This window comes from Heptranchias perlo, chromosome 12 (genome assembly GCF_035084215.1).
Source record: "Heptranchias perlo isolate sHepPer1 chromosome 12, sHepPer1.hap1, whole genome shotgun sequence".
NCBI classification, from domain to species: Eukaryota; Metazoa; Chordata; class Chondrichthyes; order Hexanchiformes; family Hexanchidae; genus Heptranchias; species Heptranchias perlo.
Genome location: NC_090336.1, coordinates 42,610,276 through 43,664,897, shown reverse-complemented (window position 1 = coordinate 43,664,897; position 1,054,622 = coordinate 42,610,276). Strand labels below are relative to the sequence as shown.

Genomic DNA, 1,054,622 nt, shown 5'->3' with positions numbered 1-1,054,622 from the left:
TTGAAGGTGGTGAATGGAGTTAGGTGGTGAAGGGAGTGAATGGAGTGAGGTGGTGAAGGGAGTGAATGGAGTGAGGTGGTGAAGGGAGTGAATGGAGTTAGGTGGTGAAGGGAGTGAATGGAGTGAATGGAGTGAGGTGGTGAAGGGGGTGAATGGAGTTAGGTGGTGAAGGTGGTGAATGGAGTTCGGTGGTGAAGGGAGTGAATGGAGTTAGGTGGTGAAGGGAGTGAATGGAGTTAGGTGGTGAAGGGAGTGAATGGAGTGAGGTGGTGAAGGGAGTGAATGGAGTGAGGTGGTGAAGGGAGTGAATGGAGTTAGGTGGTGAAGGGGGTGATTGGAGTTAGGTGGTGAAGGGAGTGAATGGAGTTAGGTGGTGAAGGGAGTGAATGGAGTTAGGTGGTGAAGGGAGTGAATGGAGTGAATGGAGTTAGGTGGTGAAGGGGGTGAATGGAGTTAGGTGGTGAAGGGGGTGAATGGAGTTAGGTGGTGAAGGGGGTGAATGGAGTTAGGTGGTGAAGGGGGTGAATGGAGTTAGGTGGTGAAGGGGGTGAATGGAGTTAGGTGGTGAAGGGAGTGAATGGAGTTCGGTGGTGAAGGTGGTGAATGGAGTTAGGTGGTGAAGGGAGTGAATGGAGTTAGGTGGTGAAGGGAGTGAATGGAGTGAGGTGGTGAAGGGGGTGAATGGAGTTAGGTGGTGAAGGTGGTGAATGGAGTTAGGTGGTGAAGGGAGTGAATGGAGTTAGGTGGTGAAGGGGGTGAATGGAGTTAGGTGGTGAAGGGAGTGAATGGAGTTAGGTGGTGAAGGGGGTGAATGGAGTTAGGTGGTGAAGGGAGTGAATGGAGTTAGGTGGTGAAGGGAGTGAATGGAGTTAGGTGGTGAAGGGGGTGAATGGAGTTCGGTGGTGAAGGGGGTGAATGGAGTTAGGTGGTGAAGGGGGTGAATGGAGTTAGGTGGTGAAGGGGGTGAATGGAGTTAGGTGGTGAAGGGGAGAATGGAGTTAGGTGGTGAAGGGGGTGAATGGAGTTATGTGGTGAAGGGGGTGAATGGAGTTAGGTGGTGAAGGGAGTGAATGGAGTGAGGTGGTGAAGGGGGTGAATGGAGTTAGGTGGTGAAGGTGGTGAATGGAGTTAGGTGGTGAAGGGAGTGAATGGAGTTAGGTGGTGAAGGAGTGAATGGAGTTAGGTGGTGAAGGGGGTGAATGGAGTTAGGTGGTGAAGGGGGTGAATGGAGTGAGGTGGTGAAGGGGGTGAATGGAGTTAGGTGGTGAAGGGGGTGAATGGAGTTAGGTGGTGAAGGGAGTGAATGGAGTTAGGTGGTGAAGGAGTGAATGGAGTTAGGTGGTGAAGGGGGTGAATGGAGTTAGGTGGTGAAGGGAGTGAATGGAGTTAGGTGGTGAAGGGAGTGAATGGAGTTAGGTGGTGAAGGGAGTGAATGGAGTTAGGTGGTGAAGGAGGTGAATGGAGTGAGGTGGTGAAGGGGGTGAATGGAGTTAGGTGGTGAAGGAGTGAATGGAGTTAGGTGGTGAAGGAGGTGAATGGAGTGAGGTGGTGAAGGGGGTGAATGGAGTTAGGTGGTGAAGGAGTGAATGGAGTTAGGTGGTGAAGGGAGTGAATGGAGTTAGGTGGTGAAGGGGGTGAATGGATGAATGGAGTTAGGTGGTGAAGGGGTGAATGGAGTTAGGAGGTGAAGGGAGTGAATGGAGTTAGGTGGTGAAGGGAGTGAATGGAGTTAGGTGGTGAAGGAGGTGAATGGAGTGAGGTGGTGAAGGGAGTGAATGGAGTTAGGTGGTGAAGGAGTGAATGGAGTTAGGTGGTGAAGGGGGTGAATGGAGTGAGGTGGTGAAGGGGGTGAATGGAGTTAGGTGGTGAAGGAGTGAATGGAGTTAGGTGGTGAAGGGGGTGAATGGAGTGAGGTGGTGAAGGGGGTGAATGGAGTTAGGTGGTGAAGGGAGATAATGGAGTTAGGTGGTGAAGGGAGTGAATGGAGTTAGGTGGTGAAGGGGGTGAATGGAGTTAGGTGGTGAAGGGGGTGAATGGAGTTAGGTGGTGAAGGGGGTGAATGGAGTTAGGTGGTGAAGGGGGTGAATGGAGTTAGGTGGTGAAGGGGGTGAATGGATGAATGGAGTTAGGTGGTGAAGGGGGTGAATGGAGTTAGGTGGTGAAGGGAGTGAATGGAGTTAGGTGGTGAAGGGGGTGAATGGAGTTAGGTGGTGAAGGGAGTGAATGGAGTTAGGTGGTGAAGGGGGTGAATGGAGTTAGGTGGTGAAGGGGGTGAATGGAGTTAGGTGGTGAAGGGGGTGAATGGAGTTAGGTGGTGAAGGGAGTGAATGGAGTTAGGTGGTGAAGGGGGTGAATGGAGTTAGGTGGTGAATGGAGTGAATGGAGTTAGGTGGTGAAGGGGGTGAATGGAGTTAGGTGGTGAAGGGAGTGAATGGAGTTAGGTGGTGAAGGGGGTGAATGGAGTTAGGTGGTGAAGGAGTGAATGGAGTTAGGTGGTGAAGGGAGTGAATGGAGTTAGGTGGTGAAGGGGGTGAATGGAGTTAGGTGGTGAAGGGGGTGAATGGAGTTAGGTGGTGAAGGGGGTGAATGGAGTTAGGTGGTGAAGGGAGTGAATGGAGTTATGTGGTGAAGGGGGTGATTGGAGTTAGGTGGTGAAGGAGTGAATGGAGTTAGGTGGTGAAGGGGGTGAATGGAGTGAGGTGGTGAAGGGGGTGAATGGAGTTAGGTGGTGAAGGGGGTGAATGGAGTTAGGTGGTGAAGGGGGTGAATGGAGTTAGGTGGTGAAGGGGGTGAATGGAGTTAGGTGGTGAAGGAGTGAATGGAGTTAGGTGGTGAAGGGGGTGAATGGAGTGAGGTGGTGAAGGGGGTGATTGGAGTTAGGTGGTGAAGGAGTGAATGGAGTTAGGTGGTGAAGGGGGTGAATGGAGTGAGGTGGTGAAGGGGGTGAATGGAGTTAGGTGGTGAAGGGGGTGAATGGAGTTAGGTGGTGAAGGGGGTGAATGGAGTTAGGTGGTGAAGGGAGTGAATGGAGTTAGGTGGTGAAGGGGGTGAATGGAGTGAGGTGGTGAAGGGAGTGAATGGAGTTAGGTGGTGAAGGGGGTGAATGGAGTTAGGTGGTGAAGGAGTGAATGGAGTTAGATGGTGAAGGGGGTGAATGGAGTGAGGTGGTGAAGGGGGTGAATGGAGTTAGGTGGTGAAGGGGGTGAATGGAGTGAGGTGGTGAAGGGGGTGAATGGAGTTAGGTGGTGAAGGGGGTGAATGGAGTGAGGTGGTGAAGGGGGTGAATGGAGTTAGGTGGTGAAGGGGGTGAATGGAGTTAGGTGGTGAAGGGGGTGAATGGAGTTAGGTGGTGAAGGGGGTGAATGGAGTTAGGTGGTGAAGGGGGTGAATGGAGTTAGGTGGTGAAGGGGGTGAATGGAGTTAGGTGGTGAAGGGAGTGAATGGAGTGAGGTGGTGAAGGGGGTGAATGGAGTGAGGTGGTGAAGGGGGTGAATGGAGTTAGGTGGTGAAGGGGGTGAATGGAGTTAGGTGGTGAAGGGGGTGAATGGAGTTAGGTGGTGAAGGGAGTGAATGGAGTGAGGTGATGAAGGGAGTGAATGGAGTGAGGTGGTGAAGGGGGTGAATGGAGTTAGGTGGTGAAGGGGGTGAATGGAGTTCGGTGGTGAAGGGGGTGAATGGAGTTAGGTGGTGAAGGGAGTGAATGGAGTTAGGTGGTGAAGGGGGTGAATGGAGTGAGGTGGTGAAGGGGGTGAATGGAGTTAGGTGGTGAAGGGGGTGAATGGAGTTAGGTGGTGAAGGGGGTGAATGGAGTTAGGTGGTGAAGGGGGTGAATGGAGTGAGGTGGTGAAGGGGGTGAATGGAGTTAGGTGGTGAAGGGAGTGAATGGAGTTCGGTGGTGAAGGGGTGAATGGAGTTAGGTGGTGAAGGGGGTGAATGGAGTGAGGTGGTGAAGGGGGTGAATGGAGTTCGGTGGTGAAGGGGGTGAATGGAGTTAGGTGGTGAAGGGAGTGAATGGAGTTAGGTGGTGAAGGGAGTGAATGGAGTTAGGTGGTGAAGGGGGTGAATGGAGTTAGGTGGTGAAGGGAGTGAATGGAGTTAGGTGGTGAAGGGAGTGAATGGAGTTAGGTGGTGAAGGGGGTGAATGGAGTTAGGTGGTGAAGGGAGTGAATGGAGTTAGGTGGTGAAGGGAGTGAATGGAGTTAGGTGGTGAAGGGGGTGAATGGAGTTAGGTGGTGAAGGGAGTGAATGGAGTTAGGTGGTGAAGGGGGTGAATGGAGTTAGGTGGTGAAGGGGGTGAATGGTGTTAGGTGGTGAAGGGGGTGAATGGAGTTTGGTGGTGAAGGGGGTGAATGGAGTTAGGTGGTGAAGGGGGTGAATGGAGTTAGGTGGTGAAGGGGGTGAATGGAGTTAGGTGGTGAAGGGGGTGAATGGTGTTAGGTGGTGAAGGGGGTGAATGGAGTTAGGTGGTGAAGGGGGTGAATGGAGTTAGATGGTGAAGGGGTGAATGGAGTTAGGTGGTGAAGGGGGTGAATGGAGTTAGGTGGTGAAGGGGGTGAATGGAGTTAGGTGGTGAAGGGGGTGAATGGAGTTAGGTGGTGAAGGGAGTGAATGGAGTTAGGTGGTGAAGGGAGTGAATGGAGTTAGGTGGTGAAGGGGGTGAATGGAGTTAGGTGGTGAAGGGGGTGAATGGAGTTAGGTGGTGAAGGGGGTGAATGGAGTTAGGTGGTGAAGGGGGTGAATGGAGTTAGGTGGTGAAGGGGTGAATGGAGTGAATGGAGTTAGGTGGTGAAGGGGTGAATGGAGTTAGGTGGTGAAGGGGGTGAATGGAGTTAGGTGGTGAAGGGAGTGAATGGAGTTAGGTGGTGAAGGGGGTGAATGGAGTTAGGTGGTGAAGGGGGTGAATGGAGTTAGGTGGTGAAGGGGGTGAATGGAGTTAGGTGGTGAAGGGAGTGAATGGAGTTAGGTGGTGAAGGGGGTGAATGAGTTAGGTGGTGAAGGGAGTGAATGGAGTTAGATGGTGAAGGGAGTGAATGGAGTTAGGTGGTGAAGGGGGTGAATGGAGTTAGGTGGTGAAGGGGGTGAATGGAGTTAGGTGGTGAAGGAGTGAATGGAGTTAGGTGGTGAAGGGAGTAAATGGAGTTAGGTGGTGAAGGGGGTGAATGGAGTTAGGTGGTGAAGGGGGTGAATGGAGTTAGGTGGTGAAGGGAGTGAATGGAGTTAGGTGGTGAAGGGAGTGAATGGAGTTAGGTGGTGAAGGGGGTGAATGGAGTTAGGTGGTGAAGGGAGTGAATGGAGTTAGGTGGTGAAGGGAGTGAATGGAGTTAGGTGGTGAAGGGGGTGAATGGAGTTAGGTGGTGAAGGGGGTGAATGGAGTTAGGTGGTGAAGGGGGTGAATGGAGTTAGGTGGTGAAGGGAGTGAATGGAGTTAGGTGGTGAAGGGAGTGAATGGAGTGAATGGAGTTCGGTGGTGAAGGGGGTGAATGGAGTTAGGTGGTGAAGGGGGTGAATGGAGTTAGGTGGTGAAGGGAGTGAATGGAGTTAGATGGTGAAGGGAGTGAATGGAGTTAGGTGGTGAAGGGGGTGAATGGAGTTAGGTGGTGAAGGGGGTGAATGGAGTTAGGTGGTGAAGGGGGTGAATGGAGTTAGGTGGTGAAGGGGGTGAATGGAGTGAGGTGGTGAAGGAGTGAATGGAGTTAGGTGGTGAAGGGAGTGAATGGAGTTAGGTGGTGAAGGGGGTGAATGGAGTTAGGTGGTGAAGGGAGTGAATGGAGTTAGGTGGTGAAGGGAGTGAATGGAGTTAGGTGGTGAAGGGGGTGAATGGAGTTAGGTGGTGAAGGGGGTGAATGGAGTTAGGTGGTGAAGGGGGTGAATGGAGTTAGGTGGTGAAGGGGGTGAATGGAGTTAGGTGGTGAAGGGAGTGAATGGAGTTAGATGGTGAAGGGAGTGAATGGAGTTAGGTGGTGAAGGGGGTGAATGGAGTTAGGTGGTGAAGGGGGTGAATGGAGTTAGGTGGTGAAGGGAGTGAATGGAGTTAGGTGGTGAAGGAGTGAATGGAGTTAGGTGGTGAAGGGGGTGAATGGAGTTAGGTGGTGAAGGGAGTGAATGGAGTTAGGTGGTGAAGGAGTGAATGGAGTTAGGTGGTGAAGGGGGTGAATGGAGTTAGGTGGTGAAGGGAGTGAATGGAGTTAGGTGGTGAAGGGGGTGAATGGAGTGAGGTGGTGAAGGGGGTGAATGGAGTTAGGTGGTGAAGGGAGTGAATGGAGTTAGGTGGTGAAGGGGGTGAATGGAGTGAGGTGGTGAAGGGGGTGAATGGAGTTCGGTGGTGAAGGGGGTGAATGGAGTTAGGTGGTGAAGGGGGTGAATGGAGTTAGGTGGTGAAGGGGGTGAATGGAGTTAGGTGGTGAAGGAGTGAATGGAGTTAGGTGGTGAAGGGGGTGAATGGAGTTAGGTGGTGAAGGGGGTGAATGGAGTTAGGTGGTGAAGGGGGTGAATGGAGTTAGGTGGTGAAGGGAGTGAATGGAGTTAGGTGGTGAAGGGAGTGAATGGAGTTAGGTGGTGAAGGGAGTGAATGGAGTTAGGTGGTGAAGGGGGTGAATGGAGTTAGGTGGTGAAGGGAGTGAATGGAGTTAGGTGGTGAAGGGGGTGAATGGAGTTAGGTGGTGAAGGGGGTGAATGGAGTTCGGTGGTGAAGGGGGTGAATGGAGTTAGGTGGTGAAGGGGGTGAATGGAGTTAGGTGGTGAAGGGGGTGAATGGAGTTAGGTGGTGAAGGGAGTGAATGGAGTTAGGTGGTGAAGGGAGTGAATGGAGTGAATGGAGTTAGGTGGTGAAGGGGGTGAATGGAGTTAGGTGGTGAAGGGGGTGAATGGAGTTAGGTGGTGAAGGGAGTGAATGGAGTTAGGTGGTGAAGGGAGTGAATGGAGTTAGGTGGTGAAGGGGGTGAATGGAGTTAGGTGGTGAAGGGAGTGAATGGAGTTAGGTGGTGAAGGGGGTGAATGGAGTTAGGTGGTGAAGGGGGTGAATGGAGTTAGGTGGTGAAGGGGGTGAATGGAGTTAGGTGGTGAAGGGAGTGAATGGAGTTAGGTGGTGAAGGGAGTGAATGGAGTTAGGTGGTGAAGGGGGTGAATGGAGTTAGGTGGTGAAGGGGGTGAATGGAGTTCGGTGGTGAAGGGAGTGAATGGAGTTAGGTGGTGAAGGGGGTGAATGGAGTTAGGTGGTGAAGGGGGTGAATGGAGTTAGGTGGTGAAGGGGGTGAATGGAGTTAGGTGGTGAAGGGGGTGAATGGAGTTAGGTGGTGAAGGGGGTGAATGGAGTTAGGTGGTGAAGGGGGTGAATGGAGTTAGGTGGTGAAGGGGGTGAATGGAGTTAGGTGGTGAAGGGGGTGAATGGAGTTAGGTGGTGAAGGGAGTGAATGGAGTTAGGTGGTGAAGGGGGTGAATGGAGTTAGGTGGTGAAGGGGGTGAATGGAGTTAGGTGGTGAAGGGAGTGAATGGAGTTAGGTGGTGAAGGGAGTGAATGGAGTGAATGGAGTTAGGTGGTGAAGGGGGTGAATGGAGTTAGGTGGTGAAGGGGGTGAATGGAGTTAGGTGGTGAAGGGAGTGAATGGAGTTAGATGGTGAAGGGAGTGAATGGAGTTAGGTGGTGAAGGGGGTGAATGGAGTTAGGTGGTGAAGGGGGTGAATGGAGTTAGGTGGTGAAGGGGGTGAATGGAGTTAGGTGGTGAAGGGGGTGAATGGAGTTAGGTGGTGAAGGGTGTGAATGGAGTTAGGTGGTGAAGGAGTGAATGGAGTTAGGTGGTGAAGGGAGTGAATGGAGTTAGGTGGTGAAGGGGGTGAATGGAGTTAGGTGGTGAAGGGAGTGAATGGAGTTAGGTGGTGAAGGGGGTGAATGGAGTTAGGTGGTGAAGGGGGTGAATGGAGTTAGGTGGTGAAGGGGGTGAATGGAGTTAGGTGGTGAAGGGGGTGAATGGAGTTAGGTGGTGAAGGGGGTGAATGGAGTTAGGTGGTGAAGGGGGTGAATGGAGTTAGGTGGTGAAGGGGGTGAATGGAGTTAGGTGGTGAAGGGGGTGAATGGAGTTAGGTGGTGAAGGGGGTGAATGGAGTTAGGTGGTGAAGGGGGTGAATGGAGTTAGGTGGTGAAGGGGGTGAATGGAGTTAGGTGGTGAAGGGGGTGAATGGAGTTAGGTGGTGAAGGAGTGAATGGAGTTAGGTGGTGAAGGGAGTGAATGGAGTTAGGTGGTGAAGGGAGTGAATGGAGTTAGGTGGTGAAGGGGGTGAATGGAGTTAGGTGGTGAAGGGAGTGAATGGAGTTAGGTGGTGAAGGGGGTGAATGGAGTGAGGTGGTGAAGGGGGTGAATGGAGTTAGGTGGTGAAGGGAGTGAATGGAGTTAGGTGGTGAAGGGGGTGAATGGAGTTAGGTGGTGAAGGGGGTGAATGGAGTTAGATGGTGAAGGGAGTGAATGGAGTTAGGTGGTGAAGGGGGTGAATGGAGTTCGGTGGTGAAGGGGGTGAATGGAGTTAGGTGGTGAAGGGGGTGAATGGAGTTAGGTGGTGAAGGGGGTGAATGGAGTTAGGTGGTGAAGGGGGTGAATGGAGTTAGGTGGTGAAGGGAGTGAATGGAGTTAGGTGGTGAAGGGGGTGAATGGAGTTAGGTGGTGAAGGGAGTGAATGGAGTTAGGTGGTGAAGGGGGTGAATGGAGTTAGGTGGTGAAGGGGGTGAATGGAGTTAGGTGGTGAAGGGGGTGAATGGAGTTAGGTGGTGAAGGGGGTGAATGGAGTTAGGTGGTGAAGGGAGTGAATGGAGTTAGGTGGTGAAGGGGGTGAATGGAGTTAGGTGGTGAAGGTGATGAAGTGAGTTAGGAGCAAAAAGAACTGATGTGAGGTGAGATTCCAAGATGTGATTTAAATGGAATGATTTGGACTTTATCTGATGGCAGTGATAACAAAGTAAGACACTTAAATAGATGAGAATACTTCATTAATTATTTGAGTTCTAATGCCCTTTACATCCATAATTAAGGAATCCTCTAAAAGCCGGTCCTCCTGATGCTTCCAGCCATGATCATCTGGCTTCAAAGCAACTGGGGCCACCTGCCCAGGAACCCTCATGTCCAAGCCTTTTTGGACTGCAAAGCTGCGCAGCATGCAGCAAGTTATCACTATGCAGGATACATGTGAAGAAGCATATTGCAGAGCCTTTGTTGATCTATCAAGACAGTGATCTATCAAGGCAATTACAGCTCTGTAGAAGCATGCGCATCATTGCTCAGTTGCTGTTCTTGCAATGCACAGAGGGGTCATGATCCATAGTAGCAGGGGGTTATGCTTTGCTGTCTACAAGCCATCTAGTTCCTTCAGATTTTTTCCTTGAAGAGATCAGGGTGGGCAGAATTCCTATGAACAGATATGTCATGACAACTTCCAGCAAGTCTGGCATTTGCATGCAAAATTCTTTGATTCTGGTCACACACAATCTTTACATTCAGCGAGTGGAAGCCTTTCCTATTCAGAAAATTTAGGGGATTTACTGTGGAACTCATAATGCAAATGAGTACCATTTATTGTACCCTGCACCTTGGGGAACCCAACAAGCTGAGAAAACCGTATGGCTCTCTCATGCTGCTTTCCTAAAACTCGTGTCCATGGCCTAATAAAAGAATGTCTGGTCAGTACCCTGGGTGATAATACACAGGACACCTGTGGCTGTTTAAAATGTGCCAGTGGCATAAAGGTTGTGTGCCATGATTACTTTTACTGCCACAGGCATAACTGTCCAGGTCAATTATCTAAGGTGCAGGTCTTCATGCAGAAGGTGGCACAGCTCTCCTATAGCCTCTTTGGTGAACTACACTCTTCTCACACAGAGCTTCTTGCTTCATACAAAAGAAGAATAAAAGAACTTCCAATTATATAGCTCCTTTCACAACCTCAGGTCATTCCAAATCGCTTCACAGCCAATGAAGTACTTTTGAAATGTCGTCACTGTTGTAATCTGTATGGAATGTAAATTATTTGGGGAAGTAATATTTTGTGTCGCCCATCCTCCTCAAATGCTGCCACACCCTCCTTTTAGTGATTCGCAGCTTAGTGAGAATGGGGTAAAAGCTGCAGGAGGTGAGTCTCACGGATGAGATGAGCAAAGAGAGGACATGAGGAGAGATGGGAGAAAAGTAGAGACATGGGTTCAGGTCAAAGGCAGGGGGGAACCCACGGTTGGGGAGGGGTGGGGAGGTTTGCCTTGGTCTAAAAAGTGATGGGGGAGAAAAGTGAGGGAGCTGAATGGATGGTCTCAACCTTCGTGACAAAGAAATCCATGAGCTCCTACCACTTCTTGTTGGAAGTGAGAGTGGAGGGGGCAGAGGAAAGGAGGTGGTTGGTCATGGAAAAGAAAAGCTGGGTGTTATCTTTGTTCTCCAGGATGATTTTAGTGGAATTGGTGGTTTTAGCAGAGGAGAGTGAGGCCAGATAGTGTTTGATTTGGTCCAACCAGATAGTGATGGATGGCTAAACCAATTGTGCGTCAGATACTTCTGTTTGATATGTTAATGCTTGAACTACTGGATTTTATAATTGACAAAGATCTTTAACCATTTAGCCATTGTTGATGAAGTGTTATCAAAGTTGATTATAGGTTTGTTTTGAGGCGACGTATTGATATTGTGTAAATACGTATCCATGATCAAGTACAGCAAGCTCCTTGACTGTTCCCTGTGTTGGTACGATTGGCAAATTCAGGTAAAAGAAAACTTTCTTTTTTCTAACTTCAGGTACAGTCCCCTGCACTTAAATCGCCCACATTTAAATCAGGCAATTGTTTAAATCGGCCAAAAAGCACTAACCATTTCCATTTCCATTATAGTCAATTACAAAGTTGCCACTTACAGCGTGTTAAGCGCTTCATGTGTGTCAGGCAGAAACAGGTGTTTAGTCAGTAACTCGCACCTTGTTAAAGTGCAATTATTTTTTTATTCATTCATGGGATGTGGGGGTCGCTACCAAGGCCAGCATTTATTGCCCATCCCTAATTGCCCTTGAGAAGGTGGTGGTGAGCTGCCTTCTTGAACCACTGCAGTCTGTGTGGTGAAGATTCTCCCACAGTGCAGTTAGGTAGGGAGTTCCAGGATTTTGACCCAGCAAAGGTGAAGGAACAGCGATATATTTCCGAGTTGGGATGGTGTGTGACTTGGAGGGAAACGTGCAGGTGGTGTTGCTCCCATGTGTCTGCTGCCAATGTCCTTCGAGGTGGTAGAGGTCACGGGTTTGGGAGGTGCTGTCGAAGAAGCCTTGGCGAGTTGCTGCAGTGCATCCTGTGGATGATACACACTGAAGCCACAGTGCGCCGGTGGTGAAGGGAGTGAATGTTTAGGGTGGTGGATGGGGAGCAAATCAAGTAGGCTGCTTTGTCCTGGATGGTGTTGAGCTTCTTGAGTGTTGTTGGAGCTGCACTCATCCAGGCAAGTGGAGAGTATTCTATCACACTCCTGACTTGTGCCTTGTAGATGGTGGAAAGGCTTTGGGGAGTCAGGAGGTGAGTCACTCACCGCAGAATACCCAGCCTCTGACCTGCTCTTGTAGCCACAGTATTTATATGGCTGGTCCAGTTAAGTTTCTGGTCAATGGTGACCCCCAGGATATTGATGGTGGGGGATTTGGCAATGGTAATGCCGTTGAATGTCAAGGGGAGGTGGTTAGATACTCTCTTGTTGGAGATGGTTATTGGCTGGCACTTGTCTGGCACAAATGTTACTTGCCACTTATCAGCCCAAGCCTGGATGTTGTCCAGGTCTTGCTGCATGCGGGCACGGACTGCTTCATTATCTGAGCGGTTGCGACTGGAACTGAACACCGTGCAATCATCAGCGAACATCCCCATTTCTGACCTTATGATGGAGGGAAGGTCATTGATGAAGCAGCTGAAGATGGTTGGGCCTAGGACACTGCCCTGAGGAACTCCTGCAGCATTGTCCTGGGGCTGAGATGATTCTTGTGTATACTTAATTACCTCTAACTGATGTCTGGCTACACCTGGCACTATTGCTCCGACTGCAATACAAAAATGTTCAATAAGTAAATAGCACTTCATTAAGATCCCGTTACCTTGTGTACTTAATCCCCTCTAAGTGATATGGGGTTATAGAGCTTCAATAGTGATTTGCTACGGTCTTGTTCAATAGTAATAACATCGCCCCGTTAATCCGTCCAACGTGTAAAGTGGGCAAATCGTGTTAGCACCAATGCTCCCCCTGTAAGCAATGGGGACTGTACTTGGTTGAAAATGAGTACACCTATTTAAGCTCTGGAATCGTTTCTTCTTTGTTACTATCTTACCAGTTATAACTGGACCATGCTTGTGAGCAAATCCAATGCTCTGCAAAAGAACTGTCCCATTTGGAAAAATTAAATGATTCATTTGAAAGGATATTCTCTGTTTTGCCCACAATAAAAATGTAAGTGTGCTTGCTATCTTCCAAATTTTGAAAAAATTGATCTGTAGACTTTCCTTATTTTATTACAAAATAAATAATGCAGCGTTAATTCATTGTTTGTTCTTTAACAATTGAAAATAAAGTTAAACATAATTTAGGGAAGCAATTTTTTTCCTTGTGGCAGATGGATGGTAGCATTTTTTTCAGCAGACCCAAAGCCAGCAGTAATCTCAGGTTTAGTATAATGCGAACGCCCCTTTCACTCCTAATAAGCTAAAGATAATAGAGTAGAATTTCTGCAGTTGGTTCTCCCGATCTCTCACCTTAACATCAACAGAAAATTGGTAGAAACCCCGGCAAACCAGAGTAAACAGCCCCGGAGTACCCCAGGGAAATGAGTGTCAATGGGTTTGGAAAGGCAACGCCTCAAACTGGAAATGATGAGAAATGCCAAAGAAAAAAAACTTTGCATCCAAATAACATCACATAACCACAGCGAAGTTTGGGCCAATAATTGGATGATTCTGCAAAATGTCTTCCATCCGATTTTTAAAAAGCGCATCCATTCCTTATGGAAATGAAGTAGGATTAAATATTTGTAGATGTTATGCTGAGACATGTTGCATACCTTACAGATATATCCTGGTAGAGATTTACAGTTTGTGACACTTCTAGCCTCTGTGTTGTTGAGAAAATCAGGGCTGGCATTAGGACTGTGCAATCCATGCAATGGCACGGGGCTCCGTGTCAATCAGGGGTCCCGAGTGGATCCAGTGGAAGGACACCCATGCATTAGAAATAGCTGATGCTTGGTCATTTTGTCAGCTATTTTTACATGACCTATTGCAAACATGCCTTTTCATGTTCGTACATGTATGGATTTGACACCAGATTAAGTAGATAGAGTTTAGTATCATTGTCTAGTGTTAAAGGTAGGGGCCCAAACTGAATCCTGCAAGGCAGGCACCACTCCTGGACAAAATACATGTGACTTATCCTTGTTTCTTTGGTCCTATGGCACACGGGGGAGGGGGAGGGGTCAATTGCCACAAAGCTTTTCCCCCTCATCCGCCGTAACTTTGGTGGAATAGCCGCGGAAACCCAGGAAAAAGGGCGAGCAAGTGGAAAGATTCAATACAAATTCACCCTGTAGACCTAAATGAATCTTTCCCAGTAATTTCATTTTACAGGCTCCCCACTACCATGCAGTTTTCCTTCTGTTCACTTGTTTGGAGTTCCCATCAGTACTGCTCAGCAATTAATAAACTGGAGATGTTCTCTAATCTGTGATAAAGCCCCCTGGCTGGTCCTTTCTGTGCCCTGAATGGGAATAGTCCACTCTGGCAAAGTGCCCCATCTACTGGTCAGATTGAGAATTAGCGAAAATCACCTGTTGTCAAATGCCAGTTGAGGTTTGGACTCAAACTTGGTCACTCAATGAAATTTCACAGAAGTCAACTTAATCACTGTAGCTAGAAGAGCAGATTAATTGTCCAGAAAAAACACATTTTACAGCTACAGGAAGAGATCTAGCAAGTTTAAGTCCAAATGCCTAGAGTAAATAGGTTTTGTAAATGTATTTTTATACAATTGTCATACTGCTTGCCTACTTATATTCCCTTTAAATTAAACAATCTCATAATTGTAACTTAGTCTATATTGACTCCATTGAACAGTAAATGGAACTGAAATCCAGGATTATATTGACTACAAATATAGGAAGGATGAAATTTGACACTGAATTGACACTTGCTCGATCTTGGGCAGGAAAGGGACAACTCGCTCTGTGTTACATTTCAAGGGGATTTGGAATAATTTAGTGTTTTACTGATACAGTGACTTAAAACAGAAGGATGCAGAGTGAAAACAATGACTTCAGGGCATACTGCAGTGTGTGAAGATGAGATGTATAATATAGATGGAAAATAAGATTAGAACCTCAATCGACATGGACAGGAAAGTAAGAATAAAGGGGAAAAAAGCATTAAAATGATTGAAGGAAATTAAAAAATAAAAATATTTGCAAATATCTTTCCCTTTGTTCATAACCATTTCAGGTGTTATCACAAAACTAGTTTTCCTTTCAGAGTTGGTTTGTCTGCATTTGACGACTCTTGTATTTTTATTGTAGTTCTGCTCAGGCGACACTTGTCCAAAGCTTTATCTATTTGTTAAGGCTTATCCTCCCCCAACTACATATGATCATATGCTCGCCCATGCACAAGGCACACTGACTTGGATTCTCCTCCACGAACCTGCCCAAAATTGAGCCTCACCGCCTGACCTGCATTTCCCTCCCCCGCCCCCTCCCCGCCCCCGACAGGACTGGTTGCTCCTTCGTTGCCCGCCGCATGCAAATTTAAACTGGGGTGCGGGGCCTGGGTTCCTGGCAGATATACATCCTGTCCATCCTGTCCATCCCATTTACTGCTGCTTCCCAGACCCACTGTGGGGAAGGTGGTGATAGCCCCTGGTAACAATCCTGAGGTCTCTTCAAGGAAGGGAACAGTCTCTTGTTTACGGCAGGATCACAGCAGTGGTTGGATGTCCTGACCCGCTGGAACATTGCAATTAAGACCAGAATTCCAACCATTAAGTTTAAACAATGGCGGGGGTGGGGTGGGGAGGGTGCGGAGCAGAGTGGGGGGGAAATGCCTCTGTTTGTTATTTATATAAGTCTTCTTTTGAACATACATTGACGATTTTGCTATGGATAGCAAACAGAGGAAATCTTCCTTTCTAACCCCATAAGTAAGTATTTCAGACAGGTAATAGAGTAATTTTAAACAAACATTACAAGGATAATTTAGCATTGTAATAACAGCTGCCACACAAACATTGGCAACAGAGTGGTTGCTTTTTCAAATACAGCAAATGATTTATTTTTACAATATCATTTTAAAATAGCTCCAAAACCATGGATCCGAGTTCATGCATGAGGTCAGGTATATGTTATTGTTTCCAGTTATTTGACCAATCATCTGGCAGATTTGGATCTATTAATTTTGTGACATAATTACATAATTATTAAAATTCATTCCCACTGTTACAGCTCTGTGTTTCAGTTATTTTCTCAAGATGCAAATGAAATTTTAAAAATCCCATAGGATGTGAGCTATTTGTGAAAAGATTATCTGGCATAATCCTATTTATTCAGTGTTATTTAACTCTCTACATACTGAATTCCCAATGACAAATAGCAGAACAAGAATCAGATTTCTATCCCTTATGAATATACAGAATGATATCTAAATTAAAATGCTGAATATGTTCTACTCTGCAGAAATATTAATTCTTTGAAGATATACAAAAAGAGAAAAGCTGAGATCTCCCATTTATAACTATGAAAGAAATATTAATGAAGTGTAATTGTTCCAGTTAAACACATTTTTGAAGATTTATCTTGAACAGCTGAACACAGTACCTTTACAAAACAAACACAGCTTTCAAAACATATTTCACCACTCACCTACTGCATACTTAATAACTACAATAGAAAATAAGGTTTTCATCCCAAGTATTCACAGGGAATGGAAAGATGGTACTGGATCCCCCATATAACCAAGTCTTGTACTAACACATCCTATGTGAGGAATACGTGTCAGGCATTCATATATACATCGGGCAAGCTGCCAAGCAACACACAAGTGATAGCCATAAATGTGTTATGATGTAGGGCCAGTCAATTGAGTAAATAAAATATCAAGTGACATATTTGACATAACCATAAACTCTAACCAGAGTGCAGAGGCTGAAGCTCAGTGGAGAGAAGGCAAACAGGTGAATGCATAAAACAGACTGCCCAAGGAGACAGTGGGGGTAAATTCAAGAGCTGAATGAAGTGATTGAGGGGTATAAGGCCTACAGACAATAGTATGGGATTTTTTTTAACTTTGGGACCAGCCAGATAGATCACAGCGATCCTCTCCATTCCTGTATATTCCTATGTTCTTAAGTGAGTTTCCAATGTTTCTGTCTGTACCATGTGTATAAATTCAAAAAACAACAGTAGTTACAGATGGTTAAAAAAATAAAATTACGTTGAGATAATTTCTATAGATTGTGTGTGTGTATATTTATTCCTCACATGGGGATACAGGTCATTGATCAGAATCCTCTATCCCATTTAGACTCTCATTATCCAAGGTAGCCACATACTGCTTGGAAATTAAGAGTCTAAATGGGATAGAGAAGCAAAGGGATCTAGAGATACAGATACTCAAATCATGAAAAGTAGCAATGCAGGTTAATAAGGCCATTAAAAAGGCAAATCAAGTACTAGGGTTAATTTCTAGAGGGATAGAATTGGTATGCTGTTGCCATTTACAGCTGTTCTGGACCCACCTCTTGTTTCTTAACCTGTCCCATTACCACCCTCCTTGCATTGCACCATCATCCCTTTTGTCATTTAATCATTCTTGCCCTCTACCCTATCATAGACCTTCCCTTTTGTTTTTCCTCCCCTTTCTCCAGCTCTGTACTTGCTTAAAAACTTTAACTCTTTTAACATCTTCCAGTTCTGACGAAAGGTCTTCGACCTGAAATTAACTCTGCTTCTTTCTCCACAGATGCTGCTGAACTTTTCCAGCATTTACTGTTTTTAGGCATAAATATAAGACAGTCACTAATAAATCCAATAGGGAATTTAGGAGAAAGGTCTTTATCCAAAGAGTGGTAAGAAGGAGTAGTTGAGGCAATTAGCATAGATGCATTTAAGGGGAAGCTGGATAAACACATGAAGGAGAAAAGACTAGGAGGGTATCTTGATAGGGTTAGATGAAGTAGGGAGGGAGGAGGCTGGTGTGGAGCATAAATGTCGGCATAGACTAGTTGGGCCGAATGGCCTGTTTCTGTGCTTAAGTTTCGATGTAACTCAATAAATATATTTTTGCTGTTCAACTCAATTCCATAATTTATTCAGGTTCTAAATCTGGGACTAATTTCAGACTTCACTCAGTTAATACTCGATAACTTTTTTCCAGTACGAATCTAAATTTCTATCTGACAGATTGGTATTGTGAACATAAAATCGTCAGTGAGGGAGATGATATTGGTGACTGATGATTAGTGGGAATGAACTGTACTGATATGTTATTTTTTTTTAAACTTTAAACAGTACCAAAAATAGGGATCTGCAAAAGATCAGTTGGCAACTGATTGGTGTAATATAGAGCACATTATCCCTCCATATCTGACAATTCATCTCAGACTGATGGGATGACCCTCTCCTGTCTCTGTGAGCTGTGAGTGTTCGAAGTGCAATGCTCTGTGGAAGCCTCAATCTTGTATCCAATGAACATAGGTTCACAGCACAAAACTGCCCATTGTACAGTACAAATTGCCACCATATTTGGCAAGTAGTTTGGAATATTTTTTAGGATGGAGTGAATGACTCAGCCAGCTGATCTGGGAATGCTTGACCGCGGTACTGGGCGCCCAAAAATGGGAAGATGTTTCATTTTCTAGCATTGGGAAATATAAATGTAAAGAGTGATGGGGTTGTATCTGCTCATAATATTGAGCTTATATTTGTGACAACTGGTTGTTCCTGATGGTGTGCAAAACCACTTTATTAGTGCTACTTCACATTGAATATGGAAGAAATGAAAATCTGAACCACACTTAAAATAAAATTGGTACAATCATAAAATTAATTGTTTTTGTTATTACCACGTCACATATCACAAATTGTTACATACAGAGCACTGAAAAGTAAATGTTGAATACAGGATTTATTGCACTTGTGAGTAAAAGCCACAAACTCATTTTTACCTTTCATATTCATGAATAAACATTCATAGGATGTGGGAGGGGGATTCTGTTCATTCGAGGCAAACACAACTCTCTTGTGCTCAAGCACATCATTAGCCAGGATTCCTAAATCACTGCAGCTTCTTAGTTTTCCTCTACATATTGCTGATAGAATACCTACTATCTTGTTTTAAAGGAGTCACCTACTTTTCACCTACTTATCATTAACAGCTTTGTTTTTCTTAAAGCTGTCGTTGGGATTGGAATGGATATTTTCTCTGGTAAAATTTCTACCACCTTGCATGGGGAGAAATGCTACACATTCACACAGGCAGTAACTTGATGGATTTATTACATATCTACCATTTCTACCTATCAGTACACAAATCCAGCCAATTGTGTCATATTGTAATGGTGGAATTACTAAATCTCACAGCATTTTCAAATATATTGTCAATTGTTGCTGCATGGTATTTTAATGCAATATATTGCAACATATTTGCTTTCAAAATATATTGCATAAATATATTACAATATGTCAATTAAAAATAGAATATAAAGTTTAGAATTAATGCTTTGCATATACTTTGAGTCTCCTTCACGTTGTATAGTTGCTTGTCATTGCCGACTTCAGGGAAATAAAAGCTCTCATACGAGCTATTTGCGCGACATTGGTAAATGTTTATAGTTTTCCTGTCAAAAAATTTGTTGAATTATTATTATGATCTGGTGAAAAATAAACATCATTTTTACATTTTAGGGAATGGGGTAGATTATAAATTATCGTAATTATCATAATGCGTAGTAAAAATGTTCTGATGGATGTTACAAGACTTTCATCTGTACAGGTATTACACTTCCTGCATAACAAATGAATTTTGTGTAACAGAAAGGAGGGCTAGAGCCTGGAATTCTGTATGGGTCCAGAGATTGTATAAAAGAAATGATTGAAAGTGTCCTGGCTAACATTTATCGCTCAACCATGATCACCAAAAACAGATTATCTGGTCATTATCTCATTGCTGTTTGTGTGACCTTGTGGGTAACGCGCCCAGTGAAATCGGTGTGCTCCGCATGCGGTCGCACCCTAATTGAAGTTACTTACGATTGCTTCCGGGTTTCCCGTTGCAGACCTGCGCACCCGCATCACAGGCTGTCAGCAGGAGGAGCCCTATTTAAAGGGGCAGTCCTCCAATGCTCCTCCTGCAGCAAAGAACCAAATTGGCAGCATGGAGCAGCCCAGAGGCAAGGCTGCTCCAAGGCTCTCAGACTCCTCACTCCAGGTGCTGCTTGAGGGGGACAGGAGGAGGAAGAAAATGTTTTTCCCAGCGGACGGGAGGAAGTGGCCTGCCTCTGCCATCAAGAAGTTCTGGCTCGAGGTGGCAGAGGAGGTCAGCAGCACCAGTAACATCTCCCGAACCTGGGTCCAGTGCAGGAAGCGCTTTAATGACCTAACCGGGTCAGCCAAAGTGATTATACTTACGCATTCTCCCACACTCCGTCTTCCACATCACCTCCACCACCACACGACTCCTTCTGCACTGCCACCACAATGCTCTCGCATCACTCCTCACATCCACTCAACCATCATCCTCACCTTGCCTGCACTTACTCACCGCCCCAGTTCCCATTCGAACACTACCACGCAACCCAATCCTCATACAATCTCATGGTTATGTCTCACATGCACCCTCCCATACGTCTCCCTCACGGTCACCCCCACCCACACCAAAGCATGCAGCGGGTCACTATGCAACCATCACTCAATCACGTCTCTCTGTGTTTTGCCTTGATAGGAGAAGAGATGCTAGAAGGCCGAGGAGAGGGATGATGGCGAAAGGGGACATGGAAGTGGGGACGCCACTCAAAACGCTTCCACGTCTCACCCATTGCCCCCCTCTCAACCAGTACCTGCAGTGCTGCCTCCTCTCCAGGTGGTCAAGTCTGCCCCTGCACAGGTGCAGGTGGAGCAGTCTTTGGAGGGGTCCTTATGGGCACCGAAACCCAGAGGGCGTCAGCTCAAAGCATCTAATCGATCAGGGCATGACCAAGAGCAACCTGCCACTACCTCTGCTCCAGCCACAGGAGGAAGCACCATGTAGGAGTAGTAGGAAGCGTAAGCCAAAGGTTTTGTGAGCACAAGGGGGATATACAAGGGTGTTTGACGATTTGTCATGTTTTTTATTTATATTTGTTTTCTTCCACATTCACAGTAATCTTATTATTATCACCACTACTGCCACATCTCGCCCATTCTTGACTGGCTTACGGAACAGGTCCCTTTCATGGGGTTCACCATGAACACGCACACTTGATGCCACCCATTGGGTCATTCTACAGTGGGTGTAGGTGTAGTTGCACCACTGTTTTGTGCAGGGGGAGGGGGAGGGGGCTGGTGTGGCCGCTCCTCTGTCCAGGTGATGAAGACTGGACTCTGATGTTAGGAGAACCGTTCACATATCAGTGACTCCCTGGCCTCACGAGCAGCCAGGTGAGCTGCTGTTGTGCCCGTGGGTTGCTCGTCCTCCTCCTCCTCGGTCTCCTCAATATGGGTGGCGGATGTGGATGCGCCCCTCTCTGTTGTGCCATGTTGAGCAGGGCACAACAGACGACGATAATGCGTCACACTCTGTCTGGCGCATATTGAAGCGCTCCCCCAGAACGATCAAGGCACCTGAAGCGCATCTTGAGTAGCCCTATAGCATGCTCAATTGTAGACTTAGTAGCGATGTGGCTGTCGTTATATCGACGCTGTGGCTTGGTGATGGGGTTCCTCAGAGGTGCCTTGAGCCACGTGTGCAGGGGGTATCCCTTGTCCCCGAGGAGCCAGCTCTTGCAGGTATTGGGTGCGTGGAAGATTAATTCAACAGTTTCAGGGATTTGCTCCCCACAACAAAACATGGGAAACACGGGCTCAGCAAATGTGGTTTGAAATGTGTGCTAATGTTTCAGTGAGTCAGTGACCTGGTAAAATGACAGAGTCCCGGCCTCGTAGTCTAACTGAACTCAGATCCTGCTGATAGATGGGATCAATGGGAGGGCAGTGAACTGGGAATTGAGATAGGTTCTGAGAGAATCAGCATAAAAATCCAAACACCGGGATTTACTACTGAGCCTAAGATTAGACTTGTCCCTCTCTCCATTGGACTCCCTGAGGATGAAGGAATCATGGCAGCTGCCAGGGTATCTGGTGCACACATGAAGGAATCTCTTGCGGTGGTCACAGATGAGCTGAGTGTTGATGGAGTGATCGCCCTTCCTGTTGATGAACAGTCCTAGTTCGTGTGGAGATGCCCGTATTGTTATATGGGTGCAATCGATTACACCCTGCACCCGTGGGAAGCCAGCCACAGCGTGGAATCCCACTGCCCTCTTCGTCTGGCTGAGGTCATCCATGGGAAAGTTGATATAGGGCAAGTCCCTGCAGAACAAGCCGTCGGTGACCTGCCTTATGCACTTGTGTGCAGATGACTGAGAGATCCCAGTGATGTCCCCGGTAGAGCCCTGGAAGGATCCGGAGGCGAAGAAGTTGAGGGCAGTGGTGACTTTGACAGCAACAGGTAAGAAGATGCTGCTCGGCCCAGCCGGGAGCAGCTCGTCATTAAGGAGGCTGCAGATGTCCACGACTACCTGGCGACTGACTCTGAGCCTCCGTATGCACTGCTCCTCAGAGAGGTCCAGGATGCTGAGCCTCGGTCTGTAGACCCTGTGGCGAGGGTAGTGCCTTCTGCGATGCATCTCTCTCTGTGGTTGCCCTCCATCTTGCTGTGCAGGTGGATGTGTCACAGCACTGTGTTGTGGAGCTCCACGTGTATGAGGTGGACGGCGTGGACGGATAGGCTGGTGATGCTGTTCGTCCTCTGATGAGATCATGACTGCAGCTACGGCGGCCCCCATCCGGAAGATGTACGTTTGAGGGGGTCCACGAGGTAGGTAAATGTGTCTGGACACTGAGGTTGAGGTTCCGAGTTGGTGAATTTTATTGTTAGGAGGAGGGTGGTGGAGGCCAAACTTTGTCCAAATTGACAGAGTGGCCTCCTGCAATGAGTGAGGGTCTCCCCCCTACCTGTCAAATGGACCTTTGCAGCTCCCACAAGCTGGAGGCTGCAACATGTCTGTTTCAATGGGAGTATTTCCCCCAGTACGGGAAACACGGTCTGTTGAGATGAAAATCCCACCCTTCCTAAAATATCCTCCCAATCAGGTCTGCAAACGACTTTAATTGCCAGTGGGAGTCCAGCATGCGGGGGCTGCGCCGCATCTAAGCACGTCATTAGGGAACCCGGAAGTGGACGGGTTGGAGCCGGGCTCCGGACCCGCTCTGGGAATCCCTGATTTTAGGAGCCCCCCCAACCCCCACCACGAGCGCACCCGCTCAGCCATCTGAAAATTGACCCCTATGCCTCACAGGTACTTCATTGGCTGTGAAGTGCTTCAGGATGTCCTGAGGCCGGGAAAGACAGTATACAAAAGCAAGTTCTTTCTTCTCACAGTTAATACAGTGACAGCCTGAGAATGTAAACAGGTATTTAGTGTCTTGGTACTAGTGTATATTTTATTTAACAGGAGGTAGTTTAGTTTTTTTTTCAGAAATATCATTGAAATCAGCACAGGTAGAATGATGTGTTTGTTTGCTGACTTTGTTGCTGAAATAAAGGTCAATATATTGAAAATAAAAACAGAAAATGCTGGAAATATGCAACAGGTGATTTGTAAAGAGAAAAGACAATTTATGACATTTTGGGAAAATATACCATCAGAACACTGAAAGATAATCAAGCCAAGGATGATGTATTCATAGTTTTAAAAGAAATTGCAAAACATTTTCTTCCTACATGCTGCAGAACTCTGAGTTAGAAATTATTCCAGGGATTCTGGCAGTTTTATCATTTTTGGATATGTAATAATGATATTGTAGATTTTTAAAAAATATAATAAAAGCATATTCCATTTGGTACAACCTGTTACTTTTTATTTATCGCTATACAACTGTGTTTCTCTGAAAGAAAATAAAGATTGTGAAGTTGAACTGATACTCTCCTGTGATTTCTTATGCCCTACAGGTACATCTGAACTCGCTGCCTTAGTCACAAGTCAAAAAATTACTGCCTTCTTCACGAACTCAGGTTACAAACGCCAGCACAGCTATAATTGAACCCCATCACAAACACTATTATTTTTTTTTATTCGTTCATGGGATGTGGGTGTCGCTGGTGAGGCCGGCATTTATTGCCCATCCCTAATTGCCCTCGAGAAGGTGGTGGTGAGCCGCCTTCTTGAACCACTGCAGTGCTGTTAGGAAGGAAGTTCCAGGATTTTGACCCAGCGACGATGAAGGAATGGCGATATATTTCCAAGTCGGGATGGTGTGTGACTTGGAGGGGAACGTGCAGGTGGTGGTATTCCCATGTGCCTGCTGCCCTTGTCCTTCTAGGTGGTAGAGGTCGCGGGTTTGGGAGGTGCTGTCGAAGAAGCATTGGCGAGTTGCTGCAGTGCATCCTGTGGATGGTACACACTGCAGCCACTGTGCGCCGGTGGTGAAGGGAGTGAATGTTTAGGGTGGTGGATGGGGTGCCAATCAAGCGGGCTGCTTTGACCTGGATGGTGTCGAGCTTCTTGAGTGTTGTTGGAGCTGCACTCGTCCAGGCAAGTGGAGAGTATTCCATCACACTCCTGACTTGTGCCTTGTAGATGGTGGAAAGGCTTAAAACTTAATCAAATGAGAATGGGGATGGAACAATGAGTTTGGAGCTGGGACATTGAATGAAGGCATGCAGACCAGTTTCTGCCTTTGCCAACTGCAAACCATGATGATGCAGTCAGCTTGGATGTTAGAAAAAGGAGGATAACATTGAATTGTCTTTGGGAATGCTGAGCTCAAATATTTCATCCACAGAAGAGTATGAAGTAGAAATCTGGCCTTTTATGTAAGATGGTCCTGAAGTCCTGATGCATAGATATCAGCCAGTGCATTAGTTATCTAGACCTCTTAAAATGAGTGTGCACTTCTTGTTATAACACCTTCTTCAACTAGCACTGCTGCATCAGCAATTGAACCAGAATCAGTCCTTTACTCGTGAATGTTTAGAGAGAAGAAGTTCTCAGGTTACAAGGGGAGAAAGGCACCAATACACAGATTAGGTACATCATCTCACAAATTTGTAAATAAATAAAGATACAACCGATTTCTCACATTTACTTCCTTCATTTCTAAGGTTGCTGAAACATCAAAATGTACACAATTTATATTCTGCATGAAATGCATTTCGCTTTCATACAGGTTATTAGGACACGGAATCATGGATGTTTACAGCACAGAAAGAGGCCATTCAGCCCATCATGTCTATGCCAGAGCATAAGCCTCATATTCATGAAATTGCCAAATTATATGGTTATGGCACAAGATTTTTTATGTTACTATAAACCACATTTAATAAACATTATCATGAGTAATGTCCGATAACAGTAAACTAGACAAAAAAAGGAGAGTACCTGCCAAATAAATATTGGACAGGAAATTCAAATTGGCAGAAAAATCAGCCAAGAAACAAATATTTGTCCATAATCCAACCATCTGGCAGAGGCTGGGCAGAGAATTGTTCCATTGATGGCAGCAAGTGGCATCATTGATTTAAATGAATGAGTTCACACTTGAACATTTACAGTGTGCGGCCAATCCATAAAGAGCTCCCCACCCCACAGTAAACAAAGCTAAATATTTAGCTTGTTGCTGATGGAGTGATAGCCATATCTCCATCAGACTACTACATGAGCTACAGATGTGCAGGTTCACTAATTGCATTATGTTTTTCAATCGCACAATATTTTAGAACATAATCAGCATATCACAAATAGTATCTCACGACAATAATATGAAAAGTCTAGCAATATTAAATGAGAATTTAAACAAAAGGATCTGCACTGTATTCTGGTTGAATGAATTGTTTGAAAATAATAAAGTTTGAGATTTTGGTTAAAATTCTCCATTTGTAGAATCCTGCATGTTCTTTTTCTAAGCAATCCAGTTAATTTAAGATTGAATTTATTTGGTTAGAAATTAACCAACTCATTATTTTAATTCTCAGTCCCACTCCCAGTCTGACCTCTCTGCCCTCGGCCTCTTACACTATTCCAATGAAGCCCAGTGGAAGCTCAAGGAACAGCACTTCATCTTTCGATTAGACACTTTACATCTTCCGGACTCAACATTGATGTCAATAACTTCAGATCATAACCACTGCTCCCATTTTTTCGGATGGCAGATGCTGGTAATGGTTCTGCTGTTGCCATTTATAGCTCCTATAGACCCATCTTTTGTTTCTTCACTTGTCCCATTACACCCTCCTTGCCTTGCGCCATCATCCCTTTTATGATTGAATCACTCCTACCCTCCACCTTATCACAGACCTTCCCTTTTGTTCTTTCCTCCCCTCCCCTCCCCTTTCTCCCCCTTTCCCTGGCTCTGCACTTGCTTAAAAACTGTTAAATCTTTAACTTTTTCCAGTTCTAACAAAAGGTTTCTTTCTCCACAGATGCTGCCTGACTTGCTGAGTAATTCTAGTATCTTCTGTTTTTATTGCATTATTTCTTTTAGTTGAAATATGAACAGGATCAATGTACTGTTGTGCGATATATTTCTGTCCAAAACTAGGGCCTTATGTGATGACTATGGTTTTCCTAATATGTATAAATATTGTGAATATAGCTAGATTACCAAATTTCTCATCATTTATTCCAGTTGAGGGACTCATTGGCTGCTTGAGAAGTGTTAAAGAACCATTATTAGGTCATTATTTTTGTCCTTTGCACTAAGATTATCACATTGTACAAAACTGTCTGTTTAAAATCCATGTGCATCCAACAATTTTGTTAGCTGGTTGTGAATAACAATACAAAATGGATAACTAACCTTTTTTGGAACTAAGGAAAACATAGCCCAAAAATAGTCCAAGAGCTACAGTGCATTCAAGGCTGAGATTCATTCTCAATGTTCATATGACATCCAGAAACTTCGTAGTGCTGGTTCTTATGCCATGTCCAAAGTTTTTGTGTGTTACAGGCCTGGAACCTTATTCCAGCCATACATGCTACATCTGATTAGAACCTCACTATAATAGTCACTTCCACATTAATCATTATGAACATGCACACTTGCCAGTTTTGACATTGCAACAGAATATTAGATTTGTTCTGAACAAACTGAAGTACTTTAACATTGTAGGCTCAATGTCTTTTTTACATGAGATTTAACCAACCATTAATAAAAGCTACACAAATGTCTTCCCTTGGTCTCAGATCCCAGATAGATCTAGATACTTATGCTATGGTTACAGTGGACTATGGGTAATGCGGTAGTGCAAAAATTGCAATATTCATCATATGTACAATTGTATCAGCTATACCTGAAATCTATCTGTACCTCTTCTTCATGTTAAATACTTGCGTTAGCTAAAGTCGCCTTGTGCACTTTTGTTCTGTACCCTATGTAATTATGAAGTGCAGTTTCCAAAAGATTTCATGCTGGAGGAAGGAGAAAAGAAATTAAATAAAGCATCAAGTAACAATATGCTGATAGTGTTAGATGAAGTAGAGTGGGAGGAGACTCATGTGGAGCATAAACACCGGCATAGACCAGTTGGGCTGAATGGCTTGTTTCTGTGCTGTAAATTCTATGTGATGTAATTCTATGTAATATGTAATGTGACAACATGGTACTTTAGTCACCACAGTGCCAGAAAAACTGGAACTTCTCTTGACCACTAATTAAACACAAAGATTTGTTAGACTGTCAGGAAAGTTGGACACCATAGACCTACTTGACTTAAGAAAATTGGACACTGCAGACTCAAAGCCAGAGCACTGTTAGTGTGGTTAGACACCACAGACACTAGAGCACTGAGGAAACAGATGCACTGAACCATTACATTGTTGGCCAATTCAGACACCGTGGAGCTAACAGAAGAAAAGCTAACACATATAACTGCTAGGTTGTTGGGGAAATCAAACACACTGGTGTGGAGAAAAGCCAACATATATACCTACTAAACTGTCTGGGAAAGAAACTATATACTCCCACGAGGCTGTTGAGGAAATCACACACTACAGATCTACATTGGACACTTCTACCAATAATGGGATGAATTACAAACAGTGTTACTAATGACTAACTAATAGTGTGGAAATCATATAAAAGCAATTCAGACCAGAGTATGTTTTTATTTCAAAGTCTTGTTTGTGGTAAAGAAAAATTACATATATACTCTTAAGTTTATTCCATAGTTCATTTTAGGTATCTTCAATATTGTAAGCATATTTAAAATCATATTTACAATGTAGTTTTTATATGTAAACAGAATATTACAGAACATGTAAACGCCTACCTTTTCTAAAGTACTTTTAAATCTGAATATATTTTCTAAGGCATATGTAACTTTAATTGGAACCTTAGGCATAAACTAGTTCATTAAAGTATTAACTCTTGACATTGGCATGCAACTGTATATAGAGTCATAGAGTCATAGAGTTATACAGCACGGATAGAGGCCCTTCGGCCCATCGTGTCCGCGCCAGCCATCAGCCCTGTCTACTCTAATCCCATATTCCAGCATTTGGTCCGTAGCCTTGTATGCTATGGCATTTCAAGTGCTCATCCAAATGCTTCTTGAATGTTGTGAGGGTTCCTGCCTCCACAACCCTTTCAGGCAGTGAGTTCCAGACTCCAACCACCCTCTGGGTGAAAAAGTTCTTTCTCAAATCCCCTCTAAACCTCCCGCCTTTTACCTTGAATCTATGTCCCCTTGTTATAGAACCCTCAACGAAGGGAAAAAGCTCCTTAGTATCCATCCTATCTGTGTCCCTCATAATTTTGTACACTTAAAAAAAACTTTTAATGACAATTTTGGAAGTATGACACTTGTTTAAAAGAAATATAATTTATATCAAATTGAGAAAAAACAAAGGTAAAATATGGTTAGAACAAAGAATAACTTGGCAATGATGGACAAAAGTATCATGACAGCAAAATTTAGGTGCCATCAGTATGCCCTGTTGTCCCATTGCAATTAATATGAAAATAAGACTCTGATAAAAGTAGCAAAAGCATTATGGAGACAAGTTGCCAAATTACTAGTTCAATTACTTAGATTGCAGGGAAACAAAATTAATAGTTCTAAATATAAATATAGGAAGATTAGGAATGAGAACAGACCACTTAACATGTTGAGCTTGCTCTGGTTATGTTAAGTCCATGACCTGGACATTTATTTATGTCAGACAGACTACATTAACATGCAAGATACAAGAAGCCTTGTGATCAGGAATGGTGTGGCTCAGGTGTTTAGAACATGTTCCTTTCACTTCTGTGATCTGACTAATGCAATGAACATTTCTTCTCTCAATTGCCTGCAAATATTTTTAAAGGAGCAACCTGAACATAGTTCCTAACAGGTTCACAGTGTAAAGCAATTCATAATTCAACTGAAATTGGTACTCGGGAGCTAGGATGGTAATGCAGGAAAAGGACAAGTTCATGCTAGTTTATGGGGTATTCTTTGAGTCAATGTTTGTTCAGAATAAGAGACACTTTATTTTGTACTTAGTATGTGTTGTATCTGAGTATTGAGTATTTGATGTGAACACTGGATATTAAAATGAAGAAATGTTCCATTTTCCTTGCATTACAATTCATGTCCTTGATGAAAATAAAAATGCATCAAAAATATAAAGAATCTGCAGCACAATTTGTGCTAAACTATAGAATGTTAAAATTATTTATTGATTGCACTCTTCTGTGATCAGTGGTGGTGCAATGTAACAGAGGAATGGGGAAAGTGCATTGCTAATCTTAAGAGAAAAAGGTAAGAAGGCGCAAGTGAAAGTAATGAGATGCAGAAAGGGGTCAGCAAGAGGAGTAATTGAAAAAGCTGAAAGTCATTAGAAATGTCAAGATATTGTGAGATCAGCAAATTATAGACAGCAGGATTTAAGCCTTGTTGCACAGCGTTGAAATTGAGCTCTCATGAAAATAAGAGACTAACTTGAGAAATAAGTGAGGGAAAGAAAGCAAATGGTATTGAAGTAGTCATTTCCAACTGAAAGACAATGGCCTACTGAAAGAGAATATTGTGCAAAAGTCTGATACAGGCAAACTTATGAGAGTTACAAAAGTTAAAAGTAAAATGACTTGGATTAGAGGTTGAAATTTTTCCAATCTTGGTTTAAATGAGATTTAAAAGAGATATAAGTGTATTCTGTGTTGAAGATGAGCCAACCTGCAGAGCCAACCAAACTTCTTTACCCAAAGAGTGGTAACCCCAAGGAGTGGATACCACAAGGAATAGTTGAAGCAAGTAGCATAGATACATTTAAGGGGAAGCTGATAAGCACATGGGGGAGAAAGGAATAGAAGAGTATCCTGACAGGGTTAGATAAGGTAGGGAGGGAGGAGGCTCGTGTGGAGCATAAATGCCGGCATAGGCCAGTAGGGCCGAATGGCCTGTTTCTGTGCTGTAGTTTTGATGTAACTCAATGTAAATGTGATTTAAAAGAGACACAATTGTATTCTGTGCAGAAGATGTGCCAACCTGCAGCATTTATTATTCAGTCACAGTATAGCAATGAACAAAGAATGCTATTGTGCCATGGCAAGAAATAGAGACTGCATTCAAGAAGATGACAGGCAAACAATCAGAACCAACAGAAAAGATTGGTAAACATAAACGTTGTGGCTGAGGGGAGAAACTAATGCCAGAAGTCAATGGTATCATAATAGGAGCACTGGAGATAATCAAAGATATGGAGATGATAGTGGACCTGGGGACGCAGCTGGCTTTCCCAAAGGATAAACATGAGATCAGTAATTTGGTCCTCACAAACCAAACAAGTAATGACAGTACAGCTGACAGTCCCCTGGGAGGGCAGAATAGAATACGTCAATCACTTACAGAGCAAAACGTCCAAGATGTTTCACAGTGATTGTTATGTCAGAAGATTCAGATAAGCAGGCACATTTGAAGCAGATCTACTAGTTAAACAAATTTGATGGACTGTATAAGCGCTCACATTTATTCCAATAAATGAATATAAATATATATTTAAAGATAAATAATTCATTTTTCTTCAAGGCAAATGCACCCTTTGTAGTCTATCTACAGCACCTGTACATTTTTCCTACATTCCAACAGTGACTTCACTTAAATTGACGAAGTAGTTCATAGGCTGTAAAGCGTTTTGGGACGTCCTGACCTTGTGAAAAGTGCTAAAAAATGCAAGTCTCCCTTTCTTTAACCCACACACATCATACTTTCTTTAATGTATTCAAAATTTACATCACACATATTGCAGTAGAAAGTATTATTCACAACACTGTTACCCTCTGGCTGTTATTATCTTGATGTGGAGATGCCGGTGATGGACTGGGGTTGACAATTGTAAACAATTTTACAACACCAAGTTATAGTCCAGCAATTTTATTTTAAATTCACAAGCTTTCGGAGATTTTCTCCTTCCTCAGGCAAATGTTTCAAGAGCTCCTTGAAGCCTACGCATTTATACATATAGAACAATACATGGTGTTTACAGACTGCCCCTGCAACTGCCCATTGCCAAGGCAATCACCGTGTTCAGACAGAGAGGTGTCACCTGCAGAACCCCCGAATACACATTCAACAAAAAAACAAACAGGGAAAAAAAACAGAGAAAAAAAACACAGAGAGAGGCAGAAACATCCGGAAGGCAGAGAGAGCCAGCAAATGACCCATTATATTAAAAACAGATAACATTTGTTCGATGGTGGGGTAACGTGTAGCGTGACATGAACCCAAGATCCCGGTTGAGGCCGTCCTCATGGGTGCGGAACTTGGCTATCAATTTCTGCTCGTCGATTTTGCGTTGTCGTGTGTCTCGAAGGCCGCCTTGGAGTACGCTTACCCGAAGGTCGGTGGATGAATGTCCATGACTGCTGAAGTGTTCCCCGACTGGGAGGGAACCCTCCTGTTTGGCGATTGTTGCGCGGTGTCCGTTCATCCGTTGTCGCAGCGTCTGCATGGTCTCGCCAATGTACCATGCTCTGGGGCATCCTTTCCTGCAACGTATGAGGTAGACAACGTTGGCCGAGTCACAGGAGTATGAACCATGCACCTGGTGGGTGGTGTCCTCTCGTGTGATGGTGGTATCTGTGTCGATGATCTGGCATGTCTTGCAGAGGTTACCGTGGCAGGGTTGTGTGGCGTCGTGGACGCTGTTCTCTTGAAAGCTAGGTAGTTTGCTGCGAACGATGGTCTGTTTGAGGTTGGGTGGCTGTTTAAAGGCGAGTAGTGGAGGTGTGGGGATGGCCATAGCGAGGTGTTTGTCCTCATTGATGACATGTTGAAGGCTGCGGAGAACATGGCGTAGTTTCTCCGCTCCGGGGAAGTACTGGACGACAAAGGGTACTCTGTTGGTTGCGTCCCGTGTTAGTCTCCTGAGGAGGTCTATGCGATTTTTTGCTGTGGCCCGTCGGAACTGTCGATCGATGAGTCGAGCGTCATATCCCGTTCTTACTAGGGCGTCTTTCAGCGTCTGTAGGTGTCCATCGCGTTCCTCCTCGTCTGAGCAGACCCTGTGTATTCGCAGGGCCTGTCCATAGGGGATGGCCTCTTTGACGTGGTTAGGGTGGAAGCTGGAAAAGTGGAGCATCGTGAGGTTGTCCGTGGGCTTGCGGTAGAGTGAGGTGCTGAGGTGCCCGTCTTTGATGGAGATTCGTGTGTCCAAGAAAGAAACTGATTCTGAGGAGTAGTCCATGGTGAGCTTGATGGTGGGATGGAACTTGTTGATGTTATCGTGTAGTCTCTTTAGTGATTCCTTGCCGTGGGTCCATAGAAAGAAAATGTCGTCGATGTATCTGGTGTATAGTGTTGGTTGGAGGTCTTGTGCAGTGAAGAAGTCCTGCTCGAACTTGTGCATGAAAATGTTGGCGTATTGGGGTGCGAATTTGGTCCCCATGGCTGTTCCGTGTGTTTGGGTAAAGAACTGGTTATCGAAGGTGAAGACAATGTGATCCAGGATGAAGCGGATGAGTTGTAGGATGGCTTCCGGAGATTGGCTGTTGTTGGTGTTGAGTATTGATGCTGTCGCAGCGATGCCGTCATCGTGGGGGATACTGGTGTATAGTGCCGAGACGTCCATCGTGGTGAGAAGTGTTCCTGGTTCAACTGGTCCGTGGGTACTGAGTTTTTGTAGGAAGTCTGTAGTGTCACGACAGAAGCTGGGGGTTCCCTGTACGATGGGTTTCAGGATGCCCTCGATGTATCCAGAGAGGTTCTCACACAGGGTTCCGTTGCCTGATACGATGGGACGTCCGGGTGTGTTGGCTTTGTGTATCTTTGGGAGGCAGTAGAAGTCTCCCACGCGGGGATTACGTGGGATGAGAATGCGTAGGATGCTTTGAAGGTCTGGATCGAAGGTCTTGATCAGTTTGTTGAGCTGGTGGGTGTGTTCTTTGGTCGGATCTGCGGGTAACCGTCTGTAGTGTTCCTGGTTGTCCAGTTGTCGGTATGCTTCTTTGCAATAGTCTGTTCTGTTCTGTATGACTATGGCTCCTCCTTTGTCCGCTGGTTTGATGACGATGTTGCGGTTGGTCTTGAGAGCTTTGATGGCGTTGCGTTGTGCTCGGGTGAAATTCTGGACTGTCTTCTGAGTGCGGCTGATGAATCTGGCATTGACGCATTTCCTGACAGCTTGAGCATACATGTCCAGCTGAGGGCAGCGACCCTCCGGAGGAGTCCAGTTTGACTCTTTCCTCTTCGGTTGCTGTACCGCGGATCCCTCTGTCTGCTGTTCCGGATCGTCGATTGTCTCATTGGGTTCGCTGCTGAAATCTTGGGGTTTGTGGTAGAATTCCCGGAGCCTCATTCTCCTGATGAATTCCTCTGTGTCCGCCGCGAGACTAGTGGGGTCCATTTTGGTAGTGGGGCAGAAATTGAGCCCTCGGCTGAGAACTTCGATTTCGTCTGGTTGAAGGGTGTGGTCGGATAAATTGACAATAGACTTCCCTGTGGTTGCAACCGTGGTACCAGGGGAAGCTTGGTCGTTGCTGGTGGTGATGCCGAGTTTCTCAAGCTTCCTGCTCTTGGTTTTCATGTAGGCAGCGTAGTTCCGTTGCCTCGTCTGTTTGGCGGTATAACGTAGCTGGTCTGCTGTGTCCTGAGTACAGGTTGAGAGTATGGACTCTATCTTGGTTTCGAGGTTGTGGCGTCTGCTGTAGAGTTGGTGTATGAGATGGTTGCGGAGTGTGCGAGAGGTACGGCGGCAGAGCTGCAAGAAAGCAGACAAGATCCCGAAAGGACTCCAGATCACGAACCCACTCAAGTCCACATACAACTCGGATTACGCTGAGAGACTCTGCCGCCGTACCTCTCGCACACTCCGCAACCATCTCATACACCAACTCTACAGCAGACGCCACAACCTCGAGACAATCGACGATCCGGAACAGCAGACAGAGGGATCCGCGGTACAGCAACCGAAGAGGAAAGAGTCAAACTGGACTCCTCCGGAGGGTCGCTGCCCTCAGCTGGACATGTATGCTCAAGCTGTCAGGAAATGCGTCAATGCCAGATTCATCAGCCGCACTCAGAAGACAGTCCAGAATGTCACCCGAGCACAACGCAACGCCATCAACGCTCTCAAGACCAACCGCAACATCGTCATCAAACCAGCGGACAAAGGAGGAGCCATAGTCATACAGAACAGAACAGACTATTGCAAAGAAGCACACCGACAACTGGACAACCAGGAACACTACAGACGGTTACCCGCAGATCCGACCAAAGAACACACCCATCAGCTCAACAAACTGATCAAGACCTTCGATCCAGACCTTCAAAGCATCCTACGCATTCTCATCCCACGTAATCCCCGCGTGGGAGACTTCTACTGCCTCCCAAAGATACACAAAGCCAACACACCCGGACGTCCCATCGTATCAGGCAACGGAACCCTGTGTGAGAACCTCTCTGGATACATCGAGGGCATCCTGAAACCCATCGTACAGGGAACCCCCAGCTTCTGTCGTGACACTACAGACTTCCTACAAAAACTCAGTACCCACGGACCAGTTGAACCAGGAACACTTCTCACCACGATGGACGTCTCGGCACTATACACCAGTATCCCCCACGATGACGGCATCGCTGCGACAGCATCAATACTCAACACCAACAACAGCCAATCTCCGGAAGCCATCCTACAACTCATCCGCTTCATCCTGGATCACAATGTCTTCACCTTCGATAACCAGTTCTTTACCCAAACACACGGAACAGCCATGGGGACCAAATTCGCACCCCAATACGCCAACATTTTCATGCACAAGTTCGAGCAGGACTTCTTCACTGCACAAGACCTCCAACCAACACTATACACCAGATACATCGACGACATTTTCTTTCTATGGACCCACGGCAAGGAATCACTAAAGAGACTACACGATAACATCAACAAGTTCCATCCCACCATCAAGCTCACCATGGACTACTCCTCAGAATCAGTTTCTTTCTTGGACACACGAATCTCCATCAAAGACGGGCACCTCAGCACCTCACTCTACCGCAAGCCCACGGACAACCTCACGATGCTCCACTTTTCCAGCTTCCACCCTAACCACATCAAAGAGGCCATCCCCTATGGACAGGCCCTGCGAATACACAGGGTCTGCTCAGACGAGGAGGAACGCGATGGACACCTACAGACGCTGAAAGACGCCCTAGTAAGAACGGGATATGACGCTCGACTCATCGATCGACAGTTCCGACGGGCCACAGCAAAAAATCGCATAGACCTCCTCAGGAGACTAACACGGGACGCAACCAACAGAGTACCCTTTGTCGTCCAGTACTTCCCCGGAGCGGAGAAACTACGCCATGTTCTCCGCAGCCTTCAACATGTCATCAATGAGGACAAACACCTCGCTATGGCCATCCCCACACCTCCACTACTCGCCTTTAAACAGCCACCCAACCTCAAACAGACCATCGTTCGCAGCAAACTACCTAGCTTTCAAGAGAACAGCGTCCACGACGCCACACAACCCTGCCACGGTAACCTCTGCAAGACATGCCAGATCATCGACACAGATACCACCATCACACGAGAGGACACCACCCACCAGGTGCATGGTTCATACTCCTGTGACTCGGCCAACGTTGTCTACCTCATACGTTGCAGGAAAGGATGCCCCAGAGCATGGTACATTGGCGAGACCATGCAGACGCTGCGACAACGGATGAACGGACACCGCGCAACAATCGCCAAACAGGAGGGTTCCCTCCCAGTCGGGGAACACTTCAGCAGTCATGGACATTCATCCACCGACCTTCGGGTAAGCGTACTCCAAGGCGGCCTTCGAGACACACGACAACGCAAAATCGTCGAGCAGAAATTGATAGCCAAGTTCCGCACCCATGAGGACGGCCTCAACCGGGATCTTGGGTTCATGTCACGCTACACGTTACCCCACCATCGAACAAATGTTATCTGTTTTTAATATAATGGGTCATTTGCTGGCTCTCTCTGCCTTCCGGATGTTTCTGCCTCTCTCTGTGTTTTTTTTCTCTGTTTTTTTTCCCTGTTTGTTTTTTTGTTGAATGTGTATTCGGGGGTTCTGCAGGTGACACCTCTCTGTCTGAACACGGTGATTGCCTTGGCAACGGGCAGTTGCAGGGGCAGTCTGTAAACACCATGTATTGTTCTATATGTATAAATGCGTAGGCTTCAAGGAGCTCTTGAAACATTTGCCTGAGGAAGGAGAAAATCTCCGAAAGCTTGTGAATTTAAAATAAAATTGCTGGACTATAACTTGGTGTTGTAAAATTGTTTACAATTGTTATTATCTTGACCACTCCACTTTTCACCAAAGTACTCGGTCAGTCATGTTCCAATGAATGTACCTTCATGTTATATTCCATGCATTGGAAATGGAATTCTAAGAATCATTGAATAGAATTAAACATTTCTATGCAAGAATCCATGTGATGGTTTGGTTATAATAAAATGTGACAGGACAAAGTACAATAAAAATTTTGCTCCCATTAATAGTGAACCAGGAAGCTTTCAAATAAGGTACATTGCTGCTGTACAGAGAATTCATTAGCAGTGTTACAAGGACTAATTAAGCTGTGTTCAATTTCTAAACTGCCTACAGTGAATATATATTTAATTTCATCCCTTCCTCTCATGAAGGTGTTGACTCTTGTAGAATGCGGTACTATGAGCGCTATGGCAAGCTATTTGACTGTAGCAAGAATCACATCTGAGCCTGATCCTCTCCTTATCCAGCATTAACTGACATGTATTTTTTAGCAGGATTCATTTGAGTCTGCTCAGAACCAGCACTTTCACTGCCTCCAGCACTTTCTGTGCATAATTATGGTACCTAGACAGCAAACTCTATAACACGTAGTAAGCGTAGAAACTGAAAGGATTTCTTCCAAGTTGTCACACCACGCCAAATCACATGATGCTACAATTAATTTTCCCCTCCCTAACCCAGGAACATTTAAGTCAATAATAACACAGCTGCTGTCCAGGCTCAAGTCAGTTGACTCTGCTTAGACCAGGAATCAAACGTAAGACCACTTTTTAAACAAGTGGGGATTTTATAGCACAGATTACATCGGGGCCACCATCATTCAACAACAAGAACAACAACTTACATTTATATAGCGCCTTTAACGTAGTAAAACGTCCCAAGGTGCTTCACAGCAGCGTTGTCAAATAAAATTATACCAATGTTCCCATGATTTCAGTGATGTCATACACGCAGAGTTGTTGGTGGGAGCAACAAAAAGGAAATGTAGGTTTTTTGTTTCCGTTTCAGGCAAAACCAGAGTAAGTTGTGTTAATTTTTTAACATTCAGAGCAAATCTTACAGAATAAGATGTAAATCCTTTAAATGTTTTAATTTGTTTTAAAATATGATTGAATGGAAAACTTTTAAAATCTGTAGATACATATACCCAGTATCTCAAGTAGATAATAAATAATCTCCGAGATTGTATGTACGAGCTTTTGTTCCAGGGTTGCTTGTTACTCGAACCCTGCCTCCTCATTTGAGTGAATTTCATCAGTTCTCAGCTGAAGTGAGCCCATGTTTGCCTGCTGTAGTCATGGTTACTGTTTGAGGGTTGTGATTGGTATTGACAACTAAGAATAAGCGACAAGATCAGAATTTTCACTCTTTCTCACCTCAGAATTTTTGAAGTAAAATTTTTTTTACGCTTAATGGAAAACTTGAAGAATTTAATGATTTAAGTGACCCAGATCTTTCTGCCTTTTGGGGGATTAATGGTGACGAGGGTTGTGAAAGAAAGTGAGAAGAGTGCACGTACAAATCCTGTAGAAATGAACCCAGGAGGATACTCTGTCAAAGGTTGCTATTATTGAAAGGTTATTTTTTCAGATAATGTGAAAACTACTTTTAGAACAACAGCAATGTTCCATGCAATTGTTGAACATCCAGCCGGTTTGACCTTATGGTGCCCATACAATGGGCCAGAATTTGCTGGAGTGGGGCATCTCGCGTTATGCCCCGTGAGTTGGATTTTTTTCCTCACCCTTCAGCTGGAAATCTTTTTGCACCACAAATTGCTGGAAGTGTGAGCTGATAATGTGTGAGGTCAACAGGGCATCTGGGACCTTGGTGAATGACGGGACCAAAGGTTAGAGAAAGAAACAGAGCGAATGACATAAAAGGAAATAGGGTGAATTAAAGTCAATTAGACATAGAAAGATTGGATTAAGAGTGAGAGAAGAAAGAGACAGAAAGGAAAAGTAAGAAAAAGCATTTTAAAATTTAAAATTAAAAATTTTAAAAACCTCTAGGAACAATTTATTACCTGCAGGAGTGAAACTCCACAGTTTCAACTGTTCCCTTTCTGGGTCTCCAAAGTTGATTGGCATCGTTCAAAGAGTCCTTACGTTGTGAAGTGCCAGCCCTAACTCTCTGCAGTGAGTTTAATTTGTATTACGGTGCAAATCCAGCAATTTCTTGAATCTCATGGGGAGATAGATAGCGAGATCCTGTTTGGTTTCTTTCGGTCTCACACCACGTATAATCTCTATGGAAATATTGGTTATCAAGGTAAGAGATATAAGTGCTTTGTAATAGAACACTTTTCCAAATTTTGCATCCTGTGTCCATATCTACCAACCTAAGACTCCACATGTAGTACAATGTAAGGTAAAATTACCTCAGCAATATATTTTAACTCTTAGTCTCAGAAGACCACTCCCAACTTACACCAAAGTGGCATTTCAGTTTTCCATGCCAGGGCCTGGATTTTTACTCTGAGCTGTGGAGAGCCGGTGGGGGGGTGGGGGTGGTAATGAGGGAGGAGCATTTGCAGATGGGAAATCCGGAAGTATGGGTTTCCCGGATATCCTAACGATTTTGACGTCAGGATGTCGTTTAAATTTTTTCAGCAGGTTTCCCGCCCGACAGCCAGCCAGATTGACAGGCTGGCTGTCTATTGGATGGGAAAGCAACTGAGGAGCAGACGCCAGGTAAGTCTGATATCAGGGGGCTTGGGGCCGAACATTGAGGGAGGGGTGGTCGGAGACATTGGGAGGGTCAGAGATATAGGGGGGTCAGCCGATCACGTGTGTCGGATCGCGGCAGGTAAGCTTGTAAGATTGCCAATTTAGTGTTGACTAATGACAATTTATGGGCGGTTTTGTGCTGTCACTCCTTCCCCATTAGTAACTGGATTGAATTCATCAATCTTAAAAGCCAGTAATCTTTGATAGAAAACTTTAATCCCTTCAGTTTGAATTGAATACAACCAAGATTCCAGGCGTGAAAGAACATTGTTGTATCTCACTATTCTATCCATTCGCATTCTAAAATTCTGCAAATTGGAAATATAATTAGTACAAGTTAATGGATATTTTGTAAAGGGAATGTGATAATATTTTAATAGAAAATGAAAATAGGGATGTCTGCTCTTGGTTAAGGCACTGAAAGACTCACCTTGAGGTTGGCCTTCTCTACAAGGCTAGCTTTGATAAGAAACCTCCTGTAATATCAAATGGTTATGTTCAAATATTTGACTAAAGCAACTAATCATTGTTCAGCACTGATCAGGCTGCAAAATCCTTTGCATTCTTTATCAAAGCTGAACATATTTCTTATTCCTTGTTAACAACGTGAAGCTCAGATCTCATTATGTAAATTTCTAACCAGCCTGATTAGCTCATATCACCTGTCACTCTGAATTCCCTGCAGACAATAAACAATTCTTCCTGGGCTCCATCAGCTGTTCAGAGCCTACATCGAGCGGCATAAAATCTCGTGCTATGTTGAATAGGTGTCAGAGCTAATTATATATCAACCACCAATCCTGAAGTACTCCTCTATTCCGAAACTATACTGATATTCCATTAAACCTTCCAAAAATTTTATAATATACCTTTTTATTGGAGACTTAAAATGGGATATTATCATAATTATTTGATTCTGGCATTTATAATGAAGCACTGAACATTTTGCTGCATTAAACTACTTTATTTCGCTTTGCAAATTCACTGCATCATTGCTAACTAATTGTGAATTTTTTGAGGCTGGACCAAAGAGCTTGACTTTCCAAAGACTGGTGACACACCAAGGGCATTGGTGGTTTCCCATTTCTCTGCAACTGATCCTTGCTCTTTTTTTACACTAGCAGCAGATTTGCAATCTGCCACGTGCATCTTTTTGCTGCTCTTGTAAAAAAGAAAACAATAATTTCTGAGAATTGAGTTTTGCCACAAATCTCATCAGGTCTAATTTTCTGAAATACTTTATGATAAAATGACTTCTTCTAAATTCTCCAAAACAGCCACTGAGGGCGTTTAAGGTTGGGAGATCAGAAATTGTAGTATCACTGGATGGCTGCTGGTTTTGTTGGTACTTCTGTTTCAGTGGCATTGTGCCCATGATACCAACTATCGCCTCCTCCTGCAGAGTGTGTGAAATTCTGTTCTGCTACTTGACTTTTTTCAGTGTTCACCTCTCAACCTGGTATTTCTGACTAATGTTTGCGCAGCTTTGATTTTGAATTCATAACATCTGCTTTTCTCGAAGGGCAGTGGGGCAGATCCACGATGACCATATGTAACAAAGTCAGACTGAGATGTTAGCTTTAGATCAGGCCAAACAATGTCTACTGATAAGCCATATGCAGCATTGTGTAACAATAAAATTCCCTGCAGAGTAGTACATAGAATTACATAGAATGTACAGCACAGAAACAGGCCATTCAGCCCAGCTGGTCCATGCCGGTGTTTATGCTCCACATGAGCCTCCTCCCACCCCTCTTTATCAAACCCTAATAGCACAACGTTGCTTCATGCCTCATGTGTTTATCTAGCTTCCCCCTAAATGCATCTATACTATTTGCTTCAACTACTCCTTGTGGTAGCGAGTTCCACATTCTAACCATTTTCTGGGTAAAGAAGTTTCTCATGATTTCCTATTGGATTTCTGTATGTACATTTGATATATTCTGTAAGAAAAGGGAATTATCTCCGATCATGTATTTTTGTTATAAAATAAATAAATTGTGATATCTACACAACTTACTTTTATGGTTGAGGAGGCAGATACTCCATGGTGATAATTTTAGAATCGGCACGGCCAGTCCAAACTGCTGAACAGTGTTTTTTTTAGGGTGAGATGGCGACAGTGCCTTCGTTTGAAACAAAATGGACTAACCTAACAGCTTGACTGGGAAATGATCCTGAAATTGTGTTGTTATATCTTTAGTACCCTTTTCCCATATCATTTTTTTAAAAATTGTTTCCCAAACTATTTTTTTCATTATTTTGTCTATTCTTTTAAGTTGTTCCCTCCATCAGTGCAATGTACATTCCTCAATGAAAAGAGCAAGCAAGAAACATGCTCCAAAGCCCCTGTCAATGCTAATCTGTAACCAACCACCAGGAGGTGTACCAGAGCAGGCTGTAATTATATTTTCTCCCTCTTGCTAGTGGAAAGATCCATGCTCCAGCTTGATATTTCTCTTTGACAACCCAGCAGAGGTTGAGGACTTGCCATATGCAGAATCGCAGATGTGAAATTGCATCCTACAACTCTGCGACATTCCGAGTATTAATAAACCAGCAATAACACAGAGTATTCTTTCCTAGTTCAGAATATTTCATACAGTTATTAGGTGATCATAAAAGTCCTAAAGAAAGGAAATGACCTACAGTTGTAAAGAATGTTAATTCAACATTACTTTATGAACATTTGGGAATCCTCTCACTGTTCTTAAGCAGCTGGCATGGACAGTATTTCAGATTATTTTAAATCTGATAGGTTGTGTGCCCATAAACATGTTTTCTAAATTGATGCAATCTGGCATCTTCAAGTTAATTCTGTATTTGCACCACAACATTTACCAGCATTTCTTGAACCTGAAAAAGTCCCACAGTTCTGATGTTTGATGATGAAAAATGATATCTCAGTACTGCTGCTTGTCAGAAGCCGCTAATGAAATTTTAACTTGTAGGTGGCTTAAGTTGAATATTTTGCCAACTTTTCCTGTTATATTGCCATTTTCCTTTTATTGTGTCTATGGGGCCTTCATTAACTTCTTTATGTATTTTCAATATGAGGAGGTATAGTTGGCAAGCAAGATGAAGGATGTCATATTTTGTTCTTACCCATTATCTCTCTGTGTACTAGATTACTGCAAACTTTCTCCTCCTATTGGGATCCTATTTATATATCTTATTCACTGCTGTTCCTGTTAGTGCTTTTGTATGAACAACTGGAATAAATTGAAGCTTCTCATTACAGGTCCATGCAAGTTCCAAAGCTTATCCTCTATATTCTAAATTTTTCAACCTGGTTTGGATGGCTATAAATTCAAATAAAAGAGTACAGCTGAAACAGAGTCCAAATTATGAGCTTGTTTAAGCAAGAGTGTAGCCAATTGTCAGTCCACAGGAATTCAAGCATCATTGATTTTTTATATCTGGCAAAGCTCAAATAATAATAGATGCCATGTGAGCTATATTCTAAAGAGAATCAGCCAGTTGACCTAAGCATGACCAGAATATTCCATTTATAAAAATACGTATGCAGAGAATTTCTATATGATTCATTTTTCTCTTCAAATGCATGTTTTCTATTCACAACACACCATCCTACTTTAATGGTGCTGATAGGGGGTGAGCGAAGGTTTAATGTCCTCCTAGTAGGAAGGAAAATCAGTAGGGTAGACACTTCGGGCTCGATATTAGGAGGGAGGCAGGTTGGCAGCGGGGGGTCGACTGGGCATATGGGTAACGCGCCCAGTGAATTCGGGGTGCTCCGCACACGATCGCAGCCTGATTGAAGGCACTTACCTTGGCTTCCGGGTTTCGCGCTGGAAAACTGCGCAGAGGGTGGACTGTGCACCCGCATCATAGGCTGTCAGTTGGAGGAGACCTATTTAAAGGGGCAGTTCTCCACTGACTGATGCTGCAGAAAGGATCCAATTTTACAGCATGGAGCAGCCCTGTGGGAAGGCTGCTTCCAGGTTTAATGATGCCTCAATCCAGGTCCTACTGGATGGGGTGAGGAGGAGGAGGAGGACAGAGATCTTCTCCCCGGCGGACGGGAGGAAGTGGCCTGCCTCAACCACCACGAAGGCCTGGCTCAAGGTGGCAGAGGAGGTCACCAGCACCACCAACATATCACGCATCTGCTTACAGTGCAGAAGACGCTTCAATGATCTAAGTAGGTCAGCCGAAGTGAGTACACTTACTCATTCCCCTACACTCCGTCTGCCACATCACCGCCCTCACCCCACATCTCCTTCTGCACTGCCAACACTACTCTTCACATCAATCCTCACACCCACTCAAAGCTCATCATCATCTTACCTGCACTTACTCACCTCGCCAGTACTCATCCCACCACTACCACTCAACCCAATCCTCATACAATCTCATGGCTCCGTCTCATACTAACCCTCTCTTGCATCTCTTTCACAGTCAGCCTCACCCAACGTGCCACTACCTGTGCTGCAGCCACAGGGCATGCATCACATATGTGCAGTCGGAAGCGTAAGGCAAATGTGTCGTGAGCATGAAGGGGATGCACAAGGTGTTTGAGGGTTTGTCATGGCTTTTACTTATATTTGATTTCTGATCAACTCACGTTACATATTATATTGTCACCACTACTGCCACGTCTTTGCAAATCTTGTCTGGTTTCTGCAATAATGCCCTTTCCTGAGGATCACCATGAAGACCCACAACTGATGCCACCCATTGTCTCACTGCAGAGTGGCTGTAGGTGTATTTGCAGGGCTCTTTTGTGCAGACGACTGAGAGACGTCGGCGATGTCCCCGGTGGCACCCTGGAAGGATGCGGGGAGAAGTTGTTGAGGGCAGTGGTGACTTTGACAGCGACAGGTAAGAAGATGGTGCTTGGGCCAGCCGGGAGCAGCTCGGCATGAAGGAGGCTGCAGATGTCCACGACTACATGTCGAGTAACTCTGAGCCTCCGTGTGCACTGCTGCTCAGAGAGGTCCAGGAAGCTGAGCCTCGGCCTGTAGATCCTGTGGCGAGGGTAGTGCCCTCTGTGACGCATCTCTCTCTGCGGTAGCCCTCCCTCCTGCTGTGCAGGTGGATGTGTCACAGCACTGTGTTGTGGAGCTCCATGTGTCAGAGGTGGATGGTGTGGCGACGAGGCTGGTGATGCTGTTCGTCCTCCAAGGAGGTCACGACTGCAGATTTGACGGCCCCCATCCGGAAGATGTACGTTTGAGGGGGTCCGCAAGGTAGGTAAATGTGCCTGCACGCCGGGGTTGAGGTTCCAAGTTGGTGAATTTTATTGTTCGGAGGAGGGTGATGGAGGCCAAACTTTCTCCAAAGTGACAGAGAGACACACTCAGTTGAGATGAAAATCCCACCTCTCCTAAAATATCCCACAAATCAGGTCTGCTAACGACCTGAACTATATAATTAATTGCCTTAAGTTGGATCCCGCCGGCTTTAATTGCTGGCGAAAGTCCCGCATGCGGGGGCTGCGCGCACATCTAAGCGCGTCACTGGGGAACCCGGAAGTGGGCGGGTTGGAGCCGGGCTCCGGACCCGCCCCGGGAATCCCCGATTTTCGGAGGCCCCCCGCCACAAACCCGCCGGCTCGGAGGTCCAAAAATCGAGCCCTTCATGTCACATTCGCATATAACCAACAGCTGGATCAGGAATGGCATCACCAAATGTCTGGCATTATCTCCCATCCCTTCAAATGGGAAATGATGCAAGGGATTGAAAGGGAAAGATAAAAATCCTCATAGAACCTGAGGTGCATAACCATTATGATGCCAGACAGCCTACTTCAACCATAAAAAGGTTGTTTTTTCTTTTATACAATAATACAAAATAGAAAAACTAAAAACAGAAAGTACTTACAAGGTATTTTATATAATTTCAATCTGAGGACAAGCAGTTAAGTACATTACTTAAGATCAACATGTAGCACTTTCTATTTTCCATACTGGCTACAAGAATAACGAACATAGGAAATGGAGGATATAGAATGATATATAGGACTGCCACTTAGCCCGTGGAATGTGAACTTGGTTGAAGCATGTAAAGAAAGGAATTAACTGATTCCAATACAATAAAAAGAGTGGAAACTATATCCTTAGTGAGATGATGGTAGTCAGATGAAAAACAGTCCATTTGGGCCTTTAATGATCAAGACAGCCTTTGGTGAGTAGCCTAGCCTCATTCTTATATTCTTCCTGCGTGACACTGCCTCATAAATGTTAAGTACAGTTTTATGCTCTGGACTGGAGATTGTTAACAGCTATCAGAGAAAGAAAATATTCACCTCAACTATTTGGAATGGATTCAAACTCAGATTCCGGAAGTACGACCGAAAAGATGGTGCTCCATCTCACCCACATGCAATCCCATTGCAAAAAAATAAAACATTTTTTCATCAGAGAGAGGGAAAATAAGGTTATCAATAGGATCAAGGGTACTTTTCCAGAGAAAAATATTTTTAGTAGAGATTTTGTTCTAATTGTGGAAAAAATTAATTCCAAAAGACAGATTACAATATCTAACAGGGATTTGAAATGATCAAAGTCAACCTCAATGGGCATCAGTGATTAACTGTATCTTTTTTCAGCTCTTTCTATGCTGGAGATTTTTTTAGCAGTATTTTTTTCAACAGAAAAGTATATTTGTATTGTTTGCAAACACAAAATATTTGCTGCTTTGGTTTTTTATTGGCACTCTTAACTGTGATATATAATAATGGAAAGCATGAATCCAGTTACTTATTTGTCATAAGTAACAAAGGTCACTTAAAGCACTCAGGGTCTCCTTACATTGCCCTAGTAATGTCTTTCCTTCAGCATTCAGATGATCCTATTCTTCTCAACGTCTACCCTGGAGCTTCTCAAAGGGAGGCTGTCGGATTAGTGCTGGATTCAGGGCAATTTTGTGCCATTGGCTTTATGTCCACTGGGAGCAAGTTTGAGACAGATGGAATTATTCTCTCTTGTGGCCATTAACTGCAATTGAAGAAAAGAGACTTTTGTCTCCTTTAGCTGTGTAGAAATTGAACTTGGGTTCATATTTGGAAACCCTCATACATATATAGTATGCATTCCTCAATGGAATTTTCAGTTAGGCTTGCCTGTATCTTTTCAAAATAGGATGCCCTGTAGAAAAGATGTGTCCTTCAGAGCTGTGTCACCCTATTAATGACTGATATTTTATCTAGTGGCCCTGCTATAATACACATTCCATATAGTTGAGTAAAGTAGTAGTCGCCAGACCACATTATTAGCATTGCCTATCAGAGCAGACAGATTTACACTACAAGCAATAGTCCCGGCCAATTGCTAGGCATAGATTTAGACACTCAGTCAACTCTGATTAAGGGCTGCATCTCTCCTGATTTGATTGTACTCTTTTTGATTGTACTCTTGGAGAAAAATGGTGAGAGCACATATGATCAATACTTTTGCTTTGAAAGATCAACTCAGTTTTGCAAAAGAGAGGTTTATATTGTGGGCAGAATGTAATTGAATTTGTAAAAGTAAAAATAACAATATATCATGGCATAAAAGCAAATTGGTCTTATTGACAGAACAATCGCTTCAGAATTTAGAAGTTACAGGTTAAAGTTGTATGGTGCTTGTCTTTCTAACTTCAATATATCTAACCTTGTGTGGGGGGCGGGGGCAGAACAGCTCTCCTCATAACAAAGTACAGCTCAGTAACATCAGGACATTGCTGGTCATCCTGGTGCACTCGGCTTTCCAGGATGAGGGAGAATATATGGATTAAAAACCGAAAACTAAAGAAAAACTGGAAAAATGGACCTAAAAATGTTAAAGTGTCAGGATTTCATACCTGCGAAAGTTATTGGGCTGGAAATTGCTTTCAAAATAATGGTGAGCCTAACAGCGCTCACCGTTAATAACAGGCAAATTGAAGAGCAAGTTCCAGCAACTGCACAGGAATCTCCTTACTCCTGATTTTAATAGTTTTGGACATTTAAAAAAAAAATTTAAAATTAAAAAATGTAAAATATTTTTTGGAAAGTTTTTCTTTCTGACTGTTTTATCTCAGTCTTTTAATCTTGGCTTCTCTTTATTCTGCTTTTTCTCTCTCATTGGTTTTTACTCTGCGCGGTTTGTCAATCGAGTTTCACTTGCTGGTTCTCGCTTACTTCAAGCTGATTGGTTGAGGGAGAGAGATCGATCCTTTCACTCCTCACACACGTCCTGCTTTCCCGGGAGTTAACGCTGGACTGTTTTTGGCTCACCATTCAAAGAAGTTGCTGCACAAAATCCTTTGTGGGTGAGTATGAATCGATGGAGCGGTGAGCACGTTCATTTGCCACTCGGAGCAATTTACAGGCCAATATAGTTTAATTTTTTTGTTATTGTGTGATTTAAAATAAAATCTTTGTAAGAAAAAATATTCTATCCATCTACCACTACATTAAATCGCAATACTGATGCATCAAATATTTCACACCCTTCTGAGACTGTCAGTGATTAGATACTCACTCAGCAGTAGGCTCTAAAGAAATGCAGAGTTATTTTCTCTTATAAAACCACAGGTTAGAAGCATGTACATCCTTCCACTGTCCTGACATATACTTTTCTCCACAATCACCTGCGACAAGACCAGAGACTTGATGTACTGTCACAATCGATGGCATAACAGCCAGAGGAACTGTGGCAAGGATATACGTCTCACTAACTTGATTCACTTCCAAGGAAACAGAAAGAGTGGATAAACTGTTCTGAGGTCTAATAAAATTCTTAACACAAAAAAAAATGCAGTTCTGTAAATGTTAATCATTAATAGCCATGGGATGCAACTTTAGTTTCTTTGAGACTTCCTAAAATTCAAGAATTTGCAAAGCTCCAGGTGGGATTGCATGAATTATTTTCCAAACTTCCCTAATCTTTCAATGCAAAGTAAATAGCCTCAGCTATGCTTGCATGTTTTCACTATGAAAAGCAAACACGTAATATACCAACAGTTTCAGTCAGGAGAAGACCTTTGGTCCATTTAGCCCACCTATCCACAGTATTCCCTTGGTGTATTTCTAATAACCTTGAATCCTATTTGTTGATAAGAAGCTGTCTAGTTCCTTCTTGAAATCCATTAAGGTTTCTTGTTCCACCACCCTTATACTTACCACTCTTGTAGTAAAAAAAACTTCCTCCATTTTCTATTTTTCTTTGTTGTTCTTAATTTGTAAATATGACCCTTTATGCTTAAATTCTGTACATAGTAGAGAAGCTTGCTTAGATCCAATTGGTATAAACCTTTAATAATTTTCAAAACTTTCATATCCTCTCTCAGTCTTCTCTTTTTAACGAGAAAGATCCCAGGTAGTCTAGATTTCCTTGTATATCATTCTGGGATCAACCATGTAGCCCCCCTCCAATAACTGAATGTCCTTTTTGAAATAGGGAGACCGAAAATGCATAGAGTACTCCAGATGTATTCTCACTAGGGTCAAATATAGGTTCAAAAAGATCGCTCTGCGTTTATATGTTACACCCCTTGTTTTGCATCCCGACATTCTGTTTGTTTTTTAACATGATGTGGAGATGCCGGTGATGGACTGGGGTGGACAAATGTAAGGAATCTTACAACACCAGGTTATAGTCCAACAAAATTTATTTTTAAATCACAAGCTTTCGGAGATTATCCCCTTCGTCAGGTGAATGAGTGAAAAGGTTCTCAAATCGCATATCTTATACTAGGCTGGGACAGCATCACACCAATCAAAAGGTGTCGTTGTTATTCAAACAGGCCAGTCACGGAGAACAGCACGTCTCAGTACGCTGGATATACATTGTGTCAATTACACAGACAGGCAGAAAGAAACCCAAATGGCAGAGAGAGAGGGAGAATATTAAAAACATAATTTTTTTTTTTCCCTTTTTTGCTGGTGGGGTTACGTGTAGCGTGACATGAACCCAAGATCCCGGTTGAGGCCGTCCTCATGGGTGCGGAACTTGGCTATCAACTTCTGCTCGACGATTTTGCGTTGTCGTGTGTCTCGAAGGCCGCCTTGGAGAACGCTTACCCGAAGATCGGTGGCTGAATGTCCTTGACTGCTAAAGTGTTCCCCGACTGGGAGGGTACCCTCCTGTCAGGCGATTGTTGCGCGGTGTCCGTTCATCCGTTGTCACAGTGTCTGCATGGTCTCGCCAATGTACCATGCTCCGGGGCATCCTTTCCTGCAAAGTATGAGGTAGACAACGTTGGCCGAGTCACAGGAGTATGAACCATGTACCTGGTGGGTGGTGTCCTCTCGTGTGATGGTGGTATCTGTGTCGATGATCTGGCATGTCTTGCAGAGGTTGCTGTGGCAGGGTTGTGTGGTGTCGTGGACGCTGTTCTCCTGAAAACTGGGTAACTTGCTGCGAACGATGGTCTGCTTGAGGTTGGGTGGCTGTTTAAAGGCGAGTAGTGGAGGCGTGGGGATGGCCTTAGCGAGGTGTTCGTCGTCATCGATGACATGTTGAAGGCTGCGGAGAACATGGTGTAGTTTCTCCGCTCCGGGGAAGTACTGGACGACGAATGGTACTCTGTTTGTTGCGTCCCTTGTTTGTCTTCTGAGGAGGTCTATGCGATTCTTCGCTGTAGCCCGTCGGAACTGTCGATCGACAAGTCGAGCGTCATATCCCGTTCTTACGAGGGCGTCTTTCAGCGTCTGTAGGTGTCCATAGCGTTCCTCCTCGTCTGAGCAGATCCTGTGTATTCGTAGGGCCTGTCTATAGGGGATGGCCTCTTTGACGTGGTTGGGGTGGAAGCTGGAAAAGTGGAGCATCGTGAGGTTGTCCGTGGGCTTGCGGTAGAGTGAGGTGCTGAGGTGCCCGTCTTTGATGGAGATTTGTGTGTCCAAGAAAGAAACCGATTCTGAGGAGTAGTCCATGGTGAGTTTGATGGTGGGTTGGAACTTGTTGATGTTATCGTGTAGACTCTTCAGTGATTCTTCGCCGTGGGTCCATAGGAAGAAAATGTCGTCGATGTATCTGGTGTATAGCGTTGGTTGGAGGTCCTGTGCAGTGAAGAAGTCGCGCTCGAACTTGTGCATGAAAATGTTGGCGTATTGGGGTGCGAATTTGGTCCCCATGGCTGTTCCGTGTGTTTGGGTAAAGAACTGGTTATCAAAGGTGAAGAACCGGGGAACTACAGGCCAGTGAGCCTAACATCAGTGGTAGGAAAATTATTGGAAAAAATTCTGAAGGACAAAATTCGTCTCCACTTGGAGAAGCAAGGATTAATCAGGAGTAGTCAACATGGCTTTGTCAAGGGAAGATCATGTCTGACTAATTTGATTGAATTTTTTGAGGGGGTGACTAGGCGTGTGGATGAGGGTAACGCAGTGGATGTGGTATACATGGATTTCAGTAAGGCCTTCGATAAAGTCCCCCACAGGAGACTGGTCAAGAAGGTATGAGCCCATGGAATCCAGGGTGCCTTGGCACTTTGGATACAAAACTGGCTTAGTGGCAGAAGGCAGAGGGTGATGGTCGAAGGTTGTTTTTGTGACTGGAAGCCTGTGGCCAGTGGGGTACCACAGGGATCGGTGCTGGGTCCCTTGCTGTTTGTGGTCTACATTAATGACTTGGATATGAATGTAAAAGGCATGATCAGTAAGTTCGCTGATGATACAAAAATTGGTAGGGTGGTAAATAGCGAGGAGGATAGCCTCAGTCTGCAGGACGATATAGATGGGTTGGTCAGATGGGCGGAACAGTGGAAAATGGAATTTAACCCGGAAAAGTGCGAGGTGATGCACTTTGGAGGGACTAACAAGGCAAGGGAATACACAATGAATGGGAGGACCCTAGGCAAGACAAAGGGTCAGAGGGATCTTTGTGTGCAAGTTCACAGATCCCTGAAGGCGGCGGAACAGGTAGATAAGGTGGTAAAGAAGGCATATGGGATACTTGCCTTTATTAGCCGAGGCATAGAATATAAGAGCAAGGAGGTTATGATGGAGCTGTATAAAACACTGGTTAGGCCACAGCTGGAGTACTATGTGCAGTTCTGGTCGCCACACTACAGGAAGGATGTGATCGCTTTTGAGAGGGTGCAGAGGAGATTCACCAGGATGTTAACAGGGCTGGAGCGCTTCAGCTATGAAGAGAGACTGGGAAGATTGGGTTTGTTTTCCTTGGAGCAGAGGAGGCTGAGGGGGGACATGATTGAGGTGTACAAAATTATGAGGGGCACAGATAGGATGGATACTAAGGAGCTTTTTCCCTTCGTTGAGGGTTCTATAACAAGGGGACATAGATTCAAGGTAAAAGGCGGGAGGTTTAGAGGGGATTTGAGAAAGAACTTTTTCACCCAGAGGGTGGTTGGAGTCTGGAACTCACTGCCTGAAAGGGTTGTGGAGGCAGGAACCCTCACAACATTCAAGAAGCATTTGGATGAGCACTTGAAATGCCATAGCATACAAGGCTATGGACCAAATGCTGGAATATGGGATTAGAGTAGACAGGGCTTGATGGTCGGCGCGGACACGATGGGCCAAAGGGCCTCTATCCGTGCTGTATAACTCTATGACTCTATGACTCTATATGCATCTCACAATCCTTTGCTCTACTCACAATAAAATAAGTGGCATCACTCTCTATAGCCCCTGCAAGTGGTGCACATTTTGCCTTTTGCACATCAAGCATCATATTGGGTGTTAGATTACTCTGCAAACTTTGTGTTACAGAAAAAATAATTAAGAAAAATTTAAAGAAAAAGAAAGATTTTTAGGGATGACTCCCACTATTTGGAATTTTCTTTATTTCTTGTGTTCATCATTATGAGTCTAGTCTACTAATAATTTGAAGTTTTATTTTGTGTTAAAAAATGGGATAATCCAGTAATTCCATTTAAGCAACATAAAAAAGAAGGAACTTGTGGTTATACAGTGCCTTTCATGGCCCAAAGAACTTCACAGCTAATTAAGTTATATTAATGACTTGGACTTGGGAGTACAGGGCACAATTTCAAAATTTGCGGATGACACAAAACTTGGAAGGGTAGTGAACAGTGAGAAGGATAGTGATAGACTTCAAGAAGATATAGACACTCTGGTGGCATGGGCGGACACGTGGCAGATGAAGTTTAACATGGAAAAATGCGAGGTGATGCATTTCAGTAGGAAAAATTAGGAGAGGCAATATAAACTAGAGGGCACAATTCTAAAACGGGTGGAGGAACAGAGGGATCTGGGGGTGTATGTGCATAAATCGTTGAAGGTGGCAGAGCAGGTTGAGAAAGTGGTTAAAAAAGCACACGGGATTCTGGGCTTTATAAATAGAGGCATAGAGTACAACAGCAAGGAAGTCACGATGAACGTTTATATAACACTGGTTCGGCCTCAACTGGAGTTTTGTGTCCAGTTCTGGGCACCGCACTTTAGGAAAGATGTGAAGGCCTTAGAGAGGGTGCAGAGGAGATTTACTAGAATGATTCCAGGGATGAGGGACTTAAATTACATGGATAGACTGGAGAAGCTGGGATTGTTCTCCTTGGAACAGAGGAGATTTTGTTTGAGAGGAGATTTGATGGATGTGTTCAAAATCATGAAGGGTCTTGACAGAGTGGATAGAGAGAAACTGTTCCCATTGGCAGAAGGGTCAAGAACCAGAGGGCATAGGTTTGAGGTGATTGGCAAAAGAACCAAAGGTGACATGAGGAAAAACTTTTTTACACAGCGAGTGATTAGGATCTGGAATGCACAGCCCGAGGGAATGATGGAGGCAGATTCAATCATGGCCTTCAAAAGGGAACTGGATAGGTACTTGAAATGAAAAAATGTGCAGGGCTACGGGGATAGGGTAGGGCAGTGGGACTAGCTGGATTGCTCATGCATAGAGCCGGCGCGGACTCAATGGGCTGAATGGCCTCCTTCCAAGCTGTAACCTTCTATGATTCTATGATTCTTAGTGCTTTTTAAGTGTAGTTGCTGTTGTAATGTAGGGAAATGCAGCAGTCAATTTTTCCACAGCAAGGAATAGCAATGAGATAAATGACCAGATAATCTGCTTTTGGCTGTATTGATTGAGTGATAAATGTTGACCAAGACATCTGTTCTTCTTCAAAAAGTGCCATGGGATCTTTTACATCCACCTGAGAGGTCAAACGTTTCATTTGAAAGATGGCATCTCCGACAGTGCAGCACTGTACAATCTCCTACAGAGAAACTTCCCCAGGAACATAAAATACCATATTGACCGAGCAGTCAGAATGTCTTTCACTTTTACCTGACCTTCGGAGTGACACTAAAAAAAGAGAAAGAGAGCCTCACCTTTATTTGACCCGATAATCTGCTAATAGCAGTCAGAATGTCATTGGTTTCAACAATGTAAGGCAATTGCAGCTTTTAGACATAAAGGGACACACATCTGCACTTTAGCAGCATAATAATACATTATGCATCATATGATGTAATGCTCTTTTCCTTATAAAACAACATTTCCAATGGCTGAAAATGAGCAGTGCCACAGAATATTTGCTAGTATATTATCTCTTTACATCTTTAGCAAGACATTTTATATTCTTTTGAGAAATCAACCTACTATGTTTGTCCAGATCAAATAAAAGAAAGTTCAACCTTGCACTAGGACTTAAGGATCAGGAATTATTTTATTTTAAAAGAACATATTTCAACTTTATATATCCTTTCTTCAATCCGCTTTTCTATCAATGCACTTGACATATAAATAAGATGTAATAATAGATTATTATTTTAGAGTTGTGACTTCTAAGTAAAAGCAAATGAGATCGTAATTGAGGAATTATTGTACTGAACACTTCTAACATAAAAACTGAAAGTGGTTCTAATTGTAACAAAATTGAAATTGATCTAACTGCAAAAACTTCTGAGCTGTTGAGCAGGAGGAAGACCTAGATGTTATAATACATAAATCTCTGAAGGATCATGACCAGTGCCACGAGGCGATAGCAAATGAAAATAGAGTGTTAGGATGTATTACCAGGACGATCAAATACAAAACAAAAAACACTATGCTGTCCTTGTATAAGATCTTGATTCGGCCTCATCCAGAATACTGTGTCCCTCACATAGTGGGTGATATAGGGGTCAATTTTCGGATGGCCAAGCGGGTGCGTTCGTGGCCGGGGTGGGGTGGGGGGGCTCCTAATATTGGGGATTGCCGGAGAGGGTCCGGAGCCCGGCTCCAACCCACCCACTTCCGGGTTCCCCAAAGACGTGAATCGGTGTGCGCGCAGCCCCCGCATGCGGGACTCCCACCTGCAATCAAAGCCGGCGGGATCCCACTTAAGATCATTATCTGGGTACTTGAGGTCGTTTACAGACCTCATTAGTTGGAGATTTTAGGAGGATTCGGATTTTGGACTACCCAGAGTGTGTTTCCCATGCTGGGGGAAACACTCCCTGTTTAAACAGATGTGTTGCAGCCAGCAGCCAGTGGCAGCTGCAAAGGTCCATTTAACAGGTGCGGGGTAAACCCTCATTCATTGCAGCAGGGCACTCTGTCACCTCAGACAAAGTTTTGCCTGCCACACTGTTGTCTCCACACTCCAAATTATTAAATCATACCCTAAACTCTGCTGTCCAAACACATTTACCTACTTTGTGGACCCCCCTCACACTCACACCGTCAGGATGGGTGGGAGTGTGGGGTTCCATCGCTGCATTCACTACTCCATTGGAGGACGAGCAACATCACCAGCCTCGCCAGGCATGCCGTCCACCTCTGCCACGTGGAGCTACACAACACAGTGCTGCGCCACAGGCACCTACACAAAGTAGTCGTGCAACTACACATGCACCCACTGTAGGGTGACCCAATGGGTGGCATCAAGGGTGTTCATGGAGAACCTCATGAAAGGGCCTTATTGCACAAGCCAGTCAAGAATGGCCAAGATGTGGCAGTAGTGGTGACAATATAATATGTAATGTGAGTTGATCAGAAATCAAATATAAGTAAAAACCATGACAAACCCTCAAACACCCTTGTGCATCCCCTTCATGCTCACGACACGTTTGCCTTACGCTTCCAACTGCACATATGTGATGCATGCCCTGTGGCTGCAGCACAGGTAGTGACAGCTTGGGTGAGACTGACCGTGAAAGAGATGCATCAAAGGGTGAGTATGAGACAGAGCCATGAGATTGTACGAGGATTGGGTTTGAGTGGTAGTGGTGGGATGAGTACTGGCGAGGTGAGTAAGTGCAGGTAAGATGAGGATGAGCTTTGAGTGGGTGTGAGGATTGATGTGACAGAGTAGTGTTGGCAGTGCAGAAGGAGATGTGGGGTGGGGGCGGTGATGTGGCAGACGGAGTGTAGGGGAATAAGTAAGAGTACTCACTTCAGCTGACCTACTTAGGTCATTGAAGCATCTCCTACACTGTATGTAGGTGCGTGATATGTTGGTGGTGCTGGTGACCTCCTCTGCCACCTTGAGCCAGGCCTTCGTGGTGGCAGAGGCAGGCCACTTCCTCCCGTCCGCCGGCGAGAAGTTCTCTGTCCTTCCCCTCCTCCTCTCCCCACGCAGTAGGACCTGGAGTGAGGCATCATTAAACCTGGGAGCAGCCTTCCACCTGGGCTGCTCCATGCTGTAATTTTGACTCCTTTCTGCAGCATCAGTCAGTGGAGGACTGCCCCTTTAAAGAGGGCTCCTCCAGTTGACAGCCTGTGATGCCCGCTGCGCAGCTTTCCAGCGCGAAACCCGGAAGCCAAGATAAATGGCTTCAATTTACTTACGATCGCGTGGGGAACCCACCGATTTTACTGGGCAGGTTACCCACGCGCCCAGTCGACCTGCCTCTCTCCTAATATCGGGCCCATAGAGTCCTTGCAAAAGGTTCAGAGGAGAGGCACTAGATTGTTTAAAAGCCTTTAGTTATCACAATAGGCTTGGACAGCTGCAGCTTTTTACTCTAGAAAAGCATAGACTTCAAGGAGATTTGATTGAGGTCTTTAAAATAATTGAAAGATTGGATTCCGTCCATATGAATAAGCTATCTGAGTTAGATAGGTTAGGGCCAAACAAGCAAGACATGTGTAAGTTACATAAGTATTGAACTAGGTTAGGTGTCAGGATGTTTTTCTTTTCACAGAGGGTCATCGATCTTTGGAACAAGTTGATGGTTTGTAAAATGAGTGCAGATTTGCTGCAAACATTCAAAAGCTCCTAATGGTGGCTGACATCAAAGTGTACAATAGGTAGGTAGGCTATTGGGTGATGTGTCTCCAGGTCATTCTGGTCTCCTGGAACTTGTTCAATGGCCTTTGGAAATCAGAGAGGAATTTTCAGCTTTTTCCCCCAAATTGCCTATGGTTTTTCTCTGTTTTTTCTACCTCTCTCAGGGGATTGCATGGCAGTCTGAGGAGAGGGGGGATTACTTTCAGCATGAGAGTATGGGAAAGGCTTGATACACTAGCTGGGCTTTTCCGGTCCATTGTTTCTGTATGTTTATAGTCTGCTAAGATACAGTTCTCATTGCATCTCAAACATGTTTATTGTAAACATGCCGTATTGGAAACAGTTCCAAAAGTATTAAATCTATGGTATCACTTAAGTGACAGAAGGAAATAATTTGGCCCTATAATTGAGGAAAATATATCCCGAATTACCCATAAAAACCAATCAGAACATTATGTATAGCCTTATTCAGTTTGGGCTTAGCAGAGTATTTTACGTTTTATCTTCCTCCGCACAGACTAACCTAAAACCCATCACATATTCGGGTATAGAAAGGTTTCTAGTAACCTCATTAACAATATTCCCCAATGTTCTTAGCCAGCTATATTGCAGAATTCATCACACAACTATGCAGTAACAATATTAAATGTTACGAATTAAATTTTTATGCCCTCTGTACGAGTTATCACTATAGCGTAGAACTCTTCTGGGGTTTTTCACCACTGTTAGCAGTCAGTTGCTGGAGCGCCAATCACAAAAGTAAGTGTTTTGTGTTAAATTGATTTTTAAATTTTGTCTGCTAGGTTACTTGAGTAGGGTTAGTAATTCAAAAGCTGGGCTGAGCTCCACTAAATCGTCTGAAAATGATGGGAATTTATATTGAAAAGTCACACGGTTATATACAGAGTATGAAGAAAGTTATTGAGCTGTGTGAGAGCCTTTTATTTCGGTTCCTGATTTCTCAAGGGATAAAAAAAATACGTGTGACAGCGAGCACTGCACGTTATGTGTTAGCTGTTATTTGGGAGCTGTAAGTCACATGTACAGGAAAGTGTACCATTTACATGGCTGCTTTACATATTTGTAAAGCAATAAAAGTCAATTTGTTCATCAACACAGTTTGTCCAGCTCTCAGTTATCAGTGGCCTTTGATGGGGGGCATCCAATCTCTTCACAGCAAATATGTGAAGGATTTGCATTGAGACACGCACTCAAGAAATAAAGTATTAAGTATAAGCCAATTGTCAGTTTTTAGCTATGGTGTACTGCAGTTTAAGTTTCCATTTATTATTATTGCCAAAACCACTGTGGTGGCAGTGTGGCCCTTAGTACTGAATCACAGCTTGATTTCTGTCCCTACTCCTCTGGCACCTTCTGCTCCTTTGAGCGGCCTTACCTTGTTCCATCCTCTCACCTCGCTTTAAAAATCGTTGTTTTCTACTACCTCACCACCACCCCCATCCCCCCAACCCCTCCAGTCCCATCCTGATTTTCTCCCCGAGATATCCACCCTCATTTCCTCCCTCAGCCTCTGCACTGAGCAACTCCTTATCCTCGGTAATTTTAATTTCCTTTTCAACTCACCTTGCCCTCTCTCCTCAGAGTTCGCTGCCCTCCTAACCTCCCTAAACCTCTCCCTCCATAGAAACGCTCCTACCTTTTTTTTTTATTCGTTCACGGGATGTGGGCGTCGCTGGCGAGGCCAGCATTGATTGCCCATCCCTAATTGCCCTCAAGAAGGTGGTGGTGAGCCGCCTTCTTGAACCGCTGCAGTCCGTGTGGTGACGGTTCTCCCACAGTGATGTTAGGAAGGGAGTTCCAGGATTTTGACCCAGCGATAATGAAGGAACGGCGATATATTTCCAAGTCGGGATGGTGTGTGACTTGGAGGGGAACGTGCAGGTGGTGTTGTTCCCATGTGCCTGCTGCTCTTGTCCTTCTAGATGGTAGAGGTCGCGGGTTTGGGAGGTGCTGTTGAAGAAGCCTTGGCGAGTTGCTGCAGTGCATCCTGTGGATGGTACACACTGCAGCCACAGTGCGCCAGTGGTGAAGGGAGTGAATGTTTAGGGTGGTGGATGGGGTGCCAATCAAGCGGGCTGCTTTATCTTGGATGGTGTCGAGCTTCTTGAGTGTTGTTGGAGCTGCACTCATGAATACCTGTATTCATGAACACCCTCTTGACCTTTCTATCTCAAGTGACCTCTCTACTGTCATGGTCTCGATCACAGACAAGGCAATCTCTGACCATTTCCTTGTATCTCTCACCACCCACATTCCCCTTCCCCTTCCAACCCCACTTCCTTCTGCATCCATTGCTGGAGAAAACTCTCTCCTAAGTTACTTATAATGGCAATTTCAAGCTGCAACTGTCTAGCCTTTGACCCTCCATTTGCCACGATACTTCTGCAGATGTCAATCTGCTCAACCAACCACTCACCTCCACCTTTGATGCCCATTCTAGTGGTTGCCCTGGTATGCCCTCATCTTCACTCCCTCAGGTACAAGGAACGCAGATTTAAGTGTATCTGGGCATCATTCTCCTCAGCCAACAACAACCCAATCCAGGCTCGTCCTGGAGAGCAAAGATAACCCCTAGTTTCTTTGTTCCACTACCAACCATCTCCTTAAATCCATCTCTCTCCATCCTTACCTCCAGCAACAAGTACGAGGAGCTCACGGAATTTGTCACTGAGATTGAGACCATCCATTGAGCTGCCTCTGCTGCAACCCTTGTCCAATAAGCCAAACCTCACCCCTTCCTTCGCCCGAATCCTGTGTCCTCCTTTGGTTTCTCTCCTATGCCCTCTCTGAACTCATCTTGTCCATGAAACCCACCATCTGCGCCCTTGACCCATAAGCCAAACCTCCCCCAAACACAACTATTCCCATGTTCTCCTGATTGGCTTCCCATCCTTCATGCTCTGTAAACTTCAGCTCATCGAAAACTGCTTCCCATAGTGTCTCCCCCTCCAAGTCTCGTTCAGCCAACACTCCTGCTGTTACCAACCTACATTGGCTACCAGTTCTCCAATGTCTCGAATTTAAAATTCTCATTGTTGTGTTTAAATCCCTTCATGCCTTTGCCCCTTTCTATTTATGTAACCTTTTCCAACTGTACAAACCCCGCAGAACTCTGTGTTCCTCTGACTCTGGCCTTTTGTGCACCCTTTTCCTTTGCCCACCATTGCACAGCATTGGTGGCTGTGCCTTTAGCCACTTAGGCACTGTGCTCTGTAATTCTCTCCCTAAATCCGTTTGCATCGCCACCTCCCTCTCTTTCTTTAACACCATCCTCAAAACTCACCTCTTTGACCAAGCATTTGATCCCCTCCTAATAGTCCTTCTTTTGTTCATCATCCATTTTTGTCTGATTATGCCTCTGCAAAGCATCTTGGGTCATTTTTCTACATTAAAATTACTATATTAATGGAAGTTGTTGCTGTTGTTGTAGGCCCTCTGCATGGATCATTTAATGGATATTTTTTGTTTGAGGACAACACTTCTCCAGTCAGACAGATGTTTAGCTTTATTGAAGCCTTGAATAAGCCCCACAGTGCCTGTTTACATGCAGAAAAGTGCATTCCCAGTTTCTCCACACCATGATGCCAATTCTGTGCCTCATTGGCATACGTAGGTCCCAACTATTGTGCCAACTAATGAAATGCCTCCTGAATCCATGACTGATTTGGTTACTATCAACTCCATGGCATCAGTTAAGGAATCTAGCTACCATTCTGTGACTACAAGCCCACAGGAACTATCAGACCCAAAACCTTACACTACTGCCTTAATAGGGACTAGCTGATTAAATTAGTCACAATATTTTTGTAATGACATGGTAAATGTAGCTAATGGAATAAATTACATCACTTCCCCAGAAGCAACAACAATTCTTTAAGTGACTGTATTATGCAGCACTGCGAAATGTTACATGTGAAACACAGGCATAAATACCAACAGGAGTATGTAAATCAGTAAAGCTTACGCATGCTTTTTGTTAATTTTTTCTTGTTTCACTTTGCTAATCTTCTAATCAATTAGCAGGGTACATTTTTGGATTTTGATCTTTTTGTGAAAATGTATTGCTGTAGCTTTAATCTTCATAATTAATTAGGAACTGAAATGTTTCATCCCTTCTTCTTGGAAACAATCCAGCCTCCGGTTGACAGTAATGTATTCCTTGCTTAACAATATGTAAATCCACTCTTTGTCTTTGGCTGTTCTCACCAAAGTTCAGAGTGGTTTGCGTTACTAGTTGGATTCTATTTTTTCCCTTCTTTTTGTGGAACAACAATTCATTTTCGTATAAGGGAACTCTTTTACAACACTAACCACTTGCAAAAACACTTCAGCCCCAAGAGTTTATAATCTAAATATTTGAATAATGTGGACCCACAGTGATTCAAGCTTTTAGCTTTAATATATCCAGTAAGTGGTGATAATAGTAACATTTTTACAAAAGTACAGTATCAAATCTTTACAATAGAACAGAGAAAAACAAATTAAACATCAGCCTTGGATACATTGATGTCATGATATAGTGTCTACTTTTTTAAAAATTCTCTGTTTCTCTTGCTTTCCTGTTGTAATTCCATGTTGTTACTTTTTCCCTTTTATTAGATATAATTTGTCAATTTTTTCCCTGATTTTTTTTTATGTATTAAATTTTCTCTATTCCAAAAATCCACCAAAAGCAGGGAGAGCCCACCCCGTACCTGTTTATGAAGTGACACAATACATGAGGATCACCAATACATTGTGCCACCATCCTCCTCATTGCAAAGATTGATTTTCATCTTATGTCTCTATTTGATTTTCTCCTCTTACTCTTTATCAACTCCCCTCTTTAATTGTCATCTCATTCTTTATGCGCAGTCATTCAGTTATTTTTCATGCCTTTTTCTTTCCAGCTTGATTTCTTTCTATTCATTTTACAAATATGCAGTAACTGCACAACTACACAACTGTACAAAAAAAGGAAGACTTTCATTTATATAGTGCCTTTCACGACCTCGGGATGTACCAAAGCCCTTTACAGCCAATTAAATACTTTTAAAGTGTATTCACTGTTGTAATGTAGGAAAGGCAGCAGCCAATATGCACACAGCAAGCTCCCACAAATAGCAATGAAATAAATCATTTGATTTAGGTGTTGATTGAGGGAAAAATGTTAGCCCGGACACTGGGAGAACTCCCCCAAACTTCTTCAAATAGTGCCATGGTATCTTTTACGTCTACCTGAGAGGGCACACGGGGCCTCGGTTTAACATCTCATGTGAAAGATGGCACCTCCAGCAGTCCAGAACTCCCTCAATACTATACAAATGTGCCAGCCTAGATTATGTGCTCAAGTCTCTAGACTCTGGCTTGAACCCACAATCTTCTGTCTCAGAGGTGAGCGTACTGTCACTGAGTCAAGGCTGACATCAAAAAAAAAGCAGGAGGCAACTTGTCAAATAATTATTCATACAGGCTGCTTTAAAGGGAAATACAAAATGATTCCCCACAGATATTATTGAAAATGAAGAATGTATCTTCTATGCTGATGCAAATATCTTCAATTTAGTGAATCATTTCTTTCTCATGAGGAACAGCCATTTGTGTCTGCAGCCAGACACATGTGGCTGTTCTTGTTTGTTAAAGGGGAACCTGTGCAACTTGGAGTGACATAATTCTCTTGCACTGAAGTGAACACTTAGGTCTACATAAAATAGATTTCAGGCAAAATTTTCTATAAGAAATCTGTACCTAGAATAACCAATAACATTGAACTGAGCCTAGTTTTCAGTTATATAATTTCTGGGTCTAGGCTCAAATGTGATTGTCTGATAAACTTAACAAAGATATGAGAAGAACTGAGATCTGAGCTGTGGATGTACTAATTTTGCATGAGTGATGGTCTGATTGAGCAAATGACTGTGAAGTAGTTTGTGAGAGAATATATATTATATGAAATACACGTACAGGTATATATAGTGTAATAAATAAATGAGACAGAATTGAGGTGGATAGCGTGCAGATGACTTAAAAGATATATGCTTTACCATAATTGGTAATTGATAAACACATGCATTTAAAGCAAATGCAAATAGTGTACAAAATAAATCAATTAACATTGTTTCTGGATGAGTTAGATGTATTAAGTTGTAATGTATGTAAGGGGGATGCACTGACTTTCAGTTTGTAGTTGGAGTGAGCACTGAGCCAGGAATAAAAATTTTTACTTTCATGAAAATGGCACCAATTCTTGTCCACCGGGAGGGCCAATTGGAAAATCACATGCATGAAGTGCCTGATTTTCCGTCTATCCATTTTAACAGATGGAAATTCAGGGGCTTTGCAAGCATGGTTTCCTAACATGCATTCCTAACGAGCGCAGCGTATTTGCATCAAGATCAGAAAAGTAGAAAATGTAACTTTTATATCCATATTGGACGAGAATGGGTTTCTTTTCAATATATGCTAGGGAGAAGCTTCAAAGTCAAATTCCCATTTGAATTGGGTCAATACAGTCTCTTAAAAATCTCCTGAATACATCACCTCAGAAGAATTTACATCACAGATGATGTTAATCCATATTTTAGAATCTTTTAGATTTGAAATTTCAATTCAGGGATGCATAATTCAAACTCAGAACGATAAGAATTTGACTTAGCTATTCTTAAATTCCTTAGATGAGAGCACCTCTCATATAATGTAAAATTTGCTGATCATACCAAGTTATGTGGCCAGGTAACAAATATAGAGAAGACAAAAAAAACAATCAAAAAGCTTTGCACCAATTAAACAGGTGGGCTGGAGAATAGCAGATGGATTTTAATGAAGGGAAATGTAAGGTCATGATTATTGGAACAGGAAATCACAAACATATGTACATGTTGTCAGGGTGTCCTTTAGCAAAGATGGTAAAGGGAAAACATCTGGATGTAATTATTGATCATTCACCAAACGTTTCTCATCAATGTGAAGCTGCTACCGACAAAGTTAATCCAATATTAGGATACAATTTACTGTAAGTCAAGAGAAATTATTCTAACCTTGCAAAGATGCTGCTAACGGCACAATTAGAATATTTGGAGTAATTCAGTAATACAGTGCTCAATGTAGGGACCCAACCTTGCAGAAATCACAGGTCAGAGAAGCAGGGCTATTTCTGACCTGCATTCTCTGCAGTCCTGCTGGGAGCATGGGATCACTGAATCACCCCTACTGTGTGCAATTTTAGGTAGACTATTTTCAACAGGCCATTAATATATTGGAGAAGGGACAGGGAAAAGCGACAAGCATGATTCAAGGAGTTGGGGCTCCAAGTAACGAGGAGAGACTCGGAGAATTGAAGAAAATAAATTTGAGGGGAGACACGATACAGATCTCTCAAGTTTTGACAAGCATAGATGATGCAGGCTGTGGGCACAGAACTAGAGATCAGTAATTAAATATTAGTGTTTTAAGTACTAGAAATTAGCAGAAATTATTTTCCCACAGAACAATGGATGTATGAAGCAGACTTGTTGAAAAGGAGGCTATATTGCTTAACTCCTCCAAAAAGGAGCTGGATAAGTATCTGTTTGGGAATGGGTTTGGGAATGGGTCAAAATAGTCCTCTTACAATGGGTTTGGAGGGAGTTGGGGGAATGAAGCAGGGAATATTATCTGTGAATGGCAATAGGCCAAGGTTCAACAGATTGGGATAAATCAATGGGTCCAAAAATAGGCAGGCCTTCCAGTGCACTCCTGCCGTAAGTCAGGTGGGAGTGTGGCAGAAGCTGCGGCCCAGAAATGCCGAAATTCAGTACAGGCCTCCCAACTGGTGGCAGTAGGGTCCACTTGGACCCACGCCTGGATCCTCAAAGACGGTAATAAGCTGACTTGATGGTAACAAGAGGCCATAGATTTAAGATAATTGACAAAAGAACCAGAAGGGAGATAATGAGAAATTGTTTTACGCAGTGAACTGTTATGATCTGGAATGCACTATCTGAAAGGGAGATGGTAGCAGATTCTACAGTAACTTTTAAAAGGGAATTGTATAGATACTTGAAAAGGAAAAATTTGCAGGGTTATGGAGAAAGAGCAGGGGAGTGGGACTAATTGGATAGCATTTTCAAGGAGTCAGCACAGGCAAGATGGGCTGAATGGCCTCCTTCAGTGCTGTAAGATTCTATTAACTTTGCACTTGTTTCCGATAAGACAAAAGTCTTAAATACAAATCTTAATATTCCCAAAGCTCCACAGTTTAGGGTTGGATAAAAGTCACCTGAGTTCACGATATAGGTCAAGTCAGAATCAGCCCCTTTTAGAAGTGGACTGATAGGCTCCGACCAAAATGCCGGCACCACTGTCTGCATGAGCAGCTGGCTACCACTGCTATACCCCCTTTACCCCCTTATGGACACATTATGTGGTGCCAGCTGTTGAACATGTTGGAGAGTTAAGTATTAATAACCGAACTGAACTGTATAACCATAACTGGTCGATGGAGCAACAAGTTGCCTCGGGACAAAAGGAGAGATGGAACAGTAGGCTGAGCGAAGGAGGGATGAGTTCTGTTCCACTCAAGATGTCTTCTTAGCATAGAATCATGGAATCATAGAAAGTTACAGAACAGAAGGAGGCCATTCGGCCCATTGTGTCCATGCCGGCTGAAAAAGAGCGATCCAGGTTAATCCCACTTTCCAGCACTTGGTCCGTAGCACTGTAGGTTATGGCACTTCAAGTGCACTTTTTAAATGAGTTGAGGGTTTCTGCCTCTACCTGCCTTTCAGGAGCGAGTTCCAGACCCCCACCACCCTCTCGGTGAAAACATTTCTCCTTAGCTCCCGTCTAATCCTTCTACCAATTACTTTAAATCTATGCCCCCTTGGTCACTGATCCCTCTGCTAAGGGAAATAGGTCCTCCCTATCCACACTATCTAGACCCATCATAATTTTATATACATCAATTAAATCTCCCCTCAGCCTCCTTTCTACTAAAGAAAACAACACCAGCCTATCCAATCTTTTCTCATAACTAAAATCTTCAAGCACTAGCAACATCCTCGTAAATCTCCTCTGTACCCTTTCTAGTGCAATCACATCTTTCCTGTAATGTGTTGACCAGAACTGTATGCAGTACTCAGGCTGTGGCCTAACCAATGTTTTATACAGTTCTAGCATAACCTCCCTGCTCTTATATTCTATGCCTCGGCTAATAAAGGAAAGTATCCCGTATGCCTTTTTAACCACCTCATCTACCTGTCCTGCTACCTTCAGGGATCTGTGGACATGCACTCCAAGGTGCCTTTGTTCCTCGACACCTTTCAGTATCCTCCCATTTATTGTGTATTCCCTTGTCTTGTTAGCCCTCCCCAAATGCATTACCTCACACTTTTGGACACATTTGTCACTTTTCTGCCCACCTGACCAGTCCATTGGTATCTTCCTGCAGTCTACTGCTTTCCTCCTCACAATCAACCACACGGCCAATTTTTGTATCATCTGCAACTTCTTGATCAAGCTCCCCACATTCAAGTCCAAATCATTAATACATACCACAAAAAGCAAGAGACCCAGTACTGAGCCTTGCAGGACCCCACTGAAAACAGCCTTCCAGTTGCAAAAACACCTGTCAACTTTACCCTTTGCTTCCTGCCATTGAGCCAATTTTGGATCCATCTAGCCACTTTCCCTTGGATCCCCTGGACTTTTACTTTTTTGACCAATCTGCCACATGGGACCTTGTCAAAAGCCTTGCTAAAATCCATGTACACTACATCAAACACATTACTCTCATCGACTCGCCTTGTTACCTCCTCAAAAAATTCAATCAAGTTAATCAGACACGATCTTCCCTTAACAAATCCATGCTGACTGTCCTTGATTACTCCGTGCCTTTCTAAATGATGATTTATGCTGTCCTTCAGAATGGATTCCAATAATTTGCCCACCACCGAAGTTAGACTGATTGGCCTATAATTACTCGGTCTATCTCTTTCTCCCTTTTTAAACAACAGTATAACATTAGCAGTTCTCCAATCCTCCTGCACTATGCCTGCAGCTGAGGAAGATTGGAAAATGATGGTCAGAGCCTCCATTATTTCCTCCCGTGCTTTTCTTATTGGCCTGGGATACATTTCATCTGGACCTGGCAATTTATCTACTTTCAAAGATGCTAAACTCCTTTAATGTTTCCTCTCTCACTGTTTATCCCATCCAATATTTGACACTCCTCCTCCTTAACTAAAATCTCTGCTTTGTCCCCCTCTTTTGTCCCCCTCATTAAGAACCATACCCACATCTTCCACCTCCACACATAAGTTACTTTTTGGTCTCTAATGGGCCCTACTCTTTCCTTAGTTATCGTCTTGCTCTTTATGTATTTATAAAACATTTTGGGGTTTTCCTTAATTTTCCTTGCCAATATTTTTTCATGCCCTCTCTTTGCTTTCCTAATTTCCTTTTTAATTTCACCCCTGCACTTTCTATACTCCACTAGCCTGTCTGCAGTATTGAGCTCTTGGGGCTCAATTTTAAAATTGAGCAGGGAAGGGGGCAGGGAGGTCAAATTGAGGGTGGGAAACCCATTAGTATGGGTTTCCCGGACATCCTTACGATTTTGATGTAAGGACATCTTTTTTTTGTCGGTTTCCTATCCGACTGACTGGCTTGATTGACAGGCTGGTCTCAGTCAGGCGGGAGACCACCCAGGGAGAGGACGTGTTCAGGTAAGTCTGCAAGTAAGTCTTTGTTTGTATGGATGGGGAGGGCACCAGGAGGGGGGGGATGGGTGGGCATAGGTTGGCATGGGTGGATATAGGCTGGCACGGGGTCGTGAGTCATGGGGGATGGGATCAGGGATCAGTCACCAGGTGGGAGTCCGGATCGGGGGTCATCATGGGGGTTCGCGATCAATGAGGCGGAGGATCGGGGGTTGGAGGATCGGAGTGGGGGGAAGGATCGGGGGTCAGAGGATCGGAGTCAGGGGGGAGGATTGGGGGTCAGAGGATCGGAGTGGGGGGAGGATCGGGTTCGGGGGTCGGCGATCGGGGGCAGGGGTGTCTGTGATCGAGGGCCGGGGGTCCGCGATCGGGGGGGAGGGGGGTCCGCGATCGGGGGGGAGGGGGGTCCACGATCGGGGGTCGGTGTTCAGTGTAGGTAGGCTTGTTGGACCTGGGGGAAGCACTCCTGCTCCTCCCGGCCCACAAGCTGTGCCTTTCTAGGCACCGACCTGTTAGTCTCGGGCCTTCTCGATTCCTTTCACAAGGCATAAAACAGAAGACCAGGGAATCCCGGCCCCCCAGGGTTGAAATTTGGAAGTCCAGAAAAATGGAGGCCCGAAGCCTCCTTGAAAGGTTTTAAGGCCAGACCCGGCTCCTGGGAGCGGGTTGGTCACCCGCCCCTCTTCCCGTCCCGGTGAAAACCGGAAATGATCGGGTTGGAGGCGGGTTGAGGGCAGGTCTTAAATGGTGGCAATTTTCAACGCCCGCCCTGCCCCCAACTCAACCGTTTTTCAATGTTAAAATTGAGCCCTTGGTGTCTGACATAAGCTTCCCTTTTTTGCCTTATCTTACCCCGTGCGTTCCTTCTCATCCAGGGCCTCTAGATTTGGCAGTCCCACCCTTTTTTTTTGTGGGAATATGTTTAATCTGACCCCCTTGAATCTCCCCCTTGAATGCCTCCCTCTGCTCTGACACTGATTTACCTTCAAGTAGCTGTTTCCAGTCCACTTTTGCTGAATCACTTCTCAGCATAGTAAAATTTGCCTTTCCCCAATTTAGAACTTTTACTCCTGTTCTATCTCCGTCCTTTTCCATAACTATGCTAAATCTAACGAAATTATGATCACTACCACCAAAATGCTCTCCCACTGAGACTCCTTCCACCTGCCCAGCTTCATTCCCTAAAACTGAAAGCAGAACTGCCCCTCCACCCCCACTTCTTGTTGGGCCTGTTAAGTACTAGCTAAAAAAATTCTCTTGAATGCAATTTAAGAATTCTGCGCCCTCAATACCTCTTGCACTGATTGTTTCCCTGTTAATATTAGGGATATTTTATCATCTGCAAGGAATGCCTGTGACTGGAACGAACGTCGACCATGAATGATTAATGTATAACTTCAGTGATTAGTATAACAAATATAAATGTAAGGAATCTTACAACACCAGGTTATAGTCCAACAAATTTATTTTAAAATCACAAGCTTTCGGAGATTATCCCCTTGGTCAGGTGAACGAGTGAAAGGTTCTCAAATCACATATCTTATATTAGGCTGGGACACCATCACACCAATCAAAAGGTGTCGTTGGTGTTCAGACAGATTAGCCACGGAGAACAGTACGTCCCAGTACACTGAATATACATTGTTTCAGATTACACAGACAGAGAGAAAGAGACCCAAATGGCAAAGAGAGAGAGAATATTAAAAACAGATAACTTTTTTTTTCCCTTGCTGGTGGGGTTACGTGTAGCGTGACATGAACCCAAGATCCCGGTTGAGGTCGTCCTCATGGGTGCGGAACTTGGCTATCAGTTTCTGCTCGACGATTTTCCGTTGTCGTGTGTCTCGAAGACCGCCTTGGAGAACGCTTACCCGAAGATCGGTGGCTGAATGTCCTTGACTGCTAAAGTGTTCCCCGACTGGGAGGGAACCCTCCTGTCTGGCGATTGTTGCGCAGTGTCCGTTCATCCATTGTCGCAGTGTCTGCATGGTCTCGCCAATGTACCATGCTCCGGGGCATCCTTTCCTGCAACGTATGAGGTAGACAACGTTGGCTGAGTCACAGGAGTATGAACCATGTACCTGGTGGGTGGTGTCCTCTCGTGTGATGGTGGTATCCGTGTCGATGATCTGGCATGTCTTGCAGAGGTTGCCGTGGCAGGGTTGTGTGGTGTCGTGGACGCTGTTCTCCTGAAAGCTGGGTAATTTGCTGCGAACGATGGTCTGTTTGAGGTTGGGTGGCCGTTTGAAGGCGAGTAGTGGAGGCGTGGGGATGGCCTTAGCGAGGTGTTCGTCGTCATCGATGACATGTTGAAGGCTGCGGAGAACATGGCGCAGTTTCTCCGCTCCGGGGAAGTACTGGACGACGAAGGGTGCTCTGTTGGTTGCGTCCCGTGTTTAATCTCCAACCAACGCTATACACCAGATACATCGACGACATTTTCTTCCTATGGACCCACGACGAAGAATCACTGAAGAGACTACACGATAACATCAACAAGTTCCATCCCACCATCAAACTCACCATGGACTACTCCTCAGAATCGGTTTCTTTCTTGGACACACAAATCTCCATCAAAGATGGGCACCTCAGCACCTCACTCTACCGCAAGCCCACGGACAACCTCACGATGCTCCACTTTTCCAGCTCCCACCCCAACCACGTCAAAGAGGCCATCCCCTATGGACAGGCCCTACGAATACACAGGATCTGCTCAGACGAGGAGGAACGCGATGGACCCCTACAGACACTGAAAGACGCCCTCGTAAGAACGGGATATGACGCTCGACTTGTCGATCGACAGTTCCGACGGGCCACAGCGAAGAATCGCATAGACCTCCTCAGAAGACAAACACGGGACGCAACCAACAGAGCACCCTTCGACGTCCAGTACTTCCCCGGAGCGGAGAAACTACGCCATGTTCTCCGCAACCTTCAACATGTCATCGATGATGACGAACACCTCGCTAAGGCCATCCCCACGCCTCCACTACTCGCCTTCAAACGGCCACCCAACCTCAAAGAGACTATCATTTGCAGCAAATTACCCAGCTTTCAGGAGAACAGCGTCCACGACACCACACAACCCTGCCACGGCAACCTCTGCAAGACATGCCAGATCATCGACACGGATACCACCATCACACGAGAGGACACCACCCACCAGGTACATGGTTCATACTCCTGTGACTCGGCCAATGTTGTCTACCTCATACATTGCAGGAAAGGATGCCCCAGAGCATGGTACATTGGCGAGACCATGCAGACACTGCGACAACGGATGAATGGACACCGCGCAACAATCGCCAGACAGGAGGGTTCCCTCCCAGTCGGGGAACACTTTAGCAGTCAAGGACATTCAACCACCGATCTTCGGGTAAGCATTCTCCAAGGCGGCCTTCGAGACACACGACAACGCAAAATCGTCGAGCAGAAACTGATAGCCAAGTTCCGCACCCATGAGGACAGCCTCAACCGGGATCTTGGGTTCATGTCACGCTACACGTAACCCCACCAGCAAGGGAAAAAAAAAGTTATCTGTTTTTAATATTCTCTCTCTCTCTCTCTCTCTTTGCCATTTGGGTCTCTTTCTCTCTGTCTGTTAATCTGAAACAATGTATATTCAGTGTACTGGGACGTACTGTTCTCCGTGGCTAATCTGTCTGAACACCAACGACACCTTTTGATTGGTGTGATGGTGTCCCAGCCTAATATAAGATATGCGATTTGAGAACCTTTCACTCATTCACCTGACGAAGGGGATAATCTCCGAAAGCTTGTGATTTTAAAATAAATTTGTTGGACTATAACCTGGTGTTGTAAGATTCCTTACATTTATCCACCCCAGTCCATCACCGGCATCTCCACATCATAAGAAATATAAGCAGAGGGTTTAATTAACCATGGTATAGAATGGATGCTGGTTACAATTTGGAATAAAAACAAGCTGTCCTTGGGAATGTCCGGAGACAGCTAATCATGAAGTCTGGAGGTAGTTAATCATGAATGAGTTAGAAGGAGTTAGAAGTCCGAAGATCTACTAATCTATGAAATGTACTTTTGTAGCGAACAGCTAGGATATATAAAGAGGAGGGGTTCCAGGGTTAATTAGGTAGCTGCGGAATGAGGAACCCGATGCTACCCTTGTACTGTACAGACTGATCACCTATGCTGTATAAATAAAGTCTGTTCCGTATACTCAAGTGGCTCGTAAACGTCTTCCTCAAAGCATGTTGCCAGAGCCATAGGGGGAAGGAGGTTGAGAAGCATTTTCTGTTTTAATTTCAGATGTGATCTGCAGGCTTTGTGCATTCTCAGTCTCTCCCATTTTCTTGCCTTTTTCCATGAGCATGCCTCTCACTGACTTAGCTATTCACACATTCTTTGTTTCTTCAATGCCTTTAATTTCTTTTACGTTTCTTTCCATTGCCTGACTGAGGTGATCTCTTACATCATCCAACAATCAATGCACTGATACTTCCTCTCTGTGTTTGTTTCTGTTTTATTCCTCCCCCTTTTCCCCAGTTCTGTTAAAATGCTAGTCCGTCCTCCACTTTTCAGTTCTGAAAAAAAGTCCAGCCTGAAATGTTGCCTTGTTTATTCTCTCCACAAATGTTAACTGATCTTCAATGTGTTTCCAATATTTCTTGCCTCAGATTTCCAGCACTTTCAGTTTTTTGCTTTTTACTTTCAGTCTTGCTTGATTAACTTTGGGGATCAGGGATTATTAATGTGGAACTTTCCCATAGAAGATTAAATTGGTGTGGTAGAGTTCGGATAGGATTGTATATAGTTGGAGGAAGGAATTGCCTTGATGCGTTGAATGACTTGTTCATGTTTTTCAAAAAATTTGAACTTCCTATGAAACTAAGTCTAAGCCAGAATATATGTGAATCCCTAATGCAACTATTCATAAAGAAGGCAACTGACAGCCTCAAAAACAGCTCAACACGAATAACACACAACAGCAGCCAAGCTTTCAGACGTTCATTTCTATCTTCTAACTTGACCACTCAGCCCGACACCAACTGAGACACCTGATCATGATCAGGTGGAATTTATTTGCTGGAGTTTATGGGGTCGATTTTGGAATGAAGTAGCGGGTGTGTTGGGTGCGTTGAGGGCGGGGGGGGGGGGCTCCGAAAATCGCAGAAATCCCGAGCGGGTTAGGAACCCGGCTCCAACCCGCCGACTTCCGGGTTCCCCCATTGACGCGTCTGGAAGCGCGCGTGCTTCCCGAATGCGGAATTCCCACCGGCGGGATAATAGTTAAGAGACTTATGTACACACTTGAAGTACTTAATTCTGTCCACATTAAGGCAGGGGTCTGATTTTGAAACATCCCCAGTGTGTTTCCCGTGCTGTGGGAAACACTCCATGTTCTATCAGACCTGTTTCAGCCGGCAGCCAGTTGCACATTCAAATGCTTGTTTGACAGATGGGGAGAAAAGGTGAGTTCTTGCTGCAGGGCACTCAGTTCTCTCACACAAAATTTTGGCTGGGAGATCTTTATGTTTTCACTGAAAATTCTTACTTTCCACTCACAATTCTTCTGTTCACACATATTTAACAGCTTTTCGGACCCCCTCGCACTCACACCATCAGGATGGGGGACGCCATGGCTGCATTCATCACTTCATCCGAGGACGAGCAACATCACCAGCCTCGCCAGGCACGGTGTGCACCTCCGCCACTTGCAGCTCCACAACACAGGGCTGCGCCACAGGCACCTGCACAAGAGCACAGAGGGCAACAACAGAGAGAGCAACGTCGCAGGAGGCACTACCCTCGCCACAGGGTCAACAAACCAAGGCTCAGCTTCCTGGACCTCTCTGAGGAGCAGTGCATACGGAGGCTTAGTCAGTCACCAGGTAGTCGCGGACATCTGCAGCCCCCTTCATGCCAAGCTGCTCCCGGCTGGGCCGAGCAGCATCTCATCACCCGTCGCTGTCAAAGTCACCACTGCCCTCAACTTCTTTGCCTCTGGATCATTCCAGGGTGCCACCGGGGACATCGCCGGGGTCTCTCAGTCAACTGCACACAAGTGCATAAGGCAGGTCACCGACGGCTTGTTTTGCAGGACCTCACACTACGTCAACTTCCCCACTGACAACCTCAGCCAGACGGAGAGGGCAGTGGGATTCCACGCTGTGGCTGGCTTCCCACAGGTACAGGGTGCAATTGATTGCACCTATATAGCAACACGAGCACCTCCACATGAGCCAGGACTGTTCAACAACAGAAAGGGGAATCACTCCATCAACACTCAGCTCGTTTGTGACCACCGCAAAAGATTTCTTCACGTGTACGCCAGATTCCCTGGCAGCTGCCACGATTCCTTCATCCTGAGGGAATCCCACCCCTCTTTCCTACACCGAATACCCCTAAGGGCTGGCTCCTCGGGGATAAGGGATGCCCCCTGCACACGTGGCTCTTGACACCTCTGAGGAACCCCATCACCGAGCAACAGCATCGATATAACGACAGCCACATCACCATCAGGTCTACAATTGAGCATGCTGTAGGGCTGATCAAGCTGCGATTTAGGTGCCTTGATAGTTCTAGGGGAGCGCTTCAATACACACCAGACAGAGTGGGACACATCATTGTAGTGTGTTGTGTCGTACACAATATGGTGCAACAGAGAGGGGTGCCGCTTGAGGAGGCCCCATCTACATCTGCTACCCACATTGAGGAGGAGGAGGAAGAGGGACCCATGGGCAGAGCAGCGGCTCACCTGACTGCTCATGAGGCCAGGGAGTCACTGATATGTGAATGATTTTCCTAACATCAGAAAGTGTGAAGAGTCCAGTCATCTCATCACCTGGAAAGAGCAGCACCCACACCAGGACGCCCACCCCTCCCTGCACAAAACAGTCCTGCAACTATACATATGCCCACTGTAGAGTGATCCAATGGGTGGCATCAAGTGTCGCCGTTCATGGTGAACCTCATGAAAGGGCCCTATCACAAAAGCCAGTCAAGAATGGGCAAGACGTGGCAGCAGTGGTGACAATCATAACATTTAATGTCACTTTAACAAAAAAACAAATATAAATTAAAACATGACAGTCTGTCAGACACCCTTGAGCATGCCCTTAGTACTAACAAAACCTTAGCCTTTCTCTTCCGACTACTTCTACGTGGTGCATCCCCTGTGGCTGCAGCAGAGGTAGTGGCAGGTTGCTCATGTTCATGACCTGACTGCTTAGATGCTTTCGGCCTACACCCTCTGAGTTTTAGAGCCCGTGAGGGCCCCGTCAAAGACTGCTCCATCTGCACCTGTGCGGGGGCAGACTCGGCTACCTGGAGAGGAGGCAGCAGTGTGGGTACTTGTTGAAAGGGGGCAACGGGTGAGACGTGGGAGCACTTTGAGTGGCGTCCCCACTTCCATGTCCCCTTTCGCCATCATCCCTCTCCTGGGCCAGGCCCACATCACTCCTACCACCCTGCTGAAGAACAGTACGGTAGACATGTGTGATGCGTTGGAAGGCCACTTCTAAAGTATCTGTCAGCCAAATTAAGGCGGCAGAATGTTGCTCACCCTGAGTCCGAAGGACCGTTGTTAAGGCCTGAATGGACTCATTGGTGAGCCATGCTTGAAGCTCGATGGAGGCTTGCTTTCTCTCCATCGCAGACATTCCTGCACTCACCTATGACACTATCACAGAGAGTTGCTCAGATACTGTGACACTATCTCAGAGATCCCCTCCTGTACCTGTGCCACCATTCCACTCATGCAGGAGTTGGATTCCTCCATCCTCTGGGCTATTGTGGAGAGTGCGCATCACACCTGTTCCAGTACCTCGCAAATGTGCTGCTGTCCCTCGATCATTCTCCTTATAAAGGATGGCCTTTGGGGTTCAGCATCTGTGTCCAGCTGAGCAGAGCCTGGAGAGGAGTGCTCCCACCATCGCGGACTCTCCACAGCTGCCCCTGCCACCAGTGTCTGCTCATGCTCACTTGTCATAGAGTCATAGAGTCATAGAGTCATAGAGTTATACAGCACGGATAGAGGCCCTTCGGCCCATCGTGTCCGCGCCGGCCATCAGCCCTGTCTACTCTAATCCCATATTCCAGCATTTGGTCCGTAGCCTTGTATGCTATGGCATTTCAAGTGCTCATCCAAATGCTTCTTGAATGTTGTGAGGGTTCCTGCCTCCACAACCCTTTCAGGCAGTGAGTTCCAGACTCCAACCACCCTCTGGGTGAAAAAGTTCTTTCTCAAATCCCCTCTAAACCTCCCGCCTTTTACCTTGAATCTATGTCCCCTTGTTATAGAACCCTCAACGAAGGGAAAAAGCTCCTTAGTATCTATCCTATCTGTGCCCCTCATAATTTTGTACACCTCAATCATGTCCCCCCTCAGCCTCCTCTGCTCCAAGGAAAACAAACCCAATCTTCCCAGTCTCTCTTCATAGCTGAAGCGCTCCAGCCCTGTTAACATCCTGGTGAATCTCCTCTGCACCCTCTCCAAAGCGATCACATCCTTCCTGTAGTGTGGCGACCAGAACTGCACACAGTACTCCAGCTGTGGCCTAACCAGTGTTTTATACAGCTCCATCATAACCTCCTTGCTCTTATATTCTATGCCTCGGCTAATAAAGGCAAGTATCCCATATGCCTTCTTTACCACCTTATCTACCTGTTCCGCCGCCTTCAGGGATCTGTGAACTTGCACACCAAGATCCCTCTGACCCTCTGTCTTGCCTTGTGTGTTGTGACTCACCAGGTGCCAACCCAACTAATTCAGAACTAGGACCCACCGAGGTGTGAGTATCTGTGCTGGTGGATGACTCACTAAGATGTGACAGTGCGCCCTCAGAGACCAGCAGATCCTCTGAGGAATCGCCCTCTGCCGTTACTGCGGTCACTGATGGCCCTGTAAGAGAACAGAAGGCAATATTAAGCATCATCACAGCAGTGTCATGTTTCAATGAGCATACTGAGGTGTTGAGGATGGCAAGGCATGTTCACATCAATTCATATTGTGTGTGATGAATGTTAAAGTTCTGTCACCAGACCTTTGTCAGGTGCCAGTCTCGCCGTCCCCGACGGACAGGCACTCGAGGGTGTGGCTCAGCTCCAGCACCTCCTGCTCTGTGTCTGCGAGGACCTGTGTTTATTGCGGCCCCTCCCTCCAGTCCTTTCCCTCACGCGTGCATTTTGCGCTCTCTTCTCCTAGAAGAACAGACGTGTGAGTGAGTGATGGTGAAGTGGCCAACCGATGAATGCATTGGTTTTGGTGAGGCTGGCCATGAAATAGATTCACCAGAGGGTGAGTATGAGACAGAGACATCACATTGGATGAGGATTGGGGTGAGTGGTAGTGGTGGGGTGAGTAATGGGGAGGTGAGGAAGTGCTGAGGAAGTGCAGGTAAGTTGAGAATGAGCCTTAAGTGGGAGTGGGGATTGATGTGATGGAGTAGACTTGACAGTGCAGAATGAGTTGGGGGTGGGGCCGGTGATGTGCAGCACGGAATGTAGGTGAATCAGTAAGTGTACTCACTTTTGCTGACCTAGTTAGGTCATTGAAACTCTTCCTGCACTGGACCCAGGTGCTGGAGATGTTGCTGCTGCTGGTGACCTCCTCTGCCACCTCGAGCCAGGCATTCTTGGTGGCAGAGGCGGGCCACTTCCTCTCATCCGCCGGGTAAAACACATTCCTCCCCCTCCTCACCCCATCCAGTAGCTGCTGCAGTGAGGCATCGTTAAACCTTGGAGCAGCCTTGTCCCTGTGCTGCTCCATTGTGGTCTGTGGGTGTTTGCTCCAGCAAAAGCCTTTGGAGCAATGCCCCTTTAAATAGAGCTCCTCCAGCTGACAGCCTGTGATGCGGGTGCGCAGTCCGCCCGCTGCGCAGCTTTCGGACGGCAAACCCGGACACCACGTTAAGTGACACCAATTGAATTGCGATTGTATGGGAAACGGACATTTTCTATTGGTCGGGTTACCCACGTGCCCAATCACCTCCACCTGCTGCCACCCCGCTTCCATTCTAATATCGGGGCCTATATGTGTGTGTACGCATGTGTATTTAAATGTTTCAAATAGATGTTTCATGGGAAGTAAAGACTCAGTACAACCCAAGGTCATATTTGTATACCACAGGGACTGGAGTCCTTGTTGATTGATACACAACATAGTTTCTGTCTTTGTTGTTTTCTACTTAACTAAGGCATTAATAAAAAACCTTGTTCTGGAAGATTCAGGTCCAAGCTACAGCGCAAAACTGAATCGATAAAAAGTAAATGTTTTATAGCGCAAATGTAGAGAGTGGGGGGAAAAATCAGGTCTTTATCTTCAGCAGCAGCTTGCAGCAGAGTGTCAAGAATCAATCTGATACATAAGCCAGTTTTAAAAGGATAAACGTTTCATGCCCACATTTTTTCTTATCAAAGTCTCGCGTTGGGTGGTACGTTAATTGCGCTTTGTCAACCAAAGTGTCACATGTGAAACGGAGAATAAAGGAGAGATATGAGCGAGCTATAAAACTACTGTCCAGAGAGGGGGAGAGATTCAAATAACAGCATTAAACCATAGTGGCATTTTATATTCTCAAGCTTGTTTTCCTGTTTTTGATTCCCCATCTATCAGCTATTGTTTAACAATGTATACCAGATGGAAAGTTACTCTATAAACCATGCAGATGATTTCTCTATAATGCTGCGGTAATGATATCACATAAATCTGTAATACACTTTTGTGAGCATCATACCATTCTACTGGGGGGGCAGGGGGTCAATTTTGACTTTTAGGCAGCCGACTGGCTAAGTGCACCGGCTGACTGGCCGTACGAGCAGTGAAGAGGCAGTCGCGGTTTGGTCTCCCCGATCTAATTTGAATTTGACCCGCGCGCTGCGGACGCCAAATGGGTGTCCCAATGTGGCTGACGGGTCCCTGGCCTCAGGAATATCAGCCAGCTGGGATAGAGGTGGAGGCTCGCAGGTAGGTCCTCAGAGGTTGAGGGCAGGCCGGCCGCAGCTCGCAGGATATCTGTGGAGCCAGGAGGAGCGCTCCTGTGCCACAAAAATAAATTTTAATTTTTCTGGCCGTTTCCTGGTCGGAACGCCAGCACACATGGGCGGAGCATGAGTATTGCCCATGTGTCTCTTAAAATTGCAATCGGGGTGCGAGCTATGTCATTAGGACCCTAATTTGCATGGGAAAGAGGCCGACCACATGCGCTTTGGCCACCCAGCGGTAGGCCCCTGTGAAAGTTTCAGCTGGCCGATCACCAGCGTTAACGGGGCAGCAAGGCCTTCGACCCCATTTTTACCCTAATCATCCCGTTAAAATCAGCCTCCAGGTGTCGATTGACATTATAGTCCCTGTAACTCACATAGCATTGCCGACAACAACAGAATAAAATAGCCACAACTTCTGCCAACCCTCTTTCTATCTCCATTGTAAATATCAGCAATTTTTCCAAGAAGTATGACAACTATATTCAAATATCTAAGTAGATTTTGTTGCTGATTCCTGGCATGAAACATGTTCAGCGCTTTCAGGAACAACTTAATGAGTTAAAGAATAACGTTCAGGTTACATCTATCTATATAGAATATTAAAACTGTTTGCACGCACTTCTTGTCTACAAAACCTTGCTTTCTCTTGTCAGCTTTTCTTATTATAAATTCCAATGTCCACATTTATAATGGGAACTGCCAATGTAAACTTGTCATGCTGTAATTACACCCTCTACTTCCTCCGGTTGGGGAGTCAGTGACGAGGGGTAATCAATTTGAAATTGTCTCTAAGAGATTGTGGAGAGAGATTAAGAGGGTTATTGAAGCATGGAATGCTTTGCCACAGGGAATAGTTGAGGCAGAGACCATTGCGTCTTTTAAGAGAAAATTGGATAAATATTTGAGGCAGAGGAAGATGCAAGGCTTTGAGGAAAGCAGAACAATGGGTTTAGATTTAGATTGCTCTAGCCAAAAGCCAGCACAGACACGATGGGCTGAATGACCTCCTTCTGGGCTGTCAACTTCTATTGCTCTATGGTTCTATGGTTGCCACCATTGGCACCACTATAGTGCCTCATTTTTGGGTCTCCCACTTGCTTAGCCTTCACTGCAGAGAAATCACCATGCTCCAGCCCCCACTTCTCTGCCATCTACTGCTAAAACCCTATTCTGATATTTTCCGAGCCAGCCTTCCACCTTCCACCCTTCATAAACTTTAGCTCATCCAAAACAGCTGCCTGTATCCTAACTCGCACCCAAGGCCATGAAGGGATTTAAAAACAAGGATGAGAATTTTAAATTGGAGACGTTGAGGGATTGACAGCCAATGTAGGTCAGCAAGGACAGGATTGATGAGTGAGCAGGACTTCGTCCAGGGTAGGATATGGGCAGTAGAGTTTTGAATGAGTTGAAGCTCACTGATGATGGAGGATAGGTGGCCAGCCAGGAAAGCATTGGAATAATTGGGCTCGATATCAGGAGGGAGGCGGGTTGGCAACGGGGGGTCGACTGGGCGCGTGGGTAACACGCCCAGTGAATTCGGGGTGCTCCGCACGCGATCGCAGCCTGATTGAAGGCACTTACCTTGGCTTCCGGGTTTCCCATTCTCGACCAGAGCAGCGGGCGCACTGGACACCCGCATCACAGGCTGACAGCAGGAGGATCCCTATTTAAAGGAGCAGTCCTCCAATGCTCCTCCTGCAGCAAACAACCAATTTAGGATCATGAAGCAGGCCAGAGGCAAGGCTGCTCCAAGGTTCTCTGACTCCTCACTCCAGGTGCTGCTCGATGGGGTGAGGAGGAGGAGGGAAATTTTTTTCCCATCGGATAGGAGGAAGTGTCCTCCCTCCACCACCAAGAAGGCCTGGCTGGAGGTGGCCGAGGAGGTCACCAGCAGCGGCAATGTGTCCAGAACCTTGGTGCAGTGCAGAAAGAGATTTAATGACCTAACCAGGTCAGCCAAAGAGAGTATACTTATGCATTCTCCCACACTCCGTCTTCCACATCACCTCCACCACCACACAACTCCTTCTGCACTGCCACCACAACGCTCTCGCATCACTCCTCACATCCACTCAACTATCATCCTCACCTTGCCTACACTTACTCACAGCCCCAGTTCCCATTCGAACACTACCACGCAACCCAATCCTCATACAATCTCATGGCTATGTCTCACACGCACCCTCCCATGGATCTCCCTCACGCTCGCCCCCACCCACACCAATGCATGTAGCGGGTCACCATCACTCAATCACGCCTCTGTGTTTTGCCTTGATAGGAGAAGAGATGCCAGAATGCCCGGGAGAGGGCAAGGACCGGAGGGGGCCCACCACACCAGGTGGTCTTAACAGATGCGGAGCAGCAGGCACTCGAAATAAGCCAGACGCTGGAGTGCCTGTCCGTGGCAGACGCCGAGACTGGGAGCGCACAAACGGCTGGTGACAGAAATCTAACACTCAGCATTCATGATAGCGAATGATCTTAGCATCACTTGGCATCTGCAGCACCTCAACATCTGTCCACACGCTTAATATTGCTTTCTGTTCTTTTGCAGGGCCATCTGCGACCGCCATGACTGCGGAGGGCAATTCCTCAGAGGACCTGCCTGTCACATCTGAGCAAACCATCCACCAGCACAGATACACACACCTCGGTAGGTCCCCATCCTCACTTGGTTGGGCTTGCACATGGTGAGTCACCACGCACATGTGAGCACGAGCAGACTCTGTTGGCAGGGGCAGCCATGGAGAGTCCGCATCAGTGGGAGCACTCTTCTCCAGGCTCTGCTCAGCTGGACTCAGATGCTGAACCCTGGGGGCCAGCCATGAAAAGGAGAATCGTCGAGGGCCAGCAGCACATTGCCGACACGCTGGAACAGGTGCCACGCGCACTCTCCATAATCGCGCAGAGGATGGAGGAGTCCAACTCCTGCACGAGTGGACTACTGTCACAGGGACGTGAAGGCATCTCTGAGATAGTGTCGCGGGTTGGTGCGGGATTGTCTGCGATGGAGGAAAGGCTAGCCTCCATCGAGCGTCAAGCATGGCTCAACAATGAGTCCATTCAGGCTCTGACAACGGCCGTTCGGATTCAGGGTGAGCAACATTCTGCCGCCATAAGCAGGCTGACAGATACCTTACAACTGGCCTTCCAAGGCTTCACACAAGTCCCCCAAACTGTCGTCCAGCAGGGTGGAAGGAGTGATGTGGGCCTGGGCCAGGAGAGGGATGAAGGTGAAAGGGGACATTGAAGTGGCCACTCAAAGCGCTCCAACGTCTCACCTGTTGCCCCCCTCTCAACCAGTACCCGCAATGCTGCCCCCTTTACAGGTGGCCAAGTCTGCCCCTGCACAGGTGCAGGTGGAGTAGTCTTTGGCCCTCATGGGCACCGAAACCCAGAGGGCATCCACGCAAAGCATCTCATCGGTCAGGACATGGACAAGAGCAACCTGCCACTACCTCTGCTGAAACCACAGGGGTAGCACCACGTAGGGGTTCCCGTAAACATAAGGAGAAGGTTTTATGAGCAAAAAGGGGATGCACAAGGGTGTAAGATGAAATGTCATGTTTTTGATTTATTTTCCTTTGTTTTGCTAAAAATCATAAAAAATTGTTATCACCACTACTGCTGCGTCTTTGAAAATCTTGTCTGGTTAGTGCAATAATGCCCTTTCCTGAGGATCACCATGAAGACCCACAACTGATGCCACCCATTGTCTCACTGCAGAGTGGCTGTAGGTGTATTTGCAGGGCTCTTTTGAGCAGACGACTGAGAGACGTCGGCGATGTCCCCAGTGGCACACTGGAAGGATGCGGAGGAGAAGTTGTTGAGGGCAGTGGTGACTTTAACAGCGACAGGTAAGAAGATGGTGCTCGGACCAGCCGGGAGCAGCTCGGCATGAAGGAGGCTGCAGATGTCCACGACTACATGTCGAGTGATTCTGAGCCTCCGTGTGCACTGCTCCTCAGAGAGGTCCAGGAAGCTGAGCCTCGGTCTGTAGACCCTGTGGCGAGGGTAGTGCCCTCTGCGACGCATCTCTCTCTGCCGTTGCCCTCCCTCCTGCTGTGCAGATGGATGTGTCACAGCAATGTGTTGTGGAGCTCCACGTGTCAGAGGTGGATGGCGTGGCCGGCGAGGCTGGTGATGCTGTTCGTCCTCCAAGGAGGTTATGACTGTAGCTATGGCGGCCCTCATCCGGAAGATGTACATCTGAGGGGGTCCGCAAGGTAGGTAAATGTGTCTGCAAACCGGGGTTGAGGTTGCAAGTTTGAGAATTTTAGTGTTAGGAGGACGGTAGTGGAGGCCAAACTTTGTCCAATGTGACAGAGTGGCCTCCTGCAATGAGTGAAGATCTCCCCCCCCCCGACCTGTCAAATGGACCTTTGCAGCTGCCACAGGTTGGTGGCTGCAACACCTGCATTTCAACTGGGAGTGTTTCCCCCAGTAGGGGAATCACTCTCAGTTTGGTTGAAAATCCCACCCCTCCTAAAATATCCTACTAATCAGGTCTGCTAACGAACTGAACTATCAAATTAATTGGTTTAAGTGGGATCCCGTCAGCTTTAATTGCCGGCGGGAGTCCAGCATGCGGGGGCTGCGCGCGCATCTCAACGCGTCACTGGGGAACCCGGAAGTGGGCGGGTTGGAGTCGGGCTCCGGACCCGCCCCGGGAATCCCCAATTGTCGGAGCCCCCCGCCACGAACCCACCCACTCGGAGGTCCAAAAATCGAGCCCATTGAGTCTGGAGGTTGCAAAGGCATGGATGAGGATCTCAGCAGAAGATGGGTTGAGGCTAGGGCAGAGGTGGGTGACATAATAGAGATGGAAGTAGGCAGTCTTTATGATCAAGAGGACTTGAGGTCAGAAACTCACCTCAGAATCGAATAGGCTCCTAATGTTGTGAACAGCTTGAGACAGTGGCCAAGGAAGTGGTTGAAATCAATGGCAAAAGTACCCGTATGTGATGGAGACTGAAGATAAGCATTGGTCTTCCAATTCTTGGCTGGAGGAAATTGTGGCTCATCCAAGACTGGATGTCGGACAAGGCGGCTGGAACATCATGTACTGTATGAGTTGGATGTGAATCCCATGAAGAGGATCCCGTTCCTGATTTCACACAGGAAAATACTCCCTAAAATTGGAAAAAAAGGCATAAATCACGAATTGTCACTGGCTATCTAAAGTGGAAATGTGGGCCATTCCACAACACTGACTATCTCATCTTGATGAAAAAAAAAATCACCATCAACAAACTGAATTAAAAAGTCCTGAATAAGCCTTACTTGTCTACATGTCCAATGGCAACACACAACACTAAGAGAAGTGCTTAGGATATTTTGTGATACAAAATGATAACATAACCGCCACATTAACTGCTTATTGTATCTTAATAAGATGCCTTCAACAGGAGACTGAAATAGGCCCTTTTGTCAGTGAAGTCACGAAGAGAAAGAAAGGAAATCTAAAACATCCAATTTCTAACCTGGTTGCTCTAGTCGGGTTGTAAATGGGCCATTGCAGTGCAAGTAGTTTTTCTTGTATTGTTTCACTGACAAATAATTCTGTGATACACTGATATAGTGAAGTGAAGTTTAACAGGCTATAAAAACTGAGTTCATGTTCGTGCAGCCACACATTACGTCAGGGAATGCTCTCTACATAGCTGTCCACTATTGTTTTCTGGAAAGTTTGTTGGAATCATGGCAAATCTATAATGAAGACTAAAGCGAATGGGAGAGACAGGCTAGGTACAAAGCAAGGGAAGGAGAGGGAGAATTGCAGAGTGAGAAGTGCAGAATAAGCAAACACTTGCCTCTCTGCTTGTGCTCCATTTTATTTAAAGGGACAAGCACTTTCAAATTGAGTCAGATTTTGACTTTTCTGAATTGGTCGACCAAAGCCAAAATTTACCAGTTCAGAAACTCTGCTACTAGCTGAAAGTTAGTCCTTCTACCATTTTATTCATTGTATATTTGTGCGCAGGTTGAACTGAAATAGGCTTCAACATTCAGCATTTCATTCCTTAACCATTGTCTCCTGCCTCGCGTCAATCAAGTACAAAGTAAAGGGTGGGCACTGGATGGGCTAGATGTGGCTTTATCCTGAGAGGCAGCAGTCTATTCCAGCCATGTCTCAGCTGCTTCATATTCTGTCAGAACACCCACTGATTTGTGTGGGAGCAGGCCTCTGGGCAGAATGAAGCCATGCATAATAGTTCTCTCCATCCAATCCCCAACATGCTCAGGTGAGATGATAGAGTCTATTTTACATTAAAGCTCAAAGTGCTTCTAGCAATAGTCTCAGCTCGTGGGGCCACCTCATTGGAGTACATAAAGTTTTAACCCCCACTGATTTTAATATGGAAACATGGATAAGAGGATACTGGGTCTTAAATGCTGAAAATCTGCATAAAACATGGATGGATTGTGTGCTCAATTTTGCAGAGAGAAGCAGAGGCTGCACAACAGTGTGTATATTGCTAATTGTAATATATTTAAATGTTAAATATCTTACTACTAGATGAGTGAAAAGTAATAAGCGTATCCCATGCAGCCAGGTTGACCTGTGTAAATGGATAGTTAGTGAACAATTTTTTTGCTGGTAAATATGTCTACCTTTTGGATCTTGTTGTAATACTTCTGAAATGTCCACATTATAGCAACAATTCAATGACCCTATGCTCCCAAAGGGAAACTGTGCTTAAAGGGAAGGAGTGGTCAGAAAGTTGGTGCTAACCAGTTGCTGGATTTAATCTGACTTCTTTTTGTGATTCACCAACAGTAAGGCACTGGCAAAATGTAGGTGAACAATATTGTTTCATGAAACTATTCTGGAAAACAGGCATACGATAGGCATTTCTGCCAATAAAAAAATAGCTGACACTTGTGACTAGATTTTGCAAAATAAGAAAATGATCCTTTATGTGAAATAGCAATCCTTATTGCTTGCTTTGGTGCTTTTCCTTAAACTGGAGACATTCTTCCACACATTGACGCTGAGAAGCTGTTTCCCATGGCTGGAGAGTCCAGAACGAGGGGTCATCGTCTCAAGATAAGGAGTTGGCCATTTAGGACCGAGATGAGGAAAAATTTCTTCACTCAGAGGGTTGTGAATCTTTGGAATTCTCTACCGCAGAGGGCTGTGGCTGCTGAGTCGTTGAGTAGATTCAAGATTGAGATCGATAGATTTTTGGACCCTGAAGGAATCAAGGGATATGGGGATAGGGCGGGAAAGTGGAGTTGAGGTAGAAGATCAGCCATGATCTTATTGAATGGAGGAGTAGGTTCAAGGGGCAGTATGGCCTACTCCTGCTCCTATTTCTTATGTTCTTACATTGGTCCAGAAATTGCTCAAAGAGGCGAACCAACTGTGCCATAGATTTATATTAGCCCACTAACTTACTGGGTGCAATTCCTCTAATAGAAAGCGGAGAAAAGGCCAGTGTTAGTTCAAGCGAAGCTAGGACACATGGGAGAAGTGAAAGGATTACACTCTCCCCTCGACCAATCAGATTGCAGGGTAAAGAGGGTAAAAAATAATCAAATTAAATGTTTCTAATGACTAAAAACTATTAAAATAAGGATTAATGAGACTCCACATTTTTAAAAAGTTAATTTTTAGTTGCTGGGCAATGATTAAAACTTAGTTTAAACCCGATATTTTTAAGTGTACCTGTCTTGTGGCGATATTAGTTACTTTCCAGCTGGGCAGATGAGCAAGTTGGCGCTTTTTCAGTGATTTCACTGGTTGCAGCCTACATTATATCTTTGATTTGAAGCTGTCATATCAGCAGCGAACCAATAGGAGCAGGTTCCGAATTTCCGCGTTTCAATGGGTATGTCCAAACGCTGGAACTTGCTCTTCGATTTCACCACGAACAATGGAGAGCGCTGTTGAGCTCACCATTGTTTTCCAAGCAATTTCTGCCTCATTGTTTCAGGTAGGCCAAGTTGTTGACACTGCATTCAACTGCAGTGTAGTTGACTAATATGTACGCTAAACTCTCTGCTTTATTGTGGTAGAAGGTTGGTAGAGGACCTTCTTCCATTTCCTTATACCATCCATTTTTATTTGCACGGTCTCATGTGTGAAGTGAGCCTTTAATGCCCTCCATCAGGGTTCTAAACTGCACATTCCAATGTGTGCATTCCACACTGGATTGATGCTCTGAATGTTATTTGTAGCACTTAAGAGCCTATTAAGGTAGTTCATGGTTGATTCGGGATCATTACTGCAGCTTTTCTCTGTCTGCTCAGTTGTGCATCAATTGTAACGCACCCCAGCTGCAAGAATGCAAAATGAATTGCAATTCTGTGAGTTCACTTCAAAAAGGGAAACAAAAATGTAATGCTCATTTAACACATAGTGTGAATGCACTAAAAGCAAATGAAATCCCACTGTGAGCAATTACAAGAGATAATCCCTGGCCCAGCACTCAGTAATGCAACAGGTCAGTAAAATAACATGCTGCATCACCAGCTAACATCTTCATCATTTAAGTAGATTCTCTTTCAACAGACATATCATTAATGATATTTTTCAATTGGGAATTTAAAGCTGGACATGTCTAATGACATGATACCTTTAAATCGCAATACTTGTAACTTTCATCAATTTTATACTTTGCAGACCAAGGTTTCAGTAATCTAATGACTTACTATTTTTTTCCGTCACCATACTCCATTAACTTTGCAGTGTTTTCACTTTTTTGATTTTGTCAATTTTTCATACTTATAACTCTATTGATTTCAAGTAGGCAGTACTAAATCTTAACACTGACAATGATGAATATTATGGAAAAAGCCCAACAGCATAAAAAGCTGAATACAAATGGTGAATGAAAATGAAGGAATGGTCACTAAAGGCTAAGCAATTAATTTTTTTTTATTCGTTCATAGGATGTGGGTGTCGCTGGCGAGGCCGGCATTTATTGCCCATCCCTAACTGCCCTTGAGAAGGTGGTGGTGAGCCGCCTTCTTGAACCTCTGCAGTCCATGTGGTGAAGGTTCTCCCACAGTACTGTTAGGAAGGGAGTTCCAGGATTTTGACCCAACGACGATGAAGGAACGGCGATATATTTCCAAGTCGGGATGGTGTGTGACTTGAAGGGGAACGTGCAGGTCGTGTTGTTCCCATGTGCCTGCTGCCCATGTCCTTCTAGGTGGTAGAGGTCACGGTTTGGGAGGTGCTGTCAAATAGGCCTTGGCGAGTTGCTGCAGTGCATCCTGTGGATGGTACACACTGCAGCCACCGTGCGCTGGTGGTGAAGGGAGTGAATGTTTAGGGTGGTGGATGGGGTGCCAATCAAGCGGGCTGCTTTGTCCTGGATGGTGTCAAGCTTCTTGAGTGTTGTTGGAGCTGCACTCATCCAGGCAAGTGGAGAGTATTCCATCACACTCCTGACTTGTGCCTTGTAGATGGTGGAAAGGCTCTGGGGAGTCAGGAGGTGAGTCACTCGCCGAACAATACCCAGCCTCTGACCTGCTCTTGTAGCCATAGTATTTATATGGCCGATCCAGTTAAGTTTCTGGTCAATGGTGACCCCCAGGATGTTGATGGTGGGCGATTCGGCGATGGTAATGCTGTTGAATGTCAAGGGGAAGTGGTTAGACTCTCTTTTGTTGGAGATGGTCATTGCCTGGCACTTGTCTGGCGCGAATGTTACTTGCCACTTATGAGCCCAAGCCTGGATGTTGTCCAGGTCTTGCTGCATGCGGGCTCGGACTGCTTCATTATCTGAGGGATTGCGAATGGAACTGAACACTGTGCAATCATCAGCGAACATTCCCATTTCTGACCTTATGATGGAGGGAAGTTCATTGATGAAGCAGCTGAAGATGGTTGGGCCGAGGACACTGCACTGAGGAACTCCTGCAGCAATGCCCTGGGGCTGAGATGATTGGCCTCCAACAACCACTACCATCTTCCTTTGTGCTAGGTATGACTCCAGCCACTGGAGAGTTTTCCCCCTGATTCCCATGGACTTCAATTTTACTAGGGCTCCTTGGTGCCACACTCGGTCAAATGCTGCCTTGAAATCCAGGGCAGTCACTCTCACCTCACCTCTGGAATTCAGCTCTTTTGTCCATGTTTGGACCAAGGCTGTAATGAGGTCTGGAGCCGAGTAGTCCTGGCGGAACCAAAACTGAGCATCGGTGAGCAGGTTATTGGTGAGTAAGTGCAGCTTGAAAGCACTGTCAACTACACCTTCCATCAATTTGCTGATGATTGAGAGTAGACTGATGGGGCGGTATTTGGCCGGATTGGATTTGTCCTACTTTTTGTGGACAGGACATACCTGGGCAATTTTCCACATTGTCGGATGGATGCCAGTGTTGCAGCTGTACTGGAACAGTTTGGCTAGAGGCACAGCTAGTTCTGGAGCACAAGACTTCAGCACTCCAGCCGGGATGTTGTCAGGGCTCATAGCCTTTGCTGTATCCAGTGCACTCAGCCGTTTCATGATATCACATGGAGTGAATTGAACTGGCTGAAGACTGGCTTCTGTGACGGTGGGGATATCGGGAGGAGGCCGAGATGGAGCATACACTTGGCACTTCTGGTTGAAGATGGTTGCAAACGCTTCAGCCTTGTCTTTTGCACTCACGTGCTGGACTCCGCCATCATTGAGGATGGGGATGGTTATCGAGCCTCCTCCTCCCGTTAGTTGTTTAATTGTCCACCACCATTCACGACTGGATGTGACAGGACTGCAGAGTTTTGATCTGATCGATTGGTTGTGGAATAGCTTAGCTCTGTCTATAGCATGTTGCGTCCACATAGCATGCATGTAGTCCTGAGTGTTAGCTTCACCAGGTTGGCACCTCATTTTTAAGTACGCCTGGTGCTGCCCCTGGCATGCTCTTCTACACTCCTCATTGAACCAGGGTTGATCCCCTGGCTTGTTGGTAATGGTAGAGTGAAGAATATGCCGGGCCATGAGGTTACAGATTGTGCTGGAATACAATTTTGCTGCTGCGGATGGCCCACAGCGCCTCATGGATGCCCAGTTTTGAGCTGCTAAATCTGTTCTGAATCTATCCCATTTAGCACATTGATTGTGCCACACAACACGTTGGATGGTGTCCTCAGTGTGAAGACGGGACTTCATCTCTACGAGGACTGTGCGGTGGTCACTCCTACCAGTACTGTCGTGGGCAGATGCATCTGCGACAGGTAGATTTGTGAGGACGAGGTCAAGTAGGTTTTTCCCTCGTGTTGGTTCGCTCACCACCGGCCACAGGCCCGGTGTGGCAGCTATGTCGTTCAGGACTCGGCCAGCTCGGTCAGTAGTGGTGCTACCGAGCCACTCTTGGTGATGGACATTGAAGTCCCCCACCCAGAGTACATTCTGTGCCCTTGCTACCCTCAGTGCTTCCTCCAAGTGGTGCTCAACACCGAGGAGGACTGATTCGTCAGCTGAGGGAGGACGGTAGGTGGTAATCAGCAGGAGGTTTCCTTGCCTATGTTTGACCTGATGCCATGAGATTTCATGGGATCCAGAGTCAATGTTGAGGACTCCCAGGGCCACTCCCTCCTGACTGTATATCACTGTACCGCCACCTCTGGTGGGTCTGTCCTGCCGGTGGGACAGGACATACCCAGGAATGGTGATGGAAGAGTCTGGGACGTTGGCTGAAAGGTATGATTCTGTGAGTATGGCTATGTCAGGCTGTTGCTTGGCTCGTCTGTGGGACAGCTCTCCCAATTTTGGCACAAGTGCCCAGATGTTCGTGAGGAGGATTTTGCAGGGTCGACTGGGCTTGGTTTGCCTTTGTCGTGTCCAGTGCCTCGTGGTCCGTCTGGTTTTATTGTTATTATGACTTTTTTTTTAGCGAGGTTGTACAACTGAGTGGCTTGCTGGGCCATTCCAACAGAGGGCAATTAAGAATCAACCACATTGCTGTGGGTCTGGAATCACATATAGGCCAGACCAGGTAAGGACGGCAGGTTTCCTCATTAGTGAAATAGATGGGTTTTTACAACAATCCGGTAGTTTCATGGCCACCATTACTGATACTAGTTTTTTTAATTCCAGATTTTTATTTAATTAAATGAATTTAAATTCTCCAGCTGCTGTGGAAGGGATTGTGAACTCATGACCCTGGATTATTAGCCTGGGCTTTTGGATTACTAGTCCAGTAACATAACCACTATGCTACCGTACCCATATAAGTGTTATAGCAGATCATTTTCTAGCACGTGTGTTATTGTAATTTGTCTCTTTCTCAAATTGTTTTATAAAGTAGATTGCATTATCTTGAAGCAGTTATGAAAGAAAAATATTTATTTCTGAATGAAAGGAAAATTTAATAATTCACAGTTAGTTAAAACGATGACTGAATTATACGGCCTTCTAACATTAACTTGGCAATTTTGTGTGTGGTTGAGGGTTCAATTTTGTGTTGCTGTTGGATCATTTTTCTTTTGGTGGAAACAACCATAACTTTTGGTGATTACAGGACAAGTTGGACATGTTTATCCCCCCAGCCCCCCACCCCCGCAGGCCACCATCTTCAAAACTACACTGACACTTAGCTTTCCAACCAGTGACCGAGCCGAGAACTGCCTAAACTCATGCAAACTTTTGATTGGGGGTTCATGTGCAGAATAGCTTTAAATGTGATGCTACTTAGTGACCTTGCAATGTTTCTGATACCAACTGGCAACCTGTTTCTCTTTAATTAAATAAATGTCCGTTTCATGGCCTTAATTGTTAAAATTTCCATGTACTTACAAAGCAGATTCATCTGCATGGTTCTAATAACTAAACTCTGGACTTGTCACAACGATGTCACAGGTATGTGGCATTTCATAAAATAACGGTGTGCATTGTAAATTGTAATAATAGAATTGCAATTATTAATTGTGTCATTGCATTACCATCTTTGATAAGCACATGGAAAAAGGTTTACCAAACATTTTTCAATAAAGACAATCCTGTTTTATTTTGAAAACTTTTCAGGAGTACATATTAAAATGATTCTCTACAAACCGACTGCCAATTACCATGACATGCACAAATTTGTGGTTGACTCTTTCAGTCGCTGGTTACGTATTAACATGATTAGAATTTTATCTCCAATGTCAGTGTCCTGCAGGTGATGTTTTTAAACTCAAATTCTTTAAAATCAGGATCAAGAATACATGATTTCCCAGGGAGATAAATTATTAAGTGTGCAAATTTGAATGGTAAAATTAAAATGATAGAGCTGAGTAACTTTAAGCCTGTAGAACCACAGAACCCTAGAAGATTACAGCACAGAAGGAGGCCATTCAGCCCATTGTGTCTGTGCTGGCCTTTTTGCTAGAGCAATCAAAAACTAATCCCACTGTCCTTTTCTCTTCTTATTGCCTAATATCTTCCTTTGCTTCAAATGTTTATCTACTCTTCAAAAGGTGCAGTAGTCATCACTTCTACTATTTCCTATGGCAAAGCATTAACAACCCTCTGAGTAAAGAATTTTGTTTAATTTGCCTCCTCACACTCAGTGACAATTTTAAATTAATTACTACTCATTACTGACTCTCCAACCAGAGGAAATAGTCTTTCCCTTTACGTACTATTAAAATCCTTCTTAATTTTAAAAACCTCTATTAAATCTCATCTCATCTTAGCTTTTCTGCCCCAACAGAGATAGGCCCAATATCTCAAGTCTCTTCTCATAACTATAGTTTCCCATCCCTGCTAGCATTCTGATCAATCTGCACAGTATGCTTTCTATGGTTTTAATGTCCTTTCCATAATGAGGCACCAAAAAGTGCACACAATTCTCTAACTGGGGCTTAACCATTGTCTTGTATGTATTTATCATTACCTCATTGCTCTTGCACCCTACGCCCATATTTATAAAACCCAAAATGCTATTTATATATTATATATTATATATTTGCACCTTAAGCTCCTCTGCAGACAGGTTCAAACTGGTGGAAGGCAAATTTAGGATTGGCGTCAGGAAGTTCTTTTTCAGTAAAGAATGATTTGAAATGGACATCAAGGCAATGTAGCATAGAGACAAACCTAGGAATCATTTGTGAAATTGTTGGATGAGAAGTTATAATTGTGACAATCTAGGGTCAATTTTAATTTGCTGAAACCAGCTTTAGCGGGACAGTAACGGCCTCAAAATGAGGTTGGTTGGTTTACTGCCCCATTAACGCCAACGCTGCACTTGCTGCCAATTTTACAGAGGCCTACTGCTGGTCAAAGCCTTTTTCAGGTGGGAAGCCACTTTTAATATGCAAATCGGACCCTAATTGCCATATTAGGACACTGAGTTGGAGTGCGGACCGTGCACTCTCTGACCAGTTTCACTGGCGATGTTGCCGATGCGGCCCGGAAGAGGTAGCTTTTAAATTATTTTTGTGGGGTCCGGAGGAGCAAGAGTGTTCCTCCGAGCCCCACAGAAATCATTTGCCCAAGCTTCCCTCCCTCTGCGTTCTCAGCACTCTCTCCTCCCCCCCCCCCCCCCCCCTCCGGTACTTAACTTGCTGCTGGTCCGGCTGCCTCAGAGCCACCCAATATTGGGCTGGCCTGAATCTAGCGAGCTGCATCGGGTGGCCCTTTCAGGCTGGGCAGGTCGCCGGGGTCATTTAAATGAGGCATAGGCCTCACAATGGCTCAGGTCTCGATCAGCCGCCAAAATGTTAAAATCAACCCCACTGGGACTATTTCAACTGGAGCAGCAAAGACTAATGGAGCATCCATTTAAAATCGTTACTAAAAGTGTCATGACAGAGATTAGAAATGTCTTTACACAGAGAGCTGTTACAGTATGAAATACTTTGCCATAGGGAATAGTTGAGGCAGAAACTACTGCATTTTTTAAAGGAAAATTGGATAAATATTTGAACCAAAGGAGAATACAGAATAATGGAGATTGAGCTGGAGAGTGAGATGAGTTCTGAATTGATCTAGCAAAAGAGCTGGCAGAATGGCCTCCTTATGTGCTATAAACACTTAGGGTTCTATGGATTCTGTCATAGAGGGATTTTAAGTTTGTCTAAATGGGTGAGCTAAGATGGCTGAATGATTTTCCTCTCCATATTTATCTTGCGATTTTTTTTTGCAATCATTATGATAAGCAATATCAGTGCTGAAAATGGAACATTTTCCAGTAATTTGCAGTCAGCGCCAGCATCAATTAGCTTCAGATCAAAGGTCAGAATGCTTCAGGGTGTTATCCTTAATTCTTGCACAAACATATCATCGGTGATAAATAATTTTCATGTGTGAATTAATGCCGCATTGGAGTGCTTGTGGTGATTCCCAGAAAAGTGATCTATGGCTTTCTTGGCTACAATTCAATTAACATATTTTCCATGCACAAGTCTACTTCAGCTTGTTCGGTTCTTGCTAGAAGGCACCTATGTAAAGCTGTGCAGTCTTTTACATCCCTGGCATTCAGGATATCACACTTGATAAAAGCTGGCATTAGGACAGGAGTGCAGTGGTTATGTTTCAGAACTAGTAATCTGGGAGCCTGAACTAATAATTTCAGAGAATATGAGTTCAAATCCCACCATAGCAATTTGAGAATTTGGAATTATTAAGAAATCTGGAAATAAAAAGTGATTGACATTAAAACTCAACTAATGTTGTTTCAGGAAGTTGTAATCTTGTCTGGCCCATATGTGACTGCAGTCCCACACCAACATGGTTGCCTCTTAATAATATAATATTGCAATGGTCAAAGGTTTAACTGTGGAATTGGCTGAGGGAGAACAAGAAGCCATGGAGAAGGAGGAAGATGATGAGCCACAGAAGCCACCAACAGGAGAGAAGTTCTTGCAGGATAGGAGACTGGTAAATCAGCGATGAACTATTTGTTTTTACACAATGTACCCCTACAAGGGAAATGAGGCACTTACCACAACAGGTTGGACTTTATGTTTGATATGACAATGCTGTTTAGCCCTCTTATTTCAATTTGTTCCAATTCTTTGTATGGTACAGGTATGTGTCTCGGTGATGCATATAGTGCCTGCAGAAAGTGTGGTTGATAGGATGTGCCGCAGTGCACTGGTGTGCCATTCTCCAACATTTAAACATTTAACATCTAATTGAAGGAAATATGGTGGGAAGTTGCGAGGTAACATGAAAACATAGAAAATAGGAGCAGGAGTAGGCCATTCGGCCCTTCGAGCCTGCTCCGCCATTCAATATGATCATGGCTGATCCTCTATCTCAATACCATATTCCTGCTCTCTCCCCATACCCCTTGATGCCTTTTGTTTCTAGAAATCTATCTAGCTCCATCTTAAATATATTCAGTGACTTGGCCTCCACAGCCTTCTGTGGTAGTGAATTCCACAGGTTCACCACCCTCTGAGTGAAGAAATTTCTCCTCATCTCAGTCCTAAATGTCCTACCCCGTATCCTGAGACTGTGACCCCTCGTTCTGGACCCCTCAGCCAGGGGAAACATCCTCCCTGCATCTAGTCTGTCTAGCCCTGTCAGAATTTTATATGTTTCAATGAGATCCCCTCTCATTCTTGTAAACTCAAGTGAACCCAATCTCTCCTCTTACGACAGTCCTGCCATCCCAGGAATCAGTCTGGTGGACCTTCGCTGCACTCCCTCTACGGCAAGTATATCCTTTCTTAGGTAAGGAGACCAAAACTGCACACAATACTCCAGGTGCGGTCTCACCAAGGCCCTGTATAACTGCAGTAAGACATCCTTGCTCCTATACTTAAATCCTCTTGCAATGAAGGCCAACATACCAGTTGCCTTCCTAACTGCTTGCTGCACCTGCATATTTGCTTTCAGTGACTGGTGTACAAGGACATCCAGGTACCTTTTAACATCAACATTCCCCAATCTATCACCATTTAAATAATACTCTGCCTTTCTGTTTTTCCTTCCGAAGTGGATAACTTTATATTTATCCACATTATTCTGCATCTGCCATGTATTTGCCCATTCACTCAACTTGTCTAAATCACCTTGAAGCCTCTTTGCATCCTCCTCACAGCTCACAATCTCACCTAGTTTTGTGTCATTAGCAAACTTGGAAATATTACATTTGGTTCCCTCATCCAAATCATTGATATATATTGTGAATAGCTGGGGACCAAGCACTGATCCCTGCGGTACCCCACTGGTCACCGCCTGCCACCCTGAAAAAGACCCATTTATTTCTACTCTTTGTTTCCTGTCTATTAACCAATTTTCAATCCATGCCAGTATATTACCCCCAATCCCATGTGCTTTAATTTTGCACACTAACCTCTTATGTGGGACTTTATCAAAGGCCTTCTGAAAATCCAAATAAACGATATCCACTGGTTCTCCCTTATCTATTTTACCAGTTACATCCTCAAAAAACTCCAGTAAATTTGTCTAACATGATTTCCCTTTAATAAATCCATGTTGACTTTGTCTAATCCCATTGATATTTTCTAAATGTCCTGTAACCACACCCTTTATAATAGTCTCTAGCATTTTCCCTACTACTGATGTTAGGCTAACCGGTCTGTGGTTCCCTGTTATCCCTCCTTCCTTTTTTAAATAGTGGGATTATATTTGCCAGCCTCCAATCTGCAGGAACTGTTCCATAATCTATAGAATTTTGGAAGATGACAACTAATGCATCCACTATTTCCATGGCTACCTCTTTTAGTATTCTGGGATGCAGATTATCAGGTCCTGGGGATTTATCGGCTTTCAGTCCCATTAATTTCTCCAGCACTATTGTTTTACTAATACTAATTTCCTTTAATTCCTCCTTCTCACTAGTCTCTTGGTTCCTTAGCATTTCTGGGAAGTTATTTGTGTCCTCTTCCGTGAAGACAGAACCAAAGTATTTGTTTAATTGCTCTGCCATTTCCTTGTTCCCCATTATAAATTCTCCCATTTCTGACTGTAAGGGACCTACATTTGTCTTCACTAATCTTTTTCTTTTTACATACTTGTAGAAGCTTTTATAAAGTCCACTTTTATGTTCCTTGCAAGTTTACTCTCATACTCTATTTTTCCCCTCTTAATCAATCTCTTGGTCCTTTTTTGCTGAATTCTAAACTTTTTCCAAACCTCGGGCTTGCTACTTTTTCTGGCAACTTTATATGACTCCTCTTTGGATCTAATACTATCCTTAATTTCTTTTTTGTTAGCCATGGTTGGGCCACTTTTCCTTTTGTGTTTTTGCGCCAGAAAGGAATGTATAATTGTTGCAATTCATGAATTTGTTCATTAAATGTTAGCCATTGCCTATCCACCGTCATGCCTTTTAATGAAGCTTCCCAATCTATCATAGCCAACTCACTCCTCATACCTTCGTAGTTTCCTTTGTTTAGATTTAGGACCCTAGTTTCGGATTGGACTACTTCACTTTCCATCTTAATGAAGAATTCTATCATGTTATGGTCACTCTTCCCTAAAGGACCCCGCACAACAAGATTATTAATTAACCCCGTCTCATTGCACAAAGGTAACTTCACCAGTTTCTTAAGATTCCAATGACCTGCCATCTCCTGGTATGAATGGCCCTGTATTGACCCTCCAATTATGTAATCGTTATGTGGTGGGGGTGGGGGGAGCTCTATCTTTCTGGGACTGTCTCCTGTGATTTGTGCAGAGGCTGAGGGCTAATACGGACATGACAGTCAGCAACCTGGGTCTGTGCTACAACATGTTGGAAGCCGTTTTTTTGCATAGATCCACTGAACGAGTCAAGCAGAGAATATTGCACTGCAAAACAGATCCTCGTTTAAGTTCACTGAAGCTGCCCATTTTCTCATCATGGAGTGTTAGTCTTATGCCTTACAACATCATTCATGGAAACATTCATGAGAGATGCTCCGACTGTGCCTTCTGTCAGCATCATTAGGGACTCTGCTGCATTTGCCGAATGGTGAATCAAAGAGTGTAAGACAGACTGCTGCTTCATAAGGCCACTAGTCATGTTGGTGATGGATGCAACTTGCCAGGTGGTGAAATCCTGAATTTAACCACATTACCTTCCACTATATGGCGTACTTATTCATGCAGTTTTTGAAAGCTACCCCCATGAGGCTTGAATCTTGTAGTAATATAGCAGGATCAGTGGTCATGCATGGTCTCTACTTACTCCAAGTCCACCCATCTCTGTACATCAACAATGCTCCTAGTTCACATCTACTCCATATCTCAACCCTGTAATTTCTCTACATTAACAGCCTCTGGAGTACATATTTCTGGTCTGGTGTTTGCTTCAGATGTAGATGTTAACACAAAGTATTCTGATGCTATTTTTTGGCTGCAAGGGGGGAGCCTCCTGGTGTAACTGTGCGGCCTCCTTTTCTATAGTCTGTCTTTGTGCTAAGAGAAAACTTGGCACATTGTTACCGTTGTGCTTCTGTTACCTTTAATGCTGTAACTCTGCCAAAAATTACTGTGTTACCTGAGGCAGCTCAGTAACTGTGGGGTGGAATTTGTCTTGGGCATTAGCGCAAAGTGGGCAATAGCGAATCGGCAGCCCATTTTACACTCCGCCCATTGACATGGATAGATAAGAAAATTAGGCAGTGTAAAAGGGGCAGCCAATTTGCCTGTTTTACACTACCGCCCAGGACAAATTTCATTCACCTCCTGTGTGTCCACAGATGATTGCAAACACTTTTGACACTGACAAGCTATATTGACATGACATTACAGGAGTAATTTTCTGAATACCTCGTCTGTTGGCAGCATATATCGGAAAACCATTGAAATCAATGGACAGAAAATCACAGGCCATGCACTCACAATTGTCCAACATGCCTTGCCAGCAGGAATGTTTCCCCGCTGCTGGCACGTACTTCATAAAATTATCTCCTTCAAACTTGCAGCGGGCACCCCTCTGGTTTCGCTTGTCTCCCCATTGGTAATATCCAGCATTGCCTCCTCCTAGGAGTAAGACTTTGGAATTGACATGCATCACCATCACCATTACAGTTATTAAATGCTACAAGATGCCACCTGCAAAAATAACAAAAGCATGCATTAATTGTGATTGCATTGGACAGTGACAATGTAAGTGTGTTGAACATGGCTTGCTATCATTATAGTGCACGACTCTTTCCATGAATTTGTTCATTGAATTAATCGCACTTTGATGCCTGTCCTCTTTTTGCCAATTATACCACCGCCTACAGTTATGAGGATAAACATATCTCTTTTAGGTGTTTTATCCAAGCACCACTCTAGTTAATTCCACATTAATCTTCCCTGCTTGCTTTATGTTCCCCTTGTAGCATTCAATCATACAAAGGGATGTTAACTACAGTATAGCTATCTAAAGTACATTAGAATTTGGAACCAGTCCTTATATAGATTCCATTTAAACTTCTCATTAATCTTCTTTGTTTCCCTTTAATGTGTATATATAATAGTTCAATTTGAACAATGTTGGAACAGAAGGACTGTGGTAGAAATCAATGTCACATTTCGCTTTTAGTCTTATCTACATAGGACATAACAAAGACAGCCACAGTAAATTTCCTTGCTTATCTTTCTCATTTCTCCCAAGGTCGGACACCTTCTGACTGACTTCATCCCAAGTGTGAGGCACACATGATATAATGTTGCTTCTCTGCTATTTCCTGCTATGTCTGACATATGCTCTGTGTGCTGGTTGTCTGCCTTTCATTGTTGCAGAGATTTTGGGGGAAAAATTAATTTGCACCCAAAAACGGGCGCGCAAGGGATAGGCCCGAGACACACCTAATATTGGGCCTCGGGCCTCATTATCATCAAGCTGCCGAGCTGCAGACATGGCCATTCCCAAGCAGTTCACCAGAGAAGAGGCCTCAAAGATTGGGTAAGTCCTTAAAAGGACTGGTGAGGTGGGGTGGGGGGGGGCGACCAGGACAGGGGCGATTGGGAGAGAGAAGATCGGGAGGTAGGGTAGCGCTGGCCGAGATTGGGGAGGGTAGCGGTGGCCAAGATTGAGGACGGCGACAGCAATGATTGGGTTCCGGGGAGCGGGTCGTGAGTGGCGACCAGCTGTAAGTAAATAATTTTAACAAACTTACCTTTTTGGTGGCGGCCTGCAGTGGCCCCTTCAAGCACCTGGTTTCTCTGAATGCAGATGGTGCTGGCACTGGCTGTCTCAGGGCAAACCAATATTTCACAGGGGGCCTCAACAGACGTTAAACTCCTTATTTGCATATGCACCTGTTTCAGGCACAGGCCTTGGACACATTTTTTTTGCCTATACCAATATGGCGGACGGTGCACTTCCAGCTTGTAATGAGCGTGCATTTCCTGTCCAACATATTGGACGCTTAGGTGCCCACTTTAGCGCCTGAAAAAGGGGTGCGGCACTATTGACTTTCTAGGTCTAAGGCACTGTTCTGATCCAGGGTTGGGCAGAGACCAGACAATTTGCCTGCAACCAGCTGTAATTTGGGGTAGAACCCAGCAGGATTCTATCCCATTTCTTCCATCTACGTACTTTCCTGTGAGGCGGGAGGAATGTGTGCATAGCTTCCGGCCACCTCCCCCCCACATTTGGTCAAAGGGCTTGTCTTACGGAATTCCTGACCTACCCAGGAATTCCTCCCATTCTGTTACTGAGAACTGGTGTGAATTCTATTGAGGACCTTACAAAGGCCCCAAACCTGGATCCCTGATCACCTTCCCCAAGACGTCCGTTTGTTCCATTGGAAGCAAAAGGTTTAAAAACAAAGATTTTCTTAGGCGCCTTCCGGGGCCTCCTTTCTGCCATAGAAGGGACATAATGTTGCTCCAACATTCTGGCCAGACACATTGAAAGCACAGGCCTGCTCCCTGACAGGGCCTGACATTGGGATTGAAAACAGAGCTACTGACCTGTCTACTGCAGGCACAAACCCAGTCACGCTTAATTGTGAAAGCTAGTAAAATGGTCTTCTCAGGAGAGTGTCATATACCCCCATTTCAATGATGCAAAAGACCCACTTCAGTCCTTTTAGAAACTCTCTGGGTTCTGGTAATGTTCCCACGGACTGGTAAGGGCCTATGTGGGACCAATATTTAAAGAGGGCAATAGGTCAAAACCAGTAAACTACAGATCAGATTAATTTGACATCGATATGTAGGCAAGTTGATAGAAGGTATCATCAGAGATAGACAACAACAACAGCAACTGCAACCTGCATTTATATAAGGCCTTTAACATAGTAAAACATCCCAAGGCGCTTCACAGAAACATAATCAAACAAAATTTGACACTGAGCCACATAAGGTGACCAAAAGCTTGGTCAAAGAGGTAGGTTATAAGGAGCGCCTTAAAGGAGAGAGAAGTAGGGAGGCAGAGAGGTTTAGGGAGGGAATTCCAGAGCTTAAGGCCTAGACAGCTGAAGGCACAGCCGACAATGGTGGAGCGATTAAAATTGGGGATGCGCAAGAGACAAGAGTTGGAGGAGCACAGAGATCTCGGAGGGTTGTAGGGCTGGAGGAGGTTATAGAGAGAGGGAGGGGTGAGGCCATGGAGGGATTTGTAAACAAGGATGAGAATTTTAAAATCGAGGCGTTTCTGGACCAGGAGCCAATGTAGGTCAGCGAGCACAGGGGTGATGGGAGAACGGGACTTGGTGCGAGGTAGGATACAGGCAGCAGAAGTTTGGATGAGCTCAGGTTTATGGAGGGTGGAAGATGGGAGGCCGGCCAGGAGAGCGTTGGAATAGTCCAGTCTGGAGGTACCAAAGGCATGGATGAGGGTTTCAGCATCAGATGAGCTGAGGCAGGGGCAGAGACAGGCAATGTTATGGAGGTGGAAGTAGGCGGTCTTGGTGATGGAGCGGATATGTGGTCGGAAGTTCATCTCAGGGTCAAATAGGACACCAAGGTTGGGAACGGTCTGTTTCAGCCTCAGACAGTGGCCAGGGAAAGGGATGGAGTCGGTGGCTAGGGGATGGAGTTTGCGGCGGGGACCAAAGACAATGGCTTCGGTCTTCCCAATATTTAGTTGGAGGAAATTTTTGCTCATTTTGGACAAGATAAATGAGAGGCAGAGGAGAGGTCAAGGGAGGTAGTTGTGAGGTAGAGCTGGGTATCATCAGCGTACATGTGGAATCTGCTGTTGTGTTTTCGGATGATGTTGCCAAGGGGCAGCATGTAGAAATAGGAGGGGGCCAAAGATAGATCCTTGGGGGTACTCCAGAGGCAAAAGTGCGGGAACGAGAAGAGAAGCCATTGCAGGTGATAGACTTTTTTTTTATTTGTTCATGGGATGTGGGCATTGTTGGCAAGGCAGCATTTATTGCCCATCCCTAATTGCCCTTGAGAAGATGGTGGTGAGCCGCCTTCTTGAATCACTGTAGTCTGTGTGGTGAAGGTTTTCCCAAAGTGCTGTTAGGTAGGGAGTTCCAGGATTTTGACCCAGCGACGATGAAGGAACGGCGATATATTTCTAAGTCGGGATGGTGTGTGACTTGGAGGCGAACGAGCAGGTGGTGTTGTTCCCATGCGCCTGCTGCCCTTGTCCTTCTATGTGGTAGAGGTCGCGGGTTTGGGAGGTGCTGTCGAAGAAGCCTTGGCGAGTTGCTGCAGTGCATCCTGTGGATGGTACATACTGCAGCCACAATGCGCCGGTGGTGGAGGGAGTGAATGTTTAGGGTGGTGGATGGGGTGCCAATCAAGCTGGCTGCTTTGTCCTGGATGGTGTCGAGCTTCTTGAGTGTTGTTGGAGCTTCACTCATAGAGGCAAGTGGAGAGTATTCCATCACACTCCTGACTTGTGCCTTGTAGATGGTGGAAAGGCTTTGGGGAGTCAGGAGGTGAGTCACTCACTGAAGAATACCCAGCCTCTGATCTGCTCTTGTAGCCACAGTATTTATGTGGCCGATCCAGTTAAGTTTCTGGTCAATGGTGACCCCCAGGATGTTGATGGTGGGGGATTCAGCGATGGTAATGCCGTTGAATGTCAAGGGGAGGTGGTTAGAGTCTCTCTTGATGGAGATGGGCATTGCCTGGCACTTGCCTGGCGCGAATGTTACTTGCCACTTATCAGCCCAAGCCTGGATGTTGTCCAGGTCTTGCTGCATGCGGGCATGGACTGCTTCATTATCTGAGGGGTTGCAAATGGAACTGAACACTGTGCAATCATCAGCGAACATCCCCACTTCTGACCTTATGGTGGAAGGAAGGTCATTGATGAAGCAGCTGAAGATGGTTGGGCCTAGGACACTGCCCTGAGGAACTCCTGCAGCGATGTCCTGGGGCTGAGATGATTGGCCTCCAACAACGACTACCATCTTACTTTGTGCTAGGTATGACTCCAGCTTATTCCCATTGATTTTAATTTTAGGAGGGCTCCTTGCCACACTCGATCAATTGCTGACTTGATATCAAGTGCAGTCACTCTCACCTCACCTCTGGAATTCAGCTCTTTTGTCCCTGTTTGGACCAAGGCTGTAATGAGGTCTGGAGCCGATTGACGGTCAACTGATAGGGCGGTAATTGGCCGGATTGGATTTGTCCTTTTTATGGACAGGACATACCTGGGTAATTTTCCACTTTGTCGGGTAGATGCCAGTGTTGTAGCTGTACTGGAACAGTTTGGCTAGAGGCGCGGCTAGTTCTGGAGCACAAGTTTTCAGCACTACAGCTGGGATGTTGTCGGGGCCCATAGCCTGTGCTGTATCCAGTGCACTCAACCGTTTCTTGATATCACGTGGAGTGAATTGAATTGGCTGAAGACTGGCTTCTGTGATGTTGGGGATATCGGGAGGAGGCCGAGGTGGATCATCCACTTGGCACTTCTGGCTGAAGATGGTTCCTAACGCATCAGCCTTGTCTTTTGCACTCACATGCTGGGCTCTGCCATCATTGAGGATGGGGATGTTCTTGGAGCCTCCTCCTCCCATTGGTTGTTTAACTGTCCACCACTATTCACGACTGCAGAGGTTTGATCTGATCTGTTGGTTGTGGGATTGCTTAGCTCTGTCTATAGCATGTTGCTTCCGCTGTTTAGCATGCATGTCATCCTGTGTTGTAGCTTCACCAGGTTGGCACCTCATTTTTAGGTACGCCTGGTGCTGCTCCTGGCATGCTCTTCTGCACACCTCGTTGAACCAGGGTTGATGCCCTGGCTTGTTGGTTATGGTAGAGTGAGGAATATGCCGGGCCATGAGGTTACAGATTGTGCTGGAATACAATTCTGCTGCTGCTGATGACCCACAGTACCTCATGAATGCCCAGTTTTGAGCTGCTAGATCTGTTCTGAATCTATCCTATTTAGCACGGTGGTAGTGCCACACAACACGTTGGATGGTGTCTTCAGTGTGAAGACAGGACTACATCTGCACAAGGACTGTGCAGTGGTCACTCCTACCAATACTGTCATGGACAGATGCATCTGCGACAGGTAGATTGGTGAGGACGAGTTCAAGTAGTTTTTTCCCTCATCTTGGTTTTCTCACCACATACCGCAGGCCCAGCCTGGCAATTATGTCCTGTACAACTATCTTGAAAGAGAAGGATTTATTCGGTGGTCCAAATTTTCCAGAATGTTTTCCTAAATTTGCTTTAAGTTCTTTCTTTATTTTTCGCTTCTTCTAAGAGATTGCATCTCCACTTACCAGTTCAACAGCCATTCACTACTTCACACCCTTCTTTCTGCAGAAAAAGACAGCGAACAATATGAAGGAGAGAGTCAAGACCGGGGGAGGAGCACCTAACATCATTGCCAAGCAGAGCAGCAGCCCTCGAGATTTGTGACAGATTGGTGGCCCAGGCAGAGCTAGCAGCATACCAGATCAGGTTGTCTGCATATTACGTTCAACCCTTTCTTCACCTCAGCAAAGACGGAGCAAGCTGCACAACTTCAAGCTGTATTCTCAAGACTACCTCAAGAAAATGTTTCTATTTCCCAACTTAACTGTCATCTGTTTTTTTCCTTCCTGTAGATCCTTCTCAGCAGCAAGAGCCTCCTGCGTAAGAAGACACCTCAGAGGAGGACAATCCTCCCAAGGATGCACTATCAAGCACGCCATCCCCCCCAGGCACCAGCTCAGGCGTTGGCACTCCATGTGGGTTAGGTAGTGAATTCGAGGGGTCTGCACGTGGTGAGTCACAGAGCACCAGTAAGTAGCATCAGGTATTGGTGGCAGGAACAGGACAGAAGAGAACTCACTGAAGAGTGAGGTCCTCTCTCAGCTCTGTTCAGGAGGACACAAATGATGACTACAGAGGCCCAACTATGAAATGACAACGTGTGGCATCTCACAGACAGCTGTATGAGTATTGGAAAGCCTGCCAAGAATTTCAGCACGATGGGTGATAGTTTGGAGGAATCTGCTTCCAGACTCTGTGGTGTCATCTCGAATGGTATTAGTACTCTGCATGTTACCCAGGGATGTATGATCACCACCAGGAACACTGCAGCCCTGCTCTCACAACAGGAGTCCATGCTCACACGCTTTGACGCTTTGGTGGAAGTTCAAATGGCTGCCTTGCAGACAGTGGGCTCCCAGCAGGAATGTGTGAGATTGGGAAGGCTGAGGTTTCTTCGTGTTTGGAGGCTGAAGGCATTTAAGATGTGCAACATTGGATTCTTGCCTGCTCACAAGAATTTAGTATGCGCTTGCCAAGGTCTTGGAATTGCTGAACTACCCGAGTGGCAACATTCGAAACATGTGGAGGAGGTACAGTGCACTCATTGTTATCATACTTGCCCTTCCAATGAGGAATATGGGTATGTGGTTGTAGTAGTCCTTATCAGTATTGTCCAAGATGATGGGATGAGTGTACAGGTTAAAGATTTTGAGGGTTATTACCCTGAAGTATTTGAAGCCAGTTACTAACCAAGAAAACGCATAGAACTTCCAAATATGTGTTGAGATGTCCTGGATGAAGGATATTCTTCAGTGTTCGAACAGTTAGGCTTGTATCCTAAGAGCTGGTCAAAATTTTTTTTAAAAATACCTACACTAAAAGATACAGAATAATTCAGAGGTCAGGTAACATTTGCAACTCATTTAAGTTCTTGTCCAACATAATGTTAATGGCCTCGATATTAGTGGGGAGGCGGGATGGCAGCGGGGGGGGCGATTGGGTGCGTGGGTAACCTGCCCAATAAAATCTGTCCATTTCCCACGGGATCACGGGTCAATTGGAGCCACTTAACGTGGCTTCCGGGTTTGCCATCCGAAAGCTGCTCAGCGGGCGGACTGCGCACCCGCATCACAGGCTGTCAGCTGGAGGAACTCTATCTAAAGGGGCAGTCCTCCAATGGCTGATCCTGGAGCAAACACCCACACAGCACAATGGAGCAGCCCAGGGGAAAGGCTGCTCCCAGATTTAACAATGCCTCACTCCAGGTGCTACTGGATGGGGTGAGGAGGAGGAGGGATGTCTACTACCCATCGAACGGGAGGAAGTGGCCTGCCTCTGCCACCAAGAAGGCCTGGCTTGAGGTGGCGGAGGAGGTTACCAGCAGCAGGAACATCTCCCGCACCTGGATCCAGTGCAGGAAGCGCTTTAATAACCTAACTAGGTCAGCAAAAGTGAGTACACTTACTCATTCTCCGACATTCTGTCTTCCACATCACCGCCCCCACCCCCCAACTCATTCTGCATTGCCAACACTATTCTACCACATCACTCCTCACACCCACTTAAGGCTCATCCTCAACTTACGTGCACTCAACTTACGTGGGGTGCACTCACCCCACCACTACCACTCACCCCAATCCTCAAACAATGTCATGGCTCAGTCTCACACTCACCCTCTGAGGCATCTCTTTCACGGTCAGCCTCACCCAAAGCAAGTAGTCAGAAGCGAAAAGCGAAGATTTTGTAAGCACGATGGGGATGTGCAAACGTGTTTGACAGTTGGTCATGTTTTTTATTTATATTTGCTTCTTGTTAAACTCACATTAAATATTATTATTGTCACTAGTACTGCCACATCTTGGTCATTCTTGACTGGCTTCTGTAATAAGGCCCTTTCATGAGGTTCACCATGAACACCCACACTTGATGCCACCCATTGGGTCACCCTACAGTGGGTGTATGTGTAGTTGCCAGGACTGTTTTGTGCAGGGAGGAGTGTGGGGGGTGGGGGGGCGGTGGGTCTGGTGTGGGTGCTGCTCTGTCCAGGTGGTGTGAGGACTGGGCTCTTCACACTGTCTGATGTTAGGAGAACCGTTCACATATCAGTGACTCCCTGGCCTCACGAGCAGCTAGGTGAGCTGTTGTTCTGCCCATGAGCTGCTCCTGCTCCTCCTATTGCACCTCCTACTCCTCCTCCTCCTCCTCCGCCACCTCTGCCTCCACCTCCTCAATGTGGGTGGTAGATGTGGATGGGGCTTCCTCAAGCAGTACCCCTCTCTGTAGTACCATGTTGTGCAGGGCAAAACACACGACTATAATGCATCCCACTCTGTCTGGTGCATATTGAAGCGCTCCCCCAGAACGATCAAGGCACCTGAAGCATCTTGAGCAGTCCTATAGCCTGCTCAATTATAGACCTGGTAGCGATGTGGCTGTCGTTATATTGATGCTTTTGCTCGGTGATAGATTTCCTCAGAGGTGTTATAAGCCACGTGTGCAGGGGGTATCCCTTGTCCCCGAGGAGCCAGCCCTTACAGGTGTTCAGTGTGTGGAAGAGGGGCGGGATGTTAGATTCCCGGAGGATGAAGGAATCGTGGCAGCTGCCAGGGTATTTGGCGTACACGTGAAGGAATCTCTTGCAGTGGTCACAATCGAGTTGAGTGTTGATGGAGTGATAGCCCTTCCTGTTGATGAACAGTCCTGGCTCGTGTGGAGGTGCTCGTATTGCTATATGGGCGCAATCGATTACACCCTGCATCCGTGGGAAGCCAGCCACTGCGTGGATACTCCCTGCACATGTGGCTCATGACACCTCTGAGGAATCCCATCACCAAGCAACAGCGTCGATAAAACGACAGCCACATCGCCACCAGGTCTACAATTGAGCATGCTCTAGGGCTGCTCAAGATGCGCTTCAGGTGCCTTGAGGTCGTCCATGGGGAAGTTGACGTAGTGCAAGGCCGTCGATGACCTGCCTTAGGCACTTGTGTGCAGACGACTGAGAGACCCCAGCGATGTCCCCGTTGGCACCCTGGGATAATCCGGATGTGAAGAAGTTGAGGGCAGTGGTGAATTTGACAGCGACAGGTAAGGAGATGCTGCTCGGCCCAGCCGGGAGCAGCTTGGCATGAAGGAGGCTGCAGATGTCTGCGACTACCTGGCGACTGACTCTGAGCCTCCATATGCACTGCTCCTCACAGAGCTCCAGGAAGCTGAGCCTCGGTTTGTAGGCCCTGTTGTGAGGGTAGTGCCTCCTGCGCCTTCGCTCTCTCTGTTTTTGCCCTCCGTGCTCTTGTGCAGGTGCCATTGGTGCAGCACTGTGTTGTGGAGCTCCACATTAGGGAGGTGGACGTCGTGCCTGGCGAAGCTGGTGATTTTGCTTGTCCTTGGATGTAATGGTGAATGCAGCCATGGTGCCCCCTATCCTGACGGTGTAAGTGTGAGGGAGTCCGCAAAGTAGTTAAAAATGTTTGAACAGCAGAGTTTTGGGCGGAAAGTGAGAATTTTGAGTGAAAACACAAAGGTCTTGCAGCCAAAACTTTATCTGAAGTGTCAGAGTGCCCTGCTGCAATAAATGACGTTTTCTCCCCACCTGTCAAATTAGCATTTGCATCTCCCACTGACTGCTGGCTAAAACACATCTGTTGCAACAGGGAGTGTTTCCCACAGCAGGAGATACGCTGAAGATGCTTCAAAATCACACCCCTGCCAAAATGTCTAGTCAATCAAGTAATTCAAGTACTTTAACTATCTGACAAACTGCAAATTATCATCCCGCCGGCTTTAATTGCCGGTGGGACTTCCGCATTCGGGAGGCCCGAGCGCACCCGGACGTGTCACTGGGGAAGTCGGCGGGTTGGAGCCGGGCTCTGAACCCGGTCGGGATTTAAGCGATTTTTGGAGCATCCCAACCCCAACGCACCCGATCCTTCACCTGAAAACCGAGCCCAGTGTCACCTGAAACCTTTGATTAGATCATGGCTTTGACACTTTCACTGATCCTTTATTCTATGGACAAGGAAATATTGGTCTAATGGAAAATATCATAATATCATCCCTATTTAAGATTAAGAATGATCTCGTTAGCACACTTTTCATTTCCAATTGACACCAAACCATCCCTACAATGTATATAATATTGCACAATGTTTTGATCAAACTTATTCAAACTGAAGGCACTCTGCAATAAAAGCTGTAACATTTTTTTTCAACAGTTTTTCTTTTAAAGTCAGGTTCTATTTCCAGTCTTCATGTTCACACAAAGATGTTACACCAGTGACCTTTCAGCTGATTTTTAATACATCCGATAGACTTGTAATTTAATTTGTCTCAGTCTTCCTGCAAAGAGTCTAATTGTACTGCCATCCATTTGAAGGCTGTGTCAAACTGTGAACAATGAAGTTCTAGCAGAGCTCAGCACAATGGTGCACAGAGATGCATCAGAAAGCACAGTGGGTGTTCCATTCGCATACCACAGCTGTGGAAGCTGTTTGAGCAGAAATGTTGCTGCAGCATTTATGATCCGACTGTGCACCAAGGATTATTAAAGTCTGCATATAAGGAGAAGGAGAACGGACATCCAGTTGATTAAAACACACTTACATGCTTTCTCGTGGAAAATTAATGGCGTGTTTATTGAGCAGCAAAAATGTCGCAGTCTTTTCCCCTGCAGCAAACTCAATTCATCTTCTTACAAATCCCTTTAGTTCTGACTTCTAAGCACGACACTTTTCATGGATTTCTCGCTTAATCCTTTCAGTATGAGCAACAAACAGCAAGAGATTGCTCTAACAGCAAGTGCCCATTACCAGCAAACTTGATTTCAGGATGCATTTTCTTCTAAAATAACATTTCCGAGGGACTAAAATTGTGGTAAAGAAGTGGTGTCTTCATGGAAAGGATTTCTTTGGAAAGCACTTTATTCCAAAAGGCAACTATGGAGAACCGTAACGGGCGACAAATTCTGCATCAAATTCATATTGCGAAGCAGATGCTGTATCTAGAAACTTCCCTGATGTGCTTGATCAATTTTACTTATGTTTAACGAAACTATTTGAGGCATGAGACATAAGCCTAGTCATTAATATAGCGAACATTAGCTTAGGAACACTTAGGGGTAAATTGTGCTCATTTGTGCTCCCAGCGCAAAGTCTCACCCACTGGGAGCGTTTCTCAGTGAAAGACATGCACAAAACTTCACGTTTTCTGTCCATTCATTGTAATGGATGGACAATCGTAACACCTGAACTCCTGATGTAACACCTTAGCGTGCAAGATTTAGTGCAGCATAACAGTGGAAAATATACCCTTTAATGTGGTCATATGACATTCATTTTACAACTATTTTATCAGAGTTTAAAATAAACAGAGTAACAACTGCATTAAAGTAGCATGCAAACGAAAGCCATATAAACATGTTTATTTGCTAATACTACTAACAGTAATTTCTAGGCTATAATTGGCAAGGCAACGATACATTCTTCACTTGTCTCCCTTTCAGTAAAGAGCATCTTACAAGGCACTTTATAGCTGATAAACATTAGTTTAGCTTACTTGGTAGCACTCTGGCCATAATTCAAAAGGTTTTTTTTGTTTCAAGCCTCGCTCCAGCAAACTGGCACATACACTAGCACACAATCACTCAATGCAGTACTGGAGGTAAGACATTAAATCAGACTCCTGTCTGCCCATTTGGTTCAGGTGGACATTAAAGATCCCATGGTACTATTCGAAGATGAGTAGAAGGTTTCCTGGTGTCCTGGCCAACGTTCCACTCTCACCCAACAGCAGCTTGCTTTTTGTAGCATTTTGCTGTTCACAAAGTGGCTGCATTGTTTGCCTGAATAACATTTCACTACACTCCAAAGAAAAGTAATTCACTGTATGTGATGCACTTTGAGATGTTTCTAAGAGACGTGAAAAGGTGCCACACCAACAAGACATTTTTCTCGTCTTTTCGATACAGTGGTGACATTGCCCGCTTAAGCCTAAACTGTTTTGCTTATGAGCAGTTTTTTTTTAATTATTAGCTACAGTTCATCGCTGTGATTAAAGGTAGCCTTAAACCTTTTTGTCCTGCACTCCACACCATTAATCATCCATTACCAACTCATCATCAGATAATAAAAGATTCAAAATGTTAATGGCCTGTCCATAAAATGTGAGCTGATAATTTAATTTTAGTAGCATTTATTGTTATGGTTAGGTTATTGCAAATGTGATGTTAACTCACAGTGGGGGTAATTTCGACTTTGTACGATAATGTAAAACAGGCAATAGTGAATCGGCAGCCCGTTTTACATCTCCTGATCTTTATTATTGAAGTCAATGAAAATAAGAACCAGGAGAGATGTGAAATTAGCTGCTGATTCGCTATCACCTGTTTTACATTATTGCACAAAGTCAGAATTCCCCCAGGTGACTCAATAATGTTTGCTTTGATTTCAAAAGAAGTTGTCATACTATTTATATTTCACAGCTTAATCAATTTAAGCAAATGTCTTAAAGAGTACAGTATTATTACATAGTAACAATGTTGATGTTGGGAAATTCAAAGTCTCTGCAGTGGAATTGATTGTCTTACATTAAATTAAATATAATTCAAACACAGACAATAACCTGGAATCTCATCTTCATGTGATTATTATTGTATTTTCTTATGTCACAAAAGCTTATAACGCATACTTGCTGATATCACTCTACAATCATCTAAGGCATCTTAAATAAAAGCATGGCCATCGAAATCTACAACTTCCACAAGTATAAGAATTCTCAATAATTTTGAAATGATGCAAAGAAATTCATGATTCACAAATATGTCATGAATCAGCCTTGTAGTATATTTCTGTTTTAGTTAAGGAGATGTGAAACTGCAAAGGGCTTGTGAAATTTTGGGATTCGGAGTAAAATGAAATAATTTCTGCTATTTTCAAATACCCTGCTGGTGCCATCGATTCTCGTACATGAATATTTATATTTCTGTTTGAATGTAAATCGCCTGCCTTTTTACTTAAACAAACATAAATAGGCAACAATGCAAAACGTATTCTTACACCGTATGCTAGCTAACCAATATTGAGGCTACACTGTAAACTTTAGCTTTAAGTATAATTACTCATCACATCATGTATTACTAAATACCGGCAAAGTTGCTGGTTAAATTTAATCACAACAGGATGACAGCATGCCTGCTCACCCGCCACCAACTCCGTTAGAGCCAACTGGCCCAGACTGCCCCGGCATGCTGCAGTCTGCAGCCGGAACCTCAAGGCCCACAGCTGCTTGAGGTCACCCACCACGGTCATCTGAAGTGTCCTCTGCAGCTTTTACCTCCCAAGCTGTAGCCACTGGGAAAACATTCAAAAGGAACACTAGGATAAATAAACAAGCACAGAAGACAGACACTAAAGGCTTGCCGAGGGTGATTCTCAATTATTTCTATGAGATACAAATAGAATTGAGTTGTTGGATAAATTTGTTTTTTGTTCTGGATTTGGTGTTTATATTTGTAGTGAAGTGAGGGCAAGACCCATAAGGTTGGACTGAAGGAAGGCAATCGGTTGATGCTAGTAAGGACAGTGGTGATAAGGATTAAGGAACTACTGATGAATTGAGGATGGGAGGGATGGTTCACGTGAAGCACTCTTGGATGAGCTGCTCTCTGCAAGTTCTGACAGCTGGGGCACAACTTCTGCTCTTCCTCCTCTTCATTCTGCTGCTCCTCCTCCTCCCGCTGCACTTCTTGCTGCCAGGTGACGTCAATGGCTGCCCCCCCCCCCCCCCCCCCCATGATAGCAAAGATATGGACCATGCAATGACGACCACAAATCTGGATACCTGCTCAGGGCTGCAAAGCTCCTCCCAAACGGTCCAGGCAGTGGAAGTGTTGCTTTGGCACTCCGACTGTCTGTTCAATGACGTTTCTGGTGGCAGCATGGTTCTTGTTGTAGGCCAGTTCTGCAGGTGTGCCCAGATTCCTAAAAGGTATCATGAACAAAGTCTGTAGGGGATAGTCCTGTCACCCAGTAGCCAGCCTGTAACCCAACAGCCTCGTTGGAATAAAGGCGGCACAGAGAACTGGCAGAGGATGAATGCATCATGACTGCTGCCAGCAAAGGGGGCACAGACTTGTGTGATGCACTGCCTGTGGTCACAGGCAAGTTGGACATTGAGGAGGTGGAACCCCTTTCTATTCAGAAAGATGTCAAGCTGGTTATAGGCAGCAGGCAAGGCTTCACTCTCATTGCAGACATCCTGAGGGTCCAAGTTATGGCATCTTGGACCCTCAGGATGTCTGCAATGAGGGTGAAGCCTAGTGCTTTCTCGTCCTGCTTCGCTCTGTTGTGGATGAGCCCTTTCAATAGAACTGCTGAAAAGTCCTTGCTGCCTGTGAGTGGCACGCATTGCTGAGCAAGTTTATCATGTAGCGAGTCAACCCCGGGGAAGCCCAATTTCAGAAAATGGTCCTATAACAAGCTCCAGTGTAAATAATCCCATTTTCTCATATTCTCTCTTCATAACTATAGTTTCCCAACCCTTGCCACATCCTGATGTATCTATGTTGAATGCTCTGTATGACTTTAATGTCCTTTCTATAATGAGACAACCAAAACTGCACACAATACCCCGATCAATGGCCTAACCAATGTTTTGTACAAAGGTACCTTCCTTACATTTGTACTTCATGCCATTATTTATAAAGCACAAAATGCTGTTGGCCTCTAACGTGGCTTGATCCACCTGCACTCACACTTTCAAGGATTATGTATTTGAACCCCTACATTTCTTGTTTTGTGTACACCCTTAAGTGTCTTCCATTAAATATATACTCCCACTCCTTTTTTACCTCCCAAACCGTATTAACTTACACTTATCCACATTATATTGCATTTTGCACCTGTCTGCCCATTTTGCTAATCTGTGTATGCCTTCCTTAAATTTTTTGCCACCTTCCTCAATATTTGCCATGTCTCCTACTTTTGTGTCGTCAGCAAATTTGATGCAGGTGCAACCCCTATTTCACAGGCGAAAACGTGGTGCAACTCACCACATGGAATTTGAAGACCAATAAAACTGCTGACAACATCAGGCAGTATTTGCACATGTCTACTACTCTTCTCAAACTTCCTTGCCCTCTTTCAGTTCAGACACACATTGTAAATATTTCGAACATCACAGTATAAAAGATATAGTTAGAAGCAAGTTGTCCGAAGTCGTCTTTGACTTCACAATGTTCACACATTCCTGTTGTTATCATGGGTATGAAGAGCTGTTTATCATCATCAGAACAAGACACAAGTGAAAGCAGATTACAAAACTATAGTTTAAAATATGACCAGCTGTGTTTTTTTTCTGTTGCAATACATTGTGAAGATGCATAAATTTATGGTTGCACAGATTACTGTCCATTTTTTTGCCACTATTATAAAACACAAAATATGCATAATTTGAAAGCTGGTGGATGCTGTGTAATCAATCATGTTTTCTACACATCCCATTCCAAAGGTGGGTAGCAATGGCTGCTTAACGATCTCTGAAAGGTTACGCCAAACCATGCAAAATGGAGCGAGTACCCAGTGCCAGGCTTGACAATGAGGGCCCTAAATGCACGTTAAGATCAAAATTCTGTGTTGCATTCTGAATATCTGGAGCCCAAGATGCTTTTTCTATCAAGCTGGACTTGATGAAGTATAATTGTTGCATTTGTAAATATTCCAGACATGTGCAATTTGATTGAAGAGGATATCTTATTTCAGTGGGTCTCACTTCATCTCTCATCGGCCTGCAGTTATTTGCCACCATTTGGGGATCCATTCTGCTGGAGCAACAGTTAGAAAGAAAAAGCTGGAAAAGACAAAGTGAGAGAAAACAAAGAAAAATAAAAGAAATAAAAGGCAGGGAATAAACCATGTTAAAAGGGGAAAAAACAAATGGGAAACTTCCATTCCTTCAGTCTGGGCTCGATTTAAATCCAGCTGCTAAAAAGTTAAATTAAAGGTTAGTACATAACCCTCTGCACCAGGTATGTCTTTGTAGAATAGTCAACAGGATGGCTAGTGGGATAGAACAGAGCAACTGTGAGGATGAGATGTGACAAAAAGAGAAGGGTTTACCTGTCTAAAAAGCACCCATATCTGAATTCTCATATGGATACTAGTGAGGGGATTAATGAAGATGTTATGAACACATCTGTCTTCTCTAAAGAAGAGGATGCTGCTAATGTCACAGTAAAGGAGGAGGTGGTCGAGAAATTCGATAAGATAAAAATAGATAAAGAGGAGGTACTAAAAGGGTTGGTAGAGGTCAAAGTAGAAAAGTCACCCGGTCTGGATGGGATGCTGAGGGAAGAAAGGGTGGAAATTGCAGAGACTCTGGCCACAATCTTCCAATCCTCCTTAGATATGGGAGGGGTGCCTGAGGACTGGAGGTTTGCAAATGTTACACCCTTGTTCAATAAAGTGGAGAGGGATAAACCCGGCAACTACAGGCTAGTCAGCCTAACGTCGGTTGTGGGGAAACTTTTAGAGACATTAATCCGAGATAAAATTAATTGGCACTTGGAAAAATATGGGTTAATAAATGAAAGCCAGTATGGATTTGTTAAAGGCAAATCATGTTTGACTAACTTGATTGAGTTCTTTGATGAAGTAACAGAGAGGGTTTATGAGGGTAATACGGTTGATACTGTGTATATGGACTTTTAAAAGCCATTTGATAAAGTCCACAGAATAGACTTGTTAGCAAAATTGAAGCCCATGGGATTAAAGGGGCAATTGCTGCGTGGATACAAAATTGGCTAACGGACAGAAATCAGAAAATAATGGTGAACGGTTCTTTTTCAGACTGGAGGAAAGTGTGCAGTGGTGTCCGCAGGAGACGGTGCTGAGACCACTGCTCTTTTTTATATATATTAATGATGTGGACTTGTGTATATAGGGCATAATTTCAAAATTTGCAGAAGACACGAAACTCAGAAATGCAGTAAACAGAGAGGAGGATAGTAACAGACTTCAGAAGGACACAAACAGACTGGCAAAATGGGCAGACACATGGCAGATGAAATTTAACACAGAAAATTGTGAAGTGATTGATTTTGGTAGGAAGAATGAGGAGAGGCCATATAAACTAAATGGTATAATTTTAAAGGGGGTGCAGGAACGGAGAGACCTGGGTGTGTACATACACAAGTCTTTGAAGGTGGCAGGACAAGTTGAGAAGGCTGTTAAAAGGCCATACGGAATCCTTGGCTTTATAAATAGAAGCATAGAGAACAAAAGCAAGGAAGTTATGCTAAATCTTTATAAAACACTGGTTAGGCCCCAGCTGGAGTATTGTGTTCATTTCTGGGAACTACACTTTAGGAAGCATGTCAAGGCCTTAGAGAAGATTTACTAGAATGGTACCAGGGATGAAAGACTTCAGTTACGTGAAGAGACTGGAGTAACTGGGGTTGTTCTCCTTAGAGCAGAGATGATTAAGGGGAGATTTGATAGAGGTGTTCAAAATCATGAAGGGTTTTGACAGAGTAAATAAGGAGAAACTGTTTCCAGTGGCAGATGGGTTGGTAACCAAAGGATACGGATTTAAGGTAATTGGCAAAAAGAGCCAGAGGTGACATGAGGAAAAAAAAAATTATGCAGCGAGTTGTTATGATCTGGAATGCACTGCCTGAAGGGTGGTGGAAGCAGATTCAATAATAACTTTCAAAAGGGAATTGGATAAATACTTGAAGTGAAAACATTGCTGGGCCACGAGGAAAGAGCAGGGGAGTGGACTAATTGGCATAGCTCCATCAAAGAGCCGGCATAGGCAAGATGCGCCAAATGGCCTCCTTCTGTGCTGTATCATTCTATGATTCTATACTTTCCACAATTTCAATGGGACAATTGTTTTAAAAAATACATTTCATTCTGACCGGACTTTACAAACTCTAAGGAGATGCGGTGTCCTCTATTGAGCAGATTGATTGGAAAACATTTCATTCACCAAGGTCGGTCCATTGTCTCATTGTTTGTAGTCCTCCACTTCAGTAAACTTCAGCTCATCCAAAACTTTGCTGAGTGTTTCCTACCATGTACAAAGTCCTGCTCATTGGCTTCCAGTCCCCACAATATCTGAAATTTAAAATTCCCATCCTTGTGTCTAGATTCCTTCATAGCCTGTTCCCTCCCTAATTTTGTCATCTCCTTCAGCCCTCCAACCCCCCTCCTCCTTCAACTCTCCATTCTACTGACTGGCCTCTTGTGCATCCCCCTGCCTTCACCCCACAATTGGCAGGCATGCCTTTAGTCACCAAGGCCTTACACTCTGGAATTACCTTTATAAACCCTCCTGTCTCTTCACCTAACTCTCCTTCTTTAAGGACCTCCTTAAAAATCACCTCTTGAATCATGCTTTGGATCACCTCTCTTACTTTGGCTTGGCATCCATTTTTTTGATTATGCCTCTGCAAAGCAATTTAAGACTCTAAGTTAAAGCCAAAATGTGTTGTTTGTTTGTTGTGATGTGGGCTATTATTTATTTCATTCAGTTTCAATCTTTGACACTGTTTTGAGGTCATTGATATATTTATTTCAATCATGCATATTTTATAGGATTTTAGAAATTTATGGAGCTTGTGGGGAACAGTAATCCAAATCTTACGGCTGATAAAGAAGATTTTATGCCAAAAACATCTCTAGATTTAGAGATAATTTGCAAATAATAAAAAGTTCAATTTCAGAAGGTGTCTTTGTCATTTTACCTTGGTGTCCATGACAACACTTGTCACATAGCACTGATCAACTACCTCATTCTAATTAATTGAGGCACTAAATTTACATAATTTCATCTAATACATCATTGAATGTATTAACTTAGTGCTACCAATAATTAAAAACTCTGTGTATTAAAATACAAAGGACCTGAAATACGGGTGGCACAATGGCACCATTGGAACGAGGAGTGGGACTTCCAGCTGGCTTCAGGTAGTGGCACTGATCCTGGCGTAAATTGTGGGATCAGCCAATTTATATAGGCGGGGGGTGCAGGCTGTGTAAATACAGCCTGCAATGCCTTAAATATGCTGGGGGTGGGGGCTGAAACTAGCACAAGGATGGGAGTTAAGCCCCAAAGAGGCCATGAAGAGCGAGGGGCCAGAAAATACCTGAAGAAGAGGCAGAGACCTGGTGCAGATGCATGATGTAAATCTGCTGCTGCTTAAAGGAGCAGTGGCGGCATTGGAGGAAACAGGCTACCTGGGTGACTAGGATGACAAACAGATCGAAGGAATGAGTAGCAAACGACACAGAGGGAATCTGCATGTCCTCATAATGGAGATATGGGGCAGGAGGGATTGTCTGTTTGGGGGTGAGAGCTAGAGACCCATCAAAAATTTGTGGAGGGAGGCGGTTGTGGCAGTGAGTGCCATCTTCTTGAACTCTAGAACCCTTTTGCAGTGCAGAAAGAAAATTAGCTGCCTTAGCAGAGTAGCCAAGGTAAGCTGCCTGCTCCCCTGACCTATCCCTGCAGTCTCTTTATATGTGTGGCACTCTTTCATTCATTACCCTGATAGTTCTAGAGGAGTCAGAGGTGAAAGTGAGATCGGAGAGTGGGGAGCAGAGGCAATGGGTTCTGAGACGGCAGACTCAGATCTCTGGGATCCTACTCCACAAAAGGATGCTGGATAAGCACCACACATCACACTGAAGTCCTGAGACAGATAGCAGGGGTCACGGTGAAGTTCAATGTTATTATCATGGCCAATATCTGAGAGGGATTCAACACAAAGCAGCACTATCTGGAACAGGTGGTGGCAACATTAATATCTGCATCCATGCCCTTCTCACAGAGAGGTCTCCAGATCAGTCAGTGCATCCAGAGTGGATTCTTTGACCACTGGCTTCAGGCTTTGCGAGACTGTTTAGAGAGAACGATGAAAGCGGCTTTCGAGAGCTTCTTTTCATGACCTCTGTTCTTTTCGTGGGCTTGCAAGATCTAATTAATACCATCAGGTTGGCCCGCCCACTGATCAGTGAGCACTACAATCAAGAACCCAATGGCTACAGTCTGTCATAATGATGCCTTCGTCTCTTCTGATGAACTTTTTAGCCAACCCCCTCAGATGCCTGCTATTTTGAGTGTCAGGTGCAGGACCAATTAGCCCCACACACCTGTAGAGGCAATGCAGCCTTCTGAAAAGTCCTTCTGAGATTCAGAAACCCTGAGAAAAGAGTCACCTCAGTCTCTAGAGGCTCATGATACCACAGATGTCCCTCAAGGAAGTTCCTGGAGGGAGTTCTTCTATACCTTGTTACTTAACTGTCATCCCCTTAGATAAACCTCTTCTGACACACCATCAAGAGTTTCTGTAGACTCCGGTGGAAGGGTATCTCCTGATCTATTTCTCCTTGGTGTAGTCTTATTTTGGATGCCTCACTCATTTCTTCTTCCTTCTGCTCCTGACCTGCCTCCTAAGGATGCATATGAGAATGGCCATAGGGAACCTTATGGAATGGGCTCCATCACAGACAGATGGGAAGCATTTATCCCTGCCTGAAACTGCTGAAAGGAAGCTTGCAGAATCCTGTCTTAGTTGCTCAGCTGAGAAAAGGATTTTTCTAATCCCTTTAGTCAGAGATGAATTTTTAGGTAAAATTTGTGGACATTTATAGACTGTGAACTTAACCACTTCCCGATCTGACAACTCATGCAAGTAATTTAACCCCCTTTTCTACAGTCATAACTTAAGTCAGGTACATTTCTGGTGTAAATGGTGGAATTTCTGGGGCAGTAGCTTTGGCCCTCATTATCCTGTCATTTATATACATGTACTGCTTTAAAGTCCTGTACATCATCTGCCAGCAGCCAATTCTCCGAGAATTTAGCAAATATTTTAGAACGGCTGCAACTCAAGCATATCTGACTCAGCCCCAAACTTACAGTCCTCTATGCAAGAACTACAACACGTTTGCACCAAAGAAAATAATTGGAATTTCGGGCCTGAAGTATCTACATGTACCTTAACTCCCAACAGTCCAAAATATTGTCCATTAGGAATTTTGAGCATAAACTCAAATATCCTGGGACACTGACCTTCTGGTTAACAGAAGCTCCAATGTCAAGAGATTTTTTTTACAAAAAAGTATCATATTGAAGTACAAATTGAGTCTAATTAAATTGACTCTGTTCGGAGCAAAACATTTCTGTCTTAGATCTATAGTATTAACATGCAATTTGTATGTTAACTAAAATTAATTGTTCATTTGTTGTAGTCTCAGGTGACTGCAATAGATATATCTCAGTTACCTGGATGTAAGAACTTCAAATTTGTTTACCTCAGTTAATGGGCAGCATGTCTGGTTCCACTGTTATCTATTAGAGAACAATTAATCTCTGTTCCAATATTGTCCAGTGACAGTTCCATCACAAAGTATCTCAAGATTAACATTTTGGATGTCATGCACACAGCCAGAAATTGAGCACTATTATCTTGCATATGTCCCATACAAATGATGGGGAAATAATTAACTACAATACCGCAGTTTAATTATTGTTCACTGATTCGGAGTGAGAAGTTCCAATATTCGTATATCTTTAAATATATGTTTTAAATAAACTGTGATTGACAAAATTGACTTTTATATCCCACTCCAGATGTGTTAAAATGTACCATTTAGTTGTAGAATAGTAGGTTTCTTAAAGATGAAGTCTGAACTAAAAAAGAAATCAATTACAAAGAAATTAGGAATAATGTTAATGCCGTTTAGATTTTATGATTATTTGCCTTTTTGTTTGTTTGTAATACCTCAATTTACTTAGGAAGTGCCAGTGAACTCTTCACAGGATTAGCCTTACAGGGAGTAATATATTATTAATGCTTAGCATATTGAGGTAATTCTATTATTTTTGCTTGAGTTTATGCAGCTGTGATTCATGCAGCATTTACTGGAGCTCTGTATTAACTAACATCTTCCAACCCCTTTCCCACCCAACTTAGTGAGAAAAATAGTCATAACATGCTGCTATAAGGAAAATGCCGCGCATCAGCAGAATTTGCATAATTTGAGGCTTTCATACACAGCTACAGTAAGAACACAGGATCTTGTAACACTGAGTTTTGAGGTTAAAACTTGGAAATAAATTTATACAGGGTCAAATGTAAATTGGCTTTTTTAAAAAAAAATTCTAGACCTTAAAAGTCCACTCTAAAAAGTACGCATGTTTACATAAAAATTATGGTCAGGCTGCCCAAATTTTTGCAGGGCTCTCTAAATTAATTATTGTTGCACATTTTTCTAATCAAGCAGAGTTGTACTTGATCAGTCAGGCATGTTTTATAAATCATATTATATTGTCAGACTTAGTTCAGTTGCCAATGCATAATGATAAGGGAAATTAGTATATTTTAATCTTGATGATAATGGAAATAACACAGTATTCAATCAATATGCCTCAATAACATTAAAAGCCTCATAATATCACACTTTTAAACCTACTTCCAGAAAAATATCCACATGTCCTAAATTTGTAAAAACGTAACATTTTGTTTTTTTAAATTTTAAAGCTGGAATAAAACTGGTACAACTTGGTATAAACAAAACAGCATATATTGTTAGCCAGTGATTATGCAACAGTTTTAAAAATATGCCGATGAGGTATATTTTCACTGAAATGCATCCTTATTAGGACTGATTTGTGGTACTCACTGCCACTAACAGACTGAGCTTCGGGATAGGGTAGTAGATGAGAAAACCCGAGAATCATTTAAGACATAATAAATGCCATGATGGGGAGGGGGCTGTACAGCTTTTCTGGAAGAATGAGCTAAAATGGGCCAATTGACCTTATTAATCCATATTTACCTTGTGTAACCCACTCTTGTAACTGTACCACTCTTGCAAAGACATTTCTAGCGATATTGCTATAAATCAGTAAATCATTTCTTCAAAAAGGGGTAAATATTTAAATATTATCATTTAACCTCACATCGATTAAACTGTATTTTAATTGAGGGGGATGAGATTGCTAAGATTTGACTTATCCTTTTGAGGGCCATTCACTGAAGTTTCTTTGTATTTTCCTTTTTGTTCTCTTTCTTTTCATGAAGGTGAATTGCTTTCATATGCAGAAATGAATTGATGTGGAAAATATGACTGATCAATTGGAAAAATCTGTACATTGCAACTTAACTATAAGAAGCTTCTGAAAAGATCTCAAGTGGTTATTAAAGATAAATGGAGCTCCGAAAACAGATTTCAATCATCTTTCTATTATCCCTGACAGCTCCCCACCCGACTGTATGCCCAACAGTCCGCAGAACAGAATGCAATAAAAGATTTAAAAAATACACAAAAGAATACACAAAAGCCCAGTGTGCCCAAGACATGTACTTTTAGAGAAGCAAATTTACAACCCCCTCCCTATACTTATACCACCACACACACAGCCCAGCATATTTCGATAAACTTCAACCAGGATTCAAGCTGGACCTTAGCCCAAAGCATAATATCCAATCAACACCCAGGAACTCTGATCCAGTTGGAGTAAAAGATGATCAATTATAAAATAAGAGAATTTTAATAAACCTACAATATTGTTTATTCCTGTGGTAGTTTGTTCCCCAATTGCAAATCAACTGTTTCTGCTGATCGGTTTACTGGAGGTGACCACGTTTCAATAATAGCATTGACCTCGCTTATTTGTGACTCTGCTGTGAGCGGGAGCCAACATTGCAGTCAGCACTTCATCAGCCAATGATATAAAACAGCATATCCTCAGACTCACTAAACAATACTATGGGAGATCCACTTGTAGTTTTAAATGTTACTGAATTAGGGAAAACTTGAAGACAAAAAAGGAAAGCTAACACTCAGAGTTCAACACAAACAAAATCTTGCACAGTGTTCTTTTCAATCAAATCATCTATTAATCCAATAGAATATAAACCAAAAAAAAGTCATAAATTGTAGTCTGGGTCAGAAAGACTGCATCAGATCACAAAATATACTAATTCTTAATTCCTTTTAGGATTCAGAAGGCATAAGGAATTAAGTTTCAATTTTAAAGTTCAGTAACAAATCTTTAACATTGAATCAGAAGTGCTTCTTCTCCCAAATATAATTTGTTTGAAAGTTACTAGTAATTAAATAATATGAATATGGTGGAGAATATTGAGAGAAGACTAAGGACAAGCAACTAAACATGAGGTGAAGACCACAGTTTGGTTTCTACGTAACTCATGCCCTTAGTCATAATAAAAGTTATGACTACAGGTTCACCATTGAAGTTAAATGCAACAACTTATTTTTGAAATCTTGGTAATCTGTGTGGTGTGGCATGCAGTGGCTCTGGGGTGTGGTGTAAAATTGCATCCTTGTTAATATTGTTGACAATATTGCTGTAGCATTTTTTTTAATGTATGCAGCGTGTAACAGAGTGAGAGAGGGACATTATGTGAGCCATAGGCTTTTGAGAGCTCTGTATCTGCAATAGGGATACAACTTTAAGAGGTTGTATAAAATGTCATAATCACCAAGGCAAGGCTGTATGGCTTTAAGGAATTGTTGATCTTAATTGCCTTTAATCAGGAATGACTCCCAGCCTGGGAGGATAAAAGGTAGGGAAATAGCTCAGTTGAGGAGAGGAGGTTGGAACTGAGAGTGAGAGAGCTGGAAAGTAATCCTGGTCATTGTTTTGTTCATTGCTGCACTTAAAGACACAACTGCTGTGGGTGAATAAACCTCACTTGTTTTAACCATTAAGTTCTGGTCTGTGTGTCTAATTGATCACTGGGCCTGCTTCAATTTGTTACAAGTGATATAATACAAATACTTTAAAAAAAACACTAGCAGAAGATTACCTGCAGAAATGGTAACCTTGCCATTTCAAGAGAAAAAGATTGGTGAAGACAAATGTAGCTCCCTTACAGTCAGAAATGGGGGAAATTATAATGGGGAACAAAGAAATGGCAGAGCAATTAAACACATACTTTGGTTCTGACTTCACAGAGGAGGACATGAATAAACTCCCAGAAATGTTAGGGAACCAAGAGTCTAGTGAGAGGGAGGAACTGAAAGAAACCAGTATTAGTAAAAAAATAGTGCTAGGGAAATTAATGGGGCTAAAGGCTGACAAATCCCCAGGGCCTGATAATCTACATCCCAGAGTACTAAAGGAAGTGGCCCTGGAAATAGTGGATGCATTGGTGGTCATCTTCCAACATTCTATAGACTCTGAAACAGTTCCTACAGATTGGAGGGTGGAAAATGTAACCCCACTATTTAAAAAAGGAGGGAGAGAAAAAACAGGGAATTACAGACCAGTTAACCTAACATCAGTAGTGGGGAAAATGCTGGAGTCTATTATAAAAGATGTGATAACAGAACACTTGGAGGGCATTAACGGGATTGGACAAAGTCAGCATGGGTTTATGAAAGGGAAATCATGCTTAACAAATCTACTGGAGTTTTTTGAGGAGGTAACTAGTGGAATAGATAGAGGAGAACCAGTGGATGTGGTGTACTTGGATTTTCAGAAGGCTTTTGATAAGGTCCCACACAAGAGGTTAGTGTGCAAAATCAAAGCACATGGGATTGGGGGGAATATACTGGCATGGATTGAGAATTGGTTGACAGACAGGAAACAGAGTAGGAATAAACGGGTCTTTTTCCAGATGGCAGGCAGTGACTAATGAGTTACCGCAGGGACCAGTGCTTGGGCCCCAGCAATTCACAATATATATCAATGATTTGGATGAGGGAACTAAATGTAACATTTCCAAGTTTGCAGACGACACAAAGCTGGGGTGGAATGTGAGCTGTGAGGAGGATGCAAAGAGGCTCCAATGTGATTTAGACAAGTTGGGTGAGTGGGCAAGAACATGGCAGATACAGTATAACGTGGATAAACGTGAGGTTATCCACTTTGGTTGTAAAAACAGAAAGGCAGATTATTATCTGAATGGTGATAGATTGGGAAAAGGGGAGGTGCAACGAGACCTGGGTGTCCTTGTACACCAGTCGCTGAAAGCGAGCATTCAGGTGCAGCAAGCAGTTAGGAAGACGAATGGTAGGTTGGCCTTCATTGCAAGAGGATTTGAGTAGAGGAGCAGGGATGTCTTACTGCAGTTTTACAGGGCCTTGGTGAGACCACATCTGGAGTATTGTGTGCAGTTTTGGTCTCCTTATCTGAGGAAGGATGTCCTTGCCATGGATGGAGTGCAACAAAGGTTTATCAGACTGATTCCTGGGATGGCAGGACTGACATATGAGGAGAGATTGGGTCAACTAGGCCTATATTCACTAAAGTTTAGAAGAATGAGAGGTGATCTCATCGAAACATATAAAATTGTAACAGGACTAGACAGACTAGATGCAGGGAGGATGTTCCCGATGGCTGGGGAGTCCAGAACCAGAGGTCACAGTCTCAGGATACGGGGTATGCCATTTAGAACCGAGATGAGGAGAAATTTCTTCACTCAGAGGGTGGTGAACCTGTGGAATTCTCTACCACAGAAGGCTGTGGAGGCCAAGTCATTAGATGTATTCAAGAAGGAGAGAGATATATTTCTTAATGCTAAATTGATCAAGGGATATGGGGAAAAAGCGGGAACAGGGTACTGAGTTAGACAATCAGCCATGATCATTTTGAATGGCGGAGCAGGCCCGAAGGGCCGAATGGCCTACTCTTGCTCCTATTTTCTATGTTTCTATGTTTCTATTTGATTTTGTTTTGCCTCACTTTAGCTTTTATATTACATAATGCAAGGTTTGTGTTCCATTTGCTGTGTGTCTCTAATAGAACTTGATAGCACCCCTGCATGAGCAGTCAGAAAATTATTCAAGCTTAATGAAATATAATTTTATATGATGGATATTATTTTTATTATTTATTATTCATTGTAGGGGTGACCATCAACCAGTACTATTTATATGATATTTGTAAGGTAGATCTGAAAGCTATAGAAGTGCTTGATTCACCTCAATACTTCAAACAATGTTATTCATAGGACTGGTTGAAACTAATATATGACTACCCTGCAATACACAAAATAATTAACAATTATAAGGCCTCTCTAGTTGTGCTTAAGAGGTTCACAATGGCATTTGGATTTTATGATTGTGTTACTCTGTATATGTTAGTCTATATATAATTTATTGCAGATAGAAAAATGTCAAATTCAGCTTCAAGAACTTACTGATCTCCACCGTCTGCATTCTTGTATTTGAAGTCAATAAGTGAGTATTCTAAATATTTCTGGCACAAGCAAATACAAGACATGATCTACAGAAAAAGAAATTGCCAACTAATTTTTGGCTTGCAAAAATGCCTACATGTAAGTCTCTTGTTGCTTGTATAGCATTGTGTTTAGTCGTACAATGGGGTATGAGGATTAGGTCCATCCTCAATTGATAGCAGAAATCATTTTGCATGAACCAATTAGTAGGATCACCACCTAAATAGATTGCTGGATCTGGAATTCCCAATGGTCTGTCTTTTCTTCCTTCCTTTTCCTCATCTATCTGTTGCCTATTGCTAACATAATCTTCAGGTACAGCTTTCAGATGTATGCTGATGAGAACCAGTTGATTTCTTTACCACTGCCCTTAACCCCACAACCATCTCAGTGCTGTCAAACTGTCTTACTGATCATTAAGGCAGGGATGAGTCAAAATTTTCTCCAACAGAACATTGGGAAGAAAAAGAGAACTTGAATTATTATCACACCTTTCTCATCCTCAGGACCACCCAAAGTGCTTCTCAGCCAATGAAATACTTTTGAAGTGTAGCTGCTGCAAACAAAGCAGAAATTTTCCACACAAATCCCACAAACAGCAAAGAGGTAAATGACCAGTTAACCTGTTTCAGTGGAGTTGTTGAGGGATAAATGTTGGCCAGGACACCAGGAGAACACCCCTACTCATCTTTGAATAGTGCCATGGGATCTTTTACATCCACCTGAGCAGGCAGATAGTATAACATAGACAGCCTTGGTACAACACCGCACCTGAAAGACAGCCCTTCCACCTGTGCAACATTGCCTCAGTAGTGCACTGAAACGTCGGCCTAGATTATAAGGCCAATTCTTGGAGTGAAGCTTGAATCAACGACCTTCTAACTCAGAGCTGAAAGTATTACCATTGAGCCAAGGAAAGACAGTGACCATTATTTTCAACCTCTGCAATAAACTCCACTTCCTTGCCGTTGATTCCATTCTCCTCCCCTGCTGCTCGCTCAGGCTGAATCAGGCCTTACAAAATATGTGTCCTGTTCGAGCCACAGTTGATTTGCGACAGGAGCTTGTATTCATACATACAGCTCCTTTAATGTAGAAAAATATCCCAAGGTGCTGCACAGGTGTAAAGAAAAATGGACACAAGCCACAGAAGGAAAGTGTATGAGGGGGGAGAGGTTTAGGGAGGAAATTCTACAGCGTGGGGCATAAGCAGCTGAAGGCATAGCTGCCAATGGTGCGGCAAAGGAGGGAATGCATAAGTGGTTGGGGTCAGAGGGCTGAAGGAGGTCACAGAGATAGGGAGGGGCAAGGTAATGAAAGGACTTAAATACAAGGATGAGGATTTAAATTTGAAGCATTGGATGATCAGGGACAGGAGAATCATGCGAGGGCAATCACATTGAGCTGGATAATTGAGTAAAGCTGTTGGTGGAGAATGGTGTTTGACTGTGTCAGAGGTTAACGAGAGATAACGCAATATAGTCAAAGTCACAGAGGATGTCAATTTGCAACTTTGGTTAGGGCCATTCCAGTGCTGTGGCAGGAACAGAAACCTGATTGGGGAGATTCAAATATGGAAAGATGGACACATCATAGGAGGCCAATTTGCATAGTTAAGAAGCCTACCGCCTGAAACAGATGGGTGCTCCAGCCGTCCGAGGAAAGGTTCCTTTCACAATGGCAGGAGCCGGAACATAGGTGTTAGCAGGGTTGTCGGTATACCAACCCCATTTTGAGGCTATTACTGCCTTGTTAACATCAATTTTGGCCAGAAAAAATCAGACCTTATATGACGACAGAATATCTTGATTCAGTATGTGAAAGGTTATTCAGCAGTGGACCCCTAAAATTCAAATAAGAACATTTTGTGTCAATTGGCAAACTACTTGGTATGGATTGGGTCAGCACACCTGTAGGTCATAGGCAGCTTATTGGCTCATTGACTCATAAATGTTGAACCGATCTCTTTATAAAGCATGACCTTGAGATGACAGCTCCGCTCAGTTTTCCTTAAGGGATATCACATTTGTCAGCAGTGGCTATAGTAACAGAACTCTTCTAACCATAAAAGCGGAACAAAATCTGACACTGTACTGTTTCCATTGCAATCACTTTGATGGCTTTCATGATGTCACTGAATTGCTTCTGCATTCCTTGATGGTTTTTCCTGCTTTTCAGCACATCACTGACACACTGCCTGACTTCCTGCCATACACCAAGTCAGTGGGCATTAGCTCTGTAAGCTGCCAACATGATTATTTGCTGCATGTGAGTTAGCACTTCTTCCACAAGTGTAGTTATAGTGTGCCCAGCAAAGATTTGCTTTCCTAGTATGGGCAGCTACCATAATGTGTACTGTTTCTCTGCTTTGTTTCAGTGGGCACAGCTGCTTTTATCACAATAATTAGGCCCCTAATAGATGCATAATAGACTCATGCTGATTTTGGTTGCTAATCTGAGCATCATGGTGAGGTAAATTAACACCAAATAGAGGGTTTGGGCTAAATCCAAAATGTGCCGGCAGCTGCTAATTAAATTAGCCCCCTATGTCCACAGAGGGATGTTGCCTAAATGCCTTGCCCCACACGCCCACCCCCCCACCCCCGCTCAGTCCAAAAGCTCTGAGGCAAATTGTAGTGCTCCAAATGAGATGGGTTCAGTCAGCAACGACTGAAGTTCAAAACTCGGATTATTCATCACTTTATGGCGAAATGAATCACTGGATAAATTCAATAAACCTTTGGAAAAGGATGTAAATATTGGTATTTTTAAAGGAAAAAGGCTGTTTCTGATTATTTAAACAGATGAATAGGCTTTGCTGAACCACCAGGGAACATCAGGAAATACAAACATTTCTCCCAGACTGCTATGGATTATGGATCCGTCTTCTTTGACGACCAGCAGCACAGATATATTTTCTGTTTTTCATTGGACTGTTCAGGATCAAACACAAAACTATGGACAACCAAATATAGTCTTTCTCTCCTCCCAAGTTCAGCAAGATCATCAGAGAGTTGGATGTGTAACTTCAGTTGTTTAGACATTCCACAGTAGACTATCAAATCTTTATTTTTATAAGGTATTTAGATGCATCTGAATTTATACAACTTGGTTCAACTATTCTCTAATATGCCTGTAATTATCCGATCAGAATTGTTGCAATTATATGGAATTTCAGAATTAGTTAACCTTGTTGGAAGAACGTACGAGAATATAATGTATGGAGTCCAACTTATTTATTTTGTTGCTTTTTTTCGTCTTGCCATTTACTGACTGCCAGACACCTTCCTTCATCAAAAAAAGATGTAATAGTTTGGATCAAGAACTTGTTGACGATGACCTGCATTTTAATACCATGAACAATCAGCAGGATGCGCAATACAGGATGAATTAGATGATACCAAGTTTTCTTCCCAACAAGATGTGATATTTCAATTCCATATGCCACTCCATTTACTGGGCTACTTAAGAATTAAGGAAAGTCACCCAACAGCATGAAGTAACTTCAAGGTCCAAAGCTCTTGGAAATGATAACTTTTGCCATTGAACTCCTGGGAATCAGTTGGATGAATGCCAACCATGTATGTGTATGTATCACATATATAAGTCTTAACAGAAGTAAGCATTCACCTGGCAACAGATGTGATGATAGCGGAATTCATATAGTAAAATGACAAAAAGGAAATGTTGTCCTTCTGCACATATTTTGTAAATGGTACAGGCACTGCTGAATTCAAAAGGATCAATTTACACAAATATTATGCATCAGAAGAAATAAGCTCAAACATCCTAAATTGGCTTACTCAGTGAACCTCTTGTACACCTCTTATTGTCTTTCTATCTATCTATCTAATCTATCACTACATGGAATACTAGGTGAATGTAACAAATTTGTGGTCCTCTGAATAAGGCATCTTAAATGCAACTGCTGATCTTCAATGTCATTAATTACTTCTGTTAGGATTCATTTGTGTTTAACTTTACAATGCTGTCAATACTAGAAATCATACATTGATTAAATCATTGTGTTTTAAGATGTAATAAAATTCTAGAGAGGAATTTCACTTTGATAACATTGGGTGGTGGACTTTGGGACAGGAAATACTTCCAATAGAAATATCTATGTAAACATAAATCACCAGTACGAAGAGGAAAATTATATTGTGGTACGCTACTCTTGCAAAACCCAGTTCCATCTCCTTCGCAAAAAACCCCACAATGTAACTTTTCATTTTGGATACGATTATGAAGGTAGTGTTTCACTTTAAATCACTTTACCTCACTGTGCTGAACAATAACATTGTTGCATGAGTTTGCATACAACGCTGCTGAGAGATAGTGACTGATCAATGATAACTCATGTAAAGGGAGTCATTGATGATTTAGAGCCGTAGGCCGTACACCATAGAAGTCAGATTGCAGCAGACAGCTTCATTACAGCAGGACCATCTTTCATGCACTTCAAACGGAACTGTCCCATCGGGGGAAGATGGATGCAGGGGAAAGTCCAATTCCTATTTTTTATCAAAAGCAAAATACCGCGGATGCTGGAAATCTGAAATAAAAACAGAAAATGCTGGAGAAGCTCAGCAAGTCAGGCAGCATCTGTGGAGAAAGAATCAGAGTTAACGTTTCAGGTTGAAGGCCTTTCGTCAGAAGTGGAAGATGTTAAAAGAGTTAAAGTTTTTGAGCAAGTCCAGAGCCAGGGAAAGGTGGGGGGGAGGGAGAGGGGGAGGAAAGAAAGGGGAAGGTCTGTGATAGGGTAGAGGGCACAAGTGATTAAATGACAAAAGGGATGATGGTGCATGGCAAGGAGGGTGGTAATGGGACAGGTTAAGAAACAAAAGATTGATCAGAAGTAGCTGTAAATGGCAACAGCAGAACCATTACCAGCACTAACTGACCGAAAAAATGGGAGCAGTGGTTATGATCTAAAGTTATTGAAATCAGTGTTGAGTCCGGAAGGTTGTAAAGTGTCTAAACGAAAGATGAGGTGCTGTTCCTCGAGCTTCCATTGAACTTCATTGGAACAGTGTAAGAGGCCGAGGACAGAGAGGTCAGAGTGGGAGTGGGACGGGGAATCAAAATGGCAAGCGACCGGCAGTTCAGGGTCACGCTTGCGGACAGAGTGGAGGTGTTCAGCAAAGCAATCACCCAGTCTGCATTTGGTCTCCACAATGTAGAGGAGACCGCATTGAGCAGCGAATACAATATACTACATTGAAAGAAGTACAAGTAAACCGCTGTTTCACCTGGAAGGAGTGTTTGGGGCCCTGGACGGTGGGAAGGGAGGAGGTGAAGGGGCAGGTGTTGCATCTCCTGCGCTTGCATGGGAAGGTGCCGTGGGGAGGAGAGCGGGTGTTGGGGTGATGGATGAACGGACTAGAGTGTCGTGGAGGGAGCGGTCCCTTCGGAATGCTGAAAGGGGAGGGGAGGGGAAAATGTGTTTGGTGGTGGGATTGCGCTGGAGGTGGTGGAAATGGCAGATGATGATACGTTGAATGTGGAGGCTGGTGGGGTGAAAGGTGAGGACAAGGGGGAACCTATCATGGTTCTGGGAGGGAAGGGAAGGGGTGAGGGCAGAAGTACGGGAAATAGGACGGACACGGTCGAGGGTCCTGTCAATTACAGTGGAGGGGAATTCTCGGTTGAGGAAAAAGGAAAACACATCTGAAGGGGTTTTAATCAGAACAGATGCGACAGAGATGGAGAAACTGGGAGAAGGGAATAGAGTCCTTACAGGAAGCGGGATGGGAGGAAATGTAATCAAGGTAGCTGTGGGAGTCGGTGGGCTTATAATAGATATTGGTTGACAGCCTATCCCCAGAAATGGAGATAGAGAAGCCGAGGAAGGAAAGGGAAGAGTTGGAGATGGATCATGTGAAGGCGAGGGAAGGGTGGAAATTGGAAGCAAAGTTGATGAAAATTTCCAGTTCGGGGTGGGAGCAGGAAACGGCAAAGATGTGCTGGAAAAAGAGGTGAGGGAGGGGTCCTGAGTAGGACTGGACCAAGGAATGTTCCATGTATCCCACAAAAAGGCAGGCATAGCTGGGACCCATACAGGTTCTCATAGTTACACCTTTTATTTGGAGGAAGTGAGTGGAGTCAAAGGAGAAGTTGTTGAACATAAGAACAAGTTCAGCCAGAGGGAGGAGGGTGGTGGTGGATGGGGACTGGTTGGGCCTCCGTTCAAGAAAGAAGCGGAGGGCCCGCAGGCTGTCCTGGTGGGGGATGGAGGTGTAAAGGACTGGAAGTCCGTGGTGAAAAGAAGACGGTTAGGGCCGGGGAACTGGAAACCGTTAAAGTGGTGGAGGGTGTCAGAAGAGTAGGCTGGAAGAGACTGGAGAAGGGGAGAAAAAATAGAATCAAGATAGGAGGAAATATGTTCAGTGGGGTAAGAACAGGCTGAAATGATGGGTCTCCCAGGGTAGTCCTGTTTGTGGATCTTGGGAAGGAGGTAGAAGTAGGCTGTGTGGGGTTGAGGCACAATGAAGTTGGAGGCTGTGGAGGAAAGATCTCCATGGACATCCATTCCCTCTACACCTCCATCCCGCTCCAGGGTGGCCTGGGGGCCTTCCGCTTCTTCCTTGAATGGAAGCCCAACCAGTCATCCACCACCACCCTCCTCCGTCTGGCTGAACTTGTTCTTACGTTGAACAACTTCTCCTTTGACTCCAGTCACTTCCTCCAAATAAAAGGTGTCACTATGGGAACCTGTATAGGTCCCAGATATGCCTGCCTTTTTGTGGGATACGTAGAATATTCCTTGTTCCAGTCCTAGTCAGGTCCCCTCCCTCACCTCTTTTTCCAGTACTTTGATGACTGTATTGGTGCCATTTCCTGCTCTCGCCTCGAAATGGAAAATTTTATCAACTTTGCTTCCAATTTCCACCCTTCCTTTGCCTTCACATGGTCCATCTTCAACTCTTTCCTTCCCTTCCTCGACTTCTCTATCTCCATTCCTGAGTCTAAACTTTCACCCAATACCTATTATAAACCCACCGACTCCCACAGTTACCTTGATTACACTTCCTCCTACCCTGTTTCCTGCAAGGATTCTATTCCCTTCTCCCAACTTCTCCGTCTCCGTTGCATCTGTTCTGATGATACCACCTTCTGCACCAATGCTTTCGATATGTCTTCCATTTTCCTCAACCGTGGATTCCCCTCCACTGTAGTTGACAGGGCCCTTGACCATGTCCGTCCTATTTCCTGCACTTCTGCCCTCAGCCCTTCCCTTCCCTCCCAGAATCATGATGGGGTCCCCCCTTGTCCTCACCTTCCACCCCATCAGCCTCCACATTCAATGTATCATCCTCCGCCATTTCCGCCACCTCCAGCGCAATCCCACCACCAAATACATCGTTACCTCTCCTCCCCTTTCAGCATTCCAAAGGGACCATTCCCTCCGCGACACCCTGGTCCACTCTTCCATCACCTCCAACACCCGCTCTCCTCCCCACGGCATCTTCCCGTGCGAGCACAGGAGATGCAATACCTGCCCCTTCACCTCCTCCCTCCCCACCGTCCATGGTCCCAAACATTCCTTCCAGGTGAAACAGTGGCTTACTTGCACTGCTTTCAAATTTCTATATTGTATACGCTGCACACAATGTGGTCTCTACAATGGGGAGGCCAAACACAGACTGGGTGATCACTTTGCTGAACACCTCCACTCTGTCCACAAGCATGACCCTGACCTGCCGGTCGCTTGCCATTTTACTTCCCCGTCCCATTCCCACTCTGACCTGCCTGTCTTCGGCCTCTTACACTGTTCTAATGAAGTTCAACGTAAGCTCAAGGAACAGCACCTCATCTTTTATTTTTGCACTTTACGACTTTCTGGACTCAACATTTATTTCAATAACTTCAGATCATAACCACTGCTCCCATTTTTTCGGTCAGCTAGTGCTGGTAATGGTTCTGCTGTTGCCATTTACAGCTACTCCTGATCAATCTTTTGTTTCTTACCTGTCCAATTACCACCCTTCTTGCCTTGCACCATCATCCCTTTTCTCATTTAATCACTCGTGCCCTCTACCCTATCACAGACCTTTCCCTTTGTTCTTTCCTCCACCACCCCGCCTTCCTTGACTCTGCACTTGTCAAAATCTTTAACTGTTTTAACATCTTCCACTTCTGATGAAAGGTCTTCGACCTGAAACATTAACTCTGTTTCTTTCTCCACAGATGCCGCCCGACTTGCTGAGCTTCTCCGGCATTTTCTGTTTTTATTTCCTATTTGTTATTTTGCAATATGATTCTCTTCCCAGTAATGATGGCCTGCAGCTTGCTCTTATATATAATTGATTTAATTTGTAAATATTCATGAACAATATGATTTGATGGCACTAAACTGCAATACTTCCTACCCCCTGTACCTTCAGATTCAGTGTTTTTAATGTGAATGCTCTCTTTATTCTCCTCATTGTATGACTAATTAAAGTTCAATCCTAGTCAAGTATATAATTTTTTAAAATTTACGTATTGATATTTTCCTGTTTTTTCTCATCAGGATTCAACAATGGAAGATTTGAAGTGACACCTTTCTTCAGCCTGCAGAATACAGCAAGCTTCTTTATGGCCATTATTTTTAGTATGACCAATTGGGAACATAAATACATTAAGTTGTTTTTCTTTTTCCACCAAACAGCAGTAGCTGAGAACTAATAGAATGTGCTTGTTTTGTATGATAATGTTTATTTTGAGCCAATTGAAAGCCTATGATTGGAACATTGACTCGGTCACATCATAAATGTGACTGAGTCAACCTTTGACACCATTTTTATGCATCAAGCCAGGAAGAGCCTACTACATGAGTATACTCATCAACAGCCTATAAGACAAACAGCACTGGGTGAATAAACTTGTCTGTGGTCCTAGAAGAGTAAAACGGAAGAACAACAGGATGCAATCAAATAACAAGATCAGAAAGCTCACCAACAGGGGTATGGTCCAGGGTATGATTAGACACACTGAGTATACACACTTTTATTTTAGAGGCAAGAACCACCTTAAAATATAACGATTTAGTCGACTGAAGAACATACATGCTTTTACATTTTCAGACTGGAGTATGAATGAGGATTAAATAAAAAGGGTGATTCCATGATCCCAACAGGGAAGCCATGTTCGCAGGGAGCATGGCTCAGTGATCAAGCAGAGAAATTGTAGCCCTGGTCCTCCGAGCTGCAGTTCTCTCAAGCATAGCTTCCCACTGGTAGCAGGGATCTTGTAATCATCCCTGTAGTGTGTTCTACTTTGTTCTCTTGAACACATCTTCCTCACGCATTTGCACAGTGTTTAATCCTCATTCATATCTGATCTTCATTATCATTTACACTATGCGTAATCCACATTCATATGCAGTTCCTATTAACATTCCACACTATGCTTAATCTTCATTCATAAGTATTCAACATTTTTGTGATGTATAGAGGCCAATTTTCTTCTTGTAAAGGCCCTATCTGTTACTCTATATGCAGGGATGTTACCCCTCATGGAATCTAAAACTAGGGGGCATAGTCTCAGAATAAGGGGTCGCCCGTTTAAGACGGAAATGAGGAGGAATTTCTTCTCCCAGAGGGTTGTGAGTCTTTGGAATTCTTTACCCCAAAAAGCTGTGGAGGCTGAGTCATTGAATACATTCAAGGCTGAGTTAGACAAATTTTTGATCAGCAGGGGAGTAAAAGGATATGGGTAAAAGGCGGGAAAGTGGAGTTAAGGTAAAAATCAGATCAGCCATGATCTCATTAAATGGTGGAGCAGGCTCGAGGGGCCAAATAGCCTGCTCCTGCTCCTATCTCTTATGGCTCTTATGGTCTTATATACACTAGTTTATGGGGTATTACAACACAGAAAAAGGAGCAGAGACATAGTCACTGAATCTCCATACTTTTTGCGCATGAAGCACATTTTCAACTTGTCTGGTGCTGATAGGAGGAAGCTCCCACCTGAAACAGGCAAGTGATGCAGAAGTGACCGAATAACAGCTCCCATGTTTTTTTCCAGCCTTTGCACTAGGTTTTGGTCACTTCCCAATCACACCATATAAATGTGCAACCAGGGTTGCTAAGTGTGGATTTACATACCATCTGTAAGTTTAAAGAACCAGCAAGAAGATTCATTCAACAGTTTTGAGGTCATTTCTGGCCTGTTTTCCTTTTTCTTTTCTGGCACGTAAGGTGTCACGATGTTTTATGCCTTTTAAAAAAATTACTTTTGTTTTTGTTCCCAGCCTCCAATGGGTTCCTAATGGGAGGTGTTTGGAAAAAGAGGAGAACCATTGTAGAGATACCACTCAGGTCAGACTACATGAGCCATTTACTGGTATCCACATACCTGCATCTGTGGATGGGGATAAATATGCCTCATTTTGCCAAATGATTAGTGCCTGCAGAAGCTTCAACTCTAGGTAGGTTGTGACCCAGCAGGCTTGATGGCATTGGTATATGTGAAGGCCTGACTACCCATTATGATGGATGGGTTTTCAGAAGCATCCTGATCACAATATACTTCACGTGGTACTGCATGTAAAGGCATGCCAGGGTGATCATCAGTCACTAAGCCTGATTTGCTACATTCACCAAAATTCCACCAATCATATTTACTGGCACTGTCAAACGTATTGATTAGGTAACGATTGCAGGGAACTGCCTTCACAGAGAGCCAGATGCAGAGCTGTGCTAAAGCTGTAAGATACCTCCTGCCACAATGCACTAAAGGGCTGCGCAACCAGTAACGGTACCAGTAAACTGCAGCATCAAGCTTGTTTCCACCTTCTTCCAGGCATGTTACAATGTAGACTTGTGTGATGGTGCCATTGAATAGCATAAAGAACAACCCACCTCATAACCACTTCATGCAGTATCACCTCCACCTCAACAGCCATCAAATGGGTAGTCAGGTGATGGGCCGCTATGACAGTTGCCTGCAGACTTATGCCTTCGCCTTGGGTTTTCTTCCCTTAATTTATTGCTGTCACTTCTCCACCCCCTGCCCTTCACCCTTGGCAAAAGCTGCTAATAGGTTGTGATACCTTTTGACCCTTTCTAATGGCTTTCAGAATTTTTGATAGTCTATTGTGACTGTGACAAAAATTTATTTTTGTCAGTATTACATTATTGATGTGAATACCTCATTACTATAACAGTACGCACAAGGTTAATTGTGGTTTCTATGGGCTGTTACTGCAAGGTACAGAAAATTAATATTTCATTCAGGCAGGTGAAGGTCAATTAATATGCATCTGGATCTTGGTTTCTGTCAAACTAAGATGGTTTTAATATGCTTATGTCAACTGAATGCAGATACAGTGGGTTGTTCCTGCCTTACAGTGCTTTTGATGGCTGGTTGGATGAAGCATTAAGTTCCAACTATCACTGAGATTTCAAACTGGGGGACAGATATTTCATATAATTGACAATGAATAGCTAACCATCCAATATAATTAGGGGAACATAAGTGTTTTTATGTGAATGATACTTCTGTGGGTGAGTTTACCTCAGAAGTTAGCCTACAGTCTGCAGCCAGCAGAGAAATTATTCTAATTTGACTTTGTGACAGTGGTTCATCCTGTAAGAGATAAACATCCATGTTCAGGTTTTAATATATATTGAGAGATAGTTCAGGGAAAGCATCTTTATTATTTTGATATATTGTGGAGGATAGGAAAGTTTGTAAATTATGGTAAGTATAATATTTTGCACTGATGCTATTTTCTTATCTGTTTTAAGTTAAATAATTTGTTGCTTTATAGCTGAGTTTCAGTTTGTATATTCAATCTATCTGTCGAAGATGAATTGGATCACATTGCAGTATATGGTACTTTCTAGTAAGCTACTGTACTGTGGTAAGTATTCTTTGTTTGATCCTTGGGTCTTGCTATCATTTACCTACATATTTTGCAGATAAAGATATACTCCAGATCATAAGGAATGTGAGGTCTGCTGATGGGACATTGAACCCTTAAAATATTTAGTGTAAAAGCCAAAAATCTACCACTTGGTGGGATCTGAATGACATTCTTTGACGAAAAAGGCTATTCAGATGTTTTAAATTACAAACAAATTGAGCAGTAGCAAACAGTAATATTAAACAAAAAGAGCTTAGAAAAGCTTTTAAAAAGAAATAGAGTTGGCCCATTTAACCTCAGAGGAAAAAGACAAGGAGCGGCCTCTATTGTGACACCCCCTTTTATTTGTCCCCATCCCTTTAAATCTCACTTATGCACTTTATTTTGCGCTGCTAGGTCTTCCTGCAACCCCCCCCCCCAAATCTGCAATTGGATCTGTGACTTGTTATATAAATATTCTGTCGCTAAATTTGAATGCCATTAGGACTTTACCATTCTGGCAAAATTAGGACTAGTTATTAACCATTTAGAATTGGTTTACATTAGCAGACAATAATTGGCCCCATAATCCTTTTCCCTCATAAATGTTATTAAGTATTATTAATGTTGGTGCATATGAAATCTCCATCCCTATTAAATGGAAAATTATGAATGGATTGTGGAGCATAAATTGATTTATGCCCTCCATTGCTCAAATTTGGCATCTGATTAATGATTTAGGTATACCTCATCCCTAACTGGATCAACATCCTTGGAAGGCAAGACAATTCAGACAAAAAAAATTGCTCAGCAAACTCCTCAATCCACATTTAACTCTGATCGAACCCTCCATGACATTTGTTTTGTCATATTACATTAATTCAGGTAATACAATTTTTAAGAGCTACATATTAATGAAAGGGAAGAGGAATTATGATATGTAAGATGAAGAGAACATAAATTTAATAAATAATATTCTTAATATTCGTTCACTGAAGGGATATAATATGAGGAAGTTATCAGGAAATTCATTACTAACCAACTTCTGACTCAGCTGGAAGTCAGTTTTATATTCACCATGAATTTGTGAAGTCAAAACTAATACGTAGAAATACATTGAAGTTGTAACACAAAAGGAGGCCATTTAGCCCAACCAGTTTGTGTTGGTGCTTACTCGTCACAAAATCAAATAGTTTTAATCACGTTTACCCAACCTATTCCCATATCCCTTCAACCCCCTTTCCTCTTTCCACCTATTCATTCTAATCTTGAATGTTGACATTGTTTATGCCTCAACCATTACTCTAGGAAGTGAATTCCACAGCCTCACAACTCTCTGCATAAAGGAGTTTCTCTTGCTCCCTATTCTCAATCTCTTGCATTCAATCTTGTATCTATGGCCCCTCATTCTAGACCCCTCAACTACTGTAAGAAGTCTGCTTATATCTTCCCTGTCCCATCCTTTCATTACTTTACACTCTTGTATCATATTGGCCCATAATCAGCATTGTTCTAAATGAAAGAAAACCCAGCTTTACAACTGAAACAACCAATGCCATGATTCGTGGCCTGTGAGAGGAGGTCTACAGGGCATTTGGTCATATCTTGATGTCTTCTGCCTGAAGTTCAAATTTCTTACCATCCACAGGAATAAACTGCTGCTGCATGGGAAACCTTGCTTCAGCAAATGATGGTTAGTGGTCCAATTTATCCTATTTTCTGGAAAATATATATAGACAGTAGAAGCAGTAGTAATGTGTGACAGTTATGAAGAAGCATTCTCTTGATGTACACTAGAATGCATTTTGCATGCCAATATTGTCACTACAATACTTAAGATGATGCATGAATAGAGTTGATGGTAGATCAAAGTGATCCCTGGACCACACTGTGTAACCCCACCATCTGGTGGCGTCAGACCCAAACTGCAAATCATAGACCCTAATGTAAATCCAGGCTTCTGCAGTTGGAGCCCCAGAGGGCAACGTTTAGTGGTGCCCAGAAGAAAAATTAAATAAACAATCATTCACCACTCATTATCTTTCCTGGGAATGAAGTTTGAATGCATTTTAAAGATTTGGGGGGCAATTTTGGTATGTGGTGCAGAGTGGGCAGTTAATGGGCAGGGCATCCACAACACCAGACATTAGCCCCAGCACTAGATATCATTCCCTCCCCTACTTCACAAGCCTCTCCTACAATCATAACAGGACACTTCATTACACTTGCACTTGCACACTCAACATCTGCTACAGCCCTCACAAGTATTTCCCCCTCTTGCCCACACTTGCTGCTTCTTCCTGTCAGCGTGCGCATTATGCTAAGCTGCCACACACATCTTCACAACCCTTTCACAGGGCACACACTAACCCACTCCAACTCTTCTTGCTGGAAAATCTGGCATACAAAGGGAAACTTCAAGTCCAAGTTGATTGGAATTGCCAGAAAGATCATCATGTAAAAGAAAGTGCAATGCCAGAAGCCCCTTAAGATTTCAGAAGGTTGTACAGCCATTACAAGCACTTCTGAATTGTCTAAAAGCCAAACACCACAATAAATTACCAGCAAAATGTCTCCCGGACCTTTGCAGCATTTTAAATGAGATCAGGTGAGTATCGCTTTAAATATTGCTATAACAGCTGCCTCCCAATCTATACCACCCATGGTTTGTGGACTGGTTGAGAAAATATCAGTGGCAGGATTACTGACACCAAAATGGCATTGGATGGCCTAACAACATCAGTGAAATAGTTGGGCCAAATGGTCTTCCTCGTCTGTACTTATCTCATCTTTGTGATCTATTTTTCTGTTTTTACAGCACTGTTTTTATGATGATCTGCATTTTCAATGCTTTCTTATTTGGTCAGAAGTTTCTTTAAATGTATCTGCACTGTGTCATAGTAACCCATCTAGAAGGCAAAATGTTACGAAAAAGTGTAAGCCTGGATTTTCCTCCTCTTACTGCCCAATTGTCAAGCAGTTCTCCTACAGACGGGGGCAGGGAATAGTGGGGATCCATTACATTGGGCTTCCGAATATTTTTGCGCCTATCCAATTTTCCGCTGTTATTTCCTGCCAACAGCAGAAGTACCTGTCCAAGGCGCATATTTACATGAGGTGGTAATGACATGGTGACTTCATACATCCGATATGCAATCATTACTGTCTCATTCATGCCATATAAAATCAGCATGCAGTATGGCTAGGCACCACAGAAAAAGTGAAAGGAATAACTTTGTGTAAAATGTTATTGACAGAGACTCTAATTGTAAAAAAAGTACATGGCAACATAGACATTCAGGTACTGAAAACAGGTACTGCATCTTGAATTCCATGAAACAGAAACATGCTGTGAGTCAATTTTGCACAGCGCTGCAAGAATGAACGATGTTTAGACTAGCACAGAGTTGATATGAAATCTCAACAGATTAGGAATTTGAAGAAACAGCTTCAAGAGAGAGAAATTTTCTGTCTGTGATTCAGAAAAGTGAACCTCTGCAAAATACCATTGAATATTATCACTGAATTTTCCTTTAGAGGGAAAGGCCTTTCAAAACCCAGAAAACATTTTAAAAGAGCCAGAGGCCTTCTATATATGTTTTTTATACTCATTTTCAGTACCTTTTTTACTATTGATTTTTGGGGGGATTATTGAGTTAAAGGAATGGAAAGAACTTGCATTTTCATAGTACCTTTCATGGCTCAAAAATGTCCCAAAGCACTGTACAGCTAATGAAGTGTAGTCACTGTTGTAAAGTAGGAAAATGCAGCAGCCAATTTGCATACAACACAAACATCAATTACATACATGACCAGATAATCTTTTTTAGCGATGTTTGGTTGAGGGATAAATATTGGCCAGGACAACCTCCCTGCTCTTCTTCAGATAGGCCGTGGGATCTTTTACAGAGAGAAGAGACAGGGCCTCGGTTTAATATCTCATGTGAGAAACAGCACTTTCTGACAGTGCAGCACTTCCTCAGTATTGCACTGAAGTGTCAAAAGGTTGTAAAAAAAGAAAGGCAGATTATTATCTGAATGGTGATAGATTGGGAAAAGGGGAGGTGCAACGAGATCTGGGTGTCTTTGTACACCAGTCGCTGAAAGCGAGCATTCAGGTGCAGCAAACAGTTAGGAAGGTGAATGGTAGGTTGGCCTTCATTGCAAGAGGATTTGAGTACAGGAGCAGGGATGTCTTACTGCAGTTGTACGGGGCCTTGGTGAGACCACATCTGGAGTATTGTGTGAAGTTTTGGTCTCCTTATCTGAGGAAGGATGTCCTAGCCATGGAGGGAGTGCAACGAAGGTTTATCAGACTCATTGCTGGGATGGCAGGACTGACATATGAGGAAAGATTGGGTCGACTAGGCCTATATTCACTAGAGTTTAGAGGAATGAGAGGTGATCTCATCGAAACATATAAAATTCTAACAGGACTAGACGCAGGAAGGATGTTCCCGATGGCTGGGAAGTCCAGAACCAGGGATCACAGTCTCAGGATACAGGGTATGTTATTTAGAACCGAGATGAGGAGAAATTTCTTCACTCAGAGGGTGGTGAACCTGTGGAATTCTCTACAGTGGAGGCCAAGTCATTAGATGTATTCAAGAAGGAGATAGATATATTTCTTCGTGCTAAAGGGATCAAGGGATATGGGGAGAAAGCAGGAACAGGGTACTGAGTTAGATGATCAGCCATGATCATTTTGGATTGCAGAGCAGGCCCAAAGGGCCGAATGGTCCACACTTGCTCCTATTTTCTATATTTCTAAGTCAGCCTGGATTATGTGTTCAAGTCTCTGGAGTGGGTCTTGAACCCACAACCTTTTGATTCAAAGATGAAAGTGCTACCACTGAGCCAAGGCTGATGTAGGAGAATTTTCTGCTGTAGTTGGGTCAGGGTGGGACTTGCAACCGCTGGTTTGGGATCAACAAAGTTAATGGGAAAACTCCCAGCAGTATGTCATCCTTCAATTGGAGTCTGCCACTGCGAGCAAATAAAAAGTCATGGTGCTGCAGCAGGGGACTCGCTGAAATGGATAGGGCCAATGTTAAAAGGAACAGGATATCCAGGTCTACAAGTGCTGCAATCCAATTTTTAAAAATTGGCTTTCAATAATCCCAGTGCAAGGGAACAGGTGGTTTAAGGAGTTGGAAGAGGGAGATGAGGCATAAAAATCAATCAATCTGCCTCCCACTGCTACAACCTTCACCTCCCCCACCCCAACCCCCCCACCATCTTTTTTACTTCTGACTTTTCACTCCAACTCTGCTGCAAAAGTGAGATGGAGGGAAATTGGCCAAAATCCCAAGCCCCGCCCCTCATTGTCATTTACATGTGGTGGGACACGCAAGCAGCAACCAACAAAGTCCACTCTCACTGGGGGTGGAGGAAATAGAGGATGACATATTTTGGGTCAGGTGTTAGATGGTAGGCCTCCCTGCTCCACTTTCCTCTGAACAACACCTGAAAGCAGAGGGGGGCACAAATCGGTCCCAAAATAATGGAGGAGCTCAACAGCGCTCTCCGTTCTTAGTGGAGAATTGAAGCAGCAAGTTCTGGCGTTTGCACATGCTCAGTGAAACGAGGAAATCCGGAACTTGCTCCTCATTGTTCGCCGGCGATATGACAGCTTTGAGTTAAAGGGCCATCGCACTCTGCAATCAGAAAATCATTGAAAAAGCACCAACTTGCTTATCTGCCTAGCTGGAAAGTAATTAATTCTGCCACCAAACAGGTACCTTAAAAATACCAGGAAATAACTAAGTTTTACCAGTGCGGTAAGTCTTAATGACTGCCAAACAACTAAAAATTAACTTTGAAAAATGTGGAGTCTCAGATTACTCCTTATTTTAATCGTTTTTGGTCATTAAAATTATTTTTTTTTAATTATTTTTTTTTACTTTTCCCTTCTGTCTCTTTAATTTAATTCAATTATTTCTTTGGCTTTTTATATTAAAAAATTATTTATAATGACTTCCAGAATACTAACTTTAAATGAATGAAGTCTGCTTGTCTGCTTGAGCAATGCAGCCTGAATCTGTGGGCGTGACTTATGTTCCTGACAGATTTTGTGGGGGTGTCTTCTCCTCTCACAGACCTTTCCAGCTGCGCAGCAACTCACGCTGCTCAGAGGCTGGATTGATAGCACACATTTTTTTTAAAGTTCAGTTTCAAGCAATTCGACGCCGTAGAGCCCACAGTAAGCAAATTTGTTCATTTAATGCACAGGAGCAGCGGTACCGCTCAAAACGATTTCTAGCCCATTGATATTTGGAGGAAAATCTAAACATTTGTGTTTTTCTACTTTATTTTTATTTTTTCTGTTATCAGCACAGATAGGGAATATTTAGGTTCAAATGAAAATAGATAAATATTGTCTCAGAATTCCCTGGAAAGCCAACCGTAAATTAAATATTTACAACACTTCACAGAATAGGGAGAAATGAATAAAACAGGTGGGTTTACTATATAAACTTTCACTGAAGTTCAGAGATCAAGTGTAAGCTACAGCGTTCCGTGAGAGTTGGCAAGTCAAGTTAAAATCAGTGATGGGGGTTGGTCTAAAAGTGCTCCAAATGCAGTATTCCATGGTTGAAGTGATACAAGATGAAAAAAGGCTTGCCAGGAAGATCATCTAGGGCCAGAACTGGACTGTCTGCCAGTGGCCGAGGGGAATTGTCTACACAGCCTTTGGATCAGCACACAGCCATTTGTGAGCTGTGCCATCTGCTGAAAAGATACCTGCAGCCAACCTGCACCACAGGGACTCCATGGTGAATGACAGTCAAGTTCGTAACTGCCCTCAATGTTCTGACTTACCCCTCCGCCAGGCTGCCATAGGGATCACCTACAGTATCATCTAAAGTGCAACCACGCATGTATCAAACAGCAGACTGTTTGCGGGGTACATCGTGGTCAACACTTCAATCCCCTTTCTTGTTCAACAGCAACAATAGCCTAATGTCCAATGCAGTGTTACATTTCCCAAAGTAATGGAGGTCATTGATGGCATCCATCTGGCTGACCCTTCACTTGCTTCTCTTCAACTGTTCATTGAGTGCTAACTCCTCAAGCTCACTAACTGCATCTGCCAGCCTGTGTATAACTGTGCTGGTGCTCACAAATGTGGATGAGAGAGACGCAGGGCGTTGTATCAAGCTGTCTTGTGCTAGGCTTCTGGTAGGTTGCTCTTTGAGGCCTACAATGACAGAAATTAACAAACGTTAGAATGCTGTCTCCAAGTGACACCTTCAGACAGTGGTTATGTGACTATATGTATGTCTTTGTGGAAGTGAGTGAGAAGGGAGACAAACATTAGAGCTGGATGGTACTAGCTCTAAGCATAAGGGAGGTCTATAGTTTCACCTTCCCTATTGCCTGTTATTTGCGAGTAGACTCCTCATAATGGCTTGTAATTTCTGAAATCCCCTGCAACTTGGGTCTGATACCTTGTATTATGTGGGAATGGTAGTTTAATGTTTGTTACCAGACTAATAATCCAGAGGCCTGGACTACTAATCCAGAGAACATGGGTTAAAACCCACCATGACCGTTTGAGAATTTGAATTCAGTTTTTAAAAAAATCAGGAAATTTTTAAAAAATGTATCAGTAAAAGTGACCATGAAGCTGTTGGAATATCGTAAAAACACAATTGATTCACTGAAGTCCTTTAGGGAAGGAAACCTGCCGTCCTTACCCGGTCTGGTCTATATGTGACTCCAGTCCCACACCTAGAAAGCCACTCAGTTATATCAAACCGCTGCAATGAATACTTCCTGCAATGGTTTAAGAAGAAAGCCCACTGCCACCTTCTTAGGTCAACTCGAGGTGGGCAATAAATGCAGGCGACGCCCAAATCCCAAGAACAAATAAAAACAAATACCATTTTCTTTTGCAATCAGAGAGTGGTCTTCAGATTTTGTAAGTTGAAGAAACACATACTAGATCACTTGAATTTTTTAATGCAAAAAACAACTTTGAATTATCAAGAGAGAACTATTCCAACACTAAAATTTGAATTTATAAAATAAATATAAGGGTGATTTTTTTCATATAATAAAGGTTCCCTGTACATTTCCTTGTACTTTCACTGCATAAATAATGTATTCCATATGACGATTTGTGGACCCAATCGGACACAAAACATAAGAGAAAAAGTTGTTCATATTATATAATGATATCCACTTTTAATATAAATATTGTATCATGCCAGTCCCCTTGAGTATTCTTTATATCTCTCATATGCCTTTTGGGGGCAATTAAAGGGTTTAGTTCAAACAAGAATTACTCACTTGAATGTTCATGTACCCGAATATTTTTGGGTCCATTTGTGACTTTGTGTACCTGGTGCTAGAAACCAATCCCACAATGATAATGGCAAATGTCTCCTCAAGAAAACTTTACATAGGATTGTCTTAGAAATGCATCTCTCTTATTATTAGGGGATCTAAAATGACATGATTTTTTTAGAAGAAAGTTCATCTTCTATGCCATTGCTTACAGTAAGTGAGAAGATCTGTTGTATGGGAGAGGAGGTGCTGTTTGCAGTGATTTAGGGGGAGAAGTGGATGCAGTTAAGGGGGCTGGGGAAATATTCTGGGAACAGTCTGGAGAAATAAGTAATCTGGGGATAGTAAGTTACAAGCTGCAAAATTTGTTATTGACATAATATTGACAGAAAAATGACAAAAATCACAATAATATGATTAAACTTGCCCATTAAAATGTATCCTATTATTCATGGTTGGAAATTTTGCATACTTAGACTGCCACGTCTTTTTTCAGCTGGCCGAATGATTCTGTGGGGACAAATATGAACTCCACGATAAAGCTTTTGAGCCCTTCAGATATAAACCTAATGAAGGTACTCAGAGACTTGAAAGATTACATTTAAGTGTTGCGGTTCAGGATTTTTTGATGCCTTTTCAACAAAAAGGATTTTGAGTTACTTTAAATGCTGTTTTTATAAGTAATGTATATTCTCATGAGTTTTTAAAAAGGCACCCAATTAATGGGCGGTTAAAATGCTAAATGGAAGTTGTTTTTCCCAGAGACAGAACAATAACTGATTTGTCTGGATAATTAGAAAACCTCTCTCACCAGTTGTGTTGGAAAACCCCTTGATCTCTGTCGTCTGTTTTGCATGGGATAAGAAGATAGAAACAGACACAAAAAAACGAAGCCGAGCCTTTACAACAGATGATGCAACTGAGGCGGAAAGGCCCAGAAAAGGTTGGCTCAAAAAGTCAAGCAAGACAACCCACTGAAGTGAGGTAGAATATCATGTTTTGTTATTTTTATGTTAATACATGGAAATAAATTGTATTGATTGAACTAAATAAATCTGATCATGACTATTGTTCTGTACATTCACCTAACTGTGGAATAAAGCAATGTAATGATTCAAAGCAGCCCACTTGATTGTCACCCCATCCACCACCCTAAACATTCACTCCCTTCACCATCGGCACACTGTGGCTGCAGTGTGTACCATCCATAGGATGCACTACAACAACTCGCCAAGGCTTCTTCGACAGCACCTCCCAAATCCGCAACCTCTACCACCTAGAAGGACAAGAGCAGCAGGCACATGGGAACAACACCACCTGCACGTTCCCCTCCAAGTCACGGCTTGGAAATATATCGCCATTCCTTCATCGTCACTGGGTCAAAATCCTGGAACTCCCTTCCTAACAGCACTGTGGGAGAACCTTCACCACACGGACTGCAGCGGTTCAAGAAGGCGGCTCACCACCACCTTCTCTAGGGCAATTAGGGATGGGCAATAAATGCTGGCCTTGCCAGCGACGCCCACATCCCATGAACGAATAAAAAAAAACCTCCCCTCATCTGCTGTTAACTTGGTGCTCTGTCAGACAGAGAGATTGAAGAAATAAATGTGCTAAGGACATGGATATGCAATTCAGGTCACAGGCAGTTTACATTGTTACATTCAGATCTTGCTATTGTACAAGTAGATATAGAGTAGTGTGAGTCAACTCCTATAAAAGTAAGATATTCAGATTGCTTAAAGGGGTGACTGATGCCATTAAACTTGAGTCTGGATGCATTGGAGCATAGGGTCCTCGGAGATAGCATTGCTCGGGAGAGTTCCTGGGTCTGAAACATTTGAGGGAGGTCTTATGATGTATTGGCATTGGGGGACTTTTGGGGTAATACTGGGAGGAGGGTGGAATTGGCAACATAGGGGCAAGTATTGGGTTCTGGGAGAACTGAGGAGGTGGTCCTTGAGCCTGAGTGCACTGAGGAGCAGTAGAAGGGGTCCCAGGGCATGGCAGCAGTGTGGAGCATGCTGGGCCCAGGAAAACTTGGCCCAACTGGCCCCTATCTTATTCATATCCATTAGATGCCCTCCAGCTTGATGTATTCCTGCACCCTCATCTCCATTCCCATCCTGAAGCTGCTTTTAGCAAGAAATGCTTATAAGCACTGAAGCTGCTCGGCAAAAAACAGTATCAAAGTGTATTTCTTGCCAAAAAAATTAGCTTCAAGCTGGGAACGGGGTTGAAGGCTTTGGGCTGTAGTAGAGAGAGCCTCATGGTCAGGACCAGGCCTTGGGTGGGTTGCAGAGGATCGACAGGCCAGCAGGGAGTTGGCAGTGTGGCAGATAACGATGAGCTGACATATATTATGGGGGCCAAAACTTGAGCCTCAGGCCCCTGACGGCTTTGTCCTCAGGGGGGAAATCTTAGTACCTGCATTGCTGACAGGAGTTGGCCAGTTTTATAGATAAATTCAGGTTATTTTGCCTTTGTTTATAATTTTGCAAGTAAGTTATGTTGTACATTGTATTTTTTACCTAGATGTAGGCAGGAGGTTGTGAGAAAAAGGCAGTTACCATAAAAACTTCGAGAAGTGTGCTTTCAGTAATTTGGTTAGTTTATCTTCTATTTACTAATACACGTGCGTATCAGTCAGAGGTGAAATAAATTTGCTTTGGGCCGGAGTAACTTTGAATATTAGCAGCTCAGCGGCAAGAACTTTAGATGTAAGAAATTTGCGTATAATTTTCCTTTGATGAATATGATGCCGGACTGTGACACCTGAATGTGACACACACGACAATGTGTTAAAACACACATATTAATAGATAGAAATGGTCAAATTCTGCCGGGCACAAATGTGTCTGAGAGGGCCTTTTAATCCATGATCATGCGCCTTGAATGGACAACTGTGTATCTGTTCCATAACAAATGATAACTTCAGACATTTATAGTTTAGCGTTTTGGCCCAGGGACATCATAACGTGGATAATAAAACATTTTATAAATTATGTAACTAAAATTTGCGTTTCCACAGATGTTGAGATGGTAATGTAAGTTATGCAACGTGCGTTAGCATTATTGCATCAGCTCCTTGGCATCCCAAGCATAGCACTTTCACATAGAGGTAAGATGATACAACAGAGACCGTCACGAAAGGGCGCTTCCGCACAATTGGACATGTGGACATATCTCTGGACAGCATAGGTGAACTGCGTCTTTAATAGAGTGGCGTGCCGCACACAAGTCAGTGCACTTCAGGATTTAAAATAACGGATTCAAATGAGGAGACCACTCTCGTTGGTCTGCGGAAAGAGCAAAATTCAGGTTCAAGGGTCGTTAAAATCTGACTCAAATTCTGGGCGATCTCGAATTTACAGAGTATGTGCGCACACACAAGGGTCTTGCAGCACTCGGTGCATTTGCCAATAGCAATACGTGAACGCTGTTTGTTTTCGAGCAGCACCTCAGCGCGGCGCAACATTCAACCAGATCCTGCAACAAAAATGCCCCACAGTAGATTTTGACATTCAAATTCGGATGTAACAAGAAAGGTTCTCTATCGGGGTATGAGAAAGTAAACATAACAATAAACATATCTGGCTGGTCAGGGGTTTCTTGCCCGTGGATGTTAAGAACAACAGAGGTGTGCGAATCACTGGGAAACATTTACCCGATGAAGTAAATGGCAGTTCGCCTTTAATCAGTCCACAATTTTACACAGTGGAATTAGAATGAGGCGAACTCTGACTCATTCTCTGTTTACTGTGTGATATAAAATAAATCTGCGGGCTCTTCTCCCGATGTTTTAAAATACTTGTTATTAAACATTAAGATAAAACATTTTCTGAATATATTTACAAAGCAAAAGCAGCCTGGTGTAAAACAACAACTAAATAGATTGCAACTGCCAGGATTTACAATGGAGCGAAATAGTCTTCAATTCACATTTAAAAAAAAACCAGAAATGGCACAAGTCTAATTGGACTCTTCACTTTCCCATCACTTTGCATTTTTTAAGGTTAGAAATGCTACTTATAGAAACGTAGCCAGTTATGCTCTAGATTGCGTTGCTGTTGAATTATTGAAATTGGGGGAAAAAAATCACGATGTTTGTAATTGCCCAGTAATTTCACCCGTAGTGCGCACGCGTCCAAAATATAACGCTAGCAACTGAAGTGCCGGCGCCGGCACCTCACAGCGAAAAAGGGGCTAGTTTAACGGAACCGGCACGGTGTGTGTGGGGGGATTGGCGAGACTTGCATTAGTATTCCTCCCTCCCTTTACCCACATGAAGTTGGACGAGGACTGAGCTGAATGCAGCGCTGCAGCACCTAGTTCCAGCGCTTCGATCCGGGCTGAATGTGTGTGGGAGGGTGGACGCAGCACCAGCAAGATCCAGGCTTACCGCAGCGGTCCCAGGGCAGAGTGGAGAGAGGCAAAGGGAGAGAGAGAGAGAGAGAGGCAGCCTGCGCGATCATTCCTTCTCCTGCTCCTTCCCTTCTTTTCCAGCACTTCCTTATGCAATGGAATAAGACTGATGGCAGGGAGCGTGGGATGAGCTTCGATTGGGATGCAAAGATTGTGACCATCGTCTGATTTTGAAGCCCCTTCCCTTCCTTTCCCTGTGAGTGAGTCTGGCCATCTGCAGTACCGAACGGGCAACTGGAGGCTACTGTTGACAGTTTACTCGCCAGCAAGCAAGCCACATCAGTCACTTAACTGCACACATTTGGTGTCTGGTTCCTGGCAAATCCTCAACTGCTTTCTGATTTAATCCAACATAAAAATGTGAAGTGGCAGAGAGAAGAAAGCTATCATTTTTGGGTTTTTTTGTGGGAGGGTGAAAAATCAGGATTATTCACTCGATGGTAAGTTGGCGACTTTTCCTTTCTTTCGCTCTGCTGTAAGCGGAACCGATTTTAATAAGTGTAAATTTAATCACCATTTGCACCAGGCATTAAAAGGAGAATTCATTGCTGGGCCCTCTACATTTTGTTTTAGGGAAATGCTATTCTGCTAAGCTGACTAAAACCTGTCGTCAGATGTCCTTCTTACTTCCCAAATGAAATCTGGCTGATTGTACCGCTGCCAACTCATAGAAGAGGGGTCGGTGCTGCACACAAGTAAACTTTTTTTCCCCCTTTTTCTAAAAGCACAGGTTTTACATTAAACGGCTGTCAAATAAATCATTCACTCTCGGCTTTCTGAAATCGGCCGTGGATCAATTCTGATTTGCACAGAGTACTTTTGCATCTGTTGGCAAAGTCAGACTATGGTCAGACCTGGGAGAAATATTGGAGCGAGAGGAGAGGGGGGAAAAAGAAATAACTTGGGAATCTGGCTTCTACGCTCTCCATTCTTTCACTGGGTGCTAGCTTAGCAGCTTCTGATCTGCCGCTTCATTGCATTAACCGTGCCGCTTTTCGCCTGGTACAGTACCAATTCAGTCAAAATAATAGTCAGTTTAACCCTGGGCAATTCCAGCTAGAGCCAGCACATTCTATTTCGTCACACGAAGACTGCTTGCAAAAAAACAAACGGTTGATAGGGCAGGTCTGTAGTGTCATTCAATGCGGTTAATATTGGATGGGGACTGGAGGAACGCATATAACGAACCTTGCTTTATGTTGTGATTGCAGCAAGTTAAAATTTCTGCGTTGTGTTGTGAGCTGTTGCTGCCAGTTAGGTGAACAGTCGCCCCACTGTGCTGCTGTCTGCCTCGATGTTGCTGAAGTCTTTCAAAGAGCTTGGCAGTCCCTAGCGGTGAACGTGCATGAAACAAGCAGCGCTTGTCTTAGTATTTCTTCTAACTGGTTAGTCTGGAGGGAGACAGTTAAGTAGTGCATTGCATTCTAACTGTTGACTTAACCACTTGACTGTTAGCTTCATATTTGAAGTTGTGTTTTCAGAATTGCCTTCTCAGTAAAGCAGTTTGTGTAATCTTATCTAGGCAGCATATATCTGTATACGAGTGCTTACTCTGTACAGAGATCCCGAGGCATTGCATCGCAATGGAATTGTGATCTAAAGCAATATCTTGTTTCCGGTTAGCTGTATGCTGAATCTGATAACATTAAATATATCCCATTTTCTTTTTTTTGTTGTTGTACTAAATGAACTGAGATTAAAATGGAAGTGACTGCATGTACCTTCTGCACTGATTTGTAATATTGACTAATAGGGTCTAACCAGATTTTGATTAGATCTATTTTTTTAACCCGACAATGTTGTGTTCAGTAGAACATATTTTCTAATTTGTACTTTATGGTTTGTAACTATTCTGTGAAAATGTGTACATTGGAAAGGAGATATATCATAATGTTATTGTGAAGAATCAACAAACTTAACAAGAAATGTTTGTGACTGTTTTTGAAATTGGAGGAATATGTTAGGTTGTGATGGGCAATCAAAGTGAGCTTTGGATTCAGTGGGTCAAGCATTGCTTTTGTTACTGCCGATGACACGGGGGTTAACATCAGGTGCTACTTATTTAACGGTCTCTGCACTCCAAAAGTCATTCATTGCGTGAAGCCCTCAGACATTTTGACATGACGAGGCACAATATAAACATATGTTTTCTTTTATTATGGTGATGTTGGAAAATCCTGCCACTGTTAAATTACATTAATCTATACAAAAATAGTGCAGCCCATTAGTTCTGTGCCATTCCACTTTATTTCTCATTTCCATTAAAAATACAGTTTTGTATTAAATTTTTTTGTATTTTTATAATAGGATAAATTATGTGCAGGTAATTGCCTTAAACAGCTCTAAATCAAAACTTGAACTTACATGGGATATGAGATGTTGTTCTTTATGTTCTGAATGTAGTGCCTACCCATAATTTCTGTCCCACTTAGGTATCAAATAACTTATCAAATTCAAAACATCCAGTCAAAGACTATATAAAATGAAACATTAAATGAGACAATTAAATGTCTGTTCAAGTCCAGCCTAGTTAAAATACTTTGCTCCTAAAGGTATCGACAGCTACTGTTGATGCACAATATTAAAATGATCAATTTGCTTTAGCAGAGCTTTTTTTTTCCTTTTTTAAAAGTTTTCTGAAAATTCTTGGCATTACCTCACAGGGAATGTAACACTTTTAATCCAAAATGCTGATAACACAGCCAGTGAACAACATCAACAATAGATTTAGGTGTAGTTCAGCCACCTTTCCAGCAAACTGCCAGCAGGTTAATAAGCAATAATGTAATGATCTTGTGATACACTGATACAAATGCATCATGATATGTAAAAGTTGTGGTAAACATGTCACTAGCATGGTGATTTTGAGTCCTAATAACTGTGATAGTGTCAAGCCTGGCAGTAGCAAAGCATTTCTAAGCAGTGGTGACTCAGAGTGCCAAAAATACCACCAACATTGCAATCAAAAGCCCTGCTAACTGATAATTATGATAGGCAACTACGTTTTACATTTACTGCTGGGTATGTGGACCATTTACCCATACCCTAATTGTTAAACACATATAGTAGACTCTTAATTCCCTTATAACTAGACGTTAGGACTGCATATAATTCCCCTTTTATACCCTCCTTCGAATCGTCCTGACAGTACTCTCCTGCAGTGATGACATCACAATAGCTTCTCTGTCTTCAATCAGTGTATTTTCAGCTCTACTTTTAACTGAGGTTGACATTCTTCTTCTTTTATTGTGACTGTAGAATATATTATGTTTAATATGTGACAGCGAGTATAAGGCTGTCATTTAATCTCTAGATTCAGATGAGATAAATCGCTTGAGCTTTGCTTTGTGATATATGCCATTTGAAACTTAAGAATAAATTTCAGCTTATTCACGCTATCCATCCATGATTCAATATACAATTGCATACTGAGTGCGTACATCAGCTCAAAAATAATAATATGGTTTATTTAAATATGACTACGCTCTACTGTATTGGTAGTAATTTGTATGTGTCATCTTATATGAGTCTATTGTGTGTCAGCACAATTATCTTTGAACAATTGTCAATAGAATATTATAAATAACTAAGTTCAGATAATGCTGGTACAGAATTCAAAACATTTCAGAAGCTGAAGTAGTTCTTTTTTCTTCTAGAGGTTTAATTACATTGACTATATTCACCTTTTGTGCTTAATGAATCTAATAGTTATGTGGTTGTAAGGGAAAGATTGCGGATCAGTTTTTCATTTTAGAACGAATGGGATATTTGCGTTTTATATTTCATTTTATGCATCCCATTATTTCTAAAGTATCTATTTCTAGTTTCCCTAGCTCTATGGAATTGTAACTAATTCTTATTTAACAAAATAGCCTTGGATCACGAGAACAGATGTACAACATAGATGAAATAACAAAACTAAGTTTATCTCAACCATAAAGGTACATCTGTGCGTACACACACACACACACACACACACACACAAACACACAAACCCTCTCGTATGGGGCACTTCATATTGCTTAGTCTCACTATTAGAAGAAGTCTGAAAATAAATTGGTCTGCACACTTTCTGACTCTTTGTGATACCACACATATACTGAGCAATAGCTTGTGTGCAAAATTCCTGACCCAGCTGTATGCAAATTGTCCAGGAGTGGTTTTGAAGTATGTCGCTACAGAGCCCCAGAATTGAAAAAAGAGGAATGGACTGTACGTGTTAGTAGGTTATCCAATTAAAACCTACAGTTAAATAATTGTTTAACATATAGTCAGTGTAAATTAATTAGTCTGAAAATTCCTGAGGCATTTACTGGTTATGCAGATCAGTGAGGACAACAGTAATGGAAGCAAATGAAATAGTCTAACAGCATATGAATTATAGATAACATTTTTGGAAAACCTATATTGTACATTCTTATTTTTGCACATTAGTGTTTAGTTATTAAAATAAATGCACAAGTTACTGCTGCATTTAGAAAGGAGTGACATGGAGGTCAGATGGATTGCCACTAGTACCTCCTTGACTACAGAATTACCGATAACCTGGACACTTCAGTCACGTAAGCTCTAATCACAGCATTTGTGATGCATCACATCATCCAGTAATGCTGCAAGAAAGCCCTGTTGAGGGAGGTAGAATATTGCTTGTCAGTAGCAGACATGTTACATAATGTGATGCAGCTGGTGGGGCAGAGATGCCTGCCATATCCATGTTCTTATCCATTGTGTTTCTGTACATAACTCATTAAAATTAAATATTGGCTCTGTACTGGAATTACTGTGACTGTTTTGGAACATATGTGTATGATATTTAAATGCAGCACAATTGACAGGCGATCTGAAAAATGGCTTGATACTGGTAATGCCAAATGCTGATTGGGCGAGGTAGGAACAGAAATCTGAACATAACAATTCAGCCAGAAGCTTGGTGAAGATTTCATATTCTACCTCTCTGTTGTCAAAAGAACCAAAGGTGACATGAGGAAAAACTTTTTTACACAGCAAGTGGTTAGGATCTGGAATGCACTGCCCGAGGGGGTGGTGGAGGCAGATTCAATCATGGCCTTCAAAAGGGTACTGGATAAGTACTTGAAACAAAAAAAATTGCAGGGCTACGGGGATAGGGTGGGGGAGTGGGACTAGCTGAATTGCTGTTGCACAGAGCCGGTGTGGACTCGATGGGCCAAATGGCTTCCTTCCGTGCTGTAACCTTTCTATGATTCTATGATTCTATGGATGATTGTATTTCTGTGTGTGTTTGAGAGTTTTTAAAACATCTTTACTTGTATCTCACCCTGAAATCTCTTTGCATTCTTCAGCTGAAAGGGCAGAACAGTGTGGGCCATAGACATCCGCCCTTTTCACTACTTTGTGATTGGCTAGTTAGCAAGGGCCGCTTGGGGGTAAGTCGGATAATCACAATTTTTATCCCCTCTGCCTTCAAGATAGGATCCTCACCTTTGTCTAGTGTTGGAACTCCACCTAGTGGAGAATTGACAGAGTTCACCAACTGAACGAGAAGGTTGAGTAACAAAGAGGCATGGGACTTGAGGTTGGAGCCATCTGGTTAGGAATCAACAACTCAACAGCTTGAACTGATTTGCTGCTTTGGGTGATTGCAATTTCTAAAGCATAATTTTAAGGATCCAAGAAGAGTTTGGCAAGTGAGGACAATATTCCTGATTCAATGAGACATGTTCACGAGAGGAAGACAAAAGATAGAATGAATATACCCAGTGCACAATGTGTATCAAATATTGCTGGAGCTATGTGCGCTGTTTAAACATTTAAACATGATCAAATATTTTTTCATCATATTGAGATCTTTTCCACTCCACATGTGTCAGTCGTACTTGAGTCTGTATAAGTGCTACATCAGCTTTTAGCTTATCGTTTAGGGCTATTTTGGGATTGGAGTTTAAGATAGTGAGCAGCTTATGTATGAATGACATGGGAATTTGTCAGTCATGCAATCCTCCTCCCTTACCCTTGCTTTCCTTTTAAAAAGGCTTAATTAATGATCTATATGGCAAGTTCTTTGATCTTGAAATGTTTATGCTGCACTTGTTCAAGATATCTGAAAGTTCAGCTTGCTTGCAGCACAGATTTTCTGTTTACAGAGTTCTCTAACCCTTAATAGCTACCTATCCTAAGGACTGGCACAAAACTTCACTTAAATATTTCAAAAATTGTAATGTTCAATACTTTGGGATAAGTAACCAATATTACTGGGCATGAAGATGTATGCATGCTGACATTTATAATTTCTGTGTCTGCAACCACATTTTATGAATTTTGTTATTCGTATCCATACACAACATATATTAGACAAATGCCATGTTCTATAATCAGACACAAAATAATTTATTATCTGTGAATTGTAGAAATAACATGCAAATATTCACTCTCTGTACCTAATTTTTCCATTAAGTATGGACATTGTGCATACACACTCATGCATACAATGAAACAGGGAGGATATATCAGGGTTGTGAATCATGAAAACATTCATAAGAACATAAGAACATAAGAAATTGGAGCAGGAGTAGGCCAATCGGTCCCTCGAGCCTGCTCCGCCATTCAATAAGATCATGGCTGATCTGATCCCAACCACAAATCTAAAGAACACAAGAAGTCGGAGCAGGACCCGGCCACATAGCCCCTGGGCCCTCTCCGCCACCCACAGGGCATTGACCGATCCGAACTCAGCTTCATGTCCAATTTCCTGCCCGCTCCCCATAACCCCTAATTCCCTTTACTTCTAGGAAACTGTCTATTTCTGTTTTAAATTTATCTAATGATGTAGCTTCCACAGCTTCCTGGGGCAGCAAATTCCACAGACCGACCACCCTCTGAGTGAAGAAGTTTCTCCTCATCTCAGTTTTGAAAGAGCAGCCCCTTATTCTAAGATTATGCCCCCTAGTTCTAGTTTCACCCATCTTTGGGAACATCCTTACTGCATCCACCCGATCAAGACCCTTCACAATCTTATATGTTTCAATAAGATCGCCTCTCATTCTTCTGAACTCCAATGAGTAGAGTCCCAATCTACTCAACCTCTCCTCATATGTCCGCCCCTTCATCCCCGGGATTAACCGAGTGAACCTTCTTTGTACTGCCTCGAGAGCAAGTATGTCTTTTCTTAAGTATGGAGACCAAAACTGTATGCAGTATTCCAGGTGCGGTCTCACCAATACCTTATATAACTGCAGCAATACCTCCTTGTTTTTATATTCTATCCCCCTAGCAATAAAAGCCAACATTCCGTTGGCTTTCTTGATCACCTGCTGCACCTGCATACCAACTTTTTGATTTTCTTGCACTAGGACCCCCAGATCCCTTTGTACTGCAGTACTTTCCAGTCTCTCGCCATTAAGAAAATAACTTGCTCTCTGATTTTTCCTGCCAAAGTGCATAACCTCACATTTTCCAATATTATATTGCATCTGCCAAATCTCCGCCCACTCATCCAGCCTGTCTATATCCCCTTGCAGGTTTTTTATGTCCTCCTCACTCTCTACTTTCCCTCCCATCTTTGTATCATCTGCAAATTTTGATATGTTGCACTCGGTCCCCTCCTCCAAATCGTTAATATAGATTGTAAAGAGTTGGGGACCCAGCACCGACCCCTGTGGAACACCACTGGTTACTGTTTGCCAGTCCGAAAATGAACTATTTATCCCAACTCTCTGCTTCCTGTTTGATAACCAATCCTCCACCCATGCCAGAATATTACCCCCAATCCCGTGATTTTTTATCTTAAGTAATAATCTTTTATGTGGCACCTTGTCGAATGCCTTCTGGAAGTCTAAATACACTACGTCCACTGGTTCCCCTTTATCCACCCTATACGTTATATCCTCGAAGAACTCAAGCAAATTTGTCAGACATGACTTCCCCTTCATAAAGCCATGCTGACTTTGTCCTATTAAATTATGCTTATCTAAATGTTCCGTTACTGTCTCCTTAATAATAGACTCCAAAATTTTACCCACCACAGATGTTAAGCTAACTGGCCTATAATTTCCAGCCTTCTGCCTACTACCCTTTTTAAATAACGGTGTTACATTAGCAGTTTTCCAATCTGCCGGGACCTCTCCTGAGTCCAGGGAATTTTGGAAAACTATCACCAAAGCATCCACAATCCCTACTGCCACTTCCCTCAAGACCCTAGGATGGAAGCCATCAGGTCCAGGGGATTTATCCGCCTTGAGTCCCATTATTTTACTGAGTACCATCTCTTGAGTGATTTTAATCGTATTTAGCTCCTCCCCCCCGAGAGTCCCCTGTTTGTCCAGTGTTGGGATATTCTTAGTGTCCTCTACTGTAAAGACTGAAACAAAATATTTGTTCAGCATTTTTGCCATCTCCATGTTTCCCACCATTAATTTCCCGGTCTCATCCTCTAAGGGACCTATGTTTGCCTTAGCCACCCTTTTTCTTTTTATATAACTATAGAAACTCTTGCTATCTGTTTTTATATTTTTTGCTAATTTCTTTTCATAATCTAACTTCCCTTTCTTAATCAATCCTTTAGTTACTTTTTGCTGTCTTTTGAAGAATTCCCAATCTTCTATCCTCCCACTAAGTTTGGCTACCTTATATGTCCTTGTTTTTAGTCGGATACTATCCTTGATTTCTTTACTTAGCCACGGGTGGCTGTCATTTCTTTTACACCCTTTTTTCCTCAGTGGAATATATTTATTTTGAAAGTTGTAAAATAACTCCCTAAATGAACACCACTGCTCATGTACTGTCTTACCCTTTAATCTATTTTCCCAGTCCACTTTAATCAATTCCGCTCTCATACCATCATAGTCTCCTTTATTCAAGCTCAGTACGCTTGTTTGAGAATCAACCTTCTCACCCTCTAATTGGATATGGAATTCAACCATGTTGTGGTCGCTCGTTCCAAGGGGATCCTTAACTAGGACATTATTAATTAATCCTGACTCATTACACAGGACCAGGTCCAAGGTTGCTTGCCCCCTTGTAGGATCAGTTACATACTGCTCAAGAAATCCATCCCTGATGCACTCAATGAACTCGTCCTCAAGGCTGCTCTGCCCAATTTGATTTGTCCAGTTAATATGATAATTAAAATCCCCCATAATTATGGCTGTTCCCTTATTACATGCCCCGACTATCTCCTGATTAATACTTCTTCCAGCAGAGTTGCAACTATTAGGAGGCCTATATACTACGCCCACTAATGTTTTTTTTCCCTTATTATTCCTTATCTCCACCCAAACTGTTTCATTATCTTGATGCTTTGTCCCAATATCATTTCTCTGTATTACAGTGATTCCTTCCTTTATTAACATAGCCACCCCACCTCCCCTTCCTTCCTGCCTGTCCTTCCTGATTGTTAAATACCCTGGCATATTTAATTCCCAGTCGTTCCCCCTTTCCCCTTTCTCAGATTATCAAAAGCTATATACCATCTCTGCCGAAGAAGGTGAACAGCTACAAAAGCTGCAGTAATATCTAGACAACTCATTCCAAATTTTCTCTCCTGTCCCTCCTTGTGGCTGATGATCTAGCCTCCATTCTGTGTCAACAGTATGACGGTTGAGGTTGGCGATTCAGCATGGCTTGTTATATGGCTGCCTAGCTGTATTCTACCCATCCACTGTACATTTTATGGGTGGCTTGCACCATGCCACTAAGCGACATTGAAAAGGTAATATTCTTGGAAAAGGGACTTCAATGTATTTCTATAGATTTATAATATAGAGTGTACACATGTTTAAGCAGAGTGTTTTTTTTATTTCTGAAGGAAAGTCAGGTAATTTTGTCTTGTTTAAGTGGGACAGATATGAGGAAAGCTATATTGATGGTACAGTTCTTTCCTCTTCCCTCTAACCAATCGACAGGATGACTGGGGTTCCAGTTTTGAAAGGATGAGTAAGGACCAACTTCTTCCTTTTTATTAAGTAGAAAAACAGCAGGAATGATTCCTTGTTAGATGCGAGTGGAAAAATATACCTGACTTTTCCCTTAAAGTAATCTTTATTCATCTAAATTTAGAAGGGTAGGTGGGGGGGGGGTGGAGGTTGTGAAGGGGGAACTGCACAACAAGATGCTAATTGGATTTTGTTTATCATGACCATCTTTTGGAACTATTGTGAGATGGAAAGTACAAAATGATCTTTCTAATGCCTGGATGGTGTTGATTAGAATCCAGTATTTTCACATCAGCTTGTCTTTTTCTTGCACAGTGGTGGTCAGATCATGAGTATGGGACTAAAGTGAGGCAGCAATCGTTCGTCCAAGAGGAAGACTTGAAGACTTGGATTTATTTAACGTCTTTCACAACCTCAGGCCATCCCAAAGCGCTTTACAGCCAATTTAGTACTTTTTGAAATGTAGTCACTGTTGTAATGCAGGAAACATGGCAGCCAATTTGCGCACAGCAAGGTCCCATAAACAGCGACGAGATAAAGACCAGATAATCTGTTGGTTGAGAGATAAATAATGGGCAGGATGCCAGAGATAACTGCCCTGCACTTCTTCCAAATAGTGACATGTGATCTTTTACATCCAGCTGAGAGAGCAGGCAGGGTCTCAGTTTAACGTCTCATCCGAAAGACGGCCCTTCCGACAGTCAGCACTCCTTCAGTACTGCACTGGAGTCTCAGCCTAGAGTTGGTGCTCAAGTTCTTGATGTGGGACTTAAACCAACAACCTTCTAACTCAGAGGCGAGTGTGCTACCAACTGAGTCACAGCTGACACATAATATGGGGCAACTGCTGGTAGAATGCAAAATCATAGAAACTCGGGTTCATGGTTGATGTGTAGCCACAGAAATAGCCAAGCACTTGGACTAAGGTTTACAAAATGATTTCAAGAGCTACCCCTGGAGCATTCCTTTAGTCACTGAAAACATACAGTGGTACATTTTAGTAAAACAACCTTTTTGACCTTTTCGAATAAATATTTGAATCAAACCCAATGGATGAAAGTCTGGCTGTTAAATTAATTGGATTTAGGAACTGTCAACCCAGTAACCAGGGTATGAGAGCCTTCAGCAGCTCCTTTAGCTGCCTAGACATTTGTACGATTTGACTCAGGTTCCAAAAGTATGGGAAAGTCATACTTTGGAGGCAGTGGGTGTTCAATTGAGACTTGGGGCATCATTTTGACCTGGTGGAGCCAGGAACTCAGCGGGTGGGTAGTTATTCACATGGAAAACCAAGAAGTGAGTTGAGTGCATCAGAATCTGCGATCGCATCTCAGTTGAAGATAATTAATTTTGCTTCCGGTTTTCCCGCGCGACAGCTGCCAGATTGACAGGCTGTCAGGAGGGAACGCAGCTGGGAATCGGAGAAGAGCGAGGGAGAGATCCTAGGCCATGGAGGACATCAGGAGAAGACTCGGAGGTAGCAAGGGGCCTCCCATTGGGGTGGGGCTTTCCATCATGAGGGGTTGAACATTGGAGAGGTCGGATATGGGGGGTGGGGGTCAGACATCGTGGGAGTCCAACATCATGGGAGTCCAATTGCGGCAGGCAAGCTTGTTGGGCCTGGAGGGAACACTCCTGCTACTCCTGGCCCACAAGCAGCACTATAAAGGCACTTACCTCATGGATCCAGTCCTTCTTGCCTCCTATTCACTGGCGAGATTGAGAAGCCTTGGGAAACCCATGCAGGTGAAGTAAAATTCGTTTTAGGTTCAGAATCAACAAAAAATTACTTCCCTCAAATTTTGTAAGTATGTAAATAGGCACTTTGATGATCCGCCTGCTGGCATTGATTGGGGACGCAACTTCCGGGTTTCGGCTGGACTTGTGCATTCAAGCTCGCCCACGTTAAACCCGGAAGTGGGCCCATTGTAGCCGGAAATCGGTTGCCCTTGGGAAAAATTATTATTTTTACCTCCCACCCACCCCTAACCCACCCGTTCTTGAGGGTTAAAATTATCCCCTTGGTTTAAGGTTGTGAGAGTAATGGGGAAGGAGATCTGCTGCATATCTTGTCAATGCTGTGGTTGGTTTGGAAATTATATCATACTGTTACCAGCAATGTTAGGGTGGAGGATGGGTGGGGGGAGGGGGATGGGGGAAGTGAAAGAGTTCCATTATCCAACTGCCTTTATCTTCAACCTAGCTGAGTGCCAATATACAGCAGGAGATTCTGCAAGTGAAAAACGATAAGTACATTCACTGTTAACTTTTGCAAACAAAAAATAGGAAAACTTATTTGTTAAACTTTATCAAGGAGGGAAAAGAACCAAAGGATTTTATGTCATTTTTATCGTATCATTATAGCGTAATTATACAAAATTGGGAGCTTTGCCCTCAGCAGCATATATATATATATATATATCAGTAACTCAGGAGTGCATGCTGCACATGATCTTTCGACCAGTTAAATGGTCAGAAAATCATTTGAAGTGCACGTTAAATTTCTGATATGTGTTTCCCTACTGGCAGTGCAAGGCCAGAAAACCATCCCTATTGGGAATTCAGCCTTGGACACCTTACAGTTTTGTACCAAGTGGGCAGATGGAAAATCATAGAATTATAGAAAGGTTACAGCACGGAAGGAGGCCATTTGGCCCATTGAGTCTGCGCCGGCTCTATGCAAGAGCAATCCAGCTCGTCCCACTCCTCCGCCCTATCCCTGTAGCCCTGTAATTTTTTTCCTTTCAAGTACTTATCCAGTTCCCTTTTGAAGGCCATGATTGAATCTGCCTCCACCACCCCCTCGGGCAGTGCATTCCAGATCCTAACCACTCGCTGAGCAAAAAAGTTTTTCCTCATGTCACCTTTGCTTCTTTTGCCAATCACCTTAAATCTAAGTCCACTGGTTCTTGATCCTTCCGCCAATGGGAACAGTTTCTCTCTATCTACTCTGCCTAGACCCTACATGATTTTGAATACCTCTATCAAATCTCCTCGCAACCGTCTCTGTTCCAAGGAGAACAATCCCAGCTTCTCCAGTCTATTGACGTAATTTAAGTCCCTCATCCCTGGAATCATTCTAATAAATCTCCTCTGCATCCTCTCTAAGGCCTTCACATCTTTCCTAAAGTGCAGTGCCCAGAACTGGACACAATACTCCAGTTGTGGCCAAACCAGTGTTTTATAAAGGTTCATCGTGACTTCCATACTTTTGTACTCTATGCCTCTATAAAGCCCAGGATCCCGTATGCTTTTTTAACCACTTTCTTGCCCTGCCACCTACAATGATTTGTGCACATATACCCCCAGATCTCTCTGTTCCTGCACCCCTTTTAGAGATGTGCCCTCTAGTTTATATTGCCTCTCCTCGTTCTTCCTACCGAAATGTATCACTTCGCATTTTTCTGGGTTCAATTTCATCTGTCACGTGTCCGCCCATGCCACCAGCCTGTCTATATCCTCTTGAAGTCTATCACTATCCTCCTCACTGTTTACTACCCTTCCAAGCTTTTGTGTCATCTGCAAACTTTGAAATTGTGCCCTGTACACCCAAGTCCAAGTCATTAATATATATCAAGAAAAGCAGTGGTCCCAGCACCGATGCCTGGGCAACACCACTGTACACCTCCCCCAATCCGAAAAACAAGCATTCACCACTACTCTCTGTTTCCTTTCCCTTAGCCAATTCTGTATCCATGTTGCTACTGCCCCCTTTATTCTATGGGCCGCAATCTTGATGATAAGCCTACCATGCGGCGCTTTATCAAACGCCTTTTGAAAGTCCATATACACCACATCAACTGCATTGCCCTCATCTACCCTCTCTGTTACCTCATCAAAAAACTCTATCAGGTTAGTTAAACACAATTTGCCTTTAACAAATCTGTGCTGGCTTTTCGTGGCCGGTTTACGTTGGAATTCCTGATACGCATCCCTGGCTGGCAAGGCTGCACACCAGAAGCACTATTTTATAAAATTATCCCCTATGAGTCTGGCCATTTGTTAATTTTAGTGAAAAATTAAATCAGTATAAACCCAGGGAAGTTAGCAGAGAGGAGACAATATACTGCATAATGATGCATTTATTTATTGGTTACGATTCTTTGATCAAATTATACTGTATGCTTTATAAACAACTGGAAGGCCTGCTAAACAGTTTAATGTCCTTTTAAATATTCAATTAATTTTCCTTTGAAGCTATGAATATTTTGTTGCAATAGATTTTCAGTTTACTGACCATTTCACTTTAAATTATCATTTGTAGAGAGGGTATTCGTGGGCCAATCTTCACAAACACTAAATTTGACCTGAAAGTTTTTTTTTATTCATTCATCTGATGTGGCGTCACTGGCAAGACCAGCATTTATTGCCCATCTCTAATTGCCCTTGAGAAGGTGGTGGTGAGCCGCCTTCTTGAACCGCTGCAGTCCATGTGGTGAAGGTTCTCCCACAGTGCTGTTAGGAAGGGAGTTCCAGGATTTTGACCCAGCAACGATGAAGGAACAGCGATATATTTCCAAGTCAGGATGGTGTGTGACTTGGAGGGGAACGTGCAGGTGGTGTTGTTCCCATGTGCCTGCTGCCCTTGTCCTTCTAGGTGGTAGAGGTCATGGGTTTGGGAGGTGCTGTCGAAGAAGCCTTGGTGAGTTGCTGCAGTGCATCCTGTGGATGGTACACACTGCAGCCACAGTGCGCCGGTGATGAAGGCAATAAATGTTTAGGGTGGTGGGTGGGGTGCCAATCAAGTGGGCTGCTTTGTCCTGGATGGTGTTGAGCTTCTTGAGTGTTGTTGGAGCTGCACTCATCCAGGCAAGTGGAGAGTATTCCATCACACTCCTGACTTGTGCCTTGTAGATGGTGGATAGTCTTTGGGGAGTCAGTAGGTGAGTCACTCGCCGCAGAATACCCAGCCTCTGACCTGCTCTTGTAGCCACAGTATTTATATGGCTGGTCCAGTTAAGTTTCTGGTCAATGGTGACCCCCAGGATGTTGATGGTGGGGGATTCGGCGATGGTAATGCCGTTGAATGTCAATGGGAGGTGGTTAGACTCTCTCTTGTTGGAGATGGTCATTGCCTGGCACTTGTCTGGCGCGAATGTTACTTGCCACTTATCAGCCCAAGCCTGGATGTTGTCCAGGTCTTGCTGCATGCGGGCTCGGACTGCTTCATTATCTGAGGGGTTGTGAATGGAACTGAACACCGTGCAATCATCAGCAAACATCCCCATTTCTGACCTTATTATGGAGGGAAGGTCATTGATAAAGCAGCTGCAGATGGTTGGGCCTAGGACACTGCCCTGAGGAACTCCTGCAGCAATGTGACTTGGAGATCCTGCAGTTTAACATTAGGTACCTCTAACTGTTCTCATTGATTACACTGGTAGTTAAGCTTCTGATTTCAAGAACCTCCACAACAACAGTCTGTTTATACATTCCATTAAATGCTTGAAACATTCCATCTCTGGCATTACAGCTAAATCGCTTCAGATAACTTAAAAAAAAATACTATTCCAAATATCTAAGAGGGGATCGACTTGATGATTGATATAGGTAAGGTGGAACAAATTGCACTTAAGCAAGGATGCCAACCAGGATCTTGGGGGAAGGTCTATGGATGAATTTAGGTAAAAGTGCAACAAATGGTTGATTTAAACTATGAATTGTGGGCATTTGAATGATTTTGACCCCCTCAAGCTAAGAGGATAAAACATAAATTAATAACTGGATTGGTAAAAAGAATTGGTTGTTTCACTTTGTTGTTATCATCTCTGTATCTCTGCAGGCGATATTCATCTGTTATCGTCCTATTCATGCTTAAATGAAGCAGCAGGCAGATGAAATGTTTTTCAAAAGCTACCGTCCAGTGGCCACCCGACTCAACTTTTGAGCAGGCCTTGAAATGGGTGGCCAGCATTTTTGCCCGAAACAGGTGGGAAGCAAATTAAGATATTTAAATTAGCGGTTGTAGGACCCTGATGCAATTTTCAGGTACCATTTGTTACTGGACTTAGAGTGGCCTAACCAGCGGTCCTTAAAAAGGGTGTGACCGCTTCGCCAAACGCTCGCCCAATGTGCACTCTGTATGAAAATTAGCACCTGTCGCTTGTTCTGTTGTCCTATTTATAAGTCTCAAACTTTCCCTGTCTTCCTTCTTTTATGCCTGTCACATGTTACTTATCTGATTTATTAAATTTGTATCTTTTAGAACCCAGGAAAATGGCAACCATCATGTTGGGAGTGGGTGTTGAGACTGGGTGGGGAGAGGATGTGGCTTCAGGGCATCAGCCAGGAGCAAAGAGGCTGTTCGGTACGGTAGCATAGTGGTTATGTTACTGGGCTAGTAATCCAGAGGCCTGGACTAAAAAATCCAGAGTCATGAGTTCAAATCCCGCCACGGCAGCTGGCGAATTTAAATTCAATTAATTAATTAAATTCAATTAATTAAATTTTAAAAATCTGGAATTAAAATACTAGTATCAGTAATGATGGCCATGAAACTCCCGGATTGTCGTAAAAACCCATCTGGTTCACTAATGTCCTTTAGGGAAGGAAGCCTGCCGCCCTTACCCGGTCGAGCCTAAATGTGACTCCAGACCCACAGCAATGTGGTTGATTCTTAATTGCCCTCTGAAATGGCCCAGCAAGCCACTCAGTTGTAAAATCTCGCTACGAAAAGTCATAATAAGAATAAAACCGGACGGACAACCCGGCATCGGACCACTAGGCACCGGACACGACAACGGCAAAACACCAAGCCCAGTCGGCCCTGCAAGGTCCTCCTTACTAACATCTGGGGACTTGTGCCAAAATTGGGAGAGCTGTCCCACAGACTAGTCAAGCAACAGCCTGACATAGCCATACTCACAGAATCATATCTTTCAGCCAACGTCCCAGACTCTTCCATCACCATCCCTGGGTATGTCCTGTCCCACCGGCAGGACAGACCCACCAGAGGTGGCGGTACAGTGATATACAGTCAGGAGGGAGTGGCCCTGGGAGTCCTCAACATTGACTCTGGACCCCATGAAATCTCATGGCATCAGGTCAAACATGGGCAAGGAAACCTCCTGCTGATTACCACCTACCGTCCTCCCTCAGCTGATGAATCAGTCCTCCTCCATGTTGAACACCACTTGGAGGAAGCACTGAGGGTAGCAAGGGCACAAAATGTACTCTGGGTGGGGGACTTCAATGTCCATCACCAAGAGTGGCTCGGTAGCACCACTACTGACCGAGCTGGCCGAGTCCTGAAGGACATAGCTGCCAGACTGGGCCTGCGGCAGGTGGTGAGCGAACCAACACGAGGGAAAAACTTACTTGACCTCATCCTCACCAATCTACCTGTCGCAAATGCATCTGTCCATGACAGTATTGGTAGGAGTGACCACCGCACAGTCCTCGTGGAGATGAAATCCCGTCTTCGCACTGAGGACACCATCCAACGTGTTGTGTGGCACGACCACCGTGCTAAATGGGATAGATTCAGAACAGATCTAGCAGCTCCAAACTGGGCATCCATGAGGCGCTGTGGGCCATCAGCAGCAGCAGAATTGTATTCCAGCACAATCTGTAACCTCATGGCCCGGCATATTCCTCACTCTACCATTACCAACAAGCCAGGGGATCAACCCTGGTTCAATGAGGAGTGTAGAAGAGCATGCCAGGAGCAGCACCAGGCGTACCTAAAAATGAGGTGCCAACCTGGTGAAGCTACAACTCAGGACTACATGCATGCTAAACAGCGGAAGCAACATGCTATAGACAGAGCGAAGCGATTCCACAACCAACGGATCAGGTCAAAGCTCTGCAGTCCTGCCACATCCAGTCGTGAATGGTGGTGGACAATTAAACAACTAACGGCAGGAGGAGGCTCTGCAAACATCCCCATTCTCAATGATGGCAGAGTCCAGCACGTGAGTGTAAAAGACAAGGCTGAAGCGTTTGCAACCATCTTCAGCCAGAAGTGCCGAGTGGATAATCCATCTCAGCCTCCTCCCAATATCCCCACCATCACGGAAGCCAGTCTTCGGCCAATTCGATTCACTCCACGTGATATCAAGAAACGGCTGAGTGCACTGGATACAGCAAAGGCTATGGGCCCTGACAACATCCCAGCTGTAGTGCTGAAGACTTGTGCTCCACAACTAGCTGCACCTCTAGCCAAGCTGTTCCAGTACAGCTACAACACTGGCATCCACCCGACAATGTGGAAAATTGCCCAGGTATGTCCTGTCCACAAAAAGCAGGACAAATCCAATCCGGCCAATTACCGCCCCATCAGTCTACTCTCAATCATCAGCAAAGTGATGGAAGGTGTCGTCGACAGTGCTATCAAGCGGCACTTACTCACCAATAACCTGCTCACCGATGCTCAGTTTGGGTTCCGCCAGGACCACTCGGCTCCAGACCTCATTACAGCCTTGGTCCAAACATGGACAAAAGAGCTGAATTCCAGAGGTGAGGTGAGAGTGACTGCCCTTGACATCAAGGCAGCATTTGACCGAGTGTGGCACCAAGGAGCACTAGTAAAATTGAAGTCAATGGGAATCAGGGGGAAAACTCTCCAGTGGCTGGAGTCATACCTAGCACAAAGGAAGATGGTAGTGGTTGTTGGAGGCCAAGCATCTCAGCCCCAGGGCATTGCTGCAGGAGTTCCTCAGGGCAGTGTCCTAGGCCCAACCATCTTCAGCTGCTTCATCAATGACCTTCCCTCCATCATAAGGTCAGAAATGGGGATGTTCGCTGATGACTGCACAGTGTTCAGTTCCATTCGCAACCCCTCAGATAATGAAGCAGTCCGAGCCCGCATGCAGCAAGACCTGGACAACATCCAGGCTTGGGCTGATAAGTGGCAAGTAACATTCGCACCAGATAAGTGCCAGGCAATGACCATCTCCAATAAGAGAGAGTCTAACCACCTCCCCATGACATTCAACGGCATTACCATCGCCGAATCCCCCACCATCAACATCCTGGGGGTCACCATTGACCAGAAACTTAACTGGACCAGCCATATAAATACTGTGGCTACGAGAGCAGGTCAGAGGCTGGGTATTCTGCGGCGAGTGACTCACCTCCTGACTCCCCAAAGCCTTTCCACCATCTACAAGGCACAAGTCAGGAGTGTGATGGAATACTCTCCACTTGCCTGGATGAGTGCAGCTCCAACAACACTCAAGAAGCTCGACACCATCCAAGATAAAGCAGCCCGCTTGATTGGCACCCCATCCACCACCCTAAACATTCACTCCCTTCACCACCGGCGCACTGTGGCTGCAGTGTGCACCATCCACAGGATGCACTGCAGCAACTCGCCAAGGCTTCTTCGACAGCACCTCCCAAACCCGCGACCTCTACCACCTAGAAGGACAAGGGCAGCAGGCGCATGGGAACAACACCACCTGCACGTTCCCCTCCAAGTCACACACCATCCCGACTTGGAAATATATCGCCGTTCCTTCATTGTCGCTGGGTCAAAATCCTGGAACTCCCTTCCTAACATCACTGTGGGAGAACCGTCACCACACGGACTGCAGCGGTTCAAGAAGGCGGCTCACCACCACCTTCTCAAGGGCAGTTAGGGATGGGCAATAAATGCCGGCCTTGCCAGCGACGCCCACATCCCGTGAACGAATAAAAAAAAAAGTTCAAGAGCCGTTGTAACACACATGTGAGAGTGAAACTTGAGCTTGTGCAGGAAAGGAGCAGGGTTCGGGTCTAGGATGCACATCTACTACGGGCGAATGGTCTTCATTTTGTCGTTGTGATAGATCTGAAGTGCAATCCTTGGCCTGTAATGATGCATTCAAAAATCGCTGCAGCATGTGTAGATCAGAAATAAATTGTGATTTGACTTGGGAGGGATCGGGGGGGCGTCAGGCTTAGAGGGGCTGGGGGTGAAGTGGAAATTAGGACTTGGGCTGGAAGGTTATCGGACTGATTGGAGGAGTGGTGTATTAGGGGTTAGGGTTAGTAGGCTTTGCGTCACAGGTGCTGAGCAGAGATACACCAGTCTCAGTGGGAAGGCAGCGGTGCTGCTATAGGAGTGGATAGGGCCAAGTGTGAAGTAACATGATGTCAGTGAGAGGGGAGGCAACCCAGAGAGCACAGCTTGGAAGCATGATGTGGAGTATGGGGATGATGAAAGGAGTGGGAGCTGGGCATAAAGCTGGGAAAAATAGAGTAAGGCTTGACACCCCAGGCTCCAGGGTACTGCTGTGGGTATTCAAAGTGGACCCTGGTGGGAAGGAAGAAGAGAGCAGAACTGTAGTTTTCAAGGAGAACTCTCAAAGGGCAGGCAGGAGCAGAACTGGAGTATTAAAGATGAGCCTTGATGGGAGAGAGGGAGCAGAGCCAAAGCTGGAACAACCAGGACAGGCCTGGAAAGGTAACAGAGCTGGAGGGAGTGAAGCAGAAGACTTGATCGTGCCTGGGAACAGAGTGAGACTAGGCAGATTGGGTAAATGCTTCAGATAGTGAATTAACAAGGGGCGAGGGTGGGACACTATTACGGTGGTCGCAAACAGGTTGACCATTTTTCTAATGACTTGATTAGTTGGATGTCGATAACATGAACCAATATTGGATCACGTTGGGCTGTGATGTCACATTATTGGTATGGGCCAATCAGCAACGTTAGACACTCACTATTACAATTATAAAATTACAGATACAAGATTTGTAATGATACAGAATTTTAAAATGAAACATCTACTCAAAAAACACAACTTTAAAATAATTGCTGGTCAAATTGATTTGGACACTATAAATTGTCCCACTGATGCCGATGCCAGATGCATAAGCAGTAAAGTGGCCTTTAGCTAATGAAAAACATTTGTTTGCATTTTCTATTATATTGACGAATATAACTGTGCTTTCATATTAATTTTTTTCTGGAAATGCGGTAATTTGCCATTGGTAGTTAGACCTCTTGGAAGAGGAGGTCTTACATGGCCAATGCTACACATTGGCTGTTAGCCAGACCCCCTAGAAGGGGTGCTACACATTGGCTGTGTAAAGTTTGAAAGGTTCTCATGTGATTGAGTCAGACGTCTATGAGGAGAGCTGGAGGCACACATTGAAGTATGGATGTGCAAAACACTGGTTTCTCAGATTCAATAACCAAAAGGGACAGTATAACCATAGCTGTCCACTTGCAGTGCATTCGGAAATGCTCCCCATGCTTCACCACTTGATACAGTACGTCTGATGCATTAAAAAGTAGAAATAAAGTTGACGCCATTAAGAATGGAATGCTGGTATATCAAACCACTGCACATTCAATACAACTCCATATCCAGGCATTACTGGCCAGGAGTACAATTTTTCGTATGGTAATTTACTTGTCAAAGCACAACCTGTGAAACATTGTTCAATAGTAAATATCACCTGAAGAAATTTTTATTTCAGAACAAACTTGATCCAAGCATTCCCAGTCTTTGTTTAGTTTGAATTACTGAATTATTAAATGGGCTGCAATACAAAGATTTGCAAACTGGCAGTTTTGATCTGTAGTTTATAGAAATGCTGAGATGAGTAACTTTAATCACCCAAAGCAGTTAAGAGGTTAACACAAAAACTGATGCTCTTGCAGAATGTTCCACCTTTTTCATTGTCTGTTTAAATTTAAACTAGCTACTGTAAGTAAGTTGGTACAGCAGGGGGCAGAGATCGCAGTGTCAATTGTTTGTGTGCAGAGCAAGTTATGGATATGATCTTGAGGAAACTGGTGTTTTTGGTGGCATTTTTAAATTAGCTGGTGAAACGTTGTGATTAAAGCCTTATGCAGTGTGCGCTGAAGGAGCTGTATAGGCTGTCAATGGTAGTGTCATCAGTGCCATCCATCATCTGCTATCTCCTTTAGGTTCCTGTCGCATCCTCACTTTCTGTGCGGCCCAGTGTAGTTGTACCAATGTGCAGGGACAATGTTGTCCTTTTGTCCTAGTTTTTAGGCTTCTATTGTTGAAGGGCATATTTTCAGATTCACTATTGGAACAGGGCATTTCAGCATTGTGTTACACTGTGTCATGGCCAATCTGCGAGTTGGGGATTTTCATTTTAGGATGCTACGCTTTGTTGTTATTTCTGCTGTTTGCATTTTCAAAGCATGCTGCCTGATGGAGTCTCACAGACGCAGGCTCGTGCATGATACTGTGAACATGGTGGAACAGATTCTGGTGCAGGCCTTTCAATCACATCCCAACATGAATTTTTGTTGAGCTCCATTGTTGTCGCAGGTGAAAACCTAACTGGTATAAGATTCTTTGCAGCCTTTTTATCACCTGAGATTTCACTGATTAAACAGAACCAGGTGATGACCAAGCACACTTCTCTTTACTCCCACTGATTGGACTTACCACATCTATCGGGTGCAGTTTCCTAGAATAGCCAAGGAACCCATTTTCCTCATGCCGCCTATGGGACCACGTATCATATTAAGCACCTGCGTAAAGGATATTTGGTGGACATTTTTACTTTTAGTAAGCGTCTTTTGTCTCCCATGGTGACCCTGTGGGTAGAAGCACCGCCTGGTATGGTACGGAGCTGATGAGATCAGGAAAATCCCAAATTTGATGCCTAATTTGTGCTGCGTTGGCTGGGGTGGTTGTGGGGATATTACACTTGGCTACAGTGTCCCTGGGTTAAGAAGGAAGGGAAAAAAAATATTCAGGGTTCCTACTTCTGATTGTTGTCCAGTGGTTCATGCTAGAAAGTGTGTGTCTGTGGATGCTGAGTAGGCCAGGATTTGGTACTGCTGCAATGGCTCCCATGGTTAAATAACTTGCAAACACTGACTGTTTAAGTTTGTGTCCTGCTGGAAAGCATTACACAGGATGTAATTTATGATCACTCAGGGAGCTCAGCAGTTATTAGGAATTCCTAGCATGGCTTCAGGAAACATAGGTCCTGTCTCAATATCCTGATTAAATTCTTTAAGGAAGTGACTAGAATTGTGGATGATGGCCGTCCTGTTGATGTTGTGCACCTTGATGCTTGTAAGCATCGGCGCAGGCCCCAGGGATTTACAAACAGACATTTTGTGGACTTTTGTATTTTAAGATTTTTCGACTGAAAAGAAACAGCAGCCCGTTTGAAAAGTGGGTGTGGCCCAGGTGTGTGTAATGGACAAGGCATTCCGACCAGACCCCAAGCCAATTAAGGGAAATGTCTGAGCGGACAGAGTTTCTCTGGGAACACAAGGAGCCAGGAAGGGCAATGCATACGGTAATTGGCAGGAGATGGAGACACCATTGTTAATTAATGTTAAATCACTTAACCCAGGACCGGATGCGAAGTGAAACCCACTATCAGCCATTACCACCATTGCGTAGATGAGGAGGGCCATCAAAATCCCAGACTGGTTGGAAGCAAAAGGACATCACTGTAAGATTACTGACTATATAAAAACAGCAGGCTGCGAAAACAGCACCGCAGGAAAAGGAACGTTCCATTTTTTTTGGCGCGAAGAAGTTTGGAACTTTGGGGGCATAAGAGGAGGCAGTTTTGGGACTTTTCGCTCTCTTGCTTCCTCGCTTTCTCTTGTCTTCGCTTGTCCTCACCTTCACAACAAGAACTGACCACTCCGCCTGGGGCGGAGAAGAAACCACCACGAGAAGCAGAGCCTCGCTCTTCAAATGTATGGATGAACCTCAAACTGAGTCTTGAATACTGCGCGGCAGTACAGAACCAGGAGACATGTTTTCTACAAGGGGAAGCAGCGAGAAAGTCAAGGGACAATCGGGGTGAGCATTGTCCAAGTCCACATCCTTAAGACCACCGGTATTGTGTGAAGGGGTGTTGTGTGTTCCCAACCAAGCCATAGGGGTTTAGTGGGAAGGTTCTGTGTAGTGACGCAGTGCATTGTATTGTCTTACACCACCGTTTGTTTTTGATATATTGAAGACGGCGGTGTGTGTTAACCTTAATAAATACTGTACGATTGAGTCCGAAAAACTTGTCCGTGAGTCAATTCTGTTCACCATAATTCCCGTCGTCTAGAACTGTGTAAGGGGGAGGTGATTCGAACCACCTAGGCAAACCACTTACAGCTCCATAAATCACGTAGAAGGGGAAAACTTGGAAAGGCCATGGGGGAGAGAGGCCATTGCTGGATGGTGGGAGCGAGAGATCGGGGCTAGAGGAGGGGAGGTCAGTGATCACGGCAGGGGGTGAGAGAGGCCGTAATCACCAGAGGGTAGGTCGAAGGCTTCCTTGAGGGGCTGGGGAAAGCACTCCTGCTCCTCCTGGCCCACAAGGAGTGCTGTAAGAGGCTCTTACCTTCTTGAGCCGGCAGCTCCCGCCTCCCTTTTACTGCCGGGTTTCCTGAGCCCTGGGAAACCTGTCCGGCAACTGTTAAATTTAAATCAGACTCCCAATTGCGCTGTCAGAGCCTGATTTAAATATGTCAATGAAGTGTCCCGCCTCTCGATGGCAGGACACTCGCCCGCCACGAAACCCTCCGCCGTAAAAATGGTGGCAAGCGCGTACACGTCATGTTGGGGACGTCTTAAAAAATTTTAATCCCCCCCGCCCACCATGACCCTCTCCTGCCTGTCGTGGGGGGCTTAATGTTGAGGCCAATAGGTTGCTGGCCAATTTAGATTAGTTAGGGTAATGGGCCCACAAGTGTCAGATGTGCTTCAATCTATACAACTGCATTTGGGGTGGGAAACTACAAGCCTGTTTATACCTAAAATTATACCTAGCCTTAGGGTTCTTAGTTATAAGAATGGGCTCCAACATTTCATGCTATCTACTTTAGAGAAATATAGGCTTAAAGAGGATATGGTTGAGGATTTTAATTGATAAAGGGATTTGATGCAGTCAGCTGTATAGGTCATTTGAGATTGATAGGGATGACAGCCTGAAATGCATAGAAAGAGTATAGACAGTCACTGCCCCTGGAACAGACTACTAAACCATTCAGCGAGTATGGATTTGTTACAGGCATTTAAGGTGAACTTGATAAGTTTCTGAGAAAAGAGGACATTTCCATTCAAAGTGTAAGTTGCGAGTTACTTGGGATTGTGAGGATTTATGAGCTATTGTGGCCTCTCAAACTGTCGCTTGACTGCCTTAGTGAGTTGCAGAGGGGTTTCCCAGAGTTCATTCTTGAATTCACCACAGGTTTGCTTTCTGTTTTTTATTATCTTTCCCAGGAGATTGAATGGTTGGGAGGTGAGTCAGTAGTGTACATGATAGTGCAGTGGCTGGATGGGATGGGCTGGATGAGTCTGATGGTCATTTCCCACCCTTGTTATATATTTCTATGTATGTTCATGTGAGGAATGGCCACTTAGACGTGGTTCAAGAGCTGATGAACCTTATTGCTTCATGAATTAGCACCTTCAGCGTAGGAGGAGAGAAATATGAAATAAATGTCTATGTTATTTGAATAGGTGTGACTATTCATTGCACCTCCATTAAACCCCAAAGGCTAGAACATTAGCTGTGTCTTGGTGGATAGTGATGTTGATCCATGCGAATAAGATTACATCAGCAGGATTGTTAACTGATTCTCTGTGCATAGGATTTGCCTATTTCATTTGTGTTTTAGTCAAACCAAGTGATATTTTCAATAACATAACATTAGCAGAGGTGACAATTGAATTATATCCACACGCGATGCCTGTTATATCCTGGCATTTGGTCATATGCAAAAATGCTTTTACATCGCAGCACTGTTTTTTGGGAGAACAACGCTATCCAGGGGCCACACTGGCCTGCTTACATTTTCACCTGGTGCCAGTTTCCATCAGGCACCAAACAAAAATGGAGGGGAGCGATCAGATGGCAGCTCATAACAAAGCGTATCTCCATTGCTGCCGGATCGAAGTAAATTGCTCAATTCATATTGCTAAATTCAGCTGTTAGCGAGAGAACTGCAAGTTTGTCATAGGCTACAGTTTTTTAAACATCACACCTCCTTTCAATTTACCATGCAGCTTAGGGAACTTGTGGCATCATGAGTTTATCTAAATCTTGTCTGCAGTATTAAATTGTACCATAAATAGAATAAGTTATGGTGTGGTGAGCGTTATGTGAATTATAGAAACATTTACCATCAAAAACAGCCTCATAATAATGCATGGCACAGGTCCTAAAACTGGCAACCCATGAGGTCCTACATCACACAGCCTGTCGACAGTATTAGGACCACTGACAATTTAGATATTGCACAGATCCACGGTTGTAAGGGAAAGAATGCACACTGCAAAGGGATGGTATGTCTCAGAAGAAAATTCCTAACAGCAATCGATTCTTGAGGTCCAGATGCAAATATAAAGCTTTATTTTTGTGGTCCATGATGCCATTTGAACCTTGCAATTGGATTACTGTTTTGTAATCCACCAAGTGATATTATTCAGTATTAGTTGCATTTTCATTTGTAGCGATGCTCAGCAGTGCCTAATAAAAGAGACTAATCGTTTTTATACATAGATGAGCAAATGATTGTTGCTAGCCGAGGAGTACAGAGAAACATGCCTAACTGTAACAAAATGATCAGTAGGCATAAAAACATGTTGAAAGATTAGATTACTGCTTTATACAAATACAAGAATCATAAGGTATAATCTATTGAAATTGTAAGTATATAGACAACCAGTGACAATATTGATATTGATGTCACAGAAAAGTAGTTAGAAGCAGATGATAAGCAAGAGATAGCACTCGTCGGGTATAGAATGTTTTATAAAGATCAATTTCTTATACAAGACAGAGGAATATAAATCCAGTATAAGTTTGATTGTAAAATTCAAAGAATCAAATGCATACAGAGCATTTGGACCAGTTAAGATTCGCTCCAGGATCCTCAAAAAATTGAGAGGAAATAGGAAGGAATCTGCTTATTATTTTCAGGATCTTCATATTGTGCTTATGGTCTGGAAGACAGCTAATGAAGTCCTGACACTCAAACAGGAGTAAGTCATCAATCCATGAATTAAACACAAGCTGGTTTAACATTAGTGGTGGGGCAAATACTTAACTGATGGGACATTCAGTGCACTTTAGATGAGCACAGAGCCATAAGGTGTAGTTAGCATGATTTTAGAAGTATAGGTCATGCTTCACAAATGTAACGTTATTTTTTGGGAAGGTAGCTAAATTAGCCATGAGCACAATCTAGTGGTTGCAGCTTTATTTATTTTCAGAAGGCAATTATTCAAGTTCTGCTTTTGAAGCTTTCAAATAAAAAAAGACTCAAAGAATTGATGGCAAATTACCTTGGAAATGGGATATTCAATATAAAGCAGAATGTGGGAGCAGTGACTAATGGAGATCCACGAAAGTTTGTTATGGGCCCATAAACTTCAATTGATCCAACACTCTCCTGTGCTATACCCCGCACCAGGTCCCACTCGCTATTACCTCTATCCTTGCTGATCTACATTGGCTCCCAGTTCCCTAGTGCCTCAAATTTAAAATTCTCATCCTTGTGTTTAAATCCCTCTGAGGCCTCCCTCCTTTCTAACTTCTTCCAGCATTACAACTTCCTACCTCCCCGAACATTATGTTCTCTGACTCCAACCACTGTGTATCCCCCCTTCTTCGCCCCACCATTGGTGTCTGTGCTTTCAGCCACCTATGTCCCATTCTCTGGAGTACCTCCATCAACCTCTCCATCTCTCTACCTCCCTCTCCCTTTATAAGGCCCTGAATAAACCTATCTCTTTGACTAAGCTTTTTGTCATCCTTCCTCCTCTCTCCTTTTGACTCAGTGTTCATTTTTTTTCACCTGCCTTCGTGAAGCATCATGGAACATATTTCTGTGGCGAAGGCACTATATAAATATAAGTTAATATGAACATATGTACGAGCATACGAATTAAGAGCAGGAGTAGGCCATTTGGCCCCTCGAGCCTGCTCTGCCATTTGATAAGATCATGGCTGATCTGATTGTGACCTCAACCCTACTTTCTCGTCTACCTACTATAACCTTTGACTCCCTTGTTGATCAGGAATCTATCTAACTCCGCCTTAAAAATATTCAATGACCCTGCCTCCACCGCTCTCTGGGGAAGGGAGTTCCACAGATTCATGACCCTCTGAGAGAAAAAAATTCTCCTCATCTCTGTCTTAAATGAGAGACCCCTTATTTTTAAACTGTGGCCCCTAGTTCTAGTCTCTCCCACAAGGGGAAACATCCTCTCAGCATTTACCCCTTCAAGTCTCCTCAGGATCTTATATGTTTCAATAAGATCGCCTCTCATTCTTCTAAACTCCAATGTATACAGGCCCAACTTGTCCAACCTTTCCTCATAAGATAACCTCCTCATCCCAGGAATCAGTCGAGTCTCAGGCCTGTAAATTGCTCTGAGTGGAGAACCAACTGCGCTCACCACTCCATAGATTTATACTAACCCACTAACTTACTGGGTTCACTTCCTCTAATAGGAAGCGGAGAAGAGCCCAGCGTTAGTTCCAGCGAAGCTAGGACCCATGGGAGAAGCAAAAGGATCATGCTCTTCCCTCGACCAATCAGATTGCAGCATTTTTGACAAGCTGCGAACAGTTTCTGCAAACTAGAATATAAAATCCAAGAAGTGAAAGGTACAACACTAAAATCATTTGTTAAAACAGTTATAGACAGCAAAAAAAGGTAAGAAATAATCAAATTAAATAAAAGAGATAGAAGAAAAAAGTTTTTAAAAATTTATTAATTTAAAAAAAAAGTTTTTTAGTGACCAAATACTTGTAAAATAAGGAGTAATGAGACGCCACATTTTTAAAAGTTAATTTTTAGTTGTTTGGCAGTCATTATGAATGACTGTGCTGTTAAAACTTAGTTGAGACCTGGTATTTTTAAGTGTACTTGTTTTATAGCAATATTAGTTTGTTTCCAGCTCGGCAAAAGAGCAAGTTGGCGCTGGTCCGGTGATTCTGTTAATTGCAGCCAGTGATATCCCTTTTAGGCGAAGCTGACAGGTCGTCGACGAACCAGGAAGAGCAAGTTCCAGATTTCCGCGTTGTCTGCACATGTGCGAAGGCCGGAACTTACTCCTTGATTTGGCCACTAACGCGCTCACCGTTCTTTTCTAAGCAATTTCTGGCTCATTGTTGTTGGATCCACTAAACTTTACAGTATCCATAAATAATATGGAGGAAGGTACTTTTGGTAATGCTGTAAACTTGTGAATGATATCAATTATATAGCTTGGTGTCAAAAGTTGGAAATATTGATAACATTCAGAGGGCTATAGCTCAATTAAATTGTTTGGCAATCTAATCACAGATCAATTTTAATGGGGATAACTGTAAAGTAGTGCACATTGTACGCATGCTTTATGTGTATTGCAACAGTAAATGGTTGGCTCTTTTCAAAACAGGTAAAAATTTGGATCATTGACCATTTAATCAAAATATCTGTCAACAACAACAACAAAAGTAACTTGCATTTATATAGCGTCTTTGACGTAGTAAAACATCCCAAGATGCTTCACAGGAGCGTTATCATACACCAACCCACATAACAAGATACTAAGACAGGCTTGGTCAATGAGGTAGGTTTTAAAGAGCGTCTTAAAGGAGGAGAGAGTGGTAGAGAGGCGGAGAGGGTTCGGGAGGGAATTCCAGAGCTTAGGACCTAGGCAGCTGAAGGCACAGTCGCCAATGGTGGAGCAGTTAAAATTGGGGATGCACAAGAGGCCGGAATTGGAATGGAACAGAGATCTCGGAGGGTTGTAGGGATGGAGGAGTTTACAGAGATAGGGAGGGGCGAGGCCATGGAGGGATTTGAAAACAAGAATGAGAATTTTAAAATTGAGGCATTGCCAGATTGGGAGCCAATGTAGGTCAGTGAGCACAGGGGTGATGGGTGAAAAGGACATGGTGCAAGTTAGGATACTGACAGCAGAGCTTTGGATGAGTTCAAGTTTATAGACGGTGCAAGTTGGGAGGCCGGCCAGGAGAGCATTGGAATATTCTATTTTGCAGTGCTATGGGGAAAAAGGGGGGAAATGGGACTAACTGGATTGCTCTTACAAAGAGCCGGCATGTGGTCAATGGACCGAATCGCCTGCTTCTGTGCTGTGACCATTCTATGATTCTATGATTCTAGTCGAGTCTGGAGGTAACAAAGGCATGGACGACGGTTTCAACAACATTAAGGAACCACTGATGAACAAGGGCATTTGATTTTAAGTTGGAAGAGGGTTTGTAGCCCTGTAACAATACTTTGGCAAGGTCACGTTTGGACCATATGGGTGCAGTTTTGAGCCACTTGACTTTGAAGGGACTTTGATTCATTGAAGAGGGTTCAATGGAGAGTGACGAGAAACATTCCAAGACTTAAATTTAAACGTTTTGAAAAAATACTCATAGAATGTAACTTGGTTTCATTGGATAAAAGACTGAGAAGGGTTTTGAAATGGTGATAGGCACATATATTGAAGATTGAAGTAGACTATTTCATTCAAAGGACATGAGTATAATGCTAACCTACCTGAACTTGTACTAGAAATTAGACGAATATTTGTCACCACAGGGCAATAGGTACACAGAATTAACTCTAATCAAAAGCAAGTTGCACTATATTGAGGAATATCGTTAAAGATCTAGATAAGAGGTCTGCAAAAATGTTCTATATATTATCCAGACTCACTGGGATTGACATGGATTTGGATATAAAGAAAAAGGTAGAGGAGGTTTTCCAATTCCCTGTGCCTGGGCAATACTCTGTTCCCAGGTGCGGAGAAGAGGAAAAAGGGTCAGAGTCTCATTACATCAGGTCTCCACTCCCACTAAGCTATTCTATAATTTTCTCAGCATCTCTAGATGGGCAGAACTTAGCTTACATCTAAGATTGTGGGGTGCCCTGGCGGAGGGTTGCCTGAAGAAACCAGGTGTTGAGTCTTGGGCTGGGACCCCAAGGACCAGAGAGTCTGCGAGGGTCCTGGGAGAGCTGAAGATAAATGAAGGCTAGTAAGTGTTTCATTTTAGATATCTTCCCTTCCCCCACCGGGACAACCTAAAGCCTCAGGGCTTTGTGACTGCTGCTCTTGGGCACGCAGCTACACTCCTGTGTCCAGTCCCCACTTCCTGGCACAAGATCTTGCAAAGGGGCAGGTTTGCGTCGGGATTGCACCTGGGCCATGCAAGTAGCCCAGGACAGGAAATTTAAGCCTACTTCGTTTCTGACAGGTTCAGCACACCTCGGGTACATTGTACTTGTAGGGAGTCCAGCAAGGGGCTTAGGAGGAAAATCCATCTTGATATCTTTGCTGTTTAGGCCAATTGGTGACTATGAGTTACTAAATATAAAACTGGCAGATAGCTCTATTACATGATCACCACAATTTCCAGCTGCATTGCCGCAAATGAATCTTTTATTATTTAAAGTGGCATCCAAAATGAGATTGTCCTGAAAATTTTCTGTCTTTTACTTTTGAAGATGTGTTGAAACTAATCCTTTATTTCCAAGCCCACCACACAAATGAGAGAAAAATGAACTTATCTTTGATACTTCTAAAGGCACAGCTCTCTTTCTGTGTGAAGGAGTATTCAATCTACGAGTTGTAAGGAATGTAGCGAAATTGGATTGGTTGGGTTGTGATATTACCTCCCATTGTATTTCATGTTCATCCTGGAAAACCTCATTGACTTGGGAAAATTCCTATCACCATTCAGCAGCAACCAGTCTAATTTATTTATATCCGCCACGTCTGAAAGATAAATCTCTTTCTACAGGAAGAGGTTCTTACCTTTTTGGAGTATTTGTATTGCAATATGTTATGTTGCTAGTGCTGATGTCCATGAAGAAGCCTGAGTAAGGTGAGGTGAACAGAAAACTGGACTGCTAGATTTGTGAAATAAACAGAAAATGCTGGAAAGTTGATCAGCACCTGAAAAAGAAATGCAGGTAATATTTGGGATACAACACATCATTAGAACTGGTAATGGCCAGGCCTCTTTAAAAGGATTAATGAGGTCAAGTCAGGATATTCCCAAGAAGAAGCGAAAGAAAGGAAAAAAATAAGAGCAGGTGGAAAGCAAAGAAATGAGCTGTGATTTGGAGGTAAACATCATTAATCAAGGCTACATATATTTGAAAAGTCTCTTTTAAAAACATCAGTCCAATTTATCAGGACAAATCTTTTATAGGAAAAATGGAGGGCCGTGCAATTACATGATCTATGGATACAATCAGCCAAGTACAATAGAGTTTGACCTGTGTTAAATTTATAGTTACATAAGAAATTAAATGGTATAGGATAGGTAAATCTGAAATACTACTAATTAAACCGTAAGTTCCAACTTATGAAAGCTAAATTTAGGACTGATTTAAGGAAATTCCTTCTCACACAAATGGTGATTATCATATGGATTGAGTAATGGAGGGTAAAACACTAGAATCATTTAAGCAATAGGTTGATGCTTTGACGGGGGAGCTATAGGTTCTCCATGACCAAATGGGCCTCCTCATCCAAATTGTGAGGCTGTAGAGATTGTGCAAAAGTTGGTCAGAGTCAAATAGTGACCATTTTTGTGAGGGTGTTATAGCTAAATGAACAGTAGCAGGGAGCAGTGTGTGGTAGTTGAATGAATTGTGGTAACTGCATAATGTGTGTGATGTTATGGATGGAAAGAGAGGAGCAATATGACGGTAGTATCTATTGTGTGATAAAAAGATGGGAGATTTATACGGATGGCATTTTCTGCTTGAGTGTTCAATTGAAGGATTTGCTTCATCCATTCAATGAATTTGGAAAATGTACTATTAAAGATCTAATGAAACAATATATTTGGGTTTCCAACAGAGAAGGAAAGCTTTAGCCTCAGGTATATCCTGCAATTTAATATTCCAGCTTAAGGAAAGTAGTTCCTGAACATTTGACAGATGCTATTAGCTTATCTGGAATATTGAAATGTGCTGTTTCACCTTATTGAGATAGTGTACCTGTCCTTTTTAAATGTAAATATATTACTAGTACTGTACTTTGTGACCGAGTGAAGAAAGAGTGAGGGTAATTTTAACTTTGAAAACAATGGAAAGGAATATCAGGCGAGGTGCATTATATAGAATTACAGAGAATTTAGAGCTCATTTGGCCCAATCTATGTCGGTGTTTATGCTCCACACGAGCCTTCTCCAACTCTACTTACTTCATCTCACCCTCTCAACATATCCTTCTTCGATTCCTTTCACCCTCATGTACTTATCTAGCTTCCCCTTAACTGGTGGCTGATCTGATATCATCCGTTTTACACTATCGCCAAAATTTAAAATTACCCCCAATGAATTTTAATGTCTATTGTGTCTGTTGATGTATCTATCTTAAACCAAGTTGCATTACAGTGAAAAAATATTGAATTTGAGCTACTGTGAATTTCATTTCATGGACCAAGTTCATGGTAACTGTTGGAAGAAGAAATATTCAGAGCTCGATTTTGACCATATTTGAAGTGGTGAAAATGGAATACCATCGTTTTAAGGGTCTGTTTTACAAGATTCTAAAATAATTCCAATAGTGCATTGGTGACTTCATCAGAAATGGTAATGTATGACAGGGTTGTCAAATGTTCATAAGAGATAGAGCAATGTTTATACCCCTGAGGGGCAAGAACTCTACTTGCCAAAAAAAAACAGCCATGGACAACTAAAGAGGTAAGGGACAGTATAAGACATAAGGAAAGGGCATACAAAAAGGCAAAAAATGGCACAGATCCTGGCGAATGGGAAAGAAACAAAGATCAACAAAGGGTCACAAAACAGACAGTAAGGGCTACAAAAAGAGAGTATGAAAAGAAACTCGCAAGGGATAACAAAACCAATACAAAGAACTTTTACAGTTATATTAGGAAAAAGAGGGTGGTCAGGAGCAGTGTTGGCCCCTTAAAAACTGAAAGTGGGGATATTGTCATTGACAATGGGGAAATGGCGGACATGTTGAACAATTACTTTGCGTCAGTATTTACAGTCGAAAAAGAGGATAGCATGCCGGAAATCCCAAGAAAACTTATATTGAATCAGGGACAAGGACTCGATAAAATTAACATAAGTAAAGCAACAGTAATGAAGAAAATAATAGCACTAAAGAATGACAAATCCCCAGGACTAGATGGTTTCCATCCCAGGGTTTTAAAGGAAGTAGGTGAGCACATTGCGGATGCCCTAACTATAATCTGTCAAAGTTCTCTAGATTCAGGAACTGTCCCTCTAGATTGGAAAATTGCACATGTCACTCCACTTTTTAAGAAAGGAGAGAGAGGGAAACCGGGGAATTATACACCAGTTAGCCTAACATCTGTTGTGGGGAAATTGCTGGAGTCTATAATTAAGGATAGGGTGACTGAACACATCGAGAATTTTCAGTTAATCAGAGAGAGCCAGCATGGATTTGTGAAAGGTAGGTCTTGCCTGACAAACCTGATGGAATTTTTTGAAGAGGTGACTAAAGTAGTGGACAGGGGAATGTCAATGGATGTTATTTATATGGACTTCCAGAAGGCATTTGATAAGGTCCCACATAAGAGACTGTTAGCTAAGATAGAAGCCCATGGAATCGAGGGAAAAGTATGGACTTGGTTAGGAAGTTGGCTGAGCGAAAGACGACAGAGAGTAGGGATAATGGGAAGGTACTCACACTGGCAGGATGTGACTAGTGGAGTCCCGCAGGGATCTGTCTTGGGGCCTCAATTATTCACAATTTGTATGAACGACTTAGATGAAGGCATAGAAAGTCTCATATCTAAGTTTGCCGATGACACAAAGATTGGTGGCATTGTAAGCAGTGTAGATGAAAACATAAAATTACAAAGCGATATTGATAGATTAGGTGAATGGGCAAAACTGTGGCAAATGGAATTCAATGTAGACAAATGTGAGGTCATCCACTTTGGATCAAAAAAGGATTGAACAGGGTACTTTCAAAATGGTAAAAAGTTAAAAACAGTGGATGTCCAAAGGGACTTAGGCGTTCAGGTACATCGATCATTGAAGTGTCATGAACAGGTGCAGAAAATAATCAAGAAGGCTAATGGAATGCTGGCCTTTATATCTAGAGGACTCGAGTACAAGGAGGCAGAAGTTATGCTGCAGCTATACAAAACCCTGGTTAGACCGCACCTGGAGTACTGTGAGCAGTTCTGGGCACCGCACCTTCGGAAGGACATATTGGCCTTGGAGGGAGTGCAGCGTAGTTTTACTAGAATGATACCCGGACTTCAAGGATTAAATTACGAGGCGAGATTCCACAAATTGGGGTTGTATTCTCAAAAGTTTCGAAGGTTAAGGGGTGATCTGATCAAAGTTTATAAGATATTAAGGGGAACAGATAGGGTGGATAGAGAGAAACTATTTCCGCTGGTTGGGGATTTTAGGAGTGGGGGCACAGTCTAAAAATTAGAGCCAGACCTTTCAGGAGCGAGATTAGAAAACATTTCTACACACAAAAGGTTGTTGAAGTTTGGAACTCTCTTCCACAAACTGCAATTGATACTAGCTCAATTGCTAAATTTAAATCTGAGATAGATAGCTTTTTGTCAACCAAAGGTATTAAGGGATATGGGCCAAAGGCAGGTATATGAAGTTAGATCACAGATCAGCCATGAGGGGCTGAATGGCCTACTCCTGTTCCGATGTTCCTATGTTCCTAATGTTAGACAAACATCTTTCTCTGTCAAGCTTTAAACAATGTAAAAAATATTTTCTACATGTAGAAAAGGGAAAAAGTGCAAACAAGTGCAAACAATTTAGAACAGCAAGGGGGTGAGGGCAACTGTTCTTTTATATCTCATCACGTACATTATACCTCTTTTTCAAAGGGAGAGTCTCTGCTAAAATCCTGTGACATGGGTTAGGCATTAAATTCATGGGGATATGTTAGTCTCCAGTGCAACATAATTTAGCAGCAAGTCACACAGTTAGTATGAATTATTCAGTCCATGACTTAACATAAATAACCAAAATCACATGTTTAAATTTCGGCTGTGGTGCAACCCAACAACCTCTCCTCCCTTCAATGAGCACGTGGACAAAACATTTGTCAATCAAAGTAAGTGATGCACCGGCTGCGGCTGAAACTGGGAAGCATCAAGAGGAACAGGGGATACCTCTTACCTCTCTGCCACAAACCTTTGCAGGTACACACCATCAATCTCCTGCCTACCAAAATCTCCATAGGTATCATGCACTGCCCAAACCTAGTGCTGCCCATGAGCCCCATTGCCAGCACTTCCCAATCCTTTTGTCAAGAATTACCTACCATTGTTGATAAGTAATACTTTCCAGATGTACACAAGATCACAAGATAAAGCCATCCATCACAGCATCTAACTCTTTCGTAAATAATCTCAGGACTTTCCTCTCTGCAACTCTTCCCAAATTACTATTCCATGTATTGATTGCATTTCTGTGAAGGGGCACTTCCTGAAATCAATCAGAAATGTTGCTTTTGAATTGTTGTGCCCATGTCCTTTCACAGTTTAGTTTGAAGTACTGTCTGTCTTCACAGTAGAAGACACTATTAACATACCAATAATAGTAGAAAATCAAGGGGCAAAGGGGATGGAGGAATTAAAAACAATCACTATCACTAGAGAGAAAGTACCAGGTAAACTAATGGGTCTAAAGGCTGACAAGTCCCCTGGACCTGATGGCTTGCATCCGAGGATCTTAAAGGAAGTGGCTACAGAGATAGTGGATGCATTGGTTGTAATCTTCCAGAATTCACTAGATTCTGGAAAGGTCCCAGCGGATTGGAAAACCGCAAACGTAACACCCCTATTCAAGAATGGAGTGAGACAGAAAGCAGGTAACTATAGACCAGTTAGCCTAACATCTGTCATTGGGAAAATGCTAGAATCCATTATTAAGGAAGTAGTAGCAGGACATTTGGAGACACATAATACAATCAAGGAGTGGAGATGCCGGTGATGGACTGGGGTTAACAATTGTAAACAATTTTACAACACCAAGTTATAGTCCAACAATTTTATTTTTAATCCCACAAGCTTTCGGGGGCTTTCCCCTTCCTCAGGCGGTGTGGAAATGACAATTTCGAAACCTTTGCATTTTAAGATCACAAAACAAAGCCTGGTGATTACTGCCCGTTGCCAAGGCAATCACAGTGAGCAGACAGAAAGGTGTCATCTAAAAGGCCACTGAATATACAACCCCACAAAAAAAAAGAGAGAGAGAGAGATAAGGAAGACAGTCAATGACCCGTTATATTAAAAACAGATAACATTTGTTCGCTGGTGGGGTTACGTGTAGTGTGACATGAACCCAAGATCCCGGTTGAGGCCGTCCTCATGGGTGCGGAACTTGGCTATTAATTTCTGCTCGACGATTTTGCGTTGTCGTGTGTCTCGAAGGCCGCCTTGGAGTATGCTTACCCGAAGGTCGGTGGCTGAATGTCCATGACTGCTGAAGTGTTCCCCGACAGGGAGAGAACCCTCCTGTTTGGCGATTGTTGCGCGGTGTCCGTTCATCCGTTGTCGCAGCGTCTGCATGGTCTCGCCAATGTACCATGCTCTGGGGCATCCTTTCCTGCAACGTATGAGGTAGACAACGTTGGCCGAGTCACAGGAGTATGAACCGTGCACCTGGTGGGTGGTGTCCTCTCGTGTGATGGTGGTATCTGTGTTGATGATCTGGCATGTCTGGCAGAGGTTACCGTGGCAGGGTTGTGTGGTGTCGTGGACGCTGTTCTCCTGAAGGCTGGGTAATTTGCTGCGAACGATGGTTTGTTTGAGGTTGGGTGGCTGTTTAAAGGCGAGTAGTGGAGGTGTGGGGATGGCCATAGCGAGGTGTTCGTCATCATTGATGACATGTTGAAGGCTGCGGAGAACATGGCGTAGTTTCTCCGCTCCGGGGAAGTACTGGACGACGAAGGGTACTCTGTTGGTTGCGTCATCGATCGACAGTTCCGACGGGCCACAGCGAAAAATCGCGTAGACCTCCTCAGAAGACTAACACGGGACGCACCCATGAGGATGGCCTCAACCGGGATCTTGGGTTCATGTCACACTACACGTAACTTCATGGTTTTATGAAGGGGAAATCATGTCTGACAAATTTATTAGAGTTCTTTGAGGAAGTAATGGGCAGGGTGGATAAAGGGGAACTAATGGATGCAGTATATTTGGATTTCCAAAAGGCATTCGATAAGGTGCCACATAAAAGATTACTGCACAAGATAAGAGCTCATGGTATTGAGGGTAATATACTGGCATGGATAGAGGATTGGCTAACTAGCAGAAAACAAAGAGTCGGGACAAAAGGCTCATTTTCAGGATGGCAATCTGTAACTAGTGGGGTGCCGCAGGGATCAGTGCTGGGGCCTCAACTATTTACAATATATATAATGACTTGGATGAAGGAACAGAGTGTCTTGTGGCCAAATTTGCTGATGATATAAAGATAGTTGGAAAAGCTTGCTGCGATGAGGACACAAGGGGCCCGATTTTAGCAGGGCTGCGGGTTCTTGGCGGATGCGGTGAAATTAGTGGGTTTCCCGCGCGATAGTAGCAGGCAACCCACTAATTGGATTCACTTACCTGCTCCTCCGGGTTCCCCGCTGCTGATCTGCGCGTCGGGCGGGCTGCGCATGCGCAGTACGATCTGTCAGCTGGAGGCGCTCTATTTAAAGGGGCAGTCCTCCACTGACAGATGCTGCAACCAATGGAACAAATTACAGCATGGAGCAGCCCAGGGGGAAGGCTGCTCCCAGTTTAATGATGCCTCACCCCAGGTATCAATACATGGGGTGAGGAGGAGGGGGAGGACAGAGATCTTCCACCCGGCGGGCGGGAGGAAGCGGCCCGCCTCCGCCACCAGGAAGGCCTGGCTCGAGGTGGCAGAGGGGGTCAGCTGCGCCACCAACATATCGCCCACCTGCACACAGTGCAGGAGGCGGTCCAATGACCTCAGTAGTTCAGCCAAAGTGAGTACACGTAGTCTTTCCCCTACACTCCGTCTGCCACATCACTGCCCCCACCCCACATCTCCTTCGGCACTGCCAACACTACTCTGTCACATCACCCCTCATACCCATTCAAACCCCATCCTCATCTTACCTGCACCTACTCACCTCGCCAGTACTCATCCCGCCACTACCACGCAACCCAATCCTCATACAATCTCATGGCTCTATCCCATATTCACCCTCTCGTGCATCTCTCTCACGGCCAGCCTCACTCAACCTGCCACCACCTGTGCTGCAGCCACAGGGCATGCATCACATATGTGCAGTAGGCAGCGTAAGGCAAACGTGTCGTGAGCATGAAGGGGATGCACAAGGGTGTTTGAGGGTTTGTCATGGTTGTTACTTATATTGAATTTCAGAACAACTCACATCACACATTATATTGGCACCACTACTGCCATGTCTTCGCGAATCATGTCCGGTTTGTGCAATAATGCCCGCTCCTGGGTATCACTATGAGGACCCACCACTGATGCCACCCATTGTGTCACTGCAGAGTGGGTGTAGGTGAATTTGCAGGGCTCTTTTGCGCAGATGACTGAGAGACATCGGCGATGTCCCCGGTTGCACCCTGGAAGGATGCGGAGGAGAAGTTGTTCAGGGCAGTGGTGACTTTGACAGCGACAGGTAAGAAGATGGTGCTCGGGCCAGCCAGGAGCAGCTCAGCATGAAAGAGGCTGCAGATGTCCACGACTACATGTCGAGTGACTCTGAGCCTCTGTGTGCACTGCTGCTCAGAGAGGTCCAGGAGGCTGAGCCTCGATCTGTGGAACCTGTGGCGAGGGTAGTGCCCTCTGCGACGCATCTCTCTCTGCGGTAGCCCTCCCTCCTGCTGTACAGGTGGATGTGTCACAGCACTCTGTTGTGGAGCTCCACGAGTCTGAGGTGGACGGCATGGATGGCGAGGCTGGTGAGGCTGGTGATACTGTTCGCCCTCCGAGGAGGTCATGACTGCAGCTGCGGCGGTCCCCATCCGCAAGATGTACATCTGAGGGTGTCCGCAAGGTAGGTACATGTCTCCGGACCCCGGGGTAAGTGTGCAGGTTGGTGACTTTGACCGTCAGGAGGAGGGTGGTGGAGGCTAAACTTTGTCCCAAGTGACAGAGTGGCCTCCTGCAATGGGTGAGGGTTTACCCCCCCACCTGTCAAATGGACCTTTGCAGCTGCCACAGGCTGACAGCTGCAACACGTCCATTCGAGCTGGGAGTGTTTCCCCCAGTGTGGGAAACAGTCCCATGTTGATCAAAAATCACACACAGTCCCTTAATCAGGTCAGTTAATGACCTGAAATACCAAACTAAATATTGTCAAGTGGCATTCCGCTGGCTTTAATTGCCTGCGGGATTCCCACCAGCGGGGGCTGCGCGCGCACACCGGCGCGTCAGCGGGGAACCCGGAAGTGGGCGGGATCGAGGCGCGATCCGGTCCCGCTCCTGGATTTCGCAATTTTCGGGGCCCCCCCGCCGAGAACGTACCCGATAGCGGGTGCTAAAATCGAGCCCAAAGTGTCTGCAAAGGGATATTGACAGGTTAAGTGAGTGGGCAAATATTTGGCAGATGGAATATAATGTGGGAAAATGTGAAGTCATCCACTTTGGGAAGAAAAATAAAAAAGCAAAATATTATTTGAATGGAGACATACTACAAAATGCTGCGGTACAGAGATATCTGGGTATCCTCGTACATGAAACACAAAAAGTCAACTTACAGGTGCATCAGGTAATCCGGAAGGCACACGGAATATTGGCCTTTATTTCTAGGAGGATGGAGTATAAAAGCAGGGAAGTCATGTTATAACTGTACAGGGTACTATTGAGACCACACCTGGAGTACCGCGTACAGTTCTGGTACCCTTATTTAAGGAAGGACATACTTGCATTGGAGGCAGTTCAGAGAAGGTTCACGATATTGATTCCGGTTATGGAAGGGTTGTTTCATGAGGAAAGATTGAACAGGTTGGGTCTATACTCATTGGAGTTTAGAAGAATGAGAGGAGATCTTATTGAAACATACAAGATTCTGAAGGGACTTGATAGGGTAGATGCTGAGAGGATGTTACCCCTCATGGGTGAATCTAAAACTAGGGGGCATGGTCTCAGAATAAGGGGTCCCCGTTTAAGACAGAAATGAGGAGGAATTTCTTCTTCCAGAGGGTCGTGAATCTTTGGAATTCTTTACCCCAAAAAGCTGTGGAGGCTGAGTCATTGAATACATTCAAGGCTGAGTTAGACAAATTTTTGATCAGCAAGGGAGTCAAAGGATATGGGGAAAGAACGGGAAAGTGGAGTTGAGGTAAAAATCAGATCAGCCATGATCTCATTAAATGGCGGAGTAGGCTCGAGGGGCCGAATGGTCTACTCCTGCTCCTATCTGTTATGGTCTTATGCTTTTATGGTCTAAGTAAGTTTTGGAATTTACCTTTTCCATGTTTAATACTATTTTATATGCCTCTATAAGGTCACATCTCTTTTCAAAGCTATGTTTCTCTATTGTTTCTCGTACCTCAGTCCTCTAAAGGATCAGCTTTGTGGCTGAACTCCAAACTGCTGTCAGGCTTGAATGTCTCCCTTGTGTCTTGTGACCAAAATTGGACACAGTATTCAAGGTTCTGACTGGAGGACGATAGAGTTTAAGCACAACTTCCTCTGGCCTGTACTGTTTTGACTAGATAGTTCAGTGTTCATTTAATGTATTGATTGCTGTATTGTAATAATTGGATGTGTTGAGCACTGAGTCTACTAAGACTCCTAGATCTCCTTAGCTATTCCGATACCATTCATGGAGTATTTATGTTGCTCATTTTTTCTACCTATGTGCAGTACTTTGCACTTGTCTATTAAATTGTAAATTTAATCTGCTATTGTTCTGCCTACTTGCCTCCTCAAATTCAATTGCCCCTCTGAACATAAGAACATAAGAAATAGGAGCAGGAGTAGGCCATACTGCCCCTCAATCCTGCTTCGCCATTCAATAAGATCATGGCTGATCTTTGACCTCAACTCCACTTTCTCGCCCAATCCCCATTCCCTTAGAGTCCAAAAATCTATCGATCTCAGTCTTGAATATACCCAGTGACTGAGCATCCACAGCCCTCTGGGGTAGAGAATTCCAAAGATTCATAACCCTCTGAGTGAAGAAATTTCTCCTCATCTCGGTCCTAAATGGCCGACCCCTTATCCTGAGACCATGCCCCTTAGTTCTAGACTCTCCAGCTAGGGGGAGCAGCCTCTCAGCATCTACCCTGTCAAGCCTTCTCACAACCTTATATGTTTCAATGAGATCACCTCTCATTCTTCTAAATTCCAGAGAATATAGGCCCATTCTACTCAATCTCCCCTCATAGGACAAACCTCTCATCCCAGGAATTAATCTAGCAAACCTTTGTTGCACTGCCTCTAAGGCAAGTCTATCCTTCCTTAGCTAAGGAGACCAAAACTGTACACAGGACTCCAGGTGTTGTCTCACAAAAGCCCTGTACAATTACAGCAAGACTTCCTTACTCTTGTACGTCAACCCCCTTGCAATAAAGGCAACATGCCATTTGCCTTCCTAATTGCTTGCTATACCTGCTTGTGAACTTTCTGTATTTCGTGTACAAGGACACCCAAATCCCTCTGAACACCAACATTTAATAGTTTCTCACCATTTAAAAAATATTCTGTTTTTCTATTCTTCCTACCAAAGTGAATAACCTCACATTTCCCCACATCATACTCTGAGTTTAGTATCATCTACAAATTTGAACAATTTGCACTGAGTTCCTTAATCCAAGACACTGATGTAAATCAGAAATAGAGGTGGTCCCAACACCAATCCCCGGAGTGACTACTCTGCACCTCCCTACCCCTGACATGCCTCCTCTAACGAGTGTGCATTGGTTTCTATCTTTCAGCCAATTCCTTACCTATTCCCAAAATTTACTCTGAAACACCGCCACGTTGACCTTCAATACTGATCTTTCATATGGAACTTTGTCACATGATTTTTGGAAGTCTAGGTGCACCACATTCTAAGGCGTTCTACAGTCCACTTGGGATGTCACTGCCTCAAAAAGTCAAGGAGTTTGGTCAGAAAGAATCTTCCTGTTCTAAATCCAGATTGGCAGCTGTTTACTTGGATGTTATCATGCAAGTCATCCTCAAATTTATTCCATTAAGTTTGCAGGTATTGAACTAACAGATTGTATAAGATCCTCAAATGTTTTTACAAGCAAGCACCTTGTAATCTGTAATGTAGCACACACTCTGTATTGCACCATGACCTGAAAAAGTATGCAAAATATTCTAGAACTCAATTTTTTTAAATTACATTGCGCGGAATGCTAAAATAAAACCTGTACTTGATACTCTCATCCAATACAGAAGGAGACTTGGTGCGTAGGGGAGAGGGCAAGTCGGAGAACCTTCTCAAGTCTCTGCTCCTGGGCCTAACTAAAGTGGCCATCTACAGGTCCAGGTTGGACGTGGGTCGTGGAGTCGGTTGCTCTGGCTGTCTGCCTCTCTTCTGCGGTCTTGCCCGTGCCCAGATGGCCATGGAGAAGGAGCCTGTGGTGTCCGCCTGTACGCTTCAGGCCTTCCGCGCCCTGTGGGCACCGCAGGGACCAGAGTGTACACTGGACACTAGCAACAACATTATTAATTAAGTTATAAATTTTATTTATTTTTTATAGTTTAGTTCTTTATTAGTTGTGCCCATCTAAAAGGAGGGCACTTTTATTTGTTTTTTGTTTGATGACAATGGGGAAACCCAGTGTCTCCTTATTGATTTATTTTAAAAAGGCATACAGAAGGGGGTAAATTAGGTATTGTCACAAATCTGCCACATTCTGGATCTTACAACAGTAGTAACATCTTTAAAATCAGACTGGAACTTATTTCTGTGCAGCTGAATTTAAGCATTCTATTTTACAGAGTACAGAGCAAAATAGCAATAGCACAGAGGAAATGTTTACATAGTATCATAGTATGCTACAGCACAGAGGAAGCCATTTGGCCCATCATGTCTGTGCCGGCTCTTTGAAAGAGCTATCCAATTAGACCCATTCCCCTGCTCTTTCCCCATAGCCCAGTACTTTTTCCCCTTCAAGTATTTATCCAATTCCCTTTTGAAAGTTATTTTTGAATCTGCCTCCACCACCCTCAGGTAGTGCATTCCAGATCATAACAACTCTCTGCATGACAAAATGTTGCCTCAGGTCGGCTCTGGTTCTTTTGCCAAGCACCTTAAATGTGTGTCCTCTGGTTACCGACCCTTCTGCCACTGGAGACAGTTTCTCGTTATTTACTCTATCAAAACCGTTCATGATTTTGAACACCTCTATCAAATCTCCAATTAACCTTCTTGGCTCTAAGGAGAACAACCCCAGCTTCTCCAGTCTCTCCATATAACTGAAGTCCCTCATCCCTGGTACCATTCTAGTAAATCTCTTCTGCACCTTCACTAAAGCCTTGACATCCTTTCTAAAGTGTTGTGCCCAGAAATTTAACAGCCGCAGGTTTCCTGGGGCTTGGGAAACCCGGCAGCTTAAGAGAGGTGAGAACGGCCGGATTCAGCAGGTACGTGGTTTTCCAGCACTGCTCGTGGCCAGGAGGAGCAGGAGTGCTTCCCCCCAGCCCCTCAAGCAAACTTGCTTCCCTTCCTGCGATTGGACCCCACAAATGTAGCATGTTGTTGATCAAATAATTTATGTGCTTAACTGGTGGAACCCAACCCCCTCTCTAGATAAATATATTAATGACAGCAGGATACAGTGAATGAAAGGGCACCCCATGTACTAGTGGATGCCAGCAAATAAGACGTCTGCCATGGAGGGTGAAGGGGCTGCAGATCTGTTTATGAAATCTGACAGCAACATGGTAGTGCCGATTCACTCACACAAACTTTATTTTTACAACTGAAAAGATGCACAAGAATTGACTTGAAACTCTGAACAAGCTTGGCTAGCACTCCATCTAGTGGATAAACTATTATTACAGTATTGTTGTAAACCTGATGTTACCACACCTTGTCACAATTTTATGATAATGTCAATCTGCAGGGCTCTGCATTTCTGTGGACTTTGGAGATTGTGTTTTTTTATAATTCTTTAGGATGTGGGCAATGCTAGCAAGGTCAGGATTTATTGTCCATTCCTAGTTGCCCTTGAAGTTGGTGGTGGGCCTTCTCCTTGGACCACTGCAATCCATGTGTTGAAGGTCCTCCCACAGTGCTGTTCGGTAGGGAGTTCCAGGATTTTAACGCAGTGAAGATGAAGGAACGGTGATATACATCCAAGTCAGGATTGTATGTTACTTGGAGGGGAACTTGGAGGTGATGGTGTTCCCATGCACCTACTGCCCTTGCACTTCTAATGGTGCTGCTGAAGAAGCCTTGTGATGAGTTGCTGCAGTGCATCCTGTAGATAGTATACGCTGCAGCCATGGTATGCCAGTGGTGGAAGAAGTGGCTGCTTAAGCTAAGATGGGGTGCTGATCAACCGACTGCTTTGTCCTGGATGGTGTTGAGTTTCTTGAGTGTTGTTGCAGCTGGACCCATCCAGACAAGTGGAAAGTATTCCATCGCAATCCTGACTTATGCCCTGTAGGTGGTGGAGGGTCAGGAAATGAGCCACTCGCCACAGAATAAACAGCCTCTGATCTGGTCTAGTAGCAATGGTATTTATGTAGTTATTCCAGTTGAGTTTCTGGTCAATAGTGACCCCCAGGATGATGATGGTGGGGGACTTGGCAATGGTAATGGTTTCTCTCTCTCAATAACAGACCAAAGCTATTTGCAATTGACCACTTAGATTTACCTCCCAGAAAAAACATACTTTTTCTGTACTGATTAACTAATACAATAATTTGACTAAGATGAGTTGTGTGTGTTCATTTTCTGCCAATAGTGTAATAAGTCATGCATTTTGCAGAGGTCAAGTGGCTCATTTCCAGTTGCTGGGATGGTAAACATGAATAATTTCTGATTGGACATCTTAACTTACTGCTGACAACTGCTGCCAGAAGCTGTCTAAAGTGCTTTCACACCCAACATCCCAAATATCTGCCTCAAGAGATTAGCAGGAAAATAGTTACGGTTACTGCAGCAATATTTTTCTCAACCACACATAGAAATATTTTTAAAAAGGTCCCAAATAATACGTATGACTTTTAGCTGAAAGAATTTCATGACTAATGAATTGCTTTAATTAATTTCAAACAACCTCATTCCTGTAAAGAGGATTCTGTTGTTATGTACATTAAATTTAGTGGTTTGAATGTCATTTATGGTATATAAATGTAAATCACTAAGTGGGCTTGTTTCTACAAATTAGTTGAAAGGCTGAAATTATTCTACAAGATGATTTTGGTAAAGAGAATCATTGGAATGCTAAAACCAATTTTTAAGAAACAAATACTTATTTCACAAAAATTAACGAACTTTGATTTAGTTGAAATAATACAATATCATAACATTTTTCATCAGTTTTTAAATCAAATTCAAATAGAAAAACATAGGTTCAGTTTTCATGACCAAAGAACAATTCAATCAAGAGAAACTTATTTGTTCTAATTCATCAGTACAAGCCCTGGATGACGTTTCATTGTTTCTCTAGTTGCAATTGTTGTCAAAATTGTAGATTGGGCAGAGCAACAGCAGAGATCAATTACTACACTGCTGACTCCATCCTACTCAGTGCACCAGTCAGAGCAGGTTCTGTCAATTGGTCTTTTTCATCATTACCTAGTTTTGTATTGGATTAACAGAAAATGCTCCAAGCCCTGTAAGCTGATCTATATCACCTTATAAGTACCCAGTTCATAATTCTTATTGAGGTTCCTGCAGGTGCAGCCAACTTAAGTAATGCTGTCTCATCATTGATGTCCAATGATGTAGAATAACAATTTCACAATTGACAGTTGGCTAGCAGTTGGATACTTTTTTTGGCACAATTACAAAAGGCTACTATGTGCAAGACCCATTACAACCAGACTGTAATCTTGGCAGCAGAAGTAAGTTGTTGACTGGTGGTTTTTCAGCAAAGTAGCCTCGATATCATGAATGGTGAAATATATCCATAATGCAAAGCCCCAGTTGATGGTGTCAGTAGATGGAGCATCATGATGTAATAGGAGGAGAAATTCTACACTCAATGTTCACATCCCAGGTTTCCTCTAACCAACAGAAGCATAAAACAGAGAAACAAGTGACTGAGATGACAATATGTGTACAGTTATCTCCATATATTGCATGAAGATGATGGGGCAACTAAAATATATGCAACCGTTAATAACACTATTTTGAGCCCGACAGAGTTATAAGAAGAAAACCAGATGGACCACCCGGCACGGACCACTAGGCACTGGACATGACAAAGGCAAACCAAGCCCAGTCGACCCTGCAAAGTCCTCCTCACTAACATCTGGGGACTTGTGCCAAAATTGGGAGAACTGACCCACAGACTAGTCAAACAACAGCCTGACATAGCCATACTCACAGGATCATATCTTTCAGCCAATGTCCCAGACTCTTCCATCACCATCTCTGGGTATGTCTTGGCCCACCAGCAAGACAGACCCACCAGAGGTGGCGGCACAGTGGTATACAGTCAGGAGACTTCGGACCCCATGAAGTCTCATGGCATAAGGTCAAACGTGGGCAAGGAAACCTCCTGCTGATTACCACCTACCGCCCTCCCTCAGCTGATGAATCAGTCCTCCTCCACGTTGAGAAACTACTTGGAGGAAATACTGAGGGTGGCAAGGGTACAGAATGTACTCTGGGTGGGGGACTTCAATGTCCATCACCAAGAGTGGCTCGGTAGCACCACTACTGACTGAGCTGGCCGAGTTCTGAAGGACATAGCTGCCAGACTGGGCCTGCGGCAGGTGGTGAGAGAACCAAAACGAGGGAAAAACCTACTTGACCTCGTCCTCATCAATCTACCTGATGCATCTGTCCATGACAGTATTGGTAGGCGTGACCACCACATAGTCCTTGTGGAGACGAAGTCCCGTCTCCACACTGAGTGATACCATCCAAAGTGGTGTGTGGCACTACCACTGTGCTAAATGGGATACATTCAGAACAGATCTGGCAACTCAAAACTGGGCATCCATGAGACGCTGTGGGCCATCAGCAGCAGCAGAATTGTATTACAAAACAATCTGTAAACTCATGGCAAAGCATATTCCTCATCCTACCATTACCAACAGGCCAGGAGATCAACCTTGGTTCAATGAGGAGTGTAGAAAAGCATGCCAGGAGCACCACCAGGCATACCTAAAAATGAGGTGCCAACCTGGTGAAGCTACAACACAGGACTACATGCATGCTAAACAACGGAAACAGCATGCTAGAGACAGAGCTAAGCGATCCCAGAACCAACGGATCAGTCCTGCCACATCCAATCGTGAATGGTGGTGGACAATTAAACAACTACTGGGAAGAGGAGGCTCTGCAAACATCCCCATCCTCAATGATGGTGGAGTCTAGCACGTGAGTGCAAAAGACAAGGCTGAAGCGTTTGCAACCATCTTCCGCTAGAAGTGCCGAGTGGATGATCCATCCTCGCCTCCCAATATCCCCACCATCACAGAAGCCAGTTTTCAGCCAATTTGATTCACTCCACGTGGTGTCAAGAAATGACTGAGTGCACAGGATACAGTGCTATGGACCCCGACAGCATCCCGGCTGTAATGTTGAAGACTTGTGCTCCAAAATTAACCACGCCTCTAGCCAAGCTGTTCCATTATCGCTACAATGCGGAAAATTGCCCAGGTATGTTCTGTCCAAAAAAAGCAGGACAAATTCAATCTGGCCAATTACCGCCCCATCAGTCTACCCTTAATCATCAGCAAAGTGATGGAAGGTGTCGTTGACAGTGCTATCAAGCGGCACTTACTCACCAATAACCTGCTCACCGATGCTCAGTTTAGGTTCCACCAGAACCACTTGGCTCCAGACCTCATCACAGCCTTGGTCCAAACATGGACAAAAGAGCTGAATTCCAGAGGTGAGGTGAGAGTGACTGCCCTTGACATCAAGGCAGCATTTGATCAAGTATGGCATCAAGGAGCCTGAGTAAAGTTAAAGTCAATGAAAATCAGGGGGAAAACTCTCCAGTGGCTGGAGTCATACCTAGCACAAAGGAAGATGGTAGTGGCTGTTGGAGGCCAATCATCTCAGCCCCAGGACATTGCTGCAGGAATTCCTCAGGGCAGTGTCCTAGGCCCAAACATCTTCAGCTGCTTCATCAATGACCTTCCCTCCATCACAAGGTCAGAAGTGCGGATGTTCACTGATGATTGCACAGTGATCAGTTCTATTCACAACCCCTCAGTTAATGAAGCAGTCCATGCCCACATGCAACAAGACATGGACAACATCCAGGCTTGGGCTGATAAGTGGCAAGTAACATTCTTGCCGGACAAGTGCCAGGCAATGACCATCTCCAACAAGAGAGAGTATAACCACCTCCCCTTGACATTCAATGGCATTACCATTGCCAAATATCCCAACATCAATATTCTGGGGGTCAGCATTGACCAGAAACTTAACTGGACCAGCCACATAAATACTGTGGCTACAAGAGCAGGTCAGAGGCTGGGTATTCTGTGGCGAGTGACTCCCCTCCTGACTCCCCAAAGCCTTTCCAACATATACAAGACACAAGTCAGGAGTGTGATGGAATACTCTCCACTTGCCTGGATGAGTGTAGCTTCAACAACACTCAAGATGCTTGACACCATCCAGGACAAAGCAGCCTGCTTGATCGGCACTCCATCCACTACCTTAAACATTCAATCCCTCCACCACCGGTGCACCGTGGCTGCAGTGTGTACCATCTACAAGATGCACTGCAGCAACTCGCCAAGGCTTCTTCGACAGCACCTCCTAAACCTGCGACCTCTACCACCAGAAGGTCAAGGGCAGCAGGCGCTTGGGAGCAACACCTCCTGCATGTTCCCCTCCAAATCACACACCATCCCGACTTGGAAATATATCGCCGTTCCTTCATTGTCGCTGGGTCAAATCCTGGAACTCCCGACCTAATCGCACAGCGGGAAAACCTTCACCACATGGACTGAAGCAGTTCAAGAAGGCGGCTCACCACCACCTTCTCAAAGGCAATTAGGGATGGGCAATAAATGCTGGCCTTGCCAGCGATACCCACATCCCATGAATGAAAAAAATAAAAGTCTTTTCATCCCTGGACATTGGGTTTGAACAAAAATTCACAATTTCCTTTTAAAATCTGACATCAGAGGATGATCAATTGCATACTATTTTATTGTATCCGTAGCATTCACATACTATCCATGCGTACATGCTTGAGCTCCATAACAGTATCCACATTTTGGCTACAATGAGCAAAATGAATTGTTCCTTTTCATTTCTGATGCCATGATTCAAGTTTCATTATCTTATAACATTTGCTGGAAAGGAACTAATTATTCAAGACTCTCAGAACTATTGTTGATGTGTGTGTGTATGTGTGTGTATATACACACAGATATGTGTATATTCTTAGCATCATTAGTTTATTCTTTGAATCCAGGAACTAAATGAATGTACACAACATAGCCATTTTATATCTTAAAGTTTCTCAAACTACACATGTTGAGAAAAAAATCAAATGAGAATAAAGCCGATCTGCTAAACTAAATTGTTTATTTTACATGAGCTTTCAGTGATGCAATTGTCTTTATATAAGAAATAGGATTAACAAGATAGAAACGGAAAGAAGCTCCCCTCTCGTTGGGAAATTCAGAAAGGGGGACTATCATCTCACAATTAGAAATAAGCAGGTCAAAGTGAACCCAAGAAACATTTTTTCACACAGAGTTACAAGAATGTAGAATGCATTGCCCCAGAGGGAATGCAATGCCATCTCAAAGGGAATATAGGTTAGGGGGCAGCACTACCTTTGAATGTGACGGGATCACTGAATTTACCTATTAACACACACAGAGCAAGTGGGCATCATTTGCATCAAATACAATGCTTTTTCAACTTTTTTAGTTGTCTTAGAGATCGCTTGTAATTACTTTCACAAGTACATAAGGCACAATCTCAGGACAAAAGGGTTAATTCTGCATGTCTGTTTTTTTCTGTAGACAATTCGCCTTTCTATGTACTGTACTCTTGTGTGAAGGATGAGCTGAACACAACTGTATTTTTGTCCTTTTGTGGAAAAGGTGACAATTCTGGATGGCCACTTAAAATGTTAATTTTTGTCTCTGCAATTTTCCACAATTTATTGTCACTGTTACTATAGTAACTGTTTTGACTTTGCTAGCTTTTAAAACATTTCTTGTAAATGCTACAACGCTTTAAATCCAATGACAACACCATCTTTATTTTTCTTTTCTATTTTTTGCATTTGTTATCTTTACCCAGTCCGTTTACAAAGGCACTGCTATATGCCTAAGGTATCTATGGTAACCAGTGATGAGGAACAATGTACCAGGATCATGAAGATTTTAAGTGACACTTTTGTGCAAAAGGGAACTAAGCCACATGAAAAAGCCAGTCACTTCATTACATTAGCACAATTTTCCCTTCCTTTATTTTCTGTGTTCTTTGTCAACTGCATCTTAATCCTGTGGCTAGAACAATTTTAGAACTCCCTGATTACTATCGCAATATTTTACTTCTTTGCATTTTGGATAATATTGCCTCATTGAGGGCTAATATTTATTTTGTTTAGAATGAGGCTGTGGGGCAGCATGCTACACAGCAAAGAGGATCCTGTTCCAGAGAGATAATTCACACCGGAAGTCTGTCTTTCTGTTAGATTACCTGGAAACCTTAGCAGAAAAATAAAATGCAGTGCATCTTATGAGCCTTAAAGAAAACAATTGCATTCTGGTTTGTTTTAGGAATAAATAGCTGAGAAAGCATCAGAATAGAAAAATGAACAGCATTGTCATTTTAAATGACGATCCCACCGAGCTTATTACTGTTGATGAGCATAAAGGTCACTTACTATTATATAGTACAGCAGTTGGTTTTTGTGGTATCCAACCGGATAAAACATTTATTTCAATTCCAGTGTGCTGCAGTGCTATTTGCATTGGTGAGACACTGAAAATACAGTGGTAATGAAATGGTAATTGCTTCATGATCTTGTAAGTGAGGGTTTCTTTCTTATCTGAGCAAAATTCTGAGCAGGTGTTCTCAACAACACACAGTTGGAGCATGTGGTGAATAGAAAATGGGTTTTATCTTCCTTCTTGCACTGCCAATATATTAGTTTTTGGATAGGTGCCTTGTTATGAAAAAAAATGTTTCACCCTGAATATTATGGCAGTCTCACAGAATGTTTTTTGGATTCACATCATTTTAGGGACCACCCAATACCCTGTGCAGATCTCTAAATACATTTTACAATTGATGCATTGGATTTTACAATAGCTTAAAAGCTATATTTTCAACTTTGCGTTTCGTCTAGCCACCACCACCACTCCCATCATCATATGTACAAATATGGAATTCTTACATTGTGAATAATGCTTTTTTAAACTGTCAAGATCGATTTTTCGAAATCACTGTACTCCAGCATATACTACATCAGTACCCACAGGCACACATTGCTTTGTATATTGCCATAGTCCATAGCGCAAGATACACATCCTGACCCCATCGAAAGTGAAATATAAACAGAAAATGCTGGAAATACTCAGCAAGCCAGGCAGCATCTGTGGAGAAAGAAGCAGAGTTAACATTTCAGGTCGATGACCCTTCGTCAGAACTTCTAATGTCAGAACTAATGATGTCTCTGCGATGGCCCCCTGCACCTGAACTGTATAAAAACTTAGCAAACCAGCTCTGTTTGATCTACGGTAACCTAAAAATGACATCCCTAAATCCTGCAGTGCCATAAAATGATCCAGCAGGGCCTGAAGGGATGGCTGGGAGGGATTGTAGCAGGTCGGAGGTGTTATCAGGGCCTGAGGGGATAGCTGGGAGGGATTGTAGCAGGTCAGAGGTGTTATCAGGGCCTGAGGGGATGGCTGGGAGGGATTGTAGCAGGTCAGAGGTGTTATCAGGGCCTGAGGGGATGGCTGGGAGGGATTGTAGCAGGTCAGAGGTGTTATCAGGGCCTGAGGGGATGGCTGGGAGGGATTGTAGCAGGTCAGAGGTGTTATCATTTGAAGAATGATGAAACTCCTTCAAGGTAGGTGATCTTACATTTTTCATTATTTAGGCATCTACCACACACCATAAGAACCATTCCAAAGTAATATGAATTTAGGAGGAATGGGTCCCTGGTTGTGATGCTTCAACTCTTGCTGCCAAAACAAATTTGCCAAAAACATTTCCTGGGTGTCAAATTTAAACATTAATATATGTAAACGTGTGATGGGTACTTCATGCCTTGCAGATAAGAAGCAAGTAAACTATCTCTTAACCGAACCTCTGGAATGATTACTGGTTAAATCGTAACAATGGAGAATACACTCCAGTAACCACTTCACTATAAGTTGCACTGCTTTGTCACCAAGTAATCTGACTTTACTCTGTATGACACAGACAACTGCTAAGACTCCTTAAAAGCTTGAGTCTGGTGGACATAAAAGCAAAATGCTTGGTGTGCTTCAATGCAGTGAAATCTACAATCCACATCCAACTGGGGAGGCTGATAAATAGAGGGTACAACGATCTTCTGACCCAGATAAAACTGAGAGACCACCTAAGGGAGAAATCCTGGATGAGTTCTAAGAACTACTTTATTTTCATGCCAAATCAAATAGAGATGATCTGCAGCTCACTAACCCTGCGGGCAAAAACCAGCACTACTAATAATTCTCTCTTCCAAGTAAGAAACTTAAGATCACACATTCAAAGAGGTTCAAATGGTGAGTCTGTCAGCTTATTAAGGACTACATTAAGATCCCAGATAGTAACCAAGGGAGGTGTAACTGGACAAAACTTCAGTATAGCTCACATAAAGAAAAACACAAAGGCATGAAAAGCTACTGGACGTAATGCTCATGATTCACATGTACTTTAATAGAACTGGGCTTTAGGTCCAGCTCAGAAAAACATTGTAAATATTCTAGAATATAATGGACCTCACATGTGGTATGAAGAATACACTAGCTGCACATTATTCTGCAAAGTTTTACCTTTGACATTATGGAATAAATTCAATGCTGCCAGTATGAGCCATACACAAAAGGAAGTTTCAGTTGGAGAATTAGGGCTACAGTGTTCTGCACTCTGTTCGAGCATGATTTAACCTTCGGAGCACTTAAATTACCTGTATTAGAATGTAGCAACATAGGAACAGGAGTAGGCCATTCAGCCCCTCGAGCCTGTTCTGCCGTACAATTAGATCATGGCTGATCTGTATCTCAACTCCATTTACCCGCCTTTGATCCAAATCCCTTGATACCCTGACCTAATAAAAATCTGTTGATTTCAGTCTTGAAAATGTCAATTTACCCAGCATCCTCAGCATTTTGAGGGGAGAGAATTCCAGGTTTCCACCACCGTTGTGTGAAAAAGTGCTTAAGGCAGCGGAGTGGGAGCAGCTGCAAGTAAGTTCACTCCCAAACTATCCCAGAAGATAATAAAGTGAGTGCATTAACAAGAACAAGAGAGCACCACCTGATATTCGAAGGCTGAGGTTCTACTGAAAGCTTTGTAGTCAACTGCCTGCCAAGACTCGAAGCTGGACTATCTCTTTGGCGAGGGTGGCACATTCAGCATTTCAAAAATGATTTAAACCCCAATCTGAGCACAACCTTTGCAGAGCTACAAAAGAACGACTCTCTCCTCAAGATGGTGGATGTGGACATTTTGAACCACATAGCAGGGGCTGACAAATGACTGCGATTCTCCTAAAGCTACTAGATACTTTTCTCCCCCTCTAATAATCTTGGCCTTTGAGAGATTTGCAATGCCCCAATGTCCTTGAGAACGAATGCACAGGACAGAAAGAAATTTAGGTCTTCATGGGGTATCTAGATAACACATTTAGATTTATTTGGTGGTAAAACCCACAGTTGCTAGGTGGGATTTTTCGCACTCCAGTTAAAGCTATCATATATCTATGATGTGTTTCTTAAAAGCACAACTCTAATTGTAGAAAGCTTTTTTAGTAAGAGGGGAACACTATACAGACTTTTTTTTTGCAATGTTCAGGGTTTTAGACAGGGATAGATTTTATTAAAGTTGACCCCTGGTATTTGAAGGGACTGTTTAAAATTCCGCACACATAGCTCTGTTTTTACCAGGCAGGAGTGAATCAGTTCATACTTGACATTATCACTCCTCATTTCACAGGGTCATTATCCACACAAAATGACAAAAGAGAATTATTTTCAGTTTCAGCTTTCCCACCCCCCCTCCTCACCCACAACATTTATTAAAAGTGCATCTTTTGGGAATATAGAAGAAATAGAAAACCACTTAATACTGAAGGTTGTTGTGCATTTAACCTGTGGGCAGTTTGGGGCTAGGGTGGTACATTGCATACGTGTGTACTTGATCTCTCTTTGTCTGTCTGTAGTTTTAGTGCTTGGTAAATTATTAAAAAGTAATTGTTTGATGTCGGTAATACTTCTTTAGCTGGCTAGAATTTGTCTTTTGATAATAATGCCCAGATTCATGCTCCCTGCTGGGGAAAGGCCACTCACCTGATCTTATCCTGTTTGTGTGTCTGTCTGCATTTAAGAAGCATAGTAATAAAGACTTTATATTTCAAGCCTCAGTATTCCTTTTAAAATATGCAGTCTGTCTCTAAAGCCCAGTACTCCTCTCAACATTTGATGAATTCCACCCCTTAAATATCTTTTAAAGGGCAACTACGTCCAAGTGTTTGATTCTGAAGTCAGTTCTACAATTATTTTATTCCCTGTTCTCTTAAGTGAGCTTCACCTAATTGAGCTCATTTTTTTTTTAAAAAGGCAGGTGTATGTGTGTTCATGGACTGGTGTTCGGAAATGAAATAGTGCTTAAGCAGTTTAAAAGGAATATAGACGTTGGTAATGGGATGGCATAATTATATATTGAATTTGTAGATTTGTATAATGCTACATGTTAACTATGGGGAAAATTCAGCAAATCTGCGCTCTCAGTCCTGAGGTGTGCTTGAAGAGAATGCTATCTGTAATTAGGCTCCAACACCACAGCACTGATTCTTTCACGCAAGCTCTTTCAAGAGCGACTTCACACTGGGAGCATGGGAATGGCGAATTTGCCGATATTTTTTGACATTGCTCTTTCATCATTGCTATTTTCCAAGAGGGAAAGGTCATTCTTTTTTTTAATTGTTCATGGGATGTGGGCGTCGCTGGCGAGGCCTGCATTTATTGCCCATCCATAATTGCCCTTGAGAAGGTGGTGGTGAGCCGCCTTTTTGAACCGCTGCAATCCTTGTGGTGAAGGTTCTCCCACAGTGCTGTTAGGAAGGGAGTTCCAGGATTTTGACCCAACGACGATGAAGCAACGGCGATATATTTGCAAGTCGGGATGGTGTGTGACTTGGAGGGGAACGTGCAGGTGGTGTTGTTCCTATGTGCCTGCTGCTCTTGTCCTTCTAGGTGGCAGAGGTCGCGGGTTTGGGAGGTGGTGTCGAAGAAGCCTTGACGAGTTGCTGCAGTGCATCCTGTAGATGGTACACACTGCAGCCACGGTGCGCTGGTGGTGAAAAAAGTGAATGTTTAGGATGGTGGATGGGGTGCCAATCAAGCCAGCCACTTTGTCCTGGATGGTCTCGAGTTTCTTGAGTGTTGTTGGAGCTGCACTAGTCCAGGCAAGTGGAGAGTATTCCATCACACTCCTGACTTGTGCCTTGTAGATGGTGGAAAGGCTTTGGGGAGTCAGGAGGTGAGTCACTTGCCCCAGAATACCCAGCCTCTGACCTGCTCTTGTAGCCACAGTATTTATATGGCTGGTCCAGTTAAGTTTCTGGTCAATGGTGACCCCCAGGATGTTGATGGTGGGGGATTCGGTGATGGTAATGCCGTTGAATGTCAAGGGGAGGTGGTTGGACTCTCTCTTGTTGGAGATGGTCATTGCCTGCCACTTGTCTGGCGTGAACGTTACTTGTCACTTATCAGCCCAAACCTGGATGTTGTCCAGGTCTTGCTGCAGGCGGGCACGGACAGCTTCATTATCTGAGGAGTTGCGAATGGAATTCTCTCAATATAAGCATGGGTCAAGCAATGAATTTGATTCACAGCATTTAAAATTTTTCATTGGTTGAATTTTATTCAGGTTCCGTTATGAATCTACATTACAACAGAAACTGACGTGCTCATGCAATGGGGATCGTCCTCTTCAGTCTATTAGCTGAAATGGAGAGTTCCCTGCCACGTTTTAAAAATGAATGTAGACAAGAAATGCAAGATAATGACTCCAATTGTAGAAAAAGTTGTAATCATGTAATAATAAAGATAAACATTTGTATTGCACTTGGGATTTGAGAACAGCCAATTGATTTCAAATACTGTGACTTTTATTTCATCCTTTGGGGGGGGCGGGGGGGAGGGGGGGGGTTAAAATCTCAAAAACAGGAACCCGAGTCCCAGCCCGCCTCCAACTTCTGGTTTTAACGGAGGCGGGTTGAGGGGCGGGAGACTAACCTGCTCTCTGGAGGCCGGTCCCTAATTTAAATATGTTATTGAGGCTGCTTGCCTCAAGTTTCAGATTTAATGCCTGAGGGCTGGATTTCCCAGGCCTCAGGAAAACCGGCAGCTGAAGGGAGGCCAGAACGGTCTGATCCAACGGGTGAGCGCCTTTTCAGAACTTATTGTGGGCCAGGAGGAGCAAGACTGCTTCCCCCCAAACCTGTTAACCCCCCTGCGATTGGACCTCCGTAATCGTTCCCCCCCGCCAATCAGCACACCCCCCCCCACCCCAGCTCTTCGGAACAACATCCTCCACCGACGTCTCCGGCCCTCCCGGTCTCTCTGGCCCCCCTGATCGATCCATGGCCCCCCTCCCCACCCCCGATGTCCCTCTCGAGCCACGATCTCTCCCTCCCTCCCTCCTCTCGGTGCCTCAGGCCTTCCTGCCGGACAGCTACCCAGCATCTCAATCTGGCTGCAACTGGGAAACAGAGTCCAAAAAGATAAATTTGGCAGGACCTCTGGGAAACCCAGAAGTATTTCCGGATTTCCCGGCCGCTAATCTTCCCCCCCTCCACCCCGCCTCCCCATAAATATCGCGGCCGATATTTCTATTACACGTTTTCTGTCCATGAAACTTCAAAACGACGTGCAGAAGAGTGGCAGGGTTGGGGGGCGGGTCCAATTGCTAAACATTGTGACACTCGTGAACGCACCTACTTCTGGCTTTACTGCGGCGGGTTGTGGGACAGTCAAGTAACTCGCTCTGGAGTGCCGGGTCTGTCATTATAATGTGTTAACGAGGCTGCATACCTCAAATTTTGGCAGCCATTTAAATTTAACAGCTGCGGGCCATGTTTCCCGAGGCTCAGGAAACCCAGCAGCTGAACGGAGGCGAGAGCCGCCAGATCCAGCAGGTAAGTGCTTCTGTTTGTGGGCCAGGAGGAGCAGAAGTGCTTCCCACCAGCTCCCCAAGCAAACCTGCCGCGATCTTCTGATCCCCACCCCCTGCAATCTGCTGACCCCCCCCCCAACCACCATGATCTGCCAAACCCCCTGCGATGTCTCCCCACCGCAATGTGTCCCCCCAGCGATGTTTCCCCACCAGCAATGTCTTCCACCCCCCCCCCCCACCCCAGCAATCTCTCTCTCCCTCCCTCCCATCTTCCTCGCTGACGGGCTCCGAGCCCTCACCCCTCTCCCACCCACGACCTGCGATCTTCTCGATCGCTGAGGACCGTCCCCAGCTGTCCCCGGCTGCTGACTTGAACATCAGGCTTTCCCACCCGGCAACTGGCCAGCCTTCAATCTGGCTGGTTGCTGGGCTGGAAACGGAGTGAAAAATTCTAGTGCGGTCCTGCCGTTAAACTCGGCAGGACCTCTGCTTTTCCTGTATTTCCGGGTTTCTCGGCCTCTGACAGGCACCCCTGCTCCCTCCCCACCTCCCCGGAAATAACGGGGCCCAAGTGAACGGAGCACAGGTTGGGGAGTGTTATAGCCCTATTACCCCCTGATCCACACTCCCTTTGAAAATAATCGCCACTATGCGTGCAGGCTTGGTGAATTTACACACACATAGGGCCGTAATTTGCTGTTGCAGGGCATATAATGGCGTCTGCCATTATTTAGACTTGCCCTCGCACATTTAGGCTTTTACATTTTTTGCATGGTATGTTGCTGAAAGTGTTTATAATGTCGCAGCGAGAGAAACCGGGCATCTGGGATCTGAGAGAACACGGCAACCAATAGGATATTTCCTTAACCAATCAGATTGAAGGATTGTGAAATAATCAGCGCAAGGACTGAGAACAAGTGTAAATTAGAGTGGGTGAGTTCAATATCAAATCAGGTACAAAAGGAGAAATAAAGACAGGGAGAGAAAGATTGGATTAAGAGAGCGAGGAAAAAAGCGACTAAAAGGAAAAGTTAAAAAAAAATTAATTTAAAATTTTACATTTTTAAAATCTCCAACAACAATTAAAACCCGGAGGAATGAGACTCCACACTTGTAATAGTTCATTTCCAGTGCCAGAGAGGTTGACTGGCAGTAATTAACACTTACCACATCGTTAAAAGGGTAAATAGACTGAAATGGACAAGACGTAACTTTCTGTGGTGAGTTTTGTTCGTATCTACCGTGCAAATACAGGAACTTCACACCATTCAATGCATTTCAATGGTGATGCAGACAGCGAGATGCTGTTTTTCTGAAACTAACAGCGAGCGGCACAACTCAGACAGCAACTTTTGGATATCCGCATTTAACAGCGCATCTGCACCATTAGCCTCACCATTATTTTGACAGCAAATTCTGGCCCATTATGAATCAGATGATATAATGATCTTATTCTTACAAAACAGCATGTGACTTACTGTGACCTACTCCAACAAAACAGTAAACCATGTGCAGATGTCACAATCCAAATGCCACAATTACAAACGCAAAGCAGATCCTAAAGTGCTCAGTGATTCTGTGTTGCAAACTGACAAGGATATTCTAATCTGCAAAGTTTCCTGACCAAGCAACTATTAAATTCTGATTGACCTGAGTCTCTCTCTACTTTGCAGCCTTAAAGGAACCCAGCTCTAACCTAGTAGAATGTTACATCAGTATGTATTGCATCATATAATGATCCCATCCTTATAAAACAGCACATCATTGGACTTGGCATGAGGAATGCTGCAGGAGACCTGTTAATATATACCACATGTGGTGTTGCACATGGGGAGTCAAGACCAAGTGTAGTCTAAAAGTGAACTGGGATCAGAGCGATAGGACAATAATTGGACCGAGGTGTACAGATGGGATTGAGACATTTTGTGCTTATTTTCATGTAATTCTTTGATTTTATATCATTGCTTTTACAGTTAAATAGCAAAACTTTTGGAAATTTGGGAAACCGAGAAGCAGACATAGTTGGAGCATAGCAATTATTCTGCAATACAAACTGAGGACCTGAGAGACACAAAACTGAGGAACTATAGTGCTATCACTGATGGGAGAGTGGAATTACTATATGATAAGTTTATATAAGTAGTTTCCATTGTAAATGTGAACTTTGGAATTTATAATCGGAAACGTTGATAGGAAGTATGCACAGATGTAAGATTTTTTTATATATTATAAATTAATCTCCCGTAGCATTGCACATGGTAAGTCGGAGAATATGATTACCCTTTCACCTGTCTCTGCTGTCTTCATGTTGCTGTTTTTCTCTCTGTCCGCTTTTCCGCATCTGTCTCTCTCTTCCTACTCTTCTGCTTCTCATTCCTTAACTCCCATTCTTGCTTCTCTCTTTTTATTTTATTTTCTTTCGAGTGGGAGTAATGGGTGGTTTGGTGGAGAAAGAAGCCATCAATAGTTGTAGCCTGGATTTGGGGTGAGGGATGTGGAGGAAATGTGGTCATCAGTGGTTCCCTTCTCAGTCCCTCTCCCAATCGCTCCTGCTTCCCCCAACCCCTAACGGCCATCGCATCCCCTAACTCTTGACCTTATCATTACCCCTACTTCCTCTTTGAACTACCCACCCAACCCTTATATCCTCCACTTGCCCTTGCTCTTCTGTTACTCACATCACCCTTAACCCTCCATCCACTCCCCTCACTCACACTTGCTCCTGCCAAGGACAGCAGATGGCCCCTCACACTCAATCTGTTTCCCTCCTTCTCCCCCCCACCCCTTAACCTCCCTTCTTATCTGTGCCCCTCGAAGAGGGTTTGTTTGTTTTCAAAATTCAACTTTTTTAAATAGAGAATTAAAATTTGAATGAGGGAAGAAACTGTGTTTCTCTTTCTCTCCATTGTGTCTTTCTTTCTGTCTCTCTCACTCTCTCCCTGTGTCTCATAGATGTTAGAAATTAGAACCTGTCTCACAGGTGCAGGCAATTAGCGTTGATCTTTTTTATAAGTGTCAACAACAGAGACAATTAGTTGGCTTTAAAATTCAACTGATGATTTTTATTTTGAAAATAGAAGTAATATTAAATGAACAAAAAGTCTTCTCTCTCTCATGTATATAAAAATTCAACATTGGTGTAATCACTGCAGGGGAGGGGGTGAAAGGGTTCTTCTGAAGTTGAGATATGGGGAATGGTTAAGACAAACTGTTGGGCAGAATAGAGGGTGTTATACATTTCATCTGACCCAACCTGGAAGTACTTGATGCTGAAGCTGCGTACAAAGTCGAAAAACATTTTGTTCATCTGCACCTGTAGCTGAGGAGGCAAAATAAATCTTCCCAAATCTTTATTTACCACCTCTTTGCTGTGCCATCTCAGCAATTGAGAGAGTAAATTATTGAAATAAGTGTACAAAGCCTTAGTCAGACCCCATCTGGAGTATTGTGTTCAGTTTTGGGCACCGAACCTCAGGAAAGATATATTGGCCTTGGGTACAATGCAAAATGATACCAGGGTTAAGGGTTAAATTACATGGACGGGTTGCATAAACTTCACTTGTATTCCCTTGAGTTTAAAAGATTGAGGGGTGATCTAATCAAGGTTTTTAAAATGATAAAGGGATGCGATAGGGTAGATACAGAGAAACCTTCCTCTGGTTGGGGGAATCCAAAACAAGGGGGCATAATCTTAAAATTAGAGCTAGGCCATTTAGGAGTGAAATCAGGAAGCACTTTTTCACACAAAGGGTGAATTGAAATTGAAAATGAAATTTTCAAGACTGTGATCGATAGATTTTTGCCAGGTCAGGACATGGAGTAAAGGTGAGTAAATAAAGTTGAGGTACATATCAGCCATGATATAATTGAATGAGGAACAGGCTCGAGGGGCTGAATGGCCTACACCTGTTCCTATGTTCCATTGTTGGCCATGAGTCAAGAGACCCCTCTCTGAAATGTCTTCTCTGTGTAGTAGAATACTCCAATTGAGTGTGGCACATTATGGAGCCGCTTTCCTTGAGAATCTCAAAGGCGAATATCAACCCGGACTACCATAGTAGTCCAGTCAGTAATTTGTTGAACTACCAGGCACCTTTGAATGTTTTAATCGATATTGGGAGGGGGAAAGCTCACAGAAATCTATTATGCACCTTAGCCAGCAGCAGAATATTGCTACAGCGAGTTCTGGAGGAGTTTATTTTAACAACTTACTCGCTCGCTTAAAGTAGCCATCAAAAGAAATTGGGGTGGCTGGAAAGGAATGTGAAATCACATCTCCTTTTATTAGTTGCAGTGTGAGACCATCACCCGTGTGCACACTGTATGGTTGAATGATGGTAGTCCTTCACCCCAGTGTACTATTCTGAAGTATGGAGTCTATCCTCTTGAGGGAATTGCTGTCAGCACCGTCAAATGGTCTAATTTATTTAGCAATTGTATCGACTGAAGCTGAGTAAAACAGACTGCATTGTAGAGGCATTAAAATTAGTTCTATGTCTAATTTCTTAAAAACCAAACATGAATCAAGTATTGGTGCATCTGCTGCATTGAATTATAGAGTGGCTTTTATTGGAGACATTTACTCATTCTGTAGCACTTCTGAGTTTGGAATGTTGATTAGTGTAAGAATATATAAGTTGATCTTTTAATGTTTGCCATTTGTGATACTGTTTTGTTAATTGGTGATAAAAAATGAGAATATTTATTGTAAAAGTGAATGATCATTGAATCATGTAGTGTTTGCCACAAACTAACAGCTAAAGGGTACCTGACGGGGAGGAAGAAAATGCTTCAGCCTATCTCATCCAGTCTGAGTCACAACTCTTGCTAGTTGATCATCAGTGTGTCACAGATGTTGATTGAAGAGATGGCCAGAGCTTAGGTCATTTTTCTTCTCCTGGCTGAAGGAGGATATGTGGTATCAAGGGGCCTATAAAGAGTAGAGAAGGAAGGGGAAAAGAATTGCAGTGTTAAATGCTTGTCAGAATTGCTGTTGGATCCTATGCCTCTTCACGCTCTGTATTGCAAACATATATTTTCCCATGGTAACATATATTGCCATACTTCAAATGATTACATTTCTCTCTAGTGATACATGTTCTTTTTCAAACTAAAATGTACTGATTTAAAATGTAAGACAACAACAATGTAAACCTTTTTTATATTATATAAATCTCATTATAATTAAGAATCCTCTGGCACTTGAAAGGACACAATGGGGATAGATAGGAAGCATTCCAGTTCAGTATATTTCTCTCAGACCTATTTCCATTAAATGTGTCAAATCCATTTAAAAATAGTTTTATTTTAATGATTGCAATTTTTCCCTCCTTTACCTCATTAACATGGAAACTATTGTTTGTTTATGTTTATGGGATTTTTCAGATTCTTAATTCCTATATAATGCTTAGAAATATCTGTTTCCAATGGCTATTTTTTGTTTTTGTCTCAATTGACAACTTACAAAATTAATATTTTCTACTTATTGCAACCAGGCATTGATTGCTGTGAGGAGATTATTAGCAGTGTTTTGTTAGCAAATTATGCCACTGCTGGCTAAAATGCATAGGGAGACTAGAAATGTCAACATAAGGCTTTCTTAATTAGAAGATTGCATAAAACAAGCTGTTATTAGTGATTAAATGGAAGAGATTTTTTTGTGTAAATGGCTATCCTACATCTAGGGAAAAAACAGAAAAGGATGAAAAACCTGGAGAATGTAAGGAATCCGTGCGACATCGTCTGGTAATTATCTCTCCACACCCATCGATGGCTGCTCCCAGTAAATGGGAAAGCTACCACTATGAAATGTGTTTTAAGATGTAATGATAAAGGTTAGTACTGCAGGATGCTAAATATAACCATAAGAGCTTGTGTCGAACTCTTCAAATGCATAATTAATAACAAAGACAATTTCCATTTAAATCTGTGCCTTTACAGTTGGCATAGGTAACACATGCTTAACAGCAGAAACAATGGTACAAATTTCACCTACATAATTACTTATCTGTTAATTATTTATCAGAATGAACCAATTTGTTCAATAATATTGGAGTCTACTGCTGGTAGCGATCGGCTTGTTATTCACCCTGCACCAAATGGGCAGGGTGTATTACAAGCGACCAATCCACTTCCGCCCATTTGATGCCCCCTTCAAAATTGAAAGTTCCACACAGTAGGTTTTATAGAATTTTTTTTAAAGAACTTTAGGAGCAAGCGACAATGCTTCATCCTGAATTTGGGATTTTAAAAAATTATTTGTAAGTCAATGTAATATCTTACCACATTAACCCTCCCAGCCAGTTAGTGGGCCATTTCGGTGTTGGGTTCAGATGAGGAACAAAGATTTCAGCTACATACAGCCTTGCAACTTGCTCTCAGGAACTATAACATTTTTTATTATATCTGCAGTACTTGCTGGTGGTTCTGCCTCCAACAGAGGCTCATTGCAAAGGTTCCCCTCCGTTTTTAACACTGAGGTGTCAGAGAAGCAGTTGTTTGATACCAGGAAATGCAAAATAATGCAAGAGAAAGACACCATCGTATTAAAGGTTAACCATTCAAGGAATATTCCAAAATTGTATTGATAAATTGTCAGCAGGATCTCTCCTTGCTGGATATCCAGTCTTTAACATTTCCTTTGGTGTAGATTCTAGATGGCTGCCATAGACAAGTGGCTTCTAAAAACAGAATTTGAGTCTAAATTATTAATTTAGTGTTGGGACTTAGCGTCATTGTTGACACACTAACTTCACTTTTTATTAAAAGTACTTGTCAATTTTGTTTTTGTTAAGTTTCTAAAAACATGAGTTAGTGGTGTTTTATGTCTTGCACCACTCGCATCATTGAATTTTCATGATGAAAACAGTACTAGGCTCTTTTTGATTTTTCCCCTCCACAAGCAAAAAGGCTTGTCAGATTTTTTTTATATATATGTGTATATAGAAGCAATGTAGCATGTAAGTAGCCTTCTAGAGAAGTTTCAGAGTACCTTAGAGCAAATAGTATGAGGTTCACTTTCTTGATAAAACACATGCTTCTGTTGGGATGTTGTGTGAATTATGTAAATTAAATGTTTGCATGGTTCTAATTTATTTGGACTTCCCATCCCATGATAATGCCTGAAGCTGCCTATAAAACTCACATTCTGGCAAGAAATCAAACTTTGGACCTAAATAAAAAAAATAATGTTCTGAGGCTTTGTCTGAATTTCCTCCAACATGCTCAAAAATAGGATATAATCTCCCTGTTTGCACTGTTTCCTGTAAGCATACCATAATTAATCCAGGCTTAATAAAAGAAAATAAAATGTTCTCATTAACCCAATTTGTCGGATGTTGTGTGAAATGATTCCTGCCAGTCGTTAGTTGAAAGGAGCTAATGGATACACGATGTCAAACGACAGCCATTTTACTTGTGTCTTCTATTATCTAAGAAGCAAATTCCAGTTGATGAATCTTACACAAGGTTGGTTAATTGCGTGTGTCAAGAGGCTTTCAAATCTACTTTTGAAGTTTTGAGATATTGCAATACTATTGAACCTAGCATGAATGGAGATGTTATTGATCTGCAACAGTGAGCTCCTTGCCTTCTGGAACTAAAGAAATTAGAACTTTCTGCTAGGGATGGATGCCAAATTGTTTTCTGAATCTAAGTAAATTTGCATTGGAGACATAAATTTAGAGGCCTTTTGATGTTGATTGTCTCTTTTAGGAAAATGAAGCTAGCACCATTCTGGAAGTTGTGCCAAAAGCTTGTGTACACAGCTGGATAGAAGTTACTGTGCGCAGATTTTTTTTTATTTAATGCGTGTGTAGCTACAAAATTTTGTTTTCCTCTGTGAACTCTAATTTTCTGGTGGTCCAGTGAGTCTGAAGCATCTGTGCTCCCTGGCAGTTTAGAGAGCGAATCTCCTGCCACTGCCATCAGTCGTGCACTGCTTCTTAATAGGCTTCCGATCTGAATAATCTAGATTTAACGGTGTTGTTATTACTTGCCTGATGTTTGGGTCAGGCTGGTTATCTAAAAATGGAAAATACTTCATTTAAAATAAATCATTGGCCTGGATTTTTTTCTGTTGATTGTAACTGAGTGTTGTTGGGAGTGACAGCTTCATTCATGACCTGGTGGTACAGATGGCCAACTGTTAGGTTTTCTGACTTTTCCTTCTCTAGCCCTTGTGTTGAAGACAGGGATTGAGAGAGGAGGCAGGGTGGCGCTACTCTTGTCACCTGACTTTATCTGTATCAAAGCATTGCAACTGGCAGCAGCGTCAAGACCAATTAAGAGGTTTTCTCCTGTTACCACACAAAGGGTTTACACATTAAATGGGTAGCACATCTCATTAGTAGTAGTAGCTGTTGCAATGTGTGAAGTCCACTGGGTTTATATTTACATATTAATATATTTTGTAGAGTTATGAGGGAAAGTGATAGAATTGGGTTGTAGTGGATGTTTCTGCCAGCATCACTGATAACGAGCCACTACTATGCACAAAAGAGAAATGCAGCCCTTTGAGCTATTAGCTGTAAAATATGTAGGTATTTCATATGTCCCTAGTGCTTTACAGCCAAAATATCAAAAGGCGGATTGCTCTGCTTCATAAGATTGATCTAGAGACAGACAATCCTCCCTCTTGAAGATTGATTTCAAAGCAATTTGAAGGAAGGGACAATCAAGTGTTCATACCAAGATATTACATTGTGTTGTATGTGGGTTTTTATAGAAAGTTTATATAAATTGGAAGTTAATATTTGAAGGTGTAGGATTAGTTCCCCTGAGTTAGAACCTGCTAGCTGGGTTCAGTGTAATTTTTCAAATGTGATGTTCCAATACAGCTCATCTCACCGAGCTTGCATTATTTTCGGAATCATCTAGGTAAATTATAGAGGCAATTTTATGAGGTTTCGCTCCCAATGTGGAGCCTCACTAGCCAGGAGCAACAACAACAAATTTAACATAGTAAAACATCCCAAGGCGCTTCACAGCAGCGTTATCAAACAAAATTTGACACCAAGCCACATAAGAAGATATTAGGACAGGTGACTAAAAGCTTGGTCAAAGAGGTAGGTTTTAAGGAGCATCTTAAAGAAGGAGAGAGAGATGGAGAGGTTTAGGGAGGGAATTCTAGAGCTTAGGACCTAGGCAGCTGAAGGTACGGCCGCCAACGGTGGAGCGATTAAAATTGGGGATGCGCAAGAGGCAAGAATTGGAGGAACACAGAGATTTCGGAGGGTTGTAGGACTGGAGCAGGTTACAGAAATAGGGAGGGGCAAGGCCATTGAGAGATTTGAAAATAAGGATGAGAATTTTAAAATCGAGACATTCCCGGACCGGGAGCCAATGTAGGTCAGCGAGCTCAAGGGTGATGGGTGAACGTGACTTGGTGCAAGTTAGGATACAGGCAGCAGAGTTTTGGATGAGCTCAAGCTTATGGAGGGTGAAAGATGGGAGGCCAGCCAGGAGAGCATTGGAATAGTCAAGTCTAGAGGTAACAAAGGCATGGATGAGGGTTTCAGCAGCAGATGAGCTGAGGCAGGGCGGAGACAGGCAATGTTACGGAGGTGGAAGTAGGCAGTCTTGGTGATGGAGAGGATATGTGGTCGGAAGTTCATCTCAGGGTTAAATAGGATGCCAAGTTTACAAACAGTCTGGTTCAGTCTCGGACAGTAGCCAAGGAGAGGGATGGAGTCGGTGGCTTTGTGATGGGGACCAAAGACAATGGTTTCGGTCTTCCCAATATTTAGTTGGGGAAATCTTTGCTCCTGGATATTGGACAAGCAGTGTGACAAATCAGAGTGGAGGGGTCAAGGGAGGTGGTGGTGAGGTAGAGCTGGGTGTCGTTAGCGTACATGTGGAACCTGAGGTGCTTTCCATTGATGTCGCCAAGGGGCAGCATGTAAATGAGAAATGGAAGGGGGCCAAGGATAGATCCTTGGGGGACTCCAGAGCTAACGGTGCGGGAGCGGGAAGAGAAGCCATTGCAGGTGATTCTCTGGCTACAACCGGATAGATAAGAATGGAACCAGGCGAGCGCAGTCCCTCCCAGCTGAACGACACAGGAGAGGCATTGGAGGAGGATGTGGTCGACAATGCCAAAGGCTGCAGGCAGGTCGAGGAGGATGAGGAGGGATAGTTTACCTTGGCCACAGTCACATAGGATGTCACTTGTGACTTTGATATGGGCTGCTTCAGTACTGTGGTGGGGGGAACCTGATTGGAGGGATTCAAACATGGAGTTGAGGGAAAGATGGGCATGGATTTGGGAGGCGACAACAAGTTCAAGGACTTTAGAGAAGACAGGGAGGTTGGAGATGGGGCGGTCGTTTGGAGGACAGAGGGGTCAAGGATAGGTTTATTGAGGAGGGGAGTGATGATGGCAGATTTGAAGGGGAGGGGGCCAGTACCTGATGAGAGAGAACCATTGACAATGTTAGCTAGCATGGGGACCAGGAAGACAAGTTGGGTGGTCAGCAGTTTGGTGGTCAGGTAGGGCTACAAAACTGATTCTGCGACCTGCGATCTAATGAGATTCCACCCTGAAAGTGGAACCTCACACAATTATTCTTTAATATTTGCTTCTAATATATACTGAGAATGATTTGAAAAGAATTATTATTGAGCCATTCTGGCTGGCTGATCTTGTAACGCATTTGATAAGACTCCATATAAGAGATTGTTAGCTAAAATTAAAGCTCATGAAATTGACCTAATTAGGAGATTGGTTAAGCGGTAGAAGACAGAGAGTAGGGCTAATAGGGATGTCATCGAATTAGAAAGAAGTGACAAGTGGTGTCCCACAAGGATCTGTGTTGAGACCTCAACTATTCACAATATTTATTAATGAATTAGATAATACAATAGAACACCATATATCCATGTTTGCCGATGACACAAAGGGGACTAAATTGGGCCGCATAGCGCCCATTGTGTAGGCGTTAGGTGGACTCCTAAGCCCCGAAAATGGCGTTTGAGATGCGCACGCACACATCCGATGTGAAGTGCGCAGGACGCCATCTTGGAAAAGGCTTTTGCGCACACGCATCTAATGTACGCTGGCAGCATGTAAAGTAGGGAGATAATGACATTAATTATTGTGCAACGCTGATTTGAAGCAGCCGGTGCCATTTTTTAACTCCCCGCTCCAGCCAACGCACTGTCCTAACCTCCCACAACTGAACAGGAGTTAAAGGGCATGAAGGAACCCTCCCCGACCAGCGCTATTTAAAGGGATCAGGTTAGTTGCTGGATTCATTATTCTGGCTGCTGCTACAATTGTGGGTGTTTGTGGAAGTTTCCTATACTTGGAGAAAGTTGCAATATTATATAGAGAGTGGTCTGGCTGGTTGTACAGTACATTTAAAATAGTGTGCTGAACAAGGTTGCTGCCAGACATGGGTGGTCTGCTAGGGCCTCTCCTGGGATTTGAACATGACTGGGAGCGTGCAGAGAGGCCACGCAGAGCAGGACAAGCTGCTAGAAGAGGGAAGAGGAGGAGGAGCAGGGCAATCAGCAGGAGGCCATGTCGAACGAGGGCTTTCAGACCAATTCTTTTACCTCTACTTCAGCGACGACCAGTGTATCTGATGACTGCGGTTCACGAAAGAGGTCGTGACTGAGATTTGTCAACTGCTGCAGTCACAACTGCAGCCTCAGAGCAGGGCAAGGACAGCATTGTCTGTGGCTGTCAAGGTAACCGTGGTGCTTAATTTGTACAGCTCTGGCTCTTTTCAGGCGACTTCTGGCGATATAAGCAACAGCTTGCAGTTTGCAGTGCACTGCTGTATAAGGGAGGTCACGGAGGCACTGTATGCAGTGTATGCACTCAGAAACAGATTCATCACAAGGAAACCTCCTGCTGATTATAACCTACTGCCCTCCCTCAGCTGATGAATCAGTCCTCCTCCATGTTGAGCACCACTTGGAGGAAGCACTGAGGGTAGCAAGGGCACAGAATGTACTCTGGGTAGGGGACTTCTGTGTTCATCACCAAGAGTGGCTCGGTAGCACCACTACTGACCAAGCTGGCTGAGTCCTGAAGGACATAGCTGCCAGACTGGGCCTACAGCAGGTGGTGAGTGAATCAACACGAGGGAAAAATCTACTTGATCTCGTCCTCCCCAATCTACCGATCGCAGATGCATCTGTCCATGACAGTATTGGTAGGAGTGACTACTGCACAGTCCTCGTGGAAACGAAGTCCCGTCTTTGCACTGAGGACACCATCCAACGTGTTCTGTGGCACTATCACCATGCTTAATGGGATTGATTCAGAACAGATCTAACGGCTCAAAACTGGGCATCCATGAGGCGCTGTGGGCCATCAGCAGAAGCAGAATTGTACTCCAGCACAATCTGTAACTTCATGGCCCGGCATATTCCTCACTCTACCATGACCAACAAGCCAGGGGATCAACCCTGGTTCATTGAGTAGTGTAGAAGAGCATGCCAGGAGCAGCACCAGGCATACCTAAAAATGAGGTGCCAACCTGCTGAAGCTACAACTCAGGACTACATGCATGCTAAACAGCGGAAGCAACATGCTATAGACAGAGCTAAGCGATTCCACAACCAACGGATCAGATCAAAGCTCTGCAGTCCTGCCACATCCAGTCGTGAATGGTGGTGGACAATTAAACAACTAAAGGGAGGAGGAGGCTCCGTAAACATCCCCATCCTCAATGATGGCGGAGTCCAGCACGTGAGTGCAAAAGACAAGGCTGAAGCGTTTGCAACCATCTTCAGCCAGAACTGCCGAGTGGATGATCCATCTTACCCTCCTCCTGATATCCCCACCATCATGGAAGCCAGTCTTCAGCCAATTCGATTCACTCCATATGATATCAAGAAATGACTGAATGCACTGGATGCAGCAAAGGCTATGGGCCCCGACAACATCCCGGCTGTATTGCTGAAGGCTTGTGCTCCAGAACTAGTTGCGCCTCTAGCCAAACTGTTCCAGTACAGCCACAACACTGGCATCTACCCGACAATGTGCAAAATTGCCCAGGTATGTCCTGTTCACAAAAAGCAGGACAAATCCAATCCGGCCAATTACTGCCCGATCAGTCTACTCTCAATCATCAGCAAAGTGATGGAAGGTGTCGTCGACAGTGCTATCAAGCGGCACTTGCTCACCAATAACCTGCTCACCCACCGATGCTCAGTTTGGGTTCCGCCAGGACCACTCGGCTCCAGACCTCATTACAGCCTTGGTCCAAACATGGACAAAAGAGCTGAATTCCAGAGGTGAGGTGAGAGTGACTGCCCTTGACATCAAGGCAGCATTTGACCGAGAGTGACACCAAGGAGCCCTAGTAAAATTGAAGTCAATGGGAATCAGGGGAAAAACTCTCCAGTGGCTGGAGTCATACCTAGCACAAAGGATGATGGTAGTGGTTGTTGGAGGCCAATCATCTCAGCCCCAAGACAATGCTGCAGGAGTTCCTCAAGGCAATGCTTCATCTTCAGCTGCTTCATCAATGACCTTCCCTCCAGCATAAGGTCAGAAATGGGGATGTTCGCTGATGATTGCACAGTGCTCAGTTCCATTTGCAACCCCTCAGATAACGAAGCAGTCCGTGCCCGCATGCAGCAAGACCTGGGCCTGGGCTCATAAGTGGCAAGTAACATTCACGCCAGACAAGTGCCAGGCAATGAGCATCTCCAACAAGAGAGAGTCTAACCACCTCCCCTTGAGATTCAACAGCATTACCATCGCCATATCCCCCACCTTCAACATCCTGGAGGTCACCATTGACCAGAAACTTAACTGAACCAGCCACATAAAATACTGTGGCTACAAGAGCAGGTCAGAGGCTATGTATTCTGTGGCGAGTGACTCATCTCCTGACTCCCCAAAGCCTTTACACCATTTACAAGGCACAAGTCAGGAGTGTGACGGAATACTCTCCACTTACCCGGATGAGTGCAGCTCCAACAACACTCAAGAAGCTAGACACTATCCAGGACAAAGCAGCCCACTTGATTGACACCCCATCCACCACCCTAAACATTCACTCCCTTCACCACCGGCACACCATGGTTGTAATGTATACCACCTACAGGATGCACTGCAGCAACTCGCCAAGGCTTCTTCGGCAGCTCCTCCCAAACCCGCGACCTCTACCACCTAGAAGGGCAAGAGCAGCAGGCACATGGGAACAACACCACCTGCACGTTCCCCTCCAAGTCCCACATCATCCCAACTTGGAAATATATCGCCTTTCCTTCATCATTGCTGGGTCAAAATCCTGGAACTCCCTACCTGACAGCACTGTGGGAGAACCTTCACCACACAGATTGCAGCGGTTCAAGAAGGCGGCTCACCACCACCTTCTCAGGGGCAATTAGGGATGGGCAATAAATGCTGGCCTTGCTAGCGACGCCCACATCCCATGAACGAATAATTAAAAAAAACATTCCCTCTGGACAGAGACAAGCAGCATGAGCGAGCACGAGTGTTTGCTCGCATTGCAGGCTTCCCCATGGTGCAGGGTGTCATTGACTGCATGCACATTGCCATGCATGCTCCACCTTGGAACATGGCCATATTCATGAACAGAAAGGTATTCCACTCCCTCAATGTGCAGCTAGTGTGCGACCACAAGCAGCGCATCATATAGGTCACTGCCTGCTATCCTGACAGCAGTCATGACTCCTTCAATATGCTGCCGTCCAAAGTGCCACCTATATTTCAACCAGCACGGCAAGGCAAAGGCTGGCTACTGGACGACAAGAAGCTCATGACTCTGGAACACACGCACATGTGTACAGCAGGCATACAATGTGAGCCATGCTGCCACCCAGAACATCATTAAGCACAAAATAGGCGTCCTTAAGCAGTGCTTCCGCTGTCTGGTCTGCTCTGGAGGAGCCCTGCAGTACTCAGCTGAGCAGATGTCAAGATTTGTCGTTCTATGCTGCATGCTGCACAACCTCGCCATTATGAGGGAAAAGCCCTTTCCACAGCCTGCCAGGAGAGAAACTGAGCAAGAGGCAGAAGTGGAGGAGGAAGAGGTGGAGGAGGAAGTGGAGGAAGGGGAGGAGGAGGAAGTGCAGCAGGAAGTGGAAGAAGAGGCAGGGAGGCAACAAGGTAGACAGGCCCTGTCTGCCAGGGCTCTGCGTGATCAGTGATTAAAGAGCGATACCAGTAACCTCAATGACATCTCTCCATTCACCAACAGTCCCACACTCCTCACCTTTCCTCTCCCACATGACCATCAAATCGTCCTCCTTATGATTACACATTACTTCCTCCCTCAGCTCATCGCAGAAATGAAAACCAACACTAAATACAAATTCAAATCCAAATTTATAATTCAAACAAAATGAGACTATTCACTCTTGTGCATTCCCCCAGTGCCTGTCGTTCGTGTGCCTTTACCTTTCCTAGTGCTCCTACGAGGTGCATCCCCAGTGGCTGGAGCATGAGTGGTGGAAGGCTGCTGACCTTCAATGGAGGAGAGTGCAGATGGCCTTGGAGGACGACCTCGAGCTGCTCTGGGCTGGGAGGGCCCGGCTTCAGACTGCACCATCTCGGCCTGGGCTGCAGCAGTCTGGCTTCGATGGCTGACAGGCAACGGCAAGGGCACTGGCGGAGCGGCAGGGATGGGAGCAGGAATTCTGTCATCCTGAGAGATGACAGCAGGTTCATCTTCCATGGCGCCACTGCCACTCTCCCGGGGCGGCATCTCAGCAATCCTGGTGATCTACTGGAGAACAGATTGCTGGACTGCTGTAACTGGAAATGATTTGAGTCTTCGGAGAGCTGAAGTCAAACTTGAAGCCCCTGGAAGCCCCATTCCACAGTGGAACTCAGTGCCACGATAGCAGCAGTCTGAGCTTCCAAGGCAGCAATCTGAGCTCCAAATGCAGCAGTCAGACCTTGGATGGCAGATATTTGTTCTGCAATGGAAGCTGTGACATTGGTCATCAGATGCTGAATCATGGTGGGTTCCACAGGTGTGCTGATGGAAGTGACCACCCATTCCATATGGGAAAGGATGGGCTCCAAGTTCTGTGCAAAACCCTGTGCCAAGTTGGAGCTGGACTCCTCCATGCCCCTTGACATTGTGCGCAGGCTTTCTGGCAGGCTTTCCAGTGCACCAAGCATTTGGTTATGTTTCAGTAACCTGGCCCATCTAAGTCATCATCTGACTCCTCTGCAGCAGAACTAGTTTGCGAGCTGGCACATGCGGAATCCTTTCCCCACACCCTGGCTCCTGTGCCCGATGTCACACCACATGCAGATCCCTCTTCTATCCTAGCCTCTAAACTACACGCAGTGTCAGTCTCTGAACTGGTGGCTGCGAGTGTAAGATCGAGTGACGGTGTGACTTCATTATCGCTGTCATTGTCCTCTGCCTCCTCGGATGGTGCCCATTCCAGTTCTTGGGTATCTGAAATGACAAAGGGACATGGGTTGAGTTGTGGTACGGGAAGAGGGGAAAGTAAGACGTGCATGCTCACACCGTTTGCAGCATGAAAAGATTGTGGGTTGAGGGAGAAGTGGGGAGCGAGAAGGAAGATTAGGTATGCAGAGACCCTCATCATCGATACCTCCAGCATAGCCAGTGGTCATGGCCGCAGCAACGACGTGCCCAATGCTGGACAGCACTGTCTCCTCTATGGGGGTGAGGACGTGTAGGCGAGCCTCTCCGCCCCCAGGTCTTTCCTGCTATCTGTTGTTATGCACCGCCTTTTCTTGCAAGAAAGAGGAAAGTGTTTCAGTGAGTGTGCTGCAAGATGTTTGATGTAGCTGTCATGGTTGAATAGCTGTCAGTGTGTGTGACCTGTGAGTTGTGGGTGTGCGGCTTGCAAGAGTGGTGCTGTGTGAGGATGAGATGCAGCAACTGATTGGAAGAGTTGCGTACTGATGGAAAGAGTTTGTTGGTAGGTGGGTGAGGTGGGGGGGGGGTGTAGTGCGTGGAGCAGTGGATGAGGCTAGTGGTGCAGTTGGTAGGAAATGCCACTTAACAGTTTAAGTCACTCACCTTGACCACTCGTGTCAAATCATTGAACTTCTTCCTATACTGTATCCATGTGCATGTTGCGATGCTCCTGGCATTTACCTCATCCACCACAGCCTCCACTGCCTCTTCAGCATATGCCGAGAGGGCTTTATGCCCCCCTGTGAGTAAAGAATTCCCCTCTGTGCCTCCACCTCTTGCAAAAAGGCTTCTAGTGCATCGTCAGAGAACCTTGGTGCACACTTTCTCACAGGCCCAGCCATTCCTCAGTATATTCCAGCACAGAGTTAGTTGCCACACCAATTCCAGGTTTCCCTGCAGCCACAGTGAATCTCCCTTTAAGAGGCACAGGCTGCCTTTCAGTAGTGCTCGCCACTCCCGATATTGGAGCCCCCTGCTGGTGCATGCAACCAATCAGCAATGCAGGTAGCACTGGCTGCACGCAGCAAACACTGCAATCACCAATGCTTTTTACGTGCTGCCTGCATCTCAACGACTGGGCACGGGTTAATTGCGCACCGCAATCCCAGCGCCCAATTTCGGGGGTTAACCAATTTAACCTCCAAAGTTGTGTAGATGGAAGTATAAAATTACAAAGAGGCATTGATAGATTAAGTGAGTGGGCAAAACTGCGGCAGAGGGATTTCAATAAGTAAGTGTGAGGTCATCCATTTTGGACCATGAAAGGATAGATCCAAGTATTTTTTTACATGGTGAAAAGCTAGAAACAGTGGATATCCAAAGAGATTTAGGGGTCCATGAACACAAATCACTAAAATGTAGTGGTCAGGTAAAAAAGTCATCAAAAAGGCTAATGGAATGTTAGCCTTTATAACTAGTGGGCTACAATATAAAGGGGAGGAGGTTTTGCTACAGCTATACAAAGCCCTGGATAGACCACATCTGGAGTAATATGAACAGTTCTGGGCACCGCACCTTAGAAAGGATATATTGGCCTTGGAAGGAGTGCAGCACAGATTCACCAGAATGTTACCAGGGCTCCAAGGGCTGGATTATGAGGAGAGCATAAATAAACTAGGCTTGTATTCCCTGGAACATGGAAGGTTAATGGGTGTTTTAACTGAGGTTTTTAGGATTTTGAATGGAATTGGTAGGGTAGATACAGAGAAACTTTCTCTGCTGGTGAGGGAGTCTAGGACAAGGGGACATAACCTTAAAATCAGAGACAGGCCATTCAGGAGAGAAGTTAGGAAACACTTCTTCACACAAAGGGTTGTTGAAGTGTGGAAATCTTTCACACAAAAAGCAGTAGATTCTAGCTCAATTAATAATTCTAAATCCTAGATTGATCAATTTTTGCCAACCAAAGGTATTAAGGGATATGGAGCCAAGGCGGGTGGATGGAGTTGATACAGATCAGCCATGATCTCATTGAATGCGGGAACAGGCTCGAGGGACTGAATTGGCCTACTCCTGTTCCTATAATTTACATTTTAAGTTTACTTTTCTTAAAAAGTTCTTAATTTATCACAGTGCCCACAATACAGAACTAAAAGCTGGTTCTATCTCCCACATGTTCCTTCATACAAGACATTGATATATTTGGTGAAAAACTGAGGCCCCAGTACAGACCCTAGGGAACACCATTTGTCACATCCCACCAATCAGAGTGCATTCCCTTTATCCCTACTCTCTGTTTTCTACCTCACAACCAATTACCAATTCTGCATGCTTTTATTTTTGCTCATAATCTCTTGTGCGGAACCTTATCAAATGCTCTCTGGATATCCATATAGACAACATCAATAGACGCTCCCTCATCCACCATGTTAATAACCTCCTCAAAAATTTCAGCTAGATTAGTCAGACATGACCTACGTTTCACAAATCCATGCTGACTCTGTTTGATCAGCTCATACCTGTCCATGTGCTCAGCCATTCTCGGCCTGATAACGCAGAGACATGTTCTGAGTTGGGGGGGGAGGGGGACAAAATGCGTAGGAATGTCCGATTTCAACATGGATACCTCGTTATCATTTTACTTTGTCTCCAATGCGCGTGAGCTGGTGTGATGCACACCCGCATGATGTGAGCTCAACTCAACTATATAAAGGGCCAATGCAATGATGGAATTTAGAGGAGTTGGGAGGATTTGTACAGCGACAGACAAATTCAAACATGGAGTCAAGACGGTCAAAGGCTGTGCCCCACGTCAATGATGTGTCACTTGATCTACTGTTGGGTGCAGTGAGGAGCAGGAAGGAGCTAAAGTTCCCAAGCAACGTCAAGAAGAAACCTGCTGCTGTCACCAAGAAGGCATAGTTAGAGGTGGCTGAGGAGGTCAGCTGCAGGAGTATATAGTGCCCCACACCTGGATCCAGTGCAGGAAGCGGTTTAATGACGTAACCAAGTCAGGAATGATGAGCACAGTTGCAGATTCACCTACATCCCCCTCATTCTGACTTGTCAAACGTACTCCATCACATCACCACTCACAGCCACTTAAGTTTGAAGAGCACCCATCGTTCATTTTCTATGCACTTCCTCAACTCCCCATTAATCCATCCACTACTGCCACTCACCCCAATCCTTATGCAATGTGATGCCACCTCAGTCAGATCACCCAGCACAGGGATTGGTACCCAGTTTGCAGGATGTGCGAACCAATTTTTATGCCATAATGTTTTTACTGCATTAAATGATGTGTATTGTGCCTTGTTAATATTTGGTAGAATATTTGCTATTCAGTGTGCTTTGATCCATTGCATTAGATTTCAACATAGTTTAATTGTTGTCTAGTTGTAGTGATATTACGAATGATTTGAAAATGAACTTCACATGCAACACATAGTATCATAGCATGGTACAGCACAGGAGGAGACTATTCGGCCCATCATGCTTGTGCCGGCTCTTTGAAAGAGCTATCCAATTAGTCCCATTCCCCTGCTCTTTCCCCATAGCCCTGTAATTTTTTTCCCTTCAAGTATTTATCCAATTCCCTTATGAAAGTTACTCCTGAATCTGCTTCCACCACCCTTTCAGGCAGTGCATTCCAAATCATTACAACTTGCTGTGTAAAAAAATGTTTCCTCTTGTCGCCTTTGGCTCTTTTACTGATCACCTTAAACCTTGATTTTGAACAGCTCTATCAAATCTCCCCTTAACCTTCTCTGTTCTGAGGAGAACAATCCCAGCTTCTCCAGTATCTCCACATAACTGAAGTCCCTCATCCCTGGTATCATTCTGGTAAACCTCTTCTGCACCCTCTCTAAGGCCTTGACATCCTTCCTAAAGTGTGATGCCCAGAATTGAACACTATACTCCAGCGGAGGCCGAAACAGTGTTTTATAAAGGTTTAGCATAACTTTCTTGTTTTTGTACTCTATGCCTCTATTAATAAAGCCCAGGATCCCATATGCTTTTATAACAGCCTTCTCAACTTGTCCTATCACCTTTAAAGATTTGTGTACATACACCCCCAGGTCTCTCTGTTCCTGTACCCCCTTTAAAATTGTACCATTTGGTTTATATTGCCTTTCCTCATTCTTCCTACTAAAATGTATTACTTCACATTCCTCTGCACAAATTTCATCTGCCATGTGTCTGCCCATTTCATCAGTCTGTCCATGTCCTCCTGAAGTCTGTTACTATCCTCCACATTGTTTACTACATTTCTGAGTTTCGTGTCTTCTGCAAACTTTGAAATTATACCCTCTATACCCAAGTCCAGGTTATTAATATATATCAAAAAGAGCAGTGGTCCTAATACTGACCCCTGGGGAACACCACTGTATACTTCCCTCCTGTCTGAAAAACAACCGTTCACTGCTACTCTCTGCTTTCTGTCCCCTAGCCAATTTTGTATCTACACTGCCACTGTCACTTTAATGCCATGGGCATTATTTTAGCTAACAAGTCTATTATGTGATACTTTACCAAATGCCTTTTGAAAGTCCCAATGTTATGGCTCCCAAGAATAACGTTATATTGAGGGACAACTGTATTGTATTTTGCATTGGCTACTTAGAGATCAGTTGGATGGGATTCTCTTTCCCATTCAATTTAATTTACTGGTTTTTGATGTAAAGTTGTAAGGTCCACCTTTGTTAGATCTGGTACCATCAGTAAAATGTCAAAATCACTTCTCATCATTAGGATATCTATAATTTCTATCCAGAGTGATTGATAGTTGACCTCCCAATGGGTGATGTTGGATATCAAATTATGTTTGAACCATGAAATGCATGTCGTGAGTGTAATTCCTGTTGCTCATTCTATTTATTTATACCATTCTATTTATACCACCTGTCTTTCCAAATTAAAAACTTAGAATTAAGATGTAGTTTAATTTGTGCAACATGACCAAAAGGGGAATCTTTTCAACAATCATAAACCTCTGCTCATTGGAATAAGCGTGCTGAATAATGACCTTCTGGTCAGAAAGCTTCCATATGCAAAAATGCCATAGTGCATTTCTTGTTACCGTCAACACTTCTGAAACATCACATCATTTCACAAGCCAGTTCCAAATATGAGTAGAACTCATTCCCTTCTCTCCCTCCCCTCAATCATTATTACCCCACTAGAAGACTAATCAGATAGTGTTCTCTGTTAATGAAGTACCAAATACTACTTGCAAGAAATATACATTGTTTTGCATTGTTTTGCTTTTTCATCTATTTGTACAAAGAAGCCATAAATGTCAAATCAATAGCAATTTCAGTCTTACAAATGGGTCCTTTATTGTACTTCTTTAGCAATGTGGTATTAAGCTGAACTTTCTTGTTAGCAAACGTCATTTGTCTTATTGTTACCGTTGTGTCTGACAGCAGACTAGATGGCTGCTGTTGAAAAAGATGTTTTATGTAGAACAAACAAGATACTGGCAATGGGTTACAGGTAATTCAATCAAGTAATTCAGATGGTGTGAGCTGAAACCCAAGTTTAATAGGTGAATCCTAAGAATTGATTTTTTTTTAGGCGCTATAACAACAGTTTTTCATATTATTCTGGAAACTAACTTTAGTATTAGGCTCTCAGTTGTAGCATTCTTTGGTTGATGCTACACTTTATGTATTCATGGGGCATTCTTTGTCATGTACACCTTACTCTTCAATCAGCTTTTACAATGGTGTGTGGTGTTTTCTTTTAAACAGAAACAACTGTAATAAGTCCAAGTATCTCATGAAATAGATGGTCCTTGTTACTGGAAAACCGGAAAATCCTTGGACATTGCACCAATGCAATATATGTTCTAGCAAATCAAATGATGTTTGTCCTTATTACAGTTGTCTCTGGTTAAATGAGGATTGACCCAAAGAATTGTCCCTTACCTATGCTTAAACTGTTGCATACAAAGGTCAATATTTAATCAATGATGAAGTCAGTTGGAAAATTTCACAGGCAGAAGAAACAATGGGGTCGATTTTGATTTTTGGGCAACCAACCAGCGGAATATGCTGGTCGAAGAAGCAGCCGCAATTTTGAAGCACCGACCTCATTAACATCAGGCCGGTGAGCTGCACGGTTGCCAAACAGACATTCCTTACAGGATAGGGATGAGCCAAAAGAGTTCTTAACTTCTGCAGTGAGAAGACCAAGTCAACACAGTACTTGGTCATCAACTGTTATTGTCTGCCTGTAGTAATTCAGTTGCCACCTTTCTTCAGATAGGAAGTTAAACACTGTTTTGAACGTAGTGCTATAAGCAAGAGAATATCAGTTTAAAGCTGTAGACCGGGTTATTGTTAAAGATAAGAAACAGAGTAGAACCAACCGTGCTTCCCTGAGTGACCCTTGCATAACTGTTCTAAGAAGAATGCCTATTTATCAGGATCCATGTTTGTCTTCTCTAAAGTTGTATTCTTATTAAAGTCCTTAGAAATGTCAACAGTTGTTCTCCAACTTTGAGCTAGACATTGAGAGAATCCTTCCTTTTCCAGACAGTAAAATTGAGAGAATCACAATTGGATTGATTTTTCTTCTGAATCCAACTATGTAACCAGGCAGCAGGCTACTGCAATTGAGAAGACGCAACAGTTTCTCATTCATTTCCAGAAGCACTGATAGCAGTGCCACTTATCAGGAACCTAACCTGGTTCCAGATTAATATGCTTGCTGCTTTGTATTTAGATTCCATTTCAGAAATCAGTAGATATAATGGCTGGAGGTTTCTGCTTGTGTGCTTATTAGCCTGCGATTTGCCTCCATTCATTTTAATGGATGGGAAAATTGCAAGCTGGCCAATGTACACGCAGAGAAAACTAGTCATTATGACAAAAAGACAAAGGCAGGAAAGACACTTCCAGTACTAAGTGTAAATTAGGGTAGATTTTCTAATTGGCTATGCCCAATTAACATGTGTAAAATGAACATAACTGATTGGAAAATGGGCAAAGATCTGTTATGGCAGATTACTGCCCATATACAAAGCCCTGGTTAGACCATACCTGGAGTACTGTGTTCAGTTCTGGGCACTGTACTTTAGGAAGGTTATATTGGCCTTGAAGGGAGTGTAGCATAGACTTACTAGAATGATGCCTGGATTCCAAGTGTTAAATTACTAGGAGAGATTACACAAACTAGGGTTGTATTCCCTGGAATTTAGAAGATTTAGGGGTGATTTGATCGAAGTTTTCAAGATATTAAGGGATAGGGTTGATAGAGAGAAACTATTTCCACTGGTTGGGGAGTCTCGGACTAGGGGACATAGCTTAAAAATTAGAGCCAGGACTTTCAGGAGTGAAGTTAGGAAATACTTCTACACGCAAAGGGTGGTAGAAGTTTAAAACTCTCTTCCACAAACGGCAGTTAATGCTAGCTCAATTGTTAATTTAAAATGTGAAATTGATAGATTTTTTTAACCAAAGGTATTAAGGGATAGGGGCTAAGGTGGGTATATGGAATTAGGTCATAGGTCAGCCACGATCTCATTGAATGGTGGAACAGGCTTGAGGGGCTAAATGGCCTACACCTGTTCCTATGTTCCTATTTAATGCCCAATCCAATTTTCTGGTCAGGTTTTGTACTGGTGCCAGAAGGAGTTTATTATATTAAAATTAGTCCCCAATGACATTATTTGGATGTCCACACGATTTCCCAGCATTTACACTGGTAGAGTACTCAGTCATCTACTTGCCAATAAAAAAATGGGCTTCATGGCTATTCGGGTGTGCTGTTGAAGAAAGTAAGACTTGAGAAAGCATTCTGAAGCAATATTTAAACATCTTTTTGTTTCTTTCCTGTTTCCACTTAGTTGGTCAGGAGGCTATATGCCAAGTATTCTGGTGCTGACATTTTTTTGGTATGTCCATAATATTGGGACAATGGGGGCTATTTTCCTGTGCTTAATGCCTAGGTGCAAAGCAAAAGAAATTGGGGTAGAGACCCAAGACACTAGAGGGGTAATTTTAGCCTCCAAGAATGGGTGGGTTGGGGGCGGGTGGCATAGTGAAAATCATTGTTTTTTGAAGCGCGACTGCAACCCGGCGCAGCCGAAACCCAGAAATCATGTCCCTGATTACTGCTGGCGGGCGGGTACTTAGCACATCAAATAAGATCGTTGAGGTAGTTCAGGTAGGTATTTTTTAATTGATTCTGTAACAAAAACAAATTTAACGGCTCCTGCATGGGTTTCCCGGGCCTTCTGAACCTCGCCCGTGAAACAGAGGTGAGATTCAGCCAAAGTTGATTTAGGCTTTTAAACCTGTGATTGACACATCTCAATAAAAGCTCAGGTATCTGCTCGCAGCTGGTCTCAGTTCTGGTGGCCACTCATTGCTTGTCGCAGTAAAAGTAACCATTGACCTCAATTTCTTTGCCTCTGGGTCCTTCTAGGGCACAACCAGTGACATCTCCAGGGTGTGTCAATCGTCAGCTCATAACTGTATAAGGCAGGTGATGGATAGGTTGTTTGCCAGCCCGATTGGACCATTTACATGAACTTCATCTGTGACGACAACAGCCAGATTGAGCGAGCGGTGGGGTTCACCTCTCTGGCTGGCTTCCCATGGATGGAGGGTCCAATTGATTGCACACACGCGGCATTACAAGGACCACCATTTGAACCAGGAGTCTTCATAAACTGAAAGGGCAATCACTCCATCAATGCACAGCTGGTGTGTGACCACAGAAAGAGATTTATGCAGTTGTGCGCCAGATTCCTTGGCAGCTGTCATGATGCATTTATACTGTGCCAGTCCAACATTCCAGACCTCTTCCAAACAGGAGACAGACTTAAGGGTTGGCTCGTTGGAGATAAGGGATACCCCCTGCAAACTTGGCTCATGACACCTGTGAGAAACTCTACCAATGAGGCACAATAGCGCTACAACCAGAGCCACATGACCACCAGGTGTGTCATTGAACAAGCCATCGAGACATTGAAGATGCGCTTCAGGTGCCTGGATAGGTCTGGAGGTGCCCTTCATTACTTGCCAGTGAGGGACTCCAGAATAATCGTGGTGTGCTGCATCCTGCACAACATAGCGCAGCAGAGAGGTTTACAGATAAAGGAGGATGAAGGTGCTCATCAATCATCCTCTGTTGGCGACAACATTGAAGAAGAGGATAAGGATGAGGAGGAGGAGGAATACGATGCTGCACCCATCGCCAGACCAACCATGCATATTGCTGCCAGGGATGCCCTCATCTCTCACAGGTTCTCTTAATAACAGTGGCAAAAGAGATACATTGAGATATGCAGGCCAGCTGTCACAACCATCAACCACCCCCCGTCCCCCACCCCACTCCCCTTTGCACAAAACAGTCCTTCAACCATCTGCTCAATGGATACCGTCATGTATTGGCATTCATCATGAAGCAAATGAAAGGGCGACTTAACACTCGGGATGCAATAATTGCCAAGACATGGAAGTGGTGCTAATCAATATGTTTAATGTGCCAATATAAAACAAAGGAAACTTAACAACATAACAGCCCAGAATTTGCTCTGAGCGGCGAACGAACAGCACCCGCCGTTCATTAGATTTAAACTTGCCCACAAACAATCCATAAGCTTGAGTGTGGGAACTTCCTCTAATTGTGAGCTGAAAAAAGTGAAGTGTCCTCTCCTGGGCATCGTGAGCTGTGTGAACAGGGAAAGGATCTCTCTGTCCCCTCAACCAACCAGACTGAAGCATCCTTGACAAGCCGCACAGTCAGAACCAGGAAGTGCAAGCTACAACAGTTAATTCAATATAAAATCAGTTAGAGAAGGTGAAATAAAGGGAGAGTAAGAAATATTGAATTAAAAGGCAGAGATAAAAGAGACAAAAATAAAAAGTAAAAAAAAACAGATTTTTAAAAATCTCCAATATGAATAAAAATCGTAAGGAATGAGACTCCACATTTTTAATTTTCAGTGTCAAAGAGGGTTGTTTGGCAGTCATTAAAACTTACCACGTTGTTAAAAGTTAGGTTATTCCTATAAAACCCAGCCTACCTTTTTCTGTATAGATTATTTCATTTCCAGCTGGCCAGTGCAGCAACTCCGCGCTGGTCCTTTCATTTCACCGGCGAGCTGTCCGTCCCACGTAGCTTTCAAACGAGCAGGGAATCTTGTAGAGCAACTTCCGGATTTGCACGTTTGACTGCGCACTCACTGGAAGTTGCTCTTCCATTTGCTCTTAAATAACGGTGAGCACTGTGCGGCTCTCCGTTATTCTTGGAGCAAATTCCAGGCCAACATTTCTTCAATACCCTTTGTGAACTACAACTGCTTGAACTTATGCATCCTGCCGCTTCTACGTGGTGCATCACCTGTGGTTTCAGTAGACATAGTGGCAGGCTGCTCAAAACACTGCCCTGACTGCTCAGATGCTTTTGGCCTACGCCCTCTGAGTTTTGGAGCCCCTGAGGGCCCCGCCAAAGACTGCTCCACCTGCACCTGTGCAGGAACAGACTCGGCCATCAGAAGAGGAGGTAGCATTTCGGGTACGGATAAGAGGTGGGAGCGCTTTGAGTGGAGTCCTCACTTCAATGTCCCCTTTCGCCATCATCCCTCTCCTGAGCCAGCGCCACATCACTCCCACCATTCTGTTGGGTGAACATGTGTGCCACATTGTAAGGCCACGGATAAGGTATCCTGTTTAAGGCGGCAGACATGCTGGCTTCCAAAGTATGCACGGCCGTGGTCATGACGTGCATAGATTTATTTGAGAGCCGTGCTTGAAGCTCCATGGGGGCGGCCACTCTCTCCATGGCAGACATTCTCACAATTATCTGCGCCACCAATCCACTAATATTGGAGTTGGACTCCTCCATCCTCTCCGCTATTGTGGAGAATGTGCGTGGCACATTTTGCAGTACCTCGCAGCTGTACCTCAATCCTTCACATTCTCAACGATGGCCCTCGGAGTTCAGCATCATGTCCAGCTGAGCAGAGCTTGGAGAGGACTGCGCTCTCCGCCCACCACAGCTGCCCCTGCCATCAGTGTCTGCTCGTGCTGACTTGTGAGTTGTGAATCACCAAGTGACAACCCAACTAACTCTACCTGGACCCACCGAAGTGTGAGTATCTGCGCTGGTGCATAGCTGTATGTCCTGTGACGGTGCATCCTCAGAAGGAATGAGGTCCTCTGAGGAATCGATGTCATCCATCTCGCCACATTCTTCTTCTACGCATGAAGGCCCCGGATGACAACAGAAAGTGAGATGAATTAGTCATGGCAAAGTTACAATCTGCCAATCACCACACTCAGGTTTCTCATAGTTCAGTCATCGATGAAATAAAGTCATCATGCGCATGAAAGATGTTTCGAGGCATCTACAGATCCCCAGACTCTCCAGCTCCGATGGATAGGGATGCAGCTGTCCCACTTATCTTCATGGTCTCCTCCTCTGCACCTGTCAGCTGGACTATTTGTGGAGGTTCACCTCCAGTCCTCATCCTGTCCTTTGCGTTTTGCGCTCTTTTCTACGAGAACGAAAGAACAGAACTGAGAGTGACTCAATGTTATGTATTCACCCGATGGATACAGTGCATTGGGTAAGTGTGACTATGAGACTGATGCATCACATTGCATCAGGATTGGGGTGAGTGTCAGTGGTGGGTGCACAATTGGGGAGCTGAGCAAGTGCACAGAAAATGAAGGATGGTTGCTGCTGAAACTTAAATGGGTGTGAGGAGTGATATGATGGAGTAGGCATGCCAAGGCAGAGTGAGGGGTGGCGGAGGGGGGGGGGGGGTGGTGTTGTACATCACAGGATGTGGGTGAATCAGCAACTGCACTCACTTCTACTGACTTGGTTAGGTCATTAAACCATTTCCTGCACTGTAGCCAAGACCTGGGCACCGTGCTGCTTCTGCTCACCTCTTCTGCCACCTCCAACCACGCCTTCTTGGTGGCAGAACCAAGTTTCTTCCTCCCATCACTTGGGTAAATGACCTCCCTCCTGCTTCTCACTCCGCCCAAAGTACTTCAAGTGAAGTATCCGAGGATCTGGGTGCTGCCTTCTCTTGGAATCCATACCTTTATTTCCTCCTTTCTCCTCTAAAATCCATTTTTGCGTTGGCACTTTAAATAGTGGACTTCAGGTCGCGTCATGCGGGCGCGCAGTATGCCTGCTGTGCAGCTTGGAGGCGCAAAACCGGGAAGCAAAAATAATTGCCTTCAATTGTGTTGCAGTCGCAGATTCCGACGCGCTGACTTCACTTCCGGGTTTCCCACATGAAAATCTACCCACCCGCTCTCTTCTCGTTTCCAAGTAAAAGTCATGCCCCAGGTCTCTGCCCTCATGATGCTGGCCTAGGATCTCTGATACTTCTCCTGGTGGGGACAAGTGGGGTGGGGGGTGGGAGGACCGCCTACACCTATTTTAGGTGCAGCCCAGGAACAGTGATTTAAATGAGACAGAAAAGGGTGCTGCTAGCCCTCTTGCCCCATTTTGCTCTTTGTGTATCACTGGAGCTTCCATTTTGAGGGGCACCCAGAAGAAGTGAGTTTTTTGGCCCTATGCCCAACCCCCTTGAATCAGAAGATCAGAGAGGGGCAGGCAGGAATCATGCAGGACCGACAAGTAAGTCCCCTTTTCTTTTGCTTAGGAATATCAGTTCAGGGATTGCATCTACCCAGCTCCTGGACAGAGGACATCAAGAAAATCAGCTTCAAAGGTGATCCCAATGTTCAGCCCCTTTATTTATGTTTTTTTTAGAAGAAGAGGATGATAATGAATGAATGCCAGGAAGATCATGTAGCACCAGAGGCAGACTGCATCTACCTGATGATACCCTCCCACCATCATTTAAAGGCAGATGAGTACTTACCTGGCAATGACCATGCCAAATTGATTGCATAAGATCTCGTTGAACAAACAGGCAGAAGCAGAGATGTGCCATCTGCTGCAGGGATACATGCAGTTAACATGCACCACAAGGCTAGTACAGCCAGTGGTTGTAACAGTCAGCTGTGCCCTCAGGTCCTATTAATCTGCCTCCTTCCAACCTTGCTGCAATCCTGTACTTCGCCAGTCATCAAACATGGAGTTGGAGTATTTTGCTGCCCTATTACTTCACCACAGACTCAGTTTTGTGCCTCCTTATTTATTATGCCAGCCCTTGGGTTTTGCCAGACATTTTTTTACTCAAACAACCTTTGCAGATAATGAAATATACATTGAACATATGAGCAGCCTTTTCTAATTATAAGCAACATTTTTATCCCCTTTAATGGCCACATCCCTTTAAATTTATCCATCAGCCCTTCTAAGCAAGTAATTCCCTGCCCCATTCAGTGACCTCACAATATCAGGCTCAATATGGGCTGGGAGCTTATCCACACTACGTAAATGAAGCTGACTTTGGGTGGGTACTAATAACACACCACCTAACTAATGCATGATTGGAAAATTTATCCCACTGAAGCCCAGAATTATTACAGTAGATCCCAAAGGTCTTTTTTTTCCTGTATAAACTATTAGACACAAATTGCACATAATTATACAGCAACTATGGACAATGTAATCCTCTTCCTCCTCTATTCCCCAGTTCCCCTGCATTAGTCATACACAGCCTGTCAATCCAGATGGTGCAGGCAGAATATTAATGCACTGTTCCAGCCACATAATATTTTATTGCATTTCTAACAAGCATATTTTCTGACACTACAGTAAAGTCTGCTGGTACTCAATTGTTGCCATTATAGTAAAAAGGAATAGTATTTACTCAATTTGTTTTTTTTTTGTGTAGGTGGTATGGGGGGGGGGATGAATAAAACCACCCTTTTTTAGTGAAACTAATTGTTTTTCCAGGATGGTAAAGCAATATTTATTGTGCCTTTATTTTCTTTAAGTTTTTGCTATTAATAGCTAGAGCTACTAGATCCCTAGCAAGGGCCATTGTTTTGAGATGATTTAATAAGTCCAATTCCATTATTACTACATGGGATTTCAGAATTTTACCAGTGTTTGGGGAATCACATTTTGTGATTCCCTCCATTTTCCATGAAAACTAAAAGCTTGTTATAGGTGATTCAATATCTTAAAGAATTAACCTTTGACTTGTAGATTCGTGTTCAGCTCACAAAAGGTGAGAAGGTTCTCCTTCATGATAGCTGTCAAAGGTCATAATCAAAAAAACGTTCTGACAAGTCTCAATCAAATTTGAGACCATGGCACAAACTAAGATGAATTTACTAATCTCTCTGGGAACTCACAGGATAATAAGAGAATGGATGTGTCAGACTTGTGGAGTTAATTTTCTACTTAGAGTTTGGGATTTAGGCTCCTCTGGTAGGGGAAGATTCCATAAAGTAAACTATGTATAAAGCTGGCATACATTTGGCTCTGACCAATGTTTTGGCTAAGATTAAGGGTGGCCAGGAATCTATACTGTTAACAAATATTTATAACTCACTCTGGTGTTTTGAAGTTGATGATCACCTACCAGCTCTGAAAAATGCTGAAAGGTGTTAGACAGGAAAGGGCTCTTTTGTCAATGCTGGGCCCATTGTGGCATCCAGTGCAAACTACACATCAATTGAAATGACAACACAAATAATTCAGCACTCTGAAGAGATGGCAAATGGCCTTATTGCCCTGAGACACAAGGAGCAATCATTAAAATGTTGTATCAATCAATTCCACTTTACATTTTCTCAATTGCATTTGACAGTTCCTTTCCCCACTCTGTAGGACCACCTCTACGTGCAAAAGTCAAAAATGAGCATACATTGAGACGATATGCGCCGTAAAAGATCACAAGATAGTTAATGATGACGAAAGTGACCCATCCATCCAGAATAATCCTACAGTCCCCTCATTGCTGCATCTAATTGTTTTTTAAAAAAGATTCTAGGTTTTCTGTTTCTACCCTCCATCTGGAAGTTCATTCCAAGTGTTTTGTCACTGTCTGATGAAGCTGAACTTCTTGATTTCAGTCCTAAAATTTCCATTTACTAGTTTGAACCTGTCCTACTCCTACAGTTCAAATTAAAGCAGTATTCCAGATGAATATTTTCAATATGGTTTACTATCTTATCTACAAGATCACGGGGTTGATTTTAATCCTGAGCGGGTTTTGGTCAGACGGGCTGCCTGCTGGCTTGCAGGTAAGTTGCAGCAAGGGGGTTTTGGGAAGGTCTCTCGGGAGGGAAAGAACAGGGGGATGTCTGTGGCAGGAGGCCACTATTTCCCTTGGGGACCCCGGAATAATGCTCCTGCTCCTGCTGGCTTCACACAGGGCATTTTTTCACTTGCTTGGAGGACATCTTCATCTTTCCCACCAACTACCGACCTGCTTCAGTCTGGCGGGAATGCCGCGGCAGTTTCCCCACTCAAGTTAAAATGCCATTGGGGTCCTATTGACATCATAGCATTTATTGCATGAGTTGCCCGCTTGTGTGTAGTGGGCACCTTTTCCGTTGCCAAAACCATAGGCATTAAAACCAGACATCAATGGGAACGGAGCAGGAAATGGAGCTGCTCCATTTTAACTGCTCATCCAAACAGTTCCCGCCAAGTAAAAATTCCCGCCACTGTAAAAATTCCCCCCTTCCTCTCAGATGCTTCCTTTTCAGACTCAAAAGCTCAAGTCTCTCCAGTGTTTCCTTATAACTCAGACCCTTGACATAATGGTCATGATAAATACAAGAAACATAGTTCATCTTACATAATTATTTTTGTCAAATATAGATAACGGCACTCAATATTATTGTGACAGCATTGGTTAGAGAGCCCTGGTCCTGGTTCCAAACCATGCTACAGGATTCTGAGTGCAGCCAAGCAATCAAACTAGTTCAATCTGTGTAGATGATGTCCTGAATATTAATCCTTTCTGTATGTACAAACTGCAGGCTATTCCTAATGCGTGCTTTTTTCTAATTATAGTGAATACACTCAAATCAAATCAGAGTTACTTATTGCATTTAAAGAAATGTATGCCAGGTCCTATACTGTGCATACAAATTGTTAAGTGAAGAGGTAATTTGCCCAACGTCATCTCAGTTCTATTGTATATTGTTTTTTAATGCTGATAAGGACTAATACTGATGACTCGATGTAGCTAACGTACATTAATGATTATCATACTATATACTTTTGCTGTTGTAGGGTTTTGGTTGATTTCTAATCTTTATATGTTGAAAATCTCTCCAGGATTTCAAGCAACTTTAGAGCTCGTTTGACATCTGGCATTTTTGGTGGAATGTTCCTCGATTAAATTCACCTTTACTTCCCTTGTCACTGCCAGTGCAACTCATCTTTCACTTTCAGGTTGCTGGAGTTTGATGCCCTATATGTTATAGTTTAAATCTTTTGTTTGAAATCCCAGTATCTTTAACGCTATGTAATTGAACATCCAGCAAACAATTATACAAATACACAATTTGATACCTATTGGAAGCTACCTCCAGGCACTCTAAACAGCTAAAGATTTTTTGAGAATAACAAATTAATGCTGTACAGTGTTACTGATTGCTCAATGTGCCTTGTTATGAATACATATATATATGGAGTTTGAGGGTTATGCAGATGTATCATCTCTAAGCATGTAACTATTAGATTCCCCCAGGATCCAACTATTCAATCAGTTTCAATGCACAAATAGATGAGGCTACACATTATGAAGGCATCATTAGTCAAGTAATAAGCTACAGTAGTTTGTCATCACCTGCAGTTTCTCCTTTTTTCTATTGTATACAGCTTTCATGTTCATGGATTAGGATTCCTTTCTGTTTTCTAGGCCATGGAATCACAACTCCAGGTTCAGTGCTCTTATTGTGGTAAGCACGCTCTTTACCACCCCAACACTTGTGGAAAACCATTAATTGCAGAAACACACTGCTAGATGGCTACTTATTTGTCTTGGGATTTTGAAAAATAAATGAATCTTTCTCTTTTCTAGGATAGTATATCCATTACTCTCTCTATGCAATATGACATTATGGATTGTGCAGTCCAAGCAAAATCCCTTCTGGGTACCGCATGGAACCTGGGAGGTGAAATCTCTCTTGTCAACAAAGGTAATGCCAATGTAGATAGTGATAAAGATTGGTGGAATTGTAGCAGAAAGTGCAAATGACTATTTATCCATGTTAATACATCTTGATTCCTGCCCCTCCGGAAAAAGATTAACGGACATTAGCAAAAAGGAAATTAAAAAGCCATTTGTTACTAGTTGAGGCCTTATTAAAGGCCAATTATGGGAAACTCATACGAGGTGGGATTCATTGGAGGCCACTTAACAGCAGAGTATTAAACTCCAATTTAAAGCTGGTACTAGTCACGTCCAAGACAGGGAGGATTGCAAAATATCATCACAGGCCTGGCCAGAGCTGTTCATAAATCAGTTCGGTTTCTATTGGCCAAAATAGGGCATGGCAAAGAGAAAAGAAATCTTTAAACTAGTTTATAAATTAATACTTATTCAATTCATTGAAGAACAACAGGCTAGGGCTAAATAATACAGGTTTATGGAAAGACAGATATTCAGCAGTTTTGCCTGGTAACCTTAATAGGCATTTTAAAAAAATTGTAAGTTGAACAATTTCTTAACTGTTACTGAGATTAACTGTTATATGTGTTACTTCTCTAACTTTGTGCTGAACTTGTTTACTACTTTATTCATTATAGCCCAGAAATTACAGCTGCGAATTATAGTGGAAGAAAATTACCACTTTGAAATGGCATTTAACAGTCTACTGTTTAAAGGAAGGAGGAGCCAGAGCATCATTAAAGAATATATATGACCACTGAAAGAGGCCTTAGGACAGATTCAAATAGACTTCCAAAGTATGGCAGAGGTGTTAAATTATTACTTTGCATCAGCCTTCACTCCTGTGTATGTTGTTGAACTACCAGCTATGGGTTGCACTGTAGATAAGGAAATAGTGAATATTAAAATAGTTGAGGATCACCACAGGCCTGGGCAAAGAAGTAGGAGCAGTTCATAAATCAGTCCTGTTTCTATTGGTCAAAACAGGGCATGACAAAGAAGTAATCATTTAACACCTCTGCCATACATTGGGAGTCTATTTGAATCTGTCCTAAGGCATCTTTCAGTGATGATATACATTCTTTAATGGATATCATTCTAGACAGAATAAGGAACCTTAAAGAGATCAGGCTGCTGGTCCACATGACATCCATCAGAGGGTGATTAAAGAGATGGGACGTGGGCTTTGTAAGCCCATTGCCCATATATTTAACAGCTCGCTAAAGTCTGTGATTATTCTCTTGGATTGGAAGGATACTGATATAGTTCCTATTTTCAAAAAGGGTGACAAGGCAAATCCAGGGAACTATAGGCTGATTAGTCTGACGACAGTTATAGGTAAGATACTTGAAGGGATCATGAGAAATGCTCTTTATGATCACCTAGATAGAGAAGGAGTCATCAGTGATACTCAACACGGCTTCTGGACAAAAAGGTTGTGTCTTATTAATTTTCTAGAAGAAGTTATTAGGACTACTCGTCTACTTGAATTTTCAGCAAGCCTTTGATAAGGTGGCGTACAACAGGTTACGCCACAAAGGCAGAATCTTGTGATATCGGTGGTAAGTTGCTGCAATGGATTAAGAATTGGCTACATTCCCGTAGGCAGAAAGTTGTTATTGGGGCTATGGATCTGCTTGAAGGTCTGTTACCAGCGGTGTACTGCAGGGATCAGTGTTAGATCCACTGCTTTTTACTATTTTCATAAATGACCTAGATATAAGTGTTGCGGGAAAGGTCTGCAAGTTCGCAGATGATATGAAAGTTTGTACGAGTGTTAGTGGAGGAGAACAAATTTCTGCAAGCAGATTTAGATGTGCTGGTGGAATGGGCCAAACTCTGGCAAATTATATTTAACCTAGATAACTGCAGCAAAATGCATCTGGGCAGAAGCACCAAGTGTACTTACACTTTACATGGAACACAACTGAAATCAGTTGAGAGCGAAAAGGATCTCAGTGTTATAGTTCATAATTCTCTAAAGGTTTGTGACCAATGCCAAGAATCTATAGCCAAAGCAAATAGGGTATTAGGTTTTATTAATAGGATTATTCAATGTACAACATTGAACAGAAGAGTCTGAGGACAAGCAGTAATCCAGTGCCAGAGAAGTGGAGGCTGCATAATGAGATGATATCAGGGGTAAGAGACTTTAGTTTTGAAGAGAGATGAAAGAAACAGAGTCTCATTTCACCAGAGAGAGAAGGTTAAGAGGAAATTTGAGGTGGTCACATTATGAGGTAAATAGGGAAATTTACTTTCACTTGTCTATGAGCCAGTAGCCAAAGGGCGTAAGTTTAAGATCATCACGAAAAGAACATAGGGAGTGGTTAGGACATTGAATGCCATATCTTTCAAAAGGGAAGTAGATAAATAGTTGAATAAGAAAAATGTAATGGGGTCTGGGAAAATGCAGAGTAATGGAATTTAATGGATTGCCTCTCCAGAGAGCCAACACCACTGCAATGGGCTTTATGGCCTCCTTTCTTTGCTGTAAAATCTTACAATTCTCAATAAAGGTATGGTTCAGGATCTAGCCGTGGGGAAGAGTCATTATTTTCAAAGAGGAAACTTGAACACGTCAATAATTTCCTAATGCTAAAGTTGCATCTTGAGTTCAAATTTTCCTTAGCTGCAATGGGCACAAAATATGAAAAATTGCACATTGTTAATTTAAAAAGTGAATCTCCAAGTTGTCTAACCACATCTAATTTATAACTAACTTTCAGTAACATATTTACACTTAGTTGTAAGGTGTTTTTTTGTTTGTGTCAAGACCATACTAATAAAATGTCCTTCATATAACTAAAGTTGTATATTTTTTTTGTTTGAGGTATCTATGACAACACTCAATAGCTAACGTCATCATATTTTTGTTATATATTCTGTCTTTTCAGACATCAAAATAGAGAATTATGCAACCTTATCTTACTCAGTCTCTTTTGCAAACTTCTAATAGCGCATTAGCCATCTTCACATGGCATCCCGTTCCTATAGAATTGTTGGTGATTGTATGTTGTTATGGATGTACCAAGTACTTTCACAATTCACAGTGATATATGATGAATTCTATGAACGGCTCTTTTTGAAGAATATACGTTTTACTATCAACAAAATCTGAGACCAAAGCACTGATAGTTGTAGGTGATGTTCTGCCCGATGTGCATTCTTTGTGCATTTTTATTCTCTGCTCCATTTTTCATCAAAACCATTTTTGATACATTGAAGGAAAATAATCAGGAATGCTTATTTCCATAGTAACTAGAATACATTTTTTGTTTGGTGTTATAATCCACTATTGTTCTTGTCATTTGATGGTAGTTCTGTTAATTATGGCTTTGTACATATTCTTTGTGCAATGGAGATTGATTGTGACACATAAAATGATTCACTTAATACAATGACAATAAATATCAGCGTCCAAACTCTCTCCATATATTTGTTTTTGTGGATATGTGCTAATGCCAACACAATGGATTTATCTATGAGGCACTGAATGAATCCAAATGTTAATCAATAAAACAATATAGTATTTAGGTTCCAAAATGGCACACGGCCAGTTGCCTCTTGGAGATGCTACTGACCTGTTATTGATGCCCTTCAATCTGGAGCAGCACTGACCCACCGTATTCCGTGGGGGTCAGCTCATTTGCATATAACGGGCTTTGGTGCAGGAGGAAACATTACGCATCTTTTAAAAATCATCATTCACTTTAAATGGTCAGCAGCAGGCTGGGGGAGGAACAGGTAAGTGCTGAACATTCTGCAAGACTAAATGTAATGTCAGTGACTTCAAAAGTCTCATCTACGATTTCATGACTGTTCTGGAATATCTTCGATTGCAGGAGTGGGCAGGGGGACCCAGAGAAGGGGGTATGTTAATTATATCCATATGATTTATATCAATTAGTCTTAATTGTATTCAGGTGGTGCGTATCAATTGGGGACTCACTCGTATCCATTTATATGAGAGCTTATCTAGGGTGTGGAGTGAATAATGTGGAGCTCTGTGAATAAAGGCTTGGAAGCAATTGAAGATCAGGCTCCAGTATTCCATCCTTCACCACCTGGTTATCCAATTTATTACAGGGCAGGCTATCCAAAGGGGACAGAAGAGTCCAAATTGTCAATGAGTCTGACCATCAGACACTCCTGAATGAAATGCAGCAGAGAAGAGAAAGGCTGTTAGGTTCCCATGGGAGGAAACTTCACAAAGCTGTGTTGAGAACCATGTGAAGGAAAATGGCATTTACAATGAGTGCCACCTCTCTCACCCCAGAACTGTGGAGCAGTTCAGGAAAAAGTTCAATGACCCGATGAGGGCAGGCAAGATAACAGACTGGTTGCTGTCCCATCTCTTTCTTGGACACCATGGGCACCAATACTGTTAACGCTCTAATATGACCTCCTGCATTGGTCCTTTTTCTCACTGTACTGTGGGTTCAGGTGTTCACTGAATCTGCAGCCCCAATTTTAACCTAATCTGCCCGGCAGAAATGGGCCAGGTTGGAGTCAGACACCACGCCTGATTTTATGCTCCTTTGACTTCAATGGAGTGTAAAATCGGGTGGGGTGCAAAACAGGCATCCGATCTGAACTCGTCCTTTCCCGCTAGGTGGGTTAGGTTAAAATCAGGGCTTCAGTCTTGCATTATGTGTTGGCAACTATCCTTACAGGAATGACTTGTTTCAGGAAAAACTTGAACACACTGGTGGGTGACCATTGGGGGCATACTCAACATTAGAGTGCTGACCATTTACAAGGAGCCGGCCTTAGAGCTGTTGGGCAGATACTCCACTCCAGCAATGGGAAATAGCAAGATTGATGGGACTGTGCTGGCTGCAGGTTAATGGGTGCAGAACTACACAATTACCATGTCATCACTATAACACAACAGAGAGCCAGGAGCTTCCTTACCCTTAACTATCTGTTCAGTGTGTAGAGGTTGTGATCATCCATTCTATGGTTATGTCCCCTTTGCTATATAGAGCCATAACAGCAACCAGGGGTAGAGGAAAAAGAAAATGATGATGAGGAGGAGGAGGATGCAGAGGCAGGAAGAAATGTCGTCTTTTTACACTATCAGGGTGATGCCGATAAAGATGATGATAGTGTTGATCATGAGCAGCACGCCACATAGGAAAAACCTTGCCCCATGTTCCTCTGCCCCAATCTCCCCACCCTCCTGTATCACTTGCTTCCTCACTTCAACACAACAGGTCAGATGCAATTACCTGGGGAGAAGTAGATAGCCTAAGCGAGGATGTGCCATGGAGCATGAGGGACCCAGTGGAATGAGGAGTGGGTGAAGATGGGCCAGCTTGTCAGTAGAGGTTGTGGAAATGGCTGCTCTTGGCTTAGGAGTAATGGGACTCAGATCTCATGGTTACTTGCTTGCAAAGAAGCATCATAGAAGGTCATACCTCCTTGCAGGCATCAATGTCACAGCTTCATTGAAATCTGCAACGTTCTTCCACCTCACAAGTGGCCCAGAACCAGTGTCATCCACAGCAGCACAAATTGAAGCCCTAAAGATAGTAGAGGACAGGATAGACAGAATTCTGTGTCCTGCCTTTCAGACTCTTGGGCAGGGATGCAGGTCATTGTCATGCAGAAGTCTTTGGGGTCGATTTTGGAATGAAGTAGCGGGTGCGTTGGGGGCTGGGGGGGCTCCAGAAATCCCGAGCAGGTTCGGAACCCAGCTCTAACCTGCAGACTTCTGGTTTCCCCATTGACACGTCTGGAGGTGTGCGTGCCTCCCGAATGCGGAAGTCCCACTGGCAACCACAGCCGGCGGGATGATCGTTAAGAGACTTATGTACACACTTGAAGTACTTGAAGTACTTAATTTTATCCACATTAAGGCAGGGGTCTGATTTTGAAACATCCTCAGCGTGTTTCCCGTGCTGTGGGAAATACTCCATGTTCTACCAGACCTGTTTCAGCCGGCAGCCAGTGGGACATTCAAATGCTTGTTTGACAGATGGGGAGAAAAGGTGAGTTCTTGCTGCAGGGCACTCAGTTCTTTGACACAAGCTTTTGGCTGTGAGGTCTTTGTGTTTTCACTGAAAATTCTTATTTTCCACTCAGAATTCTTCTGTCTACACATATTTAACAACTTTTCAGACCCCCTCAAACTCACACGATCAGGATGGGGGGAGCTATAGCTGCATTCAACACTACATCCGAGGATGAGCAACATCACCAGCCTCACCAGGCATGGCATGCACATCCGTCACTTGGAGCTCCACAACACAGTGCTGCGTCACAGGCACCTGCACAACAGCACGGAGGGCAACAACAGAGAGAGCGACGTCACAGGAGGCACTACCCTCGCCACAGGGTCTACAGACCAGGCTCAGCTTCCTGGACCTCTCTGAGGAGCAGTGCATACGGAGGCTCAGAGTCAGTCGCCAGGTAATCGCAGACATCTGCAGCCTCCTTCATGCCGAGCTGCTCTCCTGGCTGGGCTGAGCGGCATCTCATTACCCGTTGGTGTCAAAGTCACCACTGTCCTCAACTTCTTCGCCTCTGGATCATTCCAGGGTGCTACCAGGGACATCACCGGGGTCTCTCAGTCGTCTGCATACAAGTGCATAAGGCAGGTCACCGACGGCTTGTTTCACAGGGCCTCGCAATATGTCAACTTCCCCACGGCCGACCTCAACCAGACGGAGAAGGCAGTGGGATTCCACGCTGTGGCTGGCTTCCCACGGGTGCAGGGTGTAATTGATTGCACCCATGTAGCAATACGAGCACTTCCACACGAGCCAGGACTGTTCACCAACAGAAAGGGATATCACTCCATCAACACTCAGCTCGTTTGTGACCACTGCAAAAGATTCCTTCACGTGTGCATTGGATTCCTTGGCAGCCGCCACGATTCCTTCATCTTGAGGGAATCCAACATCCCGCCACTCTTCCACGCACCGAACACCCTTAAGGGCTGGCTGCTTGGGGACAAGAAACTTAACTGGACCAGCAACATAAATACTGTGTCTACAAGAGCAGGTCAGTGGCTGGGTATTCTGCGGCGAGTGACTCACCTCCTGACTTCCCAAAGCCTTTCCACCATCTACAAGGCACAAATCAGGAGTGTGATGGAATACTCTCCACTTGCCTGGATGAGTGCAGTTCGAACAACACTCAAGAAGCTCAACACCATCCAGGACAAAGCATCCCGCTTGATTGACACCCCATCCACCACCCTAAACATTCACTCCCTTCATCACCGGAGCACCGTGGCTGTAGTGTGTACAATCTACTGGATGCACTGCAGCAACTCGCCAAGGCTTCTTCGACAGCACCTCCCAAACCCGCGACCTCTACCACCTAGAAGAACAAGAGCAGCAGGCACATGGGAACAACACCACCTGCACATTCCCCTCCAAGTCACACATCATCCCAACTTGGAAATATATCGCCATTCCTTCATTGTCGCTGGGCCAAAATCCTGGAACTCCCTACCTGACAGCACTATGGGAGAACCTTCTTCACACGGACTGCAGCGGTTCAAGAAGGCGGCTCACCACCACCTTCTCAAGGGCAATTCGGGATGGGCAATAAATGCTGGCCTTGCTAGCGACGCCCACATCCCATGAACGAATAAAAAAAAATACCCCCTACACACGTGGCTCATGACACCTCTAAGGAAATGCATCATCGAGCAACAGCATCGATACATCGACAGCCACATCGCCACCAGGTCTACAATTAAGCATGCCATAGGGCTGCTCAAGAAGCAATTTAGATGCGTTAATCATTCTGGGGGAGGGCTTCAATATGCACCAGACAGAGTGCACAACAAGGCACAACAGAGAGGGGTGCCACTTGAGGAGGCCCCATCCATATCTGCCAAGCACATTGAGGAGGAAGAGGAGGAGGAGGAAGAGGAACCCATGGGCAGAGCAGCGGCTCACTTGGCTGCGCATGAGGCCAAGGAGTCATTGATATATGAATGGTTCTTCTGAGATCAGAAAGTGTGAAGAGTCCAGTCGTCGCACCACCTGGAAAAAGCATCGCTCACACCAGGATGCCCACCCCTCCCTGCACAAAACAGTCCTGCAACTACACATGCACCCACTGTATAGTGATCCAATGGGTGGCATCATGTGTCACTGTTCATGGTTAACCTCATGAAAGGACCTATCACAAAAGCCAGTCAGGAATGGGCAAGACGTGGCAGAAGTGGTGACAATCATAACATTTAATGTCACTTTAACAAAGAGCAAATATAAATGAAAAATCTGACAGTCTGTCAAACATCCTTGTGCATACCCTTAGTGCTCACAAAACCTTCGCCTTTCTCTTACGACTACTTCTATGCATCCCCTGTGGCTGCAGCAGAGGTAGTGGCAGGTTGCTCATGTTCATGCCCTGACTGCTTAGATGTTTTGGGCCTACGCCCTCTAGGTTTTGGTGCCCGTGAGGGCCCCTCCAAAGACTGCTCCACCTGCAACTGTGCAGGGGCAGACTCGGCCACCTGGAGAAGAGGCAGCATTGCGGGTATTGGTTGAGAGGGGGGCAAAGGGTGAGACATGTGAGCGCTTTGAGTGGCGTCCCCACTTCCGTGTCCCCTTTCACCATCATCCCTCCCCTGGGCCAGGCCCACATCACTCCAACCACCCTGCTGGAGAACAGTGTGGTCGTCATGTGTGATGTGTTGGAAGACCACTTCTAAATTATCTGTAAGCCTGTTTAAGGCGGCAGAATGTTGTTCATCCTGAGTCCGAACAGCTGTTGTCAGGGTCTGAATGGACTCATATGTGAGCTGTGCTTGAAGCTCAATGGATGCTAGCCTTTTCTCCAACGTAGACATTCCTGCACTTACCTGTGACACTATCTCAGAGAGTTGCTCATGTCCCTGTGACACTATCTCAGAGAGTTGCGCACATCCCTGTGAGAGTATCTCAGAGATCCCCTCCCGTACCTCTGCCAACATTCCACCATTCATGCAGGAGTTGGACTCCTCCATCCTCTGCGCTATTGTGGAGAGTGCGCGTGGCACCTGTTCCAGTACCTCGCAAATGTGCTGCTGTCCCTCGATCATTCTCTTTTTAAAGGATGGCCCCCAGGGTTCAGTATCAGCATCCAGCTGAGCTGAGCCTGGAGAGGAGTGCACCCACCGACATGGACTCTCCACAGCTGCCCTGCCACCAGTGTCTGCTCGTGCTCACTTGTGTGTGGTGACTCACCAGGTGCCAACCCAACTACCGAGTACTAGGACCCACCGAGGTGTGAGTATCTGTGCTGGTGGATGGCTCACTATGATGTGATGGTGCACACTCAGAGGCCAGCAGGTCCTCTGAGGAATCGTCCTCTGCTGTCACTGTGGTCGCTGAAGGCCCCGTAAGAGAACAGAAGGCAATATTAAGCATCATCACAGATGTGTCATGTTGCGGTGAACATACTGAGGTGTTGAAGATGGCTAAGCACGTTAACATCAATTCATATTGTGTGTGATGAATGTTAGAATTGTGTCACCAGACGTTTGTGGTTTGCCAGTCTCACCGTCCCCAACAGACAGGTACTCGAGGGTACGGCACAGCTCCAGCATCTCCTGCTCGACATCTGTGAGGACCAGTGTTTATTGCGGCCCCCCTCCAGTCCTTGCCCTCTTGCGTGCATTTTGCGCTCTCTTCTCCTTGAAGGGGACAAAGAGCAGATGTGTGAGTGACTGATGGTGAAGTTGCCAACCAATAAATGCATTGGTTTGAGTGAGGTTGACCGTGAAAGAGATGTATCAGAGGGTGAGTATGAGACAGAGACATCACATTGGATGAGGATTGGGTTGAGTGGTAGTGGTGGGGTGAGTAATGGGGGTGTGAGGAAGTACTGAGGAAGTGCAGGTAAGTTGAGGATGAGCCTTAAGTGGGTGTGAGGAGTGATGTGATAGAGTAGTCTTAGCAGTGCAGAATGAGTTGGGGGGTGGGGGTGGCAGTGATGTGGCACTCAGAATGCAGGAGAATCAGTAAGTGTACTCACTTTTGCTGACCTAGTTAGGTCATTGAAACTCTTCCTGCACTGGATCGAGGTGCGGGATATGTTGCTGCTGCTGGTGACCTCCTTTGCCACCTCGAGCCAGGCATTCTTTGTGGCAGAGGCAGGCCACTTCCTCCCATCTGCCGGGTAAAACACATCCCACCCCCTCCTCACCCCATCCAGTAGCACCTGGAGTGAGGCATCGTTAAACCTTGGAGCAGCCTTGTCCCTGTGCGGCTCCATTGTGATTTCTGAGTCTTTGCTCCAGCAAAAGCCTTTTGGAGCAATGGCCCTTTAAATAGAGCTCCTCCAGCTGACAGCCAGTGATGCGGGTGCGCAGTCTGCCCGCTGTGCAGCTTTCGGACGGCAAACCCGGATGCCACGTTAATTGGCACCAATTGAACTGCGATCGGGTGGGAAATGGACATTTTTTATTGGTCAGGTTACCCACGCGCCCAATCACCCCCCACCCCCCCCTCCGCTGCCATCCCGCCTCCATTCTAATATCGGGGCCTATGAATCTAGTCACACACAGTCTATACATTCAGCGAGGGGAGGCCCTTTCTATTCAGAAAGTTTAGGGCATTTATAATGATATGTGACTGCGTTGGAGAATACAGCAATTTGATAAAACTGTGGCTGTATCACACTGCTGACTGGCAGCCACGCCAAACTTAATGAACTCCCCCACTCTCCTAAAATGGTGTCAGTGAATTGATGAATACACATTGGGGTAGCGCCCTAGGTGATATTACTCAGAATCTCTGTTGAGTACCATGGTAACTTTTACTGCCACTGGCAGGTGATCTTGGCTTCAGGTCTTCAAACAAAAGTTGGCACAGCTTTTCTACAATCTCTTTGATGAAGTGCACTCCTTTCATTCACAGCTTCTTACTGAGGCCTTCATAAGATATGCATAGCCTGTAAATTGTTTGGTATGGGATAATAAGGTGTGGGGTAATACACTTCAAATATGGACTCACCCTCTTTTCCTGTACTACTTGTTGTCCTCCATTAAAGTAGCAAACAACAGAAGTCTATTGGGAATCCATTAACTGTAACACAGAACCAATTGCTTTGTGCAGCTGGAAAAAGGTTCCCGCTGGTCCCGAGTCCTCAGGCAAGGTCAGCTCTGCCCAGGTGCGTAGCAGAAAACTCCACTCCAAAAGCTGATTGTAAGTCCAGCATTTACTTTTTAAAGCTTCTCCAGGCAGCGGACTCCAAAATAAAACGCTTCTGCCAGTATTAGCTGATGCTGGCAGCAGTTGTGGGTCTTTTATCTCATTATGAATTACCTTGGTGCAATGGGGGTACTAATCACACGATTTGGGTGCTCCTACGTCCAGGTCATTTTCATATATTGTAATAAACTCCAAGCAGAACTGACACACACACACACACACACACACACACACACACCCCAACATAAACATGATCTACCACAACTTGCAGGCCTCAGTGAGTACAAACGTCATTCTAGCGGCTGAAAGAGATGCTGAAAGAGTCAAGTAAACTGATGGCTTTAGTTTTGCATTGTGAGAGTACTTGGACATAATTAATATCCTTGTAATTGTAGCATTCTGTAGTTGTTTAAGGTCAACATTTTTTAATTGATAGTGCTTATCTCCCATGCCTTCTAGAAATACATCTTGAATGTTGTTCTTTTTGTGATGAAATCCAATATAGTCAAAAGTCATGCAAATGATGTACACCATAATTGCTAGGGTTTTCTGTCAGCTGAATATTGTTTTTCACTCTGAAGTCATTTACTTGGCTTGGCTTTACATCGCCTCAGGTTAGATTGGGTCACGATGAACATCCATAATGTATTTCTTTTTCCATTAATCATAAATATGTAGTGAAATCGAATGGGTAAGATGCTATTTCATGGCTCAGGGAAGCAACAAGACCATTGTCTGAGCATTATTACCATAAGGGCAGCAGTGGTTCAAGGAGAAGACCCACTATCACCTTCTCAGGGCAACTAGGGATGTGCAATAATTACAGCCTTGTCAGCATCACCCACATACCAAGAACAAATTTTAAAAAACTATAAGCACCTCATTCTACTTTTCTAATGAGGCTTTTACAACAGAATACAGGTCAAGAATCAAATTGACCAAATCAGCTAGAACTGTCTAATGAACAAAGAATTCCGCAAATCTGAACCTTTAGAACTGGCTTTAAACTTTTCTAATCTGATTAATTAGACAATGTAAATATCAAAATTTGAAACATCTTTACTAATTTATTGGACTCTTAGATAATGCTCTTGTTTCTTGCTTAATTGATAAATAGCTTTTTCAATAAGAGACAGCAATTGTTTTGTCAAATGTATCAAGAATATTCATCTATCCATGGCAGATGACTTCTGTAAAGGGAATGAGGCATTAAAGTCTTCTTTAACCAATGTGGATGAGATCCCCCAGTGACTTAATTGGAACAGGCCTGTAAATTGCTAAGCAACACAGACCAGGAAGGTCCAAGGTCAATTTGCAGCCTGTTGCTGAAGCGATTGGGGTGCTACAATTGACCTCAGTACTGCTGGATGAGAGAGGGAATATCAGCCAGGATTTCTAGGATGTGTAGTGGCAAGGCAAAATGTATTTTATGTAAAAAGAATAACAATGAAGTACTAGGAAACATCACAGAATGAAAAGGTCCAGCAAACTGTACAGGTTGTTTAAAAAAAATGACTCCCACAGCAAGTGGTCAAACATTTCCAAAGGGGATATGTCCTTTTGTTATCAATTTATAGCTATTAAACATTGCATTACAAACATAATGAAATATGTTCAAGGTGTTTGAAGCACAGTCTGTTCTGCAAATGTGACAGATTGTGTCTTCAGCGATGTATGGTATTTGCTACATTTACATTGCAGTACTGGCACCGCTAACAGCTCAGACTTTGGCAGCAATGCCGTAATGCTAGTGAAGCAGCACTCTTGCCACCGCACACTGCCAGGCACCATTTTATTCTGGCTGTGGGTGGGCTGTGTGCTCATCCCACTCACGCATGCCAGCAATATACTTTTCAGATTGTTGCCCTGTGTGGCCATTCTCTAGCCAGCAGGGAAGGTCCATGGCCAGAAAATGAAAATTCCATCCTGATTTTTTGTTGTTGTGTTACTATAAGTACTTTGGAATCCACTCTGAGATGTAAATGTAGCAGGTTCCAGAGTGCCGGCAAACAAGACCTTACAATATAAACATGGTGTGAAGAATCTCTTTTGAAATCTACATGCACAGCCGGGAAGATGTAAAGTCAGCAGACACAGTCTCTTGGAGTGCAAATGAATGTCGTTATTTCTCAATGCTTTTCACTGCCAACATTCTTCCTTCTCTCCAGTGGCCATTGAGCCTTTGTTGGGGTGCAGTTACATGGGAGCTGGTTGTCGGCCAACATCTCAAGTGGCCATTCTTCTTGTTTGAACCTAGATAGTGAGGGTTAGTGTGACAACTGAAACTTTGCATTTGAAATTTGGCATTGCTTGTTTATTTTGTCCTGAATGATTGGAATGGTTGAATCTCTTTCATTCTTATTCATCAATGTGCATCTGAGAGAACATATGCAAGAAAACCAGAGAAAGGGTTAATTTAAAGAGAATCCTAGAAGGGCTGTACTAACATTCAAATAGGAGAGGCTATCTGTATAGAAACTCTTGCGTTTAGACATGGTGCATCAGTCAGAGCTCTTTCGTACCAATCAGTCCTGTTGCAGAAATGTTGATGAAGGAAAGCTGCCAGTTTGTATAATATGTTCTTGAATTTTGAGTTATTGAATTTGACCACAAGAATTCATCCTCTAGTCTGATAGCTCAATCTGGTTAGACCCCATCTGGAGTACTGCATTCAGTTCTGGGAACCGCACCTCAGGAAGGATATATTGGCCTTGGAGGGGGTGCAGCGCAGATTCACCAAAATGATACCGGGGCTAAAAGGGTTAAATTATGAGGACAGGTTGCATAGACGGGGCTTGTATTCCCTTGAATGTAGAAGATTAAGGGGTGATCTAATTGAAGTGTTTAAGATGATTAAAGGATTTGATAGGGTAGATATAGAGAAACTACTTTCTCTGCTTGGAGAATCCAGGACAAGGGGGCATAACCTTAAAATTAGAGCTAGGCCGCTCAGGGGTAATATCAGAAAGCACTTCTTCACACAAAGGGTAGTGAAAATCTGGAACTCTCTCCTACAAAAAGCTGTTGCGGCTAGGTCAATTGAAAATTTTAAAACTCAGATTGATAGATTTTTGTTAGGTAAGAGTACTAAGGTTTACGGAACCAAAGTGGATAAATGGAGTTAAGATACAGATCAGCCATGAAATAATTGGATGGCAGAACAGGCTCGAGGGTTGAATGGCCTACTCCTGTTCCTATGAACGATTTTTTGTAAGACCTGAGTTTGTTCATTCCCTTTGGAAGGTATTATAATTTCTATGATTTTTGTTCAGAAAATTATATTTTGGAAATACGTAGGAAACAATTGTTAAGGTAGATTATTTAACCTCTGTGACTTTTGCTGAGAGTTTGTTTGACTTTTATAGTGTGATCAACTCGATGAAATCATTCCAGTGGTGAGTAAAAATTATTTTTCGCCACACTCGACTGACTCGTATCTAATTAAGGTACTGGGAGAAAGAACGAGCGAGAGAGTGACTGTAGAGAGAATAAGATTATGAATACAGAAAATCAATGCAAAATATCTATTAGAGCTGGTCATATTTATACTGGGTCAAAATGCCTATTTCTCTTCTATGACAACAGCAGGCTATTTGGCTGTGGAAGTAATCACAATGGAACCCGGTTTTGTCTTCACCCCACGTTTACATATCTGCACAATGTGCAGGGGTCCCTGGATAGTGATTATGAGCAGGAATCCTGACTGATTTTACCCTTTGGAATTCAGGCTCTCTGAGCCCTTCTATCACTACTACAGCTGAAATCAGCTGACCAGCATAGACCAGTAATGGAGCCTGCAACCTCCTTGGTCAGTTTGGCTCAAGTATTCATTGTCGTAACCAGCAGATTCATTACAGAATAAATGACAAGTTAAAAGCCATTTCGTGCATTGGTTCAGCTTCTGCTTAATTTGCTAATTTTGCAGCTCCAGTTGCCCTGGATACAGCAGAAGTTTGTGCCTTTCAATTTTCTTCTGTGGTTTCGAATAGATGTGAATGTATTTTTAAAATGTCTCAGTAGCCCTTGTAGACAAATTGTTACATCCTTAATAAAATATGTTGAGACTTCATTTGAAGTTTAGAGTCCCGTGGTCTCCAAATTTTGAAATATGAATCTCTAAGTCAAATCCCATTATATCATGGAAAAAGTTACTGATCAAAATCTGGTGGGTCCCCTTTACCTTTTGAAATGCCAGCAAGAATTGGATTTTATTTTTGCTTGAGGGGTTTTCAAAGAGTAGATAGGGAGAAACTGATACGGTCAGTAACCAGAGGACACAGATTTAAAATAATTGGCAAAAAAATCCAGGGGAGAAATTAGGAGAATTTTTTTACACAGCTTGTTGTTACGATCTGGAATGCATTACCTGAAAGGAAGGTGCAAGCAGTTTCAATAGTAACTTTCAACAGGGAATTGGATATATACTTGAAAAGGAGAAATTTGCAGGGCCACGGGGAAAGAGTAGGAGAATGGGACTAATTGGAAAGCTCTTTCAAAGAGCCAGCACAGACACGATGGGTCAAATGGCCTCCTTCTGTGCTGTATGATTCTATCATTTTATGATTGCCCTCATATGGCTTTTATTCTTTCAGGTATTTCCTCTACCTCAGTGTCTGAAATTCTAACTAGTTTGCTGGAGTTGGCAGTTTGCAAGCTCATGACGAGCACTATGATTATCTAATGTAAGGGTGAGTTCATTGAGTCCTGTACGCCCATTGGGAAAGCTGCGCTCAAAGGAAGCACGGTATTGGAGATAGTGTTACAGTATTGCAGCCTGAATCCTCCGACACACACTCCCTTTGAGCCTGGCCCCCCATTGGGAGTGCAGGCGTGCTTAACTTACCATCTAGAATTAAACTTCTGAGGAGCATGCTGACATGACACGTCTAGCTTAGCAATAATAGACCCCAGCTTTCGCTGTTTTCCTCAATTCTCAGGATTTTTAATAATATAGAGCGCAATTTGCAATTTACTTATCAATTTATGACTGGGCAAGGAGAAAATCTCTTAGGAAGGCAAAGTGCACAAATGCTTAATTAAAGTTTTATGAGCTAGGCATCTAGAGCTCATTGTGCACATAGCTGCCTCTCTCAGAGTTATAGTTTTTCCCTGAATTTAGGGCCAGAACAGACACAATTGTTTTTTTTATAGATTGTATAGTGCTGATTAAACCTTAACTTATATTCATATTGTGCACTTATATTCCTCTTGTGTAATTCAACTTTGTTTGCAATCATACTTCAGTAATAATGGATGCATGTATGTAATCTTGGAGAATGGGGATAGGCAGGTTGGTTGAATCTTTTTGTCAAACTATGGTGATTGCACCTGTTTGAAAAAGTAACAGAAAGCAAGTGCAGTCAAGGTCCATCCACAAGGAGAGAAAAATTCAGCAGCTGTACTCACTTGTGTTACCCCTACACATCTCTTTAAAGGCAAATATAGAGCTCTAGAAAACTGACAGCAAGGTCCCTGCACCTTCTGCCGGAGCATGAGACATGAATTTGGGGAAAGGACTTGCATTTATTTAGCACCTTTCATCTGGACATCCCAAAGCACTTCATAGTGCAACAACTACTTTTGTAGTGTAATCACTTTTGCAATGTAGGCAAACACGGCAGCCAATTTGCCCACAGCAAGATCCACAAATAGCAATGAGACAAATGACCAGATCTGTTTTTGGTGGTGTTTGCTGAGGTATAATTGTTGGCCAGGACATCAGGAGAACTTTGCTGATCTTCAAATAGTGCCATGGGATCTTTTCCATCCACCTGGGAAAGCTTAAGGTCTCATCAGAAAGATGGCCCATATGATAGTGCAGCATCCCCTCAGTACTGCACTGGAGTCTCAGCCTAGATTATGTGCTCAAGCCTCTGGGGTGGGGCTTGAACCCATGAGCTTCTGACTCAGAGGCAAGGATTATACCACTGAGCCAAGGCTGAACATCTAGGGAAACACCCAAAGTTAAAAGACAATTTACAGTTTTGGTTATTAAAAATACCCAATTTAATTGAAACATGATGAAATTTGCTCTGTGTGTGTGCAAATGTTTTAATTTGCTCTCAATAGTGTTCAATCTCATTCATCCAGTTGTGTTGCTACTTTTTTCTCTGGTATTCAAATTGTTTGTTGCTATACATTTCAAACTGAAGCATTTTGCTTATCTTTGGCCTGAGTTAAGGGTAATGATGTCACCTGCTGCAGCCTGTGGCATAGAAGTTGAGGTCTACAGTGATTGTGACAGGCACAGGGCAGTGGTGTCCATGGCATGGTTTGAGGCTCGAGCAGCTGACACAGTTCCATGATAGCCTCCTTTGTGAATCAAAAGCAACAGAGACATAGCTTGTCAGAGAAGTTCAGGGAGGAGAAGTGCTCTCTGAAGACCTGTTGCAGGTGCCTACTATTCCTCCCTGCTCTCTCCTGTCTTTTTTGCTGCTTCCCCTCGTCCTCCAATCCGTGAGGTAGCCTTACCAGACCACCCCTGCTAGAAAAAAACAGTACAGCACCAGCAAAAACTTCTCAGAAGTCAGAATTACATTTTATGAGTCAGAAAACAAGCCAACCCCACCCCCCCAATTTATCATGTGGTGAGTGGCAAACAGGTCCTAAAACAAGCATACGACCCTTATTTAAATATTTTAGTCAGCATTTAATGTACTTCCGGCGTGGCCTGGCAGCTTAAGGAGCAGCCCAATCCAATATGTTAGGTTAGCGCACTTCCGGTGCAGAATGAGCGCATACAGGTCGCCCGCCATATTGGATGTTTAGGGGCTCAATTTGTGCCTGAAAAACGGGTGCAGCGCCATGATTACTGTGACAATGGCTTTTACTCAGCTCAAATTTTAGAAAAAGTTGGTTTGAAGTGCATTACACGATGTTAATGAAATTGAGCATTTAAAGTGATTCCTAAATCACAAGAGCAAAGCTCAAGCATAATTTATAAAGTTATCCAAAACCTAAAAATTTGCTTTGTAATTAAAGATGCAACCCAGCTGCTCTTTTTAAAAAAAAATGTAAGCCTTCTTATGGGTTTTGAGCTCAAGTTGACTGACATCAGTATTTAGAAAGGAACCTTTTCCACTGTTGCTTTCAGGTCTCCTTAAAGAATAGCCTACTAAACCACTGCATTAGCCCGTTCCTAGCTGTTGTTTATCGTGCATAAAATTTGTTTTCTGTGTCCAAATAAAAGTTTTTACCAAAAACCATTTGCATCAGTTACCATTTCAGTGGTGATGTATGATAAGAATAATTGTGTAACAGCTTTTATGGGTGGAATAAGCCTTTTTTAAAATTAGAGATAATGTGCTCCCCAGGTTTTTTAGAACACTCACTGGAAAGTACTATTTCACTCTGCATTTTCTGCATGATAGGATGCATTGCTACTGATGCTCAACTGAGAAACTAATCAGAATACACTTGCAATAATGTTGTTGAGCTACTGGTTAGGCTGTTAACCATGCACTTAATAGGTGAAAGCTGCAACAGTTTGCTGATGCTGCTGTGTAATGTACAGGCCTCTGGTGTTTTTTGTTCTGATTGGCTAACTTGTTAGTGGAAGAAATCCAGTGTCACCAGAAGGTTGTATGCTCACTCAAGCTCCTAAAGGCAAGTCTGCATTAAAAATTGTTTGTGGGAGTGCTGTTTGCCCTCCATTTGATAAGACTTCTTAATAAATTCTGGTACCAGGTCAGCCCTTGTTAAGAACTGTGAGTAGTTTACAGTGTAAAAACTTTACTGTTAATACTGAGGAAGATAGAACTCAGTTGGGTGGCTGAGACTGGGACGGTCGTAAGAGCTGAATTGCATCCAAAAATATTAGATGACCCAATTTGTAATTCAATTCACCTTGTAAATAGCATCTCCCATTCAGAATGCTGACTTGCAGATTCTTAGATAATTCTGATTAACCTTTGACCTTTGAGTTTTAAAAAAAAATTCACATTTCTATCAAGTAATTTTTTTTGTGATGCTGACATTTTAGCAAAGTGCCATGTACTATCAAAACATATCTTTAATATGTTTTAAACTTGAATGATTGGGGCTAAAATTGATCTTTCCAATGCATTCCCATTGCAATGCTAGCAGATATGCTGGATGCAGGTGTTGCACAAGAGTTCCCTCTGCGCCTAATAAGCCTCTGCCTGCCCCTTACAAGGCTATTAACGCAGGAAGCGGTATGGCTACATTCCCGACCTGACGGGACTTCGGCAGGTCAGTAAACTCAGTGGGACCAGGCATACCACACTGTCCTAATGGCAGATGGGGGACCCACCTTTTGAGTCCAGGGCTGGGATGTGGTATGGTTCCCTGAAGAAAGAATTCTCCAGGTAACCATTAACCCCTAGTGGCACGGGTACCTGTCTCAGATATTTAAATTGGTGACCTCGCCCTGACCTTGCAAACTCCGGTGGGAGAAGTCCTGGAGGTCACTAGCAGCTATATTCTGATTCTTATGTGGAATGGACAGCCTGAGCTTTTTTGGTCCATTTATACTTTTTCATCTAGAATATATGTGGGAAATCATGCTTACTAAATGTCATTTGCAGGGTAACATAGAAGGTCAATGTTGTCTTTTGGTGGAATGCTAAGAGTTGCATGTGACTGTTAAACACTACTAAAAACACAGGTTAATGAGCAAAGTCAATCATTTTATGACTTTGTAGTTTTGGAAGTACTTTTACATCCAAATTATTACAATAAAATTAGCCACTAGTAGTGAGTTTTTTTTTGTAGTTTCCTACTATAAACCAGGAATAGGATGATATCAGGGTTTGCAACATAAGAGTGGTTTATTTTGATCAAAATCAATGGATGAATTATTTTGCAGTTAAATTGTGTGTTCTTTGTAGTTGATGGTTACCAATATATGCACAGTTCCTTTGGTGCATATTAATATACACAGGAGAACTATTTATTACTTTCTGGATCAATTAGAGTGAAAGGAACAAGACTGCTAGTCAGAGAGTTAGTCTCTTGACATCCAACTGATGAACTATGTGAATCAAGTTGATGTTTGATTATGTTTTCTTACTCTCATGGATGTCTGAGGCTATATTGTGTTAGGCAACTTCCCTGATGCTCTTTCCGAAACTGTATCACAAGTACATAAAATAATTTAGAATGACCTATTCAAGAGAAGGGGAAAGCAACAACAGTAGCAATAACTTATATAGTGCTTTTAATGTGGCACAAATATCTTCAGGTGATTCATAAAGTTTGCATATATTCATAAAGATGTGCAATTAGCACTGTGTATTAAAAAGGGTCAAACTAAATGAAAAAAAATTAAATCTCATCACTAGCATTGATAACAATGACCATGTCATCCACAACTATAATGGACTGTCTTTGTCAGGATTAGGGAGAATTTGGCACTTTTTTTTTCTCCTTTTGGGGATTTGGTTTAATAGGCTTAACTGCAATCTAATGAGCAATGACTTGAATTTTGATCTTAAAATGCAGGAATTACTTGTATTTCTAGATTCATAAAAACAGAGGTAGGTACAAACATACAACCTATAATAAACCACTTTATTAAGATGGCTTGCCATTTATAGTGTACTACACAGCTGCGCCTTAATAATGCGGCTATTTCAACGTGACTGTCTTCGAGCCAAAATATTTATTAGAAAGATGATCTCCATTTTGAATTGCTGCACATTCATAAAACCACGACCTCAACTCTGACCACTTACCACAGAATCCCAGATCCCAGGTCATTAAGATAGGAACGTAGTAATATGGGAACAGCAGTGGACCATTCTGCCATTCAAATAAATCATGGTACACCAGTGACAATTAGATCATGGCTGATTTGTACCTCAACTCCATTTACCTGCTTTTGCTCCATATCCCTTCATACCCTTGCATAGAAAAAACGTTATCGATCTCAGTCTTGAACATTTCAATTGAGCCACCATCCACAACCTGTAGGGGGAGTGATTTCCAGATTTCCCACTACCTTTGCATGAAAAAGTGCTTCCTGATTTCACTCCTAACTGACCTAGCTCTAATTTTAAGATTGTGACCCCTTGTTCTGGATTTCCCCAGTAGAGGAAATGGTTTCTCTGTATCTACCCCATTGAATCCCTGCATCATTTTAAACATCTTAAATTCCCCCTCAACCATCTAATCTCAAGGGAATACAAGCTGCATTTTTTAACCCTTTAAGCCCTGGTGTCATTCTGGTGAATCTGTGCTGTCCCCACTCAAAGACCAATATATCTTTTCTGAGGTGCGATGGCCAAAACAGAATGCAGTACTCCAGATGGGATCTGACCAAAGCTCAATACAACTGAAGCATAACTTCCTCCTTTTGTATTTTAGTCCCCTTGAGATAAAGGCTAACATTCCATTGGTCTTTTTGATTACTTTTTGTACGTGTGCACAAGCTATTTGTGATTTGCGTATATGGACACCGACATCTCTCTTCTCCTCCACAAGTCCTGGTCTTCCACTATTAAGAAAATTTGTCTGTCTGGTGTCCGAAGTGGATGACCTCACACCTCCCCACATTGAACTCCATCTGCCATTATCTTTCCCACTTAGTCTGTCCATGTGCCTTTTTAAACTTCCTGCTCCCATCTACATTAAAATGGCCTGGTACTCACATCGTCGAGTCGGGGCAAGCAGCACCTTATCGGGCCCGCACTGACATCTCGCCCCGAATTAAAATCAGGGTTTAAATAGCTAAAAGTTTTCTCAGGCTAGGAATGTTATTTTGCTGCTGAGGTAAAATTGTGTCCCTTTAAGGCCACAAAGTCTAATTGCTGTTAAGTAAACACTGGCTGAGGTCAGAGTTTAATTGATCTTCAGCCTGCAGGTGAGAAGCCTGGCTTTCTTTGTTGGTCAGAGGATAGAGACGTTCTGGCCCCTTTATCAATTGAGATGTTTTCGGTAGTTGGGCGGCTTTTTCTGTACATTCCAGATAACTGCCTTTGATCATATAAATACTTTTTAAAAAAAATGACAAATGTATCAAATGAATGATCTGAAGGATTATTTGAGCGAACAGAATTTAGATTGTGATTTATAATCTGATTGATTGTTCTGAGAAGAATAAAGAAACACAAATTCCTACCAGTCATTAAAATTATTTAATTTAAAATATACAGACTGCATGCCTCTTGGGCAGATGTATAATGGTCAATATGCTGTGATCTCGTCCAAATTTCATGAACAAGCTAAGTCTTTAATCTTCCACCTCTACTTGCATAAATTAAAAGGTCAACATCTTTTGCACAAATCGTTCTGTTAAATATAATTTTTCATCAATAGAATAAATATCATATTTTGAAAAGACATTTTTAAGAATTAATGCAGAAACGAAATTATCTGCCAAGTGGTGCTGTGGTGTAGTGAAATTGCTGTTGTACATTGGAAATTTTCTTTGCATGAGTGATGACTGTGCATTCTTCCAGCTGTTTACTTCATTGCAGTCTGCTTTCCCAGTAAAATGATTTGGGATACCTTAAATGGCACCTTCTTTGTCAAAATTAGTCTGAGGAACCTTATTGTTTGGAAATACAGAGCTGACAAGGCTGTATATCATTTTCAACATGATGGTGTCATATTCAAGTGACATAATGATGTACTTCAACATGATTTACATAACTGCATTGTAAACAAATGGAAAAACACTTTATTGAAAAACAATATACATTAAGTAAACTAATTGCAAAACAGTATCTTAAAATACAGTATCTGGAATGCACTCCTGAACGGCAGGCGGAGGCAGATTCAATAGTAACTTTCAGAAGAGAACATATGCATGAAACGGAAAAATTCACAGGGATTTCGGAAAAGAGCAGTGGGGGTGGAATTAATTGGATAGCTCTTTCAAAGAGCCAGCAGAGGCACTATGGGCTGAATGGTCTCCTTCTGTGCTGTATGATTCTAAAATCTATTGGAGGGACCATTGTATTGCAGTACATTACTCTGGATATATGACCTGAGATCATTTTTGTTAGGAATCCTGTCTACAATGAAGGAATTACAGAAACTAAGACAAAATGCTGCAGTCCATGTGGAGAAATAAGAACATAAGAAATAGGAGCAGGAGTAGGCCAATCGGCCCCTCGAGCCTGCTCCGCCATTCAATAAGATCATGGCTGATCTGATCCGAACCTCAAATCTAAATTCATGTCCAATTTCCTGTCCACTCCCCGTAACCCCTAATTCCCTTTACTTCTAGGAAACTGACTATTTCTGTTTTAAATTTATTTAATGATGTCGCTTCCACAGCTTCCTGGGGCTGCAAATTCCACAGACCTACTACCCTCTGAGTGAAGAAGTTTCTCGTCATCTTAGTTTTGAAAGAGCAGCCCCTTATTCTAAGATTATGCCCCCTAGTTCTAGTTTCACCCATCCTTGGGAACATCCTTACCGCATCCACCCGATCAAGCCCCTTCACAATCTTACATGTTTCAATAAGATCGCCTCTCATTCTTCTGAACTCCAATGAGTAGAGTCCCAATCTATTCAAACTCTCCTCATATGTCCGCCCCTTCATCCCCGGGATTAACCGAGTGAACCTTCTTTGTACTGCCTCGAGAGCAAGTATGTCTTTTCTTAAGTATGGAGACCAAAACTATATGCAGTATTCCAGGTGCGGTCTCACTGCAGCAATACCTCCCTGTTTTTATATTCTCTCCCCCTAGCAATAAAAGCCAACATTCTGTTGGCCTTCTTGATCACCTGCTGCACCTGCTTACTAACCTTTTGATTTTCTTGCACTAGGACCCCCAGATCCCTTTGTACTGCAGTACTTTCCAGTTTCCCGCCATTAAGATAATAACTTGCTCTCTGATTTTTCCTGCCAAAGTGCATAACCTCACATTTTCCAATATTGTATTGCATCTGCCAAATCTCCTCCCACTCACCCAGCCTGTCTATATCCCCCTGTAGGTTTTTTATGTCCTCCTCACTCTCTACTTTCCCTCCCATCTTTGTATCATCTGCAAACTTTGATATGTTACACTCGGTCCTCTCCTCCAAATCGTTAATATAGATTGTAAAGAGCTGGGGACCCAGCACCAACCCCTGCGGAACACCACTGGTCACTGGTTGCCAATCCGAGAATAAACCATCTATCCCAACTCTCTGCTTCCTGTTAGATAACCAATCCTCCACCCATGCCAGAATATTACCCCCAATCCAGTGATTCTTTATCTTGAGCAAAAATCTTTTATGTGGCACTGTTATACAATGATTTTTTTTTAAAACAGAATCACAAACTTGCAGCACTTCTTGTACAAAGGATGTGATAAAGTACTGTATAAATGCAAGTTCTATAGTTTTTAGTACTCTTGTAGCTTAGAAAAGATAGGAAATCTGTTGGAGCCCATCTTTTTAGCTAACAGAGATTTTCATGGCTGGCTGCTTCTTATCAGAATCCAGAAACAAAGAAGGATGTAGGGTGATGGTATCTATGGGTCCTGTGGATTAAGTGTGTTTGATGGGTTTTAACTGTTTGAAAATATTGGGCTCCTATCATGTTGTAACAGAGACCAGAAAGAAGATTTCTCCTCAGATGTAGAAGATTCCTTATTCCAAAAATATTTAACTTTACAATTGGGAAATACTTTGTATTCTAAGTCGTTCCCCTTTTTAGATTTAGAACTAGATTTAGAATTTAGCTTCATCTCTACATTTTAATTTTACACTCTTATATTTAAAAGAACATAATCTCAATAGGTTAGTAAAACTTTTTTTTATTATGCTGATTTAGTTGTTCTGAGAGAAATCTCCAATTAAAAATGCAGTTGTACCACTTTAGCATTCATGAATGGTTCATCTCTTTGAAGACATCATTATTTTTAAACCCATTGATGTACAGTCTAAAAGTGTGACTGCTTTGCCATCAGCATACTGCAGTTACTTAAGAGGTACAGTATTTGCAGCAAGCTCAGTTTGAAAAACCAGATTTTATTAAGTGTAAATAGACAGCCTGGTGGTATAATATGCTAGTATATTAATCTATATAACTACAGAGTGGGGGGACATGGGTTTTCATCCACTTTTTTTTTTACACACAATGAGGGGGCATGGAATGGGAGTCAACTTGAGCCTTTCTTATATGCCTGTTTGTGGACAGTTACAGAATAATGCTGGCAGATGCATAGGACCAAGTGTGTCTCTGCCAATTATATGAAATAGGAATGGTGCAAAGCCAAGGAATGGTAATAAGGAATACTATGAAGAACAGTAAATAACCAATTGGATCTAAAGAAGGGGGAAAAAGAAATCTTATACTCAGGGAAATGGAAATTTATATTTTAAAAAAATTGTACATGTACTAAAGTGAAGGCTAACTTTGGAAATAATTCTTCCTACATGGGATATAGTACACTGATGTGAATTCACACTCCACAGGGGGGAAATCAGCTTTCGTCAGGAGTGTGGAATAGGAACGAAGTGAATCGGCAGCCTGTTTTACACTCTGCCTGATTTTCTTTTCCATTGAAGTCAACAGTAAAGTAATTCAGGTGTGGCGTATAACGGGCTGTCGATTCGCTATGAGCTTGTTTCGCACTATTGGCATTGACCAATTTCACCTCCCACAAGTTTAGCATCAGTGTAAAGTTGAAACAGCTTCACACCAGTACTGAAATTAGAGTGTAAATCAAGTGTGAAAGCTTGAACTTACTCTGCTATGCTCCAGTGTCAGGTCAGAATTCAGGCTTCATCTACACTGTAACAGCTGTGTTTTTGCTTCACACCAATGCAGTATAAATGCACCTTTAGTTTTCACTGCAAGGTTTTGTTGGTATGAAAGTACAACTGAGCTCATATCTAATTTGAGTGTGATCTCATTGTGGCTCCTGCAATTAAGTAGCCTTTCGGGTCATTTGAGGTGAGGTATCAGAGGGGACCTGGCACCCATGGAATTGCATCCCAGCAAGGAACCAATGCCCGGGGTGGGCGGGGGGGGGGGGGGAATTGGCAGAGAATATTATATACTAAATCCACATAAAACTATACTGCTCAGTCAGTCTTAAAACAGTTTCATGTCTCACTGAAGATGCTGATTGCTGCAGAATCACAACCCCATAATTCAATGTTCCATGCATGAATTTGTTTGCATTTCCAGTCATAGAATGAAGTTTGGAAATCTGAGGCATAACATTGCAAAAAGCATTAAAATGCAAATTACTAATTCCTTCTTGAAACTTGGGTTATTGCATGTTGTTGTGATGGCACATGTTGCTTCAAACACAAGAGAAAAATATTGCTGGGAACTATTGAAGCTGACGGTATTAACAGGGACTAGCATAGGCTAAACCTGTTCTGCCACATTGATTTCATAATGGGTGCTATATTCTGCTAGGGAAGAAAAACACAACAAAAGCAAATTCCATCAAATCTCTAGAGCAGACATATCCTAACTGTTTTCTGTGTGGGACACTGCAGCAGAACGAAGTTAACGGAAATGTAAGGTGGTACAAGAAATCCAAAAATTAAAAACATTTCTATTTAATCAAGTTATACATTATATACACTTGGAACTAAATGAATTCAACAGAAGTTGATGAGCTATCAGATAAACAATGCTAAATATAAGGGGTCAAAATGTATTGCCCTTCCGATGCACTCCTGTCAGATTTACGGCAGGAGAGCTGCAAATTTGGATGGGACCCGGATACCCAATATCCTGGATTTCCATCGGAGTTTCCTCTAGCTCTTGTTAAAAGGCAGAACCTCTATCCTCTTCAAACAAGGCTACTGGCCCCAGCTTGGGATACGGCAGGTGGATAATTGGCGTCCTGTGCACCAAGTGAGACCAGGCGACCGGGCCTGGCACGGCCTCGACCCCTGAAGATTTTGGTAAAAAGTGAAGCGTTTTCGGCCCCCTTTACAAAGGGAGAGAAAATGTTAATTATTTGTGAAATAGTTATTACCCTTGTTGAGGTGGTATCTATTGTTATCTTTAATCACTGTAAATGCATTGATTGCCTAATTGGGCAGCAGGAATAATACCATACTCTTCTCCCCTTCCCATCTCACCAGGTTTCTGATTTTTTCCCCTCCTCCTTTTCCATGAGGAAGCAGCATACAGAAAATAAAAATAATTTGTGCGTATGTGTCTGAGTTTTACTGCAAAGTTTTTGTCTAATCTTTTATGGCAGTGTATAATTTTTCAGTCCCTCTAAGGTCTTGAGGACACTCCTTTGAACCCTTGCAAACCATGTCTCCAGCAGCAGTTAGCAAACATTGCACCTGTGTCAAGAAAGAGCACCATTAGTATCTTTAATTAAAGTTTTACTATAATCAAGTAATGGTAAATTCCCAAATTTTCACCCTTTAGTTAGCTCTTCAGTCAATTTTCTCATGTTTGAAAAGCTCAGGAGGAACGTATCTTGTTAATTTTATGCTTGACATTTGCCTTTATGACTTTAATGCAACTCTACGCAAAGAGCAATAGATCTGGGCCAAATAGCTTAGTCAGCCGGTTTCTCAAATGTTAATCCTCATATTTTCTTTGTCACCTCATACTACACTTATCCTGAATGGCAAAAATGTTGTCAGTGATTTGTGTTTACCACAGCATTTTCTAGCTGCTAGGCCTTTCTTTGACTGTTCCTTTTCAAAAAGCTTTTTCTTCTCACAGCGACAAGGCCACAGTAAGAAATGTGTTTCATGCCCTTACTTGACGTCCTGATTGATGATGTAATCTGTGAAATTGTTGCAGTGTCATGCCAGGTATGATATATTTGGATGTAACCACACAGGCAACGAGGTTATATCTTAATTGTTATAGAGCATGGAGCTCAGATTTATTGTCATGCAAGGAATTTGTTTGCCAGCTTGCTGATTTGTTAACAGTCTGTTTACTAGGTGGTGGGGGGGGGGGGAAGGGAAGCTGAATATTCAGAGAAATGGGCTTAACTGCAACAGATTAATTTTTTTATATTTATGGTGCCGATGTGGTCTTTCATGAAACTATGACTAAAAGGCAGCTCTAACGAGGAGGTGGGGGCATGAAATTATTTTTAAAAGCTTTTGTGATTATGGATTTTTCATGATTGCAGAAAATGGATGAAGGTAATCAATGTCATCTCATTACATCTTCCAGTGAGCTGTCGTCTTATATGTGCCCTATCCTCAAATTGGGAAGATAGGATGGTCCAGTCTGTGGATGCTCCCTATTGATGCATCATTGTAATTCTCCTGTTGATGTACCAGAAAACAAGGTTTGCATTCCTGAGTAGTGCAGGAGAAGACCTCCATCTTTGACTGTTTTCTTTCTGTCTTATTTGACCTGATTTAAGAGTAACAAAGCTACATTTTAGAGAAAGCCAGAATACCTGCGTCAATCAAGTTGGCAATAACACCCCAGGTTCCACTGGCAGGTGTCTAATAGACTAATGTAACTGACAGAAACACTGGGATTTTAACTTGGGTACAATAAAATCTTTTTCATTTCCATGAAGTGGCTAAATGGCATTAATGCTATTTTACAATGTTTTAATTTTAAATAGTATTTTTTAACACTTCTCTTCATTATGTTTATCTTTTTTAGAAATATAATAAAACTTTTGACCAGGCCCCAACTGCAGACAGACATTTAAAATTACACAATATATTTATCTTTTTTTTGGGGGGGAATATCCTGATTAGAGATGATATCTTATATTAACTAGTGTAATTTTATGCTTTTTATGGAAATAGATCAGTTATGGAAAATGAGTTGGTGGAAATCCAAATTGTTGAGAGGCATTTCCTGACTATGATAAATGAACCTACTTTATTTATTATGTAGCTAAATATAATTCAGCGACTCGGTGGGTTTTCCACCTGTGTGGAGATAGTCAGTAATATTTTGGCAACTAAACATGAGTTAATTAGCCATTAAAGATACTTTTATATTTGGCGTTGGTTTAGTGACGATCGCAGGAGAGTGACGCTCATGCACCAGCTTAGCGTTTTTACACTGCTAAAACCGGCTCTCTTATCCAGACAGTAAAATCGTACACCCACATTACTTTAGAAATATATATGTACAGCACAAGGACATCACTGTCCTGCGATGCAAATTAAACAAGTACAAATGTAAAAGCAGCTCAATAGCCACTGGTAATTTATTTTTCCCCCCGGCTAGAGGTCTTTACAGAATAAGCTTACATAGAAATCAAGAAGTAATGCATTAGTTTTTCTAGTTGGGATTGACTGGAAGAGATTTAAAGCACTGATATTTGCACACAGCAGATGCCAATTCCACCTGGAAAAAGAAAATGATGCATTTTGAAAATGCTGTCTTATTTAAAGATTGTTTTCGGATATTTTTATATTCAATGAAGATGTTTAGATGGAAGAAAAAATCTGTTGTAAGACATTACAACTTTAAGTGAAGTTTCCTCACCTGTTTACTGTAATATAATAAATACAGTTGGGGAATCCTTAATTCAATGTCAGTAAATTTTTGCAAGATATTTCATTGTGCTCAGTAATTACTTCAAGTATTGTTTACATACTTGATGAAATATGAATTGGTACAATGACAAATTCTTTAATATGGTGGTGTTGGCAGCAATGGTAATTTAATTTTGGACTGTTTTCAGTATGATGCCATATCTCAGAGATCCAAAGAATCTTCGCTATAACTTACACCAAGCCACACTATAAGGCTGTGTAGGTTAATACGGCATCTTGGAGAAAGTGAGTATCCACACTAGACTTCATTTTCTAAAATGTGCCATTGAAAGTGAAAAATGGCCGCACTATGGAAAGGAATATCTCTCCATTTGGTCTCCTTAATATCAATGTTGGCACACCCAGGTCCAGTATACCACCATCAAAAGCAGAAGCATCTTTTTACTGCAAAGGTGCCAAAATTTGTTGTTTTTTGTGTGTGGATTATATGCGTGACCAGTAGAGCTCAGGTCACATATAAAGTTTAAACGTGTAGTTCCATTACTGTGTGCATCTATTGTATAATAAAAATTCTGACTTTTCTCAGAATTCCAACAATACTGCGCGAGTAGGCGATGCTGGCAATGTAATGTTATTTGATGAATTTGAAAACAATGTGGTACCACCTAATGTTACAACGCAGCCCAAACTGTACTCTTAATAAATTCATCTGCATTCATCCCAGAAATGTATTAGTGACTGTGGCCTCAAAGGAACATTCAAAATGAAGCAGGTAGCAAAAAAATCCATTGTGAATGACCGAAAGAATGTGGTCCTTGGGGGTAAAATAGGCAAAATGGTAGAAGCAAGTGGGACACTAAGTTAATCCAGAGAAAGAAATGAAGCCTGAGGGCAGGCTTTTTTTCAATTAGGGAAAATGCCAATTGTCAGAAAGACAGCAGCAGTAGATAGTACATTAACAAGATTAAACAAATGGAAGTGCCGTGGTTATGAAAACAACTGAACAGAAAGTGGCAACCAATTGTTTATTGGTTGAGCTACTTACTCAGGTAGCCAGCGAGTGTCAAGAATCCCTGAAGTACCAGTGGAAGTCTCATCATCTGAGAGACCTGAGGAAAACAAAAAAAGCTTCCCACCCCCATTCAATAAACCAGTGTTCTCCATCTCCCCCCTCAGGACCCCCCACTGAGCAGTAAATCGTGGACTGCGTTAATTTCCACCAACACCCCCACCTCTTTCACTTCTCCACCTACCCACCCCCCAGCTTACTTAAATTCCTATTAGTTTACCGTTGGCTGCAATGCTCCTTCACCTCCCTACCTCTACCCCACTCCACATCCCCTTTTACTGTAACCCCTCTGCACTGACTGCATTTTCTATCTGCAGCCTGCCCTGCCCCACCCCACTGGCTGTATTTTTCCTCTCCTGATGGCTGGCTGGCTGGCTCTTGTCTCAAATCCTACCCCTGTGATCTGAATTTCCCTTCTTCAACACTCTCTTCCTCTCTCCTCCCCTCCCCTTTTCCTCCATCCCTTTGCTCCCCTCCCCCACTGTATTCTCCCTCCCCCTTCTATTATTTTTTTTCCTCCCTTCCCCACTCACTTCCCTGCTCCACTTGCTCTCTCCCTCTCCTCCTGTACTTCCTCTCCACCTACCCTGCTTTCTCTGCTCTGCCATGTTAGTTCCATTATTCCCTAACCTCCTAACCCTGTTTTACCTGAAAAATTCAAATTGGTCTTCATTGCCTACGTGCAACACCATAGGAGATTGACTAATATATAAAAATCAAATTGCTGATAATAACCGATCTTGGTGTTCTGATTTTAAGATTTATCCATGGCTGTGACAACAATGCTTAAAAATGGCCCTTCCTAAGACTCCAGGCCCACAAAATTCATTTCGGACGAACTAGCAAATTTGAAGTATTAATGCAAATAAACCAGATTTTGAGAGCTGAATTGCCAGAGTATTGAGGCTACAGGTTGCGAATTTTCCCATTTTCACACCAAACATCCTTATAGCCCTTCTGAGTGAGCTGTTAAAGTAGTGATTATTGTGGTTGTGGTTGAATTGTGGTTTAGATCTGTGTGCTTGTACCCAATGGGAATTTGGATTAAGATTACAAAAGTTCATTTCACACAGACCCTTTCAACCAGTTGAGAGAGTACCCATCAGTCTGGGCTGGGTTTGGCTTTATTCCTTTGCACTTTCTTTAGGCTCTTTATTTGACATTGCTGGTTATTGATTGAGGCTGAATTTACACTGTAGTTTGGGTTCCAGTAAGGCAGAACCCTTTTCATTTTGGTTGGTTCCCACCTGGCTGGAAGTTTAACTGTCCTGTTTAGGTGAGATCTCTGCACGTGCCTGGATATAGTTGCTTGCCAATGGTTAAAATTTAAGCGTATAGTGAATAGGAAGGGGAGAATCTCTGCGCTTTCAATATTTCAATAATGGTCAGAACCCCCAAGCAGTTTGAAAACCAAATTTGATACCGCAATGGATTTACCTGTGGCATCAAACTGAAGCAGTGTCAGACAACCCCCCTCGAGAAAGTCTCACTTCACATCCCTCCAGAACCAGGTTGGGTCGTGGATGTGGATTTACACTGCCAGTTTAATGTTGGTGTGAAATGTAAATGCTTCCTTAAATTATATGCATTTTAATTAGAGAATTTGTGATTAATGTTATGCTAGTATATACTTCCCACATTCAGAATTTACATCAGGGGTGGTCTGCATGACTTTTTTTTCCCTCATTGTACTGGGCTAGTTGTGAAGTCTGTCAAAATATAATAAAGCTACGTTCATTACTTTTCCAAAATGAATGCATTGTTTGGACAGATGAATGACTGAGTTACAATGTACAGATTATAATACTAATTTGCCAGCCATTATTTTAATTTTTTGTGTGTAAAGTTGAGTGGGAAATACAAATTCATTTTTTATATTGAACTTGACCTTGCCATCTACTGAAGCAAAATTAAAAAGCTGTATCAGAAAAATGATGGGAAAATAATTGTAAAAATCAGTACATTATGCTCTAGGCATTTGTAAAATGGGAATAAGCACATCACGTATTACTCCCTTTCAATTTTCATCTCTAATCCCCCTTTCACAAAGCTAGTAACTTGAGCTGCAGTAAAATTTCAGAGGGATGTGGTGGCCCTCCAGCATTTCAGCAAAGTGATTATTCTTCACATATGGCCCTGAAAACTGAGGGGACAATCGTGCTTCCGGTGGGGAGCTTTAGAAATTCAAACATGTGCTGCTCATGATTTTATGACCATTTAAATTTCCAGTATGCGCTCTGACCAGGCAAGTATGTCTTTTTTCCTATCTAACAGGAAGCAGAGAGTTGGGATAAATGGTACATTCTCGGACTGGCAACCTGCAGCCAGTGGTGTTCCGCAGGGGTCGGTGCTGGGTCCCCAACTCTTTACAATCTATATTAATGATTTGGAGGAGGGGACCGAGTGTAACATATCAAAGTTTGCAGATGATACAAAGATGGGAGGGAAAGTAGAGAGTGAGGAGGACATAAAAAACCTACAAGAGGATACAGACAGGCTGGGTGAGTGGGCGGAGATTTGGCAGATGCAATACAATATTGGAAAATGTGAGGTTATGCACTTTGGCAGGAAAAATCGGAGAGCAAGTTATTATCTTAATGGCGAGAAACTGGAAAGTACTGCAATACAAAGGGATCTGGGGGTCCTAGTGCAAGAAAATCAAAAAGTTAGTTTGCAGGTGCAGCAGGTGATCAAGAAGGCCAACGGAATGTTGGCTTTTATTGCTAGGGGGATAGAATATAAAAACAGGGAGGTATTGCTGCAGTTATATAAGGTATTGGTGAGACCGCACCTGGAATACTGCATACAGTTTTGGTCTCCATACTTAAGAAAAGACATACTTGCTCTCGAGGCAGTACAAAGAAGGTTCACTCGGTTAATCCCGGGGATGAGGGGGTGGACATATGAGGAGAGGTGGAGTAGATTGGGACTCTACTCATTGGAGTTCAGAAGAATGAGAGGCGATCTTATTGAAACATATAAGATTGTGAAGGGGCTTGATCGGGTGGATGCGGTAAGGATGTTCCCAAGGATGGGTGAAACTAGAACTAGGGGGCATAATCTTAGAATAAGGGACTGCTCTTTCAAAACTGAGATGAGGAGAAACTTCTTCACTCAGAGGGTAGTAGGTCTGTGGAATTTGCTGCCCCAGGAAGCTGTGGAAGCTACATCATTAAATAAATTTAAAACAGAAATCGACAGTTTCCTAGAAGTGAAGGGAATCAGGGGTTACGGGGAGCGTGCAGGAAATTGGACATGAATTTAGATTTGAGGTTCGGATCAGATCAGCCATGATCTTATTGAATGGCGGAGCAGGCTCGAGGGGCCGATTGGCCTACTCCTGCTCCTATTTCTTATGTTCTTATGTAAGTGCTCCCCACCAGAAGCAGGGTGTGGAGAGTGGGAATCTGGCATATTCAAGCCTAACCATGTCCTTACTTAGTGTTTACACATGCATGTTCATCAAGGGTTTCTAGGTTGCCAGAACCCCAATTGTGTTTTGGCTGAGATAAAGATAAAGAATTTGCATTTATATAGAGCCTTTCATGACCTCAGGACATAAGAACATAAGAAATAGGAGCAGGAGCAGGCCAATCGGCCCCTCGAGCCTGCTCCGCCATTCAATAAGATCATGGCTGATCTGATCCTAACCTCAAAACTAAAGAACACAAGAAGTAGGAGCAGGACCCGGCCACTCAGCCCCTGGGCCCGCTCCGCCACCCACAGGGCCTTGACCGATCCGAACTCAGCTTCATGTCCAATTTCCTGCCTGCTCCCCGTAACCACTAATTCCCTTTACTTCTTGGAAACTGTCTATTTCTGTTTTAAATTTATTTAATGATCTAGCTCCCACAGCTTCCTGGGGCAGCAAATTCCACAGACCTGCATCCCAAAGCACTTCACTTGTGTAGTCACTCTTGCAATGTAGGGAAGTGCGACAGTAAGGTCCCACAAATTGCTATGAGATAAATGACCAGATAATCAATTTTTAGTGATGGTTGGTTAGTGTTGGTTGAAGGATAAATATTGTCCAGGACACTGGAAGAACTCCCCTGCTCTTCTTCAAATAGTGCCATGGGATCTTTTACATCCATCTGAGAGGACAGTTGGGGCCTTGATTTAACATCCCATCCATAAGACGGCATCTTAATGCAACACTACCTCAGTACTGCAGTAATGTGTCAGTCTGGATTATGTGCTCAGGTCTCTGGAGTGATGAGATGATTCAATACAGACTGAGGATTAAAATTACAGCTCCCTGATCCATGGGCTCAGTGCACGACCAGTGCATTTACTTGCAGGAATTAGGAAAACTGTTAATTCGTTTACTTTTTTAACAAGTAATACATTTAATTTTACTGGGCTTCATAAAACATCATACATAGTCTCCTGTCAATGTACATATTGTGGAAACATTACTGTACCAGAAAATTATCCAATCCAATCCAAACTTTTCTAATAATAATTTCAATTATTAGATCATATGACTATTAAATTCTTGGACATAGCCAGACATAAATACAAGTTTTTGTCACTTGTGCCTGAGATGGTCAGTTCAGTTCCATTTCTTGTATAAAGATGGCATTGAACCAGAAACTGTGGTGGAGGGGGATGGGGAGAAGCCTCTGTTAACTTGGGTTGATTACTGTATTATTTTGAGCGTTGAACTAAAAATGTAATCCTAAAATAACAGAACACAAAGGTGATCGAGGTACTGTGATTAACATTTAAATTAACTGTGTCTTGCAAGTTGTTCAAAAGGCTGTGGAAGAAAGAAAAACAACAGCTTGCCTCTGTACAATCTAGTCATTCTCTTAGCCAAGTAAAACACTTGACATTGATGATGATGTGAGGAGGAGTAAAAAGCAGGACTACCAGATTATCCTGGTCAACTGCAGAATTATTTTTTGCTGGCCTGTTAGTAATTCTAGAGTAATGATCTGCCCTTTCTATTGACTTTTTTTCTCCACACATGAGATTCTCTGATTCATGCAGTTTGCTCAGTTTCTTTTCAGCAAAGCTATGTTTGTAAACTCACATGTTTCATTACATTTCCACGATCTCCTGCCCATTCACAGAAGCTGTGAAAAGCTCTTGTTGCAAATGCCAATTTAATGACTCATGTCCTTTTGATTGCAGAGACAATGATATTCTGAGGCAACAATCCCAAAAAGGGGACCCAGGACAGAGACATTTTGATAAAAACATTGGCTTGTGATGTTTATTGATCAGGAATGAAAAGGGTGGTGGGGGTGGGGTGATAAAATGCTAAAACACGGTAAATTGTTTAATTGTGATCTAGAAGGCTGTCCACGGTCGAAAATTGAAGGTGAGGCCAGCATATACGTGATGGAAGTAATCAGGAAATAATTTAAATGGAAAAAGACAAGGCATGATTGACAATTTGAATAGCACAGCTATTTCCTTTGGGCAACTACTTCATTAGGACAGAAAGGTTACCTATCAGCAGAGAAGAACAGGCAAATCAGTCAGTGCCTTAATATTCTGACCTCCATTTTTAACCAGGCAGTATTGTATTGTTCTATTGCATTTGGGGCAGAATATCATCTTTAATATGCTGTCAGTGTATTAAAAAAAAAACAAATGTCTTCCTTTCAAGAGATTTTTAAAAAATGTATGTACTTTTGCTTCTGTAGAATTGGACGACAGAATCTTTCAAGGAGCAGAAAAGCAGACTAGTACCTTTCAGTGGAAAGATTTTGTCTGGCTTTGGTTCTGCAAGTCTTTGAACCAAGATAGAGGATTAAATGTTAATATTTTGAAAGGGGCATTGTTGTCCTGGTTAAGAAACTTGCATGACAATTTACTGGGTGCAAATGTTAAGTTTTATGAATTTGATAACATAAAACTACATTGGAATAGTTTGTTCTGCAGCAGATGCAACAGCAACAATAGCACTGACCTTCTCAGGTGACCAATATAGTGGTTTTGAAGAGAAGTTCTCAGAATGGCCTGTTCAAAGGATTATGACCCAGCTCAAAATGCCCTCAAAAATGCCTCAACTTAAATCATTGACCATCTACTGCAGGGCTGAGTTTCTGTATTCCTTCAGATATAGGAGTTTCCTGATAAATAAGAAGCCAGGAGTTGTGAAATCTGAGTACAATTTCAAAATGCATTTTGTTTTTCATTTTATAAAAAAACTATAGGAATATTCTATATCTACTGAAGGTAGAGTGTGGAAAGTGAGAGCACAATTTCTTTGCAAATTGGTTGGCTGCAGCACTCTACTCTTGGCTGATGGAAGGTGTGTTCACCACACTGCAAGACTACTTTGAATCAGTGAAGCTAAATATTGGGCCACTTTTTTGACACTGCAGTGATGTGACAAAGCTCATCATCGATGTTCTTGATGGTATCGAGAGTAAGGCAGGATTGGGACTGGAGCCAGTTGTTTGGGGTTTATCTTTAAGCATGGCAGACCCTGGGGTTTTACTTGATTACAATGTCCCACTCACTATAATCTTGCTCTGAGGATGGGAGGAGGAGTTCTACCAATCCTTTTGTTTTAAACAAGGGTTACAATATAACTGATAGAAAATGGACTAAATCATTTAGTTGATCAACCCAATTAGTACATGGCACAGTACAGTACACACATTCCACCAGTCAATTAGATGCTTTTCTATAGCTGAGTGCTGATGTTGTTTTCTTGACAAAGCAAACACTGAAATGAAATTTCTATGTTTAGTTTGTTAGTTGGGCAATTTGGATTCCTACCAACTGAAAAATGGATTCTGTCATTCAGCAAGGCATCAACATGTTATTGTGCAGCCAGGAAGTGGCTGGGCACATTCAAATCTTCAATAATTGATAGAAAATATAATCAGTTTTCATAGCCTTACTATCATTTGAGGATTTTCTTTCCTGCCCAGCTCTTGTACTGCTGTGTAGCAATTGTATTTTCCCTAGCATGTACATTCTCTGTCATGTGTTGTATTTTTTTTTTAACGATTAAACAAGATTTGCCAAACAAAATCTCTTGCAGTTAGAAATGGTTCTGTCTATGAAATGTTAATACTGCTGAGATAACCTGAGGTGTCGGAGCCCCTTACAAGAAAGGGTGGTTAATTTGCAGTGTAATTGTTTCTGACATTTTCTGAAGGTTTGCTTGATGTGGTGGGGGGATGGGGGTCACACAACTGCAGTTATAAAACCTGACTTTCTTTTTCATTTCTACAACATTCAAAATAAATCAAGCTGGAATTTTCTGATGGGCTTGCTGAACACTAGCCAGCTCCCAAGGGACCTATTGCTTGTTCGTCATGAATTTGTAGAATTAATAACTAGTTTTAAAAGTCTGTAGCTTTAAATAGCAAGCTTACAAGGATTTGCGAAACTTTCCTTCTCTCTAGCGTGCTGAAATTTCTATTGACCTTAAGTGAAACGGTTACTTATTATATCCCATCTACAGCAGATAATGGTACACTTGCCGGCAGTATGTGAGCATGCTTACATGTAGGGTGAGTGATTTTGACATAGAATGACTAACCTCAAATTTCTGCATTTACTGGCCCCAAAGTTCAAGTGGTAGGAAAGGGTGGAAGACTGGTGGAGGCACTGCCTTTTGAAACCTGGAACCATCAAGATTCCATCCTGTCCAAAGAATGGCCAAAATCCAGTGGGATGATTTTGGGAGATGGCGAGTCTTCCATCCACCCGCTCTCTCCCCATAGCCCTGCAATTTTTTCCTTTTCAAGTACTATTGAATCTGTTTCCACCACCCTTTTCAGGCAGTCCAGTCCAGATCATAACTCGTTGTGTAAAAACTTTCTCCTCATTTTCCCCCAGTTCCATTGCCAATTATCTTAAATTTGTGTCTACTGGTTACCAACCCTCCTGCCAATGGAAACAGATTCTTGCTATCTACTCTATCAAAACCTGTCATAATTTTGAACACTTCAATTAAATCACCCCTTAACCTTCTCTACTCCAAGGAGAACAATCCCAACTTCTCTGGTCTCTCCAAATAACTGAAGTGCCTCATCCCTGGTATGACTCTAGTAAATTTCCTCTGCGCCCTCTCTTAAGGCCTTGACATTCTTTTTAAAGTGTGGTGCCCAGAATTGGACACACTACACCAGCTGGGGTCTAACTAGTAACTAATAAAGATTTTGTATAACTTCTTTAGTTTTGTGATCTATACTTCATTTTATATTTACTTTCTCACCTGGTTTTCATTCGTATTGCTTTTCGTAGCTCTGGCATTCTGGGCGGATGGGGAGGGAAGTGCCAAATTGTGCATGCGCAGATAATAGGATCCTCGGCCTTGCATGCACGATTTGGTGGATATAAAAAAAATGAAAAGGCCAAGTGAAAAAATGAAGTTGCAGGATTGGAGGAAAGAATGAATTCCAGACCTGCTAAGACAAGCTTCTGGAAAGAAAAGGTTGGAGTGTGGAACACCATATGGGGAACAATAGGCATAAGGAAGTGATTTTAGAAAAAATTGAGATTATTTCACACTATATATTCAGTAAGGCCATAAATTTAAAAATGACCATTGAATCCACTTTTAGAAATGATTTCAGAAATATTGGCTGAAATTGCAGCGTTTCAAAAGGGTTGCTCTTCGATGGGTTTCTGTGGAATCTACCTTTCAGTGAATCAGTACGGTTAAATTACTTATTATAGTAATTGTGGCAATTAAGGACACATAATTTCCAGCCAGCAGGGTAATCCTGTAAGTGCAGAACAGGTGAATAAGGACCTGGAAAACAGGTGGCGATCCATATTGTTGAATCCCTGTATGAATTGCTCAGTGTCTAATCTTCCACCTGGCCTGTCACCCAGTCTGAAGTGCATTTTGTGCGAGGACTTAATATTGAAATTGATGGAGATTGCATTTAAATGAAGCTGTATATATTCCCTGGTTTTGTAGGGGGAACGTCCTACATGCTCATTTCGCCCATGTAAAACGAGCAGTGATGGAAAGGCACATTCTGATATTTCAGGAGGTTCATTTGTTGAAGCAACTAAGATGTCTGATGGGTAGATTTTTCATAATTACAATCCAAAGAAAAGTGACACTGTTAGAGTTCTGATTGCTGCATTGTTTGCAAGATTTTGTTTGCTACAATTAAAAATCAGAACATGGGTATTCCTCTGTCCTTGTGTTTTTCTATTTGAAGAGGAAAAGGATGAAACAAAGGATTTGAGGCATGTTCTCTTACACCAGAGCCAGGCTGTTTGCACCAGCCTTATCCATGGAGCCTGGTGTACAGACTGAGGTATACCTGGCTGAGAATATCTGAGCTAACTGCCTTCATGGGCTCTGCTTCAGCAAGAAGACAGTGACTGAGCTTTATTGTCAGCTGGAATCTGACACGCAGGTAGCCACTATCACAGGGACGGCACTGCTGGTCACAGTGAAGGTCACCACAGCACTGGACCTCTATGCCTCGGGTTCATTCTGAGTTAGCTCAGGGGACATCAAACTGGCCACTGATGCCTTGTTCACCAGGGCAGACACCACCTTGGCTTTCCCAATGGGAAACCAAATGACGGGGCACTGCAATTTTTCTACTTTACAGGGTCCAGGTTGTTATCAATACCAGTTGTATCTCCATCCAAGTCCCTACCCATAATGCAATGTGTTTCAGGCCAATAATGTGCAGGTGATCAGTGACCCACAACAGAGGACCATATAGGTGAATGCTTGCATTCCAGGCAGCAGTGATGATTCCTTCATTTTAAGTCAATCCTCTGACCTTGGGCTATTTTAAGGAGAAGGCAGACTGGAAGGATAACAGCTGTTCTCCTCAGCCCGGTCACACGATATCCTTGTGGTAAGTAGGAACACCAACTCATTGATACAGTCGTCAGGATAATTATTGAGCGTCCTACAAGCATTGTGAAGCAGAGAAGTACAGTAAAGCCCCACCAGTGTCACCAACATTATCATTGCTTGCATGCAGCTAACAATTCAATAGGGTAGATACAGATAAACTATTTCCTCTAGTGGGGAATCCAGAACAAGAGGGTATAATAAAATTAGAGCTAGGCCATTTTGGAGTGAAATCAGGATGCACTTTTTCAAAAGGGTAGAGGAAACCTGGAACTCACTTTCCCAAATGCGGGGTCATTTGAAATATTCAAAACTTGAGATCGATAGATTTTTGTTAGGTAAGGGTATCAAGGGATATGGAACAAAGATGTAAATGGAGTTGAGGAACAGATCAGCCATGATCTAATTGAATGGCTGTAGGGAGACGGCTCAAGAGGCTGAATGGCTTACTCCTGTGTCTATGCTGTGATGTGCTTTATAGTGCAACACTGGACTTGTGGTTAGTTCTATGGCTACAGCAGGTTTGTGCAAATGGTGCTTATGTGGTTATATACTTTGTGTTGTGGTATGCTGGAGTATGTGGGTGAGTAAGAAAGAATTACAGGTAAAGGAGAGTATTGGCTTGGAGCAGCTTCACACTCTATCCTCTGATACCCCAGAATTTGCCGAATGGCCTATTTAAAAGTTATAAGGGCACAAAGTTTCAGGGGCCTCTTCCCATGTGAGTTTGCCCCCTTCTGTTGTGTACCACCAAGTTCTGAAAGCGCATATATAATGGCACCAAAATGCCCACCCTAAATCTGTGTGTGTGTCTAAATGAACATGTCATGCAGCTAGATTTTGCTAGAAGCTTGCAGTCTGAGCTTCAGTTTACAGATGTTACTGTGACAATAGTTTCTGTTTTATCGCTCTGCAATATGAAGATGCCTGTTAAACTATGAAAGCTGTAAGGTTGGCTTTGGCTGTGACCATAATCAAGGTGTAACAGGTTGAGAAGAAACACTGTGGTGTATATACTGTGCCTATCTACTTGGTATAGGGAAACGCTGCATAACCTTACACTGACAGATTTTGTGATGCTGGCAAGTTGTTTTTCCATATTGACAGGTAGGTCCTCTGTATTGGACGCAGTTACACCCTTTTCACCACCTCCTCTTACACATCCTGCACCAGACTGCTATGGAGAGATCGCCTTTTAGTGGTAAATAAAGATATCGTCCCTTCAACCGCTTCCTGAAGGAGCAGCTCCATAGCTGCATCAGTGAATGGAGACATTCTTTGTGGGTATCATTCATCGGTAAATGCAACAAGTTGCTGCAGAATGAAATAATTTCACCATTAATCCACAGGTCCAGCCTCTTTAAGAGCTAGTTAGATTTCACGTCGACACCTGCTCCTTCCCTTTGAGCAAACTCACGGCAGGAATATCATTCCAGTTTGCAATGAATATATAATTAGGCCAACCCCAGAAGATCCAACGGATTTGGCCATTCCTAAATCTCACAAGTGAAAAGTTTGCGGCCCAAGTGCTGAGACGGCAAAATTTGCCTTTTTTTTTGCAGACTGATTTAATTGCCACTCACAGACCCCAAGCCAATTGGCCCATCCAGTGGAAACAGCATGGCATCAACCCTAAAATAGCTGTGCTGGGCTTAGAGTCCCATTCATGCTCTGATCCCATCACCGCCCAGACTCCCGACCGTGTCAGGGGGGGGACCTCATCATACCAAATGTAAATAAGGGTCCAATGACATATAAAGAACCCCGATGCAATCTTGAGAGAGATCTGGGCGCGCCTTGGGGGCTAGGAGGCTCCACAAGAATACTGTGGGCCCTTGCCTCCCCGGGCATCTCGCCACCCCTCATGCACTCAGCGATCGACCTCCACCCCCTCTGATCTACTTGCCTGGCTGCTGGCCAGCTCGGCCTCCGGGCTACTCAATATTTCAGCCAAAGGATTATGGGGTAGAGACCAAAAAAGAAGGGAGAAATCCTTCTTTGTTATTCATTCATGGGATGTGGGTATCGCTGGCAAGGCCAGAATTTATTGCCCATCCCTAATTTCCCTTGAGAAGGTGGTGCTGAGCACTTCTTGAACTGCTGAAGCCTGTATGGTGAAGGTTCTCTCACAGTGCTGTTAGGAAGGGAGTCCCAGGATTTTGACGCAGCGACGATGAAGGAACGGCGAGATATTTCCAAGTCAGGATGGTGTGTGACTTGGAGGGGAACGTGCAGGTGGTGTTGTTCCCATGTGCCTGCTGCCCTTGTCCTTCTAGGTGGTAGAGGTCGCGGGTTTGAGAGGTGCTGTGGAAGAAGACTTGGCGAGTTGCTGCAGTGCATCTTGCAGATGGTACACACTGCAACCACGGTGTGCCGGTGGTAGAGGGAGTAAATGTTTAAGGTGGTGGATTGGATGCCAATCAAGTGGGCTGCGCTGTCCTGGATGGTATTGAGCTTCTTGAGTCTTGTTGGAGCTGCACTCATCCAGGCAAGTGGAGAGTATTCCATCACACTCCTGACTTGTGCCTTGTAGATGGTGGAAAGGCTTTGGGGAGTCAGGAGGTGAGTCACTCGCCGTAGAATACCCAGCCTCTGACCTGCTCTTGTAGCCACGGTATTTATGTGGCTGGTCCAGTTAAATTTCTGGTCAATGGTGACCCCCAGAATATTGATGGTGGAGATTCGGCGATGGTTATTGCATTGATTGTCAAGGGGAGGTGGTTGGACTCTCTTGTTGGAGATAGTCATTGCCTGGCACTTGTCTGGCACAAATGTTACTTGCCACTTACCAGCCCAATCCTGGATGTTGTCCAGGTCTTGCTGCATGAGGGCTCGGACTGCTTCGTTATCTGAGGGATTGAGAATGGAACTGAACACTGAGATCATCAGCAAACATCCCCATTTCTGAACTTATGATGGAGGGAAGGTCATTGATGAAGCAGCTGAAAATGGTTGGGCCGAGGACACTGCCCCAAGGAACTCCTGCAGCAATGTCCTGGGGCTGAGATGATTGGCATCCATCAACCACGACCATCTTCCTTTGTGCTAGGTATGACTCCAGCCACTAGAGTTTTCCCCCTGATTCCCATTGACTTCAATTTTACTAGGGCTCCTTGGTATCACACTCATTCAAATGCTGCCTTGATGTCAAGGGCAGTCACTCTCACCTCACCTCTGGAATTCAGCTCTTTTGTCCATGTTTGGACCAAGGCTGTAATGAGGTCTGGAGCTGAATGGTCCTGGCGGAACCCAAACTGAGCATCGGTGAGCAGGTTATTGGTGAGTAAGTGCTGCTTGATAGCTTTGTCGACGACACCTTCCATCACTTTGCTGATGAATGAGAGTAGACTGATGGGGCGGTAATTGGCCGGATTGGATTTGTCCTGCTTTTTATGGACAGGACATACCTGGACAATTTTCCACATTGTCGGGTAGATGCCAGTGTTGTAGCTTTACTGGAACAGCTTGGCAAGAGGCACAGCTAGTTCTGGAGCACAAGTCTTTAGCACTACAGCCGGGATGTTGTCAGGGCCCATAGCCTTTGCTATATCCAGAGCACTCAGCCTTTTCTTGATATCACGTGGAGTGAATCGAATTGGTTGAAGACTGTGATTGGGGGGGGGATCTCTGGAAGAGGCCGAGATGGATCATTCACTCAGCACTTCTGGCTGAAGATGGTTGCAAACGCTTCAGCCTTGTCTTTAGCACTTGCGTGCTGGGCTCTGCCATCATTGAGGATGGGGATGTTCACAGAGCCCCCTCCTCACATTTCTTGAAAATGGATATGGAAAGGAAACTGGGAATGAGCAGATTTCCAGGTAATGATAATATTTAGGCATCAAAAGTAATGTGGGTTCCAAACAGCAACAGAAAGCAGTCTTTTAAACAAAAGACAGCTATCTGAGAATAGCCACTTGGTGCCACTCCATTCTCCTCCCTGCTCTGTTAATCTACTGCAAGTTTTGCTGTTTTCCTATCATCTACTGTCCAGCCTCTTGATAACCACTCCTTGACGTGTGCTGGAGAGGAAAAAGAATCATAAATAAGAAACCAAGAATTTTGGTACCTCATTATTATTCACATAATCACCTCCAGTCCTTGCAGCAGTGCGGCATGATGGATGAATGTCTTGTATTTTCCAAGCCAAGGCTGAGCAGCTGCACAGCAAGAAGTGTTAGAATACACTGCACGCTTTCCATTTAAAGCCTGGTGAGTCAGAGAGAAGCTGCCCACACAGAGTTGGTTAAGCTCTTTATTCTTTCTGAAGGAAGCAGTTTATCCCTTATTTCATAAGCTCAGGTGGGGGATGGCGTTTCTGACAGAAATGGTCTGTATGATTTGTTGTTTGCAGTCTCTTCAAGAGGGCACAATAATCAGCCCCTGTGGCTGTTTCATATTGTTCACTACATTGAAGAGGTCAGATATTTCTCGATAATGTTATTCCTCTCGAATTAATTCAGACCAACTTCATTTTACATGATGTACTGGGCCCAAATATTTTCGAGGAATGATTCACTACTTCAATACAACGGGTACCAGCAATACTTTTACCAAGAGTGCATTAACTGATATATCAGAATTTAGTCTATTCTTGTAGGTAATAATTATCTTGTGAGGATGATACAGAAATAGAAAAATCAAAGATATTGGTTACATATGTAGATAGATCTTATTCCCAATACACTATCAACAGTGTTTTTGTCATATAAAAATGATGAAAAGAAAGATTTTTAAGCTAACAAGTTTGTTTGTGCTTTCAAATTAGGTCAGGACTATCCTTTTATGCAGAAATTTTGTTTTCTTTGACACTGGCAGCTTAATTGTGACTATTTCAGTTGTTGTTGCCCATTTCCAGCTTACATAAAATGAATGGTCCATTGTGCCAAGGTAACAGGAATGGTAACAACCTAATCTCAAAAGTGATAGTTGTTTACTTGTGTTAATACATTTTCCTGTTTTATGATGGAATCTGGCACTTGCAGCTAAGCAACCCTTCATACCCTGTTCTGGCCCAGATCTTTCTTAGATTTTCATTATTATCCTGAATAAATATTGTGGGACAAAATTGCTCGATCTTACCCCACCGGCGATGTTGCTCTCCTGACACTTGTGGAGTATTTGGGGGTCACCAAATTGGACACCCACTGGAAAGACGCAGCACCTGATAACCAATGATGGCAGAATCTTGCTGACAGGCTGAGAATTCAAAAATACTTGGTAATTGCATCCTTTTACAAAAGGGCCAATTTTGATTATTGCTGCCTTGAGTCTTGTGAGGAATTCCAATTCTGGACATTCCCGTGGGCTCCACTCACGCCCCTTCTTTTGACCTGGGTGCTGCTCTCTTTCCAGCATCTGGATCGTGTGATCAGGACCAATCCACCCCTGCGGCAGTTTGGATTAAGCAGGTGTAGAAATTATAGCCCAGCAGGGAGGGTTTGGTAAGAGGTAAGCTGTCGCCACTCATGAGCCAAGTTTCAGTCAAAGCCAGGATGTCAGTATGATCATCCACAAGCAAGAGTCCTGCTCATGAGTGGATGGACGGTCTCTAGGGACACTGGCAGAGTCCAAAGGGGCATTGTTGAGGGGAACAGGGAAGAGGTTGTTGAGGTTAGACCCCAATAGGTGCACAGGTTGGCAAGAGATGGGATGGTGGCAGAAGAGTAGAAAGGAACACTTGTGGTGGATTCGGTTGGGATTTGAGGAGTGAAAGTAACTGAAAGGAAGAAATGAATGATGGCATAGCTGGGTGACAGTAAGGAGAGAGGAGAAGGGCCCAAGAGGGGCTGACAGGGGCAGAAGAAGTAATGGGTTTGGATCCAGAGTAGCAACTAAATACATGGGTAACATAGAAATAGCAGAGATTAGAGGAGACACGTTGCGGTCATAACCAAAGAACAGGTAGTAAGGAGTACACCGAGTCGGGAGCATTAGGTGCTGAGGTCCTGCTCCAACCCAGCCCCAGGAAGATAGAGTTCTGAAGGATGAGTGGAGCAGAGCAGAGTGAGCACGGAAAGCAAGCAGATAGCTGTAAAGTAGAGATCATTCAGCAACGTCCAGAGAAGATGGGAACTACCAGGGGCAGATTAGATCTAGCCCAGCGTAAAGTGAAAAGTCCCAGCGGAGGAGCAGAAAACTGAGCCCACCGAAGAAGGCCAGGTAGTGTAATAGAGAGGCAATCCAGCACAGGAAACAGGCCTAAAATTTCCTGGAAAGTTTTGGCATTACTATGATGTAAGAGTGGAATTGCTCTCTTTTTTGCTTCTGAGGAAATTCGCAATGTAATTGATTTACACCGGTTTTATGCCGAAACATCACATAAGAATTTCCTCGATCATTTGCGCCGATCCGGAGTTACGTCTGCCGAAACCCCACTTAGCTCATCAACATAGCTCCTTCCCCAGGCAGAAGACCAAAGAATGTGAATTTCCTGCATTCACACCATTTCTGAACGGATGTAAATTTACACCCAAAATGTTGAGTGCAGCAGGACCCCAAATAACTGCTGTTTTATCGCGTTTGTTTGGCAATTTTTTTTTCTCCTCACTGAGACCTGCACTTTTTTTTATACCTTTTAACTTTTTTTTATGGCATTAGAATCTGTTACATTAAAAAGAGAAAAGCTCCCACAGTTGCATTTTTTCAACATGCTGTGCTTAACATGCATTAATAGTTTGATGGCTACAAACTTCAATTTTCAAAACATCAATAAGATAAAGAGGGATTAAAGAAGGAATGTTCCGCACTTTCCTCAGGTCCTGATTGTTTACGATGATTTCGAATTGTTTTATGTCTGTTTTTACGTTCCAGTGTATGCTCGTATGATTCTAGGTGAAATTTTGGCACAAGTTACAGTTGGGAAAATTGATGTAAAAACAGGCAAAGTTTGGTGATATTTCTGTGTAGATGGGATCCAGGAAATTCTGGGCCATGGTCTCAGTAGCAAGTGGTGGCAAACATGAAATTTAGAGTGAAGCCCAGAAACCAGAGGTAAAACTGAGATTTGTCCCAGAGGAAAGTGCATTTCTGCCTAGGAGAAACAGCAGCAGAGTAAAGCTGAGAAGCCAGCACTGCACAGAATACAGTCCAGAAGCCCAGCAGGTAACAGCAGGAGCTGGGGGGAGTGGGCACTTTAAGCTGGAACGGGTTACCTTAAACTTGAAGAGATTGAGTGGCAAAGTAGAGTCACGGCAGCTGAGGCACACAATCTAGCCAAGGAGAGACGTGCAATCTTGATGAGAGAGCAGTGCAGGAAAATCAATGTTGGCAGAGTCCCAGCTATCAAGGGACACAAAGAAAAATAGAATAAACAGGGTCAAGTGATTGGCAATGTGCTCTGACCGGTATAGGTATCTGGAGACTCACCATTCATCCAACTTGGTCCCTATCTGAATTTCAGGGCCGTGGTTTTCTGGGAAGTGGGGGGATATATGCCCACACCTCTAGAAAGTAAATCTTGTGCCTTCTATACTGGTGTCTCCCCTCAGGCTTTCATTGACTTCTGTTTTATTTTCTCCAAATATGGAGAAGGAATGTTGGATATGCTAAACTAATTAGAAAAGGATGGAGGAAAGCCATAAAATGGAAGGACCCAGGATGACAGACAGTTGGGTTGAGATGGGACATAAAAATCTCATATCTAAGTGAGCCAAAAGTGAACAGATAGGACTGAAACCATAGCCTAAATATAGCATTTTTGATTAAGATGTCTTGGCATCCTATGAACTGATTTATTATAAATGACATGAAACCTACTTATTGGATTTCCCCCAATGGCTTAGAGTTTAACCAGTGAGACGCTGAGCTCTACAGACCAGGAATGTCCCACGCTCAATTTCCAGTCTCTGCCGAGTTAACTGATCCCAGCCAGGACCACAATTGGTCCCAACACCTTTTAGATTAGGGAAGGTAAAATCAGCCAGGATTCCGTTTCTTCTTGCTATCACACATGATCCATGAGTAAGTGTCACTTGGATGAGGTATGGGAGGGCAGTCAGCCCAGCAAAGAATCAACATCATCATGAGAGGAAGGAAGGTGGAGGAGGGTGGGGGGATTGGCAAGAAGAGCAGACAAACCTTGTGATTCTTTGTATTAAATGTGATGCATTCAGAATTGGTAAAAATAATTTTTTATCTTTTAAAAATGAGTGCAAGAAGAGTATACCTTCACTGCGACAGGGAGCAACCTGTAATTTCACTGCCTCAATGGAACTCATACGCTGTGACAAATCCTTTGCCACATGTAGGCAGTGTTAATCATTATTCAAAACAATATTAACTGACTGACTATGTACAACATCATTATGCCCTGAAGGTGGCATTATAGGTGAAATAAACTGCAGCTTTCCATCCAAGCTTCAGTGACAATCTGCAGTATGTTTGAGATGTGTTTACACCTGAGTTTACTGCAGCAAATTGTCAAGCAGAAAGAGAGGCTGTCCTATTGTTTACATTTACAATTTATCATCGAATAGTTACAGCACGGAAGGAGGCCATTCAGCCCATTGAGTCAATGCCGGCTCTCTGCAAGACCAATCCCGCTAGTCCCATTCCCCCGCCCTTTCCGCATATCCCTGAAATTTTTCCCTCCAAGTACTTATCCAATTCCTTTTTGAAAGCCACGATTGAATCCGTCTCCACCACCCCCTCAGACAGTGCATTCCAGATCATAACCACTCGTTGTGTTTTTAAAAAAAAGTTTTTCCTCATGTTGCCTTTAGTTCTTTTGCCAATCACCTTAAATCTATATCCACTGGTTCTTGACCCTTCTGCCAATGGGAACAGTTCCTCTCTCTCTATCTATTCTGTCTAGACCCTTTATAATTTTGAATACCTCTATCAAATCTCCTCACAACCTTCTCTGTTCCAAGGAGAACAACCCCAGCATTCTCCAGTCCATCCCTGTATCTAAAATCCCTCATCCCTCAAATCATTCCAGTAAATCTCATCTGCACCCTCTCTAAGGCCTTCACATCTTTCCTAAAGTGCGGTGCCCAGAACTGGACACAATATTTCGGTTGTGGCCGAACCAGTGTTTTATAAAGGTTCAGCATGACTTCCATACTTTTGTAATCTATGCCTCTATTTATAAAGCCCAGGATTCCGTATGCTTTTTTTTAAACCGCTTTCTCAACCTGCCCTGCCATCTTCAATGATTTGTGTACATATACCCCCAGATCTCTCTGTTCCTGTATCCCTTTTAGAATTGTGCCCTTTAGTTTATATTGCCTCTCCTCATTCTTTCGATCGAAGTGTATCACCTCACATTTTTCTGCGTTAAATTTCATCTGCCTATGTCACCAGCCTGTCTATATCCTCTTGAATTCTATCACTATCCTCCTCACTGTTCACTATACTTCCAAGTTTTGTGTCATCTGCAAATTTGGAAATTGTGCTCTGTACACCCAAATACATCAAGATCAGTGCACTGAAGGTTGGCCAGGTACTCTTCCTGTACCACCTTACTTCTGTGAGGAATCATACAACACCAGGTTATAGTCCAACAGTTTTATTTGAAAATCACAAGCTTTCGGAGGCTTCCTCCTTCGTCAGGTGAGTGTGGGATTCCATGAAAGGGTACCGCATATATAGTCAGAGAACAATGCATGGTGATTACAGATAATCTTTCCAACTGCCCCTTATCAAGGCAATCAAAGGAGTTGAATAGTGTTCAGACAGAGAGACATTACATACCAGACTACTGAATATACAAAAGGTCAGAACCCAAAGACAGAGAAAGAGAGAGAGAGAGAGAAACATCCGAAAGGAAGAGAAAGAGAGAGAATGACCAGTTGTATTAAAAACAGATAACTTTTTTTTCCCCCTGGTGGGGTCACGTGTAGCGTGACATGAACCCAAGATCTCGGTTGAGGCCGTCCTCATGGGTGCGGAACTTGGCTATCAATTTCTGCTCGACGATTTTGCGTTGTCTTGTGTCTCGAAGGCCGCCTTGGAGAACGCTTACCCGAAGATCGGTGGCTGAATGTCCTTGGCTGCTGAAGTGTTCCCCGACTGGGAGGGAACCCTCCTGTCTGGCGATTGATGCGCGGTGTCCGTTCATCCGTTGTCGCAGTATCTGCATGGTCTCGCCAATGTACCTTGCTCCGGGGCATCCTTTCCTGCAACGTATGAGGTAGACAACATTGGCCGAGTCACAGGAGTATAAACCATGTACCTGGTGGGTACATGGTACCAGGTACATGGTTTATACTCCTGTGACTCGGCCAACGTTGTCTACCTCATACGTTGCAGGAAAGGATGCCCGGAGCATGGTACATCGGCGAGACCATGCAGACACTGTAACAACGGATGAACGGACACCGCGCAACAATCGCCAGACAGGAGAGTTCCCTCCCAGTCGGGGAACACTTCAGCAGTCAAGGACATTCAGCCACCGATCTTCAGGTAAGCGTTCTCCAAGGCGGCCTTCAAGACACAAGACAATGCAAAATCGTCGAGCAGAAATTGATAGCCAAGTTCCGCACCCATGAGGACGGCCTCAACCGAGATCTTGGGTTCATGTCACGCTACACGTGACCCCACCAGGGGGAAAAAAAAGTTATCTGTTTTTAATACAATTGGTCATTCTCTCTCTTTCTCTTCCTTTCGGATGTTTCTCTCTCTCTCTCTCTCTCTCTCTTTCTCTGTCTTTGGGTTCTGACCTTTTGTATATTCAGTAGTCTGGTATGTAATGTCTCTCTGTCTGAACACTATTCAACTCCTTTGATTGCCTTGATAATGGGCAGTTGGAAAGATTATCTGTAATCACCAGGCATTGTTCTCTGACTATATATGCGGTATCCTTTCATGGAATCCCACACTCACCTGACGAAGGAGGAAGCCTCCGAAAGCTTGTGATTTTCAAATAAAACTGTTGGACTATAACCTGGTGTTGTAAGATTCCTTACATTTGTCCACCCCAGTCCATCACCGGCATCTCCACATCACCTTACTTCTGGTTGAGCATATGCTCAAATAGAAAATTTAGTCCAATACATCTCCTTTTCTCTGACTGTTCATTGTTGGTTAGAGTACGAGTGTAGACAATCTACTGGAGACTTTCTCATGTATTGATAGATGTTGCCCAACTTTGGTGCCAAATTGTGATTTAAAACAGAGGCCCACAGTGATATAATGCAACTGTATGCGCAACCTCTCAGATGCCAGTTAAAGATTTTTATATGAACACAGACAGCAAGGTTAGGATCTTCTGCATTCAAGGTTGGTGGCCTCATTGTGACCCACAATGTGATAGATTGAAGGTCCTATTTAAGTCTGCCTGCAGAGAGTTGTTAATGCTAGGATGTGCTGAATCCCTGAAAGATTTGGTGTGCACTTGACCTTAAAGTTCATTAGTATAACTTGTCAGCAATTGGTTTATGCAAACAGTTAGTACTTCAGTCCAACACTTAAGTGTTTTGGTCAGAGATACCTAAATATTATAACAAAATAATGATTATTAAGCATTAGCTAGTTCAGTTCTCATGAACTACAGGATATATATCCAAGGTACTGTCCTGTTCAGAGCCAACCATGGTTACTTTTCAATAAAAGAAAAATACTGGAGTGTGAGTTGCAAAGATGTGATCTAATAACAGCTAATTAACCTCTAGTGTTTCGTACTCTGGCAACAAGATAGGGTAGCTACCCAAATTTTGGCCAAACAATAGCTGCAGTATTAAACTCTTAAATTAGGTTTTCAGTCACCAAACTGCTATTTGAACATTAAACAGGAAAAAAATCCCAAACCGGTAATAAAATAAGAAGTACACCCAAGTCAAGGAAAAACAAGAAAGCAAAGATGAAGAATAATAGACTTCTAACCACAGACTGGCAGGCTGTTTTATTTTTCAGCTTTCTAAAGCTAGTATGTAATTCACAACTGCATGGTTAATGGATGGAAATTTCCTGTCCAAGTTCATGAACACTTATTTAAATTTGCAAGATAAGAAGAATGTCATTTGGATTTTCATAACGCTTGATAAATTTGACTTCCTTTCATTAGATTGATACAGAAAATCACCTCTCTTGTAACTGCCCCAGTCATTTAAGTGTTAACTTTTCTCCTCTAGAAATTTAAAAACTTTTCAATTCCTGCCAAAACTGGTTAGGAACTTACAATTGTTGTTCATTATTGTCACGTTTTGGACTTTTAATGCTCGAGATTTTCTGAGGTTTAGCAACACTGGTCACTTCCTTAAGCAGACCCCACATCTTTTACAATCCGGAGTATATAATTTTCTCCTCTGTACATAGGTGAACAACAGCATGACCCAGAGATTGCAACAGAGAGCCTTTACTCTGTACACTGGTTATTGGAATGCATAATGTGTCACCATATGGATTCTCTTTTTGAACATGATGGACTCGATAAACATTCTTACCAATTTGAGACATCGCTTTTGAATCAATTAGTGGCTTTAGTTACATAAAAGGTGTTCATTTATATACCTTGACATCATGAGAGAGTTCTCTATGCCCAATATATAAAAACAAAATTGCAAACTTGCTCTTGAAACATGGGTGACCTCTTGCTGTAATCTCTCTGCAGCCTTCTCCCTTCTGGTTCGGCTGGTATGGACTTCAATACCAAATAGACTTGCAGCTCTTGATTGTGCGCTGCATGCACTGATTGCTCTCTGACTGACTTCTTACTGACTGACCCCAGACTACCTGTGGGCTGTCAATATAATTCTGTAAGAAGTCGTCTCTGTCACTGAGCTGCCAATCAAGCACACTACCCCAGACTGTGGCCGATCCTTGGACTTGTGCCCAGGGGGCTTCCTGTAGTTTAGCTGGTTATGTGCAACCCTGGGCAAATTAAATAGAATGATACCTTAAGCAACACTATGTCCCAATGGTACTTCTGAGGAACATTGTGGACTATGTCTGATAATTACACAAGATGTCTGAGATTGTGCATGACGACCGACCAGGATATCAATTAACATTTCAGACCATCATTCTCTGAGCCAATTACGTTTGAGTCCTTTCCCTGACAACTTTCTATTTCTAAGCTGATGGCTTTCTGCTGACAAGAATACCTTGTGTAGCCTTGCGAGTTAACCCCTTGTATGCTGATTCTAGCAATACAAAATACATGTTTAAAAATTTCACCAAGGACAAAGCTCAATTTTGCCACAATTACCAATAATTCGGATGAGTGCTTTGATGCAGCAAGTGATTTGTTGCTCAGATATGCTCAGAAACTAGCATTTTAAGTACCTCTGGAAATTTTGGTACAAAATTATGGACTTGAGTAACACATTGCAATACATATGGTAAGTGTAAAATAATGGCTTGATTCGTCATGAGATGTGCCATATCAAATTGCTTGCCTCCTTAATCTGTGCTATTACCTCCTTTGTCACAACATATAGATAGTCATCTCATGCGCATACCAACTCCAAACCAAGTTTAGAGCGCTTATATGCCTGTATGCAGATATAATTTTCTCTGACTATTCAGTATTGCCGATGGATTCATGAAGTGTCCAAAGAAAGGGGAGCAATGTAAAATTAGAGGGCTGATTTTGATCATCAGGGTGATCCCAAGTCAAGAGTGTGGATTGCAGAATCAGGTGAGTGGGCCACCTCACCTGATTCGTTGCAGTTACAATATTGCAATGCAAAAATATTTAACATTTTGACGGTCTCGCAGATAGCATGTGAGAACTTCAATATATTTTCTAATTTCATAGATTGGACTCGCATTGATTTTTGCAAGATTTCCCATAAGAATGGCATAAAGCTCAACATCAAAATTATGCTGGCGATTCCAAACTACTCATGAGCAAAATCACAGGCGGTCAGCTCGTGCCATAAATCATGAGATCCTTTCAAGAAATCAATTGTATCAAATCTGAGTGAATAGCAGCAGCTTTTATCAGGGAATTAACTAATCTATTTTAACGAACTGTGTAAAACCTGGGAATGACCACCTCCAGTCTTTTTGATTGGTATTGCTCCTGTCACAGTGATGTTTCGTATCAAAATTGTAGATTCCTTATCCGAGGTATTGTTTGTACATATGTATTTGTGTTTATATGGGATTTCGGAGTTCCTTCTGTGTTCAGTGTTCCTTCTGTGTTCAGTGTTCAAGCTTAAAATCCCAAAGGCGTGAAGAATCAGAAACCACAGAGAAAACTCAAATGTACAAAAGAAAAATTTCCTGGTGCCAAAAATAATCTATAATTTTGTCTTGAGAGAAGCAGAAATCAATGAAAGCCTGAAGGGAGAGGAAAAAAAACAATGTACTTCAAGAGGTTAACATGAGACTTAGACTTCCTTTTGCTCAGGCTGACTTGTTTGAAATCTTTGTCTGTGCTCAGTCAGACCATTGAATGGGGCTGTACCCAATAGTTATGTTGTCCCGCTCAAGAGGTGAAAACCTGGTAAAGCTGTTTTGCCCATCTTACTGTCAGTTGACATTGATTGGTACTGATACGCCTAGAGATGTACAGCTCTCACTGTCTCACTGATGAAGAATGAGTGATAACATTGACTTTGGATAAAAGATAAAAATAATGGGTACTTACACCCTCAATCCATCTATTTTTATGATTTAAGAACATAAGAACATAAGAAATAGGAGCAGGAGTAGGCCAATCGGCCCCTCGAGCCTGCTCCGCCATTCAATAAGATCATGGCTGATCTGATCCTAATCTCAAATCTAAATTCATGTCCAATTTCCTGCCCGCTCCCCGTAACCCCTGATTCCCTTTACTTCGAGGAAACTGTCGATTTCTGTTTTAAATTTATTTAATGATGTAGCTTCCACAGCTTCCTGGAGCAGCAAATTCCACAGACCTACTACCCTCTGAGCGAAGAAGTTTCTCCTCATCTCAGTTTTGAAAGAGCAGCCCCTTATTCTAAGATTATGCCCCTTAGTTCAGGTTTCACCCATCCTTGGGAACATCCTTACCGCATCCACCCGATCAAGCCCCTTCACAATCTTATATGTTTCAATAAGATCGCCTCTCATTCTTCTGAACTCCAATGAGTAGAGTCCCAATCTACTCAACCTCTCCTCATATGTCCGCCCCCTCATCCCCGGGATTAACCGAGTGAACCTTCTTTGTACTGCCTCGAGAGCAAGTATGTCTTTTCTTAAGTATGGAGACCAAAACTGTATGCAGTATTCCAGGTGCGGTCTCACCAATACCTTACATAACTGCAGCAATACCTCCCTGTTTTTATATTCTATCCCCCGAGCAATAAAAGCCAACATTCTGTTGGCCTTCTTGATCACCTGCTGCACCTGCATACTAACTTTTTGATCTTCTTGCACTAGAACCCCCAGATCCCTTTGTACTGCAGTACTTTCCAGTTTCTCGTCATTAAGATAATAACTTGCTCTCTGATTTTTCCTGCCAAAGTGCATAACCTCACATTTTCCAACATTGTATTGCATCTGCCAAATCTCTGCCCACTCACCCAGCCTGTCTATATCCCCCTGTAGGTTTTTTATGTCCTCCTCACTCTCTACTTTCCCTCCCATCTTTGTATCATCTTCAAACTTTGATACGTTACACTCGGTCTCCTCCTCCAAATCATTAATATAGATTGTAAAGAGTTGGGGACCCAGCACCAACCCCTGCGGAACACCACTGGCTACTGGTTGCCAGTCCGAGAATGAACTATTTATCCCAACTCTCTGCTTCCTGTTAGATAACCAATCCTCCACCCATGCCAGAATATTACCCCCAATCCAGTGATTCTTTATCTTGAGCAATAATCTTTTATGTGGCACCTTGTCGAATGCCTTCTGGAAGTCTAAATACACTACGTCCACTGGTTCCCCTTTATCCACCCTGTACGTTATGTCCTCAAAGAACTCAAGCAAATTTGTCAGACATGACTTCCACTTCGTAAAGCCATGCTGACTTTGTCCTATTAAATTATGTTTATCCAAATATTCCGCTGCTGTCTCCTTAATAATAGATTCCAAAATTTTACCCACCACAGATATTAGGCTAACTGGTCTATAATTTCCAGGCTTCTGCCTACTACCCTTTTTAAATAAGGGTGTCACATTAGCAGTTTTCCAATCTGCCGGGACCTTTGCCGAGTCCAGAGAATTTTGGAAATTATTACCAAAGCACCCACAATCCCTACTGCCACTTCCCTCAAGACCCTAGGATGTAAGCCATCAGGTCCAGGGGATTTATCCGCCTTGAGTCCCATTATTTTACTGAGTACCAACTCCTTAGTGATTTTAATCGTATTTAGCTCCTCCCCAACTAGAGCCCCCTGTTTGTCCAGTGTTGGGATATTCTTATTGTCCTCTACCGTAAAGACTGAAACAAAATATTTGTTCAGCATTTTTGCCATTTCCATGTTTCCCACCATTAATTTCCCGGTCTCATCCTCTAAGGGACCTACATTTGCCTTAGCCACCCTTTTTCTTTTTATATAACTATAGAAACTCTTGCTATCTGTTTTTATATTTTTTGCTAATTTATTTTCATAATCTATCTTCCCTTTCTTAATCAATCCTTTAGTTACTTTTTGCTGTCTTTTGAAGACTTCCCAATCTTCTATCCTCTCACTAAGTTTGGCAACCTTTTATATGTCCTTGTTTTTAGTCAGATACTGTCCTTCATTTCTTCACTTAGCCACGGATGGCTGTCATTTCTTTTACACCCTTTTTTCCTCAGTGGAATATATATTTTTTGAAAGTTGTAAAATAACTCCTTAAATGAACACCACTGCTCATGTCCCGTTTTACCCTTTAATCTATTTTCCCAGTCCATTTTAATCAATTCCGCTCTCATACCATCATAGTCTCCTTTATTCAAGCTCAGTACGCTTGTTTGAGAACCAACCTTCTCACCCTCTAATTGGATATGGAATGTAACCATGTTATGGTCACTCATTCCAAGGGGATCCTTAACTTGGATATTATTAATTAATCCTGGCTCATTACACAGGACCAGGTCCAAGGTTGCTTGCCCCCTTGTAGGATCAGTTACATACTGCTCAAGAAATCCATCCCTAATACACTCAATAAACTCTTCCTCAAGGCTGCCCTGCCCAATTTGATTTGTCCATTTAATATGATAGTTAAAATCCCCCATAATTATAGCTGTTCCCTTATTACATGCCCCGACTATTTCCTGATTAATACTTCTTCCAGCATAGTTGCAACTATTAGGAGACCTATATACTATGCCCACTAGTGTTTTTTTCCCCTTATTATTCCTTATCTCTACCCAAACTGTTTCATTATCTTGATCCTTTGTCCCAATATCATTTCTCTGTATTACAGTGATTCCTTCATTTATTAACATAGCCACCCCACCTCCCCTTCCTTCCTGCCTGTCCTTCCTGATTGTTAAATACCCTGGCATATTTAATTCCCAGTCGTTGTCACCCTGCAGCCATGTTTCTGTAATGGCCACAAGATCATACCCATACGTAGTTATTTGTGCCGTTAACTCGTCCATTTTGTTACGAATGCTACGTGCTTTCAGATAAAGAACTTTCAAATATATTTTGTGACACTTAGGGCTCGATTTTCGCGTCGGGTTTCCTGCGGGTTTCCAGCGGGGGGGCCCCGAAAATCCCAATATCTGGTCACGTGACCGGATCGCGCCGAAATCCCGGCCACTTCCGGGTACCGCGCTGACGTGCGGGGCTGCGCGCGCAAGCCCCGCAGGTGGGAATCCCGCAGGCAATTAAAGCCAGCGGGGTTCCACTTGAGTGTACTTACCTTGCTTGTTGAGGTCATTTAATGAGCTGAAGCAGCTGTCAAGAGGAAGTGTGGGATTTTAGGTTCAAGGCAGTGAGTTTCACACACTGGGGGGAAACAGTCTCTCTCCAACCAGGCATGTTGCAGCCAGCAGCCTGTTGCAGGTGCCAAGGTGCACTCCATGGGGGAGAGCCCTCACCCACGCAGGAGGCCACCGCGTCACATAGGGCAACCCCTGCCCTCCACCACCCCCCGCCAAGCCAGAGGACAGACCGACACGAAACCGCAGCCCCAGTCCGAGGAACCACCCACCTACCCTGCACAACCCCTCAGACCAACACCTGCCAGATGGGTGGTGTGTGGACACCCTCGGAGGACGAACAGCATGACCAGCCCCAGCAGCCTCGCAGTCCACGCCGTCCGCCGCAGAGACGTGGAGCCCCCCAACACGGTGTTGTTGCACGCCCACCTGCACAGCAGGAGGGAGGGCTACCGCAGGGAGAGACGCATCGCAGATGGCACTACCCTCGCCACAGGGTCCACAGACCGAGGCGCAGCTCCCCGGACCTCTCCGAGCAGCAGTGCACAGGGAGGCGCAGGTTCGCTCGACATGTAGTCGTGGAGATCTGCAGGCTCTTTCATGCCGAGCTGCTCCTGGCTGGCCCCAGCACCAACTGCTTACCTGTCGCTGTCAAAGTCACCACTGCCCTCCACAACTTCTCCTCCGCATCCTTCCAGGGTGCAGCCGGGTACACCGCCGATGTCTCTCAGTCGTCTGCGCGGAAGAGCCCTGCAAATACACCTGTACCTACTCTGCAGTAACACGATGGGTGGCATCAGTGGTGGGTCCTCATAGTGATACCCAGGAGCGGGCATTATTGGACACAACGGACAGGATTCGCGGAGACATGGCAGTGGTGGTGTCAATATAATGTGTGCTGTTTGTTGCTCTGAAATTCAATATAGGTAACACCCATGACAAACCCTTAGACACCCTTGTGCACCCCCTTCATGCTCACGACACGTTTGCCTCACGCTGCCTACTGCACATATGTGATGCATGCCCTGTGGCTGCAGCACAGGTGGTGGCTGGTTGAGTGAGGCTGGCCGTGAGGGAGATGCACGAGAGGGTGAGTATGGGATGGAGCAATGAGATTGTATGAGGATTGGGTTGCGTGTTAGTGGCAGGATGAGTACTGGCGAGGTGAGTAGGTGGAGGTAAGATGAGGATGGGGTTTGAGTGGGTATGAAGGGTGATGTGACAGAGTAGTGTTGGCGGTGCCAAAGGAGATGTGGGGTGGGGGCAGTGTTGTGGCAGACGGAGTGTAGGGGAAAGACTTCGTGTTCTCACTGTGGCTGACCTACTGCGGTCATTGCAGCGCCTCCTGCACTGTATGCAGGTGGGCGATATGTTGGTGGCGCAGGTGACCCCCTCTGCCACCTCGAGCCAGGCCTTCTTGGTGGCAGAGGCAGGCCGCTTCCTCCCGCCCGCCGGGGGGAAGATCTATGTCCTCCCCCTCCTCCTCACCCCATCTGATGATACCTGGGGTGAGGCATCATTAAACTGGGAGCAGCCTTCCCCCTGGGCTGCTCCATGCTGCAATTTGTTCCATTGGTTGCAGCATCTGTCAGTGGAGGACTGCCCCTTTAACTAGAAAGCCTCCAGCTGACAGATTGTACTGCGCATGCGCAGCCCGACCGACGCGCAGACCAGCAGCGCGGACCCAGGAGGAGCAGGTAATTGATTCCTATTAGTGTGTTGCCCGCTACGATCGCGCGGGCAACCCACTAATTTCACCGAGCGCGTTGACCACGCTCCCGGAGGACCACCCGCTGGGAACCCGCAGGCCTGGCAAATTCGAGCCCTTCGTTCCTGCTTTTTCCTTTTTTAACACTTTACCTTTTACTCCATACCTTCTGTCCCTTCCTGACACGCTTTCCTCTGTCTTCTTGCTCAGGTTCCCAACCCCCTGCTACAGCTTTGATGCTGGGTTAATCGCCTTGCACCTTCTAGTTTTTATTTTTCCTGTCGTGCCAAAAGTACACTTTCTTTCCGCTGCTCTACGCTTTTCCCTTTCACTTGTTCTTGAACAACTGTTTGTACTATTTGTATTGTAGATTTCCCCTGGGTCTTCCCCTCTCTTGCTGCTCTCAATTTTATTTCCTTCTGACTCCCCGCTCAGGTTCCCATCCCCCTGCCACTCTAGTTTAAACCTTCCCCAACAGCACTAGCAAACACCCCCGCGAGGACATTGGTCCCGGTCCTGCTCGGGTGTAACCCGTCACGCTTGTACAGGTCCCACCTTCCCCAGAACCGGTCCCAATGTCCCAGGAATCTAAATCCCTCCCTCCTACACTATCCCTGCAGCCACGCATTCATCCGGTCTATTCTCCTGTTCCTATACTCACTAGCACGTGGCACTGTTAGTAATCCTGAGATCACTACTTTTGAAGTCCTGCTTTGTTGTGGAGCTATTTTTTTCAAACTCCCTGACTGACTGTTAATCACTCCCAAGTTTAATCAGGGTAAGAAATCGGCTCTTTTTTTCAAACAAAGATGAGAACTCTCATTGCCCTCTAGCAGGGACGATTTCAAGCATTGCCCTGTTCCACAGACATTCTTGCCTATTTATAGGTGTCAACCTTGGCTCGGTAATCGCACTCTCGCCTCTAAATCAGAAGGTTGTGGGTTCAAGTCCCACTCCAGATATTTCAGCACATAATCCAGGTTGACATTTCAGTACAGTACTGAGGGAGTGCTGCCCTGTTGGAGGTGTAGTCTTTTGGATGAGACGTTAAACTGAAGCCCCGCCTGTCCTCTCGGGTGACGTAAAAGATCCCAAGGCACTAGTTCAAAGAAGAGCAGGGCAGTTCTCCTGATGTCCTGGTCAATATTTATCCCTCAACCAATAAAAACAGATTATCTGGTCATTATTGTGGGACCTTGCTGTGCATAAATTGGACACCATGGGATATGGGCAGAGGGTGGGGTTTGAAAGTCTATGTTACATGTTGAAAATTGTGCTACCTTTGTGTACGTTCAATGGAACAGCAATAAACAAGTGGAATCCAATCACCTGTCATTTCTATCGCATCTGTTCATAAAATAATTATGTGATATTTTTGTGCACATACTTGAGTGCAAGCATGAATAATTGATCACCCGCCCCTCTACTGCTTCCCAGTTCCTGCTGTCGTGAACAGGTGTAATAGTATGGGCATAAAATGTTCTGCATGCAAATTATGAATCTCATTAGAGTGCTGGATTTGGCATTTACATCTTTGGTGATCAAGAACAGAACATTTAACATATGTTAGCAGGTCTTTTTTAACTTTAAGCAGCATGCTTGTCATGCAAGCATAACTCAGTCCAAAGTGATTATTTTTTGTTAATATTTTGCAGTGTGCTCAGAGAATGATGGAGAGCCAACATTATTGCTCATTATTAGAATGTGGACCATAGGTAGAATATCAGATTTCTGTGATTTATGTTCCAAGCACATTCTGCATTTGAAGATTTAAATGGTTTATGAATGTCATCTGGTCCATTGTAAATTATTGGAAACTCATTATTCAAAATAATGCACGCAATTCTTTTAAAATCTATTATTGAAAAGAATAGAAAGAGAATTGGATGTTGCTGAAGAGGTAATCTCCAAATGGGAACGAAGTAAATGGGTTTGAATCTGCTGTAGCCAGCATGTTGTTTTCCTTCTGTTGGCAGCCACTGTCAGTATGGATGCCAAGTGTCAGCATGCTCCATGTCCTTGATGCTCGATAACATTCACATAAGAGGATTAACAACTGTGGTGTCATTACTGAGAATGAATCTGTGGTTTATTACTACGGAAATTCCATATTCTGTATTAACAGATCTATAATGGCGTATAAGAACATAAGACTGTAGGAACGCGAAAAGGCCATTCAACCCATTGAGGTAATATTTCAGGATCTCATCTGATTTTTCATACCCCAAACCCATGTCGTGTTTGCCTCCTGCACGATGAGAATACGAGTTAATTCCTACTTGATTCAACCGAGCCAATATTTACTGCATTAGGGGGCAGTCTAAGGTTAATGGCACAAAGGATATTCCGTAACATCAGCTTGTGATTTCCTTATTGTATAATAATTATGGCCTTAGGTTCTACTCTCTAGGTTTTACACAAAATAGTTCTTTGCATCTGCATTGATTCACTACATTATTTTAAAATATTAGATAATAGTGCTGATTTCCACCCCCCACCCCCCAATCTAATACTCACATGGAGCTCTCGTTGCATGATGGGGTTCCAGTGCCTGATTTTTCCATGCATTTAAATAAATGGATTGTGAGTCAGAGATAGCAAGCCCATGATTTCCCAACTAATGTTCCCTTGGAGCACCACTCCTCACCAGGAGCGCACAATTGGGGCATCAGCCTTTGTTGTTCCACCTTTATTTTTTTTCTCAATAGAAATAGATTCAGACTCCTCGAGTTCCCTTCACTGATCAGTAATAAACCTTGAACCTTCGTGGCTTTCCTTTTGAATCCTTTACTATTGTTGAAATTTCACTGCAGAACATTGGTGCACAAACACTTAATTTGTTCATTTAAAATTCCTCTCTCTGCTATTTTAGCAGAGAAGTTAGCCCATTTATTTTAGCTGAATACTGCCTCCACCAAAATAGCAGAGAGTGCAATTTCAAAGGAACAAGTTAAGCATCCATAGCTAATAACCCAGTACTGTGACCACAGCTGGACAGAATACCCCAAGGAGCAAGACTTCTGTTTCTGTTATTTGTAGCAACATTGTAAACATGTTCTTCATACGTGCATTTATGGTTTTGCTTGAACAAAGAAAATCTTGCCCCATCTGTCCTCTCATAAATGCTTCGTTGAATGTTAGTATTATTTCCTTGGACTTAGGAATCCATTTATAGAACTATTTATTGGCCTTTATAACTACTGCCCTACCCTCCAGTTTTTAGCTAACTACAGCATTACCAATGTTCCTGGTACATTCACGAGTCTGGAGATCTTCAGAGGCTGGAAATTTCCTCACTGCTGATTCTGTTTCCATCGCACTTCTGGCAAAGTTACAGTGGCAGGGAGCAGCTTTGAGGAAATTCCTACCCTTAGTTTTTGCTTGTGCTTCTTGCATGTTTAAGCTGTCCTCTGGATTCAGGCGCATTTAAAAAAGAACTTGCTCAAATTCGTAAACTTTAGTGTTACCAAGGCTCAAATTATTACACCAAATTTTTTTTTAAGACTCACCATATTTAATAATGTCACTTCAATTTGGAAATCAAATTTGGTATTTTTTAGTACTAATGCATATTATTTTACAATTCTTAAATTTCATTTGAGATTTATCTACCCAATGGCTGAATTCCTACAGATTTCTGAATGATATGCCTTTCCTGAGCAATCCTGCTTCCAGCACAGCTCAATACTATCTGTAAAATGAACTATTTTTAATACCCTTTATCCATCATTAACACATATGAGCAGAAGAGGACCCATTATTAATAACCCATTTTCTTTGTTGTCATTTATTATTGCTCTTTATTTACTATTTTGCCAAATTATTATCCAGTTTACTAATTAATTTATCCCAATAGTTTTCCAAGTAAAGATATATAAGGAATAATGTGAGTTTGAATCCCAGCATGGCAGTTTGAGAATTTGAATACAGTTTTAAAAATCTGGAAAGAACAGGCTGGTATCAGTAAAAGTGACTGCGAAGCTGACGGATTGTCATAAAATCCCAATTGGTTTACTAATGTCCTTAGCCAGTCTGGCCTATATGCGACTTCAATCCCATACCAATGCGGTTGACTCTTCACTGCCCTCTGTCGTGGCCTAGCAAGCCACTCAGTTGTATCAAACTGCTATCAGGTTCAAGAAGAAGGCCCACCACCACCCTCTCAAAGCAACTGGGGATGGGCAAGGGATGGGCAAGGAATGCCGGCCCTGTCAACGACACCCACGTCCGAGAATGAAAAAAGAGAGAGAATGTTTCTATGTCCTGCTTCTGGTGAGAAGCCTTACCAACTGTGAGCACGTCAGTTATGTGGGCACGATGGGGGGGAGGGGGGAGGTGGCGATGTTAAGACCAGTAAAAATAATGGTCTGAATATTGTGCATGGTGCACACTTGAATTTTCCACATGTGCTCTTGGTTAGCAAGTCTCCACTGCGGGAGTGAATTGAAAATTATTACAAAATACTTACCATTCTATTACATCGTCAAGAAATTTGTCAGTCGTAACTTGATTTTTTTTATAAACTTTAAATTATTGCTAAATAAATGGGGATTGTTTTCTTTATTGTGGAAGGCAATATTTTTTTGCTTCACAGCTCCAAATTGGTGTAAATTCTATTCCTGGCATTGAGTTTTACTTGATGGGAGTACGGATCTGAGAATTGGGCATGGAAGTCAACACGCCCTATTCTCTAATCTGTGCTCTCGTCAAGTGAGACTCCATGCTGGGAGCAGAGTGGGCCTCGTATGTCATGCTAATAAGCCTAAAATCCTGGAATCATGCTGCTGAATCTTTTTAGGTAAAAGGGAACTAAATTAACTAGTTTAGAGACCTCTGTAATTACACAACAGTTTCCCTGCTTGTGCCTCAGTTTATTCAGATATATTTCATTTAGTTCATCTGAAAAATATCGTCTTTGGACCCCAAAACAAACTCCGTACCCTCGCCACCAATTCCACCCTTCTCCCCGGTCACTGTCTTAGATTGAACCAGACTGTTCGCAACCTCAGCATCCTATTTGACCCTGAGCTGAGCTTCCAACTCCATATCCTCTCCTTCACAAAGGTTACCCATTTCCACCTCCATAACATGGCCCATCTTCACTTCTGCCTCAGTCCATCTACCACTGAAACCCTCGTTCATGCCTTTGTCACCTCCAAACTTGACTATTCCAATGCTCTCCTGGACAGACTCTCATCCTCCACCCTCCATATACATTAGCTCATCCAAAGTTGTGCTGCTTATATCCTATCCCACTCCAAATTCTGCATTACTCCAACTTTGTGTGCCCCCACTCCCTTTACGCACTGTTAGCAGCCATGCATTCAGCTGCCTCGGTCCTAAGCTCTGGAAGGTGCCTTCTTAAGCCTCTCCACCTCTCTTTCCTCCTTTTAAGATCTTCCATTAAAATTTACTTCTTTGACCAAGTTTTTTGTCACCCCTCCAAATGTCTCCTTCATTGGCTCAGTGTTGATTTTGTCTAATTCTTCTGTGAAGCACTTTGGGATGGTTTTCTACATTGAAGATGCTATATAAATGCAAGTTGTTGTTGCTGCTAACAGGTCATTCTTGCCCTCCTCCCAGCAAAAAGAAAAGAATTCACTGTATTTAATTGCTGTGGTTTCACAAAGTGAATGTATTTGACCTTTAATTCTTGGATCTCTTGGTATCCATGTAACTGCCATTGTCTGATCCACTGCCGAAAAAACATGTGGCATTATTTTTGTTACAATTCCAGGTCTCAAGAAGTTGCTTAGCAGCATTTCCCAGCAGATGTCAAATGGTGACCGTTATAATTTTGTATGCTAGTATAGGCTGGCAGATGTGTCAGCTCAATAGTAGAAATCAGCAGAGATATGCTAGCACAACCTTTACATCGAGTGAATATTTATCTGTTTCTTTTTAATACTCTTTGAAACAAAATTACATTCTTATAGATTCCCAGCTGCTTTGCTTTAATTATTTTTTTTTAACTTGTGTTTAGATTTTAGTAAATGATGCTACCCAGGAGCAAATGTGCAGAACGATGTTGCCAGTGGCTGCTTAAAATTTCAAGCAGCTGAAAACAACAAAGGTAATTACCTGATTTTTCTTTTTACTATTAATGTATTCATTAATGGAAGGACATGTGAGAGAGTGTGTGTGCTTGTTTGTAAACACACAAACTTTGAATGTCAATGTGTGCCAAAGGCAGCAAAATTCATATTCAGTGAGTTCAGGTTTTCTATGGCCCGATATCCAGCAGGAGTTTTCCTTGTTTCTGTCCATTTTGCGGAGGACCAAGTAATTAATTGATTTTGAGAAGGGTAGCCTAGTTGACTTCCATAATCTCTTGTTGATTGTCTTTTGTACAGAGCAGACACAGGCAATTTTCACAGTAAGGATAGTTTTTGGTGAATAAGTTTAAATCAAACCTATTTGAAGAGGGAATACAATCATCCTTTAATCCTTTTCAAAAAAAAATTACACCATTGCCAGGAAATTATCGACATCATTTTTGTGTTTTTCTTTACTTATCTTTCATTTTTTTTCTAGTATTTTTGTTTAGCGATACGGGGGTAGAAATTGTAAGACTCTGTTACCAGTGCACAGGAGTACTAGACGCATGCACGTGGCTCTAAGTCGGGGCTACAATGTCATACAATATCTCTGGCTAACACTTGTGTTCAGCTCACAATTTCTTCCCTATTGTCGTCTTGAGAAAGTATTTCCCAAATCTTTGTTTTTATCTGGGAAGGGAGAGGAACCGGAAGAGTCACTTATCATTTTGGTTACAATACTGTCACTTGCAAATAGCAAACTGGTGCATTTCAACATCATTTATCACATGCTATTTGTTTACAAAATAAAAGAAAGATTCTTCTTTTTGAAGGCAGTGTCCCTTTAAATGATTTGTCATCAGGGAAATCACAATGGAGAATTACCACGGCCAACATCTAACTGAACTAACATTGGTATAGGAACACTTATTAACCCAGGGTGCATCAAGGAGCTTATTATTTCAATAGCAATGATAATTTGCATTTACATAGAGTTCATCTCCTTTTAAAAAGAACATCACTGAGTGTTTAATAAAGCGGTGAGGTGGACATTAATTCAGAAAAGGAGGAAGTGGGGTGGGGAGATTAAAGACACAGTCAAAGAGATGAATTTTTAGGAGGCTTATGAAGGCAAGGAGCGAGGTAGAAAGGCAAAGCAGTTTCAGGAGAGAACTGTAGAAATGCTTGTGTTTGAATGATTACCGTCTGGTAGAGCTGAGGGAGCTTAGAACAAACTGGTAATCTGCAATTAGATAAGGTACCACATTGTAGACTCATGACTAAGGTGGAGTCAGGGTACAAGTAGCAGAATGGATAGCAAGCTAGCTACAAAACAGAAAACAGAGTAGGGGTTAAGGGTAGCTACTTAGACTGGCAAAAGATGGGAATTGGTGTTCCACAGGGATCGGTGCTGGGACCACTGTTGTTCCCAGTGGTCCCAGCACCGATTCGGATTCAGGAATCAGAAGTACAATCTCAAAATTTGCGAACGACACCAAATTGAGGGGTGTAGTTAATACAAAGGAAGAATGAGTCAAAATGCATGAGGACATTAATAAACTTGCAGAATGGGCGTGTAATTGGCAAATGAATTTCAACATAGATAAATGTGAGGTGGTGCATTTTGGTAGGAAGAATAAGGAGGCCACATACTGCTTGGACAATAAGAGTCTAAATAGGATAGAGGAGCAAAGGTATCTCGGGGTACAGATACACAAATCACTAAAAGTAGCGATGCAGGTTAATAAGGTGATTACAAAAGGCAAATAAAGCACTAGGGTTCATTTCTAGAGGGATAGAATTCAAAAGCTAAGAAGTTATGTAAACTTGTATGGAACCTTGGTTAGATCACACTTGGAGTATTGTGCACAGTTCTGGTCTTCATATTATAGAAAGGATATAGAGGCATTGGAAAGGGTGCAAAAAAGATTCACAAGGATGATACAAGGGTCAAGGATGTCTCGGAGCGGCTGCAGGACATTCTGGAGGGGGAGGGTGAACAGCCAGTTGTCGTGGTGCATATAGGCACCAACGATATAGGTAAAAAACAGGATGAGGTCCTACAAGCTGAATTTAGGGAGTTAGGAGTTAAACTAAAGAGTAGGACCTCAAGGGTAGTAATCTCAGGATTGCTACCAGTGCCACGGGTTAGTCAGAGTAGGAATGACAGGATAGCTAAGATGAATACGTGGCTTGAGAGATGGTGCAAGAGGGAGGGATTCAAATTCCTGGGCCATTGGAACCGGTTCTGGGGGAGGTGGGACCAGTACAAATTGGACGGTCTGCATCTGGGCAGGACTGGAACCAATGTCCTAGGGGGAGTGTTTGCCAGTGCTGTTGGGGAGGGTTTAAACTAATGTGGCAGGGGGATGGGAACCGATGCAGGAAGTCAGTGGGAAATAAAGTGGTGACAGAAACAAAAGGCAGTAAGGGAGAGTGTACAGAACATGACCGGACAGATGGTCTGAGAAAGCAGGGCAAAGACCAAGGGAAGTCTAGATTAAACTGCATTTATTTCAATCCAAGAAGTCTGATGGGCAAGGCAGATGAACTCAGGGCATGGATGGGTACATGGGACTGGGATGTTATAGCTATTAGTGAAACATGGCTAAGGGAGGGGCAGGACTGGCAGCTCAATGTTCCAGGGTACAGATGCTATAGGAAAGATAGAGCAGGAGGTAAGAGAGGAGGGGGAGTTGCATTCTTGATTAGGGAGAACATCACGGGAGTAGTGAGAGGGGATATATCCGAGGGTTCGCCCACTGAGTCTATATGGGTAGAACTGAAAAATAAGAAGGGAGAGATCAATTTGATAGGATTGTACTACAGACCCCCAAATAGTCAATGGGAAATTGAGGAGCAAATATGTAAGGAGATTACAGACAGCTGCAAGAAAAATAGGGTGGTAATAGTAGGGGACTTTAACTTTCCCAACATTGACTGGGACAGCCATAGCATTAGGGGCTTGGATGGAGAGAAATTTGTTGAGTGTATTCAGGAGGAATTTCTCATTCAGTATGTGGATGGCCCGACTAGAGAGGGGGCAAAACTTGACCTCCTCTTGGGAAATAAGGAAGGGCAGGTGACAGAAGTGTTAGTGAGGGATCACTTTGTGACCAGTGATCATAATTCCATTAGTTTTAAGATAGCTATGGAGAAGGATAGGTCTGGCCCAAAAGTTAAAATTCTAAATTGGGGAAAGGCCAATTTTGATGGTATTAGACAGGAACTTTCAGAAGTTGATTGGGAGAGTCTGTTGGCAGGCAAAGGGACGTCTGGTAAGTGGGAGGCTTTCAAAAGTGTGTTAACCAGGGTTCAGGGTAAGCACATTCCTTATAAAGTGAAGGGCAAGGCTGGTAGAAGTAGGGAACCTTGGATGACTCGGGAGATTGAGGCACTAGTCAAAAAGAAGAAGGAGGCATATGACATGCATAGGCAGCTGGGATCAAGTGGATCCCTTGAAGAGTATAGAGATTGCCGGAGTAGAGTTAAGAGAGAAATCAGGAGGGCAAAAAGGGGATATGAGATTGCTTTGGCAGATCAGGCAAAGGTGAATCCAAAGAGCTTCTACAAATACATAAAGGGCAAAAGGGTAACTAGGGAGAGAGTAGGGCCTCTTAAGGATCAACAAGGTCATCTATGTGCGGAACCACAAGAGATGGGTGAGATCCTGAATGAATATTTCACATCGGTATTTACGGTTGAGAAAGGCATGGATGTTAGGGAACTTGGGGAAATAAATAGTGATGTCTTGAGGAGTGTACATATTACAGAGAGGGAGGTGCTGGAAGTCTTAACGCGCATCAAGGTAGATAAATCTCCGGGACCTGATGAAATGTATCCCAGGACGTTATGGGAGGTTAGGGAGGAAATTGCGGGTCCCCTAGCAGAGATATTTGAATCATCCACCGCTACAGGTGAGGTGCCTGAAGATTGGAGGGTAGCAAATGTTGTGCTTTTGTTTAAGAAGGGCGGCAGGGAAAAGCCTGGGAACTACAGACCAGTGAGCCTGACATCTGTAGTGGGTAAGTTGTTAGAGGGTATTCTGAGAGACCGGATCTACAGGCATTTGGAGAGGCAGGGACTGATTAGGAACAGTCAGCATGGATTTGTGAGAGGAAAATCATGTCTCACGAATTTGATTGAGTTTTTTGAAGGGGTAACCAAGAAGATAGATGAGGGCTGTGCAGTAGACGTCGTCTACATGGACTTCAGCAAAGCATTTGACAAGGTACCGCATGGTAGGTTGTTACATAAGGTTAAATCTCATGGGATCCAAGGTGAGGTAGCCAATTGGATACAAAATTGGCTTGACGACAGAAGACAGAGGGTGGTTGTAGAGGGTTGTTTTTCAAACTGGATGCCTGTGTCCAGCGGTGTGCCTCAGGGATCGGTGCTGGGTCCGCTGTTATTTGTTATTTATATTAATGATTTGGATGAGAATTTAGGAGGCATGGTTAGTAAGTTTGCAGATGACACCAAGATTGGTGGCATTGTGGACAGTGAAGAAGGTTATCTAGGATTGCAACGGGATCTTGATAAATTGGGCCAGTGGGCCGATGAATGGCAGATGGAGTTTAATTTCGATAAATGTGAGGTGATGCATTTTGGTAGATCGAATCGGGCCAGGACCTACTCCGTTAATGGTAGGGCGTTGGGGAGAGTTATAGAACAAAGAGATCTGGGAGTACAGATTCATAGCTCCTTGAAAGTGGAGTCACAGGTGGATAGGGTAGTGAAGAAGGCATTCAGCATGCTTGGTTTCATTGGTCAGAACATTGAATGCAGGAGTTGGGATGTCTTGTTGAAGTTGTACAGGGCATTGGTGAGGCCACACTTGGAGTACTGTGTACAGTTCTGGTCACCCTATTATAGAAAGGATATTATTAAACTAGAAAGAGTGCAGAAAAGATTTACTAGGATGCTACCGGGACTTGATGGTTTGACTTACAGGGAGAGGTTAGACAGACTGGGACTTTTTTCCCTGGAGAGCAGGAGGTTAAGGGGTGATCTTATCGAAGTCTATAAAATAATGAGGGGCATAGATAAGGTAGATAGTCAAAATCTTTTCCCAAAGGTAGGGGAGTCTATAACGAGGGGGCATAGATTTAAGGTGAGAGGGGAGAGATACAAAAGGGTCCAGAGGGGCAATTTTTTCACTCAAAGGGTGGTGAGTGTCTGGAACGAGCTGCCAGAGGCAGTAGTAGAGGCGGGTACAATTTTGTCTTTTAAAAAGCATTTGGACAGTTACATGGGTAAGATGGGTATGGAGGGATATGGGCCAAGTGCAGGCAATTGGGACTAGCTTAGTGGTATAAACTGGGCGACATGGACATGTTGGGCCGAAGGGCCTGTTTCCATGTTGTAACTTCTATGATTCTATGATTCTATGATTCTAAGAACTGAGAGGATATCCTTATTAGGAAAGGCTGAACAGGCTGGGGCTCTTTTCTCTAGAAATAGATAATAAAAGGGTTTGATAGGGTAGATGTAGAGAAAATCTTTCCACTTGTGGGGAGTCCAAAATTAGAGATCATGAATATAAAATAGTCACTAATAACTCAATTGGGAATTCAGGAGAAACTTCTTTACCCAAAGAGTGGTCAGAATGTAGAATGCGCTACCACAAGGAGTAATTGAGGAAAATAGCATAGTTACATTTAAAGGGAAGCTCGATAAGCACATGAGGGAAAAAGGGTATCCAGATGAAGTAGGGAGGGAAGAGGTTCGTGTGGAGCATAAACGCTGGCATAGACCAGTTTGGCCAAATGGCCTATTTCTGTGCTGTAGACTCTGTATAAGTGTGCATGCAAAGAAATACAAGAAGAGACACTTGTTTAGGTAGAATCAATTTTAAGATGGTGACTGAGGATATCGAAGTGATTTGCTGGGACACAGGATGGGTGGTATTGGGTTTGTGGGACTTTGAGCTGAGAAGGTTGTGGAGTTTTGGAGTAACAGAAGTGTATGAAGGTTGGAGATTGGGAAGCCCATGCTGTGTATTAATGTAACTAGCTTACATTGTTTGGCACAGTAATTTCTCCAAGCTAGTTTCCCTGTCATTGTCATCAACACTTCAAAGAAATGGACAGAAAATAATGATAAATTTAGTCAAAATTAGTTTTAATGGTTTGAGTTTTCATAGGGAGAGGCCGTTTCTTTAATTTACCCGAATACTGCTTTAGTGAGGACTGAAAGAAATTGTCTCTAAATTTGGTTCAAGAGCTTTCACAGGTGTTTGTGTTCTGAAATAGAGGTCACTGGTAGAAATTCCCCTGAACCTGATAACACAAGTTTAACATCACCTAAAATCAAAGGCTTAGCTCCAAATAATGAAGAACTCCAACCTGGGTCAACCTGATTGAGACTAATTCTAAATATGTCTTGAGGGGAAACGGAAAATTTTGTAATTGGATTCTGATGGCCTGTACATCAAAGAAAATATCCTCTTGGGCATCTGTAGTCCAATCTTTCCTTTTGACATTTTCCTGCATGCATGTTGCCATATTACCCATTCTTCTCCTATACTGCATTATGTGGTGGTGGTAATTGTGTCCCAGAGGATACTGATAACTGATTAAAATAGTTAATGCATTTCTATAGTTTACTCTTAAAAACACTATTCCGGTGCATAATGTTATTATGTACAACTAGATGAAATTCAGTTGAAGTATGACTATTAAGGCACAGTAACTTAATTTGTTCTAAAAATCTGAGTTACTTACTGATGATCATCTGTTTCTAATGGGATTTATGACACCAAACAAGAATATGATCCTCTGATTTATTTTTGTAATATTGTTAAGAGAAGATATACTTTGCTTTACTTTTGAATATTGTTTGTGTGCCTACAATCTCCATTGTGATCTAGGCTCTGTGGATCTGATCTCAATGATTGTCTGGGGCTCTGTAACCAAACCATCCAATCTCTGTCTTTCTAATCCATTTAATCCTCACGTGGCCTGGAAACAATGTATCTGACCCTATGATTATCCCCAACATGCTAGTATTTTTTCCCTGCATCTTTTATTGTGAATGTATCTGGCGATATGGTCATGGCATGTTAACTGTTGCATTCTTTATACAGTTCTTGACTCTCGTGTTGAGTGAGCAATTGGATAGTGACATTATTGTAGAGTTCACTCCTGCCCTCTGGTGGCTGGTTTGCCTCACTATACCTTCTAATTGGATTTAATGATGCTCCAATAGACATCATTATTTTCAATGGATTTTTTTCTTGCACCATGATTAAGAAATCTAAATTTAATTTATATTTGAATTCTAAAATGAATCTGAATGACATTTTCGAGTGTCTCTGCATTCTGAGTTCTTTGAAGTCTTATGTTTTTGAAATTGTTGAGTGTCGTTTTTAGCTGGAGGGATCAATGATCTCGTATGAACATTTATAGTTCCTTTTATTTCAGTAAATGTTATTAAAACATATCCCATTTGAATGTGTGATTGACAGGCACTCTCTTAATCAATGTTGCAAACCATGTCTGACAGTGTATCAACTAGGAGATCAATTTGACGTCGACTGCTTGAGGCAGAGCACTGAAGATGGAGTTTGTTGAAGCCTGATCTACTGAATGCTCTCACATGCAATGTTTTTAAACTTTGAGTTATTCCTTTTCATTCAATCGTGGATTACAAAAAGCACAAAACTAAATTCAAATTAAGAACTTTATTGGGGTGAGGGGTTATAGGAACCTAGGTATGTGTAATTGTGTCATCTTTTCTAATAAGCCTTCTGTGTCTTGCATTTTATAACTAGTTCCAATGTTCATTCAGTCTCTGACAATTCTTTTATTTGAAGTAATTGGTAAAGGTAAGTAATCATTTATTAATTAACTTTTTGCTGTGAATTCCCAAAATGAATAATAACATTTCCTTAAGCGTTTTGGGAAAAACCTGATATGATGGAAGGAATTAACATATTGATGGATTTAATTTCAGTTTTGCTCAACACAATATTGGTCACTTTCAATTAATTTGGATTAGTATATAATGAAAACACACAGTTTAGAAAGGAAAAGGTTAAAGGGGACCTCATTAAGGTTTGCAGATTATTAAATGGTAGAGACGGAAGACAAATTAATGAGAATTCATTTTAAGACATTTGTAACGTTTTTTCCACAACACTTTGTCTAGTACTGTTAGTAAAAGGATGGTCTTGATAAATAGGCAGTCTCCTTGATTTTAAAATCTGTGTCCTTACAAATGCCATGTTTAGATTAGCATGCAAAGGTTTAACAAAGCATCTTGGGACGTTTTACTACATTAAAGGCACTATTTACATGCAAGTTCTTGTTGATTAACCACAATGACAATGTATAATGCTTTGGAGATTATGTGGAAGGCATACCAAATTTTCCTGTCTCTCGTGAAAGGCAGAAATTACCATACCTACAGACAAATGCGTAGGGTTAAAATTACTTGGACAGATTTATTTACAGGTTAATTGACACACACAAACCAAATGATGCTGAAAAAACTTAATGAGCACATTCATTAAAAACAATGAAATTGGAATCTGTACACAAGGGATCAAAATATATATTTTTCAAATGAGTTTCTTAGAGGCTTCCTATTGATGAGACTTGGATGAAACAGTCAGGTGCTTTGGTAGATCTTCCAGATGCATTATTGTATATGGATGTAGTGAATCTCATCTTATTCAGAGTTCAGATCAAGAATTTAAGACTATGGGAAATTTCCCCTGTACTTGGCTAATCCAAAGGATTCTGAAGTCAGAGCTTTTACAGATCCACATAGATTGCTTGAGTTCCAAGTAGTTGTTAATGCCTTGACCATGTACAATTCAATCAATGCCTAGAACAAAGCCCTGTATCTTGACTAATTTCCACACCAATCCCATCGGTAGCTCATCTCTCAACCTTCATTTCGAAATTTGGTAAGGAAACACAACTATTTTAATTCTAGCTTATCTCATCATTTAGCCCTGTGCTTTTAATTCTTTGTATGCTTCCGTAGGCAACATCATCCAGAACCATGCTTCCATATGAAAACCAATTGCACTCACCTCCATTTTTCCACCGCCTTCATTAACCCTAAGACTCTTGCCACTGTTAGGACTGCCAATCCAAAATTAAGATTTGAATGAGCCAAAGCTTCTTCCATCTAAATGTCAGCAAAACTGAAGAAATCCTCTTTGGCTTCTGGAAACACCTACACAACAGCAGCCTTAAATCCATTCACTTCCTCAGCCTAAACCCAAAAGTCCAGCTCAGCTTCCTTAGCCACGTCAAATCATCAATGAGACTGCTTTCTTTCACCCCCAAAACCCCAGCCAGTTGTTCACCCTTTTCCCCCTTTTTTAATTCATTCATTGGATGTGGGCGTCGCTGGCAAGGCCAGCATTTATTGCCCATCCCTAATTAATCTTGAGAAGGTGGTGGTGAGTCGCCGCCTTGAACCACTGCAGTCCATGTGGTAGAGGTTCTCCCGCAGTGCTGTTACGAAGGGAGTTCCAGGATTTTGACCCAGCGACGATGAAGGAACGGCGATATATTTCCAAGTCGGGATGGTGTGTGACATGGAGGGGAACATGCAGGTGGCGGTGTTCCCATTTGCCTGCTGCCCTTGTCCTACTAGGTGGTAGAGGTTGCGGGTTTGGGAGGTGCTGTCGAAGAAGCCTTGGCGAGTTGCTGCAGTGCATCCTGTGGATGGTACACACTGCAGCCACGATGCGCCAGTGGTGAAGGGAGTGAATGTTTAGGGTGGTGGATGGGGTGCCAATCAAGCAGGCTGCTTTGTCCTGGATGGTGTTGAGCTTCTTGAGTGTTTTTGGAGCTGCGCTCCTCCAGGCAAGTGGAGAGTATTTCATCACACTCCTGACTTTTACCTTGTAGATGGTGGAAAGACTTTGGGGAGTCAGGAGGTGAGTCACTCGCCGCAGAATACCCAGCCTCTGACCTGCTCTTGTAGCCACAGTATTTATATGGCTGGTCCAGTTAAGTTTCTGGTCAATGGTGACCCCCAGGATGTTGATGGTCGGAGATTCGGCCATGGTAATGCCGTTGACTGTCAAGGGGAAGTGGTTAGACTCTCTCTTGTTGGAGATCGTCATTGCCTGGTACTTATCTGGCGCGAATGTTACTTGCCACTTATGAGCCCAAGCCTGGATGTTGTCCAGGTCTTGTTGCATGCAGGCACGGACGGCTTCATTATCTGAGGGGTTGTGAATGGAACTGAACACTGTGCAATCATCAGCAAATATCCCCATTTCTGACCTTATGATGGAGGGAAGGTCATTGATGAAGCAGCTGAAGATGGTTGGGCTGAGGACACTGCCTTGAGGAACTCCTGCAGCAATGTCCTGGGGCTGAGATGATTGGCCTCCAACAACCACTACCATCTTCCTTTGTGCTAGGTATGACTCCAGCCACTGAAGAGTTTTCCCCCTGATTCCCATTGACTTCAATTTTACTAGGGCTCCATGGTGCCACGCTCGGTCAAATGCTGCCTTGATGTCAAGGGCAGTCACTCTCGCCTCACCTCTGGAATTCAGCTCTTTTGTCCACGTTTGGACCAAGGCTGTAATGAGGTCTGGAGCCGAGCGGTCCTGGCAGAACCCAAACTGAGCATCGGTGAGCAGGTTATTGGTGAGTAAGTGCCACTTGATAGCACTGTTGATGACACCTTCCATCACCTTGCTGATGATTGAGAGTAGACTGATGGGGCGGTACTTGACTGGATTGGATTTGTCCTGCTTTGTGTGGACAGGACATACCTGGGCAATTTTTCACATTGTCTGGTAGATGCCAGTGTTGTAGCTGTACTGGAACAGTTTGGCTAGAGGTGCCGCTATTTCTGGAGCACAAGACTTCAGCATTACAGCCGGGACCCATAGCCTTTGCTGTATGCAGCGCACTCAACCATTTCTTGATATCACATGGAGTGAATCGAATTGGCTGAAGCCTGGCTTCTGTGATGGTGGGGATATCGGGAGGAGGCTGAGATGGATCATCCACTTGGCACTTCTGGCTGAAGATGGTTGCAAATGCTTGAACCTTGTCTTTTGCACTCATGTGCTGGACTTCGTCATCATTGAAGATGGGGATGTTTACAGAGCCTTCTCCTCCCATTAGTTGTTTAATTGTCCACCACCATTCATGACTGGATGTGGCAGGACTGCAGAGCTTTGATCTGATCCGTTGGTTGTGGAATTGCTTGGCTCTGTCTATAGCATGTTGCTTCCGCTGTTTAGCATGCATGTAGTCCTGTGTTGTAGCTTCACCATGTTGGCACCTCATTTTTAGGTACGCCTGTTGCTGCCCCTGGCATGCTCTTCTACACTCCTCATTGAACCAGGGTTGATCCCTGGCTTGTTGGTAATGGTAGAGTGAGGAATATGCCAGGCCATGAGGTTACAGATTGTGCTGGAATACAATTCTGCTGCTGCTGTGTCTATTCTTTGTTAACCACACTGTTAAGCGTCTTGAGATGTTTCCCTGCATGTGAGGAGCACTAAAGAAATGTTAAGTTGTAGTAGTGGTAATACCGTCTACTCCCTCTTGATAATGTTTTATTGCATTTTTTTAAAAAAGTATTCAATACTTTAAACTAAGCAATGTAAATAACACAAAGTGGGGATTTAACACAATGACGAATTTTGAATTATCAAATATTTTAAATTGAGAAGTTGACTGAAGTTATTTCAAATTGTGTGAAACAAAATACATAAATCTCTCTCTTGACAGATATTGGGCCGGATTTTGCTGTAAAAATAACAGCGCTCACCATTATTTATATAGAAATCGGACAGCAACTTCCGGTGACCGTACATGCGGAGTTAAACACGGAAATCCAGAAGTTGCTGTCTGAGATGCTCTGTTCCTCCAAAAGCTGCACGAAAATGCCATCTTGCTGTCTGACTCACCATTCAAATATATTGAGTGGTGTGAGGTTCCTGTACTTACCTCACAGATACAGACTAAAATCACCAAAAAAGTTAGGTGGGACTTGGCCATTCCTGTCTAAGGACCCTTTTAACGGCCTGCTGAGTCTTAATTAAAGTCAAAACCTCTCTGGTACTGAAAATCAACTTTTACAAGTGTGGAGTCTCATTCCTTCAGCTTTTAATTATTGTTGGATTTTTTTTTTAAATATTGTTTTTACTTAGTCTCTTTTACCTCTGTCTCTAATGCAATCTTTTTTTCCCTCTCTTTATTTTGCTTACTATACCTGATTTAACATTGAATTCACTATTCTAACTTGCACTTCCTGGTTCAGACTCTGCACTGCTCATTAATGATTCTTCAATCTGATTGGTTGAGGAGATGCACAGTTGATTGTCCTGTTCGCACAGATCCTGGATACCCTGTAGAGGGCGCCATTTGGCTCTCCCACTGTGCAAAACCCCATAGAACATCAATGGGCAAATGCAAGTCTAACGAATGGCTGGCACTGTTTGTTTACCATTCACAGCAAAGTCCAGCCCATTATAACAAACTCTTTATTCAGTAAACATTTAGAACAATCTGCCAGGCAGGATAATAGAAGCAAAAACATTCAAAATGAGGTTGCAATGAAAGAATTGGCAATTAGCTTCAGTTGGACAAATTACTTTTTGCTCATCCTTACTATGTTCTTATAAGTTCAAAAGAATGGAAATTAATGATATATCGCATTTATTTCCCAATTTTGTTCATTAGACATGGAGATGTAAATCAATGTATACTCCAAAGAAAAGCATTGCAATGTGCTTGGGAACTGAAGTAGCTCCTGAATTCAGTAACCTATTTAGAGCCAATTTGTTGTAGTTGTTATCAGAATTTAATTGCAGTCATGAATTTTCATCAGTGTTTAATTACAACTTGGGAACTTTTTTTTTTAAGAGTTTCCAGCTGCACTATGTTGAATAAAAGTCTTGAATAAACTAGGTGCCCCAGTGGTACAATGCTTTGGTGTACTAATGAACTGTGTTATGGAGTGGGAAAACAAGAGTTTATGTTTGTGACAACCTCACACAGTGGAGCTGGGCTGGACTGATATCTGGTGCTGACTGGACTTGAGGTATGTTCCCACAAGAGGGAGACTTGAAGGACAAGTCAACTTCTGCTGTGCTTGTGCCAGCCCCAACAGCTGCTAGAACAGCAGCATTGGCCAGAGGCCAGGTCACCTGCCCACCCTGCTGTTCAGGGAATGGTACATTGCATTAGGGCACTTAGGAAAGGTTACTCGGACGATAAAAATAATACATGATTTAGAAATAGACTGGAATAACAAGTGACTCATCTAAAATATGTTTAATGCATGAGGTATATGTAGAAGAAAAACCCCCTGAATTATCAAATTCCACACCATTGGAATGGATCATATGTTCTGATATCCAGTCTTTTTCTCTTCTTGCTCTCATTTCTCTCTCTCTCTTTCTCTTTCTCACTTTCTCTCTATCTCTCTCTCTTTGTCTCTCTCTTTTAAATTGCTTTATTTAGGTACCATTTGGTGTTTAGTACTATACTTATGTCTGGTTGAATGGAACTGAAGGAGCAAGAGTTTGGCAGACTATGAATCAAGAAATGTATTCAATTATTGCACTACTTCCATGACTCACTTATGTCAATAGTAATATTTGGGGCTAAAACTAAAGTCTATGCTTCAAGCTTTAATATAAGGGGTTTTTGAATTGGTGGCTACTCATTTCTAAACAAAAAGAGCCTGATGAAATGACATAATTTGGAAAATTGAACTCTCCTCTACATTCTGTAGTAAATTGAAATGAAAAATTACAGATAAATAACAGTTTTAAGAAACTAAAAATGTTTATGTATATAATGCCTTATCATAGCCTCATGACATCCCAAAGCACCTCACATCCTAGTAATTGCTTTTGAAATGTGGCCACTGTTGTTTTCCAGTCAAATGCTTGAGCCAGTTTGCACACAGCAAGATCCCACAAACAGTAAATGAGATGAGTGACCAGTTGATCTGTTTTTGGTGGTTTATTAAGGGAGGAGTGTTGTCCGGGACACAAGAAAATCTCCCTGCTATTCTTTGGGTTGTGTCATGGGATCTTTGATATCCACCTGAACAGGTAATCAAGGTTTCGGTTTAACATCTCATCCAAAAGACGTCACCTTCATTACTGCAGCACTCCTCCAGTTTTGAACTATGATATCAACCAATTATGTATTGGAGTGGCGACTTGAACTCACCAACTTGTAACTCACAGACAAGAGTGCTACCAACTGAACCAAGCTGATATTTATTTTCAATAAAGCCACCTTCACAACTATTTTAAAACCAGGATAGACATGGAAACAATACAACCCTAAATGTCTTTCAGTGATAAGAACTCGCTTACGCAATAAATTAATATTTTACACTTTTCCTGAAGGGTACCTGCTATTCTTTGCTTTCCTGTCACTTTTGTCCTGTTTCCAAACCAATAAAGTAATTTAACAAATGCTTTCCTCTGGTTTCTTAGCCTAATATAACCTTGTTAAAAATATAAAGGATTTAAAAAAAAATTAAATATATTGGCTAAATTTAAATGTCATTATCACCATGCCCCATATATTTCCCCTCCATTAGTGCAGCATCATTTTACACTGACACTTCAGGTTGTGGCAATAATAAACTTCCTGCGCTGATTGATGCCATTCTTTTCTGGTTGCAGTAGCATAATTCTGGCAGTCTGGCACAAAAACACATTTGAAACAAAAATTATTGCAACCGAGTAATTATCGGATATATGTTTCCAGTCATGAAATCAATTTTTTTCGCAGCTTGATAATCATTACTGTGGTTTGCCTCATAATTGATGCTGACTGAAGTATTACAAATAATATCTTGCCCTTGGACATTTAATTGTTCTTGATTTCTAGCCAGGAGGCTGATTGTAACTTGTTTGTGATTAATTGCTCTGAAGTTGCACAGTCACCCCAGTCATGGGAATAAATGCATATAACACACTGACTGAATGATACTTCCTTATTATGGGACAAAGAAGAAAAGAAGCTACAGTAGACTTGTTATTTATTTACATGACATGACCTATAAGGAGGATTTTACTAGATTTATAACAAAGCTTAACTTGCATTAGTTTTATCTGAAAGGAAATTCTGTTTTATTGACAAATAATATAGAAATATATTTATATTCATTATAACTGTAAAACCCACATAACAACCTTGATATGAATTTTGTCACTGCCATTCATGCTCCATTATTGCCAATGCCAGTTTGCTGGCTGGAAACGAGAACAAACTCATCTTCTACAGAAACTCCCATTCATTAGCTGTCTAGCTAGTATCCATTTTTGCATGGATATATAATGAATACTTGAACATAAATTCAGTAGATGGATATGTGGGAATGAAGTAAATAACATGTAGTCAATAAGAAAATCAGCTCTGCAAGTCTCTAGGGGAATTGCAACTTGCCCTGGTTTTAGATCCCTACCACTAATGCCCAGGAGGTACTGTGGAACAGGAATTGCAATAGTGACATTTTATTACTATTACCAGAAAAGGTTGGTATGAAATAGTACCTGCATATGGAGGATATGAACTATTACCCTGAAAGTTTAGCATGATAATTGTGGTATCATTACTAGCATCTACATTGCTATGTAGGAAAATGTGGAAGCTATTCTGCACCATCAATGAGCAGTGAAACAAATGATCAGTTAATCTGTTATTGTGATATTGGTTGAGAGAAGTATGTTGACCAGTGCAACAAATAATGCCACAGGATCTTTTAATAGCCACCTAATACCACATTTCCTCAATACTGCCAGGTTAGATGATGAGCTCAAAGTCCAGCAGGAGGTTCAAACTGCTGATCTAGGGACAAGTGTGCTACCAACCTAAGCAAGCTAATGAAGCAAACATTTTGATTATGTGACCTATACTCAATTTTAGTGAACCCTCTTGTGGAGTACATATTCCAGACAGGTATTAGAACATCTCAGCTACTGTATGATAGTATGGAGTGAAAGATTCATAATCTCAAATACAGTATAGGCATTCAGGAGAAATACTAATAAGACGTGACAACATTTATAAAGGTGGTCATGTGGGTGCTGAATTTATAATAGATAAAGTATATATCCTGTATTATTAGGAAATTTTCTTTCATTGACTTTCAGAGAACATTAATTCAAAGTAAGCTTCATGTCATGATGCGAGTAAAATTCTGCTGTTATGTCATGTCACACAATTAAATTGCTTCTAACTACAAAAGCAAGTTTGCTACTTGGCACACAGAATCCACATCAGTAACGAGAATACCATTATCAATTTTACAGGGAGGCTATGTGATAAATACAACTATAATTGTGACAATTCCATTTTCTTCTGTTTTTAAGTTCAAATTCATGTTTGAGGCTCAAAGTTTCACTATTAACAAAGCAGAATTCAAATGAGTTTGGAATTGCTCAGAGCTGTGTTATACGACAAGCTGGAAACACTGTTACAAGAAGGCCACCTAATACTGAACAGAGATATGTCTATCATGAGGCCACCTTGCACCCTTGCAACTGGATAACAGTGATGGAACAGATTCATATCGATCAACCTCATTATTGTACTGCCATTGGTGAGCTAGAGACAGCTTAATTACAAATCCACAATTGGGCTACCAAAAGATGTACTTCTATCACAAGGCTACCCACTACCCCAAACAGCAGTTTGCTGTTGGGTATGCTGAAGAGACAACCTTGGAGTCATTGTCACTATGCCAGGAATGAGTAGCTCTAGATGCAGAGTCTTTCGCTTATAGGTTTATTGGAGGAAATGATACTCTCAGACAACACACATGACGATGTGAAGGCTATGAGAATCCTCCTGTTACAGTTGCAGAGTTCACCATTAGGTTGATCAGCTGTGGTCTTTCTAACATCAGGTTAGTGTTTTGCTTTTATCTCTTAGCTACAGCATTACCTTGGGGTAAAAATAGGTATGAGGGCCTGAAAAACAAGCCCAGATGAATTTATACCTCCTCATGCCCTGCATTCCATTAACTTTACTCCCAGTTTATATTAACTTACATCAGCTTAGCATTCTAGAGACTTGCTATCTCTATGGATGAGAGATTCACAACCTTTATTCGTCTACATTAAGGCAAATGAGCATATCTACAAGAAGGTTGTACAGACAATTGTTGTTATGACTTCAACATGTAGCAGCCACAGGATGTGGGAGAGAGCCCACAACCTTGAAGGTCTAGCCTTATTGGAGACTGGAGGAGCTCTGCTGTTTATGGTTTTATTAGAACCTGAGGTTGTGTGTTACCAACAACCAGTCTCTTCACCATTGTCTTCATTTTCATTTGCATTGATCTACATTATTTTTTTAAAGCTTACATTTTTAAAGTTATCTTTTGATTCCTAAGTAAACAACTCCACCATAGAACAGCAGCAAGACTCATTCATTCTGATAATACATTTGTAAAGCTATTCTATATATTGCTGGAATACTTTGTTCTGCAGTAGCTTTATTTAAAACAACGCTGTAACATTGATTTAGTCCAGACTTATCCCCTTGTCTGTGCACATCTTGAATCAGTTTTTCCAACCTTTGACACATGAGTTTTATCTTTGTTTTCTATCATTTTAACAAGTCACTTGGGGTGAGTGAGAAAAAGAGGTTCAGCATCAATGGATACCGCAGTGATTGATCTAGTGTTGAATAGTATAATGCATCACTTCTGAAAGTTAAATAGTGTGCAATTTGGCACAAGCATTTGTTTGTTGAGACCAGAAGAAAAGATTAAGGAGTGTAGAGGCCTCTTGCATTTGAATATATAGAGTGTGGAAGCAGAGAATAACATTACCAGAATACTGTTGAAAATTGCTTAGAATTGATTTCCTTATTACAACAAGAAGGATACTGAGTGGCTTTTGAAATTAAAATGTATCGCGAAACTACCCACTGCCACAGGATAATTGCAGTAGAGATGATTTGTTCTTGGATATAACATTTTACAGTAAAGCCACACGCTGTTCAGAAGTACATTTTAAACGATTCAATGTTAAATGTGCTGCAGCATATAAAGTGAGATCTATCTGTAAAATAAACACGACCAATTTCATTGTTGAAATGAACATTTGACAGTATATTGCATTTGAAAGATTGCAATCAATGAAAGCAATCGTGTTGATGCATTAAAGCAGAACCTAAAGTCATTTTTTTGGTGACTGTATAATTTGCTCTAGGAAATCTTAGCCAGATTATTTTTAATTTTCTGTTCTTCCCTTCCTGTGTGCTGATATTCCCAATGTATCTATCACTGCTTAGACTTGAATGCCTCAATAGAGGGAGCTCCTTAATTTCTTTTAATATAATGAACTTGAGGTATATTTGACAAAGTTGTGACGTTGATAAAATTTCTTTCAAGATTCTCTTTTTGTTGTTGTTATTGTGATCCACCCCGGAAGCTTATACTGTACAAAGTGATTGTCAAACTCTAAGCTCACTTAAAAATAAGTAGCAACCAAGTCAGTGATAGGGATTCCTTTTAATGATATATAGCATCTATGTTTACTCTGCAGTGGGTTGCCTACTTTTTCTTTGAGGAATGACTATATTTATCGGGAATAGTGACAGAAAATTGCATGTGGAGTGTAGCCTTTTGACTCTTTCAGTAACAATCAGACCCCCACCTTTTTTAACAAGGTGAGATGGAAGATACAGAGGCAGAGTGAGGCTCAAGTCAAATGGAACAATTGGCATTAAGCATTCAGTTTCACAGCCTGTAACATTTTCAGCTGCATCTGCTACCAATATGTGCTTTCAAGTTCAGGCACCACTGTTAATAAGAACTGTGATGTTACATTTACAAACAGTTCTATCATTTATTATAAGAGAAAATGTTTAATGAAGAGAAGGAAGGACAAAAGTTGGATTTTAACACCTAGAGCTTCTGAGTTTCCATCTCCAGTTGCACCTAATGGTTGTTCTGTGGACTCTTAACCAAAATGTAGCAGGACAGCCTACTTTACCCTAACCGTAACCCCTTTCTCCTTATGGCAGCTTGCTCCCACAACCTTTAGGTACTATTATAATTGTTTTGCATCTACTCAATTCAAAACTGGAACAGCTGTCCATCTATCAGTATATTAGGCTAATGAACACAAAACCCATCTATTTGCAGAGGTTAAAGGAAGGAGGGACTGACTTATACTTCTACTGTTCACACTTAAAATACCTTCAACCATTTTAAGACTTCTTTATTACAAATATAAAATTAACTGGATGTACTATTGGCATTCTGAAATTCATGTTTGAGCTTTTCCAAAGGATCTAATCCGTTGCACAAAGTAGCTGAGCTCTTTTCTGGGTCTTTCAGATGATAACTCAATCTCTACTAATCTTTGGAATTTAGGGAAATAGAGGCTAATGTGACAATTAATCACTTTGTTCATTATGTTTTAAGCTTTGCATTTGCTTCACCTCCGTGCCTATCACTGAGCCCACCATTCACACTCCTATCATGGAGAGTTGGAGAAAAAGGCAAATTGCGTGGATTTGGAACACAGCTTAGAAATAAACATTCTCGTGTGGGATACTATAATACTAAATAGAGTCAGAGAGCAGCTTTTATATTGTTTAAGAATGACCAAGCCAAATCATTTTCTGATCTAATTTTGCATTTTTGCTATTTTGTATTTTCCATCTGTTTTCCACCTTCATGATCCTCTTCTAGCAAACGTCTTTTAGTCATGAGGATTTGCCGTCTGGGTCATAGTCATCCCCTTGGTTGTCATTATTGACCTGGATTGCTTTCAAGCCACATCTGCAGTGATGGATAAATCAAGCTGAGGAATCCAGAATATCATTTGTCTTTGTACTGATGGTGTTATTTTGTTTTGTGCTAGTCCGGAAGATAGGAAATTGCACATACAGGGGCAAGCAAGCTGTAACATTGTTTGAGGCTAAGGACTCCCCAGGCTTTGGTTGGGAATGTGATAGTGTACCAATCAATCCTGTCCTTTATTAGAATTTGTTACTTGAGATAGCCAACAAATTTTATTTGAACATTGTACAGATTTTTTTGTTGTACGGAGGGAGTGCTGCATTGTTGGAGGTACTGTCTTTCAGATGAGATGTTAAACTGAGGCTCCATGTGCTTTTTTTTTTTTTAAAATCATCTGGCTCTATTTTGTGACAAGCAGGGAGTTCTCAGTGTCCTGGCCAACATTTATCCCTCAACCAACACCATCAAGATAGATTATCTGGGCATTCATCATATTGCTGTTTGTGGGATTTTGATATGCACCTACAAAATAATTGTGTTTAGACTTCAAAAGTAATTCATTGGCTATGAAGCACATTTTAACATCCTGAGGATGGGAAAAGATCTATATAAATGCAAGTTCCTCCTTGCTTTCACCAGATTCCCTTTTCCATCCTTTTGTACATTTGTGTAATATTAACAGGCTTAATATAATTTGTGTTATGCGTAGGAACAGGATTAGGCCATTCAGCCCCTTGAGCCTGTTCTGTGATTCAGTTAGCTCATGACTGATCAGTACCTCAACTCCATTTACCCACCTTTTGATCCACATCCCATAATACCCTTACCTAATAAAAATCTATCAATCTCAATCTTGAAAATTTTATTTGGCCCAGCATCCATAGCCTTTTGGGGAAGGGAATCCCAGATTTCTACTACCTTTTTTGTGTGGAAAAAGTGCTTCTGGATTGACTCCTGAATGGCCTAGTTCTAAATTTAAGATTGTGCCTCCTTGTTCTTGATTACCCCACCAGAAGAAATAACTTTTCTGCATTGGATCACCCTTCGCCCTTCTAAAGTCCAGGAAATACAAAACGACCTGTCCTCATAATTTTAATCTTTAAGTCTGGTATCATTCTCCCACATCTGAATCTGTGCTATACCCTCTCTGAGGCCATTAATGTTGCTATATTATAAGCAAGTGTTGGGTTATCAGGATGGGTTGGGGCTAGCAGCGGTAGCAATTGGGGTGGAGCCTGGGAATGCTGGGTCTTTGTCTTGTTAGTCTTCTGTTGGGGGGGTTTCTTCAAAGTGTGGGACGGAAAGGCACTTCTTCTGTCCGCCCACTTTCACTGTGATCTCACAAAAAAAAGAGGAAGGACTGGAACAATATCACCCGCCAAAATTCCAACTGGTCCCGTCTCAGGTGGCTGAACATATTGTACCCATAAATAAATGATGCAGGCAAAATAACTGGCTGGAAAATTGGCCTGCCAGGAAATAGGCCCTTTTGTGCTGTGCTACATCATCTGCCAGACCTACGAGCACTTAAGTAGCTGATCAATATTGCTATTCTCTTTCACGACTCACCTGCCCCCACCACCAGAACCACCACCTTCTTCTGGGCACCCCAGTTGTACCACAATTGACCTGGACACTCACCCACTTGATTTAAATAGCCTGACCCAGGAAATTCAGATGGGGTCAGACATGTAAGTTCCTGGTGTAGAAGTCATCCCACTCCTTCATTCTAATGACAATGCAGTGAGATTGTTGGTTTTTGGCCCTGTAGTTTTTATGAAGGGCAACCATATATTTTCAGAAGTGAAGCAGGAAAAAAGGTTGTGGTTCGTGATTCACAGTTAGGGTTATAAGTGGCAAACATCTCGGCTCAGTTAAATGTGGCATTATCATTACGTTAAATGAATAGCTATTAAGGTGTTAATTTTTGACACCGGGTACCTCATATCTATTCAGGCTTTCTAAAATAACTGAGATTCAAATGCTTTTGTTTTTGAAGACATTTCGAAAAAAATGTTGAGGGTTTTTGCAAACAAGTCCCATTGCTGCATAGTGCTGTGCCTTCCTTATTTGTGTAGCATGTTGAAATGGTTCCACAATATTTCTATTAAATTTCAGCTGTCTCATTTTGTATGGACATGAAATGCTGTTGCTTTCCAATAATATAGAAATGTATTTGCAAAATTTTCTGCCCGTCTCTGCAGCTTATACATATTTTAACACATGATCAAATGCACTAATCAGCACAATGGCAAATTCCCACAGTGCAGATGGTTGTCAGGCCTTTGGATTTAATGACCAGGTAGGTATGTAATCATGCATTTTATTACTCAGAGGATGTTATTCCATGAAGAAAAATAAGTGTTTCCTGGACTGACAGGAGCACAGATAAGAATTGTCCATTCCTCCTTTGGTTGTCTTATTTTGAAAGAAATTGCACTAATGTCAGCAACAGCATATAACATATAATGGTCTATCTAGTCCAAGGTTAAAAAGAATTTTACTTTCTAGAGTTTGAAAAAATCTAAGTCAGGTAGGTTCTGGAAAGTTAGTGTTTGGTATCCTTATTATAGCAGGAATTTTCACACTAAATTGACACTGTTAATCAGTAATATTGCAAAAGTCCTGATATAGAGCAGCCAAATTGCATGGTGATTCTGTTGCTCCATCTGTCTTGATGCTGGAACAAAGCTGTGCCAAACCCTGGAGGTGATGTGGTACCACAGAGACCTGGGCCAGTCATTACAATTGTTTTTCCTTTCTTCACCCTCTTCCATACCCCCAACAAGTAAACTAAAGCTTTTAAGGAGTCTCAAGTGTGCAACTGGGTCAGTGGCACATGCTAAACACTCAAGTTTCCTCCAAAACTTGGAATACCACTGCACCTGTGTCGTCAAGTTCTTGATGCTATGCAAAAATGAATACACTGTACAGTGGCACCTCATGTCTCTGAGAAACCGTGGATTGCTGGGCAGCATGCCCCTGCTGGCGTGAGTATAGTAGCATTGTTTAATATACTGCATTTGTGCTGGCACTCTTAATGTAATGAAGATATCAGAGTGCTAATTTGGTGAAAGATAACTATGCTCGCCATTGGAATATTTTCCATTTTGATTCTCCATTGGATGAATTCTCTTCTCGGTCATAGTGAGACCAGTTGTTACCTGTCTCCTTGTGCAATCTGTTTTAGTAACCTTGACCCTGACCTTGGAAGTGCGCACTTTACTGAATACTTAATTTCTTGAATGACCTTTCTAAATGAAATTGCCAAAGCTCTGAAATCTATTTAGAAATAGATTTCTAAGGGTACTTAATGATTTCCAATAATATAATTTAGCTTTGAATGTGAATTGTGCAGCCAGTTGACTGAAGCCTAAAGTCACTTCTAAAGGGCATCACTTTAGTTAATTTCAATGTAAGTTATGTGTGTAAAATTTTAAAGAACAGCATTTTTTTAAAAACTTAATTTGAATCTATTAAGAACTGGATTGAGACTGCAAATTCTTTTCATTTTAGGATGAAAGAGAAAGTAGAGGGTAGACACTTTCTATCCCTGCTACTCAATTCACATTTAGTAACGTCTTCGAATATTTTTCATGTTTTGACATTTCTATATATGGCTTCAACCAACTGCAATACTGGACAAATCTATTACAGAATGCAAGCACCTTCTGTTGGCAGCAGTGAGGAAAACATGGTTATTTGATTGGATCATTTAGATGTCCAAATGCAATTAAGCAGAAACAAACAAAAATAACTGCTTGGATTCTATGAATCTAAAAGAACGCTGCTAAGTTTGCTGTTACAAGAATTAGCTGCATCTCACAATGCACCTTCATACCGTCAGACAAATTCCCTGTTGGAAAACAAGTATCCATATACCACAATCTTTGTCCTTGGCCTGTCTGAGAAAGACATCATCAAACTAAAAGTCACATTCAGGACCATTTGCAGCCCTATAACCACAAAGAAGTGAATCAAGTTTGCCAAATATAATTTCATTCAAGATCTTGTGACTTTTTTTTGCATTTATGGAAGAAAATAAGCAGAGAACGGTCTTGAGTGATGATCATCAAAGAAATTATGCTGGCTTTTGCACAGCTTTGCGCTAAGCTTGCGTTATGGGTGTGATAACCAGAAGCACCCAGGCCTGTTGCAGGATATTGCATATGGCTAACAAGTTGGTAGGGGTGTCGGAGGATAATGAAAGGAATTTACCTACACTTGAATTTTTTTATTCTAGATTGTGTTTTACTACATAAAAGTTTCTGATGCTGACTGTTTAAAAAATGACCTACGAAGAGCATCTTTAGTTGTTGTATTAAGTAAATTGGTCCAATTCTAACTTTTTAATTTAGTGTTTGAGTATGCCATCTAACTATCTAAAGGGTCACAGAAGAAAGGTTCATTCTGCTCAGATTGAAATTAGCTTTAGCGTCTACTCCCACAGCAATAAATTGATGAATTTATCTTGAGTAGCAGAGCTACACAAATTATAAAGGTCCCTGCTCAGAGCTGGGTTAGCAGGTTTCAGCTGTTGTAGCAGTAAAGCATTATAATTGGCCTCAGCAACCTTCATTATTGGAAAGGACAAATCCTGGGATCCCTGTGTCCGAACAATATCGGCAATGCCTATTGGAAGATGAAGGTATATGAAGATAGGATTTGGGTTAGTTGTGATGCCTGTCTAGTCAAATATTTTCAAACACCCATAATCAATGACACGGAAATAATGGCCACTTGTGTATCAGTAAACTGTCCTTTCACTTCTAAAAACTGGGTTTGAATCCAATATAAACTTATTGTATGGAAGCTTCCTCTCTCTCTCTCTCTCTCAGCTGAAAGGACCTTAATGGACAGTCTCAACCCAGTAGATGTGAGCCTACAGTACAAAACTCTTAAGTTAATAATAAATGTGCCAAGGTTCCTCTTAATTGGAAAAAAGAATGAATGGTTAGAAATCATGAGCTAGATCTTCTCTTCCTATACTGATTTTTTTTGGGGCATAATTTGGGCAGATGGGCAGAAAATGGCATAGAAACATGCTCTGAATTATCCTTGCCTGTTTATACATAGTTTTTGGTTTGCTGCCAGAAGTGACATTGTGCCCAAATATTTAAATTAATGCATAATGACATAGTGATGTCATGCAACACATTCTCTACCATTTATGCATTAATTTGTGACTGTCATAAGGGACACTCAATGCCACTGCACAGAAGTCAAAATTATAAAAGTAACATTGTATTGATTTAGAAATTGCTGATAAACTCTGCAGAGCAACTCTTCTACTTGCTTGTTGTTTATTTTCTGATTTTTTTTGCTGCCAGCTGAAGATTTACCTTGTAAATTTTTTAACTCTTGCCCATTGCTGCCTTTGCACTGTAAGATCTCCAGTGGGAATTCCCTTGTACTTGGCTGCCATTGGGGAACATGAAGAGGAGCTGCAAAGGGATAACATGCAGGTAAGGCACCAATGCAGGCATCTGCTATTCACCCAGTGATCCCGTCACCAGAAGCTACAGACCCGGATGATTCTACCTGTATCTAATGCAACAGCAGTGTCTAAGAAGACACTACTTGCCGAAGGAAGCTATCCGGAAGTTATGCCACATTAGAATGATTCTGCATACCACTTTCACCACTCTGAGTCCCATCGTACTGCCAGTATCTCTCATACTGACCATTGAAATCCATTGTTGTTGTTTCAGGATCCTTTCAGGCTGCTATTGAGGATTTATGCAATAACTGTCAGTTGGCTGTGCACAGATACATCAGGGAGGTAGCTGTGTTTGTTCAAGCAAGAGACCTCCTAAGTTTTCTAATTGATCTATGGACTTAGTTTGATAAAATTGAATGTAGATCTTTCAGGAATTGCCACATGCTCCAAAGTTGTGACTCCAACCCTGATAACGCTGTTCATGACAGCTGTGGACACCTCCTATTAGCCAGACAGGTGCTGTACACAATGGGAAATAGTCAGCAGTGCCTTCACATAGGTGTGATATTCTGTCAGTATCTTTCATTACAAGCAGGACCCATGAGATCCAAGTTCACAAGATCTTCAGCTGAGGATTGACATTACCTGACTCTTCCCTTAGGAACTTCAGACTCCTAGTCCCTGATATTAGAGTGGAGGCAGGAGATGGCAGCGGGAGGGGGGGTGATTGGGTGCATGGGTAACTTGCCCAATAAAAAATGTCTGTTTCCCACACTATTGCGAGTCAATTGGAGCCACTTAATGTGGCTGGATGGGGCGAGGAGGAAGAGGGATGTGTTCTACCCGGCAAACAGGAGGAAGTGCCCTGCCTCTGCCACCAAGAAGGCCTGGCTCGAGGTGGCAGAGGAGGTCACCAGCAGCAGCAACATCTCCCGCACTTGGATCCAGTGCAGGAAGCGCTTCAATGTCCTAACTAGGTCAGCCAAAGTGAGTACATTTACTCATTCTCCTAGATTCCATCTTCCACATCACCGCCCCGCCTCCCCCACCAACTCATTCTGCATTGCCCACACTAATCTATCACATCACTCCCCTCACCCACTTAAGGCTCATCCTCAACTTACCTGCACTTCCTCACCTCCCCATTACTCACCCCACCACTACCACTCAACCCAATCCTATGTCATGGCTCTGTCTCATACCCGCTGATGCATCTCTTCCACGGTCAGCCTCACCCAAACTAATGCATTCACGGTTGGCCACGTCACCATCACTCACTCACGCTTCTGTACTTTCTCCTCTTTAGGAGAAGCGAGCTCTGAAAACACGGGAGAGGGCGAGGACTGGAGGGGGGCTGCAACAGATCACCATCCTCACGGATGCAGAGCAGGAGGCGCTGAAGCTGAGCCGCACCCTCGAGTGCCCGTCCGTCTGGGACGCCGAGACTGGTACCCGACAAACGTCTACTGAAAGAACTTTAACATTCATCACACACAATATGAATTGATGTTAACATGCCTTGCCATCTTCAACACCTCAGTATGCTCATCGCAACATGACACATCTGTGATGAAGCTTAATATTGCCTTCTGTTCTCTTACAGGGCCTTCAGCGACCGCTGTGATGGCAGAGAGCGATTCCTCAGAGGACCTGCCGGCCTCCGAGGGTGCACCGTCACATCCTAGCAAGCCATTCACCAGCACAGATACTCACACTTCGGTGGGTCCTAGTTGGGTTGGCACCTGGTGAGTTACCACACACGTGAGCAGACAATGGTGGCAGGGGCAGCTGCGGATAGTCCACATCGGTGGGAGCACTCCTCTCCAGGCTTTGCTCAGCTGGATGCCGATGCTAAACCCTGGGGACCACCCTTTAAAAGGAGAATGATCGAGGGACAGCAGCACATTTGCCAGGTTCTGGAACAGGTGCCACGTCCACTCTCCACAATAGTGTAGAGGGTGGAGGAATCAAATTCCTCCATGAGTGGAATAGTAGCACAGGTACGGGAGGGAATCTCGGAGATAATGTCACGGGTAAGTGCGGGAATGTCTGCAATGGAGGGAAGGCTAGCCTCCATTGAGCTTCAAGCACGGCTCAACAATGAGTCCGTTCAGGCCCTGACAATGACCGTTCGGACTCACATTGAACAACATTCTGCCGCCTTAAACAGGCAGGCAGATACAGTAGCACTGGCCTTCCAAGGCTCCACACATGTCCTCCAAACTGTTGTCCAGCAGGGTGGTAGGAGTGATGTGGGCCTGGTCCAGGGGAGGGATGATGGCGAAAGGGGACATGGAAGTGGGGACGCCACTCAAAGCGCTCCCACATCTCACCCTTTGCCCCCGTCTCAACCAGTACCCGCAATGCTTCCTCCTCTCCAGGTGGCCGAGTCTGCCCCTGCACAGGTGCAGGTGGAGCAGTCTTTGGAGGGGCCCTCACGGGCACCAAAACCCAGAGGGTGTAGGCCCAAAGCATCTAAGCAGTCAGGTCATGAAAAAGAGCAACCTGCCACTACCTCTGCTGCAGCCACAGAGGATGCACAATGTAGAAGTAGTCGGAAGAGAAAGGCAAAGGTTTTGTAAGCACGAAGGGTATGCACAAGGGTGTTTGATGGTTGGTCATGTTTTTTTTATTTATAATAGCGTTTTTTTCAACTCACATTAAATATTATGATTGTCGCCACTACTGCCATGTCTTGGCCATTCTTGACTGGCTTTTGTGATAGGGCCCTTTCATGAGGTTCACCATGAATGGCGACACTTGGTGCCACCCACTGAGGCACTTTACAGTGGGTGTATGTGTAGTTGCAGGACTGTTTTGTGCAGGGAGGGGTGGGTGTCCTGGTGTTGGTGCTGCTCTTTCCAGGTGGTGTGAGGACTGGACTCTTCGCACTTTCTGATGTTAGGAGAACTGTTCACATATCAGTGACTCCGTGGCCTCATGAGCAGCCAGGTGAGCTGCTGCTCTGCCCATGGGATCCCCCTGCTCCTCCTCCTCCTTCTCCTCCTTCTCAATGTGGGTGGCAGATGTGGATGGGGCCTCCTCAAGTGGTGCCCCTCTCTGTTGCTGCCCTCTGTTCTCTTGTGCAGGTGCCTGTGGCACAGCACTCTGTTGTGCAGCTCTGAGTGGCGGAGTTGGGCGCTGTATGTGGCGAGGCTGGTGTTGTTGCTCATCCTCGGATGTAGTGGTGAATGTAGCCACGTCGCAACCCCCCAATCCTGACAGTGTGAGTTTGAGGGGGTCCGCAAAGCAGTTAAATATGTTTGAACAGCAGAATTTTGAGTGGAAAGTAAGAATTTTCAGTGAAAACACAAAGATCTTGCAGCCAATAACTTTGTCTGAAAGAACAGAGTGCCCTGCAGCAAGAAGTGACCTTTTCTCCCCATCTGTCAAATAAGCATTTGAATGTCTCACTGGCTGCTGGCTGAAACACATCTGTTGCAACATGGAGTGTTTCCCACAGCACGGGAAACACGCTGAGGATGCTGTAAAATCGTACCTCTGCCAAAATATGGAGAAAATTACATACTTAAACTTGCTCAACAACTGTGTAAACTATCATCCCTCGGCTTTAATTGGCGGTGGGACTTCCATATTCAGGAGGCCCACATGCACCCAGATGCGTCAATGGCGAACCCGGAAGTCTACGGGTTGTAGCCGGGCTCCGAACCCTAACGGGATTTCCGCAATTTTCGGAGCCCCATCCGCCCCCCCAATGTACCTGCAATTTCCCTGGAAAATCGAGCCCCTTATCTTCCACCTTCTACTCTTCCTGGCCACTTGTTCTCTGTGCACACCCTGTGTCATGTCATATCTTGCTTCCTATCTAAACCCCCTCAGGTGACTGTCTCTGGGTTGGTATTTGCTACGGAGAGGGTGAAGGTTGTTTTGGCTGATGCAGTGTGCAGGTGCTGAAGCAAAGGAGCTTGGCTCATTTTGTACCTCCACCTCTGCTCATGTGTTTTATTTGGAGGAGAGGAAAAGGAAGTGAGGTTTGAATGGGTAGGGGAGATGGAGTTCATTTCTCACTTACAGATGAAGCAGTAAAATGAGGCTGTATGCAGAACGGTTAGGTGTATTCATGCCACAAGTGTGGAATTGCCGTACAATTTCATCAAACCCTACAGCTGGTACCTGCCTTCCTACATCTTCATCTCTAATTCTTGTGGATTTGGGCCTCCCCAGTATCTTTAGGGCTGCTTCTTCATCAAAGGTCTAAGGAAGTGTAACCGAGCCCTAGGTGTGTCTCCATATTATTACGGGCAGTCTTCTGCAGGAAGAAAAATCTAGGCAATGTGATAGGCCTGTGTGAGACAAAGTCTGCTGTTGTGAACAATAAGAACTTGAACGTATGATGATAGATATTGTAAACAAATGAAAACATCTCAGATATGCCTTTTTGAAGGAGGAGCATGCAGGTACAGTTGTTGGGGGAAGGTCCATTTGTAGGTGGCAGGTAGGAATGTAAAAGTGTTGACAGATACATGGACACATTTTTGTACTCTGTTTTAAGACATGGGACAGAGAGTCAGTAGTGAGAAATGACATAGTGGAAAGTATATTCCTGCAAGCTGTGGATGAATGTGAGTACTTTATTATTTTGCTGTATCTCACGAGGTGTGTCGTCCGAGGTTCAGTGATAGCATTCTCGCCTCTGAGTCAGAAGGTTATGAGTTCAAGCCCCACTCCAGAGACTTGAGCACATAGTACAGGCTGATAATTTGGTGCAGTACTGAGGGAATGCTGCACTGTCGGAGGTGCCGTCTTTCGGATGAGATGCTAAACCGAGGCCCCGTTTGCCTTCTCAAGTTGATGTAAAAGATCCTACGGCACTATCTCGAAGAAGAGTGGGGTAGTTCTCCCCGGTGTCCTGGTCAATATTTATCCCTTGACCAACTTCAATGAAACAGATTATCTGTTGCTGTTTGTATGACCTTGCTGTGTGCAAATTGGCTGCTGCATTTCCCTACATTACAACAGTGACTATGTTTCAAAAAGTACTTAAGTGACTGTGAAGTGCTTTGGGACATCTTGAGGTTGTGAAAGGTGCTATACAAGTGCAAGTTCTTTCTTTTATTAAACCTCCATGATTAGATAGCTGTCTGAGGGGGGGGGGAGTTATGGAGGTGATTCCTATCACCAGGTCATCTCCCTCTATTGTGCTGAAACAAATAATCTTGATTTGCTAATCTGCGCACCAAACCCATCATGCATCTTCTGCAGAAGGACTTTCTACTCAATATGAAGAAGCTCTTGATGCCATTGTGATTTGTCTCCATTTCTCCGCTGCTGCCTGGCCCTTTAACTTTAAATCCTGCAATAGTGTGAGGTTTTCAGCCGCACCCCTAGCCGCTGGTGCAAACGGGCTAGCAACTTACACACAAGATCGCAGGATGGGCAGAAGTCCTTCACCACCATTTCTCCCCCCCCCCCCCCCCAGGAATTTCACAGATATAACAACTGAGCATTTTTGTTCAAAGATCATTAATAATGTGTAATTTTTCATCAAATTGGCAATCTCATTTATAGAAGCCATATCAATGGCTAGTGGAAGTGGGGGGGTGAAGTAAAGGCTATTCCTTTGAAGTACCTGGGAATGAATGATACCAACACCAGAGGGTAAATGCTGTGATTTAGCACTCCCAGCGCAGAGCTTCATGTGACAGAGTGCATATTGGGAATTTAGGCTTGGGGGTCAGCATGCCTGCTCTATGCATTTGAAAGATTTTCTAGTCCATCAAGAGCACTAATTCATGAAATTTATCCCTGGGGTCCCAAAATGGGAAAGTGTTCCAAATTTTAAAAAAAAAACAGAAAATGCTTGAAAACACTCAGCGGGTCAGGCAGCATCTGTGGAGAGAGAAACAGAGTTAACGTTTCAGGTCGATGACCTTCCAATTCCTAATGTTACTGTCCCTTTCCTTGAATGAACTCCGTAATATAAAAAAAATATTGAAGGGGGAAAAAAGGTTTGCTTGCATGAAACAAACAAGTAGAGAGGGAAGGGAAGTGGGCTGGCATTTCCTCGATCTGACTTACACCAAAATGTATACAGGTTTCTACGCTGATCCAGCCAATGACAATTTACGACAAAATTTCCTGAGAATCTCATCAGCATATGCCTGAACATTAAAAACTGGCATAAAACTAGTGGAAATCAGCGTAAACAATCGGGGCCCAAGGAAAACAAAGAACATCTGCCATCTATCTTTATTAAGCCCCTCTTTGTCTTATTGATGATATGAAAATCAAATTTTGAAACCATCAAACCATCATTTAGGCACATTAAGCACAGCATGTTTAAGAAAATTCAAGTGTGGAAGCTTTTCTCTCTTTTTAATGTAACAGATTCTGATCTCATTTTAAAAAAGCATTGAAGATATAAAAAATAAAGTGTAGGTCTCTGAGGAGAAATAGGAAAAAAACTTGAAAAAAAATTGCTATGAAACATCAGAAATATGACTGTGTCCTGCTGCACCTAAAATATTGGTGTAAATTTATGCCTGTTCAGAACTGTCGTAAATTCAGCAAAGTCTCGTTCTCTGGATATTTGCATGGGGCGGGGCTATGTTAATGAGCCAAATGGGGTTTTGGCGGATGTAATTCAGGAGCAGTGCAAATGATTGAGGAAATTTGTGTGTGGAGATGTTTTGGTGTAAATCAGAAAAACTGCCCCAACTCTGCTCTTACTCCATAGCTGCGCCGAAACGTTCCTAGAATTTCTGGGCCACAGAAACTAAAGAGGAGGAACGATTTCACATTCAGAAAGATTCAAAGAGAAAATTATAGTTTGAGGGCAAGGCTCCCAATGAAAGCTTTAAGTTCCAGTCTTATGTCTTTCAGGTTCAGTTCCTCAAACTACCCTCAAATAAAAAAGGGAATATTTTATTTTATCTCAAAAATAAAATCCTGTGGGTGAAATATTTCCTGTCTATAATTTGTGAAAAATCTGCATGAGTAGAAAATAGAATTTCCATTTTTTTTTTCTGATTTGTTGCTTTTTGTGACAGGAGAAATTTCATTCTCCTACATGTTTGAAGAAGTTGGACAAATTTTTGAGATGCTTCTCATTAAAAGTGCTGCACATGGAAATGTCCCCCTGGTGCACTAGGAATTATTCAGCTAAGGCTTATGATGAGATGAGATTGGAGCAGAGCAAGAAGTGCAGCATCTGCCTTATTTTATATCAAAGTACAAAGTGGGGAAATTATCTATTTCTTGAATTTTTATTCCTCTCCTTGATGATAACACAGGCACAAAAATTACTTCTGTACCATTTTTGCCTGTTGGTTATGACTCTACAGATGATATGAAGTGTATGCAATGATAACTCATCAAATCATTTGATATGCTGTTGTGCAAGACAACATGATTTTCTACTGTAGAGTCACCAATGCATGAATGAAATGTGCACCATATTAAGCTAAAATCGACAAATTAATTTGGTTGCCCTTGAAAATTTCAAAGGATTTTTCATCAGAGAAAGCACACCGAGGTGTCTTGCCAATGCCTCTGCTCATCAGGAAATACTATTTTATGGTAAAACAGATGCCATCAGGAAGAGACTGTTACATCCAAGAACAAAGTGAAAAATGAAGAAAAGTTGTGCTTTCAAAGATGAATTGCTCTCATCAACCTCCCTGCTGACTAAAATCAACTTGGCAAAGTGCCTAAACTGAAAACTTAAGATCTGATCCAATGCCAGGGCAAGAGATCATTGTGTGTGAATCCTTCATAAAGTGAATGAAATGCTAACGTTGCCAAAAATTTGCACTGACTGAAGATTGGTGTCATACGACCTGCTGGTCAGCAAGAATGGACTTATATCCCGATCCGATGACCTGTCTGAAGTCCATGAAAAGTTCATTTTAATTTAAAGCACTGTAACTGAGACTTGTAATCAGTATTTTGAGTAATGTGGCACATTATTAAGTTCTCACCCACTAAACTCAAAAAGTATAATAATGTGGCATTTTACACTTGTGTAGATAAACCCTGAACCTCTTGTTCATCTTTAAAATCAAAACTCTTGATTGCTCATTTGAAACCTATAATAAACATTGCAGTCACAATTAGATATATCATTATTTAGGTTTAGCAAATGAGTTCTGAATTTGAGTTTAATAACCGTATGATGTGACTGTTCAAGGTTTGTGGTGCTCATTACACTCAATGATGTTGATGGGTTGAACATTCTTTTAAATTGAAAGTAGAGTAATACTCTACTGCATCAGATAACTTTTCAATTTCTCCATTATCCAGAGTTTATGATTCTTCAGAGGTGAGGATGGTTAGTTATGTGCTGAATTGTGCTAGAAAATTGTAAGACCACTTAATAGAAGCACCTCAGTGGTAATCAAAATTGACCATTCAACCAGCTATTCCTAATAAACAGATGCCAATAAAGCATTTGGATTGCAGCACTGCAATGTATGGTGTGAATCACAAACCTCTCTCATTGGTTTGCATTGGATAATAAGGTGTAAAAACTTCCTCATCGCTCATTTTGACTGGATCTGTATATGCAAGGTCTGATCACTGCAAGGACACATATACACCATTACAGATTGACAAATATTGATAAACTTTCCCCTTCCCACAGGTTATACAGACTACATATTGCTAGCCGTATCCTGCCCACATTAAGTTCTGCTCACCAATATGTCCACCATTGGCTCCAGATAATTGATAATCCTCTTCGTTGTATACAATTTTCTCCATGCGCTACCTCACACTTGAGAACATTCACACTAAAACCCTCTGTCTTTCTATCTCGTAAGAAAAACAAAAGAAAACAAAAAGGAGCAGGAGTAGGCCATTCGGCCCCTCAAGCCTGCTCTGCCATTCAATAAGATGATGGCTGATCTTCTACCTTAAATCCACTTTCCTGCCCTATTCCCATATCCCTTGATTCCCTTAGTGTCTTAAAAATCTGTCGATCTCAGTCTTAAATATGCTGACTGAACATCCGCAGCCCTCTGGGGTAGAGAATTCCAAAGGCTCACAACCCTCTGAGTGAAGAAATTTTTCCCCATCTCTGTGCTAAATGGCCGACCCCTCTCCTCTCCTTCAGAACCTCTCCTCTTCTTCAGAAGCCTCTTCAAAATTTCATTCAGACCACACTTTGTCATCTCCTCCAACTCATCTATTGCTGCTGGTTGACCTCCACTTTTAAAAAATCTCTGATGGGATGTTTTACTTTGCTAAAGGCGACATATAAATACAAGTTGTTGTATGTTCACTATTACACAGCCATTCCGGTCGAGAATGTGACTGCAATGCTCGGCCAGCCCCCATCTTCCACCCTCCATAAACCTGAGCTCATTCAAAACTCTGGAATCCCCTTCCTAAACCTTTCCACCTCTCTTTCCTCCTTTAAGACGCTCCTTAAAACCTACCTCTTTGGCCAAGCTTTTGGTCACTTGTTCTAATGTTTCCTTTTTTGGCTCGGTGTCTGTTTTTGTCTGATTACACTCCTGTGAAGCCCCTTGGGACATTTTACTTCGTTACAGGCGCTATATAAATACAAGTTATTGTGAAATCATATGCATTTTTAGACTTCCAGGTAACCAAACCATTAGACCATTAGCAGTTATTTTTACCATGAATAAAAGTGCTTGTTACTGTTTTTTTAAAACATATTCCATCACTAGAATGGCAGGAACTAGACATTCCTATTCCACCACAATTACTATTGTTCTTATGGTTAAATACTCTCTGTATCCAACATTAGAGCAGGAAGCTAATACAACAACATAGAAAACATCCTTTGAACCTCTTTAAAAGCAGACCTATCCAACTTCAAAGCATCCAAATAATTTACAAATTTAGGTTTTTCAACCCTCGTTGGAGGCTATTGAGATGTGACCTTACAGGAGATACATAAAATAGTAAATGTTATAGAAAAGATAAACTCTGAACACTACTTCGAATTAAACTATGGCACTAGGATAGCTAGTGAAAGGCAAGTTTCTGATTGACATCAGAAATTCTTCACACAGTGATTGGCATAGAATGGACTTCCAGGTAGAGTAATAAAGGCTAAAACCATAGAACCACTCAAGAAACAACTGGATGTTATAATTGGGTAACTGTAGGCTCTTTCTGGATGGTTGATTTAGCATGGACCTACCTCCCTTACCTGTATCTATCTGTGACTTGAAACTATTTCATTTAAGCAGAGCATGCCTCACTATGGATGGCTACTGGTCTAAATTAGCTTCATCTCATAATTTAATTTCTTCCTTCCATTTTTTTTAAAGCACAAACTTGTCTTGTACCTTGAATGCACATCTCATTACAATTTTCTGGTCATGCCAGGCAGTTGAAAGGATAGACACATCGGAACAGGAGTAGGTCATTCCGCCCCTTGAGCCTGTTCCGCCATTCAATTAGATCATGGCTGATCTGTATTTTAACTCCATCTTTCCACCTTGGTTCCCTAATCTTTAATACCCTTGCCTAACAAAAATCTATCCATCACTGTTTTGAAATTTTCAATTGACCTAGCCTCAAGAGCTTTTTGGTGGAGATGTTCGAGATTTCCACTACCCTTTGTGTGAAGAACTGCTTCCTGACATCACCTCTGAACAGGCTAGCTCTAACTTTACAGCTATGCCCCCTTGTTCTGGACTCCCCCAACAGAAAAAATAGTTTCCCTCTATCTACCCTATCAACTCCTTTAATCATCTTAAATGCCTCAATTAGATCACCCTTTAATCTTCTACACTCAAGGGAATACAAGCCTAGTCTATGTAACCTGTCCTCATAATTTAACCCTTTTAGCCCAGTTATCATTCTGATGAATCGGTGCTGCACCCTCTGAAACTGTCTCTAAATAGGCAATACAATTGGAATCGTAGAATGATCCAGCACAGGAGGAGACCATTCGGCACATCGTGCCTTTGCTGGCTCTTTGAAAGAGCTATACAATTAATCCCACTGGTAATAATTGCAGAAACAATCACAAGGAAAGAAATGAGTTGCTTAACGTGTAGGTTTTATGAAAAACTATGTGTGGCTTGAATGTTTGGCTGAAGAAGATATTGCATTTCAATGAAATTCTGTTTTTATCACGTCAGTGTCTGCCAATCTGAAACTAACAATAAGAGGAATGTAGTGAAAATGTGGAAATGGATTTCTTGAGTGCCTCCATATACCACAAGTAATTAAGATGCTCTTGTCACATTTTTATGTGCGGTTTCAATACGCATGGGAAGCTATGAATGTCGATATGTTATTAATTCCTAGCAGGGCTACTAGGAACAGTATACACCAAGTAAAAACAGATAATTTAGTCACTTGTGGAAATGTGTGTGTACATGCAGGGCCTTATATAAATAAGATGCAAAACTACTGTAAATTAAATATGAATGCAGGAAAAGGATGTCTTGAGAACACTTATGGCTTTTGAACTCTCTTTGTTTGCCTGAAGATATCTGTGGATACATAGGATTTTGCCCGTGGCACTGACAGATGTAAGCCATTTTCAAAAGCAACCAAGTCCAAACTGGGTTATCTGCCCTAAAGGCTTTTTGTCTGTATTTATTATTTTTCAAAATTTGGCGATTGCAGGATTACTTTGGTTCAAAATATTAAAATAGCCGAATATACCTAATGTATTAATTTCTGATGCAGGTTCAAATTGTTACCCAGGTACCAGTTTAGCTCTTTCACTGTTAATATGGACATAATTAGTTCTATGATACGCAAGTCTGGTTACAGGCAATGTTGTGGTCTATGGGACAAAAGATATTACATTGCAATCTTAATGGACTCAAAGAAATCAGAAATTGTAAACCACCGGTCTGAAGCTATTTTAATCTGCATATCAAAATTAAACACTTTAGTTTTTCTGATAAAGAAATTAGGCCAGGTTATTTAAGTGGGAAACTCATTTATATTTCATTATTTTAGATGGGTGAAATGATTTAACAGTTCTTGCTATAAGGCTCCAATATGCAATGATCCTCGGTGTAATGCACACAGGGCAAAATGCATTGTAACAACTTGAGAACAAGAGTCTTTCCCCTCTATCCAATTCTGTTGCCTCTAGCCCTGGCAGACATTTGATGTGTACATGTGAGATGGATGCACAGAAAAAAGGCTTTGCTCCATGCTGGAATATCCTAACCTAGGCAACCCCTAGGGAACTCAAAAGATTGGGTGAAGCATGTGAGGTAAAGGGCAGATCGTCCTTGTTAAGATGTCCTTAGCTGGAGGAAAATTGCTTCAAAAATGGATGGAATTGAAAATTACATGCAGTATCCACTGATGCTTCTCCAAATAGCTGATAATAGAACAGCAGCGGGAAAGGGTTCCCCACTTGCCTACTCTCTTGGTAAGGAATCATAGGATAGATTTTAGGTAGTGCAAATTTGCGATATGGCTTCCCCACAGTCCCAAGGGTGCATCCAATTTTGAGCCCTCTATGATTGACAGCTCAGTGGGCCAAACCGTCAATCTCACAGATATAAAGGGGTTCTGCTCTCCTACTCTCTTCCTTCTCTTCCCCCTCTTCCTCCTCTTCTTCTCTCTCCCTGCTCGATTTTTCAATTCCATTGACTTCAATGGAAATGAAAATCAGGTGGCCAGTTTGCTACCGCCTGTTTTCCATCTGGCAATAAAAGTGAAAATTTATCCCTGTATTTTGTTCATTCATGTATTTTATGTAAAACAATTTATTTTGCTTCGTCATGCCTCATCTTAATGGAGTGCTTTTCATTTCACCTTTTGTGTGTGTCATGGCTCCGTGCTAGCACACTCGCCTCATGAGTCAGAAGGTTATGGGTTCAAGTCCTACTCCAGAGACTTAAGCATAATCTAGGCTGACACTCCAGTGTAATACTGAGGGAGGGCTGCACTGTCGGAGATGCCATCTTTTGGATGAGACGTTAAGCCGAGGCCCCGTCTGCCCTCAGGTGGATGTAAAAGATCCCGTGGCACTATTCAAAGAGGAGCCAGGGTTGTTGCGGGGAGGTTCTCCCCGTTGCCCTGGCCAATATCTATCCCTTGATCAACATCACTGAAAACAAATTATCTGGTCGTTATCACATTGCTGATTGTGGGACATTGCTGTGCACAAATTGGTTGCTGTGTTTCCCTACATTACAACAGTGACTATACTTCAAAGGTACTTCATTGACTGTAAAGTGCTTTGGGATGTTCTGAGGTCATGAAAGGCGCTATACAAATGCAATTTCTTTCTTTCCTTTTGTAAGAACAGGAGAACGCATGTAGTGGGTTGTGTGATATTATGGTACCTGGTATATGCAGCAATGTTTCTATGTTATGACCTTGAGTTACCCTATTGTTTAACTAGATATTCAGCAGTAAAAGATGTACCCTGGAACACAGACGACATAAGGTCTGCTCACCGGAGTGACTGATGATGCTGAACCAGAGAGAATATTTAAAGTAAAACCTGAAAATCCGTGATAGATTAAATGATCTCTGTCTCAATTACTCCTTATGGCAAAGCATTCCATGCTTTAAAAATTCTGCATTAATAAATTTCTTTTAACCTCTCCCCTCACTCTCTCAGTGACAATTTTAAGTTGATGACCCCTTGTCACTGATTCCCCAGAGGAATATTTTTTGCGCTCCAACCCATTAAATAGCTTCATAATTTTAAAAACCTCTTAGTCTTCTCTGCTCCAGTGGAAATAGTCACAGTAATTCATCTGTCGTCTCATAACTATTATTTTTCCTCCCTGGTAAAGAAAGACTTGCATTTATATAGTGCCTTTTGTGACATCAGGACATCCCAAAGGGCTTTACAGACAATGAAATACTTTTGCAATGTAGTTAATGTTATAATGTAGGAAATGCAGCAACCAATATGCACACAGCAATGAGATAAATGACCAGATTATCTGTTTTAGTGATGTTGGTTGATGGATAAATATTTCCCTGCCACCCACTCTTGTAAGAAATAGTGCCATGGGATCTTTTACGTCCACCTGAGAGGGTAGACAGGGCCTTGGTTTAACATCGCATCTGAAGACATCCTGGTGAGTCTACATTGTGTGATCTCTAGTCTTTATTCTTTCTATGATGGGGTGACCAAAACTCCATGCAATACTCTAACTGTGGCCTTCTACTATCCTACCTATGCCTTTCCTAAACTTCCATTCATCCAAAACTCTGCTTCCTTTATTCAATTCCATGCCAGATCCTGCTTGCCTATCAGCCTTGTTCTTGCTGACCCACATTGGATCCCAGTCCCTTCTAGCCTCAAATTTAAAATTCTCTTCCTTGTGTTTAAATCCCTCCATGCCCTTGTCCCTTTGCTATATCTGTAACCTCCTCCTGCCTCCCCAAAACTTTCCATTCCTCTGACTCTAGCCTCTTTCTTTCCCCGCCCCTCCCCACCAATGGCAGTCATGTCTTTCATTGCCTACACCTCACCCTCTGGAATTCCCTCCCTTAACCATTCTGCCTCTCCACCTCCCTCTCCTTCTTTAAGACCCTTCTTAAAATCCATCTCCTTGAATAAGCTTCTGGTCACACCTCCTAGTCTCTCCTTTGGCTCAGTCCATTTTTTTCCTTGTGCCTCTGTACAACACCTTGGCACGTTTCTCTACTTTAAAGGCACAATATAAATGGAAGTTATTGTTCTCATCATCTCTGCCATCTTTTACAGTTTTCCAAAACTCCTAATTTAGTGTCATCAGTATCATGCTCCCTATGCTCCTACACTTGTAGAAGCTGCATAGTGCCTGGTATAGGAGGGAGAAGCTCTTAGAAGAAAAATAAAATATAATGTACAAAACAGAGGGAAATAACTTGCTGGTGAATGTAAATAGCTTTTATCCAAATGGCTAAACTTTAAATACAGATTTATACTGGAGATTAAGATACAATTATGATCTAAAACTTTTGACTCCCAAACATTGTAACATAATTAATTATGTGTGATTCCAAATGGATATTCCAAAAGGACTGTATTAGCTCACCCGAAGATTCTAATAACATTTCTGTCTCTATTTAATAAACTCCAGTTTTAAAGGTTTATAATAGTAAATAAATTGCTGTTGTCACCAGAGCTGGGCTTTCTGATGTGCAAATAGTTGTCACTGTGGATTGGTGAGAATATAAGAGAATAATACAGATCAGTTTTATCTCAATATAACCACAAATGTCAATAGAGCAAAAGTGTTTGATCTTTAGATCAATCAAAATTAGCTTAACCCTTCCCTATTCAAACTTGTACTGGAAGTTTTCACTTGTGATCATAATATTATGCTTACAGCTTGCAAGAAAAGCACTAAACAAGCTTTCTATATTATAAACCTAAGCCACATTATTATAAATCTTATGTTAAAGTAAAATACATATTAAGTCAGCTGTGAACAAAGGGCTTGCTGTTTGTATCAAAACAAGCTGCTCACGACCTTGTGACAGAAAGCTCTTTTGGTTAACTAGCACTTGGACCATCTTAATGGTGGTATCATTGGAGGAATGCAAAAGGGAGTTCAGATAAAGGCTGTGGGAATTAAGAGTATGGGAGTAAGACTGATAGCCACCCTTTTGAGACAGTGGAGATGATGGATGTTGTTTGTCTTTAAAACATATACATGTGAGGTATTTTTTGGTAACGAGCCAGAAAGTTCTCGGGACACAGATTGACTGTCCATAGATCAGACCTACCGGTGGTGCACTCTGGAGTCTGTGGTTTTGTGAACAATCAGCCAGGTTTTATCAGTCTAACCAGCATACTTAATTGTCCTCTTGTATTTTAAATATCTTTGTTACTTGGTATAACTTCTTAATAAAGTCATTATACTTTGGCAGCAACAGCCTTACGGCCTTTATTCAAGGGCAAGAACGGTATAAGTAAAAGGCATATTGGTATATATATTTTTACTTACACAGCTTTACACATTGGGCCTGAACTTGTTGGGAGCTCGTGCCATAATAATGATGCATTAAAGTTATTTGCTTTTAAATAATCCAGCAAATAATGGCGCAACTGATATAGGCCATGAGTTGAGATCCTCCATAATTTACAGCCAATATCCTCTTCTCATTATCAGACGGTCCTTGAAATGAAAGGATTTTGCAGGTCATTATGGTTACAGTGTATCAGAAATATGTCAACAATGAAATGCAACTAGTCAGAGTTGAAGATAATTTATATTAAAATGTTAGATTGACATTTTGAAGATTTGGTCAGTTGCTTTTTGGATCAGGAAGAAGTTGCACAGCATTCTGAGATTTTAGCGATATTTTTCATCTCCCTTTGGTGCTTAAATAAGTTGACAGAGGCATATTGTACATGGTCTGTTAACCTCAGTGGGTGAAATTAACTTCTCCCACTTCATTTCCACATGTTATTTGTATCTCAATTTTCAACATAATATAAATGACAAATATATTAAGGCTGATATTCATTTGGACCCTGCCCCGGATGCTAACCAGGCAGAGTGCACCCAAAGTGTGCTCCGCCTTCAGCTACCTAAAGTTGAGCTCAGGTCATTTAAATGACCAGATGTCCCCCTGGCATGAGCTTCCTCCCTGCCAAGACCTAGCACCTGGAAGTGGAGGAAGATACAATACATTGAAGAGAAGTCCGTTACCATCTGCTGACCTCCATCCGCAATGCGTGCATGCACACACACGCTGTCTGTCTGTCTGTCTCTCTCTCTAGTGTCATAACTTGTGTTACTAGTGATTTTAATTATTTAAAATAAAATTCTTCAATATCTGTTTTATCTTGTCTGATTTTGTATTATTATTCTGAAGAATCTGCTGAAACATTGCCTGTTTCTAATCAGAATCCGTAGTAGGTAAATATAAACATGGTGTTTTAATTAGGTGAGCAATGAGGAATTCTTGAGGATTGAGAAAGGTGCAGTATACATTTTGCTAGATGATTAGTTCATTAATTCTAAAGCTTGGCATACGGTATTTTAATTGAATGAATAATTCTTATGTTTATGTAAGCATTTTCAGGGTCATAGTTAAATAGGCTGGAATATATCACTGCTGCTATTCCTGTGACCTAGGTAATCATCAAAAGAACATTCTGTTTATTTAACAGTACAAAGTATCTAATGCAGCCATCTTGCAACTGTATGTCTTAAAGAAGATGGAAACTAAAATTGGTGCTGTTTTAATGACATATCAGCAAGATCTTTAAATTTGGAGAGATTCCTGCAGATTGCAAACTGGTTAATGTAACTCGATTGTTTAAAGAAAGGATAGGGACATATCTGAAAACTAGTAGACCATTATGTTTGACACTAGTTGCAGGGAAGGTCTGAAATGATTTTGAGAGATCTAATAGATGAACCCTTGGAAAAGCAACGGAATCAATTTTCCGAATTTATGCTCCCAGCACAGACCCCTGCCTACTGGAAGTGCATGCCAAGAAATCGCAGGTGTGCAGCCAGCTATTTTCACTACAATGGATGGAAAATTGTGAGGACTGTGCCTGCAATTTCCTGATTTTACTCTCAGCAGGTGAGGCTCTGCTCCAGCACTATGCATTTGGAAAATCAGCCCAGAAAATGTGGGAAACTTGAAAGTGGCTTCTTATCGTATCCTTATATGTAGTTCCCTTTGCTTCCTCTGACCCTTTCAGTCCACTGCTTCCTCAACTACCAGCCATCCTTGCTGCCCCCTTCCCAACTGAATCCCTTCAATCCAATGCACAGCAGTTTTTCCCTCATCTTCCCCTTTGCCATAATTGCACTCGTCTTATCCATGAAACTCACACCTTGTCCCCTAAATCTTCTCCCATCCCAGCCCCTAACCATCCAGCTTCCCCTTCTCAGTCCCATACCCACTAACGTTATTAGCTTGTTGCCAATGTTGTGCCTTCCTCCTGCAAAACCACCATTATAACACCCCTCCACAAAAAATAATGACAACACTTAATCTGCTCCAAATACAACCATATTTTCAGCCTATCCTTTGTTTTTGACATGCTGGAATTAGGTGTCGCCAATTCCTGTTTGAGACCCTCCAATCTGGTTTCCAGCTCGCTCACAATGCTGAGGCTACATGATCAAAGTCACAAATAACATCCTGCACAACTATGACCATGGCACAGCTGGAAATTGCACATAAAATATTTATAAATGCTCATAAATGGGCAAATCGAAGAGCAAGTTCCAGCAACCACGCATGCGCAGCCAAACTCGGAAATCCGGAACTTGCTCTTCCTGATTCACTGGTGATGTGAAAGCTTCACTTTAAAGGGACCTCGTCGGCTGCAATCAATGGACCAGCGCCAATTTGCTCTCCTGCTCAGGTGGAAACTAACTAATCTTGCCACAAAAAAAGATAGGTTGAGTTTTTTAGGTTTAAACTAACTTTTAACAGCACGGTAAGTATTAATGGTTGCCAAACAACCTCTCTGGCCCTGAAAATTAACTTTTAAAAATGTGGAGTCTCATTACTCCTGATTTTAATAGTTTTTGGATATTTTTTTTAAAATGTTTTAAATTAAAATATTTTCTTTTACTTTTTCTTTCTGCCTCTTTTTTATTTTAGCCTTTAAATCTTACCCTCTCTTTATTTCACTTTCTCTCTCTCTCATTTTATTGTACATTTACTAACCTTATCGGGCGCTTCCTGGTTTTTAGTCTCAGCGGTTTGTCAATTGAGTTTTACTTCCTGTTTCTTGCAGCATGGCTTGTTTCAAGTTGATTGGTTGAGGGGATATAGAGATCCTTTCCCCACTCACACAGCCCGGGAAAGAACGCTGCTGTTTTTTGAACTCAGACTTCAAGAAAGTTGCTGCCAAAAGGAACGCAGTAACTTAGTGGGTGAATTTAAATCTCATGAGCGGTGAGCACTGTTGGCTCACTGCTCAGAGCAATTTACGGGCCATTGTCTTTCCTCATCCTCCACAATGTCTTGATATTGTCAACTACTACATCGTACCGATCGAGATATCTAGAAATTATAATGGATCAATCCATGAAATTGTCAGCGAATAACTAAGATGATTCCCGATATCAGGAATGTAAGTTATGCAGAAAAAGTTAAACTTTAGGTTTGGTTTTAATTTTTACAAATTTCAGTGATTTTGGACAGATTCTCTGGTGCAGATGTCTTGTACTGCCAAAGTCATGTTGATCCTCTATTTTCAAATACTGCTCTATTGAATCGCATCATAAATTATGCAGTTATTTGAGGAACTTGACTAAGCTGACATAGAAATGTTCCATTAAAGAATTTAAAATGAAAGTTGCTGCTTTTAGTGTTGCTTGGGGTGTTTTGAGAGGAATTGATCATGCAATTACAGAAGGCATAGCTCCCATTGTCTGATGTGGTTCATGCCATTGTTTGAGGGTGCATATGAGCATGCATTGAGTAATAACATAATTGTATGATGGTAAATTATCCTTTTTTATTTGTTCATGGGATGTGGGCATCGCTGGCAAGGCCAGCATTTATTGCCCATCCCTAATTGCCCTTGAGAAGGTGATGGTGAGCCGCCTTCTTGAACCGCTGCAGTCCATTATGTTGCTAATACCCCATTACAATGGCAATATTGTAACCATGAGCTATTTTGTAAAAATAACCGTGTGAACACATTTGGTTTCTTTAGACTGCACCATGTCAAGAACATGGTCAGGACTATGTAAGAACAGCTCAAAAGTGAATTTAGGTATGGTAAAACACTTGTGTTTCAGTGAACTGACGGAGGATCTTTTTGCAGTAAAAATTGTCGGACAACACCGTACCATTTTAAAGACATTTACTTTGAGATCTTGATTAACTTGGAGACTTGTTAACTTAAATCACTTAGAAGGTTCAACTCTACCAACCATGCCATTACATTAACCTGGTTTGCCATTGATGGTTAGGTTTGTGGATTAGTTTTACTATTTTAACATTTAAGTGTCCAGAGTTACAGATGCTAATAATACAGGCAGTCTTGAAAAGCAGTTCATTAAAACAAAGACAACCTGCAAGTCAGCATTAGTTAACAGCGCTAGAATTAAATAGTAGGCTGAGTGACAGGATTAATGGTACAATCTATTAACTTCTGTTTATATATTTGGGGTGTTCATAGAAACATAGAAAATAAGAGCAAGAGTAGGCCATTTGGCCCTTTGGGCCTGCTCCGCCATTCAAAATGATCATGGCTGATCGTCTAACTCAGTACCCTGTTCCCGCTTTTTCCCCATATCCCTTGATCCCTTTAGCATTAAGAAATATATCTATCTCCTTCTTGAATACATCTAATGACTTGGCCTCCACTGCCTTCTGTGGTAGAGAATTCCACAGGTTCACCACCCTCTGAGTGAAGAAATTTCTCCTCATCTCGGTTCTAAATGGCATACCCCGTATCCTGAGACTGTGACCCCTGGTTCTGGACTCCCCAGCCATCGGAACATCCTCCCTGCATCTAGTCTGTCTAGTCCTGTTCGAATTTTATATGTTTTGATGAGATCACCTCTCATTCTTCTAAACTCTAGTGAATATAGGCCTAGTTGACCCTATCTCTCCTCGTACGTCAGTCCTGCCATCCCAGGAATCAGTCTGGTAAACCTTCGTTGCACTCCCTTCGTGGCAAAGACATTCTTCCTCAGATAAGGAGACCAAAACTGCACACAATACTCCAGATGTGGTCTCACCAAGGCCCTGTACAATTGCAGTAAGACATCCCTGCTCCTCTACTCAAATCCTCTTGCAATGAAAGCCAACATACCATTCGCCTTCCTAACTGCTTGATGCACCTGAATGCTTGCTTTCAGCGACTGGTGTACAAGGACACCCAGGTCTCGTTGCAACTCCCCTTTTCCCAATCTATCACCATTCAGATAATAATCTGCCTTTCTGTTTTTACAACCAAAGTGGATAACCTCACATTTATCCACGTTATACTGTATCTGCCATGTTCTTGCCCACTCACCCAACTTGTCTAAATCACATTGGAGCCTCTTTGCATCCTCCTCACAGCTCACATTTCACCCCAGCTTTGTGTCGTCTGCAAACTTGGAAATGTTACATTTAGTTCCCTCATCCAAATCATTGATATATGGTTCATGGTTTCAAATGTCAAAATGTTAACTTGTTTCCCACAAAATTAATTAATTTAGAGGTTTTTTACATCAATTATACATACAGTTAGCAGGTATAGAGTTAATTTCAGGAACTTCTGAATTAAAAGCTAACTCGTGATTAGTTAGCGTATTACCTCAAATATCGAACTAGCTGATGCACATAAGTGTTTCTGCTTATAGATAAAGTAAAGCTTTTTAGAAGAAACTATACTTTCAAATGAAACTTTCCCTTTTGTCAACTAGTTGACAGTTGGGATCCTTCAACCCTTTTATACATTGACATACACCAATAATCAGAAGTTGGTTTAGATGTGCATGTTTTGCTTTTTGCTTTTTTAAAAAAGAAAAAGCAATTGTGATTTAGGAAGACTTATTAAGTCTGACAAATATTTTTTTCTGATTACCTGCCATTCTTGCAATAGGAATGAAACTTCCTGCAGATTGTGGCCAAATTGTTGTGTTAAGCTTATTTTCCAATTACTATATTACTGATTTTTCATGACATTGTTCGTGGGTAGTCTGGGTGGCTATGATAAAGCTGTATTTAAAATATTCTGTCCTTTAAGGCCACAAAGTATACTTCCCAAGGTAAGTTGTTCCCCGAGGACCCGCTGAGGTCAACTAGAGGCTAATTGCTTTTGATGAGGAAAGTTTAGCTAGATTAGCAGCTGCTTGCCTCCACTTGGGGAAGTGGTAACTTTTCCTGTCATTAAAAATAGCAAAAAAAAATGTCTGCCTTTATTTTTCTTTTGTATACTTTTGGTTGAGTGATTGTTCCATTATGATTTACTGGTATGATGTGTAAAGTGTGACAGGTGTGCTAATTGCAAGACTTTCATGCATCTAGATATTTTTCCACGAAACAGAACAATTTCAGCAAGATAAATGAATCTGGAATATTTCAGCAGGAGCAACAAAGCACCCCACAAAAGATATACAGAACAAAGGAGTTCAAATATTTCCCACATTGTTAAATGCTTATTTGTGTCTATTTTAAGTAACAAGTTGATTGCACATGACATTGCACATGGCGTCAGGACCAGGTATGATGCGGGGTTAGAGGGCAGGATGCAGTTGCACCAAGATAAGCAGATGTAATTCAGTCCCCATTTTATAGTCAGACATTCTGTCCTTATGATTTTATACAATACTTTAAGTTTTAAGCAGCAAAACTGATGGAAATTTGGGAAACAAAGATTAGAGTTGGTTAGGGCTTTGGAGTTGTTTCTGCAATACAGGCTGAGAAGCTAGGTGTTGCAAAAATGTGATTGCAGTGTGACAAGTTTACATCGAAGTTTACATTATAAATGTGAACATAGGAATTTATAATGGCAAAATGTTGACAGGAAGTGCTTGCTGATGCAATATTGTTAATATAGATAAATCTCCAATTCAAACTAAATTCACTGTGGTTGAAAATTATGAAAAATATCCTATACTTTTGTAAAGTTTCCAAAGGAAATGACCAATTTCAGCTCTAATTTGATACACTTGATTAAAGAGGTGAAAACACGTGTTTCATAAACTGCAGCTTGGTTTCTGTGACACCTGGGCACAGACTGCAACACCTGTGCTGTCAACAATTATCTTGATTGTTTAATTAACCAACGTTCCAGTGTTGAGGTGAAAGGGAGGGGGGATCTCTCGACTCTGGAGAGATCCTGATCATAGAAACTAGCAGTGGCAATGTGCAGCTTATAAATTGAAAGTAGCCCTTCTAGTGTTGAAGTGTAGCTCTTTGATTAGTATTGCAGCTCTCTGACTGGGGCACGACAGTCACATTCACCACCTTCAGGGACCAAGAAGCACCATTTTTTGTGGGAGCAGAGTTTTCAAAGAAGAGAAACCAATACTTAGTGGGGAGCGATCATGGTTTAAAGTGGAATTGAAAAGAAAATGATATTTCAGGCTAAATAATGCAGATATTTTTTGAGATTAAATACAGTTTAGTTGGATTTTTGGGGAGCAGAGGAGTAAAATTAAACTTACTATGGAATATTTTTTTAACAGTAACATTTGCAAGGTATGAACTCTTACCCTTCTGTCCCAATATAATGTAAAAGTGAGTTTGCCTTGGAATAGAGGTGAGAGAAAAAGATAAATGGGGAGAAATCATGCAAGACGTGCTATGGGAGTGTTTTAATTGTTGGTGCTGAGTTGAGATCCTGAGGCCAAAAGTATGCTGCAAAGTGTTTTAAGAATATTGGTTCTGAGCTGAATTTTGGAGGGTGATGAGAAGAATCCAAACCTCAAGAACACTTTCCTTCATCTGATTTCCATTTTCTGGTTTACCTAAATGCGCAAATCATTTTTCTACACTTGACATGAAATCAAAGTACAGATCTGTTCTGACTGACATCCACATTTCAGGTTCATTGCATTTTTTCATAACTTAGTAGAAACCAGATGTCAAGCAAATAGTGAGAAGCAAAGCCTGCCCAAAGTGGAACTAATTCCAGTGCTCAGAAATTTGTTGACTTTTGTTAGTTTCTGGAATTTTTGCAGTTTTTTGAAACACATAACTTTTGATTAAGACAAAATAACGACTGGACTTGTGTTGTCATGACTCTATTCAACGGGAAAAAATGTGCCGTAGAAAAACATCCACACCAGCGTACTTACTGGTAGAGTTTCATTTAAGGCACTTTTTGCACTAATGGAGTTCCATGGATTACAGATCCATGGGATTCCTAAACATAACTGGGTAGATTTTAACTTTCATCCCCTGTTACACACCCCATCCGATTCTTCTTTCCATTGACTTCAAGGAAAGGAAAATCAGGCGGCACGTATAACAGGCGGCCGATCTGCAAAGCCAAGTTTACTGCCTGGTGGTGGGTGAAGGTTAAAATTCGGCCCAATCGTTTTGTAGCTGTTGCTTTGAAAGGTTGGCCATCCCTGAAGTCAATCCTATTCAACCCTTTCTGACTCTGGGTTTCAATCTGATTTGATACCTGCATCAAAGAAAGAAAGGGCAAGAAATACAATCAACAGTCCCTCTTCCAGACTTAGAAAAACTCCCAGTGAAAAGCTTGTTGAATACAGCTATCAATGGCCTGGAATGTAAACCCAGTTAAACCACACCTAAATGCAACTGAACTGATTCATCTTTTGAACCCACGCCTGAATTCTATAGCATAATAGACTGTAGCTTTACTCAAAGAACAACAGTGTACATACACTGCATCATTGCACAGCACATCTTTTTTAAAAAATACCCGTGGATCACATATTACATCACACAGGAGAATACTGTTGGCTACCTACTGGACTGTACTGTAGAAGGGGAAACGTGCAGATTGAATGGAATTACACAGAGGAGAGCTTTGCAGCAAGCATGCTTGTTACAGAGAAACATTCATTAGACGAGGTGTTCTGATATATTGCTTCATTTCTCAAAATATATTTGTGGACAGTTACATTTGTAGCTTGACATATCCAGTAATTCTCATGGAGAGCAATTAATTGCTCAGAATTAAAAACGCAAACACACATGTACACACCCTTGATACTCATTTTTGATAATGCTCTTGCCAATTTCCCTTCCAGTATAACAGAATTTTGATTCAAATATTCTACAAAATTATATCCAACACATTTTCAATGGTGCTTATCTCCTGGAACAGATTCTCCCTCCCCCTCTTTCTCTCCACTGACACAGGAAACCGGTTGTTATCTTAGTAAAGAGTTCAAGCTTGTGTTGCAGCAAATATATGATCAATGTGCTTTTTAATAGTTATTTTACTTCAAAAAAAATTAAACAACAATTAGTGGTGCTAAGTGCAGTTGGAGAAGAATGATGTATTACTTCCACCTTATCCATGAAATTAAGGGGTAGATTTTTTTTTATTATTAGTTCATGGGATGTGGGCGTCGCTGGCAAGGCCAGCATTTATTGCCCATCCCTAATTGCCCTTGAGAAGGTGGTGGTGAGCCGTTTTCTTGAACCGCTGCAGTCCGTGTGGTGAAGGTTCTCCCACAGTGCTGTTAGGTAGGGAGTTCCAGGATTTTGACCCAGCGACAATGAAGGAACGGCGATATATTTCCAAGTCGGGGTGGTATGTGACTTGGAGGGGAACGTGCAGGTGGTGTTGTTCCCATGTGCCTGCTGCCCTTGTCCTTCTAGGTGGTGGAGGTCGCAGGTTTGGGAGGTGCTGTCGAAGAAGCCTTGACGAGTTGCTGCAGTGCATCCTGTGGATGGTACACACTGCAGCCACAGTGCGCCGGTGGTGAAGGGAGTGAATGTTTAGCATGGTGGATGGGGTGCCAATCAAGCGGGCTGCTTTGTCCTGGATGGTGTCGAGCTTCTTGAGTGTTGTTGGAGTTGCACTCATCCAGGCAAGTGGAGAGTATTCCATCACACTCCTGACTTGTGCCTTGTAGATGGTGCAAAGGTTTTGGGGAGTCAGGAAGTGACTAACTCGTCGCAGAATACCCAGCCTCTGACCTGCTCTTGTGGCCACAGTATTTATATGGCTGGTCCAGTTAAGTTTCTGGTCAATGGTGACCTCCAGGATGTTGATGATGGGGGTTTGGCGATGGTAATGCCGTTGAATGTCAAGGGGAAGTGGTTAGACTCTCTCTTGTTGGAGATGGTCATTGCCTGGCACTTGTCTGGCGTGAATGTTACTTGCCACTTATCAGCCCAAGCCTGGATGTTGTCCATGTCTTGCATGCGGGCTTGGACTGCTTCATTATTTGAGGGGTTGCAAATGGAACTGAACACTGTGCAATCATCAGCGAACATCCCCATTTCTGACCTTATGATGGAGGGAAGGTCATTGATGAAGCAGCTGAAGATGGTTGGGCCGAGGACACTGTCCTGAGGAACTCCTGCAGCAATGTCCTGGGACTGAGATGATTGGCCTCCAACAACCACTACCATCTTCCTTTGTCTATGGAGACCGCACTTCTGCCCAACAGTGTGATTATGCTATGACCCCATCCTATTTTCCTGGAAGCAAATTTATTTTAATATTGTGGGTGGGTTTCCAACACTCTGTGCACACTCTATTGGGAGCTTGACTCTGAAGAGTGGGGAGTGAGGTGGGAGGGGGGTTGGAATCTGGCACTGCGAAAGCATGTAAATGGTGACAGCAGCTCAAAGGCAGCCATTGTCTGCCAGGAACTATTTAAGGCACTACATTTTCTGACGATGATGAGTCTCCCTGGCACCAAGCCCCAAAATTTACAGACTCTTCAGTCAAGGTGTTACTGGCTGACAGGCATGAAATAGGGACCCAGCTTTTTTAGTACAGGGAAGGAGGCCCCCAAAGACATGTACCAGGTCCAATGAAAGAAGGTACCATTGGCAGTGACTGCCATCTCCAGCAACCCCCGCACAGCTACAATGTTCTGGAAAAAGTTAAATGACCTTACCAGGATAGTGAAGGTAAGAAGCTGCAACCACAACTTGAGCCAATGCAATGTTCGAAGCATGTTTCACATGTCTACTCATCATGCCTTCCATATTTTGTACAACATGTAATACTTCCCTGAAACATCCATGAGTTACCACAACACCCTTCATACCGCTTCCTTCCCCTGTGAGTATTCCTTCCTTCACTGGGGGGAACCCGTGAAGGACTAACATATGTGTTTGCTCATTTCCTATATCTATTATTAACCCTTTTAAGGAATGCTTACTTACTCCTGAGTTGCGTCTATACAATAAAGAAAAAAAGACTTGCATTTATATATCTTCATGACCTCAGGACGTCCCAAAGCACTTTACACCCAATGAAGTATTTTTGAAGTGTGTCACTGTTGTAACGTAGGAAATGCGGCAGCCAATTTGCGCATAGCAAAGTCCCACAAACAGCAATGAGATAAATGACCAGATAATTTGTTTAGTGATGTTGGTTGAAGGATACATGTTGGCCAGGACACTGAGAGAACTCCCATGCTCTTTTAGAAATACTGCCTTGGGATCTTTTGTGTCCCCCTGAGAGGGCATACGGGGCTTCGGATTAACGACCCCTTTGAAAGACGGCACCTCCGACGTTGCAGCACTCACTCAGTACTGCACTGGAGTATCAACCTGGATTATGTGCTCAGGTCTCTGGAGTGACACTTGGACCCACAACCTTCTAACTCAGAGGTGAGTGTACTACCAACTGAGCCATGGTTGAAAAAAATTACATCACAGGTTTGGACAGCATGTCCCAGGATGCTTTGTACTGCAATAAACTTAACCTTTCTTTGGTCTGTAAATCATCAGTTAAATTCAAGATGGCTGCCATTTAAGAAAACTTAAGTGAAGCTGTGAAATTTGTATTAAATTAAAGCCTGAAATTCTAACTTGCAAAAGACCATTTCACACACATATAGCTCTTGTTTCTTCTGCCACCTTCATCCAAAATTCTTTGTCTGAGTAACGTTTGAAGACTTGGAGCATTTTCTGTTTAAGGTGTCATGAATTGGGGGTAATACTCTTCTTGCACACGTGTAGTTCATTTTGTACAATGTGCACTTGAACCAGGAGAAAAACTGGACAGTTGGTAGGCTGGGCGGGGGTGGGGGGAAACTTAACGATAGTTGGGACTTCCTTTTTTTTTAACATTATGAAAAATGTAATAATTTACGAAGTGTAGGTCTTGCCCTTGGTGCAGGAGTTATATTTCAAATGTCAAATATTAAACTATTCCTAGAAAACATGGCATTGTAAAATTGCTACTATATCCTACTGGAATCTAAAATGTGGCCTTATTTTTCCAATAAGGTCTAAAATTTGATTAATTTCAATTGAAGTAGCTCTTCTTACCATGGAGATGCCACCTTCCCTGCAATATAATAATGAATGGTCAAGTATGCTATGTTTCTTTTTATTGTTGGAATATAGAACTATATGCTGTGAATATTTTAATTCTTTCCTTCTGCTGTAGCATAAAACACAAAATGTTTATTATTACCATTGGTAGCTAATAGTTGTTTTTGGAATGCAGACCTTTGCTGAGAATTAACACTTGCTGCCTTGGCCAATTACAACATTCAGTTTATCTACTAATATATCTATAATGAATATCCCAGTGTGTTTTGTGCTGGACTGAGGCATTGAGGGCCGATTAAAACATGAGGCATTCGCCAAATGCTTTAATTGGCTGCCTATTCCCCAGTAAAATATGCTGAAATATTCAGTGGAACCTTTGTTGCACAGGATCATTTTCAAATGCTTTTCTTGAAATGTGGCTGTGAATAGGGTTGCTTTTGATCTTGTGAACATCATTCAAACAATGTGAGCTTTCAATGTGTGTTAATACTTATTCAGAAGTTGAATTTCCTGTATTTTTCTATCTGCATTTTGTTTCTATTTATAACTTTGCTGAACACATATGACATTGGGGTAGATTTTGAACTTGCCACCTGGGTATAAAGCAGGTCTTGCCAACATTCTTACCACTCTTTGGGTAAAGAAGTTTCTCTTGAATTCCCTGTTGGATTTATTAGTGACTATCTTATATTTATGACTCCATTATTCTCAGCTGTTGCCTTGGCGTTCTGGCAGATTGGTCAAGCTTTTGGAAGCTGTGTCTTCCATCTTGAGGACCATATACTGATGCTGTCCATTCCTGTAAAAGTGGCTTAACTACCATCAGTAACTGCTAAAATTGGTTAACACCTAGAACGAATCATCTAAAAATTGATTATGCCAAAATGTGCAAATCTCAGATAATTGATGTCCTGAGATTGAATATGGCATCATGTAATGCTCTGCTAGTTTCTCAATATGAAATCTCACATGTTTGGATATTTGATCTCAATTCATTATATATTCAGTATTAAATTATTTGAAATTTAACCCAGCTGAAAAGTGGTCTATCTATTTCAATAATCTTTAAATTTTACACTTTATTTTTCCATTGCATAACTATGTTGGGAAATGAATCTGGAATGTATATAATATGTTTGATTCTTCACATTTTTGTCTGAAAACAATAATTGAAAGCATGACATGTTTTAATAAAATCCATTAGATAAGTGTGTGTGTGTGTGTGTATATTTTACTCTTCATTCACACTTGATAAATTGTGTAAACCAAACTCATGATTACAATTTTTTTTTACTTTAAATAATCTAACATTATATAAAATTGTAACAAATATTGAAACATTTGGGAGTCTGTAACTCAGACAAGTGTTTTGTATCTCAATTATTGAAAGGAATATAATCAAATGCTATTGGACTTAGACCTAAATATGAGTCATATTTCCAGAAGGAGGGTGGATCTTTTCTGCCTTTTGTAAAATTTCTGCAAATTTATTTTTTTCTGCTGCAGGCAAAATATATAGGAAACTCTTTGTCTCAAAACAAGGTAAATGTGTTCGAATAGAGTATAACATCCCAGACCCTAGAGTATTATACGCTGAATCCTGTTCATCTTCACATTCAACTGCTGGAAAGTAAATCAATGAAGCAATGAAATAATAAACTGCGGTAAAAAGCATGCTTGTATGTTTTATTCCATTTTAAATATTTATTTTTGAACAATTTGGAGTATAAATTCATCTTGGGCAGAAGTGCAACAGCGCATTGGCAGTCACTACACTCTGGAATTTTCTTTTCCGTTGACCTCAAGATGAATAGTTCACCTCCACCACCACCACCACCTCAGGGCAAGTAGGGATGGGCATTAAATGCCGGCCTTGCCAGAAATGGCCACATCCTGAAAATGAATCTTAAAAAGCATCTAGGTAATGAAAAGGAAGTAACAGCAGTAGACCATTCAGTCCCTCAAACCTATTCCACCCTTCCATTAGCTCATGGCTCAAATCCATTTATCAGCCTTTGCTCCACAACCCTTTGATATCCTTACCTAACAAAAAGCTGTCGGTCTCAGTCTTGAAAATTTCAATTGACCCAGCATCCACAGCCTTTTGGGGGAGAGAGTTCCAGATTTCCATTATCCTTTGTATGAAAATGTGCTTCCTGATTTCACTCCTAAATAAACACAAGATCGTTCATTTGTTCGTTCTTTCATTCAAACTTCTATGTGGTGCACGTAAATAGATACGAGTATTCTACATTCAGTACTCTCCCCTCCACCCCCATGTAATGATCCCTTTTAAACTAGACAGGTTCAGTCATTACACTGGATTCCTTTTACTGCCACTCATAAGTTGCCAATGCTAAAAATTTGGAAATGAAGGGGAAATAATATTTTTCACTGGGATAAATTTGCATCACTAAATGACACTGCCGTATGCCACTAGCCCGTGCTCATACTTGCTGGCAGTGAAAGAACCTCAGCCAGCACCAACTCGTATCTCAAAATGTGCCTGCGATAAATGCTTGAAGTGGGCATTACCGCTATCTTCAACCCATAATAAATTGTGCCCTGTTCTGTTGCTCACCTTTACTTTACCCCCAAAGTCCAATAGTGCTACTCCTATACCCAAAAGCATTGATGAATATCAAAATTGTTTTTTTCCCTTTTTTATTGGGTTACTGATTCAAGCACATGTGAAGTATCAGCCTTCAAAACATTTTTTATATATATATGTTTTAATATTAAACCTTGGGCATTTCACTTGCCCTTCTGGTTTCTAAACTTTCCCACATACACAAAGTCACGCAGACTCAGATTATTTCCGTTACTTAAATATAACTAATCTGAATGACATAAAACAGGCATTTTCATGAACAGTACTTTTCTAAACAAACTTGTCTATCCAACACCTCACATAATGTGCAGTGGTAATTGGTTCATCGTTCTACTGTATCAGCTGGCTAACCTGGTCATAGAACAGTACAGTTCAATGGATTGCCGAGAATGAGCAAGAGTTAGCAAAATCGGCCAATACATTTGTAATCGGATATTTTTCTTCAAAAAGCAAATCATAATATAAACCTTCCTGAATTGGACCAGACTTGGAGTTTTTCTTTCAGAATCAGCATGCACATTAATCTGACTCGGGTAATAAAAATATCGTGTGCAATTTTGAAGAAAATGTTCCTTCATTGTGAGCACTTGGAGATAACTATAATATCAAACCACATTAATCTATTTAACTAGAATAAATTTCAAAACAAAAATAGGTGCAAATAACGTATTGATACAACAAGCAATATTTTCATGAATATTTAATAAAGTCCTATTGTGAAGTAGCGAAGCTTCAAAATAAAGTTACTGTGAGGTGACAGCAATACAAGAGATGATATGTAAAAATCCATTATAACACTATCTCAAGACTGTTTCAACAAACCAGGAGGTAACGATTACTATATTGTCAACCCCAGTATGGCCCATGTTAAATTGTCTGTTACAGAGAAGGCTTGCTACATGCTTTACTTCCTGGGTGAAGAAGCTAATGGTGTAAAAGGAGGAAGTTCAGCCCTGAATATTAAGGAGGGAAGTATTCTGCTGAAAATGAACTGGTTTTCAACTCTTTGTTTCCACAAGCCTATTGTCGTGACTGGTTCAGCGAGAAATGAAATTGAAAGGATGACAGCTAGCTATTGACCCTGAAAGGGTGAGTTGAACTGAAACCTTCTGCTAATCTCTGCAGCACAGTTCCAGCAATTTCTTTGACGGCTGCTAGATTCACCTGGCACTGATGTGGATTAGCAGTGATACTGTCAAAACGTGATACAATCTACAACTGTCTTTGGTACAAAACTGTTAAGTTCACAAAACTATTTAGTCACAATTTCATCCTGCCCCAACAGTGTGATCAGGCCAAGTTTTTTCTGATTCTGTGACTGATATTTTATTATAGTTGGTTGCACTGGTGTTAACAATGAGTACCACAGCATGTTAAGGAGGGTTTGCCAGTTCAATTCAAAAAGACAGTCAATGCTCCATGTGCCCTGGGCTGCATTGGTATTTACAAATTTGTCAGAGCAGAAATTGCTTTTGGCAAATGTCAATAAAAATGAGAAAAATCATTAGATTTTATGGGTGATTGAAATCATCTAGTTGTACGTAAGAATAAATATAGGAACAGGAGGAGGCCATTTAGCCCCTCCAACCTCTTCTGCCATTCAGTGAGATCATGGCTGATCTGTGACCTAATTCCATATATCTGCCTTAGCCCCCTATCCCTTAATACCTTTGATTAACAAAAATCTATCAATCTCAGGTTTAAAATTAACAACTGAGTTAGAATCAACTGCCGTTTGCGGAAGAGAATTTCAAACTTCTACCACTTTTGCGTGTAGAATTTTTTTCTAACTTCACTCCTGAAAGTCCTGTCTCTAATTTTTAGGCTATGTCCCCTAGTCCGAGACGCCCCAATCAGCAGAAATAGTTTCTCTCTATTAGTTCCCCTTAATATCTTGAAAACTTCGATCAACTCATCCCTTAATCTTCTAAATTCCAGAGAATACAACCCTAGTTTGTATAATTTCTCCTCGTAATTTACCCCTTGGAGTCCAGGTATCATTCTAGTAAATCTATGCTGCACTCTCTCCAAGGCCAATATATCCTTCCTGAGGTGCCCAGAACTGAACACAGTACTCCAGGTGTGGTCTAACCAGGGCTTTGTGCAGCTGGAGGAAAACTTTCAACCTCCTTGTATTCTAGTCCTCTAGATATAAAGGCCGGCATCCCATTAGCCACCTTGATTATTTTCTGTACTTGTCCATGAGATTTTAATGATCTATGTACATGGACCCCGAAGTCTCTTTGGACCTCCACTGTTTCAAGCATTTCGTCATTTAGAAAGTACTCTGTTCTATCCTTTTTAGGTCTAAAGTGGATGACCTCACACTTGCATACATTGAAATCCATTTGCCACAGTTTTGCCCATTCACGTATTCTAATCTATTAATATCTCTCTGTAATTTTATGCTTCCATCTGCTGCTTACAGTGCTGCCTATCCTTGTGTCATCGGCAAACTTGGATATTTGACTCTCTATCCCCTCATCTAAGTCGTTAATAAATAGAGTGAGTAGTTGAGGACTCCAGCACATATCCCTGTGGGACACCACAAGTCACATCCTGCCAATTTGAATACCTCCCCATTATCCCTATTGTCTATCTCCTGCCACTCAGCTAATTTCCTAACCAGGTTAATAATATTCCCTCAATTCCATGAGCTTCAACTTGAGCTAACAATCTCTTATGAGGGATTTTATCAAAATATATGGAAGTTCATATGAACAACATCCACAGACATTCTCCTGTCCACTACTTTAGTCACCTCTTCAAAAAATTCAATCCGGTTCGTCAGGCATGATCTACCCTTTACAAATCCATCCTAGCTGTCTCTGATCAGCTGAAAATTTTCAAGGTGTTCAGTTACTCTATCCTTAATTATAGACTCAAGTAATTTCCTGACAACAGATGTTAAGCTAACTGGTCTATAATTCCCTGGTTGCCCTCTCCCACCTTTCTTAAATAGCGGAGTGACGTGCAATTTTCCAATTTCCAATACAGATATTGTCAAATATTGGTCTTGGTATTCAGATCCAATTATACAGAAAACTATTGATGCAAAAGTGAATGTAACTCTACCCTCTGTGCCTCAGGTGTAATGTATTAGTACCCTTCTGTAGGTCAACAAAATGAACAAAATTCTGGCCACAAACCATTGGAATTATAGTAATTTAACAGGTCAAGTAAGGTTAATGAATTAGTCAGTGAGGTTAAAATAATAGTGGCGTAAATTGATGTCATTATGATTTACTTCTAGATCTATTTTAAATCGAGATGAAATGGTACATTTTGCACTTGTGATATAATTAAAGATTTTTTTTTAACTGTAATTGGTTATTAGTCTTTCTGTCAAGCTGGCTAGTATGGATAAGGGATAGCGCCATGTACAATCTGACAGTGTTATTCAGATCCTATTCTGAAGAAAAGCATCAATATCATCACATTAAAGCATATTTTTGACATATTTGTATATCTCAAGATTATGAACTGGGATACTGTCTTGTATATTGGCTTGAGGGAAAAGAAACTCAACCTGAACAAAATGAAGCCTGTTTCAAGTGACACCAGCATGTTACCGAGATATCGAACACAGACAGAAAGTTCTCGTTTCTCTTTCGGTGAGTCTGATTCATGCCACAATTCTGTGAGAAAACCGTTCATTTCAATCCTAAAGACTGGTCCGTTTGTTTTATATAACTAACTACAGTGATTGCATTAGACATTTAAAACAGAGTTAGTCCATTTCAAGTGTGCAAGGTATAGTATTTCAATTGCAACCTGTTTTCAGCTCTACCTTGAATTTGCTCATTGTAGTTCATGGCCCTGTTGAGGTATTTAGTGGCGTGTCTGATCCTATTCATTGAAGCAGATTCAATCTACAGAAATATCGTGAAATTCAGACTAAAGAAATAATTGGTTGACGATGATTCCACAGACTTGATCTTTAACTAGCTGCGAATATTCTTCCACATTCTGTTTTAAATCCATATAAAATGGTGCTTTAAGTGCTATTTATAATTTACCTGTGCTGGCTTGCTGCAGTCTATATCTGTCAGTACAACAGTGCAGAAACTGAATGATTGAACTTTCATGATATCTTCTTTTAGGTTATCAGCACTGAATTAGTTATGGCATTGGGTATTGAAATTAGATAGTTAAGTTACCATGGCTACAGCTCTGCAATGTGCGAAGCTTTAGCTCCATAGTTCATAAACCATGAAAGTTGCATTGTTTCTCTAGATTTATGGCATGAATTGAAGTAAATTTGAACACAGGGAGATCTAGCTGCTGGTTACCATAGTAATGCACCTAATTGAGATTGATTTAACGAGTGCTTAATAAGAAATAAAATAAGGTTGAATGCAGGTGTTAGGCTTGAGCTCTGAGAAAATCTGAACAGATTGATTCTGCCAATTAAGATGCACACTCCTGAGATTTCACCTTTTTATTAAAATAAAGTGTTCAGGAGATTTTAGCCTTTTTCCCCCTGATTATCCACCTCAAAATTGTGCTTGTTGATTGCTGGACAGTCCACAAGCCCATTCAAATTATTTTTTGTTCAAGCTATTTATTAATAAGCAAGGCCATTGATTCCTGTTACTCTTTCTGGTTGTACTTGTAAAACTGGAGTAACTTTCTTTCAAAACATGTGGAGATGTATGTATCATCATTGTGATGGTAGAAGTCTGCCTTTAGTTTCCATATGGAAATTGTCGCAAAAATTCAGTAGCATGGAAATGATGTCCAAATGGGGAACAAGCCACCAACCAGGTTTTCAGCATTTAAAATTCAGTAGTGTGATTAATATTTTAAAATCCTGTGAATTCGAATGAACCATAATTGCTGCAGACACGGCTATTTGGTATAAAGAAGGGTAAATTATACAGATGATAACTGGGGATTAGGCTGGAGCTGGTGGAGGCTGCAGATGGGAAGGAGATCTGACCATAAAATGTTAAATGAAAGCTAGTTAATTAAATAAATATATTTTGGTCATGCACAGAAACCCATCACCATGCTTATGGTCCTCAAAGCAATTGACTGTGTTCACAAGAGTACTGCTGGAGTTCAAGCTAAAACTGTTTATTTTATAAAGCACTGGTAATTCAGCTATCAAGGTGTTGACTTGCTGAGTGGGAAGAATCCCAGCCTTCTGTGATTCTGTGATGGGACCTGGAAGGGAAAACCTATCAATAAGCCAGGTCAAATGGTTAATCAACAATTGTCCTGTGATGTGTACTGTGGACGTCCCTGGGTCAGATATGGGATTACTGAGTCTGCCACAGTGGATCAACTTGGTTCCAATTACTCATTGCCAGGTGTCTCATTTTGCAGCCACCTAGATGCCATCTTATCTCCCCAAGAGGATCGTCACTAATTGGTCATGAGACAATTGATAAGTGTCAGTTTGAACCTTCATTAGATAACATGCCAGGAAATCCTCTTGAGCGATATGGTGATTAGCACAACTCACCATAAAATGAAACTCTATCAATTGGAAGTACAAGGCTTCAGAAAAAAAACTGCTTACTTCCCTGCAACCCAATGAAGGTAGACACTGAACTATGGATGTTTAAATATTCTGTCTTCAGGTAATACCTTACATCAGTTGTCATCCCAAATCTCAGGGTTTACCCATATTTACCTATACCTGGCTTCAATGTAGTGGAAGGGCTTATACAGATTCTGATATGCCAGCCATCTTGATGTTCCACAACATCAAAATCCAATGCCATGTACAGGCCTTTTCTACACCTACTGTTGCCACCACCAACCAACATAGGATAATTCGTAGGATCATTGGCAAAGATATGGGGTTTGTAGTGGGAGCCTAATCTGATAGCTCATCACTAACTGCTTAATCAAGATCCTCATCTCAGTGGTTTTGGCAAAGAGATGTGCTTGTCATGAGAGAGATTCTTGGGCCAAAATGCCTGGGGGATGGACGCGTTCAAAGACAGCAGATCACAGACGGGGCAGGAATTTGGAGCGTAACCTAGGTTTCTACCCTGTGCAACCTACATCCCAAAAGTGAGGGTTGGGGCAGAATGGACAAATTTTCTCCCTATCCCCCCACCTCCCCATGCCTACAGGCAGCTTTAAGGGGTGGCTGCAGGCTCAGTGGAAGCCTTGCCTGCTGTGAAGAGGTGTTTGTTCCATTGTAGGCCTAGAAAAAGCCACCAAAGTGGTCAGAGGTAAAGGTAATCAATCTCGAGATTACCTTTTGAATGGAGGCACTTTGTTTTGCTGTGGGGAAAGTAATATTTTTTTAATTTAATTCTTTGACCCTTCAAGGGTAATTAGCTTCTTGCATTGGAACAATGGGGTGCGGCTTCAGGACCTAGTCGGGGTGAGGATCTCTGCAGCACTTCTACAGGCAGAGGCCTGAACCATATTTAGTTTTAATAGTGTCAGCTTGGCTTAGTTGGTAGCACTCTCTTTGATTCAAAAGGTTGTGGCTTCAAGCTGCATTTCAGCACTTGAACATATAATCTAGGTGGACACTTCCGGGTGTGTTCTACATGGTCAGAGGTGTTATATTTTAGATGAGATATTAAATTGAAAGCCCAGCTGCCTGTTCAGGTGGATGTGGAAGGTTCCATGGCACTATTTGAAGATGAACATAGAGTTCTTCTGGTGTCCTGGCCAACATTCCTCCCTCAATCAATAACATCAAAGACACAGGCCGTCATTTTATTTGCTGCTTTTGCATCCTTGCTCTGTGTAATTGGCTGCTATACTTTCTTACATAGCAATTGTGACTGCACTTCAAAAGTAGTTAATTGATTGTGAAGTGCTTTGAGACATTCTGAGGATGTGGGGTGGGAGGGTGCGCACAAGAGGTTGCTATATAAAAGTGCTCTTTGCTTTCTGGGTGGGGCCTAGTGTGTAATAAAGTGCCCTGCTATGTTCCATTCACGTTATCACTGGACAAAGGAAAGATGAATTTGAAATTAAATTCTGGATATGAAGTAAACTGAATTGGGTTAGTTCACATGATTCTGTGCATGTGGAATACCATTTCAAAAATACTGGGGGTGATTTTAACCCTACCCACCCAACGGAAACTGGGTGGGTGGCCAGCTAAAATCATCCAGGTTATTTACCCGCCGTCAAACCGCCTGGATCCTGCCAAGCGCGATTTTTATGCAGGCTTTTGGATGGTTGGCTAAGATGGCGGATCCTTCTTTAAATATGCAGATTAAGGTCCAATGAGGTCATCAGACCCTGGCTACAATTTTAACTCTGGCTTGAGCAGGGAAGCCACTGTGGCTTTCCTGTCAGGCTGAAGAAAGTCAGGACCTGCCAGGAAGATGAAAAGACCCTAACATGTAAGTTGTTTTCACTTTCCTTTCTGGGGCTTGGAAGAGTAAGAGTACTCCTCCAGCCTTCACTAGGAAAGTTTTAGTCATGCCCTGTCCCCTCCTCCCAACACTTAACTGAGTGTAGGTGGACCACCTCTTCCCATCCCACTCTGAGCGGGAAGTGGACCAACGACGTGGCAAATGGGTCGGTAACCAGAGGTTATAGATTTAAAATAATTGGCAAAAGAACCAGAGGGGAAATAAGGAGAATTTTTTTCTCGCAGAGTTGTTGGGATCTGGAAAGCACTACCTGAAAGGGTGGTGGAAGCAGATTCAATTGGAACTTTCAAAAGGCAATTGGACATGTAATTGAAGATGACTAATTTGCAGGGTTATGGAGGAAAAGCTGGGGTGTGGGACTAAATTGGACAGCTCTTTCAAAGAGCCGGCACAAGCACAACGGGCCGAATGACCTCCTTCTGTGCTGTATGATTCCATGTTAATGAGACCCTGGAATTAAAATAGCCTGGGTCTGATTTCTGCAGGTGAATTTCCAACTAATCCCGTCATCCACCTGCCAAAAACCTGGCCGGAGTTAAAATCGGGGCCATTGTGCCAAAAGGCTGCAGCTTGCAGTGAGAAACTTGCTTTTGTTTCTCTGTTGAGCTTTTGAACTCATTCAGTTTCTGTGATGACTCAGTGGCCATGAACTCAAGGAGGCTGCTTCTTTGATAATCTGGTGGAACTAAGCACTTGCTTTTCTGGAGAGGTACATTTATATTTGTGATGGCGAAGTGGTTCTAAGTGCCCCTTTCCCTTGCACACTGACTCTTCTGATGTATCCACTTTCTTACAAAGGCCCTGTTTCCATGACATCTGTTTAACCTGGCATTCCGAGATGTCCTTAGATGTCCTTTTTTGTGGAAATCAGTGGTGTATCTTCCTCCTGCTCTGGTTAAGAAATAGCTTGACTATAAAGTTGTGTTTTTATATCATTCAAAAAATATGCATATATTTGAGAGTGGGGTGGGTCCTCATCCTACTTTAATGTGCTATAGTGTCCAATTCTTACATCTGTTGAATTGGCTTGGAATAGCATTTGCATCAACCTGATTCATTTTTATAATAACATGACATTTTATTTAATGCACCTCATCCTTTGCAAACAAATGCTTTGGTACCTGAAGTGCCATTGTGGACACACAGGCACATAGGTGCTGCATATATGCTTTTGCATGTGTAGCAGTGCTGAGAGTTTTGGAGCACCCACTGTGTGTATAAGTATATCCTGGTTGTATGTGTATATATATATATATATATATATATATATATGATCTACCTATGCATATTGTCTGCTGACCTCAGACATGAGATTCCCTCCAATACGTGGCAGGGCAATTTCCATGAATTGATTGCAGCTGTTATATTGCAGCTGACACAGCATTAATTCACTAATGGACCAACATTTTGCTTTGGTCTTAATGCAAAGGATGCAGATGTAACACAGTGCGATTTGGCTGCTCTCTTACTATGTTCTTCATGCTGAATGTACTTTGTGAATTCAGTGTAAAATTCATAGTATGATGAGGACTTTATAGCTTCAGTACCGATATGCATTGCACCTTCGTAGGGATTACAACTGCAGATTTAGACTAACTTTGCAGTACTGCTGGAGAACATCAAAGTCACACATCATATCTCTAAAGCATTAGTCTTTCTGGCATGCTCGCTGGTAGACAATATCACCAGGATTTCCCCATTGAAATTTTGCTCATGACAGTCTTTAAACTAAATCTTCAATGAAACACAGTTAAATGAAGCTCTCTTTATTAAAATAGTATTCTATAACCGTTTGTATTGTCTAAAAGCTGCTTACAAGATTGGATTCCCCAAATGAATTGCTTCACATTTATCCATTTTGAACCTTTCACTACAATTTCAATATTTGTAAATGGAGGGACTTTTAGTTTCTTCACTGCTTTAGTGCTTCTTTCTGACATTTATGCTGTGTGCCGTGAATTCGTTTGGTGCTTCCTTGTTTAAACACAATTGCCGTATCTTTCTCCTGAAAAGCAATTATGATTAAACTCATGAAAGTAGATTGGATACAGTTTCATAGAATCTTAGAATCTTACAGCACAGAAGGAGGCCATTCAGCCCATCATGCCTGTACCGGCTCTTTGAAAGAGCTATCCAATTTATTCCCACAACCCAGCTTTTTCCCCATAACCCTGCAGATTAGTCACCTTCAAGTACAGGTCCAATTGCCTTTTGTTCCTATGGACTCTGCTTCCACCACTGTTTTTCAGGTAGTCCATTCCAGATCTTAACAATCCTCTGTGTGAAAAAATACTCCTCATTTCCCCTCTAGTTCTTTTGCCAATTATTTTAAGTCTGTGACCTCTGGTTACTGACCCACTTGCCAGAGGAAACCGTTTTTCCCTGCTTGCTCTATCAAATTCCCTCATAATTTTGAATACTGCTATTAAGTCTTCCCTTATTCTTCTCTGCTCTAAGGAGAACAGCCCCAGCTTCTCCAATCACTCCACATAACTGGAGTCTCTCAACCCTGGTATCGTCCTGGTAAACCTCCTCTGTACCCTCTTCAAGGCCTTGACATCCTTCCTAAAGTGTGATGCCCAGAATTGTACACAATACTCCAGCTGAGGCCTAACCAGTGATTTGTAAAAGTTTAGCATGACTTCCTTGTTTTTGTAGTCACTGTCCCTATTTACAAAACCAAGTACCACATACACTTTCTTAACTGCCTTATCAACTTGCCCTGCCACCCTCAAAGATTTAAGAACATAAGAAATAGGAGCAGAAGTAGACCATGCTACTCCTCGAGCCTGCTCCGCCATTCAATAAGATCATGGCTGATCTTCTACCCCATCTTCACTTTCCCATCCTAATCCCATATTTTTGATTTCCTTAGTGTCCAAAAATCCATCAATCTCAGTCTTGAATCTACTCAACAACTGAGCATCCACAGCCCTCTGGGGTAGAGAATTCCAAAGATTCACAACCATCTGAGTGAAGAAATTGTTCCTCATCTCGGTCCTAAATGGCCGACCCCTTATCTTGAGACTATGATCCCTAGTTCGAGACTCTCCAGCCAGGGGAAACAGCCTCTCGGCATCAAAGAATTTTATATGTTTCAATGATATCACCTCCCATTCTTCTAAACTCCAGAGAGTATAGGCCCATTCTACTCAATCTGGGCTCATAGGACAACCCTCTCATCCCAGGAATCAATCATGCGAACCTTCGTTTTTTGTGAATATGCACCCCCAGGTCCCTCTTCTCCTGCACTCCTCTCAAAATAGTGCCATTTAGATTATACTGCCTCTCCATGTTCCTCCCACAATGCATCACTTCACACTTATCTGCATTAAATTGCATCTGCCATGTGTCTGCCCACTTGACCAGTCTGTTTATGTCCTCCTGAAGTCTACTGACTATTCACTACATTGCCAAGCTTTGTATCATCCGTGAACTTCAAAATTGTACTCCTTATACCCGAGTCCAGGTCATTTATATATAACAAGAAAAGCAATGGTCCGAATACTGACCCCTGTGGGACCCCATTGCATACTTCTCTCCGGTCAGAAAAAACATCCATTCACAACTACTCTCTACCTCCGATCCCTTAGCCAATTATGTACCCAAATTACCACTTTAATCCCATGTGCTTCCATTTTCCGAATAAGTCTGTTATGTGGTATTCTATCGAATGCCTTTTTAAAGCCCATATATGCAACATCTACTTGATTACCTTCATCAATTCTCTCTGATACTTCATCAAAGAACTCAATCAGGTTAGTTAGACACAATTTTACTTAAACTAATCCGTGCTGGCTGTTCCTTATTAACCTATGCTTTCCAAGTGAGAATTAATTTTGTCCTTGATAATGGTCTCGAGTAGTTTTCGCACCACTGACGTTAGACTGACTGACCAAGTTTATCCCTCTCCCCTTTTTTGAACAGGGATGTAATATTTGCAATCCTCCAGTCCTCTGGCACTACTCCCATGTCCAAGAAGGATTAATAAATAGATTGTGGTCAGAGCTTCTGCTATCTCCACCCTTGCTTCCCTCAGCAACTAAGAATGCATCCATCTGGACCAGTCCACCTGTGCTAGATCACTTCACCGAAATTGGCTCTCTTCCATTTGGGTATTTTCACCTTTGATTTTTCTTTGTCCCTTTCCATGACTACTTTAAACCTAATTATATTGTGATCACTATTACCCAGATGTTCTCCCACTGAAACACATTCCACTTGCCCTGTTTCATTCCACAGAATTAGATCTATCATTGCTTCCTTCCTCATTGGGCTAGAAACGTACTGATTAAGGAAGTTCTCCTGTATACATTGTAAGAATTCTTCACCCTCCTTGCCTTTCACACTTTCTTCCCAGTCTATATTAGGGTAATTGAAGACCCCTTCTATTACTGCTCTATTATTTTTACATTTTCCTCCTTCCTGCACGAAACCTCCAGCCACGCATCCACCTGCACTATCTTCCTGTTTCTGTAATTACTCGCACATTTTTATTCGTTCATGGGATGTGGGCGTCGCAGGCGAGGCCGGCATTTATTGCCCATCACTAATTGCCCTTGGGAAGGTGGTGGTGAGCCGCCTTGAACCACTGCAGTCCGTGTGGTGAAGGTTCTCGCACAGTGCTGTTAGGAAGGGAGTTCCAGGATTTTGACCCAGCGACGATGAAGGAACGGCGATATATTTCCAAGTTGGGATGGTGTGTGACTTGGAGGGGAACGTGCAGGTGGTGTTGTTCCCATGCACCTGCTCTTGTCCTTCCAGGTGGAAGAGGTCACGGGTTTGGGAGGTGCTGTCGAAGAAGCCTTGCCGAGTTGCTGCAATGCATCCTGTGGATGGTACACGCTGCAGCCACTGTGCGCCGGTGGTGAAGGGAGTGAATGTTTAGAGTGGTGGATGGGGTGCCAATCAAGCAGGCTGCTTTGTCCTGGATGGAGTTGAGCTTCTTGAGTGTTGTTGGAGCTGCACTCATCCAGGCAAGTGGAGAGTATTCCATCACACTCCTGACTTTTACCTTGTAAATGGGGGAAAGGCTTTCGGGAGTCAGGAGGTGGGGGACTCACCACAGAATACCCAGCCTCTGACCTGCTCTTGTTGCCACAGTATTTATATGGCTGGTCTAGTTATCCCCTGGCTTGTTGGTAATGGTAGAGTGAGGAATATGCCAGGCCATGAGGTTACAGATTGTGCTGGAATACAATTCTGCTGCTGCTGATGGCCCACAGCGCCTCATGGATGCCCAGTTTTGAGCTGCTAGATCTGTTCTGAATCTATTCCATTTAGCACGGTGGTAGTGCCACACAACACGTTGGATGGTGTCCTCAGTGCAAAGACGGGACTTCGTCTCCACGAGGAATGTGCAGTGGTCACTCCTACCAATACTGTTATGGACAGATGCATTTGCGACAGGTAGATTGGTGAGGATCGAGATCATGTAAGTTTTTCCCTCGTGTTGGTTCACTCACCACCTGCCGCAGGCCCAGTCTGGCAGCTGTGTCCTTCAGGACTCGGCCAGCTCAGTCAGTAGTGGTGCTACCGAGCCACTCTTGGTGATGGACATTGAAGTCCCCCACCCAGAGTACATTCTGTGCCCTTGCTACCCTCAGTGCTTCCTCCAAGTGGTGCTCAACATGGAGGAGGACTGATTCATCAGCTGAGGGAGGACGGTAGGTGGTAATCAGCAGGAGGTTTCCTTGCCCATGTTTGACCTGATGCCATGAGATTTCATGGGGTCCAGAGTCATTATTGAGGACTCCCAGGGCCACTCCCTCCTGACTGTATATCACTGTACCGCCACCTCTAGTGGGTCTGTCCTGCCGGTGGGACAGGACATACCCAGGAATGGTGATGGAAGAGTCTGGGACGTTGGCTGAAAGGTATGATTCTGTGAGTATGGCTATGTCAGGCTGTTGCTTGACTAGTCTGTGGGACAGCTCTCCCAGTTTTGCACAAGTGCCCAGATGTTCGTGAGGAGGACTTTGCAGGGTCGACTGGGCTGGGTTTGCCTTTGTCGTGTCCGGTGCCTAGTGGTCTGATACCAGGTGGCCTGTCCGGTTTTATTCTTATGATGACTTTTTTTTAAAGAGAGATTCTATTCCGGTTTTATTCTTATTGTAGCGAGATTTTACTACTGAGTGGCTTGCTGGGCCATTTCAGAGGGCAATTAAGAATCAACCACATTGTTGTGGGTCTGGAGACACATATAGGCCAGACCGGGTAAGGACGACAGGTTTCCTTCCCGAAAGGACATTAGTGAACCATATGGGTTTCTACGACAACCTGATTGTTTCATGGCCACCATTGCTGATATTAGTATTTTAATTCCAGATTTTATTTAATGAATTGAATTTAAATTTGCCAGCTGCTGTGGCATGATTTGAACTCGTGACTCTGGATTATTAGTCCAGGCCTCTGGATTACTAGTCCAGTAACATAACCACTATGCTACCATACCTAGGGAGCAATCCAGAGATTACCACTTTTGAGGTCCTGTTCTTTAATATTTTTCCTAGCTCCTGAAACTCTGTCTGTTGGACCTCAACCCTTTTCCTATTTATGTCATTGGTTCCAACACGGACCATTACTCCTGGTTGTTCCCCTTCTCCTCGCAGAATGTCCTGCATGAGTGATATCCTTTACCCTGGCACCAGGGAGGCAACACACCATGCGGGACTCATGTCTGCGGTTGTAGAAACGCCTATCGATCCCCCGACTATCGAATCACCTATAACAATTGCATTTCTACACTTTCTTGTGCCTCTCTGTGCAGCCGAGTCTCCCACGATGCCATGGATTTGCTTCTGACTGCACTCCCCTGAGGTCTCATCATCTTCCCTGGTATTCAACACTGAATACCGGTTTGTGAGTGCCATACTCCCAGGGGAGTATATAAATACTGTGGCTAAAAGCAGGTCAGAGGCTGGGTATTCTGCAGCGAGTGACTCACCTCCTGACTCCCCAAAGCCTTTTCACCATCTATAAGGCACAAGTCAGCAGTGTGATGGAATACTCTCCACTTGCTTGGATGAGTGCAGCTCCAACAACACTCAAGAAGCTCAACACCATCCAGGACAAAGCAGCCCGCTTGATTGGCACCCCATCCACCACCCTAAATATTCACTCCCTTCACCACCGGTTCACAGTGGCTTCAGTGTGTACCATCCACAGGATGCACTGCCGCAGCTCGCCAACAGCACCTCCCAAACCCACGACCTCTACCACCTGGAAGCAGCAGGCACGTAGGAACAACACCACCTGCACATTCCCCTCCAAGTCACACACCATCCCGACTTGGAAATATATCGCCGTTCCTTCATCGTCGCTGGGTCAAAATCCTGCAACTCCCTTCCTAACAGCACTGTGGGAGAACCTTCACCACATGGACTGCAGCGGTTCAAGAAGGCGGCTCACCACCACCTTCTCAATGGCAATTAGGGATGGGCAATAAATGCTGGCCTTGCCAGCGACGCACACATCCCATGAACGAATAAAAAAAAATACTCCCAGGGGATTCCTGCACTGCCTATCTGTTCCTTCTAGTCTGCCTGGTGGTTACCCATTCCCTTTCATCCTGAACTCTCTGTTGCAGTGGGGTGACCACCTCCTGAAATGAGCTATCCACAAAACTCTCAGCTTCATTTGAATTTTCACTTGTGCTTAGTACTTTTGGTGGCAATTTTGGGATGCACAAGCAGAAAAACTGATAAGCAAAAAAGAAAAATAAGCTGATTGCCTTCCATTTACTGCTGCACAATCAGCTTCAGACATTTTATCAGGTTTGTGCTGTCCTTTACAATCATTTGAAAGAGAGGGATAAGGGCACAACATAGTTGTATGATGCCACTGTCACCTTAGAAGCTTAAATCCCAGCAATGATTGCAGGGATATTCACTCATTCTACATTTGTGTGCTGAGAAATCTTCCCACAACTTGCCTGTCCAATCACAATGTACTTCAGTATCCGTCACTAGGATTTTATGTGAGAAATATTGTGAATCCCTTCCTGGGAGAATAAGTTTGATGGTATCTCTGATCAGTTACTTCCTCATGGGCTATCTATTAACTGATGGAACTAGCTTGTTCTTAAACAACACTTTGTCATTGTTTCCTTCAGTCTGGTCATAGAATCATAGAATGGTTGCAGTGCAGATGGAGGTCATTCAGCCCATCGAGCCTGTGCTGGCTTTTTGTAAGAACAATCCAGTTAGTCCCATTCCCCCACTCTTTCCCCGTAGCCCTGCAATTTTTTTCCCTCCAAGTATTTGTCCAATTCTTTTTTGAAAGCCATGATTGAATCTGCTTCCACCACCCTTTCAGGTAGCACATTCCAGATCATAACTACTCGCTGCGTTAAAAAAATTTTTTTTTCCTGATGATGCCTTTGGAGCTTTTGCCAATCACCTTCAATCTGTGATCTTTGGTTCTCGACCCTTTCGCCAAAGGGAACAGTTTCTCTCTATCTACTCCGTCTAAACCCTTCATAATTTTGAACACTTCTATCAAATCTCCTCTCAACCTTCTCTGCTCTAAGGAGAACAACCCCAGCTTCTCCAGTCTAGCCACTCATTCCTGGAAACATTCCAGTAAATCTTTTCCGCACCCTCTCTAAGGCCTTCACATTCTTCCTAAAATGCAGTGCCCAGAATTGGACACAATGGGCCCGATGTTAGCAGGGCTGCGGGTTCTCGGCGGGGGGGCTATCGGGCGCGTGGGTAACGCGCCCGGTGAAAGTAGTCAGCTCCCCGCGCGATTGTAGCATACAATCCACAAATTGGATCCACTTACCTGCTCCTTCGGGTTCCCCACTGCTGATCTGCGCGTCGGGCGGGCTGCGCATGCGCAGTAAGATCTGTCAGCTGGAGGAGCTCTATTTAAAGGGGCAGTCCTCCACTGACAGATGCTGCAACAAACAGAAAAAATCACAGCATGGAGTAGCCCAGGGGGAAGGCTGCTCCCAGTTTAATGATGCCTCACTCCAGGTATCAATACATGGGGTGAGGAGGAGGGGGCGGAAAGAGATCTTCCCCCCGGCGGGCGGGAGGAAGCGGCCTGGTTCGAGGTAGCAGAGGAGGTCACCAGCACCACCAACATATCGCCCACCTGCATACAGTGCAGGAGGCGCTCCAATGACCTCAGTAGGTCAGCCGAAGTGAGTACACTTACTCATTCCCCTACACTCCGTCTGCCACATCACCGCCCCCATCCCACATCTCCTTCTGCACTGCCAACATTACTCTGTCACATCACCCCTCATACCCACTCAAACCTCATCCTCACCATACCTGCACCTACCCACCTCGCCAGTACTCATCCCGCCACTACCACTCAACCCAATCCTCGTACAATCTCATGGCTCTATCTCGTACTCACCCTCTCGTGCATCTCTTTCACGGTCAGCCTCACTCAACCTGCCACTACCTGTGCTGCAGCCACAGGGCATGCATCACATATGTGCAGTAGGCAGCGTAAGGCAAACGTGTCGTGAGCATGAAGGGGATGTACAAGGGTGTTTGAGGGTTTGTCATGGTTGTTACTTATATTGAATTTCTGACCAACTCACATTACATATTATATTGGCACCACTACTGCCATGTCTTCGCAAATACTGTCTGGTCTGTGCAATAATGCCCTTTCCTGAGGATCACTATGAAGACCCACAACTGATGCCACCCATTGTGTCACTGCAGAGTAGTGTAGGTGTATTTGCAGGGCTCTTTTGTGCAGACGGCTGAGAGACGTTGGCGATGTCCCCGGTTGCACCCTGGAAGGATGTGGCGGAGAAGTTGTTGAGGGCAGTGGTGACTTTGACAGCGACAGGTAAGAAGATGGTGCTCGGGCCAGCCGGGAGTAGCTTGGCATGAAGGAGGCTGCAGATGTCCGTGACTACATGTCGAGTGACTCTGAGCCTCCGTGTGCACTGCTGCTCAGAGAGGTCCAGGAAGCTGAGCCTCGGTCTGTGGACCCTGTGGCGAGGGTAGTGCCCTCTGCGACGCATCTCTCTCTGCCGTTGCCCTCCCTCCTGCTGTACAGGTGGATGTGTCATAGCACTCTGTTGTGGAGCTCCGCGTGTCAGAGGTGGACGGCTTGGCCGGCGAGGCTGGTGATGCTGTTCGCACTCCGAGGAGGTCATGACTGCAGCTACGGCGGCCCCCATCTGCAAGATGTACATCTGAGGGGGTCCACAAGGTTGGTACATGTCTCCGGACCCCGGGGTAAGTGTGCAGGTTGGTGACTTTGACTGTCAGGAGGAGGGTGGTGGAGGCCAAACTTTTTCCCAAGTAACAGAGTGGCCTCCTGCAATGGGTGAGGGTCCTGCTCCAGGATTTCACAATTTTCGGGGCCCCCCCGCCAGGAACGCACCCGATAGCGGGTGCTAAAATGCTGCCCTATAAGCCAGTTGTGGCCGAACCAGTGTTTTATAAAGGTTCAACATAACTAACTTGCTTTTGTACTCTCTGCCTCTATTTATAAAGCCCAGGATCCAGTAGGCTTTTTTTTTACCACTTTCTCACCCTGTCCTGCCACCTTCAAAGATTTGTGTACGTAGTCCCCCCGGTCTCTCTGCTCCTGTTCCCCCTTTAGAATTGTACTGTTTAGTTTATCAAAAGCAAAATACTGCGGATGCTCGAAATCTGAAATAAAAACAGAAAATACTCAGCAAGTCAGGCAGCATCTGTGGAGAAAGAAACAGAGTTAATGTTTCAGGTCGATGACCTTTCGTCAGAACTGGAAGAAGTTGAAGATTAAACAGTTTTTAAGCAAGTACAGAGCCAGGGAAAAATAAAAAGAAGTGTTCAATCATATAGTTTATATTGCCTCTCCTCATCCTTCCTGCCAAGATGTATCACTTCATACTTCTCTGTGTTAAATTTTATCTGCCATGTGTCCACCCATTCCACCAGCCTATCTATATCCTCTTGAAGTCTATTACTATCCTCCTCGCTGTTTACTACACTTCCAAGTTTTGTGTCGTCTGCAAATTTTGAAATTGTGCCCTGTACGCTCACCACCACCTTCTCGAGGACAATTAGGGATGGGCAATAAATGCTGGCCTTGCCAGCGACGCCCACATCCCATGAACTAATAAAATAAAAAGTCCAAGTCATTAAAATATATCAAAAAAAGCAGTGTTCCGAGTACCGACCTCTGGGGAATACTGCTGTATACCTTCCTCCAGTCCAAGAAACAACCATTCACCACAACTCTGTTTTCTGTCACCTAGCCAATTTTGTATCCATGCTGCCACTACCCTTTTTATTGCATAGGCTTCAGTTTTGCTGACAAGCCGACTATGTGTCACTTTATCAAATGCCTTTTGAAAGTCCATATACACATCAACCCTCTCTGTTACCTCATCAAAAAACTCAATCAAGTTAGTTAAACATGATTTGCCTTTGCATCCGTGCTGGCTTTCCTTTATTAATCCCACGCTTGTCCAAGTGACTATTAATTTTGTCCTGGATTATCATTTCTAAAAGCTTCCCCACCACCGAGGTTAAATTGACTGGCCTGTAGTTGCCGGGTTTATCCTTGCACCCTTTTTTGAACAAGGTTGTAACATTTGCAATTCTCCAGTCCTCTGGCACCACCCCCATATCTAAGGAGGATTGGAAGATTAGGGCCAGCAACTCTGCAATTTCCACCCTTACATCACTTAGCAACCTAGGATGCATCCCATCCAGACCGGGTGCCTTATCTACTTTAAGTACACCAGCCTTTCTAATACCTCCTCTTTATCAATTTTTAACCCATCCAGTATCTCAACTACCTCCTCATTTACTGTGACTTTGGCAGCATCTTCTTCCTTGGTAAAGACAGATGCAAAGTACTCATTTAGTACCTCAGCCATCACCTCTACCTCCATGCGTGGATCTCCTTTTCGGTCCCTCATCGGCCCCACCCTTCCTCTTACTACCCATTTGCTATTTATAAGCCAATAGCAGACTTTTGGATTCCCTTTTATGCTGGCCGCCAGTCTATTATCATATTATCTCTTTGCCCTTCTCAATTCTTTTTTCACTTCTCTGTACTTTCAATATTCAGCCTGGTTCTCACTTGTATTATCAACCTGACATTTCTGCTTACTCTCTATCTCTTCCGTCACCCAGGGAGCTCTGGCTTTGGTTGCCCTACCTTTCCTCCTTGTGAGAATGTACCTGGACTGTACCCGACCCATCTCCTCTTTAAAGGCCGCCCATTGTTCGATTACAGTTTTGCCTGCCAATCTTTGATTCCAATTTACCCGGGCCAGATCCATTCCCAACCCACTGAAATTGGTCCTCCTCCAATTAAGTATTTTTACTCTAGATTGCTCCTTGTCCTAATCTAAACCTTATGATACTATGATCACTGTTCCCTAAATGTTCCTCCACAGGCACTTGCTCCACTTGACCCACTTCATTCTCCAGAACGAGATCCAGCAATGCCTCCTTCCTCGTTGGGTCAGAAACATACTGATCAAGAAAGTTCTTCTGAACACACTTCAGGAATTCCTCTCCCTCTTTGCCCTTTACACTATTACTATCTCAGTCTATATTAGGATAATTGAAGTCCCCCATTATCACTACTCTATAGTCCTTGCGCTTCTTTGTAATTTCCCTGCAAATTTGCTCCTCTATAGCATTCCCACTAATTGGTAGCCTTTAGAATATACCCAGTTGTGTTACGACACCTCTATTGTTTCTAAACTCCAGCTAAATAGAATCTGTCCTTGACCCCTCAAGGACATCCTCTCTCCAACACTGCAATATTCTCCTTAATATTGCCACTCTTTCCTGAACACCTTGTATCCAGAAATATTTAGTACCCAATCCTGCCCTTTTTGAGCCAGGTCTTCCTTATTGCCATTACATCATATTCCCATGTGGCTATTTGCACCTGCAGCTCACCAACCTTTTTTACCACACTTCGTACGTTTACACACAGGCACTCGAAACCTACCTTAGACCTTCTCGTATTCTCTCTCGGCCTGATTCCACCTAATACTGTACAATTTCATACTCTAGTGTTATCTGTCTCTCCCAATCCTTTGTGAACCTTGTTTCTCCTTTCTAATGTTACATCCTGGTGCCCATCCACCTGCCAAATTGTCAAATTAGTTTAAACCCTCCCCGACTGCACTAGTGAAACCTCCCCATGAGGACATTGGTCCCAACTCTGGTGAAGTGCAACCTGTTCATCTTGAATAGGTCCCTCCTGCCCCAGAACTGGTCCCAATGCTCCAAGAATCTAAACCCTCCCCCTTGCACCATGCCTCTAGCCACACATTACCTGCCTTTTCTTCCTATTTCTGTACTCATAGCACGTGGCGCCGGCAGTAATCCAGAGATTATTACCTTTGAGGTCCTGCTTTTTAAATTTCTCCCTAGCTCCTGAAACTCTGACCGTAAGACCTCATCCCTTTTTCTTTCCTATGTCGTTGGTACCCACATGGACCACAACTTCTGGCTGTTCCCCTTCCCCCTGCAGACTGTTCTGCACGCTCTCCATGATGCCTCCCTGGTGCCAGGTTAAAGAACAACACACCATGCAGGACTCATGTTGGCGGTCACAGAAACTCCTGTCTGTCCCCCTGACTATTGAATCCCCTATGACTACTGTGTTTCTACACTTCACTGTGCCCCCTGTGCAGTCCTTTGCCCCATGATGCCATGTTCAGGACTGCACTCCTTCGAGGTGTCATCACCCTCACTAGTATTCAATGCTGAATGCCGGTTTGAGAGTGCCACACACCCAGGAGATTCCTGCACTGCCTGCCTCTTCCTACCCTTCCAGATGGCCACCCACTCTCAATCCTGAACTCTCTGTGACTGCGGGGTGACCACCTACTAGAATGTATGATCCAGGAAACCTTCAGCCTCCCTTATGCTCTGCAGTGACACCAGCTGCCCCTCAAACTCAGAAATCCTCAGCTTGAGCTCGAGCAACAGGAGGCATTTCCTGCACATGTAGACCTCCAGGACACATGAAGGGTCCTGAAGCTCCCAAATGGTGCAGGAATTGCAGGCAATGGGTTTAAGCTGCCCGTCCATTATATTTAGAAACCTTTTTTTTCTAAACTCCCTTTAGATACTCGATTGTTATTAATTTATTTATTGTTTACTTACCCTGATTAACCTACCCTTTTATTCCCCGTCTCTCAGAGCTCCTTCTCTCTGTTCACTGTGTCGTCACTCTCTCTGTTCTTAGTGAATGGGGCTCCTCCCCTGGTGCTCAGCACCACTTCTCCTGACTCCGCTCCACTCCCGCTTTTGTACTGATACCTGGGGCTCCTTCCCTGGTGCTCAGCACCACTTCTCCTGACTCCGCTCCACTCCCGCTTTTGTACTGATACCTGGGGCTCCTCCCCTGGTGCTCAGCACCACTTCTCTCGACTAAATTATCTATTTATTTATAGATAATTATTTCTTAGTCTGGTTTTTTTTCGCTTTTTTAAAAATAAATTTAGCATCTCCTTCCCCTTCTACAATTAATTCCCACTCTCAATTCTCAAGTTCCCATTCGGTTCACGGTCCATTCTGTTCATGATGCCCACACCGTGCTTCACTTATTGGTGACATATAATGACTGACCATCTTCACCTCTAGATGAGATCAATTTAATTTAATCTGCTACAGCTGCAGCTCTTAGCCTTCCAGCTCCATTGTGCAGCAGTAAAAATCAAACCCTTTGCCCCCTGCTCATTGTGCACAATCTCAGCATTTGCTACTGAAATACAAATGTGCCATTAGGTTAGTGCAGGAGAGGTGTCACCAGATGTTAACAGCCTCGCGAAATGGTCACCGGGATCATAGTCAGCAAATTGGTCCTTGGAGATATTGGTAGATTTTTAAAAATAAAGAAAACAACAATGTAGTTTTTCACCCACTAATTTAATGTACATCAGCAAATAATATATTTAGACAGATGGAGAGAGGAAATGCTTTAATAAGATAAGCCAGCAACCCTGCTACAGGAAAGCTGCTGCAAGCTTGTCCGTCTAGCCAACAGCATGACCTGTGTTTGGAAGGTTATATTTTCCAAGACAATCGAATCTGAAGCTTGCATATTAGTCAATTGGTTTATAGTTATTATTTGTGACGGTGATTGGGGTTCTAAGCAAGTACATTTCAAGTGTGTTCCTTTTGAGGTCGCTATTATTTGAAGTGGTGTGACCTATCGAATCAAACATTCAGTATCTTTTAAAATTGTGTTTGGTGAACTTTTGTGCCCATCAAATTGAGGGATATTGGTGCTGGGAATTGGAATGTATTAGGAAAGTGCTGAAAGGTCATGTACGCCATTTGTTAGTTGAGGAGTAATGCACTTGCTCATTTTACGGTGAGTTATGCTCCTTATTATGCCGCTCATGAGGATCTCCTATTACCCACTGTCTACCCCAGGAACCACTAAGCCATTGTGGAACTAAAATAGAATTTTCATTGTTACAATCTACTGCTGTTGCAAATAAAATCCTTTTGCATTGTTCATTGAATACTCCTTTCTGGACGTGTAACAGTCCTGTAGGAAGTTTCATTTTTGGCTCAAGCCTGTTAATATTTGTTTTGCATATTTAATGTTTAAACAGTCATATTTTTTAAATTGTACAAAATAATTTCAAAAATATATGCACGGCATACAATATCATGTCTGGTGGCTGGCATGATGCAATCTATCCTGTTAGGGTCCTACGCGACATATAGGTGATGAGGAAAGTCTGAAACCTGGGATAATGGTTAATGGACGGTGACCAGATAGGAGAACACATTCTTATATATCCAGGACTTGGTGCCTACCTTGTTGTGACTGCAGAATGGTGAACAGTTGTTGGTGAAACTCCATGGGTTCAATCTTAACATTGAAAAATGGTTGGGTTGGGGGCGGGGTGGGGGGGGGCATTGAAAATTGCCACCATTTCAGACTTGCCTCCAACCCGCCCATTTCTGTTTTTTACCAGGGAGGGTGACCAAGCCGCTCCCAGGAGGTGGGTCGGGCCTTAAAACTTTTTCAAGGAGGCTATGGGCCTCCATTATTCTGGACTTCCCGATTTTAACCCTGGGGTGCGGGATTCGCGGGCCTTTTGTTTTACACCTCGTGAAATGCGACGGGGAGGCCCAAGACTAACGGGTAAATGCCTGGAAAGGCACAGCAGGAGTGCTTCCCCCAGGCCCAACAAGCCTTTCTTCACCGATTTCCCCCAATGATTGCAGACATCCGACCCCTGATCTCGGACCCCTGATCCTCTCCCTCACTCCGATCCTCCGACCCCCATCCTCCTATCCCCCACCCCCAATCCTCCCCCTCAATGATCGTGGACCCCCATGATGACCCCCAATCTCTACACCACCCCATGACTGACCCCCGATCCCTCCCCCATGACTCACGACCCCATGCTGACCTGTGCCCACCCATTCTGACCTGTGCCCATCCATGCCCCCCCCATCCATAGAAACAAAGACTGACCTGCAGGCTTACCTGAACGTCTTCATCCTGGCTGGTTTCCCATGCGAATGAGACCAGCCTGTACTTCCGGGTTTCCCGTCAATAATTTGCCCCCGCCCCCGCCCCCTTCCCGGCTCGGTTTTAAAATCGAGCCCCACGTCTGGTATGTGTCCATGCTGTGGTTAGGAAGATTGTGATAATGCCTGCTCATATTTCACGGGGAGTTCTGCTTATCATGCTATTTCTGAGGAACTCCTAGGGCTCAATTTTAAAATGAAAGTTTGGGGGCGGGGGGGCAAAGAAAATCGGAGGGGGCAGGATTCCCGGCTCCAACACGCTGCAGAATGCACATGACCTAGAGTCATCTGGGTGCGTGCACCATTCCCGAACCCGGAAGTCCCGCCGGCAATTAAAGCTGGCGGGAAAATATTTAAACGAGCAAATGTACCTCATTGGGATACTTAAGGTACTTTATTTTTGGCATATTGGCCACTTAAAACGATTTTGAACTTACCTGGGCGGCTTTCCCATGGCTTCCGATTCACATTGGTGAAGCCAGGCATGAAGGGCCGGATCAGGCAAAAAATAAATTAAATAAAATTACATTTCCTATTGTAAAAAAAATAAATAAACATACCTTGCAAACAATGTCACCTGCACCCCTCTGCTCCGATGTCTGATATTTTCTCACTCCTCCCCACCCCCCCCAATGTCTGTTGTCTTCTTCCGCCCACCCCCCCACCAACAACATCCGATGTCTTCTGCAAACCCTTCCGATGTCCGATGTCTTCTGCAAACCCCCCTTCCGATGTCTGATGTCTTCTCTTCACCCCCCCACCCCCAGCCTCCGATCTTTGTCTCCCCCCTACCCCCACTCTCTCTCGCAATGGCTGATGAGGTGTCTGTCTGTCTGTCTGTCTCCCTCCCCACCTCAGCTGTGCAGCTCCTGTCGGCAGCCAGCCTGTCAAAAAACCCGGAAGAGGCTTTAATTGGTCTCATTAGGATGCAACCTGCCAACTTGCCTTCCAGGTTTGGTGCCCGCAAATCACCCCCACCTGCTGCCATCCCGCCGCCCTTTTAAAATTGAGCCCCTACTGTCTGCTGTCCAACCAGCGAGGGCTCAAATCTATTCTTGTCAATTGTCTAATGACCACCTCGTGATTATCCTTAGGGGAGGACAGGGAATGATAATATCAATTGTATTGTTTTCAAACTGGTTGAAGAAACCAACCCTCCCCTCTTTAGTCTGCGGGAGGATTATATGTTTACTGGTTGTGGTCCCGCATGAGGGTTGGGATTGTTTCACTAATTTAAATGTATAAGTTGTTCGTACCCATTGTAGGCATTTCATGAGTTTTGCTACCATTGAGTCTATGCTACAGCAATCTTGCAGTCTATCTATACCTGTGTTGCTGGACCGATTTAAAGTTTACCAGTGGCACACTTCTTATAGAAGTATTGGCTCAATATTTCTACTTGTCATTTATTTGCAGCACATCAGATTTTATCTTGATTCCCTGCAGTCATCCTCTCCTGATAGTAGTGACTCTGCTGGAGAATTGTTTCATAGACATATGTATGGCCATTCTTTATTTGCAAACCTAGCCAATGAACTATTTAACAAAGAAGGCAGCATTCTAGCTTAGCCTGATCATCTCCTCACCTGACATTTGCACATGCACACTTGGAAGCAAGGGTAACTGGAGAATAACAAGCTGGAACCTTGGATAACCTTCCCCCCGTCCCCTTTCCTAGCCTGAGGGCAACGAGGCCAATAGTAGTGACTCCAACATCACCATTGTTGAGATAGTTGACTCAGCATAGACTAGAGATCAAGCTTAGTCTGTATCTCTTTTGTATGTTTTTAAATCCATATTCTAATTTCCTTCCTGCTTTGTGCTCAAATTGAAACACGTAACCTGTCTTGGTTAGTCAAAGTCCCTGAGGATACTCTTGAGTGGGAGCAACTGGACTATTATCTCTCTTTGATGATGTTATTTTTTTCATTGACCTTTATGATTAACAGAAGTGATTTAAAAACAAAAGGCTAAGGAGTTTGTTCTCTTTCTTGCAATCTATTCAGATCAGCCCTGATGGATTAAGCTAACCAACTTATATTTCTTTGTCGCTATCAGTGGGATGTTTTTGAAAGAGCTAAATTTCATGGGTTGACTGTTCTGGGAACTGTTGAAATATTTTATATATCATTGTGCAAAAAGAATGACCCAATTAAAGTGGAGTTGTTAGGAGATGAATGTCATGTGCATCACAGACAGCTCCATAGATGCACAGAGAAAGTCAGAGAATAATCCAACATTACACATGGCTTTCAAGCAGCACAGCTAAACCATTTGGTGGAAGTCTTGACAAATTAAAAGTGCTTGAAGAGCAAATCACCAGGGCCTTGGTTAAAATATGCTCCTAATTGAAACACATTCTGTTAAGTGGAGTCAGACCCATCCCTTGCGTCGTCAGAGTATCAATTAAGTTGATTTATTGCAACTGCTTTTACTTAAAATATTCTTGCAGTCATTTTTCATATTCAAGTGCAGTGAATTGATTTTTTAAAATGCAACATTGTCAACTTTAATATCATGAAATGCCTCAGGAAGAAGAGATTACTGCGGGAGAGTTAATTCAAACAAAATGTGCAAGATTGTACTTGATCATAACAGCACAGCTTTCGGTTAACATTTGATTTAAATAATAGAAAGTAAACCTCGCTTGGAATCAAGCTGGTGGAGTAGCGGTTTAGATACATGAACACCACTTTTTAACCTTTTTTTTTCTGGTTGATTTATTGAAAAGCGGCCTTGCGACAACATGAATTAAATATGAGGAATTTGAAGAAAAGCCTACCTGTTCTTTCCAGCAATGGAATGTAGGAACAGGAGTAGGCCATTCAGTCAGATCATGACTGATCTGTACCCGAACTTCATTTACCCACCTTAGCTACATTTCCCTTGATACTCTTACCTAACAAAAATCTCTCTGTTTTAGAAAGCCTCAATTGTCTTAGAAAATATTTTTATTTTCTGTTGCACCCCCAATGGGCACAGAGATCCTGCTGTTAGGCAAAAGAGGTGATAGGATACATAAAACGTATCATGAGAAAATGGTATTAATTGTCTTGTTAGACAATATAAAAGCAGAAATGATCAGCTATAACTTTAGAAAAATTATTACCCATTAGAATTTTCTCCCCATTAGGAGTTGTATTTTTATTTTCTACTATATCTCCACCTTCACCCCCGACATCAAGTACAAAGAGTTTGTGGATTTCTTCCGTAAAGTGCAAAATACAGAAAATATTTACTTTATTACTTACATAACTATGAAGACAATTATGGTAATGACTCATGCCTCACAAAATTTATTATGTTAGTGGCTACTGAGAGCACCAAGGTCTAAAGATTTGTGCTGAAATATCGGAAGGTAGGCCCAAAGCCTTCCCATGGCCTAGCGCATTCCCCAACAATCCTGGTTAACTCTGGGTTTTGCTTCAAGTTAAAAATTCTAGAATGTGACCTTATCTGAGAGGCAGGGAAACAGTCTTTTGGACTGATAGAGAATGTTGAGATCTAGTTACAGGAGGTAACCCTTATGATGCTGCTCCTGATATGATCTTAGAGGAATAAGAGCCCAGTCAGCCTGGTGTGGAGGATAGACTTCGTGATGGATTTAATCATCCTCGCCAAGTACTTTCAGAGATTGGCTTCATACCCAGATATTACTCCATCTTTGCTGGTGAATGTCCATTCATTCTATACTAATATTTTATACTCCCTCTTCAAATTGCATTACCTTCTATTTAACCGCATTAAAATCCATCTGCTATTACTTAGCCCACACATTTAATTTCTACAGATCCTTTTCAATATTACTTATCTCTCTTCACAAGTCCCCAAGCCACTTAGCCTGGTGTCATTAGCAAATATTATAATTTTGTACTAGAAGTACCCTCCTTCACATTGATTTTGGATAATGCTGAAAAACAGAGGCCCAGTACCCTCCAGAACTCTTGATATTTCCTCCTTGTACATTATTCTTTCCCTCATGACATCATGAATCTTTATTTTATGGGTGATTGTGAATTAACACATTATCCCATGGAAATTGCTTTGTAAATTACATGAGATATCACATAGTGTGTTGTATGTTACAAAGTAGTAATGTATCGAAGGGCACAGAAGATATTATGGCCCCAATATTCACAAGGGTGGGGGTGGTCGGAGGGGTGGAGATGTAGCGGCCGGGAAATCTAGAAGTACAGGTTTCCTGGAGGTCCTGCCGTATTTAATGGTGGGATCTGATTTAAATTTTCAGACTCCGTTTCCGGCTGCAGCCAGATTGAGAGGCCAGCTGGCTGTCGGGCGGGAAGACCTGCGACACCAGGCCACAGTGAGGAAGTGGGGAAGGAGGGAGAGATCATAGGTCAGGGGGACATCGTGGGGGAGGAGGGAGTCTGGAGACATAGTGGGGGAGGAGGGGGCCCGGAGACATCGGGAGGGGCCGGAGAGGTTAGTCGCCTGAGACGTCGGGCGGGGTGGAGGGGGCCCGGAGACGTCGGGCGGGGTGGAGGGGGCCCGGAGACGTCGGGCGGGGTGGAGGGGGCCCGGAGACGTCGGGCGGGGTGGAGGGGGCCCGGAGATATTTGGTGGGTTGGGGTTGGGGCCCGAAGACAATGGTGAGGGGGGTTGATGGACCCGGAGACACGGTGGGGAGGGGGCCCGGAGACATCGGGAGGGGCCAGATAGGTTGGTCACCGGTCGGAGAGATCGCGGGGGAACGGGGGTGGGGGTATGCGGGGTCTTTGGAGGGGCCCAGAGAGATTGGTCAGGGGCCGGAGTGGTGGGTCGGGGGTTAGAGAGATCACGGTGGGGGGGGGGGTGCGGGGGTGCATCGGCAGGTACATCAAGGGTTGCGGGCCTGGAGAGATTGGTCGGGGGCCGGAGAGACCGTGGGGGAAGGGCCCAATTTCAGGGTGGTTTGCTTGGGGGGCTGGGGGGGGGGGGGGGGGGGCGGGTGTGGGTGGGTAAGAAGCACCTCCTGCTCTTGGCCCACAAGCAGTGCTGGAAAGGCACTTACCTGTTGGATCAGGCCATTCTCTCCTCCCTTCAGCTGCCAGGTTTACCGTTACCTGGGAAAACCAGCCCTCAGGTGTTAATTCTGGAACACAGCTAAAATTTGAGGCAAGCAATTATAAGATATTAAGGAGAACGGATAGGGTGGATAGAGAGAAACTATTTCCGCTGGTTGGGGATTCTAGGAGTCGGGGGCACAGTCTAAAAATTAGAGCCAGACCTTTCAGGAGCGAGATTAGAAAACATTTCTACACACAAAGGGTGGTAGAAGTTTGGAACTCTCTTCCGCAAACGGCAATTGATACTAGCTCAATTGCTAAATTTAAATCTGAGATAGATAGCTTTTTGGTAATCAAAGGTATTAAGGGATATGGGCCAAAGGCGGGTATATGGAGTTAGATCACAGATCAGCCATGATCTTATCAAATGGCGGAGCAGTCACGAGGGGTTGAATGGACTACTCATGTTCCTATGTTCTTAAATTATTTAAATTAAGGACCCACCCCCGGAGAGCAGGCTATTTGCTCGCCCCCCCAACCCGCCTCTGTTAAAACCTTTGAAGGAAGTTTGGGGCCGGATTTCCCATTTTTGAAATTTTAATCCGCCCGCCCGTCTGTCCTGGGGTGTTAAAATTGCCTCCTACATTTCAGAAATAAAGCTAGAGCAAGTTGCTAACATTTCCAAACTCTGAAATATTTTAAGACACTTCTGTCATGTTACAGCTGTTAGGTGAAGCTTCATTTGTTATTTTCACATCTGAAGGTGTATGGAAGTCTAAAACCTAATTCTTGCCCCAAAGGAATTACCTCAAGGAATATTCCAATCAACGTAAGAGAAAATTCCAGCTTTTAAACAGATGAGATTACTCAGTTTATTTACTGAGAGTTGAAAATGTAATAACTTCTTTCTTAAGAAACATAAGTAGAAAAACTGTGTATGTTGCTGATTTCCTCATTGTCTGTAAAGTTTATAGAATATATGTTTGCAACAGTTAATTCAGTAGGTTTTTTCTTTACTTTAAAAGTTAGTAACTCTGCACATTTTTCTTATTCCTGAAGCTCCACAAATCATGAGCATCTGATGCACTTCATAGTAGCTCCATGACACTAACATCACCAAAGCAAATTAACTAATCATTTATCTCATTTGCTTTTTGTGGGATCTTGCCATGCATAAACTGGTTTCCATATTTTCCTATATCATAACAGTGATTATAAGGCACTTTGGGAATGTCCTGTGAGCTTGTAAAGCTCTATACAAATGCTAGTTGTTTTCTTTTCCTTTAATAAAACATAGATGTAAAATTCATTGGATCCTCCTGACCTGGCACAGCTTCGGGGCTCTGTGGAATAAATGCACCCCATGTAAATCATGAGTCTGGCGGGTGCTTAAGCTCTCCCTGTTGTGTAATGCAAGCTAGCTGTCATTTCTCTTCTGCTCATGGTATCTGTTGTATAATGAAATGGTCGTGGTGCTTTACCAATGTATATATGGTCTGGAATTGATTTAGGGTCAGTATTTATACAAGTGACCCGAAATCAATCAAATAACTAATACAGATCGATAATTCACCTGGCAATCTGTAATATACAGTATGCAAATAGTAATTTCCCATTGATACCTTTGTGAAAAAAGCCACCTGTGTGAGTTAACTGCAAAGATGAAATGGTTACTGCCAATGAGCAAGTGCGACTGGGTGACATGCAAGTGCCACATTGCAATAAACATCCCAATTCAAACATGTAAAATAACTTGGATGTCTAGACATGATTAAATTGTGGTGATATATTTTCAATAAATAATGTGATTCATGCACTACAAACTGTAATGATGGCAACCAACCTTTAAATGCAAAAATCATATAGTTCTGAGTCATCACTAGCAGTAGTAAATATATAAGCAATAATATTACAAAAGTTCATAAGGTTATAATGGTGTTCAATTTATGCTGTAATTTATTCAACCAGTTTTATGTACTTATAGCTTTTTCATTACATAAAGTATTTAGGAGATCTAAAGAGATTTGATTAGCCAAACCTTTGTTCCCCAGAAGTCATTGGAGTCATCTAATTAGTGACGGGTAATTCTGTGCTTATGCTTTATTTGGCTGGTTCACATTTCATTTAATTTGTTGATAGCATGCTAACTGTAAAATTCTTTGGGTATCTATCCATTCACCTGTCGTTCCATGCATTGCTTTCAGGGTTCAAAGAATAATACAGCACAGAAGGAGGCCATTTGGGTTATCTCTACTTGAATAAATGAGCAAAAAGGATGCTACTTGTTGGGATATTCTGTTCAGAAATTGGAACACTGAGTGGTAATACAAAGATGCCTGCCATAATTTCTTTTTAAAAAAACAACCACAACTTTTTTTGTGTGTGTGCTTTTCTCCACCTCAAACAACTCTAACATCCATTAGCCTAATTAATCAGAGGAGGCCAGCAGGCAGGCATCTTCACTGATAACATGAATATCTTTCCTTGGTAAATTTACCAAAGTATGTCTTTGTGAACCCATGTTCTAGCTTTCCCCACTTCACAGATAGTCTGGCTAAAATGATCAAAACACACCATCCTGGTAAAGCTAGAGTATGAAACTCTGTTAAGACTATGCAGGCTCAGCTGTCCATGTCCTGAACTCAGTGCTCAGGTATTGCAGCAACTAGCTGTAGCTAACACTATTGGTTCATCGTTTGCCAAAACATAGCTGGAATAGTTTTTAGACAAATATTAGGGTAGAAGCGTTGAATTGTATAGGATAATTGATAGCTTTATGACAAAAATATATTTCTCCCCTTCTCTTGGTCTTTGTACACAACAGTAACACCCCTAATCGAGAGCATGGGATGATAAAATGTTCATAGAACTTTATCATCCTGTAACCTGAAAGATACCTTGGACAGCGTAACAGCAATGAAATACACTGCTATCTATTTATTACTTTATAGTTAGACTTGCTGTGAATTGGAATTTGCTGGAGGGAGCAAGAACCTTACTATGATAGAGTGAGAGTAGATTAGTTGTCACTGTATGGTGACATTTTAACTGAAGTCATATCATATCACTTGACGTAGTAATTCTGTGCCTGGCATGTGGCATAATCTCATTTCAAAAAAAAATCCCAGATTTCACAATTTACAAATCAATTCTGAACTGTGCCAGAACTAACAGGCTGATATCACTATCTCTTCTCACGGTTTCATATAAATGCCCTCATTGATTAACTTACAACACTTAGTTTCTCGGTCGCCTCCTACTTTGACTGTACTATATGTATTCTTTCCAGTGTGCTCTGCCCCTAGAGATTGACTGGAAGTTTTCAGCAACATAAAGTCTACATTTCATCACAGACTATACATGATTTAACCTTAAATTGTTTAAAAGTTTATAACAATTTCCATTTAACCTTGCTACAAGATCAGAAAGGTCCTTACAGAAGCAGTAATGATAAGTGTTTGAATAAAATTTACAGATTATGTATTTTCTGCCCACACACTGCAGAACCCTACTTAATGCTGATAAATTACAGCCAATAGAATCCATTTTATATTTTTCTGCCTGACAATTACTCTTTCCAAGTGTAAGTCAGCCCCTGTTATAATGTGTGTGAAATGTGTAATGGTTCTAGAAGTGATTTAGTAATACTTACAAATTCCAATAAAATCATAATAAAATTTATTTGAGAGTTATGACTTTTTGACAAACCATATCATGACATTTAGACTATAACCTGCTTTTTTCAAAATTGAGGATTTTAAAATCCAATTATCACTTAATGGTTTGCGTATTAATAAATTATTCCTGATCACAATTTATCCTCTATAGCTTATACTTTAAACTAAGGCGTATCAAATCATTCCTCACTCATATGTAGAAGATTCTCCATTCCCAAATCATGCCCATACCTTTCCTCTACTCAGTACATTTTCACTGTGCTTTGGGCTGTTTCTCTGGTACTTTTCCTTTCTACAACAGAGTTGGATATTCCCTAACAAAAGTATGAAAACAATGAAGTTATTGTACCCTGTGGAAAATAGTAAAGAAATGTATGGCCTGCAACTAGTTTTAGTTTGGTGGACCTCACTAACTCATAAATGCCACAAGAGCACATAATTTGAATATTCTATGGTGGCGATGGGTTATATTCCCAGGGAAAATTACCATGTGCTATTAGTTCTGTTTCATGCTTGTAATATCCCAGTTTTTAAAATCTCACTTAAGGAACATTTTCTAAAAACAAATTACTGACAGAAGTATTTTGAGCCAAATAAGTACCCTGACAGAATAATTGACTTAAGGTACTGTAGCATATCCAAATATTGATGCTAACATAAGACAATTGTTCCAATTCCTTTAGGATGGACAAATGCAATATTTTATGGTGGTGAGGTATTAAAAGCAATAAGAGTACTTGGGTCCAGTTGGTAGTTCAGGTCCTAGACCATCTAATCATTTCAACTTACTTATTCCAGATTGATTACTTCTTTTTGGATTGATTACAGTTCATATTTTTTGAAGTATGCGCAGAACAAATTCATAACCTGAAGAACTGGACAATGCAACGCCCACTATGGATTAAAGTGTCTTTTAATAAGTGGTGAGAACGCAGCAAATAAAATTGAATCTGAATTTAACCTGTTCCATCTGAACATCAGTTACAGTCGATCCACCTGCTCCTACCATACCAAAACTCTTGAAAAATTGTCACTTTAATTCTCAAAATGTTCCACGTTACAACTGACATCCAAACAAATGAGTAGTGGGAATCATTAGGGGTGTGCCTGGTGTCAATGTTCAGCTGAGATGCAGTTCTTTTTTATCTATACCCAGGCAAATCCCTTGATCCCAAAGCAGAAGCAGACCAAGAAGCTTAGTGGATATTTAATGTTTAAAGCATGGAATATTGTTTTCAGGACAGATCGCCAAACATCGATATGTCAACCCAACAAACATTTCTCTTCAGTTGAATCATGCTAAAGTAATGTAATTTAGTTTCTTCAAAAATTTGATCGAAAAAAACCAGAGCATTTATACAGTGTCTTATGACATGCTCAGGTTGTCCCAAGCACATCACAACCAATTAATTACTTTTGAAGTGCAATCCACTGTTATGTAGACAAGTTTTAAGAAATAGGACAGTGATTGTGACTTTTAACACAGGTAAGGAAATTCTATACTTGAGGTTCCAACAACCCAAAGATTTATCCTGAGTCTCCACTTTAGGGAGTTTCAGCTCATTGGACATATAACAACCTGGAGAGGCACTGATCCCATCCACATAAGTTTTATACAGCTCTGATTTATTTTAATAAAAATCTTGCTGAATAATTGTAGTTGCTGCTGTTTGGACTCACACAGCGTCACTTGATCACTTTTCTCCCAACTTTCAGGCCTGAAATAAGTGCTCACTTGGACTGGTCTGCCAACATTTTGGCAGAAGGTCAGTGTATTTTTTTTTTGCAGGAAGCCATCATCATCTGTTGCATCCTGAGATTGCAGTCACTATGAGTTTTATAAATTGTGTATGTCATGAACTGTGGTGACAAGAGATGATGATTTGCCAATTCACGAGTATGCTGTAATCCATTATAACTTAGGCTGTCTATATAACCGACAAGTGACTAACATGACTGGAGAATATTGTGAGAAAAACGTGGACACATAACCTAACTTTAGATGTTCTAAAATCATTAGTTTTAATTATGTTTGAGCAGTTAAGTACTGAGCGTGGTTTAAGCTGCTATGTGATGTAATGAAGAATCTGCTGTGACACATTCGAAATAAATCAATCATGTGGTATACTTATTAGCCTCATAATTTCCTTATGATTCTGCTGAAGAGTTTCAAATATTACTGTTGTTATATCCTGTAATTTTGCAGTGACATCACAATGGCTCTGCATGGTCTTCAAGTCACTGTAATTTTAGCTCTACTTTTAATTAGCTATCATTTGTCTCCATTTTATTCAGATTGTAATAATAATAGATAATAGAAAGTGAGTAATAAAGCTATGATTTAGTCTTTGGCATCATATGATATCCATTCACTGTTATGCCTTGTGGTGGCATCTGAACTCTCAATTATTTACAGCCTTCTTACTCGCCCCAAACATCCATAATTCTTTATTGACACCTGTGGAATATGAATCATGGAAGTTGTGGAATCAAGAATAAGTTTATGTTTGAGAATGTGGAGAAAACACAGAGTGTGATGAATGATTCACAATGCATTACAAAGCTGAAATCAAGGGATCCAGATGATCTTTTAAACCACATTGTTTATTAAGTCATTTGAAATCCCAAGGTCATATTATTCCCTTGTCAAATAGTGGACATTCAAAATAAAAGTTGGAATTAATTAGAAATTGAATGAAGGATAGGAAGCAGCAGATATGTGTTTGGGAGGTCACATCAGGGTGGGAATCTGCTAAAGTGCTTGATCAATGTTAGAACTGCTACTGCTTGTAACTTTCATGAGTTACTTGGATATAGAAAGTCAATGAAATTCATCCGGATTTATACTGATCATCTCCTGCTTATCATTTGATAAACTTGCGGCGATTAAATCACAATCATTCATTTTCAGTATGGACATCCACCACACAGACATGTGCTTGCTATCAATGTTTGCTGTGATATCTTGAGTCAGTAAAACTACCAGACTGAATCAGGTCACCCATACCTATCCCCAGTATAATATTATAAGAAACTATGGAGTGATTCTAAAGCTGTAATCTTAGCTTCCTGTTCAGATGATTATTTTATTATAGTTAACTCTTAATTCAAAGTTGCATAATTCAAATTATCTGATAATTCTATCTTTTAGCACTAAAATGTCTACTTTTGTTGTGTTACTTAAATCAAATTATAAGATAATACAATTCTTTTAGTGCAAAAATGACGATCTATTCCTGATAATTCAGTGTTCTAAACCCTGTACAATAGTTGACTTGTTTCTAGCTGTCCATTATTCTTTATGTAATGACACCTTTAATTTGTAAGTGTGACAAAGATTTTTTTTCTCTTGGTAGGCTTGTATATTTTGTATATATTATCAAGTCTCCCATAATATTCTTCATGGTAAATTGGATTAGGTCTGTTTCGGGCTACAGTTCAGAAGTACCCAAAATATTAAGATTATTTTGTACCTGTTCAAAAAATAGTATGACATCTGAGCATAATAGATCCTTAATATATCACTAGCAGATCTCCTATGGCATTGCTTGTGGTAAGTCTGATGATACTCTGTTTTATAATGGGACGTTATACCATGTAAAACATAATGTATTAATCTACTAAAATGGAGTTGTTCAAACTGGCCTGCTCAGGTCAATCAGAATTTAATTGTTTTATTGGAGAACTTTGAAGATTAGAATCGGTTTAACAATTTCAGATTGCCAGTCAGAAGTAACCAGGATTGTAAAATGGTTTTGTGTCCGTAGTAAAATAGAGATCTGGAGTGTGATATCTAGAATAACAGTTGCACATGCTGAATGCATATGATAAGTGCATTGGGATTTTTTTTCGACGTTAAAAGATGCTATATAAATGCAAGTTGTTGTTGCTTTCCTTGCTTTTGTTGTGTGTGTTCCCTACCTGTTCAGTTCTGACTTACTGCTGTTTTATTTGAAAGTGGGACAGAAAAAGTGTGACAAAGGAAGTAAGTGTGACAACAGGAAGTGCATGCCACATACAGTGTTTTAATAGACCAGAGGTAGAAAGATGTGTTTTTTATTAAAAGCTGTGGCATTCAAGTTCTAAGGCACGCCTTCTAGTAAACTGAAATGCTGATCTAAGGCCTATCATCTGTTTCATTGGCACAGAAATCTTTGATCAGTGGTTGATGTTTAAAATGCCAACGATTATCTGAGAAGTATCAACAGCCCATCTACACTTTGACTGCTCTGCAGTAAATTGTGCAGTGTATTGCAAAATAGTCTTTCAACTGTATCTAGTTTAGTCTGTGTAAATTGTATTTTAGTCTTAGTGAAACATCCTGAGTCTGTGTTATTGTCAGGCACTAAATTGGACGGCATGATGTGGAAAAACAGCAGACGCCAAATACAACTATCACAATCTATCAGGGTAAATTTTCTAAGACTCATTCCCATGCAGAGTCTTGGAAAATTGACTCAATCACCCCATTGTGACTTACGATTGATAAGTTTCTGTTTACTTCGTCAAATAAATTCTACGTCAAAGGAAAAGGTTGTTTCTACTTCCAAGAAATTCAGTGTATAAATGGATGTGCCTTAGTTTTTGTTGCAAAAATGGTACACAGTCAAGCACATTGAACTCCATAATAAGCTGCTTACATATGACAAGACAGCGTGTTATTTGAAGAGTTTAGCAGAAGAGTTATAAGAACAATGGATTCTTTTAAACAGCTGTCCTACTTGTATGCATTGTAAATTACTATGTGCGCTCGGTACCACCTATATCTTCACTTCAACAAAAGTAGTTGTATTTATATAGTGTCTTTAACGTTGAAAAATGTCCCTAGGTGCTTCACAGAGGCGTGAATTAAAAATAAGCGTCAAGCTAAAAAAGGAGGTATTAGGAGGGGTGAGCTAAAGGTTGGTCAAAGAGGTTTTAAAGTGGGTATTAAAGAAGGAGAGGGAGGTGGACGGGTTAAGGAAAGGAATTTCAGAGCGTGGGCCCTAGGTGATGAAGGCATGACCACCAACGATGGAATGAATAGAGAGGGTGTTGCACAAGAGTGTAATGTTAGAAGAATGGAGAGTTTGGTGGGTATAGTAAGACTGGAGGAGCATGCAGACATAGGGAGTGGTGAGACCATGAAGGGATTTAAACACAAGGATAAGAATTTTAAATTTGAGGCCTAGGGGTACTGAGAGCCAATGTAGGTCAGTGAGGAGAGAGTTGATGCATGAGTGGGACTTGGTGAAGAATGGGATAGGGGCAGTAGAGTTTTTGATGAACTTACAGAGGATGGAGGATAGTTTGCTCATGATAGCATTGCAGTAGTTGTGTCTGGAGGTGGCAAAAGCATGGGTGAGCGTTTCAGCTACTGATTATATGCAAGTGCAGATAGGTGGTATTCATGATGAAGATGATATGAAGTCAGAACTGCAATTCAGAGTTGTGGGACATCAAGGCTATGAACAGTCTGTTGCAGCCTGAGCTAGTGGCTGTGAAGGGGGATGAAATTATTGATAAGGGTATGGAGTTTGTGGCAGAGGCTGAAGTTGATGGCTTTGGTCCTGCCATGTTTGCCTGAAGAATATTGCTGCTCATCCAAGACTGGATGTCAGACAATGGGTTGACAACACAGAGGCAGTGGAGGGATCGAGGGAGGTGGTGGGGAGGTAAAACTGGGTGTTGTCAGCATACATGTGAAAGCTGACCCCACGTCTGCGAAGGATGTCATCAAGAGCCAGCGTGTAGATGAGGAAGAGAGGGGACCAAGGTAAATCCTTGGGGGACTCCAGAGGTACCGGTGCAGGGGCAGGAAGAGAAGCCATTGCTCGAGGTGCTGTGGCTACAATCTGTTATCTGTTTTTAATATAACTGGTCAGTTGCTGTCTTTTCTATGTTTCTACCTCTCTATCTCTTTTTTTTTTTTGGTGATTTGTATATTCGGAGACCTTGCAGGTAACACCTGTCTGTCTGCACACTGATTGCCTTGGCAACGGGCAGTTGAATAAACTGTCTGTAATCACCAAGCATTGTTCTGTGATTTATAAATGCAATTTCATTTCGAGGATTTCATTTCCAACAACGTTCACCTGAGGAAGGAGGAAGCCTCCGAAAGCTTGTGAATTTAAAATAAAATTGCTGGACTATAACTTGGTGTTGTAAAATTGTTTACAATTGTCAACCCCAGTCCATCACCGGCATCTCCACATCATACAATCATATGAGTAAGGTTGGAGCCAAGTGAGAGTAGTTCCATGGACTTGGACAACATGGGAGAGGTGCTGGAGGACGATGGTACGGTTGACCATATCAAAAGCTGCAGAGTTGCCAAGGCGGGATAATGCACCATGGCCACGATCTCAGAAAATGTGATTTGTGACTTTGATTAGAGCAGTTTTGGTGCTGTGGCAGGGATGGAAACCTGATTGGAGAGATTCAAACAGGAAGTTGTGAGAATGATGGGTGCGAATTTGGGAGGCAGCAGCATGTTCAAGGAATGTGACGATATAAGGGAGCTTTGAAATGGGACAGTAGTTTCTAAGGGCAGAAGGGTCAAGGGTGAATTTTTTGAACAGGAGATAATAGTGTTTCTGAAAAGGAGGTGGACGATGCTTGAGAGAGAACTATTTGCAATGTCAGTTAGTATGGGGGCCAGGAAGGGAAATTGGGTGGTCAGCATTAGTGGGAATGTAGTCAAAGGAACAGAAAATGGGTCTCATGGATGAGATGAGCTCAGAAAGGGTCTGAGGGGAGATGGGAGCGAAAACAAGAGAGAATCATGGATTCAGGGGGAGTTTTGGGTTGGTGGGAAAGGGGAAGGATAAATCGTTCATCTGTAAATAAATTCAATCCTTAGTTTTCGCCTGGACAAAGTTGTCTAGTGTTCTGATATTTTCTGCCTTTTGATTGACTGGAGACTTAGTGCAAATCCTTTGTAAATTCCACTTATTCACTCAGTCAAAACCCTTGATAATCTTTGAACACCTTTTAAATCTTTTCTGCTCCAGTGGTAATAAATAGTCCCAGTATCTCAAATTTCTGCTCATAACTATACTCTTCTAATGTCCTGTTTATAAAACCCAAAATGTTATTGATCTTTTTTATGACTTTAGCTAGGTCCATTTGCACTTTCAAGGACCTGTCTATTTGAACCATTCTGTCTCTCTGTTCATTCACATCTTTCTATTGTGTGTATACTCCAATTCCTGGTTTTTCCTCCAAAAAAGTATTATTTCACGTTGCTCAGCATTAAATTAAATCTCCTATTCTACTGACCTGTTTAGATCTTCCTGACATCTATTCCACTGTATACCAACTCTTCTACTTTTAACTCATCAACAAGTTTCATATTGAGCTCCATGTACCCAAGGCCAAAATATCGATCTATATCTATATATATATATATCTATCTATCTATATCCATCTACCTATATGTATGTATATATAGATAGATATATAGAGAGAGATAGATATATAGAGAGAGATAGAGAGAGAGACCGGACCTCGCACTGACCCTTGGGGTACAACATGTCCAACTGTTTTCCAGTCCAAGCAGCACCCATTATTCCCAACCAATTGTTTCCTTTCCACCAACCAACTTTCTATTCCGGCTGCTACGTTTCCTCTAATAGCATATATCTACATTTCTACAGCATTGCTAGTGTTGAATGCATTCACTAAAGAAGATTCCAGCTAGTTTTCCAAAGTGATTTTTCAAAAAATATATAGAAACGTTATCTAAGCAGTTTTAAATGCAAATGTGATCTTTTTCCTCAGTTTAATTGAATTTTGCAAGAGTAGTTTCAAATGGAATGTCATGTGTTTATCCATCTGTTCAGCCCATTTTCTCTGTAATCATGTGTGCATGATCTGCAATAGTCTATATGTAATAAAATTTTAAAACTGCGGTAACTATTCATTTCAAGTCTAAATAAAAATTGTACATTATGTTCTCTGTCACTCATATACTTGTAGAGAAAACTTTGATATCTTACTGGTTTTCAAATTGGACGTATAAAATATGGTTAAAATGTTCATACTAGATATCAATTACTTAGTATTATCTGATTATCTCTCCGCACAACCTGCTTATCATTGTTACACAATGATTCATAAATATTGCTATCATCTAATACTATCATCTAAATATTGCTGTCATCTAATACTCAGACATAACCAATCATACAAAGGTATTGCATGCAGATGTGATATTGACTGTTTAACTATATTGACAATACCTCTATACAAAGGATCAAAATTAAAGTGAATGGTTTTAATTTTATTTTAAACCAGCATTTCACCATTATGCCACAGAGCTCACAAAATGCATTCAAATGAGTAATTTCTGCTCTATAAGCCACCATTTTGAGAAATATGGTACAAGGGAATGACTGCAGTGAGATTAGGGATCTTAAAAAGCCAGCCTGTTCGTCTTAATTTTTACTATGTTTTCAAAAGGAAACACATCAATACTGGATTTATTGTCCCAAAATAAACTTGTATTATACATATGTCTTATCAATCCTTTCAGAAAGTATCCACATGCAATGAATTACTTTTGCAGTTATCTGACTGTTAAGTAGGCAAAGATAATGTATAGTTTCTTCTCATGGGGTGTTGAGGAATGCTAATTTAAATCTACGTAGAATCATAGAATGGTAGAATCATAGAAAGGTTACAGCATGGAAGGAGGCCATTCGGCCCATCGAGTCCACGCCAGCTCTATGCAAGAGCAATCCAACTGGTCCCATTCCCCTGCCCTTTCCCCGTACCCCTGCAATTTTTTTTTCCTTTCAAGTACTTATCCAGTTCTCTATTGAAGGTCATAATTGAATCTGCCTCCACTACTCTCTTGGGCAGTGCATTCCAGATCCTAACCACTCGCTGCGTAAAAAAGATTTTCCTCGTCACCTTTGGTTGCCAATCACCTTAAATCTATGTCCTCTGATCCTTGACCCTTCCGCCAAGGGGAAGAGTTTCTCTCTATCCATTCTGTCTAGACCGTTCATGATTTGGAATATCTCTATCAAATCTCCTCACAACCGTCTCTGTTCCAAGGAGAATAACCCCAGCTTCTCCAGTCCATCCATGCAACTAAAGTCGCTCTCCCCTGGAATCATTCCAGTAAATCTCTTCTGCACCCTTTGTAAGGCCTTCACATCTTTCCTAAAGTGCGGTGCCCAGAATTGGACACAATACTCCAGTTATGGCCGAACCAGTATTTTATAAAGGTTCATCATGACTTCCATAATTTTGCACTCTATGCCTCTGTTTATAAAACGCAGGATCCCATATGCTTTTTTAACTGCTTTCTCAACCTGCCCTGCCACCTCAACGATTTGTGCACATATACCCCCAGATCTCTCTGTTCCTGTACACAGTTGAGTGGTGCCATCTAGTTTATATTGCCTCTCCTCGATCTTCCTACCGAAATGTATCACTTCGCATTTTTCTGCATTAAATTTCATCTGCCACATGTCCGACCATACCGCCAGCCTGTCTATATCCTCTTGACGGCTATCACTATCCTCCTCACTGTTTACTAGCCTTCCAAGTTTTGTGTCATCTCCAAATTTTGAAATTGTGCCCTGTACACCCAAGTCCAAGTCATTAATATATATCAAGAAAAACAGTGGTCCCAGCCCTGACCCCTGGCGAACACCACTGTACACCTCCCTCCAGTCTGAAAAATAACCATTCACCACTACTCTCTGTTTCCTGTCCCTTAGCCAATTCTGTATCCGTGCTGCTACTGCCCCCTTTATTCCACGGACAGCAATCTTGATGATAAGCCTACCATGCGGCACTTTATCAAATGCCTTTTGAAAATCCATATACACCACATCAACTGCATTGCCCCCATCTACCCTCTCTGTTACCTCATCAAAAAACTCTATCAGATTAGTTAAACACGATTTGCCTTTAACAAATCCCTGCTGGCTTCCCCTAATCAATCCACCCTTGTCAAGGGTGTAACATTTGCAATTTTCCAGTTCTCTGGCACCACCCCCCGTATCTACGGATGTTTGGAAGATTATGGCCAGTACCTCTGCAGTTTCCAACTTTACTTCCCTCAGCAACCTAGGATGCATCCCATCTGGACCAGGTGACTTATCTACTTTAAGTACAGCTAGCCTTTCAAGTACCTCTTCTTTATCAATTTTTAGCCCATCCAGTATCTCAACTATATCTTCCTTCACTGATACTGTGGCAGCATCTTCTTCTTTGTTAAAGACAGATGCAAAGTATTAATTTAGTACCTTGGCCATCCCCTCTGCCATGAGTAGATTTCCTTCATGGACCCTAATCCGCCCCACCCCTCCTCTTACTACTCGTTTACTGTTTACATGCCGGTAGAAGACTTTTGGATTCCCTTTATGTTGGCCACCAGTCTATTCTCATACTCTCTCTTTGCCTCTCATATTTTCAACATTTATCAACAATAATCAATGCAACATTTTATTTGCACCACACATGCAAAGAGAGAACAATATTGTGTAGATGCTGAAATTTATGTAATTTACTAAAAGATTGTCAAAATCCAGAATGTTTAAGTTACCATTTTTTTTCTCCTCCCCATCCCTCGTAAGCCCCCAGTCTAGATTTCCAGGCCCATAGAGCTCAACTTTCAAATGGAAGTGTGGGTGCGTTGGGGGGGGAAGGGCGGCGGAAATTGGGATTTTATGGAGCGGGCAGGATTCCCAACTCCAACACGCTGAAGAACGCGCATGCTTGTGGCGTTCCCGAACCCGGTAGTCCCGCCAACAATTAAAGCCGGTGGGACGATATTTAAAGAAGCAAATGTAGGTACTTAAGGTACTTTATTTCTGACATATTAGGTAGTTAAAACGATTTTAAACTTACCTGGGCGGTTTTCTCACAGCTTCCGATTCACGTCTGATGAAACCAGACGGGAGGGGCCGGATCATTAATTTATTTAGTTTAATTTTTAAAATTACATTACAGAATGTCAAAAATTAAATATACCTATCTTTCCAACGATGTCACCTGCACCCCTCTGCCCCGATGTCTCCTCTCCGATCTCTCGTGCCCCCCAACGTCTCCTCTCCGATCTCTCGCGCCCCCCAACGTCTCTTCTCCGATCTCTCGCGCCCCCCAACGTCTCTTCTCCGATCTCTCGCGCCCCCCAACGTCTATTCTCCGATCTCTCGCGCCCCCCAACGTCTCTTCTCCGATCTCTCGCGCCCCCCAACGTCTCTTCTCCGATCTCTCGCGCCCCCCAACGTCTCTTCTCCGATCTCTCGCGCCCCCCAACGTCTCCTCTCCGATCTCTCGCGCCCCCCAACGTCTCTTCTCCGATCTCTCGCGCCCCCCAACGTCTCTTCTCCGATCTCTCGCGCCCCCCAACGTCTCTTCTCCGATCTCTCGCGCCCCCCAACGTCTCTTCTCCGATCTCTCGCGCCCCCCAAAGTCTCTTCTCCGATCTCTCGCGCCCCCCAAAGTCTCTTCTCCGATCTCTCGCGCCCCCCAACGTCTCTTCTCCGATCTCTCGTGCCCCCCAACGTCTCTTCTCCGATCTCTCGCGCCCCCCAACGTCTCTTCTCCGATCTCTCGCGCCCCACAACGTCTCTTCTCCGATCTCTCGCGCCCCCCAACGTCTCTTCTCCGATCTCTCGCGCCCCCCAACGTCTCTGTTCCAGCACCGGATGACGTCCCTCGCTCTCTCTTTCCACCACCCCCCCCCCAACCCCCACACCTCGGCGTTGCAGCTCTTGTTGGCAGCCAACCTGTCAATCAGGCTGGTTGCCGGGCGCAAAACTCAGAACCAAGATCAATGAGCATCAAATTAAGTTGTGATCGCGTGAGGAAAGATAAGTTTTTTTTTATTCGGGTTTGCCACGTGCACTTCAATATTTACAATTGTATCTTCAATTGTTTCCCTTCCTGACAACAAGGGTCTTTCAAGCTTGCAATTCTGGCATTCGGTTAATATTGTAGCTTTATTTGTTATCACAACCCACCTAAAGACGAGGAAAGGAAACTATCATACAAACCACTGATGAATGACAGGTTTATTGAAAAATTGTTCTATTTATTTGAACAAACTGTCAGTTACAGATAGTGCTTTTACCTCAGCCCCTGAGGCTGGGAAGATTCTCCGAGAAAACTGTTACATTGTTGCTGATCTCGGATGTTGAAGTTAATTGTCCTATCAGCAGTTAACATCTGTTGCCATTTGTGCATGGGAACAATGCGGAGTTCAGTTTTCATGGAAGATTTCATGAAGAACGTGCACTGCATGCTAAACCAAGGACTAAAACTTTACTGTGAAGAACACAAAAAGGGCATCGATCTCATAGTAAACTGTTTTCTTATTAGAAAACAATTTAATGAAATGATATCTTTACTAAGCATTGATAGAATTGTTCTTGAGGTCTAGCAGTGCACAGGATGGGTCATTTGACTTATTTTATGCTCCACTTAATTTTATCATCCCTTCGGCTTTGCTATGATGTGTAAAAGTAACCATTTTGAAGGATCAGTTTATCCTCACTATGAAATATTTGCTTTGTAATGTATTATCATACAGAGGAGAGACTCATTTTTAAAAACTCATTCTCGGGATATTGGCATTGCTGGCAAAGCTGGCATTTATTGCCCATCCCTAGCTGCCCTTGAGAAGGTGGTGGTGGGCCGCCTTCTTGAACCGCTGCAGTCCTTATGGTGAAGGTACTCCTACAATACTGTTGGATAGGGAGTTCCAGGCTTTTAACCCAGCGACAATGAAGGAACAGCGATATATGTCCAAGTTGGGATGGTGTGTGACTTGGAGGGGAACTTGGAGCTGATGGTGTTCCCATTCACCTGCTGCCCTTGTCCTTCTACGTAGGTTTGGGAGGTGCTGCTGAAGAAGCCTAGGTGAATTGATGTTGTGCATCCCGTAGATAGTACACACCGCAGCCATGGTACGCCAGTAGTGGAGGGAGTGGATATTTAAGATGGTGAATGGGGTGCAAATCTAGCGGATTGTTTTGTCCTGAATGGTGTCGAGCTTCTTGAGTGTTGTTGCAGCTGTACCCATCCAGGCGAGTGGATAGTATTCCATCACACTGCAAGTTATACTATAGATACTGAAGATAGACGTCAAACAATCCATCAGATTGCCTTCCAAATTACTTTTTATATTTCTTGATTTCCTTGGTGCTGACTATGTTCGGACAAGGAACTAATTGGTACACATGGCGATACATCTTTTATAAAAGGCAAAATGCCTGGGAATCTGAAACATATTTTCAAAATTGTTTTAAAATGTGTAAAGTGCTTATAAAAAGCTACAAATGAAATGCAAGTTCAATGTACACACTGAAATTTTCCTGGTCACCCACAGATTGAATGATTATTTAGTATTAGGTTTGAAGACCAGTCAAAAAGTTAAGCAGTTTTCAGAAGCATACATCAATTGGTCTGATTCAGTATTAAAGATCAACTGAAAAAAAACTTATGTGGGTCATCTTTTACAGCCACATTTACAGGAATGAAACGAGGGTAGATTTAATGACTAGTGCTCTTCACAAAGAATCAAAATTGCCCAACCTTGGCTGCAACTGCACTTAGCTCCATTGATACTTTCGCAACGTTTCAGATCACGCTCTGTTCCATGTTGATGACACAGGTTATCAGTTTAGGTGCTCGGAGGCATTAGATTAAATAATCAACCAAAATATGACACTGCAGTTACAGTGCAAATCCACAGGAGATTCACCTCGGCTTCTAATGCAGAATGAACGGGAGTGAAAAAAAATCACTCCAAGCTACAACCAGAGCTAGTAACTCTCAACTGTTTGCACCTGCCTGTTTTATGTATTTTGTGCTGCAAATTAATGTGAGTTTCCAGTACAAATATGATTTTCTTAATTTTTACAAGTGACAAGTGTCTTTTATCATCTGTATTTATGCTAGTGGGCATCTGACAAAATATTTAATATTTGTTGGTATCTCTCTCATCATGAGAACCACAGAGAAATTAAGCCGTGAAAGAGTCAAGTACATTGGATAACAAAAAGACCTATAACTTCCTTTACATTTATTAACCCATCTACCTACAATTAAGATTTTGTGCCAAGCCAGCATGAAATAACAAATGGCATGACAAACTCATGGGTGGGCGTAAGAGTGTGAGAGTGATTTGAAAAGCTTACACTCATTGCCATGAGCCTGAGCCCTGACAAGTCTGCTCCTGGCATATTGAGGATGCGTCAAAGCACAGTGTTACCATGGTGAGGATGTGACTATATTAGTGTTTATTTTTTTTTCCTTTTCTCCCACCAGTTCTCTCCCTGCGTGCTTTCCTCAAGGTGCACAGTTGGGGGCAAATGAAAGAAATCCTGCGTGCTTGACGGTGAGGGTTGCTTTATATCAGTTTAGGTGCTCGGAGGCATTAGATTACATGATCAACCTTGTTGTCTTCCTATCACCGTTGCAGCCCAGATAGTAGTTTCAGCTGGTTATTAGGTTGCATGTGGTATCACAGATGAGCCTGATCTTGCCCTCACCCAAAACTCTCAAATATGCATTTCCTGCAGTCAGAAGCAGCAAGAATGCTGGCCATTACTCTCCCTACCGCACCCCCCCCCCCACCCCCCCGCCTCCAACTCTGGGGAGGGGGGTGGTAGTGCTGAGGCCAGTTATCGTGCTTCATACAGCAATTGCAGCTAAGAGCAACAAGCTCAGCATTAACTGGGGATTGACCCTGGGGCCTTTCTGACTTGCACAGCAGGGCTACTCGGTGCTTTAACCAATTGAACCACCGAGAGAGCTGGGCCAGGATTTTGACCCAGAGCCTGGAAGGGGACGGGATGAATCGCAGATGGGAAACCCCAAAGTACGGGTTTCCTGGACATCCTTACGATTTTGACGTAAGGACGACTTCTATTTTGACAGGCTGGCCTCAGTCGGATGGGAGCAGAGCAAGACAGATGACGTCTTCAGCTAAGTGTTCAGTTAAGTCTCAGATTGTATGGATGAGGGGTGGGCATGGGGGTATCGGTGAGGGGGGCCTGCGTCACCGGGGGGGTCAGTCATGGGGGGGATTCAGGGAGTTATGGGGGGTCAATCGGGTGTCAGTCATCAGGAGGGTGGTCTGGATCGGGGGTCGGTCTGGATCGGGGGTCATCGCGGAGTTCCGCGATCATTGGAGGGGGCATCGGCGATCGTTTTGGAGGGGGCATCGGTGATCGTTTGGGGGGGGCATCGGCGATCGTTTGGGGGGTCGCTGCAAGTAGGCTTGTTGAGCCTGGGGAAAGCACACCTGCCTCTCCAGGCCCATAAGCAGTACCATATGGGCACTCACCTGCAGTTTCGGGCCTTCTCATCTCCTCTCATGTGGTGTGAAGGTGAAGACCCGGGAATCACAAAATCACAAAACCTGAAAAAATGGAGGCCCGCAGCCTCCGTGAAAGGTTTTAGTGACCAACCTGCCTTCTGAGAGCGGGTTGGTTGCCTGATCCTCGCCCTGTCCACGTGAAACCCAGAAATGGGCGGGTTGGGGACGGGTTTGAAATTTTTGCAATTTTTAATGCCCCCAACCGACCTGATTTTCGGGGTTAAAATCATGCCCACTAGATTAATCTATATTAAAAGTCATCTGCCTGATGTAAGCTTGTTCCCATTTTGCATCTAGATCTGCCTGTAATCTATTTTTCTCATCTAACACCCGCTCATATCTTTGTACCATCCACGAACTTGCAGAAATTTCCCCTGATACCTTCATCCGGATCATTGGTAAAGATGATGAAGAGCAACAGTCCTAACACCAATCCCTGAGGGACTAGACTAGAAATCAGCCCTCACCCAGAACCAATACCATTAATAACTACCTTCTGTTTATGAAAATGCAACCAGTTCCTTATGCAATTCAACCGTATTTAATAGCCTAAAGAAACCAAACTGTAGTAAGTCCTGATGCACTCCCTCACTATGCCGCTTCCTCTCGGAGATTGCTGCTATATATGAAGATTGATTTTTTTCCTCTGAAAGGGGGCATAATGCAGAGGAAAAGTTGGCACGACTCGTTTGCTCCTAATCTGCTGCTGAACAGTACTACACCCAAACTTCATCTGGCTTTTCTGGTGTCTACACTTGATGCATCTGAAGAGGGTGCAACAGTGTAAATTATGTGATTCTCTGTTAATGTTGCCTGCAGTAATTTTCAATCTTTAGCGTTCATCAGTATTGCATTTTTGGGTCTTTAACTCAGATATTTATTTTGTGCTCAGTGATCAGGACTGTTTTAATAAGTGAGCTTCTGCTCCCTATGATTCAAAGAGTAACATTCTAGGCACAATGTCTGGTGTTGTAGATTTTTCCAGGGTTTGAACAGCAGCATTTGTTGCTGTATTTAATTTACTGGGTATGATGAAAACTATCTCGAGATCTCCTAGACTATCAGACCCTGACTTAGGTGAAAAGCTACGGTACAGATTTATTAAAAAATAAAAGAAATGTATTTTACACTTGTGTAATGCTGTCAAACATCTACAGGATCTTTTTTGAAAAAGACAGGCTGCTTGCTAGCTGGGGCTACACATCTGGTCTTGTCTGGAGTTTAAAAACTGGGATATAGAAAAATAATAGGTGCTTTCCATAATGAAACCAAGTTTACTTAATGTGAGTGTTTCCTTAACTTCCTGTTTGCACATTAACAACACTTTTCCTGAAATCTGTCAAATTAAGGTAAAGCCAGCATTCTGTGATAAGTGGTTTCTGCCTGCTTTGCGGTTGCATTGTATTTGCATGGGAGCAATGCCCTTGATGTGACCTTTTGTATATCGGAGTAGAATATGAATTATCTGCAGCCTGAAGAAAGCAGGCTGGCAATAAGCAAAACCAAAATAACCAATCAGCTCTCATAAATAGATATTAAAAAATGCTTAGACATTCTTATGGTTTGAATTGTGACCTTTGCATAGATTTACTAATGATCCTATTTATTGGACTCATTTCCATTTGATGGTGTGGTTTCTGTGCATTTAAAGACAATACAACAACAACTTGTGCTTATATAGCATCTTTAATTTAGAAAAATGTCCCAAGGTGCTTAATATAGTTACCCAAGGTAAAAATTCATAAAGTTGCTACAGTTCAAATAAAACTAATTTGCTAACTTACCTTTTATAGCCTGGAAGAATGAGGTTTTGAGTGAAGACTGTCACATTTTGGTAAAGAGGCTAAATTCAGCAGGACTAATGGACAGAAATTCTAGCATGATCTGTTCATAGTTCCAAATGGTATAGGTCTGATCTGTATAATTTTTTTGTTTTAATGTTAAAAACATGTTGCATTTTATTAAAAATACAACTGGTTTCTCCCAGCAGCTGTCAAGATTCTACGTTAATTCTTTATTCATTGAAAAAGGAGGCAAGTGCCCATGTGAAAATCATTCTACCTAAGGCAAGATGCACTTATTCCGGCCTCTCTAATATCTATTGGTGTTCGACGGGAGAATATTGTAGGTTCTGTTGCAAAATTTCAGTATTGTGTTAAAACAAAGGTCAAGGAAGGTCAGACTAATCCCTCACTAAGATGTGTGTGAAGCAGCAACAGCTGAGTTAATCTTCTTGCAGTGTCGCAGTATACAGAGATACTACACGGGGCTTTACCTGCACTATAACAGCTCAGTGTAGTTTAGCTAAGTTTCTCTCTCAACATAAGAACATAAGAAATGGGAGCAGGAGTAGGCCATATGGCCCCTTGAGCCTGCTCCGCCATTCAATAAGATCATGGCTGATCTTCGACCTCAACTCCACTTTCCTGTCCGATCCCCATATCACTTGATTCCCTGAGAGTCCAAAAATCTATCGATCTCAGTCTTGAATACACTCATTGACTGAGCATCCACAGCCCTCTGGGGTAGGGAATGCCAAAGATTCACATCCCTCTGAGTGAAGAAATTTCTCCTCATCTCAGTCCTAAATGGCTGACCCCTGAGACCATGCCCCTCATTCTAGACTCTCCAGCCAGGGGGAAACAGCCTCTCAGCATCTACCCTGTCAAGCCTTCTCAGAATCTTCTATGTTTCAATGAGATTACCTCTCATTCTTCTAAACTCCAGAGAGTATAGGCCCATTCTACTCAATCTCTCCTCCATAGGATAACCCTCTCATCCCAGGAATCGATCTAGTGAACATTTGTTGCACCACCTCCAAGGCAAGTATATCCTTCCTTAGGTAAGGAGTCCAAAGCTGTACACAGTACTCCAGGTGTGGTCTCACCAAAGTCTTGTACAGTTACAGTAAGACTTCCTTACTCTTGTGCTCCAGCCCCCTTGCAATAAAGGCCATCATACCATTTGCCTTCCCAATTGCTTGCTGTACCTGCATGTTAACTTTCTGTGTTTCATGTACAAGGACATACAAATTCCTCTGAGCACCAACATTTAATAATATCTCACCATTTAAAAAATATTGGGCTGGAAATTCAGCCATATAGCGCCCGGTTTTCAGGCGCTACGTGGCCACCAGAGGTCCTAAAATGGCATCCGTTATATGCGCGTACACTTCTAGAGTGATGTGCGGTGGACGCCATCTTGGTAAAGGGGTTTCCGCAGGCATGGATAATGAACGTCGGCAGCATGTACAGGAGCGAGAATATGCGTTAGATCAGTGTGCAACGCTGATTTAAAGGAATAGATACCGTTTTGGCTCTCTGATCCAGCCAATGCACTGTCTTAACTATGACCAGCTGAACATGTCTTAGACGGCCTGGAGGACCCCCCACCAGTGCTATTTAAATGGACCATGCAGGATTTACAGGTATTTACTTGATCAATCATTTACTTGAATACTAGGACGAGGGGACATAGCCTAACATTTAGAGCCAGGAATTGCAGGAGTGAAGTTAGGAAACTGCTACATGCAAAGGGTGGGAGAAGTTTGGAATGCTGTTCTGCAAATGACAGTTGATGCTAGCTCAATTGTTAATTTTATATCTGAGATTGATAGATTGTTATAAATGGATAGCCACTTGAAGGATAGAATACTGGAGCCTGGTCTTTAGTTCTTTCCAAGCCTTTATTCATAGAGATTCCCCTGACACACACCACACTCTGGATAAGCTCTCCTACAAAAAGGATACAAGAGAGTCCCCAATTGATACCCATCACCTGAATACAATTAACACTCATTGATATAAATTATACAATTAACATAGATTTCTGTGAACCAAGGGTATTAAGGGATATGAGGCTAAGGCGTGTATATGGAGTTAGGTCACAGATCAACCATGGTCTCATTGAATGGTGGAACAGGCTCGAGGGGCTAAATGCCACTGCCACTTGCTGCCTCCTGTTATGCGCCACCTTCTCCTGCAAGAAAGCGAGAAGTGTGTTGGTGAGTGCCCTGCAGGCTGTCTGGGTGATGTGCCTGTCATGGTTGAATAGCTGCCAGTGTGTGTGACCTGTGAGTTGAGGGTGTGCGGATTGCAACAGTGGTAATGTGTGAGGGTGAGAAGAAGCATCTGATTGGAAGAGTTGAGTACTGAGTGAAAGAGTTTGTTGGTGATGGGGGGTGTAGTGTGTGGAGCAGTGGATGCGGCTAGTGGTGCAGTTGGTAGGAGATGCCACTTGACAGTTGACCTCGCTCACCTTGACCACTCCTGTCAAAGTATTGAACTTCTCCCTGCGCTGCATCCATGTTCATGTGCTATGCGCCTGGCATTGACTTCGTCCCCCGCTGCCTCCCACTGCCTCTTGAGAAGATGTCTGGAGGGCCACTTGCCCCTCTGCGGATATAGGATGCCCCTCCTTCTGTCCACCTCTTGCACCAAGGCCTCTAGTGCATCATCAGAGAACCTTGGTGCACACTCTCTTGCAGGCCTGGTACAAACTCAGATTGGTGAGGTCTGGTGTGCAAATTGCAGGATGTGGGATTTAGTAGTGTGCAGGCTTTATTCAATGTTTTAACATTGAATAAAGCCTACACACTACTAAATCCCACACAACAGTTTTTTAACATAGGGACGGGACGTGCATCTGTGCTTTGTGTGTGCGATGTCTGATCTCCGTTCAGACTCCATGCAGACCCATATCTTATTTTTTCAAATAAGAGGTGCAGGCTGCCTTTAAGAGGTGTGAGCAAACCATGCGATATTTGCACCCCCACCCCCCACTGCTGGTGGGAACTACGAAACTGGTGAGAGCATTGCAACTAGGCTTGATTGATGTGCTACAATCGGGTAAGTGAGGAGGCCGCACAAGTATGCCGACACCCGGATTTGGGGGGTTAATCAATTTAACCCCCATTCTGTTTTTCTATTCTTCCTACCAAAGTGATGAAATAGTTGGGTCAGAGATCCACGTTATTATCTATAATCTCGTTCTTCCCTGAGTCAACTGATCAGCTCTGCCTTGAATAATAAATGGTCTTTGGCAATGACTAGTCAGACTAATTTCAGCAAGGAGTACAGTGGATCCTGTTCATGAATTTAAATGCAGAAGCAGCCAAATGAACCTTACCCACCCTTTACAGATAAAATTCCAGAAAATCAATTTATTAGCATACATTCCTCTTTGGACTTTGGTGAGAAGATTGCTGGAGCCTGCTATAATTTTGAAAAGTAGGTTTCGATTGATACCTAGTTTAAAGGCCATTAGTTATAAGATAGCCTTGGGGAACTGAGGCTTTTTATTCTAGAAAAGCATAAACTTAAAGGGATATGATTTGAGGTTTTTAAAATAATGAAGGGGTTAGATTCTTTCAAAGTGGACAGGTTATTTGAGCTGGATAGGCAGGAGAAGACAAGCAGTCGTCATTATACGTTATTCGTGCAATCACTCAGCAGCATAAGTGGAGAAAGGAAGAAAAGATTAACGCTTCAAATCTTATGACTCTTTGTCAGACCCAGAGAGTCTCTTTTTCCTCCAGATTTAGGTCGGGCTATAACTCTGGATTTCAAAAGTACAATCTACTAAATGTTTTTAAGAACAGTTGTTCAACAATTCTCTGGGATTACTTATCCTCCCTGGGTTGTACTCTGCTGCACTGGCAAAATGATTCTGTTATCCCATGTGCTTCTCAATTATTTATTATTAGATACAACATAAAATAATTCCCATTACATTTCAACAGTAAATCAGCAGCTCATTAATTAAAGTCATGTTTAACCAACTTAGATGGTTGCGTTGACACGAATAGACAACATAGAGTTTCCTCCCTGCTGTCAGTCTAAGGCTCCTGCTGAGTTTTTACATTTCAGAGGTAATTTTGTATTCAGTTTTCAAAGATACATGCATGGAGAACATTAGTGATCTCCACCCTGGAGAATAGAAAGACTCATACAAGTCTGGAAGGTTGATTGATTAATCCTGGAACTTTGAGAAAGATATGTGGTTTTATCAAAAGCCAGCAAGTAGAGTTTTGCCATCTACAAATCACAATTTACTAATGTATCAGTTTTTAGAAAAATAGCTCTTGAGTTTCAGGAAATGTTACAATTCCTATCTGACCATGTGCTATTTTTTTCTTCGTTTCCTTAAATCTATTGCTAATTTCAGTCTCCATTAAGTTGCTAGCAGGAGGAAGAGAAAGAGGAAGACATTTTTTGTATGTTTTTTGACTCAGCCCTGCATACCCAACCTAAATCAAAGGTAGACACTCCCAACAGTTTGGTAGCCCCAGCTTACCGTAATAGAAAGTGATTTACTAAAATGTAAACATTGTTTTGATTCCGTTTATTTTCATTTAAGGAGCAGGTTTTCAATATAAATAATGTCCAATCTCAATGTGGCTAAAAGTGTTAAAAGCAAACAATGTATCATGTAAAACAACTACAACTTTTATTATCTTCCTCATGTACAAAGTTTTATGGGGAAGGGAGCATCAAGCAGAAGGAAAAAAGGGATAAAGAGGAGTTGGGAACAATAGCTTATTTGAAGAAAAGAGTCTTTAGGAGGTTTATGAAGGCAAGGAGGGAGGTGACAATGTATAGGTGCTGGTGGAGAGATGTGAAAGGCAAAGCATGGTGGTTGAGGTAGTGGGGTAGAGTGGAAACAAGAAATAAGTTGTTATCTGAGGTTCGGAGGGTGTTCACAAGGACGTATGGTTGGAGGTGATTGCTGAAATAAGGTGGAATGAGGCACTGCGAGATTTGAAGGTTAGGACAAAGATCTTAAAATCGATTTATTGGGTGATGGGAAACCAGAGGAATTTGTTGAGGACAGTGCTAATGGGGATGCAGGCCGTAGTGTAGATGTGGATGCTGATTACAACATCTGAGGCAGACACAGGCACATTCTTAGCTGAGCATTCTTTCTGGTTAGCTACCTGACTTCCAAAAAGGAAGGAGAAAAAACAAGGTTCTACGCTTGCCTGGTGTATGCTTACCTCGTGTATGCTTGCCTGGTGTGGCTTCTACTGCTAAAATGTACTACTAATTTCTAATGCACACCAGATAAATTCCATGGGGGAAAAATTCGCTCGGGGCCATTTTTGGGCGTGAGTAGCGTGATGTGCTATTACCCTGCGCCCAATGGCCCCTGCGCAGGCAGGACGCAAGTTCCGGTCCACCCGAGGACTTACCCGCAGTCAGCGTTCCATTCACACTTTACACCACCAGAGGGAGCGCAATCTCTTAAAGGGAGGATGTTTCTTAGAAATCTCTTAAAGGTAGCTGGTACCTGTTATTTGCTGAAAATAACAGTCTACTGTCTGCATGGAGTCTGAAAAGAGATCTGACATCACACACGTAAAATACAGATGCAGGTCCCATCCCTATGTTTACACACTAATGAGTTATGTTAAAACATTGAATAAAGGTTATGCACTACCAAATCCCATGTCCTCCAATCTGCACTCCAGACCTCACCAATCTGCTTATCTGAGTTGGTACCAGGCCTGCGAGAGTGCATGCACCAAGGTTCTCTGCTGATGCACTAAAGACCTTGGTGCAAGAGGTGGACAGAAGGAGGGACATCCCATATCCACAGTGGAGAGGGGGGTTGGGGGGGGGGCAAGAGGTCCTCCAGACATATATCCAAAAGGCAGTGGGAGGCAGTGGGGGACGAAGTCAATGCCAGGTGCACAGCATCATGAACATGGATGCAGTGCAGGAAGAAGTTCAATGCTTTGACATGAGTGGTCAAGGTGAGTGGCGTCTCTTACCAACTGCACCACCAGCCTCATTCACTGCACCACGCATTACACCCCCCATCACACACATACCAACAATCTCTTTCCATCAGTACTCAACTCTTCCAACCAGATGCTTCCTCTCACCCTTACACATTACCACTGTTTCAAGCCGCCCACCCACAACTCTCAGGCCACACACACTGGCAGCTATTCAACCATGACAAGCACATCACCCAGACCCACATCCTGCTTTTTTGCAGAAGAAGGTGGCGCATATCAAGAGGCAGCAAGTGGCAGTAGCATTTAGCCCATCGAGCCTGTTCCGCCATTCAATGAGATCATGGTGGACCTGAGACCTAACTCCATTTACCCGCCTTAGCCCCATATCCCCTAATACCCTTGGTTCACAGAAATCTATCAATCTCAGATTTAACATTCACAAGTGAGCTAGCATCAACTGCCGTCTGCAGAAGAGCGTTCCAAACGTCTACCACCCTTTGTAGAAGCATTTCCTAACTTCGCTCCTGCACGTCCTGGCTCTAAATGTCAGGCCATGTCCCCGCGTCCTACTATTCAAGTGTAGCAGATCTCCAAAAACAGTTACAAATGTCTCGGCAGCCAGAAGCAATAATTCAGCCACTAACCTGTAAATCCTGCATGGTCCCTTTAAATAGCGCAGGTGGGTGTCCTGAGACACGTTCAGATGGTCGGGGTTAATACTGCAATTGAGTTGAGCGTTAAGTCCCAAAATGGCATCTATCACTTTAAAACAGCATTGCACACTGATTGAAGCCATTTTCTCCCTACTTTACATGATTCCAGCGTTCGTTATCTGCGCATGTGCTAACTCCTATACCAAAATGGCGCCTGGCGCACGTCACACAGGAAACGAGCGTGCGCATCCAAGATGCCATCTTGGATGTAGGAGAGTCCATGTATCGCCGAAACAACAGGCGCCACACGGCCCAATTTAGCGCCCCATGTTTCTTATAGACCTGACAACACAGCTGGTTTGACAGTGTCACACTGAACAGGCATGTTAGACTGTACAAGAAACTAGCACCTCCTGGTAAACAATTGCTGTGACTGATTAATTGGATGTGAAGAATGAACATTTACCCAATGCCAACTCAACTTTGTGAATACTGAATTCTATTAGCAATGTGAAAAGTCTATAACTTTTGTCATAGAGCATCTGTAAAATCCAGTGAATCTGAATGCAAATTATTCCATAGTAAGATGCATAAAAGTGCAGCAGTGCATTAAACCTCAAAGCCATACTGTTTTAACTTGTCAAAATAGTTATAAAGTGGGAGAAAAGAATCCCTTTAAGTGGGAATAGTGTCCCCTTTTTAAGTGGAAATTTAAATTAAAAGTCATCGACTAAAGCGTTTTGTAATAAATTTACTCGGAGTCAAAATTCACTTTTATTTTCTTTATTCTAAGAAATTGCCCATATGAAGCGAACGTCTGCTAACGCATGGATCAAAACAGAGGAATATTATAACATTCTTCAAAACTGTAGATGGTATTGAAAACAATATGTTGCTAGCTTGTACATTTCCTTTCTTACATTGCAGAATTAAAGAGCGCTGTCCACATGGATAAGTGTGTACCAAATCATTTTATTCAATTTTGGAGATAGAAAAGGTAGTAGAGCCATTTGTTCTGAAATGTAAGGGTTTTTTTTTACTGTTTCTCGGGCTTATAATAGGTCAGCCAGTTATGTTTTCCTGAGCTGCCCTGCCCGCAGTGCGGTTGCGAATCGCTTACCCCTTCCTGATTCTGAGCTGAGGACTTATCGAGTGGTAACAAAGACAGACAAACAGACCAGTGGATTGGTACAAGGAAAACCAATGTTTATTAATAAGAAAACTAAAACTACAAGGTAAACAGTATAATACAGAAGATAAAGAAATCGCTATGGATGTAATACAGTCTTACACTTATCGGGTTGAAAGAAACAGACACATTGAGGGAAAATTCTAAAATCACAAGTTTAGCAATATCCCTTAACCCCCAACCTTACACTTATGCTAGGTTGTCTTGTGGCGGCCAGAAAATTAATGCTCACCGGTGAAAACAGATGAAAAGGCCTGGCCCCTGTGCCTGCTGCTGCCGTCGACATGTGGTTGCGAGGTTTACTGGATGGCTTCCTTCTTAGTTGCTAGCAGACAGACAGGACAGGGCCAAGAGGCGAAGAGAGCAGCTCCCCGCCAGAAATATACTGGGCAGCTTCAGTTATACCCTCTTGGTAACAGGTTTTTTTTCATACCTTATCAGCTTGCTTCATTGTTTGATTTAAGCACGAAACGTAAGACAAAGGACCCCATCTCTGGCCCATTTACATTATGGCCGTTTCCTGTATCGATCTGTATGCTAACTGCTTTACCATTGTTCCGAATGTACCTTGATGGTTCACCTTTTGTCCTGCAATCACTTCCTGCTCGAATTTTGATGTGTTGGCCGGCCATGTTGATAGCTTGCCTCAGGGCTAGAATGCAGCTGCATTGTTTAAAGAAACCTGTCTGAGACACGAAACCTGCCAAGTTGTTGAGAATGCAATTTCAAATCTGCCGGTCCTCGGCCATGTGTCTGACTGCAGCCATTTTGAGAGACCTTGGATTTTTTAAAACAGTCACACCAGGGTTTCTTTAATAACTCCAATAAATCTTCGGGGTGGGGGGAACATGTGAAATTTTGCGAATCCCTTCCCTCCCCCCTGTGGATACTTAAACTTGCTTGAAGTGTCCATGCAAGGTGAGCAAAGATTTCTGACCGTCGCAAACAACCTTCCCCTTTATTTACCTATCCCTAATCCCTCGACACATACATTCCCTTACTTGGAGAGAACCCCAGTGTATGGCAGGCATTCGGATAGAAAACAAGGTTGAATTACAACAATCCCAGCACGCAGGGGTCCAAATACCCCTGCACCACTTGGGATGAAACAGTATTTCGCATACTATACAACACAACAATGAACAATCTTTATTCAAAATAACATCAAAACGTAAACTTACTTTATTGAAAACAACACGGAAGGGACCATCTTTATTAAAATAATGAAACAGGCTGCCATCACTCGCAAGGGATGCGTCCCCGAACTCACACGGGTGTTTCGTCTACCCGAGCATACTGGTCCTTCCATGCCCTTTGTGTTCTAACTACTACCTCGAGACCCCTATTCCTACACTGGACGCAAACCAGGTAGAGGACGATCCCGAGCTGACAGATTACTAGTACGTGTGATGCCAGACGAATCCAGGAGGGGACCTCTATATTCTCAAAGATGTCCCACCAGGGTGGGGTCGTAATACTCAGAATATCGGCCCCTATCTGGACAGTCTTCTGTTCCAGCGTGTAAAAGTGTTTTTGGGACACCCCTACTGCTTTTAATAATTTAACGAGGTGTTCTGGGAGAGGGGGGATCTGGTAGCCGAAGTGGGCTACATACTTTTGGAGGTTGGTGAAATTCTCTTTCACAGTGAGGTGAACAGTGGATGGTTCAGGGATGGGGACAATTCGTGTCTGTGCCACTTGAACTTCTGCCTGGGGTTTAAAGCAGAAACTGCTGTCACTCACCGCACACCAGCTGTGCTGACCATGCTGGTAGTGAGACGCTGCTGTGGTGATGCAATATGTCCCACCTCCTATATACGCCACCTGTGGGGGAACATGGCCTTGTGCCATGGCTTCCAGGGTGCAGTTTATAGGCTTCGCGTCAGCAGCTCTGAACCCGCACTGCGGTTTTGAACAGGCGTTCAAGTGCTGGGGACACAGGATTATGTGTGATCCCCGGCTCTGGCACCCCGAGAGGTCAGTACCCGTCATACCATGCTCCCACTTTATGACGTAGGGCGGGACCGCTGTGAAACGAACGTGTGCACCCCCCTGAATGACACCAATGTTCTCCACCCTGTACACCGGCGCGGGTCGGGCCGTCCCGCCCATGACTGGCATCCTTACAACTATCCCTATGATGGTGTGGTTGGAACGCCCACAGTCCACTGGGACTGGGTAGGCCTCAGAAGCTAGGCGGAGCTGGCACGGACTTAATGTATTCTCAAAAGGGTGGAGGGCTGCGAGGTGTTTGTTGCTGATCCAGGAGGGGACTAAACCTTGCTTTAAATCCTCCAGATTGCTGCGGGCCTCGCCCAGCAACCATGCCCCATACAGCACGCACACTTCATTCTGCGCCGCCTGGTCTGACGAATTCCGACCCTCCCTAATGAGCGCATTCACCGTCTTTGTATGCTTTTCCAGCTCCGCTATGATCTCCTTTAAGTGGAGAGTCATGGCCTGATCTTCGTGCAGTTCCGAACCCACCACCTTATTCGCATCGATTAATATTTTCTTTAATTGAGTTTTTAAACCATTAATCTGGGTCTGCAGCTCGATGTCATCTAAGCTGTTGATGACAGGAGACCCCGTGTTAAAACCAGTTAAGACATCGTTAAAAACACCCCTTCTTTGACTCCCAATCCTGTCCAAAAGCTCGTGGGTGTATAGTCTGGTTCTGTCAACGTCTGAAAAATCAAACTGATAAAATTTAACATCTCCTTTAAGAGGGCTCATCCGAAGATGTGGTGGTCCTCGGTATCGCCCCTTCTCGCGAGGCTCAGCCCAGACAGGGCGAGCAGGATCACGCCTCCGAACATTCCCTGTAAGAGATAAAAACATCTGGCCGGGCCCCATACAGGCTGCCTGGCTTGGGTGAAGTGTGAGCGGGTCCCTGGACCTCGGCTCACGTAGACAACACTGGAACGGTTCCATCTTAAAATTACATTACGGTTCCACACCTTATAATAAACCTATACATCTTAACTTAAAACTACAAACTTAACTGCTAAAGTTATATACATCCGCCGCCCGTCTCTGAGCGGCCAGCTCAAATTCTGTCAGGACTGCTGCAGGCTGCTCCCTGCGGCTTGGCTGTACTGACCTTTACTTCCGGTCCCTCACAGCCCGTGACTGCTGGCTGAGGACCTTTGTCTTTCGACTTAACTTTAGCACGGGAGGTAGCCCTTTTAAACTGGGGAGCCGGTGACCATGCCTTCCTAGGCTGGGGTGTCCGAGGGGACCTCCTAGGAAGTGCTGTTGGTGGGGCTACCCTGGCGAGCGGACCCTTGCTGTGGATCACAGTCCTCGCTGGCTGGGGGCTTTTCCCCTGTGGCTCCTCCCTTCCCAAGTCTGAGCTGGGGACAGGCAACCCCCTGCTGTTTGCTGCCGGTTGCTGAGAGTCTTCCTCTCCAGGTTCAAAACCGAGGTCGGGGGTGGGGCTACCTGCCTCGGGCTCCTCCTCCTCCCCACCTGAGTCCCAGAAGAGAGAGGGAGTGGTTTGGACAGGGGTCTGGGTGACTCCTCCCCTGACTGCACCTGCATGTGCTGCCTGTGAGCTGGGAGCTGCTGGGAGCTGGGGAATTCTAACCTCGGGTTGGATCCCAGCTGCCTGCTTTTTCACCTCCACAGTACTGGGAACTGGTAGCTCTTTGACCGCTTCCCTCCTAGCCTTGTCTATGGCTCTTTCCCCTGCGTGGACGGTCAGGCCCAGGAATTTCACCTCCTGCTGACCGATCTGCGCTTTCTTCTCTAGTCATAGCGGGGCATCGTCAGGGGGGGCTGAGGGAGCTACCACACCGGTAGTGGCTGCTATTCTTCCCTGGCTGGCCATAAAAGATCGCATGGCCTCAAAAAATGACTCCATGGCAGAGGGGGCAATTCCTGTCTCTGCCTCTCCCGTCACTGCCTTTTGGGCTGGGGCGGTGGGATTCTTTCCCTTGGTATCCTTCCAGGGGTTTTTACAATCTTTCCGCCAGTGGCCGTTCTTCCCGCACCCAAAGCAGTTTAACTTAGCCTGGGCGGGACGATTCCCTTCCTGGTGCCATTCCCTTTTATGCTGGGCCCCTGATTTAACCTCGTGGACTTTCCCCTTGGGTTGGGGCGTCTCGATACCCCTGATATTTTTAAATGCTATTGTGAGCTGGCGGATCACCGTTTCCTCGGTGGTCTGGGGGCTACGGGGGTCAAACCAAGCCGCAGCTCGTGTTCGAATTTGGGGCAGGCAGTTTGTCATGAGACAGCGGAGCCAGTGGGCCAATTGATCTCTGTTCAGGAATGCCCGCCCTGGCATTCCCGGGCATGCGCTCTGGTAGACTGGCCACAGCCTGTCTGCGAAAGCCTGTGGGGACTCCCCAGGGAGCTGTACCGTTTTTCCCACCCGGGCGAACGGACTCCCATCATTTAGTCCCATGGCCTCCAATATCTCATCCCTTAACTCCTCGTAATCTTTCTGCCCCCTTTTGCACTCATCTGATAAGGTTTGGAGGAGGTCACCCCCCAGAGAAAACAGCAGCATTTTTGCTTGTTCTGCTTCATCGCAGTCATTAACGCACGCTGCCTGCTCTATCTCACGGAAGTGTAGAGAGGGGTCTCCCTCCACTGTAAGCTTAGGGATATGGCTAACCATGGCCCTGAGCTGTGGGGTGCCATGCGGCACTACAAACTGGTTCTGGATGGCCCCTAGGTCCTCGCCATCGGCGGGCGGGCCGTACCTCCGTTGTCGGAGGGGGTACACTGGTCCCGGTCCTGGTCTATCTACCAGGGCTTGCTGGGTCTCCCCTAATGCTTCATCCTCCATCCCCCCCTTGCTGCCAGACCTCCTGAAAACTCGGGGCTATGGGTGGTGGCCGTGAAGCCTCTGGTTCCCTAACCAGTGTCGTTCTGGGAGCTGCCTGTGGGACTTCCCTGCTTGGGTTGCCGGTAAAATCCGATTGGCCCGCCTTCGGGCTAAGGAGGCATACCATGCCCTTCGCCCTCGCTAAGGCCATGCCCAAACGTTCTATTTCTTGCCTGCAGGGGCGATGATCTGCGTCCTCAAACCCCTGGGCGCAGGCCAGCTTATATGCTGCCTTTACCTCGCCTACTTTCTCCTCCTGCTCTTTTAATTCTTGCGTGAGGCTGTGGATCTTATCCATTAACCTAACCTCACTGCCTCTCGCCTCTCTGACCTGGTATTCCAGGTGTTCCATTCTACCCCTAGTGCTACTTTTGAGCTCAGCGATCTGGTATTCCAGGCGCTCTACCTTTGCCTGGTGGTCCCTTGCCATCTGCGCCCTTTCTTGGCTAATTGCCTGGAGCGCTGCTACCCCTTTCTCTTCGGCTGCTGTCTTTTCCTGCAGCTCTAGGGTCAACTGTTTAATCTTGGCTGCTCGCGCTGCTACAGCACGGTCTAGTACAAAGACCTGCTTTTTTAAAACACAAGAGCCAGACTGCCTTCTCAATACTTTTCTTATACTGTTTACTTGCTGTCCACTGGATGGCTGCATCTATGGGACGCTCGGCCTTTAACATATCGCCCACCCACTTTTTCGCGATATTTACCTTGCCGCACACATAGGCAGACAACCTTATCTCCAATGCGGATTCCTCCTCCGCACCACTGTCTGTCTTGTTACACACTTTCGCCTCAGCTCCTGCCTGGCTCGCCATTTCTGTAAGGGGTTTCTTTTTTTTAACTGTTTCTCGGGCTTATAATAGGTCAGCCAGTTATGTTTTCCTGAGCTGCTCTGCCCGCAGTGCGGTTGCGAATCGCTTACCCCTTCCTGATTCTGAGCTGAGGACTTATCGAGTGGTAACAAAGACAGACAAACAGACCAGTGGATTGGTACAAGGAAAACCAATGTTTATTAATAAGAAAACTAAAACTACAAGGTAAACAGTATAATACAGAAGATAAAGAAATCGCTATGGATGTAATACAGTCTTACACTTATCGGGTTGAAAGAAACAGACACATCGAGGGAAAATTCTAAAATCACAAGTTTAGCAATATCCCTTAACCCCCAACCTTACACTTATGCTAGGTTGTCTTGTGGCGGCCAGAAAATTAATGCTCACCGGTGAAAACAGATGAAAAGGCCTGGCCCCTGTGCCTGCTGCTGCCGTCGACATGTGGTTGCGAGGTTTACTGGATGGCTTCCTTCTTAGTTGCTAGCAGACAGACAGGACAGGGCCAAGAGGCGAAGAGAGCAGCTCCCCGCCAGAAATATACTGGGCAGCTTCAGTTATACCCTCTTGGTAACAGGTTTTTTCATACCTTATCAGCTTGCTTCATTGTTTGATTTAAGCACGAAACGTAAGACAAAGGACCCCATCTCTGGCCCATTTACATTATGGCCGTTTCCTGTATCGATCTGTATGCTAACTGCTTTACCATTGTTCCGAATGTACCTTGATGGTTCACCTTTTGTCCTGCGATCACTTCCTGCTCGAATTTTGATGTGTTGGCCGGCCATGTTGATAGCTTGCCTCAGGGCTAGAATGCAGCTGCATTGTTTAAAGAAACCTGTCTGAGACACGAAACCTGCCAAGTTGTTGAGAATGCAATTTCAAATCTGCCGGTCCTCAGCCATGTGTCTGACTGCAGCCATTTTGAGAGACCTTGGATTTTTTAAAACAGTCACACCAGGGTTTCTTTAATAACTCCAATAAATCTTCGGGGTGGGGGGAACATGTGAAATTTTGCGAATCCCTTCACGATAGAAAAGGTAGTAGAGCCATTTGTTCTGAAATGAAGACCATCTGAGGCGAGAAATAGCTTTGGGAGAAAAGTGCATGATTGTGTCATTGTATTGATAGAGTCTAAATCTGTCATCAAACTCACTCATAGCATGAAATCGGTGATAGTGAAGTTGAGTGTCTTTTTCGGCAGGAAGTTGCTGCAGCAGTTACACGGTTTTGCAAGTGCTTAATGGTTTGACATCTTTGGTCAACCATTTTTTGTCTCTGAATAATTGCAGGTATTGATTCCAACAGGTATAAAGCACTTGCATTGGATTACTTAACAGTCTCATTCTTCCTCAAGGTTCTTCACCAGACTGATTCCTGGGATGAGGAGAGGTTGGGTCGACTTAGCCTGTATTCACTTGAGTTTAGAAGAATGAGAAGGGATCTCATTGAAACATATAAAATTCAGACAGGTCTAGACAGACTGGATGCAGGGAGGATGTTTCCCCTGGCTGGGGGGGTCCAGAACAAGGGGTCACAGTCTCAGGATATGGGGAAGGACATTTAGGATTGAGATGAGGAGAAATTTCTTCACTCTGAGGGTGGTGAACCTGTGGAAGGCTGTGGAGGCCAAGTCATTGTATATATTTAAGAAGGAGCTCGATAGATTTCTAGAAACAAAAGGCATCAAGGGGTATGGGGAGAGAGCGGGAATATGGTATTGAGATAGAGGATCAGCCATAATCGTGTTGAATGGCGGAGCAGGCTCGAAGGGCCGAATGGCCTACTCCTGCTCCTATTTTCTATTTTCTGTGAAACTTTCTAACAAAGGCTTTTTTTATACTGAGCTGCTAAGAAAATACATTTTTGTGTTTAAATCTGTCCTTTAAAGCTGCAGGTCCCCATTGTTATGTGATGTATTTTCAAAAGAAAAACAATTTGTTTCTTGTTTCAAGTTTAGTTTAAAAGCTAAACTAATAGCTGGTACAGAAGGTGCAATTTGAATCCATTTCTCAATTAAAGGCAATCACTTTTCACTTCAATAGTGCTCACAGCTTGTGGGTCTGATTCATGCCCTGAAGCACAATGACTTTAACTGTGATGTCATTATGCTTTGGGATGTAGATCAGACCCACCATGTTATGTACTTTAAAAAAAATAGTATTTAATTATTTTACTGTTAATATAAACTGTTAATTACTGTTAACTATATGTTAAAAATTAGTCATAGAATCATGCAGCACAGAAAGAGACCGTTCAGCCCATCATGTCTGTGCTGGCAATTTTATATGCATGCAACAAAGAATTAATATTAAAGTATGCACTTATTTTAATAGTGATCACAGCACATCACTTTCCCTTATCAAACTTCTCTTTTAAATTTTCTGGAACAGAACAGTAATCGTCAACTCTTCATTCTGATTTTTTTTTTCCATTCTTATACCACGTTGTTTTCTGTTATTTCCAGTACTATTAATCATTTCTCAAGAAATACCGCTGTAGATGTTTAGTTGTCATCTTTAATTTAGCTGTGAGATTAATGAATTTACCTAGCTTTGAGAGCTGGAAGGAGTCGTCTTTTTCCAAACCCATTTCTCCTACGTTAGAGCTAAAGATAGCAAACTTTTTTGCTCCACTCAAATATCAGTCAGTAGCAACAACCCAAAGATTGCCAAGTGAAACAAATTTGATGAGTTTCCCTAGGATACGTCCTAAGTTATTGCATTTCTCTTTGAAATTTACATGCTGAAATACAATATTTTGACTGCTTGATTGCACTGTAAGAAAGAACTTGCAATTATATAGCATCTTTAATGCCCTCAGGATATCCCAATGTGCTTTACAGAAAATTAATTACTTTTTTGAAGTGTAGTCGCTGTTCTAATATGGAGAAACATGGCAGCCAATTTTCACAAAGCAAGATCCAACAAACAGCAATGAGATAAATGACCAGATAGTCTGTTTAGTGATGTTGGTTGAAGATACATGTTGGCCATGACACTGGGGAGAGCTCAGATGCTCTGAAAAATACCATAGAATCTGTTACGTCCACCTGAAAGAGCCGACTTGGTTTAAAGTCTCATCTGAAAGATTGTACCTCTGGCCTCTCAAATTACTGGTCAGAACTCCCTCAGTCAGCCTAAATTATGTGCTCAAGTCTCCAGAGTGGGGCTGAAACCCACAACCTTCTGACTGAAGGGCGAGAGCTGACACCTAGTGATCTTTTCTAACCTTTTAAAAATACAACTACTTGATCGAGGAGATCACGTCGGAAGTGCTGCTGATAGCCATTTCAATTTTCAAAGCACCAAGGATATTTCTAGCTTGTAGATCAACCAGAAGGTTATCCAGAAAAAGAATAGGGCCATTTATTCTCAATTTGACTAATTAACAAACTTGTTTTCATGCTTGCTGACTTTTAGCCAAGCCAAAATTATCAGTCATAAAAACAGAAAATGCTGGACATGCTCAGCAAGTCAGGCAGCATCTGTGGAGAAAGAAACAGAGTTAATGTTTCAGGTCGATGACCTTTCATCAAAACTGGAAAAGAAGTTAAAGATTTAACAGTTTTTAAGCAAGTACGGGGCCAGGGAAAGGGGGAGGGGGGAGGAAAGAACAAACGGGAAGGTCTGTGATAGTATGGAGGGCAGGAGAGATTAAATGACAAAAGGGATGATGGTGCAAGGCAAGGAGGGTGGTAATGGGACAAGTTAAGAAACAAAAGATGGGTCTAGAGGAGCTGTAAACGGCAACAGCAGAACCATCATTAGCACCTGTTGTCCGAAAAAATGGGAGCAGTGGTTATTCAAGAATGGGGAGCTGAGGAAAAATGTTTTCACCCAGAGGATGGTGGGGTTCTGGAATGCACTGCCTGAAAGGGTGGTAGAGGCAAAAACCCTCAACTCATTTTTAAAAAGCACCTGGATGTGTACCTGAAGTGCCGTGACCTACAAGGCGACAGACGAAATGCTGAAAAGTGGGATTAGGCTGGGTGGTTCATTTTCGGCCGGCACGGACACAATGGGCCGAATGGCCTCCTTCTGCGCCGTTAATTTTCTATGATTCTATGAAGGGAGGGAGGGAGAAAACAGGGAACTACAAGCCATTTAGCCTGACAGTCATCTGGAAAATGCTGGAATCCATTATTAGGGTCAAGGTAACAGGACACTTAAATTATAATATGATTAGGCAGAGTCAACATGGTTTTATGAAAGGGAAATCGTGTTTGACAAATTTATTAGAGTTTTTTGAGGATGTAACTAGCAGGTTAGATAAAGGCGAACCAGTGGATGTAGTATATTTGGATTTTCAAAAGGCATTCGATATGATGTCACACAAGATTGTTACACAAGATAAGGGCTCATACAGTTGGGGTAATATATTAGCATGGATAGAGGATTGGTTACCAGACAGAAAACAAAGTAGGAATAAATGGGTCATTATCATCTTGGCAGGCCTAGTGGGGTGCTGCAAGGATCAGTTCTTGGGCTTCAACTATTTGCAATCTATATTAATGACTTAGATGAAGGGACCGAGTGTAATGTAGCCAAGCTTTCTTACGATACAAGCTAGGTGGGAAAGTAAGCTGTGAGGAGGACACAAAGTGTCTGCAAAGGGATATAGACAGGTTAAGTGAATGAGCAAGAAAGTGGCAGATGGAGTATAATGTAGGGGAAAAGTGAAGTTATTCACTTTGGTAGAAAAAATAGAAAAACAGCATATTTTTTAAATGGTGAGAAGCTATTAAATGTTGATATTGAGAGAGATTTGGGTGTCCTTGTACACAAAGCATAGAAAGTTAACATGCAGGTACAGCAAGTGATTAGGAAGGCAAATGGTATGTTGGCCTTTATAGCAAGGGGATTGGAGTACAAGAGTAAGGAAGTCTTACTGCAACTGTACAGGGCTTTGGTGAGACCACTCCTGGAGATCTGTGTACAATTTTGGTTTCCTTACCTAAGGAAACATATACTTGCCTTAAAGGCAGTGCAAAGTAGGTTCACTGGATTGATTGCTGGGATGAGAGGGTTGTCCTATGAGGAGAGATTGAGTAGAATGGGCCTAAACTCTCTGGAGTTTAGAAGAATGAGAGGTGATCTCATTGAAACATATAAGACTCTAAGAAGGCTTAATAGGGTAGATGGTGAGCTGCTATTTCCCCTGGCTGGAGAGTCTAGAACTTGGAGTCAGAGTTTCAGGATAAGGGGTCGGACATTTAGGACTGAGATGAGAAGAAATTTCTTCACTCAGAGGGTTGTGAATCTTTGGAATTCTCTACCCCAGTAGGTTGTGAATGCTCAGTCGTTGATTATATTCAAAGCTGAGTGCAATAGATCTTTGGACTCGAAGGGTATCGAGGGATATGGGGATCGGGCAGGAAAGTGGAGTTGAGGTCGAAGATCAGCCATGATCTTATTGAATGATGGAGCAGGCTAGAGGAGCCATATGGCTTTCTCTTGCTCCTATTTCTTATATTCTTATGATCTGAAGTTATTGAAATCAATGTTGCGTTCAGAAGGTTGTAAAATGCCTAATCAAAAGATGAGATGCTGTTCCTTCAGCTTCCGTTGAGCTTCACTGGAACAATGTTGGAGGCCGAGGTCAGAGTGGAAGTGGGATGGAGAATTAAAATGGCAAGCGACCGGAAGGTCAGGGTAACACTTGCGGACTGAGCGGAGGTGTTCAGCAAAGCGATCACCCTATCTGCTTTTGGTCTCTCCAATGTAGAGGAGACCGCATGGTGAGCAGTATACTAAATTATCAATCAGTCCAATCAATAACATCGTGCGCACAGTACGACTTTTCACGCTCGTTGATCGACTTTTTTTTTGTTGATCCTACAGGAAGTATTCTCGGTGAAATAAAAATATAGTCTACGATCCAATACATTAACTACAAATTCATCTTTCTGATTGTCCTTTAGAAATCCACACTTTGGAAATAGTACCCAATCCAGCAAAAAAAAGCACACAGGTATTCTGAAATTAAATTGGAAGCCTTTAATAGAGAACATGCACCAATCTGCTGTTTTGAAATGTCCATGCACAATACTAAGGTAGAAAATCACAATAGGAAACTACGGTGGCCATAAATGTACGATAGTCACTAATCAATGGAATAGGGAATTCAGGAGAAACTTCTTTACCCAGGGAGTGGTTAGAATGTGAAACTCGCTACCATATGGAATAGTTGAGGTGAATAGCATTGAGGCATTTTAGGGGATGCTAGATAAACACATGAGGGAGAAATGAATTGAAGGATATGTTGATAAGGTTAGATGAAGAGGGGTGAGAGGAGACTCGTACGGAGCATAAACAATGGCATGGACCAGTTAGGCACAATGACCTGTTCGTGTGCTGTACATTCTATGTAATTTTATGTTTTAAAAAAATGTAAAAAAAGTCACAGAAAAGGTTCTCAATGCACCTATGCCTACAGTGCAAATAGTGCCTCAATCTGCCGGACAACACTTGGAAACAAATAAGCCCATAACACAAACAACAACAGTGGGATAGAATCAGACATTTAATAAGTATCTCTAAAGTAGGTAGAAGTTGCAGATGTTTGGGACAGTGCCCAAATGTGGCCTATTACACGACATACCCTGAAAGAATGCAATACAATTTAAATATAGGGCACAACTCACACTGAGGACTCATTGTTTAGAATGCATTTGCAATTAATAGCAGAAGTTTTAAATAGAATGACGGTAAAAGTGATTTTGGTATTTTTTTAAACTTCAGTATATTTCCCATAAAGAAAAGAAATTGCTGCAGGGTAATCATCAATCAGTGTTTGCTAACATGCATATCAAAATCAGTGTAACAGATATGTACAATTTGCTGGTTAGGCACTAATTTATCAAATAGAAGCGGGTTTTACACGTATGCTTCTTAGTTCCCTGTGTCGGTGAATTATACAACAACAACAACTTGCATTTGTATAGCGCCTTTAATGTAGTAAAACATTCCAAAGCACTTCACAGGAGCATTATCAAACAAAATTTGACAACGAGCCATGTAAGGAGATATTAGGACAGGTGAGAGGTAGGTTTTAAGGAGCATCTTAAAGGATGAAAGAGAGGTAGAAAGATGGAGAGGTTTAGGGAGGGAATTCCAGAGCTTTGGGCCTTAGCAGCTGAAGGCATGGCTGCCAATGGTAGAGCGAAGAAAATCAGGGGTGCGCAAGAGGCCAGAATTGAATGAGCGCAGAAATATCATTCTTCAGGCTAAAGAACAATAAACACACGAAATGCTGTTAGTGTCTTCATAATATTGCACATTCTTATAAGACAAATCATTATATTAAATACATTCTATAGCTAACAACATATTTTATGCAATACAATACAATTATTAAACCAAGTACTGCCAGTATTGCACAGCTTACAACTCCACAGATTGTAAAACAATTTCATTTATAAATGTAATCAATCCAGAGGTATTTTAAAATTCTCATCCTTGTTTTCAAATCCTTCCATGGCTTCACCCCTTCCTACCTCTATACCCTCCTCCGAGAACTATGCGCGCCTCAAATTCTGGCCTCTTGCACATCCTCGATTTTCATTGCTCAACCACTGGTAGCTGTGCCTTCAGCTGCCAAGGCCCTAAACTCTGGAATGCCCTCCCTAAACCGCTCCGCCTCTCTACCTCTCCTCCTTTAAGATGCTCCTTAAAACCCACCTCTTTGTCCTAATATCTCCTTCTGTAGCTCGGTGTCAAATTTTGTTTGATAATGCTGCTGTGAAGCGCCTTGGGATGTTTTACTACGTTAAAGGCGCTATATAAATACAAGTTGTTGTGGTTGTAGGGCTGGAGGAAGTTAGAGATGAGGAGGAACGAGGCCATGGAGAGATTTGAAAACAAAAATGAGAATATTAAAATACCTCCAGATTGATTACATTTATAAATGAAATTGTTTTACAATCTGTGGAGTTTTAAGCTGTGAAATACTGGCAGTACTTGGTTGAATAATTGTATTGCATTGCGTAAAATATGTTGCCATCAGCAGATACTTTAATGTAATAGTTTGTCTCACAAGAATGTGCAATATTACAGAGATACTGACAGAATTTTGTGTGTTTATTGTTCTTTAGCCCGAAGAACGGTATTTCAGACTTGGCATTGTCACTTTTTGAGTGCTGGATTTCCAAGTCTCGAAATAGTTATTTTCTGTCACCCAATATCTTAAGAAATATAAATTTTCTTTCACCTTTAGAAGAACCAGGTTGCTTTGACCATAGTCTTGTCCGTAGCTGGCATTGTCACTATGTTATTGCAGAAATAACGTGAACTGTGCTGGTTAATGTCAGGCTTGAAACTATTATTTTCTTTGAGTTTTCAATAGTCCAATAATATGAGTCCATCCTTATTCTATTGGTCCACCAAGTAATACTTTGAAATTCAGTCACAATTTCATATGCAGAAAAAAAGTGATATTTTTAGATTGGACTGTAACATATCTATGTTTACATTTTCATTACTTTGGTGGTACCCTGTTGACACTCCTCTGCTGGGCAAAACCTATTTGTCTTGTTCTGAGCCCACATTTGCAACTGCAGTGTTTTCTCACATGGACTATGGTACTGAAATGAAAGAGGCAGGCTCAGTTGAGACCTTGCTGAAAGTGTTATCTAGTTTATTGGTGTCAAGTCAAGGCCCGAGAATTCCCATTGTCCACCCTTCGAACCTTTGGGCCAGGTATTTTCTATTTGCTTGCTTGTGTGCAAAATAGTTAGTAACATTGGAAGTTTGCTAAGGATGGCCCAAGGTTTGTTACACTATTCACATTCTTTTTATATCAGATATTCTGGAATTTGTAATGTTCTATCCTAAGTAGTGTGTGGACTTCAGTGCCACTGGCTCAGCTCATTCCTGCAATAGAATCCACTTAGTGATTGAATGTTGCAAGGTCTGCCATCTACGACAGACGCACAGTGTTGCATACGTACAAGGGGAAGAGGTTCTGCTCTTCCTCTATCAGCATTGATGGTAATGGATTAATCCTTGCTTTGTGCAGGTACTCTGCTAGAGTCTCAAGCCTTTCTTCCATTGTATGGAGTTATTCAATTAGGTTAAGCAGATAAAGTGCGGTAGGCAATATGCTGCCTTTATTGTTCAGTTCTGGATTGTTTATAGCCTTTTAATCTGTGGCCAATTCACACTGCATCAAGCTGGATGGCCATATTCCTAGAAGTGGGTGGATGCAGACTTTGTAGATGCTGAGAAAAAAAATTGATTTTGTGGAAGGTACCCAAATGGCAATGTCAATGGCATACTGTGAGCAAGCCCTAATTCTTTGTTCAGGTGTTGGGATGTCATTGACATAAATGAGGAACAGGAATGAGCTGAGAACCAATTCCTGGACAACACCTGGTGGAAACTGCTGTGCCCACTCTAACACTAATTGTACATTCTGCCAGGAAACAGCTTGCTGGGGATGTTGACTGGAAGATGGCATCTCGCAATCTATTGTACCAAATCTTGTCAAATGCCATTTCCACATCCAGGAACAATGCTGATCTACTTTCTTTCTTGCTAAAATATCAGAGAATGTGCTCTGACAGTCATCAGTTGTCACTGGTGCTTCTTCCTCTCTCGAACCCTGCTTGGCCTGAGTTTAAGAAGTTGATGACTTGAGGTGATGTTGGAAGTGATGACTCTACAGCAGCTTTGCTGGGCAGCTCAGCATACTGATAGGGAAGTAATTGCTGGGGTCCCGAGAGTTTTTGCCTGGTTTGTGCACCCTTCTGGCAATATTTTCAGCACCAAAGACCTTACCATGCCCATCATCTTATCAGGTGTTGAGACATGTTTCTTTCTTTGGTGGAATGCTGCAACCAAATCACCTCCAGTGGATGGAGGGAGAAGATCATGGAGGTAGTCCTATTGAGTGGAGCAAGCTAGACTAGGCCTGGAAAAGAGGCACCGGCCAGCCAAATGTAGGGTTTGATTTTCAGTGTAAGTGGGTTTGAATTTCAACGGGTAATTTTACAACTTTGTGCTACTGGCAGGGTGCTCTATCTGATGGAGCGCGTATGGGAAATTTGTGTATGTGATGCAAATGCTTTTCTAACCATTACTGAAATAGTTGGAAAATCAAGCACAGCAGATGCTCAAATTTCTAACAAGCACTCTCAACAAGTGGGGCACCCTACAGGCAATGTGAAGTCAGAATATTGCTACTTTAGTGTATGGCGTTTGATTTTTAATGTATGGACTTTTCTTGCGTATTGATATCATGTGTGTGCAAATCCTATGATGTTTGGAATGATTTAGGTTGCTTCTCCAATAAATGTTGACATGTTTATTAGACGAGAAAGTGATTATGTTGGACATGGTATTTAATCATGATTTTCCGTGACCCCAAAGTGATTTACTCATGTGTGGCTGTCACATTTTGGCATTTTAGATCTTTTTTGTTCATGCAAAAAGGATTTGGGGATTGAGTTATGTTTTAAGTGTTTCAAACAAAGTGAATTTGAAAGCTTTTTTTTCATCAAGGCCACCATCTATAAGCATTGAACATGTCTATTAAAGGCAGAAGAACCAGTTTGTTTAATGTCACAACTTGCAGTCCATTATCTCATCCCAGGGCCATTAGCCAGGATGATGGGCATATTGAGAAATTTGTTATCTCATCTTGGATGGCCAACAGATATTTGTTGTGAGAACGATGCTAATCGTGTGGACACTAAAATGAAGGAGGTCAGTTTTTGTAGTTAGAAGTTGTCCCAAAAGAAAAGTAATGCCAAAAGTAAGCATGTCGGTCGATATAAGGGACAGGGTACGTGATTTATTACCTTTTCCATTTTTTGAGGAGAGAAGTGAGAATGAATGAAGCAAATGGAATTTCCTTTGACTGTTACTCTATATGTTCACTTACCGTTTGTAAAATAAAGCAACTTAACAATTTGCATCTGACCTTGTCTCACTAAATGTTTTAGTCTGCCTGTGGAAAAATTGGGGGCTTGTACGTAAAGGCACGTGAGAGACATGATATCCATTTCAGACCACAAAAGGGTCTTACTGTTACATCCGGATTATGTTATTGTTTGACGTTGGGTAGTATGGGCATACTCCTGAAAATAAGATGCTCACAGGACGCTTACAGGAGTGACCAGCACCGTTGTATCTGAGAAAATAAGGCAGTCCCGAAACTTGCAATAGTGGTGCTCTCCCAAGTGGTGACACATGGATTTGGTGCTCTGCTCCAGCTGGCATTGTTTGTTGGGTCCCTATCTCTTGTTAGCATGGTGACTTTACTTCACTTCTGGTTGAATGAAATATTTGTCTCCTATGGCATTTAGAGGAGCCTTTAAGCTAAGGATTTTTTTCAGTCAGCTGGATGTCCGACATGCACAGAAACCCACCACCAAGTTTAAAAGTCTTGAAATCAGAGAAATACACACATGTAGAATTTATGGAGTGCACACACTCTCCCCATAGGGACATATTGCACTTGTCCAAGACCAGTGACTGTCGATGCATGTTGGCGGAGCAGTGGTTTAGGTACCTCCAAATGTGCACAGGAGTTCAGCCAGAATACAACCAACTAAAATCATGCAGCTGACCCATACAGAGCACAGAATATAGATAAATTCCTGTATTCTGTGCTGGTATGTTGCACAGCTTTCGTTGGTCCAGCCAGCATCAACCTATCCATTAGGTCACTGGCTTGCAGTGTTATGTGGAGTAGAGTGGGAAGAATCCCAGATCCACTGACCATCCAGGTTTCAGTAGTTATCATGGCTGGCTGCTCAATCATCAACACTGTTCCAGAATATTGCAGAATAGTCTGGCTGAGGTTAACGGCTTACCAAGTCGATCACAGAAGGTTGACTTGATTCTGAACTCCAATCACCAGGAGGAGCCACTTTGATCCCAAACAGGCCTTCACTTAACCCCTCACTCCCACGGCCCGAGTGAGATAGTCATTAGTTTTTTTAATCGTTCACGGGATGTAGGCATCGCTGGCGAGGCCGGCATTTATTGCCCATGCCTAATTGCCATTGAGAAGGTGGTGGTGAGCCGCCTTCTTGAACCGCTGCAGTCGGTGTGGTGAAGGTTCTCCCACAGTGCTGTTAGGAAGAGAGTTCCAGGATTTTGACCCAACGACGATGAAGGAACGGCGATATATTTCCAAGTCGGGATGGTGTGTGACTTGGAGGGGAACGTGCAGGTGGTGTTATTCCCATGCACCTGCTGCTCTTGTCCTTCTAGGTGGTAGAGGTCGCGGGTTTTGGAGGTGCTGTCGAAGAAGCCTTGGCGAGTTGCTGCAGTGCATCCTGTGGATGGTACACACTGCAACCACTGTGCGCCGGTGGTGAAGGGAGTGAATATTTAGTGTGGTGGATGGGGTGCCAATCAAGCGGACTGCTTTGTCCTGGATGGTGTTGAGCTTCTTGAGTGTTGTTGGAGCTGCACTCATCCAGGCAAGTGGAGAGTATTCCATCACACTCCTGACTTGTGCCTTGTAGATGGTGGAAAGGCTTTGGGGAGTCAGGAGGTGAGTCACTCACTGCAGAATACCCAGCCTCTGACCTGCTCTTGTGGCCACAGTATTTATATGGCTGGTCCAGTTACGTTTCTGGTCAATGGTGACCCCCAGGACGTTGATGGTGGGGGATTCGGTGATGGTAATGCCGTTGAATATCAAGGGGAGGTGGTTAGACTCTCTCTTGTTGGAGATGGTCATTGCCTGCCACTTGTCTGGCGCGAATGTTACTTGCCACTTATGAGCCCAAGCCTGGATGTTGTCCAGGTCTTGCTGCATGCGGGCTCGGACTGCTTCATTATTCGAGTGGTTCCGAATGAAACTGAACACTGTGCAATCATCAGCGAACATCCCCATTTCTGACCTTATGATGGAGGGAAGGTCATTGATGAAGCAGCTGAAGATGGTTGGGCCTAGGACACTGCCCTGAGGAACTCCTGCAGCAATGTCCTGGGGCTAAGATGATTGGCTTCCAACAACCACTGCCATCTTCCTTTGTGCTAGGTATGACTCCAGCCACTGGAGAGTTTTCCCCCTGATTCCCATTGACTTCAATTTTACTAGGGCTCCTTGGTGCCACACTCAGTCAAATGCTGCCTTGATGTCACTCTCACCTCACCTCTGGAATTCAGCTCTCTTGTCCATATTTGGACCAAGGCTGTAATGAGGTCTGGAGCCGAGTGGTCCTGGCGGAACCCAAACTGAGCATCAGTGAGGAGGTTATTGGTGAGCAAGTGCCGCTTGATAGCACTGTCGACGAAACCTTCCATCACTTTGCTGATGATTGAGAGTAGACTGATGGGGCGGTAATTGGCCCGATTGGATTTGTCCTGCTTTTTGTGGACAGGACATACCTGGGCAATTTTCCACTTTGTCGGGTAGATGCCAGTGTTGTAGCTGTACTGGAACAGCTTGGCTAGAGCGCAGCTAGTTCTGGAGCACAAGTCTTCAGCACTACAGCCGGGATGTTGTCGGGGCCCATAGCCTTTTTCTGTATCCAGTGCACTCAGCCGTTTCTTGATATCACATGGAGTGAATCGAATTGGCTGACGACTGGCTTCTGTGATGGTGGGGATATCAGGAGGAGGCCGAGATGGATCATCCACTCGGCACTTCTGGCTGAAGATGGTTGCAAATGCTTCAGCCTTGTCTTTTGCACTCACGTGCTGGATTCCGCCATCATTGAGGATGGGGATGTTTGCAGAGCCTCCTCCTCCCGTTAGTTGTTTAATTGTCCACCACCATTCACGACTGAATTTGGCAGGACTGCAGAGCTTTTATCTGATCCGTTGGTTGTGGAATCGCTTAGCTCTGTCTATAGCATGTTGCTTCCGCTGTTTAGCATGCATGTAGTCCTGAGTTGTAGCTTCAGCAGGTTGGCACCTCATTTTTAGGTACGCCTGGTGCTGCTCCTGGCATGCTCTTCTACACTCCTCATTGAACCAGGGTTGATCCCCTGGCTTGTTGGTAATGGTAGAGTGAGGAATATGCCAGGCCCTGAGGTTACAGATTGTGCTGGAATACAGTTCTGCTGCTGCTGATGGCCCACAGCGCCTCATGGATGCCCAGTTTTGAGCTGCTAGATCTGTTCTGAATCTATCCCATTTACCACGGCGGCATTGGATGGTGTCATCAGCGCGAAGACGGCTCTTCGTCTCCACGAGGACTGTGCGGTGGTCACTCCTACCAATACTGTCATGGAGAGATGCATTTGCGACAGGTAGATTGGTGAGGACGAGGTCAAGTAAGTTTTTCCCTCGTGTTGATTCGCTTGCCAGCTGCCACAGGCCCAGTCTGGCAGCTATGTCCTTCAGGACTCGGTCAGTAGTGGTGCTACCGAGCCACTCTTGGTGATGGGCATTGAAGTCCCCCACCCAGAGTTCATTCTGTGTCCTTGCTACCCTCAGTGCTTCCTCCAAGTGGTGTTGAACATGGAGGAGGACTGATTCATCAGCTGAGGGAGGACGGTAGGTGGTAATCAGCAGGAGGTTTCCTTGCCCATGTTTGACCTGATGCCATGAGATTTCATGGGGTCCAGAGTCAATGTTGAGGACTTCCAGGGCCACTCCCTCCTGACTGTATATCACTGTACCGCCACCTCTGGTGGGTCTGTCCTGCCGGTGGGACAGGACATACCCAGGGATGGTGATGAAGAGTCTGGGACGTTGGCTGAAAGGTATGATTCTGTGGGTATGGCTATGTCAGGCTGTTGCTTGATTAGTCTGTGGGACAGCTCTCCCAATTTTGGCACAAGTCCCCAGATGTTAGTGAGGAGGACCTTGCAGGGTCGACTGGGCTTTGTTTGCCTTTGTCGTGTCCAGTGCCTAGTGGTCCGTCTGGTTTTATTCTCATTATTACTTTTTTTTAGCAAGATTTTGCAACTGAGTGGCTTGCTAGGCCATTTCAGAGGGCAATTAAGAATCAACCACATTGCTGTGGGTCTAGAATCACATATAGGCCAGACCAGGTAAGGACGGCAGGTTTCCTTCCCTAAAGGACATTAGTGAACCAGATGGGTTTTTACGACAATCCGGTAGTTTCATGGCCACCATTACTGATACTAGTATTTTAATTCCAGTTTTTTATTTTATTGAATTTAATTAATTGAATTTAAATTCGTCAGCTGCTATGGCGGGATTTGCACTCATGACTCCAGATTATTAGTCTTGGCCTCTGGATTACTGGTCCAGTAACATAACCACTATGCTAACGTACCCCGACTTGGTCAATAGACACCTGTCAAGTGTGAGTTTGCGCCCTTTCATGGTGGTGAACAGTAGGTACCAGAAGCTCCTGATGAGTACCATGCTGAACAGCACTATATAAAATATGTGAGTGCATTGCCGCTGTCTTGCTGGACACAATATGGATGCACACCATGCCCCGATGAATGAAAATTCCCCTATTGGAGGTATGAAGCTTCAGCAATAGTTGCTTACCTCTCTGCTAGCTAATCACCATTGGCTCTGGGCCATGAACAAAATCTAATATAAAACTGCAACTCATCCGATATGTTCTTCCTGAGAGAAAATTTCAGCCTGCTCCCTTTCTGATTACTCTTTGGACCTCCAAAGCAATCAATATGCAAAACATCTAAACCTCTGCTTGAGCAGTCCTATCATGTGCTCTGTAAGGATCCTGGTTGTCCTCTGGCTTCGTTTGTATCTGTGCTTCTCAAGTGAGGTGGGGGTGCGCAGGGGTGTCATCAGCTTGATGGTTGCCAGGCTTATTAGAACTATTCTGAGGTCCCAAGCCAACAACTATTCTGTAACCATTTAAATCTATTAAACAATTATTGCTGTATGTGCCTTTGATCACCTCCCTGACACTTCTCCATCACTGCTTGGTATCCATGTTCCCGTCTGTGAAGCGCTTTTTTATGTTAAAGGTGCTATATAAATGCGAGTTTTTGTAACTATCACTTCATAGATTGAAAGCATTCCCATCTCATTCTTCATTTAATATTTCTATAGCTGTTACACATCTTCGCCCAAGTGGAAATAAATGGTTTTAATCGTAAATGGAGAGATTTCAAATAGCTGCAGATATGTTGCTGTGATGAAGAGCTTTCATTTGGATTTGCAAATGGTTCGTTTGCCAAATTCCAAACACACCTTTTTTTTTTCTGTTCGGTCATTAATCAACAAATCTAACATGCAGCATTGCTTCCTCAATAGTCACTGGGTAAAAGAATTGTGTGGTTTGGTACTGAGCCATTCAAATTACAATGGTCCCCAGTGTGATTATGGTCTGACTGAGTTAGTTGATCTCAGACTGAGATGCAGTGGTTGTCCCTGGAGCAAAGGAGGTCAAAAATTGGCAAATGTTGCTACTCCTGATTTCTCGTAATAAATATTTAGAAACACACATGCGTGAATGTTGGGTGAAGTTGTGTTCAGCTCTGATGCTCTCACAGTTGAAAAGCCTGCTGGCATTCACATTCAAGGCTCACTCGTGAAGAATCGTCATGTGGACAAAGCAGCAGGGGGCCAAACTGCCCCTGGGATCATCACGCTGCTTTCAGCAGACGATCTAGTAAGGGGAGAAAATTGGAGCAGAAATAAAAGTTACAAGGTCATCAGTTAAAATCTCTTGTCAATAAAAAATAAATTTGTCTGGTGCTGCTAATGTTCCCATCAATTATGCTAATGGTGCAAATACATTCTTTAACAAATTCTCTAAGATCCCATGCAATCGCTGTAGTCGCTATAGCTTTTTGGCTGGCAGTTGGCTGTGTTGTAGTATTAAGGGTTCATTGAATCTTTGCTAAGTTGTTTTTCTGCTTTATGAAAAAGTCTTTCAATGAACATCAATATTATTAGCAGCAGATTAATGACAAAAGCTGCAATTAGTCTGGTTGAAAATGTTTTCGAAGTCATCCTTATTATTCATGACCAACTTTTAAATTTGTGAACCCAGAAATCGACTTAAAGCTTGTCTCGTGTCAAGGAAATCCAGCCAGTTACTGTTGTTATGTTAGGACTATGTACGTGAAAGACTAATATGACAGACACCTAATTTAGCAATTAAAGTGATATTAATGCAGGCCTGGCATGTTTACACGCATAGATTGTAATCAATAATACATTTGTTGGCAAATGTAACTTCAGTTAGTACCATGTTTGGAAATTTCCTAAAGTCAATTCTGCATATCTTCCAACCTGTGGAAACTTTTGTATGGGTCAAAACTCAGCCAAATACCAAACGTATGAAATGCAGCTAAATTAGCTGCAAATTGAGGACCCAGAAGCTTTGGGTTGTCACAAATTCTTCATTTGTCTGTTTGATACAAAATATACTAATGCATGAGATAAACCGGAAATCACCACATGAAAGATAGGAGTAGATATTTGTTTTTACCACCTGCACATTAAGCATTGCCTGGGCAAAGTGCAGGAAGCAAAATCTGGTGGGAAGGATTGCACGCCTCCTACAGAACCCGCTGGATTTTCCTTCCATTCATTACTGGTGTGCATTCAATGCCACAAGAGTTTTCTTTCTACGCTCCGCCCAGATGATGTTTGACGGCCAGGTGGTGAGGATGAAAATCCACCCCATAGAGTTAGTGGCAACATGAACTGTGCAGCTTGGAACCTTAAATAAGCCTCTAGTCATTTTCATGGATAGGTGTACAGTGCAAACAACAAATTTGATGATATGAGGAATCTTCTTGTCTACTTTTGACTAAAATTATTGTTTTAGTGACTTGTTGAATATAAAACCTTCCTTCTGGGGCATTCCTATGTTAAAAAATCAAAACTAAATGAAGCAAAACAAAACCCTTAAAACTCATGTTGCTGAGAATGTGGGTGAATGTGGTGAAATTGTTTCCACTTGTGGGTGAGTACAGAACAAGGGGGCACAAATATAAGAAAGCCACTAAAAGATCAAATAAGGAATTTAGGAGGAATTTCTTTACACTAAGAGTGGTGAGAATGTAGCACTCGCTGCCACATGGAGTGATTGAAGTCGATAGCATTGATGCATTTAAGGAATGCTTGATGCATACACTTTCCACCATCTACAAGGCACATTTCAGGAGTGTTATGGAATACTCTCCACTTGCCTGGATGAGTGCAGCTCCAACAACACTCAAGAAGTTTGACACCATCCAGGACAAAGCAGCCCACTTGATTGATACCCCATCCACCACCGTAAACGTTCACTCCCTCCACCAAAGTGGCTGCAGCGTGTACCATCTACAAGATGCACTGCAAACCAAGGCTTCGTCGACAGCATCTCCCAAACCCGCAACATCTACCATCTGGAAGGACAAGGGCAGCAGGTGCATGGGAACACCACCACCTGCACGGTCCCTTCCAAGTCACACACCATCCGGACTTGCAAATATATTGCCGTTCCTTCTTCGTCGCTGGACCAAAATCTTCGAGCTCCCTGCCTAACAGCACAGTGGGAGATCCTTCACCACACGGACTGCAGCGGTTCAAGAAGGCAGCTCACCACCAGCTTCTCAAGGGCAATTAGGGATGGACAATAAATGCTGGCCTTGCCAGCGACGGCCACATCCCATAAACAAATAAAAAAACACGAGGGAGAAGGGAATATAGGAGCAGGGTGGGAAGAGGTAATAGAATGGTAGGAGGGTCATGTGGAGTATAAACACCAGCATAGACTGGTTGGTCTGTTTCTATGCTGTGGATTCTATGTACAAAATAAATATCCACCAATGTTTTAAATTGGTTAACCCCCGAATCAGGGCACAGGCATCGCGGTGCATGATTAGCCCCCGCCTGGTAATTCCGATGCAGGCAGCACGTCAGATTCATGCTGCCTCCGCATCCATTGCTCCACGTACTACACCCCCATCACCCACATACCAACAAACTCTTTCAATCAGTACTCAACTCTTCCAGTCAGATGCTTCCTCTCACCCTCACGCTCACACATTACCACGTTGCAAGCCGCTCACTCACAACTCAAATGTCTCATACATTGACAACTATTCAACCATGACAGGCACATCACCCAGACATCACTGGACACTCACCGACACACGTCTGGCTTTCTCGCAGGAGAAGGTGGTGCATAACAGGAGGCAGCAAGTGGCAGTGGCATCTAGCCCCTTGAGCCTGTTCCACCTTTCAATGAGATCATGGTCGATCTGTGAACTAACTCCATATACCCGCCTTAGGCCCATATCCCTTAATACCCTTGCTTAACAAATTAACAACTGAGTTAGCATCGGCTGCAGCCTGCAGAAGAGCGTTCCAAACTTCTACCACCTTTTGCATCTAGATGCGTTTCCTAACTTCAATCCTGCAAGTCCGGGCTCTAAATGTTAGGCTATGTCCCCTAGTCCTAGTATTCAAGTATCGGAGACCTCCAAAAACAGGTACAAATGCATCAGCAGCCAGAAGCACTAATCCAGCAACTAACCTGTAAATTCTGCACGGTCCCTTTAAATGGCAGTGGTGGGGGGGATCCTCCAGGCCATCTACGACATGTTCAGCTGGTTGTGGTTAAGACTGGCTGGAGCATTGAGTGCCAAAATGGTCTATCCCTTTAAATCAGCATTGCAGACAGATCTAACGCATATTCTCCTTACTTGACATGCTGCCGCCGGTCGTTATCTGCACGTGCTCAAACCCCTCTACCAAGATGGCATCCGGCGCACATCAGGCATTGGGTGACACATGGCCAAATTTCTAGCCTGTTATCTTTTCATTCCTGGAGTGATCATTTTATGAGTTTTACATTAAGGGAATACCAAATGACTCCAGAGCTTGGTGCCCCCGCAGTAGTTGGTCCTCTTTACTAATGTCCAAAAACACGTTAGTATCAGGGACCCAATTTTTCATGGATTTCACAAGCTATTGGGTCTCTAGGTAAAACTAAAAGCTCAGAGTGGAATTTGTCTCATTTAGCAATTGGATTTGGGAGTTTCTGACCTTGATTATGGGCAGTAATGGGAAGAAAAATGAGGGAGACCAGTGTGAGGAGTCTCCATTTCAACACACACACACACACACACACACACACACACACACACACAGTCTCTGTCTCTCATGTGGCCTCATACAACATGTAATCAGCCCACAAAGCATGCTGAGAATGTGAAAAGCAAAATGTCTTAAAAACCACTATAATAGGAGGTGCAATATTGGTCAGATAATGGTAATCAATCAGTTTAGCGATATTGAAAAAAAATACTTTAGTTTCTCATTATTCTTTAAATAAAACCTTTGGTAGCTGATGTAACTTTTGATATTGAAGCACTACAATCATTATCAAGACTATCTAATGACATCAAATTCTATTTTATGTACAAGATAAGATTTATTTAGAAAGCCAGTTCTGTATTTGTATAATAATTTGAAGCTACTTTAGCAATGATATTTTTTGAAATACCTCCTGTGATCTTGCAGCTTGTGCTTGTTGATTTTTATTAAATCCTTGATGGAAATGTTCAATAATGGGGAAGCTCACAATGCATCTTGTATAAAAATTGACACAAGTGACAATATTCTATCCAAAGTCAGTAAAATAATGGCCCGGATTTTCCTGGAACAGCACATTTGGCCTTGAAAATAACGGGCCAGAAATCGCTCAGAGCGACGATGCAACGGTCCTGCGAATAAATTAACAAAGTTACTTACTTTGGGCTCTGTGGTGTTGAATTGCTTGAATGTGAGCGCACAATTTTTTTGAAGTTATCAGCCCAGCCTCTGAGCAGCTGGAAACGTCTGAGAGAGGAGAAGACGCGCCCACAAAATCTGTCGGGAAAAGAAGTCACGTCCACAGATTCAGGCTGCATTGCTCAAACAGACAAGCAGACTTCATTCATTTAAAGTTAGTATTCTGTACGTCATTGTAAATAAAAAATAATATTTTTTTAATATAAAAGTCAAAGAAATAATTGAATTAAATAAAAGACAGAAGGGTAAATTAAAAAAAATTTTAATTTAAAAATTTTTTAAATGACCAAAAGCTACTAAAATAAGGAGTACTGAGACTCCACAGTTTTAAAAGTTAATTTTTAGTTGTTTGGCAGTCATTAAGAGTCACCGCGCTGTTAAAACTTAGTTTAGACCTGGTATTTTTAAGTGTACCTGTTTGGTGGCGTAATTAGTTACTTTCCAACTGGGCAGATAAGCAAGTTTGCACTTTTTCAATGATTTCTCTGATTGCAGCGTGCCTTTAACTCAAAGCTGTCATATTGCCTGCGAACCACTAATTCCGGATTTCCGCGTTTCACTGCGCATATGCGAACGCCAGAACTTGCTTCCTCCATTTTGCCAGAATGCAGTTGAGCTCCTCCCTTATTTCGGGAGTGATTTCTGCCCCAACATGTGAGACTGCTGTGCGCCCCATTCTTTCAGTGGTGAATTGTTGCTGGAGAACGCACTTGAATACGCCGCAATGAGCACAGCGGTGAGTCGGAATCGACAAAACCAACGTCCGATACAGATCCAAGATGCAGGGGTGGAACACAGAACAGAGCGAAGCAACAAGTTATGTTTCCATAGAAGAGGTAAATGATTCATGTGGGTTTCCCATCTTCATATTTTTAAAATCTCCTTTACCTGAGTTGATCACTATCAATAGAGTTGAAATAGATTAGCATAATAGAGTTAATTACTATAGAGTATTGATTTCACCCAATTTACTGGTGACGACAATGCACATTTGCATAGTTAATTAAAGTCAGTCATAACAGACTGACTGTAATTAACTAGCCAAGCTACAATAGACTGTAAAAATCATAACACGATACGTCTCTACGGACTGGGATTCAATCACTTTATTCTTGGTCGTGGATATAGTAGGTGATCTGCTCTGAATCGGGCTCACCTTTCCACAAGTATGTGCAAAGGAGGTATCCGAATTTTTGTCTAAGCACCGAATTTACAATCGATTCATACTGTCATTCTGTCTGATGTGGCTCTGTTACGGTAGTCAGTTTGAAAAGGACGTGATTGTCTTTTTGGTGAAGTTTGAACATCAACCGAGTAGCGATTGTCTTGCATATTGATTTGAACTTGCCTGGCTGTGAAAACACTTACTCTATTACGTAATTGAGGTTTAAGATTTCTATGAAGTTCCTAGAACATATCAGTAAACATGTTACCCTCAAGGATTCCTTTAATGTCGAGACAACATTAAACTTGAAGTTTATTATAAAATGAAACCCTTCCTCCGATATAGGCAACCTGATGAGCAATAACTTTACTGAGTCTTGTCACAGAATGGCACACCAGCGCCATTCTGTGACCCACTAGCGCCAGTCAGTAATGGTCTAACCGTCAGTGGTGATCAAAGTTGCATTAATTCAGCTAATTCGCGAATGCCATTGATTTTGATGTGAAGGGAGCGCCATAAACTGTTTCGGCAAGGGTCTTGGTGGAGCGACGTATTATGGCATGGCATAAGTAATGGCTTCAGTCACTCGCGCCATGATTTCCTGGAATTTCTGCACCATAATAATGGTGAACGCCATGGATACGCCTTTATTACGGCGCAAATTTTCAAGAAAATCCAGGCCAATATGTGCGATCTGTCACAAGGCATTCGTCAAAAGAACTAAACTTTCTTGGGAATAGCTTTTATCCTTTTTTCTAGTTGGTTCTCCACTTGTCACACACTGAGAGTGTGAGCAGGTCACATCTTACTTGTGTCCAAGTTCTTGCTAAAGCTGCTTGGAAGTAGGCTAGTAGGAGGTCTGGGAATTGCCGGGTCTGTAAGAATATAACATCCTGCTAGGTTTCTCCTGGCTGTTTTGCTTGATCTGTAAGGGTTTATATCAAATGACCGATGATCATATTGCAGAACTGGTTGGGAAGCATTGTTAAGCCGAGACGTGAAATGAAACTGAATTTCTATCAATAGATTGTCGTGTCTCTTGAGTATTCTGTATGTGGCTTTTGCCCAGCTGGAGTCGGCTGAAGGGAAGCTTGATCTGCCTTGGAGCTCGTAAAGAGCAAAGGCTTTATATCCTTTTTTCTTAATGTAAAGATTTACGGCATGATTTTAGGATTGGTTTTGTCATTTTTTTTTGCCATTCTTAAGAAAATAATTTAGTGGCTGAAAATCTGCAGCCCTTCAGTTATACTCCCACATTAAGTCTGGCAGGAGTGTGGTGGAAGGACTGCCAATTAATCTGGGACCCAGATACACTGGGTCATAACCTTCTCTGCCAGTTCCATAGAGACTCCAATGATCCCAAGCAAGGGCACCATCATAGGAACCAGAGTTGGCCATTCAGTCCCTCCAGCGTGCCCCACCATTCAATTAGATCTGTACCGCAGTATGACAATTATGCCACGTTGCATGTTGGTTTTCTCACTTTAAAAGGAAAGCACAAGCATCAGTGCTCTCCTGCCTAGCACCTGAATTGGCATCAGGTTTGCAGGCTCTACACAGTATGACAGAGCATCACTTTATCCTGGTGACCGTTAACATCGCAGTTCTTCACTGAGCTGCAAATATATGCCTGTGTTCACGATTGCCAAGGGAACAGTGCAAAATGTTGTGCTAATCTCAAAGCACAGATGTTAAGCTTATTACCCTAAATTATCACCTGATAGCTGGAGATATCTTGCTCATTTCTCTGTTGCTACATATTATCACTGCCCAGATTTACAGTTAAGAAATCAGAATTCAACTGGCTGTGAGGCGATTAAGTGCTGGCAAGGCTCATGGAAGGTTTGTTCAATCAGAGTTTATTTATGTTGCAATGTATTCAGTGCAGAGTTGCAATACAATTTAAGGTTAGAGCTGACCCTTTATAACAATTTCAATACAGAAGAATTATGCTATCATGAAATCTAATGCATATGAAATTTTGAAAAAAAAATTACCAACCATCATGACATTCTTTTGCTGTTTACCACAATGTTTTGATTTTGATATGCCAGTTACAGTAATTAGAATATAATCTGCATTGTGAGTGGGTCATAAATTCCTTTCCATATTCTGACGGCTTGTTCGCTTTGAAATCAGCGATGAGTTGACCCAATTCCGATTGTACGTTTTTCTTAAAGGGAATTGTAACAACAACAGCAGCAACAACTTGCATTTAAATAGCATCTTTAACGTAGTAAAACGTCCCAAGGCACTTCGCAGGAGCATTATCAATTAAAAATCGAAACTGAGCCTCATAAGAAGACAGGTGACTGAAAGCTTGGTCAAAGAAGTAGGTTTTAAGGAGCGTCTTAAAGGAGGAAGGAGAGGTAGAGAGTCGGAGAGGTTTAGGGAGGGAATTCCAAAACTTAGAGTCTAGACAGCTGACGATACGGCCGGTAATGGTGGAGTGATTAAAACTGGGGATTCACAAGAGACTAGAATTGGAGGAGCACAAAGATCTCGGAGGGTTGTAGGGCTAGAGGAGGTTACAGAGATAGGGAGGGGTGAGGCTATGGAGGGATCTGAAAACAAGGATGAGAATTTTAAAATCGAGACTTTGCCGGACCGGGAGCCAATGTAGGTCAGCGAGCACAGGGGTGATAGGTGAACGTGACTTGGTGCGAGTTAGGATACAGGCGGCAGAGTTTTGATAAGCTCAAGCTTATGGAGGGTGGAAGATGGGAGGCTGGCCAGCAGAGCATTGGAATAATCAAGTCTAGAGGTAACAAAGTCATGGATGAGGGTTTCAGCAGCAGATGAGCTGAGGCAGGGGCAGAGACAGGCAACGTTACGGAGGTGGAAGTAAGCGGTCTTGGTGACGGAGCAGATATGCGGTCGGAAGCTCATCTCAGGGTCAGATAGGACACCAAGGTTGCGAACAGACTGGTTCAGCCTCAGACAGTAGCCAGGAAGAGGGGTGCAGTTGGTGGCTAGGGAATGGAGTTTGTGGCAGGGACTGAAGACAAGGGTTCGGATTTTGCTCTGAAAATAATGGCGAGCCAGCAGTGGCCACATCTCCTCAAACTACGTGAATTGACTTTGGACTGTTTCAATCCACTTTATAGTGAGCATAAATTCAAGCACAAACTGCTCATAATTTAACAGCAATTGTCAGAATCACCGAGAATGATCATAAAGATGGCTAGTTTGGAAAATGGCAATGTCAATACGGAAGAGTAAGGGTGGACTTAAACCTTGCTGCACAGCACTGGGGTGGGGTGGGGGTGGAGGGGAGGGAGTAACAAACATTGTATTAGCATTTGTAAACTATAGGAGAGTGGGAAAAAATGAGCCCGTGTTCTTGGTGTTGGTCTTTAGTGAGTGACTCCTGTGTGAAAGCCGGGTGAACACATAATCAGGTAAGGCTGTGATAACTCCATAGCTAAAGCATACAGTGTGCAGCATACAATGTTCAGCATACAGACTCGTGGAGAATGGTCACTTTATCAAGTTACTGGATGGTTGCCACTGGAGCCCAGCATGAGTTGCCACTTTCAGGAAGGATGGCTAAAGAGCTGCCTATACTCTTGTGATCTTTAGAAAAAAAATTGCTTTCTTTCATCGCTGGATGTTAGAAAAATTAGAACTATTGGTGAGATCTGTTCTTAATTAGTGGATAAAATGACTACCATTGTGTTCAGTCCCGGTGCACCATAGAAATGAATGTGGAGTATCAGTTGCCTCTCATTCTATCTTTGTTTTCTCTCTCCACACAAAGAAACATACGACTCCCAGATAAGCATATTGAAGGAAGACTTAGGTTTGGCCATGGGTGCACTGGAATATGTATGAATGTCCCATTATTAATATGTAACAATTTTTCAGAGGTTACATGTGCTATAATATAAGAAAAGTGATTTAACGGCTGGATTGTGTTCTTAAGATAACATACTGCTTTGATTCTTACAACTATATCTAACATGCCATTCAAACTGTGGAAGAAAACTTGCTGCATGCAAAAGTTAACTCTGTGATTCTTCATTACAAACAGTTCCGTATTGGCTTTTAATATTCCAAGAATGCAAATCATTTCTCTCTCTCTGGATTTGACTTTTGATGGAATTCTTTGGTTCTGAGGCAAGCTAGTTGTTGATACTCATTGCAATAGTGAGTTGTAGGGAGGATAAGTTGGAAATAGAAGAAAAACTTTGTAATAAGCATGTTTTTCATAGAATGACATGATGTGGAGATGCCGGTGATGGACTGGGGTGGACAAATGTAAGGAATCTTGCAACACCAGGTTATAGTCCAACAGTTTTATTTGAAAATCACAAGCTTTCGGAGGCTTTCTCCTTCGTCAGGTGAGTGTCACCTGACGAAGGAGAAAGCCTCCGAAAGCTTGTGATTTTCAAATAAAACTGTTGGACTATAACCTGGTGTTGTAAGATTCCTTACATTCATAGAATGATACAGCACAGAAGGAGGCCATTTGGCCCATCGTGTCTGTGCCGGCTCTTTGAAAGACCTATCCAATTAGTCCCACTCCCCTGCTCATTCCCCATAGCCCTGGAAATTTTTTCCCTTCAAGTATTTATCCAATTCCCTTGTGAAAGTTACTATTGAATCTGCTTTCACCACCCTTTCAGGCAGTGCATTCCAGTGCAACTCGGTGCGTATATAAAGAAAATGCCTTCATGTCGCCTCTGGTTCTTTTGCCAATCATCTTAAATCTGTGTCTTCTGGTTCCCGACCCTTTTGTTGGCTGAGCACAGAAAACAATTCTAGTATTTGAGAAAACCCGGTGAATTTCAAGAATTCATATCATTTATGTTGTTCAAAGTGCCCTTCAAGTCTCCTCTCTGGAAATGGCAAAGGACTTTGCCATAATATAGAATTAACTGTTTGAAATGGTATCAGTCCCACCACTGGCTCCTCTGCCCATGCATACAAATTATATTTGTGGGGTTTCTTTGTATTTGTGTACCTCTAATACAAGATTTCCTCTATACTTTTCTAATTGAATTCTCAAAGATGTACTTTCACATACATATTTTATGAAGCTATTGCAGAATATGATTGCATGGTGCTTGTGGGAGGAGTGTATTGATACACCCAGGTCTTTATAACCATGACTGTGTTTGCACTGGAAGCAATGTGGGTCAAGGGGTTGAGGCAACTTGATTGGTCTATTTGCTAGGAATTATTTAGGTGGATGGGGGAGGGGGGGTTGGAAGGCTGAATAACACTGATGCTCGAAACTTTTGACAGTTAAGTCCTAGGATTTAAGGGAAAGGAGACTAACGATCTCTCCCAGAAATGTAAGTGGTATCTTGACTTTTTACAAATTCCATAGGAAATTCCTTTTAAATAGGGTGTGCATTGGGGGTGAGTGATATTAAAAAATACACCCTCTTCCTAACTACACTTACCAATCAAAATATGCTGGGGTACAACCACAACATGATGAGGGTGAAATTGTTTTTTGCCGGCAGCATGAAATGTGCTGATAGTAAATTGGCAGCCCATTTTACACCTTGGCATTTATGCAACCGAAGCTCAAGGTCAAGTACAGCCCATAGTGATGGACTTTATCACTGTTGTACATCCCAAGAATTTGTTCCATGTTAAATGTTAAAAGTTATATCTAATTTCCATGGCTGGGATTTTGCTGGCTGCGGTTTATTGCCAATGGAATGTGCATTTCTAGTAGTAAGCCTGTTATTTTGATCTTCTTGCTACCTTATTCGACCTGAAATGTTCAGTAACATCAGGAAAAATTGGAGATGGGGACGTCGTCCCAGCAAGAGTAGGTCACGTAAAAAAGCAAAATATTTTCACTACAATCTTCACTATGGTGATTGCTGTTAAAACATTAGATTGGGATTCTGCACCATTGAGAATGAAAGCTTGTTTCCTCAGTATAAACATTTGAGGAATCAGAAAAGTAGTGTTTTCCCTTTGTTCAACATTAAGTAAGTTGTGGTTAAGTAATGTCTAGCTTGGCCTTTTAAAACCTTGTAAATTATTAGAGGAAGAAGGATTGAAGGAGGTAAAGAATTCCACAATTCTGACGTCCTGGGAAAAATGGGTTGGAATAGGAAATTATGTGCTGGGTCTTGATTTCAACACAATGATGATGCAGGTAACAAAAAAAAATCACAGGATGGCATAATGAAAGAAGGAACTGCATTCATATAGCGCCCTTTACATGCTTACAATATCCCAAAACACTTCACAGACAATGAAGCACTTTTAGAGTGTAGTCACTGTTGTAATGTGGACAAATGCAACAGACTATTTGCGCATAGCAAGGTCACACACCAGCAATGAGAACAATCTGTTTTTCTGGTGTTTGAGAGATAAATGCCGACTAGGACACCAGGAGAACTCTCCAGCTTATCTTCAAAAAATCCATTGGGATTTTTTACATCCACCTGAGCGGGCAAACAGGACCTCGATTTAACATCTCAGCTGAAAGGCAGAACTCCTGACAGTGCAGCATTCCCTCAGTACTGCAATGAAGTTTGAGCCTAGATTGTGTGCTCAAGTTTTGAGTGGGTCCTTTTGACTCAGAGGCGAGAATGCTAACACTGAGCCAAGGGGGCACACTTGGTACATCTTGAAGTCCTACATCATTGTGCACTATTCTAGCAAACTTGTTGGAGGACATCAAACATTTGTTTCAGTGGAGTTTTTTCTACTGAATTACTTTATTTAGGATACTGTGGCTGGAGTTCGCTCAATGTTCAGCACAGCATTGCGAGTGCAATATTTTACCTGGCCGGAAGTCTTGCAGAAGCAATAAAATTCCTCATGGTTGGGTAAATCTGGCAATCCATAAGGCAAGTACAAATCTCAACACACAATGATTTTTTGAGGAGAAGGAGGAACCTTCACATTCAAATTTTACATTGTTACTTGAAAGATAAAAGATTTCTCATAAGACAAACTGAAAATATATTAAACACTATATGTGATAATCTTTCAATAATTTATTGCATTGAAGCACCAATTATTTTTCTTGCCTATTATGTTTATTAAATAATGCATCAATTTTCGGATCACTGAAGTTTAAATATTTGCAGTACTGAAAAGATCTGTTAGTCTTTCAGCGCATCACTCTCTTTAATATTAATATTTCTGAACCTTCTGCTGAGTTCTTCGCAGAGTCTGACTGTTTAAATGGGGAACCCAGCAGCGCTCATCCATTTATGGTTGATGCATATTCCAAAGTAACATAATTGTTCTTTTGGTTGAGTGTTCTTGAAGGATCAAATACATTTTCAGGCTTTTTAGCTCCCAAGGGGCGGCCAGCTAGTAATTCTGCCTGTCCTGGCCTGCTCTTTTCATCAGCTGTTAGCTTGCCAAGAAAGTCTGACTTTGTGCCACCTGAATCTTCATCCTTCATAGGAGCCAAGGCAGCCACAGCATTCACAGTATCTTGAGGAGTGTACAAAAAGCCAGATGTGTGAAAAGCCAAATTACAAAATAACTTAATCAAGTCTAATGGATTTTTCAATGAGTGGTGAAAGCCAAGCAGCAAACTTCCTATTAAAGCTCCACTAGGTTACATTTCTGGCTTTCGTTGTTGGTGCATTACCTTAAATATTTGCACTCTTACCTTAACTTAAGGTTTATGAAAACGATGTTTGTCACACATTGCATCTTGGAATGGATAATATTAATTTAGGCAGAATCTGAGATTCAGATTAAATGCATACAAGACCATTTTAGAGAATTTAAGGTGGATTCTGGCAGGAGATATCTTCCCACTTTTCTGAATGACTGTGGTAAATTAAAGGGTAGCGCTGGTCCAGAGAGCAGCCAGAATTGATCAATGTGGCTAAAGTGCACCTCACTGATGTGAAATGTTGGCTTTTAATGGCGACTATCTCCTTTATGCTATTTAAGACCTGGCAAATTTTTCATCTGCCAAGTGTTCTGAACCATATGTTATTCTACTATGAAAAAGCTTTGCTGATGGTATGTTCTTTGACCACTGGGGGATGGCATTACGTAGTGCAATAAATCCGACGTTGATGCCTTATGGGTGGTCTTTATTGAGGTGATCAAACCAATCACAAATCAAGACAACAATTACAATGCTCGAGTGATAGCTATAAGAACAGATCGCTATTACTCTGTTCCTTTCTTGAGTAGAGCTATAACTGACTACTATTCTCTTCTCTGTAGCTTTACCTCTACTACTGACCTCTTACAATCACTTGTACCTATATTGATCTTGTAATCAGTACAAGCCCAATTCTTGCACCTGGTGCCTCAAAATGTGATGTTATTTTTCCAACATAACAAGGTCAGGCAAGATAAGGTTGATTGCTTATTGTCAGCTTGATGTGTTTAGACTGGAGGGAGACAAGGCTGATCAGCCATGAGCAGCTTATCTCAACAGGCTAATTTCTTTAAGCGACAGGACATTGTCCAGAGCTACAGTGATCAAGCTAAGGTTGGTCGGCCATGAGCAACTTATCTCAACAAAGCATTCTTACTAAATTCTTTTAAAGACATTACCTAGGCCTACAGCATTTTAGTTTTAACTGTTTCACTGCCAGGCAGCGTAATTAAAATTACATGTATACCATATCTTCACGGGCTCTTGCTCGAATCTTCCTTGACCTGTCCATTCTTACAATAGGATGGCAGCAAAGGTGCCATTTGGTTCTGTAGCTATGCCATACAGCTTTTTACAGATATTTGGCTCATTAATAAAGCCCTATTGGAAGTCCAAATTTGCAGACACTGGGGGTGAAATTGGACTTCATCGTATCCATTTCCCAGGTAGAAAAGAGGTGCAAATACATTCAATTTAGGGGCCCAACCTCCTTCCCGGAAACACGTGCGATGCCATATTGGTTTTTTGTGCTGCAGCGGCATCCCTGGTGGCTGTCTAAAACAGCCTTTAGGCTCCTTATAACCAAATTCAAGGGGCCTAACGCTTGTTTTGGGACTTAAATGGAAATTGGTTTACCCTGAATGCAGCAGATGTCTTTTTTTATTCACTCTCTCTTATTCACTCTTTCTTTCTTTCTTTCTCTCATTCACTCTCTCATTCACTCTGTTTGTTTGTTTCGTTCTCTCATTCACTCTCTTGTTCTCTCATTCACTCTCTCGTTCTCTCATTCACTCTTTCGTTCTCTCATTCACTCTTTCGTTCTCTCATTCACTCTTTCGTTCTCTCATTCACTCTTTCTTTCACTCTTTCTTTCACTCTTTCGTTCTCTCATTCACTCTTTCGTTCTCTCATTCACTCTTTCGTTCACTCTTTCGTTCTCTCGTTCACTCTTTCGTTCTCTCGTTCACTCTTTCGTTCTCTCGTTCACTCTTTCTTTCACTCTTTCTTTCTCTCATTCACTCTTTCTTTCACTCTTTCTTTCTCTCATTCACTCTTTCTTTCTCTCATTCACTCTTTCTTTCTCTCATTCACTCTTTCTTTCTCTCATTCACTCTTTCTTTCTTTCTTTCACTCTTTCTTTCTCTCTTTCACTCTTTCTTTCTCTCATTCACTCTTTCTTTCACTCTTTCTTTCACTCACTCTTTCTTTCACTCTTTCTTTCTCTCTTTCACTCTTTCTTTCACTCTTTCTTTCTCTCATTCACTCTTTCTTTCTTTGGGCATAGGGAGGTGAGACTCACTCAGGAAAGTGAACTGAAGAGCTGCAAAACCTGGAGTACAAAAGGGTAGAAAAGATCCAAAAACGTAACATCCTTAACTGCTCTTACACCAGGGGCCCCAAACAATGCAAGTTATTGATGCTAGTGGTGTAAAGAAAGAATGACCATGATATTACTGAAACCAAAGTTGGCCAGCTATCATTGATGCACATTGATGTCAAATGAAGGAGAAATACTCAATAATAGCAGTTTCCTGTTGAAAGGATTTCTTGCTTTGCATATATTCCTTTGTATGTTTTTTTCTGCATTATTGAAAACAGTAATTATTTTCCAGTAAGATTGAAATGTGCACAGGAAATTAAACTTTGAAAAATGATTTTATGAGCATTTAATCTGTTTTTTATGGCTTTGGGCAGAATAGCCCTAACTAATTGGAAAATCAAGGAACATCTGCAGATGATAATTGCTCCTTTGAAAAAATGACCCATCCAATACAAATGTTCCGAGAAATGATGAGGTTCTATGCAGCTTGCACTTTGGTGCTATGTTAGTCTTAGATTTAAATTAAGAGACTTTGCAAAAATTTGCATACAATTTTAGAGGGCTTATTTGCCAGTATTTTATCCTGTCTCTGGATTAAGCTGGCCATGATTGAGAATCAGAATTATTTTCAGGTCTAATATGAAATTCCTTCACTGACTTTAATTTTAAGGTGTTCAAAATTTCAAGCTGCATTTCCCTAAATTGCCCAGCAAGTGTCATCCAAACTCCAAATTGAGAAAATTCAATAGGTATCGGTGAAATCCTGAAGAAATCAAACTATCCACCTTCATGCATTTCATTTTGGCTATAATTGATTTCAACATTTGTAATATTTCAACATTGAAAATCAATCGAACCCATTAAATTGTTAAATACAAATAAAACTCATGTCTATAATTCATGCTGACTTTGTGAACAATGAAGAAAGAAAAAAAGTGCAAGCAAAAGTAGCCACAGTTGGGTCATTCAGATTAATTTGTAACTATCCGAATTTGAACCTGCTCAGTTACAATTTGGTTCATCATGAAGCTTGTATTCAAAGACCTGGAAACTTGAGCACAGAGGTTGGGAAAGACAGAGAGCGAACCTCTAACAAAGTGAAGTGCGAACAGAGTGAGGACATTCAAATGGAAGTGTGGGAATTAGGTGCAGAGGGGGAAGGAGGCGCTAAGTGATTTAAACCAAAGAACTATAGACTAAGACTGAGCTGGCATAAAAGGAACCAAACGAAGAATCAAAACAAGGCAAGGAGGAATGCCGAGGGTAAGTCAGTAAGTATTTAGTTCGTTGGTTAGTGTTTTTTAGTCGTTAGTATTTTAGTGTCAGAAAAACAGTAAAGCGCCTTAAAGCTAAACAGACAGTTTAAATAACTGTTAGCTAACATGGCAGGACAGCCGGGGCCTGTCGCATGCACATCCTGTGTCCTGGAAAACCACATGTGCGGGAAGCGTCGCCAACTGCTCGAGTTCAAGAGTTTTTGAGTTTGAGGGGCGGCTGGCATCACTACAGTGCATACAGGAAGCTGAGAGTTTTGTGGACAGTACGTTACAGGAGGTGGTCACTCCGCAGCTACAGAGAGTTCAGGCGGAGAGGGAGTGGGTGACCATCAGATAGACTAGGAGGAACAGGCAGGCAGTACAGGAGCTCCCGGGAGTGTGGCACTCACGAACCGGTATTAATACCATTGAGGGTGATGGCACCTTGGGGGAGTGCAGTCAGGAGCAAATCCACGGCACTGTGGGAAACTCGGATGCACGGGGGGGCAAAAGAATAGCAGTTATAGGAGATTCGATAGTCAGGGGGATAGACAGGCGTTTCTGAAACTGCCGACATGAGTCCCATTTGGTGTGTTGCCTCCCTGATGCCAGGGTAAAGGATATCACTGAGAGGGTGCAGAACATTTCAAGGGGGGAAAGGGAATAGGCAGAAGTCGTGGTCCATGTGGGAACCAATGATATATGAAGGAAAAGGGTCGACATCCTGCAGTCAGAGTTTCAGGAGCTCAGGAGGAAGTTAAAAAGCAGGACCTCAAAAGTAGTAACCTCTGGATTACTCCCATGCACTAGTGAGTATAGGAATAGTAGGATGGACCTGTATTCTCTGGAGTTTAGAAGAATGAGAGGTGAGCTCATTGAAACATATAAAAAATTTTTTAGAGTGCTTGACAGGGTAGATGCTGAGAGGCTGTTTCCCTGGCTGGAGAGTCTAGAACTAGGGGTCATAGTCTCAAGATAAGGGGTGTTGGCCATTTAGGACAGAGAAGAGGAAAAAAATTCTGCACTCAGAGGATGACATCTTGCTCTCTCTCTTTCTCTCCCCCATCCCCCCTCGGCGTTGCAGCTCCTGTCAGCGGCCAGCCTGTCAATCAGGCTAACTACCGTGCACGAAACCTGGAAACAATTTTAATCACCATCAATTACATCGCGATCATGTCAGAAAAGGTAAGTTTTTTTCATTCGAGTTTACCACGCGCACCTTCAACCCCACTGCCAACCTGCCACCGTTTCAAAATTGAGCCCAGTGTGTTTCCAGCCCAACCAGGAAGGAAACAGTGCTTGATCTGGTTCTGCGAAATGAAGTGGGCAGTTGGAACATTTTTCAATGGGGGAGCATTTGGGGAACAGTGATCATATCATTAGGTTTAGAATAGTTATGGAAAAAGACAATGAACAATCAAATGTGAAAGTGTTCAACTGGAGGAGGGCTAATTCCAGTGAGTTAAAAGGAGATCTTGCCCAGGTGGTTTGGAAATCAAAAATTGATCAGCAAAACAGTAATTCAAAAATGAGAGCCCTTGAAGGAAGAGTTGGTTCGGGTACAGAGTTGACACATTTCCATGAGAGGGAAAGGAAGGGCATCCAAAACTAGAGCTCACTGGATGGCTAAAGTTTTGGGGAAATATTTTAAATCCGAGCCGGGAAGGCAGCGGTTGGTTGGGGGGGATGGTATTCCTGACGGGAGACCCGGAAGTACGGGTTTCTTGTCAGGAATTTTGACATAAGGATGTCTTTTATTTATTTTTTTGACACTTTCCCGCCCAACAGGCCAACCTGATTGACAGGTTGGCTCTCAGGCAGGAAGTAGATGCGAGCAGGTAAGTCTTAGATGGGTGGCCAGTCATGGGATGGGGGTGTTGGGTTTGGGGGTCGGGGGCCATGGACCGTGTCGGGGATCGTCGGGATCATCGGGGTGTCGAGGTCGGGGGTCATGGGGGGGTTGGGAGTCATGGAGGGGTTGGGAGTTATTGGGGGGCTCGGGGGTCACCGGGGGGCTCAGTCATTGGGGGAGGGGTTGGGGTTTACCGGGGCAGGGGGGGTTCTCAGTCACTGGAGGGGGGAGTCACCGTGGATGCTCAGTCATCGGGGAGTCGGGTTCACGGAGCATCAGTCATCGGGGGGAGTCCTGGGTCACTGGGCGGTTCGTCATCGGGATGGAGGGGGTGGGAAGGTGGGGGTGGGAAGGGGGGGGCTGCAGGAATCCCGGCCCCCAGAGGCTAAAAACCAAAAAATTGTTAAAATGGAGGCCCACAGCCTCCTTGAAAGTATTTAGTGACCGACCCGCCTCCTAAAAGTGGGCTGGTTGCCCGCCCATTGTCCCGTCTCCATTAAAACCGGAAATGGGCGGGTTGGGGGCGGGTTTTAGTTATTTAAAATTTTTACTGCCATCCCCGCCCCCAACTCACCCATTTTTCCAAGTTAAAATCATGCCCATAGAGTTTAAAATGAAACCGAAAAAGTAGGCTTATGGTGAATGTAAGGTTCATAATACAGTAGAGAACCAAGCTGAATACAGAAAGTACAAAGGAGACCTAAAAAAGGGAATAAGAGGAGCAAAGAGAGAGTATGAGAATAGATTAGCAACTAACATAAAATGGAATCCAAAAGACTTTTATAAACATCTAAATAATAAAAGGGTAGTCAAAGTCAAGGGACAAAAAAGGAGATCTTCTTGTGGAGGCAGAGGGCATGGCTGAGGCACTAAATGAATACATTGCATCGGTCTTCACTGGAGAAGAGGATGCTGCGATTGTCACAGTAAAAGAGGAGGTAGTAGCGATATTGGATAGGATAAAAATAGATAAAGAAGTGGTACTTAAAAGATTGGCAGTACTTTAAGTAGACAAGTGACCAGGTCCAGATGGGATGCATCCTAGGTTACTGAGGGGAGTAAGGGTGGAAATTGCAGAGGCTCTGGCCACAAACCTCCAATCCTCCTCAGATATGGGGATGGAACTGGAGGACTAGAGGATTACAAATGTTACACCCCTGTTCAAGAAAGGGGAGACGGATAAACCTGACAATTACAGGCCAATCAGCCGAACGTCGGTGGTGGGGAAACTTTGAGACAATAATCCGGGACAAAATAAATTGGCACTTGGAGAAGTATGGACTAATAAATGAAAGTCAGCATGGAAAAATGATGAAGGAAAATAGTGTTTGACTAACTTGATTGAGTTCTTTGATGAAGTAACAGAGAGGATTGATGAGGGTAGTGCGATTGATGTTGTGTATGTGGACTTTCAAAAGGCATTTGATAAAGTACCATGTAATAGACTTGTCAGCAAAATTAAAGTCCATGGGATTAAAGGGACAGTGGCAGCGTGGATACAAAATTGGCAAGGAGACAGAAAGCAGAGAGTAGTGGTGAACAATCGTTTATCGGACTGGAGGGAAGTTTACAATGGTGTTCCCCAGGGGTCGGTATTAGGCCCACTGCTCTTTTTGATATATATTAATGGCCTGGACTTGGGTATAATTTCAAAATTTGCAGATGACATGAAACTTGAAAATGCAGTAAACAATGTGAAGGATCGTAACGGACTTCAGGAGGACATAGACAGACTGGTGAAATGGGCAGACACAGATGAAATTTAATGCAGAGAAGTGTAAAATGAGGAGATGCAATATAAATTAAATGGTACAATTTTAAAGGGGGTGCAGGAACAGAGAGAGACTTGGGGGTGCACATACATAAATCTTTGCAGGTGACAGGACAAGTTGAGAAAGCTGTTTAGAGCATCTGGGATCCTGGGCTTTATTAATAGAGGAAGTTATGCTAAACCTTTATAAAACATTGGTTTGGCCTCAGCTGGAGTATTGTGTTCAATTCTGAGCACCACACTTTAGGAAGGATGTCAAGGCCTTAGAAGGGGTGCAGGAGAGATATACTAGAATGGTGCCAGGGATGAGGGATTGGAGAAGCTGGGGTTATTCTCCTTATAACAGAGAAGGTTAAGGGGAGATTTGAAAGAAGTGTTCAAAATCATGAACGGTTTTGACAGAGTAAATAAGGAGAAAAAATGTTTCCAGTGATAGAAGGATCAGTAACCAGAGGACACAGATTTAAAGTGATCGGCAAAAGAGCCAGAGGCGCCATGAGGAAACATTTTTTTATGCAGTGAGTTGTTATGATTTGGATTGCACTGCCTGAAAGAATGGTGGAAACAGATTCAATAGTAACTTTCAAAAGGGAATTGACTAAATAATTGAAGTGAAAAAATTTACAGGGCTATGGGGAAAGAGCAGGGGAATGGGACTAATTGTGCCGGCAGTTACATGGGTAAGATGGGTATAGAGGGATATGGGCCAAGTGCAGGCAATTGGGACTAGCTTAGTGGTATAAACTGGGTGACATGGACATGTTGGGCCGAAGGGCCTGTTTCCATGTTGTAAACTTCTAAGATTCTATGATTCTTTCAAAGAGCCGGCACAGGCACGATGGGCCGAACGGCCTCCTCCTGTGCTGTACTACTATGATACCGTGAACTGAAGTTTTGAAGCAGAATTGAGGTGCACTTGAGTACTTTCCTGTCTACCTCAAGCCTGGAATGCTAAGAATTAAGCCCTGAAAGTCAGTGGATCTTTCATACTGGTACGTGCTTAGAATAGCCCACGAGGTACCTCTGCCGCCTACCCTAGAGTACCTAGGGTCTGGGAAAGGTTCCCTGTTTAGCATCTCAGGTACCTGCCAGAGCAGAGGGGGTGGGTATTTGGCAGTTGCTTACTGCTAACTAGCTCCATGGAAGCTGGGCTTGGCTGGAAGTTCCTTCCCCCCGCCATGCTCTGCAAACGTAGGGCACGTTGTTTGGGGTGGGCAGAGGTTCCGCTCCAAACAGGCCTCGCAGGAAACTCAGCTGAGACCGAGACCCAGCCAATCCAGGTTCTGGCTTAACTTGTGGGCCTTCTAGTGCACTCCTGCCCTGCTTGCAATGCGAGTGCACCGGAAGTCCCATGGATTTTCAGGGCCATATACTCTAAAACTTCCATGTGCCTAAAGGGACAAAGATATGTGACTCTTGCCCTTTACATAGAATTATATAGAAATTACAACACAGAAACAGGCAGTCCATGTTGGTGTTTACCTCCACATGAGCAATAGTCCTAATCCCACGTGTCTGTTCTCTATCCTTATCCCTTTATTTCCCTTTCCTTCAACCAACTATCTAACATATTCTTAAATGTTGACATGTCTCTACTCAGTCACTAACTCTAGTGCTGTATTCCACAGCGTCATAAACCGCTCTGTTTTAAAAAAAAAAGTTTCTCCTGTTTTCTATCCTAAATTTTTATCTTATATCTACGTCTGCTTGTTATAGACCCCTCAGTTACTGGAAACAGTCTAGCTGGGAATTTCCTTGGAAGTTCTCCAGATCAGCCACTGTACCATTGGCAGAAGGATGGCGAAATCCCATTTACACATTTATGGGGGGCTTCTGCCAATCTTTTGTCAAAGTTCCAACAGCTGATCAGAAGAATCCCTGAGGAAATTTCTGGTGTCTGTTTCTGTCTGCTTTGTCCCATCCCTTCATAACTTTAAACACCTCTTTCAAATTACCTCGCAATCTCTTCTCTTCTAGAGAAAGCAGCCCCAATTAGTCAAGTCTTTCTTATTTCTCATTTTAGCATCATCTGTAAATTTCCCATTACTCTCTCTTGTCCTGTGTCCAAATCATTGATGTTCACAGTGAACAGAAGTGATCCCAGAACAAAATCTTGTGGGAACCCTCTACCGATTGCCAACCATGCTGGGAAAGCTGTCCTTATCTCTACTTTCTGTTTCTTCCCTTCTAATCAGTTTTTAATGTTGTATAGCAAGCAAATGGTTGCAGTTTTTTTTTCAACCTCTGAGCTTATTGAGCTAATAATGCACTCTTCAGTGCCCAGAGAGCTGCCTCCCTTTTGATGCTGGCACCCCATCTTATTGGGTACTGAGCTTGAGGTCTACTTAGCGTCAAGTTTGCACTGTGCCAGACAATGCACTCCAGATGTGCTTGCAGCCTAAGATCCTGTGTTGTGCGCAAAGCTCTTTACACTATTAGAAATTTTGAAAATAACACTTCATAATGCATCGGAGCACTTGAAGAGTGAAGGGCAGTGGTGGCAGCGAATGCTGGTCAGGAACTCGTGGGCCTGCAGGCTCAATAGAAAATTAAGTTCTGCGGGCTCACGATCGCTACTCACCAAGAATGCCCAAACAGGGAATCAGCTCTCAGAAACTCAGTGCTTTTATAAAATGGCTGTTGGGAGGGAGGCCTATTTCCTCATGGTCATGTTTCCTTATGATCATTGAGGAAACACGGTCTACACAACAACAAACAGCAACTTAAAAATATATATTTTTTTAATTAGACAAGTTTTCCTGAACAATAGTAATCATCTTCTAATTGTGTTCAGCATGTGGTTATTTACTGTCCGTCCCCACAGGGAGTAGTGGGGCAGCAAAAGGTCAGATTTTAACTTTGGTTTGCTAGACTTTGTAGCCTTAAAAGGACAGGCCAGGTTAAATACACTTGAAGATTAATTGCTGTTGCTTAGGGAATTTTGTCCTACGCTTTTTTTGTAAGAAGCTAATTTGTGTCAGACAGCTTTCTTGAAAGCAGTTACTTTATGCCTATTAGCAAAGGACTTTCATTCCAGGAACGTGGAGAGCCGTAGTTTATATGGTTTGCATTTTAGCTGGGATAGGATCTTCCCCTACATATGCATTACGTGGTATAATGCTCCTGTCATTATAAGAGCGTGTGCCCTCTGAATTACTGTGAGCAATACCACATGAATTCTTCAGTTTTAAAAATCATTTTGTGCGCTACTCGTCCTGCTACCCTGCCTATTTATCACAGATTGAACAACCTTGACTAATTCAGAGAGATTGATGACATTGTTAGTTTAGCAACAGAGAATAACCTATTATGACATCATTAGTTTACCAAAAAGTCCCAGAATGGTCTGGTGCTTACCATTTCTTTTTTATTCCTTTTTAAAGTAAAGATCCTCATTATCAACCTCCTAAACCTTCGGAGGATGGTATTTCATTTTTTTTCAGTTATGATGACAATGAGCTACTTAGTCAAGCTACAGTAAAATCTCTTGTGGGCAATTTGTTGTTCTGGGGATGAATAATCAAGACTGCTGGGTACTGCTCCTGTCCTTTTTTTGAATGAAGTATTGTGCACATTCCAGTGTTGATAATTATGAAAAACAGCCTGCCTTTGCCAACTAAAAGTCTTACTGTTGCTTCAAAATAGCCTTCAAACACCATCATTTATCAATTCTTTGTTTGCATTCCCTTACCAACATACTACTTCAGAGTTAAATGGAGAACTAGGGCCAATTAAGGTTCACTTCATTTTTCAAAAATATTTCTCTCATATCTCAGAGGCCATTAACATTTGCATTAATTAGTTGAAATTAATATTCTGCAGTTTAGGGGGAATCTGTATAGAGCCTTAAAATCCTTCTGCTATTTTTTTTTTTCTTGGCCCACCTTGAAATCTCATTAGTTATCATGGCATAGCTTACATTTGAAGTATTTTAGTTTGTGTAGCATCTAGATTGGTCACAGATTGCACCATCCTGCAGTTGAAAGCATTGCCACAAGGTTTATTGTTGGAATTTCTGTTGTGGAGATGGAGATCCTAAATCAATGATAGTAAAGATGAAACCCATTCAAGGATATGCAAAATGGTTTGGTGATGGAATCGTGTGTCATTTTCATTATTTAATAACATTTTCAAAATTGAGATTCCTATGTGCTCATAGTGCTGGACAACAGCAAGGTTAGAAAGATCAAGAAACAGTAGGTGACACCAAGGTTAGGTTTTAAAAGCCTGTACATTGTAAAGAGGAGGGAAAGACCAAAGGATGTAAGGAGTTCTGCAGCTTTAAGGTGCTTGAAGGAATGATTTTGGATAAGGTACTATGCAGTAAATCTTGATTTCAATACTGTGAGGATGATGTAGGAGCAAGAGCACATTTGAAGGTGTATTTGGAGTTTAGGAAGAATGAGAAAGGAATGATTAGAGAAGCAATTACCATCATTATATTGGATAAAATGAGAGGGGCAATGAAAGTTAAGATGAAGAACGGATGTAAGCTGGAGGTGAGAAGAATTGCATTTCAGTCGATCGGTTCTCAGTTATCCTGATCAGTTATCCTGTATCCAGTCCAGAAGTGTGTGACAAGTATTAGAAGAGGCTCCCCAGATAAGGGAGTAGGATTCAATTCTGTTATGGTCTTTTTAGAAAGATAAGAAATGTTGAGGGGACAAGAAGTGTTGAACATAGTTGCCAGCTCTTGGAACAGGTATCAGCTTTTCTGGCCCTTGTTCACACTGGGACCAGCAGGGCAGCTAAATATTCACCCCGATGTGGTTCACATCTTCTATGCATGTGTGTGCAGCTGTCTGAGTGACCCAAACAAGCACCTGGCTGTGGACTCTGGCCATTACACACAGGTGCAGCTTGTACCTCCCACCATATAGTCATAAGTCGGTTTGTGCGAGGGTCTGTCCTTTCCTTGCAGTGTGAGCCCACTCTCCAACCAGCTCGACTGCTTCTCGTTCGTTACTAATGATATGGAGGCGTTCCTTCTGGGCGCTGACTTGGGTGGAATGGGAACATCACCATGCGATTCTGCTACAGTTCTGGTGGCCAGGAGCTGGTTTGGACAGAGCCGCTGGGCTGATTCCACAGCAATCCTTTTACTTTATAATTCTAGGTTCAACCATGCATTGAAGAGTATGGGGCTGTCAACACATTTAAAGAACCTTGGAACCTTACAGCACAGAAGGAAGCCATTTGGCCGATCCTACCTGTTTCGGCTCTTTGAAAAAGCTATCCAATTATTCCCACTCTCCTGCTCTTTCCTCATAGCCCTGCAATTTTTTCCTTTTTAAGTATATATCCAATTCCCTTTTAAAAATGACTATTGAATCTGCTTCCACCCCCTTTCAGGCAGTGCATTCCAGATCATCATAACTCACTGCGCTAAAAAAAAATTCCCCTTGCCTTTCCCCTGGTTCTTTTGCCAATTGTCTTAAATCTGTGTCTTCTGGTTATTGATTCTTCTGCCACTGGAGACAGTTTCTCCCTATCTACTCCATCAAAATCCTTCATAATTTTGAAAATCTCTATTAAATCTCGCCGTAACCGTCTCTGCTTTAAGGAGAATGACTGCTTGCTGTTAAAATTTACAGAATTCCTCTCATTGACCCAGAGGAATTGTACTATGGGTTGGGTTTGATCTCAGTCTCTGTGCAACTCAATACAACTCCTGATGTCTTGATTCCATGGGATAGGAATGGAGGGGGTTGACAACATCCTATACCTTACTATTAAGTGAGCATTTAAAAAAAAAGTAATATATTTTAAAATGAAATTTATGTAAATGTGGTACAAATATATTTAGTAGGTCAGCTACATGTGCATGGCATTCCTGTCATTTGATTCTCTTCAGAATGACACTTTGAAGATCAGTAAAGCTTATTAGCTAGTCTGTATGAACTAAACTGCAGTGCACACTTCCTTTTAAACACTTGTCAGCATTCAGTAACATCTGAACGGTCAGACCCCATTTCAGGAATCCTGCAATTCTGTTGTCCCCACAAGTGGGGAAAAAATGACTTTTAAAGCACAGTTTTAAGGATCTGCAAAAACCTAGTGAACAAAGACTTCGATGAAGTTAGTAAATATCTGAAATTTAAATATACGTGTAAATGCAAAATATTGACTTCATGGCAAGACTTGTCCAAGTTTGATTGCTTGGAGTAATGATTTGACAGCGACAGGAGGGGCACATTAAGTGCTGTGGATGCAGTATGTTCAGTGCACTATTCCTGTTAAACATTCCCCAGGGACACAAGGGTCTAATGCTGTGGCAGGACCCCCAAAATAGCAACAAATTGGCAATGCCTGTGCATGATGCATTTTCTTGGAAAACTGGCAAGCTAGCTGAAGGTTGTGGTTTTTCAAGCAATCTATGGAAAGTACGAAGAGTACACAATGATTCCTCTGTAGATGTATCAGTGAAGGAAGTAGTACACTGCTCCTTATAATGAAGCTGCCTCCGTGGTCCATTATCTGCTTTCTCTTATGTATGGACATTAATAACTGGCAGCATTGACATCTGCTATGACTCGTGTTTCCTTGGTGGCATATGAGCATTTCTTTTTTTTCTTTTACTGTCTGAGCTTTCCTGTACTTATAATTCATTACCGTCCCAGTGTTATCCCTTTGTATTTACTCAGACAGAACAGGTGTAAACTCTGTAGTTTTTCCATATTCTAATTTGTCAGGCCGTTCTTTTGTTCAGATAAATCAGCTGCTGGTACCATCAAGAACAGATGTTGTTTCTCCCCATTAATTTCCCTTTTGTAATTTCTCACTGGTAGTTCCTTAGTTCTTTTTAAATTTAATAGTCATTTATATTTGGCAATTTTTTTTTGCTGTGTTTGTCTGTCTTTCTAATTAAAGTATTCAAATATTACCATAAGCTCTCTTCAAACATTTTATTTATTTTTCTAAATTGGTAGCCTATTGTTTTTTGCACTTAAATCATATTTGTTACCCATCAAGGAAACATGCCAAAAGATTAAACATTTGCACAGCCACGGAGATGCATAATGGCCTCTGAGAATCCTGGAGGGCATTAAGGATAATTTATACTGCCTGTAATAATTTTTGGTACAAGTTATTCTGGAATTGGAGACAGCTAAAGGTATTTCTTCAGCTGTGGATTTAGGATTGAGTGCAGCCTTTATCTCCTCTCCAACCCCCCAGCCACCCCTTTTCAATCTGGTTCAGCTAAGATTCAGGCTGATTAATCATTAACTTTTCCCAGGTGGGAATCCCACCATGAGCTTTAAATCAGTCACCTAATATCACTGTAGAATTGATTTCAGTCACCCTCACTGATAGCACTGCAGTGAACATTTGCAGGATCCAGTACACGAACATTTCTTTTATCTGGAGAATCTCTTTTTTTTTCAGTTCTCCTCCCCATTGCAGTTGGGTAGTCATCTTCAGAAGAATCTGTCTGATTACACATATAGGGAACTTACTGGCTTTCTGCTGCTATGTCTTGTTCATTTCAAAGGCAGTAAAATGAGTAATTTTAGTTCTCTGTTGTTTTGCGGTCTGTGTTTTAATATTTGTTTCCTGAGGATCAGTCATTGGCGATGTGAATTATGTCTGCCGATTTCTTTCGTTCTCTAGCCTGCTAACAGGATTAATAATATGAGATGGGTAGAGTTTGTTTTAAAATTATATTGGGTTATATTAGTATGCATGATCTAACAAGTAATATCTGGTGTGAGGTATCATTTTTATTCAACGATGCATGGAAACACAGGGGGTGATTCTAGGAGGCAAATGCGCATGTGTTGGGGACAGGGGGGGGGGTTCTGAAAATTGCGCAAATCCCGTTCGGGTTCGGAAGCCGGCTCCAACCCGCCGGCTTCTGAGTTTTCCAGGGACCCACCTGTGTGCACGTGGGAGACCAAAAAACGGAAGTCCCACCAGCTATTGAAGTCGGCGGGATGACAGTAAAAGAGCCAAATGTACCTCATGAGGTACTTAAGGCACTTTACCTGTGACAGAGTAAGTCATTAGAAAGATTTTAAATTTAACTGGGCGGCTTGCCCGCCGTTTCTGATTCACGCTTGGTGAAACCAGACGTGAAGGGCCGGATCAGGGAAAAAGAAGTTAAATAAATTAAATAAAAAACCATGCAAGGAAGCGAAAACACTAAATGCACCTACCTTTGAGACCGGCTCCAATGTCCGATGTCTCCCGCTCTGATGTCCCCCTCTTCACCATCCCGATGTCCCCCAGATCTTCCCCCGATCTTCCCCTCTCCCCCCTCCCCGGTCTTCCCCGCTCCTCTCCACCACCCACCAACCCCCCGCCCCCCCCCCCCCACGGTCTTCCAGTCCAGTGTCGGATGATGTCTAGCTCTCTCTCTTTCCCGCCCCCCCACCCTCGTGTTGCAACTCCTGATGGCGGGCAGCCTGTCAATCAGGCAGGCTCCCGGGCGCGAAACCCGGAGAGGACGTTAATCATCAGCAATCAACATGCGATCGCGTTGGAAACGGTAACTTTGGTTCGTGCTGCTTTGCCATGCACCCAATCGCCCCCCTGCTGCCAACCCGCCTCCCCGCTAATATCGGAGCCACAAGGTTTAAAGGAAGTTTGAACATGTGAGTCCAATACATGATTTGAGTGTGACATGCTCAGAGTCAGTGCAGGCTTGGTTATGTGTAGGGGGTGAAAAAATAGTAAAAAAGGCAGTGGAGGCACCTGCCATTCATAAAACCGTACCTCAGTGACATAGTCTTCAAGGCAGGAGTGGAGAAAACACTGTCGGCAACATGGTTCCAATGGAATGAGGTATTAATACATACATTGAAAAATTCAGTTCCCTTTTTAATATAAACTTGACCGACATAAGTTGTAGATATAGTTGTAAATAAATGGTAGGAATTTCTACAAAACAGGTTTTTTTCTTCCCTCTAAACGAGGGCTCACTTAGAGGAACAGTGTTAATCCTACACAGAACAGGTGTGAATACATTGATCAGGTTCTCTTCCATTACATGTGGCAGGAACACTACCTCTGGCCCAGTTCACATTACAAGATTGTGACCATTTAAGGTAGTTCAGTGTCGGCTCCACTCAGTTGGTAGCACTCTCATCCCTGAATTAGAAGGTTGTGGGTTCAAACCCTACTGCAGATTTGAGCATATAATCTAAACTGACACTTCTGTGCAGTGCAGAGGGAGTGCTATGTTGTCAGAGGTTACATTAAATTGAGGTCCTGTCTATCTGTAAATGTAAAAAAATCGCTTGGCACTATTCGAAGAAGAACCAGGGTGTTCGCCCAGTATCTTGACCAACATTCCTTACCAAAAGCAGATGATCTGATCATTCATATGCTGTTTCTGAGACCTTGCTGGGTGCAAATTGGCATCTGCGTTTGTCTATATACTGCACTTCGAAAGGAATCCATTGGTGGTAAAGCATCTTGGGGCATCCTGAGGGCATGAAAGTTGCTATATAAATGCATGTTCTTTATTCTGACATGATTATAAGATATAACAGGAAAGTCAGATGAGTTTCATAAAATGGAAGTGTTAAATATTCATGGCTCTACACTAGATATTCTCTTGGGTCCACTGCCATTGGTCACTCCTGTAAGTGGACCTCATGTCTCCCAAAATCTGGAGAGCATCTACTGCCCAATATTTAATTAAACCATAGCGTCATGTGTCGGTGGATCATAACAAAGACCCCTTGTTGCATGTACTGCATGGTATGGTCTCTTGTGTCCTGGCATGTGTCTTCTCCTCTCTCTTCAAGAGGCACACTGAAAAGCAAACTATTGAGGAGAAGCCGATCATAAACCAATAAATTGGTTTATTTTGCTTAGAATACATGAATGAACAGAATATAGTTCGCCAATGATACATATCTATTTCCTGCTCCTTTTCTTACCACAAGACAACAAAATATTGTTTTGCTCAACTCTGCGTGATAAGGATTGGTCAGCTGAGCTTTCAATCAAAGTTATCGCTTTGATTGAAAAGCACCACCCTTGGTGAGAAAGATTCCAGCAGCTGTGGTGTGCCTGTTCAGCTGAATTCTCTATTGGTCAGATTGAATGAAAACTTATTCCAGCATAAAGATGAAAACTGCTCTAGGATATGCTCAGTGACTTCCCATTGCCTCTGTTGATGCAACATGTGAAAGTAAACCGTTTTTGATTACTTTAATGGTCGGCCCATCTGATACTCCACCAGGGACTCGTGTAAACTGCAAACTAAATTGATTGTGTGTCTCTGAGAGTTACCCATTGTAAGCTGAACCTGACCTAATATCAATAAAATAACACAAATTAAACCAAAATCCCTTTCAGGGCAAATAAAAATCCAAAAATCTTATTGGGAGCTCGGCAAAATTTTTACACCACTGAATACTTGTGTATGATAGCGTAAAGGCATGGCCAGAAATTTCTCTCTCCTGTTTCAGTAGAGGCATTAATCCATTTATCTTAAATGGGTTAATACTTTCACTAAAATAGCAGAGAGACAAAGTTCAGACAAACAGAATAAGCATTCATATGCTAATATCCCACTGCATAATTTCAAGGCTGAAGTGGTTTGTTTCCATGGAAAAATAAACTCTGAACATTGTCCCTATTAACTTAGTAAGCTCTCAGTCATTAATATGAATAAGATCCAAATACTTTAGCAAATGTTAGTCTGTTGCCACTTACCTGTGCTGCCCCTCCCTTTGCATGAAAAACATGACTATGCTTTCCAATATTATTACAGTATTATCATAGTAAATATGAACTGCATGGTTACTATAGTTATTAGAGGTAAGGCTGAGTATGAAGTGTTAACTGGAACCAAAAATAATTTGTTAATCTTGTCTAATTTGGATCATTTTGGTTCAGGTTGGTCTGTTTTTGTAAAAACTATTGAAATCATAAGGAAAACATTGATAGCTTTTTGTCCAAAAATAAACTCTGATAACCTTTGGAGTGCCTTTGTTGTTATTTTAATTTTTTTTAACTGTTGTGGGAGAGGAACCAAGTTTAAAATTCATTGGGGGTTGTTGATGTGTCTTCTATCACTTGCGTCACATAAGTTAATTCAAATATTAACATCTCAAAAATGTTGTACAACAACATCTTGCATTTATACAGCGTCTATAACCTAGAAAAAGTCCCAAAATATGTCACAGAGACGTAATCAAAAAATGAACGCTGAGCCAAAGAAGGAAATATTAGGAGAAGTAGCCAATGTAGCTATGATATCCGTGTATTGGCTTATATTGTTACTGCTACTAACTCTCAGCCTTGCTCTCACAATAAGACAAGTATAAGGAATCTTACAACACCAGGTTATAGACACTCACCTGATGAAGGAGAAAGCCTCCGAAAGCTTGTGATTTTCAAATAAAACTGTTGGACTATAACCTGGTGTTGTAAGTATCCTTACATTTGTACACCCCAGTCCATCACCGGCATCTCCACAATAAGACAAGTAGTCAGTGGTATAGTAATGGACTATATCAGCATTCTCAGTACTAGTAAAAGAAGTCTATTCTCTTTACTGATGCTTTGCATGCCACGATTGCAGTAGAAGCAGAATGAATATGGAGAGAAGGGTGTAAGGGAAATTTGCAGGCTAAGAAGGTTTAAGTCTGATAGCCAGTGAGAGCAAGGTTGGAAATCAGTAATTGGATCATAAAATGCAGAGAACTGTCAACTACTCCTACAGGAACAGCTGATGTTTTTGGTATGTATACATCCCACAGCCTTAAGTTTAAAAAAAAATAGTGGTCCATGAAAGAGATTATTGAATATCACAATGTGTCACAGATGTTTCTTGTCCTCTCTTGTGTATTGTAATAGCGTTAAAACATGAAAGAGGGAGAAAACTATTAGAATTTATCAATAATGATGATACTATTGGCTCCATTCATTCTCTTGGAAAAATTTTCAAGTGAAAACTACTTTTTCATTGTCCCATTAGTGCATGTTTCTTTAGTGTGTTGTAATTATCTGTTTACTGCTTAATTTTCTCTGAGCACTTTATGCATTAGTTGAAAGTTATTTTTTTCCCCCTTTTCTTAGTGACACACAGAACGCGTAAATTTACTCATTGCACATTCTTCGAACTCAGAGGTGTTGCAACTAAAAAGAAACTGAGCAGCTAATCAGAGAAAACACATGGTAGTAGTATTTAATCCCCTTAATAAGCAAAAATACTATCAATAATACTCTGGGTCAATCAAGCTGTGCAATGTACAAATTGAAGTACTGATGAGGCAAGTTAGGTACAAGAAGGCCCACCTCACATTATTATGAACAGTTTGAGAAACAGGAAAAATTCACTCTTCAGTTTGGAAGGTTAACCCTGCCTGTAACCAAAGGGTCTAGCAGTGACCGGAGACAATTGCACTGGAGGTCAGCTTGGTCTCGACAACCCATCATGCTTGCAAATATACATGTGTCCTATTTAAAGAAGAGTGTGAATCTCATACTGTTATATATGAATGTCAATTATTTTGCATTGTTAGAAATGCCTACCCAAGAAGATTGCAAGTGTATTCCATGTTTGCCTTAATAGTTCAGCACAAGACAGTTGTCCTGAAATTGCTGTCCTAGTACCTTGCTGTAAGTGGACCACAGAAGAGATATAATGAGGATATTTTAGAAATATTGCAACAGCCTAGAAAAAACATGTCTGCACACTGAAGCTGACAAATCCTTTATGCATGGATAGAACTCACTACCCAATGTGATCATTCCAACTTTAGCAAGCAAGATATTTTAAATTGCATTCTACTATGCACTGTTGTGTAGCCTTTGCTTCACACAACAAAATTACATTTTAAGTAATATATACTGTTCTTTTCTTTGAAAATGAATATGGCTTTCAACAGGCATTACCATGCGTGTGATGCCAGTGGATAAAACCCTATACTTACTGTGAGCAAGGAGTAATAGAAGTCATAAATTGCAATGGCCATGGACTGCCTGGCAGAAATTAAAATTTCTGGAGATGGCAATGCTCATCTTCGGTGCAATGATAATTGTACACATCCTGTGAGACCAAGATTTTGTCTTTCATCAGATTCAAAACAGTACCGTCAATGCTTCAACAGTATGCCCAGTAATGTCCTTGTACTCATTTTGTTACTTCTTAGTCTCAGCTTCTTCCCTTGCTATAAAAGACAATCACACACATCTCAGCATTCTACCTTATCCACATCACTTGAAGCAGGAACCAGCCGAGCCTACATTTCGGGCAGTATTAGTGAGTTTGTTGAGGCACCACAGAGTCGGTCATTGATCACGGGTGAGGAAGAGGCAGAGGTAGTGGGTGAAGAAGGACTGGATGTTGCTGTGCAGTGATGCAAAGTAGATATGGGGTGTGCTTAGTTGTTTCTTGATTCCAACCTCACCGTGCCACCAAAAATCCACCTAGTTTGGCCTCAATAGCTGTGTCTGCTCCTCCTCCAGAGACTTGGTGCAACGTGCATTCTGCAGTTTAGTGAAAGATTCTTCCTCTAGCCAATATCTCCTGCTGTGCTCACCGTTGAAACTTTTTCCCGCTGTTAAAGTTTTAAATGGAAGAAATGAACGCAATGTGCAAATTAAGTGAATCATGAATAAATTTGCGCATTGAACATTAATGGTTGTTTAACAAGCAATTGATAGGTCTGTACATTGAAATGCTCTACAAATATTCTCCCAGGAACAACTTTAGGAATGTAGGCAAGAAAGCACTCATAATTCAATAATGTAATACATCAGATTACTACTCCTTATGCACAATTAGCACATGTACTAACGTTAATACACAGAGCTTATTAAACCTTTCTTGTGATTAATTTGAGATAGGTGCCCTGGTTCTTGCAAGTTAAGTTTTGAAATATATATCTAACTTATACAGTGAAAATCTGCCAAAAAGAAAACAACTATTTTCCATGTTCGTATATTGGCTGAGTTTCATCAGCCACTTGCAATGAACCCACAGAGGCTCATTAATTCTTCGGCTTGATACCAACACCGTGTTGGTAAGGGGATTCTCACTGCTTTTTGATCATTTTTATTTAAAAAAATGAAAGCTCAGTTTGCTTTTGGGGAAGCTAGTGTGATGTGTAGTTTGAATGCAGTCATTTCCAAGGAATGCATAAGAGCAGACGATGGAGCTTGCCTGCAGCTTAGCAATACAGAATTACTGCCACATCACAGGAGTTTGTTTATCTGATGTAGACATCTGCATCTTGTCACTTATTTGCACCATCTGTGCTTTCAGTTCCATAGTTTCCAAAGTGTCAGTGGTAGCACTCTCGCCTCTGAGTCAGAAGGTTGTGGGTTCAAGTTCCACTCCAGAAACCTGAGCACACAATCCAGTCTGACACTTCAGTGCAGTTATGAGGGAGTGCTGCACTGTCAGAGGTGCCATCTTTCTAATGAGATGTTAAACCGTGGCTCCATCTGCCCCCTCAGATGGATATAAAAGATTCCGTTGCACGATTTCGAAGAGCAGGGGAGTTTTCCACAGTGTCCTGGCCAATATTTATCTCTCAACCAACATCACTATAAAAGCAGATTATCTGGTCATTTATCTCATTGCTGTGTGCAAATTGGCTGTGGCATTTCCTACATTATAACAGGACTATACTTAAACAGTGCTTAATTGGGAGATCCTGAAGTCATGAAAGGTGCTATAGAAGTGCAAGTCTTTTCTTCAGTTTTACTGATTACTAAAAATACATAATACAGAGTTTTCTGTGATATCATTTAGGATGGTATGCATTTGGTGGGGCATCAATGGCACTAAGTTGGTAATTACTGTACTGCAGTGTGCCAGCACTGGGTGATAACATTCACATGCTGTTGCTACTGGAAATAGCCGAAGGGATTGATGACATCCATTCTGCCACCAAAAACAGCCAGTTGGACAATGCTGAGCCTTAAGACACAATTCAGATGTCTAAGAGAGGTGGGTAATTCATTTTAACGAGCCACAAATGTAATAAATCTGTTCATTGTCTAACATTATAATACTAACTTGGCCATTAGGCATTTCTCCATTGCAGACTGTTAGCCATAGGCCATTAAAACAAGATATTTTCTATAATATGCATTTAATTTCCTCTACTAGTACACTGATTACAAGTTCTCATAAAATTGCTGTGTGCGCTATTTTAACACAGTTGTTAATCCATTTAAAATAACGGTCCTGTACATTATATAGTTTGTTGGAAATGCTCATTTGAGGATACATGGCTACCAGTTGTGTTAGATAATTTTAAGTGGCAAAGCCTTGTATCTTGACTCCAATCCACTAAACATACAGAGAATCAGCTTACACACTGTTGCAATAGAACATTATCATCCATTAAGGGAGGTCCCACCTGCTGACAAAGTTTTATCTTGCTAGCAGTAAGCAGAACTCCAGGAACAACTTTAATGGAAGCAGAGCATGAAAGCGAAGGGAAATCAATGAAGCAGAGACTGGCAGGGGACCGGGGACAGAGCCATTGATTTTGTGTTCTCATGTATATCAAGCAGAGTGCAGGAAAGAAGAGAAAGAAGAACAAGAGAAAATGGGCTGGCAAGATGTAAAATAAAATCAAGAAATAGGCAGGCACAAAAAGTGAAGAGAAAATAGCAACTGAGGAAAATAAAGAATGAGAGAGAAATCAGATAACCGAGATGCAGGGAAAAAAACAAATAATTTATAATGTATATGTGTGGCTTATAGTCTGCTATATTCCTTTGTATCCTTAGTGATTTCCCTGAATATGTACTCGCTCCTTGAATCAAATATCTTGATAATGTAATTGTTTACATATTTTTTGATACATTTTGCCCATAAGTGTATATACACAAACCAAACACCAGTAAAGGCATAGGAATCATACTGGAAAATTATTGTATCTTGCAGGAAGTGTCTGATTATGAGCTTGGAAGCATTGGCACTCACAATCACTGAGAATAAGATCCTAAGTTGATTATACTGGGGAAGAATCATGCAGGGTATAAAAGTGATGTACCACAATTGCTAGCAGTTGCTTCTGTTCATACCTCAATCACCTTTTTTCCCTCCTCTGTCTGATGTGTTTATGGATTTCAAAGACTCATTTGTAGTTTACAATTTTTATATCATGGCTACAATAAAACTATGATTTAAATGCAGGAGATCTTATAGTCTTTTCCTGTGTTAATTATTAAATGCATTTGATGGAGCAGTATCTTTAAATTCTAAATCAGCAAAAAGTTATCTGTTGATCAAATTGCACACTGTCTTCTCTTTATTGAATCAACACATTGATTGCATCAATCCTTGGTGCAATATATAATATTGTTTGTTGGCTGAATATATTCTTGTATTGATTTGATGTATTGATCCTAAAAGATGTCAGTACATTACTAAGTCTGTAGTCAGTGCCTTCCTGAGTGGATGTCAGTAACAGTACTTCAATCAGTGATGACTATTTAACAGTATATATTATGCACCAACTCCTCACTATGTTAAGCCAATGGCTTGGAGCAAGCCCTACTGCGTGGCAACACAAGATAACTGCTGGACAGTGCAGCCTAATGTTAATTTGCCTCGCTAATAATTTTGGCAATTTGATTGAATGCGATTTAAATATTAAGGGCTTCTTGTCCATTGTAAAGTATTTTCATATTAAAAATAACAGCAAGTTGATCTAATTTTTTTCAGTTCATTGATTTATAATGGAGCCTCTAAAATCCATCATGATGGAGGGACCTGCCTCACACTGGAGGATAATTGAGAGCCCCAAAATTTAACTTCTCCAATTACAGTAAATGTTGATACTGCTGATTTCCCTTGGTCTCCCTATCCCAACTCTATCCAACTTGAAGTTTCAGCCCAATGTGGATGAAGGGTAGAGAAAAGCCCAAAAATTCTTTGAGCTATAAGAAACAATTCTGCTGTCAAGTGTTTAATATTACAACCATGCTACCAAGCCAAGCCAAGTCCTGCTTTGAAATCCAGTTAAGGTTAATTTGTTATGTAAACCACCAACCCTGTCTATTAATTGAACTCCTGCCTGTAATAATTGGGAATTCTTCAAAAACAATGCTGACTTGGGTCTCTTTTGTACAGATTGATAGGATGTCAAAGCCCAGTGCCACCAAAATTTCAAGCGACCTGATCGAGCAAGAGCAATACCTGGTGAGCTGCTAAAACTGAATATCTGTCATTAATTTGTTACACATCGATTGTGAAATCAGTTGATGAAACATTTGATCTCTTCCTGTACCCAAATGGTCACTGAAGGGTTCTTGTGAACCAGTGGACACGGTGTCGTTGTGTTCCGTGGTCACCTGGGCTGGGTTCACATACTTTACTACTTGTCTAAATCATTCCATCATACCAATCCATTTACAACCATTTTACTCTGAGTGTTTCCATTATATACTGAAACAAACAGATATGACTTAACTTTGCCTCTAATTAGCTGGTCACTTGACATTTTCCCATGACACTGGAGGAGGAATGAAGATGGCTTCCAGGCTGCAACTCCCTAGTAAGCTCTCCTTTGCAACTCTATCCATGGCTATGGTCATCCTTTGCCTCCCCCCCCCCCCCCACCAATCCCCCCAATTTCCTCTGCTCCACTGCTTAAGATCCATGATTCTAATAGTGGGTACATTTTAGCCCAATCTATAACTTCAAGACATGTTGTTAAGATGGTCGAAGTATGGCTACCGAAGCAGCTGCTTTGTGGAGAACTGGTGGCTCGCAGAAGAAAGCAGGGTGGACATCAAGGGGACTACAAAGAAACGCTGAAGATTGACTTGAAGCAGTGGAATTGGTTGTTGACTTTTAGGAAACACTGGCCACCGACAAACGAGAATGGCATGCTGAAGTGAGAGAAGGAGTGAAAGGCTTGGAGATACTCTGCCATACCACTGTGGAGACAAGATATGAGAGATGGAAGGATTGGCAACGTCAGCAGGATCAACAGGAGAATTCCTTAGGAATGTGGTTATGTGAGACTTATGGTAGATTATGACTGCTCCCTTCTTTGTTGATAGCATCACCTTCAAGTACGTAGGACACACTACTATAAATGTAATTGTTGCTGTCACTCAATTATCATTACATAGCCTTCGTTGTTCCAATGATGCTCTGTTGATTGGCCAATTTCAGCTGATCTCCATCTATAGATGCTGCTGCAATTAAATTTACATTTGAGAAACAACTTTTGTTCGAACAAAAACATAAGATTTTTTACAGAACAACTTTTATTTTCCTAAGCTTGCAGGACAGGGTCAGTAATAGGCCGAGAGGAACAACATACCATGATATTGCTCCAAATGACTCTACAGCTGATCTTCACTTCCACCGATCTCCCGATCTGACCCATAAACCCTAACTACACTGACGCAGTTTTCAGATAATCATGGAGGATGGATGATGGGGGCCACGATGTAATTCTGAATTCAGTGAAAAAAGCAAATAAACATTGTTTTGTCGTTTACATAAATTCTATTTTTCTTTGTAATAACCAAGGGCAGTTTTTCAGGTGGTATATTTATACTATGTTACTGATTTTTTTTGTGCTTACCAAGATGAGGATCTCAATGCTGGCATGAAGTCTTTTCCATATTATACACCCAGTGTCAACATCAGGCATTCAGGAGTCAGATGTCACATAGCGAGAGCACAGTTCCTTCCACCCTGGACTAAAAATACCATGCTCAGAAAAGCAACTCACTGGTGCAACATTTTCCATCCCCACATCTTTGCAACATATCTAAATGAAGTTAACAATTTAGTACTCATCTGCACTCAGCAGAAAATGGTATATTGGGTAAAGGTCAGGAATAATGAAAAATATTGCCATCCTGAAATTAGGCCATAAATATCTTCCAAACAAAACTGTTCTTACCACAAATTTGCCTCCCATTGTCATTCAGGGATCACAACCTGATATTGCACTTCAGATGCTTATACTGCATTTCAATTGCTTGTTGAAGTGATAGCTGGTGTTAAGGAAAGCAGAAAGCAAATACTTAAAAAGCAAAGAACAATAGGCTACATTGTTAGCAATTGTACATTTCATTGGAAAAATCCTAAGCATCATAGTCTGTGATACTACAATTGACACATCATAGGGAGGTGAATATCCTTGGGGCTTTCCCCATTCCACCACTGCAACTTCCTCACCTTTTTAAGAAGAGGATATTATCATGTTCTGAATGTGCCTTTGAGCTTTTCATAGATGATTAATAAGACAAACTACTGGAGAAAGAGTGCAAGGTTATTATACGTTGCAAGGATTATTTGTGACCCCACAAGGTATGGAATCACAGAAGTTGCAGAGTCTTTATTGTATAATAAAACTTCCTCTATGTGGGACTAAACCAAGAAAGAAGGCTGGGTGTTCTGCATCTGCGCTCGCCAGCCTGTGATTTTCCATCCAAGTAAATGGGTGGAATATCGTCTTCTGGTGAGCACAGAAGAAAAAACTTTGGCCAGAATGTGTGCAAAGTTTAATGCTAAAGTGAAATGGATGAAAAAAATCAAGGTGTTTCATATTAAGAATTCTTTATTTATTAAAACAGTACCTAATTCCACAAGTCTTTTCCTGAAAAAATATGCAAAGAGAGAAATATGAGGCAATGCTTTATTTCTCTGTGTTGATTTGGATAACATGCATTCTAACTCATATCTAAACTGTCCAACCTCCCAAAACACTGAAGTGAAGCAGATGGGATGTACCCCACCCATCGCTATATAGGCACTTATATCTTCCCCATATTTTCTCCAGAATAATTTCAAACCATTGTTTTCTTTCTCAGTGTGTGGTTTAAATATATCCATTAAAAAAAATGTTTCTTTAAGGTAAGGTAAGGCAGCCATACTTTACTCTTTGCAGTATGTACAAGGAATATACAATTGGTAGTCACAACCTTATCAAGAAAACTGTAGCTTCAAAGATTTGGGGCTGTTTCTTTTACTCTTTCCAATCCCTTGAGAATCAAACTGCAGCAAATGTTATGGAAGAAAAGAACTGTACTTCACTTGTTTTGAAATGGTAAAGAACATAATAGCTGTAAGTGTGACTTCATTAACTGGAGTATCCCAGGAAGTTCATCTAAATGTAACACCAGATCTTCAGTTGTCAAAGGAAGGATAGAATAACGTGATTTATAATGCGAGCTGAAAATATGGCACAGATGGCAATATTGTGTAACTTGATGACAAGCTGATGGCCTTGTTTTGCTTTGTGTTCTTTTTAACTTTTCCCCAGCGAATAACACAAAGCAGGATTACTTACAGTAAACTTTCCTCTACACTTTCCTTACCATAAACACATTATGGACAACAAACCAATTGAATTCAAGTTGCTAAGGACACACCCAGTGTCAAACACGTTGGTTTATGGCACTGTGCATTGGATTTTAACAATGGCCATTTCTTTAAAAATACTCTGCTCTTGAGATACAAACATTGAGATGATTGTTTTAAGATATATCCATTTAAAATTCTCATCCTTGTGTTTATATCTCTCCATGGCCTCTCCCCTCCCTATCTCTCTAACATTCCCCAGCACTACAACCTCCCCTCAGATCAAGAATTAAAAAAAGACAGTTCTGAAGTGACCATTAATAGTGAAGTCTTGGTCCTGATAGCAATCGGCTGAGTATAACTCTTTAAAAAAATAAGTTGTTGCTGTTGTTAATAAAAGTTTTTTTTATTGAACTCTAACTGTTCAGGTGGTTATAAAAGATCTGATAGACTTTTTCAAAGAATGGCAGGGGCTATCCTGACCAACATTCATCCCTCAATCAACATCACCAAAACACATAATTGAATCATAGAAAATAAGAGCAAGAGTAGGCCATTCGGCCCTTCGGGCCTGCTCCTCCATTCAAAATGATCATGGCTGAACGTCTAACTCAGTATCCTGATACCGCTTTTTCCCCATATCCCTTGACCCCCTTTAGCATTAAGAAATATATCTATCTCCTTCTTGAATATATTTAATGACTTGGCCTCCACTGCCTTCTGTGGTAGAGAATTCCACAGGTTCACCACCCTCTGAGTGAAGAAATTTCTCTTCATCTCGGTTCTAAATGGCATACCCCGTATCCTGAGACTGTGACCCCTGGTTATGGATTCCCCAGCCATCGGGAACATCCTCCCTGCATCTAGTCTGTCTAGTCCTGTTAGAATTTTATATGTTTCGATGAGATCACCTCTCATTCTTCTAAACTCTCGTGAATATAGGCCTAGTTAACCCAATCTCTCCTCATACGTCAGTCCTGCCATCCCAGGAATCAGTCTGGTAAACCTTCGTTGCACTCCCTCCACGGCAAGGACATCCTTCCTCAGATAAGGAGACCAAAACTGCACACAGTATTCCGGATGTGGTCTCACCAAGGCCCTGTACAACTGCAGTAAGACATCCCTGTTCCTGTACTCAAATCCTCTTGCAATGAAGGCCAACATACCGTTCGCCTTCCTAACTGCTTGCTGCGCCTGGTCATCCATCTCATTGCTGATGGTGGGGCCTCGCTGTACACATTTTGGTTTCTGTGCTTTCCTACAAAACAACAGTGAATAATTAATTGGCTGCGAAGTGCTCGCGGACATCTTGAGAATGTGAAAGAAGCTAGAAAATGCAAGTTGTTTTTTTCTTATAACTCCATAAAATTTGCCCATTATTTGTAGTTACATTATATGATGTTCCTGCATCATTCAGTGCATTAGGTATTGAGGATTGCCTTGATTTGGACGGAGGCTTAGGATGGGGGAGGAGAGTGATTGAGAGCAATAAATGAGGGCAGGGTTGGGGCAATGTAGAGCCTCTTTGAATATGATGTGAGCAGTTGAAGGCCGGGATCTCCTTGGCCAGTCAATGATCCCAATGTCTCTTTGTTGAGGGGCCGTGGGAGTGGAGGCTTGGGATTGGCCTGCAAACAATGTGTTTCGAAAGTTCTGCGTACAATCCATGCAGCACTTGCTTATACTGGCATGTGTCCCACAGTTACTTTGTCACATGTTTGTTGTGTTGGTGTTGTTTTGTGCCACACCAGCAGATTGCACCTCCTCATCATTAAAAATAAGGCGAGTCTACTGGCTTAAAACTAATTTACAAAGAGGTTCTGTTAGAAAAACATAAAACAAGGTTTGGGGAAGGAAAAGGTATATTCAAAAGATATTGAAATACAATGTATCTCCTGATATACTGCTGTCTTTAGAAGTCACACCAAAAGGACCACAGTGAGGCACCTTATTTAAGGGGTATTTTATATTATTTTGCGCAATGCCATACCTACCCCAGTGCCTCCATTTCATCTTGATGCCTGTGCTACACTCAATTCTTCTTTTTAAATGTAGCTGTTAATAGGATAGAGCACTGATCAAAGTTGAACACAGAGTGGTCCAGATTTATCTCTTTGCTCAGCTCATTCGATACCCTTCTGGCCTGTAAATCAGTAGATTGAGCATTTAATCGCAGCTGACAGTCCAGTGCAGTATTGAGGCGGTGCTGTGTTGCAGATAAAACATCAAACCAAGGCCTGATCTGTTTGTTCTGGTGACTCAGGTTGACCTTAGAGATTCCATGGCACTATACAAAAAGAACAGGGTGTTCTCCCAGTGCCTGACCAACATCTCGTCCTCAACCAGTACAGCCCCACCGCTGTTTATCTGTTCTTGCTGTTTGCAAAGTGATTGCTGCATTTTCCAACATAAGTCACTGCACTCAAAGTAATTCATTGTGTGAAGCACTTTAAAATATTTCTGAGGCATGGTATAAATGCTATACGAGTACCAGTCTTTTTTGCTCAGACCCAAGTTTTGCTGTTTTTTTGTTAAATGTGGTTTGTGCTCGCAGTGTTGAAAGAAAAGTATTAACTAGCATTTATTTAGCACTTTTTACATCCTCAGAACATCCCAAAATGCTCCCAACTAATGAAGTACCACTGACATATCGCCACCACTGTTACATAGGCAAATGCGGCAGCTAGTTTGCATACAGCAAGGCCCCACAACAGCAATGGAATAAATGACCAGCTAATTTATTTTGGTGGAGGGATAAATGTTGGCCAGGGCACCAGGAGAAACTCCTCTGCCCTCTTCAAATAGTGTCATGGAATCTGAGCATCCACCTGAGCAAGCAGTCGGAGTCTTTGTTTAACGTATTATCTGAAATGCAGCACTTCCAGACAATGCAGCAGGTCCTCACTGAACTATCAACCTGACGTCCTTGGCTGGGGTTGGAACCCATGACCTTCTAATTCAGAGGCAAGAGTGTTACCCTGAGCTAAGCTGATTCTTTGATTTGCATCATCCATCATCACACATCCAGTATAAGCTTTGGCTTCTATTTTGACTGGGCTCCAAGGGAGCTTGGCCTGAAGCACACTTGGCTGAGGATTGGAACATTAGGTGTGTTAGCAGCTCTTAAAGGTCTGCAGTTCACGATAAACGGGGAGGTCGTGTTAGGGACTGAAAAGTTGCATAATTGTTCACTACGACGGAACACAGATATTTGGGAAACACTGCTCCCTTTCTTACTGAAGGATTTGGACCCCTATAGCAGAAGCTCCACCTAAGGATATTGCCCCAATTTGGAGCTGTAGACCAATGAAAGTACAGGTGCTGGCCAAATGGAGGCAGACCTACACCCAAGTCAGTGTGATAAGCCAGCTGTCTCGTACTGGGTTTCATATGAGAAAGATGTGTCCTGTTGTCAGGAGCAATGTGAGTGTGCACTCATTTTGAAGGCCCATCAAGTATGGCAAAAACCTAAGTAGAAACACGCCAAACATTTTGCAGAGAATTATCATCCTCTGGAACAAGTTGCCGGCATGTGCAGTGAGTGCGCATTAACTGCAAGCATTCAAACGGGAGGTGGACGAGTTCTAGAGATTGGCCAATGTAACTACATAGAAGGTAGGTAGGTATTGGGGGTGGTCTCCCCTAGTCACTATGGTCTCCTGGAACTTGTGTCATCACCTTTGGGGTTGAGAGAGGAATTTCTCAAGAGTTTTTGTCCTAAATTGGCCTAAGGTTTTTTTCTCTTTTATTTGCCTCTCCCAAGAGATTGTGCCTGGTGGATTGGGCTGGAGGGTGCGGGGTTGGTGGTGTGCAGAAATTACACCATGACAGTATAGGACTTCAAGGAAGTTTCAGGCTGTACTAATCTTTACTTCTATGGAAAGAGTTGTCACTGATCCAGATGTTGTCGGAAGATCACTGGTAGCAGATGGCACAGCTTCGTGGCAACATGTCTTGTGAAGCGGAGGAGGCAAGACAGAATTCCTGTGAGGTATGCAGGTGTAGATTCCAGGGTACTGATGGGTTTGGCTGCAATGCTTTCAGTATCATTGCAACTATTATTAGGCACCATACCAACCCCTCTTCCTATTTTCAATCATGCATCATGTTCGGAGCCCTTAAAGGTGTACCCATCCTCACCTTTTTATACAGTTCCCCATCAAAGCAAACAGTACCAAAATAATGGAGAAGTACTGGAGAGCCAAAAGCAACAAAGAATGCATTTTAGTCCTTGCGTACCCCAAGGACCCATGCCTGCTTTTCCAGTTTCTAGCGGTTAATGGCAGTGTGTGAATCCACACCAATGGTGCCCGATCTCTGCAAATTGGGGCCTTAATATGCTTAACTGGTTGGTTTATTATTGTGCCTGATGTAATCTTCGGCTCCAGGACAAGCCCAATGAATCCACTCCAGAATAAAACCTGATGACATTGATACAATTTTAAAATTTTCTATTACTAAAACTGTAATGAATACTTTTTGTGTTCTTTTTCAAGGACACATTATGTTAATCAGCATTCAGGAAATAATTTTTTAAAAATAAAAATAATAAATTGTGCTGAACAGCCATTTGATATTTGGAATGTATAGCAATATACTGCAGTGTGATGTTGCTAAGCAACGTTAAATTAAGCTTGTTTGGCATCATTATAACATTTGTAACTGGGATCTCCAATTATTTTGAAGTGTCTATTTTTCTGGACTGTGAGTCATCAATGGTAATTGCTCAGAATCCTGCACACTTGTGCAACTGATGAGGCATGAGAGTGTGCTGGATCTTCAATACCCAATGTTTTACTTAGGCTACAAGTAAAATAATTGTTCTCCAGCATCACGGTTTAGATATCCGCAGCAGGTTGATTCATCAGTTTGTTCTTTGTATATCATACCAGAATGTGGAAGATGTAATTGATGATTAATAGACCAATAATATTTGGAAAAGACACCTCTTATTTTCTTAACAATGTGTTCAGACTTCCCTTCTCTCCCCCCACTACCTTGAACAAGCCCGAGCTATCCCTTTACATCCTCTGACAGGTTTGTCGTGGTGCCAATCACTGCCTTCCTATGAGCACTAACCCCAACTGCCCCAATTTCCCTTCTTACCAACTTTCTAGCTGACCTCACTAACCTCCTTCCTGTCCCATTCACCCGCCCAACACTACCCACCGGACTCTTCCGGTATGTAAACAGTGGCTGCCCCCTTTTCCTGTTCCTTGGTTCTGTCATGAACAAGGCCCTTTCCGTCCACAACCTGATTGCGGATGATCGTATTGACATCCTGGCTTTGACTGAAATTTGCTTCACAGGTGGTAATAATTTACCCTGTACTGAAGATTTCCTGGCTGCACTTTCCACCATCTACCCTGCCCAAATGGCCATGGTGTGAGTCTTGCTCTTAATAGCAAGTCACAACTTGGTTTTTCCCCTATTCCTTTCACACCTTTGCTTCGAGTACCTTACTCTGTTCCACCCCTCTCGGCTCTCCTTTAAAATCTTCGTTATCTGCTACCTATCCCCTTTTCCCACGATATCCTCCCTTCTTTCTCCCTTGAGCTTCTGAACCTTTTAGTGCTGAATGTCCTTTGTAGCTTTCTAAATGTGTATGGTCTTCTATTACATTACACCTGCAGAACATCGAATTACATGGAACCTACAGCACAGAAACAGGCTATTTGGCCCAACTGGCCTATGCTGGCATTTATGCTCCACACGAGCCTCCTCCCTCCCTGCTTCATCTAACCCTATCAGGATACCCTTCTATTTCTTTCTCCCTCATGTGCTTATCTAGCTTCCACTTGACTGTATCGAAGCTGTTTGCCTCAGCTACTCCTTATGGTAGCGCGTTCCACATTCTTACCACTCTTTGGGTAAAGAAGTTTTTCCCGAACTCCCTATTGGATTTATTAGCAACTATTTTATATTTATGACCTCTAGTTTTAGACTCCTCCGCAAGTGGAAACATTTTCTCTACGTCAACCAATCAAACCCTTTCATTATCTGAAAGACCTATATCAGGTCACCCTCAGCATTCTCTTTTCCAGAGAAAAGAGCCCCAGCTCATTTAACTCTTCCTGATAAGGATATCCTCTCAGTTCTGGAACCAACCTTGTGAATCTTTTTTGCATCCTCTCCAATGTCTCTACATCCTTTCTATAATATGGAGACTAAAACTGTGCACAATACTCCATGTAGCCTAACTAAGGTTCCAAACAAGTTTAAGATAACTTCTCTGCTTTTCAATTCTATCCCTCTAGAACTGAACCCCCATGCTTAATTTACTTTTTTTATGGCCTTATTAACCTGCGTCGCTATTTAGTGATTTGTGTACCTGTACCCCTAGATCTCTTTGCTCCTCTACCCCATTTTGACTTTTATTATCCAAGCAGTATGTGGCCTCCTTATTCTTCCTACCAAAACGCACCACCTCACACTTATCTATATAAGAACATAAGAAATAGGAGCAGGAGTAGGCCATACGGTCCCCTCAAGCCTGCTCTGCCATTCAATAAGTTCATGGCTGATCTTCTACCTCTATTCCACTTTCCTGCCCCATCCCCAAATCCATTGATTCCCTTAGTATCCAAATATCCATCAATCTCAGTCTTGAATACACTCAATGCCTGAGCATCGACAGCCCTCTGGGGTGGAGAATTCCAAAGAGTCACAACCCTGAGTGAAGAAGTTTTTCCTCATCTCTGTCCTAAATGGCTGACCCCTTATCTTGAGACTATGGCCCCTAGTTCTAGACTCTCCAGCCAGGGAAAACAGCCTCTCAGCATCTATCCTGTCACCTCTCTTAAGAATTTTATACGTTTCAATAAGATCACCTCTCATTCTTCTAAACTCCAGAGAGTATAAGCCCAATCTATTTAATCTCTCCTCATAGGACAATGCTCTCATCCCAGGAATCAATCTAGTCAGCCTTCGTTGCCACCCCCTTCCTTAGGTAAGGAGACCAAATCTATATTCAATACTCCAGGCGCGGTCTCACCAGAGACTTATCCATACTGAAATTAATTTCCCAATTAAATGTCCATTCTGCAAGTTTATTAATGTCCTCTTGTATTTTGACTCATTCTTCCTTTGTATTAACTATACCCCCCAATTTGGTGTCGTCCGCAAATTTTGAAATTGTACTTCCAATTCCTGAATCTAAATTATTAATGTAAATTGTGAACAACACCGATGTTGTGGTCCTAGCACCGATCTCTGTGTTACACCACTTTCCTCCTTTTGCCAGTCTGAGCAGCTACCCTTAACCCCTTACTCTCTGTTTTCTGTTTTGTAGCCAACTTGCTATATATTCTGCTACCTGTTACCTAACTCCACATGCTCTAACCTTAGCCATAAGTCTACAATGCGGTACTTTATTGAAGGCCTTTTGAAAATCCAAATGTATTACATCTACTACATTACCCTTGCCTACTCTTTCTGTTACTTCAAGGAATTCAATAAGGTTGGTCAAGCATGACTTTCCCTTCTGAAATCTGTGCTGACTATTCTTTATTATATTTTCATTCTCTAGATGTCTTTTTATTACATGTTTGAGTAAAGATTCCATTATCTTTCCTACCATCCACATTAAGCTAACGGGTCTATAGTTCCCTGGACTTGTTCTATCTCACCTTTTTAAATATAGGAATAACATTCGCTGTCCATCAGTCCTCTGGCACATTTTCCTTTCCTGGTGAATTATTATATAAATGTAATAGTGCCTCTGCTATCTCCTCCCTAACTTCTTTTAATATTTGTGGATGTAATCCATCTGGAACAGGAGTCTTAACCTTCCTTAATTTGATAAGTTTATCAATTATCTCCCCACTTCCCATCTTAAATGTTTTAATATCTTTTTCGATCTGTTCTAATTTGGATAAACATAATTTAATAGGACAAAGCCAGCATGGCTTTATGAAGGGGAAGTCATGTCTGACAAATTTGCTTGAGTTCTTTGAGGACATAACGTACAGGGTGGATAAAGGGGAACCAGTGGACGTAGTGTATTTAGACTTCCAGAAGGCATTCGACAAGGTGCCACATAAAAGATCATTGCTCAACATAAAGAATCACTGGATTGGGGGTAATATTCTGGCATGGGTGGAGGATTGGTTATCTAACAGGAAGCAGAGAGTTGGGATAAATGGTTCATTCTTGGACTGGCAACCAGTAGCCAGTGGTGTTCCGCAGGGGTCGGTGCTGGGTCCCCAACTCTTTACAATCTATATTAACGATTTGGAGGAGGGGACCAAGTGTAACATATCAAAGTTTGCAGATGATACAAAGATGGGAGGGAAAGTAGAGAGTGAGGAGGACATAAAAAACCTACAAGGGGATATAGACAGGCTGGGTGAGTGGGCGGAGATTTGGCAGATGCAATACAATATTGGAAAATGTGAGGTTATGCACTTTGGCAGGAAAAATCAGAGAGCAAGTTATTATCTTAATGGCGAGAAACTGGAAAGTACTGCAGTACAAAGGTATCTGGGGGTCCTAGTGCAAGAAAATCAAAAAGTTAGTATGCAGGTGCAGCAGGTGATCAAGAAGGCCAACAGAATGTTGGCTTTTATTGCTCGGGGGATAGAATATAAAAACAGGGAGGTATTGCTGCAGTTATATAAGATATTGGTGAGACCGCACCTGGAATACTGCATACAGTTTTGGTGTCCATACTTAAGAAAAGACATACTTGCTCTCGAGGCAGTACAAAGAAGGTTCACTCGGTTAATCCCGGGGATGAGGGGGTGGACATATGAGGAGAGGTTGAGTAGATTGGGACTCTACTTATTGGAGTTCAGAAGAATGAGAGACGATCTTATTGAAACATATAAGATTGTGAAGGGGCTTGATCGGGTGGATGCGGTAAGGATGTTCCCAAGGATGGGTGAAACTAGAACTAGGGGGCATAATCTTAGAATAAGGGGCTGCTCTTTCAAAACTGAGATGAGGAGAAACTTCTTCACTCAGAGGGTAGTAGGTCTGTGGAATTTGCTGCCCCAGGAAGCTGTGGAAGCTACATCATTAAATAAATTTAAAACAGAAATAGTCAGTTTCCTAGAAGTAAAGGGAATTAGGGGTTACGGGGAGCGGGCAGGAAATTGTACATGAATTTAGATTTGAGGTTAGGATCAGATCAGCCATGATCTTATTGAATGGCGGAGCAGGCTCGAAGGGCCGATTGGCCTACTCCTGCTCCTATTTCTTATGTTCTTATGTTCTAATGTCCTGCTCACCTTGTTAGTCTCCCAGGTAAATACAGAGGTAAAGTAACTGAGGCAAGGTAGCCATTCAATATTTCTGCCATTTCGCTGTCGTTACCTGTGAGTTTATCTTGTGCATCCCTTAGCAACCCTATCCCTATTCTGATTTTTCTTTTGTTATTTATGTGTCTGTGGAATACATTGCTATTTCTTCTTAAATTCCTTGATAATTTAATCTTGTAGTTCCTCTTTGCTTTCCTAATTGTTTTTTTGACTTCTTTTCTAACCTCTTCGTATTCTCTTTTGTCATCCTATCTTTTTTTTGTCTGTGTACTCAGAGTATTCCTTTTTCATTAATTTCAATTTTACCCTTATCTCTTTATTCATCCATGGTACTTCATTATTAGCTAGTTTGTTCATTTTTTGAGAGCAATATATTTCTCCTGAACTCTCCTGATCACGGTTTTAAATATTATCCCCCTGCTCTTCTATTTCTTTGTCTGTCAATTTTTTTTTCTGGTTTACCTGACCTAGTTCCACTCTCATTCCCTCAAAATTAGCTTTTTACAATCTATTACTTTGGGCTTTGTCTTACATATGTTTTTCTCAACCATTATTTTAAACGTTATTATGTTATGATCGCTATTGCCCAGATGTTCCCCTATGCTTACTTCTCTTATCTGTTCTGGTTCATTTCCCACTATTAGATCCAGCAACGATTCCTCTCTTGTTGGGCTACTCACATACTGGGTAAGAAAGGAGTCATGTACACACTGTAAAAACTCCAATCCCTTTTCTCCTTTCCTTACCTCGTGTCAGTTTATTTCAGGGTAGTTGAAATCTCCCATGATTATTATTTGATGCTTTTTTACTCATTTCATAGATTTTTCTACATATTTCTTCTTCCACTTCCCTTCCGCTATTTGGTGGTTTGTAGAATATACCTGTTAACGTGATCGATCCCTTATCTTTTGTCTCAATCTATATGGATTCTGCTTCTATCTTAATGCTATTTATGTCCCTTTTTTCTGTTGCCATTATGTTGTCCCTAATCAGGACAGCTACCCCACACCCTTTCTTCCTTCCCTATCCTTTCTAAATACATTATATCCTGGAATATTTAACTGCCAATCCTGCTCCTTATGTAACCATGCTTCCGTTATCCCGACCACATCTGGCTCTTTGCTGTGAATTATTGCTTCCAGTTTACCCCATTTTGTTTTGGATGCTGTGCACTTTGCTGTACAGGCAATTTAATCTGTTTTATTAGTAATTGTTCCCCTTCCTTTGTTTTTAAGTTATTTTCCACTAATGTTCTACAACTGTATTTGTTCCCCTTTGTGACTGTTTATGTTGCCCTTGTTCCTTAACTTGGTCTGACCTTTACTCTCATTTCCTATTTCTTTTCTCTTCAGACTTATGTTCTCTTCCCCAGATTCTAGGTGATTCCAATCTCTACCAACTCCCTTGCTCCCTCTCTTACAAATTTATGGGCCTCCTGTCCTCATTAAACCTCTCTAAATAAATAAATTCTCCTCTCTATACTTGCAGCTATAGCCTGACCTCACCATTTTCTATGCCCTTGATCACTGACAAGGCTATCACAATCCACTTCCTTATATTCCTCGTCACCCACATCCCCTCCATCCCCACTTCTTCTACATCTGCCTCTGGAAAAGACTCTCTCCACAAATTGCTTGCAACCACGCTCTTGAACTCTGTACTGCATATCCTTGGCTCTCCAATTGTCACAATACTTTTACAGCTGTTGGTTTGCTCAATCACTCCATCACCCACACCTTTTGATGTCCTTGTCCTTAGTGAAACCTTCACTGTCTCTCATGCAGTCATTTCTCCAGTACAGCCCCCATCTTTGCTCTCTCAAATCCAAGGGGCAAGATTTGAGTGTACCGAGCACAGAACTGGCTTAGGCATCCATCGCCAGATCTGAGTTGAGCACATTAACCTTCACTAGACTTCGCTCTCCTCTCTAAAAACAGTCCATTACTCTTGGTTCATCCTAGAGGTCAAAGAAATCCAAGGCCCTTACCAACTGCTTCTTTAAAGCCCTCTTTCCCCTCCCCTACATGCTTACCTCCAACAATAAGTGTGAGGAGCTCATGGATTTCTTCATACTCAAGACAGAAGCCATCCATTTGGCTGCCTCTACTGCTTCCCTTTGCCCCCTAAACCAAACCTCTCCCAGGCCCGTTCCATCTTGCTCTCAACCCTCATGTCTCTCTGGTCTCTTCCCCATCTTCCCCCCCCCATCTTCTCTAAGCTTATCTCATCCGTGGTTCTTACCTTCTTCTCTTTCAACCCCATTTCCACTATACTCCTGATCCAATTTTCTTCCTGGCCCCTATTTTAACCAATATTATAAATGGTTCCCTCTATTCAGACACTGTCCCTCTATCTTTCAAAACCACCGTTATCACCCTGCTGAAAAGACACTGACAATCACTTTGTCCCTGCTAACTACCATCCCATTTCCAACCTCCCTTTCCTCCCCAAGGTCCTGCAACTTCCTGCTTGAATCCCTTTAATCAGGTTTCCATCCCTCCAAAGTACCAAAGAGCCCGAATCAAAATCACAAATGATATTCTCTGTGACTGTGACCATGGTGCATTGTCCCTCCTTGATCAATCTGTGGCCTTTGATACAGTCAATCACATGATCGTTCACCCGAGCCTCTCCACCGTTGTCCATCTCTGTGGGACCAACCTTGTTTGCTTCCACTCTTTGCTATTTGATCGTTGCCACAGCATCTCTGGGAATGGCTTCTCTTCCCATCTCAGATTCACCTGCCTAATCCAGAACCCTTGTGACAGCAGCAACAAGTTCTTTAGTCAGTAGCATTCCTCGTCACCCTTCTCTGTGAAGCAAGGTCTGGTCAGCCTTGATCAGATGCCAGAATTAGAGCTGGTGTGGGAATACTGGCCCTGGTTGCTTTCAAATGTGGGAGCAATACCCTACCAGAAAAGTAGTAAACTCAAGTCATACCACATTACCAGATGTTGAAATATTATGCAGCACATTTCACTTATGATTCACACACTAATTCTGCACTTTTCTATGCTGTGGTTTTGATTGAGCTTAGCTCATGCTGGATATCAACTTGTAGAGTAGTGGTAATGATGTATGCTTTGCAGAATGTAATGGTGTAATGTAATACAAGGCCTATAACTTGAATATTTGTATGAACAAGACAACTGTCACAAGTAAAGTGTAGAAAATGTTTGAAATCATAGAATATTGTGAATGTTGTGCATTTGTGTCATTTGCTGGTAAAATTTGACGATAGCACATGAGAATACCATATCACTTCCAGTGTCACCCAATAAAATATGAATAAGTCAGACTAAAGATTATACATAAGCAATTAAATTGCAAGTTTGCTTTGTTTGTTCGGGTTCATAAATTGTATAAAAATCATGACCAATTTATATCAAAAAAGTCCTGTGAGTTGCCAGTTGAATGAAAGATTTTATTTTGCTAAATGTGTGTGTTACTGTGGGTGCTTGTTTCCAGTAATGAAGTCCATTCCTGAGGCACATCACGAAGATTGCTGTGTTATATAATTGGTTCAACACCTTTCTTATGGGGCCACACTGAAATGTACATGTCAAACCTTAGCACTGAAGTATGTTGATGATATCACACAAGTCACACACTATTATACCTATGATACAAACTAATATTCTTAATGAATCAAAGATCACCAGCTCGCACTAAATTCCTATTGTTACACAGGTGATAATTCTTGAAAATATGAGCGCACTATGTGCTTGTACATAAACATTGCTGATTACAAGTTCTATCTCATGATTTCTTATGCTAGGAATCTGATGATGTAACTTATAGAAAGTAAAAAAGACTTGCCTTTATATATCACCTTTCAATACCTCAGGATGTCCCAAAGTGCTTTACAGCCAATGAAGTACTTTTGAAGCGTAGTCACTATTGTAATGTAGGATATGTTCACCTTGGCTCAGTTTTAGTACTCTTGCCTCTGTTGAGACTTGAGCACAAAGTCTCGGCTAAAACTTCAGTGTAGTACTGAGGGAGTGCTGCACTGATGGAAGTATTGTCTTTTGGATGAGATATTAAACTGAGGTCTCAGTTACCCTCTCAGCTAAGTGATCAACATTTATCCTTCAACCAACACCATTAATACAAATTATCTGGACATTTATCTTCTTGCTGCTTGTGGGACCTTGCTGTGTGCAAATGGGCTGCTGCATTTGTCTGCATTACAACAGTGACTGCACTTCAAAAGTACTTCATTGGTTATGAATCACTTAGGGATGTCCTGAGGATATGAAAGGTGCTATAGAAATGCAAGTTCTTTTTTCTTTTTGATTCTTCTGTTTAGTGCACCTTATTCTTGTATCTAGATATATATTCTTTAATCAAATTGAATTATTAACTATTTTACAGCAGCAAAGATCAGGATTTCTGATGGTAACAGTTACGCAATTACTAGGAAATCTGTGCTTGATGTGCGGAGTTGGATATATCAGTGGGTTGGCGTTCAGCGAGTTGGTGCAAGTATTCAATAATGGCCATTCAAATGGCTATTCTGGAAACAGGAGAGAAAAAAATTGGGGTTGGTTGATCAGAAGTTAGCAGTAATACAAAGGAAATGAGGCCAATATTCTTTGGTAATAATCAGCTTTACAGATTCTCCAGAGAAAATGCAATTGCAATCTTTAGCCTGTGAAAAGATTGCTGCTTAAGGGAAGGAAGGAAGGGAACATCAGATTTATTATTTATTGTTATTTCATCCTCCCTTTCCCCACCTTGTGCAGGGTCTGGGGCTGCTGAATTGCAGTTTACAGAGCTGGAATTGAGGGGTTGTATCTGTACAAAGGGCCAAATTTTGGTCCTTTAACTCTATCTTGTGCTCCATTCAAAATAAGAGAAATAGGGTTATGCTAAATGCAAATGTTAATATAACCTGTGTAATATAACCTATTGATGGATCATAATTCCATGCGTAATATGTTTAGCACAAGTATACCATACAGAGTTTAACCAATTATTTGCACCTGATATGTTTAGTAAATGAATGATCTCTCCACTTCAACATAACTTGGTCGTGTCTTAAATATTAGAAGTGTTGAGTAAACTGCTTACCCAATATATAACATACATGGTAATGATGGGTAATTTGGACTTAGGGCTACATTATGTTTCCACCATTTCCTTCAATCATTACTGAGCAGCATCTGGAATAAATAAATGTTATAGTGGCCAGCATTCATTGTAGAAACAGTGTGCCCCAATGTTAATATTTGAGTTCTCTGCCTGCAGTCCCATTGTGCTAGATATTAATCCTTGCTTGCATAATGGAAAAACCTAGAAGTGTTATTCATTGAATAACACAAATGGCTTTGCAGAGGGCCTTCAGCCACATGGCACCTACCTTATAATCATCAGCATGATAAGTCTCTCAAGGACTATAAAGATGAATAGTGGCAACGTTCCTCCCCGTGACTATTTGCCTGAAGCCTGTAAACAAAAATTGCCATCCCCTTGGATAAAAGAATGATGAATTTTGCTGTCTGTCCACCTCTGACCTTGCCTCAACAGCACCAAGAAAAGGAAATAAAAGGAAGCCAGGAAAATGACTGCTGTTGTCTCAACAAAAACAGGGAATGTGCCTTCTCATTCCTATAAAGAGTGCTAATGAAGAGAAAGGCCCCTATCAGACTGTGTCTACAATAGTGAGATATTAATCCCTGTAATATAATTAAGGTTGATTGAAAAGGGCTCTTGGTGTGAAACAAAGGAAAGCTGCTTGCTAATTTGTCAGCACATCTTTGCAGCTGATGTATATTGGGTATTGTGTTTGGAATTTGTGCAACGCAACCAAATATTCCATAGTTGAGAGACTGGCTTTTATCTGGAGACATAATTGTTCCACACAATGTTAGTCAATTACTGTGATTGCTAGCAGAAAAATGTGAAAATAAAATAGTATTTAGGCTATTGAATTGTCAGTGCAACTGAATATTGAGACAATATAAATTGTGCAGTTTAATTCTATTTGGCTTTGTGCAACTGTAATTTTACATCAAGTATGACCATTCACAACAGTATCGGTATCTACTTTTAAAATCACATCATTAATGAGAATTACCTGAACATTTTTGTTTACTTTGATTGATTGTTCACAGAATATCTGCTTCCAGGCATACAAACATTTTGAGAGGGACCAATGAATCTTAAGTAATCTGGCCCAGGACTAATTTGCTAGGGTGCAAATTCAATACTTGCAGAGTTGCAAGGTTACTGAAGTGAGTTTTTTTTTAATTGCCAAAAGCCTCTCCTGATTAATCACCCTCCTGTAGGAAATGTCCTTTACTTGCCATGATGTTTCTTTCATTAATAATACTGCTGTATTTGACTGTTTAAATAGCATGGTTGTCATGTAGGTGAGGAATAAATGAACTTCAGGTTTTATAACAAGTTTGTCCAGTGATAGGCTGAACTGCACAAACAGTAAGGTTCAATCCCTGGAGAGGTGGGGGTGCTACAATTTCCCTCGATGAAGGAGGGGAATAATGGTCAGAGATTCCCACTCTTGATAGCGACCCACCAACTGCTACTGGAAGTGTACGTGTATGACATCAGGCTGTCAAGGAAGGATAACTGGGGGATGAAAATTGGGGATAAAGGAAAACAACTTCAAAAAAAACTTTTGTTATCTCGTTTACATTTTATAAATTTCTAGATAGCCTCCTCAGAGCCTGTACTGAGGTCCAAACCAGACATACTTCTGGGTGATATTGGCTATAATTGTATCTCATCCTATCTCTCATCTCACTGAGAATCTTGGATGAATAAATGATGAGGATTTTGCGGGAACAGTGAAGGAAACTGATCTTTGTGTTGCTTGATGTTTTTCCTTGTTAGGAAATGCAATGTAGCTATATCGCAGTGCAATCACAGCAATATGGTAACTGCACAGCTCTAAATCATGACTAATTGATTAAATTCGTATACACAAAATAAGCTACTCAATTTTGCTTTTACAGTATATTTGGTCGTTAAATAAGAATATTTTTGAAGACATTCCTAGCTCAAAAAAGTTATAAGCTGTAATGAGTAAGATGCCTTTGTATGGAAATCATGAGATTAAACATTCATTCTCATTCCAGCCCAATGATCCCTGGAAATTTGGACACCATTATTTTTGCTGTCCAACTACCTCGCATTTTTGCAAAAGTTTATTTTCTCAATGTGCCTCAGTGCTGACACTAAAAGAGCTGTGGAATTAAACTCTTGAGTGTATTATCTTCAGGGCTGTAGTCAGAAAATCAACTCTAGTTGACTTTCCTCCAGTTTCGAGAGAAAAAAAAAATCCACCCAGCATTTTTTGGCAAATCATCCATCGCAACCCAAAAAAACTTCAAAATCTTGCTGCAATAATGGACAGTTACTGCCTTCCTGGAAGAAGACTATTTGACTCAAAAATATTTTATTCACTTCATACTGAAGGTAAATAGATAAACAGATGTTGACAGCAGAGTCACACAGAAATTTGAAGAGCTGATTCTTTGAACGGGATCTCCCGTTGAGGGATTGGTGGTCTTCATATCAGGGGCTCGCAGCCCCTGATTTTCCACCCATTAATAAGTGGAAAATCAGAAGCGGGAAGCTTGAAATTTCTGACCTCCGCTCGCTACGAGTGCCATTCCTCATTGGGGAAGTGGGTCTTTTCATTCTCCAAATTGAGTTTTTCTGTACTTTAAAAAAAAAATCACAAAGTTGTAAATAATAGGCGCAAAAAAAGTACGCATTATTAAGGATTATCAACATGGTTGGAATACTATCGTCACAAAAGGTGTGCATTTCCAAAGTAGCTTGAACATCTGAGGGCTCTCAAAAATCCATCAATGACTTAAAATCAATTTTTTTGTCAAGTGCTGCATTGTATGAAAAAAAGCCACAATTCAGCAATGAATGCATTCCTTTTCATTCTAGCCCAATGATCCCTGCACTGAATTATATATATATATATATGGGCCTTACACAAGGCCTTCAAAATAAATGTACATCTTTTCTGGCCATAATCCATTGTTTTATTTAACAACAACTTGCATTTATATAGTACCTATAACGTAATAAAAGGTCCCAACGCACTTCACAGGAGCGTTACCAAACAAAATTTGACACCAAGCCACATGAGAAATAAAGACAGGTGACCAAAAGCTTGGTCAAAGAGATAGGTTTTAAGGAGTGTCTTAAAGGAGGAGAGAGAGGTAGAGAAGCGGAGAGATTTAGGGAGGGAATTCCAGAGCTTAGGGCCGAGGTAGCTGAAGGCACGACCACCTATGGTGGAGCGATTTTAAAATCGAGGCGTTGCCGGACTGGGAGGCAAAATAGGTCAGCGAACATAGGGGTAATGGGTGAACAGGACTTGTTAGGCAACAGAGTTTTGGATGAGCTCAAGTTTATGGAGGGAAGAAGATGGGAGGCCAGCCAGAAGAGCATTGGAATCGTCAAGTCTAGAGGTAACAAAGTCATGGATGAGGGTTTCAGCAGCAGAGGAGCTGAGGCAGGGGCGGAGACAGGCAATGTTACGGAGGTGGAAGTAGGCGGTCTTGGTGATGGAGCGAATATAGGGTCAGAAGCTCATCTCAGGGTCAAATAGGATGCTAAGGTTGCAAACGGTCTGGTTCAGCCTCAGACAGTGGTCAGGGAAAGGGATGGAGTTGGTGGCTAGGGAATGGAATTTGTGGCGAGGACCGAAGACAATGGCTTTGGTCTTTCCAATATTTATTTGGAGGAAATTTCTGCTCATTTAGTACTGGATGTTGGACAAGCAGTGTGACAAATCAGAGCTATTGGTGGGGGCGAGAGAGGTGATGGTGAGGTAGAGCTGGGTGTCATTGTCGTACCTAACGACATGTTTTCGGAAGATGTCGCTGAGCGGCAGCATGTAGATAAGAAATAGGAGGGGGCCAAGGATAGATCCTTGGGAGACTCCAGAGGTAACGGTGGGGGAGTGGGAAGAGAAGTCATTGCAGGTGATTTTCTGGCTATGACTGGATAGATAAGAATGGAACCAGGCGAGAGTAGTCCCACGCAGCTGGACGATTGAGGAGAGGCGTTGGAGGAGGATGGTGTGGTCAACTGTGTCAAAGGCTGCGTACAGGTCGAGAAGGATGAGGAGGGATAGTTTACTATGGTCACAATCGTATAGGATGACATTTGTGACCTTTATAAGGGCCATTTCAGTGCTGTGGCAGGGGTGGAAACAGTTCAAAACACCGTTAGAATTTTTATTTCCAAAGTTCTTGCAAAGCCTTTTTGTGATATAGCCCTTGCGTGATATATTGAGCTGGCATTTGTTAAAAACTTGCACCTCTTTGGTGTATATCATTATTATAGTGCAGAAATTCCAGAAAATTATGGTGAGTGATTTATGCTATTACATACGCCACCCTTTAATTTCCTGAGATTTTTACGCCACTCCACCAAGACCTTCTAAATTGTTTAACTTACGTGAAACTCGCACTATCATCAGTATTTAACTAAACAATAAACAAACCATGACCTTGGGAAATCTGGAGATCACTCAATCCTTGCTGACAGGTGAGGCATACAATATACTGTTATTCATTCTTTTCCTTCCCTGCGGTGAAATTCTTCAGAATATTCCTAACTTAAACATTTTTACTTAATGCTTGATTGTATTTTCAGGGAGAGATCTGTGTACATATTTTGACTGGTTCCTGTTGGGTCATCGTATAAGTTAATCATTTATGGATGGCACAGAATATTAAGACCAGCAAGGCAACAGGAGAAACTGGAACACCAGAAACTCGCAGCAACGACTGGTTAATAGCTGCATAAAAATAAAGTACTAACGCAAACACAGCCAACCTCTTCAGCACTCGTTTGTCAGAAAAGTGTTAAAATATATACAAAATGGCAGTACATCCTGTGACTGCGCATATTTAACTTAACGGATGCAAACCAAAAATAAAAGATAGATGCCTATCCCTCATCCTTGCTTTAGTCTTGAAACTTTGCCACTGGGGACTTTTGAAAATATTTTTACCTGGTGTTCACAAGTTGTCTCAGGAGGCAAGTGACTAGTCAAGGGTAGCAACATGAAAACTGCTATTATGAACAGATACATTTTCAGCAGCTGTTCCCAAAGGATTGTGGCTTGAAAGCCCGCATCTACCTCACCAAAGGTCCTTACATTGTGTACTGCACACATGCATTCTCCTTATAGCAATGCAACTGATGTTGAAAAAGCACTTCTATTAGAAACTGCCTCGGCAGTTCTAATAGTGACATAAATGATCTGAGGTCAATTGACAGAAGTGGACCAGTCTAACTCTGAGAATGAATAAGTCCTGAAATTGCTTACGTTCACTATAGTCATTGTTTTAAAGTGCTTACTTCACTTTGACTAAATATCTTGGGCTCGATTTTAGGGTCGGGTTTCCTGCGGGTTTCCAGCGGGGGGGCCCCGAAAATCCTGATATGAGGTCACGTGACCGGATCGCGCCGCGATCCCGACCACTTCCGGGTTCCCCGATGACGTGCGGGGCTGCGTGCGTGGCCCCCGCTGGTGGGAATCCCGCAGGCAATTAAAGCCAGCGGGGTTCCACTTGAGAGTACTTACCTTGCTTGTTGAGGTCAGTTAATGAGCTGAATCAGCTGTCAAAAGAGGAAGTGTGGGATTTTACCTGCATCGCAGACTGTTTCACACACTTGGGGAAACAGTCTCTCTCCAACCAGGCGTGTTGCAGCCAGCAGCCTGTGGCAGGTGCCAAGGTGCACTCCACGGGGGAGAGCCCTCACCCACGCAGGAGGCCACCGCGTCACATAGGGCAACCCCTGCCCCCCACCACCCCCCGCCAAGCCAGAGGACAGACCAACATGAAACCGCAGCCCCAGTCCGAGGAACCACCCACCTACCCTGCACAACCCCTCAGACCAACACCTGCCAGATGGGTGGTGCGTGGACACCCTCGGAGGACGAACAGCATGACCAGCCCCAGCAGCCTCGCAGTCCACGCCGTCCGCCGCAGAGACATGGAGCCCCCCAACACGGTGTTGTTGCACGCCCACCTGCAGAGCAGGAGGGAGGGCTACCGCAGAGAGAGACGCATCGCAGAGGGCACTACCCTCGCCACATGGTCCACAGACCGAGGCGAAGCTCCCCGGACCTCTCCGAGCAGCAGTGCACACGGAGGCGCAGATTCGCTCGACATGTAGTCGTGGAGATCTGCATGCTCTTTCTTGCCGAGCTGCTCCTGGCTGGCCCCAGCACCAAGTGCTTACCTGTCGCTGCCAAAGTCACCACTGCCCTCCACAACTTCTCCTCCGCATCCTTCCAGGGTGCAGCCGGCTACACCGCCGATGTCTCTCAGTGGTCTGCGCGGAAGAGCCCTGCAAATACACCTGCACCTACTCTGCAGTAACACGATGGGTGGCATCAGTGGTGGGTCCTCATAGTGATACCCAGGAGCGGGCATTATTGGACACAACAGACAGGATTCGCGGAGACATGGCAGTGGTGTTGCCAATATAATGTGTGCTGTTTGTTGCTCTGAAATTCAATATAGGTAACACCCATGGCAAACCCTCCGACACCCTTGTGCACCCCCTTCATGCTCACGACACGTTTGCCTTACGCTGCCTACTGCACATATGAGATGCATGCCCTGTGGCTGCAGCACAGGTGGTGGCAGGTTGAGTGAGGCTGACCATGAGGGAGATGCACGAGAGGGTGAGTATGGGATAGAGCCATGAGATTGTATGAGGATTGGGTCGCGTGTTAGTGGCAGGATGAGTACTGGCGAGGTGAGTAGGTGGAGGTAAGATGAGGATGGGGTTTGAGTGGGTATGAGGGGTGATGTGACAGAGTAGTGTTGGCGGTGCCGAAGGAGATGTGGGGTTGGGGCAGTGTTGTGGCAGATGGAGTGTAGGGGAAAGACTTTGTGTTCTCACTGTGGCTGACCTACTGAGGTCATTGCAGCGCCTCCTGCACTGTATGCAGGTGGGCGATATGTTGGTTGCGCAGGTGACCCCCTCTGCCACCTCGAGCCAGGCCTTCTTGGTGGCAGAGGCTGGCCGCTTCCTCCCGCCCGCCGGGGGGAAGATCTCTGTCCTCCCCCTCCTCCTCACCCCATCTGATGATACCTGGAGTGAGGCATCATTAAACTGAGAGCAGCCTTCCCCCTGGGCTGCTCCAGGCTGAAATTTGTTCCATTGGTTGCAGCATCTGTCAGTGGAGGACTGCCCCTTTAACTAAAGAGCCTCCAGCTGACAGATCGTACTGCGCATGCGCAGCCCGCCCGACGCGCAGGCCAGCAGCGTGGACCCCGGAGGAGCAGGTAATTGATTCCTATTAGTGTGTTGCCTGCTACGATCGCGCGGGCAACCCACTAATTTCACCGAGCGTGTTGACCACGCTCCCAAACCCAACCCATCGGAAACCTGCAGGCCTGGTAACATTGAGCCCCTTGTTACAGTTCACTGGCTTAGGTGTGTTTCATTAATTATATGAGGTAAAGATGTGATAATTTTGAGAAATGAAATAAGTGGGACAATGGCATATCAATACTTCAAATGCTAAACATTTTTTGAATGCACTGATAGCTTCAGTCTTGGCCTCAACAACTACATAAAATAATAATGAGATGGCCAATTATTTTGGCAGAGCGAAACATTTGAAGACCTTGGGCTCGATTTTCGCACCCCCGAGCGGGTGCGCTCGTGGCGGGTGGGGGGGGGGGGCTGCGAAAATCGGGGATTCCCGGGGCGGGTCCGGAACCCGGCTCCAACCCGCCCACTTCCGGGTTCCCCAGTGACGCGCTGACATGCGCGCGCAACCCCCGCATGTGGGACTCCCGCAGGCAATTAAAGCCGGCGGGGTGCCAGTTGAAGCAATTAAACAGGTACTTCAGGTTGTTTACAGACCTGATTAACATGATATTTTAGGAGGGGTGGGATTTTGCAAATAACGGGCTGTTTCCCGTACTGGGGGAAACACTCAGTTCAAATGGACGTGTTGCAGTCATCAGCCTGTGGCAGCTGCAAAGGTCCATTTGACAGGTGGTGGGAGGAGACCCTCACTCATTGCAGGAGGCCACTCTGTCACTTTGGAAAAAGTTTGGTCTCCACCACCCTCCTCCTAACAACAAAATTCACCAACTTCAAACCTCAACCCCGGTGTCCAGACACATTTACCTACCTTGCGGATTCCCTCAAATGTACATCTTCCGGGGTGCCACCGGGGACATCGCCGACGCCTCTCCGTCGTCTGCACAAAAGAGCCCTGCAAATACACCTACACCCACTCTGCAGTGACACAATGGGTGGCATCAGTTGTGGGTCTTCATTGTGATCCTCAGGAAAGGGCATTATTGCACAAACCAGACAAGATTCTCAAAGATGTGGCAGTAGTGGTGACAATATTATATGTTATGTGAGTTGATCAGAAATTAAATATAAGTAAAAACCATGACAAACCCTCAAACACCCTTGTGCATCCCCTTCATGCTCACAACACGTTTGCTTTTCGCTTCCTACTGCACATATGTGATGCATGCCCTGTGACTGCAGCACAGGTAGTGGCAGGTTGAGTGAGGCTGACCGTGAAAGAGATGCACAAGAGGGTGAGTATGAGATAGAGCCATGAGATTGTATGAGGATTGGGTTGAGTGGTAGTGGCGGGATGAGTACTGGCGAGGTGGGTAAGTGCAGGTAAGATGAGGATGAGCTTTGAGTGGGTGTGAGGAGTGATGTGATAGAGTAGTGTTGGCAGTGCAGAAGGAGATGTGGGGTGGGGGTGGTGATGTGGCAGATGGGAGTGTAGGGGAATGAGTAAGTGTACTCACTTCGGCTGACCTACTTAGGTCATTGATGCGCCTCCTGCACTGTTTGCAGGTGCACGATATGTTGGTGGTGCAGGTGACCTCTGCCACCTCGAGCCAGGCCTTCTTGGTGGCAGAGGCAGGCTGCTTCCTCCTGCCCGCTGGGGGGAAGATCTCTGTCCTCCCCCTCCTCCTCTCCCCACGCAGTAGGACCTGGAGTGAGGCATCATTAAACCTGGGAGCAGCCTTTCCCCTGAGCTGCTCCATGCTGTAATTTTTCCTATTTCCGGCAGCATCAGTCAGTGGAGGACTTCCCCTTTAAATAGGGCTCCTCCAGCTGACAGTCTATGCTGCGCCTGCGCAGTCCGCCCGCTGCGCAGCTTTCCAGCGCGAAACCCGGAAGCAAAGGTAAGTGGCTGCAATCAGCCTGCGATTGCGCGCGGAGCACACTGATTTCACCGGGCATGTTACCCACGCGCCCAGCCGACCCCCCGCTGCGAACCCACCACCCTCCTAATATCGGGCCCCTTGATTCAAGTTGACAAAAAAAATACAATTGGCAATGAATAATTTTTTTTAAATCGGTAATAGGTCATATGAAAAGGTCAGCAAGGATCAGGCCTGCAAGTTATTATTTAAATGTAGGAAACGCAGCAAGGTTCCACAAACAGCAATGAGATAATGACCAGGTAATCTGTTTTAGGGATGTTGTTCGAGGGATAAATATTGACCAGGACACCGGGAAGAACTCACCTGCTCTTCTGTGAAGTAGTGCTGTGGGATCTTTTATGTCCATGTGAGAGGGCAGACGGACCATTGGATTAACGGCTCATTCGAAAGTCGGCACCACCGACAGTGAAACACTCCCTCAGTACTGCACTGAAGTATAAGCCTAGATTATGTGCTCAAGTCTCTGGAGTGGGACTTGAATCCATGACCTTCTGACTCAGGCGAGAGTGCTACCAGTGAGCCTAGGCTGACACCTAGTTAAAGTTAAGTAAAAATTAGTTGAAGTGTCAACTTAATAGAAACAATTTTTAGTTTGAGTACCTCTATTTGGGGCTTCCTGATTCTACTGGTTGGTGTGAACTCCCAGATCACATGGAAACAGTAATTAACATAAGACAAAATGGTGGTAAATGGGACAAATTATGATGTGGAGGCACTTATTCGGCACAATTATTGAAACAAAAGCTGTAGGGACCTGACTCAGTCCAAGTTAATTCATAAATATTTAAATTTGGCTTAAAATTAATAATTTTGTATTTAGGTTAATAGCTGTATCTAAAAAGTTCCTGTGCAATGTTCATTGATTTATATTTCTTCCTTTGCCTCTCCTTAATCAGTTAATGAGAGAGCCTGTGTTGTACCTATCACTGCAAATGTAATAGTATGCTTATTAGGCAGCATGTAAGATGGGATTTGTTGTGTGTTTTCTGCATTGTTCCACATTTTATCCTTATTAAAATAGAATGATTTACTGGACAAAATGTATCATCTGCTTCCTGGTGGACTCGATGAGAGAAAGCAAAAGTTCATATTTGAGAGGAATCACCTCAGAATTACTGTTGAGGCTGGGATTCTAACTCCAGTCCTTCTAACTGTGAATCCAACACCCTAAGTTATTAGTCCCTAATTATTTTCAATTTAATTTTCAGGTACCGAGTATCACTGTCGATAGTCAAACTCCGTCCGATAGTGTTGGCTGCTGTTTTGGCTTGTTTTGATGCAGAACTTTCTACGTTATACAAAGCATCGGGAATGTCATGTGAGTACATGGATTGAAAAGAGGGAGTTTTTTCCCCCCAATGGAAAATTAAAAAGTTTACTTGTGAATAAGTGTTTCGACTATTTGTAAAAACATCTATACACTAAAGAATTTAGTTTCAATGGATTAACAACTGTGCTAAAATAGCACAAAAATGTATTTTACATGGGTACATTAATCAGTTCCCTCATAGAACAAACTATACCCCTTTGGTTATTAATGATATTTTAAATTCTTGTCCCACTTCTGCATCTTTCATAAATCTACCAGAAAGACTTCACCTTAACACCAATGCTGTAATTTTCATGTGCGTATTTCTTTCGCATGTAAGGAATATGTATTTCTTTTAACTGAAAAATAAAATTATTTATGATTGTTGAATAGTACTATCTGCTTAATCTCCTAATCAGTTTCGGGCTAGGATAGTTTGATAAAGACAAACTGTGGGTTTGCCTCTCAGTCAAGTTGGTAATTTAGTAAGACCATACATTCTTGGATTCATTATTTTTCAAATGCAAAATCTGTATAATTGCACATGGTTCATTTTTTTTCCTCTCTCCCCTCCAAACCTAATGATAGAGTGATAGAATTTAACTTTCACCATTGGGCGGTAAACTTGGCGTTGCGGATTGACAGGAGGCTGATCCGCTACTGCCAATTTTCCACCCGGTGGTAAAAGTTAAAATCTATCCCAGAATATTGTCATTGTATGAGGCTGCTCATCGTGGTCGACTTAATCACTGACAGACTCTTGGGAATTAATTCTACTGAGCATTAATGTCACATTTTCTGTCACATATTCTTGCTTGATGTAACATCACAAGATTTGTCACTAGTCGAAACAATGACATAAATTCTTAAAATAATCTACAGGGTAACACAGGAGATTCAATTCAAGTAAGGTACAAGTGAGAGACATCAATCAAATCAGTAAGGTGCAAGTGACAGACATCAATCAAATCAGTAACTATCTACTTGTACAGCCAATACTGGAACTGATCTGTTGAGCTATTCTGCAACAAGTCTCCATTGATGGCAGAATTTTTAATGTTACCTGCTGCATATAAATATCAGCAAGTATGGATGGTAGGAAATGAGAAATAAATCAGTGCTCAGACATGATGTCATTGAAGTGTTACACTTACTATGGTCCACATTCCTTGCAAGTAAGACATTTGGTGACTTTTGAACTTTAATATGCCACACAGACAAAATGCAAAAAACCTACGATTTATCTTAATCTATTCTGTTGAATTTGTTGAATAATTCAGAACTGATTAAGGGCAAGCTTATTATTTATTCCATAGAACACAATGAACCAACTTGGTAAAAAGCAAGACAGAACAAAATATTGACGGTCCTAGTAGAATCATTACATATGTGTATTATTAACTAATACAGTTTGTGTAATAATTGAATGTCCCCATTGGTGGTGGCACAATGTCTCATTACAAAAGTGCAAGAACTCTTAGAGATAATGATTTCCCGATGGATCCAGATACTGGTTGTCTCTCATATGCTATAGTAACAATGCAATGTGAACTTTGTTTTTAAAATAGATCTCATTCCTATTCAACTCAAAATCTGCAGGCTTCAAAATGAAAAGTGCCTAAAAGCCTGCATGCTGCTGTATTGTAAGAATGGATTTGAAATCAAGTATTATCTTCGTACTAATGGCTGTAGCAGAGTTTTCCAGCTGAGTCTGAAGCTTGTCCACTCTTGTACTTTATTCCAGCTTGAAACATGCTGGGAGACCAGTTGTGGCCAAAATAATGGCTGCATTACCTCATGCTGTACATCATGGAGTCATAAAAGTATGTTTGTTTATATATGCTGCAGTGAACCCAGCACTCAAAAAATTATTCACCTTAAAAGCTGTTACTTTTTGAAGTATAATGTATTTAGATAGATGGCACAAGAACAACATTGAGAAATTGCATGGCAGGATATAAGCTCATTACAATTTTTTTATTCATTAACTTCCCAGATCTTTGGCTAGGTATCAGAATACAACCTTTCGATTATTATGAATCTCTGTTGGGTGAGAAATGCCAATTAATTATTGACTAAAGTGATGGCTCGGAGATCAACAGCATATCTTATCAGCCAAGCTGTTTTTTGCCACATTTGCTTTAGGATGCATCATGTATGATGTGAGGGATAAATGTCAATATTTCTCTCATTTACTGTACCTCTGTGTGGATGGCAGGCTCTGATGTACACCCAATTGGCAAAGGCAGTTGTCATTGATTCACTGATAATATTTCAGTTTTTAAGGGTACAGGGTTTTCTGGTGAAGATTCCAACATACTTCAGACCTTTCCAATGCTACTGTTTATAATTCTTATAGCCAAATAAAGGTGATTAGAAATAGCAAAATGTTCTGCAAGTTTTGTGGCATGCTCTTTGGTTGTTATTAATCAGTAAATTAAAAATATTGATTAAAGGTGATTTGGTTTAGCTAATCAGATATATATTTCACCTGAAAGGTAACATGTAGCACCTATCACTGTGTACCATGTGAGGTTTTTTTTCACAGAAGATGCTGCACAGGATATAATGAAATGCAATTTTTACTTATTGTAGGGATCCCATAATGTTATGAACAATGTAGATGCCTGTGCTGCCCAAAAGTTAGATAAAAGTGTTGTACTTTGTCCTGTAACAGATTTTAGTTAGCACAATAATGTAAAATGTTATAATTGGTCTCGTTTATTTCTAATGTGTGTGTGGTCAGATTTGGCAGGTAATCCTGCAAATTGTAGTGGGGCTAAGATTTGAGCAGCTCAGTGCTAAAGGCGGACATGTGTTCTTAAACTCTGAATGTATTTTTTTAAAAGAAATATTTCAAATTGCTGATTTTGTTGATATTTCCAAGATATATATGTTAGTAGACATGACCGGGGCAGGAAATGTGTATGGCTATACTTAATACGTGAGACTCTAGAAATATATAGCCATCTCAGATTGAAATTGGAACAAATGCACCCTGCAGAGGAAATAGATTCGAATAAAGAATAGTTCTCAATAATGAAATTGTGTTTGTGTTGTAGATGTTTAGTTGTTATTGTTAGGAATGGGACTGTCTATTCAGACAAGACTTGAATTGTTTTGTAAGTGAGTGGCAAACTGCAGCACCTCTCTGAATCTATGGATTTTAATCGATTATCTCCTGACATAGTTGTTCAGGCAACATGGAATAAGAATTGGTGTCAATACATCATCAAGACTGGAAACTTCTACTTCTGTAATATCACCTGCTTCTGAACTGCACCGTACACATAAGTCCAGCTCATCCAGAACTCTGCCACCCACATCCTATGCCTTAGTGAGTATCGGCAGCCTACTTAGCAATGGGAGTCATCACTGATGAGCTTTCCCTTATCCTCACATGACATCTACACATCTGCATTACTGACTGAGATCAGTGGATAGTGATCAAGCACAGGGACCTTGGCTGATGTTCCCCTCTTAATCCAGTAGCACCAAGGTTTATCTGCCATGATCCTGGCTGAGGTCACTAACTCAGTATAGACTGGGGAAAGAACTTGGAATTATCAATGTCTGTATGGCTCAACGACCCACTGTCAAATCTGCTGAGTCATTGGGGATTGTATACACTTGGCTGTTTGGCAATGGCAGTAATGTCTTACCAGCACATCAGTACAGTGTAAAGAGGGCTCTTGCTTTCCAGCATGACGCTCAGCCTGTCTGATAGCATTTGTCTGTATGCCTAATCTCTTGTCTGTTTTTGACCTACTTCTATAGCCATACCCTTGTATGTATCTATCATGCTGTCTTTGACCTTTTATGCAGTTGTCTGCATTGATCTCCTCTCTCCCTACTGCTATCTGCTGTCTCAGTACTATTTTATCTGTCTGTCTTTGTCATTCGGCCTACCTGTTGACCTCTATCTCTTTAATAACCTATCTGCCTGTCAGGCTACTCTCACTTATTGTATCTTTACTTATCTTACTCTTGTTTACATTTTCTTTTTATTCTGCTCTTGCTTTTGTTTCTGGTTGTAAATACTCACAAGCTCAGGTGGTTATTACTGAGAATATTATATACAGGTGTGGAAAAATTGCTGAAAATATGAGAACACTAGGAAATGAAACTAGGACAATACAGCTTCAGACAGTTGTCGATTGTAACACAGTAGGGTATTTACTTGTCACTGGTCTTAAATTTCCATCAATTTTCCTACTTCACTCTTTTAAAGAAAAAATGGCCAGGATTTTCTGCCCTCCATCTGCCAATATTTTGGCAAAACTGGGGCGGTCAGGGGCAGCAATTGGGTTGGGGATCCATTCTGATGCGAACGGCCCATTTTTAACTTCCTCCAGCAGAAGTGATGGGTGACATTCTATATATCAGCCCATAGGTGAGTGAGTGGTGTATTGTAATATTCAAATGATGGAAATCAAAATGATGGAATGGGCCATCTGAAGTATTTACTGTCATTTGCACCATAGCAATGGTGGATGCAGGAGATACTTGTCCAGTGCTGCAATGGTGGTGGAGAGGGGTGGGGGGGGGGGGGGGGGTTAAAATTTTAGATCTGGAAAGTCTGTGCAACCGATCACAGGGTTTTGGCAGAAAATATAATTTTTTTTCCAAATTTTTTTCAGCTATGGTTCAGCAGGCAACTAAGGCTTGTCGCAGACAATCTCCACCCTGGCAGAGGCTGGGGTACCCTCCAAAATTATTTAAATGACCCTGAGGCCAGAAAATCGGTTTTGATCAGGGTTGCAGCTTTGTGGTGGGCAGAGGTCGTGCGAAGTCAGAGATGCAACTGATTCCACAGCAGCGGAAAATCTACCTCACACTTGTCATGAAAATGCTTGCCCCTTTTAAATCTAAGGCTCAGCTCTAAGTTCCACACTTTATTTGTGGATTTGTTGTCTTTTTGAAATAATACTTTTGTCTGCAGGAAGGATAATGGCACCTTTTGTTTGACAGGTACCTTTAAAATATTTCTCCTTCATTGACTTGGTTGATTAACCAGGCAAACGCTTGACATTGAACTAAAAGGTCATGAGTTTGAGTCCCAGATGTTATTAATTGCATGAACACATTAGAAAAGTTTTGACAGCTGAAATGGGTCTCTCAGTGTTCTATGTGAAAGCAAGCCATTCTTTCAGGAAAGAGAGGCAAGGAAAATCTGGCAGTCCTGGTTGAATTGTACCAGTGACCAAATGTGATCGTCTGAAGGTGGTACTGTTGGAAATTTCGACAGGTGATGATTTGTTTTTCATGAAAAGGTCTCCTTCAGCACTCAGAAGTTTTTAAGTTTTTAATTTTCATCCTCACGGTCAAGATTGTGTCACTGGTGTTAATGAGAGCTTTGGAATGATGCAGGGTCCAGAATGGAAGGGGAACTGTCAAATTGCAAAAGTAAGTTCTGAGGCCAGCTCGCCCCACCAGTCTCTGATCAGCTCCTCGCCCCATATGTTAGGGGCTAAAATTTCTCTTTATCATAAAAAGCCAACGTAAAACTCAGAGCCTGAAGTAGATTTTTGTCTGTTGTAAGTTTTTTTTTGTACATCGTTGTGAGTTATGTTTTGGTGTTCTGGAATCTGAATCTGATGTACAAGCCACAATGATTTTTTCCACTTCTGATAAGTGGGAGATGTCCAGGGAGAAGTGGAATACTATGAATATTGGAACGAACTTAACACGAAGTGCAATGAGTCTGAGACCAGTCCCTCAGTGTACCTGGAGACTTACACACCAGATTTTACAATACATGCTCCGCCACAGCTAACTTTCTGTTTTCTTTCAAGTTTAATATGAGAAGTACAAAGTTAGAGCATAAGGCTTCAGTTTCAAATGCACAAATACTGCATAATTTATAGACTTTTTAAAAAAAGAAGAAAAGATTTTAGTTATTTTTAGCGAGAGCTTAGGAGCAACACCTCTGGAATTAATCAATGAGACTCCGCACAAGAGGATATATGAGAGGGTAAACATCTTTGTGGGTATGGGAAAAATCTAATAACCAGAACTAACAGTGTGTCTGTGTGAAGGCATGCGTGAAGTACTGTCAGTTGCGCAAATATAAATCTCTCCTTCGTTAATGAATTTCATACTGAGTATGGAAAACTAAAATGTCAGGCAGGTTGTAATTTTGTCATTGGGCCAGAAATCAAGCAGAGTGGCGTGGTAATGCTCACCACAGCTCCTGTGAATTAAATTAACGAAAATACTTACTGCGGGCTCTGTGGTGTCGAATTGCTTGATTTTGAACTTTAAACAAAATGTGCGCTATCAACTCAGCCTCTGAGCAGCGTGAGTTGACGCGTATGGAACAGTCAGTGAGAAATGGAAGACAGTCCCACAAAATCTGTGAGGAAGAGAAGTCACGGCAACAGATTCAGGCTGCATTGCTCAACCAGACTTCGTTCATTTAAAGTTAGTATTCTGGATGTCATTGTAAATAAAAAAAAAATAAAAAGCCAAAGAAATAATTGCATTAAATTAAAGAGGCAGAAGGGAATTATTTTTTAAAAATTACATTTTTTAATTAAAATTTTTAAAAAATGATCAAGAACTTTTAAAATAAGATGTAATATGAGACTCCACATTTTTAAAATTTAATTTTTAGTTGTTTGGCAGTCATTAAGACTAACTGCACTTTTAAAACTTAGTGCGGATCTGGTTTCTTTAAGCATACTTTATTGGTGGTGCAATTAGTTACGTTCCAGCTGGGCAGATGAGCAAGTTGGCGCTTTTTCAATGATTTCTCTGATTGCAGCGTGCAATATCCCTTTAATTCAAAGCTGTCAAATCGGCGGCGAGCCATTAGGAGCAAGTTCACGATTTCCGCGTTTTAGTGCGCATGTGCAAACGCGGGAAATTGCTCCTTCAATTCGCCACTAAAAGCTGTTGAGCTCCTCTGTTATTTCAGGAGCAATTTCTGGCTCATTGAATTGCAGTTGTACTGTGGTGTCAAGGTACTGTAGAGAAGCTTTACAATACAACCAGCTGTGTGATTGCAAATTGCAGTGGCTGCTTAAATTTACAAATAGGGTACACAATACTGAAATTACAATTTGGGAATGGGGAAGGACACAACTGCTTACTTGGGGTTTTGATGTGGAGATGCCGGTGATGGACTGGGGTTGACAATTGTAAACAATTTTACAACACCAAGTTATAGTCCAGCAATTTTATTTTAAATTCACAAGCTTTCGGAGGCTTCCTCCTTCCTCAGGTGAACGATGTGGAAATGAAGTCCTCGAAATGAAGTCGCATTTATAATTCACAGAACAATGCTTGGTGATAACAGACAGTTTTTTCAACTGCCCGTTGCCAAGACAATCAGTGTGCAGACAGACAGGTGTTACCTGCCAGGTCTCAGAATATACAAATCACCAAAAAAAACAACAAACAAAAAAAAACAGAGATAGAGAGGTATAAACATAGAAAAGACAGCAACTGACCCGTTATATTAAAAACAGATAACATTTGTTCGCTGGTGGGGTAACGTGTAGCGTGACATGAACCCAAGATCCCGGTTGAGGCCGTCCTCATGGGTGCGGAACTTGGCTATCAATTTCTGCTCGACGATTTTGCGTCGTCGTGTGTCTCGAAGGCCGCCTTGGAGTACGCTTACCCGAAGGTCGGTGGCTGAATGTCCTTGACTGCTGAAGTGTTCCCCGACTGGGAGGGAACCCTCCTGTTTGGCGATTGTTGCGCGGTGTCCGTTCATCCGTTGTCGCAGCGTCTGCATGGTCTCGCCAATGTACCATGCTCTGGGGCATCCTTTCCTGCAACGTATGAGGTAGACAACGTTGGCCGAGTCACAGGAGTATGAACCATGCACCTGGTGGGTGGTGTCCTCTCGTGTGATGGTGGTATCTGTGTCGATGATCTGGCATGTCTTGCAGAGGTTACCGCGGCAGGGTTGTGTGGTGTCGTGGACGCTGTTCTCTTGAAAGCTAGGTAATTTGCTGCGAACGATGGTCTGTTTGAGGTTGGGTGGCTGTTTAAAGGCGAGTAGTGGAGGTGTGGGGATGGCCATAGCGAGGTGTTCGTCGTCATTGATGACATGTTGAAGGCTGTGGAGAACATGGCGTAGTTTCTCCGCTCCGGGGAAGTACTGGACGACAAAGGGTACTCTGTTGGTTGCGTCCCGTGTTAGTCTCCTGAGGAGGTCTATGCGATTTTTTGCTGTGGCCCGTCGGAACTGTCGATCGATGAGTCGAGCGTCATATCCCGTTCTTACTAGGGCGTCTTTCAGCGTCTGTAGGTGTCCATCGCGTTCCTCCTCGTCTGAGCAGACCCTGTGTATTCGCAGGGCCTGTCCATAGGGGATGGCCTCTTTGACGTGGTTAGGGTGGAAGCTGGAAAAGTGGAGCATCGTGAGGTTGTCCGTGGGATTGCGGTAGAGTGAGGTGCTGAGGTGCCCGTCTTTGATGGAGATTCGTGTGTCCAAACTGATTCTGAGGAGTAGTCCATGGTGAGCTTGATGGTGGGATGGAACTTGGGGTTTGTTAACTAATATCATTTAATGCAGACTGAAAGGACTGTAAGAACATTGGAGTCAGTATCCCGACAAATATATGTATCAAAGTATCATAGCATGTTACAGCACAGAAGGAGGCCATTCAGCCCATCATGCCTGTGTCGGCTCTTTGAAAGAGCGATCCAATTAGTCCCACTCCCCTGCTCTTTCCCCATAGCCCTGTGAATTTTTTCCCTTCAAGTATTTATCCAATTGCCTTTTCAAAGTTACTACTGAATCTGCTTCCACCTCCCTTTCAGGCAGTGCATTCCAGATCATAACAACTCACTGTGTGTAAAAAAAAATGTTTCCTCTTGTCACCTCTGGTTGCTTTGCTGATCACCTTACATCTATGTCCTCAGTTATCAACAACTCTGCCACTGGAAACAGTTTCTCCTTATTTACTCTTCTAAATCATGAACGATTTTGATGCACCTCTATCAAATCTCCTCTTATTCTTCTCTGCTCTAAGGAAAACAACCCCAGCTTCTCCAGTCTTTCCATTTAACTGAAGTCTCTCATCCCTGGTACCATTCTAGTAAATCTCTTCTGCAGCCTCTCTAAGGCCTTGACATCCTTACTAAAGTGTGATGCCCAGAATTGAACACAATATTCCAGCTGAGGCCTAACCAGTGATTTATAAAGGTTTAACATAACTTCCTTGCTTTTGTACTCTATGGCTCTATTAATAAAGCTTTGTTAACAGCCTTCTCAACTTGCTCTGTCACCTTCAAAGATTTGAGTGCATACACCCCCAGGTCTCTCTGTTCCTGCACCCCCTTTAAAATTGTACCATTTAGTTTATATTGCCTCTTTTCATTCTTCCTACCAAAATGTATCACTTCACACTTCTCAGCATTAAATTTCATCTGCCAAGTGTCTGCCCATTTCACCAGTCTCTCTATGTCCTCCTGAATTCTGTTACTATCCTTTACATTGTTTACTACATTCCTGAGTTTTGTGACATCTGCAAATCCATTTGCATCCCACTCTGATTTTTTGAACAGGCCCTGCCCCCATATCTGGATTGGAAGATTGCGGCTGGAGCCTCCACAATTTCTACCCTTACTTCCCTCAGTAATCTAGGTTGCATTCCATCTGGACCGGGTGACTTTTCTACTTTGAGTACTGCTAACCTTTTAAGTACCTCCTCTTTATCTCTTTTTATCCTATCCAATATTGCTTCTACTTCCTTCTTTACGGCTACATTGACAGCATCCTCTTCTCTGGTTTAGTATTCATTTAGTATCTCAACCATAACCTCTGCCTCCACAAGAAGATCTCTTTATTTGTCCCTAATTGGCCCCACCCTTCCTTTGACTTGCCTTTTACTATTTATATGTTTTTGGAAGACTTTTGGATTCCCTTTTATGTTAGCCGTTAATCTATTCTCATACTGTCTCTTTGCCCCTCTTATTCTCTTTTTTAAATCTCCTCTTTACTTTCTATGTTTAGCCTGGTTCTCTACTGTATTATGAACCTTACATTCATCTTAAGCCTCCATTTTCTGTTTCACTTAAATCTCTGTATCTTTGGTCATCCAGGGAGCTCTAGCTTTGGATGTCCTTCCTTTCCCTCTTGTGGGAATGTGTCTACTCTGTACCCGAACCATCTCCTCTTGAAGGATTACCGTTTTGCCTACCAATTTTTGATTCCAATCCACCAGGGAAAGATCCCTTTTTAACTCACTGAAATTTGCCCTCCTGCAGTTCAGTATTTTTATGCTTGATTGTTCCTTGTCCTTTCCAATAACTATTCTAAACCTAAAGATATGAATGATGTCTGTTCCCCAAATGCTCCACCAATGAAATATGCTCCACAAGCCCCATTTCATTGCCCAGAATTAGATCCAGCACTGCTTCCTTCCTCGTTGGGCTGGAAACACTTTGATCAAGGAAGTTCTCTTGTATACATTTCAGGAATTCACCCCCCCCCCCCAACTTTGCCCTTTACACTGTTACTATCCCAGTCTATATTGGAATAATTGAAGTTCCCCCATTATCACTACTGTATAGTTCTTGCACCTTTCTGTAATTTGCCTGCAAATTTGCTTCTCTGTCTCCTTCCCACTATTTTGTGGTCAGTAGTGTAATAGTTCCTCTATTGTTAATTCTAACCAAATAAATTCTGTCTTTGACCCCTCAACTACATCATCCCTTTCCAGTGCTATGATAGTTTCTTTGATCAATACTGCCATCCCTCTCCTTTCTTTCCTTCCCTATCTTTCCTGAATACCTTGTAGCCAGGAATATTAAGTATCCAATCTTCCCCTTCTGTGAGCCATGTCTCTATTATTGCCACTGTATCATAGTCGCATGTGGCGACTTGTGCCTGCAGCTCACCAACTTCATTTATGCACATGCACTCCAAATTCATCTTAGACTGTCTCGCATTTGCCCTCTGTTTGATCCCTCCAATTTTTGAACAAATCTTTACTCTAGTGCTATTTGTCTCTCCTAGTCCTCTGTGCACCTTGTTTCTCCTTTCAAATGCTTTATTCTGATGCCCATCCCTCTGCCAAATTAGTTTAAAACCTTCCCTACAGCACTAGTTAACCTTCCCTACAGCACTAGTTCAAGGAGGATGAAAGAAACAAAGAGAATTTGATCTGATGAGAATGAATAAAAATTGCTAAGAGGTATCCCAAACCCACTCGTCTACACTTTAAATTGCATAGAAAAACACCTCTCCATTCAATTAAACAAACTGAGTGACACTTTTGGTCTTAGTCACTTCAAACAGTTATGTAATTGCCCTTGTTTTTCCAATTAATGAGACACCAAGGTGCTCTTATACTCCAGCTTCTCAATCTTTCTCTAATAAAGGATTTAGCATAAGGCCAGGAAAAGGGATGTTTGCTGACAATTCTACAGTGTTCAGCTCCATTCACAGCTCTTCCAATAATGAAAAAGCCCATGCCACCCGACAGCAGGACCTGAACAACATCCAGGCTTGTGGCAGGATAAATTGTCACCACATAAGAGAGGGCTGAAATGCAGAGTGGATCGTGAACAAGTGGGAACTTGAGAATTTGGTGAGAGTGGGAATTAGGTGTAGAAGGGGAAGGAGGTGCTAATTTTTTTTTTAAATGTGAAAAAAAAAACAGACTAAAAAGTAATTATCTATAAATAAATAGATTATTTAGTCAAGAGAAGTGGTGCTGAGCACCAGGGGAGGAGCCCCAGGTATCAGTACAAAAGCGGGAGTGGAGCGGAGTCAGGAGAAGTGGTGCTGAGCACCAGGGGAGGAGCCCCATTCACTAAGAACAGAGAGAGTGACAACACAGTGAACAGAGAGAAAGAGCTCTGAGAGACGGGGAATAAAAGGGTAGGTTAATCAGGGTAAGTAAACAATAAGTACATTAATAATAATCGAGTATCTAAAGGGAGTTTAGAAAAAAAGATTTCTAAATATAATGGACGGGCAGCTGAAACCCATTGCCTGCAATTCCTGCACCATTTGGGAGCTTCAGGACCCTTCATGTGCCCTGGAGGTCTACATGTACAGGAAATGCCTCCTGTTGCTCAAGCTCAAGCTGAGGATTTCTCAGTTTGAGGGGCAGCTGGTGTCACTACAGAGCATAAGGGAGGCTGAAGTTTTCCTGGATCGTACGTTCCAGGAGGTGGTCACCCCGCAGTCACAGAGAGTTCAGGATTGAGAGTAGGTGGCCATCTGGAAGGGTAGGAAGAGGCAGGCAGTGCAGGAATCTCCTGGGTGTGTGGCACTCTCGAACCGGTATTTAGCATTGAATACTAGTGAGGGTGATGTCACCTCGAAGGAGTGCAGTCCTGAGCATGGCATCACGGGGCAAAGGACTGCACAGGGGGCACAGTGAAGTGTAGAAATGCACGAGTCATAGGGGATTCAATAGTCAGGGGGACAGGCAGGAGTTTCTGTGACCATCGACGTGAGTCCCCGATGACGTGTTGCCTCCCTGGTACCAGGGTAAAGGATATCACGGAGAGGGTGCAGAACAGTCTGCGGGGGGGGAAAGGAACAGCCAGAAGTCGTGGTCCATGTGGGTACCAATGACATAAGAAAGAAAAGGGGTGAGGTCCTGCGGTCAGAGTTTCAGGAGCTAGGGAGAAATTTAAAAAGCAGGACCTCAAAGGTAATAATCTCTGGATTACTCCCAGTGCCATGCATTAGTGAGTACAAAAATAGGAAGAAAAGGCAGGTTAATGCGTGGCTAGAGGCATGATGCAAGAGGGAGGGCTTCAGATTCTTGGGGCATTGGGACCAATTCTGGGGCTGGAGCGACCTGTTCAAGACAGACGTGTTGCACCTCAACAGAGCTGAGATCAATGTTCTCACGAGGAAGTACATGAGTGCTGTGGGGGAGGGTTTAAACTAATTTGGCAGGGGGGTGGGCAGCAGGATGTAGCATTAGAAAGGAGAAACAAGATGCACAAAGGATTGGGAGAGACAGATAATAGAGTAAGAAATAGTACGGTATTAGATGGGGTCAGACTGAGAGAGAATACGAGAAGGTCTAAGGTAGGTTTAAAGTGCATTTGTGTAAATGCACAAAGCGTGGTAAATAAAGTTGGTGAGCTGCAGACGCAAATAGCCACATGGGAATATGATGTAGTGGAGATAAGGGAGACCTGGCTCAAAAAAGGGCAGGATTGGGTACTAAATATTCCTGAATACAAGGTGTTCAGGAAAGATCGGGAAGGAGAAAAAGGAGGTGGGTGGCAATATTGATTAAGGAGAATATTGCAATGCTGGAGAGAGAAGATGTCCTGGAGGAGTCAAGGACAGAATCTATTTGGTTAGAGTTAAGAAACAATAGAGGTGTCATTACACTACTGGGTGTATTCTATAGGCCACCAATTAATGGGAAGGATATAGAGGATCAAATTTGCAGGGAAATTACAGAGGTGCAAGAACTATAGAGTAGTGATAATGGGGAACTTCAACTATCCTAATATAGACTGGGATAGTAATAGTGTAAAGGGCAAACAGGGGGAGGAATTTCTGAAGTGTGTTCAGAAGAAATTTCTTGATCAGTATGATTGCGGCCCAACAAAGAAAGAGGCATTGCTGGATCTGGTTCTGGGGAATGAGATGGGTCAAGTGGAGTAAATGTCAGTGGGGGAGCATTTAGGGAACAGTGATCATAGTATCATAAGATTTAGATTAGTTATGGAAAAGGACAAGGAGTAATCTAGAGTTAAAATATTTAATTGGAGAAGGGCCAATTTCAGTGTGATGAGAACAGGTTTGGCCTGGGTAAATTGGAATCAAAGATTGGCAGGCAAAATTGTAATCGAACAATGGGCGGCCTTTAAAGAGGAGATGGTTCGGGTACAGTCCAGGTACATTCCCATGAAGGGGAAAGGTAGGGCAACCAAAGCCAGAGATTCCTGGATGACAAAAGAGAGAGAGAGTAAGATGAAGCAGAAAAAGGGGGTGTCCGACAGATGTCAGGTTGATAATACAAGTGAGAACCAGGCTGAATATAGAAAGGACAGATGAGAAATGAAAAAGGAAATAAGAGGGGCAAAGAGAGAGTATGAGAATAGACTGGTGGCTAACATAAATGGGAATCCAAAAGTCTTCTATAGGCTTATAAATAGTAAGAGGAGGGGTGGGGCCGATTAGGGACCAAAAAGGAGATCTACGCATGGAGGCGGATGGCACGGCTGAGGTACTAAATGAATACTTTGCACCTGCCTTTACTAAGGAAGAAGATGCTGCCAAGGTCACAGTAAAAAAGGAGTTAGTTGAGATACTGGATGGGCTAAAAATTGATAATGTGGAGGCACTAGAAAGACTGGCTGTACTTAAAGTAGATAAGTCACACAGTCCGGATGGGATGCATCCTGGGTTACTGAGGGAAGTAAGGGTGGAAATTGTAGAGGTGCTGGCCATAATCTTCCATTCCTCCTTAGATATGGGGGTGGTTCCAGAGGACTGGAGAATTGCAAATGTTTTTTTAGAAAAAAAGGGTGCAAGGATAAACCTGGCAACTACAGGCCAGTCAGTGTAACCTCGGTGGTAGGGAAACTTGTAGAAATGATAATCCGGGACAGAATTAATAGTCACTTGGACAAGTGTGGATTAATAAAGGAAAGCCAGCATGGATTTGTTAAAGGCAAATTCTGTTTAACTGGGAAAGGGCGGATACATGGCAGATGAAATTTAACGCAGAGATGTGCAAAGTTTTATATTTTGACAGGAAGACCGAGGAGAGGCAATATAAACTAAGTGGTACAATTCTAAAGGGGGTGCAGGAACAGAGAGACCTGGGGGTATATGTGCACAAATCTCTGAAGGCAGCAGGACAGGTTGAAAAAGTGGTTAAAAACACATACGGGATCCTGGGCTTTATAAATAGAGGCATAGTGTGTAAAAGCAAGGAGGTTATGTTAAACCTTTGTAAAGCATTGGTTCCACCACAACTAAAGCATTGTGTCCAATTCTGGGCACTGCACTCAGGAAGGATGTGAAGGCCTTAAAGAAGGTGCAGTAAAGAGTTACTAGGGATGAGGGACTTCAGATACGTGGATAGATTGGAGAAGCTCGGATTGTTCTCCTTACAGAAGCGTAGGTTGAGAGGAGATTTGATAGAAGTGTTCAAGATCATGAAGGGATTAGATAATGTAAATAGAGAAAAACTATTCCCATTGGCGGAAGGGTCGAGAACCAGAGGACACAGAGTTAAGGTGATTAGTAAAAGAACCAAAGGCGACATGAGGAGAAACTTTTTTGTGCAGTGAGTAGTTATGATTTGGAATGTGCTGCCAGAAAGGGTGGTGGAAGCAGATTCATTCCTGGCTTTCAAAAAGGAATTGGATAAATACTTCAAGGGAAAACATTTACAGGAGTACGGGGAAAAAGCGGGGGAATGTGACTAACTGTATTGCTCTCACAAAGAGCCAGCTCCTGTGATGTAATCATTCTATGATTCTATGATAAATGTCAGACAATGAGCATCTCCAACATAAAAAGGCCTAACAACCTCCTCCTAACCTTCAATGGCACCACCATCACTGAGTACCCCCTGATCAATATTTTGGGGCTCACCATTGACCAGAAGCTTAATTGGACCAGCCATATCAACAACATGATTACAAGATCAGGGCAGAAACTGGGTCCTCTGTGACGAGTGGCTCACTTCCTGAGCCCTCAGATTATCTCTGCCATCTACAAGGCACAAGTCAAGAGTGTGATAGAATACTCACCACTTGCCGAGATGAGTGCAGCCACAACAACACTAAAGGTCGGCACCATCTAGGACAGAATGGCCTGCTTGATCTGCACCCCTGCCACTGGACTCATTATTCATTCCTCCGCCACTGGCGTACTCAGGCTGTTGTATGTACTATCTACAGGATGCAATGCAGCAACTCTCCAAGCTTGCTTAAACAGCAACTTGTAGACCTGCAATCAAGAAGGATAAGAGGAAGAATGTTATGGGAGCACTGTCATCTCCATGTTTCCTCTAAGTTACACACTGTCCTAACTTGGACACATACCACTGTTCCCCCAACATCACTGGGGCAAAATCCTGGAATTCACCACCTAACAGTATTGCAGGAGGGTCGTCAGCACAAGAACAGCAGTTATTCAAGGAGAAGGCACACCAGTACCTTCACAGGGCAATAAAGGTGGCTTTGCCAGAAACGCCCACATTCTGAGAACAGATTTTAAAAAAAAGTTTGCTCTCTTCATATAGGTGTACATTGCAGTGGTGGCCCTGGAAGTGGGAATTGTGATGGATGACAACCCACCAGTCATTCCTCTTTCTGTGGTGTCCACATGGAAGGTAGCAAACTCAAAAAGCACCCATCCCCATTTCTGGTGAAAATTGTGATATATGTTAAAAGGGACAGAGCACCAGCATTACCAGGTCCCAACACAAGTCCCTTTCCAAATGGCTTGGAATTTCCTCAAACGGCGTACTATAAAAATACCTGTATGCCTGTTTTTACATCAATTTTGCCAGCAGAATTTATGTCAGAATTTCCTGAGAATCTCATTGGCATTAGCAAGGTCACAAAGTCATAAAACAAGCAGAAACAACATAAGCAATCGGGGCCCAAGGTAAGTGTGCAAAATTTAAATCCCTCTTTATCTTACCGTTGTCGCAAAAATTAAACTATGAAACCATCAAATCAACGTTTAGGCACATTAAGCACAGCATGTTTAAGAAAATTAAAGTTCTCTTTAATTTTTTTTAATTTTTTATTCGTTCACGGGATGTGGGCGTCGCTGGCAAGGCCGGCATTTATTGCCCATCCATAATTGCCCTTGAGAAGGTGGTGGTGAGCCGCCTTCTTGAACCGCTGCAGTCTGTGTGGTGAAGGTTCTCCCACAGTGCTGTTAGGTAGGGAGTTGCAGGATTTTGACCCAGCGACAATGAAGGAACGGCGATATATTTCCAAGTCGGGATGGTGTGTGACTTGGAGGGGAATGTGCAGGTGGTGTTGTTCCCATGCTCCTGCTGCCCTTGTCCTTCTAGGTGGTAGAGGTCGCGGGTTTGGGAGGTGCTGTCGAAGAAGCCTTGGCGAGTTGCTGCAGTGCATCCTGTGGATGGTGCAGACTGCAGCCACAGTGCGCCTGTGGTGAAGGGAGTGAATGTTTAGGGTGGTGGATGGGGTGCCAATCAAGCGGGCTGCTTTATCTTGGATGGTGTCGAGCTTCTTGAGTGTTGTTGGAGCTGCACTCATCCAGGCAAGTGGAGAGTATTCCATCACACTCCTGACTTGTGCCTTGTAGATGGTGGAAAGGCTTTGGGGAGTCAGGAGGTGAGTCACTCGCCGCAGAATACCCAGCCTCTGACCTGCTCTCGTAGCCACAGTATTTATATGGCTGGTCCAGTTAAGTTTCTGGTCAATGGTGACCCCCAGGATGTTGATGGTGGGGGATTCGGCGATGGTAATGCCGTTGAATGTCAAGGGGAGGTGGTTAGACTCTCTCTTGTTGGAGATGGTAATTGCCTGGCACTTATCTGGCGCGAATGTTACTTGCCACTTATCAGCCCAAGCCTGGATGTTGTCCAGGTCTTGCTGCATGCGGGCTCGGACTGCTTCATTATCTGAGGGGTTGCGAATGGAACTGAACACTGTGCAGTCATCAGCGAACATCCCCATTTCTGACCTTATGATGGAGGGAAGGTCATTGATGAAGCAGCTGAAGATGGTTGGGCTTAGGACACTGCCCTGAGGAACTCCTGCAGCAATGCCCTGGGGCTGAGATGCTTGGCCTCCAACAACCACTACCATCTTCCTTTGTGCTAGGTATGACTCCAGCCACTGGAGAGTTTTCCCCCTGATTCCCATTGACTTCAATTTTACTAGGGCTCCTTGGTGCCACACTCGGTCAAATGCTGCCTTGATGTCAAGGGCAGTCACTCTCACCTCACCTCTGGAATTCAGCTCTTTTGTCCATGTTTGGACCAAGGCTGTAATGAGGTCTGGAGCCGAGTGGTCCTGGCGGAACCCAAACTGAGCATCGGTGAGCAGGTTATTGGTGAGTAAGTGCCGCTTGATAGCACTGTCGACGACACCTTCCATCACTTTGCTGATGATTGAGAGTAGACTGATGGGGCGGTAATTGGCTGGATTGGATTTGTCCTGCTTTTTGTGGACAGGACATACCTGGGCAATTTTCCACATTGTCGGGTGGATGCCAGTGTTGTAGCTGTGCTGGAACAGCTTGGCTAGAGGCGCAGCTAGTTCTGGAGCACAAGTCTTCAGCACTACAGCTGGGATGTTGTCTGGGCCCATAGCCTTTGCTGTATCCAGTGCACTCAGCCGTTTCTTGATATCACGTGGAGTGAATCGAATTGGCCGAAGACTGGCTTCCGTGATGGTGGGGATATCGGGAGGAGGCTGAGATGGATTATCCACTCGGCACTTCTGGCTGAAGATGGTTGCAAACGCTTCAGCCTTGTCTTTTGCACTCACGTGCTGGACTCCGCCATCATTGAGAATGGGGATGTTTGCAGAGCCTCCTCCTCCCGTTAGTTGTTTAATTGTCCACCACCATTCACGACTGGATGTGGCAGGACTGCAGAGCTTTGATCTGATCCGTTGGTTGTGGAATCGCTTAGCTCTGTCTATTGCATGTTGCTTCCGCTGTTTAGCATGCATGTAGTCCTGAGTTGTAGCTTCACCAGGTTGGCACCTCATTTTTAGGTACGCTCCTGGCATGCTCTTCTACACTCCTCATTGAACCAGGGTTGATCCCCTGGCTTGTTGGTAATGGTAGAGTGAGGAATATGCCGGGCCATGAGGTTACAGATTGTGCTGGAATACAATTCTGCTGCTGCTGATGGCCCACAGCGCCTCATGGATGCCCAGTTTTGAGCTGCTAGATCTGTTCTGAATCTATCCCATTTAGCACGGTGGTAGTGCCACACAACACGTTGGATGGTGTCCTCAGTGCGAAGACGGGATTTCATCTCCACGAGGACTGTGCGGTGGTCACTCCTACCAATACTGTCATGGACAGATGCATTTGCGACAGGTAGATTGGTGAGGACGAGGTCAAGTAAGTTTTTCCCTCGTGTTGGTTCGCTCACCACCTGCCGCAGGCCCAGTCTGGCAGCTATGTCCTTCAGGACTCGGCCAGCTCGGTCAGTAGTGGTGCTACCGAGCCACTCTTGGTGATGGACATTGAAGTCCCCCACCCAGAGTACATTTTGTGCCCTTGCTACCCTCAGTGCTTCCTCCAAGTGGTGTTCAACATGGAGGAGGACTGATTCATCAGCTGAGGGAGGACGGTAGGTGGTAATCAGCAGGAGGTTTCCTTGCCCATGTTTGACCTGATGCCATGAGATTTCATGGGGTCCAGAGTCAATGTTGAGGACTCCCAGGGCCACTCCCTCCTGACTGTATATCACTGTACCGCCACCTCTGGTGGGTCTGTCCTGCCGGTGGGACAGGACATGCCCAGGGATGGTGATGGAAGAGTCTGGGACGTTGGTTGAAAGATATGATTCTGTGAGTATGGCTATGTCAGGCTGTTGCTTGACTAGTCTGTGGGACAGCTCTCCCAATTTTTGCACAAGTCCCCCGATGTTAGTAAGGAGGACCTTGCAGGGTCGACTGGGCTTGGTGTTTTGCCGTTGTCGTGTCCGGTGCCTGGTGGTCCGTCCGGTTTTATTCTTATTATGACTTTTCGTAGCGAGATTTTACAACTGAGTGGCTTGCTAGGCTATTTCAGAGGGCAATTAAGAATCAACCACATTGCTGTGGGTCTGGAGTCACATATAGGCCAGACCGGGTAAGGGCGGCAGGCTTCCTTCCCTAAAGGACATTCGTGAACCAGATGGGTTTTTACGACAATCCGGTAGTTTCATGGCCATCATTACTGATACTAGTATTTTAATTCCAGATTTATTTATTTTTTTATTTAATTAATTTAATTTAATTAATTAATTGAATTTAAATTCGCCAGCTGCCGTGGCGGGATTTGAACTCATGACTCTGGATTTTAGTCCAGGCCTCTGGATTACTAGCCCAGTAACATAACCACTATGCTACCGTACAGATTCTGATGTCATCAAAAACATTAAAGATATCGAAAATAGATTGCAGGTCTCCGTGGCGAGAAATAAGATCAATGCGCTATTAAACACCAGAAACATGACTTTTGGGTTTCCTGCTGCGCCTAAAATTTTAGGCATAAATTTACGCCTATTTGGAACTGATAACAATACAGGAAACAGGCATTCTCTGGCCTTTTGGTTGGGGTGGGGGGCAGAGCTATGTTAATGTGCTAAGTGGTATTTCAACAGATGTAACTCTGGAGTGGCGCAGATGATGAAGGAAATTTGCAAGTAGCAATGTTCCGGTGTAAAACCGATGTATGTCACTTGCGTGCAAATTTCTTTGGAAAAAAACAGGCGCACTTACACCGTCGCTGCACCGGAAATTATGACAAACTTCCAGGCCAGTATCTTTAATCAAATTTTTGGTGATGAAGTGATCAAATATTGCAAAGAAAATGCTGTTGCGTGATTTGTCAAAATGTGGAAAATGAAAGATTAATTCTAAAAACAAACGCCATCAAACTAATTCTCCTTGAAAGGAGAAACATGTTAATAGTGCAGATAGAGATGATTGATAAGTCTGGGTGGTGTTTGTTGTCAGGTTACCTGGTGGGCAACATTGGTTGCTACGTTACCTGGTGGACAGCATTCCTGCTAGGCTGCTGAATGGGTAGTTCTTGCTTCAAGATGGCTGCTGGTCACTGGTCCTCACTAGATTACCTGATGGGTAGTGCTCATCGCCGGATTACACAGTGAGCAGTGTTTGTCGCCAAGTCGCCCATCGGTCTCTGCTCATTCTTGGGTTATCCAGAGGGCAGTGCTTGTCGTTAGGTCAACTCGTGGGCAGTGCTGACTGTTGGATTAGTGGTGGGCAAGACTCATCGCTGCACTACCCAGGGGTCATCGTTTGTCATTGAGTTACATGTTGAGCAGGGATCAGCACTGAATTGCCAGTAGTTATCATTTGTCGCTGATGGGCAGCATTTATCAACAGGTTACATGATGGGCAATGCTGGTTGCTAAGTTACCAGTGGGCAGTGCTTTTTGCTGGCTTACCTGGGCACTCCTCATCAGGTCACCTGGATGGCATTGCTTGCTCTTGAGTTTCCTGGTGGGCTGGGCATTGAAGTATCCGGTGGGCAGTGCTCACGCTTGGCTTCTTCAGTGGTGATCTGAAGAGTTACCTGTAAAACAAAGACGTCAAATCTAAATAGTTTGCTTCTCCCAGGATAACAGTGAATTTTAGGAAAACATCATTTATTTACACCTGTGCCTTTTACTGATTATGCAGTCAAAAACTGATTGAGTGCGAAATGTTTAAAGAATGGCAAAAATGAGTACTGCTACCAAGTAACCTCTTGGCTCCTTAGACTGCTTGCTTGTCGAGATTGCTTCAGATTTTCCAGTGCCTCCCTTATAACAAATAATTATTTAAATAACATTGCCAACAATTGGTACAGCAAGGAAGTTAAACATCAACTGTAGATCATTCACCCGTGACGCCTACAGAATGAGTCTGTAGCCAGCATGGTGTTAGCTTGCTTGGTCGTCTGTCACACATATTATGCACTGGTGTCGGGAATACTAAAGAGGCACTGCCGTTTTCAAATATTTCGATAACTTTTTTTCTCACAAAAAGTTAAACAGCCTGAATAAATTCTGCAGGCAATTCTGTTCATTTTTTTTTGTTGGGCGGGGGTGGGGGGGTAGTAACAGTTTGTGGAGAGGGTGGAGGCAGGTTATTGTCTAATAATTATATGTGCATAATTAATTTGACACCATTGGTTTTGACATCAGTGTAGTTTATATTGTGGTGTGAGTTCTAGCAAAAAAGACCAGCGATTCCAAATAAAATGCTTGCCTCATTTGCTTGCTGAGGCACGTAGGTGCAGTAATTCAAGGCTCTTTATTATGCGCATCTCATTTCTTGACTGATGATGGGCTAACAGCCGCTGAAGGTGTCGGGAAGGATTTCACCCAGCCTGTCAGTAGAAAAAAGCAAAGAACATTTTCAAATGATATCATAGTAGGTACAGCACAGGAGAAGGCCATTCGGGCCATCGTGCCTGTGCCGGCTCTTTGAAAGAGATATCCAATTAATCCCATTCCCCTGCTCTTTTCCCCTAGCCCTGTCGGCAGTGCATTCCAGATCCTGACAACTCGCTGCGTAGTTGAAGAGTGCACTAAATCAGAACTATATGAAAAGGCACAGTAATGCATTATTCTGTTAACAGATTATGATGCTAAAAAGTCGAATTAAATCTACTGAAACAGTAATAATTCAGTGGCCATTAATTCCATTTTGGTTCATGAGTAGGAAGGGTGGGTGACTGCAGCTGAGAATTTAATGTTTGCCACCTTTCCATAGCATTGATTAAAACTCTGCAAAACTTCCAGTTAATTGTACCAGTTAAGGTGACTGCTTCACATCATCGCAGTCATGGGTTCAGTTTCCTGCCCACAAAATGCTGGCTTCATTGACTGTTGCGGTGCCACATCCACCTGAACTATTGGTGTGTTGCACCACAAAATTAACTATCCCAATACCGGTATCACATGCCACAAAATACCAGCATATGCCATGACTGTTTAAAAACAGATTCCAAAGGCCTGATTTTAACCCTGCCCGGAAATGGGCTGGGCGGGTGGTTAAAAATAGCAATAGTGTACTTACTGCTGGATTCCTGATGTGCTCTTGCCCGCTGCCATCTTAATTGTGCAGTTTTTTGATTCGGGACAGGCGCCCACCACTGCCTCATGAATACATGAAACTCGGGGTCCTATGACGCAATTAGGATCTCAACGCCATTTTTACTAAAAATTGTGAAAGTCTCATCCGGTGACTGATTTGTCAATAAAACCTGGCAAGATTGGTGCTTCAGAGCCATTGAAACTATACATAAAGGAGCACTTAGCTGATGGTCAGTGGATTGTAGGATCTTTTTGCTGTCTAATTTGGCAAGAGAGTTGCCAGCTTCCAGATTGCTTCTTTCACACCTTGGTGCGTTATTACCCTCCATAAGCTTCCTATGCTTATCATACCACTCTTGCTAGTTTAATTTGGATGGAAGAACATTTGGAGGAAGAGGAGTAGCAGTAGCAGCTAGGCTTATCAGAAGACAGCAGCTGAGGGGTACTGCTTATGGGAGGCTTTATCTGGTACACAAGATGTACAGGCTAAGAGTCACTTTCTTGGATCTATCTGAAGAGCATTGGTCCAGGATGCTGCCCTTCTCTAGGCAGCTGTCACAGACCTCTGCAGCCTTCCGCAACAGGACCTGCTGCCTGCTAGACCAGGAGGTCATTCTTTGCCTCGGAGGTTTTACTGGCGGGTTGGGCTCTGGGCGGGACATCAGAGATTTCTGTTAAAATGGCATTGGGGCCTAATTGCATCATTGGACCTTGATTTACATGTATTCTGCCTCTGGCGGGCACCTCGGCTGACTCCAGAATCTGTACAGTTAAAATGGCGACGGATGGGACGTGAATGCAGTGGTAAGTACTCTACTGCTATTTTAACCACCCACCCTATGGGTGGGCAGGATTTAATTCGGTCCAATGATGTCCAAAGGCAGACACTTAGATAATTTACAGACTGGATGGGACAGTGGATTAGACATTGGCCTTTCACATCCGAGGCCATGATTCAAATCGAACATTGGCTCATGGGATGAAAATCCTTTCTGTTGGCAATAAGGATTCTGTGTAAACATTCACTTCAAGAGCAGAGAGACTGGCACTGAATCCCAGCAAGTTGACTGAGCTGACATATGAGGGGGAGGTGGTCAGGAAGTGGGTACTGTATTATGATTACTGCCTTCAATTACATTTCTATTTATTGGGCTGTCATTGCTCTCAGTGGACTGCTCAACTAATTATATGATAAGCTGACGCCTCACCTGTTTCATATATTATCTGTTAACCTCAGAATATTTTTCCTGGAATAACTCGTATGGAAAGAATGAGCAGCAAGACTTCAGTAATGCAATTTAATGTGTCGCTGGAGGTTTTTGAACTTCTTAAAAGGAAAAATGCAGGCTCAGTTACAATCTCTAAAGGCAAACGTTCCTTGAATTTAACTCCTCCTGCATTATCTGTCACATCTGCTTAGTAGACCATAAACATGCAGTATGTCTGATCACTGCTGGGGATTCCGATTATCAAAGTTGAGGATTTTATTAACCTTTTGCTTCACTGATTAGAGATGATGACAAAATTTAGTCTAAGGAATTCCAATGATGGAGGGAAAAATTCCAGTTGCTTCTTGTTGACTGGTAATTTTTAACAGATGGAAAAGTGCGAATGTCATCAAGATTCTCAAAGGAGATCTGAAATCTTCAGAGGAGTTGAGCATGAAACGAAAATGATTTTATTTGATGTTTAACTTGCTACGGTGCAAATTTTCCATTCGTCTTGCAATGATCATTATTTCGCTGAAGTACATTATTGTTCTCTAATAAAAGCTGCACTTTGTAACTCGTTTTGTCCTCAGCGGAATTGAGGTTAACTAAACACTTTGAGGGTGGTTGGCATATTGGAGAAAAACCTTGAAGCTGTTTAATAAACATGAATTTGGAAAAATGTGTGTGTCACAGGGGGAAAAAAATCTACTCTTTCTTTGCTGCAATTGGTGAAAATAAATCATTGGTCACTCTGTGCAGACTGATATCTATCTCTGGTATATGTTTGAAATGAGGCAGCAACATTGGTGTATTTACACATGATTTGGAATGCCTTAAAACCAAAGGTTTCCAGCAAACTGAGATTAAGACCTTTACAAATTAAGACCATAAGAGGTTTCTTGAAACCACGGAGTAATTTTTATAGGGGAGTTATTGTTGGTGAAAGAAAACACTAAAAGTGTATCTCTAATCTCAAAATGTTAATATTAAACAAACATCCGCAGCTCAGTGAAAGTTGAACGTGATTCGACAACTTTACCATCAAAAGCACGGCTTTCCATTTTCAAGTAAAATACATTTTAAGTGAAATCTGAGCACCATTTATTTTATCCCTCATTTGTGGACCAAGTGGTAATTTTAGTCGCTCTTCCCTGTATTCCCTAGGGTTGACAGTATTTGTTACAGTTCAGGCTTTCTCCCAACATTTTTGTCTTGTGTTCTTGTCTTGTATCACATTTCAGGATTTTTAACCATTTATACCATGGAACAATTCAGGTATAATTTATATTGGAGTGATACATTTAAGTTAAAGTAAGTTTAAACAAAGGTTGCCAAGTGAGGCAGGGGGGAGCTAAGTCCCCTTTAAGATGAAAACCAGCCAAGGCAGGTTTAAGATGAAAACCAGCCAAGGCAGGTTTCAGAGAAAAAGACAATCCACAAAAGTGACTATTTTTAGCTCACTAATAGGGTCAGTGTGGCATTTTTTCTTAGTTACGAGTAGGGACTGAAGTCCATTTGTTTTAAGATATTTTCTATAATTGTTGCACTGTACATTCACTTATTGTAAAATAAAACAGCATAATAAATCACATTTTGTCTTGTCTCACTAACATGTTAAAGTCACATACATTGTCTTCATTGTATAGTCAGTGAGAGTCTCTGAGATACAGCTGGAATAATCCATTTTTATATTGATCCACTCTTAACTATCTGACATTTCACTAAATATTTTGTCTTTGTGCTGTATTTTGTCATTGTTTGTTTGTTAATATTGTTCTGAATGCAGTGCGCCTGGTTTTCTGTGTCGAGAGCATGCCTGGGACATCATACCTTTCAAAGGCTTCATAACTCGAGTGCACCGAAGGTTGTCACACATCAATGTGTTGTGTCTGTGGACAAAGGAAATAGTGATTGGCTGAAAGAAGCATTCACCTGTTAAGTCAGTTATGTATGATATATTGCTTCAGTGAATTTGCGGTATTACATTAATGGGTAAAGCGTTGTCACGTTTACACTGTGGAAGGATCATGATAAACACCAAAACTGCATTCCAGGTCCCACACTACTTGTGAGCAATGTCACAGGAGATCTACATATTACAGGGAACTGACTGGAATAGTAAACATGCTTATTTCTGGGACTTTTATTCAACCCAGATTAATAGAATGAAAGTTATATCTCTCTGATAATTGTAAGGATCGTACTTTTTTGGAAACCCAGTTCCTGGTGAGTGTGAATCCAGAGCACAAACTTGATAATTCAGTACAACTTAGGCCGTCTCTCTTGGAGAGTCAATAAGGATGACTGGTATGGAAAATTAAATTTGTAATGGTCACACTAATGATGTGGAGATGCCGGTGATGGACTGGGGTGGACAAATGTAAGGAATCTTACAACACCAGGTTATAGTCCAACAAATTTATTTTAAAATCACAAGCTTTCGGAGATTATCTCCTTCGTCAGATGAATGAGACAGAGGCTATTCTTCTGAAACTTAGGCAGAAAGGAGAGAATTGTGCTCTCAGTCTTAATTATGCTGTACCTAACCTGAGCATGTTTGCCAATACTACGTATGAAAAGTAAATGCTCCCATTTCCTAAATAAGCACTAAATTCACTTAAAGTAACCTAATCACGAAAAGTATTCAAGATATAAAGGAAGAGACGCATCAGTTTTCATTTCAGTCCAGCTGTAGAACCTGGCCTGTTATTAATACTGTTTAACTATGGCTGATTATTTCACTATATTGGCTTTAGCTTTTGATTTTGATCACCAAAAATTGGGATGATTTACCTCTGAAGTGTAGTCACACATGACAAAGTCAAGAAGCATTGCTTTAAAAGAAAATGTATACCTTCTCCCCCACTCCCATTAGATTACCAATAAATTAATTTTCATACCCAGATTGAGGCTGGCCTCACCTCTCTGCTAAATTCCAGCTTGCTGGTCTGTTGGCTAACTCGAGAAGTTAAGGATAGTATTAGATTAAAAGAAAAGGCTTACAGTGTTGCCAAAAAGAGTAGTAAGCTTGAGGATTGGGAAGATTTTAGAAATCAGCAAATGATGACCAAGAAATTGATAAAGAGGGAGAAAATTGAATATGAGGAAAAAACTAGCAAGAAATATAAAAACAGATTATAAGAGCTTCTACAAGTATGTAAACAGGAAAAGATTAGCGAAAGTAAATGTGGGTCCCTTAGAGGTGCAGACAAGAGAAATTATAATGGGAAATAAGGAAATGGCAGAGGCGTTAAACAAATATTTTCTATCTGTCTTCACAGTACAAGACATAAAAGACATACCAGAAATAATGGGGAACCAAGGGTCTAATGAGAGTGAGGAAATTAAAGTAATTAATATTAGTAAAGAAAAAATACTGGAGAAATTAATGGGACTAAAAGCCAACAAATCCCCTGGACCCGATGGCCTACATCCTAGGATTTTAAAAGAGGTGGCTGCAGTGATAGTGGATGCATTGCTTTTGATCTTCCAGAATTCCCTAGATTCCAGAATGGTCCCCGTGGATTGGAAAGTAGCAAATGTAACCCTGCTATTCAAGAAAGGAGGGAGAGAGAAAACAGGGAACTATAGGTCGTTAGCCTGACATCAGTAGTAGGGAAAATGCTAGAAACTATTACTAAGGACATAGTAACAGGGCACTTAGAAAATCATAATATGATTAGACAGAATCAACACAGTTTTATGAAAGGGAAATCGTGTTTGACAAATCTATTAGAATTTTTTGAGCGTGTAACTAGCAGGGTAGATAAGGGGGAACCAGTGGATGTAGTATATTTGGATTTTCAAAAGACATTCGATAAGGTGCCACACAAGAGGTTGTTATACAAGATTAGGGCTCATGGGATTGGGGGTAATAGCATGCATTGAGGATTGGTTAATGGACAGATAACAGTGAATAGGAATAAATGGGTCATCTTCGGGTTGGAAGGTTGCAACTAGTGGGGTGCTGCAAGGATCAGTGCTTGGGCCTCAGCTGTTTACAATATATATCAATGAGGGGACCGAGTGTGATGTATCCAAGTTTGCTGACAATACAAAGCTAATTGGGAAAGTAAGCTGTGAGGAGAACGCAAAAAGGCTGCAAAGGGAGATAGACAAGCTAAGTGAGAATGTGGCAGATGGAGTATAACGTGGGGAAATGTGAAATTATCCACTTTGGTAGGAAGAATAGAAAAGCAGAATATTTTTTAAAAGGTGAGAGACTAAGAAATGTTGGTAGTCAGAGGGATTTGGGTGTCCTTGTACAGGGACCACAGAAAGTTAACATGCAGTTACAGCAAGCAATTAGGAAGGCAAATGGTATATTATCCTATATTGCAAGTGGGGTTGGAGTATAAGAGTAAGGAGGACTTGCTGCAATTATAAAGGGCTCTGGTGAGACCACACCTGGAGTACTGTGTACAGTTTTGATCTCCTTACCTAAGGAAGGATATACTTGCCTTACAGGGGGTGTCACGAAGGTTGACTAGATTGGTTCCTGGGATGAGAGGGTTGTCCTATGAGGAGAGATTGAGTAGAATGGGCCTATATTCTCTGGAGTTTAGAAGAATGAGAGGTGATCTCATTGAAACATACAAAATTCTGAGAGGGCTTGACAGGGTAGATGCTGAAAGGCTGTTTACCCTGGCTGGAGAGTCTAGAACTAGGAGTCCTAGTCTCAAGATAAGGTGTCGGCCATTTAGGACTGAGAAAAATGTCTTCACTCAGTGTTGTAATTCTTTGGAATTCTCTACCCCATTGAGCTGTGGATGTTCAGTCGTTGAGTATGTTCAAAACTCAGATCGATGGATATTTGGGCACTGAGGGAATCAAGGGATATGGGGGTCGGGCGGGTAAATAGAGCAGAGGTAGAAGATGAGGCATGATCTTATTGAATGGCGGAGCAGGCTCGAGCAGCCATATGGCCTACTCCTGCTCCTATTTCTTATGTTCTTATTTTCTTATTGAGATATTCTTAACACTGTAAAACGTTTAGCAATTAGAGAAATTATGATAAAATCTCCTTATACAGTTGCACATTGTCAAAAACATTCTATGCCTAAAAAGCAAAGCCCTGTGAACAGTTGCTGTAAGTCAGCAGTTTTTTTTTAATTGGACTTCATTCAGAATAAATTGGTGCTGAACCCATTTAACCAAAATTGATATTAAAAAGTTAATTGCTGTTTCTGCTAATCATTTTTGTAGCCTACTCCTAATAGTAACAATAACATGCATTAATGGAAATTGTAAAGATTAAATATAATTAATTTACAAAAAAGTGAAATAATGAGAGGTGGTTCTTATCTTTTCAACAGCCTTGTTGTGTTAATTATGTTAGATGAACTCTCTACTTTCCAGCTTTTGTGCACTTTTGACATTACCTTCAAAAGAGCAGAAGTATTGTTTGCGGCTAATAAATTAACTGAAGCAAATTAAAAGAGTTTGTAAAATTGAGATGAATCCGTATATTATTAAAATCGGTATGTCCTGTCATCTTTCCATTTAAAAATCCTATGTCAACACTGCCCATGAAATTTTCAATGTTAATTGCATCCACTTTTGGTGATGCCTGCCCTGTAACCTTTTTGATAAAATTTTCCAATTAATATGATAGCCTGTGCCACTCTTATACTTTACTGCATTGGATCTGTATATAGTTGCAGGCTTTGCTTACTGGGTGACACTCTGGAGCACTATAATCTCTGCACTAAATTGCTCCAAATCACCACCATGTTGGATTTCTACTATGTGAGGTAAGGTTAGTAGTTTTGTTAAATTTTAACTTTTTATTTATATTCGCATAACCTCTGTCATCTTCGCCCCACCCCTTCCAGGTCATATTTCTCTTCAAAATGTATTCTTCGCCCCTTTCTGTAGGGCCTCATGGTAGCCTCCCACATTCCCTCCCCAGCCATTTCGTTTTAATTTTTAATTTTAATTTTAATCATTACTTTGGCTAATAATATTTCAATATTTTTATTTATATATATATTTTTTCAATTTTGCCGCCTGTTCTTAGCCACTTCTGGCCTCTCTCCTCCTTGCTGGTCAGCCTTATGTGGCCCCTTTCTGCAGCCACTGCTGCAAATCCCAGTGAACTTTGCACAATTTTGTGAACCTGTTCTCGGTCCTTAACAGTCATCGCCATTTGGTAGCCTATCATGCGAGCTTCTACAATCCAGTCTATGCCACGAATATACAATACCCTGGCCTCTCAATTGCTTTGTAATCTGTTTCTCGAAAATTCTGAAGGTGAAGATTTTTTTTAAAAATTCTATAAAATAATAATATAGAGTATAATTCATGACTTGGGTCAGAGAGCTGAGGTAATTGTATAATATAATATCAAATATAATTCATTACTGGGTCAAAGAGGTAAGTTAATTATTGATGTATTATAATCCAATACTGGGCTTCAAGCAATAATGTAGTTATTATATATACATATCTTATAATATAATCCAATAGAGGATTCAGAGAATTTGCATAATAATCTTAATATCTATCTATAATATATTACAATTCTTGCACCTTTGCACACTTCCTGTTTGTGCAGCTAAAAAACAATCAAGATGGCAACTGAGCTATTTGTGTCAGCTCAGTTGCTATCTTGATTTTTTTTTTAGCGGTCTTTCCACAAGGTAAGCACTTAACAACACGTTAAAGCTTCAACAAAAGCAAAATACTGCAAATGCTGGAAATCTGAAATAAAAACAGAAACTGCTGGAAACACTTAGCAGGTCCGGCGGCATCTATGGAGTTCTGATGAAAGGTCATTGACCTGAAACGTTAACTCTGTTTCTCTCTCCACTTATGCCGCCTGCCCTACTGAGTGTTTCCAGCATTTTCTGTTTTTATGTTAAAGCTTCAAACCTTGTAAATTTTTTTCACTGTAGCAAAGTTTTTAATGTCCATATTTCTTTCTTATTCCTGCTTAATTCAAAATTCAACTGCTCTCAGTTCCTTTTGGACTCTGTGGCTGCCAGTTCCCATGGCGACTGCCCTCACCAGACTGTCGCTGGTCTCCCCCTTTTCCTTTCCAGACAGCACCCAAGTATGTAAGTTCTGAAAGTAATCTATTTATTTAAGAATCAAATAAATAGATATTTATTTGATAAAAAATATCAAATGATCTCACCTTGGTCAGTACCTGGACTTGGCACTGCGATATAGTGGTCCTCTCCACTTGTCGCTGATATAGTCACAGAGGTTGCTGATTGCTCCATCAACTTTGCACCGAGAGACTTAGGGCCCACTCTCTCAACCTCACAGTGACTACAAACCCAATCGTTCCTTCCTATGTTGGCAACTGCACGGAAATGTACCTGCTATGGAGATGCGTCCCATCAACCCCCCCTCCCAACCTCTTCCAGCTCATGCTGCAAAGTGGTACTTTTAGAGCACCATTATGCTGAAGTGTCATCTTTCCTTCAGATGATAATCTGCACATTGTCCGCTTTGCCCCCACCCTGACAAGCAATTTTCACACCCTGCACTGGCTTTGCTTTGGGAACCTCCATTCCCCCACTCACCTCATTTCCCTACTCTTGGAAGTTTAGTTCAACAAAAAGGAAGCTGTACCATTATTAGATTAGGTACAGCATGGGTTAAATATAGAGGAAAGCTGGCCTGTGCAGTCACAACAATTTGTCAGAACTCAGTGTCTCAGTGCAGCTGCTGACTGCCCTTACTTTAATGTACAAGACCGCGAACATTTAAATAAATTTCAGAGCATTAAAATACAGATTGTCCGAATCAGAACTTTGAATTAAAAAAAATACTGATCCACATTCGGGGATATGGAGGGAGATTTCCAGTCACAAATGATGCCTTGGATAAATGGGTTTCCCTTCGTCTTTACAATGCTGTGGAAACAGATACCCTCGACACATAACTCCAATGAATCTAGTGAATGAAGAATGCCATGAGGTGCATAGCTTTCATTTTTACTTTATCCCCCAACCAGTAGGGAAATGGTTGCTACTATTTTCTCCCTCTACACTACCATAAGAATATATCATAGATGTGTAGTTATTCCAAATCCCCAAAAATTTGATCGATCAGATTTTTCAGCATACATCTACAACAGAAAATTGCATCAATACTGACGGTTATTACTTTCCACTCATCAATGTTAATTGTATCCATGTGATTTATATCAATTTGTGTTAATTGTATTCAGGTGGTGGGTATCAATTGGGGACTCTATTGTATCCATTTATAGGAGGGTGTATAATGGGATCTCTGTGAATAAAGGCTTGGAAGCAACTGAAGACCAGGTTCCAGTATTTTATCCTTCACCTCCAGGCTATCCAGTTATAACAATGAAGACTAGAAACCAAAACCATTCATGAATATGAATTCAAGTCACTATCTGTACACTCACTAACCAAAAGTTTGGAATGGTGTGATTTTTAATTAAAAAAACACCCAAAATGCAATTTTTGAGAAACCAAGCTAACGAAATTCTGGAAAGTAGAAAGCTACACTATCGGCTACTGTGGTTGCACATCATTAAGTTTTGTGAGACTCTGCTGGTGCTGAAGAAAAGCATCAAATCGGCCGTGTGCCTTAATTCATCGTGTGCCATATTTTGTGATCAAGAGACTGTTTACTTAAATTTGGTCCCACACACAATTACACGACTTAAGATAAGTTTCTGCACACCTCACCCAAATAAAATAGGGGTATTGAGTAGATAGGCAATGTACCAATCAAAAACAGGCAAAAGTCATACATAAACTTACAATGAAACATTTTCAAGGACATATGAAAGCATCATTTAACAATGAACATTCGGCAAAATCCATTGATTAAAAAAAATAGCAGGAGAACCAATAAAGTCACTCCAAATATTTTTTAGAAATTGTTTTGGTTGCTATTCTAGATACTCAATAAGTTGAGAAACAGTGCTGGAAATCAGATTTTGAGATTATTAGAGCATAATAAAAAAATGTACAAGAAAATAATGTAGCATTTTGCATATTTGAAATATGTTTAACAAGGTTTTTTCTTCGAGGCCTATGCTTCACTGAAAGCTTAGGACTTGAGTTAATGGGACTTACCATATTGTACACAAAAAGGTACAGAACTTTGCCAAAAAAAAAGTTTGCCTTTTTGTTGGAGTAGTTATGTGTTGCAAGACATACGATTATGAACTCATGTCCCCTGATCCTTCCCAATCTGTCAAACTGAAATAACCTATCAATCGGCATGTAATCCAGCCCTTTCATTATTTTATATACTTCTGTCAGGCCATCTCTCAATCTACACTGCCTTAAAGTAAATAGAACCAGCTCTTTAAGCCTGTCTGACAATGTAGTTACATTCTCAACATTGTTTTCTGTCATTATGGATACCCTAGGCACTAAGCTCTGTAATTCCCTCCCTCAACCCCTCTGCCTCTCGACCTCTCTTCCTTAAAACCTACCTCTTTGACCAAGCTTTTGGTCACGTGCAATAATATCTCCTTCATATCAGTGTTAAATTCTGTTTGATAATGCTCTTGTGAAGCACCTTGGGACATTTTCATATATTAAAGGCGCTATATAAATGCTGTTGTTGTTGTACCACTGTCAGCTTTATGAAAGTTCAACAAGGTAATGGATTACAACTCCTAGAATTTTTTTTTTGTGTGATTGACAGCAAGACCGACCGTTCAGAGGTGTACCAGAACTTACTGTTCGTAAGCCTCCTCTCACCAATCCAGTGATGGAGAAGCACTAACAGCCAGGGAAAGTATTATTGGGAGCACTGATAGTAATTTGTTTTTTAAATTAAAATCATAAAAAGAGTTTTCAGCTTTTTTTCTGTGGTAAAACGGTGTAAATTATTATATTCAAGTGATAATTTAACAAATACAGCATATATGTGACAAATAAAATTTGTACCATTGTTTAATTTGTATTCATAATTTATTCTAACTTACTGCTTTGCTTTTATTTGTTTATATTTGAGGGATCACACAAAAACAGCCAACAGAAAAAAATGGTTGATATATGAAGGCAAATTCTGGAAGTATTATACCTTTATTTAAGACCAGGGATTAAAATTCTGAATAGCAATACGTTTATTTAAATAAAGCTTTTGGTAATACTAAATACCATTGTGGAGATATTTGATGAAGAAGGAAAGGTTTATTTTTCTTGGCACTCACTATAAAAACTCACACCTTAAACGGATAGGACCTTTGTCCATTTGATATCACAGCTAAAAATCTTCAACTGCCTTGACACATGGATAGATCTATTTATTTATATAGCTGTCATTCGTAAAGGAGAGAAATGTACTAATTAGTTTACCTGCAGTGGGTAAAGAAAACACTATGGAGTCATTTTCCAACTTGGACGGTGGGTAAGACATTCTTTTCATTTCCATATTTCTGAATATTATGGCCATCCTCTTTATTTAAGAATGGTTCACTTGTCAGCTGTTGTTGAAAGATGTCATTGAAAAAGTTATTTATAAGTATTTTTTCAGAAACATAGAAATGAAATGGAATACAACGTCAGTGATAACTTTTTTTTCATTTCAGTTTGAGCTGAAAGGTGGTAGTGGGATTGGGTTCAGGGTTAGCGGTGGGATTGAGCTCGAGATATTGAAATTCATCTTCGGTGGGTGAGGGCTGCTAATAATACATGAAGGGAATTGTACATATCCCACCCAGTTAATTAGGATGTATAAGCATTTTCCACTAGCAATGATGTTTCCTTCCATTTTGCTCACTCTGCCATGGAATTACATATTTCCTCGCTTGTCTACTGGTTAAACAGTTCATTCAGCTGCTTTAGAAATGTGAAGCTAGCCTAACGATAAGTGCACCCTATTTGGCTGCTTTCTGCTAAGTGCATTTACAGAATTGATTAACTATGAACCCAACGGGGGAAAAATGGGCGAAAGATAACTTTTACTTTTGACCATTAGTTATACCCAAATATTGAATATAATGTACAAATTTCCTTAAAAGGAAAATATAGGCATTGATCTCATTTCATTAAAACCTGCAAAGTTGTGGGCTATAGATAGGGATGAAAAACAATTCCTCACAGCTATCCAATATTTGAGGAAAAAAGGGGAAAAAGTCCATTTCACAATGAAATTTATTCCTGGTTTCAATTTTAACGCTGCCTACTTTACAACCATTTAAATTTATCCCTGCTACACACATCACTGAAAATGTATATGAAATACTTTGCATATTTTTCCAATCCATAACCTGTCTGCTTGCTAAGTACACAACTTGAGAGAGCATTACACATGTCTTCTATTAGTTCATAACTGATGGAGTAAGTTGCTCTCATTAGCCTGTATGAAAGGGAGCATTCTAAATATTGTAAGTACTATCTTATGCAGTTAATTGGTCATTTTTACTTGTTGTTTTACTCTGTTATCTCTATTGATCGCTTTTTAAGTGTTCTTGTTCCAGATAATGAGGCATTTGCATCAGACTTTTGCATTATTATTCTGGTAAATCCTGGCTACCCATGTATAAGATACTATAAATTTTAAAAAAGGAAAGAAAATCTTTTTTTCTTAGAGCTAGAAATGACAAACAAGAATATTTGGAAATGAATGTGATGGCTAGCCCCAGGAGCAGCTAGAATTCAAGCTGCCAGTGACTTATTAATCTTGATGTTGGTTGAAAATGTGTCTTTGTTGCAGGCTGATAAATAATGTTTTTTCAACAGATCAATATTTTTTCCTATCTTGCCCTGAGTGTTTTCAAATCTCACTAATGCTACAGATAGTATTACAGAGACTTTACAGACGGTGATTTGTTTCTTCCCATACTGCATCCTCACCATGTCAGAATCATCGTACTAATGCTGGGTTGTTACATTTAGAAAAATAAGCCAGTTTTCTTTTCTGTTGCTCCCGAGCCACTTACACAGCCAATGGAATAGCTCAGTAATTGATCCTCGTAGGCAGGCACAGTGTGAACATCTTCCTTACAACCAACATAGCCTATTAAAACAACAGGAAGATTTCCTCCAAACCTCTGAGGTCACAATCTCAAATCTCAGCACAGGCCTGGTTCAAAACATAGTTAAATATGTGATTAATATATCAACTGCTTGTCACATATTTCAATGGAGATCTTACTGGAGGCTAAACTAACATGTTAAGATGTTCAAAAGCAATTAAATTAAAGAGATGCTTTATAATAGATACTGTCAAACTAGATTGTAAGATGTGATGGATCAGCTATTGGGTTTGTACTAGCAGCATAGCATCTTTAGAATAGCTGAATCAAAATGAAGGAGCCAATTATCAATTCACATTAGTCCCTTTTCACATGGGGTATACAGTAGCTGTAAAAGACAAGGCTATCGAGTGGTGGAGTTGGTGTTTAAGTATAGTTTTCAGTTTAATCTAACCACAATCGAATGTTGAAATGTTGTGATTATAATGATCATTATAATCTTCCCTCCCCTCTCTGTAAAAATCCTAGAAGCAAATGAGGGTTTGAAGAATCCAAAGGTCTTCAGAGATAAAAAAAATCAGGAAATTTTACAAATAGTTGACTTGTCCATTATCCTATTAGTATACTAAAGATTTGGAAACATTTATGTTGATGTAATACAGACCAAGTGAAAGATTTATTCAATCTCAGCATATGGGTGTTGCCAACAAGACCAACATTTATTGTCCATCCCTATTTGCCATTGAGAAGGTGGTGGTGAGCCTTCCTGTTCCTGTGGACAATAAACAAAATGTTTACTACCAGAGCTATTGATGTGGTTGGAAATAATCCATTGGCTTACTGCTACAAGTATTTATATTAGAAAAATGAGTATAAAACATTGAATAATAATCATGGGAGATTTCAACTACCTCCAAAATAAACTGGCAAGAAGAGGTAGGAAAAGGGGACAAGGTAATGGAGTTTTTACAGTGTTACAGGACTCCTTTCTTACCCAGTATGTGAGAAGCCCAACAAGAGAGGAATCACTGCTTGATCTAATAATGGGAAATGAACCAAAGCAGATAAGAGAAGTAACCGTAAGAGAACATCTAGGCAATAGTGATCAAAACATAATAAGGTTTAAAATAATGATTGAGAAAAACATAAGGAAGACAAAGACCAAAGTAATAGATTGGAAAAGAAACTAATTTTGAAGGAATGAGTGTGGAACTAGGGCAGGTAAACAGGAAAAAAAATTGACAGACAGACAGCAGTGGGAAATATTTACAACGGTGATCAATAGAGTTCAGAAGAAATATATTCCTCTAAAAAGCAAGAACAAACTAGCCAATAATGAAATACTATGGATGAATAAAGAGGTAAGGGTAAAATTGAAACTAAAGAAAGAAGCATACTCTATGTGCATAGACAAAAAAAGAGAGGGTGACAAAAGAGAATACGAAGAGGTTAGGAAAGAAGTCAAAAAAGTCAATTAAGAAAGCAAAGAACTACGAGATTAAATTATCAAGGAATATAAAAAGAAATTGAAAAGTATTCTACAGACACATAAATAACAAAGGAAAAACCAGGGTAGGGATAGGGCCACTAATGGATGCACAAAATAAATTCACAGGTAATGACAACGAGATGGCAGAAATATTGATTGGCTACCTTGCCTCAGTATTTACCAGGGAGACCAACAAAGTGGGGGTGACATTAAAAGAATAGATTTAAAAAAACTTTTAAGGTAAAAAGGGGGGAGATAATTGATAAACTAATCAATCTTAGAGAGGATAAAACCCCTGGTCCAGATGGATTGCATCCGTGAATATTAAAATAAGTCAGGGAAGAAATAGCAGAGGCACTATTACATAAATATATATATATATATAAATTAATTAGAAAGGGAATAGTGCCAGAGGACTGGCAGACAGCTAATGTTATTCCCATATTTGAAAAGGGAGAGAGAACAAGTCCAGGCAATCATAGGCCAGTTAGTTTAATGTCAGTGGTAGGAAAGATAATAGAATCTTTACTCACAGATGTAATAGAAAAACATCGAGAAAACAAAAATATAATAAAGAATCTCCCTTTTTAAATAGTCAACAGGGATTTCAGAATGGGAGGTCATGCTTGACCAACCTTATTGAATTATTTGAAGAAGTAAAAGAAAGAGGAGACAAGGGTAAAACTGTAGATGTAATATATTTGGATTTTCAAAAGGATTTCGATAAGGTACCGCATTGTAGACTCATGACTATAATCAGAGCATGTAGAGTCAGGGGATATATAGCAAAATGGCTGGCTAGAAAACAGAAAACAGAGATTAGGGGTTAAGGGTAGTTACTCAGAATGGCAAAAGGTAGGAAGTGGTGTTCCACAGGGATTGGTGCTGGGACTAATGTTCATAATTTACATTAATGATTTGGATTCAGGAATCGGAAGTACAATTTCAAAATTTGCGGACAACACCAAACTGGGGGGTGTAATTAATGCAAAGGAAGAATGCACCAAAATTCAAGAGAACATTAATAAACTTGCAGAAAAGGCATGTAATTGGGAAATAAATGTCAATATCGATGTGAGGTGGTGCATTTTGGTAGGAAGAATAAGGAGGCCACATACTGCTTGGATAATAAGGGCTCGATTTTCGCACCCGCGATCGGGTGTGTTCGTGGCGGGGGGGCTGTGAAAATCGGGGATTCCCGGGGCGGGTCTGGACCCCGGCTCCAACCCGCCCACTTCCGGGTTTCACACAGAAGCGCTGACGTGCGCGCAGTCCCCGCATGTGGGACTCCCGCCGGCAATTAAAGCCAGCGGGGTGCCACTTAAAGTACATGAACAGGTCCTTCAGGTCGTTTACAGATCTGATTGACCTGTTATATTTTAGCAGGGATCGGATTTTGCAACTGACTGAGACTGTTTCCCGTACTGGGGGAAACACTCCCAGTTCAAATGGACGTGTTGCAGCCATCAGCCTGTGGCAGCTGTAAAGGTCTATTTGACAGGTGGGGGAGGAGACTCTCACTCATTGCAGGAGGCCACTCTGTCACGTTGGACAAAGTTTGGCCTCCACCACCCTGCTCCTAACAACAAAATTCACCAACTTGCACACTTACCCCGGTGTCCAGACACATGTACCTACCTTGCGAACCCCCTCAGATGTACATCTTCCGGATGGGGGCCGCCGTAGCTGCAGTCATGACCTCCTCGGAGGGCGAACAGCATCACAAGTCTCACCAGCCACGCCGTCCACCTCTGACACGTGGAGCTCCACAATACAGTGCTGTGACACATCCACCTGCACAGCAGGAGGGAGGGCATCCGCAGAGAGAGTTGCGTCGCAGAAGGCACTATCCTTGCCACAGGGTCCACAGACCGAGGCTCAGCTTCCTGGACCTCTCTGAGCAGCAGTGCACATGGAGGCTCACAGTCACTCGACATGTAGTCGTGGACATCTGCAGCCTCCTTCATGCCGAGCTGCTCCCGGCTGGCCTGAGCACCATCTTCTTACCTGTCGCTGTCAAAGTCACCACCGCCCTCAACAACTTCTCCTCTGCGTCCTTCCAGGGTGCCACCGGGGACATCGCCGACGTCTCTCAGTCGTCTGCACAAAAGAGCCCTGCAAATACACCTACACCCACTCTGCAGTGACACAATGGGTGGCATCAGTTGTGGGTCTTCATGATGATCCTCAGAAAAGGGCATTATTGCACAAACCAGACAAGATTCGCAAAGACGTGGCAGTAGTGTTGACAATATAATATGTAATGTGAGTTGATCAGAAATTAAATACAAGTAAAAACCATGACAAACCCTCAAACACCCTTGTGCATCCCCTTCATGCTCACGACACGTTTGCCTTATGCTTCCTACTGCACATATGTGATGCATGCCCTATGGCTGCAGCACAGGTAGTGGCAGGTTGAGTGAGGCTGACCATGAAAGAGATGCACGAGAGGGTGAGTATGAGATAGAGCCATGAGATTGTATGAGGATTGGGTTGAGTGGTAGTGGCGGGATGAGTACTGGCGAGGTGGGTAAGTGCAGGTAAGATGAGGATGAGGTTTGAGTGGTTGTTAGGAGTGATGTGAAAGAGTAGTGTTGGCAGTGCAGAAGGAGATACGGGGTGGGAGCGGTGATGTGGCAGACGGAGTGTAGAGGAATGAGTAAGTGTACTCACTTTGGCTGACCTACTGTATGCAGGTGGGCGATATATTGGTGGTGCAGGTGACCTCCTCTGCCACCTCGAGCCAGGCCTTCCTGGTGGCAGAGGCAGGCCGCTTCCTCCTGCCCGCCGGGGGGGAAGATCTCTGTCCTTCCCCTCCTCCTCACCCCATCCAATAAGAGCTGGAGTGAGGCATCATTGAACCTGGGAGCAGCCTTCCCCCTGGGTTGCTCCATGCTATAATTTTTCCTATCTCTGCCCCTTTAAATAGGGCTCCTCCAGCTGACAGACCTTACTGCGCATGCGCAGTCCGCCCGCCGCGCAGCTTAGCAGCGGGGAACCCGGAACAACAGGTAAGTGGATCCAATTAGCCTGCGATTGCGTGCGGAGCAGACTGATTTCACCGGGCGCGTTACCCACGCGCCCAATCGACCCCTCGCTGCGAACCCGCCGCCCTGGTAATATCGGGCCCGAAAAGTCTGAATGGGATAGAGGAGCAAAGTGATTTCGGGGTACAGATACATAAATTATTTAAAGTAGCGTGCAGGTTAATAAGGCCATAAAAAAAAGGCAAACCAATTACTGGGGTTCATTTCGAGAGGGATATAATTGAAAAACGGAGAAGTTATGTTAAATTTGTATAAAACCTTGGTTAGACCATATTGTGCACAGTTCTGGTCTCCATACTATAGAAAGGATAAGAAGGCTTTAGAGAAGGTGCAAAGAAGATTCACAAGGATGATAACAGAACTGAGCGGATATACTCATCAGGAAGGGCTAAACAGGCTATGGCTTTTTTCTCTCGAAAAGAGAAGGCTGAGGGGTGACCTGATAGAAGTCTTTAAGATAAGAAAGGGCTTGATAGGGTAGATGTTGAGAAAATGTTTCCACTTGTTGGGGAGTCCAAAACTAGAGGTCATAAATACAAAAAAGTCACTAATAAATCCAATGGGAATTCAGGAGAAACTTCTTTCCCCAAAGAGTGGTAAGAATGCGGAATGTGCTACCACAAGGAATAGAGACAAATAGCGTATATAGATTTAATGGGAAGTTAGATTATCACATGAGGGACAAAGTAATAGAAGAATCTGCTGATAGGATTAGATGAAGAGAGGTGGGAGGGGGCTCGTGTGGAGCATAAATGCCGGCATGGGCCAATTGGGCCGAATGGCCTGTTTCTGTGCTGTAGATTCAATGTACAATGAATTACTTTTTAATTACTAAGTTGCAAATGATACAGCTTTTAAAACTTGTTGAGATAGCTCGATAGTGTAGAAATTATTGTTGTCAGTACCAACAGATAAATGCTTAATGTGTTTGGATGACGTTCTTTCTGCAACATTTACAAAAGTACATTATTATGTGCATTAAAACTGCAGCCACATGACTCTCATATGCATATGTATGTATTTACTAGCTAATATCACCAATAGTAATTGTTAGACTTAAATTCCTTTTGTTGTTAAAGGCTTTAGACATGGAAAATCTGGACAACTAATTAGATTGGATCAAGGATCATCCATTAATAATTAACCCAACTGTCAAATTTTAACAATTCCCCCTGAGATAATTTGATCAGTGAAAATGTGCCCAAAGCTCAGTTTTTTGCAGTGTTGAATTTCCATTTCCCACATTGTGGAAAATAGGGATTTTAACCAATATCTTGAAAATCCCCATCTGTTTGTTTTGTGACCCAGTATCATACCATGTACCCAAATCGGGGGTGGGGGGTGGGTAAAGGAGGAGAGAAATAGCAAATTCCAAACAATTCAACATTACAGCTCTCTGAGAGTTTTGGGGTTTTGGAATGATACTGCAAAATCTGGTATATAAATTGATCATACACACAGAAAGGTACAATTCAAACACTACTTTCGACATAAATTGTAATACTATCCTGCTGGTCTTGCTTTGAAACCCAGATTAGAAATGATGCGACATAAAAATCTGAGACTATCTGGGCTCAAATTGAGAGTTAGATGCACTTGTCAGCTCATCACATTTGATGCTAAGCTGCTTGATGTCAGGTGAATGAAGCAAACTGCTGGGATGGGACAGATTGCCCATTGCAGAAAAAATCTATTTCATCATTTAAAAATCCTCTTCAACCTTTTTAAGCTGAAAAACTTTTTAGACTTTCAAAATAAAAGCCTCTTTTCCTTCTAATGGTATCTGGAATAATCGTTGTACATTTTGAATGCTGAATACGTGTTTCATGTATTATAGGATATTGTATAATATCACGTTCATGTTTTCCTCTTACAAATGAGTATCATTCACAAATGACCACTTATTTACACCACACATTTTCTAAACATGTTGGGGATGAAATTGGGCGCTCATTGCTCCCATTTCCCAGGTAGAAAACGTGGGCAAAAATGACAAATTTCACAGGGCTATGCCCTGTGCCAAAAGATGCCTGAAATATGTCTAATGCCATATAGACCTTGGGCGTATTTCAAGTGTCTCGGGCGATCGTCTTAAACAGGCATCAGTCTCCTTGCATATGCTGATGAGGGGCCTAATATCAATTTAAGGACCTTCAGCAAATTTGTCAGCACTGAGAAGAGCTGGCCGGTTACCGGGCCTGCTCTGCTCAGGTTGTGCTGGAATTACTGCGGCCTAACAAGCGGCAGCCACCAAAATGTAAGTCTTTTTATCGACTTACCTTCTCTTGAAGCCGGGAGGAGCTGGAGTTCTCCTCCCAGCTCCACAGCACTCCTCAGGGCTGCTGCCCGCCCCCTCACATTCTTATTCTCCTTCTCCCTTCCAGGACTTACCTTAGGGCCTCTGCTGGTGAGGCAAGTGGCCTAAATTGGATCAGACCAGAGTGGTGAGCTGCCTCTGGGGGAGTAACAGGCGCCGACAGCTCACCTCAATTATTAAAATAGATGGATATTAAAAGAGGGCACGTGCTGGTAGCATGCTGTCAGTTATGCGCCTGAAAACGGGGCCATAACCAATTTTCTATTCCATTGTTGATGTTTGTTTTCTTTTTGCTTGGTAGTACTGCCCCCACCCTCGAAACATACTTGTATAGAAATTGATGCAATTTTCACTGAACTTCAATTTCATCAATTACATCGATGCACTTTTTTAATGTCAAGGGTCACTGGGGAAATGAGTTGTGAAAATAGCACCAGCAATTAATAAGTTTCTGTCCCATACAATTGTCTCCCCTCCTCCCTTGAAAGTAATGAGTCTTGGTGTTTTCAGAGGAGTAGGTCACCCTCTATTACCTCACACAGCTGGCTAAACTTCATGTGTGGGTGTTGGCAGGGTACTTGACTGCAGAGTGAGCATTACTTTGTGAAAACAAGACTGCTGGAAAATGCTTAGCTACTCAGTGTAAGGACATGGGTTTGTATCCATAGTCCCTCAAATGATCCCTCTCCACCCACCATGTGGCCTCTTAGGGTTTCTGGTATATAGATCATATTTACGTGCAGGTTTTTATGAACCTAACACCTCGAAGTGTAACTAAAGAATTGTACTCAGCTGAGCATAGAAATTGTGGGTCTAACTTTTATGCTAGTGCAACCCATTCACAGGAAACCAAACAATAAAAGCTAATTTTAAACATTGTAGACAATGCAATGTTGTGAGGTAAATGCATTGAAAGCCAATGAAAGCACTCTACGTCTGTGCTTCCTGTTCAAGTCTATTGAAAATGTTTGTATCTGTTGGAGGAAAGAGTAAAATATTGTAGTGATGGGCGCAGTACGTATGAATACCAGACATAAGGGGCAAAATTTGGTCATTTAGCATGACATCCAAGCCCCGAAAATGGTGTCCGAGATGCACGTGCACACTTCCAACATAAAGTGCACAGGGTGCCATCTTGGTAAAGGTGTTTGCAATCGCACACCTAATGACCGTCGGCAGCATGTATAGTAGGGAGATTATGACACAAATCAGTTTGTAACGCTGATTTGAAGCAGCCGGTGACCTTTTGGAACTCGACACTCCAACCAACGCCCTGTCAACGCTGAGCAGGACTTAAATCGCTTGAACACCCCACCACCAGCGCTATTTAAAAGCATCATGAAATATTTACAGATTAGTTGCTGGATTATTTATTCTGGCTGCAGGTGCAATTGAATGTGTTTCTGGACATTTCCTATACTAGGCTAAAGTTTCAATATTCTGTAGAGAGTGGTCTGGCTGGTCTTGCAGTACTTTTAGTGTCTTGTAAAATATATTGCTGAAAAAAGTTGCTTTTAGAAATGGATGGCCTGCTAGAGCTTTCTCTGGGAATCGAACATGACTGGGAGAACGAAGAGAGGCCACGCAGAGCAGAACAAGCTGCGAGAAGATGGAGGAGGAGCAGGGTACTCAGCAGGAGGCCATACCCAAGGAGGGTCTTCAGGGACCAATTCTTTTAGCTCAACTTCAGCGACAACCAGTGTATCAGACGTCTGCAGTTCACTAAAGAGGTCGTAACTGAAATCTGTCAACTGCTGCAGCCTCAAAGCAGGGCTAGGACAGCATTGCCTGTGGCTGTCAAGGTAACTGTGGCGCTTAATTTTTACGGCTCTGGCTTCTTTCAGGCTGTTGCTGGAGATATAATCAACACCTTGTGGTGTGCAGTGCACTGTTATATAAGGGATGTCACTGAGGCTCCTTAAGCACCAAGAAACAGATTCATCTCATTCCCACTTGCCAGAGACAAGCAGCAGGAGCAAGCACAAGGGTTTGCTCGCATTGCAGGCTTCTCCATGGTGCAGGGTGCCATTGACTGCACACATATTGCCACATCTGAACTCAACCTTATTCATGAACAGAAAGCAATTCAACTCCCTCAATGTGCAACTGGTGTGCAGTCCTCTTTTCCAACTATATTTCAATCAGCACGGCAAGTCAAAGGCTGGCTACTGGACGACAAGGGTTATCCCCTCATGAAATGGCTACAGACTTCTGTCAGGAACGCACGCACGGGCACAGCAGGCCTACAACGAGATCCATGCTGCCACATGGAACATCATTAAGCCATCATAAGCATCCTCAAACAACGCTTCCACTGCCTGGACTGATCTGGAGGAGCCCTACAGTACTCAACTGAGCGGATATCAAGATTTGTCGTTGTATGCTGCACAACCTTGCCATTATGAGGGAACAACCTTTGCCACCACCAACAGGCAAGAACCTGAGCAGGAGGAGGAGGAAGAGATGGAGGAAGAAGTGGCAGGGAGGTTACAATGTAGAGAGGCCCTGCCTGCCAAGGCACTGTGTGATCAGATTATCAATGAGCGATACCAGTAACCTCAATGACACCTCCCCATTTGCCAACAGTCCCACACTCCTTACCTTTCCCCTCTCACATGACCATCATTATCTTCCTTTTGATTACACATTGGTTGCTCTGATAGTTCACCGCAGAAATAAAAACCACCACCAAATGCAAATTGAAATCCACGTTTATAAATTAACACATGAGATTATGCAAACAAAATGAGACTATTCATCCTTGTGCATTCCCTCAGTGCGTGTCGCTCGTGTGCCTTTCCCTTTCCTAGTGCTTGTACGAGTTGCTGGAGCATGGGTGGTGGAAGGCTGCTGACCTTCAATTGAGGAGACTGTAGATGGCCTTGGAGGATGACCTCACGTAGCTCTGAGCCTAGAGGGCCCAGCTTCAGACTGCACCATCTCAGCCTGGGCTGCAGCAGTCTGAACTGGCTGGCTGACAGGCAACAGCAAGGGCACTGGCGGAGTGGCAGGGGTGGGAGCAGGAATGCTGTCATCCTGAGAGAGGACAGCAGGTTCATCTTCCATGGCTCCACTGCCACTCTCCCGGGGCCGTGCCTCAGCACTCCTGGTGATCTGCTGGAGAACAGATTGCTGAACTACTGTTATGCCTTGGAAGCCCCTTTCAACAGTGGTATCCAGAGACATGATAGCAGCAGTCTGAGCTTCCAAGGCAGCAGTCTGAGCTCCAAATGCAGCAGTCAGACCTTTGATTGCAGATGTTTGTGCTGCAATAGAAGCTGTGACATCAGTCATCAGACACTGCATCATGGTGGGTACAGATGTGCTATTGGAGGTGACCACCCGTTCCATGTGGGAAAGGATGGGCTCCAAGCTCTGCGTAAAGCCCTGTGCCAAGTTGGAGCTGGATTTCTCTATGCTCCTTTCCATTATGCGCAGGCTTTCTGGCAGGCTTTCCAGTGCACAAGGCATTTGGTTGTGTATGCCCATCAGCCTTCTTCTGTCACCTGGCCCATCAAAGTCATCGGCAGCAAAACTAGTGTGCGACCCCGGTGAGCTGGCACCTGCGGTATCCTTTCCCCCCGCCCCGGCTCCTGCGCACTTGTGTCCTGTGTCTCACCATGTGCAGATGCCTCCTCTATCCTAGCCTCTAAACTATGCTCTCTGAGCTGGTGGCTGCGAGTGTGAGATCGAGTGACGGTGTGACTTCATCATCACTGTCATCTTCTTCTGCCTCCTCTGACCAGGCAGGTTCCAGTTCTTGAGTATCTGAAGTAACAAAGTGACATGGCTTGAGTTGTGATGAGGGAAGAGGAGAAAGTAAGATGTGTGTACTCACACCATCTGCAGCACGTGAGTCAGAAAAGATTGTGGGATGAGGGATATTTGGAAGAGAGGAGGAGGATTAGGTATGCAGAGACCCTCATCATCGATACCTGCCAGTGGCCAGGGCCTCAGTGATGGATTTTCCAATGATGGCCAGCACTGTTTCTTCCATGGGAGTTAGGACGTGTAGGTGGCTTGTCCTCCTCCAGTTGTTTCTTGCTGCCTCCTGTTACGTGCCACCTTCTCTTGCAAGAAAGAGGGAAGTGAGTCAATGAGTGTCCTGCAAGATGTTTGGATGATGTGTTTGTCATGGTTGAATAGCTGCTAGTGTGTGTGTGAGCTGTGAGTTGTGCGTGTGAGGCTTGCAATGGTGGTAATGTGTGAGGGTGAGATGAAGCATCTGATTTGAAGGGTTGTGCACTGATTGAGAGATTGTTGGTAGGTGGGTGATTGGGGGTGTAGTGCATCAAGCAGTGGTTGAGGCTAGTGGTGCAGTTGGCAGGATATGCCACTTGAAAGTTGAACTCACTCACCTTGATCACTCATGTCAAACCATTGAACTACTTCCTGCGCTGCATCCATGTTCTTGGCGCTATGCTCCTGGCATTGACTTTGTCCGCTACTTGTTCCTCCTGTCTCTTGAAAATATGTCTGGAGGACCTCTTGCCTCCCTATGGATATAGGATGCCCGTCCTTCCGTCCACCTCTTGCACCAAGGCCTCTAGTACATCGTCAGAGAAGCTTGGTGCACGCTCTCTCACAGGTGCTGCAATTCTTTCAAGTATCACAGCCCAGGAATCACTTCTCACATGACTCTCTCCATTTCCTGCAGCCACAGCGCACCTCCCTTTTAAGAGGTGCAGGCTGCCTTTAAGTAGTGCTTACCGCTTCTGATATCGGGGCCCCCTGCTGATGTGTGCAGCCAATCAACAGCGCAGGTTGTCACATACCCACTTGACTTGGAAATATATCGCCGTTCCTTCATGATCGCTGGGTCAAAATCCTGGAACTTCCTACCTTAACAGCACTGTGGGAGTGCCTTCACCACACGGACTGCAGTCGTTCAAGAAGGCGGCTCACCACCACCTTCTCAAGGGCAATTAGGGATGGGTATAAAAGCTGGCCTTGCCACCGATGCCCATATCCCATGAATGAATTAAAAAGAAAGTTAGGACTGGCCGCACGCAGCTATCTTTCAAATCATCAGGCAGCACGAATGTTACATGCTGCTGCCTGCATCACAACCAACAGGCGTGGGTTAATCGCATGCTGCGATTCCAACGCCTATTTTCGTGGGTCATCCAATGTAACTCCCATATCCTCTTCAGTATGCATGGGCATATGTTTAATACTGTGGATGAACAGTTTCTTTCAGGTGACTTCACGCTGACTTAAAGTAAAGGCTGTAAACTCCCTTCACAGTTGAAGGTATGTTGAACTTAAAGTAAAGTCAGCACATTCTCCCCACGCAAAAGTAATTACTGAGAACTTCTCACTGAACATAATGTACGGCTGAAGGATTAATTACTGGCCAGAAATTAATCAATTACACTCATTTGCTACAAGAAAACTGTTAATGCATGCACCAATAATTTTTGTGTTAGCAGCTTTGTGAGCCATGCTCAGTCAAAGCACATTTTGATCCTTTGAATTTGCCATATGTTCCAATCGCATTTCTTCACAGTTTCAGTCACAGAAAAAAAATATTTCAGACACCTTGAATAATTAGAAGACCTGAGCTTACCAGAAATTTCCACTGGTGCTGCTGTGCCTTGTATGTGAAGATGAATCCTTCACCTTGAGCTGTTGACAGGGACCCAGGAGGCTGTGCTCTGTACGAAGAGGGCTAAAAGGTGTAGAACCAGCATGAAATTGTTCAGACAGCTGGCCTTGCTACCGCCAAGGGATAAGCTGTTTTTCATTACCGTCAAAATTGTATAATTAGATAACAATGATATGTCACGTTTTCAAGTTTCATAGAGGCACAATCTATCAACATAAACATATTCAACAATCAAGGAAATCTAATACTACTGGTGCAGTGTTTAAGATTCAAGATTCCAACAACATTATAATTCTTAAAGCTAACTTCTGGCAATCTTTTATAAGTAGACAGTCTCCTAACAGAAATGAAATATTATTATTATTGAGGTTATTTATTAAATAGCCCCTTTGTCTATGTAGACTTTAAATGGCCAATATTGTGGAGGCTTGTTTATTATTAATATCAGTAATAATTATTTGCATTTATATATTGCTTGTCTCAGTTCATGATGATGCAAAGAGTATCAAACAGTGATTAACATAGAATTTACAGCACAGAAACAGGCCAACTGTTCTGTGACTGTGTTTATGCTCCACACGAGCCTTCTCCCACCCTACTTCATCGAATCCTATCAGCATATCCTTCTACTTTCTGAAGTACAGCAACTGTTGCTGTGTAGACACTTAAAAGCCTGCAATTCCTAATCCAGACATGTCACACTTCTTAAGTGGCTCTGGATTCTATACCTGCTATGATCTTTTCAACTTGCAATATTTTTGAAGAATTTTATCGGAACGACTTTATATAGATGTCTGGGAAAGAGTGCACTTGTGCATGTACAGTTGCTCAAAAGTCAGGTCCACAACTTTTAGGTTTCTAGCCATGGACCTTCCTTGATGTTGGGAGAGGATCTGTATTGATCATTGCTGTAAAATCTCCTGGCTGGTCTGTATGAGTGGACTGGCTCAGCCCACCAATGGCACCCACCAACGTTCAGCCTCATCACAAACTTTCATTATTTTTATTCCTGTGGTTCTTTATCTCTGGAGCCCCTGTGGGACACCATTTCATGAAGTGGAAGTAAATGGTCAAATTGGCTCCAAGCTAACATGCTGGCAATGGAAGTTCTGAAATGAGTTAACCCTCTGTGGCAGACTAGGTAATCCATACACGAACTGCACAGGTCTGCAATATTTTGAGCTGCTTTGATGATTGACCAGCCTCTCTGGCTCACTAATGAAACTTGGAGGGGGAGACCCGTAAATGGGGTTTGGGATTCTTTCCACATGACCCTGCAAACCCAACAGTAAGGTGATCTGAAGGGATAAGCATTGGGAAGCTTACCAGCGCTTTCTACTGGTCGCTTGTGTGGATTTAACTGGTTAAATTCTATTGGTATACTTGTGTGCATTGTGTGTGGGGGAGGGGCTCAAACTTTGTCACTGCCAACCTTGATTGAAGTTCTCTCGGAGGTGGGGTATGTCCTTATGTGGTGATTATGAGCTTCATATTGTGCAAGCAAATTTTTTTTTGCATGCATCGATTTCTCAGTTTGGTTCGGGGACTCGTGAAAATGGTGAAGGGTTTTCATGTGTGTCATATACCTTACTGATCAAGAAAACAGTGGTTCTCAGTGCCCCCTGTTTGTATTACAGTGCCATCTCTAAATGCTACATTAGACTATTCTAAGCTGTTGCTGTTGCTATCTTTGCTTATTTCCCCACTTAGATTTATTCAATGGTTAGAATACCAGAGCAGTGTTGTCTGATGCATTAGCCACTAGCCACATGTGGTTAATTGGGAATCCAGATGTGGCTAATTGCATTTTTGATTAATAAATAAAAATGAGTAATAGACACTGTCATTGGGAATGTGATCTCAATACCCATATTCACACAGCGTATGCATGTGTACTTCAATTTTTTTTGTGGTTTTGTTGGTAAGATGAAAAGCAGAACATGCAAGTATTTTTTGATCGTTGTGTGTGCGTAACTTCCTTGGTTACTACTTAATAATTACTTGTTAAAATGGTGTGTAACATGAGTGAAAATGCCAGACTTCAGCACCATGTAAACATCAGCAACATGGTATGGAGCTGTCATTGTGATCAGCTCGACCAATCCAAATAACTGCACCAGGCCAGCAGAAGAGAGCAAGCCCAGCCAATATCGAGCAGCTCCAAGTCATCGCAAAGGGCAAACAGTATCCAATTGCATTCTGGATAGAAAAAATGGGCAGGTCTGGTGTGTTCTATGGTGCGAGTTAACATTCTCAGCGCTCACTCTGAGAAGTCGAAATACTGCTTGTAACTGCTGGACAAAAACGTGGAAGCTGCACTAAGATGTGTTGTGTCCGATAAATTAATGCCAGAATTCCAAACTTTGGGGAAAGAGAAAGATTGCAAAGTTTCACACTAAATGATGGTAGATGTTTATTAATTTAATATACCATTAATCATTAACATACGCATGGTCAATGTGATCTCCTGAACTCGTTTTGATCGTCTGAGGGGGGTCGGAGAGGAATTTTCCATACTTTTTGGCTGTTTTTTTTGCCTTTCCCAGATAGGAAGTGCTTGGTGCTCCAGGCATCATGAGTGTGTGATGGACTTTTCCTGCCCATCATTTTTGTATGTTTGTACTGTGTGAGTCTGTGTATCAACAACAATTTGCATTTATATAGTGCCTTTAATGTAGTAAAATATCCCAAGGTGCTTCACAGGAGTGTAATCAATCAAAAATTGAAACTGAGCCGGAAGGAGGAGCCATTAGGACAAGTGACCAAATGCATGGTCAAAGAGATAGGTATTAAGCAGCGTCTTGAAGGAAGAGAGAGAGATGAAGAGTTTTGGGGAGGGAATTCCACAGCTTAGGGCCTTGACGGCTGAAGGCATGGCCGCCAATGTTGGGGTGAAGGAAGTGGGCGATGTCATAGGGGGATATGAACATGCCTCCTGAGTTGTACTGTCATTTTTGCATTACTGCAAAATGGTTTCTACTTGGCAGTGACAAAAAGGTGATAGTATAACTCTGAAGTTAGGTCATCAATCCAGATGGTAGCCGAAAAGCTGGAGCGTAAAATCAGCCCAAAAATCTCCTGTACTCCATGAGCAGGAAATAAACTAATTTAAAAAAAATCTCATAATAAAGTATTTTAATAGAAATTGGCACTTTTACTTGTAAATGTACACCAATAAGTTGGAAAAATAGCAAACACACTCGATGATTTAAAAACTCTACCACCAAATAACTCCCATAGGCAACAATTATATATTTGAAAGCAACTATAGTAATGTTACTGTCTGGAAGTAGCTGTTAATATTCATATAATGTACACTGTAAGGGCTTTGGAATATGCAATAGAAAGTCTGACAATAGAATCCATTTTTGTTAACATATTTGGTTGACAGGCAAAAAGGTATTGAATCATTTATAATTCCTGTATTTAGCTTAACAAGTCCCAAAGAGGCTTTATAAGAACAAAGTGATGAGCACAGGATAGAGTGGATTCCCTTCTGTGAAAATCTTGTCACTAAATTCAAAGAAAAGAATCAGTGTGCAAACTATCATTTATTAATCATCTAACTTTCACTACCTTTGTTTTGGACAATTGTTCATGGTTCAAAGTCCTTACCTTCCTTCCCCATTACTTCACATAATAATTGTCTGACACTCCAAAGATTTTCACAGAAATTGTACCTTCAGCAAAAAAAATGAGTCCACAAAAATTAATCACAAGCAGCTGTAAGGTGGAAAATGGGAATAAATGATGCAATTTTTTTTCTGGAGGTGTATAATTAGTTTTGTTAATTTGGAAATCATCTTTTTTGGAACCTTCTGGTGAACTGATTGGCTTTATTTGAGGAAAAACATATTTGTGATAATATGGTTTGTTGCTGCATCCAACATTGTAGGGAAATGGAACTAACAAGTACAGTGAATGACACAGTGTACACAAGATAGTGATGGGCAGATATGTCCACAAGAAAATTTCCACATAATTGGAGAATAATGATTATATTAATTACAAAACACTGTAAAGGAAAATGGGAATACATGCCACATGCTTATTTCTAGATTTGAATAGTGATAGTGCTGGAAGGCATTATAATGCTGGAAGTGCTTGTGATCACTTGCAGAATTTGATAGTTATTAAACCATACAAGACTTTAGAAAACTGAGTTCCTACCGCAATAACCTGATTGAGTTTATTTAAAGAAATGACCAGTGTAAGATTCTCAAAATTCAAAGATCCCCCAAAACTTGGAGAAAAACCCTAAAAAACCCTGAGTATGGGAAAACTTTGGCCATTGACTATAATCCTAAAATAGAAGGATAGGTGAGAGGTCACCAGACGAAATCAACAACACACACACCGTGGAACTTCGGAGAATTAATGCATCAGACTCTGTTTTAATGCAAAACCGACAGCAGGTGGTCGACACTCAGCGTGAATTCGAAAGACAGTCAGCCATTGAAAGAGGCAACTGCTCCAGACATGGTGGGGCCGTGTTTTTGTTTTAATGCAAAACCTATCAACACCTAGGACGTTGGATACAAAAAGAAGCCTGTATACCAGGTGATCTGCAAAATCGGAATTAACAATGACCCATCGGGAGAAGCAATGGCAACATGATGAGGGACCATCAAAAGGCCATCAAAGATTCTTAAGGACTTTGTAAGAACTGTTTAAACAGACATCAAGTGTTTTTTTAAAGTGTCGAAGACCAATTGTAAGAGAGACATCCACAAGTGGAAACTGGAAACCTCTCTCTCTCTCTCTCTCGCTCTCTCTCTCTCTCTCTCTCTCTCTCTGGCTTACTGGCTCTGGTGGGCTGCTTGTCTTGGTTCTGCCTGTGTCTGGAAAGAAGAGCAGTTTCCAGCAAACACCAAGTTCGACAGGGAAGGTCAGCAGCTCTAGAAGCAGGCCGACACACAAGAAGAAACCAGAGCAACAGTCCCAGTGACCATCAGACACCTCGCGGCAACAAGGGTCTTATGAAACAACCAACCGAATATTGCCACCAACCAACCGGGTAATATTGAGGCACCGCGACCAAAATAAAACCAACTCAGGAGAAAACCGAAGATCCGCAAAGTTTCCACTCTACAATCTATTTCTGACTTACCTCTGGGTGAATTACTATCAAGGTTTCGTTTGGTGAGCATTATCTCTGGCCCTTTAGAGTCCAGCCTAGCTAGTACAGTGGGATTGGGAGGGGTGAGGTATCTTTCTCCTGTAATTTCTCTCGTGTGTACCGAAGTGTTCCCCATTTTATTTGAGTGTTAAGATTGTTGTGTTGTATTTTCTCTCTTGAATAAAGGTCAAAGTTTCTTGCACCAAAACCAGTTGTCTGCTGCACTTTGTCACAACCCCCAAATAAGTCCAAGGTCTAGAACCCAGGGAGTGGGAGCGATTCGGACCGCTCAGAAGTCAGAGGTGAAGCTGACACACACCACCACCCCCTACACCAGATCTGCAAATAATGCTACTCAGTTGGAGTTATATACCTTGATTTCCAAAAAGCTTTCAATAAGGTGCTGTGTAGAAGGCTATTGGAATGGATTTCATCATGTGGGATTGACAGTTGAATATTAATTTGGATAGGGAACTGGTTGCATGTTCATAAGCGGAGGGCTATTATCACTGGATGTGGATCTAAATTGAAGTAAACAAAGTGCTTTAAAAATACCCAGAGGTGTCCTTAAATGGAATTTTCATCATTCGGGCTAAACTTAGGGAAACAGCAAGAATTAATACTAAGAACCATAGGTACCTCAAGATAGCACTGTGAAAAAAGAGATCTTTCCCAATTAGCATCTGGTTCCAAATAGTGGCTGGAGGAAGCACACCCATGCTTTTCATATGTTTGTATCAGGAATATTTTCTTCTGTGGCATTACATTGAATCTTTTTTTGTGATCTTATTATCTTCATTTGAAATTACTCTGAGAAAGGCATTTGCATTCTGGTCTTTTTAAACTAATGCTGCTTTGTAAATCTCATTGTATAATACTGTTGTATGATCCCTGGATGCTTACACTTGGATCTTTATAGTTACTTAACATTTATAATATGGTTCTCACCACTGTGCCAACTTAAAATCATCTCAAGCCTATCTTCAGCTGCTTCATCAATGACCTTCCCTCATCATAAGGTCAGAAATGGGGATGTTCGCTGATGACTGCTCAGTGTTCAGTTCCATTCGCAACCCCTCAAATAATGAAGCAGTCCGAGCCCGCATGCAGCAAGACCTGGACAACATCCAGGCTTGGGCTCATAAGTGGCAAGTAACATTCGCGCCAGATAAGTGCCAGGCAATGACCATCTCCAACAAGAGAGAATCTAACCACTTCCCCTTGACATTCAATGGCATTACCATCGCTGAATCCCCCACCATCAACATCCTGGGGGTCACCATTGACCAGAAACTTAACTGGACCAGCCATATAAATACTGTGGCTACGAGAGCAGGTCAGAGGCTGGGTATTCTGCGGCGAGTGACTCATCTCCTGACTCCCCAAAGCCTTTCCACCATCTACAAGGCACAACTCAGGAGTGTGATGGAATACTCTCCACTTGCTTGGATGAGTGCAGCTCCAACAACACTCAAGAAGCTCGACACCATCCAAGATAAAGCAGCCCGCTTGATTGGCACCCCATCCACCACCCTAGACATTTACTCCCTTCACCACTGGCTGCAGTGTGTACCATCCACAGGATGCACTGCAGCAACTCGCCAAGGCTTCTTCGACAGCACCTCCCAAACCCACGACCTCTACCACCTAGAAGGACAAGAGCAGCAGGCACATGGGAACAACACCACCTGCACGTTCCCCTCCAAGTCACACACCATCCCGACTTGGAAATATATCGCCGTTCCTTCATTGTCGCTGGGTCAAAATCCTGGAACTCCCTTCCTAACAGCACTGTGGGAGAACCGTCACCACACGGACTGCAGCGGTTCAAGGTGGCGACTCACCACCACCTTCTCGAGGACAATTAGGGATGGGCAATAAATGCTGGCCTCGCCAGCGACGCCCACATCCCGTGAACGAATAAAAAAAAAATCTTGCATCTCAAGTTAAATGCAGAAGCGAATTCAGCTTGGCTCAGTTGGTAGCACTTTTGCATCTCGGTCAGAAATTGTGGAATCAAGCCCCATTCCAGAGCTCGACACTCTACTACTGATGGAATTCTGCACAGTGGGAAGGTGCTGTCCCTCAAATGAACTCCTGACTGCCAGCTCAGGTGAATGTTAAAACTACACTGAAAAGATTGCAGAGTTAGTATTCTGGAAATCTGAAACCTCTTTCAACCTATCTAATCTAAATTCTCTCTCTTTTTGTTGGAGGAGGGAAATTATTCATTTATATTTATTTCTCCTCAGCATGTGGGTGAAGCTTTATTTTTATTACCCATCTCAAGTTGTCCTGAGATGGTGGTGGTGGGCTTTCTACTTGAAACGCAGCAATCCTTGTGATGGTGCACCCCTAAGGAATTCTAGGATTTTAACCCAGTGACAAGGAAGGAACAGTGATATATGCCCAAGTCAGGATGGTGTGTGACTTGGGAGAGAAGTTTGAGATGATATTGTTCCTATGATTCTGCTCTTGTCCTTTTTGTTGGTAGAGATCACTGGGAAAGAGGGTGCTGTCAAAATAAGCTTGGCAAGTTGCTGCAGTGCATCCTGTAGATAGTATATACTGCAGCCACAGTCCATTGATGATGGAGGGATTGGATATTAAGTCCAGTGGCAGGGGCATTGAGAAAGCAGACTGCTCTGTCCTGGATGGTGTTGGGCTTCTTGAGTGTTGTTGCAGTTGTACCCATCCAGGAGAGTGGTGAATATTCTATCGCAGTCCTGACTTGAGCTTTGTTGATGATGGAGAGGCTTGGAAAGATCAGGAGGTGATCCACTCGTTGCAGAGTATCTAGCCCCTACCTTGCTCTTGAAGCCATGTTGCTGATATTGCTGATCCAGTTAAGCTTCTGGTCAATGGTGACATCCAGGATATTGATGGTGGAGGAACTTGGCAACAGTTGTGTGGTTGATTGTCAGTGAGAGTTGGTTGGGCCTTTTCATATTGTGAACGGTCACTGCTCGGCACTAATTTGGTGCATATGGTATCTGTCACTTGTCAGCTCAAGCCTGGATGCTGTCCAGGACCTGCTGTAAGCTGACACAGGCTGCTTCATTATCAGAGGAGTTGTGAATGGAGCCGAACACTCTGGAATTGTCAGTGAACAGATCTTATGATGGAGGGACACTGTTGGTGAAATGTTTGGACCAAGATCACTCCCCTGAGGAACTCCCAGGGGTTGTAATGATTCGCCTTCAACACATGGCCATCTTCCATTGTGTCAGGCATGACTCCAGACACTGGAGGATTTTCCCATTGATCTCAATTTTGCTTGGGCTTCTTGAAACCATACTCAGTTGAATTCTTATTGTTTAGTCCACTGTGCTTTGCATTTCAAGTGTGGGGGAATAACTAAAAAAATAACATTTCTCTCTGCTTTATACAGAAATTCTTGATAGTTTAAAAAGAAATTACACAATTTTTGAATCTTTTTATTTTGACCCTTCTTATCATATTGTTACATAACATTGTACATTAGGGTTTCCAGGAATGTCAATATCAATTGAACCTGAGCTTTCAACTTATCAATCATGATATTGAGCCACCAAATTGAACAGTGCTCCAAGACTTTTGTTAAATATGACAAAAAAATCCATCTATAAACATTACTCACACCTTTGTAATTTGTACCTCTGTTTTACCCTACCCATTGCAGCCAATAATATGACTATAAATGCCAAAAAGGCTACAATGCTTTGGGCTCAAGCGGTCCATATTATAAAACATGGAGGCCAGAGGCCAACTGTGTACCAGATGCGCACGACATAGGGAAGCATGTCACACGCAGGGAGTTTGTGCACAGACTAGATGCAAGGCTCATCAGGCAGCAGTTTCTATGGTGTTTTGGAGTTCTCCCAGAATGTAGCTGGACTGCTCATTTGGAACAGGTGGTTCAAGGCCCCCCCATTGGGGAAATGGTAAATTTTCTTCCTGAGTGGCACACTCCTTCCAGTGGTTTCGAAATAGTGTTTCTTTGGCCTCCAAAGGCCAACACATGAAAAGGGCCTTTGGACCCCAAAGCATTTAAACCAAAAGAAGGTGACATTTGAAGGGCACCCAGCAACCCTCTACTAGATGCTGGTGCCATTATCGATGAGGTCAGTTCAGTTAGGCACAGGCACAAACAGCTGCGCTGGGATCACATTATTAGCTCCATTATCTTTCATCTCTATGAAGTTCTCTTTCATTTGGGAGTGAGAACAGCTTAAATTTCTTTGTACCCACTATAGTTTTGCACTGTATTGGCTGACTGTTGCATGGAACAGGATACATCTCTGTTAATATTTCTTCCCCTTCATTCATGGTGGAGCAGTCCAACAATATGATGCACTCCATCTAGTGGTCTGTATGGAAACGAATGAATGTTTTCCTTCATATTTGGCCAAGTGTGATTGTTGCTTAAGGTTAACATTGATCCTGATCCTCTGAATGGGAATCCAAAGCTTTGCTCGCACAGTTAGCAGACCAAACAATATTATTTGTTTCTGAATCTGGAATCCTGGTAGTTAATATCACATACGTATTCTTTGAGTTTATACTTATGATGCTTGATCATGTAAATGTGTGCTCTTTAGAAGCAAATTCCATTCTATTGTCTCAATTCAAAATGTAATTTTTAGACAAAAAATCAAAATGATAATCTTTCTAAGTGACTTGCTCCCTATATCAGACGATGTATCAGTATGGTTTGAGTAGCAGGGATGGCCGTATGCCTGTCACATGATAAGTGGTGCCACCTGCCTGTGTGAATTGAAATTTTCAATTGTCCTCTCAGATAAAGGAATTGTGTTTCTGTCAGTGTGTGAAATTATTTTCCAACACTATTGATATACTGTCATAGTTACAGTAGCTTCATAAAGGTAATCTTTAATGCAGTGGAGTTTTTTGACAAATAGTTGGTGAATATTTGAACCAAAGAGATGATGGAGAGAGATGTACAGCCTATCTTTTCTGGTTTCTTGATTTAGAGCTACTATACAGTACATATTGAAGATTATTTGTGTTCATTATTGCTATCTAATGTTGCTGAAAAATAACATTTATCTATAAACAGGTAGTTATTTGAAGTTAACCTTTGTATTCGTTAGTACTGTGGATATCAGCAGAATTTTGATTAAATTAGAATGGAAAAAAATTTACAACTATGAGACAAATCCCATTCAGTTCATCACTTTATAAAGAAGGATCCTGATTTAACAAAGTTAAGAATCTTATTGAGTTCCTTGCATGCTGCTGGGATATATAGTGAAATATAAATTACATAAAATACTAGCCGATTTCTGGTGGCATGACTCACTGCAAATCAGATAATGTGCTGTTTTATAATGATAGGAGCATTATACCATGTAATGCCCAATGTCTTATTCTTCTGCTGAGATTTTATGGCCTTAAAGGGACAGGAGATTTATAACCTAAAAGGAATAGGAGCTGCTTTTCTGTTTTCATCCCTTTAAGGCCATAAGGATTTTCCTCCACAATCCCACTCAAAATCAGGCAGGATAGTGGCAGAAAAGCCAGGAAAATCCAGCTGTGAGGCCTATTGCCACCCTGACGTTGATTTCCCTCTCCCTGTCCCTGCCGAGACAGCTGCCAGCCACCATTTCCCCACATACTACATGTAAATGTCGCAGGTCCTGGCCAGCCACCGCAATTTCCAACTTGCTCCTGCTGCTGTCTCCGCTGACTCCAGTGACTGCCAGGAGAAATGATGTGGAGATGCCGGTGATGGACTGGGGTGGACAAATGTAAGGAATCTTACAACACCAGGTTATAGTCCAACAGTTTTATTTGAAAATTACGTTTGCCAGGAGAATGGTATGGGTAGTCCCTTGGGTACCTGCAGTAAACACCCAAATCATAGGATAGTGGAGAGGACCTAATAGAGGCCTTCTCTTCTATATAGGCCCCAAAACCATACCTTTTTAGGCCTCAACCTTGGAGAAGCCTAAAAATAAATTCCTGTTCCACCCGCTTTCAATACTTGCTGCCTATTTGGGTGCTGGAGAGTGGCAGTGTGGCTGCAGAGCCACCAGAACTTTGCTCCATGGTAGCACAGACTCCTTCTTAGTGTTAGAGACTCACCGGGAGCCCATTTTGCATGCCAATTGAACCCTGACCCAAGAAAATGAGCTATGGCGGCATCAAAGTGGCGGGCAGAAGTACCGCATACCAGAATGCCACCAAGAGAAGAATCTCACCCACAGAGTCTAATTGCTGTAGCTAAACACAACTTGATGTCAATCAGAGTTTAACTGTGATGTGGAGATGCCGGTGATGGACTGGGGTTGACAAATGTAAGGAATCTTACAACACCAGGTTATAGTCCAACAGTTTTATTTGAAAATCACAAGCTTTCGGAGGCTTTCTCCTTCGTCAGGTGACGAAGGAGAAAGCCTCCGAGAGTTTAACAGAGCTTTGGTCAGGGAAATTCACAGATTGGAAAGTGATTTTAAATTTCTGGCTCCAGGTCAGAAAAAAGCAGCATGAAGTGACTGTCTTTCTCTTTCTTGTTCAGATACTTTTGACACTGATTCTCTCAAAAGTTTTATGCATAATATATAGATACGTGCAAACCAGAAAAATGACTTCATAACTGTACAACTAGCTATTTTTGCAATAAAGATGTATTTGGTGTTTTCACAGAGACACCAGATGACAAAAATACAAACTTAGAATTATACTGTGCAATGTTACTGTACAGATGCTTATTGTATTTGTATGGAAATCCTTTGTTTACCACTTTAATGGAGGTGTTAATCCTGTTTAAAATGAATGGATTAATGTATCTTTTAAAATAGTACACAAAAGAATTTGGTATCAATGTGCCAAAGTAACATTGCACAGCATAATTTCCAGGTATAATTACTGCTGAAACGCCTGATTACACAAAATGTTCTGGAAAGCAAAAGTTGACCTACCATTTTAAACCCTGCACATAAATATGCAACCACTGCCTCCTCAAAATATTTATTACATGCAATTAAATGGTTCTACAATATTTCATGAGTGATAATTATGAATTTTCCTCACAAATAGATTAGATTTCACTGTCTTCAGTTTTGCATTCCATAAGGGAAAACAATAAAATAGTTGTACCCCTGTATTAAAATTTATTAGTACTGTCATTTTGTCAGAATAGGTTATCTTATTAATGTTTGAATCCTCTGCTGATTATAGTGGAGCTGTGTTCGAGGAGTTCCATCTTTACATATGAAAGGTGGATTGAGTGATGCAATAGGGTAGCAGACTGTTCCTTTCCTTTCCCTTGTGGGACCGAAATTCTAATTCGGACCAGAATAATGGAATGAAAGTCTTCTCTCCCCACTAATTGTAATTGTAAACAATTTTACAACACCAAGTTATAGTCCAGCAATTAAAATTAAATTTTGGTGAATTTAAAATAAAATTGCTGGACTATAACTTGGTGTTGTAAAATTGTTTACAATTGTCAACCCCAGTCCATCACCGGCATCGCCACATCATCACTAATTGTAATGATACCTGAAGAGAATTTATCTGGTCTGAAATCAGGATATAGTGATGTGGAGGTCCACATGACAAAACTATTTGACACAAATTGGTATCCTCGCTCTGAGGGCCCGTTGGAATGGATTGAGTGGGAAATGGTCAAGAAAAATTGCATTTTTACCATGAAGTGGGGGGCACTTTTATGAGACTGGGATCGAGGCACATTGTTGGTCAGAGTACAGGAAGCTTTATTCAATAACATCTTGTAAAGTACCTGAACTGAGACTGCTTAATATTGATACTGGGTACTAGACCATGTGGCAAAACTTAATGGTTACTATGGAGGCAGTTTGAGGCAGCAAGTAAAATGATGGTGACAAATGGTAAAACTCCAAGAGGAGTTTGTATTGTTAAAAAGAATAAGATGTCTGCAAGTTTACTCAAGGCTGTAGCATTTATCCAAAGTTTGATTGACTTAGTGAACTGCTTGAGCTTTTCTTTGAAGGCTTACAGTGTTGTCTGAATCTCTTGTGTGCCTTGTAATGTACTGCCAGCCACCTGTTATTTTCATGACAGGTTTCCTCCCATTCTATTTTTATATTTCTTTTCCTCGCAAGAAACCTATTTAAATATGGAGATTTCTTTTGTAATTCCTGTAACACTGTATCATGTTCCTGTTCAGTCTACAGTTGTCATCTTACACAGCAAAGAATCGTCAACTTATTTGCCACAATGTGAATATTCTGATTCACAAAGGTCAGGGAGATGGAGAATGCTAAAGCTGAAAAGCCAAAATGGTGTAGTAAGGGGTGAAGGCTCTTCTAGAGTTAAGATGTATTGTTTGGACAACAGAGACAAAACAATTCTCTCCCAGCCCCAAGCATGTATGATGGTGCCATTGGATGCCAAAAAGAAAAATGTTTCATTTCAGGCATTGTCATCCTTCACCTCATTGATGTGCATAAAGAAAGGAGAAAGATGAAGAATAATGTGCTAACACATTGACACAGATAGTAGCTATACTTTGTGTTTTTTTCATGAGATGTCTGCTTGAAGGTAGCAGTTGGTACTTTTGCTTCACCCAGGCAGGTTTCATCTGTCATTTGCCGGACTGTCACGGTGAAACTAACCGAAGTTTTTTCAAAGAGAATACGCAGCCCACTCACTAGACTAGATTTAAATGGAGGTATGCAACTGTGGCATTTGTCATTTTTGAAACAAAAAGAATATCAAGTGTCGATTGTGCAGCCTCAACCTTCTCAACCCTCCTCGCTGAAAGAAAAGGCAGCAGTGAAGTAATGCGAATGAGCAAAAAAGCCCCCAGAATGTCCCCCCACACGCACATATACAAAAGCCTAGATATATAGAAATTTATTGATCAAAGTTGAAAGAATTATTTCTGCGCTTGAACAGGAATCAGTAATTTTAAATATTTCTGAAATAAAATGTCCAAGGACTTTGAATTCTGCAATGAAAAAACTTTAAAAAAATATTTATTACTTACTTCCGGAAGGGGGGAACTTGTTAAATTATATGTACTTTCTAAACAACTGGGCTGAAGTTGCACAGAAAGGTTGATGTTGATGGAAAAAAAATCCATCTGTAGTTTTCTTCTGTATTATCTAACACAAAGATACAAAAAATTCCACTGGTCGAAAAATAAGACAATCAGAAATTGCCTGTAATAGAAGATTTGATAGATTAGATACAGAATAGAGTTAATTTACTGCCAGGTTAAAATGGCATAAAAAAAGAACTATGGGCAGTTCTCCAGCAGCCATGAGCAGCGATGTCGGATTCTTTCACAAGCCACTGCAGTGACCCACAAGGTTCAGAAAACGCAGGCCGATCACCAGTAGGTGCTAGAAAACTATTGTTTTATCCAATATCACTACATTCACCTCACCAATTAAGCACCTTAACCAGGGAAAGTAACATCTTCACTTCATTGACCAGTCATATCAACACTTCACTCACCAGATAGACAGGACACTCGGGGACAAACAGAGTATTAGCCTGGATCACACTGCAAGATTGACAGCATTAAAGGTAAGTTGTATTGATGTTCCCAAAGCATGCAATCACCTTACAATATCCCATGTTCATATCTGTTACTTGAATGTTCAGCTATAGCTGACTAATGTGCAACACATGTAATCATATATCACACTAAAGTTTAAATAAGTGTCTTGTAAGTACTTGCGCATTTCCTCCCCTCCCTGATTTGATGGCTTATCAATAACCTACCTTTTTTTATTAATCCCACAAATACCAATGAGATGGTTGTCCACAATATAGCATGACTGCAAAAATGATCTGTTTGAATGTCCAGGTACACTCTTGGAAATATGTCATTATTAACGGTACCAAGGGTTGTTAATCCTTCGTAGTAATAAGTTCCACGATGATTCGGGCCCAAGTGTGACGGAACATGGAAGCTTTATTAAAGTCACAAAAACAACGTTCATATGCAGTTATACCAAACAATAACTATTTATGTAACAATATTCTAATACAGTTATATCAAATAAACAAGTATTGTACAACCTGCTTGTCCTTAGGAGATGTCAGGCTGATCAGACCTGGTTTGTAGGGTATGTGCACCTGCACCGTCCTGAGAAGCTTCTAATTTTCAGTGGGACAATGCCCCAGTTGTTATATCTTTATGAAGCATATTTACTTCTAATAGCTTAATGACATTAGAACCTTGATGTCTTCTGTCCCTGAAATCTTCCCCTCAGGGTGCCCATTGTTCCAAATTTCTTTCTATGGTGTTAACTGTTGTCAAATACCTTTTATATGGGGTTAACCTAATTCTATCTAACTTATGGGGGAGGGACATACCCTTATCTTTCTGTGTAGGCAGGCCCCTGAGTGTCCTGTTTTTGCTCCACAATCTTAATTTAGATTGCTCGGATGCAAACATTTAAGATGTCTCATCATGTGTATGCTAATCACGAAGGTTACCTAATTATCTGAACAAAGCTCCTGCAATTAACATAATAGGATTAGTCTGTATCGATGTCCTGAGCCTTTGATTATGCCTTGAGACTTCTGTTATCTGTTCCTGACAATTGGTCTTCAATGTGTCTGTTTCACGTTTGTATTGTCTCTACAATCTTCCCAATCACTCTGCCTGATGTCAGACTTAATCTTCTCAGACCTAACTGCCTCAGCAATATCAATGTTATCATTTCCTGTGGAATGTTGGCTCCTTTCGTCTTACAGGGTCTGCACTGCCCACAGCATCGCTTTTTAGCCAAGCGCCTGAAGCTTTGCATGATGGGATATCTGATTACGATTTGGTATAGAAATCATAGTTCTTACATACACCAACTCCCCTCAAGGAAATTGTCTGGTCATAAGTCAATGAAGCACACCAGAAAAAGTTCTAGAACAGACACCAGTGGACATTCAAGAAGATTGGCACCACACCAGGCAAGTCAGAAGATGCCTGCATTCTGTAGTGATTTGGTTATGACAGGAGCGCAGGGAAAATAGGGTCCACTGAAGCTGTTAGTATAACCAATGGTGTCCCAGGTGAGACCTCATCGTAGTATTGTTCAATGCACATATCTCCAAAAGACATTACTTTATAATATCGCTACCTGTAATAATGCAGATCACAGATCTGATCAGCGTATCTGATAGAATCATAAGGAACCTGTTAATTTATCATGATATCCATTCAAGCCGCCCCTTTACTTGGACGCCTGACTTAATTCAAAGGATTTTACCAGTGCTGTATAGCATATAACATGGTAGAAACAGATAAGCAAAAACTTGCATTTATAGAGCGCCTTTCATGACCTAGGGACATCTAAAAACGCTTCACAGCCAATGAAGTACTTTTGAAGTGTAGTAACTGTTGTAATGTAGGGAAATGCGAAAGACAATTTGCAGAAAGCAATGAGATAAATGACTAGATAATTTGTTTTGGTGATGTTGGTGATAAGTATCGGCCAGGACATTGGGAGGATTCTTTAAATAGTGCAGTAGGAACTTTTACATCTGCTTCAGAGGGAACATGGGACTTCAGTTTAACGTCTCACCTGAATGGCAACACCAGCACTCCCTCAGTATTGCAGTGAAGTGTCAGCCTAGATTGTTGCTCAAATCTCTGGAGTTGGACTTGAACCTATGATCTACTGACTGAGGTGAGAGTGCTCCCACTGTGCCAAGGCTGACACCCATGTACCTAGGGAGCATATTGTAAATAGCATCAGAGGTAAATATATGACTGATCTGCAAGAGAAAGTGCACAATTTGAATCCATACCTGATTTATAGTTGGATAAAAAAGAAAATTATCATCCTCACGTACGTTGTGTACTGAAAATTCGGTCCCTTGAACTTCCTTGGTTTCTCAGTTTAAATGCTTTTGCCTAAGTACATTCTCGAATGCGTGCACATTGTCCCAAATAACTATATAAGTTGCTTCCAGATATCTCAACCAAAAAACTAAAGTTGTAAGATCTGGCAGCAGAAATATTCTCTGTTATTATCTTCTCTTTCATTATAAATTTACAAACTTCAAAGGAAAGAATTTCTGCTTCTTCGCTCCAGTTATAGCCAGATCTCAAGATAAGATGGGACTAATAACTTCATTTTCTCATCAAGAGTTCATATTATTGTGGATTTTACCTCTTCTGACTTTAATGGAGGGAGGTCTGTTATAATGAGATTTGTAATGGGCTTGCAAAAAGGCTCCTTGTATTTGATGCCAAGATTTTTATTGCTGTGTTAGACATCAGCTGTAGCCATTTATAATGTTTTTTAAAAATTGAAGAATTTTGATTAACGTTAATGTCCTTTTTTAAATGGTTACTTGTAGATGGTGAGTGGCAGAAGTGACATTAAGTCCGTTCAGCTCCTGACATTGTTGGGGTCAGCTAATAGATAATATTACCGCTATTCAGTATTTAAACAGATTAGTCAGAACACTGAGTCGGAAGAAAACGGGAGAAGTAAAATTCCTCAATTAATGAGGATGTGGGGTCAGCAAGAAAGCTCTCCATTTGAATGTTGCCAGCGGGCACACACACCACTAGGGGGGCATCGGCGCCACCTTTACACCCCATGCTGCTGAAAAATTCGTAACCTGCCCAAAATCGGGGGAGGGGGCAACTCCTGAATTAAAAAAAAATTCCTTTCCTTGGGAGTCCAGATAACTTTTCTAGCCTGGTTACCCTGTGTAAGGGGTCCCTTCATACTATGCTGGAGCCGTTCTGCAGGCTGCTACATTTCATCTCTCTTGGCTGTAATGCCAGGTCCCTTCTGAGCTGGGAAAGTAGAAACTCCAAGCACAGCAAAATCCCACTCCTGGCTCCATCATCTTGATGTCATAGGCTTTATATGGAGTGGACATCCCTTACAAGGCTACTGGGAACTCCCAGAGATAGTAGGGACCTGGAGTATCCAGGTCCTCGCCTTTTCCCAATACGTTCTGCTGGACTCCAACCAGCTTTACAGGGGGAGTGCAGAAAAGCTCTGAAGGAAGGAGATGGCATGGTCAACTATATCAAACACTGAGAGAAGTCGAGCAGGACAAGGAGCAAAAACCAGTAACTGGAGTGATAACTTTGGAGGCAGGAAATGGAGCCTAAAAAGAAAGAAAGACTTAACTTTCCCGCATGGTGTGGTGCCTCCCTGGTGCCAGGGTAAAGACATCACTGAGAGGGTGCAGAATATTGTGATGGGGGAATGAGAACAACCAGAGTCACGGTCCATGTGGAAACCAATGACATAGGAAGGAAAAGCGACGAGGTCCTGTAATCAGAGTTTCAGGAGCTAGAGAGGAAGTTAAAAAGCAGGACCTCAAAGGTAGTAATCTCTGGATTACTCCCAGTGCGACGCATAGGAATAGTAGGATTAATGCATGACTGGAGCAATGGTGCAGGAGGGAGGACTTCAGATTCCTGGGGCATTGGGATCAGTTCTGGGGCAGGAGGGATCTGTTCAAGATGGATGTGTTGTACCTCAAAAGAGCTGGGACCAATGTCCTCACGGGGAGGTTAACTAATGCTGTGAGGGAAGGTTTAAACTAATTTGGCAAGGGGATGAGCATCAGGATGAAACATTAGAGAGGAGAAACAAAGTGCACAGAGGACAAGGTGGGACAAGTAGCCCTAGAGTAAAGAGTAGTTCAGAAATAGGAGGGATCAGACAGGGGAAAAATATAAGGCAGTCTGAGATTGGAATGCATATGCATAAATGTGTGTAGTGTGGTAAATAAGGTTGGTGAGCTGCAGACTCAAGTCGTCACATGATGTAATGGTAATAACAAAGACCTTGCTCAAAGAAGGGGTGGATTGGGTATTTAATATTCCTGGCTACAAGGTATTCAGGAAAGATCGGGAAGGAAAGAAAGGAGGGGGGGGGGTGGCCGTATTGCTCAAAGAAACTATTATAACACTGGAAAGGGATGATGTAGTTGAGGGGTCAAAGACATAATCTATTTTGTTAGAATTAAGGAACAATAGCGGAGCTATTACACTATTGGGTGTATACTATAGGCCACCAAATAGTGGGAAGGTGATAGAGGAGAACATTTGCAGGCAAAATACAGGAAATTTCAAGAACTATAGAGTAGTGATAATGGGGGACTTTAATAATCCAAATATAGACTGGGATAGTTACAGTGTAAAGGGCAAAGAGGGAGAGGAATTCCTGAAATGTGTTCATGAGAACTTTCTGGAACAGTGTGTTTCCAGCCCAAACAGGAAGGAAAGAGTTTTGGATCTAGTTCTGGGGAATGAAATGGGGCAGGTGGAGCAAGTTTCAGTGGGGGAACATTTGGGGAACAGTGATCATAATATAATTAGGTTTGGAATAGTTATGGAAAAGAACAAGGAACAATCAAATGTGAAAATGCTTAACTGGAGGAGGGCAAATTTCAGTGAGTTAAAAAGAGATCTTGCCCAGGTGGATTGGAATCAAACATTGATAGGCAAATCTGTAATTGAACAATGGGAGGCCTTCAAGGAGGAGTTGGTACAGGTAAATGGTAAAAAGTTAAAAACATTGGATGTCCAAAGGGATCTAGGGGTACAGGTACATAGATCATTGAAGTGTCATGAACGGGTGCAGAAAATAATCAATAAAGCTAATGGAATGCTGGCCTTTCTATCTAGAGGACTAGAGTACAAGGGGGCAGAAGTTATGCTGCAGCTATACAAAACCCTGGTTAGACCACACCTGGAGTACTGTGAGCAGTTCTGGGCACCGCACCTTCGGAAGGACATATTGGCCTTGGAGGGAGTGCAGCGTAGGTTTACTAGAATGATACCCGGACTTCAAGGGTTAAGTTACAAGGAGAGATTACACAAATTGGGGTTGTATTCTCTGGAGTTTCGAAGGTTAAGGGGTGATCTGATCGAAGTTTATAAGATATTAAGGAGAACGGATAGGGTGGATAGAGAGAAACTATTTTCGCTGGTTGGAGATTTTAGGAGTAGGGGGCACAGTCTAAAAATTAGAGCCAGACCTTTCAAGAGTGAGATTAGAAAACATTTCTACACACAAAGGGTGGTAGAAGTTTGGAACTCTCTTCTGTAAATGGCAATTGATACTAGCTCAATTGCTAAATTTAAATCTGAGATAGATAGCTTTTTGGCAACCAAAGGTATTAAGGGATATGGGCCAAAGGCAGGTATATGGAGTTAGATCACAGATCAGCCATGATCTTATCAAATGGCGGAGCAGGCACGAGGGGCTGAATGGCCTACTCCTGTTCCTATGTTCCTATTTACAGAGTAGACACATTCCCTATGAGGGGGAAAGGAAGGGCATCCAAAGCTAGAGCTCCTTGGATGATAAAGATATGGAGGTTAAAATGAAAGAGAAAAAGAAGGCTTATGATGTATGTAAGGTTCATAATATGGTAGAGAACCAGGCTGAATACAGAAAGTACAGAGGAGATCTTAAAAAGGGAATAAGAGGGGCAAAGACAGAATATGAGAATAGATTAGCGGCTAACACAAAAGGGAACCCAAAAGTCTTTTATAAACATCTAAATAGTTAAAGGGTAGTCAAAGGAACCATGGGACTGATTAGGAACAATAAAGGAGGTCTTTTTTTGGAGACAGAGGGCATGGCTGAGGCACTAAATGAAAAAGAGGATGCCTATGTCACAGTAAAGGAGGAGGTAGTAGCGATATTGGAAAGGATAAAAATAGTTAAAGAGGAGGTACTTAAAAGATTAGTAGTACTCAAAGTAGAAATGTCACCCAGTCCAGATGGGATGCATTCTAAGTTACTGAGAGAAGTAAAGCTGGAAATTGCGGAGGCTCTGGCCACAATCTTCCAATCCTCCTTAGATATGGGGATGGTACTGGAGGACTGGAGGATTGCAAATATTAAAGGGACAGTGGCAGCGTGGATACAAAATTGACTGAAGGCAGAAAGCAGAGAGTAGTGGTGAACGGTTGTTTATCAGATTGGAGGGAAGTATACAATGGTGTTCCTCAGGGCTCAGTATTAGGACTGTTGCTCTTTTTCATATATATTAATGACCTGAACTTGGATATAGAGGGTATAATTTCAAAGTTGTAATGTAGGAAACGCGGCAGCCAATTCGTGCATAGCAAGCTCCCACAAACAGCAACGTGATAATGACCAGATAATCTGTTTTTTTTTGTGATGTTGGTTGAGGGATAAATATTGGCCAGGACACTGGGGAGAACTCCTCTGCCCTTCTTTAAAATAGTGCCATGGGAATTTTTTTAGGTCCACCTGAGAGGGCAGTCAGGGCCTCAGTTTAACTTTTCATTCAAAAGACGGTACCTTCGACAGTGCAGTATTTCCTCAGTACTGCACTGGAGTGTCAGCCTAGATTATGTGCTGAAGTCTCTGAAGTGGGACTTGAACTATCAACTATCAGAGCTAAGAGCGCCGCCACTGAGCCACAGCTGACATTTGGCCTGTACGGTGAACTTGGTGAATGGTGGCACTGCTTGCCATTCCAGGGCCCACTTTCCATAGGGTAGAATTGTAGCATGCCTGGAAGGAGATGGAGGAAGATGACTGGAGGCTGCAATTGGCCATTACTACCATAGGAAGTGTCAGCTCTGTGACGCATGTTAACTGCAGATGTCCCTGCAGCCGATTGCGCAGTTTGTACCTGACCTGAAGCTTGTATAACTATCTTTGCATGGTCAGCCTCAGGTTGGTACAGCTCTATCTGCAAATTATAGGTGGGACAGTACCAGCAGGTCAGTGCACTTTGTTTCTGGTACAGCCTGACTTGCTTTACATCCCCCTATTGCTCCCCCTCTCCTTTTTCCCTGCAAAAAAGCCTAAGGGGGATTTTTTCCTTGAATATGAAAAGAGTGGCAGTCCCAGAACACTTGCCACAAAGCATCCTAACAACTAAATGGAAAGAGGAAAGAAACTAAAAAGGTGAGAAAAAAGTTAAAAAGTAGCCACAAAACCCTGCTACAAATTTTACTTTAGAGCTTTTTAAAGACATTTTCATAAACAGCACACCCTAGTAACCCTGGTCATCCATTTTATATAGAAGTAAATGATTTGGCGTAATACAGGCATGGATGTCTAAAAGACATTGTCGGAGCCCAATTTTAGAATAGAATCATAGATGTTTTCAGCACAGAATTAAATCATTCAGTCCATCGTGTCTGTGTCAGCTCTTGCCAGAGCACCCCTAAACTAATCGAACTGCCTCATACTTTCCTCTGCTTCAAATATTTATCCAATTTTCTTTTAGAAGATGTGACGGCCTCTGCCTCAACCATTCCCTGTAGCAAAGCATTACATGTTCCAATACCTCTCTGTAGAGGACTGGAAAATTGCAAATGTTACACCCCTGTTCAAAAAAGGGGAGAGGGATAAACCTGGCAATTATAGGCCAGTCAGCCTAACATCGGTGTTGGGGAAGCTTTTAGAGTCAATAATCTGGGACAAAATTAATTGGCACTTGGAAAAGTATGGACTAATAAATGAAAGTCAGCATGGATTTGTTAAAGGGAAATCGTGTTCGATTAACTTGATTGAGTTCTTTGACGAAGTAACGGAGAGGATTGATGAGGGTAGTGTGGTTGATGTTGTGTATATGGATTTTCAAAAGGCATTTGATAAAATACCACATAATAGACTTGTAAGCAAAATTAAATCCATGGGATTAAAGGGACATTGGTAGCATGGATACAAAATTGGCTAAGGGCAGAAAGCAGAAAGTAGTGGTGAACGGTTGTTTTTCAGACTGCTCTTTTATGATATATATTAATGACCTGGATTGGGTATACAGGGTGTAATTTCAAAGTCTGCAGATGACACAAAACTCGGAAATGTGGTAAATAATGTGAAGAAAAGTTACAGACTTCAGGAGGATATAGACAGACTGGTGAAATGGGCAGACACGTGCTGGATGGAATTTAATGCAGAGAAGTGTGAAGTGATACATTTTGGAAGGGAGAATGTAGAGAAAGAATATAAACTAAATGGTACAATTTTAAAGGGGATGCAGGAACAGAGAGACCTGGGGGTATAAGTACACAAATCTTTGAAGATGGCAGGACAAGTTGAGAAGGCTGTTAGAAAAACATATGAGATCCTAAGCTTTATTGATAGAGGCATAGAGCACAAAAGCAGTGAAGTTATCCTAAACCTTCATAAAACACTATTTCGGCCTCCGCTGGAATATTGTATACAATTCTGGGCACCACATTTTAGGAAGGATGTCAAGGTCCTAGAGAGGGTGCAGAAGAGATTGATGAGAATGGTACCAGGGATGAGGGACTTCAGTTATGTGGAGAGATTGGAGAAGCTGGGATTGTTCATTTAGAGCAGAGAAGGATAAGATGAGATTTGATAGAGGTGTTCAAAATCATGAACAGTTTTGAAAAAGTAAGTAAGGAGAAACTGTTTCCAGTGGCAGAAGGGTCTGTAACTAAAGGACACAAATTTAAGGTAATTGGCCAAAAAAAGAGGTGACATGAGGAAGCATTTTCTTTACACAACAAATTGTTATGATCTGGAATGCACTGCCTGAAAGGGTGGTGGAAGCAGATTCAATAATAACTTTCAAAAGGGAATTGGATCAATCAATCAATGACTCAATGAAATATATCAAAGACTTAGATGAGGGGACCGAGTGTAATGTATTCAAGTTTGCTGACGATACAAAGCTAGGTGGGAAAGTAAGCTGTAAGGAGGACACAAAGAGACTGCAAAGGGATATAGACAGATTAAGTGAGTGGGCGAGAAGGTGGGAGATGGAGTATAAGGTGGAGAAATGTGAAATTATCCACTTCGGTAGGAAGAATAGAAAAGCAGAATATTTTTTATAAGGTGAGAGACTAAAGACTAAATTAACATGCAGGTACAGCAAGCAATTAGGAAGGCAGATAGTATTGTAAGATTTGAGACCCTCAGATGTATGCTCGTGAGCACTAGTAATTAAGTACCGTGCAAGGATTCAGTCAATGCCCAATAATTCGACTCAAGACCATATTGGTAATGTTCAGTATACAGCGTTTTTATTGAGAGCAATAGCACATAATCGTATTACACTATAATATTTATAATCATGCAAACAGTAGTTAACAATCAAACAGGCATTATATTACCCGTCTAGGTGACTTTAATGATTGACTGGACAGCCAGGCTCCGCGACCCTCTCGCCACACGAGTTCAGCCCTAAGGCAGCATTGGTCCCTCGATGTCGAATGGCTTAGGTCTCTCCCAACTGTGTTTCTGATTGTGAATGGGGCTATCTTTATACCCGGTTTTCCAGTGTATAGGTGCAGCCCCTCACATGGGTTAGTGCCCACTGTCTCGCACTGCCTCGTTTGTAGCTGGTCAGGATGTAAGATGTTTACCCAGCTTCTCAAATTCAGCTGACTGCAGCAAGTGACATCCCTTTGTTCCTTATCTTGAGGTAGCCATACTAAATTTGTTACTGTTTCAAGGCTGCTGCCTTGATTGTTGTTCATTGTCTTGAAGTAGCTTTATAAATTCATTACTGTTTAAGGCTGCTGCCTTGATTAGCCTTCTTTAACTTAGTCAAACATTTTAACCTATTCATCCTCATCCCACAGTCTTAAGCTTTAATATATATGTTAAAAGACCCCTTTTGTCCCTTACTTACAGTATGTTAGCCTTTAATGCAAGGGGGTTGGAATATAAAAGTAAGGAGTTCTTGCTGCAATTAGTTTTATGGCTCCGATGAGACCACACCTGGAGTACTGTGTACAGTTTTGGTCTCCTTACCTAAGGAAGGATATACTTACCTTAGAGAGGCTGCAACAAAGTTTGACTAGATTGATTCCTTGGATGAGAGAGTTGTCCTGTGAAGAGAGGTTGAGTAGAATAGGCTTATACTCTCTGGAGTTCAGAAGAATGAGAGGTGATTTCATTGAAATGTATAAAATTCTTAGAGGGCTTGATAGGGTAGATGTTGAGAGGATGTTTCCCTGGCTGGTGAGTCTAGAACTAGGGGTCATAGTCTCAAGATAAGGAGTTGGCCATTTAAGACCAAGATGAGGAAACATTTCTTCAGTCAAAAAGTCATGAATCTTTGGAATTCTCTACCCCAGAGGGCTGTGGATGTTCAGTCGTTGAGTACATTCAAGACTGAGATCGAGGGATATTTAGACACTCAGGGAATCAAGGGATATGGGGATAGGGCGGGAAAGTGGAGTTGAGGTCGAAGATCAGCCATGATTTTATTGAATGACGGAGCAGCCTCAAGGGGCTTCATGGCCTACTCCTGCTCCTATTTCTTATGTTCTTATAAATTCTTGAAGGGAAAAAAATTGAAGGGCTATGGGGAAAGAGCAGGGGAGTGCGACTAATTGGATAGCTCTACCAAAGAGCCAGCACAGACATGATGGGCCGAATGGCCTCCTTTGCTATATCCTACGAGATATACTATGATAAAGAAATGTCACCTAAACTCTCTCCTCATTCTCTTAGGGATAATTTTAAATTGATGACCCCTCACCTCTGACTATTCAACCAAAGCAAATAACCCTATCCCTATTCACTTTATCAAAACTCTTCATACTTTTAAGAGCCTTTTCTGCTTCAATGGAAATAGTCCCAGATCTTAAATCTCTTCTCATTGCTATAGTTTCCCATCACTGGCATCATCTTTGTGAATATACACTGTATGCTCTCTAGCTTTAATGCCCTTTCTATAATGGAATGCCCACAACTTCAGACAGTATTCTAACTATGACTTAACTAATGTTTTCTTTAAATGCATCATTACTCTTGTACTTGATGCCTCTATTTATAAATCCCCAAAATTCTATTGGCTGTTTTATGGCTTCATCTACCTGCACTCTTACTGACAGGGAATTATGTATTTGAACCCCTAGGTCTCTGTTCATCCACACCCTTCAGTGTCTTTCCATTATGTGTATATACCCATTCCTTGTTTTTTTTCTGTCACAATGTATTGCTTCACATTTCTGCACATTAAATTGCATCTGCCACCTGTCTGCCCATTCCTTGAACCTGTCTAAGTCTTCCCAAAATCTTTTGCAGTCCTCTTCATTGTTTGCCAAATGTCCCTACTTTAATGTTGTCAGCAAATTTCAAGATTGTGTTCATTATACTCTTGTCCATCTATTTATAACTAATTTTAATCTGGCAGGCACATTTGCACCAGTAGAAAACCAGACCAGAAAACTGGACCAGCCACTAAATCAGCTTGTAATCTGGTATCACATATTTCCACCCATTTTTCTGATCCGTAATATTCACTTTAATCCTGTCAATTGGACGTAGCTGTTTGGAAAATCTATCCTGTAATTTCCTGTAAATATGAATTTCTTGATGACTAAAACTAGCAATTTAAGGATGTAATTACTGATAAAGGATCCTATTTAATAATATTAGTCACAATAACAGATAGATTGAGTTGATTAAAGATTTTACCTTTGAGCATTGTTGTAAACAGGTTAAGTTGGTTAAGTTCCCACTATTTTAAAAACTGATCTCAATAAAGCTTAGTGTCTAATGTAGATTAGTCTCCAGAGAGTTGCTCCCGACCATCATGAATCCTGTAAAATAGGCTGCTCACCCAAGAGGGCCCACAGAAAAATGGGGTCATGGTTTCTCTGTGGGTTCTGCAGAATTATTTTTGTTGTTTCTGCAGAATCTGCCTATTAAAGCACAAGTTCAAAGAACTCAAATATGTGTCTTGTTCTAAATTATGCTTTGAAATGACCTGCTGCCAGACTGGTCAACTGCACCCGTTCCCAAAAGCTCAGTAAGATGGTTCTTAGATCATTCACTCTAGTCCTTTGCCCTGTCTGTATCGCAACACAACCATTCTTCCATCTGTTCCAAGTCTGTAAACCTCTGCAAACTCAATGTTTAGTGGAGTTGAAAGACTCTTTTTCATTTTATGCCTTGGGGTTTCTGGCATCTTGTCTTTGGGTGGCATCCAATCATCCCTCCTGCTCTAATTAGTACAAAACCACAAGTGCTAGGTCACTACTTGGACCTACGTCTCAATTAGTCAAATCATCACTGAAGCATATTTGAATAGTTAGACTGTCCTACTATTGGTAAACTAACATTGTGCAGGTCCATTTAGAGAGAGTTGATGCTTAGTAATGGGCCAAAATGTCTGCATTATTCTTTCCATGCACTTTGTTTAGTAGAAAATATTTCTTATAGGGGAGGGAGATCATTCCTCTGGTCACTTTGTGCAGCAACATTGCAAGTGCATTCAAAAAGAATGTGTTTCTGATTTGGTTACACATAGCAACTGGAACAATTCTTCCCTTAGGGTTCTTTGCGGTAACAATACGGAAACAAGGTCACCACAAATGGCATGAAACTTTCACTGATTTCTGTTGCTCTGACTGTATACAGTCCGGTCTTTACTGCTCTCTGTAGTGTCAATCAGGAGAAGCTCCCTGCTTCATACATAAATCTCATGCAATTAAATCTCTCAAGACTAGGGAATGGTCTGGAGTGAGATGTATGATTAAAAAGACTGAGGATGATCATGAACCCATTTGAACATATAGAGCTCTGGTCATTTTTAAGAGCATGGAAATAGGTTACATTTTTAAACAAAATGAGTGAGACTTCTTGGCTCCGATATTAGCGGGGAGACGGGATGGCGGCGGGGGGGGGGGTGGTGATTGGGCGTGTGGCAAAACCACATGAACCAAACTTACCGTTTCCGACGCAGTCGCGCATTGATTGATGGCGGTTAACGTCCTTTCCGGGTTTCGCACCTGGCAGTTAGCCTGATTGACAGGCTGGCTGCTGCAGGAGCTGCAATGCGGGGGCGGGGGTAGTGAGAAAGAGAGAGAGCCAGACGTCATCCAGCGTTGGAACGTAAGACCGGGGCGGGGGAGAGAGGGAAAGATCCGGAGCTGGACTGGAAGATTGTGGGGGGTGTGGAGAGGGGAAGATCGGAGGACCATCGGGGGAAGATTGAAGATCGGGGGTACATCGGGAGGGTGAAGAGGGGGACATCGGAGCGGGAGACATCGGACGTCGGAGCAGGTTACAAAGGTTAGGTACATTTAGTGTTTTCACTTCCTTGCATGATTTTTTATTTAATTTATTTAGTTTCTTTTTCCCTGATCCGGCCCTTCGTGCCTGGTTTCATCAAGCGTGAATCAGAAGCGGTGGGCAAACCACCCAGGTAAGTTTTAAAAAATCTTTCTAATCACTTACTCTGTCACAGGTTAAGTGCCTTAAGTACCTCAATGAGGTACATTTGGCTCTTTAACTGTCATCCCGCCGGCTTTAATTGCCGACGGGACTTCCGTTTTCGGGTCGCCCATGCGCACACAGGTGGGTCCCTGAGAAACTCGGGAGTCGGCGGGTTGGAGCCCGAATGGGATTTCCGTGATTTTCGGAGCCTCCCTGCCCCCAACGCACCCGCATTTGCCTCCTAAAATCACCCCCCTTAAGTCTGTGATGATGTATTTTAAACAAAAACGACAAATGATTTGTTATGTGCGATTGTGATTCTCTAACTCTATCAGAAGAGGAGAGAAATGTATTGTATTGGTGTCTTGTTCAGCTACATATTTAGCTTTAATATTCAACGTAACACTTTTCTAGGTTCAAATAAAAGCTGTAGGCGGTAAAGCAGTTTAATTGGACCACACAGGCTTCTAGGCAACTCACTTGTTGCATTCGCCACATGTTATTCTGCAGACAGTTTAATCTCCACAGAACCACACATTAATTAATAAGATGCCAATGCATGTTCCTGGGCCTAGACGTCCTTATACACTATACGTACAGCATGGTATGCAACTCCTTCCAGAGACAGAGAGGGTGACAGATGGGGTCTGTTCATCTCTATTTCTCCTTTGATTCCCCCATTTATGTTTTGTATGAAAACAGAGTCTACCCTCCTCCAAATTGTTATTGCCACAGTGATGACACCCTTCTTGGATTTCCTGCAACTTGTTGTTTAATGTTGTTTGTTGTTGTGAATTAAAGAATTCATTTGTTTAGTTAGATGTGACTTCCTTTTCACAAAAGCACTCTTGACTCTCCCTAATTAGCTTGTACTCTTCCGTATACTTATTTACTTCTTTTATAATGTTTTATTTTAGCAATTTTCTCATTACTAACATTAAACTCTCTAGCTTGGTTTATTCAATTCCTCCATTTTTAAATAACGATATAACATTTGCTACTTTCTAATTTTACTATATTATCCCTGAACCCAGAAATTTTTTGAAGATAATATCTAGTTTCCTTGCCTATTTTTAATACCTTTTGGTAGAGACTGGCCTGGAGGTGTGTCTATCTTCAATTATTTAATTTATCCATTACAATTTTCCTGCTTGAACTCATTTCTAAATTTCTCTCTTCATTAATATGTAGTCTTTTCTATAGCTGTGTATCAATATCCTCTTTCCAGTGAAAACTAAAGCAAAATATTTATTTATTCATTATTAATATTCATTCTGACATGTCCTTCGCCTGCACTATTGCCATACCTAAATACTATTGACTATGCCTACACGTGAAGAATGGTCACTTGAATGACATGCCAAGTTGGTGTCTGTGGAACAATACCCCAGTAAAGGAAAGGAGAAAAAATTGGGAGCTGGGTGCTCTCCAACCTCTTCAGTTTGCCTCCTCTTAAGCTCCATGCTTCTATCTCATGTTCAGTTTGGAAAGCAAGACAACTTAAGACTACAAACATATCCATGGATGTCATCAATGTTGGGCCACCAAGTATGTTCTTTCCTGGGGCAGAAGCCCTCCCCTGCCGCCTAACTAGTTTTCCTCATTCATTTCTTTGGAAATGCTGTCCATTCAGAAAGCTGGCAAAACTTGCTCTCAACGTCCAGATCAATTTTAAAATGTGCATAAAGCATTATAAACATTTATCTCTGCAGGACTGCTGAAAGGATAATGTAATACAGTTTTATCTTAGTCTGGTAACTGATTTATTTTTTAGTTCTGTTTTCCAGCGGTATCTGGAAAATAAATCCGTTTGAATACAGTCGTTATGATAAGCCACCAGGGACTTACTAAAAGGGGCAAAATGCTTTAATTAAAGTAGCTAAAACCTTAGTGATTTAATGGGCTATTACCCCTCCCATAACAAATGTAGAAATAACATAATTCTTCAGTTATTTTGCCCAATAAAAATTAGGTTTAGCTCCTTATCTGTCGATAAGTTTTTTTGAATGGCCACTTTTTCTTTCAGCTTCTTCCAATTGGCCGGGCCTGCATTTAATGGAACCCCTCAAGCAGTCAGTATATTTGTTCTTGGGTCCCCATGTGAATAATCTTTGGAAATTGGATAATAAATTGGTGAGCTAGCAGAAGAACTGAGACATGTGCAAATCATATGAGTTCCAGGAGATTTGCATAGTTCTTAGAAAGACTCTTTCTCATGCTGTTTCCTTTGGTATTCTCAGCATGCCTTGTTAAATACTTGATAATTTTGATTTGAATTCAGTCATGTTCTAAATTAAGATTAGTATTGAAAGGTTTTACCTTTGTGGGAAGGCAGAATATAGTCAGACTCCAGTTTAAAATCCCATCCATCACATGACGACCAGCCCCAAGGATAAACAAATACAGCAAAGCTGGCAAGACTATCAGAGAGATCCATATTAAAAGGAATTGAAGGTTGATTTGTTTTATATTGGAGTTATTTTGGGAAATAATTGAGAAAGAAAAAATATTTTCAGATCCTGCAGTTTTTTTTTAAAGTTCCCCCTACCCCTGAGGGCATTGACTCATGCTGCAGTACATTCCCATGAGTGATGGCATCTTGTCCGGTGGCCATTTTTCATAAGTAAATCTAAACAATGAATGTCAGTAGGGTATTTGGTAGTGGAGGATGTCACAAATAAGTCTAACCTTGTCCTGACTCAATGGCCCCATCCCCACCACATATACATTGCAAGGACATTTCACTGTATATATTTTTGTTTCCTCTATTTTAAGTACTTCTTCCAAAGACTTTGCGTTTTTGCCCAATCTTTTTTTCACGTGTTTGCAAACACTTTTTTCAAATGAATGGTGTCCCTTATTTAAAAATAAGAGTATACTGCTACTGAGTTATTGACTCATTGAAATTATCTTTATTTATACAGTCTACGACTGAACTCCTGGTAAATTGGAGCCGAAATGGCACTTCTGTCCTCAAAGGGTTAATGGTGATTTATAATTCTTATAGTTAATGCCAATAGTGGTTCATGATACTGCTCCCAGTGTTTTTCTGCGGCAGTATTTTGTCAGTAGTCATTGCTTTTAGGCTCATTTTAAAGTACCCTTACCAGTGATAAAATATCTATAATTCACGAACCCCATTGACTAACAGAGAACAGCAAGGTATTTTTTTAAATGAAATACCATTAAAGTACCATTTATCTTGCCATTGATAAATTGTTCATGATTTACAATGCTATTTGCTTCAATAGAACATCATTAGGCACTATTGTTTACCATTAAAGTACCATTCAATTACTTTTGCACGGGTAAGTATCTTGCTGGTGCTGTCTGGGGAAGGGGATGAATGGTAGCTGCGTAGTATCAAGAGTTTGAAGATGAAGCAACATTGATCAGTATAATGCTTTACATTAAAACTTAGCTTCAGCGCTGTTGACCTGTACTATACCTGACCCAACCAGCACTGCTGAGAGCGGTCAGTAGGCAGCCCAGAGAGAATAGTCTCCTCTTCAACAATCAGTCAGTCTTATCTCTGGAGAAGAAAGCTGGTTACTACCAGTTACAGAAATTGGAAAAAGTCTTGTGGTAAATTCAATTAAGCCTTTAAATACAACCAAAACATCTTCACCCTATTTGAAACTAGAAGGGGCAGTCTTGTTGTTGTCGTCATTTTTGCAAACCAAGGGTTGAAGTATGATTATGACATTATAGTCCATTACATTAATAAGCACCTCAATCAAAATTTAATCAAAATCAAAATTTTGATTGCTATCAGAACGTCCTACCCCAATAATTACTGTAATGCTTAACAGAAAATATATATATATATATATATATATAATGAGTAGAAGAGCAAAAAGGTAATGATAGATTTCTTCTACACATTAGTTAGGCCACAGTTAGGGTACTGTGTTACATTTTGGACCCTATTGAAAGAAAGAAAATTAAATCTATAGAGAACCTACAACAAAAATTCACCAGGATACCAGAAATGAGAAGCTATAATTATGAGGAGATATTTAAAATACTGGGACTGTTTCCAGGTGAATAGAGAAGGCTAAGAGGTATTTTAATAGATTTTTCAAAAAACTATGAAGAGTTTTGATGTGGTAAATAGTGAAAGATTATTTTCTCTGGTTGGGGAGTCAGTGACAATAGATCATCAATTTAAAACTGTCACTGAGAGTGAGGAGAGAAGTTAGGGAAAATTTCTTTACATGGAGAATTATTAGAACATGAAATGCTTTGCCACGAGGAGCAGTTGAGGCAAAGATTATTGCATCTTTTAAGGGAAGATAAGACGAAAATTTAAGCCAACAAAGATATTTGGCAATGGGCAATGAGCAGGGCAGTGCAATTAGTTTTAGATTGGTCTAGCAAAGAGACCATGGGCTATAAATTGGGCTGCGTAGCGCCCACCTTGTAGGCGCTACGTGGCCTTCTAAAGATCCAAAATGGCGTCCAGAATGCGTGCGCACACTTCTAGCATGATGTGCGCCGGACGGCATCTTAGTAAAGGTGTTTGCACATGCATAGATAACGAATTCCAGCAGCGTGTAAAGTAGGGAGAATATGCAGTAGATCAGTGTGCAACGCTGATTTAAAGGGACAGATGTGATTTTGGAACTCAATGCTCCAGCCAACACACTGTCTTAACCTCGCACAGCTGAACAGGTCATAAACAGCATGGAGGACACCCCCCACCAGAATTATTTAAAAAGATCATGCAGGATTTACGGGTTAATTGCTGGATTATGCTTTTGGCTGCTGATGCATTTGTACCTGTTTTTTGGAGGTCTCCTATATTGAATAGTAGGACTGGGGTCTTGGCCTAAAAATTAGAGCCAGGCATTGTAGGTGTGAAGTTAGGAAACACTTCTACACACAAAGGGTGGTAGAAGTTTGGAACGCTCTTCTGCGAACGGCAGTTGATGCTAGCTCAATTGTTGATTTTAAGTCTGAAATTGATAGATTTTTGATAACCAAAGGTATTAAGGGATATGGGACTAGGGCATGTATATGGAGTTAGGTCACAGATCGACCATGATTTCATTGAATGGGGAACAGGCTTGAGGGGCTAAATGGCCTACTCCTGTTCCTATAGTAAAATTTCAATACTCTATAGGGAGTGGGCTGGCTAGCTGACAGGCAACAGCAAGGGCACTGGCAGAGTGGCAAAGGTGGGACAGGAATGCTGTCATCCTGAGTGAGGACAGGAGGTTCATGTTCCATGAAACCACTGCCACTTGCTGCTTCCTGTTACCCGCCACCACCTCCTGTAAGAAAGAGGGACGTGTGTCGGTGAGTGTCCTGCAAGATGTACCTGTCATGGTTGAATAGCTGCCAGTGTGTGTGACCTGTGAGTTGTGGATGTGCGGCTTGCATTAGTAATGTGTGAGGGTGAGATGAAGCATCTGATTGGAAGAGTTGAGTACTGACTGAAAGAGTTTGTTGATATGTGGGTGATGGAGGGTGTAGTGCGTGGAGCAGTGAATGCGGCTAGTGGTGCAGTTGGTAGCACATGCCACTTAACAGTTGACCTTACTCACCTTGACCATTCGTGTCAAAGCATTGAACTTCTTCCTTTGTGTCTGGCATTGACTTCGTCCCCATCTGCCTTGGGAGTATATGTCTGGAGGACCTCTTGCCCTCTGCGGATATAGGATGCCCTCCTTCTGTCCACCTCTTGCACAATGGCCTCTAGTGCATCAGCAGAGAACCAAGGTGCACGCTTTCTCGCCGGCCTGGTACAAACACAGATCAGCAGATTGATGAGGTCTGGCATGCTGATTGGAGGATGTGGGATTTAGTAGTGTTCAGCCTTTATTCGATGTTTTAACATAACTGAACAGTTTGTAAACATAGGGATGGGACCTGCATCTGTGTTTTACGTGTGCGATGTCTGATCTCCGTTCAGACTCCATGCGGACCCGTATCTTATATTTTGCAAATAAGAGGTACAGGCTGCCTTTACGTGATGCTAGCCACTCGCAATGCCGGGGCCACCTGCTGGTGAGCAGCTACTCAACAGCGCACCTAGGCCTGGCTGCTCGCAGATATCAGGTAAATCACCAGGCAGCACGAATGTTAAGTGCTGCCTTATTCTCAACTACCGAGTGTGGGTTAATCATGCACCCGGTTTTTTGGGGTTATCCAATTTAATCCCCAACGAACGAAATGGCCGCCTCTCTTGCTGACATTACCAAAGATTTCTGGTAAGTTTTACAAATAGATTAACAAATTCATGCATAGACACAAACAAGGATTGGCTTTCTTTTGGGAAGAGGTTAAAAAAGTTTAGAGCAAGGATGTATTCAGAATATTCCTTTTGGTGTCACATCCCAAATGTTGGAGTTTGCAATTGACAACTAGAAACTTATTAGTCCTAATTACTATTCAAAACTGTCCAGTAGCTAATTCAGTTGATTAAAGCTGTTTTTTACAAGGCAAACGAACAACATAATTTTATGTACAAAATGATTCACCGCCACTCCGCTGGCTGTTAAAGGCCCGAAACAAAGGGTAGCCTTAATTCTATCGCCAGTCAGTACAAAAGTTAAACAGCCCATAACTTATGTCCAGTTTAATACTAATTGGAATTAATGCGCAAATCCCTTCTAGAGATCATAAGGCTAGAACATATGGAAAAGGAAGTGTCGTCCTGATGCTTAAAAAGCAAAGGGCAAGATGTTCTTTAATCTAAGGTATTTTGAACAACCAGTGTGTGGCATATGGCAATGTGAAATACAAACAAGAAAATAATTAATAACCTATCACTGCCATCGTTCAATTTAATGAGCATACATTCAAACAATTATATTGGTAAGAGTAACAGTTACTGACAGTGGTTCAAATTGAATTCTTTAAGAGGTATTCATCAGCGCAGAATTTCATATTAATTGGTCATGGACACCTAATAAGGTCAAAAAAGATTTTTTTTAAATGCAAAATTGTGCCCAAGTTGAGGGATGTTAGTGCTAGGGATTGAAGCAGTTTCCATTTCAGGCACCAAGTGCAAGAAATCAAGCAGTCCTAGGTAGGCACAGTTAGATTGACTTTCCCCCAGCAACCTACCTCATCGCCCCCGCCTAACACCAGAAAAGTACCCTCTACTGCATCAGTGTAATCATATTTCCATTTCCTACACCAACCATCCTTAGGATATCTGAATGGCATTGTCAGTTAGTGCCGAATTGGAGTTTTATGCTGTACACTCATTCCCATTAGGAATGAGATTGAGACTGGCCAAGCTCCTGACCCTGACAGCCAGCAGATAGGAAAGACTTTTAAAAATGTAAACAGCATGCAATTTTTTTTCAAAAACCTTTGTCCAAATCTAAACATTTTCACATTTCACAGTTTTTCAATTCTATGGACCCTTTCTTTCCACACTTTTGTGAAAGGGCTCAGAAGACGCCAACTTCTGCTTTCTTGGCGTCCCTACAAAACAGCCCCGCTGGCAACTTTATCTTGGAATAAAATCTCTCTGTATTAGTGTTAGGTTAGGTTTGGTGTTACTGTGTCGAGGAGGGGAGTTCTGTTTTGTTAAATTGGAGAGTCTGCTTTGAGGTTGGAGATTCTGCACTAGGATGAATTTGCTGGGGGTGACTCTATGCCCTGATTGGTTTCACTGGGAGGAATTTCACACCAGGGTAGATTAGCCAGGGGAGAGGTTATGTTTTATAGGTGGCTAGGGGGAGCGACAGCAGCCAGGTGGTAATTAGGGAGAGAAACAGTAACAATAGGATAACAACTAAGGAAGGAAACATGAGTGGCTGCCCCATTATGGTGGTGGGGCAGGCGGGGGGGTTGGTAAATAGTGACAGCAGTGTGGTCAGTTGTGACTCCAAGAAAGGAAACAACAGTAGCAGCATGGCTAGAGGGGACGGAAACAGAGACAAGAGTGTGGCAAGCGGTGATTACCAAGGAGAAAAACAGCAGCAGCATAGCCATTGGGGACAGGAAAAGCAGCTGCCACAGCATTCAGCAGAGGGCAAAACATCAGCAGTATGGGTGGCAGGGGCATTGAGAAACCTTAAACTTAACATTAAAAAGAAATGAAGTTACTTGCAACAACAGTGGAAAGCCCTGGTCTTGGAGCATGTGCAAGTGAGTCAAATGCAGAAGAAGTAGGATTGAAGCAAGTATGTGAAACCTTTTGCTTTTGCTAATCACAAGAAGCCTTTTGAATCCAGAACTGGCTGCTGACTGTGTGTGGCAATTTCTACATTGTTGGGGTGATGCTCTTTGCAGTAAACTGTTCACTTACAGAATATTCTCTGTGTAATCCAGGAATGGGTAATATTATAAAGCACCCGGTGAGCCAAGAACTATAATGGTGTCTTTGACTGTTGTAGTGTCAGCTTGACCTAGATAACAGCATTGTCTATGGTTCAAAAAATAATGCATTGACTGCAAAGTGCTTTGGAACATGCTGAAGATGTGAAAGGCTATATAATTATAAGGTCTTTCTTTAACTGCAATTGCTGATCGCGTTATGCACTGGAAGGGGAAAAGCATAAGAATACTACTGTGCACCTCCTGAGTCCACTGAGTTCGAAGTGCTGTTTTAGACTTGGGATTACAAAAACTAGTCAATAAAATTGTGTGGTTCCTTAGTGAAAGTATAGTACAAACAAACCATATGTCATTTCTTATCTTAGGTTCTGGATATACTGTTGAAGGAAAGGTATACAAAAATGTTCTAAATAATTTGCAAACAAGAAAATCAATGACTTTTAAATAGTATTTGAATCAAATCTGTTACCAAGCATTGGAGATTTAATTATGGCAGCATGAGGCTTGACACACTTGTGTCTCTGATGGATTATTTATTGGATTCAGTCTTGCTGGTCACAGCATACACAGGGTTAAAAATAAGGATCACTTAAGGAAAAATGGTGCAGGTGTTTGGATAAATTTAGATAATTGTCTCCCTGATATCTATATCTGACGTACATTTGTAAATGGGAATTGTCTACCCAGCTGCATGTGATAGATCCAGTAAACTGAAGTATAATGACAAAGGTTCTCTGTTTGACCCTGGAGTCTTGTTACATTTACCAAGATAAAGGTAAAAGATTAAAAACAAATGGTTTGTAGGGGATTTGGATCTGCATATGGGAAGGATGCTGAACACGCGAAAGTATCTAACACAAAAGCCCAAAACATTACACGCAGATGAGACTTCACTAGGGCACCTTGCTGGTTGTTAAATAGTAAGTGCTATTTTGGGTTGGTACCAATTTCACATTTCATAGTACGATTTCCGTGGCATAGGCGATACAATGTACAGCCCGAATCAACCATATCACATGGAATTAGGGAAGATCAGGATTATATTGATGGGATAGGAAAATATCCAAGTCCTGGATAAGGGGTGAAACAGATATTTTAGAAATATTTTCCAAGTTGTGAAGTAATATTAAAATGATGAATTGGAATTTAGCTTTATTGCAAAGGGAGAATCAAACTGTTTGGCTGTAGTGTCATCACAGAGTTGGAAGCCTGTGAACAACATTACCACTTCATGGTATCAGTAAAGAATGGATTCTATCTTAAAAATTGTCTGCCTCTTAATAAGCAACTAAAAAAAAACTCTTCTGTCTTTCACCTCCTAAATGCACTGACTCCACGGACAGACATCATCAAGTAACCCTTCTTCATGTGTAAACCTAGACAGTGAATATCCACAGGTCATATGACATGGAGGACATCACAGATTGACCCTGCCCTCATCCATTATTTACACATGCACTTTCCAGCAGGATCAATGAATTCTAGTCAGCAGTGGAAACACTGGATGAGGTCATGTAAAAACAGCTAAGAGTCAATGCTTGGACTTTCTAGTCTGCACAGCTCAGTACTAAACCTTGGAGTGTATTTACCATCTGAGCCATAAAGACAGCTTATCCAGAGTTTTAATTCGAAGAACATAGAAGTTCAGTTGGCTCCAGGAAGACATGCCTGGTGCTGGGAGATTAGAACCAAAATTCAGCCTCGATGGCAGACCCTGTAATCTGGTACTTGAGCCAGACAGAATTTTCTTAACTTCCAAAACATGGTGTATAGGACCACTACAGGATGTGCCATATATTGTCACTATATTATGTGCAGCACAAGGCATTTGTTCTGATGGGGTGAGCAAAGAAAAGAGCTATTTTAACTGGATATTTAAACACTATGAACATATGCTAAAATGAGACAATCACAAAAGCAGTGGTAACAGTAATGAAAAGTTGGTGTTCCTTTCCACTGAAGTTAAATTGGATTAGAAAAAGTTGTTGCAAAGGATGATTCCCCACCAGTGGAAAGGTTCAATACATTCCTGTGTCAATTATACTTCCATCCTGTCTACTGCCAGCATTGGGGGAAAAAACAGATACATTACTATGCTTCCATATTCTCTCTCAAACTACAATAGAAGTACAGGCTTGCTATTCAATAATAACGCTGCTGTTGGTGACTCTAAGCCTAACACAAGTAAATAACAAATCCCAAAATGAAATTCTAGTATCTTCTCCATTCTGCTGAATCTCTTGCTGCTTCTTATATTGTTATTGCCTCTCCAGCTTCTGCTGACCAGACTGCTGATGCTTATCCTGAAGCCCCTTCTTCTACTCTCTTTGAGTCCAAATCAGGTAGCTGCTGCCTGAAGACCATTTCCGATATGAAATGCCACCTCTTCCACTCCAGTCACCATTTCCAATAGTGTTATGCTCACGAGGCATATTTATCTCATATAAAATAGCACAATCAATAATTTATTTGGCATTAAGGTCCCATCTATAATTCCTTTTTTACATTGAGGGGCAAATGTATGTGTACAATTTTCAAATATGAATTCAAATTTATTCCTGTTGCCTCAATGGGACTTCATTTTTTTTAATTAACATTTGTGCAGGGAAATATTGATGAAAATAAAAATCAGATTTCCACAGCTAAGCCCAAGTGATAAAGTAACATCAAAAAACTTCAACTGATTCCCTGAGCAACAAAAACACTATTAAAATTATCTTTTTCCTCCAGTTTAAAAAGACACATTGGACATATAGGGCTCGATTTTAGGGTTGGGTTACCTGCGGGTTTCCAGCGGGGGGGCCCCGAAAATCCCGATCTCCGGTCACGTGACCGGATCGCGACGAAATCCCGGCCACTTCCGGGTACCGCGCTGACGTGCGGGGCTGCGCGCGCAAGCCCCGCTGGTGGGAATCCCGCAGGCAATTAAAGCCAGCGGGGTTCCACTTGAGAGTACTTAACTTGCTCGTTGTGGTCAGTTAATGAGCTGAAGCAGCTGTCAAAAGAGGAAGTGTGGGATTTTAGGTTCAACGCAGTCAGTTTCCCACACTGGGGGAAACAGTACCTTTCAAACCAGGCGTGTTGCAGCCAGCAGCCTGTGGCAGGAGGCCACCGCGTCACATAGGGCAACCCCTGCCCTCCACCAACCCCCGCCAAGCCAGAGGACAGACCGACACGAAACCGCAGCCCCAGTCCGAGGACCCACCCACCTACCCTGCACAACCCCTCACACCAACACCTGCCAGATGGGTGGTGCGTTGACATCGTCGGAGGACGAACAGGATGACCAGCCCCAGCAGCCTCGCAGTCCACGCCGTCCGCCTCGGAGAGGTGGGGCCCCCCAACACGGTGCTGCGGCACACCCACCTGCACAGCAGGAGGGAGGGCAACCGCAGAGAGAGATGCGTCGCAGGAGGCACTACCCTCCGCACAGGGTGTACAGAGCGATGCTCAGCTTCATGGACCTCTCCGAGGAGCAGTGCATACGGAGGCTCAGAGTCAATCGCCAGGTAGTCGCCGACATCTGCAGCCTCCTTAACGACAAGCTGCTCCCTGATGGACCAAGCAGCATCATCTTACCTGTCGCCGTCAAAGTCACCACTGCCCTCAACTTCTTCGCATCCGGTTCCTTCCAGGGTGCCACCGGGGACATCACCGGGGTCTGTCAGTCCTCTGCACACAAGTGCATAAGGCAGGTCACCGATGGGTTGTTCCGCAGGGCCTCCCACTACATCAACTTCGCCATGGACGAGCGCAGCCAGATGGAGAGGGCGGTTGGATTCCATGCCATGGCCGGCTTCCCACGGGTGCAGGGTGTAATCGACTGCACCCACATCGCAATACGGGCACCTCCGCATGAGCCAGGGCTGTTCATCAACAGGAAGGGGTAACACTCCATGAACGCCCAGCTCATCTGTGACCACCGCCAGAGATTCCTACACGTGTGCGCCAGATACCCCGGCAGCTGCCACGATGCCTTCGTCCTCAGGGAGTCCGCCGTCCCGCCCATCCTGCAGGCACCCAACGCCGGCAACGGCTGGCTCCTCGGCGACAAGGGGTATCCCCTCCACACGTGGCTCATGACACCTCTGAGGAACCCCATCACCGAGCCGGAGCGTCGGTACAATGACAGCCACACTGCTACCAGGTCTACAATTGAGCAGACCATAGGGCTTCTCAAGATGCGCTTCAGGTGCCTTGATCGTTCTGGGGGAGCGCTCCAATACACACCATTCAGAGTGGGACGAATCATAGTTGTCTGCTGTGCCCTGCACAATATGGCCCAACAGAGAGGGGTGCCGCTGGAGGAGGCCCCATCCACACCCGCCACCCACATTGAGGAAGGCGAGGGCGAGGAGGAGGAGGAGGAGGAGGAGGAGGCGGAGGAGGAGGACGCGCCAGAGGATGTTGGACGACCCATGCGCCGAGCCGCGACTCACCGGGATGGTCGCCGGGCCAGGGAGGCACTCATACGTCAACGGTTCTCCTAGAGTCAGACACTGCGAGGCGCTCGCATCTCCTCACCTGCACATGCGAGCGGCCATACCAGCCCCCTCCACTGAAGAGTGCTGCCAGTAATCCTGCACCCACAGCAGTGTGCCCAATGGGTGGCAGCAGGTGTTCGCCGTCATGATGGCCTCCACGGAACGCAACTATTGCACAAGCCGCGGAAGAATGGACGAGAGGTGGCAGGAGTGGTGAGAATAGACTATTTAATATCTGGAATGTGACATTCTATAAGAAACAAAGTACAAAATAATAAACACCCTGGTGTATTCCCTTTGTGATTATAAGGCCTTTGCAATTCTTCTCCGGGAACCCCTACGTGGTGCTACCCCTGTGGCTCCAGCAGAGGTAGTGGCAGGTTGCTCGTCTTCTTGCCTTGACCGGGTAGATGCTTTTGGCGGACGGCCCCTGGGTTTCGGTGCCCGTGACGGCACCTCCACAGACTGCTCCTCCTGCACCGGGGCAGGGGCAGACTCGGCCACCTGGAGAGGAGGCACCATTGCGGGTACTGGTTGAGAAGTGGGCGACGGGTGGGACGTGGGGACGCCTTGAGAGGCGTCCCCGCTTCCATGTCCCCGGTCACCATCATCCCTCTCTTGGCCTCGACCCACATCACCCCTTCCACCCTGCTGGACGGCAGATTGGATGGCATGTGTGAGGCCTTACAAGGCCACCCCTAGTGTATCCCTCAGCCTGTTGGTGGCGTCGGAATGTTGCTCACCCTGAATCCGTACAGACGTTGTCAGGGCCTGCATGGACTCGAAGTGGAGCTGTGCGTGACGCTCGAGGGAGGCCAGCCTGTCCTCCACCGCAGACAGTCCCGCACCTACCCGCGACACTGTGTCGCCGGTACCCTCCTGTGCCTGCGCCACCAATGCCCACATGCAGGAGTTGGACTCCTCCATCGCCTGCGCTATTGTGGACAATGCGCGCGGCACCTCTGCCAGTACCTCAGCAATTAGCTGGTGGCCCTCGACGACTCTCCTTTTCACTGGTGGCCCCCTGGGTTCAGCATCTGGGTCCGGCTGAGCAGAGCCTGGAGATGAGTGCTCCCTCCGTCGCGGACCCTCCGCGGCTGCCCCTGCCACCAGGGTCTGCTCATGCTCACTCGTGCGTAGTGACTCACCAAGTGCTACCCCAACTAGTTGGCGAGGGGGACCCACCGAGGTGCGTATCTCTGCACTGGTGGATGGTTGGCTCTGATGTGACGATGCACCCTCAGAGACCGCCATGTCCTCTGAGGAATCGCCCTCCACGCTCGCTTGACCCAAAGACGGACCTGCAAGAGAACAGAGGGCACTTTGAGGCATGTGGACCAACTTGACAGTGCGCCTGATGGCAGGTGATGAGACGGTAACTCGCGATCATGGTTGTTGAGTGTCAGCTTTCCCTTACCGGCCGTTTCGGCAGCGACACACTCGCCATCGGCCACCGACAGGCAATGTCGCGTGCGGGCGAGGTCGAGCGCCTCCACCTCTGCGTCGGTGAGCTCCACCACTTGCGGCGGCCCACCTCCGGTGCGTGCCCTTTCCCTATTGTTCTTGCTTCTCTTCTCCTGTGAAGGCAAAACACAGATGTGTGAGTGGGTGCGTCTTGCATCGTGAGACGCATCGAGCATCGGTGTGGTTGGGTTGAGCGTGGCGCGGAACGGATGGGAGGAAGCGTGGGCCACGTGCCCATCCCATTGCATGGGAATTGGGGTGTGTGGTAGTGTTCGGGTGGGGTCAGGGACGGTGGGTACTTGCGTGCACGGCGAGGATGGTGAATGAGTGGCTGTGAGGATTGCTGATGGAGCGCAGTGGTGGCTGTGCAGGGGGGGGTTGTGATCTGTTTGGCGTGATGGTGGGGACGGGATGTGGGAGGGTGCGTTGGTGTACTCACCTTGCCAGACCTAGTCAGGTCATTGAAGCGCTTGCGGCACTGCTCCCAAGTCCTTGGGGTGTTGCCCCTGCTGCTCACCTCCGCCGCCACCTCTGCCCATGCCTTCCTGGTTGCGGCGGCAGGGAACTTGCTCCCATCTTCTGGGAAGAGTGTTTCCCTCCTCCTCCTCACGCCCTCCAGCATCAGCTGCAGTGCCAGATCTGAAAAACGGGGCGCAGCCTTTCCCCTTTGTTGAGCCATCGTCTCAAACCGCTTGCTTGTAGCAGGAGGGGCTTTGGGAGACTGCCCCTTTAACTGGAGCTCCTACATTGCGTCGACGGTACTGCGCATGCGCAGCCGGCCGGCACGCAGCTGGGGAGCGCAGAACCCGGAAGCTGGGCTTAATGGGTCCAATTATCCCGCGATCGCGTGGGGGACGCACACGATTAGCCGTCCGCGTTTTCCACGCTCCCGGAGGACCACCCGCTGGGAACCCGCAGGCCTGCTAAATTCGAGCCCATAGTATTTTCGTACCAAAAGTATCAAGTAGTGGTTAAAAGCACTTATTACGCCATTACTTATTCAATCACATGTTTGGCATTATCACATAGCTGGCTGTGACAATTTTTCTGGTGCAGGAAATGTATATACATATACAAATGTGTTACAGTAAGGAATTAATATTGTAACATTGCTTAATCAATAAAATGTTTAAATAAGTGTTATAAGCAAAATAGTTGATGTGATTTTTTTTGTAGGCAAGAAGCTGACCATAAATATGGCCACTTGATTGGGGAAATAAAAAAATGTACTAAAATTCTGTAATAAACTCTTCATATAAACCATAGATGTAACAAATAGCAGCATTGGATAATATCCAGACTCTGCTTTCTCAAATCATAAGGAATGATTCGTCACAGTTGAGATAAACGGTAATTTCTCACTCCAAGGAGACTGAAAACGCCCATGGGAACCAATTCCTTTTCTTGTGAAGGTCTGAGAGGCTGGTGTTCCTCTTGAGGCCCAAATCAATTCACCTTTGCTTAGTACAACTACAGGATTGGCATATCTATCTTTCCATATTGCAAAAGCAGACACACCTACCATGATAGCTGACAGGCAGTAATGCAAAGTGGTCTTATTTTAACTTGACTTTCTAGACAAAAGTGAGAATAAGTAAGAGGCATCCGTGACCCAGCTACACTTCATGATGATATCTTTGTCCTTGCAAAAGCATTCACAGTGAACTACTTTGCAACAGAATCAATCCAAAGCAACTGTCACTTTTTGCAGAGACTCAATTTAGTGGAAATCTGGCTACATTGTCCACTCAGAGAGAAATGTGAACATTTGCATTGGATTGATCTGGCAAGAAAATGGCATCAAACTGTGACTGAACGTGAGGGGTTTTGTGTAAAAAGAAACAAATAGGAATTGACAATAAAAGGGACATCGACATTTACAAAAGTGATTGGAATCTACAGAAAAGAGCTGAAGCTTGAAATAAATGTTTGAAATATATTTTGTTTAGCAAATAGATGTCAAAAAAAAAGTTGAAGGAAAATGGAATATGAGTAAATGTAAAAAGTGCTTTGTGCTTTCCATGAAATTAATCATGTTTAATTAAATTATATTTTGTTTCCTTAATAATCCTTCTTGTGAATCCTTTCTGTAGTCATTTTAATGAAATAGAGACACAGAGGTTATAGTGTATTGTTATGGAACAGAAAGAACAGTTTATGCTGTTCGATGGGAATCAATACTGAACAACAGTTTGTAAGTATTCCAGGTGTATACAAGATATATCTGATCAGCAGGTTGTGTGTAAACCAATTAGTGCACAGCTTGCCAGCAGCCAGAGCAGACCTATGCAGTGTAGGATTCAAAGACACAAATGTCTTCCTTGCTATATAGTGGCCCAGAATTTGCTGTAGCCGGTCAATGAACGGCGCCTGCTGTTAGTTAGACTTGCCCTTGCCCGTTTAATCTCCGTAATACTTTGCGCTGCAAGTTACTGGAAGTGCGAGGTGGAAATGGCACAGCGCTCTGTACAGGGCATCTGGGATCTGAGTGAACAGGGCAAGCAACTGTATATCTCAATCAGATTGAAGGATTGTGAAATGACCCGCCAAGGACTCAGAAGGAAATGTAAGTTAGAATGAAGTCAATGTCAAATCAGGTACAGAAAGAAAAATAAAGAGAAGGAAAGAATGTTTGAATTAAGAGAGAGAGAAAAGAAGTCAAAGAAAAAGTAAAAAAAAACTTTATTTTTAATTTAAAAAAAAACTCCAAAAACAATTAAAACCTGGAGGAATGAGACTCTGCACATGTAATAGTTAATTTTCAGTACTAGAGAGGTTGACTGACAGTAATTAACACTTATCAAGTTGTTAAAAGGATATTAGACTGAAGTGGACAAGCCCTAACTTTTTGTGGTGAGTTTAGTTCGTATCTACCATGCAAATACAGGAACTTCACTCCGTTCAATGCATTTCAGTGGTGAGCCAGACAGCCGAGATGCCATTCTTGCGAAGCTAATGGCAGAGTGGTGCATCTCGGACAACAACTTTTGGATTTTCTGCATTTAAGTTCGTATCTGCCCTCGCCTGAAGATGCTGTGTGATTTGCGCATAAATAACGGTGAGTGCCATTAGCTTCACCATTATTTTGACAGCAAATTCTGGGCCATTATTTTCTTAAGGTAAAATAATACCAGCGAGCTTACTTTTCTTAAGCCATTTTGACAAAGGATGTGTTGGAATGTTTTTGGAATCCCATGCATGTCAAGAGTCTTATTGATCAAGAAGATTTCCCTGCAGCACCATTGTTCTGCACAGTGAAACTGTGTTTAAAATGCTTATGGAGCTTTCTTGGGCAACTACGATTTGTTTCTTTAGTCACTTCTGACTATTTAGTAAAATGACAGCAAATTCTTACTGGAGAAAATAAAAATTGACCTGAGAACAAATTTTAAATGGATGATAAATACACTGCTCCCTAAGCTGTGGAATCGATGTCCTGTGAGGGAAACTGCTCACTGTACATTATCCCACAGTTTTCATTCCAATAAAACAGATGGATACTAAGCCTCCCCATGGAGCACCCCAAAGTTTTCCTTAAAAATATTAACATTGATAAATGTGCTTGAGGCTGCCCACTAAACCTTTTTTAGTATCTTTATTTGACATAATTGAGTCAGCTTTAAATTAAAAATTTTAAAACACAAAAATGTGAAGATTGTTTGTTGCATGACCAGATGAATACATTCTGTGGATATTTTCTTCATAACATCCCTATTCTTTTTATCACTCAGGTAGACATACCAGCTTACTGAGATTTATTGGTTTTGAAAATTAAAACATGTAACATTTTTCAAATGTTTCCTTTAGATCTAAGACAATTTAATTTTCCTTTTATACTGCTAATCACAGATTAGATCAGAACTAAAATCTATCCAAAACCAGCCACTGATGGTGTAAACTGTTTAAATTATGCACCCTGAATCAGTACCAGCTTCAGCCTCCTTCCCTAATTCAGGTTTCTCTCTCTTTCTCTGGCTGATGTTATGCCACCCAGTATACAAAGAAAAACACTATTATCACCATTACAGAGGCAGCATGTGTTACAAACTGGATAGCCAGGTGAAGGATAGAATACTGGAGCCTAGCCTTCAGTTGCTTTAAGCCTTTATTCACAGAGATCCACATTATCACCACCACACCCACACTCAGCTCTCTTATAAATGGATACAAGAGCGGTCCCAATTGATACGCACCACCTGAATACAATTAACACTAATTGATATAACTCACATGGATACAATTAACAGCATGGATTGAATGGTCAGCAGGTACACTGCTGCATGTCTTGCATCAACCTTGTATCAACCACCTTTTCCGCCTGGTATATAGTCATATTTTCTATAAAAATAAAAATATGCTTTTTGCTTGTGTAATAATGGCATCCCTATGGTCCATGGGCAACCCCTAGTAACCCACTCATGTTTGTTGTTAACTTTTTCCTTCCTTTGCAAATTTGTATACCATTGTAACAAACAAAGGCAGCTTATTTACAGTGCTAGAAAAGCAGGTTGGCATGCAGTATTGGGCACATGCTATGCTGCCAATTATTCATACACACCACACTGTGCACAGCTTTAATGCTGTGTATTCTCAGTCCTATCTCAGCAAACTCTCGCAGACTTGTTTTTATTTTGCTACCTTACTTGGACCTGTTTACACATGTCTACCTGTGGCTTCTTATTTACATGAACTGGAATCTTCTCAACCCTGGTTGGAGACTGTTTCAAACCCCGTTTACTCTTTCTCAGCTGCATCGTTCTGGATGATTTTTTTTGGCCTGCCACACTAGTTCTCAAACATCGTCATTACTTCCCTTTGTGTTGCATTTGTAGCAGGTCACTGAGTCAATTCAAGTCAAGTATTCGAACATGCTCAAGTGAACTGACACCTGTAAATTATTTTGATTGGCGTCATTATCTAATTAGATACATGACGGCCTCCATATATGGCAGGCTATATTTTTTTCCAGTCAACCTAATTTCTCCTTGCTGTTTTTCTTCAAATTATACACCTTCTTTTGAATATCACTTCATGTTCTGCAGAAATATGATCCCATGTTCACAGCTAGGGCGATGGCCTCCCTTCACTGCTTAAGGCTTTGATTATTAACGGGGTGGCCCTTCACACTGTACAGGCCAAACGTCTTTCCCTTCACGTCATTGATTGTGGCATATATATATGTATATATGTCAGCAAACTTGGTTTCTAGTATCTGTAGTGTGCCTCCATTTCTCCCTGAATTTATGCACTGAATTGGCCTATAGTCTCCAGCACTTTTTACACCATAAGTTTCCAGCTAGAGCCCTGGGACCATTTGGGTCTGAAAGGTCATCAGATTTCTGTCGTTTTCTCCTCTGATTTCCTTATCTGTTGACTTACTAATCAGTTATTTCTGTTCTGTATACTAACACAAATGTTTTGTGCAAAGATGGCACTGTATTCCTTTGAGTAGCTGATGCCATCTTTTAGAAGGTGGGACATATCACCAGGGGTGATTCAATGCACTCAAAGGTACTCCCACACAGCAAGATTTGAAAGTCATTGATTTGTACTAGTTAAGTAGCTAGTTAAGCAGCATTCTTGCAGGTCCTTTTAAAGTGGCCACACAGTTGTGCGTAAGTGGACTTCCAGTACAGTAGTACATTCCTGCAAGTGCGCTAAAAAAAATTAGGCAGAAAAGTTTCACACACTATTAAGTATTTGCGGGTTAAGAATTTCAGTCTCCAGGAATTTTATGCGTTCTGTGTGTATAGATGCACTTTTTCTAGCTTTTTCTAATGACATTTTTAGTTGAAAAATATGACTCCAATATTAAAATAATAAAATTCTGAATTGAAGCCAAACTGAATGAAGGTCCATTTCCACAGCTCTTTAAACTAGTTAATTTAGATTAGCTTGGATTTTCACAAATACTGACATTTTTGCAACAAATATAATATTGTGGTAGCATTTCTATGAAAATCCATTTCGGTTAGTTGGAGCTGGTTCTTATGTAATGTCGAGCTGACCTAATGGCTGAGTGTATTGATTCAACTGTACTTTCTGTTCATTTTCTTTCTGTACTTCATCACAAGAAATGCGGGTTCAATATATTTTTCAAAAGAACATGCATGCCAGTCGCCAAATAAAAACCAGGCTTAAAGGAGGAAGATGTCCAATAAATAGACCTAAAACAGAAGGGATAAGTGCCTTGAACCAATCAGCCACATGTTTTTTTTTCCATGTTATAACTGCTTGCTTGCGAGTGACGAGATGATTATAAAGGTAGTGACTACTGCAACTTGAGCAAATGATTTTATTGCATCTCTCACTAAAAGAGCAATCTAATACAGCTACTGAAGTGTCTGTGGAGGTAGGTACCATTACAATGTTTTATTCATTTAAAATACATATAGATTGCAGCTCAGCTTATGAAGCTGCACTGCTTGGTTGCAATATAGTAAGATAGATGTCTACTTTACAATTTTTCCATCTCTTAAAGTTATGCTTGAAAAGACGGAAAGAAATTAATCTTTCATAGTTTGTGACTGTACAGCAAGATGGCTGCTCTAGCGGAAATAAAATTAACCCCCTCACGACTCAAAAGGCGGGTTCATTTTTTCATATTTGCCTCTCACGTCCCATAAAATCTCTCAAAATGCTTTTTATAAATGTTGAATAGCACGTATAAAGTACGGTACACATATGGTACAGTGTGCTACATTGTGAACTTAGAGGAATCAAGTGTGACTCCTTAATTTAAATCATTCTCCATTACAAAGTACCTGGGAATCCTTATTGATTAACTTCACCTCAGTTGGTCTCTGGAGATTAACATAAGAGTTAGCCTCTCGGGTGTATTCTGTAAGATATGATATTTGATTTCACTGAAGCTTATCAAATGTTCAGCGGTCGGAATATTTGCCATGTTACGTTTTATTTATTTATACTCATTATGTTGTAGCTCCTTTTTAAAAAATAATTTAAAAATTCTCGCTGTTTGGTGAGAAAGACATTACAGGGCCAATTTTAAACTAACCCGCCCGTCGAGAAACTGACTGGATTGGGTACAATGCTGTTTTACACCCCGCCTGATTTTACTCTCCATTGAAGTCAATGGAGAATAATATTGGGCGAGATGCAAAACAGGTGTTCCACCCGATCCCATGGGTTTCCTATTGGGTGAGTTCAGTTAAAATTACCCCCTAAGGGTCTGATAATCCAATCCTGGGTTTGCAGTGTCAGGACCGGTGCTTCTGAGGCACTGGTAACATTTTTGCTCGAATGAACAGACCTCGCCTCATAATGCGAGGTCGACTCGTTTATGTACTTTGATAGCGCTTCTGCCGCACACCTCATGAGCCATGTCGTCGGGTTGGGAACTAGAATGTCGAGTGAAGGGCTGTTGGCTGCCTGTCAAGTACACTTTTTTTCACTATCGTATCTGCTCTGGAGTATAATGTCCCTTTTCTTTGGCCATTGAATGCCTTGGGAGGAACAGGGAGTAAAGAAGTTTAGTTCCATTGAAGTAGATGACCACCATAGAGCCAACAATGTTTTTTTTTTGCCATCAGCCGCTCCTTCAGCACTCATTCCAAATGACCACTGCGCATCTGGAGCATTATTCAGGCACTCTAGTTGCTAAGCCCCCTAATCACTATATTACTTGGAGCCTTAATGAACCTTATGTACAATTTGTGCGAGGTGCTTCTCCAGTGCACAGAGGTTGCCTATGTCAGGCACATAGGGCTGAGGCCTCCATACTTGATATAATGGGAAGTTGGCCATTGCATTACTGGCCCCCTAAAAGAAAATCTCTGAGATTTATTTGAGCAAAGTTCCGAGAGCAGTCAAGGCTCCCACATTTTCATTAACATATAATGTATTTTTGCTTGATTTAGCTAGTAACACTCTTGCCTCTCAATCAGAAGAGTATGGATTTGAGGCTCACATCAGGATTTGAGCTCATAATCTAGGCTAATACTCCAGAATAGCACTAAGCGTTGTTGGTGATGCTGCCTTTTGGATGAGACATTAAATTAAAGTCCAGTCTGCTTATTCAGGTGTATATTGAGGGTCCCATGATACCATGGTGTATGCGGAAGGTCGCCAAAGAACAGGTAAGTCTCTAAATTTTTAATTACCTCAATGTGGAGCTGGGAGGAGCAGGGGCTGGCTCCACAGCAATACTGCGGGACGCTGCTGGCTTACGCTTCTCCTCTTTGCATTCACCTCCCCCACCCCCCAGGACCTATCTGCAGGCCAGGCCGCACGACATCTGAGACAGCCAATTTTGCATAGGCCCCAACCACCGAGCTGTATCAGGCTGCTTGACTGGCATCTGCAGCTTGCCAATTTTATGGAAATGCGGCCTGAGGCCCAATTTGCAGCAAGCCTCAGACCTCGATCTTCCAGACACGCGACCTACTTCACATCGGCTCCAGGCATAAAACCAATTTCTCAGTCAATGTGTCCTGGCCAACATTTATTCCCATCACCACCAAAACAAACTAATTAGTCATTTATCTCTTTGCTGTGGTGTGGAAATTGGCTTCTAATGTTTGCCTACAAAACAAAGGCCAAACAATTTGGTGTCTCTCAGATTAAATAGAAACATAGGGAAGCGTCATGGAGATAAACTCGCTAACTCACTTACCTTTTATGCAAGGAATCTTACAACACCAGGTTATAGTCCAACTGTTTTATTTGGTTGCATTTGTCAACCCCAGTCCATCACCGGCATCTCCACATCATTACTTTTTATGAATTACAATGCAGTTTGAAAAACCCACATGTGCCTTGAAGCTTTGTTTTTACTTGTATTGCAAGATATTAGCTATGTGGACAAGGGTTCTGATACCACCTAATAACTTTACTTAACACTATGGCCTGAATGTGAATATGTACAGTATAAACTGTATTTTACCAGTCTGTGCACAGAGATCAGATCATTTGCAAAGGTTTCTAGGCATGGATTATTGTTCAAGGGAGACATCAAAAATGGGTTGTCCACCATCAGTTACAAAATTATTTAAAAAGGAGAAATTAAAGTTAGAAAGGTTAAAAAAAAACTAATGGTAACAAAGATTGTGCAGTAAAATTCACTATCATTGATCTGCAATCAGTGTCTTTAGAAGCAACAAAAATTGAGGTAAGCTGTTAAATAGCAGCAAATCTGATTGAAGTCAGATGCTGATGTTTTTCTGTTAGTAGGTCTAAACCTGTATCGTCATTAACAAGATAAATAAGCTGTGGGGAGAAAAACAGAATGAGTACCAAGAAAGGAAAAGTGCATAGAAATATAACAAAAACACTTTTAGCTTGGACAAGATTGTGGTTTAATTCCAATCCAATATATGTCTCTAACTACCTACATCTGCCTCAAATTTGAAATTTTATAACAGTCATTTTTAAATTATCATGATAATGAGAATAGTCTGGAATTTGTCTAAATGGATTCTCAAACACTTACCATAAGTTACATAAAAGAGCTTCCAGGAGGACCATTAATAAAATTATAATGTTGTTGACAGCATTGCTTAATGGCCTGATCTCCAGAGACTCGCGTGTTTGTGAATCTCAAAGGCTCTGTTGGGTTTTCAGATAAACCTAAAAAAGCGTGCTGTTCAACCCCAAGGTGACCCCTGACCTCATATTCTTTCCATTACAGAGACCACTTACTTGCACCTCTGTAACATTGCCCACCTTCACTCCAACCTCAGCCCGTCAGCTGCTGAAGAGGTTTACCACAGCCTCACCCGCCCCCTCCCCCGCCACCAACTTGCCTGCCCGCCCCCCCACTGTAAACTTCACTCACCCAAAAATCTATCCTATCCCACACTAAATCCTGCCTGCCTATCACCTCCATTGTCTCTGACCTACATTGGCTCTCAATCCTCCAAGACCTCAGATTTAAAATTCTTGTCTGTGTTTAAATTGCTCTATAGTCTTGTCCCTCCCTATCTCTGTATCCTTTTCCAGCCCTGCAACTCTTCTGAATGCTCTGTTCTCATTATTCTGGCCTTGTAATGCTTCTGTCCCCAGTCCTTCGCCCCACCATTGGCAGCTGTGCCTTCAGCCATCTAGACCCCATACACTGGAAACCCTTCCCTAAACCTCTCCTTTCGCCCATCTCCTCCTTTACGACCTTCCTTGAAACCTACCTCTTTGAAGAAGCTTTTGGTTGCCCCTCCTTTGATTTTGCATCCATTTATCCTTATGCCTCTAAAGTGCCTTGGGATGTTTTCCTACACTAAAGATGGTATATAAATGCAATTTGTTGTAGAGACATTTTATGATTCACTCACACTGTTTTAAAAATGAAAGAATAGGAGGTTGGTGCCTCAGCATAAAGGGGGAAAAATGGTAAGAACAGTTCTTGCACACAGATGAGAGTAATAGGCTTGTCCTAGCTGGGTCTGAGTAATTTATTCCCATTCCTTCTTGCATAGTTGCAAATAAAGCAAGTACTTTTGTGAATTCCATTTATTTCGCTTATCAAGTTGAAAGAAATCAGCGCAGAAGAATGGAACAATTTACACTTTTCCTTCCCTGAAGGACAATGGTGAACTAGTTGGGGTTTTATGACAATCCAGCAGCTTCCATGGTCATTTTATTTCCTGGTGCCAGCTCAAAAACAACTAGATTTATTGAAATCAACCTCATAACTAAATGTAGTGGGATTCGAACTTCCAACTTCTCGGTCGCTGGTCCAGCACCATAGCCTCTTCAATACCATATTCTCCTTTAAGTTAATGTTTTGGAGGATTGGAAGCCAATGTAGGACAGTAAGAAGAGGGTTGATGGGTAAATGGGACTTAGTGTGGGACGGAATAAATATGGCAGAGTTTTGGACAAGTTGGAGTTTATGGAGGGTAAAGGATCAGCAAGGGCAGCATTGAAGTATTTGAAATAAAAACAGAAAATGCTGGAAACACCCAGCAGGTCAGGCAGCATCTGTGGAGAGAGAAACAGAGTTAAGTTTTCAGGTCGATAGACTGGAAGTGACAAAGGCAGATAGGAGGGTGTCAGCTGCGGAGGGGCTAAGGTAGCAGCAAAAGTGGGAAATGTTGTTGAAGTAGAAAAAAGCAATATTGCTGATGGCTAGTATGTGGGGTTTAAAGCTCAGCTCAGTGTGGAACAACCTTACACGCCAAGGTTGAAAATAGTTTGTTTCAGCCTGAGACAGTGGGATCGATTTTGAGTGCGATCGCCTAGTGTAAATGGGACACTAACAGGTCAGTAGCCTGACCGCCTCATTAGCACCAGTGATGCAGCCAGCTCCATTTTAAAAGGGGCCCACCGCCGGGTGTCGAAAGCGCCTTTTGATATGGAGATTAGGATCCTATGATATAAGGACCTAGCTTGATTGATATTTTAGGTAGGAGCTGGTTGGAGCCTGTGCATTGCAGGCTTTGATCAGTTCCAGGGGCGATGGAAGAGAAGAGGCCTGCTGAAGGTTAAGTCTTGAATTATTTTTGTGGGCCCCGATGGAGCAGGAGAACACCTCAAAATCTGGGCCGCTGCCACCCCGGAACCCCGCCCCCCCCCAACTCAACTTGCTGGCAGCTGCTCCAACCTGATTTTTAGGCTTCAATCCGGCGAGTTGCATCGGGACACCTGTTCAGTGCCCTGCAGCTTGCCAGCCAGATTTAAACGAGGCCGCAGCCTCAAACTGCTCCACTGTTCAGTCGCCCAAAATTCAAAATACACCCCAGCGGGTGGAGAAGAGGATGCAGTCAGTGGCAGGGGAGCAGAGTTTACGGTAAAGGTGGCCAATTGTACTATAAAGGATGTTTTAACCTTAGAAAGGTTCTGCGATGTGACTAGCTCTGGGAAATTGGCACGACAAGGCATGAATCACAGATTCCGTTCCATGTCTTTGTGGACCTTATTCAAAAACCTTTTGTATTTTCAAATCTTTTCTCCAGTTTGGTATCAGGCGTGTGAGAAATCCGTATCAAAGAACTGAAAATTCATATCCCATGGTTGAAAAAAGGTTCTTGATTCAGTTTATTGTGTGCGAGTGTGTGCGTGTGCATATGCGCAATCGTGTTGAAATGTATGACCGAAAAACATCAAAGAATTGCTCTGGAGAATCCCTCATTAACCATGTTTTGATCTTGAACTTGTGGAAGCTTCCTTTTAAAGTGCCTCTGCTTTATTAACATTGACGTCTTGTATAATGGAGAATGAATATATGTGACAAACCTCCAATATGCTAAGTTTTTCAGTGTTTTTCCTTTCACTTCTTTAATATTGAAGACAGAAGCAGAGTCTGGAGCCCTGTTAAATGCATAGCTTGTTGCAGTGTGATTGTTTTTTTTGAAAAATCATTAATTAATCATGGAAATGTAACCCAATAGGAAGGTAACTCTTCAGGTAATGGAGGTATTTTGAAATTAAGCATTTTTAAAAGATCTGTTCCTTACTGAATCGATGCATACAACAAGACAGTAGAGAATGGAACAGATACACGGGAGCAATATAGGTAAGAGAGATTTCCTTGTGTTGTATCAGCTCAGATCACTGATGTTGGTATGTTAAGCTATTTTAAAGTCTTATAGTTGCCAGGAGTGTAGTTGATGGGGATATGTTGGTATACAGAGTTTTAAGTTTAGAGGCAAGTAAATGCTCACTTTTTGGCAACTGTGAACACTGCCTCGTTTTGATGGTTTGTTGCTTAATTTGTAAATAAACATTCCAGTAATTTTAACCTGTAACATGTCCTGAATATGATATTTCCCAGGTACAAATTCATAGGACATAGTGGGAGTCCTACATAAATTTCACTGTGCATTGTTACTGCAAAATGGGGTAATTAGTCACCCTTTGGCTATATTTCCTGCATTATAATGGGCAACATTTGATGGGGAAATCTGATGCAAACGTTAAGAGAGAAATAGTGTTTGAAAGCCCAAAATGCAACAACAAGCTTGACCTCAAGAACGCTGATCCTGGAGTGGTTAGGATCATAGGAACAGGAGTAGGCCATTCAGCCCCTCGTGCCTGCTCCGCCATTTGATAAGATCATGGCTGATCTGTGATCTAATTCCATATACCTGCCTTTGGCCCATATCCCTTAATACCTTTGGTTGCCAAAAAGCTATCTATCACAGATTTAAATTTAGCAATTGAGCTAGTATCAATTGCCGTTTGTGGAAGAGAGTTCCAAACTTCGACCACCCTTTGTGTGTAGAAATGTTTTCTAATCTAGCTCCTGAAAGGTCTGGCTCTAATACCAGTCTGGCTCTAATACTAGTCTGGTTCCTGAAGATGATGTGATGTAATTTGCTCCATGCACCAAATGTGAAAACTTTAAGCCATCCTACTGAAGGGAGATAATAGCAGTCTATACAAATGGACTTTTTCTCTCAATGTATCAGTGGCAGAGTAGCAAAGTTCCCATGACATCCTGAAGACCCATTTTTAAAATTGCCACTATGGCTAGCTGTACCTGATTTTGTTTTCCTTTCCGTGGAGCTAGTATTAGCAAAGTGTGAACACACTAACACTAATGGGTGAGCACAGTGCAAAGGAATCCACTTGTTCTGTCACACCAGTATATTTGCTCTATTCTGTTACTTTAAATGGATATAAAGTCAAATCTGGTTCATTCATATGCATTGGAAAACCTGATCTTGTTAAAATTATTTAATAATTTCATAAAATTGCATTATAAATATAAAATATTACAGCATCTTTATATTGTTTAAAAGTTGCTCAGTGTTTCCACTGCAAAGCGATGTAACCACTTTAACTAGCTCCTCTTAATTATTAGCCTCTAAACTCCATCCATCAGCAGCCTCCATAGTCTCAATGTAATCACATCCCAATTGCTTGCATGAAGCCAAATTAGCCCAGCAGGTGAAAATTGTCAATTGGCTTTTGTGTTAGAGAGACAATTACAAAGAGGATCTGCTATTCAGTTTCATAACAAAGGTTTGCAGATTAACCATGTAAAGACACAATGTTTTAGTTTGATAATGCACCAAAATATTACATATTCCCAGACATATGTATTGAACAATTCTGACTATAATCTACAGGCCCATCAGAGCAATCCTTTAAATGAGGATATTCTTGAAAGTAAAATTAGTCAATGGTGTATGGATGAATACTTACCATTGCTAGTACTTGCACACAAGTTTAGCTTTTCCTTTATATGTAAACATTTGGTTTGGTACTCCAAGTTTCCCATCAGGTTAATACCCCAGTTATATTGCAGGGTGTGCTCCAATAGCAAGAGTTCTGTCAAAGGCAACCCTGTAAACAAATCAATGCCAGTGCCAACCACTTCTGGAAAGAGGGGTGGGTTCTCTCCGCGTAATGGGAGTGGTAAATACAGCTGCCACTATGGAAAGTAAGAATGCAATTACACTAGAAGTGTGGCATCGGTGCAAAACAGCTTCTGCTTCGCACTGACACTAAACTTGCAGTGTGAATCCAGAGTTGGGGACTGACCTGACTGTGGAGCACAGTCCTTTGAAACCTCTTTGTTTGACACAGCATGAACTGTAAATCCTGTGTGGTGCCAAATCTGGTTAACAAAGTGCTGTTTAAATTAAGTTTCAATTATTATAGTTTGCTATTTTCACCAAGTATTAATGAGCCTCTTGACCCTTGTCCATGCTAAGGGTTGGTAATAGTGGTACAGATAAGACAGTGATAAAATGGAATTGTTCATGTTAATTGAAGAATACAAACAAATGAAAAATGTATTGAGCAGTGCGGGTCAACAACAATGAAGCCTACTTAAAATAGGAAATATAATTCCCCGTTGTGTGAAGAATTTTCTGAAATCGGTCCTAAAATTACCATTTAGTGGTTTGAATCTGTATTCCCTTGTTCTACCTTCGATTTAATTCAAAGTAATATTTTGCTAAACTACTAGTCCGAATAGATGTTCTATTAGTTTGGTGCAATAGTATTTTGGGTAAAGGAAGGTATTAAATCTATGATATACACATCAAGCTACTAAGTTATTGTTGCCCACTAGATAGTCCTGCTAGCTGTGATATCAGTAATCTCTTTATATGTCACTGTTAAATCTGTAGCACTCAAATGCTGATTTGTCAAGATGTGAAAATCTTTCTAATTTGATCCTTGATGCGGAGCTGGGATATTTTGTGCCAGTGTCATTTCAATTTTCCCACTCCCGGCAATATGGTATGAGGTGACTATGCTCAGTGTGGACATAATGTATGAAAAATTCTACTATAAGTTGTGTATCACTTCATAGGTATGAATCATAAACCAGCAGGAAAATGGACTCTGGTTTGATTCAAGGATCTAGTTTCCATATTAAATGATGTGGAGATGCCGGTGATGGACTAGGGTTGACAAATGTAAGGAATCTTACAACACCAGGTTATAGACCAACTGTTTTATTTGAAAATCACAAGCTTTCGGAGGCTTTCTCCTTCGTCAGGCTCGCTCACCTGACGAAGGAGAAAGCCTCCGAAAGCTTGTGATTTTCAAATAAAACAGTTGGACTATAACCTGGTGTTGTAAGATTCCTTACACGTATTAAATGAAGCATAGCTCTTAAATATCCTCTGTGTCTTACAGCTGTACATCCATGATACATAATGGAGAATTGACTGTGTTATTGTCATGCTTATTAATCAGAAACCAAGGAGCCAACTGTCACTGTGTATGGAAGATTTTTCTGGACAAGTATAGCTCCCATGTTGCTCTCAAACCACATCATGTCCACTTCTGGGGCAAAATTTAGCTTTACTAGATGTGGTATCTATTATTAAGCTTTGTATCTGTGTTATAGTAATATTATAATATTGTAATAATGTAATATTGTAGAGCTCCTACAATCAGATTGTGGAACAAGAAAACATTGTTCTTTCAATCAATTAGATCCCAGAACCATTTTCAGTTCACTATTCCTGATCGGTTCTGTCAGAAAAACAGTCAATCATATTTTACCAAAGAAAAATTCTGTTGCATGTTGCCACCATTGAAATTCCTCACCCACTCCACTGTACCACTAAAAATGGAATTCATCATACAATAAATAAAATAATAGGTTTAACTATTAAGAAAAAAAATTAAAAATGTAATCTTAAACTGGGCTCTAAAAGTCCCTTTTCCATAATAAGCACAATGTACTTCACGGATCTTTTGAATACCTTGGACTCTGGGTACCCCCTCCAATCCCATAATTTATTCTCCCCACCTTGCCAGTTGATTCCCCATATTCAAAGCCCTGATGTATTGACACCAATGCAAAGAACAAAACACACATGTGCGGGTGTCTGCATGTGCAGTATGAATGGACATCCAGCATTGGTAGGCTCTACAGGAAAGGAGGACGTTGATTTGAAGGGACTAGCAGGTACTTTCTAAGGATTCATAGAAAGCTTATTTCTCAGATAACTGGTGTTTTTTAGGTATGCTGACTACTGCTTCACCTTGCCATGGGATTATCATTGCCCCTCTTGTGAATTATGGGGAAGGCACAATGGTGTTTTTATTGGGAATACCCCTGTGTCTTTATTTTTTTGAAAGAGGATGAGGAAGAGCAATGGAGGGGAGCCCACGTTGGTCTGGCAGTATCGGAGGTGCAAGGCATCGAGTTGCCAGAAATCCACACACATACAAGGTGCTCCTACCTCCAATGGCCCCAGGAGCAGTACAGAGAGTGAACTTCACAATGAAAGCAATCAGTGAGTTAAGGGACATGCTTCAACCCAACCAGTAGCAGCCTGATGGAGCACTGCATTTTCTTTTTTTTTTAAAAGAGTGGCAGGATTCTGCAAGGACCAATGAATCATCGATTGCACTCACATGGCCACACTTCTCCTTTGATTAATGCCACCACTTATGACAACAAGAAAGGATTCCAATCTCTATTGTTGGGTGGGTAGGTGCCGAGGCAGGTGGCAAACCGTGCCAACATTAGCAGAATGAGGCCCCGGAGATTTTAACTCTAGGGCCTGATGTGCATAGCCTCAGTCAGGTTCCCGCCTGAAATCGTCGGAAAGCGATAGTTTGCCGGCAGAAGGGAGCGCATTCTCGGGCGGGAGGAGGCAGTTCCGACCACTCAGGTAAGTCACACTGCTGATCCTCCTGCCCCCACAAGGAAAGTCATATTAAAAAAAACTAAAAGACTTACCGTTTTTTGAACTCGATTGGCCCTGTCTCCTCTTCCTGCTGGGTTGGCCTTGCAGGAAAGCAACAATGGCTTCCCCGTGCAGATCTCTGTTTAAAATAGCAGTTGGGCCCCGGTCATCAGAGTCCGATCTGCATATTTAAAGGGCTCTGATGATCGGGGCCCAACTGCTATTTTCGGAGGGTGTCCTTCTCATCTGCTGAGAAGAGCAGGTTGAAATCATAGCCTGTGGAAGTGATGGGGGCATTGGTGGGTGAGTCCCATGGGTGATTTTAATTGCCTGCCCGTCCGTAGCTGGCACCAGCTTCCCCATCTTCAACCCCCTCTACGGCCTCATCATTAAGAGCGAGAGGCCCACCACCACCTGCTACCATTCTCTCTCTCTGCTATTATTGCTGTTTTCTTCTTAAAAAGGAATACAAAAAGTGAGAATGACCTCTGGTTGCCATGCGATGCAGTCAAACCCAATGTCAGCATTCAGACCATATTTGTTATGAAGACAGATGCCTGCACCAAGCAATTGAATTCCATGCAATACTTTTAGTGGGGTGAAAGCATGTGAATGAAGAAACATCTGTCCACTATTGGGATTGCAAGCAATACTGAAGAACTACTTATGTTCCCCTCCAAAACAGTTCAAAATTAAATGTTCTAATCCCAGAGATATTCAGTGGGATCTGTCAGGACTTTTTTTTAATACTTCTGATTTCACAGCCCTAAGGGTTTCTAAACTCACTGTTTTCTTCTAAATTTGACTCAAACACACACATGCCCACACATATACATATATAAATATCTATATATGTACCACATACCTTTTATGGTGTGAAAATAGGTCTGTGTCTTAGTACTGTGGAATATGAAATTTGGAATGATTCATCAACGCAAAGGAGAAAAAACACAAAACCTACGTAAACCCAGTATGTTTAATGTCCTTTTCTTTCAAATCTGCTGAGCTTCTATCCATATTTCCTTTCACACACATTTTCTTGATGTTACCATATTCCTAAAATAAATTAGTATCTGCAGTCAGTGCAATAGCTCCTCCACTCCATCCACATCTATTGTTTAACTACGTGACCAGATCATTCATTTCGAAGGAGGGAATCTTATTTGTATGCTATTTGGAATTGCATCTTTTAACACGTGAGAATTAAGACAGAGAGAAACAGCTTAACAGATAAATACATTAAAATAAGTAAAATAGAACATAACCAACAGACTAACAGTTTAAACAGATTAGAGTGAAACACATGCAAAGAAGCTCGGCTTATATCCATTTTCTCACTGTTTCTCTCAAAACATTTTTGAAACATTTTTACATGGACGTGCTGACTCCAATCACTATTACTGATGGGATATTACTCATTTGATTATCTGCACTTAAACAACCAAGAAATGAACAGATATAAAAAATCCAAAGCTGATTTTGTTTACACTGATTGTAATCACACCTGTTAGCTGAATGGGTGCTTATTCCTGTTAAATGAAGGATTCTGCACAGATTACAGCCAAATGCATTGTTAACCATGTGTTACAGACTCTTCATTATTTGAACAAGTAACCAAATTACAGCTTAAAAATAATAACTGTATGAAGCCTGTTTCTGCTTTAATTTTATAGTACAGTTAAAGGATGTGTCTATCGACTTTCAAAAGGCGTTTGATAAAGTGCCACTTGATAGGTTTGTCAGCAAAATTGAAGTCCACGGAATAAAAGGGGCAGTGCTGCATGGATATGAAATTGGCTAAATGAAAGGAAACAGAGTAGTGGTGAATGGTTGTTTTTCGGACTGGAGAAAGGTATGCAATGGTGTTCCTAAGGGGTCGGTAATAGGACCACTGCTTTTTTATATATATATTGAGTTGGGTGTGCAAGTCACAATTTCAAAATTTGCAGATGTCACAAAACTTGGAAGTGTAGTAAACATTGAGGAAGATAGTAATAGACTTCAAGAGGACATAGACAGGCTGGTGGAATGGGCGGACACATGGCAGATGAAATTTAACTCAGAGAAGTGCAAAGTGATACATTTTGGCAGGAAGAAGGATGAGAGGCAATATAAACTAAATGGTACAATTCTAAAAGGGGTGAAGGAACAGAGAGACCTGGGAATATATGTGCACAAATCTTTGAAGGTGATAGGACAGGTTGAGAAAGCGGTTAATAAAACAGATGGGATCCTGGGCTTTATAAATAGAGGCATAGAGTACAAAAGCAAGGAAGTTATGTTGAACCTTTATAAAACATTCGTCCACAACTGGAATATTGTGTCCAATTCTGGACACCGCCCTTAAGGAAGGATGCGAAGGCCTTAGAGAGGGTGCAGAAAAGATTAACTAGAATAGTTCCAGGGATGAGGGACTTCAGTTACGTGGATAGACTGGAGCAGCTGGGGTTGTTCTCCTTAGAGCAGAGAAGGTTAAGAGGAGATTTGATAGAAGTGTTCAAAGTCACGAAGGGATAAGATAAAGTAAATAAAGAGAAACCGTTCTCATTGGCGGAAGGGTCGAGAACCAGAGGACACAGAGTTAAGGTGATTGGCAAAAGAACCAAAGGCGACATGAGGAAAAACTTTTTTATGCAGCGAGTAGTTATGATCTGGAATGCACTACCTGCAAGGGTGGTGGAAGCAGATTCAGTCATGGCTTTCAAAAAGGAATTGGATAAATACTTGAATGGAAAAAAAATGTAGGGCTACAGGGAAAGAGTGGGGGAATGGGGCTAACTAGATTGCTCTTACAAAGAGCTGGCATGGGCCGAATGGCGGCCTCCTGTGCTGTAGCCATTCTATGAATGCAATAGAAAATTATTCCTAAAATTTCACTGAACTTCTGAAACCTGAATATTGTAATTATATATTCCGGGTTAACATTTTCGATATCTTTAACAATCATAAATATTTCCTTTCTAGGCTGAAAAGCTCGAGTTTCTCCATTCCTTTCTCATGACTTAGACCCTGACAGAAGGAATCATCCTTGTAGCTCTTCTCTGCACTGTCTCCAGCACTTGAATTGTGTCTTGGTGACCAGAACTGGATGCAGTATTCGAGTGCTGTCTCCATGATGAGAGCACATGCAAATCTGTTTCATGGTGACGTCATGTTTTGTGGGCTGACATTACGATGTAATTACATTGTATTTGTGCATTGGGCAATGGCCATTCAGTGGACGCACATCCCTGAGAACATACTTTGCTGCTGGTTCACAGGGAGACCAGCAATGCAGTTTAAATACTAGAGAGTGGTGCTCTTGGGCTGCACTCCCAAGATCTGGGCAGTAGTACAAAGGTCCTCTAGATTGATATTCTGGAGCTTTGCTTGATTTAAAGTCTGGCATCAGGAAGAAATTTCACACAGATTTCCCTCCAAGTGTTACCTGTGGTTAGTCATATCCCTCAGATTAAATCATTTGAGGAGAGTCCATGATCTGCTAGAAGAAATGGATTTGATGGCCAGTTGGATATTTTTCTTTTAATATTGTATTCAAGCAACATGCTTCTTGCTGGAAGCGACCCTTTGAGAGTAATTAGTCTGCAACTTCACTGAACAGCTTAATTATTCATCTGCTTAATATATCACACAATAATCTAATCTTTTGGGCCAGATAAACATCTTCAAAACTGTGCTTTAAGTTTTGCAAATGTATCATTTTCCAACCTATCCAACTGTATTCTGAATTGGTATTTTCCTACCTCTGCCAAGCTGCTGTACTAATGTGATATATTACGCTTTGAAAATACATTTTCTCACAAACTGCAGAAACAGAGCAAAATGATTTGGGACTTTTGCTGAATTTGGCTTTTCACATTCAGAGTGAAACTTTGCCAAACACTACCTGAGGAAAGTTAATGAGTTGGCTAGAGTCAATCATAGAATGAATTGGATAAGGTCTGTGTACCTAATAGTCTGAATGGCCTGTTCTTTTCCATGCTTTCTAATGTTCTTAAGGATATGATATAAATGTATTGCTTCAACATGAGCTTGGAGAGCTGTCTTCCCCTGGGGATTCTTCACCTGACCTCCCTTCTATTTTTGACAGATTTTATTATGTTTAGATAAAAGAATGCTGACATGCAGAAACAAAGGTATTGTAGCAGATGACCGAATTATCTACTCACCTTTGAAAGCGACAGATTAGGCAATCTATTGGATGGATAGTTTTCTGAGAAAAAGTGTTAATGAATAACTAACAGACTAAAAGGTTGTGGTTCATCAGGGCAGCACAATCTCTGTGGTGAACAATGATTGCTTACATGATTTTATGGGAAGTATAGGACTACAATATTGATTCTGGAGAAATAGAAGAATTTTACCTCAGAACCAGATCTATTCTAAATTCACTGCATGATAAAGTACATGTATATAAGCTCTATTTACCATATAAAGCTTGTCAAATCCAACATATATGCAGAGCAAATGTGTGCACTGTGTGAGTAACTTGTGAAACTCAACAATAAAGCTTAATGGCAGTGTTCCAAGTTCACAGTCAGACTTTTCTTGTATGCTGCACAATTTTCTGTTTCCATTTTGCAGAGATTCTTCTGCTGTGTTTCTTATACATTTTCATATATACACATAAATATAAACATGCCAGTTTTTATTTGCTTATCTTGGTTACTCCCGACTTCGCTCTCTTCCCTCCCCCATGTGCAGCCACAGCCAGCAGTACGCCACAGAAGGAAAGGATCAGTTTATCTCAATTGTTTATTTTGTGAGTGAATCTCACCAGATAGTTCAGAGTCCAGCAGTTATGACTTGAACCCTGCACAAGTTGATTTGAGAAAATCATTGCTGTATCTATGTAGCATAGAGTTCTTGTAGAGGTGTGAGTGGAGTTAATATCACTGAAATTAATAGATGAAGACAGGCAGATCAATTTGCGTACAAGGAGAGTAGATATTCCAAGTTACAGAACAAATTATTGCCTCTGAGCTTTCAAACTTTGGGTTCAGTTTGGGATGTTCACTGCTGAATACTCTAGATGCCCGAGGATGTATATTTTGGCTTTGGAAAGCTGAATTGCAAAAATCCCCAAAATTGGATTTGACATGGGTTTTGGATCATTAAGATTAAACCTGAAGCTAATGCTGAACTCTGCGTGCTCATTTTTGTTGATTATACCATTCATTAGGTTCACTCCATGTAACATTGAGTAGTGGCTGAATGCACTGATGAGTGAAGGCTATGGGCCCTGTTAATACCCCAACTGTAGTGCTGAGGATCTGTACACGAGAACTAGCTATCCCTCAAGCCACGCTATTCTGGTAAAGCTATGGAAATGGCAATTATTCGACAATGTGGAAAATTGCTCGGGTATGTCTTAGCCACGAAAAGCAGGATAAATGTAACCCAGAAAACTCCTCCTAATCATCCAGATAATTACCATCTTCAACAAAAGGCACAAACCACCTTCAATGGCACCACTGTCACCAATTCCATCACCATCAATGTCCTAAGAGTCACCATTGACCAGAAACTTGACTGGATGAGGAACATGGCTACAAGAACAGGACAGGCTGGTTGAGCAGAGTGGCTCACCTCCTTATCACACAAACCTCTCCACCATTTGCAAGGCTCAAGTCAGGAGTGAGATTGAATGCTTGCCATTCACCTAGATAGGTGCAGTCGCAACAACATTCAAGAACAGAGCAATTTACTTGATTGGTACTCCTGCAAACGGACTCAATATCCACCCCCTCCACCAGTCGTGTACTGTGGCAGCAGAATGTACTATATACAGGGTAGCAGCAACTCGCCAAGCTTACTTTGACAGCAGTCGCATGGTCTGTACCAACAAGTAAGAAAAGAGCAGCAAGATCATAGAAATACGATCATCTCCAAGTTACGCACTATCCTGACTTGGACATATCACTATTCCTTCATCATTGCTGTGTCAAAATTCTGGAATTCACTACCTACCACAATTGGGGAAGTACCATTAGCACAAGGGCTGCAGCCATTCAAGGAGATGGACCACTACCACCTTCTCAGGGTTACTAAGGATGGGCAATAAATACAGTCTTGCCAGTTTTGCCCATAGCCCAAGAACATGTTTTCTAATTGGCCAAATATGGAACAAATCTTGGATTTGATGGTGACTTTCACATGAAAGGATAATACAAGGAAATCTCTGAACAACAACAACAACAACTCACATTTATATAGCACCTTTAACATAGTAAAACGTCCAAAGGAGCTTCAAAGGAGTGTTATCAAACAAAATTTGACACTGAGCAACATAGGGAAATATTAGGTCAGGTGACCAAAAGCTTGGTCAAAGAGGTTGGTTTTAAGCAACATCTTAAAGGAGGAGTGAGGCGGCGAGGTTTAGAGAGGGAATTCCAAAGATTAGAGCCTAGTCAGCTGAAGGCACAACCGCCAATGGTGGAACAATTGAAATCGGGGATGCGCACGAGGTCAGATTTGGAGGAGCGCAGAGATCGCGCTGTAGGGCTTGAGGAGATTACAGAAATGGGGCGAGGCCATGGAAAGTTTTGAAAACAAGGATGAGAATTTTAAAATCAAGGCATTGCTGGACCGGGAGCCAATTTAGGTCAGCGAGCACAGGGATGATGGGTGAACAGGACTTGGTGCAAGTTAGGATAGGGGCAGCAGAGTTTTGGATGAGCTCAAGTTCACGGAGGGTGCAAGATGAGAGCCCGGCCAAGAAAGCAATGGAATAGTCGAGTCTATAAGTAACAATAGGCGTGGATGAGGGTTTCAGTAGCAGATGAGCTGAGGCAGGGGAGGAGAAGGGCGATGCTACGGAGGTGAAAGTAGACAGTCTTTGTGATGGAGCGGATGTGGGGTCGGAAGCTCATCTCAGGATCAAATAGGACACCAAGTTTGTGACTGGTCTGGTTCAGCCTCAGACAGTGGCCAAGAAGAGGGATGGAGTCGATGGCTAGGGAATGGAGTTTGTGGTGGATACCAAAGACAATGGCTTCAATCTTCCCAATATTTAGTTGGAAGAAGAGTGGCAGGGCTATATTGATAGGGTATTCAATTGTAAGGGGAACAGATAGGCGTTTCTGTGGCCGCAAACGTGACTCCAGGATGGTATGTTGCCTCTCTGGTGCTAGGGTCAAGGATGTTGCGGAGCGGCTGCAGGACATTCTGGAGGGGGAGGGTGAACAGCCAGTAGTCGTGATCCATATCGGTACCAACGACATAGGTTAAAAAAAGGGATGAGGTCCTGCAAGGTGAATTTAAGGAGTTAGGAGATAAATTAAAAAGCAGGACTTCAAAGGTAGTGATCTCAGGATTACTACCAGTGCCACGTGCTAGTGAGTATAGGAACAGGAGAATAGACAGGATGAATGCGTGGCTGCAGGGATGGTGTAGGAGGGAGGGATTTAGATTCCTGGGACATTGGGACCGGTTCTGGGAAGGTGGGACCTGTACAGGCGGGACTGGTTAAACCCGAGCAGGACCGGGACCAATGTCCTCGCGGGGGTGTTTGCTAGTGCTGTTGGGGAAGGTTTAAACTAGAATTGCAGGGGGATGGGAACCTGAGAGGGGAGTCAGAAGGGAGTAAAGTCGAGAGCAGCAAGAGAGGGGAAGACCCAGGGGAAATTTATAATACAAATAGTATAAACAGTTGTTCAAGAACAAGTGAAAGGGAAAAGCGTAGATCAGCAGAAAGAAAGTGGACTTTAGACACTACAGATAAAGTGAAAACTAGAAGGTGTAAGGCAATTAACCCAGCATCAAAGCTGAAGGTCAGGCTAGGGTGTGTGGCCCAACTAAGAGTTCTATATACAAATGCACGGAGTATAAGGAATAAATTAAATGAACTACAGGTTCAAATTCAAATTGGAGGGTATGACATGATAGCTATCACTGAGACATGGTTGCAGGATGGTCAGGATTGGAAACTAAATATACCGGGTTATAAGGTCTCGGAGAGACAGGGAAAATGGAAGTGGGGGAGGAGTAGCCTTAATGATTAGAGATTAAATCACTTCAATGATAAAGGAGGATATAACGAGAGGTAAGCAGTCAACAGAGACTTTATGGGTTGAATTGAGAAATAGGAAAGGATCTAAGACTATAGTGGGAGTTGTGTATAGGACCCCTGGCAGCAGCTCTGAAGTGCTAGATTGTATAAATGCAGAGATTAGACAAGCGTGTAAGAAAGGCACAGTGGTCTTAATGGGGGACTTTCACCTTCACATAGATTGGGAAAAGCAGACGAGCAATTGTCAGAAAGGTAGTGAATTTCTTGAGTGTGTCCGGGATAGTTTTCTTCAGCAGTATGTCCTGGAGGCAACAAGGGGGCAAGCCATATTAGATTTAGTAATGAGTAATGAACCAGATTTAGTTAATGGCTTAACTGTATGCGAACATCTATCCAATGGCGATCATAACATGATCGAGTTCAATGTAGTGTTTGAAAGGGAAAAAAGTGAGTCAGCTGCTAAGATTCTAGACTTGGGTAAGGCCGACTTCAAAGGGATGTGACAGAGATTGTCCACAGTAAACTGGGCAAATCTGTTTATGGGTAAAACGACTGATGATCAGTGGGAAATGTTTAAAGAAACATTTAACGTGATACAGAATCGGTTTATACCCCTGAGGGTCAAGTATTCTTCTTGCCAAAAAAAACAGCCATGGACAACTAAAGAGGTAAGGGACAGTATAAGACATAAGGAAAGGGCATACAAAAAGGCAAAAAATGGCACACATCCTGGCAAATGGGAAAAATACAAAGATCAACAAAGGGTCACAAAACAGATAGTAAGAGCTACAAAAAGAGAGTATGAAAAGAAACTTGCAAGGGATATCAAAACCAATACGAAGAACTTTTATAGTTACATTAGGAAAAAGAGGGTGGTCAGGAGCAGTGTTGGCCCCTTAAAAACTGAAAGTGGGGATATTGTCATTGACAATGGGGAAATGGCGGACATGTTGAACAATTACTTTGCATCAGTATTTACAGTAGAAAAAGAGGATAGCATGCCGGAAATCCCAAGAAAACTAGTATTGAATCGGGGACAGGGACTCGATAAAATTAATATAAGTAAAGCAACAGGAATGAAGAAAATAATAGCACTAAAGAGTGACAAAGCCCCATGACCAGATGGTTTCCATCCCAGGGTTTTAAAGGAAGGAGGTGAGCACATTGCAGATGCCCTAACTATAATCTTTCAAAGTTCTCTAGATTCAGGAACTGTCCCTCTGGATTGGAAAATTGCACATGTCATTCCACTTTTTAAGAAAGGAGAGAGAGGGAAACCAGGGAATTATAGACCAGTTAACCTAACATCTGTTGTGGGGAAAATGCTGGAGTCTATAATTAAGGATAGGGTGACTGAACACCTCGAGAATTTTCAGTTAATCAGAGAGAGCCAGCATGGATTTGTGAAGGGTAGGTCGTGCCTGACAAACCTGATTGAATTTTTTGAAGAGGTGACTAAAGTAGTGGACAGGGGAATGTCGATGGATGTTATTTATATGGACTTCCAGAAGGCATTTGATAAGGTCCCACATAAGAGACTGTTAGCTAAGAGAGAAGCCCATGGAATCGAGGGAAAAGTACGGACTTGGTTAGGAAGTTGGCTGAGCGAAAGGCGACAGAGAGTAGGGATAATGGGTAGGTACTCACATTGGCAGGATGTGACTAGTGGAGTCCCGCAGGGATCTGTCTTGGGGCCTCAATTATTCACAATATTTATTAACGACTTAGATGAAGGCATAGAAAGTCTCATATCTAAGTTTACTGATGACACAAAGATTGGTGGCATTGTAAGCAGTGTAGATGAAAACATAAAATTACAAAGCGATATTGATAGATTAGGTGAATGGGCAAAACTGTGGCAAATGGAATTCAATGTAGACAAATGTGAGGTCATCCACTTTGGATCAAAAAAGGATAGAACAGGGTACTTTCTAAATGGTAAAAAGTTAAAAATAGTGGATGTCCAAAGGGACTTAGGGGTTCGGGTACATCGATCATTGAAGTGTCATGAACAGGTGCAGAAAATAATCAATAAGGCTAATGGAATGCTGGCCTTTATATCTAGAGGACTAGAGCACAAGGGGGTAGAAGTTATGCTGCAGCTATACAAAACCCTGGTTAGACCGCACCTGGAGTACTGTGAGCAGTTCTGGGCACCGCACCTTCGGAAGGACATATTGGCCTTGGAGGGAGTGCAGCGTAGGTTTACTAGAATGATACCCAGACTTCAAGGGTTAAGTTACGAGGAGAGATTACAGAAATTGGGGTTGTATTCTCTGGAGTTTAGAAGGTTAAGGGTTGATCTGATCGAAGTTTATAAGATATTAAGGGGAACGGATAGGGTGGATAGAGAGAAACTATTTCCGCTGGTTGGGGATTCTAGGAGTACGTGGCACAGTCTAAAAATTAGAGCCAGACCTTTCAGGAGCGAGATTAGAAAACATTTCTACACACAAAGGGTTGTAGAAGTTTGGAACTCTCTTCCACAAACGGCAATTGATACTCGCTCAATTGCTAAATTTAAATGTGAGATAGATAGCTTTTTGGCAACCAAAGGTATTAAGGGATATGGGCCAAAGGCGGGTGTATGGAGTTAGATCACAGATCAGCCATGATCTTATCAAATGGCGGAGCAGGCATGAGGGGCTGAATGACCTCCTCCTGTTCCTATGTTCCTATCCAGTACTGGATGTCAGTCATGCAGCATGACAAATCAGAGAGAGTGGAGGGGTCAAGAGAGGTGGCGGTGAGGTGGAGCTGGGTGTCGTCAGCGTACATGTGGAACTTAATGTTTTTTCGGATGATGTCACCAAGGGGGCAGCATGTTGTAAGAAATGGGAGGGGGCCACAGATAGATCATTGGGGGACTACAGAGGTAATGATGCTGGAGTGGGAAGAGAAGCTGTCTCAGGTGATTCTCTGGCTACAACTGGATCAATAGGAATGGAACCAGGTGAGGGCAGTCCCACCCAGCAGGATGACGGAGCAGAGGTGTTGGAGGAGGTTGGTGTGGTCAACTGTGTCAAAAGCTGAAGACAGGTCGAGAAGGATGAGGAGGGATAGTTTACCATGATCACAGTCACATAGGATGTCATTTGTGACTTTGATGAGGGCCCTTTCAGTGCTGTGGTGGGGCGGAAACCTGATTGGAGGGGTTCAAACTTGGAGTCGCGGGAAAGATGGGCATGGATTTGGGAGGCAACAATACGTTCAGGACATTGGAGAGGAAAGGGAGGTTAAAATCTGGGATAATTACTTCATTGGAGTGATATTATGATTTAAAGCAATATATATTCTTATTGTGTTTTGTCCCACTATCAGATATGACAATGTGTAAGAAGAGTTCTTTATGTTCTATGATACAAAGTAAGTTGTGATATCATAATGTGATCAAATTGAGGTTGGCATTGTCAAGATTGTTTACCTGATCTAATCGTATCTGTTAGTACCCTGGATTGCAAAGATCTTATCTGATCTCCATCTGTGTTGGAACATGGAGGGTCAAAACTGATGATACCTGCTTTACGACAATTTCACCTTGTCCTGATTTTATATTCTTTCCATATTTTCACTGCATATTGTTGCACTACCTTACCCATTATCTTACCTATCATACTTCTTCTGTACAACTTGAATCTTTGCCCTTCTATTGGGCAATTGTTGGTATCTCCCTTTTATTAAGGGAAAATAGGTGATTACAATGAGGGTACACGCTGTGATTCAAGTCTCCGCATCCCGTGATTGGTAGAAGATTAGAGTGAGTTGACTCATTATTCACTAATGTGCTTACATATTTATGAACGTATAAAATAACACATTGCTTTCTTAAGAAATTAATTTTGTGATATGCTATCATAGCAAATACTGAATGCATTTGAAAGAGTTTCCTGCAGTATTTTTACTGAAAGGGTAACTTAACTGGGATCAGATTACATACAACTCCCATAGTCAATGATTGGATTTGCCAGGATAAGAACTTAAGAGCGGGAGTAGGCCACACGGCCCCTCAAGCCTGCTCCGCCATTCAATCAGATCATGGCTGATCTTCGACCTCAACTCCACTTTCCCGCCCGATCCCCATATCCTTTAATTCCCCTAGGGTCCAAAAATCTATCCATCTCAGCCTTGAATTTATTCAATGACTCAGCATTCACAGCCCTCTGAGGTAGAGAATTCCAAAGATTCACAACCCTCTGCATGAAGAAATTCCTCCTCATCTCAGTCTTAAATGGCTGACCCCTTATCCTGCGACTATGCCCCTAGTTCTAGACTGTTTAGCTAGGAGAAACAATCTCTCAGCATCTACCCTGTCAAGCCCCCTCATAATCTTTTATGGTTCAATGAGATCACCTCTCATTCTTCTAAACTCCAGAGAGTATAGGCCCATTCTACTCGACCTTTCTTCATTGGACAACACTCTCATCCCAAGAATTAATCAACTGAACCTTTGCTGCACCGCCTCCAAGGCAAATATATCCTTCCTTAGATAAGGAGACCAAAATTGTAAGCAGTACTCCAAGTGAGATCTCACTAAAGCCCTGTGGCAACTGTAGTAAGACTTCCTTACTCTTGTACTCCAACCTCCTCGCAATAAAGGCCAACGTGCCATTTGCTTTCCTAATTGCCTGCTGTACCTGCATACTAACTTTTTGTGTTTCTTGTACGAGGACACCCAAGTCTCTCTGAACATCAACATTTAATAGTTTCTCACCATTTAAAAAATATTCTGTTTTTCTATTCTTCCTACCAAAGTGAATAACCTTACATTTCCCCACATTATACTCCATCTGCCACCTTCTTGCCCACTCACTTAATCTGTCTATATCCCTTTGCAGATTCTTTGTGTCCTCCTCACAGCTTACTTTCTTGGTAAGGTGATTGGTGATCAGTTCAATTAGTCAGGAAAATTGATACTAGGATGGTGCAAATTTTAATTTGCAAATACTTACTTTACCGAAGATATTACAGTGATGAAATGTGCTATTACTTGTCTTAAACCCAATAAGGAGCAGGTGGCGTGTTGAAAGGAAGAACTTGGTAGAAGTGAGTTTTCTGACAGTTGTGTCTCCTGAATTCCCGTAAGGGTTAAGAATGTATCAGATGGCATCCAGAAATAATCACCTGATCCAGCAACATGTTTCAAACCAGTGAGAGAACTTACTGTGATTTTGTGTAACCTCCACGCAGGGCAGCTGCTGACTTAAATTTGGTCTAAATCTTTACAGTGTGATGTTTTGAGTAAGTAACCTGTGTAATAGAAATGAATAAGAAAGAATGGAACAGGAAATAATGAAAAGCCAAGATTTTTTTCAGGTTACTTTTTAATGTAACAATGATGTGAACACATGCATATATAGCAATTTAATCAATGTAATCCATTTAGCCACTTCGAACTATACATGCCATTCTTGATTCCAAGGTTATGATGACTGACAAGCAGCACAGCCAGATCCAATGTGAAGGGATAGGTTATTGACTGTAATACTCCCAATATTGCAAGAGGTGGTGAGATGGGGAAAGAAATTTGCAGCCAAAAGTAGATGATTAAGAATTTACATAAGGATAATTATTAATGGATACATTATTTAGTTGAACTTGTACATCAATTAGTGTGCATATAATTGATTGAATCTCACTGGACAAATTAAGGATTTATAATTATACTGCAAAGAGATTTGAGCAATTATGGTCAGATTTTATATGTGACTATTACCAACATTTTCAAGCACTCAAATTATTTCTAGCAACATTATCTAAATGTCAAGGAGTGAAGAGTGATGGAAAAAAATCCTCAATTTTGTTTTTCAGAAATCCCATTAGTTTTTGGCTGCCATATTACCAAGCTGGGGCCTCTCCTTTGGTATCACACAGGTATTGTAATATTTCTTTCTATTACTTTATTCCAGATAATGCAAAGCAAGATAGCATAGCATAGATAGCAACTCTTTGAGCCAATACTGGCACATTTGATCCAAATAGAATGTTGCCTGTATTAGCAATGCAAAAGATAGATTGACATAAAATGTGATATGCATAACCTTTAGAGTCTCTCCATTTTAGTTAACCTAGAGTGACCAGATTTTCTTGAACTTCAACATGAATATCTTGTATTAACATTCAAGCCAGTTCTTGTCACCCCAGTTAAATATATACCTTTTGCCCCTCCTATCCCATTGCTGTAATTAGCTATGTTTGATGGCCTTGTAGGAATCAGAAGTTCAGATGCTTTCTTGTAATGAAAGTAGCTTATGTGTTTACCTGACTATCTGATAGAAAACTGGTGAGAGAATGTGTTTTATCACAATTTTCCTCCTGACCTGAAGGATTTAATTCCTTTCTGGAAATACACTTCCACGGGTGTCACTTGATGAGTTTTGGCTTGTACTTGTCCAATATCTAGTAGGGTAGTTATTATAATTAAATATTAATTGATGGAAAGTCTTGATCTCTGTAGAGAATAGTAATTACAATGCACTATTGTATCATTTTTGGGAGTTGGCATCAAATCCAGACAGATAACAATATATTTTCTCTGATGCCTTTTAAAGATTGTAGGTGAAATTAGTTTCAGCAGCAGCCTTTCCAGTTCACAATAGATTCTACAAGTTCAAATTTACCTCAAATCCAGCACTAAGTGCCACTCATTTTGTAAGAATGAACTTTGAACCAAAATTTTAAACATAATATAATTGAAAATCAGATGGAGTTATTTTATGTTTCTACTCAATTTTGGATTCAGATGTGCTTGTTCCTTCAATAAATAGCATTGGACCTACACAATCTGTAAATTTACTAGGACTGTACTTCTATAGCCTAACATCAGTAGTGGGGAAAATGCTAGAGTCTATTATAAAGGAGATGATAACAGAACACTTGGAAGGCATTAACGGGATTGGACAAAGTCAGCATGGGTTAATGAAAGGAAAATCATGCTTAACAAATCTACTGGAGTTTTTTGAGGAGGTAACTAGTAGAATAGATAGGGGAGAACCAGTGGATGTGGTGTACTTGGATTTTCAGAAGGCTTTTGATAAGGTCCCACACAAGAGGTTAGTGTGCAAAATTGAAGCACATGGGATTGGGGGGAATATACTGGCATGGATTGAGAATTGGTTGACAGACAGGAAACAGAGAGTAGGAATAAACGGGTCTTTTTCCGGGTGGCAGGCAGTGACTAGTGGGGTACCGCAGGGATCAGTGCTTGGACCCCAGCTATTCACAATATATATCAATGAATTGGATGAGGAAACTGAATGTAACATTTCCATGTTTGCAGACGATACAAAGCTGGGGTGGAATGTGAGCTGTGAGGAGGATGCAAAGAGGCTCCAATGTGATTTAGACAAGTTGGGTGAGTGGGCAAGAACATGGCAGATGCAGAATAACGTGGATAAATGTGAGGTTATCCACTTTGGTTGTAAAAACAGAAAGACAGATTATTATCTGAATGGTGATAGATTGGGAAAAGGGGAGGTGCAACGAGACCTGGGTGTCCTTGTACACCAGTCGCTGAAGGCGAGCATTCAGGTGCAGCAAGCAGTTAGGAAGGCGAATGGTATGTTAGCCTTCATTGCAAGAGGATTTGAGTACAGGAACAGGGATGTCTTACTGCAGTTGTACAGGGCCTTGGTGAGACCACATCTGGAGTATTGTGTGCAGTTTTGGTCTCCTTATCTGAGGAAGGATGTCCTTGCCATGGAGGGAATGCAACGAAGGTTTACCAGACTGATTCCTGGGATGGCAGGACTGACGTATGAGGAGAGATTGGGTCAACTAGGCCTATATTCGCTAGAGTTTAGAAGAATGAGAGGTGATCTCATCGAAACATATAAAATTCTAACAGGACTAGACAGACTAGATGCAGGTAGGATGTTCCCGATGGCTTGGAAGTCCAGAACCAGGGGTCACAGTCTCAGGATATGGGGTATGCCATTTAGAACCGAGATGAGGAGAAATTTCTTCACTCAGAGGGTGTTAAACCTGTGGCATTCTCTACCACAGAAGGCAGTGGAGGCCAAGTCATTAAATATATTCAAGAAGGAGATAGATATATTTCTTAATGCTAAAGGGATCAAGGGATATGGGGAAAAAGCAGGAACAGGGTACTGAGTTAGACGATCAGCCATGATCATTTTGAATGGCGGAGCAGGCCCGAAGGGCCAAATGGCCTACTCTTGCTCCTATTTTCTATGATTCTGAGCTTGTGTACATGTGTTCTCCAAGTAACATACCACACAAGTATATGTTCCCCATGTTCACAAGTTCAGGTGTTAGTGACTGGACAAAAGTAACTGTTGGCAAAGTAAATTTTAAAAATATTGTTTAAAATGTCATGATCGTGGCATCCATAGTTAGTTAGTTAGTTAGTCCTTGCAATGCATTTTCCTGGCTGGGGTGGGGGTGAGGGATGGATTAACTGTCATGTTGATCATTTCGAGTAGTTTCATAGACGTATGCATTCATGACATGCATCGGCCATCATTTAGAGAATTTCCCTAAATCCCTGCTGACCACTCAAAATATTTTTTAACCTAGATTTTGTTTTGGATTATCTGAGCGGATATGAAATTTTTGAAGTCTGCACCCAAACCTGAATTTCGGTTTAATTAAGTGCTTGTTATTACTATTTTACCATATTTCTCATAGAGCTGGAAATATGGAAAATGTAAATATCCCTTTGGTGAAGTAGGTATGTTTCTACTAAGACTGATTTTAAGCCATAGTGTTGGGGGAGGGGTGCTCTGGACATAATCCAGCTTGTACCACACATTCTACAATCACAACAGTGACATGAATCATCGAGGGTGAAAGCTGTTACTGCCAATAGTGCAAGATGAACTGATTGGCAAATTGGCCGCTAGTTTTACAACTCACTGGAAAAGAAAACCGGGTGTGGTGTAAAACTGTTTGCTGATTTGCCAACAGCCCGTTTTGTGCAATTTCACCCCCATAGTGCTGAACATTATTAACATCATTCTGTGGGCACCCCTTCGAAGAATCGTTCGAAACATCTCACTTTTCCTTTCGAAAGACTGGCATTCTGATAAATGCATCATAAACGGATTTAAAGCGTTTAGATTAGAATATGTGTATTATGTCCACAGAAGATGTGAATTACAAATACATTAGTAAGTTGGAGCTCAAAAGCAAAATACTGCAGATGCTGGAAATCTGAAATAAAAACAGAAAAAGCTGGTAATACTGAGCAAGTCCGGCAGTATCTGTAGAGAAAGAAACAGAGTTAACGTTTCAGGTCGATGACCCTTCGTCAGAACTGGAAAAAGTTGAAGATTAAACAGTTTTTAAGCTCTTTACTTAGATCAGATCTGTTCTTGGGTGAGGGATGAACCTTGCTGTCCTGTTACTGGATTTTTTGGGGTCTAAAGGGCAAATTCATTGATCCTGCACTCCCATTAGGAAATCACATTTGAAATGAACACTGCTCATAGAACTGGTGCTACAGTGATGGATTTGGTGAATTTACTATTAAATGTACTGCTGCAGGCAACATAAAGTACAGATGATATGTTACATTAACCCAGACTGAATAAATGCTAGTTTAATAGACTTTAGAATGTTTTAATCTAACGCTAAGTGGAGGATGAAACCGAGAACAAAGTAAGCTAGTGAAATAATAGATACAGCCAAAACCTAATTGTATTCCATCACTTTAAATAATATATTCCAACAAAAACACATGCTTAACTTATCCTCAGTTAAAAGAGCTATAGAAATGTTTAATTTCACAAAAGGAAATTGGCTAGTCTCCTTAAACCTTATCAATCAATTCTTTAACTTCAAGTACCTTATAGGAATGATTTGTCTATTATGGTGGTCCTTTGGAAGATGTAGTTTGTGACAAAACTGCTAGACACCTTGTCCGACTTATATAGTCGAGTTATAACACCTTTTCATGAATGCAAGGCATTGGGCCGGAAATTGCTCATGTTGGCATGGCAAATTCCGCAGCAGCCCCTACGAATAAAATGAATGAATTAACTTACTTCACATCTGTGGTGTAGAATTGCTTGAATTAAAATGCTGGAAAGGAATCACAACATCAGCCCAGCCTTGAACAGCGTGGGCTGACGCGCATGGGAAATGGCTGTGAGAATGGAAGCCCCGCCCATAAGCAGGCAAGTGAAACGCATTCATTTTTAAAGTAAACCTCTCTCTGTTAGTGTAAATAAAAATTTAACATATCTTGCTGTAAAAAGCCAAGGAAATGATTTAATCTAATAAAACTTACAGAAGTTAAAAGTAAAAAAAAATGTTTTTAATAATTTTTACATTTTTTTTGAAAGATCAAAAAATATTAAAATAAGAGTAATTTGATATTCCACACTTTTAAAATTTAATTTTTTGTTTTTCACAGTCATTAACAGTCACCGCGCTTTCAAAAAGTAGTGTGGGGCTGATATTTTCCAGTGTACCTTTTGGTGGCGTAAGCATGTTCATTCCAGCTGGGTAGATGGGTTAGATTACGAATGTTTCCTGATTGTGTTTGATTGTAGTGTAGGTGGCCCTTTAATTCATAACTGTCAAACTGCTGGCGAACCAAAGGGAGCAAGTTGGCGATTTTGGGATTGTACTGCGCATGTGCGCATTTGCGAACTTGCACAATCGATTCGCCGGCGGTTGGAGAGGATGCCATTGCAATACGACATCCTCGGGTAAGTAATTTGTGGCCCATTGATTCGAGAACGTGTTTCACAATTCACCCAGTGAAGTGTTTTGCCAAATAGCCAAAACAGCAAGCTGAATCACAATATCTATGTGATGAATTTTGCTATTTCATGGAGTAAGAATAGATTAGTTTCACAAAGCAAGAGCTGTTGGCACTGTTGTGTCTCCTAATGTTGTTCCTTGATCCACTTTTATACTGTGAAAAGGAGAGTAGAAAATCTTCCGTCTTTTAGAATAACAGATTGGTATGGAAAGATCAACAAGATTGGGCAGTACAGGAATGGAAGATCTAGAGGATTTTGATGGCAAAGATCAGGAGATAGATTGAAGCCAACATCAAGCATGCTAATTTTATACAGAAGTAGCACTGTCAACCCATGTGTTTCACATGACTAACTGAAATAAAGGTTAAACCATGCTATCATCATCAGGAATGAAGTGCTTAAACTATTTAGCAGTTATTCCATACTTTTCATTTTTTATTGGTAAAATGAAGTAAACGGCTATGGGATAATGCTAGTGTTGATAAAAGTAGGACCTTAACTATGAATATCTGACATGTAAATTAAATGGAGTTTATTTCTGCATCTTGAATCTTTGGGGAGTATGAATCTTTGTTATGCTTACTGTAAAATTGGTATTTGCAGTATTTTAACTTTTATGACATAAACATATCCACATACGGTAGTTGTAGTAATAATGTAATGAATATCGATATCAAAAAGCAAATCTGCTCTAAGTAAGTTTCGGTCTGTGTTATTGGAATTGTCCATTAGGAAAGACTATAATACTGAGACTTCTCTTTCAAAAATCATCAGAATGATAAATATAATGTCAGGATTAAAGGGTCTGCTTTGGTCTGAAAAGTTGCCTGCTGCACATGTTACTCAACTGTTCATCTCTGAAGTGCACCTATTTGGAATCAAAAATCAAATAGCACCCAGTGAGAGTCACTTGACATTAAGGCCACAAAATTCCTTGGAGCTGGTTCCTCCCCACTGACATTGCTTCCCGGATGTAGGTGGAAATCCTGTTTATGTGCGTAAATGGGGTTTCCGTCAAACTTCTGGTGAAGTAATGCCGACGGAGCAGGAGCAGCTCTAAAGAATGTCCTGGCCCAAGTTTTCGATTAAAAGCCTTTCATTTGCTACTGAGGCTCTAGGTGAGCCAGTGCACAAACAGTGACTATTATTTTTAAGTGTGATATTTTCTTTGTACCTGGACTTATTCAATAAACCTATTAGTGCAACAGCTCACTAATATGTAGAGACAAGCTTGCGTTTGCTGTCACAGTGACCGGTTGACCTTAGTAATACAAGTTCATTTTTGGATCACAAATATGATTGGGATTATTGTCCTAAGGTTTACTCGCCATTTTAGTTCATGAACACGTACTTACAGCAGTAATAACACTTAAACCAATTGGAAAATGGCCAATTCTTGCAAATTGCAAAATATTAAGACACCTACTTCAGATAAACTTTGCATTGCGTAGATGCTATATTTGCTTTGCTTTAGGTTTTATTAACAATTTTATAAGGGTTTCTTTTAGTTCTCATTCAGACTAATGTTAAAAAAAATGATTTGTGCCAGATATGATTTAGAGCACAATAATCTCAGCGGGGGTTAAATTGGATAACCACTGAAAATGGACGCAGGGATCACGGTACGCGGTTAACCCGCACCTGGTCATTGCGATGCAAGCACGTTACATTTGTGCTGCCTGCTGCTTTAAATGATTGCTGTGTGCAGCCAGCGCTACTTGCGCTGTTGATTGGCTGCACATGTCAGCAGGGGGCCACAATATCGCGAGTGGCTCATGCTTCTTAAAGGCAGTCTGCACCTCTTAAAGGGAAGGCACATTCTGGTTGCAAGAAGTGATGGGAGTCGTTTGTGAAGTGATTCAGTGTTGTAATACTTTGAAGAATTGCTGCACCTGGGAGAGAGCATGCACCAAAGTTTTCTGATGATGCACTAGAGGTATTGGTGCAAGAGGTGGAGAGAAGGAGGGATATCCTGTATCCGCAGGGGGGCAGGAGACCCTCCAGACTTATACCTAAGAAACAGTGGGAGGAAGTAGTGGAGGAGGTAAATGCCAGGAACATAGCACCAAGAACATGGATGTAGTGCATGAAGAAGTTCAATGATTTAACACTCGTTGTCAAGTTTTAAGTGGCATATCATACCAACTGCACCACTAATATCATCCAATGCTCAATGCACTACACCCTCCCGTCACCCACCTACCAACAATCTCTTTCAATCAGTACTCAACTGTTCAAATCATATGCTTTATCTCACCCTCACGCACTTAACACTGATGCAACGTCACACCCACAACTCACAGTTCGCACACACTGGCAGCTGTTCGACCATGACAGCCACATCACCCAAACATTTAGCAGGACACTCACTGACACACTTCCCTCTTTCTTGCAGGAGAAGGTGGCGCATAATAGGAGGCAGCAAGAAACAACTGGAGGAGGACAAGCCACCTACACGATTTAACACCCATGGAGGAGACAGCGCTGGCCATCATGGGAACGGCCTTCGCTGGAGGGATCGATGATGAGGGTCTCTTCATACCTAATCCTCCTTCTTGCTTCCCACTTCTCCCTCATCCCACATTCTTTTCTGACTCACGTGCTGCAGATGGTGTTAGCCCGCACTTCTTACTTTCTCCTCTCCCCTCACCACAACCCAACCCGTGTCTCTTTGTCATTTCAGATATCCAAGAACTGGAACCTTCCCAGTCAGAGGAGGAGGAGGAAGAGGAAGAAGACAGTGCTGATGAAGAGACACCATTACTCGATCTTACACTCACAGCCACCGGCTCAGAGACTGACACTGCGTGTAGTTTACAGGCTAGGATAGAGTAGGGATCTGCACGCGTTAAGGCACCGGGCACTAGTGCGCAGGAACCAGGGTCGGGGGGGGGGGGGGCGCGGGGGGGGAGGGAAAGGATACCGCAGGTGCCAGCTCACTGAAGGGTGAGTTCGCACACTAGTACTGCTGCGGAGGATTCAGATGATGCCTTTGATGGGCCAGGCTACAGAAGAAGGCTGATGGGCGTACACAATCAAATGCCTGGTGCACTGGAAAGCCTGCCCGAAAGCTTGCAGACAATGCCAAGGAGCATGGAGAAGTCCGGCTGCATCTTGGCACAGGGGTTTGCACAGAGCTAGGAGCCCATTCTTTCCAACCTGAAATGGGTGGTCACCTCCATCAGCACACTGTGGAACTTACCATGATGCTACGACTGGTGACCGATGTAATAGCTGCCACCAAAGGGCTGACTACTGCCATCGTGGCTCTGGGTTCCACTATTGAAAGGGGCTTCCAGGACGTCACAGCAGTCCAGTAATCTGTTCTGCCATGGGAGAGTGGCAGTGGCTCCTTGGAACACGAACATGCTGTCCTCTCTCAGGATGACAGCAATCCTGTTCCCATCCCTGCGACTCTGCCAGCACCCTTGATGTTGCCTGTCGGCCAGCCAGCCCAGACTGCTGCAGCCCATGCCGAGGTGGTGCAGTCTGAAACTGGGCCCACTAGGTCCAGAGCTGTTCGAGGTCATCCTCCAAGGCCACCTACATTCTCCTCAATTGAAGTCAGCAGCCTTCCACCTCCCATGCTCCAACCACTGGGGAAGCACCTCGTAACAGCACTAGGGAAGGTAAACTCACATGAAAGGCAGCCACTAAGGGAATGCACAAGGTTGAATAGTTTCATTTTGTTTGCACAATTTCATGTGTTAATTTATAACTGTGGATTTGAATTTGCATTTGGTGTTTTTTTATTTCTGTGATGAGTTGAGGGAGGAACCAATGTGTAATCATAAAGAGGACAATTTGATGGTCATGAGAGAGAGGAAAGGTAAGGAGTATGGGACTGTTGGTGAATGGGGAGGTGTAGTTGAGGTTACTGGTATCGCTCATTAATAATCTGATCATGTGGAGCCCTGGCAGACAGGGCCTGTCTACGTTGTAGCCTCCCTTCCTCTTCCTTCACTTCTTGTTGCACTTCCTCCTCCTCTGCCTCTTCCTCCTCTTCCTCTTCCTCCTCCTCCTCTTCCTCCTCCTCCTCCTCCTCCTCTTCCTCTTCCTCCTCCTCCTCTTGCTTATGCCCCTCAGGTTTTTGCCAGATGAGCAGTGGCAAGGGCTGTTCCCTCATAATGGCCAGGTTGTGCAGCATGCAGCATACAACGACAAATCTTGATATCCGCTCAGCTGAATACTACTGGGCTCCTCCAGAGAGGCCCAGGCAGCGGAAAAGTTGCTTGAGGATGCTGATGGTGTGTTCTATGATGTTCCTTGTGGCCGAATGACTCTCGTCATAGGCCTGCTGTGCATATGTGCGTGGGTTCCTGACCGGAGTCATGAGCCATGTCAAGAGGGGATAACCCTTGTCGCCCAGTAGCCAGCCTTTGACATGCCATGCTGGTTGAAATAGAGGTGGAACAGAGGACTGCCGCTGAATGAAAGAATCATGACTGCTGTCAGGATAGTGGGCAGTGACCTACATAATGCGCTGTGTGTGGTCTCACACCAACTGCACATTGAGGGAGTGGAATCCCGTTCTGTTCATGAATATGCCCGAGTTCAGATGTGGAGCATGTAAGGCAATGTGCATGCAGTCAATGGCACCCTGAACTATGGGGATCCCTGCAATCTGAGAAAAACCTTGTACTCACTCCTCCTGTTTGTCTCTGGCAAGAGGGAATGAGATGAATGTGTTTCTCATTGTATAGAGAGCCTCAGTGACCTCCCTTATACTGCAGTCCACTGCAAACCGTGAGATGTTGCTTTTTCTCTAGCAGCAGCAACCTGAAACGAGCCAGAGCCATAAAAATTCAGAGCCACGGTCACCTTGATAGCCACAGGTAATGCTGTCCTTGCCCTGCTTTAAGGCTGGAGTTGAGACTGTCACAGTTGACAAATTTCAGTCACAACACCTTTAGTGAACCGCAGCCGTCTGATGCTCTGGTCGTTGCTGAAGTTGAGGTTAGAGAATTGGTCCCTGAAGACCCTCTATGGATATAGCCTCCTGCTGAGTGCCCTTCTCCTCCTCCTCCCCCCTTTTCTAGCAGGTTGTCCTACTCTGTGTGGCCTCTCTTCATTCTCCCAGTCATATTCAATTCCCAGAGGAAGCCGTACCATGCTAATTATGTCTGGAAGCAACTCATTTCGGCACAATATTTTAAATGACACAGAGTACAGCAAAACCAGCCAGACCACTCTCCCTGTAGAGTATTGAAACTTTACCCAAGTAGAGGAAACTTCCAAAAACACATACACATGCACTAGCAGCCAGAAGAATAATGCAGTAACTAACCTGTAATTACTTCAACCCTTTAAATAGCAGTGGGGCGGGGTCCTTCATGCCATTTAATTCATGTTCAGCTGTGCGTTGACCGGAGTGTGGAGTTCCAAAATAGCAGCATTGCCCTCAAATCAGCGTTGCACACTGATTTGCATCATATTCTCCTACTCTGCATGCTGTCAGCGGTCGTTAGGCGCGTGTGCGCATACCGCTTTACCAAGAGGCTTAGTTGTCCATGTAGCACCGAAAGAATGGGCGCTACATGGCCCAATTTCACCCCCAGTGCGTTAGTGGTGGGACCAGTGTATCCTAAGTGAGTCTCATTGCCACACGTCCTTGGTGATAATATATTTATCTGAATCCTAAATAGCACATTAACATAACAAAGTTAAACTCTGATATACTTTGATTTGTTTGTAACCATCTGTGTAGAAGATGGTCATAGTGCTACAGGTTTCAGGCTTGCCTTGCCAGTTTTATATTCAAATCCTTTAGTCTTACTAATACTCGATAGTCCCAAACCTGTAAATTTGAAGTTCACTTTGATTGCTGCAGGTAACCGATGCAAAACATTAACAAAGTCTCACTTTGAAATAACTTAAGTTTGAAGGTGACCTGAGGATGGAATCCCAGCCTAAGTAGCTTCGTAAGGTATTGTGAAAATGAACTTTGACCATGAGTTGGTGATGTGTTGTGTGGTGATTAATCTTTCCAATGTAACAGGAAAACAACAACACTGTTAACAGACAGATTTAGAATTGTTTTTTCGTAATTTTTTATAGATGACTGAATGAGTGAGTGGATAAGTGAACGGGGTTGTTGCTAAGCAAATGAATCGCCAAATCCCCCATCGTCAACGTCCTGGGGGTCACCATTGACCAGAAACTTAACTGGACCAGCCATATAAATACTGTGGCTACAAGAGCGGGTCAGAAGCTGGGTATTCTGCGGTGAGTGACTCACCTCCTGACTCCCCAAAGCCTTTCCACCATCTGCAAGGCACAATTCAGGAGTGTGATGGAATACTCTCCACTTGCCTGGATGAGTGCAGCTCCAACAACACTCAAGAAGCTCGACACCATCCAGGACAAAGTAGCCCGCTTGATTGGCACCCCATCCACCACCCTAAACATTCACTCCCTTCACCACCAGCGCACAATGGCTGCAGTGTGTACCATCCACAGGATGCACTGCAGCAACTCGCCTAGGCTCCTTTGACAGCACCTCCCAAACCCGCGACCTCTACTATCTAGAAGGACAAGAGCAGCAGGCACATGGGAACAACACCACCTGCACGTTCCCCTCCAAGTCACACACCATCCCGACTTGGAAATATATCGCCGTTCCTTCATCGTCGCTGGGTCAAAATCCTGGAACTCCCTTCCTAACAGCACTGTAGGAGAACGTTCACCATACGGACTGCAACGGTTCAAGAAGGCGGCTCACCACCATCTTCTCGAGGGCAATTAGGGATGGGCAATAAATGCCGGCCTCGCCAGCGACGCCCACATCCCATGAACGAATGGAAAAAAAGTGAATGAGCAACCAAGTGAGTGACTGACTCTGAGAGTGTGGACTGTTTTCCTTTTAGCTGCGTAGGTTTGATGCTTAATCTACATTCACATTGAAAACATTCTCCCAGCCTCAATAAAAGGGGCAAAGGTATTAAATAAGCAGAACTCGAACAACATGGAATATAAGAATGTCATTAAAGAAACAACTTTGTTAGTTGGGCGTGTCTCAAGAATGTTGAAATACTATTTTAATACTCAGTAAAGGGTGCTCTTCTGTCATTGGGGGATTGAGGCATATTTGTGACGAATAGAGGAAAGATAACTAATTGTCTATACTACATCTGAACCAGGAGTGTTTGATACTAACACTAAAATTTAAAGCGGGAAAGTGTTCCATTTTTGAGCACTGACATCTCTTGATCCGCATAGTGTAGTGCATTTACAGTGCGGCCTGGAGTCATTGAGAATCATGATGAACACGAAGTCATGTGAGTGATGGGACAGTGTGGTAATCAGTAAGTGACATGGGATATGCTTCTGTTCAAAACTGTTACATATGCTGTGCATCCTGTTTGTTCAACCTTCTTCCACATCTTTTTGCTTTGAGTTCACACCATTGCTAAACAGTTCCTTCATCTATCAATTGCCAAACTTGACTCTCACAAAACATGGAATGGAGTTTAGCTGGTTACTTTCCCTCGATTGCACACAATTAGCATGCAGCTTAAATTGCAGCACATTGAGACTCACTTTTTGACACAGGTTCTCCCCCACACCACAATAACACCGCTCCCCACCCCCCGCCCCCGCCAACTTCTCTGAAATACTAATCTCACCCACGTTACTGAAGGAGGTTCAGAGCAGAGGTCAAGGGATTTTCCGTGGGGGGAAAGGGATGTTTAACCTCAAACAATGGAGAACAACATAAATAGCACAGTAGAAGCAGTCTGTTCTCTCAGCCCCAGAAGATTTGTGTCCTGGGGAGATCAGAAAAGAGGCAGGATAAAATTAACAAAGTAACATACCCTAAAGGGGAAGCCTGCATGTACCCCACTTTTTTAAATACCAGTTTATAAGTATGATGGCATCCTCAAAATGATGATACAGCTATGAACATAAGCTTTTCACTGTAATCATTCTGTGAATAGGTACACAATCATTGTACCATGAACATCACAATAAAACTGGAAAGGAGAAACTTTACTACTATGATAATTTGATCACAGATAATGTGAAAATGCAACCAAACGAAAGGATACATCTTTATTGATAAATGCACAATTCAGTTATACGTTGATTACGGATTTTGTGACAGGAATTAATTAACGGCCAACCAATGTCGTTTGCTGGTATACCGAGTTACAAATGATTACAACAAAAATTCATGTTTATTTTCATTGTTCTCCTCGAGCCTGTTTTTCACTACACTGGTTTCTGAACAGGTGCCTGAGGTGCTGTATTCAGATGACTGAGGAGCAATTGATCAAGGATTTCGCACAGTAGAGTGCAAAAGGCTGATCTGACAGATTGATTTTTAAAACCGTGATAATAAGTGTTCCACGTTTAAGACTGTCACCTATCACCTAGTTTCCCCATACTGGTGTCACTTCCTGACAACAGCAATTTTCCTGTACAATTAAAGCTAGCCATTTACCCTGCTGCTGCTACTTTGGATATTAATTTTTGCAGCGTTACTGGCAAGATGTTGGTTCTAAAGCAATGACTGGCAGCCCTTACTGTTAGAGAAGGTATTGTTTCTGAAAATAATGAAGGAGGAGACCCTTCAAACAGTTACAGGAAAGTGTTCTCTCTTTCTCCAGCCGCACACCCCCTCCCTCCCCCCAACCCCGCATTTCCAGATGAGACTGGTGAGCTACTAAGTCCTCTTTGTCTGACCTGTGGTAAAGGTCCTCTCCACTCCTTTTTTTTCTTGTCCTGGAAGCAGTGACCTGTTGAGCTATGGTTCACAAGCACCAGCAGCGCTCTCATATCTCACACCAAATGGCCATTTTTCAAATGTGAGCCTAAATACTGAATATCAGCATGATACTCGACCACAGGGGCATTACTGCCAATCCAGATCCTCTCCTCCCAATGTCGGTATACCCACCTTTCCAGTAGAAGTCACTGGATCGTGAAAAGGAGCAACAACCATGACTAAATTTCTCCCTCCTTCTCATCCCAGATTCACGGCCTAGTTGTGGCACCCCTACATCTGCCCAGGGTCACTCAACACTGATGGAGGGATTAAACCCAGGATGTTCTGGTTTGTACGGCTTAGTAACACAGCGTGCAGTGATTTAATCCACTGAGCTATCGGGGAGCCAGTCCTGTCGTTTATATTATAATATATACTAGACGTAGAATTTCCAGCGGTTATTTGCGACTTCTTCATCAATTTAGATTAATAATGTCATTGCCATTGTATTTTATTTTGCACAGTATAAGGAGTGTGAGCAGAGCAATTAAATACCGCTTAACTTAAAAAAGGCTGTTTGAACAGTATTTGTAGCTAGGATTGAGTAGATTAAAATGCTTACATCAAAATCTCATCTTTGAAATATCCAAAACCAATAATTATTCATTATTCTACATTAACCAAAAACTGTAGGAATATAGCTTAGCTTGAACGTTTCTGAGGAAACCGTATGTGCATTGACAAAAAGTTGTCTTCCTGACATTGAAGATAGATGGTGCCACCTGTGGTTTCCTACTCCTAATCCATGTAAAGCCATTGGACCTGCAGCATTGGGCCAGTTTTGTTTTCCCCAGATAAAGGTTCTTTGCTCCTTGCATCAGACCCTTCATTTGAGGCAATGATTTCAGTCTTTCTATAAGAGTAAGTTAGATTAGACAGAAAATCAAGTATTCTGTTATGTAAACTGGTCTGTGCAGGCTTTTCTTTTCTTTTTCAGATTCCCCAGGAGTCTAAGCTGGAGGTAAAGGGCAAGGAAGATATCATACTAGGCTGTTCTTTCTAGAATAAGTATATGAAACAAAGCGAATCTGTGCTTGTTAGTTGTCAGGGAACACCAGTGACCAAAGTTATGCCCCACTAATAACCATAAGAGGGAAAGCTTCCTCTGGTTGCTATGTGTTAGTAACATCATAAAGCCAGCAGGAAGATTTCTTATGTTTGCTATTTATATTGAAATTGCCGAAGCATCCTGAAAGAACGGATTTATGATTTTGCTGGAAATAGACATCCAAAGAAATATTCCTGCTATGTTTATGATATAGTCAAACCTTCTACCAAGAAATCCAATAAAGCGATAGAAATAAGAGTGTTAGCATACAAGGAGCAGAGGCAGAAATTAGAATTTTCTTTCCCAAAGGGCTTGCAGTACAACCATAGCACAGTATGTGTCACATCTGCCCTGCATCAAACAAGCCAAGTGCTCCACAGTTAAATCAGCATGTCTGTAGCAGCATATTTTTCGATCAGCCGTCTGATATGTGTGTGGAAACCGATCATCATTCTTAAAGCGTCCACATCAAGCTACTGAGAAATCTATGCCAGTTGGGTTTTTGCCTGCCCGATATCAAGTGCACATGCAATACATCTCGCTTAATTAAGTCCACAGAGCTGAGGCCCAAATTGGTAAGAACCGAGTTGATAGGCCCCTATCTGCACCAATGTCTTTAAATATTGTGTAAAATGCAGCAGCCCATTCAGAATCGCTGACATGATAATTGTATAAAATGCTCATTGTGGAAACATGATATTGCTACTAATCAAACTTGCCTCAAATTTGTGAATCACATCTATAAGAAATGGCTGCATTATGTTTCTCCCGTTATTCAGAACAAGATAGACAAGCATAATGAGCTTAAGATATCCAGCCAGGCCTACTCAGGCAATGTTGAACACACACATTGGCACTGATTGTATGATTGTATCGAGGACTCAGTTGATGCCAGAGATTCATCACCATCCGACAATACTGAGATGATGCAACATTTCCTCGTAGAATATTGAGCAAATGGAACAGAATTTCAAAGATGCTGAGTTGGGGTTAAATTATACATTCGAATAGGAGTTAAATTGATACCCGTTGAGAAGGAGGATTGAGGGTCACATAGATATTAACAGCAGCACTTGACTTTTTTTCATGGTGAGCAGGGGATGGAACTTAATGATGTGGATTTTCTTCTGAATTACAACTGGTTTTGGGGCACTTTCTAGTGCAATAGATTAGAAAAGATTATTACTTTAACTGTTCTTGATGTTAGATTAATGGGCCTGTCTTGCCTGAATTAGTTTTGACACCCTGGCTTAGGTTTCTGATCTTAATGCTAACTGTACTCATTTAAAATGATTGACCACCATAGGTTTTATGATCAGAAAACATAGTGCCCTCTTTCCATACCTATATTTCAGTCTTATAGAACTTCACAAGTGCTTGTGATTCCTCCATCAAAATAACCAATGCTCCAAAATCTCTTTCTTGGATTCCTTCAGCACCTTAGGTTAGATACTGTTTTCCCCAGTGGATTTGTTAGTCGGACGTCCCTCTAATTTATCAAGTATCTCTACCACACTGACTTCAGAATCCTCTTGGATACTAAGGTGTTTTTAAAAAAATAATAGCAAGTTCATATAATCCTCTCTAGTGAATACTTTAGATAATCATTTAATATTTCAAATATCTCACTTTTTTTGGAATTCTAATTTCCTCTCTAATATTTTACTGTTACGATATTGGAAAAACATTTAATATAATGCTTAACATCTTTAATTATACTCATCCTTGGAATCCTCTTTGCACTTCTGTCCTTTTTAACCTAGAAAATTCCTTTATTCCTCCAGGAGTTCTCTCTCGTATGCCCTGTTGCCTTTGTATAATTTGGATGCCCAAGCAAATTGTTTGGCGCCATGATACATTGTGTTGCGATGTCAGCCTGGGTTTGGTTGGAATTTTGTGATGACCTTCAAAAGAAGCTGTTCGTTTGTTTTTCAGGATTATTTGTAATACACATTGGGCCAGATTTTGCTGTCAAAATAACGTTGAGGCTAATGGCGTTCGCCGTTATTTAAGCGTAAATGATACAGCAACTTTAGGCGAGGGCCAAATGCGCGGTTAAATGCCAATACCCAAAAGTTGCTGTCCGAAATGCACCGCTCCACTATTAACTTCCCAAAATAGCATTTGCGGTCTGACTCATCATTGAAATGCAATGAATGGTGTGAAGTTGCTGTATTTGCATGGTAAATATGAACTAAACTCACCACAGAAAGTTAAATCTGATCATTTCAAGCGGAAGTAAACTTTTAACGATGTGTTAATTGTAAATTACTGCCAATCAAACCCTCTGGCACTGAAAATTAACTATTACAAGTGTGGAATCTCATTCCTTCAGGTATTAATTGTTGTTGGAGATTTTAAAAATGTCAAATTTATAATTTTTATATATTTTTTTCCTTTCTGTCTCTTTATTCTCTTTCTCTTAATCCAATCTTTCCTTCCCTCTTGTTGTCTTTCTGTATCTGATTTGACATTAAATTCACCCACTCTAATTTACACTTCCTTCTCAGTCCTAGCGCTGTTTATTTCTCAATCGTTCAATCTGATTGGTTAAAGAGGTACGCTGTTGCTTGCCCTGTTCGCTCAGCTCTCAGATGCCCCGTTTCCCTTGCTGTGACGTTATCAGTTCACACTTCCAGCAACTCGCCACGCAAAAAATTCAAAACCCTAAATGTGCAAGGACAAGTCCAACTAACGGCAAATGCCCTGCTACAGCAAAATCTGGACCATTCAATGAAGCATCTTTTCTCCTCCCCTATATTAGGCTGCCAATAGTCTGATCTATATTGACCACTAAACAAACAGTGAATATAAATGTAATCTCGTCACTAAACCACCAAAGAATATTGGCGTATACTCAGAACTAGACCAAAGGAAATTCAGCTGTACATTCACCAGAAGACCACCAGGAACTTAAATGCACGTTGGCCACTGATAGCAGGAAATATAGTTGCAACTGCATTGAGGCTGTCAGAAACCAGGTACTAAAGATCAACAACAATTTTAATAACATGGCAGCAACCGCAGGCATTAGACAGCAATTCACGAGCTATCATGATGAGACATTTTTTCTTAGTAAATTTTGTGCTTGTCAAGGTGAGAGATTTAGATGCTGGGAAATGAAATACTGCCCATTTCAGAGACTTATTCTCTTTTTGCAATTAAAGGATTACCTTCCTCTGAATTTAATGGGTCTAAATAAAAATGTTGGGTGCATGTGATTTTGCCACATGTGACTTAGTGCAATATGAATTTATTAGCTACAGTGAAAAACCAAATAATCACTCTATACCTGTAATTATGCTCTTTCCACACTTAAAATAGCCACTTAACAAGTTTAATGGATGGAAATGTCTCTAATACAGTTGTAGGTTGTGCAAATATGCATGTGATGACTGAAAATGTGGGAAATGGCAATTTACCTGCAATGCTCAGACTTCCTGAGAAGAAAGTCCCAGGTCTAAAAAGAGATTGTGTCCCCGAAAGGTGCGTTCCCTCAGGCAGCAGGATAAATTCAATTTGTCCATCACAGAAAACTTCATAGATTCAGTGAGGCATATTAGAGCTGTTTAATAATTTCAGACCTAAAGCAGTAAATATCATGCATTTACCAGTGAAAGATTAATGGTGTTGGGATCCTCAAGCAGAAATGTGAACTGTTTCTGAAATTCAAAGAATTGCAAATTTAATTTTTTAATCTACTTCATTATATATTTTATTAGTGCCAGCCTTTCTAGTGGCTTCATATTCACTCATAAATGAGAAACATTTAAACAATGCCTTTGAGAAACAGAACTGATATTGGCCAATGCTCGACAGCAATGATTAATCTGTTGATTTGGTATTTTGCTAAACACACTCCTCCTGTACTGAATATAAAAGGTAAACACTTAGGGTGTGATGATATAGCTTCTGCCAGTTGAGGGAGCTGTAACATTTAAGTAATGTTAAGTTCCATCTAGTGGCTGAATAATAGTAATGGATCAGTATAATCCTGGGCAAACCTTCAATTTTCCTGATTAGAAAAGAAAGAATTTGGATTTATACAGAGCCTTTTACAACTTCAGGATGTCCCACAGCCCTTTACAGCATTGTCACTGTTGTATTGTAGGACACATATAACTTAAGTACTTCATTACTCTCAAGTCCTGGATCACTGTGCTTCTCCCAACACAAAGTAAAATCTACTCTTCCAACCCTTCTACCAGTAAAAGCATCTAAACTTCAGTGGTTTTATCTTTCATTCCATTACTTTTGTTTTCAGTGGGATGGGAAACAAAACTGAAAAATAAAAGACAAGCTGGCCAATTTTAACTTGCTCCACCTGGCGGAAACTGGGCGGCAGCAGCCCGAAAATGGCGTCCGGTCATTGCCACCCTATTTCTGCAGGCGTTTCGGCCGCTGTCATCTTGAGCAGGGTCCTGAGATTGGCAGCCAGGGCTCAGGCGGGAGGCCACTTGTAATACCATTCAGCTTGTTAATTGGCCATTAATTCCACGATTCTTAACCTTCTTTAAAAGCCTCAGTTGCAGACCTTTATCAAATAGCTTTTGAAAATGCAACGCAATTAGATGTATTAGATTGTCCTTGCCTTTTACTTTTTGATCCCTTGTATTTTTTAAAAATAATTCTCATTAGGCTTTAGAATATTCCACCACATTGGTCTTCATCTTATCATTCTCAATACGCAAACCGAGTTCCCATGATGTTCATATGACCCCAATTGTAATTTTGAGGTGCAAATGCGAACGGTCCACCTATTTGTACCAGATAGCGAGTGGCTTAACCAGTGGTTCTTAAAAGGACTGCTGGAGTCGTCTCAAAAATCGGGCCAGGGAATGTTGAATTTTTTTTGGTGGGGCCAGGAGCACTAAGATATGGAATGTTTGTCCCATCAGACTTGCTATTTCCAGTCTGTTTATGATCCCTCCCCACCAATTCCCCCCCCAACCTTCCCAAGCTGCGACTATCTGTCAGCTCAGTGGGAGCTGGCCGATTTCCCACCTTCCCACAACCGATGAGTTGCAGATGGCCGCCGGAGATATGCATATTAGGCCATGCCTCACATTGGCTCAGGGCCTCCTGACGGCAACATCGAGGGGACAGTGGACGCAACCAATCTGAAGTTAAAATTGCCCCCAAGGAAATCGAAAATTTAAAGTGTCCTTTAAGGGACATGGGAAGGAAATATATTCTAATGAGAAAAATAAGATGAAGACCAATTTGGTAGAATATTCTAAAGCCTAATAGGATTTTTTAAAAAATACAAGTGATCAAAAAGTAGAAGATAGGGACAATCCAAAAGATCTAATTACGTTGCATTTACCAAAGCTATTTGATAAAGGTCTGCATCAAAGGCTTTTAAAGAAGATTGAGGCTCATGGAATTAATGGCCAATTAACAAGCTGAATGGCTTGGCAAGAGACAGCAGAAATAGATGATAAATGGAAAAGGCTTTGGGATAGATCTTGAGTTTGTGCGGTAGTGTAAAACGGGTGATAGCGAGTCGGCAGCCTGTTGCATAGCTTTCCCAATTTTCATTTCCACTGACTTCAGTGGAAATAAAAATCGGGAGATTTGCTATCTCTCGGTTTACACCATCGCACAAAGTCAAGATCTGCCTCTTTGTGTATGGGCAACTGACTCATGGAGTTTTGCAGGATCTGTTTTGGGTATTCTGATGATTACACTGTTTACCAGTGGAATATAGTCAGGCTTCAGTAATATTAACTAGAACATAAGATTGATACCTCAAGTTTTGTTCAATTACTTCTGCGAGTCAAATTTTCATTTTTTAGGTTTGTTTTTTTTGGGGGGGCCACTCACATCCTTCAAGAGATTAAATAATTTGGGAAGAGATGACAATCGTGCAATTGGCTAAATTTCCTCAGCTGTTCCGCTAGACTCCTACTGTAACTCTGTAAGAGTCTTGCGGAACAGCTCGGTTCCAACCTTAGTTGGGAAATTCCACTTGGCCTTGTAAAGGTGGAGCCTCTGCCTGCTCATTGCAAGGCTAGAGATCACAGAAGGGTGGGACCATGAGTCAGGACTTCCTACATTGGGAGTGCCTGCTTCCCCAGCCCATTAGGGACCTGGTGTAAGACTGGAGGCTTATACCCCAGATCAGGTGAAGAGTACCAATCTCCAGATAGGCAGTAGTAGGCCCCACCAGGAGGTCCAGACTAGGGAAGTGGCTTGGTTACTGAAAATGGGGAAAATTTACTTTAAAATTTTAGTAATGGCTCCCTTACACAGGATAGCTGGAGGGCACTGGATTTTAAGGCAGTGCAAGGCAGGCAGAAGCCAAAGATGTGTCTGTAGTGGCATGAGCACCCGTTGGCCCCAGACTGGTGAGGTGCCTTCCCACTGACCACGTACCCTGGCAGGGTCAGCACTGGAGTGCACCAGTATTGGAAAAATATGTCATTGCAACTCGGGTGCCTAAATGCAAACGTGAGCTCCGACCATTCTGATCAAAAGGAATCAGAAGCAGCAAAGCAACGTTCACAATTATAAAATGCACCAAAGAATGAAAGTGCATTGAAAAGAATGACCTCGCCCTTGGTATTGTTACTTCTATTATGAGTGTACTTTATGATGGATGTACTTAATGTGGATATATGCTGCAAATGCAGTAAAAATTGCTCATAAAGACTGAGGAGTGAGTCAGCAGCCACTTGTCTAAACCCATGTTATTAACGAGTAGAATAATTTACTATTTGGCCAGGAGGGTGGAGGTGGATCAAATAGTTGGCTTCAATAAATTGCGACACTGACAGCCTTATTGCAGACAATCTTTGGTACCTGTCTGTTACCCTTGCAGTTTTGAACCTGCATTAAAAAAAAATGAATGGTTCTGTAAGTAGGAGACGGCATCAATTATCCCACCAATGGCAGAAATAGCGATTAGTCGCTTGTATAGCTGTATGGTGCCTTGAAGTTATGGAAAGGCACCCTATGTTTCATGGCAATTAGTGATATAGTGAAATGATGCAGCATACTGATGAAAGGACAGGCTACTCAGTGAGGTGTCACAGTTTTTTCAGAAATCAAGTTCCAAACCATTGAACATTCTGACATCTTATTCAGATAGTCAGACTTACTGAAGATGCACTGGGCTCAATTTTAAAAGGCCGACGGGAAGGGTGCGAGGGGGATCATTTGTGGACGCCAAACCGGAAGGGAAGTAGGCAGGCTGTAATTGAGGCTAATTAAAGTCTCTTCCGGGTTTGGCGCCCAGCAGCCAGCCTGATTAACCGGCTGGCTGCCGACATGCGCTCCGCATCTAAAGCGGGGGGAGGGGAGAAAGAGGGAGAGAGACACCTGATCGGCCGTTGGGAGAGAGATTGGGGGGAGACAAAGATCAGGGTTGGGGGGGAGACATCGGACATCGGAGTGGGTGCAAGTAATATCGGATATTGGAAGGGGGGATGCAGGTGACATCTTTGTAAGGTATGTTTATTTTTTTTTTACAATGTGAAATGTAATTTTATTTAATTTAGTTAGTCTATTTTTCACTGATCCGTCCCTTCACGCCAGGCGTGAATCGGAAGCCTTGGAAAAGCAGCTCAGATAAGGTCAAAATCGTTTTAACTGCCCGAAAGGCAAAAATTTGCTGCGTTAAATATCGTCCTGCTGGCTTTAATTGCCGACGGGTCTTCCGGGATCGGGAACGGTATGCGCACCCAGATGATTCTGGGTCAAACGCGGAAGTCGGTGGGTTGGAGCCGGGATTCGTTCCCGCTCCGGATTTCTCCGATTTTCTTTGCCTCCCCCTCCCCCGCCCCCAATGCACCCTGACTTGGCTTTTAAAATTGAGCCCACTATGTATCTTTGATGGCTAACCATATGGAACGCTATGTATTACTAATTTCAATAGTGAGTCAGTGGGCTCAATTTAAATCCAAAGTCCGGGTGCGTTGGGGGGGCGGAGGGGCAAAGAAAATTGGCATCTTCTGGAGTGGGCAGGACTCCCGGCTCCAACCCGCTACAGGTGAGGTGCCTGAAGATTGGAGGGTAGCAAATGTTGTGCCTTTGTTTAAGAAGGGCGGCAGGGAAAAGCCTGGGAACTACAGACCAGTGAGCCTGACATCTGTAGTGGGTAAGTTGTTAGAGGGTATTCTGAGGGACAGAATCTACAGGCATTTGGAGAGGCAGGGACTAATTAGGAACAGTCAGCATGGTTTTGTGAGAGGAAAATCATGTCTCACGAATTTGATTGAGTTTTTTGAAGGGGTAACCAAGAAGATAGATGAGGGCTGTGCAGTAGACGTGGTCTACATGGACTTCAGCAAAGCATTTGACAAGGTACCGCATGGTAGGTTGTTACATAAGGTTAAATCTCATGGGATCCAAGGTGAGGTAGCCAATTGGATACAAAATTGGCTTGACGACAGAAGACAGAGGGTGGTTGTCGAGGGTTGTTTTTCAAACTGGATGCCTGTGTCCAGCGGTGTGCCTCAGGGATCGGTGCTGGGTCCGCTGTTATTTGTTATTTATATTAATGATTTGGATGAGAATTTAGGAGGCATGGTTAGTAAGTTTGCAGATGACACCAAGATTGGTGGCATTGTGGACAGTGAAGAAGGTTATCTAGGATTGCAACGGGATCTTGATAAATTGGGCCAGTGGGCCGATGAATGGCAGATGGAGTTTAATTTAGATAAATGTGAGGTGATGCATTTTGGTAGATCGAATCGGGCCAGGACCTACTCCGTTAATGGTAGGGCGTTGGGGAGAGTTATAGAACAAAGAGATCTAGGAGTACAGATTCATAGCTCCTTGAAAGTGGAGTCACAGGTGGATAGGGTGGTGAAGAAGGCATTCAGCATGCTTGGTTTCATTGGTCAGAACATTGAATGCAGGAGTTGGGATGTCTTGTTGAAGTTGTACAGGGCATTGGTGAGGCCACACTTGGAGTACTGTGTACAGTTCTGGTCACCCTATTATAGAAAGGATATTATTAAACTAGAAAGAGTGCAGAAAAGATTTACTAGGATGCTACCGGGACTTGATGGTTTGACTTACAGGGAGAGGTTAGACAGACTGGGACTTTATTCCCTGGAGAGTAGGAGGTTAAGGGGTGATCTTATAGAAGTCTATAAAATAATGAGGGGCATAGATAAGGTCGATAGTCAAAATCTTTTCCCAAAGGTAGGGGAGTCTATAACGAGGGGGCACAGATTTAAGGTGAGAGGGGAGAGATACAAAAGGATCCAGAGGGGCAATTTTTTCACTCAAAGGGTGGTGAGTGTCTGGAACGAGCTGCCAGAGGCAGTAGTAGAGGCGGGTACAATTTTGTCTTTTAAAAAGCATTTGGACAGTTACATGGGGAAGATGGGTATCGAGGGATATGGGCCAAGTGCAGGCAATTGGGACTAGCTTAGTGGTATAAACTGGGCGACATGGACATGTTGGGCCGAAGGGCCTGTTTCCATGTTGTAACTTCTATGATTCTATGATTCTATGATTCTATAAGTACGTGCACGACCCAGAGTCATCTGGGTGCGCGCGCCGTTCCCGAACCTGGAAGCCAGTGGGACGATATTTAAACCAGCTAGTAAGCTAGTTTATTTTTTAAATTAAAAAGATTTTGATCTTACCCAGGCTGCTTTTCCCCCGGCTTCCGATTCACGCCTGGCGTGAAGGGCCGGATTGGTGAAAAATAGACTAAATAAATTAAATAAAATTACATTTCACATTCTAAAAAAATAAATAAACATACCTTACAAATGATGTCACTTGCACCCCCCTCCGATGTCCGCGGTCACTTGCACCCCCCTCCGACGTCTGATGTCACTTGCACCCCCTCCGACATCCGCGGTCACCTGCACCCCCACTTCGACGTCTGATGTCACTTGCACCCCCCCTCCGATGTCCAATGTCACTTGCACCCCCCTCCGATGTCCGATGTCACTTGCACCCCCCTCCGATGTCCGATGTCACTTGCACCCCTCCCACTCCGATCCTTGTCTTCCCCCCCACCCCCATCTCTCTCCCAATGACCGATGAGGTCTCTCTCTCTCTCTCTTTCTCTAACCCCCCCACCCCCCCCGCTCCTGTCGGCAGGCTGGCTGCCAGGCGCGAAACCCGGAAGAGGCTTTAACTGGCCTTTAACTTCCCTTTCGAGTTTGGCGCCCACAAATCACCCCCCTGGACTCTTCCTGCTGGCCTTTTAAAATTGAGCCCAATATGTCTATAACTTTGTCTTTACGTAAATGGGCAGGTTCAAAAAATATTGTAAGACTGAAGGAAATGTGTTCTGTGCTATTTTGGGACACTCCTTCATCAGGTCATTAGATTTTATTCAAAAGCTTCTCCCAACTGTTGCACGTACAATACTTACTTGAATGGCCAGATATGGATGCTTCTGGATTTGCTGCTTTCAAACTACATGATTGATTGGACAAGCTAAATACAGTGTCTGCTTTTCTGTGCACAGTTGAAGCAACTGAAAAAAAAAGGTTAAACTTTACCACACAATGTTGGCGAAGGAGCTTGAGTTCTAAATTCCAGACATGGATTTGGACACTCTCATTCAAGACAGGCCTTACATAATCACTAGTGCTTTAGGAGCTGGTCCCTGGTCTGCTTTTGGATTTGTTTCAACCATAACTAAACCTAATCCATCATCTTGTACTGAGTTTGAACCATTGAGCTTAATGGGTAAGATTGAATAGTTTAGGAAGTTCCTGATCCTACTGCCATTGTTGTCTTTTTTTGTTGATTCAGATTTGGATTCTTGACAGAAAGATGAGGGTAGCCTATATTTTTACATGAAATTTTAATTTGAATCTACTGCCTGGATTAAGCTGGCTATGCTTAGGTGAGTGAGACAACCTGTCAAATGTTGAGAAAGATAGAATCATAGAAGTTTACAACATGGAAACAGGCCCTTCGGCCCAACATGTCCATGTCGCCCAGTTTATACCACTAAGCTAGTCCCAATTGCCTGCACTTGGCCCATATCCCTCTATACCCATAGAATCATAGAAGTTTAGATGTTCTGGATGCTCTAAATTTGTATATAATCATTAGGATTATTTTTTCCCTTAAATTTTCTCCCATCTTCTCTTGGAGGCACTGACTTTTGTTGGGTACCATTCCACAGACATTGTGTGGTATCTCATTGAAATAACGATTCTTAATTTGAGAATCTGAACAGCGAGTGTCAGGAGAAATTTGACTGAACAGAACACTACTGAGTACAATGTTGTCCTTATTTGATACCCTAACACGTGCACTTTCCAGAGAAAGTTATTGAAGCACGCTTTGGAACTGGTATTGTGGTAGATTCCTTCCACTTTGCTTCAACACATGCCCAAGAGCACTTTTGCATCAATGCAAAAGTGGCAATATAACTGTTGCCTAAATCTGAACTCTAATTTGAATGCTCAGCTCTTCAGTTCGAAGTAAATAACTCCAGGCTGTTTATGTGGAGGATGAATCGGTGTTGTGAACTAGCTGTGAATTTACAGCAAATTCACATTTTCAGCTGTGCTGTAAGCAAGTTCTTTATTGAACAGAGTACTTTTCTTAGACTGCATATAAACAGTAATAAACAAAGAAGTCAAAGACACATGCGATACAGTAAAGGGCTATATGCAACTCTGCTTGATGAACTAGACAACTGATAACAGAGGATGATTTACAGTTCGTAATGTAATGGGAAATTTAATGTTCTGAGAGCATTTTTTGCTGAAGATACCATATATAGATTTGAGCTACTTTTATGCTATGTGTGACCCCTCATAGCATTGTAAGTTCCCGGCACATGGGTCTTGAGCAGCCAGCCACAATCTGAAGATAAACCTGCCAAGATTCACTGAGACCAGTAACTAGGAGGAGTTGTTTTATTATTGGGTCTTCCTATTAGCCAATCTTAGTGAATCCAGAAGGTTTGCCTTGAGGGTGCAGCTTGCTGGGCGAGATGTCTGCATTAATCTGGATTCAGCTAGCACGAGTCTTGCAAGCAGTTTTAAGTATAATGTTAACCCGTCTTTAATTTCAGAAAGTGGAACACAGTTAATAATACTTATTAATTAGTGTCAGCCGTGGCTCAATGGTAGCACTCTCGCCTCTGAGTCAGAAGGTTGTGGGTTCAAGTCCCACTCCAGAGATTTGAGCACAAAATCTAGGTTGAAACTTCAATGCAGTAGTGAGGGAGTGCTGCAATTTTGGAAGTGCCGTCTTTCAGATGAGATGTTAAACCCCTCTTAGATGGACATAAAAGAGCAAGGGAGTTCTCCATGGTGTCCTGGCTAATAAGTATCCCTTAACCAACATCAACCAACACCAAAACAGATTATCTGGTCATTTATCTCATTGCTGTTTGTGGAACCTTGCTGAGTGCAAATTAGCTGCCACGTTTCCCTACATTACAACAGTGACTACACTTCAAAATGACTTCATTGACTATAAAGCACTTTGGGACATCCTGAGGCTGTGAAAGGCACCATAATTGTGAGTGCTTTCTTTCTTAAAATGAGTGTATGTTGCTACGGTGGTGTTGCTGTAGCCACACCTGTGGCTTGTCAGTAATTTCTATTGGACGACGGTGGAATAGGTCACGTAATGGAAGTTTGAATATTTTTTCTGACATACATTGTTGAAATAACACAATCAAGGTATTAAACAAAATGGTGTTGGAAAACATTTTTATTTGTGCGCAGAAGAATTGCTCATTCAGATCTGCAGCCTTATACATACTTCCCCATCCTATTCGTTCTCTCTCTGTGATTGACTATCCAATTAACAACCTCACATTTTGCATGTGGCTGCTGCCTGAATTGACATTGGATAATCTGTCTGTGGCACCACATCTCCTTGTGTTAGATGGTACAGCAAGAGTTCAGTTCTGCTACCTGCTGCCATGCGTTCCATCCAGATGTTTTTTAAACTTTTCTGCCCGAGGTGGGGTACAGCCTCTCCACAGCTTGCAGCAGCACTTGCATGCTCACCTCATCAAACTATAGAGCCGTTTGTCATCGTCTTCGTGCTGCCGCCATCCTATCTTGCCAGAGAAGCAGGAAAACAGCATTGAAAGATTGAACTCAGAAAACTGCAAGAAAGTATCGGTTCAAGGGCAGACATTGAAAGTATTTTATATTAAACTTTCGGCCAGCTTCATTTTTTTTACATTTTAAAACTACCAGGAGCAGCCAAAATAGTCAGTTATCTTCTCGCCAGAATCTCAAGGGGGTCGATTTTGAAATGGTGGCGGGTTGACAGCAGGGGGGATGAAGGTGCGCGTGGCAAACCCACATGAACAAAACTTACCGTTTCCAACGCGATCGCATGTTGATTAATGATGATTAACGCCCTCTCCGGGATTCGCACCAGGAGCTGCAACGCAAGGTGGGAGGGTGGGGGAGAGAAAGAGAGAGCGAGACATCATCCGGCGGGGGGATGGGGGGGGGGAGAGTGGAAGATCCGGGGGGGGAGAGGGGAAGATTGGGAGGACATTGGGGGAGATGAAGAGGGGGACGTCAGTGGGGGGTGGAAGGGAGACATCGGGAGGACATCAGAGGGGGGTGAAGAGGGGGACATCGGGGGGGATGAAGAGAGGAACATCGTGGGGGTGAAGAGGGAGACATCAGACATCAGACAAAGGTAAGTTCATTTTGTGTTTTAACCTCCTTCCAGGGTATTTTATGAAATTTATTTAGTTTCTTTTTTCCTGATCCGGTTTCACCAGGCGTGAATCAGAAGCGGTGGGCAAGCCACCCGGTTAAGTTAAAAATCATTACAATTACTTCATCTGTCATTTGTCGGCGGGACTTCCGTTTTTGGGTCGTCTGAGCGCACGCAAGTGGGTCCCTGGGAAACTCGGAAGTCGGCGGGTTGGAGTCGGCTTCCAAACCCGAACAGGATTTCCGTGATTTTTGGAGCCCCCCCCCCACCGCCCCCAACGCACCTGCAGTTGCTCTCTAAAAATGAGCCCAAGGTCTTTCAATAATAATTGTTCTGCTGCATTTTCTTGCTCCATGCCCCTCTAATCAGCGTCAGAACTCGAAGACCTGAATTGTGCCCAAGCTTCTTGTAATCTGGGTGAGCTCCTCCCTATGAATTTACAATGTCTGCCCTGTCCATTCAAATAAGGACTTTCAGGAAGTCCGGATGTTCAAACTCTTTCTGGAGCACAGCACACTTCTGGTACACGACATGCACATTGCCCGTGAACAGCACCTGCCCAGAAAAATCGGCCCAAATGCTTCCAATGCCAAATTATATTTTAGTGCTCACGATGTTTCATCAAGGTGTCAAAATTCCAGGGTAAAGGTTGAATCGTTTACTAATACTTTGGAATAAAGTTTGATGGCTGGGGAATATTCATCAAGTACATGATATTGAAGTTTGTCAAAGTATAGTTCATACAGTCTCCATTCGAATCCTTGAGTTCTAAAAGGCTTAGAAGTGGCCACAGATGTTGTAACCCAATGTTCCTGATGGATTGAAATTTTGCTTCCCCAAAATTGGTATTGAATATTTAAAAAGGATGATTTGAGTCACCCTTCAACTCTTGAAGAAAGAAATGAAGCATTGTTTGGCTAAATTAGTCTGAGGAACAATTTGAAGACTAATGTTCTTCACCCAGGCATTATTTCCCTGATGCAGTGTTTTACTTTTATATTTGTCTTTACTTTTGTGTGTGCAGCATTTGAAGTCCAATTGGAATTTTTCAGCGTGACTTCAAATAGTGCAAACTCAGAAGTAAAACACCATGCCAGAAAAATAATAGCTGCAAAAAGGCTATTAGTCAGTAAACTGTTCCCCAGTCAGTGATTTAGGGAACCAATGTTTAATTTATTTTTTCAGGAGCAGTCTTGAAATAGGGCCTGAACTTTGGTTGGACAGCAATGATCTTGAATGTCTGTGTATGTTGTGGTAATCATTGCCATAACCCCATGAGCAGTAATTTTAGCACAATAGTGCTAAAACAAATCATTGCCATGTTAAAAATCCAGCTTTTAAGTTCGTTATTGCAATTACACGACTGCTTTAGTTTTTCCTGTTGAGCTAATTCATACAAGCCTTACCATATTTCACCAATCACAGTAGCCGTTCATGATTATTGATAAGGCAAAACTATATTGCTATATAGTCTAAGGCATAGTAATTGAATTGCATGGCACCCGTTTACAGGCATAAAAGGAGCACCTAAGGGTCCAATATGGCGGATGGTGCGTGTGCACTCATTTCGCACCGGAAGTGCGCCGCCTGCCATATTGGTTACGGTTGCTCAGTAGGCAGCAGGGCGCATGCCAAAAACTGGCGTTGGGTCCATTGCACGTGCAAATTGGGGGCCTAACCCCTGCTTTAGGCCGCTTTGCCAAATTGGACTGCAAACGATCGCAGCATGCACCGTAGCTGGAGGCTGCCACCTGAAAGATAAGTTACAAGCTTTTTTTTTACTTACCCTATTATGGAACCAGGGTGAGCGGGAGTGCACCTCCTGGCTCCACATTAAAAACCAGCGCCATCCAATTTCTATGCCTAAAAGTTTGAAACTGTATCATAGTAGGTACAGCACAGGAGGAGGCCATTTGGCCCATCGTGCCTGTGCTGGATCTTTGAAAAAGCTATCCAATTAGTCCCATTCCCCAGCTCTTTTCCCATAGCTCTGTAATTTTTTTCCCTCCAAGTATTTATCCAACTCCCTTTTGAAAGTTCCTATTGAATCTGCTTCCACCACCCTTTCAGGCAGTGCATTCCAGATCATAACAACTCGCTGCGTAGAAAAATGTTTCCTCATGTCGTCTCTGGCTCTTTTCCTGATCACCTTAAATCTGTGTCCTCTGGTTACCGACCCTTCCGCCACTGGAAACATTTTCTCCTTATTTACTCTGTCAAAACCATTCATGATTTTGAACACCTCCACCAAATCTCCCCTTAACCTTCTTTGTTCTAAGAAAAACAACCTCAGTTTCTCCAATCTCTCCACATAACTGAAGTCCCCCATCCTTCCTATCATTCAAGTAAATTTCTTCAGCACCCTCTCTAAGGCATTGACATCCTTTCTAGAATTGAACACAATACTCCAGCTGAGGCCTAACCACTGCTTTATCCCATCCTCGTCGATGTTGTGTTTAAATTGGATGGTCTGCATTTGGGCAGGACTGGAACCAATGTCCTAGGGGGAGTGTTTGCTAGTGCTGTTGGGGAGGGTTTAAACTAATGTGGCAGGGGGGTGGGAACCGATGCAGGAAGTCAGTGGGATGTAAAGTGGTGACAGAAACAAAAGGCAGTAAGGGAGAGTGTACAGAACATGACCGGACAGATGGTCTGAGAAAGCAGGGCAAAGACCAAGGGAAGTCTAGATTAAACTGCATTTATTTCAATGCAAGAAGTCTGATGGGCAAGGCAGATGAACTCAGGGCATGGATGGGTACATGGGACTGGGATGTTATAGCTATTACTGAAACATGGGTAAGGGAGGGGCAGGACTGGCAGCTCAATGTTCCAGGGTACAGATGCTATAGGAAAGATAGAGCAGGCGGTAAGAGAGGAGGGGGAGTTGCGTTCTTGATTAGGGAGAACATCACGGCAGTAGTGAGAGGGGATATATCCGAGGATTTGCCCACTGAGTCTATATGGGTAGAACTGAAAAATAAGAAGGGAGAGATCACTTTGATAGGATTGTACTACAGACCCCCAAATAGTCAACGGGAAATTGAGGAGCAAATATGTAAGGAGATTACAGACAGCTGCAAGAAAAATAGGATGGTAATAGTAGGGGACTTTAACTTTCCCAACATTGACTGGGACAGCCATAGCATTAGGGGCTTGGATGGAGAGAAATTTGTTGAGTGTATTCAGGAGGAATTTTTCATTCAGTATGTGGATGGCCCGAATAGAGAGGGGGAAAAACTTGACCTCCTCTTGGGAAATAAGGAAGGGCAGGTGACAGAAGTGTTAGTGAGGGATCACTTTGGGACCAGTGATCATAATTCCATTAGTTTTAAGATTGCTATGGAGAATGATAGGTCTGGCCCAAAAGTTAAAATTCTAAATTGGGGAAAGGCCAATTTTGATGGTATTAGACAGGAACTTTCAGAAGTTGATTGGGAGAGTCTGTTGGCAGGCAAAGGGATGTCTAGTAAGTGGGAGGCTTTCAAAAGTGTGTTAACCAGTGTTCAGGGTAAGCACATTCCTTATAAAGTGAAGGGCAAGGCTGGTAGAAGTAGGGAACCTTGGATGACTCGGGAGATTGAGGCCCTAGTCAAAAAGAAGGAGGAGGCATATGACATGCATAGGCAGCTGGGATCAAGTGGATCCCTTGAAGAGTATAGAGATTGCCGGCGTAGAGTTCAGAGAGAAATCAGGAGGGCAAAAAGGGGTCATGAGATTGCTTTGGCAGATAAGGCAAAGGAGAATCCAAAGAGCTTCTACAAATACATAAAGGGCAAAAGAGTAACTAGGGAGAGAGTAGGGCCTCTTAAGGATCAACATGGTCATCTATGTGCGGAACCACAAGAGATGGGTGAGATCCTAAATGAATATTTCACATCGGTATTTACGGTTGAGAAAGGCATGGATGTTAGGGAACTTGGGGACATAAATAGTGATGTCTTGAGGAGTGTACATATTACAGAGAGGGAGGTGCTGGAAGTCTTAACGCGCATCAAGGTAGATAAATCTCCGGGACCTGATGAAATGTATCCCAGGACGTTATGGGAGGTTAGGGAGGAAATTGCGGGTCCCCTAGCAGAGATATTTGAATCATCGACAACTACAGGTGAGGTGCCTGAAGATTGGAGGGTAGCAAATGTTGTGCCTTTGTTTAAGAAGGGCGGCAGGGAAAAGCCTGGGAACTACAGACCGGTGAGCCTGACATCTGTAGTGGGTAAGTTGTTAGAGGGTATTCTGAGAGACAGGATCTACAGGCATTTGGAGAGGCAGGGACTGATTAGGAACAGTCAGCATGGTTTTATGAGAGGAAAATCATGTCTCACGAATTTGATTGAGTTTTTTGAAGGGGTAACCAAGAAGATAGATGAGGGCTGTGCAGTAGACGTGGTCTACATGGACTTTAGCAAAGCCTTTGACAAGGTACCGCATGGTAGGTTGTTACATAAGGTTAAATCTCATGGGATCCAAGGTGAGGTAGCCAATTGGATACAAAATTGGATTGACGACAGAAGACAGAGGGTGGTTGTAGAGGGTTGTTTTTCAAACTGGAGGCCTGTGACCAGCGGTGTGCCTCAGGGATCGGTGCTGGGTCCGCTGTTATTTGTTATTTATATTAATGATTTGGATGAGAATTTAGGAGGCATGGTTAGTAAGTTTGCAGATGACACCAAGATTGGTGGCATTGTGGACAGTGAAGAAGGTTATCTAGGATTGCAACGGGATCTTGATAAATTGGGCCAGTGGGCCGATGAATGGCAGATGGAGTTTAATTTAGATAAATGTGAGGTGATGCATTTTGGTAGATCGAATCGGGCCAGGATCGACTCCGTTAATGGTAGGGCATTGGGGAGAGTTATAGAACAAAGAGATCTAGGAGTACAGGTTCATAGCTCCTTGAAAGTGGAGTCACAGGTGGATAGGGTGGTGAAGAAGGCATTCAGCATGCTTGGTTTCATTGGTCAGAACATTGAATACAGGAGTTGGGATGTCTTGTTGAAGTTGTACAAGACATTAGTAAGGCCACACTTGGAATACTGTGTACAGTTCTGGTCACCTTATTATAGAAAGGATATTATTAAACTAGAAAGAGTGCAGAAAAGATTTACTAGGATGCTACCGGGACTTGATGGTTTGACTTTTGGGAGAGGTTGGATAGACTGAGACTTTTTTCCCTGGAGTGTAGGAGGTTTAGGGGTGATCTTATAGAAGTCTATAAAATAATGAGGGGCATAGATAAGGTAGATAGTCAAAATCTTTTCCCAAAGGTAGGGGAGTCTATAACGAGGGGGCATAGATTTAAGGTGAGAGGGGAGAGATACAAAAGGGTCCAGAGGGGCAATTTTTTTCACTCAAAGGGTGGTGAGTGTCTGGAATGAGCTGCCAGAGGCAGTAGTGGAGGTGGGTACAATTTTGTCTTTTAAAAAGCATTTGGACAGTTACATGGGTAAGATGGGTATGGAGGGATATGGGCCAAGTGCAGGCAATTGGGACTAGCTTAGTGGTATAAACTAGGCGACATCGACATGTTGGGCCGAAGGGCCTGTTTCCGTGTTGTAAACTTCTATGATTCTATGATTCTATAAAGGTTTAGCATAACTTCCTTGCTTTTGTACTCTATGCCTCTATTAATAAAGGCCAGAATCCCATTTGCTTTTTTAACAGCCTTCTCAACTTGTCCTGCCATCTTCAAAGATTTGTGTACATACACCCCCAGGTCTCTCTGTTCCTGCACCCCTTTTAAAATTGTACCATTTAGTTTATATTGCCCATCCTCATTCTTCCTACCAAAATGTATCACTTCACACTTCTCTGCATTGACTTTCATCTGCCATGTGTCTGCCCATTTCACCAGTCTGTTGTTGTTCTCCTGAAGTCTGTTACTATCCTCCATGTTGTTTACTACATTTCCGAGTTTCGTGTAATCTGCAAACTTTGAAATTATACCCTTTATACCCAAGTCCAGGTCATTAATATATATCAGAAAGAGCAGTGGTCCTAATTCTGACCCCTGGGGAACACCACTGTATACTTCCCTCCAATGTTGTGATGGTTAGGTTTGCCAGCAACACAAACCCCAACATCGAGAAGATTATATAAGGCAATAATCTGAGGTGACTATGACAGCACTTTCACATAGGTGTTTTAGCTAACTGCAGCATTAAGATCAATCTCCCTGTATCTAATAATTTTTTACAGCATTAGGGCGAGCATTTGAACTTTTTCTGGTGTGGAGTGGAGAAGGAATCTCTTCAACTGCAATCTTTGAGCAGAATTTGAATATCCAAACAGAGATGCTTCTCCAATAGGAGAGATATTTTATTTCCATTAGATTATGTATGAATTGAAACTTTAATTTTCACTGTTTACTTCCTTTGAATTTTTAAAGCAAGTATTGTATGGTAGCGATTAATTTGTGGAACCAAAGACCAAAATACAAATGATCAATTGGGTTGGTTCAGGGCAATTGAGAAAAATCAAACATTTCACAGTTTGGAGCTTTTGGATACTGTTCCTACCTTTAAAATAGTGGCGCTATATTGGGCATTTAGACAGTACGGGGCTGAAATTCGTCTCGGCTGGTAGTGCAAAACGAGCAATAACAAATCGCCTGTTTTAAACTTTCCCGATTTTCTTTTCCATTAACTTCAATAGAAAATCGGGAAAAGTGTAAAATGGACTGTCGATTTGCTATTGCCCATTTTGCATTATCGCCCAAGACAATTTTCACCCCCTTATTTTTTCTTCTATATTTTAATGCCACCTTCTACTGTGCTGCGTATTTTGCGCTTTCATAGAGTGAATGCATTTTTATTCTATGTTTCAAATCTTTTCTAGGTGGCCCTGTTGTCCATTTATGTCTGGTTTCCATAATAGTCAGAATTGAGTTTATGCAGTTCTCAAGTTGAGTTTTTACTTGGTTTCGTACTGGTTTAAGGGTGGGTTTATGCATCAAATGTGTAAATAGCACAAGTTGTTATTTACATAAGCAATGTCTACCCTATAATTTAGTTTTTATTAGGATCTGTTTGAAAAGATAGGATTGTTTCCACACAGGGTTCAGAGAATAAACATTGTTGCTGAGGTACACATAAAGTCACCTCAAATGTTCAAAATTAGCAGAATACTGCGAGCTAAATTCTATACGGTTGTGCCATCATTGTCTATCAAACCAGCAAACAGACTAACAAACATACACTTTAGCACATCCGGTATACACTGGAACATTACCCTGTGCTTTGTGTCAATACAGTTAGTCTACTGCCTAAGTATAAGTGCACTTCGAATTTAGCTCATAGTTCGGACAGCCAATTTGTGTTGTTGAATAAGTCAAGCTACATATTTATTACATGGGAGTCTTGGATTTTCACAGTGTTTTGAGAATCACATTTTGTGTTTCCATCCATTTTTGTGTGAAAACGGAAACCCAATGGCCTTGCCTATAATATAAAAAGAGACCAGTGTTCCCTATAATCAGGACTACTGGTTTATGATGATAGAATAAATTAAATTTCATTTTTATTCCATGAGATTCTAGGATATTCAATGTTTTGGAGATCTCATTTTGTGATTCTGCCTATTTTTCCATTCAAAAACTGAAAATCAATAGCTTTGCACATGATGTTTTAAGTGACTTTTGACCATTCACCTGCTCCCTAAACAATATATCCTTTGCGCATTAAAGAATGACGAGCATAAATGTGGGAATATAATGAAAGAAAATAAAATCTTTTTCCCCTCAGAGGACATTCTGAGTTAAAACAATATATATTTTTAGCATTTTCTGTCTATTTGATTGATCCCACATAATCTCTGAATGTATTTTATGAAAAACAGTTGTGCAAGGTTTACATGCTTCATTTGGTTATAAATTATAAATTACATGGCACTTCGAAAAACATACATTGAAGATTTTAGATGGTTGTGTACATTTGAAAGGCACTACGCATTAATAGTGACCAGGCCTTCCTTTGGCACTTTACTTAGTTGTTATAGGGAGGATATTTGAGGAAGGTTCTTAGGTATTTAATGCAGGTGAAGCCTGTTCAGCAAATGATTCATAAAATTGTTTGAGTAAGCAGTGGTTTTTTGGAGCCTTACGATTTAACTGAAAATACAGTTCCCCAACCTCAATTGGAACAAAGTAAAACCTTCTCACCTGGTTAATTAAACACTCTAGGATAGTTGTGGTAAAAATGTGAATAGAACAAACTGAAATATATGTTGAAAGTAGAATTTCTTAACAATCAACCACAAATTATTTCCAGTAATAACATTTCAAGTCAGTCATCCTTCAGTGTGAATGCCATCACTCGTCAATTATATGGAGCACACTGGAGATCAATGCCTGCAATGACAATCGTTGTCAGTGTGTAGCCAGATAGAACCCCTGGCATGCTGAGAATGAGTTACTCACCCAAGTACGATCATACTCTGGAGCTATGGGCATAATGTGCTCATCTGTTGGCAGTCTTTCCTTGTTTGCTGCGTTTTTGCGTGGGACTTTTCAGATTCCTAGTTCTTTGTTGCTGACAAAAGGCCTTTGAAACCAGTTTTTATTCTATCCATAACTGAACTGTTTTGGAAATTACACCCTCCTTCATAATGCTTAGATTGAACCAGGAGGAAAAGGAAAATAGATGTTTAAAGTGTTTTAAAGTTATTTTTAAAAGTTAAGAGCTAAAGTAGATAGACTTAGTTGGATTACATTACATAAGTGACAAAAAGTAAAACTAAAAAAAGACAGGGAACGGGGGAAGAGGATAAGCGGGGGTGGGGAGTGCCTAAATAAAGCATTAAACAAAAAACAAGTGAAGTGTTTATTTTCCTATTGTAATAAAGCTAAACCTGATATACAAATAGGTTTCTTACTGTAATGCTAATACTTGGATCAACAATATTGTGTAAGCTGAAAACTACCAGTCAAGGAGCTGGAGTTCCTTGGACCTGCTAGGATATCCAGTGACATATGGAGTTGTGGATGTCAGGTGAAGACAACACGGGGATAGACTGCGATGTCCCCATGATTAATTCCCTATCTGCTTCAGTTAAATTCTCTAGTCTATTGTTCCTTAGGTTTATAGTCCAGGTTCACACATGACGATATCGCCTTTGTGACTGGAGAAAACTAGAGGAGGAAAAAAGAACCCCTTAACATTAACAGTACCGAGTTTTACAAAAAATCCTAGAGTTCTTCAAAGGCAGGAATGTAATTTTAGGGTTCAGGTAATGACTCTAAATGTCCAGGAAAAAGTTCTCTGTGAAGCCAGTGTCTGCACAGTCATCAGCAGCATGCCAGAAATTCCTATTGGCTGCAGGTTGCTAAGACTCCCTGGAAGCAATAGCCTCTCTTCTGTTGGTGTAGTTTGTAAAAAGCTGTGTGAAGATTCCACTGAAATGACAGAGGCACTCAGGTTTTAATTAAAAATGGAAGGTTGAAAACTAATACAGGTTGAAAACTAATACAGGGGCAATACATTAGGAAATTTAACTGCAGCAGATGCAAAATCTTGCAGCGAGTAAACCTAACGCAGAAAGATAGAAAAGAAAAAGAAAAAACATTTTTGACACTGCCTCCAATTTTTTTCAAATTAAGAAGTGACTATTCTGTGGCAGATGTTTTTGATTACATATTAAGGTGAAATACGACGGTGGTCTAACTTGCTGAATGTGGAGAACAAGACTGGGGACATCAACAGACATGAACATTTATTAACTAGAAAATGAGACTTTCAGAAGATTCCAGATCATGGCAACCTGCTAAGAGATCCGACAGTCAGAATGGTAAGATGACAGGTGCAAAGCAAACTAAACCAAAGACAAGCAGACAGTATGGATTGAAATACAGTGGACTGCGCTGATTATCATTGGAACTACAAGCACAGAAGATTAAAGGTTACATTCTAAGGTGAGGATTTACTCAGTTGCACCACCTATATGTGTGCTCTTTGATTCATTCCTTCAACCGATATGTGAAAGGAAAAGAAAATGTCTTTTGGGCTATCTCTATATTGCAAAAAAATAAATTTAGAACTCTTTTTCAAAAGGGATCAACTATGTCTCAGTGAAAATAATATGCTGGATTCTGAATCTTTAATTTGCTGAGGGGATTCTTGTTTTGCAGTGATCAGTAGAACGATTTCTGCTGTGTTTTTTAAATGTACTGTAATTTTACAGAAATATCTCTCCAAGGTATAACAAACAAGCTAGTCTAGTGCCAAAAACACAGAGGCCTGAGCAATCATGTTACAGCAGTATTCATTGTTGCTATCTGATGTCACAGTACTTCATTCCACATTGAATAATGACATAATTGATAATGCCCCAATGACAACACCTTAGCTTTATCTTTAAATACGTTTTCACTGGACAACAGTATGTCAGAACCAGTGTAAATATATAGTAAAACCTGTAAGTTATGAAAAGTGCGGTGTACCTGTGCAGCTCCCAGGTTCTTGGTATCTATATTATAGAATTTTACCATGTTCCAAACAGTCTTCCTAGAGAAATTATTAAGGAATTTTGACCAATGTAAGGACACTAAAATGTAGAAGCACTCAGACTCTTCTTCAATGTAACATCTGAACTATGTTTAAAATATGTTCAAATTTTGGTGGTTTTGAAGAGTGGGCTCTTGACTTTCCCAGGGAGCTGTTTCTGAGCATGGATCAATGGCTAAAAGTGGGTCTGGATAGGCTGCCTCCGATGCAGTCAAGCCTTCCTTACATAAGACCATAACAGATAGGAGCAGGAGTAGGCCATTCGGCCCCTCGAGCCTGCTCCGCCATTTAATGAGATCATGGCTGATCTGATTTTTACCTCAACTCCACTATCCTGCCTGTTCCCCATATCCTTTGACTCCCTTGCTGATCAAAAATTTGTCTAACTCAGCCTTGAATATATTCGATGACTCAGCCTCCACAGCTTTTTGGGGCAAAGAATTCGAAAGGTTCACAACCCTCTGAGAGAAGAAATTTCTCCTCATCTCCGTCTTAAATGGGTGACCCCTTATTCTGAGACTATGCCTCCGAGCTCTAGATTCCCCCATGAGGGGTAACATCCTCTCAGCATCTACCCTCTCGAGTCCCCTCAGAATCTTGTATGTTTCAATAAGATCTCCTCTCATTCTTCTAAACTCTAGTGAGTATAGGCCCAACCTGTTCAATCTTTCCTCATAAGAAAACCCTTCCATACCCAGAATCAACCTAGTGAACCTTTTCTGAGCCACCTCGAATGCAAGTATATCCTTCCTTAAATAAGGGCACCAAAACTATACACAGTACGTTAGGTGTGGTCTCACCAGCACTCTATACAGTTGTCGCAAGACTTCCTTGCTTTTATACTCCATCCCCCTTGAAATAAAGGCCAATATTTCATTTGCCTTCCCAATTTCCTGCTGCACCTGTATGCTAACTTTTTGTATTTCATGTACGAGGACACCCAAATCCCTCTGTACCGCAGCATTCTGTAGTCTTTCTCCGTTTATATAATATTTTACTTTTTTATTCTTCCTACCAAAGTGGACGACTTCACATTTTCCCACATTATACTCCATATGCCAAATTTTTGCCCACTCGCTTAACTTATCTATAATCCCTTTGCAGACACTTTGAGCTCGATTTTCCGATGTCCGAGCGGGTGCGTTTGTGGCGGGGGGCTCCGAAAATTGGGGATTCCCGGGGCGGGTGCGCAGCCCGGCTCCAACCCGCCCACTTCCGGGTTCCCCAGTGACGCGCTTAAATGCGCGCGCAGCCCCCGCATGCGGGACTCCCGCTGGCAATTAAAGCCAGCGGGATCCCACTTAATTCAATTAATTGGATACTTCAGGTCATTAAGAGAACTGATTTGTAGGATATTTTAGGAGGGGTGGGATTTTCATCTAAACTGAGACTGTTTCCTGTACTGGGGGAAACACACCCAGTTGAAATGGACGTGTTGCAGCCACCAGCCCATGGCAGCAGCAAGGGTCCATTTGAAAGGTGGGGGGAGACCCTCACTCATTGCAGGAGGCCACTCTGTCACTTTGGGCAAAGTTTGGCCTGCACCACCCTCCTCCTAACACTAAAATTCACCAACTTGCAACCTCAACTTCGGTGTGCAGACACATTTACCTACCTTGCGGACCCCCTCAAATGTACATCTTCTGGATGGAGGCCGCCGTAGCTGCGGTCATGACCTCCTCGGAGGGCGAACAGCATCACCAGCTTCACCGGCCATGCCATCCACCTCTGACACGTGGAGCTCCACAACACAGTGCTGTGACACATCCACCTGCACTGCAGAACAGAGGGCAACTACAGAGAGAGATGCGTGGCAGAAGGCACTACCCTCGCCACAGGATCTACAGACCGAGGCTCAGCTTCCTGGACCTCTCTGAGCAGCAGTGCACACGGAGGCTCAGAGTCACTCGACATGTAGTCGAGGACATCTGCAGTCTCCTTCATGCCGAGCTGCTCCCGGCTGGCCCGAGCACCATCTTCTTACCTGTCGCTATCAAAGTCATCACTGCCCTCCACAACTTTTCCTCCGCATCCTTCCAGTGTGTCTCAGTCATCTGCACAAAAGAGCACTGCAAATACACCTACACCCACTCTGCAGTGACACAATGGGTGGCATCATTTGTGGGTCTTCATAATGACCCTCAGGAAAGGGCATTATTGCACAAACCAGACAAGATTTGCAAAGACGTGGCAGTAGTGGTAATAATTTTTTATGATTTTTGGCAAAACAAACAAAAATAAATCAAAAACATGACATTTTGTCTTACACCCTTGTGCATCCCCTTTGTGCTCACAAAACCTTCACCTTACTTTTACAGGAACCCCTACGTGGTGCTACCCCTGTGGCTTCAGCAGACGTAGTGGCAGGTTGCTCTCGTCCATGCCTGACCGATGAGATGCTTTGTGCGGACGCCCTCTGGGTTTCGGTGCCTGTGAGGGCCCCTCCAAAGACTGCTTCACTGCACCTGTGCAGGGGCAGACTCAGCCACCTGGAGAAGGGGCAGCATTTCGGGTACTGGTTGAGAGGGGGGCAACGGGTGAGATGTGGGAGCGCTTTGAGTGGTGTCCCCACTTCCATGTCCCCTTTCACCATCATCCCTCTCCTGGCCCAGGCCCACATCACTCCTTCCACCCTGCTGGACGATAGTTTGGAGGACTGTGTGAAGCCTTGGAAGGCCAGTTGTAAGGTATCTGTCAGCATGTTTAAGGCGACAGAATGTTGCTCACCCTGAATCCGAACGGCCGTTGTCAGGGCCTGAATGGACTCATTGTTGAGCCGTGCTTGACGCTCGAGGGAGGCTAGCCTTTCCTCCATCGCAGACATTCCCGCACCTACCCGCGACACTATCTCAGAAATGCCTTCACGTCCCTGTGACAGTATTCCACTCATGCAGGAGTTGGACTCCTCCATCCGCTGCGTGATTGTGGAGAGTGCGTGTGGCAGCTGTTCCAGTACCTCGGTAATGTGCTGCTGGCCCTCGATGACTCTCCTTTTCATAGCTGGCCCCCAGGGTTCAGCAGCTGGGTCCAGCTGAGCAGAACCTGGAGAAGAGTGCTCCCACGGACACGGACTCTCCACGGCTGCCCCTGCCACCAGGGTCTGCTTGTGCTCACATGTGCGTGGTGACTCACCATGTGCAAGCCCAACTAAGTGAGGACGGGGACCCACCGAGGTGTGTGTATCTGCACTGGTGGATGGCTGGCTCAGATGTGACAATGCACCTCAGAGGCCGGCAGGTCCTCTGAGGAATCGCCCTCCGCTGTCACGGTGCTCGCAGATGGCCCTGCAAGAGAACAGAAAGCAATATTAAGCGTGTGGACAGATGTTGAGGTGCTGCAGATGCCAAGTGATGCTAAGATCATTCGCTATCATGAGTGCTGAGTGTTAGATTTCTGTCACCAGCCGTTTGTGCACTCCCAGTCTCGGCGTCTGCCACGGACAGGCACTCCAGCGCACGGCTTATTTCGAGTGCTTGCTGCTCCGCGTCTGTTAAGACCACCTGGTGTGGCGGGCCCCCTCCGGTCCTTGCCCTCTCCCGGGCATTCTAGCATCTCTTCTCCTATCAAGGCAAAACACAGAGGCGTGATTGAGTGATGGTTGCATGGTGACCCGCTGCATGCATTGGTGTGGGTGGGGGTGTCCGTGAGGGTGTGTGTGAGACATAGTCATGAGATTGTATGAGGATTGGGTTGCGTGGTGGTGTTCGAATGGGAACTGGGGCGGTGAGTAAGTGCAGGCAAGGTGAGGATGATGGTTGAGTGGATGTGAGGAGTGATGCAAGAGCGTTGTGGTGGCAGTGCAGAAGGAGTTGTGTACAAGAAACAAATTTTTATCTAATGCTTTCAGTAGTAACTACGGAGGATTTGATTAAGGTTTTAGTACAATCTTGGGGAGAGGAGAAGTCATTGATTTGTATAATAGTTCCCAGAGTTTGGATTTTTCAGAGTAACAAAATCCCGTGTGGTATTACATTATATAGATTTAAATTTATTTGTATAATAGAACATCTGGTAATTCTGTTCACTAAGATCGCAACAATTGTGTTGGTGGAGGTGATGTGGAAGACGGAGTGTGGGAGAATGCGTAAGTATACTCACTTTGCCTGACCTGGTTAGGTCATTAAATCTCTTCCTGCACTGGACCCAGGTTCTGGACACATTGCCACTGCTGCTGACCTCCTCAGCCACCTCCAGCCAGGCCTTCTTGGTGGTGAAGGGAGAACACCTCCTCCCATCCGATGGAAAAAAAATTTCCCTCCTCCTCCTCATCCCATCGAGCAGCACCTGGAGTGAGGAGTTAGAGAACCTTGGAGCAGCCTTGCCTCTGGTCTGCTCCATGATCCAAAATTGTTTCTTTGCTGCAGGAGGAGCATTGGAGGACTGCTCCTTTAAATAGGGATCCTCCTGCTGTCAGCCTGTGATGCGGGTGTGCAGTGCGCCCACTGCGCAGGTCTGGAATGAGAAACCCAGAAGCCATGGTAAGTGCCTTCAATTAGGCTGCGATTGTGTGCAGAGCACCCCAAATTCACTGAGCACATTACCCACGCGCTCAGTCGACCCCCCGCTGCCAACCCGCCTCCCTCCTAATATCGAGCCCTTTGTGTCCTCCTCACAACTTACTTTTCCACCTATCATTGTATCATCAGCAAATTTGGCCACAGTACATTCGCTTCCTTCATCCAAGTCATTGATATAGACTGTAAGTAGTTGAGGCCACAGCACTGATCCCTGCGGCACCCCACTAGTTACAGATTGCCATCCTGAAAATGACCCCTTTATCCCGACTCTCTGTTTTCTGTTAGTTAGCCAATCCTCTATCCATGGTAATATATTACTCCCAACACCATGAGCCCTTACCTTGTGCAGTAACCTTTTATGTGGCACCTTATCGAATGCCTTTTGGAAATCCAAATACACTACATCTACTGGTTCCCCTTTGTTCACCTGCTTGTTACTTCCTCAAATAACTCTAATAAATTTGTCAAACATGATTTCCCTTTCATATAACCATGTTGACTCTCCTTGATTTTATTTTGAGTCTCTAAATGTCCTGCTACTACTTCCATAATAATTGATTATTGAATAATTGATTCCATAATAATTATTTTCCCAATGACAGATGTTAGATTAATTGGCCTATAATTACCTGCTTTCTGTCTCCCTCCTTTCTTGAACAGGGCCGTTATATTTGGGGTTTTCCAATCCACTGGGACCTTTCCAGAATCTAGTGAATTTTGGACGATTACAACCAATGCATCCACTATCTCTGTAGCCACTTCTTTTAAGGCTCTCGGATGCAAGCCATCAGGTTCAGGGGACTTATCAGCCTGCAGACCCATTAGTTTGCCTAGGACTTCCTGATGGCCTTACATTCATCATCATTTTCTGCTTTAACACAATTCAGGAATAAAAGAACACTGAAGAATGGACCCATTTTCACAATTTTGGTTGCAGCAATCAAAATCCCAGCAACTCACCTTTAAGAAAAAAAATTGCTGAAGGACAAGAACAGTGCTGGACTTTAACATCCATTTTACATAGGCAAGCTAGACACATATCTGGATACATGGGTAAAAGTTGGGAAATGCACAGGAATGAATTTGCATGGTTTTGATTATGTTAATCAAGCTTTTCCACATTATTGACACTATGAAGCTCTTACACACATTTTATATCAGCACTTTATGTTGGTTTAAAAGCCAGGCTGTACTTTGTGCAAATGCGGAAGGGAACTTGCAAAATGGGACTAAGCCCCACATTCCTGAATTACAATAGCATGATCAATCCTGGTTGGTCCAAAATCTCCCCCAATGTCTTGATATCAAAATAGTTAAGATGCTGTTTTGAAGAGCATGAGTGCGTCAGTGATTAGAAAGAATAGATTCTGCAGCGAGATTTGAATAATGGGTGTATTGGATGGGTTATAGCTTCTTCTCAATCCTATATTTTAATATCCTTACACTGTTAAATGTTGTTTAATATTTTCTTTAGGCAGAAATTTCTGAACGTGATTGTATTCTGAATCCTATATGGCATAATCAAGAATGAATATTTGTTTTAGTTGTGGCAGTTTTATACTGCGGGCTTCAGTTAGTTGGGATCTGGGTTTTGACACTTTGCAAATTCGTTTCATTAAAAATACTTAACATTTGTCGATGACTTTCATCTCCTCAGTCTGATACCTTAATTATAAAGTGCTAAATAAACATCCCATTATCTATAGACCTGAAAATTCTGATGGTTTGAAGTTGGCTCTTTTGGGACGAAAATCCATAAAGTGTAGTTTCATCATTCCTTGCTGATCTACAACGCGTGTAGCTAAATGAAATTGAAACACTGCTTTTAAGAATACAAGTAATTTCAGGATTAACCATGAGGCTAATTATTACACACGTTCACTATTTGTTGTTTTTTCAAGTTTAATTTACTGTAGTGCAGTGGTAATTGGAATTAGAGGAGAAATTCACAAATTTCCATATGACCTCTAGCAAGATGTCAGAGATGTTCTAAAAATATTGGTTGAAATTCTTTTTTTGGAGTAAGAATTCCCTCTGGCAGCTGTCTCTGCATTGTACTGAATGACCATGTGGCACTGCCAGATTGGGGTGCCTTGAACATGTTCACTGGAAAGCTTGCTGACACATGTTGTTTGACAGTATTCCATGATGTTTGTTGGCATGCCAATGATGTTGCAATCATGAAACTAGGATTATGGGCTTAATGAGTTCTATGGATTTAATGGTTGAGAAGGCACTGCTTTAATGTTGTGGCTGAGAAGACATCATTTACATGAAAAGTGACACACAAAATGTAGATTTGTTTTTGTTTTTAAGTTTCAAATATATTTACGGTCTCACTGGGCAAAATTCAAATTCATATGTCTAGATACTGTAATGCCGACATTTTCTGTAACTCATAAAAAGCCATTGTTTGCCATTAAATATGAGGGTTTACTGCATAGTATTACATTGAATTTTCATCCATTCCTGTGACATCAGTTTCCATTTTATTACATTTAAATACTAAATTGTGACAGACATGAGAACAATGACTCCATCAATCTATTGCATTAAAACCAATCAATGTTATAGACTCAATTTGATCCAAAGATATAGGAAGTTACATTGAACTGGATGCCTTTTGGAACATCTAAATGTATTCATTATCTGGGTGATGGAAAGGTTATCCAGTATCGATGTGACCTGGGGTACCCATCAATTTCAGTTCAACCCATATTCTTTTCTAAGCATTTGCAAGCATCGGGTCCATTTTTGAATGCTATTGGTTTTATATTAATTAATAGTAGTATTCTGGCACTAAAGCTTGATTTGAAAATTATAATGTTATATTAAATTTTCTGCTGCGGATTTAACTTGGTGGCCATTGCTTACCAGCAGTGGACCAAAGCACTAATTGAGCTGCAAGTCACAGATCTAAACTTTGTTGGAAAGAGGGAAAATTAATATAATTATTCTGGTCGCAATAGTGCTACCAGAAGAGGAACATGAAGAATGGGTTATCAGCCTACAGAGGACAAACATTATCACTATTGGGCCTTACCTGTGTCAAAGTATATAGCAACACATTTCATTACTTGCATGCATCAGAAATGGTACATCTGTCAACTCAGGCTCAGTAGGTAGAGCAGCCAAACATTTTCTAATTTAAATGGGTTACTGCCAATGTAAAAACATCAATAAAATAAATAAATGGGTTACCACTGGAGTTTACACTGATTCACAAATCCAGGTCATCAGGTCTGAGTTGTGTCAAATAGAAAGAACTTTTTTATTATTCGTTCATGGGATGTGGGCGTCGCTGGCAAGACCAGCATTTATTGCCCATCCCTAATTACCCCTGAGAAGGTGGTGGTGAGCTGCCTTCTTGAACAACTGCAGTCCATGTGGTGTATAACTTGCATATATATGGCGCCTATTACATCCTCAGGACACCTCAAAGCACTTCACACAGTCTTCCCGGCCGTGGTCTTGACATCATTAAAATGTTTATGCACCTATGCCAGACCATACTCAGTAAAGCTTGCTTGTTTTTTTGAAAAATTAAATGGCATACTTAACCAATCAGCACTGCTGAAGCTATAACCATGTGGTTATTTATAAGGGTGACAGCCTAATCTCTGTCTTGTTTAAAGAGTCTATTCTCCTTGCACAGTTTCACACGTCAGGACTGCATATCAGGAGTTTTGGGTCTGTGATTTTCCATCCACTAGTTTTAATGGACCCATGAATCAGGTGTAGACTCAAATTCCTCTTATGCAACCTGGCATATGAAGATCTGTGCTGTGAGTGCTAAAGATAAAATTCACCTCGAGGTGTTTAACTGTGATTATCTCTGAGTATTGGATAGCTTAACTTTCTGCTGATGGAGCGAAAAGCAGGATGCAATTTACTTGTTGACAACTGTACGTGTTACTTCTGCAAACATTTCCAAGTTGACTTCATTTTCAACAGGCACATTTAGGGTTTCATACATTTGTGGTCAGACCTTCTGCCTGCACCTACCCCCCCCCCACCACCCCTTATGTCACAGAGATGTATCGGGGCAGTTCCCTGGTTTCTCTGGGAACTTACTACCTTTACACCCTTGAAAGGCCTTAGTTGTGACCTGGTATGAGTACCTTTGAGGACTATTTATAAAGGCCCCAAACAATTAGAAGAATAAGTTAATAGATCCCCGAAGGGATCAATTTCCTTCTCTATTTGGAGTGGTTTTAGTGGGCGACACAGAGTTTCTGTAAAAAGAATAATGAGGTAGAAACCACCTGGATCAGTGAACCAACACTCATCACCGCTCCGTAGATTTGTACTAACCCACAAACTTACCGCAGTCTTTTCATCCGGCACTTACTCGAATGGGAAGCGGAGAAGAGCAGAGCGTGAGTTCAAGTGAAGAGGATTGATCTCTCCCCTCGACCATTCAGATCGCAGCATTTTTGACAGCTGCGTTCACTGTCTCTGCCGGCTTGCAGCGTTAAACCAGGAAGTGAAAGGTGCAACATTTTAAATCAATGTAAAAACAGTTATAGACAGTGAAAAAAGAAAGGGTAAGAAATAATTGAAATAAATAAAAGAGACAGAAGGGTAAAGTAAAAAAATAATTTTTAATTTAATTTTTTTTAATGACTAAAAACTATTAAAATAAGGAGTAATGAGACACCACATTTTTAAAAGCTATTTTAGTTGTTTGGCAATCTTAAGACTTACTGTTAAAACTTAGTTTAGACCTGTATTTTTAAGCGTACCTCTTGTTGGCGTTATTAGTTACTTTCCAGCTGGGCAGATAAGCAAGTTTGCACTTTTTAAATGATTTCTCTGACTGCAGCGTGCGATGTCCCTTCAATTCGAAGCTGTCATATTGCTGCCAATCCATTAAGAGCAAGTTCCAGATTTCCGCATTTCACTGTGCACGTGCGAACGCTGGAACTTGCTCCTCCATTTCACCACTAACAACAGAGAGCGCTGTTGAACTCCTCATTATTTTGCGAGCGATTTCTGCCGCAGTAATTTTCTTCGGCACATTTAAGCCTCCGGAGAACACCCCTCTGCCTCAGAAGAGCAGATTGGCTTAGGCTGGGGTGTCCACTGCTGATCTGCCCTTGCAGGCACTGGCAACCCACTCTGAATATGCAAATGAATTTGGGACGGAATCTCTGGCTTTGGGCGTGAGCGGGCTGGGGTTCTTCTCAGCCAGTGGAACAAAACCTCAGGCATTTCTAAGGCCATAATACAAATTTGAACCAATTCCCCAGTATTTCATTTCTTTTCTTTGTACTGAAAGAATTTATTATGTTCTGTTTTGCCACAGAGCACAGGATTTTGTCTGCAATTTCACATGTAGTGAGCAACAGCCAGTTCATTTCAGAATGATTCGTTGTATGTGATTGCTTGTGAGATGTGATAAAGCATTATAGGAATGTCAGTCTTTTTTTTCTGTATGTTTGCCTGTCTTTCTTTTCTTATCTTTGACCTTGAAGGGACACGTTGATCAGAACTCAAAACTTCCTCGAAGAGCCAGTGGAAAAATCAAACTACTTCAAAAAAGGCCATTCTGGCGCAGAGTTTTGAGTGCAGAATTATGCCAGTCCATCACACACCCATACATGAGAGCAATGTTTTCTGTTTAAAGATGATGTATGTTGCTTATACAATAGTTGCATCTATGTGAGGTGCTGGACAAATTAGTGCAGGCTTTTCTATCATCAACACAGCATGTTCATCTTCTATCAAGCATTGACCCTTACAAGTTGCTTCATTTATAGCACGTATTGGGATTTAAACTGAGGCATACTTGAGCAGATGTGAGTAAATTACCTGTCTATACTGTGAACATAACACGCCTTTTGTTGTCCCCTGCCATTTACAATTCCTCTTTACACTAGTGTCTTTCAAAATCTGGTAAAACAGATTTTCTAGTTTAATTTATATAATACAATTTTGTAATGCTGTATTTGTGCATATGTCTGTCTGTGTGTATGTATGAATGATTTTAAAATAGTACACATACAAATTACTCTTTGCATTGAGATGAATTCCATTTATAGAAACAATACTTGGCACATAGCAGTGTTATTTGATCAACAGAGTCCTATATCTTATTCAATTAATATTATTAGGAAAAAATAAAATCCACATGCTTTGTTTAACGTACTAAATGTCATGTGGCCTATCGGTAATTCTGGTGGATGATCATAAATTGCCATTCGTCAAGTCCAGTACGGACTTGAAATTTAAGTCACTAGTCTTTATTGCTACCTATACTTAGAACACTGGACAGTAACTCTATAAAGCTACTTTTGTGAGTCATGTAATGGATTGTGTATTTATGATTTCTCTATTATGTGGAGATCAATAACAATACATGCTAAGTCACGTTATGTCAGTGTTCAAGTGAGAAGCTTGTACAGTAGGTAAGAAATCATAGATTTGTGTTGAAAAAGGGCTGTCTGCAGAACGTGAGGTCACTGAAGAGAGTAAAAAGTTTTTTTATTCATTCTTTGGATGTGGGCAGAAATTATTATCCATCTCTAGTTGGTTGCCCTTGAGAATCTGGTGGTGGGCCTTCTTTGTGAACCACTGCAGCCCTGTGGTGAAGGTACTCCCACAATGTGGTTAGGTAGGGATCCATAAAAGCAGAAGATAGCATGGCCATCCTTAAATGCAAAAGAATCATGAAGTGATTTTTATTGTTCACCTCATGTGTGAGTTTGTCTCAGTTGGTAGCACTATTGCCTCTGAGTCTGTAGATTGTGTATTCAAACTCTCCTCCAGGACTTCACGACATAATCTAGGCTGTTACTTCAGTGTAGTACATTGTTGGATATGCTTGCTCTTTTATGAATGAGGCACAATCTGGCTGTTCAGATGGATGTTAAAGATCCTATGATGTTTTAAAGCTTATTAGGGTGTTCTCCTGGTATCATGGACAGCATTCTTCCCTTAAGCAACCCACCAAAAATAACAAATTAAGTGGTCTTTCATTTAGTTGCAGCTTGTGGGATCTTACTATGTTTTAAAATGGCTTGCCTATATATCAAAAGGTAATTCATGTAAAGGTCTTTCAGACATTTCCGAGTCATAGTAAGAGGTTGTGTAATTGTAAGAATTTATATCTTTCTCTTACCAACTGTTAATCGTGTATAATTATAGTCAAAATGACTCTGAAGGAACATTGAAACTTCTGAATGGAGTACATAGGTGATCATGTCTGACATTTCTGCAATTTGGTTGTGCTGTTGATATAGCACAAAATCCATTTCTCAAAGTGTTGTCACCTCAAATCTTAACATGAAATTACTTTTCTGCTTTATGACAAACATCCTTCTACAATGGCTGCTAGCATGCTAAGTCTCATGAATATATAGTTTTGTTTTTGACTTACACTGGCTTTAGGGATTTCAGCCATGCTGCATACATAGCAGGTTTAGTTGCAGCACTTGAAAAGGTGCAATTTGGCTGCAGAGGAAAAGAGTCATTCACTGCAGTAAACAACACTTGAGGTGTGACTTGGTTTACTCATTATGGAAAACTCATTAGAAACAATGATGTGAACCATTACCTACTGATTATCCGCATTTACTTTGAGGTCGATTAATTAGCACCTTGGGGTCTGAAAGAATTGGAGTTTCTGAGAGAGATATGCTTCTTCAACAGACATTTTGTGCTGCTTTGTACTCTTAAAAACTGAGTGGTACAAAATAATGGGAGTACAGTATAGAAATACAATCATGTCTGTATTCTGTGCTGAAGGAAATGGAAAATTACAATCATAATTGTGCATTTGATGGGTATTTGGTATTAATGTACTCAGAGAATTGAATTGATCATAATATATAATCATTGTTGTTTTTGGTGACTTGGCTTAAAAATTATTTGCACAGAAATTTGAGGCAGTTGATGCACTATGTGTTCAATGTGGGCAGAATTTTATTTTAGGAGGGCTAGGAAGTTGTCTGAGCAAACAAACCCCTTTATTAGAATGGCAGGTCCCATTTGAGATGCCCTTATACATGTGCTATTCAAAGGAAGAGGAGGACAAACAAGAAGGACTCTTTGATGCCAGGGAGGTGAGGCATAATTGGAGGTGGAGGGCATCTTCCTGCCAGTACCTTGATAAATGATTCTATCTGCCCTACAGAACTTTTCTAACAGAGGAGTAGTGCCTTCACAGGGAGGTGGTCTGAGAACTATGTGACCTGCTGCAGGAGAACCTGCAGCCAAATTCCAGGGCTGGTACAGTGCTGCTAATGGCAGGGAGGATGACCACCTTCTTTAACCTTTTTTGCCTCAGGGTCTTTCCAGAGGGCCACTGAGGATATAAGTAACATCAATCAGCTAGCAGGGCATTGTTTTTTTTCAAAAAATATACTTTATTCATAAAATTTGCAGCAATACATACAATACAGTTGTCATATCACATTCCAAATGTACACAGTACAGATTATACAATTTGCAGGTTACATCAAGTACAGTTCAATGAACACATTGGACATAATGACAGTTCATGACACTCTAGGGTGCCTCATTGCAATACACTCAATACACATTTTTGATAACAGGTACGTTACAGATTCTTTACAGGTTCATTACAGATTCATTACAGTTACATTACATCAATTAAAATTTTACATTCTGCCCGAGGGGATTTTTCCCTGATTGCAGCCCCTCGGTATACAATGGCGGGAAGGCTCTAAACGGTTGCCTTTCCCCACAGAGCCTTTGCGGCGGCCGCACCCATCCTCAGTGCGTCCCTCATCACGTAGTCCTGGACCTTGGAATGTGCCAGTCTGCAACACTCGGTCGAGGACAGCTCCTTGTACTGGAAGACCAGCAAGTTTCGGGCAGACCAAAGGGCGTCTTTCACCGAGTTGATGGTCTTCCAGCAGCAGCTGATGTCCGTCTCAGTGTGCGTCCCCAGGAACAGACCGTAGAGCACAGAATCCTGTGTTACGGAACTGCTCGGGCGACGAACCTGGACAGATACCACTGCATCTCTCTCCAGACCTTCTTTGCAAAGGCACATTCCAGAAGGAGATGGGTGATGGTCTCGTCTCCACCGCAGCCTCCTCGGGGACAGCGCGCGGTGCCGCTGAAAGTCCAGGAGTGCATGAAGGATCTGACGGGAAGGGCCCTTCTCACCATCAGCCAAGGTGCTTGTTTGAAAGCTCTGGCGATGAGGCGTTCTGCCAAATGACATTGACAGTCTGCTCGGGGAACCAACCGACAGGATCCACCATCTCCTTTTCCCTCAGGGTCTCGAGGACGTTACGTGCAGACCACTTGCTGATCGCCTTGTGGTCAAAGGTGTTTTTCTGCACAAACTTTTCCACGAAGGACAGGTGGGGCGGAACGGTCCAACTGGACGGAGCATTCCGTGGCAGCGTGGCCAGGCCCATCCTTCTCAACACCGGGGACAGGTAGAACCTCAGCACGTAGTGACACTTTGTGTTTGCGAACCGAGGGTCTATGCACAGCTTGATGCAGCCGCACACAAAGTTGGCCATCAGGGTGAGGGCCACGTTGGGCACGCCTTTCCCCCCTTTCTCTGGAGATTTGTACATCGTGACCCTGCGGACACGGTCCATTTTTGATCTCCAGACAAAGCGGAAGATGGCTCGGGTGACTGTCGCGGCGCACGAGCGAGGTATGGGCCAGACCTGCGCCACGTACAGCAACACCGAGAGCACCTCGCACCTGATGACCAGGTTCTTGCCCACGATCGAGAGGGATCGTCGATCCCACAGTCCCAGTTTCTGCTTAACCTTGGAAATGCGCTCCTCCCAGTTTTTGGTGCATGCCCCGGCCCCCCGAACCAGATCCCCAGCACCTTCAGGTAATCCGACCTGACGGTGAAGGGGACAAAGGATCGGTCGGTCCAGTTCCCAAAGAACATGGCCTTGCTCTTGGTACGATTTACCCTGGCCCCCGAGGCTAGTTCGAACTGGTCGCAGATGCTCATCAATCTGCGGGCCGAGAGCTGATCTGAGCAAAAGACGGCGACGTCATCCATGTACAGGGAGGCCTTGACCTGAGTACCTCCGCTGCCTGGGATCGTCACCCCTCTTGTGCCTGCATCCCTCCTGATGGACTCGGCAAAGGGTTCGATGCAACACACGAACAAGACGGAGGAGAGAGGACAGCCCTGCCTGACTCCAGATTTGATCGGAAAGCTTTCTGATTCCCACCCGTTGATTAAAACTGCGCTATTGATGTTTGTGTAGAGCAGTTGGATCCAATTGCGGATTCCCTCCCCAAACCCCATTTTGGAGAGCACGTCCATCATGTACGTGTGGGATATTCTGTCAAAGGCCTTCTCCTGGTCCAGGCTGATCAGGCAGGTGTTCACCCCCCTATCCTGTACGTAGGCGATCGTATCCCTGAGTAGCGCCAGGCTATCCGAGATCTTCCTGCCGGGTACGGCGCAGGTCTGATCGGGGTGGATCACCACCTCCAGGGCTGACTTGACCCGATTGGCGATGACCTTGGACAGAATTTTGTAGTCCACGTTAAGTAGTGAGATGGGTCGCCAATTTTTGATTTCTTCTCTCTCCCCCTTCTGCTTGTAGATGAGGGTGATGATGCCTTTCCTCATGGAGTCTGACATGCTGCCTGCCAGGAGCATACCCCCGTACACTTCCAGCAGGTCTGGGCCTATCCATCCCACAGAGCCGAGTACAACTCCATCGGTAAGCCATCGCTTCCGGGAGTCTTACTGTTCTCGAAGGAACGGACGGCCTTTGTCAGTTCGTCCAGAGTTAGCGCGTGATCCAGACTCTCCCGCTTGCTGTCGTCTAGAACCTCCGTGATAGACGACAAGAAGGACTGGGAGGCCTCGCTGTCTGTGGGCTTCGCGTCGTACAGTCCGGCATAAAAGGATTTGCAGATCCTCAGTATGTCGGGCTGCGAGGACGTGACCGAGCCGTCCTCTTCCTTCAGGCTGCTGATCACAGAGCTCTCTCTGTGCACCTTTAGGAAGAAGAAGCGCGAGCAAGTCTCGTCCTGCTCCACGGAGCGGACTCTGGACCGGAAGATGATCTTGGAGGCCTCGGAGGCAAAGACCGAGGAGTGCTGGTCCTTCACCTCTCTGAGTTCCTCCCCGACATCGATCCCCATCGACTGCAGCAGGAGAAGATTCTGCATGCTTTTCTGGAGTCGGGACGTTTCCCTCTGCCTCTCTCTCGCCTTCTGAACACCTTTGAGGATGAAGAACCTCTTGATGTTCACCTTGATGGCTTCCCACCAGTGCACTGGGGAATCAAAGAGGGGCTTTACGGTTCTCCAACCTTTGTAATCCCTCGTCAGTTCCTCAATGTTTCCCGGGGTCAACAGTTTCACGTTCAGCTTCCATGTCCCCCTGCCCACTCTCTGATCGTCCTGTAGGTGACAGTCGGCCAGGAGGAGGCAGTGGTCAGAGAAGAACACCGGTGTGACTTTGGTGGATCTGTCCTTGAGCTTCGGGGACACAAACAGGAAGTCTATCCTGGAACGGACGGACCCGTCTGGTCTGGACCAGGTGTATTGACGCGCCGCTCCGTCTGCAGGGTTGCTGAAGACGTCGCACAGCTTGGCGTCTTTCATCGCTTCCATCAGGAGTTTGGACGTGGCGTCCAGTTTGCTGTTGGCTCTGCCGGATTGTCCAGCCGCATCGATGATGCAGTTGAAGTCACCGCCGAGAATGACCGGCTTGGACGTCGCCAGCAGCAGTGGGAGCTGCTGGAAGATGGCCAGCCGCTCGCCCTTCAGAGCCGGGGCGTACACGTTGATCAGCCGGAGCGGAGCGTTTTTGTACATTACGTCTGCTACAAGGAGACGACCCCTCACCACCTCCTTTACTTCGGTGATGGTGAAGTTGCCTCCCCGCAGCAGAATCCCCAGGCCGGAGGCACGGTTATCGTTGCCTCCCGACCAGATCGACGGCCCGTGGGCCCACCGTTGCGACCATTGCCGGTAACTGCTGAGGTGCGGCAGGCCGCACTCCTGTAAGAACAGCAGGTCGCTCTTGACCTTGGCCAGGTAGTCCAAGGTCGACACACATCGCGTAGTGCATTTAACGCTATGCACGTTAATGGATGCGACTTTCAGACCCATTTTAACAACAGTTTAAATCTCACCCGACAGTCCGTTTGCTGTTTCCAGCTCTTGGCCGTGTCCCTGCATCCAGGTGATCTGTGCAAAGTGTTCCACGATCCCTGAGCTGAGGTACGAGTTCTGTTCTGTCTCAGAGAGGGGGTCGTCGTTCCGCCGGAGTGACATCGGCGGCGTGGTGTCGGGTGAAGAGTCCGTGCGATCCTCGATCAGTTGGGGCTCCTCGTTGCTGCTCCCGGTTTCCCGGAGTTGTTCTTCGCTGTCTGTGGTGCTGCTCCCGGTGTCCCAGAGCTGGTGTGCACTGGGCACTACGATGCTGCCGGCGTCCTGGAGCTGGAGGGTGCTGGAGGCGTTGTTGCTCCCAGTGTTCTGGCGATGGGGGCTGCCGATCGCGTCGGTGTCACCTTGGACATTTTGCCGCTTTCGGTGGGACGTCTGACCGCTTCGCTCCTGTCGTCCCTCCTCGTCAGACACGGGGTAGTCGCTGCAGTCCGACTGCGACTCGCGTGCTCTTTTAACCTCTGGTGTAGTGTCGGCAGGGGCTCGTTTAGTTTCCTCTGGCTTCCTCTTTCTGTTTTTCTTGCTCACCAGCTGCCATTCTCCCTCTGCTGCCTCCTCGTCCATGGACTCTGTTGTCTGGTGGGGAGGCTCGGAGCTGGGTGTCGGGGTCTGGCAGTTTTCGGCTTGACCCTTTCTTCGCTCCTTATCTTCCTGGGCCAGGGACTTCTTGGAGGAGGTCTCGGCCGGGCGATGACTCTTGGCCTTCTTTGGGGCAGCCTTGCTTGTTGCCCCCTCCTCCTCTGCTGTGTTGCTCTTGGCCGCCTGGGCGCAGCTGAAGCTGCGTTTGGGGCAGATCCTGTCGAGATGGCCATCCTCCCCGCACAGGTTGCAGCGCTTGCTCTCCTTGCAATCCTTAGTCTGGTGTCCTTCCTGCTTGCAGTTCTTACAGACGGTTGCAGTGCAGGATGCCGCCACGTGGCCAGATTTGCCGCAGGTGCGACAGACTCTGGGTTGCCCCACATACATGATGTACCCTCGACTTCCTCCGATGGCGAAGCTGGAGGGAGGGTGGAGGATGTTGCCGTGGGCGTCCACTCTCAACGTTGCCGTGACCTCCCTCTTGCTGGCCCAGATCCCGAACTGGTCGGTGACGTCAACGCTGTTCTCCGCCCCATTGACGTATCTGGCGAGGAACGTCAGCACATCGACGACCGGGACATGTGGGTTGTACATGTGTACAATCAGCTTCCGATTCCTCTGCGTTGGGAGGGTGAAGAGCAGCTCCGCAGTGAGAATCGCCAGCGGTCCTTCGCTCCCCTTCTCCTCGAACACCTGAAGAAGCTTCTGGCATCCAGCGACGGTCGCAGGGCATTGTTGCATTCAACAACTGATTGATGCCTTGTTTCAAAGAGCACGCAACTACATCAAGTTCCCCATGGACACGAGGGAGCAACAAACCCATTGAAGTCAATGGATGGGATGTAAAACTGGCGGTCGATCCATTACAGCTGTTTCCAGTTGGGTGGGTTAGATTAATATTACGCCATTGGTCTTGTCTCCCTGTATTCAGCCCCATGGAAAATTAACTAGCATATATAAAAAAACATATATTTGGAGTGAATTAAGCGTAATTTTATTTTCTGCTAAGTTAAATCATTCAATGCTAGTCCAGGTGATGTAATGTACTTTAAATTGACAAAAATTGCTATTGATCCGTAAAATACTGTCAATTGTGGATCAGCACAGGTCTAATAAGAGAATAAAAGAGGAGGTTAAATTTTTGCTACTCATTACAGTATCTTTTTAGTGATTGGTAGGTTACTTATCTTGTACTCGAGCAAAGCAATGAAATGAAGAATACCACCTAAATACATAAGATTTATTTTTTAGTTAATTACTAGAAAACACATTTGTGGCAGAATTTTGAGATAACAAACAATGACTCAGGCTTCAAATTGGAAAACAATCTATAATTTAAAAAATCGCTGTTAATGTATGTATTTATAATAGCAAATGCAGAAAAATCTGTGGTAACATTATTGCTGGAGAATTAGAATTTCTGATCCTCTAATTCCTAAACGAAGTTTAAATTATGCATTCTTAAATTTGACCATGGAGCTTGAAGAGCTAAGCATAGGAATAGGCCATTCAGCCCCTTGAACTGTCCAACATTCTGTTAGATCATGGCTAATCTGCACCTTAGATTCATTTACCCACCTTTGTTCCATATCCCTTGATACCCTTACCCAACAAAAATCTTATTGATCTCAGTCTTGCAAATGTCAATTGAACCAGTGTCCACAGTCTTTTTGGGGGGACAAATGTAAGGAATCTTACAACACCAGGTTATAGTCCAACAGTTTTATTTGAAAATCACAAGCTTTCGGAGATTATCTCCTTCGTCACCTGACGAAGGAGATAATCTCCAAAAGCTTGTGATTTTCAAATAAAATTGTTGGACTATAACCTGGTATTGTAAGATTCCTTACATTTGTCCACCCCAGTCCATCACCGGCATCTCCACAATTTGGGGGGGGAGAGAGTTACAGATTTTCATTACCCTTTGTGTGAAAAATACTTCCTAATTTCACTCCTCACTGGCCTAGACCTAATTTTAAGGTGCCAGGCACCTTCTCTCCAGAAAATTGGGTGTAGAGGCCTGAGTTCTATAATACCCGTGAAGCACTCGGTGGGAGCGAAGGCCGTGGAAGCCGAAACACAAGTTGTTTACTAGGCTCGTTAGGCTCCCCAGTTTTGATGCCATCTGCATAAATTAGACACTTTTTTGTTGTTCCAAAAGTTGTCACCTGCAAATGTGGTGAGTTTTGCTCGTCAACCTCTTTTTCCATTTTTAGCAAGTTGGTGGTGACTTTAGATCTGGTTTTACAGGGGATTTGCTTCTGGTATTTGCCGTGGTCTTATTGGTGCATTTGTTCTGAATCTTGTGTGGTATTGTGGTGAGTTTGGTCCTGATTCTCACTGTGGCCTTGTGGTGGTTTTGGTTCTCATTCGTGCTGCAGTATGATTTTAGTTCTGGTTCTCACTGTAGCATTGTAGTGGGTTTGGTTCTGTTTCCCGCTGCAGTATTGTGCATGTTTTGGTTCTGGTTCTCACTGTGGTCTTGTGATGGGTTTGGTTCTTGCTGTGGTCTTTTGGTGGGTTTAGTTCTTGTTGTGGTCTTATGATGGGTTTGTTTCTCACTGTAGTTTTGTAGCAAATTTGCTTCTGGTTTTTATGCTCTTACTGGATTTGGTTTCGGTTCTTGCTGTGGTTTTGTGGTTCAGGCTTTGGTTCTCCATGGTCTTGTGGTGGGTCTGATTTTGATCTTGGATCTCTAATTTACTTTTAAAGCTGATAACATTACTGTTCATTGTTAATTCTTGTCTGTCATCACTTTTGAAACTAATTTTTATTTCAAGTTGTTTTGTTTTGCATTTGTTACCATTTTATAGATCTCCATTTGTCATGCTATAGTCTGTCACTGAAAAAGTAGGCAAACAAACTATGGTCATAAGCACAGTTATTTTCATGCATTGTTATTGACTATGCATCATAAAGAGAACCACCTCTGCAGCAAGATATTGCTTAAACATAGATTATATCATCCCCTCATTGATAAAGATGTGAACCTCATTAGCATCTTAGCTGACAACCAACTTGAGGATGTGAACTCCCTGTTCAAGGGAAGCACTAGCGCGAATGTTGAAAAGGACTGGAATTGCAATCCAATTAGCATAATATGCCAATGAGTCATCTGTTTGTTACTTCTGTACATAAAAGTTTCATGCATGCGTACACTTGATTAGAATTTATGTGTTGCATGAGTCAGATGCTTGCTGCTTGAAGTGGACAAGGCAATGAAAATTTTCACAAAATTGCAATAATAATCTGTCATGTTTTATGATGATCTTATTGAAAGATAGTTTATGTTGAATATTTCATATTGGAGCAAAACCCTATGGGGCAAATTCCTGTTCCTGAGCCCTGATTTGTTGGATTGCCAGGGCACAGCGCATAGAGGAAAATCGGGCAGAGGGAGCCTTCCTGATTTTCCATTCATTTAAATGAATGGGCAGTAAAGCGGCAGGCTTCCTTCTGGTTGTGTGCTCCTCCCAATCCAGTTTATCTCTATGCACTCTGCATAGGCAATTCAATATGCCCAGATGTAGGAACAGGAAGATGTGCTCCGAAACATTCACGTTTTTAACTTGCAACTTGAAAGTAACAGTTATAGAAGTCCACAGCAAATCAGGTTGTTCATAGATACACTATTTGCCACATAAATTATTGGAAGTTGTAGTCTTAGAAAAGGCTTTCATCATATAGTTATGTTATGTAGTTAACGCCATTAAATATGGATGAGGTTAACTGACATCTCATTTATAAAGGGTACATTTTTCAAGCAGAAATTGATTCATTGTATTTGAATCAACCACTCATCCCCAGTGACAAATCTGTTGGGGTTTGTTTAACTGGAGCAGTTTTATATCCCCTGAAAATGTCATAGGTCATATATAAGTATTAACTGGCCCTTTTGCAGGAATCTTATTTCGAGAGGTAGAAGGATGCTCGGTGTAGAGATGGAAACATTCATTCTGAAATAGTTTCGGGGACATTTTTTGAGGTTGGAGTTGAGATATAATGTTGAGGCACAACTTAAAGAGCTGTACCCTACATCTGAGAGGCCTTGAAGTTGACACGGGTGACCAGAGTGAAACATTCCCCATTCGCTAGTACTGAATGGCATATTTTTCCTCTTTTGCCCCTTACCGTCAAATGCCACTGAACATTCACCAATAATTAGAAATTGAAAACAAATGCTATACACTGAAGCTTCAGGGGAATTACAAAGGCTAGTATTAGCATTTGTTATAATGTGTACGACAGGAACCAACACAAGCTGGAACAGATCCTAAAATCCCTGCAGTTTGATCCAAGTAGGATTTGCTACTTTTTATAATTGTTAGCTTGAAGTTCAGTTGGGTATTTGACCCATAAATTCATGGATTCGAGTCTCGAGGGCTGCCAATCATGCCGATACCTTTATTTCTATTGGATTAGTTATTTTTTCAAAGCACCTTGATGATGTGTCACAGTGCAGTGATGAATTCATTCAGTTGGGGCCTGAGGGACACATAAAAATTACCTATTTTACTTCCCACTTGAATCACACCTCTGCTGACTCACTAGCGAATGGCACTGACAGCAGCTGTTACAAATGCCATGCTATTTTCATCCCTGCCTTCTGGATGGAGGAGGATGTGAGGAGGCAAAAAGCTATTCAATAATTAAAAAAACAAAAGAGATTCAAGCAGGAAGAATGACAATATAAAAAAGAGAAAAGTTACTTTATCATATGTAATTAAAACACCAGCAGGAGTAAGTTGTCTCATTTTTCAGTCTTTTTTGAAGCTGTCTCCCACACATTACAACTGTGAGACAGAAAGAGTGATTATGCAAATCTTGGGGAAGGGGAGGGTGAAGGGAAGGGAAGTTGGTAACTACCTCTTACAAACATGAGAATATTTTTGTGTACCATTGCATACCTCATGTAAATCATTTTTAAAAAAAGTTCTGTTTACATGACAGGTTCTGTCACATTGAGTAATTATGACAACAGGCTCCAAATATAGTGCTTCATAAACTCCAAAAGTGTATAAGTGAGCATTCTTACCAGAGCTTAATATATGCTAACTAAATGAACACAAAGAATATTCAGTGTTACATTTTAATTTTTATTTATAAATATTTTTCTCTTTGTTGACTTCACTTTTATCTCCTACTTAAGTTCTCTCCCTCATGCAAACTCACAAACCATTACTCAACTGCAAACTATTTCTCAAACCAGTGAACTCCTTTCAGGCTTTTAACAAAGTCACTTACAATTAACCACTAGAAGACAAGCAAAGAGTTGACTTCTCCCTTTCATTTAGAATTACCCCAAGTTTGGGAAGTTAATATGTGACAAATCGTAGGAGCCGCCAGGGTTTGATCCACTCTGGAATATCATGTTAGCAAGCTCGTATGGTGTGCAGCCAGCATATTCTAAGCTGATTCTAATTTGATTTGGAATGGTCATTCTTCTTCACCTATCTCCCATCCAACTGTGTTCTTGGGGCAGGAGACAGTTATGTTGAAACTTTACGAAGACGATGAACTGAAAGAAGATTTTGAGACTGTAGGTTACTGGTATCTCTCAGTAGCTTGAAACTGACCTTTTGCACTGTTAAACGCTGCTCTTGATTGGTTGGGAGTGCCGTAATGATTTATAAACTGTTGAGTCACTGCTGATGTACAGTACTTAACCAAGGAGTGGCTGAGTACTGGAGCTTTCTAGGCCAGAGGAAGATACCCAGCTCCTCTTCTCAATCACCTGCCTAGACCCCTCCACTGTCTTTGTGTTGTCAGACCTCTTGACTGATATTCGGTCTGGATGAGCCACAACTTCATCTAATTAAACTACTGGGAAGACACAAGCCACAAACTCTGGATCCTTATCACTAATTCCATTCCCCTCCCTAGCCACTAACTCAGCTTGATCCAGATTGGCTGTAATCTCCGTGTCCAAATCGACCCTAAGCTGAGCTTCCGCCCTTATATCACCTTCATTACAAAGACTGCCTGCTTCTACCTCCATCATATTGCCTCCCCTGCTTCAGCCCATCTGCTGCTGAAACTTTCATTCATGCTTTTGTCACCTCCAACTTGACTATTCCAATGCTTTCCTTTCCAGCTTTCCATTCTCCACTCTCCATAAACATCAGCTCATCCAACCCTTGGCAACTCGTATCTAATCTTGCAACAAGCCCCACTGAACAATTACCCCTATCCTTGCTACTCTACATTGCCTCATGGACCTCCCAATGCCTCCAATTTAAAATTCGCATCCTTGTGTTTCAATCCCTTAATGGATTTGCACCTCCTCCTTTTATGTATACCCACCCCCGCCCCCCCGCCACCCTGGACTGTGTGTTCTTCTGAGTCTGGCCTTTTGTGTATCCCCCTCTCTATTTGCTCCTCCATCAGCAGCATCCAAGCCCTTCGCTCTGGAATTCCCTCCCTAAACTTCTCAAACTCTCCACCTGCTTCTCATTTGAGACCATTCTTAAGACCCACCTCTTTGACCAAGCTTTTGTTCAAACCTTCTATTATCTCCTTGTTTGGCTCAGCATCATAATTTTGCCTGTTTATGCATCTGTGAAGTGCCTTGGGACACTTTTCTACGTTAAAAGTGCTACATAAATGCAAGTTTTTGTTGTTGTTATTGATGCCTCTCAGGTATTCACGTCTCTGAACTTAATTTAATGCAAACAGTGTTAATAATTCAACTTAATGTGCCACCAGATTGTACAGAATGGACAGTGGACACACACTGCATAATCAACTAAGCACTTCTGCCTTCTGGATAATAACCCTAAATTAGCCATTATTGTCATGTCTCATATGGTTACTTTAGAATTTCACCCTATGCTGTGTGAACAACAATTTTCAGTGTCCATTATCTAAATAATCTGCTTATCCTAATGAGCTCATTAATGTGCACAGGGTCTGCCATAGGTATTCACTCAGGTTCAGTGGTGTCAGTCACTTTGTTAAGTTTTCTGGTTGCCTGCTTTTTTACAGTATTTAACTCCCACTGCCCATGTATCTGCTAGCATGGTAGTGGGACCCAGGAGTGTGACAATGAAACTCCCTTGTATTCTTAAGCCCTTTAAAGGAAGTCTCTCCAAAGACAAACCAAGTTAACACTAGGCGAAGCATCGATTGCTTCAGATTGCTAGCTGCTTTATTGCCGAGTAGATAAAACATACAGAATACTTAGTGTGATGACCCTCACTTGGTACAATCAGTGCAAGTTCTATTTTAAACAAAGAACATCATATGCTTGTCCACTTTGGTGGGCCTTTTATTAAACACAAAAACACAAAAGGCTCGATTTTAAAACGGAACTGTGGGTGCATTGGGTGGGGGGGTGGGGTGGGGGGAAGATAATCCCGATTTCCAGGAGCGGGCAGAAATCTCAGCTCCAACACGCCTAAGAACGTGCTTGACCCTGAGTTATCTGAAGTACTTGAAATGTACATGAATCTGATTAAGAGTGAAGGCAAGCAATTTCAATGCTGTGTCAGCGTGTTTCCTGTGCTGTGTGAAACAGGCCATGGTGAAAGAGCCATGTTTCAGGCAGCAGCCATTTGGATATTTAAATCCCTTTTTGACGGATGGGGATTAAAGGTCAGTTATTGCAGCAGGGCACTCAGTTCTCTCAGACAAACTTTTGGGTGGGAGATCTTTGTGTTTAGACTGAAAATTTTTGGTTTCCACTCAGAATTGTTCTGTTTACACATATTTACCAACTTTTCAGACCCCCTCAAACTGACACCATCAGAATGGCGGCGCGATGGCTGCATTCACCAGTACATCCGAGGACGAGCAACGTCACCATCCTCGCCAGGCACAGCGTGCACTTCCGCCATTTGTAACTCCACAACACAGTGCTGGGCCACAGGCACCTGCACAAGAGCACAGAGGGCAACAACAGAGGGACTGACGACGCAGGAGGCTCTACCCTCGTCAGAGGGTCTACAGACTGAGGCTCAGCTTCCTGGACCTCTCTGAGGATCAGTGCATACAGAGGCTGAGAGTGAGTCGCCAGGTGGTCACTGACATCTACAGCCTCCTTCATGCCGAGCTGCTCCCAGCTGGCCTAGTGGCATCTCATTATCCGTCACTGTTAAAGTGACCACTGCCCTCAATTTCTTTACCTCCGGAATATCCCAGGATGCCACTGGTGACATCGTCAGGGTCTCTCGGTCGCCTGCACACAAGTGCATAAGGCAGGTCACCGACGGCTTGTTTTGCTGGGCCTCGCAATACGTCAACTTCCCCATGGATGACCTCAGCGAAACGGAGAGGGCGGTGGGATTCCACTCTGTGGCTGGCTTCCCACATGTACAGGGTGCAATCGAATGCACGTATATAGTAATCCAAGCACCTCCACACGAGCAAGCACTGTTCATCAACAGAAAAGGATATCATTCCATCAATGCTCAGCTCGTTTGTGACCACTGCAAAAGATTTCTTCACGAGTGCGCCAGATTCCCTGGCAGCTGCAATGATTTGTTCATTCTGAGGGAATTGAACATCCCCGCCCCCTTCCATGCACCAAACACCCTTAAGGGCTGGCTCCTCGGGGACAAGGGATATCCCCTGCACACGTGGCTCATGAGACTTCTGAGGAACCCCATCAGCGAGCAACAGCGTCAATACAACGACAGCCACATCGCCACCAGGTCTATAATTGAACATGCAATAGGGCTGCTGAAAATATGATTTCGGTCCCTCGCTCGTTCTGGGGGAGCGCTTCCATACGCACCAGTGAGAGTGGGTCGCATTATAGTAGTGTGTTGTGTCCTGCATAACATTACATTAACAGAAAGGGGTACTGGTTGAGGAGGCCCCATGCCCTCATCCACTATCCACATTGAGGAAGAGCAGGAGAAAGAGAACAAACCCATTGGCAGAGCAACGGCTCACCTGGCTGCTCGTGAGGCCAGGGAGTCACTCATACGTGAACGGTTCTCATAAGATCAAAAAGTGAGAAGAGTCCAGTTCTCACACCACCTGGAAAGAGCTGCGCCAACACCAGCCCCCACCCCCCCCCACCCCCACCACCACCTCCCTGCACAAAACAGTAACTACACGTACACCCACTGTAAAGTGACCCACTGGGTGGCATCAAGTGTTGTCGTTCATGGTGAAGCACATGAAAGGGCGCTATCACAAAAGCCAGTCAAGAATGTGCAAGACGTGGCAGTAGTGGTGAGAATGATAACATTTAATGTGACTTTAACAGAAACCAAATATAAATGAAAAGCATGACCGTCCATCAGACACCCTCGTGCACACCCTTCGTGATCACAAATCCTTAGCCTTTCTCTTCCTACTTCTACGTGGTGCATCCCCTGTGGCTGCAGCAGAGGTAGTGGCAGGTTGCTCATGTTCATGCCCTGACTGCTTAGATGCTTTCGGCCTACGCCCTCTGGGTTTCGGAGCCCATGAGGGCCCCTCCAAAGACTACTCCACCTGCACCTGTGCAGGGACTGACTTGACCACCTGGAAAGAAGGCAGCATTGCAGGTATTGGTTGAGAGGGGGGTAACGGGTGAGACATGGGAGTGCGTTGAGTGGTGTCCCAACTTCCATGTCCCCTTTCACCATTGTCCCTCTCTTGGGCTAGGCCCACACCACTCCTACCACCCCTGCTGGAGAACAGTTTGGAGGACATGTGTGATGCTTTGGAAGCCCAGTCATAAAGTTTCTGTCTGCCTGTTAAGGCGGCAGAATGTTGTTCACCGTGAGTCCGAACGGCCATTGTCAGGGCCTGAATGGACTCATTTGTGAGCCATGCTTGAAGCTCAACGGAGGCTAGCCTTCTCTCCATCGCAGACATTCCCACACGTACCTGCGACACTATCTCAGACATTTCCACAGTTACATGCAACACTATCTCAGACAGTTGCTCTCGTCCCTGCTAGAGATTCCCTCCAGTTCCTATGCCACCACTCTACTCATGCAGGAGTTGGACTCCTCCATCCTCTGCGCTAGTGTGTGTGGCACCTGTTCCAGTACCTCGCAAATATGCTGCTGTCCCTCAATCATTCTTCTTTTAAAGGATGGCCCCCAGGGTTCAGCATCTGTGTCCAGCAGAGCAGAGCCTGGAGAGGAGTGCACCCACCAACGCGGACTCTCCACAGCTGCCCCTGCCACTAGTGTCTGCTCGTACTCACCAGGTGCCAACCCAACTAACTGACAACTAGGACCCACCGTGGTGTGAGTATCTGTGCTGGTGGATGGCTCATTAAGATGTGACGGTGCACCCTCAGAGGCCGGCAGGTCCTCTGATGAATCGCCCTCTGCCGTCACTGCGGTCATTGAAGGGCCTGTAAGAGAACAGAAGGCAATATTAAGCATCATCACAGAGATGTCATGTTGCGATGAACATACTGAGGTGTTCAACATGCCAATCATTGTTAACATCATTTCATGTGGTGTGTGATGAATGTTAAAGTTGTGTCACCAGACGTTTGTGGGGTGCCAGTCTTGGCGTCCCCGACGGACAGGCACTCGAGGGTACGGATGATCTGCAGGGCTTCCTCCTCCGCTACTGTGAGAATCACTATTTGTTGCGGCCCCCCCACCTCCAGTCCTCGCCCTCTCGTGTGCATTTTGCGCTCCCTTCTCCTAGAAGGGGAGAAAGTACAGATGTGTGAGTGAGTGATGGTGAAGTGGCCAAACGATGAATGTATTTTTTGGGTGAGGCCGACCGTGAAAGAAGTGCATCAGAGGGTGAGAATGAGACAGAGACATCACATTGGATCAGGATTGGAGTGAGTGGTAGTTGTGGGGTCACAAATGGGGAGGTGAGGAAGTACTCAGTAAGTGCAGGTAAGTTGAGGATGAGCCTTAAGTGGGTGTGAGGAGTGAAGTGATGGAGTAGTCTTGGCAGTGCAGAGTGAGTTGGGGAGGTGGTGTTGTGCACCACGGAATGCAGGAGAATCAGTAAGTGTACTCACTTTTGCTGACCTAGTTAGGTCATTGAAGCGCTTCCTGCACTGGATCCAGGTGCGGGATATGCTGCTGCTGCTGGTGACCTCCTCTGCCACCTCGAGCCAGGCCTTCTTGGTGACAGAGGTAGGGCACTTCCTCCTGTTGTCCGGGTAAAATAGTTCCCTCCTCCTCCTCACCCCGACCATTAGCTGCTGAAGTGAGGCATTGTTGAATCTTGGAGCAGCCTTGCACCTGTGCTGCTCCATTGGGTCTTCTTGCTCTTTGCTCCTGCAAAATCCAATGGAGCAACAGCCCTTTAAATCCAGACGCTCCAGCTGACAGCATGTCATGCGGGTGTGCAGTCTGCTCACTGCGCAGCTTTCGGATGCCAAACCCGGAAACAAGGTTAAGGGGCACCAATTAAGTCGCAATCGCGTGGGGAACGGTAAGTTTATATTAGTCGGATTTGCCGAGCACCCATTGAAGCCCCCCACCCGCTGCCATCCCACCGCCCTTTAAAAATCGAGCCTAAAGTCTCCCTGATCAAGATGATAATTTTTCCTCTTGCAGTCTACTGCTGCTTGACTTACATCTTGTGTAGATTCTTAAAAAGCCTCCTTTCCAAGTCACACAGAGATCAACAAAATCTGTCAACACCAAGGTGCTAGATATCTCTCCAATGACCAGACATTGCTAATGATGGGCTATTGTTTGGGATTTGTGCAAAACAACCGCCCATCGTGCATTTAAATTATCTCTCTTCTGCCTATGGGCGGCCGGCCCAAGTAGGGCTAGCAGTGAAAATTATTCACTTTCAAGCAAACTTCTGCCCAAAATATATATTAAAATTGCTTATGTCAAAGTCTTTTTGTGGAAAAAATGGCCACAGAATGCCAAAATGTGACAGCAGGTTCTTAAGGATCAGACAGTAAACACTGAGTTACACCAAATGTTAGGAGAGCAGGACTGAGTGCCTCAGCATTCTATGTCCTCATACGCTGTGTGTCCCCAATCTCCACCTACCTAAGTTTCTGCCTATCACCAGTCACCACCTGCTCATCCAAGCCCTGATGCTCTACCCACCTATCTAACATTGGGGGAGTTATCAGTTGGTGCAGTAAAGAAGAAATAATGTGTATTTAGATAGCACCTTTCACATCCTCAGCCAAGAAATTATTTTTGAAATGTAGTCACTGTCATTATGTGGAGATGCCGGTGATGGACTGGGGTTGACAATTGTAAACAATTTTACAACACCAAGTTATAGTCCAACAATTTTTATTTATCACTGTCATTAGGTAGCCAAATTTATCACTGTCATTAGGTAGCCAAATGCCGCAGTTATTTTGCACATGAGGTCCCACAAATGGTAATGAAGAATAAATATTGGCGAGCACATTGCAGGAACCCCCTTACTCTTCTTCAAATAGTGCCATAGGATCTTTTACATCCACCTACACAGCCATACAGGGCCAAGGTTTAACATCACACCTGAAAGATGGCACTTCTGACATTGTTGTACTTCCCTAGTATTGCACTGAAGTGTCAGCCTAAATGACGTGTTCAGGTCCTGCAGTAAGGTTTGAACACACAACCTTTTGATTCAGAGGTGAGAGTACTACCATGAGCCAGACTGACACTGGTTGGTGTTACAATTAACACATACTCTACTCATTAGCACTTTAATTTTGAATACAAGCACATTCCACGAGCACAGTGCATGTTGACTGTAACACAAGCTGGTTATTGGACTAGCTGTTAACTTTCTCCATGGTTGGATTGGTTCTAGCAGAGCACCGGGGTGTAAATGAGCTTAGAGAGGCAGGGGCTAGAATAGGTTCGGCCTGGTATAAACAAAACTTCCTTGAACAGTCCATTGTCAATGTAGGTCAGCAACAACAGGGTGTTGGATGAGTGAAACTTGGTGCAAGATAGAACATTAAGTTTCAGACAAGCTGGAGTTTATGGAGAATGGAAGACCGACAAGGACAACATTGGATTAATTTCGTATGGTAGTAATGAATGCATCTATGAGGGTTTCAGCAGTGGATCGGCTTAGGTAGGAGCAGAGGCAAGTGAAGTTATAGAGGTGGAATTAGCGATGCTGAGAATGAGGAGTTCGAAACTCAGCTCGGGTCAAACAGGGCTTTGAGGTTGTAAATTGTCTAGTTCGGCCTGAGATAGTGATTGGGGATAGAGTCATTGATGAGGCAGAGCTTGAGGCAGGGCTTCAACTTGCATAGGTTATGTTTCTAAGGCTTCTATCGATTAATAATATTGTCAATCTCGTTTAGCAACTCCTGAAGATAATGCCGATTACTCAGCAGAACTTGGATTCACCAGCTTTTATTGATCTGATAAATGCAGATCCTCACTTGAAATATGATGGGAAGGAGTTTCCAGCCAGGATCTAAGATGTGCAAAAGCTTTACTTAAATGTCAAATTCCACAATAATGCCATGCAAATGAGTCGTCATGTGATTTCCTGACTTTCTTATTGTGAATGAGCTGTGTATTCAGTTCACCCAGAGAAAATGAGTGATAAAGGCTAGTGACATTCTGGCATTTCAGGAAGTCAGAGTTTACAGCTGTATTTTTGATTGCTACAATCTTGTTTTGAATATGAGAATTGCTACGTTACTCTGCAATTGAGGCTTTTTTTAAGAGAAGGAGGGGGTTGAGCAAGTTATATTTGTACCAGAGGTGGAATGCCAGCACTTACCATTACTTATCCAGCTATGGGTTTAGACCTTGGCATTCCTATTTGAGATGTCACTTCATCAGTTAAACTGTGACTAAGTTGTGTCATCTGCAGGAGTCTAACAACTTTGGCTATGGGGACTTTACTGCCAGTGGCAATGACGGTTAAAACAACACTGAACTTTTATACCTCTTCCAAGCTACTTCAGGACAGCAGCAGCAACAATCAATTCAAAGTGCGCAGATGCATCAAGCAGGTCACCAGGACAAATAGTTTCATTACTTTCTCCACTAACACCAGAATGGCAGAGCACAGCAATTGTTCTGCATCATAAGATTACCCAAAGTTCAGGACATTATTAAGGAACTGCCAGGCCTCTACCCAGAATGTCACATCATTCATGAACCACAAGAGGCTCTATACCATCAATATGCACATGGTCAGTGACTGCTAACACAGATCATGCAGTTCAGCAGCTATTACCAAGGAGCGGTCAAGATTCCTTTCTTTTCAGACAATCCTCTGGCCTTGACTCCAACACCTCTCCTCTGTCATCCAGCTGAGTGGGACTGCCCTCACCTGGTCCCATTCCTATCTATCCAGTCATAGCCAGAGAATCACCTGCAAAGGCTTCTCGTCCCGCTCCCACACCATTACCTCTGGAGTCGCCTAAGGATCTATCCTTGGCCTCCTCCTATTTCTCATCTATATGCTGCCCTTCGGCAATATCATCCATAAACAAGTCAGATTCCACATGTATGCTGGCGACACCCAGCTCTACGTCACCCACCACCTCCACTGCCTTTGATTTGTCACGTTGCTTGTACAGTACTGGATGAGCAGAAATTTCCTCCAACTAAATATTGGAAAGACTGAAGCACTTTCCAGGGCATCTGGGACCTGTGTGAACGGGGCAAGAAACTGTTTACCCCATTAGCCAAACAGATTGAAGCATATTAATAAGCCACGGAGAGTCAGAGCCAGGATAATGAATTCAATGTCAGATCAAGTACAGAAAGCAAAATAAAGAGAGGGTGAGAAAGATTGAATTAAGAGACAGAAAGAAAAGGTAAAAAAATTTAAAATTTTGATTTTTTTTTAAATGTCCAACGACAATTAATATCTGAAGGAATGAGACTCCACACTTGTAAAAGTTAATTTTCATTGCCAGAGAGGTAGCTTGGCAATCATTAAGACTTACCAAACCGTTAGAAGTATACTTAGACTTAAATAACTTGACATACCTTTTTTTGGCGATATTACTTTGTATCCATCAGGGCAGCAGAGGAACTTCATGCTATTCCATTCATCTGAAAGGTGAGTCTGCAGGCGAGACGTCCTTCTAACGAAGGTTACGCAGGAGCAGGGCACCTGGTACAGCAATTTCTGGATTTCTGTGTTCAACTGCGCATGTGCAGTCACTGGAAGCTGCTCTACCATTTGCACAGAAATAATAGTTTGCGCTGCTGGCTCGCCATTATTTTCAGAGCAAAATCCAAACCCTTGTCTTCAGTCCCCGCCACAAACTCTGTTCCCTAGCCACCAATTCCATCCCACTCCCTGGCCATTGTCTGAGGCTGAACCAGACCCTTTGCAACCTTGGCATCCTACTTGACCCTGAGATGAGCTTCCGACCCCATGTCTGCTCCATCACCAAGGCCGCCTACTTCCACCTCCGTAACATTGCCCTTCTCCGCCCCTACTTCAGCTCATCTGCTGCTGAAAACCTCATCCGTGCCTTTGTTACCTCTAGACTTGACTATTCCAATGCTCTCCTGGCTGGCCTCCCATCTTGCATCCTCTATAAACTTGACCTCATCCAAAACTCTGCTGTCCTTATCCTAACTCGCACCAAGTCCTGTTCACTCATCACCCCTGTGCTCGCTGACCTACATTGGCTCCTGGTCCAGCAACGCCTCGATTTTAAAATTCTTATCCTTGTTTTCAAATCCCTCCATGGCCTCGCCCCTCCCTATCACTGTAACCTCCTCCAGCCCTACAACCCTCCGTGATCTCTGCGCTCCTCCAATTCTGGCCTCTTGTGCATCCCTGACTTTACTCGCCCCACCCTTGGCGGCCGTGGCTTCAGCTGCCTCGGCCCTAAGCTCTGGAATTCCCTCCCTAAACCTCTCCACCTCTCTATCTCTCTCTCCTCCTTAAAACTTACCTCTTTGACCAAGCATTTTGTCGTCTGTCCTAATATCTCCTTATTTGGCTTGATGTCAAATCTTGTTTGATAATGCTCCTGTGAAGCACCTTGGGACATTTTACTACATTAAAGGCGCTATATAAATGCAAGTTGTTGTTATTTGAAGGAGAAGGTTTTCCTCCCTCAAAGTTTGACTTTTAACTTTTTATTTGTTGCATTTTCTAACATTTTACATTGTACAATGAACACTGCATTTTTAAAAATCTGAACATGAAGGGACATTTGATCAATTTTATTGATAACTATTTGCCATTTGGGAATGAATTATTTTCTTTATATTTTAATACTTCTTTCACCCAGCTGGAGCAGGTAATCTATTACTGAGAGAAAAATTAAAGTTTTTGTTGATTTTCTCTTTTGAATGAAAATGCCTAATAGCAAAAAAAGAGATCTGACATGTGCCACTTTTCGCCATACTTATTCACCAACTTATCTTGGCCCCCATCGACTATCCAAGGGGAAGAGGAGTTCCTTCTTGTCCTGAACTTGCTCCACCAGCCGCTCCATGACAGTACCTGAAAACCTTGGGGCCCTGCCCCTTGTCTTATCTTCCTGCAGCTCCACATTGTTGCTTCCCTACTTAATCCACAAAAAATACACCTCCCCTTTAAGCTGCTGCAAGCCTTTAAAAACCTGCATCAGCGCCCGATTTTCTGCCTCCCAATCTGCAAGCTGTCTAATGGAATGCATTTCATGCTGGCTGATTTGCCTCACTCATGCCAATGAGGGGCAATCAGGAAAGTGGATCTTGCCCAGGTTTTGTTGTCGGGCTGCTCCAATGGAGATGAACAGTGTGAAATAATCAATGAACATCTCCATTCCTGGCTTTATAACAGAGGGAAGGTCATCAATGAGGCAGCTTAAAATGGTTAGGCTGAGGATACTTTCTTGAGGAACTGCTGCAGCAATATCCTGGGGCTGCAATGATTATCCTCTCACAATCACAACCATCTTATTTTGTAATAAGTATGACTTCAGCCACTAGATATTTTCCCTTTGATTCCCATTGACCTCAGTTTTTATTGGGTTTCTTGGTGCCATATTTGGTCGAATGCTATCTTGATGTCGAGGGCAGCTACTCTCACCTCTCCTCTGGAATTCAGCTCTTTTGTCCACAGTCATTTAAGCAGACTCACCTGGATGTCATTTGTATGATTAAATTTTAAATTAAAAACTCAACCAATATTGCTCATATTACATTCCCTCTTTTGTATTTTCAATGGATATTGATCCTCCCTTGTTGTCCAGGTTAAAATTTCCTTGTTGAAGCCGCACGTTCTATCTTTTGGATTCATTGATTGCAAGAGAAGGGTGAATTTTAAAATGACTGATGACATTGGCTTAAAAATGAACTCTATTTCTGTTCCCTGTAGATTGTTTCACTGATATGGTACATTGCAATGTAGCGGTGCTCATATTATAATTTTCTATTTGTCGCATGTGCACTCTGTTTATTACTCTATTATGTCAGGCAGTTAAGAGACCATGTCCCACAGTTCTGAGCTGCACTGTCAATAAATAGAGAATTCCCTAAATGATCATTATTAAATGTTCGTAAATTGCTTCTTCTATATGTTCTTCTTCTACAAGCTCTGTATCAGCAATTTAAAGTTGTAAAACCCATCCCAGTCAGCCCTTTAAATTACTTTGTAGGTGGAAAAGAAAATTAAAATGTAAAGGAAAGGTTAGTAACATTCCAGGGAGTGGTCGGATATGGCATACACTCTGCAGGATGAATTTCTAATCCCAACTGCACTGTTAGGACCTAGGGCAGTGAGCAGAGGGCAGGAGCTTTCCCCAAAGGAATTGAAGGAAAACTAAAGGACCATTCAGCACAGACCACTCTCACCCACCTCTTAGCACTGAGGGATACTTTCCCTCCTGACTGGGGATGGTATGTGATATAGGGAGATTCAGAAGAAAGGGCGAGAAAGTTGAAAGGAATCAAGTTTTAACAACATACAGCCAGTCACATGCATGTTTCCTTTATTGTGAGTTTGGTTTGGACCATTAAGACTTACAGTGAACATTTTGCACTGGGAACTGTCCCTGCTGATTCATCTGGAGTGAAATTGCGATTTCAAACATAATGGCTCCTAAAATCTTGGGCTGTGGGAGGGCCTAAGTCAAAATTTGCACCTTTGCGGGGCTAGGAATTTCTGACAGGGCCGATTTACTGAATAAGTGCCCACCCTCACAGTGGCAGCAGCATGAAAAAGACAGAGTTCAGAGGGGATGACGTTCCCTGTCTTCCCAACTGCCTTTGACGATATGCACCACTGTTTACACGGCACAGTTTGTCAGGAATTCATTCATAAAGATACTTTAAAGGGATACCGTTCACAGAGATTGCTTATGGAGATTTGTGGCTATATTTTAGGCCTCACTATAGGTATTGTAAAAGCTTTTTGACTGTCCTACTCAGGAAGCCTTCCCCTACTTCTGAATTACGCTTGGAAAGCATTCTATTTCAACACAATTGCTGAGTTAGGATCTGAGGGATGCACCATGGATTTCCACTGGGAATTCCACTTTACGTGATTTAAAAACTAGAGGAGGAGGAGCAGCAGGAGGCTGCAAGAGAAGCCAGATTAATCAGGTAGCACCAAAGGAAAGCCCAGCACTACCCATCCAGCAGGATCTATAGACCCCGGCGCACTTTCCAAGACCTTTCCCAGGAGCTCTGTCTCAGGAGGCTGTGCTTCAGTCATGAAGCTTTGGATGAGCTGTGTTTTCTGCTGTAGCCAGATCTGGAACCGAGGTCCACAGCACAGATGGCTCTCACTGTGGCACAGAAAGTGACCACAGCTCTCAGATTTTATGCCAAAGTCTCATTGCAGGAAGCCTCAGGAGACTTTTTTTATCATATCAATTTGCTGTGTTCTCCTCTATAAGGCAAGTCACCAATGCCCTCTTTGCCAGAGCTGCTCAATTTATGCAATTTGACAGTACTCCCACACATATGGCTGAGTGGGCCATCAAACTTTCAGAATTGCTGGATTCCCTAGGATCATCATACGTGACTCTCATATTTATATAAACAGTAAAGGCTTCCATTCCCTAAATGTGCAGTTCATTTGTGATGACAGACACGGCTTCTTGCATGTGAATTCATAACATGCTGGGAGCTGTCAAGTTGCTTTTATACTTCCTCAGTCCAGTATCTCAGCTATATTTCAATAAGGGCCAAAATAGCTCCTGGGTGACTCGGGTTGCCTGCAACTCCTATGGCACATAATGCCTCTTTGTAGGATAACTGATGCTGCAGAGGAGCACTACAATGAGGCACACATGAAGATAAGGATAAAACTGGGCAAATTATTGAGATTCTCAAAGTACAGTCTGGGGGGTACCTTGCAGTATGTGCCCAGCCCATGGACAAATTGTGGTGTCATGTTGTATGCTGCATAATCAGGAAAGAACTGATGGTGGATGTTCCAAAGGATGCCAGAGAGACTGTTGATGACACAGCTATTTCTGCAGTTTTTGACCCATGAAGAACGTAGGAAGAGGAGTAGGCCATTCAGCCCCTCGAGCCTGTTCTGCCATTCAATTAAATCACAGCTGATTTAAGAACATGAAGGAGGTGCAAGAACAACAGTTGGTAGACACCTGAAGGCAGGCTAATTTGGCACACTTTCACAGAAGAATAAAGCACAATTATTTTAAAGTTTCTCCCATCAGGGTGCTATGTCTTTTCACCAAACTCTCAATGGTTTTTACACAGAATCTTTGATCTTCATAACTCGCCCTAACATCTAATTCTGAGCAATAACATCAATACATTGACTGTTCCCGATTGTCATACAAGAGAACCAAACAACAAACAGTCCTTACATCAAATATGCTATGATTTATTACAACTATTTTCAAAAACACCATTTAGTTCTGTCCCCATGCACACACCTTGTAACCACACTGGTATTTCCGTGCCCTTTTCGAACACTTCTGTGTGCCTCCCTAATGGCCTGGGGTCTGAGATGTAGATGGCTGCTCCAAAAGATTATGAGCCTCTTGGGATGGAGATGTCCCTTTTCTTTCAGGGCCCTCAAAGCCTGGGATGGATACGGGACAGGTTGACTCTTTGTCATGGGCTTCTTAGCAATCTGGTCTGCAAAGATGAAGGCCTCTGCAGGGAGCTGATGGAGTGCTCTTGTTTGCTGCCTCTGTGAGGGGGAGTAGCCTCTGAGGCATGCACATCAGCTTCTGCAATGGTATTGGGATCAAGATTCTGGTTACCAGCAACAGTGGGAAATCAGACCTCACAGAATCAGGAAGATCCGTCAATCCTAGGAGAGAGTCAACCAAATATCTTTTAGTCCCTCCGAGATGCTGCACCATATACTTTGCAATCCGGTAGGTGTTGACCTCTCCAGACAGTCCTTCAATCAGTGCCTTCACATTGAATTGATTTGCCTGCTCTCTCATGCAGTGGGGTAAAGATTGCAGATGCTCCAGGCCGTCCTGCAATGAGTTGAACCCCTCTCAGACACCGGCACACAGCAGGGCAGTGGACACACCACTAGCCCATCAATTTGCTGCACATCTTGGGAGAGGCCATGGAGAACCTCCATAATGCTCTGGAGAGGCCATGGAGAACCTCCATAATGCTCTGCTAGCATACTTCTCTTTATGGAAGGGCCCTTGAGATCATCATTCATTTGCTCTGCAGTCGGAGACTGACATGGCTTGCATCTCTGCTCAACTACATCAGGCTCCACTTCACATCTAAATCCTCTGTCTTCCTTGTGCTATGTGTGACACCACATGTTAATTCCTCATCTGCAGTTTTTTTAAACCCCCTCAAATGGATGTGTTTTGGCTGCAGTTTGCAAGGGAGAGGATGAATGATGCGATGGGTGAGTGGTTGCCAGAGATAGAGGGGACTGGAAGGTCTTGTTCATCAGCAGTATGCTCTGCTGTGTCCTCGATTGCAGCATCTGGGAGGAAAAAAAAACTGTACAGTTAATTTTAGTGTGCTTAAGCAGCATTCTATCTAAATCAGCTAATTTGTGGATTTCTTATGTGGAAAGTGGTAACTAGTGAAGAGATTGAAGAATACATATCAATGTTAAAAAAGAAACAGTATACAATCTCACAAACCCACTGAAGGCACAGAGACTCTTGTATCTTTATCTCCAAATGCCAGGCCAGAATGGAAGCCAGTTATAGCCATTGCTTCCTTTTTATGTCGTGTCAAATGCCAGATGTTGGCATCTCCTTCTCCAATAGCTTGGCATTCTTTTGCATTGTGTGCGATCTTATCTTCCAACAGAAATATGTAGTGTTCGTTGGCTGCTGCTGTTTCCAGATCATGTAGTCACAATCAGTCAGGAGGTAGAAAGGATGTCAGGGAGCAAGGACCTAGTTTATGAGACTTCACTTTTCTGGCATGCATTACAGAATATGAGATACTTAACATGCCAAGTGACTTTATTTCCCGGACATGGGACATGTAATACCTTAGAAACAAAGAACTTGATTTTATATAACATTTTTCACAGCCTCTGGACGTCCCAAAACAGTTCAAAGCCAATTAATTACTTTTGACGTGTAGTCACTGTCGTAGTGTAGGGAAATCCGACAGTCAAGGTCCCATAAATGACCAGATAAACTGTTTTAATGTTGTTGGTTGAGGTATAAATTTTGGCCAGGACACCGATAGAATTCCACTGCTCCTCTTCGAATAGTGCCATGGGATCTTTTATGTCCACTTGAGAGGGCAAACAGGCTTCGGTTTAACATCTCAACTAAAAGACAGTACTCCCACAGCGCTGCACTGAAGTGTCAGCTTAGATTATGTGTTCATGTCTCTGGAGTAAAACTTGAATGCACAACCTTCTAACTCAGAGACGAGAGTGCTACCGCTGAGCCAAGGCTGACACCTAAAGAGAATGTTTGACTATTGTCCTTAGGAAATACCCAGGTGGTTCTCTGTAACTCAATTATCTGCCCTGTTATTCATCTGAAAACACTCTTACCTCTGCTGACCTAGTGAGGTCATTAAACTTCTTCTGACATTGGAAGGGGGCCCTTGGGATTATGAAGGCCCCACTCACAGCCACAGCCACCTGCTTCCACATGACTGTATATGTAATGGTCTCTTCCCTGGCTTTCCAAAAATGGCATCCCTCCATTCTTAAATTTGTGCCAGCAGCACTTTCACATCAGTCTGAAAAATTAGAAGCTTGCCTTTTTCCTCTTTTAGCTGCAGCCATTTCAGTCCCTTTTCCAAGAGCCCACTCAGCCCTTTAATTGAATAGAGCCCTTTAATGCCAGAAGTTGTGACCTTGCTCTGCCCCCTTCCCGAATTTTCTGGGCTCCCTCGGTGTATCTGATTCTCTGCTGGTAGGACTTCCACCCTTGTCCTACTAGTGTTATTTAAATTAGCTGACCACAAAATTTCTGAAGGGCGCTCTCCTCAGATCTCGGCAGGCATTAGTTCCACTCTGCATTCATACTGGTGGACTGTGCTCCCAGGAATTTCCTGGCTTATCTGTTGAACTAAAGATTCCTGGTGTAAGAACCCACATCCAAACATGGACCAATCCAAGTTTGGCAGTAAACTAAGATGTATATTCAGCATTTTGTACACTGACTTTTAATTAGAGACCCGTTCGCTGTCACAGTATGAAAAGGATGCTGATAGATTGGGAATTTACTTTAAGTCAGTCAATCTCTTGGGCAATGATGAAACAAATATACTGTTACTGCTGGTAGCAGGAATTATTGGCACATGTTTAGTGATGACTGAATGAGCACGGTACTAAACTACCCTTGACTCGAATGGCTGTTTGTAATGGTGTTGAATAATTCACATTTCAAGTATACAGTTGGCTTGAAAACATACTGCAATGTAAATGACTCAAAAGTAAGTCTTATATTCAATTTGGCTATCCTCATTTATCCGAACCAAGTTTCTCCTGCTTTCTTTGTGACTCATGTTGGTATGTATCCAAGGGGACCAACAGCCCTGCTGTATCTTGCAGCCCAAGGCGCCATTCTTTATGCATAAGCCTAGACAGTGAGTATTGGGAAGTTATTCAGATCATTCTTTCCTTATCTGACTGCACATTTTCCAGTAAGGGGTTTGGGGGAGGCGGGGGGGGGGGGGGGTGGTTATTGGACAGCCATCAAGAAACAGAGACCCAGCCGTATTCGCTCCCCATTCCCAAAGACCGGTTGGCACTAAGGCCACTTTTATTCCTCCACCATCACTCTGGTTGGAGCAACTAACGGATTTGCCAGGGAACCAAACCTGCGACTGTCCAGGTCTGTGTGACTTAGTATAACACCATGCAATGCATTTACCCACATTAATTTATTAACAGCAGCAATTGGTTGGCATGTATATATCTGTGTCGAACTAAAAATAATTGCACATCAATATTTTTTTATACATATATAAAATATTGAACTATTACAAGTTTCTTCTCCTTGCTCACTATGAAGCTGCCCTTCAGATACTGAATTCAATCTGGAGACAACGGAAATTCATAGTTTATAAGATGGATAGTTTTGTGTATGAAGCAGAGCAATGGGGAAGATGCATAATTGGAGTCACAAAGAAATGAGTTTGCGGAGCTAGTTATGTAGAATCATCGAGAAAGAAAAAAAATTGTTATTGGGACCAAAAGGGAGAGCCACTATTGTGTATTAGCACGACTGCAACTTGCGTAACTTGTACAAATTGATCACAGCATGAAGTTCAGATCATTTGTTGCTTATATGGTACTTGTTTGAAAGCAAACCTATTTTATTTACACATTCATAACAATAAATCTAATACCAAGCAAAATCTATGCTTAGGTGCCATTCGTAACATGAAACAATAAATTGTGAATGAATTTCAGTGTGAATAAATGGACTTTATTAAATTAGGCAGTGATTTCTTTTTCTTCAGTTGTGAATTTGGTACTGTTTGTTCCAAATTGCGTGGTGGGAGTCATTCCATAAAATAAATTAACTTTTCAGTAACTTTTTGTGAACGTATGGAACTTGTGAGAATTAATAACTTAAGTCACACATCATCCTGACTTGGAAATATATCGCCGTTCCTTCATCGTCGCTGGGTCAAAATCCTGGAACTCCCTAACTAACAGCACTGTGGGAGAACCTTCACCACACGGACTGCAGCAGTTCAAGAAGGCGGCTCATCACCACCTTCTCAAGGGCAATTAGGGATGGCAATAAATCCTGGCCTCACCAGCGACGCCCACGCCCCATGAACGAATAATAAAAAAAGAAGCAATATTATTAGTGATGTTATAGTGGAAAGGTCTTTCTTTAGTAAACTCAAATCTTCCTCGCTGGCACTTGCACCATGAAGGTTAAAGAATTGTGGATCAAGAACACTGTTTTAACAAAACAATGATTTTGGTTCAGCTTTTACTCCATGTTTGTGTGTGTACATATATAAAATATTTTCTTAATTTTTCTGAAAGTTGAGAGATAAAATTGAAAGATAGGAAGCTGGGTAGATTTGGATGTTTATCAAGACAGTGTGCCACCCAGTGCATACCCAGAACTCTGATGTGGCTTATTTGTTGCTTGGCCTTATCCCAACAGTTGCAAAATGACAACCAGTGTTGTTTTTTTCATAATGATATGTATGAGGCCAACAGCAGCCAAAATAAACCCTGGCATTACTGTGAGCCAGACGCTGCTGCCATAACAAATTTATTGCAGAGAATCCTCCTTCAAGATTATTTATCTGAATTTTTTTTTAAATCAAACTAAGTTTCAAAGAAAAGCCTTATTAATGCTTGTATTTGCATAGCACCTTATCACACTGAAGCATCTCAAAGGGTTTCATGTTCAATAAATTTTGAAGTATGGCGATTCTTGTTATGTAGGGAAACACAGCAGCCATTTTCTAGCAGCAATGTTCTGCAAGCAGTAGGGAGATGGATGACCGACTAAATATGGTTTTGATTGATGAAGGAATGCTGACCAGGGTGGCTCCTACTCTTCTCCAAAGAGTGCCACATGATCTTGAGTACTCACATGAACCACCAGGTGGAACTTCAGTTTAGCATCTCATCCAAAGGATGACAATCCCGATAACATAGTACTCACTCAATACTGCAATGGGTTGTGTTTTGGGATTTCAAAATGATGTGTTTATATATATAGATGTTATTTTTAAGATGTAGTGAGTTCACAAATGTTTGAAATACACTGAAACAAAGAGGGTATTGTTATGTGGATGAGCTCACCTGGGAGATAATGAGCAGTCATTGAAACTGCTACCAATATGATCTGGGACAACAAGGGATTTGTTATCTTATTTCAGATGCTTATAATAAAAAGAAAGCCTTGCATTTCTTTAGTGCCTTTCATGACCTCAGGATGTCCCAAAGTGCTTTACAGCCAATTAGTACTTTTGAATGTAGTCACTGTTGTAATGTAGGAAAGGCATTCACACTTGAGTTAGGGAGGAACTGGAGTCATGGATTCACAGCGCCAGCTGGTCTGGCCAGGCATCCCCTGAAAGGGTTGGGCAGTAATTTAAGTTTAATTAGCAGCTCTCCTGAACAATCCGTGGGTTATTGCAATTTTGAAGTACCAATGGGCGGAGTGTACATGGCGAATGCTCCACCCATTGGCACTTCAAAATGGCATCGGGGTCCTATTTGACATCATAAGATCCTGATGTGCACGGGCTGTTGAGGCTTCTGCCTGATTTTGGTGGGCACCTGGACTTTACATTGCAAAGTCTGAATCGGAATAGCGATGATGCAGTCATTGGCAGGAATGGGGCCGTAGGTACTGCGCTGCTATTTTAATCACAAATGTAAGGAATCTTACAACACCAGGTTATAGTCCAACAGTTTTATTTGAAAATCACAAGCTTTCGGAGGCTTCCTCCTCGTCAGGTGAGTGTGGGATTCCATGAAAGGGTACCGCATATAGAGTCAGAGAGCAATGCCTGGTGATTACAGATAATCTTTCCAACTACCCGTTATCAAGGCAATCAAAGGAGTTGAATAGTGTTCAGACAGAGAGACATTACATACAAGACTACTGAATATACAAACGGTCAGAACCCAAAGACAGACAGAGAGAGAGAGAGAGAGAGAAACATCCGAAAGGAATAGAAAAAGAGAGAATGACCAGTTGTATTAAAAACAGATAACTTTTTTTTCGCTGGTAGGGTTACATGTAGCGTGACATGAACCCAAGATCCTGGTTGAGGCCGTCCTCATGGGTGCGGAACTTGGCTATCAATTTCTGCTCGACGATTTTGCGTTGTCGTGTGTCTCGAAGGCCGCCTTGGAGAACGCTTACCTGAAGATCGGTGGCTGAATGTCCTTGACTGCTGAAGTGTTCCCCGACTGGGAGGGAACCCTCCTGTCTGGCGATTGTTGCACGGTGTCCGTTCATCCGTTGTCGCAGTGTCTGCATGGTCTCGCCAATGTACCATTCTCCGGGGCATCCTTTCCTGCAATGTATGAGGTAGACAACGTTGGCCGAGTCACAGGAGTCTGAACCATGTACCTGGTGGGTGGTGTCCTCTCGTGTGATGGTGGTATCTGTGTCGATGATCTGGCATGTCTTGCAGAGGTTGCCGTGGCAGGGTTGTGTGGTGTCGTGGACACTGTTCTCCTGAAAGCTGGGTAATTTGCTGCGAACGATGGTCTGTTTGAGGTTGGGTGGCTGTTTGAAGGCGAGTAGTGTAGGCGTGGGGATGGCCTTAGCGAGGTGTTCGTCGTCATCGATGACATGTTGAAGGCTGCGGAGAACATGGCGTAGTTTCTCCGCTCCGGGGAAGTACTGGACGACGAAGGGTATTCTGTTGGTTGCGTCCCGTGTTTGTCTTCTGAGGAGGTCTATGCGATTTTTCGGTGTGGCCCGTCGGAACTGTCGATCGACGAGTCGAGTGTCATATCCCGTTCTTACGAGGGCATCTTTCAGCATCTGTAGGTGTCCATCGCGTTCCTCCTCGTCTGAGCAGATCCTGTGTATTCGCAGGGCCTGTCCATAGGGGATGGCCTCTTTGACGTGGTTAGGGTGGAAGCTGGAAAAGTGGAGCATCGTGAGGTTGTCCGTGGGCTTGCGGTAGAGTGAGGTGCTGAGGTGCCCGTCTTTGATGGAGATTCGTGTGTCCAAGAAAGAAACCGATTCTGAGGAGTAGTCCATGGTGAGTTTGATGGTGGGATGGAATCACACTACTGGCCTGTTGCGCCCTGTGGTGGGGATGAAAATCAGTCGCCTTGTGTGCAACACCATGCGAGATGAACTAGTATATCTTTTTGCCCTGCATTTACTTCAACATGCTGCAGTTGGGCAGCGATGTAGTATATATGGTGCTATCAGTTAATTTGTCCTTCCCTCTGTCTACTATGAGTGAGATATGGTTTACTGCCTCCCATATTACCATTAAATGTCTATTAACTCATTTTTCCTGTACCTTTTACCATTTGGATGTCATGCATTACATGGGTACAGTACCGAGGGGAAATTCAGGTCGGGAAGATTACGTGCCCATCATGGAGTCTGCCCAATCTTCCATCCCTTTAAATGAATGGAGGAAAATCAGACAGGCCTATGATCCTCCTTTCAACGCTCTGCCCAGCTGATGCTTAATGCCCAGGTGGCAAAGATAAAAATCTGCCCCCCTCCCATCACCACCACCACATCACGGAGGGGAGGAGGTGTTTGAGTTCAGTCAGAGGTCCAAACACTCTTGCAATCCTGAACAAGCAAGAAAATGTCTCACTTAGAGATATATTTATAAATCTCTCTCCTCTAGATGGTGTTGTAGCTGTGGTTGTTGATAGGAACATACACGTGTAATCCATTAGCTGGGAGGCTCAACGTAATCCCTATTTCTACTATTTGTGTAAGCTCCACTCTCTCCCATAGGGAGGAGATCTGAGTTGTTCAGACAGGAGAGGCTGTTGCAAACTCAGATGTGCTTTTAGAATCTTTTGGGCCACTGGTAATTAGAGAATGTAAGGGAATGGTCAGGATATGCTTTACAAATGCAATGTCGTGCATTGGGCTACACAGTAACTATTTGTTAGTTGTTCGTTAGCTGAAGGTGATGTGCTCATAAAGGGCATGTGGCACTTATTAACATATACATTTCGTTGAACAGATGATTCTGGGCCATCTAGAGTGCAAGACTACATACTACAACAAACCGCAACAACAAGTATTACTTTAGTATATGTCAGTACAGAGACTAAGCTACCTGCACCAATATACATCACCGGCACGTCAGCACTCACCCATCAGCAAGGATGTAGCAGTTCCACTGGTTGAAGGTGAATTACAGCAGCTAGTGAAAGGTTGTCGGCTTCTCAGAACTGAGGTGCAAGCAAGACAACAGGTGAGTACAGAGCTCGGTGGGGCAATCTTCAAAGTAAGAATCTTGGAGCAATAGCAGAACTTCCATCATGTGTTGATCAGCTCCAAAGTATGGTTGATGGGAGGTGAGGAGGATGGAAAGTTTGCTCTCCATATCCCTGCTGCACTGAACAATTTCACTGGCATCTTTTCGCCTTGGAGAAAATTATTTACTAGTGTCAGCAGTGTAGGTCCCCATGCAAGACTTTGGGCTCGATTTTCACACCCGCGATCGGGTGCGTTCGTCATGGGGGAGGTGGGGGGGGCGGTTGCAAAAATCCGGGATTCCAGGGGTGCTGACATGCGCACGCAGCCCCTGCATGTGGGACTCCCGCCAGCAATTAATGCCAGCGGGGTGCCACTTAAAGTACTTAAACAGATACTTCAGGTCGTTTACAGACCTGATTGACCTGATATTTTAGGAGGGGTGGGATTTTGAAATTAACTGAGACTGTTTCCCGTACTGGGGGAAACACTCCCAGTTGAAATGGACGTGTTGCAGCCATCAGCTGTGGCAGTTGCAAAGGTCCATTTGACAGGTGGGGGGGCGGGGAGACCCTCACTCATTGCAGGAGGCCACTCTGTCACTTTGGACAAAGCTTGGCCTCCACCACCCTCCTCCCAACAATAAAATTCACCAACTTGCACACTTACCCCGGGGTCCAGACACATTGACCTACCTTGCGGACCCCCTCAGATGTACATCTTCTGGATGGGGGCCGCCGTAGCTGCAGTCATGACCTCCTCGGAGGGCGAACAGCATCACCAGCCTCGCCGGCCACGCCGTCCACCTCTGACACGTGGAGCTCCACAACACAGTGCTGTGACACATCCACCTGCACAGCAGAATGGAGGGCAATTGCAGAGAGAGATGCGTCGCAGAGGGCACTGCCCTCGCCACAGGGTCCACAGACTGAGGCTCAGCTTCCTGGACCTCTATGAGCAGCAGTGCACATGGAGGCTCAGAGTCACTCGACATGTAGTCGTGGACATCTGCAGCCTCCTTCATGCCGAGCTGCTCCCGGCTGGCCCGAGCACCATCTTCTTACCTGTCGCTGTCAAAGTCACCACCGCCCTCAACAACTTCTCCGCATCCTTCTAGGGTGCCACCGGGGACATCGCCGACGTCTCTCAGCCGTCTGCACAAAAGAGCTCTGCAAATACACCTACACCCACTCTGCAGTGACACAATGGTGAACCCCATGAAAGGGACTTATTCCACAAGCCAGTCAAGAATGGGCAAGACGTGGCAGTAGTGGTGATAATAATAAGATTTATTGTGCATGTGAAATAAAACAAATATAAATAAAAAACATGACAAATCATCAGACACCCTTGTGCATTCCCTTTGTGCTCACAAAACCTTCGTCTTGTGTTTCCGGGAACCCCTACGGCTTCAGCAGAGGTAGTGGCAGGTTGTTCTTGTCCATGCCCTGACCGATGAGATGCATTGGCCCAACGCCCTCTGGGTTTGGGTGCCCGTGAGGGCCCCTCCAAAGACTGCTCCACCTGCACCTGTGCAGGGTCAGACTTGGCCACATGGAGAGGGGGCAGCATTGTGGGTACTGGTTGAGAGGGGGGCAATGGGTGATACGTAGGAACGCTTTGAGTGGCGTCCCCACTTCCATGTCCCCTTTCACCATCATCCCTCTCCTGGCCCAGGCCCACATCAATCCTTCCACCCTGCTGGACGGCAGTTTGGAGGACTTGTGTGAAGCCTTGGAAGGCCACTTGTAAAGTATCTGTCAGCCTGTTCAAGGCGGCAGAATGTTGCTCACCCTGAATCCGAACGGCCGTTGTCAGGGCCTGAATGGACTCATTGTTGAGCCGTGCTTGACGCTCGAGGGAGGCTAGTCTTTCCTCCATCGCAGACATTCCCGCACCTACCCGCGACACTATCTCAGAAATGCCTTCGTGTCTCTGTGACAGTATTCCACTCATGCAGGAGTTGGACTCTTCCATCCTCTGCGCCATTGTGGAGAGTGCGCGTGGCAACTGTTCCAGTAACTCGGCAATGTGCTGCTGGTCCTCGATGACTCCTTTTCATGGCTGGCCCCCGGGGTTCAGCATCTGGGTCCAGCTGAGCAGAACATGGAGAAGAGTGCTCCCACCGACGCGGACTGTCCACCAGGGTCTGCTCGTGCTCACACGTGCGTGGTGACTCACCATATGCAAGCCCAACTAAGTGAGGACGGGGACCCACCGAGGTGTATGTACCTGCGCTGGTGGATGGATGCCTCAGATGTGATGATAAACCCTCAGAGGCCGGCAGGTCTTCTGAGGAATCGCCCTCCACAGTCACCGCGCTCGCAGATGGCCCTGCAAGAGAACAGAAAGCAATATTAGGAATGTGGACAGGTGTTGAGGTGCTGCAGATGCCAAGTGATGCTAAGATCATTCGTTATCATGAGTGCTGAGTGTTAGCTTTCTGTCACCGGCCGCTTGTGCAATCCCAGCCTCGGCATCCGCCACGGACAGGCACTCTTGCGTGCGGCTGATCTCAAATGCCTGCTGCTCTGCATCTGATAGTGCCACCTGGTGTGGCGGGCCCCCTCCGGTCCGTCTCCTCTCCCGGGCATCTCTTCTCCTATCAAGGCAAAACACAGAGGCGTGATTGAGTGATGGTTGCATGGTGAGCTGCTGCATGCAGTGGTGTGGGTGGGATTGAGCGTGAGGGAGATGCATGGGAGGGTGCGTGTGCAGCATAGCCATGATATTGTATGAGGATTGGGTTGCGTGGTAGTGTTTGAATGGGGACAGGGGCGGTGAGTACGTGCAGGCAAGGTGAGGATGATAGTTGAGTGGATGTGAGGAGTGATGCGAGAGCGTTGTGGTGGTGCAGAAGGGATTGTGTGGTGGTGGAGGTGATGTGGAAGACGGAGTCTGGGAAAATGCGTAAGTATACTCACTTTGCCTGACCTGGTTAGGTCATTAAATCTCTTCCTGCACTGGACCCAGGTTCGTGGCACATTGCCGCAGCTGGTGACCTCCTCGGCTACCTCCAGCCAGGCCTTCTTCGTGGTGGAGGGAGGGCACTTCCTCCATCAGACGGGAAAAAGATTTCCCTCCTCCTCCTCACCCCATCCAGCAGCAGCTGGAGTGAGGAATCTGAAAATCTTGGGGCAGCTTTCCCTCTGGCCTGCTCCATGGTTCAGCATTGGTTGTTTGCTGCAGGAGGAGCATTGGTGGACTGCCCCTTTACATAGGGCTCCTCCAGCTGACAGACCTTGCTGCGCATGCGCAGTCCGCCCGCCACACAGCTTACCAGCGGGAAACCCGGAAGAAAAGGTAAGTGGCTCCAATTAGCCTGCGAAGCACACTGATTTCACCGGGCGCGTTACCCACGCGCCCAGTCGGCCCCCCGCTTAGAACCCGCCGCCCTGCTAATATCGAGCCCTTTGTCATACTCCCCAAATATTCCAGACTTCTCCCAGGCCTCCTTTCTGATGCGTTTGTTGAGAGTAATAGGTTATATTATATAATACAGCCTCTTCCATTGTCATATCTTCTTCATAACCTGGAGTTTGGCCTTCCTGCTTTGTAACATAATTGCCATTTTCTAAACAGCATTTTACATAATTGTCACAAAGTGACGTGTTGGGATCAGATGCACCATTTCCTGTTTGTTTAACTGCTTAACTGATTATTACGGCTATGTGATGATTGAGTGTCTTAACTTGCCATAGTGGTAAGTGAAGATGTGTTGGATCAGAATATGCAGTGTTACTAGCTGGGCAGAAAATAAATGCACTTGCATCGCATGTCTAGTAAAGTGCGTAACATCTAATGGTGTGAAAATAGGCTCCAGGTTGTTCTGCGACTGAGCAGAGCCCTCAACCTGCCTGGTCCTAATCCAGCAGCTGCCTTAAATCCAGAACAGTGCCTAACACATTAAGCTATAGTATGTACATTGGAAAATTGGACTACAGTGTTCTAGGCACATGCATTGGGAACACAGACACACAAAATTACCATAAAGTCATTCCTGTAGAAACCGATATACCATGGTAGGCTTTTCGACCTCTCCATTCATCTTACTGCCTGGCTTTCTGTCAATCTTAAAATGTCCAAAATTATCTCAGAATGTGCTTGACTAGCCTTAAAGAAATTCTATAAAGAGGATTCATTTTTTGAAGGGAATCCAAGGGTATTGGCCCTAAAATTGGGGAATTTTAGAGCAATTGGGCTTGATTTTCCTGGGAAATTGCAGGTGCGTTGGGGGGTGGGGGGGCTCCGAAAATTGGGGCAACCCTGTTCAGGTTCGGAAGCCGGCTCCAACCCACTGACTTCCAAGTTCCCCACGGACGCACCTGTGTGCGCGTGGGTGTCCCGAATCCGGAAGTCTCTCCGGCAATTAAAGTTGGCGAGATGATAGTTAAAAAGCCAAATGTACCTCACTAACTTACCTGGGCGGCTTGCCCACTGCTTCTGATTCACACCTGGGCGTGAAGAGCCAGATCAGGCAAAAAGAAACAAAATAAATTAAATAAAGAACCATTGCACAAAGTTAAAACACAAAATCAACCTACCTTTCCACCCTGCTCCGATGTCCAATGTCTCTCCCGATCTTCCACTCACCCCCCCCCCGATCTTCCACTCTCTCCCCCCCACCCCCCGATCTTCCACTCTTCCCCCTCTCGGATCTTCCACTCTTACCCCCCCCGATCTTCCACTCTCCGCCCCCCTGATCTTCCACTCTCCCCCCCCGATCTTCCACTCTCCGCCCCCCCGATCTTCCACTCTCCCCCCCCGATCTTCAACTCTCCCCCCCCCCGATCTTCCACTCTCCCCCCCGATCTTCCACTCCCCCCCCCCGATCTTCCACTCTCCCCCCCCGATCTTCCACTCTCCCCCCCGATCTTCCACTCCCCCCCCCCGATCTTCCACTCTCCCCCCCCGATCTTCCACTCTCCCCCCCCCCGATCTTCCACTCTCCCCCCCCCGATCTTCCAATCTCCCCCCCCCGATCTTCCACTCTCCCCCCCCCCCCCAATCTTCCACTCTCCCCCCCCGATCTTCCACTCTCCCCCCCCCGATCTTCCACTCTCCCCCCCCGATCTTCCACTCTCCCCCCCCGATCTTCCACTCTCCCCCCCCGATCTTCCACTCTCCCCCCCCCGATCTTCCACTCTCCCCCCCCGATCTTCCACTCTCCCCCCCCCCCGCGATCTTCCACTCTCCCTGCCCCGATCTTCCACTCTCCCCCCCCCGACCTTCAACTTTCCACCCCCCGATGTTCCCCGCTCCCCCCCCCGACCTTCCACTTCCCCCCCCCCCCCCGATCTTCCCCTCGGCCCCCCGATCTCTCCCTCTTCACCCCCCTGACGTCCCCCCCTGATCTTCCACTCTCCCCCCTGATCTCCCCCTCTTCCCCCACCCGATGTCCCCCTCATCACCCCCTGACGTCCCCCCCTGATCTTCCACTCTCCCCCCTGATTTCCCCCTCTTCCCCCACCCGATGTCCCCCTCATCACCCCCTGATGTCCCCCCCTGATCTACCACTCTTCCCCCCCCGATCTTCCACTCTCCCCCCCCGATCTTCCACTCTCCCACCCCGATCTTCCATTCTCCCCCCCCGACCTTCCACTTTCCCCCCCCCGATCTTCCCCTTTGCCCCCCGATCTCTCCCTCTTCACCCCCCTGACGTCCCCCCCTGATCTTCCACACTCCCCCCTGATTTCCCCCTCTTCCCCCACCCGATGTCCCCCTCATCACCCCCCTGATGTCCCCCTCTGATCTACCACTCTCCCCCCCCCCCCCTGATCTACCACTCTCCCCCCCCCCGATCATCCACTCTACCCCCCCCCCGATCTTCCACTCTCCCCCCCCCCCCGATCTTCCACTCTCCCCCCCCACCCCCTGATCTTCCACTCTCCCCACCCCGATCTTCCACTCTCCCCCCCCGATCTTCCACTCTCCCCCCCCGATCTTCCACTCTCCCCCCCCGATCTTCCACTCTCCCCCCCCGATCTTCCACTCTCCCCCCCCTGATCTTCCACTCTCCCCCCCCGATCTTCCACTCACCCCCCCCGACCTTCCACTTTCCCCCCCCCGATCTTCCCCTCTGCCCCCCGATCTCCCCCTCTTCACCCCCCTGACGTCCCCCCCTGACCTTCCACTCTCCCCCCTGATTTCCCCCTCTTCCCCCACCTGATGTCCCCCTCTTCCCCCACCTGATGTCCCCCTCATCACCCCCCTGATGTCCCCCCCCGATCTTCCACTCTCCCCCCCCCCCGATCTTCCAATCTCCCCCCCCGATCTTCCACTCTCCCCCCCCGATCTTCCACTCTCCCCCCCCGATCTTCCACTCTCCCCCCCCGATCTTCCACTCTTCCCCCCCACCCCCCGATCTTCCGCCCCCCCCCGATCTTCCGCCCCCCCCCGATCTTCCGCCCCCCCCCCGATCTTCCACTCTCCCCCCCGATCTTCCATTCCCCCCCCGATCTTCCACTCTCCCCCCCCCCCCGATCTTCCACTCTCCCCCCCCGATCTTCCACTCTCCCCCCCCCCCCCCCGATCTTCCCCTCTTCACCCCCCTGATGTCCCCCCCTGATCTTCCACTCTCCCCCCTGATTTCCCCCTCATCACACCCCTGATGTCCCCTCCTGATCTACCACTCTCCCCCACCCTGATCTTCCACTTTCTCTCTCTCCGCCCCCCCCCCACCCCCCCCCCGCGTTGCAGCTCCTGACGGTAGCCAGCTTGTCAATCATGTTGGCTGCCAGGCGCGAAACCCAGAGAGCACGTTAATCACCACCAACTACGATACGATCACGTCGGAAACGCTAAGTTTTGTTTATGCGGGTTTGCAACGCGTACCTTCACCCCCCCACTGCCACTGCCAACTCGCCACCGTTTCAAAATTGAGCCCATTGTATCTAACTTGTTAACATTTTTTTAAAAATGGTTGAATAGGGTAATCTTGATATGGTGCGTATGCTGTTATTTCAGACAAGGCATTGTTAGTCGTCTCAGCTACCTGCGTTGTAAGACTTCTGTTAAATTGCAATACAATGTACAAACGTCATAATTGAACATTCTTCTTAAATCAGTTTAAATGATAGGATGCTATGTGGTGGTACATAAAATCACTATCGCAGATGCTCATTTCTGACTGCCTCCCTCAGGTATTTTTTATAAATAAGTACACAATAAAGAAGCTGCTTGCATTTTATTAGTCCGATTTAACTAATTGCATTTTGGTCAATGTCCTTGCAGGCAATAGACCCGACCAGTTCTCTTCATTTACATAGCACTATATTTTAAAGAGCTTGTTCAATGCTGGCAGGGAAGGTTCGATGAAAGGGCACAGATTGCTTGTTTTTCATCTGCTTTCAACAGAATGTTAAATGTCACCAAAGGCAGGTTGCAGCTGACTTGGTGCCCACTTTCTCCTTCAGTCTGTATATTTGATTGTTTTATCTACTAAAGCTAGTCAACGTTTGACCATGGCTGACCATTTGTAATAAGTAAAAGGACAGCAAACAGCAAAAAAAGTGACTTATTGATAGGCCAGTGAAAATTACACAGCAGCAAAGATTTGGCCTTAGGAAAAATACACACAGATGAGTGTCTGGCTGGAGGTTAGAACATTTCTCAAGCAAGACGATCAATTTCAGTAAAGGGTACAGTTAATCTGGCTCATTGAAAGGAGCTATCAGTGTAAATGCAACCCCTTGATGTATATTTATTTAGACACTTTAGAATGGATGCACCAAATGCTTGCAGCTTCTAATTAAATTGTTTTGCTGATGGAAGTTAGGATACGCAGGTTCCCTCTGGAAATACAGTACACTCCAGTTATTAGTATAAACGATTGTCAACTTCAGTGCAAAACCTTTTATTGGGTTTCTGCTCTAAATTGTGCCTATGGTTAAAACCACAACGTAGTGTTTTCAAAGTAACGGCAGAGAAATGAACAGTCTATTATCATTAAATGACTCACTTTATAGAGAACATATATTTTCAGCGGCCTGATCCTGTTGCCCAGTTTAGTGTGCAGTTTTAAATGGTGTGATCCAATATTCAGACAATTGGATGGTAAAATGTGATTTAGTGGCGAGATCAAGCAGGCTTCTCTTCATCAGATTAATGGCACCTTTATACAGATAAGATCACTGCCGTTATACAAACACAATCTTCAGTACCGATTTTTATGCAATCCTATATATTATTAAGATATGTAATTTAATGCAACGGAAAAGTTAAAAGTACTAAAAATGGTTCAGATTAACATGATTCTAAAATATTTTGGTGGCAACATTAATATGTGAATCTGTATTAAATTAAAAGATGTGTTAGAGACACTGGGAATGAATATGAATTCAGATCAGCAGGAGTTCCGGACATTGCATGGTAGCCATATTAGACACTATATAAAAGAGGCATATCCACCAAAATTTATCACATTTTCATGCATCAAACCTATTCATATTTTTATTATTAATTTTGTGAGTAATACAATTAGTTTAAAGAGGACGTGAACTCTATTTTTAACTTCAAGTCTGTCAGCGTTGGAGTCATATGCTGGGAACCCAGGTATTTGGGTTCCAATCTAGAGCCCAGCTTACTTCCTCTAATGAGCAAGCTCTGTTGATAATGCCAGATGAGGTGTGACCCACTCTTCAAAGCTGAAAAGTCATAAATTTTAAATATAAGGGCTAATAATATCATGGTGGGTGCCCAATGCACTGAAGCCCATCAGGTGCCTGATCTCCATATTACCAGACTCAGAGGCCTGAGGCCTAATATGTGCCCCAGGTAAACAACATGACCCAATGCAGGCGCAAAGTGGGCTGGGAGCCTGTGACAAACTAAGTTTATTTGGACCCCGACTTCCATTTAAATTAGGTGGCCACTCCATGATGCAGGTGTAGCATCCATTTGGAACATAGGAACATGGGAATTGATGGACGAAAAGAAACAAGGTCCATCTAGTTCACCGCTCATTTCAAATCATCCTGGCTGTCGCTGCTATAACAATAATGAAGTTGATGACTAGCAATGGAGTTGATAGCAATCAATTTTTATCAATTAGTCTACAATAGACTGAGACATGGGGTGAGGAAAACACACCAGTGGTGTAAGCTTTGGGAACCATAGGTTCAAAGTCACCGTTTCTCTCAGACATACTACACCAGCCATATTTCATGTCTCAGATTGTATCCCAAAAAATTATTTTCAAAGAAATCTATCTAATTTGCATTTGAATGAATCAATACTTCCTGCTTCCAGTACCTCCTTAGGGAGCCTGTTCCATAGATTCACCATTCGCTCAAGTGAAATAATGTTTCCGTAGTTTTGAATCTAACCCCCTTCAACCGCAGGTCATGTCCTCTAGTTCTACTGTTCTGTGGAAGATGAAACAACTTATCATGATCTACATTATTTAGTCTCTAGAATTTTAAAAACAGCAATCACATCACCTCTCCACCTTCTTTTCTGCAGTGATAACATGCCCAGACTATGTAATCGCTCCCCATAATCCAGTCCCTCCGTCCCCTCAAGCATTCTGGTTGTCCTCTTCTGTATCCTCTTGATTGTTGCAATATCCTTTTTGTACTGTGGCGACCAAAACTGTACACAGTACTCCAAGTGCAATCACACCAGTGATTTATAAAGTGGCAGGATTACTTCACTGTTATGGTTCAATATTGACCTTTTAATGCATCCCAACAACTGATTTGAAATAAATGGTGAACGGGATGCTTCATTGCATGAAAAAAAACTCCTGGCCTCCACTGGATGGTGCCTTTCACAACACCCTTACCCCACTGTGGCATGCTTTCTCTACCATCCTGTGTTCTATGGCCCTCCCCACCACACTGAAAAGTCATCAGGCAGTCAACTGTACTTCACTGGCTGTCGGCTCCTGACGTTCGGCCCTGGCATCATGACTGATGTACCAGGACCACCAGAAAATTAGGCATCATACAGCAAGATTAGCTGTTTTGTGCACAAGAAATACAGTGCTGGTACTACACAGGGCACTTTACTAACCCTAAAGTATTTTAGTTTGTAAACAATTTTACAACACCAAGTTATAGTCCAGCAATTTTATTTTAAATAAAATTGCTGGACTATAACTTGGTGTTGTAAAATTGTTTACAATTGTCAACCCCAGTCCATCACCGGCATCTCCAAATCATATTTTAGTTTGCTCACTGATATTCTGACTGTAACTACAATTGGTACAAGTATACCATGCAAGAAATTTTGAAACTTAGTCCATCAATGTGTCTTTTGAAATGCTTTGTATCCAACTCTTTACTTGAAATACAAACATACGAAAATGATGGACAGGAAAAGACCAAATGTTCCATCTAGTTTTTACCATATAGTTACAATACCTTATTCTCCCCATCAAGTAGACAATGTCTACCGGATTACCCTGATACACTAACCTGGTGAGTTCTTCACAACATTTAATCTTTTCTGGAAATCATGTTGGGTGTTCCTGATAAGGTGTTCTCTATCTAAAGTGGTCATATAGGGCACCTTAATGATACCTTTGAGCATCTTACCTATTACTGAAGTCAAGTTAATGGGCCTATAGTTACCCAGCTATGACTTATCATCCTTTTTAAAAATGTGAAATACGTTAGCATTCTTCCAATCTAAGGGAACAATCTCCAACTCTAGCGAGCTATTAAAGATAAGGGCAAGTGGCTCGCATAGCACCTGTCCCATTTCTTTATCTAAATTTTTACTCTCTCATGCCAATTTCTTATTTCCCCGATCTCTCATTTTTACCCCTTTACTCACGTTCTCTCCCCACCCCTTCTTTTATATTATTTCTCTTTATATTTTCTCCCGCTCTCTCCCATTCTCTCCTCTTCCCCATATTATCTCTCTCAAATTCTCTCCCCCTCTGTTGCATTCTCGTTCCCCATCTTTCATATCTCCTTCATCTCTTTCAGGTCTCTTCCCCTTCTTTCTAACATTTTCTCCACTTCAAATTTTCTTCTCTACCCCGTCATACATTCTTTCCCCCTCTCTCATTCTCTCTCACACATACGTTCTCTCACCCACGTTTTCCCTGTTGCACATTCTCTCTGTTGTTCTTATCGTTTCTTGCTCCCTCTCTCACAATACCTTTCTTTCTCTCATTTTCTTACATTCTCTTTCTTTCTCTCATTCCCTCCCTCTGATAATTTTTCTTTCTCGCTCTCGCTCTCTCTCATTCCCGTTCTGTCTCTCACAATAGATCTATCATAAGAACTCTCCAATTACCTCTCTCACTATACTTCCCTCATTCACTCTTCCCTTCCCCATCATACTGCTGCTTCCACTGATTTTTATAGCATTCTCTCTCTCTCTCTCTGTCTGTCTCTCTCTCTCTCACTCACACACACACACACACACACACACACAGAGTTACTGGCAGCAGATTTTTGTCTCATAAATCTCAGCAGCAGCTCCAAGTAACAACATATGGCTTGTTTTCTGCTCCAGAAGCTAGTAACATACTGAAAGTTTGTGCCTGTGGTAATGGCAATGTTGCTCTCTATTTGACAGCCATTCCCACCTTTCCTCTGCTATTGGGGTATATTTTATACTTTTTGTGGCAATAAGCTTCCAGGAATCAGAAAATAAAAACAAAATATACCCTCCCTCTCTTTAGTCTTATTTAAAAAATAAAATAAAATTATAGTTAGGCAGTGTAATCATTGGGCTACGCTTCAAGCACAGAAGAGCCACCTGCAGCTCATGAGACACCAATTGTCTATCCCTACACTAGACAGTGTCAGAGCACTTTAGGGAACCACTCTCTCTTTTGGGAGGGAAATCGATGGCCAGATCAATCCCATTCCACAAGGTGTTTTTGCGTTTAGGCATTACAGAGCAATCTTGATGGCAATTCTGGAGACCTGAATGGGGAACAGTATGAAGGAAGGGCACAACAGATATGAAGTTTCAAAAAGGAGAGATTATAAATTAAAAAGGTTACATTTCAGCAGACTAAGTCACATGTAAAACCTTCTGCCCAGTAATATCTTATACGAGACATATGAAAGTGACGGGCAGGGAAAGACCATCTGTTCCATTGAGCCAGCCCCACATAGTTGTGATACCTGACATCATGGCCCCGATATTAGCAGGGAGGCGGGATAGCAGCGAGGGGCGATTGGGTGCATGGGTAACCCGCCCAATAAAATCTGTCCATTCCGCACATGATCGTAGGTCAATTGGAGCCACTTAACGTGGCTTCACGGTTTGCCATCCGAAAGCTGCGCAGTGGGCGGACTGCGCACCCGCATTACAGCCTATCAGCTGGAGGAGCTCCACTTAAAGGTGCAGCCCTCCAATGGCTGATCCTAGAGCAAACACAATGGAGCAGCACAGGGGAAAGGCTGCTCCTAGATTTAGTGATGCCTCACTCCAGCTGCTACTGGATTGGGTGAGAAGGAGGGGGAGGGATGTGTTCTACCTGACGGATGGGAGGAAGTAGCCTGCCTCTGCCACCAAGAAGGCCTGGCTCAAGGTCACCAGCAGCAGCAACATCTCCCGCACCTGGATCCAGTGTGGGAAGCGCTTCAATGACCTAACTAGGTCAGCAAAAGTGAGTACACTTACTCATTCTCCGACATTCTGTCTTCCACATCACCACCCCCACCCCCGACTCATTCTGCACTGCCAACGCTACTCTATCACATCACTCCTCACAACCACTCAAAGCTCATCCACAACTTATCAGCACTTCCTCACCTCCCCATTACTCACCCCACCACTACCACTCAACCCAATCCTGATACAATGCCATGGCTTTGTCTCATACTCACCCTCTGATGCATCTCTTTCACGGTCAGCCCCACCCAAACCAATGCATTCATCGGTTGGCCACGTCACCGTCACTCACTTATGCGTTTGTACTTTCTCCCCTTATTGGAGAAGAGAGTTCAGAATGCACGGGAGAGGGCGAGGACCAGAGGGGACTGCAACAGATCGTCATCCTCACGGAAGTAGAGGGAATTAGGGGTTACGGGGAGCGGGCAGGAAATTGGACATGAATTTAAATTTGAGGATAGGATCAGATCAGCCATGATCTTATTGAATGGCGGAGCAGGCTCGAGGGGCCGATTGGCCTCCGCCTGCTCCTATTTCTTATGTTCTTATGTTCTTATGACACGGAGCAGGAGGCGCTGGAGCTGAGCCACAGCCTTGAGTGCCTGTCCGTCGGGGACGCCGAGACTGACACTCGACAAACGTCTGGTGACAGGACTTTAACGTTCATCACACACAATATGAATTGATGTTAACATGCCTTGCCATCTTCAGCACCTCAGTATGCTCATCACAACATGACACACCTGTGATCATGCTTAATATTGCCTTCTGTTCTCTTACAAGCCTTTCAGCAACTGCTGTGATGGCAGAGGGTGATTCCTCAGAGGACCTGCCGGCCTCTGAGGGGGCACCGTCACATCTGAGCAAGCCATCCACCAGCGCAGATACACACACCTCGGTGGGTCCCAGTCCGCAGTTAGTTGGGCTCGCACATGGTGAGTTACCACATGTGAGCACGAGCAGACACTGGTGACAGGGGCAGCTGTGGAGAGTCCGCGTTGGTGGGTGCACTCTTCTCCAGGCTCTGCTCAGCTGGACACAGATGCTGAACCCTGGGGGCCATCCTTTAAAAGGAGAATGATCGAGGGGCAGCTGACATTTGCGGGGTGCTGGAACATATGCCACGAGCACTCTCCACAATAGCGCAGAGGATGGAGGAGTCCAACTCCTGCATGAGTGGAATGGTGGCAGAGGTACAGGAGGGAATCTCTGAGATACTGTCACAGGGACGTGAGGCCATCTCTGAGATAGTGTCGCAGGTAAGTGTGGGAATGTCTGCGATGGAGGAAAGGCTAGCCTCCATGAAGCTTCAAGCACGGCTCACAAATGAGTCCATTCAGGCCCTGACAACAGCTGTTCGGACTCTGGGTGAACAACATTCTGCCACCTGAAACAGGCAGGCAGATACGCTATCATTGGCCTTACATGGCTTCACATATGTCCTCCAAATTGTCATCCAGCAGAGTGGCAGGAGTGGTGTGGGCCTGGCCTAGGGGAGGGATGATAGCGAAAGGGGACTTGGAAGTGGGGACGCCACTCAAAACTTTCCCACGTCTCACCCATTGCCCCCCCTCTCAACCAGTACCCACAATGCTGCCTCCTCTCCAGGTGGACGAGTCTGTCCCTGCACAGGTGCAGGTGGAGCAGTCTTTGAAGGGGCCCTCACGGGCACCAAAACCCAGAGAGGGTAGGCCCAAAGCATCTAATTGATCAGGGCATGAACAAGAGCAAACTGCCACTAACTCTGCCGCAGCCACAGGGGATGCACCACGTAGAAGTAGTCGGAAGCAAAAGGCGAAGGTTTTGTAAGCACGAAGGGGATGTACAAGGGTGTTTGATGGATGGTCATGTTTTTCATTTATATTTGCTTTTTGTAAAACTCACATTAAATATTATTATTGTCATCACTACTCTCACATCTTGGCCATTCTTGACTGGCTTCTGTAATAAGACCATTTCATGAGGTTCACCATGAACGCCCACACTTGATGCCACCCATTGGGTCGCTCTACAGTGGGCGTATGTGTAGTTGCCAGGACTGTTTTGTGCAGGGAGGGGGGGGGGGTTGCTGGCATGGGTGCTGTTCTGCCCAGGTGGTGTGAGGACTGGGCTTTTCACACTGTCTGATGTTAGGAGAACTGTTCACATATCAGTGACTCTCTGGCCTCACGAGGAGCCAGGTGACCCACGTTTTGGCCCATGGGTTGCTCCTCCTCCTCCTCCTCCTCCTCCTCAATGTGGGTGGCAGATGTGGATGGCGCCTCCTCAAGCGGCACCCTGTTGAGCAGGGCACAACACACGACTATAATGCGTCCCATTCTGTGTAGTGTGTACTGAAGCGCTTCCCCAGAACGATCAGGGCACTTGAAGCGCATCTTGAGCAGCCATATAGCATGTTCAATTGTAGACCTGGTAGTGATGTGGCTGTTGTTCTATCGATGCTGTTGCTCAGTGGTGAGGTTCCTCAAAGGTGTCATGAACCACGTGTGCGGGGTGTATCCTTTGTCCCCGAGAAACCAGCCCATACGGGTGTTCGGTGCATGGAAGAGGACGTGATGTTGGACTCCCAGCAGATGAAGGAATCGTGGCAGCTGCCAGGATATCTGGGGCACATGTGAAGGAATCCCATGCAGTGGTCACAGATGAGCTGAGTGTTGATGGAGTGATAGCCCTTCTAGCTGAGGTTGTCTATGGGGAAGTTGACATAGTGCGAGGCCCTGCGAAACAAGCAGTCGGTGACCTGCCTTGTGCACTTGTGTGCAGCCGACTGAGAGACCCCGGCGATGTCCCTGGTGGCACCCTGGAATGATCCGGAGGCGAAGAAGTTGAGGGCAGTGGTGACTTTAATAGCGACAGATAAGAAGATGCTGCTCGGCCCAGCCGGGAGCAGCTCGGCGTGAAGGAGGCTGCAGCTGTCTATGATCACCTGGCGACTGAATCTGAGCCTCCGTATGCACTGCTCCTCAGAGGTCCAGGGAGCTGAGCTTCGGTCTGTAGACCCTGCAGCGATGTCACTCTCTCTGTTTTTGCCCTCCATGCTCTTGTGCAGGTGCCAGTGGTGCATCACTGTGTTGTGCAGCTCCACGTGGCGAAGTTGGACGCCATGCCTGGCGAGGCTGGTGATGTTATTTATATTAATGATTTGGATGAGAATTTAGGAGGCATGGTTAGTAAGTTTGCAGATGACACCAAGATTGGTGGCATTGTGGACAGTGAAGAAGGTTATCTAGGATTGCAACGGGATCTTGATAAATTGGGCCAGTGGGCCGATGAATGGCAGATGGAGTTTAATTTAGATAAATGTGAGGTGATGCATTTTGGTAGATCGAATCGGGCCAGGACCTACTCCGTTAATGGTAGGGCGTTGGGGAGAGTTATAGAACAAAGAGATCTAGGAGTACAGGTTCATAGCTCCTTGAAAGTGGAGTCACAGGTGGATAGGGTGGTGAAGAAGGCATTCAGCATGCTTGGTTTCATTGGTCAGAACATTGAATGCAGGAGTTGGGATGTCTTGTTGAAGTTGTACAGGGCATTGGTGAGGCCACACTTGGAGTACTGTGTACAGTTCTGGTCACCCTATTATAGAAAGGATATTATTAAACTAGAAAGAGTGCAGAAAAGATTTACTAGGATGCTACCGGGACTTGATGGTTTGACTTACAGGGAGAGGTTAGACAGACTGGGACTTTATTCCCTGGAGAGTAGGAGGTTAAGGGGTGATCTTATAGAAGTCTATAAAATAATGAGGGGCATAGATAAGGTCGATAGTCAAAATCTTTTCCCAAAGGTAGGGGAGTCTAATACGAGGGGGCACAGATTTAAGGTGAGAGGGGAGAGATACAAAAGGATCCAGAGGGGCAATTTTTTCACTCAAAGGGTGGTGAGTGTCTGGAACGAGCTGCCAGAGGCAGTAGTAGAGGCGGGTACAATTTTGTCTTTTAAAAAGCATTTGGACAGTTACATGGGGAAGATGGGTATCGAGGGATATGGGCCAAGTGCAGGCAATTGGGACTAGCTTAGTGGTATAAACTGGGCGACATGGACATGTTGGGCCGAAGGGCCTGTTTCCATGTTGTAACTTCTATGATTCTATGATTCTATGTTGCTCGTCCTCAGATGTGGTGGTGAATGCAGCCATGGCGCCCCACCCGTCCTGATGGTGTCAGTTTGAGGGGGTCCGCAAAGTAGTTAAATATGTTTGCACAGCAGAGTTTTGGGTGGAAAGTAAGAATTTTGAGTGAAAACACAAAGGTCTTGCAGCCAAAACTTTGTCTGAAGTGACAGAGTGCCCTGCTGCAATAAATGAGGTTTTCTTCCCACCTGTCAAATTAGCATTTGCATCTCCCACTGACTGCTGGCTAAAACACATCTGTTGTAACAGGGAGTGTTTCCCACAGCACGGGAAACATGCTGAGGATCCTTCAAAATCGCACCTCTGCCAAAATGTCTAGTCAATCAAGTAGTTCAAGTACCTCAACTATCGGACAAACTATGCGAATGATCATCCCACCGGTTTTAATTGCCGATGGGACTCCCGCATTTGGGAGGCCGCACGCACCAGGATACGTCACTGGGGAACCCGGAAGGTAGCGGGTTGGAGCCAGGCTCCGAACCCAACTGCTCCATCACCCGAAAATCGGCCTCCATAATTGGACACCACTAGCCATATAATCTCATACAGTGAATTACTTTTTTGACAGGTAGTAATGGACTCGTATGGAGCATAAACACCGGCATAGACCAGTTGGGTCACATGCTCTGTTTCTGTGCTGTAAATTTTATGTGATTCTACGTAACATGTAGTAATTGTTGTTATGTTGGTAACATGGCAGCCATTCTGCACCAGTTTTGCAAACAATCATGAGATGAATAACTAGGTATATCTAGCTTCTAATGTTACACTTTACCAGCAAGTAGATGCTGCTACCTCTTCCTAAAGTGCTTTCTGAACAGAACATGTTTGTGTTGTGTGCTTGCACTTTGTAACTTTCTACTGAACTGTATCTCATAATTAAACAGATCCTCATGCCTTTTTTATGAGCTAAAATTCTGTATGCAGCACTGTTACAGTGCACAAATCAGCCACAACAATGGCATCCCACCATAAATAAAGCTAATTTATTATTTTAAAACTGTTTTATTTGTGATCGGATGGCACAGTAAGTAATGTAGATGGAAACAGAAAGTTGCAAAGGGACGTTGATAGATAAGTGAGTGAGCAAAACTGTGGCTGATGAAGTAAATGTGGGGAAATGTGAGGTCATCCATTTTGCACCTAAGAAAGATTGATCAGAGTATTTTCTAAGTAACGAGAAGCTAGGAACTGTGGAGGAGCAGAGAGATTTAGGGGTCCAAGTACAGAAATCACTCAAAGCTAGTGGACAGATACAAAAAATAATTTAAAAGGCTAATGGAATGTTTGCCTTTATCTCAAGGGGAAGGGAAGTTATGCTACAGTTATATAAAGCTCTGGTTAAACCACATCTGGAGTACTGGGTTCAGTTCTGAGCATACATTGGCCTTGGATGGGGTGTAGCACAGATTCACCAGAATGATACCGGGGCTAAAAGGATTCAATTAAGAGGACAGGTTGCATAGACTAGGCTTGTATTCCATTGAGTATAGAAGATTAAGGGGTGATCTAATTGAGGTGTTTAAGATGATTAAATGATTTGATAGGGTCGATAGAGAGAAACTATTTCCTCTGGTGGGGGGAGTCCAAAAAAAGGGGGCGGAACTTAAAATTAGAGCTAGGTTGTTCAGAGGTGATGACAGGAAACACTTTTTCCACGCAAAACGTTGTGGACATCTGCAAGTCTCTCCCCCAAAAAGTTGTTGAGGCTAGGTCAATTGAAAATTTCAAAACTGAGATTGATAAATTTTTGTAAGGTAAGGGAATTAAGGCTTACGGAACCAAGGCGGGTAAATGGAGTTGAGACACAGATCAGCCATGATCTAATTGAATGGCGGAACAGGCTTGCGGGGCTGAATGGCCTACTTCTGTTCCTATCATTGTGGCTGTAGCTTTGCTGCGTGTCTCCCGTAGAGTTTTGGCTGAGTGAATATGATACCATTGCTAGTTCAGGTTTGCCATGAATTCAAGAGATAGCAAAATTTTAATGATTTGAAGTGATAAGATCATTGCTGTATTGTTGGGTTAGTTTTTCTAGATGATAAAAAGGACTTTTTGGCATGAAATTTCCTGAGATGGTAGCATAGTGGTTATGTTACTGGACTAGTAATCCAGAGGCCTGGACTGATAATCTGAGTTATCCCACCGTGGCAGTTTGAGAATTTGAATTCAGTTTAAGAAGTCTGGAAAAGTGACCACGAAGCTATCAGAGTGTCGTAAAAACCCAATTGGTTCACAAATGACCTTCAGATTTCCTTAAAGGAAGGAATCTTGCTGTGCTTACCCAATGTGGCCCCTATGTGATTCCAGTCCTACACCAATATGGTTGACTTTTAGCTGCCCCCTAAAGTGGCCTACAAACCACTTGTATTAAATTACTATTGGCAGTTCAAGAAAGAAAGCCCACCACAATCTTCACAGGGCAACTAGAGATGAACAATAAATAATAGCCTCGCCAGTAATGCTCACATCCTGAGAATGAATGAATAAAAAACAAATTCCTGGAAAGTTTCGGTGTAACAATGGCGTAAGAGCAGAGTTGTGCCGTTCTTTTACTGAGGCAATTTACACATATCTGATTTACGCCGAAACATCGCTACGCCCAAATTTCTCAATTGTTTGCTTCGCGTCGGAAATATGTATGTTGAAACCATCTGCCGCTCGTGTATGTAGTTCCGCCCCATGCAAAACACCAGTTCACACAGGTTTCCTGGATTTATGCGAATAATGCTTTGGGATAGATCTATGCCCAAAACATTTAGGTGCAACGTGGCTCGAAACTACCTCATGTTGGTGTAACAGAGTTTCTAGCAATTTCCTTCACAAATTCTTGTTGAATTTTTCTTAGAGGTCTGCACTATACTTAACGAAAGTGCTGTCAGTCTCAGTACACCCAACATTTTTCAAACCCCTGCCACCCTTCACATGGTCAGAAGGTCTAAGCAGCTGGAATGGCCTTCCCAAAGGGAATACTACTGTTCTTCATAATAATGAAAGAGGAAGAGGAGCAGCAGAGGCAAGCGGCTCTAAGAGTGAGGTGCCATGGCAGAAGGCAGGTAGCCTGATATATTTCCCCTATTGGTGCCATTGCCTTTGCATTTGTTTCACGCTAATTTCTATGTTCTGACATAGACAAATGAGCTCCATAGGAAAATTGGGCATAAATTCCCATTGCAAGGTCAGCACAGAAACCAACTGAAATTCGGGGTAATTTTTGTGTAAATGCAATCCAGGAAATTTTGGTCTATTGGCTTCAATGGTGAGTACAATTGAGCAGTTCTTCTATTCAAAATTGCCCAAACTTCATTGTCACAGTGTATGACACAAGCAAAGCCCCCAAGATTTGATTACTTCCTCATTGGAAAGTATAGGACTAGAAAAGTCCATGCAATGCATCTGGCTGGTACCTAAAACTAAAACCTCAATTGCACATTCCCTCCAATGTTTATCCAATTTTCCCTTACATTATCTAGCTCCTTGAGCAGCCCATTCCAAATGTTCACCACCCTTTGCATAAAGTAGTTCAATCTAAACTGTCTGTGAACCTTCTGTCTTCTAAGTTTGAGCCTATCTCCCCATGAGATTTGACAATGATCAAACATGAGATTCAATTTGTCTATTCTGTTATGAATCTTAAATACTTGAATAACATTTCTCCTGTGCCTTCTCTTTTTCAGAGTAAATACTTACAGGCTCTTCAACCTCTCCTCAACATTTAAACATTGACAACTATTTGTTATTGTTTATACTGTTTTTTGTCCACATCTCTCTTTGTTATGCATATTGTGCCATGGTTCCATGAGGCTTTGTAACCCTCTGGTACCTCACTCACATGGTCATTGTTCCAGGCTAAACCTCGACAATGTATGTGAGCAGGACCAAAAACAAAAATTACTGGAAACGCACAGCAAATCAGTCAGCATGTCTGTTCTCTTCACAGATGCTGACTGACTTGCTGTGTACTTCCAGCATTTTCTGTTTTTGTTTCAGATTTCCAGCATCTGCAGTATTTCTCTTTTTATTTCTGCAAGCAGGATATTCAACTGGGATGGTGATGAGGAGGCAACATTGTAACCAAACTTGACTTTCTCCTTACCTGACATTCGTGTACATGTAAATCCTGCAAGAGTTTCTGAATTGCCCAAAGTATTGACTAAGGTTCTCATCCTCACCTTGGAAAGCCCTTCAGGATCTCTCCCCTCCCTACCTCCGTGACCCCCTCTAGCTCTACATCCCTGTGCATTCCCTTTGATCCTGCTATCATTTCCACTCCCTCTACTTCACTAATGGTTACTGCTCCTTTACCTCTATGCTCCCACTCTTCAGAGCTCCTTGCCTAGTCACCTCCCTCCTTGCCTTTAAAAACCTCCTTAGAACCCTTTTGTTTGACCATGCTTTTGCCCCCCTCCTGACTTGTGTGACTCTCTTTCTCCCTTCTACTTGATATGCCTTTGCCATCTACCATTGTAACATTAGATCTGAAAGTAAAAGGTGATAGTTGCTGTAGTTATCAGAGTTCAGCAAATATTATTTCAAATATAGTCTTCTCATATCCCTTTTAATTAAAAAAATGAAATGCTCCACCCTGATCATTTTCTCTTGCAGTAACTTCTGTTAAACAATTAATTGATTTTGTTTACCTAATTTCTGCTAACAAAATGCCTTAGCAACAAATTGCACAAGGCTATTTAATATAAATAATGATCCCGAGCAGCGTTTATAGGATCTTAAATATGACAAATGTTTTGAAGCATTGGTTTGTTGTTGATATTAATAAACATTTAATCAAAATTAAGCTGTATTTGGCACTGCAATGATAATACAGGAAGATGTGTCTTATCCCTATATGCTTTCTGAAAATATCTCTTTCAGCAACATATTTTAAACTAATTTTTTGCTGAATTCTGTGCTTATTAAGATAAGTAATATTAGTATTGGGATGTTAATACACTTCAAGGTTACATAGAGGACGAGGATCAGATTCAGAATGAAGTAATCTGTGCCCGAACAGTGTTCTGTAACATTAACATCTGAAAAATACTTGCTCCTGTACCTTTGTGAATTTTTCCAGTTCCCAGTTCAGTTGTCCTTGTGGCTTCTTTGGGTGACACTGCCAATCTAGTGACAACTAATGGATAGTGATAGTGTTAAGGTATGGACTTACAACGACTCAGAACCAGATTGAGACTATCCACTTGCAGTCATCGGAGAGAGAAATGATGTAATTTGCTTAGTACCTAAATTATGTACGCAAATCCTGGAATCCACATCCTTCTGACTCAGAGATAGGCATGTTGCCAACTGAGCCAAAGTAATAAAGGCGATTGTGGCTTAAGGCATCATTCAAATCCTAGTCCCAGAGGTGAAAGGACAATGTGCTAATCCATTGTATCATCCATTGTACTGTGGATGTTTGTATGTTTGTTTAAGTCTACCTCTGGCATCAAATGTCTATGACCACTACCGACAGTCTTCTCATCTGTTCAGTTCACTACCTTATAAAAACAGCAATCGCTGTCCCTAAATGAAACCAACTGAACCTCATAAATAGGAATTCACTCCTGGCCAATTATATATATAAAGCACAAGGTGCTTACTAACTCCATTTATTCTGAAAAATATATTTCAAACAGCATGCCTTAGGCCAGATTTTTTTCTGTAATCCTATTCTCAATATATGGAGTCACTTGGGCTGCCAAATTCCCTGCTACCACAGTTGTAGCCCATTCGAGCTAACACACTTTTTTCCACAAATTGAAACAAAAAAAGTATCAGTTCCTATAGAGATACTAAAAATCAGTTTTGACCAATTTCCACTGATGAATTCCTAGATTTGTTTTGAGTGGTGAATTGGTTAAAAAAAAAATCCACTCAAATTTGATGGCAAAATCCCAAAATTGCTTATTATTGTCTCTTGTTTCTTTCTGTATTACCTGAGTTTTTAGAGCCCAATTTTTAAAACTTTTTTTTGACCTTTTTTACATTAAAAAACCTAAATATACCTGGGTTTTTTAAATTGGCAATAAAAACTGTCTTTCATGATCCTTAAATACCTGATATATGCAGTGCAAACTCCAGGAGTAAATGACAGATGTGCATGGAGCCCACCATTAGCTTTAGGCTTATGGGAGGACAAGGCTGGATCATCTGTAGTTATGCACATCTGTCATTTATTCGTGGACCATCTATTATTCAGGAATAAATGACAGATGTGCATGGCCAAGAATTGTCACACGAACATATACAATTCATAACCAAATGTTCTATATGTAAAGTCAGATCTGTCCAATAAACTAACTTTCATCTGCAAAGTACACTTTGATTTGATGTTGGTAGCAGATCATTGAGGGCTACTGTTGCATGAATATTATTAAAGACTGAGCAGATTCTAGTCAACGATAGCATATTCCACAGAAAAGAAGGAAAATGTTATTCCAGTAGCTACACCATATGACAATTAAGTTACATGCTGTGTCCACCCTCCTCCTCACCTGAGTTTCCAGTGTTTCCTTTAGGCCACTTCAAATTCTATTTGTCCTGACAACCATTTCTGGTAATCACTTTTGTAAGCAAGGATGTCTGTCAGAAAACCCCAAAGAAATGTGCATGTTAATTAACTTAACACTGTAGTACGTGGGATAGCTGAGTTCAACCAGAAAGAACACCAGCCTTGGGGACACGTCACATATGTCAATAATTGGCCTGAAATTATGCCAGAATTGAGCAGATTGTCAGACTTTTCAATTACATTACTCCTTTTGGCACTTCACGACACAGATAAAAAAGAATGTACAAGTAGTACAACAGTTTATTGACCACGATTGTGAGCTTCAATGTGTTTTTGCAATATGTAGCTACCATATAGTATGATCATGTATTATGTAGGGTAAACCTGATTTCTTGTGATTAACAATTCATACGCACATCAGGCAACTTTATATATGTATAATCTTAAGCCAAGGATTTTTCACAAAGGCCTGAAGGGTGATCAGCTCTTTGACACGAGAGGCATAATGCTTGACTGCAGCATAGGTCCTTTCGACTGTGGTATGGTAGAGAGAAAAAGAGAGAGAGCGAGTATGAGTTTTTACGATGAGATCATGTTTTATATGGTTTGGAGAAGTATCATCTTTTGTCCAATACCTCCCTGTTGCTAGTCCTCAATCATTAGTATACAACGATGATTGACAATTAAGTCAATCAAAACTAGGTGCAATGACCTCATGTGACTGGAATGTGAAGGCCCTGCTTATCTCAGCGGTTCAAGAAGGCGGCTCACCACCACCTTCTCAAGGGCAATTAGGGATGGGCAATAAATGCTGGCCTCACCAGCGACGCCCACATCCCATGAACGAATATTTAAAAAATCTGTGCCTCAGATAATTTGATCTTTGATTCTTGACTGTCAGTGGTTTCAAATCTTTTATGACCTTGCACATCTTGTTTCATGTGGCTCCTTTCATTTCCTCCTCGTATACCATTTGCTTTTACGGTATATCAAATGCTGGATGCAAAACTTGTTGCTGTCTTATGAATCTTAGTTCTTTGAACAGATCACCAGTTAGAGATGAGAGGCCTCATGCCTTTTCACACCACGTTACTTCCTATCATTGCTTTCCGATATATAGCTTGTTGTAAACAACCTTTGATGTATACAATATGTTGACTATTTCATCAATCCCCTGCTGTAATGGAAAGCTTATGGTTTAAAAGCCCAACAACCCTGATTAGATAAAATCTATCTCCACACAGTTCAATAGCTTTGGTCTTGAGACATCCTCTCCAACGTTATCAGCGCCATTGAGGGGAAAAGACAGAATTTGAGAGAACGCAGTTTAAACAATTCTGTCTACATTACTGTGTTTTTAGTTTTTCCAAATGTCTTTGTTTAATAAAAGGAGCAGAGTTAACCCTTTCCTTCAAATGTCTTTTGTTAAAGGATTTTTTAAATCCACAATCCCTCAAGTAGGTCAGTCTGATCTTCTGACTGATCCACTTGACACCTTGAGCATTGTCCTTGGTTGTCAGGTTATCATTAATTCCCATTTAGGACAGGTTTGCCATGACATGCAAAAATATTTACTTTCCATATTTTCTAATTAAATATCACGTTACACAAATGCAAACAATCATAAACACTAGAAACATTGTGTACATATTAAAGCCACACTAATTATTCTGATCCAAGGGTGTTGTCCCACATTATACATGGTTTCCCACTGCTCCTAGTTTTAGTTCTATAAGCACATTGACTTGTTTCATTTTAACCACGGGGTGAAGAGAGGCATGTGACCATGCCGGTATAGACTTATTGATAACGGAGGAATAGGGTGGCCAAAGGTACCACAGCTTCTAATGCCGCCTACTTCCCGAGTGAGAAACATGAATTTGTTACATTGTATGGTCGCATAAGTATGTTCCCCAACCTGAGTAATTTTTGTGGGGATGAGCAAGAAAGAATAGTAAGTATAATAGGACAGATAGTAGTACCATGCCTGAATGTAACGTCACTGGTGGTTATAATACCGACCTGAAGTTTGATGGACCACATGGATAGCAACCCACCCATTGATAACTGTTACCTGGCATTCAAGGTCCTCATCCCCCAAGGTGAACCCACAGGTAGACATATTCCACTGGAGTATGTCACATTGGCAAATCCAGGTCCCCGACACCAATCTACAGCAAGACAGGTCCACCCCGTTCCATTCTCCTTCATGTTCCCTTACCTGATGTTTGGGGAATTCTTTAAAAAAGGTATCTCCCTCAAGCATACCAACTGACTGTTCACTAAATACTTCCCTTAGCATTGCCTCAAATATGGGATAAGCCATCAACAGTGGGAGAACCATTTTTTCTATTATGGTATTACATGGTTTTTGGGCCAGATATACTGTTCCATATCTTCTGCCCTTATACCATTCCCATAAATGTATCAGTACCCATTTTGGGATCTTGTTCTTCATTATTCAATCCTTGTATCTGATTTAATACAAAACCCCCATACACGTAATGGATGTGGATACATTCTGATCCTTATACTCCCAATTACATCCATTGATTTCGTCTTACACTTCTGCCATTATTGCTCCATGCCTTTTGTTATTTCAGCTATCGATACTGCACCCTGTTGAGTTTCACATATCAGATCTCTATCCCTTATTCATGCCTTGTACAATACCCTTCAGTTGCTTCCTCATCGATTCATCATGTTCCCACGTTGATTCAATATCTAATCTATGCCATGCTGAAGTGCCTGCAGTAGCCCCAACACCTATCCACTCGGCTACACCCCTTTTGTATTTAATGGCCTGGTTTGTACTTGGTCCAAATCTCAATCTGCATTTCATTGGTGGAAGTCCTGCAGCATTGCACTTCATAATTTACCATGAGCCTGATAACATAGCACTGATGGAAAAGCTATCTGATAGAGATATCAACACTGGTCCCAACTCATGTCAGACATCATTACAAACTCCTTGCCGAGCCCGGATAATGACTATATTTTATTACCATTCATGATTTTAAAAAAGTCACCTGACCATTTGAGTTCTAGATTTAGGATTGGACAGGGTGGCTCCCTAACCTCAGTCCCGATTTCATTGTTAACTCAAAAGGAACCCAACCCTGAATTTAATTTCAATTTCGCTGATAGGTACCAATGTGTTTAACTCTATCTTGATTGTATCATTAGTCGGTTTCTCTATGGAGCATGCGTTAGTGCCTTGGTTAAAAAGGTTTTCTCACCCACCCGAGCCACATTAACCATTTCATCTTCCCTGCATGGTCCTGCCGACTCGGGAAGTAGCCAGGCTATCAAATGCAGTTCTCTCATTGTTCAGTATGGCAAAGACACAAACATCTCCAAGAGAAAACTATCAATTAACCATTTCACCTTATTCATCAGATCTCGAGGAAATTTACTGTCCAATTTACATTAACCTTTAAAAACAGATTAAACGTTCCCAACCTGGTTCAAGATATACTTAAAACAAACAAAAATGTGTTACTAAACTCTTCTTGGACCACTTTTATTTCCCAAAATATCTCAAGTCTATTTTATCATTTCAAAATTATCCCATTTCTAGAGAGCAGTATTGTTGAACTGACAAAATTGTACATGGACAATTTTATTTCCCTGAAATACTCTCTCTGATACACAGTACTGGACAGGAACTGCTTAGACTGGATTCTTTATTCCAAGTAAATTTGATCATCCCTTTCGTGTCAAGTAAATTTCCCCCCCTAGTGCTTGAACAGCAACTCATATCAATTGTCTTATCAATTTTATAAATTATGCTCAGGCTTGGTGATTTTACGGTAAAGACAGAAGTGCTCTTTAAGGTAACGCCCGTATGTCCCTTCCCCTTGAGCACTGTCTCGGAAAATAACAGACCCTGAATTGGTTAAAACAGAGTATTTGCTGGGCAGCGTCTCAGTCTAAATGTTACCATGCTGTAACATTTTATATCGGCCGATATCTTAAATTCTTAACTCCACCGGATCGCTTCCTGCGCGAACACTTTTGGTCCCAAAAATCATAGTTCCCTGTGTAAAAGAGGAGAACAGAAAATGCACCTCACTGTAGGAGGAATAGTTAGCAAAGGGAGCACAGAAATAATGCCCATTATTTTCTTCCATCATGTGGGGAAATATCCACTTAAATTAAAGAAACTTGAACATTTTATATGGTTGACTAAAGCGATTGTGACAACAGCATTAAATAATCTATTTTAAAGAATAATCCCTTTAAACTGAAACAAACCTAGAACAATGTGTCCAGAGCAACATGGGAGAGACTGACGAGCTTTTCTGTCTATCTCCCAAAGTTTCTCTCTCTCTTTTGGAACTCACTAAGGGACAATTAAGCTGCTGGTGACTCAGCTAATTAAAATGCTGGCAGCTCGAGGGAGGGGTGGGGGGGTTGGGGGAGGAGTCAATCACAACTTTTTTTTAAAGCTGTAATCCAATTAAAACAAAGTGCTTTGAAGAAGTTCAAATTGATCTCTGTCTTTGCGCTATTAAAACAGTAATTACTTGCAAAGATCCTAATACAATTAAACTCGATAATAAATTTCAGCTTCTGACTTCGTTTTCAAAACATGAGCCATGAAGGCACAAAATATTTAATAATTTTTAAACTATCCTTAGTAATTGAAAATCTGTTAAAACAGCAGAAATCAATAGTATTCCAGTCTCAGTTCACTTTCTAGAACTTTAACGACTGACTCTCACTCCTGCAACACCGAGACCATCTTTACATCTCACATTTTCTCTTCATTCAGTTTTGAGACAATCCCTTTCGACAGAGATTTTAAATGCTTCTAAACAAGCTACTGCTGCTTGTTGGTCAACAATCTCATCATTTAATTGCTGGATTTCTTTCTCCTGCAGTTCTATTTCTAAGAGTTCCTGCTTATTTTCTTCTTCCTTTAACTCTCCATCTAACTGAGCATTCTCCCGACCGAGCATGGCGGCCCTAACCATAACAGACTTGACATGTAAAACTGCAGCCACATCTTGCAAGCCCTTCAGCCTTAATTCCTGTAGGGGTGGTATCATTTGTCTAAAGCTACTGTTCACATCATCCCTCTCTAATACTACCTCACTGATTATTCTGTAATGCCAGTACATTTTGTTCCAATACCTCACATCTTTGATTTCTTTCTTTCAAAATCTCCGCACAGGTAACATTATTTGCCCTAGCTAATGTAAGATGCTCTAACAATCACCCCTTCTCCTCCTGTTCCTTCTTGGAAACATCTTTCAACCTCTCATATTCTCTTTAGGTGAGCAACTCCTTGCTTTTCCTTCTCACTTTCTTTTTGTTTACTGTAGGCAAGTAGCCATACGGTTATCCACTGCTTATCTTTATAACCTCTTTCCTTTTAACTCTGACCCCACTCGACAACAAGTGAGAAATGGTACCACACTCGTGCATACTTCTGCAAATTTCTCTTGCCACTTTGGCAACTTCTTATCTATATATTTCTGGATTTCCTCTTCCAGCTTTGCTTTGGATTCTTAAACTAACACTTCCATTTTATTTTCCACCTGCTTTTACCTGTACATTGTCTCACTAGTCAGTGAATCCTACCATTGTCCACTAGCCAGAAACTGAGGACACTGTTTCACTTTCAGTCAGGTCCTATCTGGTGTGCCAAGTATGTAGGGAAACCTGTTTCTTGTGATTCTTGAACCTGGAGGAATAGTCAAGCAAAGAAAGTCCCTTCGCACGGTAGTTTCATTAACCAAAAAGTAATTATTTAATATAATTCATACAAACATGCATGAAGCAAAATCAAACCATACATATGACCTGTACTCTACCCATTATCACTTAGTAATTCACAACATTATTATTTAATGATTCAACAATTCATATACACATCAGGCAAATCATTAAGATATTTATATAAAACCTTAAAACAAGGATATTTCATCAAGGCCTGAAGGGTGATCAGCGCTTTGGCTCATGAGGCTCTTTTTCTTGCACGATGTTTAACAGTGGTGAGAGAGAGACTGTTTTCGCTATGAGGTCTTCTTTTTGTATGGTTTTGGATCAATGAGGCGTGTCATCTTTTTGTCCAATTACCTCCCTGTTTTTAGGCATCAATCATTAACATACCTCAATGATTGACAGTTAAGTCAATCAAAACTAGGTGCAACGACCTCATGTGACTGGAATGTGGCGGACCTGCTTATCTCAATTTGGTCTTCGATTTTTAACTGTCAGTGGTTTCAAATCTTTTATGACCTTGCACATCCTGTTTCATGTGGCCCCTTTCATTTCCTCTTCTTATACCATTTGTTTTTATGGTATATCATATGCTGGATGCAACACTATTTGATGTCTTACGAATCCCAGTTCTTTGAACAGATCACCAGACAGGGATGAGAGGCCTCATGCCTTTTCACACCACGTTACTTCCTATCATTGCTTTCCGATATATAGCTTGTTGTAAACAGCCTTTGATGTAAGCAACATGTTGACTTTATTTCAGCAATCCCCTGCTGCGATGGAAAGCTTGTGGTTTAAAAGCCCAACAATGTTAAAGCTCAATATTATCCATCTAACTTATTTATTTAATTACCCATATAAATATCCGCACTGTACAATATCTTTGGTCCTGAAACATCCTCTCCAATATTATCAGTGCCATTGAGGGGAAAAGATAGAATTTTCAAGAACACAGTTTAAACCAATTCTGTCTACATTACTGTGTTTGCAGTTTTTCAAATGTCTTTGTTTAAAAAGGGCAGAGTTAACCCTTTCCTTCAAATGTTTTTGTTCAAGGGTTTTTAACCCCACAGTTGCATATAATGTTTTCTCACTGATAGCACCGGTAATACGTGGTTCCCTTTCATCAGTTGGAGAGGAGGCGCATTCTGTATGGATCTCACATATACATGTAAAGAGAGTGGCAGCCTGCAACACGAGTGTGGAAGATTGTATTTTGACAGACTTATTGAAAATTTGATCTCTTCGTGGGATTGCATAGTTTTAATAATACCAGATGGGAGAGGGGTTGGAATTTTTTTTTTATTCGTTCATGGGATGTGGGCGTCACTGGCGAGGCCAGCATTTATTGCCCATCCCTAATTGCCCTAGAGAAGGTGGTGGTGATCCGCCGCCTTGAACCGCTGCAGTCCGTGTGGCGAAGGTTCTCCCACAGTGCTGTTAGGAAGGAAGTTCCAGGATTTTGACCCAGCGACGATGAAGGAACGGCGATATATTTCCAAGTCGGGATGGTGTGTGACTTGGAGGGGAACGTGCAGGTGGTGTTGTTCCCATGTGCCTGCTGCCCCTGTCCTTCTAGGTGGTAGAGGTCGCGGGTTTGGGAGGTGCTGTCGAAGAAGCCTTGGCGAGTTGCTGCAGTGCATCCTGTGGACGGTACACACTGCAGCCACAGTGCGCCGGTGGTGAAGGGAGTGAATGTTTAGGGTGGTGGATGGGGTGCCAATCAAGCGGGCTGTTTTGTCCTGGGTGGTGTCGAGCTTCTTGAGTGTTGTTGGAGCTGCACTCATCCAGGCAAGTGGAGAGTATTCCATCACACTCCTGACTTGTGCCTTGTCGATGGTGGAAAGGCTTTGGGGAGTCAGGAGGTGAGTCACTCACCACAGAATACCCAGCCCCTGACCTGCTCTTGTAGCCACAGCATTTATGTAGCTGGTCCAGTTAAGTTTCTGGTCAATGGCGACCCAGGATGTCGATGGTGGAGGATTCGGCAATGGTAATGCTGTTGAATGTCAAGGGGAAGTGGTTAGACTCTTGACCCCTCTCCCAAATCTTTGTTTTTATGTCTGTTTCTTTTCTCTGCAGATTATCATTTATCCAAAATTCTGCAGCCTACAGAATTTGCTTGGTGAATTAGAGTTGAACACAGTAAGTGAATCCTATGTATTGAAACGTTGAATGGTTGTGATGTCTTGGTTTTGTAATTTTTAATGTATTGCAATTTGTAACCAGGAGAAAAAGCCATGGTTAGGAAACCTGTGTGCTTTTCCATATTTTAAAAAAACAAGTACCTTTTAGCATAATATCTGTGATAACCATTGCCTCTCTGGCAAATTCACAACCCTATTCTATTACTTTGGATTAGTTAACCTCCATTGAAAGTAAGTGCGGTGGTGATTTGCACCTGAACCCGGGTTCATTGTGGGTACGCCAGAACCAGTTGTGCGAAGAATGTTCTGCACACATTAGATACTAATGAAGTGCTTGCTTATTTTTGATTTGCATTCTCGTGAAGTGCTAGCGTTGAGGGTCTTGTAAATGTATCACTAGCTGGCTGGGTACAAAAGAATTCACTAAATAACTGTAAAGGCATTGCCAAGCATGGTTTCTTGTAGTTATTTCAGGACGATAAACGTATGTGAGGGAGTGAGGGCCGGAAGTTAATCTGGAGAGGAGGAGAAAAGGGTAAGTGTATTTGAAATGAGACTGAAAACAACGTGAAATCTGTAGTCATTTGAAGTGGGCATTTTAAGGTTTCCCGTAAAATACCTAAATTTTGTTCAATTTAAATCATGTGGAATTCAGTGAGGAACAAACAATTCCTCTGTGTGTGCTCTCTGCCAGTTTACATATTCTATCTTAATTGTCCCTACCATAATGACAGATGTTGAGCCAACATTTGTGGCTGGGGACTAAGTTGAAAATATGTGCTTCTTGGCATTGAGTCTGGTTTGTTGGAGTCATCTCATTTCTGAGGATCTATGCCAGCTTAGTGCAAATAGGTTATGTGTTTTCTGGTGCTGATCTACAAAATGGAACTGGAAATGCCACCTAATATTTAGGATAAATTGATTAGCAGGGGTGAAGCCATCTCTGGATAAGAAGCTCCACTATTTGCATTCTGGTCCCTGACATCTCAGAATTTTGAACAGATTATATAATCTACACAATGGACAAGAAATATAAAGAGATTTTATAAAGGAAAATAAATATATTGCGCCTTTCATGATTTCAGGACATCCGAAAGTGCTTTACAGCCAATGAATTACTTTTCAAGTGTCGTCACTGTTGTAATATAGGGAAACGTGGCAGCCAATTTGCAAATAGCAAGATCCCACAACCAGCAAGGAGATAAATAACCATATAATCTGTTTTAGTGATGTTGGTTGAAGTGTAAATATTGGCCAAGACACGCAGAGAACTCTTCTGCTCTTCTTCGAATATTGCCATCTGATCTTTTACGTCAACCTGAGAGTGCAGACGGGACGTCGGTTTGACGTCTCATCCAAAAGACGGCACCTCCGACAGTGCAGCAGTCCCTCAATATTGCACTGGAGCTTGAACCTATGACCACCTGACACGTGAGAGTGCTACCACCGAGCCATAGCTGACACCTTCTGTATTTATTATTGTAAATATTTATTTATTTTTATTCATTCATGGGATGTTTGCATCGCTGGCAAGGCCAGCATTTATTGCCCATCCCTAATTGCCCTTTATTAATAAACATGAAGATCAGGCTATACTAACTACCAATTCTGCCCCATTTATTTTAGTATCTGTAAGAAAGAAGTACTTGCATTTATATAGCACCTTTCACGACTGCAGGGCATCCCAAAGTGCTTCACAGCCAATGGAGTATTTTTGAAGTCTAGTCACTGTTGTAATGCTATTTCTTTAATTGCCCTCATTCTCCTTTCACTGGTGAGAGAAGCAACCTTAGGATAGAGGAAATAATAAAGGAGAGGCATTGAGGTCCACCCCTTGCCCATGGGCTTTCTGTATGGGAAGCCCATGAATTCTGTCCAAATGATTACTGGCTAGTAATGGTGTTTTGTCTGAAACAGTTCTCTTCCATAAATGTTTACTGCGAAATTGGAAAGTCTCAGTATCAATCGAGTTGTTTACCATTGAATTCAAAGTGCAATGACATATCCACAGTTTTACTTTTCATCGATCCATAATTTCCAGATGCATCATGATTGGTGCAATATTGCTTATCTAGAGGTAAAAACTCCTGTGCACATGTTTTTTATTTGAAGTGCACCATAGGGGCATATCACTGTTGATTGCTTTAAAAAAAAAGTAATTTCAGCTACAGAAAGATACAGCCACTGTCTAATTTTTTAGTATTATATGAAAAGGAAATTAATGATGGCTTTCAAAGTACATAGAAAATGCACGCCGCATAACAGGCCTGTAATTTGCAGTTATTAGGCTTAGTGTCAGGTGATGGTGCAATTTCCCACACCCCATCAATATCCAGCATGTATCTTGCACATCTTCCTTAAGACTGAATAAAGATCGTACATACATACAATACAATATTCATGTAGTTGAAATAAGTTACATTAGCAAACAAGCCTCCCCGAATCGCAGCATCCATTTGAGTCTGTATGTCCTATCAGTGCAAACAATTTCCACTATTTCTAAAATATGTAATTGAATTTCAGCAGAGCATTATAATTTTTTTTTCCTTCGAATACTGGTCCTGTCAGTGAACTATTAAATATCAATCACCTTAAATCATGTTTCACCACGGGGGAGCTGTATATTTATCCTGTGTGTGATTTGCCTCTGATTTGTGCCTCGGAGGAGATTTTCTATAAATTATACAAAGAATAATCAATGCAAATGCGCCATATTACTTATCCTTTTGCAGTTTATTGTAGTATTGCTGTGCCACAGCACTAAGTGTAATTAGGTTTGCATTTTAATTTTTCCTCAGGCAAACTGTAATAAGAATACTGGGATTGCAGTGAATTTATCCAGAGTCTGCAGGAGTTGATATGATACATTTTGTGAATGCTGGAATTTTTAAACAATTTTACTGAAGTAATGTGTTTAATTCTGTGTTTGCTGACTGCCCATGGGACATAATTTGTGTTTATAGCTGGTGTGGCCTGTCATTTTGCTGATTATAAAGTTTATAATTAATCTTAGTCCTTGAACAAATGTTCCATTTCTAACTTGGTTCATTTTTTTTACAACGCAGCATTCCAGTTTCTTTGCAGAAGATTGGTAATTTTTAGCACTTGCCAATAGCTCTTTTAATAAATTGAGAGTTCTGAAGAATCAAATCAGTTCAGGTCAGGATGATCATGTCATCACCTCCGGTTTATAGTGAGAGCAATTTACACAGTAGGAATAATTGCACTATCTGCCTTCACACATGTGAGATATTTGTCTTGCAATCTGTAGAAGATTTTCAGCAGGTCTTTTGGTACTGGGCTAATGCAAACCTGCACTTCACAGCAGCGGACATGGGCAAGTGGTGGGAGTTTTTACTCTGAAATCCAGAAAAGAAGAACAACAATGGCATATAGTACAAGAAGTTTGTCTGCTGCAATACAACTAATAAGCCTCTTCTACAATACAATTGGCCTGACCTAGTGTCTTGGTCACAGACTGGGCAACATACCTGGTAGCTATACCCATTGGTGATGGTGAATATATCGATGCAAGTGCCTAAGGATTTTAGTGTGAACAAGATACAATAAAAAATAAATAAAACAATTGTGTGCTAACAAAACAAATATTCCCAATAGACCCATTAGAATAGTAAAAAGTATCTGTTACTACAGTAGGCAGGAATGACAGAGGGAAGTTTGCATTTTACTTGTTTATTATAGAAAATAAATTAGGGTCATATTTTAATTTCATATTTTTCTAGTTTATGGCCACTCATCCATTATTTTTTTTAAATTTGTTCACAGGATGTGGGCGTCGCTGGCGAGGCCAGCATTTATTGCCCATCCCTAATTGCCCTCGAGAAGGTGGTGGTGAGCCGCCTTCTTGAACCGCTGCAGTCCGTGTGGTGACGGTTCTCCCACAGTGCTGTTAGGAAGGGAGTTCCAGGATTTTGACCCAGCGACAATGAAGGAACGGCGATATATTTCCAAGTCGGGATGGTGTGTGACTTGGAGGGGAACGTGCAGGTGGTGTTGTTCCCATGTGCCTGCTGCTCTTGTCCTTCTAGGTGGTAGAGGTCATGGGTTTGGGAGGTGCTGTTGAAGAAGCCTTGGCGAGTTGCTGCAGTGCATCCTGTGGATGGTACACACTGCAGCCACGGTGCGCCAGTGGTGAAGGGAGTGAATGTTTAGTGTGGTGGATGGGGTGCCAATCAAGCGGGCTGCTTTATCTTGGATGGTGTCGAGCTTCTTGAGTGTTGTTGGAGCTGCACTCATCCAGCAAGTGGAGAGTATTCCATCACACTCCTGACTTGTGCTTTGTAGATGGTGGAAAGGCTTTGGGGAGTCAGGAGGTGAGTCACTCGCCGCAGAATACCCAGCTTCTGACCTGCTCTCGTAGCCACAGTATTTATATGGCTGGTCCAGTTAAGTTTCTAGTCAATGGTGACCCCCAGGATGTTGATGGTGGGGGATTCGGGGATGGTAATGCCGTTGAATGTCAGGGGGAGGTGGTTAGACTGTCTCTTGTTGGAGATGGTCATTGCCTGGCACTTATCTGGCGCGAATGTTACTTGCCACTTATGAGCCCAAGCCTGGATGTTGTCCAGGTCTTGCTGCATGTGGGCTCGGACTGCTTCATTATCTGAGGGGTTGCGAATGGAACTGAACACTGTGCAGTCATCAGCGAACATCCCCATTTCTGACCTTATGATGGAGGGAAGGTCATTGAAGAAGCAGCTGAAGATGGTTGGGCCTAGGACACTACCCTGAGGAACTCCTGCAGCAATGCCCTGGGGCTGAGACGATTGGCCTCCAACAACCACTACCATCTTCCTTTGTGCTAGGTATGACTCCAGCCACTGGAGAGTTTTCCCCCTGATTCCCATTGACTTCAAGGTAAAATATTATCATGGTAACAATACCAAAGAGATGATAGAAACACACATTTTCAAAGTTCAAGTTTACAGTATAGTTAAAAGACCAGCATATTTTCCTTTAAGGGAAATATCTCGACACAACAGGAAATATGAAGCTTGTAACTACAAATTTGAGGAAGTAAATAATTTGGTGATAACTTAGAGCAGTCACATCTGTAGTGATTGCTTTACTGAACATGGCAGGGACTTCAAATCTTCCATGATGGTTTCAGTAATACTTTTAAAGGAATCAGACACTGCATTTTTCGAACATATTCTTTTATGTCAAGAAGCATTATTGTCAATAGTTAGAAAGGAGTGTACAAATTGCAAACCATAGGAACATAGGTGTTACCTTCAAACCTGTAGTTTTAAAAAAAAATTGAAGTTCATGTTAAATTAGCAACAGTGCAATTTTATGATGCAGGTGGGTGGGGAGGAAATGAAAACAAACAGTGAGTTTAACTTGGCCTCTCCGCTGTCATTGCTCAGAAAGTCCTGTGGAGAAGTGGCCGAAAGAGGCACATCCTGAGCCTAGTTCCTGAGGGAAGTTAGGTAGATTGGCAGCTGCTTGTAAATCACTAATACTTGCCCTCAGAGGTTGGCCACATTGTCAAGGTCAGAAAAACCGACAGGAAATGATTGGTCTTCTTTCTCATTTTTATACTTCTGAACATTCGAAGTGTGATAGACACTTGCTAGATGCAAGATATATATAAAGAACGACAATCTGGTCCACTGCAAAAACAATATTTTCCATAACAGAGCATTTTTATCATGTTAAACCATGCTGAAAGCTGTGGGAAGATGAGACAAATGCTTCCCCTGCAGGAAGAAATAAGGAGAAAACTTTCATGGGTAATTAAGACCTGTACCTTCTGTAGATAGTTTTCTATTGTATTTCTCCACTAATTTGGCACTGTCAATTATATAAATCTGCACCACCAGCAAGTCTATTTTATATTCTTGAATTTCACAGCATATTTACACTACAACTGCAGTATCAATCCAACATGAAACAGCTTCTTCCCAGAGCTACAATTCTGTGTAAATACAGCCCTGAATTGGGCCATTTGGGCTTCATTAACAAATCCCTGAATGTGTGCCAATTCATATTTTTTTGATGCGCTTATGATGTATCAAAAAATACATTCGATGACTTCATCGGACCCAATCTGCATATTTAAAGCAGGACCCCATTACCTTCCTGCGGGTGTCCTACTTGCCTGCTCAAAAGAGCAGGTTAATATTGGAACACAGCAGAAAGGCAGCAGGATCGGAAGAGGGGGATGTGACTTGCCTTATTTTAACTGCCTCCCCCCATTCCCCCTCCCCACCCCCCCACCCCGCGCAGTTAAAATCTCCATGGCTGGAGTTTACAGTATGTATAATTTATGGTTTGACTATTTACTGAAAATCAATATTTTTGGGTTGGGACAGGAGGGAACAGTCAGGTAGATGGGCAGTGGACGTCTTGGGAAGCAGGCTGGGTAGTTGGTGAAGCAGCATGGGAGAAGTGGTAAATGATTGGGGCTGGAGGCTGCAGCTACAAGAGGAGGAGAGAGCGGAATCAGAAGGCAGCTGAAGGCCCAAGCCTGAGAGAGGGGTAAGACTGAATCGAAGAATTTGTAAGAGGAGTTGGGTAATGTAATATTACATTGTAATATTAGTTGTGCATTATTCACATTTTTACGCACTTGTTAGGTTGTTGATAGTATTTTAAAAATTGTGTCTTGCCAGCTTGCAGAAGCAAAAACAAAATTTATGATATATAATTTATGTGTGCAAATGTATGTGTGGATGTAGTTTTATAAGGTCTCTCTCTCCCTTTACTGTCTTCCTTCTACGTTGTAAAGCCTAAGCTTCTCTTTCCTCACAGCTCATGTCTTTATTCTTGGAAATCAGTCTTATTGCTATTCTCTATGCCCTTTTGAACAATTACTGCTCAGACTCACACATGAAGAATTGTTACTTGCACAAGGCACCAAAGGGCTGCTAGCACCAAATGTGCAGACTGCAGCAGGAATTTTGCAGCGATGACAATCCCATGAATAAGATAAGAAAAACCATCTCAATGGAAAACATCATCATTTATTGTACGGGTGTTTATATTCCATAATGATCATAAGCATTAAAATAATTTCCCTGGTCATTAGAGAAAGATTCCACCGACAGTTGATTAAGTCAGATTGTGTTAATGCATTTTTTTCCAACATAAAAAAAATGCTAAAAGAAAGGTTTAATTCCCCTGGTAGCTCAAGGGTATATGACCTCTTTCTAGTTAACATCTGCACACAGCCTGCTGAGAATTTTTTAACAGCTGTGTTATCAGTAATAAATGAAGCACATCAACAAAGAATATGGGATAAATCTATTACTCTATGAACGATGCTCATTTTCTCCATTAGATCACTTCAAGTTTCCTGTTCATTTCACTTCTGATGCCATGCACTCAATATTAATTTTTAGTCACATAGTGTGAAAAAACCTAAATGCCACCCACTAAGTACTGTATAAATTGTTTATTTTTCTCTTTTATCTGAACATTTTATCATCTAGTCTCCAGCATCTTTGGAGAACCAAAATGTCTGCAAAATGAAAGTAATGGACTGAAATATTTGCTGAATATTTATTAATGAGGTTGCACTTCTTGTAATTATGATGCATAAAAGTGCTGTCATAGAGTTTGTAAAAATACTTGATCTCAGCACATTTGAAATCTCTTCATAATTTTAAACACCTCCATCAAATCTTCTCTTCATCTTCTTGGTTCTAATAAAACTAGCCCCAGTTTCTCTAGTGTTTCCTTATAATTCAAGTCTCTCATCCCTGGTGTCATCTCAGTGAATCTCTTCTGTACCTTCTCCATGGTCTTCCTAAAGTAGGGCTTTCAAAACTGGACCAAATATTCTAACTTCAGCCTAACCAGTTTCTCAATTTTGAGTTTTTTTTTGGGACAGGATAGTTTTAGTCCAGCTTCATTGGTTCCCTCTCTCTGATTTTTCTCCTGAAGCCTCTCACACTTGTGGAGGTATTGTTCCTGAATGCGAGCAGCCCTTTAGTACCTCATGCCAGTGGCTATTGTTCACGTTTCAATCTGGACAGTAAGTGTTGACTACATCACAGCCAGTCCAATCCTGTTCTCGTCTGATGTTCACACATGCACAGTTTCTAGTTAATTTCATTCTTCCAGTTTAAAAAAAAATTGCTTTTGATTCTCAACGGAAACCTAAAACAAAAGCAAGATACTGTGGATGCTGGAAATCTGAAATAAAAACACAAAATGCTGGAAACACTCAGCGGATCAGGCAACAACTGTGGAGAGAGAAACAGAGTCAACTGAGTTCTGTTGAAAGGTCATCGACCAGAAATGTTAACTCTGTTTCTTTTCTCCACAGATGCTGCCTAACCTGCTGAGTGTTTCCAGCATTTTCTGTTTTTATCTCAATGGAAACCTTATCATGAATATTTTCTAACTGGCTCCCAACTTGTTCCATAGAAGTAGATGAGATCTATGTTGAGCATAATATGTTACTAAAAGTCAAAGTAAATGTTATTAGATTCTGCTCCCTTCATTCTTCTTTATATATCATCTAAATTATAGAGCAGTACAAACTGCAGGAATTCTACCAAAATAATAACTGGGAAATAGGAGTTAGTTGTACTTAGATATGACTTTTAAACCAGATTCAGCTGAGATGAATCAAAAAAATCCTATTCCTCCTACTTTGCGTGGAGTAACGTGAAATTTAGAAAAATAGTAATATTTTCTGATTTGTGTCTCTGATTTTAAAATCTTTTTTATACCACTGCATGTTTTCTCTTCGGAAATAGCAATAATAACATACTGTGTTAACAAAAGTTCAAAAAATGGCATGCAAGCAAAGAATATTCTGCAATAATAAAACAGCCAAATAGCACTTGTTCAGAAAGCTTTGAAACATGGCTATTATTTAGGGTCAGCTACAAACTCGATAAAAGCTTACAATTCAATTCCAATTGTGTCCTGTGCACTGTAAACTGGTTAATTTATATTCCACTGTAACAGAGCAACTGTTATATGAAAACAACTGAGCAAGTAACAGTGTTGATGGGAAGTTGGTATTGATTTGCTTTACCATCTATTGATAGTTTATTGCTGTTCTCCAAATGGCATGATTGACATAGCCTTCAATATGATACATGTGTAATATTTGTACAAGTGTATGCTTTTCTTTGGTGTTTACTATCTTGTTCTGCATCACCACTACTTCTTACAGACTGACTGATCTTAATGAAGAACATTAAACTAAAACCAAAATCTGAACTTGTCTGAGTTTCATGGTTTGCTCACGCTGAATCTAGAGTCCAACCTTTCCATGTTCAAAAGCACATAGAACTTGTTGAGAACCATTGCATCAGGTTCAAATTGCTCATTCTCAATTTATTAACACTGCAACAGCATCAGTATAAATATAGCTGTGCAATAGATGATAGGAACCTTAATTATTTTGTGAAATAGAACATTTACTGAAATATTTTGGCAAAATCTGCTGTTTGCATGCCAAAGCTAGGTGGCATTCCATGGGTTTCAGTATTTTGAAGCCGAGATGTCCTCAAAATGTGCATGCCTTTTAGCTTTAGACTCCTGGCAGGTTTAGGGAAGCAAAGCACCTTTCTGCCTCACCTGACCAGTTTTGCTTATTTTTAGCTGTAACACTAAGGTAATAATATAGCAATGAAATTATTCAAACATCCGGAATTGGTTTCCTTGACATGAAAATTACATCAAAACCAGAAAGTACTTGTGCCAATGAGTAAATTGTTAATAGCTGCACAGCTCTTGAATGAATAAACTTGTCCTTGGCACTGTAATGGGTTAATGCTTTGCAGCTGATGATGACAACAATTATGATGCACTGGACAAAAGACAGCTAAGATGTGGAAAAAGCTTGAGGCTTTGTTTCTGCTAGTTCTCTTCAAAGCTGAGAATTTGCCTTTGAAGCTCTTTTTCAGGGCAACTTTCACTTCACATAGTCCTGATTTTTAATTCCCCAAGCCTTTATCTCATGTGTCCCCCCTCACAGCCTTTACAGATTCTCTGCCAGCCATATTTTGATCCAAGATGGCAGATGGTGGCTTGTAAGTTTCAGTCCCATACCAATAAAGCTTCAAAGCAGAAAAACTTGGCTTCGTTACACCACAATAAATAGTTCTGTTTTAAATTAATTATATCATTCATTCAACTATTTCTGAAAGTTTGGTCATATCTCCACACACATAATCTATTCTTATTTGTCAGAGAACCATGTAAACTTGTTTCGAATACACACATTACTCAAAATTAAAATCTGTACTATAACTGGCCCTGATATTCCCTGACTCCTAATATAATAATATTTGTTTTGATCTCCCTTTGAAACAAAGAGTACAAACATAATTCTATCTTTACAAGTTTATAAAAAGTTTATGACATGCTCCTTTTAATGTGGTTTCATTAATGAACAAGTTGGGCTCAAACCCAAAATAGGAGCAAAGCCAAATTTCTGGGGACATTATTCTATTGCAGTGCAACTTTAAAAAAAATGTGTGGGCTCATTGGTTTGCAATGGCTGAATGAATCAAATTCTGTTTTTGTTACACAGATTCTGGAATTTGCTTATGTTTGGGGATCACATTCATGTAATTCTTTTGGGTTTTTCTGTGAATACAATGGCATTGATTAGAGATTAAACTAATTATAAATGCATCAGTACCATCCGGAAAATATTATTTCTAGATACAAAAATAACGGCATTCTCTGAAACTTTTCAACTTAGCAACTTTGATCAGGAGCAGAAAACAAGCCCCGTGCAGAGCTAATCCCATCTGCCCAGTATTTTCCCTTTGCGACGTGATGGGAAAGACCTGAAGATGTTGGACAATCATGATAAATTATTTACTCAGGGGCTGCTAGAGAATATTCAAACATAGCAATTGTAATTATTCTCCACTCATTCTCATTGGAAAGCTGCCTAAACTTCCTGTACTAAATAAATACGGCCAAGTTTTTGAAAACCAGATGAGCTTAGAACACACTGTTTTGGTGTTGTGCCCTGATGCAGGAGCCTCTGCAGCTGAGTGCTCTGCATTGTTGAGTACATGAAGTTTGGGTCTGGCAAATGATGCAAAATGCAATGTTTCAGTGACACCTTAATATTTTACACACCTATTTCATGCTACCTTTTCAGTAAAAATTTTGTGTTACTCTGATTTGCACACTAAACTGTGATGCTTAAAGGACAAACCAAAGATCCATTAAGGTGCAATTTATAGCCCAGATTTTACAGAACTCATGAAATTCTGGAGGGAAGTATACAGTGGCATTCCCCAAGGGTCAGTATTAGGACCACTGCTCTTTTTGATTTATATTAATGTCCTGGACTTGGGTACAGAGGGTATAATTTCAAAGTTTGCAGATGACACGAAACTGGAAAATGTAGTAAACAATGTGGAGGATGGTAACAGACTTCAGGAGGATATAGACAGACTGGTGAAATGGGCAGACACATGGCAGATGAAATTTAACACAGAGAAGTGTGAAGTGATACATTTTGGTAGGAAGAATGAGGCGATGCAATATAAACTAAATGGTACAATTTTAAAGGGGGTGCAGGAACAGAGAGACCTGGGGGTGCACATAAACAAATCTTTGAAGGTGGCAGGACAAGTTGAGAAGGCTGTTAAAAAAGCATATGAGATCTTGGGCTTTATTAATAGAGGCATAGAGTACAAAAGCAAGGAAGTTATGCTAAACCTCTATAAAATACTGGTTAGGCCTCAGCTGGAGTATTGTGTTCAATTCTGGGCACCACACTTTAGGAAGGATGTCAAGGCCTTGGAGAGGGTGCTGAAGAGATTTGCTAGAATGGTACCGGGGATGAGGGAGTTCAGTTATGTGAAGAGACAGAAGAAGCTGGGGTTGTTCTCCTTAGAACAAAGAAGGTTAAGGGGAGATTTGATAGAGGTGTTCAAAATCATGAATGGTTTTGACAAAGTAAATAAGGAGAAATTGTTTCCAGTGGCAGAAGTGTTGGTAACAGGAGGACACAGGTTTAAGGTGATTGATAAAAGAGCCAGAGGTGACATGAGGAAACATTTTTTTACGCAGCGAGTTGTAATGATCTGGAATGTGCTGCCTGAAAGGGTGGTGGAAGCAGATTCAGTAGTAACTTTCAAAAGGGAATTAGATAAATACTTGAAGTGAAAAAAAAAATAGGGTTATTGGGAAAGAGCAGGGGAGTGGGACTAATTGGATAGCTCTTTCAAAGATCCGGCACAGGCACGATGGGCCGAATGGCCACCTCCTGTGCTGTACCTGCTATGATACAATGAAATGGCTTTAAATATTTCAATTGTTTTGGGATCTCTAATGTATGTAAACCATGCACAGTTGTGATTTATAAAAAAAACTTCAACTTTTTTTTAAAAGTAGCTAGTTTAATGCCATGTGGGCAAGCAAGGCCAACTGAACAGAAAAATCTTGGTGGATTCGCTCATCACTATTGGCAAGTGAAGGTATTTGTTACTCTTATTAGAAATATCTTGTCAGCATTTGGTCCATAGCATACAAGGCTACGGACCAAATGCTGGAATATGGGATTAGAGTAGACAGGGCTGATGGCTGGCGCGGACACGATGGGCCGAAGGGCCTTTATCCGTGCTGTATAACTCTATGACTCTATGACTCTATAATTACATAGAGATGAACTGATATTGGAGAATGATTAGTAAGTACCAATCTAATCTCTGATTGTGGTGAAAATATGGAACAAACTGCCCCGGAAATAAAAACAGAAAATGCTGGGAAAACTCAGCAGATCAGGCATAGCTTGGTGATCTGCACCCCTGGGATCTGCCTACCTTTCTCCACCACATTCCTGGGCTACGGGAGCATTCTCCTCTTTGCCAGATTTTCCATGCTTCCCTTCCCCGCTGGTAACCATTCCTCTGGATCTATCTTTTGTTTCTTTACTTGTCCCATTACCACCCCCTTTTGCCTTACACCATCATCCCTTTTGTCATTTAATCACTCCTGCCCTCCATCCTATCAGAGACCTTCCCCTAAATTCTTTCCTCCCCCACCTTTCCCTGGCTCTGTACTTACTTAAAAACTGTTAATCTCTAACATATTCCAGTTCTGATGAAAGGTCATCGAACTGAAGCCCGAAACATTAACTCTCTTTCTCTGTCCACAGATGCTGCCTGACCTGCTGAGTGTTTTTCAGCATTTTCTGTTTTTATTTCAGATTTCCAGCATCTACTGTATTTTGCTTTTGCCCTGGGAATAGTTTTGCAAGTCCAAGAGGGAACTGGATAGTTATTTGACAGTGTAATCAATTAAGGGATACGGGAGATAATGTATGCTTTTTTTAAAAAAATGGGACTGGATGGATGAACTGCAATTCTGTCTTCTGGCCTTGTTTATTTCTGAATTCAAATGACATCATAAACTGCAAAAACCAAATATGAGTCTTTTATAATCATTGTCTGAGTTCTGAGAATATATTGTAGCTTTCAGTAATGTGGTATATGTTTATAATGGGGCAGAAATTGGCGTCTACATGCGCAAAAAGGACAACAGTGCTCGCCACTGCATAGATTTATACTAGCCCACTAACTTACCGCGGCCTAATAGAAAGCGGAGACGAGCCCAGCGTCAGTTCAAGTGAAGCTATGACCCTGGGAGAAGCGAGAGGACCGGTCTCTCCCCTTGACCATTCAGATCGCAGCATTTTTGACACGCTGTGTCACACTCTACAGGATTCAAGCGTGAAAACCAGGAAGTGAAAGGTACAACATTAAAGTCTTTGTAAAAACAGCTTATAAGCAGCAAGAAAAGAGAGGGTAAGAAATAATTGAATTAAATAAAAGAGACAGAAGGGAAAAGATAAAAAAAAATTAATGACCAAAAGCTATTAAAACAAGGAGTAATGAGACTCTACATTTTTTAAAGTTAATTTTTTGTTCTTTGGCAGTCGTTAAGACTTACCGCGCTGTTAAAACTTAGTTTAGCCCTGGTATGTTTAAGCGTTCCTGTTTTATGGCGTTATTAGTTACTTTTCAGCTGGGCGGATAAGTGCGAGTTTGCACTTTTTCAGTGATTTCTCTGATTGCAACATACAATATCCCTTTAATTCGAAGCTGTCAGATCGTCTGCAAACCAGGAGGAGCAAGTTCCGGATTTTCACGTTTCACTGCACATGTGCGAACGCCAGAACTTGCTCCTTCAATTCATCACTAACAGTGGTGAGCGCTGTTGAGCTCACCATTATTTCACGAGTGGTTTCTGCCCCAATATGTACAGATTTAATTTTATCTGTGGACTTCTTCAGCTTTTTATCTTTTTTGGGCATGTAGATGTCAATAGCTTCAGGATTTGATGTACAATGGCATTCTCACTAGAGAATTAACAGTTATGAGGTGATTGCTGGAGGTTTATCTGAAACAATTTTACCGTGTCCTAGAAATTTATTTGTCTTTGTATTGTGATTTATTGGGGCTTCCCCTGATGTTTTTCTTATGATTACATGCATTTTCTTGCAGATTGGGGATTGCTAATAAGAGTGCGCCAACAAGAGTTGATCAAACTTTTTTTGAATTTGCCATGTATTTGTATGGGTCAAATAGTGATTAGATTAAAGGTCCAGCCTAGCGTGATTTTTTCTTTTAGCGGGGGCAAAAGTGGTGTGGCTCCAGCACAGAGGCCAGAATTTGGGTCATAAGTCAGAGTTCTAAAGGACACACTAAATTCAGAGATGAGAGGAATTCAAAATGAGAGGTAATCTCATTGAAACGTATAAGATTCTGAGGGAGTTTGACAGGATGGATACTGAGAGGTTGTTTCCCCTGACTGGAGTGTCTACAACTAGAGGGCATAATCGCAGGGTAAGGGGTCGGTCATTTAAGACTGAGATGAGGAGGAATTTCTTCACTCAGAGGGTTGTGAATCTTTGGAATTCTCTACCCCAGAGGGCTGTGGATGCTCAGTCATTGAGTGTATTCAAAGCTGGATGGATAGATTTTTGGACTCTAAGGGAATCAAGGGATATGGGGATTGGACGAGAAAGTGGAGTTGAGGTAGAAGATCAGCCATGATCTGATTGAATGGCGGAGCAGGCTCGAGAGGCCATATGGCCTACTCCTGCTCCTAATTCTTATATTCTTATGTTCAGGTGGAACTGTTGGCAAAAGAAATGTGCTTCCCCACCCCCTACCACTCTTCCAAAGTAGTGCAGGCATACAAGTAACAGAATAAAAGGGCACAAGCTGCTGTCCCACAAGGTCCATCATTTACTCCTGAATTGCATCTGACATAACTGAAGCCTATGGAATAAATGGGTTAAGTTACCTGCATGACTCGTCAATCCAGGAAGGGATTGACTTTATAGGCTTTCACTGTCCACAAACTTCATCTGACGATCACGGGAGCGATTAGAAAAATCTATTCTTAGCTCTGCTGCCAAGAAAGGATTCTGCAAACTGTTAGCAGGACATGCAGATCTGGCTCCCTGAAGTTTGCTGTTCATTTGTTTGACCTAGCTGCCATTACTGTTGCCCTGGTTGCCTGCTTCCTCCTGTACTGCCATTTCCTCATTAAATGACAGCAGATTTTGTATCCTGCTGCTGCACCACGTCTCTGCTTTTCCTCCAGCTATTTTCTCACCCCACCAATCCCTGCCTCTCAACCATTTTTCTGCCTCCCTGGTGTATATGAGGCATTTCAGGTTGGATTTAGGCAACTTACTGCAGGGTCAGTGATATGATTTCATGGCAGATGGAATTCCTGCTCCATCTCATTTGCATTGGTGCAATGGTACCGTCAGAATTTTGGTGTCTTACAAGATATTTTTCATGTTTTTTTTTACCTATCCAATCATAGCCAGAACATCTCCAGCAATGGCTTCTCCTCCCATTCCCACACTGCTACCTCTGGAGTCCCCAAAAGGATCTATCTTTGGCCCCTTCCTCTTCCTCATCTGCATGCTGCTCCTTGGCGACATCATCCACAGACAAGGCATTAGCGTCCACATGTACACTGATGACATCCAGTTCTACCTCTCTATGACTTCTCTTGACCCTGAAAATACATCTCAGAATGGCTATTGTTTTGGCGCTGGGGGAGCAAAATGAAACAGGAAGGCAGTTACTCCTTCTTGGACCTCATTTGCATGGCTGTACATTCTTGGAATGTAACCATTTGGCCCCCCTTTCCCTGGGAGGGTTCCCCAGGCAATCCCTGAGCAACATAGGATGCTCTAAGGCCCATCATAATGATTCTCGTCCTTTTCATAAACACTTTTTCATCTCCCTCTATCCCAGTGTAAAGTTCAAACTTTCTACCTTTCAGACCATGTCCTACATTTGCTTCACTGAAACCAATTCCCTTAATCCTAATTTTGTGAGTTTAAAATTCCATGGGTTCCCCGATTGTGGTATGAAGTACAGCCAGTGGAGGACAAACACACCTCCTGTCGGCTGCACTCCTCTAATGCCTTACTTCTGAAATTGAATATGCCTGAAAAGTAGCCAAGCAGATGACAATGTCCTTTTAGGAAATAACTTGACAGATTGTAATTAGGTTCTGTGCAATTACAACAATGGATCAGTCTTCAATCTGTGTATCTATAATGACCTTGACAACATATCACCTACATGGAGGAAATTTAGTGAAAAGGCAGAGTGCTAAGCACTCGTTTTAAGAACATAAGAAATAGGAGCAGGAGTAGGCCAATCAGCCCCTCGAGCCTGCTTCCGCTATTCAATAAGATCATGGCTGATCTGATCCTAACCTCAAATCTAAAGAACACAAGAAGTAGGAGCAGGACCCGGCCACTCAGCCCCTGGGCCCGCTCCGCCACCCACAGGGCCTTGACCGATCCGAACTCAGCTTCATGTCCAATTTCCTGCCCGCCCCCCGTAACACCTAAATTTTGAATTTTAGATGGTTCTGACTTTAAGAATAGCCATAATAAAGTTTAAATGTTTTTATCACAGACTTATACTGATATTTTGATCATTCTGACATTTCAGGGTAAATTTTAACCCCACGAACGGGTGGGTTGGGGGTGGGTAGGAAGGTAAAAATCATTTTAAAAAAAAGTAAAATCCGACCCCAACCCTCCTCCAACCCGCCAACTCCCAGTTTTAACGGGTCGAGGGGCGGGTGACCAACCTGCTCTCAGGCAGCGGGTTGGTCAGTAAAATCTTTTAAGGAGGCTGCGGTCCTCCATTTTGACAGGTATTTTATTTTTAAACCCTGGGGCCCGGGATTCCTGGGCTTTCTGCTTCACGCCACATAAGAGGAGGTGAGAGGCCCAGTTCAACAGATAAGTTCCTTTATTGACCGCTTCTGGGCCAGGCGAAGCAGGAGCGTTTCCTCCAGGCCCAAAAAGTCTATTTGCCGCGATCCTACAAATGTGATCGGCCGACGCCTCCCCATTTCCGATCTTCCCCCCCCACCCTCACGATCTCTGACACCCCCCGATCTACGATCGCCCCACGATCTCCGACCCCCCCAACGATCTCCGATCCCCCACCCCATAATCTCTGACCCCCCTAATGATCTCCGACCCCCCCTAACGATCTCCGATCCCCCCTCCACGATCTCCGATCCCCCCCCTCCGCGATCTCCGACACCTCCCCCCCCACGATCTTCGACCCCCCCCCCCCCACGATCTCCGACCCCCCCCCACGATCTCCAATCCCGCTATGATCTCCAACCACCCCCCATCAATGACTGAATCGCCCTCTGATGACCCCTGGCCCGCCCGATGACCCCCAACTCCAAACCCCCCCCCCCCAATCTCAGACTTACTTGCTGGCATCCGCTCCCTGGCTGCTCTCCTGTCCAACTGACAGACAGCCTGTCACGCAGGAAACCTACAGAAAAAAATGAAAGACGTCCTTACGTCAAAATTGTAAGGACGTTTGGAAAACCCGAACTTCAGGGTTTCCAGTCAGGAATTCCCCCCGCCCTCTTCCTGGCTCCCTGTTAAAATTTACCCCTTCTACTTTAAAGACCAGAGGACATTCAAAAGGAGGAAGGGTATGACATTCTTTACTTAACAGTAAACAAGTAACTAGGCGATACCCAGCCCAAGAGTCACTTTCTTGGATCTATCTGAAGAGTAATTCCTTACAAGCCTGCACTTCTCTAGGCAGCTGTCGCAGACCTCTGCAGCCTCCCACCACAGGATCTGCTGCCTGCTGAACCAGGGGACTATGCTTTGCCAGTGGCTGTAAAAGTCACCACAACCTTGAACTTCTTCACCACTGGCTCCTTTTATTATGCTGCAGGGGAGATCACCTGCATCCTCCCAGTCTGCATTACACAGCTGCATTAAGTAGGTCACTGTTCGCCAGGGCTGACCAGTACATTACCTTCCCCATTGACCTAAATAATCAGCACGAGAGCGCTTGGCAATTTTCAGCAGTGGCAGACTCCCTCAAAGTGCAGGTTGTCATTGACTGCGCACGTGTTGCCATCGGGACACCAGAACACCAGCCAGCAGCATTCGTGAATAGTAAAGGCTGGCACTCCATTAATGTCCAGCTCATGTCCAATTACAGAAACAGGATCATGGAAGTTTCATTACCATACCCAGGCAGCTGTCACGATATATTTATCTTGCAACAGTCTATTGTCCCCCCCCCGCGCCCCAATATTCCACTCTCGCGTGAACGTGACAGGATGGCTGCTGGGGGACAAGCAACACCCCCTTCAGACTTGGCTCTTGACACCCCTTCTAAACCCCACAATATCTGAGCAACACAGATATAATCGAAGCTAGGGGACTAACAGGATCATTATTGAGGACATCACAGGGAAGCTGGAACAGAGGTTAAGGTGTCGCGACACCTCTGGAGGCTCCCTGCAATATGCCCCACAAAGTGGTGTGCTGCAAACTTCACCAGCGCACCATACAGGGAGGCTTACATTTGGAGGAGGCAGAGCAGCAGCAGCAGTGCTCATCAGATGAGTTAAACCAGGGAGAAGGTGAGGAAGCAGTTGAAGATGAAAGGCCTTACAGCGAGATGTGAGGGACCAGCTAATTGCTCAGCAATTCTATTGACCTGCTCATTATCCTGCCCTGAAAACTTAAATAGAGCCCCTCTGCATAACAGTCCTTGATACATCCTTTACCACTCCCCTCATCCTGCATTAAAAAGCATTAAAGCCATTCAAACAACTTGTATATCAATCACATGCTGACCATACAGACTCAGAAGCTGCTATGAAACCACACTGCAGGCTAAAGTGACACATGTGATAAAGGTGATTAATTTAATGTCAAACATCATAATTGCTTTTTATTCATTTCTCACCCAAATGATCAATCCCTAGTGTTTTTCTTTAAAGAAGATTTACTAACTCTGCTACTCCTACAAGGTGTTTCATTAGTGGCCTCAATAAAGCTGTTGGAATGCTGCTGATCCTCATGTTGGAACCCTTGAGATGCTGGTGACTTCTGGGTGCTCGAGCCTATGAATCCGGCTGCAGACTGTTGCATCTCGGCTGCTGCCAGGGCAATCTGGCCCAGCTGACTTGCTGACACCATGGTGGGCATTTGTTGAGGGGGATGGCAAAGGAGCAGACATGGTGACAACCTGAAAGAAAGCAACGTGTACTGCTTCCATTGCACTATTGTGACACATCTCTTAAATTGTATTGATGGAAGAGACACCACTGAATTTTCTAAGTTTTAATACAGCATTTCTACATTAAGCATCAAAACATACAATGTACCACAGAGGCGTGGAGTATATTTGAATTTTTAAAAAAAGTTATGCCTTTTTAAAGCCCTATCTTTGATTTTGTGATGAAGAATTTTCAATTTTGATCTCAAGGAGAAAATATGCTGGTCACCATGAAATCCAAGCTCCATTGGTTTCCCCATGAGTTGACTTGAAAATTCTTGTCCTCGCTTTCGAACCTCTCTGTGGCTTCACCTCAGTGATTTCCTCTAGCCTTATATTCCAATATTCACCGTCTACTTTTCGAATACTGGGCAACTCCTTGTCTCCCGCTCCCTTTGTTCTAACATTGGTTGTGGTTCAGCCACTGCACTCATAAAAATACATTAAAAATTATAACGCGGAAACAGGCCATTGGACTCAACCAGTCTGTGTTGCCGTTTACCCTCCATGAAGGAAAATAGTCCTATTCACATTTACCCACCCATTCCCATATCCCCTCAACCCCTTTTCCTTATTCTACCTATCCAATCTAATCTTGAATGTTGACTTAGTTTCTGCCTCAACTACTAACCCTGGAAGTGAATTCCACAGCCTCACATCTCTCTAACTAAAGAAATTTCTCTTGCCCTCTGTTCTAAATCTTAATCGTGTCTGTGGCCCCTGGTCCTCGGTTCCTTAACTATTGGAAACAGTCTGCTTCTAACAACCTTGTCCCATCCTTTCATGATTGTAAACACTTTTATCATATTGCCCAGTAATCTACATTGATTACTTATTGTCTCCCTTCTCAGGTGGACGTAAAAGATACCATGGCACTATTTGAAGATGAGCATGGGAGTTCTCCCCGGTGTCCTGGCCAAAATTTATCCTTAAACCTACATCACTGATAAAAGAATTATCTAGTCATTATCATATTACTGTTTTGGGACCTTGCTGTGCGCAAATTAGCTGCTGCGTTTCCTACATTATGACAGTGACTACACTTCAGAAGTACTTAATTGGCTGTAAAGCACTTTGGGACATCCTGATGTTCTTTCTTATTGTTCTAATGAGAAAAGACCAGATTTTCAGGTTTTTCTTCATCCTCTGGAGCTTCCTATCTAGTTCGCTCAACCTTGCCATCTCTCTCCCTGCGTTCAAAAACATCAAAACTCTTCTTATTGACTGTGTGTCCCACCACAACTGTTTTATAGGTGTTTTTTAAGGTTTTCCTTTCTTAGCTCCTGCTCAGCATCCACTATTTTTAATTCCTTAATGTAAAATGAGATATCTTTCTTCTGTGAGGGGCACTATAAAACATGTGCTGCTGTTGTTGTTGATTTCCCACAGGATTCACAGGATTTTTAGCGTGCTGATACTGTAATACACTGGAAATTCATGTAAATAAAATAACTCGAGAAGAAACATTAACTAGATGCGGCATGGCAGTTCCTTCAGGCACGACCTGTTGCTGATGATGAAGAGAACTTTGCTCACTGACCTACTTGGTTCAGGTTTCTCATTCAAAAGCCAGACTGCTCTTTTCATTTCTAAATATGAACCCACACCTGAGCCAAGTATTCAGCTGCTGTGCTGATTCTGGATCAGTCATTTCAGTGCTTCAGATACACTTTGAAATTTATCAAATGCGTATGGTCAAATAACTCTAAAATGTAAGAAATGAAGCTGTTGACCCATTTCAACTTTATACTATTGGCCTCACTTGACAAAATTTAAGAACTGATTCCGCTTCATTAATGTGGAGAGACTGGAGACTCGAGAAGCTGGGATTGTTCTCCTTAAAACAGAGATGGTTAAGGGGAGATTTGATAGAGGCGTTCAAAATCATGAATGGTTTTGACTGAGTAAATAAGGAGAAACTGTTTCCAGTGGCAGAAGGGTCGGTAATCAGAGGACACAGATTTAAGGTGATCGGCAAAAGAGCCTGAGGCGACTTGAGGAATCATTTTTTTAACGCAGCGAGTTGTAACGATCTGAAATGCATCGCCTGAAAGGACGGTGGAAGCAGATTCAATAGTAACTTTCAAAAAGGAATTGGATAAATACTTGAAAGGACAAAATTTACAGAGCTATGGGGAAAGAGCAGGGGAATGGGACGAATTGGATAGCTCTTTCAAAGAGCCGGCACAGGCACGATGGGTTGAATGGCCTCCTCCTGTGCTGTACCTACTATGATTCAAAAATATTTTCTCTGTAGCCCCTGGATATTTGCAGCAGAACACCTTTTGGCCATTATGAAGATCTAAGGATCATTTAGCACTCTATTTTCAGCATCTGTGTAGACATTGGTGTTTCATGTTACACTAGTTATCTTAAACTTTCTTGGATTATTTGTCAAAAGAGAGATCAAGTCGAAACAGCAGATGGATGGTTCACTTTCAATCAGACTCGGATTGATTCTGTATGTCAGATCGGACACTGAGAATATACTTTTATCTGTTATGTTAGCTGTCTATGCTAACAAAATTGCTGATCGTATAGCAAAGCTCTAACAAGTTATTTGTTGAAGATTGACACAGACCTCTGGTTTTGTTACAAATTTGTTACTTTCCACTTTTATTTGGTATTTTAAAAGAAATTTAGGGTTAGATTTTTCTTATGAGGGGCTAGGGTGGCATTCGCTTTTTTTGGCCTTTTAAAAAAAAATATGGTAGATGGGAGTTATCAGAAGAATGGACAAAATAGTGTAATCAGAGCGGGGTGCTTTTTTAAATCTTAAATTATGAACACAGAGCTGAGTAATTATACTTATTTGACATCACTGATGCACCCTACAGCTGCTGGGAGTTTGTTCATCTCCCGTACATAATTGAGCTCAGCAACTCTTTCCACCCAGTTTCTTCACTGTTTGTAGTTGAAACAAAAGTATCCCAAAAATCAGCATGAATGATCAAAGGGAGAACAAAGTCGTGTAATTCTGTTCAACAATTAGACTTTGAAAAGAAGTACTGTAAGTGAGACTCCTCCCACAATGACAACAGTCCCATGATAGGAAAATTATTCTTTCTCCAGATTTTAGGATTGAAGATGTGCAACGGAACATATGACAAATTAATTAATTAATGCTTGAATAATATTGCTTTCAAACAAATATTCCCATTAATGAATGCAGTGTGCATTGCAATAGAAGTTCACCTTCACAAATCAGTAAATATATAACTGATATTGGATTGAATATACATGAAAAAACTTTCGTAATTATCTCTGAGAATATTTTACCTGATTGCTCTCTGAAAGTAAACGTCCATCTGTCATCCATTCCCCGCTTGACATTCAAATATTGATATTCTAATGATGGCAAAAACTGGCTTGAGCTGGCTGATGGCACAGGCACAGCTGCCACAGCACTTCAGGGGTGGGCTGTGCTGAATTTTCTGATAGGAGCCCCTCCCGCTAATTTGAATACACCATACATAATTTCACACATCATTACCCAAGGATCTATCCTTTGCCCCATCCTGTTTTTCATTTACACGCTGCTCCTGAGCAATATCATCCAAAGACCTGGGGTCAGCTTCCACATGTATGCTGATGACATCCAGGTGTGCCTCACAATAACTTTGTAACTTCTCACTCCCATCTACACAACTTACTGTGCCTCCTAACTTAGTGTCATCTGAATACTTGGATGTACAATTCTCAATTCCTTTACCCAAGTCATTAATATATATGGTGAAAAGTTGAGGCCCCAGATCCCTGGGGAACACCACTCGTAACATCCCACCAATCAAATAAAATTCTCTTTAGCCCTACTCTTTCTCCTACCTCCCAACCAATTACCAACCCATGCCACAAGATTACCTCCAAATCCATACACTTTCATCTTTGCTAATAATCTCTTGTGTGGAACCTTATCAAATGCCTTCTGGAAGTCCATATAGACAACATCCATAGACACTCCCCTGTCCACCATGCTGACAACATCCCCAAAAAAATCAACTAGATTTTGTCAGCAATGACCTACCCTTCACAAATCCATGCTGACTCTCTTTGATCAACTGATACCTGTCCAAGTGCTCCGGTCACTCTGTCTCTGATAGATTCCAGTAACTTCCCCATACTTGATGTTAAACTGACAGGTCTGTAGTTACTCCCTCCTTCCCTTCTTAAATAATGGAATGACATTTGCAATTTTCCAATCCAAAGGCACAATTTGTGAATCTGTGGTAAGTTCCAGCACCTTTAGGAGCTGGCCTTGCACTGAATTTTGCGATCCCAAGCCAAGTGTACTGCAGGCCATGCTCTTCTTAAGGCTGGTCAAAAGAGCAGCTGGATTTTATATCAGAAAATTGAGCACACTGCTGTCCCATGCTGTGGGCATGGGAGTGCCTGACATTTGGACCAGCACAAACTCATTTTTGCTGAGATGGAAAACTTGGCCCAATATCTATAAATCCCTTGCCTAAAAAGGCTTTTAGGGCAAGAAGTCATCCAGTCAACTGATCCCATAGTACAGTCCCACTTAATTGATTAACCTCTTGCCCTAAAATATGCCTACATGATATATGACCTGTAGCAACTTGGTGCCACATGCAGTACATCTAAAAAAAAACACCAAGCAATGAGCTACTTAACTTGAAATCTTAATATTTTTCCTGTGCATGAATAGGTAACTTGCTTTTGGAGCGGTACATTAGTAGCTTATGTCTCACACCATAGAATTCTTAATGCTTTTTGACTAGATGCAGCGTTGGATACTCTGGAGCATCAGGTTTATTCATCAACAGTTCAGAAAAGACAATGCTCCACCAGAACACAGCATGTGCTTTCTCTGTATCATTCTGCAGGTTTTAGTTTAAGAAGAAATATTTTCATAACTGAACAGCAGCTTGTATAGGTAAATATTTTACTGCACAAAGCAGCCTAATTAAAGGATTGGGTTCCAACAGTGCTCACCAGCTTTTATTTGCTAACTTGCCTGGGGCACTTCCACACACTGCTAGGATGCCAGACTTTTATAAGGCTAGAAAGGATTTGACTGACAAGCACATAAAAGTTGAGTAACAATACGTGTAGTCAGAGTACAATGAGGCTTACTAGTGTGTGACAATGGAGGGATTATCCTGAACAGGAAAGGTTTGGACCTTAGTAGAATAACTGCTTACTACTCATAGTAAAATGTTACAATAAATGTATTTGAAAGAGAAATTAACTCTTTTTCAGAAGCATTCCACCATTTTCAAAGCTTACATATCTGGATAAGTTATGGTACATATAAAGACATACAACACTCACATATTCATAGTATTCCCAGGCTGCAATTCCTTCTTTGATGCAAAGTGTTGCTCTTTGGCGCGGTACAACTTCTAACTCTTGTCTGCACTCCTGAGTCTGTCGATTTTTCAGGGGCGGAGTGATTGAAATATATATGATGGGTGCCACTATAGCACCTGCCTCAGGTGTGAGGGAAGGGAAATTGCTGTGGTACCCTGCCTCAGCGTAGGGTGGCCAGCAGCGCTGACTGAAGATTGAAATTTTATTTTAAACTTGAAATTTTAATCTGGCCGCTTGATTAATGTAGTCAATTGCTTCTGCGACCTTTTGAGACCAGCCTGGTAAGACACAAATGATTGGAAATTCATCATATGAAGCCATCGCCTGGTCTGTGCTTTAGTGTAATACACCTATATCTGAACAGACATATTATACACCTGACTTCACTTCTGGACAGAAATCCCAAAAGTGACACGGGTGGCAGAAAGCTGGCACAACAGATTCTATCGTGATTTCTTTCCTTCTATCTCTCTCCGCCAACCCCACCTACTTGCCCAAGTTTACCGGAGCCATTCACCAGGTGCACCATTCACAACCGCAGAGAGATATATAGAAGTTCGCCTGCAATTTAACTTCTCTCATAAAGTCAGAACTTGTAATTGTTTCCTTAACCACACTGCCACTGTTAAGAGTATAGTTACCTGCTTAATCACTTTTTGAATAGAGGTGTTACAGTGGCAATCCTCCAGTCACTTGGCACAACTTCGACATCCAAGTATGTTTGAACGATTGTGGCCAGATCCTCCTAATTCCTCTCTGACTTCCTTCAGTATTTTAGGATACATGCCATCAAGACTCGGTGCCTTTTCCACTTTGAGTTCCACCAATTTTTCCAGTACTACTACCTTATCTATAGATATCCTATCCAATTTCTCCACCTTCTTCTTTTGTACCCTTTCATTCCCTGTACCACACCCTTCTGTGAACACTGAACTAAAACTTTTAATTTAATGTAAAAGGTAATGTGAAGTTAAGCACACTTTCATTTTATTCAATTTGAAATATTAAAAGTTTTTATGTGGCAAAATATTGTAGAATCATTTGATTAAAGTCGCATATTTGTAACTTTGCGCCCAATGAACTTTCGTCCAGTCCCCCCCCCCCTCCTGAAATGCATGTCACCCATTACAGTTCTAATTGAAACATAGTACATGTGCTCATCAAAATGTTTTTCAAGCACAAGTGCATTGACAACAATGTAATCATATAGTAGCAAGAGAAATAGATTTGTGACTATACTAAAATGAAAGAAAACAGAATTTTGATAATTAGAATCGGCAACAAAAGTTCAAACAATAATTTTGCTGAAGCTCAATGTGGTTGGAGGTATTGTTAGACTTCGCGAATTTGAGGGTTATGACCCTTTCTGCAATTTAGTTTAAGTGATTTAGGTTCAAGAACCTGACGTAATGTTCTTTCATAAGATTTGTTCCATAGTCAACTACAAATCATACATTTCCGATCTGCGGGCTACCAGCAATCCTAGCTTGGCCTTAGCTGTAAGCTTGTTTTTTTACGTGGTAGGCTCGAATCAAGCTATCCATACTTTTGCTATTTAAACTCTGAAACCACAAATGTACATGACTGCTGGTTTCCCATTAATGGTTAACTTGATACATCTGCTCATCACATGAGTATATCAGGAGAAAAACAATAATGGTTTTATCTGTACAGTTCATAAATGTTCAGCGTACTGTAGGGTTTTTGAGAACTGTTAACACTTAACACTAACTCTTAAAGCTCTGCTGTCCTTCAGTATTAAAATTGAGCTGGAATTGGATTCAAATGTCCTGATGAATGAAATTTTATTGACATCTGCCCCTTAATAATTTGCTGACTCAATGTTTTTAAGAACTGGTAACCATACTGCCTGTGTTAAATCCTTGTCTGAAAATGTGAGCCTGCAGCAACACCATTTAAAGCAGCGATCATTCTGCCCATCTGAAATCTCCAGCCTTAATGTTTTGTTTTAAGAGCATAAGAAATAGGAGCAGGAGTCGGCCACACGGCCCCTTGAACCTGTTCCGTCGTTCAGTAAGATCATGGTTGATCTTCTACCTCAACTCCACTTTCCCGGCTTATCCTCATATCCCTTGATTCCCTTAACGTCTAATAATCTATCGATCTCAGTCTTGAATATACTCAACGACTGAGCACCCACAGTCTTCTGATGTACAGTATGTTGCTGTCCAGTGATAAGGATAATAATAAATATCTAAACTGTATCTAGTTTGTCAAAGGCATTTTCAAATTGGGAATTATGTGCGTGTGATTCTGTGACTGTTCAAGTGTCCTATTACATATGATACAGTGCAGTTCATATTGTAAAGAAGTGGCAATGCTTCCGGCATTGTATGTGTTTACTGAATAATTTGTGCTAAAAGTAGTAAGTATTTCTGAGATGCATTTTCTTAACCTAGAACTGAAAATGGAACCATTTTCTAAAAACATTTTTGTGTGAATGACAATTTGACTTATATATTAAAAGTGAGCTGATGTGACAATGTGACAGGCAATGGCACATTTGTCTATTATTAACAGCTTAATCAAATAGTAAATCTCAATGATTTACTCACTTCAAAAATTATTTTAATAATCTAAGACAATAGAATTTTGGGCATATAAATAAGTTATTTTTACAGTAAATTTAATAATAAAAAAAATTGAAAAGTTGTAATTTTAAACATAAAATTATGAAGCCAGTTGTACAATTTTGCCTTTCTTCTGTGAACAATGGACTTAGTATTTTGCCAGTTAAAATTAAGAGAATGGTAATACTGTGGTAAAAAGTTGAAATGGTGTGCCATTTGTGGGTATAAAGTGTTTAACAAGATCATGAAGTTCTGTGGTGTAGCTGGTGCCCGTTCTAATGCTACGGAGTCAGTTTGCATAATGAAAAGCTCCATTTAAAGAAAAGTGTCATTGAGGATAATTCAGTGGTTTACTTTCCTCCTATGTGGTCGCCATATTTTTAGAAAACATATTACCGGTTTCATTGCTTGAATTCTCAGACAACACTTTGACAATGTAAAATATATGGGTTATAAATTAGATATTGATCTTAAAGTGTACAGTATGTAGATTGGTGCATAGGCTTTGTCATTTCTCTAATCTACCAATCTACTACTGTTATTCTTACAATAATAAAAACGATAAGGACGTTCTGATTCAGAAACATGTGTGAGCAGAAATGCACCAATAATCAGACCACCTCAGCCCTCCATTTTTTTAAAAAAGTGAAGTCTATCCACTTCATTGGCTAATTGTAAATCTGCAGAAATCTCTGGCCATTGCCTTGCATTGTTAATTACAGGTAACAGTTTCGTTGGGGGAGAAATTCAACTCATGGCCGTCCATTTTGTGACTGTAAAAATGGCGGCCAGCGGTTGAACATCAGAGGCGGGCGGCGGGAAGGTTGGGTGGGGGAGGACACCTCGGCTGCTTAGAAATACAAATTGGGGTCCTGTGCCAGTTGCAGGACCCTGATTGCAAAATTCTGGAACAAATGAGAGCCCCGTCCACACTCCACCTATTTGGTGTTGCTGCACGCTCACGTTTTCTGACAAGGGTCTAACACAGGCGGTGAGCAGCCTAACTAGTGGCCCTTAAAGGGAGCACTGGAAGCTGCTGACAAAACAGCCTAGGAAATTTTGAAATGTTATTTTTATGAGAGGAGCGCTGGTTCAGGCAGAAGGGGAATTTCTCCACCATTGTGTTGAAATTGCTCTGCAACTATACTGTTTCGCATATATTCCATTACTGATTGCTGCACCATGGGAATTTTCATTGACTGAGAGAGAAAGTAAAAGTGTTCAAATTGTCTAAGTGAAAAGTACCTACCAATTAGAGTAACAACTCGTTTTACTGAACAAAAAATGCGTTCATTAGCAGCCCTTTGCTGAAGCAGTAAGTGGAGCAAACACTTTACATATTACAGTGATCTAGACATTAGGGATTCCTATCAACTTGTCTTTTCCATTCAGTACTGCGGAAAATGCCTATAGACAGGATTCCACAGGGGAATATTTTTCACACTAAAACGTTCTTTAGATATTAAATAAAATGAGCATATGCTGCACAGTTAAGACGTTATCATCCAAAGAGCTATTTTAAAAAATAATCGTAAAAAGCTCTGCAAAGAGAAAAATCAATTACATTTTAGGTTACAATATAAGATGCATTTTGCTCAAATGTGTAACTATTGTTTTCTATGGCTCACTGACCTAACCAATCTTCATAGAATCATATCAAGTATCAGCCATGGCTCAGTTGGTAGCACTCTCGCCTCTGAGTCAGAAAGTTGTGGGTTCAAGTCCTACTCCTGAGATTTGAGCACAAAATCCAGGCTGGTACTCCAATACGTTATTGAGGGAGTACTGCACTGTCAAAGGTGATGTCTTTCGGCTGAGATGTTAACCCGAGGCTCCATCTGCTCTCTCAGGCAGACGTAAAAGATCCCATGGCATTCTTTTCGAAGAAGAGCAGGGGAGTTATCCCTGGTGTCCTGGCCAACATTTATCCCTCAACCAACACCACTAAAAAAACTGATTATCTGGTCATTATCACATTGCTGTTTGTGGGAGCTTGCTGTGCACATTGGCTGCTATGTTCCCTACATTACAACAGTGACTACATTTCAAAAGTACTTAATTGATTGTAAAGTGCTTTGGAACATCCTGAGGTCATGTAAGGCACTGTATAAATGCAAGTCTTTCCTTTCTTTCATTGAACGCAGAAAGAGGCCATTCGGGCCATCGTGCCTGTGCTGGCTCTTTGAAAGAGCCATCCAATTAGTCCCACTCCCCTGCTCTTTCCCCATAGCCCTGATTTTTTTCTTTTCGAATATTTATCCAATTCCCTTTTGAAAATTATTATTGAATCTGCTTTCACCACGCTTTCAGCCAGTGCATTCCAGATCATAACGACTCACTGCATAAAATAAATGCTCCTCTTCTCCCCTCAGGATTTTTTGCCACCTCCTTCCATTGAGTTACCTTCTCCCAGGTGCTCTCTTGGTACCACAGGAAGGTTGTTTTTTTAAAAACAGTTTCAAAAAATGTACTTTTAGTTGGCGGCCGCAGGGGCTGTTCCAGATCACAAGAGGATGCTACTGTCACATCCCTGGGTTATGCTATTTTGTGGGCAGATATAGAATGGTATGAAAGTAAGAAGCTCTTACTGCTTATGGGAGTGACTGAGGAGAGATGAGGTGATTTTTTTTGTTATGCAGCGAGTTGTTATGATCGGGAAAGCACTGCCTGAAAGGGTGGTGGAAGCAGATTCAATATTAACTTTCAAAAGGGAATTGGATACATACTTGAAAAGGAAAATTTTGCAGGGCTATGGGGAGAAAGTAGGGGGAATGGGACTAACTAATTCATTAGCTCTTTCTAACTGCCGGCACAGGCATGATGGGCCGAATGGCCTCCTTCTGTACTGTACAATTAATTGATTCTATGATTCTAAATCGGGCAACAGTAGTTAGCTACCACAGTCTCTGAAGTGGTCAATCTAGGTGAAGTGCTTAGTCGATGCAGATGTCACCCATGTTAGCGTTGAAGGAGTGCAGCATTTAAATCAAAATCAGTTGTCACCTTGATGGCCACTGGCAATGCCTTCCCTCTGTTCAAGGCTGTCTGCAGGTCGTCTTTGAAGCAGTTGGCATTGCTCTCCAATTGTCTCAGTGCAGTGACAGAACTATACCATCTGCTTCAAGAGGGCCTACACACAATCTTGAACAAAGAGATGGCACTGCCAGTAGCTATTTAGATGCCCACTGACCTTAGTTTTTATGCTGTAGGCCCCTTCAGAGCTAACACAGGAGATGTCTGCCTGAAGTGTTGCAAGGGCCCTGTACGTGAGTCTACCATGTCCAAGACTGTAGTGGCTAACCAATGTTGCTCAATTTTATCTTCCTCCTGCTATGCCTGGTGTATCAGGCACTTCTGAGAAAAAGACTGGCCTTCAGTCCCTTAAATTGTGTGTCTCCTCTTCATGTAGTAAGGTTTACAGCTCCTGATCTAACAAACTGCTTTTCTCACTCAGCAGCTCCTAAATCTACAGCAATTTGGTGGATAATCAGTTAGCTTTGTCTTCCATGTGCTGTTTCAGTTGTTAAATTAGTTCTTAATTGTAGCTCAGAGCTGACTTGGAGGACTTGGCACTGGTCTCTTTTCATTTGGCTGGCCCAGTGTGCAGGAGAGAATGTCCACATCTTACCTGACAGACTGAAAAGAACAAAATCTATTGTAAGCAAGTGAGAATTCTCTCCCAAAAAAGGGGGTAATCTACATTTACTCCCAATTAGCATACAATCTTCAATTTTTAGTATTATCTATTTTAAGGATTGGTTTCAGAATTGGAGGAACGATGATTCTATTCTTATTCTGTCTCTGCTGCTTGAAAGGCAAAGCAAGAGCATCAGCCTTTCATGTATGTCAGAAAAAAGACCAAAGATTTGCAGTCTTTCAATACATTCCTCACTGATGGCTGATTTCTTAAGCCTGCTGTATTCTGAGACGGCATAGCAATGATCTTATCGATCACTGAGGACCAATTTCTTCCAATGATCACATTTCTGGTTTACATTTGAAAACTGAATGAACTTCCCCAAAAAGTTGTCTCTATAGAATTCAACACACTGCTTCCTTAATCGAACACAAAATCTGTGACCACCACATAGGCATTTGTAGGTAAAATGCACAACCAGTCACATTACTATTCCCATGCAAAGAATCTTGGGTAGGTACGTGCTCAGAAAGCACTTTGCAGTTATGTACTGTCGGTTATAGAGCATATATTATGAGGCATTATCTACTACTGTGTTCAAGATTTACAGTGCCCATCAGACTCACCTTAAATATTTGGCAGAAAAAAAAGAACTTATGGTATCTATGATACAACAGACTGATGCATGTGCTGCAACTGCATGCATTATACTGAGAAATACTCATGGTTCTGTATCTCAGACTTAATAGCATAAAAATCAAACTGTTACATTTGCCTTAGGAAGGACAACTGTAATTCAAAAATAGTTAGTAGAAATTCCTCCATGCGATCCATTCATCCCTTGGGCAAAGTCATTGCGAGTACATGACATTGCCTGTGAGATAAATGTAATGGATGGAAGCATTTCTAGCCGTACAGACGTCTTTTAATCTCAAAGCTACTCAAAAGATCATTTAGTGAGTCTGAGTATTAGCTACTCATTCATGGGGCAGTTGTCGGAAATAATACTTCTAGAGTTCCGCTATCGAGTTCAATTTAAAGTGATGTTTATTTTAAAGTTGTGGTGGATCCTGCCCTTCCGCCTTCATCATTCCAATTACTAAGCATTCCTATATTATCAGAAAGAACTTAATGCAATGTAATTTCAACAGCCAAATGAGCCTGAAACAAACACGGACTATTAATGTGGAGATGATAAATAATGGGCTAGAAATCGGGCAGAGCGGCAAGGCAATGCTAACCGCAGCTCCTGCGAATTAAATTAATGAAAATACTTACATCGGGCTCTGTGGCGTCGAATTGCTTGAATTTGAACTTTTATCAAAATGCGCGCTATCAACCCAGCCTCTGAGCAACGTGAGTTGCTGCACGGCTGGAAAGGTCTGAGAGGAGAAGACACGCCCATAAAATCGGTCAGGAAGAGAAGTCACGCCCACAGATCCAGGCTGCATTGCTCAAGCAGGCAAGCAGATTTCACTCATTTAAAGTTAGTATTCTGTATGCATTGTAAATAAAAATGTTATGTTTTTATAAAAAGCCAAATAAATAATTGAATTAAATTAATGAGACAGAAGGGAAAAATAAAACAAAAATTTTAATTTAAAATTTTTTTTTAATGACCAAAAACTATTAAAATAAGGAGTAATATGAGACTCCACGAATTTAAAGGTTAATTTTTAGTTGTTTGGCAGTCATTAAGTCTGACTGTTAAAACTTAGTTTAGACCTGGTATTTTTAAGTGTACCTGTTTGGTGGTGTAATTAGTTACTTTCCAACTGGGCAGATAAGCAAGTTTGCACTTTTTCAATGATTTCTCTGATTGCAGCGTGTGATGGCCCTTTAATTCGAAGCTGTCATATCAGCAGTGAACCAGTAGGAGCAAGTTCAGGATTTCTGTGTTTCACTGCGCACGTGCAAACATGGGAACTTGCTCTTTCAATTCACCGCTAAAAACTGAGAGCGCTGTTGAGCTCCTCTGTTATATTGGGAGCGATTTCTGGCCCAATGATTTTTATATATCAGGCAGTGGAAAATTACATTGTAGAATCATACAGCACAAAAGGAGGTCATTTGAGTCTGTACCGGTTTTTTGAAAGAGCTATCCAATTAGTCCCTTACTATTTCCCCATAGCCCTGCAATTTTTCCCCCTCAAGTATTTATTGAATTCCCTTTTGAAAGTTACAATTGAATCTGGATCCACCACCCTCTTAGGGAGTGCGTTCCAGATCATAACAATTGTATTCATGGATTTTCCAAACTTTTGTTATTTTATTGCCCCTTCTTCCCTCTCTATCTCTTCTGTCATACAGGCATCCTTTGGTTGAGAGGTTGTGTGCCAATGTACTCCTAGTCTTTGCCAACTCTGCTTTATAGCTGGCTGCTAATAGATGCACGAGGGTAGCCTGGGAGACTCATCATCCATCAGTCTTCCCAAAAAAGTATGGTTTGGGCCAGTAAAGCGCCATGTGCGGAATTGTGGCTTTTAACGAGACTCCAAAACCTTCTGTGCCTCAGTTCATTGGATTTCTAATGCACTGTGCTGCTTATGGTCATTGTATCACAGAGCTCAGTGCAGCAGAGGGGCTAAATGTGTCGAGGTTCAGTGCTTCCACCCCACTGTCAACATTCATCAGCACCTGATACTTTGAATACAAAGCGAAGAATGCATTTCAGAGAGGTCAAGGTTTAATGCTATTTGATGACTGAAGTAGGACGACTGCTGTTCACAAGGTGAAATGTATGTGATAAAAGTAACAATGACTGGCCCACTGAAATCTGTCTTCTTTATACTGGAAATATCAGTGTGCCTCCAGCGCACTACGACTAATGGAAAATGACACAACTGCAGACATGACAATATTTTTAGCCCAGTATGTGGGAGGTGTCTAAGGTGCTTTGCCTCAGGGTAGAAACATAGTGCCCCTTGCCATGAAGTAATGTGATTTTTTTTTTGTGTCATCCTTTTAGGCTAAAATTCCCGTGGTTATTCCAGGTTTAGTGAGCACAGTATCTGCGGATGCAGGATATTTTACAAGCCCCATGTAAATTGGAGTTTATCTTGGAGTCCATTGCAGGTTCCCAAAGAACATCATCTTGACATTCAGAAATGAAGTGAGACATGACCTCAGGAGTTCTGGACAAGTTAGCCTGATAATGATAGTGGAAAAAATGCTAGAGAGCATTGTACAGGCTGCCACTGATATTGATCGCAGGAGTACAGAGGCCGTAAGATACAGCTGAACATGTGGTCATGATTACCCTTATAGTCACCCTGAACTCCATATTGTGGACACACAATCCAGCCATTATATATTATTGGGTAATTATTCCACCTGTAAAGAATGGTCAAAGAGCAGAATATTATGGATTCTTTCTTCTTTGAATTGTTCTTCACATTTTGATTTAATAGCAATGTTTCATATGTTTGCAGTTGACTCATTTGACTGGATAAAAATGTTTGTTCCATCGACAGTCAATCTTTTTGATAGGTAGGAATTTTTGACATGTTTCCAGCATTTCCTGTTTTTATTTCAAATTTCCAGTATCTGCAGTAGTTTGTTTTTTATTTGATTGAACCTGATTGTTTATTTACAACACACTCACAATTGGGAGGCTTTGTGGGAGGATATATCATGGGGCTATCATGAGTTTTGTTGCAGGAAAACAAAGGTTGTAACCAAGAAAGCCATCAACTGGGTGATTGTCACTGGATATCACATTGATGTGATTGAAGTTGTGGATGGATGGATTGAGCAGCCACAGACTTGTGGAGAGGTTCAGATGTGAGTGGACAGAAATCCAACAGATAATCTTGGAGAGATGAGATGTATTTAATGTTTGAGGAAAATGTGGAATACGATTACAAATGAAGGCTCTGGCATGTAAGAACATATAAGAAATAGGAGCAGGATTAGGCCATACGGCACCTCGAGCCTGCTCCGCTATTCAATAAGATCATAGCTGATATTCAACCTAAACTCCACATTCCCGCACGATCCCCATATCCCTTGATTCCCTGACATACTCAGAATGATGGCATTAATGAATTTGTGTGGAAATGATTCCAGCTTGCAAGGGCAATGAACATTCCACTCTCATTATTTGGTCACCAAATAGGAAACGGCAAATTTAAAGTATCCATTGGTAGTTGCATTCTTTTAAGAAAAGTCATAATACTGCTGTGCTCACTGTGAATGGCATGAATGTCGGTATAGTGAAGGACATTGTGAGTGAATGGAAGGAGAAATTGATATCGATAGGCAGTCGTTATGACCTGGTCTGGTCTTTGTGTGATACCAGATAAAAACTTAGATTTTAAAAGCCTGAACCCAAAGAAACCTTTGGTGGCCTAGTTTGCCAACAAGAAAGAACAGATAACTGAAGACATTTACGTAAGTGGTTCAAGAAGTTTGATCTGAAAATGGTTGGACAGAAAAGCTGTGTTCTCTACATCATTAAAGATGCTGCTTGTCCCCTCAACTGGGACAGTTAAACTCTGGATAATCATAGCCAAATTCATCCCAGTAAACACAACTTCAGAACTCCAGTTTTTGTGCCAGCCGTTATGAAGTGTGTAAAGGCTATTTATAGGAAGTTCCTGCTGCACTGATTTCTTTCCAAGATTGACACAAACGATAGTGCTTCCTATTTGTTGGAGTACATTACATTGATGTCCTTCATTGGATTAAATAAGTCTGAGATCAGAGCTGAGAGGCTGTCATCAAGTGTTTCTGTGATTCAGGATTTCTGTTCGATGTCAAGGATGATCGTGCCCCAAGATAGCAGACGGCAATGAGGAGTTGTTGGATTTAGTGAATGAAGCTGGCAGAGTGCTATTAATCATTAAGTCCATGGCAGTAGATTCATATGGGACCTTTAACTCAGATGTTCAGCTGACGGCAGATGACTTTCAATAAAACAGTTGCAAAAATTACTTTGTAGATAATCGTCGCATAAGCAAACAGTTGAGGTTGAGTGTGGTGGCCGTGAATTGGAGGAAGGATGTGAGGAAATCCATGTTTGCTGTCCATGTAGACTGTGACTATACAATCGGCCTGTCTAGGGGGTGGTGGTGTGTGTCAGCTTCACCTCTGACTTCTGAGCGGTTCAAATCGCTCCCACTCCCTGGGTTCTAGACCTTGGACTTCTTTGGGGGTTGTGACAAAGTGCAGCAGACAACTGGTTTTCGTGCAAGAAACTTTGACCTTTATTCAAGAGAGAAAATACAACACAACAATCTTAACACTCAAACAAAATGGGGAACACTTCGGTACACACGAGGGAAATTACAGTCGAAAAGATACCTCACCCCTCCCAATCCCACTGTACTAGCTAAGTTGGACTCTAGAGGGCCAGAGATAACGCTCACCAAACAAATCCTTGACAGTAATTCACCCAGAGGTAAGTCAGAAATAGATTGTAGAGTGGAAACTTTGCGAATCTTCGGTTTTCTCCCGAGTTGGTTTTCTTTGGTCGCGGTGGCCCAATATTACCCGGTTGGTTGGTGGTAATATTCGGTTGGTTGTTTCGTAAGGCCCTTGTTGCCGCGAGGTGTCCGATGGTCACTAGGGCTGTTGCTCTGGTTTCTTCTTGTGTGTCGGCCTGCTTCTAGAGCTGCTGACCTTCCCTGTCGAACTGCTTTTCCTGTTGCCCGCTCGCCTTGTTGAACTGTCGCCTCCCGAGCTGTTGTTCGCTGGAAGCTGCTCTTCCTTCCAGGACAGGCAGAACAAGACCAGCAGCACACAAGCGCCAGCCAGAACCAGAGAAAGAGAGAGAGAGAGAGCGCGAGAGCGAGAGCGAGAGCAAGAGAGATTTCGAGTTTCCACTTCTAATAACCCTCTCTTATAATGGTCTTCGTCATTTTAAAAAAACACTTCATGTCTGTTGAAACAGTTCTTACAAAGTCCTTAAGAATCTTTGATGGCTTTTTGATGGTCCCTCATCATGTTACAATTGCTTCTCCCGATGGGTCATTGTTAATTCCGATTTTTAGAGCTTGTCACACAAGGCTTTCTTTTGTATCCAACGTCCTAGGTGTTGATGGGTTTTGCTTTAAAACAAAGACATGGCCCCACCATGTCTGGAGCAGTTACCTCTTTCAATGGCAGTGAGTGTTGACCACCTGCTGTCGGTTTTGCATTAAAACAGAGACATGTCTGAAGCAGTAATTCTCCCACATTCCATGTGTGTGTTGTGGATTCATCTGGTGACCTCTCACCTATCCTTCTATCTTAGGATTTCAGTCAATGGCCAAAGTTTTTCCATACTCAGGGAAAAGGTGAATTTCTTTAGGGTTTTTCTCCGAATTTTTGGGGGATCTGTGAATTTTGAGAATCTTGCACCTGCTGATAGAATTGATAGTAAGAAGAGGGTAAAGCCGGAATGTTGACAACTTTTATGAAACTTTTAACTCGGTTTGCTAGCCGGCACATGCAGTTTATTGGCCTGGAGCCACGAACGAGATCATCAACACTAGAGAATTTCATTTTTTGAAAACACTCTGGTAATGGCCATTTAATGTTAATGTTATTGTAAATTACCTTTTTTAATGTTAACTACACTACAGTACAGGTACAATGACGCTAAGCAATGTTAGTATTAATATTAGTGTTGATTGCCTTAATCTTTGCATGATTTCCATTTAAACTTAACAAGCACCCCGTGGCATGCTTTCTCCTGCCTCGTCCTCTGCAACAGCTCAGACTCTCTCTCCCGGAATATCCATAACAGCCTCTTCAGTAGATGAGAGCACAATAAAGGATGGAGTCCCTCCTCATTTGTTGGTCTTCTCCCTGTCATTATGCACTAGTTTGACCTGCAAGAGGAAAGGGAGGGCGTTAAATTGGGCCGTGTAGCACCCATTGTTTCAGTGCCACGCGGCCTTCCGAAGTGCCAAGATGGCGTCTTGGCTGCGCATGCACATTTAGCGCGGGCGCAGATAACGAACGCCGGAAGCATGTAAAGTAAGGAGAAAATGGATATAATCAGTGTGCTACGCTAATTTAAAGTGATAGACACCATTTTGGGACTTAATGCTCAACTCAACACACAGTCTTAACCCCGGCCATCTGAACGTGCCTTAGAATGCCTGGAGAACCCCCACTAGCGCTATTTAAAGGGACGATGCAGGATTTACAGGTTAGTTGCTGGATTATTGCTTCTGGCTGCTGGGACATTTGTAACTGTTTTTGGAGGTCTCCTATACCTGAATACTAGGACTAGGGGACATAGTCTAACATTTAGAGCCAGGATGTGCAGGAGTGAAGTTAGGAAATGCTTCTACACGTAAAGAGTGGGAGAAGTTTGGAACACTCTTCTGCAAATGGCAGTTAATGCTAGCTCAATTGTTAATTCAATATCTGAGATTGATAGATTTCTGTGAACCAAGGGTATTAAGGAATATGGGGCTAAGGCGGGTATATGGAGTTAGGTCACAGATCCACCATGATCTCATTGAATGGCGGAATAGGCTCGAGGGGCTGAATGTCACTGCCACTTGCTGCCTCCTGATATGTGCCACCTTCTCCTGCAAGAAAGCGGGACATGTGTCTGGGTGATGTGCATATCATAGTTGAATAGCTGCCAGTGTGTGTAGCCTATGAGTTGTGGGTGGGCAGCTTGCAACAATGGTGATGTGTAAGAGTGAGAGGAAGCATCTGATTGGAAGAGTTGAGTACTGATGGAATGAGTTTGTTGATACATTGGTGATGGGGGGTGTAGTGCGTGGTGCAGTGGATGCAGCTAGTGGTGAAGTTGGTAGGAGATGCCACCTGACAGTTGACCTCACTCACCTTAACCACTCCTGTCAAAGCATTGAACTTCTTCCTGCACAGCATCCATGTTCGTGATGCTGTGCACTTGGCATTGACTTCATCCCCCGGTGCCTCCCACTGCCTTTTGGTTATATGTCTGGAGGGCATCTTGCACCCCCCCCCCTCTGCCCCCGGGATATAGGATGTCCCTCCTTCTGTCCACCTCTTGCACCAAGGCCTCTAATGCTTCAGCAGAGAACCTTGGCGGACACACCCTCGCAGGCCTGGTACAAACTCAGATCGGCAGATTGGTGAAGTCTGGTGTGCAGATTGGAGGATGTAGGATTTAGTAGTGGGCAACTTTTATTCAATGTTTTAGCATAACTCAACAGTGTGTAAACATTGGGACGGACTTGCATCTGTGTTTTACGCATGCGATGTCTGATCTCCATTCAGACTCCATGCAGACAGAAGAATGTTATTTTCAGCAAATAACAGGTACCAGCTAGCTTTAAGAGATTTCTAACAGACAACCTGCCGTTAAGAGATTGGACGTCCCCCTGCTGGTGGAAAGTGCGAATTGCATAGAATCCTCGTTCAACGCTGATTTCCAACACAGATTGCAGGTAAGTCTTCAGGTCTAACGAGAATCTCGTCCTGGCTGCACAGGGCCCATTGGATGCAGGATAATAGCAGATCGGACTGCCCCTGCCCAAAAACAGGCCCTATCCAATTTTTCTCCCGTAGTCCTTTAATGAGTGTGTGCTGAAGGCATCTGAACATCAGTGTGTGAGAGTAGAATAATTTGCCTGGTTATATGACAAAGCATCAGGTGTGTGCAAGAGGACTCCTTAATTGTGAGAGCAATGGCAGTGACAGAGTTTGGAAGTGGCAGCAGGAGAAGGACCACTGAAGGGCGATGCAATGTTTGGATGAAAGGGATGAGAAGTGGGAGAGGTCAAGATTTTCATTAATGCTGTTACAGTAAAATATTGCAGGGCTCTGCTGACAATGACAACAGGGCAGAAATGGGAGTCTTACCTTAGCAGCCCGGATCAGGTCATTGAACTTCTTCCTGCACTTCTTCCAGGTCTGAGGGGCTAAACTGCAGGAATTTTACATGTTCTGCCACCTCAGACCATGCTTCCTTGGCAGTGTTGCCTTTGATTGAGCTCCGTAACGAACACTACCCTTCTCCTGTTAAGAAGTGCAAGCCACCAGGAAATGATGTCAGATCCACCCAAATTTCCTCACTCACCATGAGCAAGCTGTTCAATTATCAGCTTGATTCACGCTGACAGCTTGACTATTAAATTTAAATGAGGAACGAGCTTGATACGTTGTTTGCGCCTGTTTTTGACGCTGGTTGTAAGTCTGCCCCCTATGTTACCTAATGAGGGTCCACCCACAGACTGGAAAGATTTCATAAGCGGAGCATCAAAATTCATTTTTATTGGCTATATGAAAACAAAATGTTGCATTTCAGGAAGTCAAAACTAATCTAATTCCTCTGACATTCAGCACTGGTATTTTCATTTTTGCATTTATGTTTTAATGCATTTTTAATTCCACTTTCCTGGATGATAAACCATGCATTCAAATTATTGTAGTCCTGAAAGGGTGTATCTCAAGTGCGACCATTTATAATGAACAGAGAACCCTTAAACATCAGATTCAACATCACAAGCAACAGTCTGTTTAAAATGCAAACTTCCATTATCTCTCTGATGCAGATTTCTCAATTTCTCAAGGTCGTGGTTCAGTGAGAGCATAACATGAATCACCTCACCCGGCCAATAATTCATTTTTTATTACTTTACCATTAGACCAGCTAATCGAATTCCGACAGCTACCTCCTTCTACATATTGCACAGGGGGCCTGTTGTGCAGCTTGCATTCAGCTTGATGCAAAACATTTCTGACAGATGCAGTGTATGATTTTGTGCAAGGCCATGCCATCCTGTCATTTAAGTCTCTTTGTCATATCACATCACTTTAAAGTTGCATTTTTTTTGCTGCCGTATCATTTTTTCAGGGCCTTAATATGCTGATTTCACTGACATCAAACGTGATTTTATTTAATGTCCTGAACTTTCTCACTAAGCTCTCAGTACATGAGCTTTTTGATTTCAGTATTGCAAGGAACACCTTTTGCTTAAATGCACTGAGAATGTCATCTGTGAAAATTCATTTGAAAGACCAGACAATGTTAATTTCTTATCAGTTTTTTAAACTTATTTTTTCTGGCATGATTCAATGTCTTCAATGAGATTATATATCACAGTGATATAAGGAATAGGGACACTTTTCATCCTGTTGCAGGATTAGTTGCTGATATCATTTGTTTAAGTTATTTTTACTGATGTCAAAGGTCATATGTGGAAAAAAGTCTTTGCTTATGAATAGTGCGTTGATGGTCTTGTTCCTTCATATCTAAATTATTAATGCAGTTAAGAATTAGTATTGTAAATTGAAATAACTATGATTGAACTGATTCCAGATAGAAAGACTTTCCTTAGGACTGGCAGTGCCACCACCAAACAGAAATGCCGAACAAATAAAATAATTTTCCTTTAATATTGTAATGAGAAGATCAGAGATGCAGAATCAATATCTATATTCTAATTCAAACCCACTTCTGTTGGTCTTCTGTACGAGTATCACTGGAATTATGCCATAACCGTGAGAAGGAATGGCATCATACATTGCAAGAAGCTTACAGAGCCATTTTTACTACTTGTCCTCTCCACTCCCTCATTGTGCAATGAATAAAGAAGATAACCATGCCTCAAAAAGCATAACATTGATTGGACTTCCAATTCCATCATGGCTAGGGGTCAGTAAGTTTCATTCTATATTTCTACAAAATAATTCATGGGATTAGTGGGTTTACATCACTGCTTCAGAATTATGTTATTGGCTGTGCTGAGTCGAAGTCTAACACTAATAATAATGTCAGCACTAATAGAAATTTATTTCCTTCCTTTTAGGTGCAGTGTATTTGCTTATATTGATGTCCTTAAGATCCACCCCTCCCCCTTTAATTTTACTGATCAATGCAGTGAGAATATTAGTTTTGAAAATTACTAAGTTACATCAGTAGAGGTTCCTGTGGGCTGCAATTGCCACCAGCATCTATGTTCTCATATAAATTCAGGAGGGATGTTAAGATCAACTCAGTACAATGCTTACCACTCCTCTGCTTTCATAAGAACATAAGAAATAGGAGCAGGAGTAAGCCATATAGCCTCTCAAGCCTGCTCCGCCATTCAATAAGATCATGGCTGATCTTCTACCTCAACTCCACTTTCCTGCCCAATCCCCATATCCCTTGATTCCCTTAGAACATAAGAAAACATAAGAAGTAGGAGGAGAAGTAGGCCATACGGCCCCTCGAGCCTGCTCCGCCATTCAATAAGATCATGGCTGATCTTCATCCTCAACTCCACTTTCCAGCCCTTGATTCCCCTAGAGTCGAAAAATCTGTCTACCTCAGCCTTGAATATACTCATGATGTGGAGATGCCGGTGATGGACTGGGGTTGACAATTGTAAACAATTTTACAACACCAAGTTATAGTCCAGCAATTTTATTTTAAATTCACAAGCTTTCGGAGATTTTCTCCTTCCTCAGGCAAATGTTTCAAGAACTCCTTGAAGCCTACGCATTTATACATATAGAACAATACATGGTGTTTACAGACTGCCCCTGCAACTGCCCGTTGCCAAGGCAATCACCGTGTTCAGACAGAGAGGTGTCACCTGCAGAACCCCCGAATACACATTCAACAAAAAAACAAACAGGGAAAAAAAACTCTGTTTTTTTTCTCTGTTTTTTTTCCCTGTTTGTTTTTTTGTTGAATGTGTATTCGGGGGTTCTGCAGGTGACACCTCTCTGTCTGAACACGGTGATTGCCTTGGCAACGGGCAGTTGCAGGGGCAGTCTGTAAACACCATGTATTGTTCTATATGTATAAATGCGTAGGCTTCAAGGAGTTCTTGAAACATTTGCCTGAGGAAGGAGAAAATCTCCGAAAGCTTGTGAATTTAAAATAAAATTGCTGGACTATAACTTGGTGTTGTAAAATTGTTTACAATTGAATATACTCAACAACTCAGCATCCACAACCCTCTGAGTGAAGAAATTCCTCCTCATCTCAGTCTTAAATAGCAGACCCCTTATCCTGAGACTATGCCCCCTAGTTCTAGACTCTCCAGCCAGGGGAAATAGCCTCTCAGCAACTACCCTGTCAAGCCCCCTCAGAATCTTATACGTTTCAATGAGATCATCTCTCATTCTTCTAAACTCTAGAGAATATAGGCTCATTCTACTCAATCTCTCCTCATAGGACAACCCTCTCATCACAGGAATCAATCTAGTGAACCTCCGTTGCACCCCCTCTAAGGTAATTATATCCTTCCTTCGGCAAGGAGGCCAAAGCTGTACATAATACTCCAGGTGTGTTCTCGCCAGAGCCCTATATAATTGCAGCAAGACTTCCTTACTCTTGTACTCCAAACCCCTTGCATTGAAGGCTAACATAACATTTGCCTTCCTAATTGCCTGCTGTACCTGCATGTTAACTTTCTGTGATTAATGTACAAGGACACCCAAATCCCTCTGGCTACCAACATTTCTTAGTCTCTCACCTTTTAAAATATATTCTGCTTTTCTATTTTTCCCACCAAAGTGGATAATTCCACATTTCCCCACATTACACTCCATCCGCCACCTTCTTGCCCACTTACTTAACCTGTCTAAATTCCTTAGCATCCTCCTCACAGCTTACCTTTCCACCTAGCTTTCTTTTCCTGGAGGGAGAAAATATAAACAAGGTAAAGACTTGTACTCAGTATGGCTCCAAATTTGTACTCTACCCCTACTGCAGGACTTCTGTCCCCCCATGATCCCTGCATGGCTTTGCTCCATTCTATCTCTGCAACCTCTTCCAGCCCTACATTCCATCTCACACCCTCTACTCTTCTAACTGTGATTCCACCCCCCCTCCCCAATACACTTCCATCCGATTCAACATTAATAGCAGAGTCTTCACCCATCTCGCGCCTACGCTCTGGAATTCTCTTCCAAAATGCTCCACCTTGCCCACACTTTCTCTCCTAGATCTTCCCCCAACTCCTACGTAGTGTGCAATGCCCCTTATGAAAAATGTGTTCGGACATTTCAAGACATTAAAGCCTAGATTATCCTTTCTGGTGGAATCCTCTAGGATCAGGCTCATTATAATTTTGTGTTGCTCTCCCAGCTGTTACACCAGTCCAAATGTAACGTGGGTGGTGATGGCAGTTGAAGCCCAACAGACTAATGTTTCAAAAGCTTTTCTTTTAAGACATGAACTCCTGCTATGAAATTGCTTGCAGCAGGCAAAGCATCCCTTTCATTCTTAAAACTCTCCCGCACCAATTTAGCAACATTGGATGCCAGGAATGCAATGGTTAACCTATCATTTGAATATGCTCACTCAAATATGGGCAGATATATTCACTATCTGCTGTAATTTTCAGCGTAAAATCATGGCAGTGGCAGTGGAGGCTGGTGCTGGCAAAAGAGCTTCCTCCCCCCACCCCCCACATTCATTGCTCTCATCTGTCCCCATAGCCCCAAAATGGGAAGAAACAAATAGGAAAATCTGAGCCTAAAATCTTGCCAAATGTGAGCATGGATTCAGGCTTAAAATGCCTTATATTCATTCTGACAATAAATTTAACTATTTATTACTGGCCAGGAGAAACATTCCAGGTGGAAACCCTAACTAACTGCTGCTGGTGATGTGGCTTTCTGTCTGCATAGTGAGAGAAAGGACCCATTGGGATTTAACCCAGGGCACTTCAGTAACCTTGTCATTACAACTGCAATTGTTAGTTTAGCTGTCTCACACTGTTGGGCTCAGTAACTCCTCTCAGATCTCCACATGATGTGATCAGTAATCATCCAAAAACACAAAAGATATCAAAGCTGTTCCATAGTTTTACATAACTGATTTTTAAAAGTGCCTGTGGGACACCCTCTTTGGCATATGCCCCTATGGGCACTAATACTGTTTAACATTGGCCTAGTTTGATTCAAGGTTCCCTAATCACATCAAGCCCCCATTCGTCACAATACCACACAAATATCCAGTGCGTAGCCTTCGAGGTCATTGCCTTTTTTCTAGGTGGAAACCATTTGGAAAAACATATCTGCCCTGGGGACAGGTAATAACTGTTGCAATCACTTCTCTCAATTGAATTGTACCTGCTCCAAATGCAGCTGAAATGAAGTTTGGTACACAGATGCAGAGAACAATTTCACAATAGGCTGCATCTCCTTTCTCAATTCACAATTGAGCTCATCTTTTACAACAGTAATCTTGAGATATTCTTGATCTGATATACTTGGCCCACAAACTATAACTGCAAACATGTATTTGTTCGAATAGCTGCCCGGGACAGGCAGACACTTTGTTGTTTGTATTTGAAATGTACTTGGCTGCCTGACAAAACATGTATATTCTTAATTAAAATGGTTTTAAAGTTGACAGCATACTTGCTGATAGCATACTTGTCATTTTCAGGTCCATTTCACATATTCTGAAATCAACCGGCCAGTCGATTCGGTGTAATCTACCTGATTTAAAAACAGTCCCATCAGGATAAATTTTGAGAGTTAAATTGTCAAGGTGCAATAATTATCGAAACTCAAATGCTGGGCGAAAGGGTATTGCAGCTCAAGGTACTGAACTGAACAAATGATCTCCATACTACTCTCAAGCATATTTTGTACTGCTGCCTATATATGATTATGATACAGACCAGATACTAATACACCAATCGTACTTGCTAATACATCACAGTGTAAAGAATAAAATCACCTTTACTAGTAATAACTGGCTACCAAATCAACATATTTGGTAGTCAAAGATAATGTCAAGATAATAATTTAATGTGGGTTGAATAAAGTGTCCTTTTTTGTCACTTGGAAATAAAGGCTTGTATGTCTGTAGTACTTTATCATATCTCATAGAAATGCCCCACAGTAGTTCACATAGATTATTTTGAAGTGCAGTGACTGTTGTTATGTAGGCAAACATAACATTCATTTTGCGCACAAAGTCCTAAAAGCAGCAATGAGTTGGTCTGATTTTGCTGGCATTGTTTGAGGGAGGAATGTTTGGCAAGGCATCAGGAGAATCCTTTTTTTTTCTTGCAATATTACTGTAGGATCTTTAACATCCACCTGAAAGGCACTCCTTTGGTACAGCTTGAAAATGTCAGTGTACATTATATCCTGAACTCTTGGAGTGGTGCTTGTATTTTTATCAGCTGTCATTTCAGGGATCATAGCAGTTGATCAAAGGACACATTCTTTCATGGTGGTGACTGATCCTGTAATTATTATTAATATTTTTTTATTAATCTTTATAAACACATACTAGCACTCAGGCACCTATCTTTAAACTGTTTCCAGATCGGCAGAGATTCTTGCATGTAAATGAACCCCAACTTAGATTAGGATACAGATATTAAAACAGCATACATTACTACTCCTTGTTTTATTTTCAACTTTTCTAGCCACTTTTAAATTAGCATCATCTGTTATTCTCCAGAATGATAGAATGCAGGTCCAGTTTTTCATTTGCTGAGATCCTATGCTCAGCTGTGTGATGATGATGAGACAACAGTTCAAAGCTCCTCCCAATGGCTCATTTAAGCAGTAGGGGCCTGGGAGCAGATTGCCCACCTGCCTTTTTTATTAATAGGAAATACATGGCCAGAAAGGGAACAAAATAAAAAGATTGGCAGCACAACATTCAGGAACAATATGGAGAACTGGAGCAAAGTTAAAAACTTCAATTGGAAAGGGCCAGAATCAGATCGAGGGCCATTTTAATGGTAGTCTTTCACTCTTTTGTGGCTCTTCATGGTGTTGTAGTAGACTGTGCTACAGCCCATAGCATCTCCTGTCCTCTGCAGCTGTTGAACGTTCCTGGAAAAAGAGCAAAGAAAGAGAGAAATGAGCAAAAACTTAAAGGGAGGAAGGAAGGAAAGAAAGTTGAAAACTAACAACAACAAAAAAGGGGGTGGAACCAGCAACAGAGTGAAAGAGCAGGTGAGGAACCTCCAACAAGAGTAAATGAGGGAGAGGAACTGGTAACGAGGGAGAAGAGTCAGCAAAGAGGAAGACAGGGAGAGGGAGGAACCAGCAGCAGAGGGAAGAGAGAGAGAAGAAATAAATAAGGTTGGGGGAGAGAGAACAAGATGAACCAAAACTTAAGGATGGGGGAAGGGAAAGAGAGAGAGAGAACAATCAGCAACATGGAGGGGGAGAAAGGGAGGGAAAAACTAGCAAAAAGGATAGATAGGGAGGGAACCCACCAACAGGAGTGTGAGAAAAACAATAAAAATGGGTATCTAGGGTAGTACCAATCCAAGACAAATTTGTGATCCCCACATTCCCAAAGGAAGTCTGATAGTTGGTAGGAGCAGGAAACTTATGTTAGCGTTAAGTTGATATTTTATACATATATGTAACAAAGTACAATGGTTACTGGGAATAGTGACATGGCAGTAACTCTATTGAAGGTTTCAGCAACCAAAACTGCAAGAAACCACTCAGGGCTATGGGCTATTTCTTTTTTTATGTGTTGTAAATTTTATGGGTTGTTTTTTTTTCAGTTTTATGCCATCAATATGGATGCTGACAGCCAGTATGCTCCATGTTGTTGATGCATGATGACGTTCACACTGCATGATTAATGATAGTGATGTTGGTACTGGAAAATTTTCAAGAACCTGCAGTTGATTAATGGGAAATTGTATGGCCAGCATTTATTATATTATGTTATAACTTTGAGTACTTATGTTGTTTCCATACATTTATTGGTGAATTTTCATTTGTGACTGTGCAGGAAAGTATTGCGGAAAGTAGCTTAAGCTGCAAGAGAAATAAAAGGACAAATTGCAGCATGCAGAAAAAAGCAATCTTTGAACATTGCCTTAGTGTACAAGTACTGTAAACTCGCTTAGTCCTGTAAGCCATTAACTGATGGTCACAGGCTTGACGCCTTCCCTGTGCTGTACATGATCTCAACTGGGGTGCTAATAGTAGTGGTGCGAGAAAGCTCATGCTCCTATGTTAAGGAAGGGAAAATAATGAGGTCTGTTTAAGAAAAAATATATATTAATTAAATTGATCTCAACCTTAGTATGCAATCTAGAGGTAGGATACAACTTGAATTTCCATCCCAAGACAATTTACTCTGGAAATGTTCTTGGGGCTTCTCTTGCTCCCAACTGTAACCGTGGCAGAAAGGGTTCATTATTCACTCTGTAACCTGCTATCCTAGACATTTTGTTCCGTAGCAAGTCCATGCTCATAGAAGATGACTTTTTCAATGAACAGAAATAAAAGCTACTGGGAGAGAGCCTAAATCATAACAGTTACAGTTCAAATAATGTGTAAGACTGTAATAAGAACAGCAGGGTTAGCTGTCGACCACTGGGATGTTCAGTGATGCCCGAATTAAATCATCATTTTGTCACATGGAAAGATAATATTTATGTCAACAAATAATTTGGATTAAAGTCAATTCTTTCTAAGATTTTGCCAAAAATTCTATTCACTCATCACCTTGGTCATAATTTTATGTTGTATGATTGGTAGCAAATTTTCCAAATTGGAGACTGCTTCACCCTAGTATATAACACTTATAATTTGCTACTGCTGCAAGATGTGGAAACAATAGGTATTGTAAACACAGTTTTCAGAAACTTTGATCTGGAATCATGGTATAATATGCATAGGAGTTATTAATACAGTAATAACTGCAATGGCTGTACAAATGAATGGAATACAGCAAAGAACATTATTGTACAATGTATAGAAAAAACAAATACAGGACACAAAGCAGTGCATGAGATATGTACAAAAGCCCCAATATATTTCAAGCAGATCAATATGACTGACTTTTCTAGCTCAGGACAATATTGGATTAGGATCTGTATAAAACCTTAGTAAGACCTCAGTTGGAGGACTGCGTGCAGTTTGGGCTCCACTTTATAGGAAGGACATTGAGACAATAGAAACAGTACAGCATAGATTCACCAGGATGCTGCCAGGTATGGGGAAAAGTAAATACAAAGGAAGACTTCAAAATTTGGGTCTGTTTGCATTAGAACAGAGAAGATTAAGGGACGATTTGGTATTGGTATTTAAAATTATGAAGGGATGGGTCAGAGTAGATATAAACAAACTGTTACCAGTGGCTAATGGGTCTGGAATGAGGGGATGCAGATATAAGATTACACGTAAGAGATTTAGGACAAAAAGCAGAACTTTTTTTACACAGGGTTATGAGGCGATGGAAGCAGAGATCATGTCAACCATTAAGAATAGGTTAGATAGGCAATTGAAGGAAAGGGGGATAATGGGATATTGGAACATTGTGGGAACATGGGAATAGGACTACTGCTCATATGAAGGATAAAACCAACCCTGCTGGTTAGGCTGAATGGCTGGTTTCAATGTTGAAATTCCATGTAGAAGTTACATTTTGACAAGTAAACAGTCCTTATTATTTCACCAGGACAGTTGTGGATTTTCCAATTTTTTTTTATTCGTTCATGGGATGTGGGCGTCGCTGGCAAGGCCGGCATTTATTGCCCATCCCTAATTGTCCTTGAGAAGGTGGTGGTGAGCCGCCTTCTTGAACCGTTGCAGTCCATGTGGCGACGGTTCTCCCTCAGTGCTGTTAGGAAGGGAGTTCCAGGATTTTGACCCAGCGACGATGAAGGAACGGAGATATATTTCCAAGTCGGGATGGTTTGTGACTTGGAAGAGAAAGTGCAGGTGGTGTTGTTCCCATGTGCCTGCTGCTCTTGTCCTTCCAGGTGGTAGAGGTCGCGAGTTTGGGAGGTGCTGTCGAAGAAGCCTTGGCAAGTTGCTGCAGTGCATCCTATGGATGGTACACACTGCAGCCACAGTGCGCCGGTGGTGAAGGGAGTGAATGTTTAGGGTGGTGGATGGGGTGCCAATCAAGTGGGCTGCTTTGTCCTGGATGGTGTCAAGCTTCTTGAGTGTTGTTGGAGCTGCACTCATCCAAGCAAGTGGAGAGTATTCCATCACACTCCTGACTTGTGCCTTGTAGATGGTGGAAAGGCTTTGGGGAGTCAGGAGGTGAGTCACTCACTGCAGAATACCCAGCCTCTGACCTGCTCTTGTAGCCACAGTATTTATATGGCTGGTCCAGTTAAATTTCTGGTCAATGGTGACCCCCAGGATGTTGATGGTGGGGGATTCGGCAATTGTAATTCTGTTGAATGTCAAGGGGAGGTGGTTAGACTCTGTCTTGTTGGAGATAGTCATTGCCTGGCACTTGTCTGGTGCGAAAGTTACTTGCCACTTATCAGCCCAAGCCTGGATGTTGTCCAGGTCTTGCTGCATGCAGGCTCAGACTGCTTCATTATTTGAGGGGTTGCGAATGGAACTGAACACTGTGCAATCATCAGCGAACATCTCCATTTCTGACCTTATGGAGGGAAGGTCATTGATGAAGCAGCTGAAGATGGTTGGGCCTAGGACACTGCCCTGAGGAACTCCTGCAGCAATGCCCTGGGGCTGAGATGATTGGCCTCCAACAACCACTACCGTCTTCCTTTGTGCTAGGTATGACTCCAGCCACTAGAGAGTTTTCCCCCTGATTCCCATTGACTTCAATTTTACTAGGGCTCCTTGGTGCCACACTCGGTCAAATGCTGCCTTGATGTCAAGGGCAGTCACTCAAACCTCACCTCTGGAATTGAGCTCTTTTGTCCATGTTTGGACCAAGGCTGTAATGAGGTCTGGAGCTGAGTGGTCCTGGCAGAACCCAAACTGAGCATCGGTGAGCAGGTTATTGGTGAGTAAGTGTCGCTTGATAGCATTGTCGACGACACCTTCCATCACTTTGCTGATGATTGGATTTGTCCTGCTTTTTGTGGACAGGACATACCTGGGCAATTTTCCACATTTCTAGTTACTTAAAGGGGTCACTGTCTTAATGGGAAAAAAAACTAATTGGCAAACTTAAAATTTTAAGATTTTTACAGTCATAAATGAACGCAATCAAATGAAAATACATTGTCATGTCACGTGCACATAATATTATAATAAAAAGTATGTATTGTTCTGGCTCTTCTTTCTCAGATTTTTAAAAATGGTTTGTGAAATACTTTTTCATAGATGGTGCCCAGGGGCATCGGTGTTCAAACACCCCCCGAAATTTTATTTATTGGATCGCTCGTATGTTCGAAAAAACACGCCTTGCATTGCTTGATAAGAACACAGAAACAATGGATGTTCTTCCAGAGCTAATTCAACCATTGGTTGGGCTTGTGCTTCTAAATGTTTACTGGGACACTGCAGTGTGTAGTAGAGAAGTTATTGAGAGTCTAGTGACTCAAAATCGACACTTGGAGCTTGATTTTACAATGGTGGGGGGTTGGCAGGTGGCAGGGGGGAGGATGAAGGTGTGCGTGGCAAACCCGCATGAATAAAGCTTGATGCTTCCGACACGATCGCATGTTAGAATCATAGAATCATAGAAGTTTACAACATGGAAACAGGCCCTTCGGCCCAACATGTCCATGTCGCCCAGTTTATACCACTAAGCTAGTCCCAATTGCCTGTACTTGGCCCATATCCCTCTATACCTATCTTACCCATGTTGATTGATGATAATTAACGTCCTCTCCGGTTTTCACGCCTGGCAGCCAGCCTGAAGAACGAGGGGCGGGGGTGAAGATGGGAAGATCAGTGGGGGTGAAGAGGGAGCTATTGGGGGAAGATCAGGGGAGTGAAGAGGGGGACATCGGAGTGGGAGACATCAGACATCGGAGCAGGGTGAAAAGGTAGGTTCATTTAGTGTTTTCACTTGCTTCCATGGTTTTTCATTTAATTTATTTAGTTTCTTGTTCCCTGCTCCGCCCCTTCAGAAGCGGTGGGCAAGCAGCCAAGGTAAGTTTAAAAAAAAATGATTCTAATGACTTACTCTGTCACAGGTAAAGTGCCTTAAGTACCTCAATGAGGTATATTTGGCTCTTTAACTGTCATCCCATCAGCTTTAAATGCCGGCAGGATTTCCATTCTTGGGTCGCCTGCAGGCACACAGGTGGGTCCCTGGGAAACTCGGAAGTCGGCGGGTTGGAGCCGGCTTTCAAACCTGAACGGGATTTTCGGAGCCCCCCCTGCCCCCAACACACCCGCAATTGCCTCCTAAAATCACTCCCTTGGACTTCGTGCTTTAAAGATTTTGTCCGACAAGACTTTTATCTTTTCATTTGAACTGTTAGATTAATGGATGTAATGATGTTTCTATTTGAACCTTATTTGAAATTCCTATTTGATAAATAGACTTTTTGAAGTAGTTTTGTTTGGCCTGGTAAGCCCATCTCCAACCCTCTTCCCCCAAACCCCCGCCCCCCACCCTTGAAAATATTCCTGCTGAAACCACTGATTGTGCCTGTGACATAAACTAGGGCCCCGATATTAGCGGGGAGGCGGAATGCAGCGAGGGGTGGGGGGGTTCGATACGGCGCGTGGGTAAACCGCCCAATAAAACCTGTCCATTTCACACACAATCGCAGGTCACTGGAGCCACTAAACGTGACTTCCAGGTTTGCCGTCCGAAAGCTGCGCAGCGGGCTGTCAGCTGGAGGAGCTCTATTTAAAGGGGCAGTCCTCCAATGGCTGCTCCTGGAACAAACACCCACACAGCACAATGGAGCAGCACAGGGAAAAGGCTGCTCCAAGATTTAGCAATGCTGCATTCCAGGTGCTACTGGATGGAGTGAGGAGGAGGAGGAGGGATGTGTTTTACCCGGCGGACGGGAGGAAGTGGCCTGCCTCTGCCACCAAGAAGGCCTGGCTCGAGGTGGCAGAGGAGGTCACCAGCAGCAGCAACATCTCGTGCACCTCGGTCCAGTGCAGGAAACGTTTTAATAACCTAACTAGGTCAGCCAAAGTGAGTACACTTACTCATTCTCCCACACTCTGTCTTCCACATCACCGCCCCCACCCCCCAACTCATTCTGCACTGCCAACACTAGTCTATCACATCACTCCTCACACCCACTTAAGGCTCATCCTCAACTTACCTGCACTTCCTCAGCACTTCCTCACCTCCCCACTACTCACCCCACCACTACCACTCAACCCAATCCACATACAATGTCATGGCTCTGTCTCATACTCACACCCTGATGCATCTCTTTCACGGTCAGCCCCACCCAAACCAATGCATTAATCGGTTGGCCATGTCACCATCACTCACTCATGCGTCTGTACTGTCTCCCCTTACAGGAAAAGAGAGCCCAGAATGCACGGGAGAGGGCGAGGACAGGAGGGGCAGAGGAGGTCACCAGCAGCAGCAACATCCTCACAGACGCGGAGCAGGAGGCGCTGGAGCAGAGCCGCAGCCTCGAGTGCCTGTCCGTCGGGGACGCCGAGACTGGCACCTGACAAAGGTCTGGTGACAGAACTTTAACATTCATCACACACAATATGAATTGATGTTAACATGCCTTGCCATCTTCAGCACCTCAGTATGCTCAGCACAACATGACACATCTGTGATCATGCTTAATATTGCCTTCTGTTCTCTTACAGGGCCTTCAGTGACCGCTGTGATGTCAGAGGGCGATTCCTCAGAGTACCTGCCGGCCTCTGAGGGGGCACCGTCACATCTTAACGAGCCATCCACCAGCACAGATACACACCTCGGGGGGTCCCAGTCCGCAGTTAGTTGGGGTCGCACATGGTGAGTTACCACACACATAAGAGCACGAGCAGACACTGGTGGCAGGGGCAGATGTGGAGAGTCCGCATCGGTGGGAGCACTCCTCTCCAGGCTCTGCTCAGCTGGACACAGATGTTGAACCCTGGGGGCCATCCTTTAAAAGGAGAATGATCGAGGGACAGCTGATATTTGCGAGGTACTGGAACAGGTGCCATGCGCACTCTCCGCAATAGCACAGAGGATGGAGGAGTCCAACTCCTGCATGAGTGGAATGGTGGCACAGGTAATGGAGGGAATCTCTGAGATACTGTCACAGGGACATGAGGGCATCGCTGAGATAGTGTCATAGGTGAGTACAGGAATGACTGCAATGGAGGGAAGGCTATCCTCCATGGAGTTTCAAGCACGGCTCACAACCAAGTCCATTCGGACGTTCGGACATAGGGTGAGCAACTTTCTACCACCTGAAACAGGCAGGCAGATACACTAGCACTGGCCTTACAAGGCTTCACGCATGTCCTCCAAACTATCGTCCAGCAGAGTGGTAGGAGTGATGTGGGCCTGGTCCAGGGGAGGGATGATGGCGAAAGAGGATATGGAAGTGGGGACGCCACTCAAAGCGCCCCCACATCTCACCCGTTGCCCCGCTCTCAACCAGTACCCCTAATGCTGCCTCCTCTCCAGGTGGTCGAGTCTGCCCCTGCACAGGTGCAGGTGGAGCAGTCTTTGGAGGGGCCCTCATGGGCACCAAAACCCAGAGGGCGTAGGCCCAAAGCATCTAATCGATCAGGGCATGAACAAGAGCAACCTGCCACTATCTCTGCTGCAGCCACAGGGGATGCACCACGTAGAAGTAGCCGGAAATGAAAGGCGAAGGTTTTGTAAGCAGGAAGGGGATGTACATGGGTGTTTGACAGTTGGTCATGTTTTTTATTTATATTTGCTTTTTGTAAAACTCACATTATCATTGTCACTACTACTGCCACGTCTTGGCCATGCTTGACTGGCTTCTGTAATAGGGCCCTTTCATGAGGTTCACCATGAACGCTGATACTTGATGCCACCCAATGGGTCACTCTACAGTGGGCGTATGTGTAGTTGCAAGACTGTTTTGTGCAGTGGAGGGGCGGGGGGGGTTTGCTGGTGTGGGCACTGCTCTGTCCAGGTGGTGTGACTACTGGACTCTTCACACTGTCTGATGTTAGGAGAACCGTTCACGTATCAGTGACTCCCTGGCCTCACGAGGAGCCAGATGAGCCGCTCTTCTGCCCATGGATTGTTCCTCCTCCTGCACCTCCTCCTCCTCCTCAATGTGGGTGGCAGATGTGGATGGGGCCTACTCAAGCGGCACCCCTGCCATGTTGTGCAGGGCAAAACACCCGACTATAATGCGTCCCACTCTGTCTGGTGCGTACTGAAGCGCTCCCCCAGAACAATCAAGGCACCTGAAGCGCATCTTGAGCAGCCCTACAGCATGCTCAATTGTGGACATGGTAGCGATGTGTCTGTCGTTATATCAACGCTGTTGCTCGATGGTGGGGTTCCTCAGAGGTGTCACGAGCCACGTGTACAGGGGGTATCCCTTGTCCCTGAGGAGCCAGCCCTTACAGGTGTGCGGTGCGTGGAAGAGGGGCGGGATGTTGGATTCCCGGAGGATGAAGGAATCATGGCAGCTGCCAGGGTATCTGGTGCACAGGTGAAGGAATCTCTTGCGGTGGTCACAAACGAGCTGATTGTTGATGGAGTGATAGCCCTTCCTGTTGATGAACAGTCCTGGCTCGTGTGGAGGTGCTCGTATTGTTATATGGGTGCAATTGATTACACCCTGCACCCGTGGGAAGCCAGCCACAGCGTGGAATCCCACTGCCTTCTCCGTCTGGCTGAGGTCGTCCATGGGGAAATTGACGTAGTGCGAGGCCCTGTGAAACAAGCCGTTGGTGACCTGCCTTATGCACTTGTGTGCAGACGACTGAGAGACCCCGACGATGTTTCCGGTGGCACCCTGGAATGATCCGGAGGTGAAGAAGTTGAGGGCAGTGGTGACTTTGTCAGCGACAGGTAAGGAGATGCTGCTTGGCCCAGCCAGGAGCACCTCGGCATGAAGGAGGCTGCAGATGTCTGCGACTACCTGACGACTGACTCTGAGCCTCCGTATGCACTGCTCCTTAGAGAGGTCCAGGAAGCTAAGCCTCGGTGTGTAGACCCTGTTGCGAGGGTGGTGCCTCCTGCGACGTCGCTCTCTCTGTTGGTGCCCTCTGTGCTCTTGTGCAGGTGCCTGTGATGCAGCACTGTGTTGTGGAGCTCCACATGGCGGAGGTGGACGTCATGCCTGGTGAGGCTGGTGATGTTGCTCGTCCTCGGATGTGGTGGTGAATGCAGCCATGTTGCCCCCCCATCCTGATGGTGCCAGTTTGAGGTGGTCCGCAAAGTAATTACATATGTTTGAGCAGCAGAGTTTTGGGTGGAAAGTGAGAATTTTGAGTGAAAACACAAAGGTCTTGCAGCCAAAACTTTGTCTGAAGTGTCAGAGTGCTCTGCTGCAATAAATGACGCTTTCTTCCCATCTGTCAAATTAGCATTTGCATCTCCCACTGACTGCTGGCTGAAACACATTTGTGCAACAGGGAGTGTTTCCCACAGCACGGGAAACACACTGAGGATGCTTCAAAATCGCACCCCTGCCAAAATGTCAAGTCAATCAAGTAGTTCAATTACCTCACCAACGGACAAACTATGCAAATTATCATCCCGCCGGCTTTAATTGCCGCTGGGACTTCCGCATTCGGGAGGCCGGACGCATCAATGGGGAACCCGGAAGTCAACGGGTTGGAGCCGGGTTCCGAACCCGCTCGGTATTTCAGCCATTTTCGGAGCTCCCCCGGCCCAGAAGCACCCACCCCTTCACCCAAAATTCGGCCCCCAGGTGTTTTGGCTTGTTTAGGCATGACAACTTCCTTTAAATCCAATCACAGTACATAAGCAGTTTTAAAAAGAACTGGCTGCTCTTCAGGGTCCTGTACCAAGTTTAATTTGATACAATGTTGAAAGTTTAATTGATTAAAGGCTGGGGAGAAGAATAGTTTAAACAAACATGTTGTGAGATTGGTTCAGTTTGTATATGACTGACAGTTGTTTCAGCTGTCACTCAGTCGCTAGCACTCTCGTCTCTGAGTCAGAAAGTTGTAGGTTCAAGTCCCCCCCAGAGACTTGAGCACAAAATCTAGGCTGATAGTACTGCACTGTCGGAGGTGCCGTCATTCAGATGAGACGTTAAATCGAGGCTCCCTCTGTCCTCAGGTGAACGTAAAAGATCGCATGATACCATTCAAAGAAGCGTTGGGGAGATCTCCTCGTTGTCCTGGCCAACATTTATCTCTGAAACAACATCACTAAAACAGATTATCTGGTCATTATCTCAGTACTATTTGTGGGGCCTTGCTGTGTGCAAATTGACTGCTGCGATTCCTACTTGACAGCAGTGACTACACTTCAAAAATACTTAATTGGCTGTTTGTCGGAAAGCAGTTTGGTGAGCAGACGTACCTCGTTGTAAGGATAAGGTATCTGTCAGCCTGTTTAGAGGCAGCAGACATGTTGGAATCCAGAGTCTCCACGGCCATTGTCATGGCCTGCATGGAGTCATTTGAGAACCACACTTGAAGCTCAATGGAGGCTGCCACTCTCTCCATTGCAGACGTTCTTGCACTTACCTGCGACAACAATCCACTAGTGTTGGAGTTGGACTCCTCCATCCTCTCTGCTTTTGTGGAGAGTGCACATGGCACATTTTCCAGTACCTCAACAAAGGCCCCCGGGGTTTAGCATCTGTGTCCAGCTGAGCAGAGCTTGGAGAGGAGCGTGTCCCTCGATGCAGACTCTCCACAGTGTCTGCTCTTGCTCACTTGTGAGTGGTGAATCACCAGATGACAACCCAACTGACTGTTTAACATGAAGTGCGATTATCTGCGCTGGTGGGTGACTGTATGCCCTGTGACAGTGCACCCTTAGAAGGAATGAGACCCTCTGAGCAATCACTCTCTGCCATTTTGGCAGATTCTTCTTGAAGGCGTGAAGACCCTGGAAGACAACAGAAACAGGTATTAATTATGCATCAGAGAAGTGATAATCTTTCCAATGACTACACTGAGGTCTGGAACAGTTCAATCATTGATAAAATCAATTCATCATGTGTGTGAAAGATGTTAGAGTTCTGTCACCGGCCGTCTGTGGGTTGCCAGTCTCTCCATCTCCAACGGATCACATGCAACAGTCCAACTTATTTCCACGGCCTCCTCCTCCACATCTGTCAGCTCCACTATAAGTGGAGGACCACCTCCAGTTCTGGTCCTCTCCCTTGCACTTTGCGCTCTCTTCTCCAATAAGAGGACAAACAACAGACCTATGAATGACTGAAGGTGACATATTCACCCTATGAATGCTTTCGGTGAGGCTGACCATCAAACAGATGCACCAGAGGATGACTATCAGACAGATACATTACATTGCATGAGGACTGGGTGAGTTGCAGTGGTGGGTGAATAAATGGCCAGTTGAAGAAGTGCATAGAAAGTGGAGGATGGTTGCTGCTGAAACTTAACTGGGTGTGAGGAGTGATGTGATGGAGTAGGCGTGCTGGGGGCGCGGTGAGGGGGGTTGCGGGTTGTTGAACAGAACAGGATGTGGGTGAACCAGCAAATGTACTCACTTTTGCTGACCTGGCTCGGTCATTAAAATGTTTCGTTCACTACATCCAAGACCTGGACACCATGCTTCTGCTGCTCACCTCATCTGCCACCTTCAGCCATGCCTTCTTGGTGGCAGAAGCAGGTTTCTTCCTACTATCAGCTGGGTACAGCACCTTCCTGCTGCTTCGTACAACAACCTCAAGAGATGCGTCAGTGAACCTGGGTGCTGCCTTTACTCCATGTCCTTACATCTCGATGTTTCCTCCTTTCTCCTTCAAAATCCATTTTTGCATTGGCCCTTTAAATAGTGACGTTCACATCACGTCATGCAGGTGTGCAGTACGCCCGCTGCGCAGCTTGGCGACACGAAACCCGGAAGTAAAATTAAGCGCCTTCAATTGAGTTGCGATCACTCAACCCGACACGTTCAAATTATTTCCAGGTTTCCCACCCGCTGAGCTCCATCCGCCATGCTAAAACCATGGACATGCAGTCTGGACAGGAGAATCCGAATTTTGGACTCTTCTGTTCCCCAGTCTGAAGTAGTACCTGTACATAATGTTATCATCTTATTTTGTGGTGGGGAAAGTGAGATTTGTGTTGAATCTTATGTCTGCTTTCCTGCTGCTTCATTAAATCACACTGTTTATTACTGCCAGTGGTTTCTTGGAACAGCAGATAGAAAACAAACAGACTCTGTCATTACCATTGTCATGTAGTGATTTTCACATTACTGATCTGCTGCTTCTCTACGGGCTGAAAATATAGGTAGCGGAAATCAAGAAAATGGCTGCATATGCACACACATTTCCCCTACTTTATTTCAATCGGCGCCTTAACAGCGCAAAAGGAACAAATCAAATATCTAGTCACAGCTGTCTGAGTGCTGTATTGATGCTGCTACAGGAAGCCATGTTGACTCCTGGACAGCAAGACCATACTTGTTTTGGAGTACAGGGAACTCAGTAGTAGATTCTGTTGCTGTCTGTTCAATCTACTTGCCTTCAAATTGGTCTGTCTTGCAGTCGAAAGAGATGAGGTAGGTGTTGGGTACTTTAAAGTTTGGGAGTGCGGCCTGTTTGTTCCTTGTTTATTAGTAAATGGGTGTAAATTTAGACAAATGTGCAAACTGAAGCTTTTTGTATGGTGGAGAAGAATATATTAGAATTCTTAGAAACAGGAAAATTACATTAGGCCCAGCAAGGGCATTTTTTTTTTGAAAGGTTTCAATCTCATCTCCCCACATTAGATCTCAAATGAAAATTGAATTGAAGAATTACACAAACAAAAAAGCTAATTCCTTCAAGAGAGTAGTTGGCATAAATCTGTGATTTTAATAAGTCATCACTGCCACTAGGTACGAGGAAAGTGTTGTTTCTTTCCTCTTTCAGGACTAAATAAGATTTCACAAATATTGTCTGTTACAAGTACTGTACAGTGTACATGGACTAAAGGCTGACAGTTTACTCCCATCTGGTACTGATTGGCTCAAGCATTTTTCAATTTTAGCTCCTGCTGTAAACTTGGCAAATTGTATACTCACCATGAAGCTGACATTCAAGAACAGTACAAGCTGTGCTGGTGATGGAGGGGCCAATATGCATTTATCTTGCATCTCAGAGAGATACACAGCTGTATAAACGCTGTATGCCTACTGAACAAACAGCATTCAGCCCCTGTATGAGACACAAATGCTGGATTTATTGTACACATACTAGGGTCAGGCTAGTGTTAAAGCACTGTATGGATATGTATATATATGGAACTATGTGTCACATTTTGTTTGATAACACTCCTGTGAAGCACCTTGGGATATTTTATTACGTTAAAGGTGCGATATAAATTCAAGTTGCATATAACATAAAACTTTTATTTGGTGGTCACCTTCTTAGTTGAGTCAGCAGTTAAGCCCTTTGAAAACAGTAAGAGGATTTTTTATACTGCTTTGTTTTAATATTCACTTGTTCATTGAGATACGAGAAGGCAGTATAGTGAACTCAACATTTTACTATTTATTCCATTAAGCCTCAGCATCGCGCACTCCCATCAGATACCACACAGTTAATTGGCAGAGCAAACGCGATGGGCCGAATGGCTTCTTTCCGTGCTGTAAAATTCTATGAATTGCTGAATTTACTAATTAGTGCTGAATTATAATCGGTTTGTGCTGTGGTCCTACACCCACTGGAAACTGAGTTAAAACTGACAACTCCTTTTTCTTGGGCTCATTAAACTATCTGAGAGGAAATGTTCATCTCATCAGCCTGGGCCAGTCGCATAAATACTGTGGCTACAAGAGCAGGTCAGAAGCTGGGTATTCTGCGGCGAGTGACTCACCTCCTGACTCCCCAAAGCCTTTCCACCATCGACAAGGCACAAGTCAGGAGTGTGATGGAATACTCTCCACTTGCCTGGATGAGTGCAACTCCAACAACACTCAAGAAGCTCGACACCATCCAGGACAAAGCAGCCCGCTTGATTGGCACCCCATCCACCACCCTAAACATTCACTCCCTTCACCACCGGCGCACTGTGGCTGCGGTGTACCATCCACAGGATGCACTGCAGCAACTCGCCAAGGCTTCTTCGACAGCACCTCCCAAACCCGCAACCTCTACCACCTAGAAGGAAAAGGGCAGCAGGCACACGGGAACAACACCACCTGCACATTCCCCTCCAAGTCACCCAACATTCTGACTTGGAAATATATTGCCGTTCCTTTATCGTCGCTGGGTCAAAATGCTGGAACTCCCTACCTAACAGCACTGAGGGAGAACCTTCACCACACGGACTGCAGTGGTTCAAGAAGTCAACTCACCACCACCTTCTCAAGGGCAATTAGGGATGGGTAATAAATGCTGGCCTCGCCAGCGACACCCACATCCTATGAATGAATAAAAAAAAATAATCAAACAGATTGTTTCAAGACCTGAAGTATTAGTTAGAAGTGTTTAACAGAGGCATCTTGTGTATCTCGGTAACTAATTTTGAAAGTTTATATCCAGCAGTGGCAGTTTTAAATAGTGACAGTTTGGGGATTCATGATTTATATATATAACTGGCACTGAGATGGATTAATTGAAATAAACCAGGTTCTCACACAATGGTCTTCAAATTACATTGGGTGAATATTAGGTTGTGAATACTTAATGCATTTATATTAAATTCCTTTGTCCACTATTTCAATGGAGATGTAAAGTCATTTAAATAAGTGGGTTAATACCTCCACTAATAGAGTGAACAAAAGCATTTCATATGAAAGTATTTGTTTGCAAATATTCATGCAGCATAATTTCAAAGCCAAAGGATTTCTGACATTCCTGTCTGTCATTTTGAGGAACCATATGGAGTTTTTATTTGTTGTTACTTTCACCTCGTGATTCAGAAAGTTGTGGGCTGCAGGACATGAGCACATTCACATAGGTTGATACTTCATGCAGTACTGAAGGCATGCTGCAATGTCAGAAGTGCTATCTTTTGAATGAGGTGTTAAACCAAGGCCTCGTCTGCCTGTTCAGGTGGATGTAAAAAGATCCCATGGTGCAGTTTGAGGAATAGCAATGAGTTTTCCTAGTGCCCTGGCCAATATCCTCCCTCAGCCAATGCCACCAAAACAGATTAACTGGTTATTTATTGCATTGCTGATTATGGGACCTTGCTGTGTACAAATTTGACTGCTGCATTTGCCTACATAACAACATTATTACAATACAAAAAATAATAAAAATAATTGCCTTTAAAGAGTTTTGAGACGTCTTTAGGATGTGATAAGGTTCTATATAGATGCAAGTTCTTTATTTCTATGAGGTAAATTGTATATTTTATAGATATTCATTATAAAAAAATTCTTGGATATGGAAAGTGTGCTAGACTCACCAAAGTAATACCTCTGTTAAAGAGGTAATAAATTGGGTTACTTTCAACCAGTCAACCTAACATTAATAGTGGATAAGCTTCTAATTATATCGGATAGAATTACCACTCATGTAGAAAGACATGGTTAATTAAGGACATTCAGCACAGATTTATAAAAGACAAGTCATATCCAGAAATATAGTTCTGTAAGGAAAGAATGGTATATTGATAAAGGAACTTTAGTGGATGTTATGCATATGGATTTTCAAAAGATGTTGCTAAAATTAAAATGCACCGTATTAAAGGGATTGTATGGATAGGAAGTTAGTTAAAGGGCAAAATACAGGGAGCTGTGGTTCATGGATGTTTTCCAGACTGGACGGATGTAAATAGTGATCAAAAGTAAAATACTGTGGATGCTGGAAATCTGAAATAAAAACAGAAAATGCTGGAAATGCTCAGCAAGTCAGGCAGCATCTGTGGAGAAAGAAACAGAGTTAACGTTTGAGGTCGATGACCTTTCGCCAGAACTCTGAATCTGAAACTGTTTTTATTATTATTACTGTAAGTAGTGGTGTCTCACAGGGGTCACTATTCAAACCATTGCTCTCCTCAGTTTAAATAGCATTGGCAGGCAACACAGATGAATATAGACCGCTTCGTACTTTGGACAGATAAACGTCATATGAAATTTTATTCAGAGAAATGTGAGGTGATACATTTTGGGAGGAAGAATAAGGAGAAATAATGACAACATTTTAAAAGGAATAAAAGAGCAGAGAAACTTAGGGGATCAGATGCACACTTTTTTAAAAGTGGGAGGACAAGTTAACAAATCTGCTTTTTAAAAAAAAACTCACATGGAATCCTAGGTTTTATAGAAAGGGGTATGTAGCAAAGAGGGAAAGAGGTTATGTTACCCTATACAAACCACTGTTTAGGTCACAGTAAGCATAGTGTGTCCAGTAAGGAAGTCCTACTTTAAGATGGGAAGGCAATAGACAGGGTACAGAAGAGATAATACCATAATGAAAGGCTTTAGTTGTGAGGAGACGAGATAAACCAAAGTTTTTTCCAAGGGAACAAAGAAAGCTAAAAAGAGATGTGGTAGTGATGTTCAAAATGATGAGGGGTTTTGATGAAGTCATTATGAAAATAATATTTTTGCCTGGTTGGTGATTCTATAACGAAAGGGCAGACAATTTTAGAGTAGACAGGGCTGATGGCCGGCGCGGACACGATGGGCCGAAGGGCCTCTATCCGTGCTGTATAACTCTATGACTCTAATTAAGATCATCGTGAATGAAGGGAAAGGCTAGGAAAATTTATTTTATGGAGAAGTCTGTTCGGACATGGAATGCATAATGCCTAATAGCTTTTAAAAGAGAATTGGATAAATATTTGAAAAAGAATGAAATCAAAAGGGTGAGGGGAGCGGGCTGGGAAATAAGACTGTGTGGACAGTTCTTCAGAGAGCTGGTGTCGATGTGATGAACTGAATGATTTCCCTCTGTGCTATTAAAGTCTAAGACTCAGAATAAATGGTGACAAACAAATAACTTATGTAAGCACTTTGATGAAAGCATAACATATGGTATTATAGTATGTGGTAAGTACTAACATGCCTCAAGGTCATTTTTAAAATAGTGGCACTAAGCTATTAATTATTTTGTATACAGTGTTAAGAATTTGTTTTGCCTGATGTACTAAGTCGCACCTGGTTATAAACAATTTTAGGAATGCTTTTACCAAGCATTTCAGTAGTAAGTGAACACGACTCCTATAACAGATATTTTCTGTCCATGTATTGTAAATCCTTTCAGCACTTAAACGTCTTACATAGAATTACATAGAATTTACAGCACAGGAACAGGCCATTCAGCCCAACAGGTCCATGCCGTGTTTATGCTCCACACGAGCCTCCTCCCTCCCTACTTCATCCAACCCTATCAGCATGTCCTTCTATTCCTTTCTCCCTCATGTACTTATCTAGCTTCCCCTTAAATGTAACAATGCTAATCACCTCAACTACTCCATGCGGTAGCAAATTCCACATTCTAACCGCTCTCTGGGTAAAGAATTCACATGGCTCTGGTGTATGAGTGGAAAGTTTCAATGATTTAATAGAGAACAGAGGGATTATTCAAATGCAGAACGATAATGGATTTCTTTCATAAACTCAAGGTCAGCCTTTACCGAGCACAACTCATACAGAAAAATCAGTTTGCGTATATGGTGCATTTAAGAACATAAGTAACATCAATTTTGAATTTTAAATGATGTTTTTACAATGTGGGGTTGAAGTGGATTTAGGCACAATCAGCAGGCAATTAAAATCACGTGATTTTCATAATCTTTCTGCTAATCTTCATTAATGAACACCACTTCTATGGTGCTAATTCTTCACCACAAATTCTCATAAAGGTACTTGTCATTCATCCTTTTCTTATTTGCAAAAGTTCATTCCTTTCATTGGAGGATTAAAGATCTATCCTAATCAACCCATAGCACAGGGAGATAGGTTTGGTTCTGTTGTCCAGGAGACCGAGATACAGAACATAGAGCATTGATCAGGATTTGTGGCATGTGGTCTATTTGTATTCTGAGAGTGGAATTGACTACCAATTATCAATCAATCAACACCAGGATCCTGTTTAATTTTCCACTTTAAAGTTTCTATTAAACAATGTCATCCTGACGCAGCTGAAAATTGCATTTTTAGATTTGGATTCAGTGCACATTTTCAAAATGTTGAATATTCAGTTGAACTTGGACTTCAGATTCAGCGGGTGTAAAATGTAAATCATACAAATCCAACTTCAAAAATTCAATGTGAAATAAAGCCTGTTGCCAAGTCAAATTCCACTAGAGCCCCAGGAATTTGAGATATGTACTACGACTAGACTTTTTGGGGACTCAGAATGCATTGCCCAAACTTGAGGCACAGGGACCCAGACACAATCTTTGCCCCATCCAGAAAATGAATACAAACTTTTGGAAAAAAAACTATAATAAAAATGTTGAAACATTATTTTTTGTAGTGTGTTCTTCACCTTCCCTGGCAAAATGGGGACTGTTCTATGTATTAGTCAAAATTGAGGAAGGAGGTTTATCCAGTAACACGATAGAAGAAAGAGATATAGCCCCTGAAAATCCATGATCTTGACATAAGATGTGTCCACTGAGAACCTCTGCCATGGACTTTCTAGAGTAATGGCGAGATTCCTAATTTTTCTGCCAATGCCGCTCACCTACGCCACTAGGGTCACATCTAGGGTGCATGCCCGCAAAAGAGGCAGAAAATCCAGAGCAGGAATGCCTGGTTCAGGGGGCATCAGATATTATAACATAGCCTGATCTGTCATGACCTCTCTCGTATAATATTTATTACTTCTGTCTTTCGTTCCAGTGGAAAATCCATAGAAACCTTTCCTGTAATAGCTACCTCACTGCAACACCTTTTTCACTTCATGTCCTGTTTCTCTCCTCCTTGTCCGAAGGTGGGGACTGATGCAGGTGGACCTCCAGTACCTCACCATGTGAGAGCCTGGATAGTGAACATTTGTAGGCTGAACCTGATCCTGTTCTAACTCAACTTGCATAAATATACACCTTTCAGCAGGAGTCACCAGATAACAATCAAAAGAAGAACCCCAGCTGATAATTTCCCCTCTCCCTAGACTGGTGACACTGAGGCCATTGGTACTCCTGTGATCAAATCTGGGACCATGCTGATCTGCATGGTCAGGACCAAACCACATGGTGACCATATTGTGACACACTTTGTGTATGTTTTCAGTAGTGTAAATCATGGCTATAATATGAATTTAAAGTGAGATAAGTCAATTTAAAACTAAACATTTACATTTGCTAATGTTCATCCAGCTCATTCCAGGTGGTTTCTGAGATACTGAAATCTATTATACATAACTAAGTGATAATGAAGTGTTTTTGACAATCTCCAGGTATCTGCACTTTTAAGACTTCGGGCAGTATGCAGAATTTAAAATCTGTTTGGACTTCAGCATGAGCAACACAAAGTCAGTTGCACTGATTAAATTCATTCAAACTTTTCCAATTGCTATGTTAATTTGATATGAAGGTTCAGAAGCAAAAAAAAATCCTACCTTCCTTTCAGTGACATTAGTAAAGTCCTCAGATGTGACTTTGCCATTTAAATAAGGCTCCTGCTCATCTGGGTGGCCTTCCTGTGCCTGATTTAAGGCTTTTAAAATGGTGGTGGGGGGGGGGATGTGGGGGCGGGAACATGTTGGGAATGCAGTACAAACCCCCCCCCCATCTCAACCAAGTTGCCTGCTGGGCGCTGGGGGTTAAATTGGCTCTTTCAATTCAGTTTAAGAAATCTGCTTGATCCCAGCAGGAGCCATCTGTACAACAGACTATGTGCTCCAAAGTAAATACAAGATAGAAATTCATCTGAATTGTGCTAGTTGAATGATACACAGGATTCAGGTGCATGATTCTGGCTCGGTGGTAGCATTCCCGCCTCTGAGTTAGAAGTGTTGGGTTCGCGCCCCACTCCAGACAGCCCCGGCAAATGCAGACCGGTGCGCCGGCTCTGAGTACTGGGTGGATATCCAGAGGGGGTACGTATGTCTGATGGGTGTGGATCCCCACCCCCCCAGCCCCCATCATAAGGGTAGGTGGTGGGGCTCTTTAGCCTTGGTTGCTGCCCAACTAGGAGAAGATACTCCAAAGATAAAAACCATGAGGAAACCGCCTCAATTACCCGTCCCTTGTTAGTGGCTCAAGCATCTCGTGTGTGAGACTTGAGTTAGGACCTACCCTAGGGCAGAGCACAATAGACGGATGGACTTCTGAATCAGGCAATTTAAAATGAGGAAGGGAAGGATTCAGACTTAAATCTCAAGTTCAAAAACAAAATCAGTGCTCATCCTTAGTATCTAATAGTTTCAGATTTCAACTACTGATAGTATAGGAATGGTGGGAGCCATGCTCCAAATTAGCAGTAATCATGTCACAAAGCTTCAGCCAATAGTTGTAAATCACTTCTACATTTATGTATTGTGTATATATAATCAGAAATATTATACAGCTATCATTATTTAGCACTTCTACAGATATATGAATCAGCCTATAATCCCATTCTTCCTTCTATGCAAAATTGAGTTCTGATGCCATTTGTTTGATAATGTGAAGATATTTTAATATTGCTCATCAACAAGTCAGCAACTTCCGAGGCAACTTTGCACAATTTTCAATGATACATGAATAATCTCACCTAGGGTATGGAGTAAGTGTCAGCCATGACTCAGTGGTGGCATTCTCGCCTCTTGAGTCAGAAGTTTATGGGTTCAACTCCCACTCCAGAGATTTGAGTACATAATCCAGGCTGACACTTCGGCGCAGTACTGAGGGAGCGCTGCACTGTTGGAGGTGCCATCTCTCAGATGGGACGTTAAACCGAGGTCCCCGTCTACCCTCTCAGGTGGACATGAAAGGCACTATTCGAAGAAGAGCAGAGGAATTCTCCCAGTATCCTGTCCGACGTTTATCCCTTAACCAACACCAGAAACAGATTATGTAGTCATTTCTTTCATTGCTGTTTGTGGGATCTTGCCGTGTGCAAATTGGCTGCCCCGTTTCCTACATTACAACTGTGACTACACTTCAAAAGTACATTATTGGCTGTAAAGCACTTTGGGACATCATGAGGTCATGAGCGGCGCTATATAAATGTAAGTCTTTCCTTAATAGCCCTGTAATAAAGTAATGCAATCTCATAAAAACTTGAATTTTAGATGATCTTAGTTTATGAACCAGGGTATTAAGGCTTGCTACTCAGGCCTGCATATGTCAGCTCACCATTTTCTCTATAGACTGTTCAATGTGTTGGACTAGCTTTCAATTTAATGTAATTAGAATATCCTTGGAAAAGCTGTTACATTTATTCTGTTATTGAAGTCGATTTGTAGTTTAGTGATTGTATTGATTTTCTCAGAATAATTGTCTACTTCAAGTAGCTAACTGGGCTTGTTAAACATAAGTGTAGCTTCTGTTGGCAGCTGTAATGTTCTATAAGAGAGGCAGTGGGGGAGTAAACAGGGCAGGTGGAATGTTAAAATCACCCAGATGAGGTCATCGGGACCCAACTGCAATTTTAACTCAGTGGCCTGAGCAGGAAATGACTTGAGAGTTTCCCGCCAGACCAACCTAGCCGAGAAGTGGATTGGGGCTAGAAGAGGCCCAAAAAGGTAAGTTCTTTAATGTTATTTTTTACTCTCCTTGTGTGTCCAGGAGGAACAGGACAACCCTGGCAGCTGATCATGCCAGTTACCTGTTCTTGGCAGACGGTCTCGGTGCCACAAGATATTTTACCTCATCCCATTAACTTCCCAGTGGGAAGTCGGCCAGTTGGATTTAAATGAGGCCCGGGAGATAAAATACCCTGGGCCTCATTTCTGGAGCAGTGGGTGAATTTCTAACTCACACCGCTATTCTATCACTAAAAACTGGCCCGAAGTTAAAATCGGGGCCATTGTTTCTTCTGTCCGATTTTTGTTTTTATCTCTCAGAACACTTTTTCCCTCTACTGAATTTGTCACTCAGCCTTCGTCAATAAACCTCCTTGCATGACTTGACGTAGTTGATTTCTAGGAGATTTGGAGGCCACAACAAATTGCAATAAAGTTTCAGCTTTTTATAGTCATGTTATATGAGCCTAAGTACATTTTATGATAAGTGCAGACATAACTTTACATTCTTACGGCCATGTAGGGCTAAAAATCTGGTTAATATCTTCCAAAGCTGAATGGTTGGTTTTTACATAACCTTCTGCCACAAACACACACTTTTTTCATGTTAATAAGAGGCTTTAGAATTCCAGCTTTAACAGATTTGTATTTCCAAACCCCAGTAAAGAGTAGTAAATATTGAACCAAACTTAGGACACAAAAATTTCATGGTATCTTTTTGACACATGCCTTCCAGGTTAATGGAATCCTATGTGTCTGTCTACTTATCAGAATTATGCCCAAGCATCACTCTCTAACAGCTGTAATGTGTCAGGAAGAGAAGTAATTTAGAATCTAAAATGGCGTTTCAATTTAATTAAGTCACAGTATTCTGAAGGATCGTGATATTTGATGTCCAATATCTGAAAATATGTATTTTAAAATCTATGTCAGACAAACATAGCACTTAAGAAAAGGTCCATACGGAAAATGTGTAAAGAGCATGTTAAACAGGTGACTATCTTACAGGTTTACTATTAAATGACAGCTGTGATAGTCAGCAAAATACACATTCGCAGTTTCTAAGGCTTTAAATACAATCAATGTAATCCGGGAAAAATCAGCTGAACCAGCGCAAAAGATCAGGGAATTTTAAACGTAAGTGAGTTACACCCAAAACCATTTACGTTTATGTTTCCCGCAATCTTTACGCTGGTTTAAGATTCAATTTGCCCGGATCAAGCCCCGCCCACAAAACTGTCCACGCCCCCAGGTCCACATTGCGAGAGTCCATTGATAACGCTGGTTCGGGAAGGCTCTTCAAATTCAGCTCATTTTCTTAGGCGCACAGGCACTAGTAGGCATGTTTTAAAGGTATTTTCATATCAAAAAATATTTAATTTACTAAGAAACTGACTAGCGTACACCAATGCAACTAGCAAATGGTTCAGTGTAGTTTTTTAAAGTCATTTTCAGTGATTTTAAATCAAGTTATTCACAGGTGGAAGACTTCTTATTAAAAATTCTTATTTTTTCTGATAAACCCATTTCCAGCTGTATTAATAAAACTGCACCAGGTTACCACTCTTAAATACATCAAGGAATACTTTTTAATGGGGAAAAAAAAGAAACAATTGCGTTTTATTACGCTGCCCGATTGCGCTGGTTCATTGACGATTTTACATTTGTGATTATGCAAATTAATTTTATTGGAAACCTGAACTGTAATCTACCCAGCACAATTTCAAACGCATTTTTGGGCGCAATTTCCTGATTGCGGCCAAAGCGGAAACTCTACCCCAATGTATTAATACTGCACAAAGTGATGCTTGAAAACTGCTGCTAGTTCATGTCCACAGTATCAATCATCCTGGAATGATGGTGTTGAAGTATAGTAATCGAAAAAGTTAATCTACGTAAAAAGTTAGCATTATCCTGTGCCCATTTGACCAATGTGCTGCCAGAAATGGAATATCTGGAGTATTTTAAAAACAGCTTCAAATCACACCTTTGAAAATGTTCAGAAACCTTATCACTAAAGTAATAGCAGGCTAGAAGACTGTTGCCACATTCATATTTGAACTGTCTGAGCATTGATTTTTGGCTATCAGTAGGCACCTGATGTAGCTCATATTCTGATTTGTTGGATTTTGAGCTGCTGGGGACATGAAACTGTCTTATAAAGGAAGGGAACTAGTTTACAACAATAACAACTTGCATTTATAGCACCTTTAATGTGGAGAAATGTCTCAAAGTACTTCACTGGAGCATAATCAGACAAAAATTGACATCAAGGCAAAGAAGGAGACATCGGGACAGGTGACCAAAAGTGGTTGGTTTTGAGCTTGGGGCCTAGATAGCTGATGGCACAGCACAGGAAGTAGGGGATGCACAAGAGGCCAGAGTTGGAGGAATGCAGAGTTCATGGAGGATTGTGGGGCTGAATGATGTAAGGCCAGGTAGGTATTTGAGAGTTTTTCAGAACATTTCCTCTGCAGGTTAAATGGGTTGAATATATAATAGATTGTGCATGATCTGTTGAAAGAATGGGCTGAATAACCATTTCTTGTTCCATTCTTCCTTCTGCTTTTATGAAATATTGTTTGTGACGATGGGATCTCATATTAAAGGACTGCCATCAAAGGGGTTGGCTTTATGGTTAAAGGAGGAACTTTTATCCTGAATAAAACTAATTAAAACAAACTAGTTAAAAATACAATCGTTATAGTAACTTGCATTACACTTTTACATCAATTTGGATTAATTTGACCCAATTCAGTTAATGAATCTAGTTTAGAAACCAACTTGTGAAAAGTGGCTAAATAAATTTAAATTGTAATATTAAAAAAAAGACAATTTCCATAGGAACAACAAACCTAAAAATATTCCTTAGATTTTAGTCACTCACAAGTCATCAAACTTCACTGTAAAGGAACAGAGGTGATATGACTTCAAATTTATCAGTTTTGGCTGCAGAACTATCCCATCATTTTTGATTTCTTAAAACCTGAAGAGAAATATTTTCTGTTATCATTTAGTATATTTGACTGAAGAACACAGGCCTGACATAATGACGTAGTTTTATTCTTCACACTCAGGTATTCCCACGGGCAGAAGAAGTAGTACTGGTGCCATTATTTGAAGAGTTGTTGTGATATTATCTGCCATTGAAAACCTGAGGTTTCTATACTCACTTGAAGGAAGCAGCTGTTGCACAGTGAAGAGACTGAAAGCATAAGGAGAGGAGGTATGAGTCTCATTACAAGATGAATTTTAAAGAGGCGATGTGGTGTACTTCTTGGATGTCAGCAGTGACTCTGTGCGGTTTCATGAAAGAGAGAAACTATCAGGACAATGTTCTTTGTTACATGAATCACTTCTCAACTCATGAAATTCATCAAGATTTATATTATCATTGCAAAACAAGAACACAGCATTCGAGCAAAACACAAGCAACTTACAACAACTACAACAAGCATTTACACAGCCCCTTTAACGTGGCAAAAATGCCCAAGACACTGCACAGGAGTATTATCAAACAAAATTTGATACCGAGCCACATAAGGAGATATTAGGACAGGTGACCAAAAGCTTGGTCAAAGAGGTAGGTTTTAAGGAGCGTCTTAAAGGAGGAGAGAGAGGTAGGGAGGCGGAGAGATTTAGGGAGGGAATTACAGAGCTTAAGGGAGGCAGTTGAAGGCACGGCCGCCAATGGTGGAGTGATGAAAATCGGGGATGCGCAAGAGGCCAGAATTGAAGGAGTGCAGAGCTCTTGAAGGATTGTAAGGCTGGAGGAGGTGACAGAGATAGAGAGGGATGAGGCCATGGAGGGATTTGAAAACTTAATGAAATGCTGGTGGATATTTGCCATCTCACTTATTGAAAACAATCATTTTTTTCAAGAATGCTTTTGTAATATTATGGTGAATACGTTAATTAGAAATTATGGGATAGCCAGTTCTTTGCTTGCTGAGGTTTGTTCTACATCTTTCTAAGAGCTTCACTGGGAAATAGATGGTCTTCAAATGTGACTAGGAGTTGTTTAGTGATAAATAATGCAATTTATTTTACAAAACCATGAAGTAACAGCTAATTGGGAATGTTGTAAAAGCTGTAAGACTGTCTCAGCACTCCTGCAACCATTATAAACTACTTCCTATGAAAGTCTCAATTGCTTTAACAGAAAAGGATAGTAGACTGGTACCAGTATATTAGAACTGGAAACCTCACGACATGACATTGAATAATAGTCACAAGTACATTGTGATAGTTAGATCGCCAGTTGTGAAAACATTGTGGCCAGCAGGGAACCATTTCCTATATTGTTTATACCATGAAGCATGGATAGTTGTGAACATTTTCCTTGGAGGGGAAATGAATGAAACATTAGAATACGTAACTATTTAATTCTGTAGAGGCGGACTATTACATGGCTACGTCCTATGAGTTGGTTCAACGTGCGCCCTTGCTATGGCGTATTGTTAAGATTCTTCATTATCCTGGAATTGGTGGTACCAATTTCATGGTATAAATCTTGGAAAATGCCTGGCAACTGTTATTCTAGAGGAAGCCCAGACTGCAAAGCAAAATTTATTTTTCATTTTCTGTTTAAAAGGGAATTGTAATTATGGTAAAATGTTTTCAAAATGCATGTTTTTTTATATAAAGGAAGGCATAAAACATGATTAGCAATGTGATAATGTCATCATGAAATTGACAATGTCAAGAATAGAAATTAATTTTGTTATAATTTAATTAAAAACACAGCATTTGTATTAAGAAAGATGATTTTGACCTCGAGCCGGGAAGGGGGCGGGGGGGATCAAATTGCGTACGGAAAACCTGGAAGTACGGGTTTACCGGACATCCTTACGATTTTGACGTAAGGACGTAATTTATTTTCTTTGTCGGTTTGCCGTCCGACTGAGCAGCCAGGGAGAGGATTGTAGGGATGGCGGTGGTGGGGGGGGGGGTATGATGGGCACAGGGCAGAGGGCACTGACGGGCATGGGTGGGCACAGTGGCACTGGTGGGCATGGTGGCACCGGTGGGCATGGGGGGATGTAGTCAGTCATGGGAGGGAGGGATCGGGGGTCAGTCACGAGGGGGGTTGTCGGGATCGGAGGTCAGCGTGGGGGATCGGGCCTTCTCGCCTCCTTCCACATGGCGTGAAGGAGAAGGCCCAGGAATCTCGGTCCCCAAGGGTTGAAATTGCAAATCCTGCAAAAATGGAGGCCTGCAGCCGCCTTGAAAGGTTTTAGTCACCAACCCGCCTCCCTGGGAGTGGGTTGGTCTCCCGCCCCAGTGAAAACCGGAAATGGGTGGGTTGGAGGCGGGTCTAAAATGGTTGCGATTTTGAATGCCCCCCACCCCACCCGTTTTTCAATGTTAAAATCATGCCCAATGTGTCTGCTGCAACATGATTCTGCTGATGAATCATAGCTGGAGTTTTTAAAGAGGACTGTTCCCAGGTGGGAAAAAAGGAAGATCAAAAAGTCACCAATATTGCCCCTTTAAATCAAGGCTATTTGGCCTAATAGTTGAAATTTTATACTGTTTAATAAAGATTAGTTCAGTCAATTTATTAGCTTAATGATTTGAAATCTGCACCTTGTTGAAGTTTGGTCAGTATAATGACATCTGCTTGGTTGCTGATTGGTTGCTTTATCTATACATTTACACTTATTTACTTATAATTCTTGCCAGTCAATCTCGCTCGGCATTAATTTTATTAATTTCAACATTTCTTACATTTATTTAATGTGGTATTAATATTTAAGTGCTCAGTGGCATGGAACTGAGCTTCGAGGATAAATGAACAAATTAACGCTGTTGAGTCTATTACCCTGAGAGAGCATGTTGTATATAGAAAAGCTGTGTATAATCTTGGTAGTATTTGATGTAGTTATGGAAACTAAGAGAGATGGTATTGAAGATATCCTTCTCCTTGAGTTATTCAGAATTATGAATCTGCATTCAACATTTCAGTGAAAACCCTTGATCTTCTGTATTTTATGACATTTAATTGCATTGAATAAGGAAAGGCCCTGGTGAATGAGAGTCAGTATTATTTGAAGTTAAATTATCAATCTATAAATCAAAGAGCAGAGCAATATCTGTTGGTGGGAGTTTGACAGCCCAAACCTGTTAAACACAGGTTACAACCATATTTGTATGAAGTGAAATAAAAGCATAGCTGAATATTTATGTTACCAAGAATTTGTTTTATCTTGTGACCATAGTAATATGTAGCCCATTTTAGTCGAGTGTGAATTATGAAATGTTTATGATACCGTACTGAATATTAATGAATTAACTCCTCAGGGCAACCAACATCCCTGACATAGGCAGTATTTCAATTTTACTTTTGTTTTTTTTTCACTGTTCATACAAAGACATCCTTAGGAGGACATTGCTTTTCTCGTTAAAGACCGAAATCCATGACACGTAATCGCATTAACCACTTGATTACTGAGCAGCCTTTGCCACTTTCAAAATAAAGGTATTCCCATTATAAAACATCTGCACAAACTATTTCTAGTAAATGGCAAACAAGAGCATTAGTACATTAATGTGTCATATCATGGAATAGCTGAGCATGGGTTCAGCATAGTAATTTGCAACATGGAAAATTCTTGACCTGAATTAAATCAACTCCAGTCAATCTATATGTCCTTTGGGTACTTCCTAATAGCCTGGGTGAAAAGTCAGACTGACAGATGCCTTCTCCCCATCAGCAAATAGTGTGTGACACACAACAGATCTAAAGAAGAGAAGATGACACAAAATAGGGTCAGCAGATCAAGTGGCTCATGGTAAATTTCTACTGATTATATTTCCTCACTTTCTTAATGTTCTCGATCTATAGACGACCAGCTGCTGCCTCCGCCATTGAGTGCTTCATCTAGGATAAAATGGACGATGGACTTTGCTACGATATTCACTATCAATACTGCCTCATGATTAGCTATTAGCAGCTGCATATCTACAGGGTGGGCCAATATTAACGCCCCTCTCCTCCTTTACCTTGGTAAACTGCTTTGCCCAGTAATAATATACTAATAACTGGCAAAAGCCAGCCGATGTGGGTGGCTAAATCTGAATGGAAGTTGAAATTGGAATTCAAAATTCAAGCTCTCTGGAAGCTGCTGACAACTCACTGCACAAGAGCTCTTTGAATACATCTTTTAAAAATAGTAATCTTGTTATCTTTAGGTGTCAAAGCCATTCAGGCTTTGAAGCTGAAGCATAGATTTCAGAGATTCAGATCTTGCAAATCCTGCTGTCTACATATGGAGGCAAAAATTCAACATCGCATTAACCACTTAATCAAGTGGTTAATGCGATTATGTATTACAGATGTAAAATGGGCACAATGATTATCAATTTAGCAGGGCAGAGGCCTGCACCCAATCTGCTTGGGCATTATGGCCACCGCTAAATTGGTCAGGGCCTTTTTTTGACGACTTTGGCAGCCACCTGAAATAAGTACAGGCCTCAAGCTCCTGCACACATTTCCAACCCAGATTCTTAAATTCAGTTAGAGTAGTGGGAGCTTGCACTGCAAAAGCTCGGACTAATATTTTTAGGTCTAACCAGTGGTCCTTAAAGGGATGTTTAAATCTACGCAGAGAATGATATTGTTTGGAGAAAAAAAATACTTTTCCAGCAATGTCATCTTATTTCAAAAGTTTCTATTTTGTCAGAATACAGTGTTCAACAAAGTTGTAACATTGGGCCCGATATTAGCACTCGCTATCGGGTGCGTTCCTGGCGGGGGGGGGGGGCTCCGAAAATCGGGGAATCCTGGAGCGGGTTGGGAGCCCGGCTTCAAGCCGCCCACTTCAGGGTTCCCCACACACGCGCTGACGTGCGCGCGCAGCCCCCGCATGTGGGACTCCCGCAGGCAATTAAAGCCGGCCGGATGCCACTTAACAATATTTATTCTGGTATTTTAGGTCGTTAACAGACCTGATTAAGGGAATATTTCAGGAGGGGTGGAATTTTACAAACAACTAGGACTGTTTCCCGTACTGGGGGAAACACTCCTAGTTGAAATGGACGTGTTGCAGCTATCAGCCTGTGGCAGCTGCAAAGGTCCATTTGACAGGTGTGGGGGGGAGACCCTCACTCATTGCAGGAGGCCACTCTGTCACTTTGGACAAAGTTTGGCCTCCACCACCCTCCTCCTGACAATCAAATTCACCAACTTGCACACTTACCCCGAGGTCCAGAGACATGTACCTACCTTGCGGACCCCCTCAGATTTACATCTTCTGGATGGGGGCCACCGTAGCTGCAGTCAAGACCTCCTCGGAAGGTGAACAGCATCACCAGCCTCGCCAGCCTCGCCATCCACCTCTGACACGTGGAGCTCCACAACACAGTGCTGTGGCATATCCACCTGCACAGCAGGAGGGAGGGCAACCACAGAGAGAGATGCTTTGCAGAGGGCACTACCCTCGCCACAGGGTCCATAGACCGAGGCTCAGCTTCCTGGACCTCTCTGAGGAGTAGCGCACATGGAGGCTCAGAGTCACTCGACATGTAGTCGTGGACATCTGCAGCCTCCTTCATGCCCAGCTGCTCCCAGCTGGCCTGAGCACCATCTTCTTACCTGTCACTGGCAAAGTCACCACTGCCCTCAACAACTTCTCCTCCGCTTCCTTCTAGGGTGCCACCGGGGACATCACCGACGTCTCTCAGTCGTCTGCACAAAAGAGCCCCGCAAATACACCTACACCCACTCTGCAGTGACACAATGGATGGCATCAGGTGTGTGTCTTCATTGTGATTCTCAGGAAAGGGCATTATTACACAAACCAGACAAGATTCGCAAAGACGTGGCAGTAGTGGTGCCAATATAATATGTGATGTGAGTTGGTCAGAAATTAAATATAAGTAAAAACCATGACAAACCCTCAAACACCCTTGTGTATCCCCTTCATGCTCACAACACATTTGCCTTACGCTGCCTACTGCAAATATGTGATGCATGCCCTGTGGCTGCAGCACAGGTAGTGGCAGGTTGAGTGAGGCTGACCATGAAAGAGATGCATGAGAGGGTGAGTATGAGATAGAGCCATGACATTGTATGAGGATTGGGTTGAGTGGTAGTGGCGGGATGAGTACTGGCGAGGTGAGTAAGTGCAGGTGAGATGAGGATGAGCTTTGAGTGGGTGTGAGGGGTGATGTAATAGAGTAGTGTTGGCAATGCAGAAGGAGATGTGGGGTGGGGGCGGTGATGTGGCAGACGGAGTGTAGGGGAATGAGTAAATGTACTCACTTTGGCTGACCTACTTAGGTGATTGCAGCGCCTCCTGCACTGTATGCAGATGCATGATATGTTGGTGGCACAGGTGACCTCCTCTGCCACCTCGAGCCAGGCCTTCTTGGTGGCAGAGGCAGGCCGCTTCCTCCCGCCTGCCGGGGGGAAGATCTCTGTCCTCCCCCTCCTCCTCACACCATCCAGTGATACCTGGAGTGAGGCATCATTAACCTGGGAGCAGCCTTCCCCCTGGGCTGCTCCATCCCGTAATTTTTCCTATTTGTTGCAGCATCAGTCAGTGGAGGACTGCCCCTTTAAATAGAGCTCCTCCAGCTGACAGACCTTACTGCGCATACGCAGTCCGCCCAACGCGCAGCTCAGCAGCGTTACCCACGCGCCCAATAGAGCCCCCGCCGCGAACCCGCAGCCCTCCTAATATCGAGCCTATTATCTCTGTCTCATTGTCCCTGTCTCTCAGCCAAGCTCTTTCTGAAGTAAAATTGAGCACAGTTTTTTTCTGTCAAAATACTACCTAAGATGATTCTAAAGATCGTGCTCCAGCTAGTTTTGAAATCATTTGGAAAAATTCACAATTATCGTTACAGACTGAGGAAAGACATAGGTCAGCTTGTTGGGCAAATCAGCTTTGAGAATCCTACCGATATATCCACAGTGTGCATTTTGGAACTGTAGGCACAGATGTAGTTGCTATCTCTCTTCATATTGTATTAGCTCTTGGAAGAATTTCAGCTCAAACTCTAGGCTTTTCAAAGAGGCTGATGCACCCAAGTAAAAATTAACAAATAGATTTCCACTGACATATTTAAATTTTGTCAATGACAAAAACATTTAGAGCTAATGTTATTGTGAAATGTGTATTTGTGCTTTATTAAGTTACAAACATCGGGATAAATTTTCACCTTCGCTGTCCGAAGATAATTTGGTTGAGCGTATTGCTGTCCCATTGTAGAACCCATCAGATTTTCATCTACAATGGGAAGGTGATCCACTCCACCAGATTGCCAGCCAGTGAAGCTACAAATTACCCCTATTATTTTCAACATTTTTTTTTACCTATGTTAGCTGAAGAAACAATGGCAGTTGAAAAGATATCGCAAAAAAGTACGTTTTCAATGACTTAATTGGTTCAGTTTCTGCTTTTTAATTGGCAGATCTCTCTCACCGCTGATGATTACAGATTCCTGATTGGTTGCCTTTTTCTGAATATGAAATGTCAACTAATTAAGTGGAAGAAATTTGCATATGGTTGTGACATCTGAATTATGACACCTGAAGTGTGATGGACAAACAAGAAGTGCACGTCTTTACTTTGTATAGATACCGAATGAGAATATTTTATATTTCAATTTTATGAAACATTTAGTTCCACACCTTAACAGACAGATACAAAGGCCTTTTACAGGGCTGCTTATGAGTTCTTCTGTTTCTTGGTCTCTAATACTGTGGCCTGCATTGTTCAGCTCATGAGGTGTTATTTCGATGGAACTGTTTTTGTTCCATATATGGACAAGGGGGTAATAAGATGAAAACCAGAGACAGACAGGTTTACTTTTATAATGAGCGGGCCATCTGCTCTATCATATTACTGCCCGGGCGATGAAATTAAAAATAATCCCCATAATATTCATCTTGCAGGTGGTCCTAGCCTCTAATAAACTTGTTTTTGTTGTTTCTGTATTAGTCAGTCTATTTATTGAATACATATTGTGTCCAGTGGCTCTCTCTAGTTTATCTTCCATTTTCCCCCATGGGGGAGGGCTGGGGGGAGGTTTGGTTTGGTGGGCGAGGGGAAAGGGAGAAGCAGCAGAAACGACCGAGCGGATGGTTTCAGTCTTGGGGAGAAAAAAAATCTATGAGCTCTTCACATTGCTTGTTAGAGATGAGGATGCGGAGGGTTGTGGGGGGGGGGGGGGGCGGTGGTGGGTACGGTGGGGGGCAGGGATGGTGGGGGGCATGGGAGAAAGGTTTATAGAGGTAATCGATGGTGGAGAAAAAGAGTTGGGGTTTATCTTTGCTGTTCAGGATAGTCTGAGAGTAGTGAGTGGTTTTGGTAGAGGAGAATGAGACCCTGTAATGCTTTAATAATTATTTACATTTATTTAATGTTGAGTGATTTATTAGATATGGGAGTTAATTTTCAACTTCACTGCCTGGGTGGTAATGCAGTGATTGCTCGACTATTGTAGAGATCAATGGGCTGAAAATCAAATGAGTTCTATAAGGGACAGGTGATCTACTCTGTCACGTTACCGTCCAGGCAGTGAAGTTGGAAATTATCCTCATGGTATTCAGTCATGGTGGTGCTAGCCTCTAAAACGCTCAATTGTGGTGTTCATACATTATTTGGTCACTTTATTGAATAAATAGTAGCCAGAATTTGCTGGCAAAATAACGTTGAGTTTAATGGCGCTCACCGTTGTTAGTGTGTAAATCTTCCAGCAATTTGTGGCGAGGAAGTGATACCCCGTGAGCTGCGAATCGCCACAAGTTGCTGGACGATTTACGCCGCTCCGCCGCTAGCCTCGCGAGAAAGGCGGCTGACCCTCAACCTCCCCTGAGTTTCAAGAAATTGCTGCATTTGTGCACTAATTACCAACTAATCTCGCCGCACAAAGTTAGGGCTGGTACTTAACAGTGTAAGGACCCTTTAAATGCTGAGATTTATATTTCTGCAATGCCACTCAACCTCTCCGGCCCAGAAAGGGATCTACTGAAACTGTGGAATCTCATTCCTGCAGGTAGGAAATTGTTCTTTAATCTTTGAATTGTTCTTTAATTTTTTTAATGTTTTTCTTACTTTTTCTTTCTCTTTCTTTTCTCTCTCCCAGTCTTTCTTTTGCTCTCTTTATTTCTCTTTCTGTACCTGATTTGATTCGATTTCATCCAATTTCCTTCACCGTCATTCCTCTGTTTCTTTCTCAATCCTTAAATCTCATTAGTTAAGGAGATGGACTGTTGGTCATGTTGTTCACCAAGGTTCCAGATCGCCCGTTGCCCTGCTGTTATCAGCTCGCACGTCCAACTCAAAAAATGTTTGAGCTGAAGGATGAGGGAAAAGGTCTAGCTAACGGGGCACACCGCCAGATGTCCTGCCCCAGCAAATTCTGGGCTATTATGCCTAGTGGCTTCCTAACATATATATTCTAGGACCTTTAAATTACATTGTCTGCTAATTTAACAGAGGTACTAGCCTGTTTATTTTTCAGCCAAAATGTTGGCACATTTACTTTATACAGGTTCATGCTTCTGTTAAAATAGCAGGCAAATGAATCTCATAATGAGCAGTTAAGTGTTCATACACTAATATCACACCATGTAATTTCAAGGCCAAGGTTACTTCATTATCTTTTACAGGAATATTTTCATGAGCTTGTGCTCAAAAGGAATATCTGCTGTGAGTAATAGAATTTATTTGTTTACTTCTTCTACCAAGTGTCACCATCAAGCATCCCTAGTGCTATCCTTTTTAGTATATCCTAATGCTTCAGTCTAGAATGTCCTGTTTAATTCACAAAGCGCCACTCTGGACGTCTCCTGTGCAATGCACTACTGAATCTGTGTGTCTCTTGTGTAATGCACCGTTGTATCCATGGAGTTCTCCTGTGTAATGTAATGTTGAGTCAATGGAGTGTCTCTTGTGTAATGCACTGCTGGAATCCCATAGAACTGTCCTTTGTAATACATGTAACAGAGCTCTCTTGTCTGAACAGTTTTCAATTCTTACTAATTTGCAAACAACACTGTACTCCAGATGTCTGCTCATCAGGAAATTGCAAGATTCTGTAAAGTCACTAGTAGATATTAAATGACATTTGAGGAGGCTTTTTTTATTTGGGAAGTTAATAACACAGAGAAACTCTTTATATCATTATTGCAGTTCATATCATGAAATAGCATTACTACTAATTATTGAGAGATCTGGTTAATGCTTGCATTATTTTTATGTGCATATTATTTTTTTCTTTAATGTAAAGTAAAGCTTTGTGTTATTTTCTGTGACATAACAAGACTGTAACTAACAAGAGGAAATCAACTTCCACCTTGAAGCAGTCTAACTCGTTTAAATTCCAAAAGAGCGAGTCTGCTACACAGATAAATATTCGCTCAGTGCAATAATTCCCATCTAACAGATTCTTAAATATTCCTGCCAGTTGATTCAATGTGTTCGTTAATATTTATATGCTCTGCTTTTGGAAGGATATGTCATTGGGGCATTGAAGATGGAACAGATCTCATTCAAAAGCATTACTTTCTAACTGAAGACACTCAGTACCCCCAAAGGACCCATATCCAATCAGCATCATTGTAGGATCGCCAAAAACAACATTTTGTGGTTGTTTAATTTTTCGGCATTTCAGATTTTGAAGAAAACCAAAGTTTACAGACCTGTAGATCTTTTGAATGATATCCGACTATTTTCTTTGTAAATCCAACCCATTTCAATTGACTTAAGATAAAAACCTGACTTACAGTTGGATGAGTGTATGAGTTTTTGGGCTGTTTTTCATCTACAACTACCTGCCACAATTAAGTTTAATTTTGTCATTTCTCTGCTAGGTCTCCGGGTAAAGAGTTGTTCTATCAAATGTTCCACCTGTGAGGGGGAGAGAGAGAAATGAATTGATTTTCCCTCCTCACAGGAGTGGGTCTTGGCAGAGGAGCTCTGTGCAGTAATGATAGTGTTTGTTGAGAAGAGTTGACCAAAATGCATGTATATGGGATGAAATTCAGGCGGGTTCTACAACAGACAGGCGATCTGCTCCGCCAGATTACCGCCCAAGCCATGAAAGGGAAAATTACTACTTATATTCCCAGAGCGCTGTCAAGTATGAGGAGAGATTGAGTAGACTAGGCCTGTATTCTCTAGAGTTTAGAAGAATGAGAGGCGATCTCATTAAAACATACAAAATTCTTACAGGGCTCGACAGTGTAGATGCAAGGAGGATGTTTCCCCTGGCTGGGGAGTCTAGAACCAGGGATCACAGTCTCAGAATAAGGGGTAGGCCATTTAGGACTGAGATGAGGAGAAATTTCTTCACTCAGAGGGTGGTGAATCTTTGGAATTCTCTACCCCAGAGGGCTGTGGAGGCTCAGTCATTGGTTACATTCAAAACAGAGATCGATAGATTTCTAGATATTAAAGGCTATGAAGGGATATGGGGATGGTGCAGGAAAATGGTGTTGAGGTCGGAGATCAGCCATGATCTTGTTGAATGGCAGAGCAGGCTCAAGGGGCCGAATGGCCTACTCCTGCTCGTATTTCTTATGTTCTTATGTAAGTGACATCTGGTCTTAAACCTGCCACAGAAGGATTTATTTAATATTGAAAAGCAGGAGAGCTTCTGCAGTACTTCGTACTTCATGACTTCTAAAGTAACCTTTTCAATTCATATGAATCGGAATGTAAAGTGCTATCCAAACCTGAGTATATCTGGTGAGTGAACCATACTGTTATAGATCTGTGCTAGGCCCTGTCTGAACTAAAAATTATAGATAATATAGTCAGAAGTAGGTCTGCTCTTCATTCCTTCAGTTTTGAAGGTTATCCACTGATGATGTTTGTGAATGTCCAGGACTATGTATGGTTCATTCTTATCTTTCAATGCCAGAAAGTCCACAAGCTAAGAAAATTAAAATGTTGATGGAAGGGATGAAAGTATCCATGATGTGATTACTGATATTGGGTATTCTCTGTCATGGGCCATTACTCTTCCTGACTTAATATTCTGGGTTGGAAAATGACAAAAATCATTATAGCTGACAATTTTTGGCATTTCATTATTGAACCTGCTGACATCCAATCCTGCTCCAGCCCATCCAATTCCTGATAGTGTATCTCTCTCTCACTCACTTACTCCATACCTGATGTGCATTTCAAATCTTTCACAGATCCTTCCACTATGTTCCATGATTCCTTCTGTTCTTTGCTCCAAAGTACCATCAAAGTCCATCTCAGTTGGTCCATGCCTTTCCTTCCATGTCTGCTGTGCAACTGTTTCCTGTCAACATCATTGACACAGAGGTGGAGTGCTGGGGGAGAGGATGGCATCAACCTGAGAGATTGGCACTGATGTTACCACGGCTTGTTTTGCTTTGGCAGCAATGCCAAGAAGAGTCTCAGCAATTTTGAAGGGAATCTTCCTGATGGAGCTGATTATCATGAAGTAGGTGCACACAGGGCACACTTTTGGTTGCACTTTTGAGCATAGAAAAACAACACAGAGGAAGTCCTGGTGCTTCCTAAAACTTAAAGGCAGCAGCAGCCTTCAAGAAAGAAAGAAAGAACTTGCATTTATATAGCGCTTTTCTGACATCAGGACATCCTGAACTGCTTCACACTTAATTACTGTTGAAGTGTAGTCATTGTAATGTAGGGAATTGCGACAATCAATTTGTACAAAGCAAGGTCTCACAAAGAGCAATGTGATAAATGACCAGTTAATCTGTTTTAATGATGTTGGTTGAGAGACACATTTGACTTTGGCTGTTCACTGTTATGATAACGAGTTGGCATACATCACTGGTGAGTGGAAGTTCCGTCCTGCCATCGTTCTGAAATGCCACAGGCTCCAAAGAAATTTGGGGCTAGTATCTGAACAGCTTAAAGAAATCATTAAGCCAGCATGAATGTACACAATTTCTTGTTTTTTTGTTTCAGCATTATTCACTGAAATTAGTCCCTGGAGGAAAAAATAGCAAAAATATAATTTTATTTGAGGAAGAAAAATTTAAAATAACAAATGTGGGATTATTAATATCAATCTAACTTTATAATAAAACAATTGTAGTGACTGATTGAGTTTTCCTTTTAAAACAACAAAACTTGATCAAATTTTGCTTTAAATTTGATTGTTCCTGTTTTTGCTGCACAAATGCTTCAGGTGTTAAACATGGATAAGGAAGCAAAAGGAAGAGACCAACGATGTCTGGATCAGAAATAATCATGATGAAGCATAGAGTCTGAGCTGGAGCAAACTGAGCAGGTTCAGATCAGGTTATTTTAGATTTTGTCTTGTGTAATGAGACAGGGTTAATTAGTAATCTCATAGTAAGGGATCCTTTGGGGAGTAGTGATCATAATATGATAGAATTTCACGTTGAGTTCGAGAGTGACGTACTTAAGTCCGAAGCTAGAGTTTTAAACTTAAACAAAGCCAATTACATAAGTGTGAGGGGCGAGTTGGCTAAGGTTGATTGGGAAATTAGATTAAAAGATATGATAGGCAATGGTGAACATTTAAAGAAAATTTCATAATTCTCAATGAATATACATTCCACTGAGAAATAAAAATTCCACAGGAAAAGTAATCCATCCGTGGCTAACCAAAGAAGTTAAGGATAGTATTAGATTTTTTAAAAAGAGGCTTATAATGTTGCCAAGAAGAGTAGTAAGCCTGAGGATTGGGAAAGTTTTAGACACCAGCAAAGGATGACCAAAAAATTGATAGAGGGAGAAAATTGAATATGAGAGTAAACTAGCAAGAAATATAAAAACAGATTGTAAGAACTTCTACAAGTATATAAAAAGGAAGAGAGTAGCAAAAGTAAACATTGGTCCCTTAGAGGCTGAGACAGGAGAAATTATAAATGGGGAATCAGGAAATGACAGATGTGTTAAACAAATATTTTGAATCTTTCTTCACAGTAGAAGAAACAAAAAGCATACCAGTAATAGTGGGGAAGCAAGGGGATAATGATCGTGAGGAACTTAAAGTAATTAATATCAGTAGAGAAAAAGCACTGGAGAAACTAATGGGACTAAAAGCCAATAAATCCCTTAGACCTGATGGCCCACATCCGAGGGTTCTAAAAGTGGTGGCTGCAGAGATAGCCAATGCATTGGTTGTGATCTTCCAAAATTCCCTAGATTCTGGAATGGTCCCATTGTATTGGAAGGTAGCAAATGTAACACCTCTATTCAAGAAAGGAGAGAGAGAGAAAACACGGAACTACAGGCCAGTTAGCCTGACATCAGTCATCGGGAAAATGCTGGAATCCATGGATATGGGGATTGGGCAGGAAAGTGGAGTTGAGGTTGAAGATCAGCTGTGATCTTATTGAATGGCGGAGCAGGATCGAAGGGCTGTATGGTCTACTCCTGCTCCTATTTTTTTTCTTTCTTTCTATTTCTTTCTTTCTTTCTTTCACTCTTTCTTGCTCTCTTTCTTTCTTTCAGTTTGAATAATTTAAATATAGCTCAAGACTATTTTGTATTTGGATGTCTGGACCTTATCAGGACCTCGTTATCTTAATGAGTGTTTTTGAAAGGAAATATAAATCTGCGGAGGTTACACAGCTTGAATTTCTTAACAGTGTGAAGACACTGACAATGCTTCAATAGTGTGAAGATAATGGTGACTAAGCAGCCAAATTACATCACTGACAACTTAACAATATGAAGAAATTATTAATACATTAATAACAACAGAACAAAGATATAATTGATATATTAAGGTGCGTGTAGAAGGGAGTACCTTCAAATAAAATACTTCCCCAGCTAGCAAATGTCAAAAATTCATAAATCTCCCACTTGGTAAGAATTATTTACATATTAATTTTCCTTTCCTTAATGAAGACCTGCCAACTTGGATCTCCACAAACACCTGGGAGCTGCTGTGCTAATGCTGGTGATGAGCAGGATTTCCAGCACAGTCACTTGCTGATATATGTGCTTGCTGACATCAGTAGAAATCACCCTGATGACCTTCCAGACTGGCGTTATGTGCCAGTCAGGGAGTCCCTAAGGCAGCAAAACTCCATACTGATCCAGTGTTATTACATAGGGCACCTGCTACTGGGGAATAAAGAAAACTGTTTTCAATGAGCTTCACTTGTTTAAAAAAAACATAAGGGGATAGATTTTGACTTTGGGTGTTTTGGGCCTAGTGGTGGGTGGGTAGTTGGGCTTCCTGCCCAATGTCATCAGTCTGAGGCCAGAGCAATTTTGATGTTCGGGCCTCATTTAAATTTAATTGGCAGTCTGCCCATGTATTTCCAACGGTGACGGGCAGCCTGTCCAATTGTTGGGGGGAAGGGGGGTGGATTTCCTGTGGGCCCGGCGTCAATTTAAAGCGAGCTTGCACCTCTTAAAGCAAGGTGTCCTTTTAGTCTCCTCAAATTGTTGCTGAAACTTGGTGAGATTTGAGTGCCTAGATTCAGTGACACCTTGGTGGAAATCCTTGCGGCACACCTATATATAGATAGACATATAAATATAGATACATATATATTAAGGCATATATCATACCCTGAGGTGCATGTATCGATAGCTGAAAAGTAAACGATTCTTCTTTAATCTTAGCTCTGGGAAGGTGCATTTTTAGCAGTAACAAAATTTATATCTTAACAGAATAAAGATATTATAATGTTGAAAGTGGGAAGCTATTAATGTTGTCAGAGCACATTTGGGTAAGGAAGTCATTTGTTTTCTTTATCTCCAATTACCTTTCATTTACTGTGGTGGTGGCCCGTGCTGGTGTATAATTCCACAGACACTGGCAGCCCTCTTCACTTGTGAGACTAAGTATTGAATGTTGTTAGGTTATTTGACAGTGGGGTGTGGGGGGCATTATACCTGCAGTGTGTTCATCCAGATATAAGAGGGGGAACCAGATTTGTGCAAAGCAAGGACCAAGCTGGCATTGTAAAAATCAAGGACTTTTCCTGCAAATAAAAATGTGTATACATAAAGACCAACATGGCCTTTTAGTGCCCAAAATTGTTCAGAAATGTTAACATTTGTAGATAATTTGGGGAATAAACAATGAGATCAGGAGGTATAAATTATGATTAATGAATTCTTGTTGGTTATGCAGATTTTGCTTCAGCTGTAGTGCATAGTTGCCAACCGACTATATTCTGAGCAGACAACTTACTATTTGGACCACTTCCTTTCCATTTGCACAGTGGCTCCTCAAGCAGCGCTTCGAGCTCTGGCTGACTTGCCTGCCAGGATTTTCTTCTTCAGTACAGGAAAAACTCCCCACCCCCCTCCCAACCCAACCTGAAGTCCTGAGAAGCTGCAGGACAGCAGCAGTCTCCCCACCCTTTCTGGTGCGTTACATTCCTGACTTCCATTGCTGGAGGCCGGCTTACCAGCTTACCAGCTTGGGACTTCAAAGTGCTTATAGCTAACTCCATCTGCCTCTGATTGCCAGCACTCCCTGGGCTCTTGATCTGCTCTTTGCAGCTGGGAAACCTGCTGGTCTCTTATTTTTTTAAATGCACATAGTCCTTATAACATAGCTACTAAGAAAAACATACTTATCAGATATACTACGAACACTTTAAAAAGTGAAGTTTACTTCTGAGCAGCATCCCAGGGATACCAGAGCAAAAGGCCAAAAGGGGTAAACTGAAGAGAGAAGTTCCAGGATTGTCCTGGAGTCATCAGGAATTGAAGATTGATCTCCAGGGCACTGCTGCAAGCAATCCTGGAGAAAGATCATCAGGACATTAAAAAAAATGGTGTGCCTTTTTAAATTTTCTTTGAACACTTTCACTTATTGATTATAAAAAACATTGGAGATCGGAAAAACGGCTGTTTGATTGAAGTTGAGAATCATCTAATCAGGTTACGTTTGCTTCTCAATTGGTTTGGGAAGGCAGTGCACTAGGAGGATGGACGTGTTGGTAGATCAATGGTGGAGACGGGGGAAGTGGGAGATGGGAGGTCATGTGATGAAACCTCCAGGGGTAAGCTGAGGGAAGGCAACAAGGAATAGAGAAAGAGTGGGGAGCGGAAGGGGAAAAGAGTAAGGGTAGGGGGAAAAGGATGAGGGGAATTGATTAAATGGGAATTAAAATGAAAGCGGTGTATCTACCGCTCTGTTTAAGGCCCGTTGACTTTTATAAGCTGATGTTTTCCTGGGCGGTTGAGGTGTCCATCTGATTCGGGGGTGCCTCATGAATATATGCAAATCGGGGTCCTATCATTTAGGATGCAGCCCAAAGCCATTTTAATGGTCTATTGAGTGGAACGTCTGCTGTGAATGCTTTGCTAATTAGAAGCAGTCGGAGCAGAAGCGCAGGCCCCAAAAGGTAAGTACAAAACTTTTTGATTGGGGGAAGAGGAGGTGTAGTTGCTGCCATCTCTGCTAAGTCCAAAAGAAGCTCATGGCAGTATCTAAGTGTACTGCAAAATGCACCAACAAAGTGTCAAAAATCAAAACATGGCCAGATCCCTAAGAAAATAAATGTTGCATCACCACAACTTCAAAAATTTCTAAATCCTTCTTTTGTGTATTTTAGTTTGTTTCCCAAGTTGTTGGTACGTTCCTGTCCCACTGCACTCCCATTGTAACTAATTAATTTCATATGTCAATAAATGAGAACACTGGTTTCCAGTTTTCACAGGGGAACAAACTGATTGTGGAATGTCACCCCAAAAACACCAATAAAAATCCTGAAATCCAAAGCAATAAAAAGAAATGTAACTTATTCAGTCATTTCGAAAGAGGGACTTTTTCACTGGCTTTTATTCAGAGCTTTTTTTCAGTTTTACATTGTTTTTTGAGTTGTCAACATAACCATTTATCCCACATATCTATATCCATTTAAATAACAGTCCAGTTCTACTAGTAATGGACTCAGTGTTGCCTCATATACTCTCGTTTGACCCATAAAACAACCTGACTTCAGTCCCATCAAGGTGGATGAAATGGTTCAAATGTGCCATGATGAGTGCCAGTATTACATGAAAGGAAGCTTTACTTTTGCATTACGGGAGAGAAGGTTTGCGAGAAATATTCGACACGCTGTCTGGCACTGGAAATGATGCATTCTATGGGAAGGCTATGGAAGCTCTAACTGATCATTACACCTCCAAGCAAAGTTCAACATAAAAATCAATCAGATTTCAGAGGGCTGCACAATACAGGAATAAATGTTTATATGCCTTTGACAAATGCTTACATTGACAAGCAGCAAACTGTGATTTCACTGATGCAGGTTGTGATTATTGAAAGATATTCATCTAACATTTTGCACTGCCAGGCCCTGGAGAAAGAGTGCATCTGAGATGCGCTGTTAAAATTGGATCGAGCACTTAATCTAACTGAATTTTATGCAGCAGAAGTGGAAACCAAATTAAGCAACATGTTTCTATCAATCGGACAAACTGAATCATATTCAAGGCCAAACCGCAGGCAAGACAGGTCAACTCCAATCAGTGTGGTGAAATGTACCCCCATACTGGTGATTGTCCAGCAAAGAAGGTGGTACATGGGAATCAAAATTAATTCTCCCAGTGCTTTCAGTCATCCAACGTAGATCTTGACAAAAAACATCCGAATAAACATGGAAGCCCAGATATATATCCACAAAAATGTAGCCAGTGAAAATAGCACAAGTTTCTGAAGGAGATCCTATCATATGCAATTTTGGAGGATATGATGAATCTTTACCCATTTTCTCAGAACAGCATGTCGTCAGTTGGATGATCAGCAATGAACCAGTGACAATGGAATATTTTCAAGGTGTACCAATTTAAGTCATTGTTTATTCTGGGTGTCCACAGCATATTATCAATGCACCTAGTTACCAATTTATTGGTTTGCTGTTTCTGAATCTCAAGTGAAGCTTCACCAGATTCAGTTATTTCCATTCGGTACAAACCTTTTCCAGTGCATCGTAATCTTTTTTCCCCCCATATTGAGTCTGACCAGTAAGCAGTCTCATAAGAACATAAGAAATAGGTGCAGGAGAAGGCCATCCAGCCCCTCGAGCCTGCTTCGCCATTTAATAAGATCATGGCTGATCTTTTACCTCAACTCCACTTTCTCCAGCTAGGGGAGCAGCCTCTCCACATCTACCCTGTCAAGCCCTCTAAGAATTTTATACGTTTCAATGAGATCACTTCTCATTCTTCTAAACTCCAGAGAGCATAGGCCCATTCTTCTCAATCTCGCCTCATAGGACAACCGTCTCATCACAGGAATCAACCTAGTCATCGCAGGAATCAATCTAGCCTCAGCTCACATGTTTGTCGCAAAGCGAAAGCCTCCATTTTTTATTTGGCCTGGGTTCAATTCAAGCACTACAACTCATTATTTTATCTTCAGCAATATACAGCATCAATATTACCAAAATCAGAAAGCTTTTGCAATTAATTTACTCAAATATTTGACAGTATAAATAAGCTGAAGGGTATGCAGATCAAACTACATATTCACAAATCTATTATTCCTGTTATTCAGATTCATCATAAGAAGCCATTTTCCCTAAAAGAAAGTTGAGATAAAGCTAAAGAGTTGGAGAATAATGACATAATAAGGATATAGATGATCATACACCATGGGCTCAAATTTAGCAGGCCTGCGGGTTCCCAGCGGGTGGTCCTCCGGGAGCGTCGAAAACGCGAACGGCGAAATTAGTGGGTTGCCCACGCGATCGTAGCAGGCAACCCACTAATAGGAATCAATTACCTGCTCCTCCGGGGTCCACGGCGCTGGTCTGCGCGTCGGTCGGGCTGCGCATGCGCAGTACGATCTGTCAGCTGGAGGCTCTCTAGTTAAAGGGGCAGTCCTCCACTGACAGATGCTGCAACCAATAGAACAAATTGCAGCATGGAGCAGCCCAGGGGGAAGGCTGCTCCCAGTTTAATGATGCCTCACCCCAGGTATCATCAGATGGGGTGAGGAGGAGGGGGAGGACACAGATCTTCCCCCCGGCGGGCGGGAGGAAGCGGCCTGCCTCTGCCACCAAGAAGGCCTGGCTCGAGGTGGCAGAGGGGGTCACCTGCGCCACCAACATATGGCCCACCTGCATACAGTGCAGGAGGCGCTGCAATGACCGCAGTAGGTCCGCTACAGTGAGAACACAAAGTCTTTCCCCTACACTCCGTCTGCCACAACACTGCCCCCACCCCAAATCTCCTTCGGCACCGCCAACACTATTCTGTCACATCACCCTTCATACCCACTCACACCCCATCCTCATCTTGCCTCCACCTACTCACCTCGCCAGTACTCATCCTGCCACTAACACGCGACCCAATCCTCATACAATCTAATGGCTCCATCCCATACTCACCCTCTCGTGCATCTCCCTCACGGCCAGCCTCACTCAACCTGCCACCACCTGTGCTGCAGCCACAGGGCATGCATCACATATGTGCAGTAGGCAGCGTAAGGCAAACGTCTCGTCAGCATGAAGGGGGTGCACAAGGGTGTCTGAGGGTTTGTCATGGGTGTTACCCATATTGAATTTCAGAGCAACAAACAGCACACATTATATTGACACCACCACTGCCATGTCTCCGCGAATCCTGTCCGTTGTGTCCAATAATGCCCGCTCCTGGGTATCACTATGAGGACCCACCACTGATGCCACCCATCGTGTTACTGCAGAGTAGGTGCAGGTGTATTTGCAGGGCTCGTCCGCGCAGACGACTGAGAGACATCGGCGGTGTAGCCGGCTGCACCCTGGAAGGATGCGGAGGAGAAGGTGTGGAGGGCAGTGGTGACTTTGCCAGCGACAGGTAAGCAGTTGGTGCTGGGGCCAGCCAGGAGCAGCTCGGCATGAAAGAGGCTGCAGATCTCCACGACTACATGTCGAGCGAATCTGCGCCTCCCTGTGCACTGCTGCTCGGAGAGGTCCGGGGAGCTGCGCCTCGGTCTGTGGACCCTGTGGCGAGGGTAGTGCCCTCTGCGACGCGTCTCTCTCTGCGGTAGCCCTCCCTCCTGCTGTGCAGGTGGGCGTGCAACAACACCGTGTTGGGGGGATCCACGTCTCTGCGGCGGACGGCGTGGACTGCGAGGCTGCTGGTGCTGGTCATGCTCTTCGTCCTCCGAGGGTGTCCACACACCACCCAACTGGGAGGTGTTGGTCTGAGGGGTTGTGCAGGGTAGGTGTGTGGGTCCTCAGACTGGGGCTGCGGTTTCGTGTCGGTCTGTCCTCTGGCTTGGCGGGGGGTGGTGGGGGGCAGGGGTTGCCCTATGTGACGCGGTGGCCTCCTGCGTGGGTGAGGGCTCTCCCCCGTGGAGCGCACCTTGGCACCTGCCACAGGCTGCTGGCTGCAACACGCCTGGTTTGAAAGGTACTGTTTCCCCCAGTGTGGGAAACTGACTGCCTTGAACCTAAAATCCCACACTTCCTCTTTTGACAGCTGCTTCAGCTCATTAACTGACCACAACGAGCAAGGTAAGTACTCTCAAGTGGAACCCCGCTGGCTTTAATTACCTGCGGGATTCCCACCAGCGGGGCTTGCGCGCGCAGCCCCGCACGTCAGCGCGGTACCCGGAAGTGGCCGGGATTTCGTCGCGATCCGGTCACGTGACCGGAGATCGGGATTTTCGGGGCCCCCCCGCTGGAAACCCGCCGGAAACCCGACCCTAAAATCGAGCCCCATGAGTCTACACTTGGAGAATAATGATGTAATAAAGATATAGATGATCATACACCGTGGATCTCACCCCCAGTAATCGTCCTTAACCCCAAGAATACTTACAATATATGCCTTTGTTGATATGCAAGCAGCAAACAAAGCAATTAAGCATGAACAATATTATACTTGAATGCTAAATGAAATTATCACAGAGATAAATGGATCATGTGTGCTCTCAAAGCTGGAACTGAAACCTTGGTATCAGCTGTCGGAGCTCAACAAGGAGAGTCACTACGTTTCACGTTTTCAGCACATGGTATGATGCAAGACAGAATGTTAATTTTCAGTATAACTTTAGCAGCAGAGGTATTTCAGTGTGACATACAAGAAGTTATGAAAGGAATTCCAGGCATCTTGAATGAGTGATGATATTTTAATACAATGCGTCACCAAGCCTTCACAGGCTACGAGGAAATGGCCTTATTCTCACACACAAGTGCACATTTGGGAAGCTGCCACCAGAATATTTTAACCTAGTCTTTACAAAGCAGGAATGTCATCTGTCCCCAAGAAGACCAACGCAATCTTCAATGCTGCATCCCAAGAAATTCACCTCAGTTCTTTAGTTTTCTATACATAGTTATCTTCTGTTCCTTTTTTTCCCCCCAAGTTAGTTACAATTATACAGCCATTGTGAGAACTAACAACCAAAAGTAGCATTTTCAAGTAGGAAAGTGTGCTCACATTTTACCTCAGATCAAGAAATCACTTTCTCGTGATGCTGCCAACGTCACAGTAAAGGAGGAGGTGGTAGAGAAATCGGATGGGATAAAAATAGATAAAAAGGAGGTACTTAAAAGGTTGGCAGAGCTCAAAGTCGAAAAGTCACCCGGTCCGGATGGTATGCATCCTAGGTTGCTGAGAGAAACAAGGATGGAAATTGCGAAGGCTCTGGCCACAATCTCCTTAGATTTGGGAGTGGTGCCAGAGGATTGGACCATTGCAAATGTTACAGCCCTGTTCAAAAAAGGGGAGAGGGATAAACAATGCAACCACAGGCCAGTCAGCTTAACGTTGGCGGTGGGGAAACTTTTAGAGACAATAGTCTGGGACAAAATTAATTGGCACTTGGAAAAATATGGGTTAATAAATGAAAGCAAACACGGATTTCTTAAAGGCAAATTGTATTTGACTAACTTGAGTGAGTTCGTTGAAGTTATAGAGAGTGTTGACGAGGGTAGTGCGGTTGATGTTGTGTATATGGACTTTCAAAAGGCGTTTGAGAAAGTACCACATAATAGACTTGTTAGCAAAATTGAAGCCCATGGGATTAAAGGGGCAGAGGCTGCATGGATACAAAATTGGCTAAGGGAAAGCAGAGAGTAGTGGTGAACGGCTGTTTTTCAGACTGGAGGGAAGTATACAATAGTGTTCCCCAGGGGTCAGTGTTGGGACCACTGCTCTTTTTGATATATATTAATGACCTGGATTTGGGTATACAGGCCATAATTTCAAAGTTTGCAGATGACTCGAGACTCGGCAATGCAGTAAACAGTGAGGAGGATATTAACAGACTTCAGGAGGACATAGACAGGCTGGTGAAATGGGCAGACACATGGCGGATGAAATTTAATGCAGAGATGTATGAAGTGATTAATTTTGGTAGGAAGAATGAGGAGAGGCAATATAAACTAAATAGAACAATTTTAAAGGGAGTGCAGGAACAGAGAGACCTGGGGGTTCATATACACAGGTTTTTGAAGGTGGCAGGGCAAGTTGAGAAGGCTGTTAAAAAGGCATATGGGATCCTTGGTTTTATAACTAGAGGCATAGAGTGCAAAAGCAAGGAAGTTATGTTAAATCTTTATAAAACACTGATTAGGCCCCAGCTGGAGTATTGTGACCAATTCTGGGCACCACACTTTAGGAAGGATGTCAAGGCCTTAGAAAGGGTGCAGAGGAGATTTACTGGAGTGGTACCAGGGACCAAAAACTTCAGTTGCGTGAAGAGACTAGAGAAGCTGGTGGTGTTCTCCTTAAAACAGGGAAGGTTAAGGGGAGATTTGATAGAGGTGTTCAAAATCATGAAGGGTTGTGATAGAGTAAATAAGGAGAAACTATTTCCAGTGGCACAAAGGTCGGTAACCAGAGGACACAGATTTAAAGTATTTTGCAAAAGCACCAGAGGCGACATGAGGAAAAATATTTTTATGCAGCGAGTTGTTATGATCTGGAATGCACTGCCTGAAAGCAGATTCAATAATAACTTTCAAGAAAAGGATACCCCTGTCAAACCTGAAGCCTTACGATGTTTGAAAGATTGTTTGTTATGTTTTAGAAAGTCTAGTTATTTGTTTTTTTTAAAAGGATATGTAGTCAATCTATTGATCCAGATAAGAAGGAACTGAAAATTAGCCATGATTCCCACTCTTGGAGGGGGAACTAGGGAGGTTAAATTGGATAACCCCAAAAACCTGGTGCAGGTGGCACGATCCACTAGTAACACACGGCCGGTGCTTCCTGCGCAGGCAGGATGAGACATTCGTCCGGCCTGTGGACTTACCTTCAAGCAGAGTTGGAAATCAGCGTTGACACGAGGATTCAATGCAATTCGCACTTTCCACCAGCAGGAGGAGCTCCAATCTCTTAGAGGCAGGCTATCTCTTAAAATCTCTTAAAGGTAGCCGGTACCTGTTATTTGCTGATAATAACAGTCTGCTGTCTGCACGGAGTCTGAACGGAGATCAGACATCGCACACGTAAAACATAGATTTGGGTCCTGTCCCTATGTTTACACACTGATGAGTTATGTACCAGGCCTGCGAGAGTGCGTGCATCAAGGTTCTCTGCTGATGCACTAGAGGCCTTGGTGCACGAAGTGGACAGAAGGAGGGACATCCTATATCCGTGGGGGTGGGGTGCAAGAGGCCCTCGAGATATATGCCCAAAAGGCAGTGGGAGGCAACGGGGGACGAAGTCAATGCCAGGCGCACAGCATCATGAACTTGGATGCAGTGCAGGAAGAAGTTCAATGTTTTGACACGAGTAGGCAAGGTGATTGAGGTCAAGTGGCATCTCCTACCAACTGCACCACTAGCCGCATCCATTGCTCCACACACTACACCCCCCATCACCCACATACCAACAAACTCTTTCCACCAGTACTCAACTCTTCCAATCAGATGCTTCCTCTCACACTTACACATTACCACTGTTGCAAGCCGCCCACCCACAACTCACAGGCCACACACTGGCAGTTATTCAACCATGACAGGCACATCACCCAGACACATGTCCTGCTTTCTTACAAGAGAAGGTGTTGCATAACAGGTGGCAGCAAGTGGCAGTGATGTTTAGCCCCTCGAGCCTGTTCTGCCATTCAATGAGATCATGGTGGACCTGTGACCTAACTCCATATACCCGCCGTAGCCCCATATCCCTTAATACCCTTGGTTCACAGAAGTCGATCAATATCATATTTAGAACTCACAATTGAGCTAGCATCAACTGCCATTGGCAGAAGAGTGTTCCAAACGTCTCCCGCCCTTTGCCCGTAGAAGTGTTTCCTAACTTTACTCCTGCACGTCCTGGCTCTAAACATTAGGCTATGTCCCCGCGTCCTAGTATTCAAGTACAGGAGACCTCCAAAAACAGCTACAAATGTATTGGCAACCAGAAGCAATAATCCAGCCACTAACCTGTAAATCCTGCATGGTCCCTTTAAATAGGGCTGGTGGAGGTCCCCCACGCACTCTAAGACATGTTCAGATGGTCGTGGTTAAGACCATGCGTTGAGTTGAGCGTTAAGACCCAAAATGGTGTCTATCACTTTAAATCAATGTTGCACACTGATTGAATCCATTTTCTCCTTACTTTACATGCTTCCGGCATTCAGTATTTGCACATGCACTAATACCTGTAACAAGATGGCGTCCCGCGCATATCAAGCTGGAAATGTGCATGCACAGCCAAGACGCCATATTGGCACTTCGGGAGGCCGTGTAGTGCCAAAACAATGGGCACTAGGCGGCCAAATTTCTAGCCCCAGCTGTTTTCTGTGAAGTACTGATAGAGTACTGCATTGTCAGAGATGCTGACTAGAAATTTGATCATGCTGTGCCCGTTTTACAGGTGAAAAAGTGTCCAAAATGGCGGGCAGTGTGCACACACACACATTCTGAGCCTGAAGTGCATCACCCACCATGTTGCTTTGCACATCAAAAGAGGCATCCAGGGCCCACAGCTGAAACAGGCATTAGGCCCTTGGCACACACAAATAAGGGGCCTAAAATCCGTTAGAGACCCTCTTTACCAAATTGGTTTGTCCTGAATGTAGCCGACACCAGGCTGGCTGCATTCAGTAAAACGTGGCCTACATGCGGCCTAACCCAATTGTCTTTAAAGGGTCCGCTGCAGGCCGCCACCAAAAAGGTAAGTTTTGTAAAATATACCTACCTGAATGTGGAGTCGGGAGGTGCAGGAGTGCTCCTCCCATCTCCACTGCTGCTGCAAGACCATTGTCGGCTCCCGCTTGACCCCCTCCGGATGGGGCCCCCTCTCTCACCTGACCTCTGCCCCCCCCCACCCCGGTCAACCTCCTACCTCCAAATCACTCCCCCACCACTCCCCCCAGCAAGCTGCCTGTGAATGCCCAGCGGGCGTCCAGCGCTCGCCGGTCTCCTGTAAATGAGGACCGAGGATCAATATCAGGTGTGCCTCTGGCCTACCCAGTCCAGCATCCCAGCGCCAGTTTCTAGGCTGCTGGGTTTTGGATGAAGCTTTACGCCAAGGCTTCATTTGGATCATCAGGTGGATGTAAACGATCCCACTGCACTGTTCGAAGAAAAGCAGAGGAGTTCTGCAAGTGCCTTGGTCTTCCTTTATCCTTCATTGTTGTTTGTGGGGCCTTACTGTGCACTAATTGGTTCCTACATTTGTCTACATAATAACTGTGATTACCTTAAAAAAATAAATTGGCCGTGAAGCACTTTGGGATGTCCTGAAGAGATGAAAGGCGTTATGTAAATACAGGTTCCTTCTTTTTCTTTTCAAGTGCCATGCTGGCATTGCAAAAATCAAGGACTTTTTCTCCAAATAAAAATACGTGATTAACTAAAGACAAACATGACAATAATCAAGTGAAATTCTTTCTCATCTGATACCTGTATCTATACACTTTGATTGCAATCAGTAGTAGGAATCATGACTGATTTGCAGCTTCTTTACTAAGAGGCACTGAGGTTAATTGCAGCATTCTTAGCTGTGATCATCTGACTCAGTACAGAAGGTGGCCTTCCTAGTCTTCATAGCTCAGTATCATACCACACAGTGCAGTTAGACCTTTGCAAACTACCATTTATATCTTTGCAGCAAGAAGATATTAATATCTTACCAGTGTGAGTAGATCATCGCTATCCTGGAAGTGTGAAGCTATCATTTCTATCTTAATTGCATTAATACCCTAACAATGTGAAGACCGCATCTACATAAAAGGGTTTAAAGTTGTTGTCAGTATATTAACAGCATGCGGATATATATCGTAAAAGCAAAATAATAATCCAACATCCTCATGATTAAACAGTTAATTTATTATTTTAACAGCACAAAGACTTCATTGAGTCTTCATACAGTCTAACAATACCAATAATATAACAGCACAATCGTTAAAAGAGCTGCATAGAATAATTTGAGCTTACGTAGCACTTCTGAAATTAAAAGGTGCTCCCTGAGCTGCACGCCTTCTTTATTTTCATTTTAAACTTGGGGTAAGGGACTTTTTGTAATGGTACTTTTTTTGTGCAGATATCACCAGGGTGCAGATGCTAGGACACACACAATGCAATTGTTTCAAATTATATCTATTTGCACAGCTGGTGAAAGCCACTGAGTGGGGCAGTGTGAGAATAAAAGTGCTGAGTAGGAGCAAGTGGAAGAATGGAAAGAATGGCAAGAAAGCAGAGATGGCCGTGAAAAGAGGAAAGGAAGAGGGGGAGTGATGAAAAGGAGTGATCACTAGAAAAGAGAGCACGAGACTGGGAGAGTGTTACATTGTCAGAGGTGCTGGCATTTGAATGAGACTTTAAACTGGGGAAGGGTGCAAGACCTGGACAAAATGAAGAGTATTGAAGAAAGGAGATTAGAGAGATAAATGAAAAGAGTGGGAAAATACATTATTTACAGGAGATCTTTTGAATTGGGTTCAGTTCTGTATTTATTGTTCAGATTTCATTTGACACAAAAAAGCGCAATGAGTGTATTCTATCTGTGTCTCCCTCTCATTACTATGAACATATGTGTGGTCAGAAACCAAGAGGGAGCTTAACTCACAGCTGGAAGCATATGAACCTTAGTGGTAATGGCAGGCTCGAAATAGCCCATTACAAATACACTATTGACTTTCAGTCCACATATATGGTATAATAATTATTCTACTAATAATAGTTAGACTTTGGCAATGTTCTATTTTCAATATCTTCACAGCTTCAAGATATTTTTTTTACCATACATATGATAAAAAAAAGCTAGAAAAAAGACGTGAACAGTAAAAAGATGAGGAAGTAAAGAAAACAAAAGTGCACACAATAGCAGCTAGAAGAAAAAGCAAAGAGCCTGAAGAGAAGTAAATAAAGAGAAAACACTTAATCTTAGGTATTAGAATGTAATCTTTCATTAACCTTTCTCTGTTGGTACATAAATAAGAAACATTTCGATGACTATTTCATACTTGATGTGTTTATGCATGTGTGCAGAGTAAAGCTGTCAAACAATGTAGGGTGTGTGGGAAAAATCTAATCGGTGTACAGAAGCACTGAGATGAATATTAACAGTTGAGCATTTACAAAGGTTAAAGTCAATAGAGGGATTAGACTGCTGTTCAGACTAGCATTGCAGGGAATTACCACATCACCATTAACAGATAAAATTATTCTTTTTATTGTAAAAAAAAGTAATGAATTTTGTTTTTAAATATTTGTTTGTTTATTTCTCTTTTTGACACCCAAACATCCACTATCCTCCTCAGTTCAGGCAGTAGGACAGTCCACTCCAAGAATGTTTTCACAGATAGTATCAATGTAATTTCTGTTTTCCCATTGTACCAGGAGGTATCCTCAAGTAATTCAGGATGAGAGTTTCTTCCTTCTTGGGCACTTTCTCATCCTCATCTAAGGTTCCTAGCACAGACTATGAATAATCTTTCTGTGAATGGTAGTTGAGATTAGATTCCACATTCTAGCCTCCTATGTGCTATACTTTTGTGTTACAGCTGCTCTATTGCCTGATTTTTTTTGTTAATTATATTCTTAAAGTGATTCATCTGTATGAAATAGAAAAAATAAATTAAGAAAACTCAAAAATTAACAAAATATTAAATATTCAACCATTTCATTTGAAGGTGTCAAATTGGTACTGTAGTTCTTACAGAGTAATTGCTATCTTGAACCTATGGCTCGTAAACTAGAAATTCCAAATTTTAAACAAGTTATCGATCCTAAAGTATACAAGGAGCTTTTTCAATACTTTTGTTATTGAAGAATTGGAATGGTGCAATCTTCATATTGAAGCTTCATTATGAAGGCCAAATGGTTTCTTGTCTTCAAAACTATCTTTATTGAAAAGATGATGGCAGACAAAAGTGGTCAAATTTACAGATTGTACCAAATTAGGAAAGGCAGTGGAATCAGAAGCAGCTCAAAAACTACAGACTGCGTTGATGGAAATAAATATGTGGGCAGAGCAATGGTAGATGAAATTCAATACAGACAAGTATAAAGTAGGAAGGAAAAATAGGGGACTCATACTCCATGATTGATGTTGAAATAGCTCACAAAGAAGTTGAAAGAAACTTAGAAGTCTTATTTAACCTGTAACATAGCCAACCAATGCAGAGTAACAATTAACAAAGCCAACAGAATGTTGAACTATATAGCCAATGAGTTAAAAATAAGTCAGAAGAAGTCGTGATCAACCGTACAGTGCTCTGGTCAGACTACAACTTGAGTACAGAGTCCATTTCTGGTCACTAAGACACAATGGAGGCATTCAAGCACTGAAGGCAGGGTAGAGAAGAACAACAAGGCTGATTCTTATTATCAAAGATCTAAGCTTTGAGGAAAGACTGGAGAAAATTCGACTTTTCAGTCAAGAAAGGACTCAACTGAGAGGTGATATTATAGAGCTTTATAAAATAATTTAAAGGATGGGAAAGGGTAAATCTGGAATATGCATTAAATTCAATTGTGAGAGTGTAACAGGGAGACATGGGTTTAAACTAGTAAAAAGATAAATTTAGGGCTGAGATCGGGAAATTTTTCTTCACACAAATAGTGATCAACACACGGACTAGACTTCCAGATAGAATATTGGAGGCAAAAACCCTGGAATCATTTAAGAAATAATTGGTGCTGCAATTGGGAGACTTAAGGATCTTTCATAATGGATAAATTTAGATGAGCCGAGAGGCCTTCCTCATTCATATCTATCTTCTGATAGATCCTGCCATTGCTAATGGTACTGTTTCTCCTGTTAACAGATTAGGCTGTTCTAACCTGACAGTGTAATTGCTTGTCTTGCCACTTTCCCCAGTGGGATAACACTGCCCCTTTAAATGTCTTTTCTGCAATAAAGAAAAGGCGAAGCTATTCTCAAGCTATTATTACATGCAAGAACGCTTTCGGATTGTGTAGGCTACGATTAATCAGCATACAAACTGGGAATTATTCAAAGCTTTCTAGTGTGGTTCCACCTGATAGAGCAGTGCTACCTAAATATTTCTAATAAATATAAAACTGAATAATGTTTTAAATTTTTGTAATGCCTTTAAGGAAGAATCACATTGAGAATGTGGCTGATGATGATTGTGTTTATATGATTGCATGAGGTAAATACTGGAGCTAGAAACTTCCAGTTCTTCTTGTTTTGCATGCTGAGAGGAAGGGTAACTTGTGAGATTTTGCTACCACATGGAATGGTTGAAATAAATAGCATGGATGCATTTAAGGGGAAGCTAGATAAGTACATGAGGGAGAAAGGAATAGACGAAGATGCTAATAGGATTAGATGAAGTAGGGTGGGAGGAGGCTTGTGTGGAGCATAAACACTGGCATAGACCAGTTGGGCCGAATGGCCTGTTTCTGTGCTGTAAATTCTTTGTAATTCTGTGTAATTTTGGTGGGTCTGAATTAATTTCGTCTGAATTAATTTCATCTGAATGGTGTGAAAATAGACAGTAGTAAGGTTTTCCATATACAAAGGCTTATATTTACAAAGTCATTGTTCAGTAGTTCTTCCTTAAACTGCAACTTGAATTATTTTAATTTCCACAAACCCTATCCCATCACATGGTGATGTTTTTAATAACGTGAATGCTGAATTTTGTTCATTGGTTGAGCATTTATTTCAAGTTCCATTTTATTAACTTTTTTTTTCTTTTCCTCTCTGTGCAATCTAACATTTTCACCAGATTGTTTACTGGGCTAGAGCTGTGTGCGACATTACATGCAGTTGTTGGATTACTAATGCACTTTGCTAGAATTGTGGGATGTTGATTCCCAGTTCCATAAAATTCCTGATCTTGGACATGCTGCTAAAGGTAGACATTCCAGTCACAAACCTCATAACAGCTGACTGAAGAGTGACATTAATGAAATCCTGGAGTCAGGTGGGCTGTTCACCCTCTCAACCACAGGAATTCTGTGGACCAACAGTTTGTACCATTAATTAGTAAATGAATTAATGGGGCATGAAAATTCAGTTCATAGACTTCTCCATGACCAATGTAGACATTTCTCAGACCTTTCAGATGGCTGCCCATCAGAGGAATATGACACCAAAGTACTAGACTTCATGGGAATTAGATGAAAACCACCCCAAACCACCAAAGAAAGTCAGATGCATGGACAAATAGTCGCTTGAGTTCTCCTTAAAACCTGTTCTCCAGATATCCTGAAATTGAAAAGAAACAAATGAGGGAGAAAGAAAAGCAAGATTCATGAGCAATAAATAGAAGGAAAAAGAATAGACATTTCAGTTAAATATTCCTCACCCCAAGCCCCCCACCCCTACCCAGGTTACAATGTCCAGGAGCAAAACTCAAGCATGAACTCTCGCTACTGCAAAATTTAAAAATATAGAGACTAAAAGATGTGCAGCAGTATGTTAATTGTTGCAATGTATTCTCAGGGCTCAGATGATAATGAAATGCTCAAGCTTCACTCCCGCAGTAAATTATGTGACCTGATCCCCCTCAGGTGTATTGCAGTCTTAACATTGGCCCATGCATCCTCGTATTCTGTGTGTAATTACATACACAGTGCTGCTAAATGCTATAACATGTCTTGCAAGGTAAGTAAAAGCTTTTTACATGAACATAGTAGAAATGCTGAATATTAATACAAGTCTCATTAAATCTCATTTAAACATACTGTTAGGATAAAACGGGCAACAATGATAATGGCTTTTTCGGACAAAATGATAAAACGCCCTGTGTGTCAGTGGTGCCCCTATTTTACAAGTGAATTGTGGTGTCAATTTCAGGAAAAAGAAATTTCAGATCAAAGGCATGAACTAATCTATGGGAGTCATGATCCTCACTCTTCCTCCCCCACTACCAACAAAATCAATCTCTTAACTCAGTTTATTCTCAGAACAGCTGAATTATGAGAACATCCTATTATTAAGAACAATGTTGCCTATTTCATTGCTGAACACTGCATAATCGAGCCTTTGTCCTGTTTTTGAAACAAAAAAGGAAATGAATAGATTAATTTATTTACATCGATTTTAAAAACAATGAGATTAAAACTCATCTATTTGATAGGAAAGGATAATTTAACTTGGATATTCTTTTGACTGATGTGTGTACAGTGTACACTGGAGTGCAGAAATACTCATGGAAGTCATTTACACAGGAGTGACATCACATACTATCATAGTATGGTGCAGCATAGAAGGCCATTCTGCCCATCATGCCTGTGCCGGCTCTTTGAAAGAGCTATCCAATTAGTCCCACTCTCCTGCCCTTTCCCCAAAGCCCACTAAACACACATCAGTCAAAAGAATATCCAAGTTAAATTATCCTTTCCTATCAAATAGATGAGTTTTAATCTCATTGTTTTTAAAATTGATGTAAATAAATTAATCTATTGATTTCCTTTTTTGTTTCAAAAACAGGACAAAGGCTCGATTATGCAGTGTTCAGCAATGAAATAGGCATCCGACATAGGCATCCGACATCCCTCATCCCTGGTACCATTCTAGTAAATCTCTTCTGCATCCTCTCTAATGCCTTGACATCCTTCCTAAAGTGTGGTGCCCAGAATTGAACACAATACTCCAGCTGGGGCCAAACCAGTGTTTTATAAAGGTTTAGCATAACTTCCTTACTTTTGTACTTGCTTTTGACATGACTGGTCAAGATTTTTTTGTGCGATGCAATCAGCAAAGATGCTGATTAAAATGAATTATTGCCTTTAAAACATGATGCATTTTTTATTTAATTAATTCAGGCATATTATCTCTTTCGGCATATAGCACATGTGCTGTTATAATTCATACAAATCTCAGAAAAGCTCGCAGGAGCTGACATTTAAAAGTAAGTACTCATCCTTGCTTTCAAATCCCTCCGTGGCCTCGCGCCTTCCGATCTCTGTAACCTCCTCCAGCCCTACAACTCTCTGCGATCTCAACGCTCCTCCAATCCTTGCCTCTTGCGCATCCCCAATTTTAATCGCTCCACCATTGGCGACTGTGCCATCAGCTGCCTCGGCCTTAAGCTCTGGAATTCCCTCCCTAAACCTCTCCACCTCTCTCCTTTAACATACTCCTTTAAACCTACCTCTTTGACCAAGCTTTTGGTCACCTCTACTAATATCTCCTTATGTTGCTCAGTGTCAAATTTTGTTCTTTTTATAACACTCCTGTGAAGCACCTTGGGACGTTTTACAACATTAAAGGTGCTATATAAATGCAAGTTATTGTTGTTGTTGTTGTTACAGATTACATCTGTTAAACTTCAAAACTAAACTATGAGTGCTCTGTGAATTGAGCATTCAGTTTACTGTATGGATCTCACCTGAAATCTGAACCCTAAAATTCAGTTCATGATGTTTTCCCTGTTTAAAGCCAGAGGTTGTCAATACTAGACAGAGCTGTTGTTCAGAAGTGGCACAGTATGATAGAATTATATTCTTTCTCTGGACCCGCGTATGAATCCAGCCCAGACAATGGAGATGAAACTCTTCTCAATTTGATGGATGTTAAGGGTCATGAACAAATTTAATTCAGGTAGTCTCAATTCCTCAGATAACTGAAACCCACAGCACAAAACTTCCTGATTTCAGCAATAACTGGCTGTAATTTGGCAGCCGGAGGGGCCAAAAGGACAGAGAATACATGAGATGGGAAATGCATTGCTTATGCAGGGTGTGCTTGTGTGTGTAAGTGCTGTAGTGAGGTTCTTTTTTTTTACACATTTGAAGGGCAGTTGATCATAAATGGAGCTCTGTGTTGCTAATGACCATCACTATATGCGACACAGTAATGTTCATTGACATGAATAGGTGCAAGAAAGTGTTTCAATTACAGATATGATAAGCACAAATTTACATGTGTGCAAACCCACATATTATTTAGCTGTTTAAAAGTAGTTACCCATGTGAAAATTTATAAGGAAAGGCAACTTTAGTTTTATTTTGATTGAAAGTAGAGTAAACTGAGATTGCTTAAATCAGAACTACCTAGGCTTGGCTAATTTGTTTGGTCAACTAATTCAGGATTAAATTTTGCTTCTGGATGAATCTTAATAAAGATTGCATACTTTGTCAGAAAACATTTTAATTTAATCTTTAAGAATAAATGGTACTGTTACATTTTTAAAACCTTGTGGATAAATTAATACAGTAATAATTTGGTGCTCCACTTTTCAGACTGTGTATTTTGGACTCTAAGTGCCTCTGTTGTTTCAATATCTGGAGAAACATCACATTTCAGTAGTTTCCCACCATCATTATCAAGCATTTTGACTGGATAATGTGATCTATTGCACTTTTTCATGTGTATTTTTTAATTATTCCTTGCCAGGTTGGTGGATAATATTGAGCCCAATCAATTGCAATTTGGAATAAGCATAAGCAAATAATTGACCCGAGCTCAAATCTGCTGAATTGAGCATAAGCACATCACTGTGAGCATTCCCTACATAAGTGAGCCACATCAACATTCAGGATTCAACAAGCTGTTGCATTGACATACAGTGACCTCAAGTAGCCTTGTCAGATAAGTAAAACCCTTTAACATTTGAATTGGTCTTTTTTTATTAAATTAATGGATTGCCATTAAATTCATATATTTATGCAGATTTCAGGATTTCCCATAAACCATGGGGCTTTACATATGATGTAATTTACTTTGCAAAATAATTCTACTTTAAGCAAAGTGTGAGAGGAATGTAGTAACAGGAACCTTGATATTAACTAGGAAGGATTGTTGGAAAGCAGGAACATAAAACCTCCAACCAGAGCTTTGATCTTAAAGTCTTGAACTATTATCCAGAAGCTTCAGTCCTCAGTGGAAGAAATATTGTGTGTGAACCCAGCAATCTGAAGTGTTGAACTAGGAAAGCTTGAGCATCTATTTGGGAAGCCAAGGGGTTAAGTTTTGAGCCATCATCTAAGATTTGGAGCATTCAACAGATCAAAGTCTGAACTTGCAGGATTGACAGTCTAAAAGGCATCTATGAAGACAAGATTCTTTATTTTGTTTGCAGAATTAATGGTGGTAATTATAGTTCATTTTCTTTGAGGAACTAGCGATGAAGATAACTCGGGTTGCTTTGAAACTCAGCCATGGATTTGAAGTTGAATTTGGAGGTTCAAACCTATTGATATTTGTCACTCAGTATATGAATCTTCTCAGAATATCAAGAAATATGAACATCTCTCCTCATTATACCAGTAGTGAATACAATTGCTGACTAACTTCTGCACCACTAAAAAATGGATGCAGGCTCTCCCGCTGTCCTCGGGTTGTACAGGGTGCCAGGACAGTTTGACAATGTAACACAGTATGGCAGATGTCAGGTTGATAATGCAAGTGAGAATCAGGCTGAATATAGAAAGTACAGAGAAGAAGTGAAAAAGGAAATAAGAGAGGCAAAGAGAAAGTATGAGAATAGACTGGTGGCTAACATAAAAGGGAATCCAGAAGTCTTTTATAGGTATATAAATAGTAAATGGGTAGTAAGAGGAAGGGTGGGGCCGATTAGGGACCAAAAAGGAGATCCACGCATGGAGGCAGGGGGCATGGCGGAGATATTAAATGAGTACTTCCGCATCTGTCTTTGCCAAGGAAAGAGATACTGCCAAAGTCACAGTAAAAGAAGAGCTAGTTGAGACACTGGAAGGGCTAAAAATTGGGCGAAGGAGGTGCTAGAAAGGCTGGCCGAACTTAAAGTAGATAAGTCACCCAGTCTGGATGGGATACATCCTAAGTTGCTGAGGGAAGTAAAGGTGGAAATTGCAGAGGTGCTGGCCATAATCTTCCAATTCTCCCTAGATATGGGGTTGGTGCCAGAGGACTGGAAAATTGAAAATGTTACACCCTTGTTCAAAAAAAAGTGTAAGGATAAACCCGGCAACTACAGGCCAGTCAGTTTAACCTCCGTGGTGGGAAGCTTTTAGAAATGATAATCCGGGACAAAATTAATAGTCACTTGGACAAGTGTGGATTAATAAAGGAAAGCCAGCACGGATTTGTTAAAGGCAAATCGTGTTTAACTAACTTGATTGAGTTTTTTGATCCGGTAACAAAGAGGGTTGATGAGGGTAATGCAGTTGATGTTGTGTATATGGACTTTTAAAAAGTGTTTGATAAGGTGCCACATAATAGGCTTGTCAGCAAAATTGAAACCCATGGAATAAAAGGGGCTGTGGCAGCATGGATATGAAATTAACTAAGTGACAGGAAACAGAGAGTAATGGTGAACGGTTGTTTTTCAGACTGGAGGAAGGTATTGGTGTTTCCCAGGGATTAGTACTAGGACCACTGCTTTTTTTGATTTATATTAATGACTTCGACTTGGGTGTACAGGGCACAATTTCAAAATATGCAGATAGCACAAAACTTGGAAGTGTAGTAAACAGTGAGGAGGATAGTGATAAACTTCAAGAGGGCATAGACAGGCTGATGGAATGGGTGGACACATGGCAGATGAAATTTAACGCAGAGAAGTGCAAAGTGATACATTTTGGCAAGAAGAATGAGGAGAGGCAATATAAACTAAATGGTACAATTCTAAAGTGGGTGCAGGAACAGAAAGACCTAGGGGTATATGTGCACAAATCTTTGAAGGTGGTAGGACAGGTTGAGAAAGCGGTTTAAAAAAAATATGGGACCCTGGGCTTTGTAAATAGAGGCATAGAGCACAAAAGCAAGGAACTTATATTGAAACTTCGTAAAACAGTGGAATATTGTGTCCACCGGGCACCGCACTTTAGAAAGGATGTGAAAGCCTTCGAGAGGGTGCAGAAAAGATTAACTAGAATGGTTCCAGGGATGAGGGACTTCAGTTACGTGGATAGACTGGAAAAGCTGGGTTTATCTTCCTTAGAGCTGAAAAGGTTAAGAGGAGATTTGATGTAGAGGTGTTCAAAATCATGAGGGGTTTAGATAACGTAAATGAAGAGAAACTGTCCCATTGGTGGAAGGGTCGAGAACCAAAGGACACAGATTTAAGGTGATTGGCAAAAGAACCAAAGGCAACAAGAGGAAAAACTTTTTTACGCAACGATAGTTATGATCTGGAATGGGCTGCCTGAAAGGTTCAATCATGGCTTTCAAAAAGGAATTGGATAAATAATTGAAGGGAAAAAATTTGCAGGGCCGCAGGGAAAGAGCGGGGGAATGGGACAGACTGGATTGCTCTTACAAAGAATAAAAACGGACGGACCACCCGGCATTGGACCACGAGGCACCGGACACTACAAAGGCAAACCAAGCCCAGTCGACCCTGCAAAGTCCTCCTCACTAACATCTGCGGACTTGTGCCAAAATTGGGAGAGCTGTCCCACAGACTAGTCAAGCAACAGCCTGACATAAATATACTCACAGAATCAAACCTTTCAGCCAACATCCCAGACTCTTCCATCACCGTGCCTGGGTATGTCCTGTCCCACCGGCAGGACAGACCGACCAGAGGTGGCGGTACCTGTCAGGAGGGAGTGGCCCTGAGAGTCCTCAACATTGACTCCAGACCCCATGAAATCTCATGGCATCAGGTCAAACATAGCAAGGAAACCTCCTGCTGATAACCACCTACCGTCCTCCCTCAGCTGATGAATCAGTCCTCCTCCATGTTGAACACCACTTGGAGGAAGCACTGAGGGTAGCAAGGGCACAGAATGTACTCTGGGTGAGGGACTTCTGTACCACTACTGACTGAGCTGGCCGAGTCCTGAAGGACATAGCTGCCAGACTGGGCCTGCGGCAGGTGGTGGGCGAACCAACATGTGGGAAAAACCTACTTGACCTCGTCCTCGCCCATCTACGTGTCGCAGATGCATCTGTCCATGACAGTATTGGTAGGAGTGACCACTGCACAGTCCTTGTGGAGATTAAGTCCCGCCTTCGCACTGAGGACACCATCCAACGTGTTGTGTGGCACTACCACCGTGCTAAATGGCATAGATTTAGAACAGATCTAGCAGCTCAAAACTGGGCATCCATGAGGCGCTGTGGGCCATCAGCAGCAGCAGAATTGTATTAGAGCACAACCTGTAACCTCATGGCCCGGCATATTCCTCACTCTACCATTACCAACAAGCCAGGGGATCAACCCTGGTTCAATGAGGAGTGTAGAAGAGCATGCCAGGAGCAGCACTAGGAATACCTAAAAATGAGGTGCCAACCTGGTGAAGCTACAACTCAGGACTACATGCATGCTGAACAGCGGAAGCAACATGCTAGAGACAGAGCTAAGCGATTCCACAACCAACGGATCAGATCAAAGCTCTGCATTCCTGCCACATCCAGTCGTGAATGGTGGTGGACAATTAAACAACTAACGGGAGGAGAAGGCTCTGTAAACATCCCCATCCTCAATGATGGCGGAGTCCAGCACATGAGTGCAAAAGACAAGGCTGAAGCGTTTGCAACCATCTTCAGCCAGAAGTGCCAAGTGCATGATAAATCTCGGCCTCCTCCCGATATCCCCACCATCACAGAAGCCAGTCTTCAGCCAATTCGATTCACTCCATGTGATATCAAGAAACGGCTGAGTGCACTGGATAGAGCAAAGGCTATGGGCCCCGACAAAATCCCGGCTGTAGTGCTGAAGGCTTGTGCTCCAGAACTAGCTGCGCCTCTAGCCAAGCTGTTCCAGCACAGCTACAACACTGGCATCTACCCGACAATGTGGAAAATTGCCCAGGTATGTCCTGTTCACAAAAAGCAGGACAAATCTAATCCGGCCAATTACCACCCCATTTGCCTACTCTCAATCATCAGCAAAGTGATGGAAGGTGTCGTTGACAGTGCTATCAAGCGGCACTTACTCACCAATAACCTGCTCACCGATGCTCAGTTTGGGTTCCGCCAGGACTACTCAGCTCCAGACCTCATTACAGCCTTGGTCCAAACATGGCCAAAAGAGCTGAATTCCAGAGGTGAGGTGAGAGTGACTGCCCTTGACATCAAGGCAGCATTTGACCGAGTGTGGCACCAAGGAGCCCTAGTAAAATTGAAGTCAATGGGAATGAGGGGGAAAACTCTCCGGTGGCTGGAGTCATACCTAGCACAAAGGAAGATGTTAGTGGTTGTTGGAGGCCATTCATCTCAGGCCCAGGACATTGCTGCAGGAGTTCCTCAGGGCAGTATCCTAGGCCCAACCATCTTCAGCTGCTTCATCAATGACCTTCCCTCCATCATAAGGTCAGAAATGGAGATGTTCGCTGATGATTGCACAGTGTTCAGTTCCATTCGCAACCCCTCAAATAATGAAGCAGTCCGTGCCCACATGCAGCAAGACCTGGACAACATCCAGGCTTGGGCTGATAAGTGGCAAGTAACATTCGCATCAGACAAGTGCCAGGCAATGACCATCTCCAACAAGAGAGAGTCTGACCACCTCCATTTGACATTCAACGGCATTACCATCGCCGAATCCCCCACCATCAACATCCTCGGGGTCACCATTGACCAGAAACTTAACTGGACCAGCCACATAAATACTGTGGCTACAAGAGCAGGTCGGAGGCTGGGTATTCTGCAGTGAGTGACTCACCTCCTGACTCCCCAAAGCCTTTGCACCATCTACAAGGCACAACTCAGGAGTGTGATGGAATACTCTCCACTTGCTTGAATGAGTGCAGCTCCAACAACACTCAAGAAGCTTACACCATCCAGGACAAAGCAGCCCGCTTAATTGGCACCCCATCCACCACCCTAAACATTCACTCCCTTCACCACCGGCGCACTGTGGCTGCAGTGTGTCCTATCCACAGGATGCACTGCAGCAACTCGCCAAGACTTCTTCGACAGCACCTCCCAAACCCGCGACCTCTACCATCTAGAAGGACAAGGGCAGCAGGTACATGGGAACAACACCACCTGCACGTTCCCCTCCAAGTCACACACCATCCCGACTTGGAAATATATCGCTGTTCCTTCATCGTCGCTGGGTCAAAATCCTGGAACTCCCTTCCTAACAGCACTGTGGGAGAACCTTCACCACACGGACTACAGTGGTTCAAGAAGGCGGCTCACCACCATCTTCTCAAGGGCAATTAGGGATGGGCAATAAATACTGGCCTCGCCAGCGACGCCCACATCCCATGAACGAATAAAAAAAAACAAAGAGCTGCCACTGGCTCGCTGGACCGAATGGCCTCCTTCTGTGCTGTAACCATTTTATGGTTCTATGACACCACCCTCTACCATTCCATTGCCAGAAATTTGATACCTCCATCTAGACCACAAGGGAAGTCAGATGCATAACAGCCTGTCAGGGATTAAATATTCCTTCTGCCGGACCACCAGGTATCATATTCACTTTGGGGGAAATATTTCCTCCTTCCTTCTGCTGAATCATCAGGGATCACATACACCCTGGGGAAACTGAAGCATACTCTGCGTTAGACTACTAAAGATTAGATGCTTCCTACCAGACTCCTAGGAAAAAGAAATGCACACTGATATGCTAGATTTTTGATTTTAAAAGAAAAACAAAGAAAGACGTGCATTTATGTTGCGCCTCTCACGACCACATTATGTCCCAAAGCACTTTACAGCCAATGAATTACTTTTGAAGTATCGTCGCTGTTGTACTGTAGGAATGCAGTAATGTTGTAATGTTCTTCCCAATAGACCACTAGAAATTAGATACCTTGCCTCTTGTCCCTAGATCACCAGGAAAATTGGATATTCAGTAAACTGATCGGAATAGCCATTAATTACATAATTGACCATCAAACTGTCATAGATTGGACCTCCTATTCACTTCCATGCCAATAAAAGCTAAGCTGCTAGCAATTGAGTGTCTCCAAATCAACCGCTAGCCACAGATGGGAACTATTTACCTACTCCTCACCATGAGAGCCATTAAATCCAAGTGAGCTGAATAAATATTTTTGTGTCCCTGTTGTCACATTTTGAATTGGATGACCAAACCCAAAGCAAACTTCAAATTGTGCAACTTTCTTTAGAATAAACCTGAAAATTATAATTTGTTAATTTTATCGAATCTCATCCGTAGAAATTAGTGATATGCGTAACTGCATCGTATAGAATCAGGTACCTTAATGGAATGCATTATTCATTTTTTTTAGAAAGGTAGCAATATATGTAGTATATCATGTAGTAGTAACAGTGAAGATAGGGAAAGGATAAAATTACCTTTCTTTGACCTCCAATTTGATAGGTTCAATCTGGGTCAAAGTGGTCAAAAATTAACATCTAAGACAAAGCCCCAATAATCGTCCGATATCTGATTTCAATTATTAAGTCATTAAATGTGCAAGGCATTCACTCATAGCCACATGAACATCAACCTGAACCAAATTAATATGTACATGCACTATGTCCTTGAGTAACAGTAATATATTACAGCTATACAGGGCCTTGGTAAGACCACACCTGGAATATTGTGTGCAGTTTTGGTCTCCTTACCTAAGAAAGGATATACTTGCCATAGAGGGAGTGCAGCGAAGGTTCACCAGACTGATTCCTGGGATGTCGTATGAGGAGAGATTGGGTCGACTAGGCCTGTATTCACTAGAGCTTAGAAGAATGAGAGGGGATCTCATTGAAACATATAAAATTCTGACAGGGCTAGACAGACTGGATGCAGGGAGGATGTTTCCCCTGGCTGGGGGGTTCAGAACGAGGGGTCACAGTCTCAGGATATGGGGTAGGACATTTAGGACTGAGATGAGGAGAAATTTCTTCACTCAGAGGGTGGAGAACCTGTGGAATTCTCTACCATAGAAGGCTGTGGAGGCCAAGTCACTGAATATATTTAAGAAGGAGCTAGATAGATTTCTCGACACGAAAGGCATCAGGGGGTATGGGGAGAGAGCGGGAATATGATATTGAGATAGAGGATCAGCCATGATCATATTGAATGGCGGAGCAGGCTCGACAGGTCGAATGGCCTACTCCTGCTCCTATTTTCTATGTCGCTGTTCTATGTTCTATAAGCATATGTCAGAATGAAAGCGAAAATGATTTGACAAGACTATAGAAAGACCAGCATAATTTTATGTTTAACTCTTAATAGATCTCTAGGATCCTTGTATAAATCTGATGATATAGCAACAGTCCATTCTAAGCACCTGGTGATGTGACCAGACTTGGAGAAAGAGCTTAGAGAGACTTAGAGGGTTAAATGATGAGGACAGGCTGCATAAACTTGGTGTACATTCCCTTGAGTATAGAAGATTGAGGGGTGATCTGATTGAGGTGTTTAAAATGTTCAAAGGATTTGATAGGGTCGGTGTGGAGAAATTATTTCCTCTCGTGTGGGAAACAATAACAAGGGGACATAATATTAAAATGAGTGCTAGGCCATTCAGAAGCAAAATCAGGAAGCACACTTTCACATAAAGGGTGGTAGAAATCTGGATCTCTCTCCCCCAAAAGGTAATGGATGCTAGGATAATTGGAGCTTTCAAGACTGAGATAGGTACATTTCTGTTACGTAAGTGTATCAAGGGATATGGAGCAAAGGCGGATAAGTGGAGCTGAGGTGCAAATCAGCCATGATCAAATTGAATGGCAGAGCAGGCTCGAGGGGCTGAATGGCCTACTCTGTTCCTAATGTTCCTATGTTCTTAAAACAGCTGAAGCTCATCCAGATTAGATGCATATGTTGCTGTTAGGTGATTCAGCCCTTACATGGTTAAGTTCCATATTTGAGGTTACTATTAAAAACCCCTCTTTAATCTAACGCTTCTGGCTTGCAATTCTGCATTTCCTGTCCTTATGAAATTTCACTGTGCTGTTTCTGAGAAAGCAGCCAGTTTAATAATATGAAAGCTGACTGCAGACAGATTAAGTTCACGACGTCTGTTAGATTAAACATAGTTTTGGATAGTTTAAAAAAAGTGAGGTTTTCATATTTTTTTTAATGAAGATGTGCTCTTCATCCAAAATTATATTTAATATAAAAATCACCACAGATTTGATCTGTCTGCTGTCATCTTTGATATTACTCTGTTGGCTGCTTTCTCAGCAGCAACTTCATGAATTAATGAAATTTTATAAACTGGAATATTTAGCTTTCAACCACGAATGTCCTGCTGAAACAGAGGTCTTTAAAATTGCAATGCCCTTTCCAGTGACCTGCCTTATTATGTTAGCTTCATAAAATCTGTCAGATAGGAATCTTTTTATATTTCTACTTATTGGCCCGGAATTTACTCTGAGCGGCAAACGACTGGCGCCTGCCGTTCATTAGATTTAAACTTGCCCACAAACGACCCATAGGCTTTTGTGTGGGAAGTTCCTCTAATGGTGAGCTGCAAAAAGTGAAGTGTCCTCTCGTGGGCATCGTGAGCTGTGTGAACAGGGAAAGGATCTCTCTGTCCCCTCAACCAACCAGACTGAAGCATCCTTGACAAACCGCACAGTCAGAACCAGGAAGTGCAAGCTACAACAGTTAATTCAATATAAAATCAGTTAGAGAAAGTGAAATAAAGGGAGAGTAAGAAATATTGAATTAAAAGGCAGAGATAAAAGAGACAGAAATAAAAAATAAAAAAAATATATTTTTTTTAAATCTTAAGGAATGAGACACCACATTTTAAAAAATTAATTTTCAGTGCCAGAGAGCTTGTTTGGCAGTCATTAAAACTTACCACGCTGTTAAAAGTTAGCTTAGACCTATAAAACCCAGTGTACCTTTTTCTGTGTAGATTATTTCATTTCCAGCTGGCCAGTGCAGCAACTCCGCGCTGGTCTGTTCATTTCACCGGCGAGCTGTCCGTCCCACGTAGCTTTCAAACGAGCAGGGAATCTCGTAGAGCAGCTTTCGGATTTGCACGTATGACTGCGCACTCGCTGGAAGTTGCTCTTCCATTTGCCCTTAAATAATGGTGAGCGGTATTCACCTCTCTGTTATTTTTGGAGCAAATTCTGGGCCAATAATTATATTTATCAATCAAAAGTAAGGTGGCAAAGCCTACTTAGCTGAAGAGATCTCAATTTTTTTTGGCTCTACCATTGGGCTATATTTCTATGGGTGCCAGAACACTCCCAATTCCTTCTCTAAATGACTGTTCTTCATTTATGAGTCTTAGCGGCAAAGAGCTTATTGGGCTTTTTGATTACGGAAAGCATAAAAGCCGATCTTGATCCTGTCCTCACCAACGTTTGCACATGCAATTTTTTCACAAGGGAAATTACTCAAAAGTAATCAGAAGAAAGAATCCTGGCTGATTCCCCCTCCCACCCACCCCCCCAATCTGAAGATGTTAGAACATCTGCAATACACCCACTGTTGTCTCACCTGAAATTACCAGAAATCAGTGCAGATCATAGGTCAAAGCTGGAGCATTTCTGGTTTGTCTGGTTTAGTACCACACCATGCAGTGCATTTGCTGAGACATTGGAAGAATCCCAGAACCAATTCAGATCTGGAAAAATACCTTTCACGACTACGTGCTAATTGACACCAACATGCAACAGTTTTTGCTGAATTATGTCAGTGGGTCATAGAACTGAGAATCTTGATTATTTTTCTCATGAAGCACAGTCTTAGGAACATAGATTGAAACATTTTTTGGTTTTAACATCAAATTAATCCAAGGGTACAATAAAACAAAGATCCACCTTAGTTCTTGGGCTGAAGGATGAATTATCTCTGATAATTGTAGAAATCACTTGGAGTATGCAGTAATGCATAAGCTAATAACTCAGATAAGACTTCTTCATGTCACCATTTGTAGAGAAATCATGAGCATGATCCTAGAATCCTCGAATCATAGAATGGTTACAGCCCAGAAGGAAGCCATTTGGTCCATCGAGCCCATACCAGCTCTTTGTAAGTGCAATCCATTTAGTCCCATTCCCCCGCTCTTTCCCCATAGCCCTGCAGTTTTTTCCCCTTCTATTATTTATCCAATTCCTTTTTGAAAGCCACATTTGAATCTGCTTCCACCACCCTTTCAGGCAGCACATTTCAGATCATAACTACTCGCTGTGAAATAAGGTTTTTCCTCATGTTGCCTTTGGTTCTTTTGCCATTCACCTTAAATCTGTGTCCTCTTGTTCTTTATACTCACATTTGCAACTTTCCTACAAATAATGAATGTAGGAAATCTTCCCACTTGTATCAAAAGGCCAGAATTTCCTCATTCCCAATTACGCCAAAGACACACCAGTTTCTATGCCAATCCTGCCAAAGGCAATTTACCCCAAAATTTCCTGAGAATTCATGAGCATACGCCAAACGTCCATTTCAACTAGGAGTGTTTCCCCCAGTATGGGAAACATTCTCAGTTGACTTGAAAATCCGGCTCCAACCCGCCCCGGGAATCCCCGATTTTCAGAGCCCCCTCCCCACCCCACCGCCACGAACGCACCCGCTCGGGTGCGAAAATCGAGCCCCTGCACTCTATTTTCTATACCTTTAATGCTTCTTAGTGGCATCACAATCTGTTACGTTAAAAAGAGAAAAGTTTCTACAATTGCATTTTCTTAAACATACTGTTATTAATGTGCATTAATCATGGTTGAATGGCTTCAGATTTTAATTTTCATAAAATCAAAAAGATAATGAGGGACTTGAAGAAAGAAGATGGCATATGTGTTGCGTCTTCCTCGAATAACTATTTTTTACACTGATTTCTGCTTGTTTTACATCGGGTTAATCAGTGACGTGCTGACATGAGCACGCAGCCCCCGCATGTGGGACTCCTGCCGGCTTTAATTGCCACTTGAAGTAATTAACCAGGTCCTTCAGGTCGTTTACAGACCTGATTAACTTGATATTTTAGGAGGGGTGGGATTTTCAAGTCAACTGGGACTGTTTCCCGTATTGGGGGAAACACTCCCAGTTGAAATGGACGTGTTGCAGTCATCAGACTGTGGCAGCTGCAAAGGTCCATTTGACAGCTGGTGGGGGAGACCCTCACTCATTGCAGGAGGCCACTCTGTTATTTTGGACAAAGTTTGGCCTCCACCACCCTCCCCCTAACAAAATTCACCAACTTGCACACTTACCCCGTGGTCCAGAGACATGTACCTACCTTGCGGACTCCCTCAAATGTAAATCTTCCGGATGGGGGCCGCCGTAGCTGCAGTCATGACCTCCTCGGAGGGCGAACAGCATCGCCGGCCACGCCGTCCACCTCTGACACATGGAACTCCACAACACAGTGCTGTGACACATCCTCCTGCACAGCAGGAGGGAGGGCAACAGCAGAATGAGATGTGTCACAGAAGGCACTATCCTCGCCACAGGGTTTACAGATCGAGGCTCAGCTTCCTGGACCTCTATGAGCAGCAGTGCACATGGAGGCTCAGAGTCACTCGACATGTAGTCATGGACATCTGCAGCCTCCTTCATGCCGAGCTGCTCCTGGCTGGCCCGAGCACCATCTTCTTACCTGTCGCTGTCAAAGTCACCACTGCCCTCAACAACTTCTCCTCCCCATCCTTCCAGGGTGCCACCGGGGACATCGCCAACATCTCTCAGAAGAGCCCTGCACAAAAGAGCCCTGAAAATACACCCACACCCGCTCTGCAGTGACACAATGGGTGGCATCAGTTGTGGGTCTTCTTAGTGATCCTCAGGAAAGGGCATTATTGCACAAACCAGACAAGATTCACAAAGACATGGCAGTAGTGGTGACAATATAATATGTGATGTGAGTTGATCAGAAATCAAATATAAGTAAAAACCATGACAAACCCTCAAACACCCTTGTGCATCCCCTTCATGCTCACGACACGTTTGCCTTACGCTTCCTACTGCACATATGTGATGCATGCCCTGTGGCTGCAGCACAGGTAGTGGCAGGTTGAGTGAGGCTGACCGTGAAAGAGATGCACGAGAGGGTGAGTATGAGATAGAGCCATGAGATTGTATGAGGATTGGGTTGAGTGGTAGTGGAGGGATGAGTACTGGCAAGGTGAGTCAGTGCAGGTAAGATGAGGATGAGCTTTGAGTGGGTGTGAGGAGTGATGTGATAGAGTAGTGTTGGCAGTGCAGAAGGAGATGTGGGGTGGGGGCGGTGATGTGGCAGACGGAGTGTAAGGGAATAAGTAAGTGTACTCACTTTAGCTGACCTACTTAGGTCATTGAAGCGCCTCCTGCACTGTATGCAGGTGGGCGATATGTTGGTGGTGCTGGTGACCTCCTCTGCCACCTCGAGGCAGGCCTTCTTGGTGGCAGAGGCAGGCCGCTTCCTCCCACCCGCTAGGGGGAGGATCTCTGTCCTCCCCCTCCTCCTCACCCCATCCAGTAAGACCTGGAGTGAGGCATCATTAAACCTGGGAGCAGCCTTCCCCCTGGTCTGCTCCATGCTGTAATTTTTCCTATTTTCTGCAGCATCAGTCAGTGGAGGACTGCCCCTTTAAATAGGGCTCCTCCAGCTGACAGCCTATGCTGCGCAAGCGCAGTCCGCCCGCTGCGCAGCTTACCAGCGCGAAACCCGGAAGCAAAGGTAAGTACCTTCAATTAAGCTGCAATCGCGTGCGGAGCACCCCGATTTCACTGGGTGCGTTACCCATGCGCCCAGTCGACCCCCCGCTGCCAACCCACCGCCCTCCTAATATCGGGCCCTAGGTCTCGGTAAGGAGAAATTTTTAAAAATTGCTATGAAACACTGGGAATAGTGACTTTGGGTCCTGGTGCTTCTAAAATTTTGGGCATACATTTAGGCCTGTTCAGAACTGGCGTTAATGCAGGAACCTCGTGTTCTCCGGTCTTTTGCATGTGAGGGTCAGAGCTATGTTAATTAGCTAAATGGAATATCAGCGGACGTACCTTGGGACCGATGCAAATGATCGAGGAAATTAAGACATAGTGAGGTTCTGACATCAAGCAACCATGAGTCATTTGCACAGGAATTTCCTAGGAAAATCTCAGACAACATGGCTCTTACGCTATTGTGTGGTGAAAATTACGAGGAAATTCCAAGCCAGAAAATTCAATAGAGTAATCATTTACGTTGCAGAACAAAACAAGCTGGCAAATAGTCTGTTTTCATTTTGTGCTTCCAAACTAATATCAGCAATATGATGAGGCAACTTTAATGTATTACTGTGTTGCAAAAAGTAGCGATGATGCAGGATTTTAGTGTTCCATTAAATAAAAGGCTTGGATTTGTATAATACCATATCATGTCTGAAACATTTCAAATTGCTTCACATCCAATGAATTACTCTCTGAATTGTAGTTATTGTTGTCAAGCATATGTGGCAGCCAATTTGCACACAGCAGAGTCATAACAAACAGCAAATGAGATAACTGGCCAATTAACCCGTATTCAGTTATATTGATTAAGGGAGGAATGTTGGCTCGGAGATCAGTTGGGCTCTAGGAGAACTGTCACTTCCTCTTTGAATACAGCCATGGGATCTTTGCATTCACATTAACAGGCAGATGGGACCTCATTGGAAAGACAACATCTCCAACAACATAGCACTCCACCACTGGAGTGTCACTCTTGCTTACGTGCTCAAATCTTGGTGTGGGACCTTCTGACTCAAAGGTGAGAATGCTACCAACTGAGCCTAGCTGACACTACAAAGCTGACGCACATTATTTCTGAGGAGAAAGGTCAGAGACATGCAATTCATGCAACATGTAGAGCTTTAGGTGTCGTGTACTGTTAATTGTTCTTTGTCACATAGCCGCTGGATCTGGATAGAGAATCACTCTGGTGATACAACAAGAATGCTAAATCATTACTCCATGAGGAGCCAGCTGGAAGAATACCTCTGTAGCAGAGATGGCTAGCTTTTCAAAGTTTAAGAGGTAGAAAAAGAAATTATTTACCAATAAAGAGCAGAGAAAATGTGAATATAATATACTAGTTTGCTTACTGATATTCTCACTTTAATTGCAGGTATACCAAGCAATAAATTTCAAAATCTAATCCATCCATGTGACTTTTGGTATGCTTTGTTTCAAACTATTTACTTAAAATATGAAATGCATTCTCATTCCTTTTTTCTCGTTAACTCCCTTGCCCCCCTCTCTCCATGTCTCATTGTGAATCTCAATCTCATTTCTTTCTGTTTCTCTCATTCCTTCTTGCTGTCACATTCCCTCTCTTCCTATAATTCTCATATTCTGTCTTATTCCCTATTCATTTCCTCTCTCCCTTTCATTCCCTCTAACTCTCTCAATCTCTCTATCCCTTTCTCCCCCTTTCAATCTCTTTCATTCCTCCTTTCATTCATTTTTCCCTCCATTCACTCTCTCTTTCATCTCTTTTCCCCACTTTCTCATTCCTTTTTCATTTTTTCCCTTCCCCTCTCCCTTGAATTTTGTTTTTTCTCTTTTTTTGTTTCCTCCCTTCCTTTCTTTCTCATTTTTCTCCATCTCTAACTTGTTCTTTTCTTAATTATTTCTGAATTACTTTTCCACTGTTTTTCATTTTCTCTCTTTACTCTTTTTCTCGCTCTGACTCTCTACTACCCTCTATTATTCTTTCTCTCATTCATTCACTGTCCCTCTTTCTATCTACTTCTTTCATTCCCAATGTCCTTGTCTCTCTCAAGCCTTCCTTTCCCCTCTCTTATTCTCAGGAGGTAATGTTAACATTCAGCGATGGCAGGAAATGGCTATCAGTTTGACCACCCTGGAAAAACAGATGGGATGTATAAACGGGCGGCCAATTCGATAGTGCCCATTTCAAGCCATTGCTCAAAATTAAAATGACACCCTCTGACTCTTTTATTCACTCTATCTTACATAGTTGTCAGCAATAGCTCTTTGGGGAGAAATTCAATATTGTTGCACCCGTTTTTTGGGCCTAAAATGAATATTTGGGGTACAAATTTTGGGTTGCGATCTCTGTGAAGTTGCGTCGGACGCCATATTGGGTTGGGCGACATTTAGTGATCCTGGGCGGCTGCTTGTAAGCAGTGGGGCCTCGTTAAAATAAGGGTCGTTTGCCTGTTGAAGGACCCTTTTCCCAAATTGAACTGTGAGAGTGCCAGATTTGCAGATTCTTTACCCCGCCCGGTAACTTTTAGTGCTAACAGTCGGCAAGCAGATCTCTGGTTAGACTGTTTAGGCTGCTGGTGGGCTTGTAGGCCTTTTTTTGCTCCTACAAGGTGCTTCCCCACTGGCTACAGCATGGGAGGCAGAAGGCTGCTGAACTTCCAGTGAGGGCACTTAAGATGGCCGTGGTTGGTATCCTCAAGCAACTCTAGCCTTAGAGGGTCCGGCTGAAGACTACAACATCTCGGTGGCAGCCAGGGCAGTCTAGATGAGCTGGTTGTCTGGCACCAACACGGGCAATGGTTCAGAAGCTAGCAGGAGAGCAAGCATTCTGTTATCCTGAGAGAGGACAGCATCTTGCACTCCCATGGTGCTAATGCCACTGTTATGGGCCTGCACCTCAGCATTCCCACTGCTCTGATGGAGAGAATTGTGCAGGTGTAATGTGAAACTTTGGAAGCCCTTATTTACGCTGTCCTTCATGAAAACCAAAGGAGATGCTGGAACCCAGAGCCAAGATGACAGTGGTCTGAACTTCTGTCAAAGCTGTCACCAGAGGCTCCATCACAGTGTGCATAGAGCTGATCACATGCTCCATAGTTGACTGCAATGTTTCCAGGCCTTGTGTGAATACCCCACACAAGTTGGAGTTGGACTCCTCCAAGTTCTCCGACATTTTTGGCAGGTTCAGTGGCAGGCAGTCCAATGCACTTGGAAGTTGGTTGTGCACAGCCATCAGTCTTCTTCTATAAGTCTTGAAGTCAGCATGTGTGCACCCCCCCCTCCCCCCACCATTGCATAGCTAGGATGTGGCTGCCGCCCTCCAGCAAGCTGGTTCCTGGGATCCTATCTCCCTTCCCTTGCTCCTGCGCACTTGTGCTGGGTGAATCTCCCAGTGCAGACCCCTCTAACTGACTCTCTCAACTACGTGGGGTGCCTGTTTCTGAGCTGGTGCCGGCAAAATGAAGGTTGAGTGACAGCGTGTGCTCAGGAGGGCTGTCTTCCTCTTCCTCTGCTGCAGCTGGGCCTATGACTTGTGATGGAACTGGAAAGGGAAGAGAAGGATAAGGACAAGGGTTAGCTATTAAGTGGCAAGAGTAAGCAGCAATAGATGCACGGCAGCTCAAAGCAGCAGCATTTTGCCATGTGAAATGTGTTGAGAAATATATTTTGGTGAGAAGAGAAAAAGTGGGTAAGATGGCCAATAACCCTGCAGAGCGTATCCTGCAGCCTCACCAGTCGCAACGTTCCAGACGTGCACTGTGCCTACAATCTCCATTGCTGCCTCCTCTAATGGGGAGAGGACATGAATGAATAATAGCCCTCATTCTGTCCACGTCTGCTCCCTCTGATTGTGTGACAACTTGTCCTGTGAGAAGTAAATAAACTTTCGCTGAAATCGATGGAAATGAAAATCGGACAGTTTCTATAAAGGCATACCACAAGTTAATCCCTACCTTCATTGGTCTGTTGTGACATAGGTGAGGATGGCATGGGTTCTTACTGCACATCCTGCTGTAAATAGTTAATACATTACAATTAATTCAGAATATGTAGGTTCGCCAGGTCAGAATGGAAGGATGATTGGTTGATTTTGTTATTGAGTTCTTCTTACATTGCGACTGAGTGCCTGGGCAGAGGAGTTAAATTAGGCATCCACGATCAACATTTGGGTCGAGAGATGCCAGTTAGCCATCCCTGCCATATAGTAATAATTTAATAATAAATATCCAACATAGTTTTAAAAGGAAAAGATTATGCCTAACAAACCACCTTGGCTCTCTTGAGGATTTTACTGATAAAGTAGGCAGTGTGGACACTGTATGATATAGTTTATTTGGACTTTTTGAAGGCTTTCGACAGGATTCCATGTGTAATTAGTTTGAAAGGCAGAATATAGGACTAGACATGAAGCTAGATTCAGAGTGTTAGTGAGAGGTTTTTGTCAAACTGAAAGGAGGTATTGAGTGGAGTCCCACAAGGAGGTTAGTGCTTAGACCTCAGTTATTTCATATTTACATAAGTGAACTAGATACTGAAACCAATCACAAGGTTATCAAATTTGTGGATGACAGTAACTTAAGGAGAATGATAGAAACTGAAGATGCAGCTAAGGATTTGGATCATTTACGCAAATGGGTTGACAGATGAATTCTATTCAATACTGACTAATGTAAAGTGTTACAAATTGGACAAAATAATGTGTGATATAAGTACACAATGAATGGAACAGAATTAGCACTGGGAACTCAGCATGGGACCTAGGAATAATGAATTTGTCACTGTTAATATGGTGTGGAACTTTTTAAAAAAGACAAATAAAACATTGCATTGTATTGTTAGAACAGTGGAATAGAGCTTGACTGACATGAAAAGAAAGAACTTGCATTTATATAGCGACTTTCACAACCTCAGGGTGTCCCAAAGCCCTTTACAGCCAGCGAAGTACAGTCACTGTTGTAATATAGGAGATGCGGCAGCCAAATGTCACACAAACAACAACAAGATATTCTGTTTGTGATGTTGGTTGAGGGATAAATATTGGCTAGGACACCAGGAAGAACTCCCCTGCTCTTCTTCAAAATAGTGCCATGGGATCTTTTACATCCACCTGAGAGCACCTCTGACAGTGAAGTAATCCCTCATTACTTGTGTCAGCCTATATTTTGTGCTCAAGTCCCTAGAGTGGGGCTTGAACCCATGACCTTCTTGACTCTGAGGTGAGAGTGCTACCACTGAGCCACAGCTGACACCATGCACTGAGGTTAGATCATAGTAGGGGTACTGTGTGCAGATCTGGTTGCTCCTCTATAATATGAGCAACAGGAGTAATTCCAAATTTAAAGGGAATGAGCTATGAGGAAAGGTTAGAAAAACTGAATCTCCACACCCTAGAGAGATGACTGTTAAGGACAATCTTATTGAAGTGCATAAAGTATTGAATGAGTTTAGACAAGATAAATTCAGAATATTGCTTTAAAGTAAGATAAGCTTGTAGGACTAGTGATCATAAATATAAATGAGCAAAAAGCAAATATAGAAAAGAGTAACTGTTTACCTATGGCCTTATTGACAGATAATGTGGGCTCTGGAACTTGGGTGCAGAAACTCTTATCCACAGGGGTAATTTCAACCTAATGAACGTGGTGGGAAACTAAAGGGATCAGATTGCCTGCCTGTTTTACAATACGTCTGATTTTACTTTCTATTGACTTCAATGGAAAGTAAAATTGGGCGGGTTGTAAAATGGATAGCTTTTTGTTAGCTCTGGACTTGACTCCTCCCATACCCTCCCTGCTGGTGTCCCAAGTTCCATCTTACACAAGCTCCAACTCATCCAAAACCCCGCTGCTTGCATCCTCTCCTGCATTGAGTCCTGCTCACCCATCACCCCCATGCTTGCTGACCTCCACTGGCACACTGTCCTCTCAACATGTCAAATATCCTCATTCTCATTTACAGGTCCATCTATGAACTCTATCTACCTTCTCTGCTGTCACCTCTGATCCTGGCCTCCGATCCAATCCGCACCCCCACAACTCTACCATTGACAACATGGCCTTCAGCCATTTTGGGACTATTACTTTGAACCTGCTTCCTAAGCTGCTCTCGTTTGCTACTTTTTCTCCTTGCTTTTACAAGACTCCTCAAAAACCAGTATTATATTCAGTCATTTCCCTTAACTCTTCTACTGCCCAGCATCTGCTTCTCCTCTGTGGGGTGTCTTAGGATGTTTTCTATATTAAAGATGCTAAGCAAGTCGTTGTTGCTGCAAATTGAAACATACTTGTCTATTCATTCATTAAACAATGCTCAATACTATATTTTTAGCTGAACAAAATTGGTGCACAAAATCACTGTTAGCAATGGTGCCAACAGTAACCATAATAGTGATAATAGAGGACGAGCAAACTACAGGTGTGATACTAAACAAAGATAGCATAAATATCTGACTGAGAGTAATGAAGTCCGTCTGTGACTTGCCCAAAGTGTCAGGGATGACGTCAAGTATAATGATTCTGACTTGCACCTGATCACAAATGGGATTTACGTGATGAACTTGGGTTAGGGCAAAGTGGCAATAAAACAGTGCATAAATGAGATTATTGAACAGCACCATTCAGAACAGACTCTGCAGCCTCAAGTGCCAGCAAACACAAATGAGTCATACATCCACTTCCAAAAGAAGCTGCACTTGTAAAGAAAAAGATTGGGAAAAGTATTTGGAATCTTGGATGAGTATCCTGTCTGAACACTACTTTCCAAACTTTGAGTTTTTCCTGCAAACATAAACATTGGTCATGTGACCAGCATGGCACAGTTTTTTTGGTGCAATAGCTTGGAGTGGCAGGGTAAGGACACTCCATCAGTGATTATTTTACCTTGTGAGTTTTCAGGCACAGCCGAGTAATTGAGTAGGTGTTGAGTGAAAGCGAGGGAGAAAGGAAAAGTTATTGAGTGAGTCAAGCTGTTGTCTTCTAATGTACTTCCTAGTGCTTGGCTAAAGAATAACATACTCAGAGGCTTGGCGTCAGTACCTTTCCTGCCTTTTTAGTTGGGAAATGGTGAGTGGCCTAGTGAGGACCTTGGGACACAGGATTTCTTTTTAAAAATGCCACCCAATCCTTCCACTAATTCTTATAAAATGATTTTCTTTTTACCTCAATATTTCTGCACCAAATCGTGAGCTGCTAACAATTGTGAGAGGTACTCATTGTGCCATTCCACCTTCATTTTGATTTTATCCCTCAAAACAATTCCCATGCAAGGTCCCAAACATCAGTGCTACCAGATGTCTTCCAATTAAATTTACATACTTGCTGGAACTGTGCTTATAAATATACCTCTCCTGCTGTAAATACTTCCAGCACTAGCCTCTTGAATGAAAAATTGGCCCTGTACTGATTCTTTTAATATTTAATTTGCTTAATGTTATTAAATGAAGTCATAGTGTTCAATGTTTTAAAAAAAAGAAAAATAAAGTTAAGTTTAAGTGGCAATAGAGACAGTCTTTGTGATTATTTCTTTCTCCCACTGACATTAGTGAAAGTATGAATGTGCATATAAAACGCATCCTCTGTAAGATTCCAGGGATGAGGGACTTTAGTTACGTGGATAGACTGGAGAAGCTGGGGTTGTTCTCCTTGGAACGGAGACGGTTGCGAGGAGATTTGATAGAGGTATTCAAAATCATGAAGGGTCTATACAGAGCAGATAGAGAGAAACTGTTCCCATTGGCAGAAGGGTCAAGGACCAGATGACATAGATTTAAGGTGACTGGCCAAAGAACCAAAGGTGACATGAGGAAAAACTTTTTTACATAGCGAGTGGTTAGGATCTGGAATGCACTGCCTGAGGGGGTGGTGGAGGCAGATTCAATCATGGCCTTCAAAAGAGAACTGGATAAGTAGTGGAAAGGAAAAAATTTGCAGAGCTATGGGGAAACAGCAGGGGAGTGGGACTAGCTGGATTGCTCTTGCATAGAGCCACCGGGGACTCGAGGGGCTGAATGACCTCCTTCCCTGCTGTAACCTTTCTATGATTCTATGATTCTAAAATGCTGTTTTGCTGGCTTCTCGTGCTTCCATTGTTTATGAATAGGAGTATACATGGATGCATTAGAAACACATTTCAGCATTGAAATTATTTTGGCTTTGCTCATGGTGAGTGATCTCCACGCACCTCTCATTCCCTATTTCTGTAACCTCCTCCAGCCCTACAACCCTCCGAGATCTCTGCACTCTTCCAATTCTGGCCTCTTGCACATCCCTGATTTTTAATTGCTCCACCATAGGACCCTAGGCCCTAAGCTCTGGAATTCCCTCCATCTACCTCTCCTCCTTTAAGATGCTCCTTAAAACCTACCCCTGACCAAACTTTTGGTCACCTGTTCTGATATCTCCTTATGTGACTTGGTGTCAAATTATGTTTGATAATTTCTCCTGTGAAGCTCCTTGGGACGTTTTAAGGTGCTGTATACATGCTCATTATTGTTGTTTTTGTTGTCATGGACTTGCTGGTCCGCACTGTGTAACATGGAGATTGGATTACATTGTAGTGCCGGTATGTAAGACTGACTCCCCAAACACAGATTGGGTGATCGCTTTGCTGAACACCTCTGTTCAGTCCGCAAGTGTAACCCTGACCTTCCATTCGCTTGCAATTTTAATTCTCCGTTCCACTCCCAGTCTGACCTCTCTGTCCTCAGCCTCTTACACTGTTCCAATGAAGCTCAACGGAAGCTCGAGGAACAGCACCTCATCTTTCGTTTAGATGCTCCTTAAAACCTACCCCTGACCAAACTTTACAACCTTCCGGACTCAACATTGATTTCAATAACTTCAGATCATAACCATTGCTCCCATTTTTTCAGTCAGCAGGTGCTGCTAATGGTTCTACTGTTGCCATTTCCAGCTCCTCTAGACCCATCTTTTGTTTGTTTACTTGTCCCATTACCACTCTCCTTGCCTTGCACCATCATCCCTTTTGTCATTTAATCATTCCTGCCCTCCACCCTAGCACAGACCTTCCCTTTTGTTCTTTCCTCCCCTTCCTCCACCACCACCCCCTTTTCCTGGCTCTCTACTTGCTTAAAAACTGTTAAACCTTTAACTTTTTCTAGTTCTGATGAAAAGCCATCGACATTAACTCTCTCTCTTTCTCCACAGATGCTGCCTGACTTGCTGAGTATTTCCAACATTTTCTGTCTTTATTCCCCATGATTAATTTGTGCAAGGAGAGACATTTGTTTAAACAGCAAATTCACGACCCACTTTTGTGTGGGCTGACAGTGCTTTCGGTTCTCCGCAGGTTATAAGACCATAACCATAAGAGATAGGAGCAGAAGTAGGCCATTCAGCCCCTCAAGCCTGCTCCGCCATTTAATGAGATCATGGCTGATCTGATTTTTACCTCAACTCCACTTTCCCGCCCTAGGTCTTTTTATCCTTGAGGAATGCAACATACAAACGCAGAGTCACGTGTCTTGGGGCAAGCTTGATGGACCAGCCTGCCTGTCATGCTTGTATGTCTTCCATTGGCTGCACTTCTCTGATGTAAAAGCATTTTTAAAGTGTAAAGCAACCTCAATACTTTGAGTTCTGAGATTTCAGATTTCAAACTAGTCACTTCTTTCCTATCGGCTCCAAGAAGAAAACAATTATATTTCTCATGATGAAAATTAAATGTCAAATTGTGAGGAAAAAACAACACTTGATTCAAAATATTCCAGAAGTACATTGGAGCTGCAGCATTTTATTTGTGGTTGCTTTTAACTCCATTTTATAGAATCATAGAATCATAGAAGTTTACAACATGGAAACAGGCCCTTCGGCCCAACATGTCCATGTCGCCCAGTTTATACCACTAAGCTAGTCCCAATTGCCTGCACTTGGCCCATATCCCTCTATACCCATCTTAGCCATGTAACTGTTTTTAAAGTTATTTTAAACTCTTCTTCCATTTTAGGTCTCTACTACCATCACCAACATATTGTTGACAGATGCAGTTATAGAACCATAAAATCGTAGAAAATTTATGGGACAGGAGGCCATTTGGCCCATCGTGTCCGCGCCGGCCGAAAATGAGCCACCCAGCTTAATCCCACGTTCCAGCACTTGGTCCGTAGCCTTGTAGGTCACAGCACTTCAGGTGCACATCCAGGTACTTTTTAAATGAGTTGAGGGTTTCTGCCTCTCGCACCCTTTCAGGCAGTGAGTTCCAGACCCCGACCACCCTCTGGGTGAAAATTTATTTCCTCAGCTCCCCTCTAATCCTTCTACCAATCACTTTAAATCTATGCCCCCTTGTTATTGACCTCTCTGCTAAGGGAAATAGGTCCTTCCTATCCATTCCATCTAGGCCCCTCATAATTTTGTATACCTCAATTAAATCACCCCTCACCCTCCTCTGTTCCAAAGAGAACAACCCCAGCCTATCCAATCTTTCCTCATAGCTAAAATTCTCCAGTCCCTGGCAAAATCCTCATAAATCTCCTCTATACTCTCTCTCTTGCAATTACATCCTTCCTGTAATGTGGTGACCAGAACTGCATGCAGTACTCAAGCTGCGGCCTAACTAGTGTTTTATACAGTTCCAGCAAAACCTCCCTGCTCTTATATTCTATGCCTCGGCTAGTAAAGGAAAGTATTCCACATGCCTTCTGAACCACCTTATCTATCTGTCCTGTTACCTTCAGGGATCTGTGGACATGCACTCCAAGGTCCCTCACTTCCTCTACACCTTTCAGTATCCTCCCATTTATTGTGTACTCCCTTGCCTTGTTTGCCCTCCCCAAATGCATTACCTCACACTTCTCCGGATTGAACTCCATTTGCTACTTTTCTGCCCACCTGACCAGTCCATTGATATCTTCCTGTAGTCTACAGCTTCCCTCCTCACTATCAACCACACGGCCAATTTTTGTATCATCTGCAAGCTTGTTAATCATGCCCCCTACGTTTAAGTCCAAATCATTAATATATATCACAAAAAGCAAGAGACCTAGTACTGAGCCCTGCGGAACCCCACTGGAAACAGCCTTCCAGTCACAAAAACACCGATCGACCATTACCCTTTGCTTCGTGAAACTGAGCCAATTTTGGATCCAACTTGCCACTCTCCCTTGGATCCCATGGGCTTGTACTTTTTTGACCAGTCTGTCACGTGGGACCTTGTCAAAAGCCTGGCTAAAATCCATGTAGACTACATCAAATACACTACCCTCATCGACCCTCCTTGTTACCTCCTCAAAAAATTCAATCAAGTTCGTCAGACGCGACCTTCCCTTAACAAATCCATGCTGACTGTCCTTGATTACTTAAGTGACGGTTTATCCTGTCCCTCAGAATTGATTCCAATAATTTGCCCACCACCGATGTTAGACTGACTGGCCTGTAATTACTTGGTCTATCCCTCGCACCCTTTTTAAACAATGTTAGCAGTCCTCCAATCCTCCGGCACCATGCCTGTATCCAGTGAGGATTGGAAAATGATGGTCAGCGCCTCCATTATTTCCTCCCTTGCTTCTTTTAACAGCCTGGGATACATTTCATCCGGGTCTGGCGGTTTATCTACTTTCAAAGATGCTAATCTCCTTAATACTTCCCTTTAATAGTTATAGAAACAAGGGCAGATTGTGGTGCAAAGGGCTTCTATGATCTGTCTCAGTTTCAGGAATACAGCTTCTTGTTTTAGAAAAGAATATATATGTAGTAATTATTTTGGTTTGATTCAGTTTAGATTTTTTGAGGAAAAATAACCCTGATTAATATGCCAGCAGCTCCTTTATTTCATAGGAATGTAAATAATGGATAGTGGGAATGTGGATGTAAAAACAGAAAATGCTGGAAAAGTTCAGCAAGTCAGGCAGCATCTGTGGAGAAGGAAACAGTTAACGTTTCAGGTCGATGACCTTTCATCAGAACTGATTTCCAGTTTCAGATTTCAGATGGTTTCAGATTTCCAGCATCAGCAGTATTTTGCTTTTGGGGACATGCATATGTATGCCATGTTGCTCTCGGCCAGGCACACTTTTCCCACGCGTCTTTACAGTACAGCCATCTGCCAGGAGGAGTGAAAGTGTTGCACAGGTTAACTATTACTCTGATTTTCCTAACCTTACACTTGGAGAAGAATCTTGGCTCAGCTTTTTGCTTTCTGTCTGCCAATCCGGTTCCTTAGGGAAAGGGGTTGGGATGGGGGACAGGGAGTCTGATCTTATGAGCCTATCATTCTAAATAACCACAGTCACAACACTTCAAGAAGGTAGTTCATTGTATAAATCGCTTTGAGACTTTTCAGTGTGAATATAGTATACAAATGGAAGCAGTTTTCTAGAGGGAATTTCTACTCGTGAAATACCGTTGTAGTTATAAAATGGTTAAATGATAAATGATTTTGATGCCAACTGAGTTCCTGGTTTGAAACGTGTGTTGGAATATCTGCAGAAATATATTTTAGGGGAGAATAATTGTAACAGTTTGAACCAGATCTGTTTGATAAATTGCTAATGATTCCTTCTGCGTGTAATTCTCTCTGTGGTGAATAATTATTTTTTAATTAAAAAATACAGCACTGCTAATACTACAAATACTAATTAGAGATGAGCCAAAAGTGAAATACTTCACAACTTTGCTAGTTTGTTGTCTTATTTATTTAATGAGCTCAGGGCCAATTTGAAATGGCATTCTGTATACAGGTGTCAGCACCTCATTGTGGGGAGGGTATTGACTAATTTAGCAGCATTTTAAATTTGCCACTAATCCAGTGGTTGCAAATTAGGTCACTTGGATAGTGACTAGTTTTAAATAGTGGCAAGAATAAATTGCATGGCCCCTTGCTTAAAAATTCAGTAGCTGTGACCTTTCTTTATGGTAAATAGCCATTAAAGGATATCCACTGAAATCAGTTTGACAAACAGTAATGCGCCATTTAAAAGGTCAATTGCTTTTTTTTGTCCTTTTCTTTCTTAAAGCTGTACTCACATTGTGTAGGTATTGTTCAGACCGAGAACACCAGTTCATTATTTGGTCTTAATGCCAAATACTGGATTTGTTTAATTTTCCAAAATGTTCATTTGCACCTCCTGAATTGGCTGCTCTTTGTTTAATTGCAGGCCCAGCTATAGGGAGTAATTTTAACCTAACTCACCCGGCGGGAATCCCACAGGATTGGGTGGAATGCCCATTTTACACCCCGCCCAATATTACCCCAAATTGACTTCTATTAAAATTGGGCATTGCACCTGATCACGTCAGTTTGCCAATGGGCAGATTCGGTTAAAATCGGTCCCATAGTGTTAGTTTGGGAAGATGTTTGCATAAGCGCATGGACCCTGCCTTACTGCAAATTGAAGCCATTGCTGCTTAAACAAAGCTTATACTGTATCCATGCAATTAGCACATCTAGATATTACCCCAGTTCCATTTTGCTTTGGGAATAAATACATTAGACTGTATCATTTTTTAAATAAAGTACCAGTAGGCCTGATTCTCTGATGGGGCAGTTCTGGTGAGAAGTAGCCCTCTCAGAGAGCACTGGTTGGGAAACCGCTGATCTGCAATGCCTGATTTTCAGTTCATACATTTAATTCAACAGAAAATCAGGGGCTACAATTTCCTGATCAGTGCCCTCTGATAGCAGTACTCCATGCGAGGAGTTCCCATTCGGAGAATTAGCCCTAATGTCTGCCTTAAACATACTAGGAAAGAAAGAAAGATTTGCATTTATATAGCGCCTTTCCCAACCTCAGGACGACCCAAAAGACTTTACAGTCAATGAAGTACTTTTGAAATGTAGTCACTGTTGTAAGGTAGGAAAGGTAACTCTTTTTTTGGTTTGGGCAAGAACGGTATGTCAATTTTATCACAGTATGTCCGTGCAGGTGGTGCAATAATGTCTTTAGACATGATTTCTATAGCGATGCGTGTTGTCAAATCTTATTGCAAGTGGTGTTTGCTAACACTTTTCTTGAAACAGTGCCTCTTCAGTTTTTTTTTAAATGATTGTTTGCTGCAGCAACTTGCTTATTTCCCCCAAACAGAAGTTGCAGCAATGATCAAGTTGTCCTACCCATGTTATTCCTGATGCTTGAGCAATTATGTCAGCACTCAGCATTCTTATCCTACTTGTCTCCTGAGTTGCTGGTTTATCGGTTTCCTCTCGAGTTTTATTATGCATGTTTATGATGACTTTTTTAACCTTTTCCCTGGCAATACCGGCAGGAGCTCTGCTGTGGGACTGCACTGTTTTCACAACAGAACTCTTCGAGCTACAACTGTAAACATCAGGCAGGTAGTAAAACGAAAGCACATGGTTAGAAACAGTTCTAAACAAATATTAGAAGGGGTTTGAAATCAGGTTTTAAAAAAATAATGTAAAACCAAATGATTTTGATTTTAAACGTTCAATATCAAACACATTTTGTTGTAACTTTAAATATCCCCATCGTTAAATAAGTTTGGATAAACCTGTTCAAGTATTCGAAGCTTGGTGACTACATGGTATACAAAGATCCATTTTGCAATTCAGCCTTGCTTGTGGGAGTGCAAAAGTGGAAAGTATAAATATATTTATTATGTGATACACTTCCTGTATTTGGATATAAAATTATTGTACTGTTTTGATGAAGTAAATATTTAAGATGTATTAAATGCATTGAAAACAAAAAGGAGAGAATATTTTATGAAAGTGAATGGGAATTCTTTGGGTATCATGAGGTGCTGGGGTTTGATTTTTAGGGAAAGAGTTTCATTTGAAGTGCTGTGTGGTATACTTACCATTTGAAATTACCAGGAAAACAATATGTGATTTGCATTATTGAGCCAGAAATCGCACAGAGCAGCGAGGCAACACTCACCGCATCTCCTGCAAATTAAATTAATGAAAATATTTACTGCGGGCTCTGTGGTGTTGAATTGCTTGAATTTGAACTTAAAACAAAATGCGTGCTATCAACCCAGCCTGAGTTGCTGCATGGCTGGGAAAATCTGTGAGGAGAAGACATGCCCACAAAATCTGTCAGAAAGAGAAGTCATGCCCACAGATTCAGGCTGCATTGCTCAAGCAGGCAAGCAGACTTCATTCATTTAAAGTTAGTATTCTGTATATCATTATAAATAAAAATTTTATTTTTTTTATATAAAAAGCCAAAGAAATAATTGAACTAAATTAAAGAGACAGAAGGGAAAAGTTAAAAAAAAAATATTTTTTTTTTTTAAATAACCAAAAACTATTAAAATAAGGAGTAATGAGACTCCACATTTTTAAAAGTTAATTTTTAGTCGTTTGGCAGTCATTAAGAGTCACCGCGCTGTTAAAACTTAGTTTAGACCTGGTATTTTTAAGTGTACCTGTTTGGTGGCGTAATTAGTTACTTTCCAGCTGGACAGATAAGCAAGTTTGCACTTTTTCAATGATTTCTCTGATTGCAGCGTGTGATGGCCCTTTAATTCGAAGCTGTCATATCAGCAGCGAACTAATAGGAGCACGTTCCGGATTTCCACGTTTCACTGCACATGTGCAAACACGGGAACTTGCTCCTTCAATTCGCCACTAAAAACGGAGAGCGCTGTTGAGCTCTGTTATTTTGGGAGTGATTTCTGGCCCACTGTCATGTAACAGTAAGGAAGTGCTTTACTGAAAAATAATGCCTTGTGCATTGTCTTTCTCTCTCTTCCACTTGATTAGTTCTGTATGATCATCAACATTATCAGATCAGATTTTGTACTTGTATTCATTGAGTAATTGTTATTTTATATAGCATCACTGGCCTTTCCAGCCTGTTTCACTGATCACATGTGCAACTCATAAATAGACAACATCACTTTTGGAGGCTTTTAAAATTCAAGAGGTGAAGCTGCGTTAACAAATTGTGGTGCATAGATCTATGCTGCTGATATGACAGCTTTGAATTAAAGGGCCATCGCACGCCGCAATCAGAAAAATCATTGAAAAAGTGTAAACTATGTGAGCTATGTTAAAATGATGTGCCACTAGAATTAACTTTCCAAATAACAGGTGTAAAGGTTAAACTGTTTAAAACAATCTAGATCAAAGATCTGGCTATTCATAAGAAAAGTATTTTTCCCTCTAATTTTACTTCCCTATACTTCCAATCCTGCAGATAATGGCTCATGGTGAGGCTTGGTTCCACAAGCACCATCATTCCTCCAGCGTTTCGTCCAAGTGGCTCCTCTTCTTCATGTGTGAGCCTGGACAGTAGGTGTTGGTCAGTTATTTAACTATGGAGACCATCGTAGCTCAAACTAATCCTGCTCTCACTTTGCATCTAAACGTGCACATTTGCAGCAAGGATTTGTAAATAGCGATCTAGAACAGGAAAGCTAGCTAATTTTCCTTTTATCCCCTACCCTCTCAACACTGAGAATCGTATCACCACCACTACACAAGCTAAGATTACTTATTACAACACAAGTCAGAAATCGTATCTGAAACCTTCTTGCTTTGTCTAGTTCAGTGTCAGACCATGTTGTGCTTTTACTTATTGAGCCATCGAAGAGGTTAACAGGGGCACATTACTAATGGAGTACACCATACATTAAAGTAGATTGGATGTAACAAAATGAAAAAAATAATTGGTAACTGAATCTCGAAGCCAAAATATGACACTTATCAATATGTCAAGTTATTGGTACAATAGGTATAGAAAATAAAGCACCATTGGAAAACTTAGTATTTTTCTCCAATACTTATTCATGCTTATTTCATTATTAATAGTGTCTGTTATTCCTAAATTGAAAATGAATACCAAAAATTATTTTCACTTTATGAAAACCAAAGTTTATTTACTTTGGTCTCAATAAACATTAGAAGCTAAAATCACTAGAAAGAAATGACGACAAACTTGAATAGTGCCCTTAAAGTAGGAAACATGCTAAGGTGCTTTCAGAGGAGAAGAATGAACAATGAGCATAAGTGAGGAGTGGTAGCCAAAGCCATGATAGGCTTTGAGAAGACCATTAAAGGTGAGGAGAGAGGAAGCGAGACAGAAGGGTTCACGGATGGAGTTTCAAGACTGCAGAAAGCTTTGCTTTGTGGGACAGGGGGCGGGGGCTTCACTAAAGGCCAGAGTTGTAGGAGAGTTGGGCTCATGACAGTGCACAAGTGCGGAGGAGATTACAGAGGAAGGGTGGGATTAGGCATTGGAGGCAGCATTAGGTGAAGATGAAGATCTTGAAATTGATATCTTTGGGGATAGTGAGCCATTATAAGCCAGTCAGATTGGGACAAATGGAAAGCAAAATAGGATGTGGCCAGCAGAATATTGTACAAGTTTAAGCTTGGGAGGCCAGCCAGGAGCACGTTTGAAAAACTGAGTCTGAAGACGATAATGATATGAATATGAGTTTTGACTATGATGGGAGTGAGGTTGTGACAGATGTGGGAGATGTTGCAGAGGTAGGAGTAACTGGTCTTGGTAGTGGCTCAGATATGGGGTTTGAAGCTCAGCTGTATGTTGAGCTCATTCTTGTGCAGCCTCAGTGAACAGTTGGGGAGGGAGATGGAATTAGAGGCAAGCATGTGGAATTTTGGCTGGAGCTGACTAAGATGGCTTTGGTTTTCACGTGCTGAATTGAAGGAAATGCTGGCTCATCCATGACTTAATATTGGACATGTAATCGGACAGCATTAAGATCATGGAGTCAAGGGAAGTGGTGGAGAGGTAGAGTTTACACATGGAAACCAACCACTTATGGGGAGTAATTTTAACCCCCAAGAACAGCTGGGTTGGGGGCAGGTGGGAAATTAAAAATAACAGTTTTTTGGAGCAGGACTGCATCCCGGCTCCAACTTGCCCACTTCGGGGTTTAACCCAGACAGGTTTGTATGCGTGAATACAACTGACACCAGGAAGTCCCGCCCCACTTAAAGCCGGCAGGCCAATACTTAAAGGGGCAATGTACCTCGTTGAAATACTTGAGGTACATAAGAACATAAGGAAGGAGCAGGAGTAGGCTATACGGCCCCTCGAGCCTACTCCGCTATTCAGTAAGATCATGGCTGATCTTCGACCTCAACTCCACTTTCCTGCCCGATCCCCATATCCATTGATTCCCCTAGAGTCCAAAGATCTATTTATCTCAGCCTTGAATATACTCAATGACTCAGGATCCACAACCCTTGGGGTAGAAGATTGCAAAGATTCACAAACCTCTGAGAGAAGAAATTCCTCCTCATCTACCTTATCCTGCAACTATGCCCCCTAGTTCTAGACTCTCCAGCCAAGGGAAACAACCTCTCAGCCTCTACCCTGTCAAGCCCCCTCAGAATCTTATATGTTTCAATGAAATCACCTTTCATTCTTCTAAACTCTAGAGAGTATAGGCCCATTCTACTCAATCTTAATTCTTTGTGGTATTGGAAAACTTAAATGAATTTAACCTTACCTGTTCAGGTATCCCATCGCTTCCGATTCACGTCAGGTGAAAGCAGGCGGGAAGGGCCAGATCCATGAGGTGAGTGCCTTTATTGCAGTGCTTGTGAGCCCAGAGGATCATGAGTGCTTCATTCAGGCCCAACAAGCTCACCTGGCCAACAGGACCCCCACGATCGGCCACCCCCCCCACCCCCACCTCCCGCCGACTCTTCACCCGACCTCCAGTGACCTCTAATCTCCTCCCCGGCATATCGGATCTCCTCCCCGACCCCTTGATCTCCTCCCCTGCCATTCCAATCTTCTCCCCGGTCCATGATCCCTCCCTCCCTTCGATCCCCGGCTGCAGCCTGCTACCGCAGGCCTTCCTCTCTGATAGCCAGCCAGCCTGACAATAAGACTGGCTACCTGGTGCGAAGCCTGGAAGTAAAATATGCTGACGATCGCAACCTGCCAACTTACCTTCTGGGTTTTGCACCCGAAAATCTTCCCTCCCCACTCCCTTCCCAGCTGGAAGTCAAAATTCTGCCCATGGTGTCACTGAGGAGCAATATGTCAATGAAGAAAAGAAGACTGAGGATGGAACCCTGGGGAAGGAGGCAAAACCATTTACTGGAGATGCTTTCACTGCATTGGGACCACACAAGGGCAATCCAGGAGGGTAAACCATAAAGGAGACACAGTGCAAGATGGTGTGATCACCTATGTCAAATGGCACAGCGAGGACAAAGAGGGATAATGCATTACAAGCTGCAGAAAATATAATTGATGACTTTAGCTAGGGCAGTCTCAATCCAGTGGAATCCATACTGTAGGCAACTAAACATGGAATTGTGGGAGAGGTGAGCGCAGAGTTGAAAGACAACAACATGTTCAAGGACTTTGAAGAGGAAAAGGAAGTTGGAGAGGACAGAATGATTGAGAGTGGGTTTTTTGAAGTGGGGAGTATAACAATGGGCCAGAATTTGCTGGAGCAGAAAATCTCAACTGATACACAACTGGACATTCTGCTCCTACCTCTTGTAGGAATAATTAATGTACATTTTTGGACATAAGCTCTGAGTTCCCATTAACAAATGAACTGATTGTATAGATTGAGTGTTATTGCTGAATATTCCATTTTTAGGACCCAAACACACTTCCGAGATGATTAACTAGAAAATTCCAGTATTACAATACACACAGCTGAGGTTGGAGGTATATCAGAATTTAGTTTTGTATGTCAAGATATTTAATATATTTTCACTGTATTTGACTCATCAAGTTGTCCTACATTGACTAACCCATATAATATTATCCTGACAATCGCAAGGGTAAACTGCATCACTGGTTGCAAACCATTTAACTCTTCATTTACCAGAGATCAAAAAATAAATAACGCAAAGTTACAACTCCAACACAACTTTAAAATAAATGGGTTTAATGTCTGTTAGTGGTTAGTAGACAGTGAAATGTCAAATGAATGTACTTAGCGTTTGTCTGCTAATATCATTAACGGTGATTTCTACCTTTAAATTGGACCAAAAGGAATTGTCCAGTTCTGGGAATGGGAACCTTTACTGTGTTTGTGAGGTGTTTCAACCAGTCAGAGATTAGAAAAAGTGATTCATCCACTACGAACAATATGTAGTTCTGAGAGAATAAGGCTGTAACAACCAAAAATCCTCTGCTACATACCAGTTCTGCATTCAGATTTCAAGATGGACAAAATTATTATTGTATATCTATCTGGTTTAGTCTATGGATAAATGACAACCCTAAAAATGAAGGCTTTACAACTTTACTCATTTACATGCCCCATCAATTCTTTTGTTTTGCTAAAATCATTCCTTTTCTGGTTTACAGTTGTGAATCCTTCATCTCCTTAATATTTTCAAATGTTCTGAGCATAAAGTCAAATATCCTTTTCTTTCATTAGATTTTCTGAAGTTCCAAATGAGATCTTAAGTTTCTTCCTTTGTCTTAGCTCCTGAAATTAACATTTTTCAGCAGAAGTTGCCTTGGATGTGGAATTCATAAATCACAGCATGTTTCCTATTCACCTTGCACCTGAACACAATAGTTTGATTTGAAGCCAGCAACAGAAGAAGCTGTAAAACTGATTTCTTGACATAGACGTACAGATTACAACTCTGATCCTGGTATCAGTGACAAGAAATCGTTCTACCAGCTTGTCATTTTACTGTCCGCTATGTCTACATCTAGGTAGGACAGCTCTTCCTTAGTATCTTGCACACTGGCAGTAGTATTACTGGATAGTGAGGGAGATCGTTGACATCAGCTTCGGATGGAATAGGCTCACTCAACAATACCATCACATGAAGCCCCTTCCCATTGCTTCAGTACTTTAGAATCATGCTACAGGCAGCTTGAACTCCTCCCTATCCGACATCATAACATGCCAGCCACTGCAAGCAAAAATTTCCCAAATTTTGAAATGATCTAATCAATTTCATGCATAAGTCTGTACACCTCTGTGCTAATAAATATTTTTATGCTTTCATGAAAAGAATTACACGTTAACAAGGACACAAAATTGTATTTAAGGTTTTATTCTTTCATTTGGTGCAAAGATAAACTGTCAAAGGAAGAATAATGGAGTAAAAAAATATTTTTTTTGAACTGTATGCTTTGTCCTACGGCTCTAGATATACTTCCGTCCTCTGCTCCACCCTCCCCACAAGCGTACTGCTAATATTTTACTCAAATTCATATCTATGTTTTTAAATGTAACTTATCTGGTAGCCTGGGAAATGAGTGGAATGTGCCCTCCAGCTTGTCCCCATTTTATTTTCCAAATGCATTATGTCCCCTTCTTCCAGCTGCAAATCTCACAACTGCACTGATGCTCCCTGTCTCGGGTCCTTATATTTGATTGCACCTCTGTCTTACGAATAAATGAGATCAGGTGCTGCTGAGCAATAAGAAATGGCCTATAAGAGTCTTGGAAGCTGAGGGAGAAAAGTAACTAGGATTTTTATGCCACCGATCCTTGCAGTCTAAAACTGCGTTGAAAAAAAAAACGAGGAACTTCAACAAACTTGGAGCTTTCCCGTCGAGCAGGTAATGAAAATCCTTTTTTGTTGTTGTTGCAGAAATGACATGCTCAGATTCCCAGCAAGGTGGCAGTAGTGGCTTGCTGTTAGTGAGCCAAAAAGCTCCTTGCCTGACGTCAAGTGCTAATACAATTGACCAATCAGTGCTAAGATGATGGGAGGTAATTGGGTAATTGCATTTTTTTTCATCACAAGGAGAGAGAAAAAAAGTGAAACGGAAAAAGCAGTGCAAAGCTGGCAGCTGTGCCAAGTGCATGAGGACTTAAGACCTGATCACAGAAGATCAACCAGGATTTTAATTTAAAAAATCGAAAATCTTTGGGCTGGAATTTCTTCCATTTGACAAGGATCGCAGATCCTTCTGGTTATAGGGGTTGAAGATTTGGATCTGGAACTCTTTGGGATTTTTTCCACCCCCCCCCCTCCTCGGAAAACTAATTGACATTTTAAAGGTGTCAGCCAAAGTGATTATGTTCAGAGGAGAGATCAACTTGTAGATGGTTGTCTGGGAGCATATGCCGTGAGACAAGAGCTGCAAAGGGAGAGGGGGGAAAAAAGTAGAAGGATTAAAGCGTGGAAAAAAAAGGGAACTATAGAATCGCGATTAAGGCTGTGTTCTCTCCATCGGTGCCAAGATAGAGAGAATGAAAAAAAGGAGGAATGACGGGGATTAGATTGTTCTACAGCTGAACAAGAGGGGGGAATAAACATCTCCGCAGTGGGTTGGGATTGAAAGCTGTGGTTTACTGGAGGCTTAAGAACCGGGAAAAGGAAAAAAAAGATGAAATTCAGGATAGCAGTGGGCGATCTGATCACTGATAGAAGATGATAGAGAGAAAGAAGGGAGGAATTAAAAAACTGCAAGAAAAAAAAATCTTACCGCACTGCTTTGTGATTGGAAAATATAATCAGATCGGTGGAGGAGAAAAAGTTATAATGGGAGTAACATTTTTATAATCTTTTTAAAAAAATAGAGGCTTGTTGGGATTCAGAAACGAGCGGCTCGGATGACACGTTAAAAGATCCTGATTGATTGGGTGGCAAAAACAATCTAGTTGAATGGTGACGCTTTTGAGTTTGGAAAGAAGAAAGGAATATTTTTATTTTTTTAAAAAAAGAATAGGCTGAACGGAGAAGGTGGTGATCGCAAGGAAAGGACGGAGTGAATGAAGAACGTGCCTTTTGGATATTTCTGGGGGGGAAATGCCATGGCGGAAATTGATTTGAAATTGCAGATGTGCATTTTTGCTGAGGCGAGAGAAAAATCTGGGAACTAAAAGAAGATCGGGAACGGGACCAAGGGAAAAGAATCTGTGAGTTCGGCTCGATTTTCCTGTCTCTGAATTTATTTATTTATTCATTCATTCATTCATTCATTCTCTCCCCCCCTCCCCCCATAGGGGAATTGGAAAAAAAGATAAGTTTTATTTTTCCAAGCTTTCGAGCTTCGTTTGGGTTTGAGAGCTAAGGTGTCGGAATGGAAGAATTTACTTTCTGCGGTTAACCCTTTCCTCTCCGGGAAGCCGCTGGTTTACTGCAGTTTCCTAATGAGCTGCAGATAATGAGACCGCCGGCTTTCCTAAAGCCGGCCTTTAACTCTCTTATCGGTGTTCCAACACAAGCGCTATGTAATTCCTTAAAGCGTGACTATAAAATACTTTGCAATCCTCGACTTCCCAGTCAACAAAAAATAAGATGCCTCGGGGTTATTCAGATTTTTTTTTAATGAAGTACTGCTAATATCTAGGAGGTTTTATATGCGTAGGCACATTTTTGTACTGAAGAGAATTAAAACATGAGCCTCCTGTGCTAGGAATTATTGTAAGGTATTTGGAGGGTGAACTGCGATAAACGGTTGAGTTCCAAAATACCATGACAGCACTTAGCCTCCAGCATTTTCCGATCAGTTCGGCGTATTCGCAGCAAAAATAGAACGAGGAGTTTCTTTATCACTCTTAACACTGGAATATTTTCAGTTTACTTACTTTTGAAACGATATTTGTACTCGCTTGAAATTATTTGTTGACAACAATCCTATTGGCAATGCAGGCATCTATCCGTTTATTAAATATGAGTGGTCATCAAGAATTTTCTTCCACTTTATTTATACACTGGATAAATGCTACATCAGTCTGGAAGACTTATTGAGAAGAAATATTAATACAAGGACTTAATTGGCATTGGACATGCTCTCTGGTTAATTAAGAATGTACCAGCCATAGAGAAAGGTATTCAGTCTGTCCGAAGTCTCAACCACAAATAATTCTCTTGTATTTCTAGGATTATGTTGGTAATGAGAAAAAGAACAGCACTAATAGTATTAACTGCACATTAAGAAATATTTGATTTAATCAACTTTCAAAGTGTTCCACAGATTGAGAATGGCATTCACACTTTGTTAGGGGGTATTTTGTGTGTAATCAACTGTGATTTGTAACTAAATTAATGTATTATTAGGAAATATTAAGCTCCACATCTATGCAGAAAGGAAAGATTAGATATGAATGTACATAGTTACACAGAAACAGGCCATTCTACCCAACTGATCTATGCCGGCGTTTACGCTACACATGGACCTCCTCCCTTCCCTCTTCATCGAACCCTGATGTAATACTTGGCAATAACTAATATTTAACAGTTGTTTAGCACATGAGATGCCAATGCTATTATTACAATTTGTGACACTTCAATTTAAAAAAATCTTTTGATAGTCTTACAATATGCTATAGACCAAGTAATATGATAAATAATCAAAAAACATTTGTATTTTGTTACACATTTGTGAAATTTTAGAATTTATTGAACATTTTAAAAAAGTCAAGTCTCTTGTGTAATATTATAAATATTGTTACTGCTGAAGATTATTTTGCATTTATTTCCCAAAGGGATTCAGTGTTTCTTAATTATTCAGAGTGTTTAAGATCTCAAATCCTTTTTTAGTCTATATGTCTGATAAGGATAGCAATTTTTAATTTATAATAATGAGAGCAGTACCACCTTGTAATATATTCTTAATGAACCCTTCAGGGTCAATGTGCATCATCTTGCAGAAATGTATAGAATTAAATTATGAAAATAATATCGAAATACAAGGATATTATTAATCAGCATTTTTTCCTTAATTATTCTTGGAGGTGCCATGAGGGAGCAAGCTGGTTGTGGAATTTATCTCTGTGACTGTTTTTTTTCTCAGTCCTGTTAAATGAAATTCGAGGACCACATTCAAACTTGTAATTAAAACCAAAAGTTTTTTAAGCTTCAAAACTGATTAACCTAACTCATGGTTACTCTGCACACGGGCTTAGAACAATGCATTGTACAATTTAATTTAATGATATTCATAGAGTTAATCTTGTTTGACTTTATTGCATTTGCCCTCTTATCATAAATTATGCTGAGCATACTAACATCAGTGGATCTTCACTGCTGTAACATATGTGACCTATTTCTGGACTTCATTGGTCTGCCAATGCAAAGTAAGGTACAAATTTAAAAAAAAATTTAGGCCATTTCTATGCAGTGTCCAAATGTGAATTCCAGATTGATTACACAATACCCACAGCATCGTAATTTTGTCAGGGTAATTTGGTAGTCCTATTAATATCCTATCCTCATTAATGGCATCAAAACTTCAGATTTAAGGGATTCCACCACCAAAGCTTGAGATTATGGAAGCTGCTGGTTTCAATTTGAATTCTTTAAAATTGATTTATTTTGTTTTAAATTCTCTTTAGAACTTTGAGTGACTTCTAGTTTTTTTTAATGATTAAAATACCTCCTACCCTTCGTTTGATGGTGTCAAATATATTTGCATGTGAAGTAATTTGATTTAAATGTAAATGAAAGTTTAAAAAAAAACTCCATTTGAAAAGATGTAACCCAACAGATAGTCTTTTGAGGTTCGTCGAAGGCACGTTTTTTTACTTTGAGGATCGCAGTAATTTTTCTATACCAAACCTAGACATAATATGTTTTCTATTTTGATTATTCTGCACATGAATCCTTTTTTAATGTTCTTTTATAAATTGTGGCAAAGTATATGTTTGTAAAATAGAATTTGAATGTAATTTAGTGAGAGATTTATTTTACTGTGAATGGCTGTGTAAACCTTGAAGATAAGTTCAACTCTTAGCTGTAATCAGCATGCTTGTGAAACTTCTCTAGTGTGCATGACCTGGAGAATGGGAGATACATGTTTTGGGTATTCCCCCTTTCTCTTATTGGGGAACTCATTGTGATGATGTCTTGATGCGATTCCTGAGATTATAGGTGATTTAAGTGTAAAGCCTTGATTTTAGCATTAAATAAAGAGGCAAAGAGATTTTATGTTGGTGTTCTTACTACAAAGTTGAGCAACAGTATCCCACATTTCAGGATTTGGACTCAAGACAAGATTATTTAGAGAAATATTATTTCTTATTCTTGTTGAAGTAAATAGATGTCTGCTTGATATGGAGATCCTTCAGGACTATAATAGAAATATTGAACACTACAATGTTATATCTTATTCATATGAAAACTCTTTTGCTGAGGTTATGGAATGTGCTCTTTCAAATGAAGCACTACAACTTTTCTTGGTATTGCCCGTTTTGAAATAATTTGTGGGATGAGTCAAAACAGGGGATGAATGAAGATTAGATTGTATATTCATCAGCACTTAAAGTCTTCCTGGATAACAATCTATTTGTTTTCTTACGAAGTCTCCTGTACTATGTGTATGTTTATTGGGCAGGTTCAAAGAAAAGATGGGAACCAAGGCTACTGGTGACACTAGGACTATTCTGTCTAAGGAGAATCCGCTTGAGTGATGAAAAGCAAATACTTATTCTTGACTAGGGGATATAATTGAGGAGGAATCTGTTGCAGATTTTCACTCTGTTCCAGGTATTCTCTTGGAATCAGTGTCAATTGTCACTCTTGTAAGCAGATCCTGCGCTCCTTGCAATCATGAGTTTATCTTTATTGTGCAATATGTAGTCTCATGATAGCATGTCTCAGGACTATAACAATGAAAGCCTTGAGTTATATGAACTGGATACCATAATTCTGCTTGTGTGACAACTTGCACTCCGCCAATCACCTCAAAGGCAGACTGATTAACACTTTAATGAGACTGACTGTAAAGTAAAGTAATTTGATGATTCACACCTCACTGTGTCTCATTAAAGTGTAGGAAACATTATGTAGAGAAAAAACAAAACATGGCACACACTCCCTGTTAGCAGGCTAAATAATACCTTCCTGGTTAATCATCCCTCTAATTCTGACCAGTTTTGAGCTCTAGATGAGAAATATTTCTCTCTCCAGGTCAGGCTGCCTGCCATGACTTTACCAAGCTACCCCAGACTATTCTGTATACTTGTCTTTGTGTTTCCTACCTGGACATAATGTCGGCACTTTGACCTCTGACTCTCTGCCTGTCTGGGGTTGGCAATTAAACTGGTGAAGGTTCCCTGGCAACTAACCCCCACTGAGCTCAAATGAACAGGGTTATCCGAACAGTAATAGGTGTGGAAGATCACTGGGCTGTTAAATGAATTTCCTTCGTCTCAAGCAATCTGGATAGATACTTCATTTGGTTTCCAAATCACATCTCTCTGCATTGCTGTTCAGACTTTAAGCCCCTGAGAACAAAATTTAACTTTAATAGTAATATTTTAATGTAAAGTATTTGAAATTCCTTCTGTGATGAAACAGTCAAAAATCCCAAAACATGATATTATGCAATATCATGTTTTGAAGTGATCCAATGAGCTCATGCAGCCTAAAGAAAGTAGAAAGCTCCAGAATTGAGCTCAGTGGACTTGTGATAAATTTATATATAATGTTTTTGAACCCCAGAGTTTAAACTCATCTTATGTTATAGTAAACTTTACTCATCAGCTAAAATGGAAAACTTGAGACATTCATTGATCTTAGACAAAGGAACAGTTAAGATTCAGACAGGAAAAATCAGAGTAAAACTGAATAATCACCAAAGATATTATTTGAATATTGTTGAAACATTATTGAAATAGATTACCCAGAAGAGTGTCAATGGTTGTGGAAGAGTCACTACAGGCTGAAGCACAATAGAAAAATCCTTAGGACTATGTACAGAATAAGCATTATGACCTTGTTACAGCATAATTGATGGTTCCAAGAAGAGTGAAGGAATCTTTTGATGTCTGGGTGCTTGGGTACAATGAAGAACTACTGAGGTTAGTCTTGAGTAACAGATAATCCTTGAAATTAATAACCTTCGCGGAAAGGGATTGTTTTGAGGGCAGAAGTTGCATCATTTTACATTGAGCATAGGGTGCATGCCATGAAGTCTCAATATAATAAGCACTGAGCACAATCAGCCTTTGAATTATGTGGTGTAGATCTCGAATATCTGAAGTAGGGCATCTTAAACATGATTCAAAACTGTGACTGGAGAAAGTGGAATTGAGATAATAAATTGAAATGTGGGGGTCATCCTTTAACAAATCCAAGATAAGAGACCTGGATAACTTTGCACAACTAATGATAAATTGTCCACAAGACTGGGAGTAGACAGTGTTATGAAGAAAGTGATGTTAGTAGAATACTAGTATCAGTAATGGTGGCCATGAAACTACCGCATTGTCGTTAAAAACCCATCTGGTTCACTAATGTCCTTTAGGGAAGGAAACCTGTTGTCATTACCCGGTCTGGCCTATATGTGACTCCAGTCCCACAGCAATGTGGTTGATTCTTAATTGCCCTCTGAAATGGCCTAGGAAGCCACTCAGTTGTACAATCTCGCTTAAAAAAAAAGTCATAATAAGAATAAAACCGGACGGACCACCCGGCATCGGACCACTAGGCACCGGACACGACAAAGGCAAACCAAGCCCAGTCGACCCTGCAATGTCCTCCTCACTAACATCTGGGGACTTGTGCCAAAATTGGGAGAGCTGTCCCACAGACTAGTCAAGCAACAGCCTGCCATAGGCATACTCACAGAATCATACCTTTCAGCCAACGTCCCAGACTCTTCCATCACCATCCCTGGGTATGTCCTGTCCCACCGGCAGGACAGACCGACCAGAGGTGGCGGTACAGTGATATGCAGTCAGGAGGGAGTGGCACTGAGAGTCCTCAAAATTGACACTGGACCCCATGAAATCTCATGGCATCTGGTCAAACATGGGCAAGGAAACCTCCTGCTGATTACCACCTACCGCCCTCCCTCAGCTGATGAATCAGCCCTCCTCCATGTTGAACACCACTTGGAGGAAGCACTGAGGGTAGCAAGGGCACAGAATGTATTCTGGGTGGGGGACTTCAATGTTCATCACCAAGAGTGGCTCAGTAACAGCACTACTGACCGAGCTGGCTGAGTCCTGAAGGACATAGCTGCCAGACTGGGCCTGCGGCAGGTGGTGAGCGAGCCAACACGAGGGAAAAACTTACTTGACCTCGTCCTCACCAATCTACCTGTCGCGAATGCATCTGTCCATGACCGTATTAGTAGGAGTGACCACCGCACAGTCCTCGTGGAGCCGAAGTCCCGTCTTCGCACTGAGGACACCATCCAACGTGTTGTGTGGCACTGCCACCGTGCTAAATGGGATAGATTCAGAACAGATCTAGCAGCTGAAAACTTGGCATCCATGAGGTGCTGTGGGCCATCAGAGCAGCAGAATTGTATTCCAGCACGATCTGTAACCTCATGGCCCGGCATATTCCTCACTCTACCATTACCAACAAACCAGGAGATCAACCTTGGTTCAATGAGGAGTGTAGAAGAGCATGCCAGGAGCAGCACCAGGCGTACCTAAAAATGAGGTGCCAAACTGGTGAAGCTATAACTCAGGACTACATGCATGCTGAACAGCGGAAGCAACATGCTATAGACAGAGCTAAGCGATTCCACAACCAACGGATCAGATCAAAGCTCTGCAATCCTGCCACATCCAGTCGTGAATAGTGGTGGACAATTAAACAACTAACGGGAGGAGGAGGCTCTGCAAACATCCCCATCCTCAATGATGGCGGAGTCCAACACATGAGTGCAAAAGACAAGGCTGAAGCGTTTGCAACCATCTTCAGCCAGAAGTGCCGAGTGGATGATCCATCTTGGCCTCCTTCTGCTATCCCCACCATCACAGAAGCCAGTCTTCAGCCAATTCGATTAACTCCACGTGATATCAATAAACGGCTGAGTTCACTGGATCCAGCAAAGGCTATGGGCCCCGACAACATCCTGGCTGTAGGTGCTGAAGATTTGTGCTCCAGAAGTAGCTGCGCCTCTAGCTAAACTGTTCCAGTGCAGCTACAACACTGGCATCTACCCGACAATGTGGAAATTGCCCACGTATGTCCTGTCCATAAAAAGCAGGACAAATCCAATCTGGCCAATTGCTGCCCCATCAGTCTACTCTCAATCATCAGCAAAGTGATGGAAGGTGTCGTCGACAATGCTATCAAGCGGCACTTACTCACCTGCTCACCGATGCTCAGTTTGGGTTCTGCCAGGACCGCTCGGCTCCAGACCTCATTACAGCCTTGGTCCAAACATGGACAAAAGAGCTTAATTCTAGAGGTGAGGTGAGAGTGACTTCCCTTGACATCAAGGCAGCATTTGACCGAGTGTGGCACCAAGGAGCCCTTGTAAAGTTGAAGTCAATGGGAATCAGGGGAAAACTCTCCAGTGGCTGGAGTCATACCTAGCACAATGGAAGATGGTAGTGGTTGTTGGAGACCAATCATCTCAGCCCCAATGCATTGCTGCAGGAGTTCCTCAGGGCAGTGTCCTCGGCCCAACCATCTTCAGCTGCTTCATCAATGACCTTCCCTCCATCATAAGGTCAGAAATGGGGATGTTCGCTGATGATTCAGTTTCATTCGCAACCCCTCAAATAATGAAGCAGTCCGAGCCCGCATGCAGCAAGACCTGGACAACATCCAGGCTTGGGCTGATAAGTGGGAGGCAATGACCATCTCCAACAAGAGAGAGTCTAACTACCTCCACTTGACCTTCAACGGCATTACCATCGCCGAATCCCCCACCATCAACATCCTTGGGCTGACTATTGACCAGAAACTCAACTGGACCAGCCATATAAATAGTGGCTACAAGAGCAGATCAGAGGCTGGGTATTCTACGACGAGTGACTCACCTCCTGACTCCCCAAAGCCTTTCCGCCATCTGCAAGGCACAAGTCAGGAGTGTGATGGAATACTCTCCACTTGCCTGGATGAGTGCAGCTCCAACAACACTCAAGAAGCTCGACACCACCCAGGACAAAGCAGTCCGCTTGATTGGCACCCCATCCACCACCCTAAACGTTCACTCCCTTCACCACTGGCGCAGTGTGTACCATCCATAGGATGCACTGCAGCAACTCGCCAAGGCTTCTTTGACAGCACCTCCCAAACGACCTCTACCACCTAGAAGGACAAGAGCAGCAGGTACATGTGAACAACACCACCTGCACGTTCCCCTCCAAGTCACACACCATCTCGACTTGGAAATATATCGCCGTTCCCTCATTGTCGCTGGGTCAAAATCCTTGAACACCCTTCCTAACAGCACTGTGGGAGAACCTTCACACACTGACTGCAGCGGTTCAAGAAGGTGGCTCACGACCACCTTCTCGAGCAATTAGGGATGGGCAATAAATGCTGGTCTTGCCAGCGATGCCCACATCCCATGAACAAATTTTTTAAAAATCCTAGAAATTAAGAAGTTGACTTTCATGGCTCAGTTTGAATGAAAAGATAAAGGACTTAGTTTTGTTCCCTGGACAGGTAGTGAAGATGAAAGATCATCCTTGCTTCTGAGGAGCCTTCAGGAGGTCCTGAAAATTTTGCACTAAGATGTCAACTCTGGAGAAACTCAGAGTTGATTGATGGGTTCCAACTGTGAAGACTTGTCATCCACTTAGAGAGATGCAGTATAGTCTGCCAAATGAGCCAGCCACTTTCTCTAGGGTTTCTTGATAATTTTTCAATAATGGATAAAAAGCTTTTGGACATCCAGAAGAATATTGAAGAACCCTCCAAATGCCAAGCATATGAATGAAAACACACCAAAAAAAAATGTTTTTGATTAATTCTTTTAACGTGATCCTGACATAGCACATGCTGGAAAAGTGCAAATTTGATGTATTTTTTAGAATCTGTGATTAAAAACATATAAGTTTCTCAGAAACGAAGAACATTCTTCTGACATTACCAAATAAGTATACTAGTGACTTCCACTTAATAGATGGATATCAAAAACAAGATATCAGAATGTCACAGTTCTACTTCATACAAATACATGTAAGAGGTTCAGTGAAATATTGCAGCCATCACCTGTTGTGTGGCCAAAGGGGTCAGTGTTATCGGCAGCCCAGTTTTTCTGCAATGCTGAGATAATGAGGAACAGAGGAAATAGGCTCCTCTATACTGTTAGATTTAATGTGCAACCTTGCCAATGTTGGTATATGTTTTTATGATGGTGGCGAGGAACATTGGGGATCACTACTTCTGTTGGAACATTTTCTTTTGAAAAGGTGTGCAATGAAACCAGGCCATGTAGTTAAAGCAGCTCAGTAGGAATTAAACAAACAGAAATGGATCCATATTTTGGCTGTCAATGAGAAAGGATGGGGTTGCTCCTTGACTTTGGTCTGTTATAACTTAATAGAATTAGTTACTAATAATCGCTATTTGTAAATATTATTTAACAATGAATAAAAACAACTGAAAAATTATCCAACTCCGCTAACACCAATAACTATCATTTGTCTTGCAATAAAGATACATCTTTGCATACTCAACAAGAGGAAGATAAGCATACTGAAAAGAAAAAGGAAATTTGTCAGGGGTACGGGGGAGACCCAAAGGTGCAGTCAAACAGAAGGACTTTTGAAGGCAGAGAGAGAAGAAGTAAGCTGAAGTGGTTTTGGGAGGGAATCCCAAGTGGCAAGACCATTGTGACTGTTGGATTGAGGAACAAGCAGTAACCATAAGTGGAAGAGTGGAGCGACTCTATGGAAAGATTTAAAAATCAAGACAAGTATCTTGAAGTTAATTTGATGGGGGACAAGGAACCAGTTGAGCTTGGGATGAGCAATGGTGATGGGTGTGCCAGATTTATGTGTGGGAAAGAACATGGACTACAGAATTCTGGATTAAGTAGTAGTTCTGGATCAATAATGCAGAAGCCAAATCACAAAAGTTATGTTCAAAGATGCCAGGGACCCAGTTACAACTGTGGCAACGTAAGAAAGTGCAATACATTAGTAACACTGCATTAACTGTTTTTTTCTGAATAGCTCAAGGTTTATTTTTAATACCATTTTAATTACTATCTCCCTTGATTGTAGACCTGTCCAGGTAAAACCAGGCAATGAAAGATTTGGTTCCTGACTATGTTAATTTAAATATAAGATGTCTGAGGAGGAGTTTCAATTCTCTACAGATAAGATTTGAGTGTTACTTTTTGACTAGATCTGCCACTTATGAACAAAAGCTAATTATGAAACAGCATGAGGCAAAACCTATGCATGAGTGGGCTCAAAGGATTGCCAGTCACCAGGTCATCAATTCCCTAACCAAATCTCTTACCCACACTGTAAAAGTATCTGCATAAGTATTTCAAGGAGAGGCATGAGAATTATTGGTAATTCTGTGAGTAGGAATTGATTTTGTAGCAGTGACTTAAGATCCAATACAGTTCTTCTTGGGTCTGAATGCAGAATGATGATAATTAGGAATTTACGCAATACAGGAAAGATTTGAGGTAATTTGCTGCTGCCTTGCTGATTCCAATGTAATAAAAGAGGTGTGGGGAATAAATAAGGGGTTAAAATAATTCAAGCCTCCCCATGGGGATTGTAATTGGCTTAATAGATTTAGGCCCCACACCACAGTGTTTGCAACTCGCATATGGAATTACTTTAATTAGTATTGGGTGTTTAAGTTTCTAATCTGTTAACCTTTTGTTGATAATTTTCAATTATCTGACAAAGGTAAAATAAGTCTATTCATTAATATTAAGTCAGGCTTATGGGAGTAACTTTCCAAGTTCACATAAGCAGCTGTAGACCTCACCTGCTGTCAGCACATTTCAGAAAATTGCAGGGATTTTCTGACCTGCATTGGCCAAGGTTTTTCACTGCCCGTGCATATTTGAAAAATCACCCCATATATTTGTTTTATATTTTTACTGCATTGAAATAATGTAGTATAATATTGACTGAGAAACCTTCTCGACAGTTGAGGACTAATCTAACTTGTATGAAGTTTTAATTATAACATATGTTCATTCTTTTAACACATGGTGGATAGTGTAATTATTACATCCAGTCATGTAAAGGAGTGTACTTTCCATGGAAGAACCCGCATGACTAAACATATGGAGAGGCAGAGTATTCTGCAAGTATTTCTCCATTAAAGTATACTTGCAGACAAGTGTGAATAAGAAGTAAGACACATGGCAGCAAAACATAAGCATTTCATGAACAATCTGGACCCTGACGTTAGGTTGGTGCCATTTATGATCTACCACTCAGAACTGTGTAAATGATATATGCTAGGTTCCCAATTCCTTTGTAATTACCCTGTAGTAATGGAGTTAGTTTTCAGTCCTGCGCCAAAATTTCAGAAGAGCTGAGTTCCAATATGTTGTTATTTTCACCCTAGGTCGTTCATGTGATTCACATTTTAAAATATGTAATCTGGAATATACTTTTGTTTTTGTACACATGTGTGGTGTAAAGGAGGACAATTCATGATGACAGTAATAAAAGAATATGAAACAAGCTGTGGACTGGCATGGCTGGTTCTAAATTCTACGTATTCCATTGGATTAAAGGCCATATCAATTGCATAAAATGTCTTGTTGAGATATGTAATCTGAAAGGATCAACACTGTTACAACAGTTTGTTATGTGGCAAATCTATTCAATGTCGACAAATATCAAATGGTTAGTATAGGAGCAAGGAACTAAAATTGAGTGGAACAGAGAGCACTGATCAGAAAAGGCAAGCAAGTGATTGGGTTGTAATAGCACTGAATACAAATCAGAGATGATAATGTTATTTGAAAAAAACGCTGGTTAGACCACTTCCCCCTCTCTTTCCCCCCCCCCCGCCCCCCCAATCCCCCATCTGGAAATCTCAGTGCACTGGTAAATAAATCACGGGAATTACATTTTATGCTTGAGTGAATAAAGCATAGGGCAGTTACAATACCGCCAGGTATGAGCAAATCTAATTAGGAAGTTGATCCAAATTGTTCAAAAACTAGAGTGTATGTTGTTCATTGGAGTGTCAGTAGGCTGCATGATTGCACCACTTACCCAATGAAGCTCGCTGGAGGACCAAAGCATGTTACTGGTTGGGCCTCATTGAAATAAAATCGGCAAATGAGCACTGACAGACAGGTGAGGGGTGAACCTGGCAGCTCATCCGCAGAGCTGAGCCAGCAGAATTTTGTTAAGGGAGGGGTACGGAAGGACCAGCAGCGGGCGGGAAGATGATTTCTTCCATACAATGACAAAAACTTGCATTTATATAGCGTCTTTAACAGAGTAAAACATTTCAAAATGCTCACTGTGAAATGATAATACTATAAAAGGCTCAAAATTAAGCACAGGACCAAAGTCAATAGGAGTAATTTTAACTCCAGGGCAGAACACGTGGGCAGACCATCCATGAGATGCAGCAGGAGGCCTGATCCACCTTAACAGCCGGGCCACATGTAAATGGAGCTGCCCACCCCAATTGGGTGTCCAGAGGCCGCTCACCGGATTTGGGCCGGCGCAACATTGGGCAGTCCGGAGGTCGCCTGGTTTGGAAGCAAGATAAGTCGTCTGAGGAGGGGGGTGTTTGGGGGGTTTTGGGAACATGGAAGAAAGGAGGTCGGAGTTGGCAACAGCCCAAACTAATTTTGTGAGGGCGGCAGTAGCACTCCTGGTCTTCCTGGTCCCCACAAAGTTTCTTTACTTGCCTTTGGAGGGACTCTGCTTCTGGTCCGACAGCTTCTACTGAGCAGGGTGTCCACAGCAGACCCTCTGCCCAATAGGCTGTAAAAATGCCTTTGGGGTCCTATATTGTTAAGATAGCTACAGGGTGTTAAAAGTGCAATAGTTTGATTTTAACTCGCGTACCAACCGTTTTCTGCTGATCAGAGGGAGTTAAAATCCCTCCTGATGTATTTTTTATATGGATCAAGATCAAGAGTATGGGTTTTATATAGTGGAACCCACATTTTAGTGTGCGAGAGACTGCCTACCCAGTTATATTGACCACCAAATCTCCATTCCAGTAATATATAAATTACAGTTGAATATCTATATTAGGATAAACACCTCTGGGACTAAGAAAGTTGCAGACAGATTTCACCATACCAGACAGATGTTATGAAGCCATTTAAGGATCAAAATTGAAAGGAATAGGATTGGTAGCTGATAAACACCACTGTCTGTATGAAAACCCAAAGGACTGCTAACGTTTTAGATGAATTCACACGATTGCTTTCTTCATATATGTCCTTGGTCAGATTGCGTGCTTTCCTACATTAGCCTCTGGTTCCCTACTCTAGCAAGATTAAATGCTGCAATTGAATTTATAGCTACAGTATTGGAGCATTTGTTGTCTGTTGGTGAGAATGAGGAGGTGAATGATTAAAGCAATAGCTTAGAACAGCCTACGCTATTATCAATACTGATACTATGGTCCAGATTGTAAAAGATTGTAAGTCTGTCACAATTTTGAAATGATTTTTGAAGCATTTAAAGGGGAAATTTTGTAGAGCAGCTTCTATGTAAAGATTGCATCTTTGAAACTTTTCAAGCACAATATTTCAGTAAATATATCAGTTGATTTGCAGGCTTGTGATGTTCAGGGTAGTGTCTATTGGACACTTTGTGCGCACAAATATTAGGTATTCAAGCCAGATATTTCTGATGACCATATGAAGAAAACATTTTGTCAGTCAGTTTACTAAACTTGCAGTTTTTTAAAATTTATATTGTTGCTTCCAATCTGTTTTTCAGAAGACTACAAAAGAAATCCTTTTGTATGAGGAAAAGCAATGTCATTTCTGTCTCAGTACCATTGAGATATCTTGGAAGCTAAGCTTAGTTCTTGTCAAAACAATTTTGAATACATGGCCCAATTTTTCACCCAGCTTTAGGTTCCATCTACATGGATGTCTTCTCCACTCTTGTAGCTGTATAAACTTCTGTGAAATGAGTTTGACCAGACTGCATCTACTTCTTGGGGGACACACCCTTATGTTCACATCCCTTTATGGCCTTGCCTCTCCTTATCTCTGTAACCTCTCCCAGTATTACAGCCCTCCGAAAACTCTGTTTTCATCCAACTCTGGCCTCTTGTGCACCCCCCATTCCCTTCACTTCACCATTGGCAACTGTGCCTTCAGCCGTCTTGAACGTCAACTCCGGAATTCATTCCCTAAACCGTTCATTACTTTACACTCTCTCCTTTTTCAAGACCATAGAAACATAGGAACAGGAGTAGGCCATTCAGCCCCTCATGCCTGCTCTGCCATTTGATAAGATCATAGCTGATCTGTGATCTAACTCCATATACCCGCCTTTGGCCCATATCCCTTAATACCTTTGATTGCCAAAAAGCTATCTATCTCAGATTTAAATTTAGCAATTGAGCTAGCATCAATTGCCTTTTGCGGAAGAGAGTTCCAAACTTCTACCACCCTTTGTGTGTAGAAATGTTTTCTAATCTCGCTCCTGAAAGGTCTGGCTCTAATTTTTAGACTGTGCCCCCTACTCCTAAAATCCCCAACCAGCGGAAATAGTTTCTCTCTATCCACCCTATCCGTTCCCCTTAATATCTTAAAAACTTCGATCAGATCGCCCCTTAACATTCGAAACTCCAGAGAATACAACCCCAATTTGTGTAGTCTCTCCTCGTAACTTAACCCTTGAAGTCCGGGTATCATTCCAGTAAACCTACACTGCACTCCCTCCAAAGCCAATATGTCCTTCCGAAGGTGCGGCGCCCAGAACTGCTCATAGTACTCCAGGTGCGGTCTAACCAGGGTTTTGTATAGCTGCAGCATAACTTCTGCCCCCTTGTACTCCAGTCCTCTAGATATAAAGGCCAGCATTCCATTAGCCTTATTGATTATTTTCTGCACCTGTTCATGACACTTCAATGATCGATGTACCTGAACCCCAAGGTCCCTTTGGACATCCACTGTTTTTAACTTTTTACCATTTAGAAAGTACCCTGTTCTATCCTTTTTTGATCCAAAGTGGATGACCTCACATTTGTCTACATTGAATTCCATTTGCCACAGTTTTGCCCATTCACCTAATCTATCAATATCGCTTTGTAATTTTATGTTCTCATCTACACTGCTTACAATGCCACCAATCTTTGTGTCATCGGCAAACTTAGATATGAGACGTTCTATGCCTTCATCTAAGTCGTTAATAAATATTGTGAATAATTGAGGCCCCAAGACAGATCCCTGCGGGACTCCACTAGTCACATCCTGCCAGTGTGAGTACCTTCCCATTATCCCTACTCTCTGTCGTCTTTCGCTCAGCCAACTTCCTAACCAAGTCCGTACTTTTCCCTCGATTCCATGGGTTTCTCTCTTAGCTAACAGTCTCTTATGTGGGACCTTATCAAATTCCTTCTGGAAGTCCATATAAATAACATCCATTGACATTCCCCTGTCCACTACTCTAGTCACCCCTTCAAAAAATTCAATCAGGTTTGTCAGGCATGACCTACCTTTCACAAATCCATGCTGGCTCTCTCTGATTAACTGAAAATTCTCGAGGTGTTCAGTCACCCTATCCTTAATTATAGACTCCAGCAATTTCCCCACAACAGATGTTAGGCTAACTGGTCTATAATTCCCCGGTTTCCCTCTCTCTCCTTTCTTAAAAAGCGGAGTGATGTGCAATTTTCCAATCCAGAGGACAGTTCCTGAATCTAGAGAACTTTGACAGATTATAGTTAGGGCATCTGCAATGTGCTCACCACCTTCCTTTAAAACCCTGGGATGGAAACCATCTGGTCCTGGGGATTTTGTCACTCTTTAGTGCTATTATTTTCTTCATTCCTGTTGCTTTACTTATGTTAATTTTATCGAGTCCCTGTCCCCGATTCAATATTAGTTTTCTTGGGATTTCCGGCATGCTATCCTCTTTTTCTACTGTAAATACTGACGCAAAGTAATTGTTCAACATGTCTGCCATTTCCCCATTGTCAATGACAATATCCCCACTTTCAGTTTTTAAGGGGCCAACACTGCTCCTGACCACCCTCTTTTTCCTAATGTAACTCTAAAAGTTCTTCGTATTGGTTTTGATATCCCTTGACAGTTTCTTTTCATACTTTTTTTTTGTAGCCCTTACTATCTGTTTTGTGACCCTTTGTTGATCTTTGTATCTTTCCCATTCGCCAGGATCTGTGCCATTTTTTGCCTTTTTGTATGCCCTTTCCTTATGTCTTATACTGTCCCTTACCTCTTTAGTTGTCCATGGCTGTTTTTTCTGGCAAGTAGAGTTCTTGCCCCTCAGGGGTATAAACCGATTCTGTATCATGTTAAATGTTTCTTTAAACATTTCCCACTGATCATCAGTCGTTTTACCCATTAACAGATTTGCCCAGTTTACTGTGGACAGTCTCTGTCTCATCCCATTGAAGTCGGCCTTACCCAAGTCTAGAATCTTAGCAGCTGACTCACTTTTTTCCCTTTCAAACACTACAGTGAACTCGATCATGTTATGATCGCTATTGGATAGATGTTCATCCTCAAAACTGGCCAAGCTTTAATCTCTCCTCCTCCTAATATCTCCTCCTATGCTTTGGTGTCGATTTTTTGACTGATTATGCTTTGTGAAGTGCCTTGAGACATTTTTCTACATTAAAGGTGATATATAGATGCAAGTTGTTGCTGTTGTTGTTGACACATTCATAACTCAAGAACTGCTGTTAGATTGAGTACAGTTGTATTTTATATTTGTGTGTGTGTATATATATGTATATGTGCAAGTTTTTTCTTCTTTAATTTGATCATCACACACAGAAAGAGGGCATAACAATGTGGAAAACAAGAAAAATTGATTTCTTTTGTTCAGGGTTTAAACACATAACCCATGCACGTTTTGGGCTGTTGCTAAGCACAAAATGAAGAAGTCATGTGTTCCTGAGAAGTCCGCTTTCTCTTTGAACATTCACATCCAGTGACGGGGAAATTCTTGGCAAGTGCTGAAATTAAATAATAATGGATGAGGCTATACGTTGAGCCCTTCACTTGACCTGCTTTTCACAGTGCCTTGATATAATAAAGATGGAACCTATTCCATTACAGTTTGAACTGTAGGTTTGTTCCCCTGATTCTTTCTCGTTTCAAAAATTACTGCTGGGAGTTAAATACCAGTGAACAACTTTCTATTGGCATGATGAGGGGAGAATTGGTTGACACCCCATCATATATTAAATTCCCTAATAGTAAGGCTCTTCTCAGTCAAGTTTGAATTTACTATATTTAGTCAGCATGAACAGTATATTTTTAACTGCTAAGACCAAATGTAATTTATAACCTGTTGTGAATGATGGATAGTGGTTCCATTCAGTTTCATTTTTACTCCAGAAGAGAATACCATTCAGAGTTATTTGAATTCTATGCACAAAGAAACAAAAGATGACTTGGAGTGCACCTTGGTCAAATCTACTGGAAGATCCGATGCAAGCAGGTTTTCAAGATCATCAAACCTAGAGATGCCACATCTGCCATCTAGTAGGGAGAAACCACTTTGGTAGCAGTTAGGTTTTCACTAGAGTAGTATTGGTTGGGGGGGGGAGGAGGGAAATAATTTTGCCTTATAAGATTGGCACCTCTTGTTCATTGAATAGGGCCAGCCAGTGCCATGAGTGGTCATTGGGCTCAATTTTGCTTCCACTTTGGTCACCAATCCCTAAACAAAATGATTTTTAAAATAGAATGTATTAACCCCTGTACTTGTATAAACAGAATCTATAATGCAAATCGTAGAATGCTCCGTTTGCACCATTTGGAAGAAAAATCGTGACGATGACGGTTTCATCAGTACTCGGTGGGCAAGAAAACTGATTTACGATGTTCAGGGGAAAATAAATGAAATTGCAGAGTATGATTTTTCCCCCAAAAAATGGAAGTAATCCTGTAATCTTAAGTCAAATTCTGTTTTTATTACATATTTAGTCAGCATTAACCAATTGCGGAATGCAATCCTCAAAGCATCAGTAAAAATAGAATAAAAATGGATTTGACTGTAAAACAGTGCCTCAGCTTTTGAACTTTCGGGTCTTCCCAAGTTGTGGAATATAATTCATATCAACGGGTTAGGAGGAGCATGTCAATTGGTCTGTGAAGTATAATTTTTGTTGGACTTTACTTCCTTTCATGGCCAGTGCATTGTTAGACGTTGTAAACAACTGACACTTTTGCAAGGACCCATTGACTTACATGCTATTGAAACCGATTTTACAGCCATCAGCACAATTGAAATACAAACCCATTAAAGCACTCCTCCTGGACACTCGGCCCTGACGACAAAGAAGCAGCCAATAAAAATCATGCACCTAATGCCCATCATGTGACTTCTCAGACTGTAGGACACACAAAAAAAATTCTTATCTCCAGATCAAACCACTGGAAGATTCAGCAGATTTTAGAAATAGGTTGGTACTCTTATTTCTGTTTATTTTTAGCTTTAGATTTTTAGCAAATCCCACTGTCAAAAACAAATCACAAACCTATCGGATGCATTATTTATCAGAACAGGCTCAGCAACATGTACTTCTTGGGCGTGTGATAGGACTGTTGATTCAGAAGTGACTGAATCAGGAGTTAGTTGGGATTAGTGAGGGTTTGCTGTGTCATGAATTTAGCAGGAATAGCTTGTATCAGAATTATATACAGTGTTTGTATATACAAGCTATTCCTGCTAAATATATTCATGGAGTTTGCTGCACATCCTGATGACTCTGTCTTCCATTGATGATCTTTATCAGGGAGTAATGAATGGTCTATTCAGTGCCTTTTTAGATAATGCATGCAGCGCAAATCATTCTTAAAATAATGGGTTTGATTTAGAGTTTCAAATTAAAGTAGTGCCACACAGGGTGATGGAGCAAGTCAAGAATTGGATTACTTTTAAAAGCGGCCACAAATTAGTAATTTTATCCTACTGTCAGAATTAAGTGTCTGAGTTGTTATGACCAATAAACCAACTCTTTAAGTTCTGCCTGAAGGTGTATTATTAGAGGTAAATGCTGCAGTGAATGTTTATCAGATTATCAAGCAGTGCTGAAACACTTCTAAAGGGCTATTTAAGTCAGAAGATTATTTTGTTCCCAGTTTCCAAATTTCATTCTTCAAATCTAGGTTGCACACAAGACTGTAACAGAGCCTACTGTACCTATCTATTTGTGCAGTTTCAGAAATCAGTATCGTCCTCTGCTCAGGAAGGCCAGGGCTAAATTTTCCTCTTGGTAATAAAATGTATTGCTTTAATTTTGCTTTGCTTTTTTGGATTAACAGCTACCAGCAGGTAAAATGATTTTCTTGCTGGCATTAATGATTTAGCACAAAACGGTTGGAGCCAGGAGCAGGTTTGTGGATTTTCAACTGTCCCTTGGCATCACCGTGTGGTGTAAGTTGTCTTTTTTTTAGAACATCTTGTTATTTCCTCTCGAGCACAGCTGGAGTCCTAGAATCCTGCTGAGCATGACATGGCTGCAGCCACATGTTAAAACAGCACCGGGGAGGTAGTGTTGCAGCAAAAGAGCTTTCATTTCTTGCAACCTGACCCTTACTTACCAATTGACTAACCGACCTACTTCCCCCTCTGTTAAACACCAACAAAGTCCGATATTTTTGATTCAACCACCGCCGGGTGGTTATTTAAATAATTTAAACTTCCAATTGCTGATCTTAGTGGAAATTATTAAGGACCGGGTCTGCTATCTATAAATTAGAAGATAAGAGATTATAAAAAGAGGATAGGCTATCAAGATGATACCTCCTCCTCCTCAAACAATGTATCATTTTCCCTATTGTAGACTCTCCCTGAACCACTCAATCACTGCCAACTTCAAGCAAATCTCCAAAAAGATAAAGCTCTTTGAAATTTCTTGCTGACCCCAAAAGTTAATTATCTAAAGCTTCAGCGTATTAATTCAAGCTTACAAACTACACTATTCAACTCTGACATTGTACAGATGACACATGCGTGGTCCCATCAGCACAGGAACCAGCATGCTGTGCAGAGTATTTGATCATATGTGCCTGTCCTCGTCCTTAAGAACCTCAGTCCCATTCTTGAATAGCTGGTTGTACAGCTCCTTTTAAAAGGATGTATTTGACATAGTATTAACTGATTTTGCTCGGTGTTCACACTACATATTTACTACTACTTGGGGAGGAGCTGAAAGGTTCTTCAAATCTCTAATGCGATTTGCTGATTGTTCATATTGTACCTGTTCCCCAATTCAGCTATAGATTCCACATTAAATAACCTGCTTACATCCACATTATACATGTTTCCCTGGATTTGATATGCCTCCTTCATGTTTCCTTTTAGTCTTTTCTATATTGAAAACAAATGCAGTCACTTGAGTTTATTTTCATCATTTAGAGACCTAAATTCCAAATTCTTCTCATTATACATTTGTAAACGTTCAATGATAGGATGCCTTGAATTGAAAACAATGGGGGTTAAATTGGACAAGGCCAATAATCGGGAGTGGGTAGCGCGATCCGCGACTAACCCGCGTCCGGTGCTTACCTTCAAGCAGCGGTTTAAAAACTCGGCCTGACACGAGGAAATGCGTACTTTCGACCAGCAGGGGGAGCCCCAATCTCTTAAAGGGAAGTTAGCTCTTAAAATCTCTTAAAGGTAGCCGGTGCCTGTTATTTGCTGAAAATAACAGTCTGCTGTCTGCACGGAGTCTAAACGGACATCGCACATGTAAAACACAGAGGCAGATCCCGTCCCTACGTTTACAAACTGATGAGTTAAGGTTGCGCACTACTAAATCCTACATCCTCCAATCTGCATGCCAGACGTTACCAATCTGCTGCTCTGAGTTGGTACCAGATCTGCGAGAGAGCGTGCACCAAGATTCTCTGCTGATGCACTAGAGGCCTTGGTGCAAGAGGTGGACAGAAGGAGGGACATCCTTTATTCGGAAGGGGGCAAGAGACCCTTCAGACATATGCTCAAGAGGCAGCGGGGCACACAGTCAATGCTAGGCGCACAGCACCATGAATGTGGATGCAGTGCTGGAAGAAGTTCAATGCTTTGACAGGAGTGGTCAAGGTGAATGAGGTCAAGTGGCATCTCCTACTAACTGCACCACTAGCCGCATCCACTGCTCCACTTACTAAACCCTCATCACCCACATAGTAACAAACTCTTTCTACCAGTACCCAACTCTGCCAGTCAGATGCTTCCTCTCACCCTTACACATTACCACTGTTGCAAGCCGCACACCCACAGGCCACACACACTGGCAGCTATTCAACCATGACAGGCACATCACCCAGACACATGTCCCGCTTTCTTGCAGGAGAAGGCGGCGCATAACCGGAGGCAGCAAGTGGCAGTGACATTTAGCCCCTCAAGCCTGTTCCGCCATTCTTTGAGCTCATGGTTAACCTGTGACCTAACTCCATGTACCTGCTTAGCCCGTATCCCTTAATACACTTGGTTCCCAGAAATCTATCAAGCTCAGATTTAAAATTCATAATTGAGCTAGCATCAACTGCCATTTGCAGAAGAGCGTTCCAAACTTCTACCACCCTTCCTAACTTCACTCCTGCACGTCCTGGCTCTAAATGTTAGGCTATATCCCCTGTCCTAGTATTCGAGTCTAAGAGACCTCCAGAAATAGTTACAAATGCATCAGCAGCCAGAAGCAATAATGCAGCAACTAATCTGTAAATCCTGCATGGTCCCTTTAAATAGCGCTGCTGGGGGCATCTTCCAGACCGTTTAAGACTGTGCGTTGAGTGGAGCGTTAAGTCCCAAAATGGTGTCCATCTTTAGATCAGCATTGCACACTGATTATATCCATTTTCTCCTTACATTACACGCTGCCAGCATTCGTTATTTGCACGTGCGCTAATACCTATACCAAGATGGCATCCGGTGCATGTTATGCTGGAAACGTGCATGAGCAGCCAAGACGCCATCTTGGCACTTCAGGAGGCCACGTAGCACCGAAACAACGGGCGTTAGATAGCCCAATTTCTAGGCCAGAATTTTCAATGTGGGTTTTCATCCATTAATTTTGCAGGGTTAAGTTATCTATTTTAGTTTTGAATTTGGTGTTTGTTTTTCACCAAGTGCATTTTTTCTGGGGAACCTCTGAAGCTCATGAAGCTGGCAGATTCCTGATGATTTTCACAAAGTTGCATAGGTTTTTGAAGACTTCTATTCAAATTACCAGATCCCACCCAACTTCTCAGAGCTTCAGGGACTCAGTAAGACAAGTAGACTGTTTGGAAAAACTTAGACAAAATGTCTTTGAGATGCAAAGAAGTGCTTATTTAGCTTAGGGACCAAATACAATTATAGAACATGAGTACAAAATGACTGTTAAAAATAAAGAGAGGGGAACAATTATTAAAAACAACTTAAATTGCCTGTACAGCAATATGCACAGCATCCAAAACAAAATGGGGGGACTGGAGCCATTAATTCATAGCGAAGAGCCAGAGGTAGTAGGGATAACTGAAACATGGCTACATAAAGAACAGGACTGGCAGTTAAATATTGCAGGATATAATGTATTTAGAAAGGATAGGGAAGGAAGAAGGGGGGGGGGGTGGGGAAACCTGTACTAATTAGAGACAACACAATGGCAATAGAAAAAAGGTAATAAGCTAGAAATAGAATCCATATGGAGTCACACAAAGGATAAGAAGGGATTGATCACATTAATAGGCATATTCTATAGACCAACTAATAGTGGAAGGGAAGCGGGGAAAGAATTATGTAGGCAAATCTATGAACTGAGTAACAAAAAATTGAATAATAATCTTGGGAGATTTCAACTCCCCCCAAATAAACTGACAAGAAGAGGTAGGGAAAGGGGAATGGAGTTTTTACAGTGTGTATAGGACTCCTTTCTTACCTAGTATGTGAGAAGCCCAACAAGATCATCAACACTGCTGGATCTAGTAATGAGAAATGAACCGGAGCAGATAAGAGAAGTAAGCATAGAGGAACTTCTAGGCAATAGCGATCATAACATAATAAGGTTTAAAATAATGGTTGAGAAAGAAATAATTAAGACAAAGACCAAAGTAATGGATTAGAAAAAAGCTAATTTTGAAGGGATGAGAATAGAACTAGTGAAGGCTAAATTGTAAAAAAAAATGTTGACAGACAAAGATGAAACCGCAGGGGGATATATTTAAAACGGTGATCAATAGGGTTCAGGAGAAATATATTCCTCTTTTAAAAAAAAAAACAAGGACAAACTAGTAAGTAATGAAACACCATTAATGAATAAAGAGATAGGGTAAAAGTGAAAGTAAAAAAAAGGCATGCTCAAGTACATAGACAGTAAAGGAGAGGATGACAAAAGGGAATATGAAGAGGTTAGGAAGGATGTCAAAATACAATTAGGAAAGCAAAGAGCGACCACAAAATTAAATTATCAAAGAATATAAAAAGAAATAGTAAAGTATTCTACAGACACATAAATAACAACAAAAGAACAATCAAGATATGGCCGCTAAGGGATGCACAAGATAAACTCACAGGTCATGACAGCGAAATGGCAGAAATAATTGAATAATTACTTTGCCTCAGTATTTACCAAAAAAGATGGGTATGATATTGGAAGAAGAGATCAAAAAAGGTATAAAGACATTTAAGTAAGAAATGGGGGAGAGAATTGATAAACTAATCAAACTTGAAAGGATACAACCCCTGGTCCAGATGGATTGCATTCGTGAATATTAAAAGAAATTGGGGAAGAGATAGCAGAGGCACTATTACATATATATATTCATTATAAAAGGGAATAGTGCCAGAGGACTGGTGAACAACTAATGCTATTCCTATATTTAAACAGGGAGATGGAACAAGTCCAGGGAACTATAGACCAGTTTGCTTTTTAATGGAATCTTTATTCACAGATGTAATAGAAAGACATCTAGAAAATGAAAATATAGTAAAGAATAGTCAGCATGGATTTCAGAAGGGAAAGTCATGCTTGACCAACCTTATTGAATTGTTTGAAGAAGTAACAGAAAAAATAGACAAAGGTAATGTAGTAGATGTAATATATTTTGCTTTTCAAAAGGCCTTTGATAAGTTATCTCATTGCAGACTCATGATTAAGGTCAGAACATGTGGAGTCAGGGGACAGGTAGCAGAATGGATAGCAAGTTGGCTACAAAACAAAGAGCAGGGATTGAAGGTAGTTACTCAGACTGGCAAAATGTGGGAAGTGGTGTTCGACAGGGATCAGTGCTAGGACCACTTTTTTGTTGACAATTTACATCAATGATTTGGACTCGGGAAACGGAAGTACAATTTCAAAATTTGCAGATGACACGAAATTGGGGGGTGTAATTAATACAAAGGTAGAATGCATTAAAATGCAAGAAGACATTAATGAACTTACAGAATGGGCATGTAATTGAAATGAATTTCAATATAACTAAGTGTGAGTTGGTTTGGTAGCAAGAATAAGGCGGCCACATGACTACTTGGCTAATAAGAGTCTAAATGGGGTGGAGGAGCAAAGGCATCTCGGGGTACAGGTACACAAATTACTGAAAGGAGTGACACAGGTTAATAAGGCCATTAAAAAGGCAAACCAAGTACTGGGGTTCATTTCTAGAGGGATAGAATTGAAAAGCAGAGAATTTATGTTAAACTTCTGTAGAACCTTGGTTAGACTACATTCGGTACACAGTTCTGGTCTCCATATTATAAAAAGGATATAGAGACATTGCAGAGGGTGCAAAAAAGATTCACAAGGATGATATCAGAACTGAGAGGATAAAGTTATCAGGAAAGGCTAAACAGGCTGGGCTCTTTCCTCCAGAAAAGAGAAGGCTGAGAGATGACCTGATAGAGGTCTTTAAGATAATGAAAGGGTTTGATAGTGTAGATGTATAGAAAAATTTCCACTTGAGGGGGAGTCCAAAACCAGAGGTCATCAATATAAGATAGTTACTTATAAATCCAATAGGAAATTCAGGAGAAATGTCTTTACCCAAAGGGTGATAAAAATGTGGAACGCGCTACCACAAGGAGTAGTTGAGGCAAATAGCATAGATACATTTAAAGGGAAGCTAGATAAATACACGCAGGAGAAAGGAATAGACACCAGAGCATAAACGCCAGCACAGACCAGTTGAGTCTACAGCACAGAAACAGGCCATTTAACCCAATGTATTCCTCTAAAAAGCAAGGTCAACAGTCACACCCAAATCTTTTATCAGCATTGTTAATGCATACCTCTTTATTGTGTAAACATGCTTTAAGTTTCCTTTTTCAGTGCACAGCTTCTCAAATTTATAGGAACTGCTAGTCGAATAAAGACCAAGGTCCATCTAGTTTGCCTTGTACCATAAAGGGGTTGTCGATTAATCGTAGCAATCAATCTCTATCAAATATTCTACAACAGATGCAGAAATGACATGAGGAAAACCCTCAATGGTGGAAAGCTTTGGGAACCATAGGTCCAAAGTCACCTGTTCCTCCCAAGCACGCTACACTTCCCACATGTCATGTCTCAAATTACTCATATACTGTATCCCAAAATGTAATTTTTTGAAAGAAATGTCTTCAATTTGCATTTGAATAAATCAATGCTAACTACTTCCTCTTTCTCCCAAGGGTGTCCATTCCATAGATTGACCACTCGCTCACTGAAAAATTGGTTCCACAGATTAGTTTTGAATTTACCCCCTTCAAGCGCAGGCCGTGTCCTCTGGTTCTACTGTTCTGGACAAGGTGAAATAGCTTGTCATGGTCTACATTATCTAGTCCCATTAGAATCCTAAAAACAACAGTTCATCTACAGCCTTTCCTTAGTATCTCCACTTAATTTGTTCAGGCACTTTTGAATGCTATTAATTTCCCTTATTATTTGCCTGGCCACATAGTTTAATATAATTTTATAAAATATAACCAAATTCCCATGGCATTGCTCATACAAATTGCTTTTCTTCCAATTTACTGAGGACAGGTATATTATACCATATAATGCATAATGTATTATTCTGCTGCTAACATGCAGCCGGGTGTAGCCCAGTCTGTCCTTTTTAAGGTCACATAGTCTAACTGTTGTAAATAAGCACATTGAGGTAAATTTCTCTCTCAATCTCCCATGACGCTGCTCATTGTAGGGCAGGAAAATTGCACCACATCAAACAGAATATAGGTGTGTCGCTTTAAAGTTCGAAGATGCTGTTGTAGATTCTTCAAATGATTCTTCAGGCTGCAAATCAGAACTCTTGCTTTGTTTGGTAAGTCAGTTAAGAAGTTGGAGACATGTAGAACCATTCTTTGAGGAAGGAAGCTGAAACACAGCATTTTAAAATTGTTTTGCATCTGTAAGAAAAGGAGCCATGTAGAGGAGGTAGAAAATGTAACTTATTCAAGTTCTTAGAATCGATGTTTTAAAAGTGTACATTTCCCTGTATTTACACCTAACAAAGAGCTGTTCATTTGTTTTTAGTTTCTTTTAACTTTTGAGTGATATGCTGCAGCTGTTGAGAAATTAGCAGTCAGGGCTAGCAAGACTAAGGCTGGGAGTGAGTCACATTGGAAGAATGACCCAATCAGTAGAATGAATATGCTGGGTGAATTTGTCTAGGTGAGAATAAACTTAATGACAAAGAAGCATTATGGCAAGTGTTGCACAAATGTGTTATAGGAAAAGTGTGAGGGCACACGTTTTATGCAAGACTTTTAATATTATAGATACTAAGGAATCTCCCAAGGCACAGCACACAGTAACTCTGGATGCTCAGTTTTAGAAGGACAGGAACATTATATAATCTAAAATAGAAATTTTCTATTCTGTTACTAAAATGTAGGAGTGTCTTCTTTTATGACTACAAGGTTTAATTGTTTTGGTTGGTAACAAACTACAGGTCAGGTTGCAGACAATCTGCAGTTTGTGATGCTTAGAGTGTGTTCTGCTGTAACTGTTGAGAAAGTGGAAGTCAGAGCTCAATTAGTCTGAATTGTGGGACTCCACAGCAGTTGACAGCTTTTCCATTAATCCTCACCTTCTGCTTCCTGTGGCCAAATCACTTTTTTTAATCCAGCAAGCTCATTTGCCATTAATTCCATGAGCCTTAATTTATCTACCTATACAGCATAAAACAATCATGTCTGAGAATGTTGTATCATACTGTCATGTGCCTTAAAGTCTCACTGATCAGAAATGATGTTACTTCAATTAATGAAGCCCTTGTCCTGCCAGCCCTGACTTACACTTTCTCAACAGCTGCAGCACACCACACAGAAGTAAATTAAAACCAACTAAAAACAATTGAACAGCTGCAAGTTAGATGTGTATATATAAGAAAGTTTTGAAGATCATTTAAGAAACTGCAGGCATTCTTTGCATTAGTTTGCGCTTTCTGGAGTTTTGGCATACCATTGTAAATATGTTATAAATACGTAAACTAGAAGCAATATCATCTATATTAAAATCCTTGCATTTGTACATTCTCCCTATCCATAAATCTTTACTTCCTGCTGTTACTTTTGTGCCAACTTCTCCATTATAAATTCCCATGTCAATATAATGGAATCTGTCTGTGTAACCTCTTTGTGCTGTAATTATATCCTCCTGTCTTTGGTGGTACTGTGGCACTTTAGCTTTGCATCTCCCAGTTCCTCAGCCTTTATTGCAGAGAAACTCCAATGCTCCAACCAGCTCTGCTTCTCAAAGTCCTGTAAACTACCAGAACAAAAGGACATAATCTTAAAATTAGAGTTAAGCCATTAAGGAGTGAAATCAGGTAGCACTTTTTCACACAAAGGGCAGTGGAAATCTGGAACTCACTCTTCCCAAAAGGCAGTAGATGCTGGGTCAAATGATCGATAATTTTTCATTGAGTTACGATACCAAGGGATATGGATCAAAGGCAGCTAAATGGAGTTCTACAGATCAGCCATGATTTAGTTGAGTGGCTGAATGGCATATTTTTTTTCCTATGTATTGCACCTACAGTTTTAGTAATACATTGTAATCTGAAGATTAACAAGCCAAAACTTTATTTGTGGAGCATTATAGTTTGAAATGCAAAGCATTGGAGCAATAGGGTAACAGTGTCCAATCTTCTCTTTAGAAGTATGGGCTCGATTTTAAAAGTAAAAAACAGGTGGTTTAGACAAGTGGTTTCAGACCCGCATCCAACCCGCCCATTTCCAGTTTTCACGTGGGCGGGACGAGGGGCGGGTGGCCAACCCACTCCTAGGAAGCGGATCGGGCCTTGCAACCTTTCAAGGAGGCTTCAGGCCTCCATTTTTAACTAATTCCCGATTTCAACCCCGGGGGGCCGGGGTTCTCGGGCCTTCTGTTTTACCCCTCGTGAAAGGAGGCGAGAAGGCCCATGACTGCAAGTAAGTGCCTACAAATGCACAGCTTGTGGGCCCGGAGAAGCAGGAGTGCTTCCTACAGGCCCAACAAGCCTACCTGCACTGACGCCCCCCCCCCTGACCCCGATCATCTGACCCCAATCCTCCCCCTCCAACCCCGAACCCGATCCCCCGACCCTCTCCCTCAACAATCGCGGACCTCCGCGCGATGACCCCTGATCCCACCCACCCTGACTGAACCCCGATCCCATCCCCCATGTCTCGCGACCCCCTTGCTCACTTATGCTCACCCGTGCCCCTTGCCCACCTGTGTCCCCTGTTTCCCCCCCCCCCCCCCCCATGCAAAAAAGACCTACAGACTTACCTGAACACATCCTCTCCCTGGCTGGTCCCCCGTCTGACTGAGACCAGCCTGTCTATCAGCCAGTCAGTCGGACGGGAAACCGACAAAATAAAATAAAAGACGTCCTTACATCAAAATGTTAAGCACGTCCGGGAAGCCCGTACTAATGGGTTTCCTGACCTCAAATTGACCCCCACCCCTTTCCTGGCTCCGTTTCAAAATTGAGTCCTATGAGTCTGTTCATTGTTCAATTTCTCATCATCCAGCAGAGATTTTGTTAAGGTTGAATGCTGTACTTTACCTGAAACTTCCTGGAGGAGGAATCTGAAGTCATGGTGAATGGGCAAGTATTTCAATATAAAGTACTTCTCTTCCACCCACCCACCCTTCCTCTTCCCTCCTGCCACATAAAATTAAAACAATTTTACAACCTTTATTAGTTGCTGGCTGATTTCTGGTCACATCAGATTGATTAGGTAGAGCAGAGACCCTCTGCTGATGTGTGTAGTGGTCCATTAGTACAGATCATCATCCTCCAGGTTTTGGATGTTAATTCTGGCACTGCAGTGTGAAACACTCAGGTCCTGGCTGATTTAGTGGAACTGTCCCAATACAAAAAGTTTGCCGTTGAAAATTGTTAAGAATTTACTTTAAGATGTTTGTTCCAAAATGTCTTTCGGGTCAAGGCACTACTTCAGTGTACTTTATATGGACTAACCTTAACTGTATACCATGGGTAAATGTATCAAAATAATGAGAAATCAATTACACACTTAACAGGAATGCACTGCAGTAAGAGCTTCAGTTGAGAGCCTGAGCAAGGTTCAGGGCAAGTCGGTCTCTGCCTTTTCACAAGGCTGCCACCAGGTTTCCAATCAGACAATTTAATACTGTTGGTAGTACTCTCCCATGGTTTTTGGATTCTTTGAGTAGAGCTCTATTAATAATTCATTAGAAATGGTCCTGCTGCAAAACTGACATGTGTCCAGCAAGGTTTTGCAACATTTTAATCATTCTCCAGATACTTCAGATTGACAGCTTGTTCTAGGCTGAAGGTAACTTGAAGGCCGCACGCTGCTTATGAAAGAAGTCATTTTCCACAGTTCTCATTCAATCTGATGATTTAGGCCTTCTAACAATAGAGAATAGTTTGCTTTCTGAGACCTGAGGATAATGGAACTGCCCGCGTTCAATTAAATGTGTTGCATACAAAGAGCATGAAGGGCGTGAGTCTGCTGACCTGTACACGTATAATATGTGGAAAATCTATTGTTATCAGTAGCCTTTTCATTTTGGTTCCCGAAAAGAAACCCAAAAAGCGCATGTGAATCATCTGGCAGTAAGATCTTGTAACATTAGCATTACTGTAGGCTCTCGGTATTTAATCAGTCACATTCTGTAATTGGGATTACGTTCATTTTAATGAGGCTGTTGGATATATTGGAAAAATGGATTAATAAAAGGCTGCCATTTATCTCCCGTTTACATGGTGACAATAAAACACGAGGTTCACAGTTAGGATTTCTGATATCAACTGAACTCATCATTGGGTGACAGGTAATATCACTCCCGATGTGACATAATTGTGTATAACTTAGAAAATCATTGTGTCATTACAGTCAAAAATTTTAAAAGACAGTTGGAAGTATGACATTTCTATGTGATTTTGTAGTGCGTGATTAAATGAGGTGACCCATTCAGATGAATATTTAAATGCCCTGTGCTGTTGGGAATTACTTGCATTCAAGTCAATCCCACTGACAAACATTGTGAATGTAAGATCATTGTCTCTTATAGCAGCCTGCGGAATATGATTCAAGGTTGTTCAGATCTGATGTCATTTATACAATAAACTTTATTTTGTTGAGTCAGTCAGGTGGTCACTGTTAGAAATGCATTTTCCATACTTTAAAGTGGAACCCAGGTTTACCATCGAGAGCCATTTTCTGAGTTATATAAATAGAATTATGGCTCGTTGGGAATGTCACCTAATGAAGAGTTCAGATAACATCATAAACCCTAGTGCGACCCTCAAATGGTTTCGGGGTCAGTACATGAACCCTGACGTGAAATGAACATTTTATTAATTCCTTACTATATTTTTTTTGAATATGTTTTAGTTTCATTCAAATGAAAGGGATGCTTATAATAGTTGACAACGGTGCCAGGATATGACTGATTAAATACTAAGAGATTATAGTGAGGTCATTGCCACAAGATAATACTCTTATATGATCTGTGTAACCCTTTTTGTAGTTAAGAACCAAAAGGATATGGCTCAAACTTGATCTGCTGCTTGTGATTCATTTTACTGCACAGGCTAATCTGGGACTTCATGCTGGGAAATGCATGTTTCCAAATAATTTTTGATGCATTTAGAAAAGATGTGCAATTTAACTTTATTGTTGTGTTTATTTTTTTAAAGTGTTCCTAAAATAAACACCCGAAAATATCACTAAAATTTCCGGTTTGCTATTTTGGACCTGAGACTTGTCTTTGGTGCTGATTTTCAAATGGCACTGCAGATAGAGTGGCCGTACTTAATTGAACACAAGAAAGCCCAAACTTAGCTTGCAATACCTAGCTTGCAAGCTGATGTGTCAAAGATTCTGCGTTTCACAAATAAGATTTTCTTTTTTTTCCCAGTTTATAGTTCAGTTTTCTTGCACACAGCCCTGGTCATTTATCATCAGTTGATTGTAATCTACTATTTTAAAGCCTTTCATTTTCAAAAAGAAGCTGAATTTTAATTCTGTTTGATTTTTATTTTACCCTTTTTGGGCTTATTGTTTAGAAAATTTCCAAAATATAAATCTAGAAATTGCATGGCCAATCAATCTTTTCAATAAGACACAAGTATGACAAAGACCAAAGTAATAGATTGATAAAAAAGCTAAATTTGAGGGGATGAGAATTGAACTAGGGAAGGTAAACTGCAAAAACACTTCGACAGACAAAGAAATAAAGCAGCAGTGGGGAATATTAAAAATGGTAATCAATAGAGTTCAGGTGAAGTGTTATTCCTCTAAAAAGCAAAAACAAACTAGCCAATAATGAAACACTATGGATGAATAATGAGATAAGGGTACAATTGAAACTGAAGAAAAAAGGCATACTCTAAGTACATAGACAATAATAAACAATTTTACAACACCAAGTTACAAGCTTTCGGAGGCTTCCTCCTTCCTCAGGTAAATGTCAGGAACTCCTCGAAGCCTACGCATTTAGAAATCACAGAACAATACACGGTGATTGCAGATAGTCTTTGCAACTGCCCGTTGCCAAGGCAATCACCGTGTTCAGACAGAGAGGTGTTACCTACAGAACCCCCGCATATACATTCAACAAAAAAAAAACAAACAGGAAAAAAAAGAGAGGCAGAAACATCCAGAAGGCAGCGAAAGCCAGCAAATGACCCGTTATATTAAAAACAGATAGCTTTTGTTCGCTGGTGGGCTTACGTGTAGCGTGACATGAACCCAAGATCCCGGTTGAGGCTGTCCTCATGGGTGCGGAACTTGGCTATCAATTTCTGCTCGACGATTTTGCGTTGTCGTGTGTCTCGAAGGCCGCCTTGGAGTACGCGAGACCATGCAGACGCTGCGACAACGGATGAACGGACACCGCGCAACAATCGCCAGACAGGAGGGTTCCCTCCCAGTCGGGGAACACTTCAGCAGTCAGGGACATTCAGCCACCGACCTTCGGGTAAGCGTACTCCAAGGCGGCCTTCGAGACACACGACAACGCAAAATCGTCGAGCAGAAATTGATAGCCAAGTTCCGCACCCATGAGGACGGCCTCAACCGGGATCTTGGGTTCATGTCACGCTACACGTAAGCCCACCAGCGAACAAAAGCTATCTGTTTTTAATATAACGGGTCATTTGCTGGCTTTCTCTGCCTTCCGGATGTTTCTGCCTCTTTTTTTTCCTGTTTGTTTTTTTTGTTGAATGTATATTCGAGGGCTCTGTAGTTAACACCTCTCTGTCTGAACACGGTGATTGCCTTGGCAACGGGCAGTTGCAAAGACTGTCTGCAATCACCATGTATTGTTCTGTGATTTCTAAATGCGTAGGCTTCGAGGGGTTCCTGACATTTACCTGAGGAAGGAGGAAGCCTCCGAAAGCTTGTAAATTTCAAATAAAATCGTTGGACTATAACTTGGTGTTGTAAAATTGTTTACAATTGTCAACCCCAGTCCATCACCAGCATCTCCACATCATACATAGACAATAAAAGAGAGGATGACTAAAGGAAATACGAAGAGGTTAGGAAAGAAGTCAAATAAACAATTAGGAAAGCAAAGAGGAACTACGAGATTAAATTAACAAGGAATATAAAAAGAAATAGTAAAGTATTCTACAGACACACAAATAACAAAAGAAAAATCAGAATAGTGATAGGGCCACTATGGGATGCACACAGTAAACTCACAGGTAACAACAGCGAAATGGCAGAAATGTTGAATAGTTATTTTGCCTCCGTATTTACCAGGGAGACTAACAAGGTGGGCAAGACATTAGAAGAAGAGCTTGAAAAAGATATTAAAACATTTAAGATTGAAAGGGGGGAGATAATTGATAAACTAATCAAACTTAGGGAGGATAAGTCCCCTGGTCCAGATGGATTGCATCTGCAAATATTAAAAAGTTAGAGAGGAGATAGCAGAAACATATATAAGAATTCACTAGAAGAGGGGCCAGAGGACTGGCAGACAGCTAATGTTATTTTTATATTTTACAAAGGAACTAGAACACGTCCAGGGAACTACAGACTAGTTAGCTTAATGTCAATGGTAGGACAGATAATGGAATCTTTACTCAAAGATGTAATAGAAAGATATCTGGAGAATGAAAATATAGTAAAGAATAGTCAGCATGGATTTCAGAAGGGAAAGTCATGCTTGACCAACCTTATTGAATTGTTTGAAGAAGTAACAGAAAGAGTAGACAAGGGTAATGTAGTAGATGTAATATATTTGGATTTTCAAAAGACCTTTGATAAGATACTGCATTGTAGACTCATGGCTAGGGTCAGAGCGTGTGGAGTCAGGGGACAGGTAGCAGAATGGATAGCAAGTTGGCTACAAAACAGAAAACAGAGAGTAGGGGTTAAGGGTATCTACTCAGACTGGCAAAAGGTGGGAAGTGGTGTTCCACGGGGATCGGTGCTCGGACCACTGTTGTTTACAATTTACATTAACGATTTGAATTTGGAAATCGGAAGTACGATTTCAAAATCTGCGAACGACACCAAATTGGGGGGTGTAGTTAATACAAAGGAAGAATTCATCAGATTGCAAGAGGACATTAATAAACTTGCAGAATAGGCATATAATTGGCAAATGAATTTCAACATAGAAAACTGAGGTGGTGCATTTTGGTAGGAAGAATAAGGAGGCCACATACTGCTTGGAGAATGTGGGGGTTAAATTCGATTAGGCCAAAAAGCGCAAGAACCGTGATCTGCAACTAACCTGCGCCCGGTGCTTCCTGCGCAGGCAGAACAAAACATTCGTCTGGCCTCAGTACTTACCTGAAAGCAGCGGTGCAAATCAGCGTTGACACAAGGATTCAAGGACATTCACACTTTTGACCAGCAGGGGGAGCTCCAGTCTCAAAGGGAGGATGTCTGATAAAATCTCTTAAAGGTAGCCGATACTTGTTATTTACTAAAAATAACAGTCTGCTGCCAGCACGGAGTCTGAACGGAGAGCAGACATCGCACACATAAAACGCAGATGCAGGTCCCGCCCCGATGTTTACAAACTGTTGAGTTATGTTAAGACATTGAATAAAAGTTGCGCACCACTAAATCCCACATCCTCTAATCTGCATGCCAGACCTCACCAATATGCCGGTCCGAGTTGGTATCAGGCCTGCGAGAGTGCATGCACCAAGGTTTTCTGCTGATGCACTAGAGACCTTGGTGCAAGAGGTGGACAGAAGGAGGGGCATCCTATATCTGCAGGGGGGGGCAAGGGGGTCCTCTAGACATATGCTCAAAAGGCAGTGGGAGGTAGTAGGGGCGCAGTCAATGCCAGGCACATAGCACCGCGAACATGGATGCGGTGCAGGAAGAAGTTCACTGCTTTGACACGGGTGGTCAAGGTGAGTGAGGTCAACTGTCAAGTGGTATCTCCAACCAACTGCACCATGCACTACACCCCCTATCACCCACATACCAACAAAATCTTTCAATCAGTACTCGACTCTTCCAATCAGATACTTCCTCCTCATCCTTGCACATTACCACTGTTACAAACCACCCACCCATAACTCACAGGCCTCACACACTGACAGCTATTCAACCATGACAGACACATCACTTAGATACATGTCCCGCTTTCTTGCAGGAGAAGGTGGAGCATATCAAGAGGCAGCAAGTGGCAATGGCATTTAGCCCCTCGAGCCTGTTCCACCATTCAATGAGATCATGGTGGACCTGTGACCTAACTCCATATACTCGCCTTTGCCCCATATCCCTTAATACTCTTGGTTCACAGAAATCTATCAATCTCAGATTTAACATTCACAATTGAGCTAGCATCAACTGCCGTCTGCAGAGGAGTGTTCCAAACTTCTCCCACCCCTTGCGTGTAGAAGCATTTCCTAACTTCACTGCTGCAAGTCCTGGCTCCAAATGTTAGGCTATGTCCCCGCGTCCTAATATTTAAGTCCAGGAGACCTCCAAAAACAGTTACAAATGCATCAGCAGCCAGAAGCAAAAATCCAGCAACTAACCTGTAAATCCTGCACGGTCCCTTTAAGTCGCACTGGTGGGAGTCCTCCAGGCACTCTAAGACATGCTCAGATGGTCGTGGTTAAGAGTCTGCGTTGAGTGGAGCGTTAAGTTCCAAAATGGTGCCTATCACTTTAAATCAGCGTTGCACACTGATCAAACGCATATTCTCCCTACTTTGCATGCTGCCGGTGTTCGTTATCTGTGCATGCACTAAACCCTTTACCAAGATGGCATCCAGCCAATGTCATGCTAGAAGCGTGCATGCGCATCCAAGACGCCATCTTGGATGTTTGGGAGGCCGCGTTGCGCCGAAACAACGGGCGCTAGATGGCCCAATTTCTAGCCCTAAGAGTCCAAATGGGATAGAGGAGCAAAAGGATCGCAGGGTACAGATACACAAATCACTAAAAGTAGCAACGCAGGTTAATAAGGCCATAAAAAAAGCAAATGAAGCACTGGGGTTTATTTCTAAAGGGAAAGAATTGTACAGCAAAGAAGTTATGTAAACTTGTATGGAACCTTGGTTAGACAACACTTGGAGTACTGTGCACACTTCTAGTCTCCATATTATAGAAAGGATATAGAGGCATTGGAAAGGGTGCAAAAAAGATTCACAAGGATGATACCAGAATTGAGAGGATATCCTTATTAGGAAAGGCTGAACAGGCTGTGACTCTTTACTCTAGAAAAGAGAAGGCTGAGGGGTGACCTGATCAAGGTCTTTAAGGTATTCATTGGGTAGACATAGAGAAAATGTTTCCACTTGTGGGGGAGCCCAAAACTAGAGGTCATAAAGAAAAAATAGTTGCTAATAAATCCAATAGGGAATTCAGGAGAAACTTCTTTACCCAAAGAGTGGTAAGAATGTGAAATGCGCTACCGCAAGTTGAAGCAAATAGCGCAGAAGTACTTAAGGGGAATCTAGATAAGCACATTAGGGAGAAAGGAATAGAAGGATATTCTGATGGGTTAGATGAAGTATGGAGGGAGGAGGCTCGTGTGGAGCATAAACACCGGTATAGACCCGAATGGCCTGTTTCTGTGCTGTAGTTTTGATGTAACTCGATGTAATAATGTAGGAAATGTCAGGTGTGTACATGAAGCTACCTTGAATTAAAAAAAGGATATATAACTTGCGTTTCACCATCAGAAATTGTATACCAATTTCATTATTTGACAAGAGCCATATGTATGTTGGATTACCTCTTCCTTCTCTGTCTCTCCGTGTCTCCCTCTTCCCCCTGCTGTCTCTCTCACTCTCCTCGATGCTACTGTTATTTTCCATTCTACTTTATTTCCCCTGTGTACTAATTCCTGTTTGTTGACCAAGCAAATCTCCTTGTAGCAGTCCTCTGCGTCAATCCTGTATTAGTCAAACTATTTTGTCAGTCTTTCTAAATAATTGAAATAAAATCCAGTGCGGCCTTTAGAATGAAGTGGAACGGAACAGTGGTTATTGCATTGGCACAGCAATGGTCACACTTCAAGATGTTGGGTTTGTTTTGTTGGCCTCACTAGTGCAGTTTGAAGATAATGAAAAACATATCAAACACTTGTTTTAATTAGCTCAGCATAAGCTCCTTGCATTGATACAAGTTATTTTTATCAGAATTCTCATGAAACATTTGTGCCTAGAGACATTTTGAAGTAAATACATATATATTGTTTGTACTTTGCTAAAGGCCTTTTTATCGCTTGTGGAAAACCACACGGTGGTAAATTTTTCAACTTGCCGCCCAGCGTAAAACTGGCCTTGCAGATCGGCCACCCATTATAGAAACTGCCTGATTTTGATTTCCATTGATTTCCCATAATCTATTCTAGGACAGAAAATAGGGAATTAACAAACTAGAGTAAAATGTAGTAGCCTACTAGTGCTAATCACAAAGTCATGAGTTTCAGGTCATACCTGGCTGTCACTGAAGCTTGCAATACTTCTTCTGAGTGCATTGTACCAGTTCTTGGCCAGAGCCTTCTGTGGAATAGGCATTCCACTTCAGAAAAAAGTGGTAAAAACTCTTTGCAGTTTGCCTCTTTTGTAGGCCTGCTTTGGAACACTACCAAATGCTTCACTGCTGAAAACAGAAACACTTACCAGATTCACTGTGGGGATGTGTATCGTCCTGACTCTTTCATTTTCTGTAATTATTAATACAGAAAAATTACTTTTTCTTCCGTCTTTCATCACTCTTCAGGTTCTGAGATCCAAATGGTAAATTTCCCCACAATCATCACGACTGTTGCACATCACTGCTCAGCTCAGCTAACAGGAGTAAGATACAATGGACTAGTTCACTTCCCGCGCCCCCGTCTCCCGCTGAGGTCACCGTGCTTTGCTACTGTGTGGTGCTCTGCTTAGCAGCATAGCCCAGAATTGCTAGATTACTGAGCTGACACTGAATTCTTCAATACTGCAAAGATTTAGAATATCAATAAAAGATAATTAGAGTTTGGAGAGAGGCTGCAGCCTGGGAATTAATTAACGACATTAACATTCAGACTCTTAAGAAACACACCATACGCACAGTGAACATTGTGTTTACTGTGTTTTCTGCTAATCTTCTAAAATATATTTTTCTGTCAGCCTTCGGAAAGTGACCATGTGTAGAAGAGAGGTCAAAAATTGCAAAAACGCTGAGATCAGGAAAAACATTGGAGTACAGCTTGAGTTTCAACATTTTCTTGACTAATTATTTATCTGTGTATACTATAAGATTGTCTCTCTTTTTCCAGACATTTTCTAGGTCTGGTAATGTATTATCGGTCATATGGTTCCCAATGACCAGACCTCATGCCCCTCTTACTGCAGAGAGGGAAAGCAGAGAGGATTTCCCTCTCTGCAGTAAGTCTCCTTTGCTCCCAACCTGGCCTCAACCCTCCCTTGCTGTTCCCAACTCAAGCCTCAGTGTTCTTAACTTCAAACTGCCTGTTATTTAGTCATATCCAATAGTTGCCTACCTGCAAGTACTCAGCACGCTTCCCCAAATGCCAACACTCATGCTTACATACACCCTTCCTCATCCCCACTGCCCCTCACCCCCCACCCCACCACCACCAGCACTTTTCCGTTATCTCCCAGATTCTGTGATTCTCTGCTTCCTTCCAAACCACAGATTTGGGCCTAAGCCCTTGCTTCTTCATTCTTTTCCAGCTCCAGGCTCTGGCCCTGGCTTCCCCTTCTCCTATCAGAGCCTGAACTTGACCTCCCCGCTCTCCCCAACACTCCAGATCTCACTTCGATGCTCCACTCTGGCCACAGACCCAATTCCCTCCCAGTCCGGGTCCTACCCTCCTGCTTCTTTCCAGGCCCACACTTTCTTTCTCACCAATGTGTGTTGTTGTGGCTCCTGGTTATGAAACTGTTGCTCTGGATCCACACCATGACATGAATAGGAAGGCCATTTGTGCTGGGATGGAAGTTTTCCCTGCCCAGGCCCCACACCCTGCTTCCTTCCAGCAAGAGCCTATCTCCACATTCCATGCTCCTTCCTAGGTTCAGGTTCAGGCTCTGGCTCTGGCGCTCTTGCTCTCTCTGTCCAGGCCTCTGCTTTGAACAAAAGCACTAGGTCACAGATTCTTCAGCGCTCACGTATGTTGCAGAAGTTCCTGGATGGCTTATTCCTATCTGGCCCCTCAGTGTTTCCTAACCTAGTCCCAGAATTAGTCTCTGATGTGATGCATGATGGCTTGTACATTGAGTGCTTTAAAAAAAGGCAAAAGCCACAAATTGACTAAATCTGTAAAAGAACATGTGTAAGAGGCCTATAGGGAGAGGGGAGACAAACAGACGGACTGCGGCGGTTCAAGAAGGTGGCTCACCATCACCTTCTCAAGGGCAATTAGGAATGGGCAAGTAAATGCTGGCCTCGCCAGTGACGCCCACATCCCATGAACGAATTTTTAAAAAAGGGAGAAAACAGAGGGCAAGAGAGAGATTCAGAAGGAGGAAAAGAGAAAGAGTGTTAAAATAAGTAAAGATGCGCTAACAGCAACTGGAGAAGGATGATACAAACAGAGAGAAAAGGAAAGGGGGAGGCAGAAGCAATATAAAACAAACATAAAAACTGAGATGGAGACAGAGAGAATTGCAACTTGGGAAAGAAGCAAAGGGCATTACAGGAAGAGATGAGTTGCTTTTATTTTAGTTATGGGAGATCAACTGGTGTTCAATAAAAATATATTCAAACTCCTCTACCACTTCCATCATGACTACACACTGTAGCCACTCTTTGTAGTTGATTTTTAAAATGGGTTTCACCACTAATCACTTGATTCTTGTTCAAATTATTCCAATTGCAATTAAAACCTTCCTGAGAGGGCAGATGGGGACTCGGTTTAAAATCCGAAAAACAACACCTCAAACAATGCAGCACTCCCTCAGTGCTGCACTGAGGTGTCACCCGTAGCTCAGTGGTAGCGTGCTTGCCTCAGAAGGTTGTGGGTTCAAGTCTCACTTGATCTAGGCTGGCAGTTCAGTTAACTGCTGAGGGAGTGCTGCCCTGTCGGAGGTGCTGTCTTTTGGATGAGACATTAAACCGAGGCCCCGTCTGCCATCCAAGGTGGATTTAAAGATCCCACGGCACTATTTGAAGAAGAGCAGGGAAATTCTCAGGCCAATTTTCATCCCTCACCAACACTTAAAGCAAATGATCTGGTCATTTATTTCATTGCTGTTTGTGGGAGTTTGCTGAGTGCAAATTTGCTGCCATATTTCTTACATTACAGTGATTACGTTTCAAAAGTACTTCATGGGCTGTAAAGCACTGTGAGGTGCCCTGAGGTTGTAAAAGGCACTATACAAATGCAAATCTTACTTGTTCCTTATTGCTAATATTAGGTGCCTGACATCATTGTGAAGAAGAAACCAATGAGAGATGCTTCTTTGTCGCACTGCTCTTTGATTAGTTTTGCAGGCTAGCTGTACATGATTGCAATTATTTTTATGATTAAATTAGGACATATATTGCCCATAATAACAAAATATTACCTGTGACCAAAAATAAATGACCAGACCTAAATACATGATGAATGTTAAAGAGTTTTGAAGTATTGCAGCCTTGACAGGAAACAATTTGGGTACGAATGCGTTCAAGATGATCGAATGCTGAGTGGAACATAATGGTTTATGAATGCTGTGACTTTGGAAATGTCATGTCAAGGAAGGCAATTGGTCAGGCTGAAATAATCCTAGGTGTAAGGTTCAATGAGTATTCTGGAGTTTTGCTTTAATTTACCTTTTGGGGTTAGGGAGAAAATTTGCAGAAACTTTTCTCAAAAGATTGTGATTGATATGAGTTGCTGTGCTATTTTTTTTACAAATGGTTCAATGTTTTTTGGATGAAATTCCTGTGTTTGCTATCTCAGCAGTATTGCCAACCAGTTAACAATAAAACAGGTTAACAAACACATTAAGCCATTTGTTTAAAATAGCACACAAACTCATTCAAACCCCTACATGAATTGGGTGAATGAGTCTGTGGTCTGTGGAAAAAAAATTGCTAAGCTGCCTTTTCTCATTCTATGTATTCTTCTGTTATTTTGTTGCAGTAATCAAAAAAGTACTTTAGTGGAAAAAAAGTTACTTGGGAGTCAGTAGGTCATTGTGAAATTAATTGCATGTGCATGTACAGCACCGCATACACGTGCAAACATCTTAGAAATGTAGAACCAGTGGAAGAAAAAGGGGTTATTCGGTAATTTTAAAGAGTTTTTTTTAATCTTTGTTATGTCATGCTTTGGCCGGGGACAAGTAAAAATAATTGGAAATAATCAAAGCACTGATCAATCCATGCTGCTTCTAAAATTACTCAGCCTAACATCCAAATTATGCTTTTGCTTTAACAAACTGAAATACTCTTCACTCCCTCCCCCAACCAATTATTTGGCAACCATATGGTATGATCTATCAGCAAAGCAGATCTCATGGTCTTCCCGTTTGAAATTATGTTGGTACAAGGTATTTTCTTGAGTACTCCTTGCTGCTGTTGCACAAATTATGGTAACATAGAGATTGTCCCCAAGTGTACTCTGAAATTTCATTAACTCCAAAGATGTCTAAACCCTTGCAAAAGACCTAATAGCTCTTGCTGGACTGATGCTGTAATGAGCACAAAAAGGTATCAAATAAAGAAAAATATCAAATGGTATCCTTTCGATATTAGAATTTCAAATTGGAATTTCTGAAGCCAATTCTGTCATCAATATAAATTATTTGGAATCACTTGATTCATGAGATCTGTGGCAGAGTAGTCGATGTCTGAAATTGTTAGAGGTATAGTCAGGTACCTGAACAGTATGTCCCAAAGCACCCAGAACTTATCCTTAGGGAAACTAGTCCCTGTCTCTTTAAAGACTGAGTCAAACGTAGTTGCTATTGAATCCAGGTAGGGAGCTGGATTTTATGCCTCACTTTGTTAATTCAAAGTGCAGGTTCCATTTGTAGCAATGATCCAATTTAATCAATTGTGATGTACCATACCATATTTTTTCAAACATAAATGCAATATTGTCACCCACATATGTTCAAATCACACTAGAAACAACACCCTTCAGTTTTATGTTTTCACAATTAGAACATGCTTGTGTACCAATGAATGACTGAGAAATTCTTATGGACATGAAGGGGCCATTTGTTAATGTTATATATATGGTGACTTTTTTAGGTTCACATTAATTCAAATGATACTTGTCTCTATATAAATAAAATTGTTCTGAAAATGGCAACAGGTGTCCCAGGCCTGTCTTCTTTTAATTGTTTTGAGTTTGCCAGAAAACTCCTTTTTAGTAGCAATTTTAAAAGCATATAAAATATGTATAGCATATTATTTATGGTATTCATTGTTTCTCCACTCCCCTTTCCTTGCTACTGGACAAGGCTGCGCAGTTCGTCGACATGTTGTGTTTTAATTTCCAGAGCTAGATATGAATTCAGAGCAGATTAATGGGATGAAAGTCCCCTCCCTCTGTTAGCTACATAGGTGCTCCTAATTAACAAAAGTTTGGATAGTCTCAAACTACTTTTTCGTGTACAGGCATCTACAACACAATTTTACCCATGATTTGGCAAATTTGTATTCTTACTCCGAGAAACCACAAGGTTGACAGTTGTGGGAAATGGAATCTCACACTGGTGCAACAGACGATGCTTTTCAGAGGGTAAGGCAGAACAGAGATAATCTATTCATCCATTCTTTTGTCTGACCTGGGAGTGTTTAATAAAGCATGGTCTAAAACTGGAAAAGTCCTGTTCTCCAGCTACGAGAGCAGGTCAGAGGCTGGGTATTCTGCGGCGAGGGACTCACCTGACTCCCCAAAGCCTTTCCACCATCTACAAGGCACAAGTCAGGAGTGTGATGGAATGCTCTCCACTTGCCTGGATGAGTGCAGCTCCAACAACACTCAAGAAGCTCGACACCATCCAGGACAAAGCAGCCCGCTTGATTGGCACCCCAGCCACCACGCAAAACATTCACTCCCTTCACCACCGGCGCACTGTGGCTGCAGTGTGTACCATCCACAGGATGCACTGCAGCAACTCGCCAAGGCTTCTTCGACAGCACCTCCCAAACCCGCGACCACTACCACCTAGAAGGACAAGAGCAGCAGGCACATGGGAACAACACCACCTGCACGTTCCCCTCCAAGTCACACACCATCCCAACTTGGAAATATATCACCGTTCCTTCATCGTCGCTGGGTCAAAATCCTGGAACTCCCTTCCTAACATCACTGTGGGAGAACCTTCACCACACGGACTGCAGCGGTTCAAGAAGGCGGCTCACCACCACTTTCTCAAGGGCAATTAGGGATGAGCAATAAATGCTGGCCTCGCCAGCGATGCCCACATCCCATGAACGAATAAAAAAAAATGATGTTTCCTTGCAATGAGAATCTGTTCTGTTAAGTGTATAGTTAAAGGCATAATACTGCAGAATTACATTTTCCAAACATAGATCTGCAGGCATCTTTGAAAATATAAATGTTCTCCCCATAATGCATTTTTAACATATTTACATCATGAACTGATATGGGGAAGCTGATAGTTATATTTTAAAGGAGCATTGTCCTTGTGGCTGATTTTGAGAAAAAAAAATCTCCTTAGAGAGGGTGAAGAATCATATGTCATTTACACTGACACTGCATGCAAGTGATGCAATGCTGTGCTTCAGTACAATTTACATCAAACATTTCTTGAGGAAGATGATTATCAATTGGGATTTTCAATTGAGATTGTTTCCGGTCAAGGCTAAAAGGCATATAGGCAGAGAAGCAGCAGAGATATATAAAGGTAAGGAGGGGGATTAAAAAAGGAAAGTCACTAAAAACATTTTTTTATTTAAGTTGGAAATGATAAATATCCTGTAATATCAGAAATTTCTGTGTAGGCATATAACCCTTTCTTGCGATCTGAATGTACTTACCCAATCTGTATTCTACATTTCTCTATGACTGCTAGCGGTGTCACTCTTTATAGGCCAGCAAGAAATCCATTTTACAGGATGATATATGTGCTGCCATCCTCCCCACCCCCACTTAACCACCCAGATCCAGATGGGACATTATACCTTATGAGGTTCTCCATCTCTCAGCTCGGCTGAGGGCTAGTAAAACCTGTTGATTTAGAGCAGAGAAGTTTGAATGTCAGTCAAGGTTGAAGCTTGGGAGTACAGGCTGATTAAGCTAGCTGTATGGCACCCAATCACCAGTTTAATATCCCTGTTACAAAGTAATGAGTCACTGCAGTGGATGAAAATCCAAAGGGTTAACTCACAGAAGTGTTTCACTTAATCGCCTAGTGCCTTTTAGCTCATTTAAAGTTGTGATTGAGGTTGTTGGCCAATAGAATTAACAGTTTTTCTTTTATGGTGATGAGTTTTGAATGTTCTTTGACTCATGTAGACCATTTTCATTTACTCCTGACTGCAATGCTTATGATTTACAGATTTCCTCACAGCAGCAAAGAGAGTGCTGTAGTTAGTCACCTCTTCATGTAGCTGAATATAGTGATATCCAACTGTCATAACACATCAACGCTGAAAATCACAGACTTAGAAAATGATCGTATGCTGCAAAACATGTGAGATGTCTATGTCTGGCAGATTTCAAAATGCAAGCATAACATGATTATCAATTGAGATTTTTTTTTACCCCTCTAAAGGCATATTTGTCTTTCACAGAATCGTAATGAACTGCATCGTTAATCTTTACACCAGTGACTCTGACTGCATTAGGTGACAGAACATCTTATTTAGTCAAATAACAAGCCTGTTGTGAGGAAAAAAAGAATGTTTATGGCAGATGACTACTTAGTGTGGTCAGAGGGCCAGGTTTTGTAGCGTCTATGTGGATCCCACAACATTGTAATTCAGTAGAAAATTACCTCTGTAGTTGCCAAAAGATGTCTCTTGAGTCCTGGTTTGAGAACATTTAAATTCTTGGCAGCAAAGACAGACATTTGAAATGCTTAAAGCGTTTATGTGACTTTCCTCCATCCGCTGTTTTAACAGAGTTATGAAAGTACAAGAGGAGGTCAGACAAGTGCATTAAGTGTTCGACCACTAATATCACCAATCAGCTTGCACACTAACATACTCGATTATGAACAAATTTTAAGAAAATAACTTTCTGCTGACTTATAGATTTCCAAATTAGAAAATGTCAAGGTTTTTGCATAGTTTAAATATGAGAGATTCTATTTGAGATAAACAATCATGTGTTCTCTGTTCTAAGCGACTGATCCACTGATGTCACAAGATGACTGACAGCTGGGCTTCTTGCATTATCTGTTCAGCTGGTGACATCTGGCAGCATAGTTTATTTTGTAACAGAAGAGCATAATTTTGGCAATAAATGTTGTAAAGGTGTACATTGGAGCTTGTTGAACACATTCTGTTTTGAACAAAGTAACCATTAGTCGATAAAATTTAAGTGTATTATTCCCTTGGGGAGTTGCTTTGAAGAGTGCATGGGAATGGCCAAACAAATGTTGTAGGTTCTCTGTGTTGCAGTGTTATTGAAATACATAATATTTACTGCTGATGCTAACCAAAATTGAGTACAGACAATTAAACAGGCATATGCCAGATTTTGATTCTACAGGAAATGATAAATGGGTTGCCTTTAGGATTAGAAATTTAAAAAAATATAAAATTAAAATGATATGAATGCCACTGTTTGAAAAACACTACTGCAGATACATAGTACTCGCTGCAGTGCCTCCATTAACAGCATGCAACATCATGCACATTGGCTCAGACTTTCCTGGGGACTTGCGCCATCTACGGCATAGGGACCCTTGCACGATGCAATAGAGAGAGGAAATAATGGAGTCAGTGCCATTAATTATGCTACTCCATATTTCCTGGGACTTTTGCTGTTACCCTCACCGAAAAACAGTTAGAAAGTTGTTATCATTAAAGTTAACGTCATTGATGTCAATGGTGATTGCAATTTTCCTCCATTTAAGTCCGTTTTCGCACCACTGGCCTAAGTGGCCTGTTAGTGGCCTGAGTTATTGCTCCATGTTTAAACACCCAGGGCCCGATTTTAGCACCCGCTATCGGGTGCGTTCTCGGCGGGGGGGCCTCGAAAATCGTGAAATGCAGGATCCCGACCGGATCCCGCCTCGATCTCGCCCACTTCCGGGTTCCCCGCTGACGCGCCGGCGTGCGCGCGCAGCCCCCGCTGGTGGGAATCCCGCAGGCAATTAAAGCCAGCGGGATGCCACTTGAGAGTATTTATTTAGCTATTTCAGGTCATTAACTGACCTGATTGAGGAACTGTGTGTGATTTTGGATCAACATGGGACTGTTTCCCACACTGGGGGAAACACTCCCAGATGGAATGTACGTGTTGCAGCTGTCAGCCTGTGGCAGCTGCAAAGGTCCATCTGACAGGTGGCGGGGGAGACCCTCACCCATTGCAGGAGGCCACTCTGTCACTTGGGACAAAGTTTGGCCTCCACCACCCTCCTCCTGATGGTCAAAGTCACCAACCTGCACACTTACCCCGGGGTCCGGAGATATGTACCTACCTTGCGGACCCCCTCAGATGTACATCTTGCGGATGGGGGCCGCCGTAGCTACAGTCATGACCTCCTCGGATGGCGAACAGCATCACCAGCCTCGCCATCCACGCCGTCCACCTCTGACACGTGGAGCTCCACAACAGAGTGCTGTGACACATCCACCTGCACAGCAGGAGGGAGGGCTACCGCAGAAAGAGATGCGTCGCAGAGGGCACTACCCTCGCCACAGGGTCCACAGACCGAGGCTCAGCCTCCTGGACCTCTCTGAGCAGCAGTGCACACGGAGGCTCAGAGTCACTCGACATGTAGCTGTGGACATCTGCAGCCTCTTTCATGCCGAGCTGCTCCTGGCTGGCCCATGCACCATCTTCCTACCTGTCGCTGTCAAAGTCACCACTGCCCTCCAGAACTTCTCCTCCGCAGCCTTCCAGGGTGCAACCGGGGACATCGCCAATGTCTCTCAGTCGTCTGCGCAGAAGAGCCCTGCAAATACACCTACACCCACTCTGCAGTGACACAATGGGTGGCATCAGTGGTGGGTCCTCATAGTGATACCCAGGAGCGGGCATTATTGCACAAACCAGACAGGATTCACGAAGACATGGCAGTAGTGGTGCCAATATAATGTGTGATGTGAGTTGTTCTGAAATTCAATAGAAGTAACAACCATGACAAACCCTCAAACACCCTTGTGCATCCCCTTCATGCTCACGACACGTTTGCCTTACGCTGCCTACTGCACATATGTGATGCATGCCCTGTGGCTGCAGCACAGGTAGTAGCAGGTTGAGTGAGGCTGGCCGTGAGAGAGATGCACGAGAGGGTGAGTATGCGATAGAGCCATGAGACTGTATGAGGATTGGGTTGAGTGGTAGTGGCGGGATGAGTACTGGCGAAGTGAGTAGGTGCAGGTAAGATGAGGATGAGGTTTGAGTGGGTATGAGGGGTGATGTGACAGAGTAGTGTTGGCAGTGCCGAAGGAGATGTGGGGTGGGGGCAGTGATGTGGCAGACGGAGTGTAGGGGAAGGACTACGTTTACTCACTGTGGCTGACCTACTGAGGTCATTGGACCGCCTCCTGCACTGTGTGCAGGTGGGCGATATGTTGGTGGCGCAGGTGACCCCCTCTGCCACCTCGAGCCAGGCCTTCCTGGTGGCGGAGGCGGGCCGCTTCCTCCCGCCCGCCGGGTGGAAGATCTCTGTCCTCTCCCTCCTCCTCACCCCATGTATTGATACCTGGGGTGAGGCATCATTAAACTGGGAGCAGCCTTCCCCCTGGGCTGCTCCATGCAGTCATCTTTGCTATTTGTTGCAGCATTTGTCAGTGGAGGACTGCCCCTTTAAATAGAGCTCCTCCAGCTGACAGATCTTACTGCGCATGTGCAGCCCGCCCGATGCGCAGATCAGCAGCGGGGAACCCGGAGGACCAGGTAAGTGGCTCCAATTAGCGGTTTGCCTGCTACGATCGCGCGGGAAACCCACTAATTTCACCGGGCGCGTTACCCACGCGCCCGATAGCCCCCCCCGCCGAGAACCCGCACCCCTGCTAAAATCGGGCCCCCAGTAGTTAAAAATGTATTGCTGTTGCAAAGATTAAACAGTTAAGATCCTTGAATATCCACTTTCTGTACTTGGGATTTTCAATTTTAAAATGGCCACGCATATATCTGGAGCTCATTCAATTGATGAGATAATTTTCAGAATTTAAATGAACCCCTGCTCTGTTTTCCCACAGTTTTCAACCTCACTGAATGCACTAGCATAATAAAACATATCTTTTCTAATAACACTAATTATCTTATTAATCACTTTTGTTTCAATCAGTTTTGAGTAAATCGATGTGTATATATACCTCAAACATTTCAAGCCCATCTGCTCAGGAAAATCAGCATATTATTATGTAAGATGTGCAATTTTCATTCTCATTCAAACATAGAACTTTTCAGTAAGTTGAAAATTCCATGTGAGCTTGTTTAGCTTATTTTATGCCCTTGTAATTCACGAAAATAAATGCCAGTAATTATTTATAATGTTGCGACTTGGAGTGGCCAGAAGTAGATAGTCGTAATCAGAAATTGTTGTGAACCTGGCATTTTAAGGATATCCTGTGCTGCTAGAAGGGCCATACAGACAATACAGAGACTGTTTAAAAACTTAGATTCCTGGTTGCACTTTCCATTAGTCCTGCACATTCTATGATTGCAGTTATTTTTGGTGAATTATAAACTTTGCTGTTGGATATAGGTAAGAGCTTGTAGAGAAGATTAATGCCTTGGGTCTCATACCGCACTTTTAAATATTTAGCCAAAAAAGAGAACTCTAGTAAACCAATCTGAACTATAATTTCCTCTACTTTTGGAAAAATGGCAGAAAGACAGACAATAATTGGACAATAATGAGGGACCTCTGACTGCCTGCCATTGTAGCAGTAATATGGAAATAAATAGCATGTAAAAGCATAAGACAGAATTTTATCCACCCGCATGCATACTATGTTTTCCCAAGGTAAAATCATATTCATTTTGAAAAGTAAAACAATGTAAATGCAGAACATGGTTACGTGCAGTTAGCCATTTGTTTAGGGGTTGGACAAAGGGCTAACTATTGGGAAGAGATCCTTGGTAAGCCTCACAGGCCTTTTCAGAAGCTTTCACTGTTGTGCGCCAGAGCAGCTGTTGTGAAGTCACAAGAATTACAGACAGTGATAAAACAAAATAAAAATTGTATTAAAAAACACCTCTGGCAGCGATGGCTCAAAAGGCATGGGTTTATCATACAACATAAGATTTGTTTCTGCAGTTGTTCCTATCCTGTACTCAGTCTGTCCCTTTTGTTGCATAATATTCCCAATTGAAAAGGTTGCATATTAATATCTGTCTTTTTAGCATATGTTGCAAGTGTTTTGGCATGAGACAAAGATGAGTGCTAAAATGGATCTTTCTCTACTATTCCTCAGACATACGCACACCTTTAAGTTAGTTGCCATTTGATTGAAAGATAAGTGTACCTTTTAATCAATCAATTTCATTTCCCTTCCATTATCGTCTGTGAGACTTGGCTTCACGGCAGCTGCTCTGATGAAAAATAGTCCTGCATTTGAATGAAACTGAGAGTCTGCTGGGGTTTCTCATCTAATCAAAACCCTCCTTTATCCTTAACTATGCTCCTAATGAATAATTGAAAAAACCTGGGCAAGAAAAGCAGCATTGGGACTGCAGGATTGTTCATGCTCCTCTCGGAGATGAGGAGGAGTTTGAATTCTGAACTCGATTGTCATTTACACTTGGGCTAGCCCTCTGGCCCAAATTGCCAATCCTAAATCATTTGGGAGAGGGATAGAGCACTCGCTGGTGAAAGGCGATCCCTTCCAAACTCACCAAGTGTGCCCCCTGGTGGTTTGCTTGAAAAACAACGTTTCATTGGCCCAGAAATTGCTCAGAGCAACGAACGAACAGTGCTCGCCGCTTCATAGATTTAAACTAACCCACTAACTTACCGCCGTCTTTACTGGGTGCACTTCCTCTAATAGGAAGTGGAGAAGAGCCTAGTGTTAGCTCCAGTAAAGCTAGGACCCATGGGAGAAGCCTTAAAATTAATTTTAAAATTTTTCTTTGAATGACCAAGAATTATTAAAATAAGGAGTAAAGAGACTCCACATTTTTAAAGGTTAATTTTTAGTTGATTGGCAGTCATTTAACACTTTAAGTTTAGACCTAGTATTTTTAAGAGTACCTGTTTTGTAGCGTTATTAGTTACTTTCCAGCTGGGCAGAAGAGTAAGTTGGCGCTGGTCCATTGTTTCCACTGATTCCAGCGGGCGCTATCCCTTTAATGCAAAGCTGTCATATCGCTGGCAAACCAGCGAGGACCAAGTTCCGGATTTCTGCGTTTAACTGTGCATGTGCAAACGCCGGAACTTGCTCCTCTATTTCCCCACTAACAACGATGAGCGCTGTTGAGCTCACCGTTTTTTTAAGCAATTCCTGGGCCAGTGTATCTGAGGGACTATGATCCCAACTCTTGACTCAGATGAAGGGCGATACAATGAGGATTGAATAGGAGATTAAGTTTATACTTCAAATATTTTTACCATTATTCAAACATTTTTACATTCAAAATAGTTCAAGAATATCCAGATTTATTATTTGACTTTTACTCTTCACTTGCTCAAACTTATATTAAGGTTTCAACAAAATACACTCTGGAGACATTGGCTGTGTTTATACCATCACTGCCACTTGGAGACTAATAGCTGCAGAATCGACTGACTTATGCTATCTGCTGTGAATTGAACTCTCAGGACAAAGAAAGAGCCTTGCTTATCTAAACCTTGTACATTCGTGTCGAGCTCTGCTACTGGACATTAGATTTTAAATGTATTGAGAGCATGGATTGGAATGTCTGCACTCTTAAAAACATTTAAAGCAACTCTGCATATCCTCATAATATAAAACCCTATTGTTTTGGTGGAAAAAACTGCAGAATAGCAGACTTTTTAATCTTTTTAAATTAGATTTCCAACTGTACTGGAGTTATGCTAAATGTGATGTCAAACCCAAGCAATATGAGATGGGAGACTCGCACAACTCTACTCAAGGGCCCGGTTGGGATCGTAATCTGGAATTATACTGTCAGTTTTAACCGCTTTGCAGTAATAAAGCACCTTCAGATTAGTTTAGGGTTGTGTGGCATTCTTAAAGAAACTTACCAGCATAAAAGAGCCACATTTCAAAGAATTTCTGATGAGTGAAGTTTCATCTTGCAATGAGTTTTCCTTCTAATATTAAGTTGTTTTTTACAGAAATGAAATTGTGTTACTGTAAAAGCTGCAAAAAATTATATTTAGTTTGGTGAATTGTCACATTTCAACTGGAATATGACCACCAAAAAAAGGCATATTGCACATCTGAGTTATGTGTTTATTGTGACTTTATGATGGTCTTTTTAATTGGGATTTTATTTCATATTTTTAAGATTGGGGTCGCATACTGCAAGAATAAATATCCACCACTGTGAACATTGCCTGCTGTCTAGTCTAACATACATAAGCTTAACAGGCATAAAATGTCACAAAGTGCGATCCAAATGTTTCAGAACACCTACAGCCCCTTTGGAAAATTGAGCCCAAAAATCCTGCTTACAAAAGAACTAGAGATGTGAAGCCTTTCAGAGCTATTAATATTGATTTATAATGCAGCCTAATGTATTACCTGTTTTTTTTTGCAAGGTAGAAGAAATTACTTTGTCCCTTATAATGTCAAAGATACAAAATTGCGAAGCACACATAATCATCATCATTCTTCATTACAATTGTGCTGCTCACCTTTCTAAACTCTTCATCATGAACAATCTTTCAGCTCAGTCAGGCCTTCAATGTGGAGATAGTTTGGGTTAGACCCAAGCATATTCCTAGGAGGAAAGCATAAGCACAAAACCAAGCATACTCCCAAGGAGGAAAGATGGGGCATTCAAAGCTAAAGCTGCCTGGGTGACAAAGGAAGTAGAGGTTAAAATAAAACAGAAAAAGGAGGTTTATGACACATGTCAGGTTCAGAATACAGTCAAAAGCCAGGCAGAATACAGAGAGTGCAGAGGGAAATTGTAAAAGGATATGAGAAGGGCAAAGAGAGAATATGAGAAAAGAATAGCAGGTAACATAAAAGGAAATCCAAAGATCTTTTGTAAACATATATAAAAGTAAAATGTTAGTTAGAGAAATGATAGGGCCGTTTAAGGACAAAAAGGGAAATCTTCTTGTGGAGGCAGAGGGCATGACTGAGGTACTGAATGAATACTTTGCACCTGTCTTCACTAAAGAAGAGGATGAAGTTAATGTCGCAGTAGAAGAGGGGAGAGTAGAAATATTGGATAGGATAAAAATCGATAGAAAGGAGGTGCTTAATAGGTTGGCATCACTCAAAGTTAACAAGTCACCTGGTCCAGATGGGATGCATCCTCGGTTGCTGAGGGAAGCTAGGGGTGGAGATAGCTGAAGCTCTGACCACAATCTTTCAATCCTCCTTGGATATGGGAGTGGTGCCAGAAGACTGGAGGATTGCAAATGTTACACCCCTGTTCAAAAAAGGGGAAAGGGATAAACCTACTAACAATAGACTAATCAGTCTAACATCAGTGGTGGGAAAACTACTAGAGACCATTGTCAAGGACAAAATTAATTCTCACTTGGAGAAGCATGGGACAGCCAACATGGCAAATTGTGACTGACTAACCTGATTAAGTTCTTTGATGAAGTAACAGAGGGTTGATGAAGATAATGCAGTAGATGTTGTATATGTGGGCTTTCAAAAGGCATTTGATAAAGTAGCACATAACAGACTTATTTGGAAAATAGAAGCACATAGTATTAAAGGGACGGTGGTAATGTGGGTATGTAATTGGCTAAGTTTTTCTGACTGGAGAAAAGCATGCAGTGGAGTCCCCCAGGGATTGGTATTAGGACCATTGCTTTTCTTGTTATATATAAATGATCTGGACTTGGGTATAGGGAGGACAATTTTGAAGTTTGTGGATAATACATAACTTGGCAACATAGTAAATAGTGAGCAGGATAATAGCAGACTTCAGGAAGACATAGAAAGAGTGGTGAAATGGGCAGACACATGACAAATGCAATTTAATGCAGATCAGTGTGAAGTGATACAATTTGGGAGGAACAACATGGAGAGGCAATATAATCCAAATGGTACCATATTGAGGGCGGTGCAAGAGCAGAGGGACCTGGGTGTGCACATTCACAAATCTTTGAAGGTGGCAGGGCAAGTTGATACAGCGGTTAAGAAAGCATGTGGGATACTTGGCTTTGTAAATAGGGACATTGAATACAAAAACAAGAAAGTTATGCTATACCTTTACACATCACTGGTTAGGTCTCAGCTGGAGTATTGTATCCAATTCTGGGCACCACACATTAGGAAGGATGCCAAGGCCTTGGAGAGGGTACAGGGGAGGTTTACTAGGGATCAGGGATTTCAGTTATGTGGAGAGATTAGAGAAGTTGGGGCTGTTCTCCTTATATCAGAGAAGGTTAAGGGGCGACCTAATAGAGGTATTCAAAATAATGAGGGGTTTTGATAGAGCAATTAGGGAGAAACTGTTTCCTCTGGCAAGTGGGTCAGTAACCAGAGGTCATAGATTTAAAATATTTGGCAGAAGAACTAGAGGGGAAATGAGGAGAAATTTTTTCATACAGAGGATTGTTAAGATCTGGAATGCACTACCTGAAAGGGTGGTGGAATCAGATTCCATAGGAACTTTCAAAAGGTAATTGGACATGTACTTGAAGGGTTACGGGGAAAAAGCTGAGGTGTGGGACTAAATTGGACAGCTCTTTCTAAGACCCGGCACAGGCACAGTGGGCCGAATGGCCTCCTTCTGTACTGTAATATTCAACGATTCTAGTGGGAGTACTTAAATCTCAACCAGAAGTTTATGAATGCCATTCCTCTTTCTACTCCAATACATGTCTTGTATGGGTGTGCTCCATTTGTTTTCATCCGTGGAATGTCATAAGAAGTATTTTATTATGGGGGAGAGAGATGAATGTGGGTCAACTTTTTTCTCTGTTTGATTCTCACCTCCTGTCAGATGATTACAGAGCAATAGTCCTGCTATTTGCAGAGAGGGCTATGTGCCCTGACCAACCTAGTGATGGTGATTAACAGTGTCAGGGAGAGAATTGGGGAGGGGAATAATAATTTCAGATGTAAGTTTGCAGAGCAGAACAGATGGTGAGGGATAGATACCTTGTAGCAGGTTAATCTTGCAGTAATTTTTCCAATTTATTTGCATAAAGTCTTGCCTTCTGCCCTCCCTGTCAGCCATCAATATATTAGTGAATAAAGGCACAGCTTTGCGAATGCCAACATCCTAACAATCCATCAGACCCATGGTCAGATCAACCCATTAAAGGATAATAAGTTGTCTCTGCCTTGTACTGTGTGTGCATTCTTAGAGCACAGAACGAAGTGAGAGCTGTACTTAACCATTGTATAGTATTCGTTATTCTATGGATATCGCAATTCCCCATAGACTAACTTGATTTTACAAGTCTAATTGGGTATTGTTAGCACTGCAGCAAAACAAAAGTAACTGCTCAAAACTGAACAACAAAAATATACAAAACTGCATTCTTCCTCCACCACAAGAACAGCCCTACCATCAACAAAATAACAACGAAATTGGTTTCTACATTATAACAAAAAGTTTTGGTTTTGGAAATCAGCATTACTTGCGCAATCATTTTTATAATATTCTCTCCAGTAACAAAGTATTTGTGACTTTCACGAATAGTCATATCAAGTCACTTGTAGCTCACCTCTGGAATGTAGTTTGAGTGCTAAAATATTTATCTGACAGATTTATCTACAGAAAATCAGAAGTCCAAAATTGTACCAATGACCATTAATAAAGTGGGGAAAAATGCACAGCAAATCATCCTTTTATGAAGCTGGACATCTATTACAATTGTGCCAGGTCTGTGCTTTACTGGATTTTCTGTTGTTTTCTACCTCCTTTACTCATTAAATCATTACTTATTTGTGTGTTTTTTATCTATTATATAATAACTATATACATATATCTATAAATATTAAATTTGGTATGCATTTCTTATTTGGGCATCAACATTTCCTGTCATGCCTCTAGTTGGTACCTTAATAGGATTTCCCTTTATTGAGTGAGTTGTTAAGCCTACAAGCTGCAAACTAGATAGAATTTCAGAAGCTCCGGTTCCCTAAAGAACCTTCTGAGCCTTCAGAGCTCCAGGACACGACCAACGTTCCAACCTCCCTCCTAGAAAACAGAACGAATGGAACAAATACTCACCATTTTCTTCCTTCCTCTCTTCAGTTTTCCACTGTGTATTTTAAGTTTAATTTTTTTTTAGTGTTGTTATTAATCTATCATGAAATTTTTGCAGGGTGGGCCGTTGGGTCTCTGCCCCAATTTATTTAAATTTTTTATATGTAATCTTTTTCCACCCTCTGGTCTCTTTCCAAGTTATTGTGAAACTTCTCGAGATCCTCGGGCCCCTTCAGATTCTTCATATAGCTGTTTCAGCACTTGGCCAAGTCTTTTGCAGCCTGAGATCAGGCCTCTGCGTCGTTCTCACCTGCCTTGCCACCTCCAAGGACCTTCTAGCTCCAGCCTTCTGGACTCTCCATTGCATTCCTTTGACCGTTTCTCAATTCTTCAGCTTTGTTTCTTTTCTCTTTTCACTCCCCCCGCCACCACTTTCAGTTGTCTGCGTTTTTATAAGTTTAAGATTTCTTTCCCTTCTGAGCATCAGATCTCCAGTCCATTCCTGTCTCCACCCACCCCCCAGATAAACCTACCTCACTCCATTTTGGCTCTTCTGCTGTGCCGCCCTCTGTCTCTTCGCATCACCCAGTTTTTAAGTCGATGACTGCAGCTCACTTACTGCTGGCCCTAATTTCGTGATTTTTTTTTTTTCCCTGTTCTGCCCTTTCCCTCTGCTGTCTCCTCCACTGAATATGCTTCTCAAAGTCCTGGCAGAGTTCAATCATCCATTCTGCCGTTCGCTAATGGCCAGAATGACCACAAGGTGTCTCCCCAGAAGCAGGCAGTGGTCCATGCAGCCGCTGTTCTGTGACCTAGGCATTCAGGACAGCTGCTCTACTGGGTCTCACTTGCCACAATCACACAGAATTGTGCGTCCGGAAGCCAGGAGATTTAGAGAATCGTACAAAGGTTACAGCATGGAAGGAGGCAATTCGGCCCATCAAGTCCGTGCCGGCTCTATGCAAGAGCAATCCAGCTAGTCCCACTCCCCCGCCCTTTTCCCGAAGCCCTGCAAATTTTTTCCTTTCAAGTACTTGTCCAGTTCCCTTTTGAAAGCCACGATTAAATCTGCCTCCACCATCCTCTCAGGCAATGCATTTCAGATCATAACCACTCGCTGTGTAAAAAATGTTTTTCCTCATGTCACTTTTGGTTCTTTTGCCAATCACCTTAAATCTATGTCCTCTGGTCCTTGACCCTTCTGCCAATGGGAACATTTTCTCTCTATCTTTTCTGTCTAGACCCTTCATGATTTTGAATACCTCTATCAAATCTTCTCTCAACCTTCTCTGTTCCAAGGAGAACAACCCCAGCATCTCCAGTCTATCTACGTAACTAAAGTCCCTCATCCCTGGAATCAGTCTAGTAAATCTCTTCTGCACCCTCTCTAAGGCATTCACATCTTTCCTAAAATGTGGTGCCCAGAACTGGACACAATACTCCAATTGTGGCCGAACCAGTATTTTATAAAGGTTCATCATGACTTTTATACTTTTGTACTCTGTGCCTCTATTTATAAAGCCCAGGAACTCGTATGCTTTTTTAACCGCTTTCTCAACTTGCCCTGCCACCTTCAACGATTTGTGCACATACACCCCCAGATCTCTCTGTTCCTGTATCCCTTTTAGAGTTGTGCCCTCTTGGTAATATTGCCTCTCCTCGTTCTTCCTACTGAAATGTATCACCTTGCAGTTTTCTGCATCATCTACCACGTGTCTGCCTATGCCACCAGTCTGTCTATATCCTCTTGAAGTCTATCACTATCCACCTCACTGTTCACTACACTTCCAAGTTTTGTGTCATCTGCAAATTTTGAAATTGTGCCCTGTACACCCAAGTCCAAGTCATTAATAGATATCAAGGAAAGCAGTGGTCCCAGCACCGACCCCTGGGGAACACCACTGTACACCTCCCTCCAGTCTGAAAAACAACCATTCACCACTACTCTCTGTTTCCTGTCCCTTAGCCAATTCTGTATCCATGTTGCTACTGTCCCCTTTATTCCATGGGCTGCAATCTTGATGATAAACCTACCGTGTGGCACTTTATCAAATGCCTTTTGAAAGTCCATATATACCTCATCTACCCTCTCTGTTACCTCATCAAAAAACTCTATCAGGTTAGTTAAACACAATTTGCCTTTAACAAATCTGTGCTGGCTTCCTCGAATCAATCCACCCTTGTCCAAGTGACTCTTAATTCTGTCCCGGATTATCGTTTCTAAAAGTTTCCCCACCACTGAGGTTAAACTGACTGGCTTCTCGTTGCTGGGTTTATCCTTACACCCATTTTTGAACAAAGGTGTAACATTTGCAATTCTCCTGTGCTCTGCTACCACCCCTGTATCTAAGGAGGATTGGAAGATTATGGCCAGTACCTCCGCAATTCCTACCCTTACTTCCCTCAGCAACCTAGGATGAATCCCACCTGGACCAGGTGACTTATCTACTTTAAGTACAGCTAGCCTTTCAAGTACCTCTTCTTTATCAATTTTTAGCCGATCCAGTATATCAACTATATCTTCCTTTTCTGAGACTCTGCATCTGTCTTTACCAAGGAAGATGCTGCCAAAGTACTCAATTAGTACCTCGGCCATCCCCTCTGCCTCCATGAGTAGATCTCCGTTATGGTCCCTAATTGGCCCCACCCCTCCTCTTACTACCCGTTTATTGTTTACATGCCTGGACCAGTGCACTTAATACCACAGCCACACAGCAGCAGTTGATTTGCACCCAACTGCTGCTGTGTGGCTGTGGTAATTAGTACACTAGCACTGGGCCCTGCTTCTATCGCTCATTTTCAATGTTTCCTGCATCAGAACAATCTTAAGTGATGCTTACAGCTGCCAGCCTCAGATTCAATAGTCAGTAAATCTAATTTTATCCTTTTCTGTCTGGTCTCAGTGTGTTTCTGAGCTATCAATGTGAAATGAGCCTTTTTCATTGTTACCATTCCTGTATTGTATAACTTGAATCATTTATATTTCATCATTAATAACCAGAAAAGCATTTTTTATATATTTGCGTCATGGGATATAGCCGATGCTGGCGAGGCAGCAATTATTGTCGTCTCCTTGTTAACCTGAGAAGGTGGTAGTGGGTCTTCTTGAATCATTGCAGTTCTTGTGCTGTTGGTGCACCTGTGGTAGTGTTAGGCAGGGAAATCCCAGATTTTGGCCCAGCAACAATGAAGGAATGATGATAAATGTCCAGGTCGGGATGCTGTTTGCCTTGGAGAGGAGCTTGGAAGTGATTGTATTCCCATGACATTGCTGCTTTTGTCCTTCTTGGTGCTAGTGGTTGTGGTGCTGTCAAAGTAAGCTTGAAGAAATTGGACCACGTTACGCCCGTTTTCCAGGAGGAAGTGTATAATTTGTGGGTCAGGCGGTTTGTCAGGTGTCCCCGGAAGCCGCCTAAAATGGGCATTATGCCTCTTGCATATGTTAATGAAAGCCTCATGTCTGTATTAGGACCCATTCCGGAAATTCGTTGGCGCTGAGTGGGGCAGTGAAGTAGTGACATGTTTCAGTGTGATTAACATCAATGAACCTTATCATTTATAAACAAAGGAAAACGTTTAACAAACATGTTTTCCTGATTGTAGTGCCTCTTTAAGTGCACAGGCCAATTTGTTCAGTTAGCTAGTTAGAAAGCTTTTGCTGGAAGAAACTACTCTCCTTGTCAAAATCTCAGTCGAGCAGTTTATACAATAGGCTGGAGACAGTGCACTTTGTGATTGACACCGTGAGTTACGGCCTATTAAAAATATTGGAGACAACCGATGGATGCCATTTACCTTTAACTTATTGATTCTGCTCACTTACTGAACCAATTAACCTTGATGGAAAAACTTCAATGCAGCTAAAGGCACAGCTGTTGGGTTTATATGCAGCAAGAGCTCTTGTTCTCTTGTGAATGGCAGTCTTTCCAGGAGCTGAATTGGTGTTTAAACAAGGACAGTAGATGCCTTGAGATTCTGGATATCAAAATACTTTCTTTAACTGCACGATACTCTTTGTAAATGTATATTTTAGAAACTGTACCAGTAAATCAGCTGTCAGTTTAGAGTATACCTGTTTTTTTTTTAAGTATACTTTTAGGCATCAGCTAATTCCCAGTTTAAATTACTAATAAGATATTTTATAATTCTCACAAGTGATGAATTGCTGATTTTCAAGTGGGAATGTTCAAAGATTTGAAATCCTGAACTTATGGATCAGTTTTATTGTTGATTAACACTGCACCTCATCTGCTCAGCACTCTATTATACCAATGGCTGATTCTCAGCCAATGATTCTCTCCTTGTTTGCTTAATTTATAAGGTAATTAGCCACAGTCATTCATAAGAAATGAGGGAAACTCCAAGATATTAACAACTGGAACCATTAATTGTTAGAATTTTCAAAGCGTTCCAGTAGGTCTGGTGTTTACTTCATCTCCTTTTAGTTGATCAAATTATTATGATTAGCGTGGATTGGGATGATCACACGCAAGAATAAAACCCGATGGTAAAATAATCGTGGTCTTTGCATATCATGGTGTTGTGACATCCCTATAGTATTGTGATGGGTACCTGTGATTGCCAGCTACGTTTGGATAGTAAAAAGAAATGCAAATTAAATTTATAGCAGATTAGGTGTGTAAAAAAACTGCCTGTTCTCAGTTACTTCACACCTTGACAACATTGCTGTAATGAATGAGCCCTTCTCTCCTGAGACGTGCAGTCACCGTTAATCGTTTCCATCCATTTGCAATGACTATCAGATGAAACACAGTATGCTGGCTTTCAAACGGTAAATAAGACACCGGGGGGGCCAATTTTCCGAGTCCACAACACAGATGAGAAACCTCTCCCTGTGGATGAGCATATTGGAAAGTCGTGTGTGTGCTGCCATGATTTTCCAGACATTAACTTTAATGGATAGAAAATCACCGACAAGTGCAACTGTGCATTCCCAATTTGTGCTGCCAATAGGTCGGGCTCTCCACCAGTGACACAAACACAGAAAATTGCCCCCATGGCGCTCATTCCTAAATTGAAGTGCAGTTAAATGGTGAATTTGATGTGGTAGGGTGAAATAATCGATTGGGATTGTATCTGCTTTTGTCACTGCTCGATCTGTTTTTAAACTAATTGTGAAACTTTTTTCCTTAGTCTGTTCTTGGTTATTTTTTTAAGCAAAAATTTGGTTCAGACTGATAGGTTACACAATTTCTTGGTTTGCTTTTAAAACCTCTGCTGCATTAGCACTTAGTATGCTGAAGGCAAGCCTACTTGTCTAGAGCTGCATTCTTGGGTTTGCCATCTAGTTTATCAGCAGCCCCTTTTGTCTGGATCCATGTCATGAGTATTTTACATTTAATTGGCGGAAAACCCAGCCCTGAAAGTCATTTTTCTAAATCAATCACATAGCAATTGTTTCATTGTTGTTCCCACCTCCAGTGTGAACAGTGTAGGATGGGAAGAAAAAGGAAGTTAATAAAGAATAAAATGGATAGAATAAAGTACATCCGTTAGAAAAGTGAAATTGGAATAAAAAAAGAAAGAGACAGAATGGGAGTAAAAAAGGATGATAGGATGTGCACAACAACTACTACTTGCATTTATATAGCGCCTTTAACATAGTAAAATGTCCCAAGGTGCTTCACAGGAGCGTTATCATACAAAATTTGACACTGAACCACAAGAGGAGATATTAAGACAGGTGTCCAAAAGCTTGGTCAAAGTGGTAGATTTGAAGGAGCGTCTTAAAGGAGAGGAAAAAGAGGTAGCGAGCTGGAGAGTTTTAGGGAGGGAATTCCAGAGCTTAGAGCCTAAGCAGCTGAAGGTATGGCCGCCAATGGTGAAGCGATGAAAGTCGGGGATGTGCAAGAGGCCAGAATTGGAGGAGCGCAGAGAACTCAGAGGGTTGTACAGCTGGAGGAGATTACAGGCAAAATATATTTTAAAAATTTATTTTAAATTATACTTTTAGTGGTTTAGGGTTATTCCTGACATCTGAGCATTCTTATTGCAGTAATATTAGCACTTTTCCAGGGTTGTAGTGCTTGAGCTGAAAACTTATCAAACTGGTCAGTCCACAGACCAAGGTTCTGTGACTTGCCAGCACTCTAAGAATGTCACAGATGGGCAGACACAAGTGAAGGTAAATTCCAGCTTTGTCCGGGAATGGCTCAAATCCAATGATTTGAGGATAACTATAGATTTTCCAGTATTCTCCAGGGGTTTAGTAATGTGTAACAGATCTGGCCCTCTTGGCATTGTAATGTGTTTTGTCCATATAGAAGAAAAAATTGTTTGTATAACCCACTGTGAGTTATACAAATCTCAGCAAAGTTCAGTTTCATTTTGCCAAAGTTGGTAAATGTGTAAAATTAGGAAGTCACAAACTACACAACCAATGGCACTGACAGCAAGTAAAGTCTAGCAGTTACAGTCTTTTAATTTGTATGCATATTGAGCTGATCTGGATGGAGAATTTTTTCATCCAGTGACAGCATAAGCAATCTTAAATAAAGTACCCTTAAGAGACGAATGCAATGCAAAACTCCTGATGCAAAGCCAAGATTGTACCTAAATGTCAGCCTTTTTAACAGTACTCCCTACAGCACCAGCATAACTTGTCATTTCCTGCACTTTTCACTTATAGTCTCAATGGCCTCTTTTGAGCAAGATGGCTGATTGGATTGAATATCAATTAGTACTGACATTTTGGGCAGTTTTATGCTGTCGACGTGTGTACTGTGAACTGATTTCAGACAGATTGCCAAGATTCGTGTCACACAGATCCCAATTTTTCTGACAGTGACTAAAGGGTCTTGTACCCCTGTTCCTTCATCTCTGCATTCCAATAAACACATTGTGGCCTCATTCCAGACACTTCATCTTGATGAATATAAATATATTATAATCCAAACAGCCGCTCTAGTAACGTACTGAATTTTAGCAAGCTCTGAGCAGCATCACAGATCATAATCATTAATTTAAAGGGGAATGGGAATGTATGGATAGCTCTTTCAGAGAACCGGAGCAGGCACGATGGCCTCCTCATATGATTCATTCAGAACAACAGCGCCAACTCAGAGACAGCAGTGACCACTATCATTCTAATGGGGTAGATGTAATTGACTCCATGAATGTTGGTCTGGGTAAACATCACTGTAAATAAATTGAATTGGCTGCTGATCAGCAAGGAGTGATGAGCGAGTGGGAGTTGTGCAGGACAAGATATGGGTAGCCGAGCTTTGAACAAGTTAGAGTTGTGGAGGATAGGAGACCGACAGGAACTCATTGGAGAAATCCAGTCTAAAGTCAACAAAAGCACAAGTAATGGTTTCAGTGACAGTGGAAGTGCGGCAGGAGCGAAAGAAAGCAATATACAAGGTGGATGGGATGTGGGGTTTGGGGATCAGCTCAGGGTCGAGCAGGATGCCAAGGTTTTGCATGGTCTAATTCAGCCTGAAGAAGTGGCCCGGGAGGGGATGGAGTCAGTGGCTAGGGAGAGAAGATTATGGCTGGGGCTGAAAATAATGACTTCAGTCTTCCCGATGTTCAGTTGGAAGAAATTATGATTCATCCATGAGGTGGTCGTGGGAGTTGAGGAAAGTAGTGCAGAGGTAGACTTGGGTGTTACTACCATACATATGAAAAATGATCCTACGACTGCCGATTATGTCACCAAAGGGCAGCACGTAGAGTAGAAGGCCAAGGATAAATCTTTGGAGGACACCAGAGGTCACTGTGGAGACAGAAAGAGAAGCTATTACTGGAAGTGCATTGGCTGCATTTGGGCAGGTAGGAGTGGAACCACACAAATGCAGTCCCATGGAGCTGGGCAGTTGAAAGGTGATGGAGGAGGATGGCATGGTCAACAGTATTGATAACTGTGGAGAGTTTGAGGAGGACAAGGAAGGATAATGCACTATCATTTACAGTCACAGGATGTCACTCATGACTTTGGCCAGGACATTCTCATTGCTGTCAGCAGTGTGATTGTATTGCTGTACTCAGAAAGCCACACTGCATTACGTTTATTTTCAAAGAGCAGCATTCTCAGTGTGTAGCAGTTATTATGCGTCTTGCTGTAAAATCTTTGGCAGGACAACCCATCTGGTAGTTCTGTAGCAGTCTTTTAGGAGTGGAAGTGCCAGGAGCTGATCCTGTCCAAACTCCCTCATGAGACACCAGGATCCATTTCACAAGAATTCACCTGGAGCTTTGTTATGTCAGACTTTTCTGTGATGAATGCTGCAAGCAAGTGAGTAAATTTGTCTTCACATGACATGGAGTGATTGAGCAAATGTAACCTCAAAGGATCAGAATGAATAATACTGTGGCTGTCACATTCAGAGGGAGTTTTGAAAACATCTCTTGTCTGACAGCAGACCTAACATATCTTTAATTTGTGTCAGCAAGGCAGTGCAGTCGTACGACACATTGGCACTTTACTCCATTGTGCAGCTGAGCGGTTGGATGCAGCTTTGTGCCAATAATTTCCCCTCCATTGTCAAGTTTCCAATCTTGGTAATGCCAGCAGAAAAAAAATCAGAAAACAGAGGCCAGGCGATTCCTCAGAGGCAGTCAAACTCTCAAGAGGCACTGGGCTCCTGGGCTGGAGCGGGCTTAAGTCACATTTATGCCTGGGGGAGGAGCAGAATTGTGCCTGCACTAGGATTGCGCCCCATTTAGACAGGACCTTTAAATTTCAGTCAGGAGGCCGTGGGCGGATTTTCTTCCCACCACCTCGCACACAAAGTGGATGTGTCAGGAGAGTTCCTTGGATTCCCAAGAAACTCCTCCCTTTATGCACTTGCAATGCTTCAGTGGAACTCCTGCCAGTTAAGATCTGGGGTAGATCTCTTTGAGGCCTTCTAAAGGCCTCTTTTTCGATGCAATGAAAATCGTGAGTGCTGATTTTCCGAGTTTGCGCAGCCAGAAGGAAGCCTTGCTCACCAGTCTCACACACTGGGAAATTACAGGCATATCACTGCCGATTTTTCCTTTTTATGACTGAAAATCAGGGGCAGTGCACCAGCAATTTCCCAAAGTCCGTGGCCCAAGGGTGAGGCTCTCAACCGATGGTGCAAATTCAGAGAATGATCTCAACCTTGTGGTTAGGGTCGCTAACTCTGGTTGGACATGTTCCTGGAAATTTCATCACATGACCTCCCGCCTCCAAACAGCTGGGTCAAACAGCCATTTTTCCCATCTCCAATATTTTTATAACTATAATAAACAAAAGTGTTTAAAGAAAATGAAAAAAAAAACAATTCTTTTAATGCCCTTATGATTTTTTGCCTGGGTTTTAGCTCGCAGTAATGTTCAGGAGATCGGTCTTGAATTTCTAGAGACTCCAGGACAATCGTCGAGTGTTGGCAACTCTACTTATGGTTCAGTTGATATTTATAAATCCTGCTTGCGTTTTGCTTTGAGTTCACCTTCTCACGCCCTTGGTAGTGTTACAGACCTGTAACCTTAGGTCAAGGTCTGTAGGTGTAGTAATGGCAACTATTAGTAACAGATAAAATGCTAGTATCAAGCAACAATGACACATGGCAGTCTTCAGGGGATGCATGATATTTATTAACACACATTGATGTAATGACATACTTCCAGGAGATCCAGAATCACTCGCAATTACAATTTAAAGCATGGTTTGGGAAACAATTAGCAAGTTGGGAAGTGTGATAGGGGCTGCAGCATGCACTGCTGCTTTGTTGAGGGTTCCCTTAGCAACCAAAGCAGAGAATTTTCCCAGCCATATTAGTTACAAGCGCAGCTTTCTGTTATGCCTCAAGTCAATACCTAGTAATATGGTGCAGGTTTCTTTGCATAGAGTCCTTTAGTTGTATAATTTTGGAACTCCAGAGTATTACTCTTCCCCCTGCCACTCCCACCCTTATATTTATAGTCAAAACCCACAATTACACAAGTGTCCCTATTGTGTTATCAGATGAGCAAACAGTACTGGATTGTGACAATTTGATTTATCGTCAGTCACAAAACACTTGCGTTTACATTTTGCCACCTTGTGCATTAAACGAGAATTATTTGTTTACTGACAGCCTTGAAAGATCTTTTGGCATTTTTGGAAATTGAGGAAGGCACAATAATGCAATTTAATTATTGATATTTCTGCAGCTGATGTTTTAACTTTTAGATAAAGTTAAGATAAGAACTAAATGGAAATGCAAAAACTGTATTGTAATACTTCGTGGCTTTGTCAAGAGAGTGATGTTGAGTAGTTTTCAGATTCAGCATTTCTTGAATGTTCAGGAGTTGAACCCATTAGAACACATTGTACAATGATAAAGACTGGTGTAAGCGCTCATTTTTTTCCAGAGTGTATTGTATCTTCAGTCCTTCTGAAGATATGATTTAAATTTTGTATCTTCAGAAGGACTGAAGATATGATGCATCTAGTTATGGATCACCTTTCTTCAAGTGAGATGGAGTTCCAATAATAAGGGTGAGCTTGGCACATCTGTGACTGTGCCACGGTAAGGCTGTGAAATGGTGTTGGGCCACAGGCTGAAATCTGCTCAGCCTGTCTACACTGAAAATGGAATAGGATACTGCAACTTCAGCTAGTCAGGAAAATGCACATAGTCTATATGCAGGTTCATAGTCCATGAATTTGTAGTATTGGTGATTTTACAATCAGCAAGACCATTTCAAGAACATTGACCCCTTTAAGTAATTGCGACCATAGAAGATGAAGCCTCATTTTTTTTTAATTTCAGGGGTTTAAAATAATGAGCCCCTGCAAATGTTTTTTGTAAGAATAGAATTCATAGCAAGTTGATCATGACTGCAAGTTAGAAGAGACTAATTCAGGTTTTGTGAATGGATTTTATGTGGAGTAAAGGTCATCTAAATAAATGTGAAATAACTGCGGTGTGTTACACGTATTGCTCACAAGTCACTGTTGAAAGTCCAGGCTGTGTTTGCAGTGTGGAGAATGTAAATGAAATCAAACCTTGGCGCTGCACTTCATCTTTCCAAGCTGTCAAAGCAAAGATTTTTTAAAAATTCGTTGTCAAGATGTGGGCGTTGCTGACAAGACTGGCATTTATTGCTCATCCCTAGTTGCCCTGAGAAGGTGGCAGTGGGCATAAGAACATACCTAAGAAGTAGGAGAAGGAGTAGGCCATACGGCCCCTCGAGCCTGCTCCACCATTCAATGAGATCATGGCTGATCTTCGATCTCAGCTCCACTTTCCTGCCCCGATCCCCATATCCCTTGATTCCCCTAGAGTCCAACAATCTATCTATTTCTCAGCCTTGAGTATATTCAATGACTCAGCATCCACAGCCCTTTCAGGTAGAGAATGCCAAAGATTCACAACCCTCTGCGTGAAGAAATTCCTCCTCATCTCAGTCTTCAATTGCCGAACCCGTATCCTGCAATTATGCCACCTAGTTCTATACTCTCTAGCCAGGGAAAACAATCTCTCAGCATCTACCCTGTCAAGCCCCCTCATAATCTTATATGTTTCAATGAAATCACCTCTCATTCTTCTAAATTCCAGACAGTATAAGCCCATTCTACTCATAGGCATGCTTCTTGAACCGCTGGTGGTGGGGATTGCTAGGCGGCTTAGGGAGTAGTTAAGGGTCAATTATGTTGGCGTGGGATGGGATTCACATATAGGCCAGATCAAGTAAGGACATCTGGTTTCTTTCCCTAAAGGACATTAGTAAACCAGTTGGATTTTCACAACAATCTGATAGCTTCATCGTCACTGTTACTGATGCCAGCTTTTTATTTCCAGATTTTTTAAAAACTGAATTCAAATTCTCAAATTGCCATGGTTTTAATGTTGCCTTTTAATGTTGCATTCTGCTTATCACACCAGTGCACTTTAGCCACTGTTTGTGATGCTGCATACATTTTCACAACAAATTAATTGTGAACTGTGGGATTGCAGCAATGGGGCCTGTTAAGAGATTTTACTGAAAACTGCACTATTAATCATTTTTTAAAAATCAGGGTGTTCCCTCACCTGCAATCAATAATTACCAATCTACTTATTAAGCTCTGTTGATACGACAGTGTTGCCTATTCAGTTCTGAAAAGGATACTGTCGTCATCTTGAAGACTTTTACCAGAAGGCACTGTGGGAGAACCTTCACCGCATGGACTACAGCGGTTCAAGAAGGCGGCTCACCACCACCTTCTCAAGGGCAATTAGGGATGGGTAATAAATGCTGGCCTCGCCAGCGACGACCACATCCCATGAACGAATAAAAAAAAGGCTCAGTTCCTGGAATAGTCTGTTTCATAGAGCTGCTTAAAGATATTTAACTATTTTGCATTTATATTTCAAAACAAATCCCTGAGAGTACAGTTGTTGATTCATTGTTGCCATTGCAAACATCACATTTCCGAAGTAAAAAATGAAGTTTTGCCAATTTTTAGCAATGTTTGCAGAAGATACCGGGGGTGAAATTGGTCTTGGGCTGCCGCGCAAAATGGCCGATAGCGTATTGGCAGCCCGTTTTACACCCTGTCCAATTTTCTTTTACAGCGACTTCGATCAAGAAGTAAATTGAGCAGAGCGTAAAACTTGCTGATTCTCCATCGCCCTTTTTGCCCTACAGGCCAAGATGGATTTCACCCCCCCCCCCCATAGTCTGTTAAGAAAGACAAGTTCTGATGCTGTGAATTAAAACCACTAATGCAAGATCATGATACCTCATAATATATATTTATGCATGTGGAACACATGCCCACAATTGTATGTGATTGCTTTTAATTGATGAATGAAATTGAAATAACTCTGTAGCATTATATCATCAGAACTTGTTTCTTAGGTGTTCCTCTGTCTCATAAGCCATAAGACGTATGACTGATTAACCCAAAGAGAATTCCAGCTCTAAATGAGCCAGCTGTAATTCTTTTGTTGCCTTTTAATAAAAATAAACCGCTGTGGTTTATATATAATTTGAATGAATGAATGAACAGTTTGGTGCACTGTGTTTATTTCTACTGGGATCAGGTATGTGTTTATTAGGAGTCAACTGTATTACACTAAGTATACAGACTGGGACAAAATACAAGAGGGACAATTTTAACTCAAGGTGCAGGGACCAGAGTGGACGACGAACCATCCGGTCTGGGAGATTTTAACTCCTGGGCCTCATTTATATACCCTGACACTGACCCCCGCCCAAAGCCGGTGGGAATGATGTCAGCACCAATGGGCAGGAGTCAAAATTAGTGGGTGGTCAGGACCCACGGAAACGGTTCCTGACAAAGAAAGTAAGGATTTGATGGTGGGAGGGGGCGGGAGAGCAGTCAGCAAGTTCACGATCGGGGGTGGGTGGGAAGCCCGGGGCAGAGGAGGCCCACGATATCCTTGTTGATCTCTGAGGTGCCACAAGGGCCCACAAGGAACCTTTTAAAAAAAATAATAATAATCACTTACCTGAGCCACCTGTGACCAGGCTCCGAGCTACCACAGCTTTCCCTGGCAGGTCGGAGACGGTGCGGTCATTAGTCGGGCCCCCGGTTAAAATGGCATGCCTGTCTCGATGACGTCATCGGGACGCGACTCTGCCATTTAAATTCGGCCTCTGTTCCCTGAGGCGGATGGCATTCCCATGCGTGAATTAAGGCAAGTAAAAATGTTAGGAGCGGGAATGTGTCGGGAACACTGCACAAACCACCCCCCTCCTCGCCACCTGCGCCATTCCCACCAGGCAGAGGGGGCAGAAAATCAGTCCCATTATTGATGAATATTGCAGTTCCATTAGTTTATAGGCCTTAACCATAGAGCTACTGAAATGCCATTAGCCCAGTAGATCGAGGGGAAATTTAGACTCATCTCACTACCATTGTGTATGTTAAAACAATGATTTTAATAGATAGACCTATTTTCACTTTGGATCAAAAGGCTTATTGCAGAATTTGTTTTGAAAGAAAATGTAGCTGTGAGTACTTTGCAGAAAAAGAAATTAGCTGCCATTAAAGTTAATGTAACTAAATTGGCACGAAGAGGCAGATTGCTCATAAAAGCAAACTACTTCCAAGAAACTTGCTGTTAAGTGAAGGAACCACTATGAAAAATGTATTTCTCAGACAGCTCTTTAACCATGTAAGCTACAGTACTGAAGTTGCAGGCATTAGCTGTTAGCACTGTGTGCACCACAAGACATGAGTTAGAACAAAGTGCTGAATAAATGTGTCTCCAAACCATATGAGTTATTACACACTGGCGAATAAATATGTCAATGTTATTCGTAATTAACAGCTTTTGTGGTTTTAATGTTAGAAATTAATTTATTCTTCATAAAAAAATATTAAATTCAGATGTCAAGTTGGAAAATTTGCATAGTTTTTATGTTTGGAATATCAAGATAACGCTATGTGTCCCTGTTGTTGTCCACCATCTTATTTGATGGATTAAATCCTTTGTATTTGATTGTATTTCAACCAAACAACATTACTCTTGGAAGGTTTTCTGTGGAGTATTATGAAAGCTTCTGGGTTACTTTGGTAACTTCCCTCTCCCACCCCGAAAAACTCTACTGAAATGGCTAAAATTTAAAAGAATCCTTACTGTATATTGTAATGCAAATCTATAGTTTGTACAAATGACGCAGAGTAAGGAAGAAAGAACTGCATTTGTATAGCACAATTTCAGGACATCACAACGTGCTTGTCATCAGTGAATTATTTTTGAAGCACTGTTATCAATGCAAATAGAGAATAGCAAGATCCCACCAACTGATGAATGACCAGTTAATCTGTTTTTGATGGTATTGGTTGAGGAAGGAATGTTGTTCTGGACTGTGGGAGAATTCCCTGCTCGTTTTAGCGCCATGGAACCTTTTAAGTCTACTTGAATGGACAGAAGGAGCTCTGTTTATCACTCATTTGAAAGACAGCACAGCCAACAATGCAGCACTCCCTCAGTACTCAGTACTGCCCTGAAGTGTTATCTTGGATGATGAGTGAGTGGAACTTGAACCTACAACTTCTGACTCAGAGGTGAGAATGCTACTAACTGAATCAATCTGTTATTTGAGTATAAAAAAACAAAATACTGCGGATGCTGGAAATCTGAAATAAGAACCGAAAATGCTGGAAATGCTCAGCAAGTCAGGCAGCCTCTGTGGAGGGAGAAACAGTTAACGTTTCAGGTCGATGACCTTTCGTCAGAACTTGAAGATTAAACTATTTAATCTTCAACTTCCAGTTCTGATGAAAGGTCATCAACCTGAAACAGTAACTCTATTTCTTTCTCCACAGATGCTGCCTGACTTGCTGAGTATTTCCAGCATTTTCTGTTTTTATTTGATACTTGAATATAAATTTGCAAGTGAGTTTTATATGCCAAATGTTTGAATAAGAACACAGACATGTAACACAGCATAGCTACTGGCATTTTGGCATTTTAAAATTCTCCACCAACTTTGTAGGGATTGTAGACAGCCTTGATTTATGATTTTTTTTTTCCATAATTGATATTGTAATACATTTTTGTGAAAATATAGGAAGAGCATGGGGTAGGACTGAATGCAGAATTCAGTATCACCATTGTCTAATAAGAATCAGCACCTTTTTTTTCAGTTCCCCTTTCATCCATTGTTGATTATTTTTCTCATTGAAAGCGATGAAAATACAAGACATGAATCTTGATGAATAGAGAGCTAATCTGGTGAGAATGTCCTGCTTGGATCAAGGATTATGCTTGGATTCGGATTGTGACAAATGTGTAATTTATTACAAATCAATCTGACCAATTTTGCGTCATATATGCACCTCAGTTTAGTTACTCACTCATAGTGCAACTTAATCAAAACAGAACATTTTGTAATATATATGTATGTGTACATAGATACACAAACACAGATATATTGTCCAACCAAGGATGACTGATGTATGTTTACTAATCAATATGGTGAAAATGTAGTGCATTGAGCAAACATTTCACAGATCAGACATTTAAGTATCGTGCCCAGGACCAAACATTTGTTTAGCAATAGAGAATAGAAAGTTTGATGCAGTGGGATTCTGCACAAAATGTGTGGGCTAAAATGCTACATGTGATTTTGTGCCTTGTGTTTGTTTTGATCTATAAACTATAAAACTAATAAAATGTCAGTATTTTTTAGTTTAAGTGACTTCAGGCTGAGTAAGAGGCTGGCCAAAATTCTGATTCAGACCTGTGAAAATGTATTTTTTTGATATGTTTCCAGCAGCTTCCAGAGGTTATAGGCACTGAAATTACACTATGGGAAACTAGCAAACAAATGCTTAATTAATTCATCTGAAATTCCTCTCTCTACTTTTTTTTAATCAGAGGTGTTAACCCATTTAAAATAAATGTATGCTATGACATAATTTCAGGGCCATAAGGTAGGCAGAGTTTGTATACACCAGATCATATTATTAAATGATTTGACATATTTAGAAATTATGGCATAGTACAGAATTCCATCGACCATTGTTGAACGGAAATCTTAATAAGCTGCCAGTTTAATTGCTACCCATCCAACTCCATTCTGCCACCCAATCAAAACTGCATGACTCCGTGATGCCTCCTTTACACAAGAAAAATTATGAAAGTTTTGTCCCTTGCAGACAGAGTGGTTGGCACGTGTGTGCACTGCACTCCGCCTGATGTCACAGGTGTCTCCTGGGACGCCTCGGAAGATTCCAGTAGTATGAAAGCTTTGTGCTGTGGTGATCTTAACTTTGATGGGAAGAAACATTCCTGATCCAAATCTTAAGTAATTGTACAGCAGATGGCACTACTCCATGGCAGGTGTGAAGAGGAGACCGGAAGACAGGTATCCGCTGATATTTTCAGATACATGTGAGGAGTCTATAAATGCTATTCGTGCATAGTGATGAGTATGGCCAAAATGCCTTGGAGTTTATTGCCCCTACATTTATTGCCCCTCAGAGCTTTTTTGCCTCCTCTCAATTACACAGCACGTTTGAAACCCCCATTAAAAATACCTATCCTCATGCAATGCCAAAGCCAACAGCAACCAAAAATAATAGAATAAACTATTGGGGTAAAAGAAATGCATAAATAAAGGATTACCCAATAAAATCAATGAATGTATGAAACAAAATGTAGCAAAGGACACATAAAAATGCCACGGAAAAATTATTTTATGAAAAACTGACTTCTCTTCAAGAAGCCTGCTTTAACAGGTTAGATCCTGGGATTCCGTGTGTCCAATTTTTGTGGACAAGGCTTGTGCTGTGGGTGGAACTTCACCCAGAGACACAAAAGTTGGTGTAGGACCGTGTTCAAGTAATTAAAATATTTATATTAGACCTAGATGTTTTTGCCCTCAAATCACCTGTAAGAAAATTGGATACTGTTGTGGGGCCTCACAAAATAGGCCCTATATTCTTATCTTCTGCCATAAAAATACCAGCCACAATGCCCTCTTGAAAAATCCTGCAGGACACCATCAACTCTTTAGTTTTGTGGAATCAATTCTGAAGGGTGTTTTCAGTAAAAGTTGTAGGAAAGAATTTGCATTTTATATAACACCTTTTATATCTTTAGGATATCTGAAAGCGCTTCTCAGCAAATGGATTACTTTTTGAAGTGTAGTCACTGTTGTTATATAGCAAACACAGCAACCAATTTATGCACAGCAAAGTCCCACAAATAGTAATGAGATAAATGATGAGTGAGTCTGTTTTGGTAGTGTTGGTTGAGGGATGAATGTTGGCCAAGACACTGGGAGAACTCCTCTGTCTTCCTTCAATAGTGCCACGGGATATGTTGGGCGCTAAATTGGGCCGTGTAGCGTCTGTTGTTTCGGCGTTACACAACCTCTCCAACGTCCAAGATGGCGTCTTGGATATGCAAGCACGTTTCCAGCGAATATAGGAGTTAGCGCAGGCGCAGATAACGACCGCTGAGATCGTGAAAAGTAGGGAGAAAATGGCTTCAATTAGTGTGCAACGCTGATTTAAAAGTAATAGACCCCATTTTGGGACTTAACGCTCAACTCAACGCACAGTCTTAACCCCGACCATCTGAACATGTCTTAGAGTGCCTGGAGGACCCCCACCAGTGCTATTTAAAGGGACCATGCAGGATTTACAGATTTGTGGTTGGATTATTGATTCAGGCTGCCGAGACATTTGTAACTGTTTTTGGAGGTCTCCTGGACTTGAATATTAGGACCAGGATGTGCAGGAGTGAAGTTAGGAAATGCTTCTACACGCAAAGGGTGGGAGACGTTTGGAACGCTCTTCTGCAGATGGCAGTTGATGCTAGCTCACTTGTGAATGTTAAATCTGAGATTGATAGATTTCTGTGAACCAAGGGTATTAAGGGATATGGGGCTAATACGGGTATATGGAGTTAGGTCACAGGTCCACCACGACCTCATTGAATGGTGGAACAGGCTCGAGGAGCTAAATGCCACCGCCACTTGCTGCCTCTTGATATGCGCCACCTTCTCCTGCAAGAAAGCAGGACGTCTGTCTGGGTGACGTGCCTGTCATGGTTGAATAGCTGCCAGTGTGTGTGGCCTGTGAGTTGTGGGTGGGTGGCTTGAAACAGTGGTAATGTGTAAGAGTGAGAGGAAGCATCTGGTTGGAAGAGTTGAGTGCTGATGGAAAGAGTTTGTTGGTAAGTGGGGCACGGGGTGTGTGGTGCATGGTGCAGTAGGTAGGAGATGCCATTTGACAGTTGACCTCACTCATCTTGACCACTCATGTCAAAGCATTGAACTTCTTCCTGCACTGCATCTATGTTCATGATGCTGTGCGCCTGGCATTGACTTCGTCCCCTACTGCCTCCTGCTACCTTTTCAGTATATGTCTGGAGGGCCTCTTGCTTCCCCCCCCACCCCCCCCCCCCCCCCCCCGCACTGCAAATATAGGATGTCCCTCTTTCTGTCCAGCTCTTGCACCAAGGCCCCTGGTGCATCAGCAGAGAACCTTGGTGCACGCACCCTCGCAGGCCTGATACAAACTCAGATTGGTGAGGTCCGGCGTGCAGATTGGAGGATGTGGGATTTAGTGGTGCGCAACCTTTATTCAATGTTTTAACATAACTCATCAGTGTGTAAACATAGGAATGGGACCTGCATCTGTGTTTTATGTGTGCGATGTCTGATCTCCGTTCAGAGTCCGTGCAGACATCAGACTGTTATTTTCAGCAAATAACAGGTATCAGCTATCTTTAAGAGATTTCAACAAACAGCCTGCCTTTAAGAGTTGGGCCTCCTCCTGCTGATAGGATGCATTGAATCCTCGTTCAACGCTGATTTAGAATGCTGCTTGCGGGTAAATCCTCAGGCCTGACGAAAGTCTCGTCCTGCCTGCGCAGGGGCCATTGGGCACGGGCTAATAGCGGCTTGTGCTACCCCTGCCCAAAAACAGGCCCTGTCCAATTTCCCCCCCCCCCCCCCCCCGTTATGTCCACAGGAAGGTGGGGATCTGATTTAATATTTCATCTGAATGGCATCGTGCTGTGACAATGCAGCAACCCCTCTGCACTGTACTGAAGTGTTGGCCTATATTATGTGCTCCAATCTCCAGAATGGGGTTTACTTTCTAAATGGTAAAAAGTTTAAAAACAGTGGATGTCCAAAGGGACCTAGGGGTTCATGTACATAGATCATTGAAGTGTCATGAACAGGTGCAGAAAATAATCAATAAGGCTAATGGAATGCTGGCCTTTATATCTAGAGGACTAGAATACAAGGGGGCAGAAGTTATGCTGCAGCTATACAAAACCCTGGTTAGACCGCACCTGGAATACTGTGAGCAGTTCTGGGCACCGCACCTTCGGAAGGACATATTGGCCTTGGAGGGAGTGCAGCGTAGGTTTACTAGAATGATACCCGAACTTCAAGGATTAAATTACGAGGAGAGATTACACAAATTGGGGTTGTATTCTCTAGAGTTTTGAAGGTTAAGGGGTGATCTGATTGAAGTTTATAAGATATTAAGGGGAATAGATAGTTTCTCTCCATCCACCCGATTTCCGCTGGTTGGGGATTCTAGGAGTAGGGGGCACAGTCTAAAAATTAGAGCCAGACCTTTCAGGAGCGAGATTAGAAAACATTTCTACACACAAAGGGTGGTAGAAGTTTGGAACTCTCTTCTGCAAACGGCAATTGATACTAGCTCAATTGCTAAATTTAAATCTGAGATAGATATCTTTTTGGCAACCAAAGGTATTAAGGGATATGGGCCAAAGGCGGGTATATGGAGTTAGATCACAAATCAGCCATGATCTTATCAAATGGTGGAGCAGGCACGAGGGGCTGAATGGCCTATTCCTGTTCCTATATTCCTATGTTCTTATACCACAATTTTCTAACTCAAAGGTAAGAGTGCTAATGCTGAGCCAAGTTGACAAACTCCAGGTTGGCTTTTGGTTAGGACCACTGGACATTTGAATGTCATTCGGCAAGACTATCACAAAAGTTAGACTTCCTAAATTATTCTAATCTTCCTCAGTATATTTTTGAGTTGTTGCACTAAATTTTGATAACATTTATTAATTAGTCTAATAGGTTTATTGTAATTTGTTTTGGAATTTTTGGCTAAACAGGAATAGGGCGGGGGAGTGGGACTAGCTGGATTGCTCTTGCATAGATCCGGCACAGACTCGATAGGCCAAATGGCCTCCTTCCGTTCTGTAACCTTTCTATGATCATATCAAAACCTGATGCCAGTAATGCAGAATTCTGGTTGATGGGAACTGCATCTATTTCTGTAGTTTCCACTATCCTTGTGTGAATATGCTGTGGAGTCTGAAACTATATTGACCAGGAATAGAGAAGGTTTCCATTTCTAAAAACAAAGCACTCACCACGGTGGAGGTTATTTCAATTGTAATAGGCCAATTTATTTTTTTAAAAATTAATTCTGCCATTAAATCTCTGACTTTTGAAAGTGTAGTTATGGCATCAGTATTCACTGTACAGAAAAAAAATGCTTAAAAAGTCAACAGACGAAGAAATCTCCTAACAGTGATTACGTTAATCAAAATTCCTTGAGACAGTAGCCCTGAAATTGAATGGGCCATGATTCATGCCACATCATGCCTTCTGATCCTGCCGGAGTGTGCAGGTTGAATTGGAGGGCATCTCATTTGGATGAGCCCACTGTGGGTACAATTTGGGCACCTTCCAGTTCACATAGACTGGAAACTCCAGCGGCATCGACCCCCCCCATAACTCCCCGCTGTCATGGGGTCCACTGTGACCTTCTGAAGGTCAGTATGCTTCATCTCACTGGGCATACCAGGCTTCAATTTTACACCAGGTTCCACTGAGGCTACAAAAGCAGGAACTCCCAGTTTTGGGAGAACCTGCCACCCTCTGACACAAGGGACCATGTTTCGGGCAGACAGAGGTTCCAGAAAGCCTGTTCAATTTTGGGGACCGTATGCTTTTAAATAGGGATTATATATATTTATGGTGGCAAGCGTGTTACCTTCATCACAGAGTAGGAAGGGAGTCGAAAGAGCTGTTTTAAATTTGTTCATACACTATTTAATAAATAAAAATATGATCTCAGGTTTAGGGAATGGAAAACGCTTTTTCAGTTTTGGCAGCTAATGTCTATGTCCTCATTCCCTTATTAAGTGGAAGTTAAAGTCCAAACAGAGTAAAGCACCCAGTGCTGTGCCCTAACAATACGCTCAAATCTAAGCCTTGCAGTGTCGATTTTCTTTTTATTTTCCACACATACCCTTTTCATGGGTGTCCCAGCATTACCAATTCAAAGCCTGAAAGATGGTTTTCACGTCACTGACAGATGTTTCGTGCTGCTGGTTCAAACATCAGCATCCATCTGCGTGCTTGAATCAGTTTTCTCTTTGACTGAATTAACCCCTCAATACAACGTTTCAGGTCCATGTTGAACCCTGATGCAAGGTCATCGACCTGAAACGTTAACTCTGTTTCTCTCTCCATAGATATTGCTTGACCTGCTGAGTGTTTCCAGCATTTTCAATTTTTATTTCAGATTTCCAGCATCCGCAGTGTTTTGCTTTTGTAATATTAATAATGACCTCAGCTGCCAATAAATGTAACACACCTTGAAACCCATGCCCAGTCATTTTTGTTTCTTCATAGTCTCTCTTTTTTTTAATTGTGGAGCTTTCCCATTCAAATCTCAACACTTGAGTTTGTACCTTTCATTAATGCCACCAGCTTTCTCCTTACTGACACCATTATCCCAAAGGTTTTGTTGTGAAACTTTGTATTTTTTTGTCTAGCTGAGTTGTATTTTTCATGAGATTATAGTGATAGACCAGGCTTATAATAGCATCAGCTGTTATGAACAAGTTTTATTTTACTGGATTATATTCGTAACTCAAAAGGATAGGGAGGTGAAGGGCGATTTCACACCTCATTTTGAGAGAAGCAATTTGCTGTGTAAAGCCCTGGAACAACTCAATATGGAGTAAAGCTTTACTAACATTAAGCGGGTGGGTAAAAAGACAGTAATGTTTAACCAAGGTAAAAAGCAGAATAAAGTAGGAGCAGTGTCTTACTCCAGCATACTATGACATTGCAGCAGTACTAACACAGTGGAGAAGGAAATGCTGTAGTCCCTATATATAGAAACATAAATGCTTTGAAAAGAATGAGTTACCAATGTCACTACACATAGTGTAAGGAATCTTAATGTTGGACTATAACCTGGTGTTGTAAGATTCCTTACATTTGTCCACCCCAGTCCATCACCGGCATCTCCACATCATGACTACACATAGTGGCCATAGCAGTTCCTGAGTGTGTCTCTGCAAGGCAAGGGGGCTTTACAATGTGAGTGCACTGATGACTAACAGTGATCATGTACAAAAAGTAACTTGGTTGAAATGTTTTCCTGTGCGAATGCAGGTTAAGCTTTGTGGTTGACAGGAACCTGGCTGAACTCCCGAGTACTGACAGTGCAGCGGAGGATGATGAGTAATCTGACTTAGATATTTCAAATAATGATACCAGCTTTACCACCCTAACTGATGCTAGGATAGCGAATACATTCTGTTATTCTGACTCCAGCATGAAGCTTTCTTTGTTTGATTATGAATTGGTGGCCGATGAGAATGTATAATGCCCAAACCCAGAAAAAAGCCAATATTGTTCTATTGGATACACGATTTAATTAAAAGTTCTGCTATGTGACAAGTTGAGAGCTCATTGAAAATGTAGTTCCTGCAGTGAAAATTGCTGCATTGACTCTGTTAACTGTCTCCATGTAAGTTTTTTTCTAAAACATGTTTCATTTGATAAAATATTTTTAGCTCACCAGGCAGACAAAACTAATTTGAATTTCAAGCAGATCCCTCCACTGAAATTATTTTTTTATCTGACAGCAAGAGGTACCCCAAGGTAACACATCATTATTAAACTGACAATTCTTTTATTTTATAGGCACTGCCTTACATTTATTATAAGTTTCAGCATTTATAAATGGATAACTATTTCAGCAATGTTTCATAAAAAAAACTTGTGCAGAAGGTCTGATAGCCAGCTAAGAAGTTCAGTAATTCTCATACTTGCATTACAGCTAGTCTACTAAAACTATAGAAGTCACCAAGGTATGATTTCCTCTCCGTACTATTTGTAACAAAGCCCATTTATGAAGAAAGTCTTCACAATATCGCTACACAAAATGAGGAAATCCCCCCATCCCCACCCCGCACAAAGTGGGGATGTTATTGCCTGAGCTGCATTCAGCAGTTCTATTTACCACTCAATTAGGGTTCTTATTGACAAGTAGAAAATCGAACAGAGGGCAGGTTTGTGGGCAGACCCAGACGCTGGGATAAGGGGAAAAAAAATTTCAAAGATTGTATTAAGACAAGTGTGTGTCAACTATTGATTGTCTTAACGTTCAGTTTTATATATAAAAAAAAAATTGTTCTTGGGATGTGAGTGACACTGGCAAAGGCACATTTATTGCCTGTCCCCGGCTGCCCTGAGAAGGCACTGTGGAGCCGCCTTCTTGAACCACTGCAATGCTTGTGCTGATGTGCTCCCACATAGGTGTTATGTAGGGAATTCTCGGATTTTGACACTAATATGGGAGTACGTTCATTTTAATGGGGTCTCTTTTTTTCTCTCACTCTCTTTTAAATGATAAGATGTCCAAGTTCCTGTCTCTGCCAGCTGTATTTAGATGCAGTGCATCTGGCTCCTTCTTATTGTGCAGTATATTTTGTATTAACTTCTGTATATATTTGCAGACATTCCTCTGTTTGCCTGTTATAGTGTAAGATATTTACTTGAATTCTTTCTCTTGTATTTTTATAGCTGGAACTAGCTGCTCCTTTCCTTGCTGATGGCTCTAAACTTTATTTCAAGGCTCTGGGGATTTTGCAGCTGCTGTATTAATTCGAATCAGTCTGTTTCAATATTTTACTGTAAATTCTAGACAAATAAAACCACCAAAAAAGCAGACACAAGCAACTGGCAGAGTTTATTTTGAAGGAGTATGATAAATTTAAGGTTACAGAGCAATACTTTTTAAGCTGTATCAATTTTCTTCCAGAAAATCAGACTTTTGCTGCCCAGTTTGTATTAAAATTAAAAATGGACTGTCTAGCCAAAATCAAACTTGGGCAGCTCTACTCTAATACTATTTTAGAATTGTCTTCAGATTATAAAAATTGACATTGTACTTGTTAAATATGTGAAATTATACATATCAGTTAGGGGAAAGATCCCTTCAAAGCTTAAACCTTCGATCAAACTGAAGCTGCAGTGAGGTGAGTGCTGCGAAATGCAAGCCAATAATTTGGTTGCCTTTATTACACCAAACATGACGCACGTCGCTGTTCTATGAAGTAAGTAGACGACCTAATGTAGTCTCCATCAATGAATAGCCTGCTGCCACTCCATGTCAATGCACATAGCTGAGTAATGGCAACTTGTGTGTGGTACTGGAGAGCATCCAGCGCCTGTGGAACCACATAGAATTTACAGCAAAGAAACAGGCCATTTGTCCCAACTGGTCTGTGCTGGCGTTTATGCTCCACACGAACCTCCATCCACCCTACTACATCTAACCCTATCTGCATATCCTTCTATTCCTTTCTCCCTCATGTATTTATCTAGCTTCTCCTTAAAGACATCTATGCTATTTGCCTCAACTTGTGGTAGCGCGTTCCACATTCTAACCACTCTCTGGGTAAAGAAGTTTCTCCTGAATTATTTATTGGATATATTAGTGACTATCTTATATTTAGGGCCCCTAGTTTTGGACTCCTCCACAGATCGAAAAATCTTCTCTACCCTATCAATTCAAGTCAGTAAGGAGTCCAAACCTTCAAAAGAGGTGGGATGAAAATTGGCAAAAAAAAACAAAATTGAAGGAGGGCATGGACTGGCACAAATAAATACAGATTATACAATGCTGTCAGTTTTGGGAATATTTGCTGCTGCAAGTGGCTGATATGCTTTTTGATTGATCTGATATTAAGCAGCTGTGTCATGTGACCAAGTGGGCTCGAACTCACCATCACAAGCCAAAAAAGCACATCTACAGTTCTGGCTTCAGTCAGCTTCAGATCTTTAGAAAGTGTTTGTTGCTATAACAGTTAATCTGGATAGCACCCAGCTGTAATGACACAGTTAATAGTGGGGGCACACATAATTTCAAATGCTGAAGGGAGAAAGGGAACGTGTAGTAAAGTGAAACAAGACCTGGAGTTGTTTCATAGAATTCCACCAATTGAGTCAGAGCATAAGACATACAGGTTTAGGAGATGCAAAAGAATAAATCAATCACTTCATTTAAAGCTTGCCAATTATATTTTTACAAACTTTTGGCTCTATGCTTTAGGATACAAAGTTTCAAAATAACAATATTTCATCCTTTTTGGATAGTAATTATTATAAAATGAATATAAAGAGGTTAACAAATCACTGCATTAAGGCTTCCATTATTCTGTGATACCAGTCTCATGTAAATGGGTATGGTAGCATAGTGATTATGTTACTGGACTAGTAATCCAGAGCCGTGGACTAATAATCTGGAGTCATGAGTTCAAATCCTGCCACAGCAGCTGGAGAAATTAAATTAAATTAAATCTGGAATAAAAAGAAATTAGTATCAGTAATGGTTTCCATGAAACTACCGGATTGTCGTAAAAACCCATCTGGTTCACTAATATCCTTTAGGGAAGGAAAACTGCTGGTCTAGCCTATATGTGACTCCAGACCCACAGCAATGTGGTTGATTCTTAATCGTATGACCTCTGAAATGGCCCAGCAAGCCACTCAGTTGTATGATCTTGCTACAATAAGAAAAAAACAGGAATAGACTAGTCAAGCAACAACCTGATGTAGCCATACTCACAATCATATCTGTCAGCCAACGTCCCAGACTCTTCCATCACCATCCCTGGGTATGTCCTGTCCCACCGGCAGGACAGACCCACCGAGATGGTGGCACAGTGGTATGCAGGAGGGAGTGGCTCTGGGAGTCCTCAACATTGACTGTGGACCCCATGAAATCTTATGGCATCAGGTCAAACATGGGCAAGGAAACCTCCTGCTGATTATCACCTAACGCCCTCTCTCAGCTGATGAATCAGTCCTCCTTCATGTTGAGCAGAACTTGGAGGAAGCACTGAGGGTAGCAAGGGCACAAAATGTACTCTGGGTGGGGGACTTCAATATCCCAACACCAAGAGAGGCTCGGTAGCACCACGACTGACCGATCTGGCTGAGTCCTGAAGGACATAGCTGCCAGACAAGGTGGTGAGCGAACCAACATGAGGAGTTAGGAGATAAATTAGAAAGCAGGATCTCAAAGGTAGTGATCTCAGGATTGCTACCAGTGCCACATGCTAGTGAGTATAAGAACAGGAGACTAGACCAGATGAATGCGTGACTGCTGAGATGGTGTAGGAGGGAGGGATTTAGATTCCTGGGACATTGGGACAGGTTCTGGAGAAGGTGTGACCTGTACAAGCGGGACCGATGTCCTCGCGGGGGTGTTTGCTAGTGCTGTTGGGGAAGGTTTAAACTAGAATGGCAGGGGGATGGGAACCTGAGCAGAGAGACAGAGGAGGGGGAAACAAGGATAGAAACAAAAGACAGAAAGGGAAGAAGCAATAATGGAAGGCAGAGAAAACAAGGGCGAGAAACAAATAGGGCCATAGTACAAAATAAAACGAAGATGACTAGCAATCTTAAAAAGACAAGTCTAAAGGCATTGTGTCTTAATGCGCGGAGCATTCGCAAAACGGTAGACGAATTAACAGCGTAGATAGATATTAACGGTTATGATATAGTTGCGATTACGGAGACATGTCCGCAGGGTGACCAAGGATGGGAACTGAACATCCAGGAGTATTCAATATTTAGGAAGGACAGGCAAAAAGGGAAAGGAGGTGGGGTAGCATTGTTAGTAAAGGAGGAAATCAATGCAATAGTGAGGAAGGATATTGGCTCAGAAAATCACAATGTGGAATCTGTAAGGGTGGAGCTAAGAAACACCAAGGGGCAGAAAACGTTGGTGGGGGTTGTCTATAGGCCCCCAAACAGTAGTGGAGATGTAGGGGAGGGCATTAAACAGGAAATTTGAGACGCATGCAAGAAGGGTACAACTATAATCATGGGTGACTTTAATATATATATATATATATAGATTGGTCAAACCAAATTAGCAATAATACTGTGGGGGAGGAATTCCTGGAGTGTGTACATGACTGTTTTCTAGACCAATACATTGAGGAACCAATGAGAGAACAGGCGATCCTAGACTGGGTATTGTGCAACGAGAAAGGATTAATTAACAATCTTGTTATGTGGGGTCCCTTAGGGAAGAGCGACCATAACATGATAGAGTTCCTCATTAAGATGGAGAGTGAATTGGTTGAATCTGAAACTAGGGTCCTGAATCTAAATAAAGGAAATTATGAAAGTATGAGATGCAAGTTGGCTATAATAGATTGGGGAACTTTACTAAAAGGGATGACGGTAGATAGGCAATGGCTAATATTTAAAGAACGTGTGCAGGAATTACAACAATTATTCATTCCCGACTGGCACAAAAATAAAACAGGAAAGGTGGCTCAACCGTGGCTTACAAAAGAAATTAGGGATAGTATTAGATCCAAATAGGAGACATATAAAATTGCCAGAAAAAGCAGCAAGCCTGAGGTTTGGGAGCAGTTCAGAGTTCAGCAAAGGAGGACAAAGAGATTGATTAAGAAGAGAAAAATATAATGAGAGTAAACTAGCAGGGAACACAAAAACTGACTATAAAAGCTTCAAAAATATGTCAAGAGAAAACGATTGGTGAAGACAAATATAGGTCCCTTACAGTCAGAAATGGGGGAAATTATAATGGGGAACAAAGAAATGGCAGAACAATTAAACACATACTTTGGTTCTGACTTCACAAAGGAGGACACAAATAACCTGCCAGAAATGTTAGGGAACCGAGGGTCTAGTGAGAGGGAAGAACTGAAGGAAACCAGTATTAGTAAAAAAAAATAGTGCTAGGGAAATTAATGGGGCTATAGGCTAACAAATCCCCAGGGCCTGATAATCTACATCCCAGAGTACTAAAGGAAGTGGCCCTGGAAATAGTGGAGACATTGGTGATCAACTTCCAAAATTCTGTAGACTCTGGAACAGTTCCAACAGATTGGAGGGTGGCAAATGTAACCCCACCATTTAAAAAAGGAGGGAGAGAAAAAACAGAGAATTACAGACCAGTTAGCCTAACATCAGTAGTGGGGAAAATGATAGAGTCTATTATAAAATATGTGATAACAGTACACTTGGAGGGCATTAACGGGATTGGACAAAGTCAGCATGGGTTTATGAAAGGGAAATCATGCTTAACAAATCTACAGGAGTTTTTTGAGGATGTAACTAGTACAATAGATGGGGGAGAACCAGTGGATGTGGTGTATTTGGATTTTCAGAAGGCTTTTGATCAGGTCCCTCACAAGAGGTTAGTGTGCAAAATTAAAGCACATGGGATTGGGGGAAATATACTGGCATGGATTGAGAATTGGTTGACAGATAGGAAACAGAGTAAGAATAAACGGGTCTTCTTCAGGGTGGCAGGCAGTGACTAGTGGGGTACCGCAGGGATCAGTGCTTGGGCCCCAGATATTCACAATATATATCAATGAATTGGATGAGGGAACGAAATGTAACATTTCCAAGTTTGCAGACGACACAAAGCTGGGGTGGAATGTGAGCTGTGAGGAGGATGCAAAGAGGCTCCAATGTGATTTAGACAAGTTGGGTGAGTGGGCAAGAACATGACAGATGCAGTATAACGTGGATAAATGTGAGGTTATCCACTTTGGTTGTAAAAACAGAAAGATAGATTATTATCTGAATGGTGATAGATTGGGAAAAGGGGAGGTGCAAGGAGACCTGGGTGTCCTTGTACACCAGTCGCTGAAAGCAAGCATTCAGGTGCAGCAAGCAGTTAGGAAGGCGAATGGTATGTTGGCCTTCGTTGCAAGAGGATTTGAGTACAGGAGCAGGGATGTCTTACTGCAGTTATACAGGGCCTTGGTGAGACCATATCTGGAGTATTGTGTGCAATTTTGGTCTCCTTATCTGAGGAAGGATGTCCTTACCATGGAGGGAGTGCAACGAAGGTTTACCAGACTGATTCCTGGGATGGCAGGGCTGATGTATGAGGAGAGATTGGGTCAACTAGGCCTATATTCACGAGAGTTTAGAAGAATGAGAGGTGATCTCATCGAAACATATAAAATTCTAACAGGACTAGACAGACGAGATGCAGGGAGGATGTTCCCGATGGCTGGGGAGTCCAGAACCAGGGGTCACAGTCTCAGTGTATGCCATTTAGAACCGAGATGAGGAGAAATTTCTTCACTCAGAAGGTGGTGAACCTGTGGAATTCTCTACCACAGAAGGCAGTGGAGGCCAAGTCATTCAATGTATTCAAGAAGGAGATAGATATATTTCTTAATGCTAAAGGGATCAAGGGATATGGGGGAAAAAATGGGAACGGGGTACTGAGTTAGACGATCAGCCATGATCATTTTGAATAGTGCAGAAAGTCCGAATGGCCTATTCTTGCTCCTATTTTCTATGTGGGAAAAATCTAATTGACCTCATCCTCACCAATCTACGAAGTCCCACCTTCACACCGAGGATGCCATCCGATGTGTTGTGTGGCACTACCACTGTGCTAAATGGGATAGACTCAAAACAGATCTCGCAGCTCAAAACTGGGCATCCATGAGGCGCGGGGCCTTCCGCAGCAGCAGAATTGTATTCCAGCACAATCTGTAACCTCATGGCCCGGCATATTCCTCACTCCACCATTGCCAACAAGCCAGGGGATCAACCCGATTCAGTAAGGAGTGTAGAAGACCATGCCAGGTGCAGCACCAGGAGTAGCTAGAATTGAGGTGCCATCCTGGTGAAGCTACAACTCAGGACTACATGCATGCTAAACAGCGGAAGCAACATGCTATAGCCAGAGCTAAGCGATTCCACACCCAACAGATCAGATCAAAGCTCTGCAGTTCTGCCACTTCCAGTCATGAATGGTGGTGGACAATTAAACAACTAATGGGAGGAGGAGGCTCCATGAAAATCCCCATCCTCAATGATGGGGGAGTCCAGCATTTGAGTGCAAAAGACAAGGCTGAAGAGTTTGCAAAGATCTTCAGCCAGAAGTGCCGAGTGGATGATCCATCTCGGCCTCCTCCTGATATCCCCACCATCACAGATGCCAGTCTTCAGCCAATTTGATTCACTCCACGTGATATCAAGAAATGGCTGAGTGCACTGGTTACAGCAAAGGCTATGGGCCCCGAAAACATCCCGCTGTAGTACTGAAGACTAGTGCTCCAGAACTAGCCACGCCTGTGGCCAAGCTGTTCCAGTACAGCTACAAAACTGGCATCTACCCGACAATGTGGAAAATTTCCTAGGTATGTCCTGACCACAAAAAGCAGGACAAATCCAATCCGGCCAATTACCGCCCCATCAGTCTACTCTCAATCATCAGCAAAGTGATCGAAGGTGTCGTCATCAGTGCTATCAAGCGGTACTTACTCATCAACATGGGAACAATACCACCTGCACGTTCCCCTTTAAGTCTCAGACCATCCTGACTTGGAAATATATTGCCATTCCTTCATCGTCGCTGGATCACACTCCTGGAACTCCCTACCAAACAGCACTGTGGGAGAACCTTCACCACACGGACTGCAGCGGTTCAAGAAGTTGGCTCACCACCACCTTCTGGAGGGCAATTAGGGATGGGCAATAAATGCTGGCCTTGCCAGCGACGCCCACATCCCATGAACGAATGAAAAAAAATGATTTGCAGCCCGGAAGACCACTGTTAAAGTTGCTTGGCAATAAATTGCACTCTCCACTAGCAGAGAATTCCAGTGCTAAATGTTAAATCTTTTGAGAGTGCTCACTTTCTCAAAATATTAAAAAAGGACTTGACTGAGTTTTATAAAGTTCACAGGGGGGTCTCTAAACATTTTAAATCAGCTTGATGCTGCACTGAGATATGCTGCAAACTTTGCCAAGCCTGACTGGTGTTTAATGGCCTCCCCAAGAGCAGGGCCTCACTCTAGAGTTAGACTCTCACTTTTGTGTCTATGTGAAACAAAAACTCCTGTGCAGCAATGCAAAAATATCAGCATCACTGCACACGCACACCCAATTGCTTGTGCTTGCTTATGGTTGAATTGTGAATAACTTCACTTAAATTCATAACCACCTGAAAAGAAATTATTTATTGTGAAGCTTTTCTCAGTATAAAACTCAAATTCTAAAATCTTTTCCCCTGAAGTAAAACATTTGAAATCATTGTAAAAACTATATCGAATTAATAGTCTTTCTTTCGCTATCCATCTATGGTGATCATAAAGTTTGCATTAATTGTATTAAAAAACAAAAAAATGTTCCATGCTAAATCTTTTTTTTGCCTGGAAATTGCGCTGTGCAATATTATCGTACACATTGGGCTCTATTTTGGAATGGTGGCAGGTTGGCAGCAGGAGGGTGAAGGTGCACGTGGCAAACCCGAATTTTAAAAAAAAACTTACCAACATGGTCGCGATGCAATTGATGGTGATTAAAGTTGTTTCCGGGTTCGGGCCAGGCAGCCAGCCTGATTGACAGGCTGGCTGCCGACAGGAGCTGCAACGTCGAGGTGGGGTGGAGGAGAGAGAGAGAGAGAGAGACACCATAATAAGACCATAAGAGATAGGAGCAGGAGTAGGTCATTCGGCCCCTTGAGCCTGCTCTGCCATTTAATGAGATCATGGCTGATCTGATTTTTACCTTAACTCCACTTTCCCGTTCTTTCCCCATATCCTTTGACTCCCTTGCTGATCAAAAATTTGTCTAACTCAGCCTTGAATGTATTCAATGACTCAGCCTCCACTGCTTTTTGGGGTGAAGAATTCCAAAGATTCATGGCCCTCTGGGAGAAGAAAGTCCTCCTCATTTCCGTCTTAAATGGGCGACCCCTTATTCTGAGACTATGCCCCCTAGTTTTAGATTCTCCCATGAGGGGTAACATCCTCTCAGCATCTACCCTTTCGAGTCCCCTCAGAATCTTGTATGTTTCAATAAGATCTCCTCTCATACTTCTAAACTCCAATGAGTATAGACCCAACCTGTTCAATCTTTCCTCATCAGACAACCCTTCCCATACCCGGAATCAACCCAGTGAACCTTCCTTGAATTGCCTCCAATGCAAGTATGTCCTTCCTTAAATAAGGGCACCAGAACCGTACGCAGTACTCCAGGTGTGGTCTCATCAGCACCCTGTACAGTTGTAGCATGACTTCCCTGCTTTTATTCTCCATCCCCCGAGAAATAAAGGCCGATATTCCATTTGTCTTCTGGATTACCTGCTACACTTGTATGTTGACTTTTTGTGTTTCATGTACGAGGACACCTAGATCCCTCCGTACTGGAGCATTTTGTAGTATTTCTCCATTCAAATAATATTTTGCTTTTTTATTTTTCCTTCCGAAGTGGATGACTTCACATTTTCCCACATTATATTCCATCTGCCAAATTTTTGCCCATTCGCTTAACCTGTCAATATCCCTTTGCAGACACTTTGTGTCCTCATCGCAAATTGCTTTCCATCATTGTATCATCAGGAAATTTGGCCACAAGACACTCTGTTCCTTCATCCAAGTCATTGATATATATTGTAAATAGTTGAGGCCCCAGCACTGAGCCCTGCAGCACCCCACTAGTTACAGATTGCCATTTTGAAAATGACCCTTTTATCCCGACTCTTTGTTTTCTGTTTGTTAGTCAATCCTCTATCCATGCCAGTATATTACCCCCAACACCATGAGCGCTTATCTTGTGCAGTAATCTTTTATGTGGCACCTTATCGAATGCCTTTTGGAAATCCAAATATACTGCATCCATTAGTTCCCCTTTATCCACCCTGCCCGTTAGTTCCTCAAAGAATTCTAATAAATTTGTCAGACATGATTTCCCCTTCATAAAACCATGTTGACTCTCCTTGATTGTATTATGAGTCTCCAAATGTCCTGCTACTACTTCCTTAATAATGGATTCTAGCATTTTCCCAATGACAGATGTTAGGCTAACTGGTCCATAGTTACCTGCTTTCTGTCTCACTCCCTTCTTGAATAAGGGAGTTACGTTTGCGGTTTTCCAATCTGCTGGGACCTTTCCAGAATATAGCGAATTCTGGAAGATTGCAACCAATGCATCCACTGTCCCTGTAGCCATTTCCTTTAAGACCCTTGGATCAGGTCCAGGGGACTTGTCAGCCTCGAGACCCATTAGTTTACCTAGTACTTTTTCTCTAGTGATGGTGATTGTTTTTAGTTCCTCCCTCCCCTTTGCCCCTTGATTTTCTACTATTATTGGTATATTATTAGTGTCTTCTACTGTGAAGACAGATACAAAATATCTGTTCAATTCCTCTGCCATTTCCTTGTTTTCCATTATTCTTTCCCCAGTCTCACCCTCTAAGGAACCAATGTTCACTTTAGCTACCCTTTTCCTTTTTATGCACTTGTAGAAGCTTTTACTGTCAGTTTTTATATTTCTTGCTAGCTTACTTTCATAATTAATTTTCTCCCTCTTTATTATTATTTTAGTCATCCTTTGCTGGTTTTTAAAGTTTTCCCAATCTTCAGGCTTACCAGTAATCTTTGCCATGTTGTATGCTTTTTCTTTTAACCTGATACCATTCTTTACTTCCTTAGTTCGCCATGGTTGGTTCACCCTTTTTGTGGAGTCTTTCCTCCTCACAGGGATATATTTTTGTTGCGAGTCATAAAATATCTTTTTAAGTGTTTGCCACTGCTTATTCACCATCATACCATCTAATCTGTTTGCTCAGTCCACTTCAGCGAATTCCGCCCTCATTCCTTTATAATTGCCCTTATTTAAGTTTAATACAGTAGTTTCAGACCCAAGATCCTCGCTCTCAAACTGGATGTGAAATTCTATCATGTTATGATCACTGTTTTCCAAGGGATCCTTTACTTTGAGATCATTAATTTACCCTGTTTTGTTACCCATTACCAGATCCAAAATTGCCTGTTCCCTGGTTGGTTCCCTGACATATTGGTCTAAGAAACAGTCCCTAATACACTCTATGAACTCCTCCTTAGGGCTATTTTTGCCAATTTGATTTGTCCAATCGATGTGAAAGTTAAAATCACCGATGATTATTGCATTACCTTTTTTACAAGCCCCCCTTATTTCCTGATTTATATTTTGCCCTACAGTGTAGCTACTGTTAGGGGGCCTATATACTACTCCCACCAGTGATTTCTTTCCCTTGCTATTTCTTAACTCCACCAAAATTGATTCGACATCTTGATCTTCTGAGCCAGGATCATTTCTCATTATTATACCAATTTCATCCTTTATTAACAGAGCTACCCCACCACCTTTACCTTTTTTCCTATCCTTCCGAAATGTTAAATAATCCTGAATATTTAGCTCCCAACCTTGGTCATCTTGCAACCACGTCTCTGTAGTGGCCATGAGATCATTTGTTTCTATTTGTGCCGTCAATTCATCTATCTTATTACGAATGCTGCGTGCATTCAGATAAAGAACCTTTAATTTTGTCTATTTACCACTCTTTCCTACCCCTGCCTCATTTCCTAGTGCACTCTTATGTTTGTACGCTCTGTCCCTTCCTGATATACTGTGTTTATCATTACCCCCATCACTTTCCTGTACTGTTCCTTGTCTTTTCTCTTTATCAATCTAAACTTTGCCCCACTTGAGCCCTCCCCCCCTCTATTTAAAGCCTTCTCTACCACCATAGTTATTCGGTTTGCCAGAACATTGGTCCCAGCGTGATTCAGGTGAAGCCTGTCCCAAGGGATCAGCTCCCTCTTTCCCCAGTACTGGTGCCAGTGCCCCATGAATCAAAACCCACTTCTCCCACACCAATCTTTGAGCCACACATTCATCTCTCTGATCTGATTTATCCTGTGCCAATTTGCTCGTGGCGCAGATAATAATCCGGAGATTATCACCTTTTGTGGTTCTGCTTTTTTAATTTAGTCCCTAACTGCTCAAACTCCCTCAGCAGAACCTCTTTCTTAGTCCTACCTATGTTGTTGGTACCTATGTGGACCACGACAACTGGATCCTCCCCCTCCCACTTTCTCTCCAGCCCTGAGGAGATGTCCTTAACCCTGGCACCGGGTAGGCAACACAGCCTCCAGGACTCTCGCTCTTGGCTACAGAGAACAGTGTCTATCCCTCTAACTATACTGTCGCCTACTACAACCAAATTCCTTTTTACTCCCCCCACTTAAATGGTCCCCTGAACCACGGTGCCGTGGCCAGTTTGCTCATCCTCCCCGCAGTCCCTGCACTCGTCCACAAGGGCTGCAAGAACCTTGTATTTATTGGACAAGTGCAGAGGCTGAGGCTCCTGCATTGCTACCTCCTGGATCCCCGTACCTGCCTCACTCGCAGTCACATCCTCCTGTCCCTGACCACGTGCCAATTCTACAGTATTTAGTCTAAGGGGCGTGACTGCCTCCTGGATCAAAGTGTCCAGGTAACTTTCTCCCTCCCTGATGCCTTGCAATGTCTGCAGCTCGGACTCCAGCTCCTCAACTCGGAGCCGAAGTTCCTCGAGCTGCAGACCTTACCGCAGATGTAGTCGCCCTGGACAAAACTGTCCAGTAACTCCCACATATTGCAGCTGCAACACATCTCCTGCCCTGTCATAAATATTTTATTTATTTAATTGATTGGCATTGTAGTAATCAAATTATTTTTAGGTTGAACCAAGTACTGGCCTTGTTTAATTTGTTAAATTAAGTTCAGTTTTTTTTTAAATTTAGTTTTATGTATAAGTTACTTCGCCCAGGGTCCTAAGAAAGAAAAAAACAGAAGAGACACTCACCACCAACCACCTACCTGCCTCACCTGTGACGTCACACTGCAGTTTTGTTTTGTTGTTGCTGTGACCCCCCCCCCCCCCCCGCTCTCGGTACGCTCCCCCCCCCCGCTCTCGGTACGCTCCCCCCCCCCGCTCTCGGTACGCTCCCCCCCCCCGCTCTCGGTACGCTCCCCCCCGCTCTCGGTACGCTCCCCCCCCGCTCTCGGTACGCTCCCCCTCCGCTCTCGATACGCTCCCCCCCCCGCTCTCGGTACGCTCCCCCCCCCCGCTCTCGGTACGCTCCCCCCCCCCGCTCTCGGTACGCTCCCCCCCGCTCTCGGTACGCTCCCCCCCGCTCTCGGTACGCTCCCCCCCCCGCTCTCGGTACGCTCCCCCCCGCTCTCGGTACGCTCCCCCCCCGCTCTCGGTACGCTCCCCCTCCGCTCTCGGTACGCTCCCCCCCCCGCTCTCGGAACGCTCCCCCCCACTCTCGGTACGCTCCCCCCCCGCTCTCGGTACGCTCCCCCCCCGCTCTCGGTACGCTCCCCCCCCCCGCTCTCGGTACGCTCCCCCCCCCCCCTCTCGGTACGCTCCCCCCCCCCGCTCTCGGTACGCTCCCCCCCGCTCTCGGTACGCTCCCCCCCCGCTCTCGGTACGCTCCCCCCCCCGCTCTCGATACGCTCCCCCCCCCGCTCTCGGTACGCTCCCCCCCCCCGCTCTCGGTACGCTCCCCCCCCCCGCTCTCGGTACGCTCCCCCCCGCTCTCGGTACGCTCCCCCCCCCGCTCTCGGTACGCTCCCCCCCGCTCTCGGTACGCTCCCCCTCCGCTCTCGGTACGCTCCCCCCCCCGCTCTCGGAACGCTCCCCCCCACTCTCGGTACGCTCCCCCCCCGCTCTCGGTACGCTCCCCCCCGCTCTCGGTACGCTCCTCTCCGCTCTCGGTACGCTCCCCCACCCGCTCTCGGTACGCTCCCCCCCGCTCTCGGTACGCTCCCCCCCGCTCTCGGTACGCTCCCCCCCGCTCTCGGTACGCTCCCCCCTGCTCTCGGTACGCTCCTCTCCGCTCTCGGTACGCTCCCCCACCCGCTCTCGGTACGCTCCCCCCCGCTCTCGGTACGCTCCCCCCCGCTCTCGGTACGCTCCCCCTCCGCTCTCGGTACGCTCCCCCCCGCTCTCGGTACGCTCCCCCCCGCTCTCGGTACGCTCCTCTCCGCTCTCGGTACGCTCCCCCACCCGCTCTCGGTACGCTCCCCCCCGCTCTCGGTACGCTCCTCTCCGCTCTCGGTACGCTCCCCCCCGCTCTCGGTACGCTCCCCCCCGCTCTCGGTACGCTCCCCCCCGCTCTCGGTACGCTCCCCCCCGCTCTCGGTACGCTCCCCCCCGCTCTCGATACACTCCCCCCCGCTCTCGGTACGCTCCCCCCCCCCGCTCTCGGTACGCTCCCCCCCGCTCTCGGTACGCTCCCCCTCCGCTCTCGATACGCTCCCCCCCGCTCTCGGTACGCTCCCCCCCGCTCTCGGTACGCTCCCCCTCCGCTCTCGGTACGCTCCCCCCCCCCGCTCTCGGTACGCTCCCCCTCCGCTCTCGGTACGCTCCCCCCCGCTCTCGGTACGCTCCCCCTCCGCTCTCGGTACGCTCCCCCTCCGCTCTCGGTACGCTCCCCCTCCGCTCTCGGTACGCTCCCCCTCCGCTCTCGGTACGCTCCCCCTCCGCTCTCGGTACGCTCCCCCCCGCTCTCGGTACGCTCCCCCTCCGCTCTCGGTACGCTCCCCCCCGCTCTCGGTACGCTCCTCCCCGCTCTCGGTACGCTCCCCCCCCGCTCTCGGTACGCTCCCCCCCGCTCTCGGTACGCTCCCCCCCGCTCTCGGTACGCTCCCCCCCCCCGCTCTCGGTACGCTCCCCCCCCCCGCTCTCGGTACGCTCCCCCCCGCTCTCGGTACGCTCCCCCCCGCCCTCGGTACGCTCCTCTCCCCTCTCGGTACGCTCCCCCCCGCTCTCGGTACGCTCCCCCCCCGCCCTCGGTACGCTCCCCCCCGCTCTCGGTACGCTCCCCCCCGCTCTCGGTACGCTCCCCCCCGCTCTCGGTACGCTCCCCCCCGCTCTCGGTACGCTCCCCCCCGCTCTCGGTACGCTCCCCCCCGCTCTCGGTACGCTCCCCCCCGCTCTCGGTACGCTCCCCCCCCCCCGCTCTCGGTACGCTCCCCCCCCCCGCTCTCGGTACGCTCCCCCCCGCCCTCGGTACGCTCCCCCCCGCCCTCGGTACGCTCCCCCCCGCCCTCGGTACGCTCCCCCCCGCCCTCGGTACGCTCCCCCCCGCCCTCGGTACGCTCCCCCCCGCCCTCGGTACGCTCCCCCCCGCCCTCGGTACGCTCCCCCCCGCCCTCGGTACGCTCCCCCCGCCCTCGGTACGCTCCCCCCCCCCGCTCTCGGTACGCTCCCCCCCGCTCTCGGTACGCTCCCCCCCGCTCTCGGTACGCTCCCCCCCGCTCTCGGTACGCTCCCCCCCGCTCTCGGTACGCTCCCCCCCGCCCTCGGTACGCTCCTCTCCGCTCTCGGTACGCTCCCCTCCGCTCTCGGTACGCTCCTCTCCGCTCTCGGTACGCTCCTCTCCGCTCTCGGTACGCTCCCCTCCGCTCTCGGTACGCTCCTCTCCGCTCTCGGTACGCTCCCCCCCCCCCCCCCCCGCTCTCGGTACGCTCCCCTCCGCTTTCGGTACGCTCCCCTCCGCTTTCGGTACGCTCCTCTCCGCTCTCGGTACGCTCCCCCCCCCCCCCCCCGCTCTCGGTACGCTCCTCTCCGCTCTCGGTACGCTCCTCTCCGCTCTCGGTACGCTCCTCTCCGCTTTCGGTACGCTCCCCCCCGCCCTCGGTACGCTCCCCCCCGCTCTCGGTACGCTCCTCTCCGCTCTCGGTACGCTCCCCCCCCCCCCCCCCTGCTCTCGGTACGCTCCTCTCCGCTCTCGGTACGCTCCCCCCCCCCCCACCCCGCTCTCGGTACGCTCCTCTCCGCTCTCGGTACGCTCCCCCCCGCTCTCGGTACGCTCCTCTCCGCTCTCGGTACGCTCCCCCCCCCGCTCTCGGTACGCTGCCCCCCCGCTCTCGGTACGCTCCCCCCCCCCCCGCCCTCGGTACGCTCCTCTCCGCTCTCGGTACGCTCCTCTCCGCTCTCGGTACGCTCCCCCCCCCGCTCTCGGTACGCTCCCCCCCGCCCTCGGTACGCTCCCCCCCGCTCTCGGTACGCTCACCCCCCCGCTCTCGGTACGCTCACCCCCCCGCTCTCGGTACGCTGCCCCCCCGCTCTCGGTACGCTCCCCCCCCCCCGCCCTCGGTACGCTCCTCTCCGCTCTCGGTACGCTCCCCCCCCCCCGCTCTCGGTACGCTCCCCCCCGCTCTCGGTACGCTCCTCTCCGCTCTCGGTACGCTCCTCTCCGCTCTCGGTACGCTCCTCTCCGCTCTCGGTACGCTCCTCTCCGCTCTCGGTACGCTCCCCCCCGCTCTCGGTACGCTCCCCCCCGCTCTCGGGACGCTCCTCTCCGCTCTCGGTACGCTGCCCCCCGCTCTCGGTACGCTCCCCCCCCCCCCGCTCTCGGTACGCTCCCCCCCCCCCCGCTCTCGGTACGCTCCCCCCCCGCTCTCGGTACGCTCCCCCCCCCCCCGCTCTCGGTACGCTCCCCCCCCGCTCTCGGTACGCTCCCCCCCCCGCTCTCGGTACGCTCCTCTCCACTCTCGGTACGCTCCCCCCCGCTCTCGGTACGCTCCCCCCGCCCTCGGTACGCTCCCCCCCCGCTCTCGGTACGCTCCCCCCCGCTCTCGGTACGCACCCCCCCCGCTCTCGGTACGCTCCCCCCCCGCTCTCGGTACGCTCCCCCCCGCTCTCGGTACGCTCCCCCCCCCGCTCTCGGTACGCTCACCCCCCCGCTCTCGGTACGCTGCCCCCCGCTCTCGGTACGCTGCCCCCCGCCCTCGGTACGCTGCCCCCCGCTCTCGGTACGCTGCCCCCCGCCCTCGGTACGCTGCCCCCCGCTCTCGGTACGCTCCCCCCCGCTCTCGGTACGCTCCCCCCCGCTCTCGGTACGCTCCCCCCCCCCGCTCTCGGTACGCTCCCCCCCGCTCTCGGTACGCTCTCCCCCGCTCTCGGTACGCTCCCCCCCCCGCTCTCGGTACGCTCCCCCCCGCTCTCGGTACGCTCCCCCCCGCTCTCGGTACGCTCCCCCCCGCTCTCGGTCCGCTCCCCCCCGCTCTCGGTCCGCTCCCCCCCGCTCTCGGTACGCTCCCCCCCGCTCTCGGTACGCTCCCCCCCCCGCTCTCGGTACGCTCCCCCCCGCTCTCGGTACGCTCCCCCCCGCTCTCGGTACGCTCCCCCCCCCCGCTCTCGGTACGCTCCTCTCCGCTCTCGGTACGCTCCCCCCCGCTCTCGGTACGCTCCCCCCGCTCTCGGTACGCTCCTCTCCGCTCTCGGTACGCTCCCCCCGCTCTCGGTACGCTCCTCTCCGCTCTCGGTACGCTCCCCCTCCGCTCTCGGTACGCTCCCCCCCCCGCTCTCGGAACGCTCCCCCCCCGCTCTCGGTACGCTCCCCCCGCTCTCGGTACGCTCCTCTCCGCTCTCGGTACGCTCCCCCTCCGCTCTCGGTACGCTCCCCCCCCCGCTCTCGGAACGCTCCCCCCCCGCTCTCGGTACGCTCCCCCCCCCGCTCTCGGTACGCTCCCCCCCGCTCTCGGTACGCTCCCCCCCGCTCTCGGTACGCTCCCCCCGCCCTCGGTACGCTCCCCCTCCGCTCTCGGTACGCTCCCCCCCGCTCTCGGTACGCTCCCACCCCCCGCTCTCGGTACGCTCCCCCCCGCTCTCGATACGCTCCCCCTCCGCTCTCGATACGCTCCCCCTCCTCTCTCGGTACGCTCCCCCTCCGCTCTCGGTACACTCCCTCTCCGCTCTCGGTACGCTCCCCCTCCGCTCTCGGTACGCTCCCCCCCCGCTCTCGGTACGCTCCCCCTCCGCTCTCGGTACGCTCCCCCCCGCTCTCGGTACGCTCCCACCCCCCGCTCTCGGTACGCTCCCCCCCGCTCTCGGTACGCTCCCCCCCGCTCTCGGTACGCTCCCCCCCGCTCTCGGTACGCTCCCCCCCGCTCTCGGTACGCTCCCCCCCGCTCTCGATACGCTCCCCCTCCGCTCTCGATACGCTCCCCCTCCGCTCTCGGTACGCTCCCCCTCCGCTCTCGGTACGCTCCCCCCCCCCCCCCCCGCTCTCGGTACGCTCCTCTCCGCTCTCGGTACGCTCCCCCCCCGCTCTCGGTACGCTCCCCCCCCGCTCTCGGTACGCTCCCCCCCCGCTCTCGGTACGCTCCCCCCCCGCTCTCGGTACGCTCCCCTCCGCTCTCGGTACGCTCCTCTCCGCTCTCGGTACGCTCCCCCCCGCTCTCGGTACGCTCCTCTCCGCTCTCGGTACGCTCCTCTCCGCTCTCGGTCCGCTCCCCCCCGCTCTCGGTACGCTCCTCTCCGCTCTCGGTACGCTCCCCCCCGCTCACGGTACGCTCCTCTCCGCTCTCGGTACGCTCCCCCCCGCCCTCGGTACGCTCCTCTCCGCTCTCGGTACGCTCCCCCCCCGCTCTCGGTACGCTCCCCCCCCGCTCTCGGTACGCTCCCCCCCCGCTCTCGGTACGCTCCCCCCCGCTCTCGGTACGCTCCCCCCCCGCTCTCGGTACGCTCCCCTCCGCTCTCGGTACGCTCCCCCACCCGCTCTCGGTACGCTCCCCCCCGCCCTCGGTACGCTCCCCCCCCCCCGCTCTCGGTACGCTCCTCTCCGCTCTCGGTACGCTCCCCCCCGCTCTCGGTACGCTCCCCCCCGCTCTCGGTACGCTCCCCTCCGCTCTCGGTACGCTCCCCCCCGCTCTCGGTACGCTCCCCCCCTCCGCTCTCGGTACGCTCCTCTCCGCTCTCGGTACGCTCCTCCCCCCGCTCTCGGTACGCTCCCCCCCGCTCTCGGTACGCTCCCCCTCCGCTCTCGGTACGCTCCCCCCCCCGCTCTCGGAATGCTCCCCCCCCCGCTCTCGGTACGCTCCCCCCCGCTCTCGGTACGCTCCCACCCCCCGCTCTCGGTACGCTCCCCCCCGCTCTCGGTACGCTCCCCCCCGCTCTCGGTACGCTCCCCCCCGCTCTCGGTACGCTCCCCCCCGCTCTCGATACGCTCCCCCTCCGCTCTCGATACGCTCCCCCTCCGCTCTCGGTACGCTCCCCCTCCGCTCTCGGTACGCTCCCCCCCCCCCCCCCCCCGCTCTCGGTACGCTCCCCCCCGCTCTCGGTACGCTCCTCTCCGCTCTCGGTACGCTCCCCCCCCGCTCTCGGTACGCTCCCCCCCGCTCTCGGTACGCTCCCCCCCCGCTCTCGGTACGCTCCCCCCCCGCTCTCGGTACGCTCCCCTCCGCTCTCGGTACGCTCCTCTCCGCTCTCGGTACGCTTCCCCCCGCTCTCGGTACGCTCCTCTCCGCTCTCGGTCCGCTCCCCCCCGCTCTCGGTACGCTCCCCCCCGCTCACGGTACGCTCCCCCCCGCTCTCGGTACGCTCCCCCCCCGCTCTCGGTACGCTCCCCCCCCGCTCTCGGTACGCTCCCCCCCGCTCTCGGTACGCTCCCCCCCCGCTCTCGGTACGCTCCCCCCCCGCTCTCGGTACGCTCCCCCACCCGCTCTCGGTACGCTCCCCCCCGCCCTCGGTACGCTCCCCCCCCCCCGCTCTCGGTACGCTCCTCTCCGCTCTCGGTACGCTCCCCCCCGCTCTCGGTACGCTCCCCCACCCGCTCTCGGTACGCTCCCCCCCGCCCTCGGTACGCTCCTCTCCGCTCTCGGTACGCTCCCCCCCGCTCTCGGTACGCTCCTCTCCGCTCTCGGTACGCTCCCCTCCGCTCTCGGTACGCTCCCCCCCGCTCTCGGTACGCTCCCCCCCGCTCTCGGTACGCTCCCCCTCCGCTCTCGGTACGCTCCCCCCCCCGCTCTCGGAACGCTCCCCCCCCCGCTCTCGGTACGCTCCCCCCCCCGCTCTCGGTACGCTCCCCCCCCCGCTCTCGGTACGCTCCCCCCCGCTCTCGGTACGCTCCCCCCCCCCCCGCTCTCGGTACGCTCCCCCCCCGCTCTCGGTACGCTCCCCCCCCCCCCGCTCTCGGTACGCTCCCCCCCCGCTCTCGGTACGCTCCCCCCCCCGCTCTCGGTACGCTCCTCTCCACTCTCGGTACGCTCCCCCCCGCTCTCGGTACGCTCCCCCCCCCCCCCCCCGCTCTCGGTACGCTCCCCTGCGCTCTCGGTACGCTCCCCCCCGCTCTCGGTACGCTCCCCCCCGCTCTCGGTACGCTCCCCCCGCCCTCGGTACGCTCCCCCCCCGCTCTCGGTACGCTCCCCCCCGCTCTCGGTACGCACCCCCCCCGCTCTCGGTACGCTCCCCCCCCGCTCTCGGTACGCTCCCCCCCGCTCTCGGTACGCTCCCCCCCGCTCTCGGTACGCTCACCCCCCCGCTCTCGGTACGCTCACCCCCCCGCTCTCGGTACGCTGCCCCCCGCTCTCGGTACGCTGCCCCCCGCCCTCGGTACGCTGCCCCCCGCTCTCGGTACGCTGCCCCCCGCCCTCGGTACGCTGCCCCCCGCTCTCGGTACGCTGCCCCCCGCCCTCGGTACGCTGCCCCCCGCTCTCGGTACGCTGCCCCCCGCTCTCGGTACGCTCCTCTCCGCTCTCGGTACGCTCCCCCCCCGCTCTCGGTACGCTGCCCCCCGCCCTCGGTACGCTCCCCCCCGCTCTCGGTACGCTCCCCCCCGCTCTCGGTACGCTCCCCCCCGCTCTCGGTACGCTCCCCCCCCCCGCTCTCGGTACGCTCCCCCCCGCTCTCGGTACGCTCTCCCCCGCTCTCGGTACGCTCCCCCCCCCCGCTCTCGGTACGCTCCCCCCCGCTCTCGGTACGCTCTCCCCCGCTCTCGGTACGCTCCCCCCCCCGCTCTCGGTACGCTCCCCCCCGCTCTCGGTACGCTCCCCCCCGCTCTCGGTACGCTCCCCCCCCCCGCTCTCGGTACGCTCCCCCCCCCCGCTCTCGGTACGCTCCCCTCCGCTCTCGGTACGCTCCCCCCCGCTCTCGGTACGCTCCTCTCCGCTCTCGGTACGCTCCCCCCCGCTCTCGGTACGCTCCCCCCCGCTCTCGGTACGCTCCCCCCGCTCTCGGTACGCTCCCACCCTGCTCTCGGTACGCTCCCCCCCGCTCTCGGTACGCTCCCCCTCCGCTCTCGGTACGCTCCCCCCCCCGCTCTCGGAACGCTCCCCCCCCGCTCTCGGTACGCTCCCCCCCCCGCTCTCGGTACGCTCCCCCCCGCTCTCGGGACGCTCCCCCCCGCTCTCGGTACGCTCCCCCCGCCCTCGGTACGCTCCCCCTCCGCTCTCGGTACGCTCCCCCCCGCTCTCGGTACGCTCCCCCCCGCTCTCGGTACGCTCCCCCCCGCTCTCGGTACGCTCCCACCCCCCGCTCTCGGTACGCTCCCCCCCGCTCTCGATACGCTCCCCCTCCGCTCTCGATACGCTCCCCCTCCGCTCTCGGTACGCTCCCCCTCCGCTCTCGGTACACTCCCTCTCCGCTCTCGGTACGCTCCCCCTCCGCTCTCGGTACGCTCCCCCTCCGCTCTCGGTACGCTCCCCCTCCGCTCTCGGTACGCTCCCCCCCGTTCTCGGTACGCTCCCCCCCGCTCTCGGTACGCTCCCCCCCGCTCTCGGTACGCTCCCCCCCGCTCTCGGTACGCTCCCCCCCGCTCTCGGTACGCTCCCCCCCGCTCTCGATACGCTCCCCCTCCGCTCTCGATACGCTCCCCCTCCGCTCTCGGTACGCTCCCCCTCCGCTCTCGGTACGCTCCCCCCCCCCCCCCCCCGCTCTCGGTACGCTCCCCCCCGCTCTCGGTACGCTCCTCTCCGCTCTCGGTACGCTCCCCCCCGCTCTCGGTACGCTCCCCCCCCCCCCCCCCCGCTCTCGGTACGCTCCCCCCCGCTCTCGGTACGCTCCTCTCCGCTCTCGGTACGCTCCCCCCCCGCTCTCGGTACGCTCCCCCCCCGCTCTCGGTACGCTCCCCTCCGCTCTCGGTACGCTCCTCTCCGCTCTCGGTACGCTCCCCCCCGCTCTCGGTACGCTCCTCTCCGCTCTCGGTACGCTCCTCTCCGCTCTCGGTCCGCTCCCCCCCGCTCTCGGTACGCTCCCCCCGCCCTCGGTACGCTCCCCCTCCGCTCTCGGTACGCTCCCCCCCGCTCTCGGTACGCTCCCACCCCCCGCTCTCGGTACGCTCCCCCCCGCTCTCGATACGCTCCCCCTCCGCTCTCGATACGCTCCCCCCCGCTCTCGGTACGCTCCCACCCCCCGCTCTCGGTACACTCCCCCTCCGCTCTCGATACGCTCCCCCTCCGCTCTCGGTACGCTCCCCCTCCGCTCTCGGTACACTCCCCCTCCGCTCTCGGTACGCTCCCCCCCCCCCCCCGCTCTCGGTACGCTCCCCCCCGCTCTCGGTACGCTCCCCCTCCGCTCTCGATACGCTCCCCTCCCCTCTCGGTACGCTCCCCCCCGCTCTCGATACGCTCCCCCTCCGCTCTCGGTACGCTCCCCCCCGCTCTCGGTACGCTCCTCTCCGCTCTCGGTACGCTCCCCTCCGCTCTCGGTACGCTCCCCTCCGCTCTCGGTACGCTCCCCTCCGCTCTCGGTACGCTCCCCTCCGCTCTCGGTACGCTCCCCCCCCCGCTCTCGGTACGTTCCCCCCCGCTCTCGATACGCTCCTCTCCGCTCTCGGTACGCTCCCCTCCGCTCTCGGTACGCTCCCCCCCCGCTCTCGGTACGCTCCTCTCCGCTCTCGGTACGCTCCCCTCCGCTCTCGATACGCTCCCCCTCCGCTCTCGGTACGCTCCCCCCCCGCTCTCGGTACGCTCCCCCCCCCCGCTCTCGGTACGCTCCCCCCCCCCGCTCTCGGTACGCTCCCCTCCCCTCTCGGTACACTCCCCCCCGCTCTCGGTACGCTCCTCTCCGCTCTCGGTACGCTCCTCTCCGCTCTCGGTACGCTCCCCCCCGCTCTCGGTACGCTCCCCCCCCCCCCCGCTCTCGGTACGCTCCTCTCCGCTCTCGGTACGCTCCTCTCCGCTCTCGGTACGCTCCCCTCCGCTCTCGGTACGCTCCCCTCCGCTCTCGGTACGCTCCTCTCCGCTCTCGGTACGCTCCCCCCCGCTCTGCTGACTAATCAAATACACCTCACCCCTTACTGCACCGAATCCCCTCACTCACCAAATTCCCAATTATAGACTCTGTAGAAACCAGACTCCATCGATAGCTGCTACTCATTGCTCCCTCACTCCGTGCGTTAGCAAAACCCTTCCGAATTTATGCTAGCTAGAATGCCAATCACCTGAGTCAGCCCCGAGAGACGTCATCCGGCGCTGGAGCAGAGAGTGGAGGGCACTGAAGATCGGTGTGGGGGGGGTGGGGGGCAGAGAGAGGAAGATCAGAGAGGGAGACATCGGGGGCTGAGAGGGACTTCGGAGAAAGAGTCATCGGGGGGAGAGGGGGACATCGATCCAGGGTAGGTTTATTTTTTTAATGTTTTTTGTATTTAATTTATTTTGTTTATTTTTGCCTGATCTGGCCCTTCACCCCTGGTTTTACCAGGCGTGAATCGGAAGTCGTGGGAAAGCTGCCCAGGTAAGTTTAAAATCATTTTTTAACTACTACGTCAGAAATAAAGTACCTTAAGTACCTCATTAGGTACGTTTGGTTCTTTAACTATCATCCCACCGGCTTGGGATCTCCACATTTGGGACGTGCGCGCACACACAGGCTCGTCTGTGGGAAACCCGCAAGTTGGCGGGTTGGGGCCGGCTTCCTCATCCCTCGGGATTTTCCCGATTTTTGCAGCCCCCCCCCGGCCCCCCCCCAGCCCCCAACGCACCCGCAATTTCCTTTGAAAATCGGGGTCGTTGTGTCACATTCCTTTAAGTGCTATTTTCACCAAGGCATTTATTTGCAATGGGTTGATACCTCTTTTAAAATGACAGAGGAATTTGATACAAAGCGCAGTAATTTTGCACAGTGTCATTTTCAGACTTAAAGGTATTGCATTATTTAATTGCAGTTTAAAAACTTAGAGTATAGTCAAAGTCCCGTGAAATTATATGATTGTAACCGTTATATGATTGAAACTGCTGTAAACGTGTCAGAAAAGAAAAATGTTAGGGGTAATTTCTGAGCCTGCACTGTCTAGGATGAGTCTTGCCTGCCAGGAGAGAGAATTACCCTCGTCCTGTTTTTGAAACTGAAATATAAAATGAAAGAATAGACAGAACTTTTTTTTACAGTTTTAAACCCTTGTTTGTGGTTCTGTGGAGGTATATTGTGGTTCAGATGTCAGTTGGAGATGGCCTTAAGGCAGCTCAGTATGTTCTATCAGAACACAATGGGAAATAATGCAGGCATATTGTGAAAGCACTGAGCAAAGAAAGCACTGAACAGGAAAAGAGTCATGAGATGAGGTTACAAAATGGTGTAGTGATATGCTGGTTCAGAGTACTAATTCCTTTTTTCATTTTTTTTTCAGATTACAGTAATAAATTGAACTCAGAAAACAAACATCCAATAAATTATGAATGTTGAACAAGATGACATTGCATCCACAGCAGATGATGATAGGTCCAAAGTTTAACAGGGCCATACTCGACCCCTTATTTGTGTTGCTGTTGGCTCTACAACTTCTCGTGGTGGCCGGTTTGGTCAGAGCTCAGACCTGCCCTTCTGTGTGCTCCTGTAGCAATCAGTTTAGCAAAGTGATTTGTACACGCCGGAACTTGAGGGAAGTGCCAGATAGCATCTCCATCAACACGCGCTACCTGAACCTGCAAGAAAACGGGATCCAAGTCATCAAAGCTGACAGCTTCAAGCATTTAAGGCACCTAGAGATTCTACAGTTAAGTAAGAACCACATCCGACAGATTGAGGTTGGGGCCTTCAATGGCCTGACAAATCTCAACACCCTGGAGCTGTTTGACAACCGCCTTTCCACCATCCCTAGTGGAGCTTTTGAGTACCTATCCAAACTGAAGGAACTGTGGTTGAGGAATAATCCAATTGAAAGCATACCATCGTACGCTTTCAATCGAGTTCCTTCTCTTAGGAGATTAGATTTAGGTGAACTAAAAAGACTTGAACGCATCTCTGACAGAGCCTTTGAAGGTCTGTCAAATTTAAGATATTTGAATCTCGGGATGTGTAATCTTCAGGAAATCCCTAACCTCACACCTCTGATAAAATTAGAGGAACTGGAACTATCGGGGAATCGTCTTTCACTAATCCGACCGGGGTCCTTTCAGGGTTTGACTAACCTGCAGAAACTGTGGATGATGCATGCTCAGATCCAGGTGATTGAAAGGAACGCCTTTGATGACCTTCAGTCACTAATAGAGCTTAACTTGGCGCACAATAACCTGACTTTGCTGCCTCATGACCTCTTCACACCTCTTCACCATCTTGAGCGGGTCCACTTGCATCACAACCCATGGAGCTGCAATTGTGACATCCTGTGGCTCAGCTGGTGGCTGAAAGAGATTGTGCCCTCCAACACGACATGTTGTGCTCGTTGTCACACGCCCCCTAGTTTAAAAGGGAGTTATATTGGAGAACTGGACCAGAACAAATTCAACTGCTATGCTCCAGTTATTGTAGAGGCTCCTACAGACCTCAATCTGACTGAGGGAATGGCTGCAGAATTAAAATGTCGAGCATCAACCTCCATGACCTCAGTGAGTTGGATTACTCCAAATGGCACAATAATGACTCATGGAGCATACAAGGTTCGGATTTCCGTGCTTAACGATGGCACGTTAAATTTTACAAATGTGACCGCCCAGGACACGGGGCTGTATACGTGTTTGGTGAGTAATTCTGCAGGGAATACGACAGCATCAGCTACACTAAATGTGACTGCTACAGAAAACAGCACCTTCACTTATTTCACAACTGTCACAGTGGAGACTATGGAACCATCTGTACAGGTACACACGACGGATGACAAATTGAGACCTACACCTTTCAGTGACTGGGATATCACCTTTGTGACAACCTCCTTGACTCCTCGGAGCACAAAGTCAACGGAGAAAACAGTCACAGTCGCTATTACTGATGCAGGAGGAAATCTCATGCCTGGCCTGGATGAGGTGATGAAAACCACCAAGATCATTATTGGTTGCTTTGTAGCCATCACACTGATGGCAGCAGTGATGTTAATCATTTTTTACAAAATGCGCAAGCAGCACCACCACCAGAATCACCATGCTCCCACCAGGACCATCGAGATCATCAATGTAGATGATGACATCGCAGGAAGTACTGCCGTGGAGAGTCACCTGACCATGCCCGCTATAGAGCATGAGCATATGAACCACTATAACTCTTATAAAGCTCCGTTCAACCACACCACCACAGTAAACACGATAAACTCACTACACAGCTCTGTGCATGAACCATTATTGATGCGAGTGAACTCTAAGGACAATGTACAAGAGACACAAATATGAGTGGGGGAAAAAACACACAAATTTACAAATGACAAACAGGACAAAGCTGATTCTACTGTTTAAAAGAAGTGTCTTTAAAGAGGTTTATTTATTAAAAAATAATTCTATTGTGATCTAAAACAGAGACAATTATGTGTATTCTAAACACTGATTTGACATACAATGCTGCGCCCATTAATTTAGTCATCACCATGTTTTTCATAGGAGATTTTGATTCTCTAAGGGGCTGTTCAGATATTTTGTAAGGATTATGTTTCACATGGGGTTTTTATGGTGAATTCTAGTGGTGAAATTCAGTCTGTTTTGTCTCTTTCTGTTATTTCATGAGCTCTTACAACTGGTAATGACAGGGAATGCAGTATTAGAGGTAGATTTATATTAAATCTTTTATTTTCCATGTATCATCTTGTTCTATATTTACAAACAGAATCATTCTGTGAAGATTGCTTTACTTGTAAAAAAAAACAAAAAAATCCACATACCCATGATCTTTTAAACAATTCTAGATCCAGAATTTGTAGTTCAAATACTAAATAAGATTATAAATAAACTATTGTTGGTTTTCAGTACCTTCAAATATCTAAATTAATGATTCTGAAGTCAGAGTTCGACAGTGAATTTGCAGTATTGTGTAACATATTAACCTAACTCTGAGGGAACCAGCAGTTTGGATTTGGGTAGCTCAAATCTAATTTAATCAATAGGATAGCTGGATTATCTTTTTCATTTTGTCAGGTTGACATGCCACAAGGTTATGGAGGCATGGCAACTGACCATTCTAGTAATAACAGATGCTTTGGACAAAAATGGTGTGAGGATGATTATAATTTCCTCTTAATACCTATCTAATGCTTAATCTTGGGTACTCAACACAACTTTGCTGTCAGGTTCTCTGAGGGAGCTCTCAGCAGATCAAACAGGACCCATATGAAGATGGCAAAAATACATTAACTTCAAATTAAAGGTTATTTCGTTGAAGATTTGAAGTCAGTTGGCTAAACTGGTCATGCTGCCACGTCCAGATGAGAAGATTGTACATGTAACCTCTCTATCAAGGGGTTAGGGTCATACCTAATGCTGCAGCTATCCATACGTACTGTTAAGAAGCAGCACACTATTTGAAATGCTGAGTTTAGCTTGCAATCTTAACCCTTCTATCTATCCTGATGGACTGCAAAAGTCACTGTGAGTACTATGTTAGCCCATTTTCCTGCATTATATTTTCCGAAGAAAATCTCTGAAGACTTTTTTTAACAGGTTTTATTGGGCAGTCTTAGTTAATTATCAGCAATGTCATGGGAACAACATCACCTCCAAGTTCTCTTCCAAGTCATATGTCATTCTGACTTGGACATATATTGCATTTCTTCATCGTTGTTGGGTCAATATCCTGGAATTCCCTACCTAACAGCATCATGGGAGCACTATCACCACAAGGTCTGTAGTGTTGAAGAAGGTGGTCCACCACCATCTCAGGACAACTAGGGATGGACAATGAACATGGCCTTGCCAGCAATGCCCACATCCTGTGAACAAATAATAAAAAAAAAAGCAATTAATATAATTTCATTGATGGCAACATGAATAATAATGACCCCCATACTTCATAGAGGCATGGCAGATTATAAATTGAACCAGTTGTAGTTTGTGTTAAAAATATAATTTAAGGACAATGTGCTATCTTGCCCACTTGATAGCACATAAGATATCCAATTTTCTATTTTTGCCAATTTTCATAGTTGAGGTAAACATAATATATGGACTGAAATAATGTGTTACAGACATTCAGACCTAAGAATTTGTCTCTCACCAGCCTTTCATTGGAAGAACAGGAAAGTCATTATAATGTAAAAGGATAATAGTTGTTCCAAAGAATAGTCATGTAGTCAGAGTACCTCAGAATCTCTAAATTACATCAACAACAAGAGAGACTTTTGCCCTTTTAAAGGGACTAAAAGCAGTTTCCTTGGTAAGTGGAAGAAAGGCCTGAATGAAGATGATTTTGATTCTGTTGTTTTCAGTAAAAAGAAAGTCTGATGCCCTTAATGTAATAAAATTACAGCCTTGCCTCTGAAGGATGTAGTTACATGTACATTTACTGTGACTAACTTTGCATTAATGTTTAGAGCTCCCTTTTAAAGGATTCATGATGGGATGCATTCAGCTTCTGAGAAATATTCCATTAAGAAACTTTACAAAACATTTACAAATCACTTGGGTATTGTAACTAATTAGGCTCCATGCACAGTACATCAATTGTATTTCTTTTGGTGGCAGTGCCCCCATGTGCATCCTGATGTTTCCATTATCTCAGTGAGTTTTGATATGGAGGGGTATGGAACCATTTGGCCTCTGATTTCATTCTTCTTGCATAGCTCCAACTTGTGCCAAAGCTCCAAAAGATTAGAGAGTGCTAGTTAAGGTAATTTTGAACAGATATTTTAAACTAAATCACATTGATTTTTTTTTTTGTTTTGCAGGCAGGTCTCATGAATGTTGTTTGGTATTTGATTTCATTAGTTAAACAAGTCAGGGAACTTGTTTGGCTACTCTGAGAACCAGGGCACATTGCAGGTCAGACTTGAAGAACTTGGGGCAGGCAAGGGTCAGTGTTATGTACATTAAGGTACAGTAGGTGCATGTAGTTTGAATTGAAAGGGAGCAAGCTCAAGGTCAGTTATAGAGGAAACACAAGTCCTTGTGAAGTCCCTTTAGAGAAATAAGAGAAGGATAATAATACTAATTAAAGCTGAAAGTTTGGATTTACATCCCCTGAAATCTGATGCTCCCATCCCCATAAAATTTACTGATGACACAGAACTGCCAAGAAGATAGATAGTATAGAATTCTGACTGCTTTTCTTTCATGGAAATAAATCTTTTCAGATGCAATTGAAAGTAGATGGATCAGGTACTCAAATATGTACAATTTTAACATTCAAGTGAAGAGGGAAACACTAAGAAAAGAAAGAGACCAGAAGAACTGTGTGTTCCTCCATATTTGTCCAGTGACATCTGCTCAAGCAACATATTGTCAGTATTTGATACAATTTACATTACTGAGGCATGTGAAACCCAGTGCAAAAATGTAACCAAACAACTTCTCCACAGAGACAGTGCCCTTCAAGAATTATATCTTTATAAATTGCAGTGGCTTATTGAAAGGCATAGGTGATAGACACAAACTAAACAATGGGATCTTATGGGATCAGAATCCAGAATGCATAAATTTAATCATATAGAAACAAAAACAGCTGAATGAAGGGCTAAAGAGTGTGCTTTGGAACACTAATTGAATAAAAGTGGTAACAGTAACAAGTACGTTTATAAGGTGTTAAAACGCACCATTGTGGTTTGTCTTAAAAGCTCTGAACATTTTACTGGAAGGGGTATTGGCAAAGATGACATCTGGTGTGCATAATAAAAGAACTGATTTCTACTGTGTTTTTAAAAAAATATGTTCCCATGATCATGATTATCTTGTTATGGGTGTGCTAGTTAATGAAATTTGGATGTTCTTATCTATTATAAATAAGCTTTTCTATATTGTCAGCAATTTTGTATAGCCAAGTTCAGACCAAGTGTGACTCTCTGCTGATCAGTAAGTCAGAGTGTAGCTCAGTGTCAGTCTCACCAGCTCAATGGTGAAAACACTCAAGAAATCTCAGTGAATTCCCTGAACAACAGTGACCTTACTTGGCACTATCAGAAAGTTTGCCAGAAAATTACCATCTCTTCTGTGTGACTGAACTGTACAATCATGGCCATGAATTTTCTTTAGTGTTTTGAGAGAGTTCAGTGTTTAACTTAGACTTCTCCCGTTTACCACGGCACAGATTTCCCTGAATAAAGCACTTAATTGATGCCGAAAGTTTAAAGTTATCAAACCTCTCCTGTTCTTGCAAGGAAAAAAAATACTGATGTTTGATGATGCTTTAATAATTACAACTCTCTGCTCCACCGAGGAATCCCAGCCCAATTATGGAGGTCATTTTGCTGTGTCTATGCGGTAGCGTTTTGATAAGTTGAGCCAAGCTAGATTTGAGCCTTGAACAAGATTTGATCAATTTTATTTAGAGAGCTGGTTCCAATATTCAATGAAAACAATGAGGCCACGGAACAATAACTACATATTGAAAGAAAGTGTTTGGATTGCCAATGATAGGATAACTGCATAATACGGAAATGGATGTGTGTTTCAGGAGTTTGCTCTGAAGTCCCACAAACAAAAGAAAATACAGGTAAGCCTCCTCAGTGGAAAAATAAAAGAAAATCTGCAGTTACTAGAAGACGTCTTCTGTGTTCCAATGGAACCTTCATGAACTAGTAAGGTTAGTTAAATTTACAATTTCTTTCAACATATAATGCTCATAGGAATTTAAGATATGAGTGGTCAGTTGAAAGTGCTAATGGAAGATTTGTCCATGGCCAGCCCTGCTCTCAGAATTCCTACCCTCCAAAAGGAGAGTAAAAAAGGTCTATTAAAAAGTGAGAGAAGACTGATTATCGCTTCCGAGAGACTTTTTTGTCATTAATGATGAACTCATTCAGTATTTTACAGCTAAAACCAAATGAGAAGGTATTTTATCTAGAGCTAGTTGCCTGGAATTTCTTGCCTGTTCTTTCTGATCTGTTGCTAGCTACATCTTTGCTAAGTTTTCTTTGTGTCAGTACAGTAGTCTTTACATATATCTTTAATTACTACTTTCCTCAGGAATTGCAATAGGGGTGCTACTGGAGTTTAACCAGCTGCAAAGCACTGATGAGCATCTATGATAAAATTAGGTATTTTTATCTTGTTTTGGTTTGATAACTGTTCTTTAAAATCCAGTTAGAGTGCATAAGCTGTTTAAAAACACACTGCAGTTCAGATTCAGTGTCAATACATGTTCTGCACTGCTACTCCACAGTAATATGCCTTACCTTTATATTTTAGTCATGCAACTTTTTCTAGTCCTATAAGTAGTTGAGACCATGCTCATTCTTAGAATAGTATATTTTTCACACATTGCATATTTGGTGGTTGGCATCCCTCACCAAAAATCCACTTATATTTTTTCCATAACGCAGATTGGAAAATTGTATAAGTACCAATGCTGACACCAACAGGGAATCCCATTCTGCATTCTTTGTGGCAAAAACCCAGCATTTCCAGATCCCAAAAAATTTCCCGCCATCTCTACCGCCCTCCCAGCTGTTTACGCAGGGAGAGCAGCCCAGGCCCCAAGGAAATTCGGGGCCATTAACTCTAATGCTACCCATCAGGGGATGTGCTTGAGAGGTAAGGGCCTAGAAAATGGATCACATCCGAATTAGGCACAATCCTTACGTAGCGAATGCTGCACACAGCTAACGAGGCTGTCGGCAGGACGACGGCAAGTTGGTCTGCCGGCCTCATTAGGATAGTGCCGACAAGCTGCAGGTGCCAATCGCGGCTGCAAAGGCAGCCCCGTGGTTATGGGGGTGGGGGGGGGGGTAGAGGGTGGACAGCAAGGTCTGCCGGCTCAGAAGCCGGCCGAGAGCCTCAGGAGAGGGGGAGGGGGGGTGGCAGGATAGGCAATCATGAGGGAGGTGAGCGGTGGCCAACAGTTCTAATATTGGGAGCTTGTCTTGGCTCCACAATAAGGTAAGTAAAAAACATGAAACTTACCATTCGGGTGGCAGCCTCCAACCGCCCCTTTAAGGATTGCTGGTTTGGCTGCTGTGTGCCTGAAAAACTGACCGCAACAAGAACAGTGCATATAGCACTCAGTAGCAAACCAACTTCACAAAGTGGCCTGAAACGGGCGTTAGGCCCCCGATTTGCATACACAATAGGCCTAACGCCAGTTTCAGACGGGCACCCTGGACGCCTACTGACCATCCTGATCCAATATGGCGGGCAGCACACTTCTGGCACATGTGTCAACATCAACACCTTTGACCCAAAATGGTATAAGGGAACTGAGCTAGCTGCTCAAGTTTAGCCGAGTTTCAGTTCAGTCTGACAACCAATTTCCATGCAATGAGCAAGAATTTCACATCAGACATTATAGTAGAATGTTTATGAAAGTAGGTTTCGCCCAAAAGCCTTGCAGCTATTCAGACTATGTAAGAAATATATACAAAAGGGGATAAGTTAACATCTTTGATTTTATCTTTGTTGCATCCTAAATATTTGTATCATCAGTAACTTGCTGCATCAGTGATTAATAGTTTTAGCTTTAATTTCAGAATAGACAGGAGAACATGCTGAGCATTCCATGTCATCTGCAGTGTAATATGCTGCGGTTAAAGAACAATTTTTAGTCACGGGACATGCTATAACATTCACGGAATGCATGAAGGTGCAGATTCCTATGCTGTCCTGGTCGGCATCCCACCTTGTACCCTCCATAAACTTGAGCTCATCGAAACCTCTGCTGCCCGTATCCTAACTCACACCAAGTCCCATTCGCCCATTACCCCTGTGCTTGCTGACCTACATTGGCTCCCTGTCCAGCAATGCCCCTCCCTATCTCTGTAACCTCCTCCAGCCCTGCAACCCACCAAGATCTCTGCTCTTCTCCAATTCTTGCCTCTTGCGCATCCCTGATTTTAATCGCTCAATCATTGGTGGCTATGCCTTCAGCTGCCTAGGCCCTAAGCTCTGGAATCTCCTCCCAAGACCTCTCCGCCTCTCTACCTCTCCTCCTTTAAGACGCTCCTTAAAACCTACCCCTTTGACCAAGCTTTTAGTCTCCTGTCCTAATATCTTCTTATGCGTTTCGATGTCAAATTTTGTTAACGCTCCTGTGAAGCCCCTTTAGGACGTTTTACTATGTTAAAAGATGCTAAATAGAATGCAAGTTGTTGTTGATTTTGGTTAATAGGTGATGTTGACAGAAACTGTAACCCTGATTTTAATCATGCCCACCCGGCAGGAATGGGGTATGCTTAAATTTGTGGCCAGTAACTGTCTGCTCCGTTCCTGCCCGCCACCATATTGACTATTGGGATTAGGAAGGCCTCATTAATATGGAAATGTCAGGGTCCAATAACGTCAATCAGACCCCAATGTGATTTCAACTGGGGATCACGACTATGACGCCCAGCGCCGGACTTGTCAGGATCCATGGCCAGAACAGGCCCAGGTAAGTGATTTTTAAAACTTTTTAAAAGGTTTCTTTGTGGGCCAGGAGGAGCAGGAGTACTCCTCCCGGCCCCACAAGGAAACCTTGGACCTCCCGAGCCCCAGACTTCACCTCCATTCCCTAGCCCTGATTGGATATGCTCAGCACATTCAACCAGATGACTACCTTAGTACCAGGGACCAGTCCCTCAGTCCTACTCCCGTCCAGCGGCTTGGGGCGGATGTCCCATTTCTGTCATTAAAATGAGGTTCTGGAGTTAAAATGGCCTGGACTACACACTGGCGCTACCATGGCCGCTTCCCTCCTGCATGCCACATTCCCACCCCCAGTATAAACTCAGGGCTTGTGTTTCTGCCATGAATACAACTTGAAAGTGTTGGAAGAAAGCCTGCATTTTAATTGTCTCATCTCTCCATCTGCCAGTCAGTACACAGAAGAATCAGTGGGAGACTAGAAGACGTAACAGTCAATAATTATATTCTCATGTCAGTTGATTCACCTGTTTGAATTTGGTGGGTTGATGGTTTGGAAATACGTGTTCCCAGTACTGCTCCTTCATTGTTGGATAAATCCCATATTGAGGGACAGTGCAGCAAACAAACCGTTCCAAACTGCTGGGCCCAGCATACTTAACCAGAGAAATCCAGTGACTAAGAATATAATTCCTTTCAGTTTTGCAACTAAGATCATTGCCAAAGGAATGAAGGGGGAGATTAGGAGAATTGTTTTTTACATCGAGGGTTGTTGAGGATTTGGAATGCTCTACCAGAAACAATGGTGGAAGCAGAGTCCATAATAGGGGGAGTGGGTAACTATATGAAAAAGAAAGAGAAGGGAAATTAAAGAAAGATTTGAGAGGAAAGGGCAGGAGAATGGGAATAAGTGGATAGCTCTTTGAGAGCTGGCACAGGCACGATGGGCCAAATGGCCTCCTACTGCGCGGTAAAACTCTATGATTCTAGCTATGCATTAGGCAAATATTACCTGCCAACAAATGCTCTGAATCCGCCCTAAAGTGAGGAAAAATGACATCATTCAGATTGGTGGTGGAGTTCTTTCCCACCCCGCAAACCCCTCTCAATCACGAAGGGTGCAAGGCCTCATTAGTAAATCAAAATTTCCTCACTTGTCATTGTCATTCTCTGCAAAAACTGTGCATTCTACAGTTGGAGCGACAAACCTTTTATTATTTGAACCCATTAAGTGACATGTTAGCTGCTTGAGTTGCAATTAAGTATCATTATTGCATGAAGGGCTTGTACTTTTTGTTACCACAAATAAAATGACATTCTCGGGAAGCACAGATTCCAAAAGCCACCTGTTTTGTGAGCAGTTTGCTAATTATGTGAAAAATAAATGAATGTTCCATTGCCCAGTACTAACATGCACAAAACTAATTTAAAAATGAATGAAAAAAATTAACTCCTGAAAAATAATTATGGATAAAATTGATTCATTTTCGAGTCTTTTTTTAGAACTAGAAAAGACCAGATCTTATAAATCATTTTTTTTTAAAATGAAAAGGGAACAGTCATTGAAAGGAAAGTTTCCCCTGCCTCCGTAGAATTGTCATCATCGCTCATGCTTTTTTGCCAGCAAAGTTGCCCCCTTCCCAAAAAATAGCTCTAGTGTCATTGATCTGCACAATCCGCAGGTGAATTGAGATCTGAAGCTGACACATACACTCACAACACATATACCCACACCACATGCGCCTCAGAGGAGTGGAAAATTTCACCAGCTTTAAACACATGCTGAACCTTATTAAAATCATAATGTGGCAAAGGTTGTATAACTCAGACCTGGACCCAGATGCACAGAAATAAATCGACCAAGCTGGAAGTCCCCTTGAGTACCATCACACGTGCAAGCATGACACAAGACTGACTTGTATGCCGAAGGTGATCTTCCAGATTCATGACATTGTGATTATCTGACATTCGTAGCAGAGATTTTCACTTGACAGATGGGTTGTTTGCGCTAGTCAAAGAATATATAGAGAAAGATCAGTAAAATATGCTCGGTAGTGAAGTGCATCCTTGTACCATTACAGAAAGCTTTACTTTGCAGGAACGATTAAAGATAGGCGTTGTGATGAAGAAAAGAAAAGTGACTAAAATGAAGACAAGTGATTTGGCAAGTAAAATGTTTGGAAAAAACACATTTCATTTAAAACCTTCTACTTTATCGTCGAATTACAGCTCAATAAGTCCCAAAGATTACCAGCAGACAATTTTATTCGCATTTAGCGATCATTTATGTTTGCTGACATTCCGAATACATGAGGATTGGCACAATCTTCAGAAAAATTGAAAGCCCTACCCAATAAAGAGATTCCTCATGAAAATTCATCCTTTCCAAGATTCTAAGGAGAACTGAATCTGACCAGTACACATCCCCTTGCACTTAAAAGGAGAATGGAAGAGAATTGGGAAAGGTGAGAGAACAAAAAGATTCTGAATTAGGGGAGCACATCTGCATTTGTTGAGGCCGAAATCTACCCTTCCTGTCAAATTGAACAGATACTACTTAGCAAGGGCCACAATACTGAATGGAAACAACATTTCTCACCATTCCTTATTTCGTGCAGCCTTCATCGGGCTGGGTTTTCATTGGAAGTAGTTATTCTCAAAAGAGAAAGAGTGAGGTCACAAAGCAACAACTCCAAAAATAGGAGCAACGATAGCAGGACAACTGAGGGAGGCCTGAATTGGAGTAAAGGAGAGTAGACTGAGAGTGGACCAATGTGGCATCTGGTTTTGAACTGTTGTGAATAGAATATTCATCCAAAGTAGGATAGACTGGTTGGACCAGGGGACATAAGTTTAATGTAGCAAAACCTAAGATTAAGAACTTCTTTATATAAAGGGTGGTAAATGTCCAGAATAATTTGCTAAAATACAGTTGATGCTAGATTGAGAGAGATAAAGTATTTAAGGAATGCGGGGAGTGGGGCCAAATGGTCTTTTATCATGCTGTACTTTCCTTATGTTTTTATGTAAGCCATGTGAACAAAACGACATTTCCCAGAACCTTTTGTGCCGACTTGACCAATAAAATGTACTGTAGATCTCCAACTTCAAAGAGGATCAGGAAGTAACAGATGTGTTAGGTGAATTCTTCATATGAAGACTGTAGACAAATTACAGGGCCAGTTATTTAGAGTTCAGTGAATATTATGAAAAACTTGAAGACTGAGATATTACAAGGTACTTACACCACATGGCATACACCCTAGGATACTCAAGGACATGTGTGAGGAAATCAGCACGCTCTAGTTAATATTATTAGGAGTTCAATCAGTTCTGGAGCTTTTTCAGAATACTGGAAAGTAGAAATTGTCTTCCTGATATACAAAATAAAAGGAAGAAGAAATTAACCAGTTAATCTATTAAATGTGTGCAAACTTCTATGAAGGTTCATCTGAAGAGCATAATTTCAAAATGCCATTGAGGCAAAGGTCAATTGAAAATTTCAAAACTGAGATTGTTAAATTTTTGTTAGGCAAGGATATCCAGGATCACGGAAGGCGGGTAGATAGAGTTAAGATACAGATCAGCCATGGTCTAATCAAATGGCGGAACATGCTTGAGGGGCTGAATGGCCTACTCCTGTTCCTATGTTCCAAGAGACAAGGGTGTCCTCGTACATGAGACACAAAAAGTCAACATACAGGTGCAGCAGGTAATCCGGAAGGCAAATTGGCCTTTATTTCTAGGGGGAGGGAATATAAAAGCAGGGAAGTCATGTTATAACTGTACAGGGTACTATTGAGACCACACCTGGAGTACCGCGTACAGTTCTGGTGCCCTTATTTAAGGAAGGACATACTTGCATTGAAGGCAGTTCAGAGAAGGTTCACTAGATTGATTCCGGTTATGGGAAGGGTTGTCTTATGAGGAAAGATTGAACAGGTTGGGTCTATACTCATGGGAGTTTAGAAGAATGAGAGGAGATCTTAATGAAACATACAAGATTCTGAGAGGACTCGAAAGGGTAGATGCTGAGAGGATGTTACCCCTCATGGGGGAATCTAAAACTAGGGGGCATAGTCTCAGAATAAGGGGTCGCCCGTTTAAGACGGAAATGAGGAGGAATTTCTTCTCCCAGAGGGTCATGAATCTTTGGAATTCTTCACCCCAAAAAGCAGTAGAGGCTGAGTCATTGAATACATCCAAGGCTGAGTTAGACAAATTTTTGATCAGCAAGGGAGTCAAAGGATATGTGGAAAGGGCGGGAAAGTGGAGTGAAGGTAAAAATCAGATCAGTCATGATCTCATTAAATAGTGGAGCAGGCTCGAAGGGCTGAATGGCCTACTCCTGCTCCTATCTCTTATGGTCTTATGGTCTAAGCAGTTAGCATGAACCTAGAAACAGGTCATGCCTCACTCATCAGTGGGAATTCTTTGGGGGAAGTAACTAAGTTAGCAGGTGATTGCTATTCAGTTGATATCATTTGCTTAGATTGATAAAAGTCGCAAAAGCGCTAGCTCCAGGAGCATAACCAATGGATCGTTACTTGGTCCCTACTTTTCTCACTATTTGTAAATGATAGAGAAAAGAATGCTTCTTGTGTGAGAAATTATTTAATGAGGTCAAGAGAGTAAGGGCTAATTTCATGAGGCTTAGCTTCTGATCTGCGGTGGCTAAATTTAAATTGTGAAATTTGGATGAAAGATCTATTCCCGGGCGAATGGGGCTGTGGAGGCGAACCCATGCTGTACTTTTCAGCTAAGACTATCTGGAAGTTTCTTCCACACGTTGATCACTCTGTGTGAAGAAGAATTTCCTGATGTCAGTCCTAAAATTACCTTTTACTAGTTTGAACCTGTGTCCCCTAGTTCCACTTTCACAGTTTAATTTAAAGTAATATTTCGAGTAATCTGGGTTAACTTTCTCAGTTTCCTTAATAATCTTATATACCTCGAAATGATCACCTCTCAGGTGCCTCCTTTCCAGCTGAAAAGTTCAAATCTATCCAGTCTTTCCTCATAACTGAGATCCCGATACATGTGGGGATCAGCCTCCTGGCACTTCCCCGCACTACCTCCAGTGCTTCACTCTCTCTCTTGTTTCTTGCCGATCAGAACTGGACTCAGTATTCAAGGTGTGTTCTGACCAGAGCACTATAAAGTTTGATCATTACCTCCTCTGACTTATATTCTACTGTTTTGGCTGTGCAGTTCAGCATCCTATTAACTTTGTTCGTTGCTCTGCATTGGTTGAACTTACTGAGCATTAAGTCTATTATGATTTTACTAGTCTTGCAAATTCAGGGCTGTAAAGTAAAGATATCATTCAACTACCAGCCCACTGAGGGAGGATTACTGCAGCTAAAAGTCTTACACAGACAGAAAATGCTTTAGTTCAATTGTTTGGCCTTGAGAATACGGAGGGGGGTGATGGAAGTCAATTTGGGGATATCCACCCTGAAGCTGCTAAGTCTCTTTCCTTCAATGTAATGTTGTCTATCACACTTGAATAAATGTGAAGCTTAGTCCATAATAATACCTGTAATTACTTGCTTTATGTACTGTATTATCTGTTTGCTAATACCTGAACAAAAGCAATACTTTTGACTGAGAAATAAAACCTCTTTGATAGCGTACTTATACATACCCTTTCTCTTTTCACAGATTAATTTGAACTGACTGGAGTGCAGAGGACTATTGCACCAGAATCCACGCAGACAATCCAGCACAAGTGTCTCAAGCACCAGTGCAGATACAGACACCTGCATCTCAAAATCTTTAGCACACTCTGAGCACGGATGATGCATCAGTTCCAGTGACAGTTAAATGTATTGCATGGTGGGGTTCACCTGCGCCATCTGGCGAGTCCCGAATTGCCTGTGCTGCCCCTTCGACCAGACCACTGTATCCCCCCTCCAAAGACCCCATGAGAACCTCCCAAAACGCCCTCACTATGACTTACTGCTTGCTGGCACACTTTCCTCAGTACAGATAGGCAGCCTCTGGCTGCCCAAATGTCCTCTCCCTCCAGCTGCCGCTTTCCACTCGTTTTGGGTGGGCAGCTGACAAGTGGCATGTAGATGCAGCCTGGGATTAAAATACTCCAGGCCTCAAACTTGAGCTAGTGAATGCGTTACCCACTCGCCCACCAACTCAGGTTAAAATCGACGCCCGATGTTTCCCTATGTGATTAAACACAGTCTCACAGGATATGGTACCTTTTTTAAATTCAAGAAGTTAAGAAATGACTGAAAAATACTTTCCTGAACATTACTGTTTCCATTCCACTACCTTCTGTATACTTATGCTTGGGTTACTGTGTTCACCCAGTATGTTCAAGGAATCTCCAACACAAAATTGCTTTATGTATATGTTTACTAAGTCCAAAGTTCACATAAGTTACAGGAAAGTACTGTGCATAGAGCTAGATCTTGAAGCTATGCACGTTACTCCTAACACATCGTAAGGACAAAAGCCATACTCACAATCTGGGACATTTCAGCAAAGTCAGGCAATCAAGAAGAATAAGCACAAAGTGCCAAAACACAATGGAGTTCGTCATATTTATACCCATAAGTAAACAACTCCTGATAGACTTCCGTTCATGACAGTGAGTTATATGGGCCCCATTCTTATCTATCCTTAAGGTTGTTACATTCTATACCTTATGTTCAGCTGGTCACCTTTCTCAGTACTTTTCCATTTTCCCTAAACTCCTGTTAATTGTGTTAATCCTTACATTACTAAAAACTCTATCTAATCTATTCTATTGTTCATTCTAACTTTGAGTCTATGTTGCAGCTAAACATAAACAATCTCAGCTGCATTGACTTCTGCTTATCTCCGTCTGACTGTCTGGTTTGTCCAAGGATGTATCCTCCCTTTTCAAGTACGTGCCCTGCTGCATGTCTCAATATATGCTAGCTATCCCATCATCCTTTGTGGGCCACTTAGGTTAGATCTTGTGGTAATCTAACATAAAAAGACATTTAGCAATATAATATAAAATATTAGCATGTAAGATATCAAGTAGTATTCAACTCACGTGACACACAGTGCTCAGAGATTTTGCATTAGATTTAGAACTTGAGAGGTCTGCACTTGCGTCCCTAATTCATCTTGTTCCTCTGCCTCAGCCAGAAGTGGAATGTCTTTTTTTCAATCTGCCTATTGATTTGCAGGCTTATGTTTTTGCTGCCCTTTATTTCTGCTCTGATTATGACTTATATTCAACAGAAATACTTAAATACTTTGAGTGCACACAACATGTCTATTCAGAAGCTGCAGCGTAGCTAAAATTAATTGAACCTGTCCATTCAGTAACCGGTCTAATGCTATTTTCAATCCATTAGCGGTAAAGTGATACCACTGTGTTGAACAAATGTCAGAAAATGTGAACCAGCCGTAACAAGACTTTATTTGATTGCATTGTGGACTTAAGCAAGTTACTCAGCTTGGCCTGTGAGCACAGAACTGGAGGACAAAAGTACAAAATTAACACACCTCAAGCAAGACTGTGTAGTGGTTAAAGAAAAAGCAATTAATCCCGTGTCCATTAACGCCTGCAAGATCAAATGGATAATGATGGTTCCTTTGTTGTTGGAACTGAAGAGGTATCATCAGTAGAAAGCCAACCAGTCCGGATTGAATGGTGGAGATGTAATTATGGATATTTCATCATTTTGGAGTTTAGCTTGGTAAACGTTGCTGTCGAGGAGAAATTATGCAAAACTTTCACTCAGAAGATTAAATAAGAAGGATGGAATCTATGATGCTACAGATTGTGCATAGTCTGTAAAATAACGAGTTGATGGGGTGCATAATCTGTAAAATAACGAGTTGATGGGGTGCATAGTCTGTAAAATAACGAGTTGATGGGGTGCATAGTCTGTAAAATAACGAGTTGATGGGGTGCATAGTCTGTAAAATAACGAGTTGATGGGGTGCATAGTCTGTAAAATAACGAGTTGATGGGGTGCATAGTCTGTAAAATAACGAGTTGATGGGGTGCATAGTCTGTAAAATAACGAGTTGATGGGGTGCTTTCTTATGTTCGTACAAACACTGCCTGCTTACCATGCTATAGAGGGGGAGGAGGCAGACATCTGTGCACAGCTGTACAGATCAGATCTTCTGACTGCAGTCAGTATGAACTGACTAAAAAGAGTTGACAGGCAGGGTTTTTTTAAACTGGTAGAACTAGTGGTATTGCCAAAGTTGAAGAACAATTTTTTTTTAAAAACAGGTCACTTTAAAAACTGAGGGTGGTGGGGTGTGGGAGTTTACCGGCCAATGGATTTCCAGCGGGAAACCGTGGTTTCCGTTAGTTTCCCGCCTGCCCGCGGCAGTAAGAGGCCATGGTGATTTTAATTGCTGAGTCTCATTATCATGCCACCAGTCCACTTCCTGCCCATTCCAGGCAGAAAGCGACCTCCAGCCTCCAGAATATTTGAGGCCAAGGTCTGCCCACCAGCACGGAGGTAAGTGTGAGAAGGGGTTCTGGGGTGTCTTGCGGTTGGGATGGGAGGGGGTGTAGGTGCAGGGAGGGCCTAAATCTTGTGGGGCCCAGAGAAGCACTCCTCCTCCTCCTCTTCTTGACCCCATGGAAGTAAAAAAAAACTTAGCTGGAGGGCCTCTTCGGCTTCCTGATTCTCCCTCCCAATGGCTTTCACCTGGTGGGAAAGCCATGTCGGCTTCTACGTTGAGGTCGAAGTTAACATCACTGTTGGGGCCCAATGACATCATCGGACCTTGATTAGCATATGTGAATTAGGAGCCCGCCAGCTTTGGCCAGGCGGCAAGCGTCCATTAAAATCAGAAACTGTGAGATCCAGACCGGCTTTAAGGCGAGTAAGTAACCTGCCTGGTTTCTGCTAGACAAGGTAAGGTTAAAATCTCCCTCTGGATTTCACTGTTATAACTCCTACAACAAAGCAAATGAAGCAAGGTCACCTCTTGGAGGTATCCCCAGTTAGGCTAGTTCCAGCCATCACTGGGATCTATATCATGCCCATAAAAACCTCCAGTGCCAAAAGTGCAGTATAAACATAGTATTAGTCTGCCTTTCATTCTGCCAAGCCAATTAGAGTTAATTCATCCATAAGCAAAATAGAATCAGATTTTATTTGAAAATTATTTCCTCAGAGATGAAATGATTGCTTTTGTAATGCATATTCCTGAACTAAAAATAATCAAAGACTGGTGGAGAAAGTTGTGATGGGCTGAAATTTATATGGTTGCATCGGGCCTTAATAGTATCTGGGAAGGAATGTTTTTATGACAAGACTGCACCAATTTTGGAAGTAAATCTCAAGCATAATTCAGCACTCAGTCACTGCGATAACATTTATAACATCAATTGTTGTGTCCCTCAGCTTTGCAGTCAAGATTATTTTGAATACAAAATGTTTTGGGGAGGGAGCTTAAATGATGCTAATATTTGTGAAGCTATCACTTTCATCAGGGATAGCTGAAGACTTAGAAAATAGTGAATTAATTCAATATTTATCAATTAGCAATGCTCAGCATGTTACATTTTGCTTTTCATTTTTTTTCTTCAAGTATGGATGACAGATGAGAATTTAGTAAAGTTTTTTGATGGTCAAATTGAAATTTGCTTTAGCTGTTGAAATTCTAAGATTATGAGTAAAAAAAACTGCTGAAGTAATCAAGTTTTTCAATAACACTTATGGTAAGCAAACTTTTAAAATCATATCATTAGACACAGTGAGTCCTGGTTACCAAGTTAATTTGGAAATCATTCAAATTTCACATTGTACCAAAAAATGTACTTTAATCAACACAAAGGAGAAGCTGTTTGAACAAAGGTACTATTAAGGAAACCATATTATCAAGCTAATGATGAATCGACTATCTTCTTCCCTCTTCAGAATTTCAAGGTGAACATCCATTATCTAAAAACTTTTTGAAAGCTAAATGTAGAATAGATGTGAAAACCTCTAGCTAAATAACATGGCCTGGAGTTTCCACCATATTTGTGCCCAGAGACATATGTAATCTGGACGCAAACCAATAACGTGACTTAAAAAATCAGGGAATTTTGGGCACGTGAGTTACGTGCGCAACTGCAATACGCCTAAGTCTCCACGATCTTTTACAGCTGTCCGTCAAACTCTCTGCCCAAACGAATCGCTACCCACAAAACTGGCCACGACCCCAAATCTCAAATGCGAGTATCCTCCTATTACGTTTGTTCAGAGAGTCTCTTCCCATTGCGACCAAATTTTCATGCGCAGTAGGAAGGAAAGTCATTCTCCTACTCTTTTATTGCAGTTGTTTGAGTTTTTTAAATTTATCCTCACCGAGACCGGCTCTGTATTTTTTGTTTCTTTGCATTTTTATGGCATAAGTATAAGCCACATTAAAAATTGAAAAGCTTCCCCATTTGGAGTTTCCTAAATATGATGTGCATGAATAATGGTTAACATAGAAACATAGAAAATAGGAACAAGAGTAGGCCATTCGGCCCTTCGGGCCTGCTCCGCCATTCAAAATGATCATGGCTGATCCGTCTAACTCAGTACCCTGTTCCCACTTTTTCCCCATATCCCTTGATCCCTTTAGCATTAAGAAATATATCTATCTCCTTCTTGAATACATCTAATGAATTGGCCTCCACTGCTTTCTATGGTAGAGAATTCCACAGGTTCACCACCCTCTGAGTGAAGAAATTTCTCCTCATCTCTGTTCTAAATGGCATACCCCGTATCCTGAGACTGTGACCCCTGGTTCTGGACTCCTCAGCCATCGGGAACAACCTCCCTGTATCTAGTCCTTCTAGTCCTGTTAGAATTTTATATGTTTCGATGAGATCACCTCTCATTCTTCTAAACTCGAGTGAATATAGGTCTAGTTGACCCAATCTCTCCTCATACATCAGTCCTGCCATCCCAGGAATCAGTCTGGTAAACCGTCGTTGCACTCCTTCCATGGCAAGGACATCCTTCCTCAGATAAGGAGACCAAAACTGCACACAATACTCCAGATGTGGTCTCACCAAGGCCCTGCAAAACTGCAGTAAGACATCGCTGCTCCTGTACTCAAATCCTCTTACAATGAAGGCCAACATACCATTCGCCTTCCTAACTGCTTGCTGCACCTGAATGCTCGCTTTCAGCGACTGGTATACAAGGACACCCAGGTCCCATTGCACCTCCTCTTTTCCCAATCTATCACCATAAATGCATTGAAACTTAAATATACATACTTAAAGAGGAATTATATTATGTGGGTTCCTTGGGCTCCAATTGTTTATGTTGATTTTGCCATTTTAAGTTTGGGCACATTGTAATGAGATTGGGAGGATACTTGGACGTAACTTGACATCAGCAAAATGGGCGCAACGTTGGGCGCATTTTCGGATCTAACTTCCGGGTTGCGCCCACGGTGGTAACTCCAGGCCCATGTGTATATATATCCTCAGGACTGTTATTTAAAGTATCATAATGTACCACTCTCTATACAGATGCTTTCTTTTTTCAATAAGATCACTAGAATTCAAGAATGTAAAACTCTAAATGTGAAATGTCACATGATAAGTTAACAAGTTATTTTTCACTATCTAGCCACTGCTTCAATTGTATTCATCCACTATGACAGTAGACCATAAAACTATCAGAAGTTGCATTGTGCTTATTGCTAGCAAATAACCAGTATATAATGTTTGCTGCAAGTTAGAACAAAATGTTTTTTATTCGATGACTTTTTATATCTTAGTCCACTATTAATACTCTTGACTATTCCATCAGTAGCAGTAATGAACAATCACTTGGTTACCCATTGCAATTATTGCTATTCCTAGGAGATTATTGATGGGTTCAACTTGAGGTCATCCAGATAATTGCATGCAAAAACATTGTTGATCAATCAGTAACTGATTATTACAAAGATCAAACAATTAAATGTCCACGCCCGGCTCTCGTCCACTATTCTCCGATCCTGGCTCAATGTTGTCTCTTTATATCTATTTGTGAAGTGCCTTTCAACGTTAAGGACAATTCTGTGGTCAGGTAAAACACTGTTCCCACAGTCCCAGCACTCTCTGGCAACAAGATTTGTAGAGTGGCAGCCCAGCCCAGACCCTGCCAGAATCTGCAGGCTCGGCTCATTCACATAATTGAAATAAGTTGCACCTCCAACTCGGTGAGTGCCAAAGGGACAGGCTTCCTTTTATTCACATATGTTTTCTCACCAACTCACTATAGGACTCTATAGAATTACTGCATGCTAATAGTTTGTTGTTTCACACCCAGTTGAATGTAGGCTACTCATTGGGAAGCCGTTTCTGTTTTATCCGAATGTTTAAATTATCTTTTTGTTCTCTTTTCAAAGGAGAAGGCAGTGTATAACCACAGCAGAGTGCTTGCACTGGTGACAAACCAACCAATGACCAATCTGCTATGAAGAACAAGCCCTCCAAACAATTGAGGTGGGTGCCATTAAGGGTTTGGTGAGCGAGAGGTTGGTGGTTTCACGATTACCCAATAGGGTAAGCGTTTGTTTTAACTTTGTCTTCTTGCTTGCACCTAACACCAAATCAGTGACTAACAGGCAGAAACATCTGCCCCCCTGTTGCAAGACACTGTAGTTGCCATTGGCTGCATACCCTATCCTGGTTCCCTTTCTGTTTGTGTAGGGGTCTCCCAAGATAAGGAAGCTGGCACTAGAGAAGAGGAACAAGCAACCTTATCACACCAGCCTCCACCAAGCACTCCAGACCCATGTCATTTTCCTGACACAATTATTCAGCAGTGTTTGGAGCTAAAAGGATATGCTTGTTCCTGACTGGATTACCGCCACTGGGAGGGAGGAGAGTAACGTACAGTTGTAGTGCATAAAATGTTGCAGTTGCCTAATGTGGCAGGCAATCCAGCAAAACAGGACTCATGATTCAGAAGGGGATAAAATTGAAGAACAGCAGAAGTAAGAGCAGCCGCAAGAAGTTTCCCTGCTGGAAAAGCCTCCAAATTCTTGGATGCCTTGATGTTGGGAATAATAAGAAAGAGAGGGAATGTCTCATGGGGACTAAGGATAGCAAGGCCCAGAAGAGGATGGTCCAGGCATTATGAAGGGAGGTAGCTCAGCCGGTCAATGCCACCTCTATAAGCCCATGTACGGTCACACAAAGCAAGAAATAGTTTAATGATCATGGTAGGCTGCCAAGGTAAGTGAAGGCTTGAGTGCCCATGCATATCCTGAAAGAATGCTTGCAGCAAGGCTTACCTTCATTCCTACCATGCCCTCACTGTGCGAATGGTGATATGAATGCGACAGTTAATATCCACAAGCACCTCAAGCCCTGAACACGCATTCCACTGTGTCTTCTCCCAGTACTTGTGTTAGGCTCAAAGGAGGAGAGATTTCTATATAACCTGCACCTGAAAGCATTCTCACCATGGAATGGTTGCAGAAACCTAAGGGAAATTAAATGTGTCAATTAGATGACTTTATCAATCTGTATTCTCTTTGCAAAGGAAACTCTTGCCCATAATCAAGGGCAACAAATTGCTGTAGGAGAGGAATGGCGATTATCAGATCCTGAAGTGCATACGAGGAAGAAATGTTTGAGCTCCTCGAGACATACAGCAGAGGCAGTGGGAGATGGAGAAGTAGGAGGTGAGTTGTGAAGAACAGGTTGGTAATGGCAGAGATCATATACAATACAGTTAGTTGTTGCAGTCCCCAGAAGTTCACCTTTACTGTAAGGCCTCTTACCGTTGTGATGCACCAACCAGTGAGCAGGAGGAGTGGGAGTGGGAGTGGAAGAGGAAGAGCTAGCTCTTCCTGTTCACTGTTGCTCAGTGTATCACCAGAAGTTGGAGCTATTGGGGATGATTTTAAACCCCAAGAATGGGTGGGTTAGGGGCGGGTGGGAGTTGAAAATAGTTGTTTTTTGGGTCGTAACCGCAACCCGGCTTTATTTCCGGGTTTAACGTCGGTACATAAAAGTACAGGCTTCACATTGGGAATGCAAAGTCTGAAAATTTTGCAGTTGCGACCCAAAACAACTATTTTCAACTCCCACCCGCCCCCAACCCACCCATTCTTGGGGTTTAAAATCACCCCCATTTAGTCATTTTGGCTGAATAGCCTTGAGACCCTGATCTCAGGGGTCTGGTTTTCAAGAAAAAAATGATACAGGAGCATTGATCTTATTTGCAGATAGTGGAGATGTGCTGCAGATGGTGGATAAATTGGAGGACTTCACTACCTGAACCTGTATCACAATGAAGGAAGTTTGTGAGGCCATGCAGCACACCCTGCAGCACATGGCAGTCCAGGAGATACTGCTGGCAACAAGGCATCAGGTGTCGGATGTAAAGACAGTTGTAGCTCGTGGAATAGCAGCTACGACTCTTTTCATAGAAGGCTTATGAGAAAGCCTTCACAGCATCATCTCAAAGGGCTTTCAGAACTTAAATGAAACATTTTGGTCTGTTTTCTAGCCAATTATTAGCCCCAGTGAGTCCTTGGCCAGCACCAATGGGTTGCCATGTGTGGTGACTCAAGATGTTGCTGTCTCTCAGGATAATGATTCTGTTGTTCCAGCCCCTGTTGACGCCAGCAGTTGAGGAAACTTTATGCCAGGACCTTGAAAGCACAAAATTCATGCAGCCAGAAGCAAAACGTCGAGGGCATCAGTTTCACTGAGACAATTATCACTTCAGTCCTCAAACGCTCCAGCAAAAATGTCCCAGCACCCATTTCTCAACCTCCTGTTACACGGGGAACACCATGTAAGAAGTAAGAGGTTAGGAGCAGGAGTTAGTAAGGTTTTAGGCACAATGAATACATGCAATGGTAAGTAATATATGTTGTTAGCATTGATATAATGCAGAAAATAAAATGTACAATATAAGGCATCACAGAAGGCAGATACAGTCAACTTGTAGGTACCCTCTTGCTTTCTTGTGGCCATATCTTGACTTCTCACACTGACTATGTGCAAGAAGGCTACCACCTGAACTGGTGACAATGAGCCCAATCCTTGTTCTTTGTCATCCTCATCCACAGCTGGAAGGACTAAACCAATTGGAATTGCATAGTTGTGCACCAAACAGCAGAACACAATTATTCTTAATAACCTTGCGAGACTATATTGCAGGGCTTCAATAGATCTGTCAAGGCAGCTGAATAGTGACTTCAGTAGTCTGATTGCTCAATAACAATTTGAATTGTTCCAAATAGTGTCATTAGCAGGGGGTATTTCTGCATTTCAATCAACCATCCTGATGCAGTGTTTTGTCTCATTAATGCAGAGATGGCTGATTGATGAAGTACAAAAGAGTCTTGGCAGTTTCCTGCATAGCAGGCATTGACATACAAATTATGCAATTGGCAACACACACAAGCTGCACATTAATTGAATGGAACTCTTTCCAGTTTATGAAATTGAAGGGTTTTCATAAACTGCCTTTAATGCTACATGAGTGCAATCAATGGCACTCTGTACCTAGTCTATAAAAATTGACTGCTCACTCTCTTTTGCTTTGTGGGGTCCATAGAGAATGTGATTAGTTGAGACATCCACCTGAACTGGTGACAATGGGCCCAATCCTTGTTCTTTATCATCGTCATCCACATCTGGAAGGACTAAACCGATTTAAATTGCATAGTTGTGCACCAAACTGTAGGCCACAATTATTCTTAATAACCTTAGCAGTCTGTATTGCAGGGCTCCACCAGATCTGTCAAGGCAGCTGAAAAGTGACTTCAGTAGCCTGATTGCTCAATAACAATTTCATATTGTGGTACACAGCTGACTGATTATGCAACTGAGATCACCTGAGGCAGCCTGGAAGACCCAGTTGCATAAAAAATTAAGGCTGTGCTCACTTGTACAGCCACTGATAAGACTGAGCTCTTTGGTGATATGGGCTGCATGTCTTGGGTCAGCAACTGGTATAATTCCCCAATTGCCTCCGTGGGGGGGGGGAGCAGCCTTCTACACTGTCAGTGGGAGGTCAAAGTATGACCTCTAAGGCCTGACCATACTTTGACCTCCCAATGACAGTGTAGAAGGCTGTTGAGTGGATACCTTCGACTTGGCTGTAGGTGGCCTCTGTGATGTCTTATCTTGTCTCCATTTTTGGCTACTCCTGTATCCTGATCATCCTCCCCTTCATAATGTAGGAATTAATGTATTTCAATAGGGAAATCCATTATCTCCCCAATAATTTATTGGCCCTCATTTTTTGGGGGACTGATACCATTGTAATGGTGCATCTACATCATAGGGACCCTTGAAAGAAAGAGGAACTAATGGAGTAAATGACTTGCGTCATTAATTTTGCCACTCCGTATTTTCCTGGGACTTTTGCGCCACTCCGCTGTTACCCACACCGAGACGAGTTAGAAGGTAATTATCATAGCTCCGCCCTCATTAAAATCACTGGCGGTTGCAGTTTTCCTGCAATTAAGCCAGTTTTCATGCCATGCCACTTAGACTGAAAAGTAATGGTGCAGTGGCCTGACCAGGGGATTCATATCAAAATGCTTGTAATATTTATAAGTTACAAAAGCCAATTTCGTGTGAGGTTAAATTCAGAAACGGAGAATTCGGACTGACCATGTTAGAGAGGAGCGGAATAATCACTCATGAACGTTCACTGTTCGACTTGGACTGCTATCGTGCCATCGTTGCTGCGAACAATCGAACGGAAATGGCTTCCGATAATATTGCGTGTATAGCTAGCTAATTACAGTGAGATCATTTGGATTGTAAAACGCGGATTTAGAAGTTTAAGTTTTACAGTTTAAATATTCGCCCCTTCAACCTACTCCATTGAATTTAATCCAGTTGTACTCTCCAGCCAGCCAGCAGCCTGCAAGTTCTGGTAAGGGCAGTAGCAAGCAAATGAAATGAAACAGGCAGCTCCTTTCAATTTATCCCAATTAAATTTTTATGAGAAACAATAGACTCGCCTGATTTAATTTAAGGGTAGCTGAAGCCGGCCATGTACAGAGGTTCTTACACAGACATATTAAAGAAAGAGCTTGCATTTATATGCCACCGTTCACGACCTCAGGATGTCCCAAAGCGCTTCACAGCCAATGAAGTACTTTTGAAGTGTAGTCACTGTTGTAATGTAGGATACACGGCAGCAAAATTGCGCACAGCAAGCTCCCACAACCAGCAATGTGACAATGACCAGATAATCTGTTTTAGTGTGGTTGGTTGAGGGATAAATGTTGGCCAGGACACTGGGGAGAATTATGAGTATGCATAGGAAATGATAATCCAAATCTGCAAATGGCAATTAGCTTCTCCGCTCATTGCAGCGTATTCTAATTAGAAACCCAGCAAAATAGGGAGTAAATTCGCAACCCGAGATCAGCGTGCAAGTTGACAACATTAACAGCATACGGCACTGATCTCGCTGCTGCAGGAAATTCTGGGCCATATTTTTTTTTCTGTACTCACTTTAAATTTTAAAGTTAAGTGCCTAGGAAGTAAAAAGGCTCCAAAAACCACACTCACTCCTCAATCTCTAAAGGATCTGCAGGCAAGAAAGTTTTCCATAAACTATGGCCTCCATTCAGCTCTAATGACTCGAGGGCCAAGGTACTTGCGTTCAGAATGCCACATTTGATGTGTTGCTGCATCCAGTGAATGGTAAAGGGCAGAAACTGAGGGAAATAGCAGGGTCCATTAAACCTCATCCACCTGCTGCCATTTACATGCAATGGAGCAAACTCAGGATGGGCAGCCTAAGTGGGTTCCCAGGACGAAATGTTGACCGTCTGTTTTTGGGGTTGCAGCAGAATACCTCACCGCCCCATTTTCCTCCACTTACCGCTGCTAAACCACACAAATAGTCATTGTATCACTGCATTATTAGTCTAGGCCTCTGGATTACTCGTGCGGTAACAACCACTATGCCACTGTACCGGAAGTTGTATTGAAATCAGATGGACCAGTTTGTGAAATGTCACAGCTCACAATCTACTTCAAACTGATACAACATGTCAATTGTCTCTTCTTTGGTCCATTAGCCAAGGTCGCTCATTCACTTTGAGAGTAGCTGACGTTTTCCTTAAATTCACATCCCAAGGAGGGAGGAGAGGTAACTGGTTTTATTTACATGACTCTTAAGTGAATCACTAATGGGGAGCAAGACAGCATCTCACCCCTCCCCTAGCTCAGGCCACAGAGGAAAGCAATACATTAGCAACTGGATTTTGAACGACAGATGGTAAGATAGTCCTTGGCCTGGGACCTGGGTGCTAAAATGCAGGAGATCATGCTGTGTCATTAGAAGTTGCCTAGAGAGAAAGATATGTCTAAAATAAGTCAGCCCGCTAAAGAGACAGGGCACTTAGATTATTACTTTTTTCTTATTTTTCAAAGAGAAAAGTGAAATTGAGTTAAGTAGGTGGAACTTTCTTTGACTGTTATGCTGTATGTTCATTTGTTTTCTATGAAATAAAGCAGCTTAATGATTTGTATCTGGTTTCATCTCATCAAATGTTCCAGCCTACCTTCAAAAAATTTGAATCCTAACTTCCCCACACCTCACATCTTGCACACAACATCCGCACTATTCGACCCCAATTGGCACATTCTTGAAACAGCTCACGAGGCTACCACCAACACATTCCCTTCTTCCTTTTCACGTGAAGATTACAAAATGATGCTGCATGCAGCACACCATGAAGAATTTGGAGACATTGTCAGGGGGGTACTGCAGAGCTCCTCCAGAATGGTCAGGCAGTGGAACCATTGTTTGAGCATGCCGATGGTCTGCTCAATAGATTTCTGGTGGTGGCATGGCTCTCATCATCGGCCAGCTCTGCTTCCGTGCCTGGGTTCCTAACAGGAGTCATGAGCCATGTCTGAAGAGTATATCTCATGTCGCCCAGTGGCCAACCTATAACTTGATGGCTTAGTTAGAATAGGGGTGAGACAGAGAACTGGCCCAGCATAAATCAGTCCTGGCTGTTGCAGGAAACCAGGCACAGACCTGCATTGAGCACTGCCGGTAGTCACAAATGAGCTGCATGTTAAGGCAGTGATGTCCCTTTCTATTGAGGAAGATGCTAGGCTGGTGATGGGAAGTACGCAGGGCAATGGTAGTGCAATCTATGACCCCTTCGACCCTGGGGAAGCCAGAATTGCATGCGAAGCCTAGCGCTCTTTTGTTCTGCTTCCCATGGTCCATCAAGGTGAAGGTCAAGGTGCTCCTCCTGGAGTAAAGAACATCGGTCTCCTCCCTGTTGCAATAGTGAACAGCGATCTGCGAGATGTCACTGATGTCACCTGCAGCAGAATGGAACAACCCTGTGGCATAAAAGTTAAAGGCCACAGTGACCTTGACAACCACAGGCTGTGCTGTCCACGCCCTGGTTTAGGGCTCTGTTGGTGACTGCAGTGGGTGACAAAGCTTCGTGACAGCTTCCTAATTGAAGTGCAGGTGCCTCACACATTGCTTTTCAGTGAAATTGAAGTATAAAAAGTGCTGCCTGAAGACCTGCAGTGGGCATGGCCTCCAGTGCAGTGCCCTCCTCCTCCCTTTTCTCCGATCTGCTCCTGCTCGCTCCTGTCTTCTTTGCTGATCCCCCTTTCTCCTCCAGTCCCAAAGACAGACCTAATGAGACCAACCGTGAGTGAAATAAAATATTTCCAAGGCAGACGTACAGTCCAGCACCAGCAAAAAGTTATTCCCAGAACTCACAAGTCAGTATTGAAATGAAGAAAATAGCCAAACAAAGCCCAGAAGTTGGCCAGGCAGTCTAAAAGTACAAACCAGCAACTAACCTGTATGGAGGGGATGAGCCCATTTAAATAACGCTGCAGCACGATCCTTCCTGGCTGTTAGCACTGTGATTTTCTGGGTGAGTTCATCACATGGTGAGTCAGGCACTGGGGCAGACCAATTTCACAAAAGGGTCCTACAACCAGTTTAGGTCCCTTATTTTAATATTATAAGAAGGTTTTTCAATACTTCTGGCACGTGCCCCGGGGTGCCCGATCCAAAATGGTTGGTGGCACATTTCCTGCGTGGGCCAGAAAATGCGTGGCCGCCTGCCATATTAGACTCTTAGGCGACCGTTTCAAGCCTAAAAAACGGGCGCGTGCAATCCATTTTGTAGACCACAATATCCAGTTCAGATCATAATTAGGTCCCATTGTTACACCTCCGGTATGCTATTGCATAATTAGATACTGGGAAGCACGGGCACATTCCTGAACATAAAACACCCAGACCGCCTACTGAAACGACAAGCCACTCTATAGCCAAGAGAATATCTAAGGCAGGTCTGAAACTTATAACACCTGCCTATATCTATGCCTTGCTTTTCACTTGAGTTAAGGCTTACCCACCCCACCAGTTAGTGATGCAATGATTGCAACAACAATTTGCATTTGTATAGCACCTTTAATGTAGTGAACATCCCAAAGCATATCACAAAAGAGGAAAGAGCTGCTGAAGGAACAGTTAGGGAGATGATCAAAGGCATAGTCAAAGTTTTTGAGGAGGCTTTTCAAATATGAGGAGAGAGGTAGCAAGCAGTCGGTTTCAAGGAGTGAATAAAGCAGAGTATAGCCAAGGTGCCTGAAGGCCCTAAGTGGAGGGAGGATTGAATTGCAGAGAAAGCCTGTGACAAAAGGCTAGAGGTCATGGGTTGGGATAGAGGGCAAGAAGGAGGTTGATGAGGCAGGGTAGAATGAGGCCATGGAGAGATTTTATAAATGAGTGCAAGGATTTTAAATTCAATACATTGTGGGTTGGGGAACCAGCGAGGTTGATGAGTACATGGGGTGAGGGGCGGACAGGACTTATCTTGGAAAGGGGTTGCAGAGTTTTGGGATGACTTGGAATTTATGTTGGTTGGAATTTGGGTGATTGATGAGGAAAGTCCTGGAGAAATTGAACTTGAAGGAAACAAAAGCATGGATTAGGGTTTCAGCAGCAGTGGGGGTGACCCAAGGATAGAGGCGGGTGAGATTGCAGTGGTGGAAGTAAGCACTGAAATTTTCAAGTGAAACTTTAACTGAAACAGCCCAAAATTAAATTAAGTTGAGTGAGGAAAGATCAGAAATAGTTAACAATGGAAAGATAATGCAGGAAAGAGAGAGAGAACAGAAAACCTCAAAAAAAGTAATGAGAAACAAAACCTAGCAAAACTCACAATTAAGAGACAAAAGCACAAATTAAAAATGTAAAATGGTGAATGCAATGAATAACATGAAAGTTTAGCAAGTAAAAGAAAGAATAAAGAAAGAACTTACATTGATATTGCACCGTGTATGTTCTTGGGATGTCCCATAGCACTTTGCAGCCAATTAATTATTTTTGAAGTGTAGTCACTTTTGCTTTGTAGGCTGATACAGCTGCCAATAAGCGTACAGCAAAGTGCCACTAACAGCAATGAGATAAATGAGCAGTTAGTCTGTTTTTGGAAATGCTGATTGAAGATTAAATGTTGGTTAGGACACTGCTAGAACTGCTCTGCTCTTCTTCGAATAGTGCAATGGGATCTTTAACGCGCACCTGAATAGGAAGACAGAGCCTTGGTTTAATAGTTCATTCAAAAGACAGTACTTCTGACAACATAGCATTACCTCAGTACTGCACTGAAATATCAGTCTAAATGTTCAAGTTCTGGAGTGAGCTTACAATCTTCTGACTTAGAGATGAGAGTGCTACCACGGAGCCAAACTAACACTTGTATCCAGTATTGTGAATGAGGAGAAAATCCTGGTCACAAACTTTGGTAAACAAATGTTCTCCAGTTTCCAAATTTGTCTTTCACAGCAATCAATGTTCTTGTTAAATTGTTATTTTTTTAGTGTTGTATCCAACTACGATATTAGATGCCATTTATTTCCATTTTCTAGTTGGCTATCAGTCACAGTTTCTTCGAGCTAACATTTCTGAAAATTAAAAAGTGCAGATTGTTAAGAAATAGATAAATTCCAAAAAGGAATGGACAGTGCATTCTTATTCCAGCTTCTCAAGAAAACAGCCTTTGCTTCTATCGAAAAAGCATCATCTTTAAAATACATGGTACACTGGGTTGAACACTGTCACCTGTTAAATTTTGATTTGGATTCGATCCAGATTAATGTGCTGAAAAACTCTCTTTTTCTCTTTCTCACAGGGGTTTAAAATGGAAAAGTTTGGCCAGTATCCAACAACAACAACAACAACAACAACAACAACAACAACAACAACAACTTGCATTAATATAGTGCCTTTGACGTAGTAAAATGTCCCAAGGCGCTTTACAGGAGCGTTATCATACAAAATTTGACACTGAGCTACATAAGGAGATATTAGGACAGGTGACCAAAAGTTTGGTCAAATAGGAAGGTTTTAAGGAGCATCCTAAAGGAGGAGAGAGTGGTAAAGAGGCGGAGAGGTTTAGGGAGGGAATTCCAGAGCTTAGGGCCCAGGCAGCTAAAGGCACAGCCATCAATGGCAGAGCAATTAAAATCAGGGATGCACAAGAGGCAAGAATCGGAGGAGCGCAGAGATCTCGGAGGGTTGTAGGGCTGGAGGAAGTTATAGATATAGGGAGGGGCGAGGCCATGGAGGGATTTGAAAACAAGGATGAGAATTCTAAAATCGAGGCATTCCCAGACCGGGAGCCAATGTAGGTCAGCAGGCACAGGGGTGATGGGTGAACGGGACTTGGTGCGAGTTAGGATATGGACTGCAGAGCTTTGGATGAGCTCAAGTTTATGAAGGTTGGAAGATGATAGGCCGGCCAGAAGAGTATTGGACTAGTTGAGTCTGGAGGTAACAAAAGCATGGGTGAGGGTTTCAGCAACAGATGAGCTGAAGCAGGGGCGGAGACGGACGAGGTGGATGTAGGTGGTCTTGGTGATGGAGCGGATATGTGGTCAAATAGAATGCGAAGGTTGCAAATGGTCTGGTTCAGCCTCAGGCAATGGCCAGGGAAAGGGATGGAGTCAGTGGCTAGGGAAAGAAGTTTTTGGCGGGGACCAAAGACACGGGGCCAGAACTTGCGCAGAGGGGCATGGCAACGCTTGCCACAGCTCCTGCGAATTAAATTAAATTAATGAACGTACTTACTGCGGGCTCTGTGGCGTCAACATGCTTGATTTTGAACTTTAAAAAAATTGTGCCCTCTCAACTGAGTCTCTGAGCAGCATAAGTTGATTTGCATGGAACAGTCTGTGAGAATAGAAGACACGCCCACAAAATCTATCAGGAAGAGAAGTCACGCCCACAAGCAGGCAAGCAGACTTCATTCATTTAAAGTTAGTATTCTGGAAGTCATTGTAAATAAAAATTTTAATTTTTTTAATATAAAAAGCCAAAGAAATAATTGAATTCAATTAAAGAGACAGAAGGGAAAAGTAAACAAAATTTTAATTTTTAAATTTAATTTTTTTTTAATGACCAAAAACTATTAAAATAAGGAGTAATATGAAACTCCACATTTTTAAAATTTAATTTTTAGTTGTTTGGTAGTCATTAAGACTAACTGCGCTTTTAAAACTTAGTTTAGACCTGGTATTTTTATGCGTACCTGTTTGGTGGCGTAATTAGTTACTTCCCAGCTGCGCGGATGAGCAAGTTTGTGATTTTTCAGTGATTTTGATAATTGCAGCGTGCGATGGCCCTTTAATTCGAAGCTGTCAAATCACCAGCGAACCAATAGGAGCAAGTTCACGATTTCCACATTTTAGTGCACGTGTGCAAATGCAGGAACTCGCTCCCGAAATACCGGCGGAGATGAACAGCGCTCTCCGTTTTTAATGGCGAATTGAAGGAGCAAACTCCTTCAATTCGCCATTAAAAACGGAGAGCGCTGTTCATCTCCTCCGGTATTTCGGGAGCGAGTTCTGCCACAATCACTTCATCCTTCAGTTCCTAGTGGGAATGAAGTCAAATGAATAACTGATATTAAATTGGCAGTCTTGCTAAGAAACAGCTAAGAATGATTAGTTTGGAAATGTTACTCTGTTGGAGAAGAGGAAATTGAGGTTAATGGACATTATTTTGGAATGTAGAGGGAATTTTACCCTATGTCTAACTCAGTATAGGTCTGAGCAGGATTTCTTGATGCTGAAAGTGGAACTCAAAGTGAAAAAATATCCCATTTCTCAGTATCATCCTTCACCCCATGAGGAAAAGAGTTGAAGAAAAATTCAAATAAAAGTATCTTGAAAACTAAAATACTTTGATCAAAGTATCTCCACTTAGCTTTTAAGACCAGATATTGGGACGGACCAGGCAAGCGGACTTCCACTTTGAACTCGGGATTGTGGAATTCACCCGATTATTTCTTGTTTCAAGGTCATTTGACTTGTTGTGAAAGTTTCATAAATCCAGCATACATGCAATCTAGGAAGTCCAGAAGGGCAGTAGAGAAGGGTGCAGATATTCAGTAATTTTAGTCAGAACTTAGTAAATGTGTAAGGAGTAGCCAGTTATTTTGAGAAACATTTCAGCTCAGTATACATGGGAGGTGAATTTCTTCACAGTTTCCAGTGCCTTAGTGGTGCTGGAATGGCATAAGAAATTTTTCCAGTGAAGCAACTTAAGGGGAAGCCATTTCCGGCGTATTTGCACCTTTAAACGACTCGTGCTTCTGGAGCCATTCCATGATGCATCTGCCAAGTTGCCACTGGCCTTGTTTGCATGAGGCTGCCTGTCAGCCAGTGATGCAGTGGATGGGAGTTTCCTGGACTTACCAAGCTATTGCACCCAGGGTAAACAACACCTGTTTGTATTAGTTTAACATCTCATCAATAAGATGCCACCTCTGACAATACATCTTTTCTTCAGTACTGCGTTGAAGGATTGGCCGAGATTATTTGCTGAGGATCTGAGGAGGGGTTTGAATCCACAACCTTCGGACCCAGGTGCGGGTACTACCACCTGGCACAGAGGAAATCATCTCCTTTTGTACTTTCTGGTTTGTGAGTGAGAAAGCCAGAAAGAGAGTGATGAACAGGAAGATAATACAGTCTGAATTATCCAGGGAAGCTGTTCTTTTCCGGTTTAGCATATATATAGGTAATTTATTCCAATATTACAAAAATGGATTTTGCTGACTCCATTTTATAATTATAATCCATAGGGATTGGGACTCTTCACAGAATTTTGTGCTAAGTTGTCTTTTGTGTAACCGCACATGATGCAACAAGTTTTAACTTCAGAATAAAGGAAGCTGACATAATTTCCACCAGCAGCCTTGAAAAAGGATAGGCACATGTTTCATTTTCCTGGTGTCATGTCTTCATTCACTTATAGACTGCAACATTTAATCTGTGAATATAATAACTATTAATTCTAAATTAAATACAATTGGTACCATAAACAAGTGCAATCCCATATTCAACCAAGCATTTTACTTCAAAATGCTAGTGTATGCATCATTATAATGCAGAGAAATAAATCAGTGCGTGACAAGAAATTCTGGAGAACAAGTTAAGTAAAGATACATACCAATTGGAAAATGCTAATAAACAGCCCAACAATCTTTCACAGCTGAGGGACAGAGGCACAGTGAAGAGATGTTTATATTTTGACATATATAAATAGTCATTCTCTATTTACAAACACAAATATTTCATTTTATTCCACAATACGTTGCAGCAATAGAACTAAATTAATGAGGTTTGACAGGAGAGTGAATTTACCAAGTGATACACGAATGAATCAAAAGCTATTTGCTTTTGAAAAAATTCACACACTAAAATAGTTTTTTCACAGATGCAACAAATGAAGCATATAAAGATTTTCTTTTAATCATAAGTTATTCACCTATATTTTGTTCCCAAGGTGACATTTTGTTTTCTTGTTTGGATTGGTTTTAATCTTTTTCATTGTGATGACATTTAACAAAGGACCATTTCTAAAGGCTGTTCGCAGGCAAAAATGACATTTGCTTTATCTGTTAAATTAGTTTGTGCACCAAATGATTTAATTGATTTTACTTAACTCTTGTATTATAGCAATATGCCATGGAATAAATATTTCATTGAATTCTATAAATAAAGTTTAAAAAGATATTTTGTAAATAGAAAATATATTAGCCTCTAAGTAGTACAAATGAAACAGCCATGGTCGACAAAAAAGGTGAGAGATAACATAAAACTAAAGGAAAGAGCGTACAAAAGTGTAAAGCATAGTGTAGATCCAGGGGACTGGGAAAGATATAAAGAACAGCAAAGGAAGACAAAAAAGATATAAGAGCAGCAAAAAGGGAATACGAAAAGAAACTTGTGAAGGATATCAAAATTAACACAACGTTTTTACAATTACATTAGAATTTGGGCCCTTTAAAGACTGATGTGGATAATATTGCAAATAAAAATAATGAAATAGCAGACTTGTTGAATAATTACTTTGTATCAGTCTTCACAGTGGAGTAAGAGGATAATAAACCTGACATTCCAGGGAAGCTAATAATGAATCAAGGACTGGAACTCACTAAAGTTAACGTAAGCAAGAAAACAGTATTCGAAAAAATAATGGCACTAAAGACTGACAATCCCCAGGTCCTGATGGTTTCCACCCCAGGGTTTTAAAGGCAGTAGGTGAGGAAATTGCAGATGCTTTAGCCATAATCTTCCAAAGCTCGCTCAATTCAGGCATTGTCCCTTTAGATTGGAAAATTGCAATTGTAACTCCATTATTTAAGAAAGGTGAGAGAGAGAAACCAGGAAATTATAGACTTGTTAGTCTAACATCTGTTGTGGGGAAGTTATTGGAATCTATAATTAAGGACAGGGCACTTAGAGAAATTTGAGCTGATTAAAGAGAGCCAACATGGATTTGCAAAGTGTAGGTCATGTCTAACAAACCTAATTGAATGTTTTGAGGAAGTAACGGTAGTAGTATCTGTGGATGTATGTTATTTGGATTTCCAGTAGGCATTCAATAAGGTTCCACATAAGAGACTATTAGCTAAAATTAAAGCTCATGGAATTAAAGGCAAATTATTGACTTGGTTGGGAGATTGGTTAGGCGGTAGAAGACAGAGAGTAGGGATAATGGGTATGTACTCGAATTAGAAGGAAGTGACTAGTGGTGTCCCACAAGGGTCTGTGCTGGGGCCTCCACTATTCACTAAATATATTAATGACTGAGATAACACAATAGACAGCCATATACCCAAGTTTGCTGATGACAGAGATTGGTGGCGTAGTAAGTAGTGTAGATGGGAGCATAAAATTACCATGAGATATTGATCGATTAAGTGAGTGGGCAAAACTGTGGCAGATGGATTTCAACACAGGTAAATGTGAGGTCATCCATTTTGGACCAATAAAGAATAGAACCGAGGATTTTTTAAATGGTGAGAAGCTGGGAGCAGTGAAGGTCCAAAGAGATTTAAGGGTTCATGAACACAAATCACAAAAATATAGTGGTCAGGTACAAAAAATAATCAAAAGGGCTAATGGAATGTTAGCCTTTATAATTAGAGGGCTCGAATATAAAGGGGAGGAAGTTTTGCCACAGCTCTCCGAAGCCCCGGTTACACCACATCTGGAGTACTGTGTACAGTTCTGGGCACCGCACCTTAGAAAAGATCTATTGACCTTGGAAGGAGTGCAGCACAGATTCACCAGATGTTACTAGGCTAAATTATGAGGAGAGAGTACATAAACTAGGCTTGTTTTCCCTGGAATATAGTAGGTTAAGGGGTGATTTGATTGAAGCTTTTAGGATTTTGAAAGGCATTGATACAGTAAATAGAGAGAAACTTTTCCCACTGGTGAGGGAGTCTAGGACAAGGGGACATCACCTTAAAATCAGAGACAGGTTAATCAGGAGGGAAGTTAGGAAACACTTCTTCACCCAAAGGGTGGTCGAAGTGTGGAACACTCTCCCACAAAAAGCAGTAGATGCTAGCTCAATTAATCATTCTAAAGCTGAGATTGATGGATTTTGCTAACCAATTTTTGCTATTAAAGGGTATGGAGCCAACCCGGGTGTAAGGAGTTAGGATACAGATCAGCCATGATCTCATTAAATGGCAGAACAGGCTCAAGGGGCTGAATGGCCTTCTCCTGTTCCAATGTTCCTATTCTTCACTTATTTGCCCAAGCAGTTAATATATCCCAGTATATTCAAAATCGTCTATCACTTATCTTGGACATTGGCTTGTACTGAGATTTACTTTCATTTTATATTTAATTCTAATTTTTTAACTGTTATTTAGATGCATGCCATGAAGGAAATATGCAATGGAACAAAATTATAACTACTTTTAGCCAGAGTACTTAAATGGGCCTTTCCACAGTCAGACCTTGTTTATTACAAATTACGGGAGGGGAACTGCCCAGAAATGATTCCACTGAGGCTGACGTTTCTGTTCAGGTTTTATTCTCTCACCACAAGCTGCTGTGTGCCATGTTCTGACTCTTTCCAATGGAGAGTCTGTTTGATCTCCTCATTTTGAAAGGTGCAGTGAATTGTAAAGGATTGGATCATATGCTTTTTTCCCATCATGAATTAAAAAGTAATTTCACCTTTTTAAATATCAATGAATTAAGAAAAATAATAACGATAGTATCATAGAATCATACAGCACAGAAGGAGGCCATTCGACCCATTGTGCCTGTGCTGGATCTTTGAAAGAGTTATCCAATGAATCCCACTTCCCTGCTCTTTCCCTATAGCCCTGCAAATTTTTCCCCTTCAAGTATTTATCCAGTTCCCTTTTGAAAGTTACTATTGAATCTGCTTCCACCACCCTTTTGAGGCAGTGCATTTCAGATCATAACAGCTTGCTGCATAAAAAAAATTCTCCTCATCTCTCCCTTGTATCTTTTGCCAATTACCTTAAATCTGCGTCCTCTGGTTACCAACCTTCCTGCCAGTGGAAACAATTTCTCCTTATTTACTCTATCAAAACCCTTCATAACTTTGAACACCTCTATTAAATCTCCACTTAATTTCTCTACTCTAAGGCGAACAATCCCAGCATCTCTAGTCTCCCCACATAACTGAAGTCTCTCATCCCTGGTACCACTCTAGTAAAACAAAAGCAAAATACTGCGGGTGCTGGAAACCTGAAATAAAAACAGAAAATGTTGGAAATACTCAGCAGGTCAGGCAGCATCTGTGGAGGGAGAAACAGAGTTAATGGGCTCGATGTTACCAGGGCTGCGGGTTCGCGGCGGGGGGGCTATTGGGCGCGTGGGTAACGCGCCCGGTGAAATTAGTCAGCCACCCGCGCGATCGCAGCCCAATTGGATCCACTTACCTGGCCTTCCGGGTTCCCCGCTGCTGATCGGCACGTCGGGCGGGCTGCGCATGCGCAGTAAGATCTGTCAGCTGAAGGAGCTCTATTTAAAGGGGCAGTCCTCCACTGACAGATGCTGCAACAAATAGAAAAAATTACAGCATGTAGCAGCCCAGGGGGAAGGCTGCTCCCAGTTTAATGATGCCTCACTCCAGGTATCAATACATACGGTGAGGAGGAGGAGGAGGAGGACAGAGATCTTCCCCCCCGGCGGGCGGGAGGAAGCGGCCTGCGTCTGCCACGAGGAAGGCCTGGCTCGAGGTGGCAGAGGAGGTCACCAGCGCAACCAACATATCGTGCACCTGCATACAGTGCAGGAGGCGCTCCAATGACCTAAGTAGGTCAGCCAAAGTAAGTACACTTACTCATTCCCCTACACTCCATCTGCCACATCACCGCCCCCACCCCACACCTCCTTCTGCACTGCCAACACTACTCTCTCACATCACCCCTCATACCCACTCAAACCTCATTCTCGTCTTAACTGCACTTACTCACCTCGCCAGTACTCATCCCGCCACTACCACTCAACCCAATCCTCATACAATCTCATGGCTCTATCTCATACTCACCCTCTCATGCATCTCTTTCACAGTCAGCCTCACTCAACCTGCCACTACCTGTGCTGCAGCCACAGGGCATGCATCACATATGTGCAGTAGGCAGCATAAGGCAAACATGTCGTGAGCATGAAGGGGATGCTCAAGGGTGTTTGAGGGTTTGTCATGGTTTTTACTTATATTGAATTTCTGACCAACTCACATTAGATATTATATTGGCACCACTACTGCCATGTCTTCACGAATCCTGTCTGGTTTGTGCAATAATGCCCTCTCCTGAGGATCACTATGAAGACCCACAACTGATGCCACCCATTGTGTCACTGCAGAGTGGGTGTAGGTGTATTTGCAGGGCTCTTTTGTGCAGACGACTGAGAGATGTCGGCGATGTCCCCGATGGCACCCTAGAAGGATGCGGAGGAGAAGTTGTTGAGGGCAGTGGTGACTTTGACAGCGACAGGTAAGAAGATGGTGCTCGGGACAGCCAGGAGCAGCTCGGCATGAAGGAGGCTGCAGATGTCCACGACTACATGTCAAGTGACTCTGAGCCTCCGTGTGCACTGCTGCTCAGAGAGGTCCAGGAAGCTGAGCCTTGGTCTGTGGACCCTGTGGTGAGGGTAGTGCCCTCTGCGACGCATCTCTCTCTGTGGTAGCCCTCCCTCCTGCTGTACAGGTGGATGTGTCACAGCACTGTGTTGTGGAGCTCCACGTGTCAGAGGTGGATGGCGTGGATGGCGAGTCTGGTGAGGCTGGTGATGCTGTTTGCCCTCTGAGGAGGTCATAACTGCAGCTATGGCGGCCCCCATCTGCAAGATGTACATCTGAGGGGGTCTGCAAGGTAGGTACATGTCTCTGCACCCCGGGGTAAGTGTGCAGGTTGGTGAATTTTCTTGTCAGGAGGAGGGTGGTGGAGGCCAAACTTTGTCCCAAGTGACAGAGTGGCCTCCCCTGTCTCCCCCCCCCCACCTGTCAAATGGATCTTTGCAGCTGCCACAGGCTGACAGCTGCAACACGTCCATTTCAACTGGAAGTGTTTCCCCCAGTATGGGAAACGGTCACAGTTTTCTATAAAATCCCACCCCTCCTCACATAATCCCTTAATCAGGTCAGTTAATGACCTGAAATAGTGAAGTAAATACTTTTAAGTGTCATCCCGCTGGCTTTATTGCTTGCGGGATTCCCACCAGCGGGGGCTGCACGCGCACGCCGACGCGTCAGTGGGGAACCCGGAAGTGGGCAGGTTGGAGCCGGGCTCCGGTCCCGCTCCGGGATTCCCCGATTTTCGGAGCCCCCCCACCCCCGCCAGGAACGCACCCGATAGCGGGTGCTAAAATGATGCCCAATGTTTCAGAACTGAAAGAGATTAGAGATTTAATAGTTTATAAGCAAGTACAGAGCTAATGAAAAGGGGTAGGGAGGAAATAACAAAGGGGAAGGTCAGTGATAGGGTGGAGTGATTAAATGACAAAAGGGAAAATGGTGCAAAGCAAAAGGGGGCGGTAATGGGACAAGTAAAGAAACAAAAGATGGGTCTGGAGGAAGTGTAAATGGTAACAGCAGAACCATAACCAGAACCTGCTGTCCAATAAAATGGGAGCGGTGGTTATGATCTAAAGTTGTTTAGTTCAATATTGAGGCCAGAAGGCTGCAAATTGCTTTATTGAAAGTTGAGGTGCTGTTCCTTGAGCTTGAGTTGACCATTCTCGTAAACCTCCTCTGCACCCTCTCCAAGGCCTTGACATCGTCCCTAAAGTGTGATGCCCAGAATTGGACACAATACTCCAGCTGAGGCCTAATCAGTGATTCGTAAAGTGTTATCACAACTTGCGATGATGATAAATTTTAACATCCCTTTGAGTTTTTCTTTTGAAAACAAATTTTAGTTCAAGCAATGAAATTAATGGCCGGAAAATCACGGACAATGTGCCCATGAATTTCTGATTCACTCTACCATTGCGCCAGGTATCACTCTGCGGGTGATGACTTGCAGAATCTTAAGTGCTAATAATACCCTGGAGGAAGGGGAGCAGCTTAGGGGCGTAACTGATCCCAACAGTAAGAGGGAACAGAATTAGTATGCCTGCAACTGATGTGGAAGCGGCTTTTATATTTTGCTCATTGAGCTGCTAGGACCTTTAGCTCCTGTCGACAACTGGCGACAGTCCAGAGTAAACCTGCAGAATCCACTAAGGCTGATTACCAGCAAGACACTGTTTTTGTGCCTTGCCTGTGGCCAACCTTGGTGAATTCAGTAAGTTTTCCCTGGAGTTGCCGCTTGCTGTGAGAGATCTACAAGCAGAAGCTGGTGGCACTAACACCCCACTAAATGGAATATGAAAGTAACTTGGAACACCCTAGGTTACTGCTGTGGTCAGCTCTCTTATGCTGTTGGAATCAGTAAATTTTCCAATCAAGTGCTCCCAGTGATGATAAGCAGCTGTTCAAGTGAATCAAAATTATATTTAATGGTTTAATTTTTAAACATAGGTCATGGTAGAGAGATTCATTATGCTTTGTCAGAGCATTATTCAGCAGTAGGGGGGGATTAAATTGGATAACCCCTGAAAACAGACACTGTGATTGCGGTACGTAATGAACCCGCGCCCGTTCATTGCGATGCAGGCAGCAGTAACATTTGTGCTGCCTGCTGTTTTAAATGATTGCTGTGTGCAGCCAACACTACCAGCACTGTTTATTGGCTGCACACATCAGCAGGGGGCCCCGATATTGCGAGTGGCTCGTGTTTCTTTAAGGTAGCCTGCACCTCTTAAAGGGGAGGTGTATGGTGGCTGTAAGAAGTGGTAGGAGTCGTTTCAAAACTGAATCTGATACTTTGAGGAAAGGCTGAACATGCGAGAGAGTATGCACCAAGGTTTCCTGATCATGCACTGGAGGCCTCAATGCAAGAGGTAGAGAGAAGGAGGGCATTCTGTATCCGCAGGGAGGCAGTGAAATGAAGTAGCAAAGGAGTTAAGTGCCAGGAGCATAGGTTGAAGAACATGGATGCCGTGCAGAAATAAGTTCAATGATTTAACACGAATTGTCAAGGTGAGTGAGTTCAGGTTTCAAGTGGCATATTCTACCAACTGCACCACGAGCATCATCCACTGCTCAATGGACTACACCCTCATCACCCACCTACCAACAATCTCTTACAATCAGTACTCAACCATTCAAATCATAGGCTTTATCTCACCGTCACACATTACCACTGTTGCAAGTTTCACACCCACAACTCACAGTTCACACATGCTGGCAGCTATTCAACCATGACAGCCACATCACCCAAACATCTTGCAGGACACTCACTGATACACTTCCCTCTTTCTTGCAGGGGAAGGTGGCGCATAACAGGAGGCAGCAGGAAAGAACTGGAGGAGGACAAGCCACCTACACGTTTTAACTCTCATGAAGGAGACAGTACTGGCCATCATGGGAAGGGCCATGGCCACGGCCACTGGTGGTGCTGGAGGGATCGATGATGAGGGTCTCTACATACCTAATCCTCCTTCTCTCTTCCACTTCTCCCTCATCCCACATTCTTTTCTGACTCACGTGCTGCAGATGGTGTGAGTACACACTTCTTACTTTCTCCTCCTCACCACAACTCAGCCCATGTCACTTTGTCATTTCAGATACCCAAGAACTGGAACCTTCCCAGTCAGAGGAGGCAGAGGAAGAAGAGAGTGATGATGAAGAGCCACTGTCATTTGATCTTAAACTCATAGCCACCAGCTCAGAGACTGACACTGCCCGTGCTTTATAGGATAGGGTGGAGTAGGGATCTACATGTGGTGAGACAATGGGCACAAGTGTGCTGGAGCCGAAGTTGGGGTGGGGGGGTGGTGGGGGGAGTGGGGTGTGGGAGAGAGGACAACACAGGTGCCAGCTCGCCAGTGGGCAGGGTCGCACACTAGTACTGCTGCAGAGGACTCAGATGATGACTTCGTTGGACCAGGCTACAGAAGAAGGCTGATGGGCGTACGCAATTAAATGCTTGGTGCACTGGAAAGCATGGAGGAGTCCAGCTCCATCTTGGCATAGGGCTCTGTGCAGAGCCTGAAGCCCATCTTTTCCCACATGGAACGGGTAGTCACCTCCATCAGCACACGTGTGGAACCCACCATGATACAACATCTGGTGATCGATGTCACAGCTTCCATTGCAGAACAAACACCTTCCATCAAAGGTCTGACTGCTGCATTGGAAGCTCATACTGCTGCTGTCGTGGCTCTGGGTACCAATGTTGAAAAGGGCATCCAGGGCATCACAGCAGTGCAGAAATCTGTTCTCCAACAGATCACCAGAATTGCTAAGGCGTCGCCCCAGGAGAGAAACAGTGGCACAATGGAAGACGAACCTGCTGTCCTTTCTCAGGATGACAGCATTCCTTCTCCCATCCCTACCACTCTGCCAGTGCCATTGCAGTTGCCTGTCAGCCAGCCAGGCCAGGCCAGACTGCTGCAGGCCAGGCCGAAATGTTGCAGTCTGCAGCCGGGCCCTCCCATCCCAGAGCTGCTCGAGGTCGTTCTCCATGGCCATTTGCACGCTCCTCAATTGAGGGTCAGTAGCCATCCACCACCTATGCTCCAGCCACTGGGGATGCACCTCACAGGAGAGGTAAAGGCACACGAATGACAGGCACTAAAGGAATGCACAAGGGTAAATAGCCTCATTTCATTTGCATAATTTCATGTATTAATTTCTAAGTGTGCATTTGAATTTGCATTTGGTGGTGGTGGTTTTTATTTCTGCAATGAGCTGAGAGAGGAACCAATGTGTAATTAGAAGGAGGTCAATTTGATCGTCATGTAAGAGAGGAAAGGTAAGGAGTGTGGGACTGTTAGTGAATAGGGAAGTTTTGTTGAGGTTACTGGTCTTGCTCAATAATAATCTGATCATACAGAGCCCTGGTAGACAGGGCTTGTCTATGTTGCAGCCTCCCTTCCTCTTCTTCCATTTCCTGTTGCACTTCCTTCTCCTCCTCCCCCACTTCCTCCTCCCCCACTTCCTCCTCCCCCACTTCCTCCTCCCCCACTTCCTCCTCCCCCACTTCCTCTGCCTCTTCCCTCTGTCCCTTCCTCTTGCTCAGGTTCTCACCTAATAGGCCGTGGCAAAGGTTGTTCCCTCATAATGGCCAGGTTGTGCAGCATGCAGCATAGAACGAAAATCTTGATACCCACTTGGCTGAGTACTGATGGGCTCCTACTGAGCGGTCCATGCAGCGGAAATGTTGCTTGAGGACGCTGATGGTGTGCTGTATGATGTTCCTTGTGGCAACATGGCTCACGTTGTAGGCCTGCTGTGCACATATACGTAGGTTCCTGACCGGAGTCATGATTCATTTCATGAGGGGATAACTCTTATCGCCGAGTCGCCGGCCTTTGACTTGCCGTACAGGTTGAAATATCGGTGGCATGGAGGACTGCCGCAGGATGAAAGAGTCGTGACTGTTGGCAAGATAACAGGCATTGACCTGCATGATGCGCTGTGTGTGGTCACACACCAGCTGCACATTGAGGGAGTGGAATCCTTTTCTGTTCATGAATATGGCTGAGTTCAGATTTGAAGCACGCAAGGCAATGTGCATGCAGTCAATGGCACCCTGCACCATGGGGAAGCTTGCAATGCGAGCAAACCCTTGTGCTCACTCCTCCTGCTTGTCCCTGGCAAGAGGGAATGAGATGAATCTGTTGCTTATTGTACAGAGAGCCTCAGTGACTTCCCTTATACCGCAGTGCACTGCAAACTGCGAGATGTTGCTTATATCTCCAGCAGCAGCCTAAAAGGATCTAGAGCCATAAAAATTAAGAGCCATGGTCACCTTGACAGCCACAGGCAATGCTTTCCTTGCCCTGCTTTGAGGCTGCAGTTGTAGCTGCAGCAGTTGACAAATTTCAATCACAGCCTCTTTAGTGAACCGAAGACGTCTGATGCACTGGTCGTCGCTGAAGTTGAGGTAAGAAAATTGCTCCCTGAAGACCCTCTGCGGATATGGCCTTCTGCTGAGTGCACTGCTCCTCCTCTTCCTCCCTCTTCTAGCAGCTTGTCCTGCTCTGCGTGCTCTTCATTCTCCCAGTCATGTTCATTTCCCAGAGGAAGCCCTACCAGGCCATTCACGTCTGGAAGCAACTTTTTTTGGTACAATATTTTAAATGCCACTAAAAACATTGCAAGACCAGCTAAACCACTCCCTATAGAATATTGAAACTTTAGTCAAGTATAGGAAACGGCCAAAAACACGTACAATTGCACCAACACCCAGAAGAAATAATTCATCAACTAACCTGTAAGTACTTTATGATCCCTTTAAATAGCGCTAGTGGGGGGGGTCCTTCATGCCATTTAACGTCGTGATCAGCTGTGCGAGGTTGTGACAGGGCATTGGTTGGAGTGTGAAGTTCCAAAATTTAATTGGTTGCTTCAAATCAGCGTTGCACAGTGATTCGCGTCATCATCTCCCTACTCTGTATGCTGCTGGCAGTCGTTAGGTGCGCGCGCAAACCCCTTTACCAAGATGGCGTCCTGCGCATTTCCTGCCTGAAGTGTGCATGCGCATCTCAAATACCATTTTCGCAACTTAGGTGTCTGCACATCGGCCCAATTTCACCCCTGACTCGTCCACATTTTTTAAAAACAATGTTTAGGGGCAGATTTTTTTCTGTTGCGCTTGGGCATGCATAATTGCCTAGGCGTAGTGAACAGCGGAAAATTGAATAGGGCAAATCATGCATCTTTAACGGAGCCTGCCTGATTTTCTTCTCTGCAATTCACCCAGGTAATTATTTTTACCCAAGCACAACAGAAGAAAATCCTCCCCTATTTTAATCAGCATTTGTCATGGAGTCTCTAAAGCACATGAATCTATAGAATATCTCAATGTCAATTTGCAACTACTCAGAGCGGCCATAAAATGGCTGGTGTGCAATTGAAAAGTTGATAATGTTATAGTGGAGGTGTTCCTTTAAGGTTAAATTATAGACGCGGGCCCTGAAAATCTAAGTTTATAACCAAGATGTGAACACAGACCTAGCCAATTGGGCTAATTACCATACTTGGTTTAAATGAAACAGGGAGGTCATCAAACCACAGCAGAGTTTTTACTGTATTTGACGTTCTTGCAGATCGAGGTCACATTAGGACTGCTCTATTTTTGGCTACTGCTCCAGTTCAGCTGTTGAGGTAATGGCTAGATGTACAGGATAAATGGGCCAGTGATGGCGTGACATGGCACAGAGGATCGTGTACAAAGTTGTGCAATTCTAAGGAGAAGACCCAGGCTGGAGCAGCCAGAGAACATGGGTTAATTCAACTTAATATATAAATGCAATCACAATTAAAGGAACTGGCCAGGTCTTACAACTCAATGCCAATGTTTGTCACATAAATACATAACCACGTTGGTTTAACAATTTTTACAACTTTCGGATAACTTGAAGCTTGAATATTTCTAAACCTAAGCATCAATTAGAAGCTTTCTTAATGAGGGGCCTCGACGTAGAACCATGATTTGTCGCGAAAGACGCCCACCAAATTTGAAAAGAGTGGGAGAGAAGATGAGGTAAATCAGGAAGTAGTGATTAAGAGGTGCTGAGCTTGGTTTTAAGAGCCTGTCAATTGTGGGAGAAGGAATGGTTGAAATACGTAAGAAGCTGCAAGGTTTTGAGGTCTTGGAAAAACATGAGGGGGCGGGAATCCAAAGTGGCAGAAGCTCTTAAAGGGCTACAACTCACCATTAAGAGAATTTTTTTTGTTGTTGCTCCCTGGACAAACACCTTTCTGTTGTTTTTTAATCAAGATTTCATTTACACAGACTATCAGGTCAAGCATGTGTCCTAACCATTCAATAGCTGAGTAAAGGATATTGTGCAAATCCATAAGGGAACCAGGCAGCCCTTGATGATGGGTGCAGCCTGCAACTATGTGGCTGACATCTTCGAACTGGCCATAGCGACAGAGCAGGGACTTATCAATGCCCCATCTACAGTCATCTACAGCGCATCTGATCAGTCCATATCTGAAACAATTGAGCTTTACCCACCAGAAGGTCGAAACCGTGGAGGCCTGGACTGTTGGATCTGTCACATAAATAGGCAATGACTATGTTTGAAGCTTGTTCTTGCCACATAATACGTCATCAGTGATGACCTTAAAGGAATTATCCAAACGGGTGCCTTGAGCAGAGTCGATGGCTCGGTAAATTAAACACATCTTTAAACAGGAGTGGAGATGCCGGTGATGGACTGGAGTTGACAATTGTAAACAATTTTACAACACCAAGTTATAGTTCAGCAATTTTATTTTAAATTCACAAGCTTTCGGAGACTTCCTCCTTCCTCAGGTGAGGAAGGAGGAAGTCTCCGAAAGCTTGTGAATTTAAAATAAAATTGCTGGACTATAACTTGGTGTTGTAAAATTGTTTACAATTAAACAGGAGTAGATACGGCATGACTTGCACCTTTAAGGAGCAGATTCTGCAAGACAACCTGTCACCTTGGGGGCAATTCTAACCCCCCATGGGGGAAGGAGAGGGCTGGGGGGTTTAAATTGATAGAAACGTGAAAGCCGATCCCACACCACCGCGAACACGCCTACTAACAGTTTAACCACGACGGGTTTGGGAGTGTCCGAGTAACCTGTGCTGGAGAGGCGGGTTAGTGATTTTAGTATTAAAATGAGGCTGCGTTCCGCAGATTTTAGCAGCCATTTGAATTTAACGGCTGCGCGCTGGGTTACCCAGGGCTCGGGAAACCCGGCAGCTGAAGGGAGGAGGAAGTTGCTGGATCCTGCAGGTAAGGGCTTTTCCGACACTGCTTGTGGGCCAGGGGGAGCAGGAGTGCTTCCCCCGGCCCCTCAAGCACATTTTGTGCCATGATCTGACCCCCTGCGATCTCTTCCTCTCCCCCTGCGAGCTCTCCCCTGCGATCTCATTTCCCCGCGATCACTCTTTCTCCCCCCCCAACAATCTCTTTCTTCCCCCCACGATCTCTCTCTCTTTCTCCCCCCCACGATCTCTCTCTCGTTCTCCCCCCCACGATCTCTCTCTCGTTCTCCCCCCCACGATCTCTCTCTCTTTCTCCCCCCACGATCTCTCTCTGTTTCTCCCCCCCACGATCTCTCTCTCTTTCTCCCCCCCACGATCTCTCTCTCTTTCTCCCCCCCACGATCTCTCTCTCTTTCTCCCCCCCACGATCTCTCTCTCGTTCTCCCCCCCACGATCTCTCTCTGTTTCTCCCCCCCACGATCTCTCTCTTTCTCCCCCCCACGATCTCTCTCTCGTTCTCCCCCCCACGATCTCTCTCTCTGTTTCTCCCCCCCACGATCTCTCTCTCCCTCGCTCCCCCACGATCTCTCTCTCTTTCTCCCTCCCCCACGATCTCTCTATCTTTCTCTCCCCCACGGTCTCTCTCTCTTTCTCCCCCCCACGATCTCTCTCTCTTTCTCCCCCCCACGATCTCTCTCTCTTTCTCCCCCCCCACGATCTCTCTCTCTTTCTCCCCTCCACGATCTCTCTCTCTTTCTCCCCCCCCACGATCTCTCTCTCCCTTGCTCCCCCACGATCTCTCTCTCTTTCTCCCCCCCCACGATCTCTCTCTCTTTCTCCCCCCCACGATCTCTCTCTCTTTCTCCCCCCCACGATCTCTCTCTCTTTCTCCCCCCCACGATCTCTCTCTCTTTCTCCCCCCCACGATTTCTCTCTCTTTCTCCCCTCCACGATCTCTCTCTCGTTCTCCCCCCCACGATCTCTCTCTTTCTCCCCCCACGATCTCTCTCTCTGTCTCTTCCCCACGATCTCTCTCTCTTTCTCCCCCCCCACAATCTCTCTCTCTCCCCCCCACGATCTCTCTCTCTTTCTCCCCCCCACGATCTCTCTCTCTTTCTCCCCCCCACGATCTCTCTCTCTTTCTCCCCTCCACGATCTCTCTCTCTTTCTCCCCTCCACGATCTCTCTCTCTTTCTCCCCCCCCACGATCTCTCTCTCCCTTGCTCCCCCCACGATCTCTCTCTCTCTCTCTCCCCCACGATCTCTCTCTCTTTCTCCCCCCCCACGATCTCTCTCTCTTTCTCCCCCCCCACAATCTCTCTCTCTTTCTCCCCCCCCACAATCTCTCTCTCTCCCCCCCACGATCTCTCTCTCTTTCTCCCCCCCACAATCTCTCTCTCTCCCCCCCCACGATCTCTCCCTCTTTCTCCCCCCACGATCTCTCTCTCTTTCTCCCCCCCCCACGATCTCTCTCTCTTTCTCCCCCCCACGATCTCTCTCTCTTTCTCTCCCCCACGATCTCTCTCTCTTTCTCCCCCCCACGATCTCTCTCTCTTTCTCCCCCCCCCACGATCTCTCTCTCTTTCTCCCCCCCACGATCTCTCTCTCTCTCTCCCCCCCACGATCTCTCTCTCTCTCTCTCCCCCACGATCTCTCTCTCTCTCTCTCCCCCACGATCTCTCTCTCTTTCTCCCCCCCACGATCTCTCTCTCTTTCTCCCCCCCACGATCTCTCTCTCTTTCTCCCCCCCACGATCTCTCTCTCTTTCTCCCCTCCACGATCTCTCTCTCGTTCTCCCCCCCACGATCACTCTCTTTCTCCCCCCACGATCTCTCTCTGTTTCTCCCCCCCCACGATCTCCCTCTCCCTCGCTCCCCCACGATCTCTCTCTCTCTCTCTCTCCCCCACGATCTCTCTCTCTTTCTCCCCCCCCACGATCTCTCTCTCTTTCTCTCCCCCACGATCTCTCTCTCCCTCGCTCCCCCACGATCTCTCTCTCTCTCTCTCCCCCACGATCTCTCTCTCTTTCTCTCCCCCACGATCTCTCTCTCTTTCTCCCCCCACGATCTCTCTCTCTTTCTCCCCCCCACGATCTCTCTCTCTTTCTCTCCCCCATCATCTCTCTCTCTTTCTCCCCCCCCACGATCTCTCTCTCTTTCTCTCCCCCACGATCTCTCTCTCTTTCTCCCCCCCACGATCTCTCTCTCTTTCTCGCCCCCCACAATCTCTCTCTCTCCCCCCCCACGATCTCTCCCTCTTTCTCCCCCCACACATTCTCTCTCTCTTTCTCCCCCCCCCACGATCTCTCTCTCTTTCTCCCCCCCACGATCTCTCTCTCTTTCTCCCCCCCACGATCTCTCTCTCTGTCTCTTCCCCACGATCTCTCTCTTTCTCCCTCCCCACAATCTCTCTCTCATTTTCCCTCCCACGATCTCTCTCTCTCTCCCCCACGATCTCTCTCTCTGTCTCTTCCCCACGATCTCTCTCTCTGTCTCTTCCCCACGATCTCTCTCTTTCTCCACCCCACGATCACTGTCTATTTCTCCCCCCACTGCGATCTCTCTCTCTCGCCCCCACGATCTATCTCTCTTTCTCCCCCCCATAACCTCCCTCCCTTTCTCCCCCCCCCCACAATCTCCCTCCCTTTCTCCCCCCCCACGATCTCTCTCTCTTTCTCTCCCCCACGATCTCTCTCTCTTTCTCTCCCCCACGGTCTCTCTCTCTTTCTCCCCCCCACGATCTCTCTCTCTTTCTCTCCCCCACGATCTCTCTCTCTTTCTCTCCCCCACGATCTCTCTCTCTTTCTCCCCCCACGATCTCTCTCTCTTTCTCCCCCCCACGATCTCTCTCTCTTTCTCCCCCCCACGATCTCTCTCTCTTCCTCCCCCCACGATCTCTCTCTCTTTCTCCCCCCCACGATCTCTCTCTCGTTCTCCCCCCCACGATCTCTCTCTCGTTCTCCCCCCCACGATCTCTCTCTCGTTCTCCCCCCCACGATCTCTCTCTCGTTCTCCCCCCCACGATCTCTCTCTCTTTCTCCCCCCCCACAATCTCTCTCTCTCCCCCCACGATCTCTCTCTCTTTCTCCCCCCCCACAATCTCTCTCTCTCCCCCCCACGATCTCTCCCTCTTTCTCCCCCCCACGATCTCTCTCTCTTTCTCCCCCCCACGATCTCTCTCTCGTTCTCCCCCCCACGATCTCTCCCTCTTTCTCCCCCCCACGATCTCTCTCTCGTTCTCCCCCCCACGATCTCTCTCTCGTTCTCCCCCCCACGATCTCTCTCTCTTTCTCCCCCCCACGATCTCTCTCTCTTTCTCCACCCCCCCCACATTCTCTCTCTCTTTCTCCACCCCCCCACGTTCTCTCTCTCTTTCTCCCTCCCCACGATCTCTCTCTCATTTTCCCCCCACGATCTCTCTCTCTCCCCCCCACGATCTCTCTCTCTTTCTCCACCCCCCCACATTCTCTCTCTCTTTCTCCACCCCCCCACGATCTCTCTCTCTCTCTCCCCCCCACGATCTCTCTCTCTTTCTCCACCCCCCCACATTCTCTCTCTTTCTCCCCCCCACGATCTCTCTCTCTTTCTCCCCCCCCACGATCTCTCTCTCTTTCTCCCCCCACGATCTCTCTCTCTTTCTCCCCCCACGATCTCTCTCCCTTTCTCCCCCCCCCACGATCTCTCTCTCTTTCTCCCCCCCACGATCTCTCTCTCTTTCTCCCCCCCACGATCTCTCTCTCTTTCTCCCCCCACGATCTCTCTCTTTCTCACCCCCCACGATCTCTCTCTTTCTCCCCCCACGATCTCTCTCTCTTTCTCCCCCCACGATCTCTCTCTCTTTCTCCCCCTCCCCCACGATCTCTCTCTCTTTCTCCCCCCCACGATCTCTCTCTCTTTCTCCCCCCACGATCTCTCTCTTTCTCCCCCCACGATCTCTCTCTCTTTCTCCCCCCACGATCTCTCTCTCTTTCTCCCCCCACGATCTCTCTCTCTTTCTCCCCCCCCACGATCTCTCTCTCTTTCTCCCCCCACGATCTCTCTCTCTTTCTCCCCCCCACGATCTCTCTCTCTTTCTCCCCCCACGATCTCTCTCTCTTTCTCCCCTCCACGATCTCTCTCTCTTTCTCCCCCCCCACGATCTCTCTCTCTTTCTCCCCCCACGATCTCTCTCTCTTTCTCCCCCCACGTTCTCTCTCTCTTTCTCCCCCCCCCACGATCTCTCTCTCTTTCTCTCTCTTTCTCCACCCCCACGATCTCTCTCTCTTTCTCACCCCCCCCCACGATCTCTCTCTTTCTCCCCCCCCCACGATCTCTCTCTCTTTCTCCCCCCACGTTCTCTCTCTCTTTCTCCCCCCCACGATCTCTCTCTCGTTCTCCCCCCCCCCCCACGATCTCTCTCTCTTTCTCCCCCGCCCCCCACGATCTCTCTCTCTCCCCCCACGATCTCTCTCTCTTTCTCCCCCCACGATCTCTCTCTCTTTCTCCCCCCACGATCTCTCTCTCTTTCTCCCCCCACGATCTCTCTCTCTTTCTCCCCCCACGATCTCTCTCTCTTTCTCCCCCCACGATCTCTCTCTCTTTCTCCCCCCACGATCTCTCTCTCTTTCTCCCCCCCCACGATCTCTCTTTCTCCCTCCACAATCTCTCTCTCTTTCTCCCCCCACGATCTCTCTTTCTCCCCCCACGATCTCTCTCTCTTTCTCCCCCCCACGATCTCTCTCTCTTTCTCCCTCCACAATCTCTCTCTCTTTCTCCCCCCACGATCTCTCTCTTTCTCCCCCCACGATCTCTCTCTCTTTCTCCCCCCCACGATCTCTCTCTCTTTCTCCCCCCACGATCTCTCTCTCTTACTCCCCCCCACGATCTCTCTCTTTCTCCCCCCACGATCTCTCTCTCTTTCTCACCCCCACGATCTCTCTCTCCCCCCCCACGATCTCTCTCTCTTTCTCCCCCCACGATCTCTCTCTCTTACTCCCCCCCACGATCTCTCTCTTTCTCCCCCCCCCCACATTCTCTCTCTCTTTCTCCCCCACGATCTCTCTCTCTTTCTCCCCCCCACGATCTCTTTCTTTCTCCCCCCCACGATCTCTCTCTCTTTCTCCCCCCCACGATCTCTCTCTCTTTCTCCCCCCACGATCTCTCTCTCTTTCTTCCCCCCACGATCTCTCTCTCTTTCTCCCCCCACGATCTCTCTCTCTTTCTCCCCCCACGATCTCTCTCTCTTTCTCCCCCCCACGATCTCTCTCTCTTTCTCCCCCCCACGATCTCTCTCTCGTTCTCCCCCCCCCCACGATCTCTCTCTCTTTCTCCCCCGCCCCCCACGATCTCTCTCTCTCCCCCCACGATCTCTCTCTCTTTCTCCCCCCACGATCTCTCTCTCTTTCTCCCCCCACGATCTCTCTCTCTTTCACCCCCCCACGATCTCTCTCTCTTTCTCCCCCCCACGATCTCTCTCTCTTTCTCCCCCCACGGTCTCTCTCTCTTTCTCCTCTCACGATCTCTCTCTCTTTCTCCCCGCCCCCCCCCACGATCTCTCTCTCTTTCTCCACCATACGATCTCTCTCTCTTTCTCCCCCCACGATCTCTCTCTCTCCCCCCCCCCACGATCTCTCTCTCTTTCTCCCACCCACGATCTCTCTCTCTTTCTCCCCCCACGGTCTCTCTCTCTTTCTCCCTCTCACGATCTCTCTCTCTTTCTCCCCGCCCCCCCCCACGATCTCTCTCTCTTTCTCCACCATACGATCTCTCTCTCTTTCTCCCCCCACGATCTCTCTCTCTCCCCCCCCCCCACGATCTCTCTCTCTTTCTCCCCCCCACGATCTCTCTCTCTTTCTCCCCCCACGATCTCTCTCTCTTTCTCCCCCCCACGATCTGTCTCTCTTTCTCCCTCCACGATCTCTCTCTTTCTCCCCCCACGATCTCTCTCTCTTTCTCCCCCCACGATCTCTCTCTCTTTCTCCCCCCACGATCTCTCTCACTTTCTCCCCCCCCCACGATCTCTCTCTCTTTCTCCCCCCACGATCTCTCTCTCTTTCTCCCCCCACGATCTCTCTCTCCTTCTCCCTCCACGATCTCTCTCTCCTTCTCCCTCCACGATCTCTCTCTCTTTCTCCCCCCACGATCTCTCTCTCTTTCTCCCCCCACGATCTCTCTCTCTCCCCCCACAATCTCTCTCTCTTTCTCCCCCCCCACGATCTCTCTCTCCTTCTCCCTCCACGATCTCTCTCTCTTTCTCCCCCCACGATCTCTCTCTCTTTCTCCCCCCCACGATCTCTCTCTCTTTCTCCCCCCCCCACGATCTCTCTCTCTCCCCCCACGATCTCTCTCTCTTTCTCCTCTCACGATCTCTCTCTCTTTCTCCCCCCCACGATCTCTCTCTCTTTCTCCCCCCCACGATCTCTCTCTCTTTCTCCCCCCCACGATCTCTCTCTCTTTCTCCCCCCCCACGATCTCTCTCTCTTTCTCCCCCCCCACGATCTCTCTCTCTTTCTCCCCCCCCCCCACGATCTCTCTCTCTTTCTCCCCCCCACGATCTCTCTCTCTTTCTCCCCCCCACGATCTCTCTCTCTTTCTCCCCCCCACGATCTCTCTCTCTTTCTCCCCCCACGATCTCTCTCTTTCTCCCTCCACGATCTCTCTCTCTTTCTTCCCCACGATCTCTCTCTCTTTCTCCCCCCCACGATCTCTCTCTCTTTCTCCCCCCACGATCTCTCTCTCCTTCTCCCCCCACGATCTCTCTCTCTTTCTCCCCCCACGATCTCTCTTTCTCCCCCCACGATCTCTCTCTTTCTCCCCCCCCACGATCTCTCTCTCTTTCTCCCCCCCCCACGATCTCTCTCTCTTTCTCCCCCCCACGATCTCTCTCTCTTTCTCCCCCCACGATCTCTCTCTCCTTCTCCCCCCACGATCTCTCTCTCTTTCTCCCCCCACGATCTCTCTCTCTTTCTCCCCCCACGATCTCTCTCTCTTTCTCCCCCCCACGATCTCTCTCTCTTTCTCCCCCCCACGATCTCTCTCTTTCTCCCCCCCCTCCACGATCTCTCTCTCTTTCTCCCCCCCACGATCTCTCTCTCTTTCTCCCCCCACGATCTCTCTCTCTTCCTCCCCCCACGATCTCTCTCTCTTTCTCCCCCCACGATCTCTCTCTCTTTCTCCCCCCACGATCTCTCTCTTTCTCCCCCCCCTCCACGATCTCTCTCTCTTTCTCCCCCCCACGATCTCTCTCTCTTTCTCCCCCCACAATCTCTCTCTCTTTCTCCCCCCACGATCTCTCTCTCTTTCTCCCCCCACGATCTCTCTCTCTTTCTCCCCCCACGAGCTCTCTCTCTTTTTTGTCACCCCACGATCTCTCTCTCTTTCTCCCCCCCCACGATCTCTCTCTCTTACTCCCCCCCACGATCTCTCTCTCTTTCTCCCCCCACGATCTCTCTCTCTTTCTCCCCCCACGATCTCTCTCTCTTTCTCCACCCACGATCTCTCTCTCTTTCTCCACCCACGATCTCTCTCTCTTTCTCCCCCCACGATCTCTCTCTCTTTCTCCCCCCACGATCTCTCTCTCTTTCTCCCCCCACGATCTCTCTCTCTTTCTCCACCCACGATCTCTCTCTCTTTCTCCCCCCACGATCTCTCTCTCCTTCTCCCCTCACGATCTCTCTCTCTTTCTCCCCCCACGATCTCTCTCTCTTTCTCCCCCCACGATGTCTCTCTCTTTCTCACCCCCACGATCTCTCTCTTTCTCCCCCCCCCCACGATCTCTCTCTCTTTCTGCCCCCCCCTCCATGAACTCTCTCTCTTTCTCCCCCCCACGATCTCTCTCTCTTTCTCCCCTCCACGATCTCTCTCTTTCTCCCCCCCCCCCTCCATGATCTCTCTCTCTTTCTCCCCCCCCACGATCTCTCTCTCTCCCCCCCACGATCTCTCTCTCTTTCTCACCCCCACGATCTCTCTCTCTTTCTCTCCCCCACGATCTCTCTCTCTTTCTCCCCCCCCACGATCTCTCTCTCTTTCTGCCCCCCCCTCCATGAACTCTCTCTCTTTCTCCCCCCCACGATCTCTCTCTCTTTCTCCCCTCCACGATCTCTCTCTTTCTCCCCCCCCCCCTCCATGATCTCTCTCTCTTTCTCCCCCCCACGATCTCTCTCTCTCCCCCCCACGATCTCTCTCTCTTTCTCACCCCCACGATCTCTCTCTCTTTCTCTCCCCCACGATCTCTCTCTCTTTCTCCCCCCCCACGATCTCTCTCTCTTTCTCCCCCCCCCACGATCTCTCTCTCTCCCCCCACAATCTCTCTCTCTTTCTCCCCCCACGATCTCTCTCTCTTTCACCCCCCCACGATCTCTCTCTCTTTCTCCCCCACGATCTCTCTCTCTTTCTCCCCCCACGATCTCTCTCTCTTTCACCCCCCACGATCTCTCTCTCTTTCTCCTCTCACGATCTCTCTCTCTTTCTCCCCCCCACGATCTGTCTCTCTTTCTCCCCCCACGATCTCTCTCTCTTTCTCCCCCACGATCTCTCTCTTTCTCCCCCCCCACGATCTCTCTCTCTTTCTCCCCCCCCCACGATCTCTCTCTCTTTCTCCCCCCCCCCACGATCTCTCTCTCTTTCTCCCCCCCAAGATCTGTCTCTTTCTCCCCCCCACGATCTCTCTCTTTCTCCCCCCCTCCACGATCTCTCTCTATTTCTCCCCCCCACGATCTCTCTCTTTCTCCCCCCCACGATCTCTCTCTCTTTCTCCCCCACGATCTCTCTCTCTTTCTCCCCCCACGATCTCTCTCTCTTTCTCCCCCCACGATCTCTCTCTCTTTTTTGTCACCCCACGATCTCTCTCTCTTTCTCCCCCCCCACGATCTCTCTCTCTTACTCCCCCCCACGATCTCTCTCTCTTTCTCCCCCCACGATCTCTCTCTCTTTCTCCCCCCACGATCTCTCTCTCTTTCTCCCCCCACGATCTCTCTCTCTTTCTCCCCCACGATCTCTCTCTCTTTCTCCACCCACGATCTCTCTCTCTTTCTCCACCCACGATCTCTCTCTCTTTCTCCCCCCACGATCTCTCTCTCTTTCTCCCCCCACGATCTCTCTCTCTTTCTCCCCCCACGATCTCTCTCTCTTTCTCCAGCCACGATCTCTCTCTCTTTCTCCCCCCACGATCTCTCTCTCCTTCTCCCCTCACGATCTCGCTCTCTTTCTCCCCCCACGATGTCTCTCTCTTTCTCCCCCCACGATCTCTCTCTCTTTCTCCCCCCACGATCTCTCTCTCTTTTTTGTCACCCCACGATCTCTCTCTCTTTCTCCCCCCCCACGATCTCTCTCTCTTACTCCCCCCCACGATCTCTCTCTCTTTCTCCCCCCACGATCTCTCTCTCTTTCTCCCCCCACGATCTCTCTCTCTTTCTCCCCCCACGATCTCTCTCTCTTTCTCCACCCACGATCTCTCTCTCTTTCTCCACCCACGATCTCTCTCTCTTTCTCCCCCCACGATCTCTCTCTCTTTCTCCCCCCCACGATCTCTCTCTCTTTCTCCACCCACGATCTCTCTCTCTTTCTCCCCCCACGATCTCTCTCTCCTTCTCCCCGCACGATCTCGCTCTCTTTCTCCCCCCACGATGTCTCTCTCTTTCTCACCCCCACGATCTCTCTCTTTCTCCCCCCCCCCACGATCTCTCTCTCTTTCTCCCCCCCACGATCTCTCTCCCTTTCTCCCCCCCACGATCTCTCTCTCTCCCCCCCACGATCTCTCTCTCTTTCTCACCCCCACGATCTCTCTCTCTTTCTCACCCCCACGATCTCTCTCTCTTTCTCCCCCCCACGATCTCTCTCTCTTTCTCCCCTCCACGATCTCTCTCTTTCTCCCCCCCCCCTCCATGATCTCTCTCTCTTTCTCCCCCCACGATCTCTCTCTCTTTCTCCCCCCACGATCTCTCTCTCTTTCTCCCCCCACGATCTCTCTCTCTTTCTCCCCCCACGATCTCTCTCTCTTTCTCCCCCCCCCCTCCATGAACTCTCTCTCTTTCTCCCCACCACGATCTCTCTCTCTTTCTCACCCCACGATCTCTCTCTCTTTCTCCCCCCACGATCTCTCTCTCTTTCTCCCCCCACGATCTCTCTCTCTTTCTCCCCCCACGATCTCTCTCTCTTTCTCCACCCACGATCTCTCTCTCTTTCTCCCCCCACGATCTCTCTCTCTTTCTCCCCCCACGATCTCTCTCTTTCTCCCCCCCCCTCCACGATCACTCTCTCTTTCTCCCCCCCACGATCTCTCTCTCTTTCTCCCCCCACAATCTCTCTCTCTTTCTCCCCCACGATCTCTCTCTCTTTCTCCCCCCACGATCTCTCTCTCTTTCTCCCCCCACGATCTCTCTCTCTTTTTTGTCACCCCACGATCTCTCTCTCTTTCTCCCCCCCCACGATCTCTCTCTCTTACTCCCCCCCACGATCTCTCTCTCTTTCTCCCCCCACGATCTCTCTCTCTTTCTCCCCCCACGATCTCTCTCTCTTTCTCCACCCACGATCTCTCTCTCTTTCTCCACCCACGATCTCTCTCTCTTTCTCCCCCCACGATCTCTCTCTCTTTCTCCCCCCACGATCTCTCTCTCTTTCTCCACCCACGATCTCTCTCTCTTTCTCCACCCACGATCTCTCTCTCTTTCTCCCCCCACGATCTCTCTCTCTTTCTCCCCCCACGATCTCTCTCTCTTTCTCCCCCCACGATCTCTCTCTCTTTCTCCCCCCCCCCTCCATGAACTCTCTCTCTTTCTCCCCCCCACGATGTCTCTCTCTTTCTCCCCCCACGATCTCTCTCTCTTTCTCCCCCCACGATCTCTCTCTCTTTCTCCCCCCCACGATCTGTCTCTCTTTCTCCCTCCACGATCTCTCTCTCTTTCTCCCCCCACGATCTCTCTCTCTTTCTCCCCCCACGATCTCTCTCTCTTTCTCCCCCCCCACGATCTATCTCTCTTTCTCCCCCCCCCACGATCTCTCTCTCTCCCCCCACAATCTCTCTCTCTTTCTCCCCCCACGATCTCTCTCTCTTTCACCCCCCCACGATCTCTCTCTCTTTCTCCCCCCCACGATCTCTCTCTCTTTCTCCCCCCACGGTCTCTCTCTCTTTCTCCTCTCACGATCTCTCTCTCTTTCACCCCCCCACGATCTCTCTCTCTTTCTCCCCCACGATCTCTCTCTCTTTCTCCCCCCCACGATCTCTCTCTCTTTCTCCCCCCCACGATCTCTCTCTCTTTCTCCCCCCCACGATCTCTCTCTCTTTCTCCCCCCCACGATCTCTCTCTCTTTCTCCCCCCACGATCTGTCTCTCTTTCTCCCCCCACGATCTCTCTCTCCTTCTCCCCCCACGATCTCTCTCTCTTTCTCCCCCCACGATCTCTCTCTCTTTCTCCCCCCCCACGATCTCTCTCTCTTTCTCCCCCCCCCACGATCTCTCTCTCTTTCTCCCCCCCCCACGATCTCTCTCTCTTTCTCCCCCCCAAGATCTGTCTCTTTCTCCCCCCCACGATCTCTCTCTTTCTCCCCCCCCCTCCACGATCTCTCTCTCTTTCTCCCCCCACGATCTCTCTCTCTTTCTCCCCCCACGATCTCTCTCTCTTTCTCCCCCCACGATCTCTCTCTCTTCCTCCCCCCACGATCTCTCTCTCTTTCTCCCCCCACGATCTCTCTCTCTTTCTCCCCCCACGATCTCTCTCTTTCTCCCCCCCCTCCACGATCTCTCTCTCTTTCTCCCCCCCACGATCTCTCTCTCTTTCTCCCCCCACAATCTCTCTCTCTTTCTCCCCCCACGATCTCTCTCTCTTTCTCCCCCCACGATCTCTCTCTCTTTCTCCCCCCACGATCTCTCTCTCTTTTTTGTCACCCCACGATCTCTCTCTCTTTCTCCCCCCCCCACGATCTCTCTCTCTTACTCCCCCCCACGATCTCTCTCTCTTTCTCCCCCCACGATCTCTCTCTCTTTCTCCCCCCACGATCTCTCTCTCTTTCTCCCCCCCCACGATCTCTCTCTCTTTCTCCCCCCCCACGATCTCTCTCTCTTTCTCCCCCCCCCACGATCTCTCTCTCTTTCTCCCCCCAAGATCTGTCTCTTTCTCCCCCCCACGATCTCTCTCTTTCTCCCCCCCCTCCACGATCTCTCTCTCTTTCTCCCCCCAACGATCTCTCTCTCTTTCTCCCCCCACGATCTCTCTCTCTTCCTCCCCCCACGATCTCTCTCTCTTTCTCCCCCCACGATCTCTCTCTCTTTCTCCCCCCACGATCTCTCTCTTTCTCCCCCCCTCCACGATCTCTCTCTCTTTCTCCCCCCCACGATCTCTCTCTCTTTCTCCCCCCACAATCTCTCTCTCTTTCTCCCCCCACGATCTCTCTCTCTTTCTCCCCCCACGATCTCTCTCTCTTTCTCCCCCCACGATCTCTCTCTCTTTTTTGTCACCCCACGATCTCTCTCTCTTTCTCCCCCCCCCCACGATCTCTCTCTCTTACTCCCCCCCACGATCTCTCTCTCTTTCTCCCCCACGATCTCTCTCTCTTTCTCCCCCCACGATCTCTCTCTCTTTCTCCACCCACGATCTCTCTCTCTTTCTCCACCCACGATCTCTCTCTCTTTCTCCCCCCACGATCTCTCTCTCTTTCTCCCCCCACGATCTCTCTCTCCTTCTCCTCACACGATCTCGCTCTCTTTCTCCCCCCACGATGTCTCTCTCTTTCTCCCCCCACGATCTCTCTCTCTTTCTCCCCCCACGATCTCTCTCTCTTTTTTGTCACCCCACGATCTCTCTCTCTTTCTCCCCCCCCACGATCTCTCTCTCTTACTCCCCCCCACGATCTCTCTCTCTTTCTCCCCCCACGATCTCTCTCTCTTTCTCCCCCCACGATCTCTCTCTCTTTCTCCACCCACGATCTCTCTCTCTTTCTCCACCCACGATCTCTCTCTCTTTCTCCCCCCACGATCTCTCTCTCTTTCTCCCCCCACACGATCTCTCTCTCTTTCTCCACCCACGATCTCTCTCTCTTTCTCCCCCCACGATCTCTCTCTCCTTCTCCCCTCACGATCTCGCTCTCTTTCTCCCCCCACGATGTCTCTCTCTTTCTCACCCCCACGATCTCTCTCTTTCTCCCCCCCCCCCTACGATCTCTCTCTCTTTCTCCCCCCCACGATCTCTCTCCCTTTCTCCCCCCACGATCTCTCTCTCTCCCCCCCACGATCTCTCTCTCTTTCTCACCCCCACGATCTCTCTCTCTTTCTCCCCCCACGATCTCTCTCTCTTTCTCCTCTCCACGATCTCTCTCTTTCTCCCCCCCCCCCCTCCATGATCTCTCTCTCTTTCTCCCCCCACGATCTCTCTCTCTTTCTCCCCCCACGATCTCTCTCTCTTTCTCCCCCCACGATCTCTCTTTCTTTCTCCCCCCACGATCTCTCTCTCTTTCTCCCCCCCCCTCCATGAACTCTCTCTCTTTCTCCCCCCCACGATCTCTCTCCCTTTCTCCCCCCCACGATCTCTCTCTCTCCCCCCCACGATCTCTCTCTCTTTCTCACCCCCACGATCTCTCTCTCTTTCTCCCCCCCACGATCTCTCTCTTTCTCCCCCCCCACGATCTCTCTCTCTTTCTCCCCCCCCCACGATCTCTCTCTCTTTCTCCCCCCCCCACGATCTCTCTCTCTTTCTCCCCCCCAAGATCTGTCTCTTTCTCCCCCCCACGATCTCTCTCTTTCTCCCCCCCCTCCACGATCTCTCTCTATTTCTCCCCCCCACGATCTCTCTCTTTCTCCCCCCCACGATCTCTCTCTCTTTCTCCCCCCACGATCTCTCTCTCTTTCTCCCCCCACGATCTCTCTCTCTTTCTCCCCCCACGATCTCTCTCTCTTTTTTGTCACCCCACGATCTCTCTCTCTTTCTCCCCCCCCACGATCTCTCTCTCTTACTCCCCCCCACGATCTCTCTCTCTTTCTCCCCCCACGATCTCTCTCTCTTTCTCCCCCCCACGATCTCTCTCTCTTTCTCCCCCCACGATCTCTCTCTCTTTCTCCACCCACGATCTCTCTCTCTTTCTCCACCCACGATCTCTCTCTCTTTCTCCCCCCACGATCTCTCTCTCTTTCTCCCCCCACGATCTCTCTCTCTTTCTCCCCCACGATCTCTCTCTCTTTCTCCAGCCACGATCTCTCTCTCTTTCTCCCCCCACGATCTCTCTCTCCTTCTCCCCTCACGATCTCGCTCTCTTTCTCCCCCCACGATGTCTCTCTCTTTCTCCCCCCACGATCTCTCTCTCTTTCTCCCCCCACGATCTCTCTCTCTTTTTTGTCACCCCACGATCTCTCTCTCTTTCTCCCCCCCCACGATCTCTCTCTCTTACTCCCCCCCACGATCTCTCTCTTTCTCCCCCCACGATCTCTCTCTCTTTCTCCCCCCACGATCTCTCTCTCTTTCTCCCCCCACGATCTCTCTCTCTTTCTCCACCCACGATCTCTCTCTCTTTCTCCACCCACGATCTCTCTCTCTTTCTCCCCCCCACGATCTCTCTCTCTTTCTCCCCCCACGATCTCTCTCTCTTTCTCCACCCACGATCTCTCTCTCTTTCTCCCCCCACGATCTCTCTCTCCTTCTCCCCGCACGATCTCGCTCTCTTTCTCCCCCCCACGATGTCTCTCTCTTTCTCACCCCCACGATCTCTCTCTCTTTCTCCCCCCCCCCACGATCTCTCTCTCTTTCTCCCCCCCACGATCTCTCTCCCTTTCTCCCCCCCCACGATCTCTCTCTCTCCCCCCCACGATCTCTCTCTCTTTCTCACCCCCACGATCTCTCTCTCTTTCTCACCCCCACGATCTCTCTCTCTTTCTCCCCCCCACGATCTCTCTCTCTTTCTCCCCTCCACGATCTCTCTCTTTCTCCCCCCCCCCTCCATGATCTCTCTCTCTTTCTCCCCCCACGATCTCTCTCTCTTTCTCCCCCCACGATCTCTCTCTCTTTCTCCCCCCACGATCTCTCTCTCTTTCTCCCCCCACGATCTCTCTCTCTTTCTCCCCCCCCCTCCATGAACTCTCTCTCTTTCTCCCCACCACGATCTCTCTCTCTTTCTCACCCCACGATCTCTCTCTCTTTCTCCCCCCACGATCTCTCTCTCTTTCTCCCCCCACGATCTCTCTCTCTTTCTCCCCCCACGATCTCTCTCTCTTTCTCCACCCACGATCTCTCTCTCTTTCTCCCCCCACGATCTCTCTCTCTTTCTCCCCCCACGATCTCTCTCTTTCTCCCCCCCTCCACGATCACTCTCTCTTTCTCCCCCCCCACGATCTCTCTCTCTTTCTCCCCCCACAATCTCTCTCTCTTTCTCCCCCACGATCTCTCTCTCTTTCTCCCCCCACGATCTCTCTCTCTTTCTCCCCCCACGATCTCTCTCTCTTTTTTGTCACCCCACGATCTCTCTCTCTTTCTCCCCCCCCACGATCTCTCTCTCTTACTCCCCCCCACGATCTCTCTCTCTTTCTCCCCCCACGATCTCTCTCTCTTTCTCCCCCCACGATCTCTCTCTCTTTCTCCACCCACGATCTCTCTCTCTTTCTCCACCCACGATCTCTCTCTCTTTCTCCCCCCACGATCTCTCTCTCTTTCTCCCCCCACGATCTCTCTCTCTTTCTCCACCCACGATCTCTCTCTCTTTCTCCACCCACGATCTCTCTCTCTTTCTCCCCCCACGATCTCTCTCTCTTTCTCCCCCCACGATCTCTCTCTCTTTCTCCCCCCACGATCTCTCTCTCTTTCTCCCCCCCCCCTCCATGAACTCTCTCTCTTTCTCCCCCCCACGATGTCTCTCTCTTTCTCCCCCCACGATCTCTCTCTCTTTCTCCCCCCACGATCTCTCTCTCTTTCTCCCCCCCACGATCTGTCTCTCTTTCTCCCTCCACGATCTCTCTCTCTTTCTCCCCCCACGATCTCTCTCTCTTTCTCCCCCCACGATCTCTCTCTCTTTCTCCCCCCCCACGATCTATCTCTCTTTCTCCCCCCCCCACGATCTCTCTCTCTCCCCCCACAATCTCTCTCTCTTTCTCCCCCCACGATCTCTCTCTCTTTCACCCCCCCACGATCTCTCTCTCTTTCTCCCCCCCACGATCTCTCTCTCTTTCTCCCCCCACGGTCTCTCTCTCTTTCTCCTCTCACGATCTCTCTCTCTTTCACCCCCCCACGATCTCTCTCTCTTTCTCCCCCCACGATCTCTCTCTCTTTCTCCCCCCCACGATCTCTCTCTCTTTCTCCCCCCCCACGATCTCTCTCTCTTTCTCCCCCCCACGATCTCTCTCTCTTTCTCCCCCCCACGATCTCTCTCTCTTTCTCCCCCCCACGATCTCTCTCTCTTTCTCCCCCCCACGATCTGTCTCTCTTTCTCCCCCCACGATCTCTCTCTCCTTCTCCCCCCACGATCTCTCTCTCTTTCTCCCCCATGATCTCTCTCTCTTTCTCCCCCCCCACGATCTCTCTCTCTTTCTCCCCCCCCACGATCTCTCTCTCTTTCTCCCCCCCCCACGATCTCTCTCTCTTTCTCCCCCCCAAGATCTGTCTCTTTCTCCCCCTCACGATCTCTCTCTTTCTCCCCCCCCCTCCACGATCTCTCTCTCTTTCTCCCCCCCACGATCTCTCTCTCTTTCTCCCCCCACGATCTCTCTCTCTTCCTCCCCCCACGATCTCTCTCACTTTCTCCCCCCACGATCTCTCTCTCTTTCTCCCCCCACGATCTCTCTCTTTCTCCCCCCTCCACGATCTCTCTCTCTTTCTCCCCCCCACGATCTCTCTCTCTTTCTCCCCCCACAATCTCTCTCTCTTTCTCCCCCCACGATCTCTCTCTCTTTCTCCCCCCACGATCTCTCTCTCTTTCTCCCCCACGATCTCTCTCTCTTTTTTGTCACCCCACGATCTCTCTCTCTTTCTCCCCCCCCCACGATCTCTCTCTCTTACTCCCCCCCACGATCTCTCTCTCTTTCTCCCCCCACGATCTCTCTCTCTTTCTCCCCCCACGATCTCTCTCTCTTTCTCCCCCCCCACGATCTCTCTCTCTTTCTCCCCCCCCACGATCTCTCTCTCTTTCTCCCCCCCCCACGATCTCTCTCTCTTTCTCCCCCCCAAGATCTGTCTCTTTCTCCCCCCCACGATCTCTCTCTTTCTCCCCCCCCCTCCACGATCTCTCTCTCTTTCTCCCCCCCACGATCTCTCTCTCTTTCTCCCCCCACGATCTCTCTCTCTTCCTCCCCCCACGATCTCTCTCTCTTTCTCCCCCCACGATCTCTCTCTCTTTCTCCCCCCACGATCTCTCTCTTTCTCCCCCCCTCCACGATCTCTCTCTCTTTCTCCCCCCCACGATCTCTCTCTCTTTCTCCCCCCACAATCTCTCTCTCTTTCTCCCCCCACGATCTCTCTCTCTTTCTCCCCCCACGATCTCTCTCTCTTTCTCCCCCCACGATCTCTCTCTCTTTTTTGTCACCCCACGATCTCTCTCTCTTTCTCCCCCCCCCACGATCTCTCTCTCTTACTCCCCCCCACGATCTCTCTCTCTTTCTCCCCCCACGATCTCTCTCTCTTTCTCCCCCCACGATCTCTCTCTCTTTCTCCACCCACGATCTCTCTCTCTTTCTCCACCCACGATCTCTCTCTCTTTCTCCCCCCACGATCTCTCTCTCTTTCTCCCCCCACGATCTCTCTCTCCTTCTCCCCTCACGATCTCGCTCTCTTTCTCCCCCCACGATGTCTCTCTCTTTCTCCCCCCACGATCTCTCTCTCTTTCTCCCCCCACGATCTCTCTCTCTTTTTGTCACCCCACGATCTCTCTCTCTTTCTCCCCCCCCACGATCTCTCTCTCTTACTCCCCCCCACGATCTCTCTCTCTTTCTCCCCCCACGATCTCTCTCTCTTTCTCCCCCCACGATCTCTCTCTCTTTCTCCACCCACGATCTCTA

The 1,054,622-nt window shown here is 43.2% G+C and overlaps 2 protein-coding genes across 16 annotated transcripts; one reads left to right on the top strand and one right to left on the bottom strand.

Moving 5' to 3' along the window:
* Positions 1-458,008: 458,008 nt before the first annotated feature.
* On the top strand, positions 458,009-1,000,255 carry LOC137327994 (leucine-rich repeat-containing protein 4C-like). Of its 13 annotated transcripts, XR_010964588.1 has the most exons (10): positions 458,009-458,268; positions 459,346-459,446; positions 476,604-476,801; positions 478,941-479,009; positions 506,841-506,950; positions 628,613-628,675; positions 743,911-743,973; positions 815,469-815,617; positions 995,221-995,349; positions 1,000,201-1,000,255. XR_010964588.1 is itself a non-coding variant. In XM_067994037.1 (9 exons), exon 9 carries the CDS (start codon positions 989,097-989,099, stop codon positions 991,017-991,019), a length of 1,923 nt encoding a protein of 640 aa, XP_067850138.1. In that variant the 5' UTR covers positions 458,009-458,268; positions 459,346-459,446; positions 476,662-476,801; positions 478,941-479,009; positions 506,841-506,950; positions 628,613-628,675; positions 743,911-743,973; positions 815,469-815,617; positions 989,048-989,096; the 3' UTR covers positions 991,020-991,558. The 13 variants fall into 13 exon arrangements, 9 of the variants coding, with proteins under 9 accessions (XP_067850138.1, XP_067850136.1, XP_067850142.1 ...); XM_067994037.1 differs by lacking the exons at positions 995,221-995,349; positions 1,000,201-1,000,255 and adding an exon at positions 989,048-991,558 and having other exon boundaries at positions 476,662-476,801; XM_067994035.1 differs by lacking the exons at positions 995,221-995,349; positions 1,000,201-1,000,255 and adding an exon at positions 989,048-991,558.
* LOC137327996 (uncharacterized) lies at positions 497,954-528,383 on the bottom strand. 3 transcript variants are annotated; one of them, XR_010964592.1, is made up of 4 exons: positions 528,313-528,383; positions 528,022-528,149; positions 522,650-522,848; positions 497,954-499,086 (listed from the first exon to the last, which is right to left on the bottom strand). XR_010964592.1 is itself a non-coding variant. In XM_067994046.1 (4 exons), the coding sequence occupies exon 4, from the start codon at positions 515,460-515,462 to the stop codon at positions 514,404-514,406; it is 1,059 nt and encodes a 352-aa protein (XP_067850147.1). In that variant the 5' UTR covers positions 515,463-515,481; positions 522,650-522,848; positions 528,022-528,149; positions 528,313-528,383; the 3' UTR covers positions 514,107-514,403. The 3 variants fall into 3 exon arrangements, 2 of the variants coding, with proteins under 2 accessions (XP_067850147.1, XP_067850146.1); XM_067994046.1 differs by lacking the exon at positions 497,954-499,086 and adding an exon at positions 514,107-515,481; XM_067994045.1 differs by lacking the exon at positions 497,954-499,086 and adding an exon at positions 514,107-515,419.
* Positions 1,000,256-1,054,622: the final 54,367 nt, after the last annotated feature.

Coding starts and splice junctions, on each gene's coding strand:
- LOC137327994 (XM_067994040.1), top strand. CDS start 989,097: ATGTTGAACAAGATGACATTGCATCCACAGCAGATGATGATAGGTCCA.
- LOC137327996 (XM_067994045.1), bottom strand. CDS start 522,698: ATGGTGCCGACCTTTAGTGTTGTTGTGGCTGCACTCATCTCGGCAAGT. Junction 515,420..522,649: donor TGCACTCATCTCGGCAAGTG/GTGAGTATTCTA, acceptor CCCACCATCAAG/CTCACCATGGACTACTCCTC.